The following is a 1,096,401-nucleotide window of genomic DNA, read 5'->3' as shown; positions in this document are numbered from 1 at the left end:
TGATGGAGTTCGGTGGCTGCTTTGAGACACGAGGACCCATTCCTACGCGTCATAAAAGTCACATTCTTGAAGACAATGTGGGCCAGGCCATGCAGTTCAGAGGATGAGCCTCTCAGAACTGGATTTTATTTCCATCCATTTACTTGAAGGCAGCATAGATAAAGCCACATCTGTATGACTCCTGCAGCCTCTCGTGGGTGGTGCTGAAAGAAAATACACATGGTTGTATCTGCTGCATCTCTGCTCTTTGCCTCACCACCTCTCCCTGTCTCCTACTGGACCTCATCTTTCATCATAAAAAGGATCCTGTGCTTACCCTTCTCGAGGAGCACAAATGAAGTTGCATGCATTACTGATATAAAGATAATAAATGTTGTTATGTGAGAAAAGTAATATGCATATGCATTATTTAGGCAAACATTTCCATGCGCTTACTGTCACAAAATAGAGAGCCCAAATGGGTTAGCCATGTGAACAATAAATCATGGAACCAATTTCAGGGAAAACAAGTTTTACTTTGAAGATTGCATTCAAAATATACTCGTATGCACTTAAAATCAACTAGATGTGAAAACTTGAGCATTCAGTAAACTAGATAGAACTTGAATTCAATGAAATACAAAATTTGCAAAATTTGAAATCAATTTTTATTTTACCCAAGTTTTTTTAAGATAAAAAATTTAAAGGTAGTTAACACCATACTGTTCCTTGATATTTCCCTCCCAAATAAAGCCAAAGAAAATAAATTACACATTCAGAAAGAATTCATATGAAAGAAACCTTCCTTAGCCCTTGGTGGCCTCTCCATTTCCACACAAAAAGAAGCTGGTGGATCCACTCTGACCCAGGTTTGCAAACACCTCCCAGCTCAGTTGGACATTTCAGTTCCTGTGAGATGCTCCTCTGGCCACCATCTTTATTTCCTTTAACCAAAGCAGCCCAATTATTCTGTGGTCTGAGCCAATGACAAAGCAAAGAAAGGGCAAGTCAATCATGCCATGAATTCCGGGTGTGTGTGTGAGGGGGGGTCTCCACAGGCAAATCAAAAGTAGTTAGGATCTAAATTCATCTATGACGAATTTAGGGCCTTTGAGTAGGGTGGTCTAGCCTATTAACAGACCATTGGAAGGATTATCCCCAATGCATGTCAGAGAATCACAGAATTAAGATAGCAGTATAGATCCACCATAGAAATGAAATTGCTCAGGGAGAGCTGCTCTGACTCTGAAAACAGATATTCCCCAAATGTCATCACATAAAACAGAGCGCAGAACGCTCTTCAGTGTGACCAAGCGGTCTGCCCCATGTCCTCCTGGACATTTTAAGAGTGGCAGGACTCGTAGATGCTTTGGGTAAACCTGGCTTTTCATCCTCTCTCTTCTTCCTTGCTTTAATTCTTGATCATAGCCAGTTAGCTGTGAGAACAAGTGAAGTGAGCAAGCACGTTTCCGAAGACCGAGTCCCCCTGGTCCCACTGTCTTCAACAAGGCAATGGGAATCCACACTAAGTGGTCAGGATCCTTTGAATCGCCTTCTGCACGGAAGCCTGCAGGGGACCCAGCAGGCACACAGCAGATCATATGTTCTCAGGCTGCCTGCTCAGTGTGGGACAGGCTCAGCCAGGCTTCCTGCTGTCTCCCTTCCCCTTCATGCCTGTCTAAGCACCCGAGCCAGAAGGAGCTGCTGGGGATCTGATTCTTTAAATTACATGCAGGAACATGGTGAAAATGACAATATAACTAATGGTATTTACATTTTCAGAGCCAGAGTGAAACTTTTTCATCACCACAAACATTTGCTAAAGCCCCAACTTTCAGTGCTGAAAGCACCCCTCAGAGGAATTACTTAGTAAGCCAAGTTCCAGTTGTAGGAAGCAGAGAAGTCGTTTATGTCCATTTTTAAGGCATCAGCTGGGTTATGACACCAAGTGGCTAAAACATGACAGAATTGCTCCAATCGGCAGTTGGGGTGAGCTTTTTTATCTGTAGGTATGACCAGAGCTGCTGACACTAGTAGGTTCAACTGTTTGGACCCAAAGCATCCCCCAGCCCTGCCATCAGGCCACAGCCAGGTCAACAAAAGCAGTGATTAAATATATTTACCTTGGACCAGTTTTGTTAAAGAAACCAATGTTCAGAGGGTCTGAAAGACCCCTCCTCATTATACAGTACCACACTGGAGGCCAGATAGAACAGTCTCGTTAGGAGCTTCTTCCTTCTCCCTTCCCTCCATAGAGTCTCAGAAGACACATCAAGGAATTCAAACTCACCCAAGTGCAAGAAGCAAAGAGAGCTGATAACAAAATGCCAACATTTTCCCAAACCCTGCTTGTGCCTTCCCCGCTAAAAACCAAGGGATGCTTGCAAAGATCTCTCAGGGCATGCGAGGTACATTGCTACAGCTCGGAAATGTTCTGTGAATTCATTATACTGCAGCAGCACAAAAACCTGTGTTCTCCACACCCCCATACTGTCTGCTTGTCTTTCTCCTTATATGCAGCAGTGACTCGTGTCTTAAACTTCCAGACTGCACCATTCCTTCACACACACACACACACACACACACACACACACACACACACTCTTTGCAAAGGTAGAGCCTATTTAGTCTAGTAAGGCTCATTTCAGAAGCCACCTTTTCTGAGAAGCCTCCTTCACATGCCCCCAAATTGGACTTCCTGAGACTCCACAGCCAGCTGTGTGTGCTCCTCTGGTTTACAAATCATTCATCCCAGACTGTAATTGTCTTAAGAAGGACCACGTCTTAATGCTAATGCTCAGGATATCTGTTGAACTGAACCAAATACAGCCTAAAGAAAATACTTTGGTTTCCAAGAGAAATTTCTGAAAATCTGCTTCCCTGCCAGCATTCCTTATGTGACAGACTGGCGCCACCACCACCCGTCACTCCAGCCAGAAAATTGCCTCACTGCCACCCATACATCACACAAAGTTCTCCCCTTTACCTCCTACCTCCTAGTTTAGGGACTCATCGTCTCTCACCTGGACTCCAGGGGCCTCCTGAAAATCCCATCTGCTCTCCACTCACTGAGATGATGCTCTGGTCACATCACCCCATTGCTTCACACCGACCCATAGTGGCATCTGCCCTGGAGCAGATCTTCTCCTCTAGTGCCACAGCCACTGGGACCTGTGTTGGAATGAGTAGCAGGGATCTTGGCAGCCCTTCTACTCTTGGAGCAATTGGGCAGAAACAAAGATGTCCCCAGATGTGCCAGCTTCAAGCAGCCCTGCCTATTTGCCCGATTCCCCAGACAAATGTTGTTTCTGAATGTACTGTTTTACATAAAACACTTTGGGAAGTACTGTCCTAAAACATAAAACCCAGGGTTCTTAGCATGACCATGAGGCCCTCCACGCACCATGTTTTACCCTTCCCCTTCACGCCACATGGCTTATGGTACAGCCACAGGGGCAGAGCCCTTGGCTGCCGTGGTGCTTTCCTCTCCCCAACCTGGAACACCCCACCTGGAACACCCTACCTGGAACACCCTACCCACTCTGTGTAGCCAGGCTCACTGGGAACTATCCCTTGAGGCTCATCTCTATATGCAGATTTCCCATCCTTCTGCCCCACATTAATCTTTTCAAAGCTGGCTTGCTCAGAATGAATCTGAAAGGAAACCACAGTGAAGATGGATTTCATGCAAGTGTTTGTCATCCAGTTGGGTTCATTAAATCTAATACAGCAACATGGCTCTAAAGCCCAAAAGGTCCCCTTAAAGGACTAAATGTCTGGGATCTTAATTTAAGGTCGGCATAATTACCAGCATTGGTTTCTTGTCCCGGTTTATTCATTCTTGGCCATTTAAACAGTGTCATTTTTCAGAATGAAAATCCCGGGATCTGAAAAGGCTTGTACGTCAGAATTTAGAATCGGAGACAATTTGTTCCTGAGGGTTATGTTTGGAGGACATAGTTAATTGAAATGTCTTGGCGCCTGTCCCCTCAGGCACTCTCCTTCTTCCACATCAAGAGATTTCCAGTGCATGCTGAACTATCTTCTCTATTTTTCTGTGAATCTATAAGAAATTTAGTATTAAAATTTTTTTAAATTATAAAAAAAAGGGATTTCCAGTGCACATCCCTGATACTTGTCAGATCCCGATGAATGTGACTAAAAGCAGCAAAGAACAGAAATGCAACAAGGAAAAGCTACACACACGGCTGTTGCAACCATGAGACTTGGTTTGATTTTATTTATGCAAGAAAAATATAAGGACTACCTATCTGGTTATTTTTCTTAATTAGGTGGATGTATTCATGGGTGTTTACATAATTCTCTATCCCTTTTTGTATGCCTGAAATATTTCAAAATAAGAAAGACTTTTTTCCCAGTCAGCATAGTTTATCCATGTTCAACAAAAGGTGAGGAAAGAGGCCTTCTGGGTCCTTCTCATTTCATCGAGAGGTGCCCTGTCACAGGCTGATGGTCAGATGCTCAGGAAACACTCAATAATTTAATAGGGGGAGAACTATCACCTGAAGAGTTAGCGAGACATGGGCTACCCTTTTAACAAGTAATTGTTGCTGTCAATGTCAAAGGTTTATTTTTCTTTCTAGTTCAGAACTTTTAGTTCAGAACCTTCAAACATTCCTATCTTCACATGGAGGGAAGAACTTACTTTTCCTGAGCATCATGTGCAATGAGAATCATAATAGTGCTTGTTCATCAACAATGTTTGTCCCTTATCAGATTCAATCTTCATAGTTAATAGCATAATCAAAGTAGGGATTTTATACATGTAGATAGAGCAATAGTAACCCATTTTTAATATATACATATATATCAGAACCAACACAAGTTGCTAAACCATGTTATGTACATTAATGAGAGAAATGGGACATTTTCATTTCAAGTCATCTAAGTCTGCAGGAGTTTGGCTTTGAGAACCCATTGAAAATATCCCATGTGAATAAAGTGAGGTCACTATCATTGAAACACTTGATTAATCTCCATTATGATCAAATATTAGACAAAAAATCATTGCTCAACTATAGCCCATGGCCAAAAACAGAAAATGCAATCCAACTGTTCAGCTGATTTCCCCACTCTCTCTCTCATTCCTGTTTGGATTAGTAGGCCTGAGTAACCCTCTGACCACTCTGCCTTCTATTGCTTCTAGGGTTAGGAATGAAACAAAAATGTACAAAGAAAGATTAAACTAAACCCTGGAGAAGGTACATCACACAAACTAAAACCAAGCCACCCAAATTCATGGAATTGGTTCATGAAGAAGAGCCTTCATCATTCACCCTCCGTGGTTATCCATGATTAAAAATGTTCAGAAAGAGTCTGGTTAGCCTTATTGGGTGCAGCCATGACAAGTAAATAACCACTCACAATTTCCCCCTTTGCATCGTTTCCCTTCTGCATCCATCCCTCTTTCATAAAAGTGAACTGAAAAGGAATTTAAAGATAATCTAAAGGAATCAAAAAGAAATGAACCAGGGAGCTTTTGGTCAAGAGGGTAGAGTATCAAAACACTTCTCTCAAAACCCCATCAAAATTAGAACTAAACTACAAAACAACTGCCATTGAGAATCACCTGAAGTCTTGCTAAAATGAAGCCCTCCTACTAAAGACATACAGAAGAAGCCACTTTGAGACTGGTAGGAGGGGCAGAGATGTGGAACAGGCTGGTCCCATACCTGTGTGTAAACATTAAATTAGGGAGGCATCTCGGCTGTGGAGGTCTCCCCTAAGCAAGGGGTCTCAGTGCCACACCTGGCTCTCATCCTAGAGTTCCAGTGCCAGGGAGGGAAGGCCCCATAATTTCTTGCTGTGAAAACCAGCAGAGATTGTGGCTGACTGAGACGGAGGGCAGCTCCTCTTTGTGGGACGGCACACAGACTTACCGATGGAATCACTGGCTCTGAGCTCTAGCGCTGGAGCAGCAGCAACTCAAAAGGAAAAAGGAACATTCGGGGAGGAACTGAGTTGTCTGGCTGCAGGGTGAGTGCTGGAAGGGCAGTTTTCTCCCAGATGGAGAAGCTGGCAGAAGCCATTATTCCTTTATTGAGCCCTCCCCTTTCCCAGCATGCAGACGCAGGTGGGAGCCATATATGAATCTCCATCAACCTGGTTAACGCCATTCATTTGCCCTGACCTGGTGATTCTGAGACCCCACCTGATCCAACTTTCAGGCACATACAAGCCTCTTCCAGTGGCTTTTTCTATAAACCGCCTGCATTGTCTCATGCTGCAGACTTTCCTAAAGTCTACCAAAGGTTCACAAAACCCAGACAAGCAGCATCTGGCTTCAGTATGTCCTGTACCTCTGGGTGAGCAGCCCTAATCCCGGCACTAGTGGCAGCTGGCCTTGGTTCATGGCTTGGCCTCTCAAGGCACCTCCAAGCACAGTGTCGGTGGCAGCCACCTCCAGATTGCTTTGTGGCTCATGCCAGCTGTCTCCAGTTAGGACACAGGCTCTGGCTGAAATTGTCCTGCAGCGAGTCCCCTCCCAGGTGGCCCTGGGGCTGGCACACCCAGTGGTCAGCTTTCAACTGAGCTGGAGCATCACCTAGCCACCTCTAAGGATGACACGCACAAAGGCCAGACTGGGCAAGCACCAGAGCCCTGCTAAAGTGAATCCTTTAGCTCCACAGGGTCAGCCTATCCAAAATAGCCTCATCACTATAGTAACGGCCAGTCCTCACAACCAAGGAGCCCAACAGTCAATCCCTCTGATTGATGTGCAAACAGAAACCAAGGCTTAACTATAACATGAGGGCACACACAATCCACACAAGAGACACATCTGGAGTATGCAGCTCAGGTGACCAGGGGATTGTGTCACTGGGACCGACAGGACACCTACTACATAAGGCCACTCTACTAAGACAGGGAGGCATAGCAGCCCTACCTAATACATAGAAACAAACACAGAGAGGCAGCCAAAATGATGAGACAAAGAAACATATCCCCCCAAAAGAGAATAGAACAAAGCTCCAGAAAAAGAACTAAACATTATGGACACAAGCAATCTACCAGATGCAGAGTTCAGAACACTGATTATAAGGATACTCAATGATCTCAGGGAGAAATTCAACAAAGAGAATAGGAAACATAAAAATGGAGATAGAAAACATAAAAGAGAACCAGTCAGAAATAAAAAATAAAATAACTGAAATGAATAATACATTAGAGGGAATCAACAGATTAGATGAAGCCGAGGACAGAATCAGCAATTCAGAAGATAAAGTAGCAGCAAACACCCAAACAGAATAGCAAAAAGAATAAAGAATCCAATAACATGAGGGCAGTTTAAACTGGGACAACATCAAGCATACCAACATTTGCATCATAGGGGTACCAGAAGGAGAAGAGAAAGAGCAAGGAATTGAAAACCTATTTGAAGCAATAACGACAGAAAACTTCCCTAACCTGGTGAAGGAAATGGACATACAAGCCCAGGAAGCACTGAGAGTCCCGAACAAGATAAACCCAAAGAGGCCAACACCAAGACACATCATAATTAAAATGTCAAAGGTTAAATACAAAGAGGGACTCTTAAAAGCAGCAAGAGAAACGCAGTTAGTTACCCATAAGACTACCAGCTGATTTTGCAACAAAAACTTTGAAGCCCAGAAGGGATTGTCAGGAAATATTCAAAATGATGGAAAGCAGGACCTAAAACCAAGATTAATCTACCAGTAAAGCTACGATTTAGAATTGAAGGACAGATAAAGAGCTTCCCAGACAACAGAAAGCTAAAGGAGTTCATCACCACCAAACCAGTATTACAAGTAATCTTAGAGGAACTTAAGACCAAAAAAATAAATAAATAAAAATATGAATAAGAAAATGGCAATAACTACATATGTATCAACAATTACATTAAATGTAAATGGATTAAATGCTCCAATTCAAAGAGATAGGGTGGCTGAATGGATAAGAAAACAATACCCTTACATATGCTGCCTGCAAATGAATCACTTCAGATCAAAAGACACAACACAGACTAAAAGCAAAGGAATGGAAAAAATTTTTTCATGGAAATGTGAAAAAAAAAGAAAGAAAGAAAGAAAAGAGCGGGGGCAGCGATACTTATATCAGACAAAACAGAGTCTAAAACAAAGGCTATAACAAGAGACAAAGAAGGTCCTAGTAATCCCACTTCTGGGTATTTATCTGAAGAAATCCAAACACTACTTCAAGGAGATGTGTGCATCTGTACCGTCATTGCAGTATTATTTACATTAGCCAAGATATGAAGGCAACCTGAGTGTCCCCGAATGGATGAATGGATAAAGAAGAGGTGCTACATGTGAGTATATACAACAGAATATTACTCAGCCATTAAAAAGAATAAAACTTTGCCATCTGTGACAACATGGATGGACCTAGAGGGTATTGTGCTGAGTAGTAAGTCAGACAGTGAAAAATAAATGTCATATGATTTCACTTACAAGTTAAATCTGAAGAACAAAATAAACAAACAAAACAGAAACAGACTCATAGATACAGAGAACATTTTGATGGTTGCCAGATGGGAGTGGGGATGGGGTGTGGGTGAAAGAGGGTTAGGGATTAAGAAGTACAAATTGGTTGTTACACACTAGTAACGGGGGTGTAGGGTAGAGCATAAGGAATATAGTCAATAATATAGTAATAACTACGTATGGTATCAGATGGACATTAGATCTATCAGAGTGATAGATGGGAGAGGGATTGCGGGCAGGGTGAAAAAGTGAAGGGATTAAAAAATACAAATTGGAAGTTACAAAATGGTCAATGGGATATAAAGTAAAGCATAGGGAATATAGTCAATAATATGGTAACAACCATGTACAATGCCAGGTGGGTATTAGACTAGTCAGGGGGATCACTTCTTAAATTACATAAATGTCTAACTACGATGTTGTACACCTGAAATTAATATAAAATAATATTAAATGTCAAAAAAAGAAAAAAAGAAGAAACCAATCAGGAAATGTCAACTGATTTGCCCTATTCCTCCTTACAGTACAGTGTGGGGAATAAATGGGATTGCAAGTGTGAAAGTGTTTGCAAACTATGTCTCAGTATACTGTGCAAGTAATCTCACTAGCAGCAAGGTGTCTAGTCCTCTGATTCTTAATTCTGTCCATACACTACCCCTTTGTGTTACGGTTAAGTAAAAGTGTGGCCCCAAATGCTTAAACAGTGTGGACAAGGTCACCAACTCCACCTGGAACCGTCTCCTAAATTAAAGCTTTCTTTCCAAGGGCAGCACTGAGGCTGCATACTGGCTGCCTTGGGTCCCAGATACTCAGGTGTTTAAGACCTGAGCGCAGCAATAACCACCACACTCCCTGCTTCCCCAGCCAGTCACTATTACACTGTGCACTTATACAGTTCACTTACACAACTAGAGATGTCACAGTAAAAAATGAAAATTCATCTTTTAGCTGTCATGAGTATATGTTAAAGGAACACAAATGCCTTAAAAAGCAATGGCAATATGCTGACGGTCAACAATTTGGGAGTTTGCTATTGACTATTATTAATAATAAAACTCTTCATCAAAATAAAGTATTGTAGGGTATATAAAATATATCTAAATAGAGCTGTCAAAACTTGATGAGCCTGAAGTTGGCATAGCTTATTTATAAAGTACAATACAGCGCATCTTGAAATAGAAAATGCATTGTTTTAAATCGTAAGCTTTTTATTTACTACAATGCAGAACATTTTATTTTTAGACATCAGTGGGTTTTGTTTTGTTGACATTTTCACTTGTTCAGCTGAAAATAAAAGTCAAGAGAATCACATGGTGACTAATAGTAACCTATCAGGATATTAGAGCAAGTATATAGACCATTTGGACTGATGTTAAATCGACTGGTCAGTAAAGGCTTTCTTTCTAATAATTATGACATAGTAACAGTCAAATAGCGTTGCACTAGGAATCCTCTAGAAATAATTAAAGGCTTTCATTTTATACATGGAATAGTCACAGAATGTAAATGGCTCACATCATCTCATCAGATTTGCCCATCCTAAATTGCTCTGAGCTTCAGAGAAATGGATATTTTTATATGTTGTGCAACAGTTTCTCCAAACATCTCCTCACGCTCAATAAAACTAACATGTCACTCAGCCACTCCTTAATCTCAGTGTGTGATGTGTAAGCAGACACATCCATCATAAACACATATATAATTGGGAAATTCAAGGAATATGCAAAGATGGCAAGAAATCATTTGATTCTTTGGTTATGCTCTAGGAACAAATATATATTTCTTGGCAACTAGCCAATCAGTTTTGGAAATAATATCAGACCCTGACCCAATAAAGTCCAACAACCTATGCCTTGCTTTACATGCACCATTAGGGTCTGTCACCAATCAGCAACCATCTCTCTCACGCATACATTCCTTTCTTTGGAATCATGAAACACCCCTAGATAAATTTGCCCTTCTCCAGAGAAACACATTTCTCACTGAACTGCAAATCCCAATTCAAAGCTAAAATTAACGCAGGCAGGCAATTTAGGTTCTTTAGAAAACTTCCTTAAAAATGACAAATGTATGTGATGGTAAAGCCATCCGCTATGTCTGCATGCTGCCTTATTAAATTAAAAACACTTGGTTTATTTATACAATCTATCCAATGGCTTACAGATTAGGATTCTACAAACAATACATGTCTTATAGCAAAAAATATACATATAATAATCCACCTATAGTTTATATAAATGATGAAATGTTTCTGAATATATCTATATATCTATATATGTACACATATATACTCTGTGTGTGTGAGTTTGCCGAATCAGCACACAAATACTGCAGTCCTTCATTGGCTCTTCCACTGCAGTGTCAGGGACACCCGGTTTCAAAGTCTTAAGCTGCTCAACAAAGGTCACCGCTGAGGACAAAGGACTGGCTTGATGCACCTTCCCTTGTGGAGGACCAAGTTTGCTGGACAATGACAACCTGCGACACAGGGCTTATTGCATGGACCAATCTCGTTCCAGTTGTCACAGGTCTTGGCACATCCTGGACCACAGGTATCATATACAGCACCATGCTTACACTGGGTGGCTGGAAAAAAAAAAAAAGGAGGCACAGGTGAGATGGAAAGAAATGGCCTCAGTAATTCGCCCTCAGCCTGATGCCATTCCACAGCCTCTGGTCACTCACTGCATAGGCTTTTCCACAGCATGGGTTCACTTTCGCATTTTCACAAAGGAATCCCAAACTCCCACCATTCCTCAAACATGCTGAGAATCACCTACACCTTAAAAAAAGAACATCAAAGATCCATCTGCTGGGTCAATGAACTTCAAAAGAAAAGAAAATGAGAAGCTTTTTATTCCCAAATAAGACAAACTGTAAATTAGTAAAGCTACAAGAAAATCTATCAGGTTATTTAGTTGTTTATAATAGTATGCAAAATTAACGCCAAAGAGTCCTTCAAGCAACTGCGCTGTGACGAATAGGAATATTTTGTGCAACCTTACCAATATTCAAATAGACAGAATTACACGTCCAGAAAAAAAATACCTACCAAAGATATTGGAAACATATTACATATTTTAATGGCAGGGTTTCTGTGTTGAATTAATCAAATTGAGGCAAGTTAGGGCAAGAGTAAGGCCAAACAGAGAAAATCAGATGTGTGACCGGGGAGAGGAAAATAGGTGGCGGGCTGGGCCAGAGAACTTAAAAATGCTGATGTAGACAAGTCAATTTGCTATCTTTGTTAACTTAGAGCTAAAATAAGTTTGTCAATATTCTGAGAGTTCCTGAAAATGCATGAATAAATTTGTCTAAGCAAATACAGTGAATATTGTGGACATTTTATGACACACAGACTTTCCCATCTGAGTTCTTTCCAGTGGTAGTCAAACGGACCAACCCTCATTTTCATGAGCAAGAATGTTGACACTAGGAATTTAGAGGAGGGACTCTGAGAGAACACCGGTGACAATCCAACCTTCACCTGAAGTGCTGCAAACAAAATGAATGACAGTGGAAGATTATCAATTTAAATGCCTCTATTGTTGGTTATGCCATATGCAGAATAATACCTGGGGAAGAATCATGTAATTGTAAAATGGAAAAACAGAACTGGTTTTCAAGCAAGTGAGCCTTACTTCGAGAATTTCAAATTACATATTTACAATTACCACAGAGCATGTATGTTTGACCATGTCCAACAAACAGTAAGAACCATAAAAGTAAATTCTATGAAGGCTCCTCAAATACCCACTACATTAGTTTAAAAACAACCGAGAAAAGAGGTGCCCTCTCCAGAGAGCAGTCAATGATCTCTCACAAGTTCTTACATATTATTAGAAAACTGAGCCATATGAAACATAGAGTTTTGAGAAATGTCTGAGTGGAACCAACTTCATAATAGCTGGCTCTCTGATGATCATTTTTCTGTATGGATTCAGTTCATTTCCAGGGCACTGGACTTTTCCTGGTTATTTCCCTACACTCTATTTATCCCTTTTAAACTATGACACATACCTCAATTAGTGAATTTGAGTATGCCATTTGTTTCATGCCTTGATCCTGACTGACAGAGTAAATAAGTCAAAAACGTTACTTACTACCCTTTAAGGTTGCAGGCCCTACCGCTACCTCCACGATGGGACTTTATGAAGTTGCTTCAGCTTTTCATCAGTTAATTCTACTCCTGAGGCTACTAGGGACCTCGTGTAGCTGAGCCAATCCCGAAGGCCTGTCCTCTGCCTTCATCTAGGGCCATTGTCTAGCTTGGTGAATGTCACCAGAATTCACCCCATCTTCCTCTTTTCTAGACTCAGTTTCCAGTCTTTCCCCCCACCCCACCCCCTCTTGTCTGGAAAAGAGGCCCCTGGGCTGTGTACTCAGAGCTCCCACTGCTCACTTCTAGTCTTACATTTACAACATGAAATTATAACCATCGGTTGCTTTGCCCTCTCTCTCCCCACCCCACGAAGTCTAGACTACTAGAAAAAGTGAGTTTTGTTTCTTTCTTTTCATCAGTAGTGTGGCATATAATGTGCACTAGCTGCTCAGAGGGTGAATGAATGTCTGGATATATGAACGAGGCAGTGGGTGGATAAACACAACTCTCCCTTTAAATCTCTTGATTTACACTTTTCTGATAATCTTTTGACTTTTCACTGATCCCTTCAAAGTTCTCTTTTTCTCTTTTCAGGGACTAACAGAACGCCCTATACGTTGTGCATGCCTGACAGTCTGGAAGCATCCTAGCTGAATATCATAGTGACACACAGCAATTGTATCCATGTGTTGTTAAGTTTCTATGGACCAACGGTGTTCACAGCTGGAAATTAGGATCACCGGGGAGCATCCGGATGCCTGGACCCCACCCCAGACCAACCAATTTAGAACTTTTAAAGGTGGAACCAGGTTATCAGTGGTTAAAAAAAAAAAAAAATGCCATGTCAGCACAGGTAATTTTAACGTGCAGTTAAAGACTCGTCCTAACAACAGCCCTGATAGTCACGCGTCAGTCACCGCAGAAACTTAGGCCGTCGTAGCAAATGAGAAGGAAACTAATATTTCCAGGGTGAAAGCAGGTGCACACTGGGAGCTCCTCTGTCTCCCATCATCTTCCACCTAAACCTACTGGAGCTCTTCCCTAGTCCCAGAGCACTCGTCCTCACTCATTGATGGATTCAGGTCATTTGGAAGAGAACCCTTCACTCATCTTTCATTGCCTCTGCTCATTTGCACGCATCCTAGATTTTCCATTCCTCTTTTCTGACCCACCTCCTCCAGGAACTCGCTTTATTGTTTGTCTTCATTGCATATTAACCTTCCCCCCCTCTGTTGGCTCAATCCTCTAGATATGAGAAACATTTTCAGACCAACACTAAACTTGAACAAAAACTAGTCCTTAGTCTACCGGACTTAGTCTCTTCTTCCTTTTATCTCCAAACTTCATAGGAGAGATAACTGTCATTTGATCCAATTCTTCTGCAAGTAATTGACACTGGGGACCTGTCCTCAGTTATCACTTTACTGGAGCAGTTCCCACCAAAATTTTCAATAATGACTATATCTGCTGACATACTAGCAATCCCCATTATTCCATGGCCTCTCCACAAAATATTGGGTCTTTTTGTCCATTTTATCTTATGACACTGAACTCTCCAGGTGCTTCTGCTAACACCTTGAAACACCTCTCTTGAGCTTCTTTACCTACTCGCTGGCACTAAGTGTTCAAATTACCTCCAAGACTCTTCTCTCTTCCCTCTACATTGCTCTCTCTCTCTCTCTCTCTCTCTCTCTCTCTCACACACACACACACACACACACACACACAGCAGTTACTACAGTTTAATCTCTAATTTCCAGAGAGCTCCGAAATATATTATCGTCAGTTCTGATTCTCTTCCCACTCTTCCCAGTCTCATCATTTTCCAAGTCTTAATTCAAACCGACCTCCTTCAAACAGCTTCCTGGAGCTCCCCTAGGATACCTTCCCTCATCTGCATTCCACAGCACTTTTCATATTATAGTTATTTGTTTATTTGTTTTAATCCCACAATTCGAGTGCAGCTGTAGTTCTTAATCAGAGATGCTCATGAGCATCTCCGAGTATCTTTTTAAAAAGATATGTATTCCTAAGCCTCATTCCCTAAAGACTTTTGCTCTGAGTCTGTAGAGGGGTCCAGGTAGCTGTAGATTTTAAAAACTCCAGGTGTCACTATGCAACCACTGCTGGTTGAAGCCAGTGAGCCACCGAGACCTGGGCTCTTGGAGGCAAAATCCTTGTTTCTATGACCCAAGGTTCTGGCACAGGGCCAAGCACAGAGGAGCAGCTTCATAAATGTCTGTGCCTGTTGGATGATGATTTAATCTTAATGACATTCAATCCATCATCCCAGTTCCCAGTGTGGATTACATTTGGCTGGCCTTGAGTTCATTTTCCACTCTGCTGCTTCCAGAACATCTCTTTCAACTCGCTTTACCCTCCAGATATCTACTTTGCTCCCCTTCCAATTTGCAAAGATCCCTTAATATGAAAACTCTGCAGCATTTCCTCCTTCCCACCAGTGTTCTTTCCTTTCCCCTCATTTTCTTATAGATAAGAACTCCCTGGTGTCTTTTCCTCTCTCTGACCTCTCAATTATTTTCTTCTCTCTCTACCACTTAACTTACTAATGCTCTTCTGTGACATCTTACCTTTGACTATCAAACACTGATATTTCCCTCAATCTGTAGGTAGAAAGTAGAATGTAGAAAATTAAGAAGTGCTAGGGGAAGAAAAGATCTTACATCATGTAATTACCATCTCCATTTCAATTCAAATTAAATCAATAAACGTCTACTAAGTATCTGCAACGTAGACGACATCCTCTTAGGCCAAGGAATCAAATGTGAATCAGATGTCATTTCTGACCTCCAGTTCCAGGAGCCTGGGCTTGCAACCAGACGGGCGAAGACGACACCTAAACAGATTCTTCATAAGATGTAAGATGCATCATATAAGACAAAGAAAGCAAAGTACCGTGGAAGAGTAAGGGAGTGACATCAACTCAACTTTTTTGGGGGAGGGATCAAGGAAGGAAGACTTCAGAGAATTGATCCCACTTAAGTCTTAAACGGTGAGTCAAAATTGTCAGGCAGACAATGGCAGGAAGAGAGAACCAGCAGAGAGAACAGCAAGAGCAAAGGCAGGCGAGGCAACAACAAGCAGCTGGTGTTCCACCAGGGAAGGGCGGGTCCTTGGCTTGATGGAAGGAAGCCCGACATTTGAGGAGGGAGAGTAGGAGACAAAGGCAGAGAAGTAGAAACAAGTTGCAAGCCTTGGCAAAGGGGAGTTTTGGAAGGCTCTGAACTGGGGGATGACATGATTGAGTTCGCCTTCAAATTGGCACTTTTAGACAAACCTAGAAAGCTAACATTGGCTTGGACACTGTTTTACCTTTCTGTGAATCCAAATTTTTTCCAAACTTATAAAAGGCAAATAATTTTTTTAAAGCATAAATGTGATTCGATCTGCACACATGCATTTAAAAAGAATTCATTTGGTTTAAGATTTTTTTTACAAAACCAGGATATTACCAAAGTGGTTCGAGTTGGTATGTATTTATTCTCAAAGGAAGCACACAAGCGGCTACTGCTAATGCACAAATAGCTTTATGTGTTACTTTATGTAGCAATACGTGTTGGCTTTATCAAGAAGTTCAGTAAACAAGTGCCCTCTGGAATCAGCTGTCTCCATGTCCCCTCACTGGAGGCTGAAGGTCACAGTTTGAACTTTAGCTCCTATACTTTTACAGGAGGCAGCAAGTCAGCCAAGAAAAAGCTCAGGGTGTTTGAGTAAGGCAGAGATGCTGCAGCAAAGGGGTTAGATATCACCTGGAGTTTGCAGAATAAAACAAGCTGAAACTGCTCCCAGAACCCAGCAGACATCTGAGGTGCTGCAGAAAGACACACACCATCCTGAATATCCCAGCACCTTTTCCACTTACACAATGTATCAGTGAAACTGCAGGGACAATTAGTGTCAGTTATAGGCAAGTGGCAGAAAGTCTCCTAAGAGCAGGATCATAACACAGTTACAAGGTCAGAAGGTACCAAGTAACAACTATCGATCATAAGGAACGAGTGAATAGAAATTGGAAATATCTAACAAATGCTTGAATAAACCAGTTGATGCTTGTGTAAGTATACAAATAAATACATATTCATATTTAAATATATTTTCCCACCGTGCTCTTGCTTGTCTGTGTTGTCATAAGCATTAAGAACAGAGGCTACAAAGCAAATTGACCTGGCTTCAATTCCCAACTTTCGCCTTTTTGAGCTCTGTGACTTTTAGCAAATTTCTTAAATAGTCTAAGCCTCAATGTCCTTATCAGTAAAACATGGATAAGAGAATGTTACCACATAGCTTACAATGTGAATTTAGCAAAATACAATGTAATAAAAATGCTAGTGGAGTCCTTGGGGCAAGGAGGTGCCTAGAAAATAGTAGCTATTAATGTATACCACCATTCTTAAACTTTTATAGATCTTGCATATTGTATTATATGCAGTAATTCACAGCCAGGCTGGAGGTCCAGCCTGTGGGCATGTACATTGTATCCGTCATCATGATACGGTTAAAATCCAGCCTAGACTTGGAAAGTCACTTGTTCATTCAGACTTTCAAGCCTGACTGGCCTCCTATTCATTCAACTTCCCAGCTTTCTACACTGGAAAATTTTTCTTCTCTGTATAAAGTGGCCTTAAGTTGTCATAAGACAAAAGATCTGGGAGCTAAAAATCAAGTAACAGGTATTTTCACGGTCTTCAGTATTCCAGATGAATCAGAAATGAATCTGAGAGATCCCGCACGTCTCTGCAAATTCCTCCTGTACCAGCTGTCAATCTGTGGAAGTTCACGGTGTGTGTGTGTGTGTGTGTGTGTGTGTGTGTGTGTGTGTGTGTGTGTAAAAGGCTCTCCTGCAACCACATATTGACAGAGTTGTACCTCACTCAGAGGCCCCACTAACCGTAAGTGGGAAACGGAACCTTTCAGGAGACATATTCCTTCTCCATTAGAAAAGTAATTTGAGCTCCTGAGTGCAGTCTCTGAAATCAGGATGCTGAGGTGAAACGTGTCATCTACAAATGCAATGTATGTGCTGAAATGCTGCTAAATATAGCTCTGGGCCGGGAAGAGAGAGCTCATATATTCTGTATCGAATACGATCCTTACCACAGCCCCACCGCAGATAATAAAATTAATGACGTTCTACTGAGCATTACATTACACCAGGATGGATGGACGGGGCTTGGCTTCATATAGCTTATTCATTTTCTGGTAGATTCGAGGGAAGGAGGACTCAGAATAGAGAATAGTCAAGATATGCTGAAAGGACCCCGTCCCTCAAAAATATTGCCCGTACTGTGCTACACCACATTGATGCATTAGGTAAGAGAGAACCCATTTAGTCTCACCTTTCAGGAGACTCAAGCAGACCTTAATGTGAGTTATTTTTATCAAATCAATATTCCTCTGAGCTTTGGTCAGCACTGACAGAGACGTACTCTCGCTGCCGAAGGTGAACTCAGATGTAAAAATTGGACTTGGGTTTGCGGAGGAGAGAGCAAATCCAAATGGGAAGACAGAGGAGACAAAAAGGCTCTGGCGCTTTTCAAGGACACAGACTAGTTAGTGACTGTGCCAAGGGGCAGCTTGCGGAGGCTTGAGGAACCCCCAAGTACCTGTCATCCTACTCCCCCAAAACCCCCCAAATAAGCATTCAAATTACCTCAGTGGTTTCAGGTCAGGCTGCAGGTCAGAGTCACCTGAGAGGTTTTACAAGATACACAAGGGCAATTAAAGCAGGATATCTGGGCACAGGCCCAGGCATAGGTTTCTGGTTTTGTTTTGTTTTTTAACTCCCAAACTGACTCCACTGCTCAGCTGGATTGAGACCCACTGGTCTAAGTGAACGAGAGGTCCATGCACTGAAAACACAGCATCAAGACAATCCTTTGTGACCCTTCTTCCAACCAACCTGTGCGCTACCAACAGAGACATTCTCGAGTTAGCAAAGCCAGGAACTGCCTTCTTTTCTAATATCAGAGCTAAGGTTGTGAGCACTCGTGTAATGTTGTAACCCCCAGTCTCTTCGTTGCGGGCAAATCTGGACCTTTACAGAAAACTGTTCACTGACCCTTGAAGAAAATGACGAACATTCAGTCACCTCGTCTTCCAATCTAAATAGCAGCAGCTATTATTGATTGAGCATCTCCTATGAGGGGACACTCTTCAGAGGTTTCACACACGTATCACTAATGCCTTTAACTCTGCATAGCCAATATTATTCTAAAATTCCCAAAGATCTCTAGACCCTCTTCTCTCCTCATGCACTGCCTCCATCTTAATCCAACCCATCTTTTTAAAACTTTTTTTCCACCACAACTACTGCAATAGCCTCCTGCCCGGTCATCTGCTTTCAATCGTGCCCCATCCAGTCTATTCTCTATACAGGGTGATCTTTGAAAAGCATAAAGGGGCTTGCCTAGAGCCCATCGGAGGCTTCCACTCCTGAAATAAAAGCCAGACTCCTTCCGAAGGCCCTCAAAGTCCTCCCTGATCCAGCTCCTGCTTCGGCTCCACCCTCATTGTGTGCCCCTCATTCCCATGCTCACCATGGTCAACCCCCTCTGGCTCCCATCCCGTTCGGGAGCATGCTGTTTTGTTGCTACGTATGGCCGCCCCGCCTTCTGCATGGAATGCCACCCCTGACCCGTGGCAGTCCTGCAGGCATACCACCTGCACAGAGAAAAGCTTTCCCTCTTCACCCCGTGAGCAGTCGGTCACCCAACCCCTCTCCATTTGCGTTCTGCTGCTCTGCCCTGTGTGTTTCCTTCATCACACTTACCATACTTAGTATGTACTATAGAGTCACTATGTTTTGTCTGGTTCTCCCACTGGATTGGCGGCACCTCAGTGACAGGGGCCTCATCTCTCACAGTCACCAGTGTACCCACCATGCTTACCACAATGCCCAGTACGTAGCCAGTTTGTGAGAAATACTCCGGGATGGACACCGAAGTCCATTTCATAGTATTAAATAGGCTAATTAACTTGCCTGCGATCAAAGAGCTCTAACAACCATTACAGAAAGCAGAGGGAAAAGAACTCTCTGCTAGGGTTTGTATCACAATCTCTCTCTCTCAAAAAAAAAAAAAAAATATAATAATAATCACACTTTTCCCAAAGACCTTAAATGACTGAATTGTCCCAAATCTCCTTTGCTCCACGTAACATACACTACAGCTGTGATGTTCCTGGGGCTAAGTACATCCAGCTGGTAGCTTGAGGTTGGTAGGATTTAGTGGAAATCCATAAATTGTTCAAATATACTTGTCACCAAGTATTTCTCTGAAGTGCCTTCTACCCTGCCCAGTGGGAAGCGCCAGTGTTTTACCAAGTTGCATTCCAGTTGGGTCACTGATGTGATTTCCTTTTGGCCAAGGGGGGATATGGCCACTCAAGTCAGCAGTCTCTGCCATTGCTGACCTGGGTTTTGCGGTGAAACTTTGGTGGCTGGATCTGCCAGGAGAGTCTCACCTGCACAGTTCTGCTGAGGCTCCCAGTGGACGCTGATGCCCTCTCTCTGGCAGGCCCGGGTATATGCCAGGAATGACTCGCAGTAACAATTTTTATGGACTGGACATTCACACATGTCTGTCACGCAGGACCTGTGGGAACCAAGATAAGGAAATGCACGTTTAAACATATCAAACTATCAAACATCCCAACTGTGATTTGCAGAAAGTGGGTGGGTGGGTGAATGGGGAACAATGACTGGCCATTAAAGGTGGCTATATTGAGTGAGAAACCTACAAATGGTATAAAAACTTTGCATGGAACCTATGCTGGATACTGTTGAACAATGTCCAATAGCACTTTCTGCAATAATGGAAATGTTCAATAATCTCCACTATCCAAAGCAGTAGCCAGTACCTAAATCTGATTATTGAGCATTTGAAATGTATCTAGTGTGACTGAGGAACCAAGCTTTTTACTTGATTTAATTTTAATTAACTTAGATATAAACAGTCACCTGTGCCTTGTGGTTATTATGTTAGAAATACAGCTTTTAGAACACAGCCACCATCCAAGGTTCTGTCCTTTTGTGAACAGCTGTGATACAGGAATAAAGGTTCTACTACAATATAATCAGTGACCACCAGAATGAAAGCATAAGACCCTATGGCAACATCTTGAATCTTCATCTTTTAAGGATCATTGGACCCCATTTTTTAGAATATGGTGTGACAAATTCCAAATAAAGCAGAACTTTTAGGCCCCTGATTAGACTGAAAGATAAAGAGGATGACACCAGGGTCTCCTTAGCTTAACTTTAAATATGAAAATGATAGGCCAGGACATAAAGAGAACAGAAATGTGTTTAAATACAAACAAACAAATTGTGAAACATGTTGACCTCAAAGACATAATAATGACCTTACATTGGCATATAATATTCTAATTTACAAAGCACTTGCACATGCAACCTGTCACTGAGTAGTAAACAGGACATCAGACAGTCTCTGAGAAATGAAGAAGTCACTTTCCAAGTAAATAGATGTTCCCGAAGTCACACTAATAAGTGGCAAAAGACTGAATGAAATTACGTCTCCTAACTCTTCCACTAGCGCCCTTTTTCTCATACCATACCCCTGGCCTCATCTTCAGCTTCTAGCAAATTCACTGCCCACCAATTTTGCCTTAACATTTATGCAAGAGGCCCCCAAGATTAATAAAATTAAACTATCCTTTTTTTCATTTTTTTCCAGCAAAACCTCTTCTTTACAGAACCTAATTCAAGGCTGAAGGCAGGAAAAATAATATTCAGATTTGCAAATAGCACAGATGATCTGGAAAAGTGATCAAGACACGGTCCACCATTTTCTCTTGGTGGGACATGTATGCACATTGGGTTAGAGAGAGTGAGCAGCTAGTGCTGTGTAGAAGCTGGCACACCACCTGCTTTAAACGAGAATGAACAGCAGAAACCATATTACAGGATCAACAGACCCACCATGTACCCCCAAAGTTGTTACAGCCCAACACTCAAGGGCAGAGCCTTGGGAACTAGAACTAACAGGGACAAAAGAGGAATACGCCTGAAACCCACAGAACCACTTTCATGTCATAAAGGGAGAGATTATCTGTGGACTAATACTTAAGACACATTGACCAGGACAGACAAACTGATCCTTCTCCTCTCCGTAATAATCAAGGCCGTTTTTCTTAATAGCTTCTCCCATTTGCATGACAGAAATCCTGTGAAGTCATGTTCACGAGCAAACCCTTTCAGGTAGGAGACACACGGTATCTGCCTTTAAATTTGTGTGCCGCCCCCAGGCCTCCAGGAAAGGGAAAGTAAAGCCTGTCCTGAAAACGGCCTCTAAACGCCTGAGTATGAACCCTCCTCAATTTTCATTTCAGACTAACCCCTCCCATCACATTCAGGCTAAGACTTCACAGTGACGTCTGCAGCTGCCCAGGTTCTACTCTCCACTTCCATTTCTATTTCACTCCCCCAGGAGACTTCCATCACCCACCCTCCTTCTGGCCCACGAGGTGTGGATCTCTTTTCTTTATACACAGCTCCCACTGAGGTGACATCAATGGCATGGCACCTACTGGGCCTGGGAAAATGACAGTATTTTATGGAAAAGAATTGGTCTTGATATGAGGAACTGCATTGTCTAATTTGAAAGAACCTCTAATGTAATTCTGTAAAATTGTGTGAACTGTAAACAAATAAAATTTAATTTGGATGAAAGGACTGTTGGTGAATGTTTTCCTTTCTTTTCTCTTTATTTCTAATGGTTGTCTGATGAAGCTATTTATACAATTTAAAATAAATTATGGACAGCTAAATCCAATTCATAGAGACTGTTGAGAGAAAAATGGTTTAAGCACACATTTAATAATTGCTATGTACAGGTACTCTGCCCCACCCACAGACCACCTGTGCCCTCAGACACAATCAGTAATATATCTACCCTCTAAAGCTAAAGAAGATTTCAGTTGATTCTATTACTTGACACTCATGAGGAAAAACATTTGAGACAAAAATGTTTGTCAAAGCCAGCCCTTCGCTTGAAATATTTCACATTATTTCTGAAGGCTTGAAAGATGTGTTTTGTCACAGAAGTTAAAACTACAAGACATCTTTTTTCACTTGTCACCTTGATGATTTTTACCACGAAGTTGTACCCAGGGTTTGTAAGAGAAGGGAGTATACGGTCCATACTCCACTGGCAGAAGTGTATAATCGTTAGCTCGCATGTCAAGCATTTTGCTATATTTAGCTTTTACATGGGTTATCTCATTTGTCCCACATGGCAAAGGATATGAGGGAGGTGTTACTACTAGCCCACTTCACAGATAGGAAAACTGAAGCTTGGAGATGCTAACGACTTGCCCAAGGTCAGGTGGCTGATGACAAGTCCAGAACTGTTATACCAGGACTGCAACTGTGGTCTTTCTGATCTCAACACCCATTTTCATAACTACATTAGAACTACATTAGAACACCTTTGTACAGAGCAACTAGCAATACTTACAAAATAGCCCTAAGAAATGTTCTTATCGTTTGATAGGGAAATTCCATACCTAAGTAAATCATAATGCATGTGGACAAAGACTTTATACACAGGGGTTTTCATCACAGTGCTATTTAAAATGAAAAGAAAAATGTAATTTGCCTATAATAGGGGCCTAGTTAAAACAATTTAGGTGACCTCTACAATGAAATAGTCTATAGACATTACAACGATGTTTTGGAAACATATTTTAAAGTATGAGGAAATGTTCGGGAAGGAGTCATTGAAAAAGCAAAGCTGTGTTTCAATATGGTGTGGCCACCCACAGAAAACAAAAATCATGGAACGTAGACAGGCCCAAATGTCCACAACAGTGAACTCTGAGTGATAGAACTGTGGGTCTTTTATATTCTTCTTATCTGTGTTTTCTACAAGTAAGATCACAGTGTATTTTTAAAACAATGCTAAGAAGAACATGGAACATATGAATATTTAAGTCAGAATTCAGGAACTAGAGTGAGAAAATAAGAAATAAAGGATGGAAGAAAATTCGGGTATTTATTTGGAGGTCTTAATAAATATTTCTTGAGCTAAAATCTTCCCATCTGTGTATTGGAGGCTTCCTGACATAGGCTAGAATTCTCTCCACTGTATATTGTCCTCACACTTTACCTCCTTGGTCCACTGATGATGTGAATTTAGCATCCAGATGGATGGAACGGATAATGGCACAATTATGTCTGCATCTGCTGGTTACAGAGAAATTTATTAGGAGAAAAATAAAAACATCCTCAAAGACACTTTAAATTTCAGGGAGAAGCAAAACTGTTATTATTCAAATGTTCAATTTGTGTTTATCACACTTAATAATTCAGTATGAGGAAAATCTAATTTATGGCACAGTAGAGTTGAATTTGTTATGTTAATGGAAGATTGCCCTTTCCTTAGTATGTACCAACACTGTACATTTATATTCATTTTATAGAATAAGTAGCAGAATTGTATCACTTTTCGTAGTTACTGAGATTTATGGCTTTGGTTTCTCTCTGCTTTCATGGCATTATCCTGTCACGTTATGTTCTGTTTGATGGTGAATTCTTGGTCAGGAAACACAGCTGTTCATTGCTCCAACGGGAAAACACAGGTTGCATTGCAATTCGGTTTTTCCAGGAAAGCTCTACAGGTAAAGAACGCCTGCCTGTGCAATGCCTTTACAGCACACTTTCCATCACAGATCTAGAGTGATTTTCTGATTTACCCACCCTGCTCCTGGCATCTTTGCCAACAGCAGAGAAGTGCAGGCAGGATCCGTGTTCCGTGGGGTTCACACAGCTGCTCAGTGCAGTGATATGGAAAGAGGAGGGTGCCAGGAGCTATTGCAGGGCCCCAGCAAGCGGATGCCATGCTGGGCAGCAGTTTGTCACACACCGACTCCCTCCCTTCTCTAATTATGCTATGCATGTGTGTCATGTTTCAGTAAGACTCTTTGAAGGCCTGCCATCATAGTACCCGGCCCAGCACTAGTATCAGAACCTACCTGTGGTCAGTTCCCTCCCTGAAATCCAACTTACCACAGTCTGTCTGCAGGGGAACCCTAATCATGCATTCCCCACCCCTCATCAAGTTATAACCATTGCCTCCTGTCAAGCTCTAAGACAGTAGCCACCAGCCACCCAGAGCTATTTAAATGGAAACTAAGTTAATTTCAACTAAATAAAATTTCAAACTCAGCCCCTTGGTTACACTTCGCCACATTTTACATGTTCAGTAGCCACACCATTGGATAGTGCTGATTTACGCCAGGTCCATCACTGCAGAAAATTCGGCTGGATCTTGGTACACAGCGTGCAGCTCCATCTGTGCTGGGGAACCATCTCTGTCCTCCCCAGAGGAATTTACAGGTGTCATGAGATTAAGGTCATGCTCACTCCTGCTTTCTTACTGGGCACCTACAGAAAAAGTTCCCATTTCCTGGTGACAGAGTCAAGGTCCCTCGCCATCTGGATTCCTCTTGCTTCCCCCCTCAGTCTACCACCCAGTCGTAGGACAAGCCTCATTCATTACCCCGCAGGCTTCCTTCCTTCCTGCCTTGTCGTTTCCACTGGAAAAACCTGAGGCCCATCCTTTAAGACTCAGCTTGAATTCCTCCACGGGGCTCCCTGACTGGCCCAAGGAAAGGTGGCCCCTTCTTTATGGGGTCATGTCCCCTCCAGACCTTCATTCTTGCACACACCCTTTGCATCCTAATGACCACTTTCCTTGTTTGTAGGGCCAGACTGTAGCTTGCTCGTCCAGCCAAGTACCTTGAACACGCAGCTCAGGAAATATTCAGTGAATCAAAAGCGTGGATGAGAATGGCCTAATGACCTTTGCTCAGCTTTCTGGGTTGGAAGGTTGGACGCTGATGTATGAAGACCATGAATCCCATCCTTGCCCCGACTCCTGACCATTGCTTAACACGACCATGGCCATGGGGGCTGCTGGCTATAGCAACCACTGAACTAAGCTACTTCTACAAGAACCTTTCCGCTGTCATTTTCATTGCGAACTCCTTGCACTCCTGTCCCGGATCCAAGGGGATATATATATATTTATATAATTTAATGAATGGTGGAAAAAAGGATTTGGTGAGAGAATTCTGCTTTAATGACACATTTCCAGAAAAGCACATGCAATATTGTAAGAATAACCCATAGATCTTCCTGTTATTAAAAAGGCAAGCCTCCAATACTGCTCAAATCAAAAACAAAAAAACAGAAAAAAAACATCAAACATATCCTGGCTTCCTAGCAACGGCATACCAAACGGTTTTCCCTCTGCTTTTTCTGGCAGGAGGGTGACCTTGTCAGACAGAGGCAAATACTTATTCCTTTGCTGCCCAGACACAGTTTTAACCGCTGGGAACTCTCCACATTCCGTTCTTCTGGGAGAACAACCAGGCACGCCACGAGTGACAGCACCCAGCCCCATCTGGGAGGCAGAGTCGGAGCTGCCACTAGGAAGAGTCTTTGGCTGGACTACGTTGTTCAGTCTGGAGGTCAGCTTTCCTGAGAGCAATGACAGACCTGGGGCTGGGAGGTGACTAGGAAACCACATTAGGGTTATATGGCTTTCCTTGCTGCATGTATCTGGGAAGATCATAGAAGCCAGTGAAAGAGCCTCAGATCAGGCTTGTTGGTGCCTGGGTATCAATGGGAAAGGGGGAAGGGAGAGGATATGGAGATAGAGTCTTGTCTGGGTGGATACAAGTGTGCTTAACTGCCAACAGACTATTAAAAAATTCATTTATACTTTAATCCTTGAAATGTTGCTGGCCTCCGTAATCTGCGTTTCATGGAAGAAACTAGAGGTAGTAGCCACAGTAAGAAGGCATATCCATGTCACATTCTACCTAAGAAAATAATTGTATCCGTAAATGCCCTTCTCCTCAATACTATGTGGGCATCCCCACACATTCCCCCAAACAGTGCTCTAACATTAAAAACAGGGCCAAAGAATTCAATCATGGGAAACAGGAGGTTGCTTTATTGAGCTGTGGATGAAGCGGGGAGGGGCAAACTCTAAGAGCCAGCCAGGAGGCAGTCCCTGCTGCTCACTCCAGGTCCTCCTGCGCCAGCCGCAGTCTGGCACCTCTGTGACTTAAATATTGGTGAGAATATCCAATATCAAATATTGGCTTAAATATTGGCTCTGCAGCTGTGGCTGCCTGGGGTTGCCCGGACAGACAGCAAGGCCAAGCGTCTTTGGACAAGGTTGTCGCTTTCACACACTCAATCTGAGGAGATGGGGCAGGAGCATGTGTGAGTCCAGCTGTTCCTCGGGGTGAATACTGACCTTATCTGCAGCCCCGCCTCACCGAATGCCCCACACCGACACACACACACACACACACACACGCACGCACGCACGCACACACACACACGCACACACACGGGAGCCCTGTAGCGCACTCCTCAGGGCGAGGAGCACACTCACTGAGCCCTGTTTGTTCCAGGCACTAAGGGAGGCTCCGAGATGCACAGAGATGGGCCCACCTAGAAGGGGAGATTGTGCAGATACTAAAAGCCAAAGTCCAAATGACGTGAGGGCTGTTATGGCCAGGAAGGAAGCGCACTGGGATACCAAGCGCTAATTCCAGGCAGGCGTGCGAGCGTGTCCAGAGGAATCACAGCGTAGGAGACACATGGGAGCTGGGTCTTGAAGGATCTGTGGAATTCTGCGTGGTTAGCGAATGAGGAAAAGGAAATTCCAGGCAGAGGAAGGAACCTGAGAATAAAAGAACAGAGCTTCCCCATCACCACATCTTAGATTTGATGGTCTTAGGGTCCAACCCCTAATATTACAAAACAAAACAAAAATGTCCCCGACAGAGCCTATTCCTGAAGCCCTCATTTCTCCCACAGAGCAGCGTGGTAGGTCTATGCTTAGGACATTTCTTTCTTCTAGGGATCAAAATCCTCATAATTTCCAACCTTCGCTCTTAGGTGTGACCCCTGGAGACATATAGAGCAGTCCACCCGCTCATGCCAGTGATGACGCTTCAGGTGTCTTCCTGAGCTGCCCACTCAGCCTCCTGTGCTCTCATCTTCCTACCTTTCACGTCCTTCCCTCTAATGGCTCTTCCTGCCTGAACAAGAATAAAAATCCAACTACCAAAGTAACAGGGAAAAACCCAGCAAACCATTCCGATAATTTTCACAATGAACCCCTTCTTGGATTGCCTGCACTCTGGTCCTGTCATATACACACTGCCTACTTATACGTAGTTCCAACTTGAAGTCTAGGTGCTCCACATTTTTACCTAATTTAGACACGCTCTAGAAACTGAAAAATATCGATTGCTTTAATCCTTAGAACATTCCCCAGGAGGCAAATGCCATTACCTGCACAGCAAAAGCAAGCATGGCACAGAGTTCCAGAAAGGGTCATTACTCTCAGACACCCTTTTAAAGTGAGAGATTATTATTTCTGTGTGTGGAATATGGAGGCATCTAAGGACGCACAGACCTCCTTTAAAGAGTAGCAATGCTTATGACTTTCCATAAATGCCTATTTTAGAAGAAGTTTCTCGCAATTGCTGTGAGCAGAGTCCTGCTTTGAGCTGAGACCAAACAACCTCATGCATTTTTAGGAACCTAAAGTGGTTTCTCCCTTGAAAAGTCCATCTATCAGAGTATATGTGGAGAATAGGATCTCCATGCCCATAGTTACGTGGGGGGAGGTGTGGGCATCATTCTGCTGTTTCCCTCTTGCCCAGGGACTATGATTTTTAAACGGCCAAATCTGTAGACTCTGTAGCCACTAACACACTGACAAATACTCCTCTTGGGAAAGATGAGATCTCTTTGGTAGAGTAGGAATCACTGGCTCCATGGAGGGAAAAGCTGGCCATAATGAACAGACATTTGCTGAGTTGTTACTGTTTGAGGGATAACTTATTTTTTAGTTTGGGCAAAGATGTCGCACCAGCCAGCAGGGGAGAGAGGAAGCCTGGTTACTACCCCCCTCTAGTGGCCAAGAATGAGAGTGCCGAGTAACCTCCATTCTTGCAGCATTTGCTTCTTACTGTTCACTTTTTTGTGGGGGAGGCTGGCTGATAAAAGAGATCATAAAAATGGCTGCTTGTCAGAAAACCAACCACCTTTTCTCTTAAACACGTTCAGTTAATCACTGTCATACTCACTGAGAAACAATGCAAGGCTGGTTGGCGCACTAAATGCTGGCGTAATGGTAAGAGCCTACCTGAGGCACACCCTCCGGGCAGGCCAGGGGGAGCATCAGTGGGAACAAGCCTAAGCTTTTCTATTTTCTGTAAAATCTCATTCTACTTATGCACTGCATCTAGTTTCACATACTTTTTTTTTTTTTAAAGAATCTCAAGGACAAAAGAGCACCGGACCCTTTACCTAACTAAGCAGGAGAGAAATAGTCTCTTCCACATCTGAGGTAGTAACATAATCAGAGGCTGAAGGTGCCCGCAGGTTGCCAGCATTCAGCCTTGTTCCTGTCCCCTAATTAATAAAACGACAAGGTCCCTACCATACTCGTGTTCTGTGACTCTATGTCTAAATGCGGACTGGCCCAGCACTCAGGTAGCCCTGAAACTACATGATATTCACCCTTGGAAAGACCTTCCAGCAATGAGAGGGGGCTCCTTACCCAGAAAAATCTCAATGCCCCTGCTCTGTGATGAGTCTGACTCGCATTTCTACTCCCGGCCTAGATAGATATGCACCACCTTTGAAACTATTCCACTCAACTCGACAAACACTAACGGAGTGTCTGCTGTGTGCAAGGCAATGGGTTGGGTCCTGTGGGGAAGGCAGAGGAAAGAAGAGCCTGCCTTCCACGTGGGGCGGTGTGTGAGGCGGGCAGGGCAAGACCGAGCCAGGCAGCAGGCAACACGCAGCACAATTAAGGGGGCCCAGTCAAGGGTACCTGTGAGTACAGGGGTGCACTGGAGGGGCAGCGCCTCCTGAAATTGTGCTCTGGGGTGCCCTGCCCATCTCTGGACACTAGGAGAGAAGAAAGTGTGCCCACACACATGCCTCCAAGCTTGTGGGAGTCAGCAAGGTGAGGCAAAGAGCATTGGGGAGATGCCACACCCAGTGACCCCCCAGCTGTGTCACTTTGGGTACATTCTTTCCCTTTTCTATGCTGGTCATCCTTGTGCAATCTCTTATAGGGTTCTCATGAAAAGTAACTGAGAAAACAGACTGGCCCCCACTCCCACCACCACCAATCCCTAAGAAGAGAGAAAAATCCATCCATACGTGGACCTGAAGGCTAGAGGTCGAAGCAAGGGCAGAAACATGGTCTCCCGTCTTTGCCCAGATGGAATTCAGTGAGAGGCTGTCCTCGAGTGGCACTTTGCTTTCTGTTTTCTCTCATCCCCCTCGGTGATATTCTTGGGAACATCTTGCCCCAGCAGTGCCTCTATGAAGTCTGGCCATTGGTGGCCCATCCGTGCCAGCCAGGACGGGTCAGCCTGTCTGGATGGCCACTGCCTGCTGAGAGGGCAGTGGCTGGGAGCGCACAGTCACAGTGGCCGTGAGGAAAAGCCATGAGAGCGAAGGCATTTAGCATCTGGAGGCCACACCCCAGCCACACGCAGCAGCCACCACCAGCCCAGCTGCTTCAAAGGGGCCGATGCTTCCAGAGGCCTTTTTCACATTAGGCCCTGGATGGCTGCCAAGTCCCACAAACCCTCCACTATGTACGTTAATAAAAGGGCGGCAGGGGCAGCCGCGCCTGGAGGATGTGGTGTGGCAGGGAACTTTGTCAGATGCTGGTGCCTTTCATCGGGCGTCTGCCGTGCCTCCTGGCTCCGCAATAAACCGGCGTTCACATCCAATCACAGCACAGGGAAGGGGGTTTGCCCTCCATGCTCCGTGCAGCGTGGCTGTGTAGGCAAAACTCAGTCCACTAGACCTAAAAGGAGATTTATCCTTCCCCAGAGACCCACCCCGCCCTGTCCCTGGGGGATGGCACACAGCCATTCTCAAATCACAGAAAAGAGGTTCAGGGAGCAGACATTCCCCAAATCCCAGTGATAATCACCATGGGCCAACCGCCTCCTTGCCAGCCTCCCACCCTCTGCCAGCGTGAGTGCGCCCTCGTGGAAGCCCCAGAGAGACGGGATGTGAGGCCGGTTTCCTAGAAGCCACAGAGGAGAATGTTGCCTTCAAGTCCCCAGCATGTTCACAGCCCAAGAGTGGAAGAGGTGGGTGTGAGCCAACACTTCCCGAGGACCCCACTGCATGCGAGGTACAGGCATAGATGAGCACCTAGAATTTTGATGACGAAATTTCTAACCAAAGACAGAACTAAGATCCAAAGAGGTCAAGAAGTTGTATTTTTTTTTAACATCACACTGTTAGTAAGTGGCAAAACAGAGTCCATGCTCTCTCCCCTCCCACACGCTGCCTTCTATATTCCACGCTATTCTTTCCACTGGAATGTTCTTCCACCCCCTTCTTCTGGTTAAAACCTACTCCCCCTTCAATACGCAGGCCAATAGCTTTCTCAGGGCCAGCTTCTGAGATCCCCAAGCCAGGTGAGGTTGCCATTACCGTAACATTCTCATGGCATCCTTGAATGGCTCAGTTACAGGCTGCAATGGTGTCCTAGTGTGAGCGACCCATCACCATGTCTCCCCCACTACATTCCAGGGTGGGCATTTTTTGTTCGGCATATTTCACCAGCTCGGTGCAGTGCCTGGTCGAGTGTAGATCTCAAAACCTATTTTTCTGAATGAGTCATTTAGAGATGTTTGTGTAATCAAGTCCAGATGACGTGATTACTAAGATGACAATGAGAATCAGATGGTTAAAGGGCCTGAGAGAGTTTGAAGGAGGAGTGAGCATACCATGGATTTAAGTACTTCCAACAGCCAAGTGGAATAAAAGCTGAAAACTGGCCACTGGACTGGGCAACTAAGAAGTCAGTGGTGGCCTTAGCAGGAATAGTGTCACTGGAATGGTGGGGATAGAAGTCACCTGGATGTGTATTGAAGGTGAAAATGTGTGAGTTGTTGACTGAAGACCATCTTTCAGAAGGTTGGCAGTGAAGGGGGGGACATGGGGTGATAGTTTGAAGGACAGTGAGGTATGCACGTGTGCGTGTGTGCGCGTGTGCGTGTGTTAGGATCAAGAAGACTTGAAAATGTTTTGTACCAAGAATAAAGACGCCCAAGAGAAGATGTTGATGTTAAAGAGATGAGGGTGGTTAGGTTAATTACCTAACCCCTAGAGTGATGTCATGAAGAAAATAGGTGAGGGGGGGTCAAGATTTAGGAGAAAAATTGCCCTTCTCTTCACTTACAGTTGTTAGTAAATTCCTAAAAAAAAGAAGAAAACCATAGAAGTCCCTATGCTTATACAAGGCACAATAAGGGAAGAGGTATAAATAAAGACTGCCTTCTAGATCAGCAGTTGGAAGAAGGAACACCAAACAACCCAATGCAAAAATCTAGCAAAGAAGGGGATAGAATTGAATGAAATGTGCAAAGGGTGTTTCCAGGTGAGGAAGGACTCCAGACAAGGTACAAGATGACCACCTCTGAAGAATGGGAGTTCCACTCTCTCAGTCTATGCCCTCGGGGACCAATGGTAAATGAACTGAAATAAAACTATGCCCGAGTTTTAATCTGGCAGAAATTTAGTACTAGAGAAATCTGCCTTTAGCTCCTGTGGAAAGAAAGATAATATGGCAGGTTTTTTAGACCTTAATTTTATGATCTAAGATTAGTGATGGAACATTTCCCTACAAATCAAAACCCTGAAATTTAGAAACCACTTTTTTGGGGGTTAGGGGGCGGGTATGTGGCCTTTTCAAGATGCTTCCTTCCCAAATGTTTTAATGCTCCCAACTATACAATAAAAGTCTTAATAGCAGTCATTGTGGCAACCCATCTTGGCTTAGGACAGTGAGTGCTCAAAACTCCTACCAATAGGTTGGATGAGTCATAAACAATCACAGAATCATAAAATTAAGAGTCTTAGAAGACCTTGGTGAACATCTTCTCCCGGCAGGAATTCCTTTTATAACGTCCCCGACAGATGGTCACGCATCTGCATCGTGTCTGTAATAAGAGCTCAGGAGCTTTTTAGGAATCTCATTCCTGTGATAGACAATTAAGGCTTCTATCTCTCAGGAAGTTTTCTTGTACATTAAATAAAAATGTGTTCTGAAAGTTTCCACCCATTTGTTCAGATTCTGCCTTCTGTTGTATTGTGCAATTATTCTGTTCTGTTCCAGCTTCCATATGATATCTTCTTCAAATACGTTACCAAAAAAATAGAACAGTTCCACTGAGAAGTTACCCTTGGGGGGACTTCCAGAAATATTCCTATCATATCATTTTTTTAATTCCTGTGCTTTTATTTCCTTTACACCTACCAGCTAAAGGATGTCAACCGAAGTATAAACCTTCTTTCCTAGTGTTTGTTTTCTCAACAAATCTCTACTGAGCGGGGCCATTGTGTTTGCCTCCAAGTTAGGGGAAAAGATGAAAAAGATGGGGTTCCTTCTCCAAACTACACAACGTGCTAAAATAAATTGAAGTAAAACGAAGAAAATGATGAGTGCTATTTTTTTTTTTAAAAAGTACAGTATTACGAAGGGAGTTCAAGGAGAGAGAGATTATTTTGACATGGGCGATACGGAGTGAGGAGAAGTTAGGAAAGATTTTAAGGAGGAGGCTTCAATTGAGTTATATCTTAAAAGGAAGCGTAAGTTTTACCCAGGAAAAGAGGAAGGAAGGGCTTTCCAGGAAACTCATATTTTAGAAATACTTTTGTTTGAAACGCCATGTGTGTCATTTGGGGATCCATGAGCATCAAGAAAAAAATAACAGAAGTCATAGGAATCAAATGGAAAGGTAGGTTGTGCTTATGCAATGGACTGCCTCGTATGCCACGCTGTAAGGCATGAATGTGTTTGGCGATCAAAAGAGTCAGTGACAGATTTGAACAGAAAAGTGATAAAATCCAAAATGCACCTTAGGAAAGTAAGCTGATAATAGCGGCTTTGAGGGGCTGAAGGAAGTGGAGAGAAAGGATGAAATGCAGGAATTAGGCAGCTGTTACAGATGACCCAACTCAGGGTCATAAGAGAAAAAAAGACACGACCAGGGACTAATCTGAGGGAGAGCCAGTAGAAATTGTGAGATATGAAATGGATGAGATAGCAGAGGCACCATGTGCAGAGTCTGAGAAAGGATCTTACGTTAGGGCAAGAGGGAAAAGTAGGATCACAGACACCTCTGGAGGTTATAGACTGGGTTTAAACTCTGTCAACAAATCAGAGGGATGCAGGAGGAGGAGCAGATAGTGGAAGGAGAGATGATGGGTTTCTATTCAAACATGCTCAGTTTCTGGTGAAACATCCAGACAGGGATGTGGTAAATGCTTAGCAACTGGTTCTTGAGGGGTTGGGGAGAAGAGAGAGAATACCTGATTTGTAGCCTCTGCCAATTTCTGTGGTTTAAATTTTCCTGCTATCACTGCTTTCAGGCTACCAACATGAGATCACTGATCATGGAACACGGGGCTGGGAAAAGATGCTAACAATTGGCTCTAGCCACTAAAGCCCACCCCAACACACACTGCACCCAGCAAAATGTTTAGGAGACGTTGAGAGGGAAGACAGGAGTTGAGCCAAGAGCATTCCTTATTGTCCAGGAATCAAACTGTGATTCTTTGTGAGACAAAGTTAACACCATGGCTACAGACAGACTTGAGCATCCCTACTGATACGTTCCAATGTCAGCCAAAAGCCACAAACAAGTTTTCCCATTCTCTCTTACCGACGTTCATGTAAACATCATAAAAATGAGTGCTGACAGCAACCAATGAGTTTATGCTAGTTTTAATTTTCATAATGTCCTAGGAAGATTCCTCCTTTAAGATTTATTATTGTTTTGCTTACCATGAAATAGTAACTAAGTACATTGCTAAATCAATTTAAAGTTTGCTTTGTTTCATTGCCATCTTTGCAAGCACCTTTGGATTGCCTAATATTTTATAGTGGTTCCCAGTCACACGGCTAGTCAATCATAGAATGCAATTTGGCTTTAAAAAACAAAACAAAACACCAAAAAACCTATAAGATACTCTTTATCTCTTTTCAGGTGTATAACAAGCCAGCAACATGACTGATTAACATTCAATCAGTGATGTCATGAAGTTAGTAATGGGTACTATATGAAACAAGAAACTTAAAAGGTGAGAAAAGTGAATAGTGAATATAAAGATAATGGTTGGAAGTCATGCACTGGGGCAGAAAATAGGAAGAAAGAAGGGGGGAAAAATGATTGGTCGAGAAAGATTTTTCTCAGACTCAACAGTGAAATTTATCATTTCTCACTCATACCAGTCCAGTGACAGCGCAGATATCATCACACGCCTTCTTCCGGACGTGGCAGCCAGTTAAGTATTTTGTGCAACCACTTTTTATAATAATACTTAGGGGAACATAAGCTTTTCATTCCCTACATAGCAGCCAAATGTTCTCTTAAAAGTAGAAAACAAATCGTATCACTCCTCGAGTCAAAAGTTTCCAAAGATGTCTCATTAAATGACAACTACAATCTACCTAAACCCTAACCGTGGCTCACATATTCCTGATGATTTAAGCCCTTTCTGCTTTGCATCTTCATCTCTGTTTACCAGCCTTAGCTCACCACCTTATCAGACTGGACTTCCTGCTTGTCCTTAAATATACCAAACCCATTACTCCCTCTGGCTGGAATAATCTTCCAGACTCACTGGAGGAGTGGCTTGCACATTCTCAACTTTCAGGCCAGTATTACCTCCTCAGACATTCCTTCTCTGACCACTAGTATCTAAAATAACTCCCTACCCCCATTCGACCACCCTCTGTAAAATCAAAACTTATTCTATGTGCAGGCTGACTTCAGAGATATTGAGGGTTCCGTCCCAGATCACTGCAATAAAGCAAATGAATGCAATAGAACCACAAGAACTTTTTTGGTCCCCCAGTGCACATAAAAGTTATGTTCAAACTACATTGTAGTCTATTAAGTGTGCAATGGCATTATGTCTAAAAAATCAACATATCTTCATTGAAAATTATTGCTAAAAAATGTTGCCATCATCTGAGCTTTCAGCGAGTTGTAATCTTTTTGCTGGTGGAGGGTCTTACCTCCATGTTGATGGCTGCTGACCCATCAGGGTGGTGGTTGCTGAAGGCTGGGTGGCTGTGACAATTTCTTAAAATAAGACAAAAATGAAGTTTGCCACATTGATTGACTCGTCCTTTCATGAACAATTTCTCTGCAGCAGGCGATGCTATTTGACAGCATTGTCCCCACAGTAGAACTTCCTTCAAAATTGGAGTCGATCCTCTCAGACCCCGCCACCGCTTTACCAACTAAATTACGTAACATTCTCCATCCTTTGTTGTTATTTCAACAGTCTTCACAGCTTCCTCACCAGCAGTAGATTCCGTCTCTAGAGACCACTTTCTTTGCTCATCCACGAGCAGCAACTCCTCATCCATTAAAGTTTTATCCTGAGATTGCAGCCAGTCAGTCACGGCTTCAGGCCCCGCTTCTAATTCTAGTTCTCTTGTTATTTCCACCACATCTGCAGTGACTTCCTCCCCTGAAGTCGTGAACCCCTCCACGTCATCCATGAGGGTTGGGATCAACTTCTTACAAACTCCTGTTAATGTTTATATTTTGACCTCTTCTTATGAATCACAAATGTTCTTAGTGGCACCTAGAATGGTGAATACTTTTCAGAAGTTTTTCAATTTACTTCACCCAGATCAATCAGGGGAATCACTGTCTATGGCAGCTATAGTCTCAATAAATCTATTTCTTCAACAATAAGACTAGAAATTACCCAGAATTACTTCCTGATCCTTGAGCTGCAGAACGGATGTTGTTAGCAGGCGTGGAAACAACATTGATCTCATTGTCCATCTCCATCAGAGCTCTTGGGTGACCAGGCGCATTGTCAATGAGCAGTAATAGTTTGAAAGGAGTACCTTTTTTTCTGAGCAGTAAGTCAACAGTGGGCTTAAAATATTCAGTAAACCATACTGTAAACATATGTGCTGTTGCATTTATAGGTTTAGCATAATTCATAAGGGTCCAAGGATTTTCCAAGTGGTAAATGAGCCTTGGCTTCCAGCTAAAGTCACCAGCTGCATTAGCCCCCAGTAAGAGGAGTCAGCCTGTCCTTTGAAGCTCTGAAGCCAGGCATTGACTTCTCTAGAGCTATGAAATTTCTAGAGGGCATCTTCTTCCAATACCCTGTTTCCCTGAAAATAAGACCTAGCCGGACAATCAACTCTAATGCGTCGTTTGGAGCAAAAATTAATATAAGACCCAGTATTATATTATACTATATTATACTATATTATATCATATCATATCATCATATCATATCATATCATATCATATCATATCATATCATATCATATCATATCAGACCTGGTGTTATATTATAGTAAAATAAGACTGGGTCTTACATTAATTTTTGCTCCAAAAGATGCATTAGAGCTGATTGTCCAGCTAGGTCTTATTTTCGGGGAAACACGGTAGAAGGCTATGTGGGCTATATTGAAAATCTGTTGTTTAGTGGAGCCACCTGAATTAATTATTTTAACTAAATCTTCTGGATAGCTTGCTCCAGTTTCTCCATCAGCACTTTCTGCTTCACCTTGCACTTTTATGTTATGGAGACAGCTTCTTTCCTTAAACCTTATGAACTGACATCTGCTGGCTTCCAACTTTTCTTCTGCAGCTTCCTCACCTCTCTCAGCCTTCATAGAATTGAAGAAAGTCAGGGCCTTGCTGTGGATTAAGCTTTGGCTTAAGGGAATATTGTGGCTGGTTTGAGCTTCTACCCAGACCATTAAAACTTTCCATATCAGCAATAACGCTGTTTTCCTTTCTTATCATTCGTGTGTTCACTAGAGTAGCACTTTTAATTTCCTTCAAGACCTTTTCCTTAAATTCACAGCTGGGCTAACTGTTTGGCATAAGAGGCGTATTGGGCCTATCCTGGCTTTGGCATGCCTTCCTCACTAAACTTAATCATTTATAAGTTTTGATTAAAGTGAGAGACATGTGACTCTCCCTTCCCCTTGAATACTGAGAGAACATCGTACGGTTCTTAATTGGCCTAATTTCAATATTGTGTGTCTCAGGGAATAGGGAGAGAAAAGGGGGACCAGACAGTTAGTGGAGCAGTCAGAACACACACACAACATTTATCGATTACAGATAAGCTGTAAAAACCATGTTACTAAATACCAGCAATAACTTCTTAGGAAACACACCGTACAAAAAGATACAAGTAACACTACCAACCAGTTAATATAATAGAAATAAGACTTAAAAAGTGCAGAATCTATATGAAGCAAGCAACACGTACTTGTGTAAACCAACAGAGATTTCCAGGGGTAATATAACAGACTTTGTTTTTATATTTAAAAATATTTTTAAATTCTACATTATTTAAGAATTAATAATGTGATAAGAATCAAAATAATAAATTTGAAGAAAACCATTTTTAAAAGTCTCTTTGGCTGTACAGTGGAAGCTGGGGTACAGAGGCAGGGTTAGTGTCCAATGTGGGAGAAGGGCCCAGAAGGGGAGGGAGAGAAACTGGAAGCACAAAGAGCTCCTGACGGCCCGCACCAAGGCAGCAGTGGTGGCTCATGCAACCAAGTCAATGGGTTTTAGATGCGTCTAGAGCTTACATCAACATCGTTCAGAAACTGACTGAATGTTGAGCATGAGCGTTCAAGGAGAGAGAGGAATCAATGACGTTTACATTCAACAAATATTTGCTGAGTGCTTTCTATGTGCCACACATGAAATTAGGCGTCAGGAACCGTGGATGATTAAATGAAATCATACATGAATTCAGCATCTTCCTAGGAAAGAGAACGGGTGAAAAGACATAGTTTCAACCCACAAAACACCCACACGTATTTCTTTAACTACAAACAAAAATCTAATGTGCCTCATGATTAGCTGGAAACTAGGAAGAAATTATGCCTTCAAATTACAGAACAGCCAGAGGAGAACTGAAGTGTTTCACTCCTGGGGAAGAACACAGAACTGCAAGGAAGGGTGGAGGTAAAACCTATCTGTGCATTTGGCTCAGACTGAGGCAACACAGAGGAAGCAGAACCATTCCAAAGTGAAATTTAGAAATGAAAGAGGACCCAGTCCTCTGGACCATTGGTTCTCAGCCCCGATTACACTTTAGGGTCAGCAGGGAGCTTTGAACAACAGTGAGGCCAGGGGCCACGGCCTGCACAGATTCTGACTTAATAGGGGGTGGCCAGGGTGCCAGAAAACCCTCCGGGGACCCCCTCATGCAGCCTGACGGAGAACCCCAGAAGTTGATTGTCATCACTAGCAGATATTGGTTCATGGTCCAGATATTTCCTGCAATGAAACACAGCTAAGAAGGCTCTATTCTTAGGGCTCAAAGACTGCCAGAGCCCCCAGTTCTCTACAGGAATCCTCAGAGTCCATAACTCACTTTTTTAGAACAGAGGAACTAAGATACACGTCTTTTGAATTTCTACCAGCTGAATAGCTTTTCCAACCTTAAAAGTGCTGAAAGCACATTATAGTCTGATGACTTTTCTCTACCTCTGCTGTAGAAATAAAATTGGGAGGTTCAAATATAAGCCTGCTCCCCCTACATGTGCATTAAAATAATCTTACATAATTTTAGAAATGCTGGTCAGCATTGAGCTCTTATAATTTTATCCTTCTGTGCAATATTCTATAAAGAAAGAATTGTTTATTAGAGAATGCAATCTAACAACTGATTGGAAGAGTTTCTATGAACTCTAAAAAGATCATAGGTGCCCATTTGCACAAGAATCAGGTAATTGCTGAGGCAAATGTTATTTCAGATCTTTGATGAAAATCATCCCTGTGTATATATCATAAACTCGGAGAAAAATGAACAATCTTGGCCATTGTTAGAAACATTCCAAAGAACGAACTCATCTTCTCCCTCAAAGCTCTTTACTCACAATTGTCCGTCCACTAAAAACCATCACTGCAAACCCGAAATTCTCAAAGGCAAGAAAGGAGCGAGGGGCAACTGACGTGACCGAAAGTGGTGACTTGCAACAAGGCGTCCTCTCCAATGAAAGCAGCGTGTCTCTCATGGCTTGTGCCAGCAAATTTACCGAGAGGCTGAAAGTCCAGCTGAGGTCTCCGTCCCTGGTCCTTCTACTCAAACCAGCAGCCTTGACCTCACCTAGGGCCTCACCTGGGGTGTGTTAGAAATGCGGAACCTTAGCCCTACCCAAATCTGTCAAATCACATTCTGTGTTTTAACAAGATCTGGAGGGATTTGAATGTGCTTTGAAGTCTGAGAAGCGCTGGTCTAGACTAGAGCCACTGGCACTGTGCTCAGGGAAACAGCAGCTTGAGCATCTCACCTGGGAGCCAGGGAGAAATGCAAATTATTGGGCTTTGTTCCAGACAGACTCTCAGACTCTGCAGGTGGGCCCTGGGACCCAGGAATCGGCTGGGTAGTTTTCTAGGTAATTCTGGTGCACAGCCCAGTTTGGGAAGCAGTCGTCTGAAGCAGGCTTTCCTCCCACTCTACCTCCAGAGCATTCTGATCATTGCTAGTTTGGGCTGAGACTAAAGGATGAGTAGGAGTTAGAGAGGAGAGAAGGGAGCCGTTACAGCTTCAGAACTAGATGGCACCTCCCCATCCTCTATGCCAGAGCCAGAGGTTAGCGTTAGCATCTGAGGATGACTCTTGAGTTCTCACTCTTTAGAAATTTCAGAATAAAATGATAAAACCAGTAGTTTGCAATCTCAGTCTTAATTTTTTACAGAGCATATTTTCCATCTTATTTTTTGTTAAATCGAAAGTTTGGGTCCTGGCCCACTTTCCCACCCCCATCTCCACTAAAGACGTCTGAGAGTATTCAAACCAAATCTTTCACAATGATGGAACTAGATCTCCAAAATCCTCGTGTTATCAGTGCTGTTGGTAACTCTAATTTTTGGCCTGTTTTCATGGTGATTTCATTGTATGGGAAATGCAGTCGAATGTCTCAGTTTACTACGTGCTTCATTTCCTCCCTCAGCAAACATGAATTGAGCACCTGCTACATTTAAGGCCAGGGGACAGGACACTGACTGAGCAAAGCTGATGGAGTCCCAACCCTCATGGAGCTAAGAGCTGGGCAGGGAGCACTGAGGAATCGGGCATTTAGCATGTTAAGGGATATGGGAAGAGCTACCAGGAATGTTGTAGGAAGAACCTCCTCTGAATCCCAGTCCTGAGCGAGAAAGCACTAAGGAGGGCCTAAACTCAGTCTGGGAACTCAGGCACGGAGGTTCTGAGGCTGGCTCTTGGTGGAGAAAGGTTTCCTTTTCTTTCAAAATGCTAATAATCAGGGCTTTGTTAGCTGCTTCCAGTTCTATTATTTCCTGGCTATGGGAAGGCGTTTCGCTTTTTACACACAAGCCAAAGTAGATTTTCCCCTCTTCTGAGTGCAGAAAAAAAATCCTTGCTTTCGATTTCTTTGGTCCTCCACAGTGCTCTAGATTTGACATACTGCATTGGGTGTGTCATAAATGCTCAATAAATTTGACTGTTACTTGATTAAAAAGGAAAAGAAAATTTTTTCTCTTCTGACATCCTGGATGATGTGCATTGAATTGCAATCCAGCTTAACTCAGCATTGATAAAGGCAGATTTGTATTTCATCCTTACACTAAATGATCTCCTAATAAAAACTGACTCAATAATTCTTTCTTGTTTAATATTTATAATCCAAACTCTTGGGGGTCAAGGAGAAAAGTGAGTAAGAATGCAAACAAAGAATAAACTTCAAGAGTGAAAGACTAAAAATCAAGTCACTTTTTAAGTATAAATAAACTCAGGAAAAAAATGGAAGGAATTCAGTTTGAAATTATAAACATTAAGAACTTTTGTACAACGAAAAATAAAGAAATTACAATATTGAAACTGAAATACCAAGTACTAGCTGTATATCCTTGGGCAAGTAACTCAAACCTTTGTTCCCAATGAGGTATTTCAAACAGAAAGGAACAGATAATATATAGCAAGTTGCTATGTATCCAGTACTCAAGATTAACAAATGTTAACATTTGGCTGTATTTGTTTTAGGTTTTTAAAAGAAAGAAAACATTAGAAGTATAGTATAAATTCTCTTTGATCCCTTCTATCCCTAATTTCATTCCCCAAAGGCAATAATTTCATATTTTTCCTATATATAATTGTATCCATGAACAATATGTGGTATTCTTTCATATTTTCAGTTTTACACAAGTGGTATCACACTGTGTGTATCTTTCTTGAACTTGATTTTTTCACGTAATACTATGTGTGCAAAATTTATGTGTGTTGATATTAGTACATTTAGTTCATTCACTTTAACCAACGTATATAATATTCTTTTTTCTTTTTTTGGAAGCCATTCACCTAAGTATGGACAATAAAGTGTTTGCAATTTGGGGTTACTATTAAAAATACTCCCAAATAAACATCTTTGCATATATATTGTTTCTATCTTTTTGAGAATTTTTAAAATGTAATTGTATTGTATGTTATGTCAATCTTTGGAACATGTTGAGACTTTCTGGAGCCTAATGGTCAATTTTCAACAACATTCCATGTATCGATGACTACTCTCTTTCTTGAATGCAGTTCTATATCTATTAAACCATACTTAATTCTAATGGTTCAAATTTCCTATATTCTTACCAGTTTTTTAGCTTGACCTATCAATTTCTGAGGGTAGTACCTTAAAATCTTTCTTTATGACTAAGGAGTCACCGAATTCTACTTATAAGTTGGACAATTTTTGTTGTGTATGTGAAGGCAATGCGATTAGAAATCGCGTGTACATGATTGTGACATTTTAGCATATTGTTTCTAGTATCTCATTTTCACCTTTAATGTTATTTTACCTGATATTATTGCTACAACAGCTTTTTTTGGTTAGTATTAGGATATATTTGCTCCATTCCTTTACTTTAAATCTTTATCATTCTGTTAGATACTGCTGTTGCAAACCACATAGAACCATATATAACTACTAGTTTAGAAATGCAATTTGAGAGTCTATAGTTCTTAATAGGCCACTTTAATTCAATTTATTTTTTTTCCAATTATTAATCTGTTTGGATTTTTGTCTCCTATCTTTTTATATTTTCTATTTATAATGTGTGTTTTTTCTTTATTTCTCAACTTTCTATAGTCTATTTCCTTTAGGTCAACAAAATGTTGTTAACTGTCCTATCCAGAAATCCCATTACTGGTTGTTTACCCTACAGAATTAAGACATCAGAAAGTACGTGTACATGAAGATATTCCATGAAGCATGATCTACAATGTTGACCTAGAAATGGATAGCCAACAATAGAGAACATGATGAACTATTTTAGAACCAGTACAACTATTTTGGAAGCCTACGTAGTGTTCATGAGAAAATGTTGAATAATGTTCTAGTATTAGGAGGAAAAGCAGAATCCCAAATTCCATGTATACTATGTAGACCACTATTTCAACCATGTAGAGATATGTTGGCGTTTGGTTGAAAGATGCTGAACCCATATGGTCCCTTCAAGCAGCATTCCTCTTTTCTGCTGTGGGTGCTATGTGGGTACCCGGGCACATGCAATTTGAACCTTTGACTCAGCCTATGTCACACATCCCTTGCTGTTTTCCACTCTCAGCAGTCCTAGTCCATGTTTAGGATAGATAGATAGGCAGACAGACGGATAGATAGACATTGAGAGAGATTTATGATACTTATTTTAAAGAATTGGCTCACAAGATTGTGGAAGCTGGTAAATTCAAAATCTGCAAGGTAAGCTGGAGATGTAGGGAAGAAATGATACTGCGGTTCCCAAAGGCTGTCTGCTGGTAGAATTCCCTCTTCCTTGAGAGAGCTCAATCTTTTCCCATTAAGGCCTCCCGGTGGTAATTAGAGGAGACCCAATCACATTACAGAGGGTAATCTGCTTTAAAAGTCGACTGATTTCAATGTTAATCTCATCTAAAATATACCCTTAGAAGCACCTAGAATGTTTGACCAAATGTCTGGGCACCGTGGTCTAGCCAAACTGACACATAAAATGAACCTTCACACTTTCCTTGTTCATGTTATTCATTCTTCTACCCATCCATCCAGCAAATTTTCATTGAATAGCAAATATGTGCCAGACATTGTTGCCCCATCACTCACTCAAGGTAATACTCCCCCTTCGTGGCAAAAAATCCCAGATTAACTGGCCACCCTCCCACCCAGGGATTCTGGAAATTCTTCTTCCCTTTGAGCAGGGAGGCCCAATATTTAAAAAAGGAAAAAAAGAGTTGATACAAATATAAATAGGATTGTGCAGAGATAGTACAATAATTTCTTTTAAATTATCTTTTGTGACTCTGATTTTTATTATGTTTTGTTTTAATAAAATGGGGTAAATGAATTCAAGGCTTTCTTAAGAAAAGAGAAAGTAGAAAAACCTTAACAAAGAAATGCACTGAAGGTAGAAATTTAGTTCTCAGGAATTTTCAGAGGTTTATGTTTCAATCTCTAACACAAGGAATACAAGTTCTGGAAAATGCTTTTTCATCCCCTTAGGATGGCCTGCATTTATTACATTAGCAGAGTGTCCTTTTAACTGGTCTTGCAGCAACCTTTCTGATGCCAAATTGGCAGAACATCTTCTATCGCAACCTTCTGTTTTGGGGTGAAAAATGATTTTTGAAGCAAGTTTGGCTTGTGCGATGCAGATTTTTCAGAGACCTACAGCTTCCAAGGTATTAAATAACAGCAGAGAAAAATGAAAAACAAAAGGTAATAGTAAACAGGGCAATAATAACAACACGTTCGAACACCTTTCTTCTTGTTATCATAAAGGTCCTGAGGTTAATAGGATAATAATTTTATAGTTTCTCTTTAGAGAAACTGAATATCAAGAGGGATTGTCAGCTTTACAGCTTAGTTGCCTGTTTCCAATTACTTAGGATTTTTTTTGACCCCAAAGAGGCCTGAGAGAAGATATGGTCTCTTGATATTTCCTTTTGAGGAGCTAAGTTCAGTGCTCCTGACTTGAAGGACCCTTGAGAATGTGAATTTAGTATCTTTGACTCTGGTGGTGTTATAAAAATGGCTGTGACAAGCGAAAAGAGCACAGTTTTCCATTCAAAAAGACCTAAATTTCTGAGGTGGCCTCCTGTTGATGAATGAGGCAATTTGACCTGAAGCTCTGACATTTTACTGTATCATAAATCATTTCTAAAAAGCGTATGGGTTTTTAGAATAGATACGATTCTGCTTGGGAAGGTACGGATTTACATTTATTTTAAGAATCTGCCCCTACCGCTTTTAATCAGTGTTATTGTCTATGCACTTCAATAATAATACCCATTAAGGAAAAATAATGACTTAATTCAAATTGGCTTTTGAAAGTTTATTACTGCATGAGCGCTGGACCAGGATAATCTTTTGCTGTTGTTGTTTGATTTTGTTAAGAGTCATGCAAACAGATAAACATTTCAAAGGAGATGACAACAGTTTTTGGGAAAGTAAAAAGAATAAAACATTTAATTAACAAGCTGGACTTCTAAAGATTTCACAAGTCTTTCCTAATTTCCACAATTCTGGAATTCTGAAAAGTGAATAATTCAGAAAGACAAAGAAAATGAGCTACATTCATCTAAAACCTGACACATTTTCTTTCTTTGTACATATAGGAATGAGTCGGCAAACTGAATAAGGCAAGGGAAAAGGCAGATGGAAAAAACTGTATTCTGTCTTAGAAATCTTTAACTTCATCAGAAAGAAGAAGGCATCCATCCATCCATCCATCCATCCATCCATCCATCCATCCATCCATTATTTTGCTATATATTACTGCTTTGCTATATACTACTATTGCCTACTACTATGTGATGGGATTGCATATATGAATAAGACAGGAAGGTCTCTATCCTCATGGCGTTTATATTCTAAAAAATCTCATTTTTATCTTCATTCTTTCATCAATGCAAAAATGTATGTTAGTCACTATTTCTTTTTAACATAAGAACTAATGCCATCACATTAAAAGGTGCTGGACACCAATACTCATCAAGGAAATGCAAACCAAAACCATAAGGAGACATATTTCACACCCACTAGACTGGCTATCATCAAAAAGTGAGGTAATGACAAGTGTTGGCAAGGGTGTGGAGAAATCAGAACCAAAATACACTGCTGATGGGAATCAAAAATGGCAGCCACTTTAGAAAACAGTCTGGCAGTTCCTCTAATGATTAAACACAGAGTAACCATACAATTCTGCAATTTCACACTAAAGAACTGAAAACAGGTATTCAAATTAATACAAGTACGTGACTGTTCACAGCAGCACTAGTCGCAATAGCTAAAAGGTGGAGACAACTCAAATGTCCATCGACTAATGGATGGATAAACAAAATGTGGCATAGCCATGCAACAGAATATTATTTGACCATTAAAAGGATTGAAATACTCATGTAAGCTACAGCATGCATGAACCTTGAAACTATGATGCTAAGTGAAAGAAACTATTCCCAAAAGACCACATAATATATGATTCCATTCATTTAAATGTCCAGAACCATCAAATCTATAGAGACAGAAAGTATATTAGTGGTTGCCTAGGGGCGGGGGCCTTGTAGGGTAACAGGAGGGGTGATAGCTAAAGCATACACTGTTTCTTTTTCAAGTGACGAAAATGTTCTAAAAATGACACGGTGATGGTTGTGCATTCCTGTGATTATAATAAAAACCATTGAACTGTACATTTTTAATGGGTGAGTTATATGTGTGTGAATTATATCTCAATGAAACTGTGGGGGGAAAAAGAGTAGAAAAACGAATGTTACGGCTATTTTCTCAAGAGACTAGTCACCTTTCTCCTAAGACAATCATCCTATTTCTAAACATTTGTACTTGTTTATTTGTACTGTTCTTACTTGTATTAAAGTTATTTGTGTACGTGGTTATTGTCCCCTGCTAGAATGCAAGCTCCTGGAAGACAGGGCTTAGATTTGTGCCATCTTTGTAACCCCTGAAGCACCTAGTATAAAGCCATTTACGTAGTAACCACTTTTGAGTGACTGAACCACTTACTGGTTCAAAACTAAACATTATTTGATTAATAGTAATTTATAATTGGATAAGTTTTAAAAAACACATAGTGAATGATAATCTTTCCGACTTATCACACTCTCTTGACTCCCTATTACATTACTGTCTTTAGTATGATAGTATGACGACCCGAATCATTGCTGCGACCTATGCAATCTGGCCTGCACATACTTCTCCAGCCTCATCTCATCGATCCATCCACTGCCTCTTGTCTCCTTTCAGTTCCTGAAATATATCAGGTTGGTGCAAAGGGAATTACAGTTTAAAAGGTTGAAAATATTGCAAAAATCACAATTACTGTTGCACCAACCTAATACTTTGCTCATTTCTACCTCAGGGCCTTTGCACTGGAGTTCTCCTGCTCCACCCTCACCTTGATTCATGCCCATACCTTTTCAGATGGCAACTGAAGGCTCCCTTCCTCAGGGCAGCTTCCCTAGGTCCTGAGACCACACCAGGTTTACATTATAGCTTCTTACTCCTCTCACTTGATCACACATGGCACTTATCACAGTTTACAATAACATTCACTTGTGAGATGACTTCATGTTTTTCTCCTTGCTAGATTGTCAGCTCAGTGAGGACAGAGAACCTGTCTTTTTCATTTGCATGTACATCCCCGAGCCTTTCACAATTCTTGGGACCTACTAGGCACTCTGAAAATACTTTGGAATGAATTCATGAATTGGGGTTTTAATGGTCAATAAAGAAAAAGCACAGAAAAATCTCACTGCTAATATAGTGAGATTTCATAAATTAACAATTCACGCGTGAAATCTGGTTTAAAAAGCAAAAGAACACATGAGAATCTATAAATAGCAAATGCTGGAGACAGGAACAAACAGACAAACAGTGCAGAGCCTGGGCTGGCTGAACCAGCAGCAGCACAGTCTGAGAGGTAAATCCTGGGGGCTTGGGGCCCATGGGGATGGAGGTGAACTCCCAGAGATCCTGGAAAAACATGTGCAGATGTGGCTGCTTGTGGTGGAGTTTATAGGAGGAAGGGGATGAAACACATGGCCACATGAAGACAGCTGCCTAAAATGGAAACCCAGGCTTATTATGCAGGAATCATCTCCCCTAGATTAAAAACAGAAAAGCAATAAAAATGCCAATTGTGTCAATAAATGCTGTCAGGAAGAGAGAAGACGCACCAAAACAAGCAGCTGCACTTACAAACCATTAGAAGAATCTAGCAGGAAAAGGAGAGACAGTGACACTGCCCAGACTGCATCCCAGAGGCAGGGGAAATGTGGACCGAAAGAGGGACCCAAGGAGAAACCAGGATTGTGGTTGGGGAATTACGCCCCTCACCCAGCAGTGTCCTGGGCCATTCTGGGAAGAGGACCAGTTACCATGATATCACCTTGATAACTACAGAACACTTCAAACTGAGCTTCTTGTTGGAAGTCCATGAAATAATACATGAAAAGCCTTTAGCATACGACCTGACACACAGCAAGAAATTAATAAATGTTAACTTTTAAAAAGTATAGGATTGATATTTCATTATACAACTTGCTCCAAAACCGTATGGAAAACATTTGCTCCTGTGTACTGAAAGCATTCTAGATGGTTTAAAAAAATAAAAAATAAAAAGAAGTATGCTGACCAAAATAAATTCCAGATGGATTAGAGATTTAAAATAAAATAAATGAAACCATAAAAGAACTTGAATAAAATTTATGTATATTTTTATATATTCTAGGAGCAAATAAAACCCATATAAGCATAAATGCAAAGGGATAACACGTAAACCACAAAAAAGATATACTGACTAGCAAAAAAAGTAACACTTGCGTATAATAATAAGAATCACAGTAACAAAAATAATGACTCACATATTACAAAAGGTTAATATCTTTAATATCAAAAGAACTTGCAAAAATCAATAAGATAAAGATGAATGCCATTAAAAATGAGAACTCAATTTTTGCCTATCATTTCAGGAATTCTTTTTCTTTGCTTTTGAGTTTTCTAGATTGTTATTGTTTATTTTAGTGAAAATACTGTTAGCAAGGGTGCTTGTTCACATATTACTAGTTAAAACGTAAAATTGGCTTGGCCTTTCTGGTGGCTGTTTATATCTCCAAAGCCTTAAAATTTGCATGCCACTTGACCTAGATGTCCACTTCTGAAAATGTATCCTAAGGAAATGAGGATAAACACAACTATTGAGGTATATTCATTGCAATGATACTTAAAATCATTATAAAAACATTGGTGGAAGGGTAAAAATGAACTATGTTACCTCTATATTTATATGAAATGAGTTAATATTTGTAAAGTAACTAGAACTTTGGCACATGGTACACTCTATATAGGTATTTAATAAATGAAAAGAAAAATAAAACACTATATAGGCATTTACAATAATAGTATAGAAGAATATTTACTGATATATAAGGATGTGAATAACGTATTGTTAAAAAAAACAGCTTACAATGCTATGTACAATATGATCTGGCTGTTGTAAAATAATTGTATGTGTGTATACATACACATGTATACCTGAAAATAATAAAAGCCAGTTATCTTGGTGGAGTTAGTTTTCCTTTCTTCATTGTCTGTGTTTCCTAATTCATGATATGTGTGTAATACATGTTTGAAACATACTAAGTTTGAATTTTAACTTGCTGAAAGGAAGAATTTAATAAATCTTATAAACTTCTCCAGGAATTTAAATGTAAAATTTATACTAACATTTCTAAATTCTATTAAAAAAATAGTCATATCCATCCTTTAGCAACCATTTAGATAATACAAGATATTTTTCTTCTAGGTTCATTGCAGAATTAACAGCAATCCCTACAGACCATAATTTTTCCTTAAATTGTTTTCTCTTCATAGGGCTGAAAAGAGTTTTAGCCTGTGAGATTCACACGGATTACCAAGGAAATATTTATCATCATCCAATATCATCTGAGATCCAAACCAAAGTCTTGAATTCCGATATACCCTACCTTGTTATCCTCGGATGAGATTTATTTTCAGCAGACCACCCAACTGCCTCCAAATGATTGTAACATGCAGGCTTCAGCCAATCAACAAAATCTTTACCACCCAATTGGATCACCAGAGAAATCCATCTGATTGATTGTGCAGATTACCCATATTCATGAAAAGGTAACTGGGGAACAAATTCAATTTGAACACAAAGCATTGATGCCGGGCCATGACTAACTAAGACCTTTGGTATAGCTCACCAGGACAAAACCTCTGCTAATAATCTAGAACCGAAAGATTATGCTACAGAGTCTCTGGTTTCCCATTTGAAATTCTATGAAACAGCAGGAGATTCCATAAAAGCTTAATAAAAATAATAAAAAGCTGTCTCTCCTCAATAATTTTTCCAAGGAGTTGTTAACAGGACCGTGTCACTGAAAACTAATTTAAGCATCAATCTTTCTTATGGAAACCCCAGCATTTACACTCCCTGCCTCATTCTCAAAGCAGGTTCAGCCATTAGCCTCAAAAGAAAACCACTGAACCAGAAGGATTTTTTTTTCCCTTGGAAACATTTTAAGGGCAAAAGCAATTCGTCTTTCTACAGAGGTTCTTGAGTCCATGTTAAGTGTCTCCTGTACTTTAACCCAGAGTTTCGTTTCACGATCATCTCACTCTCCTGAGATTAACATCAGTTGTTCTACTCCTAGGTCTTGACCCTCCTTTCTGATCATTCAATCTGGGGATCTGGATGCATTTCTCACTTCAAATTACAAATTTTTCAATTAAAAAAAATACTCTGATCTGGATTAGAAAGAATAGCTTTAGAGTTTGAAGCCAGCACCTTTGGCTCCCATAGGAAACTCCCTTCCTGCAGCTCTTCCAGGGTCTCCATATGACAAAACTAAGCCTTTCCATCCTAGATCCATTTGTGCAGATTCTTCCAAATTTCACAGGAACACACAGTATATAAAGTCGGAAAGCACATACAACAGTGATGAGGAAAGTGACAAACATACTACTTCTGTGATTCCCAGACCAGCCGGCCAGCTGTGGTTCTCATCATTACATCCTTTTCTGAATCCTCCAGAGGCTTCGCGATCTGGCACTTACTTACCCTCAATGCTACGCTGATTACACTACACAGGAAGCTAATGCTGACCTGTGCATCCACTTTCCTTCTCTGCCTGCTGCCCTATATCCTCACCCCCGACAAATAGACAGTGAGGGGCCTGGGGGAGACAGGACAGGGAAGCTTTTTGAAACACGCTGGCCTGGGATTGGCAATTGGAGGTAAGAAGACCTTGGTGCTTATAAAGCCAGGTGTTCTTTGCCCGTGAAAAGATCAAAGATGATAAAAATGCAAACTACAGAGCAGAGCCAAGGGATAGACAGCCAGCAAAGTCCACTGCACACAAGAGCCAGCGGAAACCTTGATACACGGTTCAAAATCAGGTCACTGCTTCAAAATCTCATCAGGAGTGTGATTTCATTTGAAAGGCTTCTGGAGGAGTGGAGGGTTTTCCTTGGATGGCATTTTCCCTCTCACTGTATAGTGACTGTCATCAAGATTCTACATAACATTAAAACCCAGAAGGATAAAAAGCAACTCCTTCATTCTGCAAAGATGGGGAAAAAAAGCTAGAGCAAGTGGAGAGGTTAAACTCAAGAAAGTCAAATTTTGAAAGAAATCTTCTAAGTGCTGACACGCTCCAGATCAATTAGATTAAAGAAAATGAATTTCTAAAACTAGGCTGGCAGCAGACATCTGGTATGGAGAAAGTTTTCATCTTGAGGCGGAAAGCACAACTAGTGCATCTCTGTCCCCCGCAGAGCCCAACCAGTCCCCACATGCAGTGGAATTCAGTAACCGCTCACTGAGCTAAAGCCTCTTGACCATATTATGTGTTATGCCAGTCAAGAAATTTGGATAACAAATTAATGGGATGGCTGCTGGATGATTTGGAGAACTGAATCAAAGTGGAGGTCCATTTTGTGATGCTTAATTTTATGTGTTGACTTGTCTGGGCCACAGGGCACCCATATATTTGGTCAAACATTTTTCTGGGTAGTTCTGTAAGGATGATTTTGGATGAGATTAACAGTTAAATCAATAGACTGAGTAAAGCGATTGCCCTCCCCAATGTGGTCCCATCCAATCGGTTGAAGGGCCAAATAGAACAAAAAGGCTGACTCTCCCTAGAGTAAGAGACAATTCTTCCTGACTGCCTTCCAACTGGGACATTGGTTTTTGTTTTTGTTGTTTTTCCTGCCGTTAGACTTCCTGGGTCCTGCAAGTCTGCTGGCCTTCAGCCTAGAACTATACCATCGGCTTCCTGAGTCTCCACCTTGCCAACTCACCCTGCAGATCTTAGGACTTGTCAGCCTTCTTCGTCACATGAGCCAATTCCTTGTAATAAATCTCTGTATATATCCTATTGATTCTGTTTCCCTGGAGAACCCTGACTAATACACCAATCCATTTGAAAATCATAGTCTCACCTCTCCCAGGACTGCCCACTCTCTTGCAAGAAGTATTTTAGGCTTAATCTAAGACTAAAGCCATCTGGTTGTCCATATTGGGGTAAAAATTAGAACGATAGAATGCTCAAGGAGTAGCTAAGGAACATTCAAAAATCCAGGAGGATTGTCAGGGTCTTTTTCTTGTTCTAGCCCAAGAATTCGGCATCAGGTGGAAATAGCTCTAAACTTCATGTTTCCTGGGTAAATACTTCAAAAAATACAGAGAGAGACAACGTAGTCAGAAAAGTCCTCTTTTTCTCCACTTTCATCCCTACTAAAGGTTACAGAGACGCACTCAAGGGAAACAAGAATGTAGGGTAAGGCCGTTAGTAGCAAACACCCACTCTACGTATCACTCCTCCTAGCATGCTGAAGATCTGTGACTAAGAGAAGACAGTGAAAGAGAATGACGTGGAAACTGGGAGTTCTGGTGTGACCTCCCTGGGCAGGTCGGTGACTCCAGGGACAAGTTGAGGACACGTCCATGCAACTGTTCATGACAGTCTCCTCCACCAGTGCCACATCCTTGGCTTATGCAGGGTAATGATACAAGGCCATTTCCAATAAACCGGGCTCATTTCACAACCCTGGAAAAGCCAAAAATGTATACCCTCCATGTAGGTCTAATATGCCCGGGATCGATATATGGAAATATGAACATTTCTCATTTCCCTGTCAAAATCACCGTTCATCATTAGATTTATAGAATCGGCACAGACTTTTGATTGATATGTTTTAAATCTCTATAAAATCTTACAGATCCGCCATTGAAAAGGCTTTTGTTTGTTTCGTGTTATTCCTTATCACCACTACATTAGCACATGAATATATAGCGTTTTTTAAAATTACAAACATTTGTTGAGCATTTACTATATCGCAGACTTTGTATTAAGTACTTTAAATATATTATTCATATACCAGTCATGAAAATCTTATGAGGTAAATATTATTAGAGAGGAGGAGTTGGAGGCCTAGAAAGTTTGGCATTTTCCTTATGGCACACAGTAACGGTAAATCCGGGATCTGAGCCCAAATGGTCAGACAGTAAGTCCTCACTTTTAGCCATTATACCAAAACTCAACATGTAGAAGAACCAAAAGTGTAAAACCTCATGTATTGAGCATCAAACCTCATTTATCACACAGCTTCTACCAGAAAAGGGGGCTGATGTGACATAAAATGAAAAGGAATCCCATTGGAAAAACAATCCTAAAACATAGAGAGCTGCCTGAGATTCATTTTTGAAGACGAGAACACAGAGAAAAGGAGAAAAACACCTGGGCCTGCGTCGGTGTCATATTTCTATTTTACTTCCGAAAAAAAACCCTCAGTCTAAGTCCAAATTATATAATACTCCAAACAGCTTATTTAGTTAGTTGCCGCTGTTCCAGTTTAGTCTCTGGAGGCTGTCAGCCAGAACCACGCTCAGAGGTTTGGCAAAAGTTACAAAGTCTGAGAGAATTAGCATTCTAATGTCCGGAATACACAGTGACAAATTAGTTTGAGAATGTGCGCAGTTAATAAGGTGATTCAAATTGGCATGTCCCTATCTGCATTGAGATGCTGTGCATTGAATTGCTACATCAACTGCTAAAAACAAAGAATCCTGTAAAGAAAAGATTTATTCTAATCATGATGAACCTCTCTCTCCTGCATCACATCAACTACCAGGGGCCTCCAATGCAAGGAACGTTATGCTAGGAGACGTGAAATATAAATAGGACATAGTCCTCAACTTGGTGACACTTACACCCTCTAGTTGAGGAGATGGGACGTGAGTGGCAGAAAGAATAAACAGTGAGAGAGGATTTAAATCCAATTAATGGTCATTCCAAGAAGCTAGGCAGTTTGATTAACAGCCAAATCAATGAAGTGCTCAATTCATGTAAGAGTTCATGAAAAAAGAAAAGCATGCATCTTTGGTGGACAGGAAAGATTTACAAAAGCCATGAAACTTGAGCTGGATGTGGAAAGATGGGTAGGATTTGGAGAGATGGGAAAGCAGGTTCTAGGCAAAGGGCCAGACACAAAACAGGGCATGGCACACTCAGAGCCTGTCGGTCGGGCCGGGCCAGAGGGTTTGGAAAATGAAATGTTTACTTGAAAAGGTATGCGGGATAGAGATTGGAAGAAACCTGGGAGTCCAAGCTAAAGAGTTTAGACTTTGTCCTTCAAGTAGGGGGCTACTTAAGGTTTTTGAGGAGAGGGCCAGAAAGCTCAAAGCAGCACCTGAGTGTGGAAGTCGCCAGGCAGGGAAGTGTAGAGGAGAAAAAATATTCTAGAGACGGACCAGGTTCAGAGTCTATGGCTGGAGTACAGGTGTGTGGGGATGAGGGCCTCAGACTCTCTCTGTGAGTGAGAAAGGCAGAGAGAGAAAGAGAGAGATGATGGCAAAGCCTATCGACACACAAGCGCTGGCCCAGATGCTTTCCACCCCTTGTCTCATTGGGTTCTAACAACCACCCTGAGCACAGCACTTTCGTCTCATTTCACAGAAAAGGAAAGCGCAGAGCAGTTACCCAATCAGGTGGCCAGTAATGGGAGAGTGCCATGTGCATAATTTCTTAGAAAGGATACATCAGGAGAGTTGGTAACTGGTTGAAGAGGATGTGACAGGCAGGATAGAGTCAATTATGCCTAATTATGACTATAACATTTCAAGCAGAAAAAGCTGACGATCTTTCCTAATAAAACTATGAACCAGGAAGAGCACATAGGAACATAGGGTTCTCTTTCTAGGGTAGCAGTTTTCCCTGTAAGTGTGTGGAGGGTGCCCCCAATAGAGCGACACATTCTGTTCGTTTTCACCCAGGCCTGAAATGAGCCCCCTGCTTGGCAGAAACTCTGTATATGTGGTCTTGTGGTCAGGTCTACATGGGTTACCATACTGATAAGAATCAACAACACCATCTGGAAAGTCGACTTTGGAAGCTGAGACACTGAAGGCCTGAGTAACAATCCAAAGCTGACTTACCTCGTAGACTGGGCTGCCTTGGGAAAACGGGTCTACAATCATCATTCCACACCCTTAATCCATTCAAAGGCAGCTGTGAAAATTATCCCAGCACTCCCTCAGCTCAGGAGCAATGTTTGAAGGAAATAGTGCCCCCAATTCACATAGAAAATAGTTCATCTACTCACTTCAAGGCAAATGGACACTTTGGAAAGGACACGACCACCTTTCTTAAATAAGACTATCAAGTAAATATGCACTTTGTGTATTAAATTATCTCATAGTCCATAAGTCAAAAAACGACTAATTTCATCCTCACTAAGTAATCTACATATCAAAAATTATTTCATCCTCCGCTGGAAATAATTTGACTCATGAGTTAGAAATCAAACTGCTCTCATCACTAGTGAGTCCAGACATCGCTGACTCTATGGCAAACTTGGTTTACAAGCACAGATATGATTGACTTGGACAGGTCCTCAGATGCTTTTAGTTTTCTTCCAATGTCATCTAGAGGGAAGAAGTACAAAACCCAAATTGAACCTGTCTTCTTAGACCTCTCTTAAGAAAGTCCACATGAGGACAAGATGGCATGTACTCTTCCAGGGGGCGCTCACAGTCTGTCGTCAGCCTCTGCAGATGTAGAGGAACGTTGTGTTCAGAATGCACACAACAATGGCCCTGACAGCTCAACTGTGCACAACATTCCTCAAACTGCAACTCGTCTGTGAGATGAGATTCACAGAGGACAAGCAGGTAGTAGCAACAGGACTTTCCTTAACACACTCACGAAGAGCCAAGAACATACAGACACGAAGGCACATTCCATCACGCGCCTCCCTCGTCCCTTAGAAGACCACGTACCTCCAACCGTCACACAAAGGATTTGGTCCCAGCCAGTCACGTCTACACAGGAGGCAATTCCCAATTAAGATAAATCCAGAAGACAGATTGTTGAACAAAAGAAAGCAAATAAATCTATATGTATGCAGTAAGGGAGATCTCTGCGAATCCCACGGCCTTGAAAATGTGTGTGTCAGCTCTCTCTATTCCCCTCTCTGAGCGGAAATGTGTTTCTGAACACTCTCAACACTGATTTGTCAGGTCAAGAGATCCATGATGGTGACATCTCCTGTCCTTTCTTTTACCCAGGCAACAGGCCAACAGAGAGAAGATGAGTTTTCCACGGGAGGCCCGGGAGCTAAGCAACCTCCATGAGCAGAGTGTGCTGACCTCATCGCTGGCCCTCCCCAACCACACGGCACAGTCGTATTTCAACCCTAGAGGCAGACTGTTTGGTTAGGTCAAATCACAGTTCCCTTTCTCAGAGGTGGTTCTAGAAATTTCTAGAGAAAAAGGGAAAGTGGTGCCGACCTCAGGAAAGTGTAATCCAGGTGTCCCAAAAGGAGAGGTTGTATAAAAATACCACCCCTCCCCCCCAAAAAAAAGGAAATTGCTTGACAAACCCCAGGTGTCGGGTGGGAGATATGAACATGAACGACAAATGGCCTCTCCCATGAAGCGCTGACACCTGTTGCAGGAAGCTGACATATAGAGGAATAATGGTAATATATCCAAAGCCAAATGGAATTAGTGCATAAAACAAAACAACCAAACTGTGAGAGAGAAAGAGAGAGGGGGATGGGAGCATCAATTTTAGTGGGAGCAAAGTCTTTTGGAAAGAAAAGATCCTTAAACTTCGCCAGAACAGAGAGAAGCAGAGGACAGTCTCAGCAAATGCCATCAGCCAAAAGCAAGGGCGCATTCACGGGAAAGTGCCGAGGGCACTCAGGAGTTGCCGGATTGGGTGGAGTCGAATGTAGGTAAAAATGAGCAAATCTCAACACATAAGGTATCGCTTCATGGCATGGAACCTGACGGCCACATTCGGGAGTTGTGAATGGGATCCAATAAATGACAGGGTCACTAAAGCGCTTCTGAGCTCGGGAGGGACGTGCTGGGTGTCACCACTGGCCCCAGCACCAAGGCTCAGGATGGGGTGAGACACCCCCCCACACACCCCCCGTGAGCTTGCCCTGCGGGAGACTGTCCGGGGCTCCTTTTTCTTGTTTATTGCTGGAGTCAGGCTCGTGATTCTCTCTCTGGAAAATCCCAAGGGGCCTCCCCATTCCAGCAGCCCTGCAGACCTGGAAATATGTTCCCCTGCGGCTACACCTGTATTTTAATCAGACCTACTTTTTCATTTCTTCCTTTTCATTGAAAAGAAGTTATTTTTGAACAATCAATGTGCTTTCCCAAGCAAGAGTCAATAGCAATCCTTTTTCCTCTCTGCCTGGAGGAGGAATGGGAGAAATGGCTGAGCTTCAAGTTTATGTGGTGTTAGGGGATTTTCTCAGAGTTTAAATGCAGAAGAAAACAATCTTATATTAGAGTTAACTAGAAAGGAACCCAGACGTGGCATCAAGAGGCACAGACCAAAAGACAGACGAGAAGTATATTCCTATTCCTTCCTCTAAAGAATACTGAGTTTCAAAACATATGGTTTGGGAAACATTTAAGTCAGGAGCAAAAGTGCCAGGTCCACTTAAGGCCCAACGCTGGGTTTTCAGTGGTTGGACATTAACCAAATATCAGGGCACAGTACATTCTCCCTACATCCATGTTTATTCTATCATAGCTCGAGTCCCTGTTCCCAGATGTGCTGCTCACGTCTCATGGAAGGGCCTCTTCTTCCTCACAGTAAAACCCAAGGCCCTTCCCACGGCCTGTAAAGCCCTGTTTCTGTGCTTCCCTCCCTCCCTCTCCCCTTTGCTCCTTCTGCCCCAGATGCACTAACCTTTTCTTTTTTCTCAAACTCTCCAAGTTCTTTGCACTCTGCATGGTAAGCATTTTTCCTACATTTGGGCTTGGCTCACTCCCTCACTCCCTCCACGTTTCACCTTATCCAAGAGGCCTTCCCAGATCCCAGCATCGTTCTCCACCTCCTTCCCTGCTCTGTGTTTCTTTGTAGCACCTGAAACCACCGCAAATACTCGGTATTATCTATGTATTTGCTGATTGTTGTCAGCCGTCCAGGTTATGAGAGTAAAACCTTGGTCTTGACCAAAGCTGTAGTCCCTCAGCTAAGAAAGTACCTGGTGTAGATGGCCCTCACTACACACTGGCAGGAGTTGTGATTAAACAGAGGCATAATGAGGATGCTAGAGAGGGGGAGATGGAAATATCCATCCACCCCTCTTCAGGTAAAAGAGCACCTCGAGTTACACTGGGGAGAACATCTGCCCCCGCTTTCTATGTGATGAAACCTTGATTGGTCCAAAGCAGTGGTTCTCGAAGTGTGGTCCTCACACCAGCAGCATTGTCACCACCTGGGACCTTGTCAGAAATCCGCAGATGTCACCGGAGACCTGCTAAATTAGAAACTCTGGAAGTGGGGCCAGCAATCCATGTTTTGGCTGGTCCTCCAGATGAGTCCGATGTCTGCTGAAGTTTAAGAACCACTCGTCTAAAGGAATCAACTCATTTTATTTTCCCAACTAAGGGGATTGGTGTAGAGATGGGCACAACACCCGACTAGAGCCAGTGGGTACATGGACTTGCTGGGGTTTTGGAAAGAAAGACTCACCCCTGTCTGCACAATCTGTCTGAGGCTACCCCAGGATGAATTTGGGGAGGGGGGAACTGTGTTCCAATACAGAGGAATTGTGGCAGGAACTGGAGAGAGCACCAATCCCGGGAGCTCATTTAAACCTTGAATCATGCCATGAGTGACATGAAAGTTGCCACGACTTTTCTGTTACATGAGTCAATCAGCACTCATTTCTACCAGTTAAACCTATGACTATTTAAACTAGCTTAACTGGGATTTTCTTTATATGCAACTGAAAAAAATGATCTAATTAACACAAGGTGAACAAAAGCACACGTTGCTGCTAAACTTCATCTAACTGAGGAAATAGAAGATGCCAGCAAAGCACAAAGAAAAGATTGCCACACGAACACATGGGCTCTGTACTGTCCGCGACTTGTCACTCTCTACCACCCGAGGGGGGCCCTGGGACTGAGACTCAAGGGGGGAGGGCCTCTTACCCAATGCTGTGTGTGGATGGTGCTCTAACCAAGGGAAATGACAGAATATGGAACAAAATGAGTGCTTTGATGGCCCAGCAAGGCAGGGACTCAGTCATTGTTATCAAGAACTGAAGGGCAGAGTCTAGAAATCAGAGAACAGGGAGGAATGGGTCCAGGGAGAGTGAAGACACAGCGGGATAGGCCGGTGCCTGAGACCTGGGACTGCCCCTCCCTGGTGTCTTGGGGCCCAGTGTCTGTGAAGTTCCTTTTAAGGACCAAGGATGGCGCAAACACAAACAACCTTACGTATAACTCATCCATGTGAGTTATTTCACTAGTTAGTGGACAACTGCCTGGCCCTATTTCTTCAGAAACAAAACAAGCAAACAAACAAACTCATCTCAAAAAATTCTGTTACAAGACTTTCCATCTGATGTAAATAATGAACAATGCCAGCAATAATCAGGTGACCAACCCACTAACAGGTGAAAATGCCTTTTGCAGAAGAGTGATGGCATGCCTTCAGCCCCTGCAAGTACATACATCTGTTACACACTAGAGTAAATTGCAACTGTCCCACAAAACAGTGACCCGGACTCCTTTCCTTTGTATAGAAAATATATGGCAATGGTGCTACTAACATCTAATCAAAGCTTCAATGTGCTATCAAGCTTTAAGTGGGAGCATTCGGGCAAAATTATCCAACACACAACACAGAGTGGGCCAGAGCGGAAACAGAGAAGACCAAACCAGCACTGCTGAAACCTTACTGTGAACCCAAATCCAGGAGAACCTTAGGCATGTATCTTCAAGAGAAATAGGATTTGAGCCGTAATAGGAATGAATCACTGACAGGTGAGATTCTGTACAAGGGACATTGTTATGTTGAAAGGATAACACAGGAAGGACACAGAGCTCCGTGGCACAGGCACACAGACCGCTCAGAGCTGGCAGCATCCTCGTCTTGGAGGCCCAAGAATACACAACACTGCCAGGCTGGGCCCCTCTCTGCCAGCACCTTAGCCTGGCTCACTGCTATCCATCCTTTTGATCTCAGCTCAAATATCCTTGCGTGGGGAGACAGGGTGTCCTTCTCTGCTCCATCTACCGCCCCTTTTTCCCTACACCTACTTGGTCTGATTCCTATGACATGATCTTTTTATAAACTGTGAAGTTGTCCTTCACGGCACACACATATCATCCCAGGTATATTTGTGTGAGGATATTGGTTTACTGTCTTCCTCATTCACTAGCCTATAAACTCCATGAAGACAGGACCCATATCTAGTGCACTCACTGCTGGAATCCTAACCCACAGCACAGGGCCTGATATCTAACAGGATTCAAAATATACTGATCGAACAGCGGAAGGGAGAGAGGGAAAAAGGAAGAGGCAGGATTGCTTCACCCAGTGTCCACTGATTCCTATGCAGAGAATGTCCTGTTGTCTGCACAGGTATGTGTGCATTTTTCTGGAAAAAAAGGAGACTTAACTTTCATCAGATCTCAAAAAGAGTTGCAGCCTCCCCAAAGTTAAGAAGAACTGAGTTACCAGTATTACATCACTCGAAACATCTTAAGCAAGATGTGAAATAAAAATCGGTCTCTTTATTTAGAAATTGCTCCTAAACAGTCTTTTGAAGCAAAAAGAAGAAAAAGAAGATGAAAAAGGAGGAAATACTTTACAGGCACGCCGCATTAAAATCCGGGATGACTTTATTCTTTCACAGCAGGGTCAGGCATTAGTGTGTCTTATCTGTAGAATTAATACCATGAACTAGAAAATGAGTAGAAAATGGGCATCATTTTGAAATTCATATATATTTCTCTTTAAAAGATCAGTCGGATGAAACCGGTTTATTTAAAATTCAGCCAACATAAACTACAGCATAATACTTCCAAAGCCTGAACAATTTTGCTTAAAAGAAAGTCTTTTAAAAAGAAAAATATATCCTTCAAAATGAAAATAAATTGTAGTACAGTTGAGCCTTGAATAACATGAAAGTTAGGGGGGGTCCGGCCCCCACACAGTTGAAAATTCACATATAACTTCAGTTGGTTCTTCGCATCTGTGGATCCCCAACCTTGGATCGAAAATACCATTTCAACTGGCGGTTAGTTGAACCATAGAGGTGAAACCCGCGGATACTGAGGGCTGACCGTTTTGAAAAAAAAAAATGTGCATATTAGTGGGCCTGCGCAGTTCAATCCCATGTTGTTCAGGGGTCAACTGCATATGAAACATTTGCAAAATCTGAGTGCTTTAGCTCAGTTTAGAAAACAGAAAATCTGGAATCAGGGATGGGTTACTAAGAGGAACTATTACCAGATTACAGTGGTAATGGTCAAAAGCACAAGCTCTAGGTCAAATAAATTTGGTTTCAAATCCTGGCTCTGCCTCTTTGTTCCCTGGTGACCTTGGGTGATATTCTTAAGTCCTTTAAGACTGGGTTCCTCACCCACACAAATGGAATAATATATGCAGGTAAAGCCCTTAGCTGCCGCCTGGCACGAGTGAGCACCCAAACATGGAAGCTCTTACTCCCCCTCTTATCATAGAATTGCCCATTATTATCAATGCTGTAATATATCACCGGGCTTCCCAGAATTTCAGGCACATAATACATGTCAATCAATGCTAGCCAACGTGGTTGTCATTACATTCTATTACCAAAGCCAATGACTCATTATCTGTAGTCAGACAGCTCTCTGTTTTCAGTCAACTTCTGAATCTGGATCTTTTTTACCCACGCCCAAAATACCAACCTCAGCTTTCCTGCAAACCTATTTGCTATTCAGGTCAATAAATCCTAACGGTGGCCACAAAACTACGGGTCAGTATCTGTTTAATATCTTTCCTCCCTGGCTTTGATCGCAGAGACAAAATGAAGATTCCAATTTCCTGGTTTCCTTTTCATATGGAAAAGCTTTCAGGGGTTCTGAAAGGTCTTCTGGCCCATATTCTTTGAGCAGCTCAACTGCATCCTACCTTCACGCTCACACATGGGCCATTGGCTGGGGATCCAATGAAGAAACCAGCTTGCCCTTTCTCTCTTTTTAAACTCCAAACACTAGGTAAGACAGTAAATAAAGATCATAGAGAACAGCTCTTTCATGTGAAAAGAATTATTAATTCCAGTATCATCACCAGATTTCCCCATTTCCTTGCAAATTTTTCTACTCCCTATGCCCATGGACCAGGCTCTTTAAAAGCCTGAAGTCAGTAGAAAGGAAGCAGGTTTTTATAGATACATCCTGTCAGCTGTTCTGGGCGCATGGTCCTGGCCGCTGGCTTGGGTCCGATTCATCTTGTGCGTATGGAGGAGAGGTGGTTTAGGCACTCTGCCAATACACAGGAACCGCCGACTCCGTTTGGGTCCAGCATCAAAGCTGCACTGTATCTTGCTGGGACCCTGGTCATTCATCTCAAAGTGACAAGGGTGGTTCCTTATACCGGACTCTCTGTGAAAAGTATTTCAGTGACCAGGAGAACTCTGATAATACTGTTTCCCTGAAAATAAGACCTAGCCAGACCATCAGCTCTAATGCGTCTTTTGAAGCAAAAATTAATATAAGACCCAGTCTTATTTTACTACAATATAAGACCGGGTCTTGCAATATGATATGATATGATATGATATGATATGATATGATATGATATGATATGATATGATATAATAATGTAATACCAGGTCTTATATTAATTTTTGCTCCAAAAGATGCATTAGAGCTGATGGTTCACCTAGGTCTTATTTGCGGGGAAACACAGTAGATCCTAATTCTGACTCATAAATGACCCAGTCAAATGAGTCCGGCACTTTGGCTGGGACTGGCCTTACGAGGAAGCAGTAAAACCAGTACCACCTTGCTTATAAAAGGACTTACTTTGCTGCTTGTACTTTAAACTACAAGCCAAGAAAATGCCACTAAGCTCCAATTGCCACTTTGGTCGAGGTGGGCATACACTTAGCTCCTAACCCCTTTCTCCAGAGACCCACTCTGTGTTCTCATCTCTAACATTTGGAAGTTGACTGTACAGGACACAAGAAATATCCCTTTTGCAAAGAAAAGGTCTTGGAATAGACAAAGTCTCAGAGACCTGATTCCCTGGGGGATCACAAACACCTGGAAGCAGTTCCTCTTGTAATTCCTTTACCTGGGGCTCTCCAGGTGTGGTCCCTGACCCCAGCACCACCTGGGAAATTGTTAGACATGCACAGTCTCAGGCCCCACCCTAGTTCCACTGAATCAGCTCTCTAAATGATTCTGATTCCTGCTAAAGTTTGAGAACCATGACATACAGAATAGATAATACATATGCAAAAATGGAGAAATATATGAATAAATGAAAAGTCTTCAGCTTTACTGAAGCACTGCCCAGTATGACCAGCTCCCAGTTAGTGGTTGGAACGGTGTCCTTTTCATGTCTGATGGATGCTGGGTCACAGACTGTAATGATCTGGGTGCAGCCTTCGCCTCCTGACTCACTGTCCACACCCCTCGCAGGGAACACCTTTCTGTTAGATGCCTGCACCAGGCTCTAGCTGCGCTCCACAGCTTTGAGCGTACAGTCTTCTATGGCTGGCATCGTTCCCTTTGCTCTCTCCCCCAGCCCCCTACTCCTCTTTATATAGCTAAACCCTACATCTGCTTTTGGTTTCAGCTTAGCCAGTCACCTCCTCCAGGAGCCCTGGCAGTTCCCACAGCGCCTGGTACATCCTCTATCACAAGTGCATCCCTCCCTATCTACACTCCTGTTTACGTGTCTTTCTCACCCGCTTGCACGGACTGCAAGCTCTGAGTCAGAGAACTTGTTTATCTCATTCACAGCCATGTCTCTAGCACCTGGAAGACAGCACCTGGTTAATTATTTACTCAATCAATTTATCAATTGTGACTATAAAATAATCTATTTTTTATAATAGGTAACAACATAGACCTATTTTAATTTATTATTGATTGATTTCATTGACTCCTAGACATGAATAATTGACCATTAGCCTAGAAACGAGGCCTGTGAATATAAAAAAATAAGTCAGCATTTTTTTCCTTAACAAAACTGCTTCCCCTCCCACCCCCAAGTCCTTTTTAAACATATACACACTCCTAAATGTTTGGTCTCTAGTTGAACTACTGCCCCCTCTGAAAGGCAGTGTGTGAAAGCCTCCTGCTCCTTTGACTTGCCAGGTAAGAAGAAAAATGAGATTGAACACTAGATTTCAATATGATGTAAATGGAGGACTTGAGAACACAAAAGCCTCATTTGCATAATCTCCATCGATTTTAATTTTTGCCCCCTTGATTGGAAACGGTCAGAGTCCTGAATGGCTGTCAGACCTGTTTAGCCCTCAGCTCCAGACTGAAGTCCTGTCGCTACTCCAAGCAGCACAGCGACCAAAGTGACACCTTTGAGAAGTGCACGACGCCACCAGGACACCAGCTCATCTCACAAGATGCTGTGCCTGTCCCTGGGGTTCCACTGACTCACAGTGCTGTTCGACACATCAATGTTGTGACCAGTGTGTCTGTGGCCTGGGTGGAGCCAGACCACACAGGGTCATCTCTCAGCCCACAGTTCGTATCCTGAAGTGCTCTTCTCATGAGAACCTTGGGTGGTCTTTAGAACCTTTAACACTTAGTCTGCATACATTTTTAACTAATGTTATTTTCTGTATTTAAAGCAAAAACAAATGAGGAGAAAATAGGGCAAGGGAACGCTTACAGCAAGAAGACATAAGCTACTGAAAAGATCAAAATCACAAACAGAGCTCAGAAGCCCCTCCCCTTTCCAAGGGTCTCCTAGAAATTGATGCTTCTAACTGCAACTGATACTCCAGTAATAACCTCGGATAATCACGTAAAGGTAAATTATGCTCAGACACTATTGAAAAATTCCAAGAATATCGACATGAAAAAAGTTAAAGTTTAGCATATATTTCTGCTTTTCCTACATTCAGTATTCTTCTAAGAAAGACAAAATAAGACACATGAACGCCTTCTCTTAATCTCTACCCTTACTGGGAATGTCATTTTTCTTTTTAAGTTCAGACTGAAATACTCAAAGAATTAATTATCCCTTCCTCATCCCCCCGTCTTGCTCAGTATTACCAATTGAAATTATTTGTGAAGAGCACACGTGGAAATCTGAATTAATTCCAAAGTAGTGTTTTCTTTTGTTTGCTTTGTTTGGCTTTAAGAAAAAGCATCAATTTCTGCACAAGACAGGAAGAAGTTCTTCCAGGTGGGTCTAGAAATGACCATGGTAAATAAAAGAGAAACACTCAGTATGACCAGATGGAACTGGTCATATTGAAGGCAAACTACATACAAAATCGGTGTCTATTTCGGAGCAACAAAACCATGTCAACGATAAAACTTCCATTGACCAAGCATTTGCCATGTGTCAGCCCCTGGAGTCGATACCCTCATGGAGTGTCTCCTGCAAGCCTCACAGCATCCTCATAGCAATGTGAGGGTCCTCTCATCACTCCCTTTGACACATCCGGGGCTTCAATAGGTGACCTGACCTGCCGAAAGGCACACAACTTGGAAGTGGAAGAGCTCAGAGTTAACGCAGGTTTCTAGGTCTGCTTGAAAACTGTGCCACACTCATTTTGTGCCCTCTACCCATCACTTACTTTTTTTTTTTACTTTGTTTATTCATTTTTTCCCTATTTCATCATTTGACATGTATATTTTCAGTATAGAAATTTATATTTACATTTATCTTGCATGTATCATCTTAGGTGCTGGGCATACAATACTAAACAAAACTTCTGAGCTTTAAGGAGGCTAAGTTTTGTGGTGACAAAGATTAAAAAACAGACATTTACAATCATTTTTAATGCCTGTAGTATAAGGGAAGTACAGAGTGCTAAGGGACCTCATAACAGAGACAGGTAACCCAGACTTGGTGGAATTATAGCAAACAATTCAGAATGAGCAAATCAAAAATGGTTTAAAAAAAGGAAAGTGATCATATTTTACTTTTTCTCAATATTTAAAGGACAATAAATTCAAAGATAAGCCAAAATTGATTTCTGTGTATAGAAGTTTTCTGCTCATGGTCTCATAAGGCTGCCACCAAGGTGTTCACTGGGGCTGTGGTCTCATATGAACTTCAACTAGGGAAGGATCTGCTTCAAAGGGGCAGAATACCTCTCACTTTCTGAAAGCGTTCGTCATGGCGGCCGCCTTTCTGGTCTTCAAACAGGGCACGCCCTTTCCAGCCTTGGGCGGGGTCTGCCCTTCTGCGGGGCCATGACAGGCTTGCTTACCAGTCCTTCCCATGCACAGTGGGCTCCACTCCAAGGAGAGCTCCTCATGAAGGCTTTTCCTGTCCATCTAATTCAAAGTTGGCCGCACCAGCCCACCCTGCCCCACTACCTTATTTCTTCCATTACTCTTCTCACAATTGGCAATGACCTTGTTTCTTATTTGTAGTTGTCTGCTCACACTGGACTATGAGTTCTCTGAAAGAAGAGCTTTGGTGTCTTGTTCACTTCCAAATCAGCACACCTACAATGGTACCTGGCACATAGCAGGTGCTCAGTTGAAAGTTGTCAAAGGAGTGGATTAAATAATGTTTAAACTCCTCCTCTGAAAGCTCATGACAGAAGCAGGATATTTAAAAACCTGAGTGGACAGTGATGGACTCTGAGATCAGCCCTGGCATTCTTGCCAAGTTCTCTGACGGAGACTCAAGACCAGGTGGGCTGCCAGGCTGGCTGCTCAGGTTCCACGCGTGGCCTGGAATGAGTCCTCTCACCTCTCGGTGCCCCAATTAGCTCAACAGTGAAACGTGGGGAACACTACTCATGTCAACCTCACTCTCATGGGTGGAAAGGGCTTTACACTCATAAATAATGAAAATATAATGAAGCCACACCAGACTGTGTCCTGCTTAATAAGGAGTAATCAAGAAATCCCCTAAGCAGCCAAGAAACACGCTACAAAATAATTAGTGCTTTACCTGCTACAATGACACTCATTCAAATCTATGTTCAAAAGCCTCATCTAATTGCATCCCAAGATGTAATTTTCTGAGGAGAAACACTGCAGGATTCTAGAAAGTTCATGCTGAAAATAAATTCAAAGCTAAAATTAAAATCCATCTTAAATGACATCTAATTCTGAGCCAGGCAGCTTGTGTAATGAAGAATTAATCTTGTCTAAAGAGAGGCTGGCCGTGGCCTTTGGCTCCTGGGGGGTGACCTGCAGCTCCCTGGAATATTCTGCCTGGCAGGAGTATTACTTATTTTTTGCCTGTGGCCTTTGGCCACCAGACACTCTAATAATGTGATTTATGATGGGGGCTTTGATAACAGTCCCAACATCCAGAGGAACTGGAGACTTAAGGCATTAACACCACCTTTAGGAGGGTCTGGAAACTAAAGGTCAGCCACGCCAACAATAGGCAATCAAGTTCCAATAAAACTCTGGGCACCAAAAGCTCAGGTGAACTTCCCTGATTAGAAATACCCCACGAAAAGTGTCACACGTTGTGACTGAGAGAAATGAACACCACTCCATGACTCCACAGGAGAATACAGCAGAAGCTCCATGGTTGTATTTCTCCTGAATGACGTCCTATGCTTTACCCGTAGTAAAGCCTAACAATGAGTGTAACAGATTTCGGTGAGTTCTGTGAGTCCTTCTAGAAAAATCATTGCCCTGAGGGTGATTTTGGGAATGCCTCTAACTGGTGGCATCAGAAGTGAGGGCAGCTTGTGTGACTGTCCCCCCTCTAACTTTGTAGTTGGCTAACTACAGTTGACCTAAACTCTTCTCGAAGGTAAACCTACCTGTTAAGATAGGTACAGTTTTCTGTTTCTTCTTCTACAGTTTTCTGTTTCTTCTTTAAAAGATAGGGTTTGTCTCTTTTTGATATGAAAAAACTAAATATGAAAGGATTTTGGACTTGGATGAAGTGATATCCCAAGCATCCTCAGACCTTTCTAAATGTAATCATGTCTTTTTTTCTGCTTTGGCCCCAAGAAAATTAGAGTGACTAAGAGGGGCCCTTCTGAGCTGAGATCCAGGAAGCTGGAAGGCAATTTAAGGCTTTTCTCTTTTGTTGCTTTGATGAATCAAACAGAGAAGAATCTACCTTCTGAGGTAGCTGAGGTGGCTGAGGTGAAAGAAAATGAATGAAAGGTAGAGTGGAAACCACCATAAAGCTGTGTTTCCAACCTGGCAGAAGGCTCAGGGACAGTGACAAAGCAAGAGGTAGGTGACTCCATGGTGCCAAAGGACCAGTTAGCTTTGGCAAGATCACCTCGTCAGAGGTCAGTTGTGCTTCATGGGAGGAGGCTAATTTGAGGTGCTGAAATCAACTGCGAGAAGCCAGTGCAGAAACATCTATGGATCTGAATGCTGCATAAGAAGATGGCAAGGTCAAATAGAAAAGGAGCAAGGACGGCCAAGTGGCTTACAAGTGAATTGTGAGTAGGCAGAGGAAGATGCTGAGATTCAGAGCCTGACACTGGCAATCACAGCAGCAGCCTCATGCAGTAAGAATTGCTGATAGTTCTTGGAGCATCAAAGGTGGACCAGAGGCTCTGCTTGCTCTAACTAGTCTATTCTCTGAAAGGACAGAGATGGGTGCACATTCTGACTGTAAGTGTATAACTGAGTATGGGAATAGAGACCTAAGATGGACTTGGAATTGGAGGTAGCAAAAGTCACAAGTAGATCACAGAGGCTAGGAAGGGAGCTAAGAAACATTTCCTGAGAGCCAACTTTTTAGGGGCATGCTGGGTGAAACACAAAAAGGTAGAAAAGACATTCGCCATTCCCCAGTGAACCTAAAATCCAATGCTGGAGAGAGACGATGGCAGTGCAAAATAGTATGCGTGTTAAATAATGATAAACACAATTAGCATTTCTAAGATACTAAAGGAAGAACTTCTACGGAGGCCTGGGATGAAACTTGAGCTGTACCTTCAGCTTAAATCAATGTATAAAACCAGGGTACCTCAGGCAGGGGAATGACATGGACCCAGAGACAAAACTGTGCATCATATACTTAGATATAGTCAAAGGAGTAGCCTAGGGCAGAAGTTTAAAAAAAGGAGAGAGCTAATGAGTAAGAAGGGAAAACATTTTGAACTTTAAAGTTGGAATTGTAAGGGCTAGTCTGGTAAGTGGTACAACTGAGGTGTCTACTGCCACCTGGTGTCAGCATACCTTAATTACAAATTCAGAGTGACTACTCATCCTAAAAGCCCAATTTGCCAAAGGAAAAATAAAAAGGAAGGCCTATAAGGTCACACTTTAAAATAAATCTCACTTGATTTAGGACCCCAGCTTTAATGGCAATTTGAGGCAAGCATGAAAAGATGTAAACAGAAATGTTCCAAACGTGTTATTCTTTGAAGCAAGGAAAGACTGACTTGATTTTAATTACAGAATAGCAGTTATTGTTCTCTACTTGTCTCATACACAAACGCACACATAGGAAGTGTGGACTTGTTGCCGGCTCTCTCCTCTTGCTTTATAATCAATGGCTAGTTTCCTTTATAGGAAAACACAAAGTGGGTCATCCACAAAGTCTGTGATCTTTCCCTGGAAGGAAGCCACTGGGAGTCCCAGGGCGCCCGTCTATCCAACACCATTGAGCTGTCAGAGTTCCAATGTGCTCCTGCCTCCCACCTCCTACCTCCCAGTACCTCCGCGGAAAGGACACATCTGAATCCTCTGGCATCCCTTCAATTCCTTACAGCTGTAAAAACCACTGCATGGAAAGAAAAGAACATTTCCTAGACCGGGAATCCCCAGACACTTTCCAGAACTGAACAAGTGACTAGCATTTTCGCTCTGGTGAATTATGCTCCATTACGGAGAGTGGGGAGAGGAAAACAGCTCTGAGATGACTGTAGTCTGTCAACGTCGGGGCTGCACTGCAGTTCACTTCATTTTCCGGACTTCTCTGAAATCTGGGCCTGCCCTGACTTAAGTGTCCTGCTTTGCTGGCAGGTTCCACCGACGCACAACTATTTCATCTACAATTTGGGTCTGAGTTAGGGCAAAAGCCCATTGCCAGTGTTTCACAGACCAGCCCAAACCACATGAGGTCTTTTCTTTCTTCCAGTGTGTTCCACATAGCTCAGACCATCTCCTGCCTCTGTCCCCAAGCTGCCCAAAGCTGGTCTGCTCAGTGTGGCCCGAGTCAGCAGTGGGGAGTGGATTAGACATTGGCTGCTGAAATCTGGAGGGAGCCTGTGTGGTGGGGGTCTGCCTCTTCCTCCTGCATTTCTCAGTTGACATGACAGACACAAATGGAGAAAGCTATATGAGGCTAGGAGAGGGGCGTGAAAATGAGAAATGAGAAAAGAGACATGAACACACAGCACTTTCCCCTCAGGAGAACCTATATTTGAATCCAAATGCAATTCAAATGATTTCACATTAATTTTTCCAAAATATACTAGTACTCTATCTACCGGAAATGTCTCCATAACACATCAGCAAAGGAAAATGCAAAAATTATTAAAGAGGTCTAACTTAAGGACAAGTCAATTAGCAACTCCGGGACTTAACACCAGTTATCAATGCAGCCAGTTAAAATTTTCATTCATAATGAGATTATTTTGTACTCAAACATATTCAATTAGTTAATTAAACCAAATTATGCTGATCACAAAGACTTTAAATATTACATTTTTATGCCAAAAGAGGCCATGATAGGTGAAACTGATTTATGAAGAAAAAATTAGCAAAGCTTAGAAAGTTTCCCCAAAAAGAAAAAAAATAGCATTGGCTAACATATAGTCATTTCTTATTCATTTACAGTTTTTCCAGCTGTTAGACAACGGACAGTTTACTATTAAAAATGTTGAACTGGGTAAAAGACCAAAATAAAATAAGCATTTTAAGACCTAGACATCTCAAAAGGAAACTTTAATTCAGAGAAATCAGAATTATTATTTTGACCTTATAAGACGCTCTATCTCATATTTAGAATAGAATTTGCCCTGTGGATTTGTCAGATGATTAAGGAAACCCAAAAGAGGTGACGTTTCCTCAGGGAATACCTTCTTTTGTCTCTCCCTTCTCTACGTTATAGACACAGCAGTGCTTAGAAAGTTGAATTTGCATGTTATGAGACTTTATTCTTTGTCCTTAAAGCAAAATGTAGATATGTCTTTGGAGGATGAGGGGAAACTGAAAGAATCAAATTCAGATACAATGTATGTCTATGACCATCCATGATATCAAGGCAAATCTGTTTAGGCCTGTAAGGACTCATACAAAGGTCACAGCCACGATCACGATTATGCTTTCAGGTTCATTTAGAATGAACCGGTGACATAAAATATACAGGCAAAAATTTACATGTGTGGAATGTCACGTGATTGCTATTTTCTTCTTTATTTTTTTGCATGTTACTTAAACCTTATACAATGAACATACATTATCCTTATAGAACAAAAACAACAAAAATTGTTAAAAGGATAGCAAAACGGTCTTCCCTTATGCTTTCTCAGTGTCACAAAAGGGAAACGGTTCAGTTTTTAAATTGTTCCATGTATTTATCGGTGAGAATCTATCTAATCAGTTCTCCAAGATGGGAGCAGGAGAAAAGATCAACAACCGGAAAGATAAGTGGCTGAGCCAGGGGCCAGATTCTCCACAGGAAGGAAGGGACGTAGGACAACAACACACGGTGCCAGTACTGACCATCTATGATGTGCCAACATGGCACTGTCCATTGGCCTCAATCCTTGGAGGAGCAATCTCACCTACCAGGTAGTTCCTGTCATACCTATTCCATAGGTAAAGAATCTGAAACTCAGCTCGCTACCAGGACCCCACAGCTACAATGTGGCAGAGTTGAGATTAGGTCTAGCTTGGCATCACCCCACATGTTCTCTGCCCATTGTTTCCTAAAGACCCCCTAAGGTTTGGTCCTCACTGGAGAGCCACTGAGAACAGAATTACCTTTCCATGTTGGCCTGGTTTATTGTCTTTCTTTTGCCACATGTGTGCTTGAAAGAAAAGAAGAAATTCAGGGTTTACCCAACATTGGTCACCCTCACTTGGAAACGCATGAAGATGCACCTCTTCATTGGGGAGTGAGGTCATCAGCAAGGCACCTGACAGGCAGGATTGTCCAGCTCAACCCTCCTGAGAATTGTTTTCAGCACATTTCTGCCTTTTCCAGGAAGGAGTGGCTGACGGTGGAAGGGTACTCTGCCACTACACCATGCACGGCGGAACGTGAGCTCACTTCCCACCACATCCCTTCCTCCAACCTCAGTGCATGAATAACCCAAGAGCATTTTCAGAAGCTCCCAAACTTGATGCACCAAGCCCCTTACACAAACAAGCGACCCCACTGTGCAGCTGTAGCTGCTGTTGCAACTTTCAAAGTCAGAAGGCCTGCATCTGCCTGGTCACCTAGCAATTCCAATTCTCTCTGTTTGTGTCAAAATTGTTTCTCACGATGTCTGCCAAGGTGCTCATCATATTCCTGCTTACAGTCCAGGGATCATGATACAAAATAAATCACCAAAGGGAAAAGAGAAAGAAATATGTAAAAAAAAAAAAGAAAGAAAGAAACAAGACTGATCTCTGCAGGCCTGTTCTCCAATTTTTGTTTTCAACACATTCCTTTGAAATGGGATAAAAACCAAAAGTGCAGAGTGCTGGGGTCCTGGGAGAAGCATAGCCTTTCCATGCTATTTTAGACAGAGAAGGGCCCAGTCAAAATCTGCAACTGGGGTAAGGGAGCTTCCAAAAGAGGCCTTAACACTTGTTAATCATTTACAGCAGAAGAAATGACAGCAGCCAACTACTATTGATCACTAAGTGTGGGCACTGGGTTGAGTCTATGCATATACATTCATAATCTCACTGAATGACAACTTTTCAAGGTAGCACATTTTATGATCCCCATTTTACAGATAAGAAAACCAAGGCTTAAGAGCTTCAACGATTGTTCGAGACTATAGAGTTAGGCTGGACTTTTTGTCCCGGAGACCACAAAGTTCTTACATGCTGTGCTCTATTGCTTCCCATCAGACCTTCAAGTGATGGGCATTTAGATTCCAAATGAAACCTGGTTTCCCTGCCCAAGCACTTACCCTCATCTAAAGTCTTACATTAAGATCTTTCAATTCCCATAGACAAGGGGTGTGGTCGATTTAGGGGGTGGCACAGGGAGGAGAGAGAAGGGAACCCAGAGGTTTCAAATTATAACAGGAAAATGGATTGAAAGAGCTAAACGTATGTGTTCGAGCCAAATGGTTTGGCAGATACAGCCACGTTCAGGGATTTGTGATGACAGGGACAGTCCTTTTTCCACCCCACTTTGAGCTGCCTTTATATAACTTTATCTTTTATGTCCAAAGATCAAATAAAGAAAGATCACATTTAATGAGAACTAGGGGAAATATATTGGTGGCAGTTAAAGAGTAAAAATAACTTCTCTGTGGCTTCAGACCACAGGCGTTTACTCATTTTAAGAGGCACAGGCAAATCACTTACGGCCTTTTGGGCTGTGTTCGTCTCACGTTTCCTCCCACACCCATAGTGGTTAAAGTTATAGAGAATCATAGCTCTTTAACCCATGGAATTGTGTAGTAAGTGGAAGTACAACCAGGCCAAACTCATCAACTCCCAAATGCAACCTCCTCTGTATGTCAAATCCAAGTCTCCTTTGTAACGAGTTGCTTTGTGTGCAAGGGGGTTAATCAGAATTAGAAGAGGTTACAGAATCTCTACTCTTAATAAGAGACCTCTTTCCTCCATCCTCAAGCTGTAATTCCACTCCCCTCTGACTCTGGACACAAAGTCTCATAGGTGGCCAAGATCCAAGGAATCCTCACATCACTGCCTTGTTTCCCACATGCAGACCTGTTGTGATCTAGACGTTGAGGGAGACCTGAACTCTTCCTCAGACCTGGAATAACCAATCTCACTCAAACACCAATGGGCAGCCAGAGTGATTTGAGATTCCCATGTCTACCCTGTACTACTGTGGCTTCAGCCAGAATTTGGGAAGTACTCATCGATCTCAGAGTCAAGCTCACACCTGGTAAAAACCTGGGTATCACCGGATTCCCAATGAATCTGCAGATACTCAAAAACAGACTCATTTATAGGATATCACTCTGAAATACCCCCTGAAATTTCTTAATTTGAGATTTAATGTGGGACTGACTTGAGGTCAGCTGCTGAACAGAAAGACATAGGAGTGTTTACACTAAGGTACTTCGGGAGCCCTTGTTTTGTATATCAAGCAATTTGATACACTGGGTTTCAAGGTTAAGTGTATCCTTGGTCTGTCACCCAATCCCATCCCCCAGAATACTGCACTTACCGGTAGAAAGTAGCGTAGTCCACAGTTGAGTGACAGGTCTGAAACTCCCAGGATTTGAGCTTCTGGCATTCTCGATGGGCTCGGAGCTTTACCTTCACTGTCCCTTGACACAGCTCAGGCACCGGTTTTCTCTGGGGTCTGTTGCAGAACTCATTGGACTCCACCCTCCAGGACTCAGCAAAGTCATCCACATCAAACTTGAAGTTTCCATCTCCACCAATTAAGTCATCACGCTTATGTCCGTTATAGTTGCCACAGAGACCACACAGTTTGCCCTTGAGATGGGGGGCAGCCATGACTTCAACAAAACTGTCTCCATCCCAGGATATTTCTAAACCTAGAGGGAAAAGAGAGGAAAAGGGGATCAACCACTCTTGAATCCACCCATAATTCACCAATGCACACATCCTTACATAGCACATATGACAATCCTCTGACAAGGAACACTAAGAGCCTGTCCAAATTCTTGGTTACCTTTTGTTCTTGTCATATTGAATGTTGTGTGAAACTACATGAATCACTTTCTTTTGGGGACTTAGGATTTTTAAACTACACGGAATATAACCTTATAATGATATCTTATGAATCCTGGTTTGACTTATAAATAACTACTCATTGCCCATGTTACTCTAGTGTACATATTTGTGCCCTTTTCTAGAGTAATTGTATTGGTCCAAGTCATGTTTTCATTTATTCAATGATTACTCTAATGAGGAAACCAAATGATGACAAAGATGATAGTTCTTAATGTAACTATTTTCCTTTATCCAAACATTTCCCCATATGACTATACCAAACACCAAATGAAAATTTCCAAATTATTTGCTATAGTGAGTGTATTAAAGCAATAACTATATACCTGCTGAATATATCACCTTCAAAGAACAACACTCGTATAAATAAAGATGTCTGCTCCCTCATTATTTTACAGTCATCCCTGAGACATGGATGGCTGTTTAATCAATGTTTCCTAAGGTTGAGTTATCGTGAAACCCTTTCAACCTCCAGAGCTTCCATCTCTGGGCTGATCATAAGCTTCAGGGTTGGAGGCTACCAGGCCACGTTCAAAAATTCGTCCTGTGCTAAATAGAATCAGCAGGACAGAACAGCCTTATTCACCAAGGAAACTATCTTCACTCAAGAAGTTAGAGAATATAGGCTTCTCTTGGTTTGCTGAACTGACCATCTAAAACACTGGTGTATTTTTCTGAGAACATTCATATTTCTCCAGAAATGCTGGCCCAAGACTTCCAAGAGGCACTTTAGTCAATTCCCTGGAATGGTAGAGTATCTGTGTCACATAGAACATCCAGATTATGCTGTCACAGCCAGGTTATCCTGTCACACACATAGATCAGTCTGACTAGATGGTCAAGGAAAGATGCTCTCGTAACCCATCTTGATATTGTGTGTGAAGACAATGTCCACAAAAGAAAGGAAAGGCTTTAATGAAAAGCCTTTTGAGGTTCAATCCAAAGCAAATGACACGTTCTTCTAGGTAGAGTTCTTCTTTGTCTCAATTACATGTTAGCAGTTTTTTCTTGCTTTTCTACTAGTAATACCCTGGAATTGTCTGAGCCCCCCAGTGAGTGGGTGAACTAGGAACCAGTGATTGCAAAACACCCACCTGGGACATGAACACCAAGGGACCATCTGCAAAATCGTGTGCATGTCTGCCCTAGGATTTCTCCTTATTCTCTGTCACTGTATCCTAAGAGTGACGACACATAGGAAAAGGCTCTTTCTTAACAGAAAAAGAGAAAGTCTCCCCACATATGTTTTTTAATCTTACCCTCAGGTTTTTGACAAAAACTAGTCTTGTTTAGCCAGCTCTGAGTCACTGGAAAGAGCAACATGACTCTCCTCCTGGAAGACTTGGCATTTGTTCTTGAAGTATCAAGATTAGCCTGATGAGCAAATGTTCAGAAGATGCTCAGAAGTTTGGGGGACAAGGCGGTGATACGAAAGGATGGTGGGGGAAGAGGGAATGGATCTTGCTTGGATATAAAATCGGCATAAGGCAAGATAAGAGTGAAGTAAGAAACACCCAGAAGTAAGAGTCTAAAGCCAGGATTCCCTAAGTTTGGACAGGGTCCAAGAGTAGAGAAGGTTGGCCACACAACTGCCACAAGAAAGAGTTACAGATCGACTGTAAAGACAGTTATTGGTAGAATAAACCAGTGGTCTGAAACTGGATTTCTCAAGAAGTAAACAAAAAGGCCCATCTGAAAACCATGGTAAATGAAAGGAATGGAATCATTCTTAGTCCAAGGCAAATGGTAGAGAAGCTTTCTTGGTTGAGATAAGAAGCTGGGTTCAGAAAACAATTAAGTGGAGTTAGATAAAGAAGCAAGAAGGAGGTCATACGAAAGTCTCTCTTGGGAGTAATTTGATAAAGAAAGATAGTGATGGGACTAGATTATTAGAAAAAGGACACAGAATATCCACATGCTGGGCTGACCTCCCATGTGGATCTCTGTGAGAAGAGGGTGTCACCTCAGATAACCACAACTATCATATACAATGATTTCTATTTCTTCATACCCCATCATTCACCACATTATCTGGCACATAGTACATACTTACGAAATGAATGAATTACCCTGCAAATTGATACATCGAATCTGTAAAGCCAAGGAAATTGAGAATTTCATGCTAGGTAAGACACTGAAATAACAATTTTGAAAAAAGGCAAGCAAACTATAATAAGATTTGTAATACACTCTCTATGATATAGAAGAAACTTGACCTCACAAGCTTGTATCCAGGCAGCTGCCCAGCAAGAGAAATGAAGGGAGAAAAATCAATTTCATCCAACACACTCACTTTTAGAGTATAATTCCAAAGATTTTTTCCAAGTGGCAAAATTTTCCAAACTACAAGTCTCTTTCCTAGACAGCAGGCAAATACTATTCTTCCAAGTGCCACAAAGGTTGAGAATTTATATCCAAGAAAGCTCCAACATCATTACAGACAATGATAATGATAAATTTGAGACTTTAGGCAACTGAGTTTGTGGGAATTCAGCTCACAGTGAAGGAGCCAATCATTGTGTTCTTCCTTTGCAATGGACTGATGGTCCACGCATGCTTGGGAAGATACAGGCCCATGGTGTTCCTGGTAAAGTCTTCTTAAAACTCTGGACATCTCATTCATAAAAAAATGTTCCCCCGAAGTCAGAGAATTGTTTGTAATTCACTCTCTTCCCCCCCCCCCTTTTGTTATTATTACATTAAGAGGATTTTCATGGGCCGATGCTGGGCTTCATATTCTGGAGGGAAAAAGTATTCGACTCCAGATGAGTTTGTCTATTGCTGTATCATACACCTATGTGTTTTCATGGTTATTTTTACCCTTTACAAGAGTAAAATCCATGAAAAGCAGATTGTGCCAGTGACAGGCAAAAAAACTAATCAGTTATAACTAAAGAAATTGCTCTTCCAAAAGATATTTTAAATAGACATCTTATGAGATGGAAACATCATGGAAGTGTGGGCTGAGGTTAGCCCTTTCTGCAGCTGGGATGAGTTTCCCAATTCTCCACATGGGAAATTGGGTAGAAATAACTGGCAGAATCAGAAAGCTCAAGCTGGAGCACATGTCACATCTGGGGGTGTGAGCAGCAGCCACATTCCTTGTACTGTAGGAAGGACCTTCCAATTTTCCCTTCTCACCAGTGAATGTTTTACTGACTTGTTCTTCACCCTTCAAATGTGTGACCTAGCTCTAGACCACTAGTTTGGGGATTTTTCTTGGCGTGGGGAGAGGGAAGTTGTTATTCTTTTATTTTGTGTTCCTTGTTTGCTTGTTTTGTTTTTTGGTTGTTACTGTTGCTTTGGCTGTTGTCCACGTCTAGGGGAGAGGGGGTGCAAAATCAGTAGACATACCATAGTGATACATAAAAAAGGATGGTTTTCCTGTTCAGATTTTACACCAAAGGAAAAAAGAAGAAAATATATACTCTCCTGGTTCATCAAGTGTAGAACTCTACTGAAAGTAAAATAAAAGGCCATACTCCCAAGTGTTAACGCCTTCAGGTGGATCTGATGGGACTCTTTCAGGAGGAGCTGATGAAGTAAACAGATGGCAGAAAGGAAATATTTTTAAATTATTCGCTAAGTGCCGAGAGTTGGGTGGGGAGTGTGATGGGGGTGGGGGTGCTTTCTCAAATTACTAAGCTTTGCTCTGTGCCCTCTGTGCTACCCCAGTTGTTATTAGGTATGCAGCTACCACCTAATTCCCCCGCCAGGCGACATGGCCACCTGTGCTCTTCTGCCAGATGACCCCATGGTGAAGTGCCGAGTCAATAAACCACAGGGCAAAGTCACGCTTCCCCACTTCCCATCCTCCAGCCACAGGCTTGATTTAAGCTGTTATTTTGAAGAAAGTACTCTTTGATCATTTGAGTTTATGAAATTAAAAAAAAAAAAAAAAACTATGGAAAAAGAACACTCGAAGGACATACTGTGGTATTTTAAATAGACAATCAATAGGTGATAAAAAGGAAATGTCCCTGAGGGGTAGTACGGAATGAGATTGGTAAACCAGAGAGGAAAAGATTAGTGGAAATGGGATTCTTCCATTCAAAGGATAATCTCAAAGCACGTTTGGTGCCCAGGGAACTACAATTCTTCCCTAGGGAGCAGGATGCTTGCGTACTTCAGGTGCTCCAGGAACTTGTTCAGCTGACTATTAAGGGCACCATATAAATTACATGCGTCACAGTAAGAGAGAGAGAAAAGTAAACGGAATCGCAAAACTAAGGTCAAGGCCTAGAAGGACTAAATTCACTAATTATGATACGGATGGTGTGTTATTCTTTTCTTCGCAGCCTCATTCTTTTGTTCATTTTTACCATGTGGAATCCTAACAAGTATGGTATTGCCAGCTGTTCAAGGAACAGTATCAAACCTTTAGACTGTTGTTATAATCTTCGAGTATCGTGGATCCTTTTGAGAATTGGGCTGTGTGTGAGTAACAACTTCCATATCAGTAGAACCCACTGTGTTCAGCTGGCTTGCAAACAGAGAGGCAAGGTGCTTCTAATTAGTGCTGTTTAATAATCTGTCATTCTTGCGCACATTATACAGGGAGCCACCCATTGTGGCCTAGAGCTGCGGAGTGGCCTGTCATTTGAATACAACAGGTGTCTGACTTTTCTGAGCAGGACTAATCCCGCCAAAGTTGAATGAACAGAGCTCTTCACATCTGCCACATTCAAAGTCAGGAATGGGACTCTTTCCACCTATACAGAATGTTGCAATGTATTAATATTTAACATTCTCTCACTGAAACCATGTTATACTCTGTAAATGAAAGCTCCCTGGCCTTCTCCTTGGCTTCCTGCCTTGTTTAGCTAAGCTGGCATTCCATAGGCTCAAATCAATTTATCAAATATATACGTGGCTTGAACTGAAACAATAAACAGGGCTCAGAAGGGAGAGCAGTAGAGCGATCTCTGTAGTCCCTCAGAAGTACCTGCTCTATCAAACGTTTCCCTTTTGGATCCATATTATCTAAAGGAACTGGAACCAAATTGATGCTTTTACACTGTTAAATTCTCATCAATGCAGAAAGCAAGAAATACGCTGATTTCCTCAAGCATCGTGCTTAAAGAAACTGCCTAGGCCAGGAAATCATGCAGTGCAATGTCCAATTGACAAACAACATGTACTAAGCACGGAAGGAACCATATATGAGATAATAAAATGTGTAAATGAGCTGAATTCATTCTCTGGGAACAACACGGAAGAACTGAGTTCTGCTTCTAAGATGCCCTTCGTAGGTAGCACCTCAGGGACAAAAATTTGCGCCTCACTGAATCTGTAGCAACAACCTAGCAACCATGAAGAGTTTGTGGAACCGTGCAGTGAAAATACAGAGTCCAGTGGACCTCGGGCAACACGGGATGCTGGGGAAGGGCGTTGGGGGTCAGATCCATGCGCCCAAGGCCAGGGGAAGTGCTTTCAGTGCAAGCATCCTAAGTGTCCTCCAGCGGGAGCCAATGGTCCTAGCCATCAACTCAGAGAGCATCCTTCCCCTGGGTCAAGAGTTGACAGGACTGCTGGTCACACAGGCCGGCATCGGCACTCCCATCTGCACACCCACACACGTCTGTGGTTTACTTTTGAGGATTCCCCCCTTCTGGACAGATGGAAACAAGGAAACACGCTCACAGATGTAAAACTGCACATTACTGGCTGAGCTGGGAGAGACACTGATAATTCCAAGCTGGCCATCAGAGGCCTAAATTTAGCAACAAAACATGAGAAAGAGGTTATTTGGAGAGTACAACTGCTATTTTTGGAATAAGTATGGAAAGGCACTGGTTGTCCACAGATTGCAAGGCTGATGGGACTAGCGTCGGATTGCAAGGCTCCAGGATGTGCACATTTCTCCAGCTCTTTTGGGGCATCTTCAAGGTCTCCCTTCAAAGCCCGGGTGAACAGGGATGAGGCAACGCCTGCCTGCGGCTAGAACACTTCTCTGCCTCCGGGGTTTCCCATGCGGAGGAGGAAGAGCCGGGGCTCCAGAGCGCCCAGGTGGTGCTGCTGCGGGGCTTGGTGAGGTAGAGGGAAGAGCCAGACGCACAGACACCCCACGCTTCTGGAAGCCCACCTGCTTTGGTCGTCACTTTCAAGAGATAGCCATCCAGGTCGATGTGAAAGTGCGGCGCCTGGCAGGGCAGCGCGATGCGCGAGCCGTTCCAGCGCACGGTCAGGTGCTGCTGGAGGCTGATGGTGCTGGCGCCCAGCACCAGCTCCACCGACTTGGTCCAGGAGAAGGAGCGAGTCCTGCGCGCGTCGTTCTTCACCAGCACCTGGAAGGGCGAGGCAGGGGAGGAGCAGTCTTTTGTCAAAACGTACTGACACGTCCCCTGAAAGTTAAATGTCCGTCCGTCAAAAGTGTTGTAGTGGGGATCTCCGAATACCGTGCAAACGCCGGGCTCTGCGGATGAGTGAGAGACAAAAGCAGGGTCATACACTGAGCGAATGATACAAACAGAAGCAGGGGTCCCTGCAGTGAACATGGAAGGGACACCTTTCAGGTAAGGGAGGGACTTAGCACAGATGCAATAAACAAAATCAACTTTTCAAAAAACACAAAAAACTTGGTTGGTTGGTTGGTTGTTTTAAAAGTCTGTGCCAGGCTTCATCAGGCATGTAATATTTCTGGTGCTTTTATAGTTAAAAGTGATTTATAATATGTCTGAATTTTTAAAGCATCTCTATTTGGGAGCCTTGATATGCTTCTGTGGTCTTGATGGAAGGGATACGAAAAGAGAACTAAGGTAATTTTGTACACAGAACTGGCCTAACTTCGTGTCCCATATTAACAAAAACAAAACATACATAAATAAGAGTCAGCAACAATAATTGACAATACATAATGTTATTTCCATTTTAACTAATTCAAAAAAAATAGGAAATATGGTATCTTATACATTACTCACGGTTTTAAACAAAAGTATTACATTTGACACATGTATGTATTAAGGACAGATAAATAAAATTGCCAAACAGATACATGTTTAGGAACCAACAGTCTCTATGTTTTTTAGAAAAAAAACAAGGTTCCTATATTTTGATCTGAGTATCAAAATCTAAAGTTGGATAAAAATAAATTGTAATACCCATCATTTAGGAAATTTAAGAAATTCCAGTGAGTTTATTTCACAATACCATTAATTCAAACACTTATGAGACTCAAGGAGAGTTTCATACTTTGGGGTATCTCAAAGATTTTTATAGAAAATTAAGTGTTATTTCTTTTTGAAAACAAAATGTGGCATTGATTTGTTCTCCAAGTATTTTATCTGTTTTCAAGGAAGCATGAACAACCAGGAAGTGAGGAACTCAGTTAGAGAAACTAGCCCAGGCAATGAAAGAACTATAATAAAAAGAGCAATTTCCAGTCCGCATCAGAACAGGTCCAGAATAGGAGAATATCATGTAAGTCATTGCTCTGAATATCTAAGGGAAGGAGTAAGAGTCAAGACAAAGTGAAGATGTGCCAACAGATCTGATAGAACCAATGGGGCTCCAAGGCAAACGTTTGCTTTTAAAGTCTAAAGTGCTTGGAGAGTAATATTATTTTATGTTGTGATCTATTATGTCATTTTCACATGTCAATTTCATGTGACTCCATATAACTCATATATATTTGAAATTTAGCAAATTGATCACTTGTCCCAAGTTAGCTTTCCTTATCAATATTTGATAGAGACTCAAAAAAGCGAGCTTTGGCATACAGGATAATTTCAATGCACAAATACTTTGAAGGACATATAAAACGCACTGTTTAAGGGACGAGGACAAAAGAAGTGGGTGGGAAGATAAACTCCGAAAGATCAGTAGCAATGTTTGAATTCACCTTCCATTTCTGTTCCTTTCTTACGTTTTCCTCGGTTGTTTTCTCCATGTGACTCCAATTGCACTCAGTTTGTTGCTACACCATTACCCTACCCTACTTCTCTGATCCTATGTCCCCCAACTAGTGTCCTCCGCTCTCTGATCACCGCACACAGCATTTTTCAGTCGTGTCTCCGCGTGGTTACTTTCGAAATTGTCCTATCCCGTATTTTCCTCACATTCCGACAAACAGAATCTCTTGCTGGCAAAAAAGGGGTGCTTTTTCTTTGACAGGAATCAAGGCAGTTCTTTGGGACCCAACTGGCATCAGGAGAATCAGAGTTCAGAGTTGTGCCACAAAAGGACTAGATGTTAACCTGACCATCAGATGTACCAAATTCAAGAGAAGTTTTATTCAGAGTTCTTCACTCCATATACTCAGCAACAAACCTGGAACCCATCAAGGCTTTTGAGCTTTTGAGCTTGTAACAGATGAACCTCGGCTTGCAGAGGCCAACATACTACTGAAGGATTTGAAAGTATCCTCCAGAAGAAATTCTCTCTCAGCTGTGAGCAGGCACAGGGAAAGCCTACGTCTCTGCCCAGAGGCTACAATGACAAGCTCCCTGAAGCAGGGACAACCCATGGTTTCTCCGGGTGTTCTGACAACTGTTGCATCAAAACTATCATTAACAAAAACAGGGATAGCTAACATTTACCGAGAATTCAGTCTATACCCTAGTACTGTTCTCTATGCTTACTGATCATGGCTACATTATAAGAAAATAGATATTTAGAGGGTCTCCTAACATGAAACAAACAACTAAGCACTTGGTAGTAAATGCATAAGATGAATTATTATCTAGTCATTGGAAAAGTTTGGGAGTGATGTTCATGATTGAGAAAATGCTTAGGACATGTTAAGTGAAAAATAGGAAACAAAATACTATCTACAAGATAATCTTCACTGTGTGAAAACAAATACAGAAACACACACACACACAAATTGTAAACTGTGGTTATTTCTTGGTGGCAGAATCATGAGTGATACGTCTTCTTCCTTACGCTTTTCTGCTTTTGTTTTTGGTGTTATTTATTTATTTTTTTTAATAAAGAGTCAAAATGTGATACTTGTAGATAAGGCCAATTATGTGAAAAAGCAAATCGTCAAAGAAGCAACAGAAAATATACTGCCTAGAGCTGCCCCGGGGAAGCCTGAGCTTACTCACAGTTGGGCGGAAAGCGCTGAGGGACAGCGAGGGAGACCGGGCAAGGGAAATCATGTGTGAACAGCGCTGTCAGGAGAGATATTTTTCAAGCGGCCCTAACTTGTGAAAGAGAAGGGTTTGGATATCAGGACGATTTTTCTGTGTAACAGGCATAGAGAAGAGGCCAACAAAATTTCATGACTAGGAAGATGCCTGAGAATTATGTGTTGCATTTGGGGACATTTGTATCACAAACTAAAATAATTTTGAAACCTTGGCCCTTTTTCCTGGCACCTCAAGTTCCCCTTTGCCAGATCGTTCAGGAGCAGCAAACACATGCACAAAAGAGTGACTAAAAGTGAGAACCCCAGAGTTACAAGAATCTGCCTTGCTGGAAAGGAACAGGGAGAAAGAAACACTTAGGGGACATAAACGAACATTGTATTCTCATATAATTTTTGTCCAGTGGACACAGTGAAGTGAGCTGCAGTCCAAGATGTCCAGATGTCTGGTCACACTCTTCTGGAAAGCTTGGCGTGATAGTTGAAGCTAAAGAAACAGACCATTCTATAACTAACCTTGAATATGTGTAAGTCAGAGGATAGAGAGAAAAAAGGGGCATTTACCCTTGGTGGTACTTTTCTAATAGTCTCTAACTCAAATTATCAGATGTCATTTTTATTTTGGTTTGTTTTCAATATATGTATACAAATGTCTAGGCCTAGAAAAAAAATTAGAAGCACATAATATAAAAGTATTGTGTGTGTGTGTTCTTTGTTTTTCCTCTTAAGTTATGGAATTATGGATGACATTTATTTTCCTTTCTTGTTTGTGTGCATTTACATTAATTTTTTACATTTACATTCATTATTTATAATAACTATGTATACTTTTGGAATAGACTATTTGCTTTAAAAAATTAAAAACATTGGATTAAAACATATTGTTTTGATGTTATGTACTTTTAATAAGATTGCTGTAAAAATTAAGAGAGTCAGGCAGCTTCTGGAAACATAATTCCAATGCTTTTCTCTTAATCGCATCAAGTGCATTTATTTCTGCCATGGGTATATTTATTCTAATGAAATGCCTTCCTTAGGAGAGCTGCAATTATTCTCAAAACAACCATCAAAGAAAATTAAGGGAACATTACACAACTCCATGTTGTAAAAAAAAAAATAAGATAAATTGAATATACTCTAACCCCCTTTAACCCCCTTCTCCGAACACACACACACACACAAGAAAAGCATAAGGAAAAAAAAGTATCATTCATAGTTCTGCCACCAAGAAATAACCACTGATTAAAATTTGTGTGTGTATGTGTGTACTGTAGCATAGTTAAGATTATCCTGTACATGAAATTATATTTCCTCTTCACTTAACATGTCACATGATTTCCCTAGTCATTAAAATCTCTTTGAAAACATAGAAAGTGACTTTCCTCCTCCATCCATTACTTCTGAAAAGAGTTCTCTCCAACTCATCAGACCACACATCGCACAAAAGGGACTCTAACCAGGAGAAAGTAATATGGCTTTTAACTTTTCCCAACACAAATTTCAGGGAAACGGGTTCTGAGGACTCCAGGGTCACTGGATCACGCAGGGGTTCCAGGGGGAGGGGGCAAAAAGGTGTGATGGTGCCAAGTTTGAGTCCAGTACCGGGAAAGGCTGGGGTTGGAAACACTGCCCTTAAGACAAGCCCCTGTGTTATGGATTTAAGCTCCCCCTGAAAGCGATGTCGGCCTCTGCCATAAAAAGACTGGGTGGGACCCAGCTGGAGCTGGGGACACAAGGGCCAACAGATGCTCCACCCAGGAGCACCTGAATTCCTATATGATTTTATATCCTCGGTTTCTTAAATGAAGAACTTAACCTAACTCTACTGTGTGAATGTGGGGAGAAGGGGATAGTGCATCTCTTTTCGCCAATCTGCAATCCACCAGATATACTTACAAATCTACATATAAAAATGGATTTTTTAAAAAGCTGAGCAGGCAACTGACACTAACATTGTTGTTGTTTTTTAAGTTAAGTAGGGATATTGTTAAGAATGCACATTTCTTTTCATGTATTTTCCATAACCCCATATACTCACCAACTTCTAACAGAAGAGCAAAGGAAGCAGTCGCTACCTTCAAAATCTAATCTAAAATAAATCTAAGCCCTAAAACCATGGCTGCCATTCTAGGCCTCCCCAGCTGAGCTCTGTGCTTCCCCACCGCTCACCTTCACTCCTGTAGTGGCCTGTGCTGCCCCACACCTCCCAGTTCACTGCACAGAGATCCTTCAGTTCCCAGGTTCAACACTAGCTCCCACAGTAACTTCCAGGAGGCCTCAGCCGAAGTCACTTTCCTTTTCTCTGAATCCCTAAAGCAAAACTGACCACATAGCTCAGGTTTTTCTGGGACAGCCTTAGTTTCAAATACCTTACCCTATAGATATACTATGTTTTTCAGTCTGAGGATTAAAAATGTGGGCACCAAACCCATAGCAGGCTTATGATAAATCAATTTCTAGCCTAGTGTATAGTTATAACATATCCTTAACTCCTAAACCAGGCCTTAAATTCCTTACATGCAAATTTTGTTTATACTTCTCAGTGCCTGGCACACGCCTTATAGATTGAAGTATATCTATATATATAATCTATATCTGTCAATACATATCTATAGATATAGATATAGATAGATATATAGATATAGATACACACACGCAAACATTAAGGGTGGGACAATTAAGTTCACAGACTTTCTGTGTTTGTGTGTGTGTATTTTGTGTGTGTGTGTGCGTGTGTGTGTGTGTAGTGCATTTATCTTTGCATTACTCACAATAATGCCTGGTATAACACATATTAGTTATCAATAAATATTTCTTGAGTGAATGGGCTAATTAATTAAAGAAGACATTTTAGTGGAAAACAATAAACTATCCACACTGAACTTACTAAAGTAGTTAAGTGTAATTACTGGCATATGGCAGGTAATCAAAAGAATTTTGCTTAATCAATTAATTAGTTGCATAATTAATCAGCGCTCTCAGAAAAGGGAACTAAGGCTGCAATTGGAATTAAGGGTACTCATCAGCTGATCTGGAGATGGAGAGATGATCCTGGATAATCCGAGCAGGACTAATGTTATCACAGGGGTCCTTACAAGTGAAAGAGGAAGGCAGGAGAGTGTCTCCGTGATGCAGCACGAGAAGGACTCAACTCACCGTTGAAGATGGAAGGAGGCCTCAAATCAAGAAATGTGAGCAGCCTCTAGAAGCATGGTTCTAGACTACAGTCCTGCCAGCACCTTGATTTGGCCCATTCCGATCCATTTCTGACTTCTCACCTCCAGAACTTGTAAGATAATAAATGTGTATCCTTTCAAGCCATGAAGTTTGTAGTGCTTTGGTACAGCAGCAAGAGGAAACTAATACACTTAGCAAATGCCAAGGGGACTAGTCTAAAGTCACGAGTTTGTGTCAGGCCCCATGCCAGATGCTTTCTATATTTTCACTATCTCCTTCAGTCCTCACTACTTCTCCACACACTGGATGTTATTAACTTCTTAGCAATGAATTTGGAGAGGTTGCCATGTTGCCCATGGTCTCTCAGCCAATAACAGTAGAGACACAGTCCAGCTCAGTCTCTGCAGCTTTCAGGCCAGCGCCTCCCCCGGTGACCTGATGCTTCCACTTACACCTTGTACCACAGCATCCTGTGTGGTTTGGTTGTTAGCTAGGAGGGAGCACAGAGCTCTTTGGGGTCTGAAGAAATAAATGTGTAGACACTCTTCCCTCCAAATGCATGAGTATATCCACTGAAATGTAGAGGTTCATCCTGCCCTGAGACTGATGACTAACTTCCTAGGAGTCCATGAACTGCAGTTAAAGAACACCTATCTAGAAGTTAACGATACAGTATATTTATGTGGTTTTCTTATTTACCATGTTTGTATTGCATCCCCTTAACTACATCACAAGTTCCTAAACTCAGGATCTGTATGAGCTTTATATCCAGTTCCTCCAGAGCTGGAAATTCACCAAATGTTAATACAAACTTGTTATAGAAGGTGCATTTTTTTTTTGCTCTCTCATCATCCAAGCTCAGACTTTAAAATGCCAGCTTTCTTTAAACTAGAAATGGTTAGTTATCAATTAAAAGATCTATGCACCTGAGCTGAAGAGATGAGTTTCACATCTCCAAGTTCACTGAGCTCTGGCTGGAAAACCACCTTAAAGCTCTCAAACATCCTGAGTTTTGAAAAGAGTACTGGGTTTGAATCCCAGTGTTGCCACTTAATGAATACAAAACCACGCACTAACTACTACATAACCTCCGTTTTTTCACCTATGACATGGGTCTAAGAACAACTACCTTGAAGCGTGGTTATAAAGTGATATTGCAAAAGTGCTGAGAACATAATAGAAGCTCAGAGACAAGTCATTATGGGTTTTATTATTACAAATGCTACACAAATCCAGCAAACAGATAACCACTGCTGACTAAAATAGGGCTTGATAAGACTGTAACATACATGCAAAACGCAGATTTGTTGAAATTTAAGTTTATCCATAAAACATAGATTCGGGACTAGCATGGAATAAGCCTTTGAGGCCAAAAGAAGAATGTCAATAAAGTCGTAGATACAGAAAAGAGCACAGCTTGCACAAGATCAAGAGACCAATCTGACAGGAGGGTAGGATTGCTTCAGGAGATGTGAGAACCCAAGCTGTCTAAACGGCCTGAGATTTATTGCCAGACTGAGAAGTTTAAATGTATTCCAAAGACCCTACATTTCTTAACGTGTTTCCTATGAAACATCAATCCTGCTTGCAACTCTGCCAAAGTAAGTAGAAATAAAACAAAACTCTGCAGCTCAAATTAGTTTGAGAGGGTCTCTATATCCCATCACCCTCCTGAAAGTTTACCCTGCACATGGGCATGTAAAGTGCTCTGAGAATCCTGTAGTAAGGAAACCTACTTAAGTTTACTTGACCCGGCATTTCCTGAATGTATTTAATCATAGAACCTTGTTTTGAAGATAGTACTCAGTACTACCATTTTATAAAACAAATGTTGGGCACCTTTGCAACAGACCAGTGAAGGAAGCTGGTATAGGTTCTTGTGAAAGCCAAGTTTAGGTTCTGACAGCAGTATGCAGAAAAGGCGGAAGGGGAAAAGACAGAGGTTAGTTGCAAGCAACAGGACGAGGCTCTGGCTGCCGTGCAAATGGGAAGAATGTCATTTATTAGAAAAGCAACACAAAGAGACAATAATCAGACTTGATGACTGATCAGCAACATGAGAGAGAAATGCCAAAAGTACGAGAAATAACATTAAGGCTCAAAACCTGTGCAGCTGGGAAAATGGGGGTGCCAGAATTCAGTCAACAGACAGGGGTTGTAAACAGCCATTAAACCCTCCCTCCAATTCCCAACACAGATAATTTGGGGAACCAAAGGTAACAACTGCTAATAAAATTCAAGCGCAGTACTCTGAAAGACGAATGTGGTCTCCAAAAAAATTAGAAGCTGACGTCTGCCATATTAGCATCTTATCAAGAAGTCATATGTTAGGGACCTCAAAGTTTCAACAAATCTAAAACCAGGATGAGAGAAGAACTACAGAAGGGGCACGGTGAAGGCAGAGCTGTGCACTCATAGGATGAAAAGGCGAAATATCAAAGCAGAAGAGATATGTGCACTAAGAAGGGATAAGAAAAGACAGAGCAGAGGAGTGGAGCAGTCGTTGGGAACAGAGAGCATTAACCAAGCAGAGGACCGTGAGAAGGAGAAAGAATGATAATACTGATGAATATGAACTTCACACCCAAGGGAGCTATGGAGCGCAGCTAACAAACCCTCTCTCCTAATGCCCAGGGAAGGTTAGAACCCAAGTATTACAACCCAAGAGTCTGAAGAGGTTAAGTGACCTCATAAACATAGGTAAGGTTTTAAAAGGTGAGCAAATACAGCTGCTTTCAAATAGAAGTCCCCAGTCATGTATAGAGAAATTGGCAAACTTCATATATAGTTGAAGGCAAACCTCCAAAATGAATAAAAAATGGAGTCAATACAGAACATAAAACAGTGCTTAAAAGTTTGGGCTTTGGAGTCTCATGGGCCCGGGTATTAGCTGACCGGGGTATTACCCTACGTAATTTCTCAGACCTTCAGGTCTCTCATGGATAACATGGGGATAACAATAGCTTCTGCTTCATGGATCACTGAGAGAATTAAAGGACAGAATGCATGGAGAGCATTTGTCACAATGCCTGATGTCGACTTACATTCAATAAATCATTGCTGGTAATAGGAGCAATTGTAGTGGCAGCAGAAGTAGCAATGGTTGTTCTTATTTTGCTCACGGGAGATGTGACCTCCAGAGAGGAATAAATCTGCCTCAGCTTGCCACACAGTAACATGTACTGTATTATGCAGTATTTCCCACAAAGTGCACGTTTCAGTTTCAGAGTTTGGGGTTTGTCACCCCTGTCTGTTTTCTCACTTAGCTGTATTTCAGTTGTACTCTTTGTAAAGGGTTGTGGTCACTAGCTCCTTCAGTCAAAACTGGGTTCCTGCATCTTTTTTAACATTCAAGATGACAGCCTTAGATGAAATGCACTAGATGTCTAATAATGAATTTATATATCTCTTTATATACAAAGCATATTTTCCAAAATTAGGCAAGAAAGTCATTTTTAATTGAATGATTCAAAAACGGAACATCTATATTAAAAATAATTTTCCCAAGCTAAGACCCAGGGTAGCCATATGATATTATAGAATAAATACTAGAGTAGGAGGTTGAAAAATAATAATAATAAATTTTTAGAAAGCAGGTTCTCATCTCAGTATTTCCAGTTACTGCTACTGAGAGCTCCACTTCCTCACCTAAGAATTGGAAGGTTTGACCTCACAGTTGAGGTCCATTCATTTAGGAAATTCCATGATGCTAAAATAGTGAAGAGCTTGACTGACAGAGTAACTTTACTTTTTCTTACTCCTTGTGGAAATTATACACAAGTAATTTAATTTTAAAAGGATACATATTTTAATATTGTAAGTAAGAAAATTTGGGGAGATCATCACTTACCATTGGAAATACCTCAACCCTGAGTTGCCGGGAGGAAAAAAAAAAACACCTGGAAAAATGAGTAGACATAGAAAACCAAGAGAGTTTGAATTGTAGGTGAGTGCTGAGCATACCAGCTACCCCTGCTGTGTCTGAACAGCAAGGTGGAGGTGTCACCAGGTAGAGGGAAGCCTGGGCATTTCAGTCTACATTTCTTCCCGGGTGGAGTGGGGTGGAGGGAAATGCTATTAAATTGCAAGCTCTTCCTAACATCCTTCTCCAATCTCCAATCCCCACCAGTTGTAAAAGCCCCCCAGACCTTCTCTTCCCTTCCTAACTGCACTGGTTATCAAAGTGTACAAAGTGACAAAGAAGCCAGTGGGAGAAATTGCAGCCGGGGCAATGGGGCCAGACTTCCTTGAAGGACTCCAGGCTCCACTACTTACCTGAGGCATCCTCTTAACTGCTAAGAATGCTGTGAGGATCAAGTAAAAACGAAAGAGATACTTTCCCACCCACCCACCCCCAATGTCAGTGTTTAGACACATAGCAGATGCCAAGTAAATATTAGCTGCTGCTGCTTCGGCTGTTGTTATTATTGCCATTATTGTTATTTGATGCTGATGATAATGATTGTTAACTAAAATAAACAGTCAGAACTTACAGAGTACTATCACCCTGTAAGAACCGACAATCAGGGGTGGATAAAAGACAACCCTTAATAACGTCAGTCTCCTCCTTCAACTTCATACCACTCCACAGCCAGAAAAAATTAAAGGAACAATATCCCTTAGGACAGACCAGCAAATAAAACAGAAAACAAACTGCTTTCCTCCTGCCTATGTGGGATTTTCCTAACCATCACGTGGGGGACACTTGGGTTGGATTTGCCACCCCTGTCTGCTGGTTGGGCCTCAGGAGAAGTGACGACCCCAACGCCAGATGCTGATGCAGAAAGTTCAGTGGCCACTCAGCTTAACACCTCCTTAGCAGGGCTAAAGTCAACACCACCAATTCTTATTCTGCAAGCATCTTCAGCACCGGTTTCAAATTTCCTTGCTTTCCTGAGTTAAGGACAGACTCTTGGTGTTAAGGGGCCTGGAGCTGCTCACAGTCTCGGAGGCCAGAAACCTTGCTCAAACACAGAATTACTCATTTGCAGAACCTCTGTCAGTGGAGAGCTCTCATACAATGGGCCCCAAGGTCACTGTTTTATGAAATTGTTGTTCTATTTCCCCCTCCCACAGCTACTCTTTCATTGGAGATAACCTGTAGGCACACCCAGAGACTAAACCACCTAGGGCAATTCCATAGTGCCTGGGGTGGGTACATGCAGTGGGCAGGGGCCTTCATGGAGAGCAGGCACAGCAGCGCCTCACACAGCTGGAAACTCACCCTTGGGGGGTTAAAGAGGTCACCTGGCAACTGTGAGCCTCCTTGCACCCAGACCTGCCGGAATCTGATATTTCCTGTTACTTGTGGGACGTGTAGTTGAGGTTATTCCAATTAAATGCACATCTGTGCTCAGTATAGTCTACCCGCCTCTGTGTTATGTAATCGTGAACTTTCGTTTTGGGTTTGGATTCTGATGGTTAGGACTAATACAGCTACAGGCACAGCTTAATGAATCTGAGACCGGGGGTTGGGCATTCACAGCTGGGCTGCCTCTGGCTGGCTGTGGTCATGGAGATGGTTAAGAGATTAGATTCTTAGATTCTCTCTCGTGGTGTCTGTCTCTCTCTCTCTCTGTCTCCCTCCCTCCCTCCCTGTCTCTCTCTCTCTCTGTGTCTCTTTCTCTCACTCTCTCTCTACACACACACACACACACACACACACACACACACACACACACACCCCTCTTATCCGTGAAAAGTTTGCCTCTAAGTATTATTTCCATGTCTGAAAACAGACATTCTTCCAGCAAAGAATTTATCTGATTCTAGTCTCTGTTGGGTGGTCAGGTCAAGATTCCACCTCCTATTTGCCAGCACTCAGTAAAATAAGATTTCACATAAACCAAGTACTGCATACACGACAGATGGTGGCTTTCTTGGCACCTAACTTGTGGTCCCCTGACGCTCAGCCCAGGCACAGCAGGACTTACTCTAGGCTAGAGCTCACACTTTGGCAAGAAATAGCACCTGCACAAAAGCTTTATAAAGTTTGTTTAACTCACTTGCAACTTTTATTTTAAACAATTCACCCAAACCACATTTAATTCCTTTCAGTTGGAAAAGGAGAGAGAACATCCCATGTTATTAGAACCTAGCAATGCTTTTCATGCTTCCTTCAGATCGAATATTAAAAGGATTCATTTTTTTTTTTTCAATTTTGATAGAATCATCATTGCCTGTTCAGACCAACCCTATAAAGACGACCTTACTCCAGGGAAGACAATTTGTTAGTGCCTCAATGACTGCTTCTTACCTACAGAATTATACATTAACCACTGTCCCTGACTATTACAAAGAGAGGCCTGTAAAATGTTCTACACATTGAATTTGTCTCCTCTTTACTCTTCCTTTTGAAGTCTGAGACAGCCCCAAACACTACCAGGACAGACTAACCCAGTCAATAAGGCAGGGGTGTTGTGGGATTTTAGAAACAGACGATGCAGTGTCACCACTGCTGACATAAGGTGACACTCATTTAACTACTACAGATAATCAAAGTAAGGTTTAGGGTATTACAGCTATGCAGTCAATCCATTTTACTTACGTATGCATGTATATATGGATTTAAGTATTTATTCCTGCCCTTTTCCATAAAAGGATCAGACGCAGGGCAAGGCAATGAAGGTACAGAACCACATTCAGTTGAATCCAGAGGCTTCTCTCTGGTCTGTCATTTTTATACCAGCAGAAGGGCAACCTTGCCTTACTCCCGTATTTCATCTCACTACTATGTGTTGAGAGTGAGTTACTGCTACTAGTACCACAGGTGTTTATTTCTGTAGTCACCTACGTCGTTAGCCCTGATTGGAGTACCAGAAGTTCTCAACCAGGAGTGATTTGGCTCCCTAGAGGACATTTGGCAATGTCTGGAGACATTGGTGATTGTCACAACCTTGGGGAGAGGAGTGCTACTGGCATCTAGTTGGTAGAGAGCAGAGATGCTGCTAAACATCACACAGTGCACAGGACAGCCCCCATGACAGAGAATTATCTGGCCAAACGATCAGTAATACTGAGTTTGAAAACTCTGAAGTAATTAATAGGGTATGTATGTAGGTTTGCAATTTTTTTTTCAAAGATGGAAATCAGTCATTTTTCTGGTTTTAGAAACACTAGCTTTAGTTTGTACTTCAGCCTCCATTTGTCTGATCTAGAAACCCATATACCAGAAGAGCTTCCATAATTGATGGAGGAAGGAAAAATGAGCCTAAAGGTTTGTTCTGGATCCTGGTTATAATGACAAAGGAATTTCAAACGAGGAGGTAGTCTGGCCATAGCTAAAGGACACCAGAATAAGTCTACCTGAATGTGTTATGAAAATCTGGTCATGGCTTAAAAAAACTGGAAGTCATCTCATCTCTGAACTCAATCGGAACAAATAAATTTCACCGAATAGAATGTGTTTTACAGCACTGATGGAAGAACCGCTGGAAAGAAAGAGAGAGTAAACAGATGGAAAGAACACCAAAGGAAATGGAGAAATAGCCATCTGATGATGTCATTGAGAATTGGACGGAGACCCACATGCCTGGGCTCTTCCCACACTGACCTGCTGATCGCAGGTGCACTGAGTTCACGGCTCCCGGCTACCCCTCCAGCTGGGTGGCTTTCTCCCTTGCCAATTGCTCTCTCGGTGACAGAAGTCATGGGCTCATCCATGTGCTTCACACAATAGAGTATTTCATATGACTGGTTAAAACCTTGGTTTAATTTTGTCATGCCTATCCTTCTAGTCTTTTCTTCAGTTTTTTTCCTGATAAGCCATGAGTATTCTAGATACGGAAAGGCTAGCCCATAATGGATGAAGGAATAATGAGAGGCAGCTTTCCTCTCAACTATCTCAATAATCACTATCTTGATTCTGATAATATAAAGTCAGGTAATTCAAGATTCAGGCTGTTTCCGTACAAGACTAGCCACACGTTTCTGTTCAGCTGATAAGCCGCGATCCTTCCCGACAGTGGTGTGATGGGCACATGTAACCTATCTGTGCTCATGCGAATTGGAAGAATTAGCTAGAAAATCCAAGGGGTTCCTTTGAAGTCTGCCTCTGTTTCAACTAGAAGATACTTTCTAAGGAAATGCAAACAAATCCACTGCCATGGATACAAAAGAAAACCATCAATTTAGACTTGAGTCTGCTCATCCAGAAAGGACTTAAGCTGGAGGCGGCCTCCACACCATCTGTAAACAAAGTGTCCTCAGAGGGTCCCCGGGAGGATGATTAAATGTAATAGCTTACACACATGTTTTGAAATAAACTGATGTGTTAATCATAGCTAATTCTTCTTCCTGCATTAATTCCTGGGCTCTACTAAGTCATACTTTGTTGGCCCCCTGGAGTTATTTTAGGTACTGTATTATCTTTAAAGTTATTTTATTAAATCTATAACTTAATTTTCATTAATTCAATCAGTGCTTTTATCCAGTGTATAATGTATAATTGTTTCACAGCTTTCTATTTCAAAAATTAGTGAGACATACATATACATGTTACATAAAATAAGAGCATGTGTATATATACATATATCTATATATATCTATCTATCTACATATATGTGCGTGTGAGTATATATATATATATATATATATATATATAAAACCTTTGTATCTTTTGTCCAAAATATTTTAGACAAGTAGATTAAACAAACCTGTTCCCATGTGAAAGCTGCTTTCAACCATCAGCAAAACCCACTTTTCTAAGCATGACTGGCTCATCAAATACTTTCTAATAGATTTTGTGTCTTTGTTAATCCAACTTATCACACATCGAAACTAATTTGGCAATGACATTACTAATACTCTCTTTCACTAAAACACTTCAGAAAGCTATCTCAACACCATACGAGTTGGGGAAGACACTCAGTTTGCTAATAGATCCAGGCATCTGTCTACACATTGGGAGGCCATTAAACCTTTTGCTGTGTTTTGTCTGTGTGATTAGCAGTACAATCTCAGGCACAGAATAGGCCATGTGAGAACCTTCAAGAACTCAGTTAAAAATAACAGGACGGCCAAACCATGGCGAGTCCGACGACCTCTTGTTTTATCTTTGCCAACAGCAAAAATTGGATGTGCCCAGGTGAGATGGTGAAGAGGCGGAAGTGGGGGCGGGGGTGAGGGAGGAGGAAGTCAGTGCAGCTGTCTGGCTTTATAAGATGGGAGGAAAAAAATCCCTCCTCGATTATGCATAGTGTTTGGTTTTACTGGATATCATTACCTTAGCCACTATGACTGCAAACGCTATTAGAGTTAAAACTCACACTAGGTTATCTGGTCCTCTTAAAAACTCATCAGACCATTTATCTTCCAAATTTCTCAGAGCAACAAGTTCCGATGGAAGCATCTACAATTGTGCTTCTGTGAGAGGAATATAATTGACTCAAAGTGTCTGTAGGGAAGTGGGATGATCCCACGCTATACCTACAGAAACACGTACAGAAAACTCACATCACTATTTTTCTTGTCACACTATACAATCAAAACAAGTATTAATAGCACATTTTCAAAGGAATACACTTACTTTCAGTGCAAATAGGACAGCATCCCTTTCTGTTGAGAATTTTACCCTAATCAAGAGAAAGAAAAACATAGGAGTTAATGTTAAGAAACAGGATCTGCTGAGGACAAAACTCTTTGTATTAAATCCAATACCAGATAAACCAATGAAATCAGCCCAAGCTGTACTGGAACTCAAGGCCCAGATGGTGATGATGATGGTGAAAGTGAAGTTTCAAGTATCAAGTTCAAAGCCCAGGCAAAGTCATTCAGAGAGCTTTCCTGTTTTCATCCTTTGAGAAATATAATATCTAGAGGACACATTGGTGTGATTTTTGTCCCATGGAGGGACGATGGAAACCTCTTCCCTGGATTGAGCCTTTTCACTGATATCCAAATCTAGCCCTCTAAAGACCAAGTACATACACACAAACGTGGGAATTGTTTATTCGCTTATCAATTCACGTAAGGTCTTCCTTCTGTCTCTGCTTGTCGGAGGGACCCAAACAATAAATTGTAACCCAAGTTTGGGCCGATGGATATGGACAATATCTGTGTTACAGATCAAATTCAGTCAGATTTCTCCTTTCAGAAACTGTTATGCAATCACAGCCAATGAAGCTGAGAGTTTCAAAATGCTGAGTAATTTTCCATTACCTTTCTGCAAATACAGTTTAATCTCCTATTATGCATTTCTTCCCATTTTTTTAGTGCATGACATTTAAAGGAGGAAGCGTATTCTCAGGGCCCATAGCAGAGAATGGCATTGTCTTATCTCTGACTCAATGGGACTCACAGAGAAAAAGAAATGTGGAAAAAGATGAACATTTATGAAGAATTTGCTATGTAAAAAGCATCCTACTAGATATTTTGCTTACGTTACTGAACACCGGGTTAGTTGTAAGGATTTAATAAGTTAATACTTAGACTATATCAGGATTTAATTAATATTATGTGTTATTATAATAATTTTTATTAGGATTCACAAGTGCCTTATGAGCTGAGTATTTCTCTTTTTATAGGTGAAGAAATTGACGTCATTCAATACAAGGGTGGTAGAACCCAAGTTTGTGTAACCTAAAGGCCATGTTCTTTCCACTCCAGATTTTTGTTCTCCTTCATCTTCCTCTCTAAGAGAATTTAACATTTATTGGGTATCTGCTATACACTAGAAAGAATGCTGTGCATTCTTCATACTTTATCTCATTTACACTTCACAACACCCTCCAAATGCATGTGTTCCTATCCCTATTTATAGGAAACTAGGAAACAGAGACACAGAGACGTGGTCCAAGACAGATGTCCAGGCCACACAGTTAATATAATGTCCACTGACTCATTCACTACTGGTGAGTGGCGTCAAGAATAGATTTAGGTGCTCAAAAAAATCATACTGACTCAAAAAATGCTGCTTAATAATTGAAGAACTAGAACTATAGTCTGATTCATTTTTATGTCAGCTAGACCTAAATGGCTATGACATGACAGGCTATGACAACTTTGAATAAGATAGAAAAGTCAGTCCCATTCAGCAGTCCCATGGTTTGGGGTATCACGACATATTTTCATTGTTTAGAACTCTCTTCTCAATTTCTATTTAGCTATAAGTCTCCTTTGGCTTCTTGGACTGAAAGCAGTTGAGGCCAAAACCAAACGAGCTTGGCTTAGACAAATGGAATGATAGCCCCAGGGGTTTGGGGTGAGGTGCTCTATCTGAAAGGAGAAGAGCTGTCTACAGCCAAGGCCCCAACAAAACACGACCACGTGACCCCCTGCCTCAGCACATTGGCAGGAACTACCATCAACTTCTTCAGAAAATGAAAGTGGGGCTGGTAATATTACTAAATTAGGTGGGGAATAAGTCCAGCATTGTCTCTGAAGTCAGGGTTCCTGGGTTACACATAACTAGCTGTGGAACTCTGGACATGTGGCTTTATGGTTAAGAAGGGTCTAGTAACAACACCCACCTCAGAGGTGTGGTCTCAGCATTAAATGGGGTTAGTCTTGTGACTATAGAGAAAGGCTCGGTACATGTCAGCATCCATAAGATGACAGTGTCATGACAACCCTGTCCCCAGTGGAGCCCTCATAGCCCTTCCCACAAAAGGCACTCCTTTGTCTCTGGGGGAGTTGCCAGGGCAGGTAGATAAGGAATCCAACCATAAGATCCTTCTTCAATAAAGCACAGACTTCTGGAAAGAGATGTACAGTACCTGGGAAGAGAACATGCAGGGGTGTGTATCCTTGCTGGTGGGAAAAGAACAAAGCAGGGGATACAGGATGCTGCTTCAATTTTTTTTTTTTTCAAATTTCCCCAGGCAATGCAGGGGAGGGGAAGGAAGTGTTTAACAGGATTTCCATGGTAGAAATAAGCTATCTTCCAAAGTCTTGTGCTGGCCAAGGAGGAGGGAAATTGTGAACTGGAGGAATGGTTGGAAAGATGCCTAGAAACAGAAAGGTGGCCCCCAAGGAAGGAGCTTTGACACGACGAGGAGGGGGTTGGGCCAGGGGAAAGACCTGTGCCTGGAAGCATGGATGCTCCTGTCCCAAATGCGGTCTGCAAAGAAGAGATGCTAATGAGACATTGATGACATAAAGAGCATTGACCTCCTCACATCAAGACGACGATGAAAACCACCAACCCCGCCACAAGTGGCAGGACTCACGTAAAGCTGGACTCTCCACTGTGGCCTGCCAAGCTAGTTACTCAAGCCACCAGGTTGGCACAGTGTCCTGTTTTGTCTTGTAGAATAAGGAAGCCCATTATTACTAACATGTGCTGTGAGAGGTCATTAGCAGTGAGGGTTCCCCCAGGACTGGCAGAAATGATGTGATCCTATTTACCCCATTTTCCCAATGAATATTTATTAGCAGACCATGTTCGAGTCTACGTACTGTATCGCCTTTTTTTTTTTCTTTTCCTTTTTTATGGGAGGTTTTCAGTTTTATGTCTGAGGCTTTTTAAAGCAAGACTAATTAGCGCTTTTTTTTTTCTTCATTTTTTTCTCCCCCCTTTATTTAGTTGTGCAATAGCAACAGCTGTTGTTTTTTTGTGCCTCATTTGGCAGTCAAGCAAATACAGCAATGTTTTGTTTATAATAATAACAGATGTGAATAAAATTAAAGGCTGTGTATAACAGAGGAGGGAGGACATGTCCTGAATATAGGGATATATTTTTTCATTCACTGGAAGGTATTGAATAGGTTTGACATTTTCCCAAAACGCATAAAACTTTGAGAGGTTTCAAGTTGCTAAGGTGAATTCACTGAAGCTCATGCTCTAGAAGATAATGGCTGCTTTATTTGGTGCAATGGAACTGTGGGTTTCTGAAAAGAGGTATTTCCATGAGGACACAAGTTCTATTTGGGGCTACAATGGAGGCCAGGGTTAGAGAGGGAAAACTTCAGAGAAGGGGTCAGGGGAGCTGCTAGGCAGGAGAAACCCCTTGGGAAATTTATTAATAAACAGCCACATATTACTTCGAATGGCTACAGGAAGAAAACTCTGATATGAGAGAGAGTGAGAGGAGGAAAATGCAAAGGATGCTTGTAATGTTCACCAGAAAACCCAGCAAAAGGTACAAGGGAGCAGACTGAACAGGAGTTAGCGACATTAAAACAAAGAACTGGGCAGAATCACTAAGAAATAGGAGAGTGGGGACAAGAAAAAGGCAGGAGCCATGTTCACACACGACTGGCATCTGGGTGGAGACTGCAGAGAAGAAGGAGCGAGCTTTGCAAAGGGCCTGTGGGTATTTGCAACTTGGATGTCTCCGGGGATCCAGATTCTGTGACCACGTGACCCAAGAGGCTGAGGTAAGTTAACCTCCATCCCACACGTACCTGAGGACAGCTGCTGATGGGAACGCACTGCTTCTTGCGACACTCTGTCTTGCCTTTCACACAAGCACAGATGGTGCAATTGACTGAGGACCACATCTCTCCATCCTAGTGAAGAAAACACAGGGTTCTGCTATCAGCTGGAGGCTGATGCGAGCTCATCCAACAGGCTGGGATGTCTCTGTCACGGAAGGTATTTCTTATCCTGAGTAAGGGATGCCATCATGTGACGAAATTACTCTGAGGTATCCATCTACACCTATCCAGCAAGCCATGTGAAATATGGGGCCCAGACAGAAAACTCCAAGAACTAGTCACACCATGTCCCTGCCTGTCAGATTCTCGCCCCCACCAAAAGCTGGGCGGCACTATGGGACACATTTTCTACCCCAGAAAGGGCTGTCTGAAGAACTTCTTTGGCTCACTGGATTTATAATCTACAGCTGCCAAATGCTCAGCCACAAGAAGCCCCGTAGCTCTGGAGAACATGCAGGGATGTGCATTGCTGGTGGGAAAGGAGACTACAGGCAACAGAGTTGGGCCTGGGAACAAAACAACAATTTCTCCCTTGTGGATCTAAGCAGCAAATCGTGTTAAAAATCAGGAAACTAGCTCAGATCTTTGATGATGCCTCCTCCTCTTCCTCTTCCTTCTCACTTGTTGAAGTTGTTTTAAGGCCTACCTACTCTCCCGTGCCTGTTATTTCTCAGGAGAGGAAGACTTAACTGAATCTGTCTACAAGGGCACCTGACCATTCCAGATTCTCTGAGGGCACATGTCTAGGACTCAGTGTTTGAAGGATGACCCTCTGTAAACTGTCTCAGGCCTCATTCGTGTCAGGGAGCTTTTTAATGAGGAACCTGGGAGACGCGTCGCACACACCACCATCATGAGGGTGAGTCTATTGCATCTGAGTGTTCAGGAGGGGATGACATTATACAAAGAGGGCACAAGTGGCTCTGAGAGCCTGGTATAAGTACAACACACATGCAATCCCCTTCCCTTGGGCATGACACATCATGGCTTCCTACCGATTCCTTAAGAACTAAGAAAGACTCTCCCTCCAATTCAATAGCATAATAGGAAGCCTCGCTACATGCAGCCTGTCTGAGGAGCTTCCATATCTGACTTGCTTCTGAGGGTCTCCGTTCTCAGGGGTATCATGAGATGACACCTTCGGGTACAGAGAGACTCCCTCCACATCTGGGGAAAACAGACTAGATGGGAAGCACTTTGGACAAAGCCAACAATCTTCATCCTGACATGTAAATGGTCGCTGCACGGGCTCCCACTTGGCTCATCAGAAAACAATGTAAAACACACCTGAGATGGGTAGCAGGTGGCCAGCAGACAACTCTGCTGGCTCAGCTGGGGCAGGGCCCTCTCGCCTTTGCTCTGTCCGGGCCATGTACACCATAAACATCCTCACCTGAACGTGTCCCAAATGAGAAAATCTCTGGTTGAAAAAAGCAGCTTGGGGAAAAGTTCTCACACTATCAAGCTGTAGAACCATCAGGCTCTTGACAAGGAGCCCCGAGCATCTCCGACTGAATGAGACACTGCCTGACACTTGGGCACCGATATCTGTACCATCCGGGGGGCTGCTTCAGCCCAATCCCAATCACTGGCCAGCCACCTTCGGGACAGGCAATGATGTTTTACAAGTTTCAAATATGTTAAAAAGAAAAAATAAAGCACTTTGCAAAAGAAAAACTTCTCAAAGAAACACATTTTCAAACCATTGCCTCTTGGTCCCTGTGTCTACTTGATTCTAAATGTACATGCATATAGAATATTATAATATAAATAAGTACATTTATACACACATGTATTTGTATATACAAAACACGGAAGATTCCACTCTGCATTTTGTCTGGAGCTTTCTACAATTCCGTATAGCACAATAGTTCCCACGAGCTTGGCTCATGACATACCCGGAAGATCTTACTGCCAAACTTGCACACTTTGATGTCTTCTGGGGGCACTCGTAGGAGGCATTCCTCACAACACGTCCCCTCGCCTTTCCCACAGCCGCCAGGGCGGGAGCATTTCTTCTTACATACTACAGTAGAGTCCTGGGGGCCCAAAGGCAAACAAGAAATGAAAAATGATGTCCATCTCTACCAAATATCCTCCCTGGCCTTCCTTTGACAACCCACAACTAACTGCATTAAACCAGATTCCAAAGATACCACATTTTCATTTAGTGCAATAAATCTTTCATTCACTTTAAATTGTTATTTGTTGATTAAATATCTGGACTATGAAAGGTGTGACATATGCTCCCCGCCTTCCAAGGGTTTATAATTTAATGCTCTAGAGATTAATGATTCTGCTTCAGCCAGCATGTGGCAAGAAAGCCCAGCTCACGATGGGTCGACCAGTTTTTCTTCTGTGCTTTCCTTCTTTCACATCTTTCATTAACAGTGCTCTCTTGGGTCTCTTCCATGGCTTTATGCCATCTCCTAGGAGTTTAGTACAAAGTCAGGCTATCTTTGATCAAAGAGTAGAGATTAAGAGCTAATGTTCCACCCAAAGATGAAATTTCTTAGTGTATTCTATGTTCCCAAAGGAATGGAATGAGAAATTCCAAAACTGGACCTGGGTTCTAGGGCTCTTCCGGAAACTGTGTAACCCTAACCAGGCCACTTAACCTCCGAGTGTGACAAGTTGATATCTCATTCAAAGGGTATGACTTCATTTCTAAAGAAGCATATTCCATGAACAGAATAGCCAAGTTAATTGGCCTACTGATTCATTCAACAACACATTGAAGAAAAGTTCAGAGCAGCTTAAAAAAAAGTAAATTTTTCTAGTTCCCCAGCCAGCAAGATGCAATTTCACCTGGAGTAGATTATCGCTGGAAGGACTGTAAGAGCAAAACATGTATGAAATTTAGCGGAAGACAGGGATGGAGAAAAGAAGTGTCCCAGGGTAGAAAAGCAGTCCTGTCAAAGTGTCCAGTTAGTGTGACAACAATGGCACAGAACTGAGACCAAATCCCTCTCCAAGAAATAGACCCTGTTAGTAAGCTTTGTGAGTGGACTAATTTCTGAGCATTACATACAAATAAGTTGTGTAAGTCACCTACTGTGTTCCCACTACTATACTCTTGATACCACCTACTATACTCCCACTGACTTATCCATGTAAGATTAATATGACAATGAGACAGTCCTTCCAAAATATGTCATTCGTTATCCTTTATATTTACAGTTCTACCCACATCGTACAGTGGATAGGATTTAGAGTTGAACAAGATCAGGGTAGAACGCCAGTTCATTTATTAGGTGTGCTACCTTGTACAAATCCATCTCCCTGAGTCTCCGAGTCCTTATCTTCAAAATGGAGATGATAATACTTATGTCTCAGCTTTCTTGTACAGTTTAATGAAGCATTGTACCCAGCACAGAGCCTGGGTCATAGAAATTACTATAAGTCAACTCATAAATTTAAAAAAAAAAATCATTTTTTTGAATTGCATGTCTTGATTTGTACTCACTAGCTTTCAAATAATGCATACTTTACAGCAGATTTCCCCACTTTCATTAAACACACACACACACACACACACGAGTATCCATTAGATCATATGCCTGGCACTGGGTTAAGTAATGAGAATACAGAGATGGATGGAGGAACTTCTGTCTTCAAGGAGCTCAGAGAGTCAGAGGAGAGAAGTATGTGAACAAATAAATGGCAATATAATGGGGTAAACAGAACTAGTCAAACTGTAGAGGTAGCAGAGAAGAGTGAATAATTACCTATCTAGATAGGTCGGGAAAGCCTCACTAGAGGGGGTGACATCTGAGATGAGTTGCTATAGATGAAGAGGATTTTGCTAATCAAATTTAAAGAAGATAAGGACACTACAGGTAGAGAAATCATCAAATTTGAAGGCACGGAGACCTGAAAACATGTTATGTTCAGAGAACTACTAACAGTTTGCTCAGCTACCATGGCATTGAATGAGGATGCTGGAGAGAAAAGCTCTAAGCAAAGCAAAAACAATACTGATCATCCAGAATGACTGCAGCCTAATTTCCCAAAAATGACTGACTGCGAACACATACTCTGAAAAAATAACCTCTTGAAGGAACAGTATTAATTATACTTCTTTTGAGTACTAGGACATTTCCTAATCACCTCTCAAGGAATCCACGAGACCCAAGGCACTACAAGCACAACTAATTACGATTCATGGGTTGCCAGGTTTTCCTGCAATCAAGAGAATTGGGAATGTGATGGGTTCCATCAAAGGCTCAGCATCCCCAAGAGGAAGCTGTAATCTGTGAAATTCCTAGAAAGGCAGAGAAGTCCTGAGGACGGAGGCCAAGACCAACAGAAGGAGTGAGTGGCTATATGTTTAGCATAGGATAATACAAACCACAAAGAGAGGAAGGAACATCAGGAAAGTATTCTAGGGCTTAGGAGTGACTCAGTGTTCAGTGCCAGGGAACAACCAGGTCAACTCTTACTCAGCCACCTCCCTGAAGTAGTGCATGCTCCCTAACGAAGCATGCCTCAAGTAATCAGGAACTTCTGGTCCCTAATCCCGGCTACTGACTCATAGCTGACATTGAGCAAACCGCCTCTCTTTCCCTCTCTAGCCCTTTAGCCATTAAAAACAAAATAACAGCCATCACCACCAATGTGTATTATGCTACACTTGTGTCACACAGATGTTCATTCACTAATGAATGGATGATTCTAAAGTCCCCCATATCAATGACCCTCTTCTCGGTTTCAAAAACAAATCATGATATAAGCACAGTGTGGGAATGTGTGATGTGTGTCCCTTTAAAATCCGGGAGGGCTGGAATTCTTTACCAGTCATTAGACTTCTGGTGGCCTTTTGAGTAAAGTGAGCAATGCCCCAAGTGAACAAAACATAAATAGTCTCTTCCCAAACTACCAGGTTTCTCTTGTGATGAACTGTAAATCCATGCCTTTCTTTTCTCTTGAATGTGATTAAAACCATTTTTATTGCCAGGTGTGTTAGAGAATTCATCGTGGATAATTAGATCCAGAGAACATTGCCATGTGCATTTGTCTGATTTTAGAAAGTGCCTCTGACAGCCACTCAGAGTTGTCACCACCAGAAGTTAACTTGTTATTCCTGGGAAGATAACAGTGAGTTGTAATTTGGGTCCTATGTTTGAATTTCTGTGCAGTCTTGAGCGTGATTTCTCTCCTAAAATGGCATCAATAATGCCTCTTTCTGATAAAGAGCGCACCATGTTTGGCTTTAATGTTCACAGTAACCCCCCAAATGCTCTCATTGTTGTCCCACAGCCTCTCAGAACTGCCTTACCCTGCAGGTGCATACAGTGCAGTTGTCGTACAGAAATGAGGATCCATTGTCATAAACGTCACTGCGAAAGAGGCAGCTTCCAAACGGGAGGTCAAACACCTTCCTCTGACCTAAAGAGAAACAACAGCATAGTGTAAGCAAGATAGCAGCCAAGCACGTCCCACTTTGTCATCAGCAATTACATCACAGGGCAGTTAAACATTCTCAGAAGACAAGGTCACGGTCATGCACAAAAATAGAGTTTTGGGTCAGATGTTCCCAGTGGATCCTCGGAAGTCATTCATTTAGAGAGGTTTTGTTAAAAAGAGTTTGATTCCACACTGTAAGTTCAATAAATCTTTATATGTCCATGGTAGTGAACCAAGATGTCTAAGACATAGACCTGTCTTCATGGAGCTCACAGTCTGGTGGGGAAACAAACCCATAAAACATGATTTCAACACAACAATGCGGTGAGTTCTGGAAAGAAGCCAATCTGGGAACCATGGGGACAGGGACGACAGAGAAGCCTTCTTGGAGAATGTGAGGCCTGACCTACATCTTGAAGAATGAGTAAAGTTATCCAGGAAGTGGGTATGGAAGGCAGGAGTCAAGAAATCCCATAAATGAAAAGAATGAGCAAAAAGAAGAACTGATTACATAGCATCTTAGTTGAAGAAATCACAAGTCTGTTGGCATCAGGGGTGGAGCTAACTCAAAGAGCACATAGAATCCAACTCCACATGCCAAATGTCTAGCTTTTCATAGGCATCGCATATCTGTCAAATTACATTGTTTGGCCTTTTTCCTGTCAATTATCTACACGTCTTTCATGTATTTTGGAAGTGGACTTAAATCCTTTTGGGCAAAAGGCAGGATATAAATAAATATATAGATATAGTCAAGCTTTCTTCTCCAATCAAAATATATCTTCTAAGGAGGCCTGTCCCCTCTTAGAATGAATAGCCCCTTCCTGTTGCTTTCACAACAATCATAGTACTCAATATTGTTGCATAGATGGATGGATGGATCTACTGATTGATAGCTGTAGATATCAGTAGACATCAGTAGATGTTCAGTGGAACAAAATGACTTTTCAATGAGCTTACCACCCACCCCCACCCCCGAATAAACGTGACCAGTGGCTTAAGATATCCCCAATAAAATGTAAATTTTACCGAAAAATATCTTAGCACAGAGCCTTGTACTCATTAAATACTCCCAATAAGTGTGTGATAATAAGTACTATTAGTAGTAGTGGTATAATTCAAATATGATCCTGGACTGTATCTCTCTGAAAGGTGCATTGGGTGCTCTATGTATACAAACCTCTGACCAGGCTCTTCATTGAACATGAGAAAAGAGAGGAAGTGAACGTTGTAATGTAAAAGCAGAGGTAAGTCACGTGAATGAATACCGGTGAAGGGAGAATTGAACAGCAATTTATGTCCAACCAGGCAAAAGTCTAATTAGTCTCAAATATCAAACATCCAGAAAGTGCCCTAGTGTTTCCTTTTTCATTTTCTGTCTTTTGTTGTGTGGGTATGTTTCTTTTTACCCCCAAAGAACATAAAATCTTACCTCAATCCCCAAGTTATCAAGGCCCAAAACAAGATAAAACATTCAAAAAAGTGGTTCAGAGACTCTCTGTACAGCCTGAGTCGAGCCATTTCCACATTGTTCTGCTGGGGTTTAGCCCAACCAAAATAGGTCTCATTTGGGAGAATTACGATTTTCAAGTTTCCTAAGACTTTCTGTTCCTTTCGTAGTCTGTCTTATGACCACAAATGGACAGAAAAATCTGCATTCAATACAACAGCTATTACTCATATGATAAACTTCTGAGCTGACTCAGCGTATCTAGGGTACCGGCTTCAAAGCATTAATCATGCCTACTTATCTTCAAGGCGAGGCCCCAGACACCACCTCCTCTGTGATGAGTTTCCTGTACAGATGGAACGCTGCTTCCACCATGACCCACAGCATGATTTTTGACCACAGTAACTGGCTAATTCTATTCCAGGGGCACAAGCATGCATTGGCAACCCAAGAGGCACACATATCAGTGGCAATAGCTTTAGTCAGGCATGTCTAAACAATTATCCTTTGTTCCTATAATTATTTCATATTTACTTTAAGTGTGTGTGTGTGTGTGTGTGTACAAGAAGGCAAACATTGTTAGATGAAGAATTGGTAGTAGAATCCCTAAAAGGGGAGAAAACTGCCCGCGTTTAACAAGATACATTTACTTGCCAATTTGGTTGTAGAAAGATAGACTTCAGGGTAGGGCTGTGATAAGCTGAGGATGAGAAAAATGAATCAACAGGACGTTTGGAATTGAGAAAAGCAAACTATGAAAGAAAGGAGAGAGGATTCAAGAAAAGGGTGTGGACAGTAACTGATAGGAGGCTGGAGCCCAAATAATACAGACAAACAGCAAAATTTTCCTAAAGGCAAAATGGCTCAGACCTTTAAGAACAAAGGAAGCCTAATATTCCATTTTATGTTGTTCACTGTGCTTCTCTGTAAAGTAATCACCCTCGTGGACTGCAAACCTTCAGTAAAATCTGCTACACAAGCCATCACTCAATAGCACCATAAGATGTGAAAAGACTGGATGGGAGTATCTCTGAAAGGACAAAATGAACGAGGAGGAGGAGGAGGAAGTAGAAGAGAAGGAGGAGGTGAAAACGAAGATGCAAAAGAAGGAGAAGAAGTAGGAGGCTGAGGAGGAGGGGGAAGGAAGGGAAGAAAGAAAGAAACAGCAAGAGCAGAAACCTGATGAAGCCAGCGATGACGAGGGAAAACATTAGCCCCCTCAAGGATTCCTGGAGATTCTGGTGAGGTTGCTGGACGTTCTATTGTGTTCATATGATGGGTCAAGCTACTTTTACTTGAATTTTAAATAGTCTGACCTCAACTACCTCAAGAGCCTAAGGATCATATGGGAGAAGCTGACATGTGGTCTGTAAACCAACGCCAAAGAACCTCATGCTATAGAGACTCACCATCATGGATTATTTACTGCCCGCTGGCAACATGCATGCTGCCCTCCATGGCACCAGGAGAGTTAGGCTGCTATAGGTTACAGCATGGGCTTAGGAATCACAGAGACTTGTGGAGTGCAAACCTGGGTATCAACCCATCACTCACTCGCTGTGCCGCCTTCTAGAAATCTACTTTCCTCTCAGTACAATAAAACTATTATAATAATTGCACCTATATCACACATTGGATTATATAATATGTTTAGTACCTATATGCATATATCACAGCTTCTTAAGATTAAATGAGATGCATATAAAAACATTTCACCTGGTGCTTAGTACATACCGTGTTTCCCCAAAAATAAGACCTAGCCGGACAATCCGCTCTAATGCATCTTTTGGAGCAAAACTTCAGACCCGGTCTTATTTTACTATAATATAAGACTTGGTCTTATATTAAGTTTTGTTCCAAAAGACGCATTAGAGCGGATTGTCGGGCTAGGTCTTATTTTCAGGGAAACAGGGTAGTAAATGTGCAGTAAGAAATAGCTAGTACTCCCCTTTTCAGCTATTATTTATTTCCCTTCCAAACCTCTTACTTTTGGCATGTTATCTTCCTGCCTGCTTTTGCCTGTAAAAGTACCACTAGTCTATATTCCTCTGTGTGTGTACTTCACATGCCTTTGAAATCCATTCCAACTTATTGTCATGGGGCCAATTTAAGGTAATGTCTTCAATACTGTTCTCCCCACAAGAGGGTATCATCACGGGCTGTCTGGGGTCCCAGCTTTACAGACACAAGGGAAAACAAGCGAGAAGAAATCTCTATGGAGGCTTCAGAAGAGACCAACACGATGCCCACCTTATGCTCATTTAATTAGAAATGGTTGCCCTGAAACAGGACAAGTTGAGAAACCCGAAGAAAACAATGTGGATAAACAGTCTCTGCAAAAAATGCCAAGAATAAGTTACACTTTTCTTTGACCTGAAAACAGTCACTCACCCAAACATTTGGGGCAGCACTGTCCTGGGGGAATATGGCGAAGGTGCTGAGGACAGGAGAGGATGGGACAGACTTCTCGCACACACTGTGTCCTGCCTCCCTGAAGAAGAGAGAGAGAGAGAGAAAGAAAAGCACATTTAGAAAAGTAAGTGCACGAATATTGGATAATCAAGATATCTGGACAAAACCAGGGCCTTCCCTGGTATTCTGTCCCTGGGGTGACTGCTTAGATCCGTGTAATTTCTCCCAAGTATCCTTTTATCTTCCCTGTAAGCTATACAAATTGTACCAGCAAAAAGACTACCCCTCAAGAGAGGATTCCAGCATCACCTCTCTCACCAGCCACCACCTTTGTTTACCATTTTCCTTCTCAAGACTAATCAGCTGCCTCAGTGGGCTTGAGGTTTGAGGCTTTCAAGACTAAAACCAGGAAGGTCTTGGGTATACCATGACAAGTTGGCCTGTGTGTCTAACTCCCAAGCAAGCTAAGGAACCCTTTGGGTTTTACAGAGACTTTCCCTCCTCTTTCAAACCTCCATCTCTCTGTAGGTTCCACATCAGGCTTCTCTTTCTGCCACAGCTTTTAGGTGTGGCTGGGATGGCTCGATGAGGTTGGGATTAGAGGAAGTAGCTGATCTGAAAATGGATACCCTGAAAGTCAATGTTCAGAAGAACAACTTCTCCAAGTTTACTAGCTAACTTCATCTGTTGTCACTAACTAAAGAGAAAGTATATGATGCTTGATAGAGGAAGAACTGGCAGAGCCCCAGTGTGCCATGGAAAAAAGTTCTAGAACCTTCAAATACTTTCCCTTGAGAAAGGCTCATTCTCAACCCTTTCTGTCCTCCAATGCCCACGACTTCTGACACCCATTCTTTCCTCCTTTATCTCAGCGGTGTCCCCTTTCTCTGCCCATCACTCTCTCCCCTCTCTAGAATGCAAAGATACAGTATGCCATCTACCCCTCCTCTATCCCTCAGCAGAGGCGGCTGTTTTTCTAGCCTCAGCAACTTGTGATTGAATCTTTAGAAAGCTGGAGCAGAGAAAAAACAAAAACGGCTTTCCAGTCAATTTACATCCAACAACTTTGCAAGGCTCACGTGAAAATTATCCTGTGCAAAATGAATTGCTATCAAATTTGTGAGTAATTAAGTTTTTTATGTCTTTTTTTTTTCCAGAAAATAAGTTAATTTGGTAAGCAAATGACTAGGCAAATGGAATTTCAATGGATTGACTTCTCTAGGATTTGAACTAGAAACCAAATTAAGAAACCCCCAGGTATCCGTTGTCTCAGGCCGATAATTCATAGCTCAAGAAGCCTCAGGAAATTAGGAACTCGCCTCCAAGACCCCTGGGCCTCGCATGGGAAAGACACGCTCCTGGCATTTCCTCACACCTTCCCCACCACTTTCTGCACAAAAACCAGACATTAGCCGTCTGGATCCCATTCATCCCCATCCTACGTACTGCTGTCTCCTGTTATTTCTGCTTCCCCCGCTTGCTCTTGCCATTCTTATTATTATGGTTTATTTTTTGGGAGGGATGGATGAAAGGGGTAGGGCACATTATGTCTTTTTAAATATTTATGATTTTTAAACCACTTTAAGGTTGGATTCTTCCCCAGACCAATAGAGAACATGTGAAAATACCACAAAAAGCTCTTCTGTTGTTTTTACATTATTTTCAGATCAGCAAGAATCACTAAGGAGCTCCTAAGAATCCCTAGTTGTTCTCTGTGAGTTTCCTCATTCAACTCCACATAATCCTAAATCCAGCCTTTCACCAGAATGAAGAGACGCATAACCTGAGTTTGGGTCGGACTCAGGTCTGCCCAGCTTATGCATCTATCACAAAAGTCAAACCTACAGGGAGGACGTGCTGTCCTGTGCTTTTAATTTCAAAGAAGTTTATCTGCAAACAACTTCCTAAAATCGAGAATTAGACCAGACGGGGTTGCCTGTGTGTTGACTTCTCTTAGGTGAACAGAGCACATACTCTTTTTATTGATATTCTCTGTTCTTGTTGGATCAGCATCTATTTTTCAGGCATATTTTAAACTTAAAATTTTTTTTTTTTAAATTGCATAATTGCATAGGAGTTAACTTGTCCAACACTTTGGAAAGCTGGCAAAAGATTATGTGTACTCCAGTAATTTTTCTTACAATAAGGTCAAAGAGCAAATTTTGCATACATAATACAACTGCAGTTTGTGTTTCCCCAGAGTCCATTAAAGTAACTTGAACTCCAAAGGGGGTTTGCTGGTTTGGTCAAGTTTTATTTTGTTTGGGTTGCAGTATTGTGTCACAGCTCTAGTCCCCAGGCTGTATTCCAACGAATGCCTCCAAAGAAAGCCCCTGGCCTTTCAGCTCACAACCTGCTTCTATGATTTCAACTCAGCAGGGACTCTGGTTAAACCATAAGCTGAGGCTACGCTGTAAACTAACAAAGTTAAAATAGCAGAAGTAAACATTTCTCTTTCTAAAAATGTACTCTTCCTACTGCAACTGCACTAACTTGGGTTCTATCAAATTATCACAATCGCTTCCTCCTGGGCTTGCCTGACTCAACTCTCTCACTAATTCCTCCTGGAAGGGTCCATATATCCAGGACTCCTTTCCTGCATCCATCCATCATTTCATTATTTGATCAAATATTTGTCGAAGGCCTATCATATGCTGGGGACACAGCAGTGAATATAACATACAAAAATCACTCTCTTTATCGAGCTTATGTCACCACTGCACGCACTCCCAGGCTAAGGTGGAGGGTGACTTACCAATGCATTCGGGATAAAGTTCAAACCCCTCCAGCTAAAAGTCCATGTGGAGGCAATTGTGCTCACTCACATCTATTTCTTTTTTCTCCTAACCCAGAGCACTTCATTTCTCAGACTCTGTTGCAGTTAGGTGTCACCATGTGACTCAGTTCTGACCAATGGAAGGTGGAAATAATATAACACAGTTCTAGGCCTGACCCATAAAAATATCTCATGCACAATGCTCTACTCTCTCACTTTCTCTCTCAAGTGGATGCATACACAGCTGAATGGAGGGGACACCAAGAACTTTGCAAAAGATGGAGAGCCGGCTTCCCTGAGTCACCATATAGAAATCTACCCACCAAGCACCTACAATGAACCATTAAATGAGCAAGAAAAAATTATGTTGCATTAAAACACACAGACACTTTAGTTCTTTGTTACCACAGTTAGCCTACTTTGTCAAGATACCCATAATCTTCTTCCCAACCTTCTTTCCTCCCAACTCCCACATAGACGGGTCCAGTGAATCTTATTTCTTTATTGCCCTGAAGCACATCTTATGCCTTGAATATTTTTTATACATACCTCTTTCCCTCTCACCCCCCCATCATTGACCCCTATGGAAACCTGCTTCATTTAAGGTCCATCTCACGCCTCTTCCTATCTGTGAAGGTTTCTAGACCTGTTCACGTCCCAGTAACTTCCTCCATCTCCCCATATCTCTTCTTTTCTCATCTGTTCTCCTGTATTTTTGACACATACATAAATTTTAACCCCACAAGACAGCACTGGTTTTGTCTTCAAGGTACACAATTGCCAGGGCAGGAAACAGTCCTTTGAGCCTAACGTCCTTCAGGAGAGTGATGGGTTCAAGGAAACATCTCAGTAAAAATTTGTTGAGTGAAAGGTAGCGCCACCACACAGGATGAGCTCTAGAAGCCAGCTGAATTCTGCAGATGTCTTTAACTATGGGATGCTGATGAGATGGCGTAGTTCAGGGCTGTCTACGTCTGCTTACCTTTGTATCTCCTTGGGTTTTGCACATTTTAGATAATAATTAAGTGTTTGTTGGTGCTGATACTTCAAAAAGCAACATTCAACCTCAACTTATAAAGCTAGTAGGATTCCTAGGATCCCATGTATTTTGTTAAATGTTTGAACATTTCTAAATGGTTAAAATATATAGGGACTAATGACTACAGTTGACCCTTGAACCACATAGAGGTTAGGGGTACCAACTTTCCACAAAGTCCAAAATCCTCATGTAACTATTATGTTCTCATTTGGTCAACAAAGAAAGGAATGCTACTGGTACTGGTGAGTTAGGATTTTCACCATTTGTGTTTTATTGGAAAGGCAAGTTTGTTCTTTAAAGGTGGTCATTTGTTCTAATTGCATATCTGAGTGCTTCTCAAAAAGCAGCTGTTTTTAAAAGAAAGACTTGAAAATTGTCCTAGGCCTGTTTTTTTGCCCCCTTATTTTTTGTTTTAGCTTATTCCGTCAAGAACACAATGCTTTGTGTCAAAGTTTACCCTAGAATAGCAGTTTTGTTGCACAATAAAAATCTCTCTTCCTGAAAACAGTGATGAGTGCAAGATGATAAAACCACAGCCATGTGCCTGCAGGGTGCTTCTCCCACCCCTGAGGACTGCTGAGAAATGGGGGCTGGAAAGCATCCTGTAGCATGTGTCATGGCACTCATCCCTTGACCAGAATGCAGAGCCTGGCTATCTAACTGGAGGCAGGAAGCAGAGCGGTGCATTTCTAACCAGTTACAACCAATCAGCTATACTCAAGCACATTCTGGAGTGACAGTATTTCCCCAATGTTCTATTCTTTTAAGAGAATAGAGTTCTCCATTGGTTTTAGATGAACATGGAAACAAGGGTGGGGGGGGGGGGGACTGGAGGGGCTAGTGTAGGGGAGAAATATATCTTGAGTGCAAGACTTTATGTGTGACCCAGAATTCTTACTTCAAAACAGACGGTGGTGGAAAGCTGATTTGTCAGCAGAGCACCCACACTGAATTATAAACTGGGTCACAAAAAGAAATAGATGTCCTTATCCATGCCTCTCTTTGACGTGTATATTTATTTTGGTAAAGTTTTGGAGCATTACAGTTATTTTCAGGGGTAAAGGTCTTGATACTTGGCTTCCTCTGTTCTTGGCCAGAGCAGAGAAGGAAATCAAAGCAGAGAAGGGGAACAGGTGAGATGTGGGGTTGAGGGTGCAGAAGCAGAGGGAACAAGGAGAGAGAGTACACCCCAAATTATAGTGGTTAATGAGCCCACTTAGAATGAGAGAGAGAGAGACTGAGACCACATTGTATATATATACTCGTATGTATACACCACCATGGTATAACAATTTGTGTGTGTGTTTATGAGACTTACCCACTAGACCAGGGTTTTATTAACTTTGGCACTATTTTAATTTTGGGTCAGGTAAGTCTTTGTATTAGTGGGCTTCTCGCGCTTTGCAGGATGTTTAGCAGCATCCCTGGCCTCCGTCCACTAGATGCCAGTATCAGCCTTCACCCCCAGGTTATAACAAACAGAAAAGTCTCCAGACATTGCCAAATGTTTCTGGGGGACAAAAATCACGCCCAGTTGAGAACCACTGCACTAGACCAAAGTTTTCTCAAACTATAGTCCAGGTATCTGCATTTTTAATAACTTTCTCAGATGATTTGGAGGCTACTATCCCAAGCACTGGATTTTGCAAAATGTCTCACTAACATAAGCTTTCAGCAAGCGGGGATTAGTGCTTATTTACCTTGTTAGCGCCTCTAGCAGTTAGCGCACACATCATAGTTTTAACATGTACTCAGGATATGTGTTTTGAATGATGGAGGATGTTTTCAGGTGGAGGAGTTCTCTCTGAGAGAAGAGCCAGGCCCCATTTGCCCTCTCTGGTGGCTAAAGGCCACTTTTATTCCAGCTTCTGAAGGAAGAGGTAGGAGGAGCAGGGGTGGGGATGGAGTTGTGATTGAGCTCGATGGGGTTGAACTGTACTTCACCAAGGCGTCTGTGCTGAGACCAGTGTAGGCTTTTTCATCACAGTCTGTGAGGGTCTGGGGAAATTTCTAACCCAAGAATCTGAACAGTATGCTATACATGGGTTTTTGTTTCCAAGTGATAAAAATAAAACTCAACTTTGGTTTTACAGAGAGTCAAGGACATGTCCTTAAAGCTTGACCAAGATACTTATTTTGTCCCATAAAAATGTTAAGTAAAGAATACCTGTGAGAAGTACCTACTGGGCTGACAAAAGCAAAAACCCTTTTGTCCTTCTCTACCTAGTCAGAGAATCGCGACCTGATGCTCTGTCTTGGGAATCAAGCCTTATTTTTCCCATCAATTAACGTTTCCAAGTCCAATTGTATTGTTGTTCATAATATTGTTTTGGTTTCCTATTCCTGCTGCAACAAATTACCACATAGATTTAGTGGCTCTAAACCACACACATTTATTATCTTGCAGTTGGGGAGGTCAGAAGTCTGAAATCAATCACCGGGCTAAAATCAAAATGTCAGCAGGGCTGCATTCCTTCGGGAGGCCCTAGGGGAGAATCCATTTCCTTGACTTTTCCAGCTTCTAGAGGCTGCCTGCATTCTTTGGCTCATGGCCTCCTTTCTCTATCATCAAACCCATCAGTGTAGCATCTTTAAGTCTCTCTCCGCTCTGGCTCTGGAACTCAGCTTCTGTCATCAGATTTGCAGTGACTGTGACCCTCCTGCCTCCCTTTTATAAGGACTCTTGTAAAAGTCCAAATAATCCAGGATAATCTTCCATCTCAAAATCCTTAACTTAATCACATCTGTAAAGTCTCTTTTATCATATAAAGTAACAGTCACAAGTTTGGGGGATTGGGACAAGGACATCTCAGGGGTCCAGGGGTACATTATTCTGCCTACCACAATTATTATTCCAGTAATGACATTTCATTTCACTGTGCAGTCTCCGATGTAATATTTCAGGCCTAAAGTCACTATAATGCCCTATGATGACCTGTTCCATCAGCCTTTCCCTCACTGAAAAAGCTCGTTTTCCCTGTTTTTCAAAACGAGAAAGATAGTCAAGAATCTCAATTTCAACCCTGGCCATACGGTGGCTGAACTGAACAAGCTATTTGTTCTTCTTCCCATGCTCATCTCCAGTTATGCCATTCTACCTTTTAGGAGGTGACATTCAAACCAGACCATCTGAGTTTATCTTATTCACTCTCTCCTTATTGTAATAGTCAAAACCGTAGGCGACAATGGACAGCTTCAGGAGTAACGTTTTGGGTGTAAATGAGACACTGTTTGCCAACAGGCCTCTTCAGGGCACTGGGCCAGCCCTGTTGACGAGTAGTAACCCCCAAGCTAAAGCTCCCACCACGCAGTACGATTGGCCAGTCACCCTCTGGCCCATGCCGAGTCCTGTAGGGACTTCAGTGTTCTCTGATGGCCAGACAGATGAGTCCCAAAGAGTTTGGCTGTGTTCATCATCATCAAAGATACTTGCAGAAGATTGTAGAAAAATGCCTGTCCTGGACTCAGTAAAGGGATTGCAAGGCATCACACTGAGACTTTACCCTCTGACAGCACAGGTTGCCACTAGTTTTCAGCAGCTATGTAAGTAAGCAGGCCCAGCCTGGCTACGCAGAGACTTCAAGAGCACACAGAGGCAGAGCCTAAACAAAGGTCACAATTTTTGTGAAATAAATATTAGATTCATAGATAAATCAGTGATATACAAATGTTTACTGCTGTTTCATTAGTACCATTTTAAAAGAGGGGTTCAGCATTGTATTTGCTTCAGCCTCATATTTAAAGGTAAAATCCATCTGTCTTCTTGGATCCTTGCTCTTTGTTCTTTCTTGCAACTTAGCTGAGTGGAAGGTTTTTGTGTTTGTTAGTTTGTTTGTTTGTTAATTTTTTTGCTTTGAAAAAGAAAATGTAGAAATTCTTCTTCCCCAAACACAGCTTTCCATACAGGCAGATACAAAAATCACTGATAAGATTGGGATACTGTTTAAGGCAAATTCCAGCTGGTTCTGGGTTTCCACAAATACTTTACCCCTTTCTTCCTCAACTTTAGAAGCAGGAACATAAGACCATCCTATGGGACCAAGCTCAGATGAGATCTCTGAACAAATGCCCTGGGAATGAAGAGATGAGGAAAGCGCTGGGAACGAGAACAGATTTGCCAGCCCTGGTTTGTTTGGTGTCTGAGCGACAGCTGAAACCCCAGTGATCTGCCCTAACGAACAGGACATCTCTTTCCAGGGCTCAGTGAGCCGAGAGGTAGGGCTTGCTGAGAATCAGGCCCCACCATGCCAGTGAGCATGGGTGTTCCCGCTCTGAAACAATCGATAAACAAACAAATACATTCACAAGAGAACACCCTCCTAATATTTCAGACTCCCAGAGACCACCCGGTAGGATGTTTCTCAACTGCCATCCGAAAGAAAGAGCTAAAGAACGAAAACGAGCCCTTTTCCTTCTCTTGCCATTTTTATCAAAGTTCAACCTTTCATCATCATGTAAGAAGTCAAAGCTGTTACAAACCTACTGCTGACACATCAAACGCTTTATCTACAGTCTGGCCCACATCCAGGGGGATGAAAGGCACAATCATTCAGAACTCACACCTTCTCTGAGTTATGAGCCATTCCTGAAAGGAAGGAAATAACACCATTGTGCAGGAGAAAGGGCATTTTTCACGTTCCCCAGGCTGTCTACACCACAGCAAAGCTGGATATGCCCTAAGGAGGAAGCCACATGAAGGCCTCTGATGGGGGCAAGAGACTCTGGAAATACTGAGCCGCAAACACAGAAACACAAGCATCTCTGATGAACTATTTCTCTAAAACCTTTCTGTTGACCATTATGTTTTGGCTACCAAAACCAGTCTAGGTGTACCACACACTTTATATACTGCTTTATTTTGTTTCCATAATGTTCCATTTGGATTTATCATTTGCCCCAAAGTAGGCTGAGAGTTCACTGAGGGCAGAAGCCATGTTTATATAGTTTCTGTCTTCCACACGTGTCTCGGCCTTCCCAGCTCCACAGCCAAACTGTGGTAACATCAGAAGTGTTTAGTTTTCAGATAAACACCTACTTGTTGGGTTGTCAATTAAATCTGAAAATAACTCAAAAATGTTTGTCCTCCAGTGAGGTTTCCTGAAGTACAAAAATACCTGTTGTCTTCAAATGAATTAGTCTTAATTAAGATATGTCTGGATCCCCTCCCTATATTGACAAAATTATACTTTGAAGTTTTTGAGATGTTTCCTAAAATAGTATGCCCAAACACACTCTTGAAAAATAAGATTACGTTTAAAGTGTATTTTAATTTCTGAATAGCAGTTGACTGGTGATAGCATTTTGGCTTTTGTTTGCCTATTCAGCAACTACGTGAGCTTCTATATGTTAGACCCTGTGGTCTTTAAATAAAAATTTTCCAAATCTCCATTCAGTACACGTTACTATGTGCAGTTCTCTATTTTGTGTCAGATACCAATTTCCTAAAACTCTAAAAAAAAAAATCTAAAATATTGTAAGTAAAGCATCAGAGAGTCCTATAAACACTCTGGCCTCCGTCAAGGGACAGTGTCCAGGTTGACTAGAAGTTTCTGGCACTATTCATTCAAACTGGTGATACCCCTGGGTATTGGTCTTGTCAACCAATTCTAAGTTTATGTTCTGAGATAATCAGGCTGCAATGCAACCTTGGCAAGCTCTTGGGGTGATTGTAATCTGGGCCAAACATGATCAAAGATAAGAAGTGTACAGGCTGTTGGAAACAGCTGGGGTGGGGGGTCCCAGTTTGAGCCAAAGCTAGCATTCTGACATGTCTGGGCAAGTCCAATTCACCCATTTGGCTTCTCAGGAGAAAAAAAGAAAAAGAAAAAAAATCCTTCCTGGGGTAAGAAGAGATGCAGCACAACAGAATCACCAGTTACTACTTACAGAAGGAAGGCATTATCTGAATATAACTTGGCATCTGTTACTCAAGTCATCTCAAGGCCAGTGCCATGGATGCCCGTGTTGGTCCAAGTGGAGGAAGATGCTGAAAGCAAAGCCTAAAAGGACTGTGTTATGAAAACCTCTGTGAAATAGTCAAGTACGGGCCCCACTAATTTGGGATTCCTATAATGGAGTAAAACATACACAAAGGAAAGTAATACGGGTGCTCTCCACTTCCCCTCCACACTGCTTTGTCATGGGACGCCTCCAAGATAAGAGTGCAATGCACAATCAAAGAGGGTGGAAGTAATAGTCATGCCAGGCTGAGAACCAAAGTGCCTGGAGAAAATGGTGGCAGTGCCAAACAGAGGAAACATAGCAGACTGACACGGCGGAAGAGGGAATCTTATCTTATCCAGCCCAGGAAAGTGATATTTCCTCTGTCACAAACTCTGACTTGTAAGAAGACTAGCCACCAGTGTCCAGCATTGGGCAGCATAAAATAGCAACTATAGACAAGGCATAGGTGTATTCTCTGACAAACGCATTCATATATTGGCCAGACAGAACGAGAAAGTGGTTGGTCTCTTGTAAAAACAATGAGTTATATTAAATTGAGCTTCTCCTAGAATAATATTAGGTGAGGTTCAGAAGCTTTGTCTTGCGATCATGGCCAGAACATGTTGCAAAAAGGCCAAAAGGGAGTAGGTACCTCAGTGAGGTAGCAGCTGAGTAGAAAGCTTGCCTGGACGTGTACAAGGCCTGAGAGGACAACAGCTCCGTAATGGTGACAACATGTTTAGCAACCCCACAGATTTTTTTCAAAAAATGTGGAGAACCATAGGCTTGAACAGGTTAACTTTATTAAAAGGAATGAACAAAAAGTTCTACCTGAGCAACACAATTAGTACCTATTTCAGAAAAATTATACAGAAAGGGCAGCAGTGCAGGACTGGTTTCCTTTTTTAGGCCATAGCTAGGACAGAAGTTCAAGTGCTTATCAGAATGACTCTAAATGCTTCCATAAAAGCCAAGGACAGTCCCCAAGGACAGTCCCCCAAGAAGAATGGAAGACCACCTTTGGTTGGGAAATCAGGGGAAAGCCAATGCACTTAGAACAGCTATCAGGATTTCAGTGGACCTGAGACAAGCCACTCAGAAGATGCCCAGAGGCTCTCTTTAAAGACCACTGCTGAAGGGGAGTAGTTTGGGGGCAAATATCCAGGAGTCAGGAAGGCCACAGTCCAAAATCATCCACCATGTTATCATACCCGGCCAGCGGGAGGATGATGGCAATATCTTGAAAACAGACAGATAAGTGAAAGTTTACTTACTGAAGATGGAACATCCAGCCCCCTTTTTTGAGCAAGAAATCCAGAAAAAATAAAAAATCACTTTTTAAATTGATCTGTGTTATTTATAAAGAGCCTCATCAACCAGGAGTGCAGCTTGGTTGCCAAGCTCAGAGAACTGATATAAACAAGTGACTCAAAGTCTATAACCAGCTCACGGTCAGAACATTGCAAGTTCTGACTGGTTGAATATATTTGTGATATATACAACTGAAGACTGTCTGGCATATTCACAAATGTGTAGATTGTGGACATTGCCTTTGCAGTGAAGTAGTTCTCTTTATTTTCAGATGTGACATAAAATATTCCTTTGTTCTAAGTAGCTATCTGACAAGGTCTATTCAGAGACTCCGTGGACGAGATTCCAAAACAAAATGCCTCCATCTGTTCTCAAAAAAAAACTGCTAAGGTGGAAAACACACTTACATTTACGTTATAGATTTCACTTAAAATGCATTGAGTGGACATTCCCGTGCAATCACTGTTTTGTGTTTTTGTTCTAAGAAGGTATTTCCAGTGGTCTCTGACAAAGAGTATGATCTACTGAGCCCTTTAACAGTTCTCGCCTGAGAGAGCCTTTAGGCTCAATTCTTGCTCTCTCTTTTGCAAATTCTCCCAGGCAGACTAACTTTGTATTCCCCAGTGGCCCATTCTCTTGGATCAATCTGCCTGGAAAATGGTTGCTCTCCTTACAACAGTAATAAAACATGCCGTGGTAAGGAAACCTAAGTAACCTCAAGAGGATAAAGATTCAAAACCCACAGTTCTCAGAGGGTCTAATGGGTTTGACTTTAAAAAGCAGTAGAGTTCTTAAAACTTGGAAATGAAAGGAGCGGTACTAGGACTAAAATTGTTCACAGCAAAAATTTTAATGACCCTGTTCTCAAACATTCCCAGTTCCAAAGGGGACACAGGAAGGAATGGGGAGAAGCCCAGTTACACGTGGATCCAAATGACGGGCAAAAAGCTGCACAACTTTATAAAGAGGCCATTTCCTTCAGCTCATACTTAGCTGTGAGGTATTTGCATTGACATCTTCTCAAAACTCCAAATTGGATCTATTACAGCTGTAGAAAGAGCAATAGCCATGAATGTGGACATGATACCAAAGTCCAGATCATGGATGATGAAGCAAAAATGTGACTGAAAATAATGACTTTTTTAAATGTTTATTAACTCTTAGCCCATGACGTGAGCAGATCTGTGCCTTAAAGCTCAGTACAAACCAGGAAAGGTTCCAGATTCTAAATCAAGAAGGTAAACTGGAAACCCCCATGATGCAAAGGAACAAACTCCTGAGGTTAAGGGCTCCTTCCGACCCTAGTTTTATCCCTTACTAAGCTGCACCACAGTTACTTCACTTCTCTAAGCTTCAATTCCTTCAGCAATCAATTAAAGAAAACAACAGTGCCCAGTCTCACGGAGTTCATAGAAAGAGTAAGATGTTGGAGGCAAAGCTTTTTGCTCATGCCTGGTGCCTAGTAAGTGCTCATTAAATGCTAGCTCTTACAAATATTTAGGGTCAAATTAATTTTGAAACCTGGCTAGTTCCATAAACTAATAAATGAGTGACTTTGGGCAAATGATTTCATCTGAGGCGTGGTTATTTTATTACTAAACAATGCCATTTTCCTCACAAAGCTGTTGTGAAAATTTTATGAGCGAATGTTCTGAAAGTACTCAGCACAGTACTTGACCTATAAAAATTACCGATAAAATTGAACCTTCAGCACCCTCACTCCACCCTGCTCTCTTTAGGATCAGCCTTTCAAAGTATGTTTTGCTAGCCAAGAGAAAGGGCTGTGAATGGTACAGGGCTATGGTGACTTTCCCTCTGAATTAGCAGGAGAACGTTTGTGTTTTTCTTGGCACCAGGAACACAAGAAGTACTCTTTGGGGTGTACAGTAGTGTATACATTGCCCATGTATTTGCATAAAGTTTCAAAGCACTTTCTTGATAGATGTAGTATGACAGCCGCTGTCACAATATATTTATATAAGTTCTACGCAGATTTTATAAAACAAACTTGCAAATGTTTGTTTTCCTAAGGAGGGGTGTATTTGGGGGGTAGTGGGGATAATCATTTCATCTCACTATAGAAAGTAGCACATGCTGGCGTGCTCCCTAGCTGCATGGCCACAAATAGGCTGGTGTTCCCCGTGAATACGTGAGGCAATCCCACAGATATAGTAGGTCACTGTATAACCATTTAAAAAAAAATCATTTCCTATAAGAAACAGCATTGATGGGAGCCGTAACCACAATCCATCTGAGGTCTAGAGGGAAGGATGAAATAGAGGGCTGTGACCTGTAGCACACAGAATCCCTCAGGCAAATTGTCACTGCCCTGGCTGACTGTCCCTCTTGCCACGTGAAGGAGTTTGCCAGATATGAAAGATAATGACAATTCCTTACCAGCATATGCCAATATTTACCTCTTTTTTCAGAGGCACTTGAAAAGTTATCTTCATTGGCCAAATCTTTCCATCAAAACTATCACGGTAATTTACATTCCATTATCTCCTATAGCATTTCCTAAACTAGTACTTTGTGGAATCCTAAGAGGTTAATAGGGGTTCCATGACACAAGAATCCTACAAAGAAATGAGTAAGATTGTGTTAAACAAAATTACACAGGTTTCTTTACCATAGGATTTTTCCTATCTATTAATACATATGGATAGTCCATGGGGAGAATATAGGATATGAGGCTTCTCAAACTTATTTGACCATAGAACCCTTTTGTCATGGCATATGAACATATTCTGGTACAATATAATAAGAAGCAAAATTTGGAAAATGCTACTTAACTTCAATATACTACTACTGCATGTCTCTCCTAAGTATCTACAACTATAGCGTCTTTTGTCATTGACACAAATTTCTTGGTGATAATTTCTAGTTAAACAAGTCCTTATATTGAGTAATCAATATTCTTGAAATGAACAATCAATTCTATCCCCCAAAGTCCTTCCTCCCCCTGTAAATGCTATATTAAATAAAATACTCTTCAAATTCAATTAAAGATTATATCTTTATACATTTCAAAAGCCACTCTCACAGTGGTTTATTTGTTTGTTTGAAGAATATTGTCAATACAAGCGATCTCAGGATTCCCATTCACTTTACTTTCTTTCAGGATTATCTTGATTTTTTCAAAACTTTTACTATAGAAAAAAAAAGAATTTTAAGCCCTTTTCCAATTCCATAAACCAGGTCACCCTAGCAATGTCTGGCATTTCTGGAATATTTCTAAATACCATAGTATGAAAACTCTACCTCCCACACCCTCTGAAAACATAGCTGGCTACAAATTCCCCAGGCTGACTATGTGGGATATGTGGTTTCCATGTCTTTAAAAGGGGTATTTGTAGGCTATGCTGAGGAGCATTTCAGCCATGTCTTTCTCTTGTCCCTTTTTTGCCTAGCAAACTTGCCCCTTGATCTCTGCCTCTGGGTGGCCTTAAAAAAGTGGCACATTTCAAACAAATAGAACCCATATAGAATCCTCAGAAGGTGGTACCCTGTTTCCCCGAAAATAGGACTGAGCCGGACTATCAGCTCTAATGCATCTTTTGGAGCAAAAATTAATATAAGACCCGGTATTACATTATATTATATTATACCCAGTCTAATATAATATAAATGGGTAATAAAGTGATGCTGTGACAGTCCTGGGCTAGGTTAGGTCAAGGAGCTGCATAAACAGTAAAACAGGCAAGAGCTTTGGGGATCATCCAGGACACCAGGCTGGGAGCAGCCAGAAGGAGCAGTGCCCTTCCCAGGGCCCAGTGTCTTAAAGAGGCAGGGGTAAAAATAGCATAAATTTCATATCCATCTCTAGGCTTTCATTTCTCTGACATTGAAATAATATATTAATATAAAAAAAAGTGTTCCTTTTAAAAAGTGTGAGAGGTTTGAAGCAGCTTCCCCATTAATCTGTTTTCATTTTTACTCATGACCTTCAAATTTATCTCAGTGTGCATACATAATTTTATATCTGCAGTCAAGGCGTGTATCTTTTGTTTACCAGTGTATCATGAGTGCCTAGCACATGTTGCTTTCCAGTAAATAATTACAGCTTTTGTTGACAGACTGCAATACCATTGGGTAATCTACCTGCTTGAAATCCTAGCAAGCAGTTCTCATGGTTTTCCATAATTAACATTGTATTGCCTATTTAATATTCCATTATGCTGAGGACATTCTTTCTGATGAATTCATAAACATTCCTCCACGTTCCAATCCTGCCCTTAGATAAGAAAGGCTTTACACAGAATTACTCAGGCTGGTCATCGTATCCCCAGCTAGCTGTCCACCTTTCCATACGAAGGAGTTAGCAGACATGAAAGACAACGACAGTTTGTCCATTACTGCACATGGGCTCCTCCCCTCCTTCAGGTGGGTGGAGCCCACAGTCGGGGCTTCCTCCCAGGTGGACGATGTGCATAGCCTTCAGCCTACATCCAGCAAAGATGTCTTATGCGTCTTTCTGGATAAACACAGAGGAACCAAAGGATAATGGCAAAGCTAAGGAAACTAGGGAAAAAGTGAAAAATGATTTGCTTTATATTTAAATGAGATATGGCTTCCTAATCTGGGCCATATGTGGAAAACAGAGTTTCGACTAGTGGTTTTCAAACTTTTTGATCTCAGAGTCCCTTTACACTCTTAAAAATTATCAAACCTACCAAAGAAGTTTTGTTTACATGGGCTATATCTATCTATCAATATTTATTGTATTAGAAATTAAAACTCAGAAATTTTTTAAATGTGTTCATTTTAAAATAAAAATCAATCGCATTAATATAAGTAGCACATTTTTTTGATAACTCTACTTTCCAAAACAAACAAAAAATTAGTGAGAAAGTGGCACTGTTCTACCTTTTTGCAGATCTCTTTGATGTCTGGCTTAACAGAAGATATGGGGTTTTCCTATTTGCGTCTTTCAATTTATTACAATGTATTGTTTTGGGTGTAGTACAGAAAGAAAATCCAGTTTTACACAGGTATGTACTTGGAAAATAGAGGCAGATTTAAGAGCCATTTCATATAATTATGGATGCTCTTCTATGATACTACACCAAAATTCAACAATCTTAAAGGTTGATTGGAACATGCAATTCAAAACCGTATCTTGCAGTTTGGGTGGACATTTTTCCCATGCAGGATCCTTGCAACAATATTCATTGGTCATTTAGAAAATATTGATTTATGCAGATCTTTCGAACGTTGATATATTTCATTATCAAATATCCAAGAAATGCATTTATTAATATCTCTTACCTCGTCATAAAAACCTTTAATTATCAGCAATCTGTCAAGCTCACAGTGGCATATAAAAGTTTTTCAAAATTCTAATTTTGACATGAAAGCTCAAATTTTATCACTGGTGACTGAGACTGCCATTTATTTTCTTTAAAGTGACATGTTCACTTTTTATTTTTTTGAAAAGATGTCTACCAAATGCCCAAGTCTAAATAATTTGTCTGTCAGTCATTTCTTTCAAGTAAAACTGGAATTCCATTGAAAAGTGGTTGGTTCAGCTCACAACTCAAACAGACTCATAAATGATTTTCCTTTAGATATTCACTGTATTTCAATATTCAGCAGACTATTTTTTGCATTCTTCCTATGCTAAAACAATGTGTGTTCAAGGGTAAGGTTTAATAAGAACAAATATTTTTAGCTTCATCAGGACACTTTCAAATAACAATGACTTTTTTTTAACTGCGAGTACATGGTGATGACCAATACAGTGACCCCTTTGCAGCTATTGTCTTGACCATGCTCAGGCTCCAGCAATTTTACTCACTACCAGTGCGAATGTGAACATAGCAGAAAAGGCTAATAAGGTATTTGCATTATGATAAAAGTAGTTTTGAACTCGTGAATTCTCTAGAACAGTCTTGGGGACTTCCAGGGGTTTGTGGACTACACTTTGAGAACTGCTGACTCAGACACGTTGACTTTTTCATTCTTGAGGTCTACCGCCATGACGTAATTCTTATAACCACGAAAAACAAACTAAAGTATAGCAGCACATTAGGGTCACAGAAATGAACTCTATGGTCCCAGGGAAATGCTGTACATCATCACTTAAATTGGCAAGTTCACTTAGTGGACTGCAATGGCATATGGACTTTGGGGAGAAAAAGCATAATCAACACCGCCCACAGAGCCCGCCAGATATGGACAATCAAAGCTTGACAACACCAGTTTTGTTCCAGTGAAACTGTCAAGAATCCATATTAGTCATTTACACCCATATTTTCAGGTATTCAGTAGAAAAAAGACAGCCCTTTGTGTGGGTAAAAAATGAAGTATAAACCTAGAAGGCAAGACTGAGAAAGAGCAGATCCTTACGTCTCCAGGGTTTGTACTTCTTTCTCTGAAAACATATCTGTCATCAACTTCAACTTAGAGGGCCAACAAAGGACTTTTATAAATAAACACAGTGGCCATTTTTATTTTAGGGACGTTGTGTTCTTGGTAATCCATCTGATGGCCATGAAATGCCAACTAACCCTTCTCCGATACGCTTCAGGCAGGGTGTCCTCACAAGATAGTCATTGTCTTGCATAAAACAGGACCTACAAGAATCAGGCCTGGTGTGCTGAGGTCAACAACATGACATTTGTAGCTCTTGCTTAGAATTTTCATCTAAAGGAAGCTGAAGGAGAAGTTTGCATATTCTCTGCATTTCAAAATCCAAGAAATCCTTGCATGAAGTTGACCCACAAAGAAGTAAAATCCAGTGGAGAGCCTGGGATTCATAACAATGATGGTAACGGAAATGTCTGATTACCTAATAGAGTCATCCTTTAACTCTGCCTGGTCTTGTTCCCTCACCACTGCTCCACGTCTATCTGTCTACAGCTACGGCCCCATCCCCATTCCCAGACCAATCAGGGCAAAAGAAAGTAAGGGATCAACTAGTCTCAAGCCCTCTACCTTCTCAATCCCACAAAGGTACTTGATACTGGATCACTTTCTTACTAGGCTGGGCCAGGAGGTCATATTCTTATGCTGAACCCAAAGTAGGGGATCTGGAATGGTTTCTGAAACTCCAGGAGTTCTTAAACCTTTATCCTGACACCTCCTGCTTATGGCATCCCCTGCCCTCCCAAACTCTCCAGAGCTAGACAAGCTAACTGATAAACACTGTTTCAGCTTCCAAACAAATGTAAAAGCCTAATAGATAGGTCAGAAGTATCTCCAGAGCTTTTCCCTCTAGGCACGAGCAGCACATGGACACACTCTAGGCTCCCCTGCTCTACCCCAAATCTGATTCACAAACATGCCTGGGACCAGAAATGGGTATGAGTCTTCCCATCTGCTCTCACTCAAACTGACTCATGCTTTCATGTTGGGCCTCTGCCTCAGCCCCCTTTCAAACCACTGAACATTGACTCTGCCTAGCATCCGGGACCTAGAATCACTTCTCTCTCTGCCGCTGAACCTCAGGCTGAGGGGTGGAAACCTCCTTCTTGTAGTAGAACTTCCTAAAGAGGATGTGACATTTGCCTCCCTGGATTTATGAGCACTGTGTCCTCCTGACTCCCGGAAGTTGACGCTGTCCTCCTGGGATCCCTCTAGCTCATCTCAGGCCCCAGGCACTAACCACTTGCCGGAAGCGGGGCTGTGGAGGTTTCACTACTCTGTGCCAGCCCCTCTGCCTGGTTGCACCTTGACTTTGAGCCTACCCTCTGCCTCCTCCCCCCAGCTGTCACGTTTGGGAGCCGCTGTGCCTCCTAGATAAATACAAACACATATTTAGAAATCAAATACAACAAATCAGCACATCATTTTAAAGTTTTAAGCTAAAGTTTATGTTTTCATTGCCAAACCATTTTGAGGGGTACATGTTTTATGTTTAGAGGCAACAAACCATTTTCAACCTTATTTATGAGCAGCAATTAGATAATTATATACAATTTGCATGAAACATACAGATTCATTTTATCTAGTCATTAAAGCAGAACCCCTGAACTATTGCTTACAAATTACTATGCCTTTATATCCTCCACACTTCTGGAAATTCTGTATCACCCGACACCTAGAGATGAATCGAGATTCAACCCCTAGGCCGGAATTTCTCCAAATATCTTCCTTGGATCCCAGCATCAGAATTTACCTGAGTCACTTGCTTAAAAAAAAAGCTTAATACGTAAAAATGACACCACCTTGCACCTACTGTATCAGAATCTGAGTGCAGAGCCTGGGATTTTTATAAATGCTTTCACATTCAGGATTCATATTATTAGTAGTATTACTAGTAGTATGTCATATCTTGGGATAATAGGTCAGTAAAGAGAGGAACATGCAAAAAGAACTAAAATAATCCTTACAGCCACTACAGGAATTCTATAGGTAATATCTTAAATTGATGAATCAAGAATAAGCAGTACATGTGTATTATTGAGTAATATGGGGAAAACATCAGAGGAAATACTGAAAGTAGTAGAATTTGTCAGTTATGGAAAACAGAATACAGGGTGGGAGTGGAGGGGGTGGGGTACTATTGGATTTGTTATTAATCTTTAGTACTATTTGATTTTTTTCCATGCCCATCTATTAACTTAAATAAAAATAAAAATACATTAAAAATAAAAACATAAAATACTCTATTATTCAGATTTTTAATTTATTCAGATTAGTGTTTCCATTCCATTTCCTTTCATCTATGGTAGTAAAATGGTACTTCTTGAAAAAAAAAAAAATGAATCAAGGATGCCTGGTTTTTCAATTTTGGTTTACTTTGACAAAAAACAAAATATATCAACATATTATTTTAACCCTTAGCGTGGCTGCCTACTTTATTAAATGAAGGAATTCACAGGACTGTTCCTCTCAACAAAATGTGCAAAAACACTACTAAATTCCAACAAGTGATCAAAAAACGGATTCTAACCGTAATAATTTGGACCACTTCAAATTTCCTGTGTGCTAGCTACATACTTCCTACTATAATGTAACAACATATGGCATAATTCAATGTTCTCTAGAAGGACCTGTAATTTTTCTCTACCCAATCTTTATGTCAAATTTGTATAATAGGAGTTAGAGTTCTTATGTTTAGGTCCTCAGGAGATTTGAGATTATTTAGAAGTTTGGCAAATGATGTTGGAAGTTGGGAAGGATGTGCTCAGGACAAAGACAGAAATATGAAAAGAGTCAGAGCATAGAAGAAACACTGGAGGAGGACACCTAGCTAAAAGGAAGGCAGGTTCTAACACGAGTATCCTTCCCAGACACTGTAGCAGAGGTCCCCTCTACAAGAAAAAAAAAAAAAAAAACAGGAAGGTACACAACCCATTGATATCACATTTGTTTCCTACACTGAGTAAGCTAAGCTTTTTTCAGTGTGGGTGCGTCACACTTCATCATTGCCCAGTCAGGGATTACAGTGAGAAGATGTCTTAACCGAAGAGTGGGTTCCCAAAGATGCATGACGACTAACCATAGGTGACAAACTATGACAGCTATGGGTATTGGTACAAACAGGATAATTGATTTATCCATCACTAAGCTATAATTTCTTCTGTGTCACTTGTGAAAAATCTAAAGACCTGCAACATGGAGGGGATTAACTGGAACCTTCCAAAGTGAAGCCACTGTCTTGAGAAGACCTTCTTATATAAAGTGCCACCCAAGTTTCTTCAAGCTATACCTTTCCGTGGTGGTCCTCTCAAACAGTCTGAATGCACTTTACTGTTAGCTTCCAAGAGCATTCCAAGTTGGCTCAAAGCCCCTCAGATCACATACCAACCTCTATGACAAGAACTATATTGCCGTTCCCATTTGACTTCCAAAGGAAAGCCCAGAATGATTATCAATCACGTTATCACCATAGACAGCATGAGACAACTACTGTATCTGAGACAAACTGTTGACCATTGCAGAGAAAAAGCAAGGGATGTTTGAGCATTTTGCCAAAATGATATAGCAACTTTCCACCTCTTTGCTTGCCATTTTTTTTTACTTTTGGCAAACGTTAAAGGGATTGGTCCACCCAGTCATAATCTTGTTAAGTGAAGCCAAATCTAAATTACCCTTGCAGGCTGAGCAGAACTCAGAAAGTTGGCTATAACAAGGGTCCATTATACGTCTTGCAAGAGCTTTAAAAAAGATTTGAATTAAATACGGAGCTGGAGTTTCCTGATTGAGAAAACTTTCATAAAGGAGTTCAGATTCTTCCTTCAGTGTTTTGAAGTCTCCATTGCCTTATGGAATTTAATAGTTTGTCTCCCCCAAGAGTCCGTGGAACTGGAGAAAGAGGTTGCCTGAGTAGTGCCCTTCACTGTGAACTCCCCAAAATCTAGCATAAGACAAAGAAAAGCAAAGTATGGAAAATTGTCCCCAGAACTTGCGCCTCTCTGAGCATGCATAGAAAAACAAGACAAGAAGAGCGAGTCCTACTGAATGGGAAAATTTTCATTTGCAAGTCTTTAATATTTCCAAAATTAAAGCAGCTTCCTGAATCCTGTCATTTGGACATAATCCCTAAAAGGCCCATCATTTGATGACAGGGAGTTTCCATATAAGTTAGACAGCTGTCATGAATGCCAAGATGACTCTAGAAGCCATGACTGATAAGCACCATAGAGCAGAACAATCATTAATTTTTTTGAATTTGTTGTCCTACGTGTTGCACACTAGTGTCCCTTCACTGTCATCACATTTCAAGAGCAGCAGCATTCCACGAGAAAGTAAGTTCCCTGGTGTCCAGGACTCATCACTGCATTCACGTGCTTTAAACTTCTGCACAGTGTCTGGAACTCAATAAATATTCAATGAATGAAGGAAGGAAGGAGTGCCCCAAACACAAAGGATGAGTGCAGCTTAGATAACTTGGCATTTTCTTAGGATAATCATGTCTGCAAGAACCAAGTATTGATAAGAGAGCTGATAAATATCTTTTACTTTTTTACTCCATCGATACAAGCCCGTGGGTAAAGAACACTAATCTGGTGCCTGTGGTAAAGCACTAGAAAACGAATGTTGGAATCACAATTCTCCAACAAATTCTTTGAAGATTTGCTTTGCAGCCAGACGGTGGTTCTAGTTCTAGCTGAGTCATCTAATTGTTAGTGAGAGTAGGTATGAGTGCATTATCTGGACGTGGCAATTCTGACCTCCAATGATTGCTGTGAAAACTGAGCAAAATATCTCACATAAACCTTTATTCACATTCCCTGGCATATATAAAACACCTTAGCGTCATGCCTGCATAAAATATATATATATATATATATATATATATATATATATATATATATATTCATTTTGATTAGATTTCAGTTCATTGAATCAGATTAAAATCTTTTAACTAAGGGAATATCTAGAATTTTTTTTTTTAAGCATGCTATTCCAAAGTCACATAGGGCCGTTAGTCTCACTTCATTAGATAAAAGAAACCTTCATTATAATGGATCATTCAGTGATGTCCAAAAATTCAGAGATAATAAACATTGGTGGCTGGAACTCATGCTAAATGGCTAGTTATCCTAAAATATTTGTCCAAAAGTTTGAAACATTTTAAAAATTTTCTTCCCTTATTTCCACTAGCTTTGTCCGAATCAAGAGCCATTTCTCCCACAAGTTTGTGATTCTGGTGCTTCAAGGTTTGTGAAGCATCTCCCTCTATGGCTAACATGAGTATTTATGAAGCAATTCACAAACTGGGATGGAAAGCTAGTTGAATTAACCCCTTATTTATCTTAAACCTCTCTCTTTACACATAGACACCTGTAACGTGTGTGTGTGAGTGTGTGTGTGTGTGTGTGCGCGCATGTGTTGTTTTAAAACAAATGTGCTTTTCAGAGTGGAGGGGTGATTTGATTTTTGATTTTCCTGTTTGGGAAAACGCATTTATAAAAGGGAAAAATCCCACTGAAAGATCCATGCTGCTCGCAAAGAGCATTGACAATCGCTTTCTCTGTCCTCACTTTGCCCAGGACTGACTAGCAATCTTTCCTGCTGGGACTCAGCAGACACTTCCCTAAGGGAAAAATTCTGGGTAACTCAGTCCAGTCATCCTGTCCCTCAAGTTCTCTCCGAGGACTTCTCACTTTGCCCCCATGGTTTATTTTCTCCAAGTATGGCCCACAGACCACACGCATCAGAATAAGACAGAGAGTTTGGGTAAAATGCAGATTCCCATGGAGTGCCCAGATCTTCACAATCAAAAATCTCTGGGAAGGGGCTCAGGAACCTTCATTTTAACAAGTGCCCCGTGTGATTTTTAGACTACAGTTTGAGCATAGCTGACCTGCACATGCTTCCCAAGGTGACTGTCATGTAATCCCATGGCCCTGACCATGAGACAAGTTGGAGATCTCCCCAAACCTGTAAGCCCAGGCAAGACCCTGCTCCCATGCCCTAAAGCTAACTGCCAATTGATTTCTCTACCTGGATGTCCAGTAAACAAGAGAACCTGAACAACTTGCCTACGTGCCACTCCCAAGTCCATTGTGTACACTCCAGGGGGAAGTCTGATCAGGTTTTTTCACTGCGTAAATCTCTTAGAGGTCCCTCTGTGCTCTCAGGGTGTGAGTCGGCGAAGAAATCTCTAACACCTCATTCTCTCCACCTCATTCTCACTGCCCACTCCACTCACCTGAAGCCATTTTTAGGACGCTGCATGTTTTCTCTGGTCCCTGAGCCTGGCATGCTACTCTTTCTGCCTCCCTTCCAAATTCTTCTTTCTTCTGGCACAGCCACATTCATTTTCTAGATTTCAGGCTGGCTATTTATTACGTCTTCTGGAAAAAAACTTAAAGAATAGCTTCTCCCCTTTTCCCTGAACTAAGGTCGGTCGCCCTCCTGTGTAATCTCCCTGGCAACTTCTACAGTCTCTGAGCACCAATTACGCACGTGCAGAGCTTCTACGTACTTCATACCATCTTACAGTCCCCATTATACTGGTCTGCAGTTGCTAGTTTATTGACTTTCGTTCTTCATCACAGCTCCACAAAGGAGGAAGCACGTGTGTCCGATGCACAACGGTGGCCCCAGGGTGAAGCACGAGGCCCAGCACAGAGTGGAGCTACACGTGTACTTCGAAATGCATCAATGAACAGATGAGTGTCCTTGCTGTCTCAATGCTCTCAAATATGAGAAAGGTGCTTTTGTACCTGTGACATCACTCCAAGGAGGAGACTAAACGCAAACATCAGGCAGCTTTCCAGGAAGGCTGTGTGAGCTCATCCTGCAAGGACTTTATTGAGATTGAGAGAAGACGTGATGCAGATCAGAGAGAGGAGAAACGTTTTTAATGCTTCTTGGCTCCCAAAAGTAAAATCTGAGTGGGAGATGCTGAGACAAGCATCACCCTTGGGTAACAGAGTCCTTGATCTTGGTTCTCTGATCAGAGAATGGCTCCTGGTCTGCTAACACATGCAATTTCTTCCTAACCCCAGCTGTCCACACCACGTGACTTAGGAAAGAATCCAAACCCAAGTCTCCACTGTAGACAAGCTCTTTGGAAGTTGAATGGGGGGGAGAGTGATGGTCTTTTTCAGTGATGCTCTTTTTCTCCAAAGTTATATTCTAGACACAATGATGCAATCCAGCAAGCAGCTCATTTCCAAAACAAGACTCATTCCCAGAAGATTGACATCATGTGGGGAGTAATTAAATCAGTTGTTGAACAGATCGCCCATCTGTGGGGTCATTGCTTCTCCGCCCTGTGGAAACTTGCCGTTTTCTCTTCTCATCCTGAACACTGACGAGGATTTTACAAGTGGCTCAGGCACTGGGGCCTTTCCCGCTGCAAACTCCTATTTTCACCCTCAGACCCGTTTCTGAGTCAGGAACAGCAGCATATTTCAATTCCAAGGTGAGGCAAGGCACGTGAAGCATGAAACCACACAATTTTTTTTAATTTTTTTTTTTTTCAGTTTTGTTTTGTGATTTTTACCTCCTGGGAATTGGTCTTTCATCTTCCAGATTTACAGGGGGTGGGGGGAAAGCAAGACAAGTTCCAAGAGAAAATTCCATGGCAACATGGTTTCTCTCCAGCACAGAACATCTCAGGAAGTATTTGTGATAAAGGCAAGGCAGACCTGCACCAGAAGGGTCAGAAACTTGAAGCATTCAACAAGTGTAAGCCACATTTAGTTTGCAAATGAAACAAGCAACTCGATTCGGTGTCTGGTTTCATCTCAAAGCTTTTGCAAGGCATGCAGCATTTTGCCAGGGCCTTCCCAAGGTGACGGTTAAGATTTGTACACAGGCTTTTTAAATGAGGATCTGAGGCTTATAAAACCGAGCCCACCTCTAATACGAAATCTCTGCTTGCTCATGCTAACGTTAAATGATTAGAACCATCTAAAACTTCTCCATCTGTGCTGAAGGTGAGACTTCCCTTTATGTTTTAGGGCAGCGGGGGTGGGGAGGGACGGAAGGAGCAGATTTCCATTTGGTTGCTAAGAGAGGAAATGTTCCCTTATATTCCCAGGTCTCTTCTTTGAAGTCGACCTATTTTTCTACAGCCCATAACGAGAGCCTTCAAACCAATATGTTCTTTGTTTTCTCCTAGCAAGGAAGGTTGAATGGCAAACTGCATGTCTGCTGATGACTTCAATCCCAGTAAATGCAGCTCAGATTATAGACTGGGGCTCTGGGTACCAGCATTGACAAGGTAAGTAGTGGATTTTAAGCCAAACTGAAATAAATGCACCCTTCGCCCAACACTCATTCATAAAACTCAACTACTGGCTTTTGTTGACAAGCGTTAACTGTCTTTGGTAGAGGCACCCAGCAGAAGAGCCTGGATCTCCCAGGAGAGAGCAACGCAGGTGGCAGTGAGGTCAAAATGTCAAAAATAACAAGAAAACAGTGAGACCCGCAGGCTTCCATGCCAATCAACAGTTGGTAGCCCTTTTGCGCAGTGGCTCACAGGGCCTAGTCAGCAGCCTCAGCATCACCTGGGAATGCAATGAAATGCACATTCTCAGGCCCGCCCCAGACCTGCCGAATCTAAGCCTCTGAGGGTGAGGCGCAGCTCTCTGTGCCTTAACCAGCACTTCAGGGGGTTCAAGTGTGAAAATCCCTGCTTCACTTGATGGTTTCCAAGTCTGGCTAATCATCAGCATCACAAGGCAGCATTTAAAAACTTTCTGATTCTAACAGCTGAGCCAGAGTTTCCCCAAGTTCAAATGATCAGCCTTCAAGGAGAGATGACTAACTCACAGGACTCAACCAGCACAGTGAACAAAACCCTCCCTGGAGTGCCTGCCTGGTCCCCCAGGGATGCTGACAATTTTCCAATTCCTGTGTCACCTAGTCTCAGTCAAGTCTCTCGAATCCCTTCTGGGTTTACTATCAAGTCGATCTCTGCTTTAAAATTAAGTTGATCTCTGTCGTTGCTAAAAAAAAATCAAAAAAACAACAAAAAAAAAACACTGATATTAACTAACACCAACATTTTATGTGAAAAATCTAAATTTGCAAGAAATAAATACTAAGTAATAAACTGCCTATAGCTCCCTCCCCACCCCTCCCTCTGAAATAAGGGCTTTTCCTTTGTCCTGAAAGCGTGCATTTAGCAGGAGACTTGAACAAAGGTTTCTTATGAGGAGAAAGTTACGCGGACAATACTAGAAAACTGGGATCTCAACATCCACTATAGGTGAGGTGATAAAGACAATCCAAATTCTTTAAAGAAATTCAAGTCTCAGTTCAGATCTCCATTAATTATACCCCCAGGAACTGAAAGAAAATGCGAAGATGAGCTTAAAATGCAGTGAGTAATCAGAGAAATTATGGAGTGCTGAAAAAATGCCAGAGATGGGACAAGAGCAAATAGGGCCCCATTTGAAAGAAAAGGGAAAGGGGACTTTTGCAAATTTCAGACCAAGGAGTTTTAACAATTCACTTTAGAGATTTTTTAGGCATTGCATTAAACAGGTAGGTTTGAACATTCAAGAAAGAAAGTAAAGTGATTATGGTCACGTGCCGTGATTATTCAAGAACCAAGCACAGCGAAAAACCCTTTCAGATCTGTTTTATATACGTAGTCACTGAGGATCAAAGGATATTTGAGCCATGCTGTCTCTTTTTTTCGGTAAGGTAATTGGCAAACATCCCATTATTTTCCTGGGGCGAGGATAAAAAAAAATGTGTGAGATGAATGATAAATGTCACCCCAAACAAAAGTTTTCATCAGGGCAATAAACATGATTAGGGAATAGATTATGGTCCTGATTGAGTTTTCTTTAAAAGCCTTAAAATTTTACAGTGTTCTCATTTTCCTTTTTTTCTTTCTTTCTTTTTCTTTTTCTTTGGGGGGGAGGGGCGGCTACTTTTCTTATGTCATATCTGAAACTCCCAAGCCGTTATTCCCAAGATGCTACTGTGCTCATAAAAACATGCATTATTTTCAAGGAGCACTGTTCCCGAGATGGGATATACCCTCAGATCTCCCTGCTTCTGTGTCATTGCTCGGAGCAGGGCCTAAGGGATCTAGAGTCAGAAAAAAAAATCTGTTGTTCAGCCCCACAGGTTTAGAACACTCCATCTTCAGCAGAAGCCCTTTCTGGTCAGAATTAGCAGACAATACGAAACAAAAAACAAAAAACGACATTATTCCAATTGATCAAATTTTTCATGTGCTCAACTGTGAAGGGAATGTGTATTTCCCCTTTTATGATGAGAGGAATTTTTTTGTGATTCTGCCCTTTGCATCTCACTCAAGGCAAGTTGGAAGAGCTGTCACAGCAACAACTGTTGAGGAGCTTGTATCTACAAGTACCTACAGGCTATTAAGTACTTCCACCCACCCCTCACATTCCCCACATGTAAATTTCTCATAGGTATGGATCGTTAAGAACAACATCACTCGTAATAGGATTCACTTTCATACCTCTTAATATGTACTAGGCACTCTTCTAAGCACTTTTAACAAGTCATTTCATCTTTGCCCAATGCTGCAAAGTATTATTGTTGTCCTGTTTTACAGATGAGGACAGGAAGGCACATAGCAGTTCAGGAACTTGTCTAAGGTCACACAGCGAACTGCTGGTGAAATCTGAATTCAAACCCAGGTATTCTGACTCCAGCGTCCAGTTTCTCTGTGCTGTATGCCCTTTACCTTTACTTCTGTATATGTGTCCCTGAGCCCGAGAGAATTGCAGTGCATATTTAGATGGACCTTCAGAGTCCACCCACTCATGACATACAGTGTGAAATGAAAGGCTCTTCAGTGTGAAATCACAGGGCACTCAACGTCACAGAGGATAGAAACACAACTTCTTAATATGCTTATTACTGGTAAAAAGCAAAACAAATTTGGAAGCATCCTTTAAAAATGAGGGAAATATTGAACATACGGCAATAAGCTAAAATTACTGATAAGTGAAAATCATTTGACACTTATTCTTGCTAATGTGAGATGTGTAAAAAAGCAGATATTCTCTCTATTGTGCTGACTTGACTGTGTTAGTAGTAACCACAGAAACGATTTATAAAGGCTATGGAGGTTTACTTACAACCTTAATTCCCCAATACAGTTTTCCTACAAGACTTTAAGTTGCCCAACCACAAATTCTTATACTAGGTGCTTTCAGGGCCTGAGTCTCCCCAGATGGGAGGAAATTCCATACTCCACGCTACTGGCCTGGCACAGTGCTGTACAGTACGGTGGGGAGACTCCACAGAGACACAAGATGAATGGGCTGCTTTGACTGGCCCGAATGCATCGCATCACAATGACGCCTTCAAGGGCCATTGAAATGGGACACAGGGCTGCCTCACACACATTCACAGAGCACTGCATGTCTTGTTTCAGGGATACCCCTCCTCACTCTGCCCCCTCAACATGAATGTCATCCTGGGCATTCTAGGGAGCTGCCCATCTGCGGCCTCGTCTCTGTAAACAGTGAGCGAAGCTTCACATCTCTGACCACACTGTCACCACCGTCAGAATCACTGGGACGCTTCCAAAACTGTCTCCTCTTGGCTTTGCTCTCTCTTGTTTCTTTAATCTCTACTTGCCGTTCCCATTTCTCCACATTATGGAGAGAGAGAAAAGAAAAAAAACCCACACAACGTGCCTTTCTTATAGATACTGTAATCCTCCTTTGGTTTAACTCATTAGTTTATTCATTCATTTCATCCATTCAATAAGTGTTCAATGAGCACTAGTATTTGTCAGACACTAGGAGTCCTTCAATGACAAGGGACAACAGACACGGTCTGTATCCTCATGGGGCTTGTAAAGTAACCAGACAACAGACAATGACATAATCCCAGCAGACTATAATTAGATTCAGTGGTATGCGCAATGAGGGAATGGAGACGGAGCTATGGGAAACCTTTAAGGGATTTAGGCAGAAGAAAGAAATGATCAGATTTTCATGTTTCGAAGTTCATTGTGTAAAACAAAGTTCATGGCGGCTGCAGTTTGGCTGTAGGCAATGATTATCAACGGCTGCTATAAATCTCAGAGGAAAGGTTGATGAGAAACTTTAACATGGATGGATCAGACTAACAACCCACAGATTAAACCACAAATCAAACTTCCCTCACAAAAATAGGTACGACCAGACCATAGGTGCCCCCTGATGGAAGTTTATGACATCGACTGTGACGTGTTTTTTGTAGAAAATCAAACCTCTGTCTTATCAACCCTATAAATATAACTACCAGTTTCCAGAGGACAGAGGAACATGTTAAATGATACTGTCAGAAAACCTAGAACTTGGGAAATTTTAGTATACAAACCATGTGATTTCTTCAACAGTAAATTATAATGACAAAAACAAGATGGAAATTTAGGATTAAGAGAAACTTAAGAAACTAAATCAACTGTAATGATTGAACCTGGTCTGAATTCAAAAAACCAATCATACCAAATAAATAAAATGAGAAATTTAAATGCTGACTGAACATTTAGTGATGTTAGGGAATTATTGGTAGCTTTTTAAAGATGTGATCATGTATTCACGGTTATGTTTCTTTAAAGTGTCTTTATATTTCAAAAATACATACTGAAATATTTACAGATGAAATGCTCTTAAGTCTGGAATGTATTCAGAATAACCCAGGGTACATGAGGAAAGTCGGTGAAGGTATGGATTAAACAAGGTAAGCTGTGTTGATGGTTATTGACGGTACATAGCGGCTTATTATACTATTCTCTCTACTTTTGTGTATGTTAATTTTGCATAATAAAAGTTTTGAAAAAAAGAATATAGGATTTTAGTAAATGTTGCACAACTCTAAATTTAATAAAAAAATTATAGAATTGTAGACTGAAACAAGTGAATTCTTCGGGATGTAAATTATATTTCTATGGAGTTGTTTTTTAAAAAAGTGCAAAATAAGAGATCTGTTACACTTTAAACCTACTTAAAACCTATTAAAAGTTTAAACCTATTAAAACTTTAAAGGCAAAAGAATAAAAATAATAAAAGATAAGGAGACTATTAGGAAGCCTTTACTAGAGATCAACAAAGAGATGATAATTGCTTAAACCGGGATGGAAGCCATGAAGATGGAGAGAAACAGATTCAAGGAATATTGATGCCACAAGCTCTACAAGACGTAGTGGAAGGTGGGACACAGGCAGAAGAAGGAGGTGTAGAGTTCCTGGGTGTCTGGTTTTCAAGTGGATGAAGAGCTGTGTACTTGCTGAGATGGGGATGGTAGAGAAGCAGGACTGGGGGAGGTGGTCATCAGTTCTGTTATGGTACCTGCAGTACAACCAGCAGAGGCGAGCACGCACAGCTGGGGCCCAGGATAGAGAGTCCAACGCAGTGTTCTGCATGCACTTCTTAGGTCTTGGGTTATTTTTAGGACTGTCTGCCTGCTGTTGAGCCAGGGCTCCTGGGCTGAGACATCTGGGGATTCCAGACATCTGACAACCCCCAAAATGGCAACAGAAGATGCTGCCCTTTCAAAAAGTTGGAGCTAGACATTTTTTTTAAAATGAAGTTTAAAAACAATAGCCTGCTCACTGTTTAATTAAGATCATCTTTATCCTAATTGAGATCATCTTTAAGAGAGAGTGTAACCCAATTAGGTCTATTACGATGATCAAGATTTGTGATTTTCCTTCTAGCAGTCTTTTGTAAGCTTGGTGTTCATGCTTCTTTGATCATTTTATTTAGTGGTGATTGTTGTTATATGAATAGTTTATTGGTATAATTTGGTAGTGGTATATTTTATTAGTATATTATCAGCATTTTTTTTTTATTTATTTTTCTCCAGGGTTTGAAACGGTGATTCCTTCACATCGCACATGAGAGTACCCTAGAGAACGGATGTAGAAAGAAATGGTGTCTGCTTTCACTATACGTGGTGTGTAGGGTAGTGGAATGGGGAACAAGAATTAGAGAACATCTGCTCTTTTTCTGGCAGACGGTTTAAACAAAGGAAAATTAAATATGTAGCAAACTGAAAATAAGTCAATTTCCTTAACTAAGACCTATTTGCTTTATGATTAATGCCAGTTCCCTCCAGATGCCAGCGTTAGGTTTCTGCCTATCTCAGTTTTCAGAGTTCTTGAGAGCATGTTCTTTGATATTTTGGGGGGTTCTTTTTGTGAGAAATTGTAAGAAGCTGCATTGAGGACTACCATTTAAATGAGATTTTGAAGCTAAAATCTCTCAGAGGAAATCAAACTAAAATGAGAGGCATCCAGTCTCCTCTGAACTTTCAGCTTTTTACAATCTTTTTAGCTTACAGAAGTTTCTTGTTCCCAGTCTTCCTTTGTATAATATCTCAGTACAGAGTTTGTATTGGAAAACTGATTTCCCTCACTTCCCACTTATTTAGTTTCTATGCCCCTTACCAATTTCATCTTAATAATTTGCAGATTTCATTTGGCTTCATTTATTCCCATTGTTGCTATTTCGAGGCCCTCCCAATTGCTGCATGACATTCAACTCTGGATGCATTCTTGGGGGTTTTCCTTTCAATTAAATGCTTCCAGAAACAAAATTTCGGAAAATGGGTTCACCCTGGCTGATTCAGATCTGAAAGCTTTTCCAAAGAAATTTTGCAAGGAAAATATTGCTGGCTTTAAACCTCAAACACTGGGTTCTGGGCTGCAATTTGGATTTGGCTTTCAATTTTTGTATCCCCAAGCAGTGTAAAAATCCCAGTGAAGTAATAGTCTTTTCTAAGAAGGTCCCGGACCTCTGGAATGTGCTTGTTTTCCTTATCCAAAGGAATTTCAAGGTACAGTGTGGACTTGCTTTTTTTGCCCTGACCAACTGAAAGCAGCAAAGCCCTTACTTATAGTCTAGTTCAAAAGGCTTTCCTTTAATGGAAATTTTTACTCCTCTTCCACAGAGAGTGGTATGAGGGCCAGTGAGCTCAGTTGTGTTGTGAAACTTTGCATATGCAAAGCATGCTTTTTATTTCCTTTCAGTGCTTCCTTCAGAGGCAGCCCAACAAGTTTAATAAATTCTTAAAGGTACAGCATCATTTGCTGTCCCTTCTCCTCGAAGTGCAGTCTATGGACCAAAAGCATCAATAGGCCTGGGAGCTTGTTACAAGTGCAGAGTCGTGGGCTTCACCACTGACCTACTGAATCAGAATCTGCGTTCTAACAAGATCCTCAGAGGACTCACATGTATTTGAAAGTCTGAGAAGCACTACAACAAGATCTAGGTGTTGCTACTCTGCTGATCCAAGGACTAGACTCTGAGATGCCAGGATCTAGAGAATAGCAGTCCCGCGGTATTGTAGGAAAGCGCCGGGCACAGTGTGTCTCCAAAGGCAGGACATGAACAAGCAGTCTTGGACCCCATCAGGTAGAGAATTGAGGGAAAGGTGCTTTGGATATCAGTAGAAGAAAAAGAAGTTCCTGGAGGAAAAGAATAGTAGTGAGGGCCTTTCATACACACGCACACGCACAAGCATCCATGTATGTATGTACGTGTATGTATGTGTATATTATAATTTCTAAAGTTTATAACAATCCTGTAAGGTGTATACTTACAGCATTTTTATACTGGAGAAAACGGAGACTCATTGAGTTTAAGTAGCTTACCTAAAAACCATACAAGAAGTCAATGGTGTGCGTGAATTCAAAGCTAGATTTAGCCAATTCCAAAGCAATCCTCAGAAAAAAGTTGCTCTCATTTAATCATCTTCCCATCATCTAAGACCGACATGTTAACATTGGTTAAATTAATGTCTTTAATTTCTAACAGATAATGTTATTAGAATCAGTACCTGAATAAAAAGAAACATAAAATCATATTCTCAAAGAAAACACTACAGAGTCCCACTAAAAGTTGAAGAGGCTTGCTTTTTTTGTTCTGTTTTGTTTTTACGAAAAATAATACTTCAGAAAAACAAATTCTTCTTAAATTCAAATATTCACAAATCTCTCATATTAAAAAGGCATTTTCTAAATTGCTTTATTCTGAACACCAAGTGACTATTTAAGTAAGATCCATTAGCCCAAACATACAAGGTATGATCAAACAATATAGTGAATGTTTAAATTAAAAACATTATTACAGTAAGATATATTATAGTAATTGACATTAATCCCCCTCAAAATACTACCCCTCAATTTAAACACTTTTATCACATCATTCTTGCCACTTTCTGAAGCAGTTCTGGAAATCCTCTTTCGTGAGTGTCTTTAGTTGCACTGTTGTGGCTGCCTTGATGTCCTGAATCATTTTGACTTTGGAGAAGAGCCAGAAGTTGCACAGTGCCAGATCTGGTAAATAAGGTGGATGAATGCACACTGAAATGTTTTTATTTGACAGAAATTGCCATATACCAGAAGCAATGTGTGACATGGAGTGTTGTCATGATGGAGGATGATTTACTTTAAACATACCTTCTCTCAACCATAGCTCACACCTGACTGATGGCACTGAACAAGTTGAAATTTGCCACACACTGTTAGTAAGGTCCCACATGTCGTGTCCCGTATTGAAGATCACTGCCTTTCCATTGGATGGCACTCGGCATTAGCATTCACTGTATTTGTTGACCACAAAAGAAAGGCTCCATGTCACACATCGCTTCTGGTATGGCAATTTCTGTCAAATAAAAACATTACAGTGTGTCCTCATCCACTTTATTCACCAGATCTGGCCCCATGTGACTTCTGGCTCTTCCCCAAAGTCAAAATAACCATAAAAGGTTAACATTTTGAATTGATTCAGGACATCGAGGCAGCCACAACAGCACAACTAAAGACATTCACAAAAGAGGACTTCCAGAACTGCTTCAGAAAGTGGCAAGAACAATGGGGTGTGTTCGAAGTGAGGGGGAGTATTTTGAGGGGATTAATGGCAAATGTGTTTTTTACTGCAATAAATATTTTTTGTTTAAACATTCACTGTTGTTTTTGATCACACCTCATATGCCAATTAATACTAGCTGACAAGGGTCACCTAGTAGAATTGGTATTAACAGAAAGAAAAGAAAAGAAAAAAGAAAAGAAAAGAAAAGAAAAGAAAAGAAAAGAAAAGAAATTAATTTAACAAGGATATGAAAATTATTCCTGGAGCAAAAATTCACATTTAATAAGCATACAATATCATCCTAAACAAAACGTTAAAATATCCCATTAAAAAGTAGTATAGCATGTGGTTACATGATGAAAATCAACTCACGAATACAATCCTAGATATGAATAAAACAAAACAATATCCCTAATGCTTTATCAGTGGGTATTTGTGATAACATCATGCATCCATTTAATATGTACTGGGTATCAAACAATTTAAGTGGAGATGAATACAGTTTACTCTGGATGATTGATGACTCAAAGAGTAGTCCTAGTGATAGCAACGGTCCATGATTAAGATGCATATAATTAATTTGAATAAAATCGTTTTATGCAAAGTGATAACAGAACAGCTATGTTCCTTAAATAGCATTTCATACAACAAGTGATTTGGATATATGTATAACTAAATTAATTAATTAAACATTAAAAGTAGACTTTTGACCCCATCTAAAGCACCAAAAATATATTTATACAACTTGACCAAAATAATTTTCTGTTGAATTTTCTCAATGCAAAAATGGATGATAGCCCTCCTAATACCATGAAATATATGAGTATTCCTAATACTCAAGAAAAACAGACACAAAATTACACACCTATGTGATCGTTGTTAATAGTGAACTCTGCACAAAATGCATACAGAAGACGAACCAAATAACGGGGGTGATCAGGTAAAGACTTCCCAGGAGATGACATCTGAGCTAAATTTCAAAGGTGAGTAAAAGAAGAATCGAAGGAAAAGACAACAAACATAAAACACCACATGTCTTGAGTCACAGAGGTGAGAAACATGGCATGCTTAAAGAAACATGTGGTTTACATATAAGATGTGTGAGGGAGGGTGGATGTGCAAAAATATTTGCAGCTGGAAATAATTGTTTAACCTGCTGACCTGGGGGGAGGAAGAAACATGGTATCTTATCAGAATTACCTGAAAAGTCACCTTCCTTCTAAGATTGCCTTATTTCAACAAAAAAACACTTGTCAGTCATTTTCCGGCTCTCATATAAAAGCAACCAGTCAACACAGAACAGTAGTATAAGCCTAGAGATACAGGCAAAGTAATGTTCTTGAAGAAAAATGTTTTGGAAATTTTGAATTTTCTGGAAACACAGCCTGAAACTAGCTGAACAGGACAAAAGAGAAGACTTGGAAATCTAAGACTTAGTTTAGAGTAACTTTTCCTATCGCATCTCTCTCCTGAATCCTAGGATACCTCCTCTCTCCCTAAAGGACACTCAAAGAAAACTACCTATCTTTCACATTTATAAACTTTGTGTAGCAATGTACACCTTTCAGCCACAGAACACACTCTTACATTATTATATTTATCTTTTAAATTTCATTATATTAAGCACTACGTGTTATTACATAGATAGTAATGATATTATTAAACAACCAAGTCTGCTACTCACATTGGGGGTGGACAATAAGGTCAAAACACTTGTGTGCAGTGACTAAGGTGGCACTTACTAAAACAAATGGAGAGTCTTTCCCCAAAGCAAGCCTCCCCTTTCACTCATGGAGCACCCTCATGAAGCACAGTTTGGGTCGTTTTAGAAGAGCTATTTCATCTCCTATTCCAGTCATTAAGAGCTCAGAAAGAACAAAGGCTATTCCTAGAACATTTGATAACATGCACATTCAAGAATTCTGCTGCAATATGTTAAATTTACTCCTAATAAAATTGGGTTGGATGGATATTTCCTTAACATGATGCTGTATCAACCCAAAAAATAGCCCCATGGGCGACAGAAATACTGGGATATTGTCATTCAAGTTAGGAACAAGACAAAGACAACCACTATCACCAGTATCATTTAACATTGTTCCCAAGGTTCCGGTCAGCAATTGTACAAGAGAAGAATTAAAACACATACACACTTTACAGAGGAAGTAAAATTGTTATTGTCAGATGATATGTCGATTTATATGGAAAGTCCAAGCAGGACTCCAATAAATGTATCAACTGGAAGTTATTTAGAACTAAACAGATTATTTTAAAAATTGGTATAATAAAAATAAAATTATAGAAAATTATGAAATGATAAGTGACATACTATTAAGGTAAAACAATCAGAATAATAAGAGAAAACCTGGGGAAAATCAATTTTTTTAATCTCAGAGTGGAAAAGGCCTCCTCATAGTTATACAAAATCTGGAAGCTGCCAAAGAAAGCTGGATGAATTTAGCTACATAAAAATAAAAGTATTTTTCATGAAAAAATACTACAGAATCAACAGCGAAAAATTGGAAACTATATTACATGTCAAAGACAGAACCAGTTTCTTTAATTTATAAAAGCTCTTGGAAATCAATACAAAAGACCAATAAGCCACTAGAGAAATAAACAAAAGACAGTTCACAAAAATGGAAATATATGACTCAAGTATCATATTTCATCAATTCTAAGTTTGTTACATTTTAACATTTCTGAAATCGGGATGGGTCTTATAATTAATGGTTTCTTAAATTTGACGAATTGCAATACATAAAAAGATATTCAATTGCATTCATAGTAAGAGAAATCAAATTAAAACTATAATAATATTTTTCACCAATCATATTGACAAAATAAAACAATAAAAATACTGTATTAACAAGGTACGAACCAACAGGCATTCCCACATAGTGTTAGTGGAGGTGAAAATCACTATTTTCATGGAGAGCAGTTTGGCAGTACCCAAAAACAATTAAAGCACATGGACTCTTTAATCCAATAACTCTAGTTCTAGGAATTTATCCTAAAGAAATATTTTCACATGTGTGAAATAAAATAGGTATAAATATATATTAATTACATCATTGTTTATTAAAGCAAAATATTGGAGGGAATATATACATACCTTCATAAATAAATTACCTATACCCATGAGTAAATTATCGTATATCTATAAATGGAATAACGTGCAGCCATTAAAATAATGAGGCAGCTCTTAAATACATTGATTTGGAAAAAAACATGAGATATATTTTTTTAAGTGAAAAAAAGCAACATAGAATGGAGTATATAAAATACTACCATTCATAAGGATAATAGGCATATGTAAATGAAAATAAATGTGTCTATGTAAATACATAGACATTTGTGAAGAATATATAAAAACCCAGTAACTGTGGTTACCTCCAGAGAAAACTATGCTACTGATTAATACGGGTGGGTGGGAAAATTCATTTTCACCATTTATCATCTTGTAGCTTAGAAATTCTCAGAAAATCATATCAGGAAGGTTCCTTGGCGGAGAAGGGCTAGTCTACTCTGAAATAGGTAGATGAGCTTGTGTGCTCCTCAAACCTTCCTCATTCTGGCCTGTTTTCCATTTTTAGAACAAAGGACCAATCACATTGAAATGTAGATCGGTTGCTTTGTTGTCTGTGCCAATTTGCACTAGAGGGCAAACTATGGCCACCAAAGTCATGCACGTCTCTCCAACTGCATCCCAGAGAGAAATTATAACATACATATGTCTAAAAACTGAAACATGGCTATTTCCAAGTAATACACCAACATCAGCAACACATCTCCTGGGGACTCCTGGGGATTTAAGTGACACCTACCTGTCACATCTACCCTACCGCTAGTTAAGCATACATGTCAGTGACCTTCCCAAAAAAGTGCCTCATGTTCCCAGCAGCGGTAGCTTCATCCAGAGAGAATATCACAGATGAGTGATTTTGATTTCTGGAGTACTCATCAAATTTAGCTCTGGCTGTTTGCATATGCTCTGCTTTCTGGTTTTATTATTATTTCTCCTCTTTTGCTTGGCAAATAACAGAGTTTAGTTAGGTGTCTCCTTTCCACTGAAACCTAGCCAAAAGTACATGATGATTTTAGGGAATCACTCACACACTGTAAAACCTAATCCTTAATTAAGCAGACATAAACCAAAGTCTCTCTCAGAATTTAAAAACTCATCATATTTACCTGTATTTTTCTAAGGCTTTTAAAGTGAAATTAGCATTGTGTATATATTTTTAAATAGAGTAGAATACACTGATTACTTTAGGAAAATCCTAATTGTTTTTATTTAGAACATATTTTTGGCCATTATCTTAGTTTGTTACAGTAGCTTATCTAAATGAGAAAAAAGTTGGCATTAGAACTCTGTATTTTTAAACTTAATAATAGAAAAATAATATAACAATATGCATAGTTGCTAAGCATGCAGGAAAACACACCTTTATATGTGCTAGTGGCTAAAGTGTGAATTGAGAGAGTCTTTCTGGAATACAAATTGGCAAAGTATAACAAAAAATAGTAAGAACAGTAATATCTTTTGACTCAGCAATCATAATTCTAAAAATTTATTATCTTAGGGAAACACTTAAGGACACAGGAAAGATTTGACCTCAAGGATGTTCCAAGTGCTTAAATAAAATGAGTTGATAAAATGAAATGCAAAAGTAACATACAATGACATGAAGAGCTTACAAATTCCAGAATACCTACTTAGAGTAAGAACTTCTAAAAATCCACTCCTCCATAAAGCATATGGAAATTAAACAGCACACTCCTAAAACCAATAAGTCAAAGAAGAAACAATAAGAAACATTTAGAAAATGCTTTGAGGTCAATGAAAATAAAAACAGAACACACCAGAACTTATGGGATATAAGTAAAGCAGTGTTCGAAGAAAATTTTTTGGCTATAAATACCTGTATCAAAAAAAAGATAAAAAATCTCAAATTAATAATCTAACCCTCAACCTTAAGAAATTAGGGAAAGAACAACAATTAAATCCAAAGCAATTAGGGGGGGAAAAAGAAAATAACAAATACTAGAATGGAAATAAATGAAATAAAGAACAGAAAAATTGAAAAATTCAATAAAGCCAAAAGTAGGATCTTTAAGAAGCTCAACAAAATTGACAAACCATTAGCTAGATTGAACAGGAGAATTACTAAAATCAAGAATGAAAGTGCAGACATTGCTACTGATCTTACATAAAGGAGAAAGATTATAAGAGGATACTCTGAACAATTAACTGCATGCCAACAAACTAGATGACCTGCATGAAATGGAAATTCCTAGACACTCACAAACTACTGAATCTGACTCAAGAAGAAATAAAAAAAAATCTGAATAGACCTATAACAAATAAAGAAATTGAATTAGTAATAAAAAACCTCCCACAGAGAAAAGCCCAGGCCCAGATGGCTTGACTGTTGAATTTTACCAAATGTTTAAAGAAGAATTAACACAAATCCTTCACAAAGTTTTCCAAAAAATAGAAGAGGGAACACTTCCAAACTCATTCTATGAAGCTACTTTCCCAATTGAAAACCAAAGCCATCATGAAAAAACTACAGACCAATATCTCTTATGAATACAGACACAAAAATCTTTGACAAAATGCTAGCAATTTGAATCCAGCCACATATTTCAAAGAAAACATTATACACCAATGACCACGTGAGATTTATCCCAGGAATGCAAGATTGATTAATGTGAAAACCAATCAATATACTACTCCAAATTAATACAAAAAAGGACAAAAACTGCATGATCATCTCAATAGATGCAGAAAATGCATTTGACAAAATCCAATACCTATTCATGTTAAAAGTACTCAATGAACTAGAAACATGGTACATGCACTAAAATACATTATGCAGTCTAGACAAATCTCTGGGGATTTCTTAGTTTTGAGTTATTTCATTTAGCAGATATGTGATCATCTATTAGTCACAAACACAGTGGAGTTTGGGATCCAATGCTCCCAAATACACTGGGAGACAACAGATCCCCTTATTTAAAATCACTGCCCATCCCATCCCAAACACTCTCTCTGCCCCTACTCTGCTTTGTTTTTCTCCTTAGCACTTTTCACTCTCTGACATACATGTATTTTACCTGTTTATTTCTTACCTCCCCACTAGAGTGTAAGCTTCATGAGGGTGAGCATTTTCACTGTTGTACTCCCTGAACTTAGAACAAAGCCATGCCCTCGGTTCTAGTGGGTCTGCAGTAAAAATCTGTCAATACATGAATGAATGAATGAATGAATGCTTTTATCTCCCACATTAACATGTGCCAGAGTCACAAGGGTACTTGAGATTTGGGGTATTTGAGTCACACAGCTCCTTTTCCAATTTAATTTGATCGAACTGTCCCTACACCTCCTTTCCACTTTCTCTCCTCCAAGCTGGGTGCTCAATATTTGGCTATTAGGGGTTCCGCGGGTTTGTTTCATAAAAGGATTACAGATGGGCCATTTAGATCAGAAAAATGAACACAGTTGTTAACCAATTTTTGACAAACACATAACTCTCGCACATCTTGACCATGACACTCTGGTGACACCCTCCACTAGCGGGATTATGAAGGTCTCCAATTTACTTCAAACCATGGTTACCTTTGAAGTTCTGAGGAGGTGGGAAAAAAACCAAAGAGGTATTCAGAAGAAGGAAATAGAGGGAAAGTTAAAAAAAAAAAAAGACTGGAGGATAAAATGGTTTTCCTCTCCCCGTTGTGTCTTTTCATCAATCCCAGGCCCCAGGTTTATGCATAGCTGGACATCAGCCTTTGAAAAGCATTTGGCCTCTTTCAGTGAGGATTGTTGGAAAGTCAGAAACTGAGCAGCCAACAGACAGAACATTTAACTTCTTGTCTAGATGATAAGGTCTGAAATGAGGGTCCCAGAAGGAAAGGCTCTTTAAGAGAAAGGGGAAACTGATTTCAAGGAAAAATATCCTTTCTCTGAATGAATTCAGAAGTTCTTGTCAAACTGTATCTTTTGTAAGTGCTCCACTGGTATAAACTGGTAAGTACAGTAAAGCCTTTTTCACATTATTCAAATTTGAAAGTATAAAAATTATTACCTAATAAAAATGAGGTTCAAAAACCAAACTTCCTATATTTGATTCCTTTTATGGGAAGAAGACATACTTTTTTAAAGTTTAAGTTGTTGGTTTTAATCCAAAACTATCTTACCAAACTTTTAAAAAGCCACAGACCTTTTTGACTTAGAATTCTAAGGTCTCATTCACCAGATTGCATGTTCTCAGCACACAAAAACCACCACGTTCCCAGCGCTGTGAAGCAGAGTCAAAATGGAACTCATCGCCTAAAAACTTCCATCTTGAGTTTTGATTCCTAAGCCGCTGACAAAGGCTTGATTTCCTCTCTGGGAACATGTAAGAGAATGGTAAGAGGCTGCTCCACTGCCAGAAAGAAGGACTTAGTGTGAAACATATTTACCTCCATTGCCAATTTTATGTTCAGGGACTGAGAGCAGGCGGGGAGAGAGGAAAGAGATGGCGAGAACTCTTTGCTAACCTCATACTACAAGTCACAAAGTCCAGAGAGAGCCCCTCGGACACAGGAGACTTCCCTCCTGCTGAGGCCGTCGAAACTTTGCCTTTTTGGAGCAAAACAACAAGTAAGACAAAAGAAAGTTGTTTAGCTTCTAAATTAGATTGGCCTTTCCTCTGAAGAGCCAGGCAGCCGCTGCGCCAGACTCTGTAGTCTGCCAGGCCCTCAGCAGCCGGGGGATCACATCACACCATTTGGCTGCACAAGCCCACGGTTAGCGCTGCTCCCCACACGGGTCCGGCCAACAACAACAACAACCCCTCTTACCATTCAGCATTGACCCTGCGCACATGTTCACAGCGTTCTTAAGGACTCTGCTAAAATGGAACGGGAGAGGTCTGTGTGAAGGGTTTGTGGATTCGTAAAGACAGAGGAGGTAATCCAACCTGCCTCCATTAAATATTCAAGTGGAGAGTTCCTCAATTTGGAGAATTCCTGACAATCTACTTCCAAAGATAGAAAAGTATTCAGGAACTCATGAATATGAATCAGCTCTGACATTCCAACAAGTCACCATTTAACAGTGAGCCGTGCTATGCGTAAGGGCACTGACCAGACTCCCAGTGGGGTCTGGTTGACCTGGACAACATAAGAGACCATTAGTGGGCCTTCCAAACCAGAACAAAGTGAATGCAGATGATTTGAGTGTGTTTTCCAAATGAAGCAAGGTAACTCCATTTATCCTGGGTAGGGTGGTAGCCAGGACTTCCACCAATGTTTATCAATTGCTGGTAAATACGATGATTAGAATTCTGCATTCTTGGAAATATCAAATGTTTATTATTGTTCATTTACTCATCCAGTCAACATATATTTGTTGAGTGTCTACTATGTGCTAGGCTCCATTTTAGGCAGTGGGAGCACAGCAATGAACAAAACCATGCCCCTACCCTAATTGAGCTCATATTCTACCAGGATGGGGGTGGATAGAACAATAGAGGGGAAAAAATATCAAATGGAGATGAAAAGCTATGGAAAAAAAATTAACAAAGTCAATTTGATAAGGAGGGTCAGATGGCAGAGGGAATTAGTAGCAAAGTAGGGTCACCATTTTAGATAGTATTGGTTAGGAACAATCTCATTGAGAAGGTGACACTCAAGCCAAGCCTTGAAGGAGATGAAAGAGCCAGACTTGGGCACCTGGGGAAGAATGTTCCAGACAAAGAGTTGGTTCCACAAATACAAAAGACCTGAAGTGAGAGTGTGCCTGGCAAGTTGGAGGAATCACAATGAGCCCAGTGTGTCTGGAAAGGTTTATGTGAGAGGGGCAGTGTTGGAAGATAAGGTTAGAGAGTAGAGTTTTGGCTCTTACTCTGAAAAAGGAGGAGTCAGAGAAGAGGGAGGCAAACCTTAGGGATCACTCTGGCTGGTGACTCACTTCCATCCTGATTTCTTGGCACAGTATCAACCTGGCAGACCATAAACATAACAGCAATATGGTGGCAGGTGATGGTTCCAGGCAGGAGGGAAGATCCTATTGAATGTGAATGTGGGACCTGCTCCTTTTTCATCTGTCAACGTTGGTTACACCTGTGCTGTCCTATGTGGTACCTATTAGCCACATACGTTACTGAGTCCTTGAAATGTGGCTCGTCTGAAAGAAGGGCTGTATGTGTGAAATACACACCAGAAGTTAAATAACCTCCAAGTCTAAACAAGGAAATAAGAACGTAAAATGTGCTATTTATATTTTTATAATGCTATATATTGAAATGATAATATTTTGAATACAATTTGGCTTAAATGTAGTATATTGTTAAAACCCATTTCACCGGTTTCTTTCTTAGTTCTCTGAATACAGCTACTGGAAAATTAAAAATCGCATATGTAGCTCACATTATATTTGCCCTGGATAGAGTAGAGTTAGTGTTACAAGAATGGTGCTGTGACCTCCCCATCACAAAGAAGCCCTAGATAAAGTGCAACAGCTCCTTAAGGGAGGGAAAGAATGACTCGGACCACGAAATACTATCTCCCTATGTGCAGATAAGAAGGCATGTGAAGGGAAAGAGGCAGCTTCTTCCTGTCGCCTCCTGTAAGAAGGGTAGTCGTCAGACACCAAGGAGCTATTTGATAGGTTTCTCCTCAGAAAACCAATCCAGGAAACTCTGATTTTAAATATTTGGTTTGATATAGAAATAAATGTCCTAAATTCAAACAGGTTACCATTGAAAGCACTATAACGAAAAAGTATTCTGCCCTCTACGAAGTGCTGGTTACCTGGGAGGGCACTTTGTGTATATCATCCCATGAAATCATCATAACCATCTGGGACTTCTTTTATTTAAAGAAAAGAAAAGAAAAAAGAAATGGGGATGGGAATGTTTTTAGCTCCAAAGCCTCAAGTTTCTCTGAAATCTATTTTGTTTCTATGACAAGAAGCAAGGGATCCTTATCTTTTTGTTTTGCATAAGACTCTTCATGTGTGGAATAAATAGCTTTGCAGGTCCTGTTTGCTATAATATAATATTGTGTATATCATAGATAGAGGCAGAAAAAAATAAGGTCCCTGGGTTTTTTTGCCAAGAAATAGTTCCCCATTTTATGACTGAAGAAAGTGAGGCTCAGAGATATATTCCTTTGCCCCCACTGACTTCAGGACCAGGCCCTCCCACCAGGGCCCACCAACCAGAGCTCACCTGTTGGCCCCTGACTCTATTAACACTCTGGTCATGGCTCCCCCACCCTGTGGAAAACTTAGGCCTCTCACTACCAACATCTGAACAACACCTGGAATAGGGAAGTAACAAGGGTTAACAGGAAGAAGGAAGCAACAGGGGTTAACAGGAAGAAGGAAGCAACACGTTAACATCCGCACAGGCCTCGAGAAAAAAATGTTACCAAAAGGGCCAGGGGACTCTCTCTCCTTAGAGAACCTCACAACTCTTCTAGAAAACCATCAGTCTCACACTGTCTGGCTGTATATTAATGTGGAGGCATGTCAAGCTACTGGAATGTCTTCCCATCTCTGAGCTTCGACTCTGTGATTGTATAATAAACATAAACACACTAAACCCTGTCCATTGAGCAACATCCTTGATAGAACCCTACAGCTGGAGTTCTCTTCCTCTCACTATCATCCTAGTTTACTGTCTCCCCCTTGGCTCGGGGGTAGGGGTGGAGAAAAACGTCCTCTACCTCTAATGTTCTGCAAACAAACCCCACAAATTCATTTCCTGAGTGAAGAGCGTCATGCGATCCAAAGTGGATAGAGTCCCATGCTCCTTATTATAGACCTATTAGAAGTACCAGACATGCCTTATTATTTCAAAGAAGCTTTATAATTGAAAAGTCAACAATAGCTTCACTTCTTAGTTTTTTAATATGATAAGTTGTGGTATAGCTACATATATATAAAGATTTTTTTTTGTGTATCTTTAAATATAATTTGTAATAATATTAGATATTTGAAAAGTACATGACTGTGCATTTGTCTAAACTTATTGATGTGTATGCCAAAAAGAGTGTATTTTACTGTGTATAAATTAAAAACTAATTTTTAAAAAAAGTAAATTTAAAAATGTAGTGATGACTTATTAGAAAAATAATTTCTATTAACTGGTTTTTAGAGTCTGTTGAGTAATTTGCTTCCTGGAAAAGTAAAGGACTTTTCTGAGTTGGGTGATTATACAATTACAGAATTATAGAACTGGAAAGCTCTAAGAGGCCTTTATTTTACTTGTAAGGAAACTGAATCTCAGAGAGGTTAATGGGAAGGTTCCAGGTCACGTAACTGGCCAGTAACAGAAGCAGGACAGGATCCCAGGTCTCCTCACTCTCAGGCCAGTGACCTTTTGCCCACAAAATGCCTTCTAGGGGATACAAAACACATCTTTATGCCTAAAACCGTTCAGAATAATACAGCAGCAAAGGCAAAACTTTTAGAAATACTAAAAATGTCATTGTAGTTTTCCGAATGCTTGGCCAATTGATTTTACTTAATGATAGAAGTTTCAGGTAAACATCCAGTTTGGTTCTAAATGAAATCTTGCTTCAATACATGAACACTTTTGTGTTGGAAAAAAAAACCTTCTCACAGCCTGATACTCTTCTGGCGTGCGTTCTGTTCTTTCAGTTAGTAGGCTTAGTTATTAAAGACAGCTGTGTCTATTGTTTATGAATATTATGGATGCTGAAAACCTAATAACAAAACCAAAAAGTCTCAAGAGTCCCCTCCTTCTCCTTTTCTTGAACTTGAAACTGAAAAGAAACACATTTGCCACCAACTTCAGGAACAGTCACTCCTGTCATCTACCAATCACATTCGTCAACTCAGATTGGTGAGAGAAAAGATCCCTAAAGACAACAGAGACCTACAATGAAAATGTGAAAGTATACGAGGAGCTTATTTTGTCAAATAAAAGAATGAAAAAATTCAAGATATGTATCAGTGTTAATGGTGTGATGAGAGTCATTTCCAATGCTTATTTAGAAATTAAAAAGTAACTGTTCTATTACTGGATTTTAATTCTTCAAATATGACCAAAGGATATTCCTTTGTAATAGGTAACTGCTTTTATGGATGTTTGAAAATTACATTACAAGTTTATATTTAACCAGACCAGAAATGACACAGGTACCTCCCCCCGCCCCCTCTACTAAAGCAATGTCTTCTTATTAGTTATGAATATAACAGTTCTTTTCTTTTGTTAACTCCAGCAATCTTCAGAGGTTTAAAAAGTCCTTGCATAGGACATTTGGAGCATAACAGTCTTCATCGGGATCATGTTGTCTGATTCTGTTATGTGTATCACAGGGAACAGAAGGCAGGCACGAGAGCAAAAACTCAGTGCGTAGAATTATGTGATAGATGTGCCTGACACGGGATATAACCCCAGGGTATTTGCACCATCATGGTGCTCCTTACACAGAAGGTACACCCTGATCCTGGAGGCCTGTCCCCTTTGTAAACAGTAAAGGCTGCTCCGTATTTCAAGCTGGCTCTTCTAAACCACAGCTAGAGGACCTATGTGGGTCCAGAGGGAAGGATTCACTGTGGTTCACTCAGGGTAGGCTCTGAGGGGGGCTTTAAAAGACCATGTTGGATGTGTACAGGGGAAATAATCTCCTGTGTTTGTGGTTCGGTATCCCCCAATCCTTGGGAGGACCTTGGCTCCCTGGGATCCCAACACACTGCTGCTTACACTACACAAGTGGTACAATTTAAAATTCCACTCAAAGGAAATGGTAGTAATTGAAGCCATGCACAGGACCACAAAAGCACTGCCACCCTCCAAATCAAACATTTGAATGACATTTAAAAGGTGCCAAGATATGTAATCAATTCATTCAAAAGCTATTTCCTGGCTATCTAGTTTGTACAGAACTCTGGGATGGTTATTCGAGGAGAGACCCAGATAGCAATGAAAATGAATTACGCTACTTTCCTAACAGAGGCTACCGGGCTGAGACATTGATCAGAATGGAAGAGGGGCAGCTTAAAATGGACTGGAAATGACAGGGAAATGAAAATGGAAGCGGGAGGGAAAGGAGCAGGGATGGGGATAAGGGACAACACCATGAAGCAGAAACAAGGAAACAAAGAGAGGAGCAGACGCATTAAGTACCAATGGAAAAAAAAAAATAAAGTAAATTCTCAGGATAATAATGGAGGGGAAAAAAAAATCTGGGAATATTCTAAAGTTCTGTAACACTAATGTTTTATTCTATTTTAATGACAAAATGGGATATTTCTTTTTACTTTCATTAATGCACTTTTTTTTCCTCTTCGTCCCACATCACAGAAAGATGCATTCGTATCTTTGTCATCCCATAAGGCCATTAGGAGTCAGAGCTCACCCCAGCCCCCTGTCCAATCCTCTTCACGCAGCTATTCTGAAATTCTCCTTGACAGTATTTTTTTTTAATGCTTTAGATTACATTCTCGTCTTTTACAGATTTATCATAAATCCTTCATGTCACCATGCTCACCGAAAGAAAAAAACTGAATAATTAGCTTATTGCTTTCAAGAGCAAACAAAGACCGAAATAGGAAGATAGAAAGTTCCAGATATCTGTAACTCATTTTTCAAGAACATAGATACTCAAATCAGAAAGTGTAAGACGAGGCGTGGAGTCAAATAGTTTCTGTTTCCTACGTGTAGGACACTGTACTCAAAGGTGTGAGGTACATTATATCTGTTCACTAGAAACTTAAAACCCAAAACACAGAAGGAGCAGAGGTAGGAAGGGATGGGGGCAAGAGCTCCGGTGGAAGATCAGGCCTGGAAAGCAGCACAGACGCTCCTCACTTGAGCCAGGAGACAAAGAGAAGGCTGGGGGAAAGACAGACAGAGGTGGGAGGCTGCAGAGCCACAGGTAAGGGAAGAGGCATTTCAGAAACTCCAAGAGTAATGCCATTTTAGTATGGGAGCAGGTACAAGGTCATGCCTCAAGATGAAGGAGTCAGAGATGGAAAGAGACGAACGTAAAGAAAGAAAAATCTTGGACTAATTAAACTTGGGAGCCGACAACATTGACTCACTTTTCTCTTGGTTAATATATTTGGATCACGATTTGAGGAGAAAAGCTTGGAAGAAGACCCAGGATTTCAGCAAACTCGGACATGATCCAACATGCAATATATGCACTAAGGTCAAAGTGCACACACAGAATATTTTCAGTGTTTTCAAAAACATACCTTAACATAACTAGCAGAAGATTGCTATCCCTCGTGCATACATAAACTTCAGTAGAACTTTAGCCACTCAATAGAAAAAGAGGAAATAAAAACACATAATTTATAGAAGAAACACAATTAATAAACATATGGAAAATGTTCAGTTTGAAAAGCCGAATGCCAGTGAAAACAAGATTCTCATGTGGAAAAATAGTTTTGGTGCAGAAATGTATACACGTATGTACCACTGATTGCCGTGGAAATTAGGACATCACCTATATGAGGTATATTAGCAACACACACACACACACACACACACACACACACACACATTACATGCCTCCCTTAAAATGTGTGTATCCTTCACTCACTAATTATACTTCTATGAGTTTAGCCTAAGGCAATAGAGAAACAAGGAAAGATTAATTTTCAAACATGGTTATCGTATCATCCAAAACAGTGAAAACAGTATTAATTTTTAATACCAGAAAAATGATTAAATAAATTATAGTATACTGATGGAAGAGTAGGTGGCTATGAAAAATTATTTTTCAATGACTTTTTAATGAAATGGATTTGTGTTCACAATGTCATGTTAAATGAAAATCACCAAGATGCAAAATGACTTATAGAATGCGATCTTATTTAGTTATATAATTACATAAAAAATATGAAGAACATAGATTGGAAGGAAATATATCAAATCATATTCACAGTGGTTATCTTTAAGTTGTATAATTATTTCTATTTTTCAACATATCTGGCCCTCTTGTAGTTATCAAACATCTTATAGTTAGCGTATATTTTCACATAATATCATCTTATACCTGGCACTCAAAAAATGTTGCAGGATGATTTGATTTCGGGTTTATTTTTAATAAATAAAGTCAATAGATTGTAATTGTCTGGAGAGAAAAAGCGAAATCCCCTTCATCTTTGAGCACTCAGTGCCTAAAATCGTGTCTAACCCAGAGCAGACACTGTTAAATTAATAAGTGACTGGCTGGCTACAGAGACAAGTGATGGATGGAAAGATAGAAGGAGAAACAGATAAATAGTTGGAAAATTCCTCAGCATTTAGTAAAACCGGTATCTTCCCTAGGATTTTCAGGAGATGAAAGGGGCTCATCGTGTGACAGAATAAAGGAAGAGGGTTAAAAATAAAAGGGATGGTCTTCACAAGGATACAATGGGATGAGATTTACTCAATTAAGCTCATTTTTCTATCAGCTCTGGGTATCTATCTCAAAGGTCACTCAAATTTGTAAACTGCTTCTTCGGTGAATAGGAGAAAGCAACTGCTCAAAAGGAGTTACGCAATTGCCCCTTTGTTCTACCATGAGGATGAACTTAATTCACAGAACCACTGAAACTCATGTCTAGGTGACCCCAGCTCCTGTACATAAGCTCCAAGCAGGGCTATCAAAAATTGGTCAGTGACTATTACAAGGGATAGATGGGCCCCACCAGATAAACATGTATTTCTATCCATCTTTGGAAGCAGAGGCAATGAGAATGGCTCTCTCCCAGCAACTATCACATTCTCTTTGTGTGTTCATAATTTCTTGGCGAGGAGATGCACTATAAAACATAGCGTCTCCATTCTCCAGCTGACGTGAGAGTAACAGATACGTGTTCTCCATCCACTCTGGCATCACGGTGACAGATACTTAGGCTGAACGGCCAAGGCTGAAATCTGGGATGAGTTTAAACTTGCTTAGAGTTGTGAACTTTACACAGAGGAAGTGCAATTCACATTTTTATTGTGTTAAGATTTCTTGCACCAAAATTGGGGTTCTTTGTGGATGCTCACATCACCCTCATATCTCCCTCAAACTGTCTGGTTACCCCTCACTCCACACATTCAAAGGGCATTTCCCACTTTCAAAAGTCTACAACCAATCATATAGAATATCCCCAAATTACACCGGTTGGTGGCGGGTAGGAGGGTGGGGGGGGGGAGAAATGACACGTGGCTTTTTAATCAGGCAGTTCAGGATTTTAACTCGTATGAGCTCTTTGACCTGAGGCAAGCTATTATACTTCTCATAATCTCAGTTTCTTCATCAAAAAAATGGAGCTGGTGCCTCCTAGATTGCGCGACAATTTTGAAAATTAACGTTAAAGCCCTATATGTATCTGGCACAGAGCATACACTCAGTATAAGTAGCTATTGTTATTTAATAATGCCTCTGTAAATAAATCGCTCTCTGATTTCTTTTCAAACTGCATGTTTTCCTGTAAATGATCATGTCATACAAGAATTTTCCTTTCAAAGTATTTTCCCTATTGGGCTTATTTTTAACATGGTGCTTCCCTGTGTAGAAAAATACTTTACAGGATGCTTCAGCTATAAATTACATAAAGAAATAATAAGCATAGGGAACCTTAGAAACCACAAAAAATAAAGACATATTTGGGGATTAAAATTCTGGATTTGGCCTGAAAACACACGAGGCAGGACTGAAATAAAATTTAAAAATATACAACAGTTATTCGCAATCTTTCTAACAACCCCCCCCCAAAAAAAATATTCCTCCTGTTTGATTTCAGAAACTAATGATAGGATTCAACCAGTAACGCAGAACACTAGGCTCATGATCTCTTTAAAACACGCCTGGAAGCCCTCACCTCATGGTTTCCACCAATTCTAAGCTATTATATCACAAAAGTCACCCAATCCAAATTAAGTCCTTACACTGAAAAACCCACCTTAAACCAGTCACCCCAAAAACCTCATTAATATCCCACCTTTGGCCTTTTCTGCCTAAGACATCATTGTAAGGCTCTGTCAAGGTAATGATCCGTGACTACCGTGAGCAATAAACTCAGTGTTGCCTTATAAACAGGTCATTTGGGTGGTATTTTCAAGAAGCAAGAATCTGACACCCCCGTGACAATAGTTGTACATTTATGGGTTCAATCTAAAGAGAATGGCATTACAATAGACCTTCAAAGAGAAGCCTCAGCGGACGGATCACAACCTTACAGATTCACTGAGCGTGAAATGCCAAGAGCACAGTCACTTTTGTAAGCAAGTTGGAGTCCCCTCCTAGTGGCCAAGTGCTATCCAGCCCTTAAAGAAAAGCTTTTTTTTTTTCTCCTATTGACTATTCCAAACCAAGACCTTTTTGTCCTCAGGGTGATAGTACATCCATCCACGATGCAAAATGGAACAACTGCCACAGTAATAATACCAACATTTCAGCCTAGTTTTGAAAACTGCTTTTGTCCCACACTGCTTAGATAAACTGCCCACATTGATCTAATCCACTCAATAATTGCTCAATTCTCCAATTTATTGCCCAGATGTAGCCAAATTTCTCCCCGTGGACAGGGAAGATGTAGTGACAGCCTATAACTGAAAATACGCCAAATGGCACTTATTACAAGTAAGGCAGAGGCCATGTGAGAGGGTTCAGGCAGCAAGGGTTCAGGGTCCCAGTCCTCTTATCAGAGGAGCAGCGAGGTGGTTGGGAATATGTCACTTGGATTGCCCTGGCATGATGTGACCACAGAAAGATGAAAGGTCCCACTCCTTCCGAGTACTGGGAAGTGTAATCTGAAGCCAGACACACTGGGACAGGGAGAGGTCGAGCATGTCTCCCCCTTACTTCAGGGCAAGTTCAACTCTGAGGGTGGAGAACCATGCTCTCTTTTCAAAGCTCTGGCACAGCGAGGGGCCCTGGTCATTGGTGAGAGCTTCCTGCCACTGCATCTTCCTGTTGCCATGAGTAGTGGCCATCTTTTATGCTTAAAGAACACTTTTCAAACACGACACCCCCAGGGAAGCCATCCACATTCCACACAAAGCAGTTTATAATAAGTGCTGCAGCAGCTGAACATAAATCCATCTTCCTTTCTGAGTTCATTGACTGTGATGTACATCTCTCTATTCCCTGCTGAATGGACAAACACGAAATGTGCGGTGGGAGGGGGCGTGTGGAATAAAGTAGCAGAGGGGAGAGAGAAGCAGTGGGGCAAGAAAGGAAAATAGAAGTCAGCATTCATTTGCTCATACATTCAGCAATCATTACGAATGCCCTTTATGTACCAAGCACTGAAGATACAAAGTCACCATTTTACCCAAATGAAGTTAAATAAAATGATCACAAACAACAATATTACAAATCACTTTAAATATTTGGAAAGTCAAGTATGGGTTGCTCTAAAGGGTTTAGAAACAGGACCTGATCAGGTCTGGGAGTCAGAACAAGCTTTTCTAAAGAAGGAAGGTTTGGGCTTCCACAGGCGGGAGCGTGGGTGGTAACCAGGTTTAGGGAATGATAGCAAAGAGAGGAAGGAAAGAATAAAAAAGGAGCCCAGGTGTCATGTGGGGTCTCATCTCCCACTCCCCGCACAAGAACGCAGGACATGGTGAGGCCAAAAAGGAACACCCACGGAGCCATACATAGGGGAGTCATAACTCTCGCTGGCGGCTGGATTGGAGACACAGGAAGCAGGAGCCACATGATCCGCAATCCACTGTCTGCTTCTCTGCCACGCAACCAACCAGCTCAGCCACGGCAGTTATATCAGTGGCTAATGGCTAACCGGTAACAGCTGATGGCCAAGTAGTCACAGCTGATGGCATCTACTACCCCGAGCCAGCAGCTTTTCACGTGAAGCCAAGGGCCTGGAAACTGCTCTCTGGGACTCCGTCCCCACACCAGGTAAAGGCCTTGAGATATTAGACCAGGGCTCCTCAAACTTTACTGGCAAATGAATCCTCTGGGGATCTTGTTCAACTTCAGATTTCAGTTCAGCAGGTCTGGGGTAGAGCCCAACATTCTGCATTTCTAACAAGCTCTCAGGTGAGGCTGAGGCTGCTGGCCTGGCCCACCTGTGTGCAGTGAGGACCTGCCCAGAGGCCGGAGGACAGAGATCAAGGGAGGGCTGACGAAGCCAAAGAGCTCGGCCGAGGTCGCACCATGCCACTCTGTGCAAGGCGTCTTAAGGTACTGGGTCTAAGACGAATGGGAACCACGAAGATCTCCATTTGCTTTGTTCTCTCCACATAACCTTCTTAGGGGTTCATTCTCCCTGGGAGACAGGACTTTGCAATATCTTAAGTGTAAGTGAGAGCAAAGGTGTTTATGGACTTCAGGCCTTCTAAGAGCCAATAAAGTACAACTCCTTCATCACAGACAGCCCATTAACAACCCATGTTTATTAGTAAAAATCCTCTGAACTTAATACGCCTTTGTCAGCAAAAGTAATTGATCTTGGCCGGCTAATTTGGCTGCTTTTACAGACTGAGGACTTGCCACTCTTTTAAAAGTGTCCGACAGCTCTCTGGGCTTGCCTCCTTTCAGTAAGCAATTTCCAAGAACGCTGAGCCCATCGGCTTCTTAAAATAGTTTGGCAGAAGAGAAGGCAGCCATCTCTTCCTGGCACCATGGTCTTTAGTCTTACAACCCTGAAGACGTCGGGTTTTACAGAAATGTCTGCGCCAACTGCCACCATCCTGTTCCCTGAGAATCTGACGGAACAAAGGCCTGCAGAACTGATTACTGTTCTGTTAGGCAGGTAATAAAAACTCAAGCTTAAACGAAAGAGAAGCAGATGTGTGCTTTAACCAATGTGCAGTATACTTTATAAACTACTCTTTCCTTCTGTCTTAGGAAAGAGTCATCTTTCCATTTTAAAATGAGCATAGGACTTATTCACACTGAACATACGCCATGAGCAACACACTCTAATGTGACTCAGACAACTGTATGGAACAGCTAAAGGAACTCATGTCTTCACCCCCGTGAATAGTACTGGGTCTCTTGGCTCTCTTACATACAGAGTAATGAGAAAATGGGGATGATACAGTTTAACAAGTAATAGTAAAGCATTGTTTTACATGGGTCATGATGCTATTCACACCTAAAATTGTTAGACGCTCTGCTTCTGGAATGGGTAAGAGTGAAATTGTGAAATCCTCTCCAGATATCTTCAAACATGAGCATGTTCTCAACTGTCTGGAATGTCACATATAGTATCCTGACCTAAATCAAGGATGTAAGATCATGTGTAAGGCATTTGTTTCATTATCTAAGGAATTCATCTCAATGAGATGAAATGTCTTTCTGGTTGTCTGCCTCTGTCACCACATTACAAAAACACGGGTAGACAGAGCTTCTCAAACTTGGAGAGTGTACATATAAAGGGCTTAGACATAAAATACAAGCCACCTGGCAAATACAATATTTACTGGAGAGTGGGGGACACCCCGGCGAGTTGGTGATTCATTCATCAGAGAAGGAAATAGCACTAGGACTGCTGCCCACATGCCCGACTCCATAGGGTGCGCTCCCAGGCAGAGTAATCTAATGAGAGTGGGGCATCTATCTAACAATAGTTACTCTCCTTGGCAAGAAGAAGGGGCTGGCCAGCTTCAAAGGGCACAACTGTCACAGTTTGGAAGACAAGACATTACTGGTTTTTAGTGGACTGTATCACAAGATGGCAATATGAAAGAAGAAGAAGAAAAGCCTTCCAGACAAGGAAGCAGCATGAATAAAGGACTGGAGGCATAAAAAGAGTAACGGCTTTAGGGAAGAGCTAGTGGTCCAGGGTTCCAAAGATGTGTGGATGAGTGTGTGTGTGTGTGTGTGTGTGTGTGTATGTGTGTACATACCGAGGTCTGACAATTAAGTTCACAAACTTGCTACAACAATGTAGCTAGCCTCTATGATATCAGAGGGATTATTCATTATGAATTTGTACCAAACAGTTAGCCAAGTTTACTATTTGGAAATGCTGAAAAGGCTGCATGACGACCTGAACTTTTGCCAATAGTTCATGGCTCTTGCATCACGACAATGCACCAGCTCCCACGGCACTGTCTGGGAGGGAGTTTTTAGCCTGTAAACAAATAACTGTATTGGAACACCCTCCCTACTCACCTGATCTGGCCCCCAGTGACTTCTTTCTTTACCTGAAGATAAAGGAAATACTGAAAGGAAGACATTTTGATGACATTCAGGACATCAAGGGTAATACGACGACAGCTCTGATGGCCATTCCTGAAAAAGAGTTCCAAAATTGCTTTGAAGGGTCTAAGTGCTGGCTCGGTGCACAGCTTCCCAAGGGGAGGACTTCAAGGGTGACCGTAGTGATATTCAGCAATGAGGTATGTAGCACTTTCTCTAGGATGACTTCGCAAACTTAATTGTCCAACCTTCGTATATGCTTACATATTCTGAGATACACAAATGTGAATGTATATGTGTCCATGTGTATATATATGTACACATACACATACACTTGTCACCCTTACATTTGAGGGCACATGCCAGACTTCCCACTGCCAACATCTGGGTGTGTTTCTTCCTCTGGCTGCTAGTGGCCACCTGCCCACCGGAGTGGGCCTCTCCAAATGCTACCCAACCAACACCCAGCAGACAGGAGTTGGTGTAAACACATCTCATCTCTCTCACCCCTCAGCTGGGAAATTCTGAGGCACAAATCGTATACTGCCTTCCAGACTTTGCCCGGTGGGAGTGAGCTCTGGTCACACAGTGATACTGTCTTGGTGACATACCCTCAACTGGCTGCCTCCCCATCCTTGCCTCGTCTCCACACTCCTCTGCCAGAGTCTTATCCTCGTTCCACATAAACTACTTCTGTGCAAATACTTGTCTCAGGGGGAATCCCAACTTAGATACATACATGTGTGTGTCTGTATTTATATTTATAGGCCTGTTTATATAGATTCACATATATGTGTGTGGATATACACATTCATTGACATAGACATATATGAAGGTCTGACAATTCACGAACTCATCCTAGAAAAAATGCTGCGCACCTCATTGCTGAATATCACTATGGTCACCTTCGAAGTACTCCCCTTGGGAAGCTATGCACCGATGTCAACACCTAGCCCACCCTTCAAAGCAATTCTGGAACTCTTTTTCTGGAATGGCCATCAGAGCTGTCGTCGTATTACCCTTGATGTCCTGAATGTCATCATAATGTCTTCCTTTCAATAGTTTCTTTATCTTCAGGTAAAGAAAGAAGTCATTGGGGGCCAAATAAGGTGAGTAGGGAGGTTATTCCAATACAGTTATTTGTTTACTGGCTAAAAACTCCCTCACAGATAGTGCTGTGTGAGCTGGTGCATTGTCGTGATGCAAGAGCCATGAGTTGTTGGCGGAAAGTTCAGGTTGTCTTAACTTTTTCACGCAGCCTTTTCAGCACTTCCCAATAGTAAACCTGGTTAACTGTTTGTCCAGTTGGTATAAATTCATAATGAATGATCCCTTTGATATCAAAAAAGGTTAGCAACATCGTTGCAACAAGTTCGCGAACTTAATTGTCAGACCTCGTATACAAGCTGAAAGGCGTAAATGTGTTTATAGCGCTCTTTATATGGCAATGTTCTTTTCCTTTTTACCAAAGCACAACAGATTATACCCAGTCTTCTTCTTTTTATGGGGAACCTGCAGCTGAGGCCGCTCCCAGAAACTTCCTCAATGGGTTCTGCCTTACCCTCATCCCGTCCGAGGCCCTGGTCCAGCTTTGTCCTCTCGCTCAGCAAGACAGCACCTCACTCCTCCCGCACCTTCCACACCAAAGCTTCCAAAGCTGCTGCCAGGCAGCTCTGTCAAATTCCGGGCCTTGTGGTGCCAGGGCCAGGCCACACGTGTGCAGTATTACCTCTGAAACAAACACCTGCACAGCTACCACTCTCAGGACAAGGCCATTTGCTGCCACGACATTATTATTTTTGTAGTGTGCTACATCGAAAGGTAGCAAAATGAAAAAAAACATTAAATGAGAAACAGAAACTCATAGACAAAGACAATAGTTTAGTGGTTACCAGAGGGTAAGGGGGGTGGGGGGTGGTAGATGAGGGTAAGGGGGATCAAATATATGGTGATGGAAGGAGAACTGACTCTGGGTGGTGAACACACAATGGGATTTATAGATGATGTAATACAGAATTGTACACCTGAAATCTATGTAATTTTACTAACAATTGTCACCCCAATAAATTTAAAAAATAAATTTAAAAAAAAGAAAAAAATATTAAAATCCAGGTTATTTTAGTAACAAGCTGCAAAAAAGAAAGCCTGCACCTCAAATTTACAAAAAGAAAAACTGCTCTGATGGCCCTCGCCAGACCGAAGCTTACTCACAATGTCTTACCCACAAGCATAGGCTCCATTCTCTCTTCTGCTTATCCTATCAGTGTCAAGATTGACATCAGGAACATAAAACCATTAGCTGCCCCTTCGGTGCTAAGGGTGGCAACATGGAGAGCTAGAAAGAATATAGGATTAGGAATAGAAGAATGGAAGAAATTAGATGTGGGGCATAGAAAATGGCATAGAACGTAGATCTGGAGAGATCTCACTAAGCAGGAAAGCTTAGGCAAGTAACAGCATCTTTGGATTTTGATTTCTTCAACCAAAACTGAAAGCAGGATTTCCATAGGCCTGACCTTGGTCCACAAGTGTGTGTCTTGTTCAGCACGCACAGTGTTTAGAAACACATGAAATCTGAATGCCTTGAGTGCATTTGAGTGTGTGACCCCTACCCATGTAATCTCTAAATTCCTCTCCAGTCCCCAACATTGGATCACCTGGTATGACTGTCACTGGTAAAACTGCAGGACCTTCCATCCTCCTTGCCACCTCTAAATTTCCTCCCCAAGGAGGCTCACCTGCCCAGCTTTGGAACACCTTTATGGAAAAGGCAATTCATTCAGTGCAGGTTTAAAATTTCCTACTTAGGTGTGCCTTGATGTTCCTCAATCTACCCAAAAGAATGAGATTCATAAAAAAAAATACATATATATCAGAAAACTTTATAGTTACCAATATAGAAGAAATAAAATTGAGAAATGGGCAGTATTTAATGGCAAATAGAAATTTACATAAAAACACACAGCTATTTAACCATAATTAGCAAGAGAGGAAAAGCATGGAAGTTGAATCTGAATATGCAAATTCATATTCCTCTTCATCAGTAAATTACTTTTGTGTTTTTATATATTATTATGATATAAAGTGTATTATATACCTCATATTACACACCATATATATAAACATATATATACACACACACACACATATACATATTTACTTTAATGTGGACTCTCTAGGTTATGTGTGCATTTGTGCTGTAGGAAGGGGGAAAATTTTGAGAAAACACATGTAGAGAAATGACAAATGCTATGATTTATGGTGATCCACATATGATTCTACTTTGGTGAAATTGGGATGCTAGAGTTCCCCATATTTTTTAATATTCTGAGATGCATACTGGATGTTCTTTATTACAAAAGATTAAAGCTTTAAAAGTATATGGTTGTACTAACTCCCTCCTGTAAATACCTTGGAGCAGCTGGTTAAGAATAGATTCCCCATCATCACCATTACCACTATCACCACAAATAATCTTACTCCATATTTAAAATACATAAATAAAAAAGATCCCCTTTTAAATTATAACACAAGCCAAGTTCCTTTTTACATTCTTAAGCACTCTGAAGTATCCTTGGTATATGTATTACAACAGTGCTTGCAAAGGCAAGTCTGTGGCTTTGTCTCGCTAATCTCTACTCTGCCCTGAATCCTCAGTTTGGGGGCCACTTCCTCCTGTCCATTCCGCACAACATAATGGACGACCCTCAGATCAGGTTCTCTCACCCCACAGAATACAGAGGCAAGCTGCACTTGTCCCCATCTGCTTCCCATTTGACTTCACAGAAGAACTCAACAATGGTTTCAGTGAGAAGCTTCTCTGCCCCAAAGAGAAGAGAATCCATGTCTTCCCAAAGAAGAAGCCAAGTGGAGGAAAACCAGCATCTTCCTCACTCTTTAGACCAGTGGTTCTCAACCAGGAGTGACCTTGTTCTCCAGGGGACATGTAGCAATGTCTGCAGACATGTTTAGTTGTCACAACTAAGGGGGTGAGTGCCATTAAACATCCTACGATGCATGGGACAGCCCCCATCACAAAGAACTGCTCATCCCAAAATGTCAGTAGTGCCAAGGCCGAGAAACCTGCCATGGAGAGATGAGCTTTTCCCTTGGTTCCACATCAGGAGAAAGAGGAAGACAGGCTATAAAGAATTGGGGCTGCTCTTGCTGAGTCCCAGCCACAATTAATGGGAAGAAAAGCCCTTGGAACACTCAGGGCAGTACTTACAACACAGGAACACTTGGTACATTTGTTTCCTTCTGGCTGAAAGTCCTCGCCTTCTTGGTACTGCACACCCTCAAACACACAGCCTGGAAAGCAAAGAAGAGTTTAGAATCAGGGCAGCACCTTCGTTCAGTTGCACACGATTCTTCTATTCACTGCTCATTCGTCACCCACCTCCACCTCCACCTAGCAGTGTCCTCTGTAACCAGAGGACAGGATTACTTTGTAGGGGGAAAAAAAAAAAAGTACAAAAGAGTGACATGGGCCCAGAAACCCGAAGACGCTAGAAAACACATGAGAAGTTGGAAGCAGGGTCAGACTGAGGAGGAACAGGCAGTACACAGTGGTGAGCCCTGCACAGTCTGAGGAACGTACATGACCGCCCTGCCCACAGCTCAGAGAACCAAATCCCAGAGGGGCTGGAGGAGGTAAACACAAGAAGGCCCAGTGAGCGAAGTTCATGATGAACTAAAGAGCAAATGACACGAAGGGCTGTCACCTGGGGGATACCCGGGAATTGCCCTGCCTCTGCCAGGCTCTCTGCACCCCTGATCTCACTCCATCTTCACAGTGAATCTATAAAGTAGGGACTCTTGTCACTGTCCCCATAAATGAGGAAGATGTGTCTCAGAGAAAGGAAGTAGCTCATCCAGCTGGCAAGTGGCACAGCTGAAATTCAAACTCAGCTCTGTCCCATTGGCCGCACCATGCAGAGGGTCAAGCACCAAGGCAGGAAGAGGAAAAGGCAGGTCACAAGGTGCCACACAGGTTTTCAGCCCCACTACGTGCTGTTAAAGGGGCTGTGGCCCCCACCAACTTTGGCTAAAAATAAGACCAAAAGCCCAGGGGGTCTCCTACTCAGAAAGGTGCTTAGGACACTGCTATAATCCTAACAGATGTCCCAAATGACCCAAAGCACAGGCTGGCCAGGAATCTCATGTCACACAGGCTATGGGAAGGTTGTCAGCTAATGGCAAAGCCTCTTATCTCAGGTCCGTCCTCATGAGGTGCTTTGCCAGAATCACTGAGGTCACTTTCCAAATAGTAGACAGTGCTGGAAGCAGCACTACCAGTGGCCAAAACTCAGCAAAGGGGGCTCTTGCGAAAGACTGACTCATGCCCCAGGGAACAAGAGTTCAAGGCCTGCCAACTGAAGTCATCCACAGAACCCACCAAACTCTTGAAGCAGCTGGTTCTTGACAAAGAGAAACAAGTATTAACCATAACCACCTGATCTGGCTGCTGGGCCTGTTTATTTTAAAGCTAGTTACAGGGCCCTTTGTTCAACTGGAAGACCTGGAGACAAATGCTACTGAGTCTGAAGCTGAGGGAAAATGTGTTTATAAAGTCTTTGCAATACCCACACCAGTAATCCAAACCTCCTCACTGTTCCCCCTGATGCGGGAAGACCTCCTGAAACATGGGTCCCTCCCAATGGCTATATGTCAGCATAGTTAACGATGGCAGCTGCCTGTCATCTCCTTTCAAAGGACACTGCCAACAAAGGGTCTCCAAAGAGATGTTTGCACCAGGGGTTCTGTCATACAGATTACCAGATGATAAACCACAACAATCTACACTGGATAACTTAAATAGGTATTTTAAATGAAAACTCAATGCAAACTGTTCCCATCACAAGTCACCATCCTTGAGCAAAGAGTGAGAAGAAAGGAAGGAGCAGACAACCAAGAATGCCCTGAAATCTGTCTCAGGGAGAAGCTGACCACAGACTGTATGTGTTTGTCATTCTGTGGGATAGCATCCCATGATCAATGACAGATGCCACTTCTCCTCAATTACCAAGGAGTATACCCCAAGGCTTCCCTTGACTGTCCCTATACAGACTTGGTTGGGTCCTCCCTCCCAAGACAAAAGACAAAGCATTCTGATTTGCATCCCACAGGTTGGCCTTTGAAATTAAGGAGAGGGAGCAAAGTTGATTCTTGACCCCATAACTGAGGGCACATAGCTTGCCCAGGTGTCAGGAGCCTAGTGTGGCACTGGCATACTAACTTTTAAAGATTTGCCTCCCGGGGCATCTGGAACCAAGCAGAACAATTATCATGGTGTACGGGGTGGTGGGACATAGTACAACATGGTGGCCAAGAAGGAGAAGAAGCCACATCGCAACCCCACCTTTGGCCAACACTCCGGGGACTCAGGCAGGTACTTATTCTCACTGGGTCTAGGCCCTTCCTCTGTGAATTGCAGACAGTGCCGCATCCCTCACTGAATGGTCGTGAGCACGTAACACTACAGTATGTGCAATCATGGAGTTCAGCCTTTCCTTCCTGGGAACTCAACCAGAAAACAAAGTGGAAGAAGCAATTGCTCAAATATGATCATTTCAACTGCTGAAATAAATTCACTCTGCTGTTTGTATATCCACAGTTTCAAAGAAAGCCTAAAAAGATGACGATCTCCTGAGTGAGAAGAAACGTTATGCATGCTGAGTTGATTCTGTATCAATAAAGCAACAGTCTACTCAGCACAACTGGATTCATATTTAAGAGCTATGAAAATTTTTAAATCTATGCAGCATAAAAAATTAGCTATGCTATCAATCTCAAGTGTGGCTGTATACAGGAATTATCTGAGAGGCCTGGGTCCCACCCTCAAAGATTCTGACGGAATTGGTCTGTGATATATGCAACCTCGGCATCAAGATTTATTTTTGAAAGCTTCCCGGTGATTTTAATGTGCAGCCTAGAGAACTACTGTTCTAACTTAATAAAGATCTTTTAGGCATTTAGGAGTATGGTTACGTGATACAAAGCATATTTAATGCATTCAGAAGAAAAAAGTACTCAAGTAACCTCTGTTCGATAGGGACAAAATAATTGGATTATGGAAAGAATTATTTTACTTTCCACCAGTTTGGGGCTCATCCAATCATAGTTCACAGAAATCCCACAGTGAAAGGCTCAATAACGACTGTCCAGGGAACGCAGGCAGATCGGAAGTGGAAAGGGACTGTCCTTCAAAAATGAGAAAAGACTAGACCCAGGGGGACTCAGGTTGAGGCGCATTTCAGACGGGAGGGGAATGGCAGGCGCCTGCAAAGGGAGCAGGGGCTCAGATTTGCAGTGTCCCACCATGTTGCCTTAGCCATGTCCCAGGAAGGTTTGCAGAACAGAAGGCCCTTTGGAGATTAACCTCAAAAGCAAAGAGTAGTTGTGAGTTTCCCCTCCAGTGAGGAAAAAAGTACTCAGAATAAAACCCAAAACGCAGAACATCTGTCTAAGAGTACAGGCCAGGGGCTTAAGAGATCAGAAAAAATCTCTCACCTCCAAATCCCTGGGCTCATACCGAAGGGCAAGAAAAGATGCAGGAGGCCTTCGTAATCCTGTTCAGAAAAGGACGAGACAACATTCCAGCCACTGGAAAACCAAGAGCCCTTTGCCGTCAGTGAGGCAGTAGTGGGGCCCTCTAAAAAGACAGTGGGTCCAACTCGTTGCACCACACTGAAGATTGAGACCAACAAAACCCTAGGCTAAATTCACTTAGGGACACAGCTCTCTGCTTTCAGAAAACATCTGGTCGCCTCATCACCAAGGCAAGCTCTGGCCAAGATATTGCAATTTGAAGCAGTAAAAAGACATTTCTGGTAGCAAAGGAAAGCCACAGGCTTCCCTTCCAAAATAAGCATTACCTGTAGCCCTGTGGAGTGGAAAGCAGGCCTCCTGAGCCTGGGGCATCCAAATGCCAAGACCTACAGCACATTGCATTCATCCTGGGCTCACCAGAGAGTCCAACCGGACATTTCTATGTAAAGAAATTTGCTCTCTAAACCCATTAGGTACACAGACGTAAAGTGAGAAAAATTCCAGTCAGGAAAGGGGGAAATCACGCATTCTTGAGAGAACTCAGAGGTTTCCACAGTATTGTGCTATTCCAAGGAGCCTTGAAGCCTTCCCCTTCCTGAGAATGTTACCTGGACATGTGGGGCAGCACGTTCCCAGGTGCTTGGAAGGATTTTTACAATGAACAACACATCGCACCTCAGACTCTGTGACAACACCTTCCTGAAAAACAGAACACCACAAACAAAGTCAGTCCAGAATTCCCACTGAGGAGTTATTTACTTTTGGAAAGGAACCAAGGTGATAGGAGAAGAGTTCGGACACAAAACGTGCAAAGTGAGGGTAAGTGTCAGGTCCAGAGGTACGTGGCACAGATGAGGTCAGATCTCCTCAGCTTACCCCATTGATGCTTTCGAACTCAGGGTGCAAATCCTATTACCTGTTGTTCTTTCCCCTGTCCTTCGTCTTTCTCTTTGACCCTAATTTATTTATTTATTTGTTTTACTGTGAACAATACTATTTTATTTATACTCATGTATGAAAACCATGGCTGTACTATGTTTACATATTTACCAATATTGGAAGCAGAATTCGATGATGAATCACATCAAAATTTTATAAAGAACATACAAACATGAAAACACTGGTTACAGAAAGCAGAGTGGGGGAGAAAACCATTAGCGATTATTTTCATTTTTATTAAAGAGCAGCACCCTCTGAGAAGAATCAAATCAATTAGTGATATCCATCGATACTGCAAAATCATATACATAGAAAAGTGAGTGATTGTGCTGATTTTATTAGTTTTACTAAGCCATTTTATCTTCCTCACACTCAATGCAAGAAATAAAACAATATGAAAAAGAATATGTCCTCATTATTAGTCAAATAAAAAGAGTCCGCTTTGTTCTGGGCATATGGTGCAATAGGGACACGCCATGGCTCCTGTGGTTCAAAATACCATTTTGATTCTGACCCACTGAATAGAATCTCACGCAGATTTGGTGACTGGACTAACTCCATGGGAGCTGTGAACCATTTCTGTGGTATCCCCATATCTCAGTAAATAAGAAAAGACCCTGTACAAGAAAAGATAACAATAAATCGATCCATAAATTATATCTATAGGCTGTTTAGTGGAAGGGGGGAGGGGCCCTTCATTGAATACAAGCATGCAAGAATTTTTGTGGTCTAAAGATTGCTGAATTGATATTGTGCCTGTTACAATGAAGAGTAGGTAGACATCAAACCACTGTCAGATTAAGAAACTTCCACAACTTGTCTCAATTCTTCAAGTAATGGAGCCAGTTCCTTTTCTAGGCTGACAATGAGCCCTACATTGGCACTGCTGCTGGCTACGAAACTCACCACCAAAGGTAAATAATTGAATTGAACCACCTGATGATCCTTCTATTTTTTGAAAGTCTAAGTTTGCTTCACTGGTCTGTTGCAGGAGCAAAAGCAAGTAAGAAACCAGGTTTCAAAGCATGCTCTGGAGCATTGTCATTGGTCACTTTAATAATAGGCCTTTCATCTCTATCTGACACGACAATAGCATAGAGCCCTTCAACACTTGGTAAATTTTTATACAGGAATCGCTTTAGGTCATCGGCCATGATGAGCGCCTTTCTCCCACGGATTCAATACCTATGCCCAGATTCTGGGCTGCCTGGTTCTCTGGACAGCAGGGCTCTGGGCTACCTCCTGTTACTTCAGGGACAGCTTCAAAGACAGGTTCCTCTGAAAGCTGCCATCACATGATTTGTGACCTCCTCTGTGCTCCAGGAAGCACTTCCTAGGCCTCCAAAGCCTCGTGACACAGGATTTTCTCATTCTTTCTTTTAAATCTAGTATTTAAAACCTTCTTGCTGTCAGTCAGTAGCTGACAGAGTCTCACAGTTCATTCACAATTGTTTTAAGTTATCAACATTTACTGCATTTTCTATAATTGCTATTAAACTTTAATCCATTTCTTATGAGGCTAAGAGTGCAAGCGTAAGATCCCAGACTGGCACCTGGAGACCTAAATCCTTAGCACCCTTCTAGAAATATCTACACCAGCTCTGAAATCTTAGAAATTTCACTCCACCTCACATAGAACCTGGCTCTTCAGCATCAACTGAAGAGATTAGATGGAACTATCATAAAGTTCATATTATATACTCGTGTATCAAAATAGAGACTTTAGGTCTTAATGAAATCAAATGACTCATTTGCAAAGTGATCTTGGAATTCTAATATTGTAATGTTAATCGAACCATTTTGAAATTAATTTTCAGAGCTGGCTTTTGAAGAATTTTCACCATATTCTCTACTCATTTTATAAATGGATTTGTGTATCTGTTTATTTGTTTGTTTAGTCTTGTTTTGGGGGGATAGCACAGGCTAAAGAAAAAGTAACATTTGACAACTAGGTAATTTTCTTCATCGAATCTGCTACCGTATTATCTCAATCCAACAAAGAAGGTTATATCCTAAATGTCTTTTATCTGTCAGGCCTGAGGCGTCCACTACCAGTGGAATTCATTGTGGTCTATATCACAGTGGGAAAGAAAAAACAACTGCCAAAATATTATAATATACAACATCAGAAAAGGATCTGTGCTTTAGTTAGCTTTAGTTACATAACTGAAGCAATGCAAAAAACTATGGCTCAAGATCAATTTCCCTTTATTATCTGCAATCCAGATGGAGGATTCAGGTTAGTTCCCAGCATGAGTTTCCTGTCTGTAATCTTCAGATGGTTCTTTTCCAATAAACAACTAAAAGTGGAAAATAAAGGTAAATTTTTCATCATCAGAACTCCTTTGGTAGGAGGATATAAGAAATGAGCTAAAATTCAACTCAACTGGAAATAAGCCAGATCATTAGACTAGATGTTACGTCTGGTACCTAGTTGGACCCAGTACATGCAGGCTCTCTCAGAAGTGTTTTTAATGAGAGCCTTCTCTTGCTTATAACCACCCTCTGAGATACTGTGTTCATTTTATGGGGGGTGAAAATGAGGTCCAGAAAGGTTAAATAACAAGTTCTATAGGCAGTAGAGCCCATATTTTACTTACTACACTGTACACTCTCCTCTATTACTGAATCTGCGCCCTGTGAAGTCAAGAACTTGGAGAGAGAGGTGGTAACTGTGTCATTCTGCACAGGACCCTCTTAAATGAAGACTTCCCTGACAGGTGCCAGTAAATGGTCATTTCCTGCATTCACAGATGAGGTCTCCTTCCTTAAAGAAGGAAGAAAGTAAGCAGGAGTGGGAAGGTGCCAGCTGAGTAGAGGATACGATTTTTATAACTACCTTAACAGAGATAGTTACCTTTGCTTTTATGGTTATTGAGTGAAATGATATTTTTAAATTAGCTAGCAGAGCTTAGGCAAAGTTTTTTTAAAAGGAGGAAAATTAAAAGGCCAAGTTGATCTTTAGTAGGTCACATCACCTTTCTGTGCTCCATTCTGCTGTTCAACACTTCCTGACTCCCAGGGCTGTTGGTCTTTAAGATCTCTTCCAACAATAATTTGATATTCCTGCATCATTCTCTCTGGGCCCTGCTGAGTAGCTAATGACTCACGTGATACGCAGTAGGAATTTAAGTGTCAACAATTGATAACGCCTTAATGTATTACTCAGTCAACAAAATATTCCCTTCCAGGTAATAGTTTTCATTTAATTTAAACAAAGTCTTCATCCAAAGGTAGGAAAATTCACCACTGGTCCATGCAACTTGAGGATTTTCAAGACCTCTGACTGTTGTATAAACATGTAATGATATGCTCTAAAGGGCAGGCAGTTGCCTTCTCTAAAAGACAGTGTAACCATGGCTTTCAGAGGGCCCCTGTCAAAGAGTGGAAATTTCATTGGTCAAGAAGCAGGGTGGAGGTGGGTGCTGCAAATCTTAGGAGGAATGTGGGCTTTTGATCTTGTTAAAACTCATCGCTCTCATCTCTTTGTTCCATGAAGCTGATTGAATCTACAAGCTAGAGTAAAAATTCACCACATATGTATTGATTCAATTAATCTATTGTTTATATCTGTTCTATCTACTATTTATTTTCACGAGACTTACTACATAAATAAGCTGAACATTTAATTGAATAAATAACTGAAGATCTTCTGAGTGAACATGCTTACAGTGGGCATATAATAACATGAATACATAAAACTCAGATTTCAATAAACAAAATATCAATACACTTGACATAAGAGCAGAGAGAAATATACATTAGTACGCTAACCATTCTTTCTCCTTTAAATGAAAAAGCATAGCCTCGGACAGTAAAACAGGGCTAGGGGCACAATAATTTAACAGCATCTTCTCTATAGAGAAGAATTTTTTAATGATGTCAACATTAGATGAGCATTTCTTTAGAGATCAAAAAAGGAGTTTGAAAATTTAGATTCATTTCCCCTTTAGTTTATCTTGCTGTGTTTAAGACCTGTAACAATTAGAGACACATGGCATCAGCACTCTGTTCAGAGTTCGGCAAACACCAGCTGCAGTGGGCTCCGTCGGAGGGGAATTGGCAGCTCTGAAATTTGTCAGGTTGCAGTCACTGAGGTTACACTGTACTAATTGCTTTGACTGAATATAGTGCGCAGACTGGCTCCAATTCAAAATGTTCCTAAATCAAAGAAGGAAAACATATATCTTCTAACAATAATACCTCTTTCTGCTAACAGGAATTTGTGTTCTGCTTAAAGTTGACTCACAGGAAGACATGAATTTTCCCCAAGGACGTATGCATCTTCTAGAAGTTTTTCTGGGCACGATTTAACAATGGTGAACATTTCCACTGTGTGTTTCTGGAAGCAAGTCCTATACAATATCCATCCTGTACCTGTCTTATTACAGTGAATGTCACGATGAATATGTACAAAAATACAGGTGGTTTTTCATTTGTTTTCTTTTTATTTCTTGTATTTCTTTTTATTTTCCTTCCTTTTTTTTTTGTATTGTTCTGTGTTGTCTGAAAGAAACTTGTAAGGAGGACTTTACAGAATCCTTTTCACTGGAGAGTGAAAGAGTTGAACTTTACCTGGCACTGGCGCAGGACGCAGGGTTCTGTAGGACTCTGCCATTTGAAGGAGCTGTTATAGGTATTTCCTTCATAGGTACAACCTAGACAGGAAACACAGAAGGAGGAAGACAGGCCAAGAATGAACGTGGGTTTCCATTATCTTTGTTGCAAAAGAAGTTATATCTTCTAAATCAGGACTAGTGACCACAGGAACCATCAAACTCCTTGGCTATTTTCCCCAAAACACAACTAAGCTTTTAAAATATCCACTTGGCTTTCATTTACATCAATTCATTGACTACTGAGAAGATTAACCACATTGACTATATTTTCAAATGAAAAACCATGTATCAATATGCTCTCTTGCCCTTGTGACTTCATTTATGCCTAGTAAAGTATAAGGAGGACCGGGGCTAAAAACACCACAGTGAAAGGGGATTTTACATAAGACTAAATGATCTCAAAATTGCTGAAGGTCAAGAGGGAAGTTTAAAACTGGCAGGAACTAAAAGCAGAAAATAAAAAAAACAGGAAATGATTCCAAAATCCTACGCCCATCTAAGTATCTTGACAAGCCACTGTCTTCACCAGATGAAACCTTCTAGATCTTTCCTTGCTGCACTGGGAGCTATGATTTTATATTTCACTTTGATTTTACTTTTGGGTTGTGAAGTAGATTAAGGAAATCTGAAACTATCAATATATGGATTATCACACGTTAATTCACTCACTAGCCAAAACAGAAGTCACAATCATTCATTTGTGAAACCAGAAGTCAAAGGCCAGAGATTCTCAAAAGAGGCAGCAAGCCAGTTAGCTTAAGACCTTCTAGAAAGAGCCAAAAGAAAAACGGCACAAAGATCACATCCTAGATCTTGATTTAGTTTGTCCAAATAACACCCTCCATCTTGTGTGTTACACTTTTGGGGAAGACGTACCTGGTTATGCCTCTTGTCCCTAATATTAGATTATTAGGAGCCTACCAGGCAAGGGGATTTAAAAATAATAGTCCGATTGCTTAGCCTAAAGAGTACAGATGCAGGAACACACTCACGGGACAATGTAGAAATAAAAGGGTCTGCCTCTCTGGACCAATGACTGACTACTTCTGGCAAGCCAATCAACCTCAATTCACATCGGGTTTTTTTTGTTGTTGTTTTTTTTCCTCTGTCCAAGACACACAGAGGAGACTCATCTGCTTCCCTGAATTATTTTACATACTGCTGTGGTAATAACCAAAAAAAAAAAAAAAAAAAGGAAAATGAAAACCTCTTAATACATACAAACAAAATAATAGAATAACAAAGGACTTAAGAAAATTTCAATAGACATTTTCATGAACTTGGAACCGTGATCTGAATTCCCAGAGAATTATGAATGATTGAAAAGAGTTCAGTAATACTCTCCTCTCTAGTTCCTACAAATCAAATTACTAAAGTACACAGTTGATTGGAAACATATTAGGGAAATGCTTTCACTATATATTTTTTAATTTCCTTTGCATGAAGTGTTACAGCGATAAAATGTTCAACCACAGGAACCCCTAGCACACTACAGATACTTACGCCAAACCAAGAATGAATACAGTAAATTTTCAACAATGAAAACCAATATAAAACAATTTGGGCTAACATAAATCTTACCGAACAAACGCACTTACAATAGATGTGCCATGTGCATGTCTGATCCACTAACACAGACTCACTCGGATAATAAATGACTTGTTCCGAGAGATGGAGGCGGGGAAATCAGAGGGCCAAATCCAATTCATGTTAAGTCCAAGTAAATATGAAACGCCTGCCAAGTCTGCCAGTGGAGTTTCCAAATATGTTATATATTTTCATCCTCTGGATTAAAAAAAAAAAAAAAAAAACCTAAAAGAAAGGGTGATTTTACGCTGCTGAAACAGGGCAGGCAAAGCTCTTGCCTTTCACTGTGGAGGAAGAAGTGCACTGCAAACCCGTATAGTAGCCGAAGAAGGAACTGCCGGCCAAGAGACTGCTCCTAACAATGCCAGACCATGTGCACGGGCCTCCCAGGGGTACGACAGCCCTCTCTGAATCATTCCGCTCAATATGGGATAAAAGGTACTCCAGCAAGTGCTCCTCAGGGCAGGGAACCCAGCAACGTTTTCTGCGTCAAATAACTGAGTTGGAAGTCTGGCTCCTCCACCCTATTGCAATATGTAAAGACCAAGGTCAAATGGTAAAGTGCCTCATTGCTTAACTGCCCTTGTTTACATGTCCGTCTATCACTCCTAAATCCATATAACAGATTTTCCCAAATGTTGGATGAGTTTGAATGACAGAACAGACTCAGAAACATCTATAATAATCTCTTCAGTGAGTGTAATCCACACCATTCCCTTCTTCGCCTACCCTCACCAGCATCGGCTAGTAATGGAGATTCCGGTGTACCAAGCGTAATACTAGTAGGTTTCATATGTAAAGGGATTCTAGCGAACAAAATAATCAAGGAAAGGACATGTGCACTGCTCTTTGGGTTCATGTTCTAAGATAAACATATCATCTCAATGCAAGACACTACCATGAGTTATGTGAAGACACATAGACATACAATCAAAAAGAACCTCATATTTAGTCCATAATCACTTCTTATTTTCTGCAAGGCAAATTTCTTCGTAATAAATTCTATTGGCCACCAACTTTATGCTGCTCATATGGCAGACAGGCAATATCTTGCCCTTCTTTTCATTTAAACCTCAGAGGAGGAAAATACTACATATCTCTTACCGGCCAGGGTAGGGAGAGAGGTAAAGAAATTTTTCCATTATACATCGAGACAGTGCTTCTCAAACTACATTTGGTGAAAGATCAGTTTGTTTTACTTTTTTCTTCCAATCTGACATGGACTGATACTTTCATAGAATATAATAATAGTGAATTACTAGAAAAATTAAATTTCAAAGACTAGGACAAAATATAAGCCCAACGTTCTTTATTATATGTAACAGGCACAGAATTACTCAGTTGAATTATAAGAAACATTTGTCATTGTTCACTCTCCATTTCTGTCCTTATTTCACTGTAGACCAGCATCGTAGTCTGTGGCTCACTGGTGACCGGCAAAGCACATTTTAGGTCACCCCTTAGAGGATGCGTCGTGAAATCAGGACCAACCCAAAGAAATAATCAAAATATTTCAATCTTAGACGTTTAGAACTTGAAGCAAACATACAGATAATATAGATCATCTCCTTCATTGTACAGAGGAGAAAACGTGCACAGAAAGATTAAAGTGGCTTGCTCAAAGTCAGAAAGCATCAGGTGTGAACTAACACTAGAATCCAGGCCCTGCACGAAATCCACATTTTCACATCCAGATCTAAACTGGCAGTATCATTTGGGCTCTTTATAATTCTAATATCCTTTGCATTGAGGACATAAAGGCCCAGGAGAAAAGTCAATACTGTCCCTGTAAAAGTAAATGAGAGCAGATCCAGGAACTAAGAGAAAGAGTGGGTAAGTGGGGTAAGCCAAGGAATGGTTACGCAACCAGTAAAGTAGTTTTTTCTTTTTCTTTAAATATTTTGAAATGAACTTTCAACAAGGGGATTTATACACATTCATTAGTTTTCTTCAGGCGATAAAAAGCTTTTCAGATTCCATAAGGCTTCAGTAAAACCATCCATACTATAGTAGGAGGAAGTGGTTATTTTCTGATAATCACTACCCTCTATTTAAACCAATAGTTCTCAATAGGCAATTTTGCCACCCCCCATCCCCCACCCTGGGGACTTCAAGGGATGTTAGGGGATAGTTTCAGTTGTCACAACTGGAGGATAAAGGTGCTACAAACATCTAGTGGGTAGAGGCCAGAGATACTGCTAGACACTCTACAAGGCCCAGCAAGGAATCAACCAATTCAAAATGGCAATTGTGCCAAGCTTGACAAACCCTAATTTAAACCATTACACATAGCCCAAAATAGTCCTTCTTTACAAAACTAAAATAATACAAAAACAAGCCTAAACTAGCTACACTTTTCTTTTCTATGTATTTTGGCTTTTTATGTTATTTTCAAGGAAGAATTTCAGAGCCTTTTAAAACACACACACACACTCTTATAGAGAAACTTGGCCTAGTCAACTAGTCAACTCAGAAAACACATGGCCATGGAAATAGGAAAAACACAAATAAATTGAATCCACAATTAAGCAATAGAACTCATTTTTCCTATTATTTGTGACCTTTTTTCAGCGGCCACATTGCCCCAAGGGAAAGAGAATACCACACATTTCCATCATTCTGTTGTTAAAATAGCTGTTAAATATCATCAGGACTATAAAAAATGGCATTGACCTTTTAATGAGCCTTAGCTCCACCTAGTTTTGCCCTTTAATCTTAATCCGTTCATTTCTCAAATTAACATCAGCTGAGAGCAGAGAACTAGATCTCACCACTACCAATAACTCAACCCCTGGCACCCAAGGGCCTCACAACATGGCCCCAACCTACCCTTCCAGCACTTTCCCTTTCTTCCAAGAACTCCATCTAGGTCCCTGGGATTATATACCTTTCCCTGACCATAATGAACTTGAATGCTTCTTAAAACAAGTTCAAGTTCTCAATCAAAGCTATCTAGCTTCCACCTCCACCATTCCACTGAAATGTCACTCTCTAGGGCTGCAGCAGCCTACTAAGTGCCCAATCCAAGGACACTCAGTCTTTCCTTTATGGGACATCTCTGTGGCAGGCTGACCACACATTTCTTCTTCCACCCCACCCCCACACGCCTTCTAGATGCTCTCTTATAATTATCTTCTCACTCCCTCCACACCTACCTCAACCAAGCTGCTGGTTATTTCTCACCTGGACTGTGAGGACAGGCTCACTGACTGTTTCTCCTGGGGAGGATAGGGGCCTTTTTCACACATCCGCCTGCACAGCTACCAGTGTGTGCTCTTTGAAATCTACGTCTCGTTATCTCGTTTGCACACTTAGCTCTATCAATAACTAATGGTTCTCAGCCTGGCTGAGGTGTAGGCTGGCACCTATCCCCAACCTTCCTTCCGCAGACCAACTGGATTAGAGGCTCTTGAAGTACGAAGTGAAAGAGGAATCTAAGGTGCAGCCAGGATTGAAAACCACTGCCCTCTACTACAAAATTCACACTTAGCGTACAGCTCTCAGGGCTGGCCTTCACTCACTTCTTCATTCTCTTACCTGCTGCTCCAAACTCCCCAAATACGCAGACATGTAGAATTCCCTGCCAATCTGGCCCGAAGATCTGATCCTATGGTTTTGCAAATGCTGCTCCCTTCCTGAAAAACCCAGGTCTTATGCATTCCCTCCATCTCCATCGACCCCACAAGGACACATGCGTCACTCGGGCTCTCCTTTGCCTAGCAAACTCTTCCTTCAGGATTCAACTCAAGGTCCCAGCCTCTGGGACGCCTTCCCCACTCAGGGTGTACCATGCACAACTGGCCTTTCAAATGTCCATTTCCAGGTCCCTTACATTACTTTGTGTGTAGGTACTTAATAAATGGTTAATTTCACTGATAATAAATAGTAAGTCCCAACATACACCTATTCCTGGAAACCACAGAGAAAGACTGTAAAAAGGTTGACATTCCCTGGACCTCCTCTCTTTTCTTCTTGGCAGATGGATCAGTTCAGTTCACTATCCCACTTCCAGAAACATCAACGCTTTCCTGGACCAACTCAGACGTCAAAGTCTGTCTCTTCTAACACTGACCACTTTCCTCCACGGACCAGGCAGGCTACGGTTGAATACATGAAGGAAAGTCTTTGACCATCCTACCATCTACCAAACCTCAGAAATGAGAAGCATATCAACACTTTCTCAGTCTCTCTTCCTTAAAATTATCTAAGGAGGGGGCCTATTCTTTCCAAAGTCCACTTCAGTCTCCCAAAATTATTTTATTCTTGTCTTTGGGGGGCAAGGTTAGCATGCAAACTGTCATCTTTACTTAAATTAAACCAAACTTGGGGCCTTTGAAGTCAGCTCATGCCTCATGGAACAGGGAAACAGAGCAGACAGGTCTGCCATTCTTTGCTGCTTCCGGGCCACCTGATAAGCCACCCTGTTCCCTGGATTTGGCCAATAAGCCCCAAATGACCCCAGCCCAGTACAATTTTTTTTAATGACCCACTTTCAGACACTGTTCTCAGAAACATATGGAAGTATAATCAAAGGGATAAACATAAAATCTGACTAGCTATTCTAGGGTTTAAATTGTGTCCTTAGGAGTTCATTTAAAACAAGCTTTTATTACTCTTCAAGGCTCTACCTACCATGAATCCTGCAGGCAATTTTGCTTATTTTTGGCTAATGGGAATTTTATAGCCAAACCATTTCCTCAATCCCCAGAGAAAGACTCAGACCCATGAACTGAGTTCTTTAAGAGTGGCTTGTGCCCCCTCACCACAACATTTTTTTTTTCCATAGCTTTCTTATTTTGTTTCCCAATTAGTAATTACATATATGATTGAAATGAAATAATCAACAATATAAAAATCAATGTTAGAAAGCTATTTTACTTAATTTTTATGGCTTTATGAATAAATCCCCAAATACACAGAAATATCAGATGAGCACAGATGACTTGCAAATTTAACTCCCTTCGCCAATATAAAGGCACACAAAATCTCCACATGACTTACTTGGATTTCAAACTATGTGTTTATTGAAGACTGTAAAGTGATGAAATTGTGGCTTACAGAACCAGTCTCATAACTTCATAGGATTAGCATACACACAATATCTGGCATTGGTATTAAGGTAATAAAACAGATTCTATGAGCCATAAATTATTTAGGATTTGATTCAATAAAATATGCTTTCAAACTTTTAATATAATTAATACAATAAGAGAAATATGCAATGCATTAAGTGAGAAAAATACTTGCAACAACTTTCTTATATGGGCCACATCGCCCATCCCTGCATTTGATCTGTTCTGACCATAAACACTTCTCAATGTGGGAGTGTTCGTACCTCTGGGCTGAATCAGCATTGCAGCAGCCATTCTACTCTCAGCACCCCATTGCCAAATAGCCAACACCCATGGCTTCTGAGCAAGCAACAGAGTTGAGCGTGTACTGAGCAAAAACGGAAAACGAAGAAAAAATGGGAGAGACTGTCCTGTGAAGTCATAAGACTGGTTTTCTGTTGCAGGCAGACTCCCCTATGACTAACTTCCCATTAGCTGAAATGAAATCTCTGGGGCAGAGAGGATGCTACCTCTCCACGGTACTTCACCAGCATGTTTCAGTCACTCCTGAAAACCCACATGATAAAGTAAAATGCAGGTTCTGCGGCCAAAGAGGCAAGACCTGGTTTTGTGAATTTATGTTTAAACTGTTTTAAATGCCTATACCTCTGGCTAGGCCTTAGGCCTTCTGAGAGTATAAAGCAACAAATAATAAGAGATCAATAGATCAAGTTCGAACATCTAAGGTTGCGTGCACGCATTTTTCAAAACAGAAACGTGTTTCACAGTTTGGGGGACACGGGGGCAACCTAAGAAAATAAAATTTATTTGAAGACAGCAAACCAACCAACAACCTCATAGAACAAACTGTGGTGGCTACAGACAAAAAATCATGACTGGAACCCTCAGTTTCCCCAAAGTGATTTCGAAGACACGAGCGCAAATCTCTCTGTCAAGCACAGAGAAGAAATGAGCTATGTACCACACACATATGAAATGCTATTTTGTGTGATTAATACATCGCCTGGCACAATTTTTATATTTTGGGAAGCATATTACATGATGAAATCCTTATAGGTTAATTACGTAGGATGTTTAGGGCTCGTTGCAAAAAAGTAAGTCAGAAATATCTTACCACCTCCCATTTTCTTTTACTTTTTATTTTGAAATTATTATAGATTCACAGTAAGGTACAACAAATATACAGGGAGATTCCATACACCCTTCACCCAGCCTCCCCCAGTGTTAACTTCCTGCATTACTATAGTACAATGTCAAAAATCAAGAAGTTGCCATTGGTGCAGTCCACTGAGCTTACTCAGATTTTACTGGTTTTACATGCACACACGTGTGTGTGTGTGTGTGTGTGTGTGTGTGTGCAGTTCGATGCAGATTTTTTTCACATGTGTAGATTTGTGCAATCAATCAACATACAGAACTATATTATCACCACAAGGCCCTCTCAGACTGTTCACTTATAACTATACTCACTCTGCTTGCAGCCTCCATCCCTAAGCCCTGACCACCACTAATCAGCTCTCCATCTCTATAATTCTGTTATCCAAAAGTGTCATATAAATGGAATCAATCTTTTGAGATTGACTCTTTCCTCTCAGAATAATTCTTTTGAGACACATCCAAGTGGCTACATGAATCGACAGCTTGTCCCTTTTGGTTGCTAAGTAATATTCCACAGTATGGATATGCCACAGTGTATTTAACAAGTCACCCATTGAAGGACGCCTGCACTGATTCCACGTTTTTTGCCTATTATGGTTAAAGCTGCTATGAACATTTGTGTACAGGATTTGGAGTGAACACAGGTTTTCATTTTGCTGAGAAAAATGCCCAAGAGAGCAAATGCTGGGTTATATGGTAAGTGTATAATTAGCTCTATAAGAAACTGCCATACTGGTTTTCAGAAGGGCTAAACCATTGGATGCTTTCACCAGCAATAAATGAGAGATTTTCCGCATCTTCAACAGCATTTGGTATTATCACACTAATAATAAACGGTGTTATCCATTTTGAGTAGTGATATCTCATTGTGGTTTTGATTTGCATTTTGCTAACAGCTAAGAAGGTTAAATATCTTTTCATGTGCTTTATTGCCATCTGCATTTACTAGTTGGTGAATATCTCTTTATAGCTTTATCCCATTTTCTAATTAGATTTTTTGTTTTCTTCACAAGTTCTTCCATAAAGCAATTTATTTTTTTTGATGCAGTCTAATTTATCAGTTTTTCCTTTCTATGGACAATGCTTTTGGTGTCAAATCTAAAAATTATTTGCCCAACCCTGGGTCTCAGAGTTTTACTCCTACATTCTTTTTATACACGTTTTACAGTTTTATGTTTTACGTTTAACTCTATTATCAATTTTCAGTTAATTTTTGTTTTATATATGAGGTTTAGATGACATTTATTTTTTGCCTATGAATATCTAATTCTTCCAGCACCGTATGCTAAAAAGGTTAGTCTTCTTCCACTGAGTTGCCTTGGCACCTGTCTCAAATATCAGGTGGCATATTTGTATGAGTCTATTTCTGGGTTCTCCATTCTATTTCATTGATCTCTGTGTTATGGCTCTGCCAGTACCACACTGTCTTTACTCCTGTAACTATAAGTCTTGACATTGGGTAGACTGACTCTTCCCACTTTGATTCCGGTTTTACAGAATTGTTTTCTAGGTCCTTTGCCTGTTAATACAAATATTAGAATGAGCTGGTCTATATCTACAAAATATCCCTGCTGAGCATACACCCCTTTTCTATACCATTTTAAATATTATGTCTATGGGAAAATGACGCACACAGCATCCAGGACGCTTTCCCACTGCAGGATGAAGCCTGCCTGCATTTGCCAAGTCCACTTGTAGGAAGCATTTTGTCTAAGAGCCGTGCAAGGACTAAGGGCATCCCCTAGGGCGTCTGTAAAAATGTAGATTCCTGAAGTCTATCTTTTTCCTCTAATCTGCTACCTCCTTTAGGTGGTTTTAGAACTGTGGCCAGCAGAAAGGATGTCTGATTAAACAGCCCAACATATCTGCAGAGTCTTCTGGGAGGCTGTGTGTGGCCCCCTCTGATCTCATGCCATGAGATCAGAGGGAGGTCTTTGTTGCATTTGAAATATGGGTAGATAAGGGCATTAAGGAGAAAACTTCACCGTCTCTGAAAACAGGACAAAATTGAAAAAGACCTTAACCTATGGGCAGAAGCTATAGAAGAGACTGCCAACTATCTGACAAGGAGAGCAGTCACTAATGGGTGTGATCATAGTTGGAAAGAAATGAGGCACAATCTCACCAACAGATGAGTCCCTGCTCATCCAACGTGGAGTTGAAGGAGACAGAGGTGCTTCACGGGAGCTCGGCCCTATTAACCTCCCGAACATCCTCAATCAGAGGAGCCACGGGTTTCTGGAATTTAGTTGGTTGACACAGGCTTATCTTTCAAAATTGTCTATCTTTAGCTGGTGATATTTGTTAAAAAGAAGAAAAATACCGAACACCTGGCACATGACCAGAGGTGTGCTGCTGACGTTTCACAACCAGCTCCACAAGAGGGAAAAGCCCTGATGTTGTAGTGTTTTCCAATTGCCAAGGTGTAAATACTCCCGCTGTGGTCAATTTCTAGCTACCATCGTATCACTAAACACAGAGTTGGGAAGTTCTCCAGCACACCACTGTATACAGAACTACATATTTTTACATTAGATGCTATTGGCTCTGTGAAATCTTTTCCCTTCCTAACAACAGCCCATGAACATTTGGCTAGAGTTTAGGGTATTTTATTGGCATCAGGGGTCATGTTGTTTATTTTATATACCTAAATAAGATATGTAAGAAGACCAGTGGTCACATCTTTTCAGTTACGACATCTGGTCCTCTTCCTCCTAAACCTAGTGTACACAAACTCATAATTTAACCAGGAGAAAATTCATTCCAGGAGGCTCCCAAGCCTGTTGAGCGTCAGAACCACCTGGGGGTTAATTAACACTATAGATGCCCAGTGGAAACAACCCAAAGGTCCACTGAGGGATGAATGGGTAAACAAAACATGGTATAGGCATACAGTGAAAAATTAGTCGGCCTTAAAAAGGAATGAACAACGATGCATGCTACAACATGAATGAACCTTGACGGCATTATGCTAAGTGAAATAAGCCAGACACAAAAAAGCAAATATTGTGATTCCTCTTACACTTGGCGAAGGTCAAGGCACTACAAGTGGCAGAGTAGGGAATTGATTCCACATCTAATGCCAAGTGCAGTCTCCTTTCACTTCATTCTTCAATGACTGGAGGCTGTTAGGACTACCCTCCAATACACAGGCCCCCAGGCACAGAAGTGCCCTGTCTAGATGCCTGAAAATATCACTCTGGCTTTTGTATTTAGCACCTCCATGTGGCCTTGCTTCTAGAGGTCTGAAGTGGTTCCGTTTGCATTCACAGCCTCATCGAGGTGGCCGTACCACACAGTCCCCTGAACCCCAAATATCAAAATTTCAAAGTACATTTTCAAATCCGATCCCTCTGCCTGTCCCAGGTATGGCTCAGAGAATGCCCAGACATTCTCCAGGAGTCAGAAGCCTGCCTCATGTGTTAAATATCAGCTGGTCGATGCCCAAGCATGTCTGCAGATAAACATCTTGAGCCCTTTCACCACCAAGCTACTGGAAACATAATTAACTGGCTCTGGGGTAAATAAACTTATCTTAGTGAAGGAGGCACTCAAGTTCATGGGCATACCAATGTACTTTGTTCACTTCATTATCACATCAGTCCTGTTAAATGTAAGCCTCGCTAGCAGACAGAATCTTAAGGCAAGTGTACATTAGCTCTCATGATGAGATTCCTCTCAAAAAGAGAACCCAGAACATTGGATCTTAAAAAAAAAAAGCGCCAACTTCTGAAGAGACTGAGATTATTCTCTGATCAAAGCCCAATAAGAAGAGTTATAATTGCAGCACGATGATCATTTTCAAAATAACAAATAGGTGCATGTACATTCATGCATCTTCAGAAATAGACACAAGTCACACACATAGACACACTTGCAATTTCTCAGTTGCCAAACTTAACCAGCAAATAAGGGAGAATCTGGACAGATGTCGGGGGCTACTGTGTCAAGTCACTTCTTTCCTGTAGTTTCTGATGATGCACCCCAACTTTGCACTTGGATACCTAGCTTTATTTTTCTCAGTTTGATAGACTCCATGAAACAATGCCAATAGAAGCCTCAGAGGAGATAAGAATGTTTGGATTCCAAGACATTTTGAGATGATAAGCACCACTCTGATTTCATTCCCATGGTAAAATATAAGACGGGGGATGGGGGGGAATCATCTTAAAAATCATCTTCAAGTGCAGAGCGGTTTATCCTGCATGGCGGGAAGTTACAGGCCGTCACAGAGCAGTTTTAAGAGCAGCTGCAGAAAACTCAGAGCCAAATTAAAGGTGTTTTATATGATGTTATAAAAGGAAGAAGATAATCATATCAAAATGATGGTAACTAGAAAATCTGAAGTCATAATTGCATAATATTATTTGGTACCTTTGCATAATATACTGAAGGATCTACTAAAAGTTGCATTTACGCTATTGCTGTGTCTATTAGTACTGAAATATACTACATCCACTGCCATGTGAAAATATACTTGGGTTGTAGTGATTTTAAGCGTTTTTTTTTTCTTTTTTTTTACCTGTATGGAATTTCAGGGAAGAAATAGTAAAGTGTCAAGAGCTGGGGTCTGCTTTATAGACATTCAGTCATTTTTCATTCCTATTTATCCACTCTTATTCTCTCCCCACAATTCTTGCTCAACACTTTTTAAGTCCTGCAGAATTCCCAAAAGGACTTAAGATGTGTTAAGATGTACATGTCTCAATAGTAATGCACTAAATATACAGCTTATAGCAGGAGACGTACACTGAAGTAGGAAGACTAGAATGTGGTCCCAATTTTCCTCTTTTTCCTCCCTATCTTTTCCCCCTTTTTCCACTAGTACATATTTCCAGTAGTATATTTGACTACTGTGTGCCAAGCACAATGACCACGGCTCAGAATACTATAGTCCCTGCTCTCACAGAACCTCTAGTTTGTGGGAGTTACAGAATATCAAAATGTTAACTCACAATTGTGCCAAGTGCTAAGGAGAGAGCCTTAATTCCATGGCAAGTAGCCATGGAGGCCCAGGAAGTTATGACTAAAGTGAGAAGTGAAGAAAGGGTAAAAGTTAACTAAATGACATAGGGTGGAAAAGCAGTCCAGAAAGAGGGAAGAGTATATGTGAAGCCCCATTGCAGGAAGCAAGCACAGAATGCTGGGAGACACAAAATAAAGCCTCCTACCTGGAGGAATCCAGAATTAGAGAAGGCTAGAGAGATAAGCATGAGTCACCCCTTGCAGGGCTCGGTAGCCACCTAACCAGGAGAGAAGGAATGGCAAGAGTGTGCACTGTGTGCAGTGATCCATAAGTTACCTTCTAGCTCTCAGCGCCATTCTCCATAGATGCTTCTACCTGCCATACATCCCAGAGTTGCTCTGAGTATGGTTGGTACAATTCTAATATGGTCCCCAAGATTTCCACTCCCTGATATACCCACCTTGTGGGATCCCCTGCCCTTGAGCATGAGCAAGACTTGTGAATGTGATAAATGTCACTCCCACAATTAGGTTATGCCACATGGCAAAGATGAAGAGATCTTTCCGGTGTAATTAAGATTCGCCATCAATTTGACTTTGAGTTATTAAAGAGGAAAATCATCTTGAATGGGCCTGACCTAATAGGTGAGCCCTAAAAACAGGTTTGTAGGTCAGACATTCTCCTGCTGGACTTATAGAAGCAAACCATTCTACAGGTACAAGGAACTAAATTCCACTAACAACAATGTAAGCTTAGAAGATGACCTTGAGCCTCAGATCAGACCCAGCCCTGACTGACCTTGTCTGCAGCCTTGTGAGACCTAGCTAAGCCGTGCCTAGAATCCTAATCCATAGACACTGTATGATAATAAATGAGTGTTATTTTAGGCCACTAAGTATGTCATAACTTACTATGCATCGATAGATAATTAATAGACTGGGCAGCAGTAGCTGAAGGCAGCTCTGTTAGGCCGGTGGCCACTGGAGAGGGCACCCATGTGCTGATACGGCTGCCAGGCCCATGCCCAATTGCAGCACTGTGCATACGATACAACAAGGCGTCCAGGGCAACTGGCCTCCTCTGTCACAATGAGGAAGAGGATCAACTTGCCCACTTTAGAAAAGTGAAAAGTGATGGACCCCGAGTCAGCAGCAAGCCTTGGACATCTAATCTTCTAACTTAAAGGCAACCACAGGGACAGCCGGGTGGCTCAGTTGGTTAGAGCATGAGCTCTGAACAATAGGGTTGCCAGTTCGATTCCCACATGGGCCAGTGAGCTCTGCCCTCCACAACTAGATTGAAGGACAATGACTTGGAGCTGATGGGTCCTGGAAAAACACACTGTCCCCCAATAAAATTTAAAAAATAAAATAAAATAAAGGCAACCACAAACTCTCCACTTAAACTACCTTCCAAAGTCCTACAGAATCTCAAAAACAGAAGCCCTGAATAAATGGATTGGGACAAATTTGACAGGGAAAGCTGATCTCTGTTTTAAGTTTCCTTACTAGTTTTAACAACAAAACCAGATTTTTGTAAAGTATGATTTAATATTCATAAAACATTTCACACAAATAGGGTCATTTTTATTTAAATGCCAAAATGCCCTGGTTCACATTATGGGAAACCCATCTATGAAATACAATGTTTTATACATCTTTCTTCGGTTAGAGAGAAAGGAGGGCAAAAAAGAAACCCCTCTAAGAGTTTTGTTTTGTTTTCTTTCTTGTCGTTAAAAACATATTAACAACCCCCACTCAAATTTCTGAGGCTGGGTAGATAAAATTTGTCATAATGTTAACTGTTATCATAGTTATCAGTTATATACATATATGCAGGAATTCCATAATTTAACAATATTCATCAAGAAACACATTACAAATTCATCATGGTAAATATACAGTGGCACTGGAAATGAGTAGCTCAGAGGTAGGAATGTTTTTCAGGGCAATGTACTTTCCCAAGATGTTTTCAGTGATCGGTCAGTCTCAACATTAAAACAGCTAGAGGTATAACAAGTAGAGACTTCTATGTGGTTGGAAATGGAGCACCACACACACCTTAGGCAAAGGCTGGCCAGCTCTGGAAGGCTCTCCAAGAATCTAGTAAATGTTTGTCTCCAGGAAAGGGTGCAAGATAGCTAGGCTCAAGAGTAGACGGAAGCCTTACTTTTACTGCAGATGCTTCTCTATGCTTTTAAATGTCTGGACGCATTAAAAATATTTTATGAAACCAGGCACACACATACTCATACAAGAGTAAAGCTCATCTAAATTATCTCACTGGGGTACTGCTGCATTATAAACCGTCATAGATACTGAAGAAGGAACAAAAGTTAAGTTAGGGGGTTCCCCCCAAAATGTCAACTAGGAAGAAAAGCCACCAACCACCTCCTAAGCCACACGTTGTCTTTAGTCACCCCCGCAAAGCTTCATGGCCCACGTATTTCCTTTGAAATTGCTGGTCCAGACAAGCTATAGAAGAGACTCATGCAAGCAAAACTGATTCCAGCACCTCTCTCACTCCTTTATCTCCAGAGCCCTCCTACGTCTGCAGGTCTCTCTCCCTTCTTCTTACCTCACAGGTAGTGTGATACCAGAAGGAAGAATGAGCCTTTGGGACGTGAGTCCTGCAACTTCACACCACTCTGTGATCTTGGAAAAGATCACTTCACCTCCCGAAGCATCTATGTTTCCCCATCTGTTAAATCAGAATAATAACTACCACCACCCAGGACTGAACGCCACAATTTCTATGAATACCTGAAGATTGGGGTTTGTCTATTTCCAAATATTCTCTCAATCTAGTTCACAGTATAGTCAAGGTGACTGAGAGAACATTCACCTTAAGGCAGGTCATTCCTTATTGGGGATGTGAAACCTGGGGCAACCTGCATTCAGAACGATCATATACAATAACTACCAAAAAATTTGATTGTGACTGAAAGAAAGGAAAACAGAAGTGGAGGAAAGAGCCACCTTTTGTGTGGGCAACAGACACTGTATGGTTACAACTGCCAAGAAAACGTTTGGCTAAAAACAAACGGATTGACACATGCAAGGCTAACTCAGTCTTTCCATCGTAAAATGTTTAAAAGATAAGACAATTTACTCTGTCAACAAAGTGAGTGTGATTATCGTTCTAAGGTTTTTTTGTTGTTTGTTTTTTAATGCTCATTCATGTATATGGTAAATGGCTGACTCCCTTATAAACAGCCGTATAGCAATATTCAGAAAAGCCTAGTAATCTTCCAGGTCATTCTCAAGGCAACGCTGAGAAGAGGCCGCTTAGTCATGACCTTGAACTCTATGAAAGGCAGACTATAATAAATAATGCTCAATCTTTTACCATTATTCATAGTTCCCTTTTACTTTGGTCAGTACTTGGTCTATATAAATGAGCCTAATCCCTTTATAATTTTCCACGCATGTTTTGCTCTCTAATTCTTATTTATCAGAAAGTAGGATGGCTGTCCTGATTTGGGCAACCAGTGTAGAAATATTTATATTTGGCTTCCTTCCTTTCATTTTCTGAGATATCATCGGATATTTTTAAAATCAAATATATAAGTTAAACTATATAAAATGCTACCCAAGGAATCACAACCCATTGAAAAACAAGACATAGCACAGAGAAATCAAAGATAAGAGAAGACTGTGGAAAACAAACCCTACTTGACAAACGAAAGACTGTTGTCTTATATCTTTCATCAAGGTATTGTGGACAATTAATATTTTATGTTCTATGTGAAGAAAGAGGATGGAATTTGACCTATAAATGTTTGAAACACACCTTATTTGTTCATGATCCACTAATAACAAACATATATTCAGATAACAAATACATTATTGTTCATGAAAGAACCCCAAATTAAAGGGTGAGTCTCAGTCCAAGTAAATATAGAAAAGCTGCCAAAACCGTCTATTTGACTCTCAATGATCTCATTTGTTTTCATCAAACGATATTGATTCTTTAAATTATATTAATCTTTTGCACAGTTGTTAGGTAGCTGGATAAAAATTTATAACCAGTATTAGCATAAAATAATCTGAAAAGTACACTGAAACGCTTGCTTGAAAAGAATTAGTTATAATTTACTCACTTTTTTAAAAAGACTATTCTGACTTCATAAAAGTTAAGAACAATTAGTAAGCAGTGCCATCCCCTAAATACCTGGCATGTGGATTAGCAAAAACTTGTTGAATGGATGAATGAATAAATCATATGAGCAATCTGATTGAAGGAAACAGAAACACAAATGCACACACACACACCCTTAAGAATACTTTTAGAAATAGGAGTTTTCATATTTCTGTCCTTGAGCAGATTTATTCTACTGCTTCTTTTTCAATACCAACATCTCTATCAAAGGAAAGTAAGTAGAAGGCATGACAGGATTCCGTTACCTTTTTGTCTGACTGCTCTCCCCACTCTCAAACAATCAACAACTTACAAATAAAAACTTATTCCAGGTTGGTTTTAATTCAATAGATCTGAAGGGAAGCCCCAGAACTGGTATTTTAACAAGTTCCCTAGGTAATTATGAATGGCAGGTGGTGCCTAAGAACTATTTTGTGCCTTTGTGTACCAACATTTTTACCTGGGAGCTTTCCCCGGAACAGCACTTTTGGATGTGATTAACTCCTTCATGTTCATGAAAATGAGTTGCCTCTACTGGGAAGCCTTCTGCAGCACACTCCCCAACCCCTTCCCAGGAGCTGGCCTCCTCCCCTTTCCCTCTGCCCTCTGGCTTACCTTCCCTGGAGAACCTCCCCCACTGGATGGTATTTCTTCGTTCCCCACCAGAGGAGCAATCTCCTTGAGGGCACAGACACCCTTTCGGTTAATTTTTCGGTCACTAACACATTGCCAAATGAATGATTTAACTACTTTGGGCCCTCAGTTTCCTCAGATGAAAAATGAAAAAGATAGAAATTACCTCGCTGTTGTGAAGACTCAGTTATGAGCATAAACCAACTAACCCTGGATCCAGCATCGTGGGAAAACAAGTCCCTTTGGGGCCACCATGATAATAGGTCAGGGTAAAGGAGTCAACCAGATAATTCACACCTCACAACTCACAACCTAGGATGGTGGTCCTGATTTTTATATTTTGCCTCCTTTTTATCATTACCTGAGATATCAGAGCTTCAACAACAGTAAATGGAAAGGCAAATGCCCACAGCTTTCGCAAGGAACAATGTCATCAGTGAGGAGCTGTGTTCCTGACCAACCACCTGGCCTCCAGCAAAGAATGGAAATGACCCGGAAAAAAACCATAAAGAATGGCCATGGTCATAAAGACCAAGATGTCATAAATATAAACTTCTGTAGTGATTTCAAGGAATGAAATTAGGCTCCACATTATTGCAAATACACTATGAATTCGAGTTACAGAAGTGTCCCCACCATATGGTAATAGACATAGAATAAAATAGAAACACAAACATAGCATAATATGGGGGAATTTTAAACGGCTCAAATTTTTTAGTAGACTGTCCAGGAAAGAATGAGTTAATACTATGCCTTCTTCTCTCTATGCTTCCCCCATAGGAAGTAGCAAAGTAAACAAACAAAAGTAATAACCTCAGAGAGGCTTCAACGGCTCCAAATGTGGAGTATGTTAGAAAATGAAGATGATGCAGATGATGATAAAATTTTTCATTGACAAGTCAGTCTTAGAAATAAGAGGCAAGTAAAACATTTCCCCTTTCTTCATGCAGCCTCTACTCTAAATGTCATTGATTCTATAACTGCAGTTCTTCAGCATTGGGCCAAATTTTGCTAAAATACTATCATTCAAGTCTTGTTGACGACTGTCAGTGTTTTCGATGTTTTATTGAAAGACATGAAAGCAGTTGATGGTCCTCAGCTAGGTTTCTTTAAAAGGCACTCGATATCCCACAGAAAGGGGAGGAAAGTATCCCCTGTGATGTGGGGAACATCCAGACCAGGAAAGAATTGCAATAGGAGTGCTCCTGTGGTGGTCAAAACGAGGAATGGGTTATATGGGCCGTGTACGGGTAATATAGCTGTTTGGGCCAGTTTTTAAGGCGAAAGCAACTGATTTGCCTAAATGTTGCCACGTGTAATATTAGCTTTCCTCCCTCTAGTCTATCATGGGAAGAAAGAGCTTAAAAACTCTCAAAGAAGAAGAAAGGTGACTAGCCCTGCCATTTTGGGAGGCCACTGAATAATGTCCATGATAATTTAACATATGCTCGCCTCTTCCCACAGCACTTTGATGTCCAGGTTTCTGTCCTTGAGGAACATACACCCAGGTACACAACAGGAATGACAAGTTGGTTCCCTGCAACTTGGCAAAAACCTGAAAATCTAAACGTCTACGGGAGAAATTATATAAATTATTGTAGAGCTACGCTATGAAATCCGCACAGCAGCTCAAACTGGCATGGAAAAATTTCCAAGTCATATTATCGTTGAGATTTTCTTAACTGTGAAAGAATATGTACTGTTTAATTCCATTTGTGTAAAAATAAAACCACACATACAAAATCACATATACATGTATATGTATGTATATGTAATAAACTGAAAATGGTCTGGGAAACACAATAAAGTGATGACAGTTGTTATTTCTGAGAAGAGTGGGGTTTTGTAGCTCAAAAAAGACTTTCTTCCCCTTTATTGTTTAAAATTTTTAGTATGATAATGTATTAATGTAATAATTATCTAAGTAAAGTTAAAATTAAAAGGAAGTATGCTAAGAGGGAAGGAGGAGGAAAGAAGTTAGAAGGGAGGAGAAAAGTCTCAGCAAATGATGGGAAGTGGTTAACCAGTTCTTGGGGTTCAAGTCCCCCACTCCCATTTATTTACACAATTGACTAACTGGATAAGAGTTTTGATAAGCACTAACCAGCACTTTGACAGTTTAGTTATATTTCTTGGCCATTATCTATTTTACTCTATTTCTTATACCGTCATTCTAATAACATTTTAAAAAATCAAAATAGGAGGAGAGCAAAGGGTCAGAGAAAAACCCCGCTCAAAGGATTCATAACATGTGTTTTGATAGTCAAGTCTGTTGAGTGCTTCAAGAGGACCTACTATACGTATATTAAGTGAGAAATAGTTATTTGCCAGGCACTGCACTAAACACTTTGAATGTATCTTCCCATTTCATTCCTTCCGACACAATTATTATGCTCATTTTACAGGTGAGGGAACTGGGGCAGAGAGAGGTTCCACGTCTTTGTCTGCCCATGTGGAAATGATGGGGTACTCATATCCTGGGGCTGCTGTGACAAATTACCACAACCTTCGTGGCTTAAGACAACAGAAACGGATTCTCTCACACTCCTGTTGACTAGAAGTCCAAAATCAAGGTGTCTGCAGGCCCATGCTCCATCTGAAGGTTCCAGAGAAAAATCCCTCCTTGCCTTTTCCTAATTCCTGGTACTTCCAGGCGCTTCCTGGCTTGTGGTAGCTCCAATCTCTGCCTCACTTGTTTTTTTCATTTGTTTGCTTGTTTCTTTCTTTCTTTCTTTCTTTCTTTCTTTCTTTCTTTCTTTCTTTCTTTCTTTCTTTCTTTCTTTCTTCGTTTTTTTAGTCTTTAACACAAAAATAATTATACTTGATAATAATAACTATAGTTATTAAGAAACAACTTGACATTAATATTTGACATGTGGATTTTGTATAATAGTGTGTTTTGAAAAGTTCTCGGCATCTTCATTGGATATAGATTCATGAGTTGTCACTAACAATGGTTTCTCATTTACCTGGTGTCTATAGAGCTCTTCCTGATGGTTCTTTTAGGTCTCTCGCCTCTTACTCCCCCCAAAATGTATATTCTTCTGTGGGGATAGAAATCACCTGGTACTAGGTCAAGAACTCTTTCAGAGTTTCCCCATCCCAGCTACACATTAAATCTCCTGGGAGCTTTTGAAAAAGACAGATGCCTCGTCCCCTCCCCCAGAACAACTGAATCTGAATCTCAAGGAACAGAGCCCAGGTGTTTATATCGCCTCTCTTGTTACATGGCGACCTTCTCATGCATCTCTCTCTGTCTTCTTCTCTTTATATAAAGACACCAGTCATATGGGATTTGGGGCCATCCTAATCTAGTAGGATGTTATCTTAACGAAGGATATCTCCAAAGATCTATTTCCAAATAAGGTGACACTCTGATTGGTGGTGGACATGAACTTTTGGGGAACACTCTACGACCCAGGATTGCTGGACTTGGACTTGGCAGTGTGACTGCAGAACCCACATCCTGCCCCCTGGGGACCCGGCTCAATGAAGCACTGTTTGCACATACACTACCTAGCACCAAGCGGTGTCAGAACATGGCCTGGCCTGTGTCCTCACAGAGCAAATGTTCTGCTGGTAACAAATGAGAAAAGGCACACCACTGAAGTATCTGAGTGAACGTCCCTCTGTCACAGAAACTTAGAGGGGAAAACGAGTGAGGGCTGAGAACCCGGCACACCGGCAGCAGACCTGAGATAAGGCAGAGGCAAGACAAGCAACAGCGTGTTCAAGAGAGACACGTGCAGGGCAGGCCATGGGAAACGATGCTGGAGTAAGGGTATTGTAGAAACGCTTTGAGGACAAAGGGGAGAATTTAGATTTAATTTGGAAGAAAAGAAAAAAATCGAATAGGGACCAAAATGATCACATTTGGGCATCAGGGCTCCTCTGGCAGAGGTGGGCAGGGCCAGGGAAGAGCCTGGAGAAACAGTGTTGAAACTTCTGTACATAAGATGCTTGTGTGCGTGCCAACATGCAGAGGTATCATGTTGGCATCTCCTCTGTGACATTTTAGAGTGCCTTAGCAAATAATCTAAATAGACTGATGCTCGCTATTCTTTCCTCCCTCCACTAGGAGAATCCCCCTTGCTACTAACCCCTGAACACACACACACACACACACACACACACACACACACACACACCAGCTTCCCTCCCAACACCCATCTGCACCCCAGCCAGGGGCTGAGTGAAGAGAAAGGTGAGAGAAAGAGAAATAAAAATGTCTGAAGCAACAGCCAAAAAAGAAGGCAGCCAAGACATAAATCACCTTTGCACCGCTCACAACAGGCTCCCCTCTGCTTGATGGCCAGGGCACAGTCTCTCGACAGCACTGGGCATTTCTCTCTCTTACAGGTCACTTCCTTGTTCTAGGCAAAAAGAGACAAGAGACATTTGAAACAGACTTCAAACAGAATCCCCAGAATACTATCCCATGGCTGAGGTTTTCCTAGCCTCCCTCTCCCTATCTTGCCTTCATCTTGGCAAGAAAACTCTGATAGCAAATAGGGTTTCACTCTCTTTGGAACAGAAATATCAATCCAGGAACACAGGACTTTTTCAGATCAGGGGCAGATGAGAGGGGATAAAAAGTCCCTTCTTTACAAGCCAACTTAACCTAGATAACCAAATGCGGAGAGAGAGGCGTTCTCCCACTCTGTTCTAAGGTTTCCATTTAGTATACACTATAGAAACGATAATATTTGTGTAAATCATATTTTGCCCATTGGGCTACCTGGGCCAGGACTGCATCGTGAGAACAAAAATATTTGCACACGGCCGTCCAACAATCCTTAATAGTGGAGGGCATTAAAATGCAGCAATCTAAAGTTCCAACTCAAATAATGACAAAGTTGAGTATTGAATCGGCTCAGTAAGAGAAAAAAAAAATATTCTCCATGCCAAGCAGAGACACAGTCCTTAGTGTTTTATGGCCGTGCGACAGCTGCATTATATTAGCACGTATGCTAATGAAAGTATGGTGAGTATTTGCATCTTTGGTTATATCCTGAAAGCTTAGCTGTTAAAATGACTAAGAGAAGACCCACAGAGGATGTACATGCCTGTTTGTAAACTGGGTGCGCATGAACCAAAAATGTCATGTCACAAAACGTCAACGAGCTTTGAACTTTGTTAACAAGTGTCTACTCAATGCTAGCTGCTGTGGCTTTCATTCTTATTAACATCCTGAGAGACGAGTATTACCATGATGCCCTGTTTACAAACAAGAGCACTGCTGCTCAGAGAAGGTATGTGACTTTTTCACAATTACACTGCGTGGTAGTGATAGAAGTGGATTTCAAGTTGAACTCCCACCCAGGTCGTGACCTGAGTTAAGGCAAGTGCTATCACATTCATTGTCTGATTCGGGGCAGATCGGAGAGGAGGGACACCTCAAGCTCTCTCTCACCTTGAGATGAACCTAGCACCCTCTTGGAATACATGCAGCAGAAATTCTACCTCAGCTCTGACAATGACCTTTGGAGATTCACAAGTGTACCCTGTATGTTTCAAGGTCATGAGAGTAAGGAAGATCTCACCATTTCTGGTCCAAAACCAAGGAGGAGGGGTGTGTGTGTGTGTGTGTGTGTGTGTGTGTGTGTGTGTGTGTTGGGAGCTGGGGTCCAAGCCAAGCCCATACGCCAGCCCTGAAGCAGTTCTAAGATAAAACACATCAGCTTATGTGCTGCCCTCAAAGTCCCTAGGAGTCCCAGAGCCCCCCAAGATGCTCCCAGGGCTAATTCTAAAATGAATCCAGATTGTCATCTCCTCCCCTTTCAAATGAACAGAACCGCCGAGAGTTCCACAAGCCCACTCCCTCTCACTCACCAATTACCACTTCCCCAGAATGAGGTATATGGAGCCTTGGGAGGTTGGGCCTCATCCCAACAGCTCTGTTTCTACAGAATCTTCTTATTTCACCACCCACATGGCTTTGCGAGGCTATCGAAATATGGGAATCATGAGGCCATCATGGGAATCATGAGGCCTTCATGGGAACGACGCTGCTCAAAGTTTCCCACTGGGTACCACACATAGAAAATGACCATCATTTCAGGTAAGGAACCCTGAGGCCAATAAAGTGATACACTGGCCAGGACCTGCCTTGCCACCCAGACAGAGGGCGTCACTGCTCGGCTACCTGTACCCACTCCCATAGGGCTGGTGTTGCAGACCTTTCAGCTTTTCATCTATTGGTGTCGGTGTATGATTTTGGGTGGTTGGCCCGAATACTCCAGTTTCCTTTTTCCCCACTTTTGGGTGTCTGTTATGTGGTAAGGGCCTTAGGGGGACTAACCTCATTTACTCCTTACAGTCCTGTGAGGCAGTGGTCCTCACCCTTAGCTGCAAATCAGAACCTTTGGGCAATTCTTAGCTAAGAATGGCACTGTCTCCAGCGCCTGAAGCTCAGATGTGATTTATCTAAGGACCAGGCCTAGATGTTGTTTTCAAGCCCCCCAGGCCATTCCAATGTGCAGCAGGGCTGACTACCTCTGCTGTGCGGAGATTATTCTTGTGGCCTTGAGGCCCAGATGGGTTCAGGAGCTGTCCACAGTCCTTAGCGAACGGCTGACCTACAGTCTGAACCCAGGTATCCTGGCTCTAAGCCGTCCAAAGCTTCTCCTCTCCTTCTCTCTTCTTCATAAGGACAGTGGCACCAACGAGTCTCCCTGTGAGTCACGGTCCTTTGATTTACATTCCTAATTTTTCTCATATTCTAAATGCAGTATGTAGTTGTAGTCACAGTGCAAATTAAAGAAGCATATTTTAAAAAATTAATAGTGCCCTTCTGCTACCACCAAAGCAATCAAGAACGGTGGTCAGGTAGCTACGCGGCTTTGCAAAGCACACGTCTGCAGCCATAGTTGGACACCGATTCCCTGCATCCCAAGGTGGCTGCGAGGTGAACACCGTCCCCCAGCAGAGCACGTGTTACCCCAGCCTTACTCAAACCTGGCTGCAGCCTGAGCGAAGGACCCCCCCCCCACCCTGAGTTCATCTCTTCTGAAAGGAAGATGCTCAGATACAGGGAATTCAAAGCTCCAAGGGCAGTCAGGGTGGGTGTGGAGTCACAATGCAGGGTCTGAGAAATAGAAGACGTACACTCTCTTACATATAGGAACTCTTTGCTAAATTAGGAACCTAGGAGCCAGTCTGGATCCATCACAGGATCCCAAGATTCATAGCTAATAGCTTGTAATTACCGTCCAGCACAAAACTTACCCCAACCAGATGGTTTATAGATTCAAATCTGGAAGTTTTTTTTTTTGTACACACACACAGGGATCAAAGCTAAACCTTAGCCACAGGTAGTGGGGTTTTTTTTGTTTGTTTGTTTGTTTGTTGTCCCTTCTAATAACACTTGGAGGTTTTTTTCATATTCTACCAAAGGTCACATTGATACAGAGTGACCATATCCGATCCTCTCCCTGGGGTCTGGCCGGCATGTCTATGGAACCCACGCTTAGAATCCCAGGCCCTCGAAGAAAGAAAGAAGAACTACAGGGAATCGCTGGTGAGAGACTGATTCTTCCATCCCCTGAACTGGGTCCAGCAGCTACAGAGTAAATTCAAGCACAGGTTAACTAAGATTACTCAGTCCACTTTGCCTGACTTTGCTCAGAGACATAAACCCTGGTCTTCAAGCTAGAGGCTCTGGTGAGAAGTGGCACACACAGAGCCATGCCTTCGGGAGCCCATCTCCACTGGCCTCCTCGTTCCCCAGGTGCACCAAGCGTCCTCTGCTCTGACTCAAGGTCACAGTTCATTGGGTTCACTTTTTCATTCCAGAAACATTGTCTGATACTGATTCACACATACAGGACACTTCGTATGTAGCAGGCTCTGTGCTGAGAATTTTATATGTGTTATTTCACACACACAAAATTCCATCATCCCCACTTTACAGATGAGGAACCAAGGTTAAGAAACTTGCCCAAGGTCACACAGAGGCAGACTTGGAATACAAGCACAGGTCTGTCTGACTCCAAAGGCACACATTTAAAAGTGCTTTGTTATTTCCCAGGCATTCCTAATACAGACCAGAGCAAAATAATGTCAGGCCCTGAGGCCCCAGAGGAGACTGGTGGCTACACAAGTGTGACAGTAGCCCTCTAGCAAGAGCAGAATAACTCGCAGGAGCTGTGTCATCAGCAAACACTGGAAGCTCTATGAACACCGGCTGTTTTCTGATAAGGAGGGAAATTGTGCCATTTTGGATACTACAGGTATCTGTGCCAATCACACCTCTGAAAGACAGACTGGCATCCTCAAACAAATATTCCCCAAGATTCCAGCTTGGGTTTGAGTCTCCCCAAATCTCAGGAACAGAAATGGTGACAAATATGCACTAGAGGAAAAACATCAGAACACTCTACAATACTGACCTAGCCAGTGCATATGAGTAATAAACCTCATTATATTTTTCATTCTCAGTCTGTCTCCCCATGTTTATCACTTTCTAGGGTCACCCAGCCTGTGATTTACCCATTGTCAACGGCATCTGTTGGCATTATTGTCTCCTTTCCAAAAGAGCAAATATACCAAAACCCAAAATGTGGCCTCTGGAGACGCATGAAATGAAGTGCCAACATACAAAAATGAAAGGGGGGCATAGAAAGTGAAAAAGAAAAAAAGTCTACATGGCTGGCAACAAAGCTCTATAAGGATGCAAGCCAAACCACAGCTCTGGCCACAGCCAAGTTCCAGCAGGAGTCTAGCAAGCAGCTTGCTGTGTCGAAGACGTGCCACTAGATGGCAGCACAGAGTTCCCTGGCTCCCGGGCCTTAGGAATTGTGGCCCTAGGACCCGCAAGTGCCTCCTGAGCGCTTCTCAGTGTCTGGGCCAGAGGGAAATGATCTCTCACTGATGGTGGGGGAGGGGAAGGGGCTGGAGACAGAAGATAACAAAGCACCACTGTGAGATTTTCCTGTTTGCCTTCCTCAGAGAAACCAGAAAAAAAAAAAGTTTTTGAGATGCTTTTGTTCTGTGCTAAGTCAATGTCTTAAAGATATTTTTTTCTAAGATTCTTCCAGGACCAATCCTATTATAGAATATGGAAAGTACCACCTGACCTTCCATTATATTTAAATGATAATAATAAAATAGAAATCTGGACAGGAAAACACAGTAGCTAATACAATGAGAGTGATGGGGAGAAAAGTCAGCTCGCAGATACTGTATGTTTACACTGCAACAGCATCAGAAATCTCTTGAAATAAGAATACAAATGAAAACACCTAATGCCCTGCCTGCTGACCCTCCATAGCCATATTAGGAAGGTAGCAGACCACACAAGTCTCTTCTAGAAGATGGCATAGTTTTCCTTCAATCCTTGTCTCTTAGGAAAACAAAGTCTGCCTGGGAATCATTTGACAAACTCACAAATCCTAAGTGCCAGATCCTTTTTCAGAAAATTGAGAAGGATGTGAAGCTGTAATATTTTTCCTGCCCAAATGAACAACACGCAGTATGTCCGTGAAGCACACGGGCCAGGTAGTATTAGTATCATTAGAGGGGATAAAGAGGTTGAAGTGACTCTCCGTCCTAAATTAGAAACCTTCCAGACTACCCCCCCCCAAATATACACACGGGCCCCTCTGTCATTTCATCACTGTCATCTCATTTAGGAAGGGGCCCCATAAATTTTGCTGCCTTCAAGAATTGCCCTACCAAAATGCAAATACCCATGGTGGTGGTGGTGGCGGGGGGGACCCTTATTAATCCTCAATAAGCTATTCCCTTGGTCATCAGCTGCTGTCAGGGGATGGATGCCCAGCTCTGAGACTGTGAGAAGTAAAGGAGCTTAGCAGTGGGAGTTCTAAAACAGCCAAACCAAAGACTGGTACTCAGGGCTAGGAGCGAGCAAGAAATCACACTATCCATGCTGCAGAAACTTCAAGCTCTTGGAAGAACCCGGACGTCGGACGTTTGTTGACTGCACACACACCGTGTGTGGTCACTTCTGGCACCCAGTGAGAATTACAGAAGAGAATTTCGCCTTGACTCAAAAGCCATCGTAGTCAGTGAATACAAATAGGACACTCTGACCCTTAATTAAATTGTTTTTATTACAGAATGTATTCGGAGCAGACACACAATAGTGAGTGTTTCACTATTTGAGAGACTCGAAACTGCTCACAAGGGAATTTGCATTTCGGACTAGGACGTCTTGTGTGAAGTTTCCCAAGGAGGAAGGTGATCCAACATCCAGCATACGTTCTCCTTGGAATTTCTAGTCTCCCTATGCGTAAAGTCACAGAGGTCAACTTTTCCTTGCAGTGCCCGCATGGTAACCCAATTCCAGCCCCAACAGAGCCAAAGGGGACTTGGTGGTACTTCTGAACACAGTTTTTCCTAGGCAATATTATAAAACTCCGGAAGACTAATACTTGATGTTTACACAGCACTTTTCTTCTGAAGAGCTCTGCAGACATTATTTTACTCATCCTTACAGATTTCTTAAGATTTGCAGACGAGGAACGACTGGTAGGTGTCTCAGGTCCGTCAAATAGCTGGCTAGCAGTGGACTTCGGAACAGAAGCTGGTTCCCAAGCCTGGATTCAGGGGCCAGCCAGGCAGGCTAGTTGCTAAGGCACAGCATTACAATTTATGAGTGTACCATATTAATAGTAGCTCAGCTCCTACGTGACTGTTGAGATTTTAGGAATCAATTAGTATGTAGTTGAGCTGGTCCCGAAATTTTCTGGAAAGACAGGCTACCTGGGTCACACATGGAAGGCTCTGTTCTAAGGTAACATATGAAAGGTGCCATACAAGGGATGAGCCAAAACTTGGGTGAACAGACCTCCCTTCACAGCGTGAAAGGTCTAGAACGCAGAGATGTAGCCAAAAGCTGAAAGAAAAGACCCAAAGGAGGCAGGTTCCAGTGTTTGTCACCGTTTTTGATCATTCAAAATGTAAAATAAAGTGATTCCCTCTCTGGAATATACAGTCAGGGGAAATCCTTTGCAAGCCAGCATGACCACTGGGAGAGGAGACAACACAAGCTCGTACCTGCTCCAGCCTGCCTCCATTGGACAAAATCTGTTCTTCATCTCCTGGAAAAGAATCACTGAGGCTGGGGGGACTGAGACAGCTCAGTGGTTGCCAATGGCAGTATTAAATTTGACTGATAATTTATTATTTTAATTAAGCTTTGACTTGCTTGTTCTTTGTTACTGATAGTACAATTGACTTCCCCATAACTCTTGCCCAGAAAGAGCTGGAAGGAAAAAAAAAAAAAAGAAAAAAAGGCAGTTTCGTCCACTACAAAGCCTCCGTGTACAAGTACGAGGCTCTGGGCCACGATTCTCAGCTCAATGAAAGTTGAAAAAAATGGAGAGAGTAAAAAAAATAATAATCATATGATAACAATAATGAATAAAACTAACAAAACCATTTCTACGGTGAGGAGGAAAATAAGTTTGATAAGGAAAAGGGCCCAAACTTCCCAGCCAGAACGGTTTCCCAAGGATCTCTTCTCCTCCCCAATTGAGTGAAGTTAGCAACAGGGGTGGGAGGTGTCAATGGCACTTGCTTTTAACGTAAATTGGCATTTTCAGATCTTTCTGAACCCCCAACCTCCACTGCTTTTGCAAATCCCTTCAACAGCCAAAGCCACAGAGCTGAACCACCTCTAACCAAACACTGCAGTGGCATATAATTTTCCCAGGCAGGTTACAGAACTTTTGAGAATAACAGCCCCTGACATTTATAGAAAATCTATGATTTGTCAGACTGTGCTGAACACGTATTACCTTCTATGTCACCCTCGCGACAAGTCTGAAGAAAACACTGATTTACCCCTATTTTATGGGTAAGAAAACTGAGGAGCAGACAGGTTAAATGGCTTGCTCAGGTTTACACAACTAGCCAGGGCAGAGAGTCAAACCCAGGACTGATGTCAGAGTCAGGGATTTAATCACTTGCTACACAGCTTGGTTCAGAGGCTAAGATGAGCCATCTCTTCTTACAGCTAAGAATTTAAATGTTTGCCTTTGGTAAGCACTCCCCATTTTCAGACCATTATAAACCTTAGTGGTTTATGGTTTCATTGTGAGCACAGGAGCAAAAACAGTGCCTCATAGGAAAGACAGATGAAGTCTCTGACTTACAAACTCAAAGAAAGTTTCCCTCATTGAATGCCCAGTCATTTGCAAGACAGACCCAAAGCCTCCAAATCCTCTCATTTCTTCCTTGATCTGAGTGGAGGTGGTGCCTCTCCTGAGAGGCTGGCAGCATCCAATGGCCATACGTTTGGAATCTTAATATTGAGGCATCTTGCAAGAACATCATACAACTCATTGCACTACATCTGAGAGTGTTATTCTTTCTTCCTCCTGTCTAGGCTCAGCGAGCCTTCACCCCAGAGACCTGGACCCTGGCAAACCCAGCCTCCTCCGCCCCAGCTAACAGTGCAAACTCCGAACAAAGCTGCCCTTGAAGCCCAGCCATTTAAAAGACTTTATGAAGCCCACTGGGGCCCCCCGATTATTTTGCAACAAGTCATATCCCATGAAGAAATTCACTTCTCTGCAACACAAAACAGAGGGAGATTAAAGAAAAGGGCAGGGGGTGGAGCAAAGAAGTAAGACCCCCCTGCTGTTCTGTCTGGCCAGAATCGTGTCTTTTAGTACCCATATCCTCTACAAAGACGATGTTCTGATGATATATGGCCCTAATATATCACTAAATGACAGTGTTCTCCTGATATTGTACCTTGAAAATATGACACGTGCCAACAGAAGCAACGGGGGATTAATAAGAAGGCCCCTTTTATATTTAACTTACCTAACATTTCAATTCTTTTTTAATGGGCTTTAGTTTGTTGGAGGGATTGTTTTGGATCCTATGCTGTTTAAGGATTTAGGTCTGGCTTTTTTTTTTTTTTCCTTTGGCCTTTTCAAGGAACTCTCAGAACAAAGAAACACAGGCCATTAGAATGTCCCGGCTACTCAAGTACCACTCTGATTTAAAACATGGCAGTGCCAAACAGCTCCTCATTCTGCTTAATCATATTTTGAAATAGAACCAAAACATTAGAGATGGCAGAACACAAAAGAAATAACCACCAAATAAAAATAGTAGCCCAAAGAAAGTTGCACTGTCTGGTTTTTATTATAGCGTACATCATATAAGCGAGGGGTCTGCTGGCAGCCCCATATTCGTGTAATAGACTGGACACAAAGCCCCTTGTGACTTAGCGCAGAGACCCTGTCACACAGGTAGCTCTGCCACCCCATACTTGGGCTTCCAGAAGCATTCTGGAAAACCAGAAGGTGAACGGTGTCCCCATCTGCCAGGGGACAGGAGTCAGGTATGTAAATGTCAGCATCTTTCCTTTATTTTGCTAAAATTCTCAAGTCTACCCAACTGAAAGGGACTCAGAGAGCTAGGATGTGGTTTGGAGTCAGTGCCACAGAGAAACGGCCCCAGACCCCTGACAGGAAGAAGGTGTAAAGAAGGGGTGAGGGGGAACAGAGTCCTGCCAAGTAAGGTGGCCTCCTGCACAAGCGGTCCAGCGGCCTCTCCCAACGTCTTTGATTATTTTACACTGCAGGGTACCCTTCGGCATATAAGGAATAGTGAATCAGCTTCTTCTTCTGCCCAAAAAGAAAACACAAAAGAAAGAGGAGATGAAATTCTATGAACATTTCCGTGCCTTTCTGGCAAATTCTTTTGAAATCCTGGGAAGAAGACGGGGGTCCAAGTCCAACCACTGACAGGATCTATGGCTCAGGGGGCATTAGCCAGTCTTCCCAGTCTCGGGGGTAGGGGGCAGCCCAGGCTGGCAGGGGAATTGGAGGGAGGGAGGGTTAAAGAGTTAAAAATAACAATAAAATTAGAGCAACGTCCCTGGAAAAGGTTGAGATGTGGTGTTAAGAAATGACAGCTGGAGGTATTATTTTGGCCGTCCTGTTTCTGAATTGCCACAACGTAAGATGGGCTCCCTGGCTCTATAAAGAAACTGAGAACTCAGTGGACCCTTTTAATTGTACCCATAAATGATTCTCCGCCAAAGAAGAGCAAACACGTCTAATACATGGAAACCGGATGTCTCAGATCCCATTTCTGTCTCACCACGACTTCTCATGGTCAGCCCTGGAGGGTTGTCACCCTCTTGTCAGCACATGTCTCCTTCCTGCATCACCCACGCACAAGGGGTAGGACTCACCAGGTCCTCAAATGCCTCTCACTCCTGTGGGACAACAGCAAGCCACCGAGCTGATTGTTCACAGAAAAGAACAGAAGATTTTTCACAGGTTGCCTGGGAAAGCCCACGCACTGCTGGGAGCTACAAAAATACCTGATCTTGACAAGTAAATGGAGCTGACATCACAGGGAACAGGCGAAGGAGCTGCTCACAGCCCATCTGTCATCTTGACAAAGTAACTTTCTGGTCACTAGTGAGACACTTTTAAAGACATCTGCACAATTGACCCCAACCACCAGCAATCACAGAGGCTTTCAAAGGGACCCCTGGGACAACAGGTTTTAGAGCTGGTTCCTGCTGTCCTGCCACCAGATAATGGTAAGAGCAGTGTGATGCGTCAGGTACTGCAAAGGTCCCTGCTCCGGGGCTGTATTCACACTGCTGCTGATGGCAGAGGGTGTCTAGTTAGCCGTAGGCACGTCAGGCAGGGGAGAAAGAGGCCAGAAGCCCTCTGGCTGGCTAGACGTTCACAGAGCTGAAAAACCCAGCCTCGGACAGTATCTCCCAAATGCAGGCTATTCTATGAGCTAGCCTTGGTCTGACTCAGGGCCATTAGCAGCATGTTCTCTTCACCAAGGCTATCCCAAGGGCCACATGCAGATGTCAGAAAGAGCTGAGAAGCCACAGATTTATTTCATAGCTTTAGAATGTAATTTTAATCGCTAGCTTCCATTTTCAAACTCATTAAACAATCAAATGAATGCCAATTTTGCTTATGATGCATTTCTGATGGAAGTGTTATAAAGGAATGAAAGTGGCTGTTTACCCACAAAACGTTAACATCAATTTGTTGCTAAAGAGATTCATAACATGTGCCCCATTTTAAAAAAGAAACAGTCATCATGCTTATTACCCTTAAAAATTGGCTTTTAAAAGGGTTTCACCATAAAACAGCTTGTCAGAAGCTTTAACACCTAAAATAAGACAAAAGTGTCAAAAGAAGACAAATGACCTTCAGAAAATGTGACATCTTGGCTATAAATGTGGATTTTTCTGCAGGTTAAAACTTTGCAGAATTAAACTCTATCTGACTAAAACTCCATGAATCTGTTTAACAAATACCTTTTGAGCCCCTGCTGTGGACCAGGCACTGAGCCAGGGTTTGCTGGGAAGAGGAAATATGAATCAGATATATCTTCTGCCCTAGAAGAGCTTACAGTCCAAGAGGGAGAGGAGCCAGAGCATAAACACAGCAAAAGCACCTCACATGTTGCAACATGAGTGACAGTAGAGCTGTCCATGAGTTCAGAGGAGGGAAAGGTCAGTTTCAACCAAATTTCACGGCCACAAACTCCCTGAGATCATCCAAATTATCTTGGTTTTTTGGACACTATGTGAACCACTGAGTAAGCCTAAAATAAAGTTTTGTTACACAATTATTTCACTGAGACAGAAGTTGACCCACATACGAGGTCAGACAATTAATTTTGCAAATTCATCCTAAAAAACACACTATATACCTCATTGCTGAATATCACTACGGTTACCTTCAAAATACTCCCCTTGGGAAGCTGTGCACTGATGCCAGCACCTAGTCTACACTTCAAGGCAATTTTGGAACTCTTTTTCCTGAAATGGCCATCAGAGCCATCGTCGTATTACTCTTGATATCCTGAATGTCATCAAAATGTCTTCCTTTCAATATTTCCTTTATTTTAGGGTAAAGAAAGAAGTCATCGGGGACCAGATCAGGTGAGTAGGGAGGGTGTTCCAATACAGTTATTTGTTTACAGGCTAAAACCTCCCTCACAGACAATGCCTGTGAGCTGGTGCATTGTCGTGATGCAAGAGCCATGAATGGTTGGCATAAAGTTCAGGTCGTCTAAGTTTTTCACACAGCCTTTTCAGCACTTCCAAATAGTAAACTTGGTTAACTGTCCAGCTGGTACAAATCCATAATGAATAATCCCTTCGACATCAAAAACAGTTAGCAACATCATTGCAACAAATTTGCGAACTTAATTGTCTGACCTCGTATGTCAGCACCTTGGGATGTGAAAACCCCCAAATGGAACCTCCTTCCCTGATGACATTCCAGGGCACTCCCAACTCAGGTGCAGCAATGTGGCTTGGCATTGAGAACAGAACAGTTTGTTTTATCTCTATCATGGGAAAATATTTTGTTCCACTTTTTTCTTGCTCTATGAAATTGTAATAATTAACACACTTTGCTAGTCTTTCTTCTGGATACTATGTTTTAGGTCAAGTATAAAATACCAGCATACTGAATTTTAACTTACATTCCAAAACTAATAATTATCATACTACCAAGTATGAACAGTCATATCTATTTTTCAAAATACTTATCTATAGAAAAAAATTTTATTTTATAATTATAACTGCTCATTAGATATTACATTATTATACTATTGTTTCCTAGAGACAGCTTTTCATCTTTCAGTCAGTGCATTTGTATAATTTTCCCACCATCAGATTTGACATGCAAAGTAATATGAGCTACGAAAAAGGCAAGTCATCATTACAGAAAAAGCAGAGTTTAAAGTAGAAAGGAAAATCCATAATTTATTTTAGAGGAGAATAATTAGTTAGATCTTCAAATTATTGAATCAAAAAATTAAACGCAAATGGCACATATGCATCCACAGATACACACTAAATGGGTTCAGCACTGTCCCAGCTCTGGGGCTACCACATGAACCTGAGAGAATCCACATCCACACAGAGCTGACATCTTAGTAGGGAGACCTAAAGGAAACAAATATATATATTTATATACAGTATAATGGGGGTTTTGGAGAAAATGAAGCAGGACAAGGGAACAGAATGATAAGGTGTGGTATTATTGAGGGGGGGGAAGACCCTTAAAAAGAAAACATTTGCTCAGCGACCAGAATGAAGGAAGGAGAATATATAAACACAGTGAACAAGTGTGCTACAAGTACCAGAAAGAGCAAACACAAATGCCCTTGTTGAGATGGTGTTGGGTATCATGCATGCTGAGTATGAAGCAGGAGCTGAGGGGTGTGGTTGGAGCAGAGAGAGGGAGGATACACCGGGAGGTGAGGCCAGAGTCGCCATCCGGAGCCAGCCATGGAGGGCCCTGGTAGACCAGTTATACTTCAGACTGTACTCTGACAGAGAGGAGACGCCACTGGAGGGCTTTTTCATAAGTGAAGTCATTGGGTATATACTTTTAAATGACCACTGGTTGATAATATGTTGTCCAGAGGCAAAAGTGATAATGGAGGTAGTTAGAAATTAGATATATTTTCAAAGTATTGATGTCAAGATTTGCGAAGAGATTGAACACAGGATGTATAAGAAAAGGAGGAATCAAGGGCCACACGGCTGACGGCCTGAGAAAATGCAGCTGAGACGGTCGGCTGGAGGAGACTAGGCTTGGGCAAGGAGTGGAAAACAAGATCTCTGTTTGGACCACTTTAAGTTTGAGATGCTTCCCTAGACATCCATGTGGAAACGCCAAGTAGACACTTGGATATACGAGTCTGCACTTGAGGGGTGACGGAGCTGGGAACATAAACGTGGTAGCTTTGAGCATAAGCCATGGGTCTATATAAAATCACCTAGGGAAGGAGTATAAAGGGAGCAAACATTTCTTATAAATCCATCATGCAAACACTGAGAGAACTCTACATGTGAAAGTCCACACACACACACACACACACACACACACACACACACCCCAGTACATGATCAATCATTGGTTGAGATTACTACATTAATCCAGTGACTACCAGAGGTCACCTTTTCTCAGCTCCTGCTACTCAGTGTGCCAGATACCTAGAGACCAACATACCTCAGGCCTGTCAGTGTCTACATTTGACGCTCACAAGAGAAGCTGTCTTGGCCACTGCTGGCCATCCTTTACCCTTAGCGCTAATAACCACCATGCCTGTCAAGCTACATCTCTGACAGAATAGACTCAAGCTTAGGAGAATTCTGCCTGGCTAGAAGAGCTGAGAATGCCAGGGAAAAGTTCTAGGACCAGGTCTCCCACCAACAGGTCTGGGACCCACCAGAACCTAGTGACCAAACACTAGGTGAGTGTTAAAGGTGGGTGTGGGGAATGAGAGAACTTTAAACCCTTAGGAGAGACAGAAAAGGACAGAAGGGGGAAACCCCTCATTTTAAGTATTCCTTCTCGGTTATACTGTGATCTGAAGGCAAAACCCTGGGATAAACAGAGTCCACAGTCAGACCCTGCTTTCAATTTCCAATCCCAACAAATGTGGCTGAAAGTGAGAAGCGTGAGATCATCTATGGTGGGGCAACTAGGATATGGGGATGTAGGGAAGAGGCCCTGGCCAAGAAGCAGGGAAGCCAAGACCCCACAACCACCTTGGGGCCCACTCTGGAAGTGTGCGAGAGGCAGAGGCCAGCAGAGAAGCGGGGCTAAAGATATGTTGCAACTTTGGGATTTCTACTCCTCTCTGTCCTTTCAACAGAATATTTCCTTCCCAGATATTGGAAGGCTGTTCAAGTTCCCCTGGGCATTCTCTCCACCAGGCTAAATTATATCGGCACATCATCATTAGTGAAAAATATTTACTAAACCCGCTCCTAGGCACTTGACACTGCTCTAAGCTAGCTAGCCCTTTAGCTCTTCCCAGCCATCCTTTTCTCGACCCCTTAGTCATGATCACAAATGGCCCTCCTCTGGCCTTCCACCAGCTCTTCTAACTGTGCCTATGACAGACAGCTCCCCACTGGACACTCCATCTCTCAAATGTCTGGCCAACATGGTATGTGTAGGAAGAACAACCACCCCACTGTAATTCTGTTTGTACATTTCATTATCAGGCTGAAACCAAGAATTAAAAACTGAAACTGAGAAAAACAAGCCACAAAACTTGGGGAGTGGTGACATCATGGAAATGCTGGGTTAATAACAGAGAAAGAAAATAACATGGTAAAAAAAAAAAAAAAGAAGAAAGATGAAGATGATAAAGGTGAAAGCCAGGAACAACAGAATGCCAGGCGAATTTAAAACAAAACAAAAATTTTTTTAAAGCATCCTCATTAAAAGTATAGAAAACTGTTTAGCAACGTGACCAGAATTATGTGGAAGCAACATGAATCAGAACCAGAACCAGGGCAGCTTGACTTTACACTCTCCATGATGAGGTACAGGAAGGTGTCGGCAGAAATCAGACGGCCTACAGAGGAGAAAAGAACTAACATTACCCAGAATGGTTCTGTCCTGGACGAGGAAGGTACCTACTGGACAGACACGGCCAAAAGAAAACAGTTTTGATTACAGAGGTTTGGGAATGGAAGGGGTGGGGTGGGGGCACCTCTAAATCCTACCTCTCTGTTATTGCTTGCCTCTGGTTCCTCCAGATGCTGCTGGGTCTCAGCAAGTCAGTCATAAAACCCTGGCTGTTCTGTCAAATTGCTACATCTAGTTGGCTGAGGCTGAAGAAGCAACAAACACACATCACATCAGCTTCCTCTTGCAGCTGCTGCCCATCACGGAAAGACCACAGGAAACAGAGTGGATCCCTGTGGGAATCCATCACATGAAAAGACTGGCAGCCACCCAGCGGGTCAGCCTGTCCCACCCAAAGGCGCCAGTCAGGACTCTACCTAACTGAACCACAAGGACTATTAAAAACAGAATCCCCAGGGAAGTGATGTGCTGGGTCTCTCTCCCTCACCCCCTCGGGGTGCTTTCTCAACCCTTGTGGTCAGGAAGCATTCTCGAAAAGATAACTCCATGAGGTCTACCCCCAGGGATGGTCAGGATACCCAAACTTGAATTATAGTCCAAGTGCAACGTGAGCTTGTCTTCCTTTGTTTCCAGGCCTTAATGATCTCAGCTGTGAAATAGGTTTCTTGAGAAAGCCTCCCCTACCTCACAGCCCCGCTTGGGGAAAATGAAGTTCGGGCTGCCCTCAATCTACGAACGCAGCATTCATTCATAAAGTAGTTGAGACAGTGTGCAAGGTGCGGTTGTAGATGTTTTGAGTGACAGTGAGAAGAATCTGACACTGTCCCTGCCCTGAAGAAGCTTGAAGTCCAGTCGGAGAGAGAGCTGTGTGCACAATTCATAAAACTGCAGGGTAGGAAGGCGTAAGGGTTATAATACAACTAACCAACATAAGGCATCAAACAATAAGTCATTACTTCTGATCAGGTGACCAGGGGAAGCTTGATGGTGGAGAGGGCATGAAGAGAAAAAGTAGCACCTCAATAGAGATGGCTGATGGCAAGGTAACTGTGATAGCCTTACAATAATAACATTATGTGTTGACCTGTTTCTAAGTTTTGTACCAATCACAGAATTCCAGAGGCACCTCACCACTAGTTCACAGGTTGCTTCAGGAGGAAATTTACCTATATTTGTATTCATATTTATATATTCTTCCCTTTCCACTAACCTCGGTTGGGAAGTTTTTCAAAAATTGGTCCCTGCATAGAATCCCTGGAAGGGTTTATTCAAAATGAACTCTTCCTGGTCTCTGCCAGACCTACGGAGTCAGAGCCTCTGTAGAAGGGCCCCAGAATCTGCATCTTTAACAAGCTCCCTGGTGGTTTTTCTGCACATGAAAAACTGAAAGCAGCCAGGGCCCTGGCAGAAAAACAGAGGAATCTGAAGACAAAATTCTTACCACTGACTTGTTAAGGCTACAACTGTGTAAGAGAAGACGTGTAATCAGATAAGTGTGTGGGTGAGGAGGGAGGATGAGGCGAGGCTGCCAGTGCTTTGTGTCCCGTGCTCAGAGGGCCACTCTCAGAGCCCCCACCCTCAGGAACATGTACACAACCACTGCGTCAATCACATGTTCACAATGTGACTTTAGACTCTCTTATGATCGAAGGTAGGTTGCAAACTCAATCTGTTATCCCAACTTTATATTAAATACATACACACATAAAATCTAGCACAATCAAGGAATAAGATAATACTTTGTCCTTATTCATCAAATATTCCAACCAAGGGTTAATATGTATGGCTTGCATGAGTTCATCCGTTTTCAAAGAACTCTAAAGCAATAAAAGAGATCTAACTTCAAAACTATCTGGAACATAATTTAATCTCTCTTTGTTCACATAAAAAAAAGGCATTTTTTTTTTCCAATCTCACAGTGCCTTGGGCCATTATTAACATAAATGCTCAATAAATATGTGCTGAGTTTAATGACCATCAATCATTTCCCTACTTCAGTCCTGCAATTCAGTTGCCGTGTTATCCCTCTCATTGGTATAAGGTGAAATGCTTCCCGCCCCTCCCCCACCACCATCGGAAGGGTCCTGAGGATGTACGAAGAGCCCATTCAGAGCTGGGGTTCAGAGATCGAGGGGTGCTAGCGTTTTATTCTATCACCACATTTTGTTTCTAGTTTATGAACCCACTGTAACTTCACTCTAAATTTAAAGTTTCCCTCACTGAGATAACGCTGCAATAAGCAGGCTGGTTGACTATCTCCAGTGTAAAAGAGGTGTTCAAAGTACATATGAGGTTGAACCACGACAAACGGCAGTTTCTCTAGGTCAACACCAAATATAAAAATTTTAATATGCTTCACTCTAACACCAAAATCTGGGGGCTCTACATATCTGTAACTTGGCCAACTAGTGTACAAAGTACTTTAAGCAAACTTCTCTTTACCGTTGTCCAGTGTATGGTACGATTTACATGAAACAGAAAACCAAAAAAAAATCAGATTGTTAAACAAGTTCCAACTACTCCCCTACACACACGCAAGCACTTCCAAGGACAAGGAAGCCAGTGCTACGGGTACCTGCAGCCCCAGCACAGCACAGCCCAGCAGGGAGGAAGTACAGCCAGTTCCTCTTGGGTGAGGAGACTCCCAAAAAGGACAGGCTCCTGCCCCCTTCCCTTCTCCAAACTCTAACTGGAGTCACCTCTTAGGGGAAAGGAATTTCCATCTGGGTGCTCACCTACATACTAATGGGACTCAGAGTTGACCTCTGATGGGTCCCCCTGGGCACAGGAACCATTGTTCCACAAGTACTCGAAAACAGGAAATCACCACATCTCAATTCTCAATTCCAGTAGGTCTGGTTCCCCCCCAAGGAGCATGAACACAGGTACTTGGTGGGGTAGCTCTCCAGTGGGAGAATATCTGATGAATCTTTCATGTCCTCTCAATCGTGACGTTAGTGTCCCCCAGAGACCAAGAAACACTGCTCTGTGAACGTCTGCATGCCACTGCTTTTACACACTAAATCCACAAAGCAGGAGAGACCCAGCAGCCGTGGGAGCCTCTAGAATTCGTGAGTTTCTGAGAGGTAAAGGGACAGAAGAAGCCAGTCAAATACAGTAAATATGATGCAGCAAGGCTTTACTGAAACAGAAGCTTCTAGCACCTTTGACCACTGACATAGAACAGGCGCCACTGACCCGAGAGGGAGCAATTGTCCTATCTTGGCTCCAACAGTTCTGTTCAATTAGAAAATGAAATGGAATAGGCATCTCTAGTCCTTTTTAAATAATAAGCTCTAAGAATAAATACGGAAAAGCATGAAAACGCCCTTTCTTTGCTCATTGAAAAGAAAGGAGGGAGAGAGGTTAAAAGACCCTTGACGCTATTGCAGTCATCCACAGATTTGCCTCAAAGAGGAATCTAGGAAGGTAGATTAAAGAAAAAGTGTTTACAGAAAAAGAGGAAAAGAAATGAAGATAAAGCTGCTAAAAAGGCCTCTCACTGAGGCCTGAAGAAATATCAGAACAGCATTGGGCTGCTCTGGTTTCCTGCCTCCTTTCTGAAGGCCAGGCCCATGCCCTTCTGGAAATAGTCTTCCTGGGGTCGCCCACAACTAAAATGGCGAGTAGCACAACCAGAGAGGCCACCGCACATGCTCTAAAAATAAGATGCTCAGCCTACGCCTAAAGCCTTAGCAGCCATGAAAACACATCTGGCCAAAATCTATTTATTCAACTATGAATACGAGGGTTATTTTGGAAATGCGTGTTTTTATAAGTTAAAACGTGACATTGTTATCTCTGTTATTTTTATTATCACTGTCATTCTCTTTGAAGTGTCTCTGGGGTACCATCACTCATGTTGCAAGTCCTCTCCCAGTCGTTTTATGGTTATTCCATCAAAGCAAGGCGTTTGGGGGACACGCTGTGGTCAGTGAAGATGCCACTATCCCACCTTCTCATTTTCTCTTGCTGAATTACCTGAGTGAAACCTTAAATGGCCATTCGGGTGATAGACCTGTGAATTTCTCATTTGGCAGATCTGGGTTAGTATTACCCATTACCTAACATTTAAAAAAAAAACAAAAAAAAAAACACAACTCATTATTCTACACAACATGCACATACAATAAGGCCTTTGTCCTTAAAAGAAAAACATAATTTTCAACAGCGTTAGCTACCAGAAGCCAAGGGAGCCAACATCCAAAACCTAATATAAACATCAAGGCTTGTGTCAAGGTTTCGGACGTAGCCTCACTGAAAGGGGGAGGAAATGACTGGAGAACACAGCTACAGCGACAGGAGGCACGCTTTCATTGTGACTTTTGAAAGCAGATGTGAGATAATCCCAGGTCCCCCTGCATTGTCACCTACTTTGCTGCTTTTGACAGCAGGTTATTTCTATGAGAGAGAAGGTTCTTTTTGTCACCAATAAAAGCAGGTCTCTGTATCTATATGTTTCTAAATTTTCAGATGTGAGTTACATTCCTTTCAAAGGGGAAAAAAAGTGTTTTTGTAATGATTACTTCGGATGTCTTTTATAGAGGAGGTTGACCTTCTGTGACAAACTCTCTGGGAGAATTATGTTTTGGAACTTGGAGTTCCATTCTGGGGGGAGCTATCCCAAGTGTTAACAACCCAAACTATAAACAGGAAACTCCAGCCTGACTCCCACTCAAGTCCCAAGGTTGAGGACCTCTCGCTGAAGCTATGGGGCTTACAGAGATAACCGGATAACGTTCTTATACTTGAGGACCTCCTCTCTGAAGATACAAATTCACGCAACTAACTACACTACAATCCAGGACATGCTATGGAAGAGAAGAAGACGCAGACTCTTAAGGAGTTGACAGGACCGCTGGTCGCAAACAAACAAAGCTGGTGTGTGGATTTGTAGGGTCCACATGTCCAAATGCAGTCACACCAGTTAATTATACTGTATAGGGTGAGTCCCCCAAACCACAGGTATGCACGAGCAACTGGTTGGTCAGATAGCAGGACTCTGCACACTCTAAAATGGGGAGGACCCAGAAATGTCAGGCTCAATGGGTCCACTCAGTAATTGGCTTTCCATCTTTGCCACTAACCTGCCACTTCCTGATTCAATGGCAAGTGTCACCAAAGGACAGCTGGGCCTCACTGCACAAGCAATATTGTGATTCAGCTGTCTGTAGATGAACACCGATCAAGAAAGTAAACCATTTTTTAGGTAAAAATTGAGGAGCACCCCATCTTGCTAAGCCCAAATACTACTAGAGTTTTCCATCTTTTAGCAGAAAGGCTAGCTGTCACTTCTACTGAAGTTGCACTGTCTACACTGACAGAAATTCAGAGTAAACACATTTCATAGACGTTAACAATAAATTGTAGTAAGAACAGTCCATTTCATCACTCCTTAGAAGTATCATGTGGGCAGTAATTGCGAAGCATTTAGACAGTGGCCATAGCTATGATTTCTGAAGTGCTTACCATGTTCCAGACCCTGTTTTAAGAATTTTATGTTTTAACTCAAAATTCTGACAAAATCCCTATGATGAAGATAAAGATGTGAGAAACAGAAATATTAGGCAACTTACCCAAAGCCATATACCTATTAAGGAGTCAACAGAGAAACCACTACACTATCGTTCCTAAAAAATACATTCATTAAATGATGTGCTAAACACTGGTCTGTGGCCTACAATTCACTTTCTTCTATTCAAGCGCTTGCCCTTAATAAGAATTCCATTTACACTATTTCCAAAGGCCTTTCACAAACATCAGTAGATTCAGCCCATACACAGCTCCTCAGTTAATAGCCACTGCCGACAGTTGAGGTCTGCAGGATTACTCTTCCTTAGAAATGAAGCTGAAGGGCACATACACACCATTGTGACAACTAAGGCTCGGAGAGAGCAAGGTGCCTGCTCAGTGGTGCACAGCTACCAGGTGACCCAGGTGACACTTGATCCCTTAATTTCAGATACCAAGGCCACCACCCCACAGCTGTGCTTCAGTGACAACACGGACATTAAAAATTTAGTGAAAAAAAGAAAGCATTTTTCCTGAAGATCTAGCTAAGGGATTAAATTATATCATAATATTTTTAAAGCATCATTAACAGTTTAATAGGGCAAACATGAAATTTATAGCGGTAAGATTTTATATTAGACAGGCTCTTTTATATTGTTGCTCTTATTCATCATAAAAAAATGCTTCAATGTGGTCTTGTCCATTTTGCACTTAACTATAGAAACATTCCAAAGGCATGTGCAAAAGTATGTTACTTTTATCCATGAAATTAGTTTTGTTTTGGTACCTTTTAAATTTTCATGTGGTATTTATTCCTTTTTTTCTAAGATCTTTTCAAATCCAAGTTTGGAAAATTTATGATTTTTGCACTAAATTTTCAAAATCCCTACAGCAGTCTTAGTTTTGGATTTCTGTCAAATGGGGTTCCACCCAAATTCCATCTACCATCAATTCACTTCGTGTGCAAACGTGCAGCAGGAGGAGGGGGGTAGGCACCTTTGTTGATTGTTCCAAATAGTCCAAGCAGATGAGGAGAAAGTCCTTCTTTGTTGTTCTTGTAGAATCTTCAGACTAACTCTGCAACATTTAATACCACTGGCTTCTCCCTTCTTCAAACATCTCCTGCCTTGGTCTGTGCTTTCCTGGTTCTCCTTATTCTCCTATAATTACTTCTTGGTCCCTTTCATGGGTTTCTCCTTTACCATCCTTCTTAAATATGGCCCTTCTTCCAGTTACTATTTTAGGCCCATTTCTTGAAATCTCAATTTAGAACTCTTCCCAAGACAAATAATTTATTCCTAAAGTTTTGAACTTTACTTCGATGCTGACAGTTAAATTGGTGTCCTCTTGTCCTGAGTTCTCCACTGAGTTCACAACACCTATTTTGAAGAGCCCACTCGGCTTTTCTATTCGGAAGGTCTATCAAATTGGGTGGGTCTTATCATCACCCACCCAAGCCCCTGGGCTCTTCTCTTCCTACATTGTTTATAACGTTGGCTAGAAGTCTCAAAATTCCCTCCAATCGCCCCATCTCACACGTCTCCTACCTACCTTATTGTCAAGTGCTATCAACTTGGGCTCCAACCCACCTTTGCAAGTGGAGAGGTCCCAGCACATTGCTACCCTTTTTATTTTTTTAAGTGAGCCACTCAATTTTGATTATTGTGTAAAATTTGTGCTAACACTGAGAATACATACTATCATGGCAATGTCTACCAGAGTACGTAATCTGCCAAATGGGTCATGCAACAGTGTAGAGCAACCTGTCACTGTAAAAGGAGAGAGCTGGCTCCCCAAACAGAATCTTGAGCATGAGCTCTGGGAAGTAAACTATTTAACTGAATTAGCATGCACTCTTCTCTAAAGACACCAAGGGATTAGCAAAGTGACTGCTACTGAGACACCCCAGCGCATCGCCCCACTGTACTGATGACTGAGTTTTATTACTCTGTCTTGCTGAGCATGGCTTAGAATCTTTTAATCTAAATATTGTAGAACTGGAAGGCACTTTAAGAAATTCAAAAGGATGAGCCATATTGGTTTATCCCGATGCCTTCTTTTCATTCCCACTGCCCGTCCCTGCCCCACCTGACCACAACACATCCCAGGAGTCTATTGTCCAAACTCCAGCCTCTCCACATTCTAAACATCCCCCACAGAAACTCCTTGAGGCATTTATACAAAACACATCATATTGTGTCATGTGGCTGAACAAAAATATTAAAGGGCTGCCCCTGATTAATGAGTGGAACTGATGTCCTTATCACATTCTGGGTTCTCTCCTAGCTAACTCCCACCAAGCTCTTTAACCCCTGCTCCCGTCAGAGCTTGGGACGCACTGGACTCGGCCATCTCCACACATCCTAAACCTACACTCCTCTGTGCCTTTCCTCCAACACAGGCTTATCAGGACTATCCTTCCTTTACTCCTCAAGGTACTAGATAACCCAGTCAGAATTCGCCTGCAGTTCCCTCAGTACCTGGGTGTGAGTCTATTAGAATGCTTTTCTGTCACTCCTGTAAAACTTATTTATGCGTCTGTCTCCCTCATTAGGCTGTGATTAAGAATCTATCCTATTGGTCTTTGTCTCCCCAAGGCGCCCAACCAGCACAATGCTTCAAACACAGAAAAGGCTAAAAATAATAAAATAAAATGTAAGGGGAGAATGAAGTGTGGAGAGAAGGAAGAAAGAATAATATTATTGAATTTATAACCTGCTATCCCCAGTGCCTTGAGTGGTGTTTTATAGAATTAGAACTGGGAATCAAGAGGTCTTAAAATATACACCTCGCTCATTTGCTGATCTTAACTAAGTTCAACAAGCGCACTTGACCCCCCAGTGGCATGAAAGGTGGTGTTATTTGTATTCTTTTAGAGCACAAAGGAGTCAATATATCATTAGTTGGACAGAAGTACCATAAAAGAGGGTGTGAAAAACTGATATCCTTTATTTATTCAACCAATTTTTATTAATTGGCTTTATTCGCCATCGTTGTATCTACTACATCCTATTTTCCTGCCCTCACCCTATGTGTATCCCAATCTGGGGAAGGGCTCTCCTTCCTTGGCATTATTTCCTACACTCAAAACACCCTTTACTGCTGATATGCACTAGAAAGACCAGTGTCACGGAAGAAAATGAAAGCGCATTTAAAATGGGATGCGGATGGGGCAGGCAAGCACAGGAGTTAGTAGGCAGCAAAACCCACTCAGGTCTGGATCAGAGCTGAGAGACTTCCACGAGGCGGGCCAGGAAAATCCCCTTGATGCCAGACCACTAGGCAGTTTTTCCAGAATTACAACGCTCCCGAGTCCCAGCCCTATCCCTCTGCCAATAAAAGTACAAGTGAAGGTGACCCCACAGGCATAGAGATGTAAATATTCCACAGAAAAATGAGGCCCCTCTTCCATGGAAAGTTTTCTTAGTGTTTAATGGAGAACAAGGGGAAAACTTATACCAGGGCCCACAGACCACTGGACCAATAAGGAAGCAGCACAGATTGGCCAAGTCCAAGTCTGGAGGGACAGAAAACCCCACTAAATGTTACTGACTTCGCCCTGTTCATTCATAACGATGGGTGGGCTTGGCATCATTATCCCTATGTCTCTTCTTTATCAGCTTCCTTTGTTTTCCTTTTCTGATGAGCCTTTGCAACGTAGTCCATGTGAGGAAATAACAACTTAAACAAGAACGTGCTCATCAAGAACAATAACAAATCATTGCAGAGAACTTACTATATGCCAAGCCCTGCGCCAAGCCTTATATGCTATATCTTATTTAATTCTCACAGCAACTCTGTGAGTTCAGTATTGACATTCATCCCATTCTCCAGATGAGGAAACTAAGGCTTAGAAAGGTGAGATGACTTTCCTGAGTTTACCACCAGTCAGGAATAGAGCCAAAATTTGAACCCAGGCTTGTCTGATGTCACAGCCAAAGCCCTTTGCCAAAATGATATGATGCCCGCAAACAGCTGCCTGAGCTGTGACTTCCTTTGAAAGAGCCCTCCAAATTGCAGACTTGGTTTGTGCAACAAGACCAAAATCACTCTAACTGCCCCCGAAGAGAGTCTGTGTCAGCTTTGTGGAAGTGGAAATAACCCTCTGAAGCCCTCAGAGGTAATCGTAGACATTTTAAAGTAGCAAACTAGCAGAAGCAAACTGAGTTAGCGGAGAAGGCACTGGCTTCATATCCCAGTCTGTCTCTTAGTAACTGTGTAACCTCAAGACATTTGCTCTGCTACTCTGAGCCTCAATAAAGCATGAGTAAAAATAACTGTCTAGGAGCTGGTATTGGTGAATTGGCCAATACAATGCCATAAATGTGTTACCTTTCCCCTAAAACTGTTCTATGAAAAGGCAATTGGTCACAACACTTTAACAGAATGAATGAATGACTGGAAGAATGAATCCTGATCACTTCCTTAGTGAGAGTCCAAAGTCTGAAAATTATATAAAGCAATTTTCAAAAAATTATGGCAAGCTATGTATATGTGCCTGTACTAAGTGTAGTTATCTCTCTGAACACATCTGGATCTCTCTCTCTCTCTCTCTCTCTCTCTCTCTCTCTCTCTCTCTCTCTCTCACACACACACACGAATTGAATCCTGATGCAACTTATCCCCTCATTCCCAAACATATGCCTAACACTTGTTCAGATAATAGATCTCTATTCTCTAGCCAGTTAATTTGAACAGTAAAAAACATGAGGATTTTATAGAGATAAGGCACCCCAGAGAATCGAAGACGCTGGTAGCTACTTGTTTAGTGATGGAGGATTTTTGTGATTAAAAAGTAGAAGACAGCAGACAAAGTCTCCTCTGTTTTCACTACTTGCTTGGCTCCAAGACAGGTGGAGCCCCGCTTCTTGTAACACCAAATTTCACGTTGCTTTTTATGAGCAGAGGGTCCATTTCTACATTGCACCTCTGGATTTAAAAGAGGAAATTTAAACCTCGGAATAATGTTTTTTGCTGAACAAAATGTCTGCCAAACTAAGCTCTGACTGACTTCTGGTTTTCTAAGTCCCGGCCTCCAAAGCTCTCTCAGGTTTCCAGTACTAGGCCGAACTCACTGGCTTCTGCCATCTCCTTCTCTTCTCCTGTTAGGTGGAATGGGATAAGAAGGAAGAGTCCCACTTCTCAGGTCCATCTGGTGGCTTTGGGGATGCCCAAAGGACACAGAGAATTGCTTTAGGCTCATTATCTGGGTGTGGCTGGCCCCTATTAGCTGCATCTCCAGAATGGCACCAGCATGTTTTCCTAGGCATTATGGGAAAAGTAATTCTAGCAAGAAGAGGGGGAAAGTCACACAAAACAGCAGTAAGTCTGGGCCTTCCTTCCTTCGCCCCTTAAACGACCATTTTGTAAGGCGGTAAAAAGTCATGCTTTGCTTTCTAACTAAACAATAGAGCACTTGCCTTTTTAACTTAAACTGCCTATCCTGGTTCCCCAGATTTCAGGCCAGTGATTCAGCTTCTCGCCTTCCCCTTTGAACAGATGAACCGAAGCTTTTTGTCCCACACACTTTAAAACCATATCCATCACCAGCTAACAAACAGGTTATTCTTGGACCATGGCTGGTTCTGGCAAGATGCTCAGGTCTATGCAGGCGACGATAAATGAGAATAAAATTATTCAGTTCTGCTTGCCGTGGCCACCGAACCCACTGTCATCCTCAAAATTCCCACAGAAATGAGCTCATTCCATCTCTGAAACATTTCGGAGCTTAAAAGTTTAAATCAGGCCACACTGATTTTGTGGGGTTTTCAAGCTTTTACACTGTAATTATAAGCAGGACTTTGTGCCACCTATTTCCTCCCAACTGTAATATTTTACATCTTTTTTAAGCATACGTTGAGGTTAGCTTTTTTTTTAATACATGTTATGAAATACGATATGCGCTTATGCTCAGCCTTAGGTACCTTTCTGCCAAAAGGCTGGACCAACATAAACTAAATATGACTATTTTCTTTATCCAAAGTACAGTTTTGACTATTACATACCCTCTTAATGTACATACACAAAACTAGCTCCCTGCAGGTCAACTGAAATCATAACGAGATTTTCCTTTCATATAATGTGATTAACAAATGTTAGCTAACCGAACTCCTAAGAGACTCAAAAGAAAAAAACTAAATCACTCAAAGCAATGCCAACAGTAAAATAACTCGATCTTTCTATTTTCTGCTTGCTTGTTCACATGTTAACTAAGCAAATAGCCTGTTTCGTTTGATTCTAGGCATGTGTTCTAGAGGCAGATGAAACCGAGAGAGTTCAAGCTCTGATATTTACTAAAATAATGACCTTCACAAGCTACTTAACTCCTCTAGCCTCATTTTCCTCATCTGTAAATTGGGGATAAAAGCTCTCAAAGGATTTTTCTGAGGATTAAATAAAGTAATGCAGGTTTAGATAAGTGCCAGCAAATAAAATGTTTATAAATATTAGTTAATATTGCTAATATTACCTCTCTGTTAAATAGGTCTCTCCTTCAAACTAACTGTAAAAATGCTAAGCAGCCTCATGACAGTCTGGGGTGCTTTGAAATAGACTGAAGTGAGTCCCAGGGAAACTTACAAGAGCATACATAAACAGAGAATCAGTCATCCGATTCTCACTCAATTTTTTATCAAGTCATTACAAAGGTTTAGGAAGCAATAATGACAACTTGGGCCCCTTAATCCTAAACCCCTGCACAAGTCACCATAATGCATCATTGAGCCTTTCAACTAGTGAAAGGGCTCTGAGGCATCTTCTTAACACCAATGGAGTTGTACTGCCAGAGTCCCAACGTCACATGTTTAGGAAGGATTTCTGACAGCTCTCACTCGAGGCAGATATCTCCAAATGTTACTTAAAGACATAAATGAACCCACTACCCTTCTGAACTTAATCAGTACATTTCTGGAATAAATATTATTTTCACTTGAAGTCCAACTGATACATCTTTTCTCTTTGGAGTCACTCTTTACCTTTACAGCAGGATTTTAACATCTATCTTATCAGTAAGGCTGCATTTTCAGAGAAAGGCACTGTTTTCCACTAGGGTGGAGTACTAAAAAGGGGAAATTCTGTGTGGAGAATTTTTCATAATGTTATTTGGGAACAGTTTGCAAAACCCAAGCTGTATATTTAAACTTTATAGATAGTAATATTGCCGAGGAGAAAAACAATATTTTCAGGGCTTGAACCTCCAAGTACATTTAAATGTTACTCAGTCAGGGTAATGTCCTCTGAAATCTTAAGAGATTACAATAAAATAATTCACTCACCTTATAAAGAGAAATTCAAAAGATAGATTATCTCCCCCCCAAAAAAACACACACATATACACTGCATTTGTAAATACATAATTGAGTCAAAATTTAAACACAAAGCTTCTTTTCAACAGGTCCTTTAGTGAAAGCTCATTAATTACATGGCAATTCATAAACACAAAATCTGAAAAGCCCTTCTCACTCCCTCTTCTTAAGACAGCAATATTTATCTTCTCAGCAAATGTAATGCATTTTCACTTCTGATTCTGTTTATTTCCTTAGTCTTCAGAACCTGATAATCATTTGATACAGGCATTCACCTTCACCCATTTATCATTTCGAACACTGACCTCATCTCTCATCATGAAAAAGTTTGGGTAGTTTAAACCCAGATGGCTTGGCTTTCACCTAAACCGAAGAATCCCTTCCCTAGTTCCATACAGCGTGTTGATCTGATAACAAACAGTCATCTATCACTTTTGAGCTTTGCATTTGACGGCCTTAACGAATTTCCTAGAGGGTTTTGTGGTGTGTAGTTTTTAATCAAGGTTTGCCAAAAGTTGTCATGCAAAACTCTCTTAAGCAAAAATGTTGCTCTTTGTCAGTCTCTATTTCATTTCAGAAATTCTTATTCCTATAACTTAATCTTCCCCGTGTGGTTACTTATTAGATCTTATCATTAACTATTAAGCTAAAATCAATTGAAGCAAATTATTTTTTGGAATCTACTAGCCACTGCCAGTGTTAACCAAGCAGCTGACAGCCAAGTGTCATTCTTGATTAAAGACTGAATGTCCTTCCTGACTCAAGATTCTAAATCAGAAATATAAAGACTGTTTTAGAGAGTTAAGGCCATAACAGGCAAAGAAATCCAAGATTACATCTTGTCCTCATGTTTGTCCTTTGTGACTGTCACCTATCTTTCCCCTTGTCACATATCTTATCCCTGGTAAGATACCTAAATGTTATCTCACCATTTCCACACTGAGCTCTGATGACAGACTCAAGGCAGAAAGTTTGATGGCGCCCATGATTTGGTGGCAACAGCCATTCCCATGACCAGAAAGTGCAAAAGGTTATTATCACTGAGACCATGCCACACAAAGTTCTTCTTAAAGGTACTTCTGTAAGGATGGTGTCAAAGAATTCCCAGCCTGATAAAATAAAAACTGCCAAAGCCCATAAAGCTCAGAAATCCAACTGAATTCAATTCACCAGCTATATGCAATTTTGTAATGACTAAAAACAATTTTTAAGATCTGGTTATATCATTACATTTAATGGAGTCACCTTGTCAGAGGCAGCAATTGACTTCCCATTACCTGCTCTCCATACTTACCAAGCAGACACACATTATACAAGGGTTGTCTGTGATAAATGGAATCTGGAGGACTTCACCTTCATTTTCACATTTTGCAACAGAACCTAGGGTGAAGGAAAAAAATGTAATTTAAACTTAGCTTAGTGGCATTATTATAAAAATTCAAATTTTTACACTAATCCTTTTCCAAACAACTACCCAAATTTCAGAAATTCCTAATGAGTTTTAAATTATCAAACTCACCAAAAACAAATTCCACCCCCTGGGGAAAAAAATCTATTTTAAATAGTTTTATTTGCACAGATTTTTTTTAAAGACTGTGATATATAGACTTTCTGCTCTCAGATGGTTTAAGCACAATACCAAGTATTCCACTGGATCTTTAATAATACTCCTCCTTTAGGAAACCATTTCAACTAAACACACATCCCTACATGCAAAAAAAAAAGAAAAAGAAAAGAAAATTCAAATTGACCATTAGGGCAGATTTTAAATTTGAACAAAATTCAGGACTGTGTCAACGAATGGGCCTTTATATGAATGTGCCTCTTATTGTCTTGAGTTGAGATCACTTTTTGAAACACAATCTTCTTTCCTCTTCTCTTAGAAATTGACTCAATATTTTCTTTTCTGCACCAGGTGTCAGTAAAGTATGTCCTTCAAAATAGCAGCTGAGGTCTTCACCTGCCTGAAAACATATAATTACTATATCCTACTATTATTACCCTTTTAAAATATGATAGTTTCTTTAAATTCAAGGTCTGGAGAGTGGGTGCTTTAAAAAGCACTCCTAGCACAGGAGATGCATTGGAACCCTATAGAGTCAGAAGGGAGGATGTGTGGAAAACGGTGCAATTTTTTGCCTTAATTGTATAGGGGAAGAAGAGATCAAAATAAGGGTTGAGGAAAATATTAAAAATAAGTAATTTCTCAAATTCAAAAAGAAGAATTTCTAGCACTATATGGACGTCCACATCCTCTCAGCCTTCCACCCCTCAACCTACTCACTGCCTTCCTACTCCTTCACCCCAAGGGCTTCACTTCATCCCCACCGGCCAGAGAGGGGCAGGCGCCAGCCAAGGTGCTGGCTCCGCACCCTCCCATCCCCGGGGCAGGCCAGCGCCTCCTCTCCCAGGTACCAAGCTAGAGTCCCGAAGGGCCGGTACCCTCCCTCACCCTCCCCTACCTGTCAAGAAGGAGGAAGCCAGAGACATGGGGACCCCCGAGCAATTGAGCAGCAGCAAGACGCAGCAGGTAATCCCAGGCGAGCGCCGGCAGGGACGCTCAGCCAGAGCCCTGACGCCGGAGAACCAGAGCATCGTCACCTGGAGGGAATCCCGGGCGACTGCAGGTCCCGCGCCGCCGCCTCTGCTCCGCTACCGCGGCTCGCAATCAAAAAGGGCTCTCAGCGGGCGAGTCGGGAGACAGTCCGCGAAGGAGGGAGGCGGGCGCCCGGGAGCCGGGGCGGGGGGGTGGGGGGAGAGGCGGGAGAGGGAGGCGAGGGGTGGGGGGCGCCCAGGGAGGAGGGGTCCTGCGGCCAGGCTCCTCCAATGTGGCTTTTCTTTTTTTAGGGAGTTGCTCGCAGCAGCTTAGTCGTCCGCCCCTCCACGCCAGAGAGGGGGGCCGGGAGGAGGGGGTGTCGGAACGGCCGGAGATAGGCAGACAGGACTGGCCGCGCCGTTGGCTACGCAGCGCAGCTCTGCCGCGGCTGCAGCCTGGGCTGCAGCAACTGCCCGGGGCGCCGCCGCGCAGCGGCGTCCTTCACTCCAGCACTCCCCACCTCCTGCCGGCCCCGCCGGCTCTCCGCCCGGCCGGCGTGCGCGCTCGCTCCCGCGCGGAAGACAGGGGCTCACCGGGCGCCTCCGGGAACCCGCTGGGGGCGCCCCGGCGCAGGAGCCCCTCTCCCGGGGCACGTCTTAGCCAGGCGTCCAGCCCGTTCCCCAGCCCCTTGAGGGAAGCCACCGACCCCGGGGCGCGGATCGGAGCGGGGCAGGCGTGTCTCCACCGCCCGGCGCGCTTGGTGCCTCCTCCCTTTCCCGGGGAAACCCTCCCCTAACGAGGGATGCCGCACCACCCCTGCTCATTCCCGGGGGCCCCCACGCTATAAGGGAGCAGAAAATGGGGCGCAGGGGCGCCTCGCCACCCTTGCTCGCTCCCAGGCGCCCCAGCTTTGGGAAGGAGCGACAAACGGGGCGCAGGAGGGCCCCCGCAACTTTTCATTCTTCCGCTTTGCTTCCCTCTGGCGGGGGCACGACAGTGGTCTCACGGGCTGAGCAGATAGGGGTAGATATCAGTGCCCTGTGTTTATTACGTGTCTGCGCGACCTGACACTAGGGAGGACAGACGTTGGAACGACAAGCAAGGTCGATTAATACACGCACAGAGACGAACGCTTTTTGCCCTGGAAAAAGAGGAACGGTCGCTCCAAAACTCCTCCCTTCCAAACTCGGGCGGACCGGGGCGGGGAGATGCTGTTTGACTAATCATTCATTCACCCGCGAAAGGGGGAGGGACTCCACCGCGGCCTCGGCAGCTGCGAGCTGTGTTGCAGCCGCTGCCGGAGCTGCGCCCTTTCCCTGCAGTCTTGAGTGCAGGGGAGTCAGACCCCGCGGATACCCTCGTCCGAATCTCGGCCTCCCGCCCAAGCCATGGTACCCTCTGCTCAAAGGTGGGGAGGGAGGACAGTGCAGTAGAGAAGAATTTTTGTAACCAAATTATCAAGACGCGGGGTAGGAATTAGGGGTGCTTGGGAAGTGTTGGGACCTGATGATCAGTTGTCCTCAGAGCTCACCGTGAGTCGTCAGCTTCCAATCCCCAAGAGTGGAACCTGGGTCCCCGCATGTCCGTCCTCCCTGAGGGTTGGCCTGGGTGGATCCAAAGGGCTGCCATTGACTAGCCAAGCATTTTTCTCAGCGGGACGCACCTAACAGTCTCCCGGCAGAGTATGTGTAGTCGCCAAACTATACCTTTGAAAATAAATTAGTCTGTTTGCTGACACATGTAGTCTAGTTTCATCTTAACCCCTACCCGCATTGGGGGTGGGGGTGGGAGTGTTTATTTGTTTTCATTTTTTCGAGTGGATTGGAGGTTTCACTTAATTAATGCAACATTGCCAACATCCTGGCAGGCCAAGGAGCTGATAGGAGCGCATTGCTCTGACACGGGAAAAATAAGAGAAGGGAAAGCTGTCATTAGCTTGGCACGCTCCATTTCCCTCTCAAAACAGATTTTTAGTGTAAAACTTAAATTAAAAGAGAAGAAAGATGATGTGTGGTTGGGTTTTCCCCCCCAAATAACCACCATGGCCAGGCCTAGCTTCTTGAAAATCAGAGTGTGTTTTATGTCTTTATTAACCATAAAGAAAGAACGTACAAAAACTAAAACTAAACCAGCTTTACCGCCCAATCTGTAGTGACTGATTAAAAACTTTTTATAAGTAGAGTCAGTTGAAACCACTATCTCTGCTTAACTCTAAAAAGATTCTGCATGGGGAGTTTAGATAAAGATGTTAATAGTGACTTAATTAAGGAAAATAGAATAATGGGGAGCCTGGGAGACCTTTTATTGTCCTAGATTTCAGCAGTAGATTGGGATAAACACACATCAGGGAATGGTAGGACACTTGAAGAGTGCACGTGATTTATTCTGATATGTCTTCCCTGGCACCAGCCATACATCCTCAAAGGTTGTCAGGACAAAATGCTTTATGATGGACTCTAGGTGTGTGTGGTATTTCTCTACCCAGGGACATGGTGCTTTGGGGTGCATGGGAACTCTCCCTGCAGCTACAAATCCCAAAACCACCTGGAAAACATTTTCACCTGCCTGGAAGTTTACAAATGGGGAAGATGTGCGGAAGCCTTTGTACAGAAGCTTTTGGCAAAACTGTCTGCCTTCCTGTTTGTTCTAATCAGCTGCTGTCAGTGATTTCCCTTGCTGCCTTCTGGGTAAATGCGCCTTACTTCTGAAAAGGCATCCTACTCCCCAAAGGGCTTATCAGAGCTTCTCTGCATGCCCACTGCTGCTGCCACCACCCTTTCAAGTGACTGGTCTACAGCAGCCAGTTGGTCTCTATCTACACAAAACAGAGATATTCTGCTGTCAAAAAGGAGGCCTATACTGAAAGACACATCTACTTTCACATTTAAAATACGTGGTGGTGCTATCCAAATCCAAAATGCTCTTGATTGAAATCAAAGGGTGAACAAAATGCATGTTGGGCTCTGTTTATGACACTTTTCGAGGAGAAGGAGGTAATGGGGCCCAAAGACAATTATTTAACTCAGGGTCCATCCCAGTCTCAGTTAGACAAAGTGCTGTCTCATCTTCTTTAGAGTGAAATATATAACCTAATCAGACTAAAAGGGAACCAGGCCTGTGGCGGGAAGAATTCTCTTCATCTCCTTGCAAAGCCATGATGCTGAATTCGCACTGAAAAATCCAACTAAATATAGAATTTAGTAATGTGGATTCAAAGTTACTTCAAGAGAAATTACATCAACTCGTTTCCTAAAAACAGAAATAAATAGGCCCTCCCCAAAGGTACACTGGTAATGGAATTGTGATACCAACCTATAGAGAGAGCCAAAAGTATTCCATAAATACATGAGGGTTTTACTTTATAAAAGACTCCAGTCTAGGCATTTTAGACTTGATAAAGATAAGGGAAGGTGCTAGCAAAGAGCTTACAGTCTAGTAGGGGAGATAAAGCATGTTTGTAAATGAATGCAGTGCAAGGTAAGAAGTGAATGTAAGAGGTAGAGATAACATGCCTTGCCATGGAAGTGTAAAGAAGGAAAATACTGAGCTTCCTGGAGGAGGTGGCACAGGACCCGAGCCTTGCAAAAGGGAGAGGCCTTAGTAGGTGAAACGGCAATCTGGAAACAGCAGAAACAGCAGGGGAACCCACAGTTTATAAAGAGAATGGGGAGCAGTCATTCAGTTGGCTCTCTGTTGGCTGAGCAAAAGCTGTGAGAAGGCCTGGAGGTAATGAGGAATGTATAGGGAACCCTTAAAGGACCCTCCCCAGATGGGTAACAGGAAGTTTACCATGGAGTAAGTGCCCAGTTCTTTGAAACAACCAGACAACATTTCTTTAGAATGGAAATTATTTCTGTAGGTATGTTCAGCAATCTGAAAATTTACTCTTTTCTAATCATTATTGGAGAACACCATTTCCACCTACCTCCGTTGGAAAGAAAATGGGTAATGGTGCGGATAACACACATGAATCACTGTCTCTCAAATTCTTTAGCAATGGCTATGATTCTTCTTGAGACGAAAGTAGAAATGCTGCTTTTCACTGTTTTTTAAAGCACTGGAGATCTTAGAGATCACCTATACTAACCCTCTGCTCTTTGACTTTAGAAACGAGAATTCTAAGGACTAAGTGGTAAATGACTCTCCCAGAGTCACACAGCTAGTTAATGGCATAGCCCATTTAAACAGAGCTCCTCTGGCTCTCCGATCACAGTGCTTTCCAGTACAAATGTTCTGCCTTCTTGAGTCATTAGAATTATGAGAAAGGACCACAGGAGGTTTTAGATATGATGCAAATTAAAGTTAAAAAGTTGGCACAGCAGTTACTCAAATATCTATTAAACTCAACTGGCACCCACAGCATGAGTTGTAAGACCATAAAAAGCAGACAGACCACAATGTTGCTCACCAGTTGAACAGTGAATTTTCTCTTGGGTCACTAGGCTAAACCATTGAAGAACTACACTCTCTTCTGGGCTTTGCTACTTGTTTGCTTTGTTTCTGGTCCTTCAGAGAGGGGTGGGTACCATTGAAGCTGATGAGAAGTCCTCTAGATTCTGCTAGAGGGCTCTCATGTCATTCCAAAACAATCCGAGGCTCTGAAATTACTTTTTTGTGAGGTCGGGAGAGTGGTGACAATGACAAAAGAATCATTTCACTGATGTTGGTCTATTTTACTTAAATGACCATTATTAAAATAATTGTTAATTTATTAACCTGATCTTTTCTCATTAATCATTTTCTCCATGGTTTGTAACCTTCAGGTTCTTTCAATATGACTGTGCTCACTAAAGAGTTTATCCATTTCTAAAGCAGGGAATTTTGATAAAGACGATAGGACCAAGGCATTTTAATACATAGTTCTATTAAAATAACAGTCACTGGGTTGTTGTTTTTTCTTAATTAATATTGTAATAAATAAATGCCGCTTTACTCCCCTGGCCCTCACTAACCCCTGATCCCACCCCAATCCCTGCCTCAAGGATGATGATACATCATGAATAATGGGGTAGGATTCCCCTGTTTCACATAGCACTTTTTCATTTAAGTGTCCAACACAACCAGATTGGAGTGTCATAGATTCTTCAGTTCTACAACCAAACCATTAACAACTATTATTCAAAGATTTTTAAAAACTTCCATCAACATCTAAACTATTTAATAAATAAGTCATTTTAATATTGGAAGCTATAAAAATCAGATGTAAATTTGACTCCATTACTAGATAGCCACCAATGTTGGTCATCTAAAGAAAATGATCTTTGAGAAAGGGTCCTCTTCTCCACATTCCATCTGGGAAGTCACACCCCAAACCAGATTTATTTAATCACCAGCTTCATTGGCACCAAAGCTGCAGCCTTATTTGTCTATCTGAAGTGGGGGACAGTTGAGGGAACTTCAGCAGGAACCCAAGGCACGAGAATACTGAGCCAATGTCTTGCTTCTGTTGTAGGATTTTATGAGCTCTCCTATAATACTTTAAATTGGTCTCACTTGGCGTAAGTGTCAACAGAGCAGAGGTCACATTGTCTCAGAACTATTATTTGAATTTATTTATACATAGACGCAGAGAGAAACAGTTCAATATTATTAGCAACCTAAGCATGTATATTTCCAGGATGCTAGTTAACATGTATGGAGACTCTGGCAGAGACTCATGGATGTCCCCCAATATCCATTCTTCCTCAATATAGAACCTCTAATTTGTGCAGTGCATATAGCTTATCAGCAAGAAACACCACTTTCCTCTGACTCTCGTACAAATAGGAGTGATCCCATGACTAACTTCTGGCCCATGAGATAGAAGTGGAAGTTTCCTTAAATGAGGGATGTACTTTCTTCCTCCTTTATGGTGGCTGGAATACAAGCATAAATAATGCTGCTAGAGCTCCAGCAATCACCTTGACTTATATAAAAAAAAAGTTGGAAAGAAAGCTTTAGGGATATAGCAGAGCAAGAAAAGAGAAGATTAGACTCTGATACCATGAAGTGCAATATGAGCCCTGGGTTAACTACCTCTGACTTCACTGAATAGGAGAGGAAAAGTAGCGTCTGTCTTGTTGCGGCCCTTTGTTAGTGTTTTTTCTTCCGTTGTTATTTCCAACTAAATGTAAAATCTTCTGAAATATTTCACACCAAAGACAAAAAATAAGTGGCCTAGTAAAAAACTATATATATTAACTAATTAATTAATCTATTAATTAAAGACGCACTTTCTGAGCCAAAGAACAGATGTAAGATTTCAATCACCTGTGGTCCCTGTTTACATGTATCTTATGAGTTTTAGGAAATTTATAATACTCTCTCTTTAAAAAAAACAACTTTGAAATATTTGTATGCATGCTTGTAGCAGTATTATTCAGGTAGAAGCATCCCAAGTGTTCATCAACGGATGAATGGAAAAACAAAATGTGGTATATACATACAATGGAATATTATTCAGTCTTGAAAGGGAAGGAAATTTTGGCACATGCTACAACATGGATGAACTCTGAGGACATTATGCTAAGTGAAATAAGCCAGTCAGAGAAGTACAAATACTATATAGATCCACTTATATGAGGCACCTACAGGAGTCAAATTTAGAGACAGAAAGTAGAATGGTGGTTGCCAGCAGCTGGGGGGAAATGGAGAGTTGTTAGTGGGCATAGAGTTTTAGTTTTGCAAGATGAAAAGAGTTCTGGAGGTTGGTTGCACGACAGTGTGTGATGAACTTAACACTACTGAACTGTACACTCAAAAATGGTCAAGACAGTAAATTTCATGTGTGTTTTACCACAACTAAAATTTTTTAAATAATTTTTTAAAAACTTTCTATTTTCTTCCTCATTAACAAGTTAACATAATTTTGGCCCCCAAAGTGGGAAATACAGATTAACAAAGAAAAAAAATGTTGTACTGTTTTATAACTTTATTATATAGTGACTGTCTTTGAGCTAAGCAGTTTACACAGATTGCTTCATTGAATTCACCAATAAGCTTATGGGGCAGGTCCTATCATTAGCCCCATTTTACATCTGAGTAAAATTAAGCCCAAAGACATAATAAATTGTTCAAGGTCACACAATGGGGGATTGGTTGAACTAGAATCAGACTTCTGGTAGGCTGGCTATGGAGCTCAGGCTCTTATTGGTTAAACTATTGTGAATGTTTTTGTCACAAATCATTCTTCAGCAACATCATTTTTAATAATTATATAAGATTACATTTTATGAAGCTACCGTAATCCCCTTAAATAATCTCCCATCTAAGTAGTTTCTAGTTTTTTATTACTGTAAGAGATGCTTCAGTAAAGGTCCTTTTACTATTTGTATTTATTTCCTTGAGGATAAATGTATTAATTGTCAGACCAAGGCATGTTCATTAAGGCTTTTGAATCATATATTTATACATTTTTAATCAAAGATTATTTTTCCCTTTGGTTTTAAAACTTTTATATGTCAGACTGATACACTTACTCAAAAAGAGAGCAAGTACTGAGGAGCTCTAAGCTATTTCTCAGAGTTATCTTAATAGACGCTTGTAGATGCAGAGGATATGCAATTAATTTAAGGCTTGTTAAAACTAAAACACATCCCATTGACTTTCTAGAATTCATTGATTATGTGGTGTAAATATTTATTTAGGGAAATCTTAAAACAAACAGCAGTGACTTATTTGACCACTATCAGCTTCAGGGTATAATATCAAGTGTCTGTGAGCTGGAAGATAATAGTCAGTTCCTCCCAGTTTTTTCCTCAATCTCTTCCTAAAAGCAGCCTTTTTCAACTTGAATTCTCAGTAGCTTTTCCTTCTCTAAACCACACTTTCCAGTATCTCTCATCAGAAAGACAGTAATCATATTAATGAACAATCTCAGCATCTCTCAGAAGGCAGCAAAATAAAAAATTCAAGTGCCCAAGATTTAATTCATCAAAAGTATGCCATCAACTCTAGCTTAATTTATAGTAGTTTGCTATCAATGAGATTAGTGGTCATCACGGAATGAACAAAACTAATTTCACTAATGTGGGAAGCATTCAAAGGGAATTCTTTGAAACTAATCCAATGACTTCATATCTAGTCCTGGTTCTGCCCCTGGACATTCTAATGAGTTGAGGCAAATTAATTAACTTTGTGAGGCTCAGTTTCCCCCACCTAACAAAAGGGTGAAATAGCATCACCTCTGCCTACTTATCAGGGTTGAAACTCAAATCATCTTAGAAAGTGCTATATTTAAAAAAAAAAAAAAAGGTAACTGAAAGCTAGAGGTTTTAGATATGAAGGAGCCCTCAGAAAGCATCTAATCCTAGTTGTTCATTACACAAATTCTTTAACTGAGGTTCAAATAAATTTAAGTAATTTGCCCAAAGTTATAGTGGGCATGATTTTTTTTCCAGAAGAGCAAGGGCCTTCTCTGAGGAATATTTCTCAAAATGTGTGGCTTTACTAAGGTCTGCCAATCATTATTCAGTGGTCAGCCTTAGCCCTGGGGAATATGTTCCAAGACCCCCAGTGGATGCCTGAAATGGAAGATAGTACCAAACCCTCTGCATACTATGTTTGTTCCTATACACACATACCTGTGATAAAGTTTAATTGATAAATTCGGTGCAGTAAGAGATTAACAACAAGAACTAATAATAAAATAGAACAATTATAACAATATAGTATAATAAAAGTTATGTGGTCTCTCTCTCAAAATATCTTATTGTACTATACTCACCCTTCTTCTCGTGATGAGGTGAGATGATAAAATGCTTGCATGATGAGATGAAATGTGGCAAATGATGCAGGCATTGTGACGGAGCATTAGACTACTGCAGACTTTCTAACCATACGGAACAAGCGCTTTACAGCTTCTCTGCGGCATATCTGAATTGTGAGCCTCACTACTCTTGCACTTGGGGGCCATTATTAAGTAAAATAAGGGTTATGTGAACACAAGCACTGTGCTGCCACCACAGTCGATCTGATAATCCTGAAGCGACTAAGAAACTGCCAGGCAGGGAAGGAACAAACACAGCATGGAGACGCTGGGCAACAGGATGATTTGTTTCTGAGCGAGATGGAATCGGAGGGAGAGAGACTGCACTAGATTTCATAGCACTGCTCAGAACATCATGCAATTTAAAACTTATAAATTGTTTATTTCTGGAATTTTCCGTTTAATATTTTCAAACTACAGTTGAGCGTGGTAACTGAAACTGCAAAAAGCTAAACCGAAAACAAAGGGGGACTACTGTACCCACATCACCACACACACGTCTGGCGAACAAGGAGATCACATGGCCCAAGCAAGGCCAATTATAATCTCTCATCCCTCTGACCCACTCACTGGTCCAAACAAAACCCAGCTCTTCTGGATTTTTCAAATTTGAACTGAAGGGAAAGTACCTTTCCTCTCTGGTTGCAGTCTGTCACATGGTTGGCCCTGAATAAATGTTGGCCAATATAGATCTTATTGACAATAATAATATACCAAGTTAATAGACCAGAATCTCAGTACTACAGCACCTGTGATCAGCAATGCCTCAGCCTGAAGGACTAAAGCTAAAGGTAGAAAATTTTAGGCATCAGAGTAGGAACTACAAAGGAGGAAAGAGAGACTGGCTTTGTAGGACCCCTCGGATCACAGGACACAGTTATCAGCAGCCTGTTTCCCCATGCTGGAGCCTACCCTTATCTTCACAAATGCATGTCAGTCTTTGCTATGCAAACCTAGCAATCAATCTTAAGGCCATTCAAGACAGTAAATCCACCTTTATTGAAAAACTACTGTGAGCGTAACAGGTACTTTGTTCCCACTGAAGTTACCAGACTTGCTCTCATTTTCTTCTCATTGAAGTTGCCGTAATTTCCACTACTCCAATTGGAGACATTATATTCTCTAAGATATATAAGGTCATTTACATTTACCATTTAAATGTATATTTTATTTGTGTAACTATGAAGGGATGAGGGAGAACTCAATACTTCTGTGGAATGTTTTAACTGATGTGGGGGAAAAATCAATTCCAAACAGAAGAGCTAGTTCCGTTGCACTTCTCATGCCCAGTGAGGTTTATGATGGAAGTAATTGTTGGGCATTAGCTGTTGTAGTACTAACAGATGCCATTAAATGGACCCCAGACAAAACAAACAAGTAAATGGCAGTCTATTTATGGGTCACCTTAGTCTTTACTGCTATAAATAGCTGTATGTTGGGCATCATAATAGGTGTTTGCTCTGTATCACACATGAATGTTACTTTTTGCCCTTCAACATCTGGAGACTCTGATAAGTGGAAGCATAAGTGAACCTCCAAATCTGAAGTGCTAAGAGAAGCTGCTTGGTTTTAAAATGGGTCACTGGATCTACTTTTCTGTTCCCTAAATGGCAAAAGAGTCAGTTTGAAAAGCCTGAAAAAGTGAAAAGTTTAATTTTGACATGTTTTTCTGAAGTTGGGACCATCATTACTCTCCCTTAGGATCTAGAAAATAATTCTCATGGTGCCTAAATTACTGTTTGATTGAAGGCAAAATTCCTTCAAGTCACAGAGTTCCTAAAGGTAAATGTTTTATAATCCAGCCTGAAGGAATGGAATATTCTGGTAAATTTAGTGTTCTAGTTGATAAACTACTTTAGATGGAATATAGAGTGTACCGATTCTCAAAGCATTAGGAAACAATGCATTACCAGGGGTGCCAAAAAAATGTATTTTAATGACTTGTATTCATCATTTGTTATTGGTATATATTGAGTATGACAATTTTAATACAGTTTTTTCCTTTCTTAAAATGTGTACACATTTTTTTTGGCACCCTCGGTATAATTAATATGCAAACAATTAAAATTTCATGTTGATAATTCCAAGGCACTTTGAGATCTTCAAATTCCTTGAAACTCAAAGCATGGTTGCTGGACCAGCAGCATCTCCTTCACCTGGTAGCTTATCAGAAATATAGCCTCTCAGACCCCACCCCAGATCCACTGAATCAGAATCTGCATTTCAACAAGAGACCCAAGTGAACGGTATGTACATTAAAATTTGAGAAGCGTTGTTAGTGCCACAGGACGGTTGACTTAAACATGACTTTGCAGTATAAATGCAGCGTAAGTGTGCCCAAATATTGATTAATTAATAAAGAGCCTTAGTTGGTAAAAGCCAGACAGGGAACTTTGTTTTATAGTTCAGTCTACAACATTAATTCATTCAGGTTGGCTTGAATGAATAGAAATAACTTAATTTATAAATGGACACAGATTTAGGCCCTGGTAATAAAGACCTGACTCACTTATGTAAGTGAAAAATTACTGCAGTAACATTTTCATATGAGGAGTCCAGGTTTTCAAAGCAATAGCTCCAGGTAAGCAGCGTTTCCCATGTGCAAACAGAAGCTCTTTGTCACTGTTGATCCTGTTTGGTCAACTCCGTTGTGTGTGCTTTTATACTTGGGAAAGATGGAAAAACAATTTGGTGAGTAGTATGTTATGACATATACGGACTTTGAAATGTGAGTGGCACAGCCTCTAAACAATTGTGTATTGGATTCCTTAACCTACTTTGAAATGGGAATAATAGTACTGATGCTATCTTTCATGTGGATGAAATCACTAACTCCGGGCCTGGTACATGGTGCTATGTCAATGTGACATTTCTACATTTCTGTGTGTGGAGCTCTGTCTGATTTTATTTTTCATTTCCCCCTTTTAGAAATAAATGTTTAGAAACGTGCTTCAGAACTGTTGTGTCTAGGGTCAGAAGCATTTAAAATCCGTGAGAGAGGGGAACGAATTATGGCTGGCGAGGAAGCTATAGATCAGCCCAGGATCCAAGAGGGCTGCGCGTTCTGCCTCGCAGACCCTGTAGATGGCAGCACTGAGGCCGCCAGACGAGCGCAGCCCCGGATGCCACAATTTAAGCTCCCGCCGCCACCCGGACTGCGGTTACGCCCGTGTCATCTGCCGGATCGTGCAAAGAGTTTGCTCCCACGCATGTAGAAACTGTTCTTTCCAGTACCTGTCAATATTTCCTTTTCCCTTCCCTCCCAGCCAACTGCTCTGCATGTGTTTACATTCATATGGTTTCTCTATTACAGTGAGTCTGAACTCAGAAAACGCCATCCATTATCTCTGACCAATTCCTTTTGATACACACCCAAATATTTCAGAGTGGTCTTTTGAGAGTTACTTCTTCCTCTTCCTGGCCACCATGGAACACTCCTGCTCCCATCCCCACCCCGTGTGGGGCAAAAAATAATGCTTGTAAACCATATGTAGTCAATGCCGTGCACGATTTTATGCCTGTTAGGTGCCTTTACTCATTAAATATTAATATTTAAAAACTAGGCCAATGAGGTAGGTAGAACTGTCAGTAACTTGCTCAGTCAGACTGCACACCAGAGTTCAAACCCAAGAACTCTGGTTCTCCGATTGGTGTTAACACCACATGGAGCTACCTCTTAAGGGAAGACTTAAAAGAAATTTTCAAAGCATCAGGTAATTGCTTGCAAATTGAAGAGATCTCAGGAAGGAAATAAGTCTCTACTCTTCTGGAGAGTTCCTCAAATGCAGATAATAGTTTGTCTGGCCCACATATAGACCAGATAAAGGGCTCAGCATTGGCCTAATTTGGGCTTTCAGCAAGGCAGGACTGTAGATGAAAGGGCTGGAGTCTGGCAACAAAAGAGGGAGTCGCATTCAGAAGTGCTTGTGGACAGAAGAGTGTCCTGTCTCTGGTCATGAGGAAAGCCATGCCCCAGCCCATTCATATCCGGTCTTGACCTATATGTTTGGCTCTGTGTCCTCCATCTCATTGCACTGCCAGGTGAAACCTACTTCAATTGCTTTCCCCAGGGAGATCTAAAAAAGAGGCATAGTGGAGTTAAATACTTTCTTTTTGGTCTTTGGAATTCCACAAACCCGGGTTCGAATTTTTATTTCTGTACTTACTTGAGGACATGTAACTTAACTCATAAGAAACCCTTTTTCCTTGTCTGTAAAATGGATCCCTTGGTAGTATATACCTCAGAGTGACCCAAGGTAATCCAGGCTGAGCTGTTTGCACAGAGCACAGCTCTCAGGGAGAGCTTTGCCTGGGATTTTGCAGTAAGACACCCCTGTGTTTCCATTTCCAGCTTCTATTTGGTCCAAAGGGAGACGCTCCACTCCCCTACCTCCTGCTAAATTAACCGCTATGAACAAGAGCCACATGCTGTCATTCCTTCGCTCACAAACCTTCATTGGCTTCTATGGCTCAAAAAACAACATTTAAACTCTTTACACTGATGATCAGAGTTTGTCACGTGTCCCTCTGGGATTGCTTGTACCACTAGCATCCCTCACAAAGCGTGGGCTCCAACATAAGCTGCACCCACCCCACGCCTGGCGCCATGATTTTCTTCTCCTATCACTTCACTTTTGCTGTTTTCACCACCTAGTTCTGTGCTGTCCAATACCGCAGTCCTAGCCACATGTGGCTGTTTAATTAAAAATTAAAATTTTAAATTCTCTCCTCCGTCACACTAGCCACATTTCAAATGCTCAGTAGTCACACATTTCAGACAGTGCACATTGTAGCACTTTCCATCACTGCAGAAAGTTTAATGAGACTATGCTGGCCTAGAGGGTATGTCTAAATCCTAACCATCCTTAGGGACCAGCCCAAATGTCACTGACGCCACAAAGCCACTTCTGTGCCTCCCCAGCTGCAAGTTATCTTTCCCAAAACAGCAGAGACCCTGCTAGCCATGACTCACCAGGCTGACTGGTTACCACTGAGACACCCAACATCCCAGGCCACATGTCACTTCAAGCAAAGCAGCTCCTTGGTTTCTGAGCCACATGTGGTAGATGGGAAGGCATGGAGGCTGGAAGCTCCAGGGGACAGGAAATTGAAGCTTGTTGGTTTTACATAAGTTTGAAGCACCTATGTCCCACGCACAGTTTTAGGCAGTTTATACCCATTATCATATTTGGCCCCCTTCAACTCTATAACGTAGGTATTATTATCCCTATCTTACAGATGGGAAAACTGGAAAACACTGTGGTTAGGTAACTTGTCCAAAATATGGTATGCTTGGTATGCTCACATACCAAGAAACAAACGAAATGCAGAATCCAGATCTCTGTGACTCAAAGTTGGGGCTTATTCCACACACATGTAGCCTGCCCCCAAGCCTGTTGCATGAGGTTGTCTTCATTGCTTTTAATCTAATAAAATGATTTCAGGCAGAGCTGGGGTGGTGGTGGGGAACAGAGGGGTGATGCCACTGAACAAAGGACAAGAGCATTATGAGCAGACCACCCGAGACTTTTATTCACATAAATGTGTTACCTCATTGTCATCTGGCTTTCTCAACTCTCTAAGGTCCCAGAAGAGGAAGATTAAGTAATAGTGTGTGCTTGTGTGCGTGTGTGTGTTCTTAGCATAGGTATGTGGGGTACAGGAAAAGAAGTTAGGGGACGTGAAACATAGTGAAAGACAACGCAAAAAGCTTTCAATATCTTTTTCTTGATGTCTGCAAACATTTTACAGCATTAAGAAGTAGAATCATAGAAAATTGCCATACTTAAAAGTAAAAATGTTTGAATATTAGCAGTTTCCTATGATTCAGCCTAATAATTTTTATCAGTTATTTTATCAATTTTGCTACCCATTATTTTATCAATTTTTATCAATTAGAAACAATGGATAGTTAAGCATCTATCCCTGAATTTATGCACGACTCATGTATGAGTATCTTAAAATCCCTGTCAGACATATCTGGGGCACAGAAGTGGTACCCTCTGCCTGCAACCCTCACTTGAACTTGGAACCAGAAAAACCAGGCTACTTTCTGAGCCTTCAATTCTCTGGGAGCCACAAATGATCTTAGAGGTATGGAATACCCTCAAGGAGACTGGGAGGCTGCTGCAGATAGCTCGGTGGACAGAGCTTTCATATACCTAAGGAAAGAATGTGAAGATCAGAGAAGGGGACGAGGGGGCTTAGAGAAGGAGAATCTCAGCCTGAACCAGGACTGTGCAGACAGAAGCTCGTCCTGCCTCACTGCCTTGCAGAGGTATCTGCCTCATGGAGATAGATGAACAGGCTGACTGCCATTAAGATAACCCAGCTTCCCTTCCTTACAACAGTCCTGTGGATTTTTCTGCAGGAGAAGGAATTCCTTGTGCTCTGCTAGGCATCCCTAAAAATACAGCAGTTTTGTTAAGGTTGCACAGAAACAAGGCGATTCATGCTAGTCTCCCATCTCTGGAGCAGGTTGTCTCATTCCCTAGACAATATCTGAATCAGAATGGTCAAAATGAAAGTTGGTCCTACTTGAGTTAGAACCTGGTGGAGAACCAGAGAGAAAGTGAATTCCCAGAATATTTATGTAAAGGGGAGGAAACCTATGATTCCAAACGTGTTTGGCTAAATTCTTATGTCTACCCCAGAGTCTAGTACTTGGTGATGTTTCACTTGCTGTTAAATTGATGCCCACAGTTTAATGGACATAGTTAAGCAATTACTACAAGAAATGATAGCCCCTATGGAAGACAAAAATAGAAGCAAAGAAAAGTTTAGCTTTGTAAATATGAATGGTCATGTGTCCTCCTGTGCCAACTGGTTACTTCTGACCCACAAAAAATAACTCACTTTGAGATTTAAGTGTACATAGAATTTTTAAAATAGCATATGATATTTATTTTAGTTATCTTTATGAAAAGACTTTGAAATCTTGTAAGAAAGTTCTCCATCGCTTTAAATCAGTTTGTTTAGTGATAAATTGTCCTTGAAATGTTGAACTAATATTTCTACTCATTTCATTGAATGTTTTTAAAATCTTTGTGGCCAAATCATCTCATCTTTGGAACTTTCTAGAAATCTAGAGATAACTAACATTTAAATAAGACATTCTGTTACATTGTTCTTAACTGTGATGTTTGTAATTTGGTTTTTTAAACACATTCATGGGAGGGCCTGGAAGCAGGCTCTATCACCCAAACCATGTTCATTGCCAAAGAACAAATCATTTTTAAAATGTAAGATGTCAAGGTGGACATGTAATAAAAATGTAATGAAAAGAGATACCTGCTGGCATCCAGACACCTGCTGGCATCTGGAGTCCTGGGGCCCTGCCTCTACCCCCTCTACCCGGGACCATATCTCAGTCCCATTCTCACTCTCTTTGGGCCGTCCCTCAGGCTAGTCCATATTTGCAAACCATTAACCCAGAGATTGCTGCTGCTGACCAGACCATGAAAAACAGCGAAGATGGATCAGAAATGACCTGATCTCTTTCAGAAGCAGTAATCCTTGTTTACCTCGTCCCGGGCCGCTGCCAGCCTCAGCATTTAGCATGGCCTCCGGAGTAAGACTGTTACCTTGTCTTGGGGGAAGGGCAATAATTTGGGTATCTTATACTCTTCCTGCTCTAAAACTGAGGTTGTCATGTAATCCAGTACAGTCGTCCCCCTTATCCACAAGAGATACATTCCAAGACCCTGTGGATGCCTGAAACCATGGAGAGTACCGAACTCTATACGTACTATGTTTTCCCCTATATGTACATAAAGTACGTACATACCTATGATAAAGTTTAATTTATAAACTAGCCACAGTAAGATATTAACAACAAGAACTAATAATAAACTAGAACAATGATAATAATATACTATAATAAAAGTTGTGTGAATATGGTCTCTTTCAAAATATCTTGTACTGTACTCTCCCTTCTTCTTGTGATGAGGTGAGATGATAAAATGCCCACATGATGAGATAAGTGAGGTGAATGAGACATTATTAAATAAAATTAGGGTTACACGAACATGAGCATGACGATACCAAGACAGTTTATCTGAAAACCAAGAATGGCTACTAAGTGACTAACAGGCAGGTAACGTATACGGGCAGACGCTGGACAAAGGGATGGTTCACCTGCCAGGCAGGACAGAGCAGGATGTCGCGAGATTTCATCACGCTACTCAGAATGGTGGCACGCAATTTAAAACTTATGAATTGTTTATTTCTGGAATTTTCCATGTAATATTTTCGGACCATGGTTGACACAGGTAATGGAAACCACAGAAAGCGAAACCAAGGATAAGAGAGACTACTGTACAAAACAAAAGTGGGTTATTTTAAAGCCAGAATACCAGTGAATCTCAGGCACAGTGGGTACCCTTTCCAGCCTCATGGCAATTTAAAGAGATATTAGTAAGGATAAAGTTCACTAAGTAAACAAACCCCCTAAGGATTTTTCCATTGGATGCAAAAATACCATACAGTTGTAGAAAATGGGCAGGGCCAGCATCGTGCTTGTGAAGCCATGTGAGGGCCTGAGCTCAGGAGGGCCCCACGCTTGTTTTGATGCTCTGCTGTCGTGGTCTTGAAATTCTTCATAATGTGGAACAAAGGGCCACTCCACATTTTCATTTTGCACGAGGTACAAATTGAAATAGCTGGTCCTGACAATGTGAGTCCACATTCAATTCTTGGGGGCCTTCTGAGTCAGTAATTGGAAGGCCTACGTGTTATTATTCTTACATCCTTTGGCTTCAAATGGATTTTACTCAAGGCTTTAACCGTTATCTCAAATGAGAAAAGGGAAGCACAGTGGCGATGTTTCTAAACAAAACTATGATGCAGAAAATGCCTGCCATCATCTTCACTAATGTAAAATATTAGCAAGCAGTCAACTAAGTGGTTTCTGTGATCGACGGTCAATTCAGCCTAGTCTTTGAGGGTCTACCATGTGTCAGGCACTGTTTCGGGCACTCGAGATGGCAATGAACAAGAGATAACCATTTCTGCTTTCAGCAGGCTTATATTTTCGGTTGGGGGAAATAGACAGTAAATGTAAACAAGTAAGTCATGATGTGCTAGAAGGTGATTGTAGAAAAATAAAGCAGAAACGAGACAGTTGTGGGGAGAACTCAACGAGAAGATGGCATTTGAGCCAAGCTTTGAAAGAAAGAAAGGCACAAGTTCATGCATTCTCTGGCTAAGAAACAGAAAGTGCAAAGGCTCAGGAGCAGCTGTGTGTTGAGGAATAGCAGGAAGGTAGAGAAAGGAAGAAAGAGGAGGAAAGATAAGTCACAGAGGCCTCGCATAGACTCATAGACCCCTGGAAAAACCTTACTCTCAGTAAGAAGGGAAGCAATTGAAGATTTTGGAGCCTGGGAGTGACATGACAAGAATTAACAGGATTGTTCTGGCTGCTGTGAGTAGGAGGAGCAAAAAGCTTCTGGGATGAGATCAGGAGACCAGACAAGAGAGTATTGCAATCATGCAAATAGAGGTGGGCGTAGCTTGGACCAGGTGATTGACAGCGGAGATGATGAGAAGTGGCTAGATTTTGGATTTAATTGGGAGGCAGACCCGATAGGATAGGATTTGCTGAAGGGTAACTGTCGTGCTGGGCGGCCTGCAGGGTCTCTGCTCCCGCTCCCCATACAAGAACGCAGGATATGGTGAGGCCAAAAAGGAACACCCAAGGAGCCATAGGTAGGGGAGTCATACCACTTTATTCTCTCTGGCGGCACTATACTCTCACTGGAGGCTGGATACACACTGTCCGCAAACCGCCATCCACACTTGCCAGCCCAGCCGCCATCTTCTTGCTAGCCCCATCCTTCTTCTCTTTCTCTTCTTTCCACAGCCACAGCAGTTATATTGTGGCCAATGGCTCACTGGTTACAGCTGACGGCCAACTAGCCACAGCTGATGGCCATGCAATCACAGTTGGCCATTTACTACCTGAGCCAGGCACCTGTCTATGTGAGGCCGAGAGCCTGGAAACTACTTTCTGGGGCTCCGCCCCCACACTCCACCCCTACAGGCTCTCGCCTCACAATCTACGCGACAAGCGTCTTCCGCGAGGGGACCTGTGCGAGGAGCCTGGGGGTGAATGCAATATCCTGGACACAGCCAGGCTCTCTGGGCACAGCCAGGGTTTCTCAGGGCACCACCAGTGCTTCTGGGCACGGCCAGACTTCCTGGACTTCTTAGGGTACCACCTGTCTTCCCGGACACAGCCAGGGTTTCTCAGGGCACCACCAGTACTTCTGGGCACGGCCAGACTTCCTGGACTTCTTAGGGTACCACTAGTTTCCCCGGGCACAGCTAGGATTTCTCAGGGCACTGCCACTCTCTCTGGGCACAGCACACTTCCTGGACACAGCCAGGGCTCTCAGGGCACTGCCACAGCCACACTTCCTGGACACAGCCAGGGCTCTCAGGGCACTGCCACTCTCTCTGGGAACAGCCCGACTTCCTGGGCACAGCCAGGGTATCTTCAGGGCTCAGCCAGACTTCCTGGACTCAGCCAGGGCTCTCAGGGCACTGCCACTCTCTGACTTCCTGGGCACAGCCAGGGTACCTTCAGGGCTCTACCAAACTTCCTGGACACAGCCAGGGCTCTCAGGGCACTGCCACTCTCTCTGGGAACAGCCCGACTTCCTGGGCACAGCCAGGGTATCTTCAGGGCTCAGCCAGACCTCTCAGCGCACTGCCACTCTCTCTGTGCCTCTCAGGGTACCCTGCTGGAACAACAGCGACTCACAATCAAGGTGCTTACATATTCTCAATGGCGGCCAGTCAAGAGACAAAAGCAAATATCCCCCAGTTCCACTAACAACAGTTCCCAAACAAACAGTCAAGCGGTCCATTAAATTAGGGATGGAAGGCAATTCCCCATAGTCCATAGTCATTCACCAGGGCTGTCCTGGGGTGAGGGACGACCTTGACCTCACCCTCATCTCCCACGGAGGACTCAGCAAGCGTTACCTCCTGGGACTATAAGTCCTGCATCCGGCTGCCTGAGCAGGAACTTCCCGGCCCACAGGGCTGCAACGACCTTCGCTTTCTCCGGCCTGTGCTGGTTGGGGAACCGTCCACATCTTTCCACCTCTCCACGGGCTCCATCTCTGCAGCAGCTGCATGGCTTTTCCTGTGCTGGTGGGAGAACCGTCCACGCCTCCCACCCCTCCACGGGGTCCAGCTCTCCGCAGCTGCTCCTCCTGGTCTTCCTCAGACTCACGCAGAAACTGCTCCACCGCACTTCGGAGAGCTTTGGCCGGCACCATATCCTGCCGACTACGCCATGTGTCATGCGGGAGACCCTGCTCGCTGCGCCATTTGTCGTGCTGGGCGGCCTGCAGGGTCTCTGCTCCCGCTCCCCATACAAGAACGCAGGATATGGTGAGGCCAAAAAGGAACACCCAAGGAGCCATAGGTAGGGGAGTCATACCACTTTATTCTCTCTGGCGGCACTAGACTCTCACTGGAGGCTGGATCCACACTGTCCGCAAACCGCCATCCACGTTTGCCAGCCCAGCCGCCATCTCCTTGCTAGCCCCATCCTTCTTCTCTTTCTCTTCCTTCCACAGCCACAGCAGTTATATTGTGGCCAATGGCTCACTGGTTACAGCTGACGGCCAACTAGCCACAGCTGATGGCCATGCAATCACAGTTGGCCATTTACTACCTGAGCCAGGCACCTGTCTATGTGAGGCCGAGAGCCTGGAAACTACTTTCTGGGGCTCCGCCCCCACAGTAACCACAAACAACAACAACAAAAATAAGAACTAGATCTTAGACCATATCCTTCAACTAGCCTACGTTCTGGCTGACTTGGCTACCAACATTATCTCAGTCCGTTTTCACAGTCACCCTGGGCAGGAATGATTATCTTCATCTTGCTGATGAGGAAAGTGGGACTCAGGGGGTTTATATAATTTGCTAAAGGCACTAACTAGTAAGGAGAGGAGACATTGATGTATGTAAAGCCAAAACCTTACCGGTACACCATGCTGGTGGATGCTAGATTTCATAGTCAACTCAGAAAGTAAGTAAGTAAGTAAATAAACAAATAAATAAATCTTGTTTGGACTCTGAACTGTATTCTCTGTTTACCGGCTGAAAGGGTTGCTAGTAGTGAGTTAGCACGGGGATACCATAATGAACTTTGTGCTGGGAAGATGAGAGATCTCCTACCAGGCACTAATTTAAGAGAAATGAGTTCATCTAGTTCTTTGAAGAATTTTAACAGCCATGGCATGTGGCCAGTAGGGTAGAGCCTGAACCACACAGACACCCACTGAGGCGGCTTCATACCGGCCCCTTTCATAGAAAGCCTGTAGCTGTTTCCAGGGTGGTGGTAAATGGCCCTAGAGTTGAAGGGAAGCTTTCGCCCTGGGGCTGATTGGACTGAAAGGTCTCCCCATCCCAATGGGGATGCCCAAGGGAGGGGGTAAGGAGCTGTCAGCTACGAGTGAAGGATGGATGAGGGCTGGAGCCGGATTAGGAGAGGCCGTTGTAAAGCAGCTGGCTCATCGTTACCCGTCGAAAGGTGCCCTCCTCAAAGAATGAGATCAGCCCATGCAGTCTGCCGAGAACTGCCCCCACGTGTCGCCACACAGTTTATTGAAAAGTAAGAGCTTAGGATGAGGAGCAAGGAAGGGGCCATGGGATTCCCCTAAAAATAAGTGAAGTGAGATGATGTTCTGGTTACTATTGCTGCCTCACAATCCACCCCAAAACCTGGTGACATAAAACAACTACTTTATTGTGCTCATGGATTCTATGTGTTAGGATTCTGGAGGGGCACAGTGGGCATTGCTTGTCTTGGCTCCATGGTATCTGGGGCCTGGACTGGGACATACAAAGATTGACTGGGGACTGACTTGAAATCTGTGGGATGGAAAAGTCTTTACCAAATATCTAGCGGTGGATGACAGCTGTTGGTTGGGACCTCACTTGAGGTTGTTGGCCAGAACACATGACCTGGGCTTCCTCACAGCATGGCAGTCCCACAGCAGTCAGATTTCCTGCATGGAAGCTCAGAGCTCCAAAGGGGAGCATCCCAACAACAAAAAAGCAGCAGCTGCATTGCCTTCTCTGGCCCTGCCTTGAAAATCTTGCAGTCACTTTTGCTGCATTTTATTGGTTATAAGCCAATCACAAACCTACCTAGACTCAAGGGGAGAGTAGGTAGCTCCCCCCACCCCCACGTTGGGACAAATGTCAAAGAATTTGTGTCCAAGTTTGATACTACCAAAGAGGAGCTTAAAATACTCTGGCATTTGGGGAGTCTGCACTTATGAGGAGAGTGGGAACGTGCAGTGACCTGTAGGGGGCGTCAACCTCCAGCAGGAAGTGCTTTTACCTGTTTTCTGCTCCTTTTCCTCTCACCCTTACTTATCCTCTGAAATCAAATGGGCTCTGCCCTACCCAACTTGGTGTCTTTGGGAAGCTGATGGTTGATCAGAGTCTACAAGTTTATTCTTATTTTCTCTTGCTCCTTTTTGTACAAGAGTATGCCTCCCTGCCTTACCACAACGATTAGAATTCCGTATGACTTGAATTCGGATCCTGACTCCATGATTTCTTAGTCATCTGACTTTGGAAAGTGGTATGAGTCTCAGGTCCCTCGTCTGCAAATGGAAGTTTTACAAGGATTGAAAGGAATGATACCTGGCAGAGAAAAGCTACTCAAGAAATGTAAGCTGACCTGATTTCGAACTGTTCAGCACAACTGTCTTTTATTTTTTTAATGACTTTCCTACGCTTCCTATTTTGTGCATGGTCTGGACCCAGATAGACCATATTCACATCCTGACCCCCAGATCTCCTACCTGTGTGCACTCAGGCACTCCCTTTATCCCTCTTAGAGTCAATTTTCTCACATGTGTACAATGGTTAGTAATATAGGTCTCAAGGGTATTTGGATTTATTAAATGAAATTATACACATAAAGCAGCACTGCCAAACCAGGCTCTTATGAAGATTAATTCCTTTCCCTGTCCTATTTCAACCCCCACCCTACCTCCATCGTTTCTTCTTTGGAACCACTGAAGTAAGCAAAGTTCACTCTACTTAAAGTTTTAGAACTTTCTCTCCAACTCCATCTCATGAGCCTCTCCCATCAATAACCATCCCCAATTTCCCAGTCTCCCACTATGAAAATTCAAATACCTGACCCTTTTGTGAGGAGAGGTTGCTTAGAGATAGCATGATCTACTGGATCCTTGAGAAGGAAGTCAGCAGGACAGCCCAGGTTAGGCTGGGGGCAGCCCCAGATCACAGTGGGCGGTCTTGCCTGGAGGCCTGGATAAATACATTAACCAGACCTGACTCCAGCCCCCTGGTGGGGAGGCTGACACCCGCAGGCTACAGGGAAAATCCCTCTTATTGTAGGCTGTTACTCAATTTCCAACCTTTGTACTGAAGGAGCACAAGGGACAATATTGCCAAAGCCCATGGTTTTCTCACTTAGAACTAACCGAGTCTAGTGACAGCATCTGCCAGAGTGTGACTTCCTTCCAAGGAGAGAAAAGCCTTAAAAAATTCTCCCCCCAAATGGGGTAGGCCTTAAGTGATCCCAGTCCTTGCAGTGTCCCTGCCCAAATACCGGTCATGGCCACAAACATCTTCCCTGGCAGCCCAGCAGAATCATCCCTCTAAGTAACTGTCAGGTCCCCCTCCCCTTTTTTTGAATGGAAGGTGAAGTTATTTATCCGTGAAAAGAATCTGTTTATATTCCTTAGACGAGGAGAGGAGACACAGTTCCTAGGAAAAGGCTGGCCAGAAAGTTGGATGGGCTTCTTCCAGCTTCTTTTAGGGAATACCATGGGGTTGAAAGTGTCATTTTTTTTTTTCTCACATTACCCCATGTCTGCAACCACTAGAATGACTTATGCCTTCAACAGCATTTAACAAGCATCTATGAATTCTGTCCTTGGTTATGTGACCCGTCCTGGAACATAAAGATGAATTAAACAGGATCCAGCCTTAGTGATGCTCCAAGTGTGTTTTGGTGGGATGCTGGGATGGCCAGATACATGAGAACACAAATGTCATCTGGTGTTTAAGTGCTGTGGTTGGGCCCAACAGTGCAGCCCCATGGGAGGACCCACAGCTTCTGGTGATGAACAAGCATAGGATGAGTGGGTGTTTGCTGTGTGGGAAAGGAGCAGGAGAATGTTTCAGCAAGAAGGGGCAGCATGTGCAAAGGCATGATGCAACATGACCCTCTGAAGAACCAGAGGTCGTTGGGTGCAAGAAGGACTCAGCCGGAAATGCAGCTGAACTCGCCAGCTAAGCTGGAACTTGCTATGCTACAGACTCTGGGCTTTTCTCCAGCCCTCAAAAGAGCTGCTCTTCCAAATCACAGCAGCTGGCAGGCAGCTAGCTCTCTGACAGCCACACCTGGGAACCTGGACCTGGTGCTTCCTCAGTTTCCCCCATCTGCAAAACATAAAATGATTGATTCTCCATGTCCTTGAATGGCCTGGATGAGCTACACAGAAAGCATTATGTGGCTTCCAACTTTCATCTGCTTTATTGGTTCACAAGTGAAAACGTTCGTTTATTTTTATGGGACACATGGGCTTGGTGATTTTTTTTATTATTAAAAATGAAATTCTTGAGAAAAATTCAAAACTTTGGTTTCACAGCTTCCAACAATATAAAGCTTGGACTCAGTCTCTCAGGCAAAGCCAGGACCGATCGACGCTGAATGACAGTGAACCGCATGGGTTTCTTTGAAACAAAAATCAATGTTCTCCCAAAACAAAGACTCATGACGATGTCACTTCACTATTGTTCAAGGAGTTTATATCCAAGTAATGAGCTGGCCAGTTGGTGGAATAAGTAAGGCTTAGAGCTGGTTGTTTCAGTCGGTGACCATGAGGATGTCTAGTTTCGCAAATGAAAAAATACTGCTTAAGAGGGGAAGGGGCAAGAGGAGAGGAGAAGAGAAGAGGAGGGAGGGAGGGAGGGAGGGAGGGAGGAGGGAGGGAGGGAGGAGGAGAGGAGAGGAGAGGAGAGGAGAGGAGAGGAGAGGAGAGGAGAGGAGAGGAGAGGAGAGGGGCAGAGAGCAGACTGTCCTTCCTGGGTGGTCTTACTTTTCAGCCTCAGAACCCAAAGAATTGGGACCTGATAAGGTAGCCCTGTGTCTGCATTCACCTTGTGCTAGGGGTGAGGGATAAGAATGGGGGGATGGATGCTATAGCGAGGTCAGCCCAAAGTGGGGGGAGGAAGACTAGGCTTTGGAAAGAAATGAGCTTGATCGAGGCATGAGATAACATAGGGCAGTGAGACTTAAACTGGGGTTCAGGAAGCCCTTGTGTCAGAACCATCTGTACTGATTGCTTAAAATGGAGATTTCTGGGACCTCACCTCAGAGATACTGAGCACAATATTTGAGGGTGAAGTAGAGGAACCTGCATTTTTGACAAGGGCCTCAGGTGAAGTTAGAGAATTACTATGAGAGGAAGTAAGCATTCTGGCTCTGGGGTCAGACAGAGGAGGATTCGAACCCGGGTATTTCTCCTCACTAACTGTGTCACCCTGGGAAGACTCAACTGTCTTCACCTACATGATAAAGATAATAACAGCACCATTCGTATCAGTAGGATAGGGTCAGCCACAATGAACAGCGTTCCCAATAGTGTCTTAAATAATAAGAGCATTTGATTCTCTCCCATAAGCAGGAATCTGGAGAGGGTAGTCCCAGCGGGGTCTGGTTCTGCAGTTTTGCCCTTCTGCCAGCCCTTCCACCACCACTGCAAGATGGCAGCAAAAGTGCAGTTCCTCGAGCTTTCACACTAAGGTCACAAGAAGAAAGGAAAGGATAGCTGCAATAGGATCTCCCCACAAGAATTTCTGTCATATTGGGAGACCTCCCCTTACATGTCACTGGTCTGAACATGGCTACCTGCCTCTGCAAAGGGTTTGGGGCAGAGTCCCAAGCAAATGGAAACTGAAGTCCGTGACAGGCTTCTTGTGGGGTTTGGAAAAGGGTCGTTTTCCCTGAGACCTAGGCGTCTTCACTACCTGAATAAACTCCACTCAGTGAGCAGGCAAGAAGAAGCCAGGCACGGCTCAGGAACATGTATGTTTTTCCTCTTAGTCAAGAGCCATGAGCAAGCCCTGTGGGTTTTTTTTGGTTGTTTGTTTCTGTTTTTTGTTTGTTTGTTTTTGCTTCATATCCTTTTGTGCAACTCAGCTGTAGCCACTAAAGAGTCCCGCATACCCTGATCCTGGACTTTGATTTCCTATTCCATTGATATTGTATTGTAGGTGTTGTCATTACTGTAAGCTGGCTCAAATCTTTTGTGCGTGAATAAAATAGGTAAATAAATACAAACAAACTAACAATATGGAGAATTCGGGAATGAAAGAATATGCCCGTTCTGCTGTGACTCGCCAGAGCCACCTCCCTCAGCTTCAATTAGCAGTTGGCTATCCTTGTCTGGAAGAGTTTCCTGGTTGGGGTTAACAAGAATGAAAATCAAAACAGTTCCGACTCAGGGCCTCACTCCATCCCGTTTCTACCCAGGGAAGGTCTGGGAGCCAGGACGGAAAGTAGGAGGAGATCAAGGTAATAGTCTAGTGGCCAAACTAGAGAGGGAACTATGGGCAGCTTTCCTGGGGAGCCACAGGCTGTCACTGTGAGATAACCAGTCCAGACTGTTTTCCAACAGCTGGGAGATAACGCCCCACTTCCAAGTGCTGCCCAACTAAGTGGCCTCCCCTCTGCTGTGGCTTCCCAGCTGCTGCCACCGTGGAGTTGTCAGGAAATTTGTGATAATTCTTTTTATTGATCGTCTCTATTGATTTTGTCTATGGTGAAAATATACTGCAGACACATTAAGTAGCTATTATTGGCAAGTGGTCTTTTAATGAATTGTACCAACAGACAGGTTTTTACATTTAACCCTAACTGGGACTTGGACGTCTTCTCAGGCACTGAGTGATCATAGAGGGGCTAGATTTTACAAAAGAACCTGAGCTGACACGTGACTGTGGAGATTTTCCTGGGTGCTGTGGAAGAGCGCCAAAATCTGCCCAGATGGAAGTGCCAAATGGGGTGTCATTAGAACATGAACTAGATGATTATAAAAATCATGCAAGAATCAGTCCTGTGACTCAAATGCATGTCATTCTAGCCATTTTTCCAAACTTTAAATATTTGCCATTAGTCTCTGTATTTCAAAACTCCAGTAAAAAAAATGGGCATCACTCTGGATGATCTCCCTGTCCCATCATCCTACATCTTAAAACTAGATTGTTGCTTTGAAGAGGCTAGAAGAAAGCAAGACTTCATGCCTTGTCAAAGAGGGTGCTTCTTCCTCCTTCATGTGGTTTCTTGTTTTGGTTTTCTCAAAAAAAAAAAAAAAAAAAAACTACATGTCCCTGTGTGTATGCATGCATGCCTGCATTTTGGCAAAACTGTATTCAGAAGAATGCTTGAAAGCTTAAATCTAATATGCTGTTGGCCAGCAGCAAAAATTTCCAACTCTGTTATCACATCCCCAAAAGAGGGCTTGAATTGGACGTGTTACTTTGCAGTGGTGATAGCAGATACTTAAAGGATACTCTGTTACCAGAAGCAAGACTTTGACAATTATTATTTTATAATGTAATGAGCAAAAATCACAGAAAAAAAAAATCCTATCTCTGGTGGAAAATGCTTCTTTGCCAAACTCTTGAAAATTTCAACAATTTGGCAAAAAGGAGTATATTTCTGACAAAGATGAATTATAACTACAAGCAGTGAATACAGAGGCCAATGTCCCAATTGCACTTGAGTTTGGGTTTTAAGGGGAACAATCATTCAAGGTTGATCACATGTTAAAACTGCACTATCCTTACACAATGTACGGGAAATGGAGTAGTCCTTCCAACCCTCAGCTGGCCAACGTTCCAGAGTCCTTTTGGTGCAGATTCAAATGAGGATTCCTCTCTAACTCTGCAAAAACCCAGGCGGCTGCTTAGATCACATAAACTCAACACTGACTATAGGTCAGGCCCTAAGCTTACAGCTTTGGTCCTTCTGTTCTAACTCTCAGCAGAGGCTCTGTCCCAAGGCTGTTTTGCCTTTTGGTATCAAGATGGCTGCCTACAGCAACAAATGTTCCTATACTTCCTAGTTCCCACCCAGCAGGAAAAAGAAAGGTAAAAGGAAAGAACTCCCTCTCAACACGGGATGTGAATCATTCTAGTTTGTATGACTGAGTCGACTGAACACTGTGCCCTCTCCCAAATAAAGGCAGCTGCCAGGGAAGGGCTATAGACTCCTTGGTTTCCACAGCTCAGGACCCTTCTCTGGAGCTGGAGACAATGTGGGCGCCTACACTAACTTAGGGCTCTGTTCAGAAGGGAGGAAGTGGATGTCAAGTGGGCAATCAAAGATGTCTGCTACGTGATCTTATCATTCTGTATAATAAGTATGGTAAGCACGAGTTTGGTCCATGAGGAAGTTGAGGCTTTGAGAAACTGACAAACATGCCCAGGTTTACACAGCTGAGTCACGGTGAAGTCTAGGTTTGAACCCAAGCACATTAAATGGCGAAAGCCCGTGCCTTTAATATCATCACTCTATGCCTCCCTTTAGTCAGAATGCTGTAGGGCTATGCTCCTAATAGTTTCCTTTGTAAATGCTTATCATCAATGCCACAAAGAAATGACACTTTCTACAAGGAATAAGGATAGCCAAAAATATAGACAAATCAGATGACAACAATCAATTCAGCTATTTATCACTGCTTCTGCTTATCCATTGCTATACCTCAAAACCTAATGGTTTAAAATAGCTATGTTAAGGGATAATTTTCAAAACAAGGTAAAGTGGCTCTCACACAGATATAAAATGAGCACGTGTTAAAGATTGCATTTAACTCAGTGAAATGAGGGAAACAGATAGATGTTATAAGTAATTTAAAGAAGAAGTCAATGAAGCATAAGTTTATATGGAGTAAAGGAATATTGAAATGAAGGTGAAAATGGAGGCAACGTTGTCTTTTTTGGGGAAAAGCGGTTGTCCATCCACTAGACAGAATTCATTTGCATGTCTATAGGCAGAAATTATTTTGGATTGAGACCAGTTGACAACAATTTACAGCATTCTTAAATAACTCCCATAGAATCAGAATCCGATGCCCGGGAAGAGCACCCTCTAGACAAAGCAGTTTTCCACTGCAATACAGTTTCTTCCCTATACCACACACACTTAGTTTCTTATAACTTTATGATCTGAACTAGACTCAGTGAGCAGGTCCTCTGCTGGTCACTCCTGTGGCTGCACTCATCTGAAGGCTCGACTGAGGCTGGACAATTCAGCCATTTGGTGCTTGTTCTAAGATTTGTACTTGCAGAATTTTAATTCTGCAATGACACAGAGAGACTAATGTCACTGAAAGAAGATTTTCATTTCTTACACTTTCCAAGAGACAGGGGCATGCCACACCATGCAGGCCTACGTGGGGAAGTACTAGGTTTTGGTTAGGAGGCAGAAGCAGGAACAAAGGGAAAGCCTCAGCCAGAGCCGTTCTTGGGACTTCCATGGGAAAGGCAAGGCGGGGTAGGGCAAACAGCTTTGGATCAGCTAGTTTAAATAATTTCAATAAGGTTTGGGGCATAGGGACTGTCTCTAGCTGTCTGGTGGCTGGTCCTGGGTTGATTTAAGGCAGGGGAAATACTGGCTTAGCATGTGAGACTTAGATAAGAAGGTGGGCGGGGGCTCAGCAATGGATTGATCATTCTGCAAATGAAAGGTGTGCTCCAGGCAAACTGACCACCACCTCTAGGAATTAGCTAGCCCCACCAGGGGGAGTCTGTTCTCAAGTCTGAAAGTCCCCAAAGATATTAAAACATTATAAGATACAGAATATCAAAAACACAATTAATGCAATGCTGCCCTCAGCTGAGGCTCCCTCCTCAGTTCTCCACATGGCCTCTAATTCCCCAGTAGGCACAACTGGGCTTCTTACACGGCAGTCGGATTGCAATAGCGAATGCAGAAGCTTGCAAGATCTCTAGAGGCCAAGCCTTAGAAATGACACAATGTTACTACCACTGCATTCTATGTGTCAAAGCAAGATACAGGACAGCCCAGGCTCAAGAGGTCAAAAAAGAGTCCACTTTTTAATAGGAGAAATCACAAACAATTGGTGACCATATTTAATCTCCCCACAGAAACCTATTTTATCACTCACCAAAGTGTATTGACATTGCTCATTGATACGGCCAAGTCACATACTAAACAATCAGCTTTCTATGGGCATAGCACACCTTTTTTATTTTCGTAACCAAGGGCTTGAGGTATAATAAACACTGTCCAAAGATAATGAGTAGGAAGTTCATTCAGATGGCTGGAATTAAATGAGCAAAGACAGAGAAGCAAGAAAGTATAAGAGCTGCCACTCTTCAGAAGTTGTCTAATTTGGTGTATTATAGAGGGTAGAAAACAAAAGTTCTAAGAGCCTCATATTCAAGACAAAGAAGTTGGACTTAATTCTTGCGAAATAGAACACCATCGAAGGTTTTTGAATGAGAGAATCAGTGGTCTCATTGTTTCTCTAAGGTTGCTTAAATTGCTTAAATTAACTAATAGTTTGGCTGAGGGGCCAGTTTAATCCATTATTTGTCATAACAAATACAAATGCTAGGGGACGTCCAGGGGCCACTCTAGCTTGCAAGGGAGACAGTCATTCCTCTGATGCATTAACTTCCTGGCACATGAGCACTGCTGCAGAATAGCCTGAGTCAACTTACTCATTCACAGTGGTCTCTTTCTTTTTGATTGATTTCTTTAGCTTCTAGTAGAAAAAGGCGACAGTTACAGATTTCTCATAATCTTAGTAGCAGATAGCATGTTACAATGAAACCAAGTCTCGGACCCAATTCTGCCTCATCAATAAGCAACTATTAACATGCAGGTACAAAAATGTTTCGGCATCTGCCCTTGTAAGCTCAAGGAAGTATAAGTCCTTCCTTCAGACTCCTTGACGAGTAGCAAGCTGGAAGGGTTTACTGGAGACAAAGGCACAGGTCTTACCTAACCTGAGTCAAATCAAGCCACGTAATCCCTCCATGTGACAGCCAGATCCAGGGCTGTATGAGAATCTAGGTCTGGGGTACCATTTAGAAGACTTCTGGGCGCTGGGATCACCATAGTCTTATGACTCTTACATGCAAAGTCAGAGAAGACTCTACTGTTGGTTGTTTGTAGCCAATTTACGTATCGTGTACACCAGTCTTTTCACAGAGGTACGTATATGTGTTTCTAATGTTATTTATGCTATTTAACCAATGTTCTAGTATATATTTTTAAATGGCTTTATTGAGGTGTAATTCACAAACCATATAATTCACCTATTGTAAGTATAGTTAGACCAATTAGTACAGATGAAAACACAATTCTTGTAACTTGTGTATCAATGTTGCACAACAAATTACCCCCAAATTTAAAGGCTTAAAACAATGTTTATTAGCTCCCAGTTTCGGTGGGCCAGGAATCTAGAGAGAGCATATTGGGGTGCTTGGCTATAGGCCCTCAAATATGCTACAATCAAGGTGTCCGCTGGGTCCATTGTCATTTCATGGCTCAACTTGAGAAGGATCAGCTTCCCACCTCACTCATGTGGTAGTTGGCAGGATTCAGCTCTTTGTGGGTTTTTCGACTAAGGGTCTCAGTTTCTCCCTGTCTTGAGGTCAACCTCAGTTGCTTGCCATGTACATCATTATGGCAACAGTTTCATTAAAGCCAACAAGTGTAGAAGGCAAGAAAGAGAATGCTAGCAAAATGGAAGTCCCAATCTTTTATAAACTACTCGTCAAAATCTCAGAAGTGACATCTCATTCCTTTTGCTGTATTCCATTTGTTAAAGCAAGTTGCTTGGTCCAGCCCACCTTCAAGGGGAGAGCATTGCACATGGGTGAGAATTCTGGGAGGCTGCCCCCACACCTTGTGTTAACTTCCTGGAGACCCTTAATTAGAGTTTTTCAAGTGTTAGCCAACCACCTCTGCGTAGGTAGTTTCAATTAGTAAGTAGCCCAAATTAGGGTACAGAAGAAAATTAACACAAGTATTTATTACCTTGAAGTCCAATATAATAAGCACGGCCTCCCTCTTTACCCAAGACCAAACCACATTCTTACTAGATTTTTACTGAAAATGATTTTATTTCTCAATATAAGTTCCCTAGGATCGTTGACCTTTTTGTTCAGCTTATGCATTTTCAAGACCTCAGGAACTGCTTGGTCTGGAGAAAGGTAAGACATGTTAAGGTGCAGGAATACATAGATCCAAACCTTGGAAAGTTGGGGTTTTTCAGGATTATAAACAGGTTAAAATTAACAATGATGTACAACCCAAAATTATGGTGTATTTATAGAGGTTGCCAAAGTTGTATATGGAAAAAAAAATTGATACTGAAATTATTCTGTCTAAGAAAATAGCAAAAATATTTTTTGTCTATCTTGCATAGAGGAGAAAAAGAAAAAAAAATCAGGATTACTTCTGGTGAAAATCATCTACTCTCTCCTTGGTATTGAAAAATATAAACTTATAATTTAACAAAAAAGGAAATGTACTTATTCGGGATATAATTTTTAAAACCTGACATGAAATTGACAACTTCTGTAGTGTGACTTGGTTAATAAAATCCTCTTTGTGTAGACAAGCTTCCAAGCAAACTTCCTACCAGCCTGCATTGCAAAGGGTGGCAGAGGAGAAGATCATGAACTCCCATCATGCACCAGATTACGTTTCCTGGAAACATAGGACATATTGCTATCCATTGCTTTATTCAAATATGACTTGGATAGAAAATCATCTTTGGGGTACACAAACCACAGGAGGCTTTTGGATGGAACACGGCCTCCAAAAACTAAATGATTCTAATCTTGCAAAGTTTCAGTTGGACTCGTGTCCTTATAAAAGCCATTTTTTCTGCAGTTTGGTAATTGCAAGGTCAAATCAAAAGTGGACAGAGTGCAAACTTTTAAATGGTGCCATTGGGCAGCCAAACCTACAAAGTGTCCGATGATTAAGGCAATGTGTAGCTCACTCAGTGCTTTTCGTAAAAATCATTTTATTCTAACAACAACAAACATGCAAAATGGCTCAAATAAAAAAATTCATTCTCGTCAGCTTTTGGAAGGAGACAGTACTGCCACATAACCAGCAATAAGATGAAGATTTCTATTTATTATTTATATAATAGAAACATATCAGATTGGCTATTGAATAAGATCTATGTCAGCCTATCACATGAAAAAAACAACATTTTCTTCTGATAACCTCATGAAGTCAAGACAGTCTTTGGGCTAGAAGCTTATCCCAGTGAGGAACAATAAGATCTTTATGCAGCTATTCATTTTGAGGTATAAATAACCAGAATCCCAGATAAGAAAATGATATTTACAGCCTAACTTGATTATTATTTAATTGTTGTTTTTCTCCTTAAACAAGTCAGCTGACTGTGGATCGCTGGAAATCCCTGAACATTTTATCCTGCCTGGGTTAGCAAAAGAGTGTTGGCTTCAGAAACATTAATGTTGGAAATTAAACATCTAGTCTCCTCCCATTTCCTTCCCCACCCCACCATATAATCAGCATTTCCTCCTGTGCCTGTCTGGCTTGACTAGCATTTAAAATATGAATTTGGTGTATATGATATTATATTATACTTGTTTGGTTTTGGAGCCAGTTTGATACTATTTCCAGTTCTGCAAAGCTCCTAGCAGTGCTGTTTCCTGTTGTTCCTTTTTATAAACCACTTAAAAGCAAGGACAAAGGGTTGGATTAGATTAACTGGTCCAATCCAAATGGGTTGGATTAATTGGTCACCAATAAAAGGAATTATATTGCTGCCCAAGGTCAGAATCCCATTTTGTTCCTCCCACTTATCATGGATGTTCTAAACCTAATGGAAATTCTCCCATAGGATGTTCTAGACCTGAAGTTTTTGGAACCCTGGAACTGAATGCAAAATGCAATGTGTATGGGATATGTATGTTCCCTTTTTCTTGCCTTTAATCAGTTTCTCAAAGTGATCTACAAAACTAGTATTTTAAGAACAGCCATTTCTAAGCCAAGAAGATTAGTTGCTTATTCTAAGTCATCCGAACTCCCTCCTCGGACCATGGCTAGTTTTCATACAGTATAAGGAACACTGCTTATAGAAACTTATTAGATAAAGCATAGAGAGGAGACACATCCAGAATGATCCGTAGCTTTCCCAAATGCATCTGAAGCACGAAGCATGTTCTGGAGTGCAAAGTGTGACCATGGTTACCCGAATTCCATTTGGATCCCACAAGTTCTATTCTGTTGAAAAGCTGATCACTCTTTTCTTCATGATAATATGTTTTTTGTTTTGTTTTCATTTGTTGTTTTTGTTTTTGTTTTGTTTTTGTTTTTGTTTTTATAATTGTTCCTGTCCATTTGAAGATGCTTTTGAAAAGCAAGACATTAGTTGTGTATTTTTTTCTGGATTCTCTAGCAATACTTTTCACTGCATTTGAAAAATACCACCCAGTATCTGGGTCTAATACTAAATGGTGACTAAATGTTTCATTGAGAAGTCACTTTCTGTGGACTTGCCCAGGTCACTGAGTTATGAACAAAACCCAGCAGAATTCATTTCTACTCTTCCATTTTAGAATAGGGCTGAGAACGGAAATTATGCCTTTTTAAGTGGAACTGAATTTCAACCTAAGAAATGCTGTAGATTTTTGAGCGAACAAGGGTGTCTGTCTGGGATCCCATAACCTCATGTGGTTTCTAGCTTCTAAAATTTATCCCGTGTGTTTTAAATTTGAAAAACTTCACACTTCCATCCAGTGCGTTAATACTTAGATTAAGACCACACTTACACACCTTTTTCTTATTTATGAGCAATTAATGATACACTAACAAGAAAAGTGACTTTATTTACATCACTGATGAAAAAATGGCAATGTGATGACTCTTACTACAAAAATGTGTGGGTTTTTTTTCCATTTCTAAACTAACTTTTAAAACAAACTATGATTTTTTCAAGGCAAGGACCTTGGAACCACTTGATGAGTATATATTGAATATTTTACTTTCTTTTTCCTGTGACACAGCAAGAAGTTCATCCAAATAGAACCATGCTTCCACCACATAAATCATTCAGAAGATCTGGTAACTTTCCATGTGATTCAGTTAAATCCTTTAAATCCCACTGGAGAATTTACTTGCTTTTGGCATATTTCACCATATTAGGAGGAAAACCAGTCTCCAGGGACGTGGTGGTTAATGAGAAGGGGCCAAAAGCAGATGTCCTAAACTCAGTTTTGTTAACTTAGGCATTTTCAAATGGTGTTTCTCTTGGTTGAGATTTCCTGAAGAAGTTTCTTTTTCTGAGTCCTCAATACCCCCTCTAAGCTCCCCACAATGCCTTTCCAAGGACAAAAGCTTTCCTCCCATAATTAATGATAAGACAAATGCAGAGGGAAGTTAACACATAGACCTAAATTCCTCGACACTGAATTGGAAACTCAACTTTACCTAATACCAGAATGAATGGGTTTGAGGGCAGAAGGAAGAAATGAAGTGACATGAGATGAGGGGGTAAGTGAACAGGACACTTGCTGGGAAGTGGAAGTTGGTGCCGTTGGTGGCAAACCAAGTTTCCCCACCTGTCCATTTTGCCCAGTCGCCATGTCTTAGTGTACTCTCTAAGATGGAAATCCACCTTCTGGAGACTGTTGGTATTTTATGGGTAGTACAAACCTTAAACTGAATTTTAAGCCAGAAGACTTTCTTTATGGTTAATTATGTAAACATGAATCCACACTGCCCAGAGGAAAGGTGTCCTGGGCCTTAAGAAGGCTACATTTGGAGGTGCTAAGATCATAACACACATTTTGTTCAAGAGATTGTTCCTTCAACTAAATACAATAGAGGGAGGGAGAGGAGGAGAAAGTCAGGGACTGAATGACATCCGTTATGAATTATAGTGATGCCACAATGAAAAGAAGTATCTCCTCTGAAAGACTTCACATATCCAAATCAACAAATGACAAAATGATGCAAACATGCCTCAGTTCCATGAATTTGGAGGTAAGTTTTTAAAATCTCTGTCGAAGGTCATGGTAAAGTCTAGACTCTCCCAGAATCAGATTGGTCCTTGGCCATCCCACCCTAGGAGAGTTTTAAGCCTCTGCATTTTCAGACTGGAGGAGAGCGTACATTGAGTAAGTTAGGAAACAAAAAGGGAAATTCTCAGAGTGTGGTCTCTTACTCTAACTTCATGAGTGATCTTACCAGTTCCTGATGAGTTCCCCCACTTGTTTATTTATTTGTTTTTTGGGTACCAATTCCTGCCATAGAAAATCTCCCAGAGCAGAGCTATAGGATTTATTGTATTTCTACATACAGGCTTGCTTTGAAATTCAATAGACCTGCTAGCAGAGAGAAGGAAAAAAAGTACTGCATTCAGTCTAACCTAAAAGGAACATGGAAGTCGGAGGGGCTCCCTACACCTAACCCGCCCCCCCCCCAGGGCTCACATTGGGGCTCATTCTTTATCGAATTAAAAAACAGACTGTCTTAAATTCTGTATGCAAAGTATCAAGTTAGACATAAGGTGCCATTTGTTGAGGAGGAGAAAAAGGTAAAACAGAGGGATGGGACTAGATACCCAGGCATGTCAAGGAGGTACTGCCAACTTGTCAGCTGAGTGTGGCTCGGTAAGATACTCTAAGCGGCAGCTGTGACCTGAGCCATGCCTCCAAACTTGGACAGAATGGCTCCTTCCACAGTCAGCACTTAAATTTGCCGCCCCCACCCCAACCCCAGCCCCAGATGTCGCAAGAACTGAATTAATCTAAGATCCTTCTAACCTCCCACTTAGCATACATATTTAAATTTTGAGACTCCCAGCCAAATTCCCTGGTGAACCACCTTATCCTTTGTTAATTGAAAAAATAAACCGTTCTGTAGTGACAGAGAAAGGCCCTTTTATGAGAAACGTCTTTGACACTAAGACTGCTTTGAGGATCCATGTCCCTCTGCCTCCTGTGAGTTGCAACACCAGACAAGCTCAAGGACCCCACAATACAAGGGGGCAATTAAGAGTCAAGACCAGAAGTGCTTTTTGTAAAGGCAATGGATAGGTAGTTATAGTCACCCCAACTCAAGTTTAGGGGAACCAAAGCAAGGGTGGCGAGGGCGTTGGGGAGTCACAGCTCATGGTAAAACAGAGGGCTGGGACTAGATACCCAGAAGGCCGAGCTCAGCACAGTGTGTGACTGCCACACACTCATTAAGCTACTGCTTCTCCTCTCTTAAGGTAGTGACAGCCTATGACTGTCTAGCTACTGTTGCTGCCGCCGAGCCTATGGAAGGAGCCCGCCGGTGTGGTATTGCCAACCTGAAATTTCTCCATCTGCTTACGTACTGCCAACATGGATGGTAGGACATAAGAGCAAATGGGTATTTCCTTTATTTTTACTTTGATGGGGTGGAGGAGAGCTACTGTGTGCGTCTATATAGACTTGTTTCCAGTTGACTTGTTTTAAATAAGCATGCCATCCTACCTGAAAGTTACTTTCTCCTTGGTTTGGGAATGTTTTACAAGAGGGTGAAGAACACATATCCTCAAGATAAAAAGAAACGCTCATGTGTGGAGCAAAATAAGAAATGTGGTTGTACAGAATTAACATCTGGATGGACCAACTCACCAACAAGCCGACACCAACACACGATCCAGCTTGTTAGTTAAAAGCACATGTGCTCAAGTCAGGCAGCCTTGGGTTTAAGTCCTGACTTCTGCCACTTAGCTGGGGAGAGAGCTTTTGTCAGATTCTCCCAGAAGCAGACTCAGCCAAAGATTCAAGTTCAAACGAACTCCCAGGAAAACAATGGTTAAAGTTTGAGAAGCAGACTAGGGAAGAAGAAGCTACGCAAGGATCTGACTTCAGTTGAAGACCAGTATCAGCTGGATCCCTAGAAAAGCTCTGGAGTGTAAACTGCACCCCAGAGTTTATCCAGAAGCAAAGGAAGCTGGGCTTTTGTATTTGAGCATCAGTTACTCATCAGTTAGTGGGTGGAGGTTCAGGAGTAAACATCTGGACACTGGTGAGGCAACTATGCTAGCCCATGGGCAATCCTCTGAAGAATTTTGCAGCTACAAGTCATTAGTAGCAAGACACACAAAATTTAGCGATGGATGCACAGCACTGGTGAAGATGACGGGAGGGGATCTTGCTGAGGGTACCAAGAATGTTCACCGCAGTCCCTGTAGGCAAATTTCTTAACTTCTCTGAGCTGTTTCCTTCTATATAAAATGAGGATACTAGTGCTAACCTCAGAGAATCGCTGTGATAATGAAATGGAGATAGCCCATGTAAAATGCACAGAATCTGAAACAGAGTGTTCCATTCATGATTACCCATTGTATTTTCTCACTGGACAATCAAATCTACAAAAGCAGGATAGCATCTCCTGTATTATCATTGTCTCCTCGCTTCCGAGAAAAGTGCTTTGCACCTAGGAGACAATAAATATTTGTATAGCTTTAAGGTCAGAGCAGCATCACAGTGATGCATGAGACTTTGCCAAAGACAGAAAAACTAAATTCAACTGGGATTGGACAGTGAGGCCAGGGCAATTCAAAAATTCTATATTCGACAACAGGTAGAAGGAGAGTTCTCATCTGAGGTAGGGTAAATACATGAAAGTGATCATTGGGACTTACTAAAGACTTTTATTGGCAAAAAGCAAAATAATTTTTCTCCAAGTTTAGGGATAGGCACAGATTTAGAGAGGGTCTTCTGAGCTGTCTTCAGTGCATTGCACCCAAAGTCTCAAGCCAATAACTTGACTTCTTGGAAGCTAAAAATGGATAGTTCAGTCCAGTGGTTCTCAAATTTTTGGTCCCATGACCATTTTACATTCTTAAAAATTATTGAGGATGCCAAAGAGCTTTAGTTTATATGGGTTAGAGCATTAGTGATGACATTAGAAACTGAAACAGAAAAATTTTAATTATCAATTACTAATTTTAAAATAATATGATTACATGCTAACATAACTAATATATTTTTACAAAAAAGAAGTACTTTTTTATGGAAAAAAAACTATATTTTCTGAAACCGAAAAATGAGAGCATAATAGTAGTGTTTTACATATTTGTAAATTTCTTTAATGTCTGGCTTAATAAAGATGGTTGTATTTTCTCTGCTTCTGTATTCAGCTGTTCTGGTTGAGATAGCTAAAGAAAATCCAGCTTCACACGTTATGAAGTTGGAAAAGCAAGGAATATATCACAATATTGCCAGATAATTTCAGATATTTTATTTGCTAGTACACCAAAACTCAACAAGTGCTAGTTTCTCAAAAGTTAGTTGCAGTGTAGAACTTGATATCCTCTAACTGGGCATTTCATACTCTGTCACATTAAATGCCTATCTTGCATTCTGAGTGTATCTTTAATCCTGCATGATTCTGTAGCATCATGCATTGGAAAATACAACCCTGACTAGTCCAAATGTTGACACCTTTCCTTATACAGTATTTTTTATGATTCCATTTGTTAATAATACCACCAATCTTATCAGGGAAGTCTTTAAGTATTGAGATGCTCTCAAGCCGAGAGTGGAAGATAAAAGTTTTCCAAACACCAGTTTTTAGTTGAGCGCTCAGACTTGGGTGGTTCCTCTAGGGCCAGTTACCCTTGAGACTGGGAAGCTTTCCCTGACCTTCTAGGTCCAGGTTAGGAACCCTCCTGCAACAGCATTCTTTCCTGACCCCTAGCCAAGCACTTGCCACATTCTACTGAGATTGTTTACTTCCCCGTAACTTTCCAGGGCGCCATCAGCACTTTAGAGAAGAGCTGTATCCTCTGTCTCCCTACCCTCAGCGCCTCACACATGAACATTGCTCAGTGAATGAATGATTGACGGAGTCCTTAGGGCAGATGAAGGTGGTGACTATGCAGGTCTATCTCATATTCCCAGACAGGAGATTTTATGGGGATGTAAGTGAAAATCCTAGGGACTGTTATAAATGTACACAAAGTCAGAGAATTGCTTTACAAACTGGGTGTGACTTAGGTAACTATGACAATAGATGTATCAAAGAAATAAAGGTCTGTCATGCTCTGGGCCAACGACCTGAACTAAAAGGACCAGATGGAGGTACAGAGAGAAGACAGACCCCCAGAAGTCAGCGGCAGAGGGCGTGGGACATACATGGGCTAGGAATGATATTGAGGGTGAGCAGAAAAGAGGGAGAATTGAAAGGAAACAGGAAAAACAGAGAAATCAGAAATAAACGCCCAGAAGGACAAAAGAAAATAAGAGGAAAGAAGATTAAAGGATGGCAAAAAATAAATAAATAAATAACGGGTGCGCAGATTTTGTTCAGTGGTTACAGATAGGACAGGAAAGGCAGTGATGGTGAAACAATTAGATCTGAGCTCAGCTCAGTGGGCAACAAAAGATAATCATTTGTGAGATTTCTGTGCAGAATTGTTCTACACCCTAAATTCCTCGCAGCCTTGCCTTCCCGCCTGACCCCAAAATTTCTCACGCTCTCAAGTTCAGTTGTACAATAAAATTATGTCTCTGGGTTGGTCTATACTGGAGAGAAGGTCTTACCGTCCCTAAATATTTTCCTGCTGACCTGCCGGAAGACCCTGTCCGACCTCTTCTGTAGGGCCACATAGCCAACCATTCTTTCAAAGCAGCAGTTAGCCAGCAAATCAATGTTATCCAGAAAGGTTTTCTGTATTTGTCCTCTGTGTCCAGAAGCCAGTGGTTATACAGGAGAATTTTATCACTGAGCCTGCCTTACCATTCAACAACCCCGGCACAATGGGGGAGGGAAGGGACAAGGAACAGACACTCTGCAAGCAGCCTGAACACTGTCGTGTGGGCCAGGCTAGTCTCCTGGGATATTAATAGCCATAGCATGAGAATAAGCAAGGGAAGCTCCGAGTGAAACCAAAGTTATCAGGTTTCTTTAGTGCTGGGCTTTTCAAAGATACACTCCGCAACTGCAAAGAAAGCACACTGTGTTTCTCACATTCATTTAAGAATGAGACCCTTTTTCACCGAGCAGCTATCGCTCAGGGTGAGTTCCTGAAGAATACATTTTGAAAACACTAATATAAACTCTAATGGCAGAGATCGGGGCCATGGGGCCTCACAAGCTGGAAGCCTCGTTGGGAAGACACAGACTTGAAATCATTTCAAACAAAGGTTAAGACACTTTTTTGTGCCCTAGGTATCCTTTCTCCACCATTCCAATAATTCATCAATCCAGACTCCGTTCTCAAGGTTTAGATTATGACCACCATAGACTTAGCCAGAGACAAAATCCGAAGCCAGAAAATTTCAGAGGAAGTCACTCGCTATGCCCCCTACAACTCCTGCGTGGTATCGCATGCAGGCTCATCAACGTCCCAGGGGTCTGCTCAAATGTCGTCTCATCACATCCTTCTCTCATGGCTCAGTTCAAAGCTACAGTCCCATCCCCGGCAATCCCTACTGTCTCTGTACCTTCTGTTTTGATTTTTCCACATCACTTCTCAACTTCTAACACACTGTAGAGTTTACTTCTTAATTTTGTTTTATGATTGTCTCTCTCTACCAGGATATAGGCTCTACGAGAAGAATGTTTGTCTCTTTTATCATTCAATCTCTAGATTTGGTGTTCTAAATCTAGAACATTGTCTAAAATAATGCCTGGTACCCCTCAATAAATATTTGTTGGATGAAGGAATAAATGAATCAAGAAAAACTGGACGCTGGGATTTGACTTGAGGTTGTGGAGTGTGTTTTATATTTCTTGGTTTTGTTCCTGTGTCCTCCCACCCCTCTGTCCCAGCATGCTAGTCAGTCACGGAGGTCACATTTTGATCCTTCAGACTGCCCCAACTCAAGCCCTTGGCACAACTTTGGTGTTTGGGATCCTGGAGGTCACACAGTAGTAGCCTTTGCGTTTTCAAGGCTCTGTCACTCTTAGAGACGTCACACCACTACCACAAAAACGCCAGCTTGCAAAATTGTTCAGGCGAATGGGGAAAACACCATTTTCATTCTCATATAAATAAAAATGATCAGATATAAATGCAGAGCCACTGCTCTGGAAATAGCCATCGACCACTAAGAGAAGGTGGCCTAATGTAGCTAATATTCCCCTAATACTCCGTATTTAGCAGTAGCTGCTAATGCATTGTAAAATAACTCTTAAATGAACATTTTAGGATGTAACTTTCATATTTAGTTTATGTCTTTATGGAGCATAGTGAAAAGTGGTAAGAACTGAATCAGAGTATACACTTTATTCTGTGATCATTTTCAAGTCTAATTTCCTGAGTTCAATTTTTTGGATCTAAATTTTGAAAGAAGATTTTATTCTTCCATCAATTTTCATCAAAGTGAATGTTACCATGTATAGTTCAACTATGAACAATTTTATTTTATATTGACTATCTCTAGGAACGTCTTCATTTTTGGTGAATTTTTGTAGTTATCAATATTATGAATAAGAGTTCTTAACTATCTTTTCAGGCAGTTAACCGTATGACACTTTTTATTTTATATATTATCTTTAGTAATACACATTACAAGTTGAATAGCAGTCTGATAGTTTGTATTTACTTCTTAGCTAAACTATAATAAAATTGTAAGCAATGCTCAGATATTGGAAGGTTGCTCTATTATGAAAATACTTGCATTGCTCTCAAAAGTCTTCTTTCAACTCTGATGAATTTTAATAGGCTCTGTGGCATAGTCAACACAACCTTGGGTCAAAATGGTAGGAGTGAAAACATCGGGGGTACAATGTCCTGCTTTGGATCAGAAAAGGCCTAATGCCAGATGTTAAATTTCAGTTAGGCATTGAAGGATCATTAAGATTTGCTGCCAGAAAGAAGGAATACAAATTGTTTTTGTGCAGCTGCTTTGCTCCATATTTTTGACTCCACCATTTGACCAGGTGGAGAGTACGACCCCACCCTTCTAGCCTATTTTGACTCATGTTTATGAATTTTATATCCAGATTCTGCCAACACTGATGAGTCATCTTCTCATGAAATCTTTTTCGATGAAAAGCATTCTCTAGATCAAATGCCACTCAATTATTTTACATCTTTTATCCAATTCTATTCCACATGTTTAAACCTTTTTCAATATTTTTTTTTTTTATTTTTTGCTCTGAATTTTTTTATCCGATTGTAAATTTTAAGATTTTGTGCAAGAATTTTTAACTGAGATACTGCGGTATGTTGGGCACTGCTCCAGGTGGGGGCATATACAGTAATTAAGGCAGATACTGATTCCTGCATTCATGGAACTTAATATTACAGTAATGATAACTTATTCTTGTCTAGAAATAATTCTAGAGTAATAATCTCTGCTTTCCTAGGCTTTTTTTTTTTTTTTTTTTTTTTTGAGGCCACTATTTCTGACAAGTTCAAAGTTTCTGGGTCCAATTTTACAAATTTAATATGTTTTAAAGAATACTTGCTCCTCCTATTAGTTTTAGTTTTTTGAATCTGTATCTTTCTGTGTGTAATTTTAGCTGTTGACAGTTTTATTTCATGTTGATCATTTCTACCAAGTTTAATTTTTTTTTTTCCTGAGCCAATTCCTGCACTATCCAACATGACCAATATGATATGAGTCTTTGGGCAGGTTTTCAGTTATAATAAGTTTTATCATTTGCATTTTTAGTCATTGTCAGTTTTATTTTGTGTTGATTATTTCAGCCAAGCCAAAAATTTGCCCAGCAACCTAGCAAAAAGGCCCTTTGTGGGATCAAAAAAAAAAAAAAAAATCCCTGATTGAAATGGTGCAGTAAAAATTGTGATTCAAAACTACATGAGAAAATATGCAGTCATGGTTGTTTAGAGCAGCAATTTTTACACTGTAATATACATACAAATTACCCGGGATCGTGATAAAATGGGGATTCTGATTCAGTGGGACTGGGGCAGGGTCTGAGAATCTGCATTTCTAACAACCTCCCACGTGACTCTGACGGTCCATGGGCTGAATAGCAAGGAGTTGGAGTATATGCTTTATGGTCCAGTGGATGTGGGTTCACATCCTTTGCTGTCCTCTAAGCTGGAGGAAGTTACTTAATCTCTGAGTGTGGTTTTATTCATTTGTCAAATAGGATGGTAATATTATTACAGATCTAAGAGGTTTGTGGTCAGAATTAAATAGGATGATTTGTGTTAAATGCTGAGCACAGGGCTTGGCACACAGTAAATAATAAATGGTAACCCCTATTGACTAACCAGTGACAGCACAGTCAAAGCACGGGCAGTTTCCAGAATGAGTGGTAAGAGACAAGCAACATCTGGGAGCTGGACAGAAAGGTAGAATAGCAGGTCCCATCTAGGACCTACTCAGCAAGGGGCTGCATCTTAACAAGATTCCCTGGAGATTTGCATACATGTTATAGTTGGAGAAGTTCTGGCACTAAATGTAAAGAAAGGGGGCAGGAGGCCAGTCTGCAAAGGGAACTCAAGGACTGTAAAGTGCCGGATTTGCCCACTGTGGACTTTGAAATTCTTCTTGGAGGGCAATGGGGTGGCAAATACCCTCCCTTTCACCCCTCCCCCCATATACACACCCACACACAGACACACATTTTCATGTCAGGCATCGCTAGTCAATCAAGTACTCCTTCCAGCTGAGCCTTGGTGAATCTCAGAATCCCTGTCTACACAACACCCTAGGCAAAGCCCTGTCCTTGGAGCCAAGGTGACAGAAATGATATATTTGCGACTACTGCAAGAGACCACATGGAACCATCGAGAACTTTAAAAAGGAAAAAAGAAAAAAAATGAGATAATACATATAAGAACTTAGAAGAGCACCTGGTAAACACTCAATAAACATGAGTCAATTATTTCTACCTAGCTTCATAATCTATGCCAATATTTTCTCCAGACAGTGAGTAAATGAGAAAATTTAGGACAACGCATTCCTGTATTTTGGTGTTACAATGCCTTTTCACTGTGAAAGGGTCAGGAGAGCAGATAGAACTTTTCTAAATCCTCAAATGGCAAACTTAAAATTTTAGCAATCCTGCATTCCCTCCTGCCCAGCTTTTGTTTTCACACCTGCAGGTGAGTATGGCCTACACCCTGGGCCTGTGGGCACTTAGGCCATTGGGCTGCAAAGGCCTGAGCAGAGTGGATTGACCCTTTTTCCTGTTCCCCGTCTCCTCCTACAGCATCTGCCTTTGATCAAGTGAGAGTGAGCGTGTTTTTTTCTGCAAACGGCACCCGTTTTACCCCTTACCATACCTTGCTAGAGTTGACTGTGCACTTACAGAAACACGTGAATAAGTAGTGGGAGGCTGGGGCAAGCCCAGGGCTGGTGGCATGACATCACGATGGAGGAGGAAACTACATCTGTCTCCACAAGGCACAGTCGACCGAGAGGTGAGTATCCCGATCAGCAGCCCTCAGACAGCGGCCAAGCGTGGGTCGGGTCAAGCACAGAGTCCAAGGGCCCAGAGATGAGGAGGGCTGCTTTGTACTAGGTGCCCCGAGAGAACTCTTCAAATGTGAGCCTCAGACGTTTGGCCCCAAGTGAGCTTTGTGCTCCATTTTCTGGATGCTGCACAGCACCAGAATGCCCTGAACTCCCAGAACCAACACTGGCTTTGAAATGCATGTGTGCTCCCTCTCCCAAGTGCTCAGCTTTCTCCCTGAGAGCCTACTCAGTGATTCAGAGACCAAACTGTACAAAGAAGCACAAGAAACAAAGTCTACTGAGATTTTCAGCTCTCCCTATTTAAAAACATTTTGTATTTATTGCTTTTTTTATTTTTGGGTCAAACACAGAAATCTGTGTGCTGTAACAAACCACCCACTCCTTCTTCATACACTTCCTGGTGTTATGTATGCAGTTGCCCTGCCATCTGATTCTAGAAAATTAAAATGCAAATGGAGGTAACAATAACACCATAGAGTGAAATACAGTGTTGTGTATAATTTTGTGACTGGCTCTTCTTCTCGGCAAGGCAATCAGAGAGAGAGAGAGAGAGAGAGAGAGAGAGAGAGAGAGAGAGAGAGAGAGAGAGAGAGAGAGAGAGAGTTTCAATGTCAACATGTGGGGTTGAGACAGGAACCCCATTTAATACCACACTTCGTGCCATATTTCCAATGGGGGACTCCTCCTGAAATCTTTTTGAATACCCAACTTACCCGAGCTCACCATTAATTCACTTTCACAGTGTGGTATCAACAGATTCCACATAAAAATATCCCTCAAATAATGAAGGCTTTGGTTCTACTGGGTTTCTTTGAAATGGCAGCTCTTAAAAACATGATTAAAAGTTTCCATTGAAATGTATTATCAATGAATAAGGTTTTGTGCTTATGCATATGAGGCCTTCTAGAGAGAAAGATTTTAAATTCCTTTCCAAATGAGGCCTGGGACAAACAGAAACACTTCTTTTTACCAGTAGATACACTAGGGCTGGTCTATGTGGCCAGTAGGGGCCACAACTTAAAATGTAAAGTATTTCAACCTTTTATAAAAGGCTTTAAAAGTAAAAGAAGAAATGGTGCTTGCCACCTCCCTGCTGGATTGTTATATTAACCACATCTTTTATTTTCTGTATTCTGATGCTTTGCCATCTGGGGTCTTGCTGAGCCTGTCCCAGGGTTAGCTAATTCCTAGATATGAACAACTTGCCCGTGAGCACACTTTTCAAACACACACCAGCCAATCGACAGCCCATACCCAACTACCTCCTTTATCAGGCTCTCACACTCCAGACCACTGTCCATCTGCCCTCATCACGCCAGGGCCAGGTACCAGACAACTAGGGACAGCTCATGCCCCTGAGTCCCCTGAAATCAAACCAGCCAATATTAAGCCTGCTTACCCTGCCTCGTTTGTTCCTTTCTGCAGAAGCTACAATAAAGAGTCTTCTCCACAGTTCTCTCCTTCCCCTCTGTGTTTTAACTAACCTGGGTGCTTCTCCGCATGCCTTCCCCCTCCCTCTTACCCCACCCCCACCACTGATGTGCCACACCCCTCCTCTTGGGAACAGTAACAAAGGCTTTTCATTGGCAATCATCTCCTGATCTGTTGGCCTCCCTATACCTCAATTTTTCTGTGACTACACTTTATAACCATTTTCTAACACTTCATATTTACATTGACTTGACAGAACTGGACCTTCTTCTCTCGCCAGGTGAGAGCAACATATCTCCAGTTTTGTTGGTCTCCCATTCTTCCAGAGGGCTCCCATAATCCTCTGCGTTTCCCCACAGTCTTTTACCTACGCCCCATTTGCCAGCCCTCACTTCCCTGCAATGACAGTGGGCCTCAGAGTTGCTACCATCATTAGGCCACACACTGACGTGCTGACAATGTCAGCCTTCGACATCTCCCCAGGGATTGGGTGCCCCACTTTGAGAACCAGCCTCTGAAGCTGTTCACCGCTGTTACTGCTCCCCAAAATATGGAGTTTATTTCACTTTATCTTTAGGGGGGGACTACAGAGATGTTTTCAGAGAAATTCCTCTGAGGCCTCTGAAATGAGCCCGTCTATGAATGTGGAGGCTTCTTGGTTTGGTAAAGAAAATAGTTCTCTCCCACCTTCCCCAAACCATTCATTTCAGTGGGGCTCTACTTTCTTAAGAAAGACACCTCTGCCACCAGTGTGAGAGAGCAAAGAGGTCCATTTCCCTCATGTGCATTCCTCCTTCACCGTTTTCCACACAAAGAGGACCCGCTTCCACGTTCAATTTTATAAAATGCTTCCAAAAGGTACGCAGGTCCCAAAGGTTCTCCCCCAACAGACTTGGGATATGTAAGGAGATGCTGAGCTTCACACCACACACCTCCCTCCCACCCCCACAGCCCCTTGCACCCTCCCCAAAGAAAGAAAGAAGGAAAGATTGTTTTCTAATTTTCCAATGCCAAATTTGTGTCATAGGATTTGGGCGAGTCTGTGATGATTTCCACATAGAGGTATCTTCTCCTTACCTATGTTTCTATAGCTCCAGACCCACCCCCCACCCCAACATGGCTGCCTATTTCTCTGTAATATTTCACCTGAAATAGAGGCACTGTTCAAAGCACAATCAGCACAATTTGATAACGTGGACAAGGAGAAAGGAAAGGAATTGATTTAGTCGCTTGTTGTTGCAGGGTTTTTGGCCGAATTTGGGGTTGAGCTGGGAGACTTGGGAGTTCCGAAGGACAGTTTATCTAGTTCAGGGGTTTGGGATTTCTGGGAAATACTGCCCAGCTTCTGTCTCTATGTGCAGCCTTTGAATCATTAACCTTAGAAAACGAATCCTTCCGATCACTAGGGCAAATGTTCTCAGGACTCTCCCCTTGGCCTTGTGCCCTGCTTACCTCAGGGCCTTCGGCCCAAATTGCAGCCTCCCAGGGGAAGGCACCTGTGTGTCTCTGCTTGGTAGGCCGAAAGTCCAGGGATTCATGCTGCCCATGCCGAGCCCCCACAACAGACTAATGCGTGTTGGTATCTAATACCCCAGCTCGCTGACCCCTCCTGGAGACTCTTCCTATCTCAGGGCACGCCCTGTGCCAACTTTCCGGGGGGTTACACTTCAGTTGCCCGCAGTGGAAACCTGCTTGGTCATCACCCCTTCCTTGGCTTCCTTTCCTTCCTGTCTCACTTCCCCACTCTCCTACCAGTTTCCTAGGATCACCTCCACTGGAATTCTTAGTATCTGCTTCTGCAGGAGCGCAAACGAAGACCCTTCATGAAAGAGATCAATTCTTTTGCTGTAAGTCCTCCTTTTTCAGAATCAGATGCAAATTTTGATGAAGGCCTTCATGTAAGAAGTCGTTCTTGGACATGTTGCAGTATGCTAAGTCCCCTGTCTGGTGCCTCTGCCTAGAAAGCCGGGTGCCATCCTATTCTTAGTCATATTGCATACTAAAGAGCAATGGGATGTAATGGTGAAAAGCCAAGCTTCCAGAGTCAGAGTGCCTGGGAAACATATGTGTGTATATGTATATATCAGCACAAGGCACTGATCTCATGGAACACAACAGTTCACTAGAAGGAGGGGCATTCAACACATAATTGAAATAAAGAGTAATGAGGGTACTGACAGTTGAAGAACGTGAATTTGTGACAACATATGAGAGAGACTCAGTCTCAAGTCAGGCAAGTCGTCCCCAACGACTCAATTAAACTGAGACCAGGACAATAAGAGGAACTGACACTTATTGAGGACTTGCTTTGCACGAGATGACGTGTTAAGTGCTTTCCATAAATTGTCTTATTTAATCATTTAAGGTAGATACAAGCATGCTTTCCATTTTACAGTAAGGAAACTGAAGCTTGGAGAATAAATTATCCAAAATTGCACACCTAGCAGGTGTTAGGACATGGACCTATCTTTTGGGTGACCACCACTCAGCCTACCATTATACACACATATAGGATCTATAATTAATATGTATATAATGTGTGTGTGTGTGTGTATATATATATCCTCAGTGTATAGCACAGAACTGTTCACCTAATAGATGCTCACGTAACAGATGCTTAATAATAGTTATTGAAGGAGCAAATAGATCAACAGAATAAGATCCCTGCCTTCTAAGAGTTACAAAAACTAATGGCAAAGGTAGACAAATTCATGCAGCATTAGGCCCTCACACAACTTCATTCCTTCACTCCTCCAACATCAACAAATAGGTACCCAAGGAAGACAGCCTTACTTTGGTAAAACTGAAAATCCTTCTTGAAATACTGCTGTATTGAGGTCACTACCTGCTTCCAAAGTTTCCCTGGAGAAAACACAATAGCGCTTTTATATTCTCATTAGCAGGATTCCCTCCAGAATATTCTAGCACTTACAAGAAACTTCCATTCACCATGGTTTCCCTCTAAAGAAACCCTAGCTCTCTACTGCTCACAACTTTTTATTATGAAACTGAGGGAGAGAGTTGGGGGTGGGAAACCTACTGTTTTCTTTTCCTCAACATATAATATTTCTCCCGTGCTCTTTTGCCAAAAATGGCACTTCAGAAGATCTAAGAGGGGAACAAGAACTGATTATTGCCAAGATAACCACGGATAATACCACCCATCTCAGCCACACACTCTGTGGAACACAAAAAGGAAATTTGTTTTTCATTTCTTTACTATTTGATAAAGACAGATCTATCTACAAAGATATGATCCAGCTTCTATGGAACACTCCATTATTTGGAAATGTCACTTTGACAGTGGCCACCCTGTTTGAGTCGCTAGGTCATCTGAAGGTCACAGAGAGGTGTGGTTCTTTCTCCCTAGTCTCAGTATAGAGGGAAGGCAGGGGCACCAGAGAAGGCAATGTCTGTGCTTGAGTCACAGTCGTAGGTGCCCTGGCCTCAGACCACCTCCCCGCCTCACCTCCCATCACCAGACGGCTCCAGATGGTAACCATTTTCATGTTTTCTCAGTTAGGTTTGGAACTGAACCAGTGTCAGCATCTCCTCCCGCCCCCAACCCTCTGTAATGGGATTGTTCAGGGTCAGCTCCTGCCATTTGCTTCTTTCTGTGGCTCTCTGGAGCCCTGACCTTGGTGCCCAGGCTTTCAGACGAGGAGCCATCCGGAGCCCCTGTGCTCTGGTGGAGCACACAAATGTCACAGGAGGAGGACAGTGTGTCTTGTATTTCATTATTAAAAAATTGATTTTCTGATCTCAAAAGTTGAGAGTGTAAAATAAAAGTGCCCCCAAAGTATAAAAGCAGAACAAAATCACTCATTATCCTAAAATTTAGGGGGGTGAAGAAAAAACACTATCATCATTTGCTGTTACTCTTCCAGGCTTTTTTTGATGCAACATAGACTATACATATTTCCTTTTGTTCTTTCTTTATCCTTGAAAATTGGGATCATGTAAACAATGGATCTTGGTGAATCTCCAAAAGAACCTTCACAGGCTTGTTACACGGTTTTAGTCTTTCCAGCAGAAGTGGAATGTTAGACGAGGAAAGTGAGAACTCAGTCTGATACAGGCTCAGATGATACAGACGGCGGAGCAAGCAAGCATCCAGGTACCTGGCTTCCAAGCCCAGCAAACCTGGCATTTCCCTGTGGAGCCTTCAACTTACTAGCTCTGTGACATTGTGCAAATTACATGACCCCTCTAACCCACAGCTTCCTATCTAGCGCATATAAAACGATTAGCAAATAGGTGAAAATACAAATAACGGAATAACCAACCCTTAGGACCCTTCTTCTAAATGACAATGTGGTACCCAAGGAGCCGTCAATCACTTCCTCTAGGTAAACATCCTAGTCTTAAGAAATAATGGTCAATTCAGTGTATATGATAATTACCGATTGTATTATATTCAAGCTACTGTCACAAAGTATCACAGACTGTTGGCTTAAGCAACAGAAATTTATTTCTCACAGTTCTGTAGGCTGGAAGTTCAAGATCAAAGTGCCAGCTGATTTGGTTGCTGGTAAGAGCTCTCTTCCTGGCCTCTGACTTGTAAATGGCCACCTTCTCACTGTGTCCTTACATGGCAGGGAGAGAGAGTGAGCTCTCTGATGTCTCTTCAAATACGGACGGTTATCCTAACAGATCAGGGCCTCACCTTTATGACTTCATTTAACTGAAATTGTTTCCTTATAGGTCCTACTTCCAAATATAGTCACTTTGGGGGTTAGGGCTTCAATGTTTGAAATCGGTGGGGGTGGGGGATGAGACACAATTCAGTTTATAGCACTGATTATAATATTAACAAAACAATAGTTTACTCCTATGGAGAAGAGCAATATGATGCTTTTAGCCTACAGTTGGGTTGGACATATAGAGAAAGAAGAGGGCAAGATGAGCCCTCTCCACTGTAATGAGAGAAGCTCAGTGAATCTACTCCCTCGGGTTGACCCATGTCTCCTTCAAGGCCTTTGTCAATGCTCAAAGGAAAGAGTGGTTCCTCCTGCAAGCTCCAGCAGGGAGTCTTGAGAGGAAAGCTCACTGTTTCGAAGGCTTGTACTTTTAAGGAAAGGCTTCTAGTTTTAGGAATCTGTCTTACTTTAGAAGAATTTATATTAACTTCCTTTTAGAAAGTTAAGGCAACTTTTCTGCCTGCCACCCCAGTTGTTGGAGTGATTTCCTCTAACTCTAGTATGATGCCCCTTGGCTCACCCACTCCTTTCTCCCATTCTTCCATTCAGCCTTGTAAACACTTCTCTGACCCCTTGCCCTCAGGCCAACTTCTCCTGAAATTCAAACTTCGATGGGCCAAATGTATCACCCCTGCAGATTGTGACCTAAGCCTTGGTTCCAGAATCCCATCTACCATTTCCTCTTCATTTTCTGCACAAAGCAGCCAGGGATGTTTAATTCCACCCCGAGAAGTGACTCAGTGTTTTGAAGAGCAGAAGTACCTCAAGTAGTGGAAGATGTGCTCTAATTTCTCACTCAATCAATGGTTCCCAACTTCCAAATTTTGCAGACCAGGATAATGTATTCTGGGGGAATTTCATGCAGTTGTCAGTTGAATACATGCTGTCATAAATGAAGGGACATTTTAAATTAGGAAGAAGATATTCCGAAAACAAATGAGTCTTTCCCACAAAGAACCTTAGGGAACCTTAGACCAATGTAGTAAAATACTACACTGTGCTTATTCTTCTCATTTTGCCATAGATTATGGTATGTCACCAAGATGGCGCCAGCCCATTGGTTAGACTTCTGGAGTCTTTGGCTTTTTTTTCTGCTCTTCCTTCTCCCTATTTCAGAGCTGGCTCTATTCTGCTCTTTCTGCTCTGCAGTTATCTTCTCACTTCATCTTCGTCTTGTCTTCTTGTCTCTTTTATCCACGTTCATGAAATCATCCATGGGATCAGTGACAAACAGTTGTGGGGAGAGTTGAAGGGCACACCAGGTCTGGAGTGGGACAGCTATTCCTGCTTCTATATAAACTCAACTCAAGGCCTGCAAACCCCTAGTCTGAAGTGATTTATGAAGAATAAGTTTACTTCACTGACACTTGCAAGTTACAGGAGATGCTAAGTTCTTTAGGACAGGGGCTGGTTGTCTCTCATCTCCATATCCTCTGGGCTTGGCCCAGTGTCTGGCCCAGAGTAGGGCCTCAATTTATATATGTTGCATGATTTTATATATGTTGCATGATTATTCATTCATTCACCTTGATTATCACTATTTTTTCCTTCTGATTCCAAACCTAGGTCAGCCAAGACGACTTTGAAAGAATTGTGACTGGGACCCATCTCGTCATCATCTCAGCTACACATTGCTGAATTTTATTCTCAGAAACAACATAATCCAAGGGTGACAGGGTTTGGAATAGGAGACAGCCAAGTACCATTAAAAGAGCAAATGCTGACCAATGTTTTCCCCTCTGCCGAGACTTCCTCCTACTCTCTCTTCTGCAATGAACTGATTCATACGACATAAATGCATGTTCATAATAACCTCCATCTGTGGACAGGCTCATATCACATGAGCAGTCGTCATTTTGTAAACTTTAGTATCTTGGCATTTTACACTTACTTTTAAGTATTTACTTAAATAAGCTGTATTTAGAGCTAATTCAGTAAAAGGAAAATGAAATAATGCAAAGATTCACTCTGATTGCCTGAAACCCTTCTGTTTAGAGGTGGAGAATTTCAGAAAAGAGATAAAATATAGGAGACTGTGGATTCCAGAGGTTTCTCTAACCAACATTCCCACTGACTCACATCCTGAAACTAGATCAACCTCTTCACCTTCGTGAACCAAATCACTGAACTGATGCAGTCCAGGAGGGTTTCAGAATTACTGTTTGAAGAGAGATCTGAAAGAAGAAAAGATTATCTGCACCACGTAATTTTTCCTATCACCAGTGTAATACCTAAACAGTAAGGTCATATCAGCCCAACTCTCACTAACTGAAGCAGAAATGAGACATTTTTGAAAGGAAATCAGGAGAACTCTTCAGACCAAAGGGATGCTGAAGGGGTATGTTTGGGCAATGGCAGGAACCAGGGAAGCACCAAGATCCAGGTGGTGAGAGTCATGTGTCTGGGACCACCAAACACTTGGAACCTCTGCTGGCTCAGCAATGAACCTGACTTTGAAATGTTTCCTTCTCTATTGTGTTATCTATTGAATAGTCAAAGTCCAGAAAGTGTTTCTGACTGGTCTAGCTTAGGTCACGTGTCTGGCCCTAAAATCATGAGCTTGGCCTTTAAGGTCTCACATGCTTAGCCCTTGGACATGACAATGAACAGCAGAGAGGAAGAATCTGGACTCTTAGATTTCATAATGTGAGGCACAGTCTTGGAATTGCTCTCACTCAACCCATACACAAAATCTTCCCCCAAAGATGGGAAGATTAGAATGCCAGTAGGAAGGTTGAAGTAGTAGAGGGTTGGATATTAGAAGCCAAGAAACAAACAAAAAAAAAGTGCATTAGAATTGCCTATGAGAATGAAGTGTCCCTCTTCACTCTGAAGTTGGCATAATGTCAACATATATATATTATATATTATAATTATATATATTATAATATATATTATATATATATATAATAATATACATAATTTCCTAAATTTGGGGAATCTCTTTCAAAATATTTTCCCTGATAAAGGAAGTTCATTAAAAGCATGCTAGATTCAGGCATTTATATTCTTTCCAAGATGATTTTTAAAAAATCAAGTTAAGTGTATTCCTATTAATGTCATAGGCATATCTCACAATTGCTCTCTCACCTCCTTCCTTGTTCCCCTCTGTTTTATAAAACATGAGAAGGAGAAAATGTATCATATACTAATGCTTCAAAAGGAAAGTGACTCTGGCCATAAGGCAATAAGAAATCTTCCTTAGAGAATGAGAAGGGGAGGAAAGAGGTGCAAGAAGAAAAACACGAAAAACAGTTGAAATTAAAAATGGAAAACAGTTGGATATCCAGCTACTATTGGGTGTCTGCTATGTGCCAGACACAGTATGTGCTTATTATATTATTATCTCCAAATCACAGATGAGACAACCAAAGTTCAAGAATTTAAATTACCGAATGAATGATTGAATGAATGACCATGAGGTTGAGCAGAGTTAAGAGGTCATGGTATCTGACGTGCCAGGGCTCACATGCATCCCGTGATCAGCCCTATCGTATCATTAACCACAATGCACTGTGTTGATTTGTCTCCCCCACAAGGTCATGAATCTAGCCCAATGCCTTGCATGTAATAGGCCCCCAATAAATGTTTTCTGACCAAAACTAAAACAAAATACCAATGATGCTCTTTGGATTTTGAGTATGGGGTCCCTGATATTGCATAAGAGCTATTTCACAATGAGAATATCATGCCCTGCCTAGTTCCACCCTCCTCAACACCTTGTGTTTCTAGTACCTCTAATGCATCATGCCCAAGTCTTCCCATGGGATGACAGAACCACATCTCAGCTGTGTCCTATGGTCAGTGACTATTATAGCTAAAGAAAAACTGGTGTTCAGAACAAAGACCAAAAGATGCAGCACTATTCTTAATTGTTAATGGAATACTTTGATCAATTTGCTCTTCCTAGGGCAAAGAAATTGTAGATTCATTGTGGATTGAAGCAAAGGTTTTTCTGTTTATCTCCCACTTGAACAGTGATTCCGTTGACTAGAACACCTCATTCTCTGAGCATTCTGGTTAATCAAGGTTTTATTGCCCTCTTCTTGGACAATATTTCCCTTCTGACATCTGCTGCATTTTTATGATCTTCGTAAAGCCAGTACTGCTTTTATGGAAGAAGTCTAAATTATAATAACTTACATTTGTGTGTGGTTAGAAAGCATTTTCTGACAACAATCTGTAATGCAGGCAGGGCAAGTGTTAATGTCCCGATTTTATCTGTGATTAAACTGAGTCTTACAAGATTAAATAAATATACCTAGGTTTACAAGGCTGGTGAAGCATTCGCACCCATTCATTCAACAAATATTTGCTAGACACCTACTGTGTGCCAAGTGCTGTGCTGGGTCCTGGGATGCGATGATGAGCCAGACGGACAGCCTCTCTGCTCCCACAACATGAGTGTCTGGCTCTGTGTCTTGCCATTTTCCTTTTCTCTTGCAGGATCTCCACCACCATGCCAAATAATTCCCCTGCAAGCCCCGGAAGAGGCTTTCCAACTATACAAGAAAAACCAAGCCCATAGATTTCTTTTAGGGTAAGATGACTTGTCCATATAAATGGTCTAAGCATCTCTCAGTTCAGTGGGGCCAGGGCTCCAGGCTTTTTACCCCCAACTTCAGGGGGGGACAGAGTTCAGGTCACCAGCTACACTGTGCACAACCCACTTTGTCCAGCTCTGAAACCCTTGTTCTTTCTGATGTCAGTGGGTCATTTATCATGCAATTAACAGAGTTGTAAAAATGCTGAAAGGAACAAAACAACTTTGGTGCTTAAATGTGCTACTTACAATCAAATTTCCTCCTTCTCCACCTTTCAAGACTAATCCAAGATACCAAAATGCATATGATGTATGGTTATGTTTGGGGTGATGACATTTGGTTCTTGGTCTATCCACTTGTAGAGAATAACAAAATGCGTTAAAAAGCAGTATTACTAAAACTTCAATTTTACCTTTCATCAAAGTCTATGGATTTACACAAAGTGCAGAACACAGGATGTCAAGTCATTCAAATTCTTTCTTCCCAAGAGAAGCCTCTGGAGCCATTTTGGTAGACAATGATATTTTATCAATTGTGGGTCTTGGAAGGATACAGGGAAGATAACCTCAAGAAACTGATGGTCCAAGGGTATAGGTAGTAGCTTAGCAACCCAGGCCAACTGCATATTTCTTTCTGGCCCTAACCAGTGGATTCTATGGCCTTGGATCGTAACTGAGGTATTCTTTTCCCAGACATTGGACAGAGCTAGCCTGAACCTATCCCAGACAGTAGACAAAAGCTTGTGGCCTCTTTAATCTGGACAATCACCCTAATGCCCCTTTCAGGCCATTTTTGATCCTCTTGAATTTGCTTTCATCCCTTTGCTTCCTGGATTTCTGGCTCATACCTATGTGTGATCCTGTTTGGTCAGCAGCTCTCTGGCTTCCTGTTCTGAAGACTTAGACTTTAACTTCCCCAAACCTGTTCTTGGTTCTATCTAATTCCTGATTGGGGCATCCTTTATGGTCTCGGAACAAAAAATCCAGCTCTAGTCCTGGCCCTGACAAATTCCCATGAACGAAGCATCCTTAATACCCTCCTGAACTGCTCTCTTCCTTTTAGATTTTCTTCCTGTCCCCAAACCTGAGCTGTCTCATCCCATCCCATCCCATCTTATTCTATCCTGTCCCATCCTACCCTAACAGGTTCAAGTAGAAATGGACCAGCTTCAGGAAACAGTGAAGTTAAATACAGTTCCAGTCATTGGAGTACATGGAGGGTTGCTAACCAGAGCCAAGAGAGCAGAGTGACTTAGGAGCCTCACCACTCAATGGGACGACATTGCCGCGGTGTACAGTGCGTGAAGGGGCGTGGGGGAAGAGGACAAACGAGCCTTCTGTGTGTTTTCCACTCTAAACTAGAGCCAGGCATATGAAAACATTCAATAAACACAAATAGCTCAACCACCTCTCCAACAATCATGATAAAGGGAGAGTGAACCAGCAAGCACAGGAGACTCCCACCTGGCTTTTAAAGAAGCGTCTCTGGCTGCAATGGGAAGGGTGGCCTGGAGGGGGCAGCACAGAGGCACCGGCCTGTCAGAAGGAGACCAGAGAGGAGTGTCTGAATGGGGCAGTGGCACTGGAAAGAGGGACAACGGTAGGAATCAGATCCTGCAAAAGCAGATTAGAAATAACGTGGCTAGCATAAGATTTTTAGGCCAGGACGTCCCTATTCCTTGTGAATTGTAGAAAGGGTGTGTGTGTGTGTGTGTGTGTGTGTGTGTGTGTAAGGGAGAGAGAGAACAAGCACATCATTTCAAGTAGAGACTTACAGAAAATGTACTACAAGCCAAACTCTTTGCACATACCGTCATTCTGCCCCAAGCAAAAGTTTTAATTGATAGCCTGCCGTCCTTTGTTGGTGTCCAAGATACAGATACAGGGCTCAAGACCTCATTTAAACACCAGCAGTCTGACACAATCATCTCTGAAGCACACCAATAGTGTAAAAAAAGTCCATGGCCTTCCTTTGGCCTTCCACTGCGTTGTCCTCACACCTGAGCTGCCTGGATCCCAGACAGGACCCAAGCTTCCCTTTTCAGACTGGCCACTCTTTTATGGTCCTTAATCAGCTGAGGCCACACAAATACTGGGGACACAGAACAGGGCCAGCTGGAATCAATGGCTGGGCACTTCTTTGGACCTATCACAACAGAAATGGTTTCTGATGTTGACATGTTTTTTCCTGGACATAGGATATAATACAGCAGCAGGCATAAGAGAATCACCCAAATAATCTGAGTGAGAATGTGTAAAAACAAGTTCAACTATACATAAGGTTCGAGGCCGTCAAGGTGGATGATAGCCCACGGAGAATGATAGAGGGAGAGCTGCTACCATAGTAGACAGACAGAAGGCAGCAAATTCAGGCAAATATGGCAGATAGAGACATGCTACGTACAGAAAAACAAACGACGGAATCAGGACTGTCCTCCGACCTCATAGCTCAGGCTGACATCTCCAGGTTTCAGAATGAGGGAGTGTTGGGTTTATTCTTAGTTGGCTGCCTTTGTCCATCTCGACCTTGGGAGCAAACTACACTGACACCTATGTCTAGACAATCTAATGTCACAAATCAGATCTCAGTGCCACAGGCCCACGTGGCAAAAAGACCATCAGTGCCTGTAAACTTTATCCATTTGGAGGTGGTGTGTAGGAAAACAAAAGCAAGTCTTTTGACTTGCTAACACCATTTGACACATTTCCCAGATTTTGAAGGTCAATTCAACTGAAACCTGAGCATCCAAGATTTGGGGTGTTAAGTTGAAAAAAGGCTAGATAGAACATGACTCATATGCCAACCGAATCAACTATCAACCCTGTGATTTTCGACGAGATAATCAAAATGGTTTCTGAAATCCTCTAAAAGAATGGCTTCTGCTTTAAAATTTTTATGCTGCCAGGTAATGTTACACTGAGAAGAACCTTTCAAGTTTGCCGAATGCCAAATCCACCTCAGGGTTCAACTTAACACAATTATTTCTCCTTCGGAACATGAAAAGTCCTCTGTAACTTTGATTTTGTTTTAAATGTCACCTTATTTTATTTTGGGGATCTTAACTTATTAGCCCTGCATGATTAGTTTTATGCGAAAAGAAATGTCATGACTATGGAAAGGAGGCATTATTACCCTTTCGACTGTCAGGTCATACCCTGAGAAGAGGCTGAGGAACTACAAGAGAAAAAAAATGAAAATGTCCAGATGAGATCCACTGGTCACCTGTCTGCCAGTGTAGGCAGGAGTGTCAAGAATAGACGTTGAGTGTTTGTCCTCCTTTGCTTTCTCACTTGTTGCTCTGATGGAATGCAGTTGCCATGATGCGAGCTGCCAGATGGAGACACCCACATGGCCAGGACTAGGGGTGGCCTTTGTCCAAAAGCCATCAAGTCCCCCAGTCCAACAACCTGTGAGGAATCAAGTCCTGCCAGCAGCCACAAGACTAAACTTGGAAGTGGATCCTGCCCGGTTGAACCCTGACACAACTGCAACCATGGCCGACACCTCAGATTCAGCCTGTGAGAGATCCTGAACTGGAGGAGCCTGTTAAGCTGTGCTTAGATTCCTGACTCACAGAAATGGTGAGATAATAAATGTCACCACGGGTAATTCGTTCCACAGCAAAAGAGAACCAATATACTTGGCATATGCATTTTGCTTATTAGGTCACACTACAAATTACAGGAGCTGGAATTTCACAGGATAATTTTTGTATAATTTAGTTTGATAGCAACTAGCTTAGGGAAGTGAGATACTGAAAAACAAGATGCCTTTCCTCTGAATTTGGCAGACTAAGGCCTTATCTTTGCTTCCCCACACCTCCATTAATGTACCAACCATCCTGCGTGCCCATGATGTAATCACCCTTCAGGTTTATCTGCTCAAGACATCTTCTACCATTTACTGAAGATTCAAGTATCTTTGTCATTTTTCCAAGAACTTAGAACGAAAGCCCTTGAAGATCAAGGCCATGTCTGTTCACTTATCTTTCTACCTGTGTTCTGGCATCATAATCTTTAATAGGTCAAATTATACGACACGACCCATATTTAATTTTTCTGACCTACGAACATGGCCATTTCACATGGAGAATATAGAAAAACAGAGAAAATAATTTCCATAATCTCATCAGTCAGATATCAACCAACATGCATCAATGATTATGTACTTCTAATCTTTTTTCTATACATTTATTATTTACCAGAATTACTTAATTAATCTGTTTCATTCCCTGCTTGTCTTCGCTTAACATTCCATTAAAATATTCCTTTCTATGTCTCTAAGAAGTCTTCAAAAATGACTTTTATGTATGCAGAATAAATATGTCATAATTTATTTAACCATCCTCTTATATTGTCTATTTCGTTATTTGCAAATTTTTCATTGTTAGACTAGTATGACTAAAATCCGTGTATATATACCTCTATGTATATTACTGATTATGTCTTAAGGATAAATTTTTTTAAAGAGGCATTCCTGAATGACTGTGTATATATAATTTTATCAAAAACCTGTAACAATTTACGCTCTTATTGGAAATGTGGGAGTATGCCCATTTCCCAACCTTTCACCAATACTGGGTACTGTCTTTTTGAAAAATGTCAATTTGAGGGGGAGATACAGATAAAGTATAGCCTTGGGGTATGAGCATGTACAGTAAAATTGTGGGACAGTGAAATAAGCGCTAATAGAAGTCTGAACAGTGTGTTCTTGCAAAAAGAGTAGAAGTACCAATGGCCTGGAAAAGAGATATTTAAAGTAACATAAAATCACTACAACAGGGATGAACTTTGAAAACATGCCAAGTGAAATAAGCCAGACACAAAAGGATAAATATTATATGATTTCACTCATGAGGTACCTAGAACAGTCACATTCATAGAGACAGAAAGTAAATAGTGATTACCAAGGGCTGAGGGGCAGGGGGCTTGGGGGTTATTAAATGGGCAGAGAGTTTCAGTTTGGGATGATAATGAGAAAGTTCTGAAGATGAATGCTGGTGATGGTTGCACAAAATCCTGAATGTACTTAATGCCACTGAATTATACACCCCAAAATGGTCAAAATGGGAAATTTTGTGTTATGTATATTTTACCAAAAAAAACCCAAAACAATAGGAACCAAAAAAGGGGACGAAAATGTCAATTTGATAATATACTGCCCAAGATTTTGCTTCTCTTAAAACAGTGTCTCCTCAAACCCTTCAAACAGGATCCCTAATTCTCAGTTCCTCTTAGCAGTATTGACTTGATGAAATTTCTTGGCTCATGTAAGAAGCAAGACTTTGCCATGTGCCTGGGAGGCTCAGAACTGCAAACACAGCCAACAAGAGGAAAATCCACAGCTACACGTTTTGGTGCAGTGCCACCATTTGTCAGACACTGTTATAAATAATGTCTTTGAGAGTTTTAGAAGTGTGCACTGTGTCTGGGAGGTGGGACATATGGAAAGTTCCCCTGGAGTGTCAATTTTGAAATGAATTCCAATGACGAGGTCACCACTCCAGTTAGATAGCCCTTCTAGAATGGTGAGTCCATGGGAATTCCCACAGTCTGTAATACGGCTGCCACTCATGGCGGGTGAGAAGGTGACATGAAAACAAATCTCCTTCTTTGAGGTCTGTGTCACTTGGAAAATAATTAACTTTAGTGGGTGGTTTTGACATCTTTGAGATTCTGGCTTTAAAGTGACCTATAAAAGAGAAATTTCCATTGAATTAAGTTGCTGCAGAAATAAGATTTTTTTCCCCTAGACTATAGGGCAATCAAGTGACTTATCAGGTAAACCTTCATTTGGGAATCCAGACCCATTCCAGTGGCAGCTGTTCTTGGCCAAAAGAGGTAAGAAGTGTGTGTGTGTGTGTGTGTGTGTGTGTGTGTGTGTGTGTGTGTAGGGGGGAAGACTTTGGGTGGGAACTCATCGCCCTCCTCTTCTCAAAGATCCATTATGCAAGTCCATTTTATTCCCCTTATATGTTCCAAGTTTCCCTAAGAGGGACATATGGGGGCCAGGTCAGTTTTCCTGCCTAGAAACTCAAACGTGATGGCTATCGCTCTCACACAGGCCAGCATGCAAAGGCTCACAAAAGAACTCTGGCTCACGTGGACTCCATTCCTGTTCTAACGCCTTAACTCCAGCCTCCTCTCCCTTCGCGCGTGCACTCCAGGCACTGGTTTTCTCTCAGTCAGATCCCCCCCCCACTTTTCACCCCACATACACACATGTACCCAGCAGTTCTTTTTTGAATGCCCTTTTGCACAGTGGGACCTTATTGTCTAGTTTTCCTGAAATTCATTTCATTTTTCATTCCTATTTTTTAAATACTTTTTAGCATGATTGGATTGGGGGACTGAGACAATTCAACAGATGCTTCACCATTCCTTTGGTTTGTGTATTATATCCTTCAAAAATGAAGAAAATTCACATTACTCACTGCCTACCCATAGTATAAATAAATGTTTTATATGTAGCAGAGTGTAATTGCTATGCTCCAAGTTAAATTAACCCATTTTAAAACTTTACAGGAAATATTTTAATTTTCTTTAGATTCCCGAGAGAGAGAGATTGGAGAAATAAGTATCCCCACCCTTCTACCAAGTAGAAAAAAATAGAACATTTTGGCACAATTTGAGTTCAGAGAAAGGGCAAAACTATATAAGTAAATGAACACATAGCCATATATTTTCATATCTCACCTTGTTCTCAAAAGGATTTATCACAGAGGAGAAGCAAACACATCAAGATTGTGGCAACTTCTACCTCATTTAATGGGAGCTAAAAGGAAAACCCAAGCCTCCATTTGGATTAGGGTTCTTAGGACTTTATCGCAACCATTCCCCAAGACTGTGAGCAGAAGTTCAAGGAAACTTAAGAAAGCAAGCGACCAAGTCAAGATTATGTGGGTTAAAGCTAATTTTATCTTTTGTGTTGGGATTCACTACAATGCAAAACAACCTTTCTTGTCTCCCCCAAGGTTTCCCTACGATGGAGTGCTCCACTCTGGGGAGGAAAACACATATACTCTTTAGTGTGTTTTTCAGATTATGAAACAGGCAGATTAGACATTAGGGCTGGAGCCTCAAACAGCCAACAAAATGGAATAAGGCTGTGAGTCAAGAGGAGTTATGAGTCAACAGCAGAAAGGCTGCCCCAAGCCTGGGTTGGTCCCGCCAGTAGGTGTTACTTTAGCCATTAATCCGGGGCGCTCCATGGATGGAGGATGGTCCCCTCCTGCCAAGAAACACACAACAAAACTCCAAACCAAACTGAAATCTGCCAGTTCTGCAAGACTCCTCTGAAGGGCGAGTTGGGCCTCTAAGACAGGATGCAGAGCTCGCTTGAGAGGGCTGACAGCAGTCCTATCCAGCTGAGGCTGAAGTGGAGAGCCTCCTGGTCGCCATTGCAGGCCACTTCACTTCATCATTCAAGTGGCTTTTGGCATGGAGATTAGTATGATTTAATGCAATCTCAACAATAACTATCCTCACCTACTGTCTGAAGCCATGAGAGCCCATCCAGCACTGTTTATTAGCTTTGGCTCCCTTCACCATGATTAAGTTCTTTTAAGAGTGCTTTCCCTGTCCTCTCTTGGTTTTACTTCTCTCTGAAGGAGGTTTATACTCTAGCTTGAGGACCTAAATTCCTCTAGTTGCCCTACTTAAAGCATCCGCTTTACAAATTCAAAGACATCAGAAGCAAAGAGAACTTCCCTACTGACCTGCAGTGACCACCATATTGAAAATGAGTCTGATTCCTATACAGATTTGTTACCTTTGTTGTAGTCCTTGAGTCTGTATTACATTCAAAAGGTCCTCCCAGCCAGCAGGGGATGCTGCAACCTGTCACTTTTAGGATAATCGTCTTAAGGATTGTTTGCAAGTTGTTTTCTGCTTTACTGACTCAGAGTTGTAACTCTAACTTCACCTTCTTCCCTTTCTCATTCTCCTCTTCTTTCTTGGAGTTACAGACTTACAAAAAGTGAAGGTGTCCTTAGAGATTATTTAATCAGCAAGCTCTTTCCATAAAAGGTCACAGTAACTTTTTTTTTTGCTTGACAGGTTATACAGTCTCTGTTGCAACTACTCAGCTCCACTGTCTTAGCTGGAAAACTGGCACAGACAATGAGTGAAGGAATGGGCGTGGCTATAGTCTAGTAAAACTGTATTTACAAAAACTAGCAATAGCTAGGGACCCTTTATAAGTTAATGTCTCCATTTTCTTCTTTTTCTTCTCTTTTTTGTCCTTTGTCCCCTTCTTCCCTTCTCTTTCTTCTTTTTTTTTAGATAAGGAAACAATCTCAGAAAGGTCTGACTTGGGCAAGATCACATGGCTAATAATGGTGAGGTAGAGGAGGGGTCAAGGTGTCCAGGTACCTTTATGCACCTTTTATTCTCTATGCTTTCTTCTGTAGAGGAAGTTTACCCACAAGGCCTGAAAGAATCTGTCTTCTGTGATTGACAGTCTTCTGTGATCTATCAAACACCCACTGGATGAAAAGCACTTTGTTACGTATTGACCCAAAATGGTGCAGAAACATGATGCTATAAATAGTAGCTTCCCTGACTCTGGCCCATGGTGTTGGCTCGGCACTGACTTCCTGGTTGGCAGAAGCAGTTCTGGGTCTGATTCCTGTACAAATCTGTTATCTTTCTTATAGTCCATGAGCCCATATTACAACGTCAGCTGTGACCATCAATTTCTCCTCTCCTCTCCCACCTTCCCAGTTTTACCCCTGTCACAAAGGGACAAGGTGAGCAAAAACATGTAGAATCGTGACAGATCCATCTCCCCACCACTGGAAAACAACTGAAAGTAGATGCTCCCCTTTCAAGTAGTTTTGAAAATAAATTAATTTGCCTTATTATTGGATGAGTCCCATTGTTCTGACATTAATAAAAGCTCTCTTTGGAGGTACCATGATGAAGAAGAAATAATCTATGCTATCAGACCCTTATTGTGTTCAGTTGTGTGTGTTGGATTAGAACCTCTCAGAGACTCAGTTTCCAGATGTGAACAATGGAAATAGTGAGGTTTTCTCTAACGAACTTTTGTTCAGATTATACATAGGGTGATCATGTAATTTACTGTCTAAACCAGACCACTTCTGAAAGTGAAAGGAGTTGTGTTATTCATTATGCTAGACCAATAGCCAACATCTGGGATTGCGTATATGGCCACCTGAGTTAGACAAGATAGCGTCTCACTCATCGGTACTTGACAAAACTTAGTTTTCTTTCTCTTCCTTTTTCGCAAGAATTTAAGCAATTCTACGTTAACCTTCTCTTCTGAAAACATAATTTCAAGCATTCCAACTGGACAGTGAGCCCCCATTTATCAGTTCCATGTGGCACTTCCCCTCCTTTCCTAATACTGCAGAAAACCAGAGCTGTGTGATGCCACACATCCTGCCACACATCCTGCCTTGCTTGCTCCACCCTTCCAACCCCTCTGTGACACCAACAGGGCCGGGGGCAAAAGGAGATGGCATTTGCTATTCTGCCAAAAGCACAGATGGCAATTTGAAACAACAACATTCCTATTTGGGAAGGAGAAACGTTGTGCTGTGAATACGACGCTTATGAAAGCTAAGGGCTGAACGCCTTGGATGGGGCAGAGGGCCATGTGGGGGTTTCTGATCAGTTCAACCCGTGTACACTACATGAACTCGCTTAGAAATAATAAAGCCTCTATGCTCTCTCAGTCTCGTATTTGTCTTAAACTCAGGCCCACCAAATTGTGCCAAATTATGTGTTGTTCAACTCGCACGGCCCTGAGAACACTAAGCTCATTTTGTAAGTTAACTGTGCCGTATTTATAAGATTTCAGCATTACAACCAGGAGTTATCGACAGAGAAAGGGAAATAAACAGATAATTTTTTAAAAGTCGAAACTACAGCCATATTTCATTTCGAGCTTGAATCAAGTTTAAATTTGTTCGAGTCCCTGCGTGACATTTACACACATGTACACATACGTAGACTCATATTATTCAATAATCCATGTATGAGAACATGCAAATAAAGAGGTTTAAGATAAACATCATGTATTGCATTTCTGAATTTTGCATCTATTTTAAGACAGGACATTTTGGATGAACTTCACTTTTTTCTTTTCCATATGAAAATGTAATTTATTTGTTTCTCTTTTGAGCTAGCCATTTTATACAAGTCAAGAACATAATATAGTAATAAATTATTTCGAGGTGTTACATTTCCAATATTTTTTAAAAGTTTCTTCTTCTCCCTCTACCCCTTTTGTGCCGTCCACAATTAGACAGTAAGGCACACACAGTGGTTAGGAGTTTGGAGTGTAGGTCCAAGCCTGGCTCTTCCACGTCCTACAATGTGACACTGACCAACTTACTTAACCTCTTTAAGTCTCAGTTTCCTCATCTGAAAAGGGGACTGATGATAGTTCCTATTGTCACAGAGTTTCTGTGAGGACTAAATACACATAAAAAGCTTAGCAGTTTGGCAGGCGCATGGAAAGGCGTCCAAAATGTCGGCTCTTATTTCTACTCCGAACATCTCAGTACAGTCACTTCCTCTGCTGTAAGACCGCTCCCTTGTCTCCGACAGTGGTAACTACAGTTCAGGCCCTCCTTGTGGCACCCCTAGACTGGCCTCCATGCTCCCTACCTCATTCTATGTGCCAATCTAGCCTGTGCACACCTGGCAAATGTCTTTCTAAACTTGCATTCTCAACTCTTTGCAAACACCTTAGAGTCTCCCCATTGCTATAAGACAAAATCCAAACCCCCAAAATGTGACAGTTCAAGGTCTGACACAAGCTGCCCTGAGCTCCCTTTCCAACCTTACCTTGAACTTCAAGTATGAATTGCTTCCCATACGCCAACAAGAACCTCTCCTTTTTCTCCGGCAGTTTCCTTCTCCAAAGACCTTCTCCAAAGTTAATTTCCCCTGCTCTGTCTGTAAAGCTTCACCTACCTTCTCCATCATCACTGATCCAGCCTGCTGTGAAGCCGCTCTACTTACCGTTGACATAACTCATTTGGCTCTTCGTTATAAACTATCGTATGACAGCGCTACCTTATGACAGATCAGTGTGGTAGTAACATATTTTCCCAACTAGAATGTGGACTTTTGGGGAGCAAAGAATGCATTTTAGATTCCTCTGGATTTCTGCCACTTCCACATAGTATATACTCAATGAGAAGTTTGTTGAATGAATAAATTAAGAGCAATGAAAAAATAGAAGGTAAGAGGTCCACATTTTACAATCTAAATATCACATCCTACGATAAAGACCAAAAGCCCTAATTTATAATGACTGTCATAGATTTTTCCACCCTAAAAATATATAAAAAGTTACCACTCATACAAATAGTATTGAGAGGTATGAATGGTATTTCTTTGCACCACTTCTTGTGGAAGAATATTTTAGAGAATTTGGTCGACTCAGAAATAAAAGCCAAAAAAAAGCTATATTTAACTATTATACTAAACCGATATCATTTGCAAAATCTCCTGAGATCAATCTACCTTCTACTAAATTTCCAGGAAACAAAGGCCATTAAATGATTATCTAACCTACATATATACCAACTCATCAAATATAATAAGAGACTCCAATGAATCTTTATTTTCTAAATATATAATGTTATCTTCAAGCTCTCGTTAGACCAATATTTGTCACAAAGCAAGATAAGTTTTTGTGTTCACGGAGAAACCTGATAATATCTCAACATTGCCCTAATGTCTGACACATATGCTACCCATCAGAACCCCCAAAATGTATAAATGCATCTGTTTTTACTCAGAGCCCCATTTTACAGCTTTATGAAATGAGCAAAACTGAAAAGTCACAGGGACTAAAAAGATGGTTGTAATCTACCCAGTACTAATCACTTAATCCTCTCTCTAGTGTCCAGCCTGTCAGGGCCGAGGACAACTATGCCGATGCTAATACATGCTGTCTGCGGGAGCTGTCACTGCCGCCCACATCCCCGAGTTCTCTTTGTCAATCCCGGAGGGATTACAGAGAGACAAAGTACATAATTGAGTAAAGTTTGTGTCCAACATGGATCCAGTTTCCTTGTTTGTCAGTGAGTGCTGATGGATCTGGGAGGACGGTGATGACATCAGCTGAGTTCTCCGCAGGCAGAGGCAGTGGAATTCCTGTCCCGATACAAAGTCAGAGGCATAAGAGGCCAGAAAGAACAAGTCAGCAGACCCAATCTCTGAAATTGCAGGGTTTGGTTAACTCACACTTAACCAGAGAAGTCCCAATACAGCAGAAATCCAACCGGAGAGAGCGTTGGCTTTTAAAGCACCTGGGTCCTTGGGAACCAAAAATCAAAGACCACTTCCATCATTGTTTGAAGCACAGCAATTACATCACACGTCCAGGCCTCCCTCAGCTCTGAAGAGCAACAGGAAGAAGAACCGCTCAGGGACTCAGTGAGACTATGGGAAGCCAAGGAAGCCATGTGCCTGGTAGGATTCCTGCAGCTCCTGGAGATGTCTTGCCAGGTGAGGAAGCAGAGCCCACTGTTCGGCAGCCCTGACCCAACTGAAGAGTTGCACAACGCTCTTTGTGCTTTGGCTGGGAACATCCAGCTTACGCATAGCGCCAAGCTCAGCTCCTCTTTATTTAAAGACCATTGTCTGACACACCAGTTCTGCCCTGCCATCCCTTCCCGGACAACCTCCATTTCAATCCAGCTGGCATTTGGAGAGACAATGGATTGGGTCAAGGAGCCAGTCTTCATTAGCGCGCAGGTTGATACTGTCTAGAAGAATATTAGGGAAGCAATGAAAGGAAAAGCTCCTCTCACCTACCAGCCCTACGACTTTTAGTGCTTCACCTGAGCCTCCCTTGCCTCACCTGGAAAGTGGGCATCGTCATGTCAACCAACACAGTCTAGTGCCAAGACTGAAGGAGACGACTGATGTAAAAAATACCTGGCATTGTTGCTAGAACTTTGCAGCCACTCAAAAAAGGATGTTATTAGTATCCTCTTCCTGAACACACAGAATTCCTGGAACATGAAATGGTTAGGGACAGTTTCCAACGCAGGGAGGCCAGAGCAGCTGGTGTTGGAGTCTATGAGATCCGTGGAGGATAATAGGAGAGTTCTTTCCATCCCATGGAAAGAAATATTCTATCAATATCTTCACAGTTGGCTCTGACCAGTAAGGACTTGAATTTCTGCATCCCCCTTCAGGACATAGTGTAGCTTTAGCGGGATGGTGGAGGCCTTTGTGCCTCAACAGATCATTGAAACATACAGGTTAAGATTTAGGCGTTCTCAGCCTATCACATCAAATGCCCAGATTTTCCAGACACAGAAAAACAGGTGCTGGGATGATGGGCTCAGTGCAAAGCCAAGTTGAGGAGGAACAGAAAGATTGGGGGGGGGGGAATTTTGCCCAAGCATTAACAAAACTGAGGCATACATTTCCCCAAAGTTTGCTTTCTATCACACGTTTCCGTTTTCAATGTGATGGAAAACACCGTGTGTTGAGTCTCTTATTAAACACACTGCATGTGTTCCAACCTTGTGAAGGCCATTCCAGGCAGGGAGGTGGTAAAAGGAGAGACACAGGGCCAGCCCTAGTCCCTGTGAGCACTGAGAATAACTAACCGTCAGGATCCTCTAAAAGCCACCTCTAAGTAAACATACAATCCAAGCAAAATCAGCGTGATGCTATTTAAATGCGGCTTTGAAATTCCCAGCCCAGCACTAGGGGGACCAAGTGTCCCAGTTTGCCTCAAACTGAGGTGTATCTGGGGATGTGGGATTTTCAGTCCCCAAACCAAGAAAGCCCTGGACAAGCCTGAAAAAGTTGGTCACTCTACCCAGCACCCCCACTTCCAACAAGACTGTCCCTTTTAAGACCCTGTTCCATGAAGAAATTCTGAGGCCACTGTTATCCTCAAACTGTCTTTTACCCAACTTTTGATTGAAGCCCTTTTGATAAAATGTCATTTACAGATGGTCTTTTATCCATTTTAAAAGATGCCTTTTATCCTTTTTCTATTTTTAATCTTAGATTTTAGTCCTGGATTCTTTGGAGCTCCAGAGATATGTACCAATGGACCACATTCTTTTAGTCCTTTTGTGAAATTGCTTTCCGTGGACAGTGCTTGGTAGTTTACCTTTATACAATATTGACAACACCAAAGAATTCTATTGAATTTAATAGGGGGAGGGGCGTAATGGGGACAATGGACATTATATGATCCAGTGTCATCCTCAATCTTCTAGAGAAATTTAGTTCAGATATAAGTGCCAGGGGAATCTCTATGTCCCTTGAGAAACTATTTTCTGTAGTTTTATCTTTATGAAAATTAGTATCCTATATCTGATCTTGTTTCTCTTTTTCCTTTGACCAGCAGGATATTCAGGCCAAATTTGTTGCTCAGTTTTAAAAATTGTATAGGACTCTTTTATCTGTATACTCACAGTTTAACTTCCTGCACTTTCCAGATCTTAATTTGTTATGTAATGCAATGAGGTGACATATGAAAATACGATCACTTGTACATTTCATTATAATTTTCAATTTCTCCTTACAACAACCCAGAGAAGTGGGTATTATTTGGGGGATTTAAAGTATGGGCTGGAATCTTTCAGACAAAGGAAAACTTTGGTTCAACATTGGAATGGGAATTTAAGACAAGAGGCAGCTGAACAAATATAGCAACGATTGGTTCACAAATTTCTAATTTACTCCAGCATTTGTCAACACCTTCTGTATGCTGCACTTTTTATATGGGACGGAGAATACCCAGCTGAAAGTTTCATAGCTCCTATCCCTAATTCACCCTTTTTGTATGATCTCAGGTGAAGTGGGAAATAGCCTCAGTTCCTGTTCACCGGTGGGTGACAAATAACCAGTGTTAGGTCATCTGGCCGTACAGTCTCAAGTTATCTTAGGGGCAGTCTAGTGCAGAGCAGATAATGCGTTTGGAGTGGAATCTGAGCCCCAGAATTTGTTCCCAGTGTGACCTTGGGTATCTCCTCTCAACAATCCGAGTCTTCGTTTTCTCATTGGCAAAATAAGGATAATAATATGCACCTTAGCGTGTCATTATGAAGACTAACTGAAATCACGTATGTGAAGCATGCCTTCTTTTCCCACCCCGCCACCCAGCACAGTGTCTGGCATGTAGTAAGAGGCCGTAAAAAAAAAGAAGTCTTAGCTGTTACTACAGAATAGTTAATCCTCCGGCTGACAGGGTTCTCACTGTCCCTGGCAGTGACTGAAGATTTTATCATAAACCTCTGGCAGCGTGGCTTAATATAACTTTGGCCACTTTTGCTCATTTGTTAAAGGATACTACACAGGCCCAAAGCAGAGGCCCCACATTAAAGCAGTTATTATAGTGGGTCACTGGGGTTCTTTTTCCCTAGGCAACAATGAAACGGAATTAACAAGCATTCACCAGGGCAAACCATAGGCAAGGACGTTAGAACTTTGCAAAAATAATAAACTCTTAAAGAGATACACTGCTAAAAAGACCAGCCATTGAAGATTGTTGTTTTTTACACACACTGAGCTGGCTGGAGCCAACACAGTAAAGCAGAAGTATGCTATACAACCTTATATATGTTCATCTTCTGGGTACCTCAGATCCAGCCTGTGAGAAGTCGCAGATACCACTCAGATTTTGTTAGCTGAGAACTTGTGGCCTTGTTCTGTCCCTCTCATTTCCTGCTTACTTCCTCCCTGTCCCCACTCAGCAGCCCACTCTGACTAAATTCGATATTCTGTGAGCTTTCTCACACCCTCTTCAAATTCAAGTGCTGGAATGGGAAGCAGAAACAGACCCGATTACAAATATCACCCCATTTTTGAATCACAAATTCCAACCACCAGAAACAGAGATGAACAAGAAAGATCAATAGGGTCAAGACTCTCGAATCTCCAGCTGGAAGCATCAAATGCTTCTGATATGCTCCATGGGTTGGAGACTGAAAGAGGAGCAGGATCGTGCCAGTGCACAGAATAGCAGAGCACCTCCGATAAGTGCCATCCCAGGGCATGATTTAAATACGTGAAGTACTCAAAGCACAAATTCTCTGAGTCTTAAGAGGTCATCTCGACCAACACTTATTTAATGTATGAATCAATCTGAGAAAATTTTCACTAACAGAGAAATGAAATCCATCTGAGGCAGCCCACACCCCCTTTGGAGTAGCTGTAATGTATAAACTAGTCTTCGTTTGTCACACACAACCTATGTAATTTCTCTTTCATCTGGAAACTATTTAGCTATTTCATGAGCACCACTTTGGGGTCAGGCATTAGGCAAAGGGGGTGCAATGGGAAACTCGGGAACAAGGGAAAACATCTCTGCCCTGGTGGAGCTTATACTCTGGTTGTGAAGACAGACATTAATCAGACATAACTAATGAGTGTGAGCTACGTATGCGCCCTGAAGGAAAGAGATAGTTCTGTGACATGTACCACCCAGGGTCCAACGAAGGGGGCAGAGGAAAGGGTAGCTGGAAATGCTTCTCGGAAGAAGTAATGACTGGCTGAGAGCTGAGGGATGAACAGGAATTAACTCTTGAATGGGGGTAGGGGCCAAGGACATTCCAGAAAAACAAACACGTGGCACAAGGACTCATGATACCTTCAAGGAACCAAAAGATAGCCAATGTGATCCCAGCATAAAGCAAGTGGGCAGGAGCCAGCAGACCACACAAAGGTTTTTGTCATTATTCTCAAAGTGATGGGAACAATGGAAGCAGAGTGTGTGTGTGTGTGTGTGTGTGTCCGTGTGCATGTACATGCATGTGCATTGGGTATATTTGGTGAAGAGAGGAGGGGTTGGGGCCATGACAAAGTCACTCGAAGTTAAAACATCTGTGTTTTGAAAAGATCTCATGTGGCAGCATATGGTGAGTGGGATGGGGTGTTGAAGGTGATGGTAGCAGTCTAGGTGAGAGGTCATGGTGACTTGGCCTCCTTGTTGCCCCTTTGGCCCTTTAAATGTCTTAGGAGAGCAGTCACCTCCCTCTGGAGACTTGTCTTCTTCAGATTAAACACTTCAGCGCCTTCCCTTTATAACTGGTATGAGTTTTCTCAGCATCTTGTTCGCTCTCTTCTGAACAGTTTAGCTTGTCAATATTCCTCTTAAAATAGGGTGCCTGGAACTAAATGTAATAGTCCAGCTGTCCTTTGGTCAGCTAGAGTAGAAAGAATCGTCACTTTCCTTCTTCCAGAAAGTGTGCTTCCAGTAACACGGTCTCATACTGAACCACCTGTTCCTTCTCGGTTGAGCTTCAAGTCTTTGAGCCACACCTCTTCGCTTATTATAGTCAGGGAACACCTTGCTCATTCTTCACTAGTCCTATTTACTGCTATTTTTGTTGTTGTTGTTGTTTAAACTGATATGTTGGGCCATGTATTTATTCCAATGAAATTCCATCCTTTGCTTTTGGCCCATTGCCTCAGCTTGTTGCAAGTTTGAAAGGAGATACAGTGTAGTGGTTAAGAGCAGGGGCTCAGAAAGCAGAGAGTCCTAACTCAAATCCTGACTCTGTCTCTTATTAGGTGTGTGATTGTGTGATTTTTGAGTATTGTTTATGTTCTCTAAGCCTAAATTTACTCATTGAGAAGATGGGTGTAAAAAAGAATGCTGTCCTCTTAGGCAGTTTCTACTGAATAACAACCAACATTCTCAAAAGGTCAATGGCTTACAGCAACACACGTTTATTTGTACACTCATGGGTCTGTAAATAGGCTATGATTATGGTGATTTAGGTTGGACTCAGGCTTCCAGTTGCATTTAGGTCTGCTCCATCTGAAGACTCAGGCTAAGGGGCTACACAGACTATTGAGAGCTTGCTCTTCGTATACAGAACTCAAGTCAAATATGTTCCTATACAGAAAGAAGCCAAGTCAATTGCCCCAAACTCTTACAAACTGCTCCTGTAATGTGCTAACTTCCTTCTGGCCAAAGCAAGTCTCTTGGCCAAGCCAATATCCGTGAGGTGGAGTTTGCACTCTGCCTACTCTAATGCTGCAAAGTCACATGGTAAGGGGAGGGACTCATAAATTTGTAACCAGAAGAGGGAAGAATTGGGAATAACTGTCTAGTTTTCCCTGACTGCCTTCATTGGGCTATTATAAGGAATACGTCATATGTGTGAAACGTCTAGTTTAGTACCCAGCACGAAGCAAACATGCAGTAAATCTTAGCAGTGATCTCTGTTGGCCACAGAGCTGTCACCCAACATTCTCACTGTCTTTCCCAGATTTGGATCATCCATAACCACCCCTGTTCTCTTTAACAGAGCAAATTCTTTGTCACTGATATAATTCATTATAGCCTGATGGAGAAAAGGTGGCAGCTGTCTAACTGCCAGGAGCTTGGTGAAACGGGCAGTGGGTAAAGAACAGCAGCCAACCTCAGAGACATAGCCTAAACTCAGGTAACTATGCTTCCTTAGACTTTCATGACATGACAACCACATCTCATAGGACTAGGGTATGTGGGCGGGAGAAAGAATGGAGCTTTGAAAACTTTAAGACTATCTCAGAAGTTTGCTACTAGTAGGTTTTGTTTGTTTGTTTGGTTGGGTGGGTGGGTGGGTGGGTGGGTTTTTTTAAGCTTCCCATGCATCACCTAGATGACTTTTGTCCCAACTGTAAAAAAAGAGAAGACTGTCAAACAGGCGGGTAAGAAAAAGTGACTTACCTTCCTGGTTAAACTGAGAATTCTCCCACCAGCTTTTGAGATGTCATCTAAATATAATCACTCTAGGATAGTTCAATGGAAATGCTTATGACAGGAGAGCAATTTTTCAATACTACTTTCACTCTTATATATAAAAACTAATACATAAACTTATGAAAAAGTGCTCACTCTCATTAGTCATCAGGGAAATGTAAATTAAAACCACAATGACATACTGCTACACACACAGCAGACTGGCTAAAATGAAAAAGACTGATAATACCAAGTGAAGGTGAGAATGTGAAGCAACTGGAATTTTCAAACACATCCCAGGGGGAGTGCAAATTTATACAACCACTTTAAAAAATTGTTTGGCAGTAACTCTTTTATCTGAACATACACCCTATGATCCAATAATTTTACTCCTAAGTATACACCTCACAAAAATGCTTACATATGTGCACCAAATAACATGTGCAAGAATTTTCAAAACAGCATTATTCATAGTAACTCCAAATTGGAAACAACTCAAATGTCCATCAACAGTAAAATGGGCGAATAAAGTATGTAATACATGATGAGATATATATAGTATGTATGAAAGTGAACAAACCACTGCTACATGCAGCAATATGGGTGGATTTCATAAATACAACGTTGAATAAAAGAAGTCAGATGTAAAGACTATATAGTGCATGATTCTATTGTTATAAAGTTTGAAAACAAGCAAAACTAACCACATCTGTTAGAAGAGATAATAATTATCTGTGGAGTTGAGGGAGGGGTAGAGATTGCAGGGGGCATGAAGACATTCTATTTCATGACCGGAATGGTAGCTATATTGGTAATGTGGGCTGAATTGTATCTCCCAAAAGATATGTCCACCCTGAACTTCAGAATGTAACTTTATTTTGAATAAGGGTCTTTGCAGATGTAACTAAGTTAAAAATCTTGAGATGAAATCATCCTTGATTAGGGTGGGCCCTAAATCTAATCAGTGGATGAACGTGTAAGAGACAGAAAAAGAGAAGACACAGAGAGACACAGAGTAAAGAAGGCCATGTGAAGACTCCAATAAATATGGAGGCAGAGATTGGAGTGATGAAGCCACAAACCAAGGAATTCCTGGAGCCACCAGAAGCTGGAAGAGACAAGGAAAGGTTCTTTCCTAGAGGCTTCACAGGGAATGTGGCCCTGCCGAGACCTAGATTTTGGACTTCTGGCCTCCAGATCTGTGAGAGAATAAATTTCTGTTGTTTTAAACCACCATGTTTGTGGTAACTTGTTATGGCAGCTCTAAAAAATTAATACAGATTTTGGTACTGGGAAGTGGGGTGGCGATGTAACAAATACCTAAAGCTCTGGAAGTGGCTTTGGAATTGGGTAATAAACAGAACATAGAAGAATTTTGAGTCATGTGACAGAAAAAGTCTAGGTTGCCCTGAAGAGGCGGTTGGTAGAAATACAGGCTTTAAAGATGATTCTGGTAAGAATTCAAAAAGAAGTGAAGGGCATGGAAGAGGAAGCTTCTGTCACCTTAGAGAACACATGTCATCATAAACAGAATCGTGAAAGATATGTGAACATTAAAGGTACTTCTTGTGAGGAACATGAATTTTGGGAAACTGGAAGAAACGAATCCATGTTACAAAGTGTGAAAATTCTTGGCTGAATTCAGATTTTTGAGGTGTGATCAAACAGTACAGCGAATGTTAAAACAAAACAAAACAAAACAAAAAAAACCTATTACAGTGAAAGGCATATTGCCACTAATCCCCCTCAAAATACTCCCCCTCACTTTGAACACACTTATCCCATTGTTCTTCCACTTTCTGAAGCAGTTCTGGAAGTCCTCTTTCGTGAGTGTCTTTAGTTGTGCTGTCGTGGCTGCCTCCATGTCCTGAATTGATTCAAAATATTCACCTTTCATGGCCATTTTGACTTTGGGGAAGAATCAGAAGTCACACGGTGTCAGATCCAGTGAATAAGGTGGATGAGGACACACCAAAATGTTTTTATTTTACAGAAATTGCCATACCAAAAGCAATGTGTGACACAGAGACTTTCGGTTGTGATCACAAAATACAGTGAATATTGTTGCTGAGTGCCATCCAATGGAAAGGCAGGGATTTGCAATACAGGAAATGGTGCATCAAACCTTAATAACAGTGTGTGACAAGTTTCAACTTGTTCGGCGCAGTCAGTTGGGTGTGAGCTACAGTTGATTAAAGGCGTGCCATAAATCATCCTCCATCATGACAATGCTCCATGTCACACACACTTCTGGTATGGCAATTTCTGTCAAATAAAAACATTACGGTGTATCTTCATCTACCTTATTCACTGGATCTGGCACTGTGTGACTTCTGGCTCTTCCCCAAAGTCAAAATGACCATGAACTTAAATGTTTTGAATCAATTCAGAACACTGAGACAGCCACAGCAGTGCAACTAAAGATACTCATGAAAGAGGACTTCCACAACTGCTTCAGAAAGTGGCAAGAGCAAAAGGGTAAGTGTGTTTAAAGCAAGGGGGAGTATTCTGAGGGGGACTAATGGCAATGTGTCTTTTACTATAATACATTTTTTAAATTTAAACATTCACAATATTGTTTGATCATACCTTGTACATACATAAACGTACATAACTTTTAAATACAAACTTATTGTATTATCACTAGTGAATACACCTCTTGTATTAGTTTCCTAATTTCAGCATCCTTTGCAATCTGGATGGGCCAAAAACCCTACAAATTATTAAGTGATGATTCCTTTTTGCTTAGCAGTTCCTTCCTCAATTTATCCCTTTCCTCTTGAATTTTACTACAAGCAGCAATGAGAAACCAGGCTGCCTCTTCTACACTTTGCTTGGAAATCTCAGTTAAGTATCCAAGTTCACAGCTTATAAGTTCTGCCTTCCACCCAACAGTACTCAAAGGTTATACTTAAAAGCGTTTTTAAAAGAGCAATATAAAGCTCACGGTTAGAAAATTAAAAAATATATAAGCAAAAATAAAATAAAACATTAGCTATATTTCCAATACCTAAAGATAACCCCTATCAACATTCTAATTTATAGGCATCTAAATTTTCTTCTATATATTTTTATATTTCTACATGTATTTTTGCCCAAATGGGATCTTATCACGCATTCTAATCGATTGGCTGTTTTTTTTCTCTTAGCAATGTATTTATTGGTGATAACTTTCCAATAAATCTACTTTTATAAGATCATTCTCAAGGGTTAAGAACATGTAAGTGCTTTACAGGTTTACACAAATTTCAGAGTCGCATATATTTTATTTTATTTTATTTGAATGTCTTTTTAAAAATTGTTTTGGAATATAGAAGTTTATAAAGTAAAAAGTAAGTGTCCTACTCCTCAGAGGTACCATTTAAATTTGCATCTCGCTGATCACAAGCAAGATTAAATATGTTCCCATATTTGTATTGACCATTTCTATTTCTTCACTGTGAGTTGCCTTTTTCTAGCCTTTGGCCCCTTGTTTCTATTATAGTGTTTATTTTTCTTATAGATTTGTAATGATTCTTTACATATTAAAGGTATTAGTCTCCTGTTTGTCTTACACATTACAAATATTTTTCTCAGTTTTGCCATTTGCCTTTCATTTTGTTTATGATAACTTTTTATGCATAATTTCACATTTTTGTAGTTACAAATCTAAATGTTTTTATGGTTTCTGCCTTGGGGTTATGCCTGAAAAGACCTCCCACATACCAAGATTATGTAAATAGTTAACTAAGGTTTATTCTAGTGCTTTTATGGTATGTTTTATCTTTCTAATATTTTATCTTTCTGGGATTTGTTTCAGTCTATGAATGAGAGGTAAAAAATAATTTTTTAAGTACAAATTATTCTATAATCATTCGATAACACATGTCACATTATTTTTAAATGCTGGGTTTTGGGGTTTTTTTACATACTAAAAATTGACATATCCTTGCATTTGGGGCTGTCTATTCTTTCATTGTTCTATTTGTTACAGGTTCTGCATATTTATTTAAATTCAATTTTATGTTACAATGTGGTATCTGTCAGCGTAAGCTTACCTCCAGTTTCCTCTTTTTAAATATATTTTTGCTATTCATGTGTATCTGTTCTTTCAGATAAACTTGAGAAATTACAAAAACAAGCTATTTTCATTTCAATTGCAACTCCATTAAATGTGTACATTAGTTTTGGGGGAGAATTGCCATCTAAGTGCAGGGTATTCAGAAAAGGAATTCTGGGTATATGGCGAAACAGTAAAAAACACAATGTGTGACTAAAGAAAGGTATTCCTGTAGAATCCTATAGCAGCAGAGAGACAGATAATGCTGCCTCATTAGGTGGTGACCAGAATGCATTTACTTTTGGAAGCAGTACAAAGCACTTTTAAAGAAAATTAATCTCACAAACATGCAGGCCCTAATGAAACTTTGTCTCAAAGGAGACACACAGGATGCCAGGGACTGACTTCGGGAGCCTGCAATGGTTTGGAGGCGAAAGGTATAGAAAGATGACAGAAGTTGGAAAGATTACTGGTGCCTCTTCAGGCATGAGGAACAGGAGAGAGGAGCCTCTTGTTGAGGTGTCTGACTTAGCTGACAGGGAGAAGCTGCTGTCAGCAACAGAAACCCAGAAGTCAGGAAGTAGCTCCCAAAAGGCAAGGGAGGTGCTCAACTCAGGCAGAGAGGAAAAGACGGTGCGACCTCTCAGTGACAACGTTCTGAAGAAGGTTGTAGTTCTGGAGCTTTCTGAGGGTGAGGACTGCAGAAGGCACAGAATTCATCCAAAGGGGATCCTTGATAAATGTGTGACCTTGAACTGAATAAGTGGTGGGTTGGACAGGATGTGAGAGCTGAAGATCATTCTGTGAAAGAGCAAAGATGCAAGAAGCATCCCTAAACTTTGTGGAATACTACACTTACAGGACAGAAGGAAAACTAGAGTCAAAAGTAAGCAGACAGGGCCGGCCCGGTGGCTCAGGTGGTTGGAGTTCCGTGCTCCTATCTCCGAAGGCTGCCGGTTTGATTCCCACATGGGCCAGTGGGCTCTCAACCACAAGGTTGATGGTTTGACTCCCGCAAGGAATGGTGGGCTGTGCCCCGTGCAACTAACAATGGCAACTGGACCTGGAGCTGAGCTGCGCCCTCCACAACTACGATTGAAAGGACAACAACTTGACTTGGAAAAAATCCTGGAAGTACACCCTGTTCCCCAATAAAGTCCTGTTCCCCTTCCCAAATAAAATTAAAAAAAAAAAAAAAAAAGAAAAGAAAGTAAGCAGATGAAAACAAACCAGCCAGTGGGCAGAATGGTTGCAACTGTGAGCGAATATTGCTGAGTATCACAGATCTCTGATGACGATTCGCGCTGAACACAAGTACACTCCCCCAACATAATGCAGTGGTGCATTTAGATGACCCGTAACAGAAAAAGGTTTTCAATCACTTTCTTATTTGATCCTTGTAACAACTCCGATGTTGGGAAGTGCCAGGAGGCTGCCACAAGCCTGGAGTGACTCTAATTCAGCTAATATTTGCACAGTCCAGTTGGGCCATATCACTTGTATTTAAAGACATGACTTCAATTTTATAGTCAGCAGGAAAGAAAAATATCAGTTTAAATAGTGTCGTCAGGAGGAGGAAAGGCTAGTCATTGGATATGTGGGGTGCTCACTGGAGTTTGTAGAGAACGCATAGCCTCATGGTTTATCATTGCAACAAGCTGTGATCACACAGCTATACACACAGAATATGATGAGCAATTTAAGGGATGCTCAAGGGTAATTTTTGACTCTACGTGATTTTCACCCTTGGCAATGACTTCCAGATTCCGATCTTTTCAGGAGATACGACTTCACTCTAATTTGGTCCTTTTGCACAGTTTATATCATGGCATTTTATCACACTCAAGTTGCTGTGAACCCATTATCTGAGCCACAGCCAGAGATTTTTCTAGGTGGAAATCTAACTCTGATCATGGAGATGGAAGGATGCTGCTAGAACTCACACTCAGGTCTGTTGTCCACAGACCTTTCCATCAAGAGGGAGAATAATATAGTGGCTAACATAATGGACTCTGGAGTCAAACTCTCTTATGTCAAACTTTAGCTCCATTACTTTCAGTGTGACCTTGGGCAAGATCCTTAATCTCGCTGAGCTTCAGTGGTCCTATCTGTAAAATGGGGCTAAGAATAGTATCTATCGCATGAGATTGTATTTAAGTCATTGTTAAATGAGTTTGATATATGTGAAAAGTTTAGAATACTGTCTGGCCTATTAGGTCTTCATTAAATGCTAGCTATTAATTTTAATTAGCACTGCACATAATTTACTCAAATACATACAGTGGTTGAACTTAGACTCATAGGCTTCTTACTAATATTTTTCCTACTGTGTTATACTTGCTCAAACATGTGTATATTCCAAGTAATGAACTATGTCCAATTTGGGTAACAATATACAGTAGTCTCCATTTTATCACGAGGGGTATGTTCCAAGACCCCCAGTGGATGCCTGAAACCATGGAGAGTACCGAACCCTATAAATACTATGTTATTTTTCCCCTTTACATACATCCCTATGATAAAATTTAATTTATAAATTAAGCACAGTAAGAGATTAACAACAATAACTATTAATAAAACAGAACAATTATAACAATATACTATAATAAAAGTTACGCAAATGTTATCTCTCTCTCTGTCTCTCTGTCTCTCTCTCTCTCTCTCTCTCTCTCTCTCTCTCTCTCTTTCTTCCTTTCTTTCTGATAACTGAGATGGCTACTAAGTGACCAATGGCCAGGTAGCCTATACAGCGTGAATACACTGGATAAAAGGATAATTCATATCATGAGAGTTCATCACACTACTCAGAATGGCACACAATGTAAAACATGAATTGTTTAGTTCTAGAATTTTCCATTTATTATTTTTGGACCATGGGTAACTGAAACTGTGGAAAGCAAAACAGCGGATAAGGAAGAACTACTGTATATTTGGTAAAAAGCAAGGACTGTTTAATGCAATTTTATTTTATTTTCATTTTGCACAGGCTTTTTGTGTATATGTTAGATATATTTGCCATATACTCACAAATAAATATATTGTATACGACTGACATGTCATATACCACTAAAGATGGCTCTAGAGCCCCTGACAGAGTGAAGGGCCACTGCAACTAGTCAATCAGTGACATAGATCTTCTGATACCAAAGGACCCTGCCACCATAACATCCAATTTTGAAGAATGAAACCAATCATGAGCACCATTTATTGGAGCCTGTGACATGCTATACGATGCTAAGCTCTTTATAAATATTATCTCTGAAATAAGTCTCATCATTCCTGTTTTATAAAGGGGAAAACAGGGGCTTAGGGAGTTTATATAACTTATTTAAGGTCAACCTACTAGTAAGAGATGAAATAAGTATCCAAGTCTAGGTCTAACACCAAAGACCTTATTCTCCCCTATCTCAACCATGCTGCTCCAACCAAAGCTAACAGCAATTAGAGAAGAAATTAAATGATTGGGATCTATAGATGATGAACCACCATAAAAGCCATTGCTGTGAACTTGCAAAGGGAGAAAGCTAGCCACTCAAACATTGGTTAAAGGAACAGTCTTACAACGAATACATTTTTCCCCTTATTTTTGATTTCGCCCCCAAACAAGAGAATAAAGAGTCAGTCCAAGTTCATGGCAGGTAAATTTAGAAAAAATAGAGAAAATGTTTTTGGCCCCCCAGCATGGAGCCCCTCTATGGAATTCCATATTTGCAGAGTCAAATTTCAGAGCTGTGGTTTTTAAAGAGGTTTGGGTTGATTTAATGCCCCAAAACAATGCTGGTTGTTGACTGGGTGGAGATTAGAGTTACCAATCACACGCTTCAGCTGATTTCTGCAGAGGCCAACGAGGCAGTTTTCTTCTCTCTCCTACTTTTGCCATCTGCCAGAGAACCCAAGAATCCAGGGGTCCTCCCACTGCCTCCTGGAGCTCCAGGTTCCTAATATGTCACTGACAGCCCATCTCACCAAGGCAGGAAGCTAATAGAAATAGCTAATCCAGTCATTGAAGGGTTACCCTGTCCAAATCCCCAGCCACAAAGTGAAAACAGAGCAGGGTCTTTGTTTATTGATTTGCCTAGGACCCTCTGACTGGCAAAGGAAGAAAAAAATAACCCGGCACAAAATAAATGTTCGATTTCTTTTATGTAAACAAGATTGAGACCAACTTGGCTGTACAAAGCAATTCTTTGCATGTAAAGCAAAAAATAGTTCCCCTGGGGAGGAAGGAACCCAAACTCCACTCAACTCCCCCTCCTCTCCACCCTTCCCCCAGCCATTTTCAGTAACCACTGCTTTTCTGCCAATGAATGTCTTATTCAGGGTCCCTGTGCGGGAGTCACTGAAGGCAGTGAGCTCACCCCCACCCCACCACCCTATCCAAATGTTTTCTGATCAAGATAAAGGCTATGGAGTCTATGCTGAAAGTCAGTATTATTGCAAATTATCTCCATAAAAAGGAAAAACTTTTATCCCAAAATCTCAGTCTCCTATTTCTTTCTGTGGGGCTCTGACCAGTCCCAAACTGCTTTAATGTGGGTTTAGAAGTGGGCTAAAGGGAGTCTTAACAGAAAACAATCCAAATTCTTTTTTGTCTAATACCCAGATGGTAGATGGCAATTTGGATCCAAATCCCTTAAACAAGTGTCTTAAAAACTTCGTTCACCTTTTGGGACCAGGGAAGTTCATCCTAAATCCTTGTTCGATCTTTATTCATGCCAGACTTTTAGTGACTTCAGCAAAACATCTGCCAACTTGGATCACATGAGTAAACTTCATTAGCCAGTGTATCTGTGGATATGAACACTTTAAGGAAAATAAGAATCTAGCTGAACCTTCACCCAAAACTCAACGCCAACACAAATGAAGACGCTAGAATTTCAGAAGACCTGATTTCCTATGGAAAAAGGGGCTGCTTTCATTTCCTATAGGTCCCACTTTCTTAGTGTGTTCAAAATGAAGCCTGGATAAATTCCTCTGGAAAACCTGGTTCCCTTACAGCCCAGTGACACCCAGCCAACCAGGCATCAGGCATTTGGGGGAGAGTGTATGTGTAATGCTTCTAAAGCTCCAAGTGTTAGGGAAGCATTTGGGCTCAGAATGTGCCTACATGGATTGGGTTATTCAGTGAACGCAAAGAAGATTTTTTTGTGGGTTTTTTTTTTGTTTTTTTTAAAGGATTCTTACACCTTTCTCTGTCTGAGAATCCAAGTCCTTGGGAAAACCCCAAGAGCACGAGGACATCCATTGATCAATGATGCAGAGGTAAGAATGCTTTGGCTGGGTTTACTCCACAAGCCTATGAAAAAATCTTCCCCAAGAACATCTGAAATGTTCATAAGAACCAAACTGAGACCACGGTGGTGTCCACACGACTTTTCCTTCCTGATCCCTCATGGTTTCCTCACTTGGTAAGGATGCCCCAGGCGCTGAGGGGCCTGGTTACACAGGATGGGAGGGGACAGAGGCACTTCCTCTCTTACCTAGTCCTGCCCTTTCTCAGTCATCCTGGCGCCCAGGAGAGAGATCTTGGGTGTGGAAAAGGAATAGATAAGCAAGTCTTATAGGTTCACATGAAAACTCCTTCCTCCCTACCATACAGCTCTCCCAGGCCTTGAATGAACTTGTGGCAACTCAACTTTTCTATCTAGCAATGAGGTGAACCTAATAAAGTGGGCAAAAAGAGCTATCAACAGAAATGTGTGTTGCATGCTTACTTATTTGTACACATAGGGATGTATTTCTAGCCTGCCATATTCCACAGAGAATTTAGGGTGTAATAACTTTATTCTCAAAGGCCCAGATGAAGCTCTTTATAATGGATATTATGTTGACTCACATAAAGATTCAAAAAATATGGGACATAACTATGTATGGTGTCAGATGGGCAATAGATTTACCAGGGTAATTACCTCATAAGTTATATAAATGTCTAATCACTATGTTGTACACCTGAAACGAATATAGTATTGTCTGTAATACAATGTAATTGAAAAAAATTTTTAAACTATTTTTTAAAAATGTGGGTCAAAATCAGGGAAGTTATCACCACCATCATGTCAACAGGCCCCACCTGGCTGCAAGTCTCCAGGTAGAAAATGCTCTGGTGGTTAGGAGTACTCTGCTTTGCCCTAGTACAAACTGTGTCTACCACAGATGGATGAAAATATTCACCATGATGTCTGCCTTAGCCACAGGCAGCGAACTATCTGCAAGGCCAAGTTTATTCAAGGTTGACCAAAGGGGAATGAGCAATATAGTACCATGGACATGGGAACAGGGAATTATTATCAAGGGACATAGGGTATCCACCCATTTCCTATCAAAAATCTAATCTCTAAGGCAAATCTTAGAAGAGAGTCCAATTTGAATTAGAAAACAAAAATTGAAATTTTAGACTTTTTAAAAAATAATTTATTTTTTAGTCGTTTTAAGTTCACGGCAAAATTGAGCAGAAAGTACAGTTCCCATGTACCCTCTGTCCCCACACATGTACAGCCTCCCTTATTATCAACATCCCCCATCAGAGTGGTCCATTTATTCCATTGATGAAGCTACAGTGACACGTCATTGTCACTCAAAGTCCATAGTTTACATTAGGGTCCACTCTTGGTGTTGTATATTCTAGGGGTTTGGACAAATGTATAATAACATGTATCCATCATTATAGCATCACACAGAATTATTTCACTGCCCTAAAATCTTCTGTGCTCTGTTTTCCCCTCTCTCCACCAGCCTCTGACATGATCTTTTTACTCTCTCCATAGTTTTGCCTTTTCCAGAATGTTGTATGGTTGGAATCATACAGTATGTAGCCTCTTCTGATTGGCTTTTTTCATTTAGTAATATGCACACAAGTTTCCTCCATGTCTTTCCATAGCTGGATAGCTCATTTCTTTTTAACACTGAGTACTATTCTATTGTACAGACGTACCACTCTGTACTTGTTCATTCACCTGCTGAAAGATATCTTGGTTGCTTCCAAGTTTGGGCAATTATAAATAAAGCTGTTATAAATAGCCATGTGCAGGTTTTTATGTGGACATAAATTTTCAATTACTTTGGATAATTACCAAGACATGCAAGTGCTGGATTATACGGTTAAGAGTATGTTTAGCTTTGTAAGAAACTGCCAAACTGTCTTCCAAAGTGGCCGTACCATTTTGCATCCCACCATCAATGAATGAGAGTTCCTGTTGTTCCACATCCTCACCAGCATTTGGTGCTGTCAGTGTTTGGGATTTTGGCCAATCTAATGTGTGTGCAGTGGTATCTGATTGCTGTTTTTAGGCTTTTTTAAGTATGCATTACATTTTTTCATTTGAAAGCCATCTACTGATGTAAACTCAATTAACCAAGGAAAGTTGACATTTAATGAAGATGGATCCCTCTCTGCCCAGGAACAGCATTAGGTACTCCTTACTCTTATTTTACAGATAAATAAATAAATAAATAAATAAATAGATAAATAAATAAATAAATAATAAAAACACAAAGTTTAGAGATGTCACATAATTTTCCAGATCACACAGATCATAAGATGGGGACTGGATTTGTACCCATGTCTATGTTTCTCTAAAGTCCGTGCCCTTCCCACTACTATACCATATCGGTCAAAGCAGAGGGAAAGGGAATTCATATTTATGAAGAGGGCTTTATGCATTCACATGAAATACATTGTCTCATTTAATCTTCACAATAAAGCTAAAAGTGGCATTATTGTTCTCATCTACAGTGGATGAAGAAGGTGACACTCAGAAAGGTTAGATTCTTCTTTGGCCAGGCGTTAACCATTTGGTTGTTAGATCATAGGCGAGTATAGGAAGTGAGGGTTCCATGGAAGAGACTGGAGTGCTGCGATGGTGGGATTCAGGCCCTTGGGAACTCATAGAAGAGACCGGTTACCAATTAGTATGGAAGGATTTCAACATATTAATCTCTACAGTCACATCAGTCAATGCTAACTCTGAGAGGACCTAAATCCTCTGAGAGGATTTACTGATGGATTGGACATGGCAAAGTGGTGGGCAGAAAAGAGAGTAATAATATGCATCAGAGGTGTTGGCTTGAGCATTTGGGTAGTGACACCATTTCTTGAGACAAGAGACTGTAGGGGAAGCAATTTGAGTGAGGAAATCCAGGTTCCAGGGCTGTGCAGTTACTTAACGGTGGAGCACCAATTCTGCTCAGCTTTCAGAACTAAGTCAGCAATACAAGGTTACAACAAAGAATAAGACATCATTCCTGGTCTCACGGCTCCAATGTGGCAGTCACACCCCAAAGAGTTACCATACAAGACAGAACATGAGAGGTGGCTGAATAATGGAACCTGAAGACTGTCTTAAATCTCTTCGTTTGCTATATGCTTATTGACCAATTAAACAACTACACAAATCAATGCTGCACCATAAACCTTAAAATTGAAATCCCAACCTCAAATCCAAACTCAGGTTAGAGTAGGAGAAAGAATACAGGGGAGCCCCAGAGAGGCCCAAGGAAAGACGGCCTTCCACACCTGAGCATCCTGTTTCCTTGGGAGAGCCTCGAATTGCATGTGAGTCATTTGTCATTGGCCAGCTGCTCCATAAGCTTTTCTTAGTCTATGTGGTCGGAAGGGAGGAAATGTGGTCTAGTGCTGGGCGTCCTTCATTTCTGGCTGTCCTGGATACGTAATGACTGGCCTTGAGTAAGATATAAAACTTCACTAGAATGTGAATTTACAGTTATCTGTCTTTTTGGAGGAGAATAAAGAAGAAGGAGAATAGGTCGCACAACTCCACAGGATTTCAACAATCCCCACTGGCAATGTACGGGGTCGTGCTGAAACCGGATGCCACGCAGGAGAAGGGAGATGTGCCCTCATGTAGGAGGCATAACTCCTTAAAACCACTGAGGCAGCCTATAAAAAGGCTATGTACTCAGTCCCTAAATGAGCCCAGAAAGTTTTTCTACAAGTACATAGTTAGTGGTGGGGAAAGAACTTGGCCAGCTACTGGCTGTGCAGGAAAGATGGTTTTTACAGAGAACTTAGAGTTATCGATTTAATCAGGAACAAGGGACAGCTTGGAGTTACTTAGTAGGGAGTGCTTTTTAATGGTAGCAATGAGACTCTCCTGTGTGGCCAACACAGTGCAGGACACTGTCTCCTCTAATTCTCCTTAGAACCCCCAGGCAGGGAAAGACTGTACCCCTACCTAGTATACAAAGAGAATGGAGTTCGAGAATTTACCAGAAGTCAAACACAGCAAGCAGAAGAGCCAAGACATAAATGCTAAGCTGTCCAGCCCCAGGTCCAACCCCTCTATTACCCACATGTCAGAAGGCAGATGTTTGCCTAAATTACTTTTCCTCAAGGATCGAATTCACTTGCCCTCCACAGACCTTCACCCTGAAGGGAAGGCGCTCTAAGGAGATCTCTGAAGACCCTGTGAACTCCAGCACTGCTAGAGGCTTAATGCGATTTTTCAGCCAAGATGCACTGGTTTCACAAAACAGCTTAGGAGGAGAAAGGTTGTGCCTTGATCTTCCCATTTCAAAAAACTGGATCTGTGTCAGGCCCACTACTCGCTGCTCTCCAAATCCATCTCATGTTCCTGAGAGACACATTCATAACTAAACCAAAAATGAAGATTGATGATAATGCCACGAGAAAAAGCAGGGAATAAACGATTTTGCCAAATTTAAGAAAGTTATTACGCCTCTTTGAAAGTATTCTTTTAAAAATGCTGACCACTATGTACTACGTACAGAAATTCGATCCAAGGCCAGGGATAAGGAATGGGTTGGGTGCCTCACAATCGTCTTCCTTCCTTTGAAGTATGGAAGCTCAAGTCTCTCTAGGCCCCCAAAGGCAGGGTGGTGCAAGGAGTATTGGTGGTAAAAATTTCAATTTAGTGTTGACAGACCATTTAATCCATGACAGGCAGCATGTTAAACTTTAGGAAGAAGGATAGCCAAGATATAGTCCTAGTTTTAAGAGCTCCTGGTCTTCTCTGGAGATTTCTGACTCTGTTTCCATCATAACACATGTCTAATGACTTTCATATCCCTGGCACACCACAATAAATGATTAAATAATCACAATTATATGTAATTCTCATTCTGGAACTCTCTCTCTCTCTCTCTCTCTCTCTCTCTCTCTCTCTCTCTCTCATATTTATCTCATGTTTAAATAAGAAAAGCAAAGCCAGCCTATCTCACTCACAGTAAGACTGAGCTAGCAATGATGATTTTGGCTTTCTTTAACTCATAGTAAAGAAAGAACATGTTTGAAACTGTTTGTACTTTCTTATTAGATATGAGTGACTTGCAACCACCAACTAGTATGTTGACGTAGCAGTACACGGAACATAACATGGTCATGAGGGAACTGAGGCTCGAGTTCAGGCAGCTGCATCTTGCCGGCAGGTTGTGAACCAGGATGCACAGAGTCTGTGATGTGAATGCTGTCCCCTGGACTTGTGCCATGAAGTGAGCCTGCCCAGACTGGACTTTGGAACCAGCTTGGCACCTCCTACACACTCACTTTCACCAGGCTAAGCTTCTATCGCACGCCTTCCCTCTGGCCCAACTAGGTAGATTGTTTTCTACCGTGGAGTCCCCCAAGTTGACTCCTGAGTTCATGGCGAAGAACAGAAAATCCAGAACACTCTAATCAGCCTTTAGGACCAGTTGGTTTCTCGTGAAATCATATTTAATATAGAGGGTAGTCCATCTCTAGGGAGGGAAAACTAAAGGTGAGAAGGTGAGTCTTCACCCCCTTTCTTTCTTGTCAAAGACAATTCCCCAAACTGAGGCCCAATCCCATGTAAAGGACCCAAAGGCAGAGCACTCACAAACCACCCAGCAGATATTGGAGTGATGGGGGCTCTGAGGTGGGGGCAGTGCCAGAGGCCCATTCTAGAGACAGGAAGCAGCCCCACCTCTGCTGTAGGGACAGTGGTTGAGCTTGGCAACATGTAGCGAGCTCCAAGTGGCTGAGTGGAATTTTTGATGTCCTGACTTTGTCAGGGGTTCTCCTGTTCATTAAACCTCCTTTAAAGACATTGTGTGAAGAGGATTGGTGGGTGGGGTACATGGGGCTGTCCTGTGAGAGTGCCTCCCACGCCCCCATAAATGAGCCACCTCCTTAACGCAGCCTCATCCGAGTGACCATAAGAAAAGAGGCTGTAAGAAGTAAGTGTTCCTCCCTCCCTGACAAAACTTCCCCGTCGTCATGGCTGCTTCCATTTCCCCCACAGAGCTCCTCCAAGGTTATTTCAAGATGGCAGCAGCAGAAAGATGGATTAGCTCTGTCAACAGGGAGTCCTGAAGTCCTGCCATTCACTCTGCAAAGAAACGTGTGCCTGCCATGGGCGGCTGATAAGGGAAGTGGACGCAGGATAAACTTCAGCCCAGCCAGCTGACAAAGCTCAAACACAGCCTTTGAAAAAACAGCAACTCTGGGCCTCTAAAGGCAAAGACTGTGGGCTTTGTTCGATTACCAGGCTATTACCGTCAGCAGGAGGTTTGCAATTCTGAGCTGCTGCTGGCTGCTGCCGAGACAACAGGACCAAAAGCTATATCTTCTAAGACACTTTCCTTATAGGGAACCAGTAGCATAAGTGGCCACAAAAATGGTCTTTCACCTCCAATGCCCCATCTCTCTGCCCCTCATTTCTCATGGCATAAATCTCTCCATTCTGATTCATTTTGAGGAACAGACCATGATTTGTAAGTCTCAGACTTCCTGATGCATATTTCAGAACTGGGTAACCACTAATACTTATTGGAGCGTTCAGTATGTGCTTAATAAGAATAGTGAGAGTTCTACATGCAGTATCTCACTGACCATTCATAACAGGCTGGTGTAATATGCACATTTTATAGATGAAGACATCGAGGTGCAGTGAGGTGAAGCACCTTGCCTAAGGTCAGGTGGCTAGTAGGTAGTAGCTGTCAGTTGGGTCTGATTCCCAGGTGGAATCCTCTTCTATTCAGCGCCCTGCCCTTCTTGTCCCTTCTTAGTCTGTGGGAAGAGGTCGTATTGAGAGAAGTCTCAGAGCTTGGAAAGGCTTTGTAACCCCTTGCCCAGATTACAGGTTTGAAGAAGCACAAGCTGTGCACGCTCCACTGCAATGAAAACAATAACCATGACACTAATAATAACCGTGACTCCTTTCGGGAGTCCCTTGTGTCTGTGCTTGTCCCCTTCCAAAAGATTTTTGCTTTGCTCATTACTCTCTTATCTTTGTTAATCAAGCCATATTTTATGTTTCTCTGGCTCCTATAAAGACGCCTTGAAGCCTTCCCCAACTCAATAAGCCTCCCAGCTTCTTTCTCCCGGCCATTAGTCACAATTTCCTCATGTTGAGCTTCTGCCAGGAAGACAGGGGAAGCAGCTCCAAATGCAAGTGATTAGCTTGTGTGTGAGGCTTTGACACAGAGTTGTGGTCACTTACAAAGGCAAACACACAGCTGGTTCAAGGGCAGCTCCTTGTCATTTTCCATCACTAAAAAAATGTAAGTCTCAGTAACTAGTTGCTTCAAACAGCTAGTCCCTTAACTTCCGTGGGGATAACTCGGCAGACATCTGAAGCCAGTTACTGGGTCTCCACAGCATTGGGGCCAATCTCGGAGCTCACCTAATCAAGGCAATGTGCACATTGTTCAGTGTTGTTTTCTAAAAAGCACTGACGGTCCATTAGGACCAATCATCCAACCATACAGAGATTTACAAATGAAACATGTCATTCCTGTGCCATTTCTTTAACAAACATTCCCCTCATTGCAATGCAAGGTCCAGAGCCAGAATACAAAACGGCACTGAAAACTTAATGGAACCTGTTATCAAAGAGAGCAGTTTTGAATTGGACTGAAGTACACTTCTCAAGTGGCAATTAAAAAAAAAGAAAAGAAAAACAGGCATGAATATACTATGTTTTTTTATTAATGGCTTTCTTTGTATCTCTCTGAGATTTAAATATCTTATTTATGTACGCCTTCATTCAACCAACATTTCATTGAACACCTACCATGCACTTGCAAGACAATGGGGATGCCAAAATAATACACTGAGGCCTCTTGAGGAGTGCACTGTCCCACGGGGACAACACACATTATATCAGTAAGGATTAGCAAGGTTATGTTGCAGCAACAAACAACCCCAACATCTCAATGGCCAAAATTAGCAAAGGTTCTTGCTCCAGTTACATGTGCATTGTGGGTCAGCAGAAACGTAGGTTGATAGAGCAGTCACCATCTCAACATCACCAGTCACCAGGCCAGAAGAAAAAAGGTATCTGAAGAGTATTGCATTGGAAATTAAATGTTCCATTCTAGAAATGACACTCATCTCTTCCACTCTCAATTCATTGTCCAGAACTGCTCGTTGGTCCCACCCAACCACAAGGAAGCCAGGAAGGGGAATTCTGCCTTAAAGCTAAATTGGGGAAGATCTAGAAACATTTGAAGAATAGTCCTAATGAATACCACACATGTTAGTTAGTAGATCATTGTGAGACAACGTGGAAAATACTATAATAGAGAAATGAAAAAAAGAGGGAGCAATAAACTTACAAACTTCATGAAGTAATTATAAAAGTTTCCCATAGGAGGAGCATTTAAGTTTATTGTAAGAGAATTATTGAAAGATGAAAAGGTGTTTTTCTGGGGAGCAAGGAGATGAGCATTCTAAGAGAAAGAGCCTTGCAAAGACAGGGAACATGGAAACACCTTCTATGTGAAAGAAGTGGAGAGAAATTCAATGTGGCTGAAGCACCCAATCTCGGACGGCTGAAGAGGAGAGGTGGCAGAGGGCAAGGGTCCAACTGCGAAGGAATGTTTGCTTTTCTTGGGAGTTTGGTTTCACCCTGTAGACATCAGGAGATAACAGGGATTGTCCTACAGGGGAGAGTCATACAGTAGAGTGTCAGGAGTGCGTTTGTTCATCTTTAGGAAGATAACACAGAAGAAGCATGGTTGAGGAAGCGGAATGGAGAGAGAGGCTGGTTCGGCAGTGGTGGCTGTCATTCAGGTGAGACATAGTGACCACGGCCTTAGGTACTGCCCAAGTCGGACATTTAAGAGGCATTTCTGAAGATAAAGCTCCAATGCTTTATCATTAAAAATATTCATGTTTTTAATTAAAAGGGGGGGCACAGATGAAAGGGAAACCTTCAAGACCACCTCACGGCTGCTAGTTTAAGAAATGACGCAAATTTAAAAAATGAAAATTCACCATTCACCAAGACAGGAATTACAGACGGAGGATGAAGAGGGTCGAGGCAGAAAGATGATGAACTCAGATTTGAACATGCTGAATTGGAGGTGCCATGGAGATTCAAATGGAGATATCGCTGGGAATATAGTGCCCAAGAGTGTAAATTCATCAGGTGATAATGAATTTGGGGCGAATATACTTCACAACTTAAGGCACGTATATATGGTGACTAACAAAGTTTGCCTCAGCATGTTTCTCTATATTTTCATTTATTCATACCTATATATAGATATAGTCTAACTATATATATAATAAATATAATAAATAATATATATGTAGTCTAACAATTAAGTTCATAAACTTGTTGCAACGATGTTGCTGACCTTTTTTGATATCAGAGGGATTATTCATTATGAATTTGTACCAACTGGATGAACAGTTAACCAAGTTTACTATTTGGAAGTGCTGAAAAGGCTGCATGAAAAAGTTGGACGACCTGAACTTTTCACCAACAATCCATGGTTCTTGCATCACGACAATGCACCAGCTCACACGGCACTGTCCGTGAGGGAGTTTTTAGCCAGTAAAGAAATAACTACTGGAACACCCTCCCTGCTCACCTGATCTGGCCTCCAGTGACTTCTTTCTTTACCCAAAGACAAAGGAAATATTGAAAGGAAGACATTTTGGTGACATTCAGGGCATCAAGGGTTATACAACGACCACTCTGATGGCCCTTCCAGAAAAAGAGTTCCAAAATTGTTTTGAAGGGTGGACTAGGTGCATAGCTTCCCAAGGGGAGTACTTCAAGGGTGACCGTAGTGATAGTCAGCAACGAGGTATGTAGCACTTTTTCTAGGATGAGTTCGCGAACTTAATTGTCCGACCTCATTTGTGTGTGTGTGTGTGTGTGTGTGTGTGTGTGTGTATTAAAAGCTCAGAGGCATCTCATCTATCCAAATTCTCTGAGAAAATTACTTCCAAAATTTCAGTTAATATCTACCCCCATCGAAGCAACAAGTTCTTGCCTATGGAAATGTTGATAATTTAGAACAAGCAGATGTATATATTTCAGTCAGAACTGATTTGACGGTTAACCTGAGGAAAGAATTTTGAAACTGAACTTTTAATGACAATTATAAGTAATCAATGCTATTTTTCAAAGTGACTAATCAAGTTTTCAGGGTTTTTGCAAATTTGGGTGGCCATTCATAGGAATCTTCATTAAACTGGGTTTTTTTTCCTTTTAATTTTTAATTAAATTGGCCTAAGTCAGCAATCAAGGTTTCCATGTTACTATGTAACATATAGGGTAGCAAGCACACTGGGCTCCCACCAGCTCCAGAAAAGATCAGTTAGAAGGCTAGAGGGAGAAATCTGAACTCTCATTGTCAACGTTCCAAGAGATAAACAAAGCATTATAAGTCGTTCTGAGGCAACGGGACCAGGGTTTTTAAATAAATTATATTAATATGTGAATAAGACAAGCATTATTCTCTTCTTTCCAAATTTAATAGAGCCTTTGTTTTTGCCAAGTAGGAAGTGACTTTTGGGCTGTGGGGCTGGGGAACATATTGTGGATTTTGCAGCCTTGCAGGGGAAAAGAATGCTCTGAGATATAGACTATCCAGGAATTGGTAACACTTCACACATTTCCAGGAAGTGAGAGTAAAGAACAGACAGGTTCGATTCTGCATAGCTGTTTCTAAATTTGATTTGTTTTTTACCCCTAAGCCCAAGTGACTAAGATAGTTTCAAGCCTGTGTTCTCCACATGCAGTCCCACACTAAACAAGTGTGTCTGCCTTTTTACATTTAAAAACTAAACATACTTGTCCCTTTCTTGCTAATCTATGTTCTGAAAAGCAGTGGCTTTCAAACTTTTGGGGCCTGACTCACATTAAGAACTACACACAAATATCACTGAAACAAAAGTTTCACGAAACAATATGTACCGTTCCCATGCCTGATGCAGCCTGACTTTTCCCAATCTGTTCTATTTCATTTTTTAAAAAGGTTTGCTTGTATCTTTCTAAATGATTCATGACCCACTAATTGATTCTGACCCACAGTTTGACAAATACTGCTCTAGAGTATGCCTTCTCAAAATACACATTTAAACCTACATTGAAAAAAGCAAATAACATTGGTAATGCTTGATGCTCTCAACAAATACATGAAACTATTGAGTCTCTGAGGCAATCTGTTCAGAGCTATCTCCTGTTTCACAAGGCCTTTGAGCAGATTCCAGCGTGCCTCAATTCTGGGGAAATATCTGTGGCTTTTGACCGAACTCTCATCACAGCCTGTTTACCATGTTTGATCTTTTATCTTCTTCAACAAAGCCGCACCCTTTTTTTACTTAACTTTCACCTAAGAGGCACTTGACTTTGCTGATCCAAGACCAGCACTACGCAGTAGAACTTTCTGTATTGATGGAGAAGTTCTAAACCTGCACTGTCCAATATGGTGGCCACCAGCAACAAGTGGCTAGTGAGCATGGGAGACGTGGCTAATGCAACTGAGGAATTCAGCTTTATGTCTTACGTAATTTCAATTATTTAAATTGAAATGGCCACACGTAGTTAGTAACTACCATATTGAAAAGTGCTGGCTGTACGTAAACCCTCAAATATGTTTCCATTTCTTCACTATATACCTTCCCCTCTTACTGCTATAGTTAATTGCATTGGCGTTGCATTGACATTTCACTCTTCACACATTGTCTGGTTCATTCCTGGCCTTTTAAAATCATGTTTATGGACCAATGACTCTACCCATGCATACAACATTCTCCATCTTCCTGCCATTTTCATTTTCTAAATGAATTTTTCTTTTGTTTTAAATTTCCACCATAGCCTTATCTTCCTAGACCTTTCAACACTTTTTCCACTTTTGCAAGATGATTTGATGCTTTTTTTATCTGAAAAAAAAAAGCAAACTGAAAACTAATCACAGACTCAGGAAGCATGCTATGGACTGGAGAACAAGAGGTGGTGGAGACTGAAGTGACCAATTCGAAATGCAGTTTGGTGGTGGTGATTATAATGGACCTGCTTTAGCTCTGGACTGTACCTCTTTTTGCATCTATACATAGAGAATGTTTATATATTGTATCTGAAATAGGAGAGTATAAAAGCAGAGAAACTCCTGTCCTTGATGAGTCATATGGTGAACAAAAAAATATTTTTTTAAACAAACATACTTTCTGTCCTATAGGGAGTTTCTGATTGAGGGAGGTGAACACACATGGGTAGAAGTAACTTCACTGTGAGGTCAACTGATTATGAGATGACACTGTGAGAGAAATGTAACATTATTTAAGAGGATATTAGAGAAGGAAGAGCTCTGAGTTGGGAATGGAGGTATGGAGGGCTGAATAGAGGACATGGCTTGTAGGCTGGGTCTTACAGATTGGATTTGGGGGTGGGGGAAATGTTCTAGGCTGGAGAACAGAGTTAGAGGAGAATTACAGAGCTTGGGTGTGCTGCATGTGCAAAGCAAGCTCAGTTACCTAGAATCTCAATATCTGATGTGTCTAATCAGGCCCGCATTTTAGGAAGATTCATTTGTCAACAAATGTGTACTTGAGACAGCAAGACAAAAATAATCGGTTAGAGAACAGTAAGACACTGGAGCAAGATCAACTCCTAGAGTGATGAGATAATCCAAGTAGGACATGACAATCCTCTAAACAAGGAAGGGGCAAACCATGCCCCACAGGCTAAATCAGATCAGAAGTCTTTTTTTGTAAATAAAGTTTCACTCAAACACAGTCATGCCAACTTATTCACATATTGTCTATGGCTGCTTTCATGCTATAAGGGCAGAGTTGAGTAGTGGCAACAAAGATAATATGACTTGCAAAGCCTAAACTGTTTTTCATCTGGTCCTTTCAAGAAAAAGCTTTCTGACCTGTGGTCTCAACCAGAGTGGTGGGAGTAGATAGAGTGAAATCCATAGGAATCAGAGACAGATGGCACAATGGGGCTGATTCACAGGAGAGGTTTAATTCGAGATGCTTTTAGGGGCTCAAGCCTGAGAGACAAAGAAAAGTGATTTAATTAAGTGAGATAGAAATGAAAAGACGACAGGCTAGGACAAAAAGTAAGGAGTTACATGTTAGACGTGTTGTATTTGAGGCACTGTAGCACATGCAGGTGAAGATAAATGTACTCTTCTCTGGAGCCCAGGAGAGAGCCCATGACTGGAGATGGAGATTTTTTTTTAATCTTAAAAAAAAAAGCAAACTAAAGGCTGTCACAACTGGAAGTAGGATGCTACTGGAATCTAATGGGTAATGGCCAGACATGCTGTTAAACGTGTGCCTAGAGTTGAGAGGTGATGAGAAGAAGATGGCCGAGAGAGGAGAGGACAGAACAAGAAGAGGCTGAAATCCCGGAGGACATGTCTATTTAGGGCACAGAGAGAGAAAAAATAACAAGTGAAGATTTCAACAGAAAGACAGGAGGAATACCCTGCCATTATGGAACTAACAGGAGGCAAAAAACATAAGGAGAGAAGATGGCCAGCAGAGTCAAAAGCCGTCTTAAGCGTCAGACAAACTGAGGGTGTTTTGGAGGAGGTGACTGAACACATCAGAACATAATTGGTATTTGGGGACAGAATCCAAGGAATGAACAGCAGAACAAATTGTGACAGCAAAATGAAGACTAATCCGTTGAGATCTTTAGCTATTGAGGAAAGATGAAGACCAGCTGGAAGCTGGAAGGGGAAGTAGGTTTCAGAGGGGATTTCTGGAGGAGAGGAGAGCTTTGGGTAAGCTTATTTTATACAAATGGCAGTAGACTCTGGCATGAGGATATTTCCCAGACTTTGGACAGTTTACGAATTGCTCGGATGCCTTTGTTTGCTTCCTTTGGAACATACATCACTGCTATGGTTTGGAAGGTTGATGCTTCTGGAACCCAAGCACAAACTAAATGAGATGCTCCTTCTCACTCAGCCTAAAAAGCTTAAGTTTTCTGAAAGGAACCAAGGCCTTTTTAAGATCTTCATATATAGATCTTCAAGAGTTCCATGTCCTTTGAGTTGCAAAGGTGGGAAAAACCATGGTAAAATCTGCAAAGTGGAGAAGAGGTTAATATCTGGAGTGTTTGGCCTCCCCAAGAGGAACATCCCTCTCTCCTAAGCCCAGAAGGTTTGCCCCCCAGACTCGCCTTTATGGACCCAGGCTTCCAGCTCTCTCAGGAATGCACCTCTGGTGTTACCTTTGAACCATCAGTTTAACATTCAATTGCAGATAGCTTTACTTTAGAGGGAGTGGAATGAAATGAAAAACTTCCAAGTTTGAAACCATAAATCCTGGGTTTAAACCAACAGTTCTCAACTGGGAACTATTCTGCCCTCCAGGGGACATTTGGCAATGTCTGGAGACACTTTTGGCTGTCGCAACTGGAAGTAGGATGCTACTGGAATCTAATGCGTAATGGCCAGGCGTGCTGTTAAACATTCTATAGTGCACAGGACGGCCCCCCTGCCCCACCCCACACACACGCAAAAAAAAAAAAACACAAAGGATTATCCAGCCCAAACTGTCAAAAGTCCTATCTAGTATGCTTTGAACCTCCTGTTCTATTGGAAACACATTAGTTCACACGAAAATATAGAGATTGATATTTTATTAATGTGTCATTTTTTGCTGGTGGGGTGGGTGACCTTTACAGTTGTAGGTACTTAGAGCTGCCTCTCCCAAATCCATCTCCCACTTCCTTTTTCCTAACAGACCCTCTACTGAGTTCAGGAAACCACCCATTGCCAGCCACGACGGGTAATTAATGTAGGGCATTACACGTTTAAGGGTGAGCCTGTAAGCTAGATTGGCCCAATCAAACTAAAGGATTGGGGGAGTGGTGTTAATAAATGTTTAACAATGGGCTATCCAGGGAAAAACATATAGACATATGTACACTTATTGTAAACTTTTACTGATCTAATGCATGTGTAGAACCCAATATGCAAGTAAAGTAAAACATGAAATGTTCTTTATTGTAAATTCCACACAGCCAACTGATTTTCACAGAATACTTTCATTGGCTTTGGCCATTTTTGCATCTAGAGCCAACCTATGGTTGCCATTGACAGGTGGGTGTAATACTGACATGACTGTTAGCTGCCCTTGCTTATGTTAATGAGTAAACCAATGAAGACGTACGTCAGAACTTCACTCATTTGTCAATGATGTGAGGGACCTCTTTGCTGACTTAGATAATACTAGAAGAATAGGTCCCCAAGTTTTTGTCCTATTCACAATGTAACAGTTTAAGACGCTTTTTCAAGTTTAATCTGCATTGTTTACATTTTTCCATTACATTCTTAAGTCTAGACAATCAAACAACAATAAATCACAACCTGATTTATAGCATTTGCCCATTTTCGTGCTGCAAATGCTCCCAACCTGGCTGGTTTCAAGCCATCGATATGGCGTTGCAGAGGGAAGCGCACCATTATACAGTAACACCACCACACAGACACAAAAGACGTAAATCACATCAAGGGCATACATAATAAATAGTAAAATAATTGGGGAGTGATGAGGTTTGACTGTTTAGTATCTTTGTTTTTAATGTCATTCCTTTCACTCTAATTTTATATGATTAAATTTTTAATAACAGCTATGTTTAACAACTAGTTTGCAAAATTCCTGAAAATTTGACAATTGGATCTCACGAGCCAGTACAAGCCAACTCCAGTCCACCAATGATCGGGGAACAGGTTTTCTCTTTCTCTCCTGCAGGATGTAAGTAAGCACATAGGCCCAATTTCCACTGGCAGCCATTGTAACCAGGAGAAGACCCAGCCTTTGGCTGAGGCCAGTGGTAAGGAAACCAAAACAGAGAGAGAAAGAGCCGGAGTCCTTGACGCCATTACTCAGTTCGTGATCAAACGGTGCCCAGAAACCACCCCACCGCTGATCTTGTGCTCATGGCAAAACAACTTATGCCTTATTGTTCAAGCCAGCTTGTATCACAGTGTTATGATATCTGTATCCAAGACCATCCCAACCAATAGAATTTGTTTCTGGTTTTGCTTTTTAGGAAACAATCGGTTCACGAAAGATATCATCTCTAATTAAAGAAGTTTTGCCTTGGAAGTTGGAGAGAGTATTTTTAGGATCTTTGCGAACCCAGGAGAGACTTGGCTTATTATATCTATGTGACAAGGATGCTTTCCTTTTATTCTTTATCCTGCCATCCTGCCTATGCCAGGCTTTCCTTCAAAACTCAGTTCACTCAGCTCCTTTTCCGTGAAGCCTCAGAATTCTCCCTCTTCTGTTGCCCTGAACAAAGTAGATTCCCTGCCTTGATGCCCTTGGTGTATGTAAATTGCATACCGTGTTGCATTTTTTTAAATGTCTGTAAGACTCCCAGATTCCCAGAGGCCAGGTTGTTATATCACTTTTTTCTGTATCTCCAGTGCCCAGCACATAAAAAGTGCTCAGTAAAGGTGCTGTGACCCCTCAAAGTTCAGATGTTGAGGCCCTACCACAAAATGTGACTGTGTTTGGAAATAGGGCCTTTAAAGTTGTAGTTTAGGTTATACAAGGTCATGGAATGGGTCCTTAATCCAACAGGACTGGTCTCCTTATACAAAGAAGAAGTGATATCAGAGGTACCTGCACAGAGAAAAGGCCATGGGAAAACAGGGCATGAAGGTAGCCACTGGCAAACCAAGGAGGGAGAACTTCAGGAGAAACCAAACTTGCTGGCACTTGACCTTGAACTTCTAGCCTCCAGAACCATGAGAACATATATTTCTGTCCCTTAGGCCTCCCAGTCTGTGGCATTTTGTTATGGCAGCCCAAGCAAACTAATATGAAAGGAGCGTTGAATGAATGAATGAATCAGCATCTTTTAAGATAGTTTGCCCATATATATGAATCTATTGCTATTAAGTACTTATTTGCTTTCACTGCCCCAAGAATATGATTTCACCAAAAGTCCAACAAATCGATTTAATTTTATTTTAGTTAAGAGAAGGAAGAAAACAGCCTATTTCTCTGCTATGGAAAACATAAAGGTAGTTTCTGATTTTTTCCCTAATTTAATAATAAATTTCTAATTTCTAATTTTATTTGTTCTTTTCAGTTTTGTTTTAAATAGAGAATGATGAACCCAGTGGAGACCTGGGAACTGTACACAAAAAAGGAAATATGACCAAAGAAAGAGGTCGCTTTCATCTCCCATGAAAGCAAAGCTGTTTTTGTTGATACATATGGAAAAAATCAGGCCCAATTATACATTGTGATTTGGCACTGAGGTTGCAGACTCACCCCAGGTCTTTTCTTTCTTTCCACAGATATACCGTTACAATCCACTGGAGCCCCTAGCCCTTCATCACCAGCAAGGCCACTCCTTGGAGAGAGGGACCTACCAGAGGTGTCTCCATCACTGTCAGAATGGGTTTACAGTGGAAACAGCGTTTTCTTTCTGTTGACTCTAAGGAAAAAGAATCATACTTGGCCAAGGCAGCACCAAGTTAGGCCCCAGTGGACAGTCATACTCTGCTTCATACAAATGGATGCCTTTGCCTAAGTACCCTCTCTAGCCTCAGGGAACCCTGAAAACTAGAGTCTTTCTGGTACTTCATGAACTGTTTATCTCACATGGGCTTTAGGTTGATAATAATCCTCTTTTCTAATGTTCCTTTTTTTTTTTTTTTTTTAGATTTTATTGGGGAAGGGGAACAGGACTTTATTGGGGAACACTGTGTACTTCCAGGCCTTTTTTCCAAGTCAAGTTGTTGTCCTTTCAGTCTTAGTTGTGGAGGGCACAGCTCAGCTCCAGATCCAGTTGCCGTTTTCTAGTTGCAGGGGGCACAGCCCACCATCCCCTGCGGGACTCGAGGGATTGAACTGGCAACTTTGTGGTTGAGAGCCCACTGGCCTATGTGGGAATCGAACCAGCAGCCTTTGGAGTTAGGAGCATGGAGCGCTAACCACCTGAGCCACCGAGCTGGCCCCTAATGTTCCAAATTTTTAAAGTGAAAATTACCTGGGTGTTTGAAGACCCAGTTCTGAGTCTGATCTCTGCTAACTTACTGTAAAATGTTGTGCAAGTTCCTGCCCCACTAAGAACCTCAGTCTCCTCATCTGTGAAACAAAGGGGTGGGATTAAAAGGTCTCCAAGGTCCCTTCCATCTGAAACCATCTCTTGTACTGCCTACTATAATAGCAACTAGCCACACATAATACCTTAAGTTTAAATTAATGAAAGTAAATTAAAAATACATTTCCTCAGGCTCATTAGTTCCAGTTTTCATAGCCACACGTAGCCAGTGGCTACCATATCGAACAGCATGGATAAAGAACATTTCCATCATTGCAGAAAGATCAATTGGGTCTAATGCTCTCATTTTATCATGACTATAAATAGTTCCATAATTAAGCCTGACAGCTAAAGAGCACTTTTGTGTTTATAGTGTTTTTCAAAACGACATCATATTTAACCACCCAAAACAGGTAAGAGAGTTATCTTATGTCTGCTTTATCAGGTGCCACCAGCTCAAAGATTAAACAACTTGCTGTAGGGTCATGCTAGCAGTGACCAAATAGCTTTTCCAAACCCAGTGCTCCCTGTAACACACAGCACTAAGTGACAGGAAGAAGATGTGTGTGGCCTGGCTGAAGCCACTCCAGCTCATGGCAGCACAGATCCAGTTGTGAAGAGCCGATCTAGTGACCTGGTGCCTTAGTTTAGATTCTAACTTGGCACACCCTAGCTGTGTGACTATGGCCAAGTTACTTAATGTCTCTGGGCACCTTTCCCTGCATCTGTCAAATGGGGATGGCAACCGTACCCACTGCTTATGAAAATTACAGGAGCAGATGCACATAAAGTGCACAGAACAACTGCTCGCTAAAAGTCAACTACTGTGATAATTAACATTATCACTACCTGTATCCTTCCTCAGGCCTTTGCATTTCCTGTCCGCCCCCAAAGGGACCCATGACAGCCCTTGCAGACTTACTGCCAGCTTGCCTAAGGAAAGATGCTACTCGCACATATGGACAACTCCCTTTTGGAGACCTCCTGAGTCATTTGGCTTCATAACCTCCTGTGGCTGTGAGCGCTCGGATTAATTATAAGGTGTTCAGGAAGAGCTCTCTGGGAGGGATTGGATTAACCGGCCTGGGCAGTGTGCCATGAGCAAATGGCTCTTCCCCCTATAATTTTTCCAAACTTTTGTAGTGCCAGGAACCCACTGTGTGCCTGCCCCCAAGGAAAGCCTAGCCCATAGAAGGTGGCACCCGTGCATGTGGGGGAGGGGTGAAAAGGTGGGAGGGGGGACCTCAAACCTCCTGCAGGGTTTTCTCTTCTGGAGAAGGACGCAGCAGCCAGGCTACAAAGCTGGCTCTGCCCAGACTACATTTTATCTTCTGGAAAATGCACAGCAGACACATGTGTCCACCGGTAATGGCTTTTCCTGCCCTGTCCCACCACAGGGGAGCGCCTCAAAGAACAATATTTACACCAACGGAGCCGCAGAGTATGGGGGGCCAGGCTGCAAAGCACCACACAACAAGGGATTGGGGCTGCCCCTGAGCAGGACAGGCAGGGAACAGGCCTGACTCCACAGGTGTTTCTCTCATCCTGCCTACCTTCTGGGGCCCAACCTGGGACTGAAGAAGCAAGGAAGGATCTTCTGGCCATGCTTCATTTCTCCAGGAGCCAGGAATGGAACTGTAGTCAGACCCTTGGGGCAGGAAAATGATGTGCTTATACAACTGAACGTAGCTATTGAGTATCGAGGCACTCAGGGTGTGGTGTGAACCACTAACAGTACCTGTTTGTAGAGTCTGCCTGCTGGCTTCCACACAACACAACAAACAAGGCCACGTGCACACCCATGGAGAAGAGATACTCAGTCACTCCCACCTGTGTTCGTTCATTCATTCAACAGTGCCTTACTGAGCACTTGGCCTTGGAATGATTCCGAGATAAGTAAAATCCAGTTCCTCTTGCAAGAACCTCATAGACCAGTCGGTGATAGTATAGTAAATGCTAAAACTGAGACACCAGCAAAGGGCTAAGGGCTACACAGTGCTCCAAGGGCCTCTCCAGGAGGAGATGGCATATGAGCTGGGTCTAGTGGTTAAATGAGAATTTAGAGGTGCTGGGGTGGGGGGTGGGGGTGTCAGGGGAGAGATCTTTGTGCAGCCTTGTTGACCACTATACTCAGAAAGGTGGAATGCCTTTGGAGGATTTTGTGGAGAACTGTGATAAGATCTGAACGTCCATTACCATGGGATCACTCTGGCTATTCTGGTGATAACAGATTGTTGAGGGTGGGGAAAGCATGGAAGCAAGAAGACCAGTTTGGGGGTTTCTTATAATAACTCAAGTGACATGTGATGGGGGCTTGTTAACCTGAGCCCCTAGCAGTGCCTGGTGTATAGTAAATATACAATCAGTGCTGAAGGAAGGACCCAATGCATCATGATACATCCATCCATAGGTTTTAACCATATGACCCGATCAAACATTCTCCCTCCTTCAGCGACTGTCAGTTTTTGAGGACTGCTCTCAGTAATAGTCTCTATCTTCCTATTTCTTGTGCTGATGTTCTTCCGAGTCTTCAAATATCCACTAGGTTCATCAAATTTCCCTTCATAGTGTCCTCTCTGGATCTCAGTGCTTTGCAGGGTGTGTGCTCCACCTCTGTGTTGGTAGGAACCCTTCTTTCATGGAATCAAGGAGATCCTGCTTTGGAGAATAACACTGGATGAAGCCAAACCTGAGTACAGGGCACCCTAAAAATTCCCACAGATCCAAATATCACTCTGAGGAATCAGTACAAGAGATATGGGACGACAGATCTCTAAATACCATGTAAGTACAATACACATTATTCTTTCTCAAGTTCTTAGGACAGACCCTGGCTGTCTTACAGAAGAAGACCCTCATTTATTTCGTTTCTCTCCCTTACATGGTGAACAGTGTCCTTCAAAGGAAGCATTTAGAGGAAAATGTCTCCACAAGCCTGATCCCTTTCTTTGAAAACATAATAACGCTCAAGAATGACAACAATGTGAATGACCAGAATCATTAGGCAGAATCTCAATGAATTAAAATTGCTTACATCAGGGTAAGATTAGGTCAGCTGCCTTGAAGGGAGCCAGAGGGCTGGGGTTTGCTGACTTCCAGCCTTTCAAAAGCAAATATGGTCGGAACTTCACAGTCCGTCTCCACCAAATGAATACTCAACCTGTGATAAGACCATCTTGTCTGGAAAGGGACAAATGACTGTGCTGCTCAGCCTCTGAAGACCCCTTCATTATCCATCCCACAAAGACAAATTACCCTGGAAATGTTGATAGGATTGATCCTCAAAAAGTGTAGGTCTGTCCCACCAAGCATGGGTTACCTTTGCTCATAAAATGGGAAAACGCACTGCCCAGAAGTTCAAAATGCTGTCTCGTGAGAAAAGCTGCATTTAAATCACCATGCAAACCCAGGAAGGTCTGATGCCCCAAGGGGAAGAAATCCTGAAAGCAAAATAGAGCCATTCTGTCTCAGGCCTAGGGACAGCCTCAGAGATTCTGTTGCCTGAAACAAATAACAGGAAAAATATGTCAGATGTGTGGTTGTGGCATAAATCATGAACAAAAACACAATTATACGACTCCAGAGAACTGGGAGGAGCAGTCGTTTGAGTACAAATCTTGATAGCTACGGAATACAATTTTCACTGCCGAGAGGCAGGCAGTTTGTAACCAAGTTTATTTTAGAATGTCAAGAGTGACTTGCCTTGGGAAGGTATGGTGTGTTCTTTTTTTTTTCTTTTTCCATTTTATAATAAAGTAAAATTTATCTTAGTGAAATTAGGAGTTGATTTTCTCAGAGTAGAGAACAGTCAAGACCTCAGTTGACCGTGACAAGAGGAGGGAACCAGCCTGGAGGACTAAATGTTGGTACAAGACCACCAGTAGTCTCTGACCCTCACATTCCATTTCCTGTTCCACCCTCAGTGTTCACAAGTGAGTCTTTTGATTTATCTGACTTACACTTCATGATTCGGGCCTTCATTTGTGCAATCTCTCCTAACGGGGTGAAAGAACAGCTGGTGGATGAAGGCACAGCTCCAGTTCTGGGGTCCGACTGTCTGGGTTCAAATCCTACCCCATCTGGCTTATTAGTTGGGTAATCTCAGGGAAGTAGCTGAATAGCTCTGTACCCCTTCCCTTTATCAGTAGAACAGAAATAATAATAAAGCAGTCAAGAAGATTAAATTAGATTATCCACGTAAACCACTTAGCTATCATGAAATAATTGTAGAATTGAATAAACAGACTGGATAAGAGAAGGCAATAAAAGAACAGGGTCTATGTAATGCATGAAACATAAGCCTTACACCCCTTGTCCCTGGATTGACCTAATAAAAACAACAGCAACAATCTGACAGCAATTTGTTTTCATTTGGGGGGAAATATTTTTATATATTAAAAATTAACAAGAGAAAATGGTTAAGATGGGTAGCAATCAAAAGGCTCAGGTGTCATAGTTGCCCAAATAGAGGCCAGTGACCCAAAGTGGCCTGGGGAGAATGCAGAAAGATCTAGAAAAGGCTTATCTGCAGCTTCTGACTGTGGCCTTGCTCTGATACATGGCAAAGGATCTTCCTGGTCCATCATAGGGAATTTACAACAGGATGCAAGAGCCAGCCTTCTCAGGAAATGAGAATCCCAGAATGGAAAGGAAAGGGCCAGCGATTCACTTTTATGTTACGTGACTCACAAATATTGTTTAAATCGTAACAGCCCGATGAAGTAACATATCCCCATTTCACAGATGAGGAGATTGGGGCTCAGGGAGGGACCCAAAGTCACACCACCAGTGAAGTGGAAAACCTGGGATTATACCCAAGTTTGTCTGACTGCCAACTCAGGGCCCTCAAGCATCAGAGGTCACCAGCCACACACCTGGAAAGAGGTATCACTTGGTCTACTATGACCATTACCAAGCCAGTCTTTTATTAATGACAGTGGGAATGACAGTGAAGGGACCTCTATCCTTCCCCTTACTGGGTCCTCCCTACTCACGCAGCGCAGTTACCTGCGGGCATGTTTCTGCAAGCCAATTTGAGGTTTCAGTGTCCCATCACCTCAGGCTGTCAAGCAGAAAAAGAAAAGGCCATTTTAACAATGCATCTTATTTTTCACCTAATTAATATCAACACACTTAGGGACGTTAAGGGTGAAATCCGACTTGTCAGCTGCTGGCAAACAGAGACCCATCGGTGTCAATCTCACCCTGGATCGGGGGGCAGGGTTATTCCCCCAGTGGACGGTTGTTGTTCTTGGCTGGGTGATTGACAAAGCGCGGTCCCTTTTCTTCTGTGACTACAGATCTGGGAGAATCTGGCTTTCCTGCAGACAAGGCTGACCTACCTCCCTTCCAAGTGTAGGAGTTTCTTGTGATTCTTTACACCTAAGAAGCCTGGCTCGGAGGGAGTGAAGCGACAGGGCCACCCCTCCTTTTGCCCGGGAATAGAAGCTGCATTATATCAACTGTCCACTACTATGGATTCTCCCTCCTCTCTATTTACAAAATGGTAACAGATGAATTCAATCAAACATAAGACCCCCGAATTATGGCTTCCTTTATATTTTACGGTAAAGGAGTTTATACATAATTGGCACATGATTTTCTCCAGTGGTTTCAAGTTTTTCCCAAACGTAAAAAGGAACCTTTCAGTTTGGGAAGGAGATGGTTTTGTTTCAGACAATCCATCATGCCTTCCAAAGTCAAAGAGTGTGGGTCGCCAGCTGAGTGAAAGCAGGAAAGCAGCAGGCGGGTCCTAGCCTCAGTTGCTTTAATTGGGCAGATGGAGACAGGCAGTGGGTCAGTGAGAAAGGAGGCACAAAAACTTCCTTTCGGCAGTTGTGGTTCTGGGGAATAAGATTCTCTGTCACAGCTGAGATGGAAAGCCTCTAACTCCCCCATACTTAGCACTACAGTTGCCGTTATTGGACCATGAGATAGAGAGGTAAGTCCTCTCCTTTTCTAGGTCAAGGTCAGCCAACACCCAAAGAGTCCACCTTTTTACAGACTGCAGATCAAAAACACCCTCCTGCCAGCAAAAGCCAATTTACATAATTGGCTGGCACCAAAAATCAACATAGTCACCATTCAGCTATGTTTACGTAGATCTTTAATGAAAGTCAACATAGAAAACAAGGCACGACCACTTTACACTTGGTTTTAAAAAGCTGGGCTTGGAGCCTGAGAGGTTTTCCTAAATTACTATTAACAAAGTCAACAGTTAATATGTTTTCAAGGCTTCATCCAAACGGGGCACCTAGATAATGATCCTATTACTCTGAGGTAAACAAAAGGCCAATTGTGCTCACCCTGGGATTAGGAGGCGTCTTAAAAGCTCTTTCATATTTATTTTCCACAATTTAGCAAGCCCAAAAGGGAAATGTTCAAGTTCGTTAGAGAGGATTGCTTACATGATGTGGAAACAACAGGTCACTCCAGGTTCTCCAAGCAGTAAAGACTCATTTAGGAATTTCACCACGATCAGAGAGCTCAGTCTGGCCTGCAAGCTTTCCTAGGGGATGGTGGATACAAATTCGGGGTGATGGAGACATCACACAATGAGAGAGAACACCTGCCACAGCCCATTGCTGATTTCCAGGTGCCGCCAAAGAGGTTTTTGTTATCAAGAAAGTCTGGATTGATTGGGAACCGATAGTCTTCCAAGCTCAGGAAACACAAATGTGACTCTTTGGGGTGCTGCACTGAGTTTTGGGCCTCTTTGATCCCCCTCCCAGATGAGCAGGAGCCTGGAGTTCTGATCCACAGAGGAGAGGAACCAGGAAGGAGGCTGGAGTCAAGCGGACACTGGAGGCTGGAAGCCAAAGGTCCCATGAGAACTTTGAAGGAATGTCACTGAAATCAAAGCCTGGACCATCATCCCAACTGGGGCCAGGTGGAAAGGGACCACTGGAGGCACAACAATAGTTTTGAGACTGTGAGACGGACCCTGAGAAGGAGTCTTGTGACCACTACTCACTGGACTTGTGGTCTGCAGCCTCTAAGATGCCCCCCACCCCATCCCTGCCTCCTGGTGTTACAGCCTTGTGCTATCCCATCCCAAATACGGACTGGACCTAGGGACTAGCTTCTAGCCAATAGAATATGGCAAAAGTGATGGGGTGCTATTTCCCAGATGAGGTTCCTCTCAAGGAAAACCAGAGCTGGATGGATGTTAGAGCAGTGAAGGCAAATTTTGTTCAGGAACTATTGCAGTAGAAGAAGAGAGACCTCAGTATAAGCTGGGGTGGATTCTGAATACACGAAGGACAAGTGGGGATTTATGGCCAAAGAGGAGGGTAGGGGTCAGTGGATGGAAAATGACTAAGGAAACATGAGGGGTAAAGGGGATATGGCTTAGCTGACTCACCAGAATACTTGCTGGAGGCAGGCCAGGGAGATAAGATATGGAGGGTTGGACTGAGGAATTTGGCCAGATCTCAAGGTGGTCAGATACCAACAAGGGTAGGGGATTCTGGCTAAACTGGGCAGAATGCTTGCTAAAAGTGGAATAAACAGGCCAATAAGGTTGGGGTCTAAAGGGCTTAGGAGAACCTAACTAGAGTGAGGTCAAGGAGAGAGTCTTTGTCATTGAGGCTTCTATGCTGCATACCCTTCTTCCTCTCCCATTTGCTGGCTTTGATGCCAGCTGCCATGCCATGAAGTACCCTGTGGAGAGGCCCACATGGCAAAGAACTGAGGAAGGCCTCCAGCTGACAGGAAGCAAAGAACCAAGGCTCTCAGTCCAGTCGGCTTCCAGTAACTGAATTCTGCCAACAACCATGGCTGGGAGTGGGTCTTCCCTCAGCCTTCAAATGAGACCACAGCACCAGCTGACACTATGATTGCAACCTTGGGCTTTCACAAGGCATCCTGAGGCAGAGGCATCTCACTGAGCCGTACCTGCCTTACAGAAACTGTAAAGTAATAAGTGTTTGTTATTTTTAGCTGCTAGGTTTGGGGGATAATTTCTTACATAAAATTCTTTCTTAAACAAAAACTAATAGAGGGCCCCTGTGGTCCCAGATGGGGAGGGATTCATGGACGGTCCCCATGGACCCTGGGACTTGATCCTCAGAGCTTCTAAGGGGATGTCTCAGTGGATCAGGGATTTCTTCATTTGATATAGAATCAAATGAGCATGAGCCCTGCTGTAATTCACCATCATCAGGCAACACAATGTACCACAATGGACATGGCAATTGTGGAACATCAGTAAAGGGAACAGAAAGGAAAAAGTACCAGGGTGTTCTGTCCAGATAAGCTTTATGACTAAACAGAACAGAATCTATGTCCAGGATAATAACAACCAAATGGAAGAAACCCGTAGGTTTATAAAGTGTTTTATATCTGTGATGTCATCTAACTCTCACAAACACTCTGCAAATTTCCTTTTGGACTTTGAAAGATCATTTAGAAGGATGGGTAGAGGAGCACACTTTCCCACAGACCCAAGTCAGAAGGATGGTCCTTCTCTTTTCGAGAAGACTGATCTCTTTGACCAAGCACAGAGCTTCAGGTGAGGAAGGAAGGGGCTGCCTGCCTAGCCAGCCAGACAGGTGGCATTGGTCCCAGCCAACACACAGAGAGAAACACTACAAGCAGATCACCCTCACACCTGAGGAGTGTGCAAGGAGAGGCCATATCCAATTCTGCAGATGAGGACATTAAAATTTGCAGAGCTAGTCCAAAGAAGCAGAGCCAGGACATGGTATATGTGGAAATTGGGACCAAGTCCTACCTCACATCCTGTGGCTTTTCTACATCTCGAATTGAGTTGTAGACTACTTAGCATGCAAATCCAGGTCCAGACCTCTTCCCGGGTTACCCTAGCAATTTTCTCCCAGCTACAGTAGGAAATTAAGGACCAAGGGGAATATGAGAATATTAGCAAAGGGGCTTCCTCATTTGGAATTGTCTCACACCCTTCGATGTAAAAGATTGAAATCAATGGGCACACTACTCATTTGCAGTCCTTGCTCCAGCTAAAGTAAGTGTTCTCCCTCTTCTCCACTCCTTAATTCCAATCCTCCCCCAGTCATCATTTGCCCTCCTAAATGTGGCACAAATCTGTTTCTTCTCTCCATCACTGTTCGCACTGCTGTAGTGCAGGTGACAGTCTCACCTTGACCTCTTTATGACTAGTCTACTCATCTCCTGGTTTGGGCTTCGTCCACAGGGCGAACTTGTTGCAACCTAGATCGGATCCCATCACTTACTTCTTTCGAAGTCCACAGTGTCTCCTCGTGTATTCCAGGATGAATCTCGTTTCTTAAAGAGCATACAAGGTCTTCCATGGGTGGCCTGACCGCTCCCTCTCAGGAGCCTCAGCTTTTAGCCCCCCCTGCCACCTAGTTTGTGTTCCAGCTGCTGCGGGAACAGCTCCTGTTCTCTGATACGGATTGTGTGCCGTCTCACACTCCAGACTTTTGCTAGGACCATTCCCTCATCGGCAACTGTCCTTTCCCTCCTATCTACTTGAATAAATCCTACTTCAACGTTGAGACCCAGGCATCCCAGCCTGCTTCTCCCGCCTGCCCCTCTGTGCTCCCATTATACCCTGGGCATCTCTCCATCATCATGTCGTATCAGAGCATTATCCATGTGTGTGTCTGCCTCCCACACCAGCTGGGGACAGAAGGCTGAGAGCAGGGCCTGCGAGCCATGCACAATTGGCCAGAAACAGTGCTCACACGCAAAGTGAAAAGACAAGCAAAGGAGAAGGTTCCCACGCTCACCTGCCCTGAATACAGATTCAGGCTTGCTTGCTTACTCTTTTGTCAGAACAGAATGGTCATACAAACATACCTAGGTGGCCAAAAAAAAAAAGAAAAAAATCATCTTTCTGGATTCAAATCAAGCACATCTGCTGAGGGGGGATGAGGCATTTGTGGGAGAACATCAAGCTAGCGGCAGAGACAGGGGTGTTCCTCAGAACATGAGTGCCACCAACTCTCCATCAAAAGGCATTTGAGGGGCAAATGATATTATGAGGTTCCTAATATTACTATCCCTTTTTGGATAAAGAGGCACTTGCAGGTCAAATGAATTGGAGAAATGCTGCCTAGTGGTGGTATAGTAAAAGCTCTGAGAAGTCCTGCAGTATGAAAAGGGTTTATAAACGTCTTTGATCTAACGTTCCCAAAATGCATTTGATCACGGCCCATCCCTCCCAGTCTTGTCAGCACATCATGTACCTTATCCCCATTCTAGGTCCACTGTAGGAAAGGCCAGTATCACAGAGGCGTGTTTAAGCTCCAGCATTAAGCAGACCCGAAGTTGACTATCTGTTCCACCATGTTCTAGCAATGTGAGCACCTCATTTGATTTCTCGGAACCTGAATTTCCTCACCTCTGAGAAAATGAACAGTAATACCCACCTTGCAGGCTGTTGTGAGGATTAAAAGAGATACCTCAAGCAAACCACAGGGCCCTCATTACGTACTGAATGGTCGCAAATTCACTTTCTTTCTGCAGTATTGCTTTATTTTCACCCTATAGCCCTGTCTATATGACCTTAAAACCTCTAGCAATGAAGTAAGTGCCAGCTGCATGGTTAGTTGCTTCTTAGTACACCAAACACACACACACCAAGATTTACTGATTTTTTTATTATTATTTTTAACTATATCAAGCTAAAACAATACTTCCTACAGGAACACCAGCAAACCCTCCTGCCCAAACTGTCTAATCGTGATTTCCACATAATGACTCTTTTTGTGCCATGGATATCAGAAGATCACGACACAGACAATAAAGCAGAATGTCCTGGCGCCCGCGAGACACTCGGTTATAAATTAGCCCCCAACTAGAGGACTGGGGCCACCAGGGTACCATTCAGGACACACAGCACATACAGCCTTCGTTTTGTTTCTCTTCCTTTGACTAAAACTATGTCTGATGCTTCACCTACAATGAAAATATTCCACAAGCTGTAAAAAACAAAAGTAATAGCACATTTCATCGGCATGCGTAAGCATGAGATAATGGTGCTTCTCTGTTCCTTGATGTCACGCTGCCCTCCCCCACACCAACCCGGGTGTTATAATGTACGCCTTGTTGTGTGGCAGTTCCCCAAAATATTATTCATAGGAGGTTTGCAATAACAAAGCATTACCATAATAAATACTGGTCACAAGAGTTTTCTATCGGAGGAAAGCCTGCTAACCTTGCTCACATTCCCTACCCTTGATTCAAGATTAAATTTCACTTTTTTAATCAAAGATTCTAAATCTTAAGAACTCTAAACCTTGAAACCGATACCCATTTTTGAAAGAAAAATTAGATCGGAACTGTCAGAAGGAGCAATCAAAACGACACGAAGCAAATCAGATGACGTGTGTGTAAAAGGTTTACTGTAGTTCAGCTGTCAGGAAATCATTGGGGTGTCTTATCTCCCCAAAAGCCTCAACACCACTGTCCCAGGCCAGGCAAGCCAAAATTGTTTAAAGAAAAAATAAAGGCACAAAAGACTTCTTAGGAAATTCACATTTAAAGTGTTACTTAAGCTCACAGCTTGGACCAGTAAGAAATGGAAATCCAGGACGGTGGTGAGCAAATGAAGGAAGAAATTATTTATACTAAAGATTAAATCCTGTGAAAAAGAACTCTAAAGAGACCAGGTTGTTTAATTATTCTACCCTATTACCCTATCAAATATGCCTTCAAGTAAGTGGGTCAGGATTTCGACCTTAGAAATTTAATTATTATACATAATTTTGTTGGAGGAGCATTTGTTAGAATGCAATTAGACCTTCAGCTTTGATTGAAAAGGGAGCCTACGCTTTAAAAATCCCTTTATAATGAAGTGTCAGTAACTTCTCTTGAGGGGTCACTGTCTGCGAGTCTCTCAGATCACTGAAAATGGACAGTACAGCAGAGTTAAATGTGAAGTTCAGCAATAGGGGGGCATTGAGTATGACAGTCACTGGGTTCTAAAAGTTAACTGGAGTGCCATTTGCTTAACCCTTTACAAAAGCTGTTCAGAAAGGGTTTGCCTGCGCTCTCCTGTTTCTGCAAGGACTGTCTCATGACCATGAGGGAGTGAATTACTACCCCCAGTTCTTCACCATCCCTTTCCCTGGCCTCGTCATGGCCAAAGTGGACTTCTGTCCTTGCATCACTAAGGGTTCAATCAGAGAAGCAGAACCGTGACAGAAAGACTGGATGTTTTTTGTAGGGATCAGATCTTATGTGATCTTGGAGGTGGGTTAAGCAGTCCCTGCAAGGGTGTCATGCTTGCATCTGGGGCTAGGCCGCAGGCCAGCCGGGCCAGCACATGGGAAGGAAAGCTGTACAGGAAATGGGGAAGAGCAGTGGCCAACTGGTGCCCAAAGGATGAGCTAGTGCCCACATGCGTGTCTCACTGCCTCCATGCCCCCGACATTCGTACAGACGGACAGAAGAGCCGGCACCTTTCTCCCTCCATGGAGCTGCCTATGAACTTGACCTGTGATCCAGAGAAGCAGAAGAAGGGGATCTGGGAGGAGCTAAAGTTGCTGCGGGCCAGCTGGGCTCCACACCAACAACGTCAGCCAGCAGGTCCTTTTCCGTGATTTACGACAGTCGTAGACATGACAGTGGCTTCACTTCCACCTCCCAAATCATGTGCAGTTTTCCCGTGTGGCCAGCCCTACTCTAGAACCACTGAGGGAAGGCACTCTGGGACACACAGCTCCAGCTTAGCTAAGCCAACACACTGCCCCTGATTTTGAGGCCGACCATGTGACTTGCCTTGGCCAATGGTGTGTGGACAGAAGTGGCAGCGTACCACTTCCCTAACCAGAGCTTCAGAGACCTGAACTTCCACCTAACTTGTACCATCTTGAGCAGAACTGAAGAGATAACAGAGCAAGCTCAACACAACCCCAGGGACCACAGCCTGAAACAGAAGACCCCAAGCCAAGCCCCAACTAGATAAGCTGAACTGCAACCAACCTGCAGGTGTGTGAACAATAAGTGATTGTGGAAGCCCCTGAGTTTGGGGAAGCAAATAATACAGACCCACCTTTACTTTGATTATTAAGAACTCGTCCCCCTGCTCATTTCTCTCACGATCCCGAGTTCTCTTCAATGGGCCAGGCCCCCACGGCCCCCAAGCTCATGCCCACGTGTGATGCAGACTAAAGCTCTGTAACAGGAACCTAGCCCACTTGCCAAATTTCAGGACATTCCCCTTTTAAAAATAGTTGGAAACAGCATCGACTCAACATTAAATCCCAACTATGGCCACAACAATACAAAACCTTCAGAAATACTATTTAGAGAACACACAAGTCTTGCATGGAGACAAACCTAAAATCTGATTGAGAGACCTAAATAAATGGAAAGACACACAATGTTCCTACGTGGAAAGAATCCGCATTGTCAAGAAGCCAGTCCTCCAAATTAAATTATGAATGTCATGCAATTGCATTTAAAATCCCAATGGGTTTTGGGGGTGGGGAAATCTTGGTAGCATCACAAGGGAAAAGAAATGCATGGGAATAGCTGAGAAATTCTTTTGCAAGGTAAGGAAAACACACTCAGACCCTGGTGGCGAAGGTTCTTCTGGTCCGAGGATACCATGAATCTTTCCCTTGAAGATCTTTACTTCCTATGCTTTTTCTCAAGGACATGCCAAGGAACTCTGTGTAGACTCAATAAAAGCTGAAGAGGTGTGTGTGTGTGTGTGTGTGTGTGTGTGTGTGTGTGTGTGTGTTAGAGAGAGAGAAAGAGAGGAGAGAGAGAGAGAGAGAGAAATTCTTTTTTTTTTAGGTGTATCTTTCCATTCTTTGAGCTACTGTAGAAGTCTGACATTTGGGATTTGTCCCTGGGCAAGAGAGAGCAAAACGAGGCAACACGGTGGCTTCCGAAGACACCCCTGGTGGTGCAAAAACTGAAAGCTGCTTGGTCATGATTTAGACTCAGAACAGACCACTGCTTAGGCCAGGGGTGAGAGAGTGATGTGAAAAGCTTCAAGTTTTGTACTGGATTTGAGGTGGACAAAGCTGAGTTAGGTAGCCCAGACTTTAAGAAGAAGGCTTCACTGGCACTCAAAAGCCTTCTCTTTTTAACCATGAAAGCCCTGAGTATCAAGGACAATCCACATGCCATCCATGATGACCCAACTGTGGATTGTCCTGACTGCTAGGCTGTTCCTTATACAAGTAGCGTCATCTACAGCCTTTTGAGTCAAAGGCTTTACTGCAATAAGATTTTGTGAGAGAGCTCAAGTGAGCAGGTGTACACTAGCCAACAAACAGTCTCTGTCTCCTTCCGTGGGCCAGGGCCAAAGGGAACCCAGAGAGTAATCTGATGGGGATTCTGCTCCTGAGAGGGCTGCAGCTGAGGGTGGAGCCTGGAGATCAGCTAGGTCCACGGACAACAACGCAGGGTTGAATGTGGCCAGTAAAACAATATAGCCAGGCAAAGGGAGCGGGCTCAAGAGTAAAAAGTCCTGGGTTTAAGTGCCTCTTGTATAGACAGGTCATTATATTAATTTTTGCTCCAAAAGACACATTAGGGCGTATTTTCCGGGGATGTCTAATTTTTTCATGTACAACAATCTACACTTATTCAAATACAGTCATGTCATCTTTTTCTGGAACATTGCCATAACATACTAAATGTGTCCATCTAGATAACAATCTTAACTGGGGCTTATTTTCGAGGTAGGTCTTATTTTCGGGGAAACACGCTATTGATTGAGCTTGGAGAGGTTGCATTTGGCTCCTCATAGGAGATAATGTTTGAGCTGGAGCTTCAAGATTAAATGGGATTTCAACATCTGATCCTCATCAGGGAGGGCTTTCGGGATGAAGAAAGAGCATGCGTAAAAGGGTAGAGATGAAATGCATCTCTGCAGACATGAAGCATCTGTGGAGGTGGGAGAGAGAGGGGAGGCCACAGAGGCAGGTGGGCCCAGGTTGTGGGGTGCCCTGTGTCCCACAGTGAGGAGCAGGAACTTCTTTATATAAGCAACGGGAAGTCATGGAACACTGGGAAGCAGGGGCAATCCCTAGATAGCATCCATTTCTTACACCACCTTTCCCTTTCTAATTTGAAACCTTCATAATTAGAGAAAAGCAAACACAGGATGGCTAAGGTGGCCCCAGAACCCCCTCACCCACTCCCTGCAGAGCCTGTGCAGTGTATTACACTGTCCTGCAGGGGACCTAACCTTCCCACCAAAGCCTGGTTGCCAGGCTATGCCATTTTCCCAGAACCCCTTCAGGTATAAGAAAATATTTTTCCACTGGGAGTCTACTAAATGTCATGTCTAATTTAATCCTAAATACATTTCCACAGAAAAAGAAGTCCAATGAGTAAACCTCTCCTCTGTCCCTGATTTCTTGTTTCCCTAGTCCTTCACCCACATCTCCATCTTTCTCTTTCTTTGTTTCTTTTTTATTTTTATTATTTTTTGCAAGGGAAGTAGAAGCGAACAGGGGAGTGCGGAGGGGGACTTCACCACTCACTAATTTGTTTTCCATCCTCAGCCCTAGATTTCTTTCTCTCTGACCTGCACTGAGACAGGACCGATAGGATAATGCCAGGGGAGACTAATTTATTCGTCTGAAAAGCATAAATTACCTCCAAATTATCAGAATATCAATTATGTTCAAGTAAGCACCTCTTGCCTCTCCTTAAACATTTTGGGTTTTTCAGCTGCTCATTTAAATTATAAGAGGGTAGCAAGAGGTCAGAAAGTTAAGGAGAAATTTGGCTTTGCTGTAGATCTAAGCCCTCTCCCCTCCTCCACCTCTGTTTCTTCCCTGGTCTTCCCCATGGGAGGACCCGAAATGATTTTGATCAGAGTCAGATGATGGGAATAGCCTTGTTTAGGGCCTGCAGACCTGGCTTAGCATCAGCTTGCCACCATATTCCCATGGGGAGCCACACTCTCAAACCCCTGAGACTCACATTCCACATCTATAGAATAAGGGGATTGAGAAAGGTCTCCCCATTCTCACTGCAATTATTTCAAGATTGCAACTCAGATTTACCTTTTGTTTCTGAATCATACATGATTAGTTTGATTTCAAATTATTTATTGAAACGTCCCTGTACGTCTTAGCACAAGGCTATTCCAAGTGTGGCCATGGCCCCAGGCTGGTCTGAAAACCGTCACCAGTCTGTGATGATATAAGCTTGTAAATTGAGAGGAAGCATCAGAAACTTTCTGGCAATGTGACATGGCCGCAACATCCAGCGTGTAAACAATAGCCTCATTTGGTTGCCCTTGCATGATGAGTTGCATGTATCATGACCTGTGTCCTAGTTATGTGCAATAGAACCAAATGTAAAATGGAATGGGAATAAGAAGAGACAAACACTGTAGCCAGGTGATCAAGGTCAGTATCAACAGTCATAAACCATGTTGACAGTTTGTACCCTTGATATGATGTGAGAGAATGGAACTTTACCTCTATGGTCTTCTTCCAAATAGCCCATCATCCCAGGCTTATCATGACAAATCATCAGATAAAGTCCAATAATGAGACATTCTACAAGACACTTGACCAATACGCTTCAAAATTGTCAACGTCATCAAAAACCAGGCAAGTCTGAAAAACTGTCACAGCCAAAAGGAACTGAGGAGAGATGTTGATTAAATGTAATATGGTATCTTGGAGGGGATACTGGAACAGATAAAGGACATTAGGTAAAAACTAAGACGATTTAAATAACCATGGCCTTCAATTTATTTTTTTAAAAGAAAAAAATAAACAACTTGGTATTTACTACAGATAACTTAAGAATTGCTCTAAGAATTTAAGTAATGAGTTAATTTATTTGATTCTCACAAAATCCCTGGGAAATATGGAGAGCAGGCATTATGTTTGCCATTTTTAGGATTTCATGCGTGAGGAAACCAAGTCAGTGACATTTGTTGAACTATGAAAGAATAAAATTTGTGTCCACTTCTCTTGACTTCTTTTCTCTCTCTCTCTCTTATCTAGTTGTTTTTATGAGTAGATAGATATTTATCCAAGTTTATGCTATTTTTTATGATTAAAAATATGCTTGATGTAAAAAAATATATATATACAAAAGTAAACAAATTCTTTTTTAAAAGTCACCAACAATTTTTTAATCCAGAGCAAACAGTTGTTCACATTTAGATTTGCTTTTTTTTTTTTCCTGAGTACTTACGCCTCCTAAGAGTGAAGAGGAGAGTGAATACTGGAATGAAGAGAGAGAGAGAGACAGAACTATGTGAAGAGGGCCATTCAACAAGAGATCAGGAGATGGGACCTCCAGTGGAGGGGTGCAGCCATTCTGCTGGAGAAGGGAGGGGAAGAAAGCACAAGCTTACAGGGCAGCTGCACAAAGGGAAGCTTTATCTAGACCAGAGTGGCCATGATCATTTGTACACAAATAAGAACATGCTAGTTGAGATGAAGGGACAGAAAATGGTAAAGCAAGGTTTTGGAGGAGGTGAGAGAGATGGGATCAGGAGCATGGGCAAGTCCGGCGTTAGAACCAAGAAAAGATTGAATTTCTCAGAATCAAAGTGAAACAAAGAGGAAAAGCAACAATGCAGTGATTTCTGAGGTATAAGGGATACAAGTCAAATAACCTCCTTTTTTTTCTTTTGTTTTGCAAAGTAGGATTTGAGATCACCTACTACTTAGGAGGGGTCAAAAATATAGCCAGAATTCTGGGAAGATACAGTAAGTTTGAAACATCCGAATTCTCATTTCTCAGCTGTGTCCGTGGAGTAACTACACTTGAACAGATTATGTGACGTTGGCATTGGTGCACCTTTGACTTCAGGGCAACAAAACCTTAAAGGAAGCCCTGCAGTTGCTTGATCTGCAAAGAATTGAATTCAACATTCCCCACACACAGCAGTGCGACTCAGCTTGAGACACTCTTGTAACCATCATTCGCCAGAGAAAAGACATGCCAACTACCTAAACTCATATGGTGTGAAATTTCAGTGAGGAACCTGAGGTCATGAAGAAAAGCAGAACTCATTACAAAGTGAAAGGAAAAACCATAATGAGAACAAAGTTCTGAAAAAGAAGTACAGCAGACCAGGAGGTGTTATGGTTGTGTCCCAGGAATTAAGAGGAGGGAATCTTCTGACAGGTCTGGTGGACACTGCTCGTTGTCAGAACGGCATCCCCTCGCCTCTTCTTCCTTAGAAATGAACCCTGGGATTGTGGTAGACAACAGCATGCCCAGCTAAAAGACTATATTTCCAAGCCTGCTTTGCAGATGGAACGGCGTGTGACATAGTTCTAGTAAAATTATGTAAGCTGAAGTCATTGGATGAAGTTTCCAGAACAGCTACCTAAAATGCGGGGATGGGAACACAGGCTCAGCTCTCTCCTGCTCTTTCACCCTTTGTCTGCCCCCTTCATCCTGCCTAGAACATTAAGAAGACGTCAGAGGAGAAGTGGGAGCAACCCTTGGTCTGCAGTGAGGAATGCCGGGAGATCTCCGAGAACCTGGATCCTGACATCTTTGGCCCACATTTCAAGATCAGCAGCGACATACCTCCAGATGGCTCATTATCTAAGAAAACTAAGACCAGTAATTTGTTTAAGGCTCTGTTTTGGGGGGCTTTGTTTCTCCCAGTTGAATATAATCCCTGATCCATACAATAGGCAACTTTTCATCTCTACCACTCACTTAGAAATAGTGTGCCAGAAATTTGCTTGTACTAGAGTTTCATGTAGCCAATGCCCCTTGAAAGAACCAGGCCATCCTTTGGGGACTTGGAAATCCTTTTGTAGAACTGAGTGTTTTGTTTTGGGGGTGTCTGTCTTTCCTGTAAAGCGAGCTGACCTACATGCACAACATATGATAAGCGTGAAGCAGCCCAACTGGTTTTATTAGTTTTCCTTGGGCTTTGGTCTAAAAAGGTTTCTTGCTGAGTTGATTTCACCCCCGATAACTTCCTTCACACTCCACTTCCTAATCGCAAAAGGCCCACATCAGGGGTAGAGAAACAGACCAATCCTTTCCCACCCCTCTCCTGGGACTCCTTAGCTCTTTACTATACCGCTGGGCTGGCTTAGCAAAAGCAATTTGATGTCCAGAATTTCCTGGCAGCTTTCCATGAGTCTGTCTGCCTCATCAGAAAACTCCAATCAGTAAGTCTGTGGGCTAAAGCGAGTCTGATCTCACTGGTGGTGTTGCCACACTTTGTTCTTTTTCTGATAGGTTCTGTTTTCACAATGGTTTTGTTCTTTTTTTAGTCCTGAAAGTTGACATGATTTTGGAAAGTGAAACGTGCTTCCCTAAATTCTGGCCCGTACTCCCTCAGGTGAAACTCTCCAAGTCATTAACCTTAAGGTAAATCTCCTCGGAGGAGGGCTTTTTGTATTAGATTCCAAGAGCTACCATTCTGAAAGCCTTGATTTTAAAATTGTTAGTTGCAACGCAGCTTTTCTAAATGAAACCAAATGGGAAGGCCAATACATAAAACAGATAAAAGCAGAGTTGTTCTGATTAAAGCAAAGGCAGAGTGAGAGGAGGGAAGCGATGTGTGAGGAGGAGACAGCCAAGAGCCTCTTCAGATTAACCATGGCCTTTTCCCTAGGGGATTCCCATGGGGGATCCTCCAAGGAACCCTGGGGTTCTGAGGAACACAGTTTGAAAACCACTTTGCCAGTGAGCCTAGAGTGGCAAGAAGATGTTTCATTATTGTCTTTAAGATAAGCAAGCTAGAGACAACTTGAATCCAGGACACTGGGGACTTGTGATTTAAACAAACAACAACAACAACAAAAAACATCTATTTCAAACCTTCCCTCCATTTCCAAATCATATTACTCATTCTCAAGTTCCTTGTGTTGTATTTGCATTTTTTTTCAATGGGCTTGAAAAGCTTGTTGATTTGCCAAACCTAAACGGACTTGGAGCATTACTAGAGCTCCCTGGCATTTTCGAAGTTGCAAAGTAATGAGTGTTACATAGGCAATAACCATGACCCACAAACAGTGATTCAGAATTAGGGGCTGGATTAAGGGACACATTCTTTAGGGTGTGGTGCTTAGGTGTAAACAGTAGGTATTTTGTTACCCACAATGCGAAATTGTATTTCCTTTATGTATTCTAAGGTTTTGCTTTGTTTTTCTCCAATATCCACATATGCTTTCAAGATAGACAATTTTCCCTCATCTCTTTTATGCTTAACTCTCCACAACGTACTATAAGCATTCACAAGCTGTTTTGTCAAAGAGACAAAAAGCCCATCTACTCCAGAAATTCCATTTCCTTACCAGCAAAATGGGAAGCATAATCCCCTGTATTTCTAGAGTAGCCCTGGGGACCAAATGCAATAACGTCCCATAAAAGTGGCACAGTGCCCACCACACCTAGAAATTCCATTTCAGACATTATTTTTCCTTTGTCCTTCCTCCTACTTGCCTTACAGGGCAACATGAAAGGACATAGATGGAAGTGCTCCAAATAATTTAGAAAACTCAGAGTAGGTGAGTGATCCACGCTCCTTGGCTCAAAGCCCGTGGGAAAGCTCTGCGTTAGAATATTAGTGAGCCCTCGGAACCCAGAATTTCGAAGGGCCTTTGTAATGCGGGGACTCAGCTCCCACTACCAACACAAGAACACAGAATACGGCGAGGCCAAAAAGGAACACCAATGGAGCCATGGATGGGGGGTTCATACCACTATAGTCTTGCGGGCGGCTGGGGTGGAGACACAGGAAGCAGGAGCCACACGATGCGCAATCCACCGACCGCTTCTCTGCCAACCAACAAACTAACCCCTTGCTAACTGCAATCCACGCTTGCTAGCTCAGCCACGGCAGTTATATTAGTGGCTAATAGCTAACTGGTTACAATGATGGCCAACTAGTCACAGTTGATGGCCATCTCCTACCCGAGCCAGCACCTTTCCTCCTGAGGTCAAGAGCCTGGAAACTGCTCTCTCGGACTCTGTCCCCACAGCCTTTATTGTCACACACATAGCACTCACTCTTTCTTTGACTGGTTTGTAATTGATCCACTTGTCAGGCCTATGAGAGGGGACCCTCAACAGTTGCAGTGATGAATCTTTGTTCTGCCTATCACAATACAAGCTTCCATTTCATTCTGAAAAAGCTGTCTCTTTAAAAAAGGTTTCCTTTGACCAACAGCAGAGTTGAATGTCCAAGTAAAGAAAATGTTTCCCCTTTCTTTCTCTGATTTGGACCTATTTTGAAAGGGTGATAGAGACCACCACCCCACATGGCATCACATTCAAAAGGTGGCACAGAAGCCATTTCTACTGAGGCCTCATCCTGCCATCATAAAATTCTACTACAAAGCTGCCTTTAAATTACTTCAATGGTTACAAGCTATACTGCATTCAGATTATGGTTTTAAAAGATGTCAGTGTTTGTGGTGTGGTGATGGTGGTGGTGGTGGTGGTGGTGGTGTGTGTGTGTGTGTGTGTGCCCATGCTTATGTGAGTACACTAAGATTTTGGTAGCATCTGGTGGAAAAAAACCCCAACTGCTGTCTGTCTTCCAACTCCATCTTGCCTTTTAACATTTCTCAGAAAGTTTCTCATGTGCCTCTTGCCCAAAACTGGAGGTAGTCGTAGGAAGAAAACTCATATGTTTTAATTTCCTCTTTGAAGCCAGGCCCAGTGCTAGACAGTTGACACAACTTTAATCCGTGCAATTAAGGTCAAGTATCATTTTCACCACTTTAAGTTGAAGACACTGAGGTCAAATATTACAAAATTGCACCATTGGAATCAAGCTCTTGGAGAGTGGAGCTGTGTGTTTGTTCATTTGTGTACCCAGACTACATTTCCTGACAGATCATGGGGACTCTCTCAGGAAGGTGCTGCTTGGTGTGGGTACAGGGGTGATCACTAAGATTAGAAACTCAGGCCAAATTTAAGGTGTTTGTGAGTGAGCCCAGGCTGACGACGGGGAAGGTCTGGAGAAAGGCTTTCTCCATGGGGTGGGGGAGGACCATGCTGTCTGGATTTCCTCAATGATAGGTTATGGGGTTGCAGAGAAAAGTGGGCTTTAGAATAGGAGAGAAACACCTGGGCTTGAATTCCCCTTCTGCCAGTTATGTCCCTTTTGTCATCTTCTATGATCTCTTTGAGCCTTCATTTTCCATCAGGAACGAATGGAGACAACAGTATTTATCTCAGACAGTCCTAGTCATGAGAATTGAATGAGAGAACATATGTGAAACGGCCTTGCCCTGCACTTGGCATACAATGGATGCTCCATAAATATTTGTTTCTTCCTTCCTTTCCCCTCCCCCACTCCAAAGCATTCACAGACCCTGTTTATAAAGTGACAGGTTTGTATTAAGTACCACCATAGCCTCCAATGTTCACCATCTCAATGTCTTTATGAAATGGAACAGTATCTAGAAATAATGGGTTTTTAAAAAAATCAGAATAATGAAACAAGAATACGATACAGTGGAATTACTGTCTTCATTTCACGTTTTTTCCCCCCGTAATTGAAACCATTTTCAAGTTTTATTTAGTACAAAATTAATTTCACATTTTCATCAAGGAACTCATGTGGATCCCAGGGTGATTCAGATTTTCCGATACAGAAATTCATAGCATTCATTACTGGTATTTTTCAAGACAAAAGAGCTTATGCCAGAGGAGCCCATTTCAGTCCTTCTGTATGAGCAAAATAAAAAATAAAAATAAAAATAAACTACGTGGTACTTCCAAATTCAGGCCTAATTTCGAAGTTTTGTAAGAAAGCTGATTTTTTTTTTTTTAAACTACATGAGTTACTTCACTAAAATCTACATGAGCCCCAACTTTCTTCTAATCTCCCAAGTAAAAAAACACAACTTGATTTGCCTTAGAAATAAGCTGGTTTCCTCCAGAGCTGAACTCAGAAATGACACTGGGCTCCCTTGTCAGGGAGAAATGCACATTATGTCAACATGTGTGGGTAAAGTTTTGGCCACAGAGACCAGGAAAGTTGGCATCCCAGGGTTGGCACAGGCTACCCCAGGCGACCCCAGGGCTGTCACAGGGAGGCTCCAGCAATGCCACATGGCTTCAGAGCTAGGATCCCTCTTGGCTGGATTCCATCCTCACCAAAGAAAAGCAGAGGCTGTGTTTTGGGACGTCAGACTGACACATTTGAGGGAGCACTCCCTGCTTTTAGTCTCCGGAACATAATCTTTGATCAGAAAAACCAGCTGAACATGGGCAGGTGAGCAGCAGGCACTGGCCTGGGAGAGGTGAACGGGTGTCTTCTGGATCTTCCTATGTACACAGTGCGTCAGTACATTCCCACCAGTCCTGGCCCCAGAATTTTACCCATCTGTCTCCAGTGCTGGGGTCAAACCATCCGTATCCCTGGCCGTACATCAAATCCTGGGAGCACCTCTCAGCAATCCCCAGATGCAGCCAGTACCTGTTCCTTAGCATTGGGGAGATCTGACATTTGTTCTACGACTTAACACTCTCACCTTGCTGTCCCTTTTTTGTATGTTTTCCTTTCAATGGAAGTTAAATTTGCTTAACATAAAATTCACCAGTTTAACCATTTCAAAGTTCAAAATTCAGAGGCTTTTAGTACATTAATGATGTTGTGTAACCATACCAGAACATTCTCATGATCCCCAAAGGAAACCCTGTACCTCTAAAGCAGTCACTTCACATTCCCTGATGTCCTAGCCCCTGGCAATCACTCATCTGCTTCTGTCCTTATGTATCTGCCTATTCTGGACAAGTGACTCCCTCAGAAGTAGCATTTTTGCCCTTGGCAAAAACCATGAGAAATGAAGGTCAAAAGGTGACCTAAGCCTTTTAAAGATATCAATGCATCTTCAGCAAAAGGGTAAATAGCCCTCCGCGTAGATTTAGTGTATTTTATTCTATTATCTCATTTCCTAAAATCTGTCGGTGATGGTGCAGCCTGGCCTTTTGATTAATCAAAGTGTGCATGCATGGAAAGCTACATGTGTCTAAGTATGCCCCTGCATATGCACACGTATGCATATGTATATCGTGCCTACACAGAAAGTCAACGTCCCATGGTCTTGCCACTGTCAAATGAGAGCACGTACATGACACCACTTTCCAGGGGGAAAAGGGGGCCTCTGATTACAGCCTGGCACAATGGGGGAAAACAGCACTACTGGATTTTGGCCAAGTCACCCTTGCCCATGGGTCTCATGGAATCCGTTCCCCTCTGGATCTATTCTCTGGGCTTACGGAAGTTCAGGAAGGGGCTGTCAGACATTGATCTGTCCGAGGCCTCCTGGCAACACTTGGGGAGCACAATACAGTTTTGTAGAATTATGTTCAAAGGTCAACTCTACTTGTTAAGATTCTTAAGGTGTCTGTTTCGTTTAAATCAAGTTTCGTGTTTGTACATGTGTGTTTTTTAAGGGAGAATGGAATCTCCTGAGAGAAAAATCCCACATAAATTGGAAACATGTGCAGGCATTCTGTAGGTCAGCTCGGTAAAGATGTGTTATAATATCTCATGTTTATAGGAATCTTATTCACAGGCAAGTCCACATATGAATTGTATGAGTATCTGGTGCCCAGGTTAGCCAGTCCTCCCCTTCCTGGTATAGTTGTGTAGACACCAAAAAAACTCTTTTACACTCCTTCAGATAGAGATCAGAAATAAAAATTATCATATTACAACTTAAAGAGCTAGAGCTTAGCTAAATAATGGGTACACTTACGAAATATTTCAATGTGACATCATATGTGATACCAAAAAAGTGGAAGAAACATAAGGTCTGTGGGGACCACACTACTTTAAAGTAGCCTTGGCCTGTTTTACTTTCATTGTGATAGCACTGCCCATGTAGGGGCTAAAATCCTCTCCAAGTGTGAGACAGAGTTAGTTCATGGCACTTTCTGCATTTAAAATTAAATACATAAAACTGTATTTCATATGCTGTTTACAATGACGGCTTCCTCCCTTATTTTCCAGAAATTGCTAAATCATATATGTCAATATAATAGAAGATGGAATAAAACATAATAGAAGAGAAATAAAAAGGAAAGAAAAACTATTTATTTGCTGTCTCGCCCTTTCTTTAGGTTTTAGTCTATTTGATCTTATTTTTATTTCTTACAACCATCATACAAGGCAATTATAATTATCTCCATTTTACAGATGAGAAAACTGAGATTCAGAGAGACTGAGTAACCAATCTAAGCACACATAGTAACTAAGCACTGGAGCTGACATTTGAAGCCGGGCTGGTCTGACTTATCGGGGTATCACTTCGTAAATTATGTAAATGTCTAACCACTATGCTGTACACCTGAAACTAATATAATATTGAATGTCAACTGCAGTTGAAAAAAGTTTTAAAAATAGGGGGCAGCCAGTTGACTCAGTGATTTGAGTGCACTGCTTATACCACCAAGGTCACCAGTTTGATTCCCACATGGGCCAGTAAGCTGTGCCCTCCACAACTAGACTGAAAAAACACACGATTTAACTTGGAGCTGAGCTGTGCCCACCACAACTAGATTGAAAACAGCGATTTGACATGGAGCTGATGGACCCTGGAAAAACACACTGTTCCCCAATATTGCCCAATAGAAATTTAAAAAAAAAATTTTTTAAATAAAACATGTAGTTTAGATCCAAGATGGTTGAGTAGATAAACAATGTGCCTGTGTCCTCCAATGAACACATTAAAATGATGACTAAATTATAGAACAATCAACCTGAAGAACCATCTGAAGCCTAGCCAAACAGAAGTCCTGCAACTAAAGATATAAAGAAGAAGCCATGTAGAGACTGGAAGGAGGAGCAGAGACGCAGAATGGGCCCCAAACTTCCATGCAGTGGTTGAGAATCAGGAGGGATATCTCAGCTACAGAGGTTCCTCCCAAAGGAGTGAGGCTCCCCAGCCCAGCATATTGGTGCTGTAAAGAAGAGCCCCCACAACATCTGGTTATGAAAAGCAATGGGGATTCTCACCATCTGGGTAGGACAAGAGGCTGCAGGAAACACAGACTTCCCCTTAATGGGCCCACACACAGACTCTCTCATTCACAGGCACTAACCTTGGGCTCTGGTGGAGGGACAGTGAGAGTGTCAGAGGAATATGGGGGGCAGACTGAGGTGTGTGCTTTGAGTCAAGAGATGCAGGACAGTCGCTAGTTTCCCTGTGTGGAGTCCTCCTCTTCCTGTGCTGCCAGCAGGCAGTCACCATCTTTCTTGTGTTAAGCCTTCCCCCACACAGCCAAATTTGACTCTGGTTGGCCTGATGAGCTCTGCCCCACCAAATTCCCCCAACACCAGAGGCACTTTCTCACAAACAGCCAGCCCCACCCACATTGCACTCATTCTTGGAAAACAATCAGAGTCTGCTGGCCCCAGGGGGGTGGTTACTGGCCCCAGTGTGCCCTGAGACTTTTGCTGGGTTGCTCCAGCCTCAGCTCTGGCATTAAACCAGAATTTACATTAACCTGGTGACCACAGCTCTTCCCACTCTAGTGACTCCCTGAGACCCTGCCTCACCCAACTCGCATACCCAACAAGGCTCTATTAGTGGCTGAAACTTAAGGGAGCCACCAGGTGGCATCAGGCCTTGGGGTGTCCTGGCATTTTGCAGAGATACCCCAGGCCTGGTACTGGTAGCAGACATCCTGGGTTTGCAGCATGGCTTCTCCCACATGACTCCAGGTTTAGCACAAATAGCGAACAACTACAGATCACTTTGTAGCTCCTACCACGTAGCCCCCAGCAAGTTACAGGCAGGGGGTGACCTGGGCCTGCACTAGATCCCCTCCCAAGAAGCCCCAGAACATACTTGGAGGTTGGCTTCAGACCACAGCAGAGCACTGCCCAATTAGCCCCACAAGCACCATACAAAAAGGGTGGTCTCAACAGGCACCAGAGCCCACTGGGGCAAATCCTGCTCAGTGGAGTAAACCTCCCACACAGCAACACATAAGTTGTGGATGTAGCCAAACCCCACAGCCAATCATCCTGAGGAGCTATCCCACCCACTGACATACCAATAGCAATCAAGGCTTAACTATAATAGGAGGGCACATACAACCCACACAAGGGACACTCCTGGAGCACCCAGAGCAGGTGACCAGGGAAACCGTGCCAGGGCTCCACAGGGCACCTACTACATAAGGCCACCTGGCCAAGACTGGGAGACATAAAAGATCTACCTAATACATAGAAACAAACACAGAGAGGCAGCCAAAATGAGGAAAGAAAGAAACATCCCAAATGAAACAACAGGAAAAAACTCCAGAAAAAGAATTAAATGAAATGGAGGCAAGAAACCTACCAGAGACAGAGTTCAAAACTATGGTTATAAGGATGCTCAAGGAACTTAGCGAGAATTTCGACAAAGAGATAGCAAGCATAAAAAGGACATAGAAACCATGAAAAAGAACCAGTCAGAAGTGAAGAATGCAATAACTGAAATGAAGCATTCACTAGAAGGAATCACCAGCAGACTAGATGAAGCAGAGGATCCAATCAGCGATTTGGAAGACAAGGTAGCAGAAAACACCTAATCAAAACAGCAAAAAGTACAAAGAATCCAAAATAATGAGGCCAGTTTGAGACCTCTGGGACAATATCAAGTGTAACAACATTTGCATCATAAAGGTATCAGAAGGAGAAGAGAGAAAGCCAGGGATTGAGAACCTATTTGAAGAAATAATGACTGAAAACTTTCCTCACCTAGCTAAGGAAATAGACATACAAGTCCAGGAAGCAGAGATTCCCAAAGAGGATGAACCCAAACAGGCCCACACCAAGACAAATTATAATTAGAATGGCAAAGATTAAAGACAAAGAGAGAATCTTAAACTAGAAACTGGTGAGGGAGCTCTCATACAACTGTCAGATGATTTCTCAACAGAAACTTTGCAGGCCAGAAGGGATTGGCATGGAATATTCAACGTGATGAAAAATCAAGCAACTACAACCAAGATTACTCTACCTAGCAAGGCTATCACTTAAAATCAAAGGTCAGATAATGATTGTCCCAGACAAGAAAAAGCTAAAGGAGTTCATCACCACCAAACCAGTATTACAAGGAATGTTAGAGGGACTTTTTTAAGATGGGGGGGGAGGGGGGGGGAAGAAAATTCTGAGTAATAAAATGGCAATAATTACCTATCTATCAACAATTACCTTCAAAGTAAATGGATTAAATGCTCCAATCAAAAGACATAGGAGGGCTGAATGGATAAGAAAAGAAAACCCTTACATATGCTGCCTACAAGAGACTCGCTTCAGATTGAAAGACATACACAGACAAAACATGAAGGAATGGAAGAAGATATTTCATGAAAATGGAAACAGACAAAAAAGCTGGGGTAGCAATACTTATACCAGACAAAATAAACTTTAAAACAAAGGCTATAAAAAGAGACAAAGAAGGACCCAGTAATCCCACTTCAGGGTATTTATCTGAAGAAACTCAAAATGCTACTTTGAGGGGACATTTGTATCCACATGTTCATTGCAGCATTGTTTACAATGGCCAAGATGTGGGGGCAGCCTGGGTGTCGGTCAAGGAAGAATGGATAAAGAGGAGGTGGTACATACATAAAATGAAATGTTGCTCAGCCATGGAAGGGAGTGGGTTCTTGCCATCTGTGGTGTCATGGATGGAACTGAAGAGTATTATGCTGAGTGGAGTGTTAGAGAGAGAAAGACAGATACAATGTGATTTCATTTATATGTGGAATCTAAAGAGTAAAATTAACAAACAAAATGGAAACAAACCCATAGACACAGAAAACATTGTGATGGTTCCCAGAGGGGAGGAGGGTTGGAGTGTGGTTGAAAAAGGGGGGAGGGATTAAGAAGTACAAATTGGTTGTTACAAAGTAGTTATGGAGATGTAGGGTGTAGCATTAGGAATATAGTGAATAATATTGTAATAACTATGTATGGTGTCAGATGGGTACTAGATTTGTTGGGGTGATAGATGGGAGGGGATTGGGGGACAGGGTGAAAAAGGTGACGGGATTAAGAAGTACAAATTTGTAGTTACAAAATAGTCATGGGAATGTAAACTAAAGCACAGGGAACATAGTCAATGATATGGTAATAACTATGTATAGTGCCAGGTGGGTACTAGACTAGTCAGGAGATCACTTCTTAAATTATATGAATGTCTAACCGCTATGCTGTACACCTGAAATTAATATAAAATAATATTAAATGTCAACTGTAATTGAAAATTTTAAAAAGGGAGGAATGGTGAAGGGGGATAAGAGGTCCAAATTTCCAGGTATGAAACAAATAATGTCACGGGGATGTAATGTACAGCATAGGGAATATAGTCAATAATATTGTGACAGCAGGTACAGTGTTAGGTGGTTGCTAGACTTACGGTGATCACTTCTTCAGGTATATAAATGTTAAATAACTATGGTGTATCCCTATCCCTGAAACCAATATAATACTATACGTTAGCTATATGTTTAATAAAAATCTTTTAAAAACATGTAATTAACCAAAAAATAAAAACCTGAGAAAAAAGAAATCATGTAACACTGCTGGCTTTAGAACAGAAGCCCCCAAATACAGTGGGAAGAGCCCCTGGCCAGGGCCAGGCCATTCTGCTCCTGCGGCAAACTTTGCCACTGTCTTGGGAATGTTGTGAGAGAGCCAAGAATCCTCTGGGCTGCCCTCTTGTCATTGAAGTCACAGGAATAATGCTGCCTGCTCTTTCTGCCTCTCAGATATGCTGTGAACATCAAATAAGAAAATAGATGGTGGGGGATAGGGGAGAGGCTTTGAAATACAGAAGTAAAGTATGTGTGTCATGCGGTTTAGTGAGCTGCCGATCTGCCCACAGTGGGATGCACAGGATAGTTCATGGGAAAAAATTCATTTTTCAAACTTCTATTTATATTTCATTTTACCTTAAAACAAGGAAAAGTACATAGATGTATTAATAATAGTAGCTGTCCATAGTTTATCCATAAATTCACAGATAGTAGGATTGGCTGCCCCCAAATTTTTTACCAATTAGGTTCATGATCAGAAAAGTTTGAAGGCTACACATCTGTATAATAAACAATATAAATCCAATATACTGTGGTATTGTTGTGTATTTATGGGTAGTGGTGCCTATAGATACATCATGAAACTCCCAAGTGAGTAGCTTGGAGCTCTGCTAATAAATTGTCACATATTTGTTTTTAACCCTGAAACTTCCCAGCCAAATGGAAAGACAATAAAAAGTAACCTTTTTCTTTCAATGGACTTCAGTTGTAGAGTTAAATTGTTCCTTATCTTAGTTCAAATACAGTCACCATTGATCTAAGTAGGGCAGACTTTTATTTCATTCATTGATTTACTCATTCATTAATTCAGCTACAATGTCACAAATACAATGAACCCACTACTCTACTTAAGAACTTGAAGGTATCTTTATCTTCAGTTATCTATATCTTTCTCTGTTGTCCTGTCTCCTGCCTCCCACACAGGTGTAACCAGTATCCAGAATTTTACAATGATCACTCCTTTGCTTTCAAACATTTGATTACATATTATTTAATTTTGCTTGTTTTTAAACTTTATAAAAAGAGCATAATATTCTAAGAAGTCGTTTGGGACTTGTTTTTCTTTCACATTATGTTGAATGAAATCCATATTATTGTGGTGGCTGGAGATCACTCCATTTTATGGCAGTGTAATATTCCATTGTGTGATTATACCATAAACTATTCATCCATTTCCTGGAGGATGGGCATTTGGATTATTTCCAGTTTGTTACTACAAAGGACAACACTTCTTTGAAGATTCTTATGTGTATCTCTAGGTGCTCATGTGTAGGAATTTTCTGTGGGAATATACCAAGAAGTAGAAATTTGGGGTTGTCAGGGTATGTGAAAGTTCAGTTTAATGGGAGTAAACCAAATTATTGTCCAAAGTAGTTGCACAAACAGGTCACTCACAGACAATTTACTTCATTTTCTCATGTGGGAAACCTGGCTAAAATGATTACCGTACAGGTAGCTGTGAAGATTAAAGAAGTTAAACAGGAAAGTACCCAGCACTCTTTCTAGAAAACAATAAATTAGCACTTACATCTCTTTCTCCCACTTACCTTAAAACCATGCCCTATGCAGACCTCCTTTCCGTCTACAAAATGAGGGGCAGACTGGAGGTGCTCTTAGCCCATTGTAGCTCTGATAAGTTGTGAGTGAAACAAATGCTGGACCAGTAGCCCCTCACTGCAGGTTCCAGAAGCTTAACTTCACAACGAACAGGATATACTTTCTCACAACCCTGGAACTTACTCCCTAATTCATGGAGCGCATACTCCTAGGAATTCCAGCGAAATTGGATGACAGCTGCCAGGTTCTTGGTGCTAAATAATGGTTGAAATCACAATAAGAAGAGAATAAAACTAATGATGAAGTTGTATTTAGAATGAAACCCAAACTCTCTACCAAGGTCATGTGTGACCCACCCCTGCTGAGCTCTCCTGCCTCATCCCTCCCTAGCAGTTCACCTCTTTGCTTACCAGGCCATAACCATCGGCCTTGCTCAGTTCCTGGAATACTCAAGGCTATTTCCTGCCTCAGGGCTGCTTCACATGCTATTCCTTCTGCTTAGGATGCTTTACTCCATACTCTCTTCATGGCTGGCTCTTTCTCCTGCTTTAGCTCTTTGCTTAAAGTCACTTGTTCAAAAAGTCATTCCCTCTCCTACCCTAAGTGAAGCAGTTTCACGCTTACTTCAAATATCCTCGGTCTCAGCCTTTGAGGTGTTCATAACATTTGGCTAAATTTGTAGAGATTATATATATTTCTCTGTTACTTTTATTTGGGATTTGTCTTCCCTACTAAAATGTTAGTTCTATGAGGCCAGAGACGACATGTCTTCATCATTCTTATGTTCCCCAACCGCTAGCACAGCACCAAATATTTATTGAATAAATGGATGTATTGAGTGTCCACTAGGCATCAAGTTTTATGTAAGTCCCTCTACATGTGTAACTATTTTTATTCTCTCAACAACCCTGTGACATAGCTACTATTAATCCCATTCATAAGGTAAGGAAACAGGCTTGTGGAGGTTAAGTAACATCCCCAAACAGCTGGATTTGAACACAGACCTGACTTGGAAGTCCGTGCACTTTCCACTGAATCATGAAGACCAAAGGAAAAGGTAGTACAGAATCCAACTGATATTGGGTGGCCTTTTCAAACTGCCAATCTAGAGTTTCCCTGGGAATTTCTCATTTTCTATGTTAAATCTTGGAGCAATTTGTCTTGCAGTATCGTACAACACACTGATGGAAAACGTCACCTGCCTTCTTCATCTGTTAAACAAACACTAAGAATTACTATTCAGCCAAACTCATGCTATTGTTTCCTCATCTATTACACTACAGTATTACTTGTCAATGGAAAAACATGTTCCTACAATGTCACAGCAGGACTTTAAAAGCTAAGTAGACCTGTAAATCATTCTTCTAAAAACAACAAAACTGACCTCTTCCTAACACTCAGATATTTAATCAGCAAATTATTTACCCTGCATCATTTCTTTCTCCCAAAGCTTAAGTAGTAAAGCAGCCATTTTCATTTCATTTTGTATTACCCCTAATGTGATTAGAAAGTAGTACTCTTCAGAAACACAGGCCTGATCTATATTTTCTATAAATGGATTTAAAAATAGGTTTCCTTGGCCCATACATGTATTATGCTTTCACTCAAGGGACCCAAAGCCAAAGGCAAATTGTTAAACTATAAGTAACTTCCAATTTTCACAGTTGCTCCTCTGTGGTCCACCAGTTTGGAAAAGACTAGACAGCCATATACTTCTCTATTAACCACAGCACCACTTTTCTCAGAGTTAACTAAAGATCGTGTCCCCTAGGAACTCTCCCCTGGGCTAGTCCTGAGGTGTGCCGTTCAATGCCATTCTCAGCACGTACATATGACACTCATACCACATAATTAACTTCAGGTGTAGGTGCTTCCTTCTGTTTTTGTTAATTCCAAAAACGTAAGTAAATGTTCGGTCTTGTCATATTTAGATGGCAAGCATTTCAAGGGTAGGGACAATTTCTTCTAATTCTTTTGTGCCCCCATATGCCTATGAATGCATGCAGTCATCTTTCTATCCCTCTATCCACTCAGCAGATCTTTTCAGAGCAACTTTAAGGCTCCAGAAATGGTGCTAGGGGTTTCTGGGGAGAAAAATCTGAAAGATATATGTGTAATTTGAACTCAATCAAAATGAACAGACACTGATTCAATAGGTAAGAAAAAAATATATAGGAGAATGTTGACAGTAGTTAACCTAATTAAGGTGATAGAGTTCCTTCACTGATTTTTCTATATTTTCAGTCGAGTATGTATTTGTCTTCTATCAGGGGAAAGCTATTTTAAACAAAATCTAATCACCAAATTGAAAGAACAAGATCAAACTTACATCACACAGAGGCAGATAGAAATATAGTGAACAAGCACTCAGACAGGCTTTAAAGATTTGAATTTGAGTTGAGACTTTGCCCCTTACTATGTGATCTTTTCAAGACATTGTGTTCTTGTCTATAAATTGAAGATAAAAATATCTCCTTCAAGTGTTGTTCTAAGGATTATATGAGATAATGTGACTAAAAATGCTTCACAGAACTAAAAGGCATTAAGTAATATAAGGTATTATTACTTATGTTGTATACTGGGTCTAATTTCAAATGGCCAGTGCTAGAAGTCAAGCCTATTGCAGACACCACTAAGTATATTACAGGATTAAGAGACTCAAGGCCAATTATCTACAATAGTGGTTTTAATGTTTGGTTCTTCCCACCCTGTGGATGTCACAGTTTGTTCCAGATGAGTAAATGCTGAAAAACTCCTGCCAATTCAAGTGTCTTTCCTACTTGCAATTAAGACTCAGGCATTGGGGACCACAGAGAGAGTGGATTGGCAAATCCCTTGGGCTCATGTTTCTTTCATCTTCTTCTGGGTTAGGATAAAATTACAAAGATATTTTGATTTTATTCTCACAAGTCAGGAAAACTATAGGGACCAAGTTGATTTATTTTTCCTATTCATAAAAGAAGAAAAACAGCAGTGGAGTTCTGTCTATATCTAAGATGAAATGGTAAACTTTGGTTCAGAGAAGAAGACATTTGCATTTCTACTCTGACCAAATCTCAACTTCCTAATATCTTGTATTATCCCTCTTCTACAACTCCTTTAATAGTTTTGGAATTTACTGTGCCTCCTACAAAGCTCTGAGGGGAACATTCACTCCACGTGTCACTTACCCAATGATGGAAACAAACCCCTCACAGCTTACGCTGATGCACGATTTCCCCTCATTCTAAATTTCTGTGCATCAAGCGAAAGAAGTAAATGACTAGACATACGACCCCCACCTTCTCTGAACCGCGAGCTTTCAAGTTCTCTCTCTCTCTCTCTCTCTGTCTCTCTCTCGCTCTCTCATTAAAAGGAGAGATAACAGCTGTTGGAATCAGATTACCCAGGGTTCAAATCCTGGCTCCCCCATTTACCCCATTTACAAGGTTTATGGTCTTGGGTAAGCCAGTTGTCTTCTCGAAGCCTCACTTTCTTCATGCCAGTAAGAACACCCAATTTCAAAACTGTTAGAGGATAAAATGAGATGATTGCAAAGCATCAAGCATAATGCCTGGCATGTAATCAGCTCAATAAATACTAGTTTCTATCTCCCCCTCCTTGGCCTACTTAATGCTAGTTTGAGCACAGCACATGTCTTGATTGTATATTCATCACAAATTCCTGGACCTCCGGCACATCTGATGTTCCAAGCATTCAGAGGTAATAAATTGGAGGGAACCCCTAGGGCTATAGGAAGCCTGGCTTCACAGCCCCTTAAACAGACCACCTATTGTTGCCTGAAGCAGCCACCCCATGAAAAGAGCAGCTGCCAGACAAAGGGACAGGGGACAGGCCTCCATCTGCACCTCCACCCTCACACAGAGGGCAGCCAGGGTCCCCCAGGAGACACCAGAGAGAGGATGCAGTGTTTCAGATGACAGATCAGCCCGTGCTCTGTGACCCAGATTAGACCCAACCCAGAGCCAGCTCATCTGCCTAAGTCACCAGCAAATGATTTTAATTCACTCCCGGGAGACTCTAAGGAACACTTGGGCCAGTAACACATATAATCTGGCTGAGCTCTGCAAAGAGCCTTCATAAGGCTGTGGGTTTCACATGTTCCACTAATATTTCCCCGGCCTCTCAGCCTCAGCCTGTCCATGGGAGCCAGGCTGCACACGCAGCCTTTCTGTGTTCCCGGGTAATTGGGGAAGGAGAGGCAAGGATGAGGCAGAGGAAGACTCCAAAGGGAAGAAGAAAGGAAAACACACTGAGGATGCCCCCAACTCGGTGGTTCTCAGAGTATGGCCCCCAGGCCAGCAGTCACGGGGAGCTTGTTAGAAATGCAGATTCTCAGGGCCCACCCAGACCCGACTGAATCAGAAACTAGTTGTGGGGTCCAGCAGCCTGTGTTTTCTCAAGCTATCCTGTGAATCAGACACACGTTATGGTCTGAGAACCACTGAGCCAGATCAATATTTTGGTAGCCTCAAAGACTAAATGCAAAGAGGAAAACAAGAATCCGGGGAAGTACAATTGCGGTGAAGGAGGAAAGCTCTGGGCTTGGGTTTGATCAGCAGGCCTTCGTTTGCATTCCAAATCCAGTGATTGGTGACTGAGCGGTCTTGGGTGAGTTGCTTAATTTTAACTTTTCTGAGCTTCTGTTTCCCTGTGTGACTCGGAGGTAATCAGACAGGCAGAGATGGGGAAAGAGATACACTCTCCCTGGATGGCCTCGTCTCTATCTATAAGCCCATTCTTCTGTTCACGACAATGTTCCTTCAAGGCAGGATTTCTCAATCTTGACACTGTTAACATTTGAGTCTGATAATTCTATTTTGTTAGGGGCTGTCCTGTACATAGTAGGATGTTTAGCAGCATCCCTGGCCTCTGCCCACTAGTTGCCTGTACCTGACCCCAGTTGTGACAACTAAAAATGTCTCCAGACACTGCCAAATGTCCCCTGCAGGGACAAATTGCCACCGGTTGAGGACTACTGCATTAGGGTATTGGGGTTCTGCGTAAGTAAAAAACAACAGCATGGTACTCAGACCTAAAAACAAGTTCGGCTGCCAACTAGACATCTGACCTGAGACACTTCTGGGAATCTGTCGGAGCTTTCGTTTCCTCATCTGCAGAATGGCAATTAGAACATCTGTGTCACATGGCCGGGGTAAGACTGCAAAGTGATCATATACAAGATGCTCAACAAATCTGGATCACTGTTGAAAATCTGATATTTCTGTGCTTTTGACTTGACCACTAAGAGGCAGAGGGATAGCTGAGCTGAACTTTGAATGACCTCTCTTAAATTACAAGGTGAGGGACAGCCAGAGTCATGAAATAAAAGGAAGGCAAGCAAAGTTCAAAGAGAAGGGCTGGGTCTTCCCCCTGCTGAGCTTGGCATGATAAAACACCTTTCTCCTGGAAAAGGATAGTAATGGACAACTCTATTAACAGGTCGTATGACAGCCCATTTCCCAAAGTCCCATTCTGCAGCTCAGAACCAAGTCCATGTTGGAGTATCATTACGCCAGTCACATCAGCCTGGCAGAATGAGAGGCAGTGAAGAAGAGAGTGGTTAAGAGCTTGGGGTCTGATTCACACACACTTGAGTTCAAATCCTATGTATGTACATATTGGTTCTGTGAGCTTGGCCAAATTACTTACGCTCTCTGAACCTCAATCTCCTTATCATTAAAATGAGGAGACAGATAGTAGCCCCTTATTAGGGTCCTAGCAAAGTTACATGAGCTCATGCATGTGCGACACTTAACATAGTGCCTGAAAGTTATCATGACATTACTATATCAGAAGCACAGGAACCGTGATCTTTGCAATGTCATCACATTTGCCTAAGCAGGTGTGATAAAACTAAGAACACTATCTCTTAGCAATGGTCCCCAAAATGATACATTGCAACGAGAAACTGATTCAGCATTTCACTCTCCATCGTTCAGTCCTTTGCAGATCATTCTGAACTGAGGGGCTGTACAAGCAGAGAGGCTGTGGCTTTCACCAAACCTTAAAAGAGTATACAAAATCAGCTTCAAAGGGACACTTTTCTTAATATCCCTGGGGGGTGTTTGTGTGTACAGAGTGAGAGAGACAAGAGAAAGAGAGACTTCTTGAACTACCAACCAGCTAGAACCTCTCACCTCTAGGACAGGAAGGAAAAAACCTCTTTCCATAATATCATTTAGGGATTACTTACAACAGTGTGGCTTGACGCACTGCTTACATTACTCACTTTATTCTCACAACAATCAGTTGGGATAGATACTACTATAGTCCCTATTTTATAGATGAAAAAGCTCAGGCTAACAGGGCTAATCACATGTATTCTCTATTAGGCAGACAGAGCACTGGCCTAAATAACTCTCTCCCTAATTCTTAGAGAGATTTTACAACCAACCTTTGTCATCCATTTCACCATCTAATATTTTCCACAGTCAGGAGAATTATCTTCCTCTGAGCTCGAGTTACTTTGAGATCTGATTTAGGGAGGTGAGAGGAACTAGATAGAAGCCAGGGTCATGGGCTGGATTTATGGTCTGCTCAAAACATCTTTATATCCAGGCACAACACAGCCCCAGGGAAAGAAAGTCACACAGCTATAATTTGGTGTTTGTAATTTCTGCACCAATATGAGGCTCCCAGCCTGGATGATGCCTGAATGGCAGCTGGCAGGCACCTATCCACAGCTCAGCCATATCTAGCACCATCTGGGGAGTTGAGGTCTCCCTCCTGTTTTTTGAAGGGTAGCAACTTACACTGGTTCACACACTCTTCATGTTCTGAATCCCCGCTGACCAGAAATTCAGTGCCTCTGAAATCTGTCTGTTTATTTTGGATCTGCACTTAGCCATCAACAACCTCGGGACTTCCTGGGTGGTTCTTCAGATGTAGTCACACTGTGCTCCCCTCCTAAATTCTGGAAAACCTAGGCACTGAGAAGACAGTGAACCAGGCCCTGAAAAATCTCACCCTGGGCTCTTCTCAGTGGCTTCCTGCCATCATCCCACTAAAGTTTTGTTGACAGACTCTTGTTAGATTGGTCATCTCATTGCCCTGATGGAATGCACATGATAAATTTAAAAGGCCTCCTCTAATTTTGTTGATGTTTACACTTAAGACCTTTGCACCTTCTTTCTTTCCAGAAAAAAAAACATCACCTCTCCTATCTACTCTGGTATGAGTCCACCTAAACCCGTTTGGGGCATATAATTAGGAAGGTGTTTAGGGGTCCAGGATAGAGTTGGGGGGTGGGAGGTGATTAGGTGACTGTTAGGATTGGCTATAATGCAAAGACTGGCTGGGAATCGCTTTTGCCATAAAACTTTCACTTCTTTTAAGTTTAGTCCAATAGGAAAATGCTTTCCCCGTCCCAGGAAGAAACCCAATAATAAGCATACTTTGTAACTGGATTCACAAATTTTGATTTCCAAGGCATCTCTGCCATGGGCCCTTGAGTTATAGTGCTCTAGGCAGTGGGAATTAATACAGAGGAAGTGGGGGATGTGACTTGTACTAATTTCCTGACCTAACAAAACTCCAGTTCGTGTTGGAACCAAACTTGTCTCCAAGGTTTTGAGCAGCGTTTGGTCTTACCATCTTTCTAACTCTCAGACACATCTGGACGGCTGGGGTCCAGGTAACTGGGAGTGAAACAAAAGCTGAAATCTTGCCGCCAGAAAACCTGTTTATTTTTATTTGAAGGTCTTAAAAATTGTATCTGGGAGGAAGTGTGTTCTATGTATTCAAATTGTGAGTGATCCCTAATGTCCTGAGTTCTAGTGTCTTTGGCTATTAGCAACTAATCATACAAGACCTTGGGTGATTTAATTCAAACTAAATATGGCCTAGTTTTCCTGATGAGTCCTAAGATCCCCAAATTAAAGATGTTATTCATGTACAACTAAGCATCTGAAATGGAGAATTTACTCCTGGGAAAGGAGCTTGAATTTATGATCAAATTTGACCAAGAAAGAGAATCAGTAGGCAGAGGGCATCACCAGCCTGTATTTACAAAATTTTTACCATGCCCTTGGGAATTAATGATTTGGTTTCAAACTGGGTTCCAAGATATCCCCTCCCAGAAGTCTTCAAAGGCAATAAGAGTAGTGGTAAACAAATTCCATCACTTCTAAAAGCCCTGTAGCATCTGCATGCTTATCTTTGATAAGACTATACAGGCACACAATCTAAAACACTAAATTTCTTTGACTTTTTTAGCTGGAGAAACACAACTCATCTGGTAACACTTGTCAGATTCTGAGCAGAAGCTCTGATAGGCAGTCTATGATAAATGAAAATCCAAAAATGAATTTTTATTACTAATTGAAGTTTGTTTGCTAGACCAAAACATTTAAAATATGGGGTCTATGAGGAAAACAAAATAATTTTAAAAGGGATACTTGGTGGAGATGTTTGATTATTGGACCAATGAGTGGTTGGTTTGTTTTGAGAAGGGTTGGAGAAGTGGGGCAAAGAACCAAAGTAAGTGAGCTTGAAAATAGAGGCGCCCGCAAGTCACACAGCATTTATAAATTAAGGGTAATTGATTATAGCGCCACCTCATGGTTGGAGGAGTTTTTGTTGTGATCATTTATTTAGGCTTCATTCACTTACTATTTTTCTTCCAACTCAACTAGAAGATGGAAGATAATTGTTCTTCTTTAAAAAGGGTGTTTTCACAGTGTGATGCCCTAGGTATGTCCAGGGTACCTTCAGGTATGTTCTACTTCCAAGAATATGGGTTCCTGAAATGCCGATGGACCACAACTTAGTTTTCATAGTGGCAATTGCGAGACATTCTTTGTGTAGAAATTTCTTCCCAACAGGATATGAACAATGTATTGCTACCAACATAAGCATCAGGCTACTTGTGGATATACACTACTACTCAACGCAAAGTTCACGCAGACACAATTCTGCCAAAAGATGGACTATGCCTTCTAGTAACCTGAGGGGAAGGCCAGCATGTGCTGGGCCTGTGTGCTGCTGTTCTCCCACAGCACACAGGCCAGACATCATTAATCAACCATAGAACCTTTCCCAAGAAGAATCTTTCTCAACGAAGCATTCCAGGCCTTCTAACTAATTGACTGAATTTGGCATAAATCCTGTTTGCTTATGCAACTTTAAGACAAAGAGGTCACATACATTTAAGAGCTCACTCTTGGGAGACAGTAAGGCATAGGAGACAGAGCATAAGCACACAGTCACAATGAGCCAGCTTTAAATCCCATCTCCCCTTTGGTTCTTGAGCTCATGAGTGTGTTGGATTCTGTAGGTAAAGGACAAGAAGAGAAAGGCATAACTTCTATCGTGCATTTTAGGGTACAACCGTTAAAGAACTGAATATAAATTGAGAAATGCCAAACAGTAAGTATCATGTATGAGCTTTAACCCTATACAGCCAACAAGTGTTAACAATCCTGTTCTGCCCGAGGTAGGCACTAAACCGACAGCTAACCCTGTGAAACCGCGGATGCCACTAAGCAAAGGAAAGCAAAACAATTAGGAGGCAGAACCGAGCAGATTCCCCATTCCCCAGGCCATTTCTGGCCCAAACCTTTGTTCCAGATCCTGTGACAGAGACCCGTTTGCCTCAGCAATTCAACTTTATCATGCAGTCTTTTTCTGCTTCCTTCCTCTGGAATAAACAGAGCTTGCCCTGGGTCTCTGTGATCTGATTCTTAGTGCAGGCACCAGCTCCCACTGAATCTGCAAGGGTAGAGGGGAAAACTGAAGAACGAACAAAGAGAGAAAGAAGGCTACTACCTCCACCTATTTTCAAAGAGCAACCCCGCTGGTTTTGATGGGCAGACAGGAGCTGTGAATGTAATTATGCCCAATGCTGAGATGAATCCAGGAATGATCCGGCGGGAGCTTTTGCAAGAGATCAAAACTGTGTAGCATAGCAGTGTTTACAGGTCTATAGATCTGCCTGGGGCATCCGACGCCCTTGACTATGATTTATTATTACAGGACAGAGATTATCTCAGGCTGAGCTGGAAATGGATCTTGGCTGAGTTATTTACTCACCGGATACAATGTGTGAGAGTTGATGGCCTTGTTTCTCAATTTGTCAGTTGTAAAGGGAGTCCCCAAGGCTCAATTTCAGACCCAGTATTGTTTACATAGTCCAGCAATAATACATCACATGTGGCAAAATAGTACAAATTCATTTTTATGCTGATGATATGGCTCATGCATAATAGCAGCTAATGTGCTTCTCTTTTTAGTTGAAATTGCAGCTAAGTTTCTAAAGGCACAAAGGGCCCTTTGTGTTTTGAACCATAAAGAAGAGAAAGTATATGACGGTTTTTAGAAGGACTAATGAAAGGTTTGATCTGCCTCGGCTGCCATCTGTAAAAGAGTCCCATTATAGCAGTTACGGTCATTATAATACCAGACCATCTGAAAGTATCTGTCAGGATTTTTCATATTATTATTATTATTATTATTATTATTTTGGAAACTATGGTAAATGGCTTCCCATTTTGCTGTTTGCATTTAGGTGATGGGAAAGGAATAATTTGGACGATGATTTCCATCTGGTACTTTATTCAAATGGCCTGCACCAACCATATGGAGACGACACTCTAGCACATATATTACGTATCAAGGGATACACTATGTTTAAAGCAATCTCCCTATAAATCAACTCACTATGAGTCACAACAAATTGCCTGCACTCTGACTCTGAAGAATCTTTAGCAGGAAAAACACCATCATATTTTAAGGACTATAGAGATGCTCCAAAGAGGCAAAAGCTGTATCTAGTTTCTAGATTTAGACTCTGAGAATGCAAATCCTAGGCATCTTTCTCCAGAAAGAGCAGTGCCTTTTAAATAAGATTTCATGCTCTATGACACGAACAAATCGAAAAATAAACAAATAAAACAGCAACCTCCTCAGGAATGTGGTATGTTTTAAAGGAACATTTACAAAGAGGACAAAATCGTTTCACATCCGTTGTTTTTCTGGGTTTTTTTTTTTAGATATACTGTAGTCCTAAAAAGCCTCACACTGAAAGACAGCAAGTAGCTGCTTGGCCACGGGTAATTTGGATTTAATTGTGTTTGCTTAAACCATACATTCCACTCCCAAACCATAAAAATGAATCCTAAAAGTCTCAAAGACTTGAAAACTCTAGAGCCTGTGTCCTGCTTGCCTTCTCAAAGGAAGATTCCCAAGGAAACTTCATTGCACTCTGTGTTTTTACCAACATACTTCACATAATCAGCACCACCTTACTTGGAAGCATATGTGGAAGATCAAAAGCAGCAAACACAAGTTCCTTCAAGTAGTGATATAGCCAATTGTTAGAGGAGGCCAATCAGGAAGGATTGGATTGCCAAGGCCTTTATGCTCATTTGCATATTACATGGGGAGCTTGCATCATTCATTTTTTTTCAATAAACATTTGTTGAGCACCTACTATGTGCTGAGGAGGAAAAAAAATAGTAGTGAGAACACGGGCTTGGAATTTGATGGGCCTGAGTGCAATAAATGGCTTTGCAACTTTCTAAATAGGTGACCTTGGGCAAATTATTTACCCTCTCTAAGCCTGGCACATAGTAGGAGGTCAATGAAGATTTGTCAAAGAAATAAATGACGAAGTTTTTGTTTCTTAATCTGTAAAATGTGTCTATCAGGGCCGACCTTACAGGGTGGTTGAGAATGATGAAAAAATGGGTGGTTAGTGCTTTATTATTAGTGGTTCTTTCATTAGTAGCCAGTGGTCCCTGAATTTTGGTCTCAGGAGGAAGGCAGACAAGCAAATCAACAATTATTCTGCAGAAGGCAAACCAAACTGGGAGGGCACATGGCAGTGAGATACAGAAAAGACTTCTGGGGGGGGGGGGGGGGGAAGGGATAACTCTTGAGCTGTTTTTTAAGACAGGTAAAACCTAGCCAGGAACAGAGGAATGGCATTCCAGGCAAAAGGATTGGAAAGTCTGGATGCAAAGAGGCATGAAGGCTCTGTGAGGCCTGAGCAGGGTGCTCTGTGTGGTCCAGCTTCCAGCCTGAAGAGGTGGGCTGTGTGTAGTTTTCCTGCTGGGGCCGGAAATGTGCCCGAAAGCTGTGAGCTGTGAAGAGCATGCGAGGACACCTTAGGTTCTTAAATCCAAACCAAATGGAAGCTGGGATATCGTGATTTAGAATAAGAAATATGTTTTTGGTCTTCCTCCTGTTTCTGGCACAGAGCTTTTAAACCATTGGAATTTCCTAAGTGGGAAGAGTGATAAGCGTGTCTTTTGTTATGCTAACGAGGTGACTTTTGGATCCCACCCAAGCATGAGGGCTGGTTGTCAGGAAAACCAACCATGTGATTCAAGTGCCACCCCTACCTCTGGGGAGGAAAGAAGGCTGGAGGATGAATAATCAATCTAATGAAACTTCCATAAAAAAACAAAAAGAGAGGATTCTGAAAGGTTCTGGGTTGGTGATACATGGAGATGGGGTTAGTGGTTTGCTAAGAAGGGGCATGGAAGTTCCCGGCAATTTCCCTGTACCTTGCCCTGTGCATCTCTTCCACTTGGCTGTTCCTATGTAAACCAGTACTCCAGTAAAATGTTTCTCTGAGCTCTGTGAGCCACAATAGCAAATTAATCGGACCCAAGGTGGGGGTCGTTGGAACATCCCATCTATAGATGGTCAGTCAGAAGCACAGGCGACAGTCACCCTGGAATTGCAACTGGCATGTGATCTGAAATGAAGTTGAGGGGGGCTGTCTTGTAAAAATGTGAATCCTTAACTTGTGGATTCTGATACTATCTCCAGGTAGATAGCCTCAGAATTGAGTTGAATGGTAGGACACACAAATGGTATCAGAATTGTTAGCTTAGATGTGTGAGAACACACACACACACACACACACACACACACACGTTGGAATTGGGGTCAGGATCTTCAGGGGCATAGGTAAGAAGAAAACCTGCCAGCAGGAAAACGCCTACTGCCACCACTGCTTCTGGGCAGTGCAAGGATCCCCAGATACCAAGACACCAGCTCTCAGAGAAGTCACCAGAAAATTTGTGGGAGCCACCAGGAAACCTATTATCCCCCCCAAGCACTCAACTCTAAGGAAGTCTGAAGTCTTTGAGTTTTCGTATTTTCAGCCTAGTTTTTTCAGCCCTGAATTCCTGAACTTAATTGCTAATCCCACTGACTTTTACATTTTTAGCTTTTCATCTCATAAGCCTTTTATCTTAACATTTTACCTCTTCTTTTATGTTTTTAACCTTTTCTCTTATTAGTTTCAAGCCTTTTATTTTGTATTTCAAATATTATCCATTGTATTTCCTGTATTTTTATCTTACAAAGATTTTAAATTAATTTTTAAATTAATATTCTATTCCTCTTCTTTTTTCTCACCTTGCTGGCAGTGTTTTAGTTTTATTCTCCTTGTAACTTTCTACTTCCTTTATTTTGAAAGAATTTCTTCTTTCATTTCCTTCTCATTTTCTTCTTGCTCTTCTTCTATTTGACCCTGTTTAGGTTTCTTTTTTTAACGTCCAGGAAGACAAATGCTGACAGGGAAGGAAACATGGGTAAGAGGTTACCCCACAGACAGAAGAGGCAATGTCCTCCTCAGGTAATGGCAGGCTTGCCCCCAGCCTCCTCAGCCACCCCTAAAATATAATCAGAACACCCCTCCTCGTGCCTGCAATCCCCTCCCCCAGCTCCACCAATGGTTAATTCAGACCTTTCAAAAATGGATTGAGAGAGAAAGAGAAAGGAAACTTGCCTACACAGAATAATGGGTTGACCCCTCCCGGCGCTAGTTACCAAAGTTACTGCAATAGTTTTTATTTCTGCTATTGTATCAATCAGACATTATGGGAATGTTTACATGTTGTGTGTGTGTGTGTGTGTGTGTGTGTGTGTGTGTGTGTGTTACCAGGGGCTGTGGTATCCCTAATAGACTTCTTTATTTTTTGTAACTTTTTTTTTTTTTTTTACTTATTTAAGTGTGTCTTTCCAGGACCCATCAGCTCCAAGTCAAGTAGTTGTTTCAACCTAGCTGTGGAGAGGGCGCAGCTCACAGTGGCCCAAGTGGGGATCGAACCGGCAACCTTGTTGTTAAGAGCACTGCGCTCTAACCAACTGAGCTAACCGGCCGCCCCCCTAATAGACTTCTTAAATTGTCAGAACCTATACAGGCTGTCATGGAACATCAGATATTAACGAGGAAGAGAGGCCCATGCATTTCCAGGACATGTGCTCAGGTCTCCCCTAGTAAAGTTCTCAGCAAGAGAGACGCAGTAGGTTGAGTTTCTCCATGTTTTTGCTGTCTTAATAAGGAAGAATTGAATGTTATTACAAGGAGAGTGGAGTGTCTGAAAATCACTTAATCTATTCTCAAAATCTTAGCTTGTAAGAGCTAAATGAGGTACTTATAAGAGTAGTTTAGGAAACCATCAAAAATGCAGGTCTCACAGGCACACCTCAGAGACTGGGATTCAGCAGGTCTGGGATGAGACCCGGGAATCAGAATGTTGCCAAGTGCCTCCAGGATCTTCTGACTTAGGTGGTCTATCGGCGACACTTGGAGAAACGCCCGCTTAGCCCATATGGACAACATCTTTGTATCTGTGTCTCACTTCAGAACTCTCGTGGGTTCCCTTTGCAGCATCCTGCTGAGAAAACATGCCCTCTCCAAAATGGACTTTGCCCCACTATTATACAGCTCTGACCCAGTCCAAGGAAGATACTCCTGGCGCTTTTGTAAGAAACCTTCAGGCTGCCTTTCCCCCTTGTCCAACACCATACTCAGGCGTCATCCTGCGCACTCTCCTTGTAAGGCCACCCTGGTAAGGAAACAGTCACACTCCACCTCTGAGTTCTGCTCTGGGGTGAGTGGCTCCCCCAGGAAAAACTGCGCACAGTGTAGTAAGGCCACCATGTCTTTCTTCTGCTGCCCCAGATTCCCCAAAATCCCTCTCTGGGAGTTCATCCACTTCCAGGGTAAGGGCTTGAGATGTAGGACTTTCTGCTGGATGTTGATGGGTTCCTTTGCTTATTTATTTATTTACCTTTTAATACTTGAGAGGTGAAGGTGTGTTTGAATCCTGAGAAGGATGCAACAGAGGGGAGAGATGAAGAGGCAGAAGAGGGCCTGATTACCTGAAGGAGACCCTGAGAAGGCAGTGGAGGTGGAGCCCGGCCTATTCCCTCCATTGTGCTGGGAAGAGGAAGTGGATGGTGAGTGTGGGTGCAGACAGGGCTCCACAATGGTTCCCCTCTGGCAGTAGCTCCACTATAAGGCTGAAACTGAGCAAGGATGACAGTGCAACCAAGGTTCAAAGAGAGTTTAGAAGGAATAAAATTGCCATGGAGAAGGGAAGAGTGAGCGATCTTGGAAAATGAAGCAGGTTTGGGGGACTCCATTAAGATCCCAATTAGCACAGTGATTCCAGAGTATATGACGGTATGAAGTTACCCAATTGTGCAGATTTCCTCTGGTGATATCCAGGTGCCGGGACAAGGGAGATGTCAGGTAAATCCAGGGTTGGAATCTCATTAATTCCATTTTGGTAAGATAGACAGGTATACGAACTTATTGTATATGCACAAGGGTCATCCTGTAAAATCTGGACTGAACAACAGGAAATTAAGATAAGAGGCAGGTAATGGATGATGAGAACGTATGTGTACGGGGCGCTGGCCACAGGACTGGAGGTCTCAACTAATTCTAAGAACAAACGAAAAGCGGGGAATGTTTAATAATGGACGAGAAAGGACAAAAGTCCAAGTTAGAGAGGGAGATGTGTGGTTTCTGTGGGGAAGTTTCTGGAGAGGTCAAGGACCAAGATATAACCAAGAGGGTGCGCAGATGAAGTTGGATGGAAGAGAAAAAGATGACGTTGTCAAGGAACCAAGAGGATGTTGGGAGGGTGAGTTTTTTGAAAGCTATCCTTTGGTAAGCAGATATATTAACCTAAATGGAAAATTCTACCACAAATCAGTGCAGAGATGGTGGCAGTGAGTAATGATGTGAGAACTACTTCTGGAGAGAGCGTCCACATCTCTTCCTTAGAAGGAATAGTATAACATACAGAATTTGCCCCTTGCTCTCTACCATGATTTGAAACTCCCCAAATAAAAGGGATTTTATTTCTTAATGTAGAAAATTTAGACAATAAAGACAAGGAAAGAGAAACAGAGAAAATAAAAAATTTTTAAAATGTATTCAAAAAGGTACTATTCAAAATATCACCCTGAAAAGGAAACCACTGTTTACATTTTGGGATGTGAGGGTGTGTTACATACATATGTGTTTTTCTTTTAAGAAAATGAAATGATACTATACATACTAAAAGGTAATATGCTTGTCTCATTAACTTAATTACAAATACATTTACATGTCAATAAAAATCATCCAACATAATTTATTTTTAAATGGTTTTCTTCAATGTTTGTTACTGTTTATCTCGTTTTATGGGTAAATTGCAATGTGTTTAATCCCCTATTTTGTCATTTTTAGATATTACCGTGTTTCCTCGAAAATAAGACCGGGTCTTATATTAATTTTTGCTCCATTAGGGCTTATTTTCAGGGGATGTTTTTCTTTTTCATGTACAACAATCTACATTTATTCAAATACAGTCATGTCATCTTCTTCTGGAACATCGTTATAACGTACTAAATGCGTCTGTATGGCTGAGATCTTAACTGGGGCTTATTTTGGGGGTAGATCTTATTTTCAAGGAAACAGGGTAGAAACAACACAGCTGTGAGCATCTGTGTAGCTACACCTGTGGGCACACCCAGGATTAGCTCCTTCAATGAATTTCCTAGAAAGAGTCTTCCTCCAGGCTATCCAGGTCCTGATGTGTTTTTATATTGCCTAACTGCCATATAAGAAGACTGCATCAATTTAGTAACGCGAAAAGTGCCGGTTTCTACTCACCCGTACAAGGCCTTATTATTCTTTTAAACTATTCTGGGTAACCTCTGCCGACGTGAGAGCTGGAAAGTGGCACTGCATTTTCATTTGCATTTTGTGGATTCCCAGGGATGTTAAACATTCTCCTCCTACAGATGCATTCCTGGCTCCACCATCATCCCTTCCCAGATGGTTTTCCCAGCCTGAACTTCGGAATATTGTCCTGAATGGCCATTTAAGGATACTCTGAAGAAAAGTCCCACAATGCATGTGTTTGTATGGACTGTTAGAACGTTGTGAACGGTTTGGGTCGTTATGAAAAACAATGTCCTCTTTTAGGACCCATTTTAGTAATAGCTGTTGCTTCTACTGAATATCCTATTTATTTTTATCTTATTGATTCTGTGGACTGTGCAATGGATAGCGTTGCCTTCCCCTCCCCCCACCCCATTGGCAGCTACAAAGCCCAGAGCCAGCTCCTTCCAACCTCCAGCAAGTTTGTTCCACATGCCTATTTGTGTACTGACCTCATTCTTGGCTCCTTTTTATCTTTCCAATCCTTATTTTTCCCTTTGTCATATTTTCTTCAACTATTTCAAATTGGATTGCCTCTTGTTTGGCAGGCATTTATGCAACGCCGGGTATAAATAAATAAAATATGGTCATCTGTGGGTTGTAGGGTTGGTGCCATCCAGGGCCTTTGCACTGATACGGAGCTAGTGGAGTACTTCCCAGAATTTTTCACGTCATGCCAAACACTGAAAATGATGGTGTTGGTATGATTCGCTCAGGTAAAGGGATGGTCAGAGGCAGAGGAGATTGCCCACCCTGTCCCATTCCGTGAGGCCTGAGAAGACCATTATCTATGACCCATGGGTGGCATACAGGTGGAGAGGCACTGGGCTAACGGGGGAAAAAAAAGAAAACCTTACAAAAGTAAGGCTAATAAAAACAAAATAAAACTCTTCCTAGGCTTGGGCCTACTTCAAAATAAATGCTTTTGCTTTCCATTAAAGAAATGTGTGTTTTTTAGATAAACTGTAAATAAATGAGAACCATCCCTAGTATGGGAATAACATATGGATAGCTACTACGCTTACATCCTTCCTGGAATCTGGGCTTGCCTATGCCCTTCTTTTTTCCCCTTGCTTCTTGAACAGTACAATCCCATCTCAGAGCCTAAGGGTGGCGTCTTCCAGTCAAGGAGATCCTGGATTCTTTGGCTCTTCATCTCCTAGGCTAGCTTGTGGGTATCCCTTTCTCTTTGCTCCACAAACTCTGCCTGCCTCTCTTGATTTCTTTTCAGTAGTACCTACCGCCTTCCCCATCTCTTTAGTCTCTTCCCTCTGCAATCCCACCAACACTACCATCAGAATGCGATTCAGATCCTTAAACTCAATATTTTTTCTCTCTCACAGTGGCAGGGGTAACTGAGATGTTCACCGAGCATGTTTCATTTTTCTAGGCACACAGCTAAGCCACCTTTCCTAGCACACATGCATAGAGGAGGGACACAGGACTGCATCGCACCCATAGAATATCAGCAGAATTGGCTATGACACTTCTAGGCTCAGGGAGTTAAGAGCATGTGTCTTCTCCTCTCTTTCTCTTCCCACATTTGCAGCTGGATCACACCAGGGGACCTCAAAGTCCCATTCTGAAGATGACAAAGCCATAGAATGGGAGGAGTATGGACCCCTGAATGACTGCATGGAGCAGAGCCCCCTACTAACTGAATTAGACTGTTGCACAGTGGAGAAATCAATATTTGTAGTTTAAGATCACTGAGATTTAGGGAGCTATTTGTTACAGCAGTTAGTGTATACTAACTAATACATCCTCTTTTTTTTTTTTTTTTTCCTGTTTCTAAAGAAAGAAAAAACAGGCTTTTCTAACTTTTTCAAACCATATTATTACTGATCACCAGGGAAACACAGAATTTTTTTCTTTTTTAAAGCTCAGAGTTTTTCGAATTATCAAATTCTTGGAACAGTGTTTCCCAAAGAGTAGTTTGTAGAACACTAGTTTTCCATGAAGTACATAATAAAATATGGAAAAAGAGGTTCTATGGCTTAATAATATTAGGGAGTGCAGAATGAACAGAAAAAGGTTTGCTCGGTGCAGGACTTCTCAGAGCCTTTAATATGAAGCCATGAATTGTGACTCTCCATAAGGGGGCTCTGTTGAACAGATCTGTCTCAGCCTGAAAGACTAAAGATCTAATCAGAACAGAACAAGAACTGGCTCCTTTCAGCTGTGAGATTTGTACCTCTTAGTACTTTCAGATGAAGAAATTCTATTCCACTGGAACTCTGCTATGGTCCAGAGTTCTCACAAAACTGACCTGAGTCTTTACCCCTCAGAAGAGGAGCCAATCCAGACTTGATGTGCCATCATCTGCCTCATCATGATGCATCAAACCCACCAGAGTTTTGGCAGTGCCACCTTCCCCAGCAAAAGCCCCTCTCATTTCTGACTTCCTACTACTTGGAAAAATGATGGCCTCTTTCTGGGAAAGCAATAGAAAAAACAGTCTGCTTAACAGCTTCGGTAGTTGAATATTTGATCTGGGACAACTAAAGAGAAGGATGGTGAGGGACATACCATGTGTGACAGGAAGGGGAAGAGTGAGGAAGGACAATGAACCAGCAAGGCAAACATTTGCAGTGTGTGCTTAATGATAGTCAGAGGGGGTAAGACACATTGTTGTCCAAATTCCACGTAAGCATATCAGCAGCCAGCTGCCTACAAGCCTCCTGGCAAATAAAATTTTGATTTGCATAGATTTCTGAAGGGGAGACTGTCTGAACTTGCCCTGAATCACAGCCAACTGAAGGCTGTAATGCTACCGTCTTCAAGCCTCAGCACCAACTCAAAGCTCTTTCACCTGCCTCTGCCTAAAACCCCTAGATTCCAATCCCAACTAGAAGTGCAGCGCACAGATCTCAGCACACGAGATGGCCAGTGAGCTCATGTTAAGGCACGCTACATGTGCATTTTCAGTTTCAGTCTCATTTGGAAGATAGCCAGCAACAACACCAGGAGAGGTCTCTGTCAGCTCCAGACCAGAAGGAAGCAATGTCACCCCCAGAAAAGAAACAGAATAAGGCCTGGCCACGGGCCTGCAAGCCAGGGGTGCTCACTCATAACCCTACATCTGTAGCACATTAATGGGGTGACAGACACCAGCTGATACTGTAAAGTCATCCAGCACTCAGGATCCTGGCCCACTTCTTCCCAAGGACTTGAGTCCTTGCCTGTCTCGTCCTAGCTCTGATCTCTTGGCTCTGTCATCCAGATATCATCATCTATGTCATGGTGGTGACATAGAAGGACACTGAACTCACCCCACCCCATGAGCAGACTTTAAACCTACCCTGAGCCCAGACACAGCAGGGAAAATACACGTCCTGGCTGGAGCTGCCCCTCATCTCTGCTGGCACCAGCACCCAGGCATCCACCCTTCTCACAGTCAAACCGCCTGTCGGACATAAGCCCAGACCTCTGCTGAGGACAAACTGAGCCAGGAGCTGCTGCCCAGCTCCCCAGACAGACGCAGAAGCTATGCTTTCTTTTTTTGTGTTTCCTGGAGGACAAGACCTACTGGAGCTCAGTAGATACCTGTCATAGAGGAAATGGGATGAAATACACACAATAATGCATTTAAGATCTCTAACTGTAACCAAGTTGCCAACAGCCTTTTGTTCACTTTTTGTTTCCTCAGAGTATCTCCTAAGTGAGTTGAATTATTTGCCAGCATCACGATCTCCTTGGCATTTTACAAAATGCCATTCCAAGACCCCTCATTAGACATTTTGATGTAGAGTCAAAGGGAAGAGCCCAGGAGTCTGCATTCAGAAAACTCTGCCCACGAGATGCTCTTGCACTTAGAGTCTGAAGGACGCTGCTCTGGGCTTTCCATTGCCAGCAGTCGCCCCTCCTTCCAGAGTGACTCGCAGGCCTGCCCCCCCATCTTACCTCCTGCTTCCCCAAGAACACCAAGGCCACCCCTGGCATTCGACTCCACACCTCCACCAAACCAGCAATGCCTGCCTCTGTGGAGAGTTATATCCTCTCCACTTGTGCCCCAAATCCCATAGCTCCTGCCTTATCCAGGACAATGCTCCATCACATGTTCTCCAAGCCGCATGTACCGCCCAGTGACATTCCAGTCCCACTCCTCCGCGTAGGGGAACCTTCAGAGCCTCCCCACTCCTGAAAACCAAGAGAAAGAGTCCAGACTTTCTTCACTTTGTCACCAAAGCTGGTCAGCCTCCTGCCGGCCCCGGTTCCCCTCCTTCTCTCACCTCCCACCTTTCCTTAATACTCCCAATCAGACTCCTGCCCACACCACTCTGCGCAATCAACTGTGCAGCATTTGTCGTGAAAATCACAATATATTACACCCAAAGGGTACTTTACAGCTCATAAAATACTTTCACACATATTTGGTCATTTGAACTTCATGGACCTGTAAAAAAAAGATGTAATAGACCAGACATCCCCAAACTTCAGTCTAGATGATTGGGCCACCTTCCCAATTTTTGTCATATCTATTTGTTCCCTGCATTATTTACTCAGTGTTTTTCTTAACATGGCTCATATATTTTAACTTAAACTTATTTTGAAAGAAAAATGTACATAATTCTCACAGTAGAGAAGCCATATCATTTGTCATAAATAAGAGGAACCAGTCTAAAGAAATTCCATGAAAATAAAATGATGCTGTTAAATTTTAAAGTCAAAGTGACTCTGGCCTATGGGTCTATAGTCAAAGGTAGACGCCTGGGCCCCTGGAGAAAGTTAGCTTTCTGGTTACCTCACTGCTTCCAGCAGCAAGTAGGAAAGCTTAGCCCCACTGCGCTTCCCCCTGGCCTTTCTGGCTTCACAGAGCCTGGCTCACTCGTAAGGGGTCAATATCAACCCTTTCCCCTCCCCCATTGCCAGGCCTTTCCCAGGACCTGGGCCAAGACACTGCTGCCCAACCACTGTCCAACCCGTGGGTTGTGCGACACCAGCTCTCCCATAAGGATTTCAGCAGAGCCTGAGGCCTTACTCACATCCAGTTGCCCACAGGTTTCTGCCACAGTCCATAGAAGGGGAAAAGAGCTTGGGTGGGAGCCTCTTCAGGTGCCCATGTTTCCAGCATTCCCTTGATAATTCTATTAGGTTGGTGCAAAAGTACCGCAATTACTTTTGCACCAACCTAATAGCAAGATACTATTGCTTGCCAAGGCTTAGCGACAAAAGTCCATTCACATTTTGTTTAAAAATGAGATCACATCCATTCAAATGGCTATTATCAAAAACAAAACAACCACAACAAACCAGAAAACAACATGTTGTCGTAGATGTGGAGAAATTGAAACACTTGTGCATTACTGTTGGGAATATAAAATGGGGTAGCCACTGTGGGAAACAGTGTGGTGATTCCTCAAAAAAATGAAGTATAGAATTACCACTTGATCCATCAGTTCCACTACTGGATATTTCAAAACGAAACAAAACAAACAAATGAAAAGTAAGGTCTTGAAGAGCTCTTTGTAAGTCCATGTTCATAGCAATGTTATTCACAACAGCCAAAAGGTGGTAACAACCCAAACGTCCATTGACAGATGAATGGGCTTATTATTCAGGCTTAATAAGGAATGAAATCCTGTCACGTGCTATAATATGGATGAACTTTAAAGACATGATGCTAAGTGAAATAAGCCAGTCACAAAAGGACAAATACTGTAGGATTCCACTTACATGAGATACTTAGTCAGCTTCAAAGACAGAAAGTCGAAGGGGGCACTTAGTGTTTAATGGGGACAGAGTTTCAGTATGGAATGATGAAAAAGTTCTGGAGATGGACAGTGGGAATGGTGGTTAAACAATGTGAATGTGCTCAACGCTTCTGAATCTTACACTGAAAAATGGTTAAAATGGTGGATTTTATGTTATATATTTTTTACCACAATTTTTAAAAATAAGATCAGCAATTACTTGTTAGAAAGGTGTTAAAGTCTTACTAGTACCAAACTGAGACTTTTGACTTGACCAAATTAGGACTGAAATTGAACTGGGAAGCAGATCACTTTCTCACTATGTGATTCAATGTCATCAAGGGTCACATTCCAGCATCTCCAACACCACCAGTAATGTGTTTACCAAGGTCTGAGAAAACACTTCATTATTTTGTATACTCATCACAGAGATGAAGACACTGAATCCTGGACACAACAGATAGAATAAGTGAATGTCCCAAGGTCACACATAGTAATGGCTTGATATCGGTTATTCTGATTCCCGATTTAGTGTCAGTCCCATCAACCCTGAGGGTTCCTTCCCACCCCTCTCCCCTTTCTTCTCCTTTGGTGTGTCCAAGACACCGGACTCTTTTTGTTCTCCGCCTACCCACTTTTCTCTCTGTGTTTTTTGTGATTAAAAAAATAAGATTAATTTTTTAGAGAAGTTTTAGGTTTACAGAAAATTTGAGCAGAAAGAACCGAGAATTCCCATATAACCCGTCTGCCAGCTTCCTGTTACTAACATTTGCATGAGTTGGTGCATTTGTTATCATTGATGAGCTAATATTGATACAATATTAACTAAAGCCCATAGTTTCCATTAGAGTTCACTCTTTGTCTCATGCATTCTGTTGGTTTTGAGAAATGGATAATGACTTGCATCCATCAGTACAGAATCCTGCACAACAGTCTCACTGCCCTAAAAACATCCTATTTCTTTCTCTTTTTTCACCCAGGTTGAGAGATTCCCCAAAGTTCTGATCCTGACTTTTTTTCTTGCTCTATTCTCCCCGTTAGGGGATCATTTCCATCCTCACGTTTTCAGGGGCCACTTCCATCCTGACAACACTCCAAGTTTAATCCCTGCACATATCCACTTGGATGTCAGAAGCAAGCCCACTGTGTACTCCATCCCCCAGCCTCTGACCACCTATTTCTCTTAATGACAAGCCATCCTCCTAGTCACCTCGTCACCCTGGAATCAACTTTGACTCTTTCCTCCTTATCCTTTGAGGAAGAGGCCTTAAAAGGAGGGGGGAGGGCACCCAGTGACAGGTTGGAGTCATGTTCGTGATGAGCTTAGACTCTCTGGCTGCAGGAATCTGTCTTCAAGTCCTCTGACCCATGCAAGGTGAATGGCAAAAACAATGACCTGGTGAGCCAGCAGCCATTTTCACAGAAGTGCTTCTTTGTAGTCAACCCAGCAAAGACCTCTCCCTCTTTTTTCACATCAAACAGGCCTTCCCCCTCCCCCACCTTTGCCTTTGATGTCTCTCTTCTCTGACCCAGGTCTTGGCACTGGTGGGAAAGAAAGTCAGGATGAGACCAAATTTGTTGATCACCAATGGAATGATTGAGCTTATTCTCTGAGGTCAAGCTCAAAGAATTCATTAAAGGTTTCTTTTAAATATAAACTCATCAGTTGAATAAAAATGCGCTGCATATAGCTAAGCATGACCCAATGACTGCCCTCAAGTAGTTCACTGAAGAGTTGAGGAGAAGCCGATGTAAATAAGTAATGAAAATTCAGTGTGATGTGTGTAGTAATAGAAATTTAACAAGTTCAGAAGAAGACACAGGCGTGTATTGGTTAGGGTTGTGTCCAGGTGCATGTAACACGAAACTGACAAGAGCCATGTAACCAAATAGGGGTCATTTCTCTCAAGTAACAAGAAGAGCAGAGTTAGGGCAGGTATGGCGCTCCAAGAAGCTGTCAGGAACCAAACTCCTTTTGTCATTTCCCTCTGCCATTTCTTATTTGGGACTTTCATCTCCATGCTTGCAAGATGACCTCTTATACACCTAGACATCAAATATGACTTTAGGGCAGAAAAAAACAGGTAAGGGTAAAGGTTAAAAGGCATGTGCCAAGTGAGACTGTCCCTTTTCACCAGGAAAATAAGAGCTTTCCTGGAAGCTCCACCCAGTAACTTCCACTTACATCTCCTTAGCTAGAATGGTGTCATAGGGCCTCCTTGGGTGCAAGTGAACCGGGGAATTTAAGTTTGTAAAGTGGGCTCATTGCTGCACTGAACAAAATTGGAGATCAGTAAGAAAGGAAGGTTTGGGACAAGCCAGCTACCATGTCGTGGGGACACTTCCTCAGCTCTATGCTCTATCCTCAGGTCCATGCGGTGAGGAAATAAGGCGTCCTGCCAACAACCAGCACTGATAGGCCAGCCATGCGAGTGAGCTGTTTTAGAAGCAGGTCTTCCAGCCCCAGTCAAGCCTTCAAGGAACTGCAGCACAGCTGTCACCTGACGGAAGCCTCATGAGAGACCCTCAGCCAGAACCTCTCAGCTCAGCCCCTCCTGAATCCCTAACCCTCAGCAACGGTGTGAGATCATAAGCAATTGCTGTTGTTTTAAATGAATGTGGGGACAATTTGTTATGCAGCAATGGAAAACTGATGTAAAAAAATAAGAAAGAAGAGATGCCTCCACATGAACTGGGCAGCTACCACAAAGAGGGAATCACAGGCTTTCTTTCAGATTTGGAGTGCCGATAAATCTTCGCACAGGAGGTAATATCTCAGTAAGGTGTATAGGAATAAATAGTGTACTGGGCTGAGAATAAGGTGGGGGACCTCCTTCAGATAAAGACAATATATGCACGGCTCACTGAGCCCACACAGTGTGGGTATAGGAGTTGTGGGAAGTACTATTATTTCCATTTTACTTCTATTGGTGGCATGGAGGAGGGGTGGGAGAGGGGCTTGGGGGGAGAGGTGTCTGAAAGAAGCAAGGGATATATGCAAGAGCTGGATCATAACAGGTCTTGAAATTCTTCTTAGGAATCTTGGTTTTCTCTTATAGGCTTTAGAAAGCTATTGAGGAAGGGATAGTCGTGATCGGATTAGATCTGGAAAAGATCACGCTAGCAGGACTGAGTACGCGCTAGTCACAAGTTTCCTAGAACATTTAAAAGAAGATTCTGTGTGTACAATCAGATGCATGATACTTGGCAACCATGTGGCTTTTAGGTAGTTCAAGTTTTGCAGAGGTTGTGGACTCTTTCTGTGAGACCTGAAAACAGCAGGCTATTTAGCATCCTTCTATCCAAACACAAGTACGTAGCAGACAACGGGCAGAGTACGCCTGCCTGGGCACTGGATGTAGACCTGGGCCTGACTCGTACTCTGCTACTTAGGCGGCACCTCACTGAGCCTCGGAACCAATGCCTGCAAAACGAGGATAAGAATGAGGTCTGCTGCATGGCAGTGGCTTAGCCTCAGAAATAACTACAGGAGCATCCCTGCACCTGGGACGTGGCGGTGTGCCTAATACTCTTCTGTCGATGACCTCATTTTACCTGCACGACTGTTTGCTGGGTGACAGGGACTGGGCTGAGTGACCCACTTCACAGGTGGGGAAACTGAAACAAAGATGATTTACGATTTACAGCAGAGTAAGGATTTGAATCTGGGGGTCTTGACTGCCAACCCAATGCTGCTCTACTCCCCCACAGCACACAGCCAAGCAATTATGCTGTCACTTCTTTTTGGTGATGACAAATGGGTTGAAAAACATCAATAAAAGATAAAATGAATAATCAAAATAAGAGCAAAACGTTATTCCCACAAAATGATCTCATGAGGTAGCTAATTAGACGATCACACTTTTCTATGAGTGATCTCATGTTACCGTCCTAACGGTTTTGTAAGTAAGAAGAAATCAGCACTTGATTTTGTCACATATGTTACAGGTACATTGTTTCAATTCAGAAGAAACTGAGGCTCTAGAATGTGTTGGTTATTGGGTATATAGACATAAATAAGTCAGCTCTTAGCCTTGCGGAGTCTAGCATTTCATGGGAAAGTCAGACCTTGAACAAATACCTACCACGCCAGATGATAAGCCCTACCCTTGAGAGATAAACAACCTGCCCCGAGGAGCACAGAGAAGGAAACATTTCAGTCTATTTCAGAGTGGCAGTGAGGAGGATGCTTGGCCCCCGAATTATAATAGGGGCACCCTTAAGGTAGGTTTTGAAGGCTGAGTAGAAGCTCACCAGAAAGATATGTATTTGAGCCACAGGAGGTTAGCACGAGCACTATCCAGGGGCCTAGATATATAAACTGATTGGGAAATTTAAAGTATTTTGGCACCGCCAGAGGGAAGGGTACACAGGCACAGGCAGAGAGTGGCAAGAGTTGAGTCTGGAAAGAAAGGCTGAGACCTTGGTACCTCACTAGAGAGGTGAGGCTTAATTTTAGAAGCAGCAGGGAGTACCTGGGATGTCTGTAAACATTACATTCAGCTGTCTGACTGTTGGAAGGGGCGCCTACCATGGGCCCCTCTTTCTGAGCACTCGTTTTATCTAATAGCTCTGAGGTTATTCACACAGCAGGCTCCGTGGGGAATGTGGAGTATCCCTTTTATTGGGGACTGAGTCTGTCCTTCTGTGAGCCTACTGGAGTCACAAATGAGAAACAACGCAAGTAAATTACATGATCAAGAGACATTTAAGCTGGGCCAAATCCATTTGGTCGTGAGGGGGGTTTATTAAGATAAGGGAGTAGAGGGCGCCCGGAGTTGATTTACGCTGGCCAGCCGCTCGGCCCCATCATCGCATTACACATCCGCGCCAGTCTCTGCCCCGCGACCACTTTATTGCCTCTCCACCACCACGCAGGACTATTTGAAAGCGGAACCTCACCTTTCAGGCCACGACACCACAAAAACAGCACCAACCAGGCAGAAAGGCTTTCGGGTGGGGTCCACGGAAGTTGTCACTAGTCCCCACAGGCTCCGATGATGTGATTCGCAACCCTCCCGGTGGCCTCCACTAGGTGCCAATCTGGGTGCTCTGTAGAGACCCTGGGCGCCACCAGGACTGAAGAAATGATTTATCACCTGCGCCTTACAGAGTTGCAGGAGGAGGGAGACCTCGAAAACGCCAAGTCTCCCATGGTTCAAGGAACACCCTGCCCAAATATTATTCTGCTCAGGCATTTACTGCCCTTCTCAGCAGCCGTCTGGATTCCGGCATGGGGGCATCGTCATGCCCTGTGGGAGTGAAGCCCCTGCCATCCCCACCATCCCATCCAGCGCTCTCAAGTGACATGGGACCCAGCCAAGGAGCATACCAATCTAACTGGCAATGGCCCCCTCACTACCCGTGAGACACATAAGTATCTCGGGGCCAGGACCTCACGCTGTTTTGTAACATAAGCACTTTCCACCCAGGGTGCAGAAGTCAAGGAGGGTCTGATTGTGGACTCAAATAGTCCCTATCGCAGTGTTATTGTAGCCTCCCGTTCTTCCTCTTGATTACTGCGCTCAACATAATCTACAGCGTTCAGCGATAAACCTGCTGGCACTCAATTTATAGGCAAACAATTCCCGTCTCTTTTCAGCCACTTATCTTTCCAGCAGTCAAAGAAAAACCATATATAGTGTCTCTCTGGCGTCTAATCCCTTTTTTTTTTTTTTTTTTTTTTTGACACAAGGGAGACGTCAAGGTTTTATGTTGGGTAAAGCAGAGACTAGCTTCTCCCTGAAACATAACAAATGGCTGTGTACCAGGGTGGGGCAGGCTGGGGAGGCATGGCTGGCTGGAGAAAGAAACGGCAGACGAGAGGATGATGGACGCTGGAGACATTGCCCTGATATGGCCTGTCTGTGATGAGCCCCAACGCACAAACTCAGATGGGATGAAAGCGGTATCAGTGTCACTAAATAAAATAGCGATTATACCGATTAATAATAGTGGTTACAGAAACACCCAGTGTTTCTTCACAGGGTTTGGTGTCATGGAAATACCCCTGGCGGTCTGTGCTCTATTTGTCAAGCATTTTCAAAACAGCTGATTACATTCACAGCACTATCCTACAAGACAGGTTAGAGGTGAGAATCTCTCTCATTTTTAGATGAGAACACAGATACAGTAAATTTCTTGCTGAAGGTCATCGCACTGGTAAGTAGTGAAGAGAGAGAGAACATGCACAGGTGTATGATGTTTAATCCATGGCTTTTCTCATTCACGCTATTGGAGCTTTATCCATCTTAGGCTAACCCAGTTGTACCTCCACTCAGTTACACACACATGCACACACACCCCTAACTACAAGTGCTCAAGCAAGAGGAAACCTGCAAAGGTTGCCAGAATTGCTCCCTGTGGCAACATTTATAATATTCTGTATCCTCTACAAAGATGCAGTTGACTACTGCAAAGAAACATCCTTGGCACTTCAGAAGGGAAGCTAAAATCAGTCAGAAGTTAGCAAAAGAAATCGTCACTTAAGTGACTATTGTCTGCCCTCTCCTTTTAGAAAAACAAACAAACATGAAATCCCCAGAAAACAAGTAGATAAAGAGGGATTTATTTACATTATGCCTGAGCTTACTCAGCTCAATTCCCAAACCTACGTTGCTAGTCATTCATAGATACATAGAGCCTAAGACGGATAAAGCTCCAACAGCGTGAATGAGAAAAGCCATGGATTAAACATCATAAACCTGTTCATTTTATCTCTCTCTTCACTACTTACCAGAGCGATGACCTTCAGCAATTAAATTTACTGTATCTGTTTTCTCATCTAAAAATGAGAGAAATGCTCACCTCTAACCTGTCTTGTAGGATAGTTCTGTGAAGTAATCAGCTGTTTTGAAAATGCTTGAGATATATATATATATATATATATGCAGGCAAAATAGCAACAAGAATTAAAAACTAAAAGGAATTTTGCTTATGACAAATTAAAAGAACAAAGCTCCCCATTTCCCAAGTATTCCAGGTAATCAAAATGTTTCTCTACAGGATTTTAAAAGGCTTTTAAAATACTTCTCAGAACAAAATGCAAACATTGCTCAGTATACAAAGAGCACCTGCCTATTAGTTTCGGATAAGTTTTTAAGGATGGGACCCACTCTTTATCCCAAATTCCAAATCCAAGTCTTTTATCAGAAGTGCTCTGACGACAAAATGTTTTTGTTTTTGTTTTCCCCACCTCCAGTCCTGCCCCTTTTTGGTTGTAACAAGACACACCTTTAATGGCACCACTTCTTAAGCAAAAGTTGTGCTGGGAAGCCTATGTGCTTTAGGTCCAGGAAAGAGGGGGTTCAGGGTAACTGTGGGGGCAAATTCCAGACATATGGGATGCTCCAAAGCATGTGCCATATAGAGGGCAGAGCCACACGCGGTTCAGGAGGAAGGAAAGCTATTTTGACCCAAAACAGGAAGAGAGAACTGGGGCCCACACAGAAAGACCTTGGGCCTCGTGAAACAGAGAAGCTGAGAAGTGAGGTTGGCCCTCGGAACAGAGGACATGGGCCTTGCTCTGTCCTTGAGGAACTCCCCGTCTAAGGGAACAGACTGTGGAGGCGATAAGCACTTGAGCCTGAACAAACAACTACCAGGCCCAGGAGGCTTTGTGACCGAGTCTGTCTGATAGTGCAGTTCAGGCAGGTTTCATACTGAAGGTGACACTGGAGTGGAGACTAGGAGTATTTTTCTAGATGGAGAAGGATTAGGGAATAGCTTGAGCAAAATTCAAGAGATTGTAGTGAGTTGAACGGTGACCCCCTACCCCCAACCTAACACCCAGAACCCATGAATGTGGCCTTATTTGGAAAAGATATAATTGAGTTAAGATCTCTAGATGAGATCATTCTGGATAATCTGGGTGGATCCTAAATGCAATGACAAGCCAGTGACAAGATTCCCGACCGACCGAACAAAGAGAAGGTCATGTGCCGACTGCCGACGGAGGCAGAGATTGAAGTTATGTAGCCACAACCAAGGAACACTGGAAACCACCAGAAGCTGGAAGAGGCAAGGAAGGATTCTCTCCTACAGCCTCTAAAGGGAGTGTAGCCTTGCTGGAACTTTGATTTTGAACTTCTGGTATCCACAAGTGTAAGAGAATAAACTTCTGCTGTTTTAGGCCACTGAGTTTGTGGTAATTTGTCTCAGCAGCCACTGAAAACTAATACAGAGGTATGAAAGCAACGCCAGTCCTGGAGCTGTTCGCCCCAAGGCCCATTCCTCACATTTTTCCTGCTCTGCTTTCTATGGCTGGGGGTTGAGCCCTGCAGACTGTGTTTCTCAGACTCCGGTGGTTTCCAGCTAGGGTTGGTACATGGGAGGCACTCGGTGAGAAACTGAGGGTGAGAGAAAGGGGGCAGCAGGGGATTTCTTCCCTCCTCCCTTAGCCTCCAGGGGCATTCCCAGCAGCAGCTGGGTCTCCTCCATGGCTCCCACTCCCACCAAATAGGATCACTCTGATTCCAGGTTCCCCTGGGTGCTCCCAGCCCACTGTTCTAACTAAAAGTCACAAGAGTTTCTAGAAATAATGAGTCCAGTATGGTCAGAGCACAAGGCTTATGCGGGATGGTGACAGAGAAAAGCCTGGAGCTATAGGCTGATGCCAGGTTGGGATGGGCTATTCCACATACACCAAAAGCCATCAGGGCACCAGCAGCAGGGCTTTGGGCTCCTCTAACAAAGCAAAACCTCAACAAAAGCCAACAGCTCTCATCCCTGACTTGACCTCCACTGGTACCCGGCTTTGTCACCACACCAGCTCCAGACATTTCCTGGCAGGGGACTGTATTAGTTGTCTGCTAAGGTTGCCAACACAGGCTGGCTGGCTTCCACACAATTCTGGAGGCTGGAAGCCCAAGATCAAGGTCAGCAGGGCTGGTTTCTTCTATCTCCTTGGCGTGTAGGGGGCGGTCATCTCCACATAGTCCCTCTGTACCTTTGTGTGTCCAAATGATCCTCTTTATGAGGACACCGGTCAGATTGGATTAGGACCCACCCTATTGACCTCATTTTACCTAATTACCTCTTTAAAGGCCCTGTCTCTAAATACTGTCACATTCTGAGGTGCTGGGGGTTAGGGCTTCAACACATGAATTTGGAGGGAACACAAGTCCATCCATAACAGAGATTTAACATTCCACGGCAGACTAAGAGAGTGTGGATCATGGCATACCTCACGGGCATCTGATGTCACCAGCAGGTGCTCAGGAAGAAACAAAGGTGCCAGGTGGACTCGAGGGTACCTGGTAGAAGTTGTAAGGTGCTGGACAGGAGCCAGCAGCCCTGCCCAGCCGAAGAGGCCAAAGCAGGGGAAAAGGAAGGGAATGGAAGAAGCCTTGTGGGACCTGAGCTGATGGATAACTGGACAAGCTTCTGAGAGCATGTGAGAAACCAAACAAGGACTTCCAGTAAGCTTGAGTTGAGGTTCTCATAGCTGGTAAGAATAGAGTAGGCAAAAGAAAGTTTTGCAATTCCATTTGAACCCATGGGTTGTGAAATCTATAAGGAAAAATCTGTACATTTGGGAAGGAATTAAGTTCTTGCTATGGCCCCACCCTCTCCCACTACAACACAAACATACACAGATGGTGTCTGGTCTTTACATAGCATCCCCGTAGATACAAAAACAAGAAATCAGTGCCTGCAAACAGTCCTTGCAAGGAAAGGGAAAATCAGACGGAGGCAGAGGGAACTTGACTGGGGGCTCAGTTCAACGGGAACAGCTACATTTGTGTGCTGGCCACATACAGACGGACCGCAGCGCTAGGACCGTAAGCCTATGTCCAAGGGAGCCATATACACGCACTTTTGCAGATGAGATGCAATTTATTAATATGAGACTCTGCGGGGTGCATAGCAATAAATTGTAATTCGTGAAATTTATAAACTGAGATACCACTAGTGAAGGTCCTGTGAATTGTAATTCTCTCGACCTGACAAATGAACCGCTCTGAGCAGTGACAGCTTCAGCGGGGTGAGAGAAATAAATCAGCTGGCTGAATTGTGGCAAGAAAGCAGTTTTATTGGTCTGCGGATCTTGAGAAATGTTGATTAAGTCAGATCTGGAATCCCCCACAGTTGTTTTACAAGCTGCTTTATCCCGGAGACCCCCCAGTTCTCCCTATATGACCACAATCTCCCAGGAAAAACGGGAAGTGAGTTATGCTGTGTTTGGGGTAGGAAACAAAAATATATTTTTTTATGGTCCTGGGAAAAGGTAAGTCTGATCATTCAAGGAGCCTTCTGTGTTCCCAAGGTCTATAGTAAAGGAAAACTTCATGGGAGGTTTTCCACAACATCGATAACCTCTCGAGTCTCCCGAGAGCAAAGAACAGAAAATACCTTCAGTATGGACGCCACTTTTTCTTTTTTTTTGAGAATATATTTAGAAAACGTAGGACTCATCAGAGGTGAGCTTTTGAACTCACAAAGTGTGGATTTACTCGGCAGGAGTAGAAAAAAGAACACGGTGGGCAATATTTAAACCCTACACACTAGAACAAACTGCTTTTCATTATATTTGTGTCCTAAGAGAACCCACTTGCTATCAAATAACCAACCTGTTAACAACACGCTGGTCTGTTCATGAAGCAGGCCCCCTAAAGACTACATTCTAGGAAACGGTTTTGGTTTCGGCAAATAGTCACATTTATTCTAAACTGCAGCCTTCAAATACAAAATGTCATGTATTTAAGACTTGTCTTCTCTCTAGTTGATCCCAATTACCAGATAGGAACTATTTAATTCAGAAGTTTATTTGCAAGAAACAGCAGGAGAGAAGTAGCAACTCCAGAGAAGGGAAGGGTAGAAAAACTAACATTGGTAAGCCATCCATGTCCCAGATAGAATGCTTGGGGTCTCACAAGTTTTGAGAAGAACTATTGGCTCCTTTTATTTTTTTTTATTTTTTATTTTTTTTTTTATCAGCTCCTTTTAGAGAGAAGACTGAGATTCAGAGAGGTTCATTGACTGGCCAAAGTCACACAGCAGCAACTAAAAAATTGAAAGGCATTAACTGACAACTAAGTCCATGCCCTTACCTTTCAGAACTGAGTGCCCTGGAATTTCCAATGGAAAGAGTTCTGTCTTTCTGTCTACAGGTGCAGACCTAAAAGGTCCCAGACCTGGATCACTGCCTCCCTTGTTCTTAACCACCACTCCCTTGGGGCAAGAGGCACAGGAACCTGTCTGCCCCTCCTACACAAGGGCTGCCATGCTTGAACAGCCGGGAGGCGTACAGACAGTCCCCCTCCTACTCCACATGAAGCACAGCCCTGGGAGTCTCCGCTTTCGGGAGCTGGCTGCCCTGAGACTCAGAAAAGCAGGTCACAGTGGTGCCTCAGGGCAGACCCCCAACAATTTGTTGCAGCCGCAGGAAACTTCCAAAATGTCTTTCCCAGAAGCTCTGGCTCTACGAGGAACAGCGGCCGCCCTCTGTGCTGTACTATCCTGCCTCTGAGGGGGCGGGTGTAGAATCAGCCACTGCAATGAAACCTGACTTCAAAGCCACAGATCCCAGGGGTGTCCACTTCCTGAACACACACTTCCTAATGTTGGGCTCATTGCTACCAACATCCCTCCTACCTGAGGGGAGGCCAGCAGGTGGAGGTCTGCCTCAGGCATTTTTGCTCTGGTGGAAAGGCCTGTCTCATCCGGCTCTCCTGCTCACACCTGGACTCACCATGACCCCTAAGTGAGTGTTCCCTCATCATTCCTCTGGGCTCCTTCCCTAATACTGCTGCCATCACATTACCCCCAGCTCCAAAATCTCTCTTGCTTGCTGTTCGCCTAGAGCAGCACTTGAAAGAAAATACAAATTTCCTGGGGTTCCTGTGAAAAACGCAGATTGTGATTCAGCAGGTCTCAGTGGGCCCTGGGATCCTGGGTTTCTAGCAAGTTCTCGGGTGGCTGCTAGAACTTGGACCACACTTGGAGTGGCAAAGACCAGTAGGATATGTACTAGATTCCTAAGCCAGCTGGGCCCACGACTTTTCTAACCTCCTCAATCTCATCCCCACTTCCTCCTCCTTCCCACCTCTGCTGTGTTCCAGGCAGACGATCTAGCCCTCAGAGACACCTGGCTCACCCACTTCACCCACTGAGGGGTGATGTGCCTGCCGTTCCCTGTGCTCCCTTCTCTTTGCTGCTGTCCTCGCCTTCCCGTAAAGACCATTGTTTTCCTAACAGGAAGAGCTGGATTTCAGACTTGTGGCACACAGGGAACAAGCCCAGCTTTCCCAGGAAGTGTCAAACCCAGGGATTGTGTGGGAGAGAAAGGTCTGGACCACCTCATTCCGAATGCAGCAAGCTCAGTGAGCCGCCTGGGCGGGCCCATGACGCTCCAGCTGGAAGCCCTGCTCCGTGAGGCTCATTTTGGAGGCAGCAAAGCTTAGCGGTGCTAGACTGTGTAGGGGGGCAGAGTGCTTCTTCTGCAGCGAATCCGTGTCAGAGAATCTGGCTGACAAGTAGAGCTGAATATTTCTGCTTCACGTTGGTGAGACCAAATACCCGCTAATGAAAAGTGGATTGGGTATTTCCTATAAAAATACTTTATACCGTCTGAAATTCAACTGGGAAATGACTGAAGAGCAGGAACTCTTAGCCATCCTTTGTTTCCAAGTTAAATATGCAAAAGCCTGACAAAGCCCCCAAAGAAAGGCTATCTGAAGCCTCCTTAATTTTCCTTTTTTACTTCCAAAGGGTGAAACTCCAGCCAAAGTTTTCTGATCCTGATATCTCGCTGTGGAAATTATTGAGAACTAGAACGAAATTTTTCATCTTATCTGCCCCCTGCTATTTTGCAGGGGAGGGTGTGGCCTTATCAGTGCACAGTGGGGTAGAGGGACGTTTAGCCTCACAGAGACTGTGGCGAGTTCTTTCTCCCCCAGCTTTGCTGTCAGTTGTTTTGAGGGAAATAGGTAACCGGATCTTAGAATCCCTGGATGTGATGAGATAACATTGACTACAGGCAATTCTACTTACTGATAAAAATAATATAGTTTTCAGATAGTCCCAGAATGAGTCACTTCTCAATAGTCAGAAATACGTTTCCTGTAATTCTTCTTTGAGACTTGAATTAATAGTTTTATAAAATTACTCCCCCTGCCAAGTGAATGCACATGGAGTTAACTACCTGGTCATACACTTGCCATTTCAGGGTTTGGGGACCCACCAGACATAAATCAAAGTCCACAGCATATACTCTCAAAAGAAATGTGTTCTACTTCTAGCTTCTTTTCCTGAAAGTAGCAAAGAATAGCACAAGAGCAAGAGTTGGACGAAATCTGTCGGCAAGTTTCCAGAATGCCAGACCACTGGCAAACGGCAAGCATCCCATCACTGATGGACGTAGCCGAAGCCTAATCTAAACACTGAGAGCAAAATGTGGAGTCTTGAAGAAACAGTCAGGAGACTTGGATGCCTCGTCCTGCCCTGCCACTCAAGCTCTGTAACTTTGGGAGCGTCTTACAAACCTTCTGAATCTGTTTCCTTACCTGGAAAATGGGATTACCTTGCAAGGTGCTGTGACAGTCAGATTGGATTCTTCCAGCAAGTACTTTGTAAATTTACAAAGAGATTAATGCTGTGTAGGTGGCAATATTTTCTGCTGTTCTGGGGCTCCACAAAGCAGTCTTTTCCTCTGCTGCCCTCCCGTCCTTGCCCCAACCCTGGTTACTTTGTAAAAGGTAGAAATGAGAGGAAGGAAAGAAATAGGTATTTTGGAGGGACCAGAATTGTATCCAGTTTTCCACGTGATTCTTTAAATGCCTCTCCTACATTTCTGTCAGGAAGTCCCTAAACAAATTCTCCAATCCTGTCTCATTCATCTCAGTCACAGAGATAATTGGTTAATTCTAGTTACCCTAGATAACCTATCTTTCCCTCACGCCAGGTAGCAGAGGCCATTATTGTGTTTCTAAAGGCTCTCTGAAAGGAGATTACTGGTTATCTTCAAAAGACGGGGGAGACAGTCTGAAAAGAATTCTAGGGTCCCCTCCAGGACTGGTCATGCCAAGCATGCAGCTTCTACCTTCCTCAAGGCCCTCAAGGGAGGTGGCAGGGCTTCAGGGAGAAATAAAAGTGATGGCAAAGCTTTGCCAAGAGATGGCAGAGCCACCAGCCTCCAAGGATGAGGACCTGGGACATGAACACATCACAGACCACAGGGCACTGCCTGAGTGTCTGGGTGGACGTCCACAGGAATTGGGAGGCAGGGGACCTTCCAGGGAGGCGTGAGACTGAATTTCCCACCGCCCTGGCATGAAGACTACAATAGCATATAAAACTGAATTTAAAGTAATAAAAGAAATGTGACATTTCTTATGCCTGCTCATGTGGCACCGAACTCACATGCCTGCTGTTCTTTCTGGGACATTCTGGCAGATAGCTCTGCTTTCTTTGGATGCTCCAGAGTTTGGGGAAAACAGTTCTAAAGATCAGCATAAGCTCTTTGTAAAGTTACCTTCCGCTCCCATCCCCAGCGAGAATTTACCCAGGGAAATACCAACCCAGCAAGTATTTCCTTCATAACCTGAAACTCAAACCACGAGCAGCCTACCTCCCCTTCACTCACAAGAACTTCTCAGCCAAGAGTTAGTGGAAAAGAATGTTTTCTCTTTATCACGTCCCAAACATTACACACGATAAACACATCAAGAAACAAATACAAACCATTACAGACTAGCAAACACTACCCGTGGTTCCCAGGCGAGAACGAATGCTGCATTGCTCTACTAACTAAACTCACAAATTTGGAAATAGAGGTGTTATTGTCCTTATTTTACCCTGAGGAAATTGAAGCCCAGGGGCGTTAACTAATCGCTCAACATCTGAAGCTATTATGTGGCAGAGCTAGGATTAGAATTCAAGTCTGCTTTCTATTCTTCTGGGTTACCTAATCCCTGGGATCTGGTGTTCTGTAGTGATAGGCTTCCCTTCTCCACACTCTAGGAGAAGTGTGTGCGTGTGTGTGTGTGTGTGTGCGTATGTGTGTGTGTGTGTGTGTGTGTGTGTGTGTGTGTGTGTGAAATGAAGAGCTCGGCTGCTGAATGGAGAATGGAGAGCACAGATTTTTAACTGTAACCATTGCCATATTTGTTTAACTCTGGAATGAGAAACTGTGAGTTCCAGTAGGCGTCTGCTGAGCTTCAGCTGAAATGTGCCCATTGCTGATTTAATGTGATAATCAGGGGTGGGGGGCCCTGGTGACAGCCTATGATGTATTGGCTGTTGTTCTGCACTTTGATGTCCCTTGGAATTTGTCAAAACTTCAGCACTCCAAAAGTGCCATGGCGTCATCTGCCCCACTCTCTGACTGCAGGAGCAAATGGCAGGGGAGTGGCTGCCACTCGAGTTAAGGTCAGCACCAGGTCAGAAAGTGGCAGACCTTTTCTGAGGACAGCAGCAGTCACTCCCCAGGGTCACCACCTCACACCCAGGCGACGCCTGTCTCTGGGGGATAAACATCTTTTGCTCTCTCTCTTTGAAGGGGGACGGCACTCACGGGGGCTTCTGGAGAAAGAAATCTTTTTCCACGCCCTAAGTCATGGTGGATCGAGCTGCAGGCAAAGAAGGCAGGTGTGGAATGCAGGGGAAATATGTTGCGCTCGCTGCCTCCACAACGCTCCCTCTCAGGACTGGGAGGCCCACCGCATGCCAGGCCAGGCACCAGCCTCTGCCGTGCCTTCTGGCCGCTGTGGTCACAGCACAGGCAGCGGCAGGCAGGAGGGTGTGCTGAGGCACAGGCTCCCGTGGCCAGATGAGTCACCCCAGGGTCTCGCCAGCTGGAGAGCGATGCCTGTTTCCCAAGGCTGGTCTGGGCAGCGTAAAGATTTGGGAACACTGCTGGCACCCGGCACAGGAGATCTGCAGGGCCTCCTTTAGATCAGCTGATCTCAGAAGGATCATCCTGTTCCAGACGTGAGGAGTGACAAGGTTTGGTTGTCCCCAACTCTCCTGCTGGAGAAGGAGAGTGCAGTTTGCCCAGAAAATTCCCATCGTGCTATTGGGTCCCTTCATGGTGGCCTCTTGAAGAGACTGGGTCCGTCAAACTGGGTCTCAGCAGGTCCCTGTTCCTGTGACATTGGGACCATTGTGTAAATCCTGTGGGGCACAAGACGACACCACCTCTGTGGAGAAGCCAACCCCCGTGAGAACCAAGAAAAGGACACAGAACCCTTCATTTTATTTTTAGCTCTCCAAACTTAGTTTCCAGATCTGTAATATGAGAATTGTAATGTCCCAGCCTAGAGAGCTGTTTAGAGAGTTAAATGTGATTATGTACATTAAACTATTTAAGCACAGTGCCTGGCTCATAGTAGGTGCTCAATAATGTTCATTTGTTCCTGTCTCCCTCGCCCCCGCCCTTCCCTAGATTCCCTGCCACATCCTCCAAATGTCCAAATTAAAATGAATATAATTTTGTGATCACTAAAGCTGAGGAAAGAAGATGTGACATTGTGAACCGTGACAAACCTCCGGACCCAGTATGATAGCAGCACGCTGCCCAGTCTAGTTGGAGGCTACATTCAAGTCACACAAGCTGGGGCAGAAAACTGTCCAGAGCCCGTATGCATGGTGTCTTGCTGATGAGCGTGTCGCCAGTCGTTACATCTTCTAGAGGCAAAGATCTACAGTCTGAGGCTTGGACAGCCCAGACATGTGTCTGCAGGGGACAGGAACCTCTGCCCAGAGAAGCCATCAATGTCTTTTCTGTTTTAGATTGAAGAAACAGCTTCCTCGCCAACTGTAGGGACCCAGAAAGGGCCACTTCTCGCTGCAAATGAGTAATTTCTGACAGCAAAGCGGCCTGAAGGGTCGCTTGGGATTAACTACTGGGAAACAATTCCAGAAAGGGGCCACAGACATCGAGACAGTTTGGCTCCCTGTGCTGAGAAAGTGACATCAGCCACGCAGATAAATTCCAAAGAATCTATCACCCCTCTAACAATGTTTTACTAGCTTGTAAAATGTTCCTGAGCTCTTTCCATACTGACAACTTCTGGGGGCTGCCCAGGGCATCCTGGAAAATTACAGCAAGAGGGTATCTTTCCAATTCTCCCTCACTCAGAGCCTAATTTCTTTTACAATTAATCTAATCTCTTTCTACTCTATCAAGTGTTGTTAAATGGGAAAGTTTATTCCAGTACTAATGTTAAATGCACTTCAAAGTGCAAAGTTCAGAATAGCCTGGAAAAATGACCAAACCCTAGGTACTAATCAGAAAATAGGCCAGATTTAGAGGACGACCACAGCATAGAAATCATTCCATTCCCCCCACTCCCAGCAGTTCCCTTGCACTGCTAAGGCCCCCAGTGTCCTTTAGGGGGCTGTTTGAGAGTAAAGCAATTTCCACGGGGTGGAGGGAGGGGGATGTACAGAAACCAATCAAATCCTAGCAAACATGTGCTACCAGCTCACATCACTTCATGGAGAAGCAATCTACTTTTACAAAGACCTTTTGAAAATATATAACATCATGCTTGTTGCTGACAACAGAGCTATGAATACAGTCGTACTATTGCTGTTTTCCAGACAAGGAAACAGAAGTTTGGAGAAGGTACCTTGCCCAATGTCATACAGCTAATAAGCAGTAAAAACCAGACCACCCAGCAACCCAGCTTTTCTGAATCCAAGTCCACTGCTCTCTGCCCCATATTTCAGATTTCTTACATAGATGAGTTAGCCAGAGCTTGTGTCATTGGACACCAAGGGAAATATTTATCAAAAGGGACATGACCATGAACTAGGGGAATTGACTTTTTAAAGGAATGTTCACTTGTCAGCCCCCAAAACTATTCTCATAAGACTCAACTGGCAGAAGCATTCTAGGGTGAGATCTCCTAAGGAGCCCACTCTGGGTCAGGAGAAGTCCTAAAAGCCTTTCTTTGCCCAGAGAACTCCTTAAGGATGGTTTCTTTCTAATATGGTTCACTCTAGTGTGTGCCCAGGGTGGCCCCTGAGACCTTAGACCCTGGAGCCTTACAAGGAAGCCCTGGGATATTTCAGGCCTCCTGTCATCCTGGGATCTGGTCCAAGAGGGTACAAACCTGAGCTTCACATTCTCCCAGGATCATGCAAGAGACCCAGCTTCCCACTCCCTGTTGTGTCTGCATGTATAGAGCTCAGTCCCAGGAGGTGAAGTGGGGACAAGACAAAGCCCCAGGTGTCAACTCCAGCTGAGGCACAGACCTGGGGAGCCCAGTGCACAATTAAATGGTTTGCCCTGGCCAACACAGTCATAAGCAGAGACACTCACACTCCAGGCTAAAAAGGCGGAAAACCAGTAGGCAAGGAAACCATTTTGTCATCCAAGGACAATAAAGTTTATATATTCCCAGATGTGGGTCCTCCCACTTAATCAAAGCAGAGGCCCATTCCAGTGAAAAGAGCTTTTCTCTAGCAAAATGGGAAGGCAGCTTCTTTGGGGCTAAATTTAGACTTCACCCACAGGGGAAGGGCTCCAGTTCTTCGGGGCTGCCGACAGAACAAGCAAATGGTTCATTGTCCCAGCTGGCCACAGCCAGCTCCACAGCCGAGCCAGTATAAGCCTGAAATGTTCCTAGCCTAGGAGTGGGGGCTGTGCTGTCCCTGGGGGCTGAGCTCTGCCCTTGGCTTGATCATAGCTTAGAGGGTGTGAGGCTTTGAGCATGCTGCGGGTATGTCAGGTCTATTTGCTTACTCTGCTAAGGGGCAGCTGCTCAATGCCCACGACTCCAAAGACTGGATTCAGAGCTCCTAAGGATCCATGGTGCTGGAAAGCCAAGCTTCTGCCCTCGGCAAATCTTAAAGGTATCTTGGAAATCTAACATTAAGAGGGCAATGCTTGGTAAAATGACCAAATTCATGTGTAGGGTGATATGGTTCCAAAGAAGGGAGAAGAAATTACCCGCAGTCACGTAAGGCTTCCTGAAAGAGTTGGAGACCTTCCCCTAGATCAGGGCCTCTTCCCCCATCTAAACCTTTCACTGTCCTCTCCCTAAGTCACCACTTTGTCTCAGTGTCCCACAAGCAATCATGGCAGAATATTGACCGGCATGCCCTATCCCCACCAAAGAACGTCAAACAAGTTCTACTCATTTCTCCCCTTGGCCAAGTAACAGGGAAGATGGAAGAAGGTGACATCAAAATCTGGGTTCCCATCCTTAATTCTCAAGAAGTGTGTGCCAGCACACTCCACAGTTGTCATCAATTCACTACTTTCAGTTCTAATCACAACTTAAACCAGGCAGGGCTGGGTTCCTGGGGCAAGATGGTGGAATAGGTAAATGCTGTGATTGCCTCCTTCCATGACCACATTAAAATTACCACATCTAAATTACAAAACAACCAGCCTGGAGAACCATCTGAAGACAAACTGCACAGAAGTCTTATAACTAAGGAGAATAAGCCACGTCAAGACTATTAGGAAGCGTGGAGACATGGAACCTGCTGGTCCCACACCTGTGTGTGGCAGATGAGAACCAGGAGGGATGTCTCGGCCATGGAAGAACACCAGCCCCAGAGGAGTGAGAAACCCGAGCCCTACACTGGGGTCCCCAGCCCGCAGTACCAATGCCGGGAAGAATATCCACAGCAATTGGCTGTGAAAAACAATAGGGATTTCATCCCTCTGGGTGAGACTGCAAGAAGGCTGCAAGAAACCCCGGCACCTTCTTAAAGAGCCCCCACACAGACTCATTCGCTCACAGGCACTCACCTTGGGCTCCAGCAGAGGGACAGCTACTCAGGAGGCACCAGAGACATCCAGGAGAGACTGACTTATGTGGCTTCAAGGCAAGGACTGGAAGGACAGCTGCCGTTGTTCCTGTGTTGAGTCTTCTTCCCATGCAGCCTACAGGCGGAAGCCATCTTTCCTGTGTTGAGCCCTCCCCCCCATGCAGCCAAATCTGAATCTCATTGGCCTAATGAAAATTGCTCACTCAACCCCTATGACTCCCAGGGATCCTGCCCCACCCAACTCACACACTGCTGAAGGCACTTTTGGGGATGGGCAGCCAGCCCTGGCTCACCCTCCTTCAGTCTTTCTTGGGCAACTCTCAGGAATCTGCAGGCCCCAAGCAGGCAGTGGCTGGCCTCGGTGTGCTCTGAGCCTTTTGCAGAGTGGCCCAAGGCTCAGCACTGGCACCAAACCTGAATCTGCATTGACCTGGGGAACACCACTCTCCCCACCCTGGTGACTTCCTGGGACCCTAACTCACCCAATCTACCAGCATACCAAATGAGGCTCTTTCAGCAGCTGAGAGTTATGAGCAGCCAGCATGCAGAAGCTGGCCTACAGGTGCTCTGGGTCTTTTGCTGACCTGCCTCAGACCCAGTATTGGTGATAGCCAGTCTCGATTCACAACGTGGCCTCTCTCATGCAGCTCCAGCAGAGAGTGACCACCCACAGATTGCTTTGTAGCTCCTACCAGGTAGCCCCCATCCAGTCACAGGCAGCCGCTGACCTTGGCCTGCACCAGAGCCCTTCCCACGAGGCCCCAGAACCAACACACCCTAAGTCTGCTTCAGATGAAAACAGACACAACCCAATTAGCCCCACAAGTGACACATACAAAGGTTGGTTGGTCTCAGCAGGCACCTGAGCCCGCTGGGGCAAATCCCACTGGGTGGGGTCAGCCCCTGCACAATAGTTCTTATGCTGTAGGCATGGCCAATCCTCACAGCCACTCAGCTGAAGGGTCAATCCCATCCACTGACATGCCAACAGCAATTAAGACTCAACTACAGCAAGAGGGCACACACAACCCATAAATGTGACACTCCTGGAGTGCCCAGCACAGGTGAACAGGGAGACTGCCCACAGGACATCTACTACATAAGGTCACCCAGGCAAGGCTGGGAGACATAGCAGTTCTACCTAATACATAGAAACAAACACTGAGAGGCAGCCAAAAGAGGAAATAAAGCAATGTGTCCCAAATGAAAGAAAAGGAGAAAACTCCAGAAAAATAACTAAATGAAATGGAGGCAAACAACCTACCAGATACAGAGTTCAAACCACTAGTTATAAAGATTCTCAAGGAATTTAGTGAGAACTTAACAAAAAGATAGTAAGCATAAAAAAGAACACAGAAACCAGTTTTAAAAAGTCAGAAATAAAGACTATAATAACTGAAATGAAGGAGGTACTAGAAGGAATCAACAGCAGATTAGATGAAGCAGAGGACTGAGTCAGTGATTTGGAAGACAAGGTAACAGAAAACACCCAACCAGAATAGAAAAAAAAAAAAAAGAAAAAAAAAATTTTTTTAAATGAGGATAGTTTAACAGACCTCTGAGATAACATCAACATCAAGCATAACATTTGCATCACAGGGGTACCAGAAGGAAAAGAGAGAAATCAAAGGACTTAGAACCTGTTTGAAGAAATAATGACTGAAAACCTTCCTAACCAGGCAAAGGAAATAGACATACAAGTCCATGAAGTGCAGAGAGTCCCAAATAGGATGAACCCAAACAGGCCCACACCTAGACACATTATAATTAAAATGGCAAAGGTTAAAAACAAAAAGAGAATCTTAAAAGCAGCAAGAGAAAGGCAACTAGTAACTTATAAGGGAGCTCCCATGAGCTGTAATTTTCAATTACAGTTGACATTCAATATTATTTTATATTAATTTCAGGTGTACAGCATAGTGGTTAGACATTTATATAATTTAAGAAGTGATCCCCTGAGTAGTCTATTATCCACCTGGCACTATGCATAGTTATTATCATATTATTGACTATATTCTCTATGCTTTACTTTGCATCACCATGACTACTGTGTAACAACAAATTTGTAATTCTTAATCCCTTCCTCTTTCTCACTCACCCTAAACCCCTCCCATCTGGCAACCAACAAAATGTTCTCTGTATCTAAGTTTGTTTCTGTTTTATTTGATTGTTTATTTTGTTCTTTAAATTCCACATATAAGCAAAATCACATTGCATCTGTCTTTCTCTGTCTGACATAATCCACTCAGCATAATACCCTCCAGGTCCATCCATGCTGTCACAGATGGCAAGAACCCATTCCCATCCATGATCAAGCAATATTCCATTGTAGGTATGTATCACCTACTCTTTATCCATTCATCCATTGATGGACACCCAGGCTGCCTCCACATCTTGGCTATTGAGAACAATGTAGTAATGAACATATGGATGCACACATCCCCTCCAAAGTAGTGTTTTGGATTTCTCTGAATAATACCCAGAAGTGGGATTCCCAGTTCTTCTTTGTTTCTTGTTATAAAATCCTTTGTTTTAAAATCTATTTGGTCTTGTATAAATATTGCTACCTCAGCTTTTCTTAGCTTTGTTTGTTTTCTAAGAGCTGGTTCTTGAAAAGATAAACAAAATTGATAATTTTTTTAACCAGACTTATTAAGAAAAAAAGATAAATAAAATCAGAAATGAGAGAGAAGTGACAACTGTCACCACAAAAATACAAAAATTATAAGAAAGTAGTATGAAAAATTATATGACAACAAATTAGACAATCTGGAAGAAAGTATAAATTTTTAGACACATACAGTATTCCAAGATTAAATCAAGAAGAAAAAGAAACTCAACAGACTGATTACACAAAGTTGAATTGGTAATCAACCAGATCCCAACAAATTAAAGTCCTGGACCAGACGGCTTCATGGGTGAATTTTACCAAACATTCAATTAAGAATTAATACCTATCTTTCTCAAACTATTCCAAAAAAATTCAAGAGTAGGGAAAGCTGCCAAGCTCATTTTATAAGGCCATCATTACCCTGATTCCAAAGCCAGAGAAAGACATTACAAAAAAAGAAAATTATAGACCAATATCCCTGATGAACATAAATGCAAAAATCACCAACAATGATTAGCAAACTGAATTCAGCAATGCATTGAAAAAAAAATCATACACCATGATCAAGTGGGCTTTATTACTGGGATGCAAGGTTGGTTCAATATCCACAAATAATGTGACACACCACATAAACAAAATGAAAGGTAAAAATCATATGATCATATCAATAGATGCAGAAAAAGTATTTAACAAAATCCGGCAACCATTTATAATAAAAATGCCTTGCAAAGTGAGAATAGAGGGAGCATACTTTAACATAATAAAGAATATATATGACAAACACACAGCTAACATCATACTCTATGGGGTAAAGCTAAAAGCATTTTCCTTAAGATCAGGAAAAAGACAAGGATGTCCACTTTCACCACTTTTATTCAACATAGTACTGGAAGTCCTAGCCACAGCAATTAGACAAGAAAAAGAAACAAAAGGCATCCCAACTGGAAAGGAAGAAGTAAAACTGTCATTATTTGCAGATGACATCATATTATATATAAAGAACCCTGAAGATTCCACCAAAAAACTATTCAAACTGATAAATGAATTTAGTAAATTAGCAGGATACAAAATTAATATTCAGAAATCAGTTGCATTTTTATACACCAATAATGAACTATCAGAAAAAGAAATTAAGAAAACAATCCCACTTAAAATTGCACCAATAAAATAAAATATCTAGGAGCAAATTTAACCAAGGAGGTAAAAAACTTGTACTTGGAAAATTATAAAACATTGAAGAAGATACAAATAAATGAAAGATACAAATATACTGTGTTCATGGATAGGAAGAATTAACATTGTTAAAATGTCCATACTACCCAAAGCAATCTACAGATTCAATGCAATCCCTATCAAAATACCAATGGCATTTTTCACAGAACTAGAACAAATACTCCTAAACTTTGTACGGAACCATAAAAGGTCCCAAATTGCCACAGCAATCTTGAAAAAGAACAAAATTGGAGGTATCACTCTACATGATATCAAACTATACTACAAGGCCTAGAAATCAAAACAGCATGGTACTGGCATAGAAACAGACATATAAATCAATGGAACAGAATAGAGAGCCCAGAAATAAATCCACACCTATATGGTCATTTAATCTATGACAAAGGAGGCAAATATATCCAATGGGGTAGAGATAGTCTATTCAATAAATGGTGTTGGGGAAACTGAACAGATACATGCAAAAAAATGAAACTGGGGCACCTTCATACAACATATACAAGAATAAACTCAAAATAGACTTAAATCTAAGACCCGAAATCATAAAACTTTTAGAAGAGAATATAGGCAGTAAACTCTGTGACATTGCTCTTAGTAATATTTTTTTCTGATATATGTCCTCAGGCAAGGGAAAGAAAAGAAAAATAAACAAATAGGACTACATCAAACTAAAAAGGTTTTGCACAGAAAAGGTAACCATCAACAAACAAAAAGACAACCTACTGAATAGGAGAAGATATTCACCAACAGTACAACCAATAAGGGGTTAATATCCAAAATTTATAATGAACTCATACAACTCAATACCAAGAAAACAAATAATCCAATTAAAACATAGGCAGAGGACCTGAATAGATATTTCTCCAAAGAGAACATACTGATGGCCAATAGACATAAGAAAAGATGCTCAATGTTACTAATCATCAGAGAAATGCAAATTAAAACCACAATGAGATATTACCTCATACCTGTCAGAATGGCTCTCATCAGTAAATCAACAAACAAATGTTGGTGAGGATGTGGAGAAAAGGAAACCCTCGTGCACTGTTGGTGGGAATGCAAATTGGTGCAGCCACTATAGAAAATAGTTTGGAGGTTCCTTAAAAAATTAAAAATAGAACTATCTTATAACCCAGCAATTCCACTTCTGGGTATTTATCCTAAGAAATCCATAATACTAATTTGAAAATATATATGCACCCCTATGTTCATTACAGCATTATTTACAATAGCCAAGATATGAAAGCAAACTAAATGCCCACCAATAGACGATTGGATAAAGAAGAGGTGGTACATATATACAATGGAGTATTACTTGCTGTAAAGAAATTGAAATCTTACCATTTACGACGACATGGATAGACTTAGAGGGCATTATGCTCAGTGAAATAAGTCAGACAGAGAAAGACAAATTCCATGTGATCTCACTTATATGTGGAATCTAAAGAACAAAATAAATGAACAAACAAAAGAGAAACAGACTCATAGGTACAGAGCACAAACTGATGGTTGCCAAATTGGGGGTGGGGAGGTGCTGGATGAAAAAGGTGAAGGGGTTAAGAAGTACAAATTGACAGTTACAAAATAGTCACAGCATAGAGAATACAGTCAATAATGTTACAACAACTATATATAGTGCCTGGTGGGTACTAGACTAACTGGGGGGTCATTTTGTAAATTATGTAAATGTCTAACCACTATGTTGTACTGATATAAAATAATATTGAATGTCAACTGTAACTGACAAAAAAAAAAAAAAAAAAAAGAAAGAAAGAAAAAGAAAAACCAGGCAGGGCTCGGGAGACTTTGATGGGGTGTGACAACCATACAACTTGACTACATCTTTCTCCTCCAGCATTCCTATAGATATGGACCAACGTTTGCGTAGGTGGTGTAACAGATGAGAAACTCACCTCCTGAAATGTGTCCCATGTTCATAGACATAGCTCAGTACCACCTACTTAGGAGCCTCCCACAGAAAAAGCTAATCACCATCTCCAATGTGCTCTCATGGCCCTGCTCCCCAAGTTCAATTACAGCACTTACCCTTCTGCGGGTCAGGCATTAATGATTTACAGTGGTCTGCCCCAGACACAGGGAACTACTCAAAAGAAGGATCCAGATCTTATTTCATTTTGACTCTCCAAATCCTAGCATATAGTAGGCCTTCCATTGACATCAGGTGGATGAATGAATGAATGCTCGAGTGAATGATACTCAGATGTATAAACCATCTTACTTAAATATCTTGGTGCCTTCCTTAATAAAGGGGGCTGGTATGATGCAAAGGCTAACAGAGTTCCATAAAAAAGAAGAGGCATCCCTGCCACGTCTCTCCACCTGGTGATGGGACAAACACAGTCCTCTCCGGAGTGAGTAAACATTGTTAATGTTTGATTATCCTCAACCCGTTCTTGTTAACTGGAAAGAACTGGGCTTCTCTCTCTCTCTCTCTCTCTCTCCCCCCCCCCCTTATCGGGAGGTGCGGGCACTGGCTTACTGTAGGTGGTTCCTCTGGCAGCAAGTTAAAGCAGGATACCAAAAACCCAGCTGTACTCGCTGTCTGCAGTGAAGCTACTCAGGCAGTCTGTCCCTGCACCAACTGGCACCATATGAGGGAGTTCTGAGACCCTGCAAGATAGACCCAGGAGATCAGTTTCTTGGTGAAGAACCCTCTCCACCAACCCTAGTATGGAATCCATATAGAGATAGTTCAGCAAACAGAGAATATATTTTCTCTGTGGGAGAATTCCCGTTTACGGAGTGGGAGAATTCTCAGATAACCTAATCAAGCAAAGCAATTACCCTATCTCATAACACCAATGCCAAGGATATAAATATTCAAAAGAGAAGCATGTCTCTGTCGTCATTCCTGAGCCACAGTTTGCTCTGCCAACCAGGAAGGAAGGAAGACAACGCAAATCTCATTTTTGTTTTGTTTTTTTTGTTTTTTTTTAAAGATAACTTTCTTGGCAGCCAGGCGTTTCCAAAAGAAGCCTGGGCTATAAGGCAATGCACCCAACAAGAATATCTGGAGATTGCTGAAGGAAAGAATTACTAGGAGGGACGTGTGTTTCCTTTAACAATAAAATATGAGGGATTGTAAATTGCCTTGATTGTACTTCAACTTGATGTTTCGAGACATTGGGTTTAGCTGGGAGAAACTGTTGCCCTCTGCTGGATGGAATGTCACAAGAATGTGACTTCACATCTGCAGTTGCCTGAATGCTTTCATCCTTCCCAGGGTGCAGCTGTTCAGGATGGTGGTGTTGATGAGAACAGTGATGGAGGAGGGGGAGGGAAAGGAGAAAACGAGAGGGAAGGAGGGGACAATAACTGACAACAGGGAGAATCTCTTAGATTTATACAGCACTTTAGTGTCGTATGAGGTGCATTCGTGCAGATTATTTTACTTGAGCTTCCCAATCATCCTGTGAAGATGATGTATAGTGTTACAAGCAAGAAGACTTTGGCAAAGAAGTTAAATCATTTGCTTACAGATTCAGAGCCAGGAAGGGGCAGAGCTCAGATTCTGACTCAGGCTTTCTAAATCCAAGCCCTAGAATGGGTTTCCTTCTCTCTACTTATTTGGTGGGCTTCATTTATATTTACTTAAATCCAGTCTTGGATTTTTTTTAAAAGTCTCTTTTATGTTGAAGACATAATTTATTCAAAAACATTTATAACATGCCTGCTCTATGCATGGCACCCAAGCTAGAAACAGGAGGATAGCAGAGAACAAAGCAAACTCCAGCTCTCATGGAAGGGGCAGTCAACAAACAAATCAGTAAGGGTCATGATGTCAAGTGATAAAGGGGTTGGGAGGCAATGAAACCAGGTGAAACTGTTTAATGGCCCTGAAGTGAGAACGTGCATAGCAGATAACAAGTTTTGCCAGCTAGAATTTTCAGAAAGGTGACGTTTAATGGCAGAGTTAACGGCCATGGTCTTCCCAAATGTAAGTCTGACAATCATTGATAGATATCAGAAGGGTGGCCTGAGAATGGCCATTTACCCAAACACCTCTTTAAGAAACCCCTAGAAGATGCAAGTAGGAAAGAACTCTACTAGAAATGTGTATATTTTTCTATTAACAAAGGTTAAGAGAGCTCATTGCTGAAACAGCTGTATGGCTGTTATGCATTCAACTTATTCAACCAGTTACACGACTTGAGCAGCTTTATTTATAATATCCCAAACCTGGGAACAAGTGTCCTTCAACAGGTGAACGGTAATACAAACCATGGTGAATCCACGCCGTGGAATAGTACTCAGCAACGAAGAGGAACACATTATTACCACATGCCACAGCGTGCAATGCATAGACCTCCAGGGCCTTGTGCTGAGTGAAAAAAAACAATCTCAAAAGGGCATACACAGTGTGAGTCCATGGACACAACATTTTGAGTTTACAGAGCTGTAGCTATGGAGCACAGGGAAGCAGTCGCCTGTGGATAGAAAAGAGAAGGGAGGTGCGGCTGCCAAAGGGAATCCAAGTGGCTCTTTTGTGGTGACGGAAGAGTTTGGGAACTTGATGTGGGTGTGGCCATACGAATCCACACATGTGATAAAGTATAGAATTATCACAAAGACATAGACAATAAGTGCATGCACAAGCTGGTGATACATAAGCTCTGTCATCTAGGTGATGGTTTGGAGTCAATCAATTTCCGTGCTTCATTATGTCCAGGTATGTACGAGGACGTCATTGGGGACAGCTGGGTGACCGGTACACAGGACCTCTCTGTACTATTGTTACCATACATTGTGAGTCTATAATTATTTCAAAATAAAAAGAATGAAAAAGAAGAAAGAAAGAGAAGGAGAAGGAAAAGAAAGAGGAGGAGGAGGAGGAGGACGAGAACGAGAACGGGAACGGGAACGGGAACGGGAACGGGAACGGGAACAAGGTGTCTTCGGAACTGCCAAGCCGTCCCACCACTGGATCAGGCTCTTACCCTGAGAGAGAGGTGTCCTGGGGTCCTAGACTTTGAGAGATGGCTAAATAATTATACGGTGGGCAGATAATCTGACAACAGCAAGGATGCCTTATGAGTTGTAAGAACTCAAGAAGGAAGAAACGCGGCTCCACGACGAGCACACACAGGAAGTTGTGCATGCAGAGCCCTCCATGCACCCTCCGTGCACACAGCCGCCCTGCAGGAGAGGAGAGTGGGGGCAGGGCAAGCACCCATTTGGGGCAGGCCCTGTGCCCTTTGATGACTCAGGACTACTCCAGGCGTAATATTCTGCATGTCCCTGAGTCACCTAGGCTAATCTGGTCACTCTGATTCAGATTCACTAGTGCTCTTTGCCGTCAGCTTCCTGGCAGCCAAAGTGAAATCACCTCGTTTTTGTGCCAAATACTTGACACTCATCAGAGACAGCTTGTATTATTGACTATAATTTTATGTGGCTATCTTGTCGCACAACTAAATTATAAGCTCCCCCTGAAACCATAACTGACTATTATCTGTAACCTTTGGTGTCTTTCACACAGCAGGTATAATTATAGAATTTAATTAAACATAACTCAATAACAAAAAAAAATGTTTTAAACCCTGTTGAAAATATTCACAGATGTGACCACTTGGCTATATAAAAAGGGAAAGTATTATGGAGTAAAAAATCACCACAAAGTCAAAAGATTAATGGCAAACTGGGCAACATACGTATTTGAAAAACATATGGAAGATAAAGAGAATAGACCAGACAAGAATAAGCAATTCGCAAAACAAAAACAACAAATGGCCAATAAGTACACGGAAAGATATTCAGTCTCACTACTCAACAAAGACATGAAAATTAAAACTATGAGATGATGACTTTGTTTTTGTTTTTCTCAGGTCAGCAAAAATTTAAATGAATCAGAATATGTAATGTTAGTGAAGATCTGTGTGAAAGACACCAAGGGTTACAAGTAATAATCAGTTATGATTTCAAGAGGGAGCTTATAATTTAATTGTGGGACAAGATATTCAAATAAAACTATAGTCAATAATACAAGCTGTCTATGTAAGTGTCAAATAGACATTCTCATACCCTGCTAGTGAAACCATAAATGATGGTGGCAGAGATGGAGTAAAATTTGACAGCAGGTAATCAAAGTCTTTAAAATGTGCCAAATAGTTCATCTGTTAGAGATCTGTCTTAAAACACAATAATTTGGTCATAAAGAGACATAACAAAAAGAGTCATTGCGGAATTACTTGTAAATTTGAAACCAAGCTAATTGTCCATTAATAGAGGAATGTATGGATAAACAGTAGTGTTTTGATTCAGTAAGATATCCTACTAATTAACATTAATGGACGACAGCTTACCTGGATAAATCTCTAAAATACAGTATTGATTGCAAAGACCAGGTGAGAAAAGAAAATGGACGTATAATACCATTTCTGTAAATTTTAAAACCAGAAAACAACACTATTTTGTTCACTACATATTGTTCATAGAAATGTAACAAAGGTATAAAAAAAGGACCACAGAAGATCCTCGTCAACTTCAAGCTTGTGTTTGAGGGAGGGGGGTGAGATTGCAAAGGAATACCAATGAGGCTTCAACTATTTTTATGGTAGTTTTCTTAAGGTTGGATTAAACGAGAAAATGCATGCAAGGTTCTTAGTACAGTATCTGGCTTAACAAATAGAAATATCAAGTTATTATTAATGCACACTGTAATCTAAGTATAGGTATAGTCTAAAAGGGGAGCTTGAACTTCATGAAGGAAAATATGGAGTAAAAACCAGGGCTCAAGTTTGAACGTGACAAAAAAAGGAGTGTATATTGAGAAATAGCTCCTGTGTGCCTGAAATCGTGCTAGGGGTATGACACCCATTGTCTCATTGAATCCTCACAGCAACTTTGTTATGATTTCACTGGGCCCATTTCACTGACTGAGAAACTGAGGCTGAACCAGAGGTTATAATTTGGACAAAATCTTCCTCTGCCAATGGAAGACCCAAGATATGAATCCCTGCTGGTTTGGCACAAGTCCCATCTTCTTTACATTGGAGACAGTGAATCCAGAAGGAAAGAAATGAATGAAGTTTTTATACAGATGGCTAGAGGAGTTTGCAAAGAAAGGCAGGGAGACATGGGCTTGCGCTGTTCTCTACCCATGTCTGGGAAGGGTTTGCCCTTGCATTTCCTGCTTGCTTATTCTCAGAAGCTGTCTGGGGCTGGGGACTGGGTCACTGACCTGTTAAGCAAGCTTCTCTGCTGACAAACCTAAAGGCTGCCAAGATGGGACATGCAATGAGAAGGACAATGACCCTCAATCCCAGCCTCCACAGCATAATCAGCAGGATTTCCAGCAAAGCGCTCAGTCCTAGAGAATCAGGTTGCTCTGGGTTTCTCCCTTTGCTGAGACTGAAAAAGAGCACAAATGCTGAGCATATGAGGGCTGCCTGGCATGAAAAACAAATCCAAGAACTTGGGACTTTTGGTGGTGGGGGGCACGTGATTTGCAATAAGTTTTTGTATTTCTTTTCTGTGAAAATTGCCAATACCTGAAATGTAAGTACTGGGAAACGGGAGACAGTGCTTTCACTCCAGCAGGTAATACACTTGCTCAGCTAGAAACTGCTAGAGAAACAAGTGAGGAATCATGAGAATGGAGAATTTAGTAAGGTGGTGATTATAAAATGAATAGCTACATGCCAACGGAAGCTGGGAGGAAAAGTCATCTAACACCAAGAAAAAACCCTCTTAGGGATGAGATAAACATGACATTATGAGGAGCCTTTGGAAAAACCCTCGGGCATGAGCAGGTGGCCTACGAGCGAGACCAAGGGAGATTTCAGCAGCCTTGCATCTTAGATGAGCAGGAACTGAGGTGGGAGCAGCTTAGGGCAACAATGCCGGGAGGAGGAAGAAGAAGGATGAAGGGGTAAGAAGGAGCCTGGTCATTTGGCAAGAGCTTAGAATCTGCAGAGAAATAAACCCTGCTAAAAATGTCTCCAGGGTTAAAACAATCTACAAATGTCTAAGAACATGGATAGCTAAATAATGCTCCCTCCCCCAAAATTTATTTACAAGTTTGAATTCTAATTCCTGGAACCTGTGTATGTTACCTTATATGGTAGAAACAAACGAACAAACAACAACAACAAAAAACTACAGATGCAGATGGGGGAGATTATCCTGGATAATCAAAATGGTCCCCAAATATAACTGCATGCACCCTACATAAGAGGGAGCAGAGGGAGACTTAACGACAGAAGAGAAGATGATGTGGCTGCAGAGGTAGGGGCTAGAACGATGCAGCCACAAGCCAAGGAAAGCCGGAAGTCAATAGAAGCGGAAGAGAAAAGGAAACATCTAGAGTTTCCAGAGGGAGTGCAGCCCTGCTGACACCTTGATTTCAGTCCAGTGGTACTGGTTTTGGATCTCTGACCTCCAGAGCTGTCAAAGAATAAATTCCCATTGTTGTAAGCCACTTGATTTGTGATCATTTGTTACAGCAGCTGTAGGAAGCTAACACAATGACTGACCTTCAATTTTGAGAACTTGGCTTTGCTGTTCTGGTAAATAATCCCCCACCACTCTGTTAAGTGGTCATTTCAGCTTTTCTTATAACTAAAACATTGGAAAGAGCCTAGAATGTCTATAAACAGCAGTTGAGTTAAACAAATTATGATGTTTTATTAAGTGGAGTACTGTGCAACTATTAAAAATAAAATGACAGAAGTATATTTACTGACATGGCACTATGTTCATAACACGCTGACCATTATGCAAAACAAAGACAACACCAGTTAGATGCTAATTAGTTAGATTTACATTTTGATCCATTTGGAATGTATCCTAGTACATGGCATGAGGTATAGCAATAAATTTATCTCCTTCTACTTGGCTATGCTTTTATGATTTTTCCAATATCACTTATTGAGTAATACAGACTTCCTCCATTGATTTCCCATATATTAAATCCCCATGTATTGAGGCTTCCTTTTGGACTTTTCAGTCTGTTCCGTTGATCTGTCTGCTTATTCACGCATCAGTATCACACTGTTGCTAGTACCGAGTAATCATAATTTAATATCTGATAGGACAATCTCTCCTATTGTTTTCTTTTTTCCAAAATTGTCCTGTCCTTTTTGATTTAGAAATAGCTCCACTATTTTTTAAAGCCCCATGTGTTATTTCTTCTTGTGATCATATTAAATTTATAATTAGTGAAATTTGACATCTTTATGGTATTGTCTTCCTATCCAAGAATCAGTATATCTCCCACTTGTTCAAGTGTGGGGTGTGTGTGTACACATCCATGCATGCTCTTCAGAAGTGATTTTAAAGTTTTCTTCACCTGCTTTTTGTTATCCTTATGAAGTGTATTCCTAAATACTTTTCCTCCTTTGTTAGTTTTAGACATGGGATATTTTCCCACTATACTTTGTAACTGATTATTGTTTTATATGAAAGCTATTTATTTCTCTGTATAAACTTCATACCCTGATATATTACTGAATTTTCTCATTTGCAACTGTTTTTCAGGTCATGCTCTTGGATTTTACAGATTTAAAATAATATCTTCTGCAAATAATGATAGTTATATTTCTTCCTTTCTAATTTTTGCCCCTATAATTTCTTTTTTTTTTTTTTTTGTCTGAGCCTATCAGTGTGTACTCCACTATAATGTTAAATAATAGTGGTTTCTATACAATGTTCCTGATTTTGGTGGAAATGCTCTTAGCATTAAGAAGGGTACTGGCTTTTGGGCTTGAGATACATGTCAATGAAATATCAGATTGTTATTAATTTACTGAGTGTCTTATCAAGAATGGACAAGAATTTTACATGGATTATGCCAAATGATTTTTTCAGCATCTATAAAAATCATTTTTATAAATAAACAATTTTCTTAGATTAATATGATGAATGGATTTGTAGATTTCTTAATATTGAACCAACCGTACATTCCTAGAATACCTACTTAGATATGATACATTATTGTTTTAATATGCTATTGACTCATGTTTCCTATTAGTTAAGATTTTAGAATAAATATTTATAAGAAAGATTACTCTATTTTGCAATCCATTTAGGATTTTGATATTGACGTAATGCATTTTGTTAAACAAAACTGAAAGTTTTCCTTCTTTTTCTACGTTCTATGATTTTTCTCTGCTATGCAATTTTTTATTTTTTAAGATGTGGTAGAATTGCCCTGTGAAACCCTCTGGACCTGGTGCTTTTGTAGGGGATTACTCTTTGACAACTTTCCCTATGTCTTTGGTTTGCATTTTCTTTCCCTTCTGGGGTCAGTTTTAGAAATTCTATTTTCCTAGAAAATTGTTCATTTCATCCAAGTGTCAAAATTATTTGCATACAGTTGAACAAAACCATCTTCTATTAGTCTACTTATTTCCTCTATTTCTCTTATCTTCCATTATCATTTCACATTTTTTTTGTAGAAAAATTCTTTTACTGAACTTCAGAGTAGAAAACAAAAGCTTTTCTAACTATGACTCAATGTCCATAAGCCATAAAAAGTTGATAAATTCTGCCACATAAAATAAAAAGAAAACCTTGCATAGCAAAAATCACTATAAGCAAAATCAAAAGTTTGACAACAAATTGGGAAAATATTTGCAATTTACATAATAAATCCAGGATTAATATCCTTATATATGTATGAGATATTTTTAAAAGCTTTTATAAATACATAGGAAAAAGACCAACAAGTCAGTAGAAAAGTTACCAAAGGATATGATCGTGCAGTTCGGGAAAAACATCACATATAGCTCTTGAACATATGAACAGATGCTCCCTCTCTCATTAAGAGAAATGCACATTACAACACAACTGAAACACCATTGTTTAAACATGTATTGGTAAAATGTAAAAGTTGGATTACATGATCTTTGTGGGGTGGGCTTAGGGGAACAGATAGTCTCACATATTCCAGGTGGAAGTCAAGTTTCATACAGTATCTGAGGAGGGAAATTTGAGACTCTCCATCAAACAGGAAATTCTTTGACCCAGACATTCCACCTGCAGAAACATAAGCTCCATTTCCGGACGGACAGCCAAATGCAGCTTCTGACACCATCTCTGCTTCCAGCAAGTTCCACAAACTCTCACCAGTTGGGGACAGTTTTCACACAATGGAGGACAGGAGCCACAGTGTGCTGACAAAATCACACGTATGATATTGGCCAGAATATTTCTCACAGCTGGTTCTCTTTCCTTAGTATCTCACACCTCTCAACAGATCCAGCTATGTGATCTCACAGCCGAGCACCTCTAATTTTACAAATGGTGAAAAATCATCAATGAGACGGGTACTCCCACCAGATTGCTCTAAGATGTGACATGAATTAAAGGCACCCTTCCCCCTTTTTAATTCAGACTGCTCTATTAATCTCATTACCCAGGCGTGATTATCTCCATTTTTTTACATTTTGTTTGACCTTCACTTCACATGTATGCCATGTTTCTACAAAAGGCCTTTAGTCAAAAATGCCCTCCTTCCTTCGACTTACTAAGCTGTGCACAGTGTATTTTCTGCCTTTTCATAATTCTGTATTCTGAGTGGCAATATGAAAAGTGACACAAACTTTCTTTACCAAAATGGTCACGATCCTAATATAACACAATCTTTTTCTAGCTCATTCCTCATTTCCCCCCAAATCAATGCAGCCCTTCCTCTCTTCTTGCTCTGCTAAAGGAGTAAGAGATAACCAGATGTTGGGTCCTGGGCCAACGGGAAAGGCAGCACTCAAAGGGTTAAGTCCTCCCCCCCCCCCACAGAGTGAAGGGGGTGGGGGGATTTGCTGACCTAGTGTGAGATGAGTTGCACCAAATTCAATTTAGCTGCAGTCAACAGGAAAGTAGGAAGGAAAGTAGGATTTAACAAACAAAGCATTTCAGAAAAGGGAGTCCACAGCAGGAAATAATTATTTGGGCAATTGTTCACTTTGTGAAGGGCCTGGCCTGTATGAGTATCTATCAGGAGCAATGCTGTGTCCGGGGATTTCTCCCAGCACCCTGTCGGGTCTAATCAGTTACAAAAGTGGCTCTATCGGCTGAAGAAATTTGCAATTGTGTTGTATTTCAGGGGAGTGAGCACAGACTTCGGTTGCTGGAAGTGGAGTCTGGCACCAGCTTACTCTGGTGAAGAAACTTCGAGTGGTCAGCCAGAATGGAATCAGCATGAAAGGGAGCTTCCAATGCCAGCAGAAGTGGTTTGCAAAAATAGTTCACTGACCACTCCATCAGCCTCGGATTAAGCACGTTAAACGGTTCAATGCAACTTAACATTTCTAATATAGAGATATACATAAGTAAACAAAACCTCGTATTCTGATCAAATACCTGCATTTGAAAACCTCCGCGAACACACACAGAACTCGCACTGAGCTCTTTCACCTAACCATATACTTTTCCCCTTAGAACCTTTACTCTGAAAACTTGCAATCTGAAAGAGAATTCAGATTGACCCATTAGAGAAAAGTAAACCCTCTCCCCACCCCACCCCACCCCCGTGGAAAGGCAAGGGAAAATAATATTTTCAGAAAAAAAGCCTTTAACCTGTACAAGGCACTTTACAGCTTAGCCTCAGGAAAGTTGGCCAGAGGTCCAGCTGACGGGAACAGAATGGTCTCGAGGAGCCCGGCCTTGCAGATTGGTTTATCCATTGTCCCTACAATGGGTTCCTGAACCAAATCAATAATCTGTTGATATCATAAAAATATCAATTTGCACATAAAATCCATCGAATGCATGTTAAAATCACATAAATAAAAATATAAGGTGACATAATGTCATAGATAAGTAGCAAACAAAAGATGTTGTCATTTATTGAATACTGACTAAGCTAAGTCTTTCTCATGTAATCATTACAACTACTCTGTGAGGTGGGTATTTTATTACTTAACAGACATGGAAACTGAAGCACAGAGTGGTTAAGTAAGCTGCTGATGGTCACACAGCCAGTAAGTTGTCATTTATTGAATACTGACTAAGCTAAGTCTTTCTCATGTAATCATTACAACTACTCTGTGAGGTGGGTATTTTATTACTTAACAGACATGGAAACTGAAGCACAGAGTGGTTAAGTAAGCTGCTGATGGTCACACAGCCAGTAAGTACCCGAAGCCTGGATCAGGATCCATGCAGTCTGACTCCAGGTCAGCTCTACCTTGGCTCCCCATGTGTATAAAAAGGCTAGAGGGGGCCAAGCAGAAACTCAGAGCAATTCCCAGGCGCAGACAGAGCAAGATTCACCTCCTCATTTGTAGGCTTTTGCCTCCCCTTCACACCCACATCCCCCACCCACCATGGGGCTGTCACCCTTGTTCTCAAATAAAGGATCCTCCATTCCACTTGCTTTTGCTGCCACTCTCAGCTCCTGGCCTGCTGAGACTGGGCCCCCGCTGCCCCTCACCTATGGTGAGGAGGGTGCCATGGGATAGTCGCAAACATTCCATCAGGGGAAGGAAGCTGGCTGCTTCCCTGGGAACAAATTCCTGGGCCCAGCTAAAGGACGGTGTTGCAGGCCGTCAGACTCAAGCCCTGCCAGGTCAAGCTTAGGCTTTTAGTGCTTTGTCGGCCCTGGTGATCACGTGACCTGTGGTTCCAGGTTCCCGGTAAGGAAGTAGAGAGTGAAATATGAGGGCAAGCCCCAATGGCTGTGAGCACCACCCTGAGCTCACACAACTCTTACTGTGATAAGCATTTTCCCAGCTCACCTCATTTGGGCCTCCCATAAAATCCGTGATTACAGATGATGAAACCCAAACTCAGAGTGTGTAAGTGGCTTGCCCAAAGTCGCACAGGCAGGAAATGGCAGTGTGCGCACTGGAGCTGGGCTCTCACTTCAAAGTCCTTGCTTTGTTTGCTTGGTGATGCTTGGCAGCCCTGCCATCGGCCTCAAAGGCCACTTTGTGTGAATTTGTCAAAGGTGCCCTTGCTCAAGACACTTTATTGCCAACTGCCAGAAAATTGTCACAATCATTATAAAAACCTACAAGATGAGTGGTGCCCCCGTCAGGGGAAGCCCTGACGCTGGAAGGCGGGGACTCATGTCCCCGAGCACATTCTCCGTCCTGGACCCCATGTGCCCGGACAAAGTGGCCCTTTACCGTCACCCTCCTACATGAGCACAGGCACGTCCCAGCTTCAGGCAGTGCAGGCTGTGAGCTCATGCAACTCCCTTTCAGGCTGAGCAAGACCATGGAGAGTTTCCAGCTCTCAAGGTAACGGGAAATGTGGAGCAAAGTAGGTGAAAAGCCTTGTCTAATATTTCCATTTACCTACTTTGTCTGTCTGAATAAGTGTCATTAATTCAAACCATTTCAAAATGGGGTTTGATGATGTGTGAGAGCGGAAGCCCCCAGCACCAGGCCTCCCCACACCATATCCTTGCTGACGCTATCTCTTGCTTGCAGTGATCAATTGAACCCCAGCAAATGTGCTGTGAAGATTGCAGCTCAACTGACCGCTAATGTGCATGTGTCTGAGTGTGTGTTCAGCAAGAGGACCGGGGTTGGGAGACCCATGTCCCTGGCCTGGCCTGACTTCCCTCTCTGCCTCTGGCTACTGCTCCTCCTTCCCAAAGCCCCCCACCCCTCACCCCCCCCTCACCCCGCTTCGAGACCACGCGAGGGACACTTCAAAGGAAGAAAAGACAGAGGAGTATGATTTTCTCTCTAGGAAATTCCCTGCAAATCAACCGCTTGGCTGACTCCGTGCTGCTCATGCTTTTTGTAGAGAAGGCAGAGTTCTAACTGCGATACTAGCCAGCCTCTATAATACTGTAAAAATCCTGCAGCCAGGAGGAAAATCCATCCCTTTCCAAAAGCAAGAGAAAAGTCTGAAAGCTTAGCAACGCACAGCTTTAATATTTTGGTTGATAACATGCCATGGACTCACAGTATTTTCCATTTCCTCTTTGTCCTTTTTCCAGTGATTTCAAAAGGCCTTTATTAAATCTATCAGAACCTAAATGTGGTAAAATTAGGTGACTTTTTTTCCCTAAAAACCACACTCAAGAAGTATATAGATCCAAATAAGTCTCATCTTCTTCAAAATAGATTCCTGTTTGGGACTTGGATTTATTTCATTGAAGCCTCTCCCTCTCTCTTCCAAACACACACACACACACACACACACACACACACACACACACACGTACACACAACACGCACACTTGTACATATGCACACGTACACAATCAGTTATCTATTTGTGTGAGAAAGTATTTTGCAATTGTGTTCAGCACTTAGCACATCATATAGAATATCCTTCACGGTTGCATAGCATGATTTGTAGGAAAAAAAATCCAAGCTGCTGAGTGCCATGTCTGATGTCTTAAAAAAATAATCAAGCTGGAGCATAGTATTTGAAGGTCAAAATGAGATTTCAGTCCAGCAAAAATCCATCTCATGGCTTGTAAGTGGGCTCTGCAGGTCACTTCTGGGCAGCCACTGCAACATGTTCTGAGCAGAATGAAGCATCCTGGCTAAGTGGATTCTGGGAACGTCGTGGAACCTCAGGGAACCTGCTTCCTCTCCAGCAAGACAGGGAAATTGACAGAGCCCTACCTACTCCACGAGGCACCCTGAAGACCATTTCACGAAGAAATGTGTCTTCAGAAGTCACTTGCATTGTAGTCCAATACCCCAAATGCATCAACGCAGAGCTGTTCCCGTTTGAGGGCCGAGGAGGAGAGCAAAGGCCTGCCTGTTTGACCTCTGGTACTCGAACCCTTCCCACCTCTCAGCAGGCCCTGAGGCTCCTTGGAGATCCCCTACCTGCCCTCTGCACAGAGCCCGGTAGTCACATATCTAGCCAGTTCTGGAAAGGTCTCTGTACACTATAAAGCCTGGAACTTATTTGCTCTATCAGTCACAAGGTCCATCATCTGTAGACATCTATTGTCGTTGCTAAAATAATCATCATTTCAAAACATTCATCTACTGGTTGACTCTGGCCCTGACCTCTAGCAACTTACTGTCCACAAAGGAGTTCCTTGCTCTCTCTAATAATCACCACTGTGGTAGGCAGAATTCTACGATGTCCTCCAAGATTCTCATCCCTGGGCACTTAATCCAACACTAACCTAGGCACTCCTGTGAAAGGATTTTACAGAGGGAATTAAGGTTACTAATCAGCTGACTTTAAAATAGGGAGAGTGTCTCGATTATCCAGGTAAGCCTTATGTAACCACCTGTGCCGTGAAAAGCAGAAGAGGAAGGTGGAAGAGCATGTCAGAGAGAGATGGTGGAAGAGGGAGGTAGAAGACAGATGAGCCAGAGAGAACTGAAGCATGGGAAGGACTCAATCCATCATTGCTGGCTTTGAAGATACAGGAAGCGAGCCACAAGCCAAGGTGGCCTCTAGAAGTTGACAATGACCATGGCTGACTGCCAGGAAGGAAACTAGGACCTCAGTCCTGCAACCACATGGAGCAGATATCTGCCAACAGTGGAAGAGTCTGGAAGCTAATTCTCCCCCAGGGCCTCCAGTAAGGAGTGCGGCCTTGCCATACCCTGATGTTAGCGTGGTGAGACCTGCAGCAGACTTCTACAGAACTACGACCTACAGAACTGTGAGAGAATAAAAGCACTGATATAAATAAATTTGAAATAAATAAACTTTGAGCTGCTAAATTGGTGGTAATTTGTAATGACCGCATTAGAAACACGATACAACTAACTAACTACCCACAATGTTTTTCTGAAAATTGGAGCCTTCTACAGGAACCGAATCATTCTCGGTATTAGAAGACCTTGTTTCAGTCAAGTTCATTTGGCAAACATATGGGCTGGGCACAAGAGCGGGCATGGGGCAGGCACAAATGAGAAGTCGTTCCTGGCAGCTAGACTAGCTACGGCTTTCCTTGGGAACACCCACGGGGAAATGGTGTGAATCTACCAGTGGTGCTCCATTTTGGCCGCTTGTTAGAATCATTTGGGGTGCTTTCAACAACGTGCACCTCAGACCAATGACATCAAAACCTCAGGAAAGTGAAAGTCAATGGACTTGAAACCTCCCCAGCTGATTCCAATGAAAGCCAAGTTTGGGAACCACTGTGATCCATGAGCTGGTTAGACATGAGGGGAGAAGAAATTTTGACCAGTTGGGGGAAGATTTTATCTGCTGGTAGAACTTACAGAAAATGCTCAAGAACAACAATTCACATTCAGGGGTTGGTGGGTTGTTCTGATGGAGTTTATCGTCATCGTTGACATGTATTGCTCAACAGAGAACACGCACACATTGTCTTGAAAACTTGCGTCTCCCCCAGATGTTAGCAGTGCACATAGTTGGGCTTAGAATGTTTATGAATGCCCTACTTTTTCAGTGATAATGAAAATCAACCGCTTGGCTGACATTGCAATATCTCCTAATGCCAGAGTCCAGAGCATTCACAAAGGAAACAGGCCCTCTGCTCACCTTCGCTCGGAGCAGCTTTTAGGAGGACAGGCAAGGGTTCTCTCAGAAATGGGAAGGAGGCTAGAATGGAAAGACTGTCTCTCACAAAACTTGTCCTTAAGTCCAAAGTGTGGATACCCTCAGGGGTGTAATCCTTGTAGAAGGCTTTTCTCCAGTGAGTAGCAAGGTTTGAGCCATGATGGAACTGACAATTCTACATCTTGAGCTAATGGCGGGCTTTTCTGAATTGATAAATTTCCAAAGAGTGCTTTAGAATCCTCAGGTTATTTTGTGCATGCCCACTTCTTAGGCTTCAGGGCAAGGTGACGGACAAGGACGTTTGTCTTTCTGGTGACATTCTCTGTAGAATAGGGCCTACGGGATGCGTTTACTGGCGGAGGTGTGAGGCCTTAGGTACCTCGTGGGTTCAGTGTGACCGTCTTCCAGAATCTTTCCCACATGAACTGTATTCCTGGGGCTTCTCTCCTATCCCACGTTGGAACATTGAGCTGGCATTCTCCATTGCCTGGAAAGCTTTTCCCACATTCCAGACACCCGAGACTACCCCTGTGTGGAGTCTCTCTTAGTGACTCCAGTCACTACGGAAATTCAAACAGGAGATTTTCCCACACTTCAAACATGCAACGTTTCTCTCCTCTGTGGATTCACGTGAGGTCAGGTTACGGCTGAAGCATCTCCCCATGGTGGCCCTGTGGCTCTTATGGTCTCGTGAGGATACGTGAGGCTAATCACCTTTCAAGAGAATCTGAGCAAGTAAGTTATATTTCAAGTGTCCTTCCAATTCCCATGTGTGAATCCATTTTTATTTGGCCAATGGCCTAGACCAGGGGTGTCCAAACTTATTTCAATGTTTTTTACCAAGGGCCATATGCGGTAAAATACACAAACAGCCGGGCCACTCACGTGAGGTGAAGTACGTATTGCATCACCTGGTTTATTTAAGTAAACTAAATATATTTTTGGAATTTGCTGCAGGCCAATTAAAAATGGATTGCGGGCCACAGTTTGGACACCCCTGGCCTAGACCAATACCATTAGCATTTTGAGCCTAGATTGGCACAACTTTTCCATAAAACCTTTTTTTGAATGCACAGATATTACTGTGTCAGAGGCTTTGTGTGCTGCTATTCCCTGGTCCAAGAACGTAGAGCTAAACTTTCTCAGCCGTGGCTGCTGCTGCCACGGTGAGCTGCCCCTCTGCAGCCCTCAGCAATCCCTCTTAATAGCCAGTGAGCTTAAAGGGAAATGCAGACCTGGACAAGCAATGTCTGGGGAGGGGGGTCTGAATATAAAAACTGCAACTAAAAGGTTTTTACAGTTAATGCAGCTCTTTCCCACTGCAAAGGGCTACCTTTAAAAGCTGCCATTTCCTTTGCATTAACTAAAAATGGACACCTCTGTTGAAAGAAAGGGGGGGGGGAGGAGACAATAGCTATTATGACAGTCAGGCAAAGTGTGTGTGTGCACGTGCACTCACGCAAGTGTGTGTGTGTGTGTGTGTGTGTATGTGAGTGTGTGTACCACTAAAGAAAATGCAAATAGAGGCGAGACGAGTGGAAAGACTGCCTTAGAGCTGCTGTCAGTTATTATTTATATGGCATCATAAATGCATGGCTGTCAAAGCCAACAGCCACCTTACTTAACTGCTACCTAAGTGCTAGCAATGCGAGACCTCGGAAGAATGATCTCCTATTTAATATTTAACCAGATGCTTCCATTTTTGAAAATGTATTTTGCTTCTTATGGAAGGAGGAGGGGAGGCTGACTTGCAACTTCTGTGATGTATGAGCTATTGTTGGGAGTGATAGAAAACCAGTTTTTGTTCTTCCAACTTCACTGTCACTATTTCCATCATGTTAGCTTGAACATTCTTCTACATGTTTGAGTTGCTTTCGATATTATCCTATTCATTAACATCCTGACAAAATAGGCTAAGACTTAGCTACTACGATCCCATAATGGAGATCTGAAAGCTCAGGCAGAGTTAATGCAATTGGCCCCAAGTCATGCAAGCTGAGGGAAGGGATGAATCAGAACCCGACTTTTTGTAGGGTTTGAATTTTGTGGTATAATGGAAAGGCCACATTACCCTGGACTGCTGCAGTCCCCGAGAAATTACCCAGACTACTAAACAAAAACAGGAATGCCCATTTCAGTGCAGCACATGGTAATGTGCTAGGTGTGAGTGTCCATTTCACCTTCCTACAACTGGTTGACTTTCCACCTCTCTTCTTGAGTTCTCCCTCTCTTTGTTTTAGGTACATTCCCTGCCTCTCCATCATTTGCCATCTTTGTCCTTCATCCCTGGAAGTGCTCTCTCAGATATCACCCTCCTGACCATGCATGGAACCAAATGCTCATGCATTCAATGGACTCTTCTGGAAACATCTTCTGAAAGATGGCTATCAATCGATCAATACAGTAGCCAATAGGCACACAGTAAATAGGTACCAAGAGCCTCTGGAGTTCACGTGCCAAGACCCCCTTCTCCCTCTTCTGTATCATGAAGAATTTACTCTCCTCCTGCCTTTCCATCCTTGCTTCTGTCAGTGTGTGTGGCGAGTCACTTACTGCCTCTGAGACTCTGCCCACAATGGGGGATGCACGAAAGTGGCCAGCCCCTTGAAAGGCCCTCTGTTATTCCAGTACTGTTTTTGTTACAGCCCAACTGTCAAGCTCTTTCTCCCACATCTCTCACACATCATTTCCTCCTGCCCACATATTTTCAATGAAAAACGTAAGGACAATACGACAGTGTAAAATAAGAGAACAGTATCCCCAAGAAGGAAGACGGTCTGTTCTTGTTGTTCTTGGTTTACTTTCATCTCACCTTTGGGGCTCTTTAATACATCCTATCCTCCTAAAGGGAAAATAAGAGAGCCAGAGGAGGCCTGAACAATGAAGCATTTCTCTGCTCCATTCCCCGCCTCTACCCCCCTCCCCAGGTCAAGAATGGCTGCCATGCTCATGAAATTGCAGATAATATTGAGGGGTTGTCAGAATGACTTGTATGGGCTCCTGAGGGAGATGAGATCCGACACACAGCCGCCCCTTGTGCTGGGGACGGTATCAGAGGGTCCCATTATCTGCAAAAGGGGATGTAAAATTGGAACAACTCCAGCTGACAATGCAGCAAGCCACACCATTTACATGAAATATACGGTGTTGGGCCCGCCACAAAGCTGACTGGCTTTGATCTTGGTGAACTTTTGAATCATGTGTGACTAAAGAATTCTTTACAAAGAATTATTTCAGCTTTCCGAGTTAATGAAAAGCCAGCCTGCACAATTTATGGAAGCAAGAGACCAAGCATTAGAGGGAGGGAAAAAAGGTCATAAAAAAAAGTCCCCAGGAGACATTAATGTGACAGTCCTCATGGTCTGTTTGGATCTCTAACTCCACATTTTTGGGGTTTATGGGGTTTATTGGAATTCATTCTTCTCATCGCTGAGGTCTGTGGAGATAATCTGAAGGAGAAAAAATGTGTCTGAAGCCCAATGAACCAGATTGATGAGATAAAATCAAGGGAGTAAGTCCCTAATTACTGGGCAGTGATCAACCCTATGTTCGCCACATTACAAAACCAGCATCACATCAGTTGACCATAGTCCCAGGAGGAGGTTATAGGAGCCTCCGATACCCAGGATCAATTGGTTGTAACAGATGTAGCAAAACGCCACAAAATCAACCACCATTTTTATTGCGTGAAATGGTTCTGCTTCCTAGCCTACTTCACGGTAGACAATGTGTCCTCAGGGGAAAAGAAATATGGGAAGCTAGGGGGAAAGTGACCACTTAAAAGCAGAGTGCACGTCTCTTCTGAAATGGATGATGTCTGCGTGCGTTGGCCGGGAATTTACTACAGAGCCATCACCCAGAGAGTAAATCACAGGATACATACAAAGAGAGAAATTAAAGCAAAGAGGTTAAGATATGAGTCATTTCAGATGTGGGAAACCATTTCTCTCCCAAAGCTGGGCATCATTCACTTTCATTTATCCTTTCCCAAGATTTTTCTTTCAAGAAGAGATTAAAGACAGCCGTGATCTTGGAGAAGTCTTCATTCTTTATGCTGCGGTGATAATAAATCTAATTCCTTTCGCTACTTAGCTCTCTCACCAAGAAACTTTTTATCCATAAGCTACCCTCTGGATAGTGAGAGAGTAGTGTTTGGGATAATTTTCTACTCCAGGGAGGCAACAGAGGGCAGAGGTAAAGAGCTTGGCCTTAGCCCCAGGTCATCTTGGTTTGAATCCTCTTCCTGGTTAGTTCTTGCCCAGCGTAGCTGGGGACTTTGCACTTAGAGTTATTCTCTAAGCCTCAGTTTCCTCACGGGAGAAATGACTGTGTTTCCCTCCTCAGGTGTTTATAACGACCAAATGAATAATAGATAAGAAACACTTTCTGGTATACAATAAAACCTCAACAAATAATAAATGACATCCTAAAACTATTAGGTTGGTGCAAAAGTAATTGCGGTTTAAAAGGTTAAAAAATTGCAAAAACCGCAATTACTTGTGTACCAGCCTAATAGATACCTTGAAAAATAGATTGCGGGTTCGGTCCCTTTTACTTAATTTTAAGAAGCTTTTACATTTGAGATGACACACACTCTTTAAAAAACAAAACAAAACAAAATAGAACAAGTGGAATGTACATAACATCCATTTATTACTCTAACAGAGCTTTCAATGTAATGAATTCCCAATAGCTATTTTTTAGGATGTACCTATGTGTGGGCAACATTCCAGCTAACTTGATGTCCATTATGTAATTTTAATTCTCGGAATAAACATAGGGTAGAGATCACTGTCTTGCAACCTTGAGCAACGTTCAGTGGGATTATGTGATCAGCTCACAGTTTCAGAGGTAGGAAGTGTCAGAACTTGTGTTGAAACTCAGATTTTCTTATTCCAAGTCCAATATGCTTTCTCGGCACCATGTTTCTCCTCAACTGGCTTCCTCCCCAGTCATATTCAAAATTCAAATCCTTGTATGCATAGACTTTATTAACACAAATAGTTTATCACATTATAAAATAAAATATGGAATCATATCATAATCTGTCCCTTAGACAAATACACATGCCTTTGCAAATCGGGGGAAGCAAATTACATGCTTCTGGGCAACTGCTAACAATTAAGCATGGGATTAAAGACTACTGATCATTAAAGATTGAAGTTCAGAGAAAAACTGAAAACTAAGCCAGGGATTTGAGATAAAGACCATAGAGTGCTACCAAATCTTCAAGAAAATAAAGGGTTTATTGTTGTTTTGGGGTTTGTTTGTTTTTTTGTTTTTTTTTTTTTGTAATTTCAAGAGGAAATCCACAACAATACCTTCTCTCCTTAAAAATATCCCATCAAATAACTTGTGAATTCTTTTCACTGCTAGTTAAAAGTAAGTATTATTAAAGTGCCCTGAGGGCTGTTTCTTTCTCATTTTCTTCCCAATCCAACATTCCACAAAGTAAAAGAAAGCCAATCTGTGAGTTCTTACCCTCCTCTAATACCGTTTGTAAGAGACAAAAGGTCCCATGCTGGGCCATACTGAATTTAGACCCCCAGTTTGGGGACTCTGGGAGAGAGAGGCACTGGCCTCCTGACTCTGACTGAATGAGGCAACAACCTCAAGTTCATTCTTGTGAGGCCAGGATGCCAGAGTTTGGTGGGTATATTGGTTTACTAGGGCTGCCAAAACAAAGCACCGCCAACTGGGTGGCTTTGACAGAAATGTGTTGTCTCAGATCTGAAGGCCAGAAGTCCAAGTGAGGGTCATGGCAGGTTTGGCTCCTCCTGATGGCTGTGAGTGAAGAATGTGTTCCACACCTCTGTCCTTGGTTTGTAGGTGGCCATCTTCTTCCTGTGTCTTCACATCACCTTCCCACTAGGAGGGTTTATGTCCAAATTTCACCTGTTTATAAGGATAGCAGTCGCATTGGATTAGGAACCCACCCTACTCCGTCACATTTGGGGAGACACAGTTCAACCCATACCAGTGGGTTACGGCTCTGAAATGTTGCCTGGGAGACGTTGGCTCTACTCCTTGAGAGGATAAGTTGAGTATCATTCAAATAATATGGCCACTAACGTGCTTTCTAAGAGCATTACACAAACCTAGGTGGTTTATTATTGTCCCTATAATTTCCTCACAGTGTATTTCCCCTGAGCAAATGGACTCTCACCCAGTGTAGTCATGAGCTCTAAAATGGCCCCCTAACACTTGAGATACCTAACTTATTTTAGTGAGTATCTAACACCCTGAATTAAAAGGAGGATGAAGCAGGATTGGGGATGGGGACCAGTAAAATAATACTCAGACATATTATTGAGTCACAGTTCATCACTTAGTAAGACACCAAGGTTTCCCACTGGGAATTAAGGTTGGGGCTTATTCTATCGAATTCACTTACAATTCAGGGTACTGTTCCCAGGTAGCCTTCTCTGGATACTTTTCTCAGGAACCATCCTCTGGTCCACACTACGAAGATGAATTATCTGCCTTCCCCGACCTCCCTAGCACCCCATGTTACTTAGGCACGGTTATTGTTGCGTTACTGATGTGCCTCCTTCAAGAGACAGAAATCTTTCAGCAAAGAGACCATAGTTAATCTCTGTAGCCACAACAGAAAGAAGAGTGTAGTAAACATTTGCTAAATAAAAGCAGTCCAGTAAGTGTTTGCTGAATTAAAATCGGATAAACATGGACCCTCTTAACTCAAGAGTCTGTGAACACGTGACTGTCCCTACTGAACAGAGAGGAATGGCTATCCCTCATTTGTTCTGAAAGTAGCACAGAGGGAACAAGAGAAAGCATGTGGAGCTGCACTGAGGCTATCACCCATCCTGGGAGTACTGCTGGCTCTTTCTGCCAGTCCCTTGCTGGGATGTGCACAGTGAGCACACGTATCAGAGAGCACACACCAGAGTTGACTCCCTTGTGAAGGTGGGAAGATTATTTTAAATAATTTTGAGTCTCTTTAGTGTTGTGATTTAATCTTTGTCCTCCTTTTATCTTTAGCTGTTTCCTGAATCTCTGGCCAAAGCTGATAGTGGAATATATATACAGAGGTTGCCAAAAAAATGTATACACATTGTAAGAAAGGAAAAAACTATATTAAAATTGTAATACTCAGTATATATATTTGTAAAAGACATTTATATGTCTTTTTGCAATAGTTTCTTTTATGAGAATTTCTCTGTGGCATTTATCCTTATTTTATTTGGGCACATTTGGTTTCTCCCAAAAGGACTATATCAGCTGGCATTAGGAAACCTTAGAAATGTGTTTATACTAAAACACTCTTGAAATTGAACCTTCAAGATGACCCAAGTCTACAGGGACTGTTATTTTACTAATGCAAGTCTGTTTTCTCTGACTCTGCCTTTGTGAAACTAAATTCTCTTACAAGTTGGGTTTGAGTCAGGAGGCAACAAGCAAACTTAACTCCTTATCAACTATAAATGATGCCAAGAGGCAGAAAGTTGACTGCATTTGAGCGCCTGTCTCTGGCTGTATGTTGGCAGCCCCAAAGCAATTGCCTTCCAAAGTGCAGTCTTCATGTGCCTTCTTCTACCACCTCGATGTTCAAATTCAAGATCTCCATGGAAAGGTGTTCCGAGATCCCAGGACCATGTCTCCAGCTAAGGAGTCCAAGTTAGTCTTAGTTTGGTAACATTCTTCAGGCTGCCAAAGAAAGTTTTGAAAAATGACTTTTGTCTTTTATGGTATTTTCATCAAAAGAACTCCAAGCACTTAAGAGAGAAAGGATTCCCTTCGCCTTTCATCTACTTTGTTTCCTTATGTGCGTTGTTCTGGGGCTCTGCTATCTAGCTTTCACCTTGGGAGAAGAAAAGAAAGTTTTTGTCGTTCAACACATGAGTCCGTTGCAGTATAGGTAAGCCCCTCTCTGGCTCCGTGGGGGACAATGTCAAAAGCAGATGTGCAACCAGAAAAGGGAGAGCTGAATCCTTCACACCACCATCCCTTCCCTCCCCCCCCCACTGACCCCGGTGGCCTCTCCTAACCTTTACTAACACCACGGTGAGCTCTACAAACCACTCTTCCTGAGCTAGACTCTGTCGGTGCAGGAGAGAGCTATTCTTTTATTTCCTCTTGCTGAAGAAAATAGTTTATGTTGGAATGGGAACTATATAGGGCCATGAGAAAGACAACTCATGTTCCTTTACACATCTAAATTCAGAGATGGATGAACGTTGGGAAGAACTTCCCTTCTGACTCTGAATCAGGAGCCAGCACGTGGGATCAAGTTATGGATGAATTAAGCCGAAGGCAAAGGAATGGATAAAAACTGCAAAATCTTTCAGTGGCTTTCCTTGCCTGTGGAATATTGAAACTTCACCCTATTGTCTAGCATTCAATAGTTCTATCCATCATCACCTTGGCCTTTCTTCCTACACCACTCCATTCCCCGAAGCTTTGTGCTGTCAGGTTTTCTCATTCCTCACACGGTTAGTCCACTCCTGAATTCCTGCTTTCCCTCGGTTTTGCTGTTAATGACCATAGTTTGCCCTCTCTATTATTTCCTTTGAAGACCTGGTGAATTATGGGTCACAGTTTTGTCATAGCCACCTCCTCAAACTCTGTTTTATTCCTTCTCTTTTTCTAACCTCTTTTATTTTTTAACATTAGACGTTGGACCCAGACACCCTTATCGCAATCACTCTCGAATCTTTTGAAATGTTACATCTGAAGCCAGTTGCGTTGCATGTATTCATAGGCTTCTTCCTCTAACATTGTCCCCTTCCGATTCTCATCTTTCAGTTTCCCCCAAACAGGTTCTTCTTTGGTGGGCTTTTTTTTTTTTTTTTAATCTAACCTTTCAAGCTAGTTTGAGCAGCTGAAAATGCATTAAACGTGTTGAATGTCAGGAAACGGCATTATTAGCTCTTCTCAGCCTCCCAGGCTGTGGGCGGTGATCAGAGAGGTGGTCAGAGAATCTAGAGGTGAGAGATGGTGCGAGAAACAAGGCTCTGCATGCTCAGCTGTGAACTTGGTGTAGGGCTACCTTGGACAGGGCACTGAGAATCACGGGGGGGCAGGGGGGAGGGGGGATGCTACCTTCAGAAAATGGGCCAGTGTAAACTTAGTATCTTCTAATTCAACAGCTTACAGAATAACCCAATTCCGAGAATGAATTCATTCATCGGTACTGATGCCTGCACCCAGTACGCAAGACAAAAGCATCTACAACTATTCTGACCCCTTGATAGGAGAGGACACATGCCTTACTCATCTTTGTATCACTAGCACATAGAAGAGACTCAACACATAAGCACAGTGGGAAACTGATTGAAGATATACATCTGTGGTAGCAAATAACAGGTCCTTTAATCCTTGTGTTAGGGTAAACCTGATCTTTACCAATTCTCTACTAATTAATTTCAAGAAATAAGGGGGAATTCCATGTATAAGTTTCCTATTGCTGCTGTAACAAATTACCATAAACTTAATAGCTTGAAGCAACTCAAGTTATTATCATACAGCTTTGGGGGTCAGAAATTCAAAATCAGTTTGAGCTAAAACTCAAGGTGTCAGCAGGGTGGCATTCCTTCTGTAAGTTCTAAGGGAGAATCCATCTCCTTGCCTTTTCCAACTTTTAGAGGCTGCTCACATTTCTTGGCTCGTGGCTACTTTGTCCATCTTCAAAGTACATCACTCCAATCTAGTTTCCATCCTTATCTCTCTCTCTGACTCTGATCCCCCTGCTTCCCTCTTTAAGCACTCTTGCGCTTGTATTGGGCGCACCCAGATAACCCAGGATTATCTCCCCATTTCAGAATCCTTAGTCCAATGACACCTGCCAAATCCCTTTTACCATGTAAGGTAACATTGAGGGTGCCATTATTCAGCCTACCACACTGTATGAAACAGAAGTTTATTCTATCACACTTCTACTGAAAAACTGTCAGCTCTCTTTGTCCTTCAGGAGAGGGTTCAAGATCTCCCAGTGCCTTTCGTGATCCCATCCTGCCTACTTCTCGAGCTGTCCACAGTTGATATTAAGAATACAGATTCTGAGTCCAGCATGTTAAAGTGTACAATTCAGCCGCTTTTAGTACATGTGTAATGTATAAGCATCATCACTATCTAATTCCAGAATATTTTCATCACCCTAGAAAGTCATCTCTTACTCATTGGCCATCATTCCCCATTATCTCTAGCCCCCAGCTCCTGGCAACCACTAATCCATTTTCTGTAGGTATGAGTTGCCTATTTTCGACATTTCATGCAAATGGAATTATGTAATATGCCTTTTGCATCTGGCTTCTTTTACTTAGCATAATGTTTTCAAAGTTCATCCATATTGTAGATTAAGAGTATTTTTCATTCATCTCTTTCTCTCACATCTCACATTCACTCCATCAAGAAATTCTATGGACTCTGTCTTCAGAACATTTCTGTCATCTGAGCACTTCCTATTTAGTGTGCCTAACCATTTTTAAACCAAATTTTACAAAAAATTTATTTCATGTCCTAGAAAACATGAGATTTAGAAAAGCAGGGAAAAATGAAAATAGGCACTGTGGGTTCCAAAGCTTGAGAAATCTTACACAATGATTCATTCTTGGTGCCCAATTTACAACTTCTGGTCTCTTGCTGATATGCTGCCTAGAGAACTGAAACTATTAACTCAAAAATTTTGAACAGGGAAAATGGTGTCCAAAAATGTATTTCATTGGCTTATTCTATAATTATTCACCTATCAGAAAAATTTTTTGTCAGTAACAAAGGATCTATAGATGAGAAATTGCAGCCATTAAGGAGAAACTCTTCTTTTAAACTTGAAGTGTGGAGAGTAATTCTTTTCTTGTCGTCACCTGTTCAGTTTGTGACATAGATAATAAATGCTATTTGCATTAATGTTTCAAAGGAAAAATAATTATTGATTCAATTAAATATTTGCTTTTTCCTTGAATACTTGCACAGAATAAGGTAGTTTGTAATAACAGTTGAATATCAGGTGTGTATTATTACTGAATCATTTTGTTTATTTATTTGTTTTTTGTTGTTGTTTTTCCTACTACTAAGACCACAACTGATCAAGAAGATGCCACTGGCTGAACTGGGTCTTATGCATCCCTCTGACAGCCACGTTGGGAATACACTGGAGGGAGGTGAGGATAAGGTAGGGAGACAGACAGAGACTGTCACAGCAAAGCAGAAGATATGGGGTAGTGTCTACATCCAGGACAGTAGGAATGGAGGAATTGTGAAGTGCTCAGATGATAGAAATGTTCTGAAGACAGAGTCCATAGAATTTCTTGATGGAGTGAATGTGAGATGTGAGAGAAAGAGATGAATGAAAAATACTCTTAATCTACAATATGGATGAACTTTGAAAACATTATGCTAAGTAAAAGAAGCCAGACGCAAAAGGCATATTACATAATTCCATTTACATGAAATGTCGAAAATAGGCAACTCATACCTACAGAAAATGGATTAGTGGTTGCCAGGAGCTGGGGGCTAGAGATAATGGGGAATGATGGCCAATGAGTAAGAGATGACGTTCTAGGGTGATGAAAATATTCTGGAATTAGACAGTGATGACACATATACATTACACATGTACTAAAAGCGGCTGAATTGTACACTTTAACATGGTTAAAATGGTGAATTTTATTTTCTTGGAATTTCACTTCCATTAAAAGAAAAGTAACTCATAGTATTTCTGGCTTGAGCAACTATAAGAATAAAGTCACCATCACAGAGGTGAGGAAGGCTCTGGGCGGGCAGGCTGGTGGTGGAAGGAGATATGGGGCAGCTTAGTTTTGGACATTTGAAACCTGAAAGGTCTATTAGGCACCCAAATAGAAATGTCAGCATGATAGTTAGGTATGCAAGTTTTCAGTCTGGAAGGGCATTGAGGCTAAAATACATACATTTGCGAGTTGTTGGCATAGAGATGGCACTGAAAGCCACGAGACTGGAGGAAATCACTAAAGGTGTGAATATAGATAGAGAGGACCAAGGGTTGAGCTCTCAGAAACTCAAGTGAAGAACTAAGGGAGAAAACTAGGAACCAGCCAGGGAGAAGGAGGAGCAACCAATGCGTAGGAATGAAACCAAGAGTCATCTGTCCTAGCACTCCCCCCGTCTCACCTTCCTGATCACACACCAAGGTCCTGGCAAGTGTCAGGATGCGTCCCATCTGGGGGCCTTCCCAGGGCCCTTTCTCCTTTCGCCACTGGTTAACCCCTTCCCACCCTTCAAAACTAAGCTCAAATGCCACCTCTTTTAGGAAGCCCACCTTTCTCCTCTAGTCTGGCTTGGACGCTCCTCTCTATTCTCCCACAACCCCCTCTGCAGCATACACCACGGCCCGTGTCACGCGCAACGGGAAATGCAGCTTACACATCCACGCTCCCACCCCCCTACTCAATACAAGGCTATGCCATTGCAGCAAGCTTAGCGTTTAGTCCAGCATTCAACACGTAGAAAGTACCTAAAAACGTCTGCTGAATGAAAGACAAATACATAAATGCCTTACTTCACTCCATAGAAATGTTCTTAAGAAGTTAAATGTACATCAAAGTGCTTAGGAATTTTTCATATTCATAATCCTCTATTAAACAAACTAGGTCGGAATGCTACTTAAATCAACTCTGTGGAAAGTTATTTTATAAAGCAAAGAATTCTATTCTACTGTGAAAAAAATCAACTGTGATTGCATTTATATTTCTAATACATATATTTGGAATTCATATAGTAGTCTCATAAAATGAATTTGAAGAGATACTTTTATATTGCATTTTTACATGTACTTTGAAACACACACTTATATTTGGATGGTTGGGGTAAAATAAAATCTAAAAACTGCCAGAATATGTATAAATAAAGTTCCCCACCTTTAAAATGGGGAACTGGGACCAGCATACTATATAATGTCGCCTATGGATATAAACTATCAAATGAAGAATAGTTAAAATTATACACAGGTATTTAATGAGAATTAAAACATTGGGCTGAAGCCTTTGCTTTCAAAAAAATAATAAATCAAGAATCTCTCAGGAATGTTTTATCACATGAGGAAAACTCTCTCAACTTTAAGAAGTTCTGTAATCGTATTAAAGGAAACATAAACTCTGACCTCTCAGTCATGTTTAGAAAAAGTAATTCCATATGTTTATTAAATTAGAAAAGGTAATTATGTCAGAGGCCAAACATGCAGAAAATAATGACAAACTCTAAGGTAAAGCCACCCCTGATCACCCTTTACCCCTTGAGATTAATCTGACAATGAGAGAAGATTCTAGACAAGGCAGAGTAGGTGACTTGGGTAGCTAAGAAGGGAATCGCATTTTGGATCTGCCGTTTAAAGGAAAATAAAACAATAGCAGGAATTACAACAATTTTTTTCTTTTTCCTTTTTTTAAATCATGGCCCTAGTAGTACCTGCTATTAAACCTTCCAGCTCTCATGAGCTTTACAGCTCACACTCCTGATTCCACTTTTCTACCTTTAACTTCCAAGGAGTGTTTGGCATGAGAAAAACAATTGAACAACTCAGGGTCTTTCGTCTAGATTTGCTACAAGCAGAGTTCAGTTACAGGCTGGCGCTGGGAGTATTCTGGACTCCTTTGGTCTCTCGATACTTACCAAACATCCTCCAGTGAGGCCTCAGCGAGCTAAGTGCAAAGCATATCTCAAGGGTGTTACATTACTACCTCATTGCTTACTGAGTGGGATTCAGCAAATCTTTCTCAATATAAAGCTTGTCTTTCTGACAGATTCTGCAAGAAAGAGCTTTAACGGGAACAAAAGACAGAACACCTTGAAAGCCTCACCAATCCCCCACCTTCCAAATGCCTCACTCAGGCTCGCGGCCGCGTGCCCCACACACAGCAGCCGTGATACCTAATTATGCTGCCTCTAGAGTAACTATTTGTACGCGTCAATCACAGGACTGAACTGGCAGAAAACTGCTGCAGGCCAACCTATTCACAAATGTGCCTTCTCCTGACCAAAAACATGCAATGTGATGTAATCTTCTTCGAGCGTCTATTGTGGGAGACTTGCAAAGAATGTTAGATTTGTATGTGTGGCGGGTTTGTGGAAAGACTAGCCTCTAAACCTAAGAACACAGCTGAGATTTTCTTTTCCCTTAAAGACTGGCTTGGTTAACCCTTCACTACCCACACCTCTCACTAGATTTCAGGCCCCAAGTCTGTCATTTTTAACATCAAAATCTTTCACTTAATTTTCTTGTCAAGCATGTTTTGTTTTGTTTTGTTTTTCCTATACACCGCAAGTATAAACAATGGCCAAAATACACAGCAGTCAGGAAAACATATGTGAAAACATGTCATTATAAACATTTCTTAGGCCAGAATCCAGGCCCTGAAATTCAGTAACATGGCAGCAGATGGCTTCAGAGCTGTGGTCACACGCTTAGCTGTGCCATCCTGGGAGATTTCCAGATTCAAACCAATCATCATGATGAATTGGGTCTAGTTTTATAGTTTCCAAGTCATTACACTTACTGTCTTCTTCACCACAGGTTCTAGAAATCACCCTTTTCTAAAACTGAGTGTGTTTTTTAAACTAATTAATGCATATTGCCTTGTCAACAAGAAGCATACGCCATGCCTAATACAATTATTCCTTCAATCTACTAGTACATTTGCTCCATGAGGGCAAGAACCGTGTCTGTGTGACAATACATTCAACGCTCAACTCAATGCCTGGCAAATACTAGGTCTGTATTTACGTAGTAGTTAGTAAGTGAAAACATCATAGTAACTTAAATCAACTTTGCAAGGTTTCACAGGGCTTCAGTATTCTAAGGTTATGCAAAAGAGAGTCACAGGTATACCACCAGCTTTTACCACGAAACTGGCGGTGTCATTAAATTACGGAGACTCTCATTAGACTTCCCATTCTTTACAGAAGGACCTAGGCTTTGTGTCTTTTTTTCTGTGTGCCTCCAGGGCCTAACGCTAGCTGCAACCAATTCTGATGTTGGCGAGAAGGCAATATTTCACCTCCAAAAATGTTATGATCAATGAATAAGTGATAAATTTTGTTACATTTATTTTGAGGTTGAGGTGACATTTATTTCTGCACAAGATAGTTGTATAGAAAGAAACCAAATGATGAAAACATGATCAATAGAAGTAAATAAATAATTTAGAATTGTTCTTAACTCTTTTCACTTGGCAAATCAGTTTTTACTTCTCCATCTTACCCCCAAAGTAATAAAATAGCATTTCCTTAAAAATATGAAGTAAAATGTGCTTTCTGGTCATTTCTTTTTGCTGTTTCTTTTATTTCAAGTGATAAATTATTTGCCACAAGAAAAGAAAAGGCTTCAAGGATCACTATTAGTCATTTTGATAACTTTGTGTTTGCTACCTGATTTAAAACATTAATGGGTACAGGTAGAAATAATAATAATTACTACTCTTATTTGAACAATATGAAAAGGATTTTCATGTTCATTGTTGTCTTAGAAAAATAACCATAGCATTTACTACTTCTAAAAGAAATGGGGCAGAAGACTTTCTTTTTTAATGTATCCAGAAATCTTTCCCTCCATAGGTATATGGAAATTCACAGGTATGTGCCATGAATAGGCAATTTATAGGCATATGAAATTCAAATATCCAGTACAATCATGTCACTGTAAATATACCTACAAAGTAATGATACTGTCCTGTAAAAGAGAGGCACAACTTAAATCTTCCCAACACAGTCCTGTTCTTCAGGGAAGTAAGCTTATTTTACTCTGGCAGCCTTCACTAACAACCCAGGAACTGGTCACTATTCAATAACATATAATATATATAAGACAAAAATATATCTAATACTATAGCATTTATCGTACTGTATTTCATGTATTAATATTTCTTCCACATGCACCCCATCCTCACCACTCAAAGTAGACTGAGCACTCATCAAAGAAAAGGCAAAGTCTCACTCTCATTTTTGTTTCTAATAGGGTATCAGAATAATAATAATAATAATATAATAATATAACAATAATAGCCCCTTGATAGAAATCTGATAACTAAATGAGCAAATGAATAAACTAAAAAGTGATTCAATTAGTGCTAAAAAATTTTCCTGAAACTTTTTAAAACTACCTTCAGAACCATTTTTTGCAAGGCATCCAAGTAAATGTTATTTCATAGTGATACCTCATGGGTAAATTAAACTGATATTCCATGCTTTATTCCCAAGATATGCTTGTGAGGTTTCCCCAGTGGAATTCTTCTTAAAAGGATGAAATTAACTGAGGCTATCCAATAGACCATGCTTCAGGATCTGAAAGCAGCATTGGCACCAGAATCTACTTTCCCAGAGAATAGCCATGATGGAAGCCATATTTATCTCTATGATTTTTAACATTTTATAAATAAACTTCATGGGAGAAAATGTTTACCACGATTCTGAAATAAGCTAAGTTTAGCAACGATGAAGACACGCTATACTCTTCCGTGGAAAATACAGAGGGTGCCAAAAAAATGTATACACATTTTAAGAAAGGAAAAAACTACATTAAAATTATAATAATATATACTGAGAACAAAAGATGAATACAAGTCGTGTGTATGCATTTTTTTGGCACCCATGGTATAAGCAAAACCACAAACATCAATAGAGTGACTTGTAAGATGTCAATGGCAACTCATCTCTGATTTTAAGAGCGAAGATTAAGAGTTTACAGGTGATTAATCCATCCTCTGTTGTGAACGAATTATTAGAAAAATCCACGTTAACCTCAACAGCAGAGTTTTACCATTGAGCTAGAATCCCCATCTGCCTCAAATGAGGGGGTTGTCTCAATTCCATTGCAGGCCTTGGCAGGAATGCTTTTTCAGGGAATTCAGGAACAGGCAAATCTAGCTCAACGCTAAGAAAAAGTCCCCATTGTGGTACCCGTCTGAGCACAAGGATTTTCATAGAACATGACAGCTGTTTTCATAGAATATTATACAGAGAGTTCATAGAGAAGCACAGCAGAGTGTAACCTAATAGACCACATCAGTGTATATTTTGTGTGTATAATATATACATGCATATTAGATTATACTCTAATTTAATATACTAATGGCAGAGGTCAAACTGAACTGCTATGAGGAAGAAATAGGCTTCCTAACAAAGCCTATGTGAAATCAGCCATAGTTGACAAAGCACAAGCTCACCTACACACACACACACACACACACACATCTTGCAGTGGCTATACCTAACTCATGTGACAGATACCTCTACATCTTGACTTTAAGAATTGAGGACCCCTTAAATTTTTAATAAGACCACACTTAGGGGCTGAAGCGAGGCAAGTGACTAACATTTCTGGAGTATCAGAGTCTGTTAGGCAACTCATTAACTAACACTCAATCATTTTCACTTTCCTGTACAAACAATGTTGATTCTTACCTCTGTAATTTTACTTATGCTGTCTCTATGACATGGAATATTCTTTTACTTCCTCTTACCCCGGGTAGCTACTACTCTTCTTTTCAGATCTGCCTCTCAAATTGCAGGTCTCACCCTCTGGAGAGAAATCCCCGACATGCTCCCACACCCCCAGGGCTGGCCCAGTTGCTCTTCATGGTACTTACAGAATGCATCCCTCTATCCCTGCACTCACCACTTCATACCCTAATAATCACTCTTGTGCTTCCCTCCCTGCTAAACTGCTATCAAGGATTGTTGGCTTTTTCATCTTTGCATCCTCAAGCATAATGCCTGGCACTTAAAAGGAGTTTAAGACACGTTTGTTAAATAAACAAATGAACTAACTTCTTGATTCATTTAATATCATCAATACCTCTGGCATTAGTTTCCCCAACTTAGGAGAGAAGAGACTGAGTTTACAAAATTGTTTCACTTGTCCGAGTTCACATAGCTCATTAGGAATGACCAGGATTCACAATCTGAAATAATTAAAAAGCCAATTATTTTTCTCTTGCACTAGATTAAGAGGCTGGAAGCAAAGAAGAAGAGCATTAACTCTTGTAAATTATCATAAGCATCGTGGGGCACTGACCTTAAAGAGAGAAACCCATGCTGTGAGCGGCCCATTGAACAAAAGGCACTGTTTGCCTTATCACCAATTCTCCTCCCAGAAACACCTGGTTGATGGTCCAAGGCAACTAAACATAGCGTCAGTGGTCAGCACAAGTTCAAAATTCCATGCAAACTAAATCCAACTATTGTATAAAGAAGAAGGAGGGGGTGCTCAGTTTCTTTGGTGTCCAGGTATTTATTAGTACAGTCACACAGAGCAATGTCCCATTCCGGATGTATTCTGCTGTAAAAGTTAACACCCGAGTTTCACGTTTCATGATGATCTAGGAAGGAAATTTCTATTTCCTTATTCTTTCAAAAATGATCCCAACACAGTAAGTAGATTGAGAAACAGAAACACAAACCCTATCTTCAATAGTATTCGGAGACATCTAATATGTAACAGAAAGAGGATGGCCCCAACAGAATGCAGGAGGGTGCAAGTAAGTGCCTGTAGGTAGCGCTATCTATGAGAAGTAAGGTGATTCACTCTGAAACTCTGGAAATACTCAAGCATCTCAAGCATTGGAGACACCAAGAAGGCCGGCGCGGAGGAAGATCCTGAAAACGGGGTTTATTTGAAGTCTGCGTTGGAGTCAGTTATAAATCCAGGTGTCATCCGTACCGATTGAAACCCTTCCCCAAACAAAGACAGGTGATATGGTTTCTGGTGAAGCGAACCAGAGAGGTTTCTGAAACAAGGCCCCAGATATTAAGAAAAATATCAGACTAAAATGTCTTATGCTGGAAATTGGAGGATTCTTCTCGGCAGCACCATCCCATTGAAGTCACCACATTTGAGTCACCAATGAAACAGCCAGTTAGCAACTAAACCAGTTAGCAACTAGTGAGGCATCGCGCATACCTACTTCCACTTCTTGCATATGAAAAAACAACCTAGGATCACTAGACATTTGAGGAAAGCTTCCAAGACAAGCGAGGAAGACCAAAACAAATAAACAAACAAAAGGGAACTCAGTGATGACAGAGATATTGCAAGAAGCAGTAGAGAATTTCAAGAAACCAGGAAACAAGAACAGGTTGCTATACAAGGGGAATAATCAGAGAAGAAGTAAGAGTTCTTGGATACTAAAAGTATAATAGCTAAATATTTTTCATCAGCAAAAAGTTAAAATGTCGAGTCAAACAAATCTCCCCCAACGTAGAATAAAAAATCGACAGGATATATAATAAAAGAGAAAAGATAAGATAGGATAGAGAATTTATTCAGGAAGGCCAATTTCCCAAAAAGAGACTAAAGGATGTGGCAGAAAGAAAATTATCAAATAAATAATATTTTTTAAAAAAATTTCCCAGACTCTAAATTGGAAACGCTCACCGAGTGTCCAGCACAATTAAAAAAAAAAAGTCCCCATCAAAACACAGTGTCACAAATTTACTGGAATGCTAGCAATAAAGAGAAGATCTTAAAAGCTTCCAGAGGGGGGAAAAAGTTATACAGAAAGAATGACATCAGATTTCTCATAACAATATTAGAGGCAGTATTAGGCCTGAAAATGCTGAGTGAAAAAAATTTTGAGACTCATATCCTGGCAAGCCATAAATCAAGTGCGAGAATAAAATAAATTTCAGACATGCAAAGTCTCAAACATATCCATGGACTTTTTCCTCAAGCTGCTACGAGAGGATACATTTCACCAAAATGAGGAAGTAAACCTAAAGGAGAGAGAGAAATGGGATCCAGAAAACAGATGATACAGCAGGCAAGAGGAAGGCACAGGGAATTCCCCGGATGACGACTGGGCAACTGGCCCAAAGACAGTTCTCTTTGGAGCGGAAAATGAGTAATCATTAACTATAGAAAAAGCAAACCGTTATAAAAAACAGGAAAAAGCATCATGAGCTATAACTTGGCTCAACTAATATGTGTGTGTGTGCATGTGTGTGTGTGAGTGTGTACCACTAAATAGGAATATAACCCAAAATTCTGATATTATTGCATACGATGCCAAGTGCCACAGTTCGTAGTGCTGGTCACCGCTGGTCACTGCAAGTCAGTAGTAGAAATGACCAGGGAGAGAATTCAGGGAACAGCCTGATGCTGGTGAGCCTCTGGTTATACCTTCTTTAACAAGTCTTACCAAATATTCATGGCATAAACTGACAAATCAATGAGTTTTAGAAATGAATCAATTACATATGTATTTCTCTTTTTGCCAGAGAAGTTTCATTAAGTATGCAAACATCAGACATGCTAAATATAAGATAATTTGTAGAAACTGTTCTCCAACAGTCCTGAAATTCTAAAGTTTATTTCAATTTGTTACACTTTTTGCTATGCTTTTTTGGCACAGTATCAAGTGTTTTGAGCCTCAACAAAGAGCTATGCTTTATTAAATGTCTGTTTTGATCCAATCACTTCCAAACATCTATTTTCATCCTCATTCACCATCTTGAAAGGTAAAAAATTATGACTACATATGAATTGTTTTAAAACAAATTGCTTGAAATAACAAATTGGCCAAATGATTAATTAGGTAAAAATGAATATTTCCAGACATAGATTTTTTGTTGTTGTTGTTGGTACATGTTAGTCATCTGGATGTATTATTAAGCAGTTTTGGTACTCTTTATGAGTTTTTATTCATTTTGCAAGTTTTTTTATTTGGAGAGCTACCCAAAATTTTACATGCATTTTTGCATTTTTGTCCATTTTTTGTCCATTTTTTATCCAGACTGTTTGTTTTCAAATATTATATTTACTTTTAGCCAATTCTGCCTACTCTGTCTGGCAACATTTTTTGTGAGTTTTACATTTTTATGTTCTTCTAAGCAAACTGATTGAAAGTAAAATGGTCCAAAATTCTTGTTTCTCATCAGTAATTCACATGTTGATGAATGACTGTGTATCCCAGGATGATTTCTTGATTTTTAATTAGAATTTTTTCATTTTAATTCATTTTCTTTAGCTATTTCACCACTTTCTAAGTACTTTGCTTTTGAAAAAACTTAAACACATTTTCTGGCAGTCATGCCACTGTTCCCTTTTTAGTAACTGTAAAATAAAGGGAACTGTACCATCAAGATGTACAGTAATGAACTTGAGAAAAAGGTATAACAATGCCTATTGGAATGTTCAAATAACAAGAAATAGTCTGGACAAATATTCCTCAGCTTTTTATCCCACATTCCATTTTTTAAAATAACATATTAGTGTTCTTCTCAATAATACCTAGCAAAAAAATGTGCAAAAAATAAAAATATTTTGCAATAAAATTTATGGAAATACTAGTTTATGAGGCAAAAGTGGGCATTATTCTTACTGATATTTTACTTTTATTAATTTTGTCTTTATTGTTCTTTTAGCTTTATTTTATCTTTTATTTCTGAAACTTTGTTCATTTTCATAAATGACTGGAAATAAACTAGAAATATAAGGAATTTCAAAAGCAAACAGAGAAAGCATTAGCTAAAGTTGCTAAACCATCTTAGAAGTCACAAAACAAAGATTTTCAAACAAATGTTCTTTTAAAAATGTTTTTAAAGTGCGTGAAAATTGCAAAGAACAAATATTTGAACAACCAGAGGCAGAAAATACCAATATTCAACCAATTAGTTGTCTTGGCATATTAATTGGCAAGTAAATCATCTGTTTGCCTTGCTTTTGTTACTGTCAGGTTCCCGATGAGGAAAGTGAGAATGGCAGAGATCACATAACTCGTGGACTGTCATACAGCTAGTGGGGTCAGAGCCAGGACATGAATCCAGGCCCATTGACTTTCATTGGCATCTCCTCTCCTTTTTTTCCTGCTTAATACTCTTAATACCCATTTCCAAAAGGCTTGTCAAGTAAAGGGGGAAATCTCATATCTTGGTATCCCTTCCTTTTAGTTTTAAAAATAGTTTGATGTGAGGGGAAATTGAAATCAATGGTTAAAAAATAAGACTTTGAGATTCTAAATTTCATATACATTTCACATACTCCTGAACCAGAAGCATCAAGGTTTGACCATTCTGGCAAATCTGAGCCCCAAAACACATTGGATTCTGAAAAATGCCTTTCTTTATGCCAAAGACGAGGCACAGAGAAGGTATCTGGGACAAGTGTCTTCTTTGTACATAGTTCCAAACCAGAAGAGCGGTCTCCGGGCCAAAAATCCCTGGGCCACATCCAGGTTTCTTGGACTCCTTCTTGATTTATCAAATCAGAAAGAAAAAACTTTTAAACATGCAATGTATTCTAATCAGAACCAGTTCATTTCCCTAATGTTCTAGCTATTTAAAGTCTGTGAATACAAACCATAGTACATATTCAGTACAATGGTACATGCTTGCCAGAGAGAGGAAGCCCTTGACTAAACTAGCAAAGACAGATATAAATAGATAAATAAAAACTGAAATATTTTTTAAACAAAGTAAGCTAGATTCTTGGCTTAATTTCTTTCAATCTTTCTCCCTCTTTTAAAGTATTAACTTTTAAAATGTTAAATATTAATATTAAAATATTTAATATTATAGAATATAAAACACATAACATTGTGTAGTGTATAGTATAATTTATATAAGTAACATTAATTGGTATTAAATATGAAATATTACCCTCTTTTAAAATATAAAATTGTTTATAATGCTACTAAACAAACCTCACTTTAAAATTCACTTTCTTTTTTTTTCAGAATCATCATTTAGAACATTTCAAAGGGGGGGTAAGGGAATGAATGAATGTCAATCATACATATTATCTCCTTTAATCCTTACAACCATCTTGTCTAAAGGGCACTATTCTACCCATTTTATAGATGGGATGGGAAAATCAAGGCTCAGAGAAATTAAGTAATTTGCTCAAGTTCACAAAGACAGTAAGCGTCTGAATAAACTTTGAGGCTGAGTCTGCTATTCCAAAGCCCCCAGTCTATCCTGCCTGTGGCATTGCCTCCCAAGGCAGGAAAATTCTCAAACACTTGAAAATTTATTAACTCAGAGGGAACTCATGTTAAAAGCATGTTAAAAGCAACGAATGAAGACCAAAGGTCACTTATCTCTCTGTGATGCAGCAATCTCACCAAACATTTATCTTTCTTGAGATGACCCCACCAAGTAAGAGGAAGTCTATGAACCAGGCCTATATCCCCCGCCTGGAGATCCATCTTAAGAATATTGATTGGAAACTACATTACCCTTCAGTCAGCTTTTTAAATGTTAAACAAACGTGATTGTATCCACAAATCACAGAACATATTCTGAGTGGATAAGATATCCTTGTAGTTTCACGTTGCCTGATTCTGGCAGCTTCTGTCCTCAGCCCTAATTCTCAGTGGTAAAATGTAGTGCCCAGGGGTTAGGGCACTGGAGTTGGTGGCTGGAGTTTCAGAATTGCCTGATGGCTTCCCTTTCCTTAGTTGGCTGTGCATTTCAAAACAGGCAGGCGTGGGGAACGCATCAATTCTTACATAGTCCGTATGCCTAACAAAAGGCTTGAAGAAATAGGAGTTCCTTGTTTGATCTGTGAGCAATTTGTGGGTCATCCTTAAGACGAGCACAGAAACAACGTGAAAGGGACATTTACTCCAACAACAGAAAAAGGGAAAGGGTGCACAGAAAAACCGGGACTCAGGAATGGGTGTGACGTATCACAAGACAGCACGGGTTTTAGTTTTCAAGTCACAGGATGATGAAGAATGGCAGAAACTGTCAGGGGGATGATGTGAGCTTGAGAGGAGAGCTACCTTTTCGACTTTTTTTAAATAACGGGAGTACTCGTGCTACTCGTTTTAGATGCCAGAGCATCCAGGAGCCAGTCCCTCTCACTGGTGTGTTTCTCTTGGGGGACCCCCATTTAGAACTCCAGGGCGTTGACTAGATTAGTCTATCAAGTCCTCCTAACCTTGGGGAGTGTCTCATTCACTCGGCTTGACTGGAATGCTGTTACATCTTAGAGACTAGAGTCCCCTGTAAGTATTAAAAGTGCATCTTTCTGTGCTGGTCCTTTCTGTAAAATCAATCAGATTGAGCTCTGAAACATAACTCAAAGACAGTTAACTTTGACAAGAAGAAGGTACTGAATGTGATATCCCAGGATTGAAGAAGAACTCTTATGTTTTTCCCCAAAATGAATCATGATTATGCAAATGTTTGCATGCAGCATCTATTTCACTTTATCATTCTTGGTCTTCCAGAAAACCATATATCATTGTTATTTACAAAATCAATGTAAGAGCTAATGAGTTCCCTCCCTCTCAGCTCTGCAGCCATCAGCTTGGTGTTAGCCTGCACTGGAAAAAGAGCAAACAAGCCAAGAGCAACACATGAATAGTACTCCTAGCCGCTTGAGTAGCCTGCAGTGCAGTCAAGTATGGTGCTAGTACCAATACAACCACAGTTAGCTAATGCCGTCACAAGCAAATCCAATGTACTAACCCTACTGGAAGGCCTATTACATTCCACTGGACTTCTGTGAGCCTACAGAGCATCCAGAGGCAGGGACATGCTTTTTATCTGTTTGCCATATTACTGCTACTAAACATGGATGGATGGATGGATGGATGGATGGATGGATGGATGGATGGATGGATGAATGGGTAAATGAATGAAAGATTAAGAAGCACAGTCTCTGTAGACATAGGGCCCTGAGTGCAAATCCCACCTTGTATGACCTTTTGGAACTCTCTGAAGTTCAGTTTCCTCATCCACAAAGTGAAGATGAGAACAATAACTATTTCACAAGGTTTAGGAGAGGATCAAATGATAAAATGTTCCTAAAAGTGTTTCATAAACTGTAAGAATGTAATTTAACAAAAGATTGTATTGGTTTAAATGATGCTGAGAAAAATGTTGAATGCTCTGGAGGGTATTTTTGGAGCAGGAGAAACTCTTTGGAGCCAAAATAAAAACAGTGAGGCAAGGTCATGAATGATTAAGGGAGGTGAGCGTCTGCTACTGTCTATGGAAAACAGAAATCAAAACATAATTCCCTAAAAACAGGAAAATGAAGCTTTCAAGTATTGAAAAAAATTGTGGCAACAGACCACGGTCATCATTCCTGCATAATGTGAGTATGTTTCAGATTATAGATTTCGTTTACTCAGGGCATAGTCAGAATCTCCCAAAGCCGTCATTTTCTATTTTGAACGCTTTTCCAAATATGCAATATTCAAAATAAATGGTTAGATGCCACACACACAAAAAAAGAGAGCGCTCGTGTTTTTAATAGCTTGTGAAATGCAGCCATGGGCCTGCTGGTTGGGGTTGAAAGGAAGTAGCCCATAAACAACTCCATCAAGCGTGACAGAGCATGTTCGAGCTGTTTCACACAAAGGAAATTCTTCCATACTTCCAAGTCCTGGGTCCCTCCCCAACATCACATCCTACTGGCGGAGACAGGACGCCCTTCACGAAAGCCACAATGATGCTTTGCAGCCCTACTCTCGGGGCTGAGAGGTGTGAGGTTTAAGGTTTGTAAGAAATGGAGGATCTATTTATTGCTCACCTCTAAAATTGTTTGATAAAATCTTTTTCAACCGCCTTATAAAGTTGGGGTTTAAATGAAAGCTGATTTGTGCAAGGGGGCAATTTCAATTTAATTTTACTTTGGACCAATTGAATGTGCATTGGAAAAAAGATGTCTCTTTTGAGGAGGAGTAGAGATGTAATTCTTTTTGATTCCTTCTTCCAGCACTTAGAATTTCCCCTCAAAGCAGTTGCAGAGTCTACTCAGATAAGTTAGTAGATTCCCTCATGAGATCTAATGAAATCCACTCAAGTAGCCAGAGGGAACTGAAAGCAGAAATCTGTTCTGCTGTTGGTCCACTCAGTCATTTGCTCTGTGAGTGTGTCTCGGCCCTTCCACACCTCATCAACTTCCCCTTCACGGTAGACAAATGGGAGCCATGGTTCTCACCCTCCAGAATGAGTCCACCTGGCCAGTAGCAGTTTACGGCTCTTCTCTACCCTCAAAGGTGAGTGGGAACTCTTTGTCCCTACTCCATGACCCCTGATGATTGGTCCACTGGGACCCAGGCCAGGGAAATCAGTCCCTGCAAAGTGTCACCAAATCTAAGAGCTAGTCATTTTCAGCCACCAGGACAGCTAAATAGGGAAGACTATTCTGCAAGGAAGAGAGGATAAGTAACCAGGAAAGGCAGAGAGGAGAGGCCCAGAGGAAGGGGATTTCGGGGTCCTCAGTGTCCCAGATGCAGAATCCCTTCTTGACGTCCAGCTGCCTCCCAGTCTTTGGAGTTCACGAGGTGCCCCAATCATGAAATCAATAAAATCCCACTGTTTGGACATAAGCTACTTAGTTCAGGGTGGGTTTCTATAACTGCAGCCTAAAGAGCCCCAGCTAACATATTCCTGTCACATAAACTCCCCAACTATATTAGGCACGACCTGTGAAGCCCAGCCCTGTGACCCCCACTCCACCTCTCTGTGTGCTGAGTCAATCTTATTTATAGATACGAAGCCTGGAAGAGCCCTAGCAAACATCAAGCTCATTCCCTCACCTTACAGATATGGAACCCGAGACGTTAAGTGACTTGCTCAAAGCCACCTTGTCCACAGTGGGAGATTCATGGGTGCTCTCTGTTATAGGCACAGCACCTTCGGCGTAAGTCTTAGGGTTTTACAATTTTTTCCCTCTATCTTTCTGTGCGTGGGTAACTCTTGTTTCAGTGGGAAAGAGTGTGCTCTAAGAAACCTGATATAGGAATGGAAGAGGTTGGGACACAATTCCTATGCTCCAAGTCCAGATACCATGGGAAGATAGTGTGCTATGCTGGAGAAAACAGGGTTTGGGCATCAGACTACCTGGGTTCAAATCCAGCTCTACCATTTACTAGCTGGTGACTTTGGAAAGTTAGTTCAAGTCCTCTGAACTCTGGTTTCCTCCTGTGGAAGTGAGGATCACACGGCTATGCCATGGTGTCAATGTCAAATGACGTGAAATCATTACCTGTAAAATGACAGGTACATCACCACGTAATGCGGACTCTCATTAACGGGCAGACCATCCCAGCCAACGGAGGGAAAAGGGCCACTCCTGAGCCTTCACTGGGTTTCCTTACCAATACTCTCTGCCAAGTCTGAAAGGAACCACAGCTTCCCCAGCTGTGAGAGAAGAAAGCAAACGCATTAGAGATTAGGGAGAGCTTAAAAAGCCACCTGGTGAAGCATTCACGACACTCCCAACTGCTCCAAATAGACATGTGTTAAAACGGGTTTTGTGCTTTTTAACTGCTCTTTCTGATTTCCAGGTAACTAGGACATTCGTTCACACCCTGGAGCCAAATACTTTCACGTAGATGTTCAGAAATACTCCACTTATTCATAGCATTGATATGTGAACTATTTGAGAAATTTATTTTTTCAATTCGCCCATCCCTACTCCATGGGTCTTCATTTCTGAGGTCACACAAAAGCTCTCAGGCGCGCCTTTGCTCACTGACACTGACAGAGAAAGTCATTTAGCAAAGTGGATATTTATTTAAGTGACTGGGCGTTGATTTAATGCTAGTGATAAATTTGTGGATCTTGCTCTAAAGACTGTTATTCTAGGTAATGTAATTGTCATGGATCATAACTACAAGACAAAGTACAGCTTCAGCCATCCCGCTTGTTGCAAGAGGATGGAATGTCAAGTAATGTTTTGACTATGAGCATTTCCTGGAGAACACAGAACAATAGACCCTTCTCAATACGGGATTAAATACATATGAAAACATGTCTTGAAATTTGGTGGCAGCATGGGGCTATTAAGGAGACATGGGACTGTGTTTCTTTCTTGCATCGCACCAAATAGCATTCAGTTCACGACATTCAACGGTACCCCACTGCCGCATGGAACAGCTTTGCTTTCCTGTTTTGCTCCGTGAACCCGCCGTTTTCCTATCTCTGTGTCTTTGCATGTACTTTTCCTCCTCCCTGAAATCCCTTGCTTTTTTCATTTATTTCACCCAAACTTAACTGATTGTTCTTCATTCCCCGAAAGTCAGCTCAATTCCCACTTCTTGGAAAGTTTCCCCGAGAGTCCCAAACTGGGCGGAGATCCGGCTCAGTGTTCACAAAACCGCTTCATGGTCCCCAAGGGACTAATGGAGGCCGGGGTCCCTGTCAGTGTGACTTCCTCCATGCTGGGTCCACAATTCATTCATCTCCGTGCGACAGATGCTCAATAGATAGTGTTGAATGAATGGCTGAATCAGTTCACAAATGAATGAATGAATGAATGAATGTGAATGAATGAATGGCCTTGATGCCAAAAAGAAATGAAGACAATACTTTTTGTGACTTACACAAACTGGGACTTTTCTGCCATTCCAGCCTGGCTGAAAGTGCCCACTGATCGATGCAGGCCTGAGCAATTACATGGTAGAAAACACGCATCTTTACTTTTGGAAAGCAGTTTGTTTTAGGAACAATCTGACATTACAGATCGTATTTTTTCCTTTCTCCTTTTCTACTTTGTTATTCCCAAACTACTTTCAGAAAAACAGGATGTTACTTGCTTCAGAGTTCACTTATTTCTGATCATGACCCTCCATCAAAATGCTTAGTCCTTAATGAGTAGGCACTAAAGAAAACTGCAATACTTCCTTTACCGAACACCCCCCATCCACCCAGCAAAAGAAACCATGATGTCAGAGGGGTAATGAGTCACAGCAGCAAAGAGAAAGACTATTAAACCATCATCAAGGAGGTCTTATTTAGTTCTGTGTCAGATACAATGGGGAAAGTAGAAAAGAATCCCACCATTCATATGATACATATGCGTTCATAGGGTTTTCTATGAGAGCCCACCCCAAAGCTTCCTGAATAGGTGATAAAACGTGGAGAAATGACGTGCTGTCAAGGAGACTGACTTGAAGTATTTAAATATTGTATGTGGAAATTGCCTAGATTGGCCTGTCATGACCATTCCTGCCTTTGACAATATGGCAGGAAGGAAAGTTAAAAAGTAGGTTACCAGTTTTCTTAGCAACAGTCTGCTGATGAATCCTGCAGTTCAGCCTCATGAGAAAGGCTTCCTGTCTCCACGGTGCACTAGGATAGCCAGGTAGGTTCTTTCTCTGTGTCTTATCTCCAGGGTCGCAAGGAATTCCCCTGAACCGGTCCACATGTAGACAACCTCCCCTGCTCATTAAATGCCTCTCAAATGGAGACTTTGCAAAGTCTTTCTCCAGCCATTCCGCAACATTCTAATCAGATCTGGAAGAGCTGGCGCTGGATTTAAATGTAAATGCAAATAACAGCAATCTGTATGCCCAACACTGTATTAAGTACATTCCTCACAAAACCCCTTTGAGTCTCCTGGTATTATTATCCCCACTTTATAGATGGGGAAACTGAGACTCAGAGAGCTCGGCCAGTTTGATTACTTACGGAGCTAGGATGTGGTTGCCCCAGATGAAACCCAGGCCGTCTAAGTTTTAGGCACATTTTCTATCCCTTACATTTGGATGGTCTCAATGGTCTCCACACTTGATCAGAACACAGAAAAAGCCAGCAACACCCCGGCACGAAACCTATTTAGAGGCTGTGTCTAAGGCACTTCTCTCCTCAAGGCTGAACAACAGTCGTCCTTTAATGTGTCTTAATTCAGATGATTTTCAGGTTCTCACCATCATCATCATCATCATCATCATCGACTCCTGTCATCAGAACTACCATGCACTTAACTCATACTGTCAGCCATTTCCTTTATTATACATCCCCACAAAAAGCCTGACATGCACGATTACCCATATTTGTGAATGTACAAACAAAATGCTTAGTGAGATGAACTAACTTGCCCAAGACCTGGTTTCCGGCAAGCTGCAAAGCCAGGATTCTAACACAGTGTTAGAGCGCCCCAGCTCTCCTTGTAATCCTTTGCTACACCTGCACTGTTGAAGCTCTTCTTCCTATCTGAGGTCTTCACAGCCCTTGTTGAATAAGAATCAGTCACAGAAGAGTAATGCTAAACCCAGGGTGGAAAGAAAACAAGCCTGCATGCCAGCATTGTGTTTCAAATGACAGCGCTCACTGCTGATGCAAAGTTGTCTTCCTCCACTGCACATCTGACCTCATTTCTTCATCGGAAAGACTGTGGGACAGTATGGAAAGGAAATAACCTGACCCAGGACATCCAGTCAAGTTCCTTCTCTTTAAAGGAACTGGACAGGAAGTGACTAAAAAATCGCCAGTTGACAGACTTTGCTTTGGAAGGTCTCTCATAATGCTGTAGGAAATTTCCAAAACCCTTCCCGATTTAAAATGCTTGGCAGGCTACTTAAAATGTTTTCTCCCTTAGTTTCCAGAAGAAATGCTGGGCAATGTGGTGGAGGTAAGTGCCCTTGGGCACAGGGTCACGCTCAAAGTTGCCCTTGGAAGGGCAGTGGAGACAACATGCTGGTTCCGAGGGGTGAAGGTGTGACAGGAGTATCTGGAAGGGAATTTGCATAGCATGCACATTATTTATTGTGCACAATTTTATGCACAATTGCCACCATGTTATCATTATTGGGTTAGGTTTCAGTGGTGGCTTGGTGGTGGTGCCAGGGAGCTAGTGAAGCCCCTTGAAGCCACTGCTTAGCACTGCCTTCCTTGATTCAAGGAAAATAGCCATGCTGAGCCTCCATTCCTAACCTGTAACCTGGAGATAAAGACAACGACCACATAGAACTTCGTGAAAACTCAGCGAGTTCACACATACAGGACTAATGCACACGTGGAGCTTCTCACGGAATCACCTGGGGACCTTATTCCAATGCAGGTTCTGCTTCACTGGATCCCCAGCAGTGGAGCCCCACATTCTTCATTTCTAACAGTCTCCCCTGAGAAGGAAGCGCTGCTGGCCCATGGACCACACTTCGTGTAGGAGGGTTGGGGGAAGCGGGTGAAAGAGCACAAAACTACTACTTCGTCACTCAGGGAAACCTTGCTGTAAAGTGCAGTGTAGGTTCTAACGTAGCAATGCATTCTAATAACTTTTTAATTAGCAGAAAACTCTGGGGACCTTGGTGTGTGTCAAACAGTTCTCCCCTCTGAAGAAATGCTTCCTACCTTCCTTCTGGACCTGACACGGAGCAGAAGATCTGATGAGCACGACAACCCTCTTTCTAAATGATTTGAAGGAAGAAGATGCAGGCTGCACAGATACTGGAAATGCATGATGTCACCTTCTGCATTCAGAGAAAGGGCTGTCCCTAATTCAAGCCATATTTCTCCCAATGAAGTAGACATATTTGAAACTGGAAAGCATCCAAAGAAAATATGAAATTCAATATATTTCTGCAAGTCCTGGCCTTTGCCTTCTTGTGGCCCAATTACCTACCTGTGCCTGGCATGGCCCTTCCTCTTACCTCATGCTGGATGCCTCCCAATTCTAATTCCTACTTGAGCTCTCAAGTGAGGCATCTGTGGGTGAGAAATCTATAAAGCACTTAAAGGTTGTTGAGAGCCTCCCAGGAGTCAGGCCATGTGCTAAAAGCTGTAATGGATTATCTCAGTTAACCCACTACGAAGACTTTACAGATGAAAATATTCATAAAGATAGAGTGTGTTACAAGGTCACACATCTACTAGGTATCAAAACGGTCTCAAATTGAGGCCTTCACAACTTGGGGTTTCTCAACCTCAACACCATTGACATTGGGAAGCAGATAATTCTTTGTCATTGGGGTGCTGGTCTGTGAATTGTACAGTATTTAGAACATCCCTGGTCTGTACCTACTAGATGCCATTTGCAACCTCTCACTCTCGTGATGACAACAAAAAATGTCTCCAGACATTGTCAAATGGCCCTGGGAGACAAAATTGTCCCAGGTTCAGACTCTTCCAACCCAAAGCCTGATAAACATCTGAGCACCTGATAAACAAGGACAGTCATTATTTTTTAACACCTGACAAGGATCAACCCTGTTATGGGCTAAATTGTGTGCCCCCCAAATTCGTATGTTGAATCTTAATCCGCAGCACCTCAGAATGTGACTATGTTTGGATATAGGGCCTTTAAAGAGACAATTAAGTTAAAATGAGGCTGTTAGGGTGGCCCTAATCCAATCTGATTGGTGTCCTTGTAAGAAGAGAAAATGTGGACACACAAACGGACACCAGCAATGCATGCACAGAGGAAAGACCACGTGAGGACACAGTAAGAAGGAAGCTGTCTCTAAGCCAGAGAGAAAGGCCTCAGAAGAAACTAAGCCTGCCAACACCTTGATCTCTGACTTCTAGCTTCCAGAACTGTGAGACAATAAATTTCAGTTGTTTTAGGCACTCAGGCTGTGGTACTTTGTTATGGCAGCCCTGGGAAATTAATAAACTCCAAAAAGCCACACTGAGCTTCCTGCCTTTACGCTCCCACTTTGCTTAGAACATACCTTGGAAGATTTCTAAATCAACTGCAAGCCTAGCAAAGTAACAGGTTAACTCACGGCAATGCTGTTTATAACCCATGTTTCTTTTCCCAGACAGGGGATAACCATTTGCTGGAAAAATATTTTGGAATACTTACACCGTCATAGCAATTTAGATCTTTTGTAACTACTTACCATTTACACCCCACCACTAACTCTTGTTTGTGTCTTTAATGAGAATATACTTCTTTGAAACTATGAATAGAACGGCAATATGGTATCGTGCCAGGATAGCAAGGACACGCCTAATGTCACTCCCCAGTTCCAGCTCACAGCAGACATTATAATGATGCTTGAAAGACAAGAATGCCTCAGAATCCTTCTTAACACTAGGCTTTAGGCAAGACAACCAGAAGATTAGAGGTGATGGAAGAGATGAATCTTTGTACTACCCTAGATGTAGTGCAGTGTTCTCAACCCTAGTCAGATGTTGGAATCATTTGGAGAGTTGTAAAAAACACATGGGTGCTTGTCTCTAACCCCCAAATTGTGACTAGTTGGTCCGAGATAGCATCCAGGCATCAGCATTTTTCCACTGACTCTAACGTATTGTCAAGATTGAGAATACATACTGGTTAGTCAAACAGTACTCATGCTTGAGAACAATAGCTATTCATACAGCTATGCATACAGCTCTCAATTTCTTCTTTTTTAAAAAAATCGGGGAATATTGGAGAACAGTGTGTTTTTCCAGGACCCATCAGTTGTTGTCCTTCGATCTAGTTGTGGAGGGCACAGCTCCGCTCCAAGTCCAGTCGCCGTTTTCTTAGTTGCAGGGGACACAGCCCACCATCCCATGGGGGAATTGAACAGGCAACAGGAAATGATTAGAAGGAAACACACCAAAACTGATCAGTCATGGAGGTTTTCAGAATCGTTTAATTTTTTTGTATTTTCTGTACTTTTCTAAATTTTCTTCCTTACCCATGGGTTGCTTTTACCATCAGAGGGGAAAGGCATTACTTTAAAGAGCTACCGTGGGTGCAGATACATTAAAGACTAATACCTTTGAGGAAACATCTGCTGAAGGAAAGTAGAAAAAGTGCTACCATCACCCTCGCTAAGCAAACCCTGACCGCCCCCCAAGAAGTGGGCCTATGAGAAACCGGCGAGGGATGGATGCATCAGGAGGTGAGGGGAAACTGCAGGCAAACTGCTGGTACTCCTGTCTCAGCAGGTTGTTCTTCAATTAGAAAAATGGCAGAGTCTCTCTGGTCAGTGCTTACAAGGCTTTAACCGCCTCATCTACAAAACTAACACTCTACCTGTGGAGGACACAGGGGAGGGAAGAAAGGACCCAGCACGAAGGACTGGAGAGGAGGATTTACCTTAAAACGAATAAAGCTGAGCTGTCTGCAGAACCGGCAGGATGGTGGAAGCGGGGCAGCAGCAGCCGCGGGCCTTCCGCAAGTTCATCTCCCGCGCGTGGGCACGTCCGATGAGCAGCGGGTGCCCGTTGCGCAGCGCCCGGCAGCGGCGTCTGAAGTGGGCCTGTGGGGGAAGCAGCACGGCCAGCTGGAGCGCCTGCGCAAGAACAAGAAGGAGGAGCCGTGTGGAGAAGCCCCAGGTGGTGAGGACACACCTGCGGGACCTGACTGTCCTGCCCGAGATGGTGGGGAGCATGGTGGGCCGCGACAATGGCAAGACCTTCACCCAGGTGGAAATCAAGCCTGAGATGATCGGCCACCACCTGGGCGAGTCCTCCATCACCTGCAAGCCCGGGAAGCACGGTCCCCCTGGCCTCGGGGCCACCCACTCCTCCCGCTTCATTCCCAGCAATGAAGGCACAGACTTCTCTAAAGAAAAACAAAACAAACAAACAAAAAAACACCAAAACCAAAAAAACAAGCAAAAAAAAAAAAAAAACTACTGAAGCTGAAGCTTCAGGGCACTCACTCCCGCAGCCCCTTCCAGGACCAAGGACTATGTTCTCGTGGTCATTTCCCCAAATTTGCAAAAGTAAACTATTTTAACAACCAATTATCAATATGACTGCAGTCGTTTCCATTTTGACTTCCCTCTGTGACGCTGCTGCTCACTCAGGTGGCATTAGATTGGCTGTGGCTTTGGGACCATTCATCTAGTCAGTCTCCTAGCCTCGCACTGTTGACATTGGGAGGTGGACACTTCCTTCTGGTGGGAGCTGTTCTGTGCATTCAAGGATGTTTAGCAGCATCTCTGGCCTCTGTTACCAGATTCCAAAATGTGTTTAGACACTGCCAAACATCACCTGAGGTGAAGGAAGGATGCAAACCACCCTCCCCCCGCCCCCACACACACACCTTCAGAACCACTGACCTACAGAATATTGAGTTGGGGACACGTGTAATTTGGGTTTAGAGGGGTATAATTCTACCGCTCACAGCTGTCCTGGTAGGACTGGCTTTCCGGAACATGCCCGCAGCTTTCTGTGCTGACTCATCCTATGTAACATGAAAGTGTGAGGCCACAGGGGGTGTGTGTGAGTGAACAAGTCCATGGCTCTTGAAACTTCAAGTATGTGGGTAGTGGAAGAGAAACAAGATTTACAATGTATGCAGCTAGAAGCTACTTTACAGAAAGTTCTTCCCAACAGACTTGTTAAGAAGGGGTTTCTTTTCTCATCAACACATTTCTAATGCATATGAATTACAAATGCACCAAATAAGGAAGTTTCATGTATTTTTGTATGCAACCAATAGAAACTATTCTGACACAAAGAAGCAAATTGTAACCAACACATTTTCTAAGCACACAAACATCATTATTTCCTAAAGAAGGAGAGATAGATTTTAAATAGAAGTAACAAACAGGCTCCTAGATTTCTCCATCATCCATCAAATGAAGAGGAAGTCATCAAATGAACACATTAGAAAAACATGTTGCCTTTTTTCCCCCCATTTACATGAAATTAGTGCTATGGATGAAGATCAAATAAACACATAATGCTGGACTCAAACAAGAATGTCAGTGACAAACTGGTTAATGAGTGCTGTCAATTCAAAGAATATTTGCATTTATTATTTCACAAGAAAATTTGAAGAGCCCTGAAATAATGGAGTTCTTCCTAAATTTGAAACAATGCTAAAATTGTACACAACCCCAATAACAAGTTGTGAAACTGAGCAATTGCTTTTTAAAACTATCAATAGCAAAAATAGAAACCAAAATCAGGTTACTTTCCCCAGCCATGCCAGAAGAAAGACAAGATTATCTTCCCGTTCTTTCAACAGAAAAGTATAACATAAAACGTCATATGAAGAGGCAGTCAAGGGTATGCAGATCAAAGGTATAGGAGAAAACATATTATATGGGGTCAGGGATCCAGTAGTTAATTAATAAAAAAATTATGTTATTATTCTGGATGTTGTGAAGTTTGTCACAATTATTGGCTTTTACATGTCTTAATTTTGAGATTTTCTTCATTCTAGTATGTTTTTTATTCAGACTTTTGTATTTTTTTCTTATGGGAATCCCCAAATTGCATACGCTTCAGGCCTCCTCACCGCTAGGCCTGCTCCTGAGCACAGGCCCTGGATGTGTGTCCTGTCAGGTCATATTCACACCCTGTATTATCCCTTTTACAATTAATCTAATTAATTGGACCATATACCTCTCTCCAAAACATATTAAGGACTCTGAGACTTAATTTAGAAGTACCGAGAAATCTACATTATGGAAGAAGAGTCAGCTAGCCTTTATTCCCAGACTGTGGAGTCTGTCCACGTGTGTTAGTGACTCTGGTATCAGAAAATAGAGCCAACACCCCCTCATAGCTCCAGCAGAGGCACAGAAACTCTGGAGATGGCAGTTAGCATGACTGAGCACCTATCCAATCAGCTATGAACAAATCAGCTCCATTAAATTATCTCCTGTTTTTAAAATATAAAAGATATGTTAGGTAAATTATACACTGAATAGGACAAAATAAATATATTTAGTTTATCAACACACTGCACTAAACAGGGACCAACTGGAGCTATGTACTTATTTGTAATATTAGGCCATTTACACTGATAATATTTATTTTGGTGTTCTGAGGGGGAAGATTTTTAGCCTTGTAGGCCATCTGGGAGAAGTCTGTTAAATTTTCCAGAAAGTTCCATGAGTGCCAAGACTATGTGATAGTATCTAGCACAGTGCCTGGCACATATATGTGTTGAACAAATAACTGTTGAATGAATGAGACTCTACCCCTCTTCCCTGCTTCTTGGAAGTGAGGGAGGGAAGGACATGAGTGAATATGAGGAACCATTTCCTTTGTGCAGTGATCCCTGTTTAAAAGGAGAAACCCATTCTTCAGATTACAGAATTAAGTAGATTATTTTAAAGGAAGCAAGGATGGATTCCAGTAAACATCTTAATAGCATCAACAGACCACAAGATGAATCCTCTGAGAATCCAAAGGCAGCTAGCTACAAGGGGCTTATTTATTTATCTTAAAGACTAGATTTAGCAAAATTCTTTCTCATATCAAAAATCAGGCAATCCAAAGATTGAACCTCTGGAGGATGTAATTAATTGTAAAATATTTTCGGTTTCCATGCCTGCATTTCTACATATCTGTTAGGACTATTAGCCAGGAAAGCATATTATATATCCTCCTCAAATGTGTGATTTATAAAAGCTGCTTCTATCGCAACACTGATTTTTATTACATAGTGGGACCATTTCCTTCCTTCTCTTTTGAAAATGTACACCTCTAACACCATATTCCACAGGAAAAGTTTTCTACAGCCAACTTTATAAAACCATTATATTAAAAAAAATTCTAAAGATCATTCCAAAATCCTGTCCTCACCAATGACTGGTTTTGTATTTGCTAGACCCAAATCAATATACAACATTCCTATATTCTCTTGCTTTTGCCTTTTGTAGATTTTTATTTACATGTTCATCCTATTTTTAAGGCAGTCTGATCATGCATGAGACTGAGAGCTGAGCTTGCTGCTTACTCTCCATCTCTGGCATTTAGCTGAAGTTCATGGTACAACTTTTCCACTCTGGTCCTTTATATTTCTTCCTGTCTACTTACCAATGGTCAACCCGAGTAAATGAACTGTCACTTAAAATAGATGATTTTCCTATTAAATTATCAAATTACTAACCTCATTTTGTGTTCTATTTGTAAAGGATATTACTTCTTTCAAATGTATTTTTCAAGATCACATAGCTGATGACAACCTAGTTTTCCAAGTTAATTACTTTTGAAACAGACCACTGGGGGCAGGGAGGAAGCAAAAAATTCCAAATGATTCAAAATATTATAGCAATAGGCTTCAGTTATATTTCAACAACTTTCACAACAAACCCCAGTGTCTCTTTTGGTAATAAATAAATAAATAAATAAATAAATAAATAAATAAATAAAATACAATAAAATAAAATCTCATAACTTTATTGAGAAACACAAACTCAAGAGGCCAAACATTTTTAGAAAGATTTCAAACTTATGGTTTAGTTCTTTGTGCTTTAAAATAATAGGAAAAAATAATAAAAAGGAGTCTAGAGTAAAACTGCCAAAATGCAAATTTAAATTCTTCTAGCTACCTGCACATGGATATTTACAGCAGTTTTATTAATAATTGACAAAACTTGGGAGCAACCAAGATGTCCTTCAGCAGGTGATGGATAAATCAACTGTGGTCCATCTACACAATAGAATATTATCCAGCACTAAAAAGAAATGAACTACCAGGCCATGAAAAGACATGGCGGAAACTTAAATGCATATCACTAAGTAACAGAAGATAGTCTGAAAAGGTTACACAGAGTGGCATTATTCCAACTATATGACATTCTGGAAAAGGCAAAATTGACAGTGAAAAGATCCATAGTTGCCAGGAGTCCGGAGGGTGGGTAGTGGGGAAGGATGAACAGGCAGAGCACAGAGGATTTTTAGGGTAGTGAAAATATTCCATATGATACTAAAATGGGGAATTCATATGTCATTATACATTTGCCCAAACCCATACATTTGTCCAAATAGACATTAGAGTGAACCCTAATGTAAACTATAGACTTGGGATGATTAGGATGTGTCACTGTAGGTAGACTCATCAATTGTAATAAACCCCCCTCTGGTGGAGGATATGGACAAAGGGTTAGACTATGCATTAGTGGGGGCAGGGTATATGGGAGCTCTGTACCTTCCTCGTGGTTTTGCTGTGAACCTAAAACTGCTCTAAAAAATAGTCATTAAAAACAAACAAAAAAGGCAGTGCATCTCCTGGGGAGTGAGTCTATTCCCCTCATTGGAGATTTTCAAACAAGAGGGAGGACCTCACTGTCAGATTTGTGTACAGGACCCAGGCAGTGGATGTGTGCTCAGATGAGATCATTTCCAAGGTTTTTCAAAACCTCAGGTAATATAAGATATAGTCAAAACAATTTAAGTCAAAACTCTACAAACAAAATAAAATGGAGAAAAACTCTGAAAGCAAAAAAAAATTTTTTTTGCATAGATAATTAGGAAATTTAACATCAAAACAAGATGGTTAGTAAGGCATAATTACTGTTTAAAAAAACTCTTCTGGCTGAATTTTAAAATCTGTTATAAGACAGGCAATCGAATGATGCTGGTCCAAGTTCATACCAATACTCTGATAGTTCAGTTGCTTCATGTTGTTTATAGTGAATTGAGTGCATTGGACTCTGACCATGGACTCCATATCCCAGAGTCTTCCTTCTGAAGAGGTAATAGGCCCAAAGGACAGCAAGTCCAAGTTAGGAGAGGGGCCAGTACCTGACTGCCCACAACCAATCCACACATGACTTTGGCTCCTAGTGCCAACAGAACTAACACTTAACACATAGGACCCTGATGAAGTTCCCAGAGGTTATGTAAAATTGGAGAGGAAATAAAATCTGAAGCTGAGTTGGTTAGACTGCCCCATCGTGGAATTCATCTACTGCTAGCATAGCCTTCCTGAGCTGGAAACAGAAGCCAACTAACCAAACCCCATCTCCTGAGGCCCAGAAAGGGAAATGACCAGCCATGGCGATCGGCTGCAGCACTGGAATGGGGGACTCAGGGCCCTGCACTTGCCTCTAAAGTCCTCGTAGAGCCTTCCCATATCATCCCACCCTGAAATAGACCGATTCTACTCCGTAACCCTTAAAGTGATTGTGACTGACGCTTTCCATGGAAATTCTACTTGCCTTCAACAGCAGCTCTTTGTTAGCACCAAATTCTATCCCATCTAGCCCATCCCTGAGCTTGCTGTGCTTTAAAGTGGGTGCCAAAGGAGGAAGATAATGATGTTAATTGAGTCTTCTAATTTCTCCCATAAAAGTTATGAAATTGCTGGATGAAGTGAATTTATTATAGAGTAAATGTGTGGGGGAGCAGGGGGTGGGGGCTGTTCCATTCCATTTCCCGGGTCTTTGGCTGATGAGGCCTTTGAACTCCTGCCCACACCAAGCCCATGAATCAGTGTCATCGACCATGTACATTTAGATAATTGAAATAATACAGATGAAATGGATACAAAAGATCTACTATTTCATGAATAGCGACTCCTTTCTATCAGTGCATCAACAGGGAAGCAAATTAGACCACCTACATTCCTGCTTCATACAAAAAGATGCTATCATTTTGCCCACATCTTTCTACCATCCCACCTATTTTCATGTTCTTTCTGAAAAAGTGCTAATATGGTCATAGCATCTACACAAGCTTCTAATCAAAATTATAATAATTCTGAATGGAAATGATGCGGGAATTTCTACTAATGATAATATACAGGAAGAAAATTGAACACAAATGTTTATATTTTCTGTCTTCACCGTGGTTATAAAAAGCTTAAGCATACAAAAATTGGAAGGTTAAAAACTCAGCTTACTATAAACTTTGAAATCCTATGCTGAAAAAGAATAAAAGTGTTCATATGTAAAGCCACTTAACCTGCTATAAAGTCAAGAAGGAATATCATTCTTAAAAATTAAATACCCCTAAAATAAACAGGGTCAGGAAGGCATTGTTGTTATGAGACGACTTCATTAATTTTGAACACAATCGTGAATGTCCAATCCTGGTCTAGAATCCCAGGGATGATGATAAATCATGCTTCACCTCCCTTACTACAAACTAACACAAATTTGAAAGTGACAAAACACATATTATTCAAAAGGATTTTTCTAGATCCGTTTCCAATTTCAATATTGGTTTTTCTATCTGGGATTGAAGTTCAAAATGCTAAAACAAACCATTGGCCTCCAGTCATAAAGAAACTAATGGATAAAGGGAGCACGTACTATTGACCAAAAATGCCAGAGAAGAAAGCTTCTAAAGGAAATCTCTGTAAAAATAAACACGTCGCTAATCCATGCATGATGTTACCAATGCACTTTGTCGCTTGCCTTCTATGTCACAAGATGACATCGTGACAGTGGTCAAAGTTTAAAACATGGTCACCTTAGCAAACATTTGGGAGCTGTTTCCATCCTTCCTCATGGCTCTGCCCCTCTCTCTGAAGATAATTCTTCCTTAGTGTCTTTTCCTCAGAGCACATGAAAGACACTTGCTATATATTTGTGAATTAGTTAATTAATTAGCGAGCACTCCCACATCTCCAGGGGGTCTCTTCCACCTAGCCTAACAACCCAGCAGGAGAAAGGTAATTTCCTCTTAGGGAGCCTCTGGAACTTGCTGCTTAAACCATCTCGATACCTCCTTGGCTTGACTTTTAAATTGGGTGTTTCTCCACATAGGGGTGCTCACTGGAACTTTTTCTACAAGTGCCCAGATTAAACCAACAACAAAGGAGAAGAAATCAGTAAGTCAATCATAAACAAACTCTCATTTCTCTCTGCTACCAAATATAGTCAAACAAAACCAAAAAACCTCCAGCACGTTCTGGGGGACTTTTTATTTCCTTTTTTTTTTTTTTTCATTCCTTAAAATGTGGGTCTCAGCGCTCCATGAAGGCATGAATTCCAGCATTTCAGTCTAGGCGGGTGTTTAGTAGAGAGACTTGGGAGTTTCGAGGGGTAAAATGACACCAGAGCCAGGCTTCATGGGATCCGAAGAGCCCTCTGTCTCTAGGGATACCAGTAATAGGCTTTGTACAATTATGAGAAAATAACAGTCATGGGCATGTATTTGTCAAGCCAAGCATAGACCGCTCACCAGAAGGAATTCACAATCCAGTTCAATTCCAGAAGCACCTCAATGGGCATCTATGCAAGGCCAGACTCTGTGTCAGGCAAGGGGGAGTCAGAAGTGAGTGCGTTGCTGTCCAGAAGGGAGACATAAACAAACAACTGTAACACACAAATGTACCTTTTGAAGTACTCAGTACTTCATTCCCCAGATCTCATTAACAACTGCGATTTCCCTTTTGTCTCCAAATGTGTTAAGAAGATTACTTATGAGCAGTGATCAAGCTCTGACATTCCTAGGGGAAGCCATTTTATTTTAAACACGATCCAGATAAGAATTTGTAGGGAGGTAGAAGGGGCTCTTCCCCTCCCCCGTTTGAGAATCACGGACCAAACACAATGCAGTGTCCCACGCCAACATGGGGCAACCCAGCAGAGCATGCAGCCAAGTGGAAAGGGCTCGTGTCTACTCCAGAGGCTACCTCAGTAGCACTTGGAGCAGACACTGCAGACAGCCAGGAGGCTGGACCCAGGACCTCAAAGGGCACACACTGACCTCCTGGAACAGCCAGAGAGTGGGCGCAGGACCAAGGAAAGGTCTCATCAGCAGAAAGGGGCCACTGGTCACTGGTGAATCTGAGAAAGACGAGGTGACACATTTATCAGTGGCAGACATCAGGGAAAGAGACCAGCAAAACACACAAGGGCAGGGCTGCCTAGTGATGCCAGCAGCCACAGTGCAACTCAGGCCAGGGAATAACCAGAGTCCATCATGTAGTTCCAGGCACCATCCTGATGTAGATCCAGGGACCGGCCCGTGAGAGCAAATGCAGCCTCCACTCCACACACCCAGCCACTGTCTAAAGACAGCAGGGCACTCGGGATGGAAATTATTAGAGAGAAAATTAGAGCAATCATCTCCAAAGTCAGGTTTATCTAGAGACACTCTTTATATTATTGATGAGGTCTAAGGATGAAAGTGGATTGCGTAGTTAGTTATTTTCTTCTTAGCTAGAAGGGTGGAGGGTCCTACAAAGGACAAGATAGTTCCAGGAAAGGAAACTGTATTTTCTCCTGTGCATGCATCTGAATTGCAGTGGACCACCCACTGACAAAAAGAAAGGGGTGGTGAGGGTGTGCCAGGCTCAGAGAATGAATGAAGCAAAAGTACGGAGTTGGGAATATGAACAACACATTTAGGGATTAAAAAGATTTTCAACTTGACTGTAGAAGAAGGTTTAAGATAAAGATCCTCAAAGGTCAGGGTAGTATGGAGGCTTACAATTCCCAGGATATGGAATTTAAACTTTATTTTGCTGACTTTAAACTTAAGTCTGGTTTCACTAAGCAGTGGCTTTCTTTTTTTTCTGAATTTAAAAAAAAGAAAGCAAAATTTCAAATGAGTGTCAGCATTTCCCTTCAATGCTCTAGTCTGAAGATCTTTTTCTTTTATCTAAAAATACACTAAGAATTCAACTACCTACCGGTGGAGGGAAGAGAGATCCTCGGGCTAAAATAAATCTTGTGGACAAGAGGAGCTGAATTCATTATATGCATGTTCACGTAAAAAATGATCAAAATGAGCAAAATAATAAAAAGAGACACACAGTAAAACTGTACCACACCAAGGGATTGCATGGTTTTACTTTCCACCGGACTGTAAACTGTCTGAAAGAAACAAAAAAAGGCATGTCTGGGTTGAATTTCAGCACATTGCATAAGGAATTAATTACCTTCAATTTCAAAACTAGCCTTTCTGGAGTTTGATTTCAGTTTGGGGTATTTATGACTCTGAATTATTTTTACACCGAATTAGCAGGGCTTTCCCTTTTCTATTACCTATGATACAAAAGGAGCTGTATCCGTCCCTGTTGTACAGCACTGCAATCCTCATGACCTCATTGGGAAAGACGGCTGTCATCAGAAGGCCCCTCTGTCTGTCCACTCCCTACACGGGTCCAAGAAGGGTGCCCCCCACACACATCTAGTCATTGAGCCTCTTCAGCATTGGGTGGTGTCATCTGACAGGCCCGAAAGCTCTATAGCAAGCACTGAGCAATTGAGTAATACACTCATTGTCAAGGTCTCCTTTTCCACGTTAGTCTCATGCCTGTCCTTTGTGGGCATCTGTGGCTCACATGCCACCTTACCCAAAATTTCACTAACTTAAATTGGAATTTCGTCTGGCAGTTTGGGTTGGCTTTTGTTTGAAAGTCAGTGGTACAGTGCTTCTACCACCCAATTAACACGGGCGCTCAAGTTACTGAAAGGGCTGCACACATGGAATTGCATGCAGATCCTCAACTGTGCCAAGTTGTTTCATGTCCTTTTCCTCTGCTAAAATACCCTCACCCACTTATCCCCTGGCAAACCCCTACACACTCTGCAAGACCCAGCTCAAACACCACTGCTGAAGGCTTCTCTGGCCACACTGGGAGAGGGGACCGTACACGGCCCCTGACTGTGGTATACGTCACTCTTCATTGCACTCATTGGTAAGAAGTCAGCCTTCCCACCCCGACTAAGAACTGTGAGAACCTTCAGGACAAAGAGCTGATTCTAATACAACACTTGGCAACTAGGCGGTGTTCAGTAAAGGCTAATTGACCATGATGCATCCTCACAAAAGGACGAGACAACTGGGTAAAGCTGTATTAGGAGACGAGCAAGTTGTCTCAATGGATTTGCTTTGCAGTGAACTTCGTTGAGTGCCAGGATGAGGTGGCAAGGGGGGTGGGGTGGGATGCCCATGTGAAATTCAAATCCACGATCATTAACTGATGTATAATGATGAATAACTAATGAAGGGCAAGAATATTAACCAAACGAAACATCAGAGTTGGTAGGACAAGTAGGATCCCAAAACTGACTTGTTAATGGGTCTTCCATACCACAGAAATCTATAGGAGGTACAAGTGCCTATACACGTGTAGGTGAAGCAGAGAGACGCAGAGTCTGACTAGCCCGGGTGGGCTGGACGAAACACCAATCCTTAGAGTGTGGGCCAGACCCCCAGGCACGAGAACCACTTGCAGTGAATAAGGATCTCTGAACGTACAGCCTAGGAATCGACCTTCCAAGCACATGCCATGGTGACTACCATGTACAACTCTCTGAAAACCTATACAGAGAAGAGGGTGATTTCCCTGCTGGGAATTGCAACCTTGAACTTGCTTCAAAAGTGAATTTCCCTGGAGAAAGTGTGATCTTTTCCAAAAATGATGTAGGAGAAATTGCAAATCTGTACAGAAAAAATGAACAAATGTGTATCTTGACCTCCACCTTAAACCACAAACAAAAAATCAATTCCAAATGGTTCATACATCTAAATATACAACATGAAACAATAACTCTTCTGGAAAAAAACAAACAAAAAAAAACAGAAGAATAGCTTCACAACTTAGAATAGGAAAAGATTTCTTAACAGGTCCCAGAAAGCACTCAACAATTTTTTTCCTTTAGAGAAAATATATAAATTGAAATACATCAAAATTAAGAACTGGTGTTATCAAAATATACTATTAAGAAAGCCACAGAAGAAATGAAGACATTTGCAAAATATGTATCATATTTGACAAAGAACTTATAACCAGAATAAAGAACTCCCATAAACCCATTTAAAAAAAGGCAACTTGACAATAACAGGGACAAAAGAGTTGAACAGGCACCTCACAAAAGAAAATAAGCATACGTAAGGGTATTCAACACAATTAGTTATCAGGGAAGTGATAATGAAAACCATAGTGAGATGACACTTTATACCCAACAGAATGGCTGAACGTTTAAAAACCTGACCATGCTAATGTTGGCAAGGAATATGGAGCCACCAGGGCACGTACACGCAACTTATGGGAGTAAAAATTGGTACGATCACTTTGGGAAACTAGTTGGCAAGATCTACAAAAGACAAACTCAGTGACCCAGGAATTGCGTGCCTAAGTATACATGCCTATGTCCATCGAAAGGCATCTGAAAGGATGTTTAGTAGCACTACATACAATAGCCAAAAACTGAAAACAACCTGAACACCCTTCAATAGAAAAATGGGTAAATAGTGCTACATTCATACCATAAAACCTCCCAATAAAATTCAAGCTGTCAAAAGAACTGAAGAAGCAATGCATGGATGAATCTTGAGCCCACCATCCTGGGAACAAGAAGCCAGACCCTGAAGAGTACATTCTGTGTGATTTAATGTATGTGAAGTTCAAAATCAAGTGAAACTACCCTATGCTGATAAAAAGAATAGTGGTGACCTTGCAGGGGTGTAGGGAATGAGAAGGGGCCTGAGGGATACTCTAATGTTCTATTTCTTGATCTGGGTGCTGGTCACTTGGGTGCATTCACTGTATTGAAACTCATCAAGTGGAACACTTAGGATTTGCGCGCTTTCGTCTTTTGGGATGTATGTTTACTTCTCTAAAAAGCATACTTAAAAAAAAAATTTCTTAAACAAGCCCACTTATCTGAATAATACTTTGGCATCAGCATTCCACAGCCTCGTACACTCTTCCATCCAACAGCATCACTAAGCTGGCCTTCACCCATAAAGCCACTCTTCTGTATGATTATAATGGATTTCTGCATTTATATGGCGCCTTTCCTCTGCCGAGATCAAAGGGCTCTGCATAATAAAAGATAGCATATCAAGTGCAGCATATCAAACACAGTTAGGTCTGAGAGAATAAAGGGGAAATATTGAACTTGGGGACATATAATCTCGGAACCTTGTAGACATAAAATAAGTCATAAAAACTGTATGTAAAAACAATCATAAACATCAACTATTAAGAATTCATTTGTGTGAAATAAAAGGCCCGCTGCTCCTGGGGTTCCTTTCTGACTCTTCCTATGGGGAGGACAGAGAGCAGCGCAGGCGCTCGATTTAGGAGTTAGACTCAGAGGCACCACTTTGCAAGATTTCTCTGGAGTCAACTTGGCACCTCACCGCAGTAAAACAGAACAACTAAATAAACTCTCTGTGCTGCTGTTCAAAGAGCTTTCATATGTGCTTTGAGATATAAACTCACGAACTCTGACAACTAATTAAATGGGCCTTTTTTATATTCGTGAAATAAATATTCTATTGAATATCTCTCTGAGGCATATACAATTATATACATCGCTTTTATGTTTTACATTGACACTCACCAAACGTGTTTTCCTCAAACTTCAATTCTTAAAGTCACCAAGGGAAAATGTGCACGATGAGGACTTTTTCACTGGCCTGAGGTCATTTTGGAAACCTGGGTGGGGTGACATTCTGGGTTGGGCCAGTGACTCCAGGAGATAGTTCCATTAGCCTAACAAGGGACATCTTTAGGTTTGTGGATTGTGAAACAGCTGCTCAGACAGCTCTCTGTAATCTCTACACATGTGGAGGGAGAAAAAGGAAAATAGGTGGCCTGGAATCATTCACATAATCCACATTCCACACAGGGATAACTTCAATAAAAGGAGTCAGGTAAAACAGTGCTTTCATTTCGTGTGTGTACCTTTGCGAGGGATGACAACAGTCGATGACTGGAGCAGAGGAGGAGGACACGGGCTGTTTGGAAGCACTCTTAGCGGAGAACCGCATTACATTCTCACAACAATCCTATTAAGTTGGTAGTTTCTTATCCCCATTGTACAGAGACAAAAATGAAGATAAAAAAAAAAAGGTTAACTGCCGTGCCCAAGGTCGCACTCCATAATAAGTGATGAAGCCAAGACTTCAGCCCAGGCGATGTGTCTCCACAGCTTGTGCTCAGTATTTAGCACTTGAGTTTATGGAATTAGGTGGAAGGGGTACCAAGGCATTCATTCCATGGTAAGATTTTGTGTTGGAAGAGAGCCTTGTCATTCTGCAGGGGCCCGTGGTTTTCAGGGACTGCTCTGTTACTCCTATGACCTGTCATGCACTCCAAAAAGAGAAAGACCTACTTCCCTAATTAGAAATGGATCGCTAAGTCCCATGTCCCTACAGAGACGGTCAAATGTGTGTCAGGACTCAGGTACCCCTTGGAATCAGGCATTGACACAACTCACATAAGTTTAAAATAATACAGCCACTCCCCCATCGTTAGAGTTTGCTCTTTCTGCAGGTTTCTGACTTGTCCTTATTGCCAAGCTTTTAGTCTAACAGCATTTGCAAAAGATTCCCTGGAAGGTAAATTCACGTTCCTTGCAAGCCCTATGGAAAAATACAGGTTTCCTCCGTGGACAGTAGCAATGATTCATTCATAACAAGAGTGTTGCTAAGTTGTTCAACAAGAGACCAGTCTGTGGGGAAAAAAACAACAGCTAGGAGATTTTCATCTGACCAGGAGGTCACTTTAAAATTCAATTTAGTGACACCCTTGTGGGCTTTCCCTGGCACCTAGAATATATGGACTAATAATTGGGAACAGCTGCTTGTCTTGACTGGAATCACTCTATTTAAATAGCTCCAAGATTACACCCTTGGCCTCAGCTTCTTTATATACTTTGGAAATAAACTACTGTGGATGCCCAAATGTATTCAGACAATGGAAGAAATTATTTATGGAGACTGACCACATCCCGAGCTGCAAACCTCATTCATTGCCCTGGTTCAGTCATCACCACCCATGCAAAGGAGAGGGGACAAAATGACAAGGTCACATGGTTACTTTTCCCCAGGAGTCTCCCTGAATAAAAGTTACCCTCAGATTGAAGCACTTTTTCATGACCTTACTCCAAGACACCGTTGTTGCATTCGACTCCACTAAAAACTGGACTTAACTATCCAGTTTATTCAATCTGACATTCCCAGAATATGTGAGTCTGGTGTGCCCCAAGTGAGGTCCTGAGCAGCGAATGAGATTTCTGTCGCATGCAAGATTTACATATTTTAACTGAACATTTCAAATGACACTTCAGTTTCCTTCCCATTTGGGCAGTTTTGTCCAGTTTTATGTTTTTTTTGAATCACTGATTCCACAAAGATTGATTACATGCTTCCTGGGCCAAGTACTCATCCTTCAAAATGGCTTGAGCTGAATTTATTCATGCCAAACACACTTGTAAGCGTCCTATTCCAATGTAAATATCCAACAATAGAAAAGTAATAAAATATAGCATGACATATCCACTTGGCAAAATTTGATAGGCCTATGCACAAATAATGACAGTATCTATAGGATTATGAAAGAAATTGGGGAAATTAAAATAATATTGTTAAAAAGAAGCAAAATAGAATAGACTTGTGATGACAGCTATGTACAATTCTGTACAGACAAAAGGTGGAAAAGAGGAAAAAAATCAAAAGGAAATAAATATTCTATATTCTGAATCTCTCCAGAAATATTCCAGAAAACCACACAGATCAACAATGTGAACAAGTAAAACCACTTGAATGCGTGTCTATAGCACTGTAAGATAGAGAAAACTACAAACTTCAAATTATGTCTGAATAGGGAAATAATTGACCCAATTCAGAAGAACCAGTTCAGAAAAGAGGGAAAGAAAGCAGGGGCCTGGGTGTGGACAAACAGATACAACAACCCCCAGAAAGAGAATGCCTCCCTTGGATGGGAAAATACTGAACACAAGTCTGAGACATGGTAGATTAGAGTATTGGTCACTGACAAATAAAAAGGAAGGAGCTTGAAAGTCTGCAAAAACAGAGATGGGAATCGTGGGAAAGGACCGCCTCAGTAGGAGAAGGGATAACTTGGAAAAAGCCTTCAGAGATTTGGTGGTGAAGAAAAACAAGAAAGAACTGGAAATGAAGAGTACATCAAAAACAAGAAAAATCACAAAATCAGAAGACACATCACCACCATCCCTAAAGGGGGGGGGGCGGGGATTTTTAAGAAACTGTGCTTCATACACAAACAGAAGAGGAAGCTCTTGAATTAAGAAATCTCATGTGTAACCTAAACCTTTACCTCCTCACCTATATATACCTGAGTAAGAGTTCTTGCTAGTCCAAGAAAATAAAACATCTCAAAATGAAGAGTAAACATCACAATATCCATACAAAGTTACTATAAGAAGAAAATATAACATAAAATCAAAACCTTTTAGCTGATGGATATTCTCCCCCCAAAACAACAACAAAGCAGAAGAAAATATCAACACCCCAATCTAAATGAAATATCCTTAAACAAGCATTTGGAGATACAGGGAAAAAAACAGCCTAACTCAGAAATTTTAAAACTGAAGACATAAATGGATAAAAATCAGGAAAGGAAGTTTTTAAAAAAGACAAAGTCATCTTAGAAATTATGACTAAATTACAATATGCCCAATAGAAAACAGAGATATTAAAAGGTATGCATGAAAGGCATAAAAATAAGCAAAAGAATGAAACAAAATTAAAAAGCATGTAACAATAATTTAAAAGATCTAATGTAGGAATAACTGGAATCACTGACAAATGACCAACAAACCAAAGGAATAGAACCAATATGTAAAACTATAATCCAAGAAAAAATTCCCAGAGATAAAATCAACATACATTTACATCATGTACATAATGAAATGGTCCACGGTGTATCTAGTAAGAACTACGCAGAATGGTCAACTTTAAAGACATATCCTACTAAACCTAATATTACATTTTTAAAGAAAAAACAATTCCTGTGGGCCTCCAAGTAAAATGACCAATGACTTACAAAGAGAAGAAAATCAGTTTGGCCTCAGATTTCTCCATAGCAATAGTACAAAACAAGACAATAGTGGATCAGCAACTTGAGAGATTTGAGGAAAGAAGGAATCAGCCAAGGTCAAATGGACAAAACATAAGGCTATAGAAGACATAAACAAAACAGTAATGTAAATTTAATGCATACTTCTTGATCTTTCCACTTTGATAGTAGAATATATGGAACATAACACAAAAATTGATCATGTGTTAGGTCACAAAGTCTCAATATGTCCCACAAAGGGGAAATAAAAACACATTCTCTCATTACAATGCAATAAAAATTAATAACAAATTTGTTCAAACAAATTGGCCTTTCCATCTGGAAATTTAAAACCCTCTTTTATGTTTTTCTTGAGACATATTGGACATACGACATTATGCAAGTTTAAGATGTACCACATATTAATTTGATACATTTATATTGCAGTATAGCTGCCACTATAGCATTAGCTAACACCTGTATCATGTCACATAATTATCATTTCTTCTAGTGCTGGGAACCGTTAAGATCCAGTCTCTTAGAAAGTTTAATGTTTATAATACAGTTTTGTTGTCTATAATCACTGTACCATGTATTAGGTCTCCAGGATTTATCTACTTACTAGTATGTACCCTTAAATATCCTCTCTAGCATTTCCCCCAACACCTAACCGCCGGTAACCACAATTTCACCCTCTGCTTTTACAATTACAGTTTCTCTTAGATTCCACATATAAGAGACTACACAGTAGTTGTTTTTCTGTGTCTGATTTCAACATATGAATTTAAGGGGAATGCAAAGATTCGATCTATCGCACTTTGTGACAGCAAGAGAGGTTTGCATTCTGAAGATTTTCCTTTGGAAATAAGTGACCATTATTTCACAGCAATTAAACAATGGCTTCTTGAAAACTTATTCAGATTATTTGGCCAAAGTGAGTATTGCATGTATCTGCTTTTCCACAAGCTCTCAGTCATGTTTTCAGATCAGTAATGACCGGTCACACCCAGCAATCTGTGGACAAAGAACAATTAGGTGAGCACATGGCCCAGGCCTTGCTGTTTTTCCTTTGAAACTCGGGCAAAATTACGGACACTGTTTATTTGTACTGACTATGTCCTTCTCCTTATGTTCATCCATTTCAGAATTGACCTTGATGCTGCACTGCCGATATTATCTGTGATCTACATTTTCATGGATCTGCAGGATGAAAGTGAGGAAATGAATAAAAATAGTCTCTCTAAGCAAGTGTATCTGTCTAGAGACGAATGTCAATATTTTGAAGAGAAAAAATGCCAGCCTTTTATTTTTTTTAATTCCGACCTACACTCGGACTTAACTGATTTGATAGACCAAAACCAAAAAACAAAAACAGAAAAGCACAATTGCTTCTAAAGGAGAGTAGTGAGCCCAAACTGGGCAGTGTCCTCATATTGCAGAAATAAGAAATGAGAGAGACATAAATGGGTCGTTCTCAGCATCCTCTAGCGTTCCCTGGGTGTTCTTCCTTCTCTGAACACATTTTTGTGAAATTATAAACTTACCTATTTTTCAGAACTTTATTAAATTAAAAGCATTTTAATCTTTTGAGGAATGAACCAAAGAACAATGAAGAGGATAATTTGTTTCTTAATGGATGCAATTTAAAACCTTGGCAGTCTCTTTTCATGTAAACATTCCTGTGCTCTGAGCTCAGGGGGTGAAGCAGAGGGACACACAGACCTCAGAGAGAAAGCAGGTCTTTTTCTAATGGAGGCCAAATCAACACAGCTCTTATTAAACAAAGTCTAGAAGGGTTCCATTTCAAGGCAGCTCTGAATCTGGGAGCCGTCTCAGTCTATACCCCTCTAACTGTAAGTCCCAAATCTTTCCAAACAAGTTACTTGTTGCCCGTTGGCTTCCAATTATCCAACTGTGGAGAAAAATGCGAGTAGTGGTGAGGACATGGGAGGGGATGCTTCCAGAATTCATCTGATGAAGGATACTGGCTGGAGCAATTACCGTTAGTCCTTGGCTTTGCCAATCTGAAGGAGACGCACGCAGCACATGCCTGAGCAAAGGCTTCACCTCTGGGGACACTCTTACTTCCAAGGCAGGGAGGCAAACTAGACGCTGCCTCGTTATTCCAGCAAAAAACATCATTTCCCTTAAAAGAACATAGTGCTACTGATTCCTTCACTGGAAATTGACAGAAATGTCCAGCCAAACATCAAAAGGGAAAGGAAACCCTCTTGAAAAATCACTTTGTCCATTCCTGGTTTCTGGTTAAAATTGAATCGAACCAGACATCCCTTTTTTTTTTTTTCTTAAGATTTTATTGGGGAAGCAGAACAGGACTTTATTGGGGAACAACGTGCACTTCCAGGACTTTTTTCCAAGTCAAGTTGTTGCCCTTTCAATCTTAGTTGTGGAGGGTGCAGCTCAGCTCCAGGTCCAGTTGCCATTGCTAGTTGCAGGGGGCGCAGCCCACCATCCCTTGTGAGACTCGAGGAATTGAACTGGCAACCTTGTGGTTAAGAGCCCACTGGTCCATGTGGGAATTGAACCGTCAGCCTTCGGAGTTAAGAGCATGGAGCTCCAACCGCCTGAGCCACCGGGTCGGCCCCGAACGAACCAGACATCTTGAAGTTAGCACAGCCTAAAATTTAAAATGTCCATAGAACGAAATGGATTCTTCCTTGTCCACAAGTTCGAAGAATGAAAGAAAGGTGTTTTTCTCTTTCTAAACTGAGTTTTTGTCAGCTCTTAATCTAAATGGAGAAACCTTCCTATAATGTTCCAGAAATTTATCCTTCACACATTAGAGCTATTAAGTCCCAACTCAGATGAAACTTCTTCAGTTGGACCATCTTTATTCCTCAATTATTTCCTCACGTGCTTTGCATCTCATCATGCAAAGACGTATTTCTAAATGTATCAAGCACATGTGTATAACATATCCATGCATTACAAGGTCCCGGTTCACACACCATCCAAAATTAATTCAAATATACATGTCACCTATTTAGGAGTCAGAATAGTAGTTACCTTTGGGGGTGGGTGACTTGTTCTGGGAACTGGTTACCTGAGTGTATTCTCTTTGTGAGAATTCATTGGGCCATGCCATTATGAGGTGTTTTTTTTTTTAACTTTCCTGTATGTGTATCTCTACAGTAATAAACTGTTAATAAAATGTTTGCCAAAACCCAACAAATCATGTTGCCTACTGACTAGTAGCTTAACGAGCACAGGTTCCTCATGTATCAGACCGAAATCTTCCCCTCGCCTATCTCTCAGGGTTGTTGTGAAAAAGAATTAAGGTAATGTTGGGAGGGAACTTTGTAAAATGGGAGATAATATATAAATGGGAAGTATTGTTTGGGGTGCTGGTCTCACGGACGAGGAGCTTCCCAAAAGGCTATGTTCACATTTTCGCAGGACCAGTTTATACCCATGTAACACATTTATAGCTGTACATGTAGACAAAGCAAAAGAAATACATACATGATTTACACATTGTTATACCACAGTTGGAACTCCTATTGCCCAACCCTCCTCTAGGCCACAGTCCCAAGATAGACTATTTTGCAACTAATTACTTGCAGATGTGAAATCATTTTGAGTGTTATGAAAATAGCCGAATGGGTCCTGGAATGGGCCACGCTGAGGATGGGTGGACAACATAACAAAACTGTTGTTATTCTCGGCTTGAGGCCTTATTTTGTGGCTCTCAGTTCTGTCTACTTTTGGTATCCTACTAGGGAGGCATTCGAAACTGTATCTATCTCATTAAAAACAAATCCAGATTGGGTTTCTTTTTTAATTATTCACACTCTCAATCCTAGAAACGGAAAATATAACGTTAGCCCTCCATTGTTCTCAGATAGTGTTTAGTTTCGGCCAATTGAAAAGATAAATTCTTCAAGAAAAATGAAACAGAGGCATTAAGTTCCTTCAAACTAGGAAGAAAGGAAATAATGAAGTCCCTCTGAAGTAATAAGTGGGAAAGGGAAATTCTGATGGAAAGAGCTAATGGCATGGGATTCTGTCTTTCTCCATCTCTTTCAGGGAAATATTTAGCCAGTGTTAGCAACCACTGCAACAGATTGGCACTATTATTGCTTTAAGCGATCATTAAGAAAGAAAAGAAATTTCTTTTGAATTTCAAGGGTGAAAGGACCGAGCTTGAAAAACACATTCCCCACAAGTGGGAAAAGGACAAAGGTAGAAGGAAAATGTTTTCTTGAGACACCGTGGGACCAAGCGCTCCTTGCCAGAGCAGAATCAATCTGACAACAAATAATTCATGCAGAAGCCTCATTTGGGGTGGAGGCAGAGGGTGTCAAACCTAGTGAGAGGGGAAATTGATGAAACACGAATAATCTGAATTGTCAATTCATTCATGCCTCAGTGGGCTGATGTATGTCTTCAAGTAATTATTTAGACTTGGATACATAGGTGCTATAAATTTCCGAGCTTTAGTAGCTACCTAAACACAGCTCTCTGTTGCTTCAATACGTTGCAAACAACTTCACCTTTAAATAAATTGTTGGACACTCTAAAACAAAAAAGAATCCCTTTACCTACCATGGAATAAGAAGTAACCCAGATGCAAGAAGACAAGAAGAAGAAATAATTCCAAAGTTCCAAGGGAAAAACGATTTTGAACTGGAATTCTATTGATGGGGAAAATATTGTTCACTAAAAATGTATCAATCAAATACCCTTTCTGTAAGAATTATTAACAGTTATCTTCTAGACAAAGTAAAAAACAAATGTAAAACAGAAGTCCAAGAAAAGAGGAAATGATGGGATCCAAGGAAAAGCAATAAAGAAATTAGAAAAACTCATCAATAAACTTAAAAATGTATTGATAAGACTGGTATGTCAGGTATTTGTCAGGAAATTATGCCTTAATAAAGGCATAATATAAAAAACATTTGTAATATTAGCATCAATTTTTTTCTTTTCTTGGGTTGTTCCCATCTACAATAAAAATCGCTACTATTAGTTCTTCCAAATGTAAAAAATTCTTGCCTCAGAATAATCCAAATTGGTGGGAATTGATTTTTTTTGGAAACAGAGTGACATTTATTGCTCTCCTTTTTTGTGTACACTTGAAATTCTCCATACTAGAAAAACATTACAAATTTCCTCCTGTTGAAAGACAAGGAGCCTTGGCAAAAAAAAAAAAATTAATTTATGTTGATGTTTAAAAGAGATACATTTATAACAAAAATATTCAGAAGGGTTAAAAATAAAGAGATGGAAAATAATATACTAGATAAATGTTTTCAAAAAAGAACTCGATGTGATAATATTAGTATTCCAAAAACATAACCCGATATGAAAATATTAGACATGACAAATGGAGAATACATTGACAAAGGTAGAAAAGTTTTAATGAATCTTTATGCACCTAGATAGTAATATAAAAAGTAAATATTGTTAGAACAATAAGGGGATATTAACAAATCCAACGTCACAGTGGAAATCTTGAACCTAATCAACAAATCATGTAGGGCAATCATAAGTATTAAAAATCTACAGAATATTTACAAACAATGATGCAATCGTCTTCAAGGGAAAAAAACTCCATAAATTCTAAAAAGTAATAATCACGGGGTGCTTATTCTCTTATCATAATTTAACAAAACTAAAAAGTAACAAAGAGAACAAAGAAAAAAATCCTCTTTACAGAAAATATTTTAATACTTCCTTTTAAATAACTTGAATACCAGAGGATATCAAGCCTAAAATCTCACATTGTTTTCAAAAGTTCTGGGATGCAGCCAAATTGGTACTCAGAGAAAATGTTACCATCTTAACTACATGTATTAGAAAGTAGGAAATACTGAAAACAAAAGAACTAACCATTCAGGTTAAATGAACAACAAAAATAAACAAAATAAACCTATAGAATATAATAAGTAAATTTCACCCCACTTTTCCATTATTTCTTCACCTCAGCCTGATCTTTCCTTTAAGTGTTGTTTTTATTTCAGAGACCATGTTTTGCTTTTATTTTCTTTGTTTTTAAACCTATTGCTGTAGTCTAATCATCTTTCTAAAACTGTCTTCTAGAATCCGAAGTAGATCATTTTTATCATCTTTCAAGATGTTCTCTTTCCCTCATTCCACAGGTTTTTTCCCACCAGTCTACATTGAAGGTTTCCTTTCTTCTTTTTTTTTTTTTTTTTTAATTTTCTATCCTCTACAGGGAGCGTTATCTAAACTAAAGTATTTGTCAACACCCTCTACGCATCGACTTCCCACAGCTCTGCTGACTGCTCCCTTGAGTTCTGATCAGATCTGCACATAGGCTGATATGACTTTAACTCGCTGCCCAATTCCATTTAACTGGTGGTCGCTCATTACATTTGGCTCTGCTGTGATGAGGTGGAATTTTTTTACTCCCCCTGCTGCTGAAAATCTGAATTGGGGGGACAAAATAACTGATTCATGTGGTTTCTCCAGAATCCATTCTTGTGCTGAAGGCAGACGTCACTGATAAATAATCACGGCCGCCCCCCGCTGAGCCTCAGACTCTTTCTGCATACAATTCTCCAAGCAGTCTTCATTATCTGTCAGGAATTGTCCTGTAAGATGACTTCTATTTTTCCATTCTGCTCCAAATCAATGGAGCATATACAAACTCCTGTCTCTACCGTGTTTCCCTGAAAATAAGACCTACCCCCCATAAAAGCCCCGGTTAAGATCGTCAGCCAGACGGACACATTTAGTACATTATGACGATGTTCCAGAAGATGACATGACTGTATTTGAATATATGTAGATTGTTGTGCATGAAAAAATAAGACATCCCCTGAAAATATGCCCTAATGCGTCTTTTGGAGCAAAAATTAATATAAGACCCAGTCTTATTTTCGGGGAAACACGGTAGTATATACTCTACTCAGTGTCCCTCCCCAGGGCTCTGGCATAGCCGCCACTCTTGGCCTGGCTTCTCGGGAACTGACTTTCTTCCTCATAGCACCTCCCCTTTAGAAAGTTATCCCCTCCCTCAACCCAATATATACATAGCTCAGAGGTAAAGATAACATGTCGAAATGTTTTTTGTTTGTTTTTTAAAAAAATAACGTTGTGACCCTTTTGGATACCCTCAGTGACCCCAACTTGGGTCATAACCTAAAGTGGGGACCCAATAACTGGCACTTAATTTCTGACAGATTTCCAATCATCTACATGAATTCAGTTTGGAATGACCTAAAATTAAATTACATTGTCTTTGCTCTTTCAGAAATGAAGTGTCTTTATCATAGCTGCCCACTACCTACATTTTGAGCATTTTAGACCCCAAAAAAGTATATACAGAACAATAATCTTACAATGAATTTAATGTCCTACTTACTTCCTCAATGTCATTCATTAAAGTGGATAGTTCAAAGAAAAACTCCTTACAGACTCTCCTGTATTTGATACTTAATAGCGACTTAAGAAACCTACCTTGGGGAGGAAGGCCTTGGAGCCAGTCAAAGCACACAGGGTTTTTCCAGAGAGAAGCGACCAACTGCAATGCAAACTGATTAAAGCAAATCAAGGGGGTGTTATTGGGAGGGCAGTGGGGTAGCTCACAGACAGGAAGCGCCTGGCTGCATGGATCCGGCTACTTCCGGGACCTTGGGGCCTAGAACCAGGGCCTGGGCCTGGCAGGCCTCTCTCCAGCCTTCATTTCGATTTGGCGTGGCCCTGGGCTCCTCCTTGGCACACAGGCTTCCCCCACAGCAGGACAAGGCCCCTAGGGGGCACCTAACGTCACAAACCAAAGACAGAAAGACCTTCTCCACCAGCTCATCCCAGGCTCGACCATCCCGGGGAAGGTCTGTGACGGGCCTGACTTGACTTTTGGGCCCATATGTCCACCATCCACTAGAGACACTGACCAAGGGGGTGGGGTACTCTGAGAGTCCAGTCCTGGAGTCCAAATGCAGGGTCTGTGGCCAGAGAGGAATGGAGTGAGAGTAAAGGCATGCGGGAAATCTAGGTGCCACAGCTACCACAGCCGGAAATGGCCTCCCTCACATGTATTGCAACAGCTAATCCTGAGCACGTGATTTAATGGAGGGAAGGGGGACACTGGGTAGCTGATGCCTTAGAAGTCCCTAGAAGTGGGGGTAGCAATGACGAGGCCAAGGACACCAGAGGAGAGTGTTACCCGTTCCACCCTCTCCCCCTAATTCCATCAGTGGAGAAGAGCAGCCGACTGCACACACCCGTACCCGTTTCTGACACGACTGGTGAGTGTGTCCACGGTGCTGTCTGTAACCCGTCACGCAGGACTGTGCCCACAGCTGCAGAAACGTGTCATCATGTAGCCCAACTACAGGGCCAGCTCATCCTACCTTCCTTCACCTGGCAGGTTTCAAATTCTGACCAGGCTCTCCCGCCTCAGCTTTTACTTACAGCCTGTCCCGTAAGCACACGTACCGTATACTTATACACTGTTATCAACTCTGAGTCTCTTGAATGGTGCCTTGTAGAATTTTTTTGAAGTATTTCCTACAAACATGCACTGTATCTGTTTTACTTGACACACCCTGGGGTTGGACAGAAATACACAGCTGGGATAACAGCACCAATATAAGAGATTGTAGACAATGCGGGCATCTGACAGGTGTCAGTGGAAAAGCCTGGAAATTCTCTTTAATGATACCTAATATGTCAGGAAGTATGCAAAGTGTTTTATACCTAAGATTCAATTTAATCCTCACCACAACCATGTGAGAAAGTATTGTCAGCTTCACGGATAAGGAACGGGGCTCAGATCGGTTAGCAGCCCCCAGCGCTGGAATTCAGACCCCAGGCTGCCCCACTGCACAGTGCAAGCAAGGTCTTCCCCTCCAAGCTCACCCACTGGTCCCCCATCTCACACAGTCCATGATGGAAGCTTGTAGGCTCCGGTGGGTCTTATCCTCTTTCTCAGCAGAGCACGTTAGCCCAAATGGAGCCCTGCACGCACCCACCTCCAGACTGAAACCCAGGCACTTCTGAGCAAGGCAGGGACCTGGGAGAGCAAGGAGCCTGCAGGCGTTTATTCGTGGACCTCCATGGGGCAAGGGGCCTGGTGAGGAAGGTGTTTGTACAGCTTTTGAGGTAGCGTGGCCAGGCGCCTGGGGACCATGGAAAGGCCTGTGCCATGCATGTGTCTGCTGTTGATTCCCAAAACAGTGCTTTGGACTGGACTCTGAACCCTCAAGAGAGGGGCTGTGGCACTCGGGAAAGCAGCTCTTTTCACAAGTCAGGAACCACTCAGAGATGGGTTAGCAAACGGTGGAGGGCCAGGTCGGAAAGTTACGAAGTCCAGTTCTCATGGAGAAAAGGTAGTCGAGAGGCAAGAAGCCTCCCTTTTACCGACCGCAGAACCACATTTTCCAAGATAGTTATACGAAGACAGTTTTTCCTCGAGGAAAAGAAGGCATTTTTCCTCAGAACAACTCTGCAGTTAAACCTGTAGAGTCTATACGAAGGAATACCGTTACGTATTCCTTTCCTATTTCATGAGGAAGCTATTCCAAAGATCTTGGGAAGGTACTAGTAAAATCTGTAAAAATAACACGATAAATATATTTGGGTATTTACCTGATAAAGAGCTCCTCTCTTCTCCCTAGCCCAATATTTTTGAAACCTGGGGGGGAAAAAAAAGTTAACTTCACCAACGTCACTACACAAAACAATTGTTCATATGGGTCACGAGTTCCCAGCTTTCAAAACCTGTCCTCTGCGTAATAAGATGTTTCCTAAGAAATATTTCCAGAATGCATCCCCACTCACCCTCCACCCGCAAAATATATCTGGCAGTTTTATTGGAAGAAAAGGCAATCAAGTGATTTTTTTTTTTAAGTCTTCTTCGAAACACAATATATGAAACTCAAATCAGTGACTATATTAGCACTTTGCCTTATGAGAAAAAAATAAAAACAGTTCAGTCAAATCAGAAGGAACAAACAGAGGAAGAGAAAGGAATTTTGCGTAAGGTGATGCTTCAACCAGCGGCATGCAAATAGCTCTTTTAAGGATTAAGCACTCAGGCAAGTGGCTTCCCCCACACAAAATGTCTTCATTCACAGGCCTTGTTTGGTTTGGTTAATCCAACTCTGAGCCACCGGATTGGGTCACACAAATGCTTTAGAAGGGGTTAGACTGCCCTCTGCTCCCCCAGTTGAAAGGTTTCAATGATCCCTTGTCACAAGCCAAAGAAATTCTTCCTTAATTAAAATGAAAACATTGCCTCCACAGCCTCCAGGCATCCCACTCACTCAAATACACCCCAAAAGAAACCACAAATCAGTTCAGTGCTTTTATTGACATCTGTCTGTATTTCCCCCGTGCTTTGTTGTTTTTTAAATACAGAATACATGAGGGTAGAAGTGCGGCCTTTTAATAAACTGTATATGTTAAAGCCATCATGGACCCTAAATAATTATGTTCTTTTATTGTCACGGACTTACAGGAGGGGCAGGAGAGGACGTGCTGAGGCCTCCAGCTCTGGGATGGCAGTTCTGAAGCCCAAGCCGTAAACTCAAGCGGGTCCCACTGAGACAGGAAAACACAGGTCCGGGACAAGGCAGAGAGGCAGTGAAGCTGGAACAAATGAACAAGCCAGGGGGGCACCCAAGGGTGGGAGCGGTTACACTGGGGAGGGGCAGCTTTGCAGGACGGGGAGGGATGCTGGGAGGAAGATCTGTGCGGGGAGACAGCTTCAGAGGCTCTTGGGAGGGCAAGGTGGGGGGTTGGGGGGTGGGGGTGCTGTCTAACTTGCTGCTCATTTACAAACAGGAAATAATGTCCAAAAAACCTTTCCATTCACATTATGATTCTGAAATAAGCGGAAAGCGGTTTTCCCTCTCTTCTCCGTGGAATCTGCAGAACGCTGACCACCTCTCAGGGCAGTTGCTGCTGCTTCTCGGGTACCGTCGTGGAGCAAAGGGGTTACAACCAGCCAGGTGAGGAAAATCTGGTGAGTGCTAAGAAATACCTGCAGTGGGAGAGACTCCGCCCTTCGAAAGGACAGTAAAGGAAATACTGAAGAAAACCCACATTCTCATTTGAGCACCGACCCCCTCCTCTTTATGTCATATTTCATTAGCGTCCTGACACACCAGTCTGGCCAGCACACAATTTCTTCTCTAGCCTAATTTGTAGGCAAATCTCTCCTTTCCCTCAACAGGAAATACAATACCTTTCTGTGATGAGAGGGAATTTGTTCCATCTATGACCCAATTAGCGGCTGTGATTCCCTAGCCTGGTCCCCCTCTTGCTCACTGGAACGTCCCCAAGAGGGACCGGCCTCTCTCTCCAAGATCCCTTTATTAATCCCCGTCATCAGAACACCCGGCCGGGAAAGCTGATGAGCATCGGGATGGCACCCGCCGTGTGGAGGAAGTCATGGTTGAGTTCTTCTCTACAAACCACAGGCTTCCACATCACATCCCGCGCGTTTCCTTACCATCTGAAATTACATCAAGCTGGGCTTTGGTTTGCATTAAAAGGGAGGGGTCTTTCTGGAGCGAAGGGGCTCCTGAACCGTTCCTGGAAGAGTTAGGGCCACGCGCTGGGAGAGCCTCTGAAATTGGATTCCATGGCCAAGTTGCCTTTCCACGTGCTCAGTGCACGAACAGGGCTGCCCAGGCGTGCTTGGCGCTGCTTTCCCACATCCCCATTCCTCCCTCCAGGGCCTGAGGCCTTCCTTGTGAAAGGAGGTGAGCAAGCAGAGATCAACAGGTCACAGTTCCAGAGGGAGGACACTTTGATCTTCAGACAGGGCAGGGCTGCCGAGGGCCTCCCAGGGAGCTGAGCCAGGAGAAATGAAGGTGATGGGAGAGGGGTGTCCGGAGGGGAAGGTAGGGCCACTGGAATGGATTGCTACCAGGATAAATGTCACAGTCCTCAGGCAGCCTGCACGCCCCATGGGCTGCCTCCCGCTGATGAGTCTAGCCTCGCTGTGCTTTCCTACCTCTCTGTAGACCGGCTACATCCACCTGCTCTCCTGGCTTCTAACCCACAGCTCCTGCTGCACTCTCGCTCCCGCCTCAGGTGCTCTGTCTTCATCTAGGACCACAGTCACCTCCTCAGGAAAGCATTCCCGACTTTCCAAACGGATCAAGTCCCCATGTTTAACAGGGATGTGCGTCACCTCTGCATCACCCATCAGTCATCATTCTATAGTTGCTTGTGAGATTCTTCCATTAAAATCTTTTTCCGCCACTTGACTGCAGGAACCCCGGGAGGGCAGGGACAGGGTTTCTTTCTGGGTCCTATTGTATCCCTACCAGTAAGCAGAGTTCCCTTAATATTTATAGGATGAATGACTGAATGGGCAGAAGGCTGAATGAATGAGTGCAGAAGTTGTGGAGCCCTAGGGCCAGGAAGTGTGAGTACTTCCTGGCCAGAGGAAAGGGTGTGTGTGGTGGGTAGGGAATGCCAGGAGGGAGGCCAGAGAAAGTTTTGAGGGAATTTGGGGCCACCAAGCATGTGACTTTGAGTTTGATACTGAGCGCTGTGGGGAGCCGCTAGTAAAGGAGGGGAGTGGCTGCCTGAAAACCTGACACACGCAAGAGCTGAAGTGTGCGTACTAAGCTTTTGGGACCTTAGAGAACCAGTGAGCAGTTTGATTTCTAAATGACACACGGGTGGGAAACACTGTGCTTTAGTAAATCCTATTGAGTTTGCTCAACAAGCAGTAAATGCAATTTGCTGTGAACCATAATTATATATGAGTTCCATTTTTTACTCCAAAAATGTCCCCAGAAGAATCAATTAGGCTCTGATTTTAAAAAACAAAACAGCATTTGAACTCACACTCTTTCCAGTCCTCTTATCTACCTTTCTCACCTTATTTATCTTTTGTTCTATTTCAAGTGGAATTCAATTCTCCGCATATGTACAAATTAGATGGATTTACTTTTGTTAACACTGCTTGAAGCAGTTTTCACATAGATCTGTTTCGCTTTGCTTATGTCTCAACCACACCGTTCCTGTGGGTTTTAATCATAATTTGGCAAGGGATTTTCAGATGTAATTAAAAGCAGCTAATCACATCAAAAATTTAAATGGAAAGTTTTATAAACCTGTGGCACATTACAAAAAAAAAAAATGTAAATAGTATCAATGTGAGAACCGCACTAGGTTTCACAAAAAAAGAATACGAACTGTATAAAAGATCTTGAAATATAAACTGTTGAACAGAAAAGGCCCAAATCTGAAATTAGCCTTTTAAAGTCTTCTAAATATTTACACAGCAATAAAATACAGAGGAGTTTTAGAGAAACCCAGAGGTAACCACGGTAGCAAGTGTAATTGTTGAAGTTTAATTTGCTGATAATGTAAGAAAGATTGTTTATTTAAGGGAGATTCAGTTGAATACATGGCTTCACAGAAATGTAATTTTAGCATTAAATAAGGATATGTCACCATGATAGCTTGCCCTGTGAGGTTTAAGTATTTCGTTTCTGATAAAGTTTAATGACCATGCTTTAAAATATGTGAAAGGGAAAGAAGCAAAGTAGTATTGTTTGAGCCCCTACTGTGTGGCAAGCATCATGCCAAAAGCTTTATGTAGGTATTTCAGCTCAGCTCAGTCAGCAGAACTGACTGAGGTAAGTGTTTTTTACTCTCTTCATATATGCTTAGAGCCAAGGTTCAGAGAAAGTAGCACACTGCCTGAGGTCACACAGCAAGCAAGTGGTAGAGCCAGGAAAATGAACAAAGGAAACAAAGATTAATTCTGGAATAATTTCCTAAATGAGAGCTTACACAGGGAGTATTTTCACAAACGCCAATAAGGACTCATACATAGGATTTAAGAGTAATTATGCAGATGACATTCCTTGGCTTTGGAAACAAGCTCCCTAATTCACACAAAATGCACATTCTCCTTGTCTGTGTTTCTGCCTTTAATACACCAAGTCCTAAAAGTCAGCATTTATTTTGCTCCTTGTGCACAGATTCTGTTTAACAGATTGCACAAATGAGAACTCAGTAAGGACTTGGCTGAGAACAAACCTTCAGGTCAACCAGAGTTCACCAACTCTCCTTCCTTGGACCCCAGCCCCTCTCCCACTCCCCACTCTCACCCCCAGGCCCCAATGGCAGAGTGGAGACCCCCTCTCCTGCGTGCTCACCACCACACTCTGGGCACTCTACTACCAACACGTGTCACTGCATTTCACTGTTTCCCCCCTGTTCTGAGGGCAAAGTAGTGTATTTCCTTTTCATTTCACTTTCCAATTGTTTGTTGCTAGCATATAGAAATATTGACCAAGATATCACCAAATACAACCCACCAAATGCAATAATTACTGAATTCTTTGTATCTATCCTGTCTTCTGTAACTGCTGAATTCACTTATTCTAGTAGCTTTTTAAAAAAAAAAAAAAATTACATTGCCTGTGAATGAAGTTTTATTTATTCCTTTCCAATTTCTGTGCCCTCCACTCCTGCATGCTTTTTCTTTGGCTTTTTTTTTTTTTTGCCTTACAATGCTGGATAGGACCTCCACTATAATGTCAAAATAGAAATGTTAAGACATTCTCACCTGATTCCCAGTTTTAACAGAAAAGACATGTCTTTCACCATTATGTATAATGCTGGCTATAGGATTTTCATAGATTCCTTTCATCCGGTTGAGAGGTTCCTTTCTATTCCCAGTTTGCTCAGATTTTTAAACCAATAACAGGTATAAATTTTTATCAAATGCCACTGCTGCATCTATTGAGATGATCATATTGTTTTTCTCTGATATTCTGTTATCATGATGAATTGTCTCGATTAATGTTAAAATGTTAAACCAACCTTACATGTTGCATAATCCTACTTGCTTATGTTTATTCTCCTGTTTACATATTGCTGGATTGTATTTGGTGATCTCTTGGTCAAGATTTTGCATCTATATTCATTGGTCTCTAGTATTTTTTTTCTTTTTCTCTTCTTTTTTTTTTTTAATGTTTTTGTCCAGTTAGGTATATACTATATATATATATATATATATATATATATATATATATATATATTACCTATATATCTTAAGCACATCAGAACCAACCTTCAAATATTGTATCACTGCATGTATAATGTAAAAATCACAACAGTATACTTCCAATTCTCCCTCTATTCCTGACACAATTGATACTTATTTCTACATATGTAATAAATACCAAAATGTTATTATTTTGCTGCAAACATCCAATTTTCTTTTAAATGAAAAAAAAGAGAAAAAAAGTTGATATATTTACTCATACTAATTCTCTTCATTCCTTTGTGTAGATCTGTTTCCATCTAGAATCATTTTCCTTCAGCCTGAAGAACTTTTTAAATATTGTAATGCCTGTTTCCTCCCAATGAACTATGAATTATCTAGGTTTGTTGGTCTGAAAATGTTTTTATCTTAACTTTGTTTTAGAGGGATATTTTCATTAGATATAAAATTCTCAATTGACAGTTTTATTCTTTTAGCACATTAAAAATATTCCATTGTCTTCATGCTTGCATTGTTTTTAGTGATACGTCATCAGTTTTCTTATCTTTGTTTCTCTGCATGAGTCTTTTGCTAGCTGCTTTTAAGATTTTATCTTTATCACTGTTTTTGGGGTTTTTTTTTAGCAAACTGAATACAATATTCCTTGGTATGATCTTTTTTATATTTTGCTTGGCATTCACTAAGCTTCTTCAATTTGTAGGCCCACAGTATTCATCAAATTTGGAAAATTTTCACCTATTATTTCTTCAAATATTTTCTCCCTTCCCACCCTCCAACCACTCAGAGACTCAAATTACATATATATATATATATATATATATATATATATATATATATATATATATATGATATATATTATTTATGTATCTTTGATATTTTCACACAGGTCATGAAGGCTCCATTTCTTTTATTTTCAGATTCTTTTCACTTTGAGGTTTGGTTTGGATGGTATCTATTGCTATGTGTTCAAGTTCATTAATCTTTTCATTTGCAGTGCCTAATTTGCTGTTAAGCCTACCCACTGTATTTTCTATCTCATATATTGTATTTTTTTCTAGAAGTTCCAGCTGATTTTTTTTTTCCATCTTCCCTTTCCTCATTTGATTTGCTAGGCTCCACTGGTGACAGATATAAAAGTAATACCAAATCTTTGGAAGATGCTTCCTAAAATCAACTTAATAATTTCAATAGTTGTGTAGTGGAAATTGAAGAGCCACCTTAATGTCCAAATGGAGCCTAACTTCTGTATTGGTAGTGATACAGTTGGCAATATAAATAACTTTTTATAAATATCCGGAGAATGAATAGACATAATGGATAGAAGAAAGGCTTTTGAGTCAGACAGACCTGAATTTATACCCTTAAGTCTTCCACTTACCATGTTTTCCTGAAAATAAGACCTAGCCAGACAATCAGCTCTAATGCATCTGTTAGAGCAAAAATTATTATAAGACCCGGTCTTATTTTACTATAAGACCAGGTATAATATAACGTAATGTAATTAATATAATACCAGGTCACATTAATTTTTGCTCCAAAAGACACATCAGAGCTGATTGTCCAGCTAGGTCTTATTTTCAGGGAAACAGGGTATGTAACCTTGGGCAAACTCCTTAACAGTTTTCTCATATGAATAATAGAAGTAACAACTTCTTAATGTGGCTGTTAAGAAAATTAAATGCTGTGTTATAAACAGGACTTAGTGCCTGCCACATAGTAGGAACTCAATAAAGGCTCATTCCATTATTTTATTATTTATAAACCTGTAAAAATAATGTCCATCTCATCTTCAGAAATAATTTTTATTCTTCTTGTTTTATATCTAAACCATCTGTCTAGATTTTGAGCCCATACAGAATACAACACAAGTTAGTATATTCTGTGTTCTTTCAGGGAATAAACACACTTTCAAAAAATGACAAAAATGCAAAATCATCTTTTCCTCATAGAATAGTTGGGCACTTGTTACTTTGCCCATGCAAAGGAAACATTGCTAAAGAAACCACCTCTCAATTAACAGGCACCCCATGTGTTGGTGTCAATGAAGCCTAGCAAACACGTCTGCCAAGAGTGCTGGTTAAGGACTACAATTATGGCAGGATGCATTTCTTAAACCAGGATAGTTTCTGTTTACAACGATTTTGAAATGGGACCTGTACCAGCCCAGAGGTGTCTTCAGCTGGGTACTCAATAAGCTACATCTCTCTATAACCAGGATGACCTCATATCCCATTTTGCCTAGAACTATTCCAGTTTATGGCTGTTGTCCCAGAATAATTATTAATAGTGGCCCCTTTCGTCCCCAAAAGTGTTTGGCTAATCAATTACATGGTCACTGTATCTATAATTATTCTTTACCAACTATGTTCTGCAACTCATTTGGGAGATGCCATAAGTACCACTCTGCTGTTGTTACTCTTAAAGCTGATTAAAGGTTAAGACCTGTATTAACATCTGGAATGTGAAAAACACCACCTGGTGAAGCAAATTACTTTCATGCCATGCTCATTGTAAATTTAGAGAAAACAGACCACAACTTAATTAGAAAATGAAAGATGAGAAATAGATCTCAACAGTACAGCTAAACAGAATGTGTACAGGATGAAAAGCTACAGATGGGATTGTAAAATCAGAAAGTTAATATTTGCAAAACTTTCTACCCACTAGCAATCCTTGGCTTCTAATGTGGCTACTGTATGGTAATTCTCAAAAGTTGAGGGTGAAGGCGTGTGACTCGTAGTTGGTGGGTGGAGCAGAAATCAGTATCTAAAGACAGGATAGGTATATGTAATTAGAAAAGGTACATTCAATATAGTATTATATATAATTTGACATTTGAAGAACAAAAATACCGATTGTTTTCAAAAGTAAAGTTTAACCAACACCTCTATTGGCAAGGCTATCCAGATATTTGCAAATTGGGGCACATTTCTCATGGGCTGAAATTTATCAGAACCTTGAGGGAGATGAGAGACATGAGAGTACTTGTTTTCAATTTTTTTATGGTGAAATAAATACAATCAAAAGAGTAACCTATTTATATGTTTTTTTAATAGTAAGATGAAAGATTTGCCCACTAATCAGTTCAAGAAATAAAACAGGCCTTCTGATGCCCCTCCCCAGTGGTATGTTCTTCCTGCTCCACCTCCAAAAGGTGAACTCAATTCTAAAACTTTGTTAATCTCTGCCTTACAGTTTGTCGCCTAGGTATTTATGCCAAAACAATATGTTGTTACTGTGTGTTGCCTGTCTGAGCTTTTCATAAACAGACTCATAATGTATGCATCCCATGATTTGTTTCTGTTGCTCAAAAAAGTATGTTTTTGAGATTCATCCATGTTAATCCTTGTAGCTTTAACTTTTATTGTTGTATAGTAACTCATCGTAAGACTATATTAAAATTGGTCAACTCTACTTTTGATGAATATTTGGATAGTTTGGAGGTTTGGGGGCTTATGAATAATGCTTCTTTGAACATTCTTATAAATTTCTCCCAGGTGCGAGTGCAAGTTTCCCTAGGGTACACATTCAGGAATGTAATTCCTGCTTACATCTTTTGTTCACATGCAACTTTGCTACAAAATACCAAATTCTTGGCCAAATTTGCTGAGCCTCCTTATACTCCTGCTCCAGCAGATGCAAGTGTTTCTTGTTCCATATCTTTTCCAGTAACTGTGTCTTGCAGACATTTTCCTATTTTTCTAATCTGACAGATGCAAAATCATATTGTGGTTTTAATTTACATTTCCTTGATTACTGAGATTATGCTTTTAAAGTTTCATTTTTAGCATATTTGTTTACCTTCTGTGAGACATCCATCCATGTTTTTACTTGTATTTCTATGAAGATGGCTCTTTCTTATTGATTTGTAGGCGGGTCGTTGTACATTCTGAATACTAATCCTTCACTAGGTACATGCATTGGAACTATTTTCTCCAACTTTGTGAGATGATTTTCACTTTCTTTATAATGTTTTTGATGACTATAAATTCTTAATTTTAAGAATTAACAGTAGTTTCCTTTATGACTGAATTTTAAAATTAAGACAGTCTTCACTACATTGGGACATTCTATGTTTTATATATTTTTTCTTTCACATTTAAATATTTAATCCAACTGAAATAGATTTTTCTATATGTTGAAGTATGAGTAATACTTCAGTAATTTCACTGTTTTTCCAATATGGTTTTACAATTGCTTCAAAAGCATTTATTGAGAAGTCTATTCTTTACCTACTGTTACGCAATATTACCTCTGTCATATTTGGACATTTCTATTTCTGGGCACACTATTATGTTAAATTGATCTATTAGTACAATCCTGCATTAATTCCATACTGCCTTAAAGACTTACAATTAGACCTGGCATTTGGTAGAGCAAGTTCTTCAGGAATGACTAGTTTGGGGTCTTTACTCTTCCATGTAAATTTTAGAATCAGATTGTCAAGGTTCATGAAAAGCCCTGTTGGGATTTTTTATTGGAACAGCATTAAAATCTATAATCTTTATTATTTTGAGTTTTCTTACTCAAGAACATGTTTTCTTTCTCCACTAATTTAAGTTTTATTAATTTCTACATAAAAGGCTTACCTATCTTTTGTGAGATTTTCCCATGGTGCTTTATATTTTTATTACTATTTTATGTGCTATCTTTGTTAAAATTTCATTTTCTGACTTCCAATAGTTATTGCAGAGACATAAAATTCACTTTTGCATATTGTTTTGGTGCCAAGCAAACTTGTTAACACTTAGCAATTAAAATAGTTTACATGTAATTTATCTGTAATGTGGGTGGGGAGCTTTTTAGATAGACAATCATAATATCTGCAAATAATGACAATTTTGTACCTTCCTTTCCAATCCACATAACTTTCATATCTTTTTTTCTTTTTCTACTACTAACTGTAAGAAATTGAGTAAGAGTGGTTTCTCTTGTGAGTCATGTTAGACTAGCAGGTCCCAACCCTCCCTGCTTGCCCCCACAGAAACAGCATTTTAACAATTACTGTGTTTCCCCAAAAATAAGACCTAGCTGGACTATCAGCTCCACAGCCTTCGCCACCCAGGAACGCTATAGTCTTTTCATGGCTTGGTAGCTCATTTCTCTTAGCACTAGAACGATGCTTTTACCTAGATGTACCACAGGACACATATTTACCATTCACCTGCTGAAGGACATCTTGGTTGCTTCCATGTTTTGGTGATTATGAATAAAGCTGCTATAAACACTCACAGGCAGGTTTTTATGTGGACATCCAAGGAGCATGACTGCTGAATTGTATGGTAAGAGCATGCTTAGCTTTGGGAGAAACTGCCAAATGATCTCCCAAGTGGCTGCACCATGTTGCATCCCCAGCAGCGATGAAGGCGAGTTCCTGCTGCTCCACATCCTCACCAGCATTTGGTGCTGTCAGTGTTGTAGATTTGGGCCATTCAAATAGCAGTGTCACGGTCTCTTGGTGCTTTCATTTGCAGTTCCCTAATGACATATTGCTGAACATGTATTCACATGATGTTTTGCCATTTCTGTATCCTCTTTCGGCAAGTGTCTGTTCAGGTTTTTTGCCCATTTTTTAAATTGTTGGTTTTCTTCCCTTATTGTTGAGTTTTAAGAGTTCTTCGTATGTTTTGGTTAACAGTTCTTTACCTATAAAGACAGGTCAGTGGCTTGTCTTCTCATTCTCTCAACAGTGTATTTCACAGAGCAATTTTTAATTGTAATAAAGTCCAGGTTGTCAATTATTCCTTTCATGGATCATAACTCTGTTTTATCTAAAAAGCAATCGCCATACCCAAGGTTGCCTAGATTTTCTAGGTTATCTTTTAGGAGTTTTATAGTTCTGTGTTTTACATTTATATCTATGAACCATTTTGAGTTCATCTTTGTGAGGTTTAAGGTTCGTGTCTAGATTTATTTATTTTTTGTATGTGTAGGTCCAGTGGCTCCAACACCACAGGCTGTACAATCCAAGATAAGGGAGAGATGACACGAGCCAATGCCACTGCAGCGATCAATTATATACACGCAAATACTGGGAGGGGCTCAAAAGAAGAACAAAGGCAACCAGACATCAGAGGAGGTGATGAAATTGGAAGCCAGCCTGAGGAAAAGTACATCACTGTTACTGGGATGGAAAGGGAGGACGAGATCCAGATGGCACTGGTTTCAGAAGTAGAGAATGTAAAGTGTGTGTGTGTACATGGTTTATGGTTTGTTATGGACACTTTGGGAAAAGTTCAAAATAAATCCCAACTCTTGTCCCCTATCCATCCCACGTGTGATTAAAGTCTGGGGAATCTTCAATGTTTTCTTTAAGAATTACTTGTTAATTGTTTTGTATCCTTTTTGTGAGCTGCTGAGTATGAATGATGAGGATTACACACCATCTTTTTCCCCAAGGAGTGAATAACTGCTTAATTTTACCCAAAAAGACAGTAAAATGAAAGCTTCAGTTTCCATACTTATGACGAATGACCTAGAGAGATTTCTTAATTTTCATCCTCAAATAAGACAACAGCTCACCTAAATGCAGGAAGATAACATTAAAGGATTCGACGACTATTACAGACTTGAACTTCACTGAATGGCAAGAGACTGGAGTCAGGGCTTCATTAATACTCTGTCCTAAGTGAGAAGATAAAGGTTCTAGATTTTTTGTGTATATAAAATGATTTGGTTCCAACTGTTCCCCTTGTTCAGATGATTTTAATGCTCCTATGGGATGCCTGGCACATAGTAATGAGAGTTTGCAGGTGACACTGCGAACTTCTCTCTCTGAAACTGGTACCAGATGAAATAAACATTGATTACTGTGGCCACTTAAACAAAATTTAGTTGAATTAATAGCACCTTAAACCTCTTCAGTCTCACCGATCGGATGATCTTGGAGCCCATGAAGGAGCTGCGGCCCTCTTAATCCTTTGTAAGTGGGCATTTTCCTGCCAAATCGCGTCGTAATGCGGGGCTTTTTTGACATTTTCTCGCCAAAATTAGACTTTTCATAAAATATTCATATCTTTCGATCTATTTGATATTTTTCTATGAAACTTTCAGTGTTTTAGTTTAAAAAGAGGTGCAAAATATGTGTTATTCTCGTCTCCCGTGCTTTGGTATAAAAAGCGATATGACGAGTTTACTCGTTTCCCGCAAAAAATGTGTTAAATTTGATAGCCTGCTTTGTGCTTTTTTTTCTATCTCAGAGAGATCCTTCTGCCAGTTGGGATGGAGGACTGATTCAGTCCCTTTGGGATCTCCTCTTGGAGTGGCGGCTAAGCGGTAAGGGTCAGTTTAAGTGTCCCTGAGTGTATAAGGTGAAGCATCTCTGCTCTGATGCTCTGCTAGTCCATAAAGGCCTACCAACATCGCTAAGGGAAAAATTAATCACCAAAAGGAAAAGGGAAATTGTACATGGAGTTGAGCCCACAGCTCGGCCATGGCTCACACTGGCATTCTGAAAAAGACCTAGAATGCACTAAAGGAACTTTTAATACTTTCTTGCAAAATCTGTCCTCCCCATCCCAACACACGTACTCTTGTCTCCTACATTTGCTGGAGTTATTTTTTATGGAAAAAAATAAAAAACAAATGAACTCATTCAAGAGTAGTTTCTGTTCTGACTTTCTCATGATGTAATAATGGAGGTGGATTTACTGCGGCATTCATGAAGCTTTGACTTCGGGGTGCCTTTCTTTCCCAGATACATGGTCATATGTTTTTGTAAAATTTAAAAAGGCGTTTTAATCATGACTGGTCAAGACTGCTGTCTCTTCCACTTGTCTTCCCCTTGTATCGGGCACTGGAGTGTGGACTCGGGGATCTGGTTAAGAGGAAGTTGAGAAGGGGAGACATTTAATGTGGGTCACCGAGACATATTTATGTGGCTTGCAATCAATTCTGAATATGCTTAAATTATTGCTAGCTGTTCTGCTGGAGGAATGGATTCCAGGAATTCCAGCCCCACCCATGCTCCTCCTCACCCAGCATCATGACACAAAGGTGCAGAGTAAAGGCAGGCGCCCCAAACGAGCGTGTTTTGTGGTACCTGGCACCAGAGGTGTGAGTACGCTGGGAAAACACACTGTGAACACCAGACATCTGAACGTGTAAGCAGAAGAATCCATTTTCACGGACTTCGAGTCAAAGCACAAATTCTTGCCTGTCAGGACTATTGGATAATTCACAATATACAATTCCAAACCCATCATATAATAACATTCCTTGTCATAAAACTCCTGTAGAAAGTCAACAAAAATTATTCTGATATCAACAAGAAAATTATAACAAAAACATATTCAACTCATACCAAGAGTAAGTCATTAAGATGGGGTGATAAATTTCAAAAAGCAGTGATAAACAGGATCTTGGATTACTTAATAATCTAGCTAATAAAGAAGAGTGAATCATATGAACACATTGGGAAAAAATTTAAATATCTTGCTGCTTTGACATACAATCCTGGTGGGGATAACTTCAGTGAGAACATCAATGACAAAACGGCTAATGAGAGTTTGTTAATTCAATGGCTATTTAAAATTTATCACCGAACAATAAAACTTGAAATGTCCTAAAATCTTACAGTGCAGGTATGAAAGAAGCTTGATAAAAGTTTTTCTAAATATGATAACAATCCTTAAAACTTACACATTACTAATAGTAAGTTGCAAAGCAGAAAAAAACTTGTATAAACTACCGGTAATTTAAAAAAAAAAATATTTGAGCAACAATGCCAGAGAAAAATTGAATTATCTTTCAATTGACTTTATAAAAAATGAAATTATAAAATTATTGATAACTGAAGAGTTGAGTAGAGAATGTGCAGCCAAATAATGTAGGTGAAGTATTAAAAAGCTGTATCAAGCAGTTATTTTTATGGATTTTGTGATGTTTGTGGCAACTGTTAGCTTTTTACAAATGTGAAATTTGTTACGATTTTCTGATTTGAAAATAACATACACTTTGTACTTAGTATTATATTACAGTTCTTATTCTTTTTCTTAGAAGTGCACCAAATTGTATATACTCACAAAACCTGAATCCTGTATTCAAACCAATGTCACTTAAGCACTCACAGAAAGTCATGCATTATTAAATTTATTAAGAATCATACCTCTCTTTAAAGCTAAACGTAAGTAAACATAGTAGGAGAGTCCTATGAGCCTCTTCTTGGCAATCTGTAAAAATAAATTAGGAAGGTTAAACTACAGCCAATATTCTAAATAATTGATTTCTCTATTTCGCTATGATTTTTGACTTCTTTTAGAATTAGTTGATCTATTGATACAAAAAATATTTACTAAAGCATGGAAAAAATCCAAGCACAGTTATGTCCAAAGAGTTTGACAATCTATCCAACCAGGAGAGGAAAATCCTTCTGAAATACATACAGTAAGTGAGAGGTAGGTGCGTTGAGAGAGAGGCATTGAGTTCGAAACTTCTCAAGAGAGAAACATGGCAGCTAGCAATGGTGATTAAGAAAATCTTGAGAGGTGCCGATATTGATTTATTTTCTCCCCAAACCCGTTACAGAAATGATTTAAGGGGCTTACAAGGACCTGTCAATACAACAAGAGAGAACACATTAAAAGTTGGAGCAAAATAAAAAGAGGAAAAGGAATGTAATAAGGAGCCGGAAAACGGGGCTACAAGATGTGACCCACAATGTCTGCTGTCAGGATGAAGAGAAAATTGATTCACACTGAGCCTTGAAGGAAGGGTTGGGTTGAATATCAGTAAAGTGAAATAATGGAAAACCTGAGAATTAGGAGGTTTGCAACTTTTCCGCACATCGACCAGAACAGAGACCCTTTCCTGGCCCCGAGATTCAGCCCTGGGGTGCTCATCGCTCCAATCGGCATCTTGCTCTGATCAGGCCTTGGCAGCTGGACTGGAAGTTATTCAAAGTCCTTTCAAAGTCCAAATCAACAAAACCCTGAACACATGTGATATCCACATATCTTCCATAGTTGAGGGGCTAAAATTGAAAAAGAACACAGCTATTTCAACACTGAATACACAGAAAAACTAAAGAGAGGGCAACATCTAATACAATCTAAACAGCTTTGTTTTGCTCTTTCAAGCAGCCTCTCTAGTATTGTTTTCGTATATAATAGACACATTGGCTTTTCACATTAGAAGATGTAAGGACATCAAGGAAAAAACCCCCATAATTTTCAATACAATTTTATGCTAATATTACTGCTATAAATTATAATAATCATGTTATTTTGATACCACGTTCTACTCTGCACCTTTCAGAATAACTAGAGTGCAATGTCCAAGTAGATTATTCCCTAAAACTCATACTGTTAATATACCCAATACTAAGCAACAAGAGTACATTACTAATTGCTATTTATATTACACCGATATCCTGACACGCACATGCAAAGATGAGGTCTGTTCTCTTATTACAAGAGCAGAACGTAGTCATTAAAGGATACCGTGAAAATACAAATCAGCAAAAGGAAGAAAACAAAAGATCCTAATGTCCAACCAAGGCTGCAAGCCACGGGTTTGGCTCTCTCCATCAGCCACCCCACCAGCTCCCTGACTATTGTGGCCACACCTTCATCTGTCAATGAGAGGCCATAGGCGACACCTGTTGGCGCACAGCAGGGATACTGGGGCTGTAGCAGATGACCACGGACCACCCTGCATTCATATAAGGCCTTTTGAGGGGTTTTTAACACTTGCCACATATTTTATTTTGGTTCTTTCACTCGTCTTTACCTACATTTGCATGTGATAGGGAATCACATCCATTGTGACACCGAGTACCAGCTAGTCAGAGGCAGGTATTTAAAAAAACACAGTCTCCTGACTTAGCCACTTTGAAACTAGAGAATATTTTTTTAAGATTAATGAAATTATAGCAAAGCCATTCATAATGCAATCTGATGTCCCTCCAGGTGAGGGACCCCCTGTGGCTCCAGATGTACTTGGCCTGTGGAAATAACCAGCCAGTCCCTTGAGAGACTGGGAAGCCGAACAGCTTAGGGAATCTGGGAACTGGAGCACGCCGTCACTGACTTGCCTCTCTTGCCTCTGTACGCACAGATTTAAGTGGGCACAGTGCACCCAACCTGAGCTAACTTGTGTTCACATGGGATGGGAACATGTCCGGCCATGTCTGGAGGGCTGGTGTAGAATCGGGTAAGGCTATTTATAAGAGTGCTAAGGAACCTTCTGGAAAATCCAGTCATCCTAAAGGCCTCTCCCACAGGAGGCCCACGCATCATTGGGAAGCAGGATTTTGAAAGCTATGGAGTACCTATCACTTGGGTGACTGTCTCCAGAGTGAAGGAGCAGAGTAAAACCTAGGGGGTGTTTCATATAAAAGTCTGTGAGCTATGAGAGCAGAGGAGAACACAGCTCTGGGGCTTCCACAACCCCGGGCACCACCCTGGAGGGGATGACTGAAGCCACACACAGAACATGACCTGAGCGGCACCTCAGACTGTCGCCGAGAAGAAGCAGGAGAGAGCATTCATTAGATGACCCAGGCTGGACACTAAAGGCAGAAGCCACAAGAAACAGGTTCATAGATTTGACTACTTAAAATTTCAGAAACTTCTATTAGAAAAACAAGCCCAGTAACAAAATTAAACAAGTGAAAAATTGAGAACAATGTCTATATCATACATGATCAACCAACGATTAATGTCTTTTCAAAACACGCTTATAAATCAATACAGAGATAATTGTCACTGCCACCAACCTGCCTCAAAAAGAAAAGAACAACACGAACAGGTAATTCGCCAAAGGAGAAACATAAATGGCAAATAAGTATATTTTTTAAATGTGCAACTATACTAGAAAACAAACAAATATAGCTATTTTTGCTAAAAGCCTTCAGTTTTAAAATGTATTTTATTGTAATCTTACCAATAATCTGTATATCTGGGCTTTTGGAATCAGCCTAGATTAAAGTCCCAGTTCTTCTAACTGTGGGATACTGGATGAATTATTTAGCCCCTATTAACCTCAGTCCTCTTATTTGTAAACTAGACATAACAACATTACCGACATCACAGTAACATCATGAGGAACTAATAAGATTATGCATATAAAGTTATGCATATAAAATTATGCATAAAAATTCTTACTATATACCTAGCACAAAGTAAGAATTTAGTAAGTGTCTGCTATTTGATTAGTACCTATTTTGATATATTGGGTAACAATGAGACCATCTGGCTAATCAGAAACCTGGATCATCTTACTTCTTCCAGCTTTGTGAGTTACTCCAAGGTTATGTTTACTTACACACACACACACACACACACACACACACACTCACACACGAAAGAGATAATGGACAGCTATTATTAAAGACTGAAATATCAGCAACAAAATTATGAGAACAGTTAACAATTATTTGGGTCTTGATTTTTAAAAAAAGCCACTCTAAAGGATAATTTGGCAACAAAGTAATGCTTGGCTCCATTATTCTTCTGTTAGTGGAAACATTGTATGTGTGCATTTAAATCATGAGGCTAAAACCAGGGTTAAAAGACAGGTGTACAACTTAAATTCAGGAAATCCTTTATCAAAAGATACTTTTAAATCATGAACCAAATCATTTTATCATTTTGGAACTTATATTTTAAATTTGATAGTGTTGAAAGGGTTAATTAGTAACTTCTTTCCTTTTGGCAGCTAGTAAAATGCAAATGGTAATATATTAGATGTATTTTTAAATATTTATGCATATAATATATGTATATAGAGTTCTGTATTAAAGTGATTCCAAAATAAAATTATTTGGTCAAGTAATTGTGCTAATAGGTTTAAGATACTGACAATCATTTCCAGGAAAATATTTTACAAATATACTTAACATCCAAACTCTCAGTACAAGTAACTGAAGCAACAAACGTCACCGTAAACTCCCAAACCAGACATAGGAAGCCTTTTGAATTTACATTGGAAATCACTCCCTCACAGAATATAGCAATGTCTCATGAAAGACATAAACAAAAGGAGAACCGTGGAGGAGGGATTTGAAAGGGATAGAAATAAATCACTGCACTCACGCACATTTAAAGTAAGCTTTACAAATCAAACGACATGCTTCCGTTTTATATCATGGGAAATAAAGATAGAACCAAGCAGCAGAGGGAATGAACTGGCAGGGGGAATAGGGGAGGGGAGAAAAGACTGATTAGGCAGATGAACACAGAAACAGAAAAGAGAGGGGAAAAGGCATTTAGGAGAACACATACAGACAGGACCTGACTCAAAAAAGAAAGAGAAAGGAGAAGATGAGCACATGGGTATATGCACAGTACAAAACATCCAGGGGAACTAAATATCCCCCCCACCCGCCCAACAGACATTAACGCACAAACTTGAAACAAGTAATATATACGAGGTGCGAGAATTAAGTTCCTGAACTTGTTGCAATGATGTTGCTAACCTTTTTTGATATCAGAGGGATTATTCACTATGAATTTGTAGTAAATGGACAGTTAACCAAGTTTACTATTTGGAAGTGCTGAAAAGGCTGCATGAAAAAGTTAAACGACCTAAACTTTATGCCAACAATTCATGACTCTGGCATCACGACAACGCACCAGCTCACACGGCACTGTCTGGGAGGGAGACTTTACCCAGTAAACAAATAACTGTATTGGAAACCCTCCCTACTCACCTGATCTGGCTCCCAGTGACTTCTTTCTTTACCCGAAAATAAAGGAAATATTGAAAGGAAGACATTTTGATGACATTCAGGACATCAAGGGAAATACGATGACAGCTCTGATGGCCATTCCAGAAAAAGAGTTCCAAAATTGCTTTGAAGGTTGGACTAGGTGCTGGCATCGGTGCATAGCTTCCCAAGGGGAGAACTTCAAAGGTGACCAAGTGATATTCAGCAATGAGGTATGGAGCACTTTTTCTAGGATGAGCTCGTGAACTTAACGGTCTGAACTTGTGTGTGTGTGTGTGTGTGTGTGTGTGTGTAGTCTGTGTATATATATATGTATATAGAAACAAGTATATACATATATGTATATATAGAAAGAGAAGTCTATATAAAACTTCTCTTGTACCCTTTCTTCAGTGAAACTGTAAAGATGATCAGAAGTGTTGTGTTTTTGCAGCGACGGGCAAACACAGAGCCAGACCTCTTTTTCTGATCCCCACAGGCTGGGTGAAATTAACCTAATGGTTGATCCTGGCCCAAAATTGTCCACTCCCGCACTTGACAATTAAAAATATTACATCTTCTGCTACATATCCTTAAAAAAAAAAAAGGCTACGAATAATAAGTCCTCTGCAGTTTCTGACATTGCACAAAAGAAAAACCATGAACCATTTCTCCTTTGTACTGACAGGAAAGCATTCCAAAACTGGCACAGACATACTTTGTTTCAATAAATCAGTCTTGCAACTGTCATTTTAACTTGAAATTGGCAAAATCTCTTATATCTTGCATATAATAACCTTACATTTTAATTGTGATAAAGTGTGAATCCTTTTTTAACCTGGAATTTTAAAAGTTGTTGCTCACTGGGGTAATGAAAAGAGGATATTAATGTACTAGCTTCCTTGAAAATATTTTAACATTTTCATACAATACTATAAAACTTACCTTTGTCCACTTTTAGCTTAATAGAGTAAATGATATGAAAGTTCTGTGGTTTCTTTTATTTATAAAACAATTCGTTCAAGTCTTACCAGGAAGGAGCAAAGTTTTCCATTTCTTTCAAATTCTTTCCTTTGCAGAAATAATGTAGAGAAATCACCTATACAACCCTCTGATTAGAAATCAAATCCAAGATGTTGTTTGATAATGAAATGTTTTATTAAACTTGATACATTTATCATATAAGAATTCTGTGGGGAAAAAATGGGGTATCAAATGATTTTGGATTTAGGTCTCTGCATTATAAAGTCTGTCACCAAAAAATGTCATATCACTGTATCCTGCGGCTGCAAACATACGGACAACCAAAAAACAGCACCACCTTTTCCTGGTAAGAAAAGCTGCGACTGACTTGCCCATGGTATTACAAGTCCTCCCAGCAAAATAAAAATCCCCATCCCCATCTCTACAGTGTCATCTCGACAGGTGAGCCAGATAAGCACCTGGGTCAGCCCTACATCTGTGCTTGGCATGAGGTCCACACAGGATCAGCCTTGGGAAGGCCATCTTCCCCTCAACCGGACAACTCTACTTGAACTATTCCAAGACTCCTTGGAGCGGTGAAACTTCTAGGGAAAAAAAAAAAAAAGAGAGAGAGAGAGAGGAAAAGGTCTGAATATTGAAAGGAATACACAAATGATCAAACCGAGCTGCCGAGGGGAAGGAGGAAGAAATTGGAAAACAAACAGCTTTGCAAAACGCCCTCTGATATGACAAAACTGACCAGTGTTGCTGTAGCTGACATGGCATTTGTGGAGGCCACCCATTCTCTTACCAGGCACGGGCGTCTCTACAACGAGGTGCTTGTGGTTGGTAAACAGTTCAGTGGATTCTTGTTCTACGGATCTTTCCTCTAGGTCTGACTCTGGGATTGGAGTACAGCCACCTAGTTGAGAAATACAAACAATACTTTAAGTGATGGGTAGGAAAATCTGCCACTTCACACGACACCCACAGCTTAAAAACAAGTACCAGTTATAAAGATAATAAATGATGTGACAGCAGTCTTTAGGAGCAGACCAAAAAGAATTATCTTAAGTGTCTCTCTTGGGTGAACATACTGGGAATGAGTTACTGCCCTCAAAGACACATTATACCCGTGATCACATGGCAATAGCAGCCTGGTGTAGTCTTTAAGCTTCTCCTTTTTAAAGTTAGAAAGGACCAAACCTACATACAGCATATGTGCTATCTACACGATGAGGACACTTCAGTAGGCACTCCCTTTAATACCAAAGCATCAGACACTATTTAAAAAAAAAAAAAAAAGCACATTGACAGTAAGGGGAGTAAGCCTCCCTGCAGCAGAGAGGAAGGTCGCTGGTGTTCTGAGACGGCAATTATGGAGGTATTTTTTTGGAATTTGATTCTGTCCCTGAATCCCAACACTTTACAGCACAGACACAGCACCTCATAATTCAGTAGCAAAGCCACAAACTGCACCGTGGAAGCTTTCAATTCCAAGCCGATGCTAAGGTGACTTGAGGATGACCTGGCACCACCGCACTTTGGAAACGCTGGGACAGTTGATTTTATCCACTGAAAGCTTGGATGGGAAACTCACATGAGACTTCCCCGACTACCTCTGCGGCTTGGTTTGACTAATTTGCCACCATTTCCCCGACATGTATTAACATGCTGCGCACTGGACACTTTTTCCCAAAGCCATTCTTCTTGTTAATGAAGTGTGATTTTTTTTTTTTTTTCTTTTTCGGAGGCTTCTCATAGACTGAGTCCAAAGCCTCGATACTCAAGTTGGGGTTTATGCGTGGCGAGGTTTGTGAAGACAGACAGGATCAGCAATACTGATTTGTAAACCACATCTTTCAAATGAGAGGGAAGTGGAAAGATCCCAGGTCTGAGGGAAAATACACCTTATCAGTCATCCCTCTGCATCAACTCTGAAAAAGAAATCGGTGCCGAGGGAAACTTGAAAGAAAAGCATGTCCACACTCATAACATAAGAATTAGCAGTAGCCTCTGAGGTCCCCTGAACAGGAAATGTTAGAATTATCCATCAATGCCATGGAACTCGCCCAGCTGTATCTGACAATGACGAGGGCCCCATCCAGAAGAAGAACCGGGCTTACTTTTAATCTCTTTCCCAAGCCTGTAGATCCTGGTAACAATAACTATCATTATTAAGTGCTTTCTAAGTGCTAGAAACTCAGCCCATATTATCTCATTGAGTTCCTAAAACCCACACCATGAAATAGCTATTATTCTTCTCAATTTAAAGAGAAGCAAACTGAGGTCTCATGAGATTCAGTACCTTGCCAAGGTCACACAGTCGCATGGAATAAGAGGGAACTCACACCCAAGCCTGACAACTCCTAAAGCCCATGTTATCTAACTACTTACAATGCGGCTCCGAGCTGCATCGTTAGCCAAAGAGAGCTCAGGTTTCAGTAGGTTTATGTCATCTGGGGATCCAGAGTATGGCTGCTGGAAGCACCTCTTAAGAGCACTTGTATTTTGAAGGCCAGGGGCAGTGCAAGGTTAGGGGACCTTCAGAGAAGCCCAAGAAATAGCACCCTTCTTCTCCCCCTGGACCCTCATGCAACTGATAAAAACAAAACAGGCTACGTGGGGTGGAGGAGGTACCTCTGTAAGGCTGACTAACGACAGAGAGGAGCAGATAGAGCGGAAGTGCTCCCTGCAGAACAGAAGAGCACTGATCCCAAGGAAGATGGCCGAAGAATGGCTTCACTTTTCATTCCAGACTCACAAGTCACATGAAGTCATTTCTCCGTCCCTGAGGCAAAGGGAGGGGGGAGCAGGGCGAGGCCAGGAACGAGGCAGTCCTGTATCCACCTTCACACAAGAGACAACTTCGGAGTGGAGAAGTGTCCCCAGCCGACAGATGGGAAAGGGTGCAATGATCAGGTGGCAATGTCTGCCCTGTGCGCGGAGAAAGGCAGGTCTCCACTGACAAATTGGTATCTACCTTGTATTCCATCTGACTCAATGTTGGGGCAAGACAAAAGGATGAAGACTTACAAAAACACTTCCGAGTTCCTCAATCACATGGGCACAAGAGAAAAAGTCAGGGGCTGTAACTATCAACAACTTAGGTCATTTTCTCTCTTCTCCTTGGCACAAAAATTCTTGCCCTGTCCTAAGCACAGAGAGATGACAAGCCTCTCAAATCCCACTGCAGGCTGACCAGTCACTTGCCCTGGGAATCTCACCCCCGTTTCTTTGGATGTCTCCCTGCAGCCAGACTGACCAAGCACAGGCTCAGAGCGCCCGCCACGTGGAAGGAGCAATAGGATGTGGGATCTGGATCTTGACTAACGGGAAATGGAGAAGGGAATGCCCCTCCTGTCCCTCTCCCGGGGTCAACTCCGAATTAACTGTTTCTTTTTTTGCCAGTCTCCAGGAAAGTGCTGTGTGCTGAGTGGATGTAGCTGCCAGGTCTGCTCACAGCTCTTGGAGAAAGTGGTCAGTGGTGCTGCTTTGTCTTACTTCACATACTTCCTTGACTCGCTTCCCTTTTCCTTCATCCTCTCTTCCCTGAGTTTGCCAAGTAAATGGCCATTACTTTCATCCTTGCCTCAGACTCTGTTTTCTTGCAAAAATCACTGGTACTGGAAGTAGTTCCAAAAAGCAGGCCTTCAAAATGGAATTTTGAAGTTAGACTGCCCACCGTGTAAGAAACGGGCTCCAGGGCTGGGGGAAAACAGAATGGGAATAACCCCTATTATGCAGTTACTTAAGTTTTACCCACGGATAACTGGGGTGATGTGTACGTAGAGGTCAAGACTGGGAGATCAAGCAGCTATGGCATAGAAACATTTACAATTATAAGGATTCCAGAGTATGAAGGCTACTTCTGACGACTAGATAGCTTGCGAAAAGAACATGGCAAATTCAGTGCAGTTAACGGGCAAGGAAAGGCAAATCGAGAAAGTCACCAGGTCCCTTTGGCCTTGTAGTTTAAGTGAGCTCATGGGACCAGCAGCTCCAGGTATCACCCAGGAGCTTGTTGAAATACTATCTCAGGCCCCACCCACACCTACTGAATTAGATTCTGCTAAGAAGGACAGATGAGCGCATCTGACGAGATTTTTGCTAGGAAAAAAATATTTGTTAAAAATGTCAGCGTTAACAGTAAAAGGAGAGAAATAAAATGTAAACCTTCCAAACTAACAGAGACCTTCTGAAGCCCATCTGTGGAAACGGAGCCTGGGTTCTATAGACGCTGGATGAAGTCCCCTTGGTTTAGAGCCCATCCCATCAAAGCAGAGGGGGGAAAAAAAACCAGAGCTGGATGAAATCATCCAAACACACATGTCATGTGCAACACATCCGAGCCAACAGGCAGAAACAAGCAAGAGCCAGGGGCTTGCTGATCTGGAAACCATAGTATATGGACCTACTGTGTGCTGGGCACTCAGTGCATCAGCTCACTCAATCCTCAAACAACCCTGTAAGGAAGGGTTCATTGGCCTCATTTTACAACTGTAAAGGCATTGATATTAATTTGTGGTTCTCTCTTCTGCCGCCTCTCCCTCATTTCCTCTCGCCCCAAAGTTTCCCTGGGCCATTTTGTGCTTTCTTGCCTCAGAAATGTGTAATGGGGCCAAATCAAAAGTAGCCTGAAAATACTTTCCTTTCGAGCTTTGGTTTTCTGTCGCCTGAGCTCACTGAAGAATAGAACTATCTCTGGGGAGCAAGGTGAGCATTGGTGTGCTGGTAAATGTGCAACCAGCTGGCTCTCACAGGGGAAAAGAAGCCCCTCTGTAGTGCTGGCCCATTTCTGTGCTGTAAATACACCCACCATGGCCAATTTTAAGCAACCAACATGACGCCACCGAAAGTGGAGCTTGGCAGAGGTGGGCACAGTGTCAACACTTTCCCCAGAGTCTGTGGACATAAGTAACAGTGAAATGGAGTAAAATCATGAGTGAAGAGTTTCGAGGCATATTACCTTTGTTCATAATACAATTTATTTGGCTGTAAGTTTAGGTAATTTAATTTTTAACAATGGCTGGATTTATCAACTGAATTTATCAACAGAATTCCTAAAACTCAACAGTTGGCTCTCAGGGCTAGTGCAAGGCAGCTCCTGCACGGAAGGTGGGTATGGTGGTGGTGGTGGTGGGGCTTAATGTTATGTTTTCAAGCCTCAAGTCAAATCGGGGCTCAGCATTTACAAGTCAAATAACCCTCTTGACCAAGTTATTTCACTTGAATGAGCCTCAGTCTCCTTATCTGCAAAACAGACTATGGCCACCCTACTTTATAAGGGAAATAGTGATGAGTGTGTATAAATGTCTGGCACATTGAAAAACACATTAAGTTCTGACAATGTTCAGGTCAAAGTCAGGAACACTAAAAGAAGAGTCGAGTACGAGGCCAACAGGAAGGTCCCTGAAGCGGGGGGTCTGGAGGGGTAGGGCTCACTCGGGCGGATACACCCAGGGGGCCAAAGACACAGCGCTGCAGCCAAAAAGAAAGTGCCAGAAAACCACAACATGTGGCCTCCTCTGAAGGTGACTCCTCTCATTGAATCATGTCCTCTCTGGTATCTTTCCTGCGACTTGATCTGCTGAGTTCTAATATTTGATTCTACCCCAGGTGAACCCTGGTGACCCAGCTTACCTGCCTCACTAGCTACTTCGTGACTCTGATAGCCTAAACCAGGGGTTGGCCAGACAGCAGGCATTTCTTAAGCTCTGTGGGCCGTCTGGTCTCCGGTGCAACCACTCCTTTTTGCCATTGTAGTGCAAAAGCAGCCATAGACAATTTGTAAACATGAATGGGCATTAGTTGTGTTCCAATAAACCTTTATTCACTAAAATAGGCAGTAGGCCCACTTATGGCCCATGGCAGTGGTTTGCCAAGTAGCTGGTCCCCTGGCCTAATTCAAGGTTCACAGACAGCTACTCTTCACACAGTATTCTGATTCTAAAGGTTCCTAGAGGCATTTAACACAGACAGATCATCTTATAGACTAATAATGATGATGATAATGATGATGATGATGATGATGATGAAGAGGAGGAGTATTTGTTTAGACGCATATTGTTTGTCCTACTGCTACAAATTCTCTCTCCCAGGAAGCCATCCAGAATAACACATGACATTAGTTGTCATGTCTCCTTTGGCTCTTCTTGGTTGTGACAGTTTCTCATACGCCCCTCATGTTGGATGGAATCTGTCTGGTGTTTTTCTCATGATTAAATTGGGGGGGAAAAGAAGATTTCTTTTAATAAATTCTTAGGGTTTCCAATACTTAGGATTGTCTCCAGGTGCTTATCTTTTCTTCTGTGCACAGTGACCGGAGCGGCCACGGCCGGGGAAGGCCAACAGCACGGCTCAGCTTAGCCTGTGCAGTGCCCCTGGGGGCCAGGCTGGAGCGAGCTGTCGGACCCAGGGCAGGGTGTCCATTGTCCCATCTGTAAAAATGGTCTGAATGAGGCCTGCTGTGAGGATTACGTGAGACCATGTATCCCAGCACACTGCTTAGCGTGTCTGCCTTCCATTAATGTTCTTCACATCGATGCGCTTTCTGCACCATTTCTTGGGAATCAAAGAACTTGAGCTTTTAGTTCAACCACCTTCACTTAATAGGTACCAAAACAGAGGCTCCAAGAGGGTAGCTAATGCCCCCACTGTCCCAGCGATAGTTCTTGGCTCTCCTGATTCCTAACCATTAGTTTTCTCAAGAACACCTCTTTTGCCAGAAAGACCTCAATGGATTTGCCTGTGAGTTGGCTGTACTAACTGGTACTTCCTTTCAATGATACAGAAACTCCAGAAAGTTGGCAAGCTATTCTTTAGAACTTTGATGATTTATTTTCTTCCAACAGTGACCTCTGCAATCAACTGGGTATATGGGTACAAATGCTCCATTTCTTCAGGAAAGAGAAAATCTTTTCTTCTCTTTTCTTCATATATTTAAAAGGAATGAAACAAGGACACACTTTGAGAATCAGAAATGACTGCAGACCCTGCTCTAACTTGCCAACCAAAGAATCTTCTGTTCACATGCCTGACTGAATTGCCACTAAGAATTAAAAACAGCAGAAACCTCAAAAATATACACCAGTGACATTTTTCTTTTAATCAAGATTTACTTGATGGATAAAGTATTTTTTGAGGTTAGCATTCAGATTTCATTTCAAAGGTTTATAATTCATGTGAAGTGTGGGGAATGGGTGCTTTGAAAAGACTATTTCACTATCTCAAATACAAAGAAATTCCCTAAGAGACTATGAGTTGTTAAAAAATTCTCTGTAAATATATTCATTTGGAAAAGTTTTATTCCTCTCTCTCTCTCTCTCTCTCTCTCTCTCTCTCTCTCTCTCTCTCTCTCCCTCTCTCTCTGTATGCACACACACATGCACACAGACATACAGACATGTATTAAGAGTTTTCCTGATAATTCTCCTCCACTCTGTTCATTTTTCTCATTTTTCTTAAATATATTTTTTTCCTAGCCCAAGGAGAATGTAAGCTATACAAAGCAAGCATCCTACTGCATGTTCATGTAGCAGTTTTAACTGAGTATTTAGAAACTTTTTGGCAAAATGGAAGAATGGGAGGAAGGGGAGTAAATAGCAGAGAGAGGATGACAGAAGATGAAGAGGAAACAGGGAGAGAAATGGGAAATCACCAACATATTCTACTTTCCTGTGTGTATACTTCTATGTAAAATATTTGGGGTGACTTACTGAAGGTGAAGATGATAAAACATCAAAGGACAAAAATACGTTGGCCATCAGAAAAATGTAATGCAGGGTAGGAGATATAGCTAGGAAGAGCTGTGGATAAAACAGAGGCAAGAACTTATGCAAAGGCTACAGCAGAGATAAAAAGCAGAGCGCTCTGGAGGAAAGTGGGCTGCACTTCCCCTGATCAATCCTCCACCAACCTCTTCTTCCAAACTGGACTTCAGATCAAAGGGCGTAGTCCGTCCCATACCTGCACTTAACATGTCCTTAAGAGCACACCATAATGGTAAAGCTATGTTTGTTGGAATTTTTTAAATGAATGACGTGTGTGTGTGTGTGTGTGTGTGTGTGTGTTCAGAACTAAAGGGCCATTTCGGAGAGCCAACATTTCTGTGAAATTGGGTTTACAAGGTGCTTACTGAGCAGATGCTTTCCTGGAAAACACACATGTATGAGACTGTTAATAAATACAACAGGCACAGCCCTCATTCAAGCACATCTCGGAAACAAAGCCCTCGAGAATATGTCAGTGAATGTGTCCTTACCACAGCATGATGACTCACGGTGATATCATATGACGACGCTGCTACTTTCGAGGAGGAACTGGAGGGCATATGTCCATATCTTCCTCTCTCCACTTCCATCCTACCCTTTACTTTGCTGTAATGTGGAGGCATTCCACCCTTAACCAGGTACAATGTTACAGTTTCAAACCTCCACAAAGAGAAGCAAATGCCTGTCTATATAGCCTTAGGTATCCAGTTCCAATATACAATATTTGTTTCTCTACGTTCCTTTTAAGCCCATGGTACAACGCTCTTTCCCCTGCATTTGCAGATGCCATGCTGGCCACACTGACAGCAGCTCATCCACCGGCAACAGAGATGCTAATGGTTAACCACAGAGAGGCAGGTGAAGGTCACTGTGATGTGTGTCCAACATGACGCCACACAGAATGTTTAGGAGTTCAACTCCGCTGCCTAATAACCAACTTTGATCCCCCCACCCACGGTGAGAACTTAAAATGTGTTCAAGACTAAGCATGTACCTATGTTTGAAAATATTTCCATTTCACACCTCACAGCAGAGACCAAGTGTGTGAATAAAAGGGAGTCTAATATATTTTAAGAGGTCTAGCATGTGTCTCAACAAGTTTTAAAATCCCCATAAAGGCTGAATACTAAGTCCCGTGGGGTGTAAGGGCTGCAGTCAGAGAGTCTGGATTTAAGGGAGCAGGGTGCTGCGGGCATTAAGATGTTTCCACAACTTGCATAATGATAGGTGTCCTTTCACCTGGACCACCGCTTCGAATTGAGGTCCACTTGGTCCAGAGGATTAAGAAATACAGGAACACAGCCATTCTCATCCATCGATAATTATGTAAACAGAATGTAACAAGCAGAAAAGGAGTCCTATTTACAAAAAAGCAAGCGCAGTCCATAAATCCGACAGATTGGAATGGGTCCAGGGTAAGAATTTCTCCAGATGTCAGTCTGTAAACAGGGCTTCATAAAGTGAATTCCCCAATTAATTGTTGGCAAGAGTGATCTCTACACTATGCTAGTGCACTATGACCTCTACCATATGTAGGTGAATTGTCGTCTGGCCCTGTGGTAATCGGTTATGATATAACACAACTCGGGGGAAAGAAGTTGAGGTCAGCACCACTTCTTCGGATACAGAGAGAAGGTGCTATGAAATTACTGCTCAGGAACTCAGGGTTTCACTCACTGAAGGAAATGAGAACTATCTATTTGTGTTAACATCTGTTTTTCTAACGCATCTAGTTCTTAACCTGGAGCACTTGCAAAGACACACACCAAGGAAGAACGTAAACATGGAACTTAAAAGAAAAAAAACAAAAAAAAAAACAAAATACTGCTCATTATTTTGTTAAGGTCTCCCATCACAATGTTTTCCCACATGTTAACGAGGCCATTAACTCCTCCAAACAGTAATACAAAAGTATTACACAGCCATTGTGAGAAAGTGGGGGTGAAGAGAAAGTTAATATTTGCTTTTCATTGCCAGTTGACCAATTTCTAGAGCACTCTGCAACAAAATGCAACATGTATTGTCTTTCAACTAGATCTCTTCTATACTGATAAATACAGTATCTTCTTGTTCAAAACAGAAGGTTCTGTGGTTTTTAATTTCCACTTTGTTTCTAAATTCTAAGGAAATCCAATGTACAACGGGAAAGAGACATAATTTTAAGACATTTCCTTTTCAAATACTTTCCTCTCCTAATTCCCTCTTCAGAGACCAACTCTCTCTCAAAAGTACACACATACAAATAAAACATTATAGCTACAGTTGAGAAAGAGAGGAAGCCAATAGTTCTGCAATAATAATTTCTTAAAAAATGAAATAGTAAGAGCGTAACCCTCCTTTGCCTGGACACCACATAAGAAGCAAGCCACTGTTTGTCACAAGCTCCCTCCGGCATCAGGGGCTATTAGTCCCCCAATGATCCTCGCAACATTTCTTCAAATGTAGGTTACAGAGTTTCTTTCCATAACCCAACGAAAAGCCACAATCTTAACCAAATTATGTTGTTTTTCATAATGAGTGTCTAGGTGGTGATTATGAAACTGGGAGTTCAGCTGGGTCACTCCAGTTATAAACAGTTTGAGGGAACAGAGGAAAAACACAGTGGCTAAGGAGAACGCCTGGTTCATCCTATGCTTCCGCATATGACGAAGAACCCGAATAAATACTCAGGACTCGTTCCAAAGCGACTCTATTATCTAGTGATATATTTCTAGACTAGCACATGAAGAAATGTCATATGTTACACACGATGGTACACTAGCTTATTGGTCGTGAAAAGGGACCTCCTGAAAGGAGGCATTGGCCTGGCAAGTATAACTGCCTTGGATAAAGTCACGTACGTCTGGGCCTTGGGTTTCTTACCTCTAAAATGCAGAAAATATAGCATTTACTTTATGAGAGATGAAGATTAAATTTGGTAATGCTAGTAATATGATTATCACACAGCCTGGCACAGAGTAAGTCCCCAGTAAATGTTAGCTATTATTTTCAGTACTAACCCCCCAACATACGTTAGTCATTACGGTTACAGCCAATTACACATGAAACTGCAAGCCATGAGGACAGCATAAATTTAAATTTGACACTCTGAAAAAAATGCTCAGGTAACAACTGAGGATGGGGGTAAGCAGACTAGTGGTGGAATGTTTCCAGCTGGACCCAGTGGCCAAAGCCAACACTGTCCGCGAGGCATTAAAATAATTCACTTGAAAACAGTGCCCACATTCACCTTAAGATGAAATCACTGCTGATCTACTATCATAGACAGCCACTCTTCTGAGATCACAAGAAGAATTTTTAAAGGGCTCAAATGACGATGACGGTGATGGGGCGGGGGGGTCACAATCACACTCATTGTCTTCTTTTTACGAGCAGAGCCATTACTACTGAGAAACGCAAACCCACAAGATAATAGGACACAAATGGATAAAACGTTAAGATAAAAGGGTGAAACAGTGGTAGGTTTGCTTTCTCATGGGAAACTGCAATGGCCAGCAGATGAACCTTTAAAAGAGGAAGTCTGCTGACCCAGTGTTACCAAACACAGGAGCGGGCCAAGGCGCGGAGGAAGAAAGCCGTGTATTTAAATGGATGCCTTGAAGGAAGCAAACACCAATTATTTTTATATGACTTTAATTCTCCCAGTGAATACTTTATGGGTGTTGGCAAGTCCTTCTGGAAAAGGAAGGGATTATTAGTGTTCAGTGGCAACTGCTCACCAGCACTCTAAGAAATAACGCTTAACAAAGAGTCACTTAGTTCATACCTCATCTCTAATGATATAGAAATTTTAAAGATCCTTTAAAAATAGTACAGCATTATGGTCACATATACAGTCCTTTCTATTTTAGTTTCCAGATGGTTCTATAGCCTGCGTGACAAACAAATAAGCTTCCCACAGCAAAAATAAACACATAGAGGGAAGCAGTTAATTTTTTTTTTTCTCTCTTATGGAAAGAGTAGGTGCTTAATATATACTTGTTGATTTGAAAAGGAATTTATGAAACTTGAGGAAATACAGTCTTTAAAAAAGTTATCTTTGAAGAATGTTCTACCACATTTTTCCAGGATTGTGGGCTGGTGACAGCCTATTAAAGTACAAGCTAGTAAATCTGGGGAAATGCCCAATCAGTTCCTATATGCTACCTTGTTTCTCAAAGAGCTTATCCCATCCACTCTAGCGAATTCTCCTGTGATGTGAGATGCTGGCTAACATCTTCATCTTAAAATTCTCCAGTGGCTTCAAGAGCATGGATTCTGGGGCTAGATTGTCAGAATTTTCATCCCAGCCCTACCATTATTAGTCATTGTTTTTTTTAAACTAGTTACTTAATCTTTCTCTGCCTCAGTTCCCTTATTTGTTAAATGCAGATAACTTTATCTAGCTCATAGGGGAATTATAAAGATTAAATGAGTAAATTTATGTAAAGCATTTCAAATAGTGCCTGGCTCATAGTAAGTGATATTAAGTGTTATAATAATATTACTTTCATTATCATCATTTTGCCTTAGATTGCTAAAATGTCCTCACCTAAGCCTGAGGTTCTCCTGTAAGATGAAGACAAGGAGGGTGGGGAATTTTTAAGAAGGCAGAGAGCAGCAGCTATAGCTGTCTGACCTCCAGGGAAATGAACTATTGTGTTAGCTAGTCAAGAAACACCTTAATTGGTTGTCTCGTGTGGCAAAAATAAAGGTGGCCAATAGGGAATAACAGCTTGGTAGGGAAAGAACCAAGATTGGGGTCAGTATAAATAATAAAAAACAACAATAAACATCCAATCTGGAATAATTTACTATCTCGACCCCACTTTCCTATATTTTCCTTTGTTTCTTTGCTCCTCATGGCAGCAAAACTTCTCCAAAGAGTTGCCTGCATTTGCTAGTTTCAGTTCTCTTCTTTCCCTCTCTCTCATGTACCTTCCCAGTCTAGCCTTTGCCTCTACCACTCCATGGAAGGTGCTTTTGCCAAGGTCACTAATGTCCTCCACATTGCTACATCTGATGGATAATTCTCAGCCCTCCACTTACTTGACCCATTACCAGCATTTGACACACTAATCATTCCACCTTCTTTGAAACTCTTTCTTCACCTGACTTCTGAGATTTCCTCTTACTGCACTGAATGCTCCTTCTCAGTATCCTTTCCTGGTTCCTCCTGTTCTCCCAAACCACCTAAAAGTTAGAATATCCAGCGCTCAGTCTTGAGCCTCATCTGTTTTCTAGACATACTCCCTTAGTGACCTTATCCAGTCTCATGGCTCAAATAACATGTTCATGTCGACAACTCCTAATTTTATAATTCCTGCCCAGATCTCTTTCCTGAACTTCAACTCATACATCCAACTACTTACCCAGTATCTCCACTTGGATGTCTAACAGCATCTCAAATTCAACATGTCCCAAACTGCACTCCTGATCTTCCCCACCCTGTAGCGCCCCCCCCCCCCAGCCTTTCTCATCTAAACTCCATCCTTCCAGTGGCTTGGGCCAAAACTCTTGGGGTCGTTCTGGACTCCCTTCTTCCTCTCACACATCATGGCCACTCTGTTGGGAAAGTCTGTTGTCTCTACATTTAAAATATATCCAGAATCAACCACTTCTCTCCACCTTCGCCACTACTACCACTTTGGTGCAACTCACCATCGTCTCTTACCCCAAGTATTGCCAAATTACTCACCTGAGCAATCTTCGAACTGCCCACTTCTGTCTTTGAACCTCCTACAGACTTTTCTCAATGGAGAAATCAGGGATCCTTTTAAAATGTAAGAGCGTATCACTCCTCAGTTCAAAACTGTCCTCCCCATTTCACCCAGAGAAGAAGCAAACGTCTGCCAAAAAGCTGTGTGTGATCTGACCCCTGTGACCTCATCTCCTACCATGGGAACATGCCTGGCCCATTCTCTTTACCTGGAACACTTATAACTCTGACCTCTGCATGGATAAATCTCTCACCTTCTTCAGGTCTTTGTTCATAAGTTGCCTTCTCAACAACCCAATTTAAAATCATCATCTTGTAACTGTCCCCTTCCCAACATTCCTTTTCTTTTCCCATAGTACCTATCACCTTTTAACACCAACACTTACTGTTTTCTAAAACACTATATAGTTTACTTATTTACTGTGCTATTGTTTACTGTCTCCCCCTGCTAGAATAAAGGCTCCAACTTTGCACGGATCTTTGCTTTGTTTGCTGCTGTACCCCAAGCCCTAGAATAGTGCCTGGCACACAGTAGGCACACCATAGTTACTTGTTGAGTTGAATGAACAAATTTAGTCTAAAAGATTAGGACGAAGCAATGGAAACCGAAGTTCATTCTATTTTTCACATAATATTACCTGCCTTTTCCACTGGGAGGTTGGAAAGTAATTACCGCAGAATGTAGTAGAGAACTCTTATTGCTATGGCCCAACATGCCAGGTTGCTCCGGGAACCAAAAAAGGTTGCACAAAGTTCCTTGCTTTAGCTGATACACATCTTTAAGAAATGAATCTTACTGGATGATAACACATTGAGAATCTGTGAGACTGAGTAGGTGTAACAACAAAATGTCCAGCCCAGAAAAGAAATAAGATCCTAGTAGTAATTTTTGTAGGAGCTAAAGTTAAAAAGAAGTAACAGAGCACTTGTAATTCTAGTTCTTGATAAAAATTATTTGTGGATGAAGGAACTGCAAAGGAAGGTACAAAGACATCTGCCTGCTTGGGAAAATTCTCAAAACGAATGAAAAAGGATCCATCTTATTTCCACTGGGGCATCACGTTATGGCCTGGAACCGTTTATTTTTCCCAGGCTACTTCAAATCTAAACGTGTTTTTAAAAGCAAGCCCAATGAAAGATTAGATAAACAACTGGGCAATCTTTTTTACACTCTGGTAACATAAACATTTCGAATTCCTCCCTAACTCTTTACTAGCATAAATCTCCAATTCCAGCAAAGGTGAACTATCCTCAAAGTTTAACTTTACTTTGAATTATTCACATTTACCTCCATTTCCATCTTACACGTCTTTTGGCAACAAAAAGCCAGGTTTCGTCCAAACTGTGGTACTATGACTCTCTTCCAATTGTTAAAACAACTTGGACTAGCCCGAGCTCTGCTTCCTTTGAAGACAGAACACAACAAGCCCTCCCAACAGTTTCTTTTCTCTTCTTTCTGTTAGGACATATGGAGCTGTCTGTGTACAATTATGCTATGAAAACAATTTTTAAAATGGTGTCAAACACAGAAAAGACAGGTTGAAGTAGTTGGTAAGGCAAGAAACCATGAGGGAGAGGAGAGCGCTCTCTGGATGAGGAAGTGGGTCGTAGAGTAAGGCATCACTGGGCCATGCTGCTCTGTGGGAATGCCCTGGAGAAAGAAAGGATGGCAGGGAGAGAATGGATGAGAACAAAGAGTGTGAAAATACAGAGGGAATGAGGATAACCACCCCACAGGGCAACCCACACATCAGAGGGTTTAGGTATAAAAGGAGGTGGTAGGGAGAGAAGAGAAAACACTAGGCTGATAGAGGCTAGTGTTTGCAGCACATCCCACAGTTTGGGAAACAGTCCCACTTGACCTTGGTCCTCAGGGCAACTCTCAATGGTAGAGCAGGTAAAATCTGTACCCCCACGCCCTAGGCAAAGCACCCACCCAGCGCACAGGAAAATCACTTAATCCTTCTGAGTCATCTCTACTTCCTCATTTGCAAAATGGAAATCCTATCTTCCTAACAAACGACTGTGAGGAGTAAATGAGATGTTATAGAAGGCATCCGAGACCAAGTCATGGTCAGGAATTGGTAGTTATAATAAGTAACACAAAGACTGATGGACCCAAGGTCAGACAATGAGCCATGACCCTGTCAGGAGAAGAACCTGGGTGCCCTGTGCCATGGGCATTTTCCACCAAAGCACATGGCAGTAAAGAGAGCAAGACAGGGGTAGAAACGGAGGCGGCTCTTAGGAAGTACAGGCATCCAAGGTGGAAAAGGGAAGTACAGCGCGGATGATGAAAAATCCCGACTACGGGCTCTGAGGGGTGAAACCTGGACGCAATGTTTGCATTAGAACATGAAAGGAAGCCCATGGTACATGGCGAGCAGAGCAGGGCTTATTTAGGACAGTTGAAGAACTGCATTGGTCCCATTTCTGAGCACCGATGTGCTAGCCACAGGGCTACTGATTTTACATGTTGCTCATTTTATAGCAAGCTACTGTGGTAGTTATTAGTACCTCATTTTACAGATGATAACACGAGGCTCTCAAAAGTTAAAGTGACTTGTTCAAACTCACACACCTAGTGAGTAGGAGAATTTGTTAGATGCTGACTTCAAAACCCAAGTCTTAAATCATTCCGTCATCTTGCTTCTGCCTGAGAGAAAGAAAAGATGCACAGAATGGGACTGTGAAGTACTGGCTAAACAAGAGGACCGTGGTGTATACATCAGATCCTCAGCACCCACCCACCCCCCACTCTCGCTCAGAAGAAAAGTGAAAGGTTTGGGGAAAATGACTGAGGTTTCATCTCGGTACAAAAGAAATCAGCACGGAAGTCACTTCAAGAGCCACCAGTAAAGACAGATCTTTAGACTGTCTAAAAAGATCCGTAAACCTCTTAACAAAAAATTCAACATTGATAGATGCTTCCACAGAATATAATTACAAAGGAGAGGAAGTGGCTCAAAAGAGTAGATAGGATTGACAACTAGAAAGAAGTGAAATAGTCAAGTGAATGGTAATGCCTTTTCCGACTACTCTGAGGAAAAGACAAAATCAATCTTCTAAAAATTGGGGGATTTCAAAGGAGTTCGTAGAAGATAAATCTTAATTACAACAAAAATAAAGAAAAATGATTAACAGAATGGCCACAGAGAAGTATCTCTCAAACTGCTGAACAGTGGGAGAACATTTAACATTTACATGAAGATGTGTTTTCCAAAGTTAACAGAACTATGCTAAGAAAACCTCACAAAGCTCTGAATTCAAACTCACAAAGAACTTGAGGGCAATCTCATGCAATATGTTTATATATGCAAAAGTCCGTATTAAGACAACAAATCAAACTCAGTAGGATAATATTAAAAAGTATAAGAAATAAAAACTTATTCCAGGAATGCAAAATGATTCAGTTAATCATTTTCTTGAATCTCGGCAGAGGATAATATTCAATATCTACTCTGATTAAAAAACAAAAACAAAAAAAAACCTAGTGAACTAGGAATAACTGTCTGAAATGAACAGGCAACATCAAATTTATGAATAAAGGAGATAACAACATTAGTCACGGTAAAGATGAGGATCTTGGCCATTTACCATTAGTATTATTTATCATTGTTCTAGAAATTCAAGGCAATGTAGTAAGAAAAAAGAAAGAAATGCACATATTAGAAAAAAGATTAAATGATCATAATTTCTAGATGAAATGAATTATACCTAAAAACTTTCTAAGAATATGAAATAAAAATCTATTCAAATAGGTGGAAATGACATATATATATATATATATATATATATATATATATATATATATATGATATATATATTTGATCATTTCCCTCTGCATTAACAATATCCAGTTAGAAAATATAATGGAGGAATTATTATATTCAAAAGGATACCAACTAAATTAAAAAAAAAAAAACTGGGATAAAACACTAAAAAAGAAATTCCAAGTCCTATAGGTACAGAACTAAATGGTTAGATAAACATAAAAGATTTGAATAGACAGACAAAAACTAGTACAATTCAATAGTAAAAGATATCAATTGTCCACAAATCGATTTCAAATTTGAATGAAATTCCAGTCGAAACCTCAACAGAATTTTTAACTTGAGAGTATGACGCTCAAGTTCATAACACAGAATGAATGGTTGAGCAGAACCAAGAAATAGTAACGACAGGGAATGTGTTCCTCCAATTTTAGTCCATTACACAGTTATGGCAATTACAGCAGCTATCAAAATCAGAATGCAGTTCCATTTATAAAAAAACATTTAGTATATTTTACAAGTGTCTTTCAAATTAGAGGAAAATGATGTATTATCCAATAAATTGTGCTGGAATTTGAGGTAAAATGTTTGAAAATAACTAAAGTTTGACATATCAAATAAATTTCAGATGACTAAAAACAGTTAAATGTAAAAATGTAAGAAGAAAAAGTAAGAAAAAAACAAATGTTTGAAATCAGTAGAGGAAAATATGAATAGGTTTGACTACTAAAAGGAAGTCATGTTACCAAAAAAAAAAAAAAAATCCAAATTACCTTAAGCAAAATTTGAAACAAAAACATAACCTCAGAAAAAAATTTGTAGTATGTATTAAAGGCAATGAGTTAATTTCATTTAGATACAAAGGAAATTTTAGATGCTCTTCAAATCAATAATAAAAAGTTATGTCCAGATAGAAACATGAAAAGGCATGAAGAAATTCACAGAAAGAAAAATATAAAAAGCTAATAAACAACAGGAATAATGCAAATTATTATAAAATTTTACAAAATGGCTAAATATATTTTTGAAATGCAACCTTCATAGTAACCACAGATGCACAATTAAAATTCCAGTTTTCGCTTTTGATATCAGCAAATATGAAAAAGAATGATAACCACCAATGTCAAGGAAGAAGCAAGAACTCATGGGTGAACTTTTAAATCAAGACTTCCTGGAGAGCAAGCTGGAAACAGGCAGATTCTTCAGTCCCAGGCCCTTCCTCTAATGCAATAACCAAAGACAGGTATCATATCCTCGTGCTGATGTTGGATAAAGTAGTATTTATAATAGTGAAAAAATGAAACTAAATGTCCAACAATCAGGGTTATAACATCCTGATTTCTGTTACACTTGTCTCACTCTAAACATCTTGCAGGTAGTTTCTTGAACAAGCCCTGGTTTTCCACACTCCTTCGATCTTATTTAAATTATGTCCTCTGTCAGAAATATCCTCCTGTGATTTCCTTTAAGTTCATGTACTTCATGAATCAATTGAAAGAATAACAACTATAATAATTATAAAAATAATGACAACAATGGCTAGAATTTATAAAGAGCTTTTAAGAGCCAAGTGTTATTCTAAGTGAGCTATATATAACATTTAATAATAGTAACAAGCCTACAAGGTAATGCTTTTATTATTTCCACTTTACAGAGGAGAATACTGAGGCACAGATGGGTTAAATCACTTACCCATGGTCACACAGCTAGTTAGTGCTAGAGATATAATACACACCAAAGCAAACACACAGTTAGGTCCACATTCTTAGTATTTGGCTTCTCTCGGTCCCATCTTCTTATAAAATTTCCTCCTGCCCCAAGACCAGAGTCAAACCCCCTGTATATTCCCTATGACAGCACCTCACACATGGTTTGGCATCTTTATTTGTGCATCTCCTGTACCAGACTCAGGATTTTATCTTTTTCTGGTTTGTTTCTCCCAGGAGTAAGCCCAATCAATAGAACAATGGTTTTCAGTACATGTTTTCCCAATAAATGAATAAACACAAAATATATGCATAAGAAAATTATGAAATTGAATATCAAGGATGAAAGAAAAGAACTCTATTACCCTGTTTCCCTGAAAATAAGACCTAGCCGGACAATCAGCGCTAATGCATCTTGTGAAGCAAAAATTAATATAAGATCCGGTATATTGTATTATTATATTATATTATATTATATTATATTATATTATATTATATTATATTATATTATATTTTACTATGCTATACTACATTATATTATATTATATTTTATTATATTATACGATACCCAGTCTTATATTATAGTAAAATAAGACCGGGTCTTATATTAATTTTTGCTCCAAAAGACGCATTAGAAGTGATTGTCTGGCTAGGTCTTATTTTTGGGGAAACATGCTATACAGAAAGGGAGTCAAGAACCAAGGATGGATGATGGATGGATGGATGGATGGACGGATGGATGGATGGATGAATTATCTATCTATCTACCTATTATATCTATCTATCTATCTATCTATCTATCTATCTATCTATCCATCCATCCATCTATCAGATGTGGATTAATGCCACAGTATCAACCAAAAGACCAAAACAAAAACCAAAAAAAAGGATGGGGAAGAGGAAAAGAAGGCAACACTGAGCATCTATCACTTGTCAGACACTGTGCTAAGTGCTTTCATATAAGATATGTCACTTAAGTAGCCAAAAAGGCTATTTCCTTACTGGTGGATCTGAAGGTTCCCTTTGAGTTCTATGAAGCTGGTGAGGCTAGTCTAAGAAAAAACAGAGTTCTGTTTGCACTGGCATGAGGGCCAAACTGTAGATACCAGCATAGATACCAGAGGAAATATCAAAGATACTCTAAAAATATATAAACAAGGAGCTTGGGAGGGCCAGGCCAGCATGTTACTAAAGCCTGGTCTGGCGGTCTTGTTGCAAAGGCAGACACCCATGGCAGCAGGTAGGAACAGGTGAGGCAAGGCGCTGCCACCGCCAGGACAGAAGCACCGTGGCGGTGCTAACAGGAATTATTCAACAAGGCAATGGAAGAAGGGGGCAGGATGTTCGCTATGTTTAATTTTAAAACATCTCTGATAACCAAAGCCCCACATTCTCTTTGAGTCCACGTAAATATAATGTGGCACATCAGCTCCGGAGGCTTCAAGATGCCCCATATTAAATGTCTATGGAATTGAATGGAATTGAAATGAGCAGCGTGTCAGGTGATACACATAGAACCTAAGGCGACAAGTGTCCAGAAATGCTGACCATATAAGCTTGACTTTGTAAGCATCACACTCATAAAAACTACATCAGTTTTTGTAGAAATGAAGTGTAAATATAAAAGGAGGACGGGGACATATCATGCTCTTCTACTGAAAAGCCTGTCATGGCTCCACTTTAGCTCTTCAGGGTAAAGGCTGAAGTTCTCCCAGTCTGGCCTGGCCTGGCCTTCACCTTAGCCTCTTGCCAGCCTCCCCTCGCGGGCACCACCCTCTCGCTACAGCGCCCTCGTCTACGCACGCTCCTGACACTCATCCCACCAGCCTGCACCTCTGTGCCTTTCTGGCGGGAATGTCTTTCCCTCCTTCTTGGCCTAAACTCCTACGTGTTTTCACCAAACCTGCTCAAGTAGCTGACAGGCCTTCCTTCCCCCATGACTCTGATGGTGTTTGACGCAAAGACTTGGGGTCAACATTTAACAAAGTAAAATGAGGTTGAGGGTGGGTGGGAAAATCAAGGAGGAAAAAACGACAAGTCACAATTTCACGTCATATCTTATGAAAAAGAACAAATAACCACAATGTGTAGCAAGGGCTGTCTGGAAGGCTCATTGGTGTCTGAATATGTGTAAAATAATTGGAAAAAAACTACCCAGAGAATAAGAAAAAAGAGAAAATATAAAAATAAAATTAGAGTATATATATTAAGAAATCGATAGTGAATATTTCTGGAAACCGGTGTGTGTGTGTGTGTGTGTGTGTGTTTAAATTCAAACCGAAACCATATATGCTTTGTATACCAAGTTTCCCTGAAAATAAGACCTAGCCGGACCATCAGCTCTAATGTGTCTTTTGGAGCAAAAAATAATATAAGACCTGGTATTATATTATATATTATATTATATTATATTATATTATATTATATTATATTATTATGTTATAAGACCCAGTGTTATAGTAAAATAAGACAGGGTCTTATATTAAGTTTTGCTCCAAAAGACACATTTGAGCTGATGGTCTGGTTAGGTCTTATTTTTCAGGGAAACACGGTATTATGGCTTTTGCTTTTTAAAAATCCTTGTAAGGATAAAATGAGATCATATAAATGATTTTAGAAAGGTTGGAACATCATATAAATGTTAGTGACTGTCATCATTCTGGAACCAGTGAAGCTTTTTCCCCAAAACCAAGATAAACCCTCCTGGCAGGAGATACTTTTCCTAAGTTTCATGAAAACAAAACCAGTCATTTATCAGCTGGGCCTTGTTCCTTAGTACCGAGAGCTGTTCAGGTAAGTAGATCTAGCCAAAGTCTCTGAGTAAGTTGCAACAATTGGTTCTTTATTTGATATCTATTTGTCACAGAGAGATACAACCAGACAGGTGATAAAACAAAACTCTGTTTTTACAGAAGTTAAGGCTGAGGTAAAGTGCCTTTTTATGTACAAAAAATAAAATTGGGCTTACTGTACCACCAGGGCCTGGATGTTTATAGAAATCAATTAAAGACTCAGAATATGCAGTCACCTTTCATTTTGCCAATGAGAAGATCTTACTCTACTATCATTTAATTCTACCAGAAAACTACTCATTTTTAAAGCTAATGTGCTTTATATAGTCTTTCTCCCCAAAATGAGTACAAAATATCCTGGCCCAAAACGGTCAGTTTAGAACTGAAGAAATAGACCTTCTCACACACACAATTTTCAGTAAATGGTAGACAAACATTTTCTCTGAAGGCTGTGGCCAGTCACTGGTTGTATGAAACAACTCGGTGTGGCTACTCGCCAATGTTAAAAAACAATCTTTTGTTTTCCCAAAACTTCTGTACCGAATAACATGGTTCACAGTACAGAGAGGGTGAAACCTCTAACCCTCCAAGTTACTGAATCATGGGTCTCGGTGATATTCACGGAAACCCTCAGCCTATAAAACTGAAAAAGTCCCAAATTATCTTAGCATCCTGGCTAAATCTGTCTCCTTATAAATGTTTGAACTGGAATGATTTCTGTTATACCCCTTTCAGCTATTTCTAGAAGAGACAAATGAATAACCCCCATCTGCCAGTTTTATCTGTAAAAATTTTCCCCTCGGTAAAATTATCTTTTAACAACCTCCCAGGACATTCTCTGGTTCAGCCTCTTTTATAATTCTTTGATGTTTTCTCTGGTCTCTTATGAGTAGCATATGGGTATCCATCACTTAAAAAAGAAAAACAGACTCATCTGGGAACATCATGAACAGCAATCATTTTGCATACAAATGAGCAATCTTACTTCTTGATTACTACCCAACTTCATTTCTACCTAACTTCTATGAACTTACTTCTGAAGTGCCTACAATTATATCATGTGGATGCTAAACACACACGTTAGAAATGATTGGTTTCCTCCATTGTCTCTTCTAGGCAAAACCACAGGACTAGGTTTCTGTTCTCAAGTGATCATTCAGTACACCTGTCACCAGGTGGCCACGGTACCTGGACGAACTGAGCTTCGTGACGGGAAGCCACTGGTGTGCCGCTAAGAGCACAGCACTGCAGTTAGACTTGCACAACTCAAGCGCAAGCCTGGAGACTTCCGGCTGCACAGCTGCCTGGTCTGAGGCCTCTGTTTAAACATCTGTAGAGTGGGGCAGAACAGCACCTCGCTTATGGAGTTTTGAAAAGATTAAGTAAGACAATCTACATAAGAATATGCCAGTCATACAAAGATGTTACAAAAAACGGCCAATGAATGTTAGCAACTGTTATTTTAATCATGAATAAATCAATTAAAAACCGATGACATTAAACTTTTTGCTGCATTTATGGTTCAGTTGTGAGTACTGATGCACAAAAGAATGGTCTTCATTAAGAATAGAGCAGCTCTGAAACAAACACTGTGGACTAATTTATTTGGTTGTTGTTCAGTCCCAGATGAATGAATTTCATCCAGTTGAACATAAACTGCTTGGCTTTACAAATTTTAAACAAACATTTGCCTTAGATTTAGAGTGAAGAGGTTGAGGGAATTGGGTAATTCTCTAATCTCTCTTGAAAAACTTGGCTGACATTTTATTTTATTTTTATTTTTTATTTTTACCACCATCGAGGGTACTGGGCGGCTCACTAACACTCTATTGAAATGGCTTCTGAAGTCTGGTTGCTATCCAGGTCATCTCATAACTTAAATTCTCTTCATCTGATCATTAAAATGACAGGTAATATCCCAGCCACTGTTGAAACTCTTTTTATGTCTGAGGCTCAAATTGATGGAAAACAACCGTCAGGACAAGGCTGGGGCCAAACCTTCCAAAGAGTGATAATAAGTATATTCAAACTCTTAACAATGTAGAAAATAAATTTCCCTCCATGACACAAATAAATAAGACCAACTTGAGAGGGTGAATGGCTTGGTGACCCTGAGACCTGGCAATATTGGGAACAAGACAAACATACCCTCCTGTTCCATCTCGGATGGAACAGGGTCTTCGGTCCTGGCTCCTTTTCAGCTCATAATGAAGTGTTTCAGAAGATGAAGTGGTTAGTCTTTGGAGGCCCCTGAAGGGTAGGATGACTTCCAAATGAACCACTTCAAAGGATGGCCCTTCAGAAATGTCCCACTTTTATTAGGGATTTCAAATAGGAATACCCAACATTAAGATTTTCAAGCTGTTAGGGCTTAGGGCCCAAGCGAGTGCGCTTTAGCCTTCTGAACATGGAGATACAGACAGGCTTGCAGACTGGTGGGAAAACAGAGCCTGCAAAAGGCAGCAGCCGAAAGCTGGGCTGAATTCTCTCCTTTGAACACAGGACTTTCATGTTCTGGTACTTTTAGTGCATCCTTCCTTCGGGCTTTCATCCAGAGCTTCATTCTAGTTCCTACATATGCTTTTTCTTTGCTGAGTATATTCTGAATCCAGATGGAAGGCTACCCCATTTCCTTTTGTCCCAGCTGTAGGAAATAGGAAAGCTTATAGACTGATACGGGATAGATTTTAACAGCTCATGAAGCTCAGAACATGGCTGTGGTGAATCCTTCCTAAAAGGCAATGTAACGTAAACACAGAAATTCCTACCTGAAACCCTGTTACTATTTTGTTGCAGGCGGCGGCACAAGACCTTGTGCAAGGTAAGTGGTAACACACACTACTTCCTATGCAATGTCTGGTTTGTCTTTCCAGAACTTGCCAAAACTAGGGTTCAATATTTTAGCAGCGTCCTCCGCCAAGAGAAACACGCACAGAAGTATAAAGATGGTCTTAAAGGGCCAGGACACACAGATGACGGCCTGTGAAAGAAAGAAGCTATCCCAACACCACCTTGCTGCGGCCCAGGCCAGAAGGCATCCTGTTTGGGAGCTGTCCTGAATGGTAAGACAGAATGAGCACCAGAGTCAAGAGGCCAGGTTACTCGTCTCCTACCGGCTCTACCCACCTCTAGCTCTGCAACATTGGCCAAACTGCTTAAAATCTCTAAGGCTCAGTTTTCTTTATACAGTGGCTGTAATATCATCCCTCCTTATTTTAGGGTTGACGTGAAAATCAAACACAATTACTTATGTGAAAGCACTCTAATAATACAAGATCATTACAAATAACGCGATAGGGCAAAGATGTGTCAGAATCAAGCTTTCAGCCTTCTCAGAAAAGGGACATCGCTCCAAGGCTTTCAACACACTGAGGAACTGTTTCATGCAAGGTGACAGAATTCATGACAGCACCACTCTTATGCACCTTCAAAAAAGTTGGAAGAAATACTGAGCCAACGGAGAGCATGTAGCATCAATTCTTCTCTGTCCTCCTTCACTCGGGAGAGGTTGAAATATCTATTTTTCTAATCATTTCATTTCTTAAAAAAGACAACTATTTACCAACCTGCTGTTGAAAGTGATCAATCATCCTATCGCCAGCCCTGGTCGAGTCAGATAAGGTTGCATAACAGGAGAAGCCAGGTAAGTTCCCGTACACCCTTCACCTCTATAGCATCTGATATAACCACAGCATAATTGTCAAAACCAGGAAATTAACACCGGTATAATACTGTGAACTACTTCACCTGCAGACTTTACTCAATCGTCACTGGTTGTTCGATGCCTGTGCCTTGTCTGTTCTAGGATCCAAGCCCAGATTCCAGATTACATCTAGTCATTGTGTCTCCTTAGTCTCCTCTAATCGCGGAAAGTTTCTCAGTCTTTCGTGACCTCGATACTTTTCGGTTTGGGTTTGTCTGATGCTTCCTCACGGTTATATTGAGGATCTGTGTTTTTGTCAAGGAAACCACAGAACTGATGTTTGTCCACTCTCGGTGCCTCCTAGCAGGGGTGTATGAAATGGGTATGTCTTACTACGAGTCACGTTAACTGTGACCACTTGGTTACGATCATTTGGTTAAGATGGTGTCTCCCCGTGTTCTCTGCTGCAAAGTAATAGTTTTCCCTAATTAATACATATATTGGGGGGACACTTTGAGACTACGTAAATACCCTACTTCTCCTCAATCTTTTTCCCTTGGGTGTTAGCATCCACTGGTGGATCTCAGCTGCAATAACTATCCTAGCGGTGCTTGCCTAATGGTGATTTTGTATTTCCCTCATTCCTTCTATATTGATTAAATGGAATTTACTGTAAGGATTTACTGTCCCTTATCCCCCATTTAGTTATTTAATTGTTTATTTATGTCGATATGGGTTCATGAATATGTATCTTATTCTATGGGTTATAATCCAATGCCATCATTATTTATTTTGTAGCTTAAAATTGTTCTGGCTGTTGGGAGCTCCTTGAGAGGGCCTTCTGTATCTTTCAGTCTTTCTGGAACTATAAGATGCTCCAGCCTCATCTGTGTTTCCCCAACCTCTGCTCTAATCAACTACATCTCCAAGGAGACTCAGTCCCTTTTTTTTTTATGCTAGTGTTCAAGTTTTCCATTTTTATATGTTTTGTCTTACAGATAAAGGGGCCATTACTGTTTGCCTTTGATGTAAAAATCCCTCGCATTTGGATGTGCTCTGAATCCTGAAAAAAGCTTTTTCACACACAGGACAATACTTAGGATAAAGTAAGAAAAGCAGAATATCACACTACGTTTTAAGATAAGCATGTATGCGTATGGCCTCTATAATTTGCCTTATTCCTTTTGTTAGAGATGGTATTTAGAAACCAAACTCTGGGCACTAGGAATGCTCACTCCTGCTAAGATGTCTTTGATTCTAGGCCCTCTCAGCAGACGGAGGAAGGGAATGTAATGTATTTTAACTACTGAACATGCACACACATCTATTTTGTTTTTGTGTCTATGTATCTGTGTATAGCTTCTTTACTTAATGCACACCTAAAGCAGTTTCAGAATTGATAACCCATGAGAAATGATTCACTAACTTGAGTACAGTATTTGTATACAGTTCTTTTTGCCCTTAGCCTCCCAATAGCCAGTCAAAACACGATTTTTCAAAATCACTCAGGTTAGTGCTTTTCTTTCCCACTCCCTTCAGTGTGGATATGTTATTAACTCACCTGTTGCATTTTGGGTTCCTCCACATCCTGCTTTTATTTTTCTATTTATTTTCAGAGGAGGGAATGCAAAAGATGACTACGGTTCCAGGAATCAAAGCACTACACGAAGGGGTTATCAGAAAGAATTGTTTCCTCTGCATAGCTGCTACCCTGTTCCCATCTCTCCCCTTCTTTCCATCACTTTACCATTCTCTCCCTGTAGACAACCAATCTCTTTAGATTTTGGTTTCTCCTTCCTGTATCTCCTTTGCACAAATGAGCAGATGCACATATATTTTCTTATTTCCTTTCTTCTTATCTGAAGGGAAGATCACCATAATACTATTCTATACAACATTTTGCTTTTTCACTTGATAGTATATACTGTTCAACATGTTTTAAAGTTAAGCTCTCAGATGAAGATTCTGAAACTGAGGGAAGATATGATGCATGATGACATTGGCAAAACCACCAAGGACACAGTGAGGAAAAGTCTTTAAGTAATTCCTTTATACACTCAATTCAAGATATAGAAGCAGACACTCTACTCCAGGAACTATGAACAAGTTTTAATAGCTTGAACCTTAAGGAACTTACAGTCTAGAGGGGGAAGTTGAGAGCAAAAATGCGATTCTAACACATTGGGGCACGAGCTGTGATAGGAGTAAGGAGGACATAGGAGAAACACAACACCTTGATTTGGTGCGAGAGAGGAAGGAAGTGGGAATGACAGCACGAGCTTCTGGAGGAAACATCGTGCAAGCTGAGATACGAAGGTCTGTGGGGAATGTGCCAGCCAACAGTGGTAAGGTAGGAAGAGGCAGGTACTCTAAAGAGGGAGCCATGTCCAAATATTTCGAGTAAGAGAAAATTCAGCTTGTTTGTGTCGTGGAGTGGTGAGAAAGCAGGCAAGAAAAGAAACAATGATGAGACATGAGATTATGAAGGGCCGTTACCATGGTGAGGAATTTAGACTTAATCCTAGAGACAATGGGAGCCACTGAAGTAAGATTTTAGCCACGGGGTTTTTTCTACGTGTTCTGAAAGGCAAAAAATGTACTGAAGAAGGAAGACTTGGGGAAAAGAGAAAAGGCCGGTGCAACAAGGCAAGTATAGGAATAACAGTGGCCTGGAGTAAGCTGGTGGCAGCGGGGATAGAGAGCTTGGAGGCATTCACCTGATTCTAGCTTGGGCAACAAAATAGGTGGCAGTACTACTCCTGAGACACGACATGTTAATGCAATGAGAAGTAGGCTTGGGGAAGATGATGACTTCAGTTTCTGAAGATGTTGAGCTTCAGGTGTGTATGTTGCACTTACGTGAGAAGGCCAACAAGTGGTTGGATACACGGACCTAGGGCTTGGGAGAGAGATGCGATGGGGATGCAAGTCCGGAAGTCCTCCGCACACAGAAAGCAACTAACAACAGAATCAAAATGAGCCAGAAGAGAGCCAAGGACAGAACCTGAAGGAATATCAATTTTTCAGGCTAAGCAGAGGAAGAGAGGCCCACGAAGGAGGCCGGGAAGGAGCAGCCAGTGAGATGAGAAAACCCAGGGAGCGTGGCAGCATGGGCCCGGGGGACAAGGTTACGGCAAGGAGGCGGGAGTGGCCCAAAGGCTGCTCACGGTCCAGGGAGATGATTTCAGAAAAGTTTCACTGTGGAAGAAGGAAAAAGAAATGGCAACAGCTATGGAGAGTCCTGGGATCCGGGAAGTGTACGTTACATTAAATGTCCATATTTACACGAGAAGGGAGAGACTCAGCTGAGTCTGAATGCTGCTGGGGAAGGAATAAATGCATGTATGTTCAGGTCAGCTAAAGGACACCGTATCACCGATGGAAAGGACAAGCATATAGACAGGGTCTCGGGTGGGCTCATCCTATATATTCAATGGAGAGCTGACTGCACCTGATTTAGGGACCCTGTAGGTAACGCACATCTAGTTAAGTCTCCTGCATAACATGAGGCTTCCACTCTGAAGGGGGAACAGAACCTGAGCACGTCCTGTCTCCTTCCCCTTTTATTGTCCTCAGTTTCCCATTGGACCACCACCTGGAAGGAACTGAACAATCTGGGGAAATTTGGTGCCTCATACGGTTCTTTTTCGTACATTGTTAAATTGCAGCTGTTTATACTCTTAACATAAAGGATTTAATATTTGTTCTTATAATTTTCTTTGGAAAATGTGTCTCTAATTTGTCAAATGTACATTCTTCTTCAATGAAATTTTAAGCCAATTTAGAATCTTTCATTTGAAAGTTGTGTCCATATATTAATAACATATGCATTTTATAACTTTTTGGCAAAAGTGTACTGTATACATATAGTAATGAGTCACTAATTCACCCAGTTACAAAAAAAAAAAGATAGCACTCTGATAATAACCAGAGCTACAAAAATAGCAAACAAGTGTTTAAATTTGAAAAACTCTAAATCTTTTTTCTCTACCTTCCAAATCACAGATACTACCTTGAAAGAACCAAATGAAACAATAGAGCAACTCCTCTTTAATTTTTAGGTCAGGTGGTCCTTATTAGAAATATTTGGTTCTCTTCATTAAATGGGAACTTTAAGGCTGATGTTAACTCAAAATTTACTCTCTTCCAGGAAATAACTTACCTTCAGAATTAAAAAATATATATAAGTATATATCATAGATGTATAATAAATATATGGAAACACACACACACACACATATCACACATATTGCAATCTGCGGTCTTTCAAAATTCACAAAAGTGAAGACACCTTTTTCAAAAAACATTACTGCTTACCTGTATAGCATTTCTTGATCACCCACCTAACATTATACCGATATCTTAATGATAATAATGACAGGCAAACTTTCTCATCGGTCTATGACCCATAGGCAGAAATCAATAGAATCTATGTCTAAAGGAAACAAACCTAAACAGCCATTTGGAGATAAAACTGGCAGGTGTTATCTGCAGTCCACACACGCCCTGTGCTGCTTTCCAGAGATGAGTAAGTGGTCCCAGTCAGGTCCTGGGACACAGTCCCTTCCACTTCCTACCTTGTCCCTAAAAACAAATACTCCCTAGCTGCTGTGTAAGAAGTGTTCTGATGTCTGGCTATATTTTAGAGTCATCCTCACAACAGATACCTCATCTGGGGAGCTGAGAGCCTTCCTGTTTTGCATTGGGCTTGCTTATACAAAGCAAGCTTATACAAAGCCCTGTTTTGATCTGGGCTTGCTTTCGACCCTACTTGAATGCTGGTTGCTGCGCAAGTCTCCAAGCCATCCCTGAAGATCGGCTGTCCAAACTTGAGTGCTGACATACGCATGTCTTTTTTCTTCCCTGGCAAGAGAATAGCCACGACCTGGCAGCTCGGAACTAAATATAGAATTGAAAACAAACCCTGCTACCTTCATGTATTATTGGAAAAAAAAAAAAAAAAAAAAAAGAGGGGATCGAGAGAAAGAACAGAAGACAATAAACTGCTGAAGAACATTATTTTATCGACTGCGATGGAGAGTAAGGAGGAAGTCATGAGTTGGCACCAATGCCTTTTCCGCCAGCTCGCAAATGTTTTAGTCAGTAACCAGGTACTACCTTATTTCTCTTTAAGCTATGTTTTCCTGAAACTCTACTAGGCAAGTTCTGTGACAGGACCAGACTTCTTCCAACAAAGCAGGCAAACATAATAATGGGTTAGAAAGCAAAGCTCCAAGTCAGAGAGCCTCAACACACGGCAATTCGGTAAGGAAGGGGCAGCTCTACGTGGAAACACCTCAAACACTAGGAATGGCAGAGGACAGGATTTCCTGAGCACCTACGATGAGCCAGATCCTAAGTTAAGGAACTTTATGGATGTTATCTTTCCTGGTATTTCAGTGTCCTTGTGCATTAGGCATTACAATCAGGAGTTTAGAAATGGCACTTGGAGCGAATGACACACAATTACTCGGTAGAATCTGGATTTAAATAGGTTCACCCGATACCAACCTTTAAGCTATTTCCACTTCCCCAGGTAGCCTCACCCATCACACTACGCAAATATTTCCTTCTGATGTTATGTCTACACTGCAGTTCTACAGCCAGAGATTCTTAAGCACCAGTTCCAAAAAAATTAGTCCAAATCATTCTTTACCTCAAAAAGAGAGATGATCTCCCAGCAATGAGTTCAGTTTTTGGAGAAACAGGCTGGATCTGCTTTCAATCTCAAATGCCGGGGAAGGCAACATAGAAATATTTGTGAGATCGTTATCCTCATCATAGAATTAGCACACATTACATTTTCACCTCCTTTCCAGAAGAAATTGATCAGGGTTTTAAAGTAACAGCCAAGAATTTCTTCATGTAATCTTCCATGGCAGTTTGAGAACATCTGACGCAAAAAGGAATAAAATAAACCATTTTCCATCATAATAATCATAATAAAACAGACAAAAAAGTCATCATGACTTGAGCGTTTCCCGTGGCTTAGGTCATATTCTGTCCTCCGGTGCATTATTACAAACAGTCCTTACTATGCTACTATTGTATCAGCTGACGAGATAGAGGCTCAGAAGGGTAAATTACTTGCTCAAAATTACATGTCAAGTAAGTGGTAGACCAGAATGCAAATCCATGTCACCTGCCTCAGTATGTCACACTCCAAAAACACAACACATCACGGCTAATTAATGTTGTCTGCCTTACATAAAAATGCCTTCCAATATTACAGTGTAAGGCGTATAGGTGAGAGTTACAAATATAATGATAGAGGGGCATATGGGGAACAGCCTAAGAATAGATTCACAGCAGGTTAGTTACATTGTAAAGTAACCAAAATGCAAATAAAAAATCTTTCTCTCTCTCTCTCCCTCCCTCCCTCCCTCCCATCCTCCCTCGCTCTCTCTCCTTTGCCAATTCAACAAAGAGAAGAGGAGACAGCTTAAAATAAGGTAATTTTTTATCTTTAAAGCAAGACACAGTAACACAAATATATGAAATATATTTTTTAAAATAATGAATTCCAGGCAAGTGTTTTTTTGTTTTAATCTTTCAAAGCTAAAATGAATAAAGCATAAGTTCCAGTAAGTATTTGTACTTACTGGCAGCAATATCCTGAGACCTGAACTTTTAAGCTAGCTTCTTTCTCAGACACTCCAATCACGCAGTAAGGCCCACCGTAAACACTGTTCAAAGAAGCTGTCACTTCCCATCTCAGGACTGTGCTTCAGCACCGAGCACAGACTGGCCCAGAGCCACCCTTCCCTCCTCAGGCATCCCTTCCCTTGACCGTCTAAGCTGACCTGTCTGTGCGGTAGGGTTACAGGGTTGAGTTATTCACAGAAGAATCAATTTTACACTGGACTAAACTAAAAGTTGCTTTTAAAGTGAAGGAAAAAAGAGACCAAAAATACACACCATTTGTTTGGTGGCAAAAGCACACTGTCTCCTTTCTAAGACAGAGCGCTGGTTGTAAAATGGGCAGTAAACAAAGTTATCAAAGTTCAATTTTCTAATCAATGTCTTGATTAGACATTGATCCCAACGTCAGAAGTGGCTTACAATAGAGTGATTTTTTTTCCATGACTTTACCTCCTATTTTTGTGGGAATGGTAACTTCTTTTAAAAATAGTCTCTTGGGATGATGACCAAAGGGTGACTGACAATGAGTTAAAATGAAACACTTGTTACTAATCCTAAGAATAGACCCATTTTTAGATCTCAGGTTCCAGTGGTCTTGACCTTGGTTTAAATTTGAAGTGAAATGTAAAAATATCTTCAAACCTAGAAGCCTAAATCTAAATATATATATGAAATACATATATTGTTGCAAACTATGGATTTGATTTATCTTGCCATTTTGCCACCACCGATAACACTATACATCTGGAGTATTTCTGATTTACACTCCTAACACCCAATACAATTGCCTACAGCTTAGCAACGTAAATCAAAAAATACTCTGTAATAATAATTATAGTTTACTTACGCTCGCCAGTGTATCAATAAGATGTCATCAAAATGGACATTTTTTTGGTTATGTAAAAAAATATTAAGAATGTCTCCTTTCTCTTTTCTATGGCTCCTATCACTAAGTTTCTAAGACATTAGGCTTTTTAAGTTTTTGTAGGTTAGATGTTTGAAGTTCAGTGTAGAACTTAGGGCTATACCACACAACAGGGCACACACGTGACTTAGTGGAAGCCAATACATTTAATTTAGGGGAAGATGGCATTCTGTCCTGCCTGAAGATTGAAACCGGTCAAATGGTACCTTTTCAGAGAATCAAGAGAAAGGAATATTTCATTTTCTTTTGAGTAGCTATTGTTAAGTGTGAATAGTCCTAGGTAACAGACATGCATTTGAAAAAGAAATTTCTCCTTAGGGAACCCTCCAAAAGCGATTCTTACTAATGTTTATTGTTTTCCTATTCAATTAATAGAAGAAAACATAGTACTACTTACATTGCTACTTTGAATTTGAAGTTACTTGGCAGTCACATTGATTTCAATGGCAACTCTATTTATAGTCAAGGATTATTCCTGAAGGGTCAGACCACACAGAATTGTTAAGGAATCAAATGAAAAACACCTATCTCTCAACAAAGTAGAGGCAGTTGCTGGTCACACATCTATGATACTGAGTTAACAGCATAAGGTACAGAGCCACCCAGGAAAAACCTTGTCATATTTACGTTATCAGTTTGAATGACTGTCCTAATCCTGGAATTTTATGCTGGTTTACTTTCTTAATTTTACTAAGAAATCTTATTGTGATATTTTCCTGCTTGAGGATCACAAGTTAAAGCATTTTTTTCCTTCTTCATACTTGATCACATCTGTGTTTTCTTCCTGCTCTGCTGCTTCTTTTCCTTCTCTGTTTAACTCTGCGTCATTCTCATTCACACCTACCATTATCTGCTTTCTGATTTTTAGGGAGAAGTTTCTATTTGTAGGTGGTGGACACAGATTGTATTTTTCTTTTTCAGCTCATCTTCCTTTGATATTATGTCCCGGTTCTTATGCCAGATTCCCAAAAAGATCAGTGTTCCATGATGCTTCTGCCAAGGCTGGTGGCTACTGCCTCTCAGCAGTAGCTGAGAAAGACAAGAGGAAAAGAGAATACTGTCCCGGTTCCTTCTCCCTCCATCCCCTGAGCTCTCCCGGCAGAGCAGTGAGTAGACCTAGGACTCGGAAACTGTTGTGGCCTCAAGACACAGATGCATGAAAAAGCAAGAATTACGACCGGAAAAACATTTCACCCTTAAGCACGGACATGGGCGAGGGGTGGGCACTGGACGATGGTAGTAGAGCAACTGTAAAGCACTTTACAAAGGTGCCCATCGATTCTTCGGTGTGGTAAGTGGCTTACTAAGGTCACCCAGATTGGTAGATGGAAAAAGTAAGAGCAGGATTAAAAGAACACAACTGAAATGCATGGTCCCTGCTGCAGTAAGAGCAATGGAAGCTTTTTCAACGGAGGAGTCTCCAAGAAATGGCACAAGGAGAAAAAGGCAAAACGGAGTCACATAGCACTAGAAAAGGAAAGACGCCTGGAGGGGGCCAGACACCTTCAATGACAAATAGGGGTGGGTGGGTGTTGGTGAGTTATTTGTTTTTTTATTTCCACTGAAGCCAGGACAAAAGGAAATGAGCCTAAATTGCAACAGGAGAGATTAAAGTTAGACATTAAGGGGAAAAAAACCTTCCTGATGAGAAGGCTGGTGAGATAATGGAACACATAATTGAGAGGGCGGTGGAAGCCCACCCCTAGAGACGCTTAAGAATAAACATCTATCTTTCTGGGGTGGTTTTAGGTACAGAAAGGCCTGGAGCATTAGAATGGAGACTTTTAGATTTATCTTCCAGTCCTAAAATACGATTGCTTTATTTCATGAGACAGACTGCTCAACGGTGCCTCTGAAGCTACAACGAATGGGGGAGCAAGCAGTACCCTCTTCTGGTTTGACCTCGCTTGGATAAAAGCAATTCTCAGAGCACACCAACCAGGGCCGAGGCCCGGGTGTGGCTAATCTCATCATTGTTAACGAATGAGTCTCGTGGGGTTTCGTACAGTTCCAACAAGTTTGGACCATGCCCGTTCCTTCAGTAAAGGGATTGTAAAAATGTTTTCATTTAGTAAAGGCAGCAAACTGTAATGTGATGAGGTGACTGAAGGAAGGCTGGTTATCTTGCTACGACCAACAATAACCCAGTATGACACCCAGACTGGTTTGGAGAAGATCCAGTCATTCTACATCATCCCAGAGCCAGGGAAGAGATGCACTTACTACCTGCTTCAATGCATCTGGCACTGAGCATCTACCATGAGCAGACTCCGCGCTCACAGCCAGGGGTACCGAGGGGACAAAACACAACCTTCATCCTCAACAGCAGAACGAGTTAGCTGATACTGATCTCTCTAATGCAGTGCGATCCCAGACAGGGTGTGAAGGGCAAATGTTGATGAAGCCATGACTCGGGCCGAGAGGACCATTCGGAGTGGGCAAGAGGCCTCACAGGCCCCAGACTACATCCGAGCTGAGAAGGACCACAGGAGCCAGTCAGCTGGAGCAGGCAAGAAGGGCATCCTAGGCAGAGGAGCTACGGCCCGGGCACAAGGGAAAGCATGCTTCCTTCCTTCTGGGAGCTGCTCAGAGGTCAGCACAGGTTGCTGGTGGCAAGTGAGAGGAAAGGGGCTGAAGTCACAGAAGCCAGATCACCAAGGCACTCATGAGCCATGGTGGATGACTGGAAGTGTCTGAACGCAATCAGGACTTGGGGGGGGGGGGGGGGGCGGGGAGGGAGAGGACAGAATCCCATCACAGGTGTCTACATGGGTTGCACAAGTAAACTCAGCTGGCAGCATATCAGGCTGAGATTGCTCAACATCTGGAGAGTGTTCGGGTCAGGTGAGCTTTGAAGTAATTACCAGGCTGGTAAGTCTCATATGCCTCAGCCACAATGCTGTTTTTATTGGGTAAGGCTGCTGTCTAAAGCTGCAGTCAGGCAAGCCTGCTGGCTCATCCTGCCTCTGTGCCCGACAGCTAAATGATGAGGTCATAACACTGTGGGCAACTCCTGGCATCTACTGCTTAAAGAAAAAAAAATCACAGTTGGCTAAGTCCATTCTTAAGGCTTCCATCACCTGTACCCTCCTAGCACCGGCAATTAAAACAGACAATGTCAAGAGTCACAGAGTTCTGTACTTCATCACCATCAAATGTTCTGCGGCTGCAGACCAATTATCATTGTGCTTTACCCATCAGCTATGCAAGGTTTATTTCTGGTCTCCTACGGACACAAACATGTTTAGGAAATCAACTACGAAGATAAGTGTGGCCATTGGGGACAAATCTTTTGCTGACGATCATTTTCGCCAAAAGCAAGGAGCAGGGTTATGAATCATCTGTGACCACTTATGCTTAAGCTGCATACATTAAAATTTAATGGTTTCGACACAAGAAGCCAGTCGTGAAGTCAGCACATCAAAGCCCTAATGTGTTGGGCCTAATTGTACTTAGATGCAGTGAGTGAGGAATGCATGGCAGCCAACTACATTTGGCTGTAAAATCAAAATTACGAATCTCTAATCACAAGTGAGGATTCGTTTTTTAAAATTCATTATTCATGATTTCATTCGCTTTAAATTATTCATTTTCTCCGTTATCGCTACAGCCTTTTAAACTTCCCTACTCCTCCACTTTCAAGTGATAAAGGCCTGAGCGGTCTCAGGCCTTTGAGTACAAAAAGGTGCTTTCCCCACATGCTGCTGGCTTCTCACCATTACCCCAGGTTACGAACGCGGGCTGGCTATTCAGACTTCGGACGCCACCTTTCATTTGGTCTAAGAGATAAGAGGGTCACAAAAACCCTCCTATTTTAAGAATTGTCATTTCGCGTTCCACCTAAACTTGGACACAAGGCCTCCTCTATGATCTCGCTCTACCGATTGATCAACCCCGAGTCCCGTCACTCTCCTGTCCCCCTCTCTGGGATGGCTCCTGTGCCCCCTCCTCTCACGCCCAGTCCCACCCAGGGCGTCTTCGTACAGCTGGCACCTTCTCACCTTCCAGTCTCACCTCAGGTGACCCCTATGAGGAGGCTTCCCCAAGGGCCTCCTCTCCCGGCCACTTGCTCTTTATCACACGCCCCTGCTTAGTGCCTTCATGTTACCTATCAGAGTTTGTAATCATCTTTTTTGCTGTTTGTGTGTCATCTTCCCTCCCCACTAGGATGGATGCTTCGTTCGGGCAGAGTTGGTCTACGTTGTTCACCACTGTATACGGGGATTCTAGTTTGCGAATGGGCACATAGTAGGTACTTAATAAAGATTCATAAAATAAATGAAGTTTTAATTCCAAGAGATAAGAGTATATTTTAACTAGAAATCACCTCCTCCGTTAAGTGAGTACAGTTTGTGCCCAGTTCTGCCCCTGCCTTTCTAGGAACTGACTTCGTGAACCACCAAAGGGCTCCGCCCAAGCCATCGGCAAGGCCATCACTTAGAACTTGGAATCAGTGCAGGTAGAAGATTGCAGCACAGACTCGCACTGACAGAAGGGTCTCAAAATCCTAACACAGGTGAAGAAAAAGAAACTGAGGTTCAGAGAAGGTGGGTGAGAAGCCAGCTGCCTGTCTTTCAGAGTCCTGCACTCCATAGAGGATGCCCCCAGCCAACTGCAGGGTCTTGGGAAAGAAGAGAGCCAGGAAGCAGCCTGGTGTGCCATCAGCTTGGACCAAGTCCTTCGAAATGCCACAACTTCAGCTTCATGTCAGACCGAACCCTCTTGCTGGGAAGAGAAAGAGGACATGCCGCCCAGGGTCACGCCTCATCGGCTGTTGTGGGCCCCATCGCTGCCTTCCTGCCGAAAGCCTCCCCTGAACAAATCACTAACCAGACCGTTGTGTGCAAAGGACTAATGCTAAATGCAAAAGGAAAGGAATTAAATGGGTCAAGTTAAAAGAAGGCAAGCCTGTGAGTGATTGAAATGTATTTTCACAATAAAAATCAAAGTCTGACTGGTACCTTTGAGCATTTTTGCCTTCTCAAATTAAGTGATGTTTCTGGCTAGCACAGAGTGTGCTACGACAATAAGGAAACCTTAGATCCAGATATTAAATATGAATTAATGATGATGGCCTTTTAAGTAATTCAAAAAGCTACTCAAATGGAAACTGAGTGCATAATTACTAGACATTCTTGGCAAATGCAAATGAAAAAAAGTAAAAGATCTTTAGATAAGCGGTCCAATTAGGCACCCTGGGATTACTGAGAGATGATTTTACAAGTATTCAAGACAGGGTTATCGTGGGGGTTTTTTTGAGTTCTAGTAAGTTTTTCACAACACTCCTTTGGAATATTATTATTGGCATTTAGAAGAGACCTGAAGCCAGGGAGAGGAAAGGTAACTAGTCTTGTTATAAAATCCATGCCTAAAATGATAAAGGCTCAGAAAAAGGGGGCTTAAGTAAATATTTGCGAAATCACTGATGAGCCAGATAAAAGACTAGAGAATAGAAAAGCTTAAGTTTCAACTCCCAGACCCCATTCAACCCCTGAGGTTAAGCTGCTCTTTGGTTAGACAGGCTTGTACTTCTCATTACTTATTAAAACAAGACTTTGGGATGTCTACTGAAGTCATTCAAATTGCCCTTTTGTACCTTAGGTGGCTAACGGGGCAATATAATTTACAGAGGATACATTATGTTAGACCTTACAACGGTTCTGTGATGTTCTCAGATGCCCAGTAAGGACTCCAGCAAATTGACACCTCTAAGTCATTTTCCTGGCATCCTGAGATGAATTTAGTGCCAGTTCTTCAAATGTGAATAGCTCATATGTCATCCCATTATGCCACCTGGCCTAGGACCAGCACACCTTTAAAATAGATTTATTCAGGCTATAAACTTACAGGACAGTACCTCTGTCTTCGAATATATTACATTTAAACAGCTGGGAAAATAAAATCCCAACTTTCCAATGCTGAACTCTCTGAGGCCAATTTGAAGCATAAAGAGGGCTATCAAATTCTATTACAAACGCAAATTTAGACGATGTTTTGTAATTTATTAAACAAAAAACCCCTCACAAATAGCAAAATTTAAGACCTGGAAAACTCTTAAGGGTTCATCATCCTGTGTTTTACTTGAAGTTCAGTTAAATACTATTCAATACAGTAAGCAGCAGAGGTTTCATGACTAATTAGAAAGTAGTGCCAGATAGGGAACGTATTCCACTTATATGTCAGAGCACATAACTCACTTTAGAGCAGTAAACTCAGTCATTCTGTTGTCCTAAAAGAGACTTATCGAATGACTCTTTGTAGATTATTAATTAACCTACAAGAAATTAGACTGCGTCTCAAGAAAATCATATAGCGACCCTGGGAATCCAAATACGTACAACAACCTAACGTCACCCTGCGCAAGGTGTATGAGCAAAAATAATAACCCCGTATTTTGTGTCCACGTGGATTTTATGTGCTAACTTAGGATGCGCACACAGCAATCAGAGAACCAGACAATGCAACGTGAAGTATCAATGGGAAACACTGACAATCAGTAGGCGGTGGAAGCACATGAAATTGCTAACATTATTTAATCCATTGTAGTTAGAGTAGCAAAGGGTAGAATATTTGGAGAAGGCTTCCTGCAGGAAGAGCAGACATGAGATAAGCAAGCATTCAAATTCAACATGAACAGAACTGAACTCATGATAGGTCTCCATCAAGCCTTGTCCTCTACCCAATATGCCTTCCCGATGAACGGTGCATCAGCCCACTGGAACAAGCAACCCAGAGCCCCCCCTCCCCCCAGGGCCTTTTTTCCCCACTTAACCCTTATCTCCAATCAATTACCAAATCCTACTGAGTTTATCTCCCGAAAAAGTTCTCATTTGTATCTGCTCTTCTTGACCTCCGTTGCATTTCCCAAATCTGAGCCTCTCTGGTCGCTTGCCTTCATAGTATTTGCCTCGTTTTGTAATCGAATATCTGTATGATTATTTCATTAATTGACAAAATAGGCTCCACCATGGTACACACTCTGTCTGCTTTGCTCACCATCAATTTTCCACTGCCTGCAACGGTACTAGGAACAGAAGGAAAAAATGCAGAGGGTGCCAAAAAAACGTATAGACATTCTAAGAAAGGAAAAAAAGTATTAAAATTGTAATACTCAATATATACCGATAACAAAAGATGAATACAAGTCATGTGTATACATTTTTTTTTTTGGCTTCCCCAGTAAGTAAAGAAATTGACCTAAATGGAGCTAAGGGTTCAAGATAAAGAGCTGTGGGAGAAGAAGAAACGATTAAGCCCAATTATGAAGGGGGCAGGCCTAAAACAAAGACGCTTGGTATTGTTCTAATTAGCAACAGGCTGATACTGTATCTCCCTGAAGAGATAACAAGACGGGGAGAAAATAACGCTTTGATATAGTGCTTAAATTTGTTATTTCTATAAACTGAAAAAAAAGTTAAAAAACATATAAAACTGTACTTCCACTCATGATAAGGAATAAACACATCAAGGAAGAAATGTTACAAAACTGATAAGAACCTCAGGTAGAAGCAGGTCAGTTCGCACCTGTGTCCTCACCTGGCCCCACCGCGGCAGCACGTGACGGGCTGACCTTGGAAACCCTCCGCTCTCCTGGCAGCCACGGGACTACTTGCTCACAGCTTTCCTCTTACTCATTTCTTGGCTACCTCTCTTCAATTTCCGATGTTGGTTCTTGCCCTTCTTCCTGACCTCCAGATGCTGGAAGGCTTCAAGGTTTCGATGGCCCCCCCCCCCCTTTTCTCTCTCCATGTAAGAGCGCATCCAGCTTCAACTACCGTGCAGAGGATGGGTCTCCCGACAGCCTCTGCAGCTCAGGCTTCTCCCCTGAGCTCCACACCGCTTGACATGTGCAGCTGGGTGCCCTCTAGACCTCAGACCGCAACGCGTCTTTGCTTCCGTGTTCCCCTCACACACAGGCGCGCGCACCAGCACTTCTTCCTTTGCATTTCCCCTTTTCACCAAAAGCACTACTGTCCACCTCGTTACTAATGCCAATATGCCGGAGCCATCTCTGCGTCCTCCCTCACCTCACCCATGAGGCCAGCGGGCACCAAGTCCTGTGTATGCTGGCCTCTGAAAACGACGTACATCTTCCTAATTCTATCCCAGCCATTGCTGTCTCGCACTGAAACTTCTACACTCGTCTTTCTAGTTCTGCCCGTTCCACTCCAGCTGTTTTCCAAATCATCCCCCAAACAGTAGCCATAGTAATTCTTTAAAACATAGGTCAGATCATATAATCTCCCTGCTTAACACCACTTGATGGCTTCCCACTCCTCATGGGATAACATCTAAGTTCCTCCCCGTGGAAAGTCAGGAAAACTGCAGGATTCAGCTCTCCTTGCCACTCTCCCTCAGTCAGGCCCAGTCAGGGAGGCCATGTGTCTTTTGAATGCACCAAGCCCTTTTTCTCCTCCTAGCCTTTACATTCTGTTTTATTCCCCCATCTTTACTAAGGTATAATTGACAAATAAAATTGTTAGACATTTAAAATCTACAACATGATGATTTGATACATGTATATACTGTGAAAGGATTCCACCCGAGTTAATTAACATGCCCATCACCTCACATGCTTACTTTTTTTTGCTTTTTTGTGAGAACACTTAAGTTCTACTCTCTTAGCAAATCCAGGCCTTTAAATTCCATTCCTTCAGCTTGGAATGCTGTTCCCCTCGTTCCTCACCCTTCTCTCAGATTTCTCAGTCACCCTGCCTACAGCAGCCTCCACCCTAACCCTCTCAATTCCTTGTTTGTTTCACTGCACGTACTGTGTTTCCCCGAAAATAAGACCTAGCCGGACAATCAGCTCTAATGCGTCTTTTGGAGCAAAAATTAACATAAGACCCGGTGTCATATTATGTATGACCCAGATCTTATAGTAAAATAATAAAATACAATATTTTGATATATAATTTAATATCAATTTGATATTAAATATTAACATTTAATATATAAAGCATAATACTTAAAATATAATATCATGATATAGTAAAATAAAATATAAAATATTACATTACAGTAAAATAAGACCAGGTCTTATATTATTTTTTGCTCCAAAAGACGCATTAGAGCTGACTGTCCGGCTCGGTCTTATTTTGGGGGAAACACGGTAAGACAACCTGCATGTAATACAACCTGAAGGTCTGCTGTTCAGCTGTGCACCTGCTCATCATCTGCCTCCTCCTCCAGGATGAAAGCTCCGTGAGGGTGGGAGCTCCCACTGCCCAATACAGTGCCTGGAATATGGCGCTACTTTTCAAAAATTCTGTTACATGAACAAGAGTCTCATTTCATGAATAAAATTCCTTTACTGCGCTCAAGAACTTTACATGTGTTCATTAAGCTCCTAATATTGTTCCTGAAGCCAGAAGAGGAATTGTTTACAGATGCTGTTATTTAGCTTCATCCCAAATTTATATTTTAAGAGACCACAGTATAATTGGGATAATTTACAATCTAGAGGGGAAGAAAAACAAGACAGTTAACACAATGAAACGAAGGAGAACTGAGCAAAGTTTAGAAATGGGAAAGGGATAGTGTAAAAGAAAAGGGAGACAGCTCAACTGAGACGAACATGAGGCTACAAAGTCCCTGAAAACAGGGGTGCAGCACAGGGTGCATTTCATCCATCAACTGTCTTTGGGACAGCCATGACATGGCAGGCACTGAGCTAAGTGGATGGCAGTGAATGACACAGAAATGGCCCCTCTCCTCATGAAACTTAATATAGTGGGAGACACGTTAAGCTCACAGTGAAGAATGAATACGAACTATGCTTCATGCTATGAAGAAAAGTCAAAGAGGCCAGGAGCAAAAATAATAAGGGTCACAGAAGACTGCTGACAGGAAAGTGACCTATGTAAGTTGAGACCTGAGAATGGATAGAAGTTAGCTGGTGAGCATGTGTATCTGTGGCAGGGGAAACGTTTGAGGGTGAACAGAGAACAGTATTCAAGGCAAACGGAACACCACATGCAAAGACCAGAGGCAGGAAAAAGCTTGATGATTGCAACTGAAAGGACATTGGGGGGGGGGGGGGTTTGCTGGCAGAGAAACGGATGGAGAGAGGGAGAGGGAGGAAGCAGAGTACTATAGGTCAAGGTCACAAGGCTGAGTTTGATCCTAAGACCAAGTGTGTCTTCTTCTGAGAATGAACAGAAAGATGAAAGACGAACAAAATTACAAAGAAATTTTTAAACAAGCCAGTGGGAAGTAGAGTTTGCTCTGGACAGTTCTGACCTTCATGGTACAGTAGGAGTGATGTCTTCTGCACAGTTTGGGCAAGGAGAAGAGGTTGGAGGTGGAGCAAAATCAGAAGAATTAACATCTGTTGGGAATGAGGTAGGAAATAAATAAAAAACAAGTAAATACAACTCCGATTAGCAGAGGAAGGCCCAGCATGAAAGGAAATAGAAGCAGTTGGGTCAGTTTTAGCATTCATTTCAGCAACAATTTGAAGTCCCAGAGTAGATATAAGAAAAGCCAAAAATTTACTCAAGGCTGGAAACTGACAAGGAATCTTGGGTAGAAAACCATAGGGCTCCACGAAGCAGAGCAAAAAGGGCTAGTGGAGGGGCAGATAAAGGTGGAGGGGTTTGGTGAAGGTGGGTCAGAAGCAATAGAGAACTGAGTGATATGAAACTGGGAAAGGGAGGAGATCATGTTTGGGTAAATGATTCATTTCAAATCAATTTCACAACAGTGTGTTGAGCATCTTCTGTATTCCAGGTATATTAGCTTCTAAGGATGTGGAAATGAATGAGATGCCATAGTCTAGGAAGACAGAGAGTAGAGTCCAGACACAGAGAGTAAACATCTAGTAATGACTGATGGTATAACGCAAAAATAAGAATAAACTCAAAGATGCGCTGAAAATAATATGAAAATTATTTTTTAGTACAAAATGTTTTAATGATCACAACAAATATTTATCAAATTTATTAGGAAAACTTCTCAAGAATTACTTTTGCTTTTTTTAATGAACACTGAAACACATTCTGTCATCAGAAAACTTTGAAAATTATAGTGCCCAAATAATATTAATAGTAATAAACTAAACTACAGTGTTATAAAACCAAACATGGTTATTTTAACTAGGCACACAAGAGACGTGTCTCAAATAATAAGATATGCCTTCCTCCCATTTCACGAAATGAAAAGAGAGAGAGAGAGAGAGAGAGAGAGAGAGAGAGAGGTTTTAGTCATAAGAAAGACACAGGCACAAACGGTTTATAACTGACACTCTTTCCTCTTACCCCGACTTATTTTTCTACATTGCATTTTCACTGTCTGAAATTTGTTTCCCTGTGTACTGACTACCCCATACCAGAATGTACGCCACATGAAGGCAGGGGTTGTGTTTCTCTGGTTTATCACTGTGCCCCTAGTACCTAGAACAGTGCCTGGAACTTAGCAAATACTCAACAAATTTCACGTTGAATACTTATCTTGGTATATGATGCTCTCAATGGAAATAATGTATCAAGTGTATAATGTATGATTGTATATAAAGTATGTAAGTTATAAATGACTTTCCAAGAGTTAAAATATTAAGTTTTCTAAAAATGATCACCATCTGATTTTTCACCTAATTTGAAAGAAAATTATTTTTTATCTCTTAAAAAATAAAAATGTAACATCAGGTAACTTACTTCTTCTGTAAGTAAGCACATCCCACTGACAAGGTGTGCTGTATTAGCTTTATTTTTTTCACTGAAACCCACGCAACTCCTATACCTGAGCCCTTAATATCTGCCGTTGCATGTGCTTATAACTAGAGTGCCAGTAAGCTGGAGCCCTGCACCCCTTGCCATGGATTCTAGTACAATCTGTTTGCTTCTTGTTTTATGGTTGCAGTCATTTCCAAGCCTATTTTTAACAAATGCCAAAAATATCTTATAGCAATCCACATGCAAACACCTGTACTAAATAAAAATCAGCCTATCAGTATTAGCATAAATCATGGCTTCTGAAAGCTAGAGAGTGACATCATTTTATTTTGGGGTAACACTTTCCACATGACACTAGAGTATGGAAAGCAGAAAGCAGACTCAAAAGAAATACAAAAATTCTAGCTAACTAAAATATTTTTAAGTAAGAAATTGCACATTTTATAAACAAAAAGCTACATTTAAAAAAAAAAAAAAAACATAGAGTTGAGACATACTGTACAAAGGAATACAACTAAAGGTATTTTACTTTTTCGACCCGGATATTTCTATGCGCTGAGAACCACCAGAAACAAGAGTACAGTTTTTCATGTAAATTTTTAATTGTTTAAGAAATGTGCACATTGCACACAAATCAGAAAGGATTGACTATTCTAACAATTCACTTTAATAAACACACTAAAAATTATTATTATTATTATTTTAAGTTTAGTATGAAAAGATTTTTTGCAGGTTGGCAGCATGAACCTGGCTTCATCCCGTGTGACAGTTCAAAATGGAAACACATCCTATTTGTTTGCTTGTTGGGGCTGTGCGGGGTCAGAAGTAGAGTCCTTTCTATTTTAGGCAGGCGTATTAGCCAGAATTAAAAATCACTAAGTCACAGGAAGGGGCCAGACTGTTCGGTCTGTCCCCTCTATTTGTATATATTGTCACTATGCATACTGTTGTATTTGAAATGTTTAAATGTAAAAAATGTCATATAAAAACAAGTTTTATTGACAGTCTCACATAAGTAACTGACGAATTGCTCGTAAGCACTTAAAATACTTTATCTAAAGGAAAATGAAAAACAATAAAGACAACTTTAATAACATTCATGAATTTACACTGAAAGCAGAGAAACTTATTCTTATTGTTGAAGACTGAATTCATTAGCGAGATAGCAGGTATTGGGAGTAAAAGCTGAAGGGAAGAAAACAAGAAGTATGTTTATTACAATTCTGAGGACAACCGGTAAACTCTTACTGTGACAGACAGAGCCGCTAAGGTAGCAGAAGTTGAGGTGTGGGTAAAAGTTGAGGGGAAGAAAACTGGAAAATAATTATTACTAAATTTTATGGTGAGTCTACAGAAAACCCTTCATACCAGCAACTGCTGAAATAAATACCAATTTGTTCACCCTCGTATTTGAAGATAAAACAGGCCAAATGTCAATAGTACGTGAGAAAAATTATTTTGGATATCATAAAAGCCTGAGACAGTATCTTCCTGAGGGATGCCCGGTGTATTGAGATACCCTGCTTTTGACTAACTGAAGCAAAATTTAAGGATACTGAAAATTGCACAGTTAGGATTTCCATTGTAATATTTCATATGAAAATAGTCCAAAGAAAAGACAAACCAATGTACAGCTGGGTGAGGATAAAAATGAGCATTTTACAGATTTGTCCATGTGACACAACTAAAGAAATAACACAGTGATATCCTTTAAAAGTTATTTAATTTGTCCTTCTGCTTTCAGGCAAGGTTTTCCCCAAATTATCTTTAGGCGGTTGAGTATCCACATTAGTTTAAACATCTGCTGGGAAGGAAATTCCTCAAACTCCCCTGGTATTCTCTTCCTGTATTAACAACCCCACTTCCAAGAAACAGGGCTTTACTGGTCACATTGTAATTAGTTACCAGCCAGCTTGTCTATCAACAAGTATTTGCTAAGTACACACAGGGAGAATGTTTTCCTACGTGGTCTTCGCTGGTGGACCTTCCCCTAGAATTACTCTTAATTGCTTCTCCTGTCAAATACAACTCTAATCCTAGATGCAAATATCCTTCCACTAACCTTCCCTTCATCCCGCTATGGACGTCCCATTACAATGGATGAGAAGGAGCAAGCATCCTGTTAATGACTGCATGCTTTCTTTACATATACAATATAGTTTGATTTTTGAAACAGTATGTTGCTTCAGAACAAGGAGATATTATCCCACTATTTCAAGCTAGAAAACTATTGCTCAGGAAGAATAAATAGGTTCACAATTGCTCCGTGGCTGAGCTTGTCCTTCCCACAGTGGCGACTGCAAACTGACTAATTTACAGCTCACCACACACCGCTTCTTGCTCTCTCACAGCTCTCACAGATCATTACAAAACTTGACTTCTTCAAAGTTCATGTGGCTGGACTTCACTGAACTTCCCTGTTTTCAAAATATCCACGTATTCCCAAGTTCTCATTTTTTCTCTTCTCCAATACTAAATCTATTCAGTTTACTTATAGTTTGGATTATTCCGCTGCCTCCTCAAAGCTTCCCATTGAACATGAATGTTGGAGTTTATCAGCCTCATTCTTGCCACCACCCTGACCCTCAATCATCTCTAAATATCTTCTTTTAGAGAAGAAAAAGAAAAGAAATAAAAACCCTGACAACAGCCTACTTCTTCTTCCATCTGCCTTCCTATATTGTTCCTTCCAGTTACAAAAGGATCTTTCCTTGACCTTCTTCTGTCCTTGATAGTACAGACACCAGCTCTTCAGGGAATGCTTGGAAATTCACTCCTCCCTACAGAATCCACTTCTTGTCCCAGATTTGGGGCTCTGCAGCTAAGTCCCAACTCTAGTGTTCCCTCCCAAGGGGTTTCATCCAACTGCAAAATGATGACCTCTAAGCTGAGGATACTAAACCTACTTTTCCAGCTTCAATCTTGCCCTCAAGCTACAATTCCTCCAGCTGTTGACACATCTCTCTCCTTGGATGCACCTTCATCATCTCAAGTTCACTGGATTCAAAACGAAACACAATGTCCATAACAAACAAAATTCTCTTAATCACTGACATCAATGGCAACTAAAAAACTTGGTGGGACATCTGTATATTCTTCCCTGTTTTTCATATTTTCCTCTGATTAGTATTTCTAAATCATACCACCACCTGATTAGTATTTCTAAATTCGTATTTCTGCTTTTTATAAGTCACGTACAGCTTAAGAAACTACAACCGCTCCCATTTCCACCTGCATCTGCCCAAACTATTTAACCTGGATTTTCCAGTTCCTATGTGAACTGGTGTTTATCACCTCGCCAACTGAATTTCCAACCTGAACCTCCACCAGTCTCCTGACAGCCCACATCTTCCTGCTCATATCACTACCTACCTGTAATACCGGCCACCGCTCCTTCTAAAAGTCCAAAACATATACCTACTTCAGGATTTATCCTCTTTATAAAAAGCTCTGCTGATTCATTCTAAAAATATAAGGCAGACCAATGTGAATTTCCTATTTTTGATACTGTACTACAGGTATATAAAAATGTTATCATTGGGGAAAGCTGGATGAAGGTACATGGGATTCTACATAGTATTTTTGCAGCTTCTTGTGACTCTGTAATTAAAATCATTATAGATATTTTGTATTATTTCAAAATAAGAAGTTTTAAAAATATATGGTGGGCCTCAACTATCTACATGACAGGCATAAGTGAGGTGCTGAGGTCACAAAGAAGAATACACTAGATATTGAGTACCTCATGCACTTACCTTCTATCTGGGGTGTTATGAACTGAACTGTGTCCTTTCAAAATCCATAGGTTGAGGCCCTAGCCCCCAATGTGACTATATTTGGAGATAGGGCCTTTAAAGAGGTGATTGAGGTCGCATGAGGTTATAGGGTTGGGTCCTAAGCCAAAAGGACTGATGTCCTTATAAGGGGAAGAAGAGACACACCAAGAGTGTGCACACAGAGGAAAAGGCCATGTGAGGTCACAGAGAAGTGGCGGCTATCTGCAAGCCACCAGGAGAAAGGCTGCAGGAGAAACCAAACCTGCCAGCACTTCGATCTTGGATTTCTAGCCTCCAAAACTGTGAGAAAATAAGGTCCCATTGTTTAGGCCACCCAGCCTGTGGTATTTTATTATGGCAGCCCTAGCAGACTAAGACAGGGGTGAGGGGTGAAACAAAAGCCTTAAACGATGGAACCCTATGATAAGTATCTACTAGCCATGTGCCCAGAGACTGGGGAGCACTGAGGAGAGAGGGCCAGGAGAGCGAGAAGGACCAGGGAATGCTTTGTACAACACCATTGGAACTGGGTCTTCAGAAATTAGTAGTAAGTTTATCACCATCCAAAGACTGGCCTGACCCTGTAAGCCAAGGAAACTATTTAAATGCACAGAAGCTTGCAAAGCGTGTATTTGCAAAACATGTGTACTTGGAAAATAGTGAGTAATTCAGTATCAGTGAAGGATCTTCAGGAAGAAAGTGCAGCTGTAACGATAATGTGCGTCTATTTAGTAAAGAACATTGTATTTCAGGCTTAGGACCCACTTAATGTGGTGGGTGACAGGGAGCTGTAGAATCTTTTCAAGCAGGGAAGTAACGTACCCAGATCCTTATTTTTGCAAAGAAACTCATACTCACGGAAAAGTATCAAGTCAGTGCTGATGTACACAGATTAAACTACAAGAATACTCACTAAATAATTATTTACTATACTAAAATCAGATAGAGTCTGTATATTTGACAAAAGGGGACGGATAATGTAGCTATTAAAATAATATGTAATATTTCATAATGCAATAATGATATAATTAAAGTTTTTAAAGTGGGTTATAAGGTAGTAGGTACAGAATGATCCACTGTAATAAAATAAAAATATATACATGCAAATAAAAAAGATGGGAAGGATATGTATACATGTATACATAGAATACATATGTATATACACATACATAAATGTATATAGAGTAGAGTTTGTATCTATTTCAGGGTGGTTAGATTATTAGTAATTTTTTATTTTCTTTTTTTATCTGAATTTTCTAAATTTGTACAAAGAACATGTTTTAGCTGCTAAAAGAAATTAGTTATTTTTAACAACATTATTGCAATATAATTCACATATCATGTCAGACTTTTAAAATATATATATTCAATGGCTTTTAGTCTATTCACAGAGTTCTGCAACCATCACTACAATCTAATTTTAGAAAACTTTTCCCATCCAAAAGGAAACCCCATACCATTAGCTATCATTACCCACTTTTCCACCCCTAGCCCTAGGCAAACACTAATACACTCTGTCCCTATGAATATGCCTACTCTAGACATTTTATATGAAGGGAATCATATAATATATGGTCTTTTGGACAGCTTCTTGCACTTGGCATAGTGTGTTCAAGGTTCATCCACACTGTAGTTCTTTGGACTGCTAAGGTATATTCCACTGTATGGATAGATCACTTTTATTTATCCGTTCGTCAGCTGATGAGCATTTGGAATGCTTTCCCCTTTTGGCTTTAATTCTGCTATGAACATTCATAAGTTCTTTTTTATGGTAGTACTAAAAATAAAGGAGAACTCTTAATACAAGGAGGCTATTGGTAGGTCGTTTTTCTAGTCTGAATAGGAAATGAAGGTGTTAAGCAAGGTAATAGCAGTGTGGATAGCAACAAGAGGTATATTTAGGAGGTGCCATCATCAGGTCTTGGTGACTAACTGAACAAGGTGAGTAAAGGAAACAGCGAGTCAAGGTCGTCTCTGAGGTTCCTGGCCTGGGCATTGGGTAATACCCACTGAGATCAGACCCACGGGCGAGGAGTTTCACTCTGGCATGTGGAATTGGAGAGGCCTATGGTGTACTGTGGGAGACATGTGAAAGCTGGAAGAGAGGCTAGACAGAAAGGTACACTTCAGGTGGCAGTCGGATGAGACTGTCCAGGAAAGGATGAAGTCAGAAGCCCAACAGTCAAGAGACAGAAAAAAGAACAAGAAGCCACAAAGCAGACTGGAAAGGACAGGCCTGAGGGGACAGGAACAGTTTCCAATAATGAAAGAGGAGCCAAGGCATGAGAATGTTCTAAGAAGGAAATGGCCTTGCTGTAAAACTGCAGAGCGGCCAAGTGGGTTGCAGGCCCAGTGTTCCCCAGATTCAGCAATTATGAAGTCACTCACAAGAAGGTGAAGAAATTACTCAGAGATCAATAGTAACTTGCATGTTTGGCCTACGTTCAGCGAGGGGACACAGAGACGGGAAGGAGGCAGAATCTATAATAAACTCGCTGCGCACATTTCTGCAAAGAATCCTGTGAAGGACGTGGGTTCATTTATCAGAACTGAAATACAAACAAGCCGCATAAACACACAGTCATTTCCCTTGAATAACTTATTTCCTGTCGGGAACAAAAAGCCATTAATCTTCCTGATTTATAAAAGTGGTCCTTGTTTCTTCCTCACTACCATTTCTGATACAATTATAGTTGTTTTCTTGTTGCCACTTTCTACCACAGTCCCTTTTTACACATTCTAAACGTTATTTGTACTAAAGTATACACAATTTATGGAAAGGGAAGAGTAGGCAGGTGCCCACACGCCACTGGTCCCTCTGCCACCCAGGAGAATTACCATTAACACACACCTTGGTTTACACGCCTCTGCTGACTTACTTAGAAGGGCCTAGCCTGCCTCCAGATCTGTGGATCCACCTCTAGCTCCTTCTGGGTTTTTGTGATTTCATTGTTTTCCATTTCAATCTCTTATCCATTTGAAATGTACTGTGGTACATGGTAGGGCTCAGGAACCTGGGTTTTTTCTTCCAATCGTTTGCTAGTCAGTTCCCAGAACCATTTTTTAACCAATTCATCTTGTTCTCCGCTGCTTTGAAATAGGAGGTCTGAGTTCAGAATTGCACGTCTAAATTTTTACATATATAATTGGGGGGGAGGGTGGATTCTCCTACTTATAGAAGTTTTAATGATCCCAACTGTAGTCAGAAAAGCAAAAGCATGGCACAAAGACCTTCACTCAAAAACGAATTGGCCACTTACAAAATTAGTCTCTCCTCAGTATCTTTCTTTCACCTTTAACACTAGATGAATCTCCCCTACTTCCAACTTTTTATATTAGTTCATCTCTCACTGACTAAAATTGTTGCAAATACAGCATAAATTGGTTGCAGAAGGAAATTACAAATCTTGAAAGTGATACAAGACTTAATGTAGCTAAAGTGTGATTGGAGAGCTGTTTGTCGCATACGAGGACACTGGCCAGTGGGAATCTGGGCGTCAGTCCAGAAAACAATGAAGAGAAGAAAATTGACAAGAATCGATGATAGATGCTTCTGAAGAAAATGACTTGCATATCAAAGGGCTAAGGAAGACTTCTAGGAAAATGAATGGTGCCTTGGGGTATCTTTTTCCTAAAAAGGAAACTCTTTGTAAAGGTGCCTGAACAGTCAAATTTTAAGCATGTATCATCCATCACACCAGAACCAAAGCAAAAACAAAAACAAGAATCCTGCATAATTCTTTCACGGTTGTCTCTAAGAATTAGAACATAACTGTAGGCATAACATAAATTTCGGCAAAGATATGATAAAATAAATTTACTGTTAATCTTGATTTTACTTATTTTTCAAATAAATCTTTCGTTTTACCAATGAAAACAATGAAAGGTTGGCCCTAATTTTCAGGTAGTCTTTTTCTGATACCAAATAGTCTCAAACCTTCCATACTTTAGTCAATTCTGAACTTTCTAGTTTATGCACCAAGCTCTTTTTATAATTGCAGCATTGCCATTTACTGTCACTTTACAACAAATATTTTGAAAAGGCAAATCTGACACTTTTCTTTTTAAAAATTTCCTGTCTCATATTTTTCACTCTTCTAACTACAGAATCCTTTTGTTAAGTTCTCACAGGTACCTTTGAGATTTTACATTAGTATTTATAATTATTATAATAATAATAGAAGCTCATATTTAGTGAGAATTTGCTATGTGCCAGGTCCCTGCTAAGCATTTTCCACATACGACTGTATTTAATTTGGCCAACAACTCTGTGGTCAAGAACCATTATTATCCCTATTTATAGTTGAGAAAACTGCGAAGTAGACGAGAGATAAGCATGCCAAATGACTTATCAAGCATCTACGTGAGACCTCAGAGAACTAAATTTAAATTCTGTTGAAATGGAGAGGCGGTCCAAGATGGCAGATTAGAATTTAAAAAAATTAAAAAATAAAATTATGTTGAAATGGGTTATTTAGAAGTAGCCTCAAAATAACATACAATCCTTAAGGCAAAAAGGTCATTAACTCGTTGAAAATATTAAAAATTGAGCATTTTAAATATATATCTCTCCAAAGGATAGAATAGACAACCTTATCCAGATTTATACTCTCTATATCCTCCTACCCACTTAACAGACCGAAGCAGCACAAAATACTAATTCTTGGGTGGTCCACACCACATCTCAAAATAAGTTTTCCAACCATATTTGCTAAAAGGCTCATCTTACTTATCAAACCTTCTTTGCTTCCTTTCCCCCACCTCTTGGCTTCCTTTTGGCCCAGGAGTCCGGTTGTGCCAACGATAATACAGCTGAAGCTATGGCCCATTATGGCTTCTGACTCATTTGATTGCATTAAGAGAATATTCACTGGAGGCCCTTGCTCAGCCTGGACTGTCTGTAAGCCCCTTTCCTTACCCAGCATGCTCTGCCTGCCCTGCTGCGGGACCCATACCACTGGCTCTCCAAGCTTCCATCTGATGGGCCACCACTAACCCATACCACCTCTTGGCGGGCAAAGCAATGTTGAGTCTCCAAGTATTGGGAGTTAGACGCATCCAAATATACATTAAGTTTTGCATATGTGCCTGAGACACAAGTCTCAGCTGTAATGAGGGCCACTGAAATATTTATCGTCCTAGGCACTGAGGCCATAGAAAGAAGCCACTGGCAATCTAACAAATCTCAGCCTCCAGCAGCTACAGGATCGAAGTGGGTAACAAACACGTAAGAGAACGCCAGCTGGGCCACTGCCAGCACTCACGTTAAGATTTGTAAAAAACACCAACTGATGGTCCTCCGTGACTCCTGCTCTAAGGGCAGAATGCACACAGCTGAGATTAGGAAAAAAGACACTTAGCGAAAATGCAATATTCCCAGCAGAAAGATGCGACTACTCGAGCAGCAGATAAGACACACGCAAGTTTGATGCTTCTGCAATAAAAAGAATTCACCCAAAAAGGTTAGGCTACATCCTGATAGAGACTCTGAAGGTTGATCAAGGTGAGCAGGAGGGAGGTGAGAGCTCCCTCAGGGAATTCCATGCGGGAAAGATTGTTCAAACTCAGGACGATGGTGTCATCGTGGCCTTTCCTGGAGCAAAGAAAGACACGTCCAAGGTGCTGGGCTCATAAAGTCAGGAGGCTAGAAAAGACCAAGGGATTTTTATGCAAAGATGTTCATCCAGCTGCAATTGAATAGGGAACATGGTAAAATGACACACACTCCCGCCCTTTAAGACCAAGCACTAAGTCACCTCAGCCTCCCAGGCCTCGGTTACCTCAGCTGTTCAGCGAGGTGAGTGAACCAAGATGGTTTCTGAGCTCCTGCCCAGTTATTAAAAAAGGATTGTGTCTGTGAAAAATACTTGACGCTTCAGGAAGCCACTTTGCCTTCGTGTGTCCTGAAACAGCCATCATAGCTAAACTAGCAGGGCCAACTGCACAGCTACTGGTTTGAAGCGGAAATAACTCACAGCCTTTCTTATTATCTCTGTGGTAATGATATTGTGTTACCCATGGAGATAATGAAAATCGAGCACAAAACAAAGATAAATCTTATTAAAGAGTCTTTTCTTTAATAAGACTGCGTGAAACTATTTCTGCCCTCTTCTTCCCACACTGCTAGACCAGTTGAAGGGATAAGAAGCCAGACCCAGAAGAGCTGACACAGGAGGAAGCCAGGCTAGAAATGTATGTGTGCCGTTGTGGTCTGCGTGGTCTGCAGGGAAGCACAGTGAGCTAGAAGATTTGGCTTCTAGACCTAACCCTTCCAGTAACCATGGAACTCTGGGCAAGATATGTAGCTTTTCCTAACTCATTTTTCTATTTGTAAAACAGCAAAAACTCTACATGTTTCTCCTACCTCAAAAATGCGCTCAGCACGGAAATGAGTGTGTGAAAAATTTGAATTGTAGGGAGGAAAGGTACAATAGGCAATAATGGGGCAAGTCGATGACAAAGAACACCGATTTAATGGTTTAAAAAAACTCAGTCATGATTAGATGGGGGCCAGTGGGAGGGAGCGTCCCTCACACAGAGTTGAAAAAGGGGTCATCCGTAAGTAACAGCAAGCGGTTATGACAGTGACCGTGAAGCACTAATGTGTACAGCCTCAACCTACCCAGTGGAATGAACTTGGCTAGACTGGGCATGGAAGGCAGACATGGCTTATAGACTCCTGGTTTATCAAAAAACACATATTCTGTCTTCCTTCATTTCTTTCTCTCTCCCTTCCTTCCTTCTCTTCCTCCTTTTCTCTGCCCCTTCCTTCTTCTGCACATTCAAAACTTTTGCATTGAGGGCTTACACAGACACAGCCCTCAAGTTGCTTCCAAATGTAGTTACTGAAACAAATGATGGAAGTTCCATAATCAGTCAATGTGACGAAGGGAACATGTGCTTTCTCAGGTGTCTGGGTCTTTCCTCACAGCATCGCCCCAGGACACCGAATGGCTGCCCCCAAAGAAGATCCAACAGGGACATGCGGAAGACATGGCCCAGATTAAGCAGCCAATCGGGAGCCAAGTGCCATCCCTTTAAGTTTTCTCTTTTATATATGTGTCTTTCTCCCTCAAGCCTCTGTAGTTTTTCCAGTTCGCAAGGCAGGATGGAGTGCCATATACTGACTGCCGATTACAGAGAATACTTTTTCATTTATTGTCGCAGTGAGCCTAAATATTTATCTCTTAGGAAAATAATCCTGTAGTAGTGGACAGAATTGGACGAGCAGAGGTCGAAGGACCAGTTAGGAGGATGGTGACAAGGGCAAGACGAAGGGGGACTAAATGAAGACAGACTATTAGAACAGTTTCTCTGTGGGAAGGTAATTTTATTCTGAAATGCCACATTCCAAATACTCTCTTGAAATAAAAGTTAGGTTCTATTGGCGTATAATTAAGATTGAAAAAAATTTGAAACCATGGAATATAGAATCCCATGACCCCAAACCAGCTAGTTGCCCGTCCCCCCCCCACCATCCCACGGAATTCAGAGGCTAAATTATAATATATCTATAACAATGGTAAATTACAGCTTGGATTTTTTCATGTGTCTCTGTTCCAAGCATTGTACTAGGTGCTTTACAAATGTCTAAGGCCCTGGCAACAAGGGAGGCATTATTATATCCACTTTCAAAAGGAAGAAACTAAGATTCTGGAAAGTTAACTCACATACCCAGGGTCATATAAGCACAGAAGTAGGACCCAAACACGGGTCTGTCTGCCTCCAGAGTCTGTGCTTATTAGATTACGCTATACTGTCTCCACGTTTATCTTTTTAAGTTTTCGCTTGCATTCCTTTTTACTTCTAGGAATGCAGATTGAGGGGGGAAGGAAGAAACAGGAAGAGCATCAGCCTGGAGAGGGGGAGGGGCACACAAGGCATGTAAGAAGGGAGAAAAGAAAAGCACACCACTTCCCATACCATGGTCCTTGCTGCAGGAGGAAATAGATGCTGTAGCGGCTGCGTTTAATACATTCATTGACTTGATGCTCCTTCCTGCTGCCGTAAGGAGAGAAACTAACAAGAGGGAAGAGAGCATTGGGAGCTGCCGCTGTACGGGAAAGAGTGCAGCACCACTGATGGCTCAGCCCTTCCGGCTGTGGCAAGGCTGCTGACCTGGATGCCTCAGCCACCACTGACCATCCGGCCCATACGTGCCTCACCCTGAATCCTGCTCCCATCTCCTGCTCCCGTCTTTTTCTCTGTCTCTTCCCCCTTATTCCGATGACCACAATGCAAGCAAACAGCAGAAGGGATGGGACTCATCTGGAGAACATTAGCTGCGTGGATTATGCTATTTTCAGCTATGAAATATGGTATCGCGAGATCACATTGAGTTTTATTCTCTAAGCCACTTTTTTTTTTGGGGGGGTAGGAGCAAAACAAAATGGATTATATATTTAAAAGCAGAGGGAGGAAAAGAGGCATAACATTCTAGAAATGTCTAGCAAGCAAATACCCCAAGAATATTTATCCGAATGGTTACCTTGGGGTATCTGAGGGGAAATGTGAAAGCGATTTTCTTGGCTAGCATCACTTTAATATGAAATGTAAACCCCAAATACAACCACAGGCACATTCCTTTGATTTGGGAAAAGGGCAGTTGTGCTTGGGCAGCGTGGACGAAGCCCTTACCTGGCATGACCATGGTTGGCGGGGCCGCGGCATCGGTGCTAAGGCAGAGACGCCCACCTTTGGCCAACCTGTCACACAGCAAGGTGATGTGTTTCTTCAGCCGGCTGGTGTCTTTGGGTAGGTGCAGCTGGCTGCTGAGGTTCAAAGCCTGCTCCTTTGAGCTCTTCGATAGGCAGGTCTTCAAGAGGTGGGAGACAGCAGCATCCACCGTTTCTTCCCAGCCCTGGATGCAAAAGCCAATTTTGAAATATATGCAAAGATGACAAATGAGCAAAGCAGACACTTTAGTGTTAACTAAGTTATAAGATCATCAGTGTTTATGTCCAAGTGTTGGGGGATTTGTTAAGAGCTTGGTGTCTGGGATAGTCCAGATCAGTCTGGTTTTGAATTCTAGCTCTGCCAGCTGTTTGACCTTGAGCACGTTATTTAATTCCTCTTAGCCTCATCCTCATCTACAAATGGGAATACTAATACCTGTTTCCCCGAAAATAAGACCTAGCTGTACAATCAGCTCTAATGCATCTTTTGGAGCAAAAATTAATTAATATAAGACAGGTCTTGTATCATACTAGATGAGACCCAGTCTTATAGTAAGATAAGACCAGGCCTTATATTATTTTTGCTCCAAAAGATGCATTAGAGTTGATTGCCCAGCTAGGTCTTATTTTCAGGGAAACACGGTAGTCTGGACGTCCAAGAGCTGGGGTGATTACATGATACAGTATATGAGAAGTGCTTCGTCCTGAGCCAGGCATGAGCAATCAATAACAACAAAATCACCGGTGTGGGTATGTTTGCTGATCTGGATGGGTGGGAAAGCTGCCAGGATTCATTTTGTCTTATCTTTCTGCTTAAGGGGAACAACTCAGCGCAGGGAGGACCTCTGAAACCATGAGGAAAACTGGAATGGAGGAAAAGCCTGCTGTGTCAGCTACTGGTCCCACAGCCTTGGGGTCGCAGGCAGAAGTCAGAGGAGATTATTTCAGGAGGGAGTTTGTGAGATGCAAGCCTAACTAGTCCCACTTTAATGCTCAGGTGACACAAAGAAAGGAAGTGGGAGATTTAGCCCACTTTTGCCGGGGCCAGTGTGGCTGTGCTGCATCAAAGACCCCAGTGAAGGCTGCAATTCTTGGAATCCTGGCGCTGGGCAGGGCCCTCGGCAATGTCAGGGGGGCACCAGAGCCAGCAGGATTGGCACAAGGAGGCACCATCCAGGTAACCACAGGCCAAGGAGCAGGAGGGGTCAGCTCATGAGCTCCCCCTGGGGATCCCCAGGAGGTCCCAGACCAACCGGGCAAGATTTTATGGGGTCTGGAGGTGCTAAGCAGCACACGAGGGGAGCATGAGTGCAGTCTGGGTATCGTCACCCGTGTGACTCCGTCTGTACCCTGAGACTGGTAAGACCTAGGGCACCACGGGCCTGACAATCAAAGTGAAATTACAAAGGAAGACAACGAATGAACTGATTCTCATAGAATAACGCCCAACCGTCCAAGCCCCTCACATAAAAGGTGAGAAACCTGAGACTTAGAAAGGAGGAGCCCCTGGGAGACTTACTGTTAGTACCACTCCATCCTCAACCTTCGCAGTTGAGCCGCCTTTCAAATATGCAAATCGATTAGGTTACTCGTAACACCAAAAGCTCGTCTAGCACTTAAAGCTCTTTCTCTTCCAGCTGCTGCTCCGTTTGATTCTCTTCTTATCCCCCTGCACCCACTCTCACCCAGGCTTCTGCACATGCTTGGCTCTCCCACTGCAGTATCTGTACCTGGCCAAATCCCACTTACAACTCAGCTCAGGAACTGCTGTCCAGGGACGGCACTCGGGGCTCTGGGGCCTCATGCACACAGCGCCATCGCAGCACTGCTCACGCTGTGCCATGGTCACTGCCTGCAGGTGTGGTTCCCGTCACAGTGCCTGGAGATCTCTGCACCCCCAGCACTGGGCTTAGTAAACAGGATAGCCCAGAAATGTGTTTGCTGGACAGACGGATGGAAGGAGAGCTATAGGACCAGGATCTCAGAGTTGGGAGGACGTTGGAGAGCTTTAGTCCAGACTGGTGGGATTTGACCAGGATCCTTTGTACAACAGCAGCCATCTGCCTAGGCACGGCTGTTTGCACAATCCAGAATTACTACTTTTGGAGGCAGTTAATTACTTTCAGGGACATGTGTAACCAGCAGAAAGCTATTCCTATACTGAGCCAAAATTTGCCCCTCTGGCCCCTGTTCTGCCCTCCAGAGTCATGCAGAATAAATCGAACCTCTCTTCTACATGACAGCCCTTTATATCTGTGAAGACAGCAATTCTGTTCCCTCTCCTCCAGAATAAACATCCCAGTTCCTCCAGCTCTTCCTTATATAAACACGGTTTCAAGTTTTCTCTCTATCCTAACCACTTGTCTTTGAATAAGCTCCAATGAGAAACACTTAAAAATTTATACAACTAACTAGAGAACCCCAAACTGACCCCGAGATACCAGGCTAGGGATAGGACCGCAGGACACAGCTGTCCCCCCCATGTCCTGGGAATTCTCCCAGCCAGCCTGGCCTCTGGGCGCCTCTGCTCTCTTGGCAGCTGCACCACACACTTAACTCACAATATGCAGCAAACAGATGACTAAACCCCAGGCCTTCTCCACACTCACCACACGTCTTCCTTCTAGGCTTATGCAGCTGGTGCTTTAGATCAAAGTGCAGACTCTATATACTTGTATATCCACTAGAGGACTTCCCACTGCTTGCCAAAATCAGGATTCTTTTTTACTCTAGTGACCCATTACAGATGCCACTAAGCAAATTAGGAAACAAATTAATTATTCTAGATTGATTTTGAAAATCCTTTCAAGAGATGTCAAAGACTATAAAAACAGCTTCCTACCCCGAACCATTAAAGAATAATAAACCATTAGTTACTACAAAGATATCTCTATACAACTATCAAAGTCTAACCTAGACAAATATCTAAAATTGAATTTGTATTTCAATAATAATGAGAAGAGGTAAATTAAGACAAAGTAGTAACCCAGATGTTATTGGATAGGACACATTTTCAAGTTGCTTTTGGAGCCACTGATGAAGACATCTGGCATATAAGAAGGAAAGACCCTTTGTATACAATTTGGCATTTGGGTGCTCTGTGGTCATTTCAGCATTAAAACAGTTCCTACTATTTTACAGACTATTCATCTAAGCAAACTTCTGTTTTCCTAAGTATGTTACAGTAGCATATTAGATAATTTAAGTAGATATGGCATTTAGTTAATATAGAGGTACTACAGAATTTCCTTTCCTATTGCCAACTTGCAGATCAAGTAAAAAACCATGTCATGTTTAGGTATTTGGCATGGATATTTCTTTAATATAATGAGGCATGAGGCCAATACTTCAGAAAGATTGCTACTAAAATACAGAGTTATTATTTGGAGGGCCTGACTTGCTACTTAAGCTCAAATATGACAATGAAAAGCAATGTTTATGAGACAAAAGAAGAGCCTTTGCAATGAGAGTTTCGTTAAATAAAAATGCAATGTGATAATTCACTGGTCACACACATAGCATACTTACCTGATGAAATGTGTAACAAAACTATGTGGAAATCTAGAAACTCAAGTGTGGGAGGTATCTTAAAGATTAGCTATTTCAATCACCTAAAACCTCTTTGACAGAGTTTAGCCGCCATACAAGCAGAAAGCACAAGGTTGCTTCAAATCAACCTAGTTTGATCCTACTTTTTTTCAATGTTTGCATTCATTCACTTACTTATTTAATCATTAGTTATTTAGGTTACAGGACAGAAAGGACCAATTTGACTGGTTTACTTATCTGTAAGTTAAATAATTGTTTCTTTAAAAATTTTTTTGAATTTATTTTTCAATTACAATTGACATATTATATTAGTTTCAGGTGTACACATAGTGATATGACATTTATGTACCTTACAAAGTGTCTGATTCTCTTTTTTTAAGCTTATGTTTTGCATTTGACCTGTGCTCCCATTCTGACCCCAATGCTTTAGATAAAGGAACACAAAGTAGATTTTACTAGAATTATCTTGAAGCTTGATCCTGGACAGTGTATTCAGTTTTAAAACAAAACATTAATGATGTCCCACAGAGCCAATCACCTTGACTAAGCATTAAAGTTTGCTTCAGGCAAAAGCTTACAGTCAAGTGTTCTATGCAGTAGCAACTTAAAAGAAAAAAAATTAAGACTGGAAAATCAAATTGATAATGAAGGGTCGGTCCAGAGGAAAGCTGCTTCTGGGGATAGTGAATTAGATACTTTGGAGGAATTATCCCACTGAGACTAACTAGGAAAGTATATAAAAATCATTTCTTTGAAGGTACTGGAAAGCTAACAACATAGTGATTGCCAGGTCCAAATCCAGGGGACAATGGACGCCCAAGAAAATGAGTTCTGAGTTCAACGCTGTTTTTCCCCCTGAGGTCATTAGCGACCTCCCCTGACATGCAGCCCTGATCCCTCACTATTCACCATCACACACTTATACTTGCTTATTTACCTCCATGGAAGAGGCAGCATGGGTCACGAAAAGTGCCTTGGATTAGAAGTCAGAAGACCTAGGCTGAATTGTGGCACCTTTTCTTATAAGCTGTATGTTTCTAGAAAAATCATTTAGCTCTCTGGGTCTCAGTTTCCTCATCAGTTAAAAACCAAAAAAATAATTTCCCTTGCCAGGTGCTTGTAGATTTAATGAGACATAATTCCATGCTGTTACTCTTACTTGTAAGATTCTCTCTAAAACTTTATCTTTTCTGGGGTGGTCCCCATGAATAATAACAGCAGCAGAAATAACAGCTACAACAGCAGCAAGAGTAAAAACTATTTCGGATCTCATGTGTTAGAAAACGTGCTGAGGATTTTATAAATATTATTTTGGCTAATTCTTTTTTCTTTTCTTTAAAGATTTTTGTTAAAAGATAGCTGACATACAATATTATATTAGTTTCAGGGGTACACCATACTTACTCAACATTTATATACCTAAAGAAGTGGTCATGATAAGTCCAACAACCATCTGACACTGTACCACGTTGTCACAATATTATGCTATATTCCCTATGCTGTATGTGACATCCCCGTGACTTATTTATTTTACACCTCGAAATCTGAACCTGTTATTTCCCTTCACCGGTTTTCCCCACTTTTAAAATTTTTCAATTACAGTTGACATTCAACATTATTTTATATTAATTTCAAGTGTACAGCATAGTGGTTAGACATTTATATAATTTAAGAAGTGATCCCCCTGAATAGTCTAGCACTCACCTGGCACTATATATAGTTATTACCGTATCACTGACTATATTCCTAATGCTTTACATCCCCATGACTATTTTGTAACTACCAATTTGTACTTCTTAATTCCTTCCCCCTTTTCACCCGCACCCCCAAAACCCCTCTCATCTGGCAGCCATCAAAATATTCTCTGTATCTATGAGTTTGTTTCTGTTTTGTTTGTTTCTTTTATTCTTTAGATCTAATTCTTACTATTAGCCTATGAGGTAGGTATTATAACTTTCAACTAAGGTGCCAGATATAAAGTATTTCACCACAAATGACACACATATTAAAAGTGGGGGCTGTGATGGGACCCAGGACTCCATGGTTCTAAACCCCACGCTCTTAACCACTACACCGCAGAGAACTTCTTTCCACTTCATATATGCGTCTTCCCATCAGTGTCATCAGATCATCTTAGGCCCCTCTTACTGAACCGGGCGTTAGAGAATATCATGTGAGGTCTTCCCCCAGAAAATTTATGGTCACAATTGACATAATTCACAAAACCAAAATTTAAATGAGCTTCTTTGTCCAAGTGAATAATCTGCATATAATTAAATGAGATTTTACTACATAATCAAAAAGCACTATGATCTGTGCCAGTTTAGATAGGTCAAACTGTAGAAAGAGTTCACCAAAGCTTCCAGCACCTGCATGGACTACTGAAACTGATATCTACGAATGGCTCTGGGACACCATGTCCCCCGAAAACATAACTCTGATGAATCTGAGTTACAGATGCTCATTTCAGGGACTCATGATTGAGAACCTACAGAAACCACACCTGGTACGGAACCATAATACACATGGGGATCACCGCCTCCCCAAGTACCCGCATATCAGACGAAGTCTGGGGAAAACTTCCCTAAAGTTAGGACAAGAAAAGAACCATGTGAATAAACTAAAGACATCCACTGACAAGGCTGTGTTCTTAATAATCTCAAAGCACAAGGAGTAACCAAACTCAGGGGGAAAAATGCCTAAAAATACATGAAACCAGTCATTTAAGTGAAATTAGTAAAGCAAAGAGTCATAACAGAAGAATGACAGCAATTCCGTATTTCCTTGCAAAGCAAAAGCTCAGTGTTTTCCAGGATGTAAGACAAGAAGGTACAGACAGAAGAAACGCATGATGTTTTGTTGCTGAGGTCCATGCACAGAGGTTACTATCCTTGGCCAAGCAATACAGCTGAAGTAGGAAAAACTGCCAAATTCCTGGAATATGTGATTGATTAATTAATGCATCACGCAGGGCTATTGTTAAAGCAGTAAACATCAATTTGCCTAAAATTTTCTGCTAACTCTGAACAGAAGCTGCTTAACTTCCAGCAACATATGATTCAACTGAAGGGAAAAAAACAAAACAAAAACAAAGCTTTGAGCTTAGTCAAGAAGGAAAATTTTGAGAATGGATATCAGAGGCTCAGGAAAAAAGATCACAAAGGCAAAAGTAACCAGCTTTTTAAAAAAAATTTTTTTAAATTAAAGTTTATTGAGGTGACAATTGTTAGTAAAGTTACATAGATTTCAGGTGTACAATTCTGTATTACATCATCTATATTTCACATTGTGTGTTCACCACCCAGAGTCAGTTCTCTTTCCATCACCATATATTAGACCCCATTTACCCTCTTCTAGAGCCCCCCTCCCCCCTTATCCTCTGGTAACCCCTAAACTATTGTTTATGTCTATGAGTTTTTGTTCCTTCATTTGTTTGTCTTGTTCTTTTGTTGTTTTCGGTTTATATACCACATATCAGTGAAATCATATGGTTCTCTACTTTTTCTGACTTATTTCGCTTAGCACTATAATTTCAAGATTCATCCATGTTGTCACAAATAGTCCTATATCATCTTTTCTTACCGCCGAATAGTATTCCATTGTGTATATATACCACAACTTCTTTATCTATTCATCTATTGAAGGATATTTTGGTTGTTTCCGTGTCTTGGCCACCGTAAATAAAGCTGCAATGAACATTGGAGCACACATGTCTTTATGGATAAATGTTTTCAGATTTTTTGGGTAGATACCCAGGAGAGGGATTGCTGGGTAACAGGCTCTTAAATGCTGCATCAAGAGAGCTCCTCCCGGCACACAGGATGACACTACGTGGAAAACCATAGGTAGCGCTGACCTGTGGTTGACAGGTAAGAGAACTGAACATTGAATATGAAGAATTTTCAGGAATACCTTATCCAATGTATGTGGCCTATTTGTTTCTGCTTACTCAGGTACAAGAGTAATATACAAAAATTATGTCTAAATAAGTCAAAAAGAGCTCTTTCAATAACTATTAAAACCTTTAAGTAATTAAAAAATATTATGTCATTGTTTAATGGGCAGTTTTTTTCCTAAGTGGTCCTTAAAATAATGCTGTGACTTACAACAGACGGCATCTTATTGTTGAAATACAGTAATACAGGAACAGCTACCGATCCTTGGATGGCTCCAATGCCCAGCAGCACATCAGCACTTTATGTATAATTAGTCCTCACAAGAACCTTAAGAGGGATGTGAAGGGTATTATCCTGAGGACACCTGCACACCTGTGACAGGTAGTGCCCAAAGGAGGTCACACGTGTAATGCGGTTTTTTAAAATATGGTTTAGCACCTCTGTAGTAGCAGTTGTAGCAGTAGTTTGATCTTCCAGATGACGCAGAAACCCTGAATGTGAAAATGATGGTGAAGACGCCGCGCCCCAAGGATGTTCTGTAGGTGGTCTAGTGCATCGAGACCAAGCAAGCCACGTAAGTCTCAGTTGCTCTGCATAAGAAATATAACTTGGATATGTCTTATTGAAGAAGAAAAACCTTATTATACACATTTTTCATTCAAGGTTTATTGTGTTTCAGTAAATTGTTTATCATAGGCCACAGCTACATAATGAAGGCCAAATATGCAGTAAAAAAATACAGGAGAGCAAAGATTATACCCAAAAGGTACAAAGAAATTCCATGTGTAACTGCTCCTCAGACACTGAGCAGCACTTCTCCCGCCCTGAAAAGCAGTGATTCTCTGTTCCTGAGCGCCTGGAAGATGCCTCACGCTACACAAACTGTTTCCGTCAGACTCCAGGCATGCCTTCGTGACAAAGGCATTGGAGAGCCAAGTTCACACACTGTCTTACTCTCATCTTCTTCCTCTGTACCATTTGTTCACTGGGTCAGGAGGAATATAAAGGGAAAGCAAGTTGCAATCCAACCTGAATGTCCATTCTCATGTCTCTTCAAAGCAGAGCCAGTCCTTGATCTCTGGTCTAGCTCCCCATTTTACAGGGAAGAGGACACCAATACTGTGAGGGTTCCAAAATCTGCCTCAGGATGCACAGCTAGTTAGCATTTGCTCAAAAAACAAAAAACAAAGAAAGGGATTTGAACACCAGCCTGACATAATATTCTATTCAACTGATACACCACAGTTTGTATTTTCCAACTATTAGCATTTAGGGTGCTCTCAGTATTTCATAATTATAAATATAAACATTCTGGAACCAAATGGATTTTAGTTTACTATTATACTTTCAGTGCATTAACTTAGATTACCAGGGCCAAGTGTTGGATTAGTTTTATGACCCACATTTTCCTAGAGGACTGGCTGGAAAGATTGTATCAGAAATAGGTGGGTATGTCTATTTTACCACACGTCTGTCAGCACTATTTATTACCAAACTTGGCTAAATCAATATAGGTGAAGTGTACCTAACAGTTGTTTTCACGTGCATATAATCATCACAGGTAAGATTGAAAATTTTTGTGTTTACTGATTTGAATTATAGGGTATGTAAATGAATATATGTATAAAAATGTGTGGTGGTCTAGACATCAATCTGTATCTTTTACCATCTGTACAGGAGAGATAAGATTTTGTCCTTATAGAACCCCAAAATATTTGAGGTTGCTTGCAAAAAAAATAAAAAGGGCAGTGCAAAATGAAAGTAGAATGCTTCCTTTTTAAAACATGATTTTTTTAAAAAAAGCTATACAGTTGTTGGAGGAGAATCTGTAATTGTATGAAACATTATGAAAATAAATGGGGGTATCAAACAATCCCCAGAAAGTTCTATCCAACTATACGCTTAATTTAAACTTTAATTCTGTGGGGAGATAGAAGAATCTGTCCTTATATTTATTAGAATACAAGACAAGCATATAGACAATTTTTGAGTATGTAATGAGAGCTAAATTATGTCATACCCGCAAGTGAAATTCACAAGAGAATGAAAGCCAGAATAAATAGGGAGGAAATGAAAACTGATCTGCCTCTTAAAGAGGGTGGATAGAGGGGTAAACAGAGGACACTATTTTAGGTGAAGAAACAAGCACTATTCGCCCCAGCGTGATGGAAAGAAGCTGTGTACCCATGGAAAGTCAGCTTTCCCAGAACGACGCGGGAAGCTAGAGAGTCTCAGAAAACGAGTTTTAGAAAGAAGATACAGAGGAGCCAAGTGACTGAAAGTCCTGAATGCCTGGCACTAGAATCCAAACTGAATCAGGGACAAAGAGAACCATGGAAAGTGTGTCAGCAGATGTGTGATGGGACAGCAGTAGGCTGGGCCTAGAAAGAAGAGACATGGGCAGTGAGGCAACTCAAGTGCCACCACAGGAGGCCAGGTGGCATAACAAGGACACAAGCCAAGGGGCTTTCTCAGAAACATTTCAAGTGAACAAAAGCAGGCCCGCGGGCCTGACTAAACCTGGAGCTGCAGCACACTGGTTTTCGAGAAACGAGTGACGAGGATCCATGTGTACATTTCTAAAAGAATGCAATGTCCCAGAAAGGTCAACCTCTGCTCTTTGCAATCAGCAGACTCAAACTAGGCTGGGTAAAGGTAGTTTAAGAAAACTGAACTGATAGGAATACACTTCCAGCCAAAAATCAAATTGGTAAGCATTGTGAAGACGATGACGCTTGTTTTCCTCACTGTGGTTGTATGAATTTTACTGATTTAGTGATTTATTATTTCAATCACATCTTACTTCACAAAGGATTTGAGCTGGCATAATCCTGTGAGAGGGAAGCTTCCGATAATTAATTCTTTGTTCACTTAGGTAGTCTCTTTATTCTCCATTAAAACATTGTTTCATATTTGATAAACATAGGCAACCTTTAAAATAACTACACATCACTACTTCTATATTGTATTCTGCTTGGCTCCAATTATCTCAACTATTTCAATTTTAAAGGTTCGGAGACATGTTCTATCAGCTCTGGGGAAGCAGAAGGGAGTTGCATCGAACCAGGAGTACGTGGCCATCGTGAGCATAAAACTAATTCTTTCATGTTTATCTTGCTGGCTAAGATCATGGGAATTACCCAAATATTTACTTTCTGCTCTATGTTCCCATAGACAGTTCTAATTGTGATGATACTTTGACACTCAAAAGGCAGGCTTCACACTGACAGCAGACTTCCTCCTTTTGTTTGCCTTTTAAGAAGAGGTCATTAGTAACACTAATGATTAGCCAGCTCAGTCATCACTCAGCCCAGACGGGAGGTACAGTGGCGCTTACATCAAGCCTGGCCTGTGACGTAGAAGTCTTTAAGCCTCGTGAGGGAGCCTTGATAAGCCTCTCCACACAATAGAATTTCCTATTATAAACATCTGTTTTCTCGCATGACCCATGTTGAACCTGTTAAAAATAAGTTTGTCTTTCCATATCAGTTTGTAAAAGGAATAATCAATCAAAAAGTAAGGCTGAAGGTTCAAATACCCATTTGAACTTTCCCAGGGGATTTTAAAGTTCAATACTAGAGAAGGTACTGATGAAACCCTTAAGAACGCAATAAAGCTTTTCTCTTCAAGTAGGAAACACTATCTACTACATTGAGTGCACTTTGAAAGAAGAGAAAAAGTCAGGCAAAATGCTAATGCAACATGCCAATATTCCTTCCAACCCTAGGACTGTCTGTAATCAGGTCCCCAAGCCAGGTTCCTTTCATTAGCGAGTCCCCTGGAGTCAGGTGGAACACAAACGAGCATTTAGAGCAGAAGTCTGAGATAGCCCATTTGGGAATGCCAGTACACGACTTTGCTCTCTTGCCATCTGCTAGGCTTCATGTTAAAGAATCTTAGCCATCTAAGCTGTTTCCTAGGAAAATGAGAAGCAGATCTGCGCAGCGATCGGGAAGGGCAAAGAGGAGTCAGCCATATCCCAGCTCCGAGTGACAGTGCCTCCCTGCCATGCTGGATTCAAAGGGTTCCGAGCCCCGTGCAGGCTCAACAGGAAGCATTCCTGACAATTACAGTGTCTACCAAGCCACGTGACAGGGGAGCAGCGGCCCTCGTACCAGTGCCTTGCCTCCCCTGGACGCAGATGTGCACGCGTCCCTAGAGAAGTTTCTTATTCCTGGGAGAATGTCTGGCTACGGCACATGCAAGCAGGCTGACCCCAGAATGCCACGAGTAAGGGCTGCTAATGCAAACACCATGGCATAACTTCAGGCCAGGGTCCTGTCCTACTTTCATTAATTTGTTGAAATGTGCTAAAGTTGTTAGCCCGACTCACAAAACCCTTTCTCTCTCAGTGACTGACAGCTCTGTCCAATAGGATTTTCTGCAGCGACAGAAGTGTTCTGTGTAGTCACCGTCTAATGTGACAGCCACTCGCCATGTGTGGCTACTGAACAACTCAAGATATGACCAGGGAGACTGGGGGACTGAAAATTTAATTTTATTTCACTTTAATTTACTTAAACTTCAATTTAAATAGCCACATGTGACAAGTGGCTATCATATTAGACAGCCGCTATGTTCATGGCTGACTATGACGAGAATACGTTTGCTCGCAATGTTGAAGTAAAGCCACAAAGGATGGGCTCTAACTCGGTTTTGTGTAGTGCGTGTCTAGAACACTGCCTGAAACATGGTAGGTACTCAATAAATATTCATTGAATGAATAAATGACTGGATAAAAGATTTGTCCTGTCAGGTAAATCCTGAGGTGTGCATAGTTTTACAAAAGCTTTCGGCTTCTGTACAGCATAATAGGAGGGGTGTGTGTGTCATGTCACAATTAAATACTCTCAGGCTGAAACCAGTAACACAACCCTATTGATCTAGGAGAGACAGTATTTTCCATAGAACTTCTGTAGATACAGGATCAGTAGAAAAAGGTTTAAATTCTGTGCTGAGAATTCAAATACTCTGAAATATCCTCAGTCTCTAACCTGAAGAGTAAGAAAACAACTCACTTCAGAATTGCCCTATCAGGTACTCTGATAGAACATTATTTTAGGTGAAATTTCTCCATCATCACAAGAAGACAGTAGAGAGAATAAGATATTATCAGATCTGCTGATGGAACTGAGGTTAAGAGTTCTTTTGGGAGATGCAAATAGAATACTGCTTCTCTCAAAGTGAAAGAGAGTAGCCCTACAACAACACATTTTGGCATATATAACTTCAAAAAATCACATCGAATAGTCTGCATTACCAGCATTTATTTGCCCCCAAAACAGTATTGAGAAATGGCAAAAATGGAGAAGCATTACCAAAGAGATAGATCAAAGAAAACAGTGATGTATTCTGTTTCAAATGGGAAGGTAATTTTAAAAAAAAGGCTGATAATATAGTACAAAGAATATTACTTTTCATTAGCAATAATAAACTCTAAATATTTTTGCTTTGTGAACCTAACGTCATTCAGAAGACAATTTTTCAGAATTGACTATGGCATTTAGCCTGCTGTGTGACACATGCCATCTTAATAACAATACGACAAGCCATGATGCAGTGCTGTTTAAAACGTAAATAAAATATCTTCTGAGCACTCTTTTTCTACCTCTCAATACTTCTGGGGACATCTGACCTTGAACTGAGAGTGTCTGCTGAAAATGTTGTCCACATGTCGAACGTTCTCCCCTCACACATGCACTCTGCCATCCACCCTCAACCGAACCACCTAAATTACATTCAGATTTTTGTGGTATCGTAATAACTTCAATATGGGATATATTTTCAACATTCTGGTCAGAGACTCCTTTCTTCCCCGCCTCACCCTCCTTCCAAGTTATTTCAGGCTTGCATATTTCATTTTCACATCTCAGTGGGATACCCATCACATAACATTTATTTGTGAGGTCTAAAGGCATAATGTGGGGGATTGTGAACTAGCATGTCAAAACCACATACCGCATGCGTATGTCTTAAAGAATGAAAAAGGATTCCTTTTTTCTCAAGATATATAAGCTGTCTCAACAGTCTAAGTCCAAAGTGAATACCACAACCTAATTAAAGATGAAGAGCATAACAAGCAGTATTAAAATGTCTTTTTTGATTCATTCTCCTCCAAGTTATGTTTTTATCAAATGTCCTGTCTCATTAATGACTTCAATAGATATAATGAGTATACACACCTTCTAATCTCACCGAATTCAGAAGAGAGTTGAAAGAATTTTCCCCTCCGTGTTTCGGGAGGGGAGGTAAGGCAGCAGAGAACCGAGGCAGGGGAGAGAGAGGCTTTAAGAAGATGCTAAGTCCATTCACCTGCCGACAGGGGTGAGCGTACTTACATTCTCCCAACAGAACAAGGCTGTTTATAAAGATCTCTAGAGTTGGAAATCCCACAGTCTCTCTTGGGACGCAGTTCCTACATTTGACAACGTTTATTTCTAGAAAATTCTTCCTTTGCGTCCACCCATGCTCAGGGCCAGTTTCAGAAGCATGTGAGCTGTGCAGACACACAGGGCCCCCCCGCTCAGAAGGGCCCCACACTTGGTTGAATGCTCTTCTGTGGCCCTCCTGAAATTCTGAATCGTTTTATCTTTGATCTTGTGTTTTGTAAGTCTGATGAGACAATGACGTGTGTGTGAGAAGGGAAGCCAGGCACAAAATGCACCACCCTCCTCTATACCCAATTCACACATAGCCCCGGAAGCTCAGCGTTCCCATGGTCCCAGACTCAGAGCAAGTGAAAAGAAGGTGTGTTACATCTGGCCCTGACGGTCCTAAAAGGCTTTTCCTTTGAACCAGAACTTGTTTAGAATGAATAAAGAAGGCCAGAGATTCAAAGAAACAGGAATGACTAAGGAAGCCCACTGCACTCCTGTTACTGCACCACTACCCTGAAAATGACGACACAGAAGGAAAGGGACATAGAGCGACACACAGCATATCTGCTTTCAGTCCTTCCTTACTCATCCGCAAGCAGAAAGGCAGGAAGTGTTGGTAGATGTGCGCGTAGCAAGAAGTGAAATAAAGACAGTTAAGTTTTGTGCAGATTCCATAGTTCTGCAAGAACAGAAATATATATGCATGTGTGTATGAGCCACGAAATACACACTGTGTAACTGAGATGATTCCACAGATGAGTTTAATGCTCTCCTGCTTGTAGTAAGGCTGGCATGGCACATGATAAGGATTACTGGTAAATTCACACTAACAATTTAAATTTGTAATTTTTCTTTATTTAGAGCAACATAAACTAGCAAATGAAAACACCATGATGAGAGAGACACTACGGAAAGTAACAAGCTTTGCTTTTAGTACCTGTTTCAACAGCACTGAAGCTCTTCTTTGCACCTTTTTGAACAAGGGATCCGCATTCCCTTCTTGCACTGGGCCCTGTCCGGCTTCCTCACGCTGCAGATTGCCTGCCCTGTGTCTGTTCTGCCCAGTGCCCCCTTGCTAGCTCTCACCCTTTCTCCATTCATTCACCCAACACATATTGACTGCACTACAGTCAGGCATTGTGCCAGGCACTGAAAATATAAAAGTGAGTAAGATGTAATTCCTGCCCTCAAGTGTAGTCAAGGAGACAAATAGCCACGAAAAAGTAGTAATACCTCTCTTATGTGGTGTTAGTGGAATTATAAATAATATGTGTAAACTGTACAAATCACTATTAATAATGGTTAACACTCTATTCAATTATCTCATTAAATCTTAACAACTTTTTGGGGATGTCCTATTATTGTTGCCATGTTATAGCCACAGAAGCAGAGATTTAGATCAGCTAAGAAACCTGACCAGCCAGACTTTGTCATTCCCTGAGTGGTGGAAACTGGAACTGCGACTACCCAGGTCTTTTGGGCTATGAACTCTGAGCTGGTAAGTGATAATTATTCTGAGGAATATAATCCTAACCATTGTAGTCTTTCTTTTCTATTATTGCAGTGTCTACATTTCTACCTTCTCACAGGTCAATTTTACCTGTAATCTTATTTTCTCAATCTAAAGAAAAGTACACTCTAATATTTTCTTCCAATTCATTTATTACTATTTTGTTTTGGATAGAAAATATAGCTTGACTTTTTTTTTTTAATCTGACAGTCCTTTGACCCAACCTTAGAAAATTAGATTCAACTGACAAAGCTTGTAATTTTCAAAATCATATTCATAGCTGTGCTAAAATACAGTGTCCTGGTTAAAAACGTGTACTTTGGGAGCAAACAGACCTGGATCCAAATCCGGGCTCTACCGCACTAGTTTCAGAAAGGGACTTACTCTCAAAGCCTAAATCTTCCCATCTGTAAAAGCGGGGTGAAAAGAGCACCTTAGCTACCATATAGGGCCATGCGTAAATTTAAATAAAACAATCCTTGCGAACCACTTAAAATAACACCTTGTAGTTAGTAAGCACTCAAAAATGTTCATTTTTAGTACTATTATTTTTAGTACCATGCTCTCATATCTATGTTTAAAAATAATCTGAAATGACTTTTTTCTTGAAATAGTTTCGTCCGACTCAAAAACTAAGTTCACGGGTCTCTAATTCCAAGAAGTATATTATTTCTTTGTAATAAAAGCAGGCAGAAAGTTACCCCAAATGGCAGCTGGTGGTCACAGATACCTCTACAATTCAAGGGATATGAGATATTTTTATTTAAACAATTCTTCACCAAAAACTCCACATACGAACCCGTATATCCCCCCTTTCATTCTAAAATGCCTACTCACAGGGCCAAGGGTAAAAGAGTTTATAAACTACACATAAAGAACTGTATAAACGTAACGAAATATTCCTGTAATTTACCACAGTTATCTCAGTTCTCTCTCACCCTTGAAGTGACAGTTAAATTTAAGAACATTGAGCAAATTAAAATGGCCGAACTGTGTTCTCTGGCGGAAAAGGAAAGGATTAGCTAATCTGAAAGTTTACTGCCATCACTCAGGCTGTCAAAAAAAACTGTTTCCATGGCTTCTAAGTGACTGAAGAGCGCATAAAAAATAGACTGGATACTACATAAAAATGGATGGTATATCTATTTTTTAAATAGCTCTAGGAAAAAAGAAAAAAAAAGGCCATATTTGACATTTTTATTATGGGTTAAAGAAAAGGAAAATAGGATTTGAGATTAAAAAAACACAAGCCTTCATTGATACCTTAAAAAACAAGTGATAGCCACTGGATTACCACAATCTTTTCAACAACAATGGCTGCCACCACTGCAAACTTGGGGGTCCTTACCAGTTCTTGAGTGTCCTGCTGTAGTGGCAGAAATGCCGCCTCCAGAATAGCAACCTGGTCCGCACTCAGCTTCTGCCACAGTCCCATCAGCAGAATCACCAAATGGGTGGCACTTTGCAGCCTGGTAAATGACTGGAACAGACTGTCTTGGTTTTCCTCTACCGCATCTGCTAGAGCGATCACCTGCAGAAATTACCAACTCTGGTTAGGGCTAACTTCACAATTCTTGGGCGCTCAGCAAATTACATTTGGCACTCTCTTGTTTTTCTTTAACACACCGTGATGAGCTTTGTCTCCCAAAACACAAGCTATGTTGAGTAATAAAAGACTGTCATTCATCTGTTCACTTCCTTCTTCGAAAAAAAAAAAAAAAAAATGCCCAAATAATTCCAAATCCATATGACCAGGAGAAGACAAAAATATCTACAAAGTCAGATTAATCGGGACATTGTTCAGTGTCTGCCTCACCATTGATTGGCCCTCTACAATATATGCTAATATAAGTAACCTCTAATACAGTTATTAAGTCTTTAGTACTAGTCACAGAGATGGGTCAATTTTAAAAGTTCTTATCAAAAGAACTGCATGTGCCTTGTAATTTAAAACAATCACTTCATTACGCCCTTTTCAGAAAATAACTATCTTCCTCTGATGATTCTTCTTCATCTGTTTCATGGTGTTGGGATAGTCAGTATTTCTTTATTACATCCAAAAGGTAGATAATGTTCAAACGTTTAACCAGTCAAGTAATGTGTCATTTTTAACACAAATGTCAGGCAGCAGCCTACAGGGACCCGAAAGAAAAAAAAAGGTTCAGGGTGTGTTAGCTTTACAGTGCCAAATCTACTTAGGATAAAATTGGCAGGAGTATGGAGGATTGGCTTTTTTTTTTTTTTTTCACCCTCTTGAATAACCCTGTGGAAAAAAGAACTAAACCAACAATTGCATGGAACATCCAAGACTGTCCATTGGTGCTTTATTTTATTTTAATGTCTTGGTGAATTCTGTGCTCGTTAAAAGTAATGAACTGACTGGCCCAGAGGCTCAAGGCATCTGACAGCCCCCAGGACAGGAACAGCAAAACCCAGGGCCGTGTGAGCTCCTTCCTGCAAGTCCCCACCAGCTTGAAGGACTAGAACGCGGATGAGTTTCAGAAGTCTAATGCACATAATCCATTTGGTGATATTTCTAAGGGCTATTGACACTGGCTCAAAGGGCTTGTTAAAAAAAAGAAATCATCATTCAAACAAGCAGACTCTACAGCTGTATGGTCTCCCAAATTCCACGTAGGGAGGAGAGGGGCTGTAGGGGGAGGGTTCTCAGGGTCTGGGAGACACTGGAAAAGAGATGTAGGTTAAGGGAAAGACAAACTGAAGATCCTTTCCTGACAATACCGGGCAGACCGGATACCTTGCCACTTGGTTGAGAGCTTGCAGGAGTTATAAGAGGCAATCACAACTCACATTCAGCTCTCCAGGAAGCCCTGTACGTTTGGGCCAAGGTCAGTAGTGCAATTGAGTGCAGTGCTTACTATGTGCCTAGCACTGTGATGCTTTCCATTTGTTTGCAAAAGAAATATGTGATATTTTAGAGCTTATGAGGATCTTACAATCTGTTGGCCAGAAAACATACATGAAAACCAATTAGTGGAAAGAAACATCACTGTAATAATGTCCTCATTGTACAGAATGGAAAGTTAAGTGTGAAAGAAGTGAGTGAATGGACAGATTATTATGGGCCAGAGTTAATATCCTTAGGGCCTCTTTTACTCAGGTGAGGGTTGGAACTCATCCCTTCCCTATTACTTCAAGAAGTCCCCTCGGAGAGACAGAGAGAAGCCACTTTCCTTAAGTCAAAACACCTGGAATCATCTGCTTCCCCCATCTTCACCATGGTTACAGCCAACTCCTGTTATAGTCCAAGTTTATATTTTTTTTCTTCCTGTGACTGTTACCAATTAAGCCTCATTGTGGGGGTCATCATATTATGGTACAGATGCTTATTGTCACCAAGTCTAAATCATGCAAAGATCAAGGTCATAAACACCTCCTGAGAGCCAGGTGTGTGCAAGAATTTGCAGGAAGCACCCTGGGGAATTCGATGGTGACAGATCTCATCTCCATCTTCAAAGAGTTTATAATGGAGAAAGGAAAACAGATCAAGGAGGCAAATGCTGCCAATGCAAGGAAGACCCTACAGACTCTAAAGGAAAATGCCATTAACATTATGATTATCATTCGTGATAATCCAGCCAATGAACTGAAAACAGACTACGCACCAAGCAGCCTGCTCTGTGCCCTACAGGTATCAGTGCCCTGAGTCATCACACCTGCACTGTGACTTAGCCGGCACGATCTCTATTTTACAAGGGACGCCTCTGAGGCCCAGCACATGTAAGGAATTTGCTCGGCACTCTACGCAGAGCGTGCAAACTGTGCCCGCGCTTCGCTGGGGTCCATGCCTGGTTTAATGCCCTGCTGTCTTTGCCTTGGCATTTTTAACACTTGGATTTCTGAACTTCTGTTTGGTAAGTGAAGTCCATGGTATAACAGAGCAGGTACATGAGCAGAGGAGATACGCTCACTGACTCCTAGGGTTAAATGCTCTTCTATTTACATTTAAAACTGGCATTGTGTAACAAAAAGATTAATGGTCAAATTTGTACTGACAACTTAAAATTTTAATTTCTCCTTACTTGGAATGGCATTAAATAGAAAATAAAAAATACCGTAAGAAGGTGTGGGAGACCCATGAAGAAAGAAAAGGCTGCATATTTTAGTAGCTGCTTTAACAGCACTTTCTTCCTGCCTTTTCACATGGGCCGTGCGTTTTGTTTTTGCACCGGGAACTGCACATTAAGTAACCAGCTTGACTATCACCTAACCTAGTAAAGGAGACAGCAGGATTCAGACATTGGAGTCTCACTGCTAAACCTCCATGAGACCTGAAGCCCCGAACAGAGACGGGCCTATGAACTACTGAGTGTGGAGGGCCTTTGAAAGGAAAAGGTGGAGGAAGAAACAGTCCAGTGCTGGAGCTGGCTCAGTGCACCCCTCCCAGCTCAGGAGACAAAACTGATTGTTCATTGTTCGGGAATTCTGTGAGCCAGCTGTTAAACACGGCTGTTAGGGAAAATTAACTTACATAAATGTAAAATTAAATAAATTACATTAAAACAAAGGTAATAAATGCTCAAAACTCATTACTTCCTAGCCATCTGACTCTTATCGAGTCCCTTGATGTTATTTCTGGCCATTGTCCCTGCATGTTGGAAGCACTGCAATGGTGGGCTCCTGCACCTCTCTTCCCAGCGCTGCATTCTAGGACCTCACACTCATAGTTCACCATTGGCCATGGTGGATGTTATCTACAACATGGAGGTCAACTAATGTTACAAAGTCCCGCTTCCTACCCACCCCCTCTTCGCCAGGGAATCAGTTAATATTTACCAGCACACCACTGAGAAGAGGAACCTGAAATTTATCCTCGTGAATAGATATTGGATAAGGGGGCTTTAAAAGGGAAGGAAACAACTTGAACAAAAGCGTTAAAGCAGAAAAGTAGAGGCTGTTTGTTCAGGGAAGGGCAAATATTCCAGTTTGGGAAGAGCATGTAAAGAGACCAAGAAAGGTAACCTGGGCAACTGTGATGGAAGGACCAGAACGTCAAGGGGAAGAACACTACTTCCTGCTACAGGTACTGGGGAGCCATGGAGGATTCTAAGCGTGGGCATTACCTGACGGAGGTGACGCTCTAAGCAACTACTGGGTCACAGTAAACATTTGGGGCAAATCCTGGGACTTCAGTGAGGCTTTTATGCACGCTGCCTACTATCAAGGGGAAATTCTTACTAAGTGTAACAGCATGTCGGTTCGTGGACCCACCCAACACGCTAAACACAGCTGTGGTGGAAGAATGACTTCTCAGTGAGACAGCAGCCCAAACCACAGGGCCTTTCCTGAGCATGGCCCAAAATGCATCAATCTGGGAGAAGCACCGTCTCTCTAAGTTTCAGTCTCGCTGGATAGATTTCTGTGCCATTGTGGAAAGCGTCTGCTATCCCCACATGGACACAGAAATTGGAAAGAAAAGGGGTAAACAATTCCTTATGTAAATTACCCCCAAGAAAAATCTTCCTAATCTACTGGCCAGCATGAAATACTAAACAGATCTCCATGTACTCAATTTAGTTTTACACGTCACAGCCAAGTTTACTTTGTTCTCCACCGGAGCCAGATGAATTTAGCAGAATTAACACAATAAAGAGGGCTGGAAAAACTAAACCCATCACGATTCAGACTTGACCCAGGCCGAGAAGATTTCACAGCTCACCTGGAACTGAGAAAGCGGGGCCAACCTGCTGTAGGACTCAAGCTTGAGGGACAGTGATATTTCAGTGCTCCTCACTGGCTATGCAAGACGTGCTGTTCCCTGGTGTTCAACAGAATACAGAAAGGGAGGGGCTTAGGGAATAATAAATGCTAATGATTTCAAGCACAGTGTGTTGATGGTCTTTGTTTTGCTTTTTCAAATTGAAGGTTTCCAAATAAAATGGAGACCCAAAGGACACCTCTGTCCAACTGCCGTATCAGCTGATGCCAAAGTAATGAGGCAGAGGCCCAGGGCGCTGCTTGCAGGAAAACGCTCAACTCATAAAGTGAGTGTGAAACTAATCCCAAATACTTCCAGCTGCCAAGATCGGCTCTAAAATGGGTTACAGGAAGGCAGCAGCGGCCACAGCAGAGTAGACATGAATCATGCAATGTGAACACGGACATGTCCAATTTCTTCACCTAAACCTACCATAGAATCCGCCTCCAAATCTCCTGTGTGGCACACAGATCCCCACGACATTGCTTCTGGCTCCCATTTACCAAGCCCCGACTGTGGGCCAGGCACTTATACCCAGATTGTCATTTGCTTCTCATGACAACCCTCTGAGACAGGAATTGTTCATCCCCTTGGCCCCAGCTTTCTGATGAGCAAACAGAAGCTTACAGCTCTAATGAGCTCACAACCCAGATGAACACACTGTCCGTGGCCATGAACTAGGGTGGAGAAGGGCCAGATTCCAATCCCGCCTTCTGATTCCTCATTGGGTGCCCTATCTTCTGCAATGATACATAAATGTATGGCGTTGGCCCTAGAATAATCCAGTAGGTTTTTCTTTTCATAATCAAAGATACTAAGGAAAAAACACTACTAATATATTACATCCATCACAGGCATAGGGGCTTAGTTAAGTTTTCCCATTCTTGGGGCTTTTAATACGAGGTCATCTCGAGTTGAAATTTCCAGGTTGGTTTCTGCCCAAAGTTACAACATAAAGGAAATTAGTTCATAATTTGTAAAGGATGGGAAGTTAACACAGTAAGTTTTCTCTTAACAAGGGGAATTTTATTATGCTCCAGATAGCTCAAAATCATGACGACTTGAGAAAACAGCTATTTTCTAGGCCTGCTCCTGTAGTGAAACTACTTTTTTTAAAAGGATGACTCATTTATTTTCTATAAATCTCAGGTTCCATGTTCAGGGGTCTGAGCATGTTGATGTGCTCTAATAATAATTTGTTAACATTTATTGAGGGCTTTCTAGGAGCCTGATACTGTGCTAACCACTTTACAGGGACTGTCTCACTGCATTCTCAAAACAATTTCAGGAGGTAGATACCATTATTGTTCCCAGTTAAAAAAAATACGGAAACGGAATTACGTAAAGGGTCAAGCAGTTAGTAAGCAGCAGAGCTGGGATTCATACCCAAGCAATCTGACACGAGGAACGTCACCGAGTAACGTTTGCCGTCATTCATTTTCTGCCTGAACATCATTGGCAATATGTGGAACAGATTCTATCAGAAGCTTCCCAATTGGACGTTTCAGCTTTACTGACCTTCCAATATCCCCATATGAGTTAAGGTAGGTCTATTTTAATAAAAGACCAGCATGGATGAACGAATTAAGAAAATGGAGTTCCTAGGACGCAGATAAGTTTATAAATCCCAAGGGAAGGAGGCAATAGATTGTGCTGGGATGAGCGATGGCCTGGGAGTCAAGGAGACAGGTCTGGCTTCTAGGTCTGGCTTCCCTACCAAGCAGCTTTATGTCAGTGTTCAATTTACTTCCCTTTTCTGGACTCTAGTTTCAACTCCTTTAAAATGTCGGGGTGGGAAATTGGATCTCTAACATCCAGCACAATAAGCGTCAGATTCAAAAACCTTTAAATTATTTTCAGATCACTTGCTGGTTTGAATGATCCACGCCACTTCTGCCCCTCGATTCGCACACATACTGGGCTTCTTATTTACTGGTTATTGACTTGAAGTTTTTATCCATAAAATAACAGTAAGAATATTTTTCTTTGACTAATTCATAGAATTATAAGAATTTAATGAGAAAGGGGGAAGGGTGGGCAATACCAAGTGTTGGCAAGAATGTGGAGAAATCGGAACTCTCACATATTGCTAGTGGGAATGTAATATGGTACAGTTTCTTTGGAGAAGTTTGGCAGTGCCTCAAAAAGTTAAACATTGAGTTACCATATAACCCAGCAATTTCTCTTCCAGGTTTGTGCCCAAAGAAATGGAAATATATGTCCACTCAAAAACTTGTTCACAAATGTTTATAGCAGCATTATTGATAATAGCCCAAAACTAGAAATAAATGTTCATCAGCTGATGAATGGATAAATTAAGCGTGGCACACCCACACTGAATAATGGAATATTATTCAGCCATAAAAACAAATGGAGTACTCACATGCTCCTACATGGATGAACCTTAAAAACACTATCCTAAGTTAAAGAAGCCAGTCTCAAAGGACTGCATATTGGATTATTCCAGGTATATATATATATATACAAAGTGTCCAGAACAGGCAAATCTATAAACACAGTAAGTACGTTGGCAGTTAGTCAGGACTGGGCGTGGGGGATGGATAGGCGGGAATGGAAACTGACTGCTAATGGGTGTGGGGTTTCTTCTAAGGGGGATAAAAATGTTCTGAATTAGAGTGTGGTGACTGTTGCACAACCCTGTGACTATGCTAAAAATCATTAAGTTACATACTCTAAATAGGTGAATTGTATCTATGTAAATTATATCTCAATAAAGCTGTTAAAAATAATAGCAGAAGTAAAAAATACTGTGGACGTATAATCCATGTAAGGGAGATAAATTAACACAAATAAAGGCACCTCTGTTTAAGCAACAATTTTGATATAGTAATGGCTATGCCATATTGCAAATAGGGCTTAATATTTTGGATGATGGAATAATCACATGACTTTGGAGTCAATCAGCTCTAAGCCTGAATACTGGTGATGCTACTTACTAGCTATACAACCTTTGGGTGGTTATTTTATTCAAGTATTTTGAGATCATACTCAAAAGCTTGGTAATATCCCTTCTATTCATTGCTATTTTATTTGGCTCCTGGTTATTAATTCTTAATACTCCCTATAATGGAGGGCTCATTTCAATTTAGTAACACCTGGTAAATTCTACTTTTTCTGCTGGATTCACAACGACATTGAAACAGGAGGCCCTTTCTCCCGGTATTTGAAGCACACTACCTCCTACGCTGCTACTGATTTCTCTGCAGTATTCCTGGGTCCTCTCTGTGTGGTCACTCAATGGGGCAGCGCTCGTTTCATGCCCAAGGTCAATTGCGTTTCAAAGTAAAATGCCATGAGTCCCTGTATCAAATCTATTACTGAAAGCTCTGTAAGTGACATGTATTGGATTCCCTTTTTTCCTCCTTTAGAAATTCTATTAAAACATGCATAACACAGACACACAACTTTGGCTGGTGTGACTTGTCCTCTAGAAATCCTCTGAGGCTTGTTCATGAGGGAGCCAAATGCTATTTAATTCTCTTTTGTGCCTTATTGAAAATGCTAGACAACTTGGTAATTTGAATAAAATCTTTATAAAGTACACTATGAGAAGGCAGAGGGAAGATAAAACTCATACTTAGCCCAGAAAATTCCAGTGTAAAAAGACCAATGGGGAAATCCCCAACATGCCCTCAATTTTCCGGAACTCGGTACGCAGTGGGTGGCTCATAAACGCTGGATGAATTGATGAACTTCAAAGTCATTGCACCTAAAAATCCCAACCAGGAACCATCCTAAATTGCCTCTTAAATCCTAGACACACTCCATCAGGCACCGTCAGGCTCCCAACCGGAATGGAATCCCAGGGATGTCACGTGGAAACAACAGGCCTGCCCCAATATAGCTGTCATCCAGTTTTTTAAAAAATCGCTCCACTTCACCTTTAGCCACAGATGCTGAACACCAGGCTACACACAGCTCTAGTGACTGCTGATGGAACGTACTCTTCGCATGGCTGCCCTCTGGTTCGAAAGACACAGTGTGGGTCTGGGGCAGATTGGGAAGCAGGCAGAAACAGGGCATCCTTCCTGCTCAGTAATGTTGCTGGGGAAGGCGTATGCTGCAGATGCCACATGACAAAGCCCTTGCCGTAGGAAACAGTTAACTAGGTCTACACTTTGACTGTGGCCAAAAAGATCCCCTTTTTCTCCAAAAGAATTGTTCCTGTCCCAACAACAAGGCAATAAAGTTCAACGTGAAAAGCGAAAGGACACGGAGATGATTTAAACACCAGACAAGCACACAGGGCGTGTTTCGTTATCTGTGTGCTGAACCTTTAGCTAGATAAAAGAGAACCCTGAGTTTTTACTTCAAAGGCATAGCAAGAATCTAATGCTTAACTGCTTTTGCTACTATGTTATTTTGTATAAATAGGATAGGGGACTGGATTACATTCTACTGCACCTCACATGGAGTAAAAACCTAAAATTCCCCTATAACCTGCATTTAGCTGAAATTCCTAAACCAAACCCAGGATTAGGATACATTTTTAACCATGCTACCATTTTGGGTAGCTAGTAAAACAGGGAAGGGCACCCATTCGGCAAAAAAACTTCAGTGGCACCAGTTAATTGTCCTCATAAAACGAGACCTGCCAATTGGCTGAATCACCCAATGCTTTGGGAGACCAAGGTAGGGTCGCTGTCACTCTTGGAAGCCGTGTCGTGATGGCCTTTCTGGTCTAGGATTATCATTTTCCTTGACACCAGTCTACACTTGCCAAAGACCTTGAGAATTTATATAAAACTGGATTTAGAAAAACAAATTATTCTTGAGAAATTTCTTTATACTATATACTGTAGAACGCTTTTTTCCCCTCCTTTTTTAATGTTCTGCCCAGAAGAATATAAAAGGTAGGCAGTGCTGGAATATGGACTTTGGCTGGGACTTGTAAAATCTATACCATTGATACATAAAAATGTTAAATGAGAAAGACAATAAATCATTTGCAAGTGACATCGAGACAAATTTTGCTATTTCTGCAAAGTTTATTCACCAAATAGACATGTAACTTAATCAGCTGAAAGGAAACTAACTCCACTGCTTGACTATTATAATGTTAAAAATACAACTGATCTCAAACCTGATTACTATTTTTACACCCCCCCAACCCCTGCTGACCAAATTTTTACCCCTTTCCATAAAATGATCTACCTATAGCCAAGTGAAACCCCAATTTAAAAAATAATAATTAATGGAATCAAGTTGTAAAAAGAAGAATGAATGTTCTCCGGGCCACGGTTAGTTGCTGAACAGATCGCTGTTAAAGCCGAAATCTATGGTTGGCAATGTCAGAGCTCGTTTTACAAACCCTGGAGAATGCCACAGTTATCACTGTCCAAAAACAACACCCAGAGGTCTGATCTGAATAGTTTCTAAGTTTAGAGTGTTTCAGGCCACATTCCTACATGTAGACATGTCAGTAATTATGTAGCCACCCACGCGGGCTTGAGTGCCATCTCTGTGAAGGGAAATGATGGCTAGATGGGCAGTTGGTGGGTGTTCTAAGAGCACTCCTTCAACTAGGGCAGCAAATGCTAAGATACATTATGACATGTGATCAGTGAGAGCATGCTGAGGGTCCACCCAAAGGGGCAATAAGAGAGGCTAGCGACCCCACAGGACTGACGATGCTATTATCGATCATTTCCTTGGCTCCAGAGTGGAAGAGGTAAACATGACATTTTCACAATAAAATCACACTGCTGGGTTTTTCTTTTCTATGAATGTTCTTTTCCAGAGTCCATTTCTCTTCAACACCTGTTGTTTTATTTATTTTTGCTTGTTTAGGTAAAATACATAGTTAAACCATTACTATCTGGTAGTTCTTTGGTAAGACAATTACAGGCCTATATGGCTCAGACCACTGGAAATAATACAGGAGGCAATGAGTGGTGCTGCCTGGTTTCATGTGGAGTGAAACTAGGGTAAACTGTAGGTATTTCTACAGTCATAGGCCGTTGGACATTGTCATTGGGAAGTGGCCTTGCTGAAGATTCGTCGTGCTTGATTTCTACCCCCTCCAGACCAGGAGTTTTATGATTTTCTGTACCCCTCCCACAGTCTCTGGCTCACAGCAGGCATTCAATGTGTGTTTGTTATGTGAAGTAAATTAAAAAACCCGATAATTCAGTAGCACAAGACTGTCCATGAAACTGGGGATTTACAGGAACGCACTTGGGCAATGGAAGTCCACCCCAGACGAACAAGACCACGGCCTACCTACCATGCTGGAAACATTTTTACTGGCCATGTTATTTATTGGGTCTACCACAGGTAGTAAATAACTAGGATCTAAACTCACACCTTCCACATGTATTACATTACATTGAATTACTAAATCCATTCAAGTCTGTACAGCTATGTTTATCTAGCAAGTGTTATAAGGTCTGTAATTTCACTTTAAAATACATCACATAGACAAGGTCATATGATATGAGCATGTGAGTCGGTTTAAGTTACCCTCTAGAGCAGAGTTTCTCAATCTCCTTGTTAATGCCATTTGCAGCCAGACATTGCTAGTTGTGTGAACTGCCAGTGGGCACTGTTGGAAGTTTAGCAGCACCCCTGGACTCTACGCCCTAGATGTCAATAGCACCCTCCCCACACTTGTGACAACCAAAAATGTCTCCAGACATTCCCAAATATCCCCATGGGGGGCAAGACCATGCTGGGTGCGAATCACTGTTCTAGAGTCTCAGTCTGTGCTCAAAATAGCTCTCCTTCTATTAGAAACAAGGCTCACAAGCCAGAAGGGCTCCCACAACACTTAGGCTATTTGGTGTCACCAGCAACACCGGAAGCTTTCTAATTACCATGACGAATGTCAGAAATGGGTTTTGATTGGTGAGATCAGAGGTTTGCTGATCAGCATTATGGGTGTTAGACATAGATTCATTGGCAAAATTAACGGTATTTATATTCATACTATAATTCACATGAAAGGGGTATAAAAATCCAGGAGGACACTGAAGGGATATGTCCAAGGCTTGAGCCTACATGATATCATGTCTTGCTTTTGAGACAGAAGATTCCCAGCTATCTGATGCCCACTGGGAGGGTAAACGGGTCCTGCCTTGGATGACTGCCAATCAGCCTCAAGCGAACCTTCCTAGAAAGGGGGTGTTCTAGTCCCGAAAATAGAGTTGAGCCTTTACCCGGCCTACTGTATAGGCTGCATGAGTTGTTCCATAATAATAAATGTTTATTTAAAAAATGCCTTCATGTGTGGCAAAATTTGGCATGAGACTTACTTTCATTATAACCAGGAGACAGGCTATGGGGAAATGGCTCATTCTTATCCATCTCAAGCTTTTTAATGGCTATCATTACTTACTGAGAAGAACTGTAGAGTTGTGCACGACCAAATTGGCAAAGGCAGTGTGCAATGTCAAGTCTGTGCTAAGTGGTGGCCATATATGTGATTGAAGAGCTGCCTACAAAGAATGAACAGCCTAGCAAGAAAAACAAATGCATTTAAAAAAACAACAACAACAACAGCTGTTGCTTACTGTGTGTCCACCACGTGCCAGGCACAGGCCTGAGAACTCAGCGTATGTTACTCCTAAATCTTTCAACAACCCCTCTAGGTCATTATTATTTTTGAGTGAAGAAAACAAGGTTCAGAGAAGTTAAGCAACTTATTCAAAATTACACAGCAGTGAGTGTCTAGATTCAAACCAGGTGTGTCTAAAACCTCTAAAGCCCAAGCATTTCCCAGCATTCCACACTGTACACACACACACACACACACACACACACACACACACACACACACACGCCAAATGATAAGTGCTATACAAATGACTGTTGGGTTGAGTTAATATGAAATAGTCTATAGACAAGCCCTCCCATCCCACCTGACTTCCTAGGGAAGAAGAGCCCACATATTCCTTTGCTTGTCCTTCGTTTAAACAAACCCACATTTGAATGTTTGAATGACTTTGGTTCAGGAAAGCACTCAAGAGTCCTGAATACCACTCCTTATTGTCTTCCACCCATGTCTGTTACTTGCCGGGTCCTGGGATCATCTGAGTTTGTAACCCCTGCAATAATCACAAACTCTTCAAACATAAAACAACTACTAGAACAGGCATGGAAAAAGCAGAAATCATCCACATGACGAATGATTCAGTCCGAATCTGGGCTCCGGTCCTGTCCCACCGCTCACTGTGGTTTGACCCTACGAGTGCTCCTAAAGCTCTCTAAGCTTCAGTTGTCTCCTCTGTAAAAGGGAGGTACTTGCTGTGAAAATCAAGTGGCATGAATGTGTCTGTCACCACAGCTAGCACACAGCGCTGAACAGAGCTTACTCAGCATTGTTACTATTAGTCACTGTCCCCTGGCTAAACAGCCAATCAACATATTTTTTTTTTTAATAAAATACAAAAATTATTATATACCTGAAGATAACAACCGCTCTCTCTTTTGCCTTTTTGTCTCTAGTTCCCACATTCCCAGTAATTTCAGCACCGCTTCCTCGGACTGATTTTGCACATAAGTCGTGTACATTATTTACCAAAGCATGTGGCACAATCCCCACTTATCATATTCTCCGCACCTGGCCCCTTACACCCAGCGCATTTACGATTACTTGTTAGATCCTTCCAAGCTCTGTGAGAAGAGGGATTGGCTTTTGTTTTACTTACTGTGTCCCAAGCACCTAGTACAGGGTCTAACACATAGCTGGGATCAACAAATACCTGTTCGATTGAGAGATAAAGCCCACTGGTATATGCAGGAAGGGTGGCATATTGGCTTAGTAATACTACAGACGCGTCTCTCAGAAGTAGGCTAGTACTTAGCATATATCAGTGGTGAAGGCCAACAAACAGCACATTTCCTTAATTCCTTAATGTGCTTTCCTTGTTAGGGGCCCTCCCCCACAGCCCCACTCCCTCCCACACACACATTTTCATGTTTTTCAAATTGGGATGTGTCTTATCATCTCTGTGTTCATTTAGCATGCTTGTTGTACTTTTTATCTTCAGGAGTGATTAAATCAATACATAATGTGCCCTAAAGTTAACATCTTAGAATTAATTTATTTTTGTTCAGTATTTCGTCTGGAATTACACCTCCCAACGCGAGGGTCTTCATCCATTTTCCAGAAAATAACTGTTCCAACAGTACTCGCTGACAATCCCTTCTGAGGCACTCTCTCTTATTTTCCCCACGTCCCCTAAACCTCCCCCACACTTCCTAGGACCTCCCTGAGCTCTTTTGTAGGATCTCTACAACAAAACTGTACAATGGAGACCTTGACCATCATGAAACTGAGGCCCTGAAAGGATGAAAAGACTGACTGTCCACAAACATGGCGCCAGATTCCAACCCAGGCATGTGTAGTCACAAGATTCCTTCACTGCACACACTGTTTCTGCAGAACGGGGCAGTCTAGAGCTAGAAAATTCACTTCTGAAAATTTTTACTTATTTTTTAAATTTAATTCCTTTTTTTATGATTTCAGTGAAAAAAACATGCATTCTAGGAAAGTAATAAAGTATATCTCTTCTGAATAGAGGTTGAGATTGACTTACCCTAATAAAAATAAAATGTACATTTATTCAAATTTTCCACAAATATCAATTGAGCACCCACTGGGTGTTAGGTGCTATACTAACCTTAATGGAGGGAAAAAAATGTGTCTCAGTGGGGATCTGAAATGGGAGGGAGGGGTAGAGTTAACCAACATTTGTGAAATAGTGACATTCTTCATAATTACAAAAATTATTTTTAATGACTATTTTCAAAGTGATCTTGAACTACAAAACTGGCTGAAAGATAGTAAATATCTATGTACAGCTCTAATATAGACTAGAATTAAATAAAAAAGAAAAAAATCCATGATGTGAGTTTTAGTCCTGGCATCAATATTCTAATTTAAGCTTTCTCTGTTAAAAGAAAACATACAAATAAAAAGGAAAAAAGAAAAATAAAGAAAAAATAAAACATTTTGCCTCGGCCAAAAAAAACAACCCACATTAAAAAAAGAAAAAGAAAAATCTACAAACAGAAGCAAGTGAATGTTATATTAAAATGAGATCTTTTCCTGAAATGTCCAAGTTTGGATTTGATTGGATGAGAGGTCCCTCTAAACCCAACACTTTTTTTTCTTCCTTCTAAGTAGCTGAAGTAGACTATATAAGGAAGATAGTATCTGATTGGAGAGGTAAGCGTTACAAGCTTGTTTTTAAAAATAACTCTCTTGCTAGTTAACTAAATCAAACAGGTGTCACAGTTTAAATCAGAATCCTCCAATAGAGTCTATTTACCAGAAACTTGAATCCGTTTTCAGAGAATAACAAAGGAAAAAGATTATCATCACACCAGAAACTGATTCACACAGCACTTTTTGTTTAAATTTTTGGTATTACTATCCAAAAACATGATAACAAGCTGAATTAGGATAAAATAGCAGATATCACACCAACCATCCAGAGAAGAAATTTTAAATCTGGGGATAGAATGCCATCTTGGCACTTTCAAGTGTGCGTGAGTGATGGGGGAAAGATTACAGTTTAGCTTGTGAACCCTCAGGAAACAGTTCTTTGTTTCAGCTCTCTCAACTTTTATCCTGCAGCCATCATTTTAATTATCCTAAGAACCCCTTAGAAAAGTAGGGTTTAGCAACCTTTAGGAAAATTATGATTTGATGATTAAAACACAACATTAAGCAAGATTATACACATTATTGGGGAACTGCTCGCCACAAACCGTCCAGGAGGTAAGAAATCAATTCTGGCAGGAATCTGAGAATGATACGCTGACCAGTCACATGTTGGTTTACTGATATTCAAGATAGTTAGATTGTTTCCCTGGTTTAGTAACAGTTACTGCCTGAACAGAGATAGGGGAAGAAAGAAGGTCTTAGTCATTAACACTATTTTGATAAGGTATAAAACATCCAAATTTTTCTTCCACCTACTGGAGAAAAACTCAGTCAATTTCAGCAACAAAGAGCATTAGATGCATTTAAAAGGGGGGGGTCGGGGAGTGCAAAGCTCTATCAATCTTCTACTAGTTGACTCTTCTACCAATTAAATTTAATTTCTTTCAAGAAGATACATCTTACCTAGGAGTATCCACCAACAAAGTTTTCCATAATGTCCTAGACCAAAGGTTTTTCAATAGTTTGTCATTATGGGAATTTCAAGTGGTCGTTTTGATTGAAGCCTATTCTGAATGTTATATGGTATCTCAGACACGTTCACCACTCAAATGTGTTATCAGTTAGTAGTAATGTTCTGCTAAAAATCAAGTAAACTCCATTCCTTAATATGAAAACTACTTATCTAGAGGTCTCATAAATTTTTTTCCTCTGGAGAGAAATAAACTTTAAAATTAATGCGACTTAGAAGAAAAGACGTTAGCAATCACAGAATCAGAACTGTAAGGCAAGACCGTAAGATACTTACCCCACCACACAAAAGTGATGTGTATACAGCTGTCTCCATTCCTTAGAGTATAGGTTCTTTGAGAACCTGGCCTATGTCCTTATGTCCTGCTCGTAACACTAAGTATTCAGTATGTCCATCTGAATTCAGTGGAGTTAAATCATCATGTCTAAGCCCCTTATTTTTTTTCTACATAAACTGCTGAGGCTCAGAGAGGTTCAGTGACTTGCCTAAAACCACATGGGAAGTTACTAACAGAACCAGGACACACCTATATCCTGCTTTAAGGATTTCACCCTCATTTTAGTCTCATTAAGTATTCACAACCACCTTGGGAATCAAGTGGGACAAGCACCGATCTCCCCATTTTACGAGAGAAAAAAAAAAGCAAAATTCCAAGGTCACATGGTGCAAAATTCCAAGGTCACATGGCAGGTTTAAAGGGTATTAAACTCATGACTCCAGGCCTGAGCGCTTGTTCCTATGGCACAGAGGACTGAAAGCATGCCACTCCTTACCTACAAGGCATGAGCTAGGAAGAGGAGGTGAATCCAGGCACAGAAGAAAGGGGGAACACAGATGCTGCACAGAAAGAAAACTGACAGCGGGGCACAGGTGTAGCCGTCTGGAGGAAGAAGGCCTTGGAGCTGGCAATGGTTGTCTCTCCATGAAATGGGATCATAGCCTGCCTTTGTTTTGATTTTCTATTTTCTTAGAAACTTAGTAATTTTCTTCACTGTCAGTTTTTTCATCTGCATTGTTCATTCCGTGTACCATTTATCGTCTAACATGTCTCTGACATTGATCACCTTCCCTGTGATCACTAGGCTATGATATCGGGGTATTAAGTTGAGATGTTTTCCTTACATTAAAAGGGACAAGAGGGGCAAGTGAAGGAGAGCACTGAACCTCTACCCTCCACCCCTTTCTCAGGCTGAGCATAAGGTGTCCTCTGAGGGCTGAGAACAACACAATTCATAAAGGGCAGAGACCCAGATGCATCAACTGGCCATTCTGGCCAGAGTTACTAGGATGAGAGGGACCAAAATGTGGGCCCAGGATGAAAGAGAAAAAGAAACGGTCCAGACCACTTCTTCCACCAACAAAAACCTGCCTAAAAATTGCTTGGTGTGGTGGAAAGACCATGGGCCTTTTATTTAACAGTTTCAGTCCCAGTTTTGCTGGTTAGCTCAGGAAAGTCATTCCACTTTTCTAGACGATTCTTGTTGCTATACTGTAAAAAGAAGCAAAGTAATACTGGCTTGCCCCACAGAGTTGCTATAAGGGCTAATTAAAAGAATTTATATAATAGTTTTTAGAAACTGTGAGCCACAATATAAATGTTAGCTGTCATTATACTGAAAGAATAAAGAACTTAACATCTCGAAATATTCTTAATTCTCCGGAGACCGACTGTTCAATTAATTTACAAGGAAAGAATACAAAATGTGTAGCTTACCTAGGAAAAAAATAACATATGGAACAAATTACTGTTTATGAAATGGGGACACCAATGAATTACAATGAATCCTTGGCATATGTCCTTACACAAAGAATACTATTTAAGAGTCAAAATTTGCTAGATTATACAGGGGCAGAGGGGACATTCAATAGTCACAAGGTGAAGATCAAAGGATTTTTTCAATATTAAAAAATTTTATAGGAAGAACTGTGCTCTCTGTAACACTGGTATAGAATTTCTATTTCTAAAATAAAACATAGTCATTAGCTTGGGTCATGCATATGATAAAGACATGGAGTAAGACACAACCCAACAAATCACCAACTCATTTTATTCTCAGTGAAAGACATTACTGGCTAAGACAATGAAGCATGTTTTCTTGGTTGCTGAGAGCAACTGTGAGTAGCGGCTGTGGTCTTAAGAACTGGAGAGAATTAGAATAAAAAAAGGCTACTTCTGAGAAATCCTCCTTTCACCTTGAACAGCTAAAAGAAGTACCTCTGAACAGGCAACTGGCTTGCTGCAAATTGTGAGAAGTTACTGGAAAGAAACCTGGAATTTTCCTTTAACCTCTATATCAACATCAGCATCAAATAACAACAATAACAATAAGAAGAAGTTGGCTTCTGACTAGGGTGAGGGAAGAGTGGGATCTTGGCTTTGGGTCCCAAATCTCACAATTTTGAAACAACCTATGCCTTCCAACCCACACATCCAAAAGTGAGACACGGATCCCTGAGTCGGCAAAAATACGAAAGGACACAGCATTGGAGTTCGATTGCTTTCAAGAATCATTCTTAACCGAATCCCTTTTACGTTCAGCAACTCCCTAATGCACTAAAAAGAGAATCTGATTTCAGCAAATTTCATTTCTTTACAGGTGTTTCTGAGGCTCACGCTGTGATGTACCCATTAAGGACAGTCTGACCGCTGGCTCTGTCACCTCCAGCACTTCCTTTCCCGGGACCTCTTTCTGGGGCGGTCCCGACCCACGCACCCATGAGGGGACCATTTACATCCCATGTGACTATTATGAATCTGAGGGGCTGTGACAGCACCTTTATTCCCAGGTTGCTCCTGGCTGTGAGGTCTAGAACAATTTGGCCTCGGTGATTTCGAGGCCAAATGCCCCAGACTCAATGTTGGCAGGGAGTCTTGACCATTAAGGCTAAATTGTGTCCCTGAATTGTGGAGAGGGCAGAGGTCACTTGGGTTGCTCTCCCACACACACCTCCACCTACTGAAAGATCATCAGAAAGATTAATTTCCAAAGTTAGGAAATCAGGCTTCAGCCCACCATGGCGTGGTCATAAAAATTATACCCAACTACTCATGAGTCATCGGGCACTGGATTCAATCAGTGAATGAATTCATCCTTTTTCCAGTGGCTATCTCCACTGCATCAACGAAGCACTGGCAAAAATGAACAATTTGGATACGGTGAACCAATCGCCTTCTTAAGGTTCACACCTAATCAGCGATTTCATTTTGGATTTGACTGTATCAACCAATTTGACCAACTCTTCACACCCTTGTCAAGGTTACCATTCACTACGTCACACCATGCCCACCCAGGAGAAAAATTTCACGCAGACCTCAGTAATAGGAAAGTCGATTTGCTGCTGAATAACCAAACGATCACAAAAGATAAACAGGCAAACAAAAAAACAAAACGAGAAAAAGAAGTGTCCTCTGTTTCTTTAAAACATTGAAAATCTTTTAAAAGGCGGTGATTCCAACTTTGTATTGATTTGAGAGAAGTCAAATCTGTGGCCCACTCCTCGCAATGCAGGAACATTTTTTCTATACGTATTTCCATCCAGATTTCCTGAGGCTTGTGGAGAAATCTGCTTTGATTTAACCTACTTTTCTCTAGATGTTCCTGGGTGTACCACAGGGCTGACTCTACTGGTTAACAAATGCAACCTCTTGCTGAATTTGATTTACGCGGCTCATGCCAGCCTGAGTGTAATAAAACGAGTCTCAATTCCGCTCAGTTGATATGAGCACATAATATTTAGGTCTCAGTCCAATAAGCCTCATTTCAGAACTTTTTCTCCTTATCACCTTAATACGCATGCCACCTATTTGTTGGTCATTTACTATGTGCCTGACACTTTGCCTCAAAAAAGAAGGTTCTTGTCTTTGGAAGCTTAAAGGTGACATTCAGTAAAAGTTCATTACACTGAGATCAAACTAGCGTCTCTTAAGCCAAGGGAAACATCACATGGTACCAAATTCAGTGGTCAACTCTGAAGTGTTTCCTATAAATGATTCTGATGCGCTTAATAAATGAAGACCGAAGTTGTTAGGAAAGACTCACTGGAGTCTGGAGAACCTAAATTAGTTTTGTCAAAGAAGACTAGAAGGAATCCCAGTGAAGATACAGAGATAAGACTATTTTGATAAGCTAATAACATCATGTTTTCATAGACCAATGAAGAGAGCCATAGGATAAAAGAAAAAGTTATAGGATAGAAAGTTCTGTAAAATTCAGGTATGTAGGGACATAGTGAATCTAATCAAAGATTTAAGCTTGGTGATTTCAAAATCCAAGAAGGGTGCCCTGTCTTTGCACCTAGGGCCAGGTCAATATAAAAGGGAACTACTTTATAGAGTGTAAGCATTTCTGCTCAAGGTCAAGGGCCAAATTTTAAGCCCGGCTGCCACTCATCAAACATTTCAGTCTCTGTTTAAGCTATTTCTCAGAAGAAAACAAAGGTGTTTATTCTTCATTTAGAATTCATGACTTACTCCAACTAGGAGATTTGAGATTAAAATGTAAAACTGCCCCTTTCACGATTTCTATCCAGAATCTGGCTTACTAATCCACTCTTAAAATGGGGATAAATATATAATTTTACCCAAAGGAAATAAATAAGCACCATTTTCATTCCAGAATAGCCCAGAAACAGAAATGGTAAAGAGCATATGGCCCAAACAACAAGAAGGTCTTAACCTCTGAAAGCCACTGAAGCATTAATGCTTTAAATCCCAACATTTCTACCAAAGTCTATAGAACCTAGAAAGATACAGGTTTAATACCATGTAATTTCAACTGAACTGGAAATAATGTGGCTTCTAACATAGTTTCAGCTGACAAATTTAAGGCTGACTAACTCTTAAATTGAAAGAAACATATTCTAAAATTAGTAATTAGGGGAGGGAAAAGACCAGCATAATTAGAAGCTCTAAAGTGTACTACTAAACATAATATTATTTCCAGGATATCCCTTTTTGTCTCAATTATACTATTGTATTTTCTATTTTGAGCCATCATCTATGTATTTAGTTGAACTTTAAAAATAGGCCACCATAGCTTTTTGGCAACAGAGCCCTTTGTTATCGGGATTAAAAAAGGAAGACAGAGTTATAGCCGAAGGACCAATCATGATGGGATACATGGGCATCAGGGAAGGACTCTGTCTCCCACCCAAGGCAACACAGTAGTCAGCCAACAGGGAGACCCTCCCTCTGCCACTCAGGAAGCACCAGAAGTTTCTCCATTTCCCTAACTCTGACTTTCTTAGTCTCTAACATGAGGATGAACCATATTTCTCCATCCTCTTCAAAAATATGAGAATTGAAAAGACATGTGTGTGTGTTTTTCAATAATGTTGAGTTCTGTGATAGAAAAATCACAATTTAGTACCAGCGATAGAAAAATCACAATTTAGTACCAGCCTCTACTTACTCCCACCTCTTCTTTATCTGATCTGGTTCACTACGAGCTACGACTCCAGCTGCTGCTTCATGTATTTACATAACAGTTCAAGATACTGACATTAATAAGCCAACTTTTCAGTGAAAAGTATCCAACCTGCAGGGTGCACGTCCTTCCCCAATTTGCTAGCGACAACGCCAACAGGCTCAAAGCCTCAACGTCATATTTAACCAGTTCCTCCTTTATCCCCTTTATTAAATAAGAACCACCAAGTGCTTTGGATTCTGCCTTCAAAATTTCTCTCCATAGTTACTTCTTCCTCTCCACTCCAACCATCACTCTCTTCCTCGTAGCACCTCCAGGCTACTGACTTCAGCTAAGCCGAGAAAGGAGATAAACGATCACTACTTTTATAATACCGAGAGGGAGCCACTATTGACATTTTGGGAAACACCTTTCCAGACAATTCTTTCTGAGACTAGCGCTGTATATAGATAGATATGGATACATGTCTACATGAACGGGATCCTGTTTTAGATGTTTTGCATATTTTATGCAACATTATACAATACATATCACGCCTCATAATTTAATTCTAAAATATCATTGTTTTGTGCTTTCATTTCCTGCTTCTCTTGCCTATTTGGAAGAACAATCTATATTGAGTGTTTTTCCAGACATGTCAAGATGGTCTAAATGAAAGTTTACAGTAATAAAAGCAAAATATCTAGCTCTAATTAATCATGTTATGATTTATGCAGAATGAAAAGAAAAACAAAAAGAAAAAAACCTGGAATCATCTCTGAAGTAAAAAAAAAAAAAAAAAATTACAAATAACTTGCTAACAAATCTTCCTGATCAGTGACCAAGCTAAAGCTTCCAATGACAGCACCTTTCATTGTGAAATGAAATTACATTTAATGTACTTTTTGTATTTCCCTTGATGAATATTTGAAATTCTTACTCTTTTCCAGTTAAATAGTTTTTACTCCATTGCACTTTGCATCAGCTACTATATTCTATATGATAGAATTCTACAGGTATTCGATAAGAAGTGTAAGAATTACTATAACCATGCCAATCCCAGAATCAGAAAATTACAGTGGCTCTCAAATGAATAATAAAGATATAAAAACTGGCATGTTCCTAAAAACCCTAACTTTACCTTTAGCCTAGCAGTTTGTAACCTGGGCCCAAGAATGGACGTCAAGGGTCAGTAAATTCCCTGAAGCTGAAAGTAACATGTTGGGTGTTTTATGTATTTTTCTGGAGGAAAGAGTCCCATTGGAGTCTCTGACCTCAAAAAGGGCTCACAAGCACAATGTTAATATTCCCCTTTCATCACCTCCATCATATTTAATGGCCCACATCTATTATTATTTCACAGATCTGGAACTTCTAGCAAACTCAAGAAAACCTACCTGCTGCCTTGAAGCAAGAGACATATGATTTCCTTCAGTTAAAATGTTCTGACCCTCACAAAGCTCTCTTTGAGAGTCCCTCCTCCACTACTCCACTGCACCGGGTCTCGCCGACCCAATTCACCCTGACGTGTCAAAGTCGCCAGTCTTCCACTATGAACAGCTGGCACAGCTCACGAACTGGTTAAGGACACCAGGATAGCTTGTTTGAACTAACGTGGGCTAATGTACTCACACGGGGTTTTCTGTGATACAGTCCCCAGGTAACCATGTTACAAGGACTTTCCAAGACAAGCGTTGAAATAAAACGATGATAAAAACTGTAAGCATTCAAAGCTGGACAAATAGGGTATTTCAAGGCAGGTCGGGTTTTATGACATCTGACAATTAAGTTTGTGAACTTGTTGCAATGATGTAGCTAAACTTTTTCGATATCAGAGGGATTATTCATTATCAATTTGTACCAACCGGACAAACAGTTAACCAAGTTTACTATTTGGAAGTGCTGAAAAGGCTGTGTGAAAAAGTTAGATGAAAACGACCTGAACTTTTTGCCAACAATTCATGGCTCTTGCATCATGACAATGACCAGCTCCCACCGCACTGTCTGTGAGGGAGTTTTTAGCCTGTAAACAAATAACTGTATTGGAACACCCTCCCTACTCACCTGGTCTGGCCCCCAATGACTTCTTCCTTTACCTGAAGATAAAAGAAATATTGAAAGGAAGACACTTTGATGACATTCAGGACATCAAGGGTAATATAACAACAGCTCTGATGGCCATTCCAGAAAAAGAGTTCGGAAATTGCTTTGAAGGGTGGAGAAGATGCTGGCATTGGTGCACAGCTTCCCAAGGAGAGCACTTCAAAGGTGACCGCAGTGATATTCAGCAATGAGGTATGGAGCACTGTTTCTAGGATGAGTTCACGAACTTAATTGTCAGACCCCTTGTCACACCATCTCATCATCCAGCTCCAACTCTTACGGGAGAATCTTCAGCTACAAAATGAATCCAAATAATAGTCTGCCTTTAAATTCACACATCAGTCATTAATGTCAAAATTCATAAATACTAAGTGCAATCTCCATGAAGGCAGTAAATGTTGCTCTTCTCCCTTTGCTGTTACTTCCATTTTTACTTTGAGTCAAGTTACTTGACAATTCTAACAGGCAACCCAAACTATTTTTAGGAACTTAGCAGAATGCAAGTGACAAATAAAACAAATTTCCACATCTCACAGCAAAGGTTCCCAGCTTCTTGGATCTCTTATAAGAAACTTAGGGCGAGTGAATGAATGAACAGCAGTGTGACTCACAGAAAAGTCAAAATGTGACATACAGGACCTTTTGTTTTTAACAACCTTTTTAATAATTCACAAGTCAGGACTAATATTTCCTGGCTTTTTTTTTTTTTTTCGTACCTCTAAGAAGACAGGCCTTCTTCCAGAAAACAAACAAACAAAAACAAAACACGACACGTCTTGTAAAGGGTCCCACTGCTCGTCCCTCTCCACCCCTGGTATCAGTCCCCCCGATTAGCTCCTGTGTTTGCACAGCTCGCAGTCACCACCACACATTTTAATGAATTAGCCCATGCCTTCTAGAAGCCCGCTGCTTACAGGCCATGATTGAAATGCCCAGACTCGGTGACACATCTCTGATGAGCAAGCAAATGCCATACGTGTGTGTTCAGAGAGCTTCAGGACACTGTGTGAAGAACGTCTGGCACGTTGGGTCACTCCCTGCCACTGGCCACTTAAACCAGTGTCATCAGGAGAAACGTCCTACTCTACTTAAACCTGAAGACCTGACGCTCACAAAAGCCTTTTTTAAAGGAATAGCCTCTCCGACGAGATAGCAAGGTGTGGGTATCTGTGGTGACTTGTGCTTAAGGGAGTCAAATCCTGGTAAACACATCAGTCAGAAAAAGGAAGTATTTCGGACATCGCACATTCAAGTGGACTTTTCCGTCTGATATACTTTTCCATCCTTATTCCACGTGAAAACTTATTTTTAGGGCCTATAGTTCTTCTCCATAGTGACAGGCTGATTCCATCAGTTGTAGCTAGGGCAAGTTTAACAACAGTAGTGATGATGATGGCTGGTATTTATTTACTGGGTGCTTATTACATGCCAAGCACTTCTCAAAGTGTTTTTGGTATATTACTCACTCAATCTTTCCAACAGTCCCCTTGAGGCCTGACACGCACCGTTATCATCACCAATTTATGAATGAGAAAACGGAGGTACTGAGAAGTTAGATCCTTTGCTTAAAGCCACAATGCTAGTAAGCGGAAGTGCCCACTTGAACTTGGGCATTTCAAGGTCAGAGCTAGTGTCCTCTAAGCTATAATAGGTCCCCATGTGAAATAATTTACCAATTTTTAATCTCCTTTACTGCTTATAAGAATCTAAAATTAACAGCTATCCAGATTACACATTAGTATATGGATCATCACTGACAATTCCAATACTTGATTTATTCTGTATTTGAAAGACGACAAAATCTCACGATGAGACATAAATTGTTTAGGTTTGTACGACAGGACAGTTGCGGTTGGGTTCTGCATCAGTACGACTTTAATCAAGAAAACAGAAACCACTTTGAGTATTTCTGAATCAGGGATTTTAATGTAGGGTTTCATAGATATGGAGGAACTGAGAAGCCAGGCAGGGGGTGGATGGCGAGGTAAACTGAAGATTAGCGACCGCAGGAATCTACCACCACCTCCCAGGCTGGAGGGATAATGGAAAGAGACAGAGGCATCAGAGCTCAGGGATCCAGGATCCCTGACAAAACAATCGCAGACTTGTCCAGAGGGAGCTAGAGCCCTGGAGGAAATAGGGCCACTAATGAGATGCTGCCCGAAGTACCCAAGGAAGGCTAGGAACGCAGACATCAAAATTCCTGCTGCCTTCCGGTCTCCTAGCAGTGCCTCCCAGATGACCTGGATCCTGACCAACGCAGCCTGCACCCTCTGTGACACAGAGCAGAGCTAGAGAAGGATGAGGAGTGCCTCAGGAACCACACAGGTTTCCACCAGGGCTTTGTTACCTACATACATAGTCCAAGTTCTAGTCCAAGTAGGACCCAAGAGTAAAGACTTCCTAAGCAAAAGACCCATAAATTCACCAAAAACAGATTTTTCACGTTTTAACTATATGAAATAGAAAATAAACTGTTGTCTATTAATGGTCTTTTTGAAAAGCCAACAAAATTTTATGGACATAACATAACTCTCTTATAGACTTTGCATGAAAAACCAAAATAGATGTCACCTTTCACTAAGGCTTTCCTCAATACAATGTTGGACTTATTATTTATCCACCTCTCTGTATGTATTGCCAGACTCTCTGTAAAGTTCCTTAAATTGTGCAATTAAATTATATTCAAGAAAATCTTAGAACTTGGGTATTTTTTTTTCCATTTTCAGGAATATTTTGGCCAGGGAGATCTTTATTCTCAGGAGTCACAATGTGACAGGCAGTAGATACTGCAGGTGGCCGATGCAACAAACATTTTGTTCCCTTTTTCACAGAATAGTGACATTCCTCCCCAAAATGTTACAAGGAAAGATGAACCTTTTCCCAGAGCCAGGGGATAGATCTGAATATTCTAAGTGGGAGGGAGAACCACAGATTTTGCCCGTGGGGAACATTAGGCAATATTTCAGACATTTCTGGTCATCAGACCAGAGAAGGGGCACAGACAGTGCTGGCACCTAGTGAGTAAAGGTCAGGGATGCTGCTAAACATCCCACAATGCACAGGACAGCTCCCCCTACCCACCCACCCCCTACACACACACACACACACACACACACACACACACACACACACGTAAAGAGCATCTGGAAACCCGGGGCTAAGCCACTGATTCTGAAAGTTCATAAACCCAGTATCAAGTAGGAACTTGTTAGAAATGCAAATTCTCTGGCTCTACCCCAAATCCGCTGAATCACAAAATCTGGGTGTAGGACCTTATACTTTAATAAGCTCCCAGTTGATTCTGACACATGCTATTGTTTCAGAGTCCCTGATCCAAGGCTGCAGGAGTTGGCCATCTATGTATGACCTGCCACCTGTTTCTATAAACTAAATTTTATTGAAACACAGCCACTCATTTATTTTTTTGTCTATTGTTGCTACAACAGCAGAGTTGAATACTTGTGACAGAGACCAGACAGACTGCAAAGCCTAAAATATTTACTATCTAGCCCTTTACAATAAAGTTTGCCAACCTCTGAAGCCAGTCACGGTAACGTTATTCTTCTTGCCAGTTACTGGTTTAGGAATAGGCTGCTCAGGAAGGCATACGATCATTAGGATCAGTAGGAAGAAAAGGGAATATTGCTGGACATGAACATAGAACATTAGGAAAAGCATCCTTTATTTCTAAGGAGGAGAGACAGAAAGGGGTGCCCTCTTTTTTTCCTCTGGATATCGTATTGTCTGGATGTGATAACTAGAACTGCAGCAGCCATCTTGCACACAAGAGGAAAGCCGGGCTAAGAGCAAGAACAAGACTCCAAGATAGGGGGAATGAAAGATAGAAAGAACCTGATTTTGTATGTTAAATTTTTTTTCCACAGTGGGGCTATATTACATGAATAACAAGAAAAAAAATTAAAATTGAGATGCAAAAAGACTTGATAAAAAGCCAAAAAAAAAAAAAAAAAAAAAAAGCTGAACCCAAGTAACCACAGCAGTTTCTAATTACCTTCAGTCTATGTTTTAGTGTATGTATGTTTGGATCCATAAGCCATACAAATTCTAAAGTAAAACAATTCTGGTTTGAAACAAATTAAAATTTTCCCCCAACAATAGTGAAGAGTAACTATTTCCTTTTCCACTGCAACCAGAGCAATTTAAACTAACAGGCCACATTTGCAGAAATATAATCAAAGGTTTACCACAGGGAGCACACAGCACAAGCGCATTCTACTTGCAATCATTTTGTCCAAGAAATCAACAGCAACTAAAGAGACCACAACTTGGATTTTAATCAATTCCAATTTGTGATGCAACAAATCCAAATGAGTATTTAAAACCTTCAAAGCGTAAAGAATCTCATTTTCCAAAGTATACAGTGCGATCCTGCACATATTTACATAATATATAATGCACCTGACATTGTGCTAGGTTCTAGAGGCACAAAAACAAATAAGCAACAATCCCCTGCCTTCGAGTAGCTTTCCATTTGGTGGATAAATGATTTTTTAAAAAGCTAAAACCAGAGAATTATAAGACAAGGAATTGTAGTATAGACGTTATCAGAATGTTATGGAAACACAGAAGAGGAGCAGATATTCAAGCCTAATCAAAGTCACGAGTGAGAAAATTTGATGGAAACGGTCACTGAGCACAGAAACACAAAGATTTTAGAAGGTGCTATTTGAAAAACGAGTACCTTTTAAATGGTACCTACAGAAGACGGTAAGGCTCGTATCATAAATGATTAGAATATAACTATTTAAAACATATTTGTTTGCAGGCAACATGTCTGATTTGCAAAACACTGTTCTCCCTACAAGGCCACTGCCCTTAGAGATTTATCCTCATTAATTTCTAAAGCACACCTTGCAGGGGAAGGCCTCAGCTAGCAAAACTGATGAGGACGGTCCCAATTTCATGAATGACGAAGTCTTCCCAAGTGTCAAGAAGGGTCCGTCGCAGAGATGGAACTCAGCAGGGCCATCCAGGGTCCACACAGCCAATTAGAGCCTGGGTTTAGACAGAGTCCAGACCCCTGTGGAACCAGGAACTGGATCAATACCCAGTCAAGTCACTGTGAGGAAGAGATCTGGGGTGAATCACTCCATCGTGTGTGTGACCAAGGTGGGAAGAAATGTGCTATGTGGCTATGGGCGCTGATAGTGTTTATCATGTGATGGGATCCACAAACAATAGAGTTTGTATGTTCACCAGAAAAGGGAGGGGGTTAAGAGGATGGGGCTAACGCTATTGTATGTCAGGACCTCAGGAGCCACAGGATAAGAAAAGGCCATTTGGCCCAGATAAGCCACACAACTCACTACGCCATGCACGTTGACTAGGAACTCGGCTTGTCGATGTATGTATGCCGCAGTTAACCTCTCTGCCACAGAACCTCGTCAACAGTTAACTAATACCAGACTTGCTGGGGAAGGTCTGTCCCTAAATACTAGCCAGCCCCGTGTTAGTTAACATCATGCCCTCATCTTATGAGATCTGAAAGGCCACCCAGCTTACTTATTACATTTGGCCTGTTTACTAGAATTAGATCCAGAACCTGCTCTGAGAGATTTTTTTCTAAGGTATTGCGTAAGAAATCAGTGCTACTTTTTTTCCCCAGGAAAATGATCCTCCTCATGAGTTTTGCTTTGCTATTATCCACTCGAAGTATCAAAAAATAAATAAAGTCCTCCACGATCATGGTCTAGGCCTTCCTCCAGGATTCTCATCTGTGCCTCATCTATGTCTTTTCTCTCAAAACTGAATAAACTCACCTGGACATCTTTACAGTGCTTTAGATATGCCTATTGCCCCCAAAGGAATAAAAATATCACTTCTCTGTCATTGTTTATCATTGAACAATCACTCCCACACCCTCTCGCTTACTTCACTCATTCTCAGTTGGAGCCTGCAGAGAAATGAACGTGAGATGGATCAGTGTCTCACTAGAAGTTGCTCTGTGAGTCAAAGGCGTTCGAGAGAAAATGGGTTTTTGTCCTAAGAAATGACGAGGAGAGCAACCCTTGGGAGTGGATGGTTTTTAGCACTTGTGGTCAGAAGCAATGCAGCCTGACGGAAGTCCTCAGCCTGAACCACCATTCCCAGCCCGCTCTACCAGCTGTGCGGAATACTGGCTGCCCATAAAACCACCTTCACTGACCTGGTGGCAGCTCCTGGTTTTGAAAACTCCACTTTAACTGGAAATGTTCTAAAATGGTTCTGTAGCTCTGGTTTGCTGACAACCATTTGTAAATTTGGCAAGGAACCCCCTCTCACCCCAGCTGCCTCCGATTTCCCGTCTCTGGGCACAGTCTCCAGCTTGGCTGTGGGCTGGCAGTGCCATTGCCTCTGGCGTGGTGGTGTGGTGGAGAGCACAGTAGACGGAAGGGAAGGAGACCTGGGACCAGTCCTGCTTCTGTGCTAATGAGAATGCCCTCCAATTTCCTACGCATTTGTTTCTGCATCTCTAAGCTCTCTTATAGCTCTAAGCTAGTCAGACAGTTGTTCCACAGCAATTGGTGAGCACCTATTATGGGCTAGATGTGCAACCAGAGATATAAGTCACAAATCCTGCCCTCTAGGAATTCAGTCTAACAATTGTCTGGATCTCTACACAGCCAACCTGTCTTTTTTATACTAAAAAAAAGGAAAGAAATACTGCTGATAAATCCAAAACCAATTCCAACACCTCATTTGGCCAGCTCTTTAAAACTTCTTCTCCACCAACTTCTGTACTAGCAAATAGGTGACATTTTAGAATAAATGAAAGACCATCACTGTTATCTTTCTTCCCTTGTCCCACTAGATCTGTCCATTTAAAAATCAAGTAAAAAGAGGACGAAACAGGGGAAACAACTTGGATAAGTCAACAGTGAGGTAACCAGCCACTGGAATGACAAAAAGTTGCCTGAATTCATACTAGAGAAAAATATACTTTTTAGTGATTCCAGCTCAAAATCTCACATGATGCTACATGTGAAGATGTCACATTGAAAAGTGGTTAATGAATAATGCAGAGGGTGACAACCTATACTAGTATGCGGCATGATATTCTAGAATCTTCTAAGAATCGTCACCATCTATTACTCAGCTGACTCCTGCCAATCCCTCTTTTCAAAAGCCTACGCGAGGGGCAGCCGGATGGCTCAGCTGGTTAGAGCATGAGGTCTCAACAACAAGGTTGCCGGTTCAATTCCCGCATGGGATGGTGGACTGCGCCGCCTGCAACTAAAGACTGAAAACGGCGATTGAGCTTGGAGCTGAGCTGCGCCCTCCTCAACTAGATTGAAGGACAACGACTTGGAGCTGATGGGCACTGGAGAAACACACTGTTCCCCAATATATTCCCCAATTAAAAAAAAAATAGCCTGCTCGAGATTCAGGGCCCCTCCCTGACTGGTTGCCTTCTGTACGCCCATTAAGCTGCCCAGATCTCCACGGGAAAACAGATGGTCCAGAATCCTCTTGGATTCTTCATGTGTTGCCTTGTGAGCTAGTGTGTAATTTCTCTTCTACAACAGATAGACTTTAAATTCTTCAGAGGTAGCCTCTTACCACAGCCCAGGGTGAGTACACACTCACTGCCATTTCCTGCCTCCCTTGGTTTCCCATCTTTTTGCTAAATTAGAGGTCTAGTACCACTTTGGAAAGAGGGAATTCACCACTGAGCACTGACATCACACATATCAGCAGAGGAGAAAAGCTTGCTATCTTCATGGAAAACTGGAAATAACCTACAGAAAAACAATAAATAGGAGTGGTACAAAAGCAAAGGGGAAGAAATGGAATTTACATCAGGAGACTAGAGAGAAAGCCTGAATAGCAATAGAAAAGGAGTATCTTTTAGAAGGTCTGGACAAGATTTAAAAAAAAAAACCCTAGGTTTTAATTTTCCACTATAGAAACAATTAGTTGAATGGCATGCATCCAATCATTTATCTGAAAAAAAGGATGCTGACATTCACTGTTTACAAAAATCTAGGAAAATAATACTAAAATAAATGTAAAATTCTGGGCGGGGGGGGATCTTGTAATTCTAGATTGTTATGAAAGAGGAAAGTAATATCACAGTTCGGTCCTAGTTAAAGAAATCCTTCTTGAGGCCCCATCGTGGCCCCGGGCATTGGGCACTGTGCTAGGTCCTCAGTGCCAAAGATGAACGAGACACGACCTCTCCCCTCGAGGAGCTTCCGTTCCAGTTCCAACTCCAACAAAGGTTTTCTCAGAACTAACCCAGTCGAACACACCAACGTCTGCTAGTTATGGTAATAAAAATACAGTCTCCTTAAATATGCTCGCAGTGCTTGAGAAACAGAAGATATGATTTGTAAGAAAATCTAGACAACACAGCCAGCTGGTTTATTCAAGGCCACACTGAGGAAAAGAGAAAGCAAAGAAAAAACCTGAGTTGCAAACCAGGGTTACATGCTTTCTGCAACCACAAAGGGCCAAACAGCTTTTCTTTATTCTTTTTTAACACTTGGGAAAGTTGTGGGGGGAAGGTGCCTTGTCCAAAACAAGTTACTCTTTTGGCTTCCCTTCATTTTGCAAAAGTAAAAAGGGTTTCAGATGGACTTCACATTTTTGTAGTTCATTTAACCCTCCGGATATTTTCCCAAGTTTGTCAACCATTTTATTTTGCATCTTAGTTAAGAAAATATCTTCCCCTCCCTTATCAATGTCTCTATTATTTCCCATTGAATTTGACAGCGATAGTCCCTCTGTAAAGAGATAGGACTTTGTGACACAGTACATCTCAAAGATATTTAGCCAAATAAAACTGATTGGAAAAGCAGAGTTAAAAATAAAATCCAAGATCTTATTATCCCAAAATGTGCAGAGATGTCTGCACACACTGACTAGTGACCACTCCACAGGTCTGTACCAAGGGGAATGTAATAGGGGGACTGTCCTCATCTGAGATGCCATAACCTGTAACTCGTGCCGTTTTGTCCTCCCCTAGTTGGGAAGAGAGACCTGTGCTAAGACGGTTTTGAAAACAACGCATTCACCAGTCCCTCTATGCATATTCTGCCGCAAATTCCATCAGTGGATCACCGGAAAGGGTGATGACCAGTCGGACACTACTTCCCAGTGCAGTCAATCCCACTGTGACAAGTGGTTATTAATACAACCTCCAAAAGAGGGGTCTGCACTCAGTTCAGAAATGAAGAATTCACGCATTTGTCACTGTTTAATGGGTTCAGCCTTCGTAGTGAAATGGACCTATTAGCCCGGTTTTCAAAAACCACTGAAAAATAACTGGGCTTGAAACAACTTAAGTCGACTCCCTCTCCCCATTAATGCCACGAGGGTCTGTTCTGTCCCATTTCACTTAACTATTTTATCCACTCCGACCTCTCTCTTTTCATCTTCCTCCTCCCACTATTTTCTATAATTTCAGAGTGAAAGAACACATGTATCTTCCTGTAACCACATTTTTTCCCTAAAAATGAATAACCACTTGAACATTTAGACCACAGAGTATTATATCTGAGGTTTGATCAATTGTCAGCAAAGTAAGGGACAAAATCTCTTTCAAGGTGACCGTGTATTCTTTAGCGAGGGATTTGGCAAACTCAGTGAGGTGAGTACTAATTTAGATTTCAGAGTGGTTTGCTTCCTCTTATCACTCGCTTTCTCTGCCCCTTAATAGAGCTACTGTATTTCTCTCCACCACTGTTTCCCCGAGGTACCCTGACTACTCAGAATCTGTTCATTAAAAGATCTGTATCGTCCTAAGGCAATCAATCCTGCAGAATTCACAACTAATTGGTTGCAGGGAAATCCATTTCTGCCCAGGCTAGGGCAGTGCAAAACCTTCTGTTTGAAATTGTTTGAATTATTCTCCCACAAATTGGATTGGGGTCAATTCTTATATATTCCTCATCCCCAACACCCAAGTCCCTAAGGAGATTTCCACACGAGGATGAAAAATAAAAGAAAGATGGAGAATTGGGAAGATTGAAAAAAAAAATAAAATCTGTATCATTTATTATCTTTCAGTATAAGAAATACCTATTCACTGCTAACTCTGGGCTTCAATTTAATTTCTATCACCTAAGGATGATATAATGTTACGTGTAATGTGTGTTCTGTTGTTTGTTTGTGTGTATGCAAAAAAAAAATTGAAGTCCATCTTAAAATCTTGAATAAAGTTCAGCACCTCCTGGATTCTATTATATCGATTGAATTATCCCTCGTTGCTACAATATTGAAAATACAGCAGGTTTCTCAGCAGCTAAACCTTTCTTTAGGAGATGAACAGATATAGGTAGGAGGATAGCATTTGGGATTAAACAGGCTGAGTCCTAGTCTAATACATGAGTTTCAATGTGACCAAACATTTAAAGAATCCAATCAGCAGTTGAGAATAGGAGAAAGAGCTATAGTACCATAAAGTCACAGTCATTGCTCTGTGTCAACAGAAGTCAGAAAGCTCAAAATGGCTACTGGTTACATTAAATTCCTACAGGCATAACACTGATATAATTTGATGTAAATTAGATGGCAAAGGGACGTTCATGGATTCTGTCAACCATGTTACCTGTAATAGTCACAAAGAAACCAGTAAAATGTCTTCGGTCAGTATAATAAATGATCACTATTTTAACAAACATGAAGGCAGAGAAGAGAGTCATGCTTAAAAGTAAAAGGGAGAAATGAAAAAAAGAAAGAGGGATTATTTGTTCCACAGCACATCTGGATCGCGGACAAAGGAGGGCATTTGAAAAAGAAAGGGCCACACGACTGGGGCCAAGTACAAGAAACAGACAGATGAACTGGCAGACTTACTTGTGTAAACTAGGAATAGGAAAGTGTAACTGAATTGAAGTTAGTGATCTTGTCCAACCCCAAAGAATATACAGTGTCTGGGATCTCTAATGATTTTTAAACAGAGCTGGAAGGTGACAGAAACACAGAAGACAGCATATCTTTCTGGGTCTAGTACACAAACTGGAATGAAAGTAGGTGTTTTGCTCAGACAAGTATCTGAGCAAGCACACAGCCGAGAGATGCTGCATGGAATGCTCCCTGGAATACCATCTTGTCAGGACCAAGTCCCCACCCTCCCACAGCCCCAGCCCCCTCTCTAAGGATGTATGCAGCAAAGGTCTTTAGGCCATCTTCAATCGCAGTCTCTAGCCCCCTAAAAAGATAACCTATATTTTAAGCCATATTCTCTTAATGGTCACCAGCCCTTGAATTGTTGTCATTCGCTGGTTTTCATAATGAGGAGCTCAGTTCTCATAATGGGGCGGGGGGGGGGGGCAGTTCCTGACACCTGGAATTGGACCAGAGGACTCACCTTTGACCTCAGCCAACACACCCCCTCCAAGCTTTCCATGCTGCAGCAGAGCACCTGAAAAGCCCATGTTCATGACACATTCTCTGGGCCAAGTTTGTAACCACTGGGCTTCTTGCTTGTATTTCCTCCTGATTATGAAATTACTCTTTCTCCTTAGTTGCAATTTATCCTTCATTTTTCTAGTATCTTTTTAATTTTTAAGGATCTCAAATGTGATGTCATGATCCTTACTCTTCTACTTAGGAATCAATTAGTGTCTTTCAAGACTATGGTCACTCCTCATTAAATATCTTCCTAGATTTATATCATCTTGATTTATTTTATTGTTCATCAAATATAGTAAGGAATGAAATCACTATTTTCATTGCTAGAAAGGGTATTCTTTACAGTTATTACGTCAGTTCACTGTGAGTAATAAAGCAGGAAAATAATAATAGCAATTTGTATTTACTGAGCATTTAGTATGTACCATGCACTGTTCTAAGTGCCATGACATATATATATATACACATATACATATGTATATATATATATATATATATATATATATATATATATATATACATATATATAAATCAACTGAATTAAACCTCACAGAAACCTGAAGGTTATTATTACCCCCACTTTATCCATGAGGAAACTGAGATAGACAGTTTGGTATCCAAGGATACAAAGTAAGTGAGGGCCAGAGTTCAAATCCAGGCAGTTCCCAGAAAGAGATTTATAATTCAAAACCAGTCATTTTAGATGGAATAAGAGTGTCCTGATATAAACTAATATTTATAGAGGGTTCGTTTTATCTTCAATATAAGAGCCAGCAGCCAAAGAAGGAACTTCTTCCTTCGTTAACTGAAGTACGTACCTTTAGCACAATGGCATTCATATCTCCCCCTGCTGACCTCCCTCTGCAAGTGAACTGTTCACAGTGCCCCTCCCCCCATGAGAATCACATCGGGAATGGTTTTCATAAGGCTCATAAAATAAATACACCTCCTGGAAGCATTAATGGGAAAAAGTTGAAGAAAGCAGAACCATTCATACTTATTTTTTCCATACAGACCTAGCCTTTCTGGTACCAAAAGTATTATCTGAAGCAGAATTACAGGCAATAACCACGGATCCCCACCTTTACATGGAGTTGCCACCAGGCAACAGAAACACACAGGAGGAACTGACTTTTGTTAGTGCTAAAAGAATGACATAACTAACAAGCAAACTCTGAAGGATGGTCAACTTACTCATACCATCCGTGGCACATGGGGTTGGTAGAGAAAGCAACAGTCAGAAAGAATGAGTTTCTAAGCTTCAGTCACCTCTCCTGTAAAATGTGATGATAACAGCTATGCAATGGGCTCATTATGAGAATTAAATAAAATTCAACAAGAACTGGTGAATGTGCTCCATAATATTAAATATTAATTAAATATATGATGTAAAAACTGAGAATGAAATCACTAGCACGCCATATTTATAATCTATCAGAACAATATGAAAAATATTAATCTATCCCCCTGTATTCCAGCGCAGAAAAATTATATGATAACAGATGTTATCATAGTTTCAGATCAGACCACTTGTAAAGTTCTGGGGGAACACTGAAGTTCAAGAAAACTATTTCTTGCCCACTCCACAAAAAAATCTTTACACAATTGCAAAGAGGTTTTTTGGTTGTATAGATAGCCATTACATATTTATTACTCTCCTTCTTCCTACTAGAGAGGAAACATATTATTATTCCTGTTTTACAAAGAGGAAACTGAGTCAGAGAGTAAGTGAAAAGGCAGGAGATAAATCTCAAATCTTCTGATCCACACCTCTTTATCTCTTTACGTTACCCCAGGCTGCCTAAAAAATAGTGTCCTCATTTTCATGAGGCTCGATTTTTGTTTTATCCTGACCTCCTTTTTCTGATAATGATGTCTGCCTCTATGTAAGCAAAGCTGAAGTCATGTTTTTCCGGCATTTTAGGCTTTTAAGCAATTAGCCAAAGCAGATAGCCACACTGATAGAATAAATCCCATGAGACATCATACAAATTTGGATATATAGATGGAGTATACTTTAATTTGGATATACAGATGGAGTACAATTTTAATTTAACAAAACTTTAAAAGCATGGAGCATATTTAAAAATTAGCACATATAAAAACAGTTAAGGATATTATACCATAAGATTTGTCAACCTCAGAAAACAATCAGCAACAACTATATCTAGAAAAATAGTGCATAATTTAAAGTTTTCATATACCCTCATAAAATATAAATCTCAATTTCAAAGAGAGCAGGGGCCACGGGGAGATCAAATTTAAAATTTTAAGTTTAATCTCTCCATAAGCAAACTGAGCATCTTTATAGTTGTTCCATATATTTAATGGGTCAAATTCTATAAATTAGACTCTTCTGCTTTGGCTGCCAGAATAGCTTCAAAGTCGAAAATACTTGAAAACCATTATTTTAACGTTGTTTAAAATTTATTGCAATAGCCCCATTTCACTAGCTGATGCTTGTCCCCGTGTAGAGGAATTTGATTAACTTTATTTCAAACAAAAATAAAAGATGAACAGCAATGATAAGAGCACATCATGGCTTCCAGAGGTACTGTATAAACTCACAGGCTAGAATCTCAGAATGTTTAGAACCGAAGGGATCACTGTAACAAGGAAACACTTTGGAACCCATTTAGCTTTTTCTTTTCCCCCTTTCACAAGGTCCTTAACTGAAACTAGATCTACGGAGCAAGATATAGGCATCCCCACATTGGAAAGTTAATGTCGAAACTCCCTTTGCTTTTTCACTTTTGAATATACAAATGCCACCAGAGTTGGTCGGTTGCAAGGGAACATCTAAATCTTGGGACATCTGTGTTTTGGTCTACATGGCTCCAAGCAACCAGTACGGTTTGGTTTTGTCAATTAATTGATCGGCTGTTCAGCTGAACAACACAGCCTCGATCCTCTGGCCAGCAACCAGGGAGGCCAGGACACAACCTCTTCCTTTAAGAAACCTTGGCACATCCCAACAAACTACAAATCCATGACTCCTCATGCAGACCCCTCCAGGTTCTCCAGGAGTTGGCCCAGGCTTCCAATTTTGCTCATTACACATAAGCACACCCAATTCTATCAGCCCTTTTCTCCTGGCTTGTCCCTATAGTTCTAAATCTTAAAAGGCTGTGCAAAATGGCTTTGTAGTTGATCTACTCACTCAGACTTTCTCTAAATGTTTCCTAATTAAAAATAAATAAATTTAAAAAATTGTTTTAAAGTGGACAGAGCATGGGCTTCATGGGAGTTTCTTGAACCAAATCCAGAAGAGCAATTCCACTGTGTAAGAAGAGCTGCCATTCTGGACATGTCCTTTCACCTTTCCTGTGTAACTTCATTCTGACTTTTCCAAGTCATAGCTTCATTTGAATGGGGTAGGTTTTAAAGAACCCACACAGAATCTTTACATGTTTTCCCGTAAGCACAGATTTTCTTTTCAACTTCAGTTTAAGGCAAGCAGAGCTCACCATCACTTTTTTGTCACCGCCACAAACAATGTGAACAATACTTGAAACTTTCGGAGTTTCGAATCGAACTACTGTAATTTTCCAAGTCACTATACTAAAATAAGCTTTACTGTCAGCCCACAGTGTTTTCAGACATGTGTAGCCATCCATAGGAAAATATTTCCGGTATCTAATAACTACAGCAACTTAGAGTTAAATTTACTATGTGCCATCTTTCAATGCCAAGCCCCAAGGGGAACTATATGACTTCACTTCCTACAATGACATAATAGTTCTTGCCAAAAATCTTTACATATTTCCTTAATCAAGGAAATGATTGCAAGAAAATCTTTGACCTCAAATACAAACGCAAAACACATCTGGGCTATAAAAGACAGCTAGGGTTATGGATACAAATTTGGAAATATATTTAATAGAATGAAAGCATGTCACAAGTAGGCAAGGCAAACAAATATCCAACTATTATCCCAAGAAAATGTTCTTACATAATCAAACTAAAGTTAAGGTTTTAAATTTAAATTGACTTTTATAATTTAACAATTAACCTAGTGTACCCACCCCAAGGAAAAACTATGTATCGTCATGTTTGAGTATCATGAAGACAACATACAGAGAAATAAAATTAAAATGACCTTTGATAAGGGAAAGAATTAGCTTCAGAAAACCGCCCTTCACCAGCGCTTAGAAAACATCTATGTTACACCTTAGAGCTTGTTTGTTCATTCATTCAATGAATATTTAGTATGTGAAAAAGACAGGGTTGGGTGCTGGCGATCGCCCCATGAACCAGACAGATGTGCTTCCTGCATTCAGAAGTCTCCTGTCTGGACAATTTACTACCAGTTCATTTCAATGCGTTATTTATCAAGCATCTGGAATAAACCAGTACTGTGTTGATTCATTTGAGGCCAGAAGAAAGCTATTAATAACACAGGATCTGTGACTCCCTTTCTGTGTCTTTGGAAATAAAAAGCTTGTATCAATGAAGCTCTTAGCAAATAAAACAAACTATGAGTTTCCAACAATAAATACCACAGGATACACATACGTAGTATTGCTGAATCCACTTGGTACTCACACACGCTGTATGAAGTTACAGGAGTCCAATGCAGAAGAACATCTTTTAGCGCAAATCTTTAAATCTCCAGCAACATACCAGGGAAGAAAAAGAAATTAGCATTCCATTTCATGGGCACATCTTAAAAACTGATCTCTTTTTTTCCTGGTCAGAATAAACAAAATACTTATTATCTCCCTAAATATATAAAAGGTTATTAAACACTAGTATAATTTTTTTTTTAATCAAGTCATATGGAAAGCAGATTCTGTGTCTGAACATTTAAATTGGCTTATGCTAAGCTCAGGGGAGAGGAAGCTAATTGTCTTAGAGCAGAAGATTAGAAATTAAAAGCCTTGAATATTTTTCTGAGAGTCTTACAAACTCTCCTGAGAGGAACATGGAATTATCTGAAGATTTATTTATTTTTTTTGGTAGCTTTGGAAAATCAATAGACATGGTAAAGAAGAATTTATTTTTTAATAACAAAAAGCATTAAAGAGATAGGCTTCCAAAGTGAGTATTTTGATTTAGATAACAGACATAAACTTAAGAATAACTTTTAAAAATCATCCCACTGCTATGGAAAACTGTTTGATGGTTTCTCAAAAAGTTAAACATAGAATTATCATATGACACACAATCCCACTCCTAGGTATATGCCCAAAAGAATGGAAAATAGTTATTCAAACAAATACATACACACACAGCAGCACTAGTCACAATAGCCACAAAAGATGGAAACAACCCAAATGTCCATTAGTAAGTAAATGGATAAACAGAATGGATAGGCCATACAATGGAATATTACCCAGCCATAGAAAGGAATGAAGTACTTATATATGCTACAACGTGGATGAACCTAAAACACATTATAGTCATTGAAAGAAGCCAGACACAAAATATCACATAATCTGATATTTCATTTATATGAAATATCCAGAACAGATGACTCCATAGGGACACAACTCAGATTGGTAGTTGCCAGGGACCAGGGCAGAGGAGCAATGGAAAAATGGCTTAATAAGTAAGAAGTTTTATTTTGGAGTAATAGAAATTTTTTTGAACTGGACAGAGGTGACGGTTTAACAACATTTGGTGAATATACTAAATGCCAGTGAATTGTTCGCTTTAAATGATTAATTTTATATTAACTGAATTTCACCTCAATTATTTTTTAATAACGCTATATCACCTAAAGTTCTGAAGACGGCATTACTTGAAAAACTACACACATTGACAATCTAAGTTTAAAAGTTATCCCTAATAGACACTGAATGTGAAAATGTTTTAAGAATATCTTGAACAATTTATTTTGTTTATATTTTTCTTTTTATATATTTTTTTCTTTATATGCATACTTAAGTGTGATAAATTGTAAAATTTGTGTCTAAATAAATCTCAGAGTTCTCTCAATACATATAAATAACCATATTAAATAATAAGAAAAAAATCATTGCACTGTTTTTTTTAAAAATCAAAATTATTTTCACTTGTACCTGAAATGTTTTAAAAGTTAGTGATGCCACTTAAATAGAAAACCCTGTCAAATTATGTAGATCAATCATGGGCATAGAAGACAGTTTTTAAATACGCACAGTTAAAGGCTAAGCCAGGAAATTTTAGAAGGCATCTTAGAAGAATTTAAAATTTAAATTTCTACAGAGATATGAACATTGACTAATGAAAGACTAAAGACGATCAAATAAATTTAACTTAATCACACTAGAACTCTTACAGCCAGGTTCACCATTATGCAGATATTCACAAACTTCAGGACAAATCATGTGTGTGTAGACAGGGCAGGACTGAGCAGCTTCCAGCTACAGGAGGCTATGAAATAAAACTAAATACAACTACAATGTGATGAGTGATCAATAACAAAGGTTGACTTAAAGCAAAAGAAGTCTCAAATGCCATCGGCATGTTATAAAAGAGGAAAGATATTTTGGAAACCACATTATTAGAGATTTCATTTATTGATAAAAATGTCATGTCAATTGTCAATAATTATGTGGGTAACTTGAATGCATATGCTCAAACATCACAGAAGTATTTTTAAGGTCCATTCATTTGTATAGGGTAAAGACCAAGGTTTAAAAACTGACCTAATGTGGAAAAAAAACACAGGGTGATTAGGTTAATCTATCTGTGGTTTATGACTTTCCCCCAATAGCACTGCCCCCCTTTTGCTCTGGATGGAAAACCCCCACGCAATCATATGTAATAGTATCAGTTTTTCTACATTTTGGTCAAATAAATTTTTACATAGATTAAAAAAAAAACCCTGACCTAATGAACAAACTAAATTTAGACTATGGAGTCTGAAAGACTCAGTGCCAACAAGCACACCCCGGCCCAGAACCTTGGTTTCCAATACTACTCTCCAATAAAAGGAACCAGGGCTCCTTGGAGAAATGGCTGATTCTAGGGCTAGAGAACAAAACGGACAAGATGAACCTGGAGCATCTTACTTCATGTCAGAAAGTAAGAAAGTGCTCAAAACAAAACAAAAACAGCTCAGTGCATTCACTGTGTAGTGCAGGATCATTTGACTCTCTGCTTGCGTCGACCAGCTGTGAGTTTGCAGAAACAGGCCCGTTCTTTCAAAAGCCTTTTCGTTTCCTCACCTAGAATGGAGTCTCTCATCGGCACGACTGACACCCAAGAGGGAGACTGAGCACCGGCAGGAGTGTCACAGCGTCCCTGGCTGCTTCCCACTAAATGCCAGTAGCATCGTCTTCCTCCTCCCCGGTTGTGACAAGCAAAACTGTTCCCAATCAGCAGGAAATGTCTGGGGGTGGGGGTGGGGGTTGAACATCCCCTTCCCACATTGAGAGCCAATGCTCTAAAGAAACTTCCAGAATGACCAACTAAACAAAACTTGATAGTTAAGCAAACAAACTGATAGAACAATGCTGAGAGTCTGGTTGGGGCAAAGAGCCACTATGGCGACAGGGAGAGGGAACTTGGGGGAAAGGAGTTGGTTTTTTCCTGAACGTTTCTCCTCTTTTTCCCCCTCAGCAATCAGCGATAAGGCCTTTTCAATGACTGTTTTAGAGCCGTACTCCTGACCCCTAACTTCATTCCTGCTGCTGCTAAGGAGGCAGAAAAGAGAAAAGACCTAATGCCTGGCACACTTCAAAGACACTGGGTTGTGGAGCGTTTAATTAAGGTCAGGGGAAAGAACCTTCCAGTAAAACTCAGAAACACCCCATAAGGAGGGGGCCAGTGTCTGGAATTCCGTCTCTTCCACTGCTAGTGGAAGCTCGCTGAACCCAGAATACCTAAAAGAATTGCCGGAACATATTCGGGGTGTGAAACAGAACTGTGCACTATTCCAGTGAGACACTCATCCGTAACATTTGCAAAGAAGTGCAAGTATACTCCCCTTGGGCAAACACCTGTGTATGAACAAGAACATGTCATTAACCGAGACCAGTTTCTTTACACCTTGTGCCAAGTTCAGTGTAACTCTTTTGGCTGCTGTCAGGATTGGATTTCCGGGTTCTAGACAATTAGCTACAATCCTTAGCTTCTTGTTACGTACTGTAGCCTAAAAGCACAGAAGGATTTCTCACAAAGAGAAATGAGTACAGAATAGTTAATAGAAATGGTACGCTAACTCTACAAATTCTTAAACTGGACTAAAACTTTAAGCGCAAGTCTAATTACATATACACTGATGTAAGATAGTCCCAAGGAAGAAACTGACGGGTCACGTGAATAAACAGGTACACTGGCACAACGTTCTGAGAGCTATGTTTTTAAAGGGTAAAAAGAGAAGCTCGTTTTATCTTTCCTTTTTTTTCCTTTCATTCAGAAAATCAACTTTACAGCTGTGTTCCAGTCACCCTTTCTTCAGCTGAGTTTTACATTCCTTCTTAGATAAAGAGTGACATAAACAGTTTAGTCAAAACCAGACATTTTCTATAACAAGTACTATTCAAAAAAAAAGTACATATTCATCCAAGCCAGACAACTGTCCCTTTTGTAAAGCGCACCTGGAATCTCAATTTAAATCGCCTTGTGCTGAGCTCAGAGGAGAACCAGCTAATTGTCTTAGAGTAAACGACTAGAAATTAAAAGCCTCAAATCTTCTGATTCTGCCGCTTGCTGTTATTTTGACAAGTGACTTAACCTCTTTAGACTTTTATTAATCTATTAATGGCAAGTGTTTGGCAAATGATAGAGTAATTTATGGAAGGGACACTTTAAGAGCATTGACTAAAAGTTGTTAAATAAAAGATAAATTGTATCTTTAGACTCTAAATAGAGATATTGGGGTCTTTAAATAACACTGTTTTCAGATATCATTTCATGAAAGTTTTTCCCCATGTACATCTTTCACATTTCCGGACAAATTAATCTTGAGTTCGAAATTATCAACTGGCTAAGGAAAATGCAGAAGACTATCATAAGATATGTGCTTTCTGTATATTTTGAGAAACATTTTAATTACAAAAAAATAAGTTTTGAAAGGCATCTGATCTCACAATGAATGGAAATTAGTATGGTGACATTTCTCACTCGTTAACTACAGTGGAAGGGCTTATTAAAAAATAACGCTAGCCAAGATTCATGCATCCTTACTCTTTGGTCCAGAGAAAGTCTTAAAATCCTGCCCTCAGGACAAATGGAAGAAAAATACCACATCTACCCCAACCCATTTCTCAGAGTGTATCTATAAGACACTAGTTTTGTGGAAGTAAAAACTCTGAGCAAGGGTTAGCTAATTTGTTTCATTCTTGGCATTCCTCTTGTACCTTAGGAAAAAATGTGGCGTCTTGCCAATAACTCTTAGTATTACAAAGCTAATTGCTTCTCTGACTCATTATTCAGTATGTTCCCTGGATTTTCCAGAAAGATGACCCTCTGTGTAAATAACGTCTGAAGAGGCCCCCAGAAGTCCGAGAAGAGGACATAGGGATAAACCCTAATCTACCTCCCAAAAGACTGGCTTTAAAACAGTTTCGGAATGCCCCTATGGCTCCCTCTCAGGGGTTACAAACACATTGTCCACCGGGCACCATGGAGACCAAGTTCTTGGCTCTGTGTACTCACTAACCGTCCTACTAATGTGACAACGTGACCCATTTGTTCAGTGAATACATTTGATTAAGAAAAATCATGTCCGAATCAAATCAGTTTTAAAGGTAATTGGTAATCCTTCTGTCTATGGCCTGTTTGTTCTATTTAAAAACTTGAACTGTTTGGATGATATTTACATCTTTCCACTTTTTAATCAAAGCTCCATCTGACACTGTGGGAAATGCTGGGACGTTATTGAGTGTGGCTCTACATTCACAGGTTTGTTATCTATGACAGCAATCCTAAACTTCCCATCTGGTCTGGAAGGGACGTTTATTAACCCATCTTTAAGGTGCAGAACACGCATACTTCAGGGGGAGAGAGAGAAAAAAGAAGTCCTGCTTCTGACTGGAGTTTTGCTTTTCTGACTTACCTACAACAAAATAAAAGAGTCTTCCGATTATAACTTAAAAATGACTCCTGGTCTTAGACGAATACAAAGTAGCACGTACAGGCACACATTGAAGAAGAAAGATTCTGAAGTGAAGGTACCACCGCGTAGCTTTTGTTAAGGACCTCTCCTTCCATTCATAATTACAGCAATGCCGCTGCCACTGTGAAAGTGATGTTTTCTTAATGAAATGGGTGTTTTTCCGTTAATATGGAACGAATTCCAGTAACTACATTTAAATTCAAAGCCTGGGGAAAATTTGAAGTTACCTAACAGTTTAAAAGATTTAAACTTAGAACTTAAATTTTTAAAAACTTACCATCCTGAAATGAGTTCCCAGATACTTGGTTGCCTTCCCTCTGTGTACGATAACTAAAAATATTTATCTCTACGATTAAACAAAAATTGTTTATCAAAGAACACTAATATTACATAAACACCATATCTTGCATTAATGGGCTCTGTGTGTGTGTGTGTGTGTGTGTGTGTGTGTGTGTGTGTTCCCATGCTTCTGCTTTGATGGTGAATTGTTGCCCAGCACAATAATTTCATTATCTTCACATATTCCAAATATTTCTGAAATTGCTTGTTATTAAATATATAAAAGGCAGATATATTGACTTACTCAATAGTACTAATTAAATAAACAATTTCCTCTTTCTTAATATTGTAACAAAATACGTCGAGCCAAAAAAGCAACCACTTGTCACTAACAGCTCTGTTAAAACAGAGCACAAAAGCAGCCAGCCCAGATTTTTCTTACAATCCCCTGTGCCTCTGATCTTGTGGGAGTCGGAGCCCCAATTCAGACACCGCCTTTGTCGAAAAAGCTGATGCCCCAGTTACCCCCCTGTGTGGGGACGTTTTCACCACTAACAGGTTTCTACGGTCTCGAATGCCATGGTAGCCTGTTAATTATCGCTACGGGGAAAATTTTGCTGAAATAAAGTCTGTGAAAAACACGACTGACTTTGTCAGACTGCCTTGAGTAGAGGCGGGACATGAAGGCAATACCTTGAAGTAGAATACCAAAAAAGAAGTGGGATAATTTGTCAAAATTCTCTTTCTGCCTTTTTTTTTTCTTTCCGACTTTCTTTGAAGTGTGAACAAATGATCTGGTCAGAAGCAGATTTTACCCAGAAAATTTTCCTTGGAAGATTACAGAGGGCAGTAGTGGTCCCGAACTTCTATCTTCTGTCATTAGAAACACCGAGGTTTCCTGATCGTTGAGACGGCCACAGAGGCTCTGCTGCTGTGCACTTTGGGTTCCCTCCCATTATATCCATCAGCCCCCAGGGAGGCATCACCATCCATGTTTTAAAGATGGGGAAGTGAGGTCCAAGGAGATGAAGCGACTCGCTTCCAAGGTCTTCCCACTCGCGCGTGTGAAAGGCGGGCAGCACCTGCAGCCCGGGCTGCGTCAGGAGGCTGAAAGCAGCCGGCGTTTGGCGAGCACTTTGCACGCCTCATCTCACTTCACTTTCGGATGTGAACTGGATATTGTGGGTACTGTCCCCTTTTACACAAGAAAACTGAGTCTCGGGGAATTGTCACTTGCAGGTGGTCTCAGCTCATCAGAATCGCCCTCATACCAGGAAGATGAGCCTTCTCCTTGGGCCTTGAGCTCTGAAAGGCCAGAGTGGGGCCCTCCTTTCTGTACCCCTCCCCAGGGGTACCACAGTCTATAAAGCCAAGGGGGTGTAATCAACCAAGAATCATGCCTTTCCCTTCTACACATGCTCTGATGAGCTCAGAATTCCCTGCCCCAAATGGCCCAAGCTCCCCTCCAGGGCCTCTGTGGGCCCTTCCCCGAATCCCTCCCTAGGTGACCATATAGCAGGTGTCACGTGCCCACAAACCTAGGCCCAAAGTGTGGACAAGGGGTGGCTTTTGGGGTGGAAAGCCACCGCCTGGGCCTAACATGTCTGCACTCTGCAGGGTGGGATAGCGGCAGGGGCAGGTAGAGACACAGACTGCAGGCCTGTGGGCTACTCTCCCTGTGTGACCATGTCCTAAGGCTGAACTCCAAAGTAACCAAGAATTCCAAGTCAAACATGACTTTCCAGATCATTATAAAGGTATATTTGTCAGGGTAGGAGAAACTGGCTTAATTTACCAGTTTTAAAAATGTTTTGACATCGGGTATGTGAGCCATCACCTGTATTCTTCCCTCAGGCCCCACAGCTGCTGGGCTGGGGCCTGCAGCTAGGAAATGGCAGAGCTGAAAGTTAAGAACAAGTCTGTTTGACTCTACAGAGAATACTGTGTTATCCCCAGGACCTATTACCCACAGCATGGCAGCCAATAGGATTTAGGTGGTTTGGCTCCACACATGAACCATTTGTCCAAACCAATCACGATAATCCCATCCCTCTTGGCAATCTTTGGTTCGGGAACCTGGCCTAGGCTACTAAATATTAAACATTTCTCCAGCATCAGAGAGTGCTTCCAAAATGAGTAGGTGACCCAATACAGGCCAGAGAGAAATATGGAAAAGTCTGCTGGAGGCTTCTTGGAGTTTATCTCCTCCAAGAGTAAAAGCCTCTAGATGTCACATGCAGCTGTGGATCCAGCACGGCTGTGGACATCTCACCACTACCAGCCTGAGGATGATGAAACCAAAACACAGAGGGAGGCGAAGCCAAGTGGGTCACAGGGCAACGGAACGGAAGCCACTGGCCAGGCAACCGTGAATCCTCTGCATTTTCAGTTACATGCACCCATACATTGCCTTATTGTTTAAGCCAGTCTGAGCTGGGTTCCTGGTGCTTACAGCCCAAAGCATCCCTTACTGGTAGGTCTCAAGCCCACACTTGACCACTGTACTGTCTTCCATGCGCAGCAAGAAGGAGGGCGGCGGGGCAGCCGGGACGCACAGTGAGGAGCCAAGAGGCTCCTCGATCCTGCTTCAGTCCAGAGTAACCTGTACTGAGATCCTGCCTGGCACCGTCGGCACGGCCATGGCCACTTAGCCGCTTCTTCCCGTTAGCGCAGCCGCTCTGGCAATGGAGTCAGAGCGCGTGACGGCTCCAGAATGTAACATCATCTGAAACACAGAGAGCATGTCTTGTCTAATAGCACTGCCATTCCGACCCAGCGCTGCAGGTGAGATCCCGCCTGATTTGCAGGCCTTTAAAATCTCAGTCATATGGAACATCGGGGATTTTAGATAAGCTGAAGGCTGCTAGACCCATTAGTAACACAGGCACTAATTTGAAGGAAAACCTTCCTAAACTATGCTCCAGTCCCACTGCCTCCTTAAATGGAGTGTACTTCATGTAATTTAATCTTTTCCTGATGACTCAAAGAAGTCATTATTACGGACATCAATTGCTGTATTAGGCTGTACATTTATTCAGCTGGAAGAAATTATGGAGAGGTGGAAAGCCCTTTTGATCCTGTACTGCATGGCGGTAACTATTGCACAATTGTTGTTCTTATATCTAATTTTATAGTTTCTGTCTTCTTTCTTCCTATCACACAATCAGTTGTTCCCACTGCTGCTGCAGGGTCTTCCTATAATAACCCTCTTACTTCATAATTTATCACATTTCTTCTACTGTGGTTTTTTGAAACGCATGAAACCTTACGAATACACTCTTTTTCAATAATATTTAATAAATACCATTTGCTGAGCACTTAGTATGGTCCACTAATTACATGCAGAGTTTTGTGCCTAATATCTCATTTAATCCTCCAACGACCTCATAAGGAAGAGATTATCCCCACTAGAGAAATGAGAACATTTAGGCGCCAGTAAGCTGGGTAACTTTTCCCAGATTAGACCGCGGTTAAGGGCAACATTCAAAGTGAAGATGTACAGGGCTTCCTACGAGTAAAGGGAACGTTACGTTCATTGTTCAAAGGACTGTGGTTCTTTGTGAGGGAAAAGAAGAGCTGCGTTTCAGGAAGGCAGAGTGTTACTGTGGAAGGAGAAACTTGGAAATAAACTCAATTCCATAAACTAGTGTTTGAGAAAGAGAGACTTCTGTAATTGGCCAAACATGATACAATTTGTTTTCTTAATTCCTATGGTAAGAAGAAGACAAGCATAACAAATTCAGTTGGATGGGTTTGCTTACTTCGCTGAATATGTTTTATTTCCAGATTCAATGGAGAAACAGGTCCTGAAAAATGTCCTGGCACTCTAACAGGGACACATGCTACGTCCTCTGATGATATAAAATCTTTTCGTTTAAACTATAGGAATTTTTCAAAAATAGTACATTTCTCAAAAACGAGTAAAATTTGAGGTCATTCTAAGCCCCGCCTGCTGGCTTCCTGTCGTTGCTGGCTTCCCCTCCACCCAGCCCCCAGTGCCTCTCCAGGGCTCTAGGCCCTAGAACTAGTCCAGCTTCTCCACTGAGGAACTTAGGTATTTATTGGTGCAACACGCTGAGTTTCAAACAGAGAAATTACACGTTTTAGAAAACCAACCTGCCCAGCTATTGGAAACTGCCTGGAGCCAGCACTATTTTGTCAGTGATCCATTTGCTATGGGTGGTACTTCATGTTTGCTCTCCCTTACTGCTGACCTTACAGAAGCCCCACGGAATCAATAGTGCACTAGGGTTCTCCCCAAAGCCATCATTCAGGGCTGACACCCTTGTTAATTAAAATAGTGGCAAAACCCAGTTCTATGTGCAACTACCACAATCAGCCTTAAAATACAAGGAGTCAAGATCCAGGATTCCGTCCTTTTTTCCCTCCCTTCTCTCTTATTATGCATCCAATGAATAGTTATGGAAAGGCAGTGGGATGATGGAGCCAGACCACTGGCATTCTGCTCAGCCAATTGAGATATGTGACCTTGAGCTAATTACTTAAATCCTCTGGGCTTGACTTTCTCTCCAAAATGGGGGCAATAATAGTAATACCAACCCCATTGTTCTTTGGAAGGAAATGAGTTAATATACGTAAAAACACTTCAAACAGACTGATGTAAAGTAAGTGTTCACCAAGTGTTAGTTATTTTTCTTATAATTCTATGCCAAGCCTTATGTCAGATATTAGGGAGACAGCAGCAAATGAGACTAACACGGGTCCTTTCCCATGGAGACTTTAAACTTGCAGATTTGGCACCACTTCTGACACTGTATGATCAAATTGTCTTCGATTCCTACTCTTCAGAAGAAATAACTCTATTCCATGTTTGTGTTGGTTTAGCATAATAATCATCATTATCGTGTAAAATCATTTCACCTTCACTGAGGGCTTGCTGCATGTCCAGGCCTTGGAAATGCCTGCCAGGATTACCTCACTTCAGCTTTACAACAGCATCATGAGATAGGTACTGTCATGCTCATTTTACAGCTCAGGAAACTGAGGAATGGGAGATCACGTAATTCCCACTATGCAAATCCAGGCCTGTCTGATTCAAGGGCCACTGTCCTGAACCCCTCCCCCATCCTGCCTTCATAACAGCAAATGAGAGGCTATATACTGAGCCCCTGACGTAGAAAACTTTCAAGAAGGAATGAACTTGGACTACCTTTCAATCTGTCAAACCAACCCAGGCCCCAGAGAATGTGTGCAGGACACCAGAAAGGCTACAAAACAAAGGAGGGGGTGAGCTGAGGAGTTATCGGGAGCTCTGAGCAACGCAGAGATCAGGGCATTTGGGGGCCAAAGGAAGAGTCTGGCACTGGCACACACAGCCATCAGAGCAAGTCCTTGTTTTCCCATATGGTGGGCAACACTGCAGCTCTCAGCGCCAAGACAGGCCAGAAATCTGGCAGCCAGGAATCAAAGCGATGGAACATCAAAGAAAGCTCAAGGCCTTCCACGTCCATCTCACTGGCCAGAATTATGGAACGTGTCCCCTCTGAGCTGAGAGAGAGCCTACAATATGGAGGTTTGTTTTCTGTTGTTGCTGTTGTTTCATTAGGTACCAATAAAACTTTGCCCACCCACTCCTTTCCCCAAATAAAATTGGAGTTCGACTAGTAAGAAAAAGGATGCTAGATAACATGGAGGCACCCTGAAACCCCTGAACAACATCTGTCCACCTTTCCTTCTTCATTAAAATCAGCTATGTCTCTTTAATTTTTCTGGAAACTCCCCAAAATGATGTATGTATTGTACCTGGGGGAAAAAAGCTACCCAAAGTCAGCGCTGGTTAAAAAGTCGCAGTTCTCTAGCAGTCACACGACCCATAGCAGCCATCTAAGATTACCAACCTAATCATTCCATAGACGTCAAAAAAATATTTAACAGATCAATGGCAAGTGTCTGTAAAACAACAGGTAATCGATCTAGTAGCAAATTAAGGAAGATATATTTGTGGGCAAAGTCTTTTTAGAAATAATTAGATGGCTAATCTTCCAACGCGCATTCAAATCAAATCTCACTTTTCTATACACAAGTTTTTTTTCATGTCAGGACAATACTCAAAGTCAATTCAAGTCATGACGACTGGAAATGTAGATTCTATTTATTATTATTATTTCATTTAAAAAGTATTGCAAATGCTGACTGTAGGAAGGTTCGTCCTCTGAAAGAGCAGGTCTGACAGGACTATCGCCATTGGAAATCTGTGTCTTTGTGAGGGGTCCACTGTGACTGCCTCCCTGCAGCTTCAGTAACTAACTGTGGATCCCAGGCCTCTCACTACCCGGTCAGTCTGTGGCCATCTGGCCTAGAGGTGACGGAAGACGCCTGCCAACTAGGAATAAAGTGGAATATTCTGGTTTGTCTCTTCTTGCACATCTTTAGCAATCTTTGTTTTTCTGTTTCTTCCTCCATGATAACGTGTAAGAAACACAATCCTAAAATTGCTTGCAGGGTCCTTGGATGGCTGCTTCTACGGTTTGATCTGGAGCTTTGATAATGTGACATGCTCCTTTGCTTGTCTTATGAATTCATTAGTTTCTTTACCGCCCATGTTTGGCTTCTTCCCCTCCCCCGCTTAAACCCGTAAGCAAGCTTCATTTGGTAGCAGGGTTTGCCACCTCTGGCCTAGTAGAGGGTGCATGAGCTTCACAGTCAACTCAGAGTAAAATCTGTTCCCCACATGGGCAGGCCTGTCCAGCTGCCAGCTGGAAGATCTCTGATGCGCTCAATGCCAGATCCCATCCGGGGGTTGGTGTGCTTCACACCAGGGGGATGCAAAGGCAAGCCATCCAAGCTTTCCTGCTGGCACTGCTCACCAATCACCCCAAGAGCATGAGAGGAAGTCGCTGATGCTGGACAATGTGGCATCGTCTTTTTGATGGAATAAAAGAAATACATACAAACCCTGAAGAAGGCAGAAATTAAGCCACTCTCTCATTTAGTCATGGTCTGCCCTTTCTTGGCCAGACACTAGTTTCCAAGAAAACCTGGCTGTTTGTCAAACGTGACCATGGTACTGAGCAGGTAGGCAGCGGACACCCAACGTTTGCCCGGTTTAGATACAATGAGAGTTATGACACCTAACTCTGGAAGGGAATTGTGAGCAATTTCAAAAAAATAGCTTTAGTGTTTAATTTCATTATTCATAGTAGTTATATGTTAATCCCTAAATGTCAATTTAATATTTAATGTCAAGATATTAAGCAATTCTGTGGACTCAGAACTGCACCCTAATATTGTACCGAGGCAGATCAGAACTTCTGGCTCATGCAGGTTATTGTTCAGAAGGATTGCATTTTTAGGGCCTCCTTTATTTACTTATGAAGTATTGTGCCTTTGTCTCTATGACAAAAGGGTTTGTTGTTGCCATTGTTGCTGTTTTAATCTCAAGCAACCAGATGCTAGAAGTAACCCCTCTCTCATCAAATGAATTCAAATCTGAGATTTGCGGTCTTAATATATTACTTGAAAGAATGATGATACAATTATGCATTACCTGCTTCAAAATAGTATATGAACAACACTTAGATGGGTTACAACAGTTTCAACAAAGTGATGAGCAACTTGATAAACAGAGAACATGCCAGTGATATGATAACAACATAAACTTTTTATGCCTCAACTTCTCAATCTGGTCACAGAGGTCTTATTACAAAATAAACTGTATACATCAACATGCAAGTAATTTACTAATGAGATTCCTACCATGGAATACCGGCATTTCTGATATAAATGCAAGACAGGTGTTTCTACAAAACTCCCCATTCTGCGAAATTGCCTATTGAAAATAACAGGGCTAACGGGGGAAAAGGGATTATGGAAAGACCACGCAAAACTTATGCAAGTCTGTAATCAGAGCACTAACTAAAATAGTAATCATTCTAACAGTAATATTAGCACAGGTTCAATCTCCACTTGCATTTGCATCCAGCAATTGGTCAGTTAATGCTTTACAGCCTTAAAACCCAGGCTCAACCTTCCTCCTGCAGGATGTAGGTCCTTACGTGGATTCATTTCTAATAGACACCGGATTCATCCACATTCAAAATCTGACCTAGGGATATGGCATAGCAGATAGTCTTTTTCCTCTTCTTCTTCCTTCCCTTCCCTCCACTCACTTCCCTCCAATACACACACAATTTCTTTAAACACAGGGAAAGGTGCACTGTACACTCTCAGCCTCCCCAGATAACTATGTGTAAATATTGTGGCGCATGCAACAGTTCTTGAAGCAATTAAACCAGCTCTTCTGTGAGATTTTCAACTTATACCTTAAGGTCTTCAGGTACTGATAAGGCTTTCTCTTTAGTTGTAAGAAATCTTAAAGTACTTTGTAGGAGAATACATCATACTGGGCATCTACTCTCCACCAGTGAGAGACTCCAAAGCACGGGTTAGAACTCCCACAATGAAAAGGCAGTTGGCTTGACCTCCCATCATGCGATGTTCTGGGCTCTTAAGATCAGTAAGCCTCGAGCCTGGCGTGAATCCAAGCCAGCACTCATTTAATACACGTGTTCTTGGAGCCAAGACATCTGTGTGTTATAATGACATGCAAGTTACAAAGGAGTGTTTATATCTCACTTTAGTATAATGTGAACATTTAGCTGTTGCCCATCAGCTTTCTATAATGACTAGTCCTTACTTAAAGGATTTATTATATTTCTAATTAAAGTCCTTAGCAATCAGTGTAGAAGAAATTTATATGACCTGATTAAACTGTTCATCACAGAAGTGCTATGAAGACAGTAGCTAAACATGTTGAAAAATAGGAGAAACTTTAAAATAATCTAAATCATCTAAAATAACGATATCATATTATACCACTTTCAAATAACTTATTTTATTTTTAGCTCCTTGAACAATAGAGTTATTGTTCTCCAACACTGATAACAAAAAGAAGTTTTAGGACAGAGAATGATCTTCCTGCTATTAGAAGTTATCAAGATGCAGACTGGTTTGGATTTGGGGAGGCACCTCCCCAACATACCCCAACCCCTTTATTCCAAGACAACAGCTGTGGTGGCCATCTCTGTTTGGTGGTCCTAGTGAAATGCAGATATGCAAGGTCAGATCCTGACCCAATCCACTGCACCATGGTATTACCCTTCAAAAGGAGAAGCTGAAATTCTGGCCAGGGTTGCCTCAGGGGGAAAGGAGAGGAAAGTAATTTTCTTTCAAACCTGAGGAGGTAATGGAAAAGGTCATTTCAGAGGTCAGAGGACCAATTCAAAGAGCTCATCAATTCAAACACCTCCTCTAATTTTTTAACTACCTCTACTTGTGGTGACCACAGTTTGAACTCTTTGTTTTGGTAACTCATAAACCTCTGCTGATGACTTCTTTTCTCAGGTATTTACTTTATTGTGCTACACTTGTCTCAAGTAAAACCACTTTGAAAAAGTTACAATGCATGCTCACACAGAAGGGGTCTGGTGTCGCATGCACCTCATTCTGGCTTGATTACAGGTCAATGCCTGCTAACAGGACTATAAAAAATGTCTCCAGTATGGACTCTTTATAGGTCAAATTGGAGAATCAACAAGTTGTTTTCGGTATTTTTTTTAAAAAAATGATGGAACATGCTTTTTTCTGTGTACTATGGCTTCCAAAGTAAAGTAAAACATTAAGTCTCTGTAGCGAGACAGATTATTTGACACTGACCAGAAACTTTGATATGTAGTTCTACGTGGTATTAATACAAATAGGTAAAAAAGAAAATGATACAATATCCTGGTAGACAAACAATATGTAAAGCCCGGAATCCATAAGGAAGGAGAATACAGGGATTCCCAGAGTGGAGTGAGGGGCACGGAAGACAGGATGTTTAGTTCTAAGAGGATCCCGGTGATAGAACCAACCCTCCACCAGCCAGGGCTCAGAAGATGCAGGGATGGAATTCTTTATGAACTAGCAGACATAATGACCAGCGAGTCTCCTTTCCCACATCCATCTTTTTATCAAACCCGACTCAACTAATTCTAGTGAATAGTTACAGACTGAAAGGTTTGGCTACTAAGGCATATGGCTTAAGACAAAAGTCCATTTTTATCAAAAACCAAATCTCCAATTCATAAATTCTTGATAATACTGCCAGTTCTACTTTAAAGTAGTCATAACTTTTCACAAAAACGAGTTGATGATTCTACTCATTTACCCACATACAAGATGTGACAGTAGAATAATGAGACCGATTCCATAAGCCAGTCATAAAAACCAATTCCATTAACTTTTCATACATGCCATGTAAGATGCCAAAAATACTTTATGTTTCCAGTAGACTTGCATAATTTTCAAAGCTATTCTTAGGAATATTTCTTTTCATTTCTGTCTATATTTACATAGTGTGAAAATTGGACAAGGACCAGTCCAGGTGAAAGCAGCTTGTAACTCCAACCAAACCGTGGTGAACTACAGAAATCTGATAAACATGAAGTTAATGAGTGATCATGTCATCTTTCATGCAGACGTTCTCTGAAGAACAATAATCCTCACATTTGGTGCATTTACAGTGGAGCTTCCCATCACTGCTGTTCATTTGTGAGCTGCTAATTACCTTTGCCTTCCCAACCAAAAGGGAGTGACATGGAGCAAGTCCACTTTTATGGATTGTAATACGTTAGCTTGTGATTAGAAGAACTTTCAGGAGCATTTGAGCTCTTCTTCCCCAGCACTGTCATGGGTTTGGCTCAAATAAGCTCTTATAAAAATTAAAAACAAAAAACAAAACTAAAATTATCAATTTCAACACCCTCTAATTCTACTACAAATATAATAATTTGGTGAAATGTTTTCAAAGTACTTCCAGTACATGCCACTGATACTTTTCCTGAGAACATTTTAGTTTTTAGAAGTTCATACTTGTATTCGACATATAGCTTACACACCACAAACCACACTACTCTTTTTCTGTGCTTTATATTACAGCCTTCATTATGCAAACTGTTGTTACCCTAATCTCTTTCCTGTTCTTTGACGAACATAATATAATAATTAGCATCAAGGGCTTTTAGACCAAGAGTTCATGGATTCAACTGTCAAACTGACTAAATGTGGAAATGTCTTAGAAGTATATGCCAGGGATGGTTGAAAACATTCCTATAATTGATGGGCAAATTTTATGGGTTGAGTCGAGATCACCTACAAAAGGAATTCCTTTAACACATTTTAAAATTTCTGAGCTCCACGTAGGATGGACTGAAGTCATCAAATGGATTCTTAGGAAACAAAACAAATCAAAAAGGTCATGAGATAAAACAAAAGTTACCACAGCGAACATTAGCTCCAATGAAAAGGAATGAAAACCATGTGAATACTAACCTCCTGATATAACTGAGATATTACAGATATAAATGCAAAAAAAAAAAAAAAGGTGAGAGCTCAAGAATACTCAAGATTTCAAAAAGAACATTCTAAAGAAATATACATAAATTATGTAGTAATAATCCAAAATATCATTAAGTGGCTAATTGCTATATTCAGTTTCCACAAGCTGCTACTGGGATTCTCATGTTATGAATTAGGTACATTAAAGCATTGTCACTCCATCATAAATTCTTTGAAAATCAATCTGCTATCCTGCCTTACTTTGCACCCTGCTCCCTATGCACCCTGTTCATAAAGGTTTCCAGGATTTAAAAGACTTTTCCCTTCTTTTTGGCGACCTACAGGTCATCCTTTCCTAAAGCCCAGCTCAACAACTCACCAGACATGGGACATGCCTGGATTAACTCCACTCCAGCCTATTTTGATGATTCTTTCACCGTTTTTCATCAAAATGAGACACCACTTATATGTTGATAACATATATCCATGGGATTTTTGCTTTCATAACTAGTAATTTTCCATTTAAACATTTTTCTGCCTTTATCATTTTTGTTGAAGCATAATTAGATACAGAAAACACACAAATTTGAAATGTCCAGTTCAATGAGCTTTGACAAACATATACACCTATATCACCAACACCCCACTCAAAATATAGAGCATCTCCACCAACCTAGAGCTAGAACATTCTCTTTTCCAGTTAATTCCCCTTCTTCCTCAAACCAACCACTCTCATTTCTATTCCTGTCGATCATGTCCATTTATTAAAACATAAGTTATATCACTGTCATATTGATATATTCCGTTCCAAAGGTACTTGAATGATGCTAATATACTTTTAATGTTCAAATTTCATTTATGTCTCTGTCTCTTTTAGAGGGACAGCTACTTACTCACCAACTGGTCTAACACATAGCCCATTTGAACAAAAGATGTACTAACACGAAAGGTCCCACTTCTTGATTAGGTAACACAGGTAACCTGCATTAAAAAGGATATCCCCCACCTATAATCTATAATTCATCTATAGATAAATAATCTACCCTTTATAAACCAAAGGTCACTAAGAAAATAGGGATGAAAGTTGCTCTGTGTCGAGCTATCAGCATCACGTATTGATGGAGCCAAAGAAGGCCGAAAGAATGTCAGCCATCATTAAGAAGAATATTAATGATGACATGAGTGTCTCATATTTGTATGACACTATATAATTACAATATACTTTAAAATAAATTTAACCACACCACTCTATAAGTTTTATTATTTCCATCCTTCCTTGGATGAGACTATGGCTTAGAGACACTGTCTTTTCCAAGATTACCGACCTAGAAAACTGCCAGTTCTAAACTCCAAACCATTCCACACGGTATCACCAAAAAACATCTTCTGATCTGATATCAAATTTCCCCTGGTGCCCTGTGTGCTCTTCTAGACAAGCACCTCGTACAAAACAATCGCTGAGGCTGACTTCATCTGCTTTGCCCATCTCACAGCCAGTTCCGTGAGCCCTACTCCAGATAACACAAAAGACTGGACAAGTAGGTGCTCCTTTAAGAAGCAACAAGAAAGTGGGAAAGTATGTGTGGGAACAGCCTTATGGAGACAAGAAGGCTTCCGCCTGGAACAGTGCAAACTGGGAGAGAAAACATAGAAATCTATGAATTCATTGACGGCACAGAGAAGATAATAGCATTTTCCCTCAAAATAATGTTGTCAAAGGGCATTCTTTGGTACTCAGACAAGTCCATTTGATATAAGCAAAACACAGAGGTCGCACAGGCAGTCACTCAAAAATCAACCCACTCCACTCCAGAGCACTCCAAGAGAAAGTTCTTGCAAAAACCAAAAGTATTCAAAACGAGTAGAACAAAAACATGAATGGCAGAGCCATATGAACAGCAGTAAGAAAAGGTGAAATTGCCCTAACCAGCTGGCCGAGGGAAGAAAACTAGGGCATTGCCTAGCTTGCCCTTCAGACCTGAGCAGGCCCCAGGATTCAGGCTGAATGGCCCCTAAAGCTTGCTCAACAGTTCACGTATTTGGCTGTTTGGAAATCAGCTCCAAGCTTGAAAGCTCTGGTTCACTTGGTTGCCTACCTACCAAAGCCCCAGTGGAGTCCTCAAAACCCGGAGAGCACCTACAAATATTATGAGTTAAGGTCACAGAGTCTTCTTCACGAGCACTCGTCACCATAACTCATGGAACGGACAGTCCCAACGGAAGTAGCGAACAACAGAGTCTAAGAAAATGGACCTGCTTTGGGACATGGATATCCTGTTACAGGATCGGATCCATGGTTCATTCTCTGGGCTCCTGCCTAACAACCACCCTGTTTTCTCATCCCATCCACAACCCAGCCTCAAGACTGCAGAAATAACAAACTGCATATAGGTTCCTGAACACAAAATGCTATTTCGTAGCCCTGTGCCTTTCCACACACCCTACAGCTTTTCCAAAACCAGCTTAAAGGTCACCTATTCCAGAGAGCCCTCCTTGACCTCCTGTCAGAGAATTAGTTCTCCATTGTACTTTTATTCCTTTCCTTTTAGTATGAAATAGATAAAACACACAAGGTAGTATAGAAAACAATATAGTGAACACGAGGAAATTAAACATTTTATATACAGCCAAAGCCCCTCTGGGCCTCCCTCTTCCCCTGAGGTTAACCAGTATCCTGGATAACGTGCATTGTGTATGTGCCCGCGCCGTCTGACAATTAAGTTCACAAACGCATCCTAGAAAAAGTGCTACATAGCTCATTGCCAAATATCACTATGGTCACCTTCAAAGTATTCCCCTTTAGGAAGCTATGCACCAACGCCAGTGCCTAGTCCACCCTTCAAAGCAACTTTGGAACTCTTTTTCTGGATGGCCATCAGAGCTGTCATAGTATTACCCTTTACATCCTGAATGTCATCAAAATGTCATCCTTTCAATTATTTCCTTTATGTTTGGGTAAAGAAAGAAGTCATTGGGGGCCAGATCAGGTGAGTAGGCAGAGTGTTTCAATACAGTTATTTGTTTACTGGCTAAAAACTCCTTCACGGACAGTGCTATGTGAGCTGGTGCATTGTCGTGACGCAAGAGCCATGAATAGTTGGTGAAAGTTCAGGTCGTCTAACTTTTTCACGCATCCTTTCAGCACTTCCAAATAGTAAACTTCATTAACTGTCCAGTTGGTACAAATTCGTAATGAATAATCTCTCTGACATCAAAAAAGGTTAGCAACATGGTTGCAGCAAGTTCACGAACTTGTCCGACCTTGTATATACACTTTTACTATATATGTATCCCTAAACAGTATGTATGATTGTTCTGCATGGTGCTAAACTTTCATAGCACACCACAGGTATTCTTCTGCGTTCTTTTTCCCAACATTGTATTTTTGAGATGGTTTTCAATGTTGACATATGCAGCTCTAATTAATTCACTCTAAGTGCTCTCCAAACATTGTACCAATTTGTGCTCCTACCAGAACTGTACGGGAAGTTCTCGTAGCTCCATATACTTGCCAACACTTCATCCTAACAGGCTTTAAAAAATTTTTTTTCAGTTTGATATGTGTGAAATGGAATTTCACTGTGGTTTCAATTTACATTTCTTTTATTACTACCAAGGCTAAGCATCTTTTTATATGTTTTTTTTGCTATTTATATTTTTCCTCTTTTGGAATTTTCTTCACATACTCATTGCCATTTTTCTACTGGGTTTGTTTTCCTTATTTATATGTAATTCTTTACATAATCCTTTGTTGGTAGAATGAACCAAAAACATTTGCCTTAATTTTGTTTAGAGTTTCCTTTGTTATACAAACGTTTTATCCTTTAATATAGTTAAATTTATCAAACTTTTCTTTTAAGGCCTGACTGTGCTGTTTGTAGCTTGTTTAGGAAATCCCGCCCAAACCTGAGGTTATAAAAAAATGTTTCTCTTTTCTCATGTAAAATGCTATACCTCACATTTAGGTATTTAATTCACTTCGAATTTATTGTTTATGGTATAGATCTAAGAGGTGAAGATCCAATTGTAATTTTTATATATGGATATCCAATCAGTTTAGTTGTATGGTACCTTAAAAAAACAAAACAACACATAACTTTTATTGTGGCCCTTGTCACAAGGTATTACAATGTGCTCTTTATATATATATTTTTTTTGCCAGTGGATTAGAATAGCTAAAGAGTACCTATGTACTTTTCATCTCTGGGTTTCAGAAGCTAACATCACACTCAGCAGAACTACTGAACATATTGTTAAAGTACTAAAGCTATTGTTACAGAAACACTGAAAACATATGAGCACTGTTATCCAAGAAGCTCTCTCTTCTTGTGTGTACTAATCCTCAACAGAAATCAATCTGTGTTTCTAGCTAAAGAATTAATGTGAAATTCAAAAGAATTTCCCCACAGAAACTGAGAGTACGTCTTAGACACCACTCTGATGTTTCTCTGAAATTCAGCGATTAAAACTAATAGTTTGACAAACATTCACGTCCATCCACTAAAAACAGCCCGGAGCTAACCTGATACTGCACTTGGCTTTGTTGAATGAACACTCAGCCACTGTCTGGAAGAAGAGGAGTGTGGGAGCCGAGAGGTCACTGGACGGCCGCACTCTGACATTAAAGGGGGCAGCGCCAGGCGAGCTTCCGTTCATCCTAACTCAAGTGACCTCAACAGAAATGACATTGAGTCAGGTGGTTTCTAATTACCCTTCTAGCCAAGGCGTAAATATTTGAGATGAGCCTGAAGCAGAGACAAGATCGTGACAGACAGAGATGAATTCCAGAAGGCTGGTCCAATCAACACTTAAAAGCTGTTCGTTATCTAATTCCTGATATTTTAAATCATCTATTTAAAATGTCCTCACTCGTGTTCAAGTATCACCACCAAAATCATGTTAAATAAATCATGTCACAGTTAAAGTCGAGTTACACAGAAATGATCTCAGGCCACTAATGCTTTGGAACTTGAGTGCTTTATAGAGTATTCCATGTTTAAGTCATTTCGAGATCATTTGGAAAACATTTCTCTGACACTTGCTAACCACTGAGAGATATCACTGAAGAAGACAGCTCACAGCTTTGTTAACAAACTAGATGTGTAATCAAGTGATTGCACTGCAGTGTCAGAAATGTTAGAGGCAGGGTGGGTCTAGAAAGCTGTGATGGCAAACTGGGAGTTAACAGTAGATCAGAGTCTTAAATCAATAGATCTTAAATAATTTCAGTGGATCTGATGCCTTTGGTTGAGACTTTGAAAAGCAAATGTCTTTATTCATTATTTCTATTATGAGAGTTTATGAGATTATAAATTATGTAATTGTAAGTATCAATTATATAATCCTTAAGAAACCTTCTCAGCAACGATAATCTGAAGGTAGATGCTAGATGATTCACAGTTGGTACGTTGATCAAAGGACTATTACATCAATCATTAATAACAGAGGACATTTTTTAATCAATGGGCATCTTTCTTCAAGTACACTACTCCATACTTGAACGAAAACATATGATCTAAGTTCACATCAGCAGCGATAGCAGTGGCCATATTTGTTTGTTACAGGGTTCCCACATGTCTAAGACTAATCAACTTTCTGCTCCTTAACTCTTTCAATTCTTGCTTAAATCAGGTAGCCCCAAATTGCAGAGGCTCCAGCCTCAGTGTAGCAATCTGCTTGGAAGTTAGGGGGTTGACTCATCTTGAAGCTGCACTTGCACAGCACTTCCCATAAAAGACTGAAAATACGTTCCCTCTTCATATCAAAGAATTGGGGAAGGCAGCTGAAGGTCATAGGAAGACCAAGGCTACCTCCCCCACGTCCACACTGGGTGCCATGCTGGCCTCAAACAACGCCCTGATAACTCTTCTGAGTACCCTTGCTTCTACATGGTGAACAGCCAAATCACACTGATAATTCTGAGCACTGAAGTCTTCACACATCAGGAACACAAGGGACCAAAAACTCAGTGTAACAAAAGGACACACTAAATCCTCTTGGAGCCAATTTAATAACTTTTATGGAAAATGACTCCGTGATGAAAACGCACTACTCTTTTGTAGAGGACTTCTTTATGCTTATGATTCCTGAACATTGGGCAAACTGGTCCCAACAGTTACAAACACAGGACTTTGTCAAGGTACTAAGTTTGGCATCTAATTCAATATCTCCTGATGCCTCTGTATTGCAGAAGAAGGACAAAAACATTTTTGACCGTATTACTTTTCTGCAGCACAATGCTTGCTTACTGGTTGGTTCCTTTCAACCGCGTCCTTGGTCAGGCCCTAACCTGCCACATATTTTTCATATAAGGACAAGAAAGGGACAAACTTTTACTAGGGATCTTCTGCCAATGGGGCATTTCACTCATGATTCCCTTGAATCATTGAGGTAACATTATCCCTCATTAACATGAGAAAACCCAGGCTTAGACAGTATTAAGAACTTGATGAAGGTCATATAGCCAGTAGATGCTACAAACAGAATTTTTAAATGACCCCAAGTATCTTGATAATTCCAGTGTTTCCTTTCTTTCACCGTCAATAAGAAGTCAACCAATTCAGGACCTGAGTTCAAGTAGAAAGAGCACCACAAGTGGCCTTCCCAAAATGCAGGATTGATATTATGACCAAGTTTTAGGGTTACTTTATAATGCAACAAAAAACAGTGTTTCCACCAGCTCAGACAGAGGAAATCATTATTCATTTCACATGGTCTTCATAGAGGATGTGAGATTTCCTAATATTCCTTGAAATGTCCTGTGATAGAAGGCTAAAAGGAAGTAACAGTCACGAAACTCTAATTAAAACATTTCCTTTGATCTTAGTATTTTCTGCATATTTTATGAGGTCAGAGCCACAATGTTACTTTAAATTCATATACTATTATGTCATGACCATCACTGTACGTTTTAGACTCCATTACTTAAGATCCAATGAGTAAATGAAGAAGTATGTCACTTCAAATGTAACTTGTTTTCATTAGATTACCTCGACTTCCTCCTAATTTTGACATATTTCTAAATTTTAAAACTAGGTCCCTAAATGGTTCTAGATTAAAAACACAGATAAAACAATAAATTCTCAGTTATTATTCATGAAGCAGCAGACAGCAGCTCTCATTTTTCCACAGCAGACTAACGGAACTGCTGTGATCTGCCTGATAGCTCAGACCACTTTTCTGTCCATACATTTAGCTGCAGGATCTAGCAAATTATGTCAGGAAAAACACATGCCAAGAAAAGATGGTCCCCCAAACTGTCAGGCCGCTTTTAGCATTAGGAAGCTATCCATCGACTTGCTTTAGTTATTTTAGCAATCTAATCAGGTCCTGTTTGTCTATTTTAATGAATATATTACTGGAAAGACAGAGATATACAACATCACATCAAAAATGACTACAGCAACATAAGTTAAAACTGGAAAATTGTAATTTTTTGACCAAACAGGAGATAGTGGTTCAGTGTTTTTGGAAAGTTGTTTGGCCATGTGTATCAAGAGCTCTGAAATATTTGTATTCTTTGGCCCAATAATTTCACTTCTAGGAATCTATCCTAAGGAAATAATCAAAGATATGATCAATGATATATGAACAAATATATACATTACTATTGATAAAAATAAAACCATGAAAAAACATAAATATTTGAAAATTAAGAATGTTTGAAAATGATAAACGGTATGAACAATTATTATAAATACATCTAAAATCATGTTTTCCAAAATAGTATTACATATAATGCTAAAGAAAAATGTCAGTATTCAAAACTGTATATACATGAACATAACTTTACTTTTTAAATAATTTTTTTAAAAAGACTAGAAAGCAAAGCATTGGATCAACATGTGTAAATTGGGGATGAAATTATGGATGATTTGATTTTCTTCCTTATACATTTTCAAATTTTCCAAATTTGGTACAATGATTATTTGTAAGCTAAAATATTATTTAAGATGTAACATTTACATCAGCTTCATATTAGCTCCTATATCACTCCAATTGGCAGAAAAAAAAATCAAAAGATCTACTGTACAGAAGAAGTCTCTTCTATGAATGTGAAACAAATGCAAAACAGGACACGCTGATCCCGAGAGCTCTTGACATAATTGTATCTCTTTCGACTGAATATTAATGCCGATAGCACTAATGGAATGAAACCAGAATGGCATGAATAATACATCACTTGCACCAATCAATGTTATAAGCTGATGGAAAATACATTCTCAGAGTAAAAACAGAGAAACAAATTTCAAGTGCAAGTACAGTACAGCAATACATCTAATATCTCTACTGGATAAGGGTATGGGAGAATTGTTGCAACTCAGGCAAAAAAATGCAAAAATCAATAACAACTGTTGCTTTCTCACTGCCAATTGCTGTTCTACCAATGACATATCAGAGACAGACATTATTATACAGATGACTGTCATTGAAGGTAAATTATTGATTAATATACATGTATTTTCATGCAACTATGTATAATCATCAACAAAAGATTTGCCGTGATGCTAGGAAATGCAAATTTGTAATTGTCCGTCTCTGCGATAAGTATAAAATTATATGCCATATGTTAAAACAGAGAATAGGAATAAAACAGACATAAAGGAGTTATTGCAGCACACATTATCCATATTCCAAAGTCAAGGGTCTTCTAGCATGTAGCACGGAAGGAAACGATTCACACCTTTTAGTCTCCAGCTAAAGTGGCTAGGTGATTGATGAAACATGCCTCAAGGAATACATAAGCCCTCTCTTATTCACATACATGTCAGTTTCTTTTCAACTGAGGGTCTGAATTATAGAATATATCAGTGCTTTAAGAGAGAGTAAGGAGAGAGGATACTAGCAGGTAAATGACTCCTTAACTCAAAACCCCTACAGGGGAAACTCTTAGGGCATAATGGTCCACATGTAATATACAAAGGAAGAAAAATACCTTGGAAAAGAGGAACAGCATGTTTACAATAAAAACTTCCTTAGAGATGTTCATAATAATTCTCCTATAGGCCTAATAAGAACAACACAATTTTTATTTCAAATCATCCTCCATTTTCAATAAAATATACAAATTTGATTTTTCAAGAGCACTTCTCTGCTAAATTTTTCTCGTAAAACAAGAAAGAAAAGAAACAAAGCTGTCTTCACAGTTTAGCACTTCAGCATAATGGTCAAAAAGAATACCTTGAATTTGATATTAGCTAGTTTTTCATGGACCCCTTTAGATTTATCATAAAAGAAACAGAAGACTTATAAAATCATATTATAATGGAATTATACAGCAAAGTAAAGATTTTTGAGAATAATTTAAGACAAAAATTCCTGATACAAGTGTTCGACAAACTGGAATGAGTTTCTTGGGGGACATTATTAAATATTTTTTCTTTAGTGATCTTTACACAAACAAATATAACATAAGGGGCACTCTGGCTGACACAGTAGCTAACAAGTAGTCCTTGATTTGCTTTTTTTCTCCTATTTCAATGTTAATCCTCTTGACAGCACACGAAAAGAACAACAGTTACAAAGCAGTACAAAGTAAGAATATTCATTAACTATCCACCTACATCAGTAGTCATTTCTACTAAACACGCAGCTATGTGAAATTTTAAAGACCATATGTTCCAATCAGCTTATAAAACAACTGAAAATTAAGAAAACTGTATGTTTTTAAATCTCGCTACTTGGCAAGTAAAATCACTCTCCTAAACAGCTACTGTACAACTACTGTGTCAAAGGGAAATCAAAATTGAAATTATAGAGTATTTATAAAGTCATAAAAAATAACAAAATCATAAAAGATAAAAAAAATAAATAATAAGCCAACAAGCTATCTTCCAGATACTATGCTATGAACTCTACAAACAAAATTTAATTACATCTCTTTTAAACCTGAAAGATAAGTATTAATAGTCCCACTTTACAATAGCAGAGGCTCAAGATCCTGAAATAAGTGGCAAGATCCTAATAAAGCTCTAGCTGCCTCCTAAGCCTCTGCTTCTTTTTCTCCAAGCCACTACATCATATTACACTTACTGTGCATGTGGGCAAAGCTGTACTCAAAGAAAAATTCATAGTCTTACATGCTTTCAGTGTTCTAAAAGAACAAGAACAAATGATGCAAACATTAGAGTATAAAGTCTGAAAAAGAAACAAAGCAAATCACAGTAAGCAAGAAAAAGGAGATTAAGAGAGTCAGAGCGTAATGAATTGGAGTACATTTGATAAATAAATAATAGTCCTGGCTGAATTTTTTTAGTCCCAAGACAAACCATTCTAAAAAAAAGTTTGCAAAAGTGAGGGAAACACAAAATTAGGAAAGAAAAGGAAATATCACAACAAATAAGGGAGGCATTTTTTTAACAGAGAACTACACATATGCCAATCTATTTTAGAGTGTACTTCTAGTTCCATGGAAAACTAATAGATGCTCCACAAATGGGGGGGAGGGAAGAAAAGAAAAAGTAGTGTCTAAATTTGAGAAATGCTGAGCTAAAGAAAGCACACAAGTTGCCTCTAGCATTTCTCCTAGTCTTTAACATGCTAAAGTATATTGTTAATTTCCAAAAGATACATTATTTGATGGTGGGATCACTTCACAGATTATACGCTTTTAAGATACTTCAGTATGGGGGGAAAATGCATTTACAAAGCTAGTCTAACACTGATATCAGAAAATCTAACAAGTAGTGAAATAGAGAAAAATCACTTGAAAACCACTATAAGACCCTGTAGAGGCTAATTAAACAACTATATATAAATCACAACAAGAAAACTACCGTAGTTATTACAGATCTGTGCATTAAGTATTTTTCTCTTTTTTTGTTTTCACTCCCACTGAAAATGATACCAAGAAAGCAAAGTTTAAGTATTTTATCCTTTGTCAGTTGACACTGGGAAGACGAGATAGTGTTGCAATTTTCCATCCTCAGCTGGGTTTCATTTAGACGAGGAATGTGGACCCTACAAAGCCAAGTCAATCGTGCTACTCAGTTGGAGGGGTGGAGGAAGAGCGAGGAAAGTAATTCTCTCCTGTTTTGCTTTTAGAAATGTCTGAAATATTCTCTCTACTTTGGGCTGCATTAAATTCTGGAAACCCATAAAACACTGAGGTGTGAGAAAAGGATGAGGTGTGAAAACAGGATGTGTAGTGATCCATTTTATCTACATTGGAACTGTCAATAAGGGTGGGTCCACCTTGGCAAAAAGTAGTGCCAATCAGCAGTGCAAATATGACTGCAGTCTACCCGAGTGTTTGCGTGCGTATTTTATTTGTCTGCGGGAGACTGGTGGCACGCCGCGCTTTTCCATGACAGTTTGGGGTTATACCTGTTGTCCTGGTGCAATTATTAATATTGCCTGTTTCTTCTCCAAACTGTCTAGTTTGGACTGTGACTACAGAGTCCCTCTAAGCTCAGACCAAATGGTACCATTATCTTCATAAAAACCTCAAGTTGGGGGTAGGAGAGAGTGGAGAAGATCTAACATTGAAGCCATACATACATACATACCTACATTCAAATCACAGCTCTGCTAATTTTGTGACCTGGGAGAGATCACTTCCTCTCTGCTCCTCAGTGTCCTCATGCACAAAATAGGATAATACCAGCAACTACTTCAGGGTCATTATGAAAATTACATTAAAAAATATCCTATACTTAGCACAGTAGCTGGTGTTTAGTAAGCACTCTATAATTTGAATATTATAACGTTATATATAATGTGAATATAACAACTACCTCACAGAGCCCCAAGTTTTTCTTCCATATAAAGTAAGTACTATAATATTACCAAAAATCCTAAGTGATATGGAAGATTATATTAGAAAACTCATGTAACGTGCCTAGTAGGGTTCCAGGTATACAATACATGCTCAATAAATGTGCATTTCCTTCCTTGCCCTAAATCTACAAGAGCGGCAGCACTAATGATCAACCCCACTTTGTGTTTCATAATATAAATAGAAATTCTACACCTGGAAAAATAAAGCACAGAAAAGAACAGGAGCAAAATGTAATTGGCATCTGAAAAATAAAACCTAAAAGGAAAGCCACAGGAACTGAGATTCATTGGCTCAGAGGAACAAAATCGCTAGGAGACTCAATAGTCCAGAATGTTTGGAAGGTGCTTGACTTTGGAGACATACGCTGTGGAACCTCTATTTTTTCTCCCCGTTATTCTAGCTTTCCCCCAGCCACTCCACCCCATTCCCGCCCTGCCCCCCCACCCCCGCCCCGTCTACTCAGCCAGAAGTAGCTATATCTAACTGGAAGAGATGACCCACTTATCTCCAAGGACATATTGTAGTATTTTCCTAACCACCTATTGCAAGCTAACAAGTTAATCTGCCATAGTTTCATGGATGCTTGCAGAATATTCCAGACCCCTGGATCCAAGGCAAAGAATATTACTACTTACAGCAAGAGCAGCAAATGTCAGCATTTGTGCTACTTCCCCAAGCCCAAATTCCCACAGGTGATGGGGAAAGGGCCAAGTGACATCTACACGTACACATGCTGTGGGCTGGGTTACAGAGCAACCTAGAGCTTAGGGAACCTAAATCTTTTATAGTAGTCAGTAAGTAAGAAGCAGGTATCCTTATTATACTAGATAAAGCCAGCCTATCCTTTGCTCTGGAGGGAAGTGCTATCTCTATCATCCTCATAGTCCAGCACAAAGGCAAGCAGTGCGTCTGCTGACAAGATGCACAGAAACAGGAGACACCATGCAGAATTGTCTCCCAACACCAACCAGGCACTCATGGAATATGTCCCCCTCCACCCCCACCTCACCCACCCCACACACACAGTGTTCTGTGATTAGACAAACTAAGCAAATGATAAACACAGCTTGTTTTTTAAAGTTTCTTTACAGAAGAACTTCTCCGAGTCTTGAATCGCCCACTGTGGCATAGTGAATCTCCAACAGGAGGATATTGAATGCAGTGTTTTAAAACTGGTGTTTGACAAAACACCTATTAAAATCTCCCAGAAGAATATTCCTTGGATCACAGTTTGGGAAATCTGGGGAGGGTGTCTACCGTGTGTCCAATATCATCATTCTCTCTCATACAAAGTTAGCTAATATTTTCCCATTTGTTTCTTAAATCCCAAATCCACAGGGAAGTGTTTGTATAAGGAAATGCTTTTTCAAAGTATTAAATTATTGAAAGCAAAAATCGCAAAGTCCCTCTATGCAAAAGAACCCTCAAAAATCATTGAGATAATGTACATAAAGTGCTTAGCACTAGCTGGCACACAGTAAGTGCTCCAAACATAGCTGCTATTATAAGTATTGGCCATTTTTATCATGGTGCATTTACAGAACCCTCTTTGTTGTAACACACTGAATTCCTATTATAAGTAAGCTGGTGTGGCTGTAGTAACATCGGGTCATGACTAGTGATTTTTCCTTCTCTAATTCTACTACCGTACATTTTCCTACATGCAATGTTTCCATTCTCTTCATGCCAATATTTTACTCCACAAACTGGACCTTATAAACCCCTAGGTTTATTTTAGTCTAAGTTTGATAAATGTTACTCAAAGCCAGTCTTCCTTTTTGTTTTCTTTTAATGTAAAAAATTAGATCCTCGTTTGTTTAGAAGAACTAATTCAAAGTTTCTGTGTTTGTGCTTTCTTCAGTGTTTTTTTTCTCCCTTAACAGCATTGCCACCGAAAGGTCAAGCTGGATCTCATGAGCAACTGGCCAAAGGCATTGGTTTAATTATCTGAAGCTCAATATCAAAATAAAATACAAGGCCTGCTTGGTATTTCAAAGCAAAGGCAATGTCAAGTGAGCTTGAATAGGTCCCAAAAGAGGTTTCTTGAGTCCATGTTTCTTCCAGCTCCTCTCATGAAGTACTCTTTTTTTGGTCCTGAGTCTTTTGAGGAGGGGCAAGCTGGCATCCATTTCTACAAGACATCCATCACTTGACTAGACTCTCAAAAGCATGCCTGTTTGTATTACCATCATGCTTTGACTTAGTTAATGATGAACCACTGGATAAAGAGAGGTCTAAGAAGAAAGACTTAACAACTGGATCTATAACCAGTCTCTAAGTTTAGGCCTGGGGTAGGGAAGGGAGGGGAACTCTAATTATACCAGAATGCTGGATAACAAAACGACATGGAGACCAAAATAATCTAGTATTCTTCCATGCATTTAGAATATACTAGAATGTCCTTAGATAAATGCTTTATCCCTCCTTGCTCAGTTTCTTATCTGTAACTAGAATGCGATTTTCCCCCTTTATTTCATAATTTAGATTAATGAACACTTATATGAATTTTTTACCAAATAAATCATAAATGATGTTTTCTTTTTTTTTACTATGATGGTGGCTATCCATTTGCACATCTGTTACTCTTAGAGTGATCAAATCTCTAAGTCAAGTTATATATATATATATATATATATATATATAGAAAAAAAAACTTCTGTAACTCTGGGATTCTAGACCTTTCCTGAACAGCAGCTAAGCAGGAAAGCACATTTCCATTTCCAAAATTTAAAAAACAAACCTTACACAGCCATCAGTGTGAAGACGAAACCCCCAAATAAGAAACTATTAAAATGTGATCTGCATACTAAAATTTTTCTACAAAATTGTGTTAAAACCTCTGCTTAAAACCTTATTACATGCACTATTTGTAGATATTTTTAAATACCTGTTTCCAATAATACAAACTTTTTAAAAAGTTAGTCCTGAGGATCTGTCTTACTACTGTAGTATAGTTCTCAGAAGTTACGAGAGTGAGAACCTTGCCAGGCATTTTCCTGGACTTTGCATCAGAATCACCAGGGAACCTTTTTATAAAAAAAAATCCCTTCTCCCCTGAAGTTCAGTGAATCTAGGGTGGGGCTCAGGAATCTGTATTTTTAAATGCTCCCCTTTAGATTCAACCCGAGGCAAATTTCAGAACTGCTCAAGGATCAAGGTTGTTCATTGCTTGTACATTTCTAGCATCCTCAAGCTGGCAGCAGAACATGTGCTTTGGAAAAGGGATGGTTCTGTCTTTTCTAAGAAGAGAGAGGACTCTCCTCTCTGTTCTTCTGCAATAATAAGCCGTTTAGTTTTCTTCTGCTCCTCCCTCCAGACATCACCTTATGGTAACCACTTGTTCTTCATGCACAGAATCAAAAAATAAATAGGATTTAAAAATAAAAGTAATACATATGCATGGTGTATGTGTGTATTTTTCAGGCTGCAAGGTGATGAGAAAAATAAAAGCCATCATCAGGTAAAGTCAAGTCAGACAAAGACTGTGCTGGTGGAGGCTGAAGCAAAAAATGCCCCTTAGTAGCTGAAAAGTTAAAGAATGTGTCTTTTAAACTAAGTCAAGAAATTCTAACTTTTATAAATTTTACTGGACTTTATTTTTATTTACTTTAGTTCAAAAAACAAAGAAAAGTGATCCTTTTAACTTTCTCACCAGCGAAAATACCTTAGTGTTCAGACATGTATTTATAACCAACTTGTGGCTGCCCCCTCGTGGCTGCTTACCCCACTTACAAGATAGTTTTTTTCTAGGGAGGCTTAGGTAAGTCTTGAAAGAATACTTCAAGTTTCATCTTTGAAGTAAGAACAGAAACTAAAGTTGGTTTCTAAATGTCCTGATTACTCATTTTTGTAAAGTGACTACCTCCAGTCCTTTAATTTATTTCCCGGGGCAGCCACAATTTTTGAAGTTTACTGACTTTGAACTGTGTTGCTAAAACAATGCAAGATATTTTTATGCCTTTTGTTTTGTTTTGTTTTCTATGTTTGTATATTCTGTACATACCGTATAAAAGACCCCGTTACTCTTGGCTGCTGCTAACTACCAGAGCAGGGCGTGCCCACGGGGGTCCTGATGGCCTCCCCCCCCCCCCAACCCTGTGTTCCCACAGGCCCAGCGCTGCCCTGCCCCCAGTGGCCCAGGCAGATGTCCTCAGCTATGGAATCTGGTCCACACCGGTGCTTTTGCAGCCGGCCATACCACAGCCAAGCCTGCTAAATCCTCAGCCCCTCGGCAGGTAGCTTCCATAACCTCTGTAACCCAGCCAGTTTCCCACTTTGCTGATTTCCTTGCTCCTGAATCAACAAGGCCTGATTCCAAGCACCCATCAAGACAACTGCCCTAGCCTGTTGGGCAAGTGGCACTCGCTTCTGATGGGAAGGTCCTTGATTTGGGTCACCCCAAGTTCTCTCCCAGTTGGGATTCCGTCAGGAACATTCATGTGCCAGACACAATTCAAATAGGTGTGTTCATATACAAACTAAATAGTTAGCATTCATTCATCTCATTTTTTAAAAACTTAATAGCTCTTTTCTCTGGTAGTAGACTCTTTTCTCTGTGTGGAAAGCCAAGTATAACCTTTTATGCTTCTTTCCTTAAATTACCATGTTGTAAACATAAGGTATTATTATTCTTTAAAAGTAGAAATTTAAGTAGGACAATCAAAAGAAATAGAATTTTGGTAGATGGAAAGCAAGAAAAGTTGGGCATCGATTTTCCTGCTGAACCAATACTTTAAAAAATCACCAAAGTTAAGGTATTGTCACTAGGTAATCACATTCCAGTAAAAAAAAAAATATCACTCTCTCTAAAAGTGGGCTAGAAGTCAGAAAGAGAAGCTTCTCAGAGTCAATCACCAACAGACAGAAAATTCAGCTAATCTCCCACAGTAAATACTTACTCCTTGTGGTACACATCAAATATACAGCGGTCTCCATCAGAATAATATTTATTCACAAAGTGAAATGAATTACTTACATGCTACCAGGAAGCAGTACGCCCCATTTTTGGGGAAAGGCAGAAACATACCATACAAATGTTATTGAAACTAGCAGCTTGAGTAACTGTATTTATTAAAAGGTATAGGAGCTATAACTAGATACATTGACATGGAACATGTTAAAGATTTATTTTTACATGGAAAAATCAACTTTCCAAACAGTATGTGCCTTATGACCCCATTTCAAACTATGTCTATTTTTTATTTATAGTTATACACAATACAACACGTTCACAAATCTGGAAGGATAAATACTGAATTTAAAACGTGATTTATTTCTGGGTGGTGGGGATTAGGGTAATTTTTATGTTTATTTCCTTCTCTCTACTTATCTATACTTTTCGACAACGAATTCTGAAATGCAGCAATTGTGGCTTTTTTGAAAGCTGTATTTAAAAAGTGAAAAGTACACCACGCTAACTTTTAAGTGTCATCATGGGCTACCACCATGTTTCTTCTTCAAGCAAGGTCAGTACTGCTGAATAAATTAAAGAAAGCTTTTCTTGTGGAGGCCGATTGCTCTGGGACTCAGGAGCACTGTTCCAGGATCTCCATTTTTCGTTTTCATCATTTTTTGAATCTAAAATTCCTCTATGTCTCCACGTTCCAGACTGACTAAGGAAAGACAAGAGCACATTTTGCAATAACTGGCTTTTGCTGCACTCTGCTGGAACATTCTCTGGTGTTCTGCACAAAATGCTCACTAAAGAATGCTTAGGTCTTTCCTACATCTGGTTACAATGTTCTCATGGAGGGTCACACATTTCTATGGATAATATCCTTTATCTGATAAAAGGGATATATACTGGACAAACAAGCGCCACAGATCACCAGGCTCACGTATGAATAGCTCCACATGCAATGGTTGCTTACGGTAGGTTAGAGGTCATAGTTTTCAATGTTTATTTTGTACCTCCTCTGGGACAGATCTTTTTCTCATCTCGTCTAAACAAATTCAGAGATGTATCTTCCATCTTGTAAATTCCCCAGATGTACCTAACTGGACTCACATTTTACAGAATGATTTGTTACATTAAAAAAAAAACAAAAAACTAAAAGCCTTACCAAATTGAAGCAGTTTTTCAGTTTGTTGGGAAATAGTCAAAAGACTCACACCTGCTTTGTCTAACTACCAGTCCCGCAGTTTTTGTTTTACCCTTTCACCCTTTCCCCCAAAACACACCTGGTGTCAACATTAGCACGCAGCTCTTTCGGTGAAAAGTAAATCAATTTGTGTTGGCCCAGGAATCCAGAAAACAGTGTCTAGAGAGCCCTCGGTAACACAGATGCAATGGAAAAGAATCGTGGCCGCGTGTTTCAACAATCTTCCGAGGGCAGTGAGGAAAAACTTTCACCTTAGCCCTGTCTTGGGAGTTGCAAACAGATGTTGGCAAGAATCCCAGCATACACAAAATACTTCTCAATTTTTACTAATACCTGCTAAAATTATGTTTTGGCCTCTTTGCCTGGAAAGAAAAGTCTGGAATGACCCCATCCTTGACTTTATAATCTGCATAAATCTCTTGAAGAGGGTTCACAGGGAAAGTTTCCATGGAACATTTCTTTGGCAAAAAAAAAAAAAAAAAAAAGCAGCGGCTTCCTCAGCGCCATCTCCCTCTCATGGATCTGTCTGCTGCACTATCAAATAAGGGTCCACCAGCCACAGAACAAAAGCGTGGAATAGCCTTGGTGTCGATCCCTGCCCAAACCTTTCAACATCATCATCCAAAGCCGAACTGCACACTAGTGAGTTCATGTGCCTGGTGCTCGGCCGGCAGCAAAGCCAGACCTCATGGCCAAAAGACCAGGGTCTGCTTTTGCATAAATGACCTGCTTAAGACAACCGTGTATTGTAAAGAAAACACCAGCCTTGCAAAGGGAAAGGAGTCCACACCGACAAAGCACCTAGAAGGGTCAGGCCCTGAACCAGCCCTTCAGATCCATTATCTCGTGAAATCACGCAATGCCCCTACAGTGGAAAATTATCCCCATTCTACAAAAGAGGAAACTGAGGCTCGGAGAGCTTCAATAACCTGCCCGTGGTTAACAGTGACATAGAACTGAAATGCGGATCTCCTGACCCCCAAATCTCTTTCAAGTCCACCAAACTGCCACAGAGATGCCAGTTCTTGTCCCATCTCAGCTACTTACAGTGGGAGGACTTTGGGAGGTCACTGAATCTTTGGGGCTTCTTTTTATTCTTCTGTGAATTGAGGAAACAGAGCTAAATATCTAAAAGTCCCTTCAACTCCAAACATCCATCATTCTCAGGACCTGCCTGCTCATATCTTTCTGCCCCCCACCCCATTTTTTGATGTGATATAAGATATAAATTCTCTAGACTACAAGATCCAAAGCAATCCTGTACTGCTTAGTATAGTTTGCAATTGTCAGTATTGTCCCCTAAGAACCTGGTCGTGTTTCATGGTATACATCAGTTATCAAATAAAAGCGAGCCAAATAAAGCATCGAGTGCTATTAAAATATTTAGCATGGTCTCAAAACATTTTGATCCCCCAATATTATTTATTATTTATTCACAAGTTTGAAAAGAACAAAGAAAAATCTAACATATTTAGAATCAAATAATGAAAGGTGTTTTTATCACACCACCATTAGCATCTGGTTTTACAACATTTTATTACTGTATTATAAACTCTAAGCATATTTATATAAGGTGACAATGAATTTAATTGGAAAATTATTATATTTAAAAAGCAAATGTTTTAATATTTTAAATGGAAATAAGCTCCTCACTTCTATCGTTTAATCAATTGTTTGGTCTTAACCAAAGCATGGTGATTTCAAAAAAGCAAGCAAGCAATACTTTTAACGTATATTTTCCTCAATAAATTTTAGTCATTATTGACGTACATTTAATTGAAACTCCACATCCATGTTTTGCATTTTAGATGACAGATATTTTCATTAACTAATAGTTAACCCATTGCTGCAATCTTCCTGAAATAACGTGTGTGATGAACAATAATTAAGGTATCAAGGGGCAAAAGGTTACGTAAGACTTTACTACAGTGTGAGCTTAAATTACAGGTTTTAAACAAGATGCAAGGACCAATGCACATGAAAAAAAAAGTGCAATTTTAATGGAATGCAGAACAAATTAACTTTTTAACATTTAATAATACCCAATTGCATAATGGGATTTTGCTAAGTGCTAGGGGGAGCAGAGAATAAAAGTAACACTGCAAAGTATGCTTGTTAACTACTTTAAGCTAAAGGCGTATTACTAACTGCTGCAGTAAATGGACACTTTGTGACATGAAAGACTCTGGATTCTGCCACCTGATTCCCATGTTTTGTTTTTGTTGTCGACTTTTTATTTTGGTTTTTGTTTTTTAAAGAGGGGAAAAGATAAAATAAAAAATTAAAAAAAATAAAAAACTTTTTAAAGAGTTTTGTTAGCATGTTCCCAGAATTTCTTCTCAACACTCTCCCAGGCTGTGAAAAGCTTCTCCTGCAGGGTTACCTCCTGCCCTATTAAGTCAACCAGAAAGGTGGCTACAAGATGCTTTTAAACCCAGCTCTCTCCATGGGGTAGAGCCACCATAGCATTGCTGTCCAGGACACAGGGAGCCTGCAATTCAATCTGCGCCTCTTGCTTGTAAAGCAATAACCACAGGGCATGGGGCCAGCCTTTGTTTTCATCCAATTAATTGAGCGAAAATGGTTTCCACTGTGAAAAGACCCCCATGACCTAGCTCCAAAGCTTGGTAAATGAGGAATGGAACACACACCCAAGCTTCAGAGTTACACTATAAGAAGTTACCGTGCAACACTGGCCACACACTCTGTCACCCAAGGGAGAGGGTCAGTGATGTGGTCAGCTCTTACTCCTCATCATCGGGGGTGAAAATACATCCATCGTCCTCATGCTGATCACATCTGTAACGAAACACTTGCAGAAGTAGCCAGAGGAACGAATATCTCGTAACTTTCAAGGACAGTAAGAGCTGATCCAAAATTTCCTCCGAAGATGTCAGGGGCTATATTCATTCATTCACTCCATAAAGTTGGAGGTACCTACCCTACGCCAGGCAATGTGCTTGACAGAGTGTACAAGACAGACATGTACCTGGTGGCTACACACTGCCACACACAGTCCCAGCAACCGGGCTTCACCCTCGGCAAAGAGGAAAGTGCCCAAACTCAAAAAGGGAACGGAACAGGTCAGTAGAAACACTATGTCTGTCTATCTTCATTTCAGCCTGTGCTGTCTTTTCTGTGCTTTAACGCTTTGGTGACGTTCCCAAAGAACTTGGCTAAATGAAAGAATGGCCGTTAGAAAGAGAAAATGGTGCTAAGACATCTGTCTGTTTCTAAAGGTTGACAGTGAAAACTCACTCTAATTAGCCAGAAAATCTCCTTTCATGTAGTCAAGCATATCTTAAACATTCTTAATTCCCATGCTCTTGATAGACTCTACTAAGTGATTGTGCAAACCTTTGCCTTCGAGCCTGAATACAACTTCAAAATCCTTGTCAATTCAGCATTTTAGGCAGTCACCACCAATTGTTCAGAATTGGCTTAGGAGAAGAAAATGAAAATGCCAGTGCAATCTCAGACTGCACTAAAAGAAAGAGTTTCTTTCTATGCCCAACAGAAGGTTGGACTAGATGGTTACCTTCTGCTGGACTACATGGTCAGTTGTAATGCCTTGAATCTAGAAATATGAAATTCTAAAAATGGGAAGTATCCAACTTAAATTAATTACAACATTCCAAAAGTGTGTTTATTAGTAGGGTATTTAAAACTGTAGAAGGAATTTCCCCAGTGAGACAATACTATAAATTGTGTTTATTTCACAAACCAGTCCTCAAAAGACTCTTTTAGTCCATTATGTGCCAAAATGGAACTGAACCAGTATACATTAGAAATGAAAAACTAGTGGAAAATAACAGATTTATGAGGGGTTAGTATACTATTTACAATAAAAGTTTAAAACGGTTTTGTGGACTAGACCCAAGACCTAACCACTACTTAAACTATTAAAATGTTGTGTCTATTACAGCTGTTGGGGTGCATCTGTTTCCCCAGCTAGACTGGAAACTACTTGAGGAGAGCACCCATTTCTAACTCACTTTGTATCCCTCCCACCCAGTGTCCCTAATTAATATTGAGCAAGGACAGATACATGACAGATTTTCCTAGAAGGAAACCTAGGAACATCAGGGAAGCAAATGCCCCTATTTTCTTCTATCCACACGAAGGGAAAAGGGGACAAGGGGGCTTCCCTGTCATTTTTTGCTCACAAAAAGGAGTCAATTGACTACCGCCTCCATGTAAGTTGGAATGCCCATTAACATCCATCAGGTGTTTATAAGCTAGGGATTTGGAATAACATGGAAAACCCACCAGATTAAACTCCGGAATGGTGGAGACCGTGACTGTCTTGTGAGCTGTTGAGGCCTTGATGACGAGCTCAGTGACGTGGCACATAGTAGGCACTCAAATAACATTTGTTGAATGAATGAATGACTATAATGTCCAGGCAATAGCTTTTAACAGGCTCCCTGGAATCTATACTGGTCAGTATCGTGTTCTGAACCCTAAAACATACATAACTTCTCAGTCTATCATTCATCTTTCTAATTGTTATAACTGTGGGTAAAAGAACAAGTTCCTTTCTTTTTAACTTTATAATACGAAAGAAAAAAAGCAGCCCAAACTTGATGATAAAAGGTAACTGACCCTCGGGCTCAGTGCCAGGAGACAACACCAGTGGTGGAGGCAGGACCCACGTGAAGGGACGGCCAGGTAGACACCATGGCGGGGGGGGGGGGGGGGGGGGGGGGAAGGGATGGAGATGCAGGGCCAGTGTGGCGAGAACTGGTGATTGTTTCAAGAGAAACCAGAAGTCAAACGTTTTAAATGCAGTCTCCTGGTTTTTAATTTTGGCAGCGAATAAGTATTTAATAAAAACAGTGTGTTAGCCAATTCTAATGTCTGATCGGGAAGATGAAGATGATTTATTCCTATGTTGTTCCTACAGGCAAAAGAGCAAGAGAAGCGGGAGGGAGCACGCTGCTTCCTTGAGAGTGTTTCAGCAAGACTAAGAAAGCCAGAAATCAGGGATCCAACAAGCAAGAGGCTGAACAGGCAGACTCCAAGGCCCCTTCTAACTTGGAAAAACTGTAATAACTAGGGCGATGTTTTCAAACTTTTTAAACACTGAAATCCTAAGTGAAGCCCAATAACTGAAAAATAAATAAATAAATAAATAAATAAATAAATACAGGTGAGGTACTCTGGTTGAAAGCTGACCTCCATCATTTACCCTGAAGGCCCAAGAGGCTCCGCTGAGACCCGAGGGTTCCACTGAAGCCATTTTGGAAAACCAGTGACTTGTGGTGGTGGACTTCTTGGGGTAAAAGGAAAGGAGACAAAGTCTAAGGCAGATCCAAGAAGGAAACAGCCTTAGAGTCACAATCTGAAGCAAAAATACGTTTTGTAAAATGTTCCATTATAAAGTGATGTGGGTAAGAGCCAACGGCAGGAAGAAACCTATTAGTAATACAGGCTGAGAAGCTAGTTTTCCCCCATATTCCTTGAGTTCAAAAAGCATGTGTGAGAGCAGATGCCACTATGAGGCCCAGAGACAAACTTGATAAAACTACTTAGAAACTGGGAATTGGGTGGGAGTTCTATACTTTAACCTGCACACCCAGCATTAAAGCTGAGAGAAGAACTAACTCGTCCCAAACACTGACAAAGATCAGGACCAAGGCCTAACCACACTACGAACTCACACTAACATTGTAAGACACCATTTTCATCTATAAAACCGGCAAAGAGTTTTTTTCAATGGTAATTCCCGATGTTGACAGAGATACCGAAAGCGGACTTTCTCAGGTGCTGCTGGAGAGAGAGGAAACTGATACAGCCTTTCTGAAACGAACTGTGTGTCAGGACCATTTCCAAGTACACATGAACCTTGGCTCGGCAGTCCCACATCTGGAAATATATCCTGAGGAAATGGTCATGAATGTACCTAGTTTTACCTCCAAAGATGTTCGCTGCAGCATTATGTATAGAAATAAGGACATCAAAGCAACCAAACTATCTGACACTAAAAACTGGTTGAATTGATTTTGACATAGTCACATTATGTAGCATGAAATAAGATATTTATAACGACATGGAAAACGTTCCTGACATGAAATTAGAAGAAAACATAAGACTACAAACACATCTTTTATATAATAATCCCAATTTTTAAAGTAATACACACATACAGAGAAAGAGAAAGAGGAATTCTCATGGGGAATTATGGGTGTTTTTCATTTTCATTTTTGTGTTTCACATTTGTCTGAAGTTAACAAATTTTCTACCAAAGTAGTATTTAATGTAATTCGTAATTTTTTTAATAAAAAAAAAGATACATAAAATGAAAGCATTTATTATGATTGTTTTGAAAGAGAATTTTGTAAAAATTTGCTATGTGGGTATAATTTGAACTTATTTCACTACATAATCCAATCAAAAATCAACGGATGACTTGCCCCTCTTTTGCTCATTCCCCACTCTCCCTCCTGTCCCTCCTACCAAACAGAGATATTTATAGGCCTGAAGCAGAAAGAGAAATTACTACTAATTGACCTAAATCCCCACATAATATAAGACTGCAGATGCACTCACAGATTGCCTCCTCAATCCACTCAGGGAAGCTGGGTTTTTGTTTGGTCTGGTTTCTAACTCACCATAAGTAAGGGGGGGCGATGGCTGGCCCCTGTCTTTAGTTACTCATGATTGTATTTGTGTTTGTTTGTATTCATCCTGCATTTGTTTTCATATGCAAATCTTTGCTCTCTCCAATTGGGCTGGGTAGTTTTCTAAGACAGGACCATGTAGACACATTTTTTTGGTGATTCCCTGTAGGGTGCTCTGCAAACAGATGCCCACGTACTTACAGGTGAAGATACTGTCAGGGAATAATTAAAGAATCACCCTACCACTTTCTACGCTGCTGGTGGCACTAGCCACTCATACAATTAGCAATAATCTAGTCATTTAGATAAAAGCCTTAAAAACATTCCTCTTCTTTGACCTGGTAACTATGGAAGTCTACCTTAAGATCCTTTTATTCAAAAAACAAACAGCAACAACAAAAAGATGTTCAAAACAAAACTTAAGCTCAACCTAAGTCTTAATGAGGGAATGGTTAAATAAATCGTCATTCCTGGTCCCAACAGAGTCTCCAGCTTGACAAAGCTGACAGTTATAATAACTGAGAATAGACGTGAGCCCATAAGGTTTCTCAGGCACCTGGAGTTGTAGGAATACCTGGTTCTCCACACAGTTACTGTTGAAACCTATCTTATCTGGACCAGTACTTGGTCAGAGGCTAAAGAACTGTCATTTAACTCATCATCTAGTGTTGACTATAATTCATAGCAAAAAAATGAGTCGACTCTTTTTCTAGGTCATGGGTATCCAGTTATTACCTAACATTCCCTATTAAACTATGTCAAATATTGCAGTCACCAGCTTTAAATTTTCTAAAAAATAAATTTCATTTTAAGAATAAAAGCCAAACTCAAAGAGAATGCTTCAAACTAGAAGCCAGAACTTGGAAAGATGAAGTACCTTATCTGAACCTATGATTCAAGCTCATGAAAAATGTGTTTAAAAAAGAGCTGTAAACCTAACTGGAACGTAAAAAGTAATTTATCTCAAATGAAGTACTGCCCAAACCTTTCAAACACTTGCAAATTAACATCAGAAAGATGATGAAGCCTATTCGTGGTCCAAGATGATAACTGCTTTTTAAGCACAAAGGGATCATAAAAATTCCACAGGAACACAACAGAGTCCCAAAGCACCGCAATAGTTAAAACACAATCATAGCAAAGGCGGATTCACAGCACTGTCCGTAGTACCTGCAACGACTGCTCAACTCCGGGAGTGGGAATGATGAACGAAGGTCTAAACATGCAAGTAGTAGAGTACCTTTCTCATTAGCCAACAAGATCCTGGTCCCAGAGGAGATCACTGGCAGAGACAGAAGTCATACCTTCAGCAGCTCCCTGAAAAAATGCCAGCTACTCTTGGGAAAAGACCAACAAGTTCAACAAATACGTACTGAGCGCCTACTATGTACCAAACCGGACTCTATGCGAGGCACAGCAGTGAAAATGTTAGGTCTGGCAGGTGATTCTACCCTGGAGACAGACTCAAAACAGACTGAAAATCCATTGCAACTGAAATGTACAATACGGGTTTCCTATGTAAGTTTGGGGTCCTGGAAAAAAAAATGACATGGAAGCATGGCTATACATTTTTTCCAACAAGATGGGTCCAAATACAAAAAATACAATAGAATAATCTATTCTTGAGCTAGATAGATCCTATAGATCACTGTTACTATCAATTGAAATGACTTTCATCTGATAATACATTTAATCTAAAAATTATGTATGATGTTGTCAGCTCATGTTTCCCTTAAGAAGCACCATTTTATCTTTTCAAATACTTAAGTGATTATCCTCAATGGCAAAAGACTAGACTAAGAGGTAATATTCATCTATCTTTATAATTATCATCACTATAAGAAAGCCATGCTCCTTTAGGTTATAAACCATATCATAAACACCTGTATGTACTTTAAATAAACCTATAATAATCACAAATAAACCTATACATAGTAGTTGCTCAGTAAATATTTGATAGAACAATTTCTTAACCTGAATCTCTTAATCCCTGAATTTCAATGATCAGATACCCTATTCTTTCTAATAAGCTTTTAAAAACTATTTCCAAATATTTTGATAACATCATATTAAACATTTGTAGACTGAATAACGCATTCAAGACCAGGAACCACAAAATAACATTTCTTAGACTGAATCTAAAGGAGTTAAATTAAGCACACACATAAGTTTATTTAAAAAGCCGTAAGAAATACACCATTTTTTGCGTTGTTTCTTGAAATCTGATCAAAATCTGAGTTTAAATTTAAATATCTAGGAAAAAAGAAATGATTTATTTCAAGAAGACAGTTTTGCAAAGTTGTAAAACTAGTTGCACAGAACCTAAGGTTTCATCTGTCGTTAGTGAACCTAACAATAAGGTTTGTGGACAAGCAACAGTGTTGAAACCTTGTCAAGAAATATTTTAAATATTAAAAAACTATGTCAACCCTTGTTCTGTTCATGACTAAACTTGATACAATCAAGGAAAATTAGTTTCGGATGTGGGATACGTCAGGGATTTGAAGTAGTTTGCTAAATAGGAAGCTAAATCCAATTACTTTTCTGAAGATTTGGCATCTTCAACTGAAAACCAATATTCCAATTAACATTAGACAAATATCCAAGCTTATTCCACATGTTCCAGGCATCCTTTCTGGCGAACAAGTAGGCTGCATTTCTGTATTTAATTATTCCCTTATGTATACATAGGGCCTGCATTAGACTAGAGGTATATAAGGCCAAAAAATAAAAATAAAAAGGAAAATTTTAAATTCTTCTGTGGTCCTCTTCTACATATGCACAATCCAAATTTAACCTTCTATATAATTTTATCTTCTTTCCTAAGTTAAAAACATGCCAACACAAGTCTTTTTAAAAATATGTGATGTTTCAAACTACCTAAATGGAATTAATATCAAAGGCGTTCCCTAAATCACTTCACTGTACCCAAAACTGACAAACAAACAAACGAAAAACAGCGTCATCATCAAATATTGCCTTTAGCTTGCCTGAAGTTCGAAAGCAATTCAGACGTCCAGAGCCGAATTATTTATCTACAAGACTCCATTATCTGGCCAGGAGTGGGCCATGCGATGGGGCGGGCGTGCCTGGGGAGTGGCTATGCAATGGTATAGAGTTTCAGTCCTGCGAACTGAACACGTTCTAGACATCTGCGGTGTAACAGCGAGCATCCAGCTACCAAAACTATACTGTACACTTAAAAATTTGTAATAGAGTTCATCTGACGTCGTTTTTTAACACAGTGAAAAAAAGGGATGGATAAACGAAATGGGAGGGGAGAGAGTAGAGAAAATAAACACAGACAGTTCTTATGAGACAAGGGTGTGAAAGGAGCAAAGAAAGGATGGGTTACATCCGGAAGAGAAACACAAAGAAAAGGTACAGGACGCAGGTCTAGGTTGGGATAAAGCTCAGCGTGTTTGGAGGCTGGAGGGGAAGAAACAGAGAAAAGAGATCAAAAATAGGAACCAGAGTAAATGACAAATAAATCAGTATTCCAGAAGCGAGTGGAAAGTCAACAGGGTCAAGTGCAAGACTGATCTTGAAGAAGAGGAAGGAGCCTCATGGTTGGAGGCAGGAAGGGAGACAGAAAAGGCTGCTGAGACCGTGAGAGAGACACACCTGTGGGTCTCAGCCTTCCTGACGAAACAGGATATGAGGCCGGCTCTTGGGAGTGGGCGGGAAGGGCTGGGCAGTGGGCTCCAGAGGACTGCTGACGGATGAAGAGAAATTAGGCCCAGGGGAAACAAGAATTTTAGGCAGATGAGTTTTCAAGTGGCAGCAGGAACAGAGACAGTGTTCTGATGAGGTGGGTTTCCGAAGTAAAAAAAGACTAGAACAAGGTGGGATAAAAGGCGGAGGGACCCAGTGAAAATCCATCACTTCCATGGGAAAAACATATTTCAATAACATGGCCTCTGAGCCCATCGTTCTAACTGGTGAATCAGCGGAACAACAACATTAAGTTCCAGCTAGAAGTCAGTCCTAGATGAGGCTGAAGGAGGCAAAGAATCGGTATGTGGGTGGGAAGGGAGATTGGGTTTCCCTGATGTCTAATATCCTGCTCTAAGAGATTTAAAAATCAAATCAAAGGAAACTTGCAAAACAACAATAGAGACTGGTCCATCAAGGAAAATAGTGAAGTTAAATATCTGCTGATTTTACTGCACAGCGTTCTATTAATAATTCCCAGAAAGAGTGACAATACATTTAAATCCATTTAAAACTCGACCTTCCCAGTTTATTTCTTTTCATTAAATTAAATTGCTTTTACCTACTACTACCTTGCTCCTGGATATACAGTCGGGTCCCACAAAAATATCTTTTTAAAAATATGTCACCTCAATTTATCCTTAATTACATTTGGTACTTTCAAGCAACACATAGGGTTCATTAATTAATTAACAAACACTCTGTTTATTAATACACACAGAAACACATCTCAGGACTGATAAAACTGCTCAGCTTCACTGTTCACAGATACTCTTATAAAGACTGTACATCTTTTTCTTTTGTTAAGAAAGATTGGGAACTGGCTCTGTTTTCCTTTATTTAAAGAGAGAGACGGAGAGGGGAGGCGAGGAAGGTGGAGGGGAGGGTTGTGAGGACTCTGACCATTGTTGATTCACAATTCAAACCGTTCAGAACGACATGTACAGAAAACTAATACAAAAGGAATAATTGTGCTAGACGGGATTAAACAGGAAGATAGATAACATAAATGAAAGAAAACCTCATACAATTACAGATAATTGGAGGCCACTTATATATTTTTCTCTCATCACTGACACAAAAAGATAAGATTTTCATTTCCTTATAATGGGCCCATAAATAGCTTTATTGTAATATTAGAAACATGTATCTTCTGAGTGTATCTCAAAAGACTAATTTTTTTAAAAGATCAAACAACAAATAGAATGAAATTTTAGCAGAAGAGAATACCCCTACTTACTTTGGCTTAGAATGCTTTGTATCAGACAGATGATCACATTTCTGACTGATAAATTCACCAAAATAAAATCCTAACATCGAATCCACAATCTAGGGAGTTGTTCATACTAAGACTACCAAGCGGAAAACTCAAATACTGATTGAAGAACATGAAGAAGTAAGCATTCAATGCATTCAATTTATTAAAAAAAAAAAAAAGAAAAAGAAAGAAAGAAAGCACATAGGCCCCAGGAAAGTAAAGCATATCAATCAGATGGATATGAAAAGTAGAATGTTTTTTATATACTAATAGGCCCGTTGTCCCCTTCATTTATGTACAACACCCATTAATGTCAATTAGCATTACATACCTGAATCCGGGGAAGCATAACTCCAATTATAATAATACTTTGCACTTACATATCTTCTTTGAAAACTAACTCAGTCTCACAAAGACCTGTAACTTAAGTCACTATCATTAGAGTACACCAAACAAATGTTGACTGGTCAACAGCCACACTGCTGACACTAAATAACACCGAAAGCCCTATTTGTTCCTGAAATTCTGAACTGCCAGAAGTTTAAGATTCTAAGTCCCTTGTCATAAGCATTATGCAGATACAATAAATATTTATTAAGAATTTTACTAGAAGATAAGCCCCATGCTAGACACTGCTCAGACAGGTTCTCAGAGGTCCAAAGATGAAAGAGAAGAAGCAGGGCTCAGGGAGGCTGTGACATGCCCAAAGTCAGAGCCAGAAAGAGCTGGAACTAGGGCAGGACCCAAGTCTTTCGACACAAATTTGATGGGGGTTTTTTGTTGTTTTGTCCTGTTTTTACAGCACCTGACGACGTGGTTTATACAAGGGAAGATTCCTGGTGATGTTCTAACCATCTATGAGTGCTTCCTACTGCTTACTACTCACAGCAGTGATAGTCTTATCATGAACAAGAATTTAAAAGAAATAAAGGAAAGAAAAAAAATCAAGAAAAGGGACATTACAAGAAACTGTAAAATTATGAGTTGACAGCTATGTGTAGCGAGAACTGTAATGTCCACTAAGGTGGCCTCTAGCCACAGGTGGCTATTTAGCACTTGAAATATGCTGCAAGTGTAAAATAAACCATGTTTTGAAGGCTTACTATAAAAAAATAAAATGTCTCATTAATAATTTTTGATTACAGGATGAAATGATAATATTAATTTCACTTGTTTCATTTTACTCTTTTAATGTGGCTACTAGAAAAGTAAAAATTGACTCTATGGCTCATATTTGTGGCTGCAAGTGTATTTCTGTCGGACTGGACTGTATAGCTACACACATACTATATTGAATACGTCAGTGATGTACTTGTAACAAACATACTTTGGAGATTACATTCTAGATGGCACTCTGACCTGGATGGAGAAAATTTTACATAATTTTGAAAGAGCTTTGTATACTTCTCCAGTTAGGCTGCCAGACTAGTGAGGTTAGAGTCAGCAAAACAACACCCACCCTTACTCATATATTCACTCAAGCACACCATTCAGTTCTCTCATTGCTCTCTTTTGAGTGAACAGGAATAAAATAGGAATAATAATCTGAAGTTCTAAAACATTCGGAGACTAGAGAAATGAGCGTATAAGGGATACGCTCAGAAGAGAGAAAATACTTCCCTCAGGAAATACCAATGAACACCAGGAGGATGTGACCACACCTCTCTTTCCAAAAACTTATTATATTTTCAAATTCTGGTAAAATACAAAGAATATAAAATTGACCAAAGCTTAACTATTTCCAAGTGTACAAGCTCAGTAGTGTTAAGTTTTAAGCTACACATATTGTGAAAAAAATTATTTCCATGCTTATCAAATTATGATCATAATAATATTAAAGAAAAATTGTTTAAGAATTTAAAGTCATCTAAAATAAATGTATACCATTTTCACTTTTTATATTCCTTCCAAATTTTTACACACTCATCTATTATAGATACATCTACTTCATTATTTGTAACTTATTACATACTATTCTGCTTTTTTCAATGACTTGAAATGTTTTAATTATTCCAGTTTTTAAAATAATGTCATGAAACATATCAGATGGTAGTACTACAATAAACTTCATCATTTTCCAACTATGGGAAGCTGGTTTGTAATTTCTTGCAAAGGTGATTAATATTGTAAATGAACAATGTGATGAAGGTATTTTTTATCTTTGTGAACTATTTTAGTAGACCAACATCCAAGGGTAGAATTATGGGGTAAAAACATACAAACTTCTTTTTTAAACCATCCTTTTGTCTTTTGCCATACCATCCTTTTTTTTTTAACCTAATTCACCCCAAACATATGGTTACAAATTTCTGTGCCCCACTTTCTGACCTGTTTATTCTCTCCTTCAGTGGAGAAAGAACTTCTTTTCAGCTCTTAAGTAGGTATAAGGAAACAAATGCAGCAAAATCACCATGTCCCTGATACCTCCTTCTCAATCTATCAGCATATTGTTTTCACTTGCCAATGGCAAAGAGGAAAGTAGGCCTCTGAATGGTTTCATCACATATTCCTTTGTGTTATCAGCCAAAATCATGCTCATTTAAAAAGTCATGGACCAAAAAGCCTTCAGACTTCTGCGTGACTTAAAATGATTTTTATATATTAATACCATACAAATAAACAGAGTGGAAGGAAGTTTTAAGTACAGAAAAAGTAACAAATAGCAAATCCAAACCACAGGATCTCTGTTTAAAATTATGCCTAATACAGCCTCTGTTTTGCAGAAGAGAAAAATCAGCCAAGTGCCTTTCTAGAACATTAATGACTATCAGTCATTACATCACACATATGTCATCTGACACAATTAAACTTTCAGATTAATAAACATTTTTCCACTGGTACAACAGAGGGTTAGTGTTCAAGTGAGAGGGGAAAAAAAAAATCTCAGTACACATAAAAGCATCAAAACACAAGCCAATCTGTAGGGTAAGTCTAAATTTCCCCTATTTCAATTCAACTAACCAGTCCTACTTTGACTAACAAATGTATGTGAAAATTTTATAACATGAAGAAAACTTATTTTCCAAAACTTTTCTGCCAAATGCAATAAGCATTAGCATTTGATGGCAAAAAAAAAAAAAAAAAAAGAAAGAAAACTGAACTTCAGTGTAAGTTAACAAATTAACAAAGTCACCTCTTCCTCGGAAACTCAAGTTTCAGGTGTAATATATACTTCGGGGAACTCACCAGCAGATTTTGTTACCTTTCTGATAGAGGTATACACAATGAATATTGGACGACCATGGATATATACCATGAGTATGTACAAATAATTTCCATGAATCTTCTTTTTCTTTAATCTGACTGCAGTTTTGCTAAAGACAACCTAGGATATCTGTGCTCCACCTGGAAATGATTAAAGTGAAAATGCCACATGACATACTAAAGCATGGACTTTGGAGTAGATGGCTTAATATCTGTAACACTGAACAAGTTGCTAACCCTACCTGGAGTCTCAACTCCTTCATCCATAAAATGGGAACAATAATGCCACTCTCTCAAGACGACTGTGAGTAATAAATGAAATTTACCTCAGACTCAACAGTGGCTCAATAAACACAAATTTCCCTTCTCTTCCCTTACTTCCTTTCTTAGGTCCTCCAAAAATATATTCAGATGATTGACAAGACTGTATTCCAATTATAGAAATGAATACATTTAGGTTTTTCACTGCTGAAAAAAAATTAAAATCTCAATATCATTACTTTCTTTCAACACTAGGCTTCTAAAGCTAGACATAAAGGTGAAAGTTATTTCAAAAAGGATGCCATTTTTTTCCAGAATTCTAGAACAAGTTATTGAAATTGTGGTGAGCAACTGGAAAATCTTCATTCCCATGTAAGAATCACGAGATGCTTTTCCCAGAGTAGCGGTGCTCACCAGCTCCCTTGCTTCAGCCATAGGGCTGAGCTCAATGAGAGGGGCTTGGTAGATGCCCCCAGGAGTGAGCGCGATGTGACAGTAGGTTGAGAACTGTGTAAGACACACATGCTAGTAAGAGTAAACTGGTAATGCTGGGATGTGGGTTTCACCTCCCACCCAATCAGATACAGGATGTAGGAAATGACCTGCAGTTGGAAGCAGGAGAAAAACGGTTGGCTGACCCCTGGTGCACCAAAACTCACAACTGCTGATGGTGGGTCTTGATGTCAGTGGCCACCTGTTGGAAGTCTAAAAAGAGGCTGCCCCCCACCCCCTACACGCACACACACAACATGCCTGGAGACAACTAATTGCAGGATGATGCTCCCAAGTGAGATAACCCTTCCTTGTTAGTTAACCAAGATGCCTTTCCCAGAAAGAAGCCCCTGAGTTGTCCAGAGGAGCTCCCGCTGATGTCCACTGTATGCCTTTTGCTTCATTTTGGGGACACTTAAAGGTGGTTTTGGGCAGTGGTAATAAAGCCGTTCTGTCTCTGCACTCTGTTCTGTATTTGAATTCCCAGTTGTCTTGTTCTACTCATCAGAAATCAGTCCTGACAAAGCCAGGACCACCTACATTATTTGAAGGGCCCGCAGTAAAATGAAACCATGGGGCCTCTTGTTCGGGAAGTATGAAGAATTTCAACATGGCTACCACAGAGCATTAAACCAAACCCAGGGCTCTCGTGCCTGCACAGGTCCCGTGCCCATGAAGCCCACCATGGACAGAGCTAAGGTGGGGATCTACAGAGAAACTGAATAACAGATTCCATCCCCTAAACAACTGCCCATAACTAAGCACATGAGCAAGTGTTCAGACAGTGTGGCCTGAAGACACCACAGATGCTCTGTTTGCTTTAAACACCTCTTGACAAATCTAATTAACTATAAGATAAATTATCTTCAGAGTCTATAGACCACAACAGATTAAAACTAATAAGATTTTAATGACAATAAAAATTTAGGTTTGAAAGTCAAAAGCATAGAAAACCTAAGATCCAGCGTTAGAGAAGGTTGAAAACAATTGTCTTTTAAAACATTTGGCTACTTTAGTAGCCAACTGAATTTTAGCAAGAGAAAAGAAGCAGGGTAGATTATAAAAATGCCCACAATTCCCCACTCCTCCAGTCAAGAAGCAGAGTATTTCCCCACCGTTTTGATCAAGGCCAAAACCAATGAGGAATTTAGACACATAGCACAGGCAGAGGCTGGGAGAACACCTGTGTATGGGGACCTACAGCCACCGTGTGACCACGCTGAGGTCAGGGTGATGGGTCAGGAGAGGCATGTGACACAATCAATCCACCTAACTGTCAGCCGGCTGCCAAATATGTGCATCCCATGCCATCGGGTCCCCAGCTGACCAGAGCAACATGAGTGAGGCCGGTCAAGACCAGCCAAGAGTGGCCCGATCAACAGAACTGCCCAAGTGATCCAGACACTCAGGAACAATACCCAACTGCTGTTTTAGCCGCTAAGGTTTGGGGTGCTTTTCTATACAGTGAAATTGTTAAATGATACAGGTAGGATTTTAGTTCAGTAGTAGAAAAACAGAGTCTGCAATAAAGAGGGAATGAGACAACTAGCTCACCATTTTGGGCAAGGAGATTAGATTCCCTCTGAATGGCATAATACATTTCACATGGATTTAAGAAGAACATATAAAGAATGATAGCAGAAAATGGTTAGAATAAATTATTGGTCTATGTTCATGTACTCTTGGCATGGGGAAAGCTTTCCTAGACAGAGAAACCTAAAGAAAAAAGATGGATATATTTCACTACATATATACTTTTTCAATTTTACATGTCAAAAAAAACATATTATAAATAAAAATAAAGGCAAATGACAAATTGGCAAAATTTTTTTATATGAAGAGAGATGACATCTCTCTTACATACACAAAGTATTTTATGTATGACAAAAGTATGCTAAAGGATTGTCACTCCTAATAGTCACAAAATAAGAAAAAGCTGACATACCTGATTGAAAAGGCAGACATAAATAAATCACACACATGCACACACACAAAAAAAATACAAATGGTTGATGAACACCTTTCAAATGCTCAACCTCACTACTAAACAAAGAAAGAAAGAATATAACAACAATCAAATTATCTTTCAGTTAAAAATCGTAAAGATCAAAACAATAACACTCAGAAAACAGACATTTTCATAAGCGTATACTGCTGATGGAACTATGATTTGGTACATTTCTGCAAGTCGGTGTGTGTGTGTGTGTGTGTGTGTGTGTGTGTGTGTGTGAGAGAGAGAGAGAGAGAGAGAAAGAGAGAGAGAGAGAGAGAGAGGTTTTTTGATTGAGCGATTTTCCTTCTTGTTAAACATCCAGATGAAATAATCAGGGATTGGGGAAGATGGCCCTTTGCCCTCAGGATCCTGATGTCCCCTCTTCCCTTTTAGGATCCTCTCTGGAACCAAACATTACCCAAGACAGGTTTTCTAAAGGGGTTTGGGGATACCCCGAGGATACAGAATCTTCCTTATTTTCAGCTGAGGTCTAGATTTGTGAGGTTGCCAGGTAGCAGTTTCAGAAAGATGATGGATTGTGATGACCTCTTTTGTCTGATCAGTGACGAGCAGCACTTTTGAGATGGCACAACATATTAGTCAAGTCAAGATGAAGAACAGTCCCCAGAACTGTAGCTAACATTTGTTGAGAGCTAACTGTGTTTCAAATACTATTCTAAGCAATTTATGTGTTTACACATTTCAAGTCTCACAACAACCCCAGGAAGGAGGCATCATTCTACAGGTGGGGAGGTTTTGTTCTCTCTTTGCCTGTTTAAGTAATTCGCCCAAGGTCACAGAGCCAGGACTGAAATACAAGCAAGCTGACTGTGGACGCGGAGTTCTTAATCATTATACTAGGATCCATCAGATATGCCACTTCAAACCCTAGAGCATTTATTGGCATGCATTTACAGGAAACAATATTGGATGCCTTAGTGCAACCTTAGGAGCAATGCTTTCTCTAATAGGTTCTTGCTGAACTAGAATCAAAGCCACCTAAATCCAGATCACTGGAAGACAAGAGGCCCACTTCACTGGTTCACTGTATAAGCTAGTGGTACCCCAAGTTTCTGCTAACCACCAAGGACACAGGTCCCATAGGGCCTGCCCTGGCCTTACCTACTTCTGATTTGATAAACTGGCCTTTTGGTGCCTAAATAATAACAAAGGCTACTATTATTGAGTGAAGAGGTAGTAAGCCAAATTTTGACTTCAGAACCTACGGGGGACCATTGCTAACTCTGTTACATGAACGAATATACCACACAAACTATCTCAACATTACAGGCAACTCAGCAATGCCTAATCATTCTTATATGAAGGGCTGCACTTTCCATTTGTCCTTTGGTCTTTACTGGAATTCACTACAGTTCCTGGACCATCTATCACCCGCGAGACCCCCCCCCCCAATTTCCTCCAGTTCCACATTTCTCTATCCTAGCCTAGCTGCTCCAAAGGCATGTGTTATGAAAAATATTCTGCCTTCCAAGAGGAAGACCTCAACAATTATATGAATAGGAAATGAAGACATTCAAACTTTTCATGCTCTGGAGATGTATTAAGACTGAAAAAGCCCAAATAATTCTCATGCCATTTAGAATATGAAGGCATTTGACCTCAACAACGTCCTGTCTGCACAGACGTATTTCAACAGATGATTGTTTCACATTGAACTCTAGCACACAGATACACACACACACACACACACACACACACAAAGAAACCCAGAAGATTTCTCAGTCAAGAATTTGTAGCTATAAAACCTTCCTAACTATGACAGTTTACCTTATTATTTAAGAAGAGAGAAGAGAGTTTTCATTTTTTAGTGGCTTTTGAGGATTTTAGAATAAACCATCCTAATGATTTATGAACCTGAACTGAAAGAATTCTCTGCTACTCTGTTCTTTGCAGTACTTCCCTTGTCACAGACATAAGAGTTTCAAGAAATTATCTTAGTGGCAATAATGCATTTATTCATAGAACAAATATTTATGTGACAAGAAATGTATTGTGCCAAGAATATAGTGGTGAATAAGACCAAAAAAAAAAAAAAAAAAGGCCCCTGCCTTCAGAGAGAGTTTACACACTAGTTTTTGGATACTGGCTACTGCTTCTATTTTCACATAAGCCAATTATCACTGCTTCATTAAATGGTGACAATATATCATCATCCAGATGTATAGCAATAAATGGGACAGACTGTAAATCATTCATGGCACAGCTCAGAATGCTTATTTTACTGCTCCTGATGGAACTAAAGAGGCTCAAAGATCCACAGAAGGACTAAGAGAAAAATGAAAAGCTCCCTGCACATGAAGAAACCAGGATTCCACACAGGTAGCAGATCTAACTTTAAACTGGTCTAGTGGGAAAACACTTAAAAAAATCGAGTGACAGTCATGCAACAGAGTTACGTCATGGATAGTAAGATCAGGCTCTAACACAGATAATTACTTCATGGGCTTGGCTAATCTGCCAAGTAAATCATGCCCACTATCCAGGCAAAGTATAAAGATAAGAGAAGCTTACACTAAGCAGAGGTATTTGACAGTGAGGTATGTCACATGCCCATTCGGTCACAAGAGAGTTGTCTACAAGGGATTTTTCTCAGTGTTGGACTCAACATTAAAACTATTAAAGTGTATCTTTAATAAACTGTGGTTTGTCCATGCTACAGAATGGCTTGTCCATCTTATAGGATATTAGGCAACCACTACAAATAGAGAAGTAGATCTACACATTAACATGGAAAGAGCTGCAGCAAATACTGTCAGACGAAAAAGAGAAAAAGAGAAGTAGACTAATACAGTATGATACAATTTATGGATTTTTTTAGGCTCGCAAATAATATTTCACTTCTGAATGCAAAAATAAAGGTCTGGAAATACACAAAAATGTATAAAAGTGATTACACTTCTGAAGAGTCGATAAAGAATCGTGCTGGAGAATTTAGCATTGTGTATAATCTTGTAATTTTCTTTGGGAAATTATATCATGTATTAATTCTATTATTAAAAATTAACTTAAAAGAAGTAGAGAACAATCAATATCTCAAATATCTCACTATAATTTAATGTGAATATATATAATACAATTGAGTGGGAAATTACATTAAAACTAAATCATATTTCTTATAGTATTCATATTTTTCTTCCAAAACCTTGTTCATTCTCTTTTTCAACCTAGAAAGAATGAGACTTAAAAATAGTGATTCAAGTGAAAAACTCCATGGTTTTCATCATCTTGTCTGTAATACCACACATCATGGAAAAACCTAACCCTGAGGCTAAGCAGAAAAAAATTAAACCCCCAGCACTTTACATGTACAAAAGACAAAGGAAGTCTTGCTACATAGAAAACATGGAAAGCGTTAAGCCAAGCACTCTCATCAAATCCCTTTACACACCCCTCTGCCATTGTGTCCACGAAAAGATCCAGCATCATCAAAGACACGACTCAACGTATCTTCAGCCCCAAGGGTGGCAGGCGTGGCAGGAGGCCTGAGAATGAGATAGGCAGGTCAACAAAAGAGATATGAAGGAAGAGGAGGAAAAACACAGAGGAAATGAAAACCCAACCAAAACAAAAAGTGTACTGGAGAGAGCAAAGAAGTGTGGTATAGAAAGATCCTTAGTATCTACTAGTACTGTCAGGACTGCTCCAATACGAAGGAAACTGGCCGTATGTATCTGCAGAGCAATTGACCAAACATTTCCACGTACATTTATGGGAATAGAAGCTTTGTAACAACATAGTGAGCATTTATCACACTTCATGGAAAGAAACGGAAGTTCTGACAGGGTAAGGGAGTCACAAAAAGCCACACAGCTAATAAGCGACAGAAGTGGGGTCTTTGGACCCCACGCCCAACATTCTTTCCCGTGCTCTACTGCTGCTATAGACTGCCCCTGAAATTGTTAATTTTTCAAATAACCATGACAATTTCAAGATGCAAATATATGTATTACGATACAGTTACTGATGCTTATATACTAAGCTATTTTTCTTCTCTCTAGGGAAGCTAACTCTGAAAAAATATATATCTGATTTGTCCTTTTAAAATCAATACAATGTGGCAGAGGAGGGTGGGGGGGTGGTACTAAAGGTCCACATTGGGGGAGTCTGGTGGTGACGGAGCTGTGCAGTATCTCGCCAGTGCCAGGGCACACAGGAACCTACACATGCGACAGAAGTATATAGAACTTAACACACACACGCCCACAAATGAGTACAAGTAAATTATGGAACTCCGAATAAAATCCATGGATTTGATCAACATCAGTATCCTGGCTGTGCTGTTACACTGCGTGGTTCTGCAAAACGTTGCCAGTGGGGGAAACTGGGTAAAAGATGCATGAGATCTATCTGCATTTTTCATTATAACTGCATGTGAATATACAACTATCTCGGTTAAAAATATCAAGAGTATCCTCATACCACCAACCTGATTTGGAAACAGATTAGTGATGTGTGGAAATAGGAGAAGGAATAATGTAGACATTCAAAGCTGATTTCATTATAGTGGAACTGGTAGAGGCTTTATCCATGAAATTAAAATTTTTTACATTATTATTCAATAATATATGATATGATATGATATGATAGTTTTGAATCGTTTTTGGAGACATAATACCCTGGAGTGAGAGTCAGATCGCCCTAGCCACACAAATGATAAACGATTGGTGGAAGGAAGAATTGGGACGAGGAAGAAAAAAGACTTTCTGAACTAGAACAAAGCGCTCTTTAAAAAATTCTGTCTCAGAACATCAACTGACATAATTAATGCTAGAAGTATAATCTAGTTGCTCCATAAAACAATTAGAGAATTATGGTTATAATTATAGGACGCACCAAAAATTGCCTAATAAGAACGCTAATCATAGTAGCTGCTACTTATCAAGCATATAAAGTGCCTGGCGTTGTGTTGGCTGCTTCACATGAATGATTGAAAATCCTCACAACAACCTAAGAGGTAAAATGTGAAAACCAATGGATCTGACGTCATTTATTCAAGGTTGCGGAGTTAGAAAGCGGCAGAGCTTGACTCTGAACCTTATTATTTTTCTGACTCTAAAGCTTGTGTGCTATTCACTGCTCCATAAGACATAGGAAAGAAATACCTTACCTTGATATTCAGGTACATGATCACTCCAGAATGAGGGAAAAATTTATACCCAGTAATGGAAAACTATCACTGATATACTTACCTGCTTGTAAGTTCCATCTAGTAAGGTGTCCAGGTGTTGGAGGGGGGCAGGTGTTTTATCTTTGAACCTTGTTAATAGCCGGCGTTGAATGGCCCGAAATTGTACAGCTCTTTCAGATAAGAGTTCTTCTAATTTTTCACCATTTATCCGCAGCTACAATGAAGAATTTCTTAAATTCAGGTTAAATGTGCACAAAACATGTTTAAAGTAAGAACAGGAAATGCCAATACAAGTCTGAAAGAATAATGAAGAAATTTAAACTTATTATAGAGTTAAGAGAATTAAAACAGTGTAGTATTTGGTACATTAATATATAGCTATACAGTAAATAGATCAAATAAAAATGTAACAAAGATGACCTGGTATCACTGGGGAAAAGATAGATTATTTAATAAATGTTTTGTGATAGCTGATTAAACACATGGGGAAAAAAATATGATTTCTCCCCCAGTCTTTACAGCAACATCAAATGCAGAGGAATCAAAAGTTTAGATACAATAAATGTACTAGAAAGAATACTCATCAATAGGGACAGGTCAAGCAAAGAAGACTACTTTGCAGGAGCACTAGTTGCTTATATATAAGGATATCCAAAGATGCATTGAATGAAACAAAGCAAAATAATAATAATAATAATAATAATAATGATAGAACAGTAAGTATAATGTGCTGCCATTCATGTATTTTTAAGAAACAAACCTGTATATTAACATAGTTGTGACTGCAGAGAATAGTTCTAGAAAAATACACAAGAAACTGAACAACAAAAGTTGCCTCCAAAGAGGGACTGTCCGGAGGATGAGAATCAGAAATGACCCTTTTCACTGTAACTCTTCTCGTAACCTTTGAATTTAATATTATTAAAATAAGAGCTAATCAAAGTCATAGAGTAGAAGGAACACTCTATGAAATCATAATAGATCATGTGAACCACTAATTCAGCTTTACAAAACAGTCATAAACTAGTTCTGAAATAAATATCATATTGAAAATATTCAGAAATCAAACATATTATAGTTTCTATTTCTGATATCACGCCAAACTTCCTTAGCTTTTATTATATGTATTCTCCAGATACATGATAAAAAAAAACTTGGACTTTTATTAACTTCTTTTAATACCAACTTGAGAAGCACTAAGTAACTAAATACAAGATATTCCCTTGAAGGAAAATAAAAAACTTCTATTATCAAAAGTTAAGTGATAAATTTTTTAAATAACTAAATTAAAAATATATACTTTATCAATAACTGTATCAATAATTCATTCTTTTAATTGTATAATTTCCTGTATAATATTTTAGTTCCTGAATTCACAAAACACACAAAAATAAAACAAGACGCTCTCATTACTGAGACCTCAGCCAGGTTCTCTACCATTCCTTTGAGTGTGTAACCTAACAGAAGTAACTGAAATGTTTTCTATGTGCTGGAATTTCGACACTTAACAAATACTTGTTGGTCCCAGGGCGAAGCACTCTGGGTGCTAGGAGTTATAGCAATAAATGAAACAGACAGAAGTCCCTGCCTTCGTGGAGCTCACACGAAAGGACATTTGTATTCCAAACGCCATCTTGATTCCAAGATTTACCTCCTTTTTTTGTTAAAGGAGAGAGTGGGGCCAGTGAAGAAGTAGAATCGTGCCCCTTTTAATCCGTGGCACAGGTGAAAGTGTCTAGCTCTTCACAGTCCCTCAGCCCCTCCCAGAAAAGAAATGCCCCTGGTGGGGGAAGGACAGGGATTTACTAGCCAGCAAATAAGGGGGGAAGCTGTATGCCAAACTCAGAATCAATTAGAATCTAATATTTTCTATTTTAAATATTACAAATGTGTAATTAGTATAGACTCTCTCCCAAAACACAAGAGACCCTAGTTTTGTCCACGGAAGCAGGAATTTCTTAAACTGTATCCTACAGGATGGCAAAGGTTCTCAATCCTTAAAATACCTGAACATTAATATATTCCCAAAACTGTTGATTTTGGTGCCACAATTTGGTCAAAAGCATCCAATAACATATTATCAGCATAGATGAGGGAAAACCCAAATAAGTTCAATTTATTTAATAATGGCAAGTAACTTTCAACTGGATCGTGTGCACTGGAACTTTCCCTTTATGTTCGCACTGTATTAAAATAAGTCTTTATAGCTGAAGTCAATGACTTTAGAATGTTGAAAGGGACTGAAATTAGACAGAACGGTCATGTGATTGACAAGCTACATCACATTATTTTTCTCTCTCTCTCTCTCTCTCTCTCACACACACACACACACACACACACACAAACACACACACACACATCATAGTTTATAAATCATGCAAAACCCTATTGATTCCTTAAAAAGTAGTCACTCTAGGAACCAATGCTTCCTTGAATAATGTTCAATATTATTTTGAAATTCCCCTTTGCAATTGGCTAGGGTGTATTTACAGGCAAATAAGTAAAGCCTGGTGAATTTTTCTCAACACATGGGACTTTCAAAACAATGACTGTCATTGTCCAACTGGTTCACAAAACAGAACTCTTGACTACTTCCAAACATCAAATCAATCTTCAAAGGATGAAGGTTTGACACCATCAAGACCCTCAAGAGACTCTAAAACAGGCTCTGGAGCTATTCAAGCAACAAAGTCACTGTCAGACCTCATTTATTTGGACGTTTAGTCATCATGCATTTACTACGCACCCTTTGTGCCAGATACCGGAGAATATTTTACGTGGTTAACCCTCATTCAGATGCAGAAGTTCTGGTGCGCTTGTTAAAAAAGAAAAGGAAAAATCACTTTATAATCACACCTCACGTATGGCTTGCTAGAATTAGTTAGCCAAACGGCTGCCGATAAGCTCCAATAGTTTCAACACTGGGTTATTAGGGTTGAAGGTTAAGTCCCCACGTGGGAGAATTAAATCAACTCTGTTCCAAGGCCAGACCCCGTGCTTAGCTCCAGGCAGCCACTCTGGAAAGGTCTGCAACTGATCACAAGTGGGGCAAGAGGGCAGGAACGGATTCGCAAATTCCACCATCCATAGAAGAACAACAGCTTGAAGCACATGGCATGTATCCTACAATTCTTACTTCCGTAGCCTCTCTTTCTCTTTCACATATTGAAAAATTATAAACAGTGTGGGTTATAATCATACACACCTCAAAATGCTGATCAATCAACTCAAAATATTCTTGAAGGGGCATAGATCCAGAAAAAGAACATGCGAAATCTTTGATTCCCTGTTTTTCAAAATATTCTTGAAGGCGGATAATAAGCTCTTTTGTGATGAGCCAAAGATCTTCAAATTGTTCACTCTGAATGCGGTATCGTTCTAAGACAGAAAACATAATTAAGACGAAATGTTTATTACTGGCTGACACGACATGAATTATTCCTAACTCTAATATGAAACCAAAGCAAAAAGGACAAAGCTTTCTTTCATGGAATATAGATCTGATTTCTACTGGCTTGATAAAAATACTTCTAGTGCTTTCTTGCAGTTTTCGGCCTCAGCCACTTAACATTGTCCAGTTTAATGCCCAAGGTATGTGTCACAGTGGCAAGCTGTAGATAGCACCACAGTCCTTTTTACTGAGTATCTTGTATTAGGTTTCAGTACAATGAAAACAACCAAATCTGGGTCGTTCTAAGGAAAAGATTTACTTAAAAGGTAAGAACACAGTTATTGTGAAAAAATACAATTTGGTATAATTAGTTTGTCTTGGAAAATTACTATGGAATCAAATGCATCCTATAGAACATCCCAAATCCTGGACACTGTCGCCAGCGTACATCCCTGTAATCATGATGCAAGTTTTCTGTTTCTCTAGTTGTTCTTTTATTTGAACAGAGATTTTGCAATCAGACTCTTCCCTAAATATAAATCATGTTTCCCTCCAGTCCCTGAAACCTCTGCTCCAAGAGAGCCAAATTCCTGCCCATCCCCTAGCCAGATGACAACAGTGACGGCAGCGGGGCAATAGCTACATCTACGACAAGAGCAACTGGATTTGTTGAGTACCAACTATATACCAAGCACTGTGATTCCAACAACCTCTTTTCTCTAAAAAGGTAAATGCCAAATGTCACAAAGCAAATTAAATGTCAGAGCTAGAATCCGTGATACATACCCTTCTTCCCCACTTGTCTAAATTCTAGCTATTCTTCAAGACCTGGCTTCAATTTCACCTACCCCAAGAAACCTTTATTTCTCTACCACCTCTAGCAGCCTAACAGATGCCAGCATAAAGTGCACAATTAAGAACTTTACATTCACTGTCTCATTAAAATCTCAATAGCCCTATAGGGGAAATATTGTAATGCCCAGTCACAGAAGAGTTTAAGTAATCTGCAAGTTCACCGAGCCAGTTAGTAACAGAGTAGGGACTGGAACTGGACATTCATCCAAAGTTGAGCTATTAATCTTAACCAACTCACACTTCTACATCTCTCTGAATTTATAGAGACTTTGTATGTCTACAGTTCACTACGTACTTAACCACACACAAGCATATATTCTTACTTAACTTCCCAGGTGACTATATTCAGTCTCTTCAAAGAGATTATATACTTTCTGAGATCCAGGACTAAGTCCCCTATTCCATTTAATTCACCATTTATCGAGCATCTATTGTGTGCAACTTCATAAAGACAGAAATGAGCACAAAGATGAACTCAGTCTTCTTGCTTAAGGAGCCTAAGGTCTAGCTTAAAGTACCATGACATATGGACATGTGCAATATTTATTTATATTCCCCGTGGTATCTTGTCAAACTCTATAAATATATGACACCTTTAAATGGGCTATTAGGACCTCAGCTTGTCATTCCCCTAATCATCCTGTTTTTCAATTACAGTGGTACCTCGGTTTTCGAACGTAATCCACGAGTTCTGAAACGTTCAAAAACAGCCGACAGCTGGGCCTCAGGATCTTGCACTCAGCAGAAGCCGTGTGACATGTTCGGCTTCTGAGTCGTGTTTGAAAACTGAAGCGTTTACTTCCAGGTTTACGGCGTTCATAAACCAAAATTTTGGTCAACGGAGATGTTTGAAAACCAAGGTACCACTGTGTATAGGAATAAAACATACTGGGTACGCCTGCCATGGTGCATGGCAAACAGCCCGGTCTTCTCTGCAATCACATCATTCCCTCGGGGCTTCCCCAGAACTCCCCTCCCCCGGGCTAATTCTGGACACTGGCTCTGCCCGTGGTGCTGATCAGCTGTTGTCCTCATCCCTCCCCATCAAAGATATTAGGACCAAGGTCAAATACAACACCTTTTAGCTTTCTCTGCAAATGTCACTGTAGGCTTATTGCTTTAGATGAAAAAGAGAAAGATCACAACTGTGGTGGGGGAAGGAGAGGAAAGGAAGAAGGGAGAATGATGATGAAACACAGTACCAGAATGCTCCAGACCTAGGGGAGTGCCCTCCAGGGTTCATAACATTGACTAAGATCCTTTACCACTCCCAGATTCCCAGACTCCAAAAGTGAACAGACACACTGCCTTCCCCTGCTCACTTCCTTTCAGGTATATGTACCTTTCAACAAAATACTGAACACAGTGCCTGACATAGAAGCACTCAATAAAGGTTATCCATTGTCATCATTGTCACCATATTTCCTCAAGGATATTGTAAACTAAAGGGCAGGGATTCCACCATAAACTTCATTAGACCCACTCAGAACCTAACAAACACAGTAACTTACAAGTAGCAGCTATGAATGGAAGTGGCTTTACAAACATGCTTTCCTTCACATAGAATTAGCTGTCATTTTAGGAAGAGCTATACATGTTTACATACATATTACAGTGCTAATGTTTCAAAGGAAATTTAATTCATTTGGGTTCTACGAGGATTTTAAATAGGGTTTCACGTGCAGGCAGACACACCTGGGGTGTGGCCTAAATAGACACAAAGAATAAAATTTCTCATATATAAAATGAAATAAAACTACCGAGAGGAAGTTATTCTACTCAACTATAATTTTTTAATACAAAAGTGTCGCAATTTATACATCTTGAAAGACATGCACATAAATTACTGGGATTATTATGACACATTTAAAAGAACTGTATCATTTGGCCCAAGATGTAAAACAACATACATTTCAAGGCACCTGAAGGGAGAGAAGGAGCAAGCCCTGAGGACATGGGGAAGAACATTCAAGCCAAGGAGACTGAGTGCAAAGGCTCTGAGGCAGGAATGTGCTCTTAGGAACTGAGGCGGCTAGTAAGGCTGAAGACGAGTGAGCAGCTTCATGTTGCCCTATAACAAGGTACTATACTCACTTCTGTGAAATTGCCCACAGGGTACTGCAAAAAAAATCTGGAAACAGGCCAGTCCGGGCAAGTCTTTCCACCAAAAGTTAGTGTGAGAATTGATCAGAATTACCACTGGGGAGAATATGGACAGGGTTGTCAGCAGAAGACCAAGAGTCACCCCAAGTGCAGCTGGCCAGGGACTGAGTTGTTGATGGCAAAAGACACCCAATTAGCACCTATCCTAGTATATCTCCCTGGAAGGGCTGGGCTTAGCCCCCATTCACAGCTTACACCGGGCATGGGCGTCATATTAAGGAAAGCAGGAGATGTGGGCTCATGAAAAAAGGCAGCTGTGCCCAGAACTTCCCCTGAGAGGGGAAGGTCTTGCTGCCTACAGCTGGATCTCCTTCCTGGCTCCTGGCAAACCACAAAGTCCCCCCTCTTCCTTTCCTCAAGATTTAAATGATCTGAACAGAGGCCTCTGACCTCTCTGAGAGACCCATCTCAATCCCCCAGAGCAGGCAAACAAAGACTTCCACTCGCTAAAGAAAACGTAACAGAGAAAGGAAGGTAGGCTCAAAGGAAAGGGACAAATGAGGGAAGTGAAATGCAGTCCCCTTATGAAAAATGCAAGACTATAATGCAAGACTATCATTAGCGGATCTTCTCAAGAAGATTCGAGGTAACACTGCACCCCTTCATTTATTCACACAAAAAATACTGTTAACTGATAAGTGCTGGGGAAGCAAAGGGGAGTGACCCATACTGGTCCTGGTCATCACTGTTGTGAGAAGAGCAGAAAATAAATAGTAAATAACAAATAAGTAGTTACGAGCTATGAAAGGAATATGATGCAGATAAAAAGAGTGCTATGATTTAAAAAGAAAAACTAGTGCGTGTTCTTTCTTGAGATAACTGTGGTCAGAGAAAGCCACACCGAGAAGGTGACATTCGTACGTAGTACTAAAAGTAACAACGATGAATCTTTGTAACTTTACTAACAATTGTCACCCCAATAGACTTTAATTAAAAAATAAAAATAAAATAAAAGTAACAGTGATGAAAACAATACTAGCAGCTAAAATTTAACCAGCACTTACAATGTCCCAGAAAATTGCTACATGTTTTTTAGGGATTATCTCATTTGATTCTTACACATTATAACTGTACTATTTTTATTTCCATTTGCAGATGAAAAACAGGCATAGCAATTTTTCCAAATTTTTCCAAAGTTGTATATAGACAAGTTATAAGCCGGAGCTGGGATTTCAACTGTCAATCTGCGTCCAGACCCCATGTTCCTAATCATTTCATCCATAAAACTTGGACCGTAAGAATGGGAAGTCTAGGTGAAGGGAATGGCAAGCTCAAGGACCTGAGGGCAGAAAATGTCTGACAGGTACCAGAGTGACAAAGAGCGTGACCTTAGATGAGGCTGGGTGTTACGCTGGGACCAGAACATATGGAGAGACCTACAAGGGGTGGTAAAAAGATGGATATTATTATAAACACAAAAGACTGTGAGCTGGAGAGTGGCATGATATAATCTGTGATTGTTTCTTTGTTTTTAGTACAAGAGCTGCCAAGTAGACAAATGAATTGGAAAGGGACAAGACTAGTTAGGACATTATAACCACAGTCCAGGAGACAGATGGTGGTAGCACATGTACCAATTAAGGGCATCACCTTAGGAAAGAAATCCCGTTTCTCATGTCTTATCCCTGCGCAAACAAACCTTAAAATCTTGTAAATTTTTAAATCTGTGACTTCAGTACAAATAAATTACCCAATCTTCAACGTTTTCATCTACACAAAGGGGAAAGTAAAATATACCTCACAAGGTTGTACAAAGATCAAGCATAATGCTGTATGGAAAAGACCTATATAGGTCTTCATATAAATGCAATTTATCTTTGAAATATAAAATTTAGATCAAGCAAAATTATATGTTCAAAAATATTGCTTGAAAATTTAAAACTATCTGATATCAAAAGCATGGAGTGAAACAAGTGAAAAATCTAAAGCCCCATGGAAAACCCTAAATATAAAAAAGATTCTAGACAGAGACTTGCTATAGACTGAATGTTTGTGTCCCCCCAAAGCTCATATGTTAAATCCAAATGCCCAATGTGATGGTATTGGAGGTGGGGCCTTGGGTAGGTGATCAGCTCATGAGGGTGGGGCCCTTACGAATGAGATTAGTGCCCTTGGAAAAGAGGCCCCAGCGAACTCCCTTACTCCTGCTATATGAGGACACAGTAAAAACACGGACATCACTGGACACCCAAACTACCAAAGACTTGGTCTGGGACTTCCCAGCCTCCAGAATGGTGAGAAATAAATTTCTGGTGTATAAAAGCCACCTACTCAATGGTAATTTGTTATAGCAGCCCAAATGAACTAAGGCAGTACTCTGTGACCAAGTATAATGAATGAATGTCACCAAATAACAGAAATGTAAAAACTACAATAAACATTTAAATAGGTATCATATTTTCTGTAACTTTACTTTTTTTTTTCTGTAAACTGCAATTATTTTCTTATTTTCATCAATACATGTAGGGGAAGAAATAAGACTAAATTTTTATAATAAGAAAAAAATTATAATTAGACTTGGGATTTAGAAATATAAACACAATATTTTTAAGTTGATTTTTTTCAGATTACCAAAAATCAACACGAATCAATGAGTCCAAGATTTTAAGGTATTATTTTAATTATTAGGCATTTTCTCGGTCTTTGTATTCCAAAACAGTTAACATTGCCCTGGAGACTTTCCAGAGTATACATTTCATGGAAAGGAGAAATGAAAATTTCTACTTATAATATAACATGAAAGAAGAAAGTTGTATTTTAAAACACACCCTTACAATATTGGTAATTAAAATAGCTGCCAAAATGAACATTTAATTTATTTTTTTATCTCTTTCCTTTGCATCTTATAATAGCAGCTCAGTGGAAATAACCATTTCAGCTTCCAAATGAAATAAATTCGGGTGATTGGAGCCTAGTCAATTGCCATTCCACTCGACGACAAATGGAGAAAATAATGTATTTAACTAAGCAGGGCACAAAAATGCATCACGTCAGTGTCTATTCATGTCAGAACATCTGAAGTTCATCAATATAAATAATGTTTATATTCATGTCATAAACAAAGCATCAGTATAATTTATGCTATTTGGAAATTTTAAAATGTGAGATGGAAAAGCAGATGAATGCTTTTTAAAACAAAAAGTTTGAGAAAATAATATAAACGAATTCAGTCGATATTAGTATAATATTCTAAATATACAACCTCTTTGATATTAGTAAAAATGGATGATTTCTACTCAATTTACTTTTCAAAGGGCTTTTTCCAAGCTGGATTTATACAATATTCCCATTGTTTCTTGATAATACTGCTAAGAAATTCTAAGGAAAATATGAAACAGTAACAGTATATTGAGGAATCACTGCAGACATTCAAATGCTCACAGTGGCAAGAGGTGGGCAGCAGGTGACTTTAGATTTGATCATTACAGTTGACTCTAAATGGTTTGGCTTCATTACAGGACTATCACAGGGCCCCCACTAAATGAATTTCCCAGCACAGAAGAAAATTCACTGATCTCTAAAACACTGTGCTCTCTCAAGCATCTGAAGATACCTTCTCCTCTTTCTGAAGCACCCTCCGCCTAATCGTCTCTTCATTCCTCAAGGACCTTTACAAACAAAAGCTGTCAAGGAACCTCATTCCTTCAGGCTCCGACAGCACCGAAAGTGGGCTTCTGTAAGCACATCAAGCACCATTATTGGTTCTCGACCTGTTTGTCTCTCCCATGAGGCCAGGAGCTCTACAAAAGCCATGGCAGCTTTAATATCGAATATGTCTGCTGAATGCAAAATGAACAAAGGCATGGTCTACCCGGATGGAGTAGAACAAGACTGTCATTTTCTTTGTTCTGAAGGTATTTTGGTTAACACGTTTCAAGATTACCTATGCCATGGGATACAGAACAGGAAACAACAAATGAACAAACAAATCACTGACACAGACCATAGTAGGGCGGTTACCAGAGGAGAAGGGGGGAGGGGGAGGATGAAGAGGGTAAAGGGGGTCAAATGTATGGTAACAGGCAGAGACTAGACTTTGGGTGCTGAGCCCACACTGCAATATACAGATTATGTATTATAGAATTGTACACTTGAAACTCATATGTATTAACTAATGTCACCCCAATAAATTTAAATTAATACGTAAAATACGATTACATATGCTTTCTTTTGGTAGATGCAAAAAGGAAGACTTGTTCAAGGCCCAACCATTATTCACATATCATGACTACAATGCTTACATTATACCTGAAAGCAAAGTAATCACGAGATAAGCAAAGGACTTTTAAACTTGACCTTATTCAACTCAATTGCTCTTTCTAGCGCGTCAAAATCTTTCAGGCTATCGAACTGTTCAGTGTATTAGTTATCTTTTCCATTACTGAAGGCCTATTTGAGGCTACATAAATATGCTGTTTGCAATTACTTAGCCCTGCGTTTGACACTGACAGTTAAGTATTTACTCAGCACTTATTGCTAATTACCAGTTTAACAGGACACAGAAATCTAAGTTGAAAATCATTTCCCTCAAATCTTCGGGAAAATTTTTTCATGTCTTCTAGCATCCAATGATTTTTTTTTAACTTTTATTTATTTAAGTGTGCTTTTCCAGGACCCATCAGCTCCACATCAAGTAGTTGTTTCAATCTAGTTGTGGAGGGCGCAGCTCATAGTGGCCCCTGTGGGGATCGAACCGGCAACCTTGGTGCTGCCAGCACCATGCTCTAACCAGCTGAGCTAACCGGCCACCCCCACAAGCATCCAATGATTTTGATGACAGTGAAAATGCTTTCTTGATTCGTGTTCCTTCAGTAGCTTGCTTTTTCCTTTCTAATCTTTGAGGATATGCCTCTTGGTGCTCCAAGATCTCACAATAATGTGTCTGGATGTGTTTCTTTTGCTCATTCACTATGTTAACATCAAACAGGCTCTTTCAATATCCACAACTGTGTCATCTCATTTCCTTGAAATCCTTGTCTCCATTGGTCTTCTCTCCATCTTCACCAGCCACTCCCCAAGGCCACACCTTGTCTGATGAGCTTGTCATTATCAGAATATGCCGTCCTTCTGAACTCTCGACTTCAGCCTCTCATTCATTCTCTGACCACCAGCTTATGTTCTTCTAGTTCACTTGCTCTGTGACTCCTATTTCACGTCTTAAACCTTATAGTGATCCACTGAACCCATTAATTTTTTCACCATGTATCAGTTCTCTCTAATCTTTATATCTCTTCTTATCATCTTAGATCTGGCAGTCCATTATTATAAGCAGTCTCATTAAAGTATTTTATCTGCAATTCTCTGTTTCAAAATCCCAGCCCTGAGTTCAGCTGCTGGGAAAGCAATAAATAAATCACTGCCAGGGAAAAATCATCTAAGGATGACTGGTTTCACTTCAAAATTCAGGATCTCAAACTTCAAATGGGAACTCAACATTGCCTTACTCATGAGTTTGCTTTCTTATTCTCCAAGACACCAATGTCATACCTCTTTTTCAAATTTAGACATCATCAAAGTCCCTTATCTTTCCACCAACAAATCTACAAAGTCTCCCTGGACCTATATCCAATCCGTCCTATGACAGTAAAGTCACAACCTGTCCTTCAATCTCTCCCCACACCCCCAATGCCCGCCCCCCCACCCCCACCCCGCTCCCCACTCGCCAGGCTCTGCATCCCACCCCCTCTTTCCTTCTCAAAGACTTCATTGCCTTGTGATTCTCTGCTCTTTCCTGATCATCAGCCTCTCCCACTTAGCTCAATCATTTCAATTAATATTCAGACATGTTCTAATCTTGTTCATTTAAAATCAAGACACACAACTCCGTCCAGCTACATCTCACTGGTGAATTACTGAGTTTGGTTGCCCAATTCTTACTGAAAACTTGCAACACTAGATACTCTAAATTTCTCCTTGAATTAAGCTGCAACTTAGACTGCATTAATTCGTACTCAGATAGAATTATAGATAGTATTGAGTTTTACCATTACTTTTAAAGCTTTATGAAATTTGCTACTCATAAATTATCATTACATAAGTATAATCATAATTATAAAATAAGCTATAGAGACATTATTGAAGAAGGGAAGCTGTCTTTGTGATATTTAGAAGAAAAATTTCATCTGGACTCAGCATCAGTAAAATCTGTGCGTCTCCTAAACAACTGATTTATCTGTTGAACACTCTGAAAATCAAACCTGAAATGCTTTTTGTTATTTATGTGCTGCTAGCATCTTACCTATTGTATAGTACACATTTCTCAGTGTCGATCTTATTCTTATTTTTATTAATTTCCTGCTCCTATTTTCCCGCTCTGCTTCCTTCAACTATTTATTTTCTCCTTCCATATTGTGAAAATGTTTGTAAATTATTTCAAATCCTTTAAGAAACAAGTGGAACAAGGCAAGGTACAAATAGATACACCAGAAATAAAGATAAAAATAGAACTAGAGAGAAGAAGACCAAGAAAAGGATACAGAAAGGGGCAGGAGGGAGGCGGGAGAAAGAGATGGCAGTGTTTGTTGTGTGAGATAAGTCACTGTGTGGAGCTTGATCTTTAGAAAGTGGCACGGCAGGAATATGTAGGCAATTGCATATTTCTTCTATCCCACTGTACTGAATCTGTCAAAGGAACTGACTTCTTTGTAGAACTATTTTACAGTTCTTACTACACAAATATTTGCTCTCATAAAATTTGCCCTGTCTTGTCATTTGTAACACCTTTACAGAGATATAACTGATACACCAAAACACTGCACATATTTTATGTATACAATGTTACTAATTTAGATATATGTGTACACCTGTAAAACTATCACTACAATCAAAGTAATAGGCGTATCCATCACCTGTCTTATTTTTTTTTTAATGTAAGACTGTGGAAATCATATTCAGAAATTTTGCTAGAGTACTTTTCCGAAATATTCTTATCTTCAATGCTTTTTTTTCACAATTCACATAATAAACTCGAATTACATTGAAGCACTACTCTACTTTCTGAAAATAAAAACCTGTTCAGAGAATGTGATTTAGTATCTGAGACAATGAGCTGCACTGGCTTTTCTCTCGTCTGCTTTGGCTGCTCTCTATACCAAATCAGGAAACCGAACTAAAATTACCATATAGCACACTTCAAGCCTTGTTGATTGTCAAGCAGGTTTTAAAAAGAACTGCCTATGTGGAACCCACAGAAAACACTATCCAAGATCCAAGGGCAACTCTATGTGAGTTATAAAGCTCTAGACTGTTTACTAGGGAAGAAATGCTGTGGTCTTTCCATACGTAAGGTTTTTCTGTCAATCTAGGTTTCTGGACTAAAGACTATATGCCTTTCACAAAAAAGAAAAATGCCAACACAGACTGGGCACAACTACTGCATTCCTTTCCTGGGGATGTACACTCTGATAGAGCAGTAGAGGGCACTGACATCTGCCTCAACCCCAGAAAACTCTACTTTTTTCATATCTATCCCCTTTCATCCCCAAAGGCAATTTCTAGGTAGACGTCTATGTGTCACTTGAAGCCTTAAAAACCATCAGGGAATTATAACGGCTGCTCTTTAGGTTTCAGTTTACATGGTCCGTTTGGTTCTTTATTGAAAAGGTCCCGTCCTATTCTACTATTTAGTCTGTCTGCCCACACTATGGCTGTGTCACAGTACTGCCACATAGTCAAACAAATGTGAATATATCAGTTATACACCTGAATATTGGGTGACATTTAGACAATGGTAATCATGCCCCACAGCAATGCTCTAAGAATTACTTAACCTAAAAGGGAATAAATATAATACATTAGGACAAAAATATCCCCACTTGCACAAAGAATAACTGTGCCTGTTTTAATGGTCTCAATTGCAGATTCGTCATACACCATCATCAGCTGAAGTTCAAACAGGTGTGTACAATTTCCCAAGGAAATGTTGCCAGCAATTTTTCAGTTTAATGAAAGATTATACTTTAACAAAGAGAAATGTACCAAAACGATTCCATCATCCAAGTGAAGAGTAAAGATAATCAAAACAAAATGGTGCCAATGTAAAGAAAACTGCAATCATGACCAACCACAGAGACCAGGAAAAGTACAGAATCTGCTCATTCTTCTCTGGTTTGTCTTTGATTTCTGGGCCTTATTCTAGAATTTTTAGTTGTATCCATGCCTATTTCACCGGTCACCAATCTATATATTCCAGAAGCTATTATGATTTCAGCTACAGAAACATCGTTATAGTTTCTGTAATAGGGATGTGTGTATGTTCCTCCTTTATTTTTCAAAAAAAGATATGTCCCCATTTTATTATACATTCTGATTACAACACAAATAACCAACTAAAACTGCAAATGCATAAAGTAGAAAGTGACAGCCGATTGCACAAACTGCAGAGACTTAAAAAATGGTAGTGAACTCAGCCAAATATATACAGAGGGTGCCAAAAAAATGTATACACATTTTAAGAAAGGAAAAACCTGTATTAAAATTGTAATAATATATACGTATGACAAAAGATAAATACAAGTCATGTGTATACATTTTTTGGCACCCCCAGTAACTATGAGATGTGAACAAAAGATATGGTGAATGTTTAAATTTTAAAAATGTATTACAGTAAAAGACACATTGCCATTCATCCCCCTCAAAATTCTCTCCCTCACTTCGAACACACTTATCCCATCATTCTTGCCACTTTCTGAAGCAGTTCTGGAAGTCCTCTCTCGTGAGTGTCTTTACCTCGTCCTCCATCATGACAACGCTCCGTGTGACACACGTTTCTGGCACATGGAAATTTCTGTCACATAAAAATATCATGGTGTGTCCTCATCCACTTTATTTACCAGATCTGGCACCTGTGACTTCTGGCTCATCCCCAAAGTCAAAATGACCGTGAAAGATAAACGTTTTGAATCCATTCAGGATATCAAGGCAACCACGACAGCACAACTAAAGACACTCACTAAAGAGGACTTCCAGAACTGCTTCAGAAAGTGGCAAGAATGGTGGGATAAGTGTGTTCAAAGCGAGGGGGAGTATTTCCAGGGGGATTAATGGCATATGTCTTTTACTGTAATAATTTTTTTTATTTAAACATCCACCATATTTTTTTATCACACCGTGTGTGTGTGTGTATACATATATATATATGTATGTATGTATATATGTACACATACATTCTGCCTAATACCTTTAATGTTCCTAAAATTTGTTAAATACTTAATATTTTACTTTATTTCCATGAAGGTGTATATAACTCAGTGAGTTTAATGGCTTCAGTATCCCACATACATCAAAAGTCAGTTTTTCATTGAGTAGTTTCAACTGTTATTCTTGTATGAAGCAACCAAATCAATAAAGCGTATTTAAATCTGAAATTCAAACTTGACTATATAATTACTACTTTTCATTCTACAGAGATTAGTCTCAGCAAAAGTCATTCACATTCACCTTCATCTGTGCCAATATCCAAAAGAAGGATGTAATATACACACACGCAAAAATTAATTCCAGTTTCTAGTAGTCCCTATAACCTAGTTCACCACTATACCTCTCAGAAACATTTTTCAATTCTTTAAATTCCTCTTGCAAACTCTCCTCACCCCCCACAAAGTTACATATCTCTAACGAAACAGGGTCCAATCTATAACTTTTATGTCCTATAGACTTAATACCAGGGTTCTTGGTTTTCGGCACTTAACTGAACATCACCGTTCACAGAATCCTTGATGTGATGATGACCTGTGATGCAGTGCATTCAACAGAAAATTTCAAAAGCAACAATACCATGCTTTCACTTACGAGAGGTTTTGGAAGCAAGAAGAGTAACTCGGGAACCTCCTAAGAAGCGAAAACCCATTACATTCACCTGATCATCTTCTGACTGATTGGCAAAGCCTTCAAAGAAAAGAAAAAAGTCAGCTTACAGAGAATATAGTCAATAATATTGCAATAACATTGTATGGTGCCATGTGATTACTAGACTTACCATGGTGATCACTTCTTTAGGTATATAAATATTGAATAACTATGGTGTACACCAGAAACTAACATAATACTGTATGCTAGCTATATTTTAATATACACTTTCCAACAGAAAAAATTACCTTACATAACCATAAGGCAAAATATTTAACGTTTGAAATAGGAAGCTTAGTTGACAAGTATTGCTATGTTACTTAGTCATGTTTAAAGCCCATGTATGAGCTCCGTTAACTGATTTCCATAGTACCTTCCAATTGCTAAAGTTTCTGCCTCACAACAATACTCAGAAATGATTTAATTTCCTTTCTTCTACTGGTTCATTCTAGGTCTGAGGCAGGAAATGCACAACATGAAGTTAGAACAAAAGCACTAGTAGAGTTCTATGGAAAGGATGTAAGAGCTAATTCAAAGGGACTACCACTAGGCAAAGATGACAATATTTTAGTATCAAAAAGATAACGACTGCAATGTAGTGAAACACATCAAATATAATTAAAGGCATGTGTTTATAGTGATACTAAAAACAAACCAAAAACCCAAATGCTCACTATTGGAGGACCCTAGAGAATCAACTCATTTTTCTTCTTATCAACTCACTATTTTTCAAATCAGTAATAAACATAAAGAACCAAGCATTTATCCTGATGATCCTACTCGAATTGTACCACGTAACCAATAGCAGATAAGGACAAGTTTCTCCACATAGAAATATTCCAGCTAAAAATTGAAGGAAGTTTGAAAGAAATAGTATATAATCATTTTCAACTTCCAATGAATTAATGGATCTCAACATTGACTATCAATGGCTGTTACCATTATATACAAAAAAAGGGATAAATTATGTATACCCTCATGAAAGTATACACCACCATTCATTAAGTAGTGTGGGCAAAATAATCAATCCTGACTCTATTAGCTTGAAATGCAACTACCAATTTACAGGCAAAAGGTAGACAGAGAAATTATTAAATATCACAGGGATGTAATCAGCAATATTCAGAGTGTGGGAAACACACAGGAAAAATAATCTGTACTCCTCAACAAACAATTAAACAGAGAGATGAAGGGGAAACCTATAGAAGTAGAGAGATATCAAAAACTTCATGTCAAAACATTGCAATATAAATGAATCACATTTGAATACTGACTCCAAACAAACAAATAAAAATTATAACGTTAGAGACTTTCACTTCAGGCCAACATGGAGAAACTGGAGCAAAATTTACCTTTCCATCTAAAACAACTGAAAAGTGAAACAAAATATATGGAACATTCTTGAAGACACTGGAAATCAGGAAATGAAAAATAATGATCCCTGACAAACAAGAAACAAATAAAGTGAGGCCTTTGGTTGCCCCAGCTTACTGCCTAGAGAAAATTGCTAGGCACAGGGAGATGGAACCCAGTGTAACCCAGCATTCTCCCCAAGTAGAGGACATGGAGCTGGGAGTCTGGGAAGCCAAAGCAGTGAAAGTTCACAGGGCAGGGTATAAAAGTGAATAGAACTACAAAGAGAGAAGTCCAGAGGTCTGCAGAGTGCCCCTTGAGTACTCATCAGAATACTAATCAGTACATGTCTTAAGGAAACTACCTGAGGGTGGGGAAAGAACCCCCAAAAAGATTACAGGGCATAATCCATGATTCCACACAGGGCCAGGAATAATTCCTGTCCTCACTGGCCAGAATATAAACCAGCATAATTTACTAGGCCTCGAATAGAACACACAGAAGAGTTTGCCCTCAGTAGTAGCTGAAGTCTGCCCTAAAATAAACATTGAAAAACTTTGACAAAAAAAAGAATAAAGTTGGAGAAGTTATACTTCCTGACTTCTAGGCTTATATATTTAGAGTAATTAAGACACTATACTATTGGTATATAGCAATATTAGTGGCCAAAGCCAAATAGATCAATGGAACAAACTGAAGAGAGCAGAAATCTATTTTTTTTTTCAGATGATTTATGTAGTCCTACATGACACAGATATTTTCAACAAAGTTGCAAGGGCCATTTAGTGGAAAAGGATAGCCTTTTCAAAAGCAGTGCTGGAACACAGGCAAAAATATGCGTTTTATCTCACAACATGCATGAATTCAAAATGGGTAAGAAACCTAAATTAAAATGTAAAACTAGAAAATTTCTAGGAGAAAAAAAACATAGGAGAAAAACTTTGTAACCTTGAGTTAGGCAAAGTTTTCTTAGCTATTAATATAACATTAAATTCATGATCCATGAAAGAAAAAATTGATAAATTGGTCTTTATCAAAATTAAGAACTCCTGCTCTTCCAAAGACACTGTTAAAAAAAAAAAGATATACCATAGACTGGAGAAAATATTTGTAAATCACATAATCCAATAAAGAAGTGAAAGAAGGCAGACAAAAAAGAGCACATACTAAATAATTCCATTTTATAAAATTCTAGAAAATGCAAACTAATCTATAGTGACAGAAAGCAAACCAGTGCTTGCCTGGGGTGGGGAACAAGGAATTACAAACAGGCACAAGAGAAGTTTGTTGGGTGATGGGTATTTTCAGCATTGTGATTGAGGAGATGTTTTCACAGACATATACAGACATCAAAACATCAAACTGTACACTTTAGAAAGGTATAAATAAGTTATACTCCAATAAAGATTTTTTACAAAAACAAAAAAAATATACACTGAAGCTGTATTTGAGAATTAAAGAATGTATTAAAATGCACCAGAAGGAAACATAAGTAAATATTTTATAATCTTAAAATAGAGACCATTCTAAGCACAACATGAAAATTTGAAACTATGAAACAATTAAATTTTACTACCTAAAAATATAAACCTTATATATTAAAAGAATATGAGTCGTGAATAAAAATTACTAAATGTCTACAAAAACAAATGATTTTTAGAAATGTAAATTAAAAAAAGAGAAGTCACTTTTTACCTAATCATGTCAAAAAATTTTTAAAATTTAAATCTAGCTGCTTCCCTGGGCATGAACCCTGGTGTTGGGCATATAACCTGGAAGGAAGTTTGGCCTTTGAAAAAAGTTTTCAAATGTGCATATTCTCTAACTTGGTCATTTGTCTTCAAGGTATTTCTCCAAAACGAAACAGCGAGGTACTAAAATCGATGTACATGGCACCTCTAAACAATATGCAATGGTTAACAATATAAATTTATTGACAAAGAAAGATAGCCATATATTCAAGTAGCATGAAAGACTGTTACAATGGCATGCTATTTGTTGCTACATTTAAGTAAAATTTTTGTACAAAAGAACTGGTATCATGGCATACACTGCATGTCAGCTAATTTAACATCTGTTAATATTTTCAACCTAGTGCGTCTACATTAGTTCTTATCCCCCTGTACAACTAGAAAAGGCCATGTGACACTATAATGGCTATCAAGACCTAAGTAGGAATTTCCTAAGAACTTTCTAGAAGCATGCCTTTCTGATGAAAGCCATATTCATTGCTAAAACAGCTATCTTTTTCCTCTACCTCCTGCCTTGTAGTCAGTTATGATGACTGAAGCTGAAGCAGCTATCTTATTGCCAACACACTAGAGAATGCACATTGCAAAGAAAGAAAAGAGATGGGTCTTGGATAACATTCACAAACCATTATACCAGCTTCCACTGCCCACTTCTCGATTTCTGTTTATATGAGATTTAAAAAATACTTCGTTATTGCTTCAGTCACATTTAGCCAAAAGCACCCCAGATAGTTATTTATATACACATATGTAAATAAAGATTTTTCTAAACAGCCATTAAGCATATTAAAAGCTTTTATAATTATAATATTTCTATTGGCAAGGATTTGGGATACTAGATACCTCCATTCAAACACTTTTAATAGGGTTAACTTATACGGCCCTTCAGGAAGTCAATATCACATTATATTTCAAAAGCTTTAAAAATATTTTTTTCTTTTGTTTGACTTAGTAATTCCACTTTTAAATATTCATCAAAGAAATAATAATAAATTTGGAGTATTGCTATAATATACTTACAATATTAATAAACTGAAAACAACATAAATGTCTAAAATATAATGCTAATCAAATGATTTTATAGTATGGATTTATGATAAAATACGACACAATCACTAAAATCAAATAATTTTTAAAAATCTAATCGTATAGAAAGATGTCTCACAACATTATGCAGAATAAAATTCTTTGGGAGAACTAAATGCTGAGAGAAAACATGTTTTAAAAGATTAGGAAAATGTAATGAAATATAATTAGATTTTGCTGGATGGTAGAACTACCAGTAACTTTTTTTTGTTTCGTTTTTCTTTGGTTATCCATTTCTAATTTCACATTTATTTTGTAATAAGAAAAATTAAAGTTATCTTAAATGTACCTATATTTGTTCACAAAAAAGAACTGAAATACACAAATAGGAAGACATGTAGATTAAAAGTAGTTTTATTTCTTCTCTATGAAGCTTATTATTTGTTTACTTCAGTTAAAAAGTAGATTTGCAATAGTAACTGTATTTGACATCAACATATAAAAGTCATGTATACCAAGAGGAAAAGTACTCAGGAAAAGTGAAAAATGAAAAGTACAAAAAGTGTTTATTTTAAACAATTACAGGATTCCAGCATGTTCAATATGAACACAAATTCAGTAACTCCAAAAGAAAACATGCTATATAACATATAGCAGATCTTGAGGGAAATTTTTTTTTAAATCTGTTATTAAGTCCCTTTTCTAAAGTGAGTAAGAAGCAAATATATGCCGTAAAGCCTAAGATACCTATGACATCAGAAAAATTGAGCCCCAAATCAGGAGAAAAATGGATGAGTTATCTAAGCTTTCTAGTACTTCTTGTTCAATCCATATCTTACAGAGATTACCTCTCTGGTCAAAAGCATGCATTTTATTCCATCTCAGTGGGTTTTATCCTTCTGCAGTAAAGAGCAACCACACAGAAGCCAGGGTCTTAAACATTTTTCAAAGGCACCAATAAATTCGGTGTGCAACATATAATTTTCAACTAAATTTCTGGGATCATATAGAAGACCCAGGAACTCATATATTTGTATAAGATGTTATAATCTGCCTTTTATATCATCCAAATTTGCTATAAGAAAATTGACTAAGAAGGGAGAGAAAGGAAAGGGAGAGAAAGGAAGGGAAGAGAAAGGAAAACCCAAAAGGTACAAAACTATTTGCTAACTATCTGTGGATATAGACACCCAAACTCAATTCAAACTACAGAATAGATTAATAGTAATAACGAGCATTGAATTTTAGAGGTTTTTCATAGCTATATATAAATAAAGCTTTTTAAACACTTCAAATTACTGAAAAATAAATTTTAAGCACTTTAAGTAGTTAATAACACAAAAGTTGACTTACCATAAATTCCTACACCTTGTAGGAAATACTCTTTGTATTCTAAAGCCTACCCACTAATGCAATAGTGAGGATGCCCCTCATAGTCACCAGTGCCGATTTTTAATGAAGAATTTAAAAGTGTTGATTTAATTCCCAGATTTGTTTTTTAATTCCACCCCATCACCAAGAAAGTGAATAGATGGGACACATTAGAAACCCTGGTTACTAGAGATGTTTTATCCAATCAACGCTTCTCTTTTTTCTTCTAAAACTACTCAGAAAAAAAAACAACAAAAAAAACTGACACCTGGAGAAAGTCACACCTTCCCAAATTACCCGAAATGTTCACTGTGACATTCAAGCTTTATATAGGAAGTCCCTTCTAAATGAGCAGAGCCAGAGAACAAACGTTTACCCCCTCCAGCTGCTGGAGACAACAGAACCACAAAAAGGACCAAGTTAGGAGATTACTTTTCAGGGGCATAAGAATATACTTTAAAAAGTTACATATACAAAAACCTACAATGAAGAGGAATAATAAATATTTACATTCCAAGACAAAAATTCCACAGTCTAAAAAGAAACATTTGATGTTTTCATTTCTGAATACTGAAGCAAAATAATGATTATAATAATTTTAATCAAACTTAAAAGGTACACCTTATTGCCATGTTGATATAAGCTATTCGCCTTTGAAAAGGCAAACAAGAGGGGAAAATCCTTGAGGCATTTTTGTATTCTGACTTAACAATTATCTGATAATTACCCCATCATTACATGCTGATGAAGGATTCCATTCTAAATTCTTAACATTTCTGATATTACAGGCATGTTACTTCAAAAGTCCTACCTGGAAAGAGACTGAGAAGACTAACTGGAGGTTTGTTGGTATCGATAGTTAGTTTGTGGTTTGCAGTTTTTGAAGGATGACCTGGTAGGCAGATTAATTTCAGGGGGAGTCTAAATTTACATTGGATAACTTGAGGAATGCCTGAAATAAAAAGAAAGAAATGTAGATTCATAGATTTGAAAAATAATTTGACCCCCAAAAAATGTGTGCTACTAATAGTTTGTATCTTAGTTTTAAAGTTTGCTGCATGCCCATTTCGTTTAGCATAATTGAAATAACTACAAATTATTATCATAATCCGTATTTTTATATTATTGTCAAAAAGTGCAAGGCAAAAATAAAATCTTACCTAGGAACAGATGCATGAGGTCTGCCTTCTTACGTAGTAATACCATATTTTAAAAATCATCACAGTTTTACATTATGTATAGTTATAATCAATTACTGAACTATCTTTAAACCAAGACCTTAAAAGTTTAGCCCTAATTTAAAGCTATTAGCTAACATGAGCAATGAATATGAAATTTATATCAGAAAGCCTCTATATGACCATATCTAATAATTTCTCTACCTCCCCAAATTTTTAACCTTTAACTTTTTTGTTATTAAAAGTTCAAATTACATTTAACAATTTGCAATAAATTATGAGCATGAAAGCAAAATTTGCTCTATTGAAGTTCATGTCATTTTATAAATTAAGAACATTATTTTCATATGAATTACATTTTTGTCAATATATTTAACTTTACATAGCACTGCTAAGTGACATTTTGAAAGGTTTCCATAGTTGTTCAATTGTCAATTTTTTTCATTATGTATATGGGCATGTTGAAATAAGTAACAGAACAATAAATAATAATGAAAAGTTTTATGTCAGAATTACGAGGTCTGACAATTAAGTTCGCGAACTTGTTGCATGTTGCTAACCTTTTTTGATACAGAGGAATTATTTATTATGAATTTGTACCAGCTGGACAGACAGTTAACCAAGTTTATTATTTGGAAGTGCTCAAAAGCCTGCGTGAAAAAGTTAGACGACCTGAACTTTTCGCCAACAATTCATGGCTCTAGCATCACAACAATGCACCAGCTCACATGGAACTGTCTGTGAGGGAGTTTTTCGCTAGTAAACAAATAACTGTATTGGAACACCCTCCCTACTCACTTGATCTGGCCCCCGATGACTTCTTTCTTTACCCGAAGATAAAGGAAATAATGAAAGGAAGACATTTGGAGGACATTCAGGACATCAAGGGGAATCCAATGACAGCTCTGATGGCCATTCCAGAAAAAGAGTTCCAAAATTGCTTTGAAGGGTGGACTAGGTACTGGTGTCAGTGCATAGCTTCCCAAGGGGAGTACTTCGAAGGTGACCATAGTGATATTCAGCAATGAGGCATGTAGCACTTTTTTTAGGATGAGTTTGCAAACTTAATTGTCTGACCTCATAAGTTTTTAAAAATCATTCCTTTCAATATTTTTACAGAGAATGAAATTGAAACCAAAGCAAATTAGGCTCTCTAATTATAAATGTAGAAAAGCAATTCTACAACTTTAGTATTCTCTCCTTTTATTCTAGGATTCTATTTTTGACTGCATAAAAGAGAATGCACAAAAACCTGTATCTTAGCATACTGCTTTAGAGAAATGGAAAACTTAAACTGTTCTCCTCTACTTGATGGATCCACTCATTCATTTCTTTATTTCTTCACAGTGGAGTCAGTGAGCACCTTAAAAATAGCAAAAGTAGAAGCAGTTCAAGTTTGGGGACACAATCCCAAAATAGGATCCCTAGAATTAGCGATATACTTGTTAATGCCAGTTGGAGTTGTGCGGCTTACTCTACTTCCAAGCTGGGAGTATAATTTTCAGCATTACTTATTCACTAGGATAGTGGGAGATCACCAACAATGGCAAGCATATTGATATATGAGGTCAATTAAATACTTTTTCAGAGCATGTGGAGCATATTTGTCATTCTCTTCAACATAATTTATTATCCATCAAATTTTACATAGCTCATTTTTTGCTCATAACCAACAGATGTTAAATTCACTTCTCCTGGAATCCTAGATGCAAATTGTAACTGGTGGCTCTTCAGAAAAGTCTCTGGGTATTATTTCCTGACATTCTGTGAGATTTTAGAGGCATGTGTATTTGTACTTTACACTGATGAAATATTTTGACTCAAAATATTATGGTAGCATGATCTAAGCTACTGCTCAAACCACAACTATCAGTATCACCACAAAAATATTACGAAGCATTATTTTTTCCAACTTCATATATTCCATATATCCCCAAATTATGGAAATATGCCTACTAATATGTTTCCTCTACAATATATAAGTTATAGCTTCAATTAATGAATGCAGTCTGGAAAGAACAAGGAAACCGAAATCTATTTCCATTGCCTTCATTTTTAATGAATAGAACAACGGGAGAAAACATTTCATCTTCTGATAATTCTGTATCTGCACAAAAAGAAGCTATCTTCTGTATACTTTAAACTAAAGTCTGAGCTAATTGTTCCAACAAAATTTGGCTGTAAGTGTTCTTCTAAAATGATACTGCTCAAACTGTGGCTCTATTTCATTTGGACCAGGTACTGATTGAATCTGTAAAAAATATTAATCATGATCAACAACACTTGTTCCTGAGTCTACATATTTGAAGATTTTTACTAAAGCTCCAAGAACCCAGAGCTAAAGAAACTGGTGGTGTATATGTTTTCAGAAACTGAAACAAACGGATTGTAAGCACTAATAAACCCAAAAAGGTAGATACATTATAACTCAATTCACAGTTCAGCTAGGACCGTTAATGACAATATCACACATTAGGGCAAGCATCTGCAATTGCTCAGATTTGTAGAACCCCGCCAGAATTTCTTCTCTCTCCAGGAATTGTAAACCTGCTCCATAGGACATTTGGAAAACATTACTTTGAAAAATGATGACATTCATACCATCATACTTAATGAAATGATTATGGCTATTTTTTAAATGATGGCAGCTTGAAAAGTTTTGCCATTGGGGGAAAAAGAATATGAAATCCTTTAGAAACCAGTTTAAGGAAACCATATCTTCTAAAAGAAAAATCACAGTGCCAGTATTTATATTACTTCCCATCAAATTAAAACCCAAGCATTTCAAAATACAATCTCTAGTATGTAGAGATGGGGTTTATCAGAGGCACATTTCTATTGAGATTTACATTTTCTTGAGAAACTTGAAATGCAAACTGGCTACCAGTTACTCTTCAGGCTATGACTGTATCTAAGAGCCTGAAGCCAGAAACACATAGAGAGGTATGTGAGTATATGCATGTGTGTACCTGTAATAAGGAAAGACCTGCTTATATTTAAAGACTTTGCAAGTAGCATGCAACTCAGTGGTCCTAACTTTGCCTACCATCCCCAGTATTCTCTCTGTGCAGTTGGCAAACAGTCTTTATATCTGACTTATTCGACTCTCTGAGTTTTATGCTGAGAGAAAAGAAAAATTTGGTCATTTATACTATTCAAATATTGGCCTACTCCTTCATCAGTCTGACTCTGTGGTGTGTACTTTTTTTACCAAATATAATCACCTCTCCTTCAAATGCTTCCCTTTCTAGCCTCCTAGAGGAAATGGATAGTCGCAACTACTATGGTGCAATTAATCACAAAATTATTTAACACTTAGAGAGAAAATTCACATCAAAACCACTCCTGACAGAACAATTTTTCCAGAAAGAGAGTTCTTATTACACCTGGCACACCCAAGAGCCCAGTATCACTGTCAAGAGGGAAGCCAAATGTTCTGAGAGAGAGAGAGAGAGAGAGAGAGAGAGAGAGAGAGAGAGAGAGAGAACATATATATCAGAGCAGAGTAACTACATATATATGTATGACACATCTATATAATGCCTTTAGAACTCTTTCCAGGGGCCTGCTAGAGTCATTTCATATTGAAAACAAGGAACCCCAAAGCAGTAGCAATGTCTGGTAGCCAGAATTTCCTTGATCCCTTCCTGTTATGTCTGGCTATGTACTGTACTCCATCTGCAGCCATGTTTTACACTGCCCATGTCATGTAACTCTAATGCAGAAATAATGGAGACTAAGTCTTCTGGGACAACATAAAACCTCGTTTGCTTCTCTCTTTCCACATGTAAAAGCAGGACTGCTTATCTGCAACACAGCCTGAACAGATCAGGCCAATAAAATAGACCAGTCTTTGAAATCCGAAGCTTTGTGTGTAAAGTAAGAGCAAACTGGCAACATATTATTTTCTTGCTTCCTAGATGAAGCTGAATATTTCAACTCTACTCCCTAAAGCTTAATTATAATTTTAAAATATATCATAAGAGATTATTAAAACCAGCTTTAGCTTTGTATTCAAATACTAAAATTTCCATATATTGTGGAGTTTTTTTCCCCTCAAGGTTTGGGGTGAATTTACAGTAAGAGGGAATAAATTTATTTCAATAATAAACTTTACTAATTTTTTTAAAACTTAAAACAAATCATTTAAATACCGTGTTTCCCTGAAAATAAGACCTAGCCAGACAATCAGCTCTAATGCGTTTTTTGGAGCAATAATTAATATAAGACCCAGTCTTATTTTACTATAAGACCCAATTTTAATATAAGACCCGGTCTTACATTGATTTTTGCTCCAAAAGACGCATTAGAGCTGATTGTCTGACTAGGTCTTATTTTCAGGGAAACACGGCAATAATATGGTATTTTACAAAAGTTAGTGCAAAATCTTGCCAGTTATATGCAATCTTACAAAGTAAAATATAAATATTCATTAATAATAGGTTATTTTTGATAACTCAAATTCTAATATGACAAGTATACTTTATGTTATTAAGTTAAACACACTCTTCTGTTAAAATATTTCTCATATAAATATACTTTCATTTCCCAGATACTACCAGTCTGACAATTAAGTTCATAAACTCATCCTAGAAAAAGTGTTACATGCTTCATTGCTGAATATCACTACAGTCACCTTCGAAGTACTCCCTTTGGAAAGCAATGCACTGACGCCAGCACCTAGTCCACCCTTCAAAGCAATTTTGGAACTCTGTTTCTGGAATGGCCATCAGAACTGTTGTCATATTACCCTTGATGTCCTGAATGTCATCCAAATGTCTTCCTTTCAATACTTCCTTTATCTTCGGGTAAAGAAAGAAGTCAGTGGGGGCCAGATCAGATGAGAAGGGAGGGTGTTCCAATACAGTTATTTGTTGACTGGCTAAAAACCCCCTCACAGACAGTGCCGTGTGAACCGGTGCATTGTCGTGATGCAAGAGCCATGAATTGTTGGTGAAAAGTTCAGGTCGTCTAACTTTTTCATGCAGCCTTTTCAGCCCTCAATAGTAAACTTGGTTAACTGTTTGTCCAGTTGGTACAAATTCGTAACGGATAATGCCTCTGATATCAAAAAATGTTAGCAACATCGTTGCAACAAGTTCACAAACTTAACTGTCAGAACTTCGTATGCAACTCAGGTTGTTGGCGTCACCCAAACTGTAGGAGTAAACATTGCCATTATTTTTTAAGTGTTTTATTTAATTATGACTAATTAATACTGTCTAATATTTATCTTTAAATAGCCAATAAACTAAGATAAACCACCACATTTAGTCTGTGTCTAAGAGGAAAAATTATCAAAGTAGGAGATTCTTTTAGCGTGCCTGTCATGTACCCTGATACTGCATAATTCAAAGATAAGTTCTTGAACCCTGCTCTCAAAGAGCTCAAAATCTACTAGGGGAACCTGAGGAACAAACTTATTGAAATTCAGATTATGATAATATTATAGTAGAACCATAAAAGATTTGGGGGAAAACAAATGGGTAACAATTAACACTCACCCAGGAAAATTCAAGGGGTCACACCCTTGATGACATTCCCCCACAAATTCTAAACAAGACAAGGAACAGGCCTACAGAATACATACTCATGGCATTCTGATCAGAGAGGGAGGCAGGTCTGTTGGGGCACGTAGAAAACAGACCATTTAGAATGCAGTAACAAACACCTTTTTTCCTTCCTCTTTATTTTAGTAAAATAAGATAACAGGACATACAGGTAAATCACCAATGACTTACAGAAATAAATTGTCAATGACACCTTTGATTTTTTTTCAAAAGTCACAGAGCTTCATTCTTTCTCGTGACTCTGAAACAACTAATAATGAATGACAAGTCTATATGAGAGGAAACATCTACTTGACTGTCCGTAGCTGGATCAAGGAATTGAAATCATCCTTAGAGAGGTTTCTATAGGTAAAATATCGGCCCATAAAAAAAGTTAATTCATAGTATACCACCAATTCAATTCATTGACCAAATTTCAGTCCTGTAATTCATTTTATTCTAAATTATCTTCTCACTTACCATCAGGATTTCGATCTATCCATCAGAGGAAATGCAAAAAGGGGTAGGGGAAAAAGAATGCAACAAATTATCTGTGATAAAATTACAACACAAATTTAATATACACATCTGCTTAAAAATATAAATTAAAATTCTCAAGATTCTCACTGATGATTTAATGGCTCTCCAATAAAAAAGAGTTAAGTCAATCCACAACTGAAGAGTAAAACATGAATAAATGAAATCTAACAAAATATTTGCACTTCCATTCTCGGAAGTCCACGAGACTCTGTTATTCCAGTATAAATGAGGCAAAAAGAGGTAGAGCAAACCAGACTCAGTATGTAAATGATATCAAGAGCATTAAATGAATTGTTGAACAAAAAGTTGAGAGAAAGGCCAAATACATAATAATAATATTTCCAGTTAGTCTTGCTTATATTATAATTTCAGTCAGTAGATACTACTATGGAGTAACATTTTTGTTTTTGGGGGTTTTTTTGGCTTGTCTTGGTATTTTTTTAGTTTTATAGACGTTTTTTACTGCAATTTCTCATTAACTTTCAACCAATTAATACCTGTCCTCTTTGGTTTAACAATAATTTATAATATTTTAAATTCTGTCTATAGAAAAGCATAATCGCTAAAAATGGTATGTGTAACAATAAGCTCTCAGACTGATTTTACAATTTATAATGTATCTGTAAGCATTTTGTCCATTTGCTATATAACCCATTTCTCTTTTTTAAATTTATTTTCATTCAGTGTCACTACTTTTCCGGGAAAACAAATGAAATAATTAGTTGAATTAAGTCATCAACAGCCTCTACAACTGCATATTCAAAGCATAACAAGGATAAAAATTATAATAATGCCTTTGATTATTGAGATGCTCAATTAATAATAAACAATCTAGAGATTTTAGCCAAATATTTCTTACTTTTTTATTTCATATTTCAAAATTAAAATAACATTGAAAATTTCAATGTTCTTTTCAGAAATATCCCGCTGAAAATCCATCATTCCTTGATCCCTTATGGAAGTTTCATATTTCTTTCTGCAGCCAGCTTTCTCAAAACCACTTAAACATAAAATATTTATGTAACTCCTAATTCTGAAAAATATAGCTAAATGGTTAAAGTGGTCATTCTGGCTAAAAATTGATTTTTTTCAACAATTTAAAGTAAATAACTTACAAAACGGAAGAAATATTTTGAAAATATGTATGAATGTTAAATCATCTCAGAGCATAGAGTTGCTAATGTATAAGCCAGAAAGTTCACTTAGACCAAAACAAAAAACACCTACAATTATTAAAAACATTGCTAAATAAGCAAAGTGGGCTTCAATAGAGGGAAAAATTTAAGAAAACTATATAGAAATATTTTAAAAGCATAAATGCAACATTGCTGAAATACCCAATTATCAGATACACTACATTTAAACATTTTTTTAAATGCTCTAATTATTCTTATTCTAATTGTCAAACTGTTACTATGAAAAATTCACTATACAGGGGAAATAAACTATAAAATTGGACCCCATTAAGTTAAAATTTATAAATTGAATCTCAATTAGACTAAAGTTAACCTTTTTTTTTTTTAACTTTTATTTATTTTAAGTGTGCTTTTCCAGGACCCATCAGCTCCAAGTCAAGTAGCTGTTTCAATCTAGTTGTGGAGGGTGCAGCTCACAGTGGCACATGTGGGGATCAAACCGGCAACCTTGTTATTAAGAGCACCGCACTCTAACCAACTGAGCTAACGAGCCGCCCTAAAGTTAACCCTTTTAATCTAAAAAGAGTTTCTTGAAAAAAATACAGATCAAATTTTAGTAGATCTGTTCCTAAGTATTTTAACTCATAAGATGCCAGAGTTTTATTTAGTCACTAAAACAGTATCTAAAACTCTGAATACTGCCTTAATGTTAAAGTAATCCATAATAATCTTTTTCACTAATGCAGACTAGGCTTTTCTCTTTAGTTCAAATAAATGAAGTCTGACTAGATACCATTTTCCTAGTAGGAATAAAAATATATTTGCTATTAATTGAAAAGATAGAATCAAACATACGTAGAAGTCAGCTAAATGGATTTATCACTAATTATTCATAACACATAAAAGTAATTTGGACACACAATTTTAGTTAACACTAGAAATGAATATTTTTTCATTTAATAATATTTTAAAATGTGTTTTCCCATCTTAACACTTAAACTCATAACTCCAATAATATGAAAGGCGTGATTAGGCTTATAAATTCCCGAAAAACTATATGTTTACCTGTTGGTGTGGAATAAGAAACGACTGCATTTCCTTCCAATTCAGGTGGTGTATAACTTCCTTTCAGATAAACAGAAAAGGCTACTGTTCTCGTCATCTCTGGTGCTATAAACAATGTAAAAGTAATATACATTACACAATTTGGACAATGATTATTAACAGCAGTTAAAATTAGGCCCACACTGCATGCCCGCTACCATCCTAAGCACTCTATATGGATTAATTCCCTTAATCCTCACAACAACCCTATAAGGTGGGTGCTATTACTGTCCTTTTTTTTTTTTTTTTTTTTTTTTTTTTGCATGAGGAAACTGGCTACAGAGAGATTAAGAAGCTTGCCCAAGGTCACATAGTTAATACAGAGCTGGGAACTGACTCCAGAACAAGTGGGCCTAATACCCTACACCTCGGCTGCTCTTGACTCACATGAACAGGCAGCATGAACAGAGAAAAAGGTGCACAAAAGGGCGAGAACTTGGAAGAGGGGAACAGGACTTTATCACGGCTAGCACACAGACTGCAGGGGACAATCAAAGGCTGGGGGATTGCATATGGGTGTAACTAGAACTGTAGCAACTCAATAGATTGTGCATAGCCTTCTATATTCGTGTCTTTGACCTCCCACACATGTTTTAGCGAGCCATAAGAGGTTTTTAACTGGAAGAATAAATTGTTCAAAATGTGTTTTAGAAAGACAAACTGGAAGTATTGTGGAAACATTAGAAAACAAAGTGAGAAACCAATGGTTGGATACCACCTGCAAGGTTATTTCAACACTTCAATCATTCCTTCACTCATTCAATGAATATTTATTGAGTTCCCACTATCTGCCAGTTACTCAGGTAAGGGTTGGGTAGACAAAGGCAAAAGAGAGAGAGATGTCTTGACTTCATGAATAAGATATACAGCTGAACAGCAGCAAACAAAGAAAGGAAAAGACTCAAAAGATAATTCAGAAATCACTTTAACAGTATTAATGACAATTTAGATGTAAGTGGTAAGGGAGAAGAGATTCTATGCAAAGAATTCTTACGAAGAATTGCCATTTACGACTTGTCCACCATTTTAGGCATTATTACAGATATCTTACACAGATTCATTTTTTCATTAAATCCTCAAAACAGCCCCACAAGAAAGATATCATCATCCCCTTTCTGCAGATTAAAAAAACGGAGGCTCCAAGTAATTACTAAAGTAGCTTGCCCAGGTTACACAGAGAGAGTGTCAGGGCCAGGATTCAAACTCAGGCCAGACTCCAAAGTCAATATTCTTTCTTCAAACATTACTGATTCAATAAATAGCTCACCAGAGAAACACCAATAAAGAAAGCCTTCCAAATTATAGTATTTAAGTACAATTACAGGTCCATCTAGTTAAGGAAAGCACTTGGAAATCTGTAATTACTTCAGCTCCAACAACCATTCATTGAATGTCCACGCTTGATGCTTAGAGGGAAAACAGTATAAGCAACACAACATAAGCATTGATTTCGGGAAGATAGCAGTCTCACGATTCAGACAAGAAACATAGCCATGAAATAAACACACTAATTTAAAATTTTTTAATTAAATAAAAATCCTCACACCATGATAGACTTTCAGCCAAAGAAAACACTTACCCATAAATTCAAAGGTGAATTGATCACAAGTCAATGCTAACGGTGGTTGCACATAAACTGATAACTTAGCTTTTTGCAATGCTACTCGATTCTGCAGTGTGACCTAAGGAAATAGAAATTATTATTAACAGAAAACTGCATTTTATCAAAATTGATAAAATATCACAATTACTTGAAAAATCACTAGCAAATAATTAGGAAACATCATCTGAGAAAAAAAATGAGTAGCCATAAAACATAACATGTAACCTAAGTGCTAGATTAAAATGTCCCACCTACTTAAAGACTGGGCAAAGGACTCACAAAGACTGGTCAAAAAGCACATGAAAAAAATGCTCAACAACTTTAATCACTACAAATCATACCCACAATAAGATACTACTACACATCCACTAAAATACTATAATCAAAAAAACAGACAAAAATTGGTGTTAGCAAGAATGTGGAGAAACTAGAACATTCGTCTATTGTTGATGGGATTGTAAAATGGTACAGCCACTCAAAAAAAGAAACAGTTTGACAGTATCTTTAAATAGTAGACATAAATTTACCATATGATCTCACAATTCCATGGCAAGAGAAATGAAAACATATGGTCACCCAAAAACTTGTAGATAAATGTTCAAACTAATATTATTCATAATAACGGAAAGTAGAAACAACTCAAATGTCCACCAACTGATGAATGGATAAACAAAACGAAGCGTATCCATACAATGAAATACTACTCAGCAATAAAAATCAATGTAGTACTGACACAGGCTACAACATAGGTAAGCCTCAGAAACATTATGCTAAGCAAAAGAAGCTAGTCACAAAGAACCACAAATTGTATGATTCCATCTACATGAAAATGTCCAGAACAGACAATTCTATAAAGACAGAAAATAGATTTATAGTTGCTGAGGGATGGGAGTGGGGGGGTATGAGGTGGGGAGTGGGAGAGGGTAAAGGAATAGGAAGTGACAGCTAAAGGGCATGGGTTGTTTTCAGGGGGGTGAAAATGTTCTAAAATTAAATTGTGGTGATGGTTCCACAACTCTGTAAATATACTAAAAATCATTGAATTATAACTTTAAATGAGTAAATTGGGTGGTATGCGAATTATATCTCAACAAAGCTATTAAAAATGTTCTACCCTTATTGGGGTGATCACTTCATAACTTATACAAATGCCTAATCACTATGTGTACACCTGAAACTAAAACAATATTATATGTCAACTGTAATTGAAAATTTTTTAATTTTAATTAAATTTTTTAATTTTTATATTTAAAAACTTGCTAGCAAAAGCAAAAAAAAAAAAAAAAAAAATCTGCCCCCAATGGCTGATAAATAATTGCATCATAAAATATTATATGTGTGTTCATTCTTCTCATGTATAAATGTGCCATCATGAAGTATTTATCTTATCCAGTATCAGGATATTACCTTTTGCACAAGTTAATTAGTCTCTAAAGATTTCCTTACTAGGTGGATATTTACTAGTCTAGATATAGATCACAGCACTACGTTGTCTTCCATGGCTTAACACAAAACTATCTTACGTAACTAATTCTAGAGGATATCCAAGAATGGCCATATTCACTGCAGCATTTCTAAGCTGGCTGCATTTGCAAACTGTTACTCTTACTTGGCAATGCTGAGAAAACCTTCCCACTCCAATTAGAATCAACAGCTAAGAGCTCTGGGGTACCAGTCTGCCGGGGAAGGAGGCCGGGTTGGGCAGAGAAGGCCAGGACTTCTCTCCCTCCTCCCGTGGAGGAACATCAGTAGAAACCATCAGGCCCGATGATCTTGACTGGGCCAGTGATAAGGGACATCATTTTCAGGCTATCAGAGAAAAGGCTGAACAATCTGGCTTCCATTAGGCATGTTCTCTCTTTGGATTTTTGTCTCCTAAAAGTCCCCGCCTCTCTGAATAGTCTCCTGGGGATGAGTTCATCCACATAGCCGGTGTGGTAAGCCAGACTTATCACAGTACACCTGGGTATTGGTGATTTTTTATAGCTCTCCGGGTGATACCTATGGATAACCAGAGTTGAGAAGCACTCTTCTATCTGGCACCTTTGTTATGGAGCAGTTCAGTCTAGTTACTAGACTCTAGTATATGAGACAGATACATTTCATTATTAACTGACATAAGGCAAGGGCATACTTATTTTTAAGAAAAGTAGTTTTGAATTTTCTCTTAAGTAAAAGGCACATATCACCTACTCCTTAATGATATATATATATGTATACATACACAATACTACTATAGAGAAAGAAACAATACACAGCAATATACAACTGGCCCACAAACATTACATGCATATAATTAGATTCAGTAAATGTCTTGTAGTAATATTAAATGATGTGAGCATTCTGTTCAATTTAAAGACAATTAAACATAAAAAATTAGACTGGTAAAGTAAAATTTTTAAAAGACAACTATTGATGCAAATAAATACAATAAACACAGCAAATGAAAAATTAATCCTCAATTTTTACTTTAGAAGCCCTGGGAATACAAGAGCGGAATCTGTGTACCACAAATAAAGCTTCCTTCATGATGTCTGACTATTATAAACAACATAATACCTTGTTAGTAAAACCCTGATGGCTAATTATGGGAAGAAGAAACCACGTGTGCACCAGAGACAACACCTTTCAAATGGCTAGTCCACTAAATAAACAACACAATTTGAATATTTTTCTATTAATAAGAAAATAACGTTAGCCTGTACATGTATTTTAAAATTAATACAATTAATGATAATCATTAGCAACTTTCTATATTCATAGAACCACGCTAATAAATTATTTATATGCATTATCTCATTTAATATTTACAACATGGTGAAACAGCTACTATTATTCTATACCATTTTATAGAACAGAAAACTGTGGCTCAGAGAAGCTAAATAATTTACCCAGGGTCATTCTGTTTATAAGTGGAGGACCCACAATTTAACTTCTGTCTATCAGAATCGAAAGCCTATGCTCTTAATCAACTGCGGTTAAGTCTCAGAACAGCTCTGCACATGAAAAAGTATCCCCATTTTACAGTTTAAAAACAGGGGTTCAGAGAAGCTAAATAAGTAGTCAAAACCATCAAGCCAGTATGTTCAAGAGAACTGAAAACTTCATTTTAAAAGTGAAAATGAAAAATCCGTAAAGTAGTAATAAGCTGTTTGTGAGAGAGCAGACATCCTGACTCTGCCTAGCATAACAACGTGTATTTAGACAAAGATCGCACAATTTTACATTGTCAGAAGTGTTTGCATTTGGTTTTGATGCGCGATCATAGCTCCCCTATGCGGATTTATTGAACCCCAAGAATGGGCTAGGCACTTTCAAAAGTGAATCAAAGAGATGTGTGACGAAAATAACTACAGTAACAAAGAAGAGTTGTGTTTGAGCCAAAAAAAGAGTTAAAGACTTGGCTAGATCATAAACCTCATATTTTAAGAGAAAAATAATTACAGAATATTAAGGGGAAAATATAAAACATTAATACAAAAATTTTCCATGCTATTTTCCACTTCTAACAAAATGAAATATGATCCTTAGGAAATATAATACCAAATTCTTATTCTAGATAGATAAATATGCCTCCAAAGGCCAGGTATGAACAACCAATCTCCCTGAGTTGTCTGCAATAGATGGTCATGCATCGTGCACACATACTCAAGGTAGCCACATCTTCATTCACTTGGAACGGATGGAAAAATTTTCTCAATTAACAGGATTTATTATGATGGAAACTTGCATGGTTATATATCTTGGCTGCTTTTGTTATAAAAGTCTATATGGAGAGATTTATAGCAGAAATTTGTATAGAAACCGTCAGACAGAATCAGGAAGCATTGTGTCTGCTGTGTTAAGTCCAGCTGATTTTGTGCAACCTTTGTGTGCTGCATTCTTTCTCATGCTCTTACAATGGCAATAAGGAAGAGAGCTGTGACTTAGCCATTCTCAAATATAGTCACTTCCACTAATGAAGGAGAATTTTCCAGTAGTGTCATGCCATCATTTTGAGGCGGTTACTACACATGAAAACCTAAGAACCACATGGGAGAGAAAGATGTGTTTACTTATAGCGATAAGTAGTAGTTGGGGGGGAATTAGCATGAGCGAATGTTATCTGGTTTAGGTACCAGACTTCTTTTTGCAATTTACAGGCTGCTCCTGAATTATTATGTGCATGTGTCTGAACAATATCAGTAGATAGATATGAAAAAAAGGTTTCTCCACACAAATGTCTATAGATCATTCCTGGAACTCTGCAGGGTTTTTTTTTTTTTTTTCCTTAAGTGTTTGATTTCTTGCCACTAATGCTTTTCCAGACTCAGAAGTATTAATGAGATAGAGCTTTTGATTGGATGAGTTGGGGGATGGGGGGAGGAAGGCTGGGGAAAGACCACCCTTGTTTCCAGTGGCAAGAATCCAAAAAAATTAGCTTAGGAAACTGTTAAAAGATTGGGCTCCCTTCAACTTCTACCCAAGATCCCCACACTTGGGCCACCCGCTGGGTCCAGTGTAAGCGAACACAATTGGTAAAGCCTGGTACCCTGTCAAGCTCCTCCAAGGACAGCAACCCATAATCTAAGAAAATACAAAGCCGTGTCCAAGTTTTGACGAAGTGATTCGCCAAGATCCACAACCTTCCCTGGCTCCGAGGTCTGGGCAGTGATAAATATTCTCAGCTTAATAATGTGCTGACCGATTACCACACTTTAATCCAAATGCCTTAAGAGAGTTTCACATTTGAGTTCTTGTTCTAAAATTCTGCAATGATGGGGCCAACAGTCTTAACCAAAACCACATCCTTCATATTCTATTTTTTTAGGACTATCGATTTGTCACTACGCTACTTTGTGGCTTCTTCATTTAATATTTTCTTGCTATAAATACATCTATTTAAAGCTAATGTTATGGCAGGTAGGTGCCTGGGAATTCTCTTCAAACACATATAATCATACATGGAAGAAAGATGTTATTAACATTTATATAATTCATATATGTGTGTGTGTGTGTGTGTGTGATACTTCAATCAACTGGTTGATCTATTATGACACTGGTTGGTCTAGGATGATGATACAATTCCTTTAGCATATTTAAAATGTTAATTTTATTTCTAGAAAAAAGACCCTGGATTATACAACACATTTAAATAATGGTAGGAGTAAGTCCTAACAATTGTTTATATTATACACTTATTGCTATAAATGCAATTAACAGCTTTATATTTGTAGAAAACAATGAAGGTTATCTACTCACCACCCAAAACTGAAGAAATTCTACAAATTTCAAGTGTGTGTTTGACATTTCCGTTAGCTATGTATAGGGTGACAACAGTGACAAACGTGATGAAATGTGCAATGTTGTTTGCACATTACAGTACAGAACCATGGCACAATACCTTCACTGAGACTGAAGGGACGAGGTCAGTTCCCACTTCAACGTCAGGAGCTTTCTGGAAACACAGAAGAAAAGGAAGGAATGGTTTCAATATTACACATCAATGAGTGAACACAACGGGTGCAATATGTACTTCTCACCACCAAAACAGGGAACTCACTATACAAGATTTATCACTCTAACGACATACGAAAAGAGGCAATGTGGCCTTTTGGATGCCTTCATCAGGAAAGTCATGAGCTAATATTCAAAAACCCACTTCCTGCCCCAACCAAAAATAAAAACAAAAGATCACATGTTTTATTATCAAAATACTCTATTGCCAAATTTACTTAAATGTTGAAACTAATTTATTCTATTAACTTGTTCTTATATAGAAGAAGGCCTCCTTGTATTTATCAGATAAACATTATGCCATTCTTTTAGGCCCTTGGATTTTTAACCTGCCAAAGGTATGTTTTATTCTGATTAATAATAAGAATATGTATCTAAGACATGTAACTAATGATATTAAGATTGAGTGGCCATTCGCCTAGAAAACAAAATAAAAGTAGACTGATTTTTTTTTTTTTTCACGAGCTCATATCATAAGCTAGTTTGCTCTTTGAGCATCACCCTGGGTTGCCTGGTTGTACCTCTTAAAGAATTCAGAGTATAATAAAATAGAATAAACATTTCCTTCATTAATTATATAAGTTATAATTTATAACTTATTTTTTAGAGTAGTAGATTGAGGGGGAAAAAAATGCTTACTCTATGACGGAATAAGACCACGGGGTAATGTATTTTCTAGCAATACCCTTATGAATTCCTGGGGAACAATTAAGATCCTAAAATCTCTATCCAACCAATGAATACATCCATTGTACTTTAAATTAACCTATTTGAAAATTTTTTACTAAGAAAAATTAAGCCACTTCTAAGCACTGGGGACCACTTGATGTAACGGACATCAGCACAATTAAGAATTGGGAGATTCATAGGCTATTTATGACTCCATAGGAAACCATGTATGATCCAACCTCTCAATCAAGAAGATAGGATAGCAATGCCTGTCTCCTCTATAAAAGACCCCATTGCAATATAAATTATGTTTTTAGAGTGTGCTTTCATGTTAATGATTCAAAATAAAACATTAAGCCAGGCTTTTTGCTCTAGTAGTATCTAAAATCCAGGAAATGTTTTACATTTAGCTGTCCGCAGATCTAGAAAAGAAACCAACACCTCCTGTTTTCTGCTCTTTTCAATCCTTTGTCTAAACACCTAGATACTTCAAGGACAGTAGTCCTTTGGGAAATAAAGTTACAGCCAGAGAGAAATGGCTATACAAAGACACCATGGCACCGTGGCCACATAAATCACGGGGCTAATGTTTTCCAATGGAATGAAAATGATACTCTCAAGAATCTCTTAAGAAGGAAAAAATAGTAAGTCAGGGAAAATGAAGCTGGAAAGAGACACCTAATTGAGAGGAAACAGCACTCCGGGTTGCCAACAGGGAAATATATATTACAACATAGTGCTATTACATAAGGCCTTTTCCTACAAAGATCAAAAGTTGCTAAAGAACAGAAAGGGAATTCCTCACTCCAAATACCTTATATTTAAGAAAACCTAAAAAAAATTATATAAGTTGCCCAAAGGAAAAAAAGAATCATTCCCAAGGCAAGAAACTGTGAGTACATTTGTCAGCTAACTAAGCAGAAACGTTCCACCCAGACTACACCCTTCAGGTAGAGTGAGAAATGGTGTGCGCTGAACGCCCAATGTTTAAAACAGTGCTTCTACTATGTGACTTAGCTGGGTGAATGTGTCTTTCATATATAGTCCTATTTTTTTAAGTATACTATACTATGGCAATGTTAACGTGATTTTTTTAAATCACAACTTGGGTTGACTGCTTATACTAAGGTTAATCTTTGAAAACTTCTCACAACTGCTGACTATATTATGCTCTGATACCTAACTATCGAAATCATTTCCTAGGCAAAATTATATGACCTGAACTCCAAATACAGTGAGACCAGTGAATTCGATCACTTGCCTAACTTGATCAATTTTTGGTACAGACACAGATAAACTTTATAGATTTTGTGCAAACAGCAGGCAGTGAGACCTACCCATTCATAATCTAGCAAGTGCTTACAGAAGACTAAACAAGGAGATGTGGTAATATAACCAAGGACAGTCCCCTTTTTGTCCTTGTTTCTCAGCTTTATTCATTCATTCATAGAGCAAATATGTATCGAGCACACATATGTGACAGGTACTAAGAATATAGCAGTGAACAAGACAAGTAATGAAATGTAAGAGGTGATGGTGGTGGTGAATTGTCATAACAATTCAACAAAATATATTCTACTATTATTCCCATTTTACAGATGAGAAAATTGAGACTAAGAAAATTAAAGACCTTGCCCTGGGTCACACAGATGGAAATGGGGGGAAAATAATTCCCCACCCAACTGTTTACTCTTAAACTACCGCCACCCATGAAAACCACCACAATGTATTAAAGACTATAAACCATCAAACCCTGAGCTAGACCTTTCATAAACATCATCTCATTGAACTGTCACCAAAAATTTTGTGGGGTCAGTATTATTCATCTAGATTAGGATTATCTCAACACTCTGGTATTGAGAAAGTTAAAAAAAAATTTAAGATGGTAAATTGAGAATAATGGTAAGAACCCTTTCTAATGTTCCCTCCCTTCCCTGTTTTTAAAGAGAAATCTGCCTAATGAATTCCTTACTACACTAAAAGGCTAAAGATGTTTTTTTTCTAAAAAGTAATACAGATTTAAAGTAGTTATCCCTCCAAAAGTTGCTATATGGAGGCCCAGAATTTAAACTACCACATTTTGACCCCAATTCACCAGAGTCCACCATCATAAACCCTTTTAAAGTCTGCAAAATACACCTACAGACACGGAATCAAAGTTAGGGGAAACCGTGGCAGAAACTCTCAAGTCATCTTCTTTCTCAGTCATGGGCCAAACACCTGCAATTTTAAAAGGAAAAAAAAACAGCTATTTAATCATACAGTAAAACCTGCTCTCTACAGTTTTTTAAGGTTTATCTATACCATATATCAGAAAACAACCCATAAACATACTCACAAGTTGAAAAAAAACTAATGCATTACAGAATTAGAAGCTTAATGCTGATTCTTCTCCTTCTGCAATATTTTAAAGAAAAACTCTCTCTTTCTCCAAAGATGTTAGCTAAGATGGGACTCACTGACTAACCAGTGTTGGGAATTTCAATGTCCTCTCCTTAACTACTTACTAGTGGAAGCCCAAATTAGTACAACCTTTTCGAAGCTAAGTTGGTTTGAAATTAATTACTTTTGAAGGCAAGTAATTTTACTGCTTGGGAGTAGAATTGTTAGGTCACATGATATGTGCATTTCACATTTTGATAGTTACAGCCAACACACAGACATGTCCAAGGAGATTCCCTGCTGCTGGTAGTTATTAAAAATAAAAACAAAACAACCTAAATCTCTATATGTCTATTAACAGGAAAATGGTTAACTGAATTATGGTATATCCATGCTGTGCTATGATCCAAAGCCCAAAGCTCTAAATAAGAGTGCTGTCCATCTTTACTGATATGTAAAGAACTCCATGATATTCCTATTAATAAAAAAAAGCAAGATGTAGTACAGTGTGCCTCATATGCAAATATTTGTGTAAAAACAATCACATAAACATAAAAATTTTCTTCAATAATACACAAAAACTCTTGATAAACATTACCTTTAAATAACCTAGTGGAACTAGGATCTGGGGTTTACCCTTTTAATACTGTCTGAATTATTTTTACCATATTCATGTTATTTTCACAACTTAAAATTTCACAATCTAAAAATGTTCATAGTGCATGATGAGATATTATGACCAAGTGACAGAGATCCTAAATAAGCAAGAAACATAAATAATATTTATGCCATATATAGAGACATGACAGACTATTGGCCACCACCTACTGTGTTTCCCAGAATATAAGACCTAGCCAGCTATCAGCTCTAATGCATTTTTTGGAGCAAAAATTAACATAAGACCTGGTATTGTATTTATTATATTATATATTATATTAAGACCCAGTCTTACAGTGAAATAAGACTAGGTCTTATATTAATTTTTGCTCCAAAAGATGCATTAGAGCTGATTGCCGGCTAGGTCTTATTTTCGGGGAAACACGGTAGTATCCACCTTCCCTCCTCGTTTTCAAGGCAGAGCCCTGATTCTGTTCAGGCATTCACCTTCATCTCAAAGTCACTGGATTGGTCAAATCCAATCATGGTGATTTCATTTCCCTGACAACTTGTTGTTTTAGGCCTAAGAATAAGGCTTAATCCTGGCAGATGTGAGGGAAGAAAAGTTGGGTGTGAGGGGTGCCGGCACATGTTTCTGGGAAAGCTATTCCTCCCTAATAAAAGGGGAGACTCGGGAGAAATCTCTCTCTTCTTCCCTGGAAATTGTATTTACACATAGTTTCCGGAACTGCTGAAACCACCCTGAGACCCTGAGAGAGAACAACCCACACACTGAGGGCTGCTGACTGAACATATGGAAGCACGAACGTGGATGATGCCACAGGACTCAGCTGTCTCACCAAGAGAAGAACTGCCTACAACTGCCCTCAGGCGTTCCCACCAATACTGCAATATCTGGAGTAGGCATTTCCATAACTTAGTGAGAGTACAAAAGGCTGCTCATTGCCCACCAAATCACCATTCTTCAGTTCTTCTTACTAAAAACGCCCAGTTTCATTCTAAGCAACAAAGTGCTCAGCTAAAACACTGAATTTCCCGGCCTCTTCTGCAGCTTGGAGTGGCCAGGGAGATGTGGGTAGAAGCTGCTCAGGGGTGTGGCTTCCAGGAAAGATCCGTAAGGGGCTGACTCAGCTGCAGATGTGAGAGTAGGAGTTCCAGAAGCCATCCTGGACTGAGAGATGACCCTGGGAGGAGAGGAATCGGAGTCCCTGATGACAGCAAAACCGCCAAACCAACCCTGGTCTGCCCATCGCTGACTTCTTTTCCATGGGACAGAAACCTCTGCCTTGTTTAAGCCACCTTATTTGGGTATTCCGCTATCTGCAGCCAGACATAACCCTAACCAACGCATCTTCCAACAAGGGCACCAAGTACAAATATTTCTAGTACCCAAGGGTAGCAGTGACTTAGTCATCCTACATATTGGAAACAGAATGCGCGCTTTCATTTAGTCCCATGTCTTACTGCTCTTTCCCTTCCTGGAGGCACAACTGTGGGAATCTATCTCCATGTCGTACCCATTTCTTCACAGTCACCCCAAGGAGAGAACATGACCAACTGTCTAAATCATAAGGAAACTCCATCTTTGAAAGTCCTACTGACAGATGTTGTTGACTACTGGTAACAGAAAGGCTTGGCAGGATTCACACTAATGAGTTGAATACGAAAAGCTTCAAAATCCATGAGCCATACAGAAATTATTACTATAATTTCATGCTTACAACATACATTCCTCATATAACTTACACACATAAAATCAGGTTCAAAAACACTTTTATTACAGTAGATAATATACACCATGTGTACAACAAAATGTATTCTTTAAATTGGCTTTAAATTTTGCTGCGACTCTTGCTTTGAAGAAATATAAAAAGCTTTAAGTACTGAACATAACCCACAAGACTGTGAACTTTTTTTTGCAAGTTACAGTCACTCTACTAAAATAAGTGGCATTTAAATGAATGATGAGGTCATCAAAAAGTTCAGAGTTTTGACTTCTCATAATCCTCTGTACTGAAATGATTTGGTGCTTTTATATAATTACAGGTATTTTAATAAAGAAATATACTACAGTTTTATAAGGGTACAGAATACTAATTTTTTTTCCATATCTAAAAATAAAATATTTTAAAAGTCTCTCTTTTTAAAAGTTTCTCTTTGTTTCTCTTTCAGGAATACAACCAAGTGATGGTGGCATAGAAAGTGCAGGGAATTTCAAATATTAACTAAAATTTGAGGTTATGTAAATAATGAACTTTGCACCCAAGTCTGTGGGCACATCCCTAACTTAATTAGCAGTTATTTAAAATTACACAGAAAGATCAAGGTAATGACAAGTAAAACAACCTAACCTTTCTCACCCAAGGGCATCACTATGGCCACCAAAAAATAACTTTTAGCTATAAGGAATTTTTCTGAGAAATGTTTTACATAATTAAGTGTTAATCAAAATATCATTAGCACATTGTTTATGGAAAGAGCAAAATCTCATGACACAAGATTTGGAGTGAAAAACCACATTAAATTTATGTAACGAACTCTGGAAATTTCATGTTTCATATATATGCCACTCTGCTCCAATTACATTTTTAAGTGACAAAATGAGACTTATAATTCCATTAATCCCAAAACACCAGTATCAAAAATGGAAAAAAACTGCATGTCACAATATGACACATCCAATTTTAATCATTTTCTATTTGACAAGGGGATGGTGACAACAAGTAGGCTTTTAATTAGCTGGAGGTACTTAAAAGACCTAAATTTCACTGGTGTACTTTCAAAACGTTCTAAGAAAACTTGTGAAGCCAAAGCATAATAATTTGATTTTCATATTCAAATTTTTTAAATATATTATCTAAATTCCTCTGAATCCATCTTGATAATATAGACTCAAAATATATATATGCATAAATATCGTAAAGTGACTGGACCAGGAAAAAGATAGGCTCTGTTGCTTGGGTTCTTTTTGATGCTCTGCTTCGTTTATTATTCTTACTTGTTTTAACATTCCTTTTATGTGAAAATAGTCCATATTTTTTCTCATTAAAAAAATACTTTTACCTGACCCTGAAAAGGGAACTTAAAGTAATGCTTTTCACATGTCCAACTCAAACTGCAGAGCTGGTGTTTTGTTTCTCCTTTTAATTTACAATAAAATTATACCCCTGTGAATCCCAAAGTAAGATAATATTGAGTTATGCAAAACTCAGGAACTGAAAATATCATCAGCCTCTGAGTCATTAGAAGTCAGCATACTGCAGGTTCAATTCCATTTGGAGGCTAATTGACTACAAACAAACTATATTGCTAAGCTGCAAATGACTACAAAGTGGTAACTCATGTACTGCTTTGCTTTCTTTTCAAAGAAGCAACTAAAATGTTTTTTGAGGCTATCAGAAGTTAATAAACGACCACTCTAAACTTTAACACTCTTCTCAAGGCCTGAAACCACTACCCAAAGAAATACTTGTTCCTTTTTGAGTTTAAAGAGAAAACAATTAGATAGCACTGTCCCTGAAAAAGAGACACTAACTAAAGGATTATCTTCAACACGATGTATTTTTCAGAGGCTACAAAACACAAATTAAGCACAAAGAGCTTGTGTGCTAAAAAGCAGCGCAGTTTTTACAAACATGATTTTAGTTACGCCTAGGGGAGGAGATTAACGAATGTGTACAAAACATTATCCATATACAAAATAATATGAATTCTACGATGAATACTAAAATCAAATCATAAAAAGCTTTGAGTGAGATACCTTGTGATTTGTTAACATCTTTGATGATTTTCTGAAGTTCTTTCAATTCTATATCAAGTTCATCATAGTTTAGTTCTCTAGATTCAACTTTTGGAGCTTGGAACAAAGACGGGTCTGTCCCCAGGTATGAACACTGCAGGTGACCGTCATCACTCAGAGTGACGATCACTCCCTTTAAATCACTATAATAAAGAAGAGAAAATGAGACCTAATTAACATTTGGGGTGGATTTAGACTCGACCGACTACATTTTTATTCAACTCAGCTTCAGCATGCAATTAAGAAAACGACTATATAATATATCTATTTCTAAAGTTTTACATCAAGAATTCAATTCAAATGCTTCAAACGTGGTTTATGTTGACAGAAATATTCCCAATGTTACAATTCCTTACAGGAGGGAAAAAAAACAAAAACACTTTAACAGTTATTATAATAGCTGCCATTTTTAGGGATAACTACATGGCATATCCTGCTTTGAGAGCTTTTCAAGTACTATCTTCCAATCCTTGGCAGACTTATAAGAAGCACATGAGCAACACTGGTGGAGCCACGAGAGCTGGGCTGCTGGCTGACGGAAGACCAGGTTGAGGCACAGGAGCAAAGACTAGACAATCCAGGAGAAGGGCAGAAAGGTCAGTGGATTAACCCTGGGGGGCCTGGGAAAGAACTGTGCCCCCTGCTCTTTTCCTTCTCTCTACCCTTGGGACTTACTGCTACATATTTGCCCGCTTTCCCGGGTCCACCAGCCACGGCTTGCTTCACACATACTCCGACTGAAATAGCGCTGGTCTGTTCGCTGTTTCCCTTCACTCTTAGGTAGAAGGATCCCGTTCTCTCATTTAGTAGCTCTTCCTCCATCACTCTTCTCATCCTGATTCTGTCTTTTCCTGCCCATCCTCTCACTCTTCTCTCTTCGACTCCCTTATTTCTCTTTTTCTCTAGAAACTAGCCATAATGTATAAATTATAATTTTAGCACACCGTTTTTAAAAATACAAGTTGTAAGTTTTCCTTAACTTGCTAAAAACAGCAGTTGAAATGAACACTATTTGCTTCTTCCCTAGTTTGCCCAGCAGGGAAAAAAGTTCAACATTGTCACAAGGCATTTTGAGCTGATACATAATGAATTGGTTTCATTTTTGCGTTTTATGTTATCTAGTGGCCTTTGATTATTTTTTTTAAAAAAAGAAAGAAAAGAAAAAACGTTACCAACCCTGTTCTAAAGGTTAAATATTAACCAAAAATAATAGAAAATCTGAGATAAAAACCTTGACAAAGAAATGTTGCTATTCATCTGAAGTAAAGGATAAGGTGTATGAGGGTCTAGGCCGGATTCAGAATGAATAAGAATTTGTAAAACTCCCCAACTTTGGGTCATGGCAAATGGTCAGCTCATTAATCTAAAAGCTCCACTTGATTGAGAACAGACACTGCCATTCCTCATCCTGCCCACCAGCACCCACTTACCACCTGCCTTCAGCACAACATTCCTATACACTTTCTCCAGGGCGTAGGCACCGCCAGTGCCACATAACCCTATGCGGTGACTTCAGAGAAACAAAAAATAGATTGGTATCACAGATTCAACAGCGAAAGAACTAAAGTATGAGTTGGATTAATTAGGGACTTCAGTTCTAGCTCTGACTCTGCCACTATCTAGCTGATTCAACTTAGAGAAGTCTTCCTAAATGTTCTTTTATCTCTACAAAGACAAAGTGAGACCAGACAATCCTCAAATGTCTTTAAGTTTGATGAATTGGTTCTGTCAGTCTAGCTCAGAAAATAAATACTCCCCAAATGACATTATTTCCCTAAAATAAAGTGTCAAAGCTACACGGTAGTACCTCTGGGCTTGACCCTTTCTCTGCAGGCAACTGAAGCCACCTAGTGGTGATGGAAATCCTAACTTCCAGCTCTGACAAGCCCATTTCAAGAGGGAAACCCTTGTGTCCCCTCTGAGTTGTCACTGTAGTCTGTTTCCCATTCCACCCAGACCCACTTTCTTCTGGGAAGCTGAAGAAACCTCAGGAAACTCGAGGACACTAAAGGCAGATCTTCGGCTGGCTTCTCAGAGAACGTGGGGATCATCCGTTCTTTGAATCTAGAAGGGGATTTCCACGACATCTTCACCCTTTGAGTGGTCCATGACAGAGGTAGCCTAGCATGACCCAATACAAGTATCCCTCACCATCCAAATTTATTTGGTCTTTGAGTTGGATAGCTTATTATTTAAACAGTTTTGTTCTAACCTATGAGAAAGCAAATAGCAACAATTTAGACACAAGGGATTCATTTGAACCTATTCAGTTTCTGAGTTCAGATGGGAAAAGTTTGAATAGTAGTGCATACGAGTGTTTCTTCATACTCTCAAAAAAAAAAAAGAAATTCTTTACTGGTACTTGAGGTGTCCAAATGGAAAGACAGCAGCCAGGGTCCTCTCTCAATTGAAAGAACTTATCAAATGTCACCAGAATGTCATGACAATCAGTTACAAAACTTAAGCAACATACTTTTTTCTTATCAGTGGCATCAGAACTGTTACATGTAATTTAAATCAAACAACAGAAATTTAGACGATAGGTGAATTCATTTAACATTGTATGTTTTATTGCACGGTAACACTAAGACAAACTCTAAAAACTCTACAATAAATCAGTGGAATTTCTAAAACACCTATGACGGGACACGCACTTTGACTCAGGCCTATAGTACTACTTAATAAATAAGTAATGTTATCTCTTGGTGTCTTGTGCAAAAGACAAATTTTAAAATATATAAATATTGTTCCTAAAGTAAGTTCAGCCCAATTTAATATAAAGAGGAAAGGAAAAAACATAATCAAGGTTATTTTTAAGTCTTTCTACTTAAAGAACATTTTATTTAACAATATTGTCCATATGAGTTATTGTGGTAGGTTCTGTAAATGACAGAATTTTATGCTGGAAGAAGCCATCAAGTAAATCAAGTATTATGTACCCTACTACTTACATCTTTAGAGTTAACATTACCAAAATTAATGTCTCTGGATCATTACTGGTCCTTGAAGCATATCAGTTAACCCACGGCACCAGTATTTTATGAATAATAAAGGTCAAAGAGGTTATACGCATAGGACACATAATTCTGTGATTTTATTTTTAGAAATGGGGCATGAAATTAAATGATAGAGTTTGATCAGGGATCTGAAAGTAATTGTTTCAAAATTCAGTAAACAGATCCCTGCCTTAACAATATATTCAAACAAAATTCCAGATGGATTTTAAAAGTTAAATTTAAAAATATGAAACTGCAAAAATATTTATCTGCCCTTGGGATAGAAAGAAATTGTGCTACAAGAAAGCAATAGGGAAATTACAAAGGAAAAGATCTCTAAATTAAACCACAAATAAAATTTTAAACTTGTTATATGCTTTAAAAAACAACATGGTAGAAAGAACAAAAGACAAACATACTGAAAAAACATTGACAACGAACATAAAAATACATAATTCAAGTTGAACAATATGAAGTTGTAAACATTCAACTGTTTTTGACCTATAAAAACAATTTTATATGTTTCAGCTAATACGTAAAGAACTCTTACAAATCAATGAAAATAAGATTATATCCAAAAGGAAATGTACAATTCACATACAAAAATAAGTCAATACATAGATGAAAAACATTTCAAAATCAAAGAAATGTATATTTTTAAAAAGCTATATTTGATTATTTAATATCTCAACCAGTAAAAATTGTATTTAAAAATCAGTCCTGCTGTTAGAGAAGGCACATGAAGATAGAAACTCTCATACACTTTCAATGGGAAGGTAAATTTGTGAAAAATCCTTTTAGAGAATATTTGAGAAATATATATCAAAAGTTTTTAAAGGGGTGGCCAGATGGCTCAGTTGGTTAGAGAGCAAGCTCTTAACAACAGGTTGCCAGTTCAATTCCTGCACGGGATGGTGGGCTGTGCCTCCTGTGACTAAGATTGAAATACAGCGACTGGACTTGGAGCTGAGCTGCGCCCTCCACAACTAGATGGAAAGAACAACGACTTGGAGCTGATGGGCCCTGGAGAAATACACTGTTCCCCAATAAAAAATAAAATAAAAAAGGTTTTAAAATGTTCATTGCCTTATACACAGAATCCAATTGCACAGTTATTAAGAAAATTTAGAAAGAAACACATCATAAGAAAAAAGGAAAACATTTTTTAAATCATGGTACAGCTAAAATAGAATATTTAGAAGCCATTAAAAATCATGTCTTACAAAATACCTGCTATCAGAAAAAATAGCAAGTATATATTAAGTAGTAAAACAAAATGTAATACTGCATATGCATTTTATCCTAATTTTATAAAATATAGGTATATAAAATACAGACCAGGAAAAAAAATTACCTAAACGCTAATAGGATGGTGGCTATCTCTGGTTAGTAAGATTATGGGCTATTTTTATCATGCCTTATAATTACAAAATAAAATTTAAAACTATTTTCTTTTTTAAGAAAAAAAAATATATGTTCCATTTTCCATCCCCAGACACTGAATTTGAATCATCAACTTAGAGGTTAAATATCTGTGGCATCAGAAATAGAGGAAAAACTGAGGCTAGATTGGGGGTGGGGGGGTGGATAAGGGGGACGGTGAAAGGATTAGAAAGCACAATCGGTAACCACAGGATGGCCACGGGGATATGAAAGTCAATTTGGGGAATGTAATCAATAATGTTGTAAAGATTTTGTAGGGTATCCAATGGACACTTGTCTTATTAGGGAGACCACCTTAGGGATGGTGTAGATGCCTGATCACTGCACTGTACACCTGAAGCTGAAGCTGAACAATAATGAATGTCATCTATAATTTTATATATATATAGCTAAATATATATATATATATATATATATATATATATATATATATATATATATACACACACACCCATATATATATATATATATATAGTTACATATATAGTTACAAGAAGTGGAGTACAGCATTAGGAATAAAGACAGTGGAAATATAACGGCTGTATGCGATGTCAGAGGTAGTAGATTGGCGTAGGGGGGTTATCACTTTGTGAGGGATATAAATGATAAATGTCTAACTAGTACTTTGTTTTGTACACCTGAAACTAATAAAAAATAAAATAAAATATCTAGTTCTCTATTTATGGCAAGGCCAATATTTAAAACGTACAACCTGAAAGTATTTGAAATATAGCTCACAAGAGATAAAAAATGAACAATTTCTTTTATTCGCTAATACAATAAAACAAATGAATAGTTCTAAAAACAAATGAAAACAAATGCACATAATCTAATTATCTCTTGTTCAGCTGCATTTTGTGCAAAATAGAAATGTTTTAAGTTATCAAATTGTTTAAGTCTGGTTTTTATTATTATATATACCGGGGGTGCCAAAAAAAATGTATACAAGTGGACACTTTGGTCAACATTGCTCAAGCAGTCGTTTGCTGTAATCAGAAGTGTCTGGACGCTGATGGTAACCACTTAGAGCACCTCTTGTAATTGCAGAAGCCAAGTGTGACTTGTAGTCATCTTTTGTTATCAGTATATACTGAATATTACAATTTTAATACAGTTTTCCTTTTTTAAATGTGCATACATTTTTTTGGCACCCTCTGTAGTTATCAGAGAAATCTTAAGGACTTAAACACTATTTATTACTCTCAGTTTTCACTCTGCCTCGGTAAGGTGCACACAATTTAAAGGCCCTTCCCTTTAAGCCCACCAGGCAAACCTGGTACAGGCCGCCCTCCCTTAAGCCCGCACAGGCTGGACTTGGTCACGAGAACATCCTGTGGTTCACTTCACCATCATTCAACAACAAAATAGAGGCTACAACAGAAGTTATACAACAGAAGCTACAAAGGGAAACAAAACCTGGTCTTGCCCCATAAGAAACTGGTCTAGTTGTAAAGGAAAACTCATTTTAAAAAATAAAACAGCAATTGCAATATAACATGGCAAATGCTATAAATAGCACAGTAGGAAGAGAATGCAGTAATTGTGCATGAGAGAGCCGAACAAGGCTTCACACGGCAGAGGATGCAGAAACTGGATCCTGACCTAGAAGCACATCCTCAGAGATGAAAATAAAAAAAAGAAACAAAGAAAAGGGCAGACTGACAGCAGAGGACACTGGCCCTCGTGAACTCTTCCAGTCTCGTGACTTTAAACACCTTCTGGGGCCAGCTCCCATGTTTACATCTCCAGACAGACCTCTCTCCCAGTGTCCAGCATTGTACTTGACATCTCCTCTTGGAAGGCTAGCGCACACCTGCAGCTCAACACGGCTATCACTGGGTTCCTGATGCTGGCTCGTCCTGTCCAACTCAAATCTGTCCCTCCTGCAGCCTTCTCATAATTCCGAACCAAGAAGATATATTCAACATTCAGTGAAATAAGGAAGCCCAGAGCGACTGAAGCAAAGAAAGACTAGGTCACAATGGGGCCAAGAAATTACACAGGGTTAAATCATACAGGCTCTGGTTGACTATTAAAACTAGTGAATGTTACCCTCAAGCAATAGGAAATCACAAAATGTTTTAAGTATAGCAACGAGGAGTAACATGATCAGATTCATCTTCAACAAAGATCCCCTTGGATCGCAATGTGGAAAGACCACTCTGGGAGGGGTTAACACAGTGAGTCCAGGTGAGGAAAGGTGGTGGCCCAGGCAAGAGTGATAGGAATGCAGAAAAAGGGATAGATCAAAACATATTTAGGAGATATAATCACATAATCTCATTTAACCCCCCCAATAACTGTATAAGGCAAAGAAATTGCCCTCACTGTCTGAAAAAAAAAAAAAAGAATGAAATTCAGAGAAGAGAAAATAAAACATTATGGTTACCAGGAGCTACCGTGTTTCCCCAAAAATAAGACCAGGCCAGACAATCAGCTCTAATGCATCTTTTGGAGCAAAAATTAATATAAGACCCGATCTTATATTACTATAAGACCCGGTCTTTAATATGATATGATATATAATAAAATAAATATAATTAATATAATATAATTAATATAATACTGGGTCTTATACTAATTTTTACTCCAAAAGACGCTTTAGAGCTGATGGTCCGACTAGTTCTTATTTTCAGGGAAACAGGGTAATAAGCAAAGCTGCAGAAAGCTGAAAGCTTTCTGGCTTCAGACCTGAGACCTTCCACTACCACACAGCTGCCCTCAGAAGGCAGCAAATGATTCTTCATACAAAATGATATTTTTTAGAGTAGGCTATGTATTTATCAAATATAAAATGCTAAGGTACAGACTGATTTAACTAAATTGTATTTTAAATAAACCACAGAAGGGTTCTTTTTCATTATTTTTTCTAAGTACAATTCCTAAGTATTCAAAGGTCAAATATGAAAAATATAAAAGGAAAAGAAGAGCCCAATTCTACTTAAAATATCATGTGAATGATATTTGCCTTTAATCTACAAAGTTAAGTACGAAATGATTATGGCTATTTCCTAACGTTGAGAGGAAATTAGCTGGTGTGTTTGGAATTCAGTAGTAAAGACAAATTTGACAGCCATTTGGAAGTTGCTATTATTGTCCGCAGGTTCCAACTTTGTACATTTAGAAAAAAAATAAAATCTCTTTTGATGAGAGTTATCAATTGTTAAAATTATCTGAGTTTTAAAGTAGATTAATGAATATCTACAGAATATAACAGGGATATGGCTTTCTAGTTAGCTCTTGTGAAGACAAGTATGTCTTAAACAAAAGAGAAACAATTTTCCTGTTGCAAAACCTCAAATTATAATTGATCTTATGGTTAGACAAGCTTCAGATTCCTCGGTGCCTTTACTGAACTAACCTGAAACAGAAAACAAAGCGCGGGGGCGGGGGGTTGCACAATTTTGTTCTACTCTCCTTTTTATTTACTATTTACTTCTCATTTCTCTACTTTATTTCATTCACTCATCATTTGTTCACTCATTCATTCATTCATCCATCAAATATTTTCAAACACCCGCTATATGAAGGATACCATTTGAAGTGCTACAGAGCATACACAGACAAATTAAAATTGGAAATTATCTCAAAGAGGTTACAACCTCATAAAAGAATGTGACACACACCTTGATAAGCATAACGTGGGATAGAAGACATAATTACCATCAGACAAGTATCAAGTACTTTAGGATTCAGAAGTAGGAATGCCAGGGGGATTGGAGACATTTTAATGGTGGCAATAAAAGCTTGAGCCAGACACTAAAATACAGTCTGTTCTTCAATGATTGTTTCTGAAACCTGAATTAATACATGTGTGATTTGTACGCAAGAAAAGGATGTTAATAGGAATTTGAAGTTGGTTCATATTCAATTTTTCCCAATACTGAAGGTTTTGAACCTTCAAGTAGCAGCAGGAAAGTACAGTCCATGACTATACACAGTGCACCGTTGTTCCACTGTTCTTCATGGCTGTTTCCATAGTGTTTTGGGTTTAACGTGCTTCTTACATGGTTTACTATTTACTTCTCATTTCTCTACTTTATTTCATTCACTCATCATTTGTTCAATGATTCTTCAATGATTGTCTTCAAAAACGCATCAGCATGCGTTTTGCTCTTGTCTCAACCCTTCCTTCAAGTGACCTTCACCTTTCTATTTAAAAGTAAAGTCCTATTTTATTATGACCATTCCCGGGGTTTGGTTTTTTTCTTTTTTGTTTGTTTTGTGGGTTTTGTTCTGTTTTGCTTATCTTTTTCGTGCTCCGATTAAAAAATAAATTTTAAGTGATCTGACCCATGACAATTTGTTTTCTAAAGCCTTCTTACTATTAACTGACAATTTATTACATTATGACATACATATTTGTTAATATCATAGCCTTTGGGATTGTGAGAGTAGGTGTAAAGAACATCCAGGATGGAGGACATGAGAGAATAAAAGCATGACGGGAGAAAAGTTTAGACTACGTATGAGAAAAACAAACAGCCTGGATACAGCAGGCAGTGGACTGAAAAAAGGACAGAGACTGTTAGGAACAAAGCCATAATTGTGAAACCAGTGAAGACTTTTGAGCTGGTGAGTGACATGAGCAGAGATATGCTTTAAAAACATGTACCCAACAGTCTCTTTCCTCTTTTTTTTATCCACCACACACTGTATCCAGGCGGCTTGTTTTTCTCATATGTGGTCTAAACTTTTCTCCTGTCATGCTTTTATTTTATGATGAGAAGGCCAGGTAAAGACAGAGGCAGAAAGAGTTTGGAGTGATGAGTCTACAAGCCAAGGAACACCAAAGGTTGCTAGAAGCTACCAAAAGCTAGGAGGGAGGCATGGAATAGATTCTCCCTCAGAGCCTTGAGAGGGAACCAGACAAGTGCACACCTTGATTTTGGACTGTCGTCCTATAGAACAGGGACAGAATACATTTTGTTGTTTTAAGATATTAAGCTTGTTGTAATGTGTTATAGCAGACCCAGGAAACCAACACACAGGCACAGAGAAGAAGAATCATCCAGCTAAGCGCAGTCCAAAACTGACAACCCACAGAATCATGACCTAAAGAAGTATTTGTTTTAAGCTACTAAGCTTTGAGATGGGTTGTTACACAGCAAAGCTAACTGACACAATCAACCTTGCGAATACCCACTCTTCTTTTAAAACGTGTCTCTTCCACAGCCAATTTTATTACCTTCAAATAAAATAGACCACCTCACTGTACCCACTAAATAACTACTTCTGTAGTAGCACCTATAAAATATTAAAGCATTTTTTTAAATTTTTGCTTTGATCAGGTTGTAAACTCCCTCAGGGCAGGGGTTACATAACATTGAATTTGTATCCCTAATTTCCAGACATAATGAGTTCATCTACATAAAATTTTACAAAAGAATTCATTCTAAATTCACCTTTATCTATAATACCTATTTATAAGCAAATACAAAACACCACAATATTCCATATACCAATCAATAATTACAGACTAACAAGTCATTGAGGGAGACCTCTGTAATTGCCCATAATACTTCAAATGGAACCCTTGAGATCAATATAAAATATACCCAACTTTACTGACAGTTATCTAATATCCCTTCTTTATTCCTTCTAATCAAATAATAAGGCAATGACAGAAGAAGTGGGAAGATACAGTATGCAAGTGGTAGCTCTAACCTGGCACGGCACCTTGAATGTATGTCAAGAAAGCAAGTATACAAATATGTTCTTTCCCAAGGAAACGAAGAAAGTTTTCTGAAGTAGAAGTTCAAGGCAATGAATCTTTCCATAAATAAAACTAGATGTTGGAGTCCTTCCCTGATGCATGAAAGAAGACATGATTCTGTGCCATAATTTTCCAATGGATTAAACCCTTACAGGAATTAAGTTGGGCATTAAGCAAACCACCTGTGTATTTTTAGCACACATGTGTTGAGGAGTTACTTTTGCAATTTTTTTAAAAATAATTATGCCCTGTTGGTCCTTTTCTGCATGACCATATCTCAGGCAAAGCTTCATATCAATACATTTTGACATACATAGCTTGTAATAAATACAAAAATCTGGACGCCAGAAAGAATCAAGCATAGACTCTGAGTTTCCTGTTTCACAGTGAGTACATTTTTTGCCCACTATTCTATATTGACTTCCCAAGTACTGAAATTTAAAACAATTTTTTAAGTTACAATGTGAGGTTTGTGTAAATGGTTTTCACTTATTATTGCTATCCATAATTAGCCTCAATAATCAAGAGCCGGATTGTTTAATGGGAGAGACATGGTAATTAGAGTGCCCAAGAAAGGGACAAGTAAAATGGGGAGCCAAGGCCAGCTTCCAGAGGTATGAAAGTAGCAGGAACTCTGCAAAAAGAAGTTGTCACAGCAAATTGCAGAAATTACAGAGGCTATAGTGGGAGACTGAACAAAATACCTTTTGTAGTAAAGAAATGTCTAAGCATCAAGAACTCAGAGGTTAGCCTGCTCTTTCAAAACTAACTCTTATTAGACTTACTAGAAAGCCAACACACGACTACTAAATCTGACAATTATGTTCACAGACTAAACAAGTAAATTGCTAACCAGAAAAAAAAAAATTATTTAACTACTAGAAGTGCCTTTTTTGTACTAGGGAAGCAAAATATGTTTGCAAGGCTCTGATTCGATTCTAACTTTTCATCATTGAAAAAAAAACATTTATTTAGTACCTACTATATTCAGGCACCATTCTATATGTTAACAATAAATGACAGGTTACACAGGTCATTTTCCTCAAAGAACTTAAAGCACAGTGGACGATACAAATACGTAAATCAAACAAGAGTGTATGAGGCAGACTCTGATAGATGATGACAGCCAAGAGAGCAAAAAGAAACAGTGAAAGAACATCCAAATCAAATAGTGAGAGGAGAGAATACTTCCTGCAGAAGATAACAAAAGCAGGAACTGGATAAGAGAAGAAGCAAGACATTCCAGCAAAGTATTCTCCGTGAAGGGGGGGACACACAGACCCACACACACACACCCACCCCCTCTCAGAATACAGGACATTATGAAGTCCAGAACCACTCATTCCACAAATCTCTACTGAGTATCAGAAATGTGCCAGGCTCAATTCTCAGACTGAGAATATCAGTAAAGAAACTAAACAAAAATCTCAGTCCTCTAAGGAGCTCACATTGTAGTAAGGAGAAAAACACAATGAACAAAAGAAATAGATATACTATACATTCAAAAGTGACAGGTGCTATGGAGAAATAAAGTAAGTGGGTAAAGTAAGACTCCAATTGGACCTAGAAGGAAAGGCATGATTTGCATAGGTGTTAAGGCAAGGAGGTCATTCCAGAAAATTGGAACAGCATGAGCGCAAGTATTAAGAGACACATGCTCCTATCAGCCAGGACGTCTCTTTCTCCCCAAGATGATTCAGGTGGAAAAGCGGTTAGTGATAAAAATGAAAGGTATACAAAGGCTTTGAGTGTCTCGCAAAGAATTGTAAACCTTACACCACAAGCAATGGGGAGCCATTGAAAGATCCCAATGGAGGAGAAATGATCAATTTTCTCAGTTGTCCATCATGTCTACATGGTTACCTGACAGCACTAGTCATGCCCCTCCCACGCACTCACTCAATAGGCACTCAGTGTGCAGCTACATGATACTGCACTAAAAATAGCATTTTTAATGTGACACTGCATTACATGTCGTAAGAAGTCAGAGGTGTGGCTCATTTCCACTCACTAAGGAAGCTAGGGGCCTATATCCTGTTCTAGCTAACACAAGACACTGTGCTAAGTAAGACAATGGATGAACAAAGCTCAGTGGTAACATAGAAAAGGACACTATAAAATGTTAATCTTGTGAAACCAAGAAAGCCTTCATGGAGGATCGGAGAAACAAGCAGAATTTAAACAAAAAGAGATGGAAAGAAAACAAGGGATTTCAGGTGCAGAACCAGCTCGAGCAGAGTTTAGAGGTACAGAAGGACGTGCCATTGGCAAGTGCAGGAAGGATAAAGCATGGCAAGAAACCTTTGTTTAAATAAGAGTTAATTCAGAAAAAATGCAAATGTTTCTGGACCACATTGCTTTTCTTTCAAAATTAAAACAGCTTTTAAAATGACCCATGGGGGAAAGTACACTTCTATTTAGATTAACACAGTGAATGTTACTCCTACCTGGAAGTTTAGGCTAACCCTGACAAACCAATCTCTACATTTGCTTTCACAATTCCTTTGGGCAGCTCATCCCTTAATCCGGGCCTTACTTTCTTCTCTAGGGAGAGCCGACGGTTCTGTGATGAGCTGTATCCTCCGACCCCGATCCTTCCTGACTGAACTCCATGTCTCTCAGCAGAAGTAGCATGTGGTCAATGTGGTCTCTGCCAAGCATAGTTATCTAGCTTCTGAGCTGCTGAGAACAACCAACCAACAACACCCGCCCCACCTACCTTTACCAGGCAGAAGATGAAATTTACTCACTTATATATCTTCAATTCCCACCTCTCTTCACACATATACTCCAATGACCATGTGTCACTTTAGGAACACCTGGCTTTTGATTGTTTTCTTCATTCAATGACTGAGGACATTTTGCAGACCTGCTAACAATATCTATCAATTGGTTTGTTTTAGAACTTCATTTTAGTGGAGTAGAAAGTGATGAGATTGCACTAAAATACAATATAAGTTGAATAGCTTCAAATGGTTTCATTACAGCACAAATCTATCTCCTTTTCGTAGGCTCTACGGAAGTTACTTATTTGCAGTCACATTTAACAGTAAACAAATCATCTAAATCTAACGGAACTTAGCCCGAGTTAGTAATATCTAGTTATGAAAGCAAAATATTCTTCAATGTCTATCAGTACTTACAACTAAGGAATCACTAGTAAGAAATATACCCCAAAAATGCAGCAGGCAAAGCAAAGGTTGTGCTCCTAACCTGGACGGTCAATTTTCAAAACACATTTCAGTACTAATAAGGATATTTTTTGGTTTTAATTCTAGATGGTCTCTGATGAACCATCAATAGTAATAGACCACAGAAGGCACGTGCCCTTTTAAGGGGGAAATGAGAACGGCCTTCCTTATGGTTACTTATTACTTCTGCTACTAGTATTACTACAGACTATAAAACCCCTTAGGGTTCAAATGACTTCAGAATTTTGCCATCACTTAAAATCCAATAAATACGGACCACAAGAAGAAGGGGGTAAATCCTAATTTTACTACTGCACATACACAGCTAAGTGATATTTTAAAAGCAAATATTACAAGCTGAAAATTATACTATATTGTGGTTACCAATAAATTGCTTGTCAATCAAATTGCTTTGTGTTCGTGCTCTTTTTAATTCTGTGAATTAAGGACATAAGTGGTGAATTTAGTAGCTTCTGGGGAAGACTTCTCACAGACTCATACAAGGTCCCTGTAATATCATTTCATTCAATAGATTGGCCATAGAATTTGCTATTTCAATTAATTTCCAAAATATTTTATTTTGTGCTATTTCGATTATATATCATTCTAGAGTCACAGAAATACTGAATTTGAAGGGGCATTTCAATGCTTAAAATATGAAACAAATTACTCTGGTATCTTTAAAAAAACCTGTGAAAGCAACTCCCACACACATGTGGTATTAATTTGTAAAAGCTATCTTTTATTGGATTCTAGGTAATAACAATGGCATATGCTTTTTTTTGTACATCTGCTCTTACAAAACAAATTTTTCACAACATAACCTTTCAAGAAACCAAAATGCTTCAGATACTTTCCATCATACAATATCAATCCAGTAACTCAAATATCTGGCTTACAGGGTTTAGTACACAAACTTTTCAGATTACTATCAAAAGAAAAGCATTTCATCATTTTCACTCCCATCCAGTTTAGTGATTGTAAAAAGACTCTTACATTTTAAGTCATAAAACTCTTTGTTTTCCTTTTTCTACATTTTTTTGCCCTAAGTAACAGGATTGAGTATGGGAGACTTCACGGATGCTAATATAAAATAAATTTGGTATATGGAAAGAAAAATGCTTCAGTAGCTTGATGGCCTTCAGTATAGATTGCCATTCATTAGATAAAATAATTTGTCTTTTAAAATAAACAACCTTCTCACTTTCAAGATCCTTCACTTTATATAATACTTCTGAATTAATATAATACTTTTTATCAAAAAAGCATTTGTCCCTTCAAACTGCATTACTTCATCATGAAACGATGAAGACTAATCAGAATGCTAACAAGTCTATACTATACTGTAATAAGCAATAAGATCCCTAACAATCACCAGCCGGTCCTCGCTCATCTATTTTCTTTCTTGGTATTCTAGATAAAGTGGAGAAAAGTTTACCCCTTCCTTCTACTTTCCTGGCATTAAGTAATGAAAAGAGGAAACCCTGTTAGATTATCTTTGACCTTTTCTGACTTCCTATCCTGCACTACCATCATTCTGCTAAGAAGCAATGTTAACACACACACATACACAAATGGTAACTGTGTGAGGTAATGGAGTGTTAATCAGTTTGATTGTGGTAATTTCATGTAAATCAAATCATCACATTGTACACCACAAATATACGCAATTTTATTTGTCAACTGTACCTCAATAAATCTGGGGGGAGGAGAGGAAAGAGAAGAAGCAATGTTAAGGAGGAATATGTAAAAGTACCTAAAAGAGAAAGCTGTTAACTTACATCAGCCCTCATTACCTAGTTTCTTTTATCAATTTACTTTTTTTCTCTAACATTTCTTTAATTTTAAAACATTTATTTTTCAATTACGATTGACATACAATATTATATTAGTTTCAGGTATACAAAACAACATAGTGATTAGACATTTATATACCTCACAAAGAGATAATCCCTGTAAGTCTATTATGCATCTGATACTGTACAAAGTTGTTACATTATTATTGGCTATATTCCCAAAAGTACCTAAAAGAGGAAGCTGTTAACTTACCTACATCAATCCTCATTACCTACTAGTTTCTTTTATCAATTAAAAAAAAAAAAGACAACAATTAATTAGCACCCCAACCTTTTGGGTACTCTTGAAATAAGTGGTTTGAACAGAAGCAAGTAATGAATAAATTCATAACTTTAAGCCTATCATAGTAAAACTGCTGAAAGTTAAAAAGAGAAAAATCTTGAAAGCAGCCAGAAAAGGACAGACTATCTTCAAAAAAGTAAAGTTAGAATAACATACATAATTTCTCAATAGTAACTATAGAAGCCAGATGGCCAATAGGCTTAGAGTTTTCACAGCACTAAAAGAAAATAACTTGCAAATCTAGAATTCTATACCCAGCAAAAATATCCTTCAAAAATGAACATAAAGAAATCTTTCCAGACAAAGAAAGAATTGGAAGATTTACTCACCAGCAAACCCATACAAAAAAAAAAAAAAAAGTAAAAGGTACTTTTTAGGCAGAGGGGAAATAATCTCAGAAAGAAGTCTAAATATTTAGGAAAGAAGAAAGCAGATGAAAAAAGTAAAAATGTAGGTTTATCCATATGTCATTAAATGTCCAAAGGTCATTATTATCATGACCAATGGTCTTCTAGGTATTGCATATACCTAGAAGAGGGATAGCATTGATGTTGCTATTCATTTCTTAAGAAGAAAAAAAACAAGAAGAGGTATATCCAAAGTTTGTTTGTTCAAAATCCTAAAGGTATCCCTGGCATTTGCAAGAAAAGAATCCTAGTCTACATTCTCCCTACCAACCTATGATGTTTCTGGACTCTATAATTAAGAAGACAACATAGAAAGTAAAATTTAAAAGAAGCAGGTTAAATGATTAGAGACAGAAGTAGAAAACCCTGGCTTCACTGATGCTTTGACTTTGAGAAACTACTTTCATGGCTGGATATTTTCTGTTTACTCTGCCAACTTTCCATCTGTTTCCAATTTGCTCTGAGCCAGAAGAAGCTGACCACTGCATCAAAGGATCCCTTTTGCTCTGGCTTCTAGTTGAGTTTGGCCTATGAGGATCACTGGCAAGAGACTGGAGACAGGGAAGAAACTGGTGTCTGGGTATTTATTTCCTCAGCTCTTTCCCTGCTAGGTCACCAAGGTTGGTTGTGTCTGTCACCCTAAGGCAATAGCTCCTGCCAGGTGGCCATCCCCCATAGCTACAGCTACGTTCAGAATCCAGGAACCAATCACTTCTCTAGTCCCTTCATATATAGGGATGAACATATTCCCAAAATTGCCAGCCTCAGCATCCCTTGTTGTTATCTCTTACCCTTGCTCGCAACAATTCTCAATTACCCCATTTGAGTGTGCCATCTATTTTCTGTCAAGACCCTGCCTGATGTATATAATCGTGTTAATTTGTAACATGAAAGGTAGTGAAAATAGAAGAGACACTAAGAGCTCAGAGTCTAAAGTCAGAAACCCCTGGAATTGGATCCTGGCTCCAAAACTGTGTGACCTTGGAAGAGCCTGCTAACATCTCTAAGCCTCTCTTATTTCATCTGTATAATAATAATAATAATAATAATAATAATAATAATACCTGCTTCAAAAATTGTTGTTTAGTGTCAATTATTTAATGCAAAGGGCTTAGCCCAGTGCCTGGTACAAAATAAGGACTTAATAAATATTAAATGATCACCATTATCATTATTATAATTGATTACTATTATTTGCTTCACAGGTAAGATAGAAAATTGACCATACGATTATAACTATTAAGTAAATATATCTATCCCACTCCAGCTTTTTTATTAAAATTTAATATATCATGTTGCATGCCAGAAAACACGTCAAAGAGGTAAACTGTGCCTTTTACAATACTCTACTTTGCCTACCACAAGATTAAAATGCAACGAGCATGCATAATTTTTCTGTCTACATAAATAAACATCTGTACATTTTAGAAGAGAGCATTAGCACAATAAGTGGTTCTGCTCCAGTTCAACATTACTGGAAAAAAAATAGTGGCATAAATTAGCTCAATCTTATTTCAGCTGGCTCAGGGCTAAAGTAAATTCTGATTGGGTCAAATCAAAGCAAACCATTTCAGTACCTCATATACTTACATAACTGCCCTGAACAAAAAGAAAATGGATATATCAGATAGAAATTGAATGTATACTTGGGATCAGAAATGCTCAAGAATAGCAGCAGTAATTTGAGAACTAAAACCAAGAAGAGATGAAGGAGGAGATAAAGACCATCGACATACAGTTTAATTTTGTGACTAAAAGTATTAGAAGTGTACAACTGTGAGGAAAACGAGCAAATGCAGCCAGCAGTACTAAAGCTGGGCACATCATGGCTAAATTGGTTGCACGTCCTTTGGAAAAGCAGCACAGCTGCTGCCTGCCGGGTCTGCATAATAACAATATATTTGGCAGCAGTAGACAGATAACCATCTTCCAAATTTTCTCTAAGTGAAAAACAGTATCAACAACAATAAAAGACTGCTGACTGCTATTTAAACCATGAACCAAAATATTTTTTCCAGGTTGGTTATAGTACCGGTTCAATAGGTAGAAAAAGCAAAGTATGACTTGTTCCTTTGTACTATGTCAAGGTACTTATTCACCGTGGCTTCCACGTGGACTGCAGTTCAAGTCCTTGATCTTAGAGACCATAACTCGAGCCTTCCTGAATCAAATCATTCTAAAAAACACATTTTCCAAATCCTTCGGACTTGAACTGTTTAAACTTGATGCAATCGAGCAGAGGAGGATAAAACAAAACTCTGTATACATGGGCAGTAAATGATGTTGCTAAGTGACCCACTATATAATATTTACCAGGAAATACCTTTGCCTAGCTTTCCTATCTTGGGCCCAATCTTCTAAGAGAGATATAATTCAGAAACAAGTGTATTTCTGCAAGGAATTTAATTCAGTAACGATTATAAGCCCTCTAAGTAAAATAACTGTCAAAGTGAGCAAATTGACAAATGCACCAAATCTGATAATAATGTTGGCTGAAACATACACAGTGCTATTCCCAGGTACTCTTTTAAGTGCTGATATTAACTTATTGACTCCTCATAACAACCCCATGTGGTATGTACTATTACTGGCCCCATTCCACAGAAAGGGGGTCTGAGACACAGAGAACTTAAATATCTTGCCTAGGGACTCAGAGCGAGCGAATAAGTTGTTGTGCACGTAGTCCAGACTCCTCTGCTTTAAGCATCATGATATCCCAACAGTAGAAACATGGCTTTGTTTTTTTTAAGATTTCTGAGCCATGGTATTACTGAACTGATGAAGGTTCTTCTAGCTCCAGTCTATCCTATCGCTTCTATTATTAAATGAACAATTCAAAGCCTAGATTTAAAAATAAACAAGAAAACTCAGCATGTCTCCCCTAAAAGAGAGAAAGTTATAATAAAAATTTCTATACTATGAAATTTCGTAAGGTTTACCATACACTATGGTAATGTTTACCATATACTAAGGTTACATATACTATGAAATTTTGTAAAACTGTTAAAGACTGAGAAACTGTCTTTGATAACTATTTATAAGGTACGCAATTATTCAAGACATTTTCTATAACATGATAGCATTCATATCTAACAAAATTGATTCTGCCCTATGTTCAACGTTTAAAGAGAAGCAAGCATTCAGGGTCTAATGTATGGTGATGGAAGGAGAACTGACTCTGGGTGTGGTAAACACACTATGCAATATATAGATGATGTATACACGAGGTCTGATAATTATGTTCGCAAACTTTTTGCAATGATGTTGCTAACCTTTTTTGACATCAAAGGGATTGAATTTGTACCAACTGGACAAACAGTTGACCAAGTTTATTATGTGGAAGTGCTGAAAAGGCTGCGTGGAAAAGTTAGACGACCTGAACTTTTCGCCAACAATTTATGGCTCTAGCACCACAACAATGCACCAGCTCACACAGCACTGTCTGTGAGGGAGGTTTTAGTAAGTAAACAAATAACTGTATTGGAACAACCTCCCTGCTCACCTGATCTGGCCCCCAGTTACTTCTTTCTTTATCTGAAGATAAAGGAAATATTGAAAGGAAGACACTTTGATGACATTCAGGACATCAAGGGTAATATGACGACAGCTCTGATGGCCATTCCAGAAAAAGAGTTCCAAAATTGCTTTGAAGGGTGAACTAGGCGCTGGCATCAGTGCATAGCTTCCCAAGGGGAGGACTTCAATAGTGATATTCAACGAGGTATGTGGCACTTTTTCTAGGATGAGTTTGTGAACTTAATTGTCTGACCTCATATTACAAATGTACACTTAAAACCTATAAAATTTTACCAACGTCACCTCAATAAATTTAAAATTAATAAAAAATAAAGAGAAACATTCTTTCATAATTTTGAATGCACTATTTTAGCAACCCAACTCAGAATTTATGAAAAATATCATCAAACCCCCATCATTAGCTGCTTCTGTTCCTACGTAGAATATAATCAACTAAACTCCAGGAGTCAGGTGTCTTTGTAGTATCGTGAAACATATCTTTTGTTGCCCACTTTATTTTACAAAAAACTATGCGCTTAAGAAAAGATCTACTCCTTCTTGCTTCTTTGCTTCTTGATTCCTCTATTGCTTCCAGATTACCGTATCCGATGCCAGAAGCACCTAGCTGTAATTGGCAAAATGCATCCATTAGTTTTAGATTCTAAAACCTATAAGCCAAGTCACCGACTACTAAGGACCAATCAATAGTTGTAATTTCTTCAGGAAATGCTTCTTCTTCATATTCTTTAGTCACATAGAAACTTATTTTGTACTTTCCAAAATGTTCTATAGTAACTGTTTTATGTATTCAGAACAGTGGTATTCATTAGTGATTTTTCACTCTGAAACAAAGCTGATGTCTACCAGTGAGATAGTTCATAGGACCAAGCTCTAGAGAAATATCAACCATCTGAGATGTCCAGTGAATTCTGAAATAATTCACAAGTCATCTATTGGCATCATAAGTTTTTCACTTCTCCATGTTCTTTTACTCTGGCTTGTTTCCTAAGGCTTACATACCAGAAAATCAGAATGTTTTCCCTTTCATGTCAACAGTGACTCTTTTAAAGGCCTTTTCTGTATCAGAGGCAGAAATATATTTCCTCTGAAATTTTGTTTTTTACTCTGCAACTCTTGAAGATAACCAGGCACAGAAAGACAAAATCTTTCCTTTGAAGAGTAAATGCTACTGGCACTTGGTCTTCTTTGTTTCTTCTCTCTCTCTCTCTCTCTCTCTCTCTCTGCGGTTTGTAACAAAAGTACTAAGTTCTAAGATTCAAGATACACTATTGAATTCTATCTGGTTTCCTATCCTAAACAAACCACAATTGGAGGTGCCAAATTAATTCTGAACAAATTTGCTCCAGGGCACCTACAGGGGCCGTGGACCTTTAATCTTCACATACCAAGAGTGTTTATTCACCCCTGTTGAAAAGAAATGCAGGTCTGGGAAGTCAAAGGTTAGTCAATGAAGGAGAAAAATGGGTAGAATCTCTCAATATGACGGAAGAAAGTAATGAACCCCACAAGTGTTTTCTCTGGCAAGCTGAGAGAACTGCCAAGTTTGGGTCAGAGGTCTAATTTACTCATAAGTAGAAATTCCATCTTGCTTTTTAGATTGCCACAATCTCAACAAGCCAGTAACCATTCCCTGACTAAAAAGAATTTCCAAATTATTATAAACTCAAAATGAAAGCATGCCAAATAATGCAACTTGTGAATATTAAATACTGCTTTAAACTAATTGGGTTTCAAGCTTGTTTACAACATCAATAAAATTCTATCAAAATATGATCAAATATCTATTCACAAATTAAATTATGATATAATATTTTATATATGGTAGGTATATAATATTTTCCACAGATCTATAACTTAAAAGTACTAATCAATTCCAAAATATATTCAGAAATCTACTATCATGATTTGCTAATGAACAAAAAGAAATCCAATTATAATATTTTCTGGGGTATTTTGTCAACAGTCTGAATTAAACGTTTATTGCTGTCATGCTTAAATCACATGGCAATGTAGTTTCAGATAATTTTTTTCTTGATTTTTCTGCCTTTTATAGCTGTGTTCTAAATTCTCGCATCTTTTCTTCACTGTCAGTTTTCTGAAATCAAAAATTTCTCTATACCAGTATAATCTAGGACTATGTTTTATTTTTAATTCCACAAACTAAAATAATAATAGACTATTTCTTTAAAAAACTTAGAGGTGGGGGTAAGAAACTACAAAAATTCAAAGAGATGGGGAAAAATTGGAACTGTAATTAATAAGTAAAAGCAGAACTAAAGTTTAAAATTTAAGTCTCACATAAAATTTTGGCTTCTTTAAAAATATATTTCTTGATTTTGTCCACTTTATTGCTTTTACAAATCATTAAAAATTTAACTATATAGTCAATGTTTGAGATTCCATTTTTTAAATGCTTTTCGGCAATGTCCCATTTCAAATATAAAGTTAAATGCCAAAACTGTGTATAAATAACAGTAAGAGAATGATGTGAGGAGAAAAGTACCAGGAAATTCTCCTTTCTGGTTAAGAATTTTACTCTTAAACCTCAATGCAATTCATCTCTTTCTCTAACAGTATGAATTAGTGAGAACCAAATCCCTCTGAATTTCTTCCCCTTCTCATCCAATTTTAAATCCAACATCATTTAAATGCAAATTCCAACACTGCTTATTTTAAAGGTAGAAAATTGTGAGTTACATAATGTCTCTGTATATCCTTTAATCTACAACTATATTTCAAATATTCAGTATGCCCACTCAGGTAGTACTAACTAAAGAAAAAGCTTCTAAATAAAGATCTAAATAAAAGACTAAGTAAAAGATTATATTGGTCTCATTCTAACAGTAAACATATTATTAAGTTATTTCCAACTAAAGTAAGTTCTGCTTAGGAAAGAAGAGACTATTTGAAAAAGCATTAGACAAATTTATCAAGAAAACCACTTGCAATGAAGCACAAAATATCAAAGCATAGCTTACTTTTTTTATTGTGTCAGTTTACATAGATGAACACTAAAAGCAACCATTTGAATTTCTAGATGAATGAATTGGTCATTACCTAGAAAATCAAATTTGGCTTCATGAATATAAATTCATTTTTAATATTTATCATGTTTAGACTTTTTCAAATACAAGCATGACTCTGATTGCATAAAAGCTTCTAAATGTGATTTATTTAGTAAGAACATAACTCTAAGGTATCACATTAAAGCCGCCACTTAAAGCTGGAGTATCCAGCAGCTAAAAGAGTTAGCTGCATTACCAAAAGTGAAAGGGCAGATACTCACTGCCTTAAATCATCAGCAGCCCCCAGCCAAGACCTCCTTCCTTCTCCCCTCTCCAGTTGATGGGATGTGGAAAGCCAACCACTTCCCATCATCTGTGAAGGGGAGGAAAGCTAAAAACGGAAATACATACATACATGCATACATGGAAGTTTTGTGGGGAGGAGACGGACTTGCTGCTAATAATAGCAGAAAACATCCGCAAATGGGAAGATGTTCAAAAGTAGTTTTATCATTACTGATTGGCCAGAGCAAAATTAAACAGCATCATACAATACAGAAGAAATTACTTACCTGTAGTGGCTTCTAAGAAAATATGTATTAAACTAAGATTCACAGTCCTCTGTTTCAGTGCTTTCATTTCAGAAGTTATAGGCCACTCTGAGGGAAAGGGCGAAAATGTCTTTAAGACACCCCCCACATGAAGGCAATGCAACTTGTGCTCCACTGAGAAATGAAGTAGCATGAAAATATTTCTAGCAGTTACATTAAAGCCACATGTAAAATTTTGTTCAGCTCTCTTCATATAGGAAAAAAAAAGTAAGTCTCCCAGAAGCAGAAGGCGATGAAATAAAGGGCTACGTAATGGAGAATAAAACATATTTGGGGGAATTAAAGTATGTTACTCAATAACAATTGTGGAAATTAAAACTATATGAATCACTGTGGCCCAATGGTCTATAGATACAGGTTCCTATGTACTGATTAAATAAGACACGATATTATTTAACCACAAAAAAGGGAAATTGGAAAGAAACCACCAACACCACACTGCACTCAGTCTCATCTATCCAAAAAAATACTTAATTTTATTATAAACTTTCTTTACTTATACTGTTTCCCAGATGATATTATTTGACCTCAAGAAACAGCATTTCAATGGAAACAACAGAAGTTTGCACTATAGAAAGTAGAAGTCGTTCAGTGCCTAGACAGAAACCTATACATACTCTGACCTGTGTTAACTCAACTCCTCGCTTGTGACAAATTACAGACCCTTTTTCTTTTGCCTGTGAAGCCCCTCCTTGCCTACTTCATCATTAAAAGCTGATGCTTTTTCCAAAGTGCATTAGAGGATTGTGTACTTCTGATTATCAATTCTTTTGCTATAACCCCTTCTGTTTTGGCTTTCTTATAATTATATATTTCAAGTGGTCAGTGCTAATACCTATGAATACAAGTTTCATTAGAATATAAAATATCTTCATGCAAATTATATAAGTGAAAGACATTTTGACATAGTCCATTATAAGATAATCAAATATGCTTTCTGTAAAGTGGTATGAGACGTTTTGTCCATAAAAATACTTAAACTCTTGGCTGCTGACATAAAATAGTCAGTGCCAATAAAAACAATTCTTTTGAAATTTCTTTTCTACAATCTAAAGTAACAGTACAGGCATACTCATTAGCATAGCAAATAATTATGCATATAAGAAATGCAAATAGCAATCATGCCCCTTATGAAATATGGATTTAAGACTCTTCATAAAGTATTCATCTATGCCTGACAGGGTAAAAAAGGTTAGTAAAATGTTTGACCCAAACCAACAAACAAATGTTCTACAGACAAATCCCCATTATCCATACAAGAGAAGACAGGGTTTCTGAGACTAAATTAAATTGAAAACCCTCGTTTTAGGCCATAGTTTTAACCTACTCTTGTAACAAATGCATTATGGTGAAAAAAGAAAAAAAAAAAGTTTAAGTAGCCAAACTAAATGCTCTTTTAATTTTCCATAGGCGAAGTGTTTGGGCTCTGAAGCAGTACGCCTTTGACACTTCTGAGTCGCTTGTTTTCAGACCATTCCTTCACTAATCCCTTCAGTCAGCCATTCAACCGCCATACACTGAACACCAACTCACTGCCAAGCATGAAGAAACTGAATAAGGTAGTCCCTATGTAAAAGGAAGAAACACCATTCTTTTTTATTTTTCAGCTTTATTGAGGTAGAGTTGACGTGATGATTTCATGTACATTTACTTTGTGAAATGATTATCACAATCAGATTAATTAACACATCCATCACTTCACACAGTTGCCTTTTTTTTTTCTTTTGTGGTGAAAACACTTAAGGTCTACTCTCTTAGCACTTTGATAAAAGTGTCAAAACAGCAATAACTAAAATTCATGAGGTCTGCCATTAGGCAGGCAAAATTAATAAAAATTACTTTATAATATTTCATATTATTTAAAGAGAAATTTATTTTGCTGAGCCCTCTTAAATTTTTTTAAAAACTACAAAAATGGTATATTTGCTGAACTGAAATTGGCACAAATAACTATTATTATAACTACTTTTAAAGTAATTTTGTGTAGAAAACAGTAATACACATTTCCACTTCTGGCAAAGATATAATAGTTTGTGGGGGAAAGAAGGAATAAAACAAACGCATGGGTTTAGTGGATCACATATATTATATCACTATATCCCTTACTTAAAAAGTAATTCATTTCAATGATACAATAAAGAAATCGCTAGTTTGAATCTAAGTCATGAAAAACTTTCTACACTAACTCAAATAAGGGAAATCTGTTCTAATCTTAGAGTACGTCATTCCTGGGCATGACTTCTATCACACCACTATGCCACACACATCAAAAAAAAAAAAAAAAAAAAATTAAAAGAGCAAATATTTCAACAAACTGTAACTTTGATTCTTGTAATCTTCTTTCCATAAAACTGTGTAATAAGTTCTAAATTTTGCTATTTTCATACGGTGATGCTTTAATGGTGGCTGTAGTTGCAGTGATGTCAGTTACACTAAAGAACAGATGGGCTGGAGGGAAGAACAAAGCAGTTACTCCCATCTGGAAGTCTGCAGAAATTGAAAGAGCAATGAGATAACTTTTTTAACTTCATTCCTCCATTACTACCAATGTAACTGTGTTTTAATTTTTCATATATTTCCGCTAAACTTTAAATACTCAGAGTATTGTTTCCATACCAACTGTTTCTGCTGCTGGCTCCCTCACACACTAGCCCATGATGCATTTACATAATATGGGCATAGCTGAGGCTTTGAAAAGTAGAGAATGTTTTTTTCCAACTACAGATTTTGACAGATGTCATATTTGCTCGCTTCATCATTAACTAAGTTTTTTAAAGGGGGGTGCAAAATTTTTATACTCCTAAATGTTCAAAATTATTGCAAAATTCATTCCTGAAGGTAAACTGTTATACGGTCCAAATCAGAATGATTTTCTTCGCAAGAAAAATTTTTAAATGTTCGATTAATGTGAACCGTAACTATTCATTTAAAATACGAAGGTAACAAGATGGAATTAAAAAAAGGAGAGAAATCTGCTTGGAAATAAATATGTGAAATATTAAAGGTAACATTCTGAAATGTGACATCCAAAAAAGCAAAGGGTACTATTTTTTCATTGTATTTTGACTATGAAATACTAGTACTTTCTAATTTACAAACAATAACTTTTCCTTTAAATAAAATGAATTTTTGATAACACCATTCCTCTTAATTATAATACTTACTAATATATATTTCAGTTTTCATTCACTCCAAAAGATTTATGTTTAAATCTAATACATTGAAACCATTTTAGATTTAAAGAGTCTTGGCAGCGGCATTTTTTCCAAAGACTGGAGTTGATTTTTAGAATATCTGAAACTTTCTAAAAGATATTTAAAGAACATATCCAGACTCTTCCACCCACTCAGTCCCACACTCCAAAAGTAATCATTTTTGTTTTATGGTTCTACTTCCTGGTTTTTCAGATGTTTACCGTTATAACGTCAAATAATGTACTTCTCATTAGATTGAACATTGGGTCGCACTAATCTGAAAGGGAAGTAAGTGTTCCGGAGAAAGGAAAGATATGAGAGGTTTTTAGAAGAAAGAAAAAGAGTCTGGACTCCTACTTCTAGCAGTATAGTGAACTAAATACTCTAAAGGGACCTACCATTTTCTGCTTTTGCATATTATAACTCAGTCACTTATGCAACAATTAGTTATTTGCATGTTTGATTATGAGCTCAGATCTGTTACTTGATCTTTCTGTGCCTCAGTTCCATCACCTATAAGATGGGGATAATAATAATACTAAACATTCTTAAAGAATTAAACAAATTAATATCTGCAAAGTACTACCTGGTGCATAGTAGTTAAGTATATATTAGCTAGTATTATTACTTGGACTTTTGGGATGGTGTTATCGTGAAAGCACTCATTACTAGACAATCAATGTATACTCTAAAACGTCTTCCTAATATGTAATACATGCTATCCACAAATATTAAAATACTCGCACTCTAAAACATCTGAAAATTAAAGATGATTCTTTGTGAACTGTAAAGAAAAACAGGGTAATAAATCCTTCTTTCTGCACTAAGCAAAGTTTCTATCTAGCCAAGGTTTAATCAAAATTTGAACGTAAGTTCTAATAGAACATAGGCTCTACATTAATAAATTAATGTTTAATAATGACATTCTGTCATCTTCTACTTTATTAAAACAAAAACACTTTAATGTTGAATTAGTACAGTTTCCTCTATGGTTTTAAATATTACACACTCCAAACAAAGTATATGGCTATCTGCCTCTTTTTTTCTTTTTTTTAGCACATCAAAAAAGCAGGTAATAGCTGTTTTTATTTTACATTTATTTTAAATAGTAAACTGTAGTTTAGTAAACAAAAAGTCAGTAGATTTTTCTCTGCCTACAAGCAGGAAAACCACTGAATACAGATCTCCATTTTAGAATGCATGGGAGCCTTTCTACTTGTTCATGGCAGAGTCTGTGGATCATGGAGGTCAGATAACTAAGAGTTAAAACTCTATTTTATTAGGTTGGTGCAAAAGTAATTTCAGTTTTTGCAATTATTTTTAACCTTTTATACCACAATTACTTTTGCACCAACCTAATACCAGATAAGATTTGATTTACTTACAAGTTTCAAGTTAACATTACAAAGAGGACTTAAAAGATGCCATAATTATTGATTATATTTTTCAACCTCATTTTTAGTCATTTTAATTAATACTCTGTTCTCTTGAAATTAAAAACAAAAACAAAACAAACAAACAAACAAACAAAAAAACGCACCATCATTCTCCCAAACCTGTTTTTGAAGCTGTAGGGAGCTGGTGACGGTTTCTATTAAACCTGATACATTAAACACTTCAAAAGATTTTAATAAGCTATTAATGTAGTTCCTTTTAGGATTTAAGATCCTAATGATGCAGTGATGCCAGCACACAGCAGGCAATAAATATCACTGTGTTTCCAGCATTTCCTTTCAGGTAACAATTGATGCTAATTTTAAGTCATCCAACTTTAGACTATACAGTAAGATTTAAACATTTAGAAACACTCTTTTTTATTTTGGCAACAACCCACATTTGCACTCAAAAGCTAGTTCTGGAATATAGGCCATATACTGGTGAAAAGGGTAAAAGAACTAAGTCCATCTGAAGTTCCAAAGTTCTTAGCAGCGTATAAACCTAATGGTACAGGGGGGAAAAAAAAAAAAACCCACCAAAAATCTTTCCTCATGTTTATATTCTCCAGTAAGCAACTTAGAAAATGTAAGCTTACAGATGATATAATACAGAATTGTACACCTGAATCTATGTAATTTTACTAACAATTGTCACCCCAATAAATTAAAAAAAAAGAAAAGAAAGAGCATGTATGGGGGGCGGACGGGTGGTTCAGTTGGTTAGAGCACGAGCTCTGGGCAACAGGGCTGCCGGTTGGATTCCCACATGGGCCAACGAGCTGCGCTGTCTGCAACTAGAATGAAGACCACGAGCTGCAGCACATGCTGTCAACCACAAGGTTGCCAGTTTGACTCCCACATGGGATGGTGGCTGCACCCCCTGCACCTAAGATTGAACAACGGGGACTGGACGTGGAGCTGAGCTGTGCCCTCCACAACTAAGATTGAAAGGACAACAACTTGACTTGGAGCTGATGGGTCCTGGGAAAAAAAATACACTGTTCCCCAATAAAAGTCCTGGAAATACACACTGTTCCCCAGTAAAGTCCTCTTTCCCTCCCCCAATAAAATATTTAAAAAAAAAAAAAAAAATGTAAGCTTTTTCCTCTGGTATATAAAGACATTTTTAAAAAAAAGACCACCTCACTCTACCTTTCAAACCAGAGTATTTGAAAGGAGGTATTTGAAAGGAGGAGAGAAGATGTGTGATAGCATGTATTTCCAAGACAGATGAAAGCGAATCATCACCCTGATACAAATGATCTCCAGGACCAAAGGGTAAAGGAGGCGCGTGCTTACCAAAAGGTAAACCCCACCATAGCTAGTGAAAATCCACACACTTTCCTGCTGGTTACACCTCTATTGAACGATTGACTCCCCTGACCACACCACCACCCCATATCCACTCTCAGATTAACCGCCATATCTGTTATGGGCTAGTGAATCAAATCCAAGCACAAAACACAAGGGCCCTTTTCCATATAGCCCAAGAGCTTCTTTTTTTTAAGAGATGTTCACAGTCTCAATGACAATATGGCTAAAGAAATTTCTCAGTGGAAATACATGGTAATAAATATTCTACCATTAAAACATTTAATTTATAAAACAGAAAAGTATAAAAACCCAACTAGCATTCTAAGTGCAACTCCTATCCTTGGCTATACAGTGCTTCTAATACCTCTGGCAAGCAAATTAAACAGATTTACTATGGAATGTAACGAAGTCAAACAATCTGGAACTGTAATTACTAATAAATTTGTCATGAGAATGGAGGACGCTGTGTTTTACATTATTATATAAAAAATACAATGACAATGAAAACATGAGACGAAGCAGAAGATTTTTAACTTTCATAAGGAAAGTTTTTCTTCTAAGGGTATAACTCCAACTGACAAATAACAATAAAGACATGGCCTTTTAATTTACTTATAAGATGACTACAAGTCTTTTCCATATAAATAAAACCACCAAAGTATCCACACTGAAGTTTATAAAAGTAGCATACCAAATGACAGACTGCATGTCAACCATGGCTAAGCTGCATGGCTCTGAGGACATGACAAGCTCAATTCTTGCTCAATCAATAGAAAATCCAATCAATATAAAATCTAGAGATCGCCTCATTACAACCTTGAACCTCACACAATGGAAATATACACATGCAACTAATGATGACCATCAAAAAATAATACAACTCATTTTACCCCAAAAATGCTTCAACAGAATTGACGTAAAAAATTTGTCCGAATCATGGTTACTGAGTTGCCAACAAAAGGAAAAAATGTATATACCAAATATGATAAATTCTGTTTTTCCTTCCTTCCTCCACAACTCCTTCTATTAAGTTATAATCTACTGTGTTGCATTAGCAGGTCCACAAGGCCATAAACTGAAGCCCCCTTTTCCGGTAGAGGCTCTCTCACCCTATTTAGCATTGCTGGTTAAAATCCCAATTACAGTCTTATGCCACTTAACCCACAGTGTGTTTCTTTAAAACTGATTTATCACTACTCATACGGAAAAATATGTATTTTTTTATTTCCAACTAGAATAAAAGGAAAAACAAAATAAAAATACAAACAAAAGAAATGGAGAAAGGAGCTGAACTTCTCAGGAAAAATAATGGTGCAAACACTGAGATTCAGTAAATCTAAACACATTAAAATAAGCTAAATTAAGGTTAATTTGATTACAACGCTAAAAGCATCAGTTACAACCAAAAATGCAATTTCTAAAAATCACCAAAAGAATATAAATACTACATTATAATAGCAGGAGGGAAAGTTAGGAAAAAAATCATACTCTGTCAAGACCCATTATGTCAAAATTCATACAGGTATGCAAATTCTTTCATTAAACTACAATTTAACTATAATGAACACAAAAGCAGACCAGAAATTAACTAGGAGGGAGGACAGTGGCATACCTAATTACTAACAACAGTAATATTTTCTGTGTAAAATCAAGAGCTCAGCCACCATTCAAGACGATGTCTTTCTAAAATGGTTGACATTTTATTTTTTTCAAAAATAACCAGTATACTGCTCAATCTCTAGCTTGAACAGATTATTTTTGGAAATTAAAAGGTAGTTAGAACTGGAAAAAAGGCAATTTCTCCAAAAGAATCCCTAAATTCAATACTACTCTGATCCAATTCTCAACTAGATTTTTCTCTGCAGTTTAATAATATGATCTTAAGGCTCTTCTGAAGTGTTCGACTCATTATGGCAACAGCCCTGAATGCAATCTCTCCGACAGCTAACTAAAATAGCCGTGCAGGAACTGAAAAAGACACAGACACAGGCACAAAATCATTGGGATAAGGGAGAAAGAGGGGCGGAGAGAGAGGAAAACAACCTCATAAATTGTAAATCTAGAACTTAAAAGAAAGTCACACTAATTATCAGGTAGATAAAGCCAAAAAGACAGCGTGAACTCATGCCATGCCCCAGCTTCATTTCACAGAGATCACCTGAACAAAGGTAGGAAGATGTTTCATTCTTCTTCCCTAACACTAACACCTGCCCAAACTGATTCAGAAGCCCAGGTTCTGCATGAATCATAAAACTATGCAGACACCTTTTGCTACTCAAATCTCACCTCTATCACTCTTGGCCCCTCCACACTACCTACATCCATACAGCAGTAACAAAGTCTGTAGTAAAGGACAGAAATTAATAGTAGCATGTTATATGCTCAGAGATAGAGTCCCAAAATAAACACTATAACCATGTTTGAAGTAAGACGGAGCTGACACAAGTGCATCATGGGAATTGTAGCCTGCCATGTACTAAACTGGTTAATATAACAAAGAGGCAAGAGGTAGGGGGCATGTGGGAGGGAGAAAGATATCATCTCAGTAGACTAAATGAATCTTCAAGTTACACATAGAAAAGAACAAAACCAATGCTGTGGAAGCTCAAATCAGTGATATAGAACACTCCCCTAGAAAATGGGGGTGGGGGGGAGAGGCGGAGAACAAAGAAATGAAAATTGTAAGGAAGAAGATAGTAGATACGGGGAACAGAAAATAAAAAGCCTATCAAGAGATATTAGTTCCCCTGAAGGATGAACTATGTCAAACAGAACTAAAGGGATAATCAAACATATAACACAAGGAAGCTTTCTTCCACAGCCAAACAAATGGTTAAAAAGATTAACTTCACTGCATTCCCAACTACAATCAAGGAAAACAGTATCACAAATATCTGGTGGCAAAGGTTGCATTTACATAGAAAATGGAAAACATTCTACAAGCAACCAGACATAAAGAACTAGTTACAACAGAACAAAACTTAAGTTGTCTATAATTCTCTTCCCAGCAATAATGAACAGCAACTGACAAAGAAATGATTTCCAGTCAAAGATGGCATGGCAAAACTCCTCAAAACTCACCAAAAACAAAAAAGTACAACAATAACCACTACCACCACCACCACCACCACCACCACCAACACCACCACCACCACCAAACAGTAAATTGAACAAGGAAATGACTACAATTACAAATCAACAAACTTGAGGCACATCTTTTCCCACCGAACATTTTAAATTCTGGTCACAATAAGATAGGATGATCCCACGAGCTACAACAACCTCCTCAGACCTCAAGCAGAATAGAGAGTCAGGGTAAAGCTAATAAATTTATAACAATGATAGTGATTAAGAAAACTAAACTATTAGAGCAGAACTGATATTCAAAGGTACAATGGAAGAAAATTTTCTTGACATGAACAAAAACTCGAATCTTTCGAATCCCACCTAGCCCCAGAAAAAACTGATACAGAATAAATCAATTGTTAGACGATGTTAGTGAATTTACAGTCCTTTAAGGATTTAAAAAAAAAAAAGTCAGATATGAGAATCAAAACAGAAAAGGTAGTTCACTCAATAAGACATTTAAAAAATTTAAGCCAACCTCTGATTTTTCCAGAGTAATTGTCAATACCAAATTAAATGTCCAAAATTTTGAAGGAACTTAAGGTGGCCTTCAAGTATAAAAGCAATAAATAATTATCAAGAAAGCAAGAAGACATAACGCTTTCCTGGACAACTACCAGATGATTAAATTCAACTAACCAAGAAGTGAATCAAGGTAATTCAGGAATAGTAAAAGAATTGCTGGTGAGCTTTGAGTCCATTTAGATACATGGATAGGTTGAAAGGGCTGTAAAAATTGTGATTACTAAAATGTATGTAAAGGTTTTAAGCTATGACAAAATAATAATAAGATACCAACAATATCAGAACTCGGCAAGAAGAAAGCAGAAAGCAGAAGTATGCTGCTTTCCTTATCTTTCATAACAGTCAGTGGACACTGCCCAAAATTGAAATGCAGCTTTAAAAAAACTACCAACTTTCTACTTTTTTCTATTCTTGGTTAAAAGGGTCTTTTTTTTTTTTTTTTTTTAAATTGGGGAACAGTGTGTTTCTCCAGGGTCCATCAGCTCCAAGTCGTTTTCCTTCAATCTAGTTGTGGAGGGCGCAGGTCAGCTCCAAGTCCAGTTGCCGTTTTCAATCTTTAGTTGCAGGGGCGCAGCCCACCATCCCATGCAGGAATCAACCCAGCAACCTTGTTGTTGAGAGCTCACGCTCTAACCAACTGAGCCATCCAGGTGCCCCTTAAAAGGGTCTTTTAGAAACTAAAATATATTGTTGTGAATAAACATTTATGTAAAATTCATTTATTCCTTCCATTTCATATAGCTCTTTCTGTTAGAATATAATGAAACAAATTTATATTTAAAAACAAAATTCTGCTTTGTGAATTTTATTCTATGCCTAAATTTGCATATGTGTAGGAAAAAAGATATCTGGCTTGATGTTTACCAGGTGCTAGCAATTGTTAGTTACCCATGGCAATAACATTGAGGTTACTTTGGTAGAAGACTAGTTTTGTTATTTGTTTTCTTCCCTGCAAATAATGCTGGAATTTCAAATAGTGCGGTTTAATACTTTTTACAAAAATCACAAAGTTATTCTTTTTCACAAAAGTTACTTTTTAGGGGAAGCCTGATGACTCAGTTGGTTAGAGCGCAAGCTCTGAACAACAGGGTTGCTGGTTCAATTCCCACATGGGCCAGTGAGCTGCGCCATCCACAACTAGATTGAAGACAACGAGCTGGCTCTTAGCTTCTGGAGGGGCAGCCGGATGGCTCAGCTGGTTAGAGCGGGAGCTCTCAACAACAAGGTTGCCGGTTTGATTCCTGCATGGGATGGTGGGCTGCGCCCCCTGCAACTAAAGATTGAAAACGGCGACTGGACTTGGAGCTGAGCTGCGCCCTCCACAACTAGATTGAAAGACAATGACTTGGAGCTGATGGGCCCTGGAGAAACACACTGTTCCCCAATATTCCCCAGTAAAAAATTTTTTAAAAAAGTTATTTTTAAAAAAAATAAAGGAGCAATATCAATCAAGTTTTAGAGGAAAATACGACAATAGATTTTTACCATACAGTATAACACCCTATACCATTCCCAGAAACATTAAATCAGCCTATTGAGAGATGAAACAAAATAAGTTAAAAATTGTAATTCATGAAAAAAAATATTCACAATCTTCAATAGATACAGAAAAAAATACATAAAATTACTTTAGGTCTAGATAAAAAGTGATTACAAGTTTCAAGACATTCTTGAAAAAAGCGTTAGTATAACTTGACAATAATAATTTATAGCTAAAACTTTATGTTACTGTAGCAAAGAACAAATAGTAACAAAGTGTGTGGGGGTGTAGGGGTATGCATGTGGGAGAATAAGCGTACACATACACCCATGTCTGAATGTGGTGGTGATGGAGGGAGTGGAAATAGGAAAGGAGAAAGATAAAAAGTATATCAAACACCTTACCCATCACAGAGAGAAAGATTCATTTTTGGATTATGGCAAAACTGAAAAGTAAACACTAACAGAAATAAAGAAAACAGATGTGTACATGTGTGTACCATCCAATACATGGGAGAATGCAAGTAGAAAGAAACCCCAACTCAAGTACAAGAGATGGAAACCAAATGAAATAGTATAAACAGTAGAAAATACGGTACAAGTTGAAAAATTACCAACTATATCAATTATAACATCTGTAAATGGGTAAATTAAAGGACAGTGGTCTTCAAAATGGGTTGAAATAACCAATCAAATTCTGTTTACAAGAGGTACATCCAAAATAAAGTTACAGGTTAAAGCATAGACAACAACAACAACAAAAAACACAGACAACAGTATACCAATAATTAATAACAAAGTGAACTCAAAGCAAACAAAACAAGAAGCAAATAAAGAAACATTAAATGAGAACACAAAAAAGGGCACTTTATACTGATAAATTTTAAAAACTCACCAAAAAATAATATAACTATCATAAACATAAGCTGAAATACATAGAACTAGAATATATAAATTAAGCTGCTTAGATATTTAACAACAACAAAAAGACAAAACAGTAGAATAATGCCAGACTAATATTCTACTCCTGAGCTACAAGAGATAAATAGAAGAGAATATCGGTAACAACGCAGAAGCTCTGCTTTCCTTTTGGCCAGAATCGCCATCTTCCAGTAATTCATCAAAATAACCAACCCAAAGAGAAAGAGGAGAGACACGCTCTCTATGTTCTTTAGGCCTTTTAGAAAACCAGGAGTTGTTCCTATGGCCACATACATGCGAATCTCCAAGAAAGGTGATATTGTAGACATCAAGAGAACGGGCACTGTTTTAAAAGGAGTGTCCCACAAATGTTACCCTGGCAAGACTGGAAGAGTCTACAGTGTTACCCAGGATGCCACTGGCAATGTTGTAAACAAACAAGTTAAAGGCAAGATTCTTGCCAACAGAATTAGTGTAGGTATTGAACTAGATTAAGCACTCTACCAGCCAAGATAGCTTCCTGAAGCACGTGAAGGAAAATGATCAGAAGAAGAAGGAGGCCAAAGAGAAAGGTACTTGGGCGCAACAGAGCCAGCTAGCCCCACCCAGAGAAGCACACTTTGTGAGAACCAATGGAAAGAGCCCGAGCTGCTGGAACCCATTCCCTGTGAACTCATGGCATGATAGGTGTAAAAAAGTAAATAAAAGACCTCTGGACTACTATAAAAAAAAAAAAAGAAAAAGAAGAAGAATGCAGATCTGAAACGAGAATTTATGCTCTATCCTAATTCCAGGGATATTTACAAATTTTATGTGGACTAGGAAGCCACAAAGGAAATCCTTAAAATTATAACATAGCAAAAAGTACTTATGTAGGCCCACATTCTCTTTCTACAAAGCACAAGAAAAAAAGATGACAACAGCAAACAGTAAGCTAAAAAAGAAAGAAAAAGTCACTTTGAAATTAAAAAACTCTCCTAATAAGTTTGTTTACAAAGAAATAATATCTTTCCATCTATGAGTCTCAATATCTTCCTATTTAAAAAAAAAACAAAAATGTTTTTCAACTATAAGCTCTTATAAGGTCTTTCTAGCTACCCCTCCCTCTAACGCACACAAACCACAATGACTTTTATGTATTTACTGAGCATATACCATGTGTTCAGCTTTCTGACTGATTACTCAGTATGATATGCAAAAGTAGAAAAGATCCCTACATTAAAGGAGTGTATGATCAAGTTGGGAAGTTAGGAAAATCAAACAGCAGTAAGCAACATAATAGAAATATCATAGAAATTCAGAGGAGACCCGGCTAGGTAGGGAAGGCATATTTATGTGACTTGAGTTAGGATTCGAAGATAGAAGAAATTTGAAAATCCAGAGAAGAAATGGGGAAAACATTCTGGTTAAGAATACTGTATATGTCACCCCAATAAACTTTATTTCAAAAAAAAAAAAAAAAAAGAATACTGTATCAATGAAGGCGAAACAATGAAATGTTAAACAGTGAGCGTTATAATAGGTTCCTATTGTGGATACAGCCTAGGAAGAAAAACACCGAAGTGCTAGACCAAATTGTTTATACTAAAAAATGAGCTCCAACCAGATTTTAAAGCACAATGGCTGTGGCTGCCAGCTAACGTTTGGAAAGATTACCATCCCTTTGAACGTGCAAGCAAATACACTTCCACTTTAGGTATATTTCATATCTCTAGAGAGAATAATGTAACCGATAAATGATGATCTTTATTTGCCATTTGGGAAACTGACCACAGCACAGGTAAGACAGGTTGGCCAGGTTTCCATAGCCACTTGGAAATGGAAAACAGTAATAGCTAAGAATTTAAAGAACATTATCACATTCAGGCTCTTCTCATTCTGTAAACTGTCTGCTTACCTCACATCCCCATAGTCTAGCCCACAAAAATTAAAATAATTAAACTTAAAAGAACTCTATCTAATCAAGAATGCCATTTACCCTGAAAAGACAGAAGGAGACACAGACAGATTTAGAATTGGTTTATAATAAACAAGGTAGAGAGGTCTAGGACTGCCAAGTAGGTGGGAGTGGGAGGAAATAAAGCATCTTAGTTTCTGAGCAAAATGCTGTTATTAAGTATAATTGCATCAACTTGATCCAAATCCAATATTTCTTATTCACTGAAAAGAAACATATTAAAATAGCAGCAATTTCCTTTACAAATAAACACATTCAGCCAAGGAAGCGTCTACCAAAAAAGTTTAATCCTAAAGGTAATAAAAACCAGGAATGAAATTATTTCAGTGCTTCTAATTTCAAATAACAACTTCTAAATATAAATACGCTATAGCTGAGTAAGTAATAATCACTTTTAAAATTCTACCCAAAATTACAATGAAATTCTTTCAGTCTAATCCTATACTTTTACATTCAAGTATATAAAAATAAGAAAAATCTTCAATGAATAATTAAAAGTTATTGCTACATATTAACTTGGAAATCATTAATGGTGGTATTGCACTTAATTGTTTATAATTATGATACTTAAAAAGCTATGAGAAATAGAAGTTCCACTCACAAGTACCTCAGGTTGGATGTGACAAGCAATTTTTGAGTATAAGCATCTTGATCCATACTACATGGAAATTTGGTTTTTTTACTCATAATAATTTCAGTTCCTATTGGACCCATGACTTGTAAGTTGCATTTGGACCACAAACTATGAATTAACCATAAATATCTGCTGAGAAGCCCTGTCTCTGAGCCTCTCTGTGTACAGTGACTCTTGTAATAGGCACATCCCTTATAAATAATATATGTGTAAAATAAGAATTTCAACTAAATGGTCTCAGTAAAATCTTTCTATCCATCTCTATCCCATGTGCCAGACAAATACGAAAACCACAATGACTTTTTAGTGTTTAAAGGTATTGGCTCCTGAAAGGCACGGAGCCTATAAGCCAAGATGGGTTGCATACCGAGCATGGATCTGTCTTCTTGCACCTGAGCTGTCACTTGAGGGGCCAAAGAGAACAGCTCTTAGATGGATATATGGACTGCTGCAAGAATTACTCTCCAGAAGAGAAATACTTGACATTGCCGTGCTGGCAAGGTGTTTTTCCTGTTCTAAATCCTTCTAAGTAAATCTGATGTAAAATGTCTGGTGAGTCTGAGTATTTGGTTGAACTTCAAAGACCATTTGGTGGATACTACAAAGACCAACCTCAAAATTTTAAATTTTCCTTCAACTACAAAATAACTATAATTTGTGTTATGTGCATAGCAATTATAATTATATGATGATATTTTCTCATAAAACATGAGAAAGCACCTTCTTTTTAAAATATTCAATGTTTTCAAAACATTTCCATTTTCCCAATATTCAAATTTCAGATTAACCAGTAACGCAAATATGAATGCCCTTAATTGAGCTTCAACCATTATACAGTCATGCATCGATGAATGACAGGGATACATTCTGAGAAATGTGTCCCTAGCTGATTCCATCATGTGCATAGAGTGCACTTACATAAACCTATAAGGTACAGCCTCCTACACACCTAGGCTGTGTGGTGCAGCCTGTGACTCCTGGGCTACAAACCTGTACAGCATGTTACTGCACTGAATACTGCAGGCAATTGTACACAATGGTACTTGTATATCTAAACATAGAAAACGTACAGTAAAAACACAGTATAAAAGATTAAAAAATGGAACACATGTATAGAATATTTAGCATGAATGGAGCTTGCAGGACCGGAAGTGGCTCGGGCGAGTCAGTATGTGAGGGTGAGTGAGTGTGATGGCCCAGGACACGGCTGTAACTACTGTAGACTTTATAACACTGGACACTTAGGTTACACTAAATTGATTTTAAAATATTTTTATTCAATAATAAATTCACCTTAGCTTACTGTAACTTTTTCACTTTAATTTTTTTTATTTTTTTAAACTTTTCAACCCTTTTGTAATAACACTGAGCTTAAAACAGAAATGCTTTGTACAGCTGTACAAAAATTTTTTTCTATAAGCATTTTTCTATTTTAATTTTTTTTTTTTTTTTTACTTTTTAAACTTTTTTGTTAAAAACTAAGACACAAACACACACGAGACTCGGCCTGCACAGGGCCAGGACCATCAGTGTCCCTGTCATCCACCTCTTCTCCTTGACCCACTGGAAGGTCGTCAGGGGCAATGACAGGCATGGAGCTGTCATCACCTATGATCACACTGCCTTCTTCTAGAACACCTCCTGAAGGACCTGCCTGAGGCTCTTCCTGAGAAGGTTTCACTCTTTTCAGAAATATGTCCACAATGGTTTGCTTGATTTGTTTCTTATTTCCATCATAGATTTCCTTGTAAGCAAATCATACATCATCAACATTCCTCTCTATTAATGAAAACGTTTCAGTGTTGGTGTCCATGTTTGCAAACTTTATAAGGAGCTTGTCAAGGTCTGCAAAAGCTTTTGTTAAACCTTTCTCGGTGAATCTTTTTGGAGGTTCTTCTTTTTCTTCTCCTGCAGTTTCCTTTTCTCTTGTCTCTTCTTCAGCTATGTGTTCCTGTTGCAGTTCAAACAACTCCTCATGAGTCAATTCCTCAGGAACCACCTCGAGGAGTTCCTCAATGCCATCTTCATCCAGTCCCAGGTTCAAGTTGTTTGCCAACTCAACCAAAGCCTTGTCAATTTTGGCAACCTCCTCATCCTTGGCAAATCTTTCGTTGTCATGGACGAACCTCTTCAGTGTCTTCTTCCAGATGCCCTTCACACACTTGGTGACATCACCCCAAGCACAAGCAAAGTTCTTGATGCAGCCACAGATGTTTAATCCTGCCAGAATTTCATCAGCATCTTCTCAGTTTTTTCCTCAGTTATAAAAATAGCCAGGGCACAGGTCCTCATCAGGTAGCAGGCCTTAAAAGCAGTTATAACTCCTTGATGCATTGGTTGGATCAAAGAGGTGATATTTGGAGGGAGAAACACAACTTTTATACTGGAATGAAGATCACCAATAAAAGGAGGGTGTCTGGGAGCATTATCAACAATAAACAAAATCTTCAAAGGTATTTAATTCTCCAAGCAGTACTCCTGCATTCTGCTGGCACAGCAGTTCAAGAGGGCATCTTGAAAGAGGAGTGGTGTCATCTAGGTATGTCTTCTTATTGCTCCTGAAGTACACTGGCACTGTGTGCTTATTCATGTTTGAAAGCCCTAGGGTTCTTGCTGGGCCAGATGACAACATCACCCCCCAAACAAGACTAGTCTCCTGTCCTTGAAAGCCTTGAAACCTGACACTGACATGCCCTCCTTACGGATGAAAGTGCTTTCAGAGTAGGGTGGTTTCACCCACACTGAATATTTGCTCTGGTAATTTTCCTTCATAGTCAGCTTATCTAGAGTTTCCAAAAGTTCTTCAGCTGCCTTCACATCAACACTCACACACTTACCACTCACTTTCACATTATGTAATGAATAACGATTCTCGGATTGTTTAAACCACCCAGAGCTAGCAGGAAATGGAACAGTGTAGTCGAGTCCAGCCTTTTCTTTCAATGTCACAGGCAAACTTTTAGCTCTGGCCATATCGCCATGATGTTGACACAGATATGGTTCTGTGTCTGGTCTTCAAACCAGGTCATTTGAAGGGTCTCCATGTCGACTATAGGCCCTTCTCGAATTTTCATTAGTTTCGTTGCCTCCAGTGAAGCAGATCTGTGAACAGCTTCTATAACTTTGGTCTTATTCTTCAAGGTCACAGCCATGGTGGAATGGGACATGCCTGACTGACAAGCAATACCCATCACTGATTTTCCACCTTTGTGGTCCTTAATCACTTTTAATTTCATTTTGAGGTCAATCACTAGAGACGGGCTTTTACTGAAAACATTAGCAGTGCATTTTGTATGCTTAAGGGTCCATGATGAACAACATAACACAAGATAAAATCAAGCACAAGAGAAAATGATGCAATTGAGAGACTCTGTAAACACGAGATATATGAGGCTGCTGCCATCGTAAGAGGGCATATTGTTTTACAGCACTTTTTTTATAAATAGAAAGAGTACATTCTAAAATAACAATAAAGGGGCCAGCCCGGTGGCTCAGGCGGTTAGAGCGCCATGCTCCTAACTCTAAAGGCTGCCGGTTGGATTCCCACATGGGCCAGTGAGCTGCGCCCTCTACAGCTAAGATTGTGAACAATGGCTCTCCCTGGAGCTGGGCTGCCGTGAGCAACCAGAGGTCGGTGTGAGCTGGTGTGAGCTGCTGTGGGCTGCTGTGTGCTGCCGTGAGTGGCCAGTGGCCAGCATGAGTGGCCGGCAGCCAGCATGGCTGGCAGCCATTGTGAGTGGTCAGCCGGCAGCCAGTGCTGAGCTGCTGTGAGTGGCCGACCAACGACTGGCGACAGAGCCGGGGGAGCGCAAGTCTCATAACACCAGCATGGGCCAGGGAGCTGTGTCCTACACAACTAGACTGAGAAACAACAGCTTGAACCGGAGTCAGGGTGGAGGGGGGAAGGGGCCGGGAAAAGGGGGGAAAAAACAATAAAAAGTGTAGCATAGTAAACACACAAACCGGTAACATAGTCGTTTATTATCATTAGCAAATATCCTGTACTGCACATAATTGTATGTGCTATACTTATGCACCTGGCAGCCCGGTAGGTTTGTTTCCATCAGCATCACCACAAGCACACGCGAGCACTGCAGTGAGCTACAATGTTGTGACAGCTACAACGGCACGAGGCTATACAAACTTTTCAGCTGCATTATAATCTTATGGGTCCACCATCATTGACCAAAATGTCATTATGAGGTATATAATATCAACCTCTTAATTGAGGGGGGTATTAGTCCTACTGATCAGATACTATACATATCATTGAAGAATTCTACATATGGTTTGTAAATGTGCAATACAATAATATAATAAGATCTGAATCGATCTGGAAACCTATGAAGCTTTATAAAAAGTGTGTTTCCATACATTTACCAAGATTTTCAACGCCTAACATAACCTGAGATCTTGCCTTTTGGAGTGACAACCTAGAAAAATTACACACTTAGAGATCTCATTTCTCTCATTTATGATAAATTTTGTAAATTTAATGTTAAGATACAGATCTTGTCTTTCATTTTAAATGCAAAATGGCCTCATTTAAAATCTAAATTGTCTAAAACACATAATCACTAGAAATTCTGCACCACTTGACATAATAAGGTCTGAAACAAATTTTGAAGTAAAATATTCTCACAGTCTAACAGTAAGTGATTTTCAAATGGGACCCATCAAATGCTTTAAGAAATCCTTTTCTATTTTAAAGAAAATAATCTGTTGAACAAATTATTTTCTTGAAATTTTTAATATACAAAGGCTATCTCACTAGAGATACTAACTAAAAATGATTAATGGTTGTAATTAAGGCTTTTTTATCTCCTTCTTTTCCAATAAGTTATATTTTAAATTATTTCTGTTGTTGACATCACTCACACTACAGTATCACTTGTCATTTTTTAGTAAAATCACTTGCCATTGTTTTATAGAACTTCTAGAGAATTTAAGATCCTCCAAAAAAATGTATTAAATTAAATCACTTACTGTAAACAGCCCACTCTTACTGCTACAGGAATGTGGGGCAGTTGAGTGGCCCACTTCAGTGTCACATCCTGATAAATATGCAACATGTTATTATGGTTTCCAATCAAAGTATTTATTGTTCCTTCAGAAACTGTAGGTTGAAGATAGAAAAAGATGATAATAAGAAAAGAGTCATTTGCAATAGTATATTATATCCCTTTTAGGAGATTTATGATACAAACTAATTATAATATCTTGATGTTAATGCATAAAGATTTTAAGTAATAAAACATTATTTTTTAACTTCAAGCTACCAATATCAAAAATAAAAAAATTATAGACTTGGAAACTCTAACCAGATAGTGGCCAACATTTTTTCATTTCATCTAGAAAGCATGAATTTCATTAATATTTAACATAGTTAAGCAATTGATTTACTGGGCATTCACTACAGATAAGTCATTCTATTAGACATTACTATGCTCCATTCTGCTTATAAAAGAGTCTGATGTTCTCTTGGAAGCATCTTGAAAGCCACATTTTGGAAAGTATTAATGTATGCCTGAAGCCAGTTCTATAAGCCATTTTGTACAAAGTAAAATGACTGACAAACCCAAAGGTGTGCTTTATATCAAACTTCTATTCAAACTTTAAAAGTTAAAATTTCCATTACACATTCAGTATAAAACTATTTTCCTAGATGTTTAAAATGTATGTGTATGAGTTTGGCTTTTTCTGATGTATATAACATAGCCTTGACACATGGAAAAGATAAAAGAAAATCTTTCTACACACCTGAGCAGTATGGGAGAAAACAACTTGGGCTACAATCAAGTTTCTTCATGAATCGAATTTGTCCATTATCCTTTAGGCAAAAAAAGTTTCTTTCACCAAGAACAAAAACAGAACATGCCGACTGATTGAAAGAGACAATACATATATCAAGGGCTTGCTCTCCAATATTTAGAGTCCAGTCTACCTGCAAAAGAAAACCTAAAATCAATTCAGTTCCTAAAAACAGAACATTTCAGTTACTTTCATAGCAACACAAGAAACTCCTTTACAACAAAGCAGACATAAGGACTGGCTAATCTTCATTCACTGTTTTATTTTTGCTATGACCATATTTGATATTTTGTAGACCCTAGTAGTTTTTACCCCATCTTTTACCAGATGATATTAGCTATTCAGTGCTTCCAAAATACTCATATAAATTTAACCAAGGGTGTGAAAGATCTGTACATTGAAAACTATAAAACATTATGAAAGAAATCGAAGAACACAAATAAATGGAAAGACATGTTGTGTTCATGGATTAGATGAATTAATATTATTAAAATGTCCATACCACCCAAAGTGATCTACAGGTTCATATCCCTATCAAAATTCCAATGACATTTTTTACAGAAATAGAAAAAAAATCTTAAAATTCAGACAGAACCACAAAAGGCTACACATAGCCAAAGGCATCTTGAGCAAAAAAAAAAGCTGAAGGCACGATACTACCTGATTTCAAAATATATTACAAAGCAATGCTAATCAAAGCAGCACAATACTGGCATAAAAAACTGACATCTAGACCAATGGAAGAGAATACAGAGGCCAGAAACAAATCAATACATTTATAGTCAATTGATCTTCCACAAAAGTATCAAGAATACACAATGGGCAAAGGACAGTCTCATCAATAAATGGTTTTGGGAAAACTTGATATCCACATACAGAGGAATGAAACTGAACCCCTATCTCGCACCACATGCAAAAGTCAGCTCAGAATGAATAAAAGACTTAAACATAAGAACTGAAACTGTAAAACTATTAGAAGAAAACATAGGGGAAATCTTTCTGACATTGGTCTGGGAGATTATTTTTTGGATATGACCCCCAAAGCATAAGCAACAAAAGTAAAAACTAGGGATTGCATCAAACTGAAAAGTTCCTGCACAGCGAAGGAAACAATCAATAGAGAGGAGAAACAATCCATGGAATGGGAGAAGATGTTTGCAAACCATGTATCTAATAAGTGTTTAATATCCAAAAATACATAAGGAAGTGAGACATCACGATAGCAAGAAAACAAATAACCTGATTTTAAAAGGATTCAACACCAAGAAATCATTGGATTACTATTTAGTTCAAGTGTAGCCTACCGATAGGGAAAGATCCCAAGGGACACAAGACATGAATGGCAGCGCCGTGGCAGTTCCATTTCTCATTACCTATCAGTAGGCTGGCATTCTAGCATTGTACATCAGTGTCTGTAACTCGGGGTGACGTATCCCTGACTTGGAGAGAGAACAGGCAAATCAGGTTTCTGAGGCTGCAGGCCTCAGACAGATCTAGCCACTAAATACTTTCCATTCACTACTTACTGAGTGCCACTCTCTGTGACCTCCCCCTTAGGAAAATACACAACACTCTAAATTAATAAGTCTCAAAAAACACAGAGGTTTACTAAAACAATAATTTTAAAATTCTTCCACTTCTAGCCAAGATGGAGTAATAGGAAAAAAAGTTACCATCCCACCTAAAATAACCATAGCATGGACAAAATATTCGAAACAACAGTTTGCAAGCCACTGGAGATTAGACAACAAAGGACAGCAATCCCATAATGACAGAAAACAAATGAGGTGACTGATATGATTGCTCCAGCCCCGAGAGAGATCTTGGGCCATGGAACATGGAGGGAGAACTGAGGTGAAGCCCAGCAAACTCCCTGCCCATTGAGAAGATGGGCAATGAAAGTTCAGAGAAAACAAGGCAGCTCAAGTTTGCAAGAAGTGTGCCCAAGAGGAGACAGAATCCTCTCAAATATTCAGCTGCATACTTATCAGCACATTTATGTCACGCACATTTACCCAAGGCCAGAGGAATAACCACCGGAAAGGATTAGAGGGCCTAGAGTACTACCTGTGCCCACCAGCCAGACCGGGACACCTCATAATACAAAGGGATCTCGGTAAGAGCACTTAAAAGGGTCTTGCCTCGGGAGTGGGGAATAAGTAGTCCCGAATGAGCACTGCCCTGGCCCCACCTAAGGAGACTGAAAAGCAAGACTCAAAAGGATCAAAGTGCTTCCAACTAACTTAACTGTGTCCCAGGCCTAAGCTGAATAACAGTTAGAAGAGCACAAAAATATCTAGCAACCAGTAAAGTAAAATTGACCGTATCTAGCATCTAATAAAAAATCACCAGGCATGTGAAGAAACAGGAAAATGTGATCCACATTGAGGAGGTAAACAAATCAACTGAAAATTCACTCAAAACTGATACAGATGGGCCAGGCCGGTGACTCAGGCAGTTGGAGCTCTGTGCTCCTGACTCCGAAGGCTGCCGGTTCGATTCCCACATGGGCCAGTGGGCTCTCAACCACAAGGTTGCTGGTTCAACTCCTCTAGTCCCACAAGGGATGGTGGGCAGTGCCCCCTGCAACTAAGATTGAACATGGCACCTTGAGCTGAGCTGTCGCTGAGCTCCCAGGTGGCTCAGTTGGTTGGAGCGCGTCCTCTCAACCACAAGGTTGCGGGTTCAACTCCTGGAAGGGATGGGGGGCTGCGCCCCCTGTGACTAACAACGGCAACTGGACCTGGAGCTCAGCTGCACCCTCCACAACTAAGATTGAAAGGACAACAACTTGACTTGGGGAAAAAAAATGTCCTGGAAGTACACACTATTCCCCAATAAAGTCCTGTTCCCCTTCCCCAATAAAAAATCTTTAAAAGAAAAGAAAAAGAAAGGACAACAACTTGACTTGGATAAAAGTCTTGGAAGTACACACTGTTCCCCAATAAACTCTTATAAAACAATAAAAATTAAAAATTAAAAATAAAACTGATACAGATGTTAGAATTAGAAAACAAGGAGATTGAAACAATTATACCTGTATTCTATATTTTCAAAAAGTGAAGTAGAGGCATAGAAGATATTTTTAAAAAAATAGTCCAACTTGAACTTGCAGAGATGACAAGCAACCAGATGGGAATGAATACCAGATTAGACACTGTAAAAAAAATAGTAGTGACCTTAAGAATATAGCAGTAGAAATTATCCAAAATGAAAGAGAGAAAAAAAAAGGACTTTCATAAAATAAAATCAGTGAGCTTTGGGACAACTTCAAGTAGCCTAAATGTATCTATAATTAGTCTCCCAAGAACAGGATAAAAATGGAGGACAAAAAAAATATTGAATAACTAACAGCTAAAACTTTTCCAAATTTCATAAAAACTATAAATTCACAGATGCAAAAACTCAACAAATCCTAAGCCCCCCAAAAAGGAAAGAAAACTACACAAAGCACATCATAATCTAATTGCTCAGCAAGAGATAAAAGAAAATATGAAAAACAGCTAGAGTAAAAAGACACAAAAGAACAAAGATAAGATGACAGCAGATTTCTCATGGAAAACAACGCAAGTAAGAAGACAGTGGAGCAAACTCTTAAAATACTGGGGTGCAAAAATCTGTGAAACTAAAATTTCATACCTAAAGAATACATTTTCAAACACAAGGCAAAAATACTTTCTTGGACATACAAAAACTGAAAGAATTCATCACCAGTGAACTCACACTGAAAGAAATGTGAAAGAAGTCCTTCAAAAGGAAGGAAAATGACATTAGATGGAAATTTGAAGCTACATAAATTAATGAAGAGTACCAGAAACGTTGTAACTACATGGGTAAATATATGAGGATTTTCTTATCATTTAAATCTTATTAAAATATATTGACTATTTAAACAAAACTCATAATGTAATATGGAGTTTATGTAAAATATGTAAAATTAAAATATATGACAATAGCACAAAGGTTGGAAGGTAAGAAGCAGAAGTATAGATCTCATACTATATATGAAGCAGTATAATATTACCTGAAAGTAGACGGTGGTAAGTTAAAGATATACGAGGCATGATCAAACAATACGGTGAATGTTTAAATTTTAAAAAAATTATTGCAGTAAAAGACACATTGCTATTAGTCCCCCTCAAAATACTCCACCTCACTTCAAACACACTTATTGCATCATTCTTGCCACTTTCTGAAGCAGTTCTGGAAGTCCTCTTTTGTGTCTTTAGTTGCGCTGTTGTGGCTGCCTCAATGTCCTGAATCATTTTGACTTTGGGAAAGAGCCAGAAGTCGCACGGTGCCAAATCCAGTGAATAAGGTGGATGAGGACTCACCGTAATGTTTTTATTTGACGGAAATTGCCATGTACCACAAGCAATGTGTGACACGGAGCATTGTCGTGGTGGTGACATGAGGATGATTTATGGCACACTTTAAAACACACACCTTCTCTCGCACCTGGCTGACTGCACCCAAAAAGTTGAAACTTGTCACACACTGTTACTAAGGTTCGACGCGCTGCTTCCCCTCATGCAGATCCCTGCCTTTCTGTTGGATGGCGCTCAGCAGCAGCATTCATTATATTTGGTGATCACAATGGAAAGGCTCCGTGTCACACAGCATTTCTTGTACAGCAATTTCTGTCAAATAAAAACATTATGGTGTGTCCTCATCCACCTTATTCAGTGGATCTGGCACTGTGTGACTTCTGGCTCTTCGCCAAAGTCAAAATGACCACGAAAGGTAAATGTTTTGAATCAATTCAGGACATGGAGGCAGCCATGACAGCACAACTAAAGACACTCACGAAAGAGGACTTCCAGAACTGCTTCAGAAAGTGGCAAGAATGAAGGGATAAGTGTGTTCAAAGTGAAGGGGAGTATTTTGAGAGGGATTAATGGCAGTGTTACTTTTACTGTAACAATTTTTTTATTTAAATACTCACCGTATTGTTTTATCACACCTCGTATATTATAAACTCTGAAGCACCCACTAAAATAATAAAAGTTACGGCTAATAAGCCAAAAAGGATAAAATGAAATCATAAAAAAATACTGAAAAACTCCAAAAGAAAACAGAAAAACAGGGGAAAGAACAATGGGACAAACAGAAATCCAAAATGACCAGATGACAGACTTAAATCTATCCAATATTAACTGCCTTCCCACAACTACTTTATTAAAAGCATTCCACTGGGTCAATTCTGTCCCTTTGCAATAGAGTTAATAATATCCGATGGTGTCACAGTCCTGCCAAGTGACTGTGGAGTAATGAAAGGAAGGTTTACTACTATTTCTTACTCTATTCATTAACTGAGAACAGAAAAGTCACTCAACTATAATTGCCTTCAGAATACATCCTTAATGTAAGTCGCAGTGCAGTATCAATAAATACCTGTGAATAAATGAGTGAAGGATATTCCAGATGGAAAAAAAAACAAAAACAAAAAACATATGCAGAAATCTAGAATCAAGAAGAGCCATGGCATATTTGGAACAATGAGAAGCCCCAAGTGGCTGGAGTGCAGAACATGAGGGATAATGGAGGAAGATTACTACTGAGGAGGAAGCCAATGGCAATTTGATCATATTACCATTGTCATCCTCACCATCCAGACATTCTACTAAGTGCTTTATATATATTTCTAACGGCGACATTGTAAAATAGCTATTATCACCATTTTGCAACTGAGACTGGGAAAGGTCAACACATTTCCTCAAAATAAGAAGTACTGCTGTAGAGATTTGACTCCAAAGTCTATGCTTTAAGCATTATTACTGCGGCACCTCCAAATTCTGTGCAAAGATGTGTCTAATTCGTGTATGTTGTGCTCTCTCTTTTATTACTACCATGAACTATTATGGAGAAAATGTTTTCATCGCATTCTTGACTCTTTCCAAGTTCGTCTTCCTTTCTACCATCTCTCTTAACTTCTGTATCCTAATACAGAAAATCAGTCTTCTCTGGTAGTCTTATTTCCTCGGCATTCTAAACTCCGCATTATTTCTCCATGCATACTGCACGTGCCCTTCTCAGATTCACTTTACTGTTTCCATCCTAATTTTCAGTTCCTTCTATTTTTCGCCTTCCTGTCTGTGAAGGGTCTCAGGATAAGGAAGGGTTCACAATCATCCTCTAGTCCCTTATTTCCATTAAACTGAGAAGTTATCCTTTACAACTTTTCTTCAAACTATTTTTCAAGTTATCAAACTTCCACCTTTGTCTTTGAGCTAATTTTATTTTTGTGGGCTGTGCGTTTTTATCTTTTACTTATATATTTAGTCACATGCCTACTAGCAACAACTTTTTTTACCTGCTAAAGGGGTTTTCTTTTTAATTTTTCTCTTTTTGTTTTTTAGTTTATAGTCACTTCAATGAAAAGTGACCCCATCTGGACATGTGTAATTCTAGGGAAGCAACCCTGTAATCTGGTATATTATGACCATGAGCAAGAAGGTATCTTTATTGCCGGAGAATAGTCAACAAAATGCTTTGATCATTGACATAATCATAACACAGCAAGGGAAATGACTGAAACATTTTGTAAAAATTTTTTCCCAGGAATTCTTATTCTGAACAAACATCTATGATTAAAAATAACATTACTGAAAATTGTACATATTAAAGAGAAGTCCTTACAACTAGTCTTTTTCCAGAACCAAGTTTCTGCTGTTCTGTCTCCTGTCTTTTATCTGCGTCCGTTGCAAAAGCAAGTACTTGGTACCTGTTTGAAAGATATAAAATTATAAATGACTTATAGATAAAAAGTGTAAATTATTTTAAACTTAAAAAGCATATAATCTCAATAAAGCAGAAAAAGATTAAATAAATAAAAGCACATAATCTTTAAACCTTATGAATCACTTTTACCTTGGTTTTAAAAACTATAGAATTAAAGACTGAATTCTTACTAAATGATACTGTGACATAAAACTAACTGAAAGTGTCATAATCCAGAAATTATAGCCACATGTCCAAAAATTCAATATTGGGGAAATAGTTCTGACAACTACCAAAGCACTTCCATTAGAATTTTATGTGACAAATAACAATACTAAGAAAGATGTAGCACCAAAACACTAAATTTTTTTAAAATGTAAATAATGCACAGCAGCTAAATTAGCATAAATTATTAATACATCATCTATGGAACCCAGAAGACCTGAGTTTAATCGCCAGCTAAACGACTTACTAGTTGAGTGAGTTTTAGCAAATTAAACACTCTGTGTCTTATCTTCCCCACGTATAAAATGGGAATAATAATCTCTAACTCAGGCATTGTTAAAAGAATTAAAAAATAATGTAGTGCCTAGTACAATGTCTGGTATATATGACGTGCTCAATTATTCATTGATAGATTAACAAATAGACAGATACAGATTTATATAAAGTGAGATCAATCATCTAGTAGTTTATATGGCATAAAATGAGTTCTCAGTAATGGACATTATGACTTTCTATTCGTATTTTACAGCTTTCATGTCAATAGTTAACATTTAGCTCAAATCATTCTTTAAAATAATGTATAAATATCATTCAATCTAGAAATTATTAATTTAGGCAAGAAAGTTTAAATTTTTTTGGGAACGTACGGGGGGATGGTGGATGGGGGAGGGGGGTTCACACAGTGTGAGGGATGTAAATGATAAATGTCTAAGTTTTGCAAAAAAAAAAAAAAAAAGAAAGTTTAAATTTGCTGGTTTCCCATTACTTAATGGCATATTAGAGCAATAATCCTACTCCAAATGAAGAAACGTCAGGCTCGTAGAATCCTTTCCCTCCCATTGAATCAAAACTCCTCACATTGCTCTTCCATAGCTAAGATGAGAATTAGTAAATGATATATTCAGACACCTCAGATTGTGTAACAGAAAGATGTCTCAGAGTGTGAACATCCAGGAGCTGAATGAATAAAGGCAATGTGGGATATCTACATAAGCACTGAGACAAACATACACAGGTATTCAAATGTCATATACCAACTCTTATCTCAATACCATCCTATCTCAATCAGGACTACTTCATTTGGAAAAAGCCCCCACTTTCAGCTGGATGCAGAATGACTATGAATTAAGACAGATTTTGCAAAGCATTCATAAAATCAGTCTTACAGTTAATATGAAAGCTTAATGTATATGAATTTAATTCATTCAATAAACATACAGTAGGGATCTAATGCAAACTCTGACAATGAAAAAAAAACTGCTACGTGGTCTCTATCCATCAGGACCTCCCAAAGTAGATGTAGAGATTCACACACAAACAAATAAGGATAACACAGAGCGCCCTGTGCTAACAGAAGGTACGCACATCGTACCAAGGGAGCATGATGGCAGAAACAAAAATAGGAGTGGAGGAAATATATTTGTTCTTGGTATAGGTTCAAGAGGAGAAAGCTAGATTGCAAAGAACGAGTGAAAACTCATCATGCTGGTGCAGAGATAAAAGGCATATGGCAGAGCAAGCAGCACATGCGAAGGCATGCAGCAGTAAGAGACATGAAAGGGCAGGAGGGCATTTGGAGAGACGCATGGCGGGGAGGACGGGGAAATGAGACAAAGAAGGTAGGAGGTGAAGATCTCAGCCTTGTAAAAACCATGCTAAAAAACTCCCTAGGCAACTGCAGCAAATGTCTCCATATCAACGAAGACTGACCATCAAAGTCCCCAAGTCTCCAAAAGTGCCAACTAATTAAACCTCACATTGCAAACTCCAAAAGGTTTGTTTTCCTCTTCCCGGTTCATAGGAACAGAAGTAGTGTGCTCTGGTGACTAGAACTTCAGCCCAGAGCTTGGTCCTACTATGGATCTAACCTCAGGCAATTAATTACATAGGTGGTTAATTTTCTGTAGACAAACCAAGCAACCAGAGGATGGGATGGATATTAATGAGATGGTTGCAAAAATCCAAAGCTTCTGAGCCGTTTGAAGCTCCTTATATAACTACAAAGAGTTATTATTTCATCTGAGAAATAAATGAGCCCCTCAAGTGGCCTCATTAACATCAAAACTGCAGGCAGAGACACAGCCAAGATTGACTCCTGATTTCCAAATTCAGACCATTTCTCTTCCTGGAACACAGCTCAGAAGGGTATTTTATTACTAAACGTAACTGACAGTAAATTTAGATGATGACACACTTACACTAGCATGTCTTTTATGGTGGTTCCTTAAATCCTCTGAACTGTGACCCATAATGTACATGTAAATCTATTTCCAAAACCAAACAATTACAAGCAGCCTTGGAAATTCTGAAATAAAGAACAAAACTTGGATTTTCTTCTTACCACTCAAGAGTTCAGTGATATAAGCTAAAGACTAAGATGCCCCTTGTTGAGACTATTGAAGAATAATCAGGCCCAATGTAATAAGATTCATGGCAGAGCGTCACACATGCTTCTCAGAGCAGAAAGTAGGAATCACAAAGACAGTCAAGTTCAGGTGAACAGTGGTGCTTTTTGACCCAACAACCACAGATGCTTAATAAGTTTTATGAAGCACCAACGACAAACTCAAACGTATAATTTAGTTCGCTTCTGCACCACATCGTAAAAACAGCAGCAAGTACCTAAAATATGGATTGAGGTGTCACAGAGTACAAAAGCAAACCCTCCCAAATCATTTATTTTCAAATAAAACATAGTTGCCAACTCACAGTCACCAGGAGATTTTGGAACCTCAATATTTAACTCGGGGAACTCTCCTAGAAATAGAACCTCTGGATACAGAGCCTTACTATGTTCATTTCAATGATAGCTAAAACATTCTCGATGCCAGAATCATTTTCATTGAAAGAAGCCATTAACAAAATAGAAACTTTCCTTACAAACTTTCACTCCTTCACCAAATCTTCGTTACACCTACTTTCAACAAGGTACAGTGAGAGGAATTGCCGGGGAATAGTAGGGACACAAAATCACTGCCATCAAGGAGCACTGAGCTCGGTCAAGAAGGAAAACAAGCAAATGTGTAACATCAATGACAGCATGAATAGTACAGAAAGAAGCAGAAAATTATTCCTCAAAGGAGCTGTTACTTACAGCCAGGTCAGGGAAGAACTAAAGGGGAACAGGAGGCTTCCAGACATGATTTTCATATGCAGAGGAAGAGGGAAGAACGTCACAGACAGAGTACAGCATGAGCGAAAGAGGAGAAAGAGAAAAGCCCTGGACAGATATGGAGAACACCAAATATTTCAATTTGGCAAGGGCCCAACACTGGTGAAGAACACAATCTTCTTTTTAAAGTACTGTCCATTAAATTCAACAAATGCATTTTAAAATACTGATCTACATAGCCTATTATCTAGTTAGCAATGTTAGGAGCTACCATGTTTCCCTGAAAATAAGACCTAGCCGGACAATCAGCTCTAATGTGTTTTTTGGAGCAAAAATTAATATAAGACCCAGTCTTATTTTACTATAAGTCCTGGTATAATATAATATAAATAATATAATATAATATAATATAATATAATATAATATAATATAATATAATATAATATAATATAATATAATATACTGGGTCCTATATTAATTTTTGCTCCAAAAGACGCATTAGAGCTCATTGTCTGGCTAGGTCTTATTTTCGGGGAAACAGGGTACTTGCACTGCTTCAGGGGAAGTCCAGAGCAAAGAGGAGAGAAAAATAAAATTTTGTGCAAAATATACACAAGGTGTGATCAAACAATACAGTGAATGTTTTAATAAAAAAATTTGTTACAGTAAAAGGCACATTGCCATTAATCCTCCTCAAAATGCTCCCACTTACTTCGAACAAACTTATCACATCGTTCTTGACACTTTCTGAAGCAGTTCTGGAAGTCCTCTTTCATGAGTCTCTTTAGCTGCGCTGTCATGGATGCCTCGATGTCCTGAATCATTTTGACTTTGGAGAAGAGCCAGAAGTCACACGATGCCACAGCCGGTGAATAAGGTGAATGAGGACACACTGTAATGTTTTCATTTGACAGAAATTGCCGTACCAGAAGCGATATGTAACATGGGTATTGTCATGATGGAGGATGATTTACAGCACACTTTAAAACACACCTTCTCTCAACCATAACTCACACCCCACTGACTGCACCAAACAAGTTGAAACTTGTCACACACTGTTACTAAGGTTCCACGCTCCGCTTCCTGTATTGAAGATCCCTGCCTTTCCATTGGATAGCACTCGGCAGCAGCATTCACCATATTTTGTGATCACAACAGAAAGGTTCCATGTCACACATGGGTTCTGGTATGGCAATTTCTGTCGAATAAAAACATTATGGTATGTCCTCATCCACCTTATTCATCGGATCTGGCACCATGCTTTCCAGGTGACTCATGCACACTAAAGTCTGAGACCCACAACCTTCCCTAGTGCCAATCTGAACATAATTGAGCCTATTTTAAAGTAACTAAATATCACTATGAAAAAGAAAAATGAATTATGTCTTAAAAGCCTTTTATACTAACTGATGGCATTCTATTGACTGATTATAAATATATTTAATGAAGCCTCCAAAGAACCTAGTTTTCATGCTTTCGCCCACCCTCAATTGCACCAAGGATTAACACTTAATTTAATCGATTAAACTTGAAGGCATATATACATACAACATACTATTTAATGGTATAAACCCTCTTGATTGTCACCATTTCACAATAATCACATACCTCACAGATTTTTACCATTATACAAGAGCCACATAATGGGTAAAGTGTGTATTTTTTAGTCCTATAGATGGAGATGAATTTAATAGCTTGATATATTGAATTACCACAGTTAAAACAGTGAAAGCTTCCATGGGATTACATTGACACATTAAGGAAGCCTACACATTGTTTCCTCATCCGATCACTCCTGGAGTTATTATCAAATTAATTCCTACGCACATATTTCAAAGTGTAAGTCATGGAGCATTCAAATCTGTGTATTGTGACCCCAGTGCAGCACTGCCAGTATCGCTGCTTGGCAGGACTTGAGGCACAGAACTGGGTGGAAAGCTGAAAAGCAGATCTCCTCAATATTGCTTAAGTTTTGGCAGGCCTGAATGTATTATACAGATATTTTTCTCAACCTCTCAAGGTAAATATAATGTTTTATTTATTGCCAGTAGCAATGCCACAATTCATTCATCTCCTTTGGACCAGAGCCATTGGAGTTATAGAAGGAATGTGACATAATGATACACTACCTCCGTCGGTTAACTTCTGCTTAGTCACAAAACATTTGCCTGTTTCCAGAGTTTTGAATCCTAGATGCCTTGACAATAATTCACAAAAGGTAGAGTGCCACTCATGAAGGGAAAGCTGCATTCACTTGCTATATACACAATATTGAAACTTGAAGACAAAAATTTACAGCTCTGGCCTGATGAATTTATATTTTCTTCCTGCCTTGGGAAAAATCTTACAGCCAAAAATAATACTGAAAAGCTATAATGAAGTGTTGCTTAGACGTCTGAAGTTCTAAATGTTGCCATCAGTAAGATAACAACAATAAAGTTACTGAAGACATGGAATCCTCCAACTCTATTTCTTTTCCCAGCATGGATTTCTACTTTCTTTTCCCCATTCTCCCTTCCAACAACAAAAAAAGACACCCTCCAAAAACTTAAAACCTTAATTTTTTATTGAAATGTAGCCTGTAAAAGGAGAAAAAGATCTCTATCAAACACAATTCACCAAAATCAATAAGGATTTCTAGCAAAAAAGCATAGTGTTTTCACAGAGTCATTTTCAGACTTCACTTCTAGTATGAACTGTCCTACTATAAACATTCATAACAACACTTGTATTTTGGGCCAGTATTCTTCCTGTTACATACATTCTTTTTTGTCATAAAAAAAATCCATATATACATCTTTGTATCTGGATTTTGTCATTCACACTGTGTCTTATTATTTATAATTCAGAGAACAGTCCCGATAATTACTGAGAATTTTCTATGGGGTGGCAACAGGGCACGCGTTTAATTATTTTTTAAAAGCTTGTCAAAATAGCCATTACAAACCACTTTACAGCCAGGATAAGGACACTGACCATCAAATAGCTGTGCGGAGCAAAATCACAATTCCAATCCAGGCCTGCCTCTCTCCAAACCCTCCTCTCAATCTCTGCACTAGTCTGCCTTTCAAATATTTTACAACATGTAAATGACACCTCTAAGTCACAACAATTCATTTTATCAAAGAAACCAGTCTCTTTTTCATTTGTAACATCTCAGTTGTTTGTGGAAAAGAATTAATCAGTAACATAACACACACAAAAAAATAAATCATGATTTCAAAGATTCAACATCCAAACTTACTTGTAACTTTCCACTTGGCGGCAGGAAGAGACAGTAATGAAGGAATCTGTTCGGGAACTGTACGCAAGAGGACCAGGTAAAAGAGAACCAGGCAGAAAGCGTCCAAAAGCATAGCTTTCCTGTTCAAACACCATCAGCATCCCGTCCATAGACTGGATACAAATTAAATCTCGACCTACAGAAGAATTAGAGGAAATTAGATCGCCTGTTCTTTTTTTATAAATATAGTGGTTTTAATTTATCACTATCTACAACAAATATGACATAGTTAATTTTTCCCCTCATGGGGCAAAATGAGCAGTTCAAACTTTAAATTACAAACTGATGAGCAGTTTAAACTTTAAATTACAAACTGATGAAGTTATCAGGCTACTTTCTATCATATATACATTTCCCAATTTTTAAATGATTCAGATGATATCTATAACTTTAAATACATTTATTTTCATTTACTGTATGCTAAAAACTCAAGCTCGAGAAAATCCGTGAGAGCAACACACTGAGATGATGGTACTGATTATTTCTGTGATGAAGTATACCGCGGTCCCCGCAATCTGAGAAAGATCTAGGATATAACTTTTCATGTTCTACTAGTGTGATTAGTGTATCAGGTAGGGAAGAAGCACATCAGAGAAAAACTAAGCTACTCCTTAAGGGAATAAACAAAAGGTCAATCCTCTAACTCATTTCTCTTCGCTAACCCATACTTACCATATATAGTACGTCCTGTAGTAACTGCCCCATCTTACTTTGGATAGCAGTGCCAACATAATATACTTAAATTCTGAAATGTAAAGAATATTTTGCTCAAAAATAAAATAAACTACATAGAAGTGGATGACATTCTTATTATTTTATCTGACTATTGGCACAAGGGCAATTTTTTAAAAGAATAGGATGCTGCCAGAGGGCTTTTTTAAAAAAGAAAATAAACTGAGATTCTGGGGTGTTTATTATCACAACACACTCTACCCCATCTTGACTGATTCAATAATTCTATCATCTGATAGATACTCCAGGTTGAATACTGTCTTCAGCACATGACTGTTCACTAAACACACATCTGAACCATTCTGATGCTGTTGTGAAGAGAATTCTCTCAGTGCGCGGTAGGATTTGCAGTCACTGTTTTACATTTTTTTAAATCTAATATTTATTTACTACGCTTTTTAAAGGCTTCCAAAACAGGCATGAGTTTGTATGCAAGCTGTACAAGCGTATTCACAGAGATCTGTTGAGACAACGAGTATCTCATTGATGGAGAATTTAACTATTTAGCAATCTGCACCCAGCAAAAATAAAAAAGTACAAAAATGCCTCTAAATCGTCTAAAGAGATGCTGCAAAGTCTTTGTAATGAAATCGTGTGAACTTTTTATAGGAAGATTCCCAGGTCTCGACACTCAGGCATCAATTCTTCTTTTAATTATGGGCCTAACAATTGTAGTTCTCATAAACAGATTACGGATATCCCTGAAGCTTCAGCCTCCTCATTTGTAAAATGAGTATACTTGCATAAAAGCTCCAAAGTTAAAGATGTAAAAGTCTCTAACACTGTACAGCACACATAAAACACACAATAAATCGTAATGTTATTATGGTGTATTGTTACCTGCTTTCCCAGCCCAGAGAAAAGAAAATAGCAAATTAGAAAAGGTGTAAAGACACTTACACCTCTGAGCAGTGACAGCTATGGCCTAATAAAAAAGATGACAAAACATCTATAAAATACCTATCAAATAATTCAAAAAGGAATAACATTCTGAGCTCAGTGTAGGCACAATGATTAGCCCTAGACAGCTCAAAAGGAGAAATGTCATATTGTAATGGATTAGGAGTTATTAAATATATTTAATATAGTTTGGTATAGCTCAGTCATTTGCAACAGAGAATTTGTGGCAGAGATGCTAACTGCCATGAGTAGTCATTTTCTTTTAGTACTTGAGTTATCACACGGCACACGGCCATCCAGAATAAAGCCTTCACTTCCAGGCCTCTACTAGAGGCACAACATATGACTACATTCTTACCAATGAGATGAGAGCACAGGTAATATGTACAACATCCAAACATGTCCTTAAAAGGACTGACTATGCACCCCCTTCCCCTCTTCCGGGCACGATGGTAGGGCTGGAACAGCCATCTTGGCCTCAGAGATGGAAGGCACGTATTGAGTACAGCAGAGCCACCCTACAAGCCCTGGACCACTTTATCTCCAGGTGGTTAAATATGACAGAAATAAACATCTTCCTTATTTAAGCCATCATTAAGCTGGTTCTTTGTTAAAGCAATCAAACCTGTATTTAAATAACACAGAACTAATCTGAGTCTAAAGATCCATCCAGTATTGATGACTCTTAGAATTTAGTTTCACTTGATTGGATCCTGGTACCAAAAAACAACCAAGAATAGAAGACCCTGGGACAACAGCAGAAATTGAAATATGACTACATGTTACATAACAGGAATTATTGTTAATTTTCTTTAAGTGTGATCTTGGAATTGGACTTACATAAGACAGTGTTCTTATTGGGAGATGTGTGCTGTAATATTTATGGGTGAAGTGGTACAAGATCTGTAACTTACATTCAAATGGTTCATCAAAAAAGGGTGTGTGTGTGTGTGTGTGTGTGTGTGTGTGTGTACATTTTTAACTATTGAGTCTAGATTGTGGAAACATGAATGTTAATGGTTACTTTTTCTGATATTTAAATTTTTTCATAATAAAAAGGTAGACCAATAAAGTCTTTAAATGTATGTCTTTTGTATACTAATGTACTTTTTTAACAATCAAGAGGGAACTGACCGTTAGTGAATTGAGTGGGACCTAGAAGGAGAGCAATAAATTTAATCTTAATAAGTCAAGAATCAGACAAGAAACCTAATCAATGAAACACTTACGCAATGGCATTGGTTTTGGGGGGAGGATATTACTGTAAACAAATATACTCTTGACATCTGTATTATTAAAGAGTGTGAGGTCAGAGCATGTGTATTTCCAAGCAGAAGTATCAATAAAATTTGAGTTCATTTCGATATGTTGAACATCACTGAACCACAAAATTTCAATTTCCCAAAGACCTCAAAGAAGTGGTCCTCCAAGTGTGGCTCTCAGACCGCCTGCAACGGCTTAGCTGAGATACTTCTTAGAAATGCAAATTCTAGGGTCCCACTCTAGATCTACTGAGACAGAAACTCTGGTGTTAGGAACCAGAAATTCTGGGTTTTAAGAAGCCCTACAGCCTATCTGATGAATACAAAAATGTGAGAACCACTGCCTTAGCACAGTATGACAAAGAGCTAGAAGCTAAAGAAAACTTGAGCCCCAGAGGAATCTTGGCTCCTTAGCATGCAATATGAGGTCTTATTTCCTAAAATTCTAGCAATATAGAGGAGAGTACTTGATATACTGTAATGTTTATGTTTTAGAGTCAGATAATCTGGGTTTGAGTCCAGCTCCACCAATTACTAGCTGTGAGTTTGGGCTCAAGTTTCTGTATCTACAAGATGGCGCACCTACTTTAGTTAGTTGTGAGAGTTAAATGAAGCAATATATGGACACTAGATCCAACAGATAGTAAATACACCATCATGTTATTATTTTATAATCATTGTCTAAGTCTCATACTACGTGTTGTATTAATGTTGAACTGCTGTTTTCCACAAACATTTTAGATGGTACCTGCTTCCTTGCTTTTGCTTATATTTTCACCTTTCCCCAAAACACTCTTTCATTTTTCTTCTCCTGGTCTAATAAACATTTGCTAGCTGCCTCCTGGTCATCCAGTCCCCTCTGCTCTCATCTTTAGCCATGAGGTTTGAATGAGACTGACTTTATTCTAAGCTGGAGGGTAGCCCTGACTTATGTAAATCAATTAGTATCCCACTAGTGACAGTGATTGGTTCAGGGATGGGTATAATTTATAGCCAATGAGAGAAACTAAATCCTTCGATTAAGCTAGATGGAACTAGAGAGAAACTTACTCTCCCTCCTTGGAGAGAAATGGGTGAAGAGGATAAGGTATGGAATCACAAGGCCATTTGGATTGTACAGTTTGAATCAGTGCATCAAGCCTCACCTGCAGCCAAACCTACCTATGAACATTACAGGCAACAGATTCCCATAAATATTGAAGCCACTTTGAGCTGGGTCTCTGTCCCTAAATCAAGTGGATCAACCCGTTTGTCCTCTGATTGACATCACAGGCCGGGGCTCATGTTTTCCCAGAAGTCTCCTCTTTCCCCCTCAACCGCCCTCCATCTGTGAGCCCACAGACCCCATCCTTACCTCCACCTTACACCTAATCATCGATTGAAATGGTCAGGTTTTGTGTTTTTCGCTCACCCTAGACTAAACTCAAAAGCAGGAACCAAATCTTACTCATCTTTATAAATCCAAAAACTATAAAATGCCTGCCTGGCACGTAGGAGATACACTAATAAATGTCTGTTAAGCTGAAGTAAGCTAGGCAAAATAATTTATTCATCTCCAGCTCGATTTGCTGAGATTTTATTCTATGTGTTTCACATACTGCATTTAAAGTAAGTAAAAAATGCTTTATTTATTACCATCCTGGCTGCTGACATTTAGAAAAATGTAGGGATCAATCCAAAACATTACTCAAAAATAAATAAATAAATCCTTCAAATCACTGTTTTGGAAGCCACTTCAGAATACATACCAGAGGCTCCCCTTACAGATAATGGGAACAGAAAGAACAGTCCAAAGAATCCATGAAAGTTTTGTAGTTCTGATAGAACAGAGCCAACAGGAAGCCTTCATAAAAGCAATGTGATTTCAGGAGCTATTTCAACGACCCAGCCATGAACCATACTCAAAGGTACCTCACCACATGCTCAGTGTTATATTAGGAGCTGTAAGAACTATTGAACAACAGCAATAATAACTACTATTGCCATTTACTGAGCACCTGTTACATTCCTGCCTTTGAGCTAAACATTTATCCAGCCTATTAGCTATAATATTTAATAACTCTAAAAGGTGGACAATTGTCCCATTTTACACATGAGAAGACTGAAACCCACACAGCCTTAAATAATTTGTCTAATGCCAAAGAGTTAGAAAATGACAGAGCTAGTACTCAAATCGGAATCCATCTGGCTCCACTATACCTCCATGTTCCCTGGGAGGTTCCATCATGCCACACTGGATCCATGTTTTCAAAATAATATCAGTTAAGATAGACAATCTAAATGACGTGAAACAGACTAAGCACTACTACGGAAAATCAAAGAGCTTAATTACAGTGAACGTCCTGGGAAAGGCTTCATGATAGAGGCAGGATGCATCCTAGCCTGAGAAGGGTAGGTAGAGTGAACAGGGGTCAAAGGTAAAAGTAGAGGAAATTTCTGGGAGGGAAAAGAAACATATTAGAAAACCATGCAGAGGCAGTCAGACTTGATCCACTGAATGAATCAAGTTTTACCAACAGGATATAAAATGCAAAAGCAAGAGACTGAAAAGATGACAATATCTTAATGATGTTTCCTCAGAAAGTATGTACAAAGAAACTGTACAGTGAAAAATAAAATATCTTTTAAAGTTAAAATAATTAGGAAAGTTGGAGATTTCACCAGAATTTAAAATCTGGATATTTATCCTATTGATCTTCACCATGATGAGAGAAAAATAACCATTGTGATTTGCAAGATCTAGGAACAAACTGAGCAAGGGCCTACCAAAACCATTCTGAAAGGATTCTGGAAATCAGCATTTTTCATTTTCAAAAGCAAAGAAAAATTTTTGTGCCTGTGGGGCAGAGGGGTGGAGACAGGAAAGTTCCATTATGGCAGACTCCTGAAATGAATACTTATTAAATAGTGTGTCTCATTTCCTGGTGTTAAAATATCATGTAGTCAAAGCTTTAACATGATACATAAACTGGTAATCAATCACATGTCGAACTGACTGCTAGATTCACAGTTCTTTCTACTAAATTAGTCTATTCACGAAAATGGTGTGTAGCAGTGTGTGTGTGTGTCCGCATGTGCACGCGTGTGTCCATGCCCAGAAGTTCTTTCTACCATGCATAACCCAGAGCATTTTCCATCTTTCATTATTATAGCCAACAGGGCCCTTGGAGCCTCACTCCTGAATACCATTTCCTCCATTTCTCTGCCCTTTTTCTTCCTGTGGAATCTATGCAGCAGAGTAAGTGGAGTGGCATGAAAGAAGACTACCATTACTCAGCATGCTACATGCTTTCTGAATCTCTCTATGCTCATATTTCTTTTACACATTGAGTAAAAACACAAGTGAAGAAATGCAAACGTGACCTGTGGCCAAGCATATATTGCAGTTCAGCATGCAGCTGTCAAAAACACTTGGTCTTTCTCCAAGTCTGAAAAACACATGAAAAACAGCTGTATAGGTAGTCAAAAAGGCAGACAGGAAACATCAAGAGGCTGATACATAAGAACAGAAGAGTCCAAAAGTCTGTGGAACTTCCGCTGGTTTTACACACCCTTGGAAAAATTTTTGTTGTTGTTGTTACATAAAAACTGAAACACTAACTCATTAATTTTTATTGCAAACCTAACTCAAAAATGATATAACATGTTTGCTATGAGCAAGGACATAAAAATGTTCAGAGTAGGATTTCAACACATACTTACTTAAAAACAAATGGTAGATGGATTTGAAGGATTGTAAACTTACCATTAAATGTCATTTTTGTGCTTTTTCGCTCATATTGTTATATAAATAAAACTGCCACCATTGTTTTGAGATGCATGGTACTATTTGGCTGTGCTTGATAATTAATAATTGGTAATTAATTGAATAAAAATAGTTAGCTTCTTTCTTATTACTCTCTCCCTCATATTCTATTTTATTGCTCATTCTAAAAGTAATTAGTGCCTGATAATAATGCAATATGCAAGTAGATTCTAGGCTTAAAACCTTGGATGTAATTTAAATTTTAAAGCCTTAAGCAAACAGAGTAAATCAATAAATAGAATACACGTGTTGGGCTCAGTAACTAATTTTAAAATATGTACCAAGGAAAAATTACACAAATTCTCAACTATTATTCAAGTGTTACTCCAATAAATAACTTTGTGAGACTAATTACTTTAAGACTTGAGAAAATAAAAATTGGGTCTACATACTAACTCTTCCTCTGAACTTGCCTTTTGACATTTTAATGTGTCTCATTTTCATAGGAACTTTAATAGCCTTACAAAGACCACTAGTGTGTGTTCCACCAAGCTATTTATCACAATTTTCCCCCCTAAACTGTGAACAAGGTTAATAACATATTATAAAGAAATTACAACCATTCATTAAATTAGCATTTTATGTGATGGATTCAATATGAATGCAAAGTTAGAGTTTAAAAAGCCCTAACCATTATACTATCACTTGCATCCACAAAATGCTGGGTGAATTAGTTTGTCAGATGCAATGGTCATGAAAGGCTTGATAACGTTCTCTGGAACTCAAATTCATTCAGCAGATTCCACGACCATTCACTGTATACCTAGTATGTGCTAGTAGCATAGACATAGTCACTTCCCGCAGAAATGTCAGTGGCTACGGGAATTAAACAATTAAATATTACAGCAATGTAAGAACAGAGGCACATTAAAATAACGTAAAAGCCTATGGGAGCATGCTAAACCGTGTCTGGGAGCATCAAGAACAGAAAGAACACACTTGGGTCACGCAGGTTGAGGAAAAGTTCAGCCGTCAGAGGAGCAAAAGCACACCAGGCCCAGAGACAAGGAACATGAGAGCTGTGTTTGGAAAGGAGGAGTGAGGTCAGTGAACTCTGGGTGGGGGAGAGGTGCTGGGGGGAGGAAGACACCACTGATGAAGATGGCAGGCATGCACCTCAGAACTGACAGCAAAGCAGCAACTTGAGACTGAATGCGCTGCGTTCTTATTTTAGTCCTGAAAGCTATACTCGTGTCCTCATTGGTAAAGCACTGGTCTGAAGAGAAGATGACATGATGCTGCTACGATAAAAAACACTAAAAAGACTGCATGCTGCCTGGTACCTGCATTCAACAAATAGTAAGTCAATGACAGTACTGGATTTCCCCACTTCCTACCAAGCAAATTATGTGCGAAACTTAAAATTGAGGGGTGAAATCCTCCCGAGTAAAAAGGATAAAATGTAATGTGAGACGCACACACGCATCAGAATTTCATCCTTTTTTGCCAAAGGAAAGGTCTTTTAAGATGTGAAGAACTATGGAACCTATGGCCCTGGGAGCACGACCTGGTGGTCAGTGGGCGAGGGGTGGGGCAGGCTGGGTCCAAGCCCAGAGGCGGGGCTGCCGGGTCCTTTATGGTGAAAGCTTTTGAAATGCTTCACACTCCTCTGTGTACTTGGTAGTTTGGGTGGTGAAGAGATTGGCTGACAGTGTCAAAACCTTTCTCCAGGACCTTGCCAAGGGAATCAAAGACTCCACCTGGGGAATGTGTACCATCTCCAAGCTAGACGCTCGAATTCAGCGAGAGAGGAGCAGCGTGGAAGAAGAGTAAATAGCATCATAATGCAGAGGAGAGCCCAGAGCACGGAGAGGAAGCAGCAGAGGTTGCCACGGACTGTTGGAAACTTGCAGTGCTGCGCTTGGAAGGGCGGAGTATTTTGGCTCAGTCTCTTCTTGTTTTTTCGCAGGTTTATTCCTGTGCTTCCGTCACTAACTGCCCAAATTATTGGTGATCCGTCACTATATGCAGATGTTTGGTCGTCGCTGGAATTCTTCCTCCTATATCAATTTTCAGATGCTCCCCATTTGTGCTTAGCAAAGTTGTGAATGCCATTTGATTTCAAGATACAGCTAATGGCGGCATTCAAGGCTCCAGGGAGGAAGCCTCACCCGTTCCCTAGCGTCAGCTGATATGCTTTTCAACCTTCTGCTGCAGGCTCCTTTCCTCACCGAGGGGACGTTTGTCAGTCTCTTCCCATCCATTTTGTTGGTCAGCTGGTTACTCCCCTGCACTGTGTCCCTTCTCTACTCACTAACTGCTTTGAATACGGCTGGTTCCATACATACACAGTGGTTGTCAAACACAGAGTGGAACTGGCCTGACTACTTTGGGTCTGGTTTGCCCTTGGCTTCCTCACAGCAGTGCAGTCCTCCATCATCAGTGGCTGCCTCTTCTCTATCCTCTTTCCTTTACTCATCATCAGGGCCAATGAAGCAAAGACCCCTGGCAAAACGCCCCTTTTCCTCTTTGGTGGTTTTCTTAAGCAACAGACTGCAGTCTGGCCTGAGTAGCCCAACCTCTGCAGAGAAGATCCCTTTACCGCATCTGTCACCTACCAAACCTAAGGCTGCACAGGCCACTGAGGCACCTGCCACCCAGAGGGGATGAGTGAGATCGGACGGAGGCTGTGGAGCAATTCCCTTGGTCACCTCTCCGCCAGGGAAGGCACGACCCACGCTGCCAAGGGCCCTCTGCATGTTCCCATCTTGCAGAGGAACTAGGATTTCTGTCTCTGGTACACAGAAGGCACACTCTTCCTGACACCAATATGTGGATTTTTAACACCGTGAGTCTGAAAGGTCCACAGCCTTTCCTGCAGCTCTTTTCTAGCATTTGCCAGCCCCGGGACTGGGCTGATTTGAATACTTTTTCTCCCTGTGCCATTTACCCTCCTACCTCCCCTTCTTGCCTTCCACCACCCTTGATGAATGGATTTCATCAATCTATGATAGCTGCTGTGTTTTGTGGACCTGTTGTTTTTGTTGTTTTCTGTGAAGCACACACATGGGATGTGGGAGGCCAGAGTATCTCAGTGGCTCCCGGTCACTCCCGTTAGAGCCGTCACTGTCCTGTTTCTTGTGAGTCACGTTAGATTTGGGTCTCTTGCTCCACTGCAGAAAACAGGCCTGGAGGGCAGGGACAGGAAGAAGGACCTCATAGCCAGACCTGCTGGGTTTTGAGGAGTGGTTTTTCTTCCCGTTGAAGGGGAAAAGGCCTTTTTCACTGGTACATTAAAAGTTCCTTAACTACAGGGAGGTACCAATTTTGGACAAGTGCCACTGCAACACAGAATGCTCAGAGAACCTGAACTTTTAAACTCCGGGAGTCTGAAATTTACTGTCCGCCACTGTTGGGTCTGTCTAGTGTGTCAAAAGAATATTGGGTGCTGCAAATAGGAACTGAAGGGGTAAGCTTATAAAACCCACCAAACCTGTGATTGGTTGGTGTTTTCCTGTCATTTTAAAGAGACTAAATATGAAGGGAGGGAGGGGGTAGATGTCAAAACATTTGTACAATTGTAAAATGTCACAATTAAATGTAGCTGGTTCCCCGCTCCCAAAAAAGAAAAAGAAACTATGGAAAAACTCTCAAAACTTAGGTCTGGGTGAACTGCTGGCTATTCGAGATGATTTTCTGCCTATTTTAAATTTACTTTCCTCAGAACAACAATTTCCCTAATATAACGACTGAAATCTCTAAAGAAGTATATAAAGTATATAGTGAGTGCACCAGAAAGCCCTATCTGGGAATGAGCTATTTCTGCCTTCACACCCTCCCCGCAACACACACACACACACACACACACACACACACACACACACACGTCCATATTCTTCCCCCACCCTCTCTTTTAATGATATTTATAACATATTTATTTTATTGATTTTATAAGAACATTTAAGAAAATTCTTAAAGTGTGAGTATAAAGTTGGGGGTATAATTTTGTTTTCAAATAACTAGTTTCAAAGTGAAGTACATTTCTCAATGTGATAACCAGTCAGATAAGAAACCCAGAGGAACCACCCTTACTTCCTCCGAAATATTAAAAAACAGAAAAAAATTTAAACACCTCTTTATTTTGTACAACTATTCCTCATTTGCTATATTATCAGTCCCATAAAGCAATAACTCCAAAAGCTAAATATTTTCTTTTTCTATGTTAACCCTCTTAATTGTAAAATCATCAGTGTATCCAAAGATGGAACAAGAAAACACTATAGAATTCACTGTAGCCAATTAAATTATGTTGTGAAAAAAATAACTAAAGTCAGGAAATTCTCAGCTGAGATTCGCCTTTATCTAAACTCATATAATTTTAAAAGGCAAATCAAAATGAATTAGGGATAATGCCAATGGTGACTTCAAACTGCCTCAACTGTCAATTCTCATCACAAAGTTCAACGTGCCCTTTAACCATTGTTTGGTTTATTCAATTTCCTTGGATTCTTCTAGAAGAAGAAGTTAAAATACCGTATTTTTAATAAATGTCATAAAAACAAATACATCAAAGTAACCATCTTACTATATACCGGGGATGGCAAAAAAATGTATACACATGACTTGTATTCATCTTTTGTTATTGGTATATTTTGAGTATTGCATTTTTAATACAGTTTTTCCTTCCTTAAAAGGCACCCTCAGTAGAGATGCAATCATGTTATCAACACACTCAAAAACAGCAAAGGTATTCCAGTCTCTCCAGAAATAAGTACAAATTAACGGGCTGGATGTGCACAGAGCTCTTCAGTTTCTCTGCTACAGGAACCTGGAGAACTCCCGCTCACCCAGTCCCAACCACCAAATACTTGCGGTAACATAAGCATTAGGTGCCCTCACGGGTTTGTTAGCCTAGTTCAATTCACCTCGGTGCCACTTCCCCACCTTGGCCTCCCAAAATCCTCTACACATCCTCAATCCCCAGGATCCAATGCCACCACTTCAAAACCTTCTCCAATGCCCTTCAGATATAAATACCCCACTCTCCTTCTATTCTTTCTTGGTATACGCTGCAGCGCTCCGTTAGTACTAACAATATGTTTCCTAGTGATACAGCTGAATTTGGCATATTGATCTCCCCTCCCCAACTTCCATAATTGAAGCATAAAATCCTTAAAGGTAAGTCTATTTTCTTTTCATTGTCTGGCTCACAATCCCTTATATGTTGGTGCTCCAGAAATATCTGTTCAAGTCAATTGAACCTTATTGAAAGTAAAAAACCACATCAAACTGTAGAAGTAGGTACCAGAATGTGCCAAGATGTTTAACAATATCACCATATTCACATGAAAACCCCTTGAGATCTGGCATTATGCCTTAATCAGCACACCTCCCAACCCCAACAGTCCTAGTATATAGTAGAGCTCAAAAAATTTTGATTGAATGAATGAATGAATAGCATCACAGTGAAAATGGTATGGTAAAGGCCCTGAAATAATTAGTTGTAATGTGTGACATTTAAGAAACTGGAATTCCAAATTATTTTAGGGCTTAGTACTACGTCAAAAGACAAAGTACTCATCGTCTTCCCTACATTAGACTCACTAAGAAATATTAAGAAGCAAGAGGAGTACAACTGTGCTCTTAAGAAAGATGTAACTGTGCTCTTAGGAAAGATAAAGCCTAACGGAAAGACACAGGAAACAAAGGTGGGATGCAAGAGGACCCCCAAAAGGAAAATACATAAATGAGTGGGGAAATCACTCAACCACGGAGAATAAACTGTGGAAGCCTAAAGAGATACCAAAGGTACAGAACGAATGATGTTTACACCCATCAGTATTATACGAGGTCTGACAATTAAGTCTACGAACTCATCCTAGAGAAAGTACTACATACCTCATTGCTGAATATCACTATGGTCACCTTCAAAGTCCTCCCCTTGGGAAGCTATGCACTGATGTCAGTGCCTAGTCCACCCTTCTAAGCAATTTTGGAACTCTTTTTCTGGAATGGCCATCAGAGCTGTCGTCCTATCACCCTTGATGTCCTGAATGTCATCAAAATGTCTTCCTTTCAATATTTCCTTTATCTTCAGGTAAAGAAAGAAGTCATTGGGGGCCAGATCAAGTGAGTAGGGAGGGTGTTTCAATACAGTTATTTGTTTACTGGCTAAAAATCCCTCACAGACAGTTCCATGTGAGCTGGTGCATTGTCGTGATGCAAGAACCATGAATTGTTGGCGAAACGTTCACGTAGTCTAACTTTCACGCAGCCTTTTCAGCACTTCCAAATAGTAACCTTGGTTAACTGTTTGTCCAGTTGGTACAAATTCATAATGGATAATCCCTCTGATATCAAAAATAGGTTAGCAACATCGTTGCAACAAATTCGCAAACTTAGTTGTCTGACCTCGTATAAAACGCCAGCTTCAAAAACATGTGCAGAATAAACCTTAAAGCTTTAGTAATTACTAGCACCCTGGTACAAAGTATTTTTCTGGGTAATACAAATCAAGGGAATACCAGCAGGAAGAGTACCCCAAAAGGGGTACTGAATAGGATACTCTCTGGCTGTTCCCTGTTCCCAGAGCAGGATGGTATATCATAAAGGAACAAACTGAGCAAATATGGGGAAAGTATCGGATTGAAGTATTAATATGTGGTGGAAAGAGCAATGATTTTGAATCAGAAAGCCAAGATGATAAAGTTTTGAATCTGGCTCTGACACATCCTAGATATGTTACTTTGGCTACTTTGTTTAATTTCATCCAGTGTGTTTCTTCACATGAAAAATAAATCTTATCACAACATTTATACCCCAGTGGGTTGCTATGAAAATTAAAGAAGGGAACATATAAACCATGCAGTTTAGCACCTGGAACATGGGAGGAATGTACGCCAATTTTAATCCCAAATCTAGTACATTTAAGAAAAAGAATCAAACGACTTTCCCTACTAACTACACTGACCTGTATCTTGGATATAAGATAATTTAGTCATTAAGTCTCACTTTTTAGGTATAAAAGGGTAGACCACATCTCAGAGGAAAGTTGGGACAAAAGGTAAGCAGGTAATTGGAAATTATTTAGTTCAGAAATCCCCATCTTAATAAAGATGTTAGAGAACTTGCTGAAGGAGTGAGTCTCAGGCTCTTGGATTTCACTGATTAATAAAATTTCAGAAACTACAGAGGGTGCCAAAAAATGTGTACACATTTTAAGAAAGGAAAGAACTGTATTAAAATCGTAATACTCAATGAATAACAACAAAAGATGAATATAAGTCATGTGTATACATTTTTTAGCACCCCCAGTATTGGGGAACCATTATAGGGTGGTCAACCTTGTTAAGTGCCCAATCAGGAAATTTTTTAAAAACACAGACTATCATCACCAACATTTTCTACAAAGACAATATAATACAAACAAGGAGAAAGAAAATGTGAGCACTAAGTACAATCCTTTAATTGAACAAAATTTAACATCATGAAAAATTCGGTACCTTAGCTAATGTTTTTTTCATTACCTTAAGACCATTCAGAAATTTAACAGGGGGTGGCATTTGAGGATCACTATTTTATCCCAGCATCAACCACTTTCAAAGAACTGCCCAACTAGCACTTAAGAACCACTGTTATAAAGAACTCAGAAAACAAGGACCAAAAGGTTTTCCTTTATAGGAACAAAGGAAAAACTGGTTCCAAAACCCATTCAGGTCCAGGTGAGACAACAAACATTTCCCATAAATATGCTGGCTCTTTACAGACTCACCACTGGCAAGACTTCTGGAACCAAAAAAGTGAAGCAAAGGCTCCCTCTGCTGACAAGTAGACAAAGAATCTAATTTTATCAAAAGACAAATGACTTTTTTAAAATCTTCACCATACTGATTGGATATTACATGGGCTTTGACTATTTTCTATCAAAGACTCGTTTTACTTTATGCCCTAACACACTGGAATATAGTTCCATCTGTTACAAATGTGAAAGGCATGTATAACATGGTGACACTCCTGGTATACAATTCAATAAATCTGTCTAAACCAACTTTCAAATTTCTTGGTTTCTGCTCTATGACCTAAAGGTTAACTGAGCTATAATGTCATACAAAAAGGAAATTAAAGAAGGCCAAAAAAAGTTGAGTTAGGTTTCAAGAGATTACGTAGAACAAAGGTAATAATCAATGAATGCACTGATGACCTCTGACAGATGTCTAATGAGATTAACAGAAGCAAATTAAAGACTCCAAAATTAACCATAATAGCAGTTTACAAGCACTAGCCCATACATTATTGGCACATCCAACTCTAGCAACTATTCTGTAACGTGGGAAGGTCAAGAACTATTGTTCTCATTCAAATATGGAAAGACCTAAGGCTCGGGGCGGTTCAGTGATTGGTTGAGGACACACAACTGGTAAGCAGCGGGGCAGGAACTCAACCCTACACGCATTCTCATCTCCGACCTGTTTCTCTAACTGAAAACTGTGCATAAAGTAGGCAGCCTGATGACATAATGTGTAAATTCCCTTCTGATTTCAAATTCAGTATGGCCTTACCATCATCACTGCACTTTATACGCTCATAAGCAACATCAGATTTAAATATAAAATAATAAATATTTCACTTCGGCAGACAAAACTTGATATAGCTACTTGCGGAATTCTTTGTTATAATTTATGTATTTATTCTTGTCTTGTTTCCAAAAGAATTGCTTGCAAAGATAAATAAAATTCAACACATGGTAAAAGAAGTAGATAAGAACAGCAAATAAAACCCTGATTCCCCCACTAAAAATATTACAGAAAATGTTTGTTAAAAGCAGCATTTCTAAGTACATCAATATGTGCCCAAATAAAAGGAAATAAAAGTTCAGAAGCCAAACACCAAGTGAAGGTTGGAACCCACAAAGGTAAACAGAGCCCGTGGGGCATTTTCCTAAACCAGATAACCTTCAGTTTCAGTTTTCAGGGTCTCAAATGACATACAGCAAAGGAGGAAAATCTTGGGGCCGACTCTACGCGGGGAATCTAACTGCTCCGGCACAGTATCTTTGTCCCACCTCCCCCACCACCCATATGAAACTAAGACCACGGAGGGTTCTACCTACCCTTAGTGTAAGGAGAACTTATAAAGAGCATTCCCCCTGAAGCACAAGAGAAAGCAAAATAAAATGCACATCTCAAAACTAAGACTCAGATGAAAGAAAAAAAACTCTCCTAAGAATTCATAAACCCCAAGATGATCTTAATGTGGGTTTCAGACCAAATTCAGTCTATTGGCTTGCCCAGGAAGACTCAGTCTGGGAATTTACTATAGAGTGATTCTGGGTTAGAAGTACCACCAAGCACCTGACAAAAGAAAACTCAAATCTTTGAAGGAACACACCAATCAACACCATGAATAAAGTTCCAAAGAGTATACTTCATAGGCAAAATCACAATATACAAGGAATTATAGGCAATATGAGCAAGAGACAGCAAAAATAATAGAGAGCAGACTCACAACTGCAAAGACTTCATGTACTGAAATTATCAACAGAGAATATAAAACCACTGCATTTTATATCTAAAGAAATAAAAGCAAGGGGGCCAGCCCAGTGGCTCAGGCGGTTGGAGCTCTGTGCTCCTAACACCGAAGGCTGCCAGTTTGATTCCCACATCAGCCAGTGGGCTCTCAATCACAAGGTTGCCGGTTCAATACCTTGACTCCCACAAGGGATGGTGGGCTCTGCCCCTGCAACTAACAACAGCAACTGGACCTGGAGCTGAGCTGCGCCCTCCACAACTATGATTGAAAGGAAACAACTTGACTTGGAAAAAATCCTGGAAGTACACACTGTTCCCCAATAAACAATCCTGTTCCCCTTCCCCCACCCCCCCAAAACAATCTTAAAAAATAAAAAGCACTCAGGTATTAAAAATATGATCAAGAGATTTTATCAGTGATCAAGCAGATTTTTTAAGGAACAAATAAACTTTGAGAAATCAAAAATACAAAATTAGACTTAACAAAGTGAAAACTCCATGAGTAGTTTCAACAGAAATTAGTCTGTAAATAGCAGTGATTTAGGAAATGGAAACTAAAAATAAAGAAATAATCTAGAATTCATTATAATAAGAAACACAGAGATAGAAAATGCAAGTGAAGTTAAGAGACATGAACAATAGGGTAAGATGATCTAACATATATCTAATTGGATTTTCATTAGGAGATAATGGAGAGAATATGGAAGAGGCAATATTCAAAGAAATAATGGCTGAGTATTTTCCAGAATTGTTGAAAGGTTCCAATTCTACAATCCAGTTTTAAGCCAAATACCTTCCAAGTAGGATAAGTGAAAACACTAGATAACCTCCCTCGATAACCAATAGAGAAACTGCAGAACACCAAAGACAGAGAATCTCTTAAAAGCAGTAAGAGAACAAAACCAATTAACCAGCAAAAGAATACCAGCTAGACTGAAAACTGACTTCTTAACACCAGTGGAAGCCGGAATAGAGCATAATATTATCTTTTGTGTAGCAGGAAAAATAACTGTCAATGTAGCACTGTATACCCAACCTTTCTCCCATCCACCTCCAAAATAATTTTAATGGACTAAAGCAAAGATTCCATTCACAATAGCAAGCAAAGCAATTAGGTTCCTAACACACTGGCTCTAACTCAACTTTCAGATCTGAACTCCCTTAGAAAGGCCAAATCAAGGAAAGCCAGATTAAGCAATATGTCCCTAAAACACACCCTCATTAATACGGCATCTTTTCCTTTCCTTGTGATTTTACACCTGTTTCTATGACTACCTATTTAATATATATCTCCCTCTCCGAACCTAATGAGGCCACCGACCTCTATATTTGGCTCACCACTGCATCCATAGTGATAGGTGCCTGGCATATAAATGGAAGGAAGGAATGAAATGAAGGAGGCAGGGAGAAGGGGAAAGGAGAGGCAGGGAAGATCCAACCAACAGTTACACAACTAATATAGAGAAAAAGTAAAATTTTTTCCAAAAGACATAAAATGACAGCTAAATAAATAGTAAGACACTGTATTCCTAGATGGGAAAAATCAACATCATACACATGTCAGCTTATGCACTAAAATAATCTATAGATTTAATGTAATGTCAAACAAAATTCTAGCTTAATTGTTTTCATGGAACTCAATAAACTATTTTTTAAACTTGAGGGGGAAGTAAAAAAGAGCAAGAATAATCCATAAATTTTTAAAAACAATAATCATGAAGAACGATTAGTCCTCTCACGTCATACTGTATATTATTTTTTTTAACATGGTATTGGCATTCTTTATAGATACACTACATACAAATCAAGCAAAAGGAGTAGGATCTAAGAGCAAATTAAAAACTACATGGGAATGAAGCATACAAGAAAAGTAGCACTTTAAGTTATCAAAAGAATATTCATAAATGATGCTTGTACACTTGGGGAAAAAATAAAATTAGAGGGCAGGCAGTTTGCTCAATGGTTAGAGCACAGTGCTCGTAACACCAAGGTCACTGGTTCGATTTCCACATGGGCCAATGAGAGACAACGGCTTAAGCTTGGAGCTGAGCCACCAGTGGGCGGCCGATTGGCTCAGTGGTTGGAGCCCAGTGCTCATAACACCAAGATCGCCAGTTGGATTCCCACATGGGCCAGTGAGTTACACCCTCCACAACTAGATTTGTTGTGGAAAAGCGGCTCCCAGAGGGCAAGGAGAACTCAGCTTTATTACACTAGTGGGCCCAGTGGGATTGTTCCCAAAGAATTGAGCACTGACTGGGGTCAGGCGCTTTATTTTATATGTTTAGGCCTCCAGGTTGGTGGGGAAATCTGGCCGGGGTGCCAGGGAGATCCGTCCCTAGCAGCTGTGATCCCTCAACTTTGTTTTGACAGGGAGGCCTCTAACTATGGTGCCTGCGGGATTAATCTCTGATAAGGTATGGGAGGAGGAGGGGGCAGAGCTCTTAGGGGGAGCTTGCCCAAGATATCTCCAATAAGGGGGAGATTGAGCTCTTGGAGGGGGGCCTGCAGGAAAAACCGTCCCAACATATTGAAAACGACTTGACTTGGAGCTGATGGGTCCTGGAAAAACACACTGTTCCCCAATATTCCCCAATAAAAGATTTTTAAAAACAAAATAAAATTAGAGCCCTACTAATACCATATCTGAAAATAAATTCCAGAAAATTTAAGAAAACAAATGAAAATATTTTAGAATCGTAGTGTAGGAAAGATCTTCATAAGAATGGTACGAAGATCAGAATCCATAACAAAAAAAAGATTAAAACATTTAACATCATAAAAAGTCAAAACATTTGTACAACTAAGTGAAGGATAAAAGTTAAAACTTAGAACTCAAAAACTTGTTATTCGCAGGTTACGTGCTTAAGTGAACTGCTTTATCTTGCAAATTTTAAATTTTCTCATGCCTAAAATGAGGATAATAACCTACTTTACAATGTTACTTTGAGAATTAAATGAGAATTTTAGGTTAAATCCTTAGCATAGTCAGCTGGTAGCACCTATCAAGTGCCAAATAAATATTTTTTACTATTTTAAATTGAAAATATAACATGTCATTCTTGCCATTAAATGGAGATTTTGAACTGGTAATACCTAGTGTTGGCACAAATACTACTCACAGCCGAGAAAAAGGGAAATTGGGCCTATCTTTCTGACATAAAACAATTCATAATGTGTACCAAAAGCTTTTTGCCCCATTATCCAGTTCTAAGATTTTATCCTAAAAAAATATCAAAGACAAACACAGAGATTCAAATACTGGTAATTTACGAACATAGTGGGGTTTTTTATTTACTTATTTTAATTTCAGCTTTATTGAAGTATAACTGACAAAACTGTACGATATTTAAAGTGTTCACTGTGGTGATCTGATATAGGTACACATTGTTTAAAGATTCCCCCCATCTAGTTAATTAACATGTCTATCACCTCACATATTTGTCTTTGGGGTGGGGGTGGTGAGACACTGAAGTTCTACTCTCTTAGCAAATTTCAATTATACAATACAGTGTTACCAACTATAGTCAACCATGTTTTACATTAGAGTCTCAGATTTTATTCATTTCATAGCTGAAACTTTATACCCTTTTACCAATCTATCCCTATTTCCCCCATCATCCAGCCCCAGGCAACCATTTCCGCACTCTCTGTTTCTAGGAGTTTGACTTTTTTTTTTTTATTTCACATAAATGATCCTATGCAGCATTTATCTTTCTCTATTCAGTTCCTCTGCCCATTTTTTTTTTAAAACAAGCTCTGGCCAGTTTCATCAACAACAAAAAATTCTGCATGATTTAATTTTTACCAGTCTGTTCTAGCATGCTTCTAATGATACCACCTGGATCAATGACAGCCAGTGTGCATACTCTGTAGTATTCTCCACACACCGTGCCCAATTCAATATTATTGCCACTATACGTGATGCACACCAGTCACGGCCAACATGGCGTAGTGACTCTATTTCAGATTTCCTCAGGGCTGGGCAGTTGTTGGTGAGGATGACCAGTTTCGCTTTGCCTTGACTGATCATTTTCAGAGTCTGCTTGTATCCCAGCACACACTTTCCACTTTTCGTAACAAGTTGGAGCCTAGAGTTTATGGACTCCAGCAACTTTTCATCTCTTTTGTGGCCACCATCTTCCTATCTTAGGTGCAGGGCAGCCCCTAACCACGGGCAGCTGCCAAGATGGCCACAGAGCGAGAAAAGGCCTCTGCCCATTTTTCAATCAGATTGTTTTGTTTTGTTTTCATTGAGTTGTATAGGTTATTCATAGATTTTGAATTTTAACCCCTTATCAGAGATACGATTTGCAAATATTTGCTCCCATTCCATAGGTTGCCTTTACATTTTGTTAATGATTTCCTTTGCTGTACGGAAACTTTTTAGTTTGATGTAGTCCACCTGGTTTTTTCATTTGGGGATTTTTTTTTTAAGGCAGTGAATACTTATTTTTAAATTTGCAAGTAATCTCATGAATACATTTTTGTTATAATAATTGTAATGATACAGTCCAAGAGAAGGGCCCCTTTTGGCCCCACCTAATTGCACTTTTCTTTCCAAAGAGTTTATCAAAAATATAGAAATAATAAATCTGGGTGATCACCATTTTCTCAATAAGAAAAATATATGCTAGTTACTCCTTGCTACTCTTATGCTCACTTTTAATCATCAGGCAACTCTGCTTTGAGTATAAATTTTCTATTAGGTTGGTGCAAAAGTAATTGCAGTATAAAAGATTAAAAATAATTGTAAAAACCGCAATTACTTTTGCACCAACCTAACAGTATTTCTATTTACTCTTTGATTTTTGTCGTGTTAAATGTTCTCTTTCCAGTTTTACTGAGATAATAATATGTGAAAGTTGTTAGGAGAGTATATCATAAGACTGCCATCACAAGGAAAAAAACTTTTTTCTTTTTCTTTTTTATATTTATATAAGATGATGAATGTTAACTAAACTTATTGTGGTAACCATTTCACAATATATGCAAGTCAGATAATTTATGTTATACATCTTAAATTTATACAGTGCTGTATGCCACTTGTTTATTTTTGCTTTTGTTGTCTTTGCTTTTTTTGGTGTGAAATCCAAAAAATGATGGCCAAGATCAATGCCAAAGAGCTTACCCCCTTTGTTTTCTTCTAGGAGTTTTATGGTTTTAGGACTTACATTCAAGTATTTAATCCCTCTGGAATTGATTTTTGTGTATGGTATAAGTTAGGGGTCCACGTTTCATTCTCATGCATGTGGCCATCTAGTGTTTCTAACACCATTTATTGAAGACACTAACCTTTCCCCATTGTGTATTCTTGGCTCCTTTGTCATAAATTAATTTGTGTTCTCTATTCTGTTCCATTGATCTCTGTGTCTGTTTTTCTGCCAATACCATATTGTTTTGATTACTACAGATATAGTTTGAAATCACCAAGCGTGATGCCTCCAGCTTTGTTTTTTTCTCTCAAGATTGCTTTGGCTATTTAAGGTTTTTTGTGGTTCCATACAAATTTTAGGATGACCATAGAATTTTTAACAGCAAAATATTAGAAACAATTCCATTAACAAGGGTATATCATAGAATTCTCTACAATCATTTAGACTTATATTGCAGTAGAATATTTATTGATTTTATAAATTCTAATGATATTGTTAAGTAAGGAAAAGACCTTAAAAGAGTAACTACTACATGAATCCAGATTTATGGCATTAAAAACTCTGAGGAAAAAGACAAAATAAATATACTAAAATAGTCATAATGATTAGTTAATTCTCAGTGGCAAGAGTAAGGATTATTTTATTTCCCTCCTAATATAAACCTTATCAAAAGTTTTTTACAATAAACATGTTACTTTTGTTTTTAATTTTTTGGGGGGGGAAGCAGGAATCCAGCAAATTCCCCACCATTTCTGAAGCTCAGACCCCACCATTGATTATCTCTGCCATGGTGTATGAAGAAAAATATTAAAAGCATTAGATATATATCAACAGAAATTCATTATGATGTATATGTATGCATAATTCTTTGCCACTGAAAATGAAGTAGCTCTATATTTACTGACATGGGAAAACAGTCGCAATTTATAAGGCAAAAAAAGCCAAGAATGAACAGCATAACCCATTTTGTTTAAAGTATATACATGTGTAGAAATGAATATATGAAAGTCAACTAATAATCACAATTAGTCATAAAATGTAACAGTAACCCACTCATATAATTTTTTTTTATTTATTTAACTGTATTATCTACTTTATAATCAACATAGGAGTAGTGTTACAAAGAAAAATATTCCTTAATGCAGTTTCATTAGACAAAAAAAGAGCTATATATCTAGAAAGTTCATGAAGAAATCATTGTTAATGCAGTTTTTAACCAAAATAAATTAAAATGAAAAGAAATATCTTACATAATGTCATATATATATCGAGAGAGAGAGAGAGAGAGAGAGAGAGAGAGAGAGAGAGAGAGAACAGCCAAGTATATCAGGTAAAGGTCATTATGAATCTGAATTGTGCAGGTAAGCACCTCTGATTTTCCACTTCACTTCCTGTATGTGTACACACAACCTCAGTTACTTCGCATATGTCAGTGCACAAATATTTCCATCTTCAGTCATGTGTATAACTTTAAAAGTTCAATCAATTTTATCAAGTACAAAAAAATTGCCAGTAAAGTCAAGAACTTAATTTAACATCGTTCTGACAGAAGCTGCTGCATTTTAATGCACCTTTATAAAACCCATAAAACAAGTATTATAATGAAAGAGAATGCAACAAAACTAACTGTTAAAATGATGACTTTTAACCTTCTTAACACACAATGGGCAGTCAACAGGTTTTTTAAATCCTGAGGCCCAAATGCACTGTAAGATTTATAAAACTCCACTCCTAAGTTTAAAATTCTCATTGCTTAAAAGTAATAATAAATTCCCTAGTGAAACATTGGGTTCTGGTTTTAATTAGAAGTAAATGTGCTAAGATTTCCACCTCCTGCTGAAGAGAAAGTCAAGTCCTTCATGAACTACCTCGAGAGACTTTTCAAAAGACCTCATCATAACTGAATCCTGTCTTAAAGAGGAAAGCGGAATAGAGAAAAAATACATATTCTCATGTAGAAAGGTAGGTGAAGCCACTTAAACTATTTATGCTACCAAATGCAAAATTCTTATTCCCCAAAAAAGTAAAACATACTCTTCTTTGGATCCACGTTCTGGGATAATTAGTAAAATCCCTCACTTGATAGCATTCGTCTAATAAAATGTTAAAATACACTTGTGACATGTCAAATTCAAAATCAAAGTATATCAGCAATGACAATTTCAAGGAGAAAAAAAATGAGAGTACTTTAAAAAACCGCTTTTATCATCCAAATAAATGTATGATACAATCAATGTTGAAAAAAATTAGTATTTCCCAAGCACTTCATTTTTCTCCATTCCCTTGAGATTACCATTGTAATTAAAACTTGAAATTTTCAAATCTTTTAATATGTATGTATATTTATATATATATATATATATATATATATATATATATATATATATATATATCTGTATACACATATACATTACCCATATATACACAAATATACATAACTGTATAGAATTCTGACTCTGCCAATTCCTCATCTGTAAGAGGGGAACATAATACCTACTTCACAGGTTGTTTTAAGAATTAAATGGAAACATGTGAAAGCACCTGGCCCAGTACCAGACATATAACCATAACCTGCAGTCAAAAACACGTTCGTTTTTCTTAGCCTTTGGAAAGACAATAGAAATTTCAAAGTTGATAGCATTTATTAAAAGATATCTTTAATGCAAGGAAAAGAAATAACATCTAAAGCTGTCTTGTTTTTTTCCTTCTTAAATCAAATATACTCTCCATCTAAGATATTTTAGTAGTTCTTTACTGACTTCACATTTTGGGGTGCCAGTTATATAAGACCAGTAGCTTTCATTTAAAAACAGAAAAGGTTGGTCTAACAAAATCATAAATTCATGTATGAAACACAGTATTGTTCCTTATAGAAAGTCCACATCCTTTAATATAAAATAAAATAGGCGGGGCCGGCCCGGTGGCTCAGGCAGTTGGAGCTCTATGCTCCTAACTCCGAAGGCTGCCGGTTCGATTCCCACATGGGCCAATGGGCTCTCAACCACAAGGTTGCTGGTTTAACTCCTCAAGTCCCACAAGGAGTGGTGGGCTCCGCCCTCTGCAACTAAGATTGAACACGGCACCTTGAGCTGAGTTGCCTCCCGGATGGCTCAGTTGGTTGGAGTACTTCCTCTCAACCACAAGGTTGCCAGTTCGACACCCGCAAGGGATGGTGGGCTGCACCCCCTGCAACTAGTAACGGCAACTGGACCTGGAGCTGAGCTGTGCCCTCCACAGCTAAGACTGAAAGGACAACTGGAAGCTGAATGACATCCTCCACAACTAAGACTGAAAGGACAACAACTTGACTTGGAAAAAAGTCCTGGAAGTACACACTGTTCCGCAATAAAGTCCTGTTCCCCTTCCCCAATAAAATAAAAAGTAAATAAAAATAAAAAAAGTAAAAAAGATTATTTCTAAAAAATAATAAATAAATAAAATAAAATAAGCCATTAGATAATAAATCTATAATGACTCCAAAAAAGACAGCAAAAAGTTGATAATGAAAACTTCCCTTCTCCTAGATAAAATAAATAAGATTCTGAACAAATTATTTATAATTTATAAAAATGTATTTGCGATCTGGTAACATTTTGAAATCAATCAAAATTGCTATGGTATGATTTAAGAGAAAAATAATTTAAAAAAATAAATTAACATTTCAGCATCACCAGTAGCCATCTAAACTATCAATGCCAAGATTCAGATGTAACATATAAGATTATTTCAGTTTTCCAAACAATGTCTCATTTCCCAATCCCTTCTATTTCTCCAATTGATACAGCATGCATAATTCTGGGAAATTTCTCATTGTTAAATTCTGTTAAAAGTCAATGAACAAATGCTTCTCATTACAAAATTCAATAATTGTAATAGAATTACGGACTTAACATGTAAAGTCCTGAAAGCATTTTCTAAACGGATGAATTGTTTGAGAGTTACTACTTTCCTTAGGTTTGCCTACATGGAAACACATGTTTTTTCAATTACATAGCAAAGACTATGGCTTCTGTTCAAACCCAGATTTTATTGTTTATAAAATTAGAAACAGATACAAATATATGTAAATATATATATACACACACACATAAACATACACACCTAGACTATATATTATATGTGAACAGTTGAAAGGTTTAATGTGTTATATAAGATGGTACTTCACGCACATATGAGGAAATTACTGTTAATCTTTCAAATGGATAATTCACTCATAAACAAGCCTGTTTTAAGTTCACAGATATCCTCGTACATGCTATCACAATTATTTATACAATTCAGTCAAAATTAAGTTAAGTGAAAATATTGGTGAGCTCTAACACCCCCATGATTTTTTTAAATCAAGAATTGTTTATAGTCACTGTTTGCTGTTTTTAACCCAAAAAAGGAGGATTCTATTTTAATCTAGAGTATCTCTGTGTTCACCAAAATCACAGTTTTTCATTAATACTTGATTTACAAATACATGTATTTTTGTTTTACGTCTAAATTTTAGATTAAAGATGATTTAAATGTCCTTCTTAATAATTTTCTGTATTTGTCCAAATTTCCTGTAAATTATATATGACCTTTATAATTTAAAAAAAGAAGTAATTTTAAAGCACTAATTAAAACATCTGAGGATGAAATATAAATCAGAAAGCTTGGTACTGGTCACTTCGTCCAAAAAAAAAAATGTGTAGTGACCACAGGGTTATCTACGGAATTCATGACTTTTCACTGTTTGTTCAAAAGGCATATATAATTAAATTCTAATTCAGCTCTAACAGTTGTAATAGGAGAAGAAAAGAGGAGTATAAGTTATAGCTAAAATGCAGTCCTTAATTTTTGTTAATATTAATCCTAAAATGTAGCGCAGTGGGCGTGGTTTTGTCCCCCAGTGGCTGTCACACTGGGTGAAGAAGGGAAATGCAACTGGCATCTAGTGAGCAGAAACCAGAGGTGCTGCTAAACATCCTGCAGCAGCACAGGCCAGCCTCAACAACGAAGAATGATCCAGACCAAAATGTCAATAGTGCCAAGGGGAAACCACGCCGAGGTAGAGAAAATAAACCTCTTATGTTTCAATTACAAATTAAAACCCTAAAGACAATGATAATTTTCATTCGAAATGTCATTCCTATCTGTTTCTCTTGAAGGATATACTAATTCAGATTTTCCAAGCATCTAGACTATCTACTTCTTTAAAATAGTTTTTAAAAATAAAGCCTAACCTTTCATTCTCAATTATAATTCTCTGTCCTCACCTCCCTCAGCATGCAATGGCCCAAAATCGAGTATAACTTTGTATCAAGAGACCTACAGACAGTTCTCCCTCTTCCTTTTGTGAGTTTATCTTCTGGAATAAGGGAAATAAAAGGCTTCTGAATTTGGATAAAGATAACTGAATCCAGTTGTTAAAATTTTGACTTCACTTTAATATTGATTTTATTTTTAATCGCTTCAACTAAATAAAGATTAGAGGCTTTAAGGATTCTAAACAAACTATATACTGTATTATCACTCTTATCATAGCTTTTTGAAATTTAGTTCATTCCGCCTTTTTTTTTTTTTTTTTGGTGCTGTGTGTGTGCTTTTTCAGTTGTGGTAAAAACATACATAATATAAAATTTGCCATTTTAACCATTTCTAAATGTACAGTTCTGTGACATTAGGTACATTCACATTGTTGTGCAACCATCAACCACCATCTAGCTGAACTTTTTCATCTTTCCCACCTGAAACTCTGTACCCATGAAACACTAACTCCCCATTCCCTCCTCCCACCCAGGCCCTGGCAACCATCATTCTACTTACTGTCTCTAATAATCTCACTACTCTAGGAACCTCACAGAAGAGGAATCACACAATATTTGTCCTTTTGTGACTGGCTTATTTCACTTAGCATAACGTCTCCAAGGTTCATCCGCATTGTAGCAGGTGTCAGGACTTCATTCTCTTTCATGACTGAATAACACTCCATTGTATGTATTTACCACATTTTGTTTATCCATGAAACTGTCACTGGACACTTAAGTTGCTTCCATCTTTTGGCTACTAAGAATAATGCTGCTATAAACAAGGGTGTACAAATATCTGATCGAGTCCCTATTTTCACTTCTATTGGGTAGATACCCAGAAGTGGAATTGCTCAGTCATATTGTAACTCAATATTTAATTTTTTAACTTTTTGAGTTTTCATTCAGTCTTGATAACAAAAATACATACAGCAGGTCCTCAAATAATGTTTCACTCAATGCCATTTTGTTATAACATTGATGGGATGCCATAGGAACTTAACTCTTGTTTATATGAACTAGTCTAAAATTGGTTTCAGTATACATCAATTCACTTACTGTCGCAGAACCTATCAACAACATTAAGTGAGGACTTACTGCATTTTGCAGAACTCTTACAACCTCTTCTTTCTTCCGCATAGTATTGGATGTGAGAGATTTCTCTAATCTAGCAGTACTTATCTAACACTTATCTGTAAACGACCTACAAGATACACCTATAACTGCACAAGAATGTCTAACAAATAGACCTTCGTATTTGTTTAAGCCCTAAAGCTGACACCCACTAATAGTTAAAAATTCATTAAAAATGATCTCCCATGCCAACATGCAAAATTTTCATGAAAAAAAAAAATCCATGCTGCAGCGCTTAGATCAAATTTTCCTCTTCTGGGGTATAAATTCTCAAGGGGTGGTTTTTTTCAAACTGCACTAACATTCACCCACCAATGAGAATCTATAATTCTCCCTCCATCCCTCCATCTATTTTTTTCTGTTGAGAATTACAATCATTGCCACCAAGCTATTGTTATTTAAAGTGTGTACTGTACCTTTGGATATCATAGGAAAGAATATGTCTGAAAACCAGTAACTAGGACAGAGTTTCCCAAAGTGCGTGTCTATATAAGATCAGTGAAGGTAAGTAAAACTCCTATAGTTCTGAACATGAATTGGAAGTATCAATATGTATGAACCCACAATATATTATCTTTAAAAATTATTTATATATACCGGGATTGCCAAAAAAATTGTATACAAGTGAACACTTTGATCAACGTTGCTCAAGCTGTAGTTCGCCATAATCAAAAGTGTCTGGACGCTGATGGTAACTACTTTGAGCATCTCTTGTCATTGCAGAGACTTGTATTCATCTTTTGTTAGTGGTATATATTGAGTATTACAATTTCAATACAGTTTCCCTTTCTTAAAATGTGTATACATTTTTTTGGCACCCTCGGTATTTCCTGCCACCACTGACCAAAACAGTTCAGAAGCAATAACCAGCCAGGAGCAATGACCACCACTAGCACTTAGATAGTAAATGTCATTTCCCACCAAACAACAAACAAGCTCCTTCAAAAAAATGACTGATTCTAGTCCTGGAAGAGGAAACATATAAGATGAGGCTGGACTATTCACGTAAAAAAAGGAAGGACTCTGACAAAGACTTTTGCAGTTACGTGGAGAGGGTGCAGAAGCCAACTTGAAAACCTCCCCCCAGGGAAAAGAGGGGCTGATTTTTAACATTAATAAAAACAATAACTTCAATAAACTGAAATGCATCCAATATTTAAATCCATGAGTTCACAACAATATGCAAAAAATGAAAACAGCAACTAATTTGTCATCTTTGGAAAATGCTAGGGAATCAATTTAAAAACAAAGCTGTTTTGAAAACAAAGGGAGAACTAAGCATTTATCCTGCCTTTCCTACATGAAATATAACCTCTGTGTAACCAGATAGTTGCTAGTTTATTAAAGGTTTATTCTTTTACTATATGTCAGGTAATACACAGTAAAGGAATGATAAAATAAGAATATAACCATTTGAATCGCTAATAAAACACTGATCTACGCAATAATCATCGATGGCTATTGACAACACAAAAAGACAATTAGGCATCATGTGCCTCCTTATAAAAGTAAGGTGAACCAACTGTGAAATTGTCTTGCCAAAAAAGTCATCAAACCAGAATCTGATAAAGCTTCTCTATCTAACTACAAACTTACACATTTGACAGACAGAGGAACACATCTACAAAACACTGTAGGGAGGCAATGAGCAAATTCCAGGCCGTGGGAATACGACAAACAATTCAACCTATTCAACAAATAAGTTACAGAGGAGAAAGAGTGAGAAGAGGGAGGAGAACCTAATTTTAACCTATTAACACATTTTGAAGCAATTAAAAATTCATTCCAGCACATGAACAGTACAAAACCTTTATCTTCAATAACATAAATTGCCTGAAGCACTCTAGATTTATTCCAAAATTACAATGCTCTACAATTACTGTCTAGCAACAAAGTAGGTAATTTAAAAGCAAGGTAATTATTTAATCAAGGATATAACCTTCCATTGTAGAAAGCAATTTCCCTAATTTCTTTCCTCTTGTGAAAATGAAATACCAAAAGAAGACATTGTAATTCCAAATTCCACTGTTTTGAAATAAATACTTTTTACAGGGATTTCACTGTAGTTGGTAATTTCAATCTTATACATATTGTTAAATCAAAATATAATTAGCATATTCATTCATTCCAGACATTAATTACTTGCTATATGTCTGGAACTGGGCTATGTACTGGAGATTTAAAACACGAATAAAGTACAGTCCTTGATCTCAAGAAAGAAATACTGGGGTCAAGAAATACTAAAACAAATCATGACACCATAACTTAATACATGCAGTAATAAAGGTAACATGTAAACAAATGCGGTAGAAATCAACAAGCACATATAACCAAAGCAGCAGGCCAGACCAGGAGGGCTTCCCAGAGAAAGGGACAGCAGCAGAGCCAGCCTCCACGTGGCTCCGGTGCTGTTGACGAGCCGTCAGCTGGTCTCTGCCATCAGCACAGGAGAGCCTGCGTGTGCAGAAAGCACTGCCAAACTGGTGAAGGGCTGTAGATTTTCCCCTGACACGCTAGGAAAGGTACATGGCTTTAATTCTGTGGCTGTAAAACAAATATCTTAGTTTAAATCAGAACCATGAAACATGATTTCTTTCCCCTTATCCTCAGCCAAGTGAAATTTTATAACTTGCATTTAAAAGGTGGGCTTGGAGGGTTTCATTTTATTGTTATTATTCCATGCTAATTTCAGAATTAAGAAGGGCGTCAGCATTTGTTCAGTATGCGTCGGTATAAAGTTAAATGTAAATTGGTAAACACATGAATTGGATAACGTCCAATGAGCAAATAATATGTGTACAAAAGAAGGTATCACACAGAACTCATTCCTTTACTCATAAAATCACAGCCTACCTGCCTGACAAACAGTTATCCCACATTTCATAAGCATGATCGGGCTCAAAACTGCTTACTTACATCGAGCCTTTATGTTCACGAGCACAATGGATGGTGCACAAAGAAGTTTTATATATAACAGGAATCACCACAGTGGGGAGGACTCAGTCTAACCACACAGGACTCTGGCAAACAGCGAAGCAAGTCTCAAGTGCAGGTCAGATGGGAAGAGCCCCACCATCCCCACCTGAGAGCTTCTCACATTAGGCGGCAGAGGGTCAGTCACAAGGGTCCGTGGCATCCGCTCTGATCATCTCTCAATGGGGAACTATGTCTTCATTTTCATGTCACGATACCTAACTCAAAAACTCTTCTCATTTGAAGATGTGTTGCGCCCAACTGTGAAGCAACACAAGAGTAAACTGCATGCTCTTCCACTTATCAGCTATACGCCCTTAAGGCAATTTCTTAGTTTCCTCATCTGTAAAATAAACTACCATTATACACTCTCACAAAACGCCTGGCACACAGTAAGCACTCATTAGATGCTGTTGGAGGCCTGCAGCTGCTACAGGTGATTACACGAGGTCTGTCCATCACCAGCAAAGTGCCTGGCACAAGTCAGCACATAAGTCACGTTGGTTTCTTACATTGGTTTCTTTTCTTTCTCAGGGCTGGGGGACTAGCATTTGTTTACGTTATAGCTCTAACAGTACCTAACAAAGAGCTTCACAAAAGAAGCCTCCAGTAAATCCTAACTAACTAAAAGGGCTTGTGTATCTACCTCTGAATACTCCCCAATCTCTCAATGCCACATGTGGTTCATAAGCTCTGGCTTCACCAGTTCAGTTGCTGCACACTATAAAAACAATACCCCGAATTGAGCTTTCTTACCAGGAGCTTAAGCCACTTCTAAATAACAGCTCATTACTGACAATGACAGGATCAGGCAAATACAAAATAGTATTTTGAGAGAAAGCCAAGGCTAAAAGAGGATGTGTTTTATACCAACAAAGTCGGCCAATGGCAAAACAAGGACTCAAACTCGGAAATTTCTGCCTTGAGTTGAGAGTTCTTTTCCAACCCAAGTTGCATCTCCTCAAAGGACAAAAGTTCATTGATTCACATCAATTTTCTAAATCTTCACTCAGTAAGTATGAAATCTATCTACAGTTGTGATTAAACATTTATAAAAGGAACAATGTCAAAATCTTTTTGTATTAATCTATACCAATATATCCTCTGTAATGTCTAATGTTGAGTCTAAATCTTTTTGCTTTTTAGGGAGGTTGGCTTGTTATATATAGCACAATTATTTTTAAATCTACTACAAATAGAATAAATTAAAATTGTACACAAAATTTAATGTTTTCATCCTATGAGCTTTTTATAGTTCATCTTGTTTCCTTTGGCCATTTGCTTTTAATGTGCAACCAGTGAATAGTGGTTTTTTATGCTTCACATTTTAAAATGCAGTCTTCCAAAGGCTCAGCCAGAAATGTCCATTTCAGAAAGCTTATTCCAGCCAGTTGGCTTTGTCAGTGATATATGTGCAAAGTGAAAATGTAACCCATAGTGATTTTCTGCAGGTCAGATGGAATCACTTAGCATACCAACATGGTTTCCAGTCCATGCCTCTAGAGAAATGTCCTTCAGCTAGCAAGTGTTTCTACTGAACATCAAACCAGCTACTGTTGTTTGAACACTAGTGTTATCTCTGCATGGTTGGAATATATGTGCATTCTGAGAATTACAAATATTAATTATTCTGTATCAAAATATAACTGGAATATATTTGCATTGTAAACATTGTATGGAGTCACTATAAAATTTAAGTAATCAGCAGATAGTATTTGGGGAGCTAAAATTTTTGAATTTTAATCATTTCCTGTTTTCAAAGTCTCTTGAAGCCCAAAACACTTCACAGGTATAATGGCCGTGTTAGCAGAAATGCTAAATGTCCACAAATGCATCTTTAGTGCTAAAAAGTTAGGAACTGCAAATCATTTTAAGTATGCTCTTTTCTGTCATTTAACAAATGACGATTAACATATAGCCTTTTTTAGTAAAAACTACCATAAATACATCAATGTCTGAGAAATTTTCAATTATTAAAAATGAAGTGTCAAATTTCACCAAATATATTCGTTGTTTTTCCAAGGGCTGCATTTTTAGTTGGTAAACTATTTTAAAAAGGCAATCCCAATTTTACAAAATAATCAATAAAACAAAAAGCAATTCGGTCCATCCAAGAAATGGTTTCCTTCATACAGTATCAATAAGCTAGGATGACACATGCATCTACTACATCAAATAAGGTCATAGTGCTCCCAAAAGTATGACCACATGCAGAGGTCAAGCATACTAAACTTCTCGCAGAGACTAAAACTGATTGTCAATAGGTTTATTACCTGATTGATTTTATATGCCCCATAGATAACTTTGCTTTTTTCAATGATCAGGGATTGTTTTCATTATTAAAACGTTGCATACGGCAGGGTTTAAATCCCTCGTGAAGATTCTCGTGATCCGTACGCAACGTGTTAAAAGGCAATTCTTTTTTACTCCAGTGGCTTGTTACCTTGAATGGAATATTTCTACCCATATTTGTATGGAAAATAATTACTTTTCTATTAGTATAGAGATACACTGATTTCTTTCCCTGGTAAGTAGAAAACATCAAGTTCAGCTTGGTGTTTCACAAGCATAGGACTGAGACCTGCATTTGGGAACCAAAAATTTGTGTCAACCATCAGTAAAGAACTTCTGCTACTAATAGAAGAACCATCCTATTTTTATTCAGAAAGAGGTTATTCTTATTTAAAGCAGAATTGTAGATGTCATTATACCAGCCACAAGAACAGTGTGTACATTATGACAATGTATGTTTAACAAGAACACAGAAGGTCTGGCTGCCTAGTGTCAGAAGTGTGTGTTGCCTTGTAAGGGATCAGAGTTCAGTGACATTACACAAAGCCTTTGATCCTCCAATGGGCAAGAAGAGGAAAGTAATAACAATGAATTAAAGATGGTAATAACCACCCTTTCCCTGTCTATTGCAAGCATCAGCATTTAGGTCTTTCCTTTTATGTTAGTTTGCTAAAACATGAAATTTTTCTAAGAAGAAAATGCAAGAAAAAGGGACAGGATACAAATCAAAGAAAATATCTCATCATCTATATGTATATATATTTAATGTAATGATAAAATGATTCTAGAGTTTCTCTTCTTATCCAGCTTCTTCTATCTCTATTGGTTCACCAGGTTGTGAGGGAAACATGCAAAGTTAATTTCTCTTACTAAAGAGAGGAGTGGAAGTGGAAGGCAAATTGGGGCACTTTAGGCCACTTATTTGAGGAGAGGTGCCTCCATTCAGATATGAAGATAAGAAAGACTATGGATCCAGTCAGTAATAAGGGCATTCTGAACTGTTTACTGGCCGTGAGAATAAGTTTCTATGGAACCAACCATAACGTGTTACTGAATCCCCAAATGGCAAAAGTGGATGCAGAAGCTGGACAGTAAAGGGATCAAACCTACAGGTGCAGCTATGCTGGTACCACTTGAATGGGGTACCCAAGACTCTCAGAGCAATTTTATGCCCTAATATAAAGCATCCCTATCATTGGGCACCCCTTAGAATCTGCACGCATGTAAATAGAGAAAATGTGAGAAGAAGACAACATCAGAGAGAAAAGAAAAAGCTAGGGGAAGCCAAGGAATAGGAAAACGGGGGTGGGGAGTGACAATCAGCAAATATATAATTTAAAATTCTGTGTGTTAATCTGTCTACCACTAAGGCAACCCTCCCTCCCCCCAGAAAAAAACTGTCTTTCTAAATACATGCATAATTACTTGAACAGGAAAGTGCTTTATCAAACTGACCAAAGAACATGAATTTTATTTTGTAATTCTGATATTAGTTTCATCTTAAATTAATCCAGTATTGAATAGCGGTAGTGAACCCACTTAAAAATGTTTCTACTGGTTTCCAGATATCTTAAGAGCTAGAGACTATCAGAGGTCTAAAAATTGCTAAAACTTATTCTTTTCTTCCAAATAAAAATACTGTAAGTAGATCAAAATGAAAACAATTACAAGCATGCTCTCATTTACATATAGTACATAAATACATAATTGATCCTGAGAGCAGGAACCCAGGTCTTCTTAGAGGGAAATAACATTTGTTCTCATTTCCAAACAGGTAGGAAAGCACTGACCTAAAGAAGCATTTATCTTACAACGCCTTTGCAGAAAGGTATCTTTATTTATATATATATATATATATATATATATATATATATATATATATATATATATATATATATGTAAATGCAGCCAATTAGCAATTTATGAGAAGCCAGGAAAACAATGTATCAGCTCCCTTCCCAGCAAAAACTTGGCTCTCCACTGTTCTATGACTGTGCTCCAAGAATTCCAAGTAGGAATTCAGAATACATTTCTTCATAAAAACCATGTTATCAATGTTAGTTAGAGATACACAGGATATTAATATACTTTGTGTCCATTATAGATTAAATGAGCTTGTGTGGAACCTAACCACCATTAATATCATTATGTCTATGGGAAATGCAGCCAAGTGCCAAAAAAGGAACTAAGGAATACATTTTTGGAACACAGCTGCAACTTCATCATAATTAAGGAGTTACTATGGATATAAGGGCTTTAAATTATTCCATATAAAAATTTCATTAATTATATATAATGTTCTACTGACATATTTGCCTGACATGTAGGGAAGATGAGAATCTTTTGCGAGATTGCCCCCAATTTCTGCTTTGGAATACTGGTCTCATTAAAAGCGCAATGAGAAATAAGAGCGCCACGTCCACCAAGACCTGGAAAATAGTATTAATACATCCTGCAGCCTCTCTCAGAGGTACAGTGGCACCTTGGAGCATATCAACAGCTCTACGAACCCCCATATAACTTTGATAACTCAGTATTTTCCAGACTCATTTGGCCAAGGAACAGCTGTCCCCACATTGTAGAATCACCATTCAGCTGGACATATGTACGTTGGGAAGCTCTGCTTTAGACAAACTAACTGAAATCAAGTTTCTGAAAAATCATTCCTTCCCAAAGCCACAGGCTCTGTCTTGGCTCATGACATTTGCACTGTGATTCTTCTCTTTCTTTTTCTTTTTTTTTTTTTTAACTGTATTGAGGAATAATTGACCAATTTAATTGTGCATTCTTAAAATATATAACATGATCATTTTCCATACATATACACTGTGGATTGATTACCAAGATAAAGATAATTAACACATTTATCACTTCATGTGTGTGTGTGGTGAGAAGGCTTAAGATCTACTCTCAGCAACGTTCAAGTATATAATACAATGTTAGTCACCATGACGTACATTAGGTCCTCAGAACTTACTCTTCTTATAACTGAGAATTTGTACTCTTTGAGCTACGTCATCCTATTTCCCCCTCCCCATTCACCCGTGTCCTTTTCCCTACATCCGTCTACCTTTTTTTCAAGTGTCAGCTTTGAGGTGACATTCTTGAAATCTGTCCTGACCCCCTAAACCAGTTTAGGTACACAGCACCCTGAATTTCCCCTATCATTTTTTTCCTACCTAGAATGAAAGCATTTCCAGTCTATTTCCCAGCACTACTCAGGATCCTAGAGCAAGACTTTAGAGTCAACTCAAGTTCAGGTCTCATCTCTGTCATTTACTAGCTTGGCAACCTTGAACAGATTATTTAAGCTCTCTGAATTTTCTCATATGAAAAATTAAGGTAAAGTACCACCTATTTCTTATAAGTACTTATTTCTTCAGATATATATATATATATATAATCAGTATTGCAAAGCACCTAGCACAGTACCTGAAACAGTATTCAATGATTGCTTTATTACTCATGTTAGAGCTAAAACTTAAATGATGAAAGACACTTACGAAGCCTATGAAGTCTAACATTCTTATACTTGGTCAGTACATCATCTATTTCCATTCTAATTAAACAAGTAGGTTATTTTTGGAAAGGAATTATCTCAGAAAGATTGACAGAAGTCCAATACTCAGGATAACAAAATTATTATATTTTGTCATTGCCAAAGCTAAATAATACTTAGAAACATAATATCTGTCCTTATCAAAGGGCTAAACACCACCTTTTAAATCACAGAAGCCTATCATACGACATTTGAGGACCTGGGGGGTTATTCTCAGTCCTTTACTCTTCTTGTTAACCATTTTAAACTATAAAACTAATAAAACTGAACAGTCAGAAAAATAGCCAGTGAAAAGGTAAAATCTCCTTCCTTCCTGAATTCGGCAGAGTACAAGCAGGAAACAATTTTATTCTTTCTCATGATTGCCCCTTTAAACCTGCTCTGTGGACTCCTTCTTTCCCGCTCCTGGATGAAATCTAAGGCAGATCTTATAGCTTCTCTATTCTCTCTCAGGAAATCATGAATAATCTTGTTTTCCACGTATTAAGAAGTCTAGACTCTCTTGGGGGATTTCAACTTCCGGCTACAATGGAATAACTAGCCCTCCCACTGCAAGCTACTATGAACTGGACAAAATATATCAGGCTCCTGTCAGCAGGCACGACAACAGGTAGTCCAAGTTTATGACGTCACGAGAAGGGAAATTCACGAGCTCAGCCCCGCCCCTGTCCGAGATCTCTGTTGAGAGACAATTTCCAACTGCAGCCCAGCAAGCTGGAGGTGAGGCAGAGCACAGTGGCCCCCCCTAAGCTGAGGAGACAGAAATCAGAATTGGGGGCAGCTGAGGAACCTGAAGTCTGTGGGGCAGAGCACCAGACAGAAGGCAGCCTTGCAGTGGGAGAAGCCAGGCTGGGAGACAGTTCCCTGAGAGTCCCTGAGCTGAGCACGCCATGGAGCAGCTGTGCAGGGTGTATCAGAGGACGGTGCTACGGGGTGGAAATGATACCAGAGGTCAAGCCATGCTGGGGAATGTTAGAAGTCTGGCTGAGATGACATGAAGAGTCCTCATTAACACCTTGTAAACACCTGAGAAAGGCTGCGCCCCCAAGAGGAAGGACCATGCCCCAGAGTAAGTCCAGCTCTAGACCCACCTAACAAAGCCTAAAACCGAGCCCTAACAAGACCCACGGGGAAGAGGCAGTTTGGGAGTTGAGACATCCCAAACCAAAAAAGTTTAGGAAATACTTTCGATTTTCACAAATCTGGCCTATATGAACATAAAATCAAACCATTACACGTTCAAGGTAATCAGCTAGTAATTGAACTTGATATTTTCAGGGTTTTTTTATTTTAACTTTTCTGCTAGATATGTAGAGCTATCTCATTGTGGTTATAATTTGAATTTCCCTGAGGGCTAATGATGATGAGCATCTTTTCATATCATATCCCTAATGGGCCATTTGAAGGTCTTCTTTTGTGATATGTCTCTTCAAATATTTGTCATATTTTAAAATTTGGTTGTTTATCTTTTTATTGTTATAAGAGTTCCTTATATATGAGGTGTGATCAAAAATACAGTGAATGTTTAAATTTTAAAAATTTATTACAGTAGAAGATACACTGCCATTAATCCCCCTCAAAATACTGCCCCTCGTTTCGAGCACTCTTATCCCATTGTTCTTGCCACTTTCTGAAGTATACAGTTCTGGAAGTCATCTTTCAAGAGTGCCTTTAGTTGGGAGGTGGGCAAAATGGGTGAAGGGGGTCAAAAGTTATAAAATAAACAAGTCATGGGGATGTAATATACAGTATTGCATATCTGCAAGTTGCTAAGAGAATAAATCTTACAACTTCTCATCACAGGAAAAAAATTCCTATAACTACGAGTACTTATGGTAACAAATGTTAATTAGACTTATTGTGGTGATCATTTCACAATATATACAAATATCGAATCAGGTTGGACACCTGAAACCAATGTAATGTTGTATGTCAATTATACCTCGATTTAAAAAATCAACAACAGGAAAATCTGGGTAAAGGGTACAAAGATATTTCTAACATTATTTTTAACTTCAGAAAAAAACAAACAAAGGAAATATAATCACATGTCAGTGGTCAGTAGTGTCTACACAACCATCATCATAAAAATTCTTGTATTAGGTAAGGAAAAGGCCTAGCTGCTATAACAAAGATACCCAAAAATACAATCCCTTAAATTAGACAGTTTATATTTATTTTGCTAACTACAGAGACAAGTTCTTCTCTTAACCCTTCCCCCACCTCTATAAGTAATCCCACTTCTTTAAAGTCTCTTCATTTGAACCACCTGCCATGAATTCTGTCTCCTGCTGGGATCATAAGTGATACAGTACTTAGGGATTTGGGGACCAGTTTGCTCACACATTTGATGAACACACAAATGAGTTTCCTGCCAGGGAAAAAAGGAAATAGAAATACATGGCATGCAATGGTACCACCATGGTTCAAATTATCATTGGTGCAGGGTGGGACAGAGTGCCAGTGAAAAGACAAGGCTCTGAGGGAGAAATGCTTAGCTCTTGATTGTTTGATGACAACGGTAACTACAAAGATTGCGGAGGGTGCTACCAGCTCTGCTTAAGCACTAACGAAATAGGAAAGCTTGGGACTTGAACTCCCGTATCAAGGTACAGGTGGAGAACCCCAAAACTTCTATGGCAGCCATTTAACAGGGTGACACGGCAGAAAAAGAAAACATGCAGACCTTTTACAGTTCATTAATTCCTGAAAATGCCCCACGATTCACTAGTCCAAATGGGGCTGAAGGAACTCCAGTTAGAAATGAAGCCTGGCCCAAGGTCTTTCTCACAGTAACCCAGTGGACGCACAGGCCGATCCTGCCATTATGCTCCCATTTCCTTAGTGCACAGTTGGAACAGACAGACTCATGAACGGGCTGGATACCTACATGAGCTTCCTGTCTAATCAAGTCTATTATGAATCTACTATGATAGCAAAGATCTAACTGGGACCCCTTGGAACTGCTCCCAATCCACCAACATAGCACAAGTGGCAAAATCAATATTCATCCCTAAGGCAACTGCAGAGGTTTGTGTCACCATCAAAGACTTGAAAGACACAGTGATGATGCCTGTGAAAGAGCCAAGTGGGTCTTGGATAACGATTATGGATCATCATAAACTTAGTTCAGACAGATCCTAATTACAACTGAACTAATTACAACTGCTACTCAAAAACACGGTGTATTTAGTGGAAAAGATCAACACAGCCCATGAAACCTGGTGCAACGCTATTAACCTATCACGTGGTTTTAATCCAAATCAACGCAGACGATCACAGGTAGTTCCCTTTGCCTGTCAAAGAGGGTAGTCCAGGGCACCGCCATGGCCAGTCGGTCACTGGGCATTCGGCAGCTGCTGCAGGCCGACACGCGGGCCACTGAGAAGGTGTCCGAGGCCCACGAGCACAAGAACCCGAGGCTGAAGCAGGCCAAACACGCTCAGGATGAAACTGAACAGTACCACCTGCAGAGGATAGGAGGGTTCAAGGGGAAGGATGCTGTGCCTCTGCGATCCCACAACAGTTGCAGCACTGAAGTAGAGAAGGAGACCCAGGAAACAACCACCCTCCAGACCAATTTCTGGCAAAAACAGGGATGCAATCCTGGATAACGTCTTGGCCTTTGCCTGTGACATCTGGCCAGATACACGTAAAGAGTACCACATAAATGAATAGGGTAAAAAGCAAGAAGTGCCTAGTCCATGGATTGGCATTTTAGATGCCTTCATGGAATATGAAGCTTTAGCAAAGCTCGAGCTACAGTCTTGTGAAAACGCATTAAATGAGTTCTGCCTAATACATAGTCAGTCCCTTTGCTTTTTGGAAAATAGCAAATCTAGCTTCTTTGTACAAACTTACAGCTTATCCAAAAATTTCGTCTTCTTACCTTGTATTTCTTTGAACTTTAATGAGTATACATTGTTTGTTTTCCTATGCCTTTTAGCTCAGGCAACATTTATATCAAACTGGCTTTTTCTTTCTTAGATAATTAATTTTATTTTTTTTTTTAAGAAAGAAAGGGATTAATTTTTTTTTCCCCTTAAAGCTTTCTTAAAGGTCAGGGACTGTATCTGTGGAAAAGTAGTAAATAGTTATTTGTAACCTGTGTGAAGCAGTGACGCAGCGTCCAGCCTTAAAACAGTCCTTTCCAGCTAAGGGTTAGAACAATGAATACTAGTGTAACTGGTGGGGCTGCTTTTAGCTTCTCTTCATTGAAATTACTAGAAGATAGAATTCAAGAACTTGTTACACGTTACAGGTGATTACTTGGTGCACTAATAATCATTTAAAAGTAAAGATTCTTTGTCATACCAAAAAATATATATATCTTCACTTTCTTGGTTCTGGACTATTTCAATTCTCCTGATCTTTGTTATAAGACTGTTCTCAGGGAATGTGATTATCCTGATATCCCAAGGAACATAATGCTAGTCCAATACATCAATGGTATTACAACTAAATCTGGTAAGCAGGAAGTGGCAAGTACCCCATAAAAATACAAGAGCCTGCCACACACTTAAATTTCCAGGAAAGTCTGGGGCACATTAGGATATTCTCTACAAAAAAAAACACCAAACAAACAAACAAACAGAAAAGGTGTTGCACTGCCTTCCAAAAAGAAAAAAAAAAAAAAACACAAAACTTGGAGTCTCTTTGAATTCTAGAAGCAAGATAGAGCACATTCAAGTAGAGCTACTACTTTTAAATAGAGCCAGAGGAAGACAGGTCCACATCTGACAAAGGCTGCAATGTAGGCCACCGGCCTTTCGGCCCAGCAGACCCAATGGTACTTGAATTATCTACGGCAGAGAGGTCGCTCTATGGAGCCTCTGAAAAGCCCCCAAAGGAGGGTCGCTGAAATACCCTTGAGTCCTAGCAACAATTATTCTCCACTGAGAATTAGCTCCTGGTTCTAGTGGGCCACGGCACAGATTGGACATCCAGCTATAGGACGGCAAGTGGCCACATGACCCATGACCAGCGCTGCCCACCATGAAGTGGGTTACCCATCGACTGAGTCATGAAATTGAGTGTGTGAAGCAGCATTTCATCCTTCAATAGAAATGAAATATATGAATAGGGAAAGAAAGCATACATTAAATGAGCAAGTGGCTCAAATTCCCATAGTACCTCCTCCTGTTGCTTCAACTGCCTCTTCCATGGCCAAATGGAAACATATCTCTTGTTATCACTTCCCTAGAAATGTGACATGGCCTGAGATTCATTTTCATACTGATACAAATGTACACATGGAAATTAGAAAAGTAGTTTTCCAATTTAGTAAAAATAAATAAATACGGATGGTTAATTTATAATCTTTGCCACATGAAGCCTACAGAGCAGCATTTCTCCTGTGGCGCCTGTATAAGAATTAGCTAGGGTACTTAAAAATGCAGATTCCTAGGCTCCCCCCAAACTTCCCAAATCTGAATTTCTAGAAGTTAACACCCTGGAACATACACTTTTAGTAAGCCCTTCCAGAAAATTCTTTGCACACTAAAGTTTAGGAGCCATTGTTCCAAAGCAGTGGGTCCTCACTGTGGTTCTCCAGACCAGCAGTATCAGCATCATCTGGGAACCTATTAACAATGCCAACTCTTGGGTCCCACCCAAGTCCTCCTGAGTCAGAAACTCTGAGAGTGGAGCCCAGCGATCTGTGTTTCAATAAGCCCTCCAGGTGGTGGACACTTAGTTTGACAACCACTATTCTAAACTTTTGTCTTTTCTCTGTACAGCAAACATGTGGTTTTTGCCAGACCGCATCTGTTCCTAAATTTTCTGTGATCCAAATAGGACTCACTGCCTCCCAAACCCACACTGCCTACCAAAGAGCTGAGCACTTAACCAAGACCTTACCCATAAGAGCATCCCGTCCTCTGACCTTAGTGGTGGGCTCCAGAATGAGCATATGATCCAACTTGAGCTACTCAAAGTCCCCGGCAGGTCTTTGTTGGTTAGAAGTATTAGGAGAGACTTATTTTCTACTGCTTTTGCTACACCAGAGGCAGACAAGGAGTAAATGGAACCAAGCACAGGACTGAGTGCTTCACAGACATTATCTCAGATACCGACTCTTTTTCAGATACGTTATGTTTTGGGTGATAGTGGGAGAGCCATGGGAAATTACTTATATGCTGTTGTAAGACAGAACCAGGCTTCCTAACTGGAAATAGAAAACTGGGACCTGGGATTGTGAGACTCTCTAAGGAACACTGGGTTAAAATGCTCCGATAGTAGATGGTGATGAACACAGCATTCATCTCCTCTCTCTCCAGAAATCGTATTAGAATGAAAGTAATCCTAGCATCTGCCAAATCCGCCCCCATTCTCTGAGCAAAACTAATCCTATTGATAGCAATGAAAATGAAATTGTAGGAAACCGAGAGACAGAATCCTATCAAACGTTTACACTCCTCTTATATCCTCCATTAATTGTTATGCCAAGTACTCAGATATTACTTGCCCTGCTGCCAACCACGTGCCTGAAGGTGGGATTACTCAACTGTCTGAACATTCACTGGGTCCCAGAGGTGAAATAACTCGCTCAACTATGGGAGCAGACAACCAAGCTTTTTGCCCATGACTTACAGCCAAGCTTCTATAATCATGACCTGGCAACCACTCTGACCCCCTTTATTATTATTTCACTCAGGGCAGAAAATTAAGAGCCTGTGGAGACAGCCACTCATATTTTCTTCTACCTGAGTAGTGACTTTGAGAACAAGTTTCTCCCCAATATTTTATAGAAGGATTATATCAAAAGAGCAAGTATGAAAGTATGACTTCCTATTTCGAGTAGTGAAGACTCTTACGTCTCCTTCTACTGTAAAAAGAAAAAAAGAAAAGAAAAAAACCACCCCAAACAAGGAATAAACAAACAAATGGATATAAACTCCTTCAAAAAAATCAGAACTGCAGTAGGCCTAACCACAATCTGTGAAGATGGAAAGGGAACGGAGAGAAGGTAAACAATATAGAAGAGCAGAGCAAGGTCAAATCTAAATGCCTAAAGAGAAATATAATTTGTTAACCCATCAAATTCTGAAAAAACTCAGGAAGTAAAGGCACCGGGGGTACCACCAAAAGTGGGGAGAGGTGTGATCTGAAGACAGGGCAGTTATTTAAAAGTCTATGTAATTTACAAATACCCAGACATCCACAGGAAACAGAAAGTATAATCTCTAGAGAAGCTGAACTATGAGGCTGCAGATGAGGGGAACACCAGGTATGGAACAGAATGGGAATAAGGAAAGCTCCTGAAAATACATAGATGAAGAAAAAGTCTACATCCGGGATAATCAACCCTCTGGCTCCCTTCCCTACCAGCTCCAGAATACATGAGACTAGGCTCCTGATACCCACAGAGGAGTTAAAGAAATCGCTAGAGAAAGAAAACCACCTCAAGAGAAAAGACCAACAGCCACAGATATTTGAGTCCCCAATAAAACAGCCAGGTAGCCCCCTAACTGTCCCCAGGAACACACGGCTTTCAGTCAGCCTTTATTGCTTACCTGTTAAATATAAATGAGTAGCCAATAGCACAGGAAAAGATGTTCAACATCATTAGCCATCAGAGAAATGCGAATCAAAACCACAGTGAGAGACCACCACACACCCACTAGGGTTGCTATAATCAAAAAGATGGATAATAACAAGTGTCGGCAAGGATGCGGAGAACTTCATCCTTGGGTGGAACTCTTGTGCTTTGCTGGTGGGAATTAAAAGCAGTGCTGCAACTTTGGAAAACAATTTGGCAATTCCTCAAAAGGTTAAACATAGAGTTACTGTAAGACCCAGCAATTCCACTCCTAGGTATACACCCAAAAGAAATGAAAACTATGTCCACACAAAAACTTGTGTATGAATGTTCATAACAGCATTAATCACAACAGCCATGAAGTAGAAAATCTAAATGCCCATCAGCTGACGAAGAGATAAATATAACATGGTATATCCATGTGATGGAATACTATTCTGTAATAAAAGGAATGAAGTACCGATACATGCTACAGCATGGATAAACCTTGAGATCATTACAATAAGTGAAAGAAAGCCAACACAAAAGATCTCATATTGTAGGATTCCATTTATGTAAAATGTCCAAACAATACAAATCTATAGAGACAGAAAGTGGCCTATTAGCTGCCTAGGATTAGGGAGCTTAGATGGAAATGGAGAGTGATTGTTAACGGGTACAATATTGTGATTTATAAGAGATATAAATGTGGTCATTCAAATGACCAAAATATATTTCTCACATATATTTGTTCTTCATCCACAATTCCTGGCTTACAACTTACAAGGGCGGTGGTATGGCTCAGTTGGTTAGAGCGCGAGCTCTGAACAATGGGGTTGCCGGTTCAATTCCCACATGGGCCAGTGAGTTGCGCCCTCCACAACTAGATTGAAGACAGCTGCCTCCGAGCTTCCAGAGGGGCTGCCGGATGGCTCAGTTGGTTAGAGCATGAGCTCTCAACAACAAGGTTGCCGGTTCAATTCCCACATGGAATGGTGGGCTGGGCCCCCTGCAACTAAAGACTGAAAACTAAAGATTGAAAACAGCACCTGGACTTGGAGCTGAGCTGCACCCTCCACAACTAGATTGAAGGACAACGTCCTGGAGCTTATGGGCCCTGGAGAAACACACTGTCCCCCAGTAGTCCCCAATAAAAAATTTTTTAGAAAAATGTTTTCAAAGAAAGATTAGATGATTGATTGATTGACTGACAGACAGACAGACAGATGATAGACAGCCAGTCAAGGACAGACAAATAGCAGACTGTCCACTTTCCTTCCCTTTATCCACTTGTCATATATTCAGCAGCCAGGTATTTACTGCCCCTTGTGCCCAAAACACAAAAGAAAAAAAAGGGGGAGGAGAGGAAGGAGTCTTCTCTTTAAAAACGTTGACCTAGCTATGAAGAACCCTACTGGTCAGTACAGACACAGCTCCTGTGAATACACAGCACTTCTCACCTCACTCTAACATTTGCGGATCCCTAATTGAAGCTAGAGCCCCATCCACTCACTTTAAAGCTAGGCCAGCTGGTCAAATGCCAACCCATTTTCACTGTACTACTCTTTCTATTGATTCATCTTCAAATGAAAACTGACAACCAGACATGTGAGGAAAGCCTGAAATAAGAAAAGCCCTAGAATAACAAAAGAAAAAAACAAAAATTACTCCACAACAAAACGAAATAACTCAAAAAGTAACAAACTGGGGCTTAGGGGGGAATTCCCATTCCTCCAGGATTACAGCAAGGTCCCCAGGAACTAGAGGAAACTGACAGATTCGATAGTATGACTGAAAGCCTAGAAAACCTTGAGGAATTGAAAAGTTATGAAAGGAAACGTATGCTTTAAAAAAAAAAATCATGTCTTATCAGGGAGACCACTTCATGGGTGATGTAGATGCTTGACCACTGCACTGCACACCTGAAGCTGAAGCTGAATAATATTGTATGTCAACTATAATGCATATAGTCACAGGATACGGAGCATAGCATAGGGAATAGAGTCAATGGAATTGTCATAGATATATACGAAGTCAGAGGGTTAGTAAATAGGGGGAGGGGGTTATCACTTTGTGAAGCAAAATGTCTAACTCCTGCATTGTTTTGTACACCTGAAACTAATTTGAGAAAAAAAAGGCATCACTAGGAACCTTTTCCTTTGAGTAGCAAAGGACATTATACTCATAAAAAGGGAAATGGGATTCTGGTACACTACACTGACTAATATTTACATACTTCAAACATAGTATGCATTAACTTTCAGAATCATCTATAGAGAAGACATGGAAGATTGAGTTATAATTACAGGCCAGTATGTAAATATTATTAACCTTGACAAAGTAAGAATAAAGTTGGAGTTAACATCAGTTGAGAGACTTAAGGGAGGAAGAAATAATGGTAAAGATAAAATGGTTGATATGCTCGTTTTACAAAAGGTGGGATCAAGAGGTTGAAAGCTGATGAACAGGAAATAGAAGTTTAAGTATCTTGTTTGTAGGTGCAGAAGTGAGTGGCAGTAGGAAAGAAAATAGTGATATAATTGGAAGAAGGATACAAGATATGTCATTAATAAAAATCTTTATCATTGAGGTCCATCGATAGACAAAATCTGAAAATGACGAATCCAAAAACAGTGCTGTATTTAGAGGTAAGGAGTTAATCATCAGAAAAAAATAAGGGCAGAAGTGAATCGTATTGGAGAGTGGGGGGTGAGAGGGAAACTGATGCCCTTATAAGCTTGTTTATATTATTTGACTTTCTATTTTTATCAAATTAATTGCACATCGTTAAAAGTTATTTTGAATGCTTCTGTGATCTTGCAAGGTTTAAAGTAAATGGTCTATTTTTAAGATGTAACACTATATCTTGCTACCATCTCTCTCCTAAACCTAAAAATTTCATCCCTGATTTTCTAACAGCCCTGCAGTGGATTGAACCATATGAAAGGATAGCATTAAATTCCCTCACGATCATTTAAAATAGCTCATAAATGTGCATGGTGTGTAATCATTTTTAAGTGGGAGAGGGAAGAGAATGAGTAGGTATAATACCTTTTTTAAAAGGTTATTGAAAAGCCAACCGTTAGAAGACTGCCTTCTACACTTCTTCTAGCTCACTTCAGTAACTGTGTGATAAATACAAAGAGCTCAACTATTTTATAATAAGTACTATACAAATCCTAGAACTCTACCATAATATATTAGCCTTTAAAAGCCAGAAAAACATAGCTATTGCCAGTTCATCTCAAAACTGGGGGAAATTTACAAGAAATATAGTTCAGGCACATTAGCAATCCCCAATTTTAGTGTCCTCATTAAATGAGTAACCTGTTAGGCCCAATACCTACTAATCTGCATCTTAGGTCAAGTTTACATTTATTCCAATATAATTAATACACACTGATTCCCCAACAGATAATCTATCCTACATATTGACATCAGAACAATATGGTTTTCAGGAAGTTGGGCAGCAGAAGCAAAGAAAGTGTAAGGGATGAATGATGGAGCCAATTTCCCAAGTTTCAAAAGAATTTGTCACCATCTTTCAAAAAGAAAAGAACCATTGATTGGGTTCCCAAATTATATTATGTGTTGATCAATTCAAGAACAGCCTAATACTGCTGAGAAAACCACAGAATAACAGGATTTTGAATAATCTTTCATTGAAAGGCAAAAGTTAAACACCATATTCCTTAACAGAACGAGCAACAGAAGACATATTAATAGCGCTAGGCACTGTTCCTAATATATCAGGACCTACATTAAAACCACTGCTCAAGTCTAGAAATGGTCATAACAAATCTTTCAACCTTACAGCATAAAAGTCAGTTGATAATTTCTTTGTCTAACACCTAATAAAACTCATTCTTCCAAAATTGTGGAAAAGCTAAGCACAGTCCTCCCTTATTATAAAGTTTCCTGTTACAAAGTTGCATGGTTTACACATATGTTATATTTTATTATTGAAAAAAAAAAAAAGTCTTCCTTATAACACCCTCTTTGTTGTAATACTCAACATACTTTGCTCCAGGCTAGATATATAATGAAAGCAAAATGAATTCAGACAGATTGTTGAGGAAAAAAGCTAGTTTCTTTTTAGTAATCTTTCTAAAGTCTTTTTTCTTTCCTTGTAGCTTTTCACCATCTCAACGTTTTGTTCCCACTGAACATTTTCCTTTTCTTTTTCCTTATTTCCTTTGGTAAATGAAAGATGATGGATTGTTAAAACCCATTTGTACTACCTTGGAAACAAGCACTTTTAATATACAACTCCCACCTTCCAAAACCTTGTACGAATTTCATCTTTAGGACAATGAACTATATAGGACCTAATCAACCAGCTGCAAAAAGCTATATAAAATCCTAATTTTCCACCCACACATTTTATGTTCACGGTCCCCTAAAATCATGAATATAACTTTCCAAATTAGATTTAGGAATACTCCTCAGTTATTGTTTCCATATTAAACAGCACTGTCTTATTTTAGCAAAGATCTAGTAATGCTGCTTTAAAAGGTTCTTATGCACAAATTTCAATGTAAGGAAATTCAGATTTAAACCCTGATTATTTTTAACTTCAGTAGAAATACAGTGAAGAGAGGGATCCAAGATGGAGAAATAGATAAACGCTGTGCTCGCCTCCCCCCGAGACCACATTGAAATTACAACTAAATTATAGAAAAATCAACCTAGACAACCATCTGAAGTCTAGCTGAACAGAAGTTTTATAACTAAGGATATAAAGAAGAAGCCACATCGAGACTGAAAAAAAAAAATACAGTTCAAATATTAATATGAGGTGACTTATTCTGATATGCCAAGCTTAATCATTTCTGATACCCTAAATTAGCCAGAAGTGACTTAAATTATGTACTATATGAAATAGAAGATGAAACTTAGAACTCTACTCTCAATAATCTCAAGCGTCTTAAAAGTGTATAATAGTGAGAAGGATTTAAAATATTTTTAGCAGTATAATTTTTTAAAATATTTGTATGACACTTTTATTTTTGTACTGTCCACATAAAGAATTACATAAGGATGTTCATAGCAGCTTTATTCACATTAGTCAAAAACTGGAAATCACCTAAATGTCCATCAAAAAGATAATCTACTTTAAATTTACACACACACACACACACACACACACACACACACACACACCCTTCACGGAGTACTACTAACGTACTTTTAAAATATCTTTAACATGGTAGTAGTCAACACAAACACTTGTTTTTCATATTAAACATTAACATATATCTCTCCCTTGCGTTTCAGAATTCAAATCTGCAAGCAAGAGCTTCCATGTAGAATGGAAAAGGGTTACTGAATCAACTTAATTCAAGAGCAACTAGGGAGAGGGGAAGATTGTTCATTTCCCATGGCAATGGGTTTTGTAGATGAATTTTGAAACTGTTGGAAAATTTTATATCACAGTGTCATTTGAATAAAGTAGTTTTATGGTAATCATTTTCCTCCTCAATTGACTAAAATATGTAATAGCTTGGTTACTTCACTGTTAAGAAGGGGACCGTAATGCATATAGATCAAAAATGGCTGTCAAATCCTATCGAGACGACCATATTTAACTATCCTCTCATCAAACACAATGACCACGGACATTCCCATAACACTTTTCCAGTCCTGGCATTCAGCCACCATAAAAAAAAATTATTTTCTTTTTTCAAACAACACCAAGAAACTTCAAACATTCTTTTTAACCTTTCCCCCTCTTAGCCATAGTAGGCAAAGAGGTATTTAACTACTAAATTTCTATAGCGTATGTATAGAAGGAGTCAGAATTCACCTTGCAGGGAAAGTAACAACTTTAAATGATCACGTAAAAAACGAATTTGCAGACTACAGGGAACCCTCTTTATAACCTTCCCCCAGGAACTAAAGGTTTTTATACAACATAATATACAGGAAGACGCTATTTGAAAGTAACATTGTTTTATGGGTCTTGGACCAGAGATTTTATAAATGAATACCATATATATGAGAAAAACCAGCACAGGATGAGAATCAATACTATTATCCCCTTGATCTTCTGACTTTTCACTGTGGATCCATAAAAGATCTTAAAAACAAATGAGGGAAGTTCTCCAATATTATAAAACACCTACACTTTAACGCTTAGGCAAGGAACGGGAGCCAGCACACCATAGGAATTCTTCTCGAACATTATTCTCTGGCATTGCAACCATATCTATTCGAAAATAGGGCCCCATGGCTCACTGGTGAGGCAAGGGTTATGAAAACATTATCTGTTGATTCCCTAGGAAGAAAATACCGTTTATCTTTTGTTAGTATCCCCATACAAAAAGAAAGCAAGGCTGTGTTCTGGCTGTTCCTTCACCCCAAATGAACAAACCAGCTCACTCTCCGGATGACGGTCAACGCACCCAGACGGCGGCGTTGGGAAGCAAGGCCTGTGTGTCAGCAGGCACATTTGGCCACTGATCCATTTCCTTGGCAGACAAGAAAAAGGCTTCAGTTTGAACAATTAGAAGTTATTTGAAGGCTGAGGAGCTGACTATCTAGGGTTGTCTCATGATGGGGCAAAAGGCGACTTCCTTATTCTTTAGTTCACTATTTTCTTTGGCGGGCTTTTCCATCCAAAGAATTCATGAATTTTTATTTATGTGACAATATAATCCCATGCAAGCTTATAGAAGTCATTTTATGATTTTAAAAAATATTCTCCCATACTCATATATATTATTAGTAAAATCTGTTCACCTCCTTTACTGACAATTATATTCTAAACATACTGAACCTTTTATTTAGAGTATTTTCTTTCCATCTCAGTCACCAAAGTGGGACTACTGTGCTCTCAGATCTTTAGCGTCCATATTATGTTAACACTCTGATGTTAAACTTTCCTTGATAAAAATTCTACTTTTCTGAAGTTCTATTTGACTGAAAAAAATCCAAGTAAAATTAAAGAACTGGAAAAGTTAACGGATAATGAGCTTCTATAAGGACAGAGAGAAAGGAGATAAAGGGTTAAAGAGAAGAAGAAATGTGTTTTCTACGAAAGAGTAAGGAATTTAAATAATTTTTTAAAACGTAAAACTTTGACTTGTGACCATTATCACAAGTACTCAATAATTTTGGCTATTACATTATATGCTGAAGAACATACTAATAACAAAAGGACGGATAATGCATAGAAATACAACTCCAAGGAGATGAGAAAACATTATTTCTCCCGGTAAGCTTGACTTGCATGAATGCTGCTTCACTGGCACCTTGAGACGTACTTAGAGTAAAGGGGAATCCAAGAGGCCTGAGTAATCACCTCCAGTGACCACGGTGGGAGACGGTCATTTCCATAATCCAGGCAATGTAGTAAATACTCAACACGTGTTTGTTAAAGAAGAGAACGAAACTCAGAAGTTAGGTTGAATGAGGCACTAAGCTAACATTTGTTTCTGAAAAATAACCTCGAAAACCTGACCTGTCCAACATCAGTGCCATAGCTACTTTGGTTCATTCATTCAACAAATAGTTACTTAGCACCCACCCTGTGCCAAGGACTGATTAGACATGACGCTGAACGAAAAGACATGGTCTCTGCCCTCAGTAAGCTTACAGAAAAGTCTCCCTCCTCTTCCTCTCTCAGAGTTCATCTACCCTCTCTCTAACTAACAAGGCAATTAAATAATAGGTGCTGTATTAAAGAGAACACAGGCTTTGGAATCAGACAGCTCTGGATTCACAGGCTCCCTAGGACCAGGTATAATTTGCAACAAGACCCTTATCTTCTCTGAGCTTGTTTCCCAATCTGAGAAATGGTAATTAAGTTACCTATCTTACAGTGTTAAATGCAGTAGCACAACATATGGGAGATAATAAATATTAGCTCTCTATCCATGCAGACTTCTCTATAAAAAAAAAAACACACATAAAATTCCTGCTAGAAAACCAAACTACAGAGGACAGAACTACCAAAACTGCACAGGAAGAACTTCACACGTGTACAAGAAATAGAATAAATCGGCCAAGAAAGAAATGATTTGACCACATTAAAACACACACGCACACAATTTAAAAGCCAAGGACAATCTGGCAACAAGATATTCACATCAACTACAAAGAAATTAATCTGTACTAAATAGATAGATAATAGACTAGAAACAAAATAAAAGATTTTCTGTCCAGGAGTCTACCAGAACCATCCGAACAACAGAACTGTTGAATCCACAAAACCTTTAGGAATATCCATTGTTCAAATCTGGAAGTCCAAGGACTACTTTCAAAAAACCCTTTCAAAACGTCATGTTGTATATTAAACAAACAAATAAGTAAATGATGAAAAATAGTAAACATACTCCAGCCACAGTGAAACAAAGGAAGGATACAATTTCATGTCATAATCTTCAAAAACTGGTAACCACCAAGACACGTAGATATTTCCCAGAATGTTCAGGACTAGACTTAGCACATTTTGTGAAGGTGCTAACTCCAAACTCCACACAAGGAAACAGGTGGTGAGGTTGGACAGAAACAAAATCCTGAGTACCTTATTAAAACGCTCAAATTTAGAGGAAGACAGATCCAGCGGAGACCAGACAGCCTGGAGAAACACTCAGAATAACAAAACCTCTATCTTCCCCACGGTCCCCTTCTATCAGACAAGAAAAACAAATGTCACCATGTTGGTGTTCTTCCGCAAAAAGGAAGACAGCAGTGATGGCCACAAACCATAAAAAGAGCAGCCAGGTTAAATCTCTCTAGCAATGACGATGAATGTGGGGGTGGAATATACGCTTAGAGAAGGAGCTGCCATGGCTAGTCTCACACACATCCACGAGGGGCCAGAAGAAGAGTGGAGGAATGAAAATGGATTCTGGTGAGATACAGTCAAACAGCGGAAGGAACAAATGGGGCTGACTCTGAAAAGACCTGGAAGTGATTGCAGAGAAAGTCCAAAGTCTGAGAACACCCTCCCTACCTTCCAAGGGAGCAAATTACAGGCCATCCAGGTGGAGTGAACAGTGATTCAAGGCACTTAACCAAACCACGGAAGACAGGACTAAAGCCAAATCATCCGCAGATGTCCTCTTCACCTGCCCTTCCCTTCCCCACTGTCCCCACAGACAAGTGACAGGCAGAGACAGTGAGCAATATCCAGCCCTCAAAACACTGAATAAGAAGGGAAAATAAACTCATCTCTGATTGGGCGGGAGCAAAGGCAAGGAAAATTCACCAGCACCAAAAAAGGCCATCTGGCCCAGAAGGAATTGGCCAGGCTAAGCTTGAGCAAGATAAAAGGTGATTGGCCTGACAAACCGCAAATGCACTACAGAAAAAAAGCAAGGAAGGAAGGGAGAGGGGAAGATAACATACAAAAGACAGATGAAAAACAAAACCCAGAATCAAAAGAAAGCTCTCTGAAAACATTTCACACTAGTGAGCAGTTTAGTAAAAATATGAACTTAAATGAAGCAAGCATGAAACGACGGGGTGATATGGCAGGCTGCAGAGGTAAAACAACAAAATGAGAAACAAACCAAAACCCTAAGGATGTAATATATAAATATGAAATAAAACGTTACAATAATTGAGGGATTTGTTAATAAGCAAAACGTGGTTGTTGTGTCATCTACCAGATTTCAAACAATCAGTGAATTATCCACATAACAAGGACAGGATGTAAAAGGAACAGACCCAAAATGACTCTAAGAGACTACTTCATGTCAGGAAATTTCAAATTTCATGGAACAAAAGTCATTTACAAACACTGTTCCAATATACAAACTGAAAAAGGAACCAGAAAAGGCAAAGTAGCAAGAACAGAGGTTGCCGATGCCAGAAGATCTGTCATACACACTCCCCCATCAGTCCCAGAGTACCGATACATAGTACTCCCTATCAGTCCCAGAGTACTGATACATGGTACTCCTCTATCAGTCCCAGAGTACTGATACATGGTACTCCTCTATCAGTCCCAGAATACTGATACATGGTACTCCTCTATCAGTCCCAGAATACTGATACATGGTACTCCTCTATCAGTCCCAGAGTACTGATACACAGTACTCCCTATCAGTCCCAGAGTACTGATACATGGTACTCCTCTATCAGTCCCAGAGTACTGATACATGATACTCCCCATCCACCTGCAAATACTGTTACCAGAAATCTTGACCTGTGATTTGGACACACAGTATGTGCAGCTCAAGAAAGTTTTCCTACAACATAAAATGGGCATAGTGTTTCAATCACCATATGAATTTTTTTTGCCATTTTAAAGAAAAGGCAAGTTTGATTTGGAGTGTAAGAATTTACAGGTAAAATATATCCATCACCAAATATTTAGGAATTTCACATAATATGCTATTTTTTTCTACTTGCAGACAAACCCAAGTAAGATTTTTTTGTGTTTTTCCTGCCTGCTAGTAAATCCCTGTGTTTATAATTGATGCAAAATTAGGAGCAATATTTAATAAATCCTTCAACTGACTTCAAGATATATTCATACCAAGTAAAAGCTTTGCTAAGAAATATATCTATTTAACATTTATTTCCATTACTTGCTTACATCCCACATGATACACCACCAGATTTTATGTGATAAATATATTTTGTCAATGGTTGTGCCCTTTTGATGGTGAGATAGCTAAATTCCAACAATATAAAATTACTCTGGGTTAGCTCAGGTCGAAACATTATGGGTTTCAGTCTACTGTACACTGATAAGTTGTTATCAATGGTTGTGTTTGGGAGATGGCACTAGATCATTTATTTTCTCTTTTCTCCAGGTCCATATGTTTAAAATATTCCTTTGTGAAGATGATTACTTTTATAACAAACAGATATACCTTTTGGTCTCGGGAGTATTGAGAGAGAGGAAAAGACGAAGTAAAAATCATACCTGACATTATTTCAAGCTTCAATCTGTAAAGAACGCGGGGATGTGCCGGCCATACTTGTACACCAGGACTAAAAACATGACAAATGGCCTTGCAAAGCATTCAATTAAATTGAATTACTACAAATCTCTAAATAGGAACGAACATTTGGGCAATTATCCCCCCACACACCCCCGCATGTGCCAGACGAGACGGCATGCGGTGCAGAGCAGGGCAGAGCCTGACTGCTGAGTCCCGCCCCCTCTGACCCATACCCGCACCTTGGGGCTCACTCTCAAACACCACTGCTTGCCTCTCCCGTCAGTTCTAAAGCAGCACAAAGGTGCTAGGAAAGGAAGGGAAACTGAAAGCACGATGGACATTTGCACGTTTGGCCACCGGTACCTATTTCACTCTTTCGTTAACGTTACATAAAGGGGTTAAAGGCGGCTAATACATATTGGCCTCATGTTGTTGACTTCTTCACAGCAGCCTGACAGCGAACGCAAAGCCCACAGATGCCAAACTCAAATGTTCAGACCTCAAATCGCTTTAAATATAGCCCACATTGGCATCTTTGCAGCCAGTTAGAGTGTGTCTGCTTAGCAAAGCCTGCAAAATGCACCCGACACCCACTAGCCACAGAGAAGACAACTCCTGGGGCCGTAAGAGACACTGAGTCACGGCTCCCAGACCGAGACCCACCATCTTGCATCTGAGCAACATCGCCTGGACACAGACGCCCTGCTCGGATTTCCCCCTCCCTGGGCGTTTCCACGCCCCTTCCCCTTCTGGGTGGTGGTCCTGTGTCACTGTCTCGGGAAAGTGAACTGTGAGGGATTTCCCGCACATGCTGTTCTTCACCCCAAGTGAAGGTCATTGCGTGCCACTGCCATCTCATAGTCATCCTTTTCCATGGTCGACTCCAAAACGCTCAAACTCACCACAGTCACTTCTTCAGTGATGCTCCCCGCAGAACCACTCCTCCCCCATCCTAGTCAGAGTGGTAAGGGGACTGACCCTACCTCCCACACACGTAACTCAGGCCTAAGCTTAATCACATTCCCTCGGTGACCGGCAATGGTTCAGAGATGGCCCAATCAGAGCCACTGAGTTGGAAAGAGACCTTTGCTGAGCCTTCTAGGAGGGAAGCAGGCACTTTTTCACATGGGACTAGAATCTGAGAAGTAAAACATTGAGCTGCTATAGCCATCTGTGACTAGGAGGAAATAGCCTGCCCATGGAAACAGAAGAGATGAAAAGAGAGAAACCAGATCTGATCACACTGAAGACACAAATGATGATAATCAGTCAATTTCTTCTTCTTGCTTAAGCCAACTGTCAAATGCAATCAAAGGAATTCTCGGTTGTACCAAAGGCGAGGTTGGAAAGAGAACAGAAGCACACCTGATGGAAAAGCAGACTTGTGCCCTAGAGAGAAATTGGGAGGTTTTGCTTTTAACGGTAAATTCCTGTAAGACTTGAGTTGTCTGTTAACCAGGTAAGCTCAAAATATAAATATCCTAATGTAAAACAAAAATTTGTGATCAAGAAAACTAATTTTAAAAATCAGAGTAGCCTATAGATAATAATACTGTATTATACACTTCAAAATCTGTTAGGAGAGTAGATCTTGGGTTAAATGTTCGTAACCACAGTAAAATTATAGGTAGGTGGGTAGGTAGACAGACAGACAGACGGACGGACAGATTGATAAATAAATAAAACAAAAATTAATTAAAGCAGAGCAAAAAATGTTGGAGATGGGTAAAAATTAAAGAAAGAGAACCAGATGGTGGTGACAATCTCTAATGAAGTACTAAAAAGTCTTTTTTTCCCCATAAACCACAAATTTATTATGAAAACAAGGCAATTCAACATGACTATAAAGCACAAATTATGTGATTAGCAATAAAATTTTAAGGAACAAAACCGGCCCGTCGTAATCCAAACAGCATAATTTTTCAAATAAAAATGTCTTCAAGTCAATTTTTTCGACAAAGTATTACGGGAGGCATGCTGCTCGTCAAATCAAGATCTCACCCTGTGCCCTCAAAGACTTCTCCCTCCTCATAAAACCTGCTCCCCTCCGGCCTTATCTTTCTGGTACGCTTCACGGCCAAACCTTTTCACAAAACAGCTTTCCTTTGGGATTTCCCGTTCTTCTTTATGGCTTCCTCCTTGGGGGGCAGCTGGATGCCTGCGCCTATCCTTGCCTAAAACTGCTCTTCTTATGATCAGCGATAACCTCCAAAAGGCAAAATGCAATGTTTCCTTTTCGATACTCCATCTGCTCAGCCTCTGACACGCCGGCCTCCTTCTCTCCCTCTTGAAACTCTCTTCCCTCCCGCTCCACGATGCCATGTTCTCCTGTCTCTCTGTATCTCTTGATGTACATATGTTGTGTTAGCTCCTCTTCTTACCGCTGCCCTTCACTTTGTCATTCTCAACAGCAGTCACTCTATCTGCCGATAGGGCACTATGTCCTCTCCACGAAGGATCAGCTGGTAGCTAAAGAGAGACAGTGTTGCCCTTCTGAGGGCTTTGAGCTATAGGTAAGTCCATCTGGTAGCCTGGAAACACCAAGGTCTGTAAAGCAAAGCAATTTTTTAAAAGTGTTCCAAAGTCTGAAAAATAATATTGTCAAAGAGGAGCAAACTATTCCAGAAGGAATCTGAATGGTTCATCCTATGGGCAATGAAAGTTTTAGACGAAAGGCCCTAAAATTGCTCCTTTACAGGAAACTGGGATTAGTAACCTTGTAGATGAAAATGAAGAGTTGGAATAAAAAAAGGTAACAGCACATTCCCCCACCCTCCTGCACTCCTACACACACACACACACACACACACACACACACACACACATACTCACACCTCACAGCACACACACATTTACTCATCCTGAGGGATCCGCTCTATCCTCAGGGCTCCAGCATAACTTTGTAATAATCCCACTCCAGTGCGATTTACCTCATTATATTGTAGTAGTTCTTAGTCGTTATTGCCCGCTAGGTTGTAAGCATCTTATTAAATAAAATGTCTGTTTAATTTATCTTTCTACTCCAACGAACTAGTACAGTGCCTGGGCACTCAGAAGACTCTCCGTAAACGTGCATTGGAGGTGAAGGAAGGGAGGGAGGGAGGGAGGGAGGGAGGGAGGGAGGGAGGGAGGGAGGGAGGAAGGTTCTTGAAAGATTCTTATACATTATAAGGTTCATCAACCTGTCACAGCCCAACAGGACAAATTTTGCGTAACTGAGGATGTAACTAACTACGGTGTCTCTAAGTCAGATCATGAGTAAAGGAAATTCTAACTCAAATATCTTGATGGTAGCAGGATATATTGCATAGACTTCATAAAGCATCTTATTTTACCAAGCTAAGTATATGCAGTTGTTGACCTTAAAACAATAACATCCTTTCTCCATTCCACCACTGGCTTTCTATCAGTCACTATCAATACCGTCCGCCCTTTTCCAAATACTAGTTTGAAATGGCAAGCTTACATTAACTAGGTAAAGAACCATGTCAACAACCACAGGAAGTCATAGGGCCAAAAAGAAACAAAAGCAGAAAAAAAAGTTGACAGAAACATCATTTGTTCCTTTTTTCAAAACGAGTAGAGTTCAAATTACCAAACCAAATAAATCCCACCAATTTTACTAACAGATTTTAAAATAAATTCAAACTCACCTTTTCAAAATTGATTTAGTATATTTCCAAACTGTAATTTGATTGTCCATGCTTATGCCACCCATTAAATTTTATAAGCATTAATTTGTCAATAGTATAAAAGCAAAGATAAACTAACATTTTTATAAAAACACAGACTCATATGTTCCTTTAAAAAAGTAGCTTAGATTTAAATCAAAGAAACTACAAACATTTTTTTAACTTCAAGAACATCACCTCACACCCCTTCTGTAATAAAAAAGCCCAATATAGCCATTAATATTGCACATTTCAGTTATTTCCCTCTAAAAAGTATAATATGGAAAAAATTTTTAATTTAAATTCTGGAATGGTAGGTAGTAATCTGAATAATGGAAGATATTAGTCAAATATTCTTCAACTAGTTCATAAAACTAGATTTCCTATTTCTTTATCACTTCTTTCTCATTAATAAACATTGCCCATGGCTTGAGGTAACACCAAACCTTACTGCATCAAATGAATGTACCTTTGAGTTTTTACAAATGTATAAAATGTGCTTTTGAAAGATTTTCTTAACAGACAAGTAAACAAACAAAAAAAAGTTTTAAAAAACAGTAATTACTCTTATACTAATTTCAAATAATATGTTACCCTCCCACATAAAACCTCTCTGATTATTGGAGGGGGGCTTTGGGGGGGGGCTTTTCTTATAAACCAAAGCACCAACCAGAAAAATGAAATTGACAAAGCAAATATCTGACCCAGAAGTTACCCAACATGTTTTCCATAATCTATGAAGAATCACAGTTACACACTAACTTGGACCAAACCAAGGCACCGCCGCTTCTAACAGGCAAGTTTTTTTCTGAGTTAGGAAGAAGGTTAATCTACTCACAGCCCAGACACAGAAGCAGTTTAGTATGGTTAGCACCACAGGCCTCTGGAAACAGAGCCTGATTAGATTCCCTCCTCCACCGCTTACTAAGTGCATCTTGTGTAAGTTTCTCAACCTGGAACGCACTTGAAACACTGCTGGACTAGAATGAGCCGGTGGATGCGTGGCAGCAGCATAACTCTACATCGCTGCAACGTGGCATCACCCGGGAGACTGTCAGAAATTCAAACTCCCAGGCCCAGTTCTAGACTTACAGGACCAGAACCTGCATTTGTGGCATGATCCCTTTATGATCTGAATGCAAATTGAACTTGGAGAAGCGCAGCTAGAAAGCACTTTTACATTATATTCAGAGATGTTACCTGTTATAATCAATTTCTTTTAGAACCATTCTGTTACTTTTTTGCAACTTGATGAAGTTGCATTTATTTTTAGTAAAAGGCAAAGTATTACTTGAGATCAAAAATCCTCCGTTTTTGATTTCTTAACACAGCTTATTCGACGGCAGTACCAACTGAGGCCCAAGGTTGTAGAGGACTGCCCTCTCGTGGTGGTTCATTCTGATGCACATACAAAAACACAACCCTATAGCCTTCTTCCCGTGCTTTAAACACTACATTTGTTTTAAACTAGTGGAAGGTTTTCTTTAATTCCTTTCTTGAAGACTACCGACATAGTTAACCAACTTAATAATTACACAAGAAGGCATCATAAGTACTGAGGATTTTTGAAATTCCTTTTTTAAACTCAGATCAAGTATAGGGAAGTTTTCATATTAAAGGATTGATCTGCCCACTCCTAGAAAGGTACACATTAGAGAAACACTAGAGACAGGCTTACAAAATGGGCTGTCTTTTGACATATGCATATCTGGGAGTGACTTTTATTTTCTTCTCCTAAGTTCAGTATATTTTACAATTTCTTTATATATTAATAGAATTTGGGAGTGGAGAGCTTTCAGATTGAGAAAAAAATATAACCTTCTGATTCAATAACTCCACTCCTACCTTCTATCCCAAAGAAATAATGAAATGTGCACAAAGATTATGTTCATCAAAGATGTTCATTCCAGCAAACAAAACTTAATCTTACGAGCTTTATAATAACACACTGCATCCATGCATCAAAACTTACTTAGTCATTCTCCTCTACTTCTTATTTAGGTCATTTCTAAGTTTTTCTATATTAGAAATACACATATGTATATACAAAAGGAAGAAAGGGAGGGCAGAAAGAGGGAAGAAATAAATATATGGCAGGTTGATGTGACGTTCCCGTATTTTGGAACATTTCCTAATATACATTCCCATAGTTGGAAGTCACTTTTCAGCACCCAAGAACATTTTCATGGTCCTTAATAGCCAACCTGCCTTACAGGAGTGTTGTGTCATTTTACATGGCTACGCGCAATGTAGCACGTACAGACTACAATCACCTCTCTAGCACTACGTTTTATCCCATGGCGATTTTTTAAACAGTTTTATTGACATATAATTTATATACCACCTCCTTAAAGTACAACTCAATAATTTTTAGTGTATTTACAGAGCTATGCAACCATCACTGCAATCTAATTTTAGAACATTTCATCATCCCAAAAAGAAATCCATTGGCATTAACTGACCATTCCCCCTACCAACCCCTCCATCTGGCTAATTTTTACTAATTTGCCACTCCACTGTTTTTTCATGTTTTCTTGTAGATTCCACAATGATATTACGTAAGTGTTTCAAACCCATGAAATGGAAAAATTCCTTCTGCTACTCAGATATTTCTGTTTCAATCTGAAATATTCTGCTTCTGCACAACCATAGGAAAGTAAAACATGTCGGAATATCCTCTTGTTTTTTCAAAAAGTGCTTTTGAAATGTAAGGCCTAATTTAGGAACTAAGAGAAGGTATCATATAAGTAAAAAAGTTATCTATTCTTTTCAAAACTAGTAGCAACTCTCATTACTTTGAAGTCCATTATTAAATCCAGCAAAAATGTCACACAAAAATCAAAGAACTTATTCTGATTTATTTGAAACTTCATTTTAACTGGGTTAACTTGACCTGACAATAAAATTAAAAGTACAGTGGAATCTATAAAAGATAACATTTGACACGTGATCTAAAGAACTATCTTGATGCTACCAAAAAAAAAACACTTTATTTTCATTTTGCCAAAGCACTTTTTCCTCACATCCAAATTTTTTGGACTCCAGATTTATGGAATTTAGCAATTTGCCTTTTGGGGATTTGGTATGGAAAAGAATTGAAAATAGTTAATTAAACGAGCCCTAGGTCCCCCAAACATGTCAGACTTTTTTTTAAAGAACAGTGAAAATCAGTTCTAAGAGCTGAGATGGGGAGGGGACACTTCACTGACAGAAGTTAGCCTCTCATCAAATTTTCGCTTTTTCTCTCCTCTCTTCACCTAAATCTAGACATCTCCAATATTTGTCAAATAACCCAAACATTCCTGTTACAAATTCAAGTTAAGCATTATGCAATCAAGCCAAGAGTTTTGTATCCTATCACTTCAATCACATAAAGTGTTTCTTTGCACATCACCACCCAAAAATATTCCTGACTGCTAACACATACGCTCAAATTCATCTATCCCTTGCATTTACCTCTATGTATGAAAAAAACTGAGTTCAGATGAATGAAAGATACTTCCAAAATAAAATCATTTTTTTTCATGTCACTAACAAAAAGTCTAACATGGGTAGCCTACCTTTTAATACAATGGTTAAACACTAAACTCATAAAAACATGAGCCAAAAAACAGTTCAAGTATTATAAGATCCCTAGTCACATGTTCTGCAGGTGACACCTGCATATACACAGACACAAAATCACATCGGTGTGTGTCACCACCTGGCTTCCTGTCCTCAATTTAGCATCACCCTGTCATGGGGGAGTGAAAGGACTTGAGTTCTAAATAAAAACCCTCCCATGCCAACTACAACAGTGTACACAAGCGAGCACCAAACCCCGTAACTCCGGGGGCTCAGGGACTGGGGTGTGTGCACTGTGGGTCACCCCTTGCTAATTGGAAAAGGACACCAAGAAGGTGGGAGGAGCCCAGCCTCACGGAGCTAGTGCTTGATAAGAGTGATGCCTTTGTGACATTTCCAAGCCAGGGCACATGGCCTGACAAGAAGGGTCAGGTCAGCACTTCAGCGGCCACTGGTCCCTGGTCCACGTGCCCTTGTGCAAAAAAACCTGCAAAAGGCTGTGTGGTGGCCCTGGGGTGAGTGAGGTGCAGAGAGGGGTCTGCAGCTCCACCCTGACTACAGCAGAAGGGCGGGGACCCCCATCAATGAACTCAACCCCTTCTTCCACTGAGTGAGGCAGGCACACACCTCCTCCATGAAAAAGCTCAATTTCGCTCAGCTCGTGTATAAAAGACAAAATTTGAAGAAAAAGGAGTTTTAGAAATATCTCTGTAGACCATATAAATGTGCTGGTTATATGAAAAATCAAACACGTTCAGCGTTTAAAGTTTTCCTCTCTTATTATTTTGCTTGGGTATTTCAATATAAAAATTTCGGTAAAATACGTTTAACTCTCTGAGATTCATACCACATAATCCTCGATTTTCATATGGCCAAATACAGTAAATCCTCACTTAACATCATAGATAGGTGCTTTGACTTTAAGCTAACCCACATAAAATGAAACCAATTTTACCATAAGCTAACTAATATAAAGAGTTAAGTTTCTACAGCATCTCATCAACATTATAATGAAACAACAATGAACTAAATGAGGTTATTTAAGGACCTGTTATATTCTAACTCTGGTACTTGCAACAACACACTCACGATTAAATGCAGATTACCTTTTACACCACCAAATGGTCCGTAAGTCATATTGAAAGCTGTTCTCTGAAGATGATGTTCGTACATCAATTTGATCTGATATTGGTTCCCATGTTCCACATTACCCAAGGTTCCTAAGAAGAAAAAAACAACACGATTGCTTTGTATCTGTTTACATTTAAAAATATTAATTCTTCTCATCCTCTACACCAATTCTAAGTAATTCCATTTCAGTGAAATTTAAAATGACAAAGCACTAAAACACTATGCATTATTAACAATTCTGATGACACAGAAAGTCAGCACAGTTAAAACAATTTAGTCTCAGCTAGATTACACCATTAGATGAAATATGACCCTGGGTGACAGTTTATTATCTATTTCCATTATGTCTGAGTAAAGTGTAATCATTTAAATAACAACAAAACCCTCCAATTGCAGTTCTGAAATAAATGAGGTTGAGTTCCTTGCATTAATAAACAATAATACGGCAAAGACATGACTCAATGTGTCTAAGAAAAAAATGTCCCACACTTTCAGAAAACTCAATTTTCTGTTTCAACTCTCAAAATACTCAAGCCCTAATGCATTATATTCTAATTTAACGGAGAGATGATCTAAAGCTTCCCTCAGCAAGTAAACAGGACAGTATGTTTTATTTGAAGTCTGCCAAGAATCTCCTTCAAAACAAAGAAAAATACTTTCTCTGCATTTAATAGATCATATTGCTACAATCACTTTCTAGTTCTTTCCAAATAAGAAAAGATTCCTTATCCACATTTTACTCCAGTCATAGGCTTCCTAGAGTACTTACAGTTGGAGGTATATCCCAGCGATCGCGCAAGGACATTATGGATAAAAAGAGGTGTTTGAAAGAAACAGGATTCAGAATACAACTGTGTCATTCATTTGAAAGTGCAAAAGTTCAAGAAAAACGTAAAAGATCATAAAGCAAATGAAATAGTCCCCAAACTGTAGAGCATTAGATCATTAACATAATCTACATGTATACGAGCATGTCTGTCTCTACATATGTGTATACATATTTATACATGAGCATTTTTTCGTTTTTGTCCAAAAGGATTAACCAACATACGCTGAGGTTGTATGGATAGAAATATTCCTATTTCCGTGGTAGAACTGAGATACCTTAAGTTCAAAGTAATTTAAGAAATTTCCCCCAAAATCACACAGCTGGTAAAGGACCCAGTACTTAAACTCGGTCGTTAGAGCCAGCCAGCACTATGTATATCCTGTTACCTGGTTGTCCGTCACGTAACGATCTTCAGGGAACTTGGTAAGCCAATGACAGTTTTCCCCAAAAAAAGCAGCATGAAAGAATGTGTCACGTCCACCTCCACCTTTCTCAGCCTAGCCTTCTCTTCCTCATTTGGAAGGTGGAGGGTTGAAAAAGAATAACAGGGGAGGATTTCTTGGAGGAGAATCACTTCTACACAGATCTATGCCTGTGAACATGGTAACAACAGAATTCACAGACCAACACAATAAAAAAACAAAGAGAACGACTCAAATTTGCCAGCTCACCCTGACAGAAGATGAAAGCTTTCTGGAATCTAAGTGGTAGTAAAAAGCAGTAAGGGCCGGGGGAGCTAAGGGGGAATCACAACCATACTAGCCACACAGGCAAAGAAAGAGGAAAAAAAAACCACCACTAACTAAGTAACTCACAAAGGAGAGTTCTAGCATTCTAGCCTCCAAGAAACATTCGGTTTGTCCCTAGAGAAACTACAAATTTCATTCTGCACTTAAAACCAGAGCAGCCCCTCGGAGGAAGGAGAGCATTTACACACGCCTGCTTGCTGAAGAGTCAGGGACGCAGGGTTCAGCAGTCAATGTGTAAGCAAACCTGGCACAAAATGACACTGTATTTGTGTTGTGAAAAAGTGCTACATGCACTGGTAAATTTTTAAATTTCAGGTGATAGCACTTTAAAGCGTGGTAGAACAACTATGGAGAACAAGAGACAATGTATTTTGTCTTCCTTAAATACCACCCTGGAATAAAGGTAATATTTGAAAAGCTAAAATTTCTTGCCATTTTCTTTTTTCTAAAGAAGCATCAATCACATAGATTAAAATTCCTTACATAGGTTTTGCCCTTGGATACACAGACTGAATAGAGTAAGTGGATATCTATAACGATAGTCTACATATTGCTAAAATTAATATAAAGCTTCATCAATTAGAAAGTAAGTGGATTTTAGAACATTTGTGCTGTTGGCCTTATTTAAATAAGGTCCAATATACAAAAAAAAAATTCTATGGAAAATCAAAGGTCACCTTGACAAGTTTCTGGTGCAATTTTAGATAACTACTGAGAACTTGAATGATGTTCAATTAAATAAAAGCCATTACAGAGTAAGTTAAAAGGCTCATTATGTTCAATAACCAAATTCGATTATATAAGTTTGTCAAAAGTAAAGAACCACATGTTTTTGCCCTCTCATGGCAAACATTAGAATTCTATAAATATGTCAAATGCTTAGTAAATGCTTGTTGAGAAGTATACAAGTTTTGGAAAAGAATATATAAGAGAACATAATCAGTATGGCTTAAGCTCACACATCTGTAACCAGTTATTTGGAACCTGAAGCCCATCAGAAAAGAATCTGAGATGCCATGTGATGCTTTTCCTGTACCCGACTATGATAAGATGGGGTAACTTTAGGTCAGCAAGACCCTGCTGTTTCTCTATATTTAGCAAGCTTTTGATGATAGATCACCCACCAAAAAGAAGTCAGCACAGTAACCAGTGACTATAAAGGGGTGTTTGGTGTCTCCAGGGGATCTCCTCTAGTTTACCTCAACCCTTTTTTCAGAAGTACACAGCATATAAAAGAAAACAGAAAATACATGAGAGGAGAGGGCAATAGGGGTAAGGATGTCAAGTTCAGCTCACACTTTCATCTGCTGACACCAGTGGTTTTACTTAAACTAGAAAATGTTTATGCTTCCCCTGTTACAGTAAACGCTAGGTAAAAGTTCAATCTGGAGCCTCAAGAAACATTTTCAAGAGAACCAAAACATTAACTTTCCTGCTTCTCAATTTAAGCCATGCCAGGAATAATATACAAATTGCCAGACTATGAATATTCTAAGACGCTGAAGAAATGAGAGACACAGAAGGGAAAAGAGGTGGGGTATAAGGAAATGGAGTTTGGAGAACTCCCCCCCAGAGAATACAAAGCTTATAAATGAATACAAAGAATAAAAGAGCGATAAAATCACCATTCCTGTGACAAATCACTTCCATTGTCAAGACTAATTTGAAGGAGGATACATGCCCATGTCTCATAAACAAGTTGTGAGCGAACACGCCAGTTTCTTCCCGTAGGCTTTTTTGGTACATACATGCATCGCTAGCCTAGCCCCTAAGCTGGAGTGGAGCTCCAGAGGCCTGTGTCTTTCTGGGCCATTGTTCAAACAGGACTAGGGAAGGCCAAGAGTCTAACCTCACTTCTAGTTTCCATGATGTTTCCCTCTCCTGCCCTTTTAGAGTCCCCTTGCAGCCTCCAAAAGGGACCAATTCTCCAAGAAGTTTTCAGGGCTGACCAAGGGCAGGCTCTCTTCCTCCATCGCCTGCGTAACCCAGTTAGTCAACTATCATGCGCAGTTAACAGGCTTATGATGGAAAACAGGAACCACCAGAATCATGAGTAAGGCAGCCTTTATCATGCCTTCTCCATTTACTCTGTGTAATGCAGGGTCTCTGGTCCCGCTCTCGGCAGGTGGACACAGAATATGGTGAGGCCAAAAAGGAACAACAATGGAGCCACAGATAGGGGGTTCATACCACTATATTCTTGATGGTGGCTGGTCGAGACACAAAAGCAAACATCTGCCAGTACCCCAACGAGGGGTCTTCTTGCACCCTAGTCTCATTGGCGGCAGGGCGAGACACAGGAAGTAGGATCCACATGATCCGCAATCCGCCATCCGTGCTTGCTAACCCCACTTACTAGTCACAGTCTGTGCTTGCCAGCATAGCCACAGCAGTTATATCAGTGGCTAATGGCTAACTGGTTACAGCTGATGGCCATCTAATAGCTGAGCCAGCACCTTTCCACGTGAGGTCGAGAGCCTGGAAACTGCTCTCTAGGGCTCTGTCCCCACACTCTGGAACACTAAGTATTAGCCCTGTCACTAGGAGGAGCACTGTTTTCTGTGAAACCAATGAGAATGTTTAACAGAGACGGGGAGAGGCACTACCATGTTTCCCTGAAAATCAGACCTAGCCGGACCATCAGCTCTAATGTGTCTTTTGGAGCAAAAATTAATATAAGACCCGGTCTTATTTTCGAGGAAACACGGTATATAGGGCCTTTCATGTGGAGAGTGGAAAAGGGAGTGATGGTAACAGAGAAGGAAAAGAAGGACGAAAACAACACATAGACAGTAAGAATGAGCCAACTGCCTCAGCACTATCCAGAAGTTAACTCACTTATTCATCCCACAAGGATGCCTACCATATACTATATGCCAGGTTGCCAGGCCACCTGAAGAATCTAACAGTTCTCCATCCCAGAAAGCTGCCTAAGAATATCCAGCTCAGTGACAATAAATACAAATCATCATTCAAATTAAAAGCAAAAGACAAAAGAAAGCCCAAATCAAGAGAATGTATGTGAAATATTTAAATCTTAGAAGCTATCACTTACGGCGAACTCCTAAGGAGAGTATCTTTTGAACAAGGAATAGGCCGCTTGGACTCTTAGCTCTACTGTACCCATAATTGATATCCAATATTGATATCCCAATATTGATGTCCATAAAAATTACTCGACTTAAACTAAAACTTATCTAATAACTAAACAAAAATTTTAAAGTTAACTTTTATATTTAATAAGGGCCAAAATGCTGAAACCAAACTACATTTAACTACCCTACTTGGACCCACAGAGCAGTGTCAGAGAATGAAACCTAATTAAGCCTCAAACAAGTGCCTTAAGGTCTGGTTGAGTAAAGACAACCAAAAGTCAAGAAACTGAAACTGTAAAGAGAGGACACATGAGGTTCACCAAAGAAAACGTACTTTAAACCACTATGACGCAGCATCTAATGAGTTTTGTTGTGGCTATTGGACATTTCTTAAGACGCAAGTGTCCTAAATACCCAGAAGTGGCCTCTAGTAGTCATCAGCAACACTGGACACAATTCCTGGGAAGAAGGAAATAACAAGGAACCCTCTGCTGGAAATTTCAGAGGGAAAAATAGCAGGCCAAGAAAATATAATAGCCCAAGTATCTGGAAGAACAGATGAAAATGGGAAAATGCTAACCAAGATAAGAAAAACTTCAACCTAACGTTTTGTGTTCTCTGCCAAGTCAACGTTAGAGAATATCTATTATTTTGTAATATTAAGAAGCCCAGTGTTTCATACAAATTCTACATGAGAAAAAAATGTTTCTTACCTGAGACAGAGTAGACACAAAGTTTTCTAGAATGCAACACAGCCAAATGAAGCATTTCAGTACCTCTGAAAAATGGGGAAAGTTTTAAAAGTTTAAATATTAGTTTCAGATGTAACCAAAAAAAAAGTAGAATAGTTTTTAAAAGAGATTATAACCACAGCCTAGCATGAGTAAATGAAACAATTCACTAGATCACATTCTAAACTCAAAAATAAAGGTAACAACAAACAGCAAGCTTGACAATCCCAGAGGCTCAAGGACACTGACTCAAGGAGCTGCCTTCAGACTGAAGCCCAGGGAACCTTCCAGAAAGAGTCACCTCAAGCTCTGCCACAATAAAGAGATCCAAGTCAGGTCCTGACTCTGCTAATTCACCTGTGACCTTAAGCAAGTCACTTAATCTCTCTGAGCCCGGTTCCTCTTTTGGAAAATAAGAGGTTCACTTAAATGAAATAAAATCATATGAACGCGCTTTGTAAAGTATAAAGCACCACCGAACGCTAACCATTATTAAATGATAGTGATGATTTTAAATGGCACTTACCACAGCTGTGAAATTTTATTACAGGTATTGAAAATATTTCAGTTTGCACGACATCTCAAATAGAAATAAGCAGCCACTGTCGCCACTTCACTTCCCAGCCCCTATCAAGTGATTTCCAGAGACAAGGCGCCATCTAGAAATCCTAAATTCAAAGTCTTCAAGGGCCAAGACAGTGGATATGAACGAGGAAAAGGTGTAAATGGCTGTGATCAACTGGAAACTGGGGCCAGACTAAAGGAAGTGACTGCTATTCAGTTCTGGGCTTGTGGCCAAATTGCCACTTTTTTTCCCCCCAAGAAAAGCCAGAATGCAGGGATTTTATGTGAAAGCTCCTGCTTCTCAAATGTTGGCAACTCTTTACAATTTAAACACATCTGCAAGCAGGCCTCCAGTGTATGACCTCTGTTCTACAGACTCTGTTCTAAACTAGGACTGTAATGGAAACCTGAGACCTGGGTTAGGGTCCTGACTTTGCACCTGGATGTTTGTCTGATCGTTTAATCTTTCAGAGTATTAGTCTCTCGCTTACAAAATTAGAAGTATATGAGATATTACCTGAAAAATATTGTTATGATGAATATATAAATATTCACCACTCACTCACTCTACTACAGGAAAATACAAATATACGCAACTATCACATAATCAATATTACCTTCAAAAAATTGTATTACGTGCCCTGAACACTCAGAACAATTTTTCCAAGGGAAAAGAACAGACGCCATGGAAAGACAGTAAAGCGTGGAGTCAGGCAGACCTGCGTCTGAATCCTGGCTGTGTGACCATCTAAAGCTCTGAGCTCCTGCCAGTTTTCCATATCTCTAAATGCAGATCACATCATATAGATAAGTACTAGTAAATACTAGCACAGTATCCACTCACTAATGTTAACCTTCCTTCCAACAAGTGACCTCAGAGACAAAGGCCACACTTAGGACTACTACTGTACAGAATGATTGTGACAGCCTTTCACTTTTGAAAAAAACAAAAAGGTAAAAATGCTTTCTAGAGGCAAGAATCCTTCTGTCTCCTTTATAAATCCATCATGTCTAATACATGCCGAGTACACAGTGGGCACCCTGACATCAGCAGCTTTTAGATGGAGCAGATATTTACCAACCATGTCTCTCACAAACTCCCCCCTATCTAGCCTGTCATAGTGCATCAAAGGCCCACTTTGTGCCCTGGCCTATTGCATCCATGAAGCAGCTGCCCATCAGAATGAAACATAGCATAAGAAGAAAGCTAATGGTCAGGAGTGGTTGTTCAGGTTTTTCTAGCAGGAGTCAGGGCCCTGAATAAATGGAAGCTGAGATGAATAACTTATGGTGAGTAAATGGAGGGGACCAAAACCCAGAGCTCAAGGGCACTTCCAGACTTAAGACAAAAGGGGCTCAAAAAGAAGAGGTGGGGGGAAAACAAGACCACCTCTGCCTACATAACTTTTCACAATGGATACTCTTATAAATGATTAAGAAACACAAGCTTACATAGAAAGGATGAAACACTGCCATTTGCGGTAACATGAATGGATCTTGAGAGTACGAAGTGTGATCAAAAAATACGATGAGTGTTTAAATTTTAAAAATGTATTACAATAAAAGACACATTGCTATTAATCCATCTTAAAATACTCCCCCTTCGCTTCAAACACACTTATCCCATTGCTCTTGCCACTTTCTGAAGCAGTTCTGGAGGTCCTCTTTCGTGAGTGTCTTCACTTCATCTTCCATCATGACAACGCTCCCTGTCACACATGGCTTCTGACACACAGCAAAAACATTACGGTGTGTCCTCATCCACCTTAGTCACTGGATCTGGCACCATGTGACTTCTGGCTCTTCCTCAAACTGAAAATGATTCAGGACATTGAGGCAGCCATGACAGAGCATCTAACAACACTCACAAAAGAGGACTTCCAGAACTGCTTCAGAAAGTGGCAAGAACGATGGGATAAGTGTGTTTGAAGCGAAGGAGAGTATTTTGAGGGGGATTAATGGCAATGTGTCTTTTACTATAATAATTTTTTTTAATTAAAGTTTATTGGGGTGCCAATTGTTAGTAAATTTACATAGGATTCATGTATACAATTCTGTACTACATCATCTACATATATCACATTGTGTGTTCGCCACTCAGAGTCAGTTCTCTTTCCATCACCATATATTTGATCCCTTTTACCCTCATCTACCACTCCCCTCCCTCCTTACTGTAATAATTTTTTTTATTTAAACAATCACTGTATTTTTTTTATCACACCTCGTATCATGCTAAGCAAAGTAAATCAGATGGAAAAGGACAAGAACCATACGATTTCACTCATATGTGGGATATAAAATAGAAAGCAACAAATGAACAAACAAACTCACAGACACAGACAACAGTATGGTGGCTACCAGAGGGGGAGGGGTTGGGGGAGGTGAAGAGGGTAAAGGGGGTCAAATACATGGTGATAGAGAGAGACTAGACTTTGCGTGGTGAGTACACAATGCAATATATAGATGATGTATTATAGAATTGTACACTTGAAACCTATATAATATTATTAACCAATGTCACTCCAATAAATTTAATTTAAAAAAAAAGAAATACAGCTTAGTTTTAAGAAAATTCACCTGTTAAAATAAGATAAAATCCACAATATCATTAGTAAATAAAAAGCAAATATATTAAACAAAATACAAACTAATAAACAGTTTTCTAAAATAAATTAGTTTTAAAAGTGTAAAGTAATTTGAAACAAAGTTCTTGTAAGGGGAAGACTTACTTTATGGGTTGAGCTGGCTTCTTTTAAGAAACTAAGAACCTCTCTACCACAAATAAGTAATTCATTTTAAAGCTTCAAATTTATATAGCAAATAGCATAACTGCTACTTTGTCTAATTATTTAAAGAGATATTTATGTAACCTGGGCATTGGGTTTTTAAGTGAATACTTTCCATTTCTTTATTTGGTTATTTTCAAAACTCTTTTCCTTTAAGCTTCTAATCTATCAGGCATCTTAGGTCTGTTACTATTTTTTTTTTAAGTCCTAAATGATCCTATCTTAAAAGTACAGGTTTCCACATTTTTTAAAATGTCGGGGCCAGCCTGGTGGCTCAGACAGTTGAAGCTCCATGCTCCTAACTCCGAAGGTTGCCGGTTCGATTTCCACATGAGCCAGTGGGCTCTCAACCACAAGGCTGGCTGCCAGTTCAGCTCCTCGACTCCCACAAGGGATGGTGGGCTCCACCCCCTACCACTAAGATTGAACATGGCACCTTGAGCTGAGCTGTCACTGAGCTCCCAGATGGCTCAGTTGGTTGGAGCACCGGCTCTCAACCACAAGGTTGCCAGTTCGACTTCCGCAAGATATGGTGGGCTGTGCCCCCTGCAACTAGCAATGGCAACTGGACCTGGAGCTGAGCTGCGCCCTCCATAACTAAGATTGAAAGGACAACAACTTGACTTGGAAAAAGACCTGGAAGTACACACTGTTCCCCAATAAAGTCCTGTTCCCCTTCCCCAATAAAATCTTAAAAAAAAAAAAAAGTCTAGTACATGAGGAACACCTAAGTGACAATATCCTGAAAATATACTGAATTCATGAATATTCTTTTTTTCCTTGAAGAATCTAAAAAAGTGATATAGCAGGGGATAAATATACGCCAAGTAAGAAAAAATACTAGAATGTGTGGGCTGTACTTACGAAACAAACTTTCCAACTTCCACTTGCAGTATTGGATCTCGTAGATGCATTTCTAGAAGCAAATCTTCAGCTTGAGCTCCATCTCCTGTTTTCACAGGATGGGGATTAAAGATTCTTAGGTAACCCATAAAGCTACCCACAATTATTTTATCTGTAGAGAGAATTTAAAAAAAAAGATATAGGAAGAAACAAACATTAGTGACAAAATTTCTTTGGAAGTAAACTTTCTAATGTCTAAAAGAGAAATCTAAAACTTAAAAGAATTGAATCTAGCTTCATATACAAAACCCGATCTGCCATCAGAAGATGTAATTAAAGTGAACTTACTTTAATACCATATAGCTTTTCAAAAATAGGTTTACATTTACCAATATTCAAATGTATTAACATATTACATTCTTCCCTAAGCCTTGATTTGGTATCAGTAGTCATAATTTAACTCAGTCAAAAACAAGCCCTTTTATCAAAGGACTAGTATAATGTAAACTGATTTAATCAGATGGTCAACTCTAGCGCTGGTTGTGGCTGCCGAACACGCTGTATTGAAAAGGATTCTGAGGCTTCCCTAGTTAGAGTCCTCTGATGAACACTGTCTAGTCCTGGGTACAAAAGGGGGAAATGGTAGGTGTTAAGTGTTTAGTTGTGTCCCCCCGAAAGATATGTCAAAGTCCTAACCCCCAGTACCTGTGACTTTATTTGGAAATAGGGCCTTTGCAGATGTGATCAAGTTCAGATGAGGTCGCAGTCATTTAGGTGTATGACAGGACTCTATCTGTATCCTGATAAGAGGAGGAAACTGGGACAGAGGGAGCAGAATGCCATGTGACACAGAGACGTACAAGGAGATGACCATGTGACAACAGAGGCAGAGACTGCAGTGACACATCCACACGCCAAGGAGGGGCTGGTACTACCAGGAGCTGGAAGAGGCAAAGAAAGATCCTGGAGGCTTCACAGGGAGTCTGCTCTGCTAGTCAAGATGGGGGGAAAAAATAGTAGCAATTACACTGCCTGGTGAACAGAAGGCAGCCCCCAACATGACTTCTTTATGTCACCATACAAGTTTTCCTACTCTTTCATCTTAATTTTTTAAAATTTTTCCTTCTCTTCTTTTCCTCACTGATATATACATAGGTTGTGAATATGGATTGTACGTACCTCTTCGTTTAGAGGCAGGAGATTGGAACGTGGTTATGAACGAATGACAAGAGAAAGGGATATGACCCAGAGACCCCGGTCTTAACCAGCCAGCACTCCCTGAAAGTGCCTCTGAGGCAGCAAGCAGGTGCCATGGCAATCTCCCACTGCAGCCAAGTGAGACCACATATGTGCAGTTGCCCCAGATGAGGTATAAATGCTAAGTAGCTAAAAGATCGACGTAGGAGCTCCTTTTCAGTCAGCCTGAAGTGTTTTCTACTCGGATCCTTGTAATGCACTCTCCATCCAGGCCACAGCTTGGCATGTAATCTCAGCTGGACCAGGCAGACTCTCTCAACTGCACTCTCACCATCTCTCTCAAGAGTCTGAATCTTGAATTGAGAAGAGCAGGAAAGTAGGTACCACTTTAAATGCATGGTGTCTAAATTCAACTGGGAGCTCATGATTAGGGAGGAATCCTTCTTCCGTGTATCAAGTCAGCTTCACCTAAAACAATTTCAAGATACCTAATACCATCCTTTCACTCTCTGATCACCGCAAAGAAAGCAAAGGTCAACGGGCATTACTGCACCAACTTCCCAACCTGACCTGCAAACTTCACTTCATCTGTACCCATTCTTACCTTCTTGCCTTCTGTCACACTGAAAAAAGTTCTCATGTCCAAGGTAGCCCTTCTGTTGATACCTGCACACCTGATCCCATCTCTGACTATCTTCTCTGGGTCCCTTCTCTATCAGTTGTATCCTCCATGCTACACGTTGAATTTTTCCCACTTCTCTTGATCCTACACTGTCCCCAGTCATCCCCTTCACTTCTCCCCTTCACAGTGAAATTTCTTTAAAGGGCTATGAACACTCAGTCTTCCCCACCTCCCCCTCCTTCACGCAATGAAAATCTAGATTTTATAAGCATTGTGCCCACTCATCCACCCTTCACCAAAGACACTGATGAACCACTTGCTGCTAAGCGCCATGGAAACTTTTCAGTCTTCATGTCACTAAACCTCACCCCCCAGGTACCAGTCCAACTGGTCCTCCCACCTGTCTGCCTGCTCTTCTCTGAATCTACGAGATGTGACCAAAAAATATGGTGAGTGTTTAAATTTAAAAAAAATTATCACAGTAAAAGACACATTGCCATTAATCCCCCTCAAAATACTCCCCCTCACTTCGAACACACTTATCCCATCGTTCTTGACACTTTCTGAAGCAGTTCTGGGAGTCCTCTTTTGTGAGTGTCTTTAGTTGTGCTGTCCTGGCTGCCTCAATGTCCTGAAACAATTCAAAATGTTCACCTTTCATGGTTGTTTTGACTTTGGGGAAGAGCCAGAAGTCGCACGGTGCCAGATCCAGTGAATAAGGTGGATGAGGACACACCGTAATATTTTTATGTGACAGAAATTGCCGTACCAGAAATGATATGTCACAGGGAGCGTTGTCATGATAGAGGATGAAATAAAGACACTCACACAAGAGGATTTCCAGAACTGCTTCAGAAAGTGGCAAGAACGGTGGGATAAGTGTGTTCGAAGTGAGGGGAAGTATTTTGAGGGAGATTAACGGCAATGTGTCTTTTTCTGTAATAACTTTTTTAAAAACATTCACCATATCTTTTGCTCACACCTTGTATTGCTGACTACCCTTCCCAATCTCCCCCTTTAATGCTCATATTTTCCAGGTTATGGTCAAAAGGTTCCTTCCGTCTAACTGCACCTTCTCTCTACATTTTCACCCATTTTAAGGGCCTCAAATACAACCAGCATGCTGCTCACTCCCAAATCCCTACCTCTATTCTGCCTGCTAGACACTTCTGTCTCAAACAGAGCATGTCCCGAACCGCTCTCATTAACCCTTCACTCCATGAGATCAACAGTAACAACTCTTCAACTTCAGTGTGCCACCATTCAGCACTGGAGCATGCGAAAAATGCAAATCCCCAAACCCCGTTCAATCCACCTAACCCCCACAGAACATGCTCTTATAGGATCTTGTACATCCAGGATAGGAAATCTTCCCATATAATAATCACCATAGACTATTATGATGCAACGTGGCCCAGGCTTTGAGAAATAGTGACCAGTGGTTTTTTTCTCTATGTGGGACACACACACAGGATGCTTTTTGTATAGCATGCTTGGGAAAATAGAGGAAACTGCTCACAGCTGGCCATGAATTGGGGGGGGGGGGGCACAACATTTCAGCATATTGGTAACCCACAGGTGGCACCGCAGTGAGGAGCTCTAATAGAAATAGTGAGTGAACAGTATGTTATTCAGACCGTCAGTAAGTACAGTTTCCAACCAAGCTGAGCTTTAGATGGCTCAGCTTGAAATTTCTCTGTCTGGTCGGTATTTTCGTGGCATGACTTTTTTTTTAAAGATTTTTACTAAAATATAGGTAACATACAATATTATATTAGTTTCTTATGTTCCCGAATAAAAGGAGAATCAAGTTTTAACAAACAAGTGGAGGCAGAGTTGACAATCTTTGAGGAGCTTCCCAGGACAGTCTCAGAATAGAAGGCCTCCCCATGTCCTAGCAATGGGAAGGCAGGGCCCAGATTTGCCTTAGAAACAACTTAGTAGGTGCTCAGTACACTGCAGCCCTCCCACTGTTCCTTGCCAATAGAATTTTCTCCTTTCACCTTGTCCCCCAGATTCTACTGTTTTCTTTATAGGCAAGAAAAACAGAATAAAGAAAAATGTAAGGGGACAATACTTATATACACTGAACAAAGGAATGATTCTACTGTAATAAGCACTCTTTTTAAGAGACCAATGACTATCTGGATTACCAAAAAAAAAAGCTCATGACTATAAATCATTAAAACCAAATACAAATTTCAAATAGCAGTGATATAGAACTAAAATATTCTAAAGACCACTTCTAAAAATGTGAAGATGCAAAGAGGAGCAAATAATACAAGAATAAGATAGAATGTTCATTCTAGTATCATAACATGAAAATGAAAGCAATGATTTAACAATTGTTTTCTACCAACAAGTAGAGCTAGCGTAATTTCTCCATTCTGATATGACTGGCTTTCAGATTCAATTTAAAAAGAATGTAGTTTTTTTCAAATAATTTCTAAAAAAAAAAAAATTTCAGAATTCAAAATAACAGGAGGGGGCCAAAAAAATACATACACATGATTTGTATTCATCTTTTGTTTTCAGTATATATTGAGTATTACAATTTTAATACAGCTTTTTCCTTCCTTAAAATATGTATCTTTTTTTTGGCTCCCTCTGTATTTTTCTAGCTCTATGCTAATTTTGCAACAAATTAAATGATGCCTTATAATATTTTCTGAGTTCCATCAAATAAAATGACAGAATCAAAACAAACCGGAAAAACCCAAACAACTAAACAAAAGTAAGAATTGTATTTATCAGTGTGCTACCTCAATATCAGGAAAAGTACCTTCAAAATTAGGGCAAAATTATGACAGTTCACTTAAGTTCTATAACATACACATTTAAAAAGAACATCGTTTTGATTTCATCTCTGTAAAGATTTGCTTCAAGATGCATGGGCATATGTTACTTACCTCGCCCACTTCCTGTATTGTCAACATCAGCCAAACACAAACAGCCTTGATCAAATTCTTCTTTTTCTCCCAGAACAGTAGACCACCAATCACGGGCTTTAAATAAAGACATTTTTGTCCACTCTAAAAAGAAAACATGTATTTATAATAAAAATCCACTTCGCACCATGAATTGTGAATTAAGCATCTCTTAAAGCATAGCAAATTAAACATGGAAAACTTTGAGAAAAACATTTCTGTTTTTAACTTTAATTTTTTTATATTTTGTCCTTGTATGTGAAACTACAGACCCAAATTAGCGGAAGCATTAATCAGAGATTTTGCTACGCCATTGGCAAGTCAGGCTAAGAAATTACACATTTATATTGGGCTAATTCTCTCTTCTGGGACATTTAGTAGACAACTCCACAAAGTAACAAAAATAATTCTTTGGAGGACCAAGATTCAAATTCTACCAGCACTAGTTAGCAGATAATTCCTTAGCAAAATACCTAATTTCCCTTCAGTTTGTTCATTGGGAGACTGTAGCATCTCCTGTCACAATGAGTTGCTGAGACAGCAAATGAGATAAAATGCATCAAATGACTGACACCGGAACACGTGAAGGCAGAGAATGGCTGCCTTGACATCAGCTGGGAACATATGCATCCAGTTACTCTAAATCTTTTGCCACTCTGCATCTGACTATGAATGACTCCAAAAGCACCTTACAAACAAATTTTAGTGAGTGGACAAACCCACAAATATGGAATCTGCAAATAATGAGCATCAACTGTACTTTTAAAAAATGTAGATCCTTCTGCTTCTTAAATTAGGCCTTCCACTTAGGCTAATCACAAGAACCATGGCCACTTGCCTTCAAGCTGGTCAAAAAATTAGCTGAGAATCATGTGGTGGTGAAAAGTGCGGACTCTAGAGGCAGTCAAGTGGAGTCGGCTCCACTAACCAGGCCACCAGGGGCGGGCTACTCAAAGTTACTGAACTGCTCTATACGTCAGCTTCCTCATCTATAAAACCACGGTCAGAACGGTGTTGTGAGGATTAAAGAACAACCGACGGAATGGGAGAAAAAGCTTTGCAAATCATGTATCTGAAAAAGGGTTAATACACAGAATATATAAAGAGCTCATACAACCCCAAAAAAATTTTAATGGGCAAAGGACTTGAATAGACATTTCTCCAAAGGAGATATACAAACGCCCAATAGACCCATGAAGAAATGTTCAACATCTAATCATTAGGGGAATGCAAATCAAAACCACACTGAGATACCAATTCATTAGGATGGCTGTTACCAAAAAAAACAAAACAGAACATAACAAGTGTTGGCAAGGATGTGGCGCAACTGGAACACTTGTGCACTGCTGGTGAGAATGTATGGTACAGCCACTATGGACACAGTGGTTTCTCAAAAAATTAAAAATAGAAACTACCATATGATCCTGCACTTCCACTTCTGGGTATATACCCAAAAGAACTGAAAGCAACTTCTCGAAGAGGTATGTGTACACCCAAGTTCACAGCAGCATTATTCACAATAGCCAAAAGGCCGAATCAAACCAAGTGTCCATCAACGAATCAACAGATAAACCAAATGTGGTATATACGTAAATGGAATATTATTCAGCCTTAAAAAGGAAGAAAACTCTGACATGTGTGCTACAACGTGGATGAACCTTGAGAACATTATGTTAAGTGAAATAAGCAAGGACAAATACTGCATGATTCCATTTACATGAGGTACCTAGAGTAGTCAAATTCACCGAGTAGAATGGTGGCTGCCAGGGTTGGGGGGAGAAAGAAATGGGGTGTTTTTCTTTAATAGGTATAGATTTTAAGTTTTACAAGAGGAAGAATTTTGGAGACTGGCTGCACAAAAATGTGAATGTACTCAACACTACTGAATAGTACACTTAAAAACTGTTAAGATGGCAAATTTTATATTATGTATATTTTACCACAATTAAAAAATAAAACCTTTTAGTTTTAAAAAAGGAATACAGAGGTATTAGCACAATACTTGGCACATAAGTATTCAATAAACATTAGCCATTGCTATGGTTTTTATCCTTTTGATTTTTTTTTTTAAGATTTTATTGGGGAAGGGGAACAGGACTTTATTGGGGAACACTGTGTACTTCCAGGACTTTTTTCCAAGTCAAGTTGTTGTCCTTTCAATCTTAGTTGTGGAAGGTGCCGTTCAGCTTCAAGTTGTTGTCCTTTCAGTCTTAGTTGTGGAGGGCGCAGCTTAGTATCAGGGCCAGTTGCCGTTGCTAGTTGCGGGGGGCACAGCCCACCATCCCTTGCGGGACTCAAGAAATCAAACTGGCAACCTTGTGGTTGAGAGCCCGTACTTTAACCAACTGAGCCATTCGGGAGGCAGCTCAGCTCAAGGTGCCGTGTTCAATCTTAGTTGCAGGGGGCGGAGCCCACCTCAGATAAAAGCAAGGTGCTGATGGAAGTGAAGGAAAAATATGTAGCAGATAAATAAACTTATAATGAGTTTTAATATATGTGGGAGGGTCCCTAAAAACATTTGCATCACTCGTTATTACTAATACTACTACACAACCATAAAAGTTGCCAGATGACTTCGAATCTGGCAGCAAGTATTCAAAAAATGTAATAAACACTTTTATTACACTTTCATTGGATTTTTTTTTATTTGAGAGGGAAGTAACAGTATTTAATGAAGCCACATATTCTCAGTATGTACTCCAGATACATTGGAAAACTTAACATGCCATACTATTGGATCACCAGGATGACGATACGGCATTCTCTTACAGCCCAGAGCAGAATATTACTCAAATTCAGTACCACTTAGTGATTCACTAGGATGACTCACAGCCCTCAACATATAGTCATCATTATGGCTATGATTTATTACAGTGAAAGGATGCGAAGCATATGCAGAAAGGGAACAGGTGCATGGGGTGGGGGAGGAAGGAAGTCTAGAGGAAACCAGGCACAAGCTTTCAAGGTAGGACTGGGCTCTGCAGTCAGAGGTCTGGGAGAAGAACTGACCAACTGACTTTCATGCCAGGGCAAAGCATAAGGGTCCTGCATAGCAAAACTGCATAAATTCCATTACATCAAAATCCTGCTATGGCTTCCCCCACGTCCCAGGTGGTATCGCGTACCATTGTGGACAATAATTTATTAAACAATAAGGACTTACATCTTTAAAAAGTTAGTGAACTATAGGAAAACCACCAATTTGAGCTGATGGTTAGCAGTACCCAGTATGTTTCCCAAGTGCCTGTCTACGATTTCAAAGGCAGAAGTAGAGGAAGGCGCACAGCCCACTCCCAAGAAATCAAGAAACCACAGACTCTCATCTATGGTAAGCTGGCATACCATTTATTTCCTTTTCTAAAAATGGGTAAATTTTTTTTATTAAAGTTTATCGGGGTGACGATTGTTAGTAAAGTTACATAGGTTTCAGGTGTACAATTCTGTAATACATCATCTATAAATCCCATTGTGTGTTCACCACCCAGAGTCAGTTCTCCTTCCATCACCATATTTTTGATCCTCTTTACCCTCATCTACCACGCCCCTCTCCCCTTAAAAATGGGTGAATTTTAAAATGACAACTTGGGCTGCAGGACAACAGATTTCAAAGGGGACTTCCTTTCCACTCAGTCTTCAGAGATGGACTTGATAGCAAGTCTGAACAACGGAAGGTTGCCAGATACCCGTGTTTGAATGAAGAACTGACACCTGCCGCAACATGGATGAACCTTATACTAAGAGAAACAAGCCAGTCACAAAAGGCCCCATATTTTAGTAATAATCCACTTATATAAAATGTATACAATAGGCAAAACCATGGAGACAGAAAATAAATTAGTGGTTGCTTAGGTCTGATGGGAATGAGAGCACAGGAGAGTTATAGGTGAAGGGTGAAAGGTTTCGTTACGAGTGATGAAAACATTCCAAAATTGCAGTACAACGGATGGTTGCACATCTGTGAATACACAAGGAACACATTGAATTGTACACATTAAAAGGGAGAATTGTATGGTATGTGAATTATATGTCAATAGGGTTGTTGTTTTGAAAAGAGTACAATGGTGTTGGATACATGGGGGAGTTACTTTACTATTCTTTAAGCTTTTTTATGTTTAAAATTTCCCTTAATAAGAAACAATAAAATAAAGTTTCACTTTTTTTTAAGCAGGATACTCTTGTATTTTGGCCACATTTGCCACTCTATCAGAAGAACAATAGGTTGGCAAACTAAACTCAGAGGTTAGTAAAATCTACCCTTTCTCCTGGAAGAACATCCCACCCCATTGAGAGAAAAATTAACTGCAAATTAAGACACATAAAATGCTAATTCATGTTCTAAGTTCAGAAAGAAACAGGCCTTGACTTTAAGATATTAAGGTCCGCAGTGGGTAAGGAAGGTCAGTTACTAGCAGGTTAGGAAAAAGGAAGATAAGGAAAAATAGGGCATTTTTCAATCATGAAACCCGGCTTTTCCGTTACAAAAACAAATAAAAAGTATTCCAAAAAGTAAGAAATTTAATATGTTTAAAATGATTTTTATTTGGTTTAGTTAACTGTCTTGAATAGAAATAAGAAACAAGAATTTGTATTTTATTCCCTATTCATTCAATGGTGATTTCCAGCTCCTCAATGATTTTCTGTTTTTATGAATGAAAACCAAAAACCAAAAATCAGGTTTTCAATGGCTATCATCTCCCTTCACTGGAAAGAAAAACAGTAGCTAAAATTTACTAATCGTTTCCTAATTCCCAGGTAGTGTCCTAAGTGCTTTGCAAGTATTTTAATCTTCAGAACAGAACTACACAGTAAATCACAGGTACTATTATTCAGTTACCCATGAATACAGAGAGGTTAAGAAACCTGCCCAAGTGGTCACAAGTAAGATGTGGTGGAAATAACACCCAAAACCAGGCTGTCTACTCCACAGCCCTAAACAATTACAGCCGCCCCACAAAGACTAAAAAGCTGTAACTCTGTGAATATTAATTCTAACCCCTGAAAGTTCAATCTGCAGGACAGTGTTTTATACATTTAATTAAAATTTTAAAGGATAATTAGAAAACAATACTTTGAAGGTTTTAACAGGTGCATACCTAAAAATAGTCACAAAAGATTGATCTCTTATGCCTTATTAGAATAATAAATAGGAGATAATCTCTTCATCCCCTACTCTCCAGAAATTCTCTTCTGTACTTATCACTTGACACTTTGTTTTCAATACTTAGTTATATATACATGTTATCTTCCACACCAAGTTTACTCAGATTTAGTTTTTATTTACGATATGTATGTTTTAACACCTCATTGGCCTAATCCTACTATATGGAAGGATGGCTAGAAAAACAACTCAGACAATGACAACCCCAAGAATCCTGGTTTAGAAAGTGGATTCTGGAATTAGGAGGCGAAAACTCTGACACTGCTGTTGTTCATATTTGGAGTTTTGCTTTCTCCAGGTCACACTAGTACCACCTCAAATTTTGCAAAATAGGAATCAGGTCTTCCAGTCCAAGAAAGATGACAGGTGCATGGAGAGTTAGAAGAATGTTGCTTTTGGAGACAATATTACAAGGGCTCAGTGTTGTAATTTGCGACACAAGTCACAAAAGGCAAAAAAGAGCACAGGAGATATCAGACTGTCCTGGGTTCCCTTTCTGACCCCCACTCCAGCAGTGCCACCTTAGACAAGTCCCTCACCTTCTCGTCTCCCAATTGTTCTGGGGGTGGGTGGATAAAATGGCTTAAAACATGTAACTGCTTAGCCCAACACCCAACCCATACAAAGCACTCAATAAATGTCAACAGTAACCTGGAAGTAATGATCGTGGTGGCAGAGTGTGTTCTGAGCAAGACAAAAACTACACACTCTCATCTGACCCTCTGGGCTGAAGTTCAAACAACTGATGATGATCTTTCATTGAAATGTTGTTAATCAGCAGAGATCTTTTATAACCTCATATGTTTCAATAATTTTTGAGAAATATTTGGAAGTCTTTATTCTGAGGGATAAGACTTGTTACGTACATCAAAAGATGCAAAACTGGGCCCGCCCGGTGGCTCAGGCGGTTAGAGCTCCATGCTCCTAACTCCAAAGGCTGCCGTTTCGATTCCCACATGGGCCAGTGGGCTCTCAACCACAAGGTTGCGGGTTCAACTCCTGGAGCTGAGCTGAGCTGAGCTGAGCTGAGCCCTCCACAACTAAGACTGAAAAGACAACAACTTGAAGCTGAACGGCACCCTCCACAAGTAAGATTGAAAGGACAACAACTTGACTTGGAGAAAAAGGCCTGGAAGTACACACTGTTCCCCAATAAAGTCCTGTTCTCCTTTCCCAATTAAAAAAAAAAAAAAAAAAAAAAAAAATCTTAAAAAAAAAAAGATGCAAAACTGTAAAAATTGCTATATACTATTGATATTGGATTTTTTCCCCCTGGAATGAATGTTTCCATCTCTAAGTTGTATAATAAACATAAGGAGTTTTATTTAAGGACAACAGCTACATTTAATCACTCAAAATGAAAAATTCCTTAAATTCCTCATAAATAACTTGTAAATTATCTGCACATTTTTTTAAAGTTTTTTTTTTTTAAATTCTTCTAAATAATGGTTCAGTCTATTCACACACACACACACACACACACACACAAATTACCAGTGACTCTCTTTACATATTTCTACTAAGATAGAAAACCTCTCCCTCTCTGAATGCTGGCAGACTTTAGTCAAGACCCACAGTTTTCCCTCCAGCATATTCACGTTGTGTGTGGGTGTAATATGGTTTCATTTTTTTAAGTAAAAGTGAGATGGCAAGAAAAATAAAACAAAACTATGAATTTTTCCAGGAAATTTGAGTCAACTACAGGACTTGACTGGGGAAGGGAGACGCTGATAAATCAGTTGGGTTCTTCTAAACTGCTGTGGTCTGCAGTGTAAAAAGAGAGAGGGCAAAGCAATAATCCTATTGCGAGAAGGAATTAGGAGGAATTAGTACATGCATCCTACTTTAGTCACTGGCTGAGAACTGCTTTGACCATTTGCTGACAAGTCCTGGTCACAGGAGGATGCTCGTGCACCACGTGACAGTCCTGAATGGAATCTAAAAATTTTTATCACCCTTTCTCAGAAATGATCACAGGACTTCACATACATTGTACTCGCTGTTGTGTTGTGTTTTGTTTTCAATGCAAACATCCTTCCTAAGAAACCCATCACTCTATATGTCCCCAAACCGTTACATGTCATCAGAGGCTCAATCTTGCCCACAAGATAAAACTCAGAAAAGGAATTCATGTGCCCGGTGTTTAATACCGGATATACTTTCTCACCTGAGGCCGAACCAGGTGGGTCCTGCCCCACCTTTCTTCGAACTCTCTCTCCGCAGATTCCCCTTTAAGAACGTCTTCCAGGGTCCCCGGGACGACGAGAGCAAGAACGGAGGGTGCTGGGAAAAGCAACCCTTAACTGCACTACTCCCTCTCGTTCTCCTGCCCAACTTGTTCCACGTCCTGGGCAAAGAGCCTCACCAGTCAGCACTGCCAGTTCCAGAGTTGGAGCGATCCCCCCAAAGAGCTCCTCTGCATCCCTTCTCTGTCACCCCTGGACACAAGCAGGGGAAACAGCATCGATCCCTTGTAACAGACCAGGCAGACGAGAACACGGCAAGTCCTGCTGCTCACAAAAAGGAGGAAATGATGAAGGAGGCAGTGAGTGGGATGTAGCAGAAAAAGGACAGCAGCGGCGGAAGGGACACCTCCCGACTCCTGCCTAACTCCAAGCCATCTACGCCCTGTTGTCATAGCACTTTACAACGAACGCTACTGCGCAAGTCAGATGGCTGAGCCCCGAAGCATCCTGGGAGTTGTAGTCCACGGTGGCTGAGGAGGACCGAAGTTGGAGGACTTTCAGGGTAGTGCTTGGAATCAGATTTCTGCTGGGCGGAGTGGAATGAACAACTGCCTGGTCTTCATTAGCAGAGAGAGATAATTAACAAAATTCTCTTTCCAGCCCTTGGACACTTCCTATGACCCAGAGTTTAAAAAAGAACTGCTTCCCGCCTCCGCCGCAGGCGCAGCATAAACCCCACTCGCTCCATCCCCGGCCCCGCCCGGCCGCGCTCGTGGGTGCAGCTTTCCGCCGGGCTGGCTCTCACGCACAAGGGGCGGGGCGTCCGGGCTTTCCAGCAGACGCGTGCTCCCCAGGCCCAAATCCTCCGGGAGCCGCCTGGTGTTTTCCGGTCCCGGCGCGCTGTACACTAGGTCGCCGGAACTGACAGCCGTGGTGGGGGTGGGCCGGTAGCGGTAGTATAGACCTTGGAGTGGATTTCCTGCTGTACAGGCATGCAAGTGTTCAACTTTACAATTGAACATAAAAATAACGTCAATTTTCCAACCTTTTCAACGGGTGGCACCAATTCAACGCCAACAGGAATCCCCAATTTGGGGTGCGGTGAAGCAGGAAACTTTACTCACTGCAAACAGCTGGATTGTAATACAGCAGGGCTGTGAGAACACAGCTGTGGAATAGCTCAGTAGAGTTACAGCGCAATTATGAAGCAGTGCAGCTGTGGCACAGAGCTGTCCCTGGGGCAAGGCAGGCGAACAGCTCTGCTCCCTGCTGGGCAGCTCCCATCTGCTCCTGCAAGGGAGAATACAACCCACCGCCCCCCACCATGAGATGACTTACAGAAAGAAGTCCCCAACCCAGGTCCTTGATTAGTCCATCTTCATGCAAATAAGGACTCCAAATCCTCACTGTTTGGTCCAAAAAGTACTATCCTAATTCGTCAGAATGGATCTGCTCTGATTGGTCAGGGATATAGACACACACATCAAATCGAACAGGGAATGTCTTAGTCCTATTGTTTGAAACAGGATTCCATCAACTCCTTTATAAAGGCTGGCTCAGCTGACAAGAACATAGTACAGGCAGGAAGTTCCGTGCAGGAGGTAGGCAGTTCAGGGCAGGCATCTCCCTTGTAGCTAAACTTTCCTGAGAAGCTCTTGTTTAGACACAAGCTAGGAGCTGTGTTTGTTTTTGTTTTTTGAATTAGATCCTAGTTAGCCACCAGAAGTACTTTGATAGGGATTTTCTTTCTGAGGGTCCATACATCTTTGCTTTCAAATTCAGTGTAAGTATAACTTGTCAGTCACAAAACTCGACACTTTTGTTCTTACTTTTTTCACTGGATTTTAGCTTAGATTTTAAGTTCCTGTTTTTCACCACCAATTCACATTACCACTAGAAAATATAATTCTAAATTATCACATTTCTTAAAGAATTTCATGAAAATCATCAATACCAGTAATTTGTAATACTTTGATATTATTAAACCGTCACATTGGATGTAAAAAATAAAAATTAATTATTTGGAGTGCCAGTTACAGGAGCTTAGGAAAATTATGATAAAATACTATTATTCCCCTATTAAAATTCAAATGATTGAAATGTTTCAACTTGAAAACAAGTTCATATTGGTGAGAAAAAGTCTTTAAAAATAAGATTTGGTATCATTTTTATAAAGAAAAAATATACAAAAAATAGTGGAATATTCACAAAAATTGTAATAGTGACTATTAAGTGGACTTAAGAGGGATTTAATTGTTCCTTTCAATTTTCAATGTTTTCCAATATTTATTCAATGGCCATGTATTACCTTTGTACTTGGAATGAAAGTTTTTAAAATAGAATAAAATACTGTATGCAAATAAGTGAAAGTTATCTCAATTTACTCATTTATTTTTCAACATTCTAAGAAATGTAAACGCTCAATTTTTTTTAAATCCTATGATAAGAGAAGCTTCTGAAAGCTTGCAATAGCCAACCTATTTCATTCACAGTGTGAGATAATATGAAGACTATTATTTGCTGGAAATGCTATTTATCATTTATAGCATGAAAAGTTTATTTTCAACAGCGGTGCCGCAATTCCTCTTAATGAGTGTGGTAGTTTACAAAAATGGCTGTAGTTTTTTCCAATTTTTGTTTGCACATTTCTTTGCAATGTGACTTTGCAGCTGCACCTCTAGACCTTAATTTGTCTTTATGACGTGCTTTGGCCAGTGAGATGTAAACGTGATGCAAGCAAAACCTTGAAAAGTTCTTATGCACTCTGGCTTCCCTTCTCGTGCTTCTCTTGGAAATATTGCAGCCACTTCCATGTAAATCACCTGTTGAAGACTCCTGGATGATGAGATACATTGTCAGGTCATCCTCATTGCCAGGACACATGAGTGAAGCCATCCTAAACCAACCAACCCCAAAGAGCCACCAGCTGACTGCAGATTCATGAACCCCCCCCCCCCCAAAGCAGAACTCACACAACCCATGTTATTGTTTTTTAAATCATACGTTAGATACAAATAAGAATCATATATCAGATGGTTTCAAAACACAACCTATAAGTGTCACGTCCAGCACAACACAGGCAGTGAGAGAACGAGAAGGGGCGGCGAAGGGTTAAGAAAGAAACAGAAATCAAGAAAGTTTTGAAACAGGGGCCAAGGGTCTCACAGCCTCAAAAGCTACCTTGTGGCTTTGATTGATGCACATACAAGGAAGTAGCATTGTTTTTTCTAGGGTCTGAGTCTCATACACCATACCAGAAAACTGGTTCAAACCAATCACCCTTGCCTGTTGAGAGTCCCATGATGTATAAATAATTATTGTTTGTACCTCCCCAGGGGACAACACACCTTTATGTTGAAAACTTACTGAGATGGAGAACTGATGTTATCACATCTGGAATCACCTCCCAAGCAGGTTGTGAGAAGGAATACAGCCAGAGGCAGAAGCTCCCCTTAGACGGGGGGAATGTGGGGGGTCTATGTCCACCTCTATCAACCCGTGAATTCTCCTGGTGGTTCCCACACGACTGTACCTGTCTTAGGTCTTTCCTTTCTTGAGGAATCTTACCCGTCATTGGCTAGCCAGCCATCCTTTGGGGCCAAACAAGGAGATGGCATAAAGGTAAAACAATGTCCCTGAAAGGAATAGTCTCACAGACTCTTGTTTTTAGGAGTAGGCACGAGGGGACAGACGGCATGCTGCTGTGTGACAACAGGTAAGCACCTAACACTTTTGCATCCTGGCTCCAAGACTTACTAGTTCTGCATCCTTCCACATGTCACTTCTCTCTCTGGGCCTCCTTCTCCTTATCTATTAATATAAAACTAGAATAATACATAAAGTTATTAACAGTACTTATTAAGTTTGTAAAGATGAAATCAACTCTTATAAGGACTTAACACAATGACCAACACATAAAAAGCGATCAGTGTATGTTAGCTTTTCATTTCCAGCACATAAACTTTTCTAAATACAATACAGACTGTTTTAACCAGGGATCGGATGCTCTAGAAAACTGGAGAATTCCTATGGAGAGCCTTCCTTTCTCCAAAACTGCATGAATCCTGTTAACAAGTAAGGAGCAGCTCCTGTCTGCCCAGCCACTGGAAGGATACAAAGATGACCTGCCCAGGTTCCTTGGCCTCCAGTGCTGGAGACCGCGAGGGTAGGCGCCGGGTCCGGAGAGGTCCCTGGCGACGGGAAGGGCTCCCAGGTTCCCACTGCCGGCATCCTCAGCGCTCGGCCGCCGCCAGGGGGCGCGCTCCGACCTACGGCACTGGCCGGCCAAGCGACAGGGCCCCGCGCTTCGACGAGGCCTTAAGGCCGCGCGCCGGGAGGCGGGGACAGGCGGCCTCGGCGGGGACACCAGGCTCTGCCGGCAATCCGCGGGGCGACGGCGGGAGGGGGCACTGCGGGCCGGGCAGGCGCTGCGGGGCCGGGCGGGCGCTGCGCGGAGGAAGTACCGTCTTGGCTGCCGCCTGAGCCGCGCCGGCCGCGATGTCGTCCCGGCGGGGGCGCGACGACGAGGGGGCCGGGGCCGCGAGGCGGGCGCGGGAACCGGCGGAGCAGGAGCTGCAGCGGCGCCGGGAGCAGAAGCGGCGGCGGCATGACGCGCAGCAGCTGCAGCAGCTCAAGCACCTGGAGTCCTTGTGAGTCCCCGCCCCCCGTCTCCTGCGAGGAACGGCGCCGTGTGGGCGCATTAAGTGGGGTCCTCGGAGACCCACGAGTGGGCTGGTGGGCCCGGCTGCCGGTTACCGATCCCGAGCGGCGCGCGCACTCGCAGTGCAGCTGTCACCCCTGCGGGAGGGAAGGTCGGCGTCCCGGGCGCCCGGGAGCCGCCTAGGCCGGGAGGGAGCGCAGGCTCCGCCCCCGAGGCTCCCCGGGGCGCACGCGGGGTGGGGGGCGCTTCCCGAGGTGGGAAGCCAGGGTTTGCAGTCCTCGTGCGGAGGGGTCGGAGTTTGGCGGTGTCGGTGTCTGTGAGGCGCTAAGGCACTTAGTAGGCGTTCAGTCGGGATTTGGGGGCTGAATACACGAGAGGTGCAGCTGAGTGCTTTGGTCCCTGGCCTTGCACGGTTTTCAGGTCACAGGGCCCACTGTGAAGTCGGTGCGATCTTTCCATCTTCTGTTGGTAAGGCGAGAGAAAGCCCAGCCCTGTAACGTTAGCGTGGTAAATGAGAGAAGAAGCAACAGTGGGGTGAGGGGCTGATCCCCACCTACCGGAAAGGTGGCTGTCAGGTGAAGAGTGTGGACGCGCTCTCCCCAGTCCTGACGTGAGGCTGGAAGCTACTAAGAGGCCGATTCCACGTCAACATAAAAATTAGGACCCGAGACGTACTCTTGCTGGTGAGCATGGCCGGACTTCGGGGGCACTGTGCTTGCTCCCCAGCTCCAGAGGGTCCAAGGGGAGTCCAGATAGCCACTGGGGGGAGAACGGTAGGTTTAAAGGAGATTTGTAAACATCAGGTGGGAGGTTGGATTAATGACCTTCCACTTCTTTTCCAAGATTGTGTGATTCTGTAAGTAGCTATAGAAGTCAGTTTTTCTGTGTAATTTGTTTCAGGCACCTTTCATTACGTATGTTAAGAGGATCGTAAAAGGGGAGGTCCTCAAAGGGTTAAAATGCTTCATTATTAACTTTCTGGGAGTTGTGACACAAAGTGCATTGCTTTGCCTGCTCTTTTTGTTGTGGCCCTTGAGCTGAATGTCACCTCGGGGCAGTGGCTGCAGCATACACGTCCCGCTTTGCCGGCATCTCCACCCTGGCCTCTCCATCTGCTCTGTAAGGCAGATACGCAAAACTGTTTCCCAGCATACGCTCAGCCCAGCCCTCTGTATGTGTAAGTGTAGGATGCCAGACAGTGGTTAATACATTTATTTTGTAACTCCCAGACATCAGAGACATCATAACCTCCTTTTGCAAATGAGGAAATGCAGACCCAGCAGTTGAGTAACCTAATCAAGGAAACACTGACCTGTAAACTAGCAAAACTAAAGAGGAACACAGATGTCTGATTCCCAGACCAGTGGGGTTTTTCAGTTTCAGAAATTTAAAACTTCCCGGCTGTTGACATATTTGGTTTGGCTACTGCAGAAGCTTGTGTACTTTCAAATAAAAATGTTTCCAGAGTCACGAAGTTTAAACATCAAATACTAGTGAAAGACTTACAAAAACCAGCGGTTTGCATCCCTCTTCAGCCACCCCCACACTCCCTGGAGGCCTCCCTCTAACCAAGGCTTCAATAAGGAAACGTCATTTTTTTCCTATTGGGATTTAAACACTTATTTCTAAATTATATGCTTATCCTTCTTTTGACTGAATAGACATTACCTATTAACCTCATATCACAGAAAATGGAGCTTTAGTTCTCTTTCCCTACCTTTCTTGATTTACCTTCCAATCCTTCCCCCATTGCACTTGTTTCAGTTATCATATTTTTAATTTTCAAGAGTTTTTCCTTGTTCTGAGAACAATTTTTTTCATAGAACCTATTATTTCATCAGTCATATATCTTCTCTCATCTTTGAGACTCGTTAGTTTTTTGTTTTCTCCTTCCATTGCCTGTTTCTTCTTTGCCTCTCCTTTTGATCTCTTTCACTTAGAGGATTGTTTCCTAACGTGCAGGGATCCTTGAGTCTCCTCCCATTAACAGTGTGGCATTATAAAGCTGTTCTGCAGGGGACTGTTGACAGACGAGAGAGTGCAAAGGTGCTGGTCTGTTGACTGTTTCACTGTAGGAATAAGAGGCTGTGATCTGCCCTTTTCATGGAGACTCCCAAATATCAGTAGGTAAGAGTTTTTTCCTGGGGCCTGTTCAGCTTGTCCAAAGAACCTTCCATTCTCAGGCCTCGGTGCCAGTGTTCTGGATTGGGATGGAAAGGGAGGGCGCTTTGGTGCCACAGTTCTCACAGCTGTTTTCAACCAGCGCTCACCTTCATCACCATCCTGAAATGTACCAATATTCCCAGGCATCTGGGGGTGGGAGGGTCTCTCCAGTTAAGTTTCACTGGGCACTACACCTGCAGAAGGTGAGGGCAGACAGTCTGCTGCTGTGGGGAAGAATACGGGTGTTCTGGTGGTTTCATCCATTCAGTATTCATACTCCCAACCCATCTTCCAAAGGTTGTAATTCCTCAACCTAAAGATGTCAGTTCCTTTCTTCCACTTTCCGTTGTCTTCCCAGCATTGTCTTGAAACTGTTCTCTGCTAGTATCTCCTCCTAGGTTTTCGTTGTGGCTTCTTACCTTTTTCATTCCTTTACTGTCATTTTAAGAGTCTGGGAAAGGAATGCAGATAAGTCAGTTGGTCAGCCAGCCGTGTTAAATGGGAAGCCCCATAGTGGATTTGTACAAATGAAATTCAAATCCTTGTCCCCTTGGTATGCCCTCTTTACATCCCCTCACACTCTTCTGGTCACTTTCTTACACTTGAGCATAACTTTTCATACCCTTAGACAATACCTGCCGGGCCCCAGAGGCATCTGAATCTCCCACTCTGTGCTCCATCCCATGCTCCAGTTCTGTCACTCAAGTGTTCCTGGGCTGCCAGGCATAACAGGAGGGAGAGTCTGTGGATATGACAGCGTATATCTGCCTTCCAGCCACACAGGAGCCAGCTGCAGGAACAACTGGAATGGCGTATGCTTCCAGGAAGGACTCTTCCAAAAAAAATCCTACCCCAGCACTCAAAACTCTAGAGTATTTTTAAGTACTTGGCAAAATTTCTTCCCCCATAGCCACTTGGGAAGATAATTTTTTCCTCTCTTACCTATATTTAGTCTTCAGACTGCTCAGAGCAATCTGAATGATATAATCGCAAAATTTCACAGATGGCACAAAATAATGGGACTCCACCAACATTTTCTAAAATTTTCTAAGGATTAACTACAAAGATAATGCGGACTTATCAGCTGTCACAGCACAAAAGCCAACTACACAGTAAACATGCTCCCATTCCCAAATCTGTTATTTTTAAGTTAAATATTACCTTAATCTTTGAGAAATATCTTCTTTAACGTGTTATATAAACTAATGAATTGTATAGCCCTGGGGAAAAAAATGAATTTCTGGAAAGAGTTGAAAAATGGACCTTTTAGGGAAGGCCACTGCTAATAATAACAGATTTCACAATACACAGTTCCATCACACCCCTTTTCCATCTAGGCAAAAACATTTACTTATTTTTTCAGGAATCTGGACCTTAACTTGTCCGGCCATGTTATTTGTACAACTCCCATGGGAAAAAGAAAGTATTGCATTACTGGGTATTTACATCAACTTGACTACCTCCCTTCATGCAAGGGCATCCGCTGCATAAAGCATGGCAGTAATGATGCTGATGAATGGCTGCTGCTGAACGGTAGCACCTTCCCAGTGTATGTATGCAAGTTACTATTTTCCTTGCTAAGAAAAGCCTAGGCCTAAAATACGCCACAGCTTTCCACTAGAAAGTCTTGTAAGTATTTGCCTTGGAAATAGCGTACCTAAAAAGCTAATTCTGTGTATACCCACTTGTTTACCTTGGAATCTTTAGGGAATAAGTCCTCCTCTGTCCCTTCAGAAGAGCTCTGGATTCGTGGTGGCGAGGATGTACCCAGAGAAGCCTCCATCACAATCCTTACTTGAAAGGGTCCAGAGAGGAAGGCAAAGAGAAGTTATTCTTGCTGTAGCTACTCATGGCATTTCTCATCCATCATCTGTTGTAAAAGAAAAAACATTCTTGTTTTCTTTCTCTATGTTCAAACTATACTCACAGCACTACACTTGCTCCAGCCGGCAGGGGAGGTTTCCAGCACCACCAGGCAATTCTCCTGTTCTCAGGACACCAAGTAGATGTCTACAAATTTAACTTAATGCTGACACTGTCTACCTGGAGATAGTGTCAGATCCCAGAAGTTAAGGGCTCGGTCCCACAAGACCACCCCGCCCACACACACTTGGTGCCAACTGCCAAACCCAGGCTGATAGGTTATTAATCAGAGGTTCCCACAATCCCCTCATCCAGTTTGATTAATATGCTAGAATGGCTCACAGAACTCAGGAAAACATTTTACTCACTAGATTACTGGTTTTTGATGAAACGATACAACTCAGGAACAGTTAAATGGAAGAGATACATAGAGTAAGGTCTTTGAAAGGGGCACAGAACTTCCTTCCATGCCCTCTCCAGGGGTGCCACGTCTCCACGTGCTCACCAACCCGATAAAGCCCTCCTCCAAACGCCATCCTTTGAGTTTTGTAGAGGCTTCATGATTAATCTTAACTCAACCTTCCTGGAGATGGGACTGGAAGTTCTAACCCAGGGGAATCACTTAGGGATTTTCCAAAAGTCTCTCATTACCAGTTTCTTTGAAAATAAATAACAAAACTCACTTATGAATAACGAAACTCTTTTCACCTTTATAGCTCTGGAGCTATTTCAGGAACTGGGAACAAAAGTAAATATTATAGCAAAAGATGCCTCTATGGCTCTCACATAGGAAAGCAAAAGGGTTTGAGGAGCTATGTGCCAGGAACATTACATGATGACCAATTATGTATTTCTTATTATAAATCACAGTATCACATGGCCAAACTTGCTTTCTTTCACATCTTAGAGGACTGGAGAAGCATTTCACTTTTCCCTTAGTCAATTCTCCCTAACCCCTGCACCCACAATATTTACTCTGTTCTCAAGGGTCTTTAAAGTTGGTGCATAAAAAAAGGTTCAGGATGAAGAAAACATTACATCATTAAGTTACAAGGGTTTTAGGAGCTACCCTCTTCGATGTTAAGTAGAAGTTATGCTTCGTTAACCTGACAACTGTGACCACTCTTTGGACCATACTTAACTCCTGGGTCTTCTTACTTCACATTTTCGCTGCAATCTCTTGCTTTCCTTTCTTCCAAAAATTAAATCATTGTGCTAAGACACCAAGTTAGTTATTAATTCAGTGAACTTAGGTTCTAGATCTCAGCAGGATGTGGAATAGCAGCCGCTTATTTATATGTCACCTCTTGAGTGCTGGACCTATTTTATTCACTGTTTTAGATATAATATAGTTTTAAGTTTTTACTAAATATACCCTTTTTATTTTAGCCTGCAGTTGCTTTTTGCTCATTAAAATGTGTTATGTTCCTATTAACGTGGTTGATGATTTTTTTCTTTCTTTCTAGTTATGAAAAACCTCCTCCTGGGCTTATCAAGGTCAGTGTGAAGTTTGTCCTTTTGGGTATTCCCTTAGATGTATGCGACTCAGTGTTCAGACTCGGTAACCTGGTATGAAACAGTTCCGTAAGGTTTTGAGCCTCCTGTTATGATAACCTTGTTTCTTCCTCAGATGCCATTCATACACTTTGGGCTTTGTCACAAGCCTGTGCCTTTGTAGAAACTTAATCAGCTGTGACTGTTCCCTAAGAAACCGTGGCAGGCCCACCGGTGCTCCTCCTCGGCCATCACCCCCCTTCTCTCTCACTTGTGACAGCATCTTCTCAAAGCTCTGCCGCCCAGGGCTGACTGACTCCCCTGGCCCGTTCCTTCAATGTCATCAGCTCAGAGAGGAGCAGACTTGGGGGACCTGCAGCTCATCCAGCCCCGCATCCCCTGTGCAGAGCCCCTCCTCCCGCACCCCGGCCATGTCAGTGTCCCCTTGCAGGAGTGAGACATACAGGGGCAGTTCATGGCCAAAGCTTCCTTTTCTGTTTGGTACTTTTCAATTTAAAACAAAGATTTGAAACACATTTTTTTCATTATAAATTTAATATTCATGGAAATTTGAAAGCAAATCAAAAGGTGAAAAACCCAGCATTTCATAAATGCAGCGGGTGTGAAATTATAAAACATGACAGTGGCCTTCAAGGTATAATCATCCATTTGAATTTAACATGCTATTGTTATTATTCCAGGAAACCTTACTTGTTTAATTTTATACTTTGCCTCATTCCACAAAGCTTTTAAATTAGCAGAACACTTTTTGTGTCTTAGAATTTGGAGCTCACAAATCATTTCTGTGTGACCAACATTCATAACTTTAAGAACAGCTAGTTCGTGTTGGTGGTACAGTTCTCCTGGCACATTGATTTCCGTTTTTTCTGTCAGGTCTCATTTGTCTTTCTAATTCTTGAAAGGGTGACTACTGATGACCTTGGGATCTCCAGCGCACGAGAAAGCAGGCGAAGCTGTGTTCTGAAGCAGGTGGGAGAGGATTTCAGTGCCGTGGCCACATTGTTGACACGCTGTTTCCTTTTGCAGGAAGATGAGACGAAGCCAGAAGACTGTATACCGGATGTACCAGGCAATGAGCATGCCAGGGAATTTCTGGCTCACGCACCAACCAGAGGACTTTGGATGCCTCTGGGGAAGGAAGTCAAAGTGATGCAGTGTGAGTGTGGAAGGGCGTCAAGTAACACGCCTGAGTACACGCAGGTCACATACCACAATTTACAAAGCGCGTTGATCTTTGAGTTAAGTCGTTCTCACCACAGCGCTGTGCAAGGCGTGGTGTGATCTGTTCTATCGACACGGAAGCCGACGTGCACGTGTCAGTACGTGGTCTGAGGTAAGAGGCAGAGCACAGCTTTGGCTGCGGGGCTTCTGACACGAGTGCAGTGGTCTTTCCACAGGACCGTAGCTGTCTCTGGAGTGAGTACATACTCTTTAGTGACATTCCCGTACTCTTTAGTGACATTCTCGTAAGGAAAAGGATCTTCCATGGCAGAAATGCCCGGGAGATAAGGGGTGCCTTGGAGGGCAGGTCCCTTTGGGTCTTGCCTCAGTCACCCTGCATCAGTACTGGAGTTTGATCCAGGTAAACTGAGAGGAGCTACGGGCCACAGAGGTGAGTCTGGAGCAGGCAGAGCCGCGCACATAGCCCACACCCCCCAGCGCAGCAACACATCCCTCAGCGTAAGATGCCATCTGAAGAAAGGGTCCTGCTGCCTTTTAAAGACATTTGTTTGTAGAGATTCATCGTGCACATAATTAAAATAGCAGTTCCCAGTCTCTTTCTCCGTTCCCATTGAAGCTCTTTTAGTTGGTTATTTTGATCTTTATCTTCTTAGGTCTAAAGATCAAGCTTGTATTATATTGATTTTCCAGGTTTAGGCTTTATCTTGTTCTAAACAGTAATCTCTGAGATTATCGCCAAGACTTTTTCATTAGGCGTGGTTAGGTTTTCACAGAAAAGTTGTTTCCTGTCAAAGGTGAAGGCCATATTGCTTGTGTCCTGGGACCTGATTTGAGGAACGAGGCTGTGAAGTCTCAGCCTCCAGGATTCAATCATTCACGTAATCTTCCTGTGGTCAGTGTGGCACCTTGCCCTCTGGTGCCAGAGCCCTCCTTCCACCTTCCCCGGATAATGAACCTCCTTTCTGGAGGGTCAGGGAGCGATGCATATGGTCTTTTGACCGATCCTCCTTTTTAAGCTACCCCTTCAACTCCATTTCCAGAAACGTACTGCCAATTCCTGAGCTTTTGGGGGTTCTACAAATCAAAATTGAGATGGTTCTCAGTACTCCCTCCTGCTGGCTTAGAATTCAGTTTTCTGGGGTCTGCTATATTCATTCTGCACACTGTTATCTGCATTATAATTTCCAATATTTTTTCACTGCTGTTTCCTATTTTCCCTGTCCTTGTGGTTTATGCCTTTTAAAAGTATTCTCTTTGTTGTTTTTATGGAATGTCAGGAAGGGGATGAAAGTAACTAATTGTTTTTTAGTCTGCCATCTTTACCCAGAAGTCTGCTGTGCCTTTTTTTTTTTTAAGTTTAAAAACCACTGTTCTGTTTAATGGGGTTAGTTGTGTTTCACTTACCATTTTATAGCTCCTTTCATTGACTTGCAGTTGAAGAGTGTTTGGTTACTAGTACCAGAACCAGTTTTACCATGAAGTTAATGAAGCTTAAGCTTAGGGCCCCTCTTTGCAACTTCCTGTGGAGTCCCAACAATGTGTTCACATGGTTGTCTTGCGAAGGCAAGATTTTTTCCCTCTAAAGACCTCTTCTTCCCCTGTAAGTTATCTAAGCTTCAGACTCCACAAAACCTGGGTCCATCCCAGATGAGAGAAAACACGCACGTAACCCCTATTCACTCTTCCATTGATTTCAGTGATCCGAATGTTATTTACCACAGCGCTCCTCAAACTTAGAGCCTGAACTGTTTCTCACAAGTTCCCAGGTGACGCCAGTCTTGCTGGTCCATTAACTACACTTTGAGTAACAAGGTTCACCTTTCCTGTAACAGAGATTTCTTCTCAGATGGTCTGAATCCTTCTTGATACCCACACATTTAACATCCCTCCATTTTTTATCATAAAGGCAGACATCTGTTTAAGGGGTCTTCATTTGCATTAAGAGTGCATTCCTTTTTCCCCAGGTGGAAGTAAATCAAAATAGTGGGGAGATGAGCACAAGAGGCATATCAGTGGTGATCACGAATTCCCCAAACTTCATTTTTTCCATTAGTTTCCTATTACCAACTCTCAAAAAGGGAAAAACATTATTTCCTGTCACTACATATTTTCAGTAGTTGCCAGCATGGAGTAAAATTGGCTGATCTTAGCTATAATCGCTCCTCCTCGCTTGAGCCCTTATAGTCTGCTAGGGCTGCCAGAACCAAGTACCACAAACTGGGTCACTCAAACAAGAGAAATTATAGTCTCACAGTTCTGGAGGCTAAGTCTGAAATCTAGGTGTCAACAGGGTTGGTTCCTCCTGAGGGAAGGATCTATTCCAGGCGTCTCTTAAGACCCTACCTCCCAATAAGGTCACATTCTGAGTATTAGGAGTTAGGATATTCAACATAAATGGGCGGAGAGGGAAGGGGTAGGGGGAGAGAGATGACAAGTCAACCCATAACACCCAGTTTAAAAAAAAATTACACTTTCTTTTTGCATGGGATTGCTTAGTAGGAAGCAGTTTCCCTCTGTTTTCTGGGATCCTACATGGTTCCTCCCTGATTGCATTTGCTTTTAAAATTGGAATCTAATGAAGAGTATCTTTAATATGACCTACTGATACTTTATCTTGATTAAGTAAAAATTCGTTATCTTACAGAAATATATCCCCTTTTTTTTGTTTTTAGGTTGGCGTTGTAAACGGTATGGTCACCGAACGGGCGACAAAGAGTGCCCTTTCTTTATCAAAGGCAACCAAAAGTTAGAACAGTTCAGAGTAGTAAGTAAAACCCCAGAGTGTCCATTTACATTTCCCAAAGACGGTGAATGTCCGTGAATCAGGCAGTCACCAGTAAACTGGAAGGTCACGTAAAATATATTCCTAGCAACTTTTTTGGCAAACCTATCTGGTGTTAACTACATCTTTGTTGAATTTGTGTGACAGATTAATTCATTAACAAAAAACTAACTTTTTATTAAAGTGTTTTTTGCTTATGCCTTGGGAACACTGATTCTTTCTCTGAAGCAATTATCCACTTTTTAATTATCTCAAAAAATGTTTCATAACTAAAATCTGGGTTCTAGTTTCCCAGTCTTTTCCTACAGATTAGATGTCTTTCTATTATAAACTAGAAGTGTGTATAAATGATATATCCTCTTGAGATGACAGTAAAATAGATCTATCTTCCTCACTTTATTTTAACAGTCACCTCCCAAGGGTGTTAATTCACCATTCAGTAACTGTCAGACAATTTAACTGTGCTGTTATCAGATGTATTGGGATTATCAACATGTAGCAAACCTGGGGTCCACAAACATTCTCCGGGGATTTTAAGACACGGAAAATATTCCGCTTTCATTTTAATAATTTGAAGAAAATATTCTTGATAAATCATTGCTAGCTAGAATATCAATTTTTATAGCTCCTATAACAGATAATTTGGTGATATATCTCAAAACATAAAACATACTCATATTTCTTAAATTCAGAAAACTAAATTCTAAGAATTGATCCAAAGTATAACAGAACATCAGTATACACAAATTTTTATGAATGTATAAGGATAATTTTCAGAATTATTTATATGGTAAAAAATAGAAACTAAAGAAAAATAGCAAACAACTTCAATGGCCAACCTACCAACTTAAATTACTATAACATAGAAATACATAGCTTTTAAGAATTATGTGCTACAAGAATGTGTAATGTGATGGAAAGATGTTCATGAAAACATAATTGAAAAAGAGAATAGAGTGTTGTATAGATAATGGGGTTATAATTTTTTGTAAATTATGAATAATGATTAGAAGAACCACACTAAAATGTTAGCAGTGGATATCCCTACGTGGTAACATAAATAGATATTTTTAACTTTTTTTCTTTTTTAATATGTAAAATTTTTACAAAAATATCTTAAAAATAACTCGCATACCATAAAATTCACTCTATATGTATTCGTATTTTTAAGTAATTTAAGTGATTTTAAATTATACAGGCATTACAAGAACGCATTTGCCTTATTGTAAGAAAATGAAAACATTATAGTAAGGTTTTTCACAACTGATTTTTCAAGTCCAATCTTGCCACTCTCCCTAAGGGAATTTACAGTAAGTACCTTGATGAGTATACTTCCAGACTTCCTCTGGGACATATGCACGTTTTTGTGCACCAATAAATGAACCATTCTTACATATCTTTATTTTTTTTAAAAGATTTTATTAGGGAAGGGGACTTCAGATGAGCTTTTTTTATTTTCATTTTTAAAGACATCAATTTCCACCTCACTTGTTTTGCTTAATAGTCTCTTGATCATCTGTCCACATAGAACAAAAGATTTACTTCAACATTTCTAACCTTGAATAGTATTTAATAATGATTCTGCCATGGTTTATTTCCTTATAAAGGATATTCATAATGCTGTATTTGTATAATTGGAAAATCTTTTTTATAACCTCCATGAGTTTAAAGTAATTGTGACCTTCAGGAAGGATTAGAATATGTTGAATATACAATTATATCAAACAAGGGGAAAAAACTTGTTTAAGTGAAATAGGGATTTAATTTTAATTCAACAATCTATGAAGTCTAACCCAACTTTAACCTTCTCTAACCCTCAAGGCACATGAAGATCCCATGTATGACATCATACGAGAGAATAAGAGACATGAAAAGGATATAAGGTGAGGGTGTCCTGTCCTGATGATAACAGACCCTCTTAAAGTTTTAAATTATGTTCAGTTGGAAACAACCATTCCAGTATTAGAAGACCCGTTTAATAAACGTGGTCCTTTAATTGTGACACATTTGGAGGGCAGGAGTAATCACGGAGAAGGTTAGTGCGTAGGAATGAGCAGATCAGCCGGTCCTACTTGGGTAAATTTCATGCAGGGGGCTTGGCCCGGCCCACTCACCCCCCTGATGGTTGATGCTGACAACTCACATTGTGGTGTCTGATTCTACTATGGTTAAGTCTCTTTCATATGATTTAGTTTATCGTCTCCAGTGTCTTTAGGGATCTGAGCTATTAAAAATTATTCTTAGACATGAATAAAGACAGTGAACGAAAAAAAAAAAAAGGTTTTTGTTTTTTTCCCCCCAAATTGGTGGTACTGAGTTACAATTGTTGAGGAGATAGGTTACCTAATGTGAACTTGAGCAGTGGGAGAATGATTTAGGAAAGTATGTATCTATTAGAAGTTATAATAGTAAGGACTATAGAAACATGCAGAAATATTTAGGACAATGAAAAAATGCAAAATGGCTTATTCAGTGGTTACAGTCCTGCAAAACAGGTACACATATGGACAGGAATGGGGAAACGTGCAAAAATAAAGATAAGTTCCGTGTGTAATGAGGTGATTATTTCTGACTTTTTACCTTTACTATGAATCTTACATTTGTATATAAAGAAGGTTATTTGAAGTTGTTGTGGTTTATGTTCTTTGACCAATCTTTAATGTTTAGGATACAACAGTTAAAACAACTACTGGAGGATTCCACCTCAGATGACGATGGGAGCAGCTCCAGTTCCTCAGAATGTAAGGAGAAACACAAGAAAAGGAAGAAGAAAGAAAAGCATAAGAAAAGGAAGAAAGAAAAGAAAAAGAAGAAGAAACGAAAGCATAAGTCTTCCAAGTCAAATGCGAGTTCAGACTCGGACTGACAGGATGTTGACCATGCAGCATTCTCGTCTCTGAGATCAAACACTGGCCAACGCACAGAGGGACGTGGGATCAGGGAGGACGAGGAGGGAGCCACACCAAGACGGAGGCCATCTGGTGTCACACGTGTGACTCACCCGCCTTCCAGTGCAGACGTGACCACAGGAGCGGGAGCTGTATCGTCCCAGGTGCTAACTCGAGAGTGGCTGATTTCAGGCCGGAAGCTCTTGCAGATCCTCCTCCCTGCTGAGCACTGTGCTTTCTGATTCCTCAGCAGAGTCAGGGCGGCCAGACTAAGGGAGTCTCCGAGGACGCTCCTCCAGGTGCTGTCACCCTCCAGAGCGAGGCTACTTAATCCCTAGACTTCAGCCTTGACTTTTCTCTGCTGTTGAGGATAATAAAAAGTCATTATTTTTAAAATGTATTTATTGTTTTATTTCTGAGTAATACTTGCCATGTGTTCCAAACTTAAAAGTTACATGGTTTAATTGTGAAAACTTCCTTCTTCTTCTCTCTCCCAGCTTCTCAGTTCTCATCCTCAATGGCTACCAATTTTACCAGTTTCTTGTGAAGTCTCCTAGACATATTTTCTATATCACAAGCAAATATAGGACTTTTTTTTTACACAAATGCTACAACACATCTGCACATTGTTTTTTTAACTGTAAAATGAATTATTTTAGTGTCAAGTACATTGGCATTGCTGCACCAAAAGGTATGTGTTTATAATCACCTGAGATGATTTGTTGATTGGGGAAGAGGGGTTCTGGTAACAACAATGAAAAACTCTGTGGCTACATTATATTTAACTTGACTGGATTTTACTGCCCAAATCCCAAGATTTCCCCAGAATAATTCACTCAGAACATTTTTAGGTATAGAGGGGTTACTACAGTGAGACAGCCACCCACAGCCCAGAGTACCCCCCTCACTGCGTTTGTCTTCCTGTTGGTTATGCACAGCCCACCTTTGTACTTTTTTTTAAAGATTTTATTGGGGAAGGGGAACAGGACTTTATTGGGGAACAGTGTGCACTTCCAGGACTTTTCTCCAAGTCAAGTTGTTGTCCTTTCAATCTTAGTTGTGGAGGGTGCAGCTCAGCTCCAGGTCCAGTTGCCGTTGCTAGTTGCAGGAGGCGCTGCCCACCATCCCTTGCGGTTGAGAGGACCCGCTCCAACCAACTGAGCCATCCAGGAGGCAGCTCAGCTCAAGGTGCCGTGTTCAATTTTTCAGTTGCAGGGGGCACTGCCCACCATCCTTTGCGGGAGTAGAGGAATTGAACTGGCAACCTTGTGGTTGAGAGCCCGCGCTCCAACCAACAACTGAGCCATCCGGGAGGCAGCTCAGCTCAAGGTGCCGTGTTCAATCTTAGTTGCAGGGGGCAGAGCCCACCATCCCTTGCGGGACTCGAGGAATTGAACTGGCAACCTTGTGGTTGAGAGCCCACTGGCCCATGTGGGACTCGAACCGGCAGCCTTCAGAATTAGGAGCACGGAGCTCTAACCGCCTGAGCCACCGGGCCGGCCCCCACCTTTGTACTTCTAGGTCTGCTGTGCCAGCAGCAGCTCAGCCTGGCAGGGCAGGGCAGACGCTAAGGGGGAGAGTCTTGTTCTTTGCTGAGCCACAAGCTAGACCTTGCTCACAGTAAGTGTCCCTCCCTATCCAACAGGGTCTGTTGCTGTTATCAGGGTCCCAGGAACTCTCTACTCCCATGTCTGGCCTCTTTCCATAGGAGTTGGATTCCTGCCTCTTTAAAGAGCAGCCAGTCCAGACTCACCTCCAATGTTCATCAATAAATGCTCCTGGTCTTGGCCTTGGAATAGTACCATTTCCCTGAAAATAAGACCTAGCCAGACCACCAGCTCTAATGCGTCTTTTGGAGCAAAAATTAATATAAGACCTGGTCTTACATAAGACCGAATATTATATTATATTACATTATACCCGGTCTTATAGTAAAATAAGACCGGGTCTTATGTTAATTTTTGCTCCAAAAGACGCATGAGAGCTGTATGGTCCGGTTAGGTCTTGTTTTCAGGGAAACAGTACCTCAGTAACAACTGGTCCAGACTGCAATCTCCAGGGCTTATTATTTCTGAAAACACTAAAAGGCCAGTTAATCCAGGCATGCTGTACACTTCTCCTTGGCATCCTAGCTCGGCGTGCAGCACATGGGCCATTTGTCCTCGCATGTGTCTGTGTTTCCTACCCAGACCCAGCTTCTTCTCTTACTGTCCTTCTGGAATCCCATTCATGATAAAAGTATTCTTAAACAATATAAAAGACTCTGCATCAGTGATTCTCAAACCTTTGGGGAATCAAAACCTACTCGAGTTCTTATTAAACAGAGTCCTGTGCTCCCGGACTTCCCATTTCCAACCAGTAGGTCTGGGGTGCATCTGGCAATTCTTTCTAGTAAGTCCCCAAATGATGCTAATGATATTGGTCTGGGGACCATACTGGGAGAACCACTGCTCTATCTTTAACCTCTTACTGGAGCATTCCCCCACTTCTTGCTTTCCCTGGAATCCGGGCAGCCCTTGCAAGGTACCATCCCATCTTCCTCACTCTGCATTTTTCTGTCTTCTGTTTCTGGCCTAGATTCCAGAGTCCATCGCTTAAGCCTGTCATCACCCTTGACCTGAGGTCCTTTTGCCCAGCTTTCTCAGAAGAACCTCAAATGTCCTCTGTACCCACACTGCTAGCACCTATACCCACACTGCTAGAGAATAATCAGTCAGGTAGATTGGTGCCCCCACAAATTCATCTCCGTATCAAATGAGTCCATAGAGCTAACAAACCAAACGTTTGCTACTCACCTGTTCAAACCTTCATCCTCAAACATCTCCCTTCAAGCTGAGCATTCTCCACTCCTACGCAGGAAGTCATTACAAGCCCTCAGACCTCCCTTCACGAAGACATCCTACCAATCCCTCCTCATATAGTAGGCAGAATTCTAAAATGGCCCCAAGATTTCTCCCCCTAATATCCAGGACAGTTAATACGATGAATTCCGTTGTGATAATTATACAAGCACAAGGAGAGGGGAATTAGCCAAGTCATAAGAGCCCTTTAAAATTCCAGACTTTCCTCTGGCTGGTAGCAACATAGGAACTCAGAAACAAGCCTGTGAGACTCCACATGCCATCACTGACTTTCAAGGTGAAGCAAAAGGGGCTACAGGGCAAGGAGTGCAGCAGACAGGAAGTACCAATGGCAGCAAAATCCAATTAGAGGCCCCAGACTGACAGCGAGGAAATGGAGAACTTAGTCCTACAGCTGAAGGGAACTCAATTTTGCCATTGTCAATGACCTTGAATGCATGAGCTCCATAAGAGCCTCCAGGTATGAGCCCAACACTGCAGACCTCTTGATTTTGGTCACGTGAGATGCTAAGCAGAAGCCCGTTGAGCCTGCCCCGACTTAGGACCTACAGAACTGAGATAATAAATGGTTATTTTAAACCATTGTGTAGCAATTTGTTATGCAGCAATAGAAAACTAATAGTGGGTTCAGTCAGGTTTCTTTGTTCCTTTAAGACCAGCCTCCACCTGTGCTCTGGACCGAGGAGCAGCCAGCAGTAGAGGGCAGTGCTAAGAGCACTGGCTCCAGATCCAGACCTCGTGGTTTGGAATCCCGGCCACCCAATTCATGCACCATCAGATTGGGCAAGTTGCTTGACCTGTGTCTCCATTTCCTTGAATGGTAATTTTCTGCGACTGCATGAGGTAAATATGAAGTGACTTCAATTGCTGTGTTGCAAACACTTAAAAATTGTTTTAAAATTATAAAATACGTGCTCATAAAAGTTCCCAGTTCAGAAACATACAGTAAAAAGTGATCACGTACTAATTTATCATGGGTTGATATAGCCTCCCAAATATTTAAAATGCATTTCCAGTTACACGTTTATTTTTACATAACAGTAACTTTGAATATTGTTCTGACTTCATTTCACTTACTATACCTTGGCAATCTTACTGCTTACTAGCTTTAAATGGCCACCAAATTCCTTAGTTTGAATGATTCATTTTGCTATGATTCATTTAACCATTCTTCCATCACAATTCAGTTGTTTCCGTTTGTCCTGTGATACTGTGATTAAGAAATATATATTTGGTCCTTTAGTTGACCAAATACATATTTCTCATATTTGGAATTCCAGTTCCTGGGTCAGTTCCCAAAACTTAGAATTTCATGAGCAATAAGAGCATCTTTTATTGTATTTGATCTCTCATCCTTAGTACCTGAAATCACTTCAGAGCCTTAAGGTGAAATGGGTATCTTATTTTTTTTAATCTTGTTATTTATAACACGCCCCTTTCCACAACTGGGTTTAATGAAGGTGACTTTGGAAAGCATCCAAGGATGGGGACTGGTTGCCAGAAGAACTGAATAGAAAGTTGGAACTTTTCAGTCCCAATCCGATTTGGGGAGAGGTGAGAAGGGCTGGAGGCTGAATTTAATCGATTGTCTATGTAATGAAACATCCATAAAAATCCAAAAGGAGGGGGTTTGTAGAGCTTCCCTGTTGGTCCTGAAGAGGTGCCCAGAGAGGGCATGGAAGCTCTGCACCCTGTCCCCATGCCTTGCCCCATGCAGCTCTTCCATCTGGTTGTTCCTGAGTTATATCCTTTTATAGTAAACCAGTGATCTAGTTAAGTAAAATGTTCTTGTTCCATGAGCTGCTTTAGCAAATTGAACCCATGGCACATTGGAAGCTCCAATTTATAACCAGTCTGTCAGCACAGGTGATAACCTGGGTTGGAGTGGCACGTGAAGGGTGGTGGCAGTCTTGTAGGACTGAGCCCTTAACCTGTGGACTCTTAGCTTAGAGGCAACATTAGGTGATCACATCCACATACCCCCACTGCACAGACATTACTCATGGCCCTCCCACAACACCCACATCTGCAGTGATGCATGCTAGCCACCATGTCCTGTTCTTTCAAATAACCACAAAGAAAGCTCTGACACCTAGTCAGTCTTAACCTGTACCACTTGGTTGCACAAATTGGCCATCTATGCCCTAGGTTCTTAGTAAGTATAAACTGTTTCCCTAAAGCTTCCTTTCTAGGAGTATACACTCCTATGGAAGTACATGGTACTAGAACCCATCCTTGGACAGTGTAACTATTAGGGACCTGCTATGTGCCTGGTCTCTACAAAAATGAGCAAGGCACAGTCCATCCCCGAGGAAGACCCTATGGAGAATCCTTCATTCTGTCCTCAATTCCACCATCCTTTTCACTCCAGCTCTGCATCCTGCCACCAGCTCTTATCACACCTTATTTATTTCAGCAAATAAAATGCTTAAGAATCACACACATGCAATTTGTTTACTTTGACAAGTTATAACTCCAAAGGCTTGTTGGTTGGCATAATAGCTTTATTAGTTCATCACACATGATCTAGCTAATCATGATGAACACAGCTCTTCTTTATAGCTGGAACTCAGGAATTCATTTCCTATGAACAATGGTATAATGCATTTCCTTAAATCACTGCATAACAAGATATCTTATACAGAGAATCATTACCCATCTTTCGTTTCCACCTTTCGGATAGAGCTAAATGTCTTCAGATTTTCCCTGTGCGCTTAGTTATCAGTCTTTCCTCTAAGACCACTGCAGGGCAGGAATAACTAAGGGGTTATCAAGCCACTGCACCCTGATACCTGAGGACTCTGTGATGGAGGTATGGCAGGGATACTCAATGCCAAGGCTCAGTGTGAAGGAGAGCCTATAATTAAGATACTAAGCTTCAGTACCCAGTTCTACACTGGGAAGTGAAGCCACCGTTAATACTCATAAAACCCCATATAAACCACAATTTACCATCATTAGCAGCATCAGGAATTAAATGAAAACCAGCATAAAAATAACATTCCACAGAACTGAAATGCTTTGGCTCCAATCTACTTGTAACCTAGGGTCTATAGATATGCCTACTACCCAGTTAGAATGTTGCCGATTTTCACTGCCCACAAGCCGTTAGATCTATGATAGATCTAACAATCCGTGTTAGATCCTCTCCCCTTTTTGACTATCTCAGCCCAACTCTATCATCTATTAAGGCTTTGTCTCAACTAACTTGGGATGCTCTTTGCAAATCCTACAAATTGGGCACCTACAACTTAAATGAGAAAACACTTGCAAAACGAGTATTGATCCCTGGTTGCATTTGCATCCAGGACCCAAAATAAAACCACTAGACAGACAGGATGAGCCATTAGTCACTTACATTCCAATGATTCCCGAGACTCTCCTTCCTGCTTGGCACTGTGTTCCGTTCGCAGCTTGCTATACAAGACTTCACGTCCTTCGCTTCTCTGTGCCATGCAAAGCAAAGGAATATTCTCATATTCAGCATACTTGCTACTGTCATTCTTATTTATTCTGGACCAGACAAGTTCAGGATAGCAAGGGCCATGTGACAACCGAGTTGCCCTGCATGCTTCACGATAAACCTTTTCTTTAGAACTCACACTACTATCGTCTTCAAAGAGCCATTCCACCTCATACTCTTCTTCCAAATTACAGTCATCTGAATTGTCGGGAGGCGCAATGTGCAAGAGGGCATTTTTCTTCAAATTCACTGTCTTTCGATTCAAGAATAAGCTCTGGACCTGGTCACCTGTCTTTAATTTCCTATTCCTCAATTTTTCCCTTGATTCCTGTGTTGTGCACTCTGGCGACAGCTCTTCGCTCAGCAAGGGCATTTGCTCAAGGAACCTCTCCAGCTCTGCATCCTGCCACCAGCTCCTATCACACTGGATGGCTTCATCAACTTTCTCAAACTGGGCCAACCAGGCAGCTGAGGGAACGGCCCCCTGGGGGTAGCTGTTCTGTTCTCCCACTTCCTCTTCATCTACTTTCTCAGGGAAGCAATGGCTCCCCCTACTGTTGTCTGGCTTTCTTTCCCCAACAACAAGGGTCTTCTGGGATCTAGATTGTAGGTTCAGGTCCTTGACTGCTTCCATGCTGATGCACAGTGGCCTTCGTGAAGTGTGGTGACATCTCCAGAAGATGGGTACAAGTCTGAGTTCAGAGTATTACGGATCTCAACTCCATCTTTGACTTCATCTGGAGGTGGCAGGATTTGGGGAACAGCTACATGTCCCTTCTTTTCTTTATCCACCTCCATGGTTAACCCTGACTTTAACATCTCATCATGTCTTACATCCTGACTCTGCTCTGACCCGACAGTGATTTGTTCACCTTTATACGTAATGAGGTCTTCACCCTCCTGAGGGTTATTGGGCACACCCAGACTTTCACATGAATTCTGTGAAATCCCATTGTGCTGTTCCTGCTGAAGTTCAGTTTGAGTCTCCTGTGTTTTCATCTTTCTTGCATAGCCACTGTAGTGCCAGAACTGTGCTGGATGATAACACATAGGGAATCCCGGTTTGCGGTTAAGTGTAGTGGGCAACGGGGATTGAGGTACGAGGAAGCCAGGATACTCATTGGGCACCACTGAACACGGGAAATACAGGCTTCCATTTCTGGACCCTAGGAAGAAATTACGGTGGTCATTTTGTCTCCTGCAACCAGTCACAACATTCAACCAGCACACACCTGTACGGCACACCATGGAGTTGGTAACTAACGGCGCCCAGCTGCTCCCTGGATATCCCGGGATTCCACAAATCAAGGGGCAATGACTGAAACTGTGGGGCCCCCAGAACCTTCGGCACTAGAGTAGGCATCTGTTCTGACTGGTCCGTTCCCAGGCCACAGTTAGCCAGCACATTATGAGTGTCACTCTTAATGACTTTGAAAGAGACCCAAGCAAAAAAAAAAAAAAAATAGACCGAGCATACGCTAGCCATAACTCCAGGTTTTCACAGCTTCAGAAAGAATAATTCACATCATGCCTTACAAAGTGAAGGGGAACAAAAGTTCTTTGGGTTTCAAAGTCTTTCAAAAACTACTTATTCATCACTAGTCACACACACACACAAACATTTCTCCCCATTTCCACTCGTCAGGGGTAATCACTGAAATGGTGTAATGACAGACATTTTTCTAATACAAATACATCCTGGGAAAGGCATTTAATTTTGCAAGACAGATTTATACAACTGACAAATGAAGTTTAAATTATAAACGAAGCAACAGTAATGTTCAAATCAGTGTTCTTGAGGCAATTTACTCAATATTCAATTCCAATTTCACTATTGAGGAATGTACCCAAGTGCCTCTCATACCTGGCATTCTATTATTTATACAAGCATTTGGGTTTTCCCTTATTGAAAGAAATAGCAGTCTCAGCTGAGTTTAATATTGTCTTTAAGAGGTTAAAAGCCAACAGAATGAAGTTAATGTAACTACAGAGATAGGTAACTGTGGGGAGCCATGGTTACAGGAAACTGAGCTTTGCAGAATGGCTCGGTTTATGCTACCTGTTTCCTCCCCCTGAGGCAATTGTCTCTGCCTGCACCTGGGGGGAGCTTGAGCTTGTAAGCTGCTGAGGAATTTGGTGGGAGCGGCCCATTCCCAGACACAGAAGGCTGATGCCTATCAGGGCAATTGATAAGATAATTACTTGTGAGAGTTTCGGTGAATGTTGTATCCTCTATGTGAAAGTTAAAGAATTTACATTTGTTATGTTAATACATACTTGCACGTGCTCAAACTGCTTATATGGGTGCAGTAAAATAAACTTAGTGTCTTCAGGATCACTGAAGTCCGCGATCGCCATCATATGTGAGAGTGTCTTTTATTCATTCCCACTCCCCCATTCGGGAACCCATCAACTCGTGGCGGCTGGCCCGTCACAGGTAACTTCAAAAGTCTGACCACGGGGGTGGCTCAGCTGGTTAGAGCGTGAGCTCTGGGCAACAGGGTTGCCTGCCGGTGCAATTCCCACAAGTGCCAGCGAGCTGCGCCCTCCACAACTAGAATGAAGACAACAGAGCTGCCACTGAGCTCCCGGGTGCCCGGATGGCTCAGATGGTTGGAGCAGGTGCTCTCAACCACAAGGTTGCCTCCCACAAGGGATGAGACCTGACTCCCACAAGGGATGAGATTGAACAACGGAAACTGGACTTGGAGCTGAGCTGCGCCCTCCCACAACTAAGATTGAAAGGACAACTTGACTTGGAGCTGATGGGTCCTGGGAAAAACACTATTCCCCAATAAAGTCTTGGAAATACAAAAAAAAAAAGTCTGACCATACACATCATACTGTGTTAAGTACAACAAAATACCACAATAGCAGGTCCCTGCCACTAGAAACCACCAGAGAACCACTACCCAATCACCCATAGCAGAAACAGGCGTAATTAAGACTTGTTTCCTCTCACTAATCACTCAAAGCTATCAAATGAAGTTTAAATTATAAACGAAGCAACTACTCCTTTTAATGCCTCCCCTCTTCTGTAACCAGTAAAAAGTCCTGGATCTTATACAAAGGAGGAAACTGAGGCAAAGAGAATTTAATATTTAAAACCCACCCATTTACAGGAATATAAATTCAGCCCTAATTTCAAGTGTACAGCACTGCATATTGTGGTAGACTTCCCAATTCTGGATACGTAAGAAGCTTCAAAGCCTAGCAAAGTAAAAAGCTGATGCGAAAAATGAATTTTTCTTAGATCCATCAGAGTAGTGAGGTTACAGGGCAAACTGTGACCCCCAGTACAACTATCACAACTTACAGGGGCACAAACCCAAGACATAAAAACTCCCTGGGATTGGGGGGCGGGGGGAGAAGGTGGGAGAAAGTGGTGGGGGGGAATTCCCTGGGAAACAGTAATGAGGCAGGAAAACCTGAACAGTTGACAACTTCAGACTCAGCGGGACAAGTCTGAATTTAGAACTTTGAGGAAGGGTGGAGGAAGCACATGTTAAGTTTTACCTGAAGTAGCTCAGTTTCTCAAAGTACATCTAGGACAAAAAAACCTTGTACTTCCCAAAGGGAGAGGGCAAAAAGGAACCACTGTGACATAACAGCATTCAATATGGGCCCTCAGGAGAAGCGATCCAAACTGACCTGTGAGAAGGGAAATACCTATCTCCAAACCACACCTCTCCCATCTCAACAGGAAGGTAAAGCATATGTATAGTTCAGTCCAAAGGCACAATCTGACTAAAAGACACACCTAATGATAGTCCTTTCACAACCATAAAACTATGATCCCTTCCCCACCCCCAATAACTTACCACATTACTAAAGGCCTATTTAGAGCAGTCCCTTTTATCCAGCACATAACGCCTAGCAATCAAGAAAGCATTACAAGATCTACTAAGACAAAAATCACACTGTCTACAAAAAACTCACTTTAACGACAGCTAATAAAAGTGAATGGAAAAAGATATACCATGCTGACAGTAATCAAGTGGGAGGTGTATAAGTGATAGGGATAAAGAACAGCCTTATCTACAAGGTCATTCTTCACTGAGTCATAAACCCTAATGCGTATGCCCTTAACAGAGGGTCAAACTACGTGCAGCAAAAAGTGACAGAACTGCAGGGATAAATAGATTAACTCACTATTATAGTTGGAGACTTTAGCATCCTTGTTACAATTGGACAGAGGCAGGAGGTAAAAAAAAATTTATACGAAGACAGGTGAATTCAACAGCACCATCAACCTATTAAATATAACTGAGATCTACAGACTTCGATGGAAAAATACACCTTGTCACACTCACAGGAACATTTACCCAGACAGACCACATTGTGGGCCATAAAATATACTTTTACAAACTAAAAAATACTTTATATAAGGTTTGCTCTTAGACCACAGCCAAATTAATGCAAAAAACAGTAAGAGCTGGAAAATTCCGAAAAACTTTCAGATTAAAATACACTAAACACATGCGTAAATGAAGACATCTCTAAGAGAAATGTAAATTAAATCCAAAGTAAAAAGAAAATAAAAATTGGAGTAGAATCATTGAAGTTGAAAACAGGAATAGAGAAACCAATACCAAAAGCTGGTTCATTGAAAAGAGCAAGCTGATAAGCCTCTAGCCAGGCTAAGTAAAAAAGAAAAGCCAAACTACTAATATCAGAAATGAACTTGAGAATATAACTGCCAATCCTGTGAGCATTAAAAATACTAAACTCTATTCACACAATTTTAATAACGCAGATAAAAGAGACTAATTCCTCGACAGAAAACATTTACCAAAGTTCACACAACTAGAATTTGACTATCTCAGAAGGTCTATATCTACCAAAGAACTTGAATCAATAACCTTCCAAAACAGAATGCACTGGGTCCAGCAGGCTCACAGCTGAATGCTAACATTTAAGGACAAAAGTACAAATAGATCACTGGAACAAAATAGAGAACCTACAAATAGGCAACTGGTATTGCCTTTGACAAAATAACAAAGGCAATACAAAGTTTTCCTCACACAATTTGTTCCTCTGCACCATTTCAAAATAGCCTTTCAACATTTGTATTAGTGGGCTTCACAGAATTGATCCAACAGAACCTTTACATACAGAAAAAAATTTAAGGAATTGGCTCATGGGTAGGTGCAAAATCTGCCAGGTAGGCAGTCACACCGGAGACAGTTCAAGTCCATAGGCCATATACCGGCAGAATTCCTTCTTGCTCGGACTGCAACTTTGACATGGCTTCAACCAATAGCTCCACTGACATAATGTGAACATGACACACTGCCCCTCTAGGGAGATTTCAACTACCTAGGCTGGGACCAGTGACTAATGAACTCAAAAGCACTCCTTTATCACACCTAGCTTTCTACTTGGTAAAAAGTGATGTACACACATGATTTCTCTCCAGTAGGGGACACAAGAGTAAGTTTATCATTCTTTGCTACTGGAGATAAGAGAATCACCCCTTCAGGCCTCTGGCCCTGCCTCCAGCCCCTTCCCATTTTACCACTGTGCTGAAAGAAATCCTAGGTATCTACCTTCCAAACATTCAGTTCCGATGTGTCAATGTGAGGGTCCATAGTGATGGGAGGGGGTCCATAGTGCCTACAGAAAAAGCTCTTAAACAGCATTAACTGCCTCAAGCCATGTGTCCATTTTTACAGCATGACAGGCGGTCTGGAGCAAGATGAGGATCTGAGTCAGGAGACCTCCACCCAGCTTAGGGGGTCCCGCCCTCCTGTGGAAGATCACCTTCCCTGACAAATCAGCATGTAACTCCCTCACTCCACCTAGCAAACTATAAGTCCTTGGGACAGGGCCCTCTTGCCAGCCTCGGCTAGGCCTGTTCTCACTAATACTGGGAGCCTATGCCTCTCTCCCATTCTCTTCCCTGAGGACACATCACTAATAAGCCCTGCTTACATACTTATCAACTTGCTGACCTTTGATTGTTCATGGTGTAGGCAACAACCAATACTCCTGTAACATTTGGACTAGCAGCTCTGAGGTCCCTCTTCCAACCAGACTGGTCTCAGAACATAAGGAGGTTCTGGTTTGACTACTGTGACCCTGAACAAGTCACTGACTCTCTGAGCCTCAGTTCCCTTATTTGTGAAACAAGGGCAGCTCGCGGGGTTGAGAGGTGGAACGACAGACTCATTGCTAGTATTCAGCAGAGTACCCGGCATAGAGCTAGATCCCCATTTTTCCTAGTGATGTGAACTTGACACACTGCCCCTGAGCGGCCACAATCCCCTTTGTGTCAGGAGGGTGAGGAAAGGGAGGTCGTGGAGAAGCATCAGAAAACCTTCAGGCACTGGTTTTAGGGAGGGTCCAGAATCCCACTGAACCGCTTTGCAGAGTCCTTACCTGCTCCGGGAACGCAGAATGGATTATAGGCAGGATTCTGGTACCAGAAGCTTGGGTGAGGCTGCTGCTGGGCCACGGTGTGCACGATAAAGGGTCGGCCGTTACTGCTGTCAAAATTGTTTTCTGAGGAGTTCATTGTCTAGGCTGAAAAACAGACGTTGACATTCAGGAAAGGCCCGTCACACTCAGCCTAGTAAAATGTGAGGGTGGAGAAGTCATCTCAGTCCCCTCGCAACTCCAGGCCTGGGTGTCAGGTTCCTTACCTTGTCTTCCTGCTCACCTGGCACCAGGGACTCACCTGGCATTAGTGACACAAAGGGCTGCACCGCATTCAGGACCCGGGGAGTGGTGCCCAAAGGCCGCGTCACCTTGTGACACGCAAGTCTAGGCTTCCTGCACAGCAGCCCCCGGGCAAGAGCGAGGCTTTGGAGGCGCAGGCGCAATTCAGTGCCAGGCCTCAAACATCAGGTGCTGCACCCGAGGGCGGTGGCTTAGGCCGGGCCTACACTGTCCTTGTCCTCTGCCCCTCCAGCGTGTCGGGCCAGCACCTTCCCCAGGCCGAGGCTCTGGTCAGTCCAGGAGGCCCCCGGGCTCAGGGTCACCTCACCCAAGCCTCACCTGCCTCACCTGCCCCCCGCCCCCCGCAAATACCCTCAAGCCAGTGAGTTCAGCCCACCCGCCAATCCGCACCACCCCGGCTTCAAATTTGTCACACCGACCTGCTGTGGTTTGAAGTCTGCGACTGGGACCCCCTGAGGTGGCACACCGACCTCTGCAACCCACAGCGTCTATGGCGGCTGTGGCGCCGCGCCCGCCTTTATATGGGCCACAGGGCGGGCACGTGCTGCGCGTTGAGCAGGCACCGCCCCGCACGCTCCGCCCGCGCATGCGCCCTGTGTGCGGCCCTGGCCCGCTGCCCCGCCAGGAAGCCCCGGAACAAGCCCACGTGGGCTTCCACCCGGAGGCGTGGAGCGGTGCTCTGCGTCCGGTCAGGGGCGCAGCCTTAACCCTCCCTTCTGGAACTGCTTCGTGCGCGTTGGCGCCCTGGTGTTGGCTCTTCCAGAGGACAGGACAGTCCCCTGTTCCCCTCGCTCTGCCGACTGTCCCCTCCGCTTAACCTGAGTTAGGGCAGCTCCTCGCTGCTTCGCTGAGCTCCTGGTCTCCTCCCGTCCTTGGGCCTAAAGCCACTGACCCTTAAGCAAGAGGAGCTGAGCGAGGAGAAGAGACGGAGGAGGAGGCCCACTTGGGCAGAGTACAGGCCTGAGAGGAGAAAGTCACACAGGAGGTGCTCAAGCGGGCTTCGTGCTGCTCGGGTAAAATCGGGGAAGAGGAGGCTTTGGCAATTAGGACGCCCCTGGTTGGGGAAAGTGGTGGGACAGAAGCCACAGTAAGTCGTCCGTGGGGTGATAGATGGACAGTGTAGGTGAAGCTGGCAAATACAGACTGCTCTTTATTTGCACATGAGAGAAAGGAAAGGAAAAGGTAGGTCAAGACAAAGACGTAGGCTTGTAGTTACCAGGAGTCCAGGTTGTACGGAAGATTGTGGATGTGGGTGGGAGGTTGTTTGTTTGTTTTGGTTTGTTTTCTTAGGTATCTTTATCTCCTGAGTGGGGAGACCGAGAGATGGTACAGACGGTGGAGAGAGAAGGGTGTTACCAGGATGTTCTAAGGAGGCAGAAGAGAGTAGCCAAGACTGGTTACCATGCTTCCTTTGTCTTGGACAGAAGCAAGTCTGAGATGGGAGGGAAGTGAAGTCTGGAAGGCAGGAATTTAGGTGCATTAGCATCTGATGCCCTGTTTTTTTGTTTTTTGTTTTTCAGTCAGGAATAGTACTTGCAGGTAACATTGAAAGTTTGGAATGATTGACTACCATTACTGGGTAGAAATTGCGTTAGGCCAGAAATTGCAGTGGATGAAGCAGAATAAAGGTTTTCTTTCACATAAAGAACTCTGGAAGTAGACTTCCTGGGGGCTGGTCTGTGGCTTCTTGGTATCACAAAGGACCCAACCTCTTTCTTTCTACTCCAATATCCTTAACACTGGCTCCATCTTCAACTTGCCTCATGATCCAAGATGCCAGTTACAAGCATAAAACAGGGAGAAGAGAAGGGAAAGGGTTAAAAAAAAAAAGCACAAAGGGCACACAGCAGCTTTTGTCTGTAGTCAGTTGTGTTCTTAAGGAGTTACACTAGAAAACTCATGCTACTTCAGAGTATATCTCATTGGTTACCCACTGCTGAAAGGACTGTAAGATCGAAAAATAAGATCTAGCCAGATAATCAGCTCTAATGTGTCTTTTGGAGCAAAAATTAATATAAGACCCTGTCTTATTTTACTATAATATAATACCCAGTCTTATTTTGTGATAATATAAGACCGGGTCTTATAGAAAACCTTATATAAGACCGGGTCTTATATTAATTTTTGCTGCAAAAGACGCATTAGAGCTGATTGTCCGGCCAGGTCTTATTTTCGGGGAAACATGGGACGTGTGAGAGCTCTTGTCTTTTAGCTCGGCATGTTACCACTCTGAATAAACTGGGACTCTATGAGTAAGAAAGAGGGGAGAACAGATATTAATTGGGCAGGTAATGAACAGTGTCTGCTACACTCCTTCAAGTAATGAAAGAAGCAGTATTTTCCCACTTCATTTTCTCTATCTTGTTCCCAGTCATCATCTTCCCTTCCCTTCACAGCTAAGTTTCTTTATAAAGGCCCATATACACTTAGTCTTCTCTACTTCCTACTCCTTCACACAGTGCAAATCTAGATTTTGTTACCATTGTGTCCACGAAAGACACTAATGAACCAGTTGATGCTAAATGGCATGGAAACATTTTAGTTTTATCATTAAAAGTCACCTCCCAGGTACCAGCCCAAATGGTTCTCCTGCCTCTCTGCTTGCCCTTCTTAAAGTCTTTTACTGGCTTCTCTTCCCAAATTTCTTTTTTTAATGTTCATATTCTCCAGGTTGTGGTGCTAAGGTTTCTGCCCTCTCATTGCACCTTTTCTCTACATTTTCACCCATTCTCAGGGCTTCAAATACAACCAGCATCCTGCTCACTCCTAAATTTCCATCTCCATTCTATTTACTTGATATTTATATCTCAACAAGATTTCTGTCGTTAGGACATGCACAAATGATGAGATTTGTACACATCCTTGTAGGGGAAGCAACATTCTAGCATGCTCTTCACCTCCATAGGTGGCATACCAGTTAGGAAGCCCTATTAGACAGACCATGTATGGACAATACATTATGTAGACAAGAACCATAGTTTCCAACACGTGGAGTTGTCGTAGGCTTAAAATTGTTCTCTGGGTATTGTTAAGGTATAACTATGTTGCCCAACAGTGGGGGAACCATAGTATTTAACAATCATTAGGTCTGGGAGGAGGTTGCACAATCCTTGAGAAACTGAAGTATGCCCTCTGAAGGAAGGCCTTTCAGTCTCCTCTTGGTGTGGGAGGCCAGGGCCCAGACTTTCCTTAGAAATAATGTATTGGTGTTAGGTATACTTTAATATCGCCTACTCTTCTCCTTTCTGTATGTAATTTTCTTCTTTCACTTTTCCCTCTAGAGTCTAATCTTTTCATTATAGGCAACATGAATGGATGATTAAAAATGCACTGTTTGTATATACACTGAGCAACAGAGTTGTTATAATGTTTGCTTTTTTAGAGGCCAAAGAGCTATCTGGATTTAATCTAACTACTATGAACATTTTGAAAAAAAAGAAAAGAAAAAAAATTATGCTACCCCAGCCAAATCTAGGTTTTCAACAAATGAAGGTATACCTCATAATATTTTTCTATGAATTCCAGCAAATTATTATGTCAGAAGCAACATAAACCTATATATCTCTAGCAGAGTAAGAACTATATTAGTCAGTTTTCTAAATATTTTATGGTAAGCAAAAGTACTTTAAAAATTAGGGCATAATTATGACAATTCATTATAGTACACATTAATTTTAAATGAGAAGTCACTTTTCACACTGGAAAGCTTTCCTCCAAGATACTTGGTCATAGCTTGCTTACTTGGTTCATTTCCACTATCACTGACCTCAGCCAAACAGCCTTCATTTTCTTTTTCTCATAGAACAGTAGACCACCACTGACAGGCCTTAAATAAATATATTTTCTTTTATTTTAAAAGGAAGCATTTATTTATAATAAAAAGTCATACCATGAATTATCTCTGGAGACACCTTTGAGAAGCAGCATTCTGTATTAACTTTGTGGTTTATGATCATATGTGACACTATAAATACAAATGGTTAGAAACATGATATCTTTTAATGACTAAGTAAGATGGGCTGAGAAATTCTACATTTTCGGTTGGGCAAATTTTCTCTTCTGGGACATTTGAGTGACACCTATACAAGTAATCAAAAAAAAACGTAATCTCGGGGCCGGCCCGGTGGCTCAGGCGGTTAGAGCTCCATGCTCCTAACTCCGAAGGCTGCCGATTGGATTCCCACATGGGCCAGTGGGCTCTCAACCACAAGGTTGCCGGTTCAACTCCTCGAGTCCCGCAAGGGATGGTGGGCTCCGCCCCCTGCAACTAGAAACAGCAACTGGACCTGGAACTGAGCTGCACCCTCCACAACTAAGATTGAAAGGACAACAACTTGACTTGGAAAAAAGGCCTGGAAGTACACACTGTTCCCCAATAAAGTCCTGTTCCCCTTCCCCAATAAAATCTTTTTTAAAAAAAAAGTTTTGGGGGTGGCCGGTTAGCTCAGTTGGTTAGTGTGGTGCTAATAGTACCAAGGTTGCCGGTTTGATCCCCGCATGGGTCACTGTGAGCTGTGCCCGCCTTAAAAAAAAAAAAAGTTTTGCCAGAACTGAAGAAAAAATACATAGCATAAATATGTGGAAGGGTTTCTGAAAAATATTTGCATCACTCATTATTGCTAATTGCATTATATAACCATACAAATCAGCAGATGATTAAGTTCAAATCTGGCAGCAAACCTTAAACAAATGCAATAAACCCTTTTATTACACTTTTTGTTGATTTTTTTAATTTGAAAGGGATGTAACAGTATTTAATAAATGTCATATATTTTCATTTATGTACTCCACATGCATAGGAATATTGTAATACGCCATACTATTGGACCACAAAAGATACAAAATTCTCTTGCAGCCTAGATCTAAATGTTTCCCTACTTTCCAGCCTAAAATACTAAGTCATTCTGAATACTCTGACGACCTAGAATCAACGCAGATATTCTCATGTTTTCCCTGGATCTGCTTCAAATCACCTGGGCTCTTTTAACTTCAAACTGAAACAGGTTTACCAAATCCATTCCAATCAAGGTTCAAGGATATTGCAACAAATAAGCTCCTGGTTCAAATGTAGTCCATGACATTAAGAAGGGTTGATACAAATAAATCATAAATAATGAAGCCATTTAAAAAAGTAAATAAAACGACAAAAATGAGCTGAAGTTAAAAAGAAAAAATTAAACAAGGGAAATGAAAAACTTAAGTCAACCCACCTATAGATCCTACTTATTTGGTGTACTGTTAAGTTACTTTTGGTTTCATTCAGATACAAGAAACTCATTCTGTAACCCAATAAAAGACAACAATGGTAATTTGTATTCAAAAGAAAGATGAGTGAGAGTGTTATCCCTACCTTTCCCCCATCCATACAGACCCAATCTGTGGCATTATTCCAAAGTGTACCACGGTACCTCTTCATTCATTTAATGAATATTTATTGAACACTTACTATATGCCAGGCATAATTCTTTGTGTGTGTGTATATGGCAACTTTTAAAATTCAGGGTCTTGGTCATGAGGGCTTAAGATACAAAGCAATTGATACATATCTATTTGTAAATTAAATACTATAACTACACACACTCTACCACTTGTGTAGGAAGGACATTTAACTTGAAATCTACTCTCTTAAAAAAATTTTAAGTATACAATGCAGTACTATTGATTATAGTCACAATGTTGTAGAGCGGATCTCTAGAACTTGATCATCTTGCCTAACTGAAAATTTATACCCTTTGCACAGCAACTACCCATTTCTCCCTCCCCAGCTCCTGGGAGCCACCATGCTACTTACTCTCTGTTTCTGTGAGTTTGACTATTTTAGATTCCTCATATAAGTGAAATCATGCAGTATTTGCCCTTCTGTGACTGGCTTATTTCATATAACAAAACATCCTTCAGGTTTATCCACATTGTTACATAGGACAGATTCCTTCTTTTTTCTAGGCACAGTACTAAAAGCTGAAAATACATCACAAAACAAAAATCCCTATCATTAAAGAGGTTATTCCAGCAAGGAGAGAGACACAATAACATAATGAATAAATTATATATTCTGTTAGTGGCAATAAATGCTATGGTAAGAGTGAAGGGGATCAGAATTGTCAGAGCTGGAAGAATTGAAATTATATATAGGTGGTCAGGGTAGGGCCCCCTGAGAAGGCAACTTTTGAGTAAATATTTGAAGATAAAGGAGAATATAGGAATACCCGGGGAAAGTACTTTCTGAGCAAAGGAAACAACGGTGAAAAAACTCTGATAGGACCATGCCTGCCCTGTTCAAAACACAGCAGCATGGAGCCCATGGTGACTGCAACAAAGAGAATAAAGGGGAAGGTATTAGAAGGTGATGTCAGCAAGATTAACCTGGGATAGACTGAGAAGTCAGACAGCCCATGTGAGGGCTTCAGCTTTTACGATGAGTGTACTGGGGAGCCATTGGAGGGTTTTGAGCAAAGGAGTGACATCATCTGATTTACTGTACAAAGAATCGCTATGGCTGCCGTGTGTGGGGAACAGGCTATAAAGAAAGGTACATGGATAGATTAGGGGGAGACAATTCAGAAGGCTGCTGCAATCATCCAGGCAAGAGACAATGGTGAGATAGACCAAATGATAGCAGTGGAGGTGAGAAGTGGTCAGATTCTGGATATATTTTGGATCCAGGTGGTGTGTGAGAGAGAGAGGTCAAGGATGGGTCCAAAGTGTTTGACAGGAGTAACTGCCCAGAAGAAATTAATGAGATGGAGAAGACAGTGAGCGGCAGAAGTTTGGAAGGAAGGTATACCGAGGAGTTCAGCTTTGCATACATGAAGTCTGAAATGTCCATGACGTATCTCAGTGGAAGTGCCAAATGAAAAGTTGGCACCTTTCTATGGTGCAGGGTACAGCTCTGGGAGAGAGTCATCAGCATATACATGGTACTTCAAGTCACAACCCAGGAGATCTCTTAGGAAGTGAGGTATAGAGAAATGAAGAGGCGGAAGGACTGGGCTCTAGGGTGCTGCAGACGTCAAAGAGAAGAGAAGGAATCTGCCATAAAACTGGACAGGGGCATCCAATGAGCTCAAAGGAAAGCCCGGATTGGAATCTGGAAGGAAATGAAAAAAGGTGTCTCTAGAAAAAGAGAGCAACCAGCACTATTAAATGCTGCTGATGCATCATAAAGAATGAAGGCTTGGGGCACAAGCTCCTTTTGGAGACATAGCTAAGCACACAAATCAATAGCTAACCAAAGAGTAGGTGACCCTTTGCATACATTCTGCGTCAGCCAGGTCAAAAGGAGTCTCGAGGAGTGAAAATAGGAAGGGAAAATCTACTTAACATCCAAACGAGTCTTACTTTTGTTTTATGCAGGTAGAGAGAAAACTTCATGGGGCCTGCCTAAACAACATACTAAATACCTAAATAACGGGTGAAAGAGAGGAGTTTACTGTTTTTGTTTTTGTTTTTTCATCAGCGCTATTGAATGATATATAAAAAATCAAAATGCTTAGGGAAGAGACTACTTAAGTTTGAATTTAAACAAAAGTAATTGTATCAGGTAAAAATAACTGTAATGTGACAATGGCCTTGAACACAGTGGTGAAAACCAATTCAGTCAAGTTGCAGAATGAAGAGAAAAATGTCTCTAATAAGCAAAACTAACTTTCTAACACTGTCTTTAAATGTCCTATATCAAACACTAATTTCTCAGACTTCAAATATAAAATTGAGGATCTACTTCTATTGACAAAATAAAATTGGCAAACTTTAGTTCCTTCTTGTTTCTCCTGTTCTATCAGTTCTCTTTAGTCACCTCTCCCCCTCTAACTTCTCAAAGTCCCGTAAAACCTCCAGCTACAATTTAGCTCCTTGCCAAAGTGTAGTGCAAGGTCCAGTAACACCACCCTAGAGCTTGTTGGAAATTCCAAATCTTGGCCACACCCCAAACAACATCCCCAGGTGGTTCGTTCATAGGTACCTTAAAGTTTGAGAAGCACTGGTGGAATTGACATGTGATTGCCTAAATGGATGTTTTCTTATAGCAGGACTTCCTTCTTCTTTTTTTCCTAGGACCTCTGCCAAGTTACCTTTCAGGACAAGAAAAAGACCATTACTTTTTTCATCAAAGAGATTTAACAGCTGAAAAGGTTTCCAAAACCATTTGGTCCTCTCCTATTGCAGGATACGAAAGCAAAGTCCAGAGATGTTACATGACTCCTCTGTGTCACACAGCGAATGGCAGAACCCTGCTTCTGCATACCCTCTTCCTGGTCTCTAGATTCTTTTAGGCTGCCACTGTCCCACAAGTTAACATCCTAAAGAACGAGAGAGCAGGTGTTAGTAGTGTGTTTTCAGTTTTGCTTTGTGTTGTTTTGATTTTTAACAGGAGTATTAGGGGGAGGAGATTTTAAATCTAGGTCCAACAAATGGCTCTTCCTGACAAAATCATTACTTAACCACTGCAAACCAACGCTATGCCAATTATCATTCCAGAGCATAGTGTAAGGTCATGCACTGCAAAAGTCTATAAATCTCATTAAGTCGAATATCTATATATTGCTTCCCATGGTTCCTGCTATTCCAAGTGGCATCGTGTATTATCATGGATAATAATTTACTGAAAAACAAAGATTTATATACTTAAAGAGTTAAAAACAACAGAAAAACCAACCACATGGGTTGACGGTTCGTAGCCACCATGCATTTCCCAGTTCTGCCAAAGGCTTCAAAGGCAGAAACCACAAAATCTCACTTTTGGAAAGATTGCATACCATTTATTTCCTTTTCTAAAACATTGCTAGATTTTCAAATGACAACTTAGATTTCCCTTTCAGTTTTCTGATGGAGCTGATAGTATATCTGAACGACCTCTCTTAAGGTTTCTGAATATCTTTGTCTTTGTCTTCAACAGGATTAAAAAAGATCATTCAGTTAAAACAAAGCAAACATACTTACAAAACATTTCTCTTTGTACACAGCAAGTGTGTTAATAATACGCATCTATATATAATTCATTTTTTTCTTAATCGTGGTCTTAAAATCAGCTATATTAATCTAAATTGCTGTGGTCTGCAAAGTAAAGAGGGAAGTGGAAGCAATAATCCTATTGCAAGAAGGAATTAGGAGGTATTAATACATGCATCTTACTTCAACCATAGGCTGAAATTTGCTTTACCATCTGTTGAAGTATAAGTCACAAGGGGAGGACGTTCAAGCACCATGTGACATTCTTCAATGGAATCCTTTAAAATTCTTGTCACCTTTTTCTCAGATATGTTCACAGGATCTCACAAATACTGTGCTTTCAATAAAACGACAAGACAAAACAAACTAACATCCTTCCTAAGAAACCTATCACTCTATATCCCCCAAATCATTACATGGCATCAGAGGATCAATCTTGCCCACAAAACAGAAAAAAGGGCATTCATGCACCCGACGGTTAATCCCAGACTTGTTTCCTTACGACGCAGATGCCTGGTAGGTGGGCCTGCCCCACCTTTCTAAGAACCCCCTTTGACAAATTTCCCTCTCATTCTCCTGCTCCAACTTATTCCACATCCTGGACAAAGAGAGAGCCTCACCAGGTAGCACCGCCAGCTCCACAGAGTTGGAGTGAGTCCCACAAAGAACTTCCCACATCCCTTCTCTGTCACCCCCGAAGAGAATAAGGGGACAGACACTGCATCAATCCCTTGGAAGAGGCCAGGCGGCTGAGAATGAGTCCTGCTGCTCACAAAGAGGAAATGATGCAGGAGCTGGTCTTTGGGAGGTAGCAGAAGGACAGCCGTGGTGGAAGGGACGCATCCTCGCTCCAGCCTAACTTCAAGGCATCTTTGCACTGTTGTCATAGTACTTTTTTTAAAAATTGTGGTACAAAACATATAACATAAATTGACCAACGTAACCATTTTTAAATGTACCGTACAGTAGTGTTAACTACGCGCACATGGGCGTGCAACGGATCACGAGAACTTTGTCATCGTGCAAAACTGAAAATTAACACTCTGTGAACAACTCTCCCTTTTCCTCTTCTCCCAGCTCCTCAACCACCATTCCACCTTCTGTTTCTAATAGTTTACTACCTCATATAAGCGGAATAATGCAGAACATACTTGCCTTTTTGTGACTGGTTTATTTCACTTAGTACATGTTAGGTCTCTGAATGTTAGAGACCTTGACTTCATGTTAGGCCTCTGAATGTTAGGTCTCAGAGACCTTGACTTACAGACAGGGCCACGTCTGCAAGAAAACAACAAAATGTCTGTTGGCCTGCACCTGCAGACAGAGCCAAAATGGCGATAACAGAAAATGCCACAAAACAGCTTCTGGCTTACAGGCACTCAGCATTTTCTGTTCAAGCAATGCTACCCAGTCAGCACAGCCCCTGTAAAACCCTCCTCACCCCTCCCTTGGGGCTGCAAGTCTCCTTTAGATGCAGCCCGGGCTGTAGCCATCTCTGCTCAGCCCAATAAACTTTTGTCTCTTACAATAAAAACTTTCTTATGACCATAGCGTTCCATTACCAGCCAACCTATCAGTATAATGGCCTCAAGGTTCATCCTTATTGTTAAATACTGAGGAATTCCTGTCTTTTAAAAGGCTGAACAGTAGTGTATTGTATGTATAGACCACATTTTTTTCACCCATTCGTCTGTTGATGGACATTTAGGTTGTTTCCACATCTTTTCTGCTGGAACAGTGCTACAGTGAACACAGGAATGCTGATATTCCTTTGAGTACCTGCTTTCAATTATTTTGGATGGATACCTAGAGATGGGATTGCTGGATTATATGATAATTCTATTTTTAATTTATTAAGGAACCTTCAGTTTTCCAAACCGGCTGCACCAATTTACATTTCTACCAATGGTGCACAAGATTCCCGTTTCTCCACACTTGTAATTCTCTGGATTTTTTGATAACAGTCATCCTAACATAGGTGAAGTGATATCTCATTGTGGTTTTGATTTGCAGTTTCCTGATGATTAGTGATGTTGAGCATCTTTTCATAAGCTTATTGGCTATTTTTCTACTTAATCTATTCCCTATTTTTAAATTGCTATTTGTTTTTTGTTGTTGAGTTATTAACGTTCTTTACATAGTCTTGATATTAACATTTATCAGATCTATAGCTTAAAAATATTTTCTCACATACGGGACGGTCGTCTTGTTACTCTGTTGACTGCTTCCTTTGCGGCGCGGCAGTTTGTCAGCACATTACAGCCAATGCTACTGCGCAAGTTGGAAGGCTGCACCCCAATGTCTTCTGGGGCTTGTAGTCTAGAGAACTGGCTGAGGACGATGGAAGTTGGAGGGTTGTATCTGAATGCCATGATTGGAATCAGGTTTCCATTGGAGGGGGCTAGAACTACTCACTGCCTGTTCCTCATTAGCAGAGAGAGAATTAATACAATGCCCTTTTCGGTCCTTGACAGCTCCCGGATTTAGGCTCTGGCCTAGACCCGCCTTCCGCCTCGGCCTCCGACGCAGGCCACGCCCCCCACTTTGCCCCTGTCCCCGCCTTCCTGCGCTCGTGGGGGGGGGGCGGCTTTCCGCGGGGGCGGGGCTCGCGCAGAGCGGGAAAGGTGGGGGGCGCGGCGGGGCGTCCTGGCTGCTTCCCAGGCTCGCGCTTGTCAGGATCCCAGCGGCCCAGCGACCAGCTCTTTTCTGCAGGGGAGTCGCGCGCGATTCCGTCCATGGATCGGGCGGCCATGGCGCGGGTGGGCGCCGTAGCGAGCGCCAGCTTGTGCGCCCTGGTGGCGGGGGTGGTGCTGGCCCAGTACATATTCACCTTGAAGAGGAAGACGGGGCGGAAGACCAAGATCATCGAGATGGTGAGTGCGGGGACTCCGCGCGCCGGAGCGAGAGGGGCCCGCGGGCGGTCCCGCCAGCCCTGCCCTCCCGTGCCCGCCGCTGCTGGAATGCTGGGGGCGCCCAGGGAACCCGGTCGCCCCGCGCGCGGCCACCCCGTGGGCCCGGGAACTGATCTGGACCCTCGACCGCGGCACTCGGGTTCCCGTGGCCTTTGTTTTGTCTCCATTTGAAACAGAAAGGCAATAAATAGGTGATAAGGAAACAAGGTACCTCCTGCTGCAAAACCCGTTTCTCAAGAGAGAGACTGAACGCCTGGACAGGTTTCTGTCTCCTTCCCGCAACCCGCGCAAACCGTGGCAACTAAACCAATTCTAACAGGCGTTGTTTTTGCACGGTGGCTAGAATGAGTTAGATTATGAAAAGGTGTAACTTCTCAGTGGTTAAAAGAATGCCATAATCCGGTTGGAGTTCGGAATAGTTTATTTTCTATTTGAATGTTGCATCTTCTTGTCTCAAACTGCCAGAGGAAGTATCTTTCTATTTGTTTTTTCCCAAACCTTTTGCATAACATTTAGAAACTTATTTCCAATTTTATTGTAATAGAGTGTTTCAGGAATTCTATTTGAGGTACATCATAAGCAGTATATGCTCCAAAGTTGGGGATTTCTTTTTTTAATTAGTCCATTCATCAAGAGAAGTTACTGAGTTGCGTTCTGATTGTACTTATTGGAGTGCATGATCTGGAATATACGCATGTGAACATCTGGAGCCCAATATTTATGACAAAACAGTTCACAATCTACCATTCTACTAAATAATAATCATTTTTAGGTTCGTATACTACTTAGAATATTTCAGCCTTGGTCATATGTTCTGATCCACCAAAGAAACTGTCTTGTTGGTTGCTACTGGCCCCAGGTTGAATACAGAAATATTTTACATAACTGAAAAAAAAAATGTTAACTTCCCTGTGTCATACGCCAATAATATTCCTATGTTTTGTTTATTGCTAGAATTAAATTATTCTTGGGTTATTACTTCTTTTCTCCACTTGTATACCTACAGCAGCAAATGTCTTTATCGCAGAAATTTCAGTTTATGTTGCTGTCCTGCTTAGAGATCTTTAGTTGTTTCCTTTTGCCCAAAACCAAAACTGTACAATACACATGTGAAAAGAAAACTTATTGCCTGTGCGTACTCACACTGTGGTTGGTCTGCTTTATCACTTCTCTACACTACATAGAGCTAAAAATGAATGCTTTCAAAAGACCCCACAATGATAGCATCATAAACAACAGTTTGCCATCTTTGAAAAATAATGAGGGCCCGTCAGGCTGACCAACTTTATTTGTAGTATAGAAATCTACAAATGTAGTGTATACATAATGTTATATTAATTCAGATTGTAATAGATGCAAGGTGCTAGTAGCTGTTATTAAGAGGGAAAAGTCAAAAGAGCTTGATGTTTTTAACTTGTAATTTTAATGGGTTACTTCTTCAAATGGGATAAACATTTGACTGGAAATCTGAAAACCTTGATTCAAATCCTGGTTTTATTTCTTGGTAATAGCTTTGTTTTAGGGAGCATGCTCTGCTCACCCCTAACTAACCCCCTCCCGAAACCTCCACCTTAGAAAATCTGTACAAACCCATGGATGTCCAGCAGTAACTACCTAACCAAAATGGGCCTTTTCGTAGCTGACTAGGTAAAGAAATGACTTCTGGCACTGGGTTTAAGATAATGCACTGCTTCAGGAGTTTTTAAGTAAGAAACACGGTGGAGTTGCTAGTGGGTTATGCAGGCTACAGCTGAAGGACAGTAGGACAGTAAGATACATAGGCAGAGGGAGTCAGTCAGAAGACAGGAGCTCAGAGATTAGGGGAATCCTTCCTGAAGTTGATGTTTCTTTCGTTTCGTGTGTTCCCTGAGACCGGTAACAGCCCACCCTACCTATTAATGGAGATGCTTTGGGTAGATGTCTCTTTGCACCCAAATCTCTTTAAGATTACTTATTATCATAATTAATACACTTTATTTTTAAATAAATTTTTATTTTGGAACACTTTTAAATTTATGGAAAAATTGAGTTGGTAACTAGAGTCCTCTTATGCTGTACAACCAGTTTCCCAGTTACATATTAGTATGGAACATTTGATAAAATCAACACATATTTATACATGTAAAATATCCATACTTTGTTCAGAATTTCTTTGTTTTTACCTAATGTCCTTCTCTGCCCTCAGGATTCCACCCAGAATGCATTACATTTAGTAGTCATGTGTCCATATTTCACCTTAGCTGTGACAGTTTCTCAGATTTTCCTTGTTTTCTGTATCTGTGATGCAATAAGAAGTATGTATCTAATCTCCTCTGGCCAATGAGTTAATCAATCTTCCTTATATAACAGTGTCCATAAAAAACCCTAAAGGAGAGCTTCTGGGTTGGTAAATACCTCGAGATACTAGGAGGGTGGCATGCATGGAGAGGGCATGGCAGTTCTACACCCTTTTCCCGTACCTTACCCTGTGCTTCTCTTCCATTTGGCTATTCTGAGTTGTAGCCTTAATAATAAACAGGTAGCACTCACTTGAATACGGTGAACCTGAGGAGGGGGTTGTTGGAACGCTCAAATGTACACCCAGTCAATCAGAAGTATGGGCGGCAACCTGGCACTTGTGAATGGCATCCGAAGTGTGGACAGACCTGTGGGACTGAGCCGTTATCTCATGGGATCAGACACTATTGATAATATCAGAACTCAATTAAATTGTCTGGAGAATTGGTTGGCGTGAGGAAAAAAACCACACGTATTTGGTGCCAGAAATGTTGTGTATAAACTATCCCCTTGCAGTTGGGCAAGCTTCTGCTACTCTGACCAACAGTTCAGCGTAAAGCATAGTAACTAATAAATAGTAGCTATAATTATTATACCAATGGGGACTATCAGCCCCTCTAACATCTTATCGTCATTTCTCCTGATGGATACTAGTGGTGCATAATTTTTAGCCAGTGGTCTGATTTTCTTTCATCTTCCTTGCTCTCTTGTAAGCCTTTATTGTAAAAACTACTCTTTCTAATTATTGTAGTTTTTGTAAACTGGAGTAAAAAGGTTAAGGTTGCCAAACAAGTATATACACATTTATACACATATTGTTGAAATTCGCAGAAATGAAACTGGTATTGGGGCATGAATTTGCAACTGTAAACCTGGATTCCTTCCTTCCCCCAGCCTCGCTTGGATTCTTGCAGCATCAAGCCCTTCCTTATATCTGTTGACTATCACTTTCCAGTTTCATTATAACTCATTCTAATCAAGCATGCCTACTCAGATATGACCAGTTCTCTCTAGGGTATTTCCACTCAGATAAGACCACTTCAGCCATGAATGGCTACTCTCTCCATAAAAACAAAGATTCTGGAACAAAGCTTGAGCACTGCCTGGAAGTTTACTGCCAGGCAGAGAAACCTACTCCATCACAGGTTAGGCTTGGCAGGAAAGGCTCAAGCTGGGGAAATGTAATCATACGTATCGTATAACTTTCACATTGAATGATACATGACAACTTGAGTGTTTTTTACTTGGTTGATTTCTATTTGTGGACATTGCTTCCATATTTTGTATTCTACACATAGCATTTATCTACTTTCAAATTAATTTAACCTAAATATGAAAGCTTTATCAATGGTAAACTCTTTGGGAAATAGTTCCCATTAAAGAACAGCCCAGTACTTGAAACCAAATAAAATTAAGTGTCAGTGATTAAAAAGACAGCAGTGTACAAATTTAAGTACCAAGTGTGACTTCTAAAGAAGACAGTTAATGGGAGAATTTTCACACCATTTAAAAATGTGTTTGGTATCCAGCTGAAAAATGATAACTTTTTACCAAATGTATTTCACTGACTCTAAGATGTTATCAACTGTAAGATATATCATTATTTTGTGTATCACCAAGAAAGGAGAAAATGCTGCCAATCAAAATTGTAGGATGCATCCTGATTTCAGAAATGTTAAAATATAAAAACAATGTATATTATCTTAAAAACAAATGTGTTTGGTTAGTGATCAGGGAGTTGGGACAGCACTGAAGAAACAATTCTCTGCGTAAGATGCAATTACTTTCAAGAGGAAATCATTTTAAAGTAAATACATTTATTTCAAATGTGTGTGCACATATGTTTGTGCACACATGCTATTTGTAAGAACTCATTCTTTCTGGATTATGGTGGTAAAATCTTGCAAGGGTTTTTACCAGTTATTTCCGATGAACCATGGCTTTCAAGCCCTACAGATTATCCTCCACAGAGCTCAACTTTTCTACAGCTCCAAGAATCTCAGTTTTCCCCACTCTCCTTAGTCATTATTCTTGTTAGATAGTTTACACAAGTGTGGATTTTACTTATTTTTATTAAATTTGGCTACCCAAGTCTACTTTGATCTCTGAGCAAAATTACTTAGAGTGTTCCCTTGTTTATTTCAGAGACTAATCCAGAAAATTTAGTGTCATGTAGGACAGAAAATGCAAGGCCCTTCATTTATCGATAGCAAATTTGACAACTTTTCCAGTTATGTAAAATCCCATATGCTTAATTTGTGCTTTTGAAGTTGTTTTAGAGAGCTGAGAATTTAAAAAAAAAAATTTTTTTTTTAAATCCAAAGTGTTAAAAGAAAGCTCTAAAACTGACTTTTAAATTTAAGGCCCATCTGTATGTCATTCTTCTGTTTGCTGTTAAAGTAAGTTGGATACAGACCTTCCCCTGCAGGAGTTTAAAAGATAAAATAAATGAAGAAATCTCTAACTAAATTATGTACATGGAAAAGAATGATTTCTTTCGATAGGCTATTCTGTAAACAGAAGGAGCCAGCTGATGAGAACAAACATTTCCAACCTCACATATTTACTGAGGGAAATGGAATTGTAGTCTTTAAACTAGAGCGATTAAAGGTTTTATTACTTTTTTTTAAAATGGAGTTAAATTAGATTATCTCTAAGATGTCTCTTCTAAAGTTGTGATTCGTGTGTTGAATAGACGTGATGCAAGGGACATAAATAAAACGCAGGTTTATTTTTCTCTCTAGTGACCCCTTGAAAATTTATTCTGTGGTGGTAATCTTCCTCGCCCCTGGTGAAAATGTTTTACTCACTCTTAGGTAAAAGACAGTATTTTAAAATCACAAGAAGTCAGTCTCATTTCTTTAAATAGATGTATCCAGTCTTATTATTCACGATTTCAATGTTAATTCTGAGGTGAGACTTTAGGTGAGCATCACCAGTGCTCACCAATATTTTTAGTTCTTCTCCCCTTCTTGCGGTTGGGCAAGTTTTTGCTACTCTGGCCAGTAAGCTGTCCAGAGCTGACATGGTCACTTCTGGGCCAGTGAGGTTACCAACCAACAGGTGCACCGCTGGCCATATGCTTTCCTCCTCTGGGTTAACCCTGAAGCATCATGTTGAGATGGAGGTGACACAGTATCAAGGCAGCCTGGGACATGTTGGTACATGGAGGATAGCTGCCCTGGACTGTCACCTGGACCCAGGTTGGATGTGGTGTGAGTGAAAAAGTCAACTTTGTGTGTTAAGGCACTGAGATTTTTGTGATGTTCCTGTGCCATAACCTATCCTGACTAATGCAGATAAATGAAGGGCCTTGCATTTTCTGTCCTACATGACACTAAATTTTCTGGATTAGTCTCTGAAATTGTAAGGTATTTTAAATGTACACTGTAATGATTTGATATATCTATACGTTGTGAAAGGACTTCTCCTATCTAGTTAATTAACACATCCATCACCTCACATATTTTTTTTAAGTTTTTCCCCCCCTTCTTCCGCCCGCCCCTCCCTCTCCCCCTCCCAATTAAGTGTCAGAGCTAACTTAACAGCCAGCATCCTAACAGTCCTTTTAGAATGAATGAATGTAAATGTAAGAAATCACTAAAAGACTCCGTGGATTTCAAAGGAATAGATGACATTGGGTCATGTTTGATGGATGTGGTGGTATTTGAAAGTCAATCATGATTGGTTCAGTTTGAATAAAATATCTGTAAAGTAAGGGAAATGCATTCAGTTCTTCACATTGGCAAAGAATATATCCACGATCATCTTGAATCCCCAAATTTGCAAGTATGAACATGTTTGCACCAGGCATATGACTTTGTCCTTTCCAGTCACAATTGTCACGTTTCCTGTGTGTTATCCTCACACAACAAGTTAACCACATTGTCAACTTCAATGAAAAGTTCGATTTCTTATCTAGTGAGCCAATTTTAGGTTAGCTAGAATACTTCCTGAGACAGTTTTAGATATGTTAACCTAAAAATAAAAGGCCAAAGTGAGAGGCAACAAGCATTTATTTGAAAGAATTGTCAGCCAATCTTTCGGGAAAGCACTGATGCAGGCAAAAGCCAAAATAGTGTTCCAATTAGGAGACAAAGTCGAGGTATTTATGAGAAATGGAAGGGGAACAATTATATCAGTAGAAGAAAAGCATTTCTGTTTGTGTAGATAAGCTAACGTAAGGACACTAATTCTAAGTAGTTTTTTTTCAGTCTGGTCATATCTGCTTTGTGATATTTGCAAACAGTTTTGGGGGCATAATGTTGCTTAAGGCCCAGTCACATGCCAAATTTTGAGGAGTAAGATAGGCCAGTTCCTCTGGGATGGCAGCTCCAGTTCCATTTTAAAGTGGCTCTGGCCTGGAGATCGTGGTCTCACGTACCCGAAGAATGAGAACGCGGACTCGGAAGGAGAGACAGAGGAGCAAAGATTTTTATTAAAGCGAAAGTACAACTCTCTTATGAGAGGGGGTACCCAAAACTGGAATGCCCACTGGCTAAGACAAAAGGCTCTTATTTTTATATCATGTTTCCCCGAGAATAAGACCTAGCAGGACAATCAGCTCTAATGCATCTTTTGGAGCAAAAATTAATATAAGACCCGGTATTATTATATTATATTGTATTATATTACATTATATTACATTACATTATATTAGACCCGGTCTTATATAATAGTAAAATAAGACTGGGTCTTATATTAATTTTGCTCCAAAAGACGCATTAGAGCTGATTGCCCAGCTAGGTCTTATTTTCAGGGAAACCATACTTTCTCTTGCATGCTTGGGGAAGGGAGTTGGCGCCTTCTCATGGATTTTACCTATCAGATTCACTCTGTTTGTCCAGCCTAAAGGGAGTTAGGAAATAACCCATTTCTGTCTATCCGATTTGTTCTGTTTGTCCAGCCCGAAGGGATTTACAAAATAATCCATTTATCCCCAGAGTGGAATTACATTGTTGCCCTGGAGCGAATGAGTCATTTCAGCACCTGGAGTTCCAAGGTATGGCTGCCTTTGTTTATGCTACCAGGGACTTCCCTGTCTATCTAATAATACTGCCAGCTATCCTGTCCCACTAGTATTTTTAATTCATCCCAAAATTCTTTTTCCTAGCTAAAAGCCTGATCGTATGCTTAGATCCTTTCCCTTTCTTCATTTGCATTACCAACAGTAGCCATTGAGTCAAGGGGATGACCGGTATTTCTCCCCCACAATAGGGCGAGTTTTTTACAACCTCATAAGAGCTGGCTTTAAAAACCGTGACAAATAAATACGGGCAAGCCTTACCTTTTGACCTGTGAGATCCCATGTGCTAGGGTTTGAAGTATATCAGTGGTTCTCAAAGAGTGGTCCTAGACCAGCAGGATCTTGTGGGAATTTGTAAGATATGCAAATTTGTTAGCTCCACTCCAGATTTGCTGCATCAGAAGCCCTCAGGGCAGGGCCCAGCGATCTGCTTCAACTAGCCCTCCAGGATTCTGATACAAGCCAAAGGATGAGAACCACTGAAGTAAACGATTCAAACCTTTGCCCCCAGCAAAATTAAAATTTTACAGGTCACAAAACTAGGTTAATTGCTCACAAATAGTCACAATTGGGTCTACCAATTACTGTGTAAAGAGAGAAAGCAGAGGAAGACACTGCAAACTGAGCAGTTTCATTTACTCTGTTGGAGGCAGTATACGTTGGCTACATAAATTACGGTGCATGGTGAGATTATGGTGCGTTTGTATAATAAAATAGTGTTCGGCTGTTAAAAACAAAAAAGTAAGTGTATATGAGTTAACATTTTAAAAAGCTCAAAGATAGTAACTAGGGGAAAAAACGAAGTTGCAGAACAGTTGTGGTCCCAAAAGGTATACAATTGTATATGCTTGTATGTCATGGGAAATTCTTGAAAAAGTACACTAGAAGTTGTTAGTTGTACTGGTGATGGTGGAGCTTGGGAGGATGAGACTGAGGACGGAGACTTCAGCTTTTAATGTTTCATACAGTTTGAAATGTGAGCCTGTATTCTGTATATTTTATAAAATTGGTTAATTAACATTTTAAAAAATGTGTTGGGATCACATTGTAAAAACATCTTTATTGTCAGTATACAGTATTTGTAGTTAATTTGCTAAAGATACTATGTATTTTAAATAAGTGATGACGATCCGGAATGCATTTTAGTATGATTAATCTGGTAGCTGAAGGACACTTAAATAGCATTGCCTAGAATCAGATGGTGAGGCGTGTAGGCGAGGGAAACACAATTTTTCCTCTAGCCTTTTAAATTCTCCCCTGGGAACCCTGTAAGAAAACACAGACTAACGAGGAAAAGCTTAAAAAACGAAATTCAACCCAGTAAGTTTGAAGATCTACTGGGATTTATTAAATGACTCATGAATGAGGCAGCCTCCCGTCTAGCAAACGGAAGGAGGGTGGGGCAAGGGCAAGAGAAAGAAAAGGATTATTTTGGGGTGCGGACATCTTTTTTGGGGGGAAGAGGAGGGAGAGGGTTTTATGTAGACTGCCTCTTCTTTCCATGGTGGATGGAGAGGGCCTATGTGACCCATTCCCTTGGCCAGAAAAGGCCATGTTAGATGATCAAGGCTATGGTTCTGAGAGAGGTTCAGTCTGCGGTTAGATCAGGTATTAAATCTGGGTTTGGAATCATGGGCCTGTGGGTTTTTCTTTCACACACCAAAAGTTTATTAACGTCTATGTCAATGTGAGAAATGTCCAAACCTGTAAAGACTTTTTCTAAGTTTATTTGAGCCAAGACAGATGACAACTGCTGGGAAGCAAGATCTCAGATGCTCCAGAGAATGAGTTTCTTGTACACATTTGAAATTAAGGCAAGAACTAAGGAAGATTACATGAAGGGGGGAGAACGGAAGAGGGATTGGATTACATGAAAATAAGTAACAAGATTATGTGCTCTCTTGAGGGTGGTTAAGGTTTATTTCAAAGGTGTGTTAACCTGGATGAACAGAAACAATGGGCAGAGCTGGCTTAAGGCAAAGGTATCCTTTCACTTCAAAAAGTTATAGGGCCTGGGGCGTGTCACTACCACCATGACTTGCCCAGGTCGGAATTTATGATCAGGTTACCCTGTGAGCTTACTTTCCATAGAACCCTTTTTGTCCACATATACATGGAAGATACCCATGGAAAAATGAGTAACTCTCTTAGGTGGCTTAGAATTATACCCTTTACAGTTAAGACAAGAGAGAAAGGTATGGGGGAGGCCTGTTAGGTGGGTGGTGAGTCCACCCACCTAATGAGTACTGAGTACTGAGTCCATATGGAGATTTAAGTCAGTACTTCTGCACTGATAAGACGTTCTGGTGATTTAATCATCCTTGCCTTCCTGTACAGAGTAGAAAACACACTCACAAACAGATTTCCTTTATAAAGGTAAAATCCCTTTACAAAAGGGTAACTGGTATGTTTTCAGAGCCTCTCCTGTGTCTGCTGTTTCTCTGAATAACCAACTGAAAAGAATCCTTATGCTAAAGAGGTACATGCTGGGGTGGCATATTCTGCCACCGTCAAGCAGAGCAGAAATTAAAATAAGCCTGGATTAAAGGCAATGAAATCCTAGACTGCTGAGGGAGCAGTAGAAAGAGAACAGAAAAGAGATGGATTGCCAAGGTGAAATCTATAGGACTTTATAAGTTTGGCAAACTATTTTAGATTGTCCTGAGTTTCTCACAGCAGTTTGGATGTTCCCCCTAGTTTATGATGAATCATTTCCATATATCCCTCTTTTGTTTGCTTTTACAATAATTCAAACATTACAGTATGTAGAGTTATTGAATTAAGAAGCATATAAATAATCTTAAGTATTATTTTAACCCTTATTTTTTTTAAAATTAGAGGTTATTGTTTATATTTTTGGTATCATAATTTATTTGAAATCTAATGTCATGAACCTTACCGTGGTCGGTTCCCCCCCCCCCCCTTGACACTAGCTGTCGGAAATCTATACAGTTCTGTTTTTCTGTCAGCAGGTGGCAGACTTCTCTCTTTGCTATTGTTACTGATCCCTTTTTTTTTTTTTTTTTGGAGTCCGCCTGCCTGCTCTTACTAGCCCAACACATGCATGAGCAGGAGTTTGTAGGACAGAAAGAAAAAACTAGTTTACTGTTGAATTGGCCAATATGGAGATGAGGAGCTAATGCTCAAAGCCTGGCGATGGCCTGTAGGTCACAACACTCTGGATTAGGGGGTGGCAGTCATGCTGGGAGCTGACTGGTGGTCAGCCGTGAGGTAAGGGTAATACATCATCTCTTCCGGCCTTGAGGACGGTTCTGAGGTCTTGTTTTAGGGTCTCTGTTCAGTCTCATGGGAAAGTAGCCAGAGGGTCCTTCCCCCTTAGGGCTCAGGAGCTGAAACATGTCAGAGGTCAAGGTGTTACTTTGAGCCTGCCAGAGGTGTGAGCAGTCCGGGCTGCTGTGTTTTGCTGCCTTGGGGGCTGCTGATTATCCAGGGAAAGTCTAGGTCTCTGAGGGGGAGAGAGAGACAGAGGGAGACAGAGGGAGGGAGGGAGGTGATTTGTAGAGCTGGGATTGAAAACAATTTAAGCAAAGGCATAGGGACCCTCATTTTTACTGTGGCACAGTGGTACATTTCTAAATTACCTTTCTTGTTTATGCTGTTTTGTTTACTCGCTTGCTGTTGCTTAAACCCATCTATACAATTTAAACCAAGTGACAAGGAGAAAATTCTGAGATGTCCTAAATTAAATTACAGCAGGACAGAGGATAGAAGGAAGAGACACAAATGGGGTTATTCAGTTAACAACTGCAGGGCAAAACCAACAGAAGACTGCTCACACTCCTGAATGTAAACTGGAATTTTGGATTAACTTTCAGGTGGCTATTTCCATGATTAACTAAAGACAGAATAGCCAGGCGCCATCAAACCCCAGGAGCCCCAATTCCTGAATTTTCCAATCCCATGTCCACAGCTAATCCAAAGGAGCAAACACTTCTTCCTGAGGAATGAATGCGCTTTTCCCAGAACTAGCCCTGATTCACTTTCTCCCACCCTCTTTTGTCTATAGCGAATATAGATTTTTTCAGAGCTATAAGAGCTCTTGCCAACTACAGGATGGGGGATATGCTTGTCTTTCCCACCTAGCCGTGCTGCTGCTGACTTAGACTCCATGCCCCAGGACCAGTCTTCTTTTTCTTGCTAGCAATGAACACTTTCTTTTAAAAAAAAACTTTCAGCTATGGAAGTTAAAATTTGTAAAACAAGTATGACAGTTTCCTGCCACTATACATGTAAGTGCTGTGTATCTATTTTCTTCCATGTGTGTTGTCTTCATTTTCGAGGTGCTAAGCGATTACAGAATTGTTTAGTAATTGACTGGAAGATTGCTCAAAGTGTTTGGCAAGTTCCTGCTTATAAGTAGGTGGAAGTAGGTACGTAGTCATAGGTTGTGGGTTCCAGCAAGATCCTTCCTGCCCCCATTTTATCTCCTCCATAGACTTATCGTGGCACAGGCCTCTCATTTACCTCCCCTCAAATGTCCCCCTCAGCGTCTGAGTTCAGAATATTGTCATCCAAAAAAATATCATATTCTTATATAGTTTTCCCCATGAACAGTTTGGCAGTTTATCTAGATTTCTCTGTTAAACCATTAGGGTTCTCAGGGATTGACACCCTGGATTGATTCTGATGGAGGAAGAGAGGAAAAATTTGAGAATCTAAGCATTATGGAATAGCGAAATGTTATAAAATAAAAACCCACGAAAGTTATCTTAGGAAAAAAGGGAGCCTGGCTACACTGGCACTAGAACAAGAAAACAATAAGGAATGGATTCCCATTTGGGTTACTTTGGCTGTTCCTACTGTGTTTCCCCGAAAATAAGACCTAGCCGACCATCAGCTCTAGTACATCTTTGGAGCAAAATTTAACATAAGACCCGGTCTTTATAATGTAATATAATATAACATAATATAATATAGGACCAGGTATTTTTTGCTCCAATAGACGCATTAGAGCTGATTGTCCGTCTAGGTCTTATTTTCGGGAAAACAGGGTAGTTAGAAAATAGGGCCGAATCCCCACATGCCTGCTGTTACCACTGTCGGTGGTTAAACTGACCCGGGGAGCACACCTGGACTCTTGGCATATATAATTACATTGTTTTTAGTTACTGAAATTTCATGTCACTAAAATTGTATGAGAATGGGATATTGGAAAGGACAAAGCTCCTATACGACTTTGACTCATTTTTGAATCCCGTCTAGTACACTTACAACAAGAACAGTTCGTGTTCTTCACTGTAAATTTCAAAAAAAATTAACTCATAGGGTCCACACACCTGGATTTCCAATCATGTAAGCTTTAATAATTAAGGGCTCATGAGTTACCTGAATTAAGATACAGCTTTTTGTAAGACATTTGTCCATTTTTAATTATTTATGTATTTTAAGTTCCATTTCCCCTTTGATTCTCTTTTTTATTTCTGATATAGAAATAAATGTAGGTAAGCAAAAGGAGGTAAGCTGCAGTTTTCACCCCGTAAAAAGAACCGTATTTTCATAAGTGTACTCCTTCTTTCCCTATGCATACGAATATTAAGTATCAGTTTTCCCAAAGTGAGATAATCCTGGAACATTGTTTTTAACAAGTTTATTTCGCTTATTAATTTATTCCTTAATAATAAATTTGTACTTATTTTAACAACTATTATATTACTTAATGTTATTAGACCATCTATAGATTCTTGTTTAGCAAGTTTTCATTGTTGAACATTTAGATTGCTTCCTGTTTTTCATTATGATAAATAATGGATGAGCAGCTGTGAATGCCCATGATTGTTTGTTGAACGTAATTGCTGGGTTAAGAGGCTGTGTAAATTGAAGGCTTTTGAATGTGCTGCCAGGTTACCCTCTGGAAAGGCTGTACCAATTTCCGCTTCCACCAGCAGTACAGAAAGAAGCACCAAGCTCCTTGTTTTCTTGGGAGTGGGTGTCATTTTTTCCCCCCCTCATCTTTCCAAATGATAGTTTTTTGTAAAAGTATTTCTATTACTTTTGAAGTTAAACTTTTAAAAATAATTGGCCATTTGTTTTCTTCTTTTCTGAATCATCTGAGTTCTTTTTCTTGATTTGCAAGGGCTCTTTGTAAAATGACGTGAACCATGAGAGTACGTTAGAAACACATTTTCCCAAGTGTTCTCTAAAGTTTCACTTCCATTGTTGAGTAATCTCAATGTGACCCTCCTTTTCAAACCTTTAAATGGCTTCGTTAAACCAATGTACTAATTCTTTAGATTGTTTTACAGAGCTTAATTTGGACAACTCCCCAGTTACACATTATGAGTTCATTCTATAGGCAGAATGGGAGGAGAATGTGGCATATTGTTTGACTCATTGGTGTATCTTACTCATCAGTTTACCTTCCCAGCCATAGAATGAGGAAGGCCACTGCAGAAAACATAGTAAGGTGTGATCTTGCCCCCATATTTTTCATTTTGCCTTCATAAACATGACGTAATATATGCCGTGTTCATTGCTTCCAGGCATGGAGAAGCATTATATACACCTTCACTTTCTTACATTTTGGAACATGTAACTTTAAAACGTTTTTTTTTGTTTTCTTCTGGGTGTCTGATATATTCACTACAGAAACATTTAGAAAATAGCAGAGTATGAAGAAAATGCATTCACCTGTGATGCTGTCATTCCTCTGTGATGACCTGTTCATTGACACTTGGAATATGTTCCATTGAGTCATGTTAGATGATTATTGTACTATTGAATTTTATTACTGGTTGGTTATTTAAGACTCTTGTATCTGTATTCATAAGTGAAGTTAGGTGTGTTTCCTCTTTTTGTGCTATTTTTGACAGGCTTGTGTCAGGGTTTTATACTATTTAGTTTCATAAACAAAATTGGATAGCTTAACTTCTTTTTATGTATTTTTAAATAGTTTACCTAGCATAGGAGACATCTGTTATTTAAGAGTTTGAAAGAGCTTACCAGTATAAAACCTGACCATAAAGCTTTTTGAAGGCTGTAAGTTCTATTCTGATGGCATGTATTATATTATTGAATATAATGTATGTTATCAAAAGTTTTCTAAGGTTAAATTGAGTACTTTGGTTTACTTCCAATAGTCAAGGTAGTTTTGAAAGGGCTATATTTTGTTGTTTCTTCTACTTATATACTTTTTTGTTAATATTAAATAATGATTATTTTGTTGAAATACTTGAATGAACTAACTGAAAAAAGTAAAATACAAGTAAATTAATCTACCTTCCAACATTTTAATATGAAAAATTTCAAACATACGCAGAAGTTGAGAGAAATCTATTTTAATCCCTAAAAATGTAAAACAGTATATTCTTTAGGTTCTTTTCAAAACTGTGAGCATTTTAAAAACCTTATATACTTTAAAAACCTCAAATTGTCGCCCATTTCTCTTCCATATAAGTTTTAATCTTCGCTATACGTTATTCATTTATGAACTTGAATCTCTTTCAAAATAATTTCCTTCATTTTCTTACTTTGTTATTCTTTAAGTGAGTTTATCTGGCACAGCAAACAGGGACAATAAGTTAGTCTTTGTACTCTCCAAATACATGTATTGGGTATAATACACCAATAATAAAATAAAAGCTTAACTAGCATAACCTTTTTGCCATTTTTAATATAACCTATACCAAAATAGCAATCCTAAACAATACTGTTTCTTTTCAACAGCTTGAATACCAATTGTGTGATGTGGAAGGGGTCCAAAGTTAAAACAAAGTTTTTCATCTTGTTCCATTTCAGGCACAGAGATCCAGATATGAAATGGAAACAGTTTCAGTACTAAGCATCTTGAAATATTAGAACACAGTGCATTTGAATGGAGAGCTAAGAAAGACTCCCTTCATTTATGATACTGTCTTACATCCAGTTTTCTTGAACTTGACCTGTCTATTGCAACATAAAAGTCATTTCTTCTAAAGGAGTTTAAACTACAGCATTTATTACTTTTCAAGTTAAGAAATAAAAATGATGGAGACTATGTTCAAGAACTTCACTTGAGTTTCTGAAAACTAAACTACTCAATCCTAGATTTTCGCGTAGAATCTTTCAGAAATACACTGAGATTAGAGCCATAGGTTTTCCTCAGTTTGCATATATGTGTGTAAATTCACAAATGTAGCCTTCAACTTCACTAACAATCACCTAACAGCAGAAGTTCTTGGAGGATTTTAAATGAGAAAATCTTTACCTGCTGTTCATTTTCCCAAAATGTAGTAACTTATTATTTTACCTTTGTTTTTGCTCTTGAAACATTTAAAAACCATATTCATATAAACATTTATAGCACCATGTTTCAATTCTATTTTGAGCAGTCAATGTTGAAGTTAGATGAATGTTGTTCTTGTCAGAGAAATTTTAAGAGAAGTGAAATGCTTAGACTGATGTTCTGCATGTTTAAAAAAAATAATCTATTTACATCATGCAGCAATTAGGAACAAGTTTTGCAAGAGTCCATATATGAAATACTGCATCTCATCTCTTACTGAACTGCCTTCCATGTTTTGTTTGCGAATAACTTCCTAGGGTGTCAGTCAAGTTGACGCTGATGTTTTAACCTACATTCCGAGGCCACATAAGTGATTGGATTATGGTCAAGTGAATTAGTTGCATCTTAGCTTGGATTACTGAGAAATAATACAGGTTTTACGTGGGATTATGAAGTGATTTCGTTCACAAAGAACTATTAATTAATGTAATACCATTACTTCCCTACCCTAAGATTAAAGGCAAAGATGAATCAATTAATAAGCTATTAAGATTTAAATGGCTAGATTTGATTTTCTGTGGGCTTTTTTGTTGTTGTTTTTTTCATTATTTAAAAATTTTGAGTAACTTTTTTTTTTTTTTTAAGGGGAACAGGACTTTATTGGGGAACAGTGTGTGCTTCCAGGACTTTTTTCCAAGTCAAGTTGTTGTCCTTTCGATCTTAGTTGTGGAGGGTTCTGTTCAGCTTCAAGTTGTTGTCCTTCCAGTCTTAGTTGTGGAGGGCGCAGCTGAGCTCCAGGTCCAGTTGCCATTGCTAGTTGCAGGGGGCACAGCCCACCATCCCTTGCGGGAGTCGAACCGGCAACGTTGTGGTTGAGAGGACACACTCCAACCAACTGAGCCATCTGGGAGCTCAGCGGCAGCTCAGTTGAAGGTGCCGTGTTCAATCTTAGTTGCAGGGGGCAGAGCCCACCATCCCTTGTGGGACTCGAGGAATTGAACTGGCAACCTTGTGGTTGAGAGCCCACTGGCCCACGTGGGAATCGAACTGGCAGCCTTCGGAGTTAGGGGCACGCATCTCTAACTGCCTGAGCCACCAGGCCGGCCCATTGAGTAACTTTTTGATGTTAAAATATGAAGTGATTATTTATAGGTTTTTAGGTCAATTGAATCATTTTACACAGTATCTAAAATGTAACTAGTTACTCAAAGGTACAAATGGATATCCCTTTCTCTGTTGATAAAGACAGCCACTTTCAGTGTTATAATGGGAGAAAAATCTTCCACAGATTTGAGTCCTGTATGAGAAGTTCTCTGCTCTTTGGCATTACCGATTTCCGGTCTAGAATTTGCATTAGGAGCGATATATGAATGGCTTCTTTCTGTTTTTGTGACAATGAGTAAAGAAACTCCAAGGCAACGGAGCCCAGTCATTGTTCTCAGAGATGAAAGTCCACTGTGCCGCTGAAGAGACTGCCTGGAATGACTTCTCATTTCTAGAGCCTTTACTCTTCTCAAAAAAAGAAAAAAAGAGTATCCTAGAGCTATTTGAGACAAAACGCGTTTTCTTTCCTTCAGTGCCCTGCTTATATCCTGTTCCTTTTCTATGGCACAGTTTCAAAACATTATTCTCATTTGTAGGCATCTCTAGCCCTCTCATGTGCTATGTATATATTGTCTAGAAACAGCATGATATAGTGAGAAAAAAGTATTCCAGCTTTTGTACCTAAGTCACATAAGTAATAAGTGACTTAACTTCTCCAAATCTTAGATTCCTTGTCTATAAAAAAGGGGGAATTATGATGTTTCTCTTAAGAGTATACTGATTAAATGAGTATGTATATGAGAGGCCATTCCATGCTTCTGAGACCAACACACAGGGTAAGAAAGTGCTAAAAATACGTTAAACCCCCCTGGAGGGGCACCCCTTGAGACACACCATCCCACCCTCACTTCATTTACACACTTTCTGGGTGGAATTAAAAGGCAGAAGTCCCCTGTAGGCACGAAGCAATCGTCTTATTTCCTCTCTTCCCTACACTCCTTTGATAGGACAAAACACCAGCAGCGCCAAAGCGTCTTCGACCCTTAGAGAGCAAAACACCCCTCCTGATAGGCTATTAGCCACCTTTCTTTTCATGCTGTAAAGTTGTTTTGTTTTAGAGTAAACTGACTGAATCCCTTACTTCTGTCTCTGCTTTAGAAAGATTGTTTCAAAGTATCCCTACATATGATGTAGACTGTTTCTGAATTTTAAATAAAACTTTTTCTTCTTATGGACATGATTGGAGCCACTACTGTAACGTTTTTAATAAGCCATTTTTTATTTCCCAAGGAACTCATTTATTTTATAAAGTTCAGAAAATAAAAATGGCCCCTTTATTCCATCATTGATACTGCCTTATGTATTCTATTTTAGACTTCATAAGCTTATATAAAGATTTTCCCTCCAAAGTAGAATCTTGCTGTAAATACTCTCTAGCTTTTTTCACTCAGTAATAAATCATGTGCACCTCAGTATATCTGTAAATACTGACCTTACAGCAGTACTGGCCAGTGTTTACAGGCATAGATTCTGAAGTCACAGAGTCCTGAGTTTGAATCCATTTCTGCCACTTGCCAGCTATAAGCCTGAACTGATTCGCCTGTAAAATGAGGATAATAATAGCACATGCCTTCTAGGTTACAAGTATTATGTGCGATGAGGAATGTCAAGTCGTTAGAAGTCCCCGGCACATAGTAAATATACAATAAATTTCAGCTATTTATAATAATTATTTTTGAGAACTGTATAATTTTATATCATGTGTCTACCACAGTTTATCTACCTCTCCTGTATTACTGAACATTAAATATTGGGCACTTGTTTTGTTTACAGTTTTCCAGTTTATAATACAACTCTGCAATATATACATCTTTGCAAATAAATGTGTGCTGCTTTATATCCTTAGCATAAATTTCTGAGGACACAAAAACTGGTGTGTTTCTAAAGCTTTTAATAGTATTTCTAAATAGTCCTCCAAATAGGTTGTGGAACTCAATTCCAGCATTCTTTGTTGTTGTTGAAGATGATTTCTCTTGAGCCGTTCATCTTTCAAAGTGATATCCTTAAAATCCTTATCATTGCCAACTATACTAATATGTGACAGGACAGTTAAGTCATATTCATACATAACACAGAAGTGTTTTCAAAATAGATCAACTTGTTACCCTTGCATCTCATTACTAGAGTATAAAAGATGTTCCTCTTAGAGGAATGTTCTGCTGTGAATCTTTTCATCTTATTAAAATAACATAGCAGTGCTAAATTTTTAACAGTTGGTAGATACCAAGTTTGGATAATTTGTTAGTGGCCTTTTTTTGAAAGCAATTTTTAAATTTCTTGGGTTGTTTTTTAACAGGGAATGCTACTTCACTAAGTTTGATTGCTGAAATGTGTGGATTTGATTTCTCTTGAGCACACATGAGAGAAGGCAGATATAAAAATGTATTTACGCAAGGGTAGCTTAGCCCTGTTCCGAATGATAAAGCTGCCGGGAACCGCAGTAGAATTTATCAGGCCTTGACACGTAGTACTAACGTGCTGCAGTGCAACTACTCAGGTTAAAAGCAAGACGTGCTCTTTAAAAGTTAAAAATGTTTTTCTTCACAACAATTTGACTGCTTTTATTTCCCGCAGGAATGGAACTTTTTTCAATATTTTAACCATAAAAATTAGTTTTCACTGTTTGTGTTCACTTTTTTTTTAAGCAAATCCATGCATGGTCTTGTTAAAATTTACAAACAATGTAGGAAATTGTGAAGAAAAACATAAAAATCACGTTAAATCTCACTGAGCTAATTTTTTAAAAATTGTGGTAAAATATACATAACAAAATTTTACCATTTTAAGTAGTTTTAAGTGTACAGTTTGGCCTTAAATACATACACGCACATTGTTGTGCAGCCATCACCACCATCTATCTGCAGAATTCCTTTCATCTTCCCAATGGAAACTACCCAGCCCCCCTTCCCCTGCCCCTGGCAACACGACCTTATCTTTACTTTGTATTGAAATATAATATTCGTACAGAAAAATGCACATACCACAAGTACAGTGACAACCAAAAAAAAAAATTAAAAACCACCAGGAGGAAGGAAGTATTTGTGTTAATACTGAAGTGCCTTTTTTCTCTGTGGAGCAAGTTGCCAGTACTTTCTAATAGCATGAAGTTGCCTTCTCTTCACTGTCGCATTATTTCAGTTGATCATTTCTGTAGACTGGTGACTAGCTCAGAGCTTACAAGCCTGTGGCCCAGAGCAGAAAAAAAGTGCTGTGTAGTAACGCGGCACAAGACTGGCTTTGCATAGAGCTTAGCCGAGGCTTTTGGAACCGCCCTCAGTTGCACCTTGTGCTATATTAGTACTTCTCAGACAGGAAGAATTTTCTTTCGCTGGTGTAGCTCGTCCGGTTACCTTCAGGGTAAGTGTGTACAGTTCGTGTAAAGAAATGAGTTTCTCTTGTTTAACTTTATCTGATTCTCATTTGGTTCAGCATCTGATTGAAATTTTAGGCATTGAAAAAATACAAATTAAGGAAGTAAAAATAGAATGATCTAGTATAATGCAAAACTTCTTTATAGTTTACAAATATCTGAATATATAGAACTTTGCAGTGTCTTAGGGCTCAGAAATTAGAACTTTTTAGGTTCTAATTTTAAGAGCTTCTGGTTTGACATGTAGATGTTAAGAAACAACAAAGTACTCTCAGAATTCTCTTTTCAAGGGGAAAAAAAACCTGTAAGATCCATATTTGTTGTCCATTCAAGTTGCTGTAACTCAGTTTTGCTAATAGCCACATGCTTTGTGTCTCTAGCATCAGGAACTATTTACCATGGCTAGTAATAAATATAATTAATCTTTATTTTGTGCCCCTGAGCTTTGTTCAGAATATCTTGGAATGGCACTATACGGGTATGTTTTATGAATTGATAAAAACTGAAGTACTATCTCTAAGGCTTATAACAAACTGTATACTGAAAATTAAGATCCAAACGTATATTAGCAAAAAGCCTAGGACGCTGTGACTAAGTTAGATTTACATAATTGAATGTGCTTTACTTTTTAATAGTCTTTTTTTAAAATCAGGAAAATCAGATAAGGCAGCAGACCATTTTTAAAGCAGTTTACTTGGTTTTCACTGGCAATCTGTATGTAAGCCCTGCATCTGGATAGTACCCTGTTTCCCTGAAAATAAGACCTAGCCAGACCATGAGCTCTAATGCGTCTTTTGGAACAAAAATTAATATAAGACCTGCTCTTATTTTACTATAATATAAGACCCGGTCTTATATAATATATTAATTTTTGCTCCAAAAGACGCATTAGAGCTGATGGTCCGGCTAGGTCTTATTTTCAGGGAAACACGGTACTTACCACCCACGTTGTTGTCCTAGGACAAATTCAAGGACAGAAGAATTCAGAGTGCGTGGAGAGTAATCAGTGTAAATTAACTTAATTTCCATGTGCCTCGGTTTAACTCATCTTGAAAAATGCTGTTAAATATTAGGGTAGTGTATGTGGGGAGGATAGATGAATAAATTCTAAGCTCTGAGACTGTATATTTTCATAAGTATCCACAAAATTCTGACCAAGAAGTCAAGTTTTATTTAAGAAAGTTGGTATAAATGGCCAATTTTAAATAACTAGCCTTTGCAATCTATTTTTCCCCTCTGCTTCTCCCTCCTCTCCTCCCCTCCTACCTTTTGCTCTTCAGTTTCATTTTTGTTTATGCCTGTATCGCTAAAGTTTCACTTTCCAGTTTATGAATTTTTTTCACTGCTGCCTTGAAAATTTAATTAGGGAGAATCATTTAAATGCCCCCAAGAAACTGATTTACAATGCTATGGAAATAATGCACTTATAGTTTGATGTGCTAATTACCCTAAGAAAGTGTTGTTATAAAAAACCCAAGCTTATGACAAGTAACACAGGTTGCTGGCAAAGTGCACTAAGGTGAATTCATCGTGGATGTTTAGTACTGTTTGCAGGTACCCTGTCCATATTACAGTAACACATGCCTTTTCGTGTGTAAGTAATACACAGTTTGCCATTCAAAATTTCATTACCTTATTGGTGTGTAGTTTAAATGATTCTACAAGAATCAGAATTAAAGTGAGAATCATAACTTTTTAAGCTAATTATATTAATCAATTTAATCTTTTTCACTTTCCCATAAGAGAAAATCAAGTGGATCCTTAAAAACATTCAATTTGCATTCCGATACTTTAAAACTCCTGTAAAGGCAAGTAAATATTTTTCATGCAGACCCAGAACTTTTCAGTCATTGATTTGTAAATATACTTTCAAGGTAAAGTTAATCATCTCAGAATGAACTACCACGATAGCTAAAATTTTCAGTTACCAAGTTTGGGCTATTCCGGTGAAGTTCTTACCTCTTGCTTCATCAGTCTTTAGCCTTGTCCTACCTACGCCTTGTAATGAACTCTTACGGGAGTGACCTGAATCTCGTGCAGAAAGCACACTGTTGTTTTCCACCTTCCACATTATCCAGTCTGCATTTAAAGATTCCAAAGACTTAACTTCAAAACTTCCTTTGAAGAGAGTTCATAGTTCAGGAGTGGTATTTTCTATTTTTGAACATGTCTTCTGCACTTGATGTGTTTTTTCCAACAACCCTTCTCCTGAAGCGTCTGTAACAGGTGACTGCTGGCAGAGTAAGCCAGAACTTTATATACCAAGTATAGGTTTACAAGCCTATTGGTTTAAAAATACCCTGCCCTAATTTTCTGTCTTCTTTAGAATAGTGCCAGAATGCTGACATTTATGCCTTAGTCTTTACACTGTTATAGTGGTAGAGACCGCAGCTTGATTTGTGTATTAGGACTGCAGTGTCACTTTAAGTGAGATTATGTTTGAACAAGGATAAATTCTGGTCAGATTGCCAGTGAAGACTGGGAAGAATGAAGGCTCTGCAGTTGAAATTGGCACAGTATCCACGAACTGTGAGGTTTATGTACAAAAAACGATGTCCTAAAGTCACAAGGTTAGCAGCTGCAAATTTTTTCCATTAGCACATTTCTGATTACTCTGTTTTCATTTGTGTTTTGTTTAAATAAAATTTGATGAGACCATGAGAAAGATGATTACTCTTTCATCTACTAACAGTTTGTTTCCTTTTTTAACCAAGCCTGAATGCTCCAGAAAGAGCCATACTTGGGGGTTGGGAGTGGAGACAATTGGGCTGCTTGACCATGTTTAACAAAAAGACCTTAGATTCCCAGATATTAAAATGTATTCTTCACTGCTTGAATTCTGTTTTTGTTGGGCTTTTCCAATGTTTCACAGAGTACATGGTATTTTTATAAACTCTGTTGTATTTTTCCACATTCTCTTTCCTCTTTATCAAGCTAATAAAATGGTTTTATTTAAATAGTGCCTTCTGAGAAATCTAGATTCCTTTTCAGATATTAAACATCAAAGAAATACCATAAGCATTTAATATTACATGCTTTGGTTTCTATAAATGAGGAAACAGACTTGGTAGGCAGGTTCTGTGGCATCTTTAAGCCAGAAGGAAATCAGACCAAAGAAAGGTTCCTTAAATTTGACTGTGTGTTTGACTATATACTATATAATCCTCTAAAGACGCCTAACCCCAAACTACCATTATAGTTACATTTTGGGGTTGGTGATCAAATGTTTTATGAGTTATATAGAGTGTATATATAGAGAGATAATAGATACTAGATTTTTTTTTCAGATGTGAAAAATTGGAGGTATCTTTTTACTCAGCTCTAAGATGCCATAAATTGTAAGACTATCAACTTACTAACAGCCTTTCTGAGAAAGGAGGGAAAATACTTTTTTATAAGACATTTCCCAATTTTATGCGCTTAAAATGAAAGATGGAGGAATGGATTTTAGAATTTGAGGAAACTTTATATTAATCTGCTATAACACATTTTAATGATAAAGAACACAGATCTAATGTCCAACTTCTGTTACTAGAGTTTAAGAAAACGTCAGATTTTTTTCTCTTTCAACTAATGCCTTTTCATAATAGGGCTTTTATTTTAAAAATTTTACTTATCTAGAATAAAGTAAAGTCATTGAGGACCAAAAAGTAAAGGAATTTTCCCTCAGATTTATACTGCAAATATGAAAAAAAATATATGATAAGAGATATTTTAAAAACTGCTTCATTTGGTTTAAAATATAGACATGTATAAATTTCACCCAAACCCCTAAAATGATCGTTTAGTTAAAAAACACTATCACATACCTATTTCATGCTAGATTAAAACACAATTCAGATCTTAGTCACATCATTTCATAAAATTAAAGATATTAATATGAGAATAATAAAGAATAAATTTGACTTTTGTGTATCATGTTTCTCTTTACATTCTTTTTATATATTCCTTCATGCATAATTTTCCCGGAAACTTCATCCTTACATGCAGAGAAAATGTTGATAAAATGTTCTTGCAATAAAGCATTTTCTTGCAAATATTAATATATATACTTTATTCAAATTGTAATAACATCATATTAGTTCTTATAGGAGAGCTGCTACTTCTCCACATAAAATTTTTAACCCAAAACTTTGTGAGATAGAGTTAAAATCTTTACTGAGCTGCTTGTAAAGAAAAAAAGATGCCTTCAATAATTTGGTGTTTAAATCAATACAAAAGTACCACCTTCGTATGTCATTAACATACAGGATGAGCCTGAAATGTATGTGCGTCACGTGTACCTTTTTTCTCTCTCTTTTACTGTGACATCACCTGGGAAAATCCAGAAGATTGGATAACCAAGAAATGGCTAATCAAGATTCTGCTGTACATGTGAAAATGGTGGGTATATAAAGATTTCCAGTTCCATTTACTAATGGTGAATCCTCACCACTTTTACCTCTGTCTCTAACCAGATCATTAATTATGGGACTGTAACTTTATGCAGATCTGCACAATGTTTGACATACAATAGAACCTCAAATATTTGTTGAATTGAATTTCAACTTATCTTTGAATTTCTTTTGCTTGAAATATGTGCATTATACTGTTTCTGAACATATAAGATGGTTACCCCATTCCTTTTTGTGCTAAATTTTCCTTGCTCAACAACACACTTAAATCATACAACATGAGGTGTTTTATCTTAGGTCTCTGAATTAAAAATGACAAGCATTTAAATTTAAAAAAAAAGAAAACTTATTGAAAACAGAGTTCATTACATTGTAGAAATTAGGATGAGGCAGGAAAAATACAGGCTTTCGAGTCAGAACTGGCTCCACATCTTCATTCAGTCCTTAAATATTGTAGCTGTGATAACCTTGAATGAGGGCAACAATCTCACTTTTAAGAAATAGGTGTGAAACCACAAACCTCATGTTGCTCTTATTCATCTTGTTCCCCATCTTTACTGAGATATAATTGACAAATGAAATTGTAAGATGTTTGATGTGTACAATGTATAATTTGATATACGTGTATACATTGTGGAAGGATTTCCCCTCTCTAGTTAACGTATCCATCACTTTTCACATATTTACCTTTTGTTTTTTGTTTGTTTGTTTTTTGGGGGGTTTTTTGTTTTTTTTTTGTGAGAACATTGAAGTTCTACTGTCTCAGCAAAAAAATTATACAAAAATACAAATTTCAACTATATAGTTTATGCTTATATAGTCACCATGTTATACATTAGATCCTCAGACCTTACTCATAACTAAAATGTTCTTATTCGTACTTAATGAAAAAGCATGTAAAGTGCCTAATAGCACTTAACTTTAAATGTTAATTTCCTGTATTATGTTAGTGAGTGTTTTAACTATGTAACTAGCATATTTATTTGTGGGTGTGGAAAAACATATCCATTCTCCATATTCACAATGATAGAATCCTAAAAATCATAATTTCTCTCTTTTAAAGAGGACAACTACTCCATGATCTCTTTCTTATTTTCTCTTTCTGTTTTGTTGATTTTATTCTTCCTCTTCTCTGTTTTTTATCCTTTCTTTGTCTGGTTTGAGTCTATAAACCACAACATGACTTAGCATGCAGCTTTGTGTCACAATGAACATAAATCTCTTGTTCAGGTTGACTTTCCTCCTCCAGTATATTATGGGAGGGGAAAGCTGATGTAAAGTACTGGTTAAGCTGTTATCAGCGTAGGTTTTGCTGGTAGGATGAAGCATATGAAATTGCTATTTTTATATGTCAAATACAGTCCAATATTGGCAGTTTCATAGGGTTCAACCTAGGAAATGGATGTGAACTTTGCACCCGTTACATGATGAGTATTTGATTCATTGGTATTGAGCATGTAGCTCTGATATGCAGAATTAAATCAGTCTAAACTTATTTTCTTGGTTGAGTAGATTTATTTATTTATTTTTAACCAAAATGAATACGAGTGAGGTAGGAATGTCCTACCATGTAATTTGTTGTTCCCTGGGTCCCAGAACTCTCTAACATGTGTCTCTTTCAGAAGCAAGTAGCCAGTGTAGTCAACCCCCAAAAAGACTATTGAAGAAAAAGAAGCCAAAAGATGATATACGAGTATACTTATGTATTTTTTTTAGTGTCAATGATACGTGTAGTTTTTAAAAATGAATAAACACAACTTTCCTTTCTAAAGATGTTGCTACATCTTTCCTTTCTAAAAATGTTTGCTTTTCTAAAAATGTTGATATATCTTTTAGGTTGAAAGCTCCTTGGGATTTTATCCTTATTTTTTTTTCTTTTCAAGAATTTTTATAAGAGTATATTTGAGCCCAAACCGACAATATATGCTGGGGAATCAAAATCTCAAATGCTCCCTATTCTTAAGTTTTAATGATCTGACTCCAAATCTCCCCTTCTAGGCTTTACTTCCTCTCTCTCTCTCTCTCTCTCTCTCTCTCTCTCCCCCCCCCCCACCCCTTCCCACCCTCTCTCTCCTTTCCATGTACACTTATGTTCCAGACAAACGGAGCTATCTGTCTTTTTCCCACATTAGACCCTGTGCTTTGATTCTTCCCCAGTCTCTGCATATGCATGTCCTGCTTCTCCTTGAAAGCCTAGCTCACTGGCGTCTTCCTCAGGCCCCAACAGAAATAATCTCAGTTTCTTCTGCTTCCTTTGTAGTTTTTCTGGTCATCTTGGCAAGGTAATAATTATTTAGGTTCCTGTACTGTAATCCATGTTACAGAATATGTGTCCTGAGAATATGTTCTTACGAAGTACATCTTACTGAAACTTATATCGCTTACGGAGCTGGGTAACATAGTACCTTGCACTTAATGATCGTATTGTGAATCCATGAAAGAATGTGGCCTACGCTACCTTAATGTAGAGACAGACCAAGCAGGCAGGCAGGGGGAAACGGGTATCCCACAAAATTTAGCAACAAAATTTAGCATAATTTTCCAACAAAACCATAGAATCATCTGTGTATGTGAGTAAATGTACCAGTCTGAAAAGATGTCTTTAAGTGTATACTATTTATGTAGTTACATAAAAATTGTAGTGCCCACTCCTTTGTAATGATGTCTTTTGCTTGTACCAAATACTAACATTGGAAAACAAAGAAAATATATATCCCCTGAGAGCTTTGGACAGAGATTCTTAAGTCATTTAAACTAATTTTTATGTAGGCCATTTTCAGAAAAATACAAGTAAACATCATTAGGGCAATTTGGTGACTATAGCATGCAGCTACTCATTTAGATCTTGTCTCAATAAATGTATCTGTAAGACAATACCAAATACTCTAACACTGCTATACAGAGTTTTGCATAAACCTATATAGCTTTGAAATCAACTTCTTTAGAAATCACTGCTTTTTGAGTATCATAGTAGACTAATAGCAGTTTGTTTCATCTGTACAAATATAACATATTAAAGACCAGCCAGAATAAATGTATGTTGGGTTTTTCTTAGGCATCTTTAGTGTTGATTCAGGTTAGGCTCCAGTCAACCAGCCTGCCCTGTTTCTTTGGGGGAAAGCTTTGCCCCTTCCCCAACATTGCCCCCCCTTTTCCAACAGTGTACATTATGGCTTTATAAAAGGAACTTGTTTTCTTTTGTTCATAAATGATGAAAATTTTTTGCCCCTATTTATTTTCCATAAAATTATAATAAAATTGAACAGTCTTCAGACAATTCAAACTAAGTTGCCCTTCAAATTTGAAGTATCCTGACTTTATGTGCTACCAAAAAGGTGTATTTTTGTCCAAGAAGAATATGTACGGATTTGAGGATGTGACAAAAAGTGTGGTGACGTGCTGCGGTGTGTCTTAGTGTTCTGATATTCTGATCATCTTTGGCACTTCCATGTGTAGTTTTAAATTATATTTCTTAGGCCACATTCTAAAATTTTGAGTAAAATGCCCAATAGCTGAGAAGTATTTAGTGATGTTGTATGTGTACTGGGAGGAGTGGGGGAGGGGCGGGAGCGGGTACTGTACTGTATATCCCAAGGCAGATGCAATTATCATTTTTATAATCCTTATACCTGTGTCCCCCACCCTGTTGTGCTCTTTGGAGAAAGTAGCTGTTTTCATCACCATTATTTCATTCTAGTGGTTTCTGGGTATTCACTATTTATATATCTGTATTTGTGGCAGTGAATAGTTATATGCTGTACAAAAGCCTGGCATGGACACCAGTGCCCGTAGCCACTGCTCTTTCAGATACCAGTTATTTAAAATAAGCCCATCTAAAAAAAAAAGAAAGAAAGAAAGGAAAATAAAACCCATCTAGAAGTTGTTGTCCTAGCAGAAACCAGCCTACTTTGAATAGTCTTGGTGCTCTTCTATCCATTATCTGAAACTCGAGGATGTGATTTGCCTGAGGTAGGACGTTTTCCTCACTATGGGCACACTGAAGTAAAATGCCTAGTATTCTTGGTGAAAATATAGTCGGTGTCATGTATCCTCTGCTGCTTTCAGGAATGAGTTAGCTATGGAATCAAGTATACACTGATTCCTATGCATCTGCCAGTTAAGGCAGACTGCCTGACACACAGTAGGCACTTGGTAAGTATGTGTCACACAAAGGAATGGGTTAGTGAATGAGAAAAGGGAATCTAGGAACAAGTGCCTGTTGGTTTGTCTCATCTATTGACCAATCACTATAAACATTTGGATTACCTTCTTTAATTGGTTGAAACCCTTTAAAGTTAAAATTGAAATTAAAAGGATCACTGAATGAAGGTTAGCTGCACTGCAGGTTATTCTATGCTACTTAACACGTTGCATACGGCGGGGTTTAAATCCCTCATTCCCCTCTGTTCCGGCAGGTTTTTAAAAGAAACTACTTTAAAATGCACTCTTCTCTTTAAAGCGTAAATGCTTCTATGTCATTTATTATTTTTCTATAAATAATAGATTCTACACATAAATTATTCTATAAATAATTATTCTACAAATAATTCAATAAAGTATGCAAAGTAAAAAGAGTCAACAATAAAAACGAGAATTCTCGTTATCGGTCCTTAACGCATGGCTCAGAAAAAAAAACGAAGATTCTTGTGATCTGTACGCAACGTGTTAAATATGGATTTTTAAAAGTAAGTGTAATATAGATCCAGCTCTTTCATTCATGGAGAAAAATTTAATGTTAGCATTTCATTTCTCTTTCTCATACACTTCTGTATTCATCGTCTGGTCTTTGGAAAACAGCTAAGCATTTTTCCAATTTTTCTAATTTTGTCCATTATCTAGAAACAACATGAGCCCTGACAGACTTACCTGGTCAGATTCTTTTATAGCAAAGATATAAGGTCTAGGGAATTTTTCATAACCGTGTCCATAATACACATGAAATATGTAAATACTGGTAATAACATACCCAGAATAACAGCATGTAAAATAAAGATTATCGGATACAAACCCTATCCTGAGATTCTCTTACTGCCTGTTTATACTGTGGAGCTGACTATGAAATGATCCGAAATCCCCTCCGTCTTATACCTGTGCTGAAAGAGACTGCACTTGTACTCAGTTTACTCTGATTACTTTCATTCTGTCTGTAGTTTTGTAGGAAAAATAAACAATTCAACATTAAATTGTTGAGAAACACTACAGTCTGCATGAACCAGCCTAATAGCAGCCTAAGCCTAGGTGGTTTAATACCTTTTATAGTTGTCTTAACTTGAAATAAATCAATGAATTTATGCCAAGAACAATGTTCTTTAGGATATAGTACAATAGGGAGCAAAGATCTTGAAGCAAGCAACTTTTCAAATTAAATATATCGAATATATATATATATATTTTTTTTTTTTTCTTTTCTCCCGCCCCACCACTCCCTTGAATATATTTTAATGATCTGTACAAAGGTAAACTTGTGGGGAATAATCATGCAGTATTTCCTCTCTGCTAAGAAATGTTTTAAAATGTAAATATGAATACAAGCTAAATCTTAAGCAGAAAAGTTCTTATAAGAAAATTCTTTATCACAAAGTTCAAATATTCTCCATTCAGTTCTTGGATTCTATTTTGATAAATGAATTTTGTTAAAGACATTTTCTTATAACTACATATGTAATAATATTAATTTCAGAAAGCCAGATGCAAAAGCATGAGAATAAGATAAACAATGTACATATGCACATGTCTGTAATCAGGAAAATGAAAATAATGGGAAATAAAACGGTTACCTATTTTTCTTTGGGTAATAGAATTCCAGGCAATGTCTTTTTTTTCCCCCATAATTTTTGAGGTAAGCATACATGGCTTTTATAATTAGAAATATTACACTTTCTGATAATGCATTAATTACAAATGTAGTTTTGTCTTAATCTTCTAGGTGGAAACTACTGATGTGCCTTTAAAATTTTTGTGCGTTTAAGTGGTAATTTGATACAGTGGTTTTGCTTGTTTTTAAGTAATGCCTCAACATTTAAAAATCTTTAAATAATATAAGCTTCTGCTTGGTATAAGGGAACCTGGGAAAACAGGAATTAAAAATAGTCAGTTATTTTCCTTTTATTTGTAGATGCCAGAATTCCAGAAAAGCTCAGTTCGCATCAAGAACCCTACAAGAGTAGAAGAAATTATCTGTGGTCTTATCAAAGGAGGAGCTCTCAAACTTCAGGTGAATAATTATCAAGAAGCCTTTATTACTAAGCCTCTATTTTTTTTTTTTTTTAAGATTTTATTGGGGAAGGGGAATAGGACTTTATTGGGGAACAGTGTGTACTTCCAGGACTTTTATCCCAGTCAAGTTGTTGTCCTTTCAGTCTTAGTTGTGGAGGGCGCAGCTCAGCTCCAGGTCCCGTTGCCGTTGTTAGTTGTAGGGGGCGCAGCCCACCATCCCTTGCAGGACTCAAGGAATTGAACCAGCAACCTTGTGGTTGAGAGCCCACTGGCCCATGTGGGAATCGAACCGGCAGCCTCCGGAGTTAAGAGCACAGAGCTCTAACCGCCTGAGCCACCGGGCCGGCCCCTGAGCCTCTATTTTTAATGTTCAAGTAGACACATTCATGTCATGGTTTACTAAAATGTGAGCAAAGAAAGTTTGGATAGACAGGTTTTGCCTATCCTTTAGGAATGGAAAATCTAAAAGATATATCTAGAGTTGGTCAAAAATACATAGAATAGCCTATTAGAAACAAACCAAAATTAATGGCCTTGAAATAAATTCAGCTTTTCTTTAATATTAAGTACTAAGTTAACTAATACTGTGCATAAATATTAAACCATTTTAAGAATAATGTTAAAATATGTACAGTTTCAAGTTGCTTTTCCATCTTTTAATTTAAAAAAATCACAGTAGTTCAAGTTAAGATGTAACTATTAGGGATAACTAATTTTTAAGAAAAATTTTTTAAAGGAATGTTTTAAATGTAAATTAAATCAACAATCTAGAAATTCAATAAAAACAAAACATTTCTTTCTTAAAACATTTTTGAAAAGAAATTTAGCCCAATCTCCTAAATTTCAAGAGCTGGCAAACTATTACTATGTATCATTCATTGATTGGTATAGTTTATTTACCTAAATAGACAAGTTACATCTAGAATGTAACAGTGTCAATAACTAAAGCACTTCATATAGTTTAACTGCTTTCATTGCATTTTTGTACATTGACTAAGTGGGTTGAAATTGTGCAATATTTTATCTCTATAGATAACTAACCATGTAACCTGCAATTGCAAATTCCAATACTGATTAATCAGATTTTATGTGGTGATAATGCTAGGGCACGTAAGGTATTATCTTGTATTTAAGGTAATTCTCAGGTATGTGAACTGCATTAGAAAACCCAACAGAGAGAGAATAGCTCACAGTGGGGGCCAGGAACCCCACACAGTCCCAGGTCTCTGAGAAGCTTGCAGCACAGTGTCTGCCCTTGTAGCTGTGTTCTCCTAATGCTTTTCCCCCTTGTCTTACAGATAATAACAGACTTTGATATGACACTGAGTAGATTTTCCCAGGAAGGGAAACGATGCCCAACATGTCACAGTAAGTGTGGCACTTGTAACAAAGTCATGAAAGTAATCATTATTTTAAGATCCTTTTCTACCTATTATATTGTCTGTGGGATTGGGATTTTTTCTTCTTTTTGGATATTGAAAGTGAGGGAACCTGCTTTTTTCTTACTGTATTTTGAGGATTTGTCTTTTCCCATGTTATATAAATGGCTATTTTCATATATGGTTTTTGTTGCAAAAGGAATAAAGACTTCTGCAATGCTTTTCTCCAAATGTAGTCTGTTCATTAGTCAAGAAAATTTTAAATGCATTTTAAATTTTGGATTAACCTAAAGAAATAGTATTTATCACATACTCTGTGTTTTCTAGGAATGTCACTAAATTTTTTAGTGTAAATTAAGTTAAAGAATAAGCTATTAAAATGTGTTTCTAGGATAATATACCTTTTTTGTTTTCCAAAGTTGTCAGTGAATTTTTTAAATAACACTCTTCAGCCTGACACAGAAGCAGTGATATAAGCCTTCTCATTTACTGTTGATGCTTGTGCGAGAAATCATTTTGATAAGTTTCACAAAAACCTCTAAAAGTCATACCCTTTGGTCCAGTAATTCCTCTTTGGAAAATTTCTAATTAGGTCATCCTAAAAGTAGGGGGGAAAACTGTGTTCACAGAAATAATGGTAACTAAGTTCAACATAAATTTATTTATAATAGCAAAAGCTTGGAAACAATCTAAAAATTTTAACACTGTAGAAAATGGTATAAATAATGCCATAACCGCATAACGGAGAATATATAACCATCATGAATGATATGCACGAGGAGATTTTAATTACCTGGAAAAATACAGACTACGATGTGAAGTGCAAAAGAAAGCAGAGTTCAGAAGTATAGATCTGGGTTCGTCTCTTATCTAATTGATAATGTATAAAACTTTAAGACTAAATTTTTAGTAATTCATTGTTAAATGGTAAAATTGTAATTTTTGTTTTCTTTACAATAATCTATATTTTCCAGATTGTCACATTGTTTATTAACGTTTTATTAAGAAAAAAGTATATTTCAAAGATGTATTCCTTTCTTCTATTTAATTAAAAAGGAAGGTGTTAAAGGGACCAGTCAGTATACAATTCACAGTGTTTGAAGACTGAATTATCTAGCTCACTGGTGTAAATAAGGAATCACTAAAACGTGGATTTTAAAACCATTAGATTCTCTATCAATGCCATGTGAATTATGGCACTAAGACCAACAGTTGTAATGACCATGCTGGTTGACTTGGCATTTAAACTTAAAAGAAAGTAATAAGTTATTCATAGTCGTGGCAGCATCAGTCAGACAGAATATTTCTTTTCATGCCTAGTTTGCCTTTTCTCTGTAGATGTCATTGACAACTGTAAGCTGGTTTCAGATGAGTGTCGACGAAAGGTAAGTACTAACAGTAATCCAAGTTCTACTGAAAGACTTCATTGCTCTTTTTGCCTGAGAATTTCTTCAGATTCATTCACACAAATAAGAATGGATTTAAAGTGCTTAGAGCCATACATGGCACGTAATAAACTGTCGGGAAATGTTAGGTTATGGATTATAGCTCTCACCATATCTTAAAGAAAAAATTAACAGTAACTTATTAACAACAAAACTTGCATTAAAAACCTTTAAGCGCTTATCAAAATATTCTGGTTTCCATACATTAACTGGAGAATTAAAATAAAAGCACTTTGGTTTTATGTAGGTTTTGCTCTCTTAACATGACCAGGAAATTGCCTTAGTTCTCTGCTTTTCTTGAGGTATCTGTGTCTCTTAACAAAGACTCCAAATGCGAATCAGATTTAATACTTCCATATGAGAATGAAAGATTTTTGTAGTGATAATTTGATTATAGTCAGTTTCACTGAGTTACTGACCTGAAAATACTGAAAAGAAAGAAAGAAAGAAAGAAAGAAAGAAAGAAAGAAAGAAAGAAAGAAAGAAAGAAAGAAAGAAAGAAAGAAAGAAAGAAAGAAAGGTAGCTTTTAGTGGGGATAGTTAGTTATATGTGAACTAAGATCAACAAAGATCTTTTCAGTTGAGAGATGTTTTAGGCACTCATGATCTAATCTTTCCCATTTAAAACAGTTTATGGAAAACACCTGTTTGCATTGTTTTGCTTTCTATAAAACTAAGCAGCTTAATGACAAGTCTGCAATCTTCTTCATGACTAAAGTATTTGTTTACTTCTAGTTACTGCAACTAAAGGAAAAATATTATGCTATTGAAGTCGATCCCACTCTTACCATAGAAGAGAAGAACCCTTATATGGTAGAATGGTATGTATTGGGCAATAGGAGGGTTAAAAATATAATAAAACAATATTGTAGCTACAACTAATGGTTTATTTCCCCGCGGTACTGTATGTAATTTTATAAATTATCCAGTGAGTTATAAACTCTTAACTCTCTAATCACTCTAACAGTCTAGCACTTGGTTTGTTCTGTTTTATTAAGATGAAGATCAATGTTACCCGAACCCCCATGTTTTTTAACTTGACTCTTCCTGCCTGCGTGCACTGACCCAAAGAAATGCACGAGCAGGAGTTTGCACTATTGAAAGAAAAAATAGTTTAATATTGAATTGGCCAATACGGAGATGGGGAGTTTATGCTCTAAAAAAAAAAAAACCCGGCTCTCTGATGGCATGTAGGTTAGAGATTATATAGGGCAAAGTCAGAAAAACACCGTGGGTTAGGGGGTTCAGGGTTATGCTGGGAGCTGATTGGTCAGAGGTGAGGTAAGGGTAATAAATCATTTCTTCAGGTCTTGCGGACAGTTCTGAGGTCTGGTTTTAGGGTCTCTCTGCCTGGTCTTATGGGAAAGTAGCTAGAGGGTCCTTCCACTTTAGGATTTAGGAGCTGAAACATATCTTATGTCAAGATGTTATCTGCAGCCTGCCAGAGGTCTGGACCTTGTGACCATTGGTCAGGTCTGGGCTACTGTCATCTGCTGCCTTGGGGGTTGCTGATTATCCGGGGGAAGGTTAGGTCTCTGAGGGGAGAGAGGGAGGTGATTTCTAGAGCTGGGATTTAAAATTAAATTTAATCAAAGGCATAGGGACCCTTGGTCTCATCAGTAGGAATAAATATTAAGTCCACACTTAAGCCTTCAACTCAAAACAAGAATTTTTTGCTTTCAAGTATATGGACAAAATGTGGCTGGATGTGTAAAGAAAAACAGGATTTAAATGGACTCTGAACTCAGTTGGAACCATCAGGTGACGGTTACTGAGAATTGGACCTCAGGTGTTGGTTGCATTAATTGAAATGCAGCATTCTAAGCAGACCACACTGCAGGCATTGTGTCGAATCCTGGGAGAATGCTGTTAAGAGACATGCTGACCAACTTAGACTGTGTCAGAGGAGTCCACTACGATAATCACAGGAATTGGAGTCGTTCCATTTGAGGAACATCTCAAGGAGTAGAGAATTTTGATTGAGAAGCAACATCTTGTAGTTTTAGAATCTTAAGCGACCAGGAAAAGTGTTTATATTTCATGATCCCATCACCCAGCTGAATACCTTGCACATTCAGTCAATGTTTATGGCATAAAATGTTGAAGAGGTTAGACTCACTCTACATGCCTGTAGAAGCTGAACTGGAACGAGACTCAGAAGGAAGACTGAGTTCAGCTCAATGAAAGGACTGGGTGGCAATCAAAACTTTCTAGCAATGGTATAAGCTTCCCTGGAGAGAATGAGCTCACTGACAGGATGGGAGCCAACCCAGAGAGGGGGTTTCACTGAGGAATATTACAGGGGGATTTTTAGGTGTCGGGTGGAGAGGGTCTAAAGGCCTGCCATACTGAGATGCTGTGATTATAGATGCTTTTATGTAATTATGAAGCACATATATTTAAAACTTTCCATAGCAAGGATTTTTCCTCTTGCTCACTAGGCAGCATCTTCAGTACTTAGGCATTTTGTGAAAATTCAGACTACAAGCAGATGAGAAAATGGCTTCGCTCTAATTCCTATTGCAATCAGCGAAATGATTGTGCATCTCTAGGTTGGATTCAGTTCTTATCTGTAGACTGAGGGAGGTATCCTTTCATTATCTTATTAACACATTTAAAGTAAGCCATAGTTTGAGGAGAACTGGGAAATGCAGTAAGAACATGCGTTTCACATTTTGAGACGTGTGGGGTATACATTCATTAGTGATGAATTTAAATCCAAAATACGATGGAATGAAATACTTCATTTTCTTGTACTGAAGAATGCTTTGTAATACAGATAACAGTTTTAATTTGCTTTAATGGATATTCTCTTTTCCTTTGGTCATAAACTCCAGGTACACTAAATCACATGGCTTGCTTGTTGAACAGGCTTTACAGAAAGCTAAACTTAGAGAAATTGTGGCAGAATCTGACGTTATGCTCAAGTAAGTTTCTTGGGTGTTTTTGTTGTTAAATGTCTACAGACTTGAACTGTTGTTACATACACATTCAGGTGTGCATTTTTATTAAAATAATCTCTACCAATATCCCATATAAAAACATCCAGAATATGCCACCTAAAAAGAATTTAGAATGACATGTTAGATTTTGGTATAGGGAATAAAAGACTCGTGAGCTTGAAGCACTAATTGGCATTTTCTTTCTCCAAATGAAAATTTTCAACACTAACTTACAAATTTATGAAGCCAAGACCATTTTGAAATGGTTTAGCAAAATATTTTTCAAAGACGTGAAATGTGAAAAGAATGTTTATAAATCAAATTGAAAAGTATTTAGCTAAATAAATACCATTTCTAAATTGACATGAATCTACTTTCTGAATTCTCAAAGTCCCTTGAAAACTATCTCTAGGAAAGGTGAATATGTTTTAACAAATACTAAAAGTAATTTCTAATACATGAATTATAAGATAAACACTTTAAAGCTTATTTGCAATTCTGTTTACCACCTCTTAAAATTTTCAACTCACTGGGCCAATATGCTATTGCTTTTTTCGTGTTTTCTTTCTTTTTCTGATGATGCTACATTTTAAGGTGATCTACTTCTAAGGAGGAAAGCATTAAATTATCAGAAAGAGGTGAAGACAGCTAGTATTTCATTCTTTTGTTAGGCAGCTTATCCTATAGCCCAGGAAGAGTAACAAGGGAAGAAAAGGTTTTACGGTCGACACATTACCTACAGCTGCCAGATCTCAGGGGAGAGACACCAGATGTGAAGAGACTGACTACAGCTCGGTCCTTGCTACTCTGCTTTCTAACAATAGGGAGTAGATGAGCAGGATGCCGAGCAGGTCTCCCTGCTCACCCTAAGTGTGTTTCTCAAGGTATGCTTTCATGAAGTGAGCCATAGTCAATGTGACTCTAAAATCACCTCATTTTTACTGTTAGAATTGATTAAAAGGAGGGTAAAAAGTGAATTATTATTTGAAAAACTTGTCTTAGTAGAGTCCTACATCAATAACATCCACCTTGGGCAGTATTTTGAAATGAGAACGTAAGTGAGCTATAGGATTAGGTGGAAATATTTAGCTTTTTTAACATCTAGGTGACAAAGAGACACGTCCTGCAAGCTTAACAATCATATCGTACCCCCATCTTGCAGGGAAGGATATGAGAACTTCTTTGATAAGCTCCAGCAACACAGTATCCCTGTGTTCATCTTTTCGGCGGGTATCGGTGATGTACTAGAGGAGATTATCCGTCAAGCTGGTGTTTATTATCCCAACGTCAAAGTCGTGTCCAACTTCATGGATTTTGATGACAATGTAAGAATATCACGTCATTCTTTATAATTACTTTTAAAATCTGAAAATGTTTTAATCATGTAGATGCATTTGTTGTGTATTGTTTCATGAAGACTCATTAAGATTAGGCCAAGTTGATAGGCCTCCTGGGTGACTCATCCTCTCTCCCAGAGTTATACCCATAACCATACTTTAAAAATTATAACCCTTAAACTTTTGTTCCCCAAGCTACAGACTAATGTTAAAATTAGTTACACTTGTTTTAATGTAATTTAATGCAACAACTCTGACGAGTTCACCTCTATAGGTAGAAAAAAACAAGTGAATCAGAACTGATGTAATGTGACCGAGTTCCTCTAATCGATGCAATATATTATGATATACATAGAATGGGACCTTTTTGTTAGGAACCAAATGAAAAGTGAAAATTGGACTTTCAACTCATATTTCGTATTTCAAGTAGTCTCTAGGAAGTCATTTACTTCTCAGAGCCCTTCTTACCTGTCATGAATGTGAAAATGCAACAAGTAGAATTTGCAAAACCTGTTATTTCAAAGGATTTGTATTTTTAACAGGGGGTGCTCAAAGGATTTAAAGGAGAACTAATTCATGTATTTAACAAACATAATGGTGCCTTGAAGAACACAGAATATTTCGATCAACTAAAAGACAACAGCAACATAATTCTACTGGGAGACTCCCAAGGAGACTTAAGAATGGCAGATGGAGTAGCCAATGTGGAACACATTCTGAAAATTGGGTATCTAAATGATAGAGTAAGTATAGAAATCTGTCATCTCATTCTCTTTTATGAAAGAAGTAGGGTGAAACTGGACAGGTTAGCAAAGGTGCCTGAGAAAGTAGTTATTTTAGTGACATTTGGATTGCGCTTTACCCCTTCACTTTGGTGATGAGTAAAGGAGCTGGTATGCACAGGTGCGCGCTATAGGTGTTGGCAAAGGAGGGTGTGCAATCTAAAAGGTCTCTCTGGCCCCTCCCCAATAGATGCCAATAGCACTCTCCAGTCACAACAGTCAAAACTCCAGACTTTGCCAAATGTTCCTTGGTCACAACCTCCCCAGTTGAGAACCACTGGACTGGAGAGAAATCATTTTGAGAGAAAAGCCATCATGTGGGAAAATTTCTGTCAGTGAGTCTTAAAATTTTGAATAGTTAAAAATATTAATTCATTTCAAATGTCTTATGAAAGTGAATTTAGGGGCCAGCCTGGTGGCTGAGGCGGTTGGAGCACCACGCTCCTAACGCCCAGGTTGCCGGTTCGATTCCCACATGGCCCAGTGAGCTGCGCCCTCTACAGCTAAGATTGTGAACAACAGCTCTCCCTGGAGCTGGGCTGCCTTGAGCTGTCATGGGCTGCCATGTGCTGCCATGAGCAGCCAGTGGCCAGTGTGAGTGGCTGGCAGCCATCGTGCCTGAAGTCTAGCCAAGAGCCGCTGTAAGTGGTCGACCGACGACTGGCAACTGACTGCCTCAGCCGGGGAGGAGTGCAAGGCTCATAATACCCGCCTGGGCCAGGGAGCTGTGTCCTACACAACTAGACTAAGAAAAACGGCTTGAACCAGAATGCAGGGGCGGGGGGGGTTGAAGAGGGAAAAAAAAAAGTGAATTTAATTTACACCATTTTGCCCAATGGCTCTAACATAACATTGAGGTACATACTGAAATCCTTTGCTTCTCCTTCCTGTATATTAATCTTTGTTGTTGTTGTTGTTTTTGTTCATTAGGTGGATGAGCTTTTAGAAAAGTACATGGACTGTTATGATATTGTTCTAGTAAAAGATGAATCACTGGATGTGGCCAACTCCATCTTACAGAAGATTCTGTAAACATGCATTCTTCCAGAAGATGCCTGTCCTGTGGATGCATTTGAAACAAGAACTGCTTGTGTGTTCATCTTGCTGAAAGACTTTTATTTATAATAATATATTCTTGCTCTTGAAGTTTTTTCCTCTACATTACTGAAGTATTTTCAGATATGTTGAATCTACCAACTGGAAACTCCTTTTTCTCCACCTCTTTCAGTACACTCCCCACCGTACTTTTTAACATTCAAAAAAAAACAAAATCTTAAAGTCAAAATTTGAAAAATAACTCCCTATATTTCCAGAGTGAATTTTGTAGTGTAATGTTATCATGAAGTTTTGTTTACACTGGGGATGTTCGATATACGTGATTTTTAAGTTATTGCCATTTATGTAATTTGGGTGAATTATGCAGATGGTATCACCATCTCCTGAAATTGTGTTATGTAGGTTATTTTGTTTTGGGAACATTGATATTTACCAGAAAATACTGGTGATTGTTGTTTGAAAAAACTTGGTATCCACTTGTGACTAATCATTATAAAATGTTCTGTATTGATGCACTGATAATAAACATGACATGAAGAGCTTTTTTCATTCTACTGGCAAGACTATTATTCATTCATTCAACAAATATTTATTAAGCACCTGCCATGTTTTTCTAGTGTGTATAGGATATACCATGTCAGTCACTGTCAGGAAACAAAGTATAGCTGGGTCTCATGGAGACTAAAACTGAATATTACAAAGTCAGGAACCGACATTACTCTCTGTAGTCTGACTTCCCATTCCAAATTTTTGCTGCCCCATAAATGGTTTACACAAGGCTTAGACTTGCCATTGTGATAAATTTGACCCTGACACTAACTCTGGAATTCCAGTCTATGAGCAACTCATTGGATTTCCTTGAAGCATCTGAACTGTGACATGCACAAAGTACAAAATTCTGGACATCCATTGTGGTCAGAAATCTCTAGCCCAATCAGATGTGGCAGGGAGGCAGAGTCACACAATGAAAACCTTGCTCTCGGGGCAGCCCATCCTTACCTTCCATCACTACTCCTTTTCCTAATAAACAATAAAAGTATATGCTGGCAAAAGGTAGGCTATATTCTCTGCTTCAATATTTCCAAAATCAAACCCCAAACCAAGCTTCTTGCATTAAAGCAGACAGCATGGCGTGGGAGTCTCAGAATTAGCTGGAGGTCTTTTCCATAGATAATTGTTGGGACCTCTGACCTAATGATAGCTTTTTACCCCTGTACTGCTATTGGAGCTCACCATACTGGCTATTTTCCGAAGGAAGTTAGAGTATGCTTCCACAAACAAGCACACTGCACAGTGTACATGTAAAGAATACTGAAGTTATGACCTGCACTGCAGTCGTATCTCAGCCCTTTATTAATAATACTACAGAAAACTTCTTAGCAAGATGGCGGAGGAGATAAACACTGCCTGCATCCTTCCATGAGCACATTAAAATTACAGCTAAATTATAGAACAGTCAACCTGGAGAACCATCTGAACTCTAGCCAAACAGAACTAAAAATATAAAGCCACGACGAGACTGGTAGCGGTGAAGACGCAGAACCCACCCCAAACCTCCATGTGGCGGTGGAGAATCAGGAGCGGTATCTCAACAGTGGAGGTTACCCCCGAGGAGTGAGGGCCCCAGGCCCACCACCCCCACCCCCCGCCACACACACACAACACACACACACACACACGGCTCCCCAGCCTGGTGCCGAGAAGAGGAGCCCCCACAACACCTGGCTGTGAAAAATGGGATTTCAACAATCCAAGTGGGACAAGAGGCTGCAGGAAACCCAGGCATCCTCTTAAAACGGCCAGCGCACAGACTCACTCGCTCGCAGGCACTCACCTTGGGCTCCATCAGAGGGATGGTGCCGGGGGCTTCAGAGACATACGGGTTGGGGGCAGACTGAGGTGTGTGGCTTCAGGTGGGGGGGACTAGAAGACAGCATTTCCCTGGTGAGGTATCCTTCCATGAAGCCAGTAGGTGGATGCCATCTTGTATCTATTGAGCCCGCGCCCCACAGGTCAAATCTGAATCTGATTGGCCCGGTGAGCTCCACTCCTCTGCCAGAGACTCCGCCCCACCCACTCTTATACTGCTGGAGGCACTTTTCTTAGCAGCAGCCAGACCTGCCCACATTGCACTTTCTTGGAAAACTTTGAGTCTAGCAGGCCCCAGATGAGCAACAACTAGCCTTGGTGGGCTCTGAGACTTCTGCTGAGTCGCTCCAGGCTCAGCACTGGCAACAAACCAGAATTTACATTTACCTGGTGACCACAATTCCTCCCACTCTAGGGACTCCCTGAGACCCTGCCTCACCCAACTTGCATACCGCACAAGGCACATTATCTGCGGCTGAACTGTACGGGAGCCGGCAGGTGGCAGCGAGCCTTTGGATGACCTGGCTTTTTGCAGAGATACCCTAGGTCCAGTACTAGTGGCAGCCATCCTCAGTTCATAGTGAGGCCTCTCCCACATGTCTCCAGGTTTAGCACAGGCAACAAGCAAATAACCGCAGATCGCTTTATAACTCCTACCAGGTAGTCCCTGGCTGGTCCCTGGCAGTGGGTGACCTGGGCTTGCGTCAGAGTTCCTCCCAAGAGGCCCCAGAACCAGCATACTTGGAGGTTGGCTTCAGACCACAGCAGTGCACTGCCCAACTAGCCCCACAAGCAGCACACCCAAAGGGTGGTCTCAACAGGCACCAGAGCTGGCTGGGGTGAGTCCCACTCCATGTTGTAAGCCCCCCTGCACAGCAGCCCATAAACTAGACGTGGTCAAACTCCACCGCCAATCAGCCTGAGGGTCAATCCTACCTATTGACATGCCAATAGCAATCAAGGCTCAACTTGATTATAACAGGATGGCACACACAACCCACACAAGGGACACTCCTGGAGCACCCCAACCAGAGAGACTGCCACTGGGCCCCACAGGACACCTACTACATAAGGCTGCCTGGCCAAGACTGGGAGACATAGCAGATATTCCTAATACATAGACACACAGAGAGGCAGCCAACATGAGGAAACAAAGAAATGCATCCCAAATGAAAGAACAGGAGAAAAATCCAGAAAAAGAACTAAATGAAATGGAGCCTACCAGAGACAGAGTTCAAAATAATGGTTATAAGGATGCTCAAGGAACTTAGTGAGAACTTCAACAGAGAATGGCAAGCATAAAAAAGGACATAGAAACCATAAAAAAGAACCAGTCAGAAGTGAAGAATACAATAACTGAAATGAAGAATGCACTAGAAGGAATCACTAGCAGACTAGATGAAGAAAAGGATTGAATCAGCGATTTGGAAGACACAGTAGTATAAAACACCCAATAAGGGGCCGGCCCAGTGGCTCAGGCAGTTGGAGCTTAGCAGTGTGTCACCAAGACAAGTCATTTAACCTGTGCTCCAGTTTCTCATCTATAAAGTGAGGTGAGATATCCTCTAGATTTGTGAAGAGATGTGCTCACCTGCATCTATGTATTAAAATTTATATTCGCATTTATAATAGCTTAGCACAAGTATTGAATACTGTTAGCCATTATCCATGCACAAAAATTATATCCCTGAGCAATCTGGGTGAACTGATGAAACGGAAAGATCTTTTGCAGCCCTAGTACCTCGGTAGTATGTGGTAACCACCACATTTCTAAAGAGTCTAGCATTAGCTGGTAGTTTTTTTCCATTTACAATTTTACATTATGAGGTAAAGCAGTTTTGAGAGCTAAGCTGGAAAAAAAACTGTCAGAGTGATTTCACAAGATATCTCCATTCCATGGTTTAACAGACACCAAAGTTGTTTAGGTAGATTAGATTATTGACGGTTCTTTTCACCAGAGTCAAGGTCAGGGTTTTCTCTTCGGTATCCCCTCTGGAGAATCAGGAAGGAAAAGATGCATGTGATCTTGAATGACTAACCCTGAAATTCACCCAAAATTCATCAATCATGCTGCATTTTGTACTTAGTCTTGTGTTTCAATTACAAGTTTAATAGATAAGATAAAAAAGTACATGAGGTATAAGGGGCACAGGCTTTGAAATCAGTCAATCCTGGACCTGAGGCTTTGATTCTATGACGTGGAGTAAGGCTCTGACTTTTCTAAGCCTTGGTTTCCTCATCTGTAAAGTGGGGTATTAACTCTAGAGGTGAAGATTAAATAAAAGTTCAACAAATATTTAAGGCCTTAGTGTGTGCTAGGTTCCAGAGAAACAATAGTTAACAAATCAGACATGCTTCCTGCCTTCACGTAGCTTCCATCCTAATGGAGAAAACAAGTAAGCCATTATCAATAAGACACATGTTCTGAAGAAGACAACACAAATAACAGGGACATATTTTAGACAAGGTGGTCAGAGGTGCTCTCAGGAGATAACAGTTAAGCCAAAGCCTAGGATAAGAAAAGGCCAGCCATGTGACAAACTGAGGGAGAAGCATTCCAAGGAAAGGAGACACCACATGCAAAGGTCCCAAGTAAGAAAATTTAGGGTGTTCAAAGAACTGAGAAGTGGTTTAACAGTATTTTGAGCAAAGGAAAGAATGGGCTCAGGTGAACGGGAAGCACGTGGGTGCCAGATCACACGGGGCTTCGTAAATCATTAGTCTGGTTTTACCCTCTGCCAAGGAGTGCTGTGATCACACTTGCTGACATGGGGATGATGGGCTCGTAGGGGCAGATACACCCAAGCAAACCTGTTGGGGGGCCACTGTAGCAGTCCACACTAGAAATTATGGTAGGTTGGTGGAACTGAAGCAGTGTTGCTGGAGAGGTGGATTGTTTTCAGTAGGCTAGATTTAGAAATGCCAACACTTGCTGTTGGATTGAATGTGTGGGGTGAGAGAACAGGACGGGGCGCACAGATGTCTGCTTTGAGCAAATGGGTGCAAGGGTAGGATGAGAAATAGGCGTGGCTGTAGGGTGCTAGGGAGAGGGGGCTACACATTCTGTTTTGGACATACAAGGATTGAGGTTTCCTGTAAGATCGACCAGAGAAGGCACCAAACAGGCAGACTAGAGCACAAAGCAGAAATTTTGGCAGGAACTATAAATTTGGACATTATTTGTATTTAAATGAGATTTACATATGGCCAGTATAAGCTGGAAAAAAATCTCCTAACCTGAAATTCCAACATTAAGAATGAAGACTGTACAGAATCAAACACTATTTTAATAGTCTTCGAAGTTTGACACCCGAAACTAGCAATAAATAACTGGGAGGCGTAGTCTTGTTTTATAAAAAGACCCCAGATCCCACCAGAGAGCCAAAAAGGACTTAGAGGAAGTAAGTTTGTCTCTAGTGACCTAAGATATTAGTATGCTTACGTACAACCTTGCAGTCAGGCCAACTTCCCTACCGAAATGAAATCTTTTTCCTGTCCTTTAAGTAATAGTTTTGAAAAGCATTATAAATTCCTAAGTAATGGGAGACCAAAACTCCCTGGGTTTTAACAAAACAGTGCAGAGTGCTTCTGCTTGCAAAGTCACCTAGGGCTGGCGTTTCAAGCACACTGGTCACATGCATGCTCAGATACCATGTTCTCTAAAATACTCTAATCCCCCACTAGGCATCAATAGCCTCATTCATCTTTAGGGCCCAAAGTTCAAAATCTGTATGTCATAAATTAGGTGTTCTTAATCTAGAGCTTATAGATAAAATCTGTATGTCATAAATTAGGTGTTCTATCAGGAGCTCCAAGGTGACTCCAATGGCAGACACTGAGTATAAAATGTGCTTAAGAAAAATGCTGTGTGGCCTCTCCAGCCTATATTTGGTCCCTAATTAGTACTCACAGCCTTGCCAGCAGAGGTATAACCCATAACCATAATGCAAATATAAGCAAGTGTTGCAGTAACATCATAAAGTGAGGGCAGCTAAGCAGATTCCAGAGAGATTTAAGCCTTTGATATATCAATATCATGCTATCCTTAGTGACAGCACTCACCAATAAGCCAAAGGTTCATAAAGATAAACACTGCATGGTATCACTTATGTATGAAATTTTTTTAAAAAACAGAACTTGAAGTCATAAAAACAATAAAAAAAATGGTTGCCAGGGGTTGGCGGGTCAGGAAAATAGAGAGAGGTTAGTAAATGGGTAAGCTAGATAAGGTCTGAGGATCTAATGTATAACTTGGTGACTAAGTCCATAAGACTGCATTGTTAGGTGTTATCTTAACAATGCATTGTTAATAGTTGAAATCTGCTAAGAGAGAAATGTCCTCAGCAAAAAAAAAAAAAAAGGATAAATATGTGAGGTGATGGATGTGTTAAAAAACTAGATAGGGAGAATCCTTTCACAATGTATATATCAAATAATCATGTATACTTTAAATATCTTACCATTTTATTTGTTAATTGTACCTCAGCAAAGCTGGAGGAAAAAAACAACAACACAAAAGCCAGAGGGCTGGAAACCCAAGGAGATCCAATATTTCAGTCTGATTCTGAAGACCAGAAAAGACCAATGTTCCAGCTCATCAGTCAGGCAGGCAGAATTTAAAAACAAAAACAAGCTAAAGGTTTCCCTCTATTCTAGAAGCTGTAAGACCCATGGTCCTTAGTTTCCCAGAGAAAGTTATTTTTTATTCAGCCAACCTTTCTCCACCACTGTAGAAAACAGCCAGTGAAGACATTCAAGCAGGAACAGCTGAAAATCTGGGGCAGAGAGTAAGTTCAAAGCTTTTATCTCCAGGTAGGATAATGAAGTGTTACAGGTCCAGTGCACTGCTAAGGGCAGTTCACTTTAGCTAGATTATTAACCTATCTAGTGCACGTAAGGAATTCTGTTAAATGAAAACTGAGTGTGTGCTAGCTAGAAGCAGCTTATGGGACTTTAGTGACCATGGTGGCAGGCCCTGGGTAGGAAGGCCATGGGCATCTCCTTTGCCTCCCCAAAGCACACGGAGTCTCTGAAGTTGCTTCTGCAAACAGTAAATAATAAAGTTCGCTTTTTAAAAAAAAGACACAGGGTTGGACCGGTTAGCTCAGTTGGTTAGAGCATGGTGCTAATAACACCAAGGTTGCTGGTTCGATCCCCACACGGCCCATGTGAGTTGTGTCCTCCTTGAAAAAAAAAAGTAAATAAATAAAAACACACATATATATTTACATATTTATCCCCCTATACAGGTCCCAGTTATTCTCCATTTGCTCCCACCTTGACCCGTACCTGACTCATTTTCCACCGTTCTCTGCACCCACCCCAACAGGCTGCCCTCTAAGAACACAGGCCCTGAGCTCCTTTCCCACTGGTTCGAATTGGGTTCAGCTAACGGGAGCCAGTGTCAGGACAGAGAGAATGGGGTGTTGCTTCCCTCACTCCTTGTCTGCTGCAGTGCCAGCCAGTTCCAGAAGTGTCTCCGGCCTTCCATGACGCCCACCAGGTAGTTCCACCTGGGCGCCCCTTGACCCTTCAGGCCCAGAGGTGGAACGGCCCCCCGCTGTTGCTGGCCACCAGCGGCCGTGGGTACCTCAACATACTTCCAGGGTCCCTGAGTCCTGCCCACACCTGTGCACACAATCTCTTCATTCGCTTCTCTTCAGAAGTCCTGAGGAGGGTGTGTTTCCGCCAGGGCCTAACCAATACACCCCTACACTATACAGAGCTGCTACCATCCAGTTCAACGCAGCAGTCCCACCGAGGTCTTATCAAGGAGATTCTAATTGCATGGTACATTCTCATGGGATCTTCTCAGCCTTCAAATAACACACCACAAAATCTGACGAGAGAATTCAATATTTTATATACGAAAAGATAGTTTTCCAACATTTATTCCACTGAGTTAGTGCATGCCATTTTCATGGACTATCTCAGAGCTACATCCGTACAAAATCATTTAAATTAGTAAAATAAAACAGTTTCAGAAGGAAAATCATCAATGACTTCAGAGTGAGTGCCACCACCAGTTGGGAACAGAGGACATAAGGCAGCAAGGTGGTTAACTGCATCACATGGGGACAGGCCGGCAGGTACAGTGTCCTTGCTTTCCTGGGTAGAGGCCCCAGGCTCCAGGGCATCTCCCTCTGCGGGACACAGATGAGCAGCAGACATATGCCACCTTGTTTATGCTCATCTGTTGGGATGACACTTCCACCTCAGCCATAGGGAGAGACTCAGGAGCTCAGCTTAGATACCAGCCCTGTGCGTATCTATCTGACCGAAGGGTTCAGAGAGGGAAGCGAGCGTGCTACGGGACAGAGTGACGGGAATAAGAAGGAGTAAAGCAGATAATCTTCCATGACAAACACAGAATCACATTCTCTATCTGCGGTCCTAGATGCCTTTTGTTTGGTCCAATGATTTCCTTTTAAACCTCCAAGTTACTCAGCCAATCAGAGGACACAATGGTATGGGGCGTGATTAACTAGAAAAGCGCACGTGTGTGTGTCTGTTTTTGTGTGTGTATGTGCACAAAGGGAAAGTGGAGGCTGGGCATCACCACAGCCTCTACAGGCCACTGAGAAGTTTTCTGGGGCTTTCCAGGACGTCTGCTGGGGCCCTTTGCCTTTTCTGCCCATCTGGAGAACACTTGTTAAAAAAAAACTCCAGCAAGTTAAAAGAATTTTTTTCTTAATCCTCTTTACATCGATATCCTAGACACTTTTTCTTCTGTTCCCTCCAAAGATGGTTATAACTTCTACATGAAACTATTTTCCTTTATTAACAAAACTACCCAGAAGGCCCACAAAACAACGGTTGGCAGTGCAGCCTTTTCAGTCTCCTGCATCGCCCACGCTAAGGCGCCTCACACCGATTGTTTAATACCATTGGCATTCGGCCTAAAATTCCCACCATATGTATTCCCCACCCTTGATGTACGCCCCAGGTACTATGTGACCCACTACCACCTGCTGACGATTCACCTTCCGAGAGACCCTCGCGCCCTCACGACACGCACTGCCACGACAGGGGCTTGGTGTCACACAGTGGCTCGTGTCAGGTTTAGAGTTCGTCGTGTTTGGCCTCCTGGTCTTTGAGTTTAAATTCCTCCGCGGTGACCTTGCCGTCTCCATTCCGGTCCTGGTTGGTGAACATATTCTTCACGATCATCTCAGCATCAAAGCCAGGAGCGAGTTTCCCCTTGCCAGATGCCACCTGGGCATGAATGTACTCTGAGAACTAGAGAGAAAGGGGACAGGGCAGATCCTGACATACAGCAGCCAAGAACATCAAGCCTGGGCCCGAACACAGTGGAACTTGAATCTGAACTGGCAAAACAAACAAAATCCTATGAGCGATGCGACCTGTTTCTTTTTCTCCAGTGCAGGTTAAAAACACCTGACTGAATGACTCCTGGAACCCCTGGGTTCTAGGCAGATGTTCTTTCTCCCCAAATCAACCGTTAGTTCTCCCCCAAAGGCTGACCCTTAACCCCGAGTCTCTGAGACCACAGCTGCCTGCATTCGTTCATTCACACAATAAAAACGTATCAACTACTGTTTTCCTGAGCACCAGCCTAGACCCTAGAGATACATCAATAAACCAAACATCCTGCCCTTGTCATTCTAGCATATTCTAGTAGGAAAGACACACAATTAAAAATGCACACACAAAAAAAGGTAAATTCCATATTCAGTGAGAAGGTGAAACGTTCTAAGTAAACAAAAAAGTATAGTCAAGTAAGAAAGATCCAGAGTCCAGGGGCGCCAGTGGGTCGAAGTATCCCAGTGGGTGGTCAGGGTGAGAACCCAATGAGAAAGGGGGACTAGCAACGCCTTGAAGGAAGTGAGGGAACGGGCCCAACAGTGACCTAGGGGAAGAGTCTTGTGAGCAGAGGGGAGAGCATAGGCCTGGGATGGGTGCATGCCTGGTGTGTTCAGAGACAAGAGGAGAGTAGTTGGAGAGGAGGGTACAGCGAGCAGAATGTGACAGGCCTTGGCAGGAACTTTACAGGCCCTGTAATGACTTCGGACATAGGGGGGCTTCTGCAGGGTTCTGAGTCGAAGCGGGCCATGATCCGACTTACGTTGTAGAAGGATCCCGCAGGCTGCTGTGGGGAGCAAGGTGAAAGCAGGAAAACCTTCACAGAGGTCCACGCGGAGGATTGCAGGCAGGGGACGAAGACGCTAGGGTGGAGGGGGTGAGACGTGGGCAGGTTCTGGATGCATTTTCAAGACAGAGCTAGAATGACTTCCTGATGGATTTATTACGGCCTATGTGATCAAGACTGGAATCAAAGATTCCTGACTGCTCTCACCTGAGCAACAGGAAGGACAAGCTGCCATCAAGTGGGATGGGGAAGGCTTTGGGGGAAGTGAGTTCGGGGGTGGGGGGTGGGTATCAGGGGTTCGATAAAGGAAAATATCAACTAGGCAGTTGGATAAATGAGTGTGACATGGAGAGAGAAGATGGGACCAGAGCTACAAATATGGAAGCCATCAGGATATGAATGGTAAAGCCACGAACGCGGGGACTTGATGAGACCAGCAAGGGAGTGACGGAAGGTGGAAAAAAGGTGAGCACTTAGCATGGGGCACTCCACCATGAAGAGATCAGAGGGGAGACTCCTGAGAAGGAGCTGTCGGTGAGGTAGAAGGAACACCGAGAAAGTGTGGTGTTCCATTAGCTGGGGAAAGGAGGCGTCCTGCAATGGAGTCCGCTGTGTTGAAGAGAGTGAGAACTGACCACTGGATTCAGCAACATGGAAGGCACTGGTCACCTTGGCAAGACCAGGTTCAGTGCTATTGTGAACAGTCCAGTGGCGGGGGAAATGATGATGACGGGAGAGAAAAAGGAGAAGGCTGGAGCGACCTCCTTGAATATGCAGATGGGGGGTGGGGGGTGCTGGACTTCACCAGGGTGGTGACTGGGCAAAGAACTCTACTGCCCAGCTCCAAGAGGGGGTGTCTGGTACAGGAGAAACAACACCGGATCTAGATGACTGAACAGGGGGGTGGATCTTGGCTCAAACCACTAGGTAGCTGTGTGACTGTGGGCGAGTCATTGTCTTCTTTGTGCACAGCTGCTAATTCTGAAAACCAGGGATGATTACATGGCTGTCGTGAGGGCCGAGCGGATAACATACGTGAAACACACTACCGTGCAGGCATCCAGTGAGGAAACGAGAACTGAATCCAGATCTGTAAGCCCTGGAATCAAGCCCTGTACCTCTCAGGGCCTCACTTTCTTCAAATTATGAGCTTCAACTTAGAGAGTGTGTGTAAAAGTGCTAGGTACGTGAGAGTGTAGGTTATCATTACCACAAGAAATAAGCACAGGTGTCCGCCTCCCTCTGAGGCTTCACATTCAGAATGGTTCCCAGGCCCAGTGAGGCACCCTCGGCTCCTCTGGTCCCCCTTTCCTGCAAAGGCCAGTTACCTCTTCCAGGAGGACTTCTCCATCGCCGTTCTTGTCGATTTCTTCAAAGAGGTTGGGTGACACCTCGCCGTTCCATATGAACATGTACCCCTCGGGCAGGCCGGCCACAAGCTCCAGAAGCTCGATGTCAAACACCAACACGGCACTGCCGGGTACCTCTCCATCTGTCTCACCGACAGGGGAAGCGGCAGTTAGTGCCGCAGGGCAGCAGACTCAACCCCTCCGCCCCCACGTCCACCGTGGGTTCTAGCTGCCTCACGGAGGAGGGCAGGCACTTCTTGTGAAAGCAAGGAAGTTCAGCATCAGTACATGATTTTCCCAAACTGGAGGTAGTGACCGCTAGTGAGTCATGAAATGTTTAGAGGGATGGTGACTGGCAATTGATTTTTTAAAGTAAAGAACAGAATAAACCAGACGGGGTGAACGGCACATAGAAGGGATATGTATTGTTTTATGAAACTCGAGTTTCAATTTTATATATAAAACTAAATGTATATAAATATATGATATTGTATGTTTATATGTAATACAGATTAGAAGCTAAAATGTATCTCTTACTGTGTCTTGGTGAAAAAAGTTTGAAAGCCACTAGTAGAGACTACAATGGTAGAATTTTTGAATAAATCTAACATCAGAACTGTAAGAATAATAAAGTATGCCTTAAAATCATGACCCAAGATATGACTGTAAACACATACTCAAGAACAGTATATATATTATGAGCCCCAAAGAAGTTATATAAGTATGTATGTGCATATGTATCCATACACACACATATATATGTGTATATATATATATATATATATAAATGTAATGTGATTATTTAAAATTATTATAGATTATATTATAATTATTTACAATATATAATCATAGGATCACGGTCTTATAGGATACCCAACATATTTTTTGAAAGTGTTGCTTTTCAGATTGGCGGGGAGTAGCAGAGAGTAGTTTTACAATTATTTAAAAATTATGAAAAAGTGAAAATCAATTCAAAGTCACTATCACTTTTATAAGTTAGCACTTCCACTCTCCTCCACACCTCCAGATAAGAGCAGCATTAAAACACTGGAAAAGAAGAGGTTCCCAAATCACCCATGGGGGCTCATTCTGGCTGAAATCAAGTACATAAACCATAACAGCTGTGAGGGAGAGATAAAGCCAGAACTTCCAGAACTTGAAACTAATCTCTTCCAAAAGGAAATTTCCTTGGATAGTTTTCAGGTTCAGGAGACGTGAAAAGCCAAGGCCTGGAGCATTCCATTCTCCTAGGAAACAGCTCCAAAAGGAAGCACTTGGCCTCGCCTAAGAGAAATTGCCTGGAAAGTTAAAGGTCCAAGGTTTATTTCATGGAAACCCCTGCTTTCTCAAGAGGGCATGAGGCATCAGCACGGCATCGACGCTGAATTCTCAGGGGTCTTTAAACAAAAATGCTAAATACTTAAAAAAAAAAAAAAGATTCTTTGGGTTTAAAATGGAAGAAGCATACTGTTGTTCTAAATATGACATTCCAAAAAGCACAAAATTTGGATGGTAAGCATGTCCCGAACACCCCTTAATACTGTCACTACTCACCCACGCCAGCCTCCCCGTAGCCCAGGTGGGGGGGGATGATCACTGTCCGTTTCTCTCCAACGCACATCTCTCTGAGACCCATATCCATTCCCAGCACAACTTGTCCAGATCCCAAAACAATATTATACGTTTTGCCTAAATTCCACCTGAAAACGAAACAGAAGAGCTCCTGGTTAGGTCACCAACCCATTACTTCACCACCACCTCACATCACTGCCAGTTACCGAACCCTCATCGGGTCCTGAGGAAACATCAGACAAACCCACATTAAGAGACATTTTACAGAAAAACATGGGTAATCTTAAAAAATGTCATGGTGAAAAATCAAGGGAAACGGAGGAACTGCTCCATGTTGGAACATACTGGAATGGGGTCCTTTTGATATTAAAGACCTTATGGGAACATTTAGCAAAACTTAAGTGGGATCTGAAAATTGAAACGTAGTACTGTGTCAATGCTAACTTCCTGATTTTAATGTATGTATTGAGTTATGTAGGAAAAGCTCTGTGTTTGTAGGAAACGCACAGGGGTGATGGGACATCGTGTTGGCAACCTACTTGCCAATGGTTCAGGGGGAAGAAAGTTCTTTGTACTGTTCTTACAATTTTTCTCTCTAAGTTTCAGTCAGTGTTCAAGTCAGAAATTTTCATAAGAATTTTAAAAATACATAATGTAGTTAGAACCCTAGGTTTTAGATTCAGCAAGACCTGAGTTTGAATCCTAGTTAGGCCACTTAATTTGATCCTGGCAAATGTAATCTCAGCTTTCTCATCTACAAGATGGAGATAACATTTGCCTTCGCACAGGAATGTTCTAAATAGTAAATAATATATTATGCTTGAAAGCGGAAAAGTATGGAGGGCTCAATGAATGGACGGCCTTGAGGGTGTACAGTGCTTGTGTCTGTAACAGTCTTTGACTCCAGAAAAACAACTGAGAGTTTAATTTGGGTCATTCCTTTAATCATCTTTAACGTCCATGCTCCCTGGGTAATCCAGGTAAATAAAAGTTGGCTCTATCACCTTAATCACTTCTGAAAATAAATCTATTTCCAATCCTATATTATTCCTTTCACTTCCTAAAGACAAACAGTGGGAATGCTCTTCTCTGCCAAGGAAGAAAAGCCTGTCCAATATCACGGGGGCCCCTCGATGCCCATCACCAGGTGGTGACAACATGGAAGGGACAGCCCTTCGGGTCACATCCCCTTCTCAGTCTTCCCAGCCTGCCCTGGGCATAGGGCTGCCAGCTCTTTCCCTCTTCAAACTGGTTCCCAGGGCCAGGCTGGTTCCCTGGGGCCAGCAAAACAAAACAGGGTTTGCATTTATCCTACCTGGGATGAAACTGAAACAAAGCCAACTCTGGCACAGGACGCCTTGGCCCAAGGCCGGCGGGAGGGAGCGTCCTCTGTCCAGCCCCACACACAGGCCCTCCTTTGTCAGCAGCACAGAGGTGCCTTCACACTGCGTTTCTCCAGGCACCATCGGGGACCTCCCATGGGACTACTCAGTTTCAAAGTCTTACAGAATATTCAAGCACTCATTTAGTTATCAAATAACAAATCTTCATTCTTCCTCTCTGAGGCCAGCTTAAACACACATGAAGAAAATCCTCCAAGCAAACAATTTGTTTTCCTGTGTCATGTCTGAAGACCCCACTAATTACTTTTCCTCAGGTCATCCTTTGGGCTTCTCCCCACCCCACCAGTTTTCCTCTCAGACATTCTCCTCATTCCTTCTGTACATTCCCCGCTTTCCGTCCTTCGCAAGCTTCCTGCCTGCGGCTGCCCTCTCTGGCTCTCCACCCACAGGCCCCTCTATCCTCATAAGAGCCAGCAGCACCTGCCTCCTTTACTGATAGAGTCCACACAGGGCTTGGGGTGGGCACAGGCCCACCTTCCAGAAGGGGCTCCTCTCCCACACACAGCGAGGCAGGCGCCTACCACACTTCCCATCATCCCATTAATCTGAAGCTTACACCCACAAGACTCCAGCGGAGACGCTGTCTTTTACATGCAACACGAATGACTCTTTCAAGGTACAGGAGAGAGTCTCTAATAAGAGGAAGGAGCACCACGTGGCTCCCGGATGCTGTGGAAGAAGACAGTGAACCCACCAACTGCACATCAGAAGGCTGGAAGGCTGATGCTCCCCAGCCCACACGAGAAGCATATCCTGAACCCACCAGGAAGGAATTCCTGTGTTCGTTTCCCACCCCTACTTCCCCTTTCCACGGCCATAGGAACACCAGACAAAAATACGAACATCAGCAAGAGCAATGATGGCAAGCTGTGGGCCTTGACGGACTGTTCTAAACTTGTGGACCATTTTCACATGAATAAGCTCACGCAATCCCCAAAACAACTACAAGCCATGCTTCCTCCCCGCTTGCCACCCTCCACAGGTTTCCCATATGGTGCAAGGACGTTTGTTTTAAGTCAGGTCCCTGTAAATCTTCGCCCCAGAAGCAAGTATATATTTCATTGATGCTATAATGCATATTACTTCATACTTTAATATCTGTAATTGAAATACATTTTACAATTGACAGCATGTCATTATTTTTGGCAGTGTTTTTACTTTCTGAGAGATTCATAAAATGATGCTTCTAATAATCAGTACATTTTGGACTTGATGAAATACGCTAAACGCATTAGTACACAGGGTCTCATGACAACAGAGAGAAGGCTCTGAAGAGTATGTCCCCAGGGCTCCCCCTCCACGTGTGGTTCTCCCCTGCCACACTCTGTCACCTGAAGCCAGAGGGCAGAGGAGCTTGTAGAAGGGAGAGAAGGCCCCTCACCCCCCCACCCCCCCAAGAATAAATGCAGCAGCACACAGTCATATGAAGCCCTTCTTTCTCCCCAAGACCAAACTTAGGAACTTAAGTCAGCCTCAGTACAAAAATGGATGTGCTTGTACAGAGATACAAAGAAAGGCTAAAAATGTTTCTTTCCCAAAGAAGACAAGATTGTATTAACTTACAGATACATCCGAAGATTCATACATAAGAAGCAAAGCTCCTTTAGCCTCCGATATTAGTTTATACTGTCGATTGCTATTAATGTGTTTTCAGATTCATCTCAATCAATTAACATTTACAAAATGCTCCCTTTGCGCTATGTTCTGGGCTTGGTGTAAGGAATAAAAACATGAACAAACACGTTGGGTGTCACTAAGGTATTCAGACCAGCAAAAGCGATAGAAGCAAACACGAAAGGCAGGTAACACACAAAATACTATGAGCCTACAGAGATGGGAGCAGTTGGTTCTTCGTAAGAATTAAGGAAAGATTTTGAGAAAAGGGAAGACATTTAGACCAGGACAGAAGTTGGCCGAAGGAAAGGTGGAAGCAGTGTAGTCTGCACCACTGCACACGGCAGCCATGGGCGGTGGAGGGTGGGTCCCAGCAGAGGACGAGGCTGGTGGGGCAGAACGGAGCGGACAATGTGCCAAGCTCTGCAGTTGGCATTTTATCTGTGGGTCAATTTTTAAAGACAGCGGTTATAAGATGAGATTGTTTTCCAGAAAGACAATTTCATAAGAGCAGGGGGAGACTGTTCACAGGGAACTCACAGAATAATGCACCTGAGCTGTGAAGTAGGCTTGAGCTACGCAGGGCTGAGGCGTGGAGATAAAAGCTCTCAGGGACACATGGCGGCTCCCTTCCGGGCTCAGGCCCCCCGACCCCCCAGCTGCGCTTACGTGGAATCCAGCAGGGTGCCATCCAGCAGCGAAGCGTTGTAGTGATACTTGAGGTAGTCCCCCTTCTTACTGAGCACCGAGCAGTCGGGGGGCTTGTAGTGGGAGGTGATGCTGATGGAGTCCGCAGGGTTGTGGAAGTCGATCACGTGGATGTCAAACACCAGCACGGCCGAGCCTGGGATATTCCCTAAAGGACAGACACAGGCAATGAAGCAGGAACCCCTTCAAGCATCACCACGTGTGTCCTCACAGGCATCCAGTGAGGAACACGGGGACCCAGGTATGAAATCCTAGGGAACACAGGGAGAACGAAGCTGGAAGGGCCGTTAGAAGTAACCTAACTCTCACTTTTATAGATAGGGAAATGGAGGCACAGATTTGTCCAGGGTCACACAGCCAGTTAGGAGCATGGTTTGGACTACAAGTCAAGATGATGAGCTACTGCCCCATGGAATTGTTGAGCCAGAAAGATTTATGGCTAAATTCCTCACAGACCAGGAAACTATAAGCTAGGCCAAATTAAGTCTCACCCTGCTCCTACCAGAGTTAAGAGGTGAGATGAGAAAATCAGCTGTAGAGTAAAAATCACTCCAGGGCCCTCTCACTGTACAAGAGAAACAAAACTAACAGAAAGTTCATAGTGGAAAAACACCGAGCCCAAACCGGCCCATAAACACCCCTTAGGATATACACAGTATGCCCAGCATTCACAAAGTGCCTTTACAACGCATCTTATTTGTTCTTTCTACACAAAATTACTAATATATTTTTCTCTCCCATTATCTCTTTTGAAAACACTACCTCACATCTCAATAAAAATGGCTGCAACGAAATGAAATGCGCAGAACGCTCGGAGTCTGTGAACTCCATGGAGAACACAGCCTTTCATTCCTTTCACAAATATTTCATGAACGTTTCCTACATGACTGGCCCTGTGGTATGTGGTGAGGAAACCACAAACTTCTGTGTCCTGACACTCTTCTCGGGTCAGTCCCTCGGGGATTAGTATGAGGTCCTATCACACCCCACCAAGACAGCAGGGGTGCTAATCAAAAGAGGACAGAGGTGGACCCGGCACAAAAGCACCTGGGTGTTACACGTCAGGGTGCCCCTCCCCCCATGGCAACATATGATTCAGGATGAGTCTCATGCACAGAAAATTTATGAGTCTTCGGATGCTTTCCAGAGCCTTATATAATCCTCTGCAGAGCTCTGTCTCATACTTGATAGAAAGCCAAAAGAAGAAAAATAATTTAAGCAAATGTTTCCCATCAATATACTCTTTTTAAAGAAAGGAAGGATTAGTCTCGAGGGCAAAACACAACATGAATACTCAGAAAGTCGTCTTCTATTTCTGTATGTAATTGGCTAGAAGTTTACATGATACAAAACAATGAAGCATCAAGACACGAGACAAACAGGACACGAAGCAAGGCATAGTGAATAAATATGTCTTAAGCTGTGATGCGTTGTGGCTTCATAAATCAGAAATTTGAGTCAAGGAAGAAACACTGTTGCTTTACGGCATACCCTGGTTTCCAACCAACCTGATGTTTCTCACATCTTCTGCACAAAGCCTAGTGGGAAAATTCCAAAGATCCACATGACATATCAGCAGTAATCAGAAGAAGGTTAACACAATGAATGTGTACAGCCAGTCAGGTCACTCAGAATACCATCAGCAAAAAGAAAACAAAAACAAAAGAAATACTGCATCAACTATTCCTAAGCAAGCTAGCAAAAAGTGGTATATGAGAAAAAAATAATTAAGAAAGATAATCTGGTTGGGAATACTATGCAACCATTAAAACTGCGTATTGGCATAGAAAGTTGTTCACAACAAATTAGGTGAAGAGAGAAATTACAGAGTAATATGTATAGAAGATCCCATTTTTGTCAGTATTTATTAGTGTAGGTGGATGTGGATGTGGATTTCATTTTACCTATATAGATTTACATATACTCAAATATGCAAGTTTTTACTTCATGGTTGTATTAGTTTCCTATTGCTGCTGTAACAAATTACTACAAACTTGGTGGCCTAAAATAACGCAAATTTATTGTCCTACCTCTGGAGATCGGAGTCTAAATTCAAGGTGTTGGCAGGGATGCGTTCCTTCTGGAGGCTTCAGGGGACAGTCTGTTCCCTCGCCTTTTCCAGCTTCTCAAGCCTTCCCTCATTCCTTGACTTGTGGCCCTTTGTTCCATCTTTTAAGTTAGCAGCTTAGTATTTTCTCCTCTCTCTGACCTACTCCCTCTTACAAAGACTCTTGTAAGTACATTAAGGCTACCTGGATTCTCCAGAAGGATAATCTCCCCGTCTCAAGATCTTTACCTGAGTCATATCTGCAAAATCCCTTTTCCATGCAAAGTAACATATTCACAGGTTTGGGGGCATGGATATCTTCTGGGGCCGGTCTTCTACCTACCACATTACAATGTTGTGGGGACAGAGTCCCAGAGAGCAGTTTCCAGGCTCTTGGCCTCACGTGGAAAGGTGGTGGCTCGGGCAGTAGATGGCCATCAGCTATTACTGGTTAGCCATTAGCCACTAATATAACCGCCATGATTACACTAGGGGGTTGGTGAGTTGGTTGGCAGAGAAGCGGACGGTGGATTGCAGATCAAGTGGATCCTGCTTCCTGTGTCTTGCCCAGCCACCCCAAGACTGGGGTGCAGGGAGACCCTTGTTGGGGTACTGGCGGATGTTTGCTCCCTGTGTCTCCACCACAGCCGCCAGCAAGAATGTAGTGGTATGACTCCCCTATCTACGGCTCCGTGGGTGTTCCTTTTTGGCCTCACCATGTCCTGTGTTCTTATGTGGGGAGCGGGACCAGAGACCCTGCATGACAATGTTTATTCCTCGGTGATGAGATTATGGGAGATTTTTGTTTACTTTGTTTATCTGTATTTTCTTTTAATAAAGCAAACATGTATTTATTTGTGTAATTTTTAAAGGGGACTTTACTATGAAGGTGACAAAAATGTTCTAAAACTGGGTTAGGGTGATGATGGCTCCACTCACTACATTTACTAAAAATCATTGACTTGGATACTGAAAATGGGTGAATTTTATGGTACATACATGACACCTCGGCCCAGTTGTTAAAAAACAAAAACCAAAGAGGTTTTTTTGTAATTTCCTTTCAAATGGCTCAACAACAACAAAATGCAATCGATAGACAGAGAGACAGAGAAAATACAGCAAGCTGTTAACAACTGGTCCAAGTAAGAGGAGTTCACTGTACAGTTCTTTCAGCGTTGGTGCAGGTTTTCAATTTTTCAAAATCAAAAAGAAAGTGGGCAGGGAGGACAAGGGGAAACAAGAGAGCATCTCTGGAAACTAAAGCTACTCGGGCATTCCCGCCTCCAGCCGGACTTCAGTTTCGCCATTTGGGTTCTCCAGAAGCCCTGGTTGCTGGGAAGCAGCCTGGGAGCCGGCAGTTAGTGCAGCTTGGTTTCACCTGAAGCAGGAGCCAGCACTCACCTCTCCCTTCCTCTCCGTAGCCCAGGTGAGGCGGGACCACGATCCTCCGCTTCTCTCCCACGCAAACGCCAAGCAAACCTTCATCTATCCCCGCAATCACGTAGCCCTGCCCGATGTACGTGTCAAAGGTGCGGTTCCGCGAGTAACTGGAAGGGAAGAAAAGAACGAGGTTCTTCACAGGGCAACACACTGGCCTCCAGACCCCGGAACGGGGGGAACCGTAGGATCCGGGGACACAGGCGGGAGACGTGCTCCTCTGAAACTGCGAACAGGAATCCACACACGGCGTGGGAGTGGCGTCAGCAGAAGCCCTCCCAGAAACAAGCCCTCCCACCCTCGGTGTGGCAGGTTATGAATGGGACGCGGCGACCGGAGCACGCATGGAAATGTAGCTCATGTAAATTGGACTGGACGCTTTGCCCACGTCAAGTTAATGAAAAAATGCATCAAGAGGCTCTCATCAGAAATGAAGACAATGTCTCCAGCACCTAAAGAAGAGAATAGCTGTATAGGTGGGACATGAATATTCGGATTGCCATTAAAGTAGCACAGACACTGAGCCATTTGGTGCAGTCCTCACCAAAGCCTGGCTGCATGCTCCCTGCTGTCACCCCTGCTCACCGCTACCTTCTGGTGAGGACTTGGGTTTCCCAAGTGCCAATGGCAGGAGGCCCAAGCATTCCGCTCAGCGGAGCTCCAGCCTCTGTGTAAACTGCCAACTGAGTCTGAGTGCTGTGAGTTTGGTGAGAACAAGAATCAATTCCCCAAAGCCTGATGATTCCCGAGTACAATAATAAAACTGCCACGTCTGCTACCCAACTCTGTACCCATTACCCACCCCCACCTGGTGCAATTGTGGCAAAAAGCATGTCCTAAAAGTGCCAGTCAGTTCTGCCGTTACCCCATCAAACACAGCCAAACGATGCCTGCCTCGGAGAAGGCGGCCAGCCCAGTGGGGCCAGGGAAATGAAGCAGCGCTGGGAGGGGCTATTCCTTCTGGACACCCCTCAGAGACCACAAAGCCAAGGGGTGTGGAGAAATGATAACAGGTGAACGTCCTCACCCAGAAAGCGGATTATCTGCAGGACCTCCTGGGGAAGGCTCTGGGGAAGTAGCACTGAGGAGCTTCCTACCTCATCCCCTCACAGGGGCCAGGAAGCCCAGGATGGGAACACACAGCAAAGGAAGGACAGGCTCGGCTCTCACCTCGCTCCTTCCCCAGGTTTCCTACCTCTCCAGCAGGTGCCTGACGATCATCAGCAAAGAGCAGCTCACTGCTAGCCATTCAGGCAAGAGGATACCTGTGAGACGGACCCCTTAAAGGGGGACAGCAGGAGGTGCGAGAGACGGCAGGTGCCTTAGAGGAGGGAAGAGCCGCCCGCCCGTTGGAATAGCCAGCAAAGATTCCACGGGTTTGGGAGACAGGGCACGCTGAGGGATGATATGGGGGGATCACCAAGGGAAGAGTACGGGGGTACCAGCGGGGCCGAGGCCTCGAGGCAGGAAACAGCTTCCGAAGAGACGGGAGGAGCAGGGCGGGCTTCAAGGGTAGAGAATGTTAAAGAACTTTAACAGGAGACTTAGATAAATGGAAAACCATCATGTTTCCTCACGGGAAAGCTGAGAATTGTAAAGTTATCAATGCTCCCCCAAACTAACTTGTGAATTTCTAAACAATTCCAATCAATATCTGAGTGGTGTGTATGGGAGAGGAGGGGACTGTAAAATTCATTTGGAAAAATAATGAAGAATACTGTTTTGAAGGCACAGGATGCAGCAAACTCTCATTCCTGTAAAACATTAAAATGGGAAATATGTATTTCACTGTATATGTATGGAAGACCTATGAAATTCGTAACACTGGTTCCCTGTGAAGAGTGGCACTAGGTGATTGAGGGAAATTCGTCATTGTATATCCTTTTATACTTTCAGGATTTTTCAACCATGTCAATGTATCACTTAGTAGAAAATAATAATGTTTAAAAACAATACTCTCTACCATGTAAATTTTAAAACTTCAACAGTTAAAGATGTTGTGATACTGGCTCAGGAACAGCTAGACCAATGGAAAAGGATAAAAATTTTAGACAGACAAAGGAACCAAAAGTATACTTAAGAATTTGGTACATAATAAAAGTCAGATTTTAGATGAGTAAGGAAAAAAACAGTTATTCAATGAAGGGTGTTGGAAAACACTAGCTAACCATCTGGAAAAAAATAGATCCTACTGTCACACGGAATACCACAACAAATTCCAGATGGATTGAAGTTTTAAACATGAAAGCATTTATAAGCATGGAGACAGGCTGTGAAAGATTATTAATATTTAGTCCAGGTGGCAAGAATGGAAGGGGATGATGGGAAATTATTACATTATATATATATATTTGCACTGTTTCACTTATACAATAAGAACAATTCTTTGTAAAATAAAAATTCTAATAAAGACTTGTTTACAGAATAAAAAAACAAAACTATTAAAAAGGCATGAGGAAAATACAGGCCAATGTTTGTATACTTTAGGGAAGGGGACAGACTTTTTGGCAAGTCATCAAAGACAGAATATATAAGAATTTAGATTAGAATAAAGGAAGCCATAAAGGAGAAGTGGAATGTATTTAACAACATAAAACGTTTATATTTAAATAGGTCAAAAATCACAATGACCAAAATTAAAATGCTAATAAACAGGGAATATGCTCTCAACAACATACAACCCCAAAAGGGTTAATATCTTTAACATATAGGGTCTTCAAATCAATAAGATAAGGACAAATATCAGTACCCTCAATATAAAAACAGGCAAAAGACATAAACGGTAAATCACAAAAGAAGATACCCAAACAGTCAATAAACATTTGAAAGAATTTCAACCTCAATAGCAATCAAAGAAATTCAGATTAAAGCGATTAAGTTCCATTTTTCTTCTAAAAATCGGCAAAGATTATTTTAAAATGATACTCAACGTTATCAAGTTTGTAAGGAAAGGGGCACTATTAGACAGTAATGGAAAGCCTTGCTTGAGGACAACTTTGTAGTGTATAGCAAAAGCTGTAAAAATACACAAAACCTAAACCTGAGACCCAGAGATTCTTCTAAAAATTTATCCCAAGGAAACAATCACATACATTAAGATTCAGCTACAAAAATAATTATTGCAGCCCTCCCTAGAATGTCAAAAGGTAGGGATTGATTACCTAAATTAAGGCAAATCTATACAACGGAATATTATTTATCTGTTAGGACAGGCTAGATCCCAACATACAAAAATGAAAACCTGTTTGAAACCTACGAAAACTGTGGTTGCATTAAAACAGAAAGAAATCTGATATCCACTAGAAAAACAGTCTTTCAATTCGAAATAAAATTCCAGGGAATAAAGGACAGAACCAAGCTCCTATGTGATAAGTAATAACACACACACGAAGTTTTTTGTAATAGACAAGGAGTAAAAACAACCCAGAGGTTCATCAATAGGGAAATGGTTAAATAAATATGGTATGTTCACCCAATGAAACACTCGGCAGACATAAAAATTAAATGATTTCTCTCTATGCAGTAATATGGAAAAATTCCAAGGTGAAACAAAACAAGGAGCAGAATATACAGGATACATACGATATACCATACTCTACATGCTATGTACTATAAAGAGGAGAAAATAAGACAACATTTGTATTTGCTTATAGCTGTATTAGAAAAAATACACACACGAGAAGAATAAAAAAGAAACATTAATAAAAGTAGCTAACTCTTAAGTGGCTCTGGGAGAGGGCTCATGAATAGGCAGGGACAGCTGGTGCAACGTATCTTAATGCATATTTTGCTTTACTTTTGAACCACATGACTATCACTTTTTTCCAACAAAATCAAATGAAAAATTTAAATGAAGAGATCCTAGGAGTAGAAAGAATGAATTATTCAAATAAAATAATACCATATAAAAATTGTTCTGTAATGTGTCCGGATGACTAAATAACCTCGAAGGCTATTACCTCAGAGAGACAGGTAGATTACTGTCCCAACTTGTTTGCTCTACAGGAGTGGTTTCCCAAACAACACATGCCATTTGAAGGAGGGAGACATGCCACTTGAAGGAGGGAGACACACTAGGCATGCCCCAGCCATCTGCACAATTGCAGGCTAAGCTTTATAAAGAAAACACAACTTTGAATAACAACAGCGGCTGGATAATTAGCCTCTGCCAGGCAGGAAGGAAGCTGAACACATCCAACCAGTCCCCTGCAGTAGATAAGCCTGAGAAGTTTGCAAAGTGCTTCCACCTACCTTATCTCTTTAACCATTTCTTTGAGAAAGGTGTTAATAACAGCTAAAAAACTGAAGCTCAGGACGGTTAAATGCTGTCCAAAGTCACACAGTTGGTGCACTGCGCACAGGGAATGGAACCTGGGCTGTTCTCTTCCCTTCCTACAGCCTGGACCTCCTCCCCATCTGGCCACTTCCCATCGTGGACGCCATAGTTGGGTTTATACTTGGACAGCAGAGCGCAGTATAGGGGCATGGTAGGCATCTAGGGTGACCTGTCCTGGCTTCCTGCAGATTCATCTCCCACAGGCCCCAAGGAGAGCGTTCTAACTCCCGCTGGAGGAATTCGGTATCAGAGTAGAAACCTGTACTGGAGATGAACACACTAACTCCAAGCCAGCACTGGCAGAGCACTCGGATCAGGGTGCAGCGGGACTTTATACGTAATATGACGTTGTGGGGCGCGAAGGCTCCCATCGTTTCCTCACCTGGAATCAAAGAAGGTGCCGTCCAGAAGCGTGCCATTGTAGTGATACCTGAGAAAGTCCCCGCTTTGACTTTGCCGCTCACAGTTTTCAGGTACGACCTTATTCTCAATGGAAATGCCATCCTTGGGGTTATGAAGGTCCAACAACACAACATCAAACACCAGAGATGCCTGTCCAGGAATGTCTTTCCCTAGCGTGGAATGGAGGAAGGTGCTGAAATCAGGCCACGAGATTTAGGAAGTACTTAACACCCACTGTGCTAGTGTTAACTCATTCCTTGAAGTTTTCAAGCCAAGGAAACAAATGCACCTCCACGTCTTGGGTGGTTCCCCCCGGTGTCCAACCATGGGCTGGTGGGTATATTTGAAGCCTGACTTCCTTGGAAAAGGGGGCAAAGGGATATTAATGACGTGAGAGACGACTCTGACTATACTTCCTATGCATGTGCTGGCAAGTCAAGGCTCTATGTGGAGGTCATACAAACCCAAATACATACCTCTGTTTCTGTTTGTACCTCTGTACAAACGCAAATCTCAGACATTTAAAGGCACAAATTCCAAAGCTCGGATCTGGTTCTGGAGAACATTCCGTAGACTTGTTCTTTGGAACCCATAGTCAATTTTTTAAAGAGACTTATGCAAAATTCAATCCTTTAAGTGCATCCAAAACAAGATATAAATAAAACTAAAGTTAGCTGATGTACGAGAAATAAAAAAATGGCACCCACAGTCTAAAGAAATAAGTCTTCAAATCATTTCTATCTCACTTCCGGATGGTACTGCCTCTCTTGATCTTCCTTCCTAACAGTGACTATTTATTCAATGCCTGCAACTAATGCCATATGAAGAGACTATTGGGCATTAGGTCTTCCTTGAAGACCAATATTAACCAACAAATAACTCTAAATCCAGAACTTTGGAATAAAAGGAAGTTAACTGATGAACCATCTATCTCAACCCTCTTACTTGCTGTTTGTTATCCATGCAAAGGAGTAGGCCTGGTGACCCACGGGGCCTGCCAAGTCTGTGCTCCTTCAACTGTCTCTTTGGCAGAGCCCACCCCTCCGTTTCTGTCCCCTCAGGGGGATGATGAAGTCTGTTGAAACCAGGCTGCTGAGTCAGGCTCTGGAATGCAAGGTGTCCAATCCCTGAAATGTGGGTGTGGGTTTGTGGGGGGCAAGGAGGGAGCAGTAGACTATTCTTCGGCTGTACTTTCCTGTATCTTTTAATTTAAGAGAAAAAAAGAAAGCCTTAAAAGTCACCCCAGGATTTAAACTTTCCTAGCATTACATGTACTCATTGACTGTTTGCTTGCTTGTTTGTTTAAAGTGGTGAAAGAGCAGTTTATTAGAAGAAAAAGTACACTTCAAAGAGGTAGAAGCAGGCCCGAGCAGAAGGCCGTGGTTCCAGGGCCGTTATTACACTCCAAAGGGTTACGAGCAGGCCGGGGCTCAGAGGCTCAAACGGCCTGTTTGTTTCTTTACAACAACTTTATTGAGTTACACTTCCAATACCATACAATTCACCTGTTCAAAGTTATACCCGGAGAGCTGAGCACAGTATTAAAGTATAAAATATTGTTAAAAATAAGTGTGCTAAATGAACTATATATTTTAAATATTTAAATTATTAATTCTTTAAAATAAGAAAGTAGTATTCCTCATCTTAAGCGAGGCATCTAGTTTTTATTATGTCTGTCAGGTACATATGATGATGTCCAAAGGGTCTGGGAGCCAAGGTGAATGAAATCCCACTGGCCAACGATCAGACAACTGGAGCATTAATAAGAGTAACAGCGTCTCTAAGGGAAGAGAGAACTAAGACATATTTACAGCAATTGTCCTCAAACGTTCCTTTTAGCAGGGAACTCCCTCAACCCCCCCACCCCCCTTTTTAAAGAAACTGTCTGCAGATCTCCAGCATGTAAAACATATAAAAATGGAGGTGGGCAGGAGAGAAGGCTGAGCCCCATCCACTCAGGTTCCCTCTCCTCCAGCCTGTCGCTTGGAAAACATCATATTAGGGCATTATTACAAGTCAGGTACCATTGTCAGTGAACTTCTTAGCATCATGTTTTCATTTCTATTCTTAACTATGTGTATATCTGCTTGTCCATTGCCTGGCGGTCTCTTTGTTGTGTCAGCCTCTCAGGATTAAAGGTGCCTGAAGTTCAAATATGAGTAACGGAGAAATTCTATTTATGCCGATATTCTGTTTTCTCTCATAGTAAAACGACAGAAAAATTCAATTAATTAAAATTAATGTGTATTTTCTAACATTATGCTTCGCATTTGTCCACACGGAGCTAATGTCATGGGTGAAACCCATCATGGAGGTACAAATCTGGGGGAAAAAGGGAATTCTGGCATCAAATGCTAAGTTTCTACCTTAATGTCTACAATCTTCCGACTGTCTAGTCCAAATCTCATTTCCCAGATGGGAAATACATAGGCTGGAGAGGTTGGTGCCCAAGGTTGCAGCTTCTGAAGCAGTGAACGTCTTACTTATAACATCAATGACCATGAAGAAGTAGAAGATTCTGCGTGCAGCTCAGTCACCACAGCAGACGACCTAGACTAGCGCTGTCCGCACAGCTTTCTGCAGGGATGGAAATACTCGTCTGCACTGTCCAGTACACAGCGCTCGGCAACATGTGGCTCTTAAGTCCATGACACGTGGCTATGCGACCAATGTATACAATTTCAATTAAAATTTAATTTTAGTTTAAATATAAGCAGCCATAGGCACCGAACGGCTATCATATTGGGCAGGGCAAGTCTAGACCAAAAGGTTTGGGGGTTTCACGTGGTAAGTTGAGTTAATCACAGCAATAAAAATAAGGACAGATGAGAGTGGTTCCCAGAGTGAGAAGGACTTACCGTCTCCATCTTCTCCGTAGGCCAGAAAGGGAGGGATGGTGATGATGCGCTTTTCCCCCACACACATCCCCAGTAGCCCTTTATCCATTCCAGGAATCAGCCAGCCGATCCCCACATATGTGTCATATGTTTTCATGCGATTGTGACTGAAAACCAATGAGGAAGGGAAAAAGTTCCATATTATGAGGACGGTTCTAACTCATCCCTCACTAGGGTTTTTGTTACCCAAATCTCAGCTGAATAATGAACCATACCCATCCCTAGAGACAAGCACGTATGGACCTCTGATCCCAATCACAGAGCAGACGCCCTCAAATTTATAAAAAAGCATGTAACTAGGTCACAGCGATTCACAAAAAATACACCTGTTACTCTCTTACCAAATTTTGACACTATAATGAGAAGAAAGGGTTCACTGTCCCCCAGCTTAGCACCTTACACCCACACTTCTCCATAGCTGCATACACATTTAGCCTTCCCCTCCTCCTTCCATGGGAAAAGTATAAAAAGGAGCCAAAAAATGCATGAACCTACTTGCTAACAGGGCCCTTCACTTAATGTGATCTCAAAATACTGTTAATTTAGATAAACATTGCTCTTAGGTTTTTCTACTAGATTAAAACTTTGACTCTTGCATTCTGGGGCATAAAACATTAACCAAAAGCCTAAAGTGAAGGAGTTGATGCCGGTGAAAGCTGGGAAGAGTCCCTTTTCTGATTTCTCCATGGGCATAAAAAGCTGGTGAGACAGAAGGAACTAAGGGGGATTTCACTGATACTAGCATGAGCAGTGAGACTTACCTCGAATCAAACAGCGTCCCGTCCAAGAACGTTCCGTTGTAGTGGTACCTTACAAAATCAGACACCTGGATGGTCCGAGCGCAACTGGGAGGCTTGAAGTAAGTGTGAATCTGAACCTCATCTTCAGCATTCCAAATATCCATCAGAAGTACATCAAAATGAAGCAGTGAATTTGGGGGAATCACACCAGCTAGAAATTAAAGAGAGTTCACACTGAGAAGCTGCTGCCTTCCAGGCCAGACAAGCACCTAGGAGGCTGCCAAGGGCTCAAGGCGACACTGGTAGCCAATTCCAAAATGAGCCATGCTCCCACCCTCTTTCCTCCAAATGAAACTGAGGGAAGAGAGAATATACAAAATTTTCCTCTCAACAAGGGTAACATTCAATACACCTGTGTTAATAACACCTTCTTTCATATGTAGAAGAAATAAACCTAAGATGGAAAATTTAGGGGTGTGTGTGTGTGTGTGTTCACTGCTTCTTATTTTCCCCAACTTAAAGCTTCCAAAGATTCTCCAGTATGCCTAACAGCCTGTAAATGTTCTGGTTGTTTCTGCAGATGTGTTTACACACAAGGAACGAAAACTTACAAACGCCTTCACTTCCGTAAGCAAGCTTTGGAGGGATCTTCACAAAGCGCCTCTCATTAACACACATCCCGACCAGAGCTTGGTCCATCCCTGCAATCAGCTGTCCTTTCCCCACAAACACATTGAAAGTGGAGTCTCTGTCATAGCTGAAGAGAGACAGAAAGACAAGTATAAATAATCTTTCCTTCAGTGAAACCAACCTGTGAAAACGTACCCATGCACAGAGTGAGTCACTGCAAAACCACAAGCCTGCAAAGGAGTTACTGACACAGGAACAGTACCTGTAGGGCTACAATTTTTAAATTACCTTGAATATTGCCAGCAAATCTAGTTAGATAAGCATCAATATAACTCTCCCCAAAAAATATATATAAAGTTTCTTTTGCAAAATAGCTACCAATTACTCTACTAAAAATACGGTTTACTCCGTTTCTGTGTGACTGGTACCTAAAAGCAACATCATAGATACTACTGCCCAAGTTAATATATATATATTTTTTCTTTTTTTAAGTCAGTAAGTAAAACAAAGAGGAAGCATGGTGTAGCATAAAGGGTACCTAAACTCTCTTAACCTCACTCAGTCTTCTCCGCTGCAAAACAAGAGTAGTAATAACAGCCGTCCCAAGATCTGTGTGATACAACGTGGAAAGTGCTCTGAAAACCTAAGGGTTATTCCAATATTACTATAATTATTACAGGTTAATAGAAAGTTCCGATACAGTCTTGAGATCACTAATATATGTGTTTTAAAGGTGATGGCCTTAGGTTGGAAGATAAATAATGGAATCATGGCTATGACCCATGCTCTCATCCTCTTCAATATCAAATTCAGCAACCAACAAGGGTCTGCCTCTTAAGAGACTGTGCTACCCTGTTTCCCCGAAAATAAGACCTAGATGGACAATTAGCTCTAATACGCCTTTTGGAGCAAAAATTAATGTAAGACCCGGTATATATATTGTATTTATTATATTATACCCGGTCTTATTTTACTATAAGATCCGGTCTTATATAATAAGACAGGTATTTATATTATATTATATTATATTATATTATATTATATATTATATTATATTATACCTGGTCTTATTTTACTATAAGACCCGGTCTTATATAATAAGACCGGGTCTTATACTATTTTTTGCTCCAAAAGACACATTAGAGCTGATTGTCCAGCTAGGTCTCATTTCTGGGGAAACAACGGTAGGTGTTTTGAGGGCTATAAAAGAAGTACAAGGCATGAACTTAGGCTATTAAAAAAAACACTGGCAGAGACACCCACAGGGTTTCAGACACTGTGTTTAAGAAAATGACTACAGGGCTTGGTTTATAATAAAACACTGGAAATAAGAAGTTCAAGGGTATGACACTGACTGCATTTAAGGCAAGGACATACAATAACATGCTCTATGGCCATTTAAAAACAACAGATTTCTGTTACAGGGATGTAATGTACAGCGTGATGACTATAGTTAATAATTTGCATATTATATTGTATATTTGTAAGTTGGTAAGAGAGTCGATCTTAAAAATTCTCATCACAAGAAAATTTTTGTAACTATGTATAGTGATCAATGTTAACTGCATTTATTGTGGTGATCATTTAAACATACATACAAATACCAAGTCATTATGTTGTACATCTGAAACTAATATGTCAATTATACCTCAATTAAAATTTGGGGGAAAAAACAGATTTCTATTCACTGGCTCAGAAGGATGGATACATACATTCAGAGGAAAGTGCAGGTTACAGAGCCACACCATAAAATAATCCCATTTTGAATTTACATATATAGATGCACATGAAAACAATCCCCAAGGCAATACATGAAAATATTATCAATGGTAATCTATGGGTAAGAGATTTTAGGCAATTTAATTTGTTTTCTCTTTATCTCTTAATTTTTAAAATAATCATGTAATCTTTGTGTAATGAAATGTTAAGAGCTGTTGGAATTTACCTCATTAGGATGCACCGCCCTTCATTTGGTAAATCACTTCCAGCTTCTCATTTTCCCTAACAAACAGCTTGGGAAAGCAGCAGAGTCCACCTCACCACCAGCCAGGGCGGCTTCCTCAGACCCACCTCCCCCCCCTTTCTCTTCCTACTTTTACAGCCCATTTTAATAGCCTTCCTTTCTCCAAGGTCAGTGGACAAAAAGCAAGATTCCAAGTTCAGGCCAACGAGCCAGAGGACAAAAGCACATGGTCAGCTTTGTGCCCTAGATGGCTTTACACCTCCACCCTCCATCTCTGGAGGATCAACGCCCGCCCGCTGGAATGCCAGCTCTTGAATTTCACTTGGCCGGGTCGCCATGCCCTGAACCACTCTCACACTGGTGGGTTTATGTTAATAATTGACCAGCACTTAAGGTTTCAGAGACTCCCCAGGCACAGAACATGTGCAAACAGCAACAGTGCACAGGCTAGAAACTATTTTATATCTTTCATCCACAGAACCTGAATATAGTTCCCAAATTTAATGAGGATTTTTCATAATAACTGGCATTTACAGAGTGTTTTTTATATCAGGCACAGTGCCGAACCAAGCTTTTCCACATATGATCTCATTTGATTCTCATACAACACTTTAAGGTGGGTACTGATATTCAGGCGCCTTGGAGGTGAAAAAAATTTGCCAAGTTCCCAAGGTTAGCCAAGCTAGAATCCAAGACTGCCTAATTCTTTACCTTCAAGGCACAGGGCCTTCCCAGATGATGTATAAAAACGGTTATTGCCACGCAATATTAATTTCTTCATTTGATGACTCCCTAAGCAAAGTGCTAAAAAACAAACAAAAGGAAAACAAAACCCTTCTGAAAGAAAATGTGTAACTTACATACACAAGAAACTAACAATGCAAGACTAGTCTTATCTACTGCTGAAAACTCTGACCATCTGGAACTCTGCATCTGATAGATTGCTTATCTCCATTTCGCTTAGTTCTTTTTCTGGAGCTTTGTTTTGTTCTTTCATTTGGGACATGTTTCTTTGTCTCCCCATTTTGGCTGCCTCCCTGTGTCTGTTTCTATGTATTAGGTAAGGCTGCTGTGTCTTCTGGTCTTAGTAGAGTGGCCTTATGTAGTTGGTGTGCTGTGGGGTTCAGTGGCTCAGTCTTTCTGGTCACCTGAGCCACACACTCCAGGTGCATCCCTTGTGTGGGTTGTGTGTGCCCTCCTCTCGTAGTTGAGCCTTGGTTGATAATTCCACATCAATGGGAGGGACTGACCCTTGGGCTAACTGGTGGTTAGGACTGGCCTTGACTGCAGTGGAAGAGTTCTTGTGCAGGGGCTGATCCTACAGAGCAGGATCTGCCTCAGCAGGACTCTGGTGCCTGCCCAATCTACACTTTGGGTGTGTTGTACTTGGAGGCAGCTGAGTTATAAGAATGCTCAATGACCTCATAAAAATGGAGATGGAAACCATAAAAAAAACCAGTCAGAAATAAAGAATAATGGAAACGAAGAATATATTACAGGGAATCAACAGTAGATTCGATGAAGCAGAGGATCCAACCAACGATGTAGAAGATAAGGTAGCAGAAAACACCCAACCAGAACAGCAAAAAGAAAAAAGAATCCAAAAAATTGAGGAGAGTTTAAGGGGCCTCTGAGATAATATCAAGCGTAACATTCGCATTATAGGGGTACCAGAAGGCGAAGAGAGAGCAAGGAATTGAAAACCTATTTAAAGAAATAATGACAGAAAACTTCCCTAACCTGGTGAAGGAAATGGACATACAAGCCCAGGAAGCACAGAGAGTCCCAAACAAGATAAACCGAAAGAGGCCAACACCAAGACACATCATAATTAAAATGTCAAAGGTTAAATACAAAGAGAGAATCTTAAAAGCAGCAAGAGAAAAGCATTTAGTTACCTATAAGGGAGCTCCCATAAGACTGTCAGCTTATTTCTCAACAGAAACTTTGCAGGCAAGAAGGGAATGGCAGGAAATATTCCAAGTGATGAAAAGCAAGGACATACAATCAAGATTCCTCCACTCAGCCAGGCTGTCATTTAGAATTGAAGGACAGATAGGAGCTTCCCAGACAAGAGAAAGCTGAAGGAGTTCATCACAACCAAACCAGTGTTACAAGGACTCTTAGAGGGCCTTCTTTAAGATGGGAGGGGGGTTAACGACAGGTGAAAGGGGAAGAGATTAAGAACAAATTGTGTGTTATATAGTAGTAATGGGGACGTAGGTTATAGCATAAGGAATACAGTCAACAATATTGCAATAAAAACAGGTATGGTGCCAGATAGGTACTAGATCTGTCAGGGTGACAGATGGGAATGGGGCTGGCGTCAGGGTGAAAAAGGTGAAGGCATTAAGAAATATAAATTGATAGTTAAGACAGAATGGGAAATATAATCAACAATGTGGTAAAGACCATGTAAGGTGCCAGATGGGCACTGGATTTATCAGAGGGATCACGTCATAGACTGTGTAGATGCCTGACCAATGAATGCGCTATACACCTGAAGAGCTGAAGTAGAGTAACATTGAATGTCAACTATAACTAAATATATAGGTATATACAGTCATGGGATGTGGAGCACAACATAGGGAAGATAGTCAATGGTACTGTAACAGCTGTATAAGATGTCAGAGGGATAGTAGCTTGGGGAGTGGGTTATTACTGTAGGAAGGGTTTAAATGCTATTACGTTGCTTTGTACACCTGAAACTAATAAAATAAAAAATAAAATAAAATAAAATAAAATGAAAAAAAAGAAAACTCTGACCATCTGGAAAAATACAGTTGTGCTGAGCAAATTTGTGCTGATCAGCACAACTGGCATAAACTCATATGCAGCATCAAGCCCAGAACTGGTCGTGAAAATGTAGCTCTGGAATGAGCAGTTATACAACCTGTCCCAGTATCTGGCTGATTTACACCTTTTGCAGGAGTCCCAGTCCAGGTCCTGCAGGAAACAGATGATACGCCCAGAGGAGGCAGTTCCAGGAAAGTTTAATAAAAGGGGCTGTGTGCAAAAGTGTATGAACAGTACAGAGAAACACAGGGACATGCAGTACCGCTGGGGACAGTAGGGGGTGCTGTCGTCACACCTGGGCCTGAAGGATCCACGGGAAGAGAGGGTCGTTCAGGGCACCTGACAGAAGCTAAGCTAGGACCTTTAGCCTAGGGACACAGCCCATGGTAACTCTATAGACAGGGAGCAAGGGGAATAAATATCTCCACCCTCCTCACCTCCCTCCCGGGGGCCTCCTGCTGATGCCCCATTGGCTGAACCCACCCAGAAGCCAGATGACTAGGCAGTCACTGATGTAACCCATACAATACACATGCAGTCCATACAGGACAGCCTCTGAGATCAAAAAGCAAGTGGAACAGGAGGACAGTGGACCTAGAAAGGCAAGTAGAAGTCACCCAGCACATGCAACACTCCCCTTTCCTCTCCACCAGCTGATTTTTGTCCCCTACTCATTGTCTGCTGTTTTTGATCACTGCCCCTCACACTTCTACCCCACAGGTGGGACAGGAGGTGGCTGTGGTACCCTCTAATGATGCTCTTCAAGATTATCAGCCCCAAACCACTAAGAATGCAGCCATCATGTAAAACCATTACATTCAACTCACTAAACTACCTACACACAAGCACACATCACGTTGCAGCATATTCCTCACCATAAACGACTGTCCCTGTGGCTGTTTTCTTAAGGCACATGTACTGTGGCTCTATTTCTAAATGTAAGCTTCAATCTGCAATGAGGATAAACTTTTACAAGAATATATGGCAAACTGAACGCATTCCCTCTCTTGAGCCCCCAAAGGCCCATTCCTTCCTAAGCTCCTCTTTTTTAAAAAAGGACTTAGGAAACCGGGAAGGAGATCATTGCAGTCAAGAGACAGCAACAACATTTTGGAAGACAGAAAGAAAATGGAAAGAGCAGGAACTGACCTAGAAGGGAAGAAACAGAATCTAGGTGTACGCAAAAGGGAACCCAGCCCAGGGTGGGTGCGTGGGCCTCTGAGCCTGCAGGGACTGCAGAGTGGAAGGCGGCAGGGCAGAAGGAAGCCTGGAGCTTAAAAGTCTGCATTTAGAACAGCTATACCCCACCCCGAAGCCCCTTCCCCACTCCCAGCAACTTGGCAACTATCATTTTAAAGTTTATGGAATTATTTAACTGTCTTTTAAAAACCCTGTGTATATGTATTACTTTTAAAAATTAAATTAATTTCAAAACTTTTTGCAAAGATTGACATACACAAATACTACACTACTTGTTGCTGAGATTATTCTGATCTCGGAGCCCAAACAAAGGAAAAATGGCCATTACATAGGGGAGAGAAAACTGCCCTGTGGTTAGAACCAAAGCCCTGATCGACTCTGAAAGGAAAAGTCAGCTCACTCTAAATGCCAGTTTTAGATCCAGTTTAGACAAATACATACTGAAATTACTCCCCCCCATCTTTATTGAGGTATAGCTGCTAAATAAAAATTACATACATAGGTAAGGTATATGATTTGATGTTTTATGTATACACTGTGAAATAACTGCCACAATCAAGCCAATTAGCAGGTCCATCACACCACATAGTTACCATTTTCCTTCTTCTTTGTGGTGAGAACACTTAGATTTACCTGGCCACCATTAACCCCTCCAGCCCACCCCAACACCATCCAGGGTGCTGCCCAGCCCAGTGGCTCTTCTGTGAGATCCAGTCCAGCAGAAGGGGTGAACCTTAGCACCCCTTCACCCAACACCCACCAAAGTTGGCACCTGTCCTTTGCAAAAGGGACCAATCAGATTCTCTCGTGGGAATACAGAATTGAAACAGATTCCAGTTAGTCAGCATTGCTGGACCCAAGAGGCCATGTATGTGACGTGGAAGTCCGGTGGAGAATTCCCTTGGGGGGTGGGGACCAGAGTCCTTCTGCAAACCCTTTGGGAAATGCAGAAAATCACCTCAGTTCATGACTCTGGACCCCCAGGAGGAATCGGAGATCCTTCTAGTAAATTCCCTCCCTTTCTGCTGAAGCCAGCTGGAATGGGTTTCTGTGTCCTCCCCCTGCTCTAACTCGAGGGCAGGCATTTTGTTTTTTCAGGTAGACGTTATTTTTTAGAGCAGTGTTAGCTTCACAGCAAAATTGAGCACAAGGAACAGAAGGCCGTATACCCCCTACCCCCACACATGCACAACCTCCCCCATTATCAACACCCCCCACCAGAGGGGTCCATCTGTCACAATCAATGACCTCCACTGACATGTCATCATCACCCGAAGTCCACAGTTTACATTACGGTTTACTCTCCGTGTTGTACATTCTACAGGTTTGGACAAATGTATGACACGTGTCCACCACGGGGGTGTCACACAGAATAATTTCACTGGAGGGCAGGGATTTTTGTCTATTTTATTCTCTGCTACATCCCAGCACCTAGAACAGTAGATATTCAATAAATATTGTTGAATGAATGAATGAATGAATACATATATAAAATGAAGTTGACCTCTGTTAGTGAGTCTATGATTCTTTTAGAGCAGGGGTGTCCAAACTGCGGCCCGGGGCCAACTGAGGTCCGCAATCCATTGTTAATTGGCCCGCAGCAAATTCCAAAAATATATTTAGTTTACTTAAATAAACGAGGTGAGGCAATCCGTACTTCACCTCCAGTGAGTGGCCCGCTGTTTGTGTATTTTACCGCATATGGCCCTTGGTAAAAAACGTTGATAAAAATTTGGACACCCGTTTTGGAGCAATGGTTCTCAAAGTGCGTCCTCAGACCAGCAGCAGCAGCAGCTGGGAACCTGTTAGGAATGTAAATACTCAGGCCTTCCCCGCCCCCTCCCCTGCCCGCCCCACTGAATCAGGAACAGAACAGAACCAGCTCTCCCAGCGATGCTGGTGTGTGTAGTTTGACCACCGCTGTGTTAGAGCATCCCACCCAACAGGGCATGTGGTAGGCACACAATAATATTTACTGACTGTCTGGACTTAAAGGGCCTGCAGACAGGCCTGGAGGCTGTGAATGAACAGACCAGATGCTTGTCTTGCCGGCTAAAGATAACAGGATCAAGTTAAACTTCAGTTCCCAGAAGGAAATCAGAGTAAACAAAGAGATCACCCCCTCTGGGGGTGGGGGGTGCTAAGAATGGTAGGGAACTCCTGAAAAGCTGAATCAGGAGTGGCTGACAAGGTGCTCCCAAGACCTGGAGAGTGAGTACAGGGGCCCCACGGAAACCTACAGGCGGGGAGCTGGTGTCCCCGGTCTGGACCTGCAGCCACAGCCACACATAACAAGCCCACGGAGGCTCCAAATAAAATGAAAGCATGTTCCGGTGAGTGGCCAAGGGCTGAAGCGCTGGACCTCCTGGTAACGGCAAATGCCCATAAACTGCAGACACCAATTGCCCTCAAGTGTCAGGCAGAGATGCAGGAAGAAAGCTCTGTGGAAAGAAACGCCCCTCATGGTTTAGGACACTGGTCAGGGTGACAGCCATCATTTTCTTCTGGGCAAAACCCTCCACATCAGCAGCCAAAGCCCAAAACACCTTCAATTTCTCCCCCAAGATCTTGGGGCAGGCGTAGCAGCCATGCCCCAATACTTCATAAATTCCCGAAGGAATGGAGGCTCTTGAGGAAAACTCACATTAATGAAGCACCTACTGTGTGCCCTGCCCCTTCTAGTCCATGATCCACACTGCAGCCACAGGGACCTTTGTAAAATGCAGGTCTGATCCCTCACTCCCCTGACTAAAACTCCTCAATGGCGTTCCATTGTCCTTACACAAAGTCCAAACTCCACGGCCAAGCAGACAAGCTCTCAAAAGCAGGCCCAGGCTCCTCTCTCCTCTCCTCTTTGCCGCTGTCACTCCCCCACTCCCACTCCAAGCTCAGGCCACACTGAGCAGCTGGAATGTCCCCCAACACATGGTCCCACCTCCAGGCCTCTGCATATGCTCTGCCCTCTACCCGCCATGCCCTTTCTTCTCCCGACAGCCCTCACCCCTCAGCAGCTCCCTGTAAATTTGAATCCTCCTCAGGTCTTCTCCCCGCCACCCCAGGACTCCATCCTGACCCCACCACACACACATACCCACACAACACACAGCTAAGCTTCCTGTGTGCTTCCACAGCTCCTTGCCTTTCTTCCATCATCTATAGGGCAGACTGTAGACTGGCACTAAGCTGCCGAGGTTCAAAGCTCCACACCACCACTTAGTAGCTAGCTGGCTACTGGGCAAATTACTTTGAGCAGTTTCTTCATTTGTAATGTGTTACCTCCCTCACTGTCTTGTGAGGTAAAATGAATACATTGGAGATGAAATGAATTAATATATGTAAAGGCATGTGGTAAAAACTATATATGAACTCTACGTGGGAGAAGTGTGCGGTTACTCTTGCTGTACTTATCACGCTATGTAATTGCCTGATCTGTAAGTGGTAGGGGCGGGGGGGGGGGGACACCATCTCCAGGGGCACACACTGCACACAAGTTTGCTGAGTGGAGGGTAATTCCTCTGTACTCTTTCCACTGCCCCTCATTGTCTCAAAGTGGCTGTCATGCCTAGACAACTTGTTCTAGTGGGAATTATTCATTGCCATCAGCACAAGCAAGAAATCCTTCCCTATTTCCTAGGTAAAGCAGCAAATGAAAGAAGACATACCAATGGTCAAGAAACAGATGAAAAGAAGATCAGTATCATTAGACATGAGGGAATTGCGAATCAAACCCACAGTGAGACAGCACTTCACACCCTCTAGGACGGCTATAATAAAGAAGACAATAAGGAGTGTTGGGGAGAACGCGGAGAAATTGGATGGATGAACCCTCATGCCTTGCTGGTGGGCATGTAAAATGGTGCAGCCATGTTGGAAAACAGTTTGGCAGCTCCTCTAAGAGTTAAATACAGTTACCATAGGATCCAGCAATTCCACTCCTAGGTATACAATCCAAAAGACCTGAAAACATACATCCACACAAAACCCTGTAAATGAATGTTCACACCTCATTATTCATAATAGCCAAAAAGTATACAATGCCCCTCAACTGATAAACAGATAATCAAAATTTGGTATAGCCATACAATGAAATATTATACAGCCACAAAAAAGAATGAAGTAGGGGGGGCTGGTTAGCTCAGTTGGTTAGAGCGTGGAGCTGATAACACCAAGGTTGCCGGTTGGATCCCCGTATGGACCACTGTGACTTGTGCTCTCCTTAAAACAAAAAAGAATGAAGTACTGATAAATGCTACAACATGGATAAACCTTGAAAACAGTATGCTAAATGAAAGAAGCCAGACACAAAGCACCACCAATTGTATGATTTCATAGAGAGTAGATTAATGGTTACCTGGGGCTGGAGGGGAGGGGAGTGACTGCTAATGGTTTCAGCATCTCTTTTTGGGAATAATGAAAATGTTCCAGAATAGTTGTGATGGTTGCACAACTCTGTGAATATACTAAAAAGCATTACATTGTTCACTTTAAATGGGTGAATTGTATGGTATGTCAATTATATCTCAGTAGTTTAAAAAAGAAGCAACTGAAATAGTAGGAATGACCATTTCTAAGCACCTGCTCTGTGCCACGCGATATGCTAAACAGCTTTGCAGATTTACTCATTGTAATTTCAAAAAAGACAAGAGAGGCCAAGAGTATTATTTTAAAAGGTAACTTCAGGAATGAGCCTCGCCAAGCCTAGGTCAAAAGCAGATGCTCATCAAAGAGTTCTCTTTGCCTAGTCTGCTGAATCACTGAAGGAAGTGCCCCCACAGACCTGGGTTGGTAACAAACCCTTGCGGGGGAGAGTGGCCTGGAGCTGGAGCCAAACAGCCCTGTCCACCCTAAAGCTAAACCCGAGAGAAGTGGGGGAGAGGGGTCTGTGGTCTTGGGGCAGAGCTGAGGGAAGTAACTGTGGGCAAAGCTGAACTTGCTCTGGACATCCTGCCCAAGGGAGGTTTCTGTAAGGCCAGAAAGGGAGGGCAGTGGCAGTTACACGCACAGACTCTGGACTTGGATGGTCCGGGTTTCAATCTGACCCCACTAACCTCAATGGCTTCAAGTTACTTCACTGGCAAAATGAGGCTAATAACAGTACCAACCTCAGAGAATTAAATGAGTTCATTATATGGAAAGCGCTTAGAACTACCCTGGCACGTTGTAATAGCTCCGTAAACCTTTGTAGTTCCTTAAACATTCGAGGCTGCTATCATCAGCTTCAGCATCGTCTGACTAAATAAGGCGCCTGCCACAAGGAACAATAAGGCGAGGTGGCAGGAGGACATCATTTACTCCCGGTGGGCTGTCCACCCGGCGAGTGGCCATCTTACGCAGATTTCGCGTTTGTAAATGCGCCGAGCGGAGGAGGAGGGCGTGACTTGTCCCAACTCCGCTGCGCAAGGTCTTCTCCAAAATTCCAGCCCTGGGTCGGACGACCAGGGGAGCATGGGGGCCCGGAGGCTCGCCCCAGGGGCTGAGGGACTTAGGGTCCGAGAGCTTTGGGGTAGGAGGGGGGAGAGGGAGGAGCGCAGGGTTCGCGGGGCGGAGCTGGGGGAGGTCCGTCGGGAGGGAAAGGCCTGTCCGGAGAGAGGGAAGCGGGAAAGCCGGCCGGGCGCTCAGGGCGCGGTACCTGGAGTCGAACTTCTGGCCGTCGGGGAATGTCCCCACGTAGTGGTAGCGCACGAAGTCGCCGCTGCTCACGGTGCGCGGGCACTCATCCGGCACAAAGCGCCGCTCGATCTGCAGCTCCGTTTCGGAACCCAGGCCCAGGCCCGCCACAGGCGCCGCCTGCCCGGTCACCCAGAGCAACAGCAGAAGCAGCGGCGGCGGCGGGGGCCGCCAGCCCCGGGCCCTGAACACCATCGGGGGCGACGAGGAGAGGAGCGGGGGCAGGGCGCGGAGCGGGCGAGGGCGCGCGGAGCTCGGGCGACGCGGGTCGGACCTGGGCGCAGCAGCGTTTGCAAACGTGGAAGAGATTCCCGGCCCTCCCCGGGATACAGCAACCACCCTCTACCCCCGCCCCCCGGCCACATCCGAGCGAGGGGAGGAGCCGCGGCCGCGTGGTGGGGGGGGCGGGCTTGCTGCGCCCTGCACCACTCCCGCCTCGCCCGTCCCTCCGATCCCGCTGGTTGGCCCTGCGAAGAGGGCTAGTAGCCGCTGCAGGGACCCGTCCCCCAGGGAGAAATCCTGAACTCCTCCGGACTGGGCTTTGAGCCAAAGTTGGGAGACTCCAAAAAGCGTTTACTGCCTACGTAGACCCGCTGGTTTCTGCCTGTCCCAGGAGACTCCGGATTTAGGACCTAGAGGCTGCTACGTGGCCGCAGATCCAATTACCCGTTGTTGCTTTGGGGAGGGAGGGAAAGTTAGAGTTTTATTATTTTTTTTAAAACTTAGTTACAAGGATGGATTCTACATTGAACAAGACTGAAACCATTCTTCAGGAATTTTTTTTCCCAGGAATTTCTTTTAATACTTAGGAGAAAGGAGGAGGCATGTGTTGCAAGACTCCCTGGACAGTTGTACAGACCAAAGTTTTAAGTAGCTAACTGTGAGTGTTTCCCAAGCCGTCAAGATGTGCTGTGAGCTGACTTAATAGCAAACAACCCACAGGGTCTCACACACGTGACTCGTTATCATGTTTCATCTTCATCTTACAGAGGATACTGAGACTGTTCAGAGGATACGGAGACTCAGGCAGGTAGGACTTCACAACAGAGACCCAGATGATGATAGAAATTCATTGGAGTAGTTAAATGCACTTAGCTTAGAATCTGTTCTTATTTATTAAAAACCACTAATGAAAGGAAATCACCAGGGTTTCTAAATTCATTTTGGAAATGTCAACCAATGGTCGTTGGCGCCAATTGAATGCCAACAGGAAAGTCCAATGGGGGTATGGTGAAGCAGGAAACTTTATTCACTGCAAACAGCCCGACTGTGATAGAGCAGAGCTGTGACAACAGCACAACTGTGGAACAGCTCAGTAGATTTACAGCTCAATTACGAAGCTGCGCAGCTGTGAGGTGGCCCCCGGGGCCCAGTGACCCTTGGTGAGGCCCCTCTCTGGCTAGACACTCTGCCCCAGACCTGGCTCAGATGGCAGGAACACAGTGCAGGCAGGCAGTTCAGTGCGGGTTTCTCCCTGAAGTGCACTTTGCTTGAGAGGCCCCTGTGTAGAAACTCCTGCTAGGCCGTTTTTTTAAATTTGAGCCCAGTTAGCCACCAGGAGGCTTTCTTAGTAGGTATCTTCTTTCTCAGGGTCCACAGAAGCAAAACAATCCTGATACCAACATGTGGCAAAGATAGCAAGAGAGTAGAGGAAGTGGGCCAATCTAATTTATAAATATAAATGCAAAAATACTAAATAAAACATGAACAAAGTGAATTCAATGTATTAAGGAATAATACATCTAACATTATGTGGACTACCTAAGTGACCTTTGGCAAGTTAATTAACAGTCTCAGTATCCTCTCTAAGATGAAGATGAAACATGATAATTATAAGATTATTATAGATCTTATTAGATCCCAGGATCTAATGAGAAACTTCATGGGCACTAAATAAATGTTCATTGTTCCTATTAGAGCCTATTCTATTGAAATAGAAAACCCATTCATAATATTCATCCTATTAACACTGTTAGTCTACACAGCTTGGGTAAAGCTGACTCCACCCCTGGGAATTAGGGTGGGCACATAACATAGGCTTGGCCAGTCAGAGCATTGCCTCTCCCTGACCACAGGGATTGTTTCCATGACAGCTACATGACCCCTTGCTAAGCCAATGAGTACAATCCATGGAAGCATAACGTACTGAGAAAGAAGGTTTTTTTTCGGCTGGAACTGCTAAGTTGTTGGCCATCTTTGCCCCCACAATGGGAGAACCTACATGAGAATGAAGCAATACAAAGGAAAGTGAAGCTGAGAGAAAAAGAAATTATTAACTATATTTCAGCACCTAGATCCAACCATTCCTGAAGTTCTACCCCATGACATTTCACATATGTGAGACAAATTCCTTTATTAGGATTATTATTTTTCTTAAAACTGCTTGATTTCGATTTCGGTCTGTTGTTTTCAAGAGTCTTGACTAATACTTGCTAAAATGGAATTGTCAATCCCTGGGTCTTCTTGCTGAGAGATCAAATCACTGTGTTAAGCAAATATTTGAATCACTCAAGACTCTTTCAACTGCAAGTATCAGAAACCCAACTCAAATGGTTTCTGCATAGAAGTATATCCTAAGGTTTTCAGATTATTTGCTTGCTTGCTATAAAGTCACTGGTTGTGGTTGAAGAATGTTTGGTATCTTTTCTTTTTATCTTTTCCTTCTTTTCTTTTACTTCAGGGGCATATTTTGGCCAGAAACAAAGCCTCACTCTGGTCCAGCTTGATGGATGTGAGCCACTTAGATTTATCTAGGGCAAGCACTAAGGAGTCCTCTGAGCAGGGTGTGGGGTGTTTAGGCAGTGGGGTCTGGCCTGACATCCCTCTCTTCATTGAGTCTCAGGGCCTCTTCATGTGATCTCTCTTCTTTAGTTAGTTTGGGCCTCCTCACACCATAATGGCCTGAATAGCTTACCTCCCTGAAGGCTTCTTCAGGAAGGAATATTTCAAAAGAACCAAGTGGAAGCTACATGACTTTTTCTGACCTAATCTCAAAAATGATGACGCATCCCTTCCACTACTTTCTACTGGTTCCAAGCAAATCACTAAGCTTGATCTAAATTCAAGGGAAGTGGCATAGACCCCACCCACCCCTCCATAGGAGGAGTGTCAAGGTCATTTGTAGAAAACAAGTGAGATGGGAAACATTTTTGCAGCCAACTTGCATAATACAATTTGCCACAACTAAAGTCATAAGATACCAAATTTTAAATCACAATGTCGAGTTGTGGATTTACTGTAGGAGACACAACTTTCCACTGACGCTAATACTCAGCTCGGATCAAAACAAAACACCCTTTTTCTTGTATTAGGACCTGACATGGTACACTATCAGGTTGCCTGGGCTGGAGACCTGGGCGCCAAGTTGGAGGGCGACAGGAAGAGCTCGCAGGTTCCTCAGCCGGAATCCTCAGCCCTCCGCCGCCGCCAGGGGGCGAGCTCCGACCTCCGGCACCCGCCGGCCGGGCGACGGGGAGGCGGGGACAGGCAGTCCGCGGGGCAACGGCGGGAGGGGGCGCTGCGGGGCCGGGCGGGCGCTGCGCGGAGGAAGTACCATCTTGGTCGCCGCCTGAGCCGCGCCGCCGGGCCGCCAGAGCCGCGCCGGCCGCGATGTCGTCCCGGCGGGGGCGCGACGACGAGGGGGCCGGGGCCGCGAGGCGGGCGCGGGAACCGGCGGAGCAGGAGCTGCAGCGGCGCCGGGAGCAGAAGCGGCGGCGGCATGACGCGCAGCAGCTGCAGCAGCTCAAGCACCTGGAGTCCTTGTGAGTCCCCGCCCCCCGTCTCCTGCGAGGAACGGGCGCCGTGTGGGCGCATTAAGTGGGGTCCTCGGAGACCCACGAGTGGGCTGGTGGGCCCGGCTGCCGGTTACCGATCCCGAGCGGCGCGCGCACTCGCAGTGCAGCTGTCACCCCTGCGGGAGGGAAGGTCGGCGTCCCGGGCGCCCGGGAGCCGCCTAGGCCGGGAGGGAGCGCAGGCTCCGCCCCCGAGGCTCCCCGGGGCGCACGCGGGGTGGGGGGCGCTTCCCGAGGTGGGAAGCCAGGGTTTGCAGTCCTCGTGCGGAGGGGTCGGAGTTTGGCGCGGGCTCTGTGAGGCGCTAAGGCACTTAGTAGGCGTTCAGTCGGGATTTCGGGGCTGAATACACGAGAGGTGCAGCTGAGTGCTTTGGTCTCTGGCCTCGCACGGTTTTCAGGTCACAGGGCCCACTGTGAAGTCGGTGCGATCTTTCCATCTTCTGTTGGTAAGGCGAGAGAAAGCCCAGCCCTGTAACGTTAGCGTGGTAAATGAGAGAAGAAGCAACAGTGGGGTGAGGGGCTGATCCCCACCTACCGGAAAGGTGGCTGTCAGGTGAAGAGTGTGGACGCGCTCTCCCCAGTCCTGACGTGAGGCTGGAAGCTACTAAGAGGCCGATTCCACGTCAACATAAAAATTAGGACCCGAGACGTACTCTTGCTGGTGAGCATGGCCGGACTTCGGGGGCACTGTGCTTGCTCCCCAGCTCCAGAGGGTCCAAGGGGAGTCCAGATAGCCACTGGGGGGAGAACGGTAGGTTTAAAGGAGATTTGTAAACATCAGGTGGGAGGTTGGATTAATGACCTTCCACTGTTCAGTCATTCTGTAATTAGCTTTAGAAGGCAAACTTTTTAAACTTTGATGTTCACTTATTTAACAAATCGTTTCTGTTTCAAGTGCTAAGACAATCACGTAAGGAAATTTCTTCACAGGGTTAAAATGCTTCATTATTAACCTTCTGGGAGTTGTGACACAAAGTGCATTGCTTTGGAACCGGCCTGCTGTTTTCGTTGTGGCCCTTGAGCTGAATGTAACCTCAGGGCAGTGGCTGCAGGATACAGGCCCTGCTTTGCTGGCATCTGCAGCCCTGGCCTCTCCATCCGCTCTGTCAGGCAGAGCATGGAACCAGTTTCCTGGGTATCCTTCCAGAGATCGTCTGTGTACTCTATGTATGCGGTGTGTGTGCATATGGCCACATATGAATAGTCTTCTTTCCCCATCACACAAATAGAAGCATATCAAGTACACTGTTTTGTTTTGCTCCATTTCTCCTTTTTCAAAAACTCTCATGGAGATTGCCTCGTATTAGTGTCTAATTCACTTGTATTCATTAATGTTTTTCTGGTGATAAAGGTAACATTTCATTTTTTAAAACTTGGAAAATTAGTCGGCCCTGTTCTCACCATCTGGGTGCAGCAATGGTGAAGCTCCCACATTTCCATGTTTCTGGAGCCAAGACACAACTGTAAACAACTGCAGTGCCCAGATGTCCTCAGTAAAAAGTTCCCTGTGGAGGCACTGAATAGACCTGGGATGAATAGACCTTGTCCTGTGTCTTTTTATCATTCTTACATATGTACTTTTTGGTCCCTTGGCCATTCACAATTAAAGCCAAACACCCATGCTGTGTGTTTATTAGCCAATAGTGTGTAAATACTTAAAAACGAATGTGAGTCTTTGGTGCTGATTTTCCGGCTGTGGAATGCAGAAGAAGCCTTTTCCGGCAGTGCTGGCAGTGATGAGACGTGCGAATGAATTGGGAGCATAGGCATGATTTATATCCTCAGGGCGCTGGGGGTCTGAGAGCTTGGTGGGTCAAGGGGAAGTACATTCCTACAGTCATTCATAGACTGAACCTGTCGTCCAGGCATTGTACTGTGCAGGGGTCCTGCTCCCGGAGTCCAGCAAAGCCAGTACCAGCATGGGGGGTGGTCAGAGAGCAGAGGAGCAGAAGGCAGCTCGCAGCTGGACAGCTCACTCTGTGGGCAGTGGGGCGGGAGGATCTTGAATTGGGACAGAGAAATGGGAGGTGGAGCCTAGGGGCAGATCACCTTCACTCTCCCCTACCACAGGCTCTTCCCCCTACCCTGCCCCCAGCCCTGTTAGAGCTGATCTCCCAGTCCTCCCGCACTCCCCACCCATGAGCCTCTTCAGTGTTAAGTGGAAGTTGTGCTGCATAAACAACCTGAAAACTGTAACAGTTTGGAACCATAATTAACTCTTGGGTCTTCTTACTTCACATTTTCACTGCAATCTCTTGCTTTCCTTTCTTCCAAAAATTAAATCATTGTGCTAAGACACCAAGTTAGTTATTAATTCAGTGAACTTAGGTTCTAGATCTCAGCAGGATGTGGAACAGCAGCCGCTTATCTATATGTGACCTCTTGAGTGCTGGACCTGTTTTATTCACTGTTTTAGATATAATATAGTTTTAAGTTTTTACTAAATATATCCTTTTTATTTTAGCCTGCAGTTGCTTTTTGCTCATTAAAATGTGTTATGTTCCTATTAACGTGGTTGATGATTTTTTTCTTTCTTTCTAGTTATGAAAAACCTCCTCCTGGGCTTATCAAGGTCAGTGTGAAGTTTGTCCTTTTGGGTATTCCCTCAGATGTATGCGACTCAGTGTTCAGACTCGGTAACCTGGTATGAAACAGTTCCGTAAGGTTTTGAGCCTCCTGTTATGATAACCTTGTTTCTTCCTCAGATGCCATTCATACACTTTGGGCTTTGTCACAAGCCTGTGCCTTTGTAGAAACTTAATCAGCTGTGACTGTTCCCTAAGAAACCGTGGCAGGCCCACCGGTGCTCCTCCTCGGCCATCACCCCCCTTCTCTCTCACTTGTGACAGCATCTTCTCAAAGCTCTGCCGCCCAGGGCTGACTGACTCCCCTGGCCCGTTCCTTGAATGTCATCAGCTCAGAGAGGAGCAGACTTGGGGGACCTGCAGCTCATCCAGCCCCGCATCCCCTGTGCAGAGCCCCTCCCTCCGCACCCCGGCCATGTCAGTGTCCCCTTGCAGGAGTGAGACGTAGAGGGGCAGTTCACGGCCAAAGCTTCCTTTTCTGTTTGGTACTTTTCAATTTAAAACCAAGATTTGAAACACATTTTTTTCATTATAAATTTAATATTCATGGAAATTTGAAAACAAATCAAAAGGTGAAAAACCCAGCATTTCATAAATGCAGCGGGTGTGAGATTATAAAACATGACAGTGGCCTTCAAGGTATAATCATCCATTTGAATTTAACATGCTATTGTTATTATTCCAGGAAACCTTACTTGTTTAATTTTATACTTTGCCTCATTCCACAAAACTTTTAAATTAGCAGAACACTTTTTGTGTCTTAGAATTTGGGGCTCACAAATCATTTCTGTGTGACCAACATTCATAACTTTAAGAACAGCTAGTTCGTGTTGGTGGTACAGTTCTCCTGGCACATTGATTTCCGTTTTTTCTGTCAGGTCTCATTTGTCTTTCTAGTTCTTGAGAGGGTAACTACTGATGACCTTGGGATCTCCAGCGCACGAGAAAGCAGGCGAAGCTGTGTTCTGAAGCAGGTGGGAGAGGATTCCAGTGCTGTGGCCAAATTGTTGACACGCTGTTTCCTTTTGCAGGAAGATGAGACGAAGCCAGAAGACTGTATACCGGATGTACCAGGCAATGAGCATGCCAGGGAATTTCTGGCTCACGCGCCAACCAGAGGACTTTGGATGCCTCTGGGGAAGGAAGTCAAAGTGATGCAGTGTGAGTGTGGAAGGGCGTCAAGTAACACGCCCGAGTACACGCAGGTCACATACCACAATTTACAAAGCGCGTTGATCTTTGAGTTAAGTCATTCTCACCACAGCGCTGTGCAAGGCGTGGTGTGATCTGTTCTATCGACACGGAAGCCGACGTGCACGTGTCAGTACGTGGTTTGAGGTAAGAGGCAGAGCACAGCTTTGGCTGCGGGGCTTCTGACGTGAGTGCAGTGGTCTTTCCACAGGTCCGTAGCTGTCTCTGGAGTGAGTACATACTCTTTAGTGACATTCCCGTAAGGAAAAGGATCTTCCATGGCAGAAATGCCCGGGAGATAAGGGGTGCCTTGGAGGGCAGGTCCCTTTGGGTCTTGCCTCAGTCACCCTGCATCAGTACTGGAGTTTGATCCAGGTAAACTGAGAGGAGCTACGGGCCACAGAGGTGAGTCTGGAGCAGGCAGAGCCGCGCACACAGCCCCCACCCCCCAGCGCAGCAACGCGTCCCTCAGCGTAAGATGCCATCTGAAGAAAGGGTCCTGCTGCCTTTTAAAGACATTTGTTTGTAGAGATTCATCGTGCACATAATTAAAATAGCAGTTCCCAGTCTCTTTCTCCGTTCCCATTGAAGCTCTTTTAGTTGGTTATTTTGATCTTTATCTTCTTAGGTCTAAAGATCAAGCTTGTATTGTATTGATTTTCCAGATTTAGGTTTTATCTGTTGATATTCCTTGTTCAATGGAAGATGAAAATTTAGCTCTCTTCTTCTCTGACCACACACGGACCCTTACTATATCTTATCTTCCCAAGAATAGTTTTATCATAATTTTCTTTTGATAATTTTGGTGTTTCTTATGATTATATTCAGAGCTGAATCATAATCAGTACACTGATTACTTTTACTTTCATGTATCCTGAATATTGGTCTCACTCCCCCCAGAATTAACAGTTGTCTTGTTTTTGTTTCTCTGTGTGCATGTGTGTTTTGCTCTGTTATTATTATTACTTTTGATTTCCATGTACTGACTTCTAATTCAACCCCAAATTTTTCCCAGGCTTGAATCTTGACCTTCAAGTGCTTAAGGTATTCTACCAATTTCATCTTTCTGGAGATGGTTGCTCCCATGCTTATCATCCAGGGGTTGCCCTTCACTACGTTATGAAATCCTTCGCTATGTTATGAATTGACTGAATGTTTATGGTCTTGCGTCCCTCCCTCCCTCCTGCAATTCATATACTGAAGCCCCAACCCCCAATGGGATGGTATTTGGAGATTTGGAGATGAGGTCTTTGGGAAGTAATTAGGATTACATGAAGTAATGAGGGTGGCTCTTATGTGACTAGTTTCTTTTAAAAGAAGAGAAACCAGAGAGCTTGTTCTCTCTCCACTATGTGAGGACACAGCTGTCTGCAAGCCAGGAAGCGAGCACTCATCAGAAACTGACTATGCTGGCACCCAGACCTCGAACTTCCCATATCCAGCACTGTGAGAAAATACACTTCTGTTATTTAAGCCACCCAGTGTACATTTTGTTATGGCAGCCTGAGCTGACGTAAGACACCATCATTCTGCAGCTTCTTAGTCTCTTCCTGTCTCGGATCTCCTCTTTCCTATATGTTGAACCATCGTCTTTATGGTTATAGTCTCTCGTTACGGTGGAGTGCAGTCTCCCACAGCTTCCTTTAAAGTGGGTTTATAGTAGATAAAATATTTAAGACCTTAATTTACTGGAAGTATCTTTATTTTACAGATTTATTAATGTGCCAGGGTTTAGAATGCTAGGTTAAAAATCAGTTTCCTTGATATGATCTAATATGTAGAGAACCCTAAAGATGCTACAAAAAAATCTGTTGGAGCTAATAAATGAATTTGGCCAAGTAGTAGGATACAGAAGTCAACACACAAAAGTCAGTTGCATTTCTATACACTGACAATGAACAATCTGAAAAAGGAACTTAGAAAAATTATTCCATTTACAATAGCATCAAAAAGAATAAAATACTTAGGAATTAACAAAGGAAATGAAAGACTTATACAATGAAAACTACAAAACGTTGTTAAAACTAATTAAAGATGACATCAATAACTGGCAACACATCCCATACTCACAGATTAGAAGACTTAGTGTTGTTAAGATGTCAGTGCTACCCAAAGGGATCTCCAGATCCAATACCATTACTATAAAAACCCCAATAGCATTTTTTTTGCAGAAATAGAAAAACCCATCCTAAAATTCATATGGAATCTCAAGGGACCCCAAATAGCCACAAGGATCTTGGAAAAAGAGAACAAAGCTGGAGGACTTACACTTCCTGATTTCAAAACTTACTACAAAGCTACAGCAATGAAAACAGTGTGGTACCAGCATAAAGACAGACATATAGACTAATGGAACAGAATAGAGAGCACAGATACAGATCCTTACTTATGTGGTCTAATGATTTTTGACAAGAGTGCCATGACCATTAAACAGGGAAAGGACACTCTCTTCAACAAATGGTGCTGGGAAAACTGGATATCCACAAGCAAAAGAATGAAGTTGGACCTATATCTGAAACCATATACAAAAATTAAGTCTAAATGGATCACAGACTTAACTGTAAGACCTAGAACTATAAAACTCTTAGAAGAAAACATAGGGCAAAGCTGCACAAAATTGGATTTGGCAGTGATTTCTTGGATAAAAAAAGCAAAGGCACAGGAAACAAAAGAATAAATAGACCAATTTGACTTCATGAAAAATTAAAAATTCTGTGAATAAAAGAAGTTAATCGATAGAGTAAAAAGGCAACCAACAGAATGGGAGAAAATATTTGCAAGTCATGTATCTGATAAAGGACTGTACCCAGAATGTATATAGAGAACTCTTAACAATAATGAAACAACCCGAATAAAATTTGGCAAAGGACTTGAGTAGACATTTCTCCTAAGACAATATAGATACAAATGACTAATGAGCCCATGAAAAGATGCTCAACATCCCTAATCATGAGGGAAATGCAAATTAAAAGCACAACGAGATACCACCTCACACCGATTAGAATGGCGACTCAAAAAAAATACGTGTTGGCAAGGATGTGGAGAAATTGGAACCTTTGTGTAGTGTCGATGGGAATGTAAAATGTAGGGTTTCCAGGCGGAATTCCCACCCATTCTCAGGAATTTTTTTTGCTTTCCCATTCCCAAATCCCGAAATATAAACTGTTTTCTGTTCTCCACAATGAATTGTTTTCACAAAGTGACAGCTGATACTACCAACCAACCACCTGGGTTCAAGGAGCCGATTTTCCCGATTTCCCAACCAACTTTTCTGGGATTCGGGAACAGGAAAGCGAAAAAGATTCATGAGAACTGGCAGGAATTCCTGCCTGGAAACCCTAGTAAAATGGTACAGCTGCTATGGAGTAAAGTATTGCGGTTCCTCAAAAACTTAGAAATTGAATTACCATGTGATCCAGCATGTCATTTCTGGGTATATATCCAAAAGAATTGAAAGTAGGGTCTTGAAGAGATCTTTGTACACTGTTAGCAGCAGTATTCACTAGCCAAAAGGTAGAAGCAACAAAAGCGTCCATCAACAAGTGAGTGGATAAACAAAATGTGGTGTATACATATAATGGAATAGTCAGCCTTAAAAAGGAAATTCTTACATATGCTACAACATGGACGAACCTTGCTTGAGGGCAGTATGCTAAGTGAAATTAGCCAGTCACAAAAAGACAAATACTGTACGTTTTCTATTGTATGAAGTATTTATGGTCATCAGCATCACAGAGACAGAAAGTAGAACTGATTGCTGCTTATTCATTGGGATGGGGTGGGAAATGGGGAATTATTTAATGGGAATAGTTTCAGCTTCACAAAATGAAAAGAGTTATGGAGATGGATGGTGGTGATGGTAAATTTTATGTTATACGTACAGACAGACCTCATTTTAATGCACTTCACAGATGTTGCATTTTTTATAAATTGAAGGCAAGACCCTCCACCAGCAAAAAGATTACAATTTGCTTTATTGCGACACTTGCTTTATTATGGTGGTCTGGAACTGAACCCACAATATCTCTGAGGTGTACCTGTATTTTACCACAATTTTTAAAAAATTAGAACTGTTCATAGTAGTAAATAGAACCCCAACACAGGTTTGAACTGTGCAGGTCCACTTACACACGATTTTTTTTTAATACTGTAAATATATTTTATGATTTTCTTAATATAATTTTTATTTTCTTTATTCTAAGAATACAGTATGTAATACATATAACATACAAAATATGTGTTAATCAACTGTTTGTGTTATCGGTAAAGCTTCCAGTTGACAGTAGGCTATTACTAGTTAAGTTTTTGGGGATTCAAAAGATGTATGTCAATTTTCAGCTGGGGTTAGAGCTTTTTGAGAAGCTCAAAAACCCAGTCTTCCTCCTTCGGTGGGTGTGAGACTGCTGCTTTTCACAGCTGTCATAGCTGCAAGGCTGCTGCTTTTCAACACTCGTGGAAGTGCCGAGAGAGGGTTGCGAGTAGGTAGTTAAAAATCCAGAAATCCCAATGTTGGTAACCAAAGTTCACTAGTTTTTCTTGAATTAGTGCTCCTCAGATTGTACAAGCCTTTGGTTAATTTCCAGGGTTTTAAATGAATTGATTTCGGCAAATTTGCAACTACTTTCAATGCTTTTATGGAGGAACAGATTTATGGAGGTTGTCACTTGTCCATTCTTGAGGTACTTCCAGGCTTATTCCTTTTGAAAATAATTCTCTTCATTGTCATTTTTATGGCCTCTCAGTAAGGGGATGAAAGCAGACAAATGTGTTTAGTCTGCCATCTTTACCCAGATGTCTACAGCTTTTATTTTTTAAGTTTAAAAACCACTACTCTCTGGTGAGGTGGTTAGTTGCATTTCACTTACCGTTTTGTAGGTATTTGCATTAACTTGGAAAATACAAGGGTTTGTGTTGGGACCAGACCCAGTTTTATTACGAAGTAAATGAAATTTAAGCATCAGGGCCCCTCGATTGTACTTTTCAAAGTTCTGCAGGGACTGCAGCAATGTGTTGATATGGTCATATGATTTTGTAAAATTTGCCAAGGGAAGATATTTTTTTTCCCCTAAAATGTCTCCTACCCACCAAATAATTTAAGCTGAAGCCCCACAACACTTGGATTTATCCCAGATACGATCAAAGATACACTTACGAGTACGTATACTGCACATACTTTCATTCATTTTATTGCTTGTGGTGTTATCTATAACAGTGGTTCTCAAACTTTAATATGTCTACAGATGACCAATAAATCCTTTGAAATTCAAATACGTATCAGTATTTCTGAGGTGGGCCTAATACTCTGCATTTCTAACCATCTCTCATGTGTTGCCTGCCGATTTTCTAGGATCTTACATAAATCATTCACTGATTGCATTTGCTTTTAGAATTGGAGTTTAATGAAGAGAAACTTTAATATGACCTACTGATTCTTTATCTTCATTAAATGAAACTGTGTTATCTTACAGAAACATTTCCTTTTTTCTTTGTTTTTAGGTTGGCGATGTAAACGATATGGTCACCGAACAGGCGACAAAGAATGTCCTTTTTTTATCAAAGGCAACCAAAAGTTAGAACAGTTCAGAGTAGTAAGTAGAACCCCACCATGTCAATTTACATTTATCAGAGATAGTGAATATCAATGAATCAGGCAGTAATTGGTGAACTGCAAGTTCACATAAAATGCATTTCCAGAAGTGTTTTGGCCAAAGTGTCGGATATTAACTACATCTCTGTTAAATTACATTATGTGATAGATTAGTTCATTAACAAAAACTAACATTATTAAAGTGTTATTTGCTTATGCCATGGGAATAATGCTTCTTTTTCTGAAGCAGACATTGTTATTTATTCAGTTACTTTTTAAAACTTATCTTAGAAATCATGTTTCATAACTAAAATCAGGGTTTTAGTTTTTCTAGTCTTTATTTAATAATAGATGTCTTTAAATTATAAGCTAGAAGTGTGTATATACATTATATATGCTCTTTAGATGACAGTAAAATATAGCTATCCTTTACTCACTTTATTTTACCAGAGTCAGCTCCCAGAGGTGGTAATTTACCATTCAGTTAACTGCTTCTGCCAAGTGAAATATGCTGCTGTCTGGATGTACTAAGTTTATCAGCATATATCAGACCGGGGTCAAAAGACAAGCTCCAAAGTTTTTTAGATATTTAAAATACTGTGTTTTAATTTTTTAATAATCTGAAATAATTTTTTGGATCAATCATTCCACTTCTAGGTGGAATGTCAATTTTTATAGATACTATAGAACGTAGTTTGGTGATAAATCTCAAAAACCTTAAACACATTCTTTTTTTTTTTGACTCAGAAATCCCACTTCTAAGAACTTACCTTAAGGATATAAGAGAACATCAATATATACACAACTGTTTATGTATGTACAAGGATAACTTTCATAACTGTATGATTGAAAAAATGGAAACTAAAGAAAAATAGGAAACAGTCGTCCAACATAGCCACATAAATTACTGTAACAAATTATTTAGCCATTAGGAATTATATTTTAGAAGAATGTGTAATGTTATAGAAAAAATGTTTCTGACAACATAAGTGAAAAGCAATAGAGTTGTATGTATAACATGATAATAATTTTTCATAAATTATGAATAATGATTGAAGGAAAGAGACCAAATGTTAATAGTAATTATCCCTGGGTAGTGAGGTAATACATTTTTTAAGTTGAATTTTTGGTAACACCTAAATTTCTACAATAAATATTTTTTTAATTGAAATAATTCATGTATCATAACATTTCCCATAAATGTATTTTTATTTTTAAGTAATTCAAGTTATTTTAAATTATCTGTACTTCCCATATACTTCCAGACTTTGTTTGGGGTACTTAACATATATTTTCTGGTACCTATAAATGTTTCACTCTTAAATATCATCTTACACTTCACTTTTTTTAATACTACTTCTTAGTTATCTATCCACGTAGGACCAAGAGAATTACGTCACTATTTCTACCTTGAATAGTATTTCATTATTCTACCATGGTGTATTTCCTTATAAAGGATATTTAAAGTATATCCTTTATTTTTCTAATTGGAAAATCCTTTTTACAGCCTCAGTGAGTTTGCAGTGATTGTGACTCTTGGGAACAATTAGAACATGTTGAACAAAAAACTATACCAAACAAAAAAAATGACTAGTTTTAGTAACATAGGGATTTAATTTTTATTTAACTAATGGTCCATGAAGTCTAACCTAACTTTAACCTTCTCTAACCCTCAAGGCACATGAAGATCCCATGTATGACATCATACGAGAGAATAAGAGACATGAAAAGGATATAAGGTGAGGTTGTCCTGATGATAACAGACCCTCTTAAAGTTTTAAATTATGTTCAGTTGGAAACAACCATTCCAGTGTTAGAGGACCCGTTTAATAAACGTGGTCCTTTAATTGTGACACATTTGGAGGGCAGGAGTAATCACGGAGAAGGTTAGTGCGTAGGAATGCGCAGATCAGCCGGTCCTACTTGGGTAAATTTCACGCAGGGGGCTTGGCCCGGCCCACTCACCCCCCTGATGGTTGATGCTGACAACTCACATTGTGGTGTCTGATTCTACTATGGTTAAGTCTCTTTCATATGATTTAGTTTATCGTCTCCAGTGTCTTTAGGGATCTGAGCTATTAAAAATTATTCTTAGACATGAATAAAGACAGTGAACGAAAAAAAAAAAGGTTTTGTTTTTTTCCCCCCAAACTGGTGGTACTGAGTTACAATTGTTGAGGAGATAGGTTACCTAATGTGAACCTGAGCAGTGGGAGAATGACTTAGGAAAGTATGTATCTATTAGAAGTTATAATAGTAAGGACTATAGAAACATGCAGAAATATTTAGGACAATGAAAAAATGCAAAATGGCTTATTCAGTGGTTACAGTCCTGCAAAACAGATACACATATGGACAGGAATGGGGAAACGTGCAAAAATAAAGATAAGTTCCGTGTGTAATGAGGTGATTATTTCTGACTTTTTACCCTTACTGTGAATCTTACATTTGTATATAAAGAAGGTTATTTGAAGTTGTTGTGGTTTATGTTCTTTGACCAATCTTTAATGTTTAGGATACAACAGTTAAAACAACTACTGGAGGATTCCACCTCAGATGACGATGGGAGCAGCTCCAGTTCCTCAGAATGTAAGGAGAAACACAAGAAAAGGAAGAAGAAAGAAAAGCATAAGAAAAGGAAGAAAGAAAAGAAAAAGAAGAAGAAACGAAAGCATAAGTCTTCCAAGTCAAATGCGAGTTCAGACTCGGACTGACAGGACGTTGACCATGCAGCATTCTCGTCTCTGAGATCAAACACTGGCCAACGCACAGAGGGACGTGGGATCAGGGAGGACGAGGAGGGAGCCACACCAAGACGGAGGCCATCTGGTGTCACACGTGTGACTCACCCGCCTTCCAGTGCAGACGTGACCACAGGAGCGGGAGCTGTATCGTCCCAGGTGCTAACTCGAGAGTGGCTGATTTCAGGCCGGAAGCTCTTGCAGATCCTCCTCCCTGCTGAGCACTGTGCTTTCTGATTCCTCAGCAGAGTCAGGGCGGCCGGACTAAGGGAGTCTCCGAGGACGCTCCTCCAGGTGCTGTCACCCTCCAGAGCGAGGCTACTTAATCCCCAGACTTCAGCCTTGACGTTTCTCTGCTGTTGAGGAAAATAAAGTCATTATTTATTTTTTAAATGTATTTGTTTTATTTCTGAGTAATACATGCATGTGTTCCAAACTTAAAAGGTACATGAGGTTTAATTGTGAAAACTACCAGTTCCCTTCCCCAATGGCTACCAATTTTACCAGTTTCTTGTGAATTCTTCCAAATATATTTTATATATTGCAAACATGTTTTTTTTAACATAAATGCTAGCATACTACAGAGGGTGCCCCAAAAATGTATACACATTTTAAGAAAGGAAAAAACTATTTTAAAATTGTAATACTCAGGGCGGCTGGATGGCTCAGCTGGTTAGAGCGCGAGCTCTCAACAACCAGGTTGCCGGTTCAATTCCTGCACAGGATGGTGGGCTGCACCCCCTGCAACTAAGATTGAAAACAGCAACTGGACTTGGAGCTGAGCTGCACCCTCCACAACTAGATTGAAGGACAACGACTTGGAGCCGATGGGCCCTGGAGAAACACAGTGCTCCCCCGCCCAAAAAAAAAAAAAAAAAAAAAAGGTTGGGTTCCTTCCCAATGGGGATGGAGACAGCTGAGGACCTTTAAAAAAAAAAATTGCAATACTCAATACCAAAGATGCCAAAAAATGTATACATATGATTTGTATTCATCTTTTGTTATCAGTATATATTATTACAATTGTAATTATTACAATTGTAATGTTTTTTCTTTCTTAAAATGTGTATACGTTTTTTTGGCACCCTCAGTATACACATTTGTCGGGACAGTTTATTTTTCATTTAACTCAACAGTGTAAAAGCATGTTGGGCCTTGCTGCACACAAAAGGCCTGTGTTCAATAACCCCTGGCCTGATTATTTTTTGGGGGGAGGGAAGAGTTGGATATCCTATAATAACAATAAAAAATCATGTATTTTACTTGTTTAGATCTTATTGCCATTGCTGCATGATTATTATTCCCAGAATGATTCAGAAAAATTAGGATACAGGTAATGTACTGTACCGTTCAGCTACCCACATTCCAGAATACCCCTCATCCTGTTGCCTAAGCACAGATGCCTGAGAACTTCCAGCTTTGATTGCACTGCAGCCAAGGCAGCTCAGCAGGCTGGGATGGGCCTGCAGCTAGGGGAGGTTGTCTGCTTCGATGAACCAGAGTGGGGCCAAATCTTACTCATGGTCAAGGGTCCCTCCGTCACGAGGGTCTCTTGCTGCTTTCATTACTCAGGATCCCAGGAACCATCTTGCCTCCCCTGGGGTTTGGATCTCCCCCCACCCCCTTTAGAGTAACCCAGGCAGGCTAGGCTGGCTTATTCCCCAGCTCTCTTCAGTAACGGCTCCTAGACTTGGCCTTAGAAAGTTTCTCTCGGTAACACAATTAGCCCAAACTGTAATCTCCAGGATTTGTTATTCCTGAAAACCCTACAGCCAGTTAATTCAGCCATGCCTACATTTACCCTTAGCATCTTAGCTCGGCATGCAGCAGAAAATCCTCCCTCTGGGAATTTACCCTGCTGGAATCCCATTTATGTTAAACATATTCTAGTACAATATGGAAGAATAATATCAATGATTCTCAAATTTATGGGGCATCAATATCACCCAGAGAGCTTGTTAAAAGATTCCTATGCCCTATTCCTGGAGTTTCAGGATTTCTGATTTACTGGGTCTGGGATGAACTGGGGAGATTTGCATTTCTACCCAGTTCCCAAAGGATGCTGTTGGTTTGGGGACCTGCCATAGAGATCCATTGCTTTAAACCAGGGGTGTCCAAACTTTTCATCGTTTTTCTCCAAGGGCCATAATGCGGTAAAATACACAAACAGCCGGGCCACTCACTCAAAGTGAAGTATGTATTGCCTCACCTGTTTTAAGTAAACTAAGTATATTTTTGGAATTTGCTGCGGGCTAATTAACAATGGATCACGGGCTGCAGTTGGCCCATGGCCGTAGCTTGGACACCGCTGCTTTAAATGCTTAACCTTCTACTGAAGTCTTCCTCCACCTCCTGCTTTAAGTGGAATCTCACCATCCACTGCAGCCCTTTCCAAGTTAAGTCCTGTACCTTATTCACTCCAGGTTTCTGGTCTAGATTCCGTGGTCCACCACTTCAGCCTGTCATCTCCCTGACCTGCTATCTCCTCTGTCTAGTTTTCCCAGAACCTTAAACCAAACTCTTCCTCCTCTGCCCCAGTTCCCCAAATGCTGATCAATCAAATCTCTCTGTCCCCAAATCTCTCCCCTCAGTCTTAGTACTCTCCACTCCTATTCAGGAAGGCAAACAAATCCACCAGACTTCCTTTTACCAAGGTATCCTACAGCCTGTCCTCACGGTTGGCATAGGCAGAACTGTAAAACTGTCCCAAGGTTTCTTGCCTAAATCCACAGGACTGTTACGATAATGGATTTTACTCCCACGATTAGACTGTTACAAGACACAGTTGACCTTTTCACAAAGTGATTATTTGGGTGGTCAGAACCATATCACATGAGCATTTTTAAACCACAGGTTTTTCTGGCGGGTAGCAAAGAGGAAGTTAGATTCTGGGCTTGAGAAAGACTTGATGTGCTGTTGGTGGTTTCATTTGAAAATGAAGGGGCCACATGGCAAAGAACGTGGTAACTTCTAAAAGCTGAAATCAATCTATGCGAGGAAATGCCAGCAAGGAAATTCCAGCTGCCAGCAAGGAAAAGGACACCTCAGTCCTATACTCACAAGGAACTCAATTCTGCTAGCTTTGCAATGGCCCGGGAAATGGATTCTTCTCCAGAGCCCTCAAGTCACAGTGTAGGCCTGCCCGCACCTTATCTGGCATGTGATGAGGTCCTAAGCAGAGAACCCAGTCCTGTCTACTGAGATTTCTGACCTACACACCTGTGAGATAATAAATGGGTGTTTTTCACTTTTTAAAAAAAATTCATAAATTTATTTTACAGCAGTTTTAGGTTTACAACAGAACTGAGCAGAAAGTACAGGGATTTCCTTTATATCCTCTCGCCCAACCTGTGTCACCACCACCGTAGTATACCTGTTACTGTCCTACCCTGAAACTGGTTCCCAGAGTTTTCTGCTCCAGTAAGCTGTGATTCTCTGTCTGCCGGCCTCTCCAATTTTGGGGTCAGTGGTTTGCTTGTGACCTCAGTTCTCTGAAGGATTTAAGATTTGATTTTTGTTTGTTTGCTCAGCTTTTTACTCGTTAGCATAGCGTGAAGACTTCTAACGTTCTTACCTGCCACACTAGAAGCCGGAAGTCAATGGGTATTATTTTAAGCCATTACATCTGTGTTAATTAGTGACTGCCTGCACATCTGGGAACTGCTGGAGGGCAGAGACCATCTTGTTTTATGTTGTTTTGTCACCTAACACAACGGTGTCACACGTGGCGTTCAGTGCGAATTTACGAAAAGTATGGTTACATTCTGCAACTGGAACGTGACTTGGAAGTTGTAGGGGATGCTGTGTGGTACCACATGTATCCGCCCCGTAACCCCCACCCCTGGCTTCAGGACGAAAGCATTTCCTCTCCCAGCTGCTGGGACCACAGGCAGCTGACACACTGCACCTGACTTACCCTTCCCAGTGATTGTTCTTGAAGAGAGCCACCCTACCCAAGGCCACGCCTCCTTTATAGGCGTATTCTGCGTCACAGTGACTGGTCAAGGCCAGGGGATATAAGGTGTGGCGCCTTGCCCCAACTGGGACAACTGCAGGGTCATGCAGCTCAGTTCTCACCAGACTGGCTAAGGCCTCTGCAACTGCGTTAAATCCACTTCTCCCTCTGCTTAATCTTGCTTTCTTTGCCCCTCAGAGATGTTATTCCCCAAAGCCCTCCCCATTAAATGTCCTGCATACAAATCTCCATCTCAGAGACTGGTCCCAGAGTACTCAACCTGCCACTGGGTGCAATAGCCACTTGGGAAAATTAAAGGGTAGGTGTTGTCAGGAGTCACCTTTCATTGTGGACTCCATTTTCCAAACATACGCTTGGCTTTTCATGTAGCCTCCAGGATAAAGGGAATACTCTGGGAAGGGTTACAAGTCAGGCAAGTGTTTATTGGTACTACCCTCCTTTTTGTGCTTCCTCTTCCATATATTGGCATTAGCATCTTCCCCACCTTCTAGGGTCCCACATTTCCCTACTACGAGGGAGCCCTAGTTATGATCCTTTAAGTGCCTTGAGTTAGTTCACCCACAACACTTCCAACTCTTCTTTCACAAGTATCAAAAAGACAATCAGATTCAACTCATTCATATTAACACACCAACACGAAAAGCCACTCCCTTTCATTTTTCTCATGGGAATGTATAGGTGAATGAATCAGACAGTTGGAATTTCTGGTGGGGAGTCGAGTTAGAGCAGTGGAATGCCTTCCTGGTTCGCATGAAAGCAAGGAAGCTGGGTCACCGGGACTCAAGTCTTCCCTATTCTTCAGTTACTCCAGCCAGTGCATTTCTTGCTCAGCCTTTCCACCTCAGTTGTGTTCTGTTGGGCTTGGGATGGTGGGGAGAGTGACCACAGGGCAAAATCTGTTCATCTAAACTGACACTAAGCCATTCATTCACAAACGCTTGAGTGCCTATGTGTGAGGCTCTACACTAACCACCCCATGGGATATGCAGTGGATACTGCTCTGAGGATATACGGCCTCCTTGAGGAGGGAGAGAATGTCACAGGTCTCGTGTTATGTCCTGAAATGGGCTTTGAAAGTGAAAACGCAGGTGATACTGGAACACAAAGGAGAGTCACATAATCCACCCTTGGGTGGGAATAGGGGTGAGAGGTGTTTTCCTGGAGTATCGAAACCAAATCTTGAAGTAGGGGTTAGGAAAAAAGTCGTAGACACTCATTCAGACCAACCTTGGAAACAGGGTCTTGCTGCCTTTTTGAATCGTATCTGAAAGAATGCATTGCCATCACTTTGTTAAGCTATTTCCACCATTTTGAGAGGCACTTGGTTACTACAGGAGTTAACAACATGACATTTCCGTCACAGGGTGAGAGGCAGCAATGGAGGACCATCCATGTGTGCCACACTGTCCACACTGCCACCCAGAGCTTCCTGGAAGGCAGCCTCAAGCTCTCCCGCATCTTCCCTGTTCTTTCAAATAACCCTGGGAGAGCCTTCAACCGCATATAAACATTTTTGGCACTTAGTCAGCCTTAACCTGTATATTTATTGGGAGAAGACTGGTTCCACAAACTGACCATGTAGGTCCAAGTTTCTGAGAATGAAGTACTTTTGTTTGCCTAAAGCTTCCTTTGTTTCTACAAGTGTACACTGGTTGGAAGTAAAGGACATGTGGTACTAGAACCTACCCTTGGACACATCAGTTTTATTATCAGGGACCTATGATGTGTCTGGTCTTTCTATAGGAATGAGCAAGGCACAGTGTTATCCCGAGGGAAGGTCCTGTTTATGGAGAATTCTACATCTATTTATTCTGTCCTCAACTCCACATCCGTTTCACTTTATCTAAAGGTCCCTGAGATTATAAAACAGGACACATGACAGAAGCATACTCAAATGACCCAACTCTATTGGTGTTATCAGTGGTGTGGCCATTTTGGGAAGGGAAGAAAAAGCATAAGAATCGCATCATGTGCAATTCAACTTATTTACTGTTTTACAGCTTCCAAAGGCTTTACAATGTCACATTTTCTTAACTTGGTTGTTGTATAATAGCTATATTAGCTCAAATCAAGAGAAAAATCAACGTTCTAAACCAAACATGACATTGTAATATTTAGCTATTCTTTGTAACTGGAACTCAGAAAATAGTTTCCTATGAAATAGTGATGGAATAATACATCTCCTTCAATTGGTTGTATAAGAGACTCAAGATACCTTATACACAGAATCATTACCAATATCTTTAAGTTTTCATCTTCAGGATAAAGCTCAAGGTCTTGAATCTCCCCCTGTTCCCTTTCCACTCCCTTCTGTTGACTCAGGGCACCTCTCCAGCTCTGCATCCTGCCACCAGCTCCTATCACACTGGATGGCTTCATCAACTCTGTCAACCTGGGCCAACCAGGCAGCTGAGGGAACGGCCCCCTGTGGGTAGCTGTTCTGCTCTCCCACTTCCTCTTCATCTACTTTCTCAGGGAAGCAATGGCTCCCCCTACTGTTGTCTGGCTTTCTTTCCCCAACAACAAGGGTCTTCTGGGATCTAGATTGTAGGCTCAGGTCCTTGACTGCTTCCATGCTGATGCACAGTGGCCTTTCTTGAAGTGTGGTGACATCTCCAGAAGATGGGTACAAGTCTGAGTTCAGAGTATTACGGATCTCAACTCCATCTTTGACTTCATCTGGAGGTGGCAGGATTTGGGGAACAGCTACATGTCCCTTCTTTTCTTTATCCATCTCCATGGTTAACCCTGACTTTAACATCTCATCATGTCTTACATCCTGACTCTGCTCTGACCCGACAGTGATTTGTTCACCTTTATACAAAACGGGGTCTTCACCCTCCTGAGGGTTATTGGGCACACCCAGACTTTCACATGAACTCCGTGAAATCCCATTGTGCTGCACATTGTCTGGCATGGATCTACCATAAGCCAGGTCATACAAATGCACGGTTTCTTGGAAAGTCTTCCAGAACTGTATTACAAGGGATCCTTTGCCCTCTTCCATCATTTTCCTGTTCTCAGATGCATAGCTTCCTTGAGGTGTGTCACCACACAGAGTGTCATTAGGAGAGCTCTTACCATGTAGCTCCCTCTTCTGGGCAACCGAAGACCAAGCCCCATCTGTTTCTTCAGGAATGTTGTCAGTTTCTATGTCACTGTTAGTAGAGAAACTGATCACCCTGCCTATGTCATGGCTGTTGCCTTTAGAGTGTAAATCTTGTTTTTTGGTCATATTCTCCTGCTGAAGTTCAGTTTGAGTCTCTTGTGTTTTCATTTTTCTTGCATAGCCACTGTAGTGCCAGAACTGTGCTGGATGATAACACATAGGGAATCCCGGTCTGCGGTTAAGTGTAGTGGGCAACGGGGATTGAGGTACGAGGAAGCCAGGATACTCATTGGGCACCACTGAACATGGGAAATACAGGCTTCCATTTCTGGACCCTACGAAGAAAATATGGTGGTCATTTTGTCTCCTGCAACCAGTCACAACATTCAGCCAGCACACACCTGTACGTCACACCATGGAGTTGGTAACTAACGGTGCCCAGCTGCTCCCTGGATATCCCGGGATTCCACAAATCAAGGGGCAATGACTGAAACTGTGGGGCCCCCAGAATCTTGGCACTAGAATAGGCATCTGTTCTGACTGGTCAGTTCCCAAGCCACAGTTAGCCAGCACATTATGAGTGTCATTCTTAATGACTTTAAAAGAGACCAAGCAAAAAAAACAGAGAGAGAGACCAAGCACACACTAAGCATAACTCAGGGTTTTCATGGCTTCAGAAAAAATAATTCACATCAGGCCTTTACAAAGTGAAGGGGAACAAAAGTTCTTCAGATTTCAAAGCCTTTGTAAAACTACTTATCCAGCACCCTTCATTCACACACACACACACACACATTCCCCCCCCGCCCCCCCATTTCCACTCTTCAGGTTAATCACTGCAATGGTGTAACACCAGACATTTCCCTCATATAAATATGAGGTATGATCACAAAATATAGTGAATGTTTAAATTTAAAAAAACTTATCACAGTAAAGGACACATTGCTATTAACCCCTCTCCAAATACTCCCCCTTGCTTCGAACATACTTATCCTATCATTCTTGCCACTTTCTGAAGCAGTTCTGGAAGTTCTCTTTCATGAGGGTTTTTACTTCATCATGACAATGCTCCATGTCACACATCTCTTCTGGTACATGGCAACTTCTCTCAAATAAAAACATTATGGTGTGTCCTCATCCACCTTACTCACCGGACCCAGCACCGTGTGACTTCTGGCTCTTCCCCAAAGTCAAAATGACCATGAAACGAAAATGTTTTGAATCATATCAGGACATTGAGGCAGCCATGACAGTGCAACTAAAGACACTCACAAAAGAGGACTTCCAGAACTGCTTCAGAAAGTGGCAAGAATGATGGGATAAATGGGGGAGTATTTTGACAGGGATTAATGGCAATGTGTTTTTTACAGCAATAAATTTTTTTTTTAAATTAAACATTCACAGTATTTTTTTAATCACACCTCATACATCCTTGGGAAAGGCATCTGATTTTGCAAGACAATTGACAAATAAAGTTAAGATAAACCTGGAAAGGAAGTAATAGTTCAAATCAGTGTTCCTGAGGAATTTACTCAGTATGATGAGGCTGACCTTACGAACTCAATTTCACTGTTGAGAAATATACCAAAGTGCCTCTCGTACCTGGCATAATATAGTTATACAAGCATGTGGGGTTTTTTTCCCCCTTATTGAAAGAAAGGAGTAAAATCTCAGCTTGGAGTTTCAATTGTCTTTAAGTACAACAAAATAGCGTAATAGCAGGTCCCTGTCACTAGAAACCACCATGGGACCACTATCCAGTCACCCATAGCAGAAACATAGGTGTAATTAAAGTTATTTTTTTTCTCCCTCACTAACTACCCAAAGCTATCAGTCTATTCTTTTTAATGCCTTCCCTCTTCTGTTACCAGTACAAAGTCCTCTCCAAGTTTTTACCTGATTACTATTAACGTGCTTGACCCATCTCCCCAACATATCACAGGTCTGTAATCCATACTATTCCAGAATAATCTTTCTGACCCACTTTGATTCACTCACTCCAGTTACAGTATGTGAATGGCTTATCACAGCCTGTCAGGAAATGGGGAACAATGACCACATTCCTTAAGATGGCATAAAGGCCCTCATTATCTGGTTTCTCACTGTATCGTCTCATTCTCTTCCACTAACACCACAGGCTCTAGCCGTATGTCAGTTCCTCCACTACAGCAACTCTTCTTCCCTTTTCTGGGACATCCTCCTTCCCCACCCCCTTCCAACTGCTACCAAAACCTAATTCATTTTTTTATAAAAGGAAATCCTGCCGTTTCTGACAACAGATGGACCTTAAGGGCATTTTGCTAAGAGAAATCAGATGGACAGAGAAAAAAATTGTTGCATGATCTCATTTATAAGTAAAATCTAGAAAAGATGCACTCATAGTAAAAGAACAGAAGGTTGGTTGCCAGGGTCTGAGTGGTGGAGGCAATGGGGAGCTGTTAGCCAGTGGGAAAAAGCCTAACTGATCTTATACAAAGGACGAAACTGAGGCAGAGAATTTAATATTTAAAACCCGCCCATTTGTAGGAATATAAATTCAGCCCTAATTTCAAGTGTACAGCACTGCATATTGTGGTAGACTTCCCGATTCTGGATACGTAAGAAGCTTCAAAGCCATTCAGTCCTAACAAAGTAAAAAGCTGATGTGAAAAATAAACTTTTCTTAGATCCATCATAGTAGTGAAGTTACAGGGCAAACTGCGACGCCCAGTACAACTATCACAACTTACAGGGGCACAAGCCCAAGACATAACAACTCCCTGGGAACAAGTGGAGTAGGAAAACCTGAACTGTTACTGACAAACTGTAGACTCAGGGTCGACAAGTCCGAGAGTTAAAAACTTCGGGGGCAGTGGCACTCTTTTTTAAGTTTTACCTGCAATAGCTCAGTTTCTCAAGGTACATCTACGAGACAAGTCCCTTGTGGCTCCAACAGGGAGAAGGGGAAAAGGAACCTCTATGACAAACACCAGACGCATTCTATTCTTAACAAGATGGGACTGCAGGTGAAGCTACTAGTTCACCAGGGCCAAACTGACCTGTGGGAAGGGAAATACCTATCTACAAGGTCATTCTTCACTGAGTCATAAACCCTAACGCATATGCCCTTAACAGAGGGTCAAACTACGTGCGGCAAAAAGTGACAGAACTGCAAAGAGAAATAGATTAACTCACTATTATAGTTGGAGACTTTAGCATCCTTGTTACAAATGGACAGATGCAGGAGGTGAAAAAAAATTATATGAAGACAGGTGAATTCAACAGCACTATCAATCTATTAAATATAACTGACATCTACAGACTTCGACAGAAAAATACACCTTTTCACACTCACAGGAACATTCACCCAGACAGACCACGTTGTGGGCCATAAGACACACTTTTACAAATTAAAAAATATATTCATTATATAATGTCTGCTCTTAGACTACAACTGAACTAATGTAGAAAACAAGATAGCTGGAAAGTTCCAAAATACTTTGAAAAACTAGCAAAGGTAACACAATGGAGCAAAGACAATCTTTTGAACAAATGGTCCTGCAAAAACTTGATATCCACATGTAAAAAAGTGGATCTAGACACAGACTTTATACCCTTCACAAAAATTAACTCAAATAAATCATAGACCTAAGTGTGAAATGCAAAACTATTAAGATGCCTAGAAGATGACACAGGAGAAAAATTAGATGATGCTGGGTATGGTGGTGACTTTTTCGATGCAACATCTTTGGCACATCCACTTAAAACTGATAAGCTGGACCCCATTAAAATTAAAAACCTGCAAAAGACAGTGTCAAGAGAATGAAAAGACAAGCCATAATGGGAGAAAATATTTGCAAAAGACGTATCTGATAAGGGACTATTATCCAAAATATACAAAGAACTCCTAAAATATTAAGAGAACAGCCCAATTTTAAAAAAAGGCCAGACCTTAACACACCTCATCAAAGAGGATATATGGATGGCAAATACACATGTGAAAAGATGCTCCACATCATATATCATCAGGGAAATGCAAATTAAAGCAATGAGCTACTACTACACATGTATTAGAACACTTAAAATCCTGAACTCTGACAACACCAAATGCTGGTACGGATATGGACCAATAAGAACACTTAGCCATTGCTGGTGGGAAGGCAAAATGATACAGCTGCTCTGGACAGCAGTTTGGCAGTTACTTACAAAACTAAAGATATTCCACAGAACTAGAATAAATAATCCTAAATTTATATGGAACCAGGGAGTGGCCGGTTAAGCTCAGTTGGTTAGAGCGTGAAGCTAATAACACCAAGGTTGCCAGTTCGATCCCTGCATGGGCCACTGTGAGCTGTGCACTCCTTAAAAAAAAAAAAAAAAAAAAAAACTTAAAAAATTTAAACCAAAAAAGACCCCAAAATAGGCACAGCAATCTTGAGAAAGAACAGAGTTGGAGGTATCATTCTACCTGATATCAAACTATAAGGCTATAGTTTATCAAAACAGCATGGTACTGGCATAAAAACAGACACATAGATCTATGAAACAGAATAGAGAACCCAGAAATAAACCCACACCTAACTTGTCATTTAATCTACGACAAAGGAGGCAAGAATATACAATGGGGGTAAAGACAGTCTGTTCAATAAATGGTGTTGGGAAAACTGGGCAGATATACGAAAAAAAAATGAAACTGGACCACATTCTTACACCATATACAAGAACAAAATGGATTAAAGACTTTAGGTAGAGATCACTGAATATGCATAGAATGTATCTGGAAAAATACCCAAATTAACTGACAATAGTTTTTGCCTCAGGGGAATGGACTGGGAGACCAGGAAAAGGGAGTGTGAGGGAAAGACTTCATTCCACGTTGGTACACTATTTTAATTTTCAGCCTCATGAATTTGGTCACTTTAAATAAAAAATAATTTAAGCAAGTTTCAACTGCAAAAATGTTGTTATTCAGAAGATAGTTATACCTCTTATTCTGAATAATTCCTAGTCAAAATGACCAGACACAAAGTAAGCCATGAGAATCTGCCCTGGAGGTTAATACAACCAGGATGCTTTGAGTCCACTTGCTCAAGTGCACTCAGGTTGTATTCACCCAAGGAACCTCTCTACACCTTGGCCACGACACTGTCATGTTTAATACACAATTTCATTAAGCTATTTAACAACTTATATATGCCTCTTACTTCCTAGTTAACTCTATATCCAAAAATGATATAAATGGTCTTCAGTGAACCTATACTCAACATCTTTTCTGTACCCAGCATCCATTCTACCTTGTTTTGGTAACAGGCCCTCAAGCTTCTTTGAAAAAGGAACTTTTTCTTTGAAAAAGGAGAGACTTATATGATAGGTTCACACCACCTTCAACATGGGGCACACAATCTAGACCAAGGAGACTAGGGCACCTTCCTGGCTTGGTAATTAGAAAAGGGAGAGCATGTGACAAAGACAGACATGGAAAATCAGCTTTGAACTCTAGATGAAACTATGGAAGAGAGAGCTCTTCTCTGGGATCACTAACTATAAAATCATTACAGGCCTGGAAACGCCTGTAATGCATTTTTGTCAGTTTGAAATGATGGCTCAGATGAGGCCAACAGAAAAAGTCAAAACCTAGACATAGAGAGAGACAGAAACTCAAAAATGGTTTGTGTCCTTTGAGTCCATCTCTATTTAGCCAACCTGAAGTGGCTTCACTCTTGGGATTCCAGGTTACACAAGACAATAAATCCTATCTCCTTTTTCACTAAAAAAAAAAAAAAAAAGTTGCAATAAAAAATATAAACCTTATTCCTACTTCTAGTACTCACCATTTTTAATTCTCTTAAACCACAACTCTAAAGGACAAGTATTTTAATCCTTAAGGGAAATGGCGTGGAAAAAAACGCAGAGGTATAAAACCTCAGCCTTTTAATTCGAAGAATGTTTAAGATACAATACATATTTCTCTGAGGAATTTCCCACCCTGTCTCCTCGAGCTTTCCTCACAATTCTTTCCTCTACATCATTTCAACATCTGTATCAGCTAGGGGTCTCCAGAGAAAGAGCCAAGGGAATATGTATATAGAGAGAAAATTTGCTTTAAGGAATTGGCTCATGGGTAGGTGCTAGTCCAAAATCTGCCAGAGGCAGTCACACGGGAGACAGTTCAAGTCCATAGGCCATATACCGGCAGAATTCCTTCTTGCTCGGACTGCAACTTTGACATGGCTTCAACCAACAGTTCCTTTCAAGACTTAGATTTCAGTTACCTAGCTGGGACCAGTGACTAATGAACTCAAAAGCACTCCTTCTAACACCGAGTTCATTACGTGGAAAACAGGTGCATAATATACACAACATGCTTTATCCACAGCAGGGGACACAAAAGAGTAAGTTTAATGTTATCTTTACTATGGAGGGTATGAGAAGAGAGAATCACCCCTTGAAGCCTAACATCCTGCCTAACCCCCCTTCCCATAAATCCACTGCACTGAATGAAATCCTAGACAGCTACCTTCCAAAAATTTTCAAGTCTTGTCTGTCATTTTCCCCCCAAAGTACTTTTTTGACTTCAGCTTAATAGTTTTCTAACCTGTAGGCTTTGATGACACAATAATGGGGACTAGCAGCTCTGAGGTCCCTCTTCCAACCAGACTGGTCTCAGAACATAAGGAGGTTCTGGTTTGACTACTGTGACCCAGAACAAGTCACTGACTCTCCAAGCCTCAGTTCCCTTATTTGTGAAACAAGGGCAGCTCGCGGGGTTGAGAGGTGGAAAGACAGACTCATTGCTAGTATTCAGCAGAGTACCCGGCATAGAGCTAGATCCCAATTTTTCCTAGTGATGTGAACTTGACACACTGCCCCTGAGCGCCCACAATCCCCTTTGTGTCAGGAGGGTGAGAAAAGGGAGGTCGTGGAGAAGCATCAGAAAACCTTCAGGCACTGGTTTTAGGGAGGGTCCAGAATCCCACTGAACCTCTTTGCAGAGTCCTTACCTGCTCCGGGAACGCAGAATGGATTATAGGCAGGATTCTGGTACCAGAAGCTTGGGTAAGGCTGCTGCTGGGCCACGGTGTGCACGACAAAGGGTCGGCCGTTACTGCTGTCAAAATTGTTTTCTGAGGAGTTCATTGTCTAGGCTGAAAAACAGACGTTGACATTCAGGAAAGGCCCGTCACACTCAGCCTAGTAAAATGTGAGGGTGGAGAAGTCATCTCAGTTCCCTCGCAACTCCAGGCCTGGGTGTCAGGTTCCTTACCTTGTCTTCCTGCTCACCTGGCACCAGGGACTCACCTGGCATTAGTGACACAAAGGGCTGCACCGCTTTCAGGACCCGGGGAGTGGTGCCCAAAGGCCGCGTCACCTTGTGACACGCAAGTCTAGGCTTCCTGCGCAGCAGCCCCCGGGCAAGAGCGAGGCTTTGGAGGCGCAGGCGCAATTCAGTGCCAGGCCTCAAACACCAGGCGCTGCACCCGAGGGCGGTGGCTTAGGCCGGGCCTACACTGTCCTTGTCCTCTGCCCCTCCAGCGTGTCGGGCCAGCACCTTCCCCAGGCCGAGGCTCTGGTCAGTGCAGGAGGCCCCCGGGCTCAGGGTCACCTCACCCAAGCCTCACCTGCCTCACCTGCCTCCCACCCCTGCAAATACCCTCAAGCCAGTGAGTTCAGCCCACCCGCCAACCCGCACCACCCCGGCTTCAAATTTGTCACACCGACCTGCTGTAGTTTGAAGTCCGCGACTGGGACCCTCTGAGGTGGCACACCGGCCGGCTGCCAGGCTGACCCCTGCAACCCAGAGCGTCTATGGCGGCTGTGGCGCCGCGCCCGCCTTTATACGCGCCACAGGGCGGGCACGTGCTGCGCGTTGAGCAGGCACCGCCCCGCACGCTCCGCCCGCGCATGCGCCCTGTGTGCGGCCCTGGCCCGCTGCCCCGCCGGGAAGCCCCGGAACAAGCCCACGTGGGCTTCCACCGGAGGCGTGGAGCGGTGCTCTGCGTCCGGTCAGGGGCGCAGCCTTAACCCTCCCTTCTGGAACTCCTTCGTGCGCGTGGGCGCCCTGGTGTTGGCTCTTCCAGAGGACCGGACAGTCCCCTGTTCCCCTCGCTCTGCCGACTGTCCCCTCCACTTAACCTGAGTTAGGGCAGCTTCTCGCAGCTTCTCTGAGCTCCTGGTCTCCTCCCGTCCTTGGGCCTAAAGCCACTGACCCTTAAGCAAGAGGAGCTGAGCGAGGCGAAGAGACGGAGGAGGAGGCCCACTTGGGCAGAGTACAGGCCTGAGAGGAGAAAGTCACACAGGAGGTGCTCAAGCGGGCTTCGTGCTGCTCGGGTAAAATCGGGGAAGAGGAGGCTTTGGCGATTAGGACGCCCCTGGTTGGGGAAAGTGGTGGGACAGAAGCCACAGTAAGTCGTCCGTGGGGTGATAGATGGACAGTGTAGGTGAAGCTGGCAAATACAGACTGCTCTTTATTTGCACTTTTTTTTTACTACAGATTTTGGTATTTTAATCTCCTAAATGGAGATACAGGGAGATGTTGCAAAAAGTGGAGAGAAGGGATGTTAGGATGTTGTGAGGAGGCAGAGGGAGAGTAGCTACACCTGGTTGCAATGTTTTGCACAGAAGAAAGTCTTTGAGATTGGAGGGAAATGAAGGCTTAAAGGCAGGAATTGAAGCGCATTAGCATCTAATGAGTGATTTTTCCCCCAATGAATAAAGGCAGGAATAACACTTGTAGGGAGCACTGAGAATTTGGGATGACCAACAGCATTACTGGGTAGAATCTGTGTTTGACCAGCAATAGCAGTGGCTGAAACTTGATCAAAGTTTTTCTTTGACGTAAAGAAGTCTGGAAGTGAGCCACCCAGGGCTGGGCTGGTAGCTCTTGCTGTCATGAAGAATCCAATCTCCTCTCTTTCCACTCGACCATCCTTAGCCCTGGCCTTTATCTTCAAATTGCCTCATGTTTCAAGATGCCTTTTCCAAGTAGAAACCAAGAGGATGAGAAGGGAAAGAGGTTAAAAAAAAAAAAAAAAGAGCACAAAGGCCACACGACAGCTTCTTCTATCATCAGTTTTGCTCTTCAGGAATTTCTAAAAGACCCACGAAACTTCAGGTTTCAGCACATTGGCTTCTCATGGCTGAAAAGTTGTTTGTTAGCTGGGCATATTGCCACTTGGAATAAACTGGGATGCTGTGACTAAGGAAGAGAATGGGTATTAATTGAGCAGACAACTAACAATGTCTGCCATACTGCTGCTGGGAATGGAAGAAGCAGTAACCAACAGACATGCAAAAGGGTTGCTGGTAGATTTGAGGGCTGAATTGGGTTGGGGATCAGTAATTTGTATTGGCCCGCATCTGCATTGGTGTGTTACTTGCCCAGCCATGTTCAGTCACTTGGGAGATACACTGAATGGTTGGATGGATCAAGGACTGTGGTTTTGCAGGGCTTATGGAAAGAAAAGTCAAGGGTTCAAGAAAGTTCAGTGTGATGGTGAGAAAATAAAGTAATACATCATGGCACATAGTGCATCTCCTGCACTTGTTATGACCCTGTGCACAAGTGCCTCCTTAAATTTTGCCCCCCAGATGCCTTGCCTTACCCTTCCTAGTGGCCTAGAAGAGTCAGAAAGAGAAAGTAAATAATGTCAGAGAGCAGTTGATCAAATGGAGAAAGATTAATGGAGGGCTTCCACATGAGAGTTAAAGAGCTAGAGGGGGAGGGTTGTGGTCAGAGACTGGACATCTGAAGTTTAGGTTTTCATAGTCGGAGCAGTTACAAGTTATAACAAGGTCCACCAGGTGGCCAAGCTAGTGGTTTGCTGAAGTGCTATGGAGGTGAAGGTCATTGGCACTGAGGAAGGAAAAGATCGGTGAAGCTGGGGTTTGGGATGAATCACCCCCTCCTTCATATTGTAGTCATTACAGGTTCCCATGTCCTCAATGAATGTGGCAGAGTGACCAGGAAGGTGAGAGAGAAACATCCCAAGATGTTTGTATTCATAATTTTATGCTGCTTTTCTTCAAGAGAGTCCCCCGAATTTTATATTAGTCCCCATAAAACTTGGATCTGCCACAAGCTGGGGGCCATGTCTCAGCTTTGCAGTGCATGGAGAGTGGGAGATTGAAGAACCTCCCTATGAGGGCAGCTCAGGACTGGAGAGTCCTTGGAAGGGAACACAGGGCAGGGACGATTCAGTAAAGAGGCTGAGGGATATGGTGGCTCGTTTGTAGCCAAACAGGGCTTCCAGGTGGCATAATTATTGAGAGGGCTGGTAGCTAGATCACCGGGAGCGGGACTGGACTAAGAAAGTCCCAGAAATGCCTGCTAACTGGGTTTTGGGTTTGAGGCAGTGTTGGAAGATGTCAAGGATGAAACATACAGTGGTCCTTCCTGGTCCGTGGATTCCAACTAGACCTCTTCTGTAAGGTTTTTGTGTTGAGGCATTTTGTGTGAGGTGGGTTGTCAGAGGCTAGATGGTAGTCGCTATTGTGCTGTTAAGTCCAGTTCGTGAACTGTGTGTTCTCTGCTCAGGATTCCAAACGGGTATTATCATCATCTCTATTTTACGATGGGGACACCTGAGATTCAGGGAGGTTGATTAATCTGCTCATAAATGTGACGTTGCAATCCTACTGGACGGAAGGGGCGTGGGCTGAGGTCTTTGGACTCTCAGGCCCAGTGCCTTTTCTAGTGCTTGGGTGGTCAGTGTCGCCCTCATTTTGACAATGTGACAGTCTGTCTCTCATTAAAGCAGAATGATTTCTGCTTTCCTCTCCGTTGACACACTAATTTCAGATTGAAATTTTAAACACAAGTGTAGTGATGGTCTACGTTTCCACACCCTGAGCTTCATCTTTAGCACATTGGTCCGTAATTCCTGCACCAAGGACGCTGAGGCTCACTAGTGACCCTTCATTTACTTATTCCCTCCACAAATATTGGAGTCCCTGCAATGCGACCAGCACAATTCTAGCCCTAAGGAAACAGCAGGGAAGAAAACAAAATTATAATTCCTAGGGAGCCTCCATTTTGTGGAATTTGCAATGAGACACCATTTACAACTATCAGATGGGGGGGGCGGGGAAGCTAAAAACTCTGACAACACTACGGGTTTAGGAGGAAGTGGTGTGACAAGAACATGTATACCCAGCTGGTTGAGAGTGTAAATTGGTAAAATCACTTTGGAGGGCAAGTTGAGAGTATCTTAAAAAGTTGAAGAAACAAAAAAAAAAAGTGAAAAATGAGCCATACTCTATGAACCAGCAATTCTACTTCCAGAAAAATCCTAGAAGTAAATCTTGCATATACACACAAGGAGACATTTATTTAAAATGTTTGTTGCAATAGCATTCCTTGTAATATTAAAAAATTGAAGACTACCTAAGTGTTTGTGAAATAAAAGAATGGATAAATAAATTATAGATAGATTATGGGATATTACACAGGAGTCAAATGAAGGAATTAGAATCACTTCTGTCCCCATGGATAAATCTGAATTAAATACAAGGTTCTAATTTATAATTTCCTTTATAAATGTCTTTTAGAGTTACAGTTTTTCTTCCTATTGAAAATGGTTTATTTAAATTACATATTCTGTGTTGGGGGTGAGTATATTGACATTTATATATTGATTTTATATTCCAGCAACCTTGCTGAACTCTCATTAGTTTCAGGTTTTGGTAGATTTGACTAGATTTTCTACGTGGACACTCAAGTTATCTACAAATAATGACAGTTTTATTTCTTCTTTTTCAATGACTGTCTTCTCATGTCTCTTATTTATTTTAATCTTCTAAGACCTTCAGGACAATATTCAACTAAAAAAATTGATAGCAGATACCAGTGCCTTGTATTTAATTCCTAATGATTTGTTATAATTGTTGTAGGTTATTTTCTAGATATCCTTTATCAACTTAGTAGGATCTTTTTTATTCCAAATTGACAGAAAAGTTTTAAAATTTTTAATGACTGTTGAGTTTTAGTAAATGGTTTTCCTGCAGCTATTAAAAGAATTACATTTTTTCCCCCATCTTCACCTGACTAGTAAGGCAGATTTTTCTCCCATTAAACAATGCTTGCATCCTTTTGATACACCCAATGTGGTTTTGATATATTTTAATACACATTGCAGGATTCCATTTGCTGGTACTTTATTTAGAATTTTGGAATCTAAGAATTTTCAATTCTCACATTGTCTTTTCTTGGTTTCAAGACATTCTAGCCTCATATAATCAGATAACTTGCGGTCTTTTCCTGTTCTCTAGAGCAGTTTGCATAAGAGAAGGATTATCTAAAATTAGTTAAGAGGACTGACACTACCCGACTTCAAGATTTACTATAAAGAAAGCTACAGTAATCAGGGCAATGTGGTATTGGCAGAAGAATGGACAAAAAGATCAATGGAACAGAATAAAGAGCTCACAAATAGACCCACATAAATATAGTCTTTGACAAAGGAACAAAGGCAATACAATGAAGCAAAGATAGTCTTTTCAACAAATGGTCCTGGAACAACTGGACATCCACATGCAAAGAAAATGAATCTAGACACAGACCCTACACCCTTCACAAAATTTAACTGAAAATGGATCATAGACCTATGTGTAAAACGTAAAACTATAAAAAGCCTAGACAATAACACAAGAGAAAACCTAGACCATCTTGGGTATGGTGATGACTTTGTAGATAGAACACCAATGGCACAATTCATGTAAAAAAGAACTGATAAGCTGGACTTCATTGAAATTAAAAACTCTATGAAAGACACTATCAAATGAATGAAAAAAGCATCCACAGACTGGGAGAAAATATTTGCAACAGACATATCTGGAAAAAACCTGTCATCCAAAATATACAAAGAACTCTTAAAACTCAACACTAAGAAAACACATACCCCAATTAAAGAAGGGGCTCCAAACCTTAGCAGAGACATCACCAAAGAAGACACACAGGTGGCAAACACATGAAAAGATGCTCCACATCTTATGTCATTAGGGAAATGCAAATTAAAATGAGATACCTCTATACATCTATCGGAATGGCCCAAATCCTGACCCCTGACACCACTAATGGCTAGGGAAGATGGGGAACAACAGCAACTCTCATTCACTGCGGGTGGGAATGCAAAATGGTGCAGCTGCTTTGGATTTCTTACAAAACTGTGTGGTGATTTCTTACAAAACTAAACATAACCTGCCTTATGATCCAGCCAACTATTAAAAACGCACATTTTCTCTTTGCCACTGTAAGTACTAAGTTACACTTTCATGATTTTTACAATTAGATTATTTGCCTTCCAAGCTAGGAAGAATGAAGCTTAAGACAACGTAATGCTTTGCCAAGTTATCTCATTTTAACCTCACAATAGACCTAGGAAGTAGGTATTATGTTATTATTTTTCCAGTTCTACAGATGAGGAAACTGAGACCTGGGTAGATCAGGGAATTTGCCTCAGATTATAGATTTAGTTAAGTGACAAAGTCAGGCCTCTTTCCAATGTTTTCCTTTAAACTTTTTTTTTTTTTTGTAAAATACACAAAACATAAAAATCTCATTTTGAGCACACAATTCAGTGGCATTAAGTACATTCACAATGTGGTGCTATCATTACCACTATCCACAGCCAGAACTTTTTCATCATCCCAAATAGAAACCCCGTATCCATTGCCCAAGCACTTCCCATTCTCCCCTCCTACCAGCCCCTGACTACCACCAGTTCTACTTGTCTCTATAAATTTGACTAGTCTATGTAACTCATATAAGTGGAATCATATAATATCTGTTGTTTTGTGTCCAGCTTCTTTCACTCAGCATTAATGATTCATCCATATTGTAACATGTTTCTTCTATTTTAAGGCTGAAAAATATTCTATTCCATTGCAATAATATTCCTATTTATTACTGTGTGATCTAGAGTGAGTTACTTAACCTCTCTGTGCTTCAGATACTTCATCTGTGAAGACAAGAGCAGCAAACTCATACAGTTGTTGTAAAACTTAAATGAGTTAATATATATAAAGTGTCTGGCACATCGTAAGTACTCATCAAGTGTTAATTATTATTTTGTTGGTGGTTTATTATTATTATTATAAAACAAAGTCCTAGGACACTCAGAGACTGTTAGACATATAACCCCTAGAGTGGGACCTGCAATTACTAACAATCTAGTTTGCTTTCCTCTGCTAAGGGACAAACTACTGCAGGTTGCATTTTGACCTTTAGGGACATCGCTACATTTTGCTTTCTCTATGCTGCTCTTCATATTATATTTCTAAAACACAAAAACCATCACCTTCCACTGATAGTTCCCCACTACCTTTAGGATCGAGTTCAAACTTAACATGGAATCCCCTTCATGATCTGTATCCATCTCTGGCCTTCCTCTCCAGATATCCTGTCATTCCCCTTGTGTACTCCATGCTCCGGTCACAGTCAGTGACCTCATTCACAAGTATTTATGGTGCCTACATAGGAGCTGTGTAAGGCACTGGAGAGCCAACAAGATATAAAAGTGGTTTTTGCCTTTATGGAGCTTACCTTATAACAACATTTAATTATAATAATCATAAGTGCTATGAGATAAAAAGTACTCTGTGGAAGGAAAACATATACTAGTGAAACCTACCAGAGTTCATTTAAACCACTGTCTTGGGCTGGCCGGGTGGCTCAGGTGGTTGGAGCTCCGTGCTCCTAACTCCGTTCGATTCCCAGATGGGCCAGTGGGCTCTCAACCACAAGGTTGCCAGTTCGATTCCTTGACTCCCGTAAGGGATGGTGGGCAGCGCCCCCTGCAACTAAGATTGAACATGGCATCTTGAGCTGAGCTGCCTCTGAGCTCCCGGTTGGCTCAGTTGGTTGGAGAGCATGCTCTCAACCACGAGGTTGCCAGTTTGATTCCTTGAGTCCCGCAAGGGATGGTGGGCTGTGCCCCCTGCAACTAGCAACGGCAACTGGACCTGGAACTGAGCAGTGCCCTCCACAACTAAGACCGAAAGGACAACAACTTGACTTGGAAAAAAGTCCTGGAAGTACACACTGTTCCCCAATAAAGTCCTGTTCCCCTTCCCCAATAAAATCTTTAAAAAATAAATAAATAAATAAACCACTGTCTTGACCCCTGCTATATTCCTCAACTGGTTCCCTCCTTTTTCTATCCAACCTGCTCCACTTCTTTGGAGAAGCCTTTCTTGGTATGCTTGTTCTTCTCACATACCCTCATAATACCCTGTGCATACTGCTTTCACAGAATTTATCTCACTTGTTGGTTTGCCCGGATATTTCCCTCCAATACTCCCATTCTTCCACGAGTCTTTTATCTCTGTATTCCAGGGTATTAAAATAAATCTTTGTTGAATAAATGATGTACAGTTTTTAAAATGTTTTTATCTTTAAATATTTATAGACTCAGGAGAAGTTGTAGAAACAGTACAGAGGGTTCCTTGGGTACCCAGCTTCCCCCAATGGTAGTATCTTATAAAACTATAAAACATTGTTAAAACTAGGGAATTGACACTGGCACCATGCAATTAACTAGACTACAGACCTTACTCAGATTTCATCACCTTTGAATGCACTTATATTTTTGGTAGGTGTTATACACAGTTCTCTCAAATTTTATCTTTTGCAATTATACCACAATCAAGATACAGAACTGCTCTGTTACCACAAAGAACGCCCTCGTACCATCCCGTAATAATGATGTCCATTTTAACTAGATTTTCTCTGTATTATTACAGGGAAGCAAGATGGTGAGGACATACTGCACATTAGCTCTGGAATGCACTGTCCCCTCAGAGATGGCCCTGGCAACTCCTCCCCCAAATCCAAGATCTGCAAATCGGTTAAAATGTTAAAATTAACATTAAGAACATTTTAGATTATCTTAACATCCTAAATGATTGTGATTTATATCATTCAGAAATGGCTAAGCAAAGACTCAACTTTAGAAATTTTGTAGTCGCATCTTTCTTTTTCCAGGAGTCATTTCAGTTTTCTGTCTTTTCTAGAATCATGACAAAGTTTCAAATGCTGTCTTAGGAGGATACTGTTTCACGGCCATTGGCACTTAATTAAAAGAAAATGCCTTATTAAATAAAAAGGAATGCTTGAAGCAATGTCATGTGCCTAGTTTTGGATATAGATCACATGGGAGCTGCTGTCCATTCCAAAACGGTTAGTGTAATTGCTGATTTATGATGTCCCTCAACTGGATATTGTAACAAGCTGTGATTGTTCAGCTTCCAAACTGAGACAAGACATGTAAGGAAATCAAGGTGTTGAGACTAACGATGCCACGTACCCCACAGTCAGTTGTTCTACCTCAGCGGGTCCAAGGACTCAGCCTCCTCTGATCACAGCAGCACCCTTCTTCCTGACTGTTCTAACGCTCTCTGAGACTTTTTAAGGGGATGGCCACCTTGAGGGAAGGAACAGCAAACAAGTACAACTATTTGAGGATAACTGTTCAGTCTGTTCTTTTCCCAATGAAGAGAAAACACAAAAAGATTGGCTTCTTTGAAACTCTAAATACAGCAATCCAGCCTGCCAGCCCTCAGTGATTTAAAAGTTAAAAAGTGACGCTTTAAGTATTAACGAACTAGACTGTCACTTGTCTGACCCAACCTCCATCCTCAATGCTTTGCTCCCTTATAGCCTTGTTAGAGCTTGGAAAAATTAAGTTTTTGCAGCCATAGTTGGCCAAACTGCAGTGCTAGAAAATAAGATGTATGTGAAAGTCTGCAGATTTGGGGGGATGAAGCATTGTCCTGAGAAAGCTTTTACTTTCCTGGAAAAAAAACAAACAAAAAAAGCATAGATGGCTGAAGCCACTCCTTTCTCCCTCTTCCTGTCTCGAACAAGGGTGTAACCATCTGCAACCATGAGGGAAATGTCCAGAGAATTACAGAAATTGTGGCTTTGCTGTTCTTACGCAGTTGAATGAATAATGGGAACTGCCTACCTGCAGACTGGTTATGTGAGCAAATACACCAGTATTGGTTTAAGTCATTGAAATGGAATCTTTGTCACTTGCAGCCAAACACATTCCTAACTGTATAGCTATTAAAATGATACCTTTCTAGTCCTCTTTCATCCTCACAACTAGGTTCTCTTTATACAGTTACTGATATTACTATCTCATTACTCTAACTAGAAAACTCAGTCATCTTTTACCTTATTTTCCCTCATCCTCTTAGGAACCAAGTCTTGATTATTATATCCAGCTAGTTTCTTTCAAATCCATTCTTCACAGTCTTCACTACCACTCAATGAGTTTGGACTCTCTCCATCTCCTATCTGGATTATTTTAAGTCTTTTAACCTGTATCCCCCGTTGCAGTTTGAAATCCACCATGTTTCAGAATTAGTGTTCTAAGGAGCACCTGAGATCTTGCTCCCCTGCATATGTTGTTTGGCTCAAATAAACACTTAGAATTAAAAAAAAAAAAATCATGTTTCCAAAATCTCATGAAGATATTCTTCTCTTTAAAAATCTGAAATGGCTGTCTACAGGATGAAATGCAAACTCTTACCATAGGTATTGTTAGCAGTTTCTGCCTTCTTGTTTAGGCTGTATCTCCAGGATCCAGTTTGGCACAGAGCAGGTGCTCAAGCATTTGTTCAATGACTGAATATTTTGTATGGCTTTTGTTGTTGTTAAGTCAAAACACATTTAATCAAACTAAGCAGAGTGACAGCACACTGGGCACTCAATACAGATTTGTTGAACGAATCTATTTTCTCAATTCTACTGAAAAATCCTTTATCGAAAGCAGAGCTGGATACACACATCTTGATGTGCACTGTTGACCTCACTTTTCCCACAGGAAGAGGCTCGTCACTAACGTATATATGCTTTGAGTTGATAATTAGTTGTGTACATGCTCCACATAGGGCTTATGCTAAAAGTGAAGTTAGGAAGGTAGGTGACGGCTGTGTGGGCATTTCTGACAATCTTGGGTCCATAAATAACTTCTATCAAACGAGAGAGCAAATATACAACGTTCTGCTTGCCAGCACGCTGTACCGACTTAACCCAACCAGTGTGGGCCACAGCCACCAGCTGCCACAAAGGCCTGGCTTTGTGAAGCAGTAGGCGCTCCTGTGAAACTTGCTAGGCGGGGGAGAGGGTAGCTGCCCGCATTGCGGCACAGAACTGTCTGCAGGCTTCGCAGCAGAGGCTCCCCCTCCGCACCCCGACGGTCGTCTCCCCAGAACTGCGGGCCATTTCACGTGCTGCTTTGAGTTGCTGCTTGGCCTTGCCAGACCAGAACATGAAGGCTTTCTGGATGACACGGGAAAACCGAACACGCTCTGGAAAGCGGAGGGCGTGTTTTGGAGAGAAGGGGTTGAGGAAACAAAGCCCACTCCGCCAGCCGCCCAACGTCTGCCCTCACGGGCCAGGTCTGCTGTTGTCCAGGCTCCTCACTCCCACTCCCCCACCTCCCCTGCAAAGTTCTGGATTTCAGGGGGGGAGGTAACAGCCTACAGCACAATATTTGGTACTCGGCTGCCTGGATTTCCTAGCACTAAAATCTCCGAGCCTCACCTTCCGCCAGGCTAAGCCTTAAGCCCCTACCGCGTGAACCCGCTGGCGCCTCAGGCCTGCGCGTCTGGGGGCGGGGGCCGGGGTGGGGGGGGCGGTGAACCCTCCGCCGCGCACGCGCCCTCGGCTGACCTTCCCCGGGAAACCCCTTCAATAGCGCTTCCCTGTCACCTCGCGCTGCCCCCGCCCTTCCTGCTCTTTCCGCTTCCTTTTTCGCGCCTGCGCGGACCCAATTGTTTTGGCTTTCCGGTGGGATCCAGCAAAGGAAAAGGGCGGGGGAAACTAGGGTAAGGGGGGTTGGGGGGGTCTCGAGAACCCGGGAAACTGCAAAATTGCCGCTTGTGGCGCTAGGCGCGCGCGAGCGGTAAGAAGGAAACCCTGGGAAGGGCTGGCCCCCGGCCCACGAGCCGCACGTTCCCGGGCTGCGACGGGGGCCCGCCGAGGGGGCGAGCGCGCGCCGCAGGGGCGGGGCGGGAGCGGCGAGCCGGGCGTCTCGCGGCCCCGGGGGAGGAGTCTGGCGGTGGTCTGGCCCGGAGGAGCGTGCGGCGGCGCCCGCAGAGGACGCTGATTTTCGCGCAGGACAGAGCTACCGAGGGAGGGCGCGAGGGGAAACCGGAAGGAAGAGGAGGCGGCGGCGCCAGCCTTCCTCGGCGGGAGGCGAAGGCGAGACCCTGGCCTTGGCCACGGCGGGAGGGCCACGCCCCCGCCGCCGCGCCCAAGGGCCCAGAGTCTTCGGGGCCACGGGCCGCACCGGATCCCAACCCTCGGGAGCGAGGGACGCGGGTGAGCAGGCGTCGCCGGCGCGGGGAGAGAGGGGTGGGCAGGGGGAGCCCCGCGACGATCTGTGGAGGAATTGGGATGGGAGGTTAAAAGGGCTGCGGCTCGGCCCTTTGTAGCTTGGCGGGTGGGGGGCGGCGGCGGCATCTTTCAAACCGGAGACGTTTCCGCCGCAGGCGGGGGAGGGGCGAGGGGGCCAGCGCAGCCCTGCGCACCCCGCGGCGGCCCCCCTCTGCTGCCGGGCGCCCGGCTGGTGCGCGGGACAGGGGCGGCGGGCGCGCCGCTTGCGGGGGCGTTTCCGGCCCCGGTCCCCGGGCGCCTCCTCGCCGCGGGTCTCCCGGGCGGCGCCCTGGCCCGGGCTGGCGCCCGCCCTTGCCAAAATAAAGCCGTTTCCCTTAGCGACTCGCGACGTGTTCACGAGATGGGGGCCGAAGGAGGGCTAGCCCTTCCTTGCATTTTTTTCTTTCCCGGTACATCTGAAGTAACCAGGAGATGTCCGGATTAACAGAGGTCCCATTGTGATCTACTGATGATTTTAAAAAGAAAGCAGAAGCTGCCCTTTGAAACGGAAAATTGTGTACGTGTTTACTTTAGACTGTGAAATCGTTAACTTATTTGAACTCGACCACCTCCCTCTTCTCTCTCCGTATGAATTGAGAAACCGTGGAGTAGAAAACTATCCCTTAGTTTGATGTGGAGCAGTTACTTTGAGTTCATGCCTTTTTTTTTTTTCTGGTTTAGCAATCTTAAGGTAACTTTTGATAGCTCGTTCAAGGGGAGAAGAACATACACTCCACGGGCTATAAAGCTCTAGAATTGTCCGCTACCGCGATGGCCCCTTCAAGGGAAAATAGAAAAAGAACCCAAAATGTGAAACTAACTTTAAAAGGGTATGTTTGTGTGAAATATCTTCTGTAACAGTTATCCTTGTGAAATGAAAACGTAGGGCACAGGGTTGGTCACGTGTTGTTTATGTATGAATCTGTATGTCTGGCTCACTGAGCATTCAGGCACTCAGAAACAAAACCCTGTGAGCAGTGTGGTCTGACCAAAACGGTATTTTCCTTTGAGGGAACTAATGAACAGGGTGGTGGTGTTTTTTTTTTTTTTTCCCTTCTTCTGAGTTGGGAATTTTTGCCTGAATTTGAGTAGTGTGGACTTCAAATCGCGTGCAATTTTGAGTGACTTATTTGAGTTAGTCTTTGGTAAGGACTTTTTCCCTGACGTTTTCTCAAGACTTTTCTCCGACCTAAAGTAAATTGGAAGGTAAAACCAGTCAGTTGTTTCCCAGTCTTGATGATGTGGAAGTTTGCTGTTCTTTCCATCTGCCCGCTGATGTTAAGCTTACGTCTTCACTTTGATCTTTTGTTAGTCTAGTGTTTATTGAAGGCCTTTTAGACTAGGCTCTGAAATCCTTAAGAGGGTGACTGTCTCTAAACTACAGGACTATGGCAGTTCTATTGCGCATGCTTTATAGTCCCACATAGTGCTATTTTCTCTACTCACAGGCTGTAGGAAGAGTTTTAAGAGCTATAACTCTTCCGTTTTTTGCTCTCATAAGAAGCATTACCATAAAATGTTAACTTTATTCACAGAGCCTGTAAGGAGATGGGTGGGAATAGAAGTGTCATAGTATTTGAGTCTTCACCCCATAGATGTTCTTTATCCTGGTTAATGGAAATAATGAGATATTTCATAAGATCCAAACACTGAATGTGTTTAAGGTGGATGGTAAATTCGTGGAAACTTGAATGCAACTTACAAGCCAAAAGATACCTTGGTTTTCCCAGAGATTTCACACATTGGTAAAAGCGTAGTTTTTCTTGCCCATATTCCTAAGACCAGGAAAAAGGATTGATTCTGTTGTCATAAAGTATATGAATGAAAATATCGGAGTCCTTTGGTATATCTCAGTCTTACATTTTCAGTTTTGTGGAGTTTGAATAGAGCAACTAATACTTAAGTAACTCAGAGTAGTAGAAATGACAGGTTGATTTCAGGTAACTTTTTAAGTATATGAAGGTCACTCCTGGTTCCCTTGCCAGGAATTTGCAGTACTTAGATTCCTCCGTGGGGGGACTTTTGTATGAGATTTGGAGAAAATAACAATCATTTAATGAGAGATGCTGATGCTTTTAAAAATTTTTCCCTTTCTTTCTCTGCTCCACTCCCATACCTCTGACAAGTGGTGTCATGTAGTAGCTTCCACAGTAGGCAGAGGATTCTAAGTATTACTGTTTACCTTTTATTTTTTTTAAGAAGCTGATTAACATCAGTAGTCATAATTGTTGTTAATTGCCTATGCCCTTAATGACCTCATGAGTATGTTTGAATATCTGGGAAATATTTTCATCCGCTGTTGTGATTGGAAAAATGATTGACTTGGTGGGAAATGAAGTCTCAGTGAAAAAGTTAGGGTCAATTTCACTTTAGTCCATATTTCTTCAGCTTTCATTCATTAATCACCGCAGAGCCAAAAAGGAAAAAAATGATATCCAAAATAAAAGGACATACTACACTCATAATTGTTCTGTCACAGATGGCATCTCCTTTAAGTTCTTACTTAATTTTTAAAAAGTGAGATGACTTATTAATCATAACATAGTACAGAAGCTTATACTTGTGACCTGAATTTACTTACGGTACTGAGCATAATCAACTCGATGGAGCCATGTAGTCTAGTCACTGTGGTTGGAAAGGGGGGACACAGGAATAGACCTAAGCTCTGAATTTGATGAGTAGGGGACACTGTACTCAAATTGATCAAACTGGATCAATTTTTCAAAAGGCAAAGTATTTGTTTTTTAATTGATGTTTGTCACAGTCCCAGAAAATTCTGTTTTGTGTAGTGGTTGACGATCTAAAAGACCAAGTCTCCCCGAATGTGCTCGACTGTCAGGGTTGTTTTAATAACTTGAAAGCAACCTATTTCTGGTACCAGTATTTTGTTCTCCTTGAGGAGAAACCTATCTTCTCATTGAAATGAATGAAGAAAGGCTTGTTTTATGACTCGTGCCTTCCTGGCTTCAGTTAGTTTTTCTGCACTAGCATCACCCTTCTCAAGATTAGTCTTTGTTGAACTAATTTCGTGATTTGTACCATCAAAATACTCCCTAAAATCTTGGAATGAATTTCTGTTCATCTGAAATACCGTTCACCCAGGGAGAAAAGAGACATGTGTTCAAGTGGTGAGACCTTGTGATTGGGACCCCCAGACCTGGTAGAGGTGTGGAGATTCAGGAGTTGAGAAAGTGCTACGAAAAGCTTGACCGATGAGTGCATTAATAAAAACAATCACAAATATTTATGTAGTAGAACTGTGTGTTAGGCACTGTTCCAAGCTCTTCATAAAACTAGTTTAATCGTAATCCATTGAGAAGAGTTCTACTTTTTATCTCCCGTTTTACAGCTGAACATAATACAGAACAAAATATGTAACTCATAAAAGGTCACAAAACTAGTAAGTTGCAGAATTGGGCTTTCAAGCCAAGTAATTTGGCTCCACAGTTCATGGTCTTAATTTTTTGGCAATACTGGACATTCAGAAAGCCTTGAATCCTTTCCAGGAAAAGTTTTCAGTCTTCTGTATTGACATGCATAGCGTTGGAAGACGCAGCAAGGCCTCCTCGGTTAAGTAACATACAACTTGGAAGCGCTTCATACAGACGATGATCCACACGGCCCTTCCTCTATCAGTGTCTTATCCCTGCGGTGTCATGTCTGCAGTTATCCTTCCTTCATTTCACAGACACAGCTCAGTTAATTGCTGATCAGTCTCATTTTCACATTGAGTAGTTATTTAATCCTTTATTCCTTGATCTTCTGTCTTAGTTAACATTAGAAAAATTGCTTTGCTTCTAGTTGTGTTTCTGTTGCTGTCAGTGGAAGGGAACTGCAAATGACACAGCTGTGGAAATGAAAACTAGGTTTCGAAGTGAAAGTAGAACCTTCTTTCCCCCTAATAAAAACCACTGCCATCAACCTGTGAAACCTTTCAAAGTATTTGGGATTTTTTTTTTTTTTATTTCGCCATTTCATTTAATTAATTTTGGTTCCTATTCCCTTAATACCAATATATAGAAGCTACAAAATGAATATAAAGTTTATCACTACTGTTCCCTTTTTTATTATGAATATTACAGTAATAATTTACTTTGTAAATTTTCTTTGCATATACACTTTTGAGTGTATTTTGGCTTTTGTAGCTGAGGACTTAAATGCCTTTTTAATGCTGTTCCTTTATAGGAAAGTGAAGTATTTCAGGCAATCAACTCACATGTCTGACGTGCAAGTAATTTGAAAGTTGGGTTTTTTCCATTTCTGATTTTAAGGTGAAAATGAAAAATGAGGTTAGCTCTATGAAGATTTACTTTATAGACATATGGATTATTTAAGGGAGGAAAACCTGTTGGAATAATTTTCCATAAGAAGTCTTTCAGATTTTTAAGTAGAGTTGCATATATTACAATGGATTGCTGACTAATTGAATCCTAATGATCATTTAATAACAGAATGTTTGTTTTGAAACTTGTATGTGGTGGAATTCACTCAGTAGAACCTTAGAGGTGTGGGTATTCTGGACAGTGTATTAGAACCTAAATTTTTGTGTTTTCTTTTTTCTCTCAATCTCAATTTATAAATTTCCTGCATTTATACGAAGCCCTTAGATTTAGATAAGTTGGTCTTTGTCTCCTAATTATTTGCATAAAGTCAGTGGGTAGAGAGTAGGAAGGATCTTATCCTGTGTATAGCGTTCTAACCTTATTCATTGCTATTTTTCTGTGCCATTAAAGCAAATCAATCAAAAACATTGAATTGAGTCCAGAACTTAGAAAAAGGAACGAGAATACCCATAGTTTTTATGTCACAGTACACTCATATTAGATTCTGAATTTCATAACATTGTGTTTATGTGGCTCCCATTTAATTCTTATTCTTGTTGGCATTTTTCACTCTGGAATATGTTCTAGTGACCTGCTTTACAATATAGGATTTTCCTGTTACTCTTTCCTGTTAATCTTGCCTGGTGTCAGGAATTGTGGCATGTCACATTGATTTCCCATCTCTGTCCTTTGGTTCATCTAATGAATCCATGTATCCACTAAATTTCTTTATACAAGCATTGTCTTGTGTACATCTTGTTTATCAAATGTGTGTAGATGTTGCAGTTGATAAAATAAAAAGTAAGTTATTGACTATAATAGTTTTTTTTTATTGTGGTATTTTCCCAACAGATTATCTTGGAGAGGAATGTCCCTTTTTTCCTTAACCTTTCGTAAAGGGTACTCACACTAGGTAAAAGAAAAAATATTTCACAAGTCCATTGAACCTACAGTAGGTGGGAAAAGCAGTTGTTAGGAGATGTTAAAATATTTCAGTTGAAAAGAAAAGGGGAATATAAACAGGTTAGATTAAGAATTATGTTCAATTCAACTTTCAAGCATTTCAAGATTTCTACTTTTTCCTTGTTTTTGTGATCTGAAGGGAGAAACATTCTTCCAAGAAAAACAACTTGAGTTATGCATATTAGTCACTGACTCTTAATATTTGATCAAGAAACAGTCTGAAGCAGAGATTTGTATATGTGGCCTGCAGCCTGTTACTGTAAATAAAGTTCTATTGAAACAATCGGGTCCATTCATTTACATACTGTCTTGCTGCTTGCAGCCTACCACAGTGTTAAGAATTTGGGACAGGGACCTTATGGCTTACAAAGTCTAAAATACTTTATGATGAAAAAACAGTAGTACACCTTTTGAAAGTTTGTGGTTTTCTAAATTAATCAGTGTATATGTTAATAAAGTCAGGAGGTTTAAATAGGTCTTCACTAAATTTTTCCTTCCTCTGCAGTGCAAAACACTGTTAGCAGTGGGAGTAAGTGCCAACTACCTCCTTTGATCATTTTCCTTATACTATAGTTTTTTGTGTATTTTTTTTTTATGGTAAAGTAAAATTTCTTGTAGCTATCAAAAGTTTGGAAATGAAAGATCAAGACAACTAGATTTCAAGAAAAATGTTTCTTATACCTAAGTTCCCTCATTTGCCTGCCTCTTTTGGCTATTGAGTTGATCTTATTTGGGTTTAAAACACACTGTTTTTTTAAATGATAGTCATGGTATTGGCTGTAGTGTATACTGAGAGTAAATGCACCTGGTGTTTTAGAGCTCTAGTGGTTGGCAATTCGCACGCTGAGTACTTAGAACAATGACCAACACTTAGTAAATACTCAGTAAACATTTGTTGAGTTCGATTTAAGTAGCCATTAATTTAGAATAAAAAATTAAGTAAACAATTGCCTTGATACCTAGAATTACTGTCCGAGGATGCTAACTTTTACAGATAATAGGATGTATCACTTATTTTGAAGTGAATTTTAGATATAATACAGAATGATATATATGACAATATATTCAAAGGACAGTTATAAAATGTGTCACATCATCGGTAATTAATATAGTACAAACGGAAATGTTTCAGAGTATTTAGGATATTGATTTCAAGTTTTGTTTTTAGGAGAGAAGTAATCTTGTTATAAAACTGTTTATGTTACATGCATTTTAAGGTTATTGGTTGATCATCTTAAACTTAGCAACTTTTCACATTTTTAATTAATGCATTTTGAAGTCCATGTTCCCAGAGAAGTGATACTTTATTTTGAATTGTACTAGATGCAGATCTGTTTAAGTTATTAAGTTTATTTACTTAGTATGATATCTGTATGGCTTACTTTTTCTGCCTATTTTAATATTAAGATATGCTAAATAAAAATTACCTTATCAGGTAGAAAATGTACCCTTAATTACAGAGGAAGAGGGTGGGAAATAGGGTGTATAAATCAGTGATAATGAGCATTACATCAAGTTGGCCCACTGTACTTTTAAAAGATGTCTTCAGTTGTTTTAATACAGTTTCATGCATATGATTTAAAAAATCAAACCAAGTATAGCCCAGACATAACAAACTAAATGGGTCTCAAAAAAGTCACTGCCAAATATCAGGTCATAATATGAGGTTAAAGAAATTACCAGAGTGAGCCTGTACAGCTAGCCTGCAAGGAGTTCTGGGATCTAGGAGTGTGATCCAAATCTATCCTGGCCCTGGCTGCCAGTTCCTGTCACATGGTTTAAATATGGATGGGGATGATTTTGGTCCTTGCAGCTGGGTTTAGGCTTTTCAGTTTATTAATACATGCATTTCTGTAGATAAATTTCTCAGAGGAAGAATTGATAGACCGAGTTGTTAAGTACTTACAATGCCACATATTCTACCTTCTCTAGACAATACTTCACTTGCAGTTCTGAAATTCAAAAGCTTTTAAAATCGAATTTTTAATAAAACTTTGCTTGCAAAGCCTGACCTCAAGTAACATGAGGCTCTATATAATATGATTTTTCACACTGTTCATATTGTCTACAGTAAAGATAGTAATATGTTCGGTTATGGCGTGCTGCCCCAGACTCTTTGAGAGAGTCTTGTAATACATGATTTATGCACCACGCTATCTCTATACAATCTGAAAAATTCGAAATTCCAGAACATATCTCGCTCCAAGAGTTTTGAATAAGGCCTTGTAGTAATGTGTCACCTTACACTTCTGTATGAGAATGCTCATATTCCCACACCCTCACTAACACCAGACCTTGCTGCATTATTAATATGTGAAAATAGCTAGTGATTTTAGGTAGTATTAGCCTTAGGGGCAGTAGAACTTAGATTTATAGTGTAACTTGCAGATCTGGAAGAACAAAGTCATTACCTTAAATGACCCAAGGTCTCACTCTGCCTTTGCACCTGTTTTAGTTCCATAGTTACTTGGCTGGAAATTGACAATTTATATCAAGTTAGCAGTTCCTGCAATAGTATAATTAGGCAGGAAGTGCAATGTGATCTCTGACATATAGGTGGTATTTTGTGAGAAAAAGTATTAGTGGTTCCAGTGATACTCATAGATTTCATGGCAATAGCACTTGACTTTCTGATTATGGGAACTAAGAGATACCTAATTAGAAAAGAGGCGGTAGTTTTGAACTCTTACTGTGTTTCCCTGAAAATAAGACCTAGCCAGACAATCAGCTCTAATGCATCTTTTGGAGCAAAAATTAATATATGACCCCAGTCTTATTTTACTATAAGACTGGGTATACTATAATTAATATGATATAATACCACATCTTACATTAATTTTTGCTCCAAAAGATGCACTATTGCTGATTGTCTGGCTAGGTCTTATTTTCGGGGAAACACGGTAATAGCATTCTGTTGTGGGTTGTCCTTCTGTTTTTCCTGGTTTGTAATTTTGCCATATCTTGTAAGTACTGATTTTTAAAGTTAAACTTTAATTCAGCTGGAGTTTTTTTTGATGAATGGTATGCAGTGTGACTAAACCTTGGTTTTAGTTTCGTCAAATGGTTAGCCAGTTGTTCCAACATTAGTTGTTGAAATAAGTCAGTCTTCCTAATTTGAAATGCCATGTTTATCTTTATCATATCTAATTTCTTATGTTTACTTTAGTTTATTGTAGATTTGTAATACATTTTAATATTCGACGTCATGAGAAAAAACTTGCCTTCCCTCCCCAAATATCTCGGCAACTTTTGTGTATTCTTCCAGATGAATCCTCTGCTCATAGGGTTTAGATTGGATTTGTATTAAATTTACATACTAATTTGGAGAACTTTTATATTTGTATAATATAATATGGAGTCCTCTGTATAGGAACATGTGTCTATTTTACCACGTTTTGTAGTGTTTTTTTCCAGTAAAATTGTTTGCTCTTACAAAGATTTCTAGGAAGGTAACACTGTATGAAGATATATATTACATATACTTCCCTTATAGAATTGAACTGCAGATTTAAAAATATATACCATGTTTTCCTGAAAATAAGACCTAGTGGGACCATCAGCTCTAATGCGTCTTTTGGAGCAAAAATTTATATATTATATTATATTATTATTATATTATATACCTGGTCTTATATTATAGTAGAATAAGACCGGGTCTTATATTAATTTTTGCTCCAAAAGACGTATTAGATGATGGTCGGGCTAGTTCTTATTTTCGGGGAAACATGGTAGTTTATACTTTGGAAATAAATTGAGTCTATTTATCATATAGTTTAATAATTAAATTATATATAAAGCTTTTGTGAATGCATTTAAAATATATCCCCAAAATGAGAATCTCTGCAAGAAAAAAGGTTGTTTCCTCTTAAATTATGGTCATGTATTGCCACTAAACAAATAAATAGATCTGGCTTTGTGGTAATTTAAATTCTTTGTTTTTAAAGAACTTTAAAAATGTATGCCTGTTATGTGCTCCTTATTTTCTAGAATGTTTATATTTTGTATAAAAGGCAAAAAGTTAAAACTACAAATGTTAATTTCCTTCAGTCTTTCTTTTCATTTTAAATGTAATAAACTTTAAAAAAATGTCCTTTTTCTCATGTTTCATTTTTATGGTAATAATAGCTAAAGTTGAACTTCAAAATAAATATAATTTATATTTAAGTCTGCCATTTTAAAAATTGTACTCTGAATTATACTGGCCTACATACTCTAACTGAACTTTTTTTCTTTTTAGTTACCCAGAAGATCCACGGGACATAGGATGTTGCCACGAAATCTACCTCGCGTGTTATTCTTTTTTACTCGTGAGCTGCACAACAACTGCAGATTGGAGCAAGATGTCTGCAGACTGTGTTGAGACACTCTGAAGAACCTAATTAACACACGATGACCTAGGAGTGATTTTAAGTCTATAACAAGATACTACAATCCATTAGTGAATGTGTCAGTCTTGGTTCTGAATGCTGCAGGTAACAGCAAGCAGAGTTTCTCCTTTCTTTATTTCTGAAGCATTCACTTGACCTTCCATCAGTAAGACTGACTTTTCTAACCTGCTCCGGGAGATATTAATGGAATACAGTCATGTCCACTCAAGACGAGAGGCAGATCAATACTGAATATGCTGTGTCCTTGTTGGAGCAGTTAAAACTGTTTTATGAACAGCAGTTGTTTACTGACATAGTGTTAATTGTTGAGGGCACTGAATTCCCTTGTCATAAGATGGTTCTTGCAACATGTAGCTCTTATTTTAGGTAAGTACTTTAATCTTGATTAGTTTGTATTTCAAATGCAGAATATTAGTTTATTTTAATGTTTTAATAGGAATTCTTTTTTCAGTTTTTTAAATTAAATTTATTGGGTGACTTTGGTCAATGCATTATATAAATTTCAAATGTAGGATTCTGTAATACATCATCTGTGTAATGCACTGTGTGCTCACCAGCCAAAGTCTAGTCTCTTTCCATCACTATATATTTGGCCCCCGTTAGGAATTCTTTTAAGCATTATTTAAATTAAAAAAAGAGATATCTTAATGTTTTGCTAATTTTCTATTCAGAGGATGTAGTGCTTTCCAAAACAGTTCATAAGTAAGGGACAGGTGAAAGCAGTTGTTACAAAGGTTTAAATACAAAAAATTGGTTGAAATTGACTAAGGAAAGATTTTAATGATGGGGAGGTGAGAAGATTCAGATGTTATTTTTCCATTAAAAGAAAGAAAAATGAATGGGGTAATTTTCACTTATTCTTGAGATGTCAAAATAATTGAATTTTAAAAACTGGTCATTGTTAATATATTAAAAAGTACAGTAGGTTCTAATAATTTCTAGAGGGTAATTATTGCTATTCACATATGTTAAGGACTTTTATTTCCTTTGTAAAAGTATAGTTTTCTCATTCTTGGTTACTATTGTCATTTGTGATATCCTTTAGCCTTACCAGACTCTGCTAGATTAAAATATTTAGTGATTAATAACATTGTTGGTGTTCTGTATGACTTAGAATTTTAGAAGTTAATTTAGTTATTGTTTGCTAATTACAAATAAGTAAAGCTTAACTTTCCACTTTTACGATCCTTTTCAAATTTTTAATCTTTTTTTAAGTGGATTTCTCTTTATTATGTGTTTCATGAGAAGAATAGAAGTTAAGGCATAGAAATTCCTTTGTGTTCTGCCCGTATGTTGAATTTTTACTTAATATTTGAAAGGGACAGGGTGAATACAGGTAAATTAAATGTGGACCACTATATTCCTACTACAAATATTAACAGTCACGTAGAGATCAGCAGTGAATGTTAATTTCTGCTGCTCTTTAGTGGCAGCTTTAGACAGGACAGGTTAAAGTTGACTTTCATGTACACTGAAGATGTAGAAACTTCACCTTCCTCAGTGTAACCCTTCTCATGATTACAGAAGCTAAGGCCCAAATGCCAATTGCTTGCTATGTCTGCAATTGCTTCAGGTTAAGTTGTGGATTTTTTCATGTAATTTCAGACACTGATTTTCTTATCTTAGACAGCTTAGTGTATTTGCAAATAGTGGTTCCAAAACCTGGTTGATCGTCAGAATACTATTGGGTGCTTTTACAAATAGATATTCTTAGATTTCAAACCTAGAAATTTGAGTCAATGGGTCTGGGTTACAGTTTCAGAATTTGTGTATTTAAAAGCTTCCTAAATGATTGTGATGGTTATTTTTTCCAGATCTGTTGGTTTAGTAGATGATGTTAGAAATTCAAGGTTGTAGAATATTAGAACAGCTGGGCCCATTAGCTTTCCCTTTCTGATGGCCATAGATTATAAATTGATTACACATTATTAGAAAGAGCTTTATGCCTTAGTTGTGGATTTTCAGATGGCATTTGTAATCAGAGTAGAACCTTTGTGGTAGTAACCTTAGCAGTCATCTAGTCTAACTTTTAAACTTATGCAGAAATTCTAATATTTTCTGTATTGTCATCATCTCTGTCATGAAGTAACACATGGGGTTATTTAGATGTCTTCCCTTTTTTTCTTTCTCATTTATTTGTGATTATATAGATAACACTATTCTTTAAATTCTCTAGTCATGAGGTTATTATTTATTTATTTACTCCCCCGCCCCCCAAACTCTGGTTCAAGCCGTTGTTTCTCAGTCTAGTTGTGTAGGACACAGCTCCCTGGCCCATGCTGGTGTTATGAGTCTTTCATGCCCCCCGGCTGCCGGTCACTCATGCTGGCTACTGGCCACTCACGCTGGCCCCCAGCTGCTCATAGCAGCACACGGCAGCACATGGCCACTCACGCCGGCCACTGGCCGCTCCTGGCAGCCCGCGGCAGCTCATGCCGACCTCCGGCTGCTCACGGCAGCCCAGCTCCAGGGAGAGCTGTTGTTCACAATCTTGGCTGTAGAGGGTTCAGCTCACTGGCCCACAGGGGAATCGAACCAGCGACCTCGGTTCGATTAGGAGCACAGCGCTCCAACCACCTGAGCCACCTGGCCAGCCCTTTATTATTTACCTTTAACTGATTGGATTGGAATTGGTTTTCCTTTAGACCAAGAAACTTAAATCTTTCATTAATGTTACAATCTTAAAGACAACACAGTCCTTCTAAAGCTACTGTTATTTCCTTATCGCCAGCTAGTTCCCTTCTTTAGCATCCTTGGTCTTCTGAGAGAATATATTCTCCTTAAAGCCAATCAGATAATAATGAGTAGAAATAATAAGTAGAAAGGATAGTCCAGTACATGTTTAGGATTAAAGCCAGTCATCTTGAAAATCCTGTGTCTGGGCCAGTTTCATAATCCACAGTATAAACATGATTGTTTTCTCCCACATACATCTTTTCTCTGCTCTGGGTAGATAGATTGTCATATACTTCCACAATTTGATCTTTTCCCAAGTATTCTTCAATTGGATTTTGCTTTCAGGTTTGTAGATTTCATTACCTTCACACATAAGTAATATTTCTATCAGTCTTTATCATCAGAAATTTACTATTAGAAATTTTGCCTTTGGAACTAGATACATTCTTCCCTGTGCAGTTTGAGTTACCGGTTCATCCCACCAAGAATCAATACAACGTCTGAAATCAAAAGAGCCTCTGAAGTAGTAGTTTCTATTTGGTAACATTTACAGTTCTTTTTAGACCCCCAATGAGAGAATTACTCAGCATCTCTTCCACAGTGGTACTTCAACCGGTTAAAATATTATGTAATTCAGTATTTGCTCGCTCTTTAAAATGTTTGTTTAAAATGTTCATGATCAGCTTGGCTGGGCTTCTGTCTTTGGTCTTCCGGAAGCACAGTTCCTTCACAGAAGTCCATCATCCCGGTGCAATAAGCCATAGTCTAGAATGACCAGTCTCGGTGTAATCTGTATAATCAGCTGTTCCCTTGCCCTACTTCCTCTTCCAAAGTTACGACCTTCTACTGGAAGAGATGTAAAAACCTCTTGTGACCCCTAAATCTTCTATTTTTGTCTCAGAACTCTTACAGTTCTTGTTCAGGCTTCTTTTGGCCAGCTCCCATTTTCCCATGTCAAACAGGTGGAGCCAGTAGCAATAGGTGTCTTTAGAGAGTTTCTTGTCCTGTCTAGGATGTTTTCCAGGAACAGATCCTGCTCGCCATTACTCTAGGGTTTATTTATGCCCATCCTGTATTCTTCCGGAGGAAGTCACCACCCACCCTGATGGATGTGGTTTTGTCAGTCCTCTACTCCCTAATTGCCTGCAGTCTTAGCTGCTGTCCGTACTGCTCATTTCTCTGGTGAATATCTCAACCTTCTGTCATCCTATTTTCTCCTAATTGAGTTCTACCTCAGGTTGGTCCTTGGGATACTAGGTGGGCTTTTCTTTTTGTTTTTTAGTTTCCCTCATATAAATTAATTGTCTTTAACACATGTCACTTTATAGGTAATTCATAGTTAACTGCATTAATGCCTGTCCTCCAAAGTTCCAGTAATGTTAAATACTTAACTGATTATTGTATTTTTTCCATTTGACTCAATTGCCCTTACCTCAAATTAAGTATATCCAAAAATTTAACTCTTCTTTCTCCCAGAATTAACTTCCTTGGCCCTAACAATTTTTCTCTCAATGGTTGACAGTATTTTTTCAGGCGCTTACTTGAAAATAAACAGGTAGCTTTGATTCTTTCCCTGTTTACTTCCTATTGTACCCCATTCCCTATTTTGAGAAAATCACCAGCTCTTGTTGGTTCTTTGTCAAAGCTTTTGTATCCATTTCTGCCGCCGTAGGACAGGTTCTTCTTATTTTTCATCTAGATTATTGCAGTAGTAGCCTCAGAACCAGTTTTCCTGTTTCTAGTCTTTGGCCCTTGAGGTTTGGTAGTACAGAGTATTCATCCTAGAGTACCTTTTATTACCTCATGACCCCATGCTCAGAACCCTTGTGTGCACCAGTATCTATAAGAAAAAGCTTAGACTCCTGTGTCTCATTTGGAGAATCCTTGCTCTGTGATCTAACTGCCACTCATCTTCCCAGTTCACTGCCTACTCTCTTGCATGAGCCCTGTGTTCAGCCATGCCCCTGGAACAAACGGTTCTTACGTTCTGCCCTCAGTCACGCTGTTATCCAAGTTGAATGCCTTCGTCATCTTGTCCCTGAGGGCCCACGCTAGTGACTGCGGTGATGCCCACTTTCGATCACTACAGGCTTTTGTCTCCTGTGCGACAGTAATGTTCTGGGCCTTGTTTGTTCACCTCTCACCTACATATGGCCATTCTACTTTGTATTCCTGCAATGCTAATTCCTTTCCAGCATAGTTTTCCTGTATACACTAGATTCTTAGGAAACAGTTCTGCATGTTTTTAGGAAATCATTGAGTAAATGAAATTTTTAACAGCTTCATTGAGATACAATTTACATACCATAAAATCCACCCATCTTAAGTGTATAACTGATTGAATTTTAGTATATTTACAGAGATAAACAACCATCTCAACAATCTAATTTGAAACATTTCTATCATCTTGTGCCCACTTATAGTCACTCACCATTTTTACTACAGTCCAACTACTAATTTCCCTTTTGTCCCTCTATATATTTGCTTTTTTGGGACATTTCATACATTTAAATAGAATCATACAATGTATGGCTTTTGTGTATCTGGCTTCTTTCACTGAGCATGTTTTTGAGATTTATCTGTGTGGTAATACGTATTAATACTTAGTTCCTTTTTATTGCTGAATAGTATTCCGTTTTATGACTATAAGGACTATGGGCATACCTAGGAGATACTGCGAGTTCCATTCCACACTACTGCAGTAAAGTGGATACTGTAATAAAGCAAGGCACACGGATTTTTTGGCTTCCCAGTGCGTATAAAAGTTTCGTTTACACTATACTGTAGTCTATTAAGTGCAGTGGCATTAGGTCTATAAATAGTCTACATACCTTCATTTAAAAATACTTCATTGCAAAAAAGTGCTAACCATCTGAGCCTTCAGTGAGTTGTCATCTTTTTGCTGGTGGAGAGTCTTCAATTTGTGGGAGAAAACAAAACAAAACAAAAACACAGTGTCTGCAAAGTGCAATAAGGTGAAACTCAAGAAAACCAGGTATGCCTGTAAGGGAATTTTGATATTGTCACTCAGAATGGCGCAGTGGAATAATTTGGTCTGTCTTTGGCACTAGATTATACTTTTCTGTTGTCTCTCAAATGTTTTCCCCATAAGTTAGTTGTCCCTCAGCAAATATCCAAAATAAACATCCCATGTTTTTCTTTCGAGCTCTACATTTGTTTTATACTAAAGCTGTAAGCTTTGCTTTTTCCTTCTCTGCTTTAGGGCCATGTTCATGAGTGGACTCAGTGAAAGCAAACAGACACACGTGCATCTGAGGAATGTGGATGCAGCCACCTTACAGATAATAATAACGTATGCGTACACGGGTAACCTGGCAATAAATGACAGCACTGTAGAGCAGCTCTATGAAACAGCGTGTTTCCTGCAGGTGAGCAGTTTTTCCTCCCAGTTACGTGTGTCAGTTGTGAGTTATTTTTTTTTCCAAGAAACATTATTTCATCAGTGATGCACATATGTAATTTTCTTGTTGCAGATTTTAGAAGGTAAAAGTTTTCTTTTTAAAATGGGTAAGGGAAAGACAGAATAGGATTTGATCAGCCAGTCGTCTAATTTAGTTTTAGATGGGAACTTAATTAAAAAGAGAAGTAAACATTTCATACTGGTTTCATATTCTGTGTCAGGTACCTGAGAATGTAGATTTCAAGTAAAAGCAGTGTTTAACAGTGTTCATTAAATTGTAAGTGCTTCAGGGTTTTTTGCTAAATGTTTCGATGTACTAATTTTTGATGGTATTACTTTTCACAGAAAATTTCAGTATCGTTATGGAAATTATCAAACTTATGTGGAACAGCCATGTGACCACATTGAGCTCTTAAGGGGAAGAATTTAAACTAAACTAAAATACTGTGCCTATAGTAGGTACCTACTATACCTATAACTCTGGGGAAACTAAGCCCATAGTAGGTAGCTTCCAGATGCTTTAGAATTAGAGTCAGTCACATCCTAAATCCAAGCTTGAAACAGGGAAATGCCAACTGTAAGTGCTGTCTTTCCATAGCATGTAAGTTCATTAACTGTTTTAAAGCCAGGAACTAAAAGCAGGTGTTTTATAGAACTGCTTAAAAAAAAAAAAAAAAAAAAAAATTTTTAAGAAATTTGGATTCCAAAGCACTTTGTTACTGTAAGTAGTGACAACTGTTCGTACAGTTTTTTTCCAACCATGTTACAGCAACCCTTATGCATATGGTTGGCCAAATGCAAAGTAGGACTGCTTGCTGGACTAAGTGGCCCTGGCAAGCCTGGGATATGGGGCATTTAATGATTTGCACTATTAACCACGTCAAATAATAATGGTTTTATATGCCAGCGACCATACTGTGCTTTATTTGGGTTCTCGTATAATCCTTACAATAATTATTTGTAAGGTTTCCCCCATTTTATACAAGAGAAAACTGAGGCTTAGAGAAGTAGAGCTACTTTTCTAATACTGTACGAGTACTGACTGGCCAGTCCAAGCTTTGAACCCAAGCAACCCAACCTCTCACTGTAAATTGCTTTTAGTTCATTGCTATGATGGTGAATAAGCATAGTAGGTAGCACTTGTTCAACGGAGATCTACTTTTCCTTCTTAAAACAAATGTAGAAAACGTAGGGTGGCTAAGGTGGGTCATCTAGATGCAGGTGGTTTATAACCACATGGAAATACATTTATTGTGCCTTTGGTTATCTTAGCTCTCAAAATAAGAAAGGCAAATAATAACTATTCTTAGTCATTGTGCACGATTTTCTGATTTTATTTGTCTATGGTGTCCATTTTGAGAAAACCAGATTCCAGCTACCAGCAATTATCATTTCCTGTGCTATGATTTATTTCCGTTGTTTTCATTTGGTTCTCAATTATATATTTTTTAAAGCCTAGAAAAGTGTATAACTTATACGTGAATTTCCTTCCCTTTGTCTTAAGACTGTTTAGTTTCTTAAGAGCCTGTTTAATGTTATAGTGCTGACTCCTAAATAGGGCAGTTAAGTAGGCCACTGGACAGGAAGAAGAAATGCAAAGCTATGCGTAGTCTTCTAATTTTATTATAACGAAAGATGTGATCTCTTAGCCCAAATATCCGTATCTAAAAATAAAAACTATAGTATAGGGATCTGATTAACATATCTGTGTCTTAACACAAAAATAAAATTTGTCCTACCTTGATCATCTTTGTTTTTTTCATTTTTAGGTAGAAGATGTGTTACAACATTGTCGAGAATATTTAATTAAAAAAATAAATGCAGAGAATTGTGTGCGATTGTTGAGTTTTGCTGATCTGTTCAGTTGTGAGGAATTAAAACAAAGTGCTAAAAGAATGGTGGAGCACAAGTTCACTGCTGTGTATCACCAGGAAGCTTTCATGCAGCTGTCACATGACCTACTGATAGACATTCTCAGTAGTGACAATTTAAATGTAGAAAAGGAGGAGACGGTTCGTGAAGCTGCTATGCTGTGGCTAGAGTACAACACAGAATCACGATCCCAGTATTTGTCTTCAGTTCTTAGCCAAATCAGAATTGATGCACTTTCAGAAGTAACACAGAGAGCTTGGTTTCAAGGTCTGCCACCCAATGATAAGTCTGTAGTGGTTCAAGGTCTGTATAAGTCCATGCCCAAGTTTTTCAAACCAAGACTTGGAATGACTAAAGAGGAGATGATGATTTTCATTGAAGCATCTTCAGAAAATCCTTGTAGTCTTTACTCTTCTGTCTGTTACAGTCCCCAAGCCGAAAAAGTTTACAAGCTATGCAGCCCACCAGCTGATTTGCATAAAGTTGGGACCGTTGTAACTCCTGATAATGACATTTATATAGCAGGTGGTCAAATTCCTTTGAAAAACACAAAAACAAACCACAGTAAAACAAGCAAACTTCAGACTGCCTTCAGAACTGTGAATTGCTTTTATTGGTTTGATGCACAGCAAAATACCTGGTTTGCAAAGACCCCGATGCTTTTTGTGCGCATAAAGCCATCTCTGGTGTGCTGTGAAGGCTATATCTATGCAATCGGAGGAGACAGTGTGGGTGGAGAACTTAACCGCAGGACCGTGGAGAGGTATGACACGGAGAAGGACGAGTGGACCATGGTGAGCCCTCTGCCGTGCGCCTGGCAGTGGAGCGCAGCGGTTGTGGTTCACGACTGCATTTATGTGATGACACTGAACCTCATGTACTGTTACTTCCCAAGGTCTGATTCCTGGGTAGAAATGGCTATGAGGCAGACTAGCAGGTCCTTCGCTTCAGCTGCAGCTTTTGGTGATAAAATTTTCTATATCGGAGGGTTGCACATTGCTACCAATTCTGGCATAAGACTCCCCTCCGGCACTGTGGATGGGTCTTCAGTAACTGTGGAAATTTATGATGTGAATAAAAATGAGTGGAAAATGGCAGCCAACATCCCTGCCAAGAGGTACTCTGACCCCTGTGTTAGAGCTGTTGTGATCTCAAATTCTCTGTGTGTGTTTATGCGAGAAACCCACTTAAATGAGAGAGCTAAATATGTCACCTACCAATACGACCTGGAACTTGACCGGTGGTCTCTGCGGCAGCATATATCTGAACGTGTGCTGTGGGACTTAGGGAGAGATTTTCGATGCACTGTGGGGAAACTTTATCCGTCCTGCCTTGAAGAATCTCCATGGAAACCGCCAGCTTATCTCTTCTCACCGGATGGAACAGAGGAGTTTGAACTGGATGGAGAAATGGTCGCGCTGCCACCTGTATAGCTGGGAGGGAATCCAGGGAGTGCACGCCTGGCTTATGTGCTTTGTCATTTTCTTTGCTAAACAAGAGAGGCTATGAAAGGACTAAATATGAGTACATAAAAATCTATCTTTGATAAATTTTATTTTTATGCCCTAGTTAATATTTGCATCAGTATAATATATATCAGTGAGTCTTACAGAAAGATATGCTTCCATAATATGAAATAGATTATCCAATAATTGAGAAACTTTTATGTGTATCATGAGAGCATAGAATCTGGATTACCTAACATTGTTAGCCCTGTGTATGTACAGTTCCAAAAGTTCACTTATTAAAGTAGTTTCCTGTTCCTAGTGTGGTATATCGCAAATCGTGCTGAGGTTATTTTAGTCTATGTATTTCATTCCCGTGCTTCTGTTCTGAAGTCCTGGAATACAGTTTTTCAGTGTAATTAATTCAGCTGCATTTAACACTAACGTCCGTGTTGGTACAGAAATGTTGTCTAAATCCTGTACTTCAGTTGAGGAAGATCTTCCATCTTACAGTATTGCACAGGGAAAGCTATGACTGCAGGACCGGTCTAACTATACTGTTAGGTGCATGTATTCTTTTCACTAACTTATACTCGAGCATACAGGTCTTCCAATCAGCTGGTCACTTCCCAGGCGTGGACTGAAGTTGCTGGGCTTGCAATGAGAGTTGCTAGTCCCTCACTGTGCGGGTCTGTGTGGAGCTTTAATCAGTAAATGCCTCCACTTCCTGTATTACATTAACATGGGCTCATGCATATAATTACCTGCTGCTGTTGTATTCCTCCACCTTAAAGATTTAGAGTGGGTTAACCAGGTCATTACATCTTAATTTAATAACAAGCATTACTGTAGAGTGATTGTGTGTAGATACCGTTAGCTGTCAGGGTGTGTTTTTTTTAAGCTGTTGTGTGTGGGGGTAGGATTAGGAAGGTGAACTGTTCAGGAATTCCTGCACCCGCCGTGCAGGAGAGCAGACAACTCTGCGCTGCTCTGGCATTAATCCCAGGAACCACTAGCAGGAGCGGGCGCCGCCAACCTAACACGGGCACAGGTGCTTCGTGACAAGCGTTACTAGCATGTTCAACTGCATAATGTTCTGGCACTGTATTTTGAATGACATTAATTTATTAAATAAATAAATTGTATATATTCAATATTTGTTTTTCTTTTGTGATGGAACGGTGTAATGGTGCGCTTTTAGTTTTAAGTTTACTGGGTCAGTTTAGCTTGTTACACATGGTATTAGAATTCTGTTTGAGAGATATATACACATCTTGTGTGTGTGTGTGGGCGGGGGCTTTCCTTTTTTGTGATGTGAGCCTTACTGTAGCAACATAAACTGTAGATCAGAAACAATGCCTTTCAACCCTAGTCGCATATTAGAATCACCTGGGCTACTTTCAAAAGCTCAGGATGACGCATGAGCCGCGTCCCACACATGATGCCCCCCAGTCTGGTGGGTCCGGCCACGGTGTCTCAGCACTGCAGGCAATCCGCTTGTGCAGCCCACTGAGAACCGTTGCTTAGGCCTTCTGTCCAGGCAGACCTCGGAGACACTGCAGGTCTGGTCCCAGACACCGCAATAAAGCGGAGCTGTGGCTGGTGGAGGGTCTCACCTTCAGTGTGTGAGAAAGGCACCATCTGTGAAGGCAGCAAAGGGAAGCACAATAACGAGGTGTGCCTGTGTCATCAGCCTTCATTCTGGGTCACCATTCCTCCTAGAACATCCTGTTCTTCGTGTGTACAGACTGCAGCTGCCTCCCGCTGCCTATGGAATGAAGTCCAGATTCTTGAGCACATTTAAGGCTCCTAATTTGGCTTTAGAACCTTTACAGCCTTAACATCGTGTTCCCACAAAACGTTAATCAGGCTTTTGCTATACTTTCCTGCCTTTGCTTATGCTGTTCGCTCTACCCAGAATGGTCTTTTCATCCCCACGCTGCCTGTGGCTGTGTCTTGTGTTACCCAAGAGCTGTGTAAGGTGGTTTTTAAATGAATGCTTCCCTGATAACCACCTCTTATCCTGTGCTGAAAAGGCCCTTCTCCCCTTGTCACATCCTTCATCCTTTCATCGGTAATTGGACCAGTTCATTCTGTTGAGTATCTTTATGGGTCTTAATGTTTTTCTACAAAGTGATTGACGTTTTTGAGAGTCGGGACTTTGTTCTATAGGGTTACATCTCCCTACAGTGTAGCACAGTTGGTTACAAATGTTGAAGGAAAGCGGGTATATATGAATACAAGGGTCCTTGGGGAGTTTGAAATACTCAAACCCAATATACCAGATTCTTCACTCTCGTTGGAAGTTTCATTAGTCCCCTTTTTTTCTTCACTTACCTCTCCATCCATCTTAGATCTGTTACCTTAATACTTCCGCCATCCTTGGCAATATCCTTTGCCTTATGGTTTTATAACTGGCAAAACCTAAATCTTAGATGAGTATGAATGGTCTTGACGTGTTTGTGATAAGTCAGCTTCAGTTTCATTTCAAATGAGTTCCTTCACGTGTGATGCTCCTCACGTGACTATGTGAAAGTGATTTCTATTGGAGGGGTTTGATAATAGAACCTTGTGTGAGGCCTGGTTTGCTGGGTGAGCACGGGGAAAACATGGAGGTTGGTTAGGAACCCCGGGAAGGCGTGGGAGCCCCGTGTCTGCTCCGTAACAGAGTCCTCTGAGGCCTGAGAACTGCTTTTCTCACCTTTGCTTCTCCCCATGCACCCCAGGGCTGTGACACTTCTTGCCTCCTTCTTAAAGGCTTACATAATTATGCAGATAGCTTTGTGGGCCTTCTTTTCACCCTTGGACAGTACTTTCTGAAACTGCTAGATTTCCAGATGAGAATTGTTTATTCTGGATCAGACTTAATTTGGTCAGCTGAATTCTCTGGGGTATGGCGAGTTTTTCTTACCCTTGGCCTACTTTTTGTGGTACTAAATATCCTTTTACAGTTTCACCCTGTACTTTGTAAAACAAACACTTGAAAGCACTGCTTTCTTTGACTCTTTTTCAGGACGTCAGTTCCATCGGGCTTCTTGGAAAGCCAGAGGCACAGAGCCTCGCTTTGGAAAGGAAGGTTTTCATGTCACAATGTTCGTCAAGTGCCTACTGTGACGAAGCTCCCTGCCCTCAGTTCATTACAACACCAGTTCCGCCCAGAACAGTAAGGACGCTGATGGAGGAGAGTCAGGGCCTATGGGGAGAAAAGCACTGGCCTAGCTGAAAGCCAAGAGGCTCACTCACCAGCTCTCCTTGTGCTTTGATTCTGTCCCCTCCCCAATGCAGCAACAGAAGCAGAAGAAAATCGCCAGTGTCATTGACCTGAAGTCAGCTCATTGCCCCATGTTCTCAGCAACGTGGGAGAAACTGAGGAAAGACAGGAAGCAGGAAGAAAGGCACAGGGACTCCTACCCTCCTGGGACCACCTCCCTTTGTATCATCCTGTAGTCTGTGTTTTCCTCTTCTCCACATTACCCCCGTTTTCAGTGCTTGTTTCAATAGCTGTCTAACATGACAAGGAGCCTGACGCTCAGTATTACACTTGCGTATCATAACGCAGTTCTCTCTTGGCTGTTGCCAGCTTTTCATCACTCATAATGAAAAATGCCATGACAAAGAACTACACACATAGCTTTCTTCCTTTTGGATTGTTTCCTTGCTATTAGCTCTTAGCAGTGGAATGCTGGCCAGGCCCAGGGTGGGATTAAGTGCAGTTAGAAGGAGTGAGTTGCTCTCCTGATGAAGGTAAGAGCCATAAAAATGTTCCCTCCTGCTTTATTGACTGTGTGGGTTTAAAGCTCATCGCTTTCAAAGCAATGAAACTAGTGTTAGCTTAACATTCAAACACAAAATACAACTCGTGCAGTGTGGGACTTGATATAGTCCAAGAAACATGGAGTCAGGGAGACCTAAGCAAGGAAGGAACCAGAGGTCAAGCAGCCCTGGGGAACACTTTCAGGAAGAGGCTGGCGCTGGGTCTTTGGTGTGTGTTGTGGATTCTCTCCCCCATCTGGAGGGTGGAAAGGCCACAGTCACAGCACAGGTTTCAGTTGGCCAGGGCCCCAGTGAAGCTAATGGGTTACGGGTTCCAGTGCAGTGAACTCCGAGTGCCTGATGTAGGAATCCGGATTTAATGCTGAGGAACTGGAGACGCTGAGGTTACTGTGCAGGGACGTCAGAATTACAAACACTCTCATGTTGTAGGGAGACAGATCTGGGTGTATTGGGTTGGGTGGACTGGAAACAGGGAAACCAGTAAAGGGTCAGGCATGAGACACGGAATGAGGCAAGTGAAGCTAGAAAGGGATGGAACTGAGACATGTTACTGAGAACAGTGGGAACTTCGTGACTGGATGACCGGTAACAGGTCCTCAGAAAAGGGGAGATGACCAGCATTGGGCTCTACTGTCCCCCCCCACCCACAGTCACCTGTTCAGCTCCCGGGCACTAACACTGCAGGCCAGGGAACACCGGGGCCTTCAACTTAACCTGTGCTCAAGAAAGCACACCTTCCCAAGGACGAGGAAATCTGTCCGCTTCTTCCGTGAAGCACATCACAGAGCTCTGCTTTGAGGGTCAGCTGTAAGAAAACCACAGCACACGGAAAGAGAGGAAAATGTACTAGGGCCAAGGAAATGTCAGGGGCTGTTTTGAAGCTTACCTGTCCAGGTGGGAAAAGGGGCTGCTCGTGACAAGAAACCCCTACTCCCCTGGGGGTTTCTGTCAGTGAGCACATGGTGACGTATTATTGGTTGTACTCGGCAGTCGCATGCACTTAGCATTTCACAGAAACTAAGGGGCCCTTCCTGTGAGGGTCACCACCTTAAAAACTGAGGTGCCACCATCAGCAATGTCAAAATGAAAGATTACATCAGCGCTGAGTCCTCTAGTTCATTCTGCGTGCTGCTTTCCTATGAGGCTGGCTCCGCTGCCGACCGTGACGCAGGGCACAGACCATACAGGCAACATGGGGGCACCTCCAGAAAGACAGGTCGAGTACAGCTGTATGCAGGACCAACCGGATAATTTTATTCTCATTTTTCTTCAAAATAAAGATACAGTAGCAGTTTTACAATTCAGTATGATCAGACGTGATTTATAATTTTAACATTCTTTTGAAACAAATGACAACAGAAACAAAGAACTAGTACAAATTATAAAACTACCAGAGCAAAGAGAAACTACCTTTCTGATTAAAACATGTGCCACAGCTAAATGTCCTTAGAAAACGTTCTAAGATTTCTAAGCTAAACTTCCTTAGAAAGGGTCTGTAAAAAAAACCCTGAATCTCAAATATTTGAACTATTTTTGTAACCACTAAATGCCTTTACCTACTTGTTAATCAAATGCTTCCTAAGTTTAGGAACCAATGACCAAGTGCCCTGAAACAGATAAGTCGTGATCCTATTTTTCCAGCTATAAATTATTAATATTTGAAGAAAACAAAGTATTTTCTAAGCACAGAAGCTTTCTAAAAACTCCAATTACCTTTTCTGGCTCAGTACTTGACTGAAATGTTCAAAAGTTTATATTGCACACAAATTTGAGCAGCATACTATGTGCGTGTGAGAAGCTGATGAAAAACAAGGCTGAAAAAACCCCTAAATTATGTCCCATTTACATGATTTAAATATATAGCCTCTATATCTTTAATTAATATAAGTAAAAAGGGTAAACTTTAGAACATCACAGAAATACAAATGCATTAGAGTTTTACAAAATATATTCAACCCCTTATACGTGCACAATCTTATAATGTTGGAGTTACCATACAAGGGAGCGAGTTTCTTCTCCTTCATATGAAAGCAGAAAGTCATGTGTACAAAGTTATTTATACGAAAAGAATAAAGATCCACATTCCCTTTCTTTGTCCTTGACAAATATTCATGGAATGTTGGAGATTATGGAAAAACAATTCCAATGTTATGAAGTCCGAAGACGTGGAATGAAAACACTGCAAGTCGCACAGCGCTCTGCCTGCAAAGCCAGTCACCTTCTGGAAGCGAGGGCTGCATTCTCTGTCATGTTGAAAGGTGACCACAGTGCTGGGTGGAAAGGCCGTGCACGCCGTGCCACCTCTGCTCAGAGAGAGCGGGCAAAGGCTGGTGCCACCTCAAGAGTCCCAACCAAGTTCCCGACAGAATAACAGGCAATGTTTAGCAGCTACCATCCTAACAGGCTACTTTCCCAAATTATTGAAGCAGATAAAGTTCTTGTGGTTTGGGATCAGCCCAAAACCCCTTAGTGAGCTGAGCGCTCCCAAACCCATCACCAGGCCGGGAGGGAAAAGGAACATCTGTCTGTAACTTCCACAAAACACAAGATAAAAACAAAACCTGCCTGCCAGAGACACAATGTTACAGCATCATTTTAAACCTATAACTTCTTTGTAAAAAAGTTCTCACAACCTTCAGCATATGAAATACTGCTCTCAAAATACTTTCATTCTGATTTTTAAGTACCTTGCTCCTCAGCCTTGCAATAGCGTCTCACTCCTCTCCTTTCCTAATGTGCTTTCTTTCTCCTTGCCTTTCCAAACTAAATGATTCTAAAGAAAAATGCAATGTTTAGTATAGGACTGGGAAAGCAAGATAAGGTTGAACAAATCATGTCACATGCTCAGGTTTGTTGCCCAAGGATATTGCCGCTATGTGTCTTAAAGCAAAAGTAGATGGGAATTGTTTTAAGGCTCGGGGGCTAAGCAATCACTAATGGAGTTGGGGGTACACTATTCATACCGGTTCCATGAAACAAATGCATATGCAAAATAACCCTAAGCCTTACTCTGACACACAACTTCTTCTAGTCCCCTAGTCCAGGACACAATAGCTTCAACTCTCTTTTCCTTACCTGTGTCACTGTCATTACAGTGCCTAGTGGGAATTAAAGTATGCCAGGGACTTTTCCCAAACAACCTTACTTTTAAATCACCTAGACAGACAGTGAGGCACACAGCAAGCTACAGATGCAGCCTGTGTGCCTAGCACACCTCGCACTCTCAGGCCTCCTGACAACTACTCAGTTGTTAGACACAAAGCACTGGAACAACCGTGGCCAACCAAAACCCACCTTTACCAGTGACAGGTCCGAAAACGGCCCAGTGTTGGCTCCTATGGCCCTCAGAGCCAGTGACCAGAAGTGAGGCTCCTGGGCTGGCTTCTCATCTGGAGCCCGGAGCCCACACCCGATGCACACAGGCTCCCAGGATGAGGGACAGGTCTCCTGCCTTCAGCTGTGCTGGCTGTCCCGTGGCCCTGCCAACAACATAATGGCCTCTGTTCCCTGCAAACTCCCACACCTCCCAGAACCTGAAGGAAATAGAGTGAGTCTTTTAGCCATTTCTATGACAAAAGTTCCAGCTTCTGAAATACTCATTTTATGTTGAAAGCCAGTTAAATGACCACTTTACGAGTTGAACTCTTAACTGGAAACATTAATAGGAAGTTCAATTAAGGTGTATATTAAAATGGGGAACAAGTGAGACTAAAGCAAAGTTAGACTTCATATAACTAAACTATATTTTAGTGGCATTCGGAAGTGTGGATGGATTGGGTTGCTACTGAATAGTGAGAGGTGGGAGTTTAGCCCTCTCGTACAGACGGAAGAACGAGCCATCAGTGAGCTGGCCGACCTCTCGCAGTGCGCTTAGCACTGTGAGTTTCTGGCAGTTGAGGGGTAACAATTGCAACTAATACACTATCACTCCAGCTAATGGTGTGGCCTGATGAAACAAGATGTTAGAATGAATTCTTTATAGTCTCAGTGCAACACTGATTAAAGTACCTTTTAAGGGTTTGTTTGGTATTACTTCTCTTCAAGTAATATTTCCTGAGAAGGTTAACTTTCCTAGCAGAGGTGAGTGAATGGAGTTCTTACAATAAGCCCTTTAATTTATCATCACTGAATTCTTGAGTTATTATGCTCAAACGGAAGTATGCTTTTAGATTTGCTGGACTTGTGTTAAAACACAAATTGGAAGATTTAGGGATATTTAGATTATGTCCCCATGACCATTTTACATGCCCTAGAAGGATTTACTTTACATAAACATTTCTTAAGCAATAAATCAAATATAATCAAGTGTCATCCTTAATTAGACCCCTTATTTTCCCAACACTCTTTATGTCATGTGTAGGTTACACTCACTATGTATTCTCCACGTATCCTTTGTTACTGAAAAAGCAGTCTGTCCCCTATGAATCCTCCCTGAGAACTCCCATCCAGTGTCCCCATGAAAAGCAAATGACAGCTGAGCATGACAGATACATGAGGTCCAGTTGTGTAAAAGTCTTCAGTAGACAGCATGCGTGTGCACACGCACGCACACACACACACGTGCACACACACACACACAATTTAAAATGAATCCAGATGTCCTTTATGAAACACGACTGATGTCACGGCTGTACTTTTCTTCTCCTGTTTCTTGCTTTTCTAAATGGGACCTACGATGAGATTTCTATTTAATATTTACAGGTCATCTTGCTTTTCTTTTAAAAATACTCTTAGAAGGGATTGATTACAGGAAGATTTTCCATCAGGGAAGTAGGAAAGCCAAGTGCCTTGGAAAGTTTTATGAAGACTAAGACTAAGAAAAAAACCTGTAGGTCTGTAAATACCCAATGGAAAACTGTTCAAAAGAAGACATAGAAGGCACAAACTCTGAGTTAGAAAACGCTTGTAGAAGATTGCAACATGACTAGAGTTGACAGAACTAACATGGAGGTCTTTTAAAGTCTTGCCCTAAGTACGCCTTCATGTTAAACTGCTCCAGCGTGGCTGTACCCATCATTATGCTATTTCTCTGCAAACCTACGTGAACAATTAGGAAGAGGAAGAAAAAGTACAATGACACCCCCTGATGTCTCAAAGCAAGTATTTAGGATTGGGAAAGAATAAGTTAAACACGAAACAAAACACTCTATCCTCAGAACTACTACCCACAACTTTCCTGTTTCTGGGAAGAAGTGAATCGATAGTTTTGTACGTAGAAAACCAATAAACAAAGAATGGTCATATACGTCAGCAAAATAATAACAAAGCTGGATTGTATGGCCCCTTAACTTTATAAGCACATTTTAGGGCCAACTTTAGAGAAATTAAAATAGCAATATAACTTAATTTCAGCAAAAATAAATTGCAGTGACCATCTAGCTATTCAAACAGCAAAACAGAACAAAATTTACATAAGTAAAAACTTTTCTAAAGTAAACAAAGGTATACTATCAGAATTCAAAAATGATTAGATGGTACACTGTGTTTTTTAATCAGGCTCAGACTGAAATAAAAGTAGTCAATTTAAACCCCAACCTGGAAAGCCATCCCTGCTATGGTTGTGATTTCATTTTTTCAGCATCCTGTGACATTCGTCCAGACAGAGGGCAACCATCCATGTAAACATTCGACGACCTGTGGCCGATGAAGTGGAGAGTCCGGGAGCAGCAGACAGACAGGGAACACTTAAACCTAAGAAAGCAGCAGCAGCATCTGGAACCCCACGCTCAGGGCTTCCCGTCGGGCGGCTCAGTGAGGCTCTGAGGGGTGGAGTTGGTGAAAGTAGAAAGCCATGAAGACATAGCCGTCTTGGCGCTGGAAAGAGCCCCTCCAACCGACTGGCCTAGATGGAAAGGAGGAGAAAACAAAGGGAAACACGCATTCACTTTTGTTAAGAGACACCGAAAGATCAATGATAATTGATAAATGTTAATTTACTGTAACGCATCAATATATTAATAGTTACTAAACTACCATTTAAATTTCTGGTTTGGAAACAATCCCTTTCCACGGGAATGTCTAATAAGAAATTGGACAATGTCTGGGTGTAAGAGCCTACTACCTTGCAAGCATTCTGGAGGTACTCAGCAACCTCTTTCCTCAATACCCACCGTGCTAGGCCAGTGGTTCTCAGTACTGGCTGTGCATCAGAATTACATGGAGACGGAAAAAAGTCCCGTGTGCTCTCTGTACTCTAAATCCAAACTGATAACTGATGACCACCCACACAGGGAAGAGTGGTTAGGCTGCGTTAGGGACATTTGATTTTGTCATCTAAAACGACACTGCATTAAATGAAGACATACAGAGCTCTACCTGCCTCAGGTCTGTTTTGATTTTAAAAACCTTATTGCAAAAGTTGCGCTAAAGTGAAATTACTGAAGGTGAATCACATACTCCCATTATTTTTGGAGAGGGCAGGGTGGAAGAGGAGAGCTGACCACAGACTGTAGACATAGGCAGCAGCACCACTAAAAATTAAGTAACAATTGACATGAGATACCTATGACAAACAGAATTTCTCTATTAAAAGATAAAAGTGAAATGCATCGTACTGTACGGAAGCAAGTGCTTGCAGTCAAATTCCACTCGTTGTGATAAAACAAACCTGGTGACGGGGCTATGTGCTCTGGGTTCGTCTTCTAAGACGAGTCCGTGCAGTGTTTCTCTCACCCTGTCTATCTGTCTCTAAGTGCACAGGTGTTACACCTCCCAGGACCCCTGCACAGAGAGCACGCAGTTCTGGGGCTTCTGAACTGTGTTCAATAGCATTAGTTAACCTTTCTCAGGAGCTACGTAAGGAGATGGGTGCTATTTTTACATGCTGACATGGCAAAGCAAATGTGGCAAATGTAAGTAACTGGTGAATCTGACATAATGAAGAATTCCTTGTATACTGTCACGCCGTTTCTCTTAATTTTAAATTATATAAAAATAAGAAGTTAAAAATAAGAAAAGAAGGAACAAGAAATATCTTTAGAATGGATATGAAACAATTTTCAAAAATTTTAAGTGAAAAAAGGTAGGTGCAGAGAGTGTACACAATACACCATTTGTCTGGCTTTGGTTTCAGGGTAACACTGGCCTCCCTGAAAGAGTCGGGAAGCATTACCTAATCTACTACTTTTTGAAAGTTTGTATAAAATTCATAAAATTCCTTAAATGTTTGGTAAAATCTGTAAGTAAAGCCATCTGGGCCTGGATTACATTAAAAACCTTATGAAAAGGTTTTTAATGTCACAGCAATTTTTTTAACGAATAAGACAAAAATTTTAAAAAAAGAAAAAAAGAACCCTCTGTATTCAACCACGGAAATTATGTTGTATTATTATGTGCTACACAGAGCTCTACAACTTTATCAGTGACATACTGATAAAGTTGACACAGAGAGATGCGTTATGATTCCTATCTAGTTTTGGCTAAATAAAGGCATGCCTTACCAACAGCTTTTCCTGTTTGTACAACATTCCGGCTGGTTGTAACCATGACGTTTCCAATTTTTTTGCCACGTTCACTGTTTTGAACAGAACTGAGTAAAGGAAAGAAATATAAGTATAATTTAAAAACAAAAAAATCACACACACACACACACACACACACACACACACACACACACAATTCTATAACCATCCCCCAAATTAGAATTATTGAGAAAAGAAGCTAGATCATTCATTACTTGTTATGCATCTATTAATTTGCTAATGTTTTAAGCATTGACTTTTCAGAAAATACTAGAAGAACATACAGATGAACCAGAAAGTGGTAAGGATATAAGGATGCACATATATCGTTAATTCTCCCTATAGTCATGATTTGCTAAAGTTACTTCACCAGAATAAAAATGGCAAATCCTGTTATTAATTCACACCATTCTTTATGAAACAGCAGTGTTTTCTCTTGGAAACACACACTGCTGAGCTAGAGACTGTCATGCACATATTTAGCTACTATTTGAAGCACAAGTCTATCAAGTGGAGAAAAACAATTCCCAATTAGCAATGAAACGCATGGCATAAAGTCAGACGTAAGAATGTTTCTAGTATTTTCTCGAAATACTCACTGTGAGAATCTTAACCTCATGTCTGACACTGAGTACTGGCCTTGAAAAGGATGGCTGTAAAACAAAGTTTGAGTTCAGACTGTGAGTATCTCACCAATGAAGCTGCAGAACAGTTATCACGGGGTGGGGTGGGGGGTCGACTCAGCTGTGCTGCGGGGCTCTGAAGGTGTCAGCAGCCGCCCTGTGATCACAGCCCCCGGCTTCCAGTTGTGGGAGCCTCTCTGAGCTTATTTCCTCACTTGTGCAATAGGTGGGTTTTTTTCTTGGGTGGGGTGGTTTGTGATGCTCTGATTTATTTGGTCAAAGGTGGGGCCCAAGTATCAACATTTTTAAAAAAGCTCTCAGGACAGTCAGGTTAGAGTCACTGACTTAGGCCATGGCCATGGATGGTACCTTGATCCTGGTCATCTTATAAATGTGTGCCATCGGCCATACGACGATTTGTAGACAGATCAGTAAAATCTGTACTTTCTATTAGAGAAGCAACTCAAAATGCAGGTCTTAAAAATACACAAAAGGGTATAAATATACAAAAAGATATATATAAAATCAGGCAACTTAACTAAAGTTACACTATAAAAGAAGGAGTCAATAAATACCCAAATTCTTATCTCACTCTCAGGGGTCTCTCAGCCAACATCTAACAAAGAAAGCGACCCTAGTGAAATCAATAGCAACTTATAAAAACATCAAAATACTATTTATGGCTTTTCAAACAACAAATTTCCTAATTGGCCATATTGGCCATATTAACTTCTCTCTTTTTCTGGATTTCTTAATCACAGGTTGAAAGAATTGAGAGATTACTTAATCATTCTTGCTTATTAAGGCAAGTTAGAGGACTGCCTTCTCTGATCTTTAGGAGTTAAAGAAAGGGATTCATAGATCTCAAATCTTACAGTCAGTTTGGAATATTTCTAAATGATTCCCCCTGCTAACAATTGAAGATGATCATTTCTTGTTTTGAATTTGGTGAAAACATTGAAAATCTGTTGACTATCCTATCTATATCATTTCCGTCTATATGTTTCAGGTCCTTCTTTCGCTTTCTCTTCAATCGAAGCAACCTCGATTTATTTACACATTTTAAAAAGTACTGTTTTACAGTCCTTTAAACCCCCTCCAGCTAAGCCTCATGTGGGCCTGCGTTAAAATCCATAGGGCTGGTTCAAGTTAAAGGCAGAAGAGCAGATGCAGAGACTGGATGAAGGTCTGACGAGGGGGAGCAGACCGATGGCCCCACATGCTGCACTGTGGATGGCCATGGCAGACCCCGTCCCCACCCAGCCCGGCCACAGTAAGTGCCACTAGGCAAACAAACTCACATCTGTTTCTCTTTATCACTCTTTAGAATACAGAGCTTGTGGTTAGTGACGGAGAATACTTTGAACTCTTAGCCCTTTCATTAAATACTATTAAAATGTTTTTGCCTTTTCATTCTCTATGTCCTTGCCACATTCAAATGGCAATATAGGTTTCTGCTATAGCCCAGTAGGATGATTAAATTCACCAAAATCAATACTGAACCTAGTCATTGTTCTTGATAAATGATACAAAGTGTCACAGACACGCTCTCCAAAGCCCTGCCACACCACCTCATCCTTGCAGATGCCCCACCCCCCTCACCCCAAGTTACGACGACACAAATATCTGGATTTTTTTTTTAGTGGGGGGAGTATCCTTTCTAGCATTACTGAAATCACACCCCCCAGTCTAGCTAAGTTAACCCTAGCTTCCAATCAGTACAAAGTTGAGTTTTGCCCAATTCTCACTAAGAAGTAAAAGTTTAAAATACAAATGAAAACATTCAGTGTGTGCTTATCACTAAAAATACCATTATTTTAATATTTTATATTAGGAAAAATAAGTTCCTAGGATGCACACATTGCATCACTTCATCTCCTTAGACTCTACTCTGTTTCCATTCCCACAAAGATGATATTATGTCATGAGATTCCCACTCCATAGCATGTTTAAATGTCTTTTATGTCTATGTGGGAATCAAGTCTTTGTCCAGTCAACATTCAATATTGTGACAGGCATTGAATTTTGTTGACTTTTAGAATCTGATGTGGAAGCTAGGTTTGAACACAGGTCTGGGAGTTCAAATATCAACTTTCGTTTTTTTTTTTATTCTTCATGTTTTAAAATAACTTCTCAGTATTAACCAGTAGAATTTCCTTCAAGGCTTCCATTTCGTTTGACCATCCTGCTAAGGCACAGATCTCGGGAAAGGGGGAGAGCTGTCACGTGTTGAGCATTACCACCGGCCAGCACTTCCTCCCGAATTACACGGACAGCTGGGAGAAATGTGCTTCCCAAAATGCTTTGTGCTTTTCGTGTAAGAAGGTGAACAGGTGAGCATTTTTCTGCTACTTCTCCATATTTGGGAGCCTTTTTTAATCTACTTAAGGAGATTCTTGAAGATATCCACAGGGTCACCAAAGCTCAGATATGATTTATGGGGCACATTAGGAAATCCACCATTATGTTCAATCAGTCTTCGGGGATGTGCTTACTTCGGATTTATTTCTGCCAATGCCGGATGCTTGTTGCTATTCCAGACTCTGTAGTTGTGAGTATTCTTCCATGCGGCAACGAAGGCTGTCCCGTAGTCCGACAATATCTTTTCATTATCTGTCAAGTAAATATTTAAAAGTTGAGCTGGATGGTAGCCAGTAGGGACGTGAAGATTAACAACCAAAAAGGGTAAAGCAACAGTGTCACCCTCTCCGCCCCTGCTTTTTGGGGGAGATAGTCAACCAGATGTCAGGAAACTTGGGTCTAGTTCCAGACATCCTGTTAAGAAGCTACGTGGCCTGTGATGAGTCACTTAATCACCCAGAACTTCATTTTCCTAACCAGAAAAGAAGAGGGTTGAGCCAGATAATGTCTTGGGTTCCTTATACTCCAAAATATGTCTACGTTCTCCTTAGCAAGGTTAGGAGGCACAGTATTGTTTATTAACCAAACACAACAGGATGGACAGTGAGTAAATGTGCTGATGTTCACATATAGAGAAGGCAATGGGGTAGCTATCTTTTCACAAATGTCATTTTTTCCCCACAGAAAAAGATTAGAAAGAATACAGGAATTGGTTCTTTTAGCCACTATTTTCTCTTCTTTCGATTCTGTCTCATTATCTGGTGACACTCAGTTTCCATGCATTTCACTGTCAACATACTTAAAATAACAAGGGAATTTTCATCATTAATGTTTAAAACTGTTCGGCTTTATCAATACCATGGGGGGAACCTCAAAGCAGGGCGTTTCTACTTGGAGGAACAGAAAAGGTTTGGAGAAATGATTCCAAAGGATATTGTTTCGTATTTTAATTGCAAGTTGCTTGCTTTGCAGGTGAACCATGTGACTTCTGTTGCTGGGAAAGGAAGAGAAGGATGTACATGGTTCCGTCAGCAGGATAAGGAAGTTCTTTGAGGTCATATTCCTCAAATGGTTCCTTGGGCTGAATTTCCTTTACTGCATGGACCTGAGCCAGGCTACTTGGGTTTACATAGCAGCGCAGCCTCTCACCAGATGGATGAGCAAGCTCTTTATCCTTTCTGACTCATCTTCTCTCTGTACAATGAGGATAGCAAGGTCTCTACCTCCAGGATTGCTGAAGGTGACAGGGCTAGAAGATGGAAGGGGCTCCAAACAGGGCCTTGCACATATTGAAACACACACGAGGCAGTTGGTGACTGTTAATCTATGCTTACAGCTGCCCGGGCAAACACTTCTTAAAAAGTAAATGAACTAATTACTCACGAAGCTACATGACAGGGCAGACTGGGCTTTTCTTACTAGATTACGGTGTGATTCTGGGTTAGAGGATTGAATTTTGGTGTCTCAGCTGCTCCATTTGTAGAAGAGGCAGACATTTAAAAATATCCCCTTAACAAAGAAGAACTTGTTCCATAGCTTCCCTTTACAAAGGAAGAACACACCTGAAGCCTGGGTTTAAACTCCAGACATACTAGGTGAAGAACTACCTTGGGAGATGGCAGTGGTGGGGATGATTTAAAGAACCTACTGACAAGGTGAATATACTCAATGCCACTGTGGAACTAGACACTTATAAGTGGGTAAGATCGTATTTTCCGGTTATGTGTATTGCAGCAAATCAACAATAAAAAACAGTGGTAGAGATAATTCAAAAAAAGGAAAAACAAAAGCTCAACACTCTTTTAACAACTCTACTGCACATCTGCTAAATGTCGAGGGTGGTAGGTGTCCGTGGTGCAAAAGCTCATTGCAGAGCTTGCTTTTCTGTTTTTACGTATTTTCTTCTATGGAGAATGCGATGGTTTTAATACAGGACTGAAGTCTATGGTGACCCGCTCCCTTTTAACTATTTAATACGAATAACATTTCTTAGAATGAGGAATAAATTTGAAGGTTCAATCACTCAGAATGTGATTTCCAATGATTTCTAGTTTTCATATTTCTCTTTTCTCCCTTTATATGTCTTAAAAACATGTAAGCAGTGTTTATAAATAGTCCCTGATACTGAGATACCCTTCCACATGGTAGCATACTAAGCACCCACATAAAAGTGACAAAGATCTGCATTTCTTGTCTTCATAGATGTTTATGTTTCTATTATAAAAAAGATCTAGGTTTCGTGAACATGTCCAACGGGAGCCATTTTTGTAAAAGGGCAACCACAAATACCACAAAACTAAAGTCCAAAAATATGCATAGAAAACGGTGTGGCAGGATATGAAGTACTCAAAATGCTAAGAGTAAGTTACCTCTGCATGAGGGAGTAACAGATAATTTTCCTGTGATGAAAATGTATTTCTTATGTAATTCAAAACCTCGTCGTTGTTACCAAAGGAAAAAGCGCGGTGTGCTCCTTACCTAAGTGCCGTGTGGCCGCCAGCAGCGCGTGGATGTAGACTGCAAACTGGGCTCGGATCCATTCGTCACCTCCCTCCCAGCCCGTGCCATCCAGGAAGACATCGTCCCGGTTCTCCGTCACGTGCCTCACCAGGTAATCTGCGAACCTGAGGTCTGCAGTGGTAGGGTGCAGCACCTTCCTGAGTTCTGGGTCATGGATCTGGATCAGAGCTTCTTCTACCTAGAGGGCACCCAGGTACAAGTCAGAGGCTGGGCATTCATGCGGGTATCCATGCCACACTTTAAAGAGCAACTACTGGGAAGTTGCAGCTGGAAATAAAAAAATATGAATAACAGTATTCTCAAATGGTGAGTCTAAGAAAGAGAGAGGTTCTTACACTGAAGTTGTTATCTGTCTATAGTTTTAAAAACTGTTCATTTTCTAGTTTTAGAAACGATGTTAAATATTTAGTTTTGAATTATAAAAGTAATTCATGTTGATTGTAAATATACAGATGTATAGTATCATTTTCATCACACAACCGGAAATGACTACAATTAATAAGTACCATTCCTAAAAATGTTTCCTTTGAGTGCACAGATACTTTGCAATATTTTTATTATGTAACATTTGGTATACAAAGAAACATATGTAACTTTCAGATTAGTTTTGAATCATAACAATAAAACAAATGCCCATGAACCCGCCTACTAGAGAACTAGAGTATAACCAACAATGTTGAAACAACTCTGTGGTCTTCCCATCTGTATCCTTCCCCCTTGGACGGTATGTATCTATTTTCTTTCCTCAAAATTGGGATCGTAATACATACAGCTTTGAACCTCAGATTTTTCATTTATATGTTATAAACATTTCCCAGGAAGTATGTTTTGGTGCTGTATGTTAGAAAGTACAAAAAACCTTCGGGTTGATTTGATTTAACTGTGAAGTTGAACAAACGATTTAAAATTCTTATATATAGATGGTAAGATGTCATATGTTATCTCTGCTTCTTTCCCCTTGATATCATAAGCTTATTAAGTAGGCTAGAAGTATTTAAATCATTTAAACAATAAACACATTTGAATTGTAAGATTGTGGTAGGACCAGACTCTCCAGATGGGAATCCTGGCTCACCCACTATACTAGCTCTTTGATCTCTCAGTTCCTTAGGCAACAAGGCTCTAAAAGAGGGGCAGTAACACCACCTATTGCACAGGGTATGAGACCTAGATCACTTCGTATACATACCTAAGGCGCTTAGAACGCCTGGCACAGGAAGCAATTATTATCACTATTCGTGTAATTAGTATGCCCTCGTAATTCCATTTAAGAAAGGAAAACAGGGACCAGCAGTGTCGAGGACACACACTCACATATAAACCTACTTCCACAATGGCATCACTGAGGTGTTTCTGTTGTCGAAAAAGGATGTTAGTAGCTCCAGCAACAAATCCCCGAACGGTGACGTCAGAGAGAAGATGATGCTGCTGCAAGGCCATATAAGGCAAACACAGATATCCCTACGTGTCACAAGAATAATAGAGAAGAGAATGTTAGAAAAGTAAGGGAACAGAGAGCTAACAGCAGAAAAGAAACCCCCCGATTTTCTCCCACCTCCCTGCCACCCCTCATGCAGCTGATCTGTCCAAGGTTTGACTCACTACAATAATACTCCTGGGGAACCTCAGGTCTTGACTGTAGCAAGTCAGTCAATAGCTAACCTTTTCCGCGCATGGGCAGCTTGGCAAGGTCTGCTACGAAGGTTGTCTCATTGCAGCACTTTGTTCTTGGTTCTACCTGACAGCCTCCAGGGTGACTAACAAACTGGACTTTTTCATTTAGGAAGTGAAGTACTAAGCCCATTAAGTAGTATGTTGTTTAGCAGAAAGCTATTCTTCCAGAAAATTTTGAAACACACACACACAGGCACACACCACCAATGTACTATTATGAGAAACACAAAGGAAGGCACAGCATTTGCTTTTATTGTCCTCTTGTTAAAAATCATGCAAAAAAAATACTTCAAGATATCTGTTCCTAAGTGTTAAAGTAAAAATGACACCAGCAGTAGCCTATTTAATTAATTTCCGTTAGAAATGTATTTGAAAACACCATTAGAGTTGAATTGCCAAACCACAGCAGGCAGTTACATGTACAAAAGGCAGTGTTTCTGAATAAAGGTGTTAATGCTGGAACGATGCACCGAAGGAGGAAATGGAATTGCTGCTGAAAGCTTCCGAATGAAGATAGGTTTTTCACAAGGGGCACAACCTGTCTATGAAGCCAGGAGGGTGCTGAACCCCTGCACTTGTTTTCAATCTCCAGGTCTATGACATTTCATCACTTTGTACAAAGCACTGAACTCCTGTCATCTGGGTGTCTTGTTTACACCATGAGGTGAGTCTCTGAGGGCAGGATCTCTCCCTTTTGTTACTTCATCTTCTTCATTGCATCTAGGACGTACCCTGTACCGTGTTTCCCCAAAATAAGACCAGTCTTATATTAAGTTTTGCTCCAAAAGACATATTAGGGCTTACGTTCAGGGGATGTCGCCCTGAAAAATCATGCTAGGGCTTATTTTCCAGTTAGGTCTTAGTTTCGGGGAAACATGGTACCTTGTACCTAACAGGTGGTTGTTTAAACATTTAACATGGGAGAGACTTCCAAAAGTTGGAATATAGGCCTAGCAACTTGGTTTTATTCTTATTCTTGACAATGTCTTCCTCTGCTCAATAAAATGCTAACAGAAGCAGCAAAAAGAAATCCATGTCTGCGCGTTAGAGCTTCTCAGTGTAGTGCGTCTCAATCACGCCCTCTTGTGACTAAAGGCTGGAAGGACGCCACTCATTCAGAATCACGCAGTCAAAACAGCTGGTTAAGGCTCCCAGTTAACGCTTTATTTTGTCCCCAAGTACCTGTTTCTAAACCTAAGTATTACAATATTGAATGCACTTTCAAACTTGACGTAGACCCAAGAATAACCACTCCCCCAACTAGAATTGAGAATCCCTGACAAAGGCATTCTCAGAACCGCCAATTATTACAAAAGATTTCATTACAAAATTAGCAATAAGATAATTTAATTGCTCAGAGTATTACATTCCTCACTGATGCTATTAGTCTATTGTCAAGAATGGAATGTCTATGTCTACAAAATCATGAACACTCAGAAGTGTTTTTAAAAATCAATAGTTCAAAGCTTTTTAACAGTATGAAAAACTGCTTTCCTTAAAAAAGTTATACATAGACATACTCTTTGACCCAGCATTCCACTTCTTGTAATTTATCCTACAGATACAGCTGCTCATGTGTGAGGTTTGTAAAAAGGTATTTATTACATCATTGTTTATTATAGCAAAAGCCTGGAATCCTAACTATTCATGAGCAGGGAACCACATACACGTTCATCTATATAATTCATCTATACAAACCCTCCAGCGATAAACAGTGAAGTTCATCTCCAAGGAATACTTTGTAAAAAAGAATAAGGGGAATAAAAACAGGTTTAACTTGCTACCATTTGTGTAAAAAGCAAGGGGAAAAAATATCTAAGCATTTATTTATGCATAAAATACTCCCAGATGGAAACAAAAGACATTGATCATGTTGGCTGCCACTGGAGATGATGACAAATGAGTCCCAGGGGAATGAATGAAGGAGACTTTTTATTACAGATGCTTTGGAACCATTTGACTACACCAAACCATGTGAAAGTATTATATATTCATAAAATTATTTAAACCAGCAGTTCAAAATAGCTTTAAAATTTTGTCATCATTACTTTTAATGATCAATTTAGCCTAAATCTCTTAAAAGGCCTTAACGTACAGTGGCAGCAAGAGCAAGGGTCCTTTCATACCTTTTATACCCCTCACTTTCCATTTTTCTAGGGTACGTTAACTTCCATATTTGGAGCTGCAATATCTAATGGTAAAAAGGAATTTGAGGAGCTATCTGTACACCCATGTTCACAGCAGCATTATTCACAACAGCCAAACCGTGGGAGCAACCCAAAGGACCACTGAAGGATGAAGGGGTAACGGAAGTGTGGCAAATACACACAAGGAAGGAAACCCTGTCATACGCTACGACAAGGATAAACCTTGAGGACATTAAGTTAAGCGAAATAGGCCAGTCACAAAAAGATCAATTCCGTATGATTCCACTTCTATAAGGTATTTGAAGTAGTCAAACTCATAGAAACATAAAGAATAGTGGTTGCCAGGGGCTGGGGTGAGGAGAGAATGGGGAGTTGTCGTTTAATGGTTATAGAGTTTCAGTTTTGCAAGATGAAAACATTCTGGAGATCTGTAGCATAACGATATACATATAACTTAAAACTACCAAACTATACAGTAAAAAAGTTATATGTCTTTTTCTACCACAATTAATAAACAAATTTAAAAAAACCCACACCTCAGCTTGGTAAATCTGGCAGAACTACTGTGAGCTGGTCTGCGAAAGCATAGTATGCCTTCTGTGTTGCGAGTTGGAAAGAAAGGGCCACAATATGATCAGGACCAAATGTCACTGTCTCATCTCACCTCTGTTCAGGGATGATAAGCATGTTCATTAATTGAAAGCCTCCATCTTATATGGATGTCAGTTCTCTCCAAAATTAATCTAGAATTTAAAGGTATTCCCTATCAAAATCACTACCTGTGTGAGTGAGAACATAAGTTGATCCTGAAATTCATGTGGAAATGCAAAGGGCTAAGAAACTCCTGACGAATAGTAACAAGAGGGGAAGGCTTTTCTCTGCCTGACATGAGGCGCACGGTAATTAACACAGTGTGGGACTGCCCAGGGGATAGACAAACACACCAATGGAACAACAACAAAGACTCCAAAAACCAACTCCTTTCCTCAGTCATACACAAAAATTAATTCCAGGTATTTAAAAAACAAAATGTGAAAGTCAAAACCATAAAGTTTTAAAAGATAATTTAGAGGATTATTTTTCTGGCCTTAAGGTAGGGGAGGATTTCTTAAATAAGACCCCCAAAGCAGTAACCATAAAATAAGAAATTCATAAGTAGAAAGGTACCTAGAACATATAAAGTCTCACAAGTCAGTGACAACAAGGGAGGCGCTCTAGAAGCTTTGAACTAACTCTACACAAAGGGAAATCCAAATGGTTACCAAGAACTGGAAGAGGTGTTTAACCTTAACAGTGGTTACCGAAAAATATGCAAACTTAGAGCTACAAGATACCATCAGATTGGCTAAATATGAGTCTGACAATATCAAGTGTTGATGAGAATATGGAGCAATGGGAATTCCTATGGGCTGCTGTGGGAATCAAAGTTGTCAGAACTGCTTTAGAAACCCTGAAAGTTGCCTCCAGTACCACCTCCTCCCTCAGTACCCCAGTTTCTTCCTTACACTTCCTAAATCAGCTGTCAGGGAAGGTTTAGGCATATTTTAAAATCTGCTATCTGCAGCATTTACATAGTAAGCCTAATATCTAAAATGGATGTGAAAGGTATCATTCTTAGGCAATTTCAAATACCAGAGAGACCAGAAAGCTGAGGATTCTCTTCCAGACATAATTGTTTTATTATGTAGAAATTTGTTTCCATTTATTCACATGCTGAGTCAGGAGACTGGTCAGCTTATTATTATATTCTCTTCAAAGCTCGATATCCTACTTCAGCAATATTCTCCAGGCATCCATGCTTCTCGCTGGTTACTTTTGAAATTACTTTTCGAGATGTTTGCTAACCTGACTACCTCTGTACAAGCGTTTTAAGGTCTTCAAGAGAAAAAGAGCCCGAAGATCATTCACTTTTAGGAATAGTTCATATTCCAAAGTTACTGACGTGAAAGAATCAGAATTTGTATTTAAAAATGTGATTAAACAACAAATTTGATTTTAATCAGTATGTAACAAAACATAAAACCAAAAAGAAAAATGTTTCCTTTATCATAATGATGGTGGTTAACGCATCATATATTCAGTATTGGTATAATGCACATATACAGACTATGCAGTCAAACATGGTTAACTGACAGCACATACAATGTATGTTTACAATGCTTCGTTTAATTCAGCAGCCTCACAGACACATCCCTCCCCAGTTAATCTCCCTCTCGATAGCTCCACAATGATAGAAATGAAGATGGGTGGGTGAAGCTGCAAGGTAAGGGTTTCGAAAAGCACAGGCAGTCATGACACCCACATGTGAGTTCAGAACACCCACAGTTCGTGGCTATTAACTATACCCAATCGTTTGACAGCTGAGATTTATTTCACATTCCTAAACCCCAGTTTAAACCCCAGCATTAGTTCAATCATGAAACCAATTAAGATAATTTGCAGAGATATAGCTGTCTTTCATTGTAAGATCATGATGCAAGAATTTAGAGCCTAATACAGTGCCACTGGCACAAAGGAAGGCAATAAATACTGTTGACTAAGGAATTAAATGGAATTTCTTTTTTTCTGCTCCATTTTTGAAACATAATTCAAGAATAGAAAAAAAAAAGTAGCTTTTCCTGAATAGGATGAAAACAACAAAAATTCCAAATAACACAGCTTCCCTAATTTTAATGTGTTACTGACATTAAGAAATGAAATCCTGGGACATAAGATCCAGAACCAAAGATTCAATTTGATTTCCTAAGTTATGTTTAAGTTATTTTAAAAATTACAAATACATTTCCAATGGTTTTTCATAAAAAGATGTAAAAATTTTTTAGGGCAAGTTAACCAAAGCACTATATTATATGTACGAGATGTACTAATATTTTAGTTAGCCATCTAAGCATTTTTTCCTCATAAAGTCACAGCTTCGGAATTGGAGTATTTTAATATATATTCATTAAGTGTAATCAAGACTGTCTGGACTTTCTCAATTCATCTTTTTTTTCAAATGTAAACCTGAATGATTAAAAACAGACCCAATTCAGTGATGGCTAACCTCTTATCTACTAAGCTTTCAAACTTTTCCCAATCAAACACCTCTGAATTAATTCCATATAGCTTTACATTATGGTCACAAATGCCACAGCACTATCTATTTGGTATGTATTTTAGTTTTCAAGGAAACTCTTCAGGCCTGAAAATGTGTTCAGCACTCAAAGCTAAATTCTGAAAGGATTCTGTCAGATTCTTTAAGGGCCTCAAAAAGGACATGAGGTTTACCTTTGTGAAGATGGCCAGGGGCATGCCATACTGGTCCTCTTCCAAACCGGAAATCAGCCCTGGTATCAGGACCGCCTGGCCCACGTGAGCTTGAGGTTGTACAGTAATCGGAGCACTCTCTGAGGGCATCGACTCCTTTGGAAATGAGTTTGTCTGTTCTGGCCCCCCCTGCTCCCTTTCTTTCAAGGTGAGGTCCTCTAAAATACTAGGATCCAAGGTCTCCCAGTCACTTTCTGAAGACTCTGGAGATGGACGAGAAGGAGGTTTCAAATATTGATTGGCATCACCAAGTTCCTGTCCTTTGTTGCTATCATCTTGTACTTGGAAGAAAGGTCCTTCAGTCTTGATGGCAGTGTCTCCGTCATGGTTTCCTGTCATAATTTTCTTGACAGTTTCCGAGTTGGTGTTTGGAATGTTGGGGGTAGACACAGAAGCAAAATCAAGTGCAGGGGGATTACTTTCTTGAAGCCCAGCATCGTCAGACATACTCTTTCGGGGTCTGTACTGAGAACAGTCACTGAGACCATGCTCAATCATGCCTAAAACATAAAACATTGGAGAACAGCTTGGCTTATAATAAGGTGAAAGAAAATAAGAGTTGTATATTCTGTTCTAAATAGAACTCTCCTTAAAAATTTGAATAAACTATGCTTGTACACATTCTAATAATAATAATTTTTAAAAAAACACAAGAAAAATCTCAGATAAAAGAAACCTATTGCCAAAATGAAAATGTCATATTAAAATAGAAACGTTAACCCTAATGAGTTTATCCTTGAAAACTTTTTATCATTGTAAGTTCCGGTACAAAAGCTAAACAAAAGAAAGAGTAGATACTACTACCTTCTTACCTGGAAAAAGGGATAACACGGTCATCAGGGCACCCACCAATTTATTCACTGGAGAAATATAAAAGAGAACCTGAAATGGATTCAATCAAAATCAAATTAGAAAACCTGAGTCCACAATGATACTTAAAAAAAAAAAAAAGCAGGCGGAAAGAAAGGGTTATCTCTTTTTTACAGAAGAATAAGAGCTAATAAGTATAGAATTAATAGCAGAATTAGAAAACCACCAAGCATTCACTGTGATTCAGGTAAAAATTACCAATGGATGCTAAAACTATTATGAAAGGTTGTTAGGCAACACTATATTCATATACATTCAAATTTATCACCCCACAGATTACCTATTAATTGCAAAGGGAAAAAACAAGTACCTTAATATGAAGAAATCTGGCAACCACCACATTAATCAAATGATCAAACTTCACATCACCAATAACAGTACAAACAGTTTTGGGCCTCCTGATGTGATGCCCTGAGGATGTACCACCACCTCAATAGTATTCTTGCCAAAAAAGTTAAATCTGAAACTAGCCACAAGGAAACAGTCAGACAAATCTAACTTTATAATGCAACTAGTCCGTACTCTTTAAAAAAAGAAAAAAAATGTCAATGTCATGAAAAACAAAAATAAACAAAAAAAGGGTGAGGTGGTAGACTAGTTTCAGAGTAAAAGAAAGCTCACAATGCAATACATGATCCTTGGTTCCCAGATTGAAAAAAAACAGTTTATAGAACATCATTATGACATCTGGGGAAATTTTTAAATTGACTGTATGCTAGCAATCATTTATTGTATCATGTTAAGTTTCTTAAATGTAAAAATGGTATTTTGGCTATACAGGAATATATCCTTATTCTTAAGAAATATATGCTAAAGTATTTAGGGATGAAGTACTATGATGTCTATCTACAAATTGCTTTACAGTTATGATTCAGGGGGAAAAACGTGAACCTATATAGTATAAAGCAATACAATGCAAAAGTGGCAAAAGTTTTCTATGTTTGACATTTCTCATAATAAAAATTGAGACAAAAATCAGAATTCAGTTAGATACTGCACTAAAACTACCATGGGTGATAATTATATTAGTTGAAAAAACAAGCAAGCTTAGGTGAGTTTTTTCCCCCCTTTTAAACAATTGACTCATTTAGTGACACTAAACTGGTAACAGCATGGCACCCACTGTTGTCTGTCTCCTCCTTGTACATTAGTCTTATTTAAGGAGTAGCCTGCAAGTACAGAGAACCCAAGTGTTGCATAAAAGGATGGCCTTATTTTATCAAATCAATATAAAAAGAAACTGTGATTTGCCACATTAGATAAAGTTTACTTGATCATAAATGCCACTGCATGTACCTAGATTAAAGTATTATTTGGAAACCTTTTGTTTCAGACATGAATATCCATGTGTGTTCTAGGTTGCACTGTAAAACATTTTTTTATTGTGGGTTGCAATAAAACAATTTGAAATGTACACTCGACAACAAAAAAACACAAACAGCTTGATTAAAAAATAGGCAAAAGACCTAAACAGAAATTTCTCCAAGAAAAATATATAAATAGCCAACAAGCACATGAAAAGGTGCTCAATATTACCAATCATTAGGAAAATGCAAACCAAAACCAGGAGATACTGCCGCATTTATTAGGATGGCTACTATCAAGATCCAGAAAATAATAAGTGTTGAAGAAGATGTGGAGAAATCGGAACCCTTGTGCACTGTTGGTGGGATGGCAAAGTGGTGCAGCCACCACGGAAAACAGTATGGTGGTTCTTTAAAATTTTTTAAATGGGATTACCATATGACCCAGCAATACCACTTCTGGGTATATATGCAAAAGAACTGAAAGCAGGGTCTTGAAGAGATATATATACACCCATGTTCATAGCAGCATTATTCATGAGTAGAAAGGTAGGAGCAACCCAACTGTCCATCGACAAATGCACTGGTATGCAAAATATGGTATGTACAAACAATGGAATATAATTCAGGCTTGAAAAGGAAGTAAATTCTGACATATGCCACAACATGGATGAACCAAGTGAAATAAGCCAGTCACAAAAAGACAAATACAGTATGATTCCACTTATATGAGGAACCTAGAGTTGCCAAAGTCATAAAGACAGAAAGTAAAAGGGTGGTTGCCAGGAGCTGGGGAGAGGGAGAATGGGGAGTTATTGTTCAACAGGTACAGTTTCAGCTTTGCACAGTGGAGACAGTTTTGTGGATGGATGGTGATGGCAGCACAATGTGAATGTGCTTGACTCCACTAAACTGTACACTTAAAAATGATGAAGATGGTAAATTATGTTATGTGTATTTTACATCAAAAACTTTTTTTTAAAAGGTTGACCAGTGCACTAGTATATGTTAGATTCATTCTTTTTTGTTTTTAATTATTTTCTTGTTAGAAGAAGGAATACATATTCATTATGGAAAACTAGAATACAGAAAAGTATTTCCTTCTTAAAACTATAATCTATGTTCTCACTAAACTATTGATGTCTTTCCCTTCCAGTCTCTTTTTGACAAATATGTATTTATTTATAAAGTTGGGATCATGGGCTTGATATGTAGTTGGACAAACTTTTTCACTTAACATGTCATGACACATCTTTACAACAACTAAACATCTCAAAATCTTCTTTGTTGTTTGGAATTATATACAATATACAAGATAAATCATTACTTATTCACTGATAATTCATTACTAAAAATGATTCTGTGAATAGAATCTCTTAGATAGAACTTTGTGTCCAACTCAGATTAATTCTGGAAAATGAATCTCAAAGGGGAGAATTTCTGGGCCAAAGGAATAAATATTTTATTTTTATTTTTATTGGGGAAGGAGTACAGGACTTTATTGGGGAACAGTGTGTACTTCCAGGACTTTTTTCCAAGTCAAATTGTCCTTTCAATCTTAGTTGTGGAGAGTGCCGTTCAGCTTCAAGTTGTTGTCCTTTCCATCTTAGCTGTGGAGGGCACAGCTCAGCTCCAGGTCCAGTTGCCGTTGCTAGTTGCAGGGGGCGCTGCCCACCATCCCTTGCGTGACTCGAGGAATTGAACCGGCAACCTTGTGGTTGAGAGCCCACTGGCCATGTGGGAATCGAACCGGCAGCCTTTGGAGTTAGGAGCATGGAGCTTTAACCGCCTGAGCCACAGGGCTGGCCCCCAAGAAATATTTTTAAGGTAATCAGTCATACTGGATATTGTGAATGGTTGACTCTCCAATATCCATTCCAACCATATTCCACCGAGCACAGTAATATGGTACATGAAACTGGGCCCAGATACAAGGATGCCGCTTGATTAGTCTAAACCAGAGGTCAGCAAACTTTTTCTAAAAAGGATCAGATAGTTAAGTATTTTTCCTTTGCTGGCCTGTGGTTTCTGTTACACTACTCAACTCTGCCACTGTAGTGCAAAAGTAGTCATAAATAATAAGTGGATGAATGGGTGTAACCATGTTCCAATAAAACTTTATTTATAAAAATAGCTCGGTGGGCCAAATTTGGTCCAGGGACCCAGTTAGTAGACCCTTGGTCTAAAATCCCCGATACAAATCTTTGGTCTAAAATCATGGCAGTCCCATCCCTATGTACTAGGAGAGTGGTCTAGAACCCAAGTATAAACCAATCAGTACAGACATTTCTTTGGCAACAATTACTGGTTCCAGGGAGGCATATGGCCTCAGAGGCCCCAAACAAATTGAAGAGAAAAATTCTTATTAAATGGTTTGGGAAGAGGTACTGTCTCTGCCACCAGTTATAATTGAGGACAGACAGCTACTGTTGACAGCTATCCTACACTATGAGGGAAACCAGGCTTAGGACAAAGCCAGGCTTAGGACAAAGCCAGGCTATGGACAGTAGAGCAAAAAAAAAATCTAGGCTCTTAATTATACTGTTGAACCATTCAGTCAACCAATCCTGAAGTCTGAAGTGAGCCAATACATTTCCTTATTATTTAAATCAGTTTAAATTGCATTTTCTGTTACCTATATCAAAAACATTCTGATAATTGAAGGCTGTCAAACTACCCCCAGAAAGATTGCATGAATTTTTACTTCTATGACAGTGAACAAGAATTTGTGCTTCAGCTCACAATTTGATAGGCCAAAAAGTTAATTTATACTGTATCATTAGGTTTAATTTTATATAGTATTTAAGAAATGTCAATGTTAAATATTGCATCATTTCAAATCTCACCTTTTTTTCAAGAAGAATTAGTTTAAACAGAATTAAGACCTGAAGAAAAATAAAGGAAATATTATATTAAAGCAAGAAACACAAGCCTATTTATTTGCCTTTCCCCCTCTTCAAACATAACCGTATATCATTTAATCAATAATATTAAATAACTGCTTTAAAAATACACTGAAAATTATGAACATGTACTGAGAAATTACTTATTATCTGTGCCCTCTAAAAAATGTGAGAACCATTTAACTATCCAACAAAATGTGCTTTTTGGAAGGCGTTGTGCCATTTTTGTTTGAAATATCGCCAAGCTCCTTAGGGGCAGGAACTATTCCTTTATTTCTGAATATGTCCAGAGCATGCGCATAGCAGATACTCAGTCTACTGCTTATTAAATGAATGATGAATGCATGTATGCCCTAGTCAACATATGCTTTAGTAATAAAGATGAGAAGGCATAAGTATAGATATTTTACTGGAAAATGTTCCACTCACAGAGCAGCACATAAAATATTCTGCAAGATCACAACATGTTTCTTTCCACTCTTAATTTCAGGATACCTGAAATTACAAAGTCAACAGAAAAAAAGTATGCTATCCTGCACAAAAATACACAAGTGGTATTTGTAAACTTTTAGAAATTTCTACCGCACAAGCACTACCAACACTTTTGACTCCGGATCTTCATTCTGAGAGCTCTTAGAAGAACTAAAACATGGTTACACCACAATCTGCATTTGACCACGCTGCACACGGAATGTGCCCAGTTAAAGGAGCACAACTTTAGTACATTATAAATTAAATAAGGTTTCATACCTTGTGTTGAAAATGAAGCACAAGATCTCGAGGAGACAGACCTACAATGGTAACGAAAAAGCTAATCTGTAACTACAACCTACTATTTTTGTCCAAGAAAGTTATTTTCCCCCTCAAAGGAAAGGCAGGTAAAAACAGCAGGAATATGCAAATATTAAAATATTTATGTAGTTTTTTTTTTTTTAATTTATTGGGGTGACAATTGTTAGTAAAACTACATAGATTTCAGGTGTACAATTCTGTATTACATCATCTATAAATCCCATTGTGTGTTCACCACCCAGAGTCAGTTCTCCTTCCATCACCATATATTTGATTTATGTAGTATTTGATTATGTACACAAGTACTCAGAATTTATCGAATTACAATTAATAGTCAAAGACAGCATTGTCCAGTAGAACTTTCTGTGACGGAAACGTCCTAAATCTGTGCTGTCCAATACAGTAGCCACGTGACCACTGAACACTCGAAATGTGGCAAGTGTCATTGACAAACTGACTTTTAAATTTTGTTTAATTTTTATTAATTCAAATCTAAATGTAAGTGATCACATGTGACTAGTGGCTACTGCTTTGGACAATGCAGCTCTGATACCTTCTCCCTAATTCTACAAACATCTTACAAATTATAAACTTAGAAATTACGAAGCTTATACTGGAGTGGCAGTCAATCATTTAAACGTGGTTTTTGGTGACTGCACTCCATAGGCTATTATTTCTGAATCACAGTCTTCTCTGATCATTAGCCACAGAACAAGAGAAAATAATTTAGAGAAACATATGTTCTCAGTGTAGGAGGCCGTAACCAGTTTAGGTCGCACACAGGATTGCAAAAGCGGGCTACCAGCTTGCCAAATTCATGCTAAAATCGGAACTGAGTGAGCATAAACCACCATGGGATTAAAACTTTTTTTTAATCATGAAAAGGATATTTATTGTGTACCTGGACACCAATGAGTATTCTGGGTTGTCAAAATAATATAAATTCAACAGAACCCTAAACTTGAAAAATCTTAGACTAAAAGAGCTAAGCAGATCTCTCTTGCTCTCCCTCTCTGTTAGGAGGGAACTGACCTGGTCAGCATTAGCGTAAGGAAAAGAAAAAACTTCCGTTACCACTCTGAAAAGCAGAATTGCCTTATACCGTAATAACTGTGAGTACTACTGGCACAAGTATGTCATAACCTTTGTCAACATAAATACTGGCTAATAGGATATTTAAGGAAGCAGCAGCATCAAATGATGAAACATTTGATCCCATGTAGAAATGTAATTCTGCTCATGAAGTGTTCCATGCAATTCTGTGTGCCAAACAAAAAGAAACGAGGGCATTTCTTTGGAGTTGTGAAAAAGCTACTTACCAAGGTATACTTGGGATCCTTCTAATGAAGTTCCTCCCAGGGAACTATTCATATGTTCATAAAGCTCCTATAAAATATAGATTCAGTTTAGATATTTTACTATCATTGTAGACACTGAATATGATGATCAGGAAACAAATGGTTCTTTAATTGAGGCAGTTTGTCTTGCCAGGCCCTAAATTTAGAAACAATCCAGATCTCTCTGAAACCTTGACAGTTGTCAGCACTCCATCCGTCTCTTCTACATTTTGGTCCTCGATGCACTCACATGGTGGTGGTATGGATTCCTGGGATAAATTCCCTCTACTTCTTGCTAAATATCTAACTGTCCTACTCTCACTAGAGTCCAGGAGATTCCTGTTTTATACATTCATGGCAGCCTTGAGAAAAACATGTTACCGATCTGCAATAAAACAGCCATGCAGTTTTTCTGTTCTTTTTTTTTTTTTACTATGAGTGTTAGGAACCAGAAGCCTGATACATCAACATACTGTGCAGTGTATTAAGAAGATAAGCAAATTTAGACAAGCCGTGCCATAGCAAAAAGGCTCTCATCTATTATTAGAAACGTTTATGTTAGTTATAGTCATTTGCAGTCATTATTTCCTAATAAAAGACAGTTTGGTTAAATGTAATAAAGTACAAACTGTACATTTTGGGCAGATCTCTGGCCCTTTGATGTTATTTTCAAAGAATGTCTTTCTTAAGCTCATAAATGACTATCTTTCACTGCATTACTGATGAGATTTACTTGTTTCATGAATCTGTCTTCAGCCAAACACATCTATAGAGGGGTATAAAATTACCTTTAGAATGGAAATTTGGGAAAAATCCTTCTCTTCAAAATAAGCATGTGTAATGAGTTGAAGTTTTGCTTGAAGTAAGCCATAGAGAGGCTTAAAGAAAAAAGAGAAATTACCATTAGTTTGATAATAGTAACAAATACCTCACAACCTCTTTTAAATGGAAGAGAACAGGAAGAAAAAAGTAACTCAACTTTAGTATCTTATTATTCACGGCTGAAAGCCATTAAGTCACTTGTTCTAGCTCTCTGGCTGCAGCTGAAAAGTGCCTGGCACACACAGAGTAAGTGGCTGAGAGGCGGGCACAGACCTGGGTCTGTTCCATCACTCAGCTGCATGACTCTGGGCACTTTACCTCTCCTTTCATACACACCTACTTGCTGATGTGAGCACGGGTGTATGAAAAGAAAGGACGTCTTGCAGAGTTGTTTTCAGAATGAAATGGCACAGAGAAAAGCACTGGGAGTATCCCGCACACAGAAAGCACCTAAACATTAGCTGTGATTCTCACAATTGAAAACCCATTCTAATTCTGCACATTGTCCCACTGGCTTGTGGAGACATTTAATCTTTATAGCAGCTGGTTCTTAGATCTAGTTCAACATTCATAATCAAACTTAAGTTCATTTCCCTTTTTTGTCCTCCATGGAGGCTTTGAACCACCATTCTGTGCCCTCTATCATAATATTCTTTTGTATACTTGAACAAAGTTATTGCTTAGTTCTTATTTTTCCTTTTTAAGACCCTCTTCTACCATTTCCATCCTTTTATTCTTAGTCTTCTTTTCTAGATGTTTTCTGATATCTATGTTCTTTTTAATATGCAGAGACCAACGCCGTATATACAGAGGGTGCCACATTTGAAGAGGGTATACACATTTTAAGAAAGGAACAAAACTATTAAAATTGTAATACTCAATATATACCGATAACAAAAGATGAATACAAGTGACGTGTGACTTCTGCAATTACAAGAGGTGCTCAAAGTGGTTACCATCAGTGTCCAGATACTTCTGATTATGGCAAACTATTGCTTAAGCATAGATAACATCTCTTAAAATGTATATACATTTTCTTGGCACCCCCAGTATATTCTAATGAGTTAAAGCAAGCAATACTGGGATTATTTTTCCCCCAATATTCCTGTTCATATATCATTATTACCATCTATGTACAAAATCAGTATATTTCAATAGAGTACAATGCACTATGAACCACCAAACCTTTTTGTGTGAGCTAGCTTTCCCCATTCCCTATGATAAACCCAGGTAAAACTGGATGTTCACCCTAATTTTATCACTTAGTAGTTACAAGTCTATGAAAGTTCAGACAGTTTTTCTCTGAAATGTGTTTGTCAAATGAGAACAGTAAATACTTCTATCTCACTGCTGTTATGAGGATTACAATGACAATTATATCTAAAAAGTGTCTGGTACAGAATTCATACCTGACATACAGGCACTCGATATACAGCATTTATTATTGTTTTAACGGTTCTTTCAAGAATGCTTCCAGAATCAGTAAACCTTCCAACATGTTGTATTGGCTTTAATATCTAGGACTCCTATGCTTTCTTTTCTTTGGTCATCTGGCCCAGTATAAAAAAAGTAATTCACTGATGTATATTTTTCAGGTTACCCTTCTAGAAACCGAACAGGGATCAGATTAGCAATCTACTAATTTTCTAATAGTGGGGTCCTTTATAACCCTGCCTTTTCTAAAAGATTATTCTTGCCCTATGTTTAAAATTACTATCTTGGAAGAAATATCCTGATCCTCAAAATCTTATTATTAAGGCCTGCAGTATTAAATTATTATTATTTAGGATTTTGTATTTAAGCTTTGTAATAAAAGCCAGATATATCCTATTTTGCAAAACTCTATTTATGTTAAGCAAACTATGTTTAAATTGTCTCTGGCTATAAGAAATTTGACACTTGCAAAAGAAATCATTAAAACCTACATATATTTGGTGACTAGGCTAATGAAATAGTCCGAATTTTGGTTTAGGTTAACTGCAAAAACATTTGTATTCACTAATCATATAGATCTATGGTACTTAATATGCTAGAGATCTGGATTTTTGCCCACAAAGGGATTTAGGGTACTATACACCACATGTAGAATTAGGCATTTGGTATTACTGGTAAAGGTGTCATTATCTTATTAGAAATAAAAATGGAATGTCACAAATGATTTAATGAAGAGAACTATGAAAAATAAGAAACGTTATATATTTCTTTTTTTAAATAAAGTTAAAATGACTATATGCTTGCATCTGATCTACTTATGTGTAGAAAAAACAACTTTAAAGTATTATGATAGTTAACACTTGATTATGTCACTTCCTTCCTTAGGACATTTTAAGTTTCTAAAGATCAAGTTAAGGCTTTTATAATTTTTTCAATGTAAAAGAGTCAAGTCATGCACTTCTTCTATTATCATCAATAAAATGTGAACATAATCACAATATTTTGAATTTCAGTAAAATATTATTTATTCGAAGTCTTGAAAACAAACCCAAAAATGGGTAAATGAAATATATGAACTACCTCATTTTGGTTAAGTGTCAACCTCCTTCCTCAAAACCTATTACATGTCCTTCCTCTTACCTAGTTTTGGGTAGAGGAGCAAATGAGAGTAAAACTGCTGGAAGGCAAAGAGAAAAAGGAGCTGCGAAAGCATAAATAATGAGCCATCAGTGAATTTTAATACATTGTTTTCATAAATCTCTCCTTATTCTGATAATGCCTTACCCTCAAATAATTCTGCCATGAATGTTTAACAAATGCACGAATGTGTTATGTGGTCTCTTACCAGCTTGCTTAGAACACAGACACTTTTCTGAACGGTCTCTCTGGTGACGTCTGCTTGCCGTACTTTCAATGCCTATTACAAATAGCCAGTATTGAAATATTTGCAAATCATTCTTTTTCAACATAAAAATAGCACTTAGAAAATATTTCTTGTGTTTAGTTAATTAAATTCAAAAAGTATTTATTGACAAGCTCAGAAAATATTTATTGAATGAATAAGTGTCAGTCGGCCAAGGGCACTGTGTGCTGGGATCTGGGAGGCAGTGGAAATAGAACAGCCAGAGACAATCTCTACTATGGAGGAATTGACAGTCTGATGGAGAATAGTTTATGTGTAAGTTGTCACACTCATAACATAAAGCAAACACCCTTGGCTCTGCTTTCAGAGACCATTGCTTGTGGTGAGGAGATAGTGTAAGTAAGAGATGACAAAAACGGCTTGTTTCTCCAGAGATGAAGAACTGTCAGCAATTGTTAAATTAAGGTGGTTGTTCTATGCTACCTGGAGTCTATCCTGGCAGATCTGTATTGTAGCCCAACCCTGAGCCGTAACTCATGCCTCCGTGATTCTGTAGATGACCAGGTGAGATTTCTACAGCTCTCTTTTAATAGAAACAAGTCTTGATTTGACCAGCTTCAGTTAAGGAAGTATGACTGCTCCCCTTCCAGTGTACTACCTGAAATCTCCTTCGATCTGTCTTTAGGACCAAGGGGCCTCAGTGTCTTCAACTGACTGATGACTGATGACTACCAGTCATTAAATTAAGTCAAGAGCAGAGCCTTTCCTCCATCTGTTTTCTACCTCTTTGCCTTCACTGGATTCATTCATCAGATCTCACCTTGTTCAAAAGGAATTAAAGTCTTTCTCCTACCGTGTTTCCCCGGTAAATAAGCCCCAGCACGATTTTTCAGGATGACATAAGGCCTAATGCGTCTTTTGGAGCAAACCTTAATATAAGACCCGGACTTATTTTTGAAGAAACATGGTAGGCTCTAGGTCCCTCTGATATCTGGCTTGTCTGTCTGGTTATCAGAGGAGGCTAGAAAAACTTGGGAGAAATGGGCAATCCCAATATACTCAGGTGTGGGTCAGACCCGGCGGTGAGGGAGATAGGCAGTACGAAATGCCATTTAAAGCCTATGCTGGGCATGAGAACCGCTGTTAACAACAGCTTTCGAGGACTCATTTTATCAGTGCTCACATAACCTGTAGGGAATAAGAGGTAGTAAAAGGAATGGATTTCCAAGAAGGGCAGCAGCTCAATTAATCTCATATAAAACCATGTAAGGGTAACAGTGGATGAAGAAAACAAATGCAGAAAGCAACCACACAGAGTATCTCCACCACAAACAAACTAAAACAAAACAGTGCTGCTCAGAACCAAATCATGAAAGGGGAGCTACTCATTTTATTTATTTGAATTTATTAATTAGAGCTATTATATTACAGGTGTTAAGCTGGCAGGTAGTTCAAGAATGGTCAAAATCTTAGTTATAATTAAGATAACTTGTGAGTAGTTTGAAGCTACTGCAAGTACCATATTCCCCCGAAAATACGACCTAGACGGACCATCAGCTCTAATGCGTCTTTTGGAGCAAAAATTAATATAACACCCAGTCTTATTTTACTATAATATAAGACCCAGTCTTTTATAATATGATATAATATCGGGTCTTTTCAGGGGTACTATGCACTACTTCTAAAATGCTGCTTAAAAAAAATACCAAAAAACAAAAAGCACCTGTTACCACTCTATTTTTCTAAGTTATATACCAAACACTAGAAATAGAAAATTCAAGGACACCATAAAATTTAAATACAGTATTTTGAAGACAAATGGATAATCTAGGTACCACTATTTAAAAACAATGTACAAAATATTACGATACAGATATAATTATAATCACCAATATCAACTTACAAAAATTCATTTGAATAAATTGGTTCTATTGGGCAAACAGCTTAACTGTTTATAAAAATTTAAAATAATATCACAGGTACCACATACACACAAAAGACTATGTATTTCCTCATATTTTACATTTTAACTGGTCAACACATCAGAAAGAATTTTTGAGTGTTTTTTGTTGTTCATTGTAACTATCGTACCTTAGCTTCAATTTGTCGATAGCAAGAGATACCATATACTGTGGCTCCATTTCCATTTCTGGGTGGCAAGTGAAAAAACACAGTATCTAAGAGATACACAGAAAAATGTAAATACCAGAATGAGTTACTCTTATTAATAAATGACATTTGAAGTTATTATAATGCAGTCATTAAAACAAAAACGATAATGTAACAGGGAACACATCACCAACACTGGTTTGTTACAATGCCTCTCACGGACTAACAGTGTACACTGAACACAAAAGGCTGAATTATAACAAGTCAAATTCAGACTATGATCACTTATCTCAGAAAATACTTCGTCTATATAGGATTATACCAAATTAAACGAAAGTAGAGAATCATAAAAACCAAAGGCAATAAATACATGAATCTTGAATAGATCCCAGAAATTCCTGGGAACATGGGGAAATGTGAACACAGACTGGATATTAGACGGTATTAGGGAATTACTGATCAATCCCTTAGCTGTGATAATGATATTGTAAATGACCCCGAGAATAACCTTCTTAGGGGACTTATGCTGAAGTAATAAGAAGTAAAGTGTCATGATGTTTACAACTGACTTTCAAATAGTCCAGGCAAAACTACACATACACAAATATAAAGAACATTTGTAGAATATTCACAACCCCATTCTTTCAACTTTTTTGTATGTTTAAAAGCTTTCATAATAAATAAGTTAGGATAAAAACATTTGCTGGGTTAAAACAGTGTATTTAAATACTGTTAGCCTGCATAGTAATGTTTGCTTCATGTCATCAAAAATTAGTAAATATTAGTAACACAAGTGATCAAACCAAGTTCAACCTGGTGTTTTGGTAGAGCTCTACCACATGATAGAATGAAATCCTGCATCAAGCCAGTCCAAGCCCTTGTACAATCGGCAGGAGATTCTATAGTGACTCCACAGCGTGCGCTCACATGCTCTACAGGCGACAAGCAGGCCCCTAGAGCGCTGTGATGACAATGGCTCCAGGGGAGGGGAAGCAACACCAGCAGCTTCCAGGTGGGCACTGGAGTTTACAGGTAGAGCCTCAATCAATCTGTGGCTGGTGCAGGTAAGCCCTTTACGTAGTTTGCCTGACAGGAGTCTGAAGTATTACAGAAATGCAGGAGGTGCTACCAGAAGCAAACATCCTAATCTCTGCCTAATAATCACTTACTTTGGTCGGCGTCCTGGCAAGACTGGCGAAGGTTCACCAACCATTACCAAGATAAGCCTGGCACGCTGCTGGAGATCCTCTAACGCATGAATGGTCATCTCCAAACAAGCACTTAGATATTTCACAAATAGTCACAATAGGCCAGAGGCTTTTCATTGATCAAAGTACTTAGAATTGGAGATGTCTGGGCAAATTAAAAAAAAATGACACTAATTGCTCCACTGTCTGTTGACATACCTTCCTGGTAGTTGTGTGCTCCATCTGGTAAGGCAAGGAAGGGCAAATACTTCCATTCTTCAGGTAAAGTGTGACTGTCGTGTCCATCGCCTGGAATCAGGGGCGGGTAAGAGAATTCAACCTAAAATGGTAAGGAATGTTAGCTAAACGGTTGTTGATCAAAGGGAGCATTTATTTTATCATGAAAGGCAAAAATGCTTTGAAACGCTGAAGGACAGAAGGATAAACCACACTTAATGCCCTTTGACTCATCAGCAAACCTATACTATAGAAGGGGAAAAAGAGAAAAGGAAAAAAAGGAATAAAAGGAAGAAAGATTTGTAAGTCTTTGCCCCTTTCTGATATAAAGGTTGTTACATTTTAATGTGCATAAGAGGGTGGGGGGTAGTGGCAGAGGTGACTGGATTGGAAATTTACATTTGGTTGTGGTCACCAAATAGTACCTGAAGCCATGGATTCCTGAGGAAAACCAACATCCCACTGAATGGAGTAGAAGAGATCCCACAAAGGAGGCTGAGAAGTTGAGCCAAGATCTACGTTTGCTTCTTATGTTTGGCTCCTTTGCTCCCAATACTTGTAGCTTTTAGTTTATGGTTTTGATGGGAGGTTGGTAGAGGGGTGAGGGGGCATTAACCAACATTTCGGGTTATCTTTTTTTTAAGATTGAGAATTGATAAATGGACGTCCAATGAAGTCTCTCTAACACTGTATCTTGTAGAAAGAACAAAGTTCTTAGTATGTGCCCCCAGTTTCTGGCATTCCCCAGGTTTATAGTATGTTCTCTGTGCTTTTAACATTCTTTGTTATTCCAATAAGACTTGGTGAAGAAGGCACAATTAAATACATGGGACTTGGATTATCACATGACTTCGAAGTTCTAGGTGACCTATGTTTAATTTCCTTTCAAAATATATATATATTTTTAAATTTATTTTTTAAATTTATTGGGGTGACAATTGTTAGTAAAATTACATAGATTTCAGGTGTACAATTCTGTATTACATCATCTGTAAATCCCATTGTGTGTTCACCACCTAGAGTCAGTTCTCCTTCCATCACCATATATTTGATCTCAAAATATATTTAAGCAGGATTTTGTACTGCATTAGCAATATACTGGTGGTGCCAAAAAAATGTATACAAGTGGACACTTTGGTCAACGTTGCTCAAGCAGTAGTTTGCCGTAATTAGAAGTGTCTGGACCCTGATGGTAGCCACTTTGAGAACCTCTTGTAATTGCAGAATTCAAATGTGACTTGTATTCATCTTTTGTTACCGGTATATATTGAACATTACAATTTTAATACAGTTTTCCTTTCTTAAAATGTGTACACCTTTTTTTGGCATCCTCTGTGAATGGTATATTTGAGCTTTGTCCCTGGTCCAGTTCCTAAAACTCTTGGAATTTCCCAGAAATGGGAGCACTTTTATTATTCATAACAAAATCCTTTTAGTCCTATCTGGGTTTATGTTAATGAGGTGATTCTTGGTGGTGGGGGGTGCTAAATAGCTTCAGGATGGGGCCTGGTCACCAGGAAGGCCAAGCTTTGACCTCCCCGGAAGTCCACTGAGTTCAATCACTAGTGGCTAATGATTTAATCAATTGTGCCCATGTAATGAAACCTCCATAAAAACCCCTAAGCGATGGGGTTCAGGGAGCTTCGAGTTTGGCAAAGCACTGAGGTGCTGGGAGGGCATGGAAGCTCCATGCCCCTTCCCCCAATACCTTGTCCTATGCGTTTCTCCCATTTGGCTGTTGCAGAGTTGAATCCTTTATAATTAACTAGTAAATGTAAGCAGCATTTTCCTACATTTCAAGGCCTTAGGACTAAGTCATTTTATTTCATACACTGCTCTAATACATTTAGTAGATGTGGTCTCCCAGTGCAGAGAAAAAACAGCAACAAATGAGAAAGCAGAGAGGGGAAGCTAAAAGCTACAATGCTATGCTTTGGGTCAACACTAAGAAATAACTGCTAACTTGCTTTGTCATCATCCTCTGACTATCAAAAGCCCAGCTGAATCAGAGGCGTATGTGAAACACTCTGTGTTAAAACAAATGGAGAAGGCTAAAGTATGAGTGACATCTGTTCTGAAGCCAGAATCATCCAGACTAACCTAAATTGTGTTCAGTATATTCTTTTTCAAAATCATTTCAACAAGCTCTCCATGAAGAAAAAGATGGCTCAAACTGAAGTCTCCACACTTAAGAAAAATGGTGTAAAAATTTAGCCACAAAGTTACATTACTCAAAATAGCAAAAATTGGAAAGCTGACTAAGTGTCTGAAAAGGAGACCAGTCAAATAAATATTTCTACAAAATACTATTTAGCTACTTTAAATATTATAATTCAACCTTTATTGATATGGAAAGATATTAATGGTATATTGTTACATAAAAAGGCAAGTCATAAAACTTGATTACAGTATATACATTTTTGGAAAAAGTTATGTATATTCATAAAAAAATAACTAGAAAACTGGAAAGAATATTCATCAAGGTGTTAAGAATAGACTTCTCTGGGATAACAAGGTTTTAAGTGCTAGTTTTCTTCTTTTTTTCTTACTTTTCTACTACAGTGAGTACATACTACATCTGATCATAAGAAATGTTATTTTTTAAAACAGCTGGAATATGACTGAAAATGATCAAAAACATCAATTTAAATGACATTCTCTAAAAACCTCCTAGGGAGAAAGTGAGTTTGTAATTTGATGTCATCTTAACCAAGGAATATAACAAGACCAATCTGTCTCAAAGTTATTAAGTAGGTAATGACTCCTCTCCTTCTATGTCTTCATCTTCCTCTTGTAGTGCTCTTCCCTTGTAGACCAGGGTCCTTCCGCAGCCTTCCCTCTTCTAGCAAAATCTGTGCTCAACGAAGGATCTGCACCACATTAATAACATGGAAAGGGTTCCTTACCCATGATGCATAAGCACTTTATTAGGGATGAAGACTTAAGCCAGAGAAAGAAATTTAGGCACTCTAGCTTCCTGGAGGGAATTATAAGAGGACAAAGGAACCTTCCTGATACTTATAAATTTCCGTTTTACAAGTTGACACGCCCCCTGCTTAGACAGGATGCCAAGGCCTAAATGAAAACTATTCTGTTGCTCTAAGCCCTTCAAAGTCAGAGATTTTTATCATTTCAGCATTTGAAAAGCATGGCTAATACCAGGAAAAAAACCCCACCAAAATATTAAAATTCAAGATAAGTGCTGAGGAAGGCCAGAAAAATGCAATCTTGTTTCAGGAGTTTCTTTGAGTAGCTAAAAAGAATCTCTAGGTATCATTCTTCCCTAAGCTCTAACTCTCCAAAGTTTGTTCTTTCTGTTCCAAGAATCACAAACGGTACCTCCTCAATGTTTTATCATTGTCACCACAGGATTCCATCAATAGCAGGTGCCAAAACTACATGCTTGTCACCAGCCATCTGTCACCAAAACCTGAACGGCTCAGGGCTTGACACTATCATCCAAAATAAACCAATCCTCCCACCACCAATCTCCTCAACCCATCCCTGAATCTGCAAAGCAACATCCTGCTACTCATGGAGATGTTCCCATGATTGGCCCACGCAGACCAACAGGAAAATATACTGTTCTCTTCACTGCTTCTAGTGGCTTTATTCACTGTTGGAACTAGTGTAAACCTGAGTTCTAGTTCTTTTATAATTCTATTTTTCTAAGAAGTTCAGTCTGGTAAAATCAGTTTATTCAAGAATTAATAAAATTGCTAGCTATGTATATAAAACCATGAACAGAAAAAAATCAGAACAGTGGTCAAAATCAAGTAATAATTCCAACTCTTTATGACATCACTTTGGAAAATAACTAATCCCTATTAATTGGAGTGTTAAAAAAATTTCGAGGGCCGGCTTGGTGGCTCAGGCGGTTGGAGCTCCGTGCTCCTAACTCCGAAGGTTGCCAGTTCGATTCCCACATGGGCCAGTGGGCTCTCAACCACAAGGTTGCGGGTTCAATTCCTCGAGTCCCACAAGGGATGGTGAGCAGCGCCCCCTGCAACTAAGATTGAACACCGCACCTTGAGCTGAGCTGTCGCTGAGCTCCCGGAAGGCTCAGTTGGTTGGAGCGTGTCCTCTCAACCACAAGGTTGCCGTTTGACTCCCGCAAGGGATGGTGGGCTGTGCCCCCCCACAACTAGAAAACGGCAACTGGACCTGGAGCTGAGCTGCGCCCTCCACAACTAAGACTGAAAGGACAACAACTTGACTTGGAAAAAAGGCCTGGAAGTACACACTGTTCCCCAATAAAATCCTGTTTTCCTTCCCCAATAAAATCTTAAAAAAAAAAAAAAATTTTTTTTTTTTTTACAAAAGAACCAAAGTGTAATTTATATGTTTTTGATTATATTATGTTCCCAAAAGTTACACTAATCTGACAAATATAGTTTATATATTTACTGCCACAAAGCAAATAAAGGACAAACAAAACTCCTGAACACAATCTATAACAAACAAACTAGTCGAGAGAAGATGCCCATAAATTATCTCATGTCAAAGAGTCTAATTGCAGGTGAGTTTTTAAAGAAGAAAGGTCCTTTGCCAAATACTAACTTAAAAACAAAATTTTAGGAAAAGAGTTGGAATATCTCAAAACCATTTTAAATGTCAAGGGAGCACTTTAATTCACTTAACATGTTCTAAATGTTAAGTACATCAGTCAACTAGAAGAATCACCACTAGAAACTAACATGTTATATACAGAAGAATTCACTCCCACAGATTACCACAAATAAAAGAGAAAAAATGAGCAAGTGATAAAGCTATTAGATGTTCACTTAAATTTAAATGAAGAAATGTTTCATTAAAATACACGACATGAAGGCTTCAAAGGTGGAAAAAAAACGTAAGAAACAAAATGAACGGACTTGCATCGTTTGGGATCTTGCACACAGCCACATTAGAAGCTGCCTTTAACCTGGTGGTCCACGGGAATCGACCCGGCTCCTTTATCACAGCACTAGACAGCAGCTTTATAACCCGAGTCTACAAAGACTGAGTCCATTCCCTTACGCAAAGTTAGCATGTTTAACCCAGCCGATGGCTGAAAGGCATTATTTTCAAACAAAGGTTTCACTTCAGTCCCTCGAATCTAAAAATTACTAATCACAACCAAGTATGGGAATTTTCGCTATGAATAATCTCAGTGCATGGAAAGAAGAAGTGATGAACATGACCCGCAGCATTTGGAATACTTGGAAGAACCAGTCTCACAAAGCACCTTCACACAGTCCAAACCAATCTGAAGGCAGTCACAATTCAATGAGCCATGCATTTTAGTCTTTTACACCTGGAAGGAAGATCTTAAAATGGAGACTAAGGCGGCTGATTAACACATCCTGTGGGAAATCTTTAATAATTAGAGCCTCTGAAATACCTGATAGACTAATTTTGTCTCTGTATTATCTAATTTTAGCAAGAATCCTGTTAGGTTTAGCCAGAAACCCCTTTTTTCCCCCATGCAGTAATTTTCCATTCACTGACCCCCCACTCTGCAACTTGGCTATAAATTCTCTCTTTTCCTTACTGTATTCATGATTGAGCTCAGTTCTACACTGAGGTCTCTTCTCTCCTATCGCAATAGCTTTCCTGAATGAAACCAGTTTTTACCGCTTTAACTATTGTCCAGCTCTGGTTTTTCAGACAGGGCCAAATTAGCTGTGTAAGTATGCTTAAGTCACTTAATCTTTCTGGGTTTCAGTTTACTCACCTGCAAATTCCTGCCAGGTCTAAAATTCTCAAGAAGAATTCTGGTAGAGGAAAATGAGGTACAGAAAAATTAAGCAATTTGGACTCGCTGGTTGCTATCCAGGTCTGACTCTCAGCATGGTGTTCACTTTACAAAACCTGTCATCACCTTTACCTCAGTGCTGAAACCCAAAACCAGACAAATCCGGAGAAATGCCAGGGTGGTTGGTGCTACAGCCCAAAATGCCTCTTTCATCTTACAATCTGTTGTTCAGTTTTCTTTAAATGTCTAAGCAGCATTACATTTTCCTTTCTGGAAATATAAATTATATTACTTGTGCTAATAAAACAGGCATAAAACAGATTAATCTTGACTTTATATGACAGCAAAATTTAAAAGATTTTATTCTATCGCCTACTGATATTTCCTTCGTTTTGGTCTTTAAAGTTCCATTCAGTTTGGTTGGGAAGAGGCCCCCACTTTTTAATTTACCCTACAAGACTCCTAAACGCTCAGCTTGAATGCACACATATGGTGCCAGAGCAATTCTGTCTGAGTCCAGGGCTGTTTTGCAGTGCGACCTCAGCAAGAACTTTTTACTTCCTCCAAGCTTCAATCACTTCACCCACATCCAAAGTTAGTTATAAAGCAACAATTAAGATCAAAGAAGTGAAGTTTTAAAGTATTAAAAATCTAATGATGATAAACATTGCATGCCACGATACAAACTCAAGTGTCTATTCTCTTACCTCTAAATACAGGGCCACATTTAAAAACATATTCTATGGCTGCTTGGAATTTTTAATGCCATACTGAATAATGCCACTTCCTCCTCGATATTTTTCTATGTCATTTTTACCTGAACGACAAGGATTTTGATATGACATTTTAAAGTTAAGCAGTCTTTAAAAACACACACAAACACGTCCTTCATCACTTTTCTGTTATCCTCTAAAGAACTTAAATTTTGCCAATTAAAGTCTCCCAAAATGTTACATTTCCTGTGAAATGCAAGAAGCGAAATGCTACATTACTTAGTGGTAGCAAGGGGTGTTTTTAATATTTTAAGCATTTCAATTTCCTCTTCACTAGCACAATATGACATCATTGCCTTCCAGTATTTAAGTAATCCTGTTCCTATTTTGTTCCCTTGCCTTCAATACATAGACTGCAAATGTGCCATTCTTCCCTTTACCCTTTCAGTGAAAAAGCTTAAAAATGACGTTGTATTTGCACATTTCTTTGCTCCGTAAATACCCTTGCTCTTACTGTAATAGAGCTGGAGATAAATGTCTCACCAAAAAACACGATCTGGACGAGATCAAATAGCCAAACCAAGGCCCAATGGGCAGGGGGGGCGGAGTCAGCACACCAGCCTAACGCGACCGATTCTAGGGCTTCCAAAGATAAACAAAGGAAGTTGATTTTCCCACCGCACCGCAAGTGCTTCAACCAACCCGAGGCGTTGGTTGTGGAAGCCCACCGAGCTCATTACCTTGAAAACGCAGTGCAAGTGCTGAATTTTTCTAAAGGCTCGGGTTCTATAGGTGAACACCCAGAAAGTCAATAGAGACAGCAATGGACCGGGAAGAGAGTGGGGCCGACCTTCGATTCCTTCCTCCCACTCCGCCAAATAACCTAAATCCCTACCAACCCTAACACACCCACACAGCTCCTCCGCTGCTCGAAAGACAATTTGCAGGGGCCGGAGAAGGACGGGAGTGTGGGGATGGGCTGCAGGTGGGGAGAGTGCGAGCAGCTGGACAGAGCAGGCGAGTTCAGAGGCGAAGGGCCCAGAGCGCTGCAGGGGGGACCGCGCCGAGAAGAGCGGAGCGGCGGGGACGCAGCCGAAAGGCGGGGAGCAGGATCTGGCCCCTTCCTCACCTGGCAGCCCTTCTTGTGATGAAAGCCGACCACGACGATGTGCAGTACCGGCCCCCGGGGGGCGCCGTCGCCGCCCCGCCCGGCCTTCTCCATGGGCAGCCGCCGTGGGTCCGCACCACGACGACTTCAACCGCCGAGGGCGGCGGGCCGGGCGACCCCACGGTCCCCAGGAGGACGGCGATCGGCGGATTTCAGGTGTCAACCAGGGCGCCGCATGAGGCCCGCGCAGAGGACCTGGTAAAGGCCGAGGCTCCTGCGGCTCCGCCCCGCCCCGCCCCCCGGGGCCGCCGTCGCGCTTCCCTCATCCGCTTCGGCTGCTTCCGGGCTGTCACCTGATGCGGCGGTAGCCTCCGGCGAAGCCCGGCGGTGTACGACCTGGAGGGAACCGATGGGACGGGCCTGAGTGTCCGGGGCGGGGCTAAGGAGTGGGGCGGGGCCTGAGGGGAGGGGCGCTAAAACCCGGACAGGGCCTGGCGGGGACCTCGGCACACCTGTTTCCTGCTCCCTCGTGGCCTCAACCTTTTTCCACCTCCTTTGTCCTCTCCTTTCTCATTAAAATCTCCGCTCCTTCCCTCCTCTTTTTTAAACGTGTTTTCTGTTCATTCTTTTAGTATCCAATTCCTTCACTTCCTTTCCTTGAACTTTCTGGCCTAGGGTCTCTCTGCCCTTTACTCTTCAATTTGATTTTGATAACACGAAACATATCGATGCGGCTCTGTAGCTGTGAACTCAGCTTTAAATAACTTGCTTACCTAGGGTTTCTCTTTTGCTTCGTTCTACGTTTTTTATTTTCTTCCTAGTTAAATATTATCTATAGGAGTTTGGAGGCAACTTAAGGCCTGAAGCACTATATCCTTGACAAAAAAGGAAGTTTACAGGGAGACCTGTAAAATGATTATTCTAGTCTTGCTATTTAAAAAAACAACATGTTTTTCATTCTATGTTTTTTTCTGGGTTTAGTACTGTGGTCAGCACAAAATATATGGGATCTATTGTCACCAGAGTATCCTAAGTGTAATAAAACAAAATCACTAAGGAAAACATTTAGGAAGGGAAGGGTTTTATGCCAAACTTGGAGGAAGTTTGTAAGATTTAAATTAAAGCAGCAAGAGATGTTTGGAGATGAACACATGCCAATTGCACACAGTAGTCTACTTGGAATGCTGCTCCTGTCCCTTTTCTAAGCTTATCTAATTCTTATTCATCTTCCCAGACTAGACTCCTGTCAATTTCTTTGTGAAGCTTCCCAAGCTATCTATGTGCCAGTGGACAAATTATTTAACCTCTTAAAGGCTAGTCGTAAAGAATAGGAGTAAGTGTATTTGTAAATTTCCTGGCACATAATAGGGGCTTAATATTTACAAAATGCAAAACAGCCAGTCTTGGGTTGGGATTTAGAAGGCTGAATCCTAGAGCTTTGAACTCAAGGGACCAACTGTAAGGGCTTCTGAACCTCCTCACTAATGTTTGCGGTAAATCATACCTACTTTTCTAGGATTCCTGAAGCTAAGAGATCTTTTTGTTTTATATATTAAATTTCATATGCCTTGTACATGTTTGTTATTTGTCTTTCTCCCCCATTCATCCTTAAGCTCCTACAAGGGCAGAAGACCTTCTGTACAGTTCTGTACAGTTCTGTTCTGTACAGTTTTATACCCAGCAAAATGCCAGACAAATAGTGTGCAACTAAGACATGTTTATTCAATGAATGAATGATGTTCTTTTTGGCTTCTCCTGTTTATTCTTTAGCTTTAAGTTCCTAGGATACAAATATAAAGTAGATTAAAGCAGAGAATTTTTTTGCTTTGTATTCATAACAGAATCGCAAAAGCATTAAGCTTTCTCAAGTGTAATGATATTAACATAGAGTGACATCTGGTGGTTGCCCATTAGACAATGTTAATAGTGAATACAAAAAGTCTAAAAATTAGACTCGTAGATATAACAAGATTAAGAAAGTTGAATTA

General features: G+C 40.5%; 10 protein-coding genes and 5 pseudogenes across 27 annotated transcripts; 7 read left to right on the top strand and 8 right to left on the bottom strand.

Moving 5' to 3' along the window:
* Window positions 1-9,652: 9,652 nt before the first annotated feature.
* BMPER (BMP binding endothelial regulator) lies at window positions 9,653-231,834 on the bottom strand. 5 transcript variants are annotated; one of them, XM_019757327.2, is made up of 15 exons: window positions 230,655-231,832; window positions 229,487-229,572; window positions 200,281-200,380; window positions 178,408-178,490; window positions 173,502-173,592; window positions 169,571-169,653; window positions 109,920-110,019; window positions 105,951-106,060; window positions 102,571-102,711; window positions 100,640-100,744; window positions 96,822-96,867; window positions 81,116-81,445; window positions 74,498-74,834; window positions 20,050-20,180; window positions 9,653-11,051 (listed from the first exon to the last, which is right to left on the bottom strand). In XM_019757327.2, the coding sequence occupies exons 1-15, from the start codon at window positions 230,785-230,787 to the stop codon at window positions 10,870-10,872; spliced, it is 2,058 nt and encodes a 685-aa protein (XP_019612886.1). In that variant the 5' UTR covers window positions 230,788-231,832; the 3' UTR covers window positions 9,653-10,869. The 5 variants fall into 5 exon arrangements, with proteins under 5 accessions (XP_019612886.1, XP_074197087.1, XP_019612888.1 ...); XM_074340986.1 differs by having other exon boundaries at window positions 230,794-231,831; XM_019757329.2 differs by lacking the exon at window positions 81,116-81,445 and having other exon boundaries at window positions 230,655-231,834.
* LOC109461237 (ragulator complex protein LAMTOR3) lies at window positions 174,631-174,986 on the bottom strand (annotated as a pseudogene).
* A 229,201-nt stretch (window positions 231,835-461,035) lies between the features above and the next one.
* Window positions 461,036-462,102, top strand: LOC109461225 (small ribosomal subunit protein uS19; annotated as a pseudogene).
* A 45,034-nt stretch (window positions 462,103-507,136) lies between these two features.
* On the bottom strand, window positions 507,137-865,475 carry BBS9 (Bardet-Biedl syndrome 9). 2 transcript variants are annotated; one of them, XM_019757306.2, is made up of 23 exons: window positions 864,982-865,475; window positions 857,639-857,761; window positions 852,932-853,082; window positions 848,700-848,764; window positions 843,289-843,402; window positions 779,933-780,107; window positions 773,271-773,355; window positions 766,581-766,764; window positions 765,807-765,936; window positions 723,151-723,332; window positions 718,534-718,610; window positions 715,609-715,662; window positions 710,202-710,304; window positions 708,584-708,688; window positions 706,323-706,337; window positions 699,927-700,067; window positions 693,558-693,653; window positions 680,565-680,737; window positions 677,421-677,573; window positions 580,720-580,902; window positions 564,002-564,224; window positions 507,777-507,887; window positions 507,137-507,570 (listed from the first exon to the last, which is right to left on the bottom strand). In XM_019757306.2, the coding sequence occupies exons 2-23, from the start codon at window positions 857,748-857,750 to the stop codon at window positions 507,539-507,541; spliced, it is 2,664 nt and encodes an 887-aa protein (XP_019612865.2). In that variant the 5' UTR covers window positions 857,751-857,761; window positions 864,982-865,475; the 3' UTR covers window positions 507,137-507,538. The 2 variants fall into 2 exon arrangements, with proteins under 2 accessions (XP_019612865.2, XP_019612866.2); XM_019757307.2 differs by lacking the exon at window positions 706,323-706,337.
* LOC109461223 (etoposide-induced protein 2.4 homolog) lies at window positions 783,935-789,280 on the top strand (annotated as a pseudogene).
* On the bottom strand, window positions 799,935-819,855 carry LOC109461222 (large ribosomal subunit protein eL30; annotated as a pseudogene).
* LOC109461221 (V-type proton ATPase subunit G 1) lies at window positions 819,854-820,205 on the top strand (annotated as a pseudogene).
* A 3,872-nt stretch (window positions 865,476-869,347) lies between the features above and the next one.
* Window positions 869,348-882,453, top strand: LOC141573221 (retinitis pigmentosa 9 protein-like). Its single transcript, XM_074340985.1, has 6 exons — window positions 869,348-869,649; window positions 875,153-875,183; window positions 876,228-876,357; window positions 879,056-879,147; window positions 880,987-881,048; window positions 881,833-882,453. Exons 1-6 carry the CDS (start codon window positions 869,498-869,500, stop codon window positions 882,029-882,031), a joined length of 666 nt encoding a protein of 221 aa, XP_074197086.1. The 5' UTR covers window positions 869,348-869,497; the 3' UTR covers window positions 882,032-882,453.
* On the bottom strand, window positions 882,278-906,557 carry LOC109461232 (uncharacterized). Its single transcript, XM_074340984.1, has 5 exons — window positions 906,199-906,557; window positions 903,019-903,127; window positions 894,759-894,902; window positions 888,273-889,543; window positions 882,278-882,414 (listed from the first exon to the last, which is right to left on the bottom strand). The coding sequence occupies exons 4-5, from the start codon at window positions 889,009-889,011 to the stop codon at window positions 882,395-882,397; spliced, it is 759 nt and encodes a 252-aa protein (XP_074197085.1). The 5' UTR covers window positions 889,012-889,543; window positions 894,759-894,902; window positions 903,019-903,127; window positions 906,199-906,557; the 3' UTR covers window positions 882,278-882,394.
* Window positions 906,558-906,604: 47 nt separating this feature from the next.
* On the top strand, window positions 906,605-947,019 carry NT5C3A (5'-nucleotidase, cytosolic IIIA). 4 transcript variants are annotated; one of them, XM_019757317.2, is made up of 10 exons: window positions 906,613-906,877; window positions 931,243-931,297; window positions 937,424-937,522; window positions 938,823-938,892; window positions 940,242-940,288; window positions 941,084-941,169; window positions 943,186-943,275; window positions 944,453-944,615; window positions 945,170-945,370; window positions 946,340-947,019. In XM_019757317.2, the coding sequence occupies exons 2-10, from the start codon at window positions 931,262-931,264 to the stop codon at window positions 946,439-946,441; spliced, it is 894 nt and encodes a 297-aa protein (XP_019612876.2). In that variant the 5' UTR covers window positions 906,613-906,877; window positions 931,243-931,261; the 3' UTR covers window positions 946,442-947,019. The 4 variants fall into 4 exon arrangements, with proteins under 4 accessions (XP_019612878.2, XP_019612876.2, XP_019612875.2 ...); XM_019757316.2 differs by lacking the exon at window positions 906,613-906,877 and adding an exon at window positions 926,743-926,901; XM_019757315.2 differs by lacking the exon at window positions 906,613-906,877 and adding an exon at window positions 929,263-929,484.
* Window positions 947,020-954,174: 7,155 nt separating this feature from the next.
* FKBP9 (FKBP prolyl isomerase 9) lies at window positions 954,175-987,662 on the bottom strand. The gene is made up of 10 exons (XM_019757313.2): window positions 987,168-987,662; window positions 975,561-975,706; window positions 974,971-975,160; window positions 974,171-974,316; window positions 971,293-971,482; window positions 966,539-966,684; window positions 963,052-963,238; window positions 959,348-959,493; window positions 957,773-957,936; window positions 954,175-955,573 (listed from the first exon to the last, which is right to left on the bottom strand). The coding sequence occupies exons 1-10, from the start codon at window positions 987,398-987,400 to the stop codon at window positions 955,397-955,399; spliced, it is 1,725 nt and encodes a 574-aa protein (XP_019612872.2). The 5' UTR covers window positions 987,401-987,662; the 3' UTR covers window positions 954,175-955,396.
* Window positions 987,663-990,703: 3,041 nt separating this feature from the next.
* Window positions 990,704-1,003,493, top strand: LOC109461224 (RP9 pre-mRNA splicing factor). Its single transcript, XM_074340982.1, has 6 exons — window positions 990,704-990,966; window positions 993,538-993,568; window positions 994,613-994,742; window positions 1,000,269-1,000,360; window positions 1,002,037-1,002,098; window positions 1,002,875-1,003,493. Exons 1-6 carry the CDS (start codon window positions 990,815-990,817, stop codon window positions 1,003,071-1,003,073), a joined length of 666 nt encoding a protein of 221 aa, XP_074197083.1. The 5' UTR covers window positions 990,704-990,814; the 3' UTR covers window positions 1,003,074-1,003,493.
* On the bottom strand, window positions 1,003,320-1,028,832 carry LOC109461230 (uncharacterized). 6 transcript variants are annotated; one of them, XM_074340978.1, is made up of 7 exons: window positions 1,027,696-1,028,282; window positions 1,026,466-1,026,582; window positions 1,024,792-1,024,960; window positions 1,017,884-1,024,119; window positions 1,017,166-1,017,309; window positions 1,009,312-1,010,520; window positions 1,003,331-1,003,456 (listed from the first exon to the last, which is right to left on the bottom strand). In XM_074340978.1, the coding sequence occupies exons 5-6, from the start codon at window positions 1,017,299-1,017,301 to the stop codon at window positions 1,009,346-1,009,348; spliced, it is 1,311 nt and encodes a 436-aa protein (XP_074197079.1). In that variant the 5' UTR covers window positions 1,017,302-1,017,309; window positions 1,017,884-1,024,119; window positions 1,024,792-1,024,960; window positions 1,026,466-1,026,582; window positions 1,027,696-1,028,282; the 3' UTR covers window positions 1,003,331-1,003,456; window positions 1,009,312-1,009,345. The 6 variants fall into 6 exon arrangements, 5 of the variants coding, with proteins under 5 accessions (XP_074197079.1, XP_074197078.1, XP_074197080.1 ...); XM_074340977.1 differs by lacking the exon at window positions 1,026,466-1,026,582; XR_012498927.1 differs by lacking the exons at window positions 1,009,312-1,010,520; window positions 1,026,466-1,026,582 and having other exon boundaries at window positions 1,003,320-1,003,456.
* Window positions 1,028,428-1,049,786, top strand: KBTBD2 (kelch repeat and BTB domain containing 2). 4 transcript variants are annotated; one of them, XM_019757311.2, is made up of 4 exons: window positions 1,028,428-1,028,566; window positions 1,039,068-1,039,584; window positions 1,045,118-1,045,283; window positions 1,047,085-1,049,786. In XM_019757311.2, exons 2-4 carry the CDS (start codon window positions 1,039,415-1,039,417, stop codon window positions 1,048,618-1,048,620), a joined length of 1,872 nt encoding a protein of 623 aa, XP_019612870.1. In that variant the 5' UTR covers window positions 1,028,428-1,028,566; window positions 1,039,068-1,039,414; the 3' UTR covers window positions 1,048,621-1,049,786. The 4 variants fall into 4 exon arrangements, with proteins under 4 accessions (XP_019612870.1, XP_074197076.1, XP_074197077.1 ...); XM_074340975.1 differs by lacking the exon at window positions 1,028,428-1,028,566 and adding an exon at window positions 1,028,893-1,028,995; XM_074340976.1 differs by lacking the exon at window positions 1,028,428-1,028,566 and adding an exon at window positions 1,029,020-1,029,491 and having other exon boundaries at window positions 1,039,068-1,039,302.
* Window positions 1,049,787-1,053,638: 3,852 nt separating this feature from the next.
* AVL9 (AVL9 cell migration associated) lies at window positions 1,053,639-1,094,805 on the bottom strand. 2 transcript variants are annotated; one of them, XM_074340973.1, is made up of 16 exons: window positions 1,094,435-1,094,805; window positions 1,086,838-1,086,958; window positions 1,085,414-1,085,499; window positions 1,083,305-1,083,376; window positions 1,080,492-1,080,581; window positions 1,079,686-1,079,752; window positions 1,078,325-1,078,365; window positions 1,077,518-1,077,556; window positions 1,073,310-1,073,379; window positions 1,072,459-1,072,997; window positions 1,066,685-1,066,831; window positions 1,065,329-1,065,548; window positions 1,062,985-1,063,102; window positions 1,060,466-1,060,519; window positions 1,059,846-1,059,934; window positions 1,053,639-1,058,248 (listed from the first exon to the last, which is right to left on the bottom strand). In XM_074340973.1, the coding sequence occupies exons 1-16, from the start codon at window positions 1,094,525-1,094,527 to the stop codon at window positions 1,058,133-1,058,135; spliced, it is 1,962 nt and encodes a 653-aa protein (XP_074197074.1). In that variant the 5' UTR covers window positions 1,094,528-1,094,805; the 3' UTR covers window positions 1,053,639-1,058,132. The 2 variants fall into 2 exon arrangements, with proteins under 2 accessions (XP_074197074.1, XP_019612881.2); XM_019757322.2 differs by having other exon boundaries at window positions 1,066,697-1,066,831; window positions 1,094,435-1,094,803.
* Window positions 1,094,806-1,096,401: the final 1,596 nt, after the last annotated feature.

This window comes from Rhinolophus sinicus, linkage group LG09 (assembly GCF_036562045.2).
Source record: "Rhinolophus sinicus isolate RSC01 linkage group LG09, ASM3656204v1, whole genome shotgun sequence".
NCBI classification, from domain to species: domain Eukaryota; kingdom Metazoa; phylum Chordata; class Mammalia; order Chiroptera; family Rhinolophidae; genus Rhinolophus; species Rhinolophus sinicus.
This window is presented reverse-complemented; position numbering and strand designations above follow the sequence as displayed.

Coding starts and splice junctions, on each gene's coding strand:
- BBS9 (XM_019757306.2), bottom strand. CDS start 857,750: ATGTCTTTATTTAAAGCCCGTGATTGGTGGTCTACTGTTCTGGGAGAA. Junction 715,663..718,533: donor CTAACTTTGATTCCGTGTCT/GTAGGTGTATTT, acceptor CTGTGTTTCCAG/AAAGCTCCTGACGTTGAAGT. Junction 580,903..677,420: donor TAGATGGAACTTACAAGCAG/GTAAGTATATCA, acceptor TAATTTCTGCAG/GTGATCGCTCTAGCAGATGC.
- LOC109461224 (XM_074340982.1), top strand. CDS start 990,815: ATGTCGTCCCGGCGGGGGCGCGACGACGAGGGGGCCGGGGCCGCGAGG. Junction 990,967..993,537: donor CTCAAGCACCTGGAGTCCTT/GTGAGTCCCCGC, acceptor CTTTCTTTCTAG/TTATGAAAAACCTCCTCCTG. Junction 1,002,099..1,002,874: donor AGACATGAAAAGGATATAAG/GTGAGGTTGTCC, acceptor TTTAATGTTTAG/GATACAACAGTTAAAACAAC.
- NT5C3A (XM_019757319.2), top strand. CDS start 906,740: ATGGATCGGGCGGCCATGGCGCGGGTGGGCGCCGTAGCGAGCGCCAGC. Junction 940,289..941,083: donor CAGATGAGTGTCGACGAAAG/GTAAGTACTAAC, acceptor GTTTACTTCTAG/TTACTGCAACTAAAGGAAAA. Junction 943,276..944,452: donor GAATCTGACGTTATGCTCAA/GTAAGTTTCTTG, acceptor CCCATCTTGCAG/GGAAGGATATGAGAACTTCT.
- LOC141573221 (XM_074340985.1), top strand. CDS start 869,498: ATGTCGTCCCGGCGGGGGCGCGACGACGAGGGGGCCGGGGCCGCGAGG. Junction 869,650..875,152: donor CTCAAGCACCTGGAGTCCTT/GTGAGTCCCCGC, acceptor CTTTCTTTCTAG/TTATGAAAAACCTCCTCCTG. Junction 876,358..879,055: donor GGAAGTCAAAGTGATGCAGT/GTGAGTGTGGAA, acceptor TTTTGTTTTTAG/GTTGGCGTTGTAAACGGTAT.
- LOC109461230 (XM_074340981.1), bottom strand. CDS start 1,017,301: ATGAACTCCTCAGAAAACAATTTTGACAGCAGTAACGGCCGACCCTTT. Junction 1,010,521..1,017,165: donor ATTCTGCGTTCCCGGAGCAG/GTAAGGACTCTG, acceptor TTTTCTTCGTAG/GGTCCAGAAATGGAAGCCTG.
- LOC109461232 (XM_074340984.1), bottom strand. CDS start 889,011: ATGGAAGCAGTCAAGGACCTGAACCTACAATCTAGATCCCAGAAGACC. Junction 882,415..888,272: donor GTCTCGGGAATCATTGGAAT/GTAAGTGACTAA, acceptor TATCCTCAACAG/CAGAGAAAAGTCAAGGCTGA.
- BMPER (XM_019757327.2), bottom strand. CDS start 230,787: ATGCTCTGGTTCTCCGGCGTCAGGGCTCTGGCTGAGCGTCCCTGCCGG. Junction 102,712..105,950: donor GCACTGTATGCACCTGCAGG/GTAAGGCAGTTC, acceptor TTGGGCCCCCAG/GACTCTACTGTAGTATGTAA. Junction 74,835..81,115: donor GAAAGTGACGACCAAAGCAG/GTGGGCTTCCAG, acceptor TTTTCCCTCTAG/GTTTAGAAATATCCTGGGAT.
- KBTBD2 (XM_019757311.2), top strand. CDS start 1,039,415: ATGTCCACTCAAGACGAGAGGCAGATCAATACTGAATATGCTGTGTCC. Junction 1,039,585..1,045,117: donor ACATGTAGCTCTTATTTTAG/GTAAGTACTTTA, acceptor TCTCTGCTTTAG/GGCCATGTTCATGAGTGGAC. Junction 1,045,284..1,047,084: donor AAACAGCGTGTTTCCTGCAG/GTGAGCAGTTTT, acceptor TTTCATTTTTAG/GTAGAAGATGTGTTACAACA.
- FKBP9 (XM_019757313.2), bottom strand. CDS start 987,400: ATGGTGTTCAGGGCCCGGGGCTGGCGGCCCCCGCCGCCGCCGCTGCTT. Junction 975,161..975,560: donor TTACGGAAGTGAAGGCGTTT/GTAAGTTTTCGT, acceptor TTTAATTTCTAG/CTGGTGTGATTCCCCCAAAT. Junction 959,494..963,051: donor GGCACCCTGCTGGATTCCAC/GTAAGCGCAGCT, acceptor TTTCGTTTTCAG/GTGGAATTTAGGCAAAACGT.
- AVL9 (XM_074340973.1), bottom strand. CDS start 1,094,527: ATGGAGAAGGCCGGGCGGGGCGGCGACGGCGCCCCCCGGGGGCCGGTA. Junction 1,080,582..1,083,304: donor TCTGTGTTCTAAGCAAGCTG/GTAAGAGACCAC, acceptor TTTTTCTTTAAG/CCTCTCTATGGCTTACTTCA. Junction 1,065,549..1,066,684: donor TTGTGGAAGTAGGTTTATAT/GTGAGTGTGTGT, acceptor GGTGCCCTCTAG/GTAGAAGAAGCTCTGATCCA.